The sequence below is a fragment of the Lissotriton vulgaris genome, chromosome 5 (genome assembly GCF_964263255.1).
Source record: "Lissotriton vulgaris chromosome 5, aLisVul1.2, whole genome shotgun sequence".
Classification (NCBI taxonomy): Eukaryota; Metazoa; Chordata; class Amphibia; order Caudata; family Salamandridae; genus Lissotriton; species Lissotriton vulgaris.
This window is the reverse complement of record NC_141693.1, coordinates 203,153,227-204,160,130: the sequence shown is the minus strand read 5'-3', so window position 1 is coordinate 204,160,130 and position 1,006,904 is coordinate 203,153,227. Positions and strand designations below refer to the sequence as shown.

Here is a 1,006,904-nt window from a genome sequence, read left to right as displayed (position 1 = left end):
AGCACACACTTACTTCAATCGAAGTGTCCTAGCGCTAAGGTTTCGATCCTGGGATCCAGAACGAAAGAATCGCAAGGAGAATCAATTAAATTGATCTAAAGAGCCAGTCTTTAGATCTTTCTGATAAGATAGTTCAGTCTTTTACTGACTGAGCAAAAGGGGAAAAGAGTTCTACATCTTAGCGTCCCGGAAGTCAAAGGAGCATCCTCCATAGCGGGCCCTTCTAATGACAGGTATAGCAGTCAGAGAGGGCCGACCTTAGATTTCCTCTTGCAGAGTAGGGTGTGACTAGCGAGAACAGATAAACAAAGAGAATCCAACGCGGAGAAAGGGAGGGGGGAAGAGTGATCGACAAATGTTGAAGCACTCAGTGTTTTGTAAAATACCCCTCACACACCAAAAGGCCCCTTGAAAACAGCGGAGCAGCGTGAGGGGTAAGACGGCAACTACTGCGTCCTGATTTTATTGCAACCAAGCAACACCCCTGACGTTCCTTTATGCTCATGAAGCCCGCAAGCAAGCTTCACAAGTCATTGTACTTGTAGCAGACCGCTGTAGGCACATTTAGCCTTTATAATTCACTTTTCTGTAAATACACAGTTAGTTTCATTAAAAATACGTGAGTAAGGTGGGGAAGTTGTGCCCCCGTCCTGAAGAAGGAGCTTGCCTCCGAAACATGTCGACGCACACCAGAGGTCCTGTTCTTTAATATAACAGATTTGACCTCACACTGCACTTCTTTTAACAGTACCAGCCAGAGTTCAGAATAAAACGTTTTTTTCCTTATACTCATGTGCCAGGTACTTTTTAATTTCTCACCACACCCCACCACTCACTTATAAATACACCCCACACACTTCACACCACACATAGTCATATCTATAAGTGCTCCCGCGTAGTCGTTGGTCGCAGCACGCCGCATCCCGTTAGAGGGGTGCGAAGACCCCGATGATGAAGCATGACACCAAGGGGCCTTTTGGTGTGTGAGGGGTATTTTACAAAACACGGAGTGCTTCAACATTTGTCGATCACTCTTCCCCCCTCCCTTTCTTTCTCCACGTTGGATTCTCTTTGTTTATTTAAATATTTTGTGGAGCAGGAATCCAACCCCTTCGCTCTACCTCCCCCTTGTGTTTTTGATATAGCGAGAAAAGATACCATGGACCTTTGTTGTTAAAGATTCTATGGCAGTGGCACAAGGCTTTAGAGGAAACCGTTTCCTTCGAAGGTAGACATTGCAGTTTCACCAAGGCGGGGGCTGTTGACAATTGTTTTAGAAAATTCACCTTCCGCTGTGCTGCTGCATCTGCACCCGTTGGAGTCTCATCATTTGTGACTGAGAGACCACTAAATAAAAGGCATTAAAATAGTCCAGCCTGGACATGACCAAGGAGTGGACTACTGTCTTCCTAGCTGACTTTGGCAAAAAGCCAAGAATATTTTTTAAGGCTTTTAATATCCCAAGACATTGTCCTGCTAGACTTCTGAATTGACTATCAAATGAAAGCTCTGAGTCAAACCCGATGCCAAGATTCTTGACTCTTGGTTCGGGTACCGGTAAAGGCCAAAGCGACTCAAGCCACCTGGCTGAAGACCGGATTGTCAGTAGAGTCTAAGTGTTTACGCCAAGCACTTTCCAGACGTTTGCACTATTTTTCAGGTCAAATAGCTTCTCTTTGAACCTCTCCGCAGAAGGTTTCAATCTTTTGACGATACGAGCAGCCATTGGTGCAATTTGATCCAGCGCACCCTTAATCCAATCTCCCAATTGAGATTTGGCTTTGTCAACATTGTCCTCCAGAACAGGGCAACTCTTTTCCAGGGTTTGGGTAAATGCGGTGGGGGTCACCTTTGCCCATCTCCATGTCTTGATTGATTGGCCAGAACTATATGGTGACAGCGATGTGCTCTTGGAGATTTGAAAAGGAACCGCAAAATGGTCCGACCACAATAGCAGGAGAGGGGGATCTGCCATCAAGGTGGATAAATTAGAAAAAATGGGGTCCAAAAGATGTCCTCACAGAACAGGTTCCTCTTCTAATGAGAGCATTTGCTGTGCTCTTCCCTTTAAATGAGAGCACAGAGCAGATTCCCCTTTTAATTAGAGTGTATGCCCTGCTCTCCCCTTTTAATGAGAGCACAGAGCTGGTTCCCCTTTTCATGAGAAGATGGGCCCTGTTCTCTCCATTTAATGAGAGCACTGAGCAGGTTCCCCCTTTGATTAAAGCACGGAGAAGGTTCCCTTTTAATGTGCACGTGCGCTGTGCTCTCCCCTTTTAATAACAGCACGGAGCAGGTTCCCGTTTTAATTACAGCACAGAGAAGGTTCCCTTTCACTGACAGCACGTGCTGTGTTCGCCCTTTTTAATTACAGGAAAGAGCAGGTTCTTCTTTTAATTAGAATGTGTTCCGTTCTCTCCCGTTTTCACGAGAGCACAGGGCAGGTTCTTCTTTTAATGAGAGCATGTACCATGCTCTCCTCTTTCAATCAGAGGACAGGACACATTCTTCTTTTAATGAGAGCGTGTACTGTGCTCTCCCCTTTAAATGAGAGCACAGGGCATGTTCTTTTAATGAGAGCGTGTACTGTGCTCTCCCCTTTTAATGAGAGCACAGGGCGTGTTCTTTTAATGAGAGCGTGTACTGTGCTCTCCTCTTTCAATCAGAGGACAGGACACATTCTTTTAATGAGAGCATGTACTGTGCTCTCCCCTTTAAATGAGAGCACAGGGCATGTTCTTTTAATGAGAGCGTGTACTGTGCTCTCCCCTTTTAATGAGAGCACAGGGCATGTTCTTTTAATGAGAGCGTGTACTGTGCTCTCTTCTTTTAATGAGAGCACAGGGCATGTTCTTCTTTTAATGAGAGCATGTACCGTGCTCGCCCCTTTTAATGAAAGCACAGGGCATGGTCTTCTTTTAATGAGAGCGTTTACTGTGCTCTCTTCTTTTAATGAGAGCACAGGGCATGTTCTTCTTTTAATGAGAGCGTGTACTGTGCTCTCTTCTTTTAATGAGAGCACAGGGCATGTTCTTCTTTTAATGAGAGCGTGTACTGTGTTCTCTTCTTTCAATCAGAGGACAGGACACATTCTTCTTTTAATGAGAGCGTGTACTGTGCTCTCCCCTTTTAATGAATGCACAGGGCATGTTCTTTTAATGAGAGCGTGTACTGTGCTCTCTTCTTTTAATGAGAGCACAGGGCATGTTCTTCTTTTAATGAGAGTGTGTACCGTGCTCTCCCCTTTTAATGAAAGCACAGGGCATGTTCTTTTAATGAAAGTGTGTACTGTGCTCTCCCTTTTAACGAGAGCACAGACCAGGTTCTTCTTTTAATGAGATCATGTACCGTGCTCTTCCCTTTTAATGAGAGCACAGGGCATGGTCTTCTTTTAATGAGAGCGTGTACTGTGCTCTCTTCTTTTAATGAGAGCACAGGGCATGTTCTTCTTTTAATGAGAGCGTGTACCGTGCTCTTCCCTTTTAATGAGAGCACAGGGCATGGTCTTCTTTTAATGAGAGTGTGTACTGTGCTCTCTCCTTTTAAAGAGGGCACAGACCAGGTTCTTCTTTAAATGAGATTGTGTACTGTGCTCTCCCCAATGAGAGCACAGGACATGGTCTTCTTTTAATGAGAGCATGTACTGTGCTCTCCCCTTGTAAAGAGAGCACAGACCAAGTTCTTCTTTTAATGAGATCATGTACTGTGCTCTCCCCTTTTAATGAGAGCACAGGGCATGTTCTTCTTTTAATGAGAGCATGTACTGTGCTCTCCACTTTCTCACAGCTCCACGCTTGGCATGCTGATTCCGCTCATGCATACACAGACATATCATGTTACTACAGTAGGGTGACCCACCACTTCAAGTTAGCAGGAGTGGGGACCGAGAATGAGAGTTACAACAAAAGACCAAGTATAAAGCTTGAAAACTAGGTGGATGAAATACATGGTACCCAACCAGGAACAAATGCATGCAGGTTAAACATGCACTATTAAACTGGAGGTATAAACACATACCTACACACAGGGCTTGATGCTTAGAGTTAAGACATAATAGCTATGGGTGCAGACTCTTTCCTGGGTAAACCCTCTCGCAAACAAACACAACAATACCAAAGGGACACTAAAAGCAGTCAGTACTGGACTGCACAAAATGGCATTAACATGCTGTAGTGCTGGTAACTCATGCTTTGGTTTGATTTGAGGGATTTTTGAGTGATCAAGAAAAATAGTGCTTTGGCAATTGAAGCATCCCCGTGTCACCTATTAACAAATTCATGTGTGGGCCTTGTCATGTAGTTTAGCACCACCCAGTGCTGGAGGCCTAAGGCAGCATACTTGTGTCACCTTATGGAAGTGATGGTCCTGAATATTTATATCTATGGAAAATGAAGCTAGAGAAGCCACCTCTTCTAACTTCAGCGAAGTGCAGAAAAGAAATACATGGTTAACCAAATCACACACTGCAATGAGTGAAAACGTACAGACTGGTGTCTGACGTCAGTGTTCTGGCTTGGTGGCTTCCTTGAAAAGAGGCACTTTGCAATTGTCCACAGATTTGAGATTACTTCAAGCAATACATTTTTCACTTTTTGGGCAGCTGAGTCTCTCTCGGTAGGCAGAAGAGGTATGCCAAGACATGGGCCTAAGATGGCTGTGCCAAGAGACACATGGTGCACCTCACTGATGAGGCCCAACAAGGTTGAAACCGAAATGTAGTTTCCTTGTGTTCCGTTTTAGAGGGAGTGCCTTTCCCAATGGACAAAGACTGGTTAGCAGATGCTGGGGCTGAGATTAATGAAGCCCTTTCTTTGCCATTGCATTATGCAAGTTGGCACAAGGCAACACAAGAGCTTCAGTGAGATTTACTAAGCCACGCAAAGAGCTCTGCGTGGTTTAGTAAGTCTGAAGTAACACAAGGCAGCGCATGTCACTGCCCTGCATTACTCTGCTATGCGAAGACGTTCCATGGGTGGAGCGTGTGTGTTTCCATGTGTCCACCCATGGATTTTGGCACATTCCCACATTTTCTAAGACCAGAAAACCTGGGAATGTGTCAAAATGCTGTTGCATCCCCAGGTGAGGCGTAATGAGCATATGTTTATTCCTCCTATTTCTTTCCTCTTTATACATATGCTGCAGCACACATAGAAAGAGGAAAAAGCCTCAGAGGATGGTTTTTGTGCAGGAAAGATGAAGATATGATGCATTCTGCCCTCTCCCTTTCCCTGTCACGCAAGCAGCGCAGCAAGCTGTCTTGCAACATTGCGATGGGTGACTCGTTAGTAAATCTGTCCCTGCCTGTAATGGTGCAACTGAGCTAAAACTAAATATTGGCATGCAGCCCAGAGTGGGTTCCAGCAGCTGAGAGTAATTCAAACATTCCTTGCATCACTTTTTGTTCTGTATGAGTCTCCGTAAGAAGGAGGGGTGTGCCCAGCATGGGTCCCAAGCTTGCTGTGCCAAAGCTCTCAAGCAGTACTTCACTGATGAGGCCCAACAAGGCTGAAACTGGTCTGGCTTAGCACTGTGATCTGGACTGTCACTTTAGCAGCAGGCCAAGAGTAATTTACATATGGTTGGTCTCTTTTTACAATAGAACAGATTAATAAAAAAAACAATGAACTGAAGAATAATGCATAGTGATTACCAGTGGCTGGGTATAGTCAAGAATTCCACTTATCACTTTTTTGAAGCACCCTGCTGCAGTTGACCTGAGCTGCCCTTACAATAGATTGGTACTTCAATTACTAGCCTATGATTAGTTTGGCTGCTGTGATGCGATTTTCATGTCCGATCCTCTTGCAGTTTTGCTCTGCCTGGGATTTCTAAATGAAATATGAAAGATTTATTTAAGGTTTCAAACTGTGCAAAAAAGTTAAATACTCCCAGAATCTGTGCACAGGTTCCTGAGTCCAGGGAAAGTACGAAAAATGTAGTGTTATTCACAGAAAAATAAGTACTGAAGATTTGGAATCTGCCAAGCACAAGCAGTGCCTAATTTGAACTAGTTTTTTACAGTGATTGGCACCAGTACTTAATTGCCAACACCAGCACTTGTGATAGCTGCCACATGGTGGTGCTGTTTGTGTAATTTAAAGATGAGCAGAACGATAGTTATTTATTATTAATTCAAAATACATTAAAAACAACTAGTACCTGCCACCCAAGCCATTCTTAAAGCTTTGGGGTACTCGAATAGTCTAAATTGTCACACTTGTAGCTGTGTGATGGTCAGTAGTTGTGTAAGTACTGTCATTGGCAGTGCTGGCAGTGGCAATGTGTGCTAGAAGCAGCTGTGGCATCCTCATGTGGCCCCTGGCATTATTTTTGTGCAAATTAAACACTGCTGCCAAGCCATCACGTTTCTGGTTCCTGCGAGAGTGGAGCACAGGCGGACATTCATACACCCCTTGGTGTGTAGGTGTTGGACAGCCAGGAGATAGGTGGACATGTTGAGCATTTGGGTCACCAGGGAAACCGTAGTGGTAGCAAATTCACCTGTCCCTCATCTCTACACTCGTAAATGACATCTACACAGGAGAGAGAGAGAGAGTTACAGAGGGGACGAGAGTGTGAGTGAGTGAAATAACAATGAGCCACCTATGGTATCAAAATGGGTGAACAACCGTTACAACAAAACTTTTACAACGCAGTGCCTTTACAACGCAGTATTTACAACGCAAACCATTACAACGCATTGCGCTGGGGGGCGCTCTAGGATAGGGAATAAGTTTAATTTACTATCCAACACCTTCCCTAGTGTCCACGGGGACTGGTGTTGGAATAGTAAATTAAACTTTTCACTATCCAGCACCTCTAAGCGCTATGCGTTGTAAAGGTTTGAGATGTTAAAACCGCGTTGTAAAGGCATGCATGGTAATAGCATGCGTTGTAACGTCATACATCCATCAAAATGACCAACATAGCATCAGATCTGCTGAGAGTTTATAAATCTCTTACATGAAGGTTCTCCCTTATACCACATGATACTCCTCGCCTGGTGACTACTGTCTTCTACTGAAAGCGGGGCACCCCAGCTGCACAGTGCCATGATGCAACTGGGTGGGATCAGAACACTGGGCACAGGGAGCAGACAGCAGTTCCTCTGCTCTATAGAGAGAAATCAGGCGCGAGTACAATACCAGATAAGACATTTAGGTCACAGCAGGTGCTAGATATGAGCGATGTGTATTTCCAGCTCTTAAAGCACTCATTATGCAATGAGTTTCTTATTAATTTTTCAAAAGTGGCTGGGAGACTGCAGGCTCAGCACAGCCTTTTCCAGATGGCGCTGTTATCTGCGACTGTTAATGGGGCGACTCCATATCACTGCCTGAGTCACGCACAGCATTCTGGGAAATGCAGCCCCAAGTGTAAATACACACTGTTTAGCTTTAAGCTAACCTACACAGAACACTTCACTACATAGTGACTTACAATAATGCCCTGTGTGAGACTTCCATGGATGGACTACTCACTCTTTCCCATGTGAAAACACATGCACCTCTTTAAAGGCGACACAAACCTTACCATAGAGCTGGCCGTGTGTCCAGAGGTCATCCTTCCTACCATCTGTCCAACAGCTTTTCGTTCAAATTATTGAGTTCATAAATGTTTGTATATCCATGCCGAATGGCATGTCAACTTGATTGGAAGGCTGTATTACCCACACTGAAGGAACATCTAAACGCATGATAGAAAATGTTGATGAATAGTTAGAAATTACAATGTATGGCTTTATTGCTTAAAGGAAATTAAAAGAATTGACTCACGATAAATGGTGCATCCATTTCATGAGCCCTTTCCACATTGATAAATCAGCATTCAGAAGCATGAGTGACTTACTGCTGCTGGGCATTTGTATATGAATCTTCAGCCTACAAAGGGCACCTAAAAAGAGATAGGAGTATGCCAGAACATAGCATTCTGGATAAGTGCTCTTAAAATGGATCTCACTTCGAATGACTAAGGGGTCAGTTTTTAAGATGTTTTTAATGGACATAGGATTTTAATAAGTGTGTATGAACACGGTGCAAGCTTTGCACACACGCCAAGTTTGTTGTGGTGGAGACTTGCCTGCCGATGGTGACGTGGTCATGGTAGTCTTGGCCAATCAATGATGCATAATCAGTGCATGGGGTATAAGAAAAAGGCCAGAAAACTTCCATTGACCTCCTCAGTGCCCGGGGAGAGGACACGCCCTCCTTATATTGTACTTTTTCGAGTTGCCGCTCTTGAATGCAGGTAGAAAGAGTAGCCCTGCCAGAGAGCAATAAACAAAGATGGGTGAAAGGAAATAATATATTTTGAACAAAACGAAAAAAGCAGTAGAATATTTTGTCAATTATGTAACTTTAAAATGAGAAAATAAAATCGTGAACTGAAAATCATGTTCTTGTTTCTGTGATTTGTTGACTTGGGAAGGGCTGAAGTCACTGGCATAAGATTCATTTCATTAGAACAGAAGATAAACAAAAACGCTTCACACGAAGAAATCATGCTATGCGTTCAGCAAACCCTGTAATAAGGCTGCCTAAGTGTGACACGTGAGTGTCATTTCAAGATCTTAGAATGATGTGGCCTTGCAAGGCCAAAAAAGGCTTATTCAATTATGTGACAAGAGACTGTAAAATAAGAGACATCAATCAATCAGGAATTTGTTAAGGCGCGACTACTCACCCGTAAGGTTCTCAAGGCGCTAGGGGGGGGGGGGTGGGGGGGGGGGGTGCAGGTTCCATTCCATCAAGGAGGGAGTCTGTCGAAGAGCCAGGTTTTGAGGTTTCTTGCGAAGATGGGGAGCGATGTTGTCTGTCTGAGGTGGAGCGGAAGGGCGTTCCATGCTTTGGCCGCGAGGAAGGAGAAGGAGCGGCCTCCCGATCTGGTCTTTCTGGTGCGGCGGACCACGGCGTAGGAAAGCTGGGCTGATCGTAGGGTCCTTTGGGGTGCATGGAATTTGAGTCGGCTGTTCAGGTATGCTGGTCCGGTGCCGTGGAGGGCCTTGTGTGCGTGGGTGAGCATCTTAAAGGTGATTCTCGCCTCGACGGGGAGCCAGTGGAGTGTGCGCAGGTGCTGGGAGATGTGGCAGTGTTTTGGCAGGTTGAGGACCAGTCTTGCGGCAGCAATTATAGAGGGCAATTATGCAGCTCATTTAATGGCATTATACTCTACTAATAATGGCCTTATAATACACATTGAAAGTGATACAAAACTAGATTTTAATGCTTTAGTAAATATAGACATTTCTCAAAAAACCGTACAAATTCAGCAGACAATATTGTAAATAGTATTCAACAAGATTGTGTGCATTGTATTCTGTTTTTGTTTATTGGTTTGTACTGTTCTCATAGTAAAACCGTATATTTCCCTGGCAGTACAGAAACACAATTTTATCAAAACCGTCCTCTTTTTAGCCCACAGCAGAACAATTTGTGTAAAACATATACAGTGTTGACCTCAGGAGAGAAGTGAACTCTGACCTACGAATTGTATCCTATAACCTGACGCTATGTTTATATAAATGTTTCTTATGCTATGATTGGTTTTCATTTACCAAAACAAACCAAATGCTGCTTGTATGTCTAATGTATGACAATGTATGAGTATTAGGCTAAGGTTATCCTACAGATATGTTATTTCTCCCGCATATTCCAACACGTCACGAGGAACAGAGACCATATATCACATTTTTCATCGTATGAGTGAGACTACAATAAAGGCACACAACTCTGTGAATGAGCCGAGAGGAGCACCTTTTTCCAGGGAGCTGGTTTGCAAAGGGCACCCTGCCGGTAATAAGCATGCAGCACTCAGGGGTGTCTGTGTGCTGCTTACAGGTGGACTGTTTTCAGCCTAGCCCAGGTATGCATCTCTGAGACTACACTCCTCCTTGTGGCGGGTTTCTATGGAAATCCCTCCAGGTAGACACCAATCTATAGAATGATTAAAGTATACGTTTCCGATATCTTTTTAGGGTTTGCCATTGCCAATATAAGTGTGATTTCTGCTATTATTTTGTTACGCCTGATCTACCTTAGGATGGCAACAGTACATAATAAAGAAAGAATTGCACAATATCTACTTCATATGTGAGCTGTGTAAGTGGGAGGCCGCCTACAAATATTTCTAGTGTCACTGGCAGGTCTGATTCTCAGCCCCTCCTGCAAAATCTGAAGGAAGGGTCCTGGGTGGCCTGTCTGTTCACTCTACTCTGTAGTGACCCAGGAGGTATGAGAGTGAGCTCTCGGGCCAAGAAGAGTTCCCTCTTCGTCCTAGCAGGGTTGATCTACATTTTGGTCTAACTTCTCTCCTCACTGGGGTGGTCCAGTCTTCCAAACAGGACAGCACAGAGTTTTGACCGGATCCCCAGGTAGAAGAGCATTCTCTTAGTACACCACACATAACCACAGTCAGAAAATGCACACGTATTGGCAGCTGAGAAGGCCTAGTCATGGAAAAATGTACAGATTTATCAAGAGGGTCAGGACATATCTCCCCCAGTGATACATGCAAAAAGGCCAGTGTCCCTTGTCTTGACAGGCTTTTTGGCTCTATTTCGGAGTGATAAAGACTTTAAGCTTGCTTACATCTAGGATCTGCATTCTTACCTTGTGTTGGCCCTTTTAAGCCCTTTCTTCCAGACCTAGAAGAGGATAGCTGCTTTTTATGATGATAGATCCCTTATTCTTGACTCTAATCCATCTATTGCCTATTGGCTTTAGCATAGTTATGTGTTCTTTCATTATTTTGCCTATAGTAGAGGGTGGATCCTGTGGTCCTGACTTTATATTACACATTGGTATGGTTTGTGTAGGTACTCTGACAGAGCTAAGGGTTATTTCATCCTTCTCAGGCCTACAAGGCCCAGAACTAGAGAGACTCCATTTTGCTTTCTATCCCTGCAGAGCTGAGATGCTTGAAGGGGAAAGGTAATGTTTATAGTTAAGCCTGTTGTGTGCTAGAGGAAAACCAGCCAGGACTGGTTCTTATCCGAGGAATGTGTTTGTCTCTTGGGCCCAGACGTAACATGCAGATGGTCACTGCGGCTGCGCAAGGGGCCCTGGAGCTGGCACAGGAATTCGGTGGGAGGCAGCCCTCTGTTGGAAATTTCCATGAGGGAAGAGCATTCTATAATAGTGAAGTGCAGAGGCGGAGTCAGGGAGTTGAGTTGGAGGAGCGGAGAGTGTTAGTTGAGTTGAATTGGAGCAGAGGAGAGGAGTGGAGTTGCAGGAGGAGAAGAGACAGAAGATGCTTGGAACAGAGAGAAGACAGACAGTCAGTGAGATGGAACTGAAGGAAGCAGTCGGAAGCAGTAACTTATCAGGAGGAGTTGTGAATGGCTGGAGTCTGAAGTAATGCCTTTTAGAAGAGACTGAAGTTATATCGTGGATTAATCTGTGGGAGCAGCTGGAGTGAATTGGACATTGGCACAGAGACATTCAAACAGAGTGAAAAAGCTAGTGGAACGAACAATTATCAGAGCGGCAGAAACCATTAGACTGAAGTTGGAAGGTGGAGAGAGTCCGTGGGGGAGAGGAGTCCAGTGCAAAGTAATCAGCGCAGATGTGTGTCCAAGAGTGCAGGAGAGAATCTAAGACGAGCTAAGGCACAGACGAGAGAGGAGCCCAGATGACAGCTAGAGCAAGACTTCATACTAATCAGGTGATATCGGTTCTGTTATATTAGTGCTTTTATTCCCTAGGCTATTGTATGTCTAATCCCCTTTTCTTTCAGCGGTGTGTTAAAAGTTCCTGTTAGTCACAGAGACCCCGCAGATAACATTGTCCCTGTTATATTGTATGCCTAATCCTTTTCTTTCAGCGGTGTGTTAAAGTTCCTGTTAGTTATAGAGACCCCGCAGATCTGTGTATGTGTATTCTATGGTTATTGTAATAAAGATACCCCAGTTCTCAGTGAACTAGTGTGCATGTGTTGTTCTTATGATAGAGAGCGTTTTAATCAGGTAATCATACAGTGTGTGTCTATTGTTCTTAAAGCACAGGTAACCTTTCCTTCTAGTCAGGTGTTACAGCCAGAACAGATGCTGCCCCTGATCCGGTAAGTAGCCACTGAATAATTAGGGAGAGAGAGGAGCCCTTAAGCTAGGGAAATATTGACACTAAGTGATTCGGCCATCCCATAATATTATTGTAGTAGCGAACCCTTAGTGAATAGTGAGAGAGACTTCCCAACATAGAGAGACAGAGAGCTGAAGGTATTCATAGGAAAGTGGTCGTCATTGGTAAGTGGCGTTAGTGAGAGCACTGATTGTGGTCAGTGTGTAGATCCGCCGGATTGTGGATCGGGTTGTAAGTGAGCGAGCACTGGGAGGGAGACCAGTGTTTAGATCTGCCGGATTGTGGATCATGTTGTAAGTGAGTGAGCACTGGGAGGGAGACCAGTGTTTAGGTCTGCCGGATTGTGGACCGGATAAACAGAGAGCACTGGGGCTGCAGCCCAGTGTATAGACACGCCGGATTGCGTGTCGAGTGAGCACTGAGGGTAATCAGTGTGTAATGGTAGATAATCAGAACTGCCCCAGGGTAGATTAGTCTGGACCCATGTGGTCGCGAGACTATGAGATATGAGTGTGGTGTAGGGCATGGACGTCCTTAGTAATCAGTGAGTATTCCTAGTAATCCCTATAGATTTAGTGGTGTTTCTGATGATATGATCTTGTATATTGCGAGTTCCCCATCCTCAGGTAGGTACCCAGGTGCCTGGATAGATGGCCCTGAGGAGGGAGGTGGTTACGTTTTGGCCAGGTTGGTGTTGCTCAGTGAGCTGGTTCTATCTGGTCTGAGAATCTGGTCATTACATCTGGCGTCAACGAACCGTTTACGAAGCCTGTGTGCGCTGTATTGGTTTTTATCTTGATGGTTTGCACTTGGCACAAAAATTGGCCTATGGGCTTGAACAGTTGCAGTGTAAGGAGATTGCAGTACATCATGGCATTTGACTTATGCAAAGTGGATGAAATGCTTTTCATCTTGGTGTTTGAACTGTCAGGCTTGAAGGGTGACATTACATGAGGGAGCCAATTACATCTTTGTGATGATCCAATTGTACAAATGTGTGTGAAAAATGCTTTTGAATTGCCCATTAAATTGCTTGCTGCGTTTGTTTATGTTGTGCAATGGAAATGTGTTCAATGTAATATGACTTGTGGAGTTCCTTGTAAATAGCGCCATGTAAATGTGGCTTGTGAGGTGCATGTTCTCATTTTGACTTGCTGTGTTCCTTGTGAATTGCGCCTTGTATATATGCCTTGTGAAGAGCATGTCATTTTTTGGACTTGTTGACTTTCTTGTAAATATGGCTTGTGAATAGCGCCATGTAATTATGGCTTGTGAGGTGCATGTTCTCATTTTGACTTGCTGTGTTCCTTGTGAATTGCGCCTTGAATATATTCCTTGTGAAGAGCATGTCATTTTTTGAACTTGTTGACTTTCTTGTAAATATGGCTTGTGAATAGCGCCATGTGGATATGGCTTGTACAGAGCATGCTATTGTTGCGTTAGGCAGGAGAGAGCTGGATCTCTTTCAAATGCTTGGGGAAATTGTTTTGTAGATGTGCGCGCGTGTTATTTGAAAACGTGGAGTGATAAGTTCCTGAATTTCCCATGTACTACAGACATTGGGGAATAATTGTGTTTGAGCTGCCAAAGGGTTAATATCTTGAATTGAGACTGCAGTATTTATTTTAACATGCTGTTTAACATGCATGGTTATGTGAGCTGACACTAAAAGTCAGTGAGTGTTTAGATGAATGGTGGTTTGATTTGACTTTCATTGGTTGCTGGGTTCTGCCTATGTGCTTTGTCAGCTTGCTGACAGAATGGTTACATCTTGCATGGAGAGAAAGAGCAGTGTTCATTTAACATTCTATTTGAAATGCGTCCACGAATTTGTGTGGGTTTGCCTTGGAACACATGATTTAATGTGTCTGACTCAGAGGTCGGAAAGTTATTAATCAACCAGTCGGATTGAGATAAGGGTTTTCAGCTGTGGATGGCACACGAACCAGTGTTTTAATTGATGCTTTCGCGGTTGTGAAGAACGAATATATAAAAACAGACCCATCATAGAATGTGCTTTTAATTAGTGAAATGCAACCGTGTGCCTTTAAAAAAAAATGTGTTCTAGAAAATATACATGATTATTATTTTTTCCACTGCAAGCTGCCCCTTAGAATAGCGTGTGAAAGTTAATCCACTCAGTTTGAAAAACTGGCTATTTGAAAAATAAATGATGTTGAATCTGGCCCTTTTTAATAGATAGAGTACACATGCTTGCACACTAAGGGCCTGATTACGATTGCGGTTTTCCCGCATCCTCCGGGCCGGCGGAAGCCACCGCCGGCCCGGAGGATGCGGGAAAACCGCTGCGGACTGAAAAAGACCCCCCGCCAGATTAGGATGGCTGGGGGATCGTTTTTCAGTCCGCAGCTTTTCCGCCGCGGTCGCCTTCCGACCGCGGCGGAAAAGCTTTAACATGGATGGCGGTGTCTATCAGACACCGCCAGCCATATTAGGATGTCTGCGGAAAGATGCCTTTACACGGCGGCATTTCCGCCGTGTAAAGGCATACGGATTCGTGTTTGGGGGCCCGTTGCTGGCCCCCAGGGGTGAAGGGGTGTGGGGGGTGCACATGGGGGGTACCTATGGTACCCCCCTGCATTTGCCTGCACAAAGCGGCAGGCACCGCAAAAATGTGAGTTGTGCATTTGCATGCACAAAGCGGCAGGCACTGCAAGGTGCCTGCCGCTTTGTGCATGCAAATGCACAACTCACATTTTTATCATTGTGGCGGGTGCTGCTTCAAGCAGCACCCGCCGCAATGATAAAAATACAGGATGTGACCTCCAGGGTGGCGGTCACATCCTAATTTGCACGGAGGGACCGCCGCTGCCCCTGCGGACGGTCCCTCCTACTCTATGGTGGCGGACGGACTCAGGTCCGTCCGCCATCATAATCGACCCCTAAATTATGAATTCTTGGTTATGCAATGCAAAATTACATGTTGCCCGTTGTTTATTTTGACTTGTTATTTAAAAAAAAAAAACGAAAAATGAAATGTATTTGCATGCAATGTTCTTCTAATATTTTTCCCTTTCAGCCAGTAGCTGTTTTTTATACTAGTATTATTTTAAAATGCTAGCATGTGCCTTAGTTGCAAAAAATATGTCTGTATTAATTTGTTTTTTACCACGTTTCAATCTGCCTCACTTAGTTAGAAAATAATATTAAGTGCTTCTGGCCTGGGAAAGAGCTGTAATGTTTTCAGTTTCAAGGCATCTACTTTGACCTTGACTGATATGAGCCCTGCATCTGTTCACGCTCTGACTTTTGAAAGGGTGGAAAATGGGTAACTTCTGAGAACAGAGAGAGCCAGCTTGTTATTCTTGGCTATATTCCAATTTCTTTCCGCGGAGAAATGTTTATGTAAGGGGGGGGTCAAGTCGCTCTTCCTTGCTGTCGGCGCAGACAGCTTCATGGACTTCAGATAAGGGATCCTTGCACATGCAGAATAATTGGCAGACGCTTGGCCCTTGGAGTTAGATAAATACAGTAGGCTTAAGTGAGCTTCCCTGACTAGAGATTAGAGATGCTTAGACAGAATGGTTGGCAGTAGCCTTGCTCCTGCAATGAGATCAGCACTTGGCAGTGATTCAAAATTACATCGCACTGTAGCCTGGCTTCTGCTTATTTTGATTGGATCGGATTCAGGACTCTGAGCGCGAACATCTTTCTGAAGGGAGGGGCTGTTTCTCAGATGAGTTGGGAGTAGCTAGGCCCCAGCCCTTCTGGCTGTGTATGACAAAGTTGGATTTTGCCCAAGCAAATTTAAAAGTATATGATTTAAATTATTCCTTGAATTTAGAATAATTTCTTTTATAAATTAGGAGGTTTCTTTCGACAATAAAAAGCACTTGGGGTGCTTTTTAAATGGAAAATTTATTTTTGCTAGATTAATGATACTTGTTTTTTCGTTTCAGGTTGTTGGGTTGTGGTGTTTGGTGTGTGCGTCGGCCCACCCCCCTCCCACTCCCTTTGTTATTTTACTTTATTGTTTTCATTTTTTATGTTAGTTTGTTGTTTTTGGAAGATGGAACCAGACCAGACCGGATTGGTGGCGGATGAACGGCGGAAGCTGGTGACTAATGACCAGATCGGAGGAGGTGCTTCCTTGGCACCGGATACAGATGAAGATGAAGGGTGGTGACCTACACTGATGAATCAACAGACTGTCTTTCCACAATTGACTGCCTTGCCAAAAGTTATATATATTTTTGAACCCTAATTTACAATTTTGCACGAGTCATGTGCTATGATCCCTAATGATGAAATGCGGAAAAGTAATTACATTATGCCACTTTTGCAATTACCATATACAGGCCCCACTTAAAAAGAGTTTCACAGTCCTGTTCCTGGTTTTGATGTTTATGCAGTGCAACATGTATGAAATAATTCATATACATATATTGCTTTTAGTATGCTATGCCACTTCATTATTGATACACTTGTTTATCTTTCACCTATTTCATAGTTTTCCTGTTTTCTGCAAAACAGTCTTGCCAATGGAAGGATAACAAAAAAATGATGGTGCACACATGTGTTCCACAGTGTGATACAGTGAGGAACTAGGTGCTAACTGTTTTGTGATAGTGTGTCCTTTACCTATTGCCTTTGGCATGGTTCAAATTTATCTTTTAGATATACACCACACTTAGATCATTTTCTTTGACTTATTGCTTGATATGCATAGTGCTACACTAGCTATTTTGTAGGAATGGGGTTATCCTTATTTTCCTGTTATTACACTTTCACTTTGATTAATCAACTCTTAATTAGAACAGTGGGATTAGTTCCAAGGGTGGTTACCCTAGACTTTAAGTTGTCCTGGGAGGTGTGTCTTTTAGTCAAGTTATGTCCTACATCTATTAGTAATGTTTGCCCAGACCTTGAGGACCCTTTGTCATGTTTATTTGTCAGGTTTCACCAAATTCTTTCTTAAGTTGACCGCAGTTATCATTAGAAGTTGAGGCACATTTAGTTCAAGGGTGCTTTGATTTGTTTTCAGTTGGTTGTTAGATTTGTATTCCCTACATCAAGTTTCAGGTGGAATTTCCTTAAGTTGTCATTTATTTTAGAGAGTCTTTTGGTTTTTGGTTTTGTTGATAGATTATGTTGATGTTTGTTTATTTGTTTGTTGTTGTTTATAGATGTTCGCAAGATAAAGTGGAATGTCTTGACAGGCTTTTTGGCTCTATTTCGGAGTGATAAAGACTTTAAGCTTGCTCACATCTAGGATCTGTATTCTTACCTTGTGTTGGCCCTTTTAAGCCCTTTCTTCCAGACCTAGAAGAGGATAGCTGCTTTATATGATGATAGATCCCTTATTCTTGACTCTAATCCGTCTATTGCCTATTGGCTTTAGCATAGTTATGTTTTCTTTCATTCTTTTGCCTATAGTAGAGGGTGGATCCTGTGGTCCTGACTTTATATTACACATTGGTATGGTTTGTGTAGGTACTCTGACAGAGCTAAGGGTTATTTCATCCTTCTCAGGCCTACAAGGCCCAGAACTAGAGAGACTCCATTTTGCTTTCTATCCCTGCAGAGCTGAGATGCTTGAAGGGGAAAGGTAATGTTTATAGTTAAGCCTGTTGTGTGCTAGAGGAAAACCAGCCAGGACTGGTTCTTATCCGAGGAATGTGTTTGTCTCTTGGGCCCAGACGTAACATGCAGATGGTCACTGCGGCTGCGCAAGGGGCCCTGGAGCTGGCACAGGAATTCGGTGGGAGGCAGCCCTCTGTTGGAAATTTCCATGAGGGAAGAGCATTCTATAATAGTGAAGTGCAGAGGCGGAGTCAGGGAGTTGAGTTGGAGGAGCGGAGAGTGTTAGTTTAGTTGAATTGGAGCAGAGGAGAGGAGTGGAGTTGCAGGAGGAGAAGAGACAGAAGATGTTTGGAACAGAGAGAAGACAGACAGTCAGTGAGCTGGAACTGATGGAAGAAGCAGTTACTTATCAGGAGGAGTTGTGAATAGCTGGAGTCTGAAGTAATGCCTTTTAGAAGAGACTGAAGTTATATCGTGGATTAATCTGTGGGAGCAGCTGGAGTGAATTGGACATTGGCACAGAGACATTCAAACAGAGTGAAAAAGCTAGTGGAACGAACGATTATCAGAGCGGCAGAAACCATTAGACTGAAGTTGGAAGGTGGAGAGAGTCCGTGGGGGAGAGGAGTCCAGTGCAAAGTAATCAGCGCAGATGTGTGTCCAAGAGTGCAGGAGAGAATCTAAGACGAGCTAAGGCACAGACGAGAGAGGAGCCCAGATGACAGCTAGAGCAAGACTTCATACTAATCAGGTGATATCGGTTCTGTTATATTAGTGCTTTTATTCCCTAGGCTATTGTATGTCTAATCCCCTTTTCTTTCAGCGGTGTGTTAAAAGTTCCTGTTAGTCACAGAGACCCCGCAGATAACATTGTCCCTGTTATATTGTATGCCTAATCCTTTTCTTTCAGCGGTGTGTTAAAGTTCCTGTTAGTTATAGAGACCCCGCAGATCTGTGTATGTGTATTCTATGGTTATTGTAATAAAGATACCCCAGTTCTTAGTGAACTAGTGTGCATGTGTTGTTCTTATGATAGAGAGCGTTTTAATCAGGTAATCATACAGTGTGTGTCTATTGTTCTTAAAGCACAGGTAACCTTTCCTTCTAGTCAGGTGTTACAGCCAGAACAGATGCTGCCCCTGATCCGGTAAGTAGCCACTGAATAATTAGGGAGAGAGAGGAGCCCTTGAGCTAGGGAATTATTGACACTAAGTGATTCGGCCATCCCATTATATTATTGTAGTAGCGAACCCTTAGTGAATAGTGAGAGAGACTTCCCAACATAGAGAGACAGAGAGCTGAAGGTATTCATAGGAAAGTGGTCGTCATTGGTAAGTGGCGTTAGTGAGAGCACTGATTGTGGTCAGTGTGTAGATCTGCCGGATTGTGGATCGGGTTGTAAGTGAGCGAGCACTGGGAGGGAGACCAGTGTTTAGATCTGCCGGATTGTGGATCATGTTGTAAGTGAGTGAGCACTGGGAGGGAGACCAGTGTTTAGGTCTGCCGGATTGTGGACCGGATAAACAGAGAGCACTGGGGCTGCAGCCCAGTGTATAGACACGCCGGATTGCGTGTCGAGTGAGCACTGAGGGTAATCAGTGTGTAATGGTAGATAATCAGAACTGCCCCAGGGTAGATTAGTCTGGACCCATGTGGTCGCGAGACTATGAGGTATGAGTGTGGTGTAGGGCATGGACGTCCTTAGTAATCAGTGAGTATTCCTAGTAATCCCTATAGATTTAGTGGTGTTTCTGATGATATGAGCTTGTATATTGCGAGTTCCCCATCCTCAGGTAGGTACCCAGGTGCCTGGATAGATGGCCCTGAGGAGGGAGGTGGTTACGTTTTGGCCTGGTTGGTGTTGCTCAGTGAGCTGGTTCTATCTGGTCTGAGAATCTGGTCATTACACCCTGCATACTAATCAGTTGCCTTCAACCATCAGGCTCCCTAGAGCTTACTGAGGAAGGAGACATTATTTGCCGACCAGAGGTAGGGCACACTTTAGTTGTCCTTCAGTCCAGCAAAGACTGGAATAATGCTCGAACACCAACAAAATCAATGTGGGAAGCAGAACATACAGTAAGGATGTGACAGTCAGTGTTCCACAACAGACATTTGTCTACCAAGAAAGGTTAAATCAGACATGGAAGTGATGGAAAGTCACCCTCACAATAGTTTTACATCATGGTCATCATTTTTCCCAAAAAAAACACCACTTTATCTTGTAATCTTCCACGGAGGGGCCTGTAGTCGAATAATTATTCTGGTGTAGCTTCACATCCATACAGTGTTATTGTGATAAGGAAATGGCTTGAAATTAGGGTGAGTGTGATCAGACGCACACATCTGCACACAATTACAGACACATACACACACTACTCAATCACAGCTGTGTGGTATGTATGGATCCTACTCAGGGCTGGTCTTGTCATATATCTCATTGGATATTTCACTGGTGGGAAGGAGTCTTTGGGGGCTATGGGCTTCATTCATGAGGTTTTGGCATAGGCAGCGCCGTAAGGAATCTTGCTGCACTGCCCTACGTCAAAACATAAGGGCAAGAGTGCGCCATATCTATGTGATACGATTTAGAAAAGGGGGTGGTGATGAACAGAGTGTCTGAGTTAAACAGACCACTCTTACCCAGTCCAAAGATCAGGGCTTGATCCATCACCGTTATTTATCTCACTGCCCCATCCCAGCTCAGAACCTGGCTATATGCAAATCAGTCTGTCCCTGGCCCAGTGCATCATGGGAACAGGGCAGACTAAACTACCAAGCCAATTCTTCACCAGAAAGGAGACAAGCTACTGGGGACCGGTTTCTGGCATTTCAGCCTTCTTCGGCCCGGCTTGCTTGAATCCTGATGGAGCAGTGAGAAAGGGACTCATGTCTGAGTATACCCTGCCACACCTATAGTGGCCAAAAACGATTTAGAAAAGGGGGTGGTGATGAACAGAGTGTCTGAGTTAAACAGACCACTCTTACCCAGTCCAAAGATCAGGGCTTGATCCATCACCGTTATTTATCTCACTGCCCCATCCCAGCTCAGAACCTGGCTATATGCAAATCAGTCTGTCCCTGGCCCAGTGCATCATGGGAACAGGGCAGACTAAACTACCAAGCCAATTCTTCACCAGAAAGGAGACAAGCTACCGGGGACCGGTTTCTGGCATTTCAGCCTTCTTCGGCCCGGCTTGCTTGAATCCTGATGGAGCAGTGAGAAAGGGACTCATGTCTGAGTATACCCTGCCACACCTATAGTGGCCAAAAACGATTTAGAAAAGGGGGTGGTGATGAACAGAGTGTCTGAGTTAAACAGACCACTCTTACCCAGTCCAAAGATCAGGGCTTGATCCATCACCGTTATTTATCTCACTGCCCCATCCCAGCTCAGAACCTGGCTATATGCAAATCAGTCTGTCCCTGGCCCAGTGCATCATGGGAACAGGGCAGACTAAACTACCAAGCCAATTCTTCACCAGAAAGGAGACAAGCTACCGGGGACCGGTTTCTGGCATTTCAGCCTTCTTCGGCCCGGCTTGCTTGAATCCTGATGGAGCAGTGAGAAAGGGACTCATGTCTGAGTATACCCTGCCACACCTATAGTGGCCAAAAACGATTTAGAAAAGGGGGTGGTGATGAACAGAGTGTCTGAGTTAAACAGACCACTCTTACCCAGTCCAAAGATCAGGGCTTGATCCATCACCGTTATTTATCTCACTGCCCCATCCCAGCTCAGAACCTGGCTATGTGCAAATCAGTCTGTCCCTGGCCCAGTGCATCATGGGAACAGGGCAGACTAACCACCCCTTTTTGTAAATATCTATGTGATACGGCACATTCCTGTGCTTTTCGCCAGCGCACAATGGGCTGTCTTGCACCAACCAACGCAGGCACCCTTGCACGATCGTGCAAGGGTGCCTGGGTTGCGGAGCTGATTGATTTTGTGCAGGAAGGGACATCTTCCTGCACAAAATCAATCACAAGAGGCGAATTCCTTTTTCTATGTGTGCCACAGAATGCAGCACACATGCAAAAAGGAAAGGGCAAGGAGAAATAAAAACATTTCTCCTTGTTGAGCCTTCCTAACGCCTCCCCTGGAGTGGCATTAGGTTCTGACATATTCCCAGGTTTACAATTTCTCGTAAATCTGGAAATGTGTCAGGTTCCATGGGTGTTGCTTGGGGACACCCACAACAACACCCATGGAACGCCCCTTTCACACAATTTTCTGCGTATAAATATGCTGTGGCAGAATGTGCCACCAGAACATCAATAAAGTGACATTCTGACAGCGCAAAAGTGCTGGTAGGGCCTCCTAAATAGTTCCTGTGGGGCATATTACCAAGCAATAGCGATGATTATCGCTATTGCTTGGTTAGCGTGAAAAAATTATCGCCGAGCTGCGGCGATTTTTATCGCAGATAAACCTTGGTATTACCAAGGTTTATCGCAAATGCGATAAAAATCGGCCGCAATGCATGAATATCGCTGAAAAGTCAGCGATATTCATGCATTACCGAGGTAATGCTCTTAGCCATGTTATCCACCTCCCAGTGGATAACATGGCTAAGAACTGCTCAGGGCAGGTGTTAGCTTTTGGAGATATTCGCGCATAGCGCGAATATCTCCAAAAGTTGGTAATAGGAGATAGAGATGTTAGCGACTGTTTCCAGTCGCTAACATCTTGGCACGCCCACTTTGCATGTCATTAGTGATAAATATCACTGACATGCAAAGTGGGGCCCAAGATGGTCACTATCTCCTACTAGCTGTTGCTAACTGGTGTTAGCGACAGCTAGGTAATAGGGAGATAATTTTATCTCCGCTTTCTTGGCTTTTAAAGCAAAAAAAGCAGAGATAAACCCCCTTGATAATATGCCCCTGTGTTTTGTAAGCCCCAGGGCCTACACTGGCAACTCTGTCATTGCAGCAGACACGGTGGGAGCGACAGCAACGACTGAGAGAGAGGAAAGACGACGGAGGATGGGGAAGGCGAGAGAGAGAAGATAGAAGGAGGCAGAAACTGAATAGATGGAAAGAGAGTGGAGAAGAAGTGGAGAGGGCGGAGCTGGCTTGAACATTTTTGCCAGGGCTGCTTTTCGTTCTCAGACTGGTCAACAGCCTACTGCCATGAGTGAGTCCACTCCTGCTTCCGGGGTAACTTTATGTGAGAAAGAAAGCTTAAGGACATGTTGTATGTGCTCCATCGACCTTCAGTACATCTATGTAAGAATACACCACAACAGAATTTATTTTGCATTTACACTAAAATTAAAGGTGATATTTACTGACGTTGTTCAGTCACATGGCGCAAAGCATTACATACTGTTGTAAAACCTTTCAGTGGTAGCATAAAACTGTGCTTTCTTAGGCCGGTGCATGACATCCCATACCTAATAACCTTCTCAGATTCTCAATGCAGAGACAAGTTAACACATCTGCCAGACCTAGAATGATAACATCTGGGGGCATATGTACAAGCCCCCATCACTGAGAGAACGTCACTTTTTGCGGCGTTCCTGTGGCGATAGGGGCTTCGCCGTATTTACAAGGCAGCTTTAAGCCACTTAACGTGGCTTAACGCTGCCTTGTTAATAAGGCCCCCTTTCATACTATGCTTAGCATGAAAGGGAACGGCAATGGGTGTTGCTGTGGGCGTTGCACTGCAACTCCCTTTTATTCGGACGCTGCCTCCTATTTACAAGGGAGGAGTAAATAGGAGGCAGTGACATAATTAAGATCAGGGGAAAACCTGGTCTTCCCTGGCAGCTTTTTGCTGTTTTCATGTGTGCTGCCTTGTGCAGCACACATAACAACAGCAAAAGGCCAAAGAGTGATTATGTACAGGAAGGTCTACCTTCCTGTACATAAACAATCATTTTTTAGAAATGCTGTTTTGCAACTTCCATGTGTGCATTAAACAGCACACATAGAAGTTACAAAACATCATTTAAAGATTGTTTATGTGCAGGAAGGGGGACATCCTACACATAAACAATCTTCCCCTCAATGCAGGCAGTCTTGCACTACGGGGGAAACGCAGGGCTGCACCATATTCTTGTAAATATGGTACAGCCCTGCGTTTCTGAAGTGGCGGAGAGAGGCCTTAAGCCAAGAAGGCTATAACCCCTTTCTCTGCCACTTCTCCATTACATATGCCCCCCTGCTCTCTTATTAGAAATACACATAAAGAAATGCTTATCAGCTCTCTCACTGGGAGCTCAAACGCTTGTGGCCAGTTTTTAGGTTTCGCTGGGGGGCGGAGCCGTTAGGCTCCTCCTCCAGAGAAATCTATTGAGTACAGTAAGGCACTCTGGAACACGCCCCCCGTCCCATTGGCTAGCTCCATAAATGGAGCCTAGCCATTGGACGAGGGGCCTGTCCATCAATGCCGGACCAGACACGGGGGCGTTCCCGAGATTCTTTGGCTTTTGCCGACGTCACGCGACGCCGGGAACGCCCCCGAGTCTGTTCCGGCATTGCCGGCACCTCCCTTGCTGCTCGGGTCTCCTTATTTGTTCCTAGCTGCCCCTCTCCCGCCTCCCTCGTCCTCTCCCGCCCCCCTCCCGCCGTTCGTGTACTCTCCCGCCTCCCTCTTCCTCTCCCGCCCCCCTCCCGCCGTTCGTGTACTCTCCCGCCCCCCTTGTTCTCTCCCGCGCTTGTTCCTGGTGCCCGTCTTCTGCTCCGGCCGGCCGTCGTCAGCTCTCTCCTCCCCCTTTCCCGCCCCCTCCCGCTTCTCTCTGATGCCCGCCTTCTGCCCCGGCCGGCCGTCGTCAGCTCTCTCCTCCCCCTTTCCCGCCCCCTCCCGCTTCTTTCCTGGAGGCTGAGCCTGGACACAGCTCCATGGAGGCGGGCGGGACACAGCGGCTCCGTCTGGACCTCTCCCGGGCCGCTCCAGGCCCCCCCAGGGCCCGCTCGTGCCCCCCGGCCGAGGAGCGAGGTGTGGGCCTACCTGATGACCCTGGCGGACCGGGGCCTGCAGAGGAAGAAGGCGGAGGAGGAGGCCAAGCACGATCTTCCCGGGTGAAAGGGTGGGGGTGGCCGAAAGAGAGAGAGGAAAGCCATGGGGAACAGGGAGAGTGGGCAGAGCTAGAAGTGTGGGGAGGGCGGGCTTCGTCGAGTTGTTTGGAGCCCCCGGCCCTCCCCACAGGCAGGCAGTGAATGGGACCACTACAAACACCGCTTGGCTCTGCAGGCATGGACCGCCACCACCGCACCTCCCCTGCCCCCGTCCGCGCCGCCGACTGGCACTACCAGTTCCGAGTCATCCTGCTGGGGGACGCCACGGCGGGGAAGACGTCGCTGGTGCAGCGCTACACCGAGAAGTCCTTCCTGGAGCAGGCGGTGTGCACCCTGGGCGTGGAGTTCCACGTGAAGATGCTGACGCTGGCGCCCGGCGTGCGGGTCAAGCTGCAGATGTGGGACACTGCGGGGCAGGAGCGCTTCAGGTGCATTACACGGTCTTTCTATCGTAATGCTGTTGGTGTTCTCCTGGTCTTTGATCGGAGTAATCGGTCCACCTTCCTTTCCTTGGACGACTGGTATATGGAGGCCATGAATGTGCTTTCCGAACGGGCTGTCTTTGTGCTGGTGGGACAGAAAAGCGACCGGGATTCTGGCTATCTTGTGCCTAGTGAGGAGGCTGCAGCCTGGGCTGCTCATCTGGGCATGACCTACATCGAAACATCAGCCAAGAGCAACTTAAACGTAGACCACCTATTCCACACCCTTGCAACCAAAATCTATGATGCGGTCACCCATGGGGCTGTAGACCGAGGTATGGTTGTCCCTTCTGAAGGCTGGGATGGAGTGAAGGTGGTTTTTAGGGTTCATAACTTCACTCCCAAGAAAGAAAAGACTGCAAGCCAGTGCCAGTGCTGAGTGGGACAATGCTGGGACACTTCTATTGAAGGCTATTAGGAAAGAAGTGCAGTTCATCACATGTTGCTAGCACCGGACGCTTGGTGAAGAAGTGTAGTGCCAAGAGGGAAAGTTGAAGAGTTGGCAATGAACATTGATAGCAATAACTGTAATCAAGGTGGCGAGGACCACCTCCAGCTGTATAAATAAGAGGGGTAAGCCTGTGCAGTCGGGATGATGTTTACACTACAGCATTTTTTATAAACTGTTCTTAATATTTATTTTATAATTTTATGTATCCACAATCCATGTACTTTAGTATAAGTGGGAGGGAGAACCTTCCACCGAAGTGCCGCCTGCTGGGCCATCTCAATTAAAGGGGTTTCCTCTTTGTGCTGCTAGGATGAGAACCAGGAAGGATGGTGGGAGTGAGGCCCCAGTGGGGTGTTTAGCTGAAGACACTGCTAGTGTGATGGTCTGAGTGAATGTCCCAGTAGTGTCATATCTAGTGCTCTTGGGAACAGGACACTGGTGGGTGCTAATGATGCCTCCCCACTGGCATAGAATGGGGTTCTTGGCAGAGTGCTCAGTGCTGGGGTGACTTGCTCAAGAGGTTGTCTGTCTGGGACTCGACTGGGTTGCAATAGCAAGATATTTGGTGCAGGCCCTGAGGGATGGCTTGTGCTGTGATTTGGCAGGTGAGCTTTCATTTAAAGCCTGCACTGCCTATCGTGGGTGTGTGAATAAAAATGTTGCATTGTTTTGAGAAAAAGTAAGAGGGTACAACATATGTATGTGTGTGTGTGGGTTGATGCGCATGCACCAAAGGCCAATTGTCTGTGTAGCATTGGTTTAAAGTAAAGCTTCAAACTAGTGCAACCCAAGGGTTTGTTCAAATTATTTGTAACTCTGTTCCATTAGACTTTACATTTGTGAACTCCAAGCCTTCTTTAGCCTTCCCTGGGACTTGTACCCGACTTTACAGATCTCGGAGGACGCTCAAATCCATTTACTGTGATTTTTCTTTTGTTGTGTGAACTAACTTTCAGCCCTTGGAGAAATCCTATTTGCCAAAACTTTTATATTTAATTACTGTTTTTATGTGTTTTTATGTTGCTCTTTCTACTCCGTCCTAAAATGTGAAACAGATGTACCACAGGAGTTTGTATATTTTAATGATCTAATTTTGTATGGTGTGGCGGATCCACTATCTTTCCGCTCTTCCCAGATTCTTAATCGCTCTCTTTTGTATACTTGGCCTTATTGGTATATCGGCTTTGCCTCCCCGCGGGACGTTCCAAACTCGGTCTCTCCACCCGAGGATACATGCCACAGATCACAAGGTGAGAGAGAGAGGCTGGTGTGCGGGAGTCCTTGGCCGGCAAGGGTCTGCTCGCTCTAATTCCGGGTGCGGCACTTACCCCTCCCGAGCCTCCCTCCTTCTTGCCCTGCTGACATGTCACTTCTCGGTTAGACCCCATTAGAGGCGCAGTCCGCTGTTGCTCCGCGGGGCCGGGAGTCAGTCCTGCTGGGATATGATCCGGCAGACCCGAGGTTGCGGCAGACATCACCTGCCTGCTGATGGAGGCTACACACGGTGTCTGTCAGCTATGAGGAGGCAGAGCACGCCTCCGTCTGCCCCTCCGCCACACCTGGAGCTGCGCGAGCAAGTGCTCACCTCGGTACTTAAATATAGACCCAATTGAACACAGTCTCTGTCTATGTAAATATGACGAGAGACAGCGAAAATGCATAAAATAAAATACTTGATGCCAAGTTCACAACGGAAGTGCAATTTATTTAAATTTCGGCTCTGCAGGAAACATCAGAAAGCCCCGCCTCGACCCAATCAAATTATAAAAGGATCATCGGAATAAGTCGGTATTTCAGTTGCGAGAATCATTCCTGTTAGATAAAACGTAGAAGTGTAAAATCTACAGCATGCTGTTTTTTCTGCGTTTTACACTGGTCAAAGTAAAGGCACGTTAGGTAATAACCCCTCGTCATTAGGTAAGGCACACACATGGTGAAATGCTCTAGGAAACATGCTTAGCTTTGGAGATGAGCGTGTCTATGAAACACCGAAGCTGATGGCGGGGGCGGGCTTTAGGACCCAGCAGAGACGGCGGGAGGCGGCGGTGTGTGTGGATATCACTGGAAGCCCAAAGAGAGTGCTGCTGAACGCTGCCTTCAATCTGCAGCTCAGCAGCAGCAGCTCCGAACCAGGGCTCGCAGCCTCACTGCTCCCGGAGCACCAGACCGGCGGACAGCATACAATGGAAGGCGCCAGGAGGCGGGGGTGCCCGGGGAGCACCGCCTGAGCCGCCCCGCACAGGGCTCACCATGAAGAAGCCGCCGGTGGTAAGTGGAGTGATGTCTGGGGGCAAGGGGTGCAAGGATGGGTCCGTGTGGAGGGATGTGACAGCCATTGTAGAGCAGATCAGAAGCTGCGCGGGAAGACCACTCATCATTTCAACCCTTCCAGTCAGATTTAAACAAAAACCCTCCACAAACCCCACTACAGCCACTGTGCCGATGTAAGCACACTTCAAACCTGGTGCAGCCAGATATACTCACAAACACTTAGCAAACAATCTTTGCATTTACATAATGTCTTTTCTAGGTATGGTGACTTGAAACTAAAATAATAATTGCCTGCTTGTGCTTCTGTGTGCCCCTGTTGCCTGCTTGTGCCTCTGTGTGCCCCTGTTGCCTGCTTGTGCCTCTGTGTGCCCCTGTTGCCTGCTTGTGCCTCTGTGTGCCCCTGTTGCCTGCTTGTGCGTGTGTTGGGGGGGCTCTGTTGGTGTGTGTGGGTCTGTGTGTGTCTGTATGTGTCTGTATGTGTGTCTTTGTGTGGCATTTGCCAGAGATTAAACTATTGGCATTGTAAATGACAATGCCATTTATTTATCTGTTGTGAAGACCAACACATAAATACAAATTTTGTCATTTACAGTGCCAATAGCTCAAACTTTTCAAAAGGCGAAACCATTGCATTGTAAATGCTTGTTTGTTTATGGCGGGAAGTTGCGAATCGCCTTCAAAAAAGCTAAATGTGTATTATGGCTGCCTAAAAACCAGCAATGCTTTCTTTTCACTTTCAAAGGAGCAATGCCACTCTCCTTTTGTGTGGCCATGCTCCTGTTTAATTTTTCTCTTTCTCTGAGTAAACCACAGCTGCTCCATTGCTTCACGCTTATCTTTTTTTGAGTGGTTGCATCTCTCCTCTAACCAAACACCTGAATGTGCGGAGCAGAAATGCTCGATGTGGACCAGATGTAGGAGCACCAGATGGATCCAGAACCCCAAGCATGTGCTCGGCTTGACTCACAGGATGACAAGCTACAAGGACAGACGGCAGCGGGGGCATATGGTCAAAAGGGTAAAGTCATCAAACAGATTCAATGGGCAATAGTCCCAAAAAGCGCCCAATCATGCTACATACTGTCTGCTGATGCCCGCATCAAAAGGCTGAAACTTGAAAATGTGCCATCACATTGGGCTCAGACCACACAATGGCCAGCACCGTCTGTGCAAGCACTACTGATGTCCCTCAGCGCCACCATTAGTGGCCTTCTTCAGCCCCTGACAGATCCTGAACCTCTGGATCCTCGTCCTGGCACCAGAAGCTTCACTGTAAGGGCTCTGAACCAGCCACGCCGTCCTTCATGGTCCTTTAGCGGGTCCACTCACAGCAAGAGTCCACAGTGACCTTTCCTGTAGAGAGCTACAGCACTCAAAATGGGAGAACCAGAGAGCCGGTGCCACCAGCCCTAGACAGAAACTTTGAGAGAGTCAATCAATACAAGTCACAAGTTGGTGCATCAGCAAGACCACTAACCGGAATCAACAGTGGGGCTGGTCCTTCTTCTACGCCGCTCTTTTTCAGCTCATCCTGCATGTGCAGAGTGGGGGAAGGGTTATAAGTGAAGGTGAAGAAATATGTCAATGACTAAACCCAGTCTATAGCAGCTGCTGCATCATCCCTTCTTCTCTAACTGACACAGACAGAAGCCAGTCCTTTGAATGTCCTACCGCTGCAATGCATGCTAGGAAAGATTTAAGATGGGTAATCTCATAAAAATAAGATCACATCAGATCTCTTTGCTTGCCTCTACCCACTCAGACCTTCTACATCCCTCTCAAACTTGAAAGGAGCTTCCTGATGAGCACTGAAGACAGAAATCTGTCGAGTCTCAATTGTTCAGGCTGAGAATATCCCTTGACCGAATTGACAAGCAGGGGTTTACGCTAACAGCTCCTGAAATTCACATCCCCACCGCTTCCTCCAGCAGGAGAACCTTATCTCCCCAGGTACTGGCCTATTATTCAATGGCATCTTTGACCTGCCAGCTGGTGACCACAGCAAAAATAATCACCATACAAACAGCTAAAGAGGAGATTTCTTTAGTGGGAGATAAAGAGAATTATACTCAAGTTTATGCAACTATTCAGCTATAGTAAATGTGATCTTTCACCTGATCTCTAGAACAATGAATTTGTGTAAAAGGCAGTAACTCTGGCCTTTGTTCCATTGAGTATTAAAACGTTATAATTTATTATAGTTTACACACGAAGGGCCGATTCACAAACAGCATTTTGTGTCCTATAAAGTAGCATTTCAGTAACACTACCTATGAGTGTAAATCTCCCTGGCCACCAGTCCAATCTTTTCTGTGGGGAGATCTCGACACATATAAATGTACTTCTTAGTAGTAAATCTTGAATGAGCCGGGGGGGAATGGTAAGAAAATGGTGAACATCTCTTACTACTAAATGGGAGGGGGGTAGGGAAAAGTAAAGAGGGTTTTGGAGAAGGACAAGCTACAAGAAACACCAGCCCCCAAAAGAGGAATGTAGTTTTTCATTCAGGACCCAATTGAATTATGAGGCCTTAAAATCACTGTGTGGCAAGACGCTTATAATAGAGACAGGTTCTTAGTTGACCTAGTCAGATAACCTTCTACCTCGCTCAGATTACACATGTACATGAGTGTTTACACTTATCGCGCCTTTCCCAAGACATCTACAGGTTGCTGGCCTTCTATTAAAATGTGGGCCCTGGAGGCTGCAAATCCACAGTGACGGAGACCCCATTTGCGAGTCTCACGCAAAAACAAGGGGAAAAAACAGAGCTCCAAAACCAAAAAAAGCTTGGGGTCTTCATGGATGAACCCCACCAAAAAAGATTCCACAACCACTACTGTCTCCATATACATTTGCAGACACTTAGGGCAATGCAACTGATCCTATTAGTATCACTAGTGAAAATCACATGAGCCCCTGTTCTGATTTAATCATGAAAACTCTTACCTGGTTTCAGATGAGAACGCATAGGTATAATTAGTTCTCTTTTTAAATATATCATATAATGCATACAAACTGAAATGAAAATGTCAGTTGAATTTAAGTATGAACTAATATAATTCAATAGGAAAATTAATAGTTACTAATGGCCAACTTAGATTTATTATATGAAAGCAAAAAAAAAATTGTAAAAAATAACATACCGTGGTCCATCAAGCAAGCAGGAGCAAAACAGTTAGAGGAAGATTTCAAAACACAGAAAAAGGATTTAATTGTGATAGAGATTAATAAATCAAATTGCTTACATTGGGATTTCTTTATAAACAATAACCTCATAAGACAATGTTTGATTAGAGGATAGATTTCTTTTCATTCCATACACCAATGTAACAGGCATCAAAATTGAGCAATCTAATATGATAAGTTTATGAAAAACATGTATTAATTTATGATTGACTAAATGGAATTGGACTTTAATTTTGTGTTGGATGAACCACAACACACATAATAAATTGATATAGTCTGTCTCATCCACAGAACTATTTACTATAGTAAAAATTACCCTATCAAATCAATGTTTACCATTCTAAAAGTGAGTTCTAATATTAGAATCCTTCCGTATTAAAATGTGTGATGAATCTTTAGAAGGTCTATTTAATGAGACGATACTCAGGAACACTTACTCAATTGGTCAGAGAGTGACAAGGAGTGGCTTATGGTGTCCCCCCACCCATTGGCCAGTGAACCCTACATAGAACAACCCTCACCCAGCATTCCTCCGAACAGTCCAGGACTTGTGAAAAGAAACCAGGCAGAAAGGACTTGCTACTCTCTGTGACCTATGAGAAGGACCACAGCTACAAGAAACACCAGCCCCCAAAAGAGTAAGCACATTGCTATTCACAAACTGTACTCTTGTACACCCATAAATGTGAAAATAGTAAATGTACTCTAGCCCAGCCTTAGAGAAAGTCAAGCACAACATATGGCTACAACACACTCACATAGAAAGTAATGGAGGCAGGGACTCCCCTTAGGAAATAATGTTAAATAAATAAAATTAATTTGATTCTTAAAAAAACATATATTCATTTAATTTTAAAAAGTGTATATATATATATAAGTGTGGCTCACTGGTTAGAGGAGGCAGACCTGGAAGCAGAGGTCAGCCCGGGACCAGGGTTCAATTCCCGGCTCGGCGGGGTCTTGAGTCCTAAAATGTCCATGGACTCGACAATTCTTGCTCCGGTGCCTACTCGATCCACGGGTTCACAGTCTGCGACTCTGGGCAATAGCTTGCTTAATCTCCACAACGGCCCCTCGCGGTGGGATGCCTGGCTTTCACCTTGTGGATACCCTGCCGGGATTATCTCACAGGGGAATACCAGGACGGGTTCCCTAAGCAAGCGCTTAGAAACCGCTCGGTGATTTGCGCTATATAAATTCATTTACATATAAATATATATATATATATATATATATATATATATATATATATATATATGTGTTAAGCAATTCTTTTATTATTTTAAAACATAATAAACTTTGAAAATAAAATTAAAAAATGAAACATAAAAAAAATTAAAAATTCTTCAAATTAGTTGTCCACCAAACACCTTTTAACAAAATGCTGTAGATATTAAATAAAAATGTAAATGTGTTGGGATCGTTTTTAATTATTCTTCATGAAATATTGTTTATAAATTAAATACATATATTTCAATAATGTAATTATTTAATACGCATTTAGTTTATTATATTGATGTACTGTAACATTTCATTTTATTCCTGTATTTATTCCAGTATGGTGTCAGGACCCTGGACGAATGCAGTGACCGCAGGGTGGACAGTTCGATTATGCGGTCTCCTGAGAGTTGCAGACACTGGTGGTATGAGGAATAAAACATCAAAATAAATTATTTTATTAGTTATATGTTCATAAATGCTTTACCTTATTTTACATTTATATTTTATATTAAAAAGGTATAATTATTTGTTAATGAATAATAAACTTTAATAATGTTCTCTTTACTTTCCCACAGGAAGGGTTCCACCACTGTGGCAGAGGTGTCCGCCTACATGTGATAAATTACCAGCCTTAATTTATGCTCATAAATACAATCTAATATGTCAACACCCCCTGAATTGAGCAGGAGGAAACATGGTGTAAGTGTGGGTTTAAATCTATACTCAGAAATGGTGAATAGCACAAAAATACAGACCTACATCTATGAGCAGGAGTAGATTTGCAAATCAGTATATTCACACCTAACATTCCCTTTGTGAAAAGGCCTGAAACTACATAATGTGAAAATACCAGGAATCAGAAACTTCACCCAAAAGGGAATGTAGTTTTTCATTCAGGACCCAATTGAATTATGAGGCCTTAAAATCACTGTGTGGCAAGACGCTTATAATAGAGACAGGTTCTTAGTTGACCTAGTCAGATAACCTTCTACCTCGCTCAGATTACACATGTACATGAGTGTTTACACTTATCGCGCCTTTCCCAAGACATCTACAGGTTGCTGGCCTTCTATTAAAATGTGGGCCCTGGAGGCTGCAAATCCACAGTGACGGAGACCCCATTTGCGAGTCTCACGCAAAAACAAGGGGAAAAAACAGAGCTCCAAAACCAAAAAAAGCTTGGGGTCTTCATGGATGAACCCCACCAAACAAGATTCCACAACCACTACTGTCTCCATATACATTTGCAGACACTTAGGGCAATGCAACTGATCCTATTAGTATCACTAGTGAAAATCACATGAGCCCCTGTTCTGATTTAATCATGAAAACTCTTACCTAGTTTCAGATGAGAACGCATAGGTATAATTAGTTCTCTTTTTAAATATATCATATAATGCATACAAACTGAAATGAAAATGTCAGTTGAATTTAGGTATGAACTAATATAATTCAATAGGAACAATAATAGTTACTAATGGCCAACTTAGATTTATTATATGAAAGCAAAAAAAAAATTGTAAAAAATAACATACCGTGGTCCATCAAGCAAGCAGGAGCAAAACAGTTAGAGGAAGATTTCAAAACACAGAAAAAGGATTTAATTGTGATAGAGATTAATAAATCAAATTGCTTACATTGGGATTTCTTTATAAACAATAACCTCATAAGACAATGTTTGATTAGAGGATAGATTTCTTTTCATTCCATACACCAATGTAACAGGCATCAAAATTGAGCAATCTAATATGATAAGTTTATGAAAAACATGTATTAATTTATGATTGACTAAATGGAATTGGACTTTAATTTTGTGTTGGATGAACCACAACACACATAATAAATTGATATAGTCTGTCTCATCCACAGAACTATTTACTATAGTAAAAATTACCCTATCAAATCAATGTTTACCATTCTAAAAGTGAGTTCTAATATTAGAATCCTTCCGTATTAAAATGTGTGATGAATCTTTAGAAGGTCTATTTAATGAGACGATACTCAGGAACACTTACTCAATTGGTCAGAGAGTGACAAGGAGTGGCTTATGGTGTCCCCCCACCCATTGGCCAGTGAACCCTACATAGAACAACCCTCACCCAGCATTCCTCCGAACAGTCCAGGACTTGTGAAAAGAAACCAGGCAGAAAGGACTTGCTACTCTCTGTGACCTATGAGAAGGACCTGACGGAAAGATCTCCAGTGATCAGGAGGATAATTTCCTAGGTGGATCTAGGAACACATAAAAGCTGAACAAGACATTCCTTTGAAGAATCCCAGCTGGCCAGTGACCACTGGTCTTGGACACCCTGAGAGGGTCTAAGTGCTCCCTGAGGTTCTGGGGGCCTTTGAAATGTACTACTGTGATTGTTTGAGCACCAAACAAGGGTTTGGGAACTTTTTCAAAACTTTTGCTCTGGAGCTTCAAGGGAACTGGCCATGAAAAGTATCTGACAGGCAGTCCACAGCGTCAGATTGAATATCAGGTTTTCCTTCTGTGGAGAAGAGTTTTTGTTTAGGAAAACGAAAAAATCCCTTCTCAGATTTGACTTAGAGACTTTGGGGCAGATTTGCAACCCCCCTGCGCCACCACTACGTCACTTTTTGTGACGTACTGGTGGCGCAGGGGGCTCCTCCATTTTTACAAGGAGAGGAAAGGCCACCCTGCGTGACTTTTCCTCTTCTTATAAATATGGCCCTTTCTCACGCAGCACTGTATGTGGAAGGGGCGTCCCATGGGTGTTGCTGTGGGTGTTCCCACGCAACACCCATGGAACAAGACACATCTCCAGATTTACGAGAAATCGTAAATCTGGAAATGCGTGTGAATGCTACGCCACCCTAGAGGTGGCGTAGCAAGGCGCAAGGAGGAGAATTTCTTTTATTTCTCCTCCTTTTTTCCTCTTTCAATGCGTGCTGCATTCTACAGCACGCATTGAAAGAGGAAAATGCCTGTAGTGATTGTTTTTGTGCAGGAAGGTGCCCCTTCCTGCACAAAAACAATCTCCCCATGACGCAGGCACCTTTGCACCATGGTGCAAGGGTGCCTGCGCCAGCGCATGGCTGCAGTTAGTGCGCCAGCGCAGGGGAAGCACAGAGATGCAGCATATTCTTGTTAATATGTTGCATCTCTGTGCTTTCCAAACTAACGCAGCATGGCGCAGCAAAATGACTTGCTGCGCCGTGCTGCGTTACTTGTTGTAAATCTGCCCCTTAAACGTCCATACTTCAGGACCCTAGCTGGATCAATCTTCTTGATGTATCCAACTTGCACTCCATCACAGTAGTTCTCAAAAGAATTGGAGTGTGATTTATATTGTATTGTGTTTTCAACTTATTAACAGTTTTGTTACTTTTAACTGCTTTACTTATTTTCTCTAAGGTAAGCCCATCTGCCCTGTGCTCAGCTAGTGGGGATTGAGCTCAGGTTTAATTAACTGAAACCTTTGACTGGACCTACCAATATGGTAACCTTATTACTTGTGGTGGACACCAGGCCACTCCAATTAGTAAACCATTGTCTCACATGAAGCATTCACAAGATCCCCATCCTTTTGGTATCCTGCTACCCTATGAAAGTAAGGGTCTGATCTATAGCATGCTGGTGGAATTTCTGTCCACCAGTGTGGATGGATAACTGCCTCTATCTAGGCGTTGATTTACATCCATTTTATTTAAAAGGGTTATATCAGGAAACAGAGCTTTTCTGACCAAAGTGATGCACCTGTCATGAATGGAACTATTTTGGATAGAAGCCCACTGGTGGAAAATCTAACAAAGGCACACATTGCAGAAGGAATGTCTACCACTAAATGTGGGCACTGGAAATCTACTGCCACTAAGGGGGAGGCTCATATTCAAAGCCCACATATCTGGTTTCCACAGGATGCCTGATGAAGGTATTTCCAGAAGAGCTGAAGGCAGTGAAGCCACACTAGACTGGGCAGGTGATACAATACCAACAATGGCAGAAATCTCAGTAAAATATGGAAAGGTGAAGGATATCGGGTTTTTTATGACAGACTTACGAGGTCCTTATTGACATTTCCCACATAGGTTGTATCCAAAACAGGGGCCCGCATTTAGAGAATCTTGGTAAATATGAAGTATAAACATGAATTGATGATTGCAGCACTGCATTTGGTACATGTTGTATTGCTGTGTAAATGGAGACTAACTCGTGGAAACATTATTCCTATGAGTTCTTTGGCATTAATTAATGCTGGACTAGCACCACCTTTTTACTGGTGCAAACGGGCAAGCTTTTCTTGTGTTGCAGATTAGGCATTACAAAGTGGTATAAATTATGCATAAACATTCCCGCTTGACATACCTATTTAGTACCGGAAATAAATCCAAGATAATCATTATTTAAACATGCATCTGCAATACAATAGGTCTCCAATTCACGCGAGTTTGAGCTATTGGCATTGTAAATGACAATGCCTTTTATTTATGTTTTGGGTTTTAAAACATAAATAAAAGGCATTGTCATTTACAATGCTAATACTTAAACTCTCGCAAATGCAAGACCTATTGTATTGCAATAAAGGGCCTTCTCGACTGCTTGTTAGATTGTAAATATCAGAGGAAGAGACCAGCTTACGATGTCTTCAAAGTAGTGCAAAATAGTGCAGCGAAGAAGATGTGTAAGTGTTGTAAATTACACAGACACAAAGTGTGAAGTGAGACTTACATATGATCCGAGCTATAAACACTAACAAAGCGCTCCAATACCTTTCACTCTGTGATTACACTTTCGCGGCTCAGGAGGAAGAGGAGGGGGGGGGGCTATTTCCTGGTCTCTCCCTGATTTGAGTGTGCAGTGTGGCATTGCGTAATATCATTGCTATCTTTGTCCTAATAAAAAACACGCCAGCTATAGTAGGGCCCTGGCTTCACCTTCTGGTGCAGGGGGTCTGTGCTTTATGGCAGGCATGGAGGGAGGTAGGGAGGTAGGGTCTTGGCTGCAGCTTCGGCCTCGTGCTATTACTAGTGAGCAAGAGGCACTGAAGTGGCATTGGTATTGGTGGTGGTATTGGTGGTGGTGGCATTGATATTTGTGGTGGTGGTATTGGTGGTAGTACTGGGGGGTGGTACTGGTGGTGGCAGTATTGGTATTTGTTGTGGTGATATTGGAGTTGGTGGTATTGGTGGTGCTGGTATTGGTGGTGGTAACGGTGGTGGTATTGGTGTGAGTGGTATTGGTGGTGGTGGTATTAGTGGTGGTGGTACTGGTGGTGATAGTATTGGTGGTGGTGGTGGTAGTGGTGGTGGTGGTGGTGGTGGTAGTGGTATTTGTGGTGGTGGTACTGGTGGTGGTATTGGTGGTGGTGATATTGATGGTGGTATTGGTGGTGGTACTGGTGGTATTAGTGGTGGTATTGGTATTTGTGGTGGTAGTGGTATGGGTGGTGGTGCGGGGGTATTGGTGGTGGTGGCAGTGGTATTGGTGGTGGTGATGGTATTGGTGGTAGTGGTATTGATGGTGATGGTAATATTGGTGGTAATATTGGTGGTGGTATTTGTGGTGGTACTAATGGTGTTGGTGGTATTGGTGGCGGTATTGGTATTTTTGGTAGTGGTATGGGAGGTGGTGCGGTTGTATTTGTAGTGGTGGTAGTGTTATGGGTGGTGGTAGTATTGGTGGCAGTATTGGTGGTGGCAGTATTGGTGGTAGTGGTATTGGTGCTGGGATTGGTGGTGGGATTGATGGTGGTGGTATTTGTGGTGGTGGTCGTGGTACTGGTGGTGTGATGGTGTTGTTATTGGTATTGGTGGTGGTATTGATGGTGGTATTGATGATGGTGGTATTGGTGGTGGTGGTATTGGTGGTGGTATTGGTGGTGGTGGTATTGGTAGTGGTGGTATTGGCAGTGGTGGTGGTATTGGTGGTATTTTTATTAATAAAACAACCCTTCAGGTGGCTTTAGTATAGATGACATGTAACACAGATGTGCTGTTGCCAGCTTCAGCCCATTAGCACAGGATTATGTGCTACCTGGAATTCACATGACTTAATTCGCTAATCATTTTTAAAGCCATTTTACTTGGGTGCTTGAAACAGACACAAGATATTGCCGGGTTACAGAGATTGAAAGGAGGCGCCCGTGTTATGGGGCGTCCATGCTGCTTAACAGAACACAAGCGGTTCAGCTGCATGTCCGGCCTGCAGTAAGAGAAACTCAATAAAGTAAATAGTGCTTAGAGACTAAATAACAGTTCCTGTGTAACAACTAAAGTAAAAGGGCCAGTCGCCATGGGTGGGTACAAATGAAGACAAGGCCGAACTAAGGAGGGACTAACAAGCCTATTAACGAATCCGAAGGCAGCATTTACCAAAGACATTGACAAAAGCCAATGAAAAATAAGCATGGGAGGAGAGTGGGCATGGCTTCTCTCCCATACTCGACTACAGCAGTCTCGCACAGTGAGCAGCGCATGCGCATTGCTGTTAGGCTCGACCTAAAAATTGCTACAATTACATGCATTTCAAATTGTTTATGAATATTTATCAAACATTTTTCCATACTTTACATACCAATGTACTTTTTATGCTTACTTATTCTGTCACCACTCTACTTTCTGAAGTGGTGTCGACAGCGTTTCAACACTCTACCCATGGGACTAATCAAGTGACTATTATTATTATTATATTTTCGGTTTCATATTGGTGAAATTCACTCTAAAGTAGATAGATGCCTTTCACCACCTGGAGTGGCACTAGGCATTCCCCTGTCGCCCTTCCGTATGTCCTTGCTCAGCGGTCTTGTAGTAACTATCTGCATTCTTCCCCTGCTACCAACTTGACAAACCATCCCCCAGGTTACTCACAGTCCTGATCAAACCCTCATACACTGTGTAGGGTCAAAACACTGTCAACACCATTTGGCATGAGGTCCATGAGAACCCTTGCTCCAAGTTTACACTTGGTACCCATGTTCACATGGACATTTGGGTCACTCTTCTGTCGCGAAAATATGGAAGTATTCCCTAGTCACACTTCTCTACTCCTTACCTCCACCCTGCTGCTTCTTGTAAGGTGGCCACTGTTCTTCCTATAGAGGGTTCAACCGCATTTAGGAACACCCAGTCCTGTGCGTGCTTTCATCCCACAGTCTGCCTCCATTTCTTTTTCATTCCTAACTTTCTACCATGATCAATAAGCAGATTCTATAAATTTTCCATTGACAACATAGTACTTGAATTGTGTTTTACCCTGCTCTAAACAGTACACCCACAGCATGTGGGCTCGATGCCTGCTGTAATCAGTGTTCCACAACAGTCCCAATTATGCAAAGTGTTACCGTCCTCCTCTTTTGAGTCTGTGCTATTTTAATGCTTTGGTTGTGTTAATGTTTGTGTTTTGCAGCTCAATAGCACCATGGGTATCAGCTCTTTAAATAAGCAAGCATGTTATGAACATATATTTACATTAATTACACTTATTTTCAACGAGCGTTCAGAATATTAAATATTAACTTGCAATTATTCTGCTACCTTGATTTTTATGAGGTTAGTCCGCCATTTCAGAATTTCATTCACAAGATTCTTTATTAGCTCCTCCGAATTATTTGAACTTTCATTGTGCCATATGGCACATCTATGGGGTGGAATCTGTTCGCATATGGACAGTGGCATTCTGCATTTTAGGTGTACCTCGGCTGCATGGTTGTAAACAGGTTTCTTTCTAAATTTGTGAAACCTCTCTTTTTGTGTTAATTTTGGTCTCGTGTACATTCAGAAAATGTATTGGCTGTGAGAAGTGTGAGTTATGCTTAAGTTATGTGTTTAATGGATATTATAATATGTAAGTTTCCATAGGGATTTCAGAAATATTACTTACTAAATTATGTTTATAATGCGCTCTCTCTTTTCCTTTGCTAACGGCCTTCCTCTTGACAAGGTCCGAGTATTTCAAGGTTACGAGCTAGCTCTAATGAAATGCTGACTTGCAACAATGGTGCACCTTGTTAGTAACAACAAGCACTGCGCAATTCATCCCCGAACAATTCACACTACAACGACCCAGTTTCTCTTCTCTTTTCGACTGGTTTGATGTCTTGATGTTGGTTTTACCAAATACAGCGACTCTCAGCTTTGCACAGACTGTTCCCCTGGGATACGTGTTGGAAGAATTAATCAAGGACATCCTCTGTACGGCCTGCCTGGCTCTCAGCATCAGTCACTGTAAACTTGTCTCCGAAAGAAAGCGGGTCACCGGAACAATGCAGCTCTTGTGCTAACAGCAAAGAGGAGCTCAGCCGTAACAAAGAGGTTGGCTTCGCCTCAACACATCCGAGACAGGGAGCTTCGGAATGTGAATTAAAAGCTCGTCCTCGTTTGTTTTCCTTGAGAAAGTACGTTATGACTGTGGAAGCACTTGTTGAAACCCTGTCTTCAGCACGTCATCACGTCCGCACGTCAGCACGTCATCTGCGTCACATGGACACTGTAGGCCTTGTTCTTCGTCCATGCCCAAGGAATCTAACACCGTAACTTTCCCAGGAGTATCTTGAGACTTGCAGCAAGAAGAGAATATTTGAAAGCATTGTGTATGTAAAATCTAAAAGGAATCCATGGTTCTCAGGTGGATGGATACCAGACCTACTCATGCAGAGGTTAGCATTGTCCTAGATTTAAATTGGTCTCTGATAGACAGATGCTCAACTAGAGCCACATTTCGGGGGAGGGGGGCTACTACATTTTTTTTTGGGGGGGGGGGGCTGATTCTTTCAGTGATATGCAGAGTGGAGATGCAGGGGGTCTGAGAAGAGGTGAGAAAACAGCAAAGCCTCGTTAGTGTAAAGTTTGAGGGTGCTAGGCCCTCATTGTAGAACACTGACCACACATATACGGGTAGTGTTGTAGTGCAACTGGCCCAGGGCACGTGCGCCTGGCCCCTTTCATTTGCAGGGTCACCTAACCGGTGACGCCTGAGGTGGGTGTAAAGTTTGGGGGACAGCAGGCAGAACACTAGAACGTGTCCAGTCGGACACTACATCCCTCCCAAACTTTAATGAAAAGAAACAAACAAAAGTCCAACCTGTAAGAAAACAAATAAACAACACATAAGCACCAAATGAGTCTCTTTGGGTCGTCAGCCATGCAGCGCTGGAGCTGTGGACTGCATGGTTAGGATGCTTTAGTCCGCCCTGGTGATGTACTCTAGACTGGCCTGGTCTTGCGGTGTTGGAGTCTATGTACAAAATTCAAGTATCGGTGCATCTGGAGCGGTGGTGGAGTCCACTGTGGAGATCTCTCAGGCACTCAGGTTCCGGTGGACGACAAACCTACAGCTGTTGAAGATGATCTCAGTGTGTGAGGCCTTTCCTTGGAAGCGAGTGCGCTTGATGGTCTTCCTCGCTCCTGACAGCCGAGCAACTTCAGACTTGCCTCTCTCGCCTGGACTCCTCTCTCACTGGAGCCTCCTGGAGGGCCTTCCTGTCGTTCTGCCATGGGATCGGGTGGGTTTGTGTAAGTCGAGCGAAGGCGTTGCTGAGGAACTGTGTTAAAATTATGAAAGATCTGAAGTCCATAGATGTATCCAGGATCATAGCTTTATTGTTCACTTAAGATCCTTAGTATAAGATGTTATGTAGATACAGGAAACAGACCCCACCAGGAGCAGTTCCACTGCTCAGCCCCTCATACCAACTGACATCTCCTTACTGTTCAACCCTCCCAACATTCTGATGACATCATCAAGGGCCAAGCAGTAGAGCAGGGGCAAGCATAGGGAGGATGCACAAGCTACATTACAACACATCCCCCTTTCATCAAAATCAACAAATGAATCATAAGAATACATGCAAAATAATTCACAAAAAGTAAATGTGCAAAGATGAAAAAACACAAAGGGAATGTCAAAAAGATTAAGAAACAAAGAGCCAAATAACACAGCGATTCAACATCCAAGTCCTAAACCTTCTAACACTCCAAACACATTAATAAATAAAACAAAGCTAGGACCCACACAAATGTCCAAAGGCAAACCAGACAATATCAGGGACTAGATATTTTTCACCCAGCAATGGAGGTACACATCCTCTCCATACAACTACAAAGGAAAAACTAGGACAAACACAAAAGTCCTAAAGCAATCCAGACAATGTCAGGGACTAGATATTTCTCACCAAACAATGGAGGTACATATCCTCTCCATACAACCACAAAGGTGAAGTAAGACCAACGGGGCGACAAAACTTTGTCGACCCCAAACCAAATGTGAGACCAATACTCACAAAAACCACAGAGGTAAAAACAAGCTATGCCAACAGGGCGACTATAATAAGCCAACCCACAACCTAATGAGAGAAGCGGCAGGACTGGGGACACAGCATGTTCCGCCTACTGCACGCCAGACAATATTTATGGGGTGACAGACATATGTCACCCACAACCCAAAGTAACAGCAAGACCAGGAAAAACCAAAAGTAACAGCAAGACCAGGAAAAACCAACTCCTGTATATGCATGCAGGACTAGGGACACAACATACTCCCCCTTCTGCAAACCAGACCAAGAATAGCGGCACATTGCCCATGGGGTAACCAACAGAGTACCCACAACCAAATAAGAAAACTATAGCCTCAGACCCTCAACAAAACCATAAATGAAAAACTACTCAAACCACACACACTTCCCCTTCTCCATACAAAAGCAAACCAAACAACCAAAACAAAAGACAATGCCCACACAAAATATGCATTAAAATGCTAAGCACTTTAAACAATTAAATAAATAAATAAAATACTTGAGCTCCGGTGAGCGGTCTCTCACCCGAATTGAAGACAAAGTCTTAAGACTGTGTGATCACCTTGCAATGTCCCCCAAGCTGAGAAGTCGACATGCCCCAAAAAAACCCACTAAGGTGGCACTGTTGATTCGTTTTGAAAACAATATCCAAGGCAAGGTGAGAACAGGATCTACATAAATAACTTGGTAAAACAATATAAATCACTAAGTGGTGACAGAATTTGAAAGTCAGTGTGCATCAATGTAATGCACCAAATGTAAGACTTTATAAAATCCTCAATTCAAAATGAGCAAGCATCTAAGGGCATATTACCAAGCAATAGCGATAATTATCGCTATTGCTTGGTTAGAGACAAAAATTTACCGCAGAGCTGCGGCGATTTTTACCGCAAATAAACCTTGGTATTACCAAGGTTTAACGGAAATGCGGTAAAAATCGCCGCAAAGCATGAATATCGCTGAAAAGTCAGCGATATTCATGCATTAGCGAGCTAATGCTCTTAGCCATGTTATCCAACTCCCATTGGATAACATGGCTAAGAACTGCTCAGGGCAGGTGTTAGCTTTTGGAGATATTCCCGCTTAACGCGAATATCTCCAAAAGTTGGTAATAGGAGATAGCGATGTTAGCGACTGTTTTCAGTCTCTAACATCTTGGCACGCCCACTTTGCATCTCATTAGTGATAAATATCACTGACATGCAAAGTGGGGCCCAAGATGGTCGCTATCTCCTACTAGCTGTCGCTAACTGGTGTTAGCGGCAGCTAGGTAATAGGGAGATAATTTTATCTCCGCTTTCTTGGCTTTTAAAGCCAAAAAAGCGGAGATAAACCCCCTTGATAATATGCCCCTTAGTCTTTTGTAAAATCCTCCGAGCATTGAGTATTTATAAAATACTTTGAATGTGAAAAATGTTAAAATAACCAACCTTCCTTCCATTCGTGAAAACCAGGAGTGAGCGTTATATCGTATTAAAGTCCTTCAATTGTGAAAAATGATGAACTTTCAATTTCCGTGAAAACCGACAGGAGAGTTTATCTGGTTGCCATGGCTATTCCAAAATGGCCGCAGCGTGCGTAATGTGACGGGATGACGCCGCTACGCAGACAACGCACAGTCAACATACGTCAGGCTCCACAAATGACGTGAGGAATGGCCGAACACAGATGAAGGGAAACTGCGCGAGTGCGGATAGAGCAAGGCAACAGTACGAGCATGTTTAATAACGGTAAGCGCATCTGTAGCTGGATCAAAAGTAAACAGTGTCGAAATGCTCACTTTTACCTCGTTTTACCGCGTTTCCAGACCTCGCTCACAAGTCATAAATGAGAGTGACCTTACGCACCCATAAATATCCAATACAAAGGTGAAAATATAATCCAAAAATTACATCTAGAAGAAATGATGCAGTTCAAACACTCAAGTCACCCTTGAAGAATTTCTCAATCAAATACTCACAAAAACAATAATGAGGAAGAGTTTCCAAATGACGATTTTTTCCTTTGAAATCCAATACGACCGTAAAGCGCAGGTAAATCCACAGTTTGAAATCCAAACCATAAAGACCATAAAGCACAAATAAATCCACCGTTAATAGGTAAAAACAGGTTCCAGGATTAAGTGGTGATGTAGCTTGTCCCTTCCAAGCTTCCAATCGTTGCCAGTGTTAAAATAGGTCAAACACTGAAGTAGTAAAGGTGAATAGGTTTATTCAAATAACATCACCAACAGTCACTTCTTGCTGATCCAGACTACAGTCTTAGAAACTGTCACTTACATTGTAGGGCGACCGATGATGTGGTCACTGGTGGGGTCTATGAGGTGCCAGGTTTCTTTAAATCCATAATTACTTGAGATTCCTTAAGTCCAAAATCCATTTTCCATCAAAGACAGCACGCAGGTTCTTAAACATCGTCGCCAGTGTTCAAATTATGAAAGATCTGAAGTCCATAGATGTATCCAGGATCATAGCTTTATTGTTCACTTAAGATCCTTAGTATAAGATGTTATGTAGATACAGGAAACAGACCCCACCAGGAGCAGTTCCACTGCTCAGCCCCTCATACCAACTGACATCTCCTTACTGTTCAACCCTCCCAACATTCCGATGACATCATCAAGGGCCAAGCAGTAGAGCAGGGGCAAGCATAGGGAGGATGCACAAGCTACATTACAACACACTGCCAACAGGACTCACAGCCAAGTCCCTCATGTAGTGGGTGGTGTCTCCGTGTATATGTTCGCGCTGTCAGGACTCGGGTTCTGTGCCCTCCTCTGATGGTCTTTGGGTGACCAGTCTTCGACTGTAACCTCCTTGCTTCCTGTGCCTGTCGTGGAGCTGCTGCAGACGCATCTCTTCTATTCGGATTCCCCTCTCACAGAAACTCCGTCGAGGCCCTTGCCCCTGGATTGCCACGTGACCGCATGGGCAGTGCGGGCCTTTGCGTAGGCCACACTGAGGGGTCATTGTGGAACTCTCAACAGGGCCACGGCCAAGTCTTGCGTAATCCCAAGGGTGGATATTCCAATGGTCAGGTATGCTCCACTTCGGAAGGCTTCAGGTTGACAAGGGCACACAGAAGGTTCCTGGGTGGCTTGCCTCATTGAACTCCAGTTATCTGGAGTGCGGGGATCCACTCTGGTGGTGCAATGCTCCCTGGTGATGAGGCACCTGGATGATGAACATTGCTATTTCTATCAGTTGGGCAAACAGGCGGCGATCTCTGGCTTTAGGTGACCTCAGAGAGTGAGGAGGACTGGAGGGACATTGCAACCCATGTCTTCGTCTTGCTGAGGCTGTTCTTCACCCGTGGCATCTGTGGTGAAAAGCACGGATGCCGTCCAACTTGGACTGCCGATGCTTGGGACTGGACGGTCATGCTGGGAAGCATTGGAGAGAGACGCAGTTCGCGCTGGCTGCAGCTTACACTAGGTTCTCCCATTGGGCTGTCTCCAGGGACGTCGGTCTGGCTTCCCGACTGGACGGTCGCACTGGGACGCATTGGAGAGAGACACGATTCACGCTAGCTTCGACTTACATTTGGTTCTCCCATTGAGCTGTCTCCAAGGACATCGGTCCGGCTTGATGGCAGTCTGGTGTCTCTAGGTGCGCTCATCTTGTGGTGCTACGAGTCCTCTGTCCTGTCGCTCTGCTCATTTTTCTCCTGCGCGCTTGTGGTGGTTGTCTGCCCTGTGGTGTTGTGCCACTGTTCTTTCTCCCTTTGCAGAGTGGCGTCCTGCCACTCTCAGTTCCTCTATCCGACCAGGTCCTCATTTGTATGTGGCATTCTGCCACATGTCTCATGTTTACACCACATGGACATCCCTCTGGTCGCGTCCAGTTCTTGGGATGGTCTTCACTGTTCTGCAGACCTGTCGCAGGTCTGTCCTGTCAGTAGGACTTGCTTTTTCCTCTTGGGGACCTTGCACGGGCACCATCCCCTCCTCAGGGATTTCATGGTGCTCCTTTTCTCTTAACTCAAGGCTGTGGTGCTTGTGCCTCGAGGCTGCGCCGTCATTGCACTTGGTCCTGCCTCTCTTTGAGCATGCTTGGCGGAGTTAGTCATCGTGAGTGACGTGCTCCATGTTTGCGGTGCGACTGTGGCATCCTGCCACATGTAGGCTGACGATGGAACGTACATTGTTGTGGCGGCTAGCCACGTGAGGTGTGCGACTCTCTTGCTGGCCTTGGGTTTCTGGCGACTCCGTCTTGAGGCAGTGTGAGGGAGGACACTCCAGTGTGAGGGAGGCTGTCTTCTGCCCACTGCGGGGCTTGTTGGCATGGTGCAGACATTGGGGATTTTCTTTCTTCAGCAGTGCAATTGTGTGGAGATGTTTCTCTCTTCTGGGCACTTGTCCATGCTGTTAGCTTCTGAGTGCCTGCTTCGGCGCACCTCAGTCTTTGCACTTTTGGACCTGCTTTCGGGTGTCCTCTTCTGGAACTGGGCGTGCCCATTTCCTTGACTTGTGGTGACGTCGGGTCACCACTGGGGCGTGTGTAGCAAAATCCTTCTTGATTGTGGTGGCATCAGTTAGCCACTGGGAGTTGCACACTCTGTGCCCGCTCCTTTTGTGCTTCAAGCGGGTCTGGCTGCCTTCTTAGGCCTGGCTGCTCTTGGTCGCTTGATGCTTTTCTGTGCTGGGGCAGCTTTGGACTTCTTGGCACTCTCAGTTCTGTGGGCAGGACTTTCATTGGCGCTGTGTTCCCTCTCTTTCTCTGTCATGGTGGTGAGAGATGAGGCGGAAAGACATTCACAGCAGTTCTGCCTGTCCTTGCCACACCAGTGTTTTTGCTGAGGATTTTGCAGTCTCTCCCTCAAAACCTGACAGGCAGTCCATGGGGACATGTGGCACTCTCTTGACCAATCTGTTACTGGGATATCTTGAGCAGCTCAATGCCTTCCACTCTTTCCTCTCCTTGTGGTTGGGCTGCGCAGTGATCTGTTCAGTGGGTGGGGGCACCTGCTCTCTCTTTTCACTACTTGTCCAATACTATGTGCAGTGTTGTGCTGCTTCATGCAATTACTTGCTGCTCGGGCTCTTGGTGGCATTTTGTGCTTTACTGGGGGTCTGCTTCACTTTGGCACGCTTGTGGCTGCAGTGCTGGGCCTTATAATATTGACTTGCCGTTCTTTCCTTTAATGTGGGGCCATTTGAGGAAACGGCCACTATATAGTGCTGTTGCGTTTCTTCAACGCCCCCGGCAGCTTCCTTCATGCTGCATGCTTCGTGCACTCTCTCTCAGAGGATTTCCTTCTCGAGACGGCGTCTGCAGCACTGTCCGACACAGCTACCTTTGGGGTAAACCTTTTCGTTGCAGCCACTGTCTGCGAGCGGAATGCAATGGGGCCTTGACCCCCTGGCTGTGCTGGGCCTTGAACCCGTTGAAATGGCCTCTCCTCGATCCCTTCTCTTCCCTTTTGCTGGGACATGACAGCCAGCACCAGGTTCACTTTGCTGGCCGCACTCCGTCACTCTGTACTCCGCACAGGGACAGTCTTAAAAGCTCTCCTCCCCCAATGCGCAGCATTAGGCTTTTCTCTTCTGCCGGGCTTTCTTTCACCGCAGCTGGTGGCCTCTACTCGGAGCCAGGTGTGGTCCGCCGCACTGCCGTCATTCGGGCAGTATCTCTGCCTGACGCTGGGTTGGCTCCTGGTTCAGACGGGGCCTCAGGTGGCCGGTGGTGGAGGCACGCCACGGCTCCCTTTTCACGCCCCGCAGTGTCTCACCTTCTGCCCACTCCTGGTCGGGCTTCACGCTGCCTCATGGCAGTCTGCGGCGGTGGCCGGCATCTCAGCAGTCCGGCCCGCACGCCTTTTCTTCTGCCCTCACAGGGCCTTGCGTCGCTGGATACATGGGCAGCAGGCTCTTCTGATGCAGGGTGGGCTCCCGCTCGGCTTCAGTTGGGCCACAGCAGACTGCCTGTAGGGGCATGTCACCAGCTCCATTACACGCCGCACAGGGCTTCATCTTCCTCAATGTGGCCGGATCAGATGCTGCCATAAGGTCTCGGGCATCGCAGGTGCGAGTGGGCTCTAGATCACCTCTTCCACCCCCGGGGCTCTTCTCATGCCCCGCGGGCAATCAGGCGCGTCAGGCGCCTCTTCGCAGGGGGTGCCCTAGACACAGGCAACACTCTCCCCCTTTTTCCAATCTGCTGGGCTGCTGCACGCACCCACGGGCACAGCCCCCTCGTGGCCAATGTAAAGTTGGCGGGCGCTAGGCCCTCATTGTAGAAAACTAACCACACAGACATGGGTAGTGGTGCAGTGCAACTGGCCCAGGGCACGTGCGTCCGACCCCTTTTATTTGCAGGGTCACCTGACCGGTGACGCCTGTGGTGAATGGGTGTAAAGTTTGGGGTACAGCAGGCAGAACACTAGAACTCGTCCAGCCGGACACTACAGTTAGCAAGTAAATGGTCTTTTAAAGACCTTTGAAGTACTCGGGTGCAGCTGTGTGTGTGTGCCCGGAAAGCTGTCTCAGCCGGGCTGACAGACACGACGGGAGGGGGAGGGGCTGGGAGGGGGAATTGAAGCCCTTTCAGCCCAATGGGCGTTGTGCGCCGGCTAAAATCTGCAATCCCCTGCAAAAAAGCAAGGAAAAAGTGTGTCTTTTATCGGGGGTTATCCACAGTAACTAAAGAGTCTAGTCCTTCCAAAAACCATTCAGCCTAAAGCTACAGCTATCCCTAATCCATTAAACTCGACCTCAGTGAAAACAGCAACGATCTGCAGCTCTCTGCTGACAATAATAAGAGTAATATATAATAATCTTCAATTCTGGAGAGCACAAAAAATCTGTCTCATCACATCTTGATAACTACTCTGACCTAACTCCTAGTGGTGCGGTCCTCATGTCATGTGTGGGATAAATTATTCTCACAATATTCCTGAATGCGTTACGATTAAAGAGAGTGACGCAACTGCTCCAAATCTGGTGCTCATCTTCAAACCTCACGATCCTCACCGTTCTCCTCCCAACAACTGGAGCCTATGCGGCCCCATCAGGAGTGTAAATTCCTTTGGAGTGTTTTACAAATGTCATTGTTGAGAACCCAACTGCTCACACCAGGCACAGTTCTAACAGGGATCTAGCAGGAGAAGTTACACCGCTGCCCAGTGACAGGAGTGGCCCTTTGCACACTAATTAGGGATTTTTTCACCACCCAAATGTGGGTTAGGGTTCCATCATCCGTACTTGCGTTAGTGACTCTGGCACTGTGGCTGAGCCATTAGGTTCTGATGTCTGTGGGTGTCAGAGAGTGCTTCTATGGAGGATAGTCAGTCTAATCCTAAAAGACACTCCCTCATAAATGCTTATTACTTGAGGCCTCATAAGGAAATATCTGCACTTGCTTGGGTAGCATTGACCTGTATCGACAACAGTATGGTAGCAGTGGAGGAAGAGATGTTGAAGCGCTTCATGCTTGTCATTATACATAACACGGAAACTGCAAAGTCACTTCAATGTCCAGACTTGTCTCTCAATACTGCAGCACCCACTGTGGTCCATCTGTCTCATTTGAAGCAGGAATGTGTTTTTCGAGGAGGGGCTCAAGACTTCCGCACTAAGCCTTAGTCAGGAAACACAGTGACCTGCCATGATTAAAAGACTTGGGGCCAGATGTAGGTGGCCGTTTCAGGCCATTTACCGATCGGTAACGGCCGATTTTGGCCGTTACCGATCGGTAAATGGGTGACAGGTATGTAGGGGGCATTTTTCTACCGATTCGGTAAAATTACCGAATCGGTAAAATAAAAATTCTGTAAATTTACCGAATCTGAGGCACCCAGATGTAGGTGGGACTCTTCTGAGTCCCAGAGGCCTTACCGAATCGGTATTTTACCATCAAATCCAATTTGATGGTAAAATACCGATTCCGGTGTGCATGCACATGTGCGCATGCACACCTATGCCATGTTACAGGCAGACCTGCCCTTAGGGCATGTATGCCTGCCACATGGCACCCAAGCCTGTTTTGGGGGTGCCAGAGGGTGTCAAAGTGACACCCCCTGCACCCTTGTGAAAATCGGTATTTACCGATTCGGTAAATACCGAATTGGTAATGCCCATTCATTCCTATGGGCTTCAAAGCCCATAGGAATGAATGGGCATTACTGATTCGGTATTTACCGAATCAGTAAATACCGGATTTTTCCGATTCGGTATTCCAGCACATCTGGAATACCTACATACCACCCCTCAGATTTACGGATTCTCAATTACCGAATCGGTAAAATTCGGTAATTTTCGGTAATTGAGATTCAGTAAATCTATTTTACCTACATCTGGCCCTTGATGTGGAGAAGGCAGAGGAAAACACAAGAGACCGTTTCGTTTCATAAGCTTTATTTCGATAAAAGATATCTTGAAAGTTATGCGATCCAGAATCAAAAGTATACAATTAAACCAGAATAGATTTTTTTTTTAAATATACAATGTAGAAAACATTAAATAGTTAAAAAATTGCTTTTTCATTTGTATAAAAGGGAGGAGGAAGTGCAAGTTATGGAAGACAAAGGTCAAATGAGCATTTTAATATTTAGAAATTAGCGTTCAAATTTCTCACTCTAATGCTCCTTGCCCATCTATGAAATGTTGCTAGGCCACAGGCATAAATATCCCGGGCGTCAGATCTTAAGATACGCAATGCGGCTTGGTGGCTGCGGGTACCCAGCTCTTTACAAACTGGTTTTAACCAGCGTCCCCTTGGAACTTTGTAGGCTGGGCAAGCGGACATAAAGTGTGCGATTGACTCAGTGGTGGCCTCACAACTTGGACAAGAAGCTGGGGTTTTATAAGGAGGCTTCCACTGGGCAGTCAGCTCTCTTGTGAGACCATTTTCCACCTTGTGATGACAAAATACAACATATACACTATGTATATCATACTCAAGTTGCCACTGCAAAGTCCTTGTTAAATGCAGCCCTTTTTCTAAGTGCTATACAATATTTTTATTCGTCGTTTCCAGTGCTTTCGATTTTAGTTTTTAATAAAGGAGTACTGTATACTTTAAAATACATTGTTAACTACTTAAGAACATTAATATGTCACTGTTATGCAATTCTACAGACGTTCGAATGGTGTAGACTGTGATTATCAACCCCAGAATATTGAAACGCAAGTGAGGACAAAATATAGAAAAGCATTATCAACCTATAAGGAGGTCTAGATTTTCTATACCTAACTCCACATATATGTGCTGCAAGGCATATATGTCTTCAAGGTATGTAGCTGTGGAGTTAGGAATAGTAAATCTATATTTACCTATATGTACCTACCTTACAATATTTTGTCCGACAATATTCTGTCCTCAGTATTTGTGTACCACAATATGTGGGTAGCTATTTAGCAGTACAACCATTCAAAGGCACGCTATAAGCACTGTATGTGTGTAGTTTGCAAGGATTTTGGGGGCACAGTGCCAACATTTCAATCTTGAACTTTGTAAGCTGTCAAGGAATAGCCTGTGCTGCTGTGACGGATCTCAGCTTGTCGACTGAAATGGCTTTTTAAGGTGCAGCATCAGAACTATACTTATTTTACTTACTTAGGAGTTCTATAGCGTTCTACAGAGTGCCAGCAATACTTTTAGAGAAAGGCGCCTGAGTTTATCAACTACACTGGTAGCAGAACACAAGGGCAGTACGATCAGTTCTTCAGTCAATTGCTCATGTGTCATCTGTCTTATAGTAGTTGGAAAGGTGTGGCAACATCTTCAGGAGGAGTTCTGGATCATGACTTGGTAGCCAGAGAAAACCTCTATGAAGAAATAAGGACTCCAGGTGCAATATCAAACAGACAATCAAATCTTTGATATGATGGTGATGGAGCTAGTTTCAGAAATGAATTGCATTTTGACTCGTGAAGGTATACTTCCATAATTATTAATTGTATTAATGAGTTTGTGCATGATTTATATTAATCAATCTAGAATAAAATGCAATACACGACATAAGGGGTTAACATTATGTGCTCTATGTTGCATCTGCAAGTACGTTGAATAATAAATAAACTAACTTTGTCCAATGTTTTTGTCAACATTAATTGCGGCTGTTTATTTAATGGCATGCGCTTATAATATACGTGCTTTTGTCTATGTTGTGTCTTTTATGTGGCATAGGCTTATGGAGAATCCTGATGGTCTGAAAGAAGATGGTAGATAAATTGCTGCTTAATTGTGCTTAAAGCTAGTTAACATAAACTAATGGGTTAACATTAGTAATGGGGGTGGGTAACAGAATAATCATCATTACTTGAATTAATTAATGTTTTGTGTTTCTTTGAATACTAGCCGTCAGGAAAAGGCCTGAGGCCTAGCTTTTAAAATGGGTGTTTGAAATCCTGCCGTGATGAGCCGAGCACAGCTAACTGAGTGGAAAGTTTTGCCACAAGGACATTCATCAGAATAATATAAAATAAATGTAACTGTGCAAGATGTGCTCTGTGTTGTTTAAAAACCTCCAAGGACAGGAAGCGGCAGATCAGCCAAGCTAAGGAAGCAACGAACTGTTATTTAATAAGATGTTGCAAAATCCTCGGAAGCTAATGTCGCTTGTGGACAAAGGACAAAGACGTTTTAGAAAGGCACGACTTCATGTGGACTGATGGTTGTCAGCCAATCAAAACACTGAGTGACTGAAATTAAATGAATTTTGCTGAGATTAGTAAATTACAAAGGTATAACAACTGGCCCCTTGACAAGAGAGTGGTCCTCACTTTCCGATTCCCGTGAGACGTGACTTGCTGATGGACTTCTTACTCACGTAAGGATAATAGGGTTTATGGACTTTACATTTTCCCCTCCTAGGTGAAGTGAGTCAGTTAGGGAAATAGATTTTAGGGAATAAAAAATGTTTTGAAACTTTATTCATGTTTCTGAGATGTTTTGAATTGACAGTTCAATGTGCCTTATTTTAATAAAAGCTGCTAATCTGCTAATTTCTAATAAATAAAGTTAATTAATAAAATACTCTTTCTTTGAATAATAAATTAGATTTTAAAATGACAAGCTGTTCTTGATTATTTTAGTCTAGTTACCATCAGTTAACCTATCGACCTAAGTGACTTAATTAAATGTTTCCGTTATATTTCTATGATTATGATGATGATAAACTGCAGTTGTATATAAAGTGTATATAGTCTATAAATAGGTTTGATTAATTAGGTCACATGATTCAGTTGCCTAATAACTGTCTCGGTTTCTTATGGGCCTTGTGAGAGTTTATGATTAATGGTGAGTATTGTGGTGTTGGGTAGTGTTGATGAGACAGAATTTCGATAGGGGCGCTGGATCAATTCTCTGGTAGCAGAGGATGGTTACTATGGTAACGAACATGCTACATGGTAGGTACATAGGATCCATGTCTAAATCATGTTAAGTTTGTTCTCTTGTTACATGTAGTCGAAAGGTTTTTTCCTGTAGTGTCAAAATTCCTGGTTTAGCCGGCAAAAGAGTAGTGTAATAGGTGAAGTTACACAGTGCATTTGTTCTGTTTCAAAATAGTGGTATTGATATATCACTAGTGTTGTGGATGTACAGCACAAGTTTAGGGACCTTAGGTGTGATAGGTTAAATGTTTAGTGAAGATTGTCCATAAAATCGTAGCTTTGAGTATAGGGACTTGGAGCCTGTTTTAAAACTCACTGTGAAAAGAGTAGTAGGATTTATCCAAGCTTGAGTGAAGGGTAAGGAAGCGTTGTCTATTCTTACTGGCGATTCAGGATTTCTATGGTTGGTTAAAGTCCTGCCAAGATTTTATGTATATGTGATTAGGGTTTTCCTGTTTGAATGCGCATAAATGATTTTGTGAGAATAGCGTCGTCTATTTCACGCGCGAAAGAATTTCTGAATGACTGTGAAAACTATTGCTTTATTTAGCGAAACAGACAAATGGTTTGTTTTTCTGTAGTTACTAATTGAACTTCATTGAAAAGTATTGTTAAAATGGCGCTGTGAAAATATTTTGTAAAGGAGGGGTGAGTTTACGGAGTAGGAGACAGCGAAGCTGCAGCGACAGTGTACGTCACTAGGTTCGCACTGTGATTGGTTAGTATACATCACAGCAAGCGCACTGATTGGTTCACGTGACTGAAACGAGCTGATAGCTGATTGGTTCTTTCTGAAAACAGTACTTCTATTGGTTGAGCAAGGTAGTGACGTGGCTTAACCTGATTGGCTTGTTGGTGAGTTTTGCGCACGGATTGGCTAGAGTAGTGGAACAACAAAGAAATACTTACGATCTTTTCCAAAGTAAGCGGAATAGTTTAAAACATGAGTTATTGGTACGGAAAAGAGGAAAAGAAGCCTTCATGGTTTCAGAAAGGGAAAAATATATTTAGCCCGACAAGAAAATTGAAACGTGTGGTGGAAAATTACTTCATAAGTACAAGACACCCGCAGCATATATGGAAGGTGAATATGGTTATCATACTGTCCTTTGGTTTGAAAATTGGATGCAATATACCAAAGATGATGGTGTGTTAGCGTGGCCGGAAGATGGGTCATTTAATATTAAAGTTTTGAAAAACCTGAGAGAAAAAATGATGGCTCTTGTGTCAATGCCTAGACCTACTCAATTTGAGGCTTTAGTTGAATGGGAGGTTGAAATGATGGAACTTGAACGAGAAACCAGAGGTATAGCAAGAGGCCCAAAATTAAACATAAATAGGGAAACTCATGAAGATAGAGTGCGACGTTGGAGAAAAGCAGACATGTATGATGGTTTGTACCCAGTAAGAGTGATGATTACTGAAACACCAGGACAAAAGAATACCTAAAAGAAAAATAATCTTGATGAAGAATTAGACGATGCAGTTTTAGAAGAAATTTATTCAACTAAACGCAAACAGCCACCTTATCAGCCAGATTCACAGTCTACCCCGACTGTCTACCCCGAGAGTTTCTTTAGGAACCTCCTAGAGAAGTTGATGAAAATGTACCCAGATTTTTAAAATTACCTGTAAGAGTAGGGACAAGAAGTAATTCTAGTACACCAAGAGAGAACAGAAATTATCCTCAAATTCCAGAGCAGAGAAATGAATTCCCGAGAAACGCAGAAAGACTAGGCGACATACCAGAAGTTTCAGATTATTATAGAGCAAAAGAAGAATGAATCCAGCAATTAACTAAAAACATGGAAGCAGTGACAGTACCAGTAACAATCGGTCCTGTTGTACCAGTTTTTGACCAGAGATAAAATAGACACTCAGCTCTGACTGTTCCATTAGATGCGGAAATTCAGAAAGTGGCAGAAAAATTTTATACAGAATTAACAGAAATTCGCAGAGAAAAATCAATGATGCCAGATTTGACTTTTAATCAAAGTTTGTCAAATAGTCAGACACCATCTGTTGCAGGTTCTGATTCTGGTTCCTCAGAAAAGAGCTTGAATAAAACAGATCTAACACAAACTTCACTGTCCCCGCAAGCCCCTGAATTTAAAATGCTTGATGTTGCAAAATTGAAAGCTGATTTGGAGGAATTAATAATTGGCACAATTGGTACTGACAGTTTAAAACTATATCTGGATGATGAATTATTGTTTATCTGCAAAAGCATACAATGGAAAACGAAAAACAGGTACGATCAATTAGAAGAAATGGCTGCTGAATTAGAAATTGATTTAAGTAGACAGAAACATTTGCAGAAACATTACAGAGTGGATTTTTCTGAAAAAGACATTGAAAATTTGAATACCACAGGAAGGATAACTCATATAAAAAAATTAATAGTTTTCCTGAAAAGATTAGGTGAATTAGGCAAATGGAGAGTGAAATGGTCAAAGAATAAAGAGCAAGACAAGAGAGAAACAGTTTCTGAGTTTCCAAAGAGGAAAATAGCTGGCGGAGGGTATGTGCATGTCCCTTGGACAAGACAGGACATTCTGTTGTTCACAAATTATTTTCCTCTGCTGAGAGAAAAGCCAGTAGAATGGTATTGTCAGGTGGACAGATTTATCAGGGTTTCAAAGGTTCTGTGGATTGATCTAGATGGATTCTTTGACATTGTTGTTCCATCAGATCTTTGGACAGAATGTAAAATTTCTGTGAGTTGGCCAAAAGAAGAACCAACTCGAGACAAAATAACAGGTGCTCCTTCAGCAGATGTCATGGATTTATATGACTAAGTAATTGTTTGGCTGAAAAACAAAATTGACCCGAAAGAAGTAGATTGGGTTAAAATTGACAGAACAAATCAAGAACCAAAAGAGTCAGTACATTCATTTTATGAAAGGTTACTGCTGGTATTTAAACAATACAGTGGCTATAAAAAATTAAGTGAAAAAAACACGAGCCACTTCATTTACAGGTTTGTTTATGGCATGCGACCTGAAATTGTTGAGATGATTAGAAATGGGATTGTAGGTTGGCCATCACTTTCAGTTGATGATATCCTGAGAAAGGCAAAATACTGCAGTGACGAGATAGATGCTAAGCAAAAGAAGCTTAAGGAAAAGGCAATGTGGGCATAGGTGAAGGTAGCTGAACAGCAAATAGCCTTAGAAAATAAAAATGTTCACCAGAATCAAGGCAAATTTAAGAATAATTTTAATAAATCAAAATTTAATCTGAATATTGAAGAGCTCAAGCAGAAGCTCCCATGTTTTAATTACGGCAAAATTGGACACTGAAAGCGTGAGTGCAAGAATCCGCCCAGAAATTTTAAAAATACATAATTGAATCCACAGATGCAGAGTGAGATAAATCAGCTGCAACAGCTACAGCAACAGCTAAATGAATTAAGTCAGCAGCGACAGCTACAGCGACAGGTAGTGAATCAGCAGAGTCAAATTCCACAACCGCCACTTCCAAACTGTGTGAATGGTCAAAGATACAGTCCTGAAACAGGTTTCTGCGGAGGAGAACAGGTAAACAGATCGCCAAGAGTGAATGTGTCGAATGTTTCTCAACAACTTTGGTTGAAAGAAAATGAAGGGAGTGATTCTGAAGATTACTCATGACGGTGCCTGAGAGAGGAAGAAGAGTGTGTGCTTGGAGCCACACTTGAGGTAGATCAGGCTGGTCCATTTGTAAATGGTAAAGTGAATGAGGTAGAAATCACTTTTCTTGTGGACACAGGTGCTACCCGTTCTACTGTTAGATCAGTGGAAATAGAAAACCTTCCTCTCTCTGGTGAGACTATCCAAGTAGTTGGTGTTGCAAATCAACAGATTAAAACAGATTTAACAGATCCAGTAAAAATTGAGATTGGAAATTTCAAAGACAAGCACAGATTTGTAGTCTGTAACAGCAGTCCTGTAAACCTGTTAGGTAGGGACATTTTGTGCAAGATGAACTACAAAATATATTGCTCGCCGGATGGTATTGAGCTTCAAACTCTGGAAGAAGATGGTCTTTACAAATTAACAATGTTAATGGTTGAAGAGGAAAGTAAACTATTTCCTGCTTTTGACAAAAATTATTTGCCTGAAGAACTCAAAGAGCCAGTCAATCCGAAAATTTGGGATTTAACTGGGGATGAAATGGGTTTAATGAAACATGTGGACCCAGTAAAAATTACTGTAAAACAAGGAGTAGATTTCCCAAACATTCCTCAGTATAAAATGAAAGCTGAAACTATTGAGGGAGTTATTCCTGTGATTGAGAAGTTTATAAAACAAGGTGTTTTAAAAGAAATTGAGAGCAGCCCATGTAATTCACCGATTATGGGGATCAAAAAGCCAAATGGAACTTACAGGATTGTTCAGGACCTGAGAAAAATTAACCAGATAGTTGTTCCATGTTGCCCAGTTGTACCAAACCAGCGGTAATTCTATATCAGATTCCGCATGATGCAGAATGGTACACGGTCATAGACCTGTGTAATGCTTTCTTTACAGTTCCACTGCATCGAGAGAGCCAACAAATTTTTGCCTTCAGGTTCCAGGATCGCATCTTAGCATGGTGTCGTATCCCACAGGGGTATACTGAGAGTCCATCTATTTTTAATCAGTTGTTAAAGAAATCCTTGGAAGATCTAGATTTACCTGGAAAATCAACATTGGTCCAGCACATTGATGACCTTCTGGTGGCTGCAAAAACACGTTAAAATTGTGTAACAGACACCATTACCCTTTTGAATCTTTGGCAGATGAGGGACATAAAGTGTCACCTGCAAAGTTACAGTTTTGCAAACAAGAAGTATAATATCTTGGTCACAGAATTGCAAAAGGAATCAGACAAGTGACAGTTGAGAGGATTAAAATGATTCGAGCAATACAACCTCCAACAACACAGAGCCAGGTGAGAATGTTTCTAGGAATGGTAGGTTATTGTCGTCAATGGATTAGTGGATTTTCGGTAATTTCGAAACCACTGCAAAGACTGACGAAAGCAGACATAAAAGACCCGATTACACTAACAAAAACTGAATTAGAGCCTTTTGAGCAGCTAAAAAGAAGTCTGTGTGAAGCTCCAGCTTATGGAAGGCCAGACTACGACAAAGAATTTGAGCTGTATTGCAGTGAAAGGGAAGGTTGTGCATTATCAGTTCTGATTCAGAGACATGGAAAACTGAGAAAGCCATTTGCTTACTTCTCAGCTGCTTTTGATCTTGTGTTAGCTGGAAAAACACATTCATGTAAGACGCAAGGTTGAAGAAAAGCTGTTAGAGGATTACTAATCTAATCTAAAAAAATAAATAAAAGGGGAGGTGTATATATATATAGTACTTACTTTTAAAAATGTTGTTTTGATTAAGTAAAAAAAAAGAGATGCTTAGTTCTGACAATTCAAGGTGTGCTATTTTAAGAAGATGTTGCAAAATGTCTTCTATCTGTGTGATCCTAATAATTTTGGTTTGGTTGATTTTGGCAGTTATCTTTCCTCTAGGGATAGACAAAGAAAAATATAAGATTAACATGACAAGTGAAGCTGAGACTAAACAAGCTAAACATGTTGGCAAAACTAACAGAGTTATTGAGCACAAACCAGAGATCCACCAAGATAGATCTGTTGGTGATTTTTCTAGCAATTCTTTTTCAAGACTTCTGTCAGAATAAGTAAAAGTCATGGATGTGAGGGACTGTTATGTCTGTGTAAATCTTCCTGCTTCTGTTTCAGAGGGGGTTACATATAACATGCATCCCCTTACTTATGGCATCACATGCAGTGTTATAGCTAATTTGTTCTATCAAACAGGTCGTCTGGAGTACTATTACTCTGATCATGACGAAATCTTTGCTAATCTAAAAATTGTAAATAGCTTGAACAAAGAAAGACCTGCTAAAAAGATGAGGGAATTCATTATAGTAACTAATGAGCTAACCTACGAATATGCTTACAAAAACAATTTAACATGCAAAATGAGAGCTGAAGAAAAATCTTTCTTAAACATGGTTGAGGAGAGAAGAGCAATTTATAAAAGAAATGAGATGCTGAAACAAACTAAATCAAAGTATTGGCAACTGGAGGACGAAAAGCTCAATGTTGGAAATGAGAATGCTGCTATTCACATAGACCAACCTGTTAGTGGTAAATTTTGCATTAGAAGAGATAACACTTTGTACGACAACTTTTTTGTGGGTGCAAGTCAATGTGAGGATACTTATCGTATTACAGGGGGATGGGGATTTAAAGGTGGCAAAGACCCAATTTTTCCTGGAATTTATTTTGTTTATGGGAACAAAGCTTACTTTAGCCTCCCAGACCACTGGTATGGGACGTGCTATCTTGGTTTGGTTTTTCCAAAGATTTTTCATGTGGACAGAAATGCAAAGGGCTCTTTTGAATTTGGTGAACATCTGAACAGGTACAAAAGGGAGAGTTTCACAGAAATCATGGGAGATATTTGTGGCGCAATGATTCCTATGGTAGGAATAACCCTGAATGCAATCAAAATCAGAAAGGTTTCCACAATTGTAGATAGATTGTCCACGGACACTGCAAGTGGTTTTCAATTAGTCAACACAGAACTTGTTGGCACTAGGAGCATGGTTATGCCGAACCGTCTTGCTTTAGACATTCTGCTAGCAAAAGAAGGAGGAGTCTGTGGGATTTTACATGTCCAGCATTACTGCACTTATATCCCAGATAAGAGCTAGAATATAGAAATGCTTATCAAGAACATTACAGAATTTCATTCAGAAATAGAACCTTTAGAAGATGATAATTTTACAGAACGTTTGAGCAAAAGAATTGCAGCAATTGGTAACTGGTTTCGGGAAATTGGCAGCTCAATCATTGGCAAAATACTTTTCCCTGTTATAATCATAGTCATGGTGATACTTTTGTTAAAAATTAGTTGCATGATCCACAAGAGAAAGAAGCATGTGAGGGAAAAAAGAAGGATTTACAAACTCAGAAAGGAACAGGAGAAGGAAATAGAATTAGAAGTGTTTCGGAGAGCACAATATGAGAGTTCCAGACAAACTGCAGAAACAGGGGTTTAGGGAAAAACTAACAAAGAGAGTGTTCAAAACATGATGTCTTCTAAAAAGGGTTAAAATTTGGTAAATTTTGGGAGTTGTTTGGTGATTCTGAAATCACCAGATGAGGGAGTTGATGGAGCGAGTTTCAGAAATGAATTGCATTTTGACTCGTGAAGTTATACTTCCATAATTAATGCAATAAATAAAATGCAATCCACGACATAAGGGGTTAACATTATGTGCTCTATGTTGCATCTGCAAGTACGTTGAATAATAAATAAACTAACTTTGTCCAATGTTTTTGTCAATATTAAGTGCGGCTGTTTATTTAATGGCATGTGCTTATTCTATACGTGCTTTTGTCTATGTTGTGTCTTTTATGTGGCAAAGGCTTGTGGAGAATCCTGATGGTCTAAAAGAAGATGGTAGATACATTGCTGCTTAATTGTGCTTAAAGCTAGTTAACATAAACTAATTGGTTAAAATTGGTAATGGGGGTGGGTAACAGAATAATCATCATTACTTGAATTAATTAATGTTTTGTGTTTCTTTGCATACTAGCCGTCAAGAAAAGGCCTGAGGCCTAGCTTTTAAAATGGGTGTTTGAAATCCTGTCGTGATGAGCCGAGCACAGCTAACTGAGTGGAAAGTTTTGCCACAAGGACATTCATCAGAATAATATAAAATAAATGGAACTGTGCAAGATGTGCTCTGCGTTATTTAAACCTCCAAGGACAGGAAGCGGCAGATCAGCCAAGCTAAGGAAGCAACGAACTGTTAAAGACGTTTTAGAAAGGCACGATTTTGGATTGCTAAAGTTATGACTTCATGTGGAGTGACGGCTGTCAGCCAATCAAAACACTTACTGCCCGATGTAGGTAATTCCGATTTACCTACTCTTAAATATTGAATCATACCGATTCGGTATTTAAGAGAAGGTAAATTGGAAGTAGGCAGATGTAGGTAATTTTTATTTTACAATTACTGATTCTGTAAGATTCGGTATTTACCGATTCGGTAAATACCGAATTGGTATTTCCCATTGATTCCTATGGGCCTTGAAGCCCATAGGAATCAATGGCAAATACCGATTCGGTATTTTACCGAAACGGTAAATACCGAATTGCCAAGGGGGACAGGGTGTCACTTTGACACCCTGTTGCACCCCTGTTTCTGGCTTGTGTGCCATGTGACACACATACATGCCCTTAGGGCATGTATGTGTGCCACATGGCACAGATGTACATGCACAGATGTACATGTACACAGAAATTCTTAATTTACCACCCAATAGTATTGGGTGGTAAATTAAGAATTCCTAAGGGCCTGTGGCACTGCAAACTGTGCCACCTACATATGGATTTACAGAATCGGTATATTTACCGATTCGGAAAAATACCGAAGCGGTAAATTTACTGAATCGGTAAATATACCGATTCTGTAAATTCCGAGCCACCTACATGGCAAAACCCAAATACCGGTCGGAAACGGACGAAAATTTGTATTTTCGGCCGTTTCCGACCGGTATTTGCGCACCTACATCTGGCCCTGAGTGACTGAAATTAAATAAATGTTGCTGAGATTAGTAAATTAGAAAGGTATAATAACTGGCCCCTTGACAAGAGAGTGCTCCTCACTTTCTGATTCCCGTGAGACGTGACTTGCTGATGGACTTCTTACTCATGTAAGCATAATAGGGTTTATGGACTTTACATTTTCCCCTCCTAGGTGAAGTGAGTCAGTTAGGGAAATAGATTTTAGGGAATGAAAAATGTTTTGAAACTTTATTCATGTTTCTGAGATGTTTTGAATTGACAGTTCAATATGCCTTATTTTAATAAAAGCTGCTAATCTGCTAATTGCTAATAAATAAAGTTACTTAATAAAATGCTCTTTCTTTGAATAATAAATTAGATTTTAAAATGACAAGCTGGTCTTGATTATTTTAGTCTAGTTACCATCAGTTAATCTATCGACCTAAGTGACTTAATTAAATGTTTCCGTTATATTTCTATGATTATGATGATGATAAACTGCAGTTGTATATAAAGTGTATATAGTCTATAAATAGGTTTGATTAATTAGGTCACATGATTCAGTTGCCTAATAACTGTCTCGGTTTCTTATGGGCCTTGTGAGAGTTTATGATTAATGGTGAGTATTGTGGTGTTGGGTAGTGTTGATGAGACAGAATTTCTTTAGGGGCGCTGGATCAATGGGAATCTTTCTACTTCTACATCGTCAAGTGGCAGTGCTCGACTTCTGAAAAGTTGAATAATGCTTTACCTTTTTCCAAGTCTGTTGAGAGGTTACACAATGGCATCCATAAGATTAACAGAAATTGTGGTGCATTGATTCAAATGCTAGTTTTTCCTGATTTTAGATCTTGAGGGTGGTAGAATGGAATGCCATGGTCCTGGAACTACTAGTGAACCATTAACCCCCACCAATTTGTTCACCTCTTTGTTTGGATAACAATGAAATGCTGATTTCACCAACCAAGTCCATGTTTACTAAAGGTTTGCACTTGCGCAAAACAAAGTGTCACAATTTGGCGCAAACAGCAGTGACTGAACAACTTTCATGCGCAAAACTTTGTACTAAAAGTTGGCTTGTGTACTGCTCCCAAACTCTTTGCACCACCCACCAGCAAGGGGGCGTCGAGGTTTCCGGAATAGGTCAGTGCAACAACCTTAGGTTTTGATGCAAAGTCAGTTCTACTAAATTAGCATGACCTGGATGTGCACCAGATCCTAACAGCAAGCAAAAGAAGGTGTAAGCAAGGGGTTAGGGTGTACATTGCCTGATATTGCTAGGTATGAATATTGTGCAGTACTCTAAAGCACACATTTTCTGACTGTCACCCCTGTGCTGTTGGTCACAGATTACTGGGACAACATGAGCTCAAAGCTGGCAATCTATCATTGAAGCTATGGTTAAGGTGTGTGACCACATAGGGTTGATTGGCGTGATCACAACCCAAAAAGATTGTGAGAGAGTCTTATGTAAGGGGTGAAAATGTGGCCTAATGGCTGGGCGGTCGACCTTGGAGCTGGGGTACCGGGTTCAAGTTTTTGCAGGAACCCTCAACATTCTGTGATTCTGGGCAAATCACTTAATCGCCCTGTGCCCAACAAAAATGAATGTGTCTGTCTGTAACGTAACTGGTGCTCATGTAAAGCGCTCTGATACCTCCGAGACTAGTTTGAGCTACATAAAACTCCACAAACAAATAGGGGAAAAGTGACAATCTGTTGTGCCTTGGGGCCTGCCTTGTCCTCGGGTCTGTCCAACAAGGGCTCTGTAAACTAGACCAAGTACAACCCCTCCAACATTTGACTCTCGTTGGTAACAATGGTGAGTGGTCATAGGTAAGGGTGGGTGGAGTGGCACTACATGGAATTCCGCAGAGTTGCCTACAACTCTGTGGCATTCTACTCCACTCCGCCCTAGGCCAGACCTCAACTTACCTCTGCCAGGGGCGTTTCCTCGACCCGAATCCTTCCTGACTGCAGGCTGCCTCTTCAGTGCAGGATACTTCTTCCAGTCCTGGTGGCTGTAAAATAGAAACCCCTTCCTGCAGGACTCACGAGGACTGCGCATGAGCACATATGGAGAGTGGAGATGCAAGCGCGCACACATGCAGTCCTCGCGGGTCCTGCATGAAGGGTTTCACTTTTACAGCCCAGGAGTCAGGAGTCTGCAGGAGGCGAAGAATAATCCTGCGCCGAGGATGCAGCCCGGGCATGTACAACGCCTCGCCGAGATCCAGGTAAGGAGGACTCGGGCAGGGCAAGGGATTAAAGGAACTTTAATTTAGTTTTGATCAACTGAAACACAAGGTGCGTTGTTATAAAGGTAATTAATAATACCAACACCAGTGTGCTGATAAATTTCCTGCAGATTGTCTTCATGGATGAGCCTATATCTGAGGTTCTCATCTTAGAAAAAAGGGTTTCAATGTATTGAGAGTGATATTTTTATCGAAATGTTCATCATTATCTAAGAAAGAATGGGTGAAAGCTCTTGTAGAGAGGTTTGAATGTAATGATCAAAAATGCACTAGAACAGAGCCCTTCGAGAAATGATAGGGCTTACAACACAACACCCGGGGAATCTCCTTTTGCTTCCTTAAATGAAGGTAAGCCAGAACCAAACAACTCTCAGTTGGTCTCTGGAAATGGGAATGTGGCTGTAGATACATTTGAAAGGGTAGGGAGGAACAAGAAGGAATATCAAACTCATAACTACAGTTTGATGTGTGCAGAAAAATTCGGTGTGGTATGAGGGAAATCCCATTAGTTATCTGAATCGACTGTGGAAGTTGGAAACAGTAAAATTGGAGAATGGTCATGTCTTGAATATGGACCGTATTTGCAAGGATCATGAATGTACTGGAAACCTAAAGGGATGTTTCTACTTCTGATGGTAACATCTCAAACTTCGTGATTCTACAAGTAACGTGTACCACCGAACTGGCATCACAACTATGTCTAGCTCCTACTCCTTTTGTACTCTTGTGTGTTTCATCTTCTTGTCCCACTTTATTTTCTCACTTTTCCCGTCTTTTTGTCCTTGGAGTGTTTGCCGCACACTGCTGTTTATTACTCACTTCTTCTATCAGGATTCAGGATGATTGCAGCTCTGTGGAGACACATGCAGTAGAGTTTTGACAGCTCTCTAAGAAGTTACTTCTGTGATTAAATTATCCTCTCACTACATTCCTTTTCTTGAGTTATAAAAGTCACACCAGCAGAAATGGGAGCTCACCAAGACCATCACCACTTTAACAGATCAGTTCCCCTTGCAGTAATGTTTAAACCCCAAGTGGCAGATTTACAATGAAAGTGACTCAGTGCGGCCTGCAAGCCATTTTGCTGAACCGCACTGAGTCACTTTCAAAGCACAGGGATGCAACATATTTACAAAAATATGTTGCATCTCTGTGCTTCCCCTACCCTGGTGCACAAACTGCTGCCATGCGCCAGCGCATGCACCCTTGCACCATTGTGCAAGGATGCCTGCATCATGGGGAGATTGTTTTTGTTCAGGAAGGGTTCCTTTCCTGCACAAAAACAAACTAAATATTGTTTTTCAACTTATATGTGTGCTGCATTAGCACACATAGAAGTTAAAAAACTGCATTGTTTCAATGATTGTTTATGTGCAGGAAGGGAACCCTTCCTGAACAAAAACAATCATTAGAGGTGATTTCCTCTTTCTATGTGTGCTGCAGAATGCAGGGTGGCTTTTCCCGTCCTTGTAAATATGGAGCAGTAAAATGCGCCACCGGTACATCACAAAAAGTGACGCACCGGTGGCGCAAGGGGCTTGTAAATCTGCCCCCTAATTTGGACCCAATTGGTAATGCACTGTTCTTCCCTCTTACCTTAATTGGGGCATTTTCTTATCTTCAAGCACCCATTTTCTTATCTTCAAGCACTGAGGAATGCAAAACTTCCAATGTGAGCAACCAATTACAATCTACTCTCTTGAGCAGTACTGCTACTAGGAGTAACAAATCAATGGACATATACAGAAGCAAAATAATTAAAAGGGACCCAGGGCATATTAACCTAGTAATCCCATTTCTAATGCTAGCACAGGAGGACATAGAAAATGATGCAAAATGAAACAAGACACAAAATTATGTTGTGGAATATCATAAGAGTATATAATGCCATCAAATCCAAAACATGATCAACCACACGAAAAAACATATATTTGCTGTATGAAACTCACCTTGGTGACAAAGAGTTATAGAAAATCTAATATGATTGGTAAGACATTTTGGTCACCATTAAGAGAAAGGAAATGATATGGGTGGCAAATTTATTAAAAAAACATTGAACAGCCTAGCTGCATTAACGGGAAAAGATGACCAAGGAAGATGAGCTTAATTTAACTTGAAATACAATGAAAATAAAATACCCATCATAAATATAAATGCACCACTATTGTGCAATGTGTGCCTATAGCAAAAAATTAATACCTGATCACATACTTCTCCTTAGTTCCTACCATTTTAAGGGAGTGCCCTTAACTTATGCCTTGATCTATCACTAGTTAAAAAGGTAGATTCTTTCTGGATTCAGAGCAAAGCTCCTTGTTTACAGTGGAATCAGGTTCTAAACTAAAATCTGAATTACCCATGAAGCGAAGACTGCCCTGAACAAAAAAAATTTACATTCGTCTCAGCACCACTTTTTTTTAACAAGAATTCTACATGCAAATAAGTGAGGTGTTTGGGCCCATTACCCTACCAGGTCACACGCCCATCACAATCAGGTTAGGAAACAGCTGTGATACCCTGTAAAAAACAACACGGGTATATCCAATGTCTGTTCTACCAGGAACCTGAGAAAAAATATGTAACACACAACAGTGGTTCACTGTAGATCCATGGATACAGGCATTCTTCACACATGGTACATTGTACACCAATAATTACAGCATTAATTTTGACCTTCACAATTCATGAATTCATTATAAAATACCAACTATGAACTAATTCATTCAATTTATTTGCAAAGTCAGTAAAAACCAACAACCATCATGTGAAATAATGAACTAATTGTGCACAAGTGCTCATGTGAATAAGTCTTGAAAAGGTGCATTAGAACAAAGAGAGACACATGACAGTTGACTCCCAATTAAAAAATAATAATATCGAGTTTGTAGAGCGCACAGTAACGCCATCACGGCGTGTCCCCGCGCTGACACTGTCCAAGAAATCAGCATACAGACAACCCGGATTATGAGGAGTATAGATGAGTTTTGAGCAGGGCCCTAAACCGCGATTCGTTGCTCTCCAGTCTCAGAGCACAGGGGAGTTTGTTCCACTGTTGGGCTGCTTGGAGTGCAAATGAGCGTCTACCCATTCTTGCCTTCTTAATTCTAGGGACTATCAGCAGTCCGGCGCCCTCTGATCGTAGGGACCTAGTAGGTTCGTATCTGCTGATTAAGTCCTTGAGGTAAGTCGGCGATCTGTCCCAGACGATACGGTGACAGAAGAGGAGGCACTTATACCGCACACGCTTCTTTACAGGTAACCAATGAAGCGCATCCAGTGCCTTTTTTGAGTTGGCTCTCCTGGGTCTTCTTAGCACCAGTCTGGCGGCGGAGTTCTGTATGACTTGTAGGCGGCCTAAGCTGCCTTCGGTAGCCCCTAGGAACAGGATGTTGCCATAGTCTAATCGCGAGGTCACTAGTGCCTGCGTTAGTGTTCTTCTGGCCGACAGAGGGAGGAGGTCTAAAGTTTTGTTAAGAGTCTTCAGTACTCCAAAACATTTGCCTACAAGACGCCTGATGTGGCCATCATAAGAGAGGGCAGGGTTCATCCAGATCCCTAAATTCTTTGCCTCCTGACATGGTATGGGGGTGGGACCCAGACAAGAAGGCCACCATTCATCCGACCAGTCTTCCCTTTTTCCCCCTACCACCAACACCTCTGTTTTAGAGCCATTAAGTTTTAAACAGTGGGCATCCATCCATTCAGCTAGGGCCTGCATACATGCTTTGAAGTTGTGAGGGGTGTTGGAGGTGTTCTGTGATAGGGAGATGAGCAGTTGGGTGTCGTCAGCGTACGACACCAGTTCCACCCCATAGGCCTGTACCACTTTCGCTAGTGAGGCCATATATAGGTTAAAAAGAGTAGGACTTAGAGCCGAGCCCTGAGGCACTCCCTGGTCTAGTGACATCTCCACTGATCGGCAGGTCCCTTGCTGTACTTGGAAGCATCTTTCCGTCAGAAACGATTGCAGCCAGCCCAGCGCAGGACCAACGACCCCGGCTTCTTGTAGACACCGTAGCAAGATGGAATGTGCTACGGTGTCAAAAGCCGCGCTAAGGTCAAGCATAATCAAGGCCATAGTGTGACCTGCATCTGCCCCTGCTCTTAAGGTCTCAGTAGCTCTAAGGAGGGCCGTCTCCGTGGAGTAGCCCGCCCTGAAGCCTGATTGTGAAGGATGGAGTACATTCCATTTTTCCAGGTGTTCAGTGAGCTGAGCGTTAACCACCTTCTCAGCCACCTTTGCCACGTACGGCAGTAGGGAAATGGGTCTGAGGTTTTCCAGAACCTCCAGGCTTATTGTTGGTTTTTTTCTGATAGACAGTACTATGGCCTTCTTCCACTCCATCGGTACCCGTTGAGTGGAAAAGGAGGTTTGTAAAACGTGTCTAATGTGGGGTTCCAGGGCTGTTAGGCCCTCTGAGAATACCCAGGCCGGGGCCGGATCATTAGGGGACCCAGGCTTCACGCTTCGACATATCTTTGTTAAATTGTCAGCTGTGGGGACGTTAAAATCTCGTAGTGCAGATTCTGGGGCTGTCGATGGACTGTCTGCTATGAAGTCTGAACCCTTTTCTGGTTGTTTGGAGAAGGAGGCGTAGATCTTTTTAACTTTATTGGAGAAGAAGTCTGCGATTTTGTTGCAACCCTCCATGGAGGTAATCGTAGGGGTATTGGAGCTCGATACTAGAGAGATTTCTTTGTAAATCCTGAACAGTTCTCGTGAGGAGCATTCAGAATCCTCGATCCGCGTCGGAAAGTATTTAGCTTTTGCTCTGCGTACCGCGTACTGATAGCTGCGGTGGGATGAGTTATAGCTAGTTTTGGTTTGTACACCTGGGTTCCTTCTCCAGGTCCTTTCTAGCTTTTTACAGTTCGATTTTAATTGCTGTAATTCTGTAGTGAACCACGGGGCGGTGCGCTGTCTGCCCTCTTTGGTTTTACCCTTGCACATAGGGGCTATCTCGTCTAAGGTGGTGGTAATAAGAAGATTAAAATCCTTGTTCGCTTGTTCACTGTCCGTGGGCTGGGGGGATTGTGCTTTCTGGATTGCGTTTATAAAATTCTCTTTGGAGTATAATCTCCATTTGCGTTTCTTAAGGTTTCCTTTCCCAAGATCAATGTTCTTCATAGTATGGTAGAAGCATTGAAATGGGACCAGGAAGTGATCCGTCCACGGAAGCTGACGTGGAGTGAGAACTTTTATCATATCCCAGCTAGCAAAAATGGGGTCCAAACAGTGCCCTTTTTGATGGGTGGCTGCGACACTTAAAAGTTTAAATTGTAGTTCTTGTAGGACCAGACGCACGTCTACTGCCTCCTTGTGTCCTTGATCCTCTAGGTGTAGGTTTAAGTCGCCCAGTACCAGAACTTTTTTGTGTTTAATCGCGGTCTGAGCAACCCCCTCCAGTAAGCTGCTGCGGAAGTTGCCCAAGGACCCCGGGGGTCTATAAATTAGGATGCCCGAGATGTTCTCATGTTGAGTCATTTTTATGCTGAATTCGCCTGCTTCGCTGTCCTCAAGTTTTGCTGGTTTTAAAACGCACTCGAATGGGTGTTTAACGATGATGGCGATACCGCCTCCCCTACCTTTTGTCCTGTCAAGTCTGTGGAGGGTATAGCCTGGAGGGATGGTATCTACTATATCTGGATCTGAATGTTCTCCCAACCAGGTCTCCGTCAAGAACAGTATGTGCAGGTCCTCCTCCAGTATGAGATCCCATAGCTGAAGAGTATGTTTGCTAATGGACCTGCAGTTTAGAAGACCCCCCTTGACCAGAGTCGCTTCTGGGTTTTTGGCAGGTGGCGCTAAGCTGCTTCCTCTAAATGAGCAATGAGGGCATGGACCTAGGTTCTGTGGCTCCATTGTATTATGACAGAAGGTAGATGTGGTGGGGCACAGGTCTCTCAATCTACTGCTAGAATAGCACTGTCGATGGCGTGTGGGAGGAGTAGGGGTTCGGGTCCCTGGTCCCGGTCGGTCGCGGACGGGCGCAGACGGGCTTGCCTTAGGCGCGCCTTCGGCGCGCAAACGGCGCTCCCGCTGCGCTCGTCCGCTGCGCTTCCTCTGGCTGCACATAATATAGTCAGCCCGGGGGGCGTGGCCTGTGGGGGGCGTGGCCGGAATACTCGCCAGGAGTGGCGTCGGGGATCGTTGCAGCCGGCGTATTGTCAGGAACGCACTCGACTGTTTAGGTAGGTTTGTAGTTTTTAAAATACAGAGTAATCAACAATTTTTTTAAAAAACAAGTGAATCAGGCTCCCGGCGTGTGCCTGCGGAGTTCTTGTCAGGGTTTACTGACAGCGCTCGATTTTGGCGCTTAAGTAGTGGCCCGGGGGCGTGGCCTGTGGGGGGCATGGCCGGAATACTCGCCAGGAGTGGCGTCGGGGATCGTTGCAGCCGGCGTGTTGTCAGGAACGCACTCGACTGTTTAGGTAGGTTTGTAGTTTTTAAAATACAGAGTAATCAACAATTTTTTTAAAAAACAAGTGAATCAGGCTCCCGGCGTGTGCCTGCGGAGTTCTTGTCAGGGTTTACTGACAGCGCTCGATTTTGGCGCTTAAGTAGTGGCCCGGGGGGCGTGGCCTGTGGGGGGCGTGGCCGGAATACTCGCCAGGAGTGGCGTCGGGGATCGTTGCAGCCGGCGTGTTGTCAGGAACGCACTCGACTGTTTAGGTAGGTTTGTAGTTTTTAAAATACAGAGTAATCAACAATTTTTTAAAAAAACAAGTGAATCAGGCTCCCGGCGTGTGCCTGCGGAGTTCTTGTCAGTTGTCAATTGATTTGCATAAATAGGAAAAAATAGAAGTCTATATCGATCATATCTTATGTTCAGCCATCATCAATGACGAGAATATTCTTAATATGAAGGAAAAAGAAATGGCTGAAGTTTTCTAGTTGCATGATAGAATATGGACAACAATATCAAAATACATAAATTTGTCAAAAAAATAGTGATCACAAAAATAGCATCACCCTCTACTTAAACAAAAAATACGCCTAAAAAGTACTCAGTTAAAAATATATAAAGTGCCCAAATACAGAAAACAGAAATAAATATACAATGTCGTGATCATGTTGAATATTTAGAATACTACCTAAACATCAGTAATATCATTTTCGACAACCAAAATATCATTGAAAAACATTGAAAATAAATATAAAATATAAATATAAATAAAATGCACTCAACTATTCATTTAAAATGCTGTAAACTACTGAATACACACTAAGATAATTAAAATATGTTAACTTATTAACACAACATAAAATAATTCTAAATATTAAATACATTATATCAAACTATCATTAAAACATATGGTCAAAATGGCCTTAAATCAATATTAAATCAAAGTTATACAAATAAACCAACTAACAGAACCAATACACCTATATTTTTTTATTATACAAGAATCTTCACTTAGCATTTAGTAAATATAACTTCAAAAATATATATGTATAACACATTAACACGTAAACACTATTTACCATTCACCAAATAAGGCCTAAATTAAAACATATCAAATGTCAAATAAAACAACCAATGAATTTAAATTATAACAAATGAAACCAATAGAAACACTTTACTAATTGAACAACCACTGTAAAAAAGGACACTGAAACATATATTAATATACATCCAAAATGCCAAAACTTCAGGAAAGTAACACCATGACGGACAAAAGGAACAATAAAGAAACTGGCTTCAAAAAACAGAAAACTAGCTCTAAAAGGTAACTAACATAAACTAAACAAATTAAACTGAAGTAACACAAACAACCAAAATTTAAATGAAATCCCAAAAATAACATAGTGCTTTCTAGTTATATTTCCATAATATAACAAACACCAACGGAGCAAAGCCAATAATTAGAACAAGAAAATTAGAACATCATCTTTTTTCATATTCAACAAACAAACTTTGACAAGTAAATGTATGTAAAACAAGCCAACACATATATCTTTATACTAAAAGTAAGGTGAAACCCCCAAAAACTCAGTAGAAATGTAGAGTTTAAAAAACATAATCACAGGGAAAAATGATTGTCCTCGGAAACCACCCAAACCAGCTACTCCATATAAAAACCAATCTTATTTAAACTGGGAAACATTTGCAAGTTTGATGAAAAACCTGCAAAGAAACACAAAATATGCACCTGCACAACACAAAAAACCCTATAAATATAACAAATAAAATAACATAAATTGTAAAATAAAATATAAAATGTAAAATAACATACATATAAAACACTTCAGGTAAACAATTAAATTAAAATATTCAAATACATTAAGCAAAGCTGCAGAAAAGGTTGGACATTGAAGGGGTTACATTTACTATTCCCATTCCAACCTAAGCTACAGTGAGGAACGTCTTGAACACTGAAGTGGTTACATTTATTATTCTCACTCCAATTTAAGCTACAATGCAGAAAGTGTTGGACATTTTAGGGGTATTTTCAACTTGATATTTTGGTAAAACACCAGTTTTTCTTCATATACCTGTGAGCAAGGCTGATCAAAGTGCTAAACTGAGAACTAATTAAATTGTTGAGTGTTAGACCAGTCAGCCTTAGGGTAGTCTTCCTCTAAACGTTTTGCCTACTTGCATTCACTTTTGCTGGCCTTAGGACTCTGTGCACTTTATCACTGCTAACTAATGCTAAAGTGGTTGTGCTCACACCGCTAAACGTGGTCTGATTGAATAATTCACAATTGGCAATTTGATTTACCTATAAGTACCTAGTAAAGTGCACTACATGTGCCGAGGGCCTGTAAATTAAATGCTGCTAGTGGGCCTGCAGCACTGATTGTACCACCCACTTAAAGATGTCTCAGGCCTGCCACTGTAGAGCCTGTAGTCGACGTGCAGTTTTCACTTCCATGTTGACTTGGCATTTAAAACCCCATGACAAGCCTTTAACTCGCCTGTTATTACATACACATCACCCCTAAGGTAGGCCATAGGTAGCCCACAGGGCAGGGTGCTGTGTAATTAAAAGGTAGGACAGGATCATTTATGTTTTGCATGTCCTGGGAGTGAAACCCCCCACCCCACACAATTTGTTTTCCACTATTGCGAGGCCTACCACCTTCCATAGGTTAACATTGGGAATTTCCTTATTACATCTAATAAGCTGGAATTCCCAATTGGAAGGAAGTAGATCTGTCATGTTTATTAACTTTGGAATTCTAATGATGAATGCTCTTTAATGACAAAGTCGAATTTATCATTACAATTTAAAACATCTTTTCTTTTAGAAAGATGGCATTTTTCTACTGTGTGCCTGCAACCTGTCTCTGATACACATCTGGGTACGGGGACAACTGGACTTTCTGTATTCCTCCTGGACAACTACATGCAATTGAGCTTAGGTGCGACTTGATGGGTCTTCTCGGGAGGATGGGAGTGAAAGCTTGCACATCCTCACAATTACATCTTAATAAGCTTTGTCCTGTAGCCATATAAGGGCTGCACACCCCCCTGTAGTGAGTCTGGAGCCAGGGCAGGAAAGCAAGTCATTTGTGCACCTCAACGGCACGAGTGGATATACGAACTGGGCTCCTGACCCTACCACCTTAGTACATTCCTTGACCTGTGAAGACTCTCCCTGGAAGAAAGACTGCTGTGCTGCTGAAGGACTGCAACTCTACTGGACTGCTTCTGGAAGACCTGCTTTATTGATGTGCTGACATGCTGTCCTTCTGGTCTTGTTGAGAGTGACTGGACCTACATCACTGGAACCCACAGTGACTCCAAGGGCTTGCTGGGTGTCTCCTGATCTGACGTCTCAGGAACATAAAAGACTGACAACTGGCCTGTTTCTGTACCTGTACTCTGCCTGTGGGCCTGCTCTGCCAAGTGCCCAGTCCTGAACATTTGAACGTGAGCCTAAGGTGCTTAAGTGCTTGTTTAACCCATCACTGCTGCAGAGATGGAACCAGTGCATCCCAGCTACTGCGTGGTCAGCACCAATGCATCTTTGCCACTGTGCAGATCGTAACTGGCGGATCGCCCTTGTTTGCATGGACCAGAACCGAAGCATCGCTACATCTGCATGGCTCAGAACCTCCACTCTCCTTCAGAACCACAACTGCATGATGCTCTTCATGTGAAGTCCTTTCGTCTCCCTCCATGACAGCATAGATGTCGAAGTTGAAACTCTGCATTGCATCGCCACCGAATGCATGGATCAATATTGGCGCATCGCCCCCTCTGCTCTCCGCCGACAGGATCTTCGCCATTGATACAGCCCAGACTAAGGTACTTTTGATCAGTGGGCTCAACCTGGTCCCTGAAGGCCTGCGCTCCATCGTTGTCCTGACTTTGTCCAGATATCCCTTTCCCTTAGTGCTTTTGGTGCTATTTTAACTTAATTCTTATACCATTCATATCTCCAGTTTTACTTATTGGATTTTTGTTGTTTTGATGTCAAATAACTTATTAAAATATCATCTATTTTTTAACTTTGGGATTTTTCTTGTTTTGTGTTTTCACTTTGTTAATTTTGTGTAATAATACTTTCCACATCGCCTCTAAGTTATGCCTGGCTGCTTGTTTGCCGAGCTACCCAGAGTTAAGCACAGGTTAATTTAGTGACTTTTAGGGGTTCACCCTGCAAGGGATTGGGGTTGTTGCTTGACTGTGGTTTATGCCCCAGTCAACCAGCTACTCCATTTCTCACATTGAGAAAAGCCTAGAGCAACATAAACCTTCTATGAATCAAGAAGAAAAAAAGTCTGAAAAAAGTTAGTTGGTGACCGCCCCTAGCTCTTCATGCACTACAAAATTGGATGTGCCAACTGGGACACACAAAAGGCGTTTCATAAAAGAATTTTCTACAATCTGTAGTTGCTCACCGGCCACATAACCCCATATTTCACTGCCATAAACAGCAGATGCCACTGATTTTGCGTTGTAAAGTTTCAGCATGGCATTATTAGTTTTTTTCCCTAATTTGGATGCAAAGTTGAAAATAGTAGCGTTCATCAGACAGTCCACCCTAAAGGGCAGGCAGACCGTGTCCTTACTCCGATTACCCCTATCCAAAACAGAGCAGGCGGACCTGGGGTTGGCAGACAGCGTACTCCATCACATTTGTGACAGTGTACCCTGTTCGCCAAACTCTAAATCAGGCCATAAATGCCTTGGTTAGAGTTTGGTGCCTGTGAAATATCCACCAAAATGTGGTGGATGTTAATCTGCCCTACTTAATGTGTATAGACGCCCTACACTTTAAAAAGGATTGATGGACAGACATCCACCATTGTTTGTGCCTGAATCTGCCAAACTGTACATAAAGCCCCACGTTTCAAAACAAATAAGACATACGGCTCAATGTCAGAACGTCAGAACGTCATATTTAGCGCAGGAACGCCTCCTGAAAGTGGCTGAGTGAAATCTATGAGATTTCACTAAGTCACTTTCAGGCCAATGCTGCGTCAAAACCCTGCGCCTGCTTGAAGCAGGCGTAGGTCTTGACGCAGCATTGTGAAGATGGGGCACCCCCCGAGCCTTGCTGGAGCTGCGTCGCGCTTGCGACGCAACTCCAGCAATGCACCACCTTTCCGGCACAGATGCGTCACGCATCTGTGCCGTTTTTGCACCATGGTGGGCCGCATTATAAATGCGGCGCACCATGGGTGGCGGAGCTGTGGCGCACTGTGGCGCACGTTAACTGGCGCATCCCTGGGGATGCGCCAGTTAACATACATCTGCCCCCTAGTATATAAGTGGAGGTGGTCATTCTAGCACCGAACAGTATATGTTTGACCATAGACATTCCTGCAGTTGTCAAGTTAGACAAAAGATCACTGTTCAGTGCCAAAAGCCTTAAAGAATACATAGGTTTTCCACACTGAAAGATCTCATCCATCTGGACCCTGGTACATGAAGCCGTAGAGAGCTTCTTGCCATGTTAAAGAAAGCAGAATGCAAAACACTCAAGACTCAAGAAAACCAAGTGCCAGCCTGATCGATGCATTTATGCAAGGACAACCCCTTCTTTTGTTCCCGGCAGTGCATGGCAACAGATATAAAAGGTTTACAGTCTGGAGATGGACACACCATTACCTGCTACTCTTTGTGCTTCCTCATTGTAAGCCCTTGTAGACAGAGGAGCTGTTGGGCATTGAGTAAATGAAGAAGTAGCCTCCCAGATCATTTTGTGTATGAACCCATTGTTTCATCAACCATTCCCTCATGATTCCCTCCCCGTCCCCTGCATGAACTTGAACCTGCACCTGAATGCTCCAGTCCTCATTGACATATCAAATTCCCTGAAGGAGTTATTGTTGTAATGGATTGACAATATATATATATATATATATATATATATATATATATATATATATACATATATATATATATATTTTTTTTTTTGATAATCGAATTTGGGTTTTAAAATAATGACACAGTAGTTCATAGCACATCGGCATAAAGTACAATTTGCAATTATTCAAAGATCAGTTACCAGTTGCATTACAGTCTGACAAAGATGAGACCGGAGCCACAGAGACAGTAGTAACCAAGACGTACTGGTATTAGCCCATGAAGCCCAACCATTTTCTCCACAGTCAATCATATTTGGCGGAAACCCTCTCACCTCATATGCAGTTTTTTTGAAAAAATAAAAAAGAATATAAAGTCATTCTTTGTGTCACATTGAGTCAGGGATGTGTCTCAATTAGAGAATAAGGAAGTAAATCATGAGCAGTATTGGCAATTCTGGAGGCGTTTTGTTTTTTCCTGTGTGGCACACCAATCAAGTCCCCTACGCCAGCAGGAAACAGTGGAGGGGGAAGGGTCTTTCCATGTGGCTGCTGTATCACATTTGGCCACCATGGTAGCTGTCCCCAAAAATGCGTTGTCAGCCCGAGAGCCTCCCAAACCCTCCAGGACCCCCAGGATGAGGACCAGGGGAGTAAGCGGGACCTCCCATCCCAAAACTACACCCAGTTCATTCACTCCCTCCGTCCAGTATTTGTTAAAAGCAGTCCAGGACCAGCTCATGTGGTAAAAGTCAGCGGGCACTTCTGCACATCACAGGCAACGTGAGGTCGGGAGGAACCCAGCGCGGTGCAGCATGACTGGAGTGAGATAGGCGCAGTGGCGGTAGTAGATTTGGATCAGCCGCAGTCTGGCTGAGATGGTGATCACTCGGGGGCATTTCGCCAGTTTTCATTCTCCTGGGGGCCCAACCATCGTTCCCAATGGTCCTGTAGATGATCTAAGGTGGCTGGGGAGTTGTCAATTAGAGAGCGATATATCTGTGACACCTTCTCCCTTCCCCAGGTTGCCCATAAGGAGTTTGGCCTCTAATGGACTGAACTCAGGAAGTTTGGTGCCGGCGGGGACGTGGAGGGTAATAGCGTGTCGGAGCTGTAGTTATTTATAGGATTGAGTGGAGTTAAGGGAGTATAGGCCTTGTAGGTCTTGAAAGGTAAGCATATGTCCCCCCCCGACCAAACCTCCCCAAGTTGTGTAATGCCGATTAGATCCCACTTCCTGAATCCCTCCAACACAGCCATCTCCCTCATCCAAGAGCCATGCCACAAAGGCGTCTGCAGTGTGAGGTTAGCATCCCATTGGGTATATTGAAGAGCAGAGCGACACACAAGATGGACCGCTCGAGTCACTGCTGGGATAGTGTGGGTAATCGGAGCGCCGTAGAGCATTGCCTGGATCTGGGAGAACCCTAGTGGCCCAAGCTCCAATTGGTATGTTGGATCAGACCATCCCCCAAGAGCCAATCATTAATCACTAGGAGACAAAGGCCTGCGCAATTGCAACAGAAGCACCCTGTGTGCCTCCCTCCACATCCATAATCTCTGGGAATATCTGGCCCAAATACAAGCCAGTAAAAAAGCTTCCCATTTTTGTCTCCCCAGCCATATACTCGGACCGTAGAAGACCTCCATATCTGCTTAGATGACTCTAGGGAAACATGGCGTATAACTTCACGCAGGAGTTCGAGCTGCCGTTCCACAACGTTGGGGTCAGCCGCGTTGGTGGCTTGTTCCAGACAGAGGGCTCAATCTTCTAGCCGGGAGAGGTGTTCCTCTCAAGCCAAGTTTTTCTTCTTGAGATACCCTTTAGCAAAGCCTCTGACCGTGGCTTTGCCTGCCGCCCACAGAGTACCCAGAGATCAGACCGTTGAAAGTAGTGTTTAAGCTCTTCACCCACTGCCTGTTTATAGACCCTATCTTGAAGAAACCAGGTGTTCAGCCACCAGAATGGGATGCACGGTGCCTGTAGGGCCTCCCAAGCAAATGAGGAGGGATGAGTGGTCAGAGATTCCTCAGAAAGAATTTGGATACTGGCTAACGCACGACATTCAGGGGCAGGCATGAATATCAGGTCAATACGGGAGCGAGTGTGACGGCCACAGAGGTGTGAGTGTATTGACACAATCGGGGATTCCATGTTCTCCACACATCACACAGGCTGAGTCTGGACGCCCACTCTGTGAGGCGTTTAGCACCTGAGTGCCGGTGAGGGGATCCCGGTAGCGTCACTTGTAGGGGTTAGGACTGCATTAAGGTCTCCTCCAATCACCGTCAGTCCCTGGGGTAGGGACGACAGCAAGTCTGTGAAATCGCGGAGGAAGGACCCAAGGGTAGCCAGAGACACATAGAACGAGATAAAATTAAGGGTAGTCCCCTCTCATATTTTACCTGTGAGGGCCACAAGGCGTCCCAGGGTGTCCTTGATATCCCGAATGACTGTGAAAGTGAAGGAGCGGTGCAGGAGAATCGCCACACCATGAGAACCTTGTGTGAATCCTGCATGGAAGACTATATCATACCCGGGGCAGGCGAGGAATGGATAGTGAATTCCCATGAGATGTTTTTCTTGCAGCATTAGGGCACTAGGGAGGGATCTCTGAGTATTTTAGGACCGCAGTGCACTTCACACGGTCTAAGAGCCAATTAACATTCATTGAAAGAATCTGAAGGGGTTCAAAATCAAAATTGGGCATGGTCATATTTGTTACTTATTATGAGAGTAAGGCCACCCATCTGGGAAGTATTTGGGCACCTGGCTGTTAAGTCCCATCGACCCCAGCGGGGGCGTCTCCATTTCATGTGATCTGTAAACGTGCGGGTCAAAAATGTAATGCCAATGCTGTAGACAAAGAGAAGAGATACAACAACAACGAGTGAACAGATTCCCAACAATCCCCCCAACCAATTCCCCACCACATGCTTCTTTCCCGGAAGCATCTGCCTTCCAGGCAGGCACCGCTGCGGAGATAAACAAGACCCAGGCTCTTTTTCGGAAGCTCCCGACCTGGAGTGATGAGCGTCTGGCTGGCCGCCCCTCAGCCGCTGGGGGCCGGCCCAGTCCACCGCCTGCCAATCTGGACCTCCTCTCCTGCCGGCTGCCGGGGTGTAGTTGCAGGAGATGTCCCCTCAGAGCGCTGCAGCTGCCAGCCTCTAGGGCTCACTACGGAAATAGCTGCACAGGTCAGTCCATGCTACAATACCGCAGGCCGACCGCCCAGCCCCCTCTATCAAATGCATCATGGCGATCTGTACTGACGCCAGGATACCAGTATGTAAAGAAAAGGTATTTATTAAGTCGTTACAGCAAGATCCCACGGACAGCCCTCAGCCATGTGTGCAAGAGAGAGACAGAAAAAGACGAAAAAGAGGGGAGAGAAAGAGAAAGAGAGAGAAGAGAAGAGAAAACTAGGATTTACCTGTACCTGACCGGCAGTCTAATATCTCTGCCACTCCTCCTGGGGGAAACAAGAGGTTTATTAACAAGATCACATTTGTTATATCTAGGACCTAGGGAATGCATGGTAACCATTTCTGCACTCTGAGAAGAATTAACATGTGACATGTCATTGACTTTAACATCCTTGTTCATGTTCCAGTTGCACTAATTGACGCGAACTGCACTGCCACAGATTTTGTCAATGCGAACAGGTTCACTAAACTTTGAGTCACCTTTTCTTACAAAACTTTGTTTCTTTATCTTGACAATATCACCCACTGCGAAATTCCAATTGGAGACATTTGTCCTAGAATCAAAATATATCTTTTGTTTGGATTGTGTGTCCTCAACTTTGTTTCTAACCTTTGCGTCAAGTTTGTGTGCAACGGTCCTGTGTTTGAACCACTTGGACAACCATGCTGGTTTGAATTCAGAGCATGCCTTCCTGCCCTTTAACAATTCGAATGGAGAAACACCAGTGGATAAATGGGATGTGGTTCTGTAGACCCATATCATGGTCCTTACAGCAACTGGTATTACTTTGTTGTGAGAGATAGCCCACTGTATGCAAACCCCAATGACTCTGTTGAGCCTTTCCACTAATCCATTGGTTTGTGGATGATAGAGGAAGCTTTGAGGTGGTTGATGTAGGATTCAATGAAGAATTCCTTAACATCAGCAGAAAGAAACTGCACTCTATTGTCTGAGATGACTGTCTTGGGAAAACCCTCCCGCATGAAAACCTCTTTCATGCAGTCAAGGATTTCTTTATAATCCAATTTGGCTACAAATTTTATTTCAGGCCACTTTGAGTAGTAGTCAACCAACACTATTGCAAACCGGTTCTGAAGGGGTAAGGTGTGGAAGGGGCCCAGTATGTCAATACCCAGTTTTTCCCAGGGATTGTCGGGAAGGGAAATGGGCGTTAGGGGGTGGGTTAGAGACGTGTAGGGTCTTGTCGCTACCAGCACAAATGGGACAATCTTGGACCATAGCGTCAATGTCTCTGTCCATTTGTGGCCACCTGAAATATTCACTTACTCTGCGTTTGGTGAGTGTAGCACCCATGTGTCCTTTGTGAGCTTTAGTCAGGAGGGTGTACTTGAGGTCAGCCGGGGGTACTATTTTTTCTAAACTGAGGATAAGGTCATTTTCGATAGACAATTCATCACTTATTTTGACATAAGGTTGGATATCAACATTTACATTTTTCTCTCTTGGCCAACCTTCCGCAATGTATTTCTTAACACATTTCAACGTTTCATCATTAAGCATGGCAACTTGCCAATCATTTTAACAAATGGAACAATGTGTTGTAGTTCTATAGCAGCAACTAAACAGTCTTCAAGTTCGTCATCACAAAAGAGTCTGTCACTACCCTCTGACAAGTTTGAAACTGGAGGCAGATGTGAGAGAGCCTCAGCACACACATTTCTCCCTCCAGGGATGTTTACTATATCAAATTCGAATTGGAGGAGTTTAGAAACAAGTCTGGCTATGCGTGGTGTACTGTTGGGATAATTAGTGTTACCTCGGATGGCTACTAAAGGTTTGTGGTTGGTCTGTAGAGTGAATTTCCTGCCCCATAGATAACATTTGAATTTTTCGATGGCCCACCAACATGCCAGTAATTCTTTATCTATGACAGAATAGTGTGTTTCTGTGTCTCTTAGTACTCTCGAGGCAAATCCTAGGGTGTGTTCCTGAGTGCCAACCTGCTGGATTAAAACTCCACCACTGTACTGCAGGGTCAAAAGGTTTCAATGCCCTGACGTTACTGAGTTGAGTTGAGTTTTTACCCATTCAAAAGCATTACTACAATCATCATCCCATGCAAAGGTTGTTTCGTGCTATAACAAGTTAGAGATGGGGCGTACTTTCGTGGCATAATCAGGGATGAACCATGAATAGAATTCACTCAACCCTAAAAAAGATTTGACGCCCACTTTGTCTAAGGGAGATGATGCATCCAAAATGGCTTGAACTAACCCAAGGTTTGGGTGTAACACCTGCACTCAAGATTGTGTGACCTAAGTATTCTACAGAATTCTTAGAGAACTCACATTTTTCATGGCTGAGGACAATCCCATGCTCTTGAAAAATAGAAAGAACTTTGTACAGGGTTTCATCATGTGTAGATTCGTCGGCAGCGTGTATAAGAACGTCCTCTTGAAAGAAGGCAACATTATTAATGCCTTTGAGAAGATTAACTATGAGGTGCTGAAAAACGGACGCTGCCGAAGCCAGTCCAAATGGCAAATGACAGAATTGTAATATGCCAGAAGTTGACTTGAATAAAGTGAGATGTCGAGAGTTTTGGTCAAGTTCTACTTGGTGATATGCGGTAGCAAGATCAAGTTTGCTGAAAAACTTAGCTCCTGCCACCCTGGCCAACATTTCGGTGATGTCTATTGTTCTTTTTGCGCGCTACAACAAGTGGGGACAACCAGTCTTACGATTCAACAGGTTTGATTACTCCTCTGTTGCACAATATTGTGAGTTCTTTCTCGAGGTCTTCTCTGATGCTGAAAGGTACATTTCTTAACTTGTGTTTTATGTGGGTGGCACCATCTTTCACTTATATTTTAATGCTGAACTCTTTGATTCTACCTAGTTCCCTAGAGAATACTTTAGGAAAGGTGTTCAAGAGTTCTTCAACCTGGGTGGAATCACTATAGCTAAGACCTGTTTTTTGGCACCAGGACACAACATCATGTCGAACAACCCTTGGTGAAACCACCCCAGAATATTGAGACCTTGGACAGCTACGTAGATTTTCCCTTGAATGCGTCTACCTTTAAATTCCATGATATCTTCGAAATATCCTAGCAGATATAATTTAAGTCCTTCGTAGGACACAGGTGCATGATCAGGGGGGAACAGCTGTCCATCGTCACAATTGGTGTTGAAAAGAGATTTAGAGATCATAGTGATAAGTGCACCAGAATAACAAGAAGTTATCCCCAACCAATATGTTAGCATAAGGTTCAACACAATCAGAGGGATCACCAGACCTAATTTCACTCTCCGTGACCACTAATATCTTGTCTTTCATTACAGTCAAAGGGTCATCATCGTCACTGTCACGTGTGTCTTTGACATGTCCTACTCAGACATTTTCTCTTTTATGCCCTTAACATACCTTTGAAAAATGACCTACTTTGCCACAAGACTGGCAGACTAAGTTTTTTGCTGGACGCGGTCTGCTATTTTTGCAGTGCGTGGAGTTACTGCACCGAAAGCAAATGTCTGTACTTTTAAAAAATGAACTTTGAGAGGTTTCTCTCTTCTTTTTGTAGTTGTTAATGCATACAGGGGTAACCACTTCAACTGTTTTATTTTCTAGTTCCTTCATTGAGACTTGAGCAGTTTCAATACTTTTAGCAATCAGTGCAGAGGCGTTCTGTATGCATTGCAGTCGTTTCAGTAGTTTGGCCGGGGCTCCCGCGTATAGGGCGTTTCCATAGTCCAGTCTGCTGCTGACGAGGGCCTGGATGACCATTCCTCTGGTGTGGGTGGGGATCCACCTGTAGATCTTTCGTAGCATGCGGAGGGTGTTGAAACAGGAGGATGAGATGGCGTTGACTTGCTTGGTCATGGAAAGTGTTGAATCGAGGATGAATCCCAGGTTGCGTGCGTGGTCGGTGGGTGTCGGTGCTGCTCCCAGGGCCGTCGGCCACCAGGAGTCGTCCCAGGCAGATGGGGTGGAGCCGATGATGAGGACCTCCGTCTTGTCCGAGTTTAGCTTCAGACGGCTGTTCTTCATCCATTTGGTGACGGCTTTCATTCCTTCGTGGAGGTTGGTTTTGGCGGTGAGAGGACCCTTGGTGAGGGAGAGGATCAGTTGTGTGTCGTCGGCGTAGGAGATGATGTTGAGGTCGTGCAGTCTGGCGACGTGGGCGAGCGGGCCATGTAGATGTTGAACAACGTCGGGCTGAAGGAAGATCCTTGGGGTACGCCGCAGATGATCTTGGAGGCTTTGGACCGAAAGGGAGGGATGAGGACACTCTGTGTTCTGCTGGAGAGGAAGGAGGTGGTCCAGTCCAGTGCTTTGCCTCAGATTCCTGTATTGTGGAGGCGAGTGTGTAGGGTGCTGTGGCAGACCGTGTCGAACACGGCTGATAGGTCCAGGAGGATAAGGGCCGCTGTCTTGGTGTTGTCCAGCAGGGCCCTCATTTCATCGGTGGCGGCGATGAAGGCCGTTTTGGTGCTGTAGTTGCTGCAGAACCCGGACTGGGACAGGTCCAGGATGTTATTCTCCTCAAGGAAGCGGGTCAGCTGTTTGTTGACAGTTTTCTCGATGACCTTCGCCGGGAACGGGAGCAGGGAGATGGGCCAGAAGTTCTTGAGGTCCCTCGGGTTTCTTGAGCAGGGCGTTGATCTCAGCGTGCTTCCAGCTCTCCGGGAAGGTCGCTGTCTCGAAGGAGATGTTGATGGCCTTGCGGAGGTGGGGTGCGATGGTGGTGCTGGCTTTGCTGAAGATGTGGTGAGGGCACAGTGTCAAAGCCCAGCTCACCTGAGTTTCTGTTCAGTTCTGATTGAGGTTGAAGACAGTACGACCCCACCCTGAAACTGCTTGTTCCAGCACACTAGTTTTAAAACAGTGCACTAAGAACCAGAAGCTCAAGGGAAGGGGGGAAGTGGATAAAATACAAAAAGAGAGACAACACCGTTCTTGCGTTTCCACTGTAGAAGAGCTGCTAAAATCTACGGCCCTCTTTGACTTCTGTAGAAACTGGTGCCTAATGAAACATAAACATAGAACAGATAAGTGCAACCTATCCCTAAATGTGTTCCTGACTAAACCTTAATCTTATTAGAAATTCTCTTCTATAAGTACCTCTTGGATCCCGGTCTAAAGCTTCCAGGTTTGGAATGTGTTACTGTTCTGGGATGTGCTTTCTATTACTGTAAAACTTCTATAAAAAAATCAAACGAATATCATTATCAGAATTGCCAACGTCTAACATTCACCTTAATATAACTAAAGTCTAAATTCTTAATAGCAAACTCACTTTTCACACATTTCCAGACTTTTTATAAAACAAATACTGTACTTTTACATCAAAATACAGCAGGTAATTTGTGCAAGTCCTTGATTTACTGTTTGCCTTGCTAATTGTTTCTTCTGTTCAATTCTTAAAAAAGTTCCATGTAAAACAATGTTTATTTCACAAAGTTCCACAAAGTATTCTTGTAACAAAGGGTCTGAACCACAAAGTTCGTGGGAGATATCTTGTTCCAAATTGTCTTTACATGAATCGAGAAATAGCCGATAAAGTTCTTTCAGGTAATAAAAGGTTTTGCACTTACATGTTGCTGAAAAGGGATACTGATCAGTCTAACCTTGACCTCTTTCTCTTTTGCAGGTCGATTGCAGTGGACAGAAGAGGGGCTGAGGCAAGAAGTAGCCGGAAACCAGAAGAAGGAAGAGCCAGAAGCTGCGCCCGTTGAAGTCAATGAAGGTCTGGAGAGAGCAGGAGTGCCAGCGCCGAAGGATCTGTTCTCAGGTAAGTGGGAGGTAGACGAGCACAATCACTGGGTGAGGCTCAGGGGCTGTCTTTTATAGACAGGGCTGGGTGTGGTTCGAAGAGCTGGGTGTGGTTCTCACAAGCAGGTGTGCAGAGCTTCAGTTATTATGCTAATGAGTTGAAGTAACACATGGCCTAGGGAGGAGTGTTCTAAATAAGCCTTGGTAAAAGCAAGGTCCAATGTTTTCTAAATAAGCCTTGGTAAAAGCAAGGTCCAATGTGCAAACAAGACAGCAATGTCCAAACTTGTGAATACATTGAGCAACATACACAGAAGTCTTAAGGGGGGTGAGAGTACAAGAAAGGCTTTCAGTAGTATGTTTAAAGAGAGTCATTACAAAGACCACTAGTGCAATGAGAGGGGACATGCTCTTTGCTGTGCACAAACCCTAACACACAGGTCTGACGGGAAGTCGGAGTGGATGGTGCTCATGACTTTGATGGTGTTGTCATCGTTGATGTTGGTCAGGTGTGTAGGGGGTCGCCGTGGGTGGTGGCCATGGGGTCTGAGGTATTGTTGGCTGCCGTGGTGGACTGGTTGTCCAAGCTGTCGTGGATGTCTGCGATCTTGCGATGGAAGAAGGAGGCCAGGGTCTTGCGATGGTGGGATGTCGTTGGTGTTGGAGAGTTCCTTCACAATGTTGTAGAGCTATTTGCTGTTGTGTGCGTTGCTGTCAAGGCGGTCCTTAAAGGAGGTCTTTTTGGCGGATCTGATGAGGTGATGGTGTTGGCGCATGGCGTTCTTGTGGGCTGCTTGGTTCTCCGGTGTCTGTTCGTGGTGCCATTTCTTCTCCAGATTTCGGCACTTTTGCTTGGAGGTCCGCAGTGAACCATCTGACAGTCTTGTTGGTGCGTCTGTTGGAGGGATTCTTGATAGGGGTGACTGTGTTGGCGCAGCAGTCGATCCAGCGTCTGGGTAGGTGGGGTCTGTGGGTGGGCTTCAGGCGGTGTGTAGCTGGTCTTCTGCTATTTTGCTACAGGATCTGTTGGGTGTGGTGTTGCGTGGTAGGCTTCTCGAATGTGAAGTGGACGCAGCGATGATCGGTCCAGTGGAGTGGAGTGGTGTGGCTGAAGGAGACGTGGGAGCTTGCGGAGAAGATGGGATCAAGCATGTGGCCGGGAGAGTGTGTTAGGCGTTGTCACGAGCTGTCTGAGTCCGAGGTTGGCGAGGTTGTCGATCACGGTGGTGCAGATAGACAGAGTGAAAAGGCAGTGATTATATTCGTAACAATATCATTATATCATTATATTATTTTGATACTACTACTTGCTGTAGGTGTACGTGCTCCTTGTTCTGCGATATGTCTGGGTGCAATAACAGAAAGCTCACAGAGTCATCCAAATAGCGGTCAGGATTCAGGAAACACTTTAGTGGAGCATGGATTCTAGCTTATATTAGAAATCCACGACTTTAATTACATAGACCACGCTTCCAAAAATCCTAACGACGCTTCTCTAACCACGCCCCTTTTAGAGAAACACTGTAACAGCTGATTTAACTAACACACTGCTAAACGTGTTCTTATAAGTTCGGGGTAACTTGTTTTGAGGTAGATACAACCGGAAGCAAATCTTTATTTGCTTCATAACGCATAGGTTGAAAAACAACATTTAACACGAATACGTACACCAATTATTTATATGACATAATAAATAAAGAGCTTATAGTTGCCCCAAGATTTTTCGAAAGAATTCTCTATGTGCCCAGACAACTGCTGCAGCCCCTTTCACTCGCTCAGGTTTTGAATGTGTTGTTGTCTATCGTAGCAAGTGCTCGTGTAAAGCACTCTCCAATACCTTCGGATCGAGTTTGCGCTATATAATTCTGCACACCATATCAAGGGTCGCAGAATTGAGGGAGAAAGCAGTGGGAGTTCCTTAGCGTGCCGGTCAATGGGATACAAACTGTGGCGGAACGAAACTTAAGCCCCCCCTTTATTTATTTGCAAAGTTTTATATAGCGCTGGCTAGACCCGGAGGTATCAGAGTGAGAGCTTTACATGAGGATCAGCGAGTTCACTCTGCCCCCCCTGCAAAATACATGGGGGCAGGGTCTCCAGTCACACTCCGGAGCACTCAGGTCCATTGCGCTACTGTGCTGAGGTTACCCCTGGAGCTCACCACCCCCAGAACTGCAGGGTCTGCAGGGGCCTTTGTTACGTCACTGGATACAAAGGTCTTCAGATTACATATTCAGCCAGTCCTTGGCATCGCTGAAGAATGCACAGAGCAGTGGTCACAGATGCTGCAATTGTAATTCTATGTCAGGACAGGAGGCTCCGATTATGCTTTCTCATTTCTTTAATGAATTGCTCAGCAGCCAATAAAAACAACCAAAAAACTACATTTCCCATGAACACCAGGGAGTAACCATAGATGGTAGTGTATAAAAGCTCCCAACATTAGTCTGTCTTCCTCTTTCTTTGCTGCTCCGCAGCCAGTTAAGTGCATATTTTTCTCTTCTAAGCATATTGTTACTCTGTTGACTTTGTTGCTTTTCTGGCCTGTTGTGCTTTGCGCATTTAAGGTTCACGTGTTTGGGGCTTTGTCTCCGTGTTACTTACGTGGTTTTCTCAGCAGTTGTTCAGTTTTTCCTTCTGTTTGGAGCGTGTGGCCACCTCCGTTGTTCCGTGCGCTATCTCGCGCTCGTGTACTCTTGTGGAGTGGGAGCAGGGGTTTCCGTTTTCCTTAGGGGAGCGCGAGCGCTCTCGAGACGGTGTTTGGTGACAGGTGACAGTCGCGCGTGCGCACTGTCCTATTTCCGGTTTCAGGGTTTCTCCTCAGAACTGGTTGAGTGACGACGTCTTTGGCGTTCTGCCCACGACCTGTCTACAAACTTTAACCCCGTCAGACACCGTGGTTTCTTGAGGACTGCGGTTGCAACATTGTGGCATAGGCTCTGCCTAGAGTGTTGGTGCTGTGCAGGCTTTGGCTCCCTCCACGCTTGAATAATTTTCTTGAAGTCCGGACCCGGTTCCTGCTTCATTCAAAGCCTGCTTTGGGGTTTACGCACTCCCCCTTGACTGGTGTTTTGACACTCTGAACTTTAGTCGTCTTGTGGGCATTTACTTTTCTACCTGGTAGAATGGCTGAATATTATGACGCTGACGACGACTACTACTACGATGGCGAGGAGGAAGACTCCTTGGAGCAGAATTTGGTGGAGCAGTTGGATAAGGGGGTCCAACAATCAGTTAATAAGGCACTGGTGCGTGCAATTAACCCCCTGAAGCGTCACCTGAATCTTTACGCCCAACAGCAGGGTTGGTTGCCTGCTGCCAAGAAATCGGCTAAGTCGCCAGTGAATCCTCATAAGGCGGACTTTCAACGCCTTGCGAAGAGTTTAGCGGCAACTCCTTCCGCTTCTTCAGCTCCTCAAGAGTCGGAGTCGGATAATGCCCACTCTTCCGCGTCTTCAGATCATGCTTCACCGCCCCCTCGGAAGAGGGTCTGTAAGGAACACTTTGTAGACGCCCCTGAGCGTCCTTCAGTCCTTAATTTCGAGCCGGCGGACATTGTCCACCCGAACTCTTCATCGTGGACGCCTTCGCCTGCAGTGGCGGCTTATATCGAGTCTCATATTCGCCAACCTTTTGAGGCCTCAGTTCGGGCACGGTTGCACTCCGAGTGCCCGAGACCGGACTTGGCGGACCATCTAGCCGACACCCCGGAGGTTGACCCCATGATGGTCACGTACTTGAAAAAGTACGCGAAAGACCCTAAAAAAGGTTTGGACAGATCTTGGCGGTCATGTCAAGACAAGATGCTCGACTTGCTGGCTCCTCTCACCAAACTCTTGGACCTTGGTTATAAGGCTGACGAGGCTTCTGCTCTTGTGAATCCCAAGGAATTGATCGAATGGGCCCAACGGGCGATTTGTTATCTGGGCAATGCAAATTGCGCAATGTCGACTGAACGTCGCAGGTCCATACTCTTAAAGTTGGATCTGAAACTTTCGGAATTAGCAACTTCCGAATCTGGCCCTGAAGCTCAAGGACTGTTGTTCGGTCAGCCGTTCCTGAAGGAACTCACTCGTTTTGTTTCAACGTTTAGCGGGATTGACAAGGCGCAGGCCTCTTTGAGACGGGCCATGCGCCCGGTTTTTGCTAAGGCCGGACGTGGAAGGGGACGCTCGTTCGGCCGAGGCTCTGCGAACCAGTCCCAGAGGGGAAATTCCTCTCAGCAGAGAGGTTCCTATGATTCCGGCTACTCCACCCGAGCCAACTTCTATCCTTCAAGAAAAGGAAAAGGCCAGTATGGAAAAGGCCGTTCTGGTGGTCAACAAGGACAATACCATGATGCCTCCTCTACAGGTGAGCCTAATTCATGCATGCGATGTGATGTTGGGGGGTCGCATTCAATATTTCCTGCACAATTGGCGCATGATCTCAAGCGATGCATGGGTTCTGCAAACTGTTCAAGGGTTCAGAATAGAGTTTTATCATCCAGTGCATCAAACTCGTCCTCCCCCTTGTTTGCATTTTCCTCTGAGAGACCAGGCGTGTCTCTCAGAGGAAATAGCCACCCTCCTCAAGAAAGGGGCGATTGTTCCCACGACTCGTCATCCCTTGGGGTTTGCCAGGTCAGTCTTTCTGGTCGAGAAAAAAGGAGGCGGCTCTCGCCTTGTTCTCAATCTGAAAGACTTCAACGGGGTGGTAGTCTACCGTCATTTCAAGATGGAGGGCATCCATCTATTGAGAGATCTCTTACGAGAGGGGGACTGGATGGTCCGTCTGGATCTCAAGGATGCGTACCTCTCGATTCCAATTTTCCAGCCTCATCGCCGTTTTCTTCAGTTTCTATGGCAAGGGGTTTGGTACGAGTATCAGGTTCTCCCCTTCGGTCTGTCGTCGGCACCATGGTGCTTCACGAAACTATTGAGACCAGTTGTGGAACATCTTCGTTCTCGGGGTGTGCGGTTGATAATTTATCTGGACGATATTCTCCTTATGGCGGATTGTCCTCTTCAACTTCTGCGTCATCTGGAATGGTCCATCGATCTGTTACAATCTCTAGGCTTTCTGATCAATGTTCAGAAGTCGGTTTTGGTTCCTTCCCAGTCTATAGACTTCCTGGGCTTCCAGATAGATTCGGTGGCTTGTCAACTTCTCTTACCCAAGCAAAAGATGCGTTACATCAAGAGAGAGTTGACATCTGTTATTTCCAGACCGACTGTGTCGTTGAGGTCGTTGGCGCGAGTAGTGGGTCTACTGGCGTCGTCCATTCAGGCGATATTTCCGGGTCCTCTGCATTACAGGGCAATGCAACGCCTGAAAATTCTGCATCTCCGGAAAGGTCTCGGATACTCGGACCAGATCCCTCTTACAGAGGAGGTCCGTTGGGAAATGCAGTAGTGGTTGGACCACATGGAGGCCTGGAATGGTCGAGCCCTCTTCGGGACGTCCCCGGATCTAGTGATAGAGTCCGCTGCCAGCCGGTGGGGTTGGGGAGCCCGTTGCGGGTCTGTCTCGACCGGGGGTCGTTGGTCGCCTCAGGAGTTGACTCTGCATATCAACTGTTTGGAACTCCTGGCGGGTTCCTTTGCGATCAAGTGCTTCTCTCCCCTCCACCCGAGTTGTTGTGTCCTTCTTCGGATGGACAATGTGTTGGCAGTCCGATACGTGAACAAACTGGGCGGGACCAGGTCCAAAGTTTTGGCGGAGATCGCCAAGGATTTCTGGCACTTTTGTCTGCAGAAGAAGATCACTGTTATTGCGGAGTATCTTCCGGGATGCCACAATCAAATAGCGGACTGGCACTCCAGACATCTCCGGGATTACAGCGATTGGAGGCTTCATCCTCGAGTCTTCCGTGCTCTCCAACGGCATTGGGGTCCTTGTCAGCTGGATCAGTTTGCCTCTCGCCTCAATGCGCAACTCCCGCGCTTTTACAGTTGGAGACCAGACCCTCAGGCTCTGGCCACTGATGCTTTTCTCCAGCAGTGGCCATCGACCCTTTGTTATGCTTTTCCTCCGTTTCTAATGATTCCCAGGGTCTTGGCTTACTCCAAACGGTTTCAGTCGGATCTGATTCTGATTGCCCCTCTCTGGAGGGCTCAAGCTTGGTTTCCGGTGCTTCTGGAAATGTGCTCCGCTCCGCCGTTTCTCCTTCCCCCGTTGTGGAATCTCTTGTTGGATCCTCTCGGAGGTCCTCATCCCCTGATCACCTCGGGCTCCCTACACCTGCTTGCGTGGAAGATCTCGGGGATCGTTGGGCGATCCCAGGCATTTCGAGTGACGCTTCCAAGTACCTTCGTGAAGCATGGGCTCCCAATACTCACAAACGATACAAGGGGTCTTGGAAGCGATGGTGCGATTGGTGTGATCAACAACAAGTTCATCCCGTTTCGGCAGATGTCAGTGTGATTGTTAACTTCTTGGCTTCTTTAGCCACCTCGGGGCTGGCTTACTCGACTATCAATCGCTTCCGCTCGGCTATTTCGGCAGGTCATGCTCACATAGATGGGAAACCTGCGGGTGAACATCCTTTTGTTTCCAGGGTCCTTAAGGGGATTCGTTTTGCGAAACCTCCCAATCCAAAGTATGTTACTTTGTGGGACGTTTCGGTTGTTCTCCGTTTTTTGGAGGCCTGGCCTTCGAATTCCTTGCTTTCCCGCAAGCAGTTATCTGCGAAATTAACTATGTTACTGTGTTTGGTTTCCTGTAAGCGTGTTTCAGATGTCCACGCTTTGGATCTTGCTGGTCGTAGTTTTACTCCTGAAGGGGTTTCTTTTCGTCTTTCCAGGCGTACAAAATCTAATACGCCTTCTATATTTTACCCTTCTTTTCCTTCTCATCCCAACCTTTGCGTTGTGCAATGCCTAAAGGATTACGAGGTGAGTACCGCTTCTTTGCGATCTGACATGCAGGGTCAATTGCTGATTGCTTTGCAAAAGCCTTTTCTCCCCGCCACTCCAGCTACTTTGGCGCGCTGGGTGCGGGGGCTTATGTCTGAAGCATGTATTGATGTTTCTGTGTTTGGCGCACATTCTGCACGTGGGGCTATGGCGTCCAAAGCCTTCTCCATGGGTGTTACTTTGTTTGACATAATGAAAGCTGCAGATTGGTCATCTGATTCTGTATTTAAAACGTTTTATTACAAACCGATTGATTGTGTTGCTTCTGTAGTGGTGGATCAGCTTTAAAAAAGCATAATCGGAGCCTCCTGTCCTGACATAGAATTCAAAATTTGCAAACATTCGTGACAAGAATTTTCAATTCTGTTAAGGACAAGGAGGCGAGGATTATCCCACCCAGGTTTTTCCATATTTGTATGCTTATGTATTATGACTGTATACATGCATTTGCAAATATTTCTCTACCTGTTCCCTCCCTGGATGACTCTTGACAGTCTTATTGTTTTGGATATTATGGCTCTGTATCTTGTTTCAGGTTCAGACCAGAAGTGATGTCGTTCCTTCCTTGTCGGGATCTGGTTCTCCTCCTGTCTTCTGGACCCATGGTTCTTCGGCTGCCTACTTCCGGATTCTGTGGATGACTGCGGCTTGTTTGGAATTGTTGTTCCTGTTGTATTTGGGGTTTTACTTTAATTTGGACATATTTCCACAAAGAAAGAGGAAGACAGACTAATGTTGGGACCTTTTATACACTACCATCTATGGTTACTCCCTGGTGTTCATGGGAAATGTAGTTTTTTGGTTGTTTTTATTGGCTGCTGAGCATTTCATGAAAGAAATGAGAAAGCATAATCCTCGCCTCCTTGTCCTTAATAGAATTGAAAATTCTTGTCACGAATGTTTGCAAATTTTGAATTACTATATTAAGTGAGAGTGTGACAGCCGTATACTATACACAACTGGTCAAATAATGACAGAGCTAAAGGAAAGCGAGAGCGAGGCGAAGCAAGGGACTAACTACATGCCATGCAGAAGGACAGAGTGAAAAGGCAGTGATGAAGAGAAAGATGACATGCGAGATATGCACATGGAGGATTTTAGGAAGATGTGTGGACAAAAACAACATAAGTGTCTGACAGAGTGATAGTGAACTATTGCAGAAGAAAGTGGTATAAAGGGTATAACAGGAGTGAATGAGAAACAGATCAATACACCAAATACCGCTACCCACCCCACAGACCTTGCCAATGTTTATTTCAGTCTGTTTTCAGAATTGAAACATTTTTAATTATATTCGTAACAATATCATTGATATTACTCATTTATTTTGATACTACTACTTGCTGTACGTGTACGTGCTCCTTGTTCTGTGATATGTCTGGGTGCAATAACAGAAAGCTCACAGTCATTCAAATAGCGGTCACGATTCAGGAAACACTTTAGTGGAGCATGGATTCTAGCTTATATTAGAAATCCACGACTTTAATTACATAAACCACGCTTCCAAAAATCCTAACGACACTTCTCTAACCACGCCCCTTTTAGAGAAACACTGAAACAGCTGATTTAACTAACACACTGCTGAAAGTGTTCTTAGAAGTTCGGGGAAACTCGTTTTGAGGTAGATACAGCCGGAAGCAAATCTTTATTTGCTTCATAACTCATAGGTTGAAAAACAACATTTAACACGAATACGTACACCAATTATTTATATGACAAAATAAATAAAGAGCTTATAGTTTCCCCAAGATTTTTCGGAAGAATTCTCTATGTGCCCAGACAACTGCTGCAGCCCCTTTCACTCGCTCAGGTTATGAATATGTCTATCGTAACAAGTGCTCGTGTAAAGCGCTCTCCAATACCTTCGGGTCGAGTTCGCGCTATATAAATCTGCAAAATGTGCTAGTTTACTGTATGATTTGGCAACGCCCCGCCCCCCCCCTTATTTTTCACAGATCTCGATCTGATTGGTCTAGGGATTGTGGTAGGCGGGGATTCGCTCGAATTGGAACTATCACGCTGCACTATGTTTCCCATTGGCTCGTAACTCCCTCGTGGCTTGTCAGAGCCGGTTATTGGAAGAACATGGCTGCCGTGGGGTTGTCGAAAATTCCTGATGTGGATATAGATCCAGACGGCGTGTTTAAATATGTGCTGATCCGCGTGCGCCCGAATGGAGGAGGTCCTGACGATGGCAAGGACATAGTGCGTGGATATGGCTGGGCCGAGTACCACGGTGAGCAGGGAGAGGGGGGGAAGGAAGGCCATGGTAGTTAGAAGCCTGGTCAGGTTTATCCCGGCTAAAGTTAGAACTCTTCCCACGTGAATCGGGTTTGATTCCATTTGTGGACTTGGGTGTTACAGTAGTTCCTACCAAGAGTATCCAGCAATCGGGTCACTTAAATCAAACAGACGACAACTCCCAAAATTAAAGTGAAATACATAATTGGCTTTCTTCTGGCCCGTGCCGTGGTGGTCACATTAAAGCTCAGAAGTAGGACGTGGAGTGACAATGTCGACATTACCACAAAGGAGTAGTGATTGCCCGTTTCTTAAAGATTACTGGTAGTCGAGCGCCCAAGTCAACAGGAGTGCCGAGCCAGGGGTCTGACTGGCTCTAAGAGGCCTTGTAGTAGTGAGTGGAGCTATCCAGGGCTTTAAATGGGATGAAAACTCAAGGGGGGGGGGGGGGGTCTCTCAAAGGGCCGTGACCAATGTAATTAAGGGAGTGGCTTAAAAACACATGAGCTAAAAATCTGTGCTTAGTATAGTGTGCCGCCAGACTTGTATTTTGCTGTTTCTGTAAATGCATCCAGTAATGAGACAAGCAACATCATACCTAAAATAAGTGAGGACTATTGGCTTTATCAATGGTTGTCAGATGCATAAGATAAATATGCAGCATCTATGGCTTTTATATAATATTGAAAAAGCTTCCACTTAAAGCCCTGGTGACACCACGACAATGTTGCTGCTCTGAGTTTCTAAACGAGAATGGCAATCCAGAGAGAAATTGACTCTCTTTAAAGGATTTCCCTTCTGCTAAAATGCTCTCCTGGCATAAGGTCATTGTAGTGCTCTTGCACACGCAGAAACTATGTGCGTGTCGCAGGCGCAAATAACATTCGGGACACCAGTGCTTGATTTCGTTATGCAGTCCCAACTACTGTCGCTGGGCCCGCCCCTTTATTTTATCAAAGCGTATTGCGTCTTGCGCCAGCGTGTAGACGTACACTCGGTACAGAGGTGAACTGGACCGTCGCCCTGCATTGAGAACATTACATTCCTCTTCACCTTAATTAAACACAATAACATGAAACAACAATAATCTGTTACCAGTTGAGGAGTGGCCTCACTTAGATATACAACATAGCTCTCAGTCGCAGCCTCTCATGTGATGGTGGGTTCTCACATAAAGAACAACGCCAGACGGAGAGGGGGCAGGATTGCCCCGCAGACGATACTGGGAACATTCTTCCCTGGAGGGGACCAGAGGCGGAGCACCTTCTCCCATGGCACAGTTACCCAGAGATCTCGGTGGGGAGCTGTCTCGTTCTCCGTCATGGCTTCTTTGGGAAGATGGGTGCCTTTGGTCTGGCACGCTCGGGACAGCCTCAGGGCTCCTCCCCGGGCCAGTGTCACCATCTTCTGTTGTCCTCAGACTTGAGCTTGCGTCATCTCTTCTCTGGACTGGGAGGTTAGGTGTCCTGGCATTTACTTTCTTGAAGAAATAGCCATTATGTGTAAGTTCTTCCGGGTTGTGATCATCGTGCGTCGTCAGTGGGTTACTGTCCAGTCCACGGGAATTACTCAAATTGGAGGCGGAATTTTTCCCAGGATGTCTGTCTTTGACATACACTTTATCTCCTTCACGGATGTTTGAGGTCTTTGCTTTTCTGTTGATACTGGATCGGACGTTGGTGTTGGTCCTTTTTTCTAGGACTCAAGCTCCGTCAATGGGGAAAGGGTCCCAGGTCGGGTGATTGGGAATAGTGTCTCGTACAACTCGGCCCATGCTTGCGGGCCCCGGTGCTCTCTCTGTCGTGAGATGTGGCTTGAGACTGTATTCCCTCAGGAAGCTGTATATCGCCTGTTTTAGGGGCGCTTCTTCGGCGTGAGCAATGCTGATGACCTTGTTGAGGGTGCGCAAGAACCACTCAACTTCCCCATTTGCTTGAGGCCAACATGGTGTCGCGTTCCGAAAAATGTTGCCCCAGGATGCAAGCTAGTCAGCAAACTCCTGTCCTTTAAACGGTGGGCCATTATCTGTCTTCACCACTTCAAAGATCCCGTGTGTGGCAATGATTTTTTTCCACTTTGGTGATGACTTCCCCTGCAGTTTGGCTTCCTATGATTTTTATCTCAGGGTATTTTGTGTATGCGTCTAGGACTACTAGAGCGTAGTGTCCATCGGGCAGGTGCCCAAACTCCATAATGACTCACTCCCATGGTCTTTGTAAATTTGCTTCCGTAATGACGGGTGCGGGTCGCTCCGGCTGGCCTGAGACTTTGCACTATTGGCAGGTTCTGACAGTCTGTTCAACAATCTTATCCATTCCCGGGAACCACACCTTTGCCCTCCGCCTGCTTTTCGTCTTCACCACGCCTTGTGTCCCCTGTCTGCAAGTTCTACTGCTTGCTGTGTCATGCTTGACGGGATGACGAGTCGTGGGCCTCGCAAAAGGCATCCACTGCTGTCAGTGTACAGTTCTTCTTTGACCCTCAATACCGACTCTAAAGTGTCTTTTGCTGGGATTGTCCGCCTGCCCATGCTGGTCTGGATGGGTCATCAGTCATTTGCTCGGACTGCTGCGATGGCTAACTGCAGACACTCATCATTTCTTGTGGCTTCAACTAGTTTCGATAGTCATGGGCATTGGCCGGGACCGTTCGGCCACAAAGCGGATATATTCCTCCGTTTCTTCAGCCTCTTCCTCCTCTGCTTTGGTTTCTGCCCTCGGTTGCCTCGAGAGATAGTCTGCTTGGTTGGATGAACCAGGTTTGTAATTTATGTGTACATAGAGGGCCCGATTGCCGTGGCGTCTTGGCGCTAGGGTGTTTGAACAAGATTAACACACTGTGTTAACCGGGGACCTATGCGGAGGAAAACAGCCATGTTTTCAGACCCTTCCTAAAAAGCTGCAAATTTGGTTGAAGTTTCATGGCCAAAGACATTTTATTCCATAGCTTTGCAGCACACTGTGATATCGCCCTGCCTCCCCACCTTGCCCGTCTGGTCTTTGTGGTCCTTATAAGAACCAGACTAGCAGACTTAAGAGCGCATGGGGGGATGTAGGGTGAGAACAGTCTTTGAATGTCCTCAGCACTGCCACCGTACAGTGCCTTATGCACAAGGCAAAGAGACTTAAATTCCACCCGCTTTGGGACAGGAAGCTAGTGTAGCAATTTAATTCCTGCTGAAATTGACTGTCCACTGGGTATGCCCATGAGTAGTCTTGCTGCGGCATTCTGTAGGGATTGTAGTTTTCTCATCTGGGACTTGTCAATGCCCAAGAATAGGGCATTGCAATAGTCCAGTTTAGACAAGAAAAGTGCTACCATCCCCGTCTTTTGAAGCTCTTGTGAAATGGATGGAAATATTTTTTTCAAAGTTATAAGTAGAAAAAAAATGATGGAGGAGGTGAGACTATTTACCTGGGCAGAGAAATTCATATGGTCGTCAAAGATGACCCCAAGGTTCTTGACCTTGGGGACAGGGCATGGGCATTCTCCAGCCTCGGTTGGCCACCAGGACTTATTCCATAGGGGCTGGCCCAGACCAAACTCCATCACCTCCGTTTTGTCGGTGTTATTTTTCAGGAAGCTATGGTTCATCCAGGTCATGATCTCAGTAAGACCGAAATGAAACCTGGCAGCTGTGTTCTCAGGCTGATTAGTGATAGAGATGACAAGTTGGGACTCATAAGCATAAGAGACCATTGCCTCCTGATAAGTCTAGCCAACGGGGTGACGTAGATGTTGAACATTGTCGGGGATAGGGCAAATCCCTGCGGGACGCCTCATGGAAGTTGGAAACTATCCATTTGTAGTCCATCCCAGAACAGTCTCTGCTCCCTTGCCCCCAAGAAGGAGGATAGAAGGGCCAGGGCGGAGGCCTCCACTCCCACATCCCTCAGCCGCTGAACTAACACTGCATGGTTTACAGTGTCAAAAGCTGCCGACAGATCCAGGAGCACGAGGACCGCCATTCCCCCCCCCCCCCCCCTCATCCACCACCCTGCGGATCTCTTCGGTTGCGATGATCAGGGCTGATTCGGTGAAATGGCATGACCGGAAGCCATGCTGTGTAGTATCCAATCGTTTGTAACTGTCTGGAAACAGGATAGTCTTCATTGGGTTGGACATATCGGTTGCTCTTTTTTTTTTATCCTGAAACCCCGGAGAGCTCAGGAGGCCGTTAGAAATTCCTTGCACCTTATCCTGGAAAAATAGGGAGAGTTTGTTACACATAGCTTGATCAGGTTTAAACGCATTTTCCTGTTGGTTTAGCCAGCAGATTATCGGATTTGAATAGTTCCTTGGTAGAGTTTCCTGCCTCCTTTTATTTTCGTTGTGAAAAAAGACTTTTTTTGTGGCAATAATTGCCTCCTTATATTGTTGAATAGCAAGGTTATATGATGGGGCGGAGCTAGCCGGCGTCAATGGCGGACGCGTAAGAGCGAAGCTCCGAGCCAGCGCCAGCAATTATCCTGCATATATCCTCCACTAGCGGTGGTAGTTGACCAATAACGGCGGGAATTGCCGCCTCTACCCCCGTCTGACCTCCGGTTGAAATTTGGGCGGATAACGAAATCGGCAACCCTCATTGTGCCCGTCTGTCCTGCAGGCGCCGGACCAGGCCCGGATCCTCGGCCTTTCCTGGACAGCGAGGCCGCGCTGCGTCGCCCGACGTGCGGCCGTGCGGAGCCGCGCACATCGGGGTCAGATGGTGCTCGGTGGTAACAACCCTCCCAGCTGCCCCATACCACTAGACTGCACACCGGAGGTACAATACAGAGCTTTGAGGGCGACAGGAGCCGCGGAGGAGGCGCCGGACAGGCAGCGGAGCCGGTAAGAGACTGCGTAGCAGCGGCCGAGGATCCCCCCCCCCCCCCCCCCCCCCCCCCCCCCATGGTACGCTTGTCCCCGGCCCCTGAGGGACAGAGTGCCACAACACAAGGGCGCAGTGTGTTCATTGAGGAGAGCGAGGCTTTCAGAGCGCTGAGGCCCCCCCCCCCCCACCGGGAGTTGGTTTTTGACGCTGCCCTGGGCCAACTCGGTGGAGCTGGTGGGTGCAGGGCCTGCCACTGCTATCAAGACCTGGGGATGCACGTGGCTCCAACGGGGACCGGGAGGGGCACTCCTGCTACATTGCCTGAACTACAGCGCCCCTGAAATCACCCGCAGCCAACGGGGGGCCAGGCAAAGGGCTCTAGGATCCAGCAGCGCCTACATTCACGTGGAGCCCAGTCTTCCCTCCGGGCACCGGCGATCGCGGAGACCAGCAATAGGCCTTGAGCACTGACGCTATCTGCGAGGACACAGCCCCTGCACGCATAACTATGGGCAAGGGGGACAGAACGCAAACGAAACTGTCGTTTGATCAACGGCGGCGAAAGGAGCCGGAACAGCGGGTTGCCCAGTCTCCGGGCACGGCTGGTGACTCGGGCGCCTCAATATGTGCGGAGATACAAGGGATGCTTACTACTATGGAAAAGGGTCTGCAGGAGGGCATGTCGGCCATCAGCAACAAGATTGATGCGCTATCCTATCGGATGGACCGTATGACTGAAAGGGTAGACAAGCATGCGGAGCGGCTGGACATGGCGGAGCGCCGTTTGACGGAGGCAGAGGGGGCGCAATCGGAGTGGGATGCCGACCGTAAGCAGTTTGGTCGACTACTTCAGGTGATCCAGGAGAAGTCGGAAGACTTGGAAGCACGTTCTCGGCGCTCCAACATCCGCGTAACGGGTGTGGCAGAGCCGACCCAAACAGGCAAAATGGAACTGTTCGTCGAGAAGCTTCTGAAGACGCTCCTAGGGGAGGACACCTTTTCGCCACTGTTCATAGTTTAGCGCGCCCATCGTACTCTCGGCCCAAAGCCCCCCCCCCAGGCGCCAACCCTAGACCGATCATTGCGAAATTGCTCAATTACAGGGACAGGGACGCAGCCCTCCGAGCAGCTCGCGAGAAGGGGAAACTGCAGTTTGAGGGAATAGACATATCGCTATACCCCGATTTCACCTCGAAAGTGCAGGAGGAGAGACGAAGATTTGTCCCGTACAAACAGCAACTCGGGGACCTTGGCTTGGACTACGCCATGTTGTACCCAGCGAAGCTACGTATCAACAGGCAGGGACATTCGCACTTTTTCACCGACCCTAAAGAACTGCAAAAATCCCTGAAGGTCTGGATGAGGGAGCACCGAGGGAGCCCAGAGACACGTATGGCGGAGCAGGCCGGTAATAATGACCTTGAGGAACAGGACTGATGAGGAGGGGGGAATCCACGGCGCTTTATGGAGACCCTATTGCCTACGCACCCCCGGAGCCCCCCCTTGGGGTGGTGCACGACGCCCTCACAGAACACTTCACGGAAGTCGCTGAACTATTGCACGATGTAATGTGGGTGAGATATACACACTTTGAGTTTGTTCCACTGTGGGGCTGCGTGTCACCTACTGTAATTGCCCTATACTGGAATTGGCACCCAGGTGCTTAACGCAAGGGGGAATAGAGTACTTGGGGGGTCGGGGGGGGAGGAAATTGCACTGATGGTAGAATACCTTGCATACCACTCACTGCTGATTACTATTAGCGGAGCGCTGGCGAATGAGCTGACTATAATCTTTGTACGGGAGTCCCGGAAGGAGAGGGGACGGCAAAAGAACTAATCTGGCTACCTCTGCCCCAGCGCTTTCAGCGATTACGACTCGGTTTGAGCTTGTTTGGGGACTTGTTGTATGGGTTTGACAGGGGGAGGGGGGAAGGGACACTGGGAACTCGGTCACACCAGGTTGGGGTTGGTTGACTGTGGGAGGCGGGGGGATTGGGAAGTTCTGGAATGGGATTTGTTTGGGGGGGGGTTCTCAGCGTGCTCCGAAATGTTACATCCCAAAGAGCTGATTGGCAATTGCTGCATACGACGGATGGCTGTGGCTATACTTGACTTGTTACTGTCCAGGGTGGGAACCTTTTTAAGCTCCAGGGACACTGTGCGGTGGTCTAGGTTGCGAAATGTCAAGATGGAGTTGCACATAATGTATTGCCACACTGTAAATGGTTGACACGTCACATGATGATTTAATGAGTGACACTGAGACCTTTAAGGCTCTAACATGGAACGTGAGGGGGCTCAATGACTATAGTAAACTCCGCAAAGTACTGCACTACCTCCAAAGACATCACATAGACCTGGCCCTGCTACAAGAAACTCACTTACCCAACTCCAGTAAGATGCTTACACATAGGGGTCTCCGGGGTAACTCCACATATGCAGGCTTCACCTCACATGCTAGGGGTGTTCTCACATGGGTCAACCCTAAATCCAAATTGTCCCTCACACTATTGAGAGCGGATCCGGAGGGAAGGTTTGTCCTAAGCAAATGCACGGGCAAGGGGCAAAATCTGTTGGTCATGAACGTATACGGCCCGAATTACGACTCCCCCGACTTTTACGCGGCAGTCGCGGGACACTGTAATGAGTGGTCCTCAGATAGGATGCTGTGGGGGGGAGACTTTAACTTCATATTTAGCCCCGAGCTGGATAGATCGGCGGGCCCACCCAGACGCCCGGCAGCAGCGGCGCAGCGAATGCAAGCTGAAATGGTGAGGCTGGGACTGGTGGACGTCTGGAGGGAAAGACACCGGGATAGGGGAGGGTACACACACTACTCTGCGTACCACAATATTCACACAAGAATTGACTATTGGTTGTCCACACTCCCTCTCCTGGCGACTGTGAGGGGTTGTAGGGTGCTCCCCCATACACTATCGGACCACTCCCCTATATTGTTGGTACTTAACACCCCCAAGCAGAGGATACCCCCGTTCACGTGGCGTTTTCCACCATATTCCCTACTGGATGAGATGTTTAGGGCCGAGCTAGGAGAAGAAATTGATATGTTCTTTGCTACTAATCTTGGCACAGTGGACAGTTTCGGGACGGTATGGGAGACATTTAAGGTCTACATCAGGGGGATAGCCATGGCTAAACATTCCAGTGTCCTGAAGGCCATTAGACACAGACTGACACACCTTGAGGGGCAAATAGCAGAGTGTGAAAGGCAACATCTAGCGGGCCTAACCCCCACAGGGGATGAGACCCTGCAGGAGCTCCTGAAAGAGTTCCACGAGGAGGCAGACAGGGAGGTCCGGCACCTAGGCAAGTATGCGACGGCGCGCCATTATGGTGAGGGAGAACGGCCTGGCGCGCTCCTTGCCAGGATAATGAAGGGCACCAGGCGAAGGCAGGTAGTCACAGAATTGCAATCGGCTAGTGGAGCTGTGCTAACGGCGGAGGAGGACATTCTAGCAGAATTCAAGGGGTTTTACGCGGAGCTATACACGAATAAGATTTCTGGGGTGGAGGCTCAAATTGACAACTACCTAAGCTATATCAAAATGCCGTTCCTCGAGAACTGGCAGAGGGGCTTCTTGATGTCCCCCATACTTCGGGAGGAGATATCAGACGCGCTGGATGGCATGAGGTCTGAGAGCGCCCCCGGAATGGACGGATTAACTGTGACCTTCTACAAGGCGTACAAAGATAAGCTATTGCCGTATCTCTCCACCCTCTTTGACGAAATCTGTGAGGAAGGCGCCATGCCGCCCTCTATGAGAGAGGCACTTATTGTGACTATATTGAAGCCGGGCAAACCGCATGACCTCCCAGGCTCATACCGCCCCCTGTCACTTCTCAACGTGGATGCCAAGCTTTACGCTAAGGTGCTGGCGGCCAGGTTGGCACTCGTGGCCCCTGAGTTTGTGGCCCCAGAGCTAGCGGGTTTCATACCAGCTCGCAATCTCACATACAATATACGTACTGTGATGGGAACCATGCAGCATACCAGGCAAGACGCCAAAGCCATCGCAGTCTTCCTGGACATGGAGAAGGCGTGTCAGACAGGGTAGTATATACACAGTTGCGCGACTCAGGCCTATGGGGATTATGCATCCCTGGGAGTGTGGACTTAGGAGGCGTCCCCTGGACCTACCGAATGTGACACGCAGCACAAGCCACAGTACGACAACAGCTTATACACTACCACACACGAGGAGCAGAGACTGGGGAATTGTTGGGAAGGGTGGGGGTTTTTGGGGTGGGGGGTAGGACGGGAGAAAATGTTGAAAATGTACTGAGTTGTTCGTGTGTACACAGAGCAAAGCACATCTATCAATAGTATCAACTTGCCGGAAAGGTCCCGACTCTAAATTGACATATGCTTGATGCGATGTTTGGTTTTCTCGTTATAACTATGTATCACGGATCAGCGACTTCGGACTAATGCCGGCCCGAGAAGGGATGTAGGCAAATGACTATGAGCGCTTTGTAATTTGCTGCTTTGTGAAAAAAAAAAAAAAAAAAAAAAGAATAGCAAGGTTATACATTGATTTCATTTGATTACTATAATCTTGTCTCCAGAGACGCTCAGCTCTTCTACAATTTACTTTTAGTCACTTAAGCTCTGGGGTGTACCAAGGTGATGATATCTTAGCTCTCTTTACCATCACCAATTTTTTAGGTGCAACACGCTCGGCTGCTGCCAGTAGCCAGCCGTTGAACTGCAAGGCTGCTTCATTGTTGTCCTTTTCTAATGGGGCAGGGAAGTGATCAAGGGCCGACTCTAGGTCGCTGCCGTTAACTTTATTCCAGCGCCTAGTTTGTACCTTGGAGTGCTTAGTTTGTGTGTGATGGTATGACTGAGTAACTTTATTGTTGAAATGGACAGCCTTATGATCTCTCCACAGCAGGGCTACTATTTTGGTTTGATTTAATATCCGGATTGTTTGTAAGAATACCATCTAACATGTGTTCCGCCTGTGGGTAGATTCAGTTATGAGTTGATTTAAGTTAAAAGCCTCAAGATTGTCTAGCAATCTAATTGTATTAGAGTTGTCTTTTAATTCTAGATGATAGTTAAAATCATCCAGGATTATAAGGGAGTGAGGATCAGCATATGACTCCATAAGAGTCAGAAGTGATTGGGAGAAAGCCGCTTTGGGCCCGGTCGGGCTGTATATTCGTATCCCCTGAAAGGTCGAGAGATTGTTTAATTTTACAAAGAAGTGCAGTGCTTCTGCAGGTAAAGCAGGAATGACTTCTATCCGCATATTTAAATGGTCTCGATAAATGATCGCTATACCCCCCTCCCCCTCTTTACCTTTCTGCCTGTCTTGTGAGAAGACCGCGTAGCCTGATGGTAAAACAATATTCCAATCAGGACATGATGTACTATCTGTCCAGGTTTAAGTCACAAAGACTATATCTGGGTTGGAAAGTTGAATTGGGTCTTCCAGCTTATATTTGTGTTTTACCACAGAACAGGTATTTAGCAGCAGACACTCAACATATGCCTTTTGTGTTGCCTTTAAATCTCTAGCAGGCCCATTTACGTATGTTATTGTCCCTACGCCCACTGTCTCTCTCTATGAGCCACAGGCGTTCTGGTTTCCAACCCTTTCCCTGCCCTATTAGTGAGCGTAGAGTAGTTACAGAGGTCAGGGTGTATCTAAAAGGAGCAGTTGGAGCAAAGGGCCTCTTTCCCGTGTAGATTTTGCAGGGATATATTATGTGGGATGCATGTACCTCTTCCCAGATCAAGCAATTGTTTCCTACCGTATGTTTGGGACATTATTCGACCAGGGGTTCTGGCGCTGGTCACGCGACGAGCGCAGACAGGCTTGCCTTTGGCGTGCCGGCGGCGCGGTCTCTCCAGCACGATTTTAAATAATGGCAGAGAGAAGAAAAACTAGAGTGACAACCCCTGTGTAATGCGGTCCTGTTTAACATCCGGGTGCCGCGTGGGTCAAGCAGGAAGCCCACTTATAACATCCCATAAATGATTCCAGGTATTTTAAATGTTATAATAATAATAATAAGGGTAGCTTATAAAGCGCATGGTTACGCCAAAGCGTGTCCCCGCGCTGCAACTGAAGAACTCTGAGCGAGGTGGAGACCAGTGATCCGTTATCTGGAGAACAGGTGTGTTTTTAGGTTCTTGCGGAAGCTGGATTCGGATGGATCCAGACGGAGATGGAGAGGGAGGGAATTCCAGCTTTTCGCTGCCAGATAGCGGAAAGAGCGTCCGCCCATACGGGCTCTTTTTACCCTAGGAACCTGAAGTAGGCCCTCATATGAGGAGCGCAGCTCGCGTGCAGGTGTATACCTTGTCACTAAGTTCTGGAGTGGAATAGGAGATTTCTTAGCCAGGATGCGGTGGCATGTACAGAGGGCTTTGAATTCCACTCTGCTTCTTACTGGCAACCAGTGGAGGGTTTTGAGAGCGGCTTTGGTTTCTGATCGTTTAGGGATTTTTAGGATGAGACGGGCTGCCGCGTTCTGTATTACCTGAAGGCGATTCATGGCTTTGCAGGTGGTACCCAGGTAAAGTAGGTTGCCGTAGTCTAGGCGTGATGTCACAAGGGCGTGTACCAGTGTTTTCCGTGCTGACATAGGAAGGAGGTCAAGAACCTTCCTTATGGTTTTTAGGACACCAAAACAGACGCCTGCAACTCGGTCTATTTGGGGTCCAAAAGATAGGTCAGCGTCGAGCCATACGCCTAGGTTTTTTACTCCCTGGCGAGGTATGGGAGCTTCATCCAGACATGGAGGCCACCACGCCGATGACCAAACAGATGGGTTCCCCCCCACAACGAGCACCTCGGTCTTGTTGCCGTTTAACTTAAGGCAGTTAGTGGACATCCAGGCTGCAAGTTCTTGCATGCAGTTCCTGAAACTGTCCATCGCAAGACCGGGTGCACGCGATAGGGAGATAACCAGCTGCGTGTCATCGGCGTATGACACGATGCTCAATCCGTGACTCACGGCAATTGAAGCCACTGGCGAGACATAGAGATTAAACAAGGTTGGGCTCAGGGACGAACCCTGAGTGACTCCCTGGCCCAAACCTATGTCTCTCGAGTAGTGGTCGCCCTGACGAACCTGGAAGCTTCTCCCTGTCAGGAAGGATTGTAACCATTGGAGTGCAGCTTCGGATATACCTCCGTTGTTCAGACACTGTAGCAAGTTGTCGTGCGCCACAGTGTCGAACGCTGCACTCAGGTCCAGTAGGATGAGGGCCATGGTGTGTCCCTCATCTACCCCCTGACGTAGGGTCTCAACTGCAGTAAGCAGTGCGGACTCTGTAGAGTGGCGGGGGCGGAATCCGAACTGGGTGTCGTGCAATAAGGCAGCCTTTTCCACGAAGTCCATTAGTTGTTTATTGACCGTTTTTTCAGCCACCTTGGCTAGGTAGGGCAGGAGTGAAATTGGGCGGAGATTGTCAAGTTTCTCAAAACTGATGGTAGGTTTCTTCCTGAGGGGCAGAACAACCGCCTTTTTCCAATCCCTAGGTACTGTCTTGGTGGTAAAAGATACATCGAGTACATGTCTAATGTATGGTTCTAGTACCCTTAGACTATCCGTCAGGCGTTTGGGTGTGGTAGGGTCTCTCGGAGAGCCCGACTGCACCGACCTGCAGATTTTTAGAAGATCTTCCGTGGGAGGGGTAGTAAAGTTGGTAAGTCTAGGTTTATCCCCCCACTCCCTAGGGCTTTCAACGAAGTCTGCCCCGGTTTTGGACTGCGTAGGGAATGCTGAGTAGATTTTTGTTATTTTATCTGAGAAAAAATCTGCAATTTTGTCACACAATTCTGGCGAGCAGTCATCGGGGGCAATAGCTGGGTTTCCGCTTGAAAGAGTTTTATAGAGTGAAAACAGCTCTTTCGTCGAGTTACCAGCCTCACTGATCCTATTCGTAAAGTATGCTGTTTTTGTCTTTCTGATTAGTCCATGGTAGGTTCGTCTCTCGGTTAGATAATTCTTTCTGGTTTCTTCAGAGAGAGTCTTGCGCCATTCTCTTTCGGTTCTTTTTAGTGCAGTTTTCTGAACTCTTAGTTCAGCGTTGAACCACGGGGCAGTTTTGTTTATGCGTCCCCCAGATTTGGTTTTTAGCAAAGGGGCTGTGCAGTCTAGTGCCTGATTAATGCGTGAGCAGAGGTTAGCATTGGCTGTGTCAGCATCCTTCCCTCCTGGGCTTCCTCCTTTCATTAATTCAGCACAGAATTTGGACTGAGAGAATGTAGCCCATTTCCGTTTGAGGTGGTACATAGCTGGTGACTGTGGGGGTCTACTTCCAGGGATTCGTATGGAAAAAGGGACCAAATAGTGGTCCGACCATGGGATGGGAATTGGGGTCATAGCTTCCGCTTCCCCCCAGTTGACAAATATGGGGTCCAGCAGATGACCCTGTTGGTGGGTAGGGCCTCTAACAATTTGGGTAAGTTGGAGGGCTTTCAGTGCCTGGCCAAAATTCTTACTGACGTGGTCTGAGGGGTTATCAAGATGAAGATTGAGATCCCCGAGTACCAGAAACTTGTCAGTGCACAGTACGGTTTCCATGATTCCTTCAACCAAACTCTCCTCGAACCTGGCTATGGGGCCTGGGGGTCTGTAAATTAGTATCCCCTTTAGCGTGTAGTTATTATTCACTTTGATAGTGAAGCTCCCTGCTTCACTGTCCAGGATGGGAGAGCTATCTAGCTGGCATCGTAGGTTTTCACGGGCTATAATTGCGATTCCGCCTCCTCTGCCTGTGGGTCTATCCAGTCTATGTATTGTATACCCTCCTGGAGTTGCCTCAAGGGCGTAGGGTGTAGACTCATTATCTAGCCATGTCTCTGTTAGAAAGACAAGATCCCATTGGTTCTCAGTGATTAGATCATATAGGTCTAGCCTGTGTTTTCTCAGTGAGCGAGCGTTAAGCAGTCCGCATTGTATGGTATAGTTCGTGTTGGTTGTATTCTTACCATGGTCGAATGAGAAGTGACCGTGTTCGCAACCCATATCGTTTTCCACGCATAGACTATGCTTGCAGGAATCGTCGATTTTGTGGCAAGCGTTCAGTAGATCCTGCTTGCTCCACCGTATGTGACCATCTGGAGGAGCAGGGGTTGTGGCCCTGGACCGCGTACGACCGCGGACGGGCGCAGACGGGCTTGCCTTAGGCGCGCCTTCGGCGCGCAGACGGCGCTCCCGCTGCGCTCGTCCGCTGCGCTTGCGTGGGAAGCACATTTGAGGAGAGGAAGGGTGGGCGTGGCCTAACGGGTGGGCGTGGCCTCGCGCTGGCGATGGCGGCCGTGAAGTGCTCTGCAAGGAACAGCGCTAAAATCCGCTGTAAGTGCTTGCAGGAGATTACCAAAGCAGAGTGGGTTTCTCAGTGGGCACAAAGTTTACACAAATGTAAAATAAACATAAAATGAGCAGTTTTAAAATCACGAGTTACACCACCTCCGGCTTCCGCCTCAGAGGTCATCAATTTCACTAGACACGCTTGCGATCAGCGCTTTTAATAGGCTGGGAGAGTGGGCGTGGCCTAACGGGTGGGCGTGGCCTCGCGCTGGCGATGGCGGCCGTGAAGTGCTCTGCAAGGAACAGCGCTAAAATCCGCTGTAAGTGCTTGCAGGAGATTACCAAAGCAGAGTGGGTTTCTCAGTGGGCACAAAGTTTACACAAATGTAAAATAAACATAAAATGAGCAGTTTTAAAATCACGAGTTACACCACCTCCGGCTTCCGCCTCAGAGGTCATCAATTTCACTGTTGTTAAAAATCATCAATTTCACTGTTGTTAAAAATCAATTTCATAAAGTTCAATGCCATAAAATCAGATTGTGCAACAATGCAGGGAAATGATCTCACACAGTTTAGCATGCGCAATATCCTGCCACCCACTCTGTCTACCCGGTAATCGTATCCTTGCAATTAGAGAATCTTTTAGGCATCCAATGCCTTGGAAGACATCCTCAAACTCCTCCTTGATGACGTCAATTCTTCTTCCTGGATGGCGAGGGCGAAGGAGATTAGCCACAATTCTTAAGCTGCATAGCCACTGACTAGCATACCGCTCCCTTCTTCTGTCACATACACAGTGGTGGGGATGCTCAGTTCCTGATGTCGAAGTTCGGTTTTGAAACTCCCCAGGAGCGGGATGGGCATCTTCTGCCCGTACGCAAACAAGCGGATTTTGGCCTCTCGTAGCTGTGGACGTGGGCTGAGGTTTCTGTACACGTTGGCAGCCATCAGCTCTATTGATGCACCAGTGTCAGTGGTGGCTCGCACTACCTGGTCGTGAATCTGAATTCGGCACTTAGGTAATATGCATTTTTTCCTCGGTGGGTGGTCCACAGCAAACACATAGTGGACTGGGTAGTCTCCATTATCATTGTCCATTTCTTCACTTTCAGATGATTCGCCTACTGCTTGGGCTCTTTCTGCTGCTTCGATGACCTCCATACGGCCGCAAAATGGTTTATCGTGCCACAGTTGGAGCACCTTCTTCCTTTTGCTGGGCAGTCTTGCATGCGGGGGGGCCTGCCTCTGCAGTACCCACACTCTTTTCCTTTGCCTTGTGGGCGCTTGCCTGGGACACGGTTGGGTTTGGCTTTCACGATGTTCGCTTGTTCAACTTTTATGGGGCAGTGGAGCGCCGCTTCCATGTGCGATGCCCTGGCCTTTGACAACTCCTTGGACCGTCCCAACATGAGACTGTCAGCAAGTGACTTGCCCGACTTCTGGAGGATGGTCTCCCTGAGCTTCGAGGAGTAGCAGCCCTGTATGATTTGGGCTCTGATTTCTTCCTGTTTATCTTGGAAGCTGCAGGTGCTGGCTAGTTCCTTCAGGTGACCATGTAAAGTGTCCAACGCTTCATCCGCTTCTTGTTTCGTTTGGCGGAAAATGAACCTCTCGTAGTCCCTGTTGGCCATGGGCTCGTAGTGTGCATTTAAAGCATTGAGCACCGTCACATACGTCTTGGGCGTGGCCTCCACCAGAGTCTTATAGATGCAATGAATGTCCTTACCTCCCAAGTGTAGGAGTAACGCTCTGAGTCCCCCATCGAAATAGAATTGAAGGCGTTCAGTCCAGTCTTTCCACTTCGGTGCGAGGGACGAAGGAGCACCATCTACCACAAATGGCTCGATCGCCGCCATCAGGACGTCTTCGGGGTTGCGCCTCACGGCACGTGCACTGCTTCACCTAAGAGAGTGGGCAGCCGCCTGACCGAGGGTAGATGAGGCCTGGAGGGATGAAGAAGTGTTCTCCCAGATGGCTGCAGGTATCACTGCCTCCCAGACATCTTCTGGTAGTACCGACAGCAAACGCCCGGAAAAGGGGGGGGGGGCTGGGGGGGATGAGCAGGACTTGGCGGTGTGCAGTTAGGGCAGAGGAGAGCCAGAGCAGGCACCTGAAAAGCGGGGTGGCTGAACCCTCCCTGGTAGCAGGACCAGCTTTATCTCCATGGTGGGCCGAGCAGCTATACTCCGTGCTGTGAGGCAGCATGTGTCTGTCACTGCCCTCGTTGCCAGTGTAGTGCTCTTGCACTTGCAGGGACGATGTGTGCGTCGCGGGCACAAATACCTCTCTGGACACAAGTGCTTGGTTTCGTTATGCGGTCCCAACTACCATCGCTGGGCCCTGCCCTTTTATTCTATCAAAGTGCATTGCGTCATGTACTGGCGTGTAGACGTAGACTCAGTGCGGAGGTGAACTGGGCCGTCACGCCGCACTGAGAACATTACAGTCATGCGGTAACTTCTCCACTAGTAAGAAGGGAGCACTTACACATCCATGTGCCTGCTGTCCAGAAAATAATGGACCACCTGTGCCAGGTCACAAAACAGAGCCCAATAGAGACCTGTTTCAAAGCCTCCTTTGAAAAACTGTTGGTGCTCAGCACCGGTGAGACCCCGCCCACTTAAAGCCCTGGAGCTATCGAAACATCTATCAAATAAATTCCACTGTAAACGTTGTGTACAATTGCTAGACTTTAGCATAAAGAACAAGCTGCGTCAACTTTGGAAATGTCTAAATCTAGCTAGTGATGGAAATGTGGTTGCTGAAAGGGGTAGAGTCACATGAGTCGGACTGAAAAGCATACATAAACAAGCAATGGCATAGCCAATAGGTCTCACATTTGGGACCTTATAAGTGATTAGCCATGCAATAGTTGGTGTTGTTGCACCAAGGATATTCTGCTGCATAACTAAATACTTATAGGGTCCAAAAAGCAAGACTTATTCGCTATGCCAATCCTTGTTTGTTTTTTGTTGCTGTTTTGTTTGTTTGTTTGCCAGATCTACAATAGCTGGACATGGTTTTTGTTAACAGTTCTTTGCATCAAATGAACTTGTTTTCATTGCTCTGAACGTTGTTTCCATTCTGGTTGTAGGAAGCAGTCATCCCGGGGGTGTGGGGGCTGCCTAGCTGTGCACATGCGCCGAACTTTGCAAATGAGAAAAAGCCTGGTGCAGGCGCAATTTACAAGTGTGTAGTGTGTGAGCCCCAGGTAGCATGACTCACTCACACAGGAGTTCATGCACTGCACCTGCATACTTAGCATTGTTTAAGGAAACTCGACCCACTCCCTCCCAGGCATCGAACACATATTTACCAAGAAACTCTGAGAAGAGCCTGCCTGCTGCACTGGCGACTGGTGGTGTGTGTGCCTGGTGAAAGCGTGCACTGACGTCTGGTGGTGTGTATGCCTGGTGAAAGCGTGCACTGACGGATGGTAGTGTGTGTGCCTCGTGAGAGCGTGCACTGACGGCTGGTGGTGTGTGTGCCCGGTGGATGTGTGTGCGCAACATGTGTTCACATTACAATTTCAGGGGTACAACAGGGTGTCCTTTTGGCACCCATGAAATTGCATGCGCAATTTGGACGTACCTATTGGGTATTCGCAAATTGCGCATGCAATTCCCATTCATTCCTATGGGCCTATAGGAATGAATTGGAAGCCATTCCTTTATTGCGACTTGCAATTTGCGAGTCGCAATTAAGGAATGTTTAGGAATCACAATTTTTTTAGCGATTCCTACATGCATAGGCTTTTGCGATTCCTTAATAATTGCAATTAAGGAATTGCAAAAGCCTACCTTGATGCATGTACCCCGTAGAGTAGGAAAATAACTAAAACCTACCTTTGATGTGAGGTGTTTCATTATTGGTAGAGTAGATGAATCCCTCAAGTAAGGCCTGAGGTTGGTTCAGTCCCATAAATATCAACTAGAGCTTCAGTAAAACATGTCTTCTACCCCCAAAAATGATTGCGGTGTTAGGCAACGCGACTCCATGGGCTTGTTATTCAATCTAGTCTAACCTTCTACACTAAGCACTTATTTCAATAGGGTAATTGTTCAGTTGGTGAAGGAGATAATACCACAGAGACCAAGAGTCTCTCTTTATCATGGTCTATTAGGGGGGCATTAGGGTAGAGTCCGCAAGCATCAGATTCTGAATCCATCTCGGATAACTCTCATATCATCCTTGCTGGAATGAATAAGCAGAATTTTGGCAATTTGGTTCATGGTAATGTGTATACATTTTAATATTTTTTCTATTTGATTATCAATTTAATTCATGTCCATAGTTTGCAAAAAAGAGTGAAACTTGAAGAATGTCATTCAATAAATGACAATTCCTGTACTCGTCATGCAAGTCGTACCCTGTCGATCTATAAGAAGTAGATGCATTCAGCTGCTTCTGTAAATATTAATGTTGATGCAAAGATAGGCCATTCTTTGTGAGTTCTTTCAGAGTGGCTGTCACACCAACAAGTTTTTAGATTAAAGAATGGCACAATCAACAGAGTCTCTGTTCAGACTGGGGGATTGATAGACCGTAGGTCCGTTTGAATTATTTTTTGTACTCCTCATTCCTATGTACATTTAAATACATAACTATTCAATCAATTAAAAAAAAAAAACAATTCGTTATTTTGGATTTCCCTATCATCCCCACCTCCTTCCCCTGCCTCTCCAGTGCTCCTTCGTATGACGTGTTATTTATTGTATGCTTTTGATGTGCTGGACTGTATATTTAAATAAATATAACTTTAGGAAAAATTAATAAACAGTTCAAATGCAGTTTTGCAGTTAAACATGGAGTAGATAACAAATGCCGCAAAGACTGCTGTCATTGCCACATTTCGCTCTGCCGTCTCACCAATATCTGTTACGGTCTATTGGAATTATTTTAGAGGCTGAAAACATGAAGATCGCTCAACTTTAAATGACGAATGCCTGCAGAGTTGTCTTCAAGATAACGCAGTTGTCTTTTTTTTTTCCAAAAATTTTCATAACATTCAGACATTTTTTCAAGCAGTTTCTTGGCTGCCTGTGTTTGCGGTTTAGAAACCGGAAACAAAAACGAGCTAACTAAGATTATCTTCAACATGTGCTTAATGAAAGCCTCGTTATAATTTGTGGTGGTTACTTACAAAGTCAGTTACTCCTAGATTAACAGAGTGGAACAGTCAATACTGTCTTTCAAACTCTCTGCTGAACTGCCAAATTCATCACACTTTGCCATCAATACCTGTGTGCCACGAGAGAACAATGCAGGATATTTAAGAGATTCTAGCCAATTAGCATTTAAAAAAATATATATTTTTATTAAGAAAACAGCAAAAAAGAAAAAGCATTAGGTGACAATTTAACTGTTACAGGCATCATCGTTACTTCCCATACATCAAAAAGATACAGTAGAGAATAGTGAGAATGGATCAAGGGGACTCGTGCACCTCTACATCATCTTGGCGCACCGGGGGCACACAGATATCCCCAGGGTAATGATTGCAAGCCCCCCAAACTTTGCAGGACTTCCTCTAGCCGCATATACTGAGCGTTCTCTAAACATGCACCAATCCAAATCTTTGGCCCATTTCTCTTTCCCGGGTGGCTGGCTTGCTCCCCACAACTGAGCAATATTACGCTTCGCTATCATGCATGCCAATGTCACCCACTGCTTGCTGTACGCATTCAGATCTGTGGGTTCCCAAACATTTAGGATACACCTGCGGGCCTCCGGCCTTAACTCTACCCCATGACCTCTTGCATCTTCTCATGTATCTTATCGCAGTACGTCTGCATCACCGTACAGTGCCATAAGATATGCATGTACGTACCTAGTTCCCTGCATCCCCTCCTGCACTCCCCACCCTCCGAGCGACCCATTCGAACCAGGCTTGGCCCCGTAACATATGACCTATGCAAGATCTTTAATTGCACCAACCTGAGCCACCTCTGTATCGCCACCACCCGAGTAGAGGATACCGCCTCCCGCCAGTCCTCATCATCAAACTCCAGACCGTCATCATTCCAGTGTGATTTTATAAGTCCCAGCGGGTCCTCCATATTATTTATGAGTTTCCTGTATATTAAGGAGATGGTCTTTTCGGGGAGTTGACCATCCAATACCCGGTCTTCAAGGGGGGAGGCATCGGGAAGCAACGTGTCTTTGGTAATGTGTGCGAGCAATGCATGGCTAATCTGAAGGTAACGGTAGTGTTCACGGTCGTGAAGGTGGTATTGTTGCTGAAGAGTGAAATGTGTGGACCGTGCCCCCAACCCAGACATCCTTAATCTGTGTGATCCCAATGAGGTCCCATTTGTCGAAGCCTTTAGACTTCCATAGACTTACCAGTTTCTCCGAGTTCCACAACGGGGTTGCGAGTGTAAGTCTCCCCTCTCACTTCAGATGCCCGTTAGCCGCATGCCACACCTGAATAGCGTGTGCCGTGGGTCCCGCCAGGGGGAACCGACCAGGCTTGGCATATAGCGCTCTAGTAAAATCGCCCCCTGGCACTTGCCAGCGGTCCATGGCGTACCCTGGGTCTCCAGAAGGACCGTAGACAGCATGAATTACCGCGACCAACTGCGAGGCCCAGTAATATTTCCGTAGGTGGCAGCCCTATCCCTCCGTCGTGCCAGGGAAGAGTGAGTTTAGTGAACGCGATACAGGGCTTGCCGTCCCACAGAAGCTGCCTCTGTAGGGTCTCTATGTCTTTAAAGTAGGAGGCCAGAACTGGGTCCATCGCGTTTTGAAAGTGCATACAGAAACCGGGGAAGGGCTAACATTTTAAAAAGTACTGCTCTACCTAGTAGTGAGAGCGGAAGTGTCTTCCAGTGCGCCACATCTCCTTTAAATCGATTCAAAGGGGGCCCCAGGTTGTTAGTAAAGCACAGTTTCGGGTAAAGCATAACATAAATGACGAGGTACTTAAACCCTACCGGTTCAATCCGTATCGGGCAGGCACGCGGGATTACTGGCGGAGCCCCTCTGAGGACGAAAAGAACCGATTTTGACAAATTAATGGCAAAGCTCGAGTATCTCCCAAAAATAGCGAACACATCTTGGAAACATAATAGTGATCCCCTTGGATTTGTAAGAAAAAGCAAGAGATCATCCGCATATAGCAAGATCTTATCTTCCCATTCCGGCGTCCAGCGCAAGCCACGAATCGACCGGTCCCACCTAACCCACGCCGCGAGCGGTTCTAGGGCCAAGGCAAAGAGGAGCGGAGACTGGGGACAACTCTGCCTCGTACCCCTGCCGAGGGAAAAGTCAGAGGATTTTCGATTATTCACAACAATTCTGGCCATAGGGGCCGCATATAAAAGACGCACCCAGGTAATAAACTCAGACCCGAACCCCATCTTCCCCAACACCGCAAATAAGTATGACCATTCAACCCTATCAAAACCCATAGTGGTGTCCAAGGAAACCAATACCGCTGGCTCATGAATCATGGGCGACCTACCCAGCACCCCATGCAGCCGGCGCAGATTGAGGGCTGTTTCGGTGCGGCATAAAACCGGACTGATCCGCATGCATCGGGGAGGTGATAACCTTGACCAGCCAAGTAGCCAAAAGCTTCGCCAAGACCTTAAACTCTACATTCAATAAGGAGATGGGTCTGTACGACGAACAGCTGGTCTTGGGTTTGCCCGCCTTATGAATGACCACAATGTTGGCCACTTGCTGATCGTACAGTAGCTGTCCCATCGCTCTGCTCTCCTCCTACATGGAGCGGAGAAACGAAGCGAGACGGTTGGCGTTCAACTTATACAGTTCTTTAGGAAGTCCGTTCGGACCCGTGGCCTTCCCTGAGTGTACACCCCTTATGGCCTGTGCCACTTCGTCGCCTGTGAGCGGTGAATCCAGATATCCCCGGATTTCTTCAGAAAGCTCGGAATGGGGGAAACTCTGCCTACATTAAAACTGTCAATCTCCAACTGGAGCCATACCAGCGCATGATCCGAGATACCTCTCCCTAGGTGCCGCGCGTCCCGGTCCGTGTACACTTGGGCCGCTGGTACTAACAGGTAATCTATCCTCGATAGGCTATGGTGTGCAGCAGAGACATGAGTGTAGTGCATATCATTCGGATTGTGTACCCTCCAACCATCCAAAAGCCCTGTCCTCTCTAGAAAGTCGGGGAGCCACCTCTGCGCCGGCCGCAGCACCCGAGCGGGCTGTCGATCTACCTCGCCATCTATTACAGCATTAAATCTCCTCCCATCACTAGAAGTCCCAATGGCAAAGTCAAAAAAATAGAACCCAAATCCCGGAATGTTTCAGATTGCAGACCTGAAGGGACATAAATGGAAACGAAGGTGACCGTCTTCCCCTCCCACTGTCCTGATATTCCGATGTACCTACCGCACTTGTCAACCCAAGTAGCCTGAACAGTCGGGGGAAAGGAATTTTTCACCAAGATACCTACCCCCCTGGAGCCTGAAGTGAACCCCGCATGCGCCACCAACTTATAACCTCCTTTATGCAAGGACATGCAGCGATTCCCTATAAGATGTGTCTCTTGTAGCAGCACAACCTCCGGGGAGTGTCTTCGAATAAACTGACTCCCCATCCCTCTCTTAATCTCATCTCCCAGGCCATTGACATTCCAGCTGAGCACACTGATCCCCGATCCCCGACTAGCCTTCGACATTGTGTAGGTATGGAAATAGTACATTCTCACCCTTGTCACCCGATGCGAACAAAACCAAACAAAACGCAAACAATCCCTTGGACGTATAAATCGCAAGGTCACCCAACCCCCACCCCCACCCTGCACCTTTGCTCATGGCTTCCGCCCAACCCCAACTGGTAGTGTGCCTGTCGCCCCATAAACTAAACTACTGACTAACTAACTAAAGGTAGAAAAGAGGAGGAAATCAGGACCCCGTCCCCCCGTTTGAAAAACGACCCCCCCCTCTGTGTCCATTACAGCACATAGTCCTGGGACCAAATCAGCAAAGTATATGTGGGTCGGACCCACTACCTGACATGTTCAATGGTCCAGAATAGCCTGCGGTCGCCGTCACTCCTCCTCCTGTGGTCTATCACCTCCATCACGGCCTTGCCTCTCTGGTCCACTCGGGGACGACTTTCCAAGCACTCTGAAGCTACCTCTGGGTTGTCAAAAAAACAGACCCTCTTCTCTCAACCGGGCCGAGACCATCATTGCGTACTTCATTCCTACGTCCCTGAGCTTTTTCTTTATACCGAGGAAACTTTGGCGCTGTCTCTGGACAGTTTGGGTAAAATCCGGGAAAAAGGAAAGAGTGGCGTTTTCATATCGAAGGGACCTCCGGACCGGGAGGCCTGGAGGATAGCGTCTCTGTCCCTAAAGTTTAGCACACTCGCAATCATCGGTCAGGGGGGTGGGGAGGGGGGGGGAGGGGGGGAGTCTGCACCTCTGCACTCTGTGCGCTCTTTCAATCGTGAAGAAGTTGCCCAGCCACTCTGTGCGCTCTTTCAATCGTGAAGAAGTTGCCCAGCCTCTTGGGCTTCAGATGGTTATGGATGAGGTCCTCGACGACTAAGTCAGGGGCAGGGCCCTCGGCCTTCTCTGGAACGTCAATAATTCGGACATTATTGCGTCAAGCTCTCCCCTCATACTCGTCCAACTTCCGATTGGTCAGGACGCCAGAGGCCTTAAGTTCCCGCACTTCTTGTTGGAGCTGTGCCACGTCATCGGTTAAGCTGGCGGTCTTGATATCAAGAGACTTGACCTTCTCACGTGCCTTAGTGAGATCCGCCCGTATGAGATTAACTTCGATGTTGACCGTGTCTAGCTTGTTGTCCAGCAACTCCCATCTTTTGACCCAAAGAGGACTTTACACTATCTATCGCCGCCATCACGTCAAGTAGGGTCAGCTCAGCCGGCGGGCCAGCGGACTCCCCTCCGATCGATTGAATCTGTCTCGAGTCTGGTGGCGACCCTCGAGGCATCGTATATCGGTCAAGCTTATTGGTTTGGACCTGACGCAACCCCGGTTCTTGACTGCTGCTTGTCGCCTTCGGATTTTGACGCCATCTCAAATGCCTCCTCTGCGAATCCCAGCCCCCTTTACTCCAGACAGGTGCAACAATGGCTCACGAGTTACCCAGCCAGCGGAAACGGGCAGCCAACCAGTGCCCCCAACCAGTCCGGTTCCCTGGACAGGTAATCGAATAGGCGCAGTCTCAAAGGTGTAGTCCCCATGGGCTATTCGGTCCCCAGATTGCACTTCCTCGACCCCCAATGAAACACAGGGCCGGGGCGGCACCGTTCCGCCAACTTTGGATCGCTGTGACCTGGGCCACTACAAGCAAGCCGTCCTCCACGGTCACAGGAGGATGCCCAGGGGCCCGGGGCCGTGGCTGTCGACCGCCATAACACTTTCTCGGCGGGCCCAGCAGGTATCAGTTCCCTCTTCAGGGCCTGGTGCATCTCAGCCCCTCTTTCACTAGCCCTTTGTTGTGGCGGGATCCCTTATTAGGCCACGGGGGGGGGGCTGTCTCTCCCCCTCCCCCGATGATCGCCCAGACAATCCGCACTGGCCCCTACAAGTGTGTGTGGGCACCGGGGGCCCCCCAGGATCTGTCTGCATACTGCCCCGTAACCGGCAGTCACGCACTTGTGTCTCTGCTGCTCCAACGTGTTTGAGCCCCTCGCAATCCCTCAGACAGGAGGCCTCACTGTAGCCTCGCTGCAGCCGCCATACATTAAAATCTCCTCTGGGTGTTTGGTGGCTGGGTGCCACATCACAGCACTCGTTGCCGCTCACCTCCGGTCTCCCGGCTGTAGTATGTCCGTACCGGGGCCCGACCGATGACTTCCGGTCCGCGGCCCTGGTGTTGTTGCACTGGCGGCTGGCTCCCCGGCCAACTTCAGCTCCTGGCTCCGCTCAATCAGTAGGCCTCACAGGACGAGAGGCGTAGCTCCGGCCCCTGACGTCCCAGCGGGGTCGGAGTGACTTCAAAGCGCACCACTCGCCTTCAGCCGATCCGCGGTGGGGTCTGTATTCAGGAGATACGACAGGATATTAGGGACGGGGGGAGACAGGTCCGGAAGAGCTGAGCCTTCACGTGGCCATCTTGAACCGGCGCGTGGCTCCTCCCTGGCCAATTAGCATTTACCCGTCTCTGCCAACTCTTATCTGTAATGATTTTAATAGTACAAAAACGTTTCTCAGTAGCTGGGGTAGAGTTAATCAATCCATTGAGATAATTTCCTTTTTTTCATGCGTGATGTATTATTCGAGTACCTATTTGTTATTAAATTGCAACCCGAAAATAATGAGGTGATATGGTTATGGGAATTAACTTTATTTCTTGTGTCGTTTCTTTTCCAGCTGATATTTATGACAAGGTGTGCAGCGAGATTGAGAAGCAGGGCTATGACTGCGAATGCCTCGGGGGTGGCCGCATAAGCCACAAAAGTCAGGAAAAGAAGATCCATGTTTATGGTTACTCTATGGTATGTAAAGTGGTAACAAGAAGCTATGAATTTGGGATGGAGGGCAGTGTGGAGAAAATAATTTTCACGAAACTGGGCAAAAGGCCTGCTCAGTAAATATGTTCGAGTATGTTCTGACCGGTGGATTAGTTCAGTAGTTTTTCTGAACGCTCTGCTTTAGGCGCCCCATAAACCTGCAGATTGCACTTAACCCATCTCATCCCAGCATATCTTTAGAGAGGGTGCGTGCAGGGCCTTTTATTATCTTGTCTACTTTTTTTCCCACTGATTGCTTAATATGGGTGTCTTTTGCCTGGATAGACCAATCACTCCTGCAATAATGTAATGGGCAATTAAAAAGAAATCATATTTGGCAAACAAATTGTATAGTTATTTCTTTTGCTATTATATGCATCCCAGTACCCTACAGTTTTAGCATAGCTATTTGACATCTGCCACGTTTGGTGCTTCTAAAATAAGTTGACATCTGAGACACTAGTTCTGTGCCTAGTCCTTTCTATTGCTCTGCTTCATTCTTGCTGTTATTCCATTTGTCTGCCAAAGACTGGGCACAAGGATGCTCTGTGGGTGTTCTTGATTGCCTGAAGAAATAACCATATGGCACTATGCACAGAGTTATGCATGCGAAAGATACACAGTTTCTCCTTGGGTTAGCCCCAGTCTAAAGGGAAAAAACACAAAGGGTGAAGGAAAAAAAGCTCCTTAGGAATTGTGTATCCTTTTGACTTCTGTAGACTACCACCGAATCGTTAGACTCCAAGGACCACAGCAGAACCATGAATTGGATTCAGAGACCCCACTTGGTCATTAAGGAACGCCAGGGGCACTAACCCAGACAATTTCTACGATTTGATCTTCAAAACAATAGACAAATATACAGAAACAAGTTAAACCTAAAATATATTGAAAAATTGTGGCATATTTTATATAATTAACAAATACATTAAATGTAAATTTACATTTTAACAGGAAGATTGGAGCATCTATAAATTCGATTTTTAACTTTAAGGGGTGAAGCAACAAACTAACCTTGAGCTTATTACTTTATCTTTTTGGCTCCTAATGCATGCTCTCTTTGTGCCAGCGCTTCAATTGAGGCAACCAACAGTCCACATACTATCTTGTGTTTGCTGCACTTGTGCTGCTCCTGCAAATCAACCTACGGGTAATAACTTAATTAATTTTTAGCTTCCAAATTCTGATTCCTTCACATTTACAAAAGTTCTACAATTTTCAGTTTTACAATTTATTTATTTGGGTAAACTGAATTAGTCTCCTAACATTATTGAATTTTCTATGCAGTTTCGGTCCCCCCATTCCCCCCTGTGGGTCTGCGGACCACAAGCTAAGAACCCTGGTGCAGTTAATGATTGAAGATGAATACTGCAATGATTAGCACAACTCCAAACTCCCCCTGACATCAGGGAATAGAAAAAAGCTGGTCGAGTAGAAGTTCTACCTGCTATACGCAAAAGATAGCCACACGTAGAAAGGGGGCCAAGAACGTGATGAAAAATAAGGAGCTCGATACAATGTGACAGATCCTTGCCCATACACAGATCAAAGGACTCCTTATCCTTAAGATGTGTAATTCCTGATTAGCTATTGTCACAGATTTAAAAATATGCTCCTCATGTGAGGCTTTTTGGGCCCCCACGTGGTTCTTTTCTCCCACTGCCGGTTTGCCAGATTCTGATCTGCTTTCCAGCCGCCCTCCCTCATTCCCTCTATTCTGCTACTGGGGACTTGTTTCTTCTGTGTTTGTCTATGCAACTGTAACTAATGTAAGCCATGAAAAACTGTTATTGCTGGCCGCTGAGACCTGAGCAACATGGCTGATGCCCGGTGGAGCTGCTAGACAGCTATAGAGATTATCAGCCCTGCTTCACCCCCTCGACCGTCACCTACCCAGCCGGACATTGGACATAGTTCTCCCTTTCTCCCCGCTGTTTCTCTTTCCTCTCCCTTCCTCCCACGAATTACCGTAACATTGTTTTTTGCCTGTGTTTTACTATGCTTTGTTAACATGTAATTTGTAACTTGTAACGCATTGATCCTCATGTAAAGTGCTCTGATACCTATGGGTCTAGCCAGCGCTATATAAAACTCTTCAAATAAAATAAAGCCACCTTGCTGTAGAAGTGGAAGTACTTGTTGAAGAGTAACTATATGAACGTGTACTGACAATATGTATAGGTTTAACATTCTGAGATCCAAGATTGGATCCATCCTTTTTGGGGATAAGGAAGTAAAGTGAATAGACTCCTGATCTTTTATGTTGTAATGGAACCAATTCTATAGCTCCTTTTGTTAGAAGAGCTTATACCTCTTGTTTGAGGAGCTGTTTGTGTTGTGGCAAGAGTTTGTGAATGTGAGGAGGAATATTGGTAGGATTGGTGGTAAGCTACAGGCAATAATCATGATGGATAATCTCTAGAACCCATTTGTCTGTTATTGATTGCCAAATGGGAAGAAACTGTTCTAATCTTCCCCCGATGTGATGAATGGTCGGGGGAAGGAAAAGCAAGTCACTGTATGTCTTTGAATAAGAGATGCAGGCTGGTGTACTTCTACCTCTTCCCTTAAAATGTTTCCCCTATAACCACCCTTGTACAATCCTCTAGAAGGGGAGATTGTGTTTGGGTCCTGAATGAAGATGCTGCCGCCTCAGTGGTGTTAGTTTTGGAACCTCCTCTATAAAAGGAGCCTATGTTAGGAGGTTGGAGTGCTCCCATAGATTTTGCCATTGCAGTATCTTTTTTTGTCAAGGGATTGGTCTGTTTGAGGGCCAAATAAATGTTCCTTATCAAAAGGTGCATTAGGAATAGTTTGCTAAACCTCTGGTTTGAAACCAGAAATTCTGAGCCATGCATTTCTTAGAATAATGCTAGTATTGATTCCTCTAGCTGTGGTACCTGCAGCATCTAATACACACCTTATAGATGAATTATGAATTAGAAATGAGTTTACCCTCTTGTACTATTTTCCTTTGTTTTTCTGGAAGATGTTGTGATAATTCTTCTGTTTCAGCCCAGTGAGCTCTATCATATATGGACAACAGGTCCTGCGTATTAGCTATATTCCAATGGTTAGCTGATTGGACAGCTACTCTTTTGCCAGATGCATCTATTAGTCTAGGTTCTTTATCTGGAGGTGGTATGTCTCCTGATGTTTGTGAGTTTGCCCTCTTACGGGCATTTGAGACTACCAAAGAATCCAAAGGCAACTGACCCCTAATAAAAACTGGGTCAGATGGTGTTGTTTTATATTTTTGGTTCACCCTAGGTGTAGGTATTCATGATCTAACTGGGTCTCTAAAAATATCCTCCGTGTGCCTCATCTTCCCTTTCAACATAGGCTACATTGTTGTTGTTTTGTGTGTGTTTCCTGAAGTTTCAAATAGGAAATAATCTTCTAGGGCTTCTTTGTGTAAGGGCACTTCAGGATAATTGACTGCCCTAGCAATTAATTCCTAACGAGCAGTAGGATGAGGAGGGGAAGCTTGGCTAGGTATAAATCACGGTCTGTGTCCTGAGGTGGATCTATATTATAATCATCCCAAGGATCAGTTGGTGGTTGATTAAAATTATCGTCGTCCTCTCCTAAATCTGGATTTGTGTTAGGAGAACCTGATGGTGTAATGTGTATAGGACCTATATCGGGTATAAAAGGAATAGGTGAAGAAGGTGGAGCGGTCTGTGGGATGTTAAGAGGGCTGGCAGCCATGTCCTTTTTCCTCTTCATAGGGATCTTGTGTTCAGTGTCTGTCTTTCTTTTTGAAGGTATTACTGGTTTTGCAATTATATGTCCAGTATTAGGACTGATATGAATTTTCTTTTGTTTAGCGTCCAGCTTTTCTTCCATATTCTTCAAAATCGGCTTCTGCAGTCTTTTTAAAGGAGCATTTTTTTGTTTCGTGCTGAAATTTTCGGTGCACATTTGGATTTTGTCTCTTTTTCATTTCGATTCGGAACTGAAGGATAATAGACTCGAGTCGGAAGGCTTTGTCTGTTTCCGTGACGAACCAGAGGGTGTGTTGGAAGCAATCTGTTGGTGCCGACCATGGCCAACAGGCAGTGGTGGTCTTTTGCTTGGTAGAAGGAAGTTTGAGGGGCAAAAGGGCTTTGTTAGTCATGGCACCCTGTCCCGCTGGAACGTCTTTGGAATCGAGCTTGATTTCCAGTTCCGAATCCAATTCTGGGATTGAGAAGGCCTCCTCCTCTTCCGCTGCCAATGCTTCCATTTCTTCATGCCTGGTAACTTCTCTGAAGATATCCGGGGTGTGTTCTATGTTATGTCTCTCCGTCGAGCCTGACTGTCCCCCAAAGTCTTTTTTGACCGGAACGATCTACAAGTTCGCAGTCTTCGTCCTTGTGCTTTGATCAAAGGCACAAGTTGCAGACTTTATGCAGGTTGGTGTGGGGTATTTGGAGTGGCACTGAGGACCGAATTGAAGTGGAGTCAGTTCCATTGGCAGTGTAAGTCGACTGACACGGCTAGGCCCGAAGACTGCCAACAGTGGTTTCTATGCCGAAGATGGAAGAGTTTTCTTATTTTTTCGACACGCAGAGAATGGTGAAATGCATATGAATCAATACCGACGAGGGTACAGTGGGTTGTGCACCAAGGGGATCTCGCAGAACGGTTTCAAACCGGACCGTCGGAAACCACATTCAAACCCGATGGCGGAAAGAAAACAATCTACCAATAGTTGATGGCCATGCAGATTATTACCGAAAGGCAGAGTCACCGGACCTTGTGACTGGAAAAGACTTCTTCGAAGAAGAACAACTTGCAAACATCCGGACCCAACACTAGATGGCAGGAGTATGCAAAGCATGTGTATCTACAGCACACATGCCTCGAACTTAACATTTATTATTATAAAACATCTAGATCAGTTCAATGAATGTGAAGTAATGTCTTTATCTATATACTTATAGCTATTTGCATTTAGCACACAGTTGCAATTTAAGATATTTTATGATTCAGAGCATTGTGTCAATATTTTCACAGGTTAGGTAATTACTAGAAACCATTTGCCCCTAATCTAGGTAGGGTGAATGCTAATGTTTTTAGTTTTCACATTCACATGGTATAGATAAACCTGATGTAGTTTATAAAATCACAACATTGGTTTTAATCTTCTATATTTCTTTTTTGCAGGGCTATGGGAAAGCTGACCACTCTATCTCCACCGAGAAGATAAAATTGAAATATCCAGGTTACACTGTCACATTTTCAGATGATGGGTACTGATGCATCCCCATTGAACTGTACCTTAAGAAATACCAAGCAGTTATGTCATGCCTGTAATCACTTAACACCCGAAACATAAATCCTGCAGCAAGGGAGAACTTTGTGACTGTGGTTTGTTTAAAGTATTCAGTGTTAAGTATTACACATCAGGACCTGCATTGGAGATTTTAAGACTGACTTTTCTGTTCGACCTCTTGATCCCTTACTTGCTTTACATGTTCCCGTGTTTCAGCTTATCTTTTAGAGTTTGTCATATGGAGGTCATTCTGAAAAGCAAATAAGGCAATGAGACAAAAATGAACTATATAGTTTTCTAGCAGTTTGTGGTGGATGGGTATGCTGAAGGCCATTCAACAGAAGTTGGTCTGACTGTTAATCCTGGTACTGTTATGAAGCATCACAATGAGCTCTTGACAGCAACATTTGACTGAGTAACTCCCATAAGAGAGACTACAGGGTTACTGCAAATTGTCTACTTGGAGGGTATGAAGAAAGTTGCACTGATGCTGTACTTGATATTTCGATGGAAGTTGAATGTTCCTGTAATCTTGCCCTTTCAGTGGGTGAATTTGCTGTTCTGCATATAAAGATTCATCCTGTGTTGTACTTATTTTGCTACTTATTATGCTGAAATGTTATGGGTTTGGTTATCATTTATCTTTACAGTACACAGTGGTTGTTTCTTTGTAGCTTATATTGGCACCAATGCGGCATTCCCTTTTGCAACAGCTACAACTAACTGCACGTCATACTGCTCTGATCTTAGAGTCTTGAGATGCAGGCTTTTACATCTTCCCAAGCCCCATAAGAATCAATTTTTTTTTTAGCTCTTCTATACATTCTCATCGGCTTTCTTTGAGGTACAGGCAGATTTATTCTGTGTATCTAAGTACAGGCTTGTCATAGTTTGTACGGTGTCAGAGCTTCACACTTCCAGGGAAATATTTAATTGGTGCAATAGCTGCCTTAATAGATTAACATTGATATTCACTTCAAAAGAAGAGCCTGTCAATGTTTTTCCTTTACTAGCTGCTGAGTAGCAAACATATCTGCAACTGCAAAGCGTACCATCTTGATCTAACACTAGTTGAAACCACGCATGCCACGTGGGATTTTGTGATCCCAATGAACTGCCCCTCACAATTAGATTGATTTGTCAGAAACAAAAAAACGCTTAATAATGTGGTGTTTCATACATGTTCTGAAGCTGGAGCAGTCTCTCAAACTTTCCACCCCCTAAACCCTCACTCTCAACCCTGACTTGGTGGGCTGCTGGTGCCTTAAAGTGCGTTTGTGACAACCTAGATGGCTGATATTCTTTTCTCCTCATTTGACAATTGTTGCAGAAATCTTTGTCCTCTAACTGTTCGCAAATCCTAATATTGGTGAGAAGTTTTCTTTTCTAAGGGCTCTTGGATGAAGCATGGCTTAAAGTTAGTACCTGCTTTGGATTTTAAAGCTGTGTATTAATGGTCTGAGAACAGCTGTGAATGATATTTCACCTGAAAATCTTGATTGTAATATTCAAGCATCACTACTACATTGAGAGAGGAGAGGATGAGCCATCCCAGGGATAAACCGAATAATATCAGAGAAGAAAAAAAAATTCATATAGTTTAGCACTTTGCAATACTGCTAACCCGAGTTGTGTAACACTTGAAACCTATATTCTAAATAGAATCATGACCCCAAGTGTTATGAAGGTAACGTTGAAGGTAGAAGGTAAAATTGAGTAAGCAGTCTCCATATGCCACTTGGAACCTGAAACTCATTACCCAACTGTGCTCTAGTCCCTTGCCACAGAATCTAAAAGTTAGTTAGCCTTTCAGAATGACAACCCTACAGAATAGTAGGATGGTCCTTCAAGATCAATCAGTACAATAAGCTTGAGAATATAATGCCCATGTAACGTTGTTTTGAAAGTTGTAAAAAAAAAAAAAAGAGAATAAATGAATTGCACTATGAGCCAGAAAGCCTCTATGGTACAAAACCCAACAATTTGGAACGCCGAGGCAAACTGCCAGCAGACTCCAAGTCAAGGAACTCCCATGGTTTAAGAATGCAAAGCCCAGAAGAGATCTGAGGTGACAGATGAGAGTAATCAACAGCTCAGTGTTGACCAAATAAGTAGTACATCATGCATCTTCACATCCCTGGAAGAGGAAACTGGTAATCAGGAAAGGACCAAAGTGGGGGGGGTGGGGGTGGGGGGAGGACGGGGGGGGGGTGTCACTGGTCCGGAGGTCGGGGTGCCAAGGGGCACCCACTCGCCAAAAGGAGAGAAAACGAAATAGTCCTAGGTCTAGAACCCATTGGTCAGAGGCAAGTACATGTCTTGTCTCTTGTTGCCTTCACACACCCCGAAGGATGTCATGCTTCATCATCGGGCGTTTGCTCCTCCTCGGGCTGGCACTGCTATACCCTAGGGGTCCCCCGAAGGGTCACTTCAGCGGAGATCTTTTGAGAACAGCCGTATGATGATTGTGGGTCTGTGAGGTGAGTCCTATGTGAAGATTTCCAAGTGTGTGTGATAATGTTAAAACTGGCTAAGGGTTACCAAAGAACGGTACATTTATTGTGGAGGTACCCTTGTCAGGGTAAAAAACCCAGAGGTTGTGCGTTACTCCAATGGCCGTAATGTGCCCGGGTAACTGAATGGTTGACATGTTTCGCACCTCGTTGGTCACAAGGTTCTGTGGCGCTTCATCAGGACAGAAAACAAGCCGTGGTGTGATGGTGCACCTGAGTGAAGAGGAGAAGGCCCCCGGGAAATCAGGGTGGGCCACACTGAGCTACACTGAGTGGGAAACACTACAGCTAGGCTCCAACTAAATAGTTGAACCGCTCGTGATGTGAGCTAGAGTCATGAGGAGAAATGCTCCATGGGCTAGAGCGTACGTTAACCCGCACCTTAACGGGAATTACCATTGGTGTGCTGGCTCTCAGTACCTACCGTCCTGACACCTGCCCGCATGTTGAACATGCGGGCAGGCACCGGACCGGTTGTCCTTTTAGTTACCTGGGCACATTACGGCTATTGGAGTAACGCACAACCTCCGTTTTAAAAAAAAAATCTGACAAGGGTCCTTCCACAATAAATGTACTGTTCTTTGGTAACCCTTAGCCAGTTTTAACATTATCACACACACTTGCACCCTTCACATAGGACTCCTCATACGGCTGTTCTCAAAAGATCTCTGCTAAAGGGACCCTTTGGGGGACCCGTTGGGCAGTGCAGCGCCGGCCCGACAAGGAGCAAACGCCCGATGATGAAGCATGACATCCTGTGGTGGGTGTGAGGGCAACAAGAGACAAGACATGTGCTTGCCACTGACCAAGCGGTTCTAGACCTAGGACCATTTCATTTTCTTTCCTTTTGGTGAGTGGGTGCCCCTTGGCACCCCGAACTCCAGAACAGTGAACCCCCGTTTTGGTCTGACGACTAGCTTTAGGAGCACTGGCAATGGACCTTTATTAGCTCCTGGTTCCCCCCTTTCTTTTTGTTGAGATAATCAGGAAAGGACAACACAAGGATCAATGGTAAACCTTCAGTACTAGAACGTACGCAGATATGCACAAAGACCCAGCAATGCATGTGATCGTGCCAGGATGCATTTAAGACCATCCTCTGACAGTACCATATCGTAGAAAACATGCCTCATATGGGCATGTGGAAGCATTTAGGAGAGTTGGGCTTACCGTCACATTAAGGAAGTAAAGCCAACACCGGTGTGACTATGATTGAGATCAGTTGGATTTCCAAATGACAGGCCTGTAAATATGGTTGGTGAAGAAAAGGATCTAGTGGTGAGACAGCCTTTCTTTGGTGACTGGAAAGGAAAACGATGCAGATTAGCAGTATGAAAATTGACTTCTCGTATATGACAGAAACCGAACCAGTATTGTACCTTTCTTATAGCATGAACATAATTTCTGAGTTATCTGTTCCAGCCATTTTACGGGGGTTATTTCAGACCGACACGCCTCCACCACACTACCACATCCTGCGCAACTGGAGGTTATGCTGCCATTCTGTCAGGTGAGCTGGGTAAGGACACATCATAGATAATCAAAAAGAATAAGGAAGTCCTAGGTAGGCACTACATATTCATCACAGTGGCTAGGTCCTAGAATAGTGGAAGTTACATGCCCTTGGGTGGGAAAAGCATGGTGGGGCTTCTATGCAACATGGTCCTTGGGTCTGAGAAATGGCAAAAACCTTTTATTTTCTGTTTTCGTTATAGTTGCCTACAATATTTTTTTAAAATGTTTTTAACTTGTGCTCTTAGTAGTGCAGTCAGGGTTAATTTTAATTTCTTAAAACCTAATTAGGTTCTAATTGAAAAATTCCTTGCATTAATAAAGTCCATGAGCATGTGAAGTAGGCTAAAAGTAACCAGAATTAAATAAAACTAAAATATGACCATTTTTACCATTAAAACCGATGGCTGTTTCAAATTGAAGTAACTTCTGTCAGCATAACTGAGGGAAAATCGAGTATGACTGAAGTTGCAAAGAATTAAGTACTCTTTTGGAGAGGATAAGCTCCAAACTGTACATTGACAATAGTGCACAAAGGTGTGATACTTCGACAAGCAGAAGGCGGTGCACCAGTTGGTAGCCTCAATAAAGATGGCCATAGGGACATACTCCGTGGCTGCTTTGGTTTAAACTGGAAGGAGACATCCCGGCTGAATGTGATGAAATGTCAGACATTTGTAGTCGCCCTGAGCATTTCTAAAATGCATACTTAAATTGTGTTGTTTTTTTCTGGCCACAAAAAACGTGTGAAATATGCTAACGGCGCCTATAGTACGAATGAAAATCGTGCATTTTTTAGCAGAATTTCCCTAGAAAATATTTAGTTATAGGTGACATGCTTATCAGGAAAGTAACTTTCTCTAGTTCCATTTATGTATTCCTTCCAAGTAGAATCTCAGTTACGATATTTATAATGTTCTATATGGGTGAAGCATATTGAAAAAAGAAGCATCTTGGAGTCTACAGTGGAAGGAGCCAAAGTTAGACACATTTTACCTGTTCATACAGCAGTTTTGTCACCCGGTTACAGGTTTGGACAGCAGACTGATTATAAAAATCCTAAAGTTTGTGGTCATACACCGCTGTAATTGACAGATTCAAGTATACAATTAAAAATGAAATTGTTTTGTTCCCAATCATTAGTTATTCAGTTTGTGAAAATAGTCACATTTTGCTAGTAAATATAAAATGTTCAGTTTGAAGCTCTCCAAAACAAATCCTTATTTCATTAAAAATTGACACACATTTTTTATTTTTAAGTAAACCAGGTTGGAACCCAAACATAGATTTATCATTTTCATGAAGTGCTCTCCTCTGCTTCTGACGCACATGGATAGGCTCTGCCTTTCACGTCCCTGTATCAACAGCTCATGGATACTCAAAAGATGCCAAGCACAAGTAGAACTAGGAAAGGTGCATTGTCCCAGGCCAAGACATCAATCTGCTATGGATTCTGACAAGCTACTAATCAGCTCTTCAGCATTGCACAAAGTACTGCCATTATGGCTGGGCCAGAGCTATACTATCAGTTAGTTCCACACTTTCATTATGATCCACTGTCAGTCAGCCAGCCAATAAACTTTATTTCTGTCAAGAGACCAAGTGCAGAGTTCATATAAACAAATTAATAAAGGTTACATGTATTCAAATCCTTTATTTCATTGAAAAGAATAATATCTGATCGATACCTATAACTTAATGCTACCATCTAAAAACTGTGCCGATTAAAATTTGACATTTGATGAGTGGGGTAAAACCTCAATCATCACTGGGGACCTAACCTTCAGGTCTATAAAGACCACTCGGTGTCTGCTCTTCAGGAATACATTGGTAGCGTTCACCACTGGCAATGCTCGAAGTAGTTCATACTTGGTATGATGGAAGGAATAACAGATTTAATTTTTAGCCTTTCTTCTAATTCCCCACATGTGGGCCAAAAACCTTGCAATCACATACGCAAATAGGGGCCTTGCATCAGATTTCTAAATACGTAAAGCTGCGCCATAATCTCTGGTTCCCAGCCATGTGCAAATAGGAAGAAGCCTTTTTCTTCTAGGGCCAGAGTATGCTTAGCAACCAAAAAACACGTGGCCAATGGATTCATTTGGAGCAGGGCTAGAGGGACATCCTTTGTTCCGAGCTGTGTTACATGACCACGAGTAAATTAATTCAGGGGGAGTGAACCGTGTTTAAATTGGATGTAAAGCTTTCTATCTGCTGGAAACTGAATAAGGTTAAGGTAACCTTCCAAGGAACGCAACCGTTTAAATCTAAAAATTCCACCATTAATCTGCCTGGCTTACTGTCCCTAAGTCATTCTCTGCTACCCAGTCCAAGTACAAGGCTTTTAGTTGCTTTTTTGTAAGCAGTTCTAGGCAGTTAGAGGTACCCCCCCACCCCCTTTACTCTGATGATATCAAGTAGGTTATTGATGTTCCCAATCCAACCTATCTTTTTGAAGGTGTCTAGGGTGCAAACTTCGAGAGCTGAGGCGTATGAGGACAGTTCTTAGGTTGAAACCAATCTCCTCCAGAAGAGGATCGGACGGAGTTTTGCTAAATCCCTTACTGATTTGACCCTTATGTCCAGTTTGAGAGGGAGAAGTTGTGTACTCGAAGTATCAGATACTAAGTTCTTAAGGAACTTACGCTCCATCACTGTAGGATCATCCACTCTCTCAAAGCCCCACAACTCAGCCTTGTAGACGGCACAGCTTACGGCCTTGCTTTTGTAGATCTCTAGGGCTGGTGCAACCGGTTTGGTGTGCGAGCAAGTGTTCCTTCCTCAGGGCCTCAACTATCCACTTAAACTTTAGGTTAGCCTTGGTTGGATTTTGCTTCCAAGACATACCTTCTGTCAATTTATCACCCAAATATTCAAAACTACTCACACTCTCTAGTGGAATGTTATTTAGAGTAAGACCTCCTTTAAATGATTTGAGGGTTTAGCATCATGAGTTTTGTTTTAGTTTTATTTGTTTCTCATCACAAAAAGCCTTAAATTGATTTAATAACATTTGGAGCCTCCTAGGAGTTTTCAAGACCAGGAGCACATCATCAGCAAAAAGAAATATTGCAATCTTCTCATTCCCTAATGATCGGGCATCCGCTGGGGTCCAGCTAGAAAGTAGACAACTTGGTTTATCTATAATGAAAATAGCGTAGGGGCCTGAACACAGCCTTGAAGGATCCCTCTGTTAATATTAATGGGATCAGTGACTTGACCTTGGTCACCCCATCGCACTCTGACATGGTTGTCCACATGAAGGTGAGCGACTAATAACAAAATTTACAGGGACATCCCCACCTTCAATGCCAGCTAGAGCTTATTTTGGGGCACAAGTCCAAATGCTGAAAGTCTGAAAGCTACATATAGACTCCCCTTACCGAATACCACCACCTTCCAGTAAAGGAGGATGAATCTAAAAACTTGATTGATTGTTCCTGTTCTCTGTCGCAATCCAGCTTGTAGGGGAGAAAGTATGTTATTCTTAGCCATCCAATCCTGGATGCTCTCCAGAAGGGTATGGCAAAATACGTTCTGAATACAGCCTATAAGACAAATAGGCCTATAGTTGGTCGGGTTATTCCTTTCGCCTTTTTTAAAGAAGGGAATAACTTAACCTCCCTTCCATGAGCCTGGAATTGGGGCACTCCCTGCGATAGCATTGGTAAGTGCCAATATATAGGTCGCCCAATTGTTTTTGTCCTGATGAAATAAGTCTCCTAGAATTCCACTGGGTCCAGTAGCTTTTGCTGATACAATGGTGTCAATTGAGGTTACCATTTCCTTCTTAGTAAAGAGAACCCTTGTGTTTAAATATAAATCTAGAGGTGGCCTCCTTTCAGTACAGCAAGTGGTAGTGGTGTAAAGAGCACCAAAGTGCTCTTGCCAAGCACCGCTGCTATGTTATTGGCTAGCAGGGCTTGGTTTTTTGAGTTTCCCCTCCCAACAAAAGCCCAAAATGTATACGACCTCCTTAGTTCTCGCACCAGCGGCATGTTCTTAATTTTTTTTTATAGCTTTTACAAGTTGGCGCCTTAAAGTTCTGAATTCACTTGAGAACATGGGTTCCTCTTATTTATTTCCCTTGTCTGTTTTGCACATTCAAGATAATCAATGAAGTGTGTAGCTAGTTGTTCAAAGTACTTTACATGCAGCGCACTGAAACCTTCCTTACTTTTCATTACATCTGCATAAGATTGAATCTAGTCCAGCTGGGCAATTAATTCCTGCTTAATTATGATAAGTTTGGTTTCGTCCCCAGGACCATAGGTCTTTAAAGACGGCGTTTGTCATTTGTAAGTAGAACCTCTTTTGTGATTATTTTACTCCTAGGGGCACTACCTGTTCCATCCCAGGGTGATGCTAGCTCCAGGCTTAATGAATTATGGTCGCTATCGCTGTTTTTATTTACAATCATAACTAAAGTTGGACACATCCGAAGATCCACTTGGATATAGTCAATATGACTAGCAGCAGTTGGACCAATGAAGGTCAATTCTCTTCCTCTCTCCAAATCTGTTCTCCCATTGGTGGCTCTTAGCCTATGTTCTAGGGCCAAGGCATTTAGTTGCAAAGTTGGTTGTGACCATTTCTTGATTAGATGCTAATCAAGAGATAGAAAAGATAATTTGTCCGCCTCGTTTACACCATAGATACCATCTTTGTCTAGGGGTTCTAAGGTCACATTAAAGTCACCCCCTCAATCAGGCTATGTGCAACCTGTCTCCTATCCAAAAGCTCATTAGGAATTTGTATAGTGAAAGATTTGCCACCCCCTGTGGTACCTCTGACATAGATGTTGTAGATGTCTACAGTAAAGCCCGATTTGCCTTTCATTCCAACTGCTTGAATATCTGGGCTATTTGTGGATAGCTCTTCAATTCTACAAATTAGAGCAATACTAATCCAAATCAACATTCCACCCGATGGACGACCCTTTTTTTTTTTAATGCATTTGTGGGCGAGTGGAATGTCACACAACCTTGCATAAACGCTGGTGTTCTATTTTATTTTTTTTATTTTTAGAGTTTTATATAGCGCGAACTTGAACCGATTAGGTTATCAGAGCGCTTTACATAGCACCAGTTCCGTTACATGTTATCAAAGCACTTTACATAGAATCAGTTACGTTACACATTTCAGGAGCACATTTCTTTTTGTTCTCGTGAATAGGGTTATCTCTTCACACGAGGGAAGGGATACACCTGGCTATACTCCACAGTCGACTAGTCGTTAAAGCTATAACTCTAAACACAGGGAGGAGATACACATGGATACAATCTAAAAATCACATAGGATACTAGTCAGAGTCTTCTATCTACACCGGAGGGATATGACTGGAAACACTCTAAGGGTCACATAGGGGAGGTAGAGAGTACAAATATGACTGGAAACACTCCAAGGGTCACATAGGGGTGGTAGAGAGTACAAGGGTCCACTGCAAACACTAGTGATCAGAGTCAACTGCATACACATCGGAAGGGATATGACTGGTTAAACTCTAAGAGACGCATAGGGGTGGTATATAGTGTAAGGACTTCAGCGACTCCCCAAGCTTAGATCTAAAGTTACAAAGCTTAGCTTTGATCTTAGGTACAAAGATCTACTGCAAATACTAGTGATAAGAGTTATCCCTATAAACAAAAATAAGCACACATAGTAGAAATCCTCAGGCAGAGTTCCCTTAAGTGGGGTTGTAGGGGGGGACGAAGTCATAACACCAAGGAAGGGTGGGAGGGAATCAAGGGTAGGGAGAGAAGGCAAAGCAAAAAAGGGAGGAAACATTTGAGGAACATCAAGGGGGAAGCGAGGGAAAAGGGTAAAAGACGAAGGAACGGGCAAGAAGACAAGCCGGGGACAAGAGAGAAACGGCCGAGAGCAGCACTCCGGGTTTCTTGCAGAATACACATATTGTGAGAATTGATGAGCTTTACCCAGTGGGGAAGGCACAGCTTACTTCTAATTCTGGCCACAATCCATGAGATCAATTTATGCAAGTGATGGCCTGTGGACAATAAGAATTTAGGGTGAAGGACATCCTGACTCCCTTCCTCCTGAGGAAATATTGAAATGGTGATAGTATTTGCAATAGATTGGATATAAACATCATTTCCCGAGTTAGACTGTGTAAAGAGCTTTAAACCAGCCCTATATATTACTGGTGATGTTGTCTCGCTAAGTGTTAATAAACCTGTGTATGGGACAGAGCTGGGGGCACTGCCTTCAGTAGATGTAAGTGCGGAGATGGACTGTAGATAATCATTTTCTGCTAGAAGAGATGGTAAATATGTATGCAGCAAATTATAAATATTCTGGGGAATGTTATGTTCAAGGCATATGAGCTGCAGATCGTACACTATGCATTAGATCGCCACCTGGTGTTGGGCTCGGATGATTGCAGGTTGTTGTCTTCTTGGAGAAGTCTTTGTAGTCACGATATAGGTGACTCCTCCCTTGGAAAATACTGCGCATGGGCATCGGCTCCATCCTTAGCTTGTTTTTTTCTGCCACTTGGTTCGGATGAAAGTTTCTCCGCTCCGGCTAGAAAAACTCTTTCAGCAACTTCGAAGCGCAAAAACTTCCTACAACTAATATCGACATCGAATATACAACTTTTGACGCCATGAACTCGATTCCGGTTCATCGACGCGGGCCGTTGGGCCTATCTACGCTGTGCGGCCTACATCACATGGAAAGAACTCCGTTCAAAAGATGCCCGGTATGTCGAGCAAAATTTCCACATAGCGATCATCACGAGGTCTGCAACCTCTGTCTATCGCCAGATCACAACGAGTCGACCTGCACAGCTTGTGCATCTTTCCGATCGAAAAAGACCATCCGGGATCGGAGGGCCCGTCGACACGAGAGGAGATCAGCCCCAGAACCGGAGAATATCTTCTATGACGAGGTTCCTCTCGTTCCAGAAGAAGATTCGCCTGATCTCCAGATCATATCAGGGGCAGAAGACTCACAACTCTATTCCATCACGTCAACCCGTGAGTACTCCTGCCCCTGCACCACATACACTGCCCAAGCCAAAGGCAAAGGTCAGCACTCTGCCCAAGGGGCCCAGTCGAGACCAAGTACTTCCTCCTAAAGCCCAGCCTTCGAGTTCGGCTCAGAGGAAAACAACTACGCCTTCAGGTGCTTCGGCAACGAGCAAACCACACGTGCCAATTCCAACACCTCCATCTGCACCAAAGACCCTTCGGCACCGAAAGCAAAAGATCCTTCGGCAGCGAAAGATCCTTCGACACCGAAGTCTAAAGAGGTACAGGCATCGAAAGAAGCTCCGGCTCCTGCTCCGGCTCCAAAGCCGTCATCTTTCAAAAATCGAGAGGGAAAGCCAGCGTCTGAGGCTAGCTTCCACTCTGAAGACTCCCGCTTCAGTGCCAAAACTCACACTGCCTGATTCCGAGGTTCCTAAGTCCTCGGACATGCCTGCCAAGCCGAAAACAGCACCTTCGGCACGAGAACTTTGCCACAGGACGCTGTAACACCTCCCAAGGAAAAACACCCAAAACAACCTCTGTCGGAACCGACAAAATCGACGCCGAAGAAGGTTGTAGAGAAAGAAGAACTGTTTAAACCAGATCCTAAACAACAGAAGATCTACATAAACCCAAAGACTGGACATGTAAGTGCTATACCTCAGAAAAAGAGACCAGCAGAAACGCCACCTCCACCTGTGGTTCCTGCCAAAAGGAAGGACTGTGCAACTTCTCCCATGCACCATCTCCTGTATCTCCTTCCTCTCCTGTCCCTCCTTCAATATCACCTCAAATCTCTCCTGCATCATCACATTCACCACAAACTGATGAAGAGTATGACTTAGGTGGTGGGGAGGATCCACATGCAGACCCAAATACATATCCTTTAGATGAGGATATCTATACTTTTCCACCACATAATTTGCCTGATGTCCCTGATCCCATCAAAAACCTTCTCCAGAAGACAGCATTGGTTTTAATCACTTCTTACACAGAGCTTCTCTCTACCACAATGTCACAATGCATTCTGATGACATTGAGGAAGATTTTCTGTTAGATACATTTGAGCCATCACACAGATCTGCTCAAATTCTTCCCATAATCAAAGGAGTCATTAAGCATGCTCCAGAGATATTCAAAGATCCTGTACGCACTAGGGTATTAAATCCAAGAATAGAAAAGAAATATAGGCCTGCACCCTCTGATCCAACCTATATTAAAGGACATCCTCCACTAGACTCTTTAGTAGTGTCCAATGCAAGAAAAAGGGCGAATTCACAGACTTCTGGTGAAACGCCCCCACCTGACCAAGAATCCAAAGTTATTGATGTGTAAGGTAAAAGAATAGCTGCACAAGCTACAAATATATGGCGCATAGCAAATAGACAAGCCCTTCTCTCACGTTATGACAGAGCTCATTACGACCAATTAACGACACTACTACAACACCCCCCAGATCAATATAAAGATCAGGCAACAGAGCTCATACAAGAAGGCAAATTAATTTCAAATGCCTCAATAAAATGTGCAGTAGATGTCGCAGACACAGTAGCTAGAGCCGTAAATACTAGTGTCATACTCAGAAGACATGCGTGGTTGCGCATTTCAGGGTTCAAACGAGGTGCAAACCACAATTTTAAACCAGCCTTTTAATCAAAACCAATTATTTGGCCCAGAAGTAGACACTACACTGGAGAAAATGAAAAGACACAGACACTGCAAAGTCTATGGAAGCTCTACAGTCCACCCAGACTAGAGGTTCCTTTTGTGGCTCCTTTTATAGAGGAGGCTCCAAACAAACTGGAGCAGATACCACAACATCTTTCAAGACGCAAACACAACCATCCTCTAACAAAGGGTATTTTAGAGGAGGATACAGAGGCAATAATAACAAGGGAAGAGGTCGCGGTAACAACAACAATCGCTCCTCTTCCACAACTAAACAGTGACTTCCCTCTGCTCCCCCAACAGCATTCCACTCCTGTGGGGGGCAGATTGACTCAGTTCCTACCTGCCTGGAACTCCATCACAACAGACAGGTGGGTGAGACAGATTATCCAACATGGCTACTGCCTAGAACTTACAGCAACCACCCCAAACATACCACCCAGGCAGCGTCCTATGTCTACAGATCACCTGACTCTGCTTCAACAAGAAGTTCTAGCGCTACTACAAAAAGATTCTATTCAACTAGTCCCATTAGAGGAACAGGGGTTTACTCGCTGTATTTTCTAATTCCCAAAAAAAGACAGGACACTAAGACCAATTCTCGTCCTCAGGCCCCTCAACAATTACATACAATCAGATCATTTTATATGATCACTCTGCAACAAGTGCTCCCACTACTGCAACAAGGCGATTTCCTTTCTACGCTAGACCTGAAAGACGCCTATTTTCACATTCGAATACATCCTGCTCAAGGAAGTACCTAAGGTTTGTAATACAAGGACAACACTATCAGTTCAAAGTCCTTCCGTTTGGTGTCACAACAGCACCACGGGTGTTCACAAAGTGCTTAGCAGTAGTAGCAGCACATCTCGGAAGACAACAGATACTTATCTTCACTTATCTGGACGATTGGCTCATAAAAGCCAAATCATTCCACCAATGTGTACAACACACCGCAGACATTTCAACTGTTGCACAACTTAAGGTTCACAATCAACTACACAAAGTCGCACCTAGAGCCTTCGCACGTGCATCAGTATCTAGGAGCTACCATAAACACATCTATAGCTCTAGCGTATCCCAGTCCAGCCAGAATACAGAGCATTCAAGCCTTAGTCTCCACTTTTCAACACCAACAGTCTCTCCAAGCAAGGGTGTTCATGAGATTAATAGGCATGATGGCATCTTGCATCTTCATAGTACCACATGCAAGACTGCAAATGCGTCCATTACAAGAGTGTCTGGCACAACAGTGGAATCAGGCTCAAGGTCAGCTCACAGACCTGGTGTTGGTAGACAGCCGTACGCATCGCTCTCTGCAATGGTGGAACACCAAAAACTTGACAAGAGGACGGCCGTTCCTCGAGCCTGTTCCACAGATAGTGCTCACAACAGACGCATCCCTCACAGGATGGGGAGCCCATCTCTTACGCCTTACTACTCAAGGTCAATGGAACAACCAACAAAAACTGTTCCATATCAACCACAATGTGCTATATACAAAAACAGGGGGGGACACACTCTCTGCAACTGCCCCAGCTTGCACAGAACATTTGGAGATGGGCCATTCCTCAAAACATATCTGTTAGCCGCACAGGGGTCTCCAAACCGGTCCAAGAGGGCCGGATCCATGCCAGATTTTTGGGATATCCCCATTAAGATACATGTAGTTATTTTAAAAATCTGGCATGGAGCCAACCCTCCAGGACCGGTTTGAAGACCCCCTGTTGACAGTTAGCGGAACACCTTCCAGGAGTTAACACTCAGATAGCGGATCTGTTAAGTCGGCAGTCACAACAGATTCACGAATGGGAACTACATCCACAAGTTCTTCAGCCATTCTTCCAACGATGGGGGCATCCACACGTAGACCTGTTTGCCACCCACGAAAATGCAAAATGCCCAACCTTCGCCGCCAGGTTCCCACACCCACGGACCGAGGGCAATGCAATATGGATGAACTGGTCAGGCAGATTTGCGTACGCTTTTCCATCTCTTCCCCCCTCATTCCTCTAGTAGTGCGCAAGCTCAAACAACAGTCTCTCTAGCTCCTACTAGTAGCTCCCACATGGGCACGCCAACCGTGGTTCACCACACTACTAGATCTCTCCCTAGTTCGACATCAAAAGTTACAGCTCACACCCTCGCTGTTAACACAGAGCCATGGAGAAATCAGACACCCAGACCCAAGCCAACTGAATTTGGCGATCTGGCTCCTGAAGTCTTAGATTTTGGTTATCTTAATCTACCACCAGACTGTATGAATATCATTAAAGAGGCCAGGAAACCCACTACTAGAGCGTGTTATGCCGCCAAATGGAAAAGATTTGTAATATATTGCAAAAATAATCACATTGATCCACTGGATGCTTCCATCCAAAATATCATTTGTTACCTTTTACATCTACAGAGGTCTAATTTGGCATACTCTTCCATATGCCTACATCTTGCAGCAATTGCAGTCTATTTACAAAACAGGCAACACCTGTCTCTTTTTAGGGTACCTGCAATCAAAGCATTTATGGAAGGATTAAAAAGAATAATCCCTCCTAGGTTGCCACCTTCTCCAGTATGGAACCTGACTCTTGTCCTTACGAGACTCAAGGGACCCCCTTTTGAGCCTCTACATAAATGTGAACTGCAATTTCTACCATGGAAAACGGCTTTTCTTGTTGCCATCACCTCTCTCAGGAGAGTAAGTTAAATACAAGCGTTCACTATACAAGAACCATTTTTTCAAATACATCTTAATAAAGTGGTTCTTAGGTGTAATCCAAAATTTCTTCCAAATGTTATCACACCTTTTCACCTAAACCAATCTGTAGAGTTACCTGTGTTTTTCCAAAACCCAGACTCTGTAGCAGAAAGGGCCTTACACACATTAGATGTTAAAAGAGCTCTGCTATACTACATAGATAGAACTAAATCCTGTAGAAAGACACAACAATTGTTTGTATCTTTCTTTCCTCCACACAAAGGCAACCCTATCTCTAAAGGTGGGATTGCCAGGTGGATTGTAAAGTGTATACAAATATGCTATCAAAAAGCTAAACGTACACTAACAGTTCCTCCTAGAGCACACTCCACTCGCAAACTAGGAGCCTCTATGGCTTTCTTAGGAAATATACCATTAGAGGACATATGCAAGGCAGCAACATGGTCTACACAACACACCTTCACTAAAGACTATTGTGTTGATGTGCAAGCCAAGCAGCAAGCTGTGGTAGGCCAGGCTGACCTTAGAACACTATTTCAGACTACTGCAATGGATACAAGCGACCACCGCTAGGGGAGACACTGCTGCACAATCAATGCATAGTGTACGATCTACAGCTCATATGCCTTGAATGGAAAATGCTACTTACCAGTATGCATCTGTTCTTGGCATGTAGAGCTGCAGATTCGTACACGCCCTCCCGCCTCCCCGGACTTGTATCCATTCCAGTTCCCATCTTACTTAGTTGCACACGCATGGACATCCCTTTTTTTCTCTTCACTTATACTAACTCCATCATTTCCCATCATGGCGAAAAACAATCAACGGAAGGAGCCGATGCCCATGCGCAGTATTGTCCAAGTGAGGAGTCACCTATATCGTGACTACAAAGACTTCTCCAAGAAGGCAACAACCTGCAATCGTCCGAGCCCAACACCAAGTGGTGATCTAATGCATAGTGTACGAATCTGCAGCTCTACATGCCAAGAACAGATGCATACTGGTAAGTAGCATTTTCCTTACCATCTGTCGCTCAAATTTAATATTTTTACTTTGCTGTGGGGCATGTCCTAACTTCTAGTGCACTAGTTTCTCATCGGTTAAGGTTAGTTATTTTGCATCTACTGTGCTGTTAGAAAACCCCTTCGACGCTCATGACGAGCTCAGCTCGTCATGAGTTACGGTTCTCGTACGCTCATGACGAGCTGAGCTCGTCATGTAACGCGGGTTTTTTCAAAAGTCAGCGCGCAGCGGGAAAAGTTGCCGCGCGCATGGTGTTAAGACACCTTCTTGCTCGTAGAATGTCTTCTCATATCATGGATCTGCACCCTCTTACGTGCCTAATCCAATGAACAGATTTGTATTTAAGGGATTTCTTCTCACATCTTGCAGCATAACTACATTGGGGAACATTAATCATATAGATTTGGAGTTGCTGGAAGGTGAATAGTTTTGATGGTTCCGCTCTGGTATTTTAATGTCTCTCTCCTGAAAACACTTCTCTAGGAAGAAGTGTACAGTTTGCAAGTGCCTCCTCGTGTGCTATCAGACCTGGTTTAACCCCACAACATGTTCTACCCTTAATACTATTTTGCTACAGTGGACCGTTCTATTAACCATTGCTGAGGGAGTGTCGTTAAGTGCTTTATGTGAAGGCTGCTTCTCGCTGTCCGCTACCCTCATGGCCTCAGTAGCAGGTGCAATACCTATGTCATTTGTTCTTTGAATCTATTGAGCAACGTGTGCATGAGGCCAGTTAGTACCCCCTATTGTGGATTTAAGTGCTCTAATCTCCCTATGTAAATCTAATGTGGAGCTAGGAGCCTCCTGATCAACTGGGGCTATGCCAGCAGGTGGGGGAATAATTTATTTCCTAATATCTCACCTACCATCTTGTTCTCCTGGAGTGTTGGTTATTTCTGGCAAATCTAGCAGGGGGAGAAATCTATTGCTACATGGGAACTTGGCAGTGGGCATATGTAAATCGCTATATATATTTAGTGAGTTGTTAGAGGGCATAGCTGGGGCTTCCAGAGGCTGATTACCAGTAATCGCTTTCCTAAACATACTAAATCGTACTGGGTATTTGCCCAAGTTTAGCGGGGCTTCCACATACTGGTATATCCATTGATTTGGATGCAGTATCAACAGTGGGTGGGTCTAGAAGTCCCTCGCACTAAGTCAATAAGTTGTCAATATGATCAAACACACAATTCCCCCTTGTAGAACTCAGAGCTTTTGTTTCTTAGATACATTGTGCTACGTCTCCCACCCCCTCCACCACTTTCCTTTTCGCCATGCTGCCCCCAACAGCCCTTGGGTTTATGAAGTGGGAAAGTACGGAGAGAGAGGAAAACCCCCAGACTAGCGGAAAGTTCAGAAGAAAAAGAAGTTAAAATTCCTTTTAGCACTTCAGTGCACCTTAATTTGCAGACCGTATAGCAAGTCTTGGGGTGGGGGCCCAGCCTCTTCCTGGCTGTGACTAGTGCTGGCCCGGGCGTGGCTTACACAGCATCCCACGACGTGGCTATGGCAAAGCACTTATGATCTTGTGGAAGCAGCTCCTTCAAGCAGGTAATCCTGGGACAGGAAGTCCCTTCAGTTGGCAGCCCACACAGTGTCCCAGGCGCTTGTCTCCTTCTCACTCAAAGAGAATGGATGGCCATGTCCATACAAGCAGAATGATGGAGGCTCACTGAAACTAGCCCATGGCAACCCTAGCCCCCTCGGTAAATATCCGTTCCTTTGATCCACTTTTTGCAGCTTGTGTTGCTGTAGATTACGTGTGCGCACTCCTACCATTTAGTGTTAGACTTGGAAGATGACAAATTTTTTTGCCTTCAAAGAAACCCTCATTACACCAGAGCAAGACTGCACTTCCAATAGTTTTTCTTTGCACCATCTGTTTCAGACATGTTTTGACTGCTCACTTACTGTTGCTCAGCAAATAACTTTGGTGCCAGACAACTGGAGCCTCAATATTTTGAAGACATCAGGGACTGTATTGCAGAAAGTGCCCCGAGCGCAGCGGGCAATGTGTGCCCTTTGTGCACCCAGGGCACTTTGGTATTATTGAAGGAGCTGCAGATTCTTGTGCAACCCCTTCTGTAATACTGATAGCTCGGGTACTACACGTGAGTCAGTGTTGTCATGGGGTGTTACCTCATTTTCATCGGGGCGTTGTCCCATGCAAATGAGGGAATCTCTTTGCCGCTTCGGTGTATTATGGACGCAGTGGCAAAGATAAAGAAGCTATCAGGAGGTGCACTGAAAGTGCTCCACAAAAAGGTGATACACTGACCATGTGCCCCCTCAGAGTAGCCTGGAGGGGAAAGAGGGTCCCATGGAGCCCCCCAGACACTGTGAGACACGGAGCAGCTGCTTCATATTGCCCTTTAATGCACTGCCCCCAAGGCAGCACTTTTCCTGTTAGCAAATGGTGCACCTATTTAAAGGTGCACCCTGGCGCAAAGAGAAAAGTGTACCCTCTGTGTTTCTGCCAATGCTTAAGATTATACGGAGGTGCTCCACAGTGCACTTTAAAGACCTAGCCAAATCCAGAGTAGTTCCTCCGAAGGTAGAGAGGAAGTTTAAGCCCATGCCTCAAGATCCTTTGTTTACTCCAATATTGGAACTTTCATAGATTCCCATGCGTGTATCATTGCCCGTCGTTGGAATGGGAGTCCCGGGTATAAATAAAATAGCAAAAGAAACCATTATCATAACAGAAACTAGGCCTAGGCCCAATCTAGTTTTGCAACATATCCACCTCTTTTTGTAAAAGAGACCAAATAAAGTGAACAGTCAATCAGATCAGCTTCACCCCTTAGAAGCCTCCTGACTGAAGACCAGAGCCTCAGATTTTCTACCGCACGTTGTGCAAGGGAGTCTACACCGAGCTCTGCTCAGTTTCTTCCTGTTAACCTTAATTCTACAGTTTTTCACCAGTTTTCCCTTCAAGACCTGCTTGGACTTCGTGTCAAGATGTCTGATAAGGAGAAGAAAGCCCTATTTGAAGCTTGTGCTAAGAAGAGGTTGTATGTGGAGGACAAGCACAAAGTTTGTATTTACTGTCTGTCCCCAGACCATAAGGCAGCAGTCTGTAAAATATGCTGCACTTTTTCTACAAATACTCTGCGAGACGGGGAGGGACGTCTTTTGACCTGGCTCCAGAAGCTTAAGTGAAGAAGGGAACCAGTTTCCAGTGACAGCAATGATGGATCCTCTGCTACATCTTCCAGAAGGTCTGTAAAAAGGGGTAGCACCTCCTCTTCGCCTTCTGAAGAGCGTCCTGGTAAGGCCTTAAAAAAGACCTCTCGTGGATCTGGAAGGTGTAGTCCTGGTGAATCTCCTCACTGAGTTGTAAAGGAGAGGGAAGGACTGTCAAAAGGAGTGATATCAGAGGAAATCCAGCTCTGTTCCTCCATCTTCTCCATTGGCTCCAAAGGCTCTCAAAAAACCCTCCTCACTCTTCTGAGGTTAAATCAGTGAAGAAAGTTCACTCGTCGACGACGCTGTCAACGACTCCGTCGACGAAATCATCTAAGGTACAGTCTAAATCTTCTTCAATTAGGGCTCCGTCGACTGGCTCATTGACGGTGATTTCACCGTCTCTGGTACTGACACTTCTGCTTTCCTCGTCGACGACTTTGAAGCCGATGGTGGCTATATCGTCGTCGATGGTGTCGACGACGAGGGTGCTGATGGCGAACACGTCTACGACGGCTGGGGTGATGACGGTCTTGATGACAGCTGTGTCGACGACATCCATTTCTTCGTTGGCGACTCATCGTTGTTGACGATGGAAAAAATTACTATTTTAGTAAAAAAACACCAGATTACACCTGACATGACTTCTCCCAGGAGGGTAACTCCTCTACCTCCTGCACTCTCCCTCGAAGAAGAGGGATAAGAGGAGGATGGTGGACCGTTTGCCTACGCGAATAGCCCTTCTCAATTACACGTTGTTAGATTTGGGGGTCTCTAGTTGGCACAGGTAGGTACTTGTGACAAATAGGGACCCTTGCCTCTAGTCAGGATAAGGGGATTACACTCCAAAAATAACCCCTGCTCCCCCCCTTGGTAGCTTGGAACGAGCAGACAGGCTTATCTCAGAGGCAGTGTGTAAAGCATTTGTTTTGTAACCACATACAGTAACCAAGTGACAATACTACAAATAAACACCACACAGGTTTTTATATAAAAAAATAAGTATACTTTATATAGATTTACCACAAGACCATTAACGACAATAATACACAATACGGTTACTTTAAGATGGTAGTTTTAGCTTAGTTCAGTTCAATTCTTAAGATGCGACATTTTGCGTCAATGTACCTTACGATGCGTTGTGCTTCCATGACAAGCAATGTCGCAGCGAGGGAAATGCGGCAAAGTTCAGGTGCAAAGAAATAAAGATGTGAAGATCTTCCAGATGTGGCACGCTTCTCCGGGGATGCGAGAAGTTCTCAGTTCGATGCATGGACTGCAGCGGCGACACCCTTGTTCAGAAGTGCGACAGCAACCGCTCTAGCTGCGTCACCCTTCTCACTCGTTTGCGTGAAGCTTACACACGATGCGACAACTACAGCGGCGACATCCTTGTTCAGAAATGCGACGGCAGCAGCTCCGACGGAGGCGCGCTTCTCGGGGGATGCGAGGCGCTTTCCTTGATGCGGTGCAATGCGACAGTTCCAGCAGCGACACCCTTGTTCAGAAGTGCGACGGCAGCAACAGCGACACCGACACGCTTCTACCTCGTTGCGAGACTTCTCTCGATGAGGTGCAGTTCGACAACTACAGCGGCGACACCCTTGTTCAGAAGTGTGACGGCAAGCAGCAGCGACGGCAACACGCTTACTCTTTGTTGTGAGACGCTTCTCTCGATGCGGTGCAGTGCGAGAACTTCAGCGGTGACACCCTTGTTCAGAAGTGCGACGGCAGCAGCAGCTACGGCGACAGGCTTTGTTTTCGTTGAGTCGCGCTTCCAGCTCCTTGCGACACACAGTCCCTCAGAAGGCCCAAAACCGCAGCAGGCACTTCCACAAGGACTCTGGGGGTGAAGTCTGTTGTCCCTGAGACTTCAGCAGGAGGCAAGCTCTTTTCCAAGCCCTTGGAGATCCTTCACAAGTTGAAAGCAAAGTACACAAAGTTCTTTTCTCCTTCCTTTGGCAGTAAGGCAACCACTTCAGGCCAATCCCCCAAGCAGCACTTCAGCTTGGGAATAGTCTCTCCTCAGTTTCTTCAGGTTCCTCTCCTCAGTAAAGGTTTCTTCTTGTAGTCCAAAATTGATCTAATTTCTTGGGATCAGGGTCTAAATATTTATACCCCAAAATCATTTGTCCTCTGAGGAGAGAGGGCCTTTGCCCAGTCCAAACCAGTTCTGAAGCACTCTGTTTACCAGACTACTCCTTTTCTTTCACAGTGCAGGGCAGAAACATCAGACGCCCCAGAGGAGGTGGAGCCAGCATTGTGGAAGGCAAGTACAGCTCTGGAGCACTTTGTTGACAGGACTCCTCTTCTTTCAGTGTGCAGGGCAAAGACATCAGCCGCTCCGAAGGAGGTGGAGTCAGCATTGTGGAAGGCAGGCAAAGCCCTATTCAAGGTTCAGGTACAACTCCTCCCTCCCATCTAGATGCAGATCTCTCTATTCACCACTGGGCTGACTCATCCTGTCTCTTTGAATCCCCCAGCCCTGTCACTCACAAACTGCAGACAAGGGATACACAACCTAGCAGAGGTAGGCTTGATAGGTTAGGCAAGAAAATACCTACTTTCTAAAAGTGGTATTTTCAAACACAGAATATTAAAACCAACTTTACTAAAAGATGTATTTTATTATTCTGAGTTCAGGCATACTAAACTCGAATTTCTACCATGTTCTCTGAATCAGTTAGGATTATAAAATGTAATAAGTCTACAGCCCATTCTGGCCTATGGAGAACAGGTAGCCTTGCAATAGTGAAAAATGAAAATGGCTGTAATTCACTATTAGGACCTGCCACACACCTCAGGGCTTGTCCTACCTTATACTTACAATGCACCCTGCCCTTGGGCCTATCATAGGGGATATGAAGAAAAGGGAAAGTTTAGGGACTGGCAAGTGGGTGCACTTGCCCAGTCCGCATGACAGTGCCAGACTGCACGCGGGCTCTGCAATGGCAGACCTTAGACACATTTTACAAGGTTGCTCCTGTGGGTGGCACACCCAGTGCTGCAGGCCCACCATCAGCATTTGGATTTACATGCTCTGGGTACACTCAGTGCACTAGACTAGGATCTGATAAGTAGACCAAATAGCCAAACATGGAACCACTGATTAATAAGAGCATATGCACTTTAGCACTAATCAGTAGTGGTAAAGTGCCCAGAGTCATAAAACCAACAAAAATAGGTCAGCCAAAAGTACAGGAGGAAGGTAAAAAGTTCAGGGATGACCCTGCAAAAAGGGCCAAGTCCAACACACGTCAAGTGTCGGGACACAGATTCTGATGGGGATTACGTGGACGAAGAATAATATGATCCTTCCTCATTATCAGGAGGACTAGCAGCAGGAGATGGTCTCTATGTCTTCTACCCTACTATCAGACTTGCAGACTATGCTTTTGGACTACAGGAGGAGGTTCGCAGCACAACCTCCAGTTTCCAGTTGTGGATTCAGTTACTGCTGTTCCGCCTGCTCGGGCCTACTACCCCTCAAATACCACCGCCTCAACCAATGCCTGTGGCCCCGGATGTGCCACCTATCGTGCCTCTCGTTCAGGATGACACCACTGATGAGAACCAGGGACAGGTCACTTTACCAGACCCAGACACCGAGTGGGATGACTATGTCATTCCATGTCTGGCATCTCCTTCACCAGTTGATTGCCCTCCTGCTGATTTGAACTGCCCATGCCCATGGTGCAGTCGGAATGTTCCCTTTATGACTTCAAGGAGCCTTACAAAAAATCAGTACTGTCTATTCCCTTTTGCTTGTCACTTCTGGGATGAGGGGCTAAAGGTGATGAGGAGTCCAGCCACTGTAATTTATGTACTGCCTCGCCATAAGCAAAAGTATAAGGCACTGGACGATAGCCCTGCCTGCTTGGTTGGCCATTCTAAACCAGACTCTGTCATCTCCCAGGCTGCACAAAGAAAGTCTAGGAATTCTTCTGCTCCTTGATAACGCGGGCAGGAGGTTTTTCTCCATGTCCAGCCTGTTGGTCAGGGCAGCTAACGTCTTAGCGATACTTGGTCGCTACGATCGGGAGATGTGGTGCGACTTTTCTCCCGATCTGGACCAATTGCCGGAGAATACGAAAAAAGAACCGAAAAAGATTCTCCAACAGAGAGAGATAACATCTGCTGAAGTTATTTATTGTGCAATGGACATTGCAACGGCTGCTTTCTGCTCTCTGGTGGGCGCAGCTGTCCTTCGTTGTCAAGGCTGGCTGAGGGCTACGTGGTTTCGTCTTGAGGTCCAAAACAAGATCTTGGCTCTTCCCTTTGATTGTTAAATCCTCTTTGGGAAGCATATTGATGATGCGCTGCAGGACATTAAGAAAGACACGGAAACCACAAAATCCTTAGGGACTCTGCAGTACCAAAAGGTCCCCTTCTGTGGAGCCAGAGGAAGAGGTAATGCTACATACAGAGGAGGATACCAGCAACAACGGTATTCCTTATATGGATCAACCTCGCAGTCTTACCACCCTAATTATAACCAGCCGCTAAATCAATCCACCTCTTCCTCTAGATCGACCAACAGGGGAGAGACTCTTCTAAGCGTCAATAGCGGCTTGCTGGCTCTTCCTACTGTCCTTTCTCCTCCGGTAACATCAGTGGGTGGCAGAATATCAAATTACCTCCACAACTGGCAGCAAATACCATTGGACCGTTGGGTGCTGAAGATCATTCAATGCGGCCATACTCTGGAATTTGTCCAAGCACCACCTTCAAAGCCCCCACGCGCCACTGCGTCAAAACATCTCCGTTTTCTACGGTTAGAAGTCCATCAAATGCTCCTCAAAGGAGCGATGGAACCAGTCCCTCTATCTCAGCGGGAAGAGAGTTTCTACTCCCGGTTTTTTCTGGTCCGGAAGACTTTAGAAAAGTAGCGCCCTATTCTAGACCTGAGGGAGCTCAACGCCTATCTCATCAAACAAACATTTCGAATGGTTTCTCTGCAGGGCATCCTTCGTCTTCTCAACTCGGGGATTACATAGCCACATTGGATCTAGAGGACGCTTACTTTCACATACCCATCCATTCAGCCCACAGGAGGTTCCTTCGCTTTACAGTAGCCAAGAGACATTTTCAGTTCAAGGCCCTGCCCTTTGGACTCCGATCTGCTCCACGGATCTTTACAAAGGTACTAACTCTGGTAGCAGCTTTTCTACTAAAGCAACAGCATTCTACCAAGCACGCAACAGAAGAATCAGTCATGGCGTGCACACGCCTGTTCGACAATCTCGGACTAACTCTCAATACAGAAAAGTCAATTCTCTGTCCATCCAGAACAGCCAGATTTCTGGGAGCCATACAGGACACGTCCATCAACAAAGCTTTTCCGACCCAGGCTTTTCATCCGCGAATACTGCAGTCTGCAGTTCTAATACGTACAGACAATACGACGGCCATGCATTATATAAACCAGAAAGGCGGCACAAGATCTTGACTTTTGTCACAAGAAGCCCAGACAATTTGGGAATGGGCAATTCAGCAGGGGATATCACTCAAGGCGGAGCACCTTCCAGGCGTTCTCAACAAGACAGCGGACATGCTGAGCAGACTGAAATCAGTCAGCCACGAATGGGAACTGGACCAGTCCACTCTAGAAAAGGTTTTTTGTTGATGGGGCAGGCCTTCCATAGACCTCTTTGCCACACCGGAGAACAAGAAGTGCTGATTTTACGCAAGCAGGCTTCACCATCCGGGATCATTGGGGAATGCGCTTTTGATGGCCTGGTCCGGCGCATTCGTTTACGCTTATCCCCCCATTCCTCTGATCCCCAGGCTTCTCAGGAAGCTCAAAGCGAACCTTGCAAGATGATTTCAGTAGCTCCTGCGTGGCCCCAACCGTTTGATTAACAGAGATGCATCTCCTCTCCCTGGACCTTCTGCTTCCGTTGCAATCAATTCCTTCGCTGCTGACGATGTCCCAGGGCCAAGTCTGGCACCCGGATCTTCAATTCCTGCAGTTGTCGGCATGGCTCCGGAGCACAGAGAATTTCTTGGTTTGACCCTGTCAACAGAATGTAGAGATGTGCTTTCACACGCAAGAGCCCCAAGTACCAAAAGACATATAAGTTGAAGTGGAAGCGTTTCTACATTTAGTGCCAACAAAACTGTATCCATCTTCTTTCTTCTGAGCCGCATGAAGTTTTTCCTTACATTCTTTCATTAGTGAAATCGAGGCTGGCTCACTCATCCATCAAAGTTCATCTTGCCGCCATCTCTCGCTTCAGACTTGCTTCTTCTGGTCCTTCCCTCTGGTCGGCAAGGATAATTAAACAGTTTCTCAAGGGCCTTTTCAGAGTCTTCCCTCCAGTCAAGCCTCTGCCTCCTCTTTGGCACCTTAACTTGGTTCTCACCCAGCTCATGAAGCATCCCTTCGAACCTATTCACCGAGCGGATTTGAAATTCCTCTCCTGGAAGGTAGCTCTTCTACTAGCCTTGACTTCGGCCAGGAGAGTGGGTGAATTGCAGGCTCTCACCATTCAGGAACTTTTTTTCCAGTTTAAAAAAGGTACAGTGATACTCCGTACTAACCCAAAGTTCATACCGAAAGTGCCTTCAGACTTTCATTTGAATGAGCCGGTCATACTCAAAACTTTTTTCCCTCAACCTTCCATTCCGACAGAGAAGGTACTCCACTCATTGGACCTTCAGAGATGCTTAAAATTCTATCTGAACCTTACTTAAGACTTCTGGAAGTCTCCTGAACTGTTTGTCTCTTTTAAGGCTCCTTGTAAGGGGATTGCTCGTTGGATTACCAGCGCTATTCACTATTGTAACAGAGCAGCGGGTAAGCCCCTGGAAGGGTGGGTCTGTGCTCACTCTACGAGGGCGATTTCTTCTTCTTCAACAGCCCTCTTTGCCGGAGTTCCTATTCGGGAGATCTGCAGAGCAGCGACCTAGAGCAGTACTCATACATTTACAAGACATTACTGCCTAGATTCTACGACGCAGAGTGACACAGCCATGGGACAGGCAGTCCTGAGGAACCTTTTTCAGGAGTGGTTAGTTTTCCCTTTCATCCCTCCTTCCATTTTTACTGTTTTTCAGCTCTTGCACATTTTAGAACCTCATATGTTTATAATTTCTAATGTTTCTCAGAATGTTTATTAACCAATGATGTTGTCATTATGGTGAATGGGCTGTTGCTTTGTTCTTCGTTTCATAATGATCATGGTTCTAAGAATGTGCTGATAACTGCTAGCTACTCTGATACAAGCATGGGAATTTATGAAAGTTCCAATACTGGAGTAAGAAAACATGTTACTTACCTGTAACTTTGGTTCTCCAGTATTGGAAACTTTCATAGATTCCCAAGTGACCCACCCTCCTCCCCTGGGAAAGCTCAGCCTCTAGCACCTTCAGTAGTATGACTATAAAACGGCTATGAAAATCTGAGGCTCTGGGCTTCTCTCAGGAGGGCTCTAAGAGACGAGGCTGATCTGATTGGTTGTTCACTTTATTTGGTCTCTTACAAAAAGAGGTGGATATGTTGTAAAACTAGATTGGGCCTAGTTTCTGTTTTGGTAATGGTTTCTATTGCTATTTTATTTATACCGGGGACCTCCATTCTGATGACGGGGAATGATACAAGCATGGGAATCTATGAAAGTTTCCAATACTGGAGAACCAAAGTTACAGGTAAGTAACTTGTTTTCCCATATACTGTGATGCACCACCTGACTCCTGTGCACATTAAAGTCAGATGCTAGGAACAAGGGGCTCTCCAACATCTGACCAGGAGAGTAAAAAGATCAACACTGCAGGAAAGTGTGTAGCATTGGTTGCAACATATTGCCTATTGCCAGTTAACAGCCCTGTTATCCAGGTATGGCAAACATCAAACACCTCCCTGAGGCACACAAAAAGAAAGCAAAGGAGATTGTCCTGGTTGGCAAGGTTCCCTTGAAGCTGTTGATTCTTTCGTTAGGCAAGCTAATACTAGTATCCTGCTGTGTCACCAGGCGTAACTCAAGGTCTTAATATTGAAGCCTGCGGTTCAACAGCAAGTAATAGGTGTTATGTTTGATGGACAACATCTGTTTGGGCCACAGGTGGAAGAATATGCTTGAAAAAAATCAAAAGTTGTACTGGCACCTGCATGGGTAATCTGTAGCACCGGGTGTAAAAACTGGGTTTCTGCTGATCACAAACCTGTGCAGCATCCAAAGCAGCATCCTCCATTCCTAGACAACCATACAAACCCAACCGTCCTTTTAGGAAGTTTCTGCCAGAGGCAGGGTATTTATCTTAGGAATCTATGTCACCTGGACAGGGCTGCATGTGATATCCTAAAAGGTAACCTGTAGGTGGACTATACCCCGAAAGGCACACAACAATTTAGAACAGGAAATGAGGGTATGGGTTAGTTAAAGCCTTCAATTACAAATTCGATTTCAAAGCTAGATTTGACTTTTTCGTTATAGATACAACATAGGGCAGCTTTCTTATAAAAAAACATTTTTTGTTTCTTTTTAAAATAGTAATCCTCAGGGTTCTTCCCATTTTGTTGAATTGACATAGGGATTTGTAAATTAGGGCCATCCAGCCAACATGTTTTACCCGCCTGTGGCGTGCAGGTCTGGAGCTTTTTCAAGGATGTATATCATTAGCAAGCACATTCAAGCAAACCTATATGTTGAATCAAATTAAAGATTCACATGTAACAGCCGGATCACTGACAAAATATCGACCTACAGGAATATCGAGTCAAAAATATTGAGGGCAAGAATATCGACATCCTATCTTCAACATGGTAAGTTTCAAAATATCGAAAAAATAATATAGATGTTAAAAATATTGATGTTAAAAATATCGTTTTTTTTTCTTTTAAAATATAAATGTAAAATAAAGTAAATAACACTAATAAATAAAATCTACATAGTTAAAAGTATCTAATGTTTAAAATTATTAAATAATACATATATAATAATAATACGCTAATTAAATATGTACAGTAAATATATAATATATATGTACTGAACAATAAGTTGTAATAATTATTTTACTAATTTATAAATTCATAAAATATATCTAAATTACAAATACATTTACTAACATAAAACAATAACATAAATAAAATGTAAAAAATATAAAAAATTAAATATACTTTTAATATTTTTTAAATTAAATATATAAAACGTTGGATAGCGTAGGAGTATAAATTACTATTCCCACTCCAGAGAGTGCAACAGTAGGGAAAGTGTTGGATAGCGTAAGAGTAAAAATTACTATTCCCACTCCACAGAGTGCAACAGTAGGGAAAGCGTTGGATAGCGTAGGAGTAAAAATTACTATTCCCACTCCAGAGAGTGCAACAGTAGGAAAAGCGTTGGATAGCGTAGGGGTAAAAATTACTATTCCCACTCCAGAGAGTGCAACAGTAGGGAAAGCGTTGGATAGCGTAGGAGTAAAAATTACTATTCCTACTCCAGAGAGTGCAACAGTAGGGAAAGCGTTGTATAGCGTAGGGGTAAAAATTACTATTCCCACTCCAGAGAGTGCTACAGTAGGGAAAGCGTTGGATAGCGTAGGAGTAAAAATTACTATTCCCACTCCAGAGAGTGCAACAGTAGGGAAAGAGTTGGATAGCGTAGGAGTAAAAAATACTATTCCCACTCCGGAGAGTGCAACAGTAGGGAAAGCGTTGGATAGCGTAGGGGTAAAAATTACTATTCCCACTCCAGAGAGTGCAACAGTAGGGAAAGCTTTGGATAGCGTAGGGGTAAAAATTACTATTCCCACTCCAGAGAGTGCAACTGTAGGGAAAGCGTTGGATAGCGTAGGGGTAAAAATTACTATTCCCACTCCAGAGAGTGCAACAGTAGGGAAAGCGTTCTATAGCGTAGGGGTAACAATTACTATTCCCACTCCAGAGAGTGCAACAGTAGGGAAAGCGTTGGATAGCGTAGGGGTAAAAATTACTATTCCCACTCCAGAGAGTGCAACAGTAGGGAAAGTGTTGGAAAGCCTAGGGGTTAAAATAACATACTTATAAATAAAACTTTTTTAATAATAAAAATATAAACTATTAAATAAATATAAACCATATACAATACCTATACATAATTATTAAAAACATGATTCGCTAAATATTTAACTAAAAATAACTATTAAAAAATACCATTTTATAATATTTAACTACCAATTAATAATTAATTAATTATATTATTAACAAAACATTTATTTTAAAAACATTATTACTTAATTACATTTAAATTACTTCCCACCATATTCCCCTATAAACCCACTACCCGCAACAGAACACATTTATCTATTTATGAATTAATTAAAATTATTGACCAATTAATTAAAATTAATTACCAATTAATTAAAATTAATTTATAATTCCTACTAATTAATAATTAATTAAACATAATTAAATTACTTCCCACCCTATTCCCCTATAAACCCACAATCCGCTACAGAACATATATATCAATTAATCAATAATTAAAATTAAATACCAATTAATTAAATTTATTTACCAATTATTTAAAATTATTTAATAATAACTACTATTTAATAATTAATTTAACATAATTAAATTACGTCCCAGCCTATTCCCCTATAAACCCACAACACGCTACAGAACATATTTATCAATTAATTAATTAATTAAAATTAATTTCCAATTAATTAAAAATATGTATCAATTAATTACAATTTATTAATAATTCCTACTAATTAATAATCAATTTAACATAATTAAATTACTACCCACCCTATTCCCCTATAAACCCACAACCCGCTCCGGTACTAAAACATATAATTTGCTTATAAATAAATGTATTAATATATAAAATTAATACACATATAATATTAATTATTTTAAATACTTAAGTTAAACATATAACACATACATAATAAAAAACAAAAAAAATATACAAATATCGATATTAGTGTCATCGAAATTAGTGACATCGATATATATGCTATCGATATTACTAACTTCGATATTACTTACATCGATATAAAGAATTTCGATATTACTTACCTTAGGGTCGATATTCTGTCCAACGATATTCTTGACATCGATATTCTGCACCTTCGAAATTTCAAACACGATATTTTGGTAGATCGATATTTATAACTCAATATTTTGACTGTGTACCGTAACAGCCCTGCCCTCTTAGTTCTGTGATCATGAATTTTTGCCCTCAATAATTAGCCTTATACCTTGCAGCGCAATCCAATAGAAAGCAGGAGTTTGGTAAGCATCGGATTTTGCTCCAGTTTATTGCGCCTACTTGCCCTCGGGGGTCAATAAAGTGCAGTGATTTCCAGCATCTCAAGCTTAGGTGAGTGGACCCACAGACTGCTGGCCCTACGTGGCCTCTACTGCAGCAACCAGAACAGGAACACAGAAGGCAAGCAACAACCCTGCCTATGCATTAGCATGCACACGGATGACAGCTTACATCATACAACCACCCCATCCTTTGCCTTATCAGTGTATCTTTTGCTCTCCTTTCGTTCTGTTCAAGCTGCATCTCCTTGCCTACTCTTCTCCGTTCACTCTGGTTCGTCCTGCGTCTGCTTCTTTGTTTCGATGCTATGGAACTGCATCACTTGTGAAACTCCTTTTTACTGCTAGCCTGCCATCTTTCCATCAGAAACTGAAGGTCCACCTCTTAAATGATTTCTGTCTGTTTAGTCCTCTTCGTGCCTCCTGTTCTTGTCTTCTCCTCTGCCTGGTTCATATTTCTTGGAGTAAATAGGCTTTTACAGTGCAATGGATAGTATTTCTGATCCCAGTAGCAGCTAAATCTAAACTTGCCAGTCAGATGCCTACGAGTGGCTCTCTCCACCAGCTCAACATACAACCAATGCCAGGATTATGTGAATCCCCGACTGAACACTCTGCATAAAGGATCTACCCAAGAAGAAACATAAATACCACACTAAGGGCTTCATTAGGAGTTAGGTGCTAAATTCCAATATGCAGAAACTACCATTACTGCTTCTACATAAATTACAAGTATGGAGATAAAAAAAAAGTATCCAGAGGATACATTTCAGCAGATCCAACCTGTGGATATTTATCTGTGGGGAAAATGCTACTAAGTACTGAGACATTTAGAGTTTGTTGTAGTACGCATCAGAATCCTCAAGTTGTTCCTCATTCTCACCATGAAAAACTCCTAACTGGGTGATATTTATGATAAATTCTGACTAGTATGGTCCGGATAAATAGCAGCCCAACTACGGCCCCTCGTAGTAAGGTATTACCAAACCAAGATCCACAGGACTAACTTGTGCGTGTCGACATTTGTTCCATCCTTGAACAGTTCATTCACCTGAGCGCGTCCGGAGACATGTTTTATAGTTTTTACTGACGCACCGAGGGGAAGGCTTCTGATACATACCAGTTAACCCTTGAGAATAATAAATATTTGAACTTTTTATCCGCTGTTCTGTCTCATTCAATTTTCCCTTAGGTGCTTCTACAGAAAGCCCATTGCGCATGGAGGCACATACATTCTTAAAGCGACTGTGTCAAGTGCCTTATTATCATATTTTAAAATGACAAAATCCTTCTTTATCTTTACTCAAACTTGGCAAGAAAATAGGTTGAGCAACCTAAGGGTCAAAGTGAATTTTCTGGAGCTCCTACTTAGTTGTGTTTTTCATTTATAACTTAGTGGCTGGGGTCTAAGTCCAAGAGGAAGTTGGCAGGTGGGAAGTTAGTAACTGCCTCGCAGCTGCTCTTATAGTTCTATTACACTAAGGGATGAGATTGTGAAGCATACCTCTCAGTTTGCTATTGCATTACCCTCAAATGACATTTCCCCAGCAACAAGAGACCAAGACAAGCAGCGCTTAAGAGATTGAGTGCCATCACCCTCACGCACAAAGCATTATTCACAAATATTCTTTAAAGTTATTAGCTCAAAGAATAAGCTGCATGTGCAAGGGAGGACTTTTTGATAATTCATAAACATTTAAATTGGGACCTTAGCTAAGAATCAGGTGGACTCTTCACATTGTGTAAATACCCAAAGGAGCTTGGTGTTCACAAAAGTAGTTGACATTCCAATTTCTCTAATCCTACTAATACTCAATTTAGGAGGTTAAAGCTTTAGTTTTATTCCTGTGTTTGCAACTTTTTTCCAATAAAAAAACAATCCATGAAGTATTTATTTTTTATATTGCATTAATATGCTGCCTTTTAGTCGCTTCTATTTTCCATACCAACATAATTAAAAATGACCGTGGATATAACTGTTACCTGTGTAATTTAGTATGGTAATTACTGAGCTTTAAACCGACAAAAAGTTGTGCCAGTTTTCAGGATTGAAGTCTCCTCAGTAGATGGTGTTGAGGAGTAGCTGCAAGTAATAGACAATTTTGCTGTGCATACCACTTCATATAAAAATGTTATGCCAGGTCAGTAGAGGTTAGTGTATATCCACATTACACTTGATAGATTAACTTCAGGAGTCCTTACATCGAATCACATCTCCGGTAAATGTTCAGTATATTTCCCTTGTTAGACATTAACTTTGCATGGAACATTGCAGTGAATGTAAGTGTTGCCATTGTAAAAATATGCTCTTAACGCTATCCATTTTATGTCTACTAGCGGCCCGTCCCGACGTTGTCCGGGTATAAAATAGAATGTCTGCAATGGTTTGAATCGGTAAGAATAGTTTATTTCAAAACCTGCGTGTCACGAATTCAAAAGCGGCACTGCGATGCTGTGCTTGACCCAAATCCCTACCTCTGCATCCTTCAAAACCTGCATGCCCCTAATTCAAAAGTGGCATCGCAATGCTGTGCGTGACCCAAATTCCTACCTCTGCATCCTTCAAAACCTGCATGTCCCTAATTCAATAGCGGCACCACGATGCTGTGTGTGACCCAAATTCCTACCTCTGCATCCTTCAAAACCTGCGTGTCCCGAATTCAAAAGCGGCACCGCGATGCTGTGCGTGACCCAAATTCCTACCTCTGGTTCCTTCAAAACCTGCGTGTCCCTAATTCAAAAGCGGCAGTGCGATGCTGTGCGTGACCCAAATTCCTACCTCTGCATCCTTCGAAACCTGTGTGTCCCGAATTCAAAAGCGGCCCGCGATGCTGTGCGTGTCCCACATTTCTGCCCCAAATTCCTACGTCTGCATCCTTCAAAACCTGCGTGTCCCTAATTCAAAAGCGGCACCACGATGCCGTGCGTGACCCAAATTCCTACCTCTGCATCCTTCAAAACCTGCGTGTCCCGAATTGAAAAGCGGCACCGCTATGCTGTACGTGACCCAAATTCCTACCTCTGCATTCTTCAAAACCTGCATGTCCCGAATTCAAAAGCGGCACCGCGATGCTGTGCGTGTCCTACATTTCTGCCTCTGCATCCAATGATGAAGGTCGCCAACGTTCAGCGTGTGTGGCTGCTGTGAAGTCAATGGAAAAAACTACCTAGGCAGTCATTTATAAGTTAAACACACACTGCGAAAAAGGACCAACACTGAGAGTGAACAGCTTCCAATTAAAAACATAAGTTTATTACAGTCACATAAACAATAGTTAAAAAGTACATTTCATAAAAGGTTGAATTTACATAAATCATAACATAAAAATTCTTGAACATAGAGGGGTGAGTTGTGTGTCGACGCGTTTCGGCGACCAGCGCCTTTCTCAAGACAATTTTTACAACTATCTGCAAATGAAATAATGTATAGTATTAATTAAATCATTCTTAGTTATTACATTAATATGTTTATTCTATACATTTTATTAAAAAATAACAGAAGCATTGTTCAGAATTCTCAGGTCCTAAATCTGTCCTCAACACAGTTGATAATTTACAAAAATTGTAAAACATAAATTAAAATAAAATATCATAACCTCTTTTTATAGCCTGCTACTGATATGTATATATTTGAGCCACAGTCTGTTGATGTAATGACTGGTGGCTTATTGATGTCAATGTTTTATTCTTAAGGTTTTGAGCATCATTATTGTACATAACATCATTTATAACAAATACTGATTTGGAACATTCTGAATAGTATGACAGACGTGGTTAAATATCTAATAGAAAAAATAGGAACAGGTCTAATTCCATTATGATATTTCATGATCAATTATACAGTCACCATTTTGTAGCAGTGAATAGCGATGATCAAAGCTAACATTAGATCTTGATTAATAAGAATGGATATAAGGATATAAATAAGAGAAAAGCAGAAAAAAGATAGAGTGGAGATAACAAGAAGGAAAACTGTATCTCATAGTTCTTTATTCCATATTAAATGATTTTTATATATTCTACTAATTATTATTGAGGTCTCAGTTGGTTATATCACATGGATATTTCAGTTCTTATGAGAGTATATAAAAAACTGAATGATTTTCCTATTTATGAATATCTATGTATATATCTAGTGGATCTCCTGGTCATTATAATAGGGTATCGCTAACGGATGTCAATCTGTTCATATATCTAATTTATACTTACCACAGATGGGTAATAACGTCAAAAATGATTGATGATATTGACGTTAGAGCGGTTTCATCTATTATTCTGAACCAGAGCAAAATTGATACAAGACTAATTCAGTAATGTTGACGACTACAAAAATAAAAAACACAGGTAGTGTTACAGGTATACACAAATGCAATCCTATCTAGAGATGGATAATAGAATTATAAAGAGGGCAACTGACCTATTTTAAAGACTTGTCATATCCTATGATCTTGCTAGTTGGTTGATAAATATTTCAATCTGTAGTTCTAGGATTAAAAACTGCCTAAATACACAATGAAAGAATAATCTATTAGGATATACTTAGATATGAACTATGTCTGATAGTTTACAGCGCTATGCCACTGATAAATGTACTTAATTCCTCTTCTTACCCAAATATGAGCTTTAGAAAAGTGTCACCTCCACACTGTAATTATATGCTAGTTGGGTCTCAGGGTCTGAGATGCTCCCGGTATCTGATGATGGAAACAATTAAAATATGGACATATCAGTACTGAAGATCTATTTTATTAACTCCAAACGACAGGTATTATTTACGGAGCCCTATTGCATGCTTACCAGGCTTATTATCAAAAGGTGACCGTCACTGATAGGGGGTCAGAAGCTGATTAGAAATTTCTGTGTATGTGATGGCCTTACATACACTTACGTCTGATTCCTTAAATGACAAGAGCAATGCTTATTATAATTTAGGACAAGGCTTTATCTTAAGCAGAGTCTGGTCTAACAGATAATTTCGCAAGTAATTACTAATCACATACCGTTGTTGATAGCTGGTAACTTCTCTGCACAATGGCAAGATGAAGTTGGAGCGTGTAATTGCAATAGATACAGCTTTCCAGATACCTGCAGGGCAACATTAATTCCTAAGTTATGGTCAGGCCAGATATTTCTATTATCGACACGTACTAATCTCTCTCTGCCGATGGCGTACCTTTAAATACTGGAGATGAGGTAGCGTGGAGGCGAACGTCTGCTTCGGGCGTAGTCCCGGGGCGTAGTCCCGGGATGAAATGAAAGAAAAGTGCAGCGCGCGCGTATTTATGTGCACGTCGATGCCGCTAATTAGGCTAATCCTGACTTTCGCATTGACTGTTGAATGACGTGTGATGCAGACTAGTTTGTTCGCTTCTGTCTTAGATTTGTTTCTCAGCAAGCAGTCTCTGTCATAGTACCGTGCTCTTTTATACTTCGGAAGTTTCCATCCAAGGAATCAGAGACAAAGCATCCCTTTCTCTCAATTTTTGAGAGTCAGGAGAAACTGTACCAGCCTCGTAGACTTTGATAGACAGGCAGCAGGGATGAGACAAAAATTCTTAGACCGTGGCTACCCTCATAGGCTAGTGCGAGATTCATATAAAAGAGCACGGTACTATGACAGAGACTGCTTGCTGAGAAACAAATCTAAGACAGAAGCGAACAAACTAGTCTGCATCACACGTCATTCAACAGTCAATGCGAAAGTCAAACAGGTCATTAACTCCTCTTGGCACATCCTGAACAGCAATGGAGCCATCAAACTTGAAAAACCTCTTTTTGCCCATAGGCGTAATAAAAACATCAAAGATCATATTGTCCACTCCAGAATTAAAAGGCCTGTTGATTCTATGCATATGGCGCAGAAATCCCTAATTGGAGACAACCCTGTGAAAGGTACCTTTCCTTGCTCAAGTTGCAAATCCTGTGTAAACATAGACACAGGAGTCACCTTCACACATAACGGATATACAGCCAATGCTAAAGAGATGTACAATTGCAAAACCTCTAACGTCATATATCTCTTGAAATGCCCATGTTCTCAAGGGTATGTAGGTGAAACATCACGTGCAATACAGACAAGACTGACAGAACATCGTTCAGCAGTCAAAACTAAAAAACTGACTGCACCCATAGTGAAACATTTCTTAGATCATGGCCATGGTCCCAATGATTTCACTTGGCGTATATTAGAAAAAATTAACATTGCTGATGACAAAGGAGGTGAAGCAATACGCAAAAAACGCGAAGTCTTCTGGATTTTTTCTCTCAATACATTCCGTGAGGGATTGAATAGTGAAATCCCGTGGGAGAATGCTATCTTTTAAATATAAAATTATAGGAAAACAGAAGACTCACCCCTTCAGCACTCCGTTTAAATAACGTAGGAAAATAGTTCTTGTTTACAGTATTGATATCCTTTTCATTTTTATTTCAGTCCAATTATTCATTGTTTAGATGCATACTATCGATAGAAATTTAATCCATTAATCTAGACTGAAAGTATGTTAAAACAACAACCGTCCGTTTTTTTGGACCTCAGTCTGTCATCGAGTTCTAGCTAACATAAGTAAAGTGAGGCGTGCGTTTAGCTTTCATAGCAACAGCGTGTTTTCATGTGACCCCTGCGAGTAGATCGTAGTCTTTCCTCGCGTTCTAAGCACTAATTGAGTCAGGATTAGCCTAATTAGCGGCATCGACGTGCACATAAATACGCGCGCGCTGCACTTTTCTTTCATTTCATCCCGGGACTACGCCCGAAGCAGACGTTCGCCTCCACGCTACCTCATCTCCAGTATTTAAAGGTACGCCATCGGCAGAGAGAGATTAGTACGTGTCGATAATAGAAATATCTGGCCTGACCATAACTTAGGAATTAATGTTGCCCTGCAGGTATCTGGAAAGCTGTATCTATTGCAATTACACGCTCCAACTTCATCTTGCCATTGTGCAGAGAAGTTACCAGCTATCAACAACGGTATGTGATTAGTAATTACTTGCGAAATTATCTGTTAGACCAGACTCTGCTTAAGATAAAGCCTTGTCCTAAATTATAATAAGCATTGCTCTTGTCATTTAAGGAATCAGACGTAAGTGTATGTAAGGCCATCACATACACAGAAATTTCTAATCAGCTTCTGACCCCCTATCAGTGACAGTCACCTTTTGATAATAAGCCTGGTAAGCATGCAATAGGGCTCCGTAAATAATACCTGTCGTTTGGAGTTAATAAAATAGATCTTCAGTACTGATATGTCCATATTTTAATTGTTTCCATCATCAGATACCGGGAGCATCTCAGACCCTGAGACCCAACTAGCATATAATTACAGTGTGGAGGTGACACTTTTCTAAAGCTCATATTTGGGTAAGAAGAGGAATTAAGTACATTTATCAGTGGCATAGCGCTGTAAACTATCAGACCTAGTTCATATCTAAGTATATCCTAATAGATTATTCTTTCATTGTGTATTTAGGCAGTTTTTAATCCTAGAACTACAGATTGAAATATTTATCAACCAACTAGCAAGATCATAGGATATGACAAGTCTTTAAAATAGGTCAGTTGCCCTCTTTATAATTCTATTATCCATCTCTAGATAGGATTGCATTTGTGTATACCTGTAACACTACCTGTGTTTTTTATTTTTGTAGTCGTCAACATTACTGAATTAGTCTTGTATCAATTTCGCTCTGGTTCAGAATAATAGATGAAACCGCTCTAACGTCAATATCATCAATCATTTTTGACGTTATTACCCATCTGTGGTAAGTATAAATTAGATATATGAACAGATTGACATCCGTTAGCGATACCCTATTATAATGACCAGGAGATCCACTAGATATATACATAGATATTCATAAATAGGAAAATCATTCAGTTTTTTATATACTCTCATAAGAACTGAAATATCCATGTGATATAACCAACTGAGACCTCAATAATAATTAGTAGAATATATAAAAATCATTTAATATGGAATAAAGAACTATGAGATACAGTTTTCCTTCTTGTTATCTCCACTCTATCTTTTTTCTGCTTTTCTCTTATTTATATCCTTATATCCATTCTTATTAATCAAGATCTAATGTTAGCTTTGATCATCGCTATTCACTGCTACAAAATGGTGACTGTATAATTGATCATGAAATATCATAATGGAATTAGACCTGTTCCTATTTTTTCTATTAGATATTTAACCACGTCTGTCATACTATTCAGAATGTTCCAAATCAGTATTTGTTATAAATGATGTTATGTACAATAATGATGCTCAAAACCTTAAGAATAAAACATTGACATCAATAAGCCACCAGTCATTACATCAACAGACTGTGGCTCAAATATATACATATCAGTAGCAGGCTATAAAAAGAGGTTATGATATTTTATTTTAATTTATGTTTTACAATTTTTGTAAATTATCAACTGTGTTGAGGACAGATTTAGGACCTGAGAATTCTGAACAATGCTGCTGTTATTTTTTAATAAAATGTATAGAATAAACATATTAATGTAATAACTAAGAATGATTTAATTAATACTATACATTATTTCATTTGCAGATAGTTGTAAAAATTGTCTTGAGAAAGGCGCTGGTCGCCGAAACGCGTCGACACACAACTCACCCCTCTATGTTCAAGAATTTTTATGTTATGATTTATGTAAATTCAACCTTTTATGAAATGTACTTTTTAACTATTGTTTATGTGACTGTAATAAACTTATGTTTTTAATTGGAAGCTGTTCACTCTCAGTGTTGGTCCTTTTTCGCAGTGTGTGTTTAACTTATAAATGACTGCCTAGGTAGTTTTTTCCATTGATTTATTCCCTGACCTAGGGGTTGTATTGTTAATTTGCATACAGGGAACCCTTGTTGTCTTCAAAGAGTGGCTGCTGTGAAGTGCCTTGGATGACGGCGCCAACATTGCGGGAACGTCATATGTGATAGGACGCTATTCTCACGCCATAGACGCCCACGCCCACCACAATGCTGAACGCGCACGCTGCAGGCGGCGTACTCTAGAACGCTATTCTCGCACACGCCCACCACAATGCTGAACGCACACGCCCACCTCAGAGAAGGTGCTACTTCCAACGGACTACTTTGTCCCACAACGTGCTTTGTCCCTTCCAAACTACATTTTGCGCTGGAGTATAGCCTATGTCCATCTGCTTTGCCTCCACTTTCGAATGCTGTATGCGGTGTTCCGGTTGGCACAGTGGTTCCGGAGCTTACCCGCCTCAAAGGTTTGGTCTCTCTCTTTATTATATTAGTATGGATTTCTATCTATTTACATAATCTATATTTATGTAAATAACATGAAATAAAAGTAGAGGATACAATTAAGATGACTTCAAAAAATTTGAAATTTTAATATGAGGGACTAAATAAAAATAACAAATGATGTCAAACATATGTATATCCTAAGTGTAGGTGGCAAGCTGCTCCTGTTTAAGAAGTACATCCTGTTTAAGAAATTAATTTACAATACCAGCAACACTGTAGATATGCCATCTTCTAATGTCTATTCTAGCAGAGCTTTTAAGCAATCAAATTAGCATAATGCTACCCAAGCTGTGCTGACAAATGCCTTTTACCATTCCAGGCACAGTATTATGCCTTTTATTAATATTTGTCTTACGTATTGTATTACAGATGGTAAAAAGCCATCCAAGCCAACCTGGAATAAATAAAAGCAGTGCCTGGTACGTGTTTGTTTCGCTCTTGTTAGAGCTCATCAGAAAAGCATAGCTTTGTCTCGACAAAAGGGGGCACCCATTAAAGGTTACAATCATACCCAAACTTGAACAAATTAAAGCTATGAGCTGTGGGTAGTTATATGAAAATATATAAAAGAGAAGAGGGTTACCCACTAAAAGAATATCCCAAATAAAAATCGTGAAACAATAAGACTGTATACCAAACTTACGAAATTGTAAGTAATGGTACTGCTGATGTTATGGCCGTGATGTAGACTCCTGATGCTGTTGCCAGTGAATAGCCCTACAATGTTCTACTTTGTAGCATTCACAAAATTTGCACTGTATGTGTTTGATCGTTCATCAGACGTTCCCTCTTTTTCGTGGTTACAGCTTGAAATTCCCAAACCGTACACTCTTCATATCCTGCTCATGAGTAAGTAACTTGCTTTGCTTAAATTTGATGTGAACCGTAGAAGTTTTGGAATTTCTTCATTTCTAACATCGATGTTGCCACTATGCAGAAGCTCACCTGTACATAATTGGCATCTCTTCCCATTGATCCACTGATTACCTTTACCACTGATCAGCCCACCCCTCCTGTCACTGGCTGCAGGTATTTGCCTACGAGTTTTGAGTTCTTGCCTGTTGGCATTCGTTGCCTGTGTCCGCATGTGTCCCCCTGTCCCTGGGCTCCCAGATCCTACATACGTGTGTTTTTTCTTTACCTGAATACTGACATTTTGTACCTAAGCAGATAGAGGATCTGACACACAGTCAATGGACTACTTCTGTAGAGTTGAAATTAGCTCCTCCCGCACATGTTGGCATATTTTACCTCTGCAGTGAACCACTGAACCTGCAATGCATGCATTTTTCCATGGGCAGGAAACTCCTTTACTTGAACAGTGATACTTTTTACCTAGACACTAATTCTCTTCCAAAGACCAGGATCTGTTTTCCATCTGTAAATGCTCCTACAACTTTTTAAAAAACATTTTATTTGGTTTTGTATAACAGAAACTTGCAGTAGCAGCTCAGCAGATACAATGCATTTGATAGTATCACAAATATTATGTGCAGGGGAAGAGTCTGATCGGGCAACCTACGTTCTCGATCTCCCTAGGGCGTCCACTAATATAGTACTGTAAGATCATCAATTCTGAATTGTGTCCCGGGTCTCATGCCATGGGCCGTAAATCTTGGTGTGCCCTGTAGACCGCCTCCTCTGCACACATACACCAGTCCATTTTCCGGAACCAATCCACTACTGATGGCAATATATCCGACCCCTGCAGTTTTATTATGTCCCTCTGGGTCACCATTAATGCTATATTACAGAAAAGTAATGGGTATCTAGGTATTGTTTGTTCGTCCCAGATTCCCAGTAATACCACCCTGGCATAAATTTTCATCTTTTTGTGCATGAGAGCCCTTAATTTATGTAGTATTGTATCCCAGAATGGTGTGAGGCACGGACAAGCCCATACAGTATGAAGCAGTGTTCCTTGGAGATTGCAACCCTGTAGGTACCTGTCATTCACCATTTTTACCTGTCTGGTTCTTGTATAACATGCCCAGTGGAGGATTTCAAGTTGCACCAGCCGAAAAACAGATCATATTGTCACATGCATCTGGTATTTACACGACCACAGTGTTTGCACAGGAGTGCCTCAGGGTTGCGCTATATCCCTGTACAGTACCTTTGGGTAATCCCTTGTTGAAAGTGTCTTCCTGTCTTTACAGTTCTTTTCTATGATCAGCTGGTTTGGCCAACAGTACAACCCCAGATATGATAGTGCTAAACCCCAATGGTAAGGGCTGCCTGTAAGGGTTTTGAGTACTTTTCTAGGCGGCCTCCCATCCCACAGGAGCGATCTGGTAACTGCGCCTACCCCTGAAAAGACGCCGTCTCGGACCTCAAATGGTGCATTTTGCAATAGGTATAGAAATTTTGGGAGAGTGATCATTTTATCTTCCCGCCCAAGTAGCACCAGCTGGAGTTTTCTCTCTTGCTCATCACCCGACCGGTATTCATCAAGAATTCTGACCAGGTTCTTTCGCATGGATTCCTTTAATCACTGGTGATGTATATACTAAGGTACTGGAACCCAGTGCATATCCAATGTATTTAACAGTCCAGATGGCCTCCAGTCTGTAAGGGGAACTGCCTCTAAAATTTGCCAAATAATATGCACCCTGAGTAGATCTTGAATATACGTAGAATGTGAAGTATTCTATGATTAGATCATGTGGGATCTACCAGATAGAGAAGGATGTTGTCAGCTTAGAGGAATATAACCTCCTTCCAGTCCGAGTCCCTTCTTAGCCCCGGCACCAGTGCATCCGATCAGGCGAATGGTTTGATTGTTCAGGAAAACAATAGGGAGGAAAAGGAACAACCAGGTCTTGTCATTCAACCCAGATGGAAGATCCCCTAAAGTGTCCCATTGACCCTTACTCTTGCGATGGTCTTTGCATAGCAAGTGGACCCAGGACATGAACTCTGGTCCAAATCCCATTCTACCAAGGATCATCAATCGAGCGTATCAAAGGCCTTTTCAGCATCCAAATAGAGTATCAATGTGTTCCCCATTATCTCTAAGGCTTTTTATAAGACACTGTATTGGCGGCACAGATTGAGATGTGTCAATCTATGGGGCATGAATCCCAACTGGTCTGCAGCAATGAGTTTGCTAACAACCTCATAAAGTCATGTGGCCAGTATTTTGACCAGGATTTTTGTCGCAGTGTTCAGTAAAGAGAAGCCTGTAGGCAGCACAGTCCTCCAACAGTTTCACGGATTTGTGTATGAGGACAAGGTTGGCAGCATGGAGATCCTCTGGCAGTGAGCTCTCCTCTTGGGCCTCATAGCACGTCAGTGTGAGAGATTCACTAAGATGGCGACCAATGCATTTGAGAACTTCAGCCAGCAGCCCATTTGAGCCAGGAGTTTTGCCACTTTTGAGTTGCTTGTTGGCCTCCACCATCGCGTACAGTTTGGTCTTTTTCTCAAGTTTTCCCCTGTCTTCAAGGGAGATATTTGGGAATGGTAGCTTTTCCACAAATAGTGTAATTAGCTCAGTTGTAAGTTCACCCCTCTTGCGATGTAGCTTGCTTAGGTAGTCTACAAAAGTCTCAGCAGTGTCTGTGGGAGAGTGGGCCATTTTCCCCTGGGTCGTACATATGCCTCACACCCATCTCCGGCCTGCCTCTCTGTGTGCCAGCAATGGCAGGAGTTTACCCTACACGACACGTATTGTCATCCTCAGCCAGCTGTCTATATTCCTTTATGGCTATTGTATGTAAAATTTCAACTTTACGTCATGCAGATATTCAGCTTATCATTGTGCGAGTCCCTGTTCAATGTCTTGCATTGCATTGAATTTCTCTTTGCATCTCCGAATAGAGGCAGCAATCAGGTGTCCCTTATAGGCTTTCCCCAGCGCCACAGATGAGGTAACTGACCCTGTATTTTCCAAGAAGTATTATAGTTATCGTCAATTGTCTTCTAGCTTCCCAGGTACGAAGTTCCCAGGGGGCTTATCTCCAGGGTGGCCCCGCTGGGGTGTGTTATTTACCAATCTAGTAGTTAGGGTGGATGGTGCGACATACCCCTGGGCAAGAACTGGGTATCCCTGAATCTCGAATTGTGTGTTGCCAGCACAAATAGATAGCCCATTCTGGAGCATAAGCACAGGCCTCTGGTAATGTATGAATATTGCTATCCCCCAGATAGGCCATTCACCAGAGGTCCTACAGACCCAGAAATCTAGTGAATTGAAGTAGTTGTTTGTCTTCCTTGCCCACATTAGAGTTCAGGGAGAATCTGTCAAGCTGTGTTTGCATTGTGAGATTGAAATCACCCTGCAAATCACTGATGCTTTGGGGGCTTGTATAGATTGTTGCTGCCAAAATATTCTCTTCATTCCAGTCTCCCAATATAGCAGCATAGCAACCCCCGGGGTCAACCCACATATGCATGACCGTAAGTGAGAGAGATTTGCGGGACAATATTCCCACTCCTCACAAACCTGATGTAAAGCCTCAGTGGGCTAGAACCTTAATCCATCCCTACCCAGGAACCCACAGGTATTACACTCAAGGTGTGTTTCTTGTAGTAGTAAAAGGTCTGCCTCCTGCCTTGCCAGAAACTTTGACCACTCCCCATTCTACCTTATTACTCAGGCCAGTCACATTCCATGTGCGGTCCCGAAAGACCACTTTACCATGTTCTACTATGTTGTCGGTAAATGTCTTCCCAATGTTAGTCTCGCTGTCCATCCCGTACCCTCGCCACTGTGTTCACAAACACTGGTGTAGTATCACAAAGTGCCACCCTCTCACTCTAACCAAAATCCACCAACCTTTCACCCTATTACCTCATGTTATGGGTCTAGAACTACCCACCACTTCAACGCTTGAGGCGTCTGAGGCCCTAACAAACCAGCACATCAAATAAACAAAACTGAGCAAATGTTTCTTGTCCCTTTTCAACTGGGAATTACGGGTGTGTGACAATGATGCATGACCTTGTGCCTCTCCAGCCGTCCTCAGCTGCAGCTGGGTCTGTTTGATTAGCATTCCTGGCTCATTTTCCGTCAGACTCATGTCTTGTGCGTGTTAAAGGCTCCATCTTGCGAATAGTCGATCTTCCTTGCATGTGCTTCCGTAGGTGGCGGAGACCAGGAGCCCTTGTTCCATCTCGGATATTAACGCGATTCTTACGTTCGACTGGTCGCCAGCGCTCTTGCCATTCCTACACCTCTTCTGGTGTAGTAAAGAACCAAGAGCAGACCTCAGATGTCTTTATTTCGTTGGGGAGATCATCTTGTATTGGATGTTATGCTTACACACTTCACCTTTTGCCTTGTCAAATGTACGCTGCTGTGCCTGGACTACTTGGTTATAGTCAAGAAATACTATGATGGTCTTGTCATGTGTTTTCGTTGGGCCTGGGGAGAAACGCTGCCATTTTACCATGTACATGTTTCCTAAGTTGTCTTCTCTTTCACAGGATGACTTTTGACACACATTTGCGTGCGTGACAATGCAGGATTACTTTCTCTGAAGCTAGATGGCTTACAAATTCCACTTAGTAAGAACATTACCATGACATTTTGAACATCACGTACAAGGCCTCGACACACATTGTGCAAATGTCTTTATTTGTTTTCATCCGTAAGGCGGCGCAGCTATCAATAGATCATAACGATGTCGGCCTGGCTAAGGCCTCGGATCGAGAGCAAGGATGCTTTTTGTTATAAATAAGCAAGCATTTCTGGGTTTCGGCAGAGGCGCACTTGCTGTCATTGCGAGGTCCCTACATGCTGAAACTTCAGCCCAGTTGCTTGCTGATCCCTCCTCGAGGAGGGATGTCCATCTGTGACCAAGACGGGGACCTACATTCTTTCCCTTCAGGTAACAGGGTTGAAACATCCAAAAGGGGATTCTTGGTAGAATGCACACACACCCTAGACACTTTGGTTAGGGAACGCATAGTAGGAGTACGCTATCTAGATACTGTTTTATATGCTTGCATATACACATTGTTTTAACAAGGTGGTAGACAGTTTATTCTGTTCACTGTCCTTATATTGCTAATTACTCTTATCTGCTTTTATCTATTGATCATTGCAGCACATGTATTCTGTGGAAGAATCACAATGGATCAATAAATATTTAAAAACTCCCCTCAGTGTATTCCTCGTATATTTCTCTGATAGAAAGAGCATGTGTGACTGAGCGAAAGGGTTCTAGGTCTGTTAACCAGGATTCCTGGGGGAACCAGGGTTGTCATGTTCTGTGGTTGCCAAAACTATTTGCTACTTATCTAGGTTTAAGGGTGCTTACAGTGGCATTGTGAGCAAGCCGGAATCAGTCTGGTACCATTCCAAAGTTTATGTTGCCCAACAAGTGTGCAGTTCCTACTGGAAAGTGGAAACTACACAGCAGTCTGATTGTCAAATTGTATTGGGCTGCCTTGGTGGGCAACTCCAAGGATAGCGTCCCGGTCTGGGTAATTGAAGACCATAGTGATTAGTGGCCCAAGGTCTCACTCCTGGCTTTTGTGATCCTCCAGGGTTGTGGTGTGCTCTCAATGACAAAGTATGGTGGGAGTTTCACCAGTCTGATCGCTGTTTTGATTAATTGTACCACAAAGTGCTTAACTTCGCGATCATTTGCTTTTTTTTGGCAGGCCCACCAGATAGATATTTTTGTGCCTGGATCGGTCCTCTGCATCCTCCCTGCCCTGAAGGGGCTGGGTTTACGGATGAACAGATGCCCCACCTCAGTCTTGAAGGTAGCTATAGAATCCTAGTGTTCCACCAAAGTGCCCTCGCTCGTGTTCACTCTGGATGTCATTTTGTGGAAATCCGCTCGCAACAAATTTATGCCTATTGCCACATTATACATTTTGGTTTCTAAGGATAAGCATGATTCCATGATCTCTAGCAGCAGTTCTTTCAACGTGCGTCAGGGTCCCATGAGGGGTCCCGGTCATGGCAAAGGGTCGTCCAGTGACCTACATGGGGAGATGTCTATGGACATATTGTTTGAGGTTAGTTGATGGAATTGACTTACCATGTTTATCATGGGGGGTGATCCCAGCCAGGACACGTCCGCGCCGGACTATGTCTGCTCGTGGTTCTATTCACCCTTCCTGTTTTGCATTTTAGGCCATTATACACAGGATAGCAAGCCACCCCTTGGCTCAAGAACGATTCAGTAACCCCTGATCAGTTATGCCTGTACCTTTCTCTGCCGCCAATGCCTTATTATGGGGATTGTGGGTCTGCCAAGCACTCCCCCGGTCGCATAGTCTTTCCACTCGAAGTTAGCAGGTCTACCCTTCATCCCCCTTCTGCAGGGTCTAGCTGTGTTGCCTCCATGAGGTTTCTGCCCCCACTTTCTTTGACCCCCCTCCCCACCATCCCCAGGGATTAGCATTAGCTTCTGTTCCTCCTGCCTGAGGGTGCAGCAGGGTTCTGAATACTGGCCACTTAATTCTTCTGGCCCCTCTTGAGTCAGTTTTGTTCCTTCAGGCGGCCGCCATCTTGGCCGCTATGTTTACGGCAATGGCTGCTTTAATAGGAGGCTGGATGCCCCGCCAAGGACCGTAGGCAGCGCCTGCCTCAAAGGTGAGCCCAGGAATTTTGGCGGAATTAACAACCCCCCTAGAGACAGGATTTTTGCCAGCTCTACCATCAGCTGCCTGAGCTTCGGCTTAGTGTGCCATCTTGCTGCAAACTACCAGCCACACCACTCCAAAATGCTTCTAGTATTGTTCCTCTGTGTGCCCACCAGACAGGGCCATCCCTCCCACATAGCAGGTGCAGCTACTACATCCATTCCTTCTAGTTGCGCGTGGGAGCCAGCAGTGAGTGTTGCTTAATTTGCGCTGGTGTTTGCAGATGATGGTGGTCACCAGCAGTTATATTTGGGGACTAGGACTTATTTTCCATTATCAGATTTTGACCCAAAGCAAGAGAGAGAGAGAGAGACAGCCAGGGAGAAAGGAGAAGTAAAAGAAATATAAGAAAACAGTAGGGATGAAAAGGAACCTCTGACAGTGAGATAAATGAACAGGAAGTAGAAGGTGGTGAGGGTTAATCAGAACAGGGCAGCCTTGGTATTGAGCAGTCCCATCATAAAGCAGTGCGGCCGATGGGCTCTTACGAAAAACACCGGGCCTGCTGTGATTGCTACTTTTTAATTTACCAAATTCAGCACTGCCCGCGAGAGTCCTGTGCCATTACATTTGGGGAGAGGATGGAGGCGGGGGGTGTGGGGGGTGGGGGGCGGGAAGGGGCAGTGTTGTGTGAGTTCAACTTGCAAGCCGTGACAGTGCTGTGCATGTATGTGGCTATGCAGTATTTGTATTGCACTTCCTAGCTGAAAGGCAGCAGAGCTATGTACAGGGTCAAAGAATAAAGATACAGTAAACGAGTGACAGGGTGGGGGGGGGGGGGTGATTAGGACGGGGGCTATCTGAGCTCTGAGGGTGCAGGTGGACTGCTGTTTCATTATGATGTTTTGTTCTTGAAAAAGGTGCGTCCTCAGATCTTTATAAAACTGCAGCAGCGTTGGGGGAGCCATGGTGGATAGAAGGATGTTATCCCTGTTCCTAGGTGCTTTGATGGAGCTGGTCTCCTGCCCTGTTTTTTTTCTTTTTTACCTTTATATGTCTCCAGTCTGATTGTGTGCTGGTTGCAGGTGTGCTTAGACCCGCCAGAGGTGCTGAGCTTGTCAACCAGAAGTGCAGGGAGTCCACCGGTGACAATGCATTGGGACTCACCTGTGACAGTGCTAAGTAAACAATACAGCAAACTGTGACATTGTACTCAAACACTCCCATCCTTTTACAAGGTAAGGGACATTGTACCATTGGGGTCAGGTGTGCCCGTGTTGCACCATTGTACTTGTGAGTCAGCAGTCACAGGGTCAAGTCAGCAATAAAACTCCGAGTTTAAGATGGCAATGGTTGAGACATTGCACTTGGGGGTCTGATGTGGCCGTGTGAAGTCCTCGTAGTTGGGAGTAGGCATTGACATTCCTCCTTGGATGAAGACAGCCTCCTCTCAGAACACTATCAGGAGACGGTGATAAGGAGATGAAAGTCCACTGCTCCAGCAGCTCTTGCAGCCGAGCCAGCCCTCTCTAACGGGCAGGAGCAGGAGCGGGGCCCCACTAGACCTGCCGGCTCCTTCTCCACCTGGAACCCCACTATCCGGCACCATGCCTGCGGCTCGCCTGCTGCTGTGCCTGCTGCTCACCAGCCTTTGTGGTAAGTCCCAAAGGGCCTCTCCCGCATCTACACAAGCTTCACAGGAGGGTCTGTGCGTTTGTGGGGAGGGGGTGAAGGGGAGGGGGAGGGGGTGAAGGGGAGGGGGGGGGGGGGTTGGGAGGGCGCGGGGGAGGAGGGGAGGGGAAGAGTTAAAGTCAGGGTGGTGGCACTGGGGGCCTGAAAAGTGACGCTCTCTGTTGTGAGCGCTCTTTGGCATTTGGCAGGCACGAGGCCGGAGTCGTAAAAAACGTGGTAGCATGATTAGGTGCTTTTTTTAAGCACACCAGGCAAGTTGTCATTACTTTATATTCTTCAAAGAGCAAGGACTGTGTGGAAACATAGTCGCAAATGGAGCATTTGTTAACATTTTGCTCAAATTAGATTGGCCATAACTTGGTAGGATTTAAATATCACTTTGTAGGGGTTTCGAGGGGCATCAAGTAATAGACGGGGCATTTGTAAACGTTATTTAGGTCAGTGCAACTGATCAAAACTGGACAGGACTTTAAAGATGACCTTCTGGCGAGGGATCACCCCGAAGATTATTCGAGAAACATACAGAGAATTTCACTTTTTAAGACATTTGGCGAGCAGGATTTAAATTCCCTAACATAATAACAACACTATGGAGTGGCAAGAAAGTGACGTGTCAGAAGCTGTGCAGTTAGTTCAGACTGCTCACCTGTATAGCGGGGTGAAGCACAGTAGCGCTCAAAAGAAGAGCAGGAAAAGAACAACAATCCCCAAAGGTTAGGAATCCGAGCAGGGTCAGCCATACCACCTGAGGGAAACAAATCAAGTTTACAAAACTTCAAAATCGCATGAATGTCAGGAGAGCCTAACAGCAAATCAAGTTACTATTAATACGTGGGACACGAACTGTTAAAGTCTGCAGTGTGTTAGTTGAGGAGAGACATTTGGCGGGATTGGTGACTTGAAAAGGCTGGCAGGGTTTGGAAAGAGTCAGTCACTTGTCAAGCAGAGCTAGCTGCAAGCTAGTCAATATCTTGAATTTGATTGACTCTTCCCCAGACCTATGTCCTTTGGGAGACATTACTGTTGTAATACACTATTCTACGCCAGCACTGCCTGTTTCAGAGACGCCAGGGGCACAACCAGACCCAACCTTTTTTGAGGGGGGAGTGGGACCTAACATGTCACTCAATAGAGGCGGAACTAACATTTCCAGCAATGGTGCAGAGCTATCTTTAGAGCCAATAATAGAAGCTAGAATGATAAATTGTGCCTTTTATACATACTTGTCAAATCGAATACAATTACAACTGTTATAATACCGTTGACGATGTTTACTGGCTTCTAACAGAGGGCCTGAATTACATGTTGCGGAGAGGGAACTCCATCGCACTGGCGATGGAGGTTTTCTCCTTGCCAACGCAGTGGTCAACCCCCACCCAATTTAAATACATGCGGATAGTAGGTTTGGCCACGGTGATGACTATTCCATCACCACCGTAGCTAAACTTCTCCAATGGAGTAAGGGCCATCCGAGAACTGGTTGTATATCCGTCAGCCCAATTCGGATGGGCAGCCATATACCCGTGTTTTACTGTTTGTCATCGCCAGACACACCCTATGTATAAAGGACAGTAAAAAAGACAAATAATGCACCCCTCGCCATGGGAGATTACTTACATGGCAAGGTGGGCATTTTATTTTTTATTTCTAAAAAGAAAATCTCACTTCAGGATTTTATTTTTTAACATAAAAACTGTTTGGTGCAAGGGGCCAGTCATGTTGACAAAGGCCTGCACCCAACTGCGCAAAGCATTGGCAGGAACCGCTCTGATGGTGGTTCCTGGCAATGTATTAGAAGTGACTGCCAGCTTGGCGGTCATTTCCAAATCTGGCGGATGGAACCTCTGTTGGGTCATGGAGTAATTTACTTTTGTCGTCCTGGCTGAGAAACAGCACGTCCACCAGGATAAAAATCAGGACCAGAGCTCTTTAACAAGCATTTACAATGCAATGGTCTCGGCAATATTATAGGTAGAGCTATTGGCATTGCTCATTATTATTATTATTATTTTTTTATCCCTAAGTAAATGTTATTGTCATTTCTATTGTCAATAGCTTAAGTGCTTGCATATGTGTTACATATTGCATTAGACATATTGCATTAGCAGAGAGAGAGTGAGGTAGCGAGATAGAGAGGTATTGAAATAGAGAGTGAGTGATGTAGTGAGAGAGTGAGGTAGATAGAGAGTGAGGTAGTGATGGAGAGTGATGTTGTGAGGTAGTGAGATAGAGAAAGATTGATGTATTGAAAGAGAGAGTGAAGTAGTGAGTGTTAGTGATGTGAGGTATTAAGATAGAAACAGAGTGATGTAGTGAAATAGTGAGGTAGTGAAAGAGAGAGTGTAAGTGACTTAGTGTATTTGAGAGTGAGGTAGTGAGATAGAGTGAATTAGTAATTTAGAAAGAGAGAGTGAAGTTGTGAGGTAGTGAGAGAGTGATGTCGTTATTTTTTGAGAATGTGTGGTGATATAGTGAGGTAGTGAGAGTGAGATCGAAATAGATAGAGTGATGTAGTGATAGAGAGGTAGTGAGATAGAGAGAGAGTGAATTTTGAGTAGTGTGTTAGAGTGAGAGATAGTTACTGATGTAGTGATATTGTGTTGCTGTGAGAAAGAGAGTTGAGTAGTGAGTTAGAGAGTTAGTGAGAGAGTGTAGTATAGTGAGAGATAGTGAGGTAGTGAGAGATAGTGAGGTAGTGAGAGATAGTGAGGTAGTGAGAGATAGAGGTGTAGTGAGAGTGTTAGTGAGAGAGTTAGGGAGAAAGAGAGTGACGCAGTGAGAGGTGTGGGGGAAGAGAGTGGTGTGGGGGAAGAGAGTGGTGTGGGGGAAAGAGAAGGTGTGGCATGAAGGCAAGGAAAGGTATGTTGGCTCTGGGGTTGAGTGCAGCAGGGTCGAATTTGCAAGCCTAGGTGGGTCGGTCTGGCCCAGGTGGTGGCAGCCCGTCAAATGGGTCAAGAGTGGTGGGCAGGCACTTGGTAAGGAACCTAACGTGAGTGTCTCCAGTGGTCCCTTACGAAAGGTGCGGGAGGTACAGACGAGCGTGGGCAATTTCCAGTGGATTTGGGGGCGTGTGGGGGTCCCCTATCTCATCTGGAAGGAGGAGGGAGAGTAAGGGTGGAACGAGGTCCAAGATGCCTCCTACTCATCTCCAGGGTGTGGTGTATTCCCGGTGGGAGCACCCTGGGAGGAGCCAGGACAGTACCAGGATGTCATCAACTGAGGGGGTCTTCCCTAGTGAAAGGAGAATGAGGGGCATGGCTGATTCATGTGATTCCCCCATTCAAGATTTGTGGGCTTCCACCTACCTCAACCATTAACCCAATGTCTTACAATTGTGTTTAAGCTATATAAAGCATCAACAAATAAACAAGCACATACATGCACACTGACCTACGTACAATTGCAAATGCAGGGAGATCGCCGTGGTTTTGGCAGTTTTGAAAATTGTCCAGCTTTTGCTCTGATGTACGTGGAGATTAAGGGCCTTGTTACGATTTAAGGGCTAAATTATGATCCCTGTGCAAACAAGTGTTTGCACAGGGATTATAACTACGTGCAGTGTGATAATTATCACAACCTCTCGGTTTTCCCCAGATAAATTTCGGCAGGTCAAACCTAATTAAATTTATAGGGGAAAAGGCTCAGAAAAACGACAAAACGTGGAATTAGGAGCGTTAAATACTGATTCTGAAAGTTATGCCTCCTTTTCTTATTGAAAACTCAGAATAGGAGGTATTTACCAGATTTGTAAATGCCTCATCCTGGCAAATACCTCATCCTGGATTTTTAGTGTTTAGTGCATGTGGAGAATGCCCCATCCTATTCTGCCAACTGGTAATGAGGGCCTAACAGTTTGCTCTTATGGCCCTCATTAAGAGCAGCTAGGTTCATTTCGATATGTGTGGTAATTACAAACCTTGTTGGAATAACAAACAGATGTTGGTGTTTACCGCATTTTACCGTATTATATCATGCATTTCCCCCCAGATAATTATCGGCAGGTTTGACATGTGAATATTTATCAGAAAATTCCTATTTGTGACCAGTGCGGAAAGGCATTTACCGCATATGGTATTAAACGCACCCCACAATCTCATACACTTGCATTTGCATTAACAGAAGAGCAAGAAAAGAACAACAATCCCCAAAGGTTAGGAATCCGAGCAGGGTCAGCCTTACCACCTGAGGGAAACAAATAAAGTTTACAAAACTTCAAAACCACCTGAATGTCGAGCCTAACAGCAAATCAAGTTACTATTGATACCTGGGACTTGAACTGTTAAAGTCTGCAGTGTGTTAGTTGAGGAGGAAGACATTTGGCGGGATGGGTGACTTGAAAAAGCTGGCAGGGTTTGGAAAGAGTCACTTGTCAAGCAGAGCTAGCTGCAAGCTAGTCAATATCTTGAATTTGATTGACTCTGCTCCAAACGCATTGTTCTTTGAAAGACATTACTGTTGCAATACACTAATGTACGCCAGCACTGCCTATGTTTCAGAGACACCAGGGGCACAACCAGACCCAAACTTTTTTGAGGGGGGAGTGGGACCTAACATGTCACTCAATAGAGGCGGAGCTAACATTTCAAACAATGGTGCAGAGCTATCTTTAGAGCCAAGCCTAGAAGCTAGAATGATAAATTGTGCCTTTTATACATACTTGTCAAACCGAATACAATTATAACTTTTATAATACCGTTGACGATGTTTACTGGCTTCTAACAGAGGGCCCGAATTACATGTTGCGGAGAGGGAACTCCATTGCAGTGGCGATGGAGGTTTTCTCCTTGCCAACGCAGTAGTCAACCCCCACCCAATTTAAATACATGCGGATAATAGGTTTGGCCACGGTGATGACTATCCCATCACCACCATAGCTAAACTTCTCCAATGGAGTAAGGGCCATCGGAGAACAGGTTGTATATTCGTCTGCCCAATTAGGATGGGCATTCATATACCAGTTTTTTACTGTTTGTCATCGCCTGGTACACCCTAGCTATAAAGGACAGTAAAAAAGACAAATAATGCACCCCTCGCCATGGGAGATTACTTACATGGCAAGGTGGGCATTTTATTTTTTATTTCCAAAAAGAAAAGCTCACTTCAGGATTGTATTTTTTAACATAAAAACTGTTTGGTGCAAGGCACCAGTCATGTTGACAAAGGCCTGCACCAAACTGCACAAAGCATTGGCAGGAACGGCTCTGATGGTGGTTCCTGGCAATGTATTAGAAGTGACTGCCAGCTTGGCGGTCATTTCCAATCTGGCCGATGGAACCTTTGTTGGGTTCATGGAGTAATTTACTTTTGTCGTCCTGGCTGAGAGACCGCGCGCCCACCAGAATAAAAATCAAGACCAAAGCTCTTTAAAAAGAGAAATGAGTGATTTCACATCTAAAACACAGCTTCTACAGATTTCAATGTAGAGCGCTTTAAAACCACTTTTCACAAAGCTATTTCAAGACGCCTGCTCTTTTTCCAATACCTTCTGTGAATTGACAGTGAGCTTGTGAAATATTTTTAATTCCATCTTTTGAAATAAGCTCCTGCCTGGCTGTTGCTCAAAGGTACATGTTCTGTAGTAGGGTATCTCTGTGTGTAGTCATAATCTAGTGATAGTCCCGCCCATGTGCGTGGACCCCGGCAATCAAAAAGAATCTCTTAATTTGTCAAATCATGCAAAAACTGCAAAGACACTTAAGAGAGAATTTAAAGACAAATAATGCAGACTATATCCACAGGCTACACTGTCCAGTTCTTCAACTGGAAATTCCACCAAACAAAACCACACACAACATAGCCTGCCCAGTTTCTTCCATAGAGAAACCTGCCTCTACCAGTAAAAGACTATGGAATGGTAGAGAAGAAGGCATGGACAGACAAGCCCCATAGGCTGCCATTATGTGGCTTAAATAGGATACTGTGCCTTTCAGAGAACTTTCCAGAACTTTCTCCCAGTATCCCAGAATGCACAACAGGTCCCTTTTACTTTCAGTTCTTTTTTCCGGCTCCTGCTAACAGGACCCTGGCATTGAGCTCCCCCTTTTCAAGGGTTTCTATTGGATTTAAGTTCACTTTTTGATAAAAGTGTTTGCAGTTTATATTCTTGGTGTTTCCCTTCTCTCCTGTGTGTTTGTTCAGGCTTTTAGGGCTCTAAAATGCCTTCTCTTTTCGACAAATGCCCAGCCTGTGGAAGGAAGAAGGCCAAGACTGATCCACACGACGTCTGCATTATTTGTCTCCCTGAAGCACATGTCCCTGAAGACTGTGACATCTGCCAGACCCTCTCAGCAAGAACCCTGAGGGAAAGGCTGAAGATTAGGCTTCAAGGCCTGGAAGAAAGATGACTGCAGGCTGCAGGTGGGTCTGGGCAGACTGGGAAGGTTCCCTCTGCCTCTGCTGAGGGAGGCAGGAAGACCAGCAAATGGTCCCAGTCTCCGTCGGCGTCGGTTGCATCGACGACGACGTCGAGAGGGATGACGGCGGTGTGTTCCCCATCTCCCCGGGGCTCCGGGTCGAGACGGCGTGAAGAGTCAACATCGAAGAGCCTGGTTAGGCCTCTGTCGAAGCCACTGTCTACGACGTCCTCGTCGTCGTCGTCGACGTCCCTGTCGAGCTATCGACGTCGAAGGAGAAGCGACAGGCATCGGCGCTCGTCGCCGAGACGATACCGCCGGTCGCCGTCGAGAAGACGGTCGGCATCGAGGGGATCCTCGGCGTCGAGGACCTCGAGAAAGCGGACGGCATCACGGAGGAGTCGACGCTCGGCGTCGAGAAAGGAACGGTCGACGTCGCGGAGGCGGCGTTTGGCGTTGAGGAAGGAGAGGTCGACGTCGCGGAGGCGACGTTTGACGCCGGAGTCGCGGAGGCGACATTCGACGCCGGAGTCGCGGAGGCGACATTCGACGCCGGAGTCGCGGAGGCGACATTCGACGCCAGAGAATCGACGTTCAGCGTCGAGGAGAAAGAGATCGGCGTCGAGGAGCCGTTCCCACTCCCCAAAGCGGCGCAGAAGGAGTTCTGGCGCCAGAAGTCACGCTGAGTCTGGTGGAGGGCGCTGGAGATGGCGATCACATACTGGAGGGGCTGGTTCACAGTCCCCTCCCTCGAAGAAGTCACCGGGCTCGGTGTACTCTGTGGTATATACACCACCTCGGCTGAAGACACCTCCTCTCCCTATACCTAAGGAGGATCCTCCAGTTAACCCTCCTCTCCCATCAGGACAGCCACTACCACCACTCCCGCCGCATGGGCCCGCCCCTCGGCCGGAGATACCGCCTGTTCCTCCGCCAAGATCGGTGTCACTATCTCCTCTTCCTACACCGCCTAAGGGGACTCCTAAACCAAGACCCCAGGATAGGCCCCGGAAGACGCCTCCACGGAAACCTGCGGAGCGTCCACGGACAGGGAGGTCGCGCTCGCGCTCCAGGAGGAGGGAGCGATCATGCAACAGGTCATCCACGCGGTCGAGACGCCACCATAGGAGGCACAGGTCTCGCGCTTACTCAAGGTCCTCAGGGACAAGGGACTACTCTCCGACTTTGTCGGGATCGCCGGACACAAGGGTGTCGCCGGTTGATGACCTGGTGGCATTCCATGATGTCCTATTGAGAGGCGCTGCCAAATTGGGCATATCCTTGACGGTGCCCACGCCTAAGACATCGGTCATTTTCGAGACACTGCACCAGAAACACCTGTCTCGTCCACTACTACCTCTGGTGCGGGGCCTAGAGGAACCAGCCATGGACCTTTTCCTCACCCCTGCGGTGACTAAGGCGGCCCCATCGAGTTTGCAGTAAAAATACCGGGCTCCCGACTCGGATCCGGCTTTTCTGAGGGTGGAACCTCCTCCGGATTCTGTGATTGTGACGGTGGCCCGCAAACAGCATGCCACCACCCCGTCATCCACAGTCCCCCCAGACAAAGCGTCTAGATGGATGGATTCAGCTGGAAGGAAAGTATGTGGAACATCGGCGACCTCTATGAAGGCTGCGTGTGCCTCGGCTTTGTTGGGACGCTACGACAGCGCCCTCTGGGATTCCCTCCAGCAGTTTGCGGAACACTTGCCTCGCGAGAAGCGGAAAGATTTCCAGGAAGTACTAAACGAAGGGATGCTGGTAGCGAATCAAATTATCAGCATGCAGCAGATTCATCCCTCTTGGCGTCACATGGCTTTTGCCATGGGATTAATCAGCGACGACATGCCTGGCTCCGCCTTACGTCACTGAAACCAGACGCACAGCAAAGGGTAGCCAATCTTCCATTCTCTGGCGAAACCCTATTTGGGAAACATGCGGATGACGAAATGGCCTGCATGAAGGCGGAGGCCGAAACACTCATGGCTGTGGGTCTAGAGAAGCCCAAAGAAGTGAAGAAATCGTATCGCCCGTTCCAACGGCGGTTCGGTGGGCAGGGCAGAGGACGTGGCCAAGCTTCGGGACAGTCGCAGCAAAACAACAGTTCCGTAAGCTGTTCCAGAAATGCCGAAGGGCAGAGGAGGCCAATAGTCGACACCAGCGACCAAAGGCCCGGCCGGGTCTAGGCCCTGAGGACTTACTTCCCCCGGATCTGTTACCCACTCCGGTAGGGGGAAGCATTCAATTTTTTCTGTCAGAGCGGAGAAAAATTACTCAGGACAAGTGGGTGCTGAATATTGTTTGCAATGGATACAGTCTTCGGTTCACCAGCCCTCCTCCAGCAATTCCACCGGTCAGCTCGCAGTTTCAGCTGCGCGAGCTCCAGGCGGAGGCGGATATCTTGTTAAGGAAAAGGGCGATAGAAGACATACCTCTGTCTCAGAGAGGAAGAGGTCTGTACTCCCGGTTCTTCCTGGTTCGCAAGAAGTCCAAGAACGAGTTCAGGCCCATCTGGACTTGCGACAGGCAACCAGATGGATTCGCAGGGAGAAGTTTTGCATGCTGTTGTTGCATCTGATTTATCCTCAGTTGCAACAGGGAGACTGGCTATGTGCTATAGACCTACAGGATGCGTACTTCCATGTGCCCATTGCACACAAACACAGGAAGTTCTTGCGGTTCCAAGTCGGCGCCAATCATTATCAATACACAGTACTCCCATTCGGACTAAAGTCTGCGCCGAGAACATTCTCGAAGTGCATGGCGGTGGTGGCAGCACACCTGAGGAAGAACAAGGTGTTCGTCTACCTGTACCTGGACGATTGGTTGATCAAAGCATCCTCCTTCTCGGAAGCTCAAGCACACTTCCAGAAGACGTGCGTTCTCTTGAACAAGCTGGGGTTGCACATCAACATGTCCAAGTCTGTCCCGACTCCGGTCCAATGCATACAGTACTTGGGAGCCTCCATCAATACACTGTCAGCAAGCGTGTCTCCTTCGGAGGAGCGACGATTATCACTTCTTCGGAAGGCTCAGGCTCTTATGACCACTCCATCTACAACAGTGAGGACGGTGTCTTCTCTACTGGGATCGATGGCCTCTTGTATCTTCCTAACGCCACACGCACGGCTGCACATGAGACAGCTGCAGGAGTGCTTGGAGGACCAGTGGGATCAGAGGAAAGGATCTTGGGACGACAAGATACGACTGTCTCAGCATGCTCTTCAGTCAGTGAAGTGGTGGTGTTTGGCGGAGAATCTCCTCAGAGGGGTTCCCTTCCACAAGGACATTCCCACGCAGACTGTCATGACGGATGCTTCTCTCCACAGGTGGGGAGCGCACTCCGGAAACCTGCAGATTCAAGGAACGTGGTCCCCGATGGAGGCCACGTATCACTTCAATTTCCAGGAACTCAGAGCGGTTCACTTGGCACTGAAGGCCTTTCTTCCGTCCTTTCAGAACAACTCTCTGCTTGTACAGACGGACAATACGACCACGATGTATTACCTCAACAAGCAGGGGGGGTCGAGATCACGCACTCTGTCACAGGAGGCGCAGGCGATCTGGCACTGGCTTCTCGCCAGAGGTCTGACGGTAACGGCTACCCATCTGCCAGGTGTTGCGAATGTTCAGGCGGACGCACTGAGCAGACTGATTTGGGAAAACCACGAATGGGTCATAAACGATGAGATACTAGGAGAAGTCTTCGCCAGGTGGGGAACTCCAGACGTAGATCTGTTCGCCACCGCCGAAAACAGCAAATGCCGAGACTTCGCCTCCAGGTACTACCAGCAGGGGACGCTGGGGAATGCGTTATGGATCAACTGGTCGAACAGCTTTCTGTACGCTTTTCCACCAATTTCCCTGATTCCAGCAGTACTCATCAAGCTGGCCCTATCCAGGGCTCGGATGATACTCATCGCCCCGGAGTGGTCCAGACAGTGGTGGTTCACGGACCTGCTTCACCGGTCTTTCCTTCCTCACATTCGGCTGCCGTGCAGGCTGGACCTTCTCACGAAGTTCGGGGGGCAGATGCTGCACTCCATCCTCTCGTCTTTGAGTTTGGCGGCATGGCTCTTGAGATAGTGCAATATGGCCATCTGAATCTGTTCGATGATTGCATGGACATACTGAAGGAGTCTAAGAGACCTTCCACTCGGACTTCCTATGCTTACAAGTGGAAGAGGTTCTATATCTGGTGTCAGTCCAAGAACTATGACCCGACGACGTGCAAGGAAGACGTCATCCTTCCTTACCTTCTACATTTGGCTGAGTCTGGCCTTAATGTTCATTCCATTAAGGTTCATCTTGCTGCATTGACTGCCTACAGGAAATGCCCTTCACAGACTTCCTTCTTCCAGAGCCCTGTGATCAAAGATTTTTTGGAAGGCTTGAAGAAAGTGTTCCCTCCTGTCAGGCTTCCTTCGCCTTCATGGGAATTGAATGTGGTGCTGTCCAGATTGATGAAGGAGCCTTTTGAACCTATTCATAAGGCTTTGTTGCAGCACCTGTCCTGGAAGGCGGCGTTCCTCGTGGCCATTACATCGGCCCGCAGGGTGAGTGAAATTCAGGCGTTGTGTTGCCAAGAACCTTATACTGTATTTCATGCTGCTAAGGTTGTTATGCGTACTCACCCTAAATTTCTTCCCAAGGTTATTTCTGATTTTCATGTCAACCAGACCATAACGTTGCCTACGTTTTTTCAGAATCCTTCATCTCCAGCGGAAAGGTCTCTACATTCCCTGGATGTTAGGAGGGTGTTGAAATTGTATCTGGAGAAAACCAAAGATATTCGTAGGTCAGACCAATTATTTGTCAATTATGGATCGGTCAGGACGGGTCTTGCTACCTCTAAGCAGTCCATCTCTAGGTGGATTGTGTCCTGCATACAATTGTGTTGCCAAAAAGCTAATAAGTCCTTAGGGGGTAAACCTAAGGCTCATTCCACCAGGGGAAAAGCTGCCACAACAGCTTTACTCCATAATGTTCCGATTGCAGAGATCTGCAAGGCGGCCGCTTGGAAGTCGGTTCATACCTTTGCTAAGCATTACTGTCTGGACACTGATGCCAGGGCAGATGCTCAGGTTGGGCAGGCTTCGCTGCGGAATTTGTTTGCACAATAGTGGTGTTAATTTCTTTTCTCCACCGCCGCTTTGGTGTGGGGATGGGCTTGCCATTCTATTCACTAGATTATGACTATACACAGAAATCCCCTACTACAGAAGGAGTAGTTTCTGTCCAGTAACTCCAGTTCTGTAGTAGGGGTATCTCTGTTATAGTCATAAGCGCCCGCCCTCCTCCCCGGTGTAGATAAATATTCATGTAAGGAATGCTACAGGTCTGGCGTGCTTCACCTTCAAAAAGAACTGAAAGTAAAAGGGACCTGCTGTGCATTCTGGGATACTGGGAGAAAGTTCTGGAAAGTTCTCTTAAAGGCACAGTATCCTATTTAAGCCACATAATGGCAGCCTATGGGGCTTGTCTGTCCATGCCTTCCTCTCTATCATTCCAGAGTCTTTTACTGGTAGAGGAAGGTTTCTCTATGGAAGAAACTGGGCAGGCTGTGTTGTGTGTGGTTTTGTTTGGTGGAATTTTTAGTTGAAGTACTGGACAGTGTAGCCTGTGGATATAGGCTGCATTATTTGTCTTTAAATTCTCTTTTAAGTGTCTTTGCAGTTTCTGCATGATTTGACAACTTAAGAGATTATTTTTGATTGCCGGGGTCCACGCACATGGGCGGTACTATTCACTAGATTATGACTATAACAGAGATACCCCTACTACAGAACTGGAGTTACAGGACAGAAACTACTCCTTCAGTCTGCTCATCAGGATGTTGCAACCTATGCTTTTTATGCGGCCGCTCACAAGTAGCGTTGTCAGAATATTGAGCTGAGTGGGTTAATACCCCTGATTTCAGGATGTGTGACAAGCAAGTCACAGGTTTGATTCTTAATGCATCTTTTGTTCCTCCTTAGATTGAATAAGCGAATGAAAATCAGTTGGCAGTGTACCACCTGCACATTTCCCTACCAGAATTCTGCACTATCCACAATCAAAACGAAATAGTAGTTGGTAGCACACCACATTGAGCAGTTCTCATATGAAATGACTTAGCCACATTCATGCACAAACCAAACCCACCAGGCCTAAAGAACTACATACAATTTAGTTTCATTGTAATATCTATGCAATAAATTGTGTTCATTCATACAAATCGTGAAAGTATTCTTTTAAGCTTCAGAACATATAGAATGAGTGGCTGATGAGCAATGCCCTGCCTCAAACCAAAAGAAACAGATAGCAGATGTAATAATAACAACTAAGTCACATAGAGAGTATGACCTCCAACGGAATCAATTCTTTCTACATGTGCCACCCTACCATGTGCTCCTGCCCTATGCGTCTGGTTTGGAGAAGCTTCCAGAGTTCAGTTCATTGAAGGCACAGGTATTACTTGGTGACCCCCTACGACCCAAACTTTAAAAAATGTATAAATCTCTTGTCACACATACCCCCCCCCCCCCAATTTCTTCTTTAGACTGCGCACAGGTTGGACTCACAACCTTGCCAATTGACGATGATTAGCAGGAAGCCTTGTTTTCCACATGGGAGGCTGCTATTAAGGCCCATATTTGCTTTATACATTTTGAATATATAGACCCATCTATCAAATGATATCCAGGTTGTGGAAAATGGGTGTGATCACTTCACCGCTTTGTCTGTGCTGCTCTAACCGCCGGGAGCCTTTCTCCATGCAGTTTGGGGCTGCTGAGTCCTCACTACCTTTTGGGACTGGGTTTTGACATGCCTAAGGGGAGGGGTTGCTGGGCTGGTCCCACCCCAGGGACCCCAAATTAGCCCTTTTGCATTTCACTAACAACATAGAAGTTAACAGGTAGAAGAGAGCTCTACTGTGGATTGGATTGGTGGTGGCCAAGGATGATATCACCAAAGAATGGAAAAAAGGTGAGGCCTCATAGTTGGCGGAATGTAAGAAGGGCCTGGATGGTGTTTCCCACATATGCATTGCAATGTCTGGAGTGATTGGGCTAAGTACACAGGGAATCGACTTGAGCCTTGCTACACATGAATCTGGTCTTTGGGAAAGGTGTGCACCTTCGGGGCTTGATGGGATAGGAGTGGCAAGTGTGTGTTGGGGTGGAGTGGAGGTGGAAGGTTGCTAAATAGTTCTCATGGCCTGTGGGTTAGAAATGTATGTTATATGATATGTTCTCTGTAGTTTGCATCTGCTACTTAGAAATGAGACCCTGACAATTTGATCTTGCTGTATCATATTAATGTAGTTAAGTTACAATGGGGTGACCCAGTATCCCTAAGAACCTGGGCAATAATGAAAAATGATAAACAATTGGTTCTTTCGGGTGCAACAAATTTCTTCAATTATATCTCATTTAAACACAACATATTCAATTTTTGTAAACTCGAGTTAATCAAAGCCAAAAAGGGAATCCAAAAACCATCTAAAGAGTTTGCAAGCTACTTTATAGATTTCATTCATTACAAATACTATTATTTCAAGGCAAAGGTAAAAAGGCTGTCAATTTCATACATGAGTGCAATGGGTGATAATTTGTGACAATAGGTGCTCAGTGCGATTTAATGCCATACAATATGTATAGTGTTGATGTCTTGTGCTACGACGGGATTGGGGAAAAGGGGAATTGTGACCAATATACAATTTTTCAGAACATTCTGTACGCAGTATTAATCAGTTTTGAATACAGAGTCTTTGGTAAGTGTGGTCCACTGAGATGTAATGGTAATGTCTTAGGGCAAACAAAGCAAACGCAAGGAGATTATGGAGGAAGCGCTGAAACTTTCCGACACTCACCACCGTCACAGATCTGGGTTGAATCCATCATCGTTCTTTAGCTCACTTTGCCACCCCAGTTCAGACCCTGCCATATGCATATCAGTCTTGACCCTGTGCCTCAATGGAACAGTCCAGCCTGAATTGCCCAGCCAGGTCTTCCCTGGACTGGAAACAAGCGTCTGGGCATAACCTGGCAACTTATGGCGAACAAAGCAAACACAAGGAGATGATGGAAGGAGTGCTGAAACATTTCAGTCACTCGCCCGCAGTCACAGATCTGGGTTGAATCAATCATCATTCTTTATCTCACTTCACCACCCCAGTTCAGACCCAGTCATATGCAAATCAGTCTTGACCCTGTGCCTCATGTGAACAGTCCAGCCTGAAATGCCCAAACTGCCAGGCCAGGTCCTCCCTAGACGGGAAACAAGCATCCTGGGACTGGTTTCAGTGTAACATGGTCTTTCAGGCGTAGTTATGCCACTGAACTAAGTTGGTATTCAGCACACGGGTAAGCTCGGTGATTCAGACACCTGCGCTTGAATTCACACAGGAGATGCGTCACAAGCCTTGAACATATTTAAGGATGAGAGTTTTCACGGCCGTCCGAGTTACACTTTCCCTATTTTTCATTCATGGTCTCTCATGCTTGGGAATCATCACATTGGTCAGGATTACCTACGGGACTACAATCCGGGCACACTTGTTGGAATTCACATTGGATGTACTGTTTTGCACAGTGTACAATATTTTCATTGACCACTCCATAATGGTTGTCATTGTGATAAAGTGTGCATGACATTTTCAATATTAGCACGTGCACTTGAGTATCACATGTGAATCTTGTACTACTGAGTCTATGTACTCCATTTGTGTTTATTTATTGTTTTGGTTATCATTCGCTTTCGCTTTTTAGGACAATATATCCCCTGAAGAAGGGCATAGTCCAAAATGCATTGGGACAATTGATCGTATTGATTATGATGGATATACCAGTGTGAACCCACGGGATGTTTTAAGCATCATTTATCCAGGATATGATTCTATGCATTTCTGTGATGGATTAAAATTCAGAATAATCAAGATTACAATTGAAGTGTGTTTACTTTGCTAAAACACCATCTAAAGAATGGTGAAACAAGTGAATTACTAATCCCTTTCTGGGATTTATAGTAGTGAACAAAGGGGACGCTGCTCCCGAGCTGGGAGGGTGCATCTAGTTCATTTGACACATGCCTATGGTCAGTAGACGATACCCTTGCACACACAGCCAATTTGACAAAACAGGATTCTCTTCTTTTACAATGTAGCTTGTGTATCATCAATCTGAATTAAAAAAATAACAACAACATGTGTTGCTTTTTATTAGCCCTGCCAGCCTTAGGATGGTCTTCCCCAAAACATTTTGCCTTCACCCCTCCGATTTATTTAAAAAAAATCATTTTTGTTGGCCTCAGAACTCTGTGCACTTCACCACTGCTAACCAGTGCTATGCTAAAGTGCTTGTGCTCACTCCCTAAAACATAGTAAAAGTGGCTTACACCTGATTAGCATATTTAATTTACTTGTAAGTCACCTAGTAAAGTGGTATACCATATACCTTTGACTGGTAAATTAAATTCTACTAGTGGGTCAGTAGCACTTGTTGTGCCACACACTTAAGTAGCCCCTTAAAACATGTCCGGTATGCAGTTTTGAACAGCAAATACAACTTGGCAAAATAAACTTCTTGCCACGTTTAAAAAACTCCCTTTACAATACATGTAAGTCACCCCTAAGACAGGGTGCATTGTCATTAAAAACGTGGATCTGTAATTTTACGTTTTACAAGTCCTGGTAGTGAAAAACGTGCAAATTAGTTATTCACTATTGTGAGGCCTACCTTACCCATAGGATAACATTGGGTTACCTTATTACATTAGGAAAATGCTAACTTTTGATGGGGGCAGGTAGGAAAGTCATGATTAGAATCGCAATTTTAAATCCTCTTAAACTGTAAAGTCGGATTTTAAGTCTCCCTTATGAAAATACCACTTTTAGAAAGTTGGCATTTACTTGTTCCTTATATTTGGTGTCTGCATCCTGTTCCGGGGCCGCCTGACTAGTTGTGAGTGGCAGTTGGCCTTCGGATATTCCTCCCAGGCAGCCTCATAAAGAACAGTCTGGTTGTTGGCAGGTTAGGCTATCTCTGACTTGATACGGGGCGTAAATTTTACCTGCCTTCTTGTACTTGAAAGGCACTGGCTCAACTCACACACAGAGGACTTAACACAACTCTTTGTGCTCCAGACAGACTGAGAGCAGGGTAAGGAGGCAGGAAATTCCAAACACTTCTTTTAGGAGAAAGCTTCAGCCACCAGGTATAGAACTGGGACCCTAAGACCCACTCCTCAGTACACTCCTGGACCTGTGGATACTACAGAAGAAGGACACCCTGCTGCTTGAGGCCTGCCCTGCTTTTCTTGAAATCCATCTTTTTGATTTAACAAATATATAATTTATGCTCTACAAAGTTATGCAGGACTATAAACGTTCTGTAGAGTTACTCAGTGTTTCAATACTAGGAAGAAAGACTGAAGTGGAGAAGTGTGGCTCAGGGGTTAGAGGCGGCAGACCTGGAGCTTGAGTTTCGGCCCTGGACCAGGGTTCAAATCCCCGCCTCGGCGGGTCTTGGGCTCAATAATCCTACGGACTCGATAATTCTCGCTCCGGTGCCTTCTCGACTCACGGGTTCACACTCTGCGACTCTGGGCAATAGCTTGCTTAATCTCCACATTGGCCCTTCGCGGCGGGATGCCTGGCTTTCACCTTGTGGATACCCTTTCAGGGCTATCTCACAGGGGAATACCAGGACGGGTTCCCTAAGCAAGCGCGGAGATGCCCCAGGGTAAGTCCTGCGCTATATAAGTTTCATACATTTACAGGTTCCTGCACTCTGAATCAAACTCATGTTGTGGGGACTTTAAACCCCTGCTTAGGGCACCTAGGCCTTTCTATATACAGAGGCATATTTTTGAGTGGTCTCCAATGACATGTAAATAGCGCTTTTTACCTCCGGTCAGGATGCTATATCACTTTTCCCACTTATGCAGTGGCGCTACACATTTTGAGGAGTTTGAAGAATATCAAGAAAATAAAACAAACTGATTCTAATAGTAATTTTCTCACGTACCCTTTAGTTCTACTTTCATAAGCATTTTCCTTACAAGGCAAAATCCTTCAGTCATATAACAGTCTAAATTGTGCAGCTTCAGTTTTAATTGCTGTTTATTTACTGCAGGGGGCGTGTTGCAGGGTGCCCCAGCCGTGTATTTGTTAATAGGGAAGGTGCAGATAACAGCACCTTTTGTCTGTGCTGCCCTCCTGACACCTCATAATCTTCCTTAATAGGGAAATGATTAGGCAGGGCAATGCAGGGGGCACCTGAGTTAGTGAAAAACAAAAGAAAGCTAGGGAAGACTGTCTCTTTGCACTTCAATGTGCCAGAGGGCCGAAATTGAAGGTCAGGCTGGAGGCCCAGCAGCCCCAGCCCGACCCACAGAAACTGACTGGAGGGCTAAAGTCTGTTCAACCCAATGGGCGTCGCGCGCCTGAGAGACACTTAGCCATGCCAGGTTTTCGGAGACAGCACCCTGTTAATGCATGCACTTATGTGCAGCAGTCAAAGTGTGGGGCAGGATGTGAGCGGTATGACGTGCCCATTCATTTTTAATTAAAAAAAAAAAGTTCACCAACTTTTGTGAAAAGACAACCAACTCGGAATGTTTAAGTCAGACAGTTGAAATGCTTCAGCTGAAGTGTCAGGCAGGGAGTCTCCTGTATAGTGAAACGTAGGGAGGTGCAGATAGCTAAACAAGTCTTCTTGCCAGGGTGTCTGCTTCTCTGAAAGAAATGTAAATACGTGCATCTGGTCAATCTAAGCCTGTATTGGGTTTAATTGATGGAATTACTTTAGGCTTCCTGATGACACAGACTTATTCTTTTTGAGAGGTATTGTAAGAGAACTGTCAGCTAAGCTTTGAAAAACATCTGCTTCCTGATGACACACAATTATTCTTTTGAGAGTATTGTAAGGCAACTACCAGCTAAGCTATGAAGTTTTAAATAAAATTGCACTACATACAGTCCGGGTATTACTAAAATCTATATTTTAGAAGCACTTTTTTTTATCTTAAACATTTTTGCATATTATGTAGCAGCCTATCTTATGCTTTGTGTAATACAAGTTTAAAATAATGACTTACATGTTCTCAATGCTTTATGTCACAGACTGGTACCTTTTAGCACTAGACATACACAAGTCACTATTCTCCACTGCACCAACCAGGATTCAATTATGTGGCTCTCTGGTGCAGTGAATTAACTAATATGGGTTTCCTAATGTACAATAGTGCATTTCCCACTGATTAACATACCTTGCATGAATTTTTCATTTAAGCTGTGTGTTATTTTTCATACAATTACCTGAATGTGAAAGACCAAACATTGATAGAATATTTTGTTTTTTTAACTCTTCCCCAATCTTACTCACCAGCTCCCATTGCGCAGTATCACAGTCCCCATACATTTTTAAATGCACTTCAACCACTGCATGTGTTTTTTTTATAGTGTGACATTTGTCAAAAGGTAACAGAGCCCTGTTAAGTTTCCTAACTTTCTATACAGCCAGTTCACCTCTGCACATCCATGTTGTACTTATGCTCATGGCCCTATGATGGTGCTTTAAAGCTTTAAGTGCGGTACATTTTGTGCACCTTACCTCCTTTCTTTTCTAACACACATTCCATTTCAATTGGTTAATGAGTAAGACCCCCAGCGGGAGTGGCTATATGCGACCACTTCTTTGGTTTGTGCTTAGAAACACTTTGCTTATCTATCTACAGCTACAATGCTCCCACCATTCGATTAGTTGACCTTCCATCTACTAACCCTGGTGGAAATTCCTGTTGACCAGTTAGCAATGGTGTATTTGGTATCTATTTGCTGACACAACTCTTTTGGAAGTGATTAACTTATGGTAAATATTTCAATTGATCACAGTTGCATCTTGGAAATGCATTTTGTTGTATATTTTTGTTTTATTTAACTACTAAATCATTGCTTAGTTTTACTATTGACCAGAAATATATGTCACATTAGAAACCATTTATATCTGGTCAACTGGAGTTTCCAGGTGAGATGCAGGCAAGGATTATGCTATAACTACCGAATTGAGGACATCTGTTTCTTTGCTGTACAGTACATGTGATGGACAACCCTCATATCAGGTATGTCTTATGGGAATTTAGGAGGTGTTAGTTAACATTTGCTTCTGACAGCTGAGTATTATGGTTTTAGTATTATTGGGGCCATATCTCTTATATATGCAAGTACGTAACTATGAAATGCCATAGCAAACCATAAGTCAGCCCTTCTTAGCTTAGCTGTATATTGAAAGCAGTTTGCCGGTTGAGTTGTTGGTAATTTGTGGGTTGTAAGCGGAGGACTGCGCTTGAGGATGTAACTGTATTATGGGCTCTGTTGCTGGGATGTGAGTGGTGCAGTAATTGAGGAGACAGCCATGTTTTTAGCATTCTTCGGAAGTGAATATGCGCCTGGGTGCTTCCATTGTTGGTTGGTAGTGAGTTCCAAAGCCCAGCAGCTTGTAATGAGAAAGCAGCCCTTCTTACTGGTTTGTTATGGTAGGGTGGTGGTACGAGGATAATAGGTCAAACCTAGAGCTCAGTGTTCTGTTTTTTTGTACCCTTGAATTTATCTTGTAACTATAGCGGTTCGTTTCCTAGGGACGCTCTGTGAACAATGTACTTAATCTTTTAGAAGCAGAAATCACCCCCCCCCATTGATGTGGAGGGATAAGCAAAACAGTTACCTTTTCATAAATTGCTGTGAAAAAACATGTTTCATCATAATTCACCTTTTCTTTCGGTGTGAAAAAAAATGCCTGCCCATTGTTCATGGTGCCTAGACCACAGGCCACTATAACCAATCATCTGCTCGAAACAATGTATTTTCACAGTAGTGAGAAGTGACAGCATATGCCCTTGTATGTCATACGTCAGAGGGAAGGACATAAAATGATTTGTCTGACCCAGATGGCAGGTCAATCCCATTCTTATAATATTTGTGTAAAATAGAAGAACATCTAATTAAATATTGGTTAGTAACAGATACAAACACCCAACTACTAAAACTATTATAAACTTTATAGTATGTTTACCTATCAACAATCGATTTTTAGATTAGTAAACCAGTACAAGTTACAGAGTAGCACAGGTCCTTATTTACAGTTTGGAGGCAAATGAAAACCCTTGAATTTTTGGAAGAAACTCTAAATACGGAGTAGAGTACTGTGGGGGGATCGCGGTGGAGGATGCGTATGCCTATTACGCTCCATCTCACCTAATAATCATAAATGAATGGGGTTCAACTCCCCCGCCTACCCGCCTTTGCGCTGGAGCATGTAGTGATGGAAGGGGTTCCCCATCTCCAATTTCTATATAGTTCTAGAAACCTCAATGCACTGCCCCCGCGAGTAGAACTGTGATTCAGCTCTGGAGGTACAAAGTGAGACAGATGGGATGGCGTGGGACCTTGACTCGGACAACCCCTCTCTGACAAAGCACATACTTACGCCCCATGACTACCCTGCAGGGTTTTCGTCAATGGGACCTAGTGGGGACCTCTACGTTGGGAGACATGATGCATGGCACAAGGTATATGAAAACAACTAAAATATTGAACCCTTCTTATTCATACAGAGAGCATAGATCTGTAGGTGAAAATGCCCAACGCTCACCCGGCCAGCAACCACCAGTTAAAGATAACAATCTGTACCTCATGACGAGCAGCGGAAGGTAGACGCAGGTTATGGGCCTCTCGCCACGCCAGTAAACTAATACGTTGTACCGCGTGAAGCACCTACCCCCTGCCCGCCGAAGCTTAATAGTATAATCTCACAAGTTTTTGTATCTATGCTTCTCAATTTTGAGAGCACACCGCCTATGGTACACTTTACCACTGGTCCTTTAAGGATTTAGGACAGGGTGGGTCTTTTAGGGGGCCCATACCATCCATCTCCTTGGTCCTGATGAATACCGGGAATCTTCCCTCACGGTAGAAACATGTTGACCAATGCACTATGACCACATATTGAGATACGTAGGTCGTAACTCCCCTTCCAGTATCCCACTTTTATTATTTTACTATTGTCCAGTTGCTTTTCAATAAAATTAATTCCTACAAAGTTAAACCAGGACAATTTTTAACACTTTTTTGCACTTACACCTCACAACCTGCTCCACTGTATTACAGGTGTCAAAGCACACCCTGGTGACGCTAGGCCACCAGGGTGGACCCCGATGATGAAGCATGTCACCACTAGGTGGTGAGTGAGGGTTTTTTTAGAAAAGGAATAATTATTCCAATTTTGGAAAACCTTCAGCCTATACATCGGGTGATACTCCTTCATTTGTTTTTCAATATCTGAGACCAGGGGTCCAAGAGTATTCCTCGTCCATCACAAGTGGACACAATCCCTTACTCTCTCTGTTGTTCTCTTGAATATGCCTATTACGCTCCATCTCACCTAATAATTATAAATGAATGGGGTTCAACTCCACCACCTACCCCGCCTTTGCGCTGGAGCATGTAGTGATGGAAGGGGATCCCCTTCTCCAATTTCTATAAAGTTCTAGAAACCTCAATGCACTTCCTCCGCGAGTAGAACTGTGATTCAGCTCTGGCGGTACAAAGTGAGACAGATGGGATGGCGTGGGATCTTGACTCAGGCAACCCCTCTCTAGCAAGGCACATACTTATGCCCCATGACTACCCTGCAGGGTTTTCGTCAATGGGACCTAGTTGGGACATCTACGTTGGGAGACATGATGCATGGCACAAGGTATATGAAAACAACTAAAATATTGAACCCTTCTTATTCATACAGAGAGCATAGATCTGTAGGTGAAAATGCCCAATGCTCACCAGGCCAGCAACCACCAGTTAAAGATAACAATCTGTACCTCATGACGAGGTTATTCCATGCTCTGCTGTTGCGCATGCACTGACATGATGTATATGTTGGAGGGCTAGCTCAGCATACATAAGTGTTCTGTCCTCTCCCCCTCACTGTTCAACATCTGTATAGTCGTACCCCTTGGTGGCCTGGTTGAAAACATGAACATTACAATATGGCAATATCCAGATGACAGGCAACTACATCTCAGGATAACCTGGGAGCAAGTCATAACTCTCCAGGATCTACCTAATTGGATATCTCCACTTTCTGAAGCCTGGCTTCTAAACATAAATTCCTCTTCTCTAGTCTTTTACTTCTGACCTCCTTCACCAAAGCTGGATGACCTTGATAGAGCGCGCAGGTCACCCGGGTCACAAGTTTACCAATTTTCCACACGCACTGGGCCCTGGCGTGAGTAAGAGGACTGAGTTTACGTGAACCGGGTGATTTCTTGCACGCCACTATGAGTAATTCGGGGGGGTGACTCTTTCACCACTTACTATTCATGTACCTGACTTACCACAGGCACATTACTCCTAACGGATCAGGAGCTAGCAGTGGACAGGTGACAGGTTTCCTAGGAAAAATATACTTTTATAAACCAAAATACATTTATATACTGTAAAATGACCACAGACACCTGATGAGTTTTCAAAGTTTATCAAAAGATTTCAGAATGAATATGTCAAAATAACAAGCCAAATACACAGTAATGCATCTATCAGTAAAACCAAAGCCACAATATAACTATAGATTAGGGCAAGGATCATTAGAGAGAGTGAGAACACTGCAAGGTAATAGGATTTCACCGCAACTTTAAACTAGGGTAAGGACAGGAAACAGGACCTAAAACAAATACTCAACTAGACTAGTTATTCTATTCTTACTGAGTTTCACTGCAATCATACTAAGGGGAAAGGGAAAAATGGAACATACTACTATAATGCGATAATTCAGTAACGTCCTACAGGTAGGGGAAAAGTGGAACAGTTCTAACAAACAATGGCATATACTTTGCTTCAAAGGCAATAGGGCAATATCACAAGCAAGAGCGCTTTATTAAGAAAAGAAGAGAAAGTGAGAGAAAGACGCAAACCCACAGAGTAATATTTACCTAATTAGGAATGAGGACTAACCCTGGCCACGGGTCAGCTTGGAAGGACGGGGACAAGGACCCTCAGGAAAGGAATACCAGAATGCGAGCAGGTACAGCTCACGGGAAGTCAGGACAGGATACCCCTCAGGTCTTGGGTCAGGACTGGGCTCACCAAGGTACGACCAACACCCACAGCTTCAGATGCAACGCCTGCGTTACCCCTCTCTGCAAGTAATCCGCCAGTAACCCCGATTGGGTTTTCGAATTTCCCCAGCAAAGTGCTTCGCCAGCACTTAAGACTATTTCCACCCCTAGGAGTTTGTGGAAAGTAAGGACAGAGTGCTCCGCAGCACTCTAAATTGAGCACCTATAGAGTTCGTAGGGTCAGTGACAGGTCTGCTACTCGGACAAGTCGGACAATTTTCCTAAGCCACACCAGGACAATTATACGGTTTGGGGACCCTTAGACCACCCACCAATGTTGCAATTGACAGTTTCTCACATTATGATTGGTCAGGAGAGGTGACTTGGTCATTGTCGCCTCCTAGAATTCAGTGTTCCCATCATTACTAGTAATTTCTGCCTACCCGCCCCTTGGGTTCACGTTCCCATGCATAGGAATACAGCAAGACAATACAGTTCATAGCATATAGCAACAGTGTTGCTTTGCTCAAGGTAAGATTCAGTCTCCTGGAGAGGTTTCCCAGGCGCATTGGGCTTCAGGAGCCAGCTGGCTTGTTTTAGCTTCTGCGCAGTGAGGTTTCTCCCAGGTCACATGACAGGTCTCAGAGGAGCTTCATCATGGCGTAGCTCATGTGTCCGCGACCCCCAGAGACAAGATACATGCAAAGTAAGCGAGAACAAATTAGAATCATACATAAAAATGAACACACTGTATACCGTGATAGATTTAAACACACCCCTTATTTTATAACATCAATAGTATTAAAGTTTAGTGCGAAAAGACAGATAGGCGAAAGCAGCGGTAGCAAGCAGAGAGCATGGTGAGAGACAAGCGGCCATTTTAGCATCAATGCGCATGAGCAATACAATCCCTCCAAAATGCGAGTGCGTCACATCACATGGGTATGACCGACGCATGCGCAGACTGGATTTCTGCAAAGCAGCCATTTCTTTAGTGCAAGCATTGTGAGGATGAAAAGACACACAGGCAAGCCTCTCGGGAACGCCCGCGTGTTGGGGAAAATGCTAAATATAAGACGGACAGTTGGATTAATACGATTATACGTTAGGTGAAGTTCATGAGTGTGAGCAAGTCGCTTTACGTGCGAATCCTTGCTCCATCAATCCCCTCTTTGATGATATTTACAATCATCACTACAAAGGAAACAGATGCCAACTTTCATTCTTCCATATCATGCATCTCAATCTCGACAAATTTATTATTTCGTTTTCTCTCGGCTTCACTATGAGAGTGGTGATTCTTTACCTTTTTTGTATATTTGATTCCTTAATTCTTCTAATTCTAACTCATCAATGTTTCTTTTCACCCCTCTCTTATTTACTGTGTACTTCTTTTTACATTTTTGGCATTTACAGCAGATGAATATGATCAGAACAAACACACCTATTCCGATTATTGGCATCAGTATTTTCCACAGAAGATTTCTACCTAAGTTAGAAAACCAACTACCTATTGAGGAGAGACCTCCAGTCAGTCTCGTCCAGGCACTGTCAACCTCTAATGGTTTGAGTTCCTTTTTCAAATTAGTTATATTTCTTACATATCTTTTAAGTTCGATACTTTTGTCAGGTATATAGGTGCAACAATGTTGCGCCTTCAGCATTCTACAGACTCCGCCCTCCTTTGCCAATAAGGTGTCAAGAGCAAGGCAATTCTGCAAAACCATTGATCTGATCGCAACCATTTCAGTATTGACCAGCAGGAATCCAGCAGCAGTGTCAGTAGATAACCGATCCACTACTGTAGACAATTTGCAAATTCTGTGTGTGTTCAGAACTACCCCCATTCCAGGTATCAGTGCACTAAAAATATCACCTATGATTTCTCCTACACCCTCACGTTTACTACGCACTAAGCCATTAGTATCTTCATCATTGCTTCCAGCAGCATTGTTCACATGGTATATTTTCGGGAAAACAATGCCAAAGTAGCAGCTTCCATACCAGTGATACGGCAATTTAAAATAAGCCTTGTTCCCACATATGTAATATATTCCGGGAAACACAGGTTCTGACCCATTTTTGAAACCCCAACCTCCAATTACCTTATAATTATGTTCACACTCGCTGGAACCAATGAATACATTGTTATAATATTCTGTCCTTTCTCTATGTAGACAAAGTTTTCCTTTCCGTTCAAAATCCAGCAACAAAGCAGGATTAGCTTCGCCTTGTGAGGTGTTGTCCATGTGCTCAGCCCACCTAGGGACTCTATCCTTTTCATCATTTGCCTTTTTCTGAAACTTTTCCCTCCTTCTGTCTGCCATTTTTATAAACATCTTTTCCTGCTCTTGTAAGGAACAGGTCAGATTTTCTTGTCGTGCTTCATTTAAGTCTATGTCACCTATAGTCAGGAAATATTCTCCCATATAACGGGTTACCTCGCTCCTAATATGTACAAGGTACGTCGGCATTTGAATAGTAGTACTGCAAAGTGCTTCTATAAAACAAGCTAATTAATATACTACAGGAAATTCCGTAAGTTAGGGGTAAGTGGTGATATGTCACACCTTCAGCTACAGACGTGGGTAGCTTCATGCAGACATAACAATCCTCTATTTCCATAGCTTCTACGTAATGCACTAAAAGGTTAGCAAAAACATTTAAATGTGTCCGGTTTTTCATCTTGTGAAAGTGCAGTCCACCCTCATCTGATGCTTCTAAATTTGGTTGTGTGTGTTTCAAACTAACTGAATTGTCACGTCGTTCTAAGCTTCGTGGTGATTCTTCAGTCTGTACAACGTCTGTCTCTAATATTTCAGGTTCAGTAGGGGACAGGTTAGGATCTTTACTTATCCTAAAAGGTATAAAGACTGTTAATCCTATCCACATCACTATTAGCATAGCTACACTACATAAGCATATTTTACAGCAAGTTTTACAACACCCAAGTCTGGACCTTCCAGCTACTTTTGAATCAGACATTTTAGCTTACAGGTGGCTTTTGCAACCCCTCTTCGTTTCTTTACACCAAGGCTTCGCTCTGTTTTGTCTCAAGGAGGGTCTTCGTCCGAGCTCCGATCAGTGATGGACTCTTCGTCACTTTTGCCACTGCGATTAGGCTCATCAATTTCTTCCAGCACCAGGTATGTCCATTCGGGGCTCCGATACAGTCTATTCTGTTTCTTCACTCTGTCGCTCTTTCTCAGAGACTTGCCTCGGGCTGCTTTTCTTTCACTTTCAGCCCTCTTACGGTCTTTCAGTTTCTCCTCGACTGTTTTGATTCGGAGTCTTAGCCTTTTGACGTACCTGGGTGTACTTTTGCTGCTGTGACTTTCAGTGGTCGAGGACACTTGGCCTTCCTCGTGCACTCTTTTATTTTTTTCCTTGTGTTTGACAGAGTCTATTTCCCTCCCTGTCTGACTAGTTCCAGGTCTTTCATCTATTTCTTCTGCCTGGTCCTCAAACTGGTCCTGTTCAGGTTCGCTTTGTAGGTTTTCTTTGCTTTCAGGTGAACTGGATTCTGATTCCTGAACACGTTCATCTATTTCTATCTGCTCTGGTTCATGCACTTCGTTCTCTTCACTTTCTTCCGCATGAACTTCAGCCTTGACCACTATCTGTCCCTTTCCAGACTCCGGAGTTTCAGGTGGAGTGTCGACGTCTTGATCTGTCCCTACTTGGCCTATTTCCTGATCAGGTGTGATGTGAGTCTCGTTGACCTGACCTTCGTCCTCTAGTTCTGTCTCACCTGGACTATCCCACTCACTGTCTAGGTAGGAATATTTCCTGGTTCGTATTGGATCATGAACCTGGTCGTCGGCAGGGTACCAATCAACGTCTCGACTTGTGCTCGGCAGTTCGATGTCAGCGAGATCCGGACTCTCCTCGGGAGTCTCCTCAGCGGTGCTGCCGTCAGCTTCAGTCGCGTTTTCTCGGGTTACCCGCTTTGTGTGGCTGGCATGGATCCACTTCGGCACACCAGCACACTTTACAGCAGTAGTGGTGACAAGGATCACTTGTCTTGGCTTTCCCCACTTTGGTCCAAGGCAACTCTTCCGGGTATGTTTCTTTAACACCACCCAATCACCTGGTCGTAGTTTATGTGCTGGAGTCTTGGGCCATTCGTCAGCTGTCTCTCCAATCTGGTGGGAGATAGAACGCACTTGGTCACCCAGTTGCTTGCAGTATTCTAGCACCAAATCATCAGTAATGCTTAGCAGTTTGTGTCCAGGTACCCATGCTTGTCGCATCACTCTCCCCATTCGTACCTCATGGGGGCTCAGGCCTGTTTTTCGATTTGGAATACTTCTCAGACTCATCAGCACAAGGGGCAAAGCTTCTGTCCAGTTCATTTTGGTGGAATCACACATCTTCGCCAACCTGGACTTTATCGTGCCATTTATCTGTTCAACCACCCCAGACGCCTCGGGATGGTAGGCACAGTGCAGTCTTTGCTTCATTTTAAAGGCCTTACAGAGCTCTTCTAGGACATCATTGGCAAAATGCCCACCTTGGTCTGTTTCAATCGTCTCAGGAATGCCGAACCTAGGTATCAACTCCCTGAGCAATAATTTGGCTACAGTCAAGGCATCATTTTTCTTTGCTGGGTAAGCCTCCACCCACCGGGAAAACAGGCACACTATAACCAGGACGTACCTATATCCCTTGCATTTGGGCATTGTTATAAAGTCTGCCTGCATCCTAACAAAGGGACCTACTGCCTTTCCGATGGTACTTTGCTCCACTACCGTCTTCTTTCCTGCATTGAATTGTTGACACACTAGGCACCTCTGGCAAAACCTTTCCGCCTGGTTCCTGAATTTTGAATTGTAGAACACCTTGTCAAACACACGACACATGGCGTCCCTGCCCATATGTGTTGGTTCATGTATCATCCTGACCATGGGATCTATCAGACTGTCGGGTAGCACGGGCACTCCATTTTTGTCTACCACCACACCGTCATTCCTCATTCTGCATTCATTCTCACTCCATCTACCTTTTTCTTCCCTGCCTGTTGACTGTTGTAAGTCTTTTAATGCATCCCATGTTGACACACTATCAAACAACATCAGTTGGCAGCTGTGTCCACCCCATAACCCAATTTGGAGGGACATTTGGTGTCGGGCACAAAATTGTGCGATTTGGTCAGCGTATCGGTTCCCGGCTGTCACATCATCATTTCCTGATCTGTGAGCCGCACACTTGACCACAGCCAATTCTTTGGGCAATTGAATAGCTTCCAATAATTCTTGTACCACCTTTCCGTTTCTGATAGGGGTACCTGAGGAAGTCATGAATTCTCTTTGTAACCATAGTTGGTCGAAGTCATGAACAACCCCGTAACAGTACTGACTGTCGGTATAAACAGTTATTCTTTTGTTTTTACCCCTCCTTGTCAATGCGATGAGCTCGGCTACCTGTGCAGATTTCACTTCGCATAGGTAAGAGGCTTCTATGGTGTTTGTCAATGTGACGACAGCATAGGCAGCACACAGACCTCCACTCTCATGTCTTAAACATGAGCCGTCCACAAACATTGTAAGATCCCCATCAAGCAATGCTACTTCTCGGATGTCAGGACGGGGCTTAGTGCTGAATTCTGTCAGATCAATGCAGTTATGTTCCATTTCATCCTCGTCGTCTACATCCAGAGGAACAGGTAATAGAGTTGCTGGGTTTAGAACATTGCACCGAGAGATGGTTACATTCTCAGCACCAATCAAAATTCTCTCATACTTAGTCAGCCGACTAGGTGTGAGATACTGGGTCTTGGTTCTTGTCAGTAGAATTACAACAGACTGTGGAACATAGACAGTGACAGGATGTCCCATGACAATATTCTCACTCTGTTCTAGACTGACGCAAGTAGCAGCTTCTGCTTTCAGGCATCCGGGCAATCCAGCAGCCACCGGATCTAGAGTGGCTGAGAAATAGGCTACGGGACGCCTGACCAGCCCATGCTCCTGGGTCAGGACTGAGAGCGCACAATTTTCTCTGGTGTCACAGAATAGTTCAAAACGCTTGGAATAGTCGAGCATACCTAATGCAGGAGCTGTACATAGACAATTTCGCAATGTTACCCATGCGGACATGCTTTCACTGTCCCAGCTGACTGGGTCTTCCACTCCTTTCTTGGTCATTTTTATCAAAGGTTTGGCTAGATTTGCGAATCCCACAATCCACTGCCTGCAGTACCCCACAACTCCCAGAAACATCCTCACCTCTTTCTGAGTTCGGGGTAGGTCCATTGCTTTAATTATCTTGATCCTTTCTGTGGTGACCTTTCGGATCCCTTTCTCTATCTGGTGCCCCAGATATTTTACTGAGTTTTTACAGAACTGCAATTTGTCAGGGGATACTTGATGTCCTCCCTTTCCTAGGTGATTCAGCAAGGCAATGGTGTCAGTGACACAGTCATTTTGAGTTTTAGATGCCACTAAAAGGTCATCTATGTACTGTACCAAAACGGACTCTCCGGGCAGTATTAGGGACTCAAGACATTTCTTTAGGATCTGGTTGAAAATCGAAGGACTTTCAGTGTACCCCTGAGGGACACAATTCCAGACATAGATATGGCTGTCAAATTCAAAACTAAAAAGGAACTTGCTTTCTGGATGCAATGGGATGGAAAAGAATGCATGGCACAGGTCAACGACAGTGAACCATTCCGCATTCCAAGGAATCTGATACAAGATCACTGCAGGGTTGGGCACGATGGGACAGCAAGGTACAACAATTTGGTTTACCTTGCGCAGGTCCTGCACTACTCGGTATTTTCCACTAGGCTTTTTAATCCCAATGATAGGCGAATTGCAGGGACTGCTCATTACTTCCTCTATGATTTCTGCTTCGAGCAATCGGGTAATTTCAATTGCGACTCCTGCCTTTACTTCTGCACTCATTTTGTACTGTCTTGTTTTGGGATATACTGCATTTGTTTTTATTGCTATTTTAACTGGGTCCACGTTTGCCATTAAGCCTACATCCTTTCCCGTGAAATCCCACACTTCTGGTACCACTCTTAACTGAAGCTCTTCAGGCAAGTCTTCAATCTACAAAGTTTTAATGTCAGTGTCAGGTCTTACTAACATTAGTTTGTACAAACCATCTTCATCGGGGGTCTGAATTTCGACGCCTTTTGGTGAGCAAAAGATGGTGCCGTTCATTTTGCACAACAAATCGCGTCCTAACAGGTTCACAGGACTGGAATCACAGACCACAAATCTGTGCATTTCTTTAAAGTTTCCTATGGAGATTTCCATAGGCTCAGTTACTGGAGTACTTATTATTTGATTGGAGACACCCACTACTTGGATTGCTTCTCCCGAGAGGGGTAGGTTAGGAACATCCACTGTTCTCACAGTGGACCGGGTAGCACCAGTGTCCAACAGAAAGGTGAAGTCTTTTCCTTCAACCTTTCCTTCAATGTATGGTCCAGTCTGGTCTACCGGTAAGGAGGCGCCAAGTACGCACTCCTTGTCCTCCCCCCTCAGGCCCGTCAATCTTGTTCATCACAGAGGAAAGAATCATTTAACAGGTACTGTGGAATCGCTGCATTGCTTCCATTCTCTCCTTCCCATATTTCCGCCCTTTCATTCTGCTGGCCCTGGTTCTTATAATTCTGTCTAGGAGCGCGAGGCACTGGAGGTAGCTTTACCTGTTGCTGGTTCTTTCTTGTCCCCTCTTTCTGCACCTGTGGATTTAAACCATTTATAGGGGCATTACCGGCCTGCAGGTGTGGACACTCGTCTCTCCAATGCCCTAACTGGCCGCACCCGTGGCAGGGGAACTTCTTCATAGCCTCTTCCCGACTCATTTTTGCCCGGGGCTTCCCTCCTCCCCCAGCAGTGGCATTCTGAGCATTATTATTGGAATTCAATTTACTTAACTGTTTTTCTTGCTGTTCAGCCAATTTCACCTGGGCCCACATAACCTTCTCCTTGAGGGCCTTCTTTTTATTCTCGATTTCATCTTCGCAGTATTTTGCGTATTTCAGGACATCATCTATGGGCTTTCCCTGCCAACTTATTTTATTATCTCGAATCCATTGTGATATTTCAGGCCTTAATCCTAGCACAAATCTGTAACTGAAATGGGTCATGTCTTTCATGTCCACATTATCGATACCACTGTAAGTCTTGAATACTTGCAGTAACCTTTCATAAAAGGAATGGACAGTTTCATCGCGTTCTTGGGTGGTTCTATCTATCCTGGTCCAATCTGTTTCCTTTGCGGGCACCTTTTTCTTGAGGTACTGTATGACTTGATCATACTTCCTCATTACTTCAGGTGAGGGAGCACCTGTTTTCTCGTCTCTTGCATATTCCTCACTGGGCCAATCAATTTCTATTTTACACTCGGTCCACAAATCTACAGGCACCACAATGTCGAAAAACCCATCCAGGTCTTTCAGAAGACATTTCTGAACTTTTATGAAGCGTTCTACCTGCCTGTACCAATCAACTGGTTTTTCCCGTAATTTCGGGAAGTCATTAGTAAATGACACAATATCCTGTCGGGACCAAGGTACATGGACATATTTTCCCCCCGGGACCTCCCTCATGGGACACAACTTTTCTGTCGGGGTTACTTCCTTTAGCACGTGTTCTGAAGCCTGGGACTTAGCCCTGCTGTCTTCCTTTTTCTTTGCCCACCGGGTTCTCCATTTCCCTACATCTCCCCATTTCTGCAAGAGTTTCAATAATTCCTTTATCTGGATCTGTTTTCCTACCACATTCAAGCTCTCTAAGTCTTTGTCCGAAAAATCTACTCTGTAGGGTTTCTGGAGGATTTTGGAGCGACTGACATCGATTCCCATTTCTGTGGCTGTGTCCATTAATCTCTCATGGAGCAATCTAGCGTTCCGGGTAAGGTTTTTACTGATGAACAGCAATTCTTCTTCACTGAAGGAGTTTAAGCGGTCTAATCCCACATTTCCAGCCATCATCTCTTCTATTTCTATCCTTAGTTTATAGATCTCTAACGGTCTGGATTGGGGAGTGGTCTCTTTCTCCAACTCTTTGGTCCATCTGTCTAATTCTTCTGGCACTCCTAACCCCAGATGTACTTTCAATCAAAACCTCTTTTGGCCTACTCTGACTTCTTGCCCCCGGCATGCTAGTCCTAGGTTCCCGAATGGGCAAATCCATCAGAACCACTGATTCACATTCACTCTCTTGATCGTCATCTATGAATACTTCCTTTCTCGGGGGTGGGATGCTAGGAGTAGGCATTATTTGGGAGATAACAGGAGGACGAGGACTAGCCAGGTTATCCCTATAAAGAGGAATAGCGGGCCCAATGGTTACTGGGATAGTCAGGGAATCTGGATGGGGATGTATCTGGGCTATGGTCCGTACTAAATCGTCTCGCTGTCTAGCCAGAGCTTCCTTCTCTTGTTCTCGTAAAACTTTTCCTGCGGAATTGTCATGCAATACTTGGGGTACCAAGGGAGGGTAAATACTTGGGGCAGTTGGAGTAACCAATAGAGGTGGGCCTTCTCCAAACGGCTGATAATTCGGGACCGTGGATTTAGGTCTGCAATACCCATTCCCTTCACTGGTTTTGCTATCCGTACCCGTTCCATCTGCCTCACTATCCCTCCGACATCTGGGATATTTGGCAAACGGGTTTGGTGAACTTAAAGGCTCTGACTCGGCTACATAGGGAGGTGGGTTTTTCATCAATAAATCTTCTAGGTGCTCATCTTCTGAGTCCCCTACGGGCATTGAGTGATGGGTTTTTTCTTTACTTTTTCCTTTCCCTTGTTCTAATACCCCCATCATTGGAAACAACCCCTCCACCATCATGCTTTGTCTCCAATGTTTCATTTTCTGCTCTTTGGTTTCTCTATGGACCCTTGGATACCATTTACTCACTCCTTTGTCCATCCGGGGTCTATCTCTCTCCAAAGCCTCAATTTCCCACTCTTCTAAGGCTTCGTACTGGGTTAATCTGGGTCTGGGATGTAATTCATTCATGCGGGTCCTCAAGTTAAACAGGATCCTACCATTAAACGTACCATCAATAGGAAATGCTAGGACTCCGTCATCTGCAGTATACTTTGCCCAATTCTCTAGCCATACACAGGTATGATACCCCTTTTCAAACATCATGAAGGAAGCAGGAGTATTCGGTGGAGGAATGATCACACCCTCCCTCGTTCTAATGGGCTTATCTGTCTTGAAGAAATTCTTTACCTTGTCGGCAAATGACATTTTTCTCTTTATTCCATACATCATGTGCGGTCTACCTCGTATAATCTGTTCCTTATAGAAGCCTGAGTTTTGTGGATTAGGTAAGGACTCAGGATACCACATATGCCTTTCCAGGCTCGCTTCTAACTCGGCCTGATTAATTTTGTTTACTTTTGTACTTCCAATGCTAGCGCGACTCTTATTTTGTAGAAACCAATCAACTCTGCGAATACAAAAATCCTTATCCAATGGGTGCGCGGCCTTTCGCGAGACCAAGTCTCACGCTCCGGCACTCACCCCTCCCTTACAAATTCGGCTTCACTACACACCCGCTGTCCTGACCAATACCAGCGCGGCACGGAGTGACGTCAGAGCAGCCTTCCGACCGACTCCCTCCTTCACAAGGTAACGGAAACTTTTAACTTTTCCTAAAGTGCGAGTGCAAAATTTAGTTACTAACACACAACGTCTGCCAGTGTGTCTGAGTGTTCTAAATAGATAGAAAAATTTTCTCTCACTACAAGTAAACCACTTCTGTCTACTTTTCATTCACTCCGGATAGACTTCTTTGCCTAACCTCTCACACTAGTAATATAGAACTCGTTATTCTTCTGACTCATCCACTTCTGTCTGGGATATGTACTGAGCCAGGATTTCACCAGCGGACTATTTTACTTACCAATCAAGCCTCGGAGACCCTATTACTCCTCCCACATGTGACCCTTTCTAGGTGATATCACAAGGGAAGTTTTATACAAAGGACTCGTGGCTATCAGTTATACAGATGCAAAAAAGATCCTAATTAGTGCTTCCAGGTATTCCTAACCCTACACTAATGACTCTAAACAAGTGACCTTTCCAGCTAACCGGATTCTACTCACCGTTAGCTATATACTTCCCCGGGGATTTGGACTACACTGAACGCTTACAAACAGTTCTTGGTTAATACGACATGTAACATTTATAGCAGCAATGCAAAAATCATATACATTTATATAAAAATCCTTAAAACATTTCAAAATATTTGAACCAATACAGTAGAAAATCAGCAGCACATTTTATTTTCACGGTTTGTTTATCAACTATCCTGTCTACCTATCTTAACTAGTCCTAACCATAGCTCTGCTACCAGAAAATTACTGATAGAGCGCGCAGGTCACCCGGGTCACAAGTTTACCAATTTTCCACACGCACTGGGCCCTGGCGTGAGTAAGAGGACTGAGTTTACGTGAACCGGGTGATTTCTTGCACGCCACTATGAGTAATTCGGGGGGGTGACTCTTTCACCACTTACTATTCATGTACCTGACTTACCACAGGCACATTACTCCTAACGGATCAGGAGCTAGCAGTGGACAGGTGACAGGTTTCCTAGGAAAGAATATACTTTTATAAACCAAAATACATTTATATACTGTAAAATGACCACAGACACCTGATGAGTTTTCAAAGTTTATCAAAAGATTTCAGAATGAATATGTCAAAATAACAAGCCAAATACACAGTAATGCATCTATCAGTAAAACCAAAGCCACAATATAACTATAGATTAGGGCAAGGATCATTAGAGAGAGTGAGAACACTGCAAGGTAATAGGATTTCACCGCAACTTTAAACTAGGGTAAGGACAGGAAACAGGACCTAAAACAAATACTTAACTAGACTAGTTATTCTATTCTTACTGAGTTTCACTGCAATCATACTAAGGGGAAAGGGAAAAATGGAACATACTACTATAATGCGATAATTCAGTAACGTCCTACAGGTAGGGGAAAAGTGGAACAGTTCTAACAAACAATGGCATATACTTTGCTTCAAAGGCAATAGGGCAATATCACAAGCAAGAGCGCTTTATTAAGAAAAGAAGAGAAAGTGAGAGAAAGACGCAAACCCACAGAGTAATATTTACCTAATTAGGAATGAGGACTAACCCTGGCCACGGGTCAGCTTGGAAGGACGGGGACAAGGACCCTCAGGAAAGGAATACCAGAATGCGAGCAGGTACAGCTCACGGGAAGTCAGGACAGGATACCCCTCAGGTCTCGGGTCAGGACTGGGCTCACCAAGGTACGACCAACACCCACAGCTTCAGATGCAACGCCTGCGTTACCCCTCTCTGCAAGTAATCCGCCAGTAACCCCGATTGGGTTTTCGAATTTCCCCAGCAAAGTGCTTCGCCAGCACTTAAGACTATTTCCACCCCTAGGAGTTTGTGGAAAGTAAGGACAGAGTGCTCCGCAGCACTCTAAATTGAGCACCTATAGAGTACGTAGGGTCAGTGACAGGTCTGCTACTCGGACAAGTCGGACAATTTTCCTAAGCCACACCAGGACAATTATACGGTTTGGGGACCCTTAGACCACCCACCAATGTTGCAAGTGACAGTTTCTCACTTTATGATTGGTCAGGAGAGGTGACTTGGTCATTGTCGCCTCCTAGAATTCAGTGTTCCCATCATTACTAGTAATTTCTGCCTACCCGCCCCTTGGGTTCACGTTCCCATGCATAGGAATACAGCAAGACAATACAGTTCATAGCATATAGCAACAGTGTTGCTTTGCTCAAGGTAAGATTCAGTCTCCTGGAGAGGTTTCCCAGGCGCATTGGGCTTCAGGAGCCAGCTGGCTTGTTTTAGCTTCTGCGCAGTGAGGTTTCTCCCAGGTCACATGACAGGTCTCAGAGGAGCTTCATCATGGCGTAGCTCATGTGTCCCCGACCCCCAGAGACGAGATACATGCAAAGTAAGCGAGAACAAATTAGAATCATACATAAAAATGAACACACTGTATACCGTGATAGATTTAAACACACCCCTTATTTTATAACATCAATAGTATTAAAGTTTAGTGCGAAAAGACAGATAGGCGAAAGCAGCGGTAGCAAGCAGAGAGCATGGTGAGAGACAAGCGGCCATTTTAGCATCAATGCGCATGAGCAATACAATCCCTCCAAAATGCGAGTACGTCACATCACATGGGTATGACCGACGCATGCGCAGACTGGATTTCTGCAAAGCAGCCATTTCTTTAGTGCAAGCATTGTGAGGATGAAAAGACACACAGGCAAGCCTCTCGGGAACGCCCGCGTGTTGGGGAAAATGCTAAATATAAGACGGACAGTTGGATTAATACGATTATACGTTAGGTGAGGTTCATGAGTGTGAGCAAGTCGCTTTACGTGCGAATCCTTGCTCCATCAACCTCACTGTATGACGTTGCAGTGTCCCCTACGTTTATATCTAATGCTAAATCTTGAGTTTATCCTGGACACTAAGGTACCTCTGGACCATCACACGATATTGATAAATTCGCTCTATTTCAGCTCTTAAATGTAAAGAACATAAAAGCTCATGTTTGACCAGAATTTGCACAATGGATGACAGACTAACGCTACAAATCCTTTTGCCTCCATGAGTTTTCTCCATTAATCTTGATTTATCCCTTTTCCTCTACATGACCTCAAACTTTGGCATAGGATGTAAAACGATGTCAGTTTTTTATGTATTAAGTGCTGAGCCCATTGGTTGTTTATCATCGGAATTTGAACTTCATTCTTTGTGCTACCCTTAACAATATAGCTTTTTGAGTGCTTGATAACGTTCATTGTGTTTTATTTTTATTTTAGGCAAAACCTGGTAACGTGATATTGGGCTTTGACATTTTAGGATCTCTTTCTTAGATGCTCCTTCTTATAAAACGGCTTTTATGCCCCTCTTCGCCACCAACAATCTATGTTTTCTAGAGACTCTCGTTATATCTCTGTTCTCCAAGAGACCTTTAAAGTGGCCATCCAGTGAGTCATTCCACAGTACATTTAAAAACACAATAAGACATCATGAAACAAACACCATTCGAAAAAGTCTATCGTCAGTGATTGCTAAAGACGCAGGGCAGGGTAAAGAGAAGCGTTTTTCTCTACAATGGATGGCCCCTTTAATTGAACTGGCCTTGGCTGTGACATGCCTCTTTATCACAGTGACCATGACAAAGCTAGAGACACAGGCGAAAGTAATATCTTTCAAGATCTAAGAACTGGAGGATGGATTTGTTGTTTCACTGCACAAATGCTGTTTCAGGCATACCCCCCCCCCCCACTCCCTTCAGTGTTTTTTGCCCTGGTTATGCACGGTGTGTCAGCTTTCTAAATCACCCTAAGAAGTCCAAAAAAAACCACAGGGTAATGGCAGACGACTCTTTCAATGCAAGAACACATCAAGGCCACCTGTAGTAAATGCTGAGCCATTCTCCAATTATTGAGAAGGTTGTTCAATTGGATTCCGATTGCTTGGTGGGAAACCATAGTCAATGCCTTGTTTACTAATCGTTTGGACTATGCTTATGCCCGCTTTGTGGGCATGGCAGATTACCTCTTTACCAGATTACAGGTAATTCAAAACACCACCTCCAAGCTCTTTTGTAACACAGAAAGATTTGGCTCGGCATCATCATCTTGCCTAACAGCTCTACTCAGGCTACCAGTTCGGAAAAGAGCAAGCCTCAAACTCCTATGCCATGCTCGCAATGCCTAGTATAACACCAGACCCAAGATTGCATGGGCCAGAGTTGAATTTTATATGCTGGCCGGGTATTTGAGATCCTGCAATTTGGCCCTAGCGAAGTCCACACGAATAAGGAAAACCAGAAGAGGCGGGTGCTCATTTTCGCACTCGGCAGCCGTCCAGTGGAACTCGCTACCGCTGGATCTCCTCCTTACTGATAATAACCATCTTCAATTCGGAAAGAAACTGAAAACTTTGCTGTTCTCAGGTTAGTGTTCCTTCTGGATTTGAGAGGGTCAGCTGTGTGGTTTTTGCCTTGATGAAACAAGAGGGAGCTTTACAGCACTGTGATATCCACTAGGGGATAAGTAATGCACCTTATAAAAACCATATAAAAATAAATAAATAAACATAGCATGGCAGTCATACATCACAGTGCAATATGTGGTGACTGAATTAGTACATTTATATAGCGCCCTCTACCATTAACATGATCTTGAGGTGCTGTGATAGACACCTATGCTTTAATAGCCCTAGTGCTCAACTCCTGTTTTTATTCCATTGAGATATGGGACTCTAACTGGCCCATAAGTGGTAAAGGAAACAAGCACAGAAATGGGAGCCACATTACAGAAATATTGCACTGATGCAAAAAAAAAATGTCACATGCATTTCACACTAAGTTGATGATTCTGTAAATTGGAATAGAGCAAACGCATTGTGCACCACTCCATAGCACAGAAGTAATTCTGAACAAAGGCATCTATGGATTAAATGAATTGGGAGACCATTGCTTAACATATACTTATTGAGCTTAAGTCATTGTTTAATATGGTGTTTAACAAAGAAATATTATTTCCAAAAGTGACATTGTTTCTTTTACTTTTGTATCAATAGATGGAACTAAACGGCTCCAATACTCCATAAATGTTTCCCACTGCACTACCCACCCTGCCCTGTCTCAAAGTACAGCACTCAGGGTAGCCAAGAGTAGCCTTTCATGCATGGACAATGAATGGTGGAAACTTTTTAAAGTGGCCAATCAGTGAATGGCAACAACAATAAGGTGATGGGTGGATGGAATGCTTGAATGAATCTAAGCCAATGGCAGCCACTCGGGCCGCATTCCAGCCCATTCTTTTTTCACCCACCTAGCCAAAGGCCTGCCTTATGCAAATCTGTACTGGCCCTTCACCTCATGAGAACAGTTCGCCCAAACCGCGAGGCAAGGTGCCCTCCATAAGCGACCACAAGCAACCCTAGTCCAGTTTCATCCTTCTTGGATCATATCAGTAGGGTATAGTTTGAGTTCTATGGTGAAACGAGCATTGGATCCATGTCTGGGCAGACCCATTACACTAAGAGTGACAACTGAAGCAAATAGAAGGTGATGGGTGAATGCTTGAATGAATCTCAACCGGTGGCAGTTGCTCTGGGCATTCCTTCCATTACCTTTTGCATTAGGCACCCAGTGAATGATATCCAAAACCTCATATGACATCATGAAACAAAGCAGTATTCTAGAATGTTCATTGTTAGTTTTTTTCTTCCTAGTTTTATATAGCAGGAACTTGAACTGAAGGTATCAGAGCGCTTTACATGAGCTGGTTACAGAGGGACACATTCATATTCGTTGGGTAGGGAGAGATTAAGTGATTTGCCTAGAATCCCAGGATTTTGAGTGTGGTTGCCAGACTCGAACCCGGTTCCCCAGATTTGATGTCCACCGCCCTAGCCGTTAGGCTACATCCTGATGAAAGAGGTAGCCGAATGGATGAAGAACAGCCGCCTGAAACTGAACTCTGACAAGACGGAAGTCCTCATCCTGGGATCCTCACCCTCCGCCTGGGACGACTCCTGGTGGCCCCCCGCCCTAGGCAGCGCACCCAAACCAACAGACCACGCACGCAACCTAGGCTTCATCCTGAACTCCACCCTCTCCATGACCAGACAAGTCAACGCCATCTCCTCGTCGTGCTTCAACATCCCGCGCACGCTACGCAAGATCTTCCGGTGGATCCCCACCGAGACCAGGAAGACGGTCACCCAGGCCCTCGTCACCAGCCGACTGGACTACGGCAACTCCCTCTACGCCGGAACCACCGCCAAACTCCAGAAGAGACTCCAGCGGATCCAGAACGCCTCAGCGCGACTCATCCTGGACGTCCCCCGGCGCAGCCACATCTCCGGACACCTGAGAGACCTGCACTGGCTCCCGGTCACCAAGAGAATCACCTTCCGACTCCTCACCCACGCACACAAAGCCCTACACAACCAAGGCCCAGGATACCTCAACAGCCGCCTCAACTTCTACGCTCCCAAACGCAAGCTTCGATCGACCGGCCACGCCCTCGCCGCCGTCCCCCGCATCCGAAGAGCCACCACAGGGGGACGGTCCTTCTCCTACCTGGCCGCCAAGACATGGAACTCCCTCCCGACCCACCTCCGCCTGACCCAGGACCACCTCGCCATTCAGGAAGTAACTCAAGACCTGGCTGTTCGAGCAGTAGCGCCCCCCCCCCCCCCTAGCGCCTTGAGACCCTCTGGGTGAGTAGTGCGCTATATAAATGCTTTGATTGATTGACTGATCTAGTGATACAGGACTGATTGGATGACCCCTTTTCAAATATATAGCATACTTGCCGTTTGAGAGGCTCAAATAAGAACCCCAAAGAAACAACAAACAGGAAGACATTTCAAATGTTTTGTTTTTTTTATTACCGTGGCAAAGGTTGCTTTTTCTACCACGACAGGTACAAAATTCGCTGTAGCAACTTCCTTTGATATTGCTGGACACAGATATTTCCAGTTTATGACTTGGTCACGCCACTGAGACGTCACTTCAAGCTCAAATCGACCAATAAACAGCCGTTGGTACCAACATCCGAGTCATGTTACAGAAAGATTACACTTGTGCAAAAACAGGGCGCATCCATTCCTCACGAAAAGGTTGCTTGTGTTATGAAATGGAGCAAACGCACTTTACTCCGGTTCATAATAGAGAAAGATTTGTGAACCAGAGCGAAATGGAGGCAATGGGTTATAAAAATATTGTAAAAACGTATTACACACTACAAGTATTGTTTTTAATTAATTTTAAGTGCGTAAAAGACTGTTTAACAAAAACCGGATTTGAATTATTTTAGCTTCTTGCACATCCAAAAGTGGAACAAACCGGTGTTCCTACTTAGCCTGCTTTTTCTCTTTTGAAAAGTGGAAAATGTTTTTTTTAATTTTGTTGTCATGTAACCTACTATTATTACCAGAAATAGTATAAAAAAATGTTTGGCCCAGGTGCAAAACTTTCATTTGGAGCAAATACCCTTTGCTCCTTGCCCTCTAGTCAAGCTGCACAAAATGCGAGTGTTGATTTGACCTATATTTAAATTTTCTTGCGCCAGTTTAAAGTTTCTATGCTAGAGTACTGCTGAAATATGGTCTTTAAACAATAAAGAATAGGCTTGTCCTGCTTTGGAATATTCACTTATTGCTGGTCACGGCGTTGTTTGAGCTGTCAATCCGAACAGGCATAAAAATGGGAGCAAACTGCTGCAGTAAACTACAGAAAGAGGGACAGTACCGGGTCTATGGTGTAACCACCCAGATGCAATCAAGAGGCAACCCATAGACCCCTCAGTCAAGGGCTTGCATGAACCATGCAGAGTCTGAAGAGGCACAACCCAAGGACTTTATGGGCACCTTTTAGATGGTCTGTGGTGTGCCACCCATCGTGGTGGTGGTGCAACTCAACTTACAGAGAAAACACCTTATTAGAGGGTCTATGGCGTACCACCCAGAAGTGGTCATGGTGTAACCGACAGACATCTCAGAGGAGGATCAGTGGGATCCCGCGGTGTGTGGGCAATTTGGGCAAGGCTATGGGAGGTGGCAGGAGGGAGGAGAGAGACGTTTCAGGAAGAAAGATGGGACAGAAGGTCAGGGTTTCTGAGGGTTGGCTCTTCCACTGCCCTAAAAGCCCTAAACAAGGAAGACATCACTTGAAGATGATCTTCACCTCTTCAACTTCCTCTGACATAGCATCACTTCAATTTTGTTTTCTGTTGATCTACCATGCAGTCCATTGGATAATATCACTCTAACACTAAGCGCAGTTAGCTGTGCTTGATCCCCATACCAGTCCGGGGACAAAGCACTTATGGTGTTTGCCATTAATAGACTCAATCATTACTGCCACAATTGATGGAAAGCTGACTTCTTTTTGGCTGAATGTGGCCAAATTTATGTCCTCATTATCTATGAACTTTCAATAAAATGTTAACAAAAATATTATTTCCATTATGGGTGTGTTGAGCAAGAGCAGGATCTGTGAAGCCACTACTTTAAGTGAGATGGAAAAGAAGGGGGGTCTCTGTCGTGTTGTGCAGCCCCCAGGAAATACAGGACACGATGGTTGGTGGTAAGGCTTCTTTATTTGGTCATCGCTCTGCTTACATGTTCCCTGACCTCTTGTCACGAGTCCAGCTCTAGAATGTCCCTTGTCCCTTCCTGTCCCCTCCCCTAACCGGAAGGGGTGTGGCTAGGGAGCATATCTAAGAAACCTCCACAAGAGTTGAGGTTTATCTACAAGTTAGAATGTGTGAAATAGAATCCTGTGCTTCATAGATAGAGTCTTGTGGGCAAAAAATGGCCAACAATATACAGGCAACAATATATTGTAAGTAAAAGTGTATTTGCAAAGTTAATAAAGCATTGCATACATACAGCTAATAACAATTACGAATCTTAGAATAATGGCAAATGACACTTGAATGAAGCACATAAAACCTAATAGCAATGGCCATTCTTACAATAATGTCAAGCAATACTTGAATAAAACATGTAAAACATACTGATTACTTTTATAAACAGTATGGCCGCTGTTACATTTATAGGCTGATTAACATTATTGCATGCAAGTCTATTGTTCACTTGTGTGGCTGTTATGTTCTTCTTTTTGCACCTTGTTTTCTGGTGCATAGTGTTTGTGCAAAGCTATTAATCGTGTCCATTCTCTGTCCTGATGCCATTACATTTCTTCAGTACCGGTTTTAAAAGGTTTGTTCCGTGGCGAGCTTAGAGGACGGAGGCTCCACTCAACTAAGTGGTTTCACCTTGCTGGCAGGAACGGAGATGAAGTTTCAAGAGTGTTGACTTCAGTAGCTTTTTCCTTTGGGCCATGTCTACTGAGCATGAACAAAAGATGTGTAATACTGCCTCTTGTTTGTAACCGCATAAGCAGCATTCTGGTTTAAGCAACAGGCCCTTCCAGGTCAGAATAACATATTTGGTGTCTATGTGACCGAAGCAGTAAAGCATAAACTGATGTTTTAAGGCTGGTGAAAAGTGGGCTAACATGTACTCCTGGGGTCTCAAGCTTCTGTAAAAAATAAGTCCTGTCAAAGTGTGCTATCTCTTTACAAAGTGATTTTTGTCGTGCAAATAAGACAGATATGTGGTTGAAGAGTTAGTTACTCGACAAAAGCCTGTTCTTTCCATGTCACTGGCCCATACTTCTCGGATGCCTCGTTCATCCATTGCCAGCCCTAAGTATTCTCCCCGAGAGCGTTTTTCTCTGTTCTTCAACTGTTCCTCAATTTCCATCAAGTATAGTTTGTTTAGGGAACCCCTCTCAGAGGTGCACAAATCCCTGCATAATTTGACAAAAGCATTCGTTCTTTTTAGTTGTTAATTTATTAAGCCAAATTTGAGGCGAACCTGGGTTGGAGTTGAGGATGTTGGTATAGAGAATACTTCTTTGTAGGCTTTTAACTGGAGTTTGTCGAGCATGTCTGTTTTCCCACCACGCATGATTTCAATACCGTATGCCACTGTTGGGTTGAGTTGGGCTGCCAGTACAGTTAGTATGTGACCAAATGAGGGGCTGCTAAGTTTCTTTTTCAGAAGGTTGAAAGCGAAAATTAACTAGGTGCTTTTGCCTGTAGAGCAGCTAGGTAGTGTTTGAAAGACATCTGGTGTTCCATGTTGTTGCCCAGAAATTTGATGCGGTTGCTACCGCCACCTTTATCCTCCATCGTCCAGGTAAATGACTTATTCTTGATGTCAACCAAGCAGACCACTTTGGTTTTATTTAGGTTCACCCACCCGCATGCTGGCACTGGGCATAAATGTGGCGCTCCCCCAACCCTCCTTAGAACAAACCTTGAATATTGATGATCATTGCCACTTTGTTCTTCGTGGAGCTATTTATAATTAAAGCTTTACAAAATCAACTCTCCAGTTCCCTTTATTTGATTTTTGTCATTTTGGTGAGATTATGCCAGTTGAGTTTTACTCTATTTTTGTAATTCCTTTTGGGATTTTTATTGTTTTGCATTGTGACTTTATTACTGTTTTAGTTCTGCATAAATGCTTTACAGATTGTCTCTAAGTTAAGCCTGTGTGTTCTTTGCATAGCTACCAGGGGGGCAGATCTTAAGTCAATTTAGTGACTTTGAGGGTTCACCCTAACAAGAATTGTGGTTATTATCCCAGTTTCCTGCAGAATTTAGTAGTGGTAATGGAAAATAAAAAAATTATGAAGTTGCTTTGTCCCCATGTCACAAAAGGGACATCCAGTGATGTTGCGCTGCAATTCCAAACTGTGACAGAGAATCAGCTACAACCTTTTAGGGATTCTATAGTGCTCTGGTCCAATGTCTGTTTATTTTGCTTTGCTATGGCTTAGCCCTTCAGACCTCGTCCAATTAGGGTTTCATTATAGGCAGTATCCCTACAGTACCAGACTGTGGGTGACCTACTTTTACTGCACCGACAATTCCTGGCTGGGAGAACATCTGGATCAGCATGTACTTTGGACCCTGGTATACTGGTTCTACATGTTACTCTCCATTTTCAGGCCTAATAATGCTAAACGGATGAATTTTAATGAGGAAATTCTGGCTACAATTGTTGATTTCTGTAGCAATATTCCCCAAGCAAAAAATTGCCGTACTTATAAAGATGACCTTAGAGCAAACTATTGAAAGTTTTAAAGTAAATTAGAACATGTGGATCACTCCATTAAAGACAATGGAGTTCTCCGTGCTTCTACAGGCCGGTAAAAACCCGCAAAGCAACATTCCAACATTGTTTTCACAAAGGTCTCTCAGAGCCCGAGGGGATTTAAAATCCCTCAAACTCCGAGAGACCTTTGTTTAATTTGTTAGAACATTCTGCCTTCTAGTGGTAGAATGTTCTAATAGCCTTATAACCCTTCGTGGCTGGGCTATACCTGCTATTAAAGTCCAGCTCCCTTGTTAAAGTCCCTAGCCTTTGGCTGGGGCCTTAAACCCTGGAGCGGGTCTTTAATAGCTGGTATAGTCCGTTACGGGGGGCTACAAGGCTATATTAGAACATTGGAATGTTGGGATCTCCTTTGAAAACAATGAATTAGGACTTATAATGGCTGGTATAAGCCTGGAGCTCCAATTTTCCGATGTTTCTTTGTTCACAGGAGTGGCTGTGAACAAAGGCTCAGATAGTCTGAAGGAATTTCAATCCTCGTGCTCCCTGAAGCCTTTGTTTTATTTGTTAGGACATTCTGCCCTCAAGTGGCAGAATGTTCAAATAGCCTTATTGCCCTTCGTAGCTGGGTTATACCGGCTATTAAAGTTCCGCTCCCTTGTTAAAGGCTCTCACCTTCGGCTCCGGCCTTTAACGCTGGAGGGGGCTTTTAATAGCCATATAGGCTATAATATAAATGGTTATCTAATAAACAAACCTCTAATAATATTAAGGTTTGATGTGCCTCAGGTTAATTTTGAAATGTGATTATTTTCACTAGTTTTTAGTTTTTTTTTTCCAAAGACACCCAATAAAGTCACCTGTCAAAAATATTTAATCTCGGAGGAACTTATAAGGTCTTCAATTGTGTCAATATCTACCTCCAGCTGCTTGGTAACTATACCTATAGCAGGCACTAGTACAATCAGGTAGAAATTTATTATTAATACATTTGCTAAAAATGTACGTCGAACTGCCAGAATGATAGTGTTTACTGTGCACACTATATTAGCAAAAGAGCTAGTTTTTACTGCATATAGAAACAATAAACATTCCGTCTTATCACTGAGTGGGTGATTTAATGATTAATTTTACTGAATAAAGATAGACTCTGTAGGGGTTAATGACAAAGATATGACTTTGTTTGCAGTTTTTCATTTGCGTGATATAGTACACCCATACATCCTTGGCTTCTAAGAACTCTCTTTTGCTAATTTCCTATAGTTTCAGACCTATTGTTGCGGAAGAATTAATTGCCATATGTGAGTCAGTAAAACCAGGCTAACCTCGAGACCGTGCTTCTCCGGCCATATTGGAACAAGGCTTGGAGGTTATCTATTTAGTTCTAAGTGAATTGATCAACATCTCCTTAAACTCTGGCTAGGTACCCAGAAGGTGGAAGCATGTGGTGGTGGTTCCTCTCGTAAAAAAGCCATGGCTGGATCCTATCAAGCCAGAAAATTATCGTCCGGTTTCGCTCCTCCCACACTTTTTCAAAATTACAGAGAAAGCCGTCAATGTGCAGATTTTGGCTTTTATAGCGAGCCACGGCCTGCTCCATAAAATGCTTTCTGGGTTTTGTTCCTCTTACAGTACAGAGTCGGCCCTATTATTGGTGACAGAGTCTGTGCACCAAATTTTGGACTCTGGCGACTCTACAGCACTATTGATGCTGGATCTTAGCTCCACGTTCGATACTGTGTGTCACAACATTTTGCTGGGGAGACTCTGGAACTGTGGGTTCGGACACCTAGCCCTGTGATGGACACAGAAGCCTCATCCGTTAAGGGTACTCCTGTTGAAGCGCGGGGTGCCACAGGGCTCCTCGTTGTTCCCAACCCTATTTAACGTGCATGTGCACATGTAATTGAGAGCTTTGGGTTTGTGATTGTGTCATGTGCTGATGGCACTCTGCTTATTATCAGTGTGTTAAAAAATGCCACTCAGATGGCCACATGCCTGGCAGAAATTACAAAGTGGATAGACCTAAATTGCCTGAAGCTTAATGCAGGAAAAACAGAGATTCTCACCTTGGGTAACCAGGCAAACATTTGGTCATCAGCATAATGGCCTGAGAAGCTGAGCTCTGGTCCGGAAGCCAAACCCAAGGTTAAAAATCTCTGAGGCTGGGTGGATGATAAACTATCTTTTGACTACCAAATCTCGGCGGTGGTGGGAAAATGTTTTGGATTTCTCAAAATGAAGAGAAAAATAATGTGTGTCCTCCCAGCAGAACACAGAAAGACAGTCGTTCAGGCCATGATAGTGTCAAGGCTGGACTGCTGCAATGTGTTATGCCTCAGAGGGACACAACGTAGACTCAACAGATTGCAAAGAGTGCAAAATGTAGTGACTAGGTTTATTTTGAATCTGCCTAGACAGGTGCCCATGAAGAACGCGCTTAGGCAACTTCACTGGCTCCCTGTGAGACAAAGAGCGGCCTTTAAGACCTTATGCTTCTGTTATAAAGCCTTGAACAATAACGGTACCTACAAACACTGGTGAGACCTTACATACTCCAGAGTAATCTGAGATCAGCAAAGAAGCGGCTGGCTATAATGCAAGAGTGAGGAAAGTACAGATGGGCAGTAAGTTGTTCGGCTTCCTAGCACCTAAACTGTGGAGTTCTCTGCCTTTAGCAGTTCGGTAGGCTCAGTTAGAGGAAATATTCAGGAAAAAACTTAAAGCATAGTTCTTCAGATCAGGATGTAGGAGGTTTGAGAACTGCACTTAGATGGGTGGGCTCAGTACCGAGCACTGGGACACCTCTCAGGAGGTAGCTATGCACTGTTGAAATCTCATTATTATTATTATTAATATTGTTAGCTAAGGAGCTAGTTTTTACGGCATATAGAAACCATAAACATTCCTTCGTATCACTGAGTGGATGATTTAATTATTCATTTTACTGAATTTAGATGGACTTTGTAGGGGTTAATGAAAACGTTTTTGTGGTTGTGATCGCATGCATAAAATGCAGCAAGGTATCTCGAAATACAGCATAAATGTACTTGCCATTTTAGGAGCCTGTGGGTGCAGCTCAAAACTGTGCAGCGCCACACAAGTGCTTACGCTACATTTATTAAATAGCCCTCCTCTGTGACTAGTTTCTGCTAAGCACACAAAAACAAAAAAAACAAAAAATGTATAATTAGTCATCATAAAGTCAGGATCTAATGGTCGTATTTTATTTGTGCACTAGGTTTGATACTATTCTGGGGAGAATACATATAGAGACTGTCCTGAGGAAGGAAGCCATTATCAATTTAAGCTTCCGAAACGCGTCGACGCAATTTGTCAAGTCATATTCGGCGTTGCCAACAAAAGTACTTGGTGTAAAGGAATATTATTCCTCCATTGTTGCCAAACGAGAGCCCGAAATGATATAACGAAGACAGATACTAGTGTCTTTTTTGATAATTTTCTCCACTTCCACATTAGGTGGTTTTATTTGTGTTTTTTATCTGTGTATTTCATGTTTTTAAATTGATTATTCATTGATATCTATGTATTTTTATTCACAATAAATTGTATACTTTTTTAATAGATTGTTTGTGTTCCTTTCTGGTAGTGTTCTCCCATTCAACAAGTTGTAAGCCAAACTGAATGCTGTGAATTGGGTTTGTTATTTTGAGTCCTGATTTAGGAGCAGGAAATAATATCTCCCATAGGGAAAAACTTCTTGTTTTACTACACAAAGACAAACTGACAAAAACACTCAACAAAATATGGGAATAGGGTTTGTTTTATATCTACAGCAACATTCCATGATGGGATATGGGACAAATATATTATCAGAGTTTGGTTACCTAGTGATAGCCTGCTTTACCTCAGTGTTAGGAAGACTGTAGTATCTCTGTTGTCTTTTGCTGTATCATTGCTAGCTGTCTGGTTTAGTCTACATCCTAATTTAGTAAGTCTTTTATTATTGAATTCCTCCATAATAACCTTGTGTTTAGAACATCAACTTTAACTAGATCAGATCAAATTGTGATGCAAAAGTTGAAGTTGAACTGTGTAATCCTGGACAATGCTGAATCCAAATAAACCACAGGCACATTCGGGATACCCTGGGTGACTCCATTCACTCACCCGATCTCATATCTTATTACAACCCATGCCACAACTGCTTTGTTATAAAGGTCTGAGGTTTCACACCTAAACATACAATGTTCAGATGTACTTTAAACTCACTGGGAATACCACGTCAGTTATGCTCTAGTTATTTGACATTTACATGAAGGTTCAGTATTCGATAAAATAAAATTGACACTCAGTGATGCAAAAGTCATGGTGGATCTGAATACAAGCTGACATCAAGGAAGAAATTATACGATGTGTTTATATTTGTCAAAGTTGTATTTCCAGTAGTTTACAGAGGTAAAATAGATGGAGGAACACTGTTAAGGCACATGTCTGTGTTAGCTTGCTTATGTCAGCAGTACTTTCTAATGGGTAGGATTACCATTGTGGTGGCTTACATTGGTTTCAGATTCCCACCACCAAGCAGCTGAAATTGGCATGATAATATCCAAGTGGTGGCACGTGTCACCTGTTCTCAGGCAGTTGCCCTGGATACCTGTAAATCTGTGCTTATTTTCAAGATTCTATCCTTTACAAAGTGTCATCCTGATGGCAAGACATACCCTATCATGGTCAGTGTACTAAAATGCATGAACTCACAGGAAGCCCCTGGACGCCCCTGGATGCCCCCTGAAACACTAACCCAAGGTGGAAGGCAAGATCATTTTTGTTCATGTAACTAGACAGTGGATTGGCGGATTACATTTCATTTTGTCATACGATGAAACCTGTCCTTTTCTAATTCCCACTTGTGGCATCTAAAAGCAGCCTCTTCTGCTGATGTCATTGTGCCATGGTTACTAGAGATTCCATGATGGGTCCTGGTATCTCATGTGATAGAATTGTGTCTGTTAAAATTTCTGGAGCTGTTACCTGTACTGGATGGGACCTGAATGGGTTTATTCTTACTCTGAAATAAACCTGTATTTCTGCACTTCAACATGCCTCCTGCGTGCTCCTTTCAGTTGTGTTAAGGATCTTACACAGGCGTAGTCGGCAGCTGAAAGGAAAGAAGAACCCAACAAGCCTCAACTACTCCATTGACATTTTCCTACAGTTGGGTAGTGAACGGACAATCCTACCTCAGGTACTGTCTCTTTATTCTTATTCTTAAGTTTTGCTGAGACCCTGCTTAAACTAAAAAGGACAAGGGATTGGGAGCTATCGCAGCGGTTTTTTCACCCTTCTACCTTTCTCATGGGTGTTTCACTGCGTGGTTACTTCATTGTACTCATTGAGTACAAGGACCATGACACCTCTAGCAAGATATATGTGTCGGAAAAAGGGGACAGTATAATTAGCTGGTTCCATCAAGGGGATTTGGGTGTCATGCGTGATCCAGGTATCAACTGTCCAGACAAATTGAAGGACAATGTGAACACAGTTCGTGAAGAACCTGATCTTGATTTTGAAACTAAGAGCAAACAAAGTTTTCCTATTGTTTTTAGAGATGAACTTGAGTGTCTCAAGGGGTTCAAACTTGATATACAACTCCACCCTAACTCTCAACCCTCTAGCGACAAGGTAAGAAGTGTTCCCTTATCTGTAAGGGATGAGATGAGAAAGGAGTTGGACAAACTCAAGCAGGGGGGAATAATTGAAGAAGTTCAAGGGACTGATTTGGTCGCTCCTGTTGTGGCAGCTCGCAAGGCCAATGGATCACTCCGTCTGTGTGTAGACTTGAGGCAGCTAAACAAGTGCATGGTCATAGATCCTTATCCTCTCCCAAATATCTCAGAGCTTCTTGTCTTGCTAGGGGGAACCAAAGTATTAAGCACCACTGACCTGGCTTCAGCCTATCACTAAATTGAACATGGTGAAACTTCAAGGGACTACAAAGCCTTCATAACACCATTTGGAACGTTCATATTTGTAAGGATGCCGTTTGGCCTTGTGTCAGCGGTGACTGTCTTCCAGCGTGTAATGGAAAAGCTAGTTTAGGATTGTAAAGCGGTTTGTGTCTATCAAGACAACATCCTTGTGTTTGGGAAGGATCATAAAGAAAGCGAGGATCATCTGAATAGTGTCTTAGGTAGATTGAGTGAAGCAAACCTCGCAAACAAAGCTGAGAAATGTCAATTTGGTACGTCCTCCATCCACTATTTAGGACACACTGTCCTAGGTGAGGGAATTGCTCTTAAAGCCAATTTGATTGACACCATTACTCGAATGTCAATAAAAAGCTCAGTGATGCCCCAAAGCTTAAACGTTTTGACCCTTCCAAGACATTCATTATTACAACGTACGCTAGTCTCAAGGGTTTGGGAATCGTCCTTCAACAGGAAAGTGAAGGGGGAATGAAAGCTATCATGTTTGTCTCTCGTGGACTCAAGGACGCCGAGTCTCGCACTCTGTTATTGAATGGGAGGCCCTGGCAGTATAGTGGGCCATCAAGAAGCTTAAAAAGTTTTGGTGGGCAACCAAGTTTTTGGTAAGGACTGATCATAAGCATCTCTGTGAAACTTTAACAAAATAAGTGATAGACCTGGTCTCTAGCAGAATAACGAAATGGGTCATAGCTCTCCAGGAGTATGATTTTGATATTAGATACATTCCTGGTGTGGAGAATGGTATAGCTGATACTCTTTCGAGGCTAGTGGGAGAGGTTGAAGGTGATGTCCAAGATAAGGATTATGATGATAAGGATCGCCACGTTTGTGTTTTTAGAGATGGGATCATTGATGAATATCAATGGCGTCTGGAGCTGTCTTTTGATCCTGTTTTTTCTGAACTGTTGTCTCTCATTCACAAAGGTTGGCACTCGAAGAAACAAGCATCAGAAGAGGCTGCCAAGTTTTGGGGTCTTAAAGATGAGATGGCTGTTTGTGATGGTGTCCCACCACTTAAACTTCATCAAACCTTAATTGATTTAGCCTACGGTTGCATTCTGGTATGTCGAAAACCAAGGAGAGACTTTGGTTCTCTTATTGGTGGCCGGGCATGTACTTACATGTGGAAAGAGTTGTGAGGGATTGCATTGTGTGTGCCACGAGTGAGAATTCAAAGATAACAAGGGTCCAGCCCATGGTGGTGAGGGAACTTCCTTGTGGGCCCTGGAAAGAAGTGGCGTTGGACATACTAGGACCAGTTCACTTAAATGGTCAGCAAGTTTTCATTTTAGTGCTTATAGATCTATTCTCCAGGTGGCCTGAAGTTCATTTTACTTCTAGCACAGAGACTGTGCATGTTATTAAACTTTTAGAATCTCTCATGGCCAAAATGGGATACCCTGAAACCATCCTCACTGATAATGGGGTGCAATTAGTTTAAAGAGAAATGAAGGCATTCCTTAAAGGTCGTGGCATCAGGCACATGAGATGTTCACTTTACCACCCAGGGACCAATGGTATGGTGGAAAGGTTCAATAGGTTGTTGAAGGAAACCATCTCTTGGGCCAAGAGTGCTGGTCTCAATTGGAGGAGGTTCTTAAAAAGGTTGAAAGCTATAGGGTGACACCACACAGCATGACTGGTAAGTCACCTTTTGTCCTTTTTAGAGGTAGGTCTCCCTGTACATTAGTTAAACCATCTTGGGTAAGGCATCTAGCGGAGTCTGCTTCTTTCTCTTCATCTGAGAAAGTCTCTCCTGACTGGCACGAGAGAAGAAGCCAGGTGCTTATCCAGGAAATTATACTTTGACTCTAAGAAATCCACTAAAGAGACAATAGTCATGGTTGGTGATTTAGTTGTCATCAGGCAACCTGGTTCAAAGCTTAAGTTCTCCAAGCCCATACGGGCTATAAAGGTGTTCAAAAATGCTGTTAGAACTCAAGACCACAGGGTTTGGAATTTGAATAGGGTCTCAGTGTACAAAGGGGCTGAGTGTTGTGAACAACCTGTGATTTGAAAAAAAGCTAGTACTGCTTCTTGTAGTTCTTAACGTTTGTCCTCTAGGAATGTCAAGAGGCCAAGCTATTTAAAAGACTTTGTATCTTGAAAACATATGCTTATGTTTATTTCTCCTTCTTTTCTCCTCTTCTCTTACATTTCCTCGTCTCTTCTTTGCTTTCTTTCTGTTAACGGGGAAAGGTGTGTGGCATCTGAAAGCAGCCTCTTCTGCTGATGTCCTTGTGGAATTGGTGTCGTTACAACGCAGGCTATTACAACGCCTGCTGTTACAACGCGGTTTTTACATCGCATACCACTACAACACATAGTGCTTTTAAGCGCTGGATAGTGATTTATTTAATTTACTATTCCAACTCCAGTCCCCGTGGATAGTAGGGAAGGTGTTGGATAGTAAATTAAATATATTCCCTATCCTAGAGCGCCCCCCAGCGCAATGCGTTGTAATGGTTTGCATTGTAATGGTTGCGTTGTAATGGTAGTGCGTTGTAATAAATGCGTTGTAAGTGATGTTTCCCATCCTTGTGCCATGGTTACTAGAGATTCCATGTTGGGTCCTGGTATCCCAGGTGATAGAATTGTGTCTGTTCAAATGACTGGAGCGGTTACCTGTACTGGGTGGGTTTCATCTTACTCTGAAATAAACCTTTATTTCTGCACTTCAACATGCCTCCTGTGTGATCCTTTCACCTGTATTAACCCCATTCGCGCTACGCGTTTTCCTGCTGTGCGCTGAGTTTTTTAAAAACCCGCGGTTCATGACGAGCTCAGCTCGTCATGAGCGTACGACAGGCATAACTCATGACGAGCTGAGCTCGTCATGAGCGTCGAAGGGGTTAAGGATACTACACCACTGTTTTCCTTTCTGTAAATCTGTTACCATCAGGATTTTCTTCCTGGTTATCTGAGTGCGTTATAGGTGAAATGTTTTTTGTTTAGGATTCAGGTACATTGTTTAAGCTGGCAAACCTATGGCTCATTTGTGATTTAATATTGAAGGCAAGTGCTGTGCTCATGACGAGCTCAGATCGTCATGAGTGACACTGGAGCTGTGCTTATGACAAGCTGAGCTCGTCATGAACAATGGGAAATCTGGAGTAACAGCACAGGAGGGGAAAAGTCATAGCAGCCAAGGTGTTAATGGTGGGCTGTAAGGGGGCATCTCCCAAAAACGGTCACATTCCTTGCCTTCTCACCTCTAACCCCTTATTTAGAGATGAGAGAACTGCTTTGTTTCCAGTGGCAGAGCCTCAGTGTTGGTTCCATTTGATGAACTCACCCTTCATTCTGTGCCCGTCCACTGAGCATGCAGACATGTTCCACGCATGCGCACCAGCTTCCTTGTATTTTTTTTCTCCTTACTTGAGGAGACTGCGGCAGAGACACAAGAAACAATCTTTCTCAAATCTTCACAGACTGTAGTTAAAATAGCACATTTTCCTGTCCTCAAATATATGGTTATGTTTCTGTGCCTTTGCTTTACTTTTGAAGCATGGACATGCACCTGCACCCAGGATGCGTAAACATACGGGAGAGTTTAACAGTTGTAACACTTGCTCTGTCTTTCAAAACACCTTCCTGGTGGGCCGCGTGCTGGAGAACCACCACCCTGTGGTGTTGCAAGGCACGTCATTTCTAGGATGAGCTTCCAGTGCTGTCTTTACATATCCTGAGCCACCATGTACAACCCGGAAGTCCTGGGCCAGAAAGAAACTGGCAAATGCTCCCATTTGCTGGGAGAAAACTCTGAGCACGCAAGGAACACAGATTTTTATATTAAGGGTGCCCAAGTTGGTGGTTTAAAAAAAGAATAAAAGCTAGCTAGCCCTTGCAACCATGGCATAATGTAATGACTGACTTTGAGCATGTTTGCCAAAAGTACTCCTTCAGTAGTGAAGGTAGGAAACCCTTTTGGAAAACATTTTCCATGTACAGTGGTGGAAGCTTAAATATGGCAGACCTATGAATGTGGAGCCAACAGAGGCGAGGCCTTCAACATCCCAGCGGCTAAATGAGACCATATATTATCATCCATCCGTGCAGGCTTAGAACCCACCATAATCTGGAACAAAAAGGGAAACACCAACTGAATGCATCTTAATGAGGTTTTTTGCTTGGTTTATTACTCAATTACAGCAGCAAAGAACACTAGGTCCTCATGGAGACCCCTATTTGCATTCGTGCCTCACCCGTGCAGTAATTATGCTCAGTGTAGCAATCACAGAAATTCATCCAAAATAAATAACTCTAGCTGACACTTCCATTTATCAGGACATTTCTGCATACGATTTGTAGTATTTATCAGTTTCGAACAAAATGAAAAACAACTTAAAATCAATCACGGACAAAATTCTAATAGGATACATTTATTTTTACTCTCTTGACAGATCAGTTGTACATTGAGTTATAGTTGCACTAATTTAAGTTGTACTCTGGAAAACAAATGTATTCCATGCCATAACCAAAGTCTTCACCAAGCAAAAGAAATAATACAAAATCTCGCGTTTCATTGATCTCTTCCAAATATATAAGAATGTTTCTGGAATAATATCAAATTTTTATAATGTGGTCATTTAAATATCTTCTTACGCACAAAGAAGACTGTATCTAAAAAGGTTGCCATATGAAGGTGGGTGTTTGGCAGTGAATATGATTATTTCTATAAGTAAGACATCAGACATTGAGTCAATTATGACATAGAAGTGCGGAAGGGCTGCAAGGTCAACTGTTGCCATGGAGAAAACAATGGTGTCACAAAGTTACAGTGGCAATGTGGCCCAGAGAGCCGGAGGCAAGCCAGGCTCTGAGTTGGATCTGGAAACCCAGATTGGTATTGGAGCGAAAAATGCTGGAAGAAGGGCAGCAAACTGGCTAGAGAGGTAGGAGAAAGTAGAAGAGAAACCAGCGGTGGCTCCTCTGATAAGGCGGAGGAGTGTTGCCCCAGTGCTCTCTCAGCTGTGTGAAAAGTAAAAATAAAATGATAATAACTCATTTTATTTTTCAGTACTGAGCCGATCTAGGGCGGGTGTGGCAGGGCAGGGCTGTCATGGGCTGTCATCAAACAAGCAGGAGGAGTGGTGGGCACCATAAGTGCGCATGGCAGGGTGGCTGTCCATCTTAGGAACTGCTAAACCGATATGTGCACTTAGGGGCAGATTTACGAGAAAGTGGCGCAGCGTGGCACTGCAAGCCCTTGGCTGTGCCACGCTGCGGCACTTTGAGAGCACAAGAATGCGACATATTTACAATGATATGTCGCATTCTTGTTCTCTCCACTGCGCTGACGCACAAACAGCTGCCATGCGCCGGCGCAGGCACCCTTGCACCATGGTGCAATGATGCCTGCATCAAGGGGCACCTTCCTGCTCAAAAACAATCACTAAAGGTATTTTCATCTTTCAAAGCGTGCTGTAGAATGCAGCACGCATTGAAAGAGGAAATAAATGAGGAGAAATGCTAACATTTCCCCTCGTTGCGCCTTGCTACACCATCCCTAGGGTGGCATAGCATGCTGACACATTTCCAGGTTTACAAATCCTCCTAAATCTGGAAATGTGTCGGGTTCCATGGGTGTTGGTGGGAACACCCACAGCAACACCTATGGAACGCCTCTTTCACCCAAAGTGCTGCGTGTAAAGGGGCCGTATTTACAAGGACAGTAAAAGCCACGCAGGGTAGCTTTTCCTCTCCTTGTAAATATGAGACAAAGAAATGCGCTGCCAGGACATCACAAAATGTGACGTACAGGCAGCGCAAGGGGCTTGTAAATCTGCCCATTACTATTTCTCCACCCTGTGTTGCACAGCCGGGTGGAGAACAGTCCTTGGCTCCCAGGCGCTATCAGAGAGGCAAACCAGACTGCTCAGAACAATCACGACACCGCTGTCATGCTGGTAATGCTATTACCAGCATAACAGCAGCATTGTGATTGGCTTAGAGGAGTCTGGGAGCATGTGTGTTGCCGGAATTAGGAACAGAAGAGGACGGAGGAGAGGTGGCAGCTGGTAGGTAAGTGATCTTTTATTTTTTAACCCCCGCTGCTCATCAATTCTGTTCACTAGCAGCCGCCTCTGAGAGAAACCCAATAATTCAGTGCAACGTAGACACTGACTGTAGAAGAAAGAATAGGTAAGGGAGCTCGGTAGTGCAGTTCGCACTTGGTTACAAGGTCAAGGGCACTCAAGTGGAAATATGACTACTGAATGGCTGTTTATAGGCTCTTTTTTAAATGTTCAAAGTGAGACATTTACGTGGAATTTGAGGCAAAAGGAAATACAGAGTTCTTGGAAAGAATCCTGAAAAAGCTTGTGTGAAGGTGTGATCTTTCTTAAAACTTGGGGGTTCGAGCCGCAACATCTCTGGGCTCTAGGACATTTTCTGATCTGCCTAAAATGGCCAGTGTATCAGTCAGTAGCAGCCATCTTGCTTGATGTCATCTGTCAAATTATACACCTTTATTATGTCTATTGTTATAATGAAAAATGCTGAAAATCAAAAACTACAAACTTGTGATAAATCCATCACATTTCTCATAGTGCAATAAGTTAAACATTCTTTTCAAAAGGCTAGTCTTTTTATATTGTGCCTTCTTTTGTTCTTTTTATTACTTTCCAAACCCTGCAAATAGTTCTCCATTTCTTTAATCACAGACAAGATTTGACCTTTCTTTTATAGTCAACGTTTGAATTTCCTTTGATGTTTTGTTTATTACCACTTTATATTCTTGATCATCTTTTATATATTTAATGAGGCTCTCCGTCATCTTCACTAGGAGTTTTCTTTCCTTGAACAAAGTGTCTTTAAATTCATAATAAGAAGGACAATATTCTCAAACTATTCAAAATGAGGGATTGTAGAGTACAAAGAAGGGTGGCTTTCAGCATACTCCAGCATAATTATGAATTTTGTTGATGGGTAGAATAAAGAATGGTTCCATCGAAAACTGTGGGTAATATGCAAAGAAACTTACTTTAGAGAAAAGCGTGTGGATGGAATTAAACAAAATCCATCTATTTCCAAAGCATTATATAAAACAACATTGTAAAAATGTAAGTGAATTTTAAAAAGAAAAACATACAGTATGGTTGTAGTATAGTGAGATTTGTGTGACCGGGTCAAAGAAAACACTACCATGTTTGCTGTGGAGAATGTTTCCCCACCCTATCGTGAAATGTACGGATAACTCATTTGACTATGTTACGTAAGAAAATGCCTCTTTTTGCATGATCAACCCCGTTTTGTTTAACTGATGCAGTTGTTAATGGACTTTTTACACTGGGATCCTACTAACCCAGCCCCATTGCATGTGCCCATACCTTTAAAAACTGGCACATTTGACTTCCCTATAACTCCCTAGTACATGTTACCCAGTGTGTCTAGGACCTGTAATTAAGCATCACTAGTGGGCTGCAGTAACTATTGTGCCACTACTAAAGTGACAATGCAAAGCATGTCTTCAGGCCTGCACCAGCAGCCTGAGTGTGAAGTTTCAGTGGACCAGATTCGACACCCCTAAGGTAGGCCCTAAATATCCATATGGCCGGGTGCAATGCATTTTAAAAAGTGGGCAATGTGTACTTAAGTTATACCTGTCCTGTGCACCACTCCACCTGTATTCTACAGAATAATGAACAATCAAATCTCTCAATACATTGAAGACCACTCCCTCCTCAATGACACTCAGTTTGGTTTTCGGAAACACCATAGCACCGAAACCGCCCTCATCAAAGCCACTGATGAGATAAGAACTGTCCTCAACCAAGGAGGAGCGGCTGTGCTCATCCTGCTGGATTTTACTGAGGCCTTTGACACAGTTGATCACAACACCTTGATCGACCGTGTCAACGCTATAGGCATTCAGGCTAAAGCAAAAGATCTTCTGGCATCCTTTCTAGCTCACCGCACCCAGACAGTCCAGCTGGGAACTTTCCACTCCGCACAGATGACGCTACCTTGTGGTGTCCCTCAAGGCTCATCCCTCAGTCCAACACTATTTAACATCTATGTAGCAGACTTAGCTAATGTCATTAGGGACTGGGGGATGAGCTTAACATCCTACGCAGACGACACCCAACTGGTCCTTGCCATCAAAGACAATGGAGATAAAATTGCTGCCAACTTCCAACATGGCATGCTGGCCATTAGCAATTGGATGACAACAAATTGTCTCAAACTAAACTCCAACAAAACAGAGGTAATGACATTCGGCAAGCTCACCCCCACCTGGCCTGGCTCCTGGTGGCCCACTGACCTAGCCCCCCCCCCCCCCCCCTTCCAGTCTCTAAGGTAAAAAACCAGGGAGTACTCATTGATGACAGACTCACCTTCTCTGCTCATGTAAACTCTATTGTTTCTTCATCCTTCTTTAAACTCAAATCCATAAAAAAGATACTCCCTTTTCTCCCCCCTAACTTAGGCAAGACCCTGGTCACTGCTTTTGCGATGTCCTCAGTGGACTATTGTAATGGACTCTTTATTAACGCCCAACACAATGTCATCAAAAAGTTACAGTCCATACAAAATGCAGCGGCCAGAATGCTCTCAGGTACCCCAAAATTCCAACCCATCGCCCAAACCATCAAAGGCTACCACTGGCTAGCAGTGAAAAATATGATAAAGTTCAAAGCCCTTTGCATTAAATATAAAGCCTCGCATAAACAAGGTCCTCGATTTCTTTTGAATCCTCTGGCGTTTCATATCCCTAAACGATCATTACGATCTATGAATGCCACGAACTCGGACTGTTTCATGGGGCGATCGCAGATTCACTGTGTCAACAGCCAAGCTCTGGAATTCCCTCGATCCTGACATTAGGTCATCTCCTTCTCTGACCATTTTTAGGAGAAAAATAAAGACTTGGCTGTTCAACCAATAGTCTTCCATTTCCCTCATCTTCTCTTTCTGCTCCGTCCATAGCACCGAGACGCCTTCGGGCAATTGTTCGCGCTCTACAAATCTCATAAATAAATAAATAAATAAATGGGCAATTGTCTAGTCCAATTCTAATCACGAGGAGAACACATCAGGGACGTCTCCTCTCCTGTTAGCTATGGCGATAGAGCCATTGGCTGCACAGGAAGGACAATACCATGGAGAAAGAGGCCTAAGCTTCTTCTCGCAACAAATTCTGGTGTTTCTATTCGGAGATGATGTAACACTTCCTGTGAACAATACAGAAGTCCTCATTTCCCCATTGAACAATGAATTCCTTAGGTTCACTCCACTGTCAGGGATATCCATCTAATGGGCCAAGTCCGTAATTTTCCCATTAACCCAGTGCACCTCACAATGCGAGCTGTGAAGGGTTTGCCACTTCTGTGAAATATATATATATTTTTATATGTCCTGTCAGTGAAAAATCTCCTAAGTGTATTTTAACTGTTGCAAGGCTAGCTCTCCCAAAGAAAAACACTGGATTAGTTCATGATGCTTTATAATGCATAACTTTCGTTTGGGAATAGCTAGAACAATTCAAGGACTCAAATTATTAGCATCTGAAAATCTAATCTAATGGTCAAGTCGGATTTTTTATTACTATTTTGAAAATGCAACTTTTAGAAAGTTGGCATTTTTCCTGCCTAACCCAAATGTGCTTTCGTCCAATGTTCAGTGCCACCTGACTGTTAATGGCTCTCTTGGGGTGAGTGAGATATGAGTGCTCCCAGACACTAAAACTAAAAGCTTGGGTGTGGTGAGTTGTTTTTCCCTGACAGGATGACCATCTGTGCTATGCCCAGGAACTTAATTAAACTTCAAAAGATGCCTACCCTATCACAAGCAGATATAACTTGCATCTGGACTTGCCAACTGGACACCAATCCCAGTGGGAGAGCAGCTGCCCTCAGAACCAGTTTTGTAGGGTCACTGTGAAGGGTTTGCCTATTATACTAGTCACACCTCTAGGTGGGCTCAGAGAGCTTGGCACAAGTGAAGAAAGGTTTTGCCATATTGGTTTTAGGTAGAGAGGGGCACCATGGAATTGTTTACTGTAAACACACAGGAAGTGCTGCAAAAGTGAGCATGGACACCCAGGGGAACTTTCACCCCATTGGTTGGGGAGGGACCAGTAGGTTTCCTCACCTAATAGGCAGACACTGGTCATAAATATGACACCCTCTGCACCCTCTTGAGAATACCTATGGAAGACAGAGAAGGACTGCACCTGCTATGAAACCTATGGAGAGCAACCCCAAGGGATGAACCTGCTCCCCATGTGTATCCAGGACAGAAGAATGGGCTCCAATTGCAAATTGGCTAGCCTCCTGTTCAGGGGCAGGAACACAAAAGCTGCAAGGAGCCTGAATGTCTGCTGAGTCCAGCTGATAAGTTCCAACTGGATTTGCCCTGAATCCCTCTAGTAACTTCTGGAAAATTGAGCCCTAACCCCTAAGTGGTTCTCAAACTGTCCTGGACACTTGTTTGGTGTTTGAGCTTATGCATTCCCCCTTCAAAGCAGAAATACTGGACGCTTAGATACTTATTCTAAAAGAGGCTGCAACGGGACATACGTCGAGCCCCCAATGTCAAACTGCCAGTAAGGCTCAATTTGCTGCTTTGCCCCACTGAAAGGATCCTGACTCCCAAACATTGAGGATTTCACAGGGACCAAAACTGAGCAGCACCCCAACAGTGATGACACCTGCCAGGGCTGGAACAGCGTCAGTGAGCGGCGTAGAAGTGGCCATCCTCCAACGATGTCAGAAAAGCCTTGGAACTGCTTCTCGCGGGAGACACATCAGTACCCATGAAGAAGAACAAATGTTCGAAATGCATTGGGTTCATTTACTGTACCGGTCTAAGGAAGGTTGAAAACACATGTCAATGTTTTAAGCTTCTGGCAGCATTTGACATTTGAAAATGCGGAATAAACATTCCATTAATGCTTAGAAGGTTACCTTGGTTGGGAAAGACAGTAAAAACAATAAACGGGGATTGTATAACGATAAATTTTAGGGACCCTAGAACTGTCACTCATATATGTGCTGGTTTTAATAGGTCATTTGACTCTACTATTCAGACATTGCTGTTGTCCTTTTATTACCCCCCTAGGGGTTTGGCATATGGGAGAAGTAATGACGATTGGACAAGGGTTGACAGTAGAGGAGGAAGTAGGAGATACACTGGTAGATTTGGTCCCATGCTTACTCTCGACCCCTTTTGCGACTTCAATCGTTTCAGTTGTCTTGATGCAGTAGACTGACTGCCTCCTGTTAACCAGATGTCATCTGATGGTGGAAACCCTGAAGGGAATAAAGAACTTCTAGTGGGGCCTACTGATCAACCGGGGTATGAACCAATAGAGCGCCTGCCAAAGGCGATAGACTTTCCAGGGATTATTCCCAAGCAGAACTCTGTTTCGAATTTATGTGGTATGCAAACCCAGAGTCTTGATGCCACAACAATAGCGGTGCCTTCCCGTTTGCCCCTGGAAGAGGACCCAGGATCGGGCATGGGACTTCAAGGCAGTGGATATAAATTCGTAAGCTGGAACATTGCCGGTTGGTGTAAAAAGGAAGAATCCCTTGGCTGGCGGTGGCTTGTTAATACTTATGATATTCTCTGTCTACAAGAGACGTAGTCTACGGAACAGATAATCTTTGATGGGTTTGTCTCTTATAACCTCCCTGCGCAGAGTTCAACCATGGGCAGGGCTAAAGGGGGGCTCTTGATACTACTTTCTGTAAACTTCCCGGCGCAAGTCCAATCTTATACAAAAATTGGGTCTCATTCACAAGTACTTTGGTTGAAAAACACTGGGGCCCATAATGCTCTATTGATCAACTGTTATAATAACGTGTTTGATTCCTCTAGTTCTCTAGTAGTTAAAGAACTAGAGTACGCCCTGGATAATTTATGTGGCGCCAACTCAGGCCCTTTTGATATTATTTGGGGGGGGGGGGGGTTAATATTTCTTTGTGCCCCTTCTCTTTTACGAATGTTTGTGGATTTGACGGAAAAAGAGGGGAGGATTGTGCTCATTTCACACATACCCTGCATGGAAAGTCGCTTAATTCACTCTTGCTTACATTTTAACTGCTAATTTACCAGCCTGAAAAATATAGTGAGGGTAATCCTGTCCCGACCTTTACTGGAAGGAACTCAGCCACAGTCATTGATCATGTGTTGATTACCGAGAAAACTTGTATTCTCTGTGATATCCCGATTATTTTAGACTTGGCCCTTAGTGACCATAATTGTATCACTATGTCCATTTTTATTTGGGGACTGAAGGACCAAGCTACTCGAAGGACTGTTGTTGAAATAGCCCCTTGTAGGCCAAATGGTTTTAGGATTAAGTGGTGTAGCGAAAATTCAGAGAGGTTGCTGACAAAAATTGTGGCGGCTAGCCTACAGGAGCTGCAGAGTTGTTTAGATGCTGACGCAGGCGCTGCATGCATTCTTGCTGGCTTTAAGAAGATTAATGAGTTAACTAAAAAGATATTAACAATTACCAAGGTCTGTAGTAAGAGGGCCAATTTAGGGTGGTTTGATGGAGCTTGCACCAAGTCCCTCCAAGAATTAAAGCAAGCCCTAACAAGTAGTATCAGGGGTAAGGGAGCGATTACAGTTCTCGGGGCAACCTATAAAAATCACTTGAAACGTAGAAAGCAAGAGCTGCGTGAGGAAGCCTGGGACAATCTTTCCAAGAGCTCCCTGATAGTAAGTTCTTTTGGGATACTGTAAATAGTCCCTTCCTCAAAAAGGATGAATACCCTGTTCTAACAGCCCAGGTTAGTGAGGAAAGTTGGATCTTGCATTTCACCGGCATTTTTAATCCAGGGGGAGAAGCTACTATTTGTCCTGAGCCTGATGTTTGTAGCCAAAAACGACCCCTTGATATCACAGTCTTGGAGGTGGATAAAGCCATTCGTAATAGCAAGGGAGGGAAGGCTCCGGGGCCAGATGGGGTGCCTGTTGATTTGTATAAGGCTGATATATTGTTATGGGCCCCCTTTCTGACTAAAGTTTTGAATGCGGCAGCTACAGAAAGCATTCCCTCTACATGGGGTGAGTCTATAATTATTCCTATATATAAGCAGGGAGACAGATGCGAGGCTAAGAACTACCGACCTATCTCCCTTCTTGACTCCTCCCTGAAAATAATGAGTAGGGTACTTTTGGTGCGCCTGGAGGAATGGGCAGAGGCCAATGGAATTCTAGCTGATTCCCAATATGGGTTTCGCAAGGGCCTCGGTACTATTGAGCAGTGCATCAATATAGACCTGATTGTAGGTAAATATACACAGGCCAAGCATGGTTCGTTGTTTCGTTGCTTTGCGGACCTATCCAGTACATTCGACCTGGTGGACCATGAGCTACTGTGGTCTACACTATTAGAACTGGGTGCCCCAGTTGCCATCATCAATTTTTTGGCCAGATTATACACTAAATTAACAGCCCGGATCCGATTTGGTCAAGCGTGGGGAATGCACTAATGACATCAAGGTCAAATCAGGTATCAGACAAGGATGTGTTCTTGCCCCACTCCTTTTTTCCCTTTTTATCAATGCTATTGATATAGAGCTGAAATCGATCAATTCTGATGCACCGTTAGTTGAGGGCCATGCGACCCCCGTGCTGCTTTATGCAGAAGATACGGTCCTCCTTTCCAGAACCCCTATCGGTCTGCAGGGACTGATGGACAGATTCTCAGATTTTATTAGGGGTAGAAAATTAAAGATTAATAACTCTAAAACTTTTATTATGGCGTGTGGGAAGAAGGTCAGGAAATTACGTACTTTTCAGTTTGAAGATCAGAATATTCAAGTGGTTGATAAATTCTGCTATCTTGGCATCACTTTTAATAGTAATGGTACGTGGACCCAGGAAATATCTAATGTTAAGGCTAAGATGGGCAAAAGTGCTTTTGGTGTCTTCAAATTTGCCTCCAAACTAGAAAGTAGACGAATATACGATATGTTGCATGTCTATCGCCATAGATGTGCCCCAGTTGCACTCTATGGATCAGGTGTTTGAGGTCTTTGCCGCCATGGGGACCTGCAAGTGGAGGAAAACAGTTTCTTAAAGAGACTACTTTGTCTTCCAACATCTGCCCCTACCGGGTTGGCTCATCAGGAAGTTGGGTTGGTCTTTTTGACGGATCTCATTGGTTCAAGACCACTAATGGCCTGGCGATCGATTTGGGCTAAGGAAGAAACTGGTTTTACCAGGAGAATCATTAATGATTGCCTACGCCTTGATAATTGTAATCTGATCCCATGGCTCAATTATGTCATAACATTATTCAGAGACATATTTGACCTGAATGTCTCTGCAGACCCTGCTAGTGCTACTGATATCCCAAAAAAGGAGCTTAAAAATATTTATATGAGGGTTAAAGCTAAATTGTGCGGTGAGACTGCCAGCCAGTTCACAACCCATCAATTTTACTGTTCTAAAAATCTGAATAGTTCTGGCTTTTCAAAATATCTGAAAGTGGTTACTAAGCACTCCCACCAGTATGTCCTTACCAGGTTAAGACTGGGCATCGTACATAAACTGGTGGCTTTCCCCTTGATAAAAAAGCACCCATCCATCTCCTGCCCATGTGATGGAATTTCGAAGCAGAGCACTGAGCACTTTTTACTTATTTGTGCATTGTACCTGTACTTCCGTATTGCCTATCTTAAGCCGCTTTTTAAAAAATATTCTGTGTCCACAATTAAAACTGCTATGAGGCTTTTATTTGCTCTTGATGATCCGGATGTGTGTTTTTTTACAGCTGTATTTATTCTGAAATCTGTGTCCGTCAGGAAAAGTATGGTCTTCACAAATAACTGATAAGACCTGGGGCCCGATGTAGGTAATTCTAATTTACCACTTCTTAAATACCGAATCATACCGATTCGGGATTTAAGAAGTGGTAAATTAGAGGGGGGGAAATGTAGGTAATTCAGAATCGGTAAATACCGAATCGGTAAGATTCGGTATTTACCGATTCTGTAAATACCGAATCTGTATCCCCCATTGATTCCTATGGGCCTTGAAGCCCATAGGAATCAATGTAGAATACCGAATCGGTATTTACCGATTCTGTAAATACCGAATCTGTATCCCCCATTGATTCCTATGGGCCTTGAAGCCCATAGGAATCAATGTGGAATACCGAATCGGTATTTACTGATTCGGTAAATTCCGATTTTTGCAAGGGTGCAGGGGTGTCACTTTGACACCCTCTAGCACCCCAATTCCGGACTTGTGTGCCATGTGGTAAGTATCATTTACCGATTCTTAATTACCGAATATTACCGATTCGGTAATTAATAATCGGTAAATGTGAGGGGTGGGTATGTAGGGAATCCAGATGTTCCCTTTTGCCGAATCGGTAAAAGTCGGTATTTACCGATTCGGTAAATACCGAATCGGTAAAGCCTATTGATTCCTATGGGCTTCAAAGCCCATAGGAATCAATAGGCTTTACCGATTCGGTATTTACCGAATCGGTAAATACCGAATTTCACAAGGGTGCAGGGGGTGTCACTTTGACACCCCCTGGCACCCCCTAAACAGGATTGGGTGCCATGTGGTAGGCATACAAGCCCTAGGGGCAGGTCTGCCTGCCACATGGCATAGGTGTGCATGCACACATGTGCATGCACACCGGAATCGGTATTTTACCATGAAGTTGGATTTCATGGTAAAATACCGATTCGTTAAGGCCTTTGGGACTCAGAAGAGTCCCACCTACATATGGAATTTACAGAATCGGTAAAATTACCGATCCGGTATTTTACCGAATCGGTAATTTTACCGATTCTGTAAATGTAGAATTACCTACATGTGGCCTTGGATTTAGGCCCCTACATACCGATTGGCCATTTACCGGTCAGTAAATGGCCTGAAACGGCCACCTACATCGGGCCCTATGATACTTATTCTAAAAGAGGCTGCAACGGGACATACGTCGAGCCCCCAATGTCAAACTGCCAGTAAGGCTCAATTTGCTGTTTTGCCCCCCTGAAAGGATCCTGACTCCCAAACATTGAGGATTTCACAGGGACCAAAACTGAGCAGCACCCCAACAGTGATGACACCTTTCTGGGCCATTTCAGACTTCGCCCACTCTGAGTTTTACCACCGTTGATGCAGAGAGCCTCAAACTTCTTCTGGATCCCCAGATCCCACGAGGACCCGCCTGTCTGCTGGCCTCCGTTGATGAGCCCCTTTTCAGATCCAGCTTGCAGCGTGATCCGCCAACAACCTCATCAACGAGGACTTTTCTCCTAAAAAATATCTAAATTTAAAGGTAAACTTTCCACCAGGGCAAACCTGTTCGCTGTATCTGACCTGCGCTCCAACACAGTCAGCCTTAGCATTTGACTTTGACTCGTTCTAGCATGGTTAGATACCCACGGGTAATGCTTTGTGCTTTTTGCTGCTTCAATTATTTAAAACTACTGAAAATCATTCCCCATTTCCTATGTTTGGCGTTTTGTTGTCTATCTGCTCATTAAAACGTGCTCTATTTTTATAGATCGTGTGGTGAGGGTGTGTGGGTAGGCCTAAGCGACCAGCATGGCCACGTGCGCAGGGGCGGTAGCGCGGAACGTCAGCCAGTAAACCACACACTCGTCTCATTTGGAAGTGACGTGCCCGAGCGCACGTCCTTCTTTTATTGGACCCCGCAGGCCACGCCTGGCCTGCGGATGCGTGGATGCGTACGTGCGTCTGCTAGAGTGCTAACCGCACTACATCTCTACCCAACTCTAGACAATTTCAAAAAGGTTCAACAAACTGTTCATGAAACAATACACACTGATGGAGTGGTACTTGCGTGCTCCCCGGTTGCTGGGTTCAAAGGCTTAGGTGACAGACATAGTCATTGAGTCTTTGGTTAGGGCGAGGGTTGGGCCTCAGACTGTAGCGGGGTGTGCGGCCCGAGCCTCGATCTCCATGGTGGACCTGACTCCGGACAGGGGTGGAGCAGGTTGGTGTTTCAAGTTCTGGTGTTGGGCCCCCAACGTCTGCTGAAGGGCCACTCGCCGCTTCTGATGCTGCTGCTCCGGGTGTTTCGGAGGTTTCCTCCTGGGCTCCGGCACTTGCACTGCCGGCTGGAGTGATTATTTTGAACCAGGACGAGTTCCTTGACACTTCTTCTCCCTCTTTGTTGGCGGTCACCATAGTGCCCTTCGTGTTGGTGACTGTCCACGGCCCTGGTTCGTAGAAGGTCCGAAACTTCCCTCCTGGGCGTCGATGTTTGATGACAACCCGGTCCCCTCGGTGTAGTTGCCTTGGAGCGGCCCTGCGACGGTGGCTCGTTCGCATGTTGTTCATGCATCGACGTCTTTGTGCGAGCTCCTGCATCTCATTCGTTTCCTTATCTTCCAGCCTTGGCCTCGGCGGCATAGGGAGGAAGTCCCTACGTTGGCCTTGAAACATTAAGGACCACGGGCTTCTCAGCGTGGTACAGTGGGGCGTCCCGCGGTATTCTCTTAGGAATTCATGCAGTCTCTGTTCGGGGTCGGCCTCTTTGACCACCGCGATTCTAAACATTTTGTTAAGTGTTCGCATGAATCTCTCCACCTCCCCGTTGGCTTGTGGCCACTGGGGAGTGATGCGCCGATGGGTGATGCCTCGCGTTGTCATGAAGGTGGCAAACTCAGCTCCCTGGAAGGGCGGGCCATTGTCGCTTTTGAGTTCACCTGGCAGGCCGAATAGGGAGAACATCTTTTCTAGTGCTGGCCCCACGTGGACAAAGGCCGTGGATGGTATTTTCTCCACAAGAGGGTATTTGGAATAAGAGTCTATGACTACCAGAGTATGTCCCTCACCGGGGAAGCTTCCAAAATCCACACTGACCTTTTCCCATGGAGCCGTGCAAGCTTCCTCCGTGATGATGGGGACTGGCCGTTCCGGGTCGCTGGTTAACTGACAGGACATGCAGTTCTTGACATACTCATCCACGGTGTTTTCTAGTGCGGGGAACCACACCTTCTCGCGCATGCGCGCCTTCATCTTGGTGACCCCCTGGTGACCCCCGTGGGCAAGTTGGGTGGCCCGGTGTCTGAGTCGCCTTGGTATCACTAGGCGCGTCCCTCTTAAGAGTATGCCCTCCTCCGTGGCGCTGAGCTCATGGCGGATCTGCCAATACTTTGTGAGGGTTGACTTGTCCGCCGCCGTCCAATTCGTGGGGGGCCGGAGGTAGTCCGTCCAGGATCCTTCTTGCACCGCCTGCAGTGACCGCATGTAGGGGAGGTCTTCTGTTGCTGCCTCCTTGATTTCATCTAGAGTCATACACTGGGGGCAGGATGTGAGAGCCACCCAATGAACATAGCCATCACACTCCTCATCAGTAGCTGCCGGTTCTCGGGGTAATGGATGTCGTGACAAGTAGTCGGCTGGGTTTTTGGCTCCGGGTCTGTAGATGACTTCCATGTCATAAGTTTGGAGCTGGATCACCCATCTTTCGATGCGTGGCGGTGGATGGGGGGCAGTGCCCTTGAAGAGTGGCACCAAGGGTTGATGATCTGTGACCATGACAAACGATTGTCCGTGCAGATAAAGATGAAAGTGTCCACAGGCCCATTTGATGGCTAAAGCTTCGCGTTCTATCTGAGCATATCTCGCCTCGGTGGGAGTTAGTGCTTTGCTCGCGAATGCTAAGGCTGTCCATTTCCCTGGTTCATGTTCTTGTGTCAGAACTGCCCCGAGCCCTACGGGGCTGGCATCCACGATCACCTCGGTCCGCTTGGTTGGATCGAAGTATGAGAGGGTGGCGTTTTCTAGAAGTGCCTCTTTTATGCTCCGGAAGGCATCTTGTTCTTTGGGGCCCCAGGCCCAGACGGCATCTGCCTTCGTCAACGCTCGGAGAGGCTCGCTGCGTGTGGCCAGGCCTGGGATGAAACGGCCGCAATACGTGGCCATTCCGAGGAAGCTCCTCACTTCCGTGGGCGATTGTGGTGCTGGGGCATCTTTGATGGACTTCGATTTTCGCGGGTCAATCTGGACCCCCTCCTGGTTGAACACGTAGCCAAAGAACTCAATCGAGGGCTGAAAGAATTGGCATTTCTCCTTGTGGAGTGTTGCTCCATGTGCACTTAGTCTCTTCAGCACATCACGCAGGTGCTTGTAGTGTTCCGAGGCCGTGGCGGAATGAATGAGGATATCGTCGCTCACATTGATGACTCCCGGCAGTCCCGATAGCAGCTCCCTGATGGTGTTCTGAAACACCTCAGCGGCCGATGATATTCCGAAGTTGAGGCGCTTGTACCTCCGGAGGCCCAGGTGGGTGCTGAACGTGGTTATGAAGCGGCATTCTTCAGCGAGTGGCAGTTGGTGGTATCCCGCATTGAGGTCGATCTTGGAAAACCACTTCGAGCCGTTCACATCTGCTATGATGTCATCCATCGTCGGGGTCAGGTGTCTCTCCCGCTTGATTGCCGCGTTCGGCAGTCTCATGTCTATGCATAGCCGGACCTCGCCCGGCTGCTTGGGTTTTTCGACGATGACCATGGGCGACACCCACGGGGTGGGCCCAGTTACCTTTTTGATGACCCCCAATTTCTCGAGTTTTGCCAGTTCCTTCTCCACCAGCGGCCGCAGGTGGAATGGGATTCTCCGATGGCGGAGAGCAGTAGGGGTGACGGTTTTGTCGATGTGTAGTTTTATCGGTGCGCATTTGATGCACCCGAGACCCTTGAACAGCTCGGGGAAGCGCTCCAGGAGTTCTTCTACCTGATGGTTCCGTATGTGGTGGGCAAAAGCAATGAGCTTCAGGTCCTCCGCCGTGTGGCTGCTTATTAGCGTGTCAGCCTCTCGATCAATGATGTGGATTGTTGCGGTTACTTCCACTTCGTCAGCCCGTATGGGTGTGACTATTTTCCCTTTCAGAGGAAGTGGGGTGTCGGCGCCATACGCAAATATCTTGGTCTTGGAGTTTAAGACTTCCGGGCGAGAGCGCAGCTTGTTGAATTCTTGTAGGCCCATAACGTTGACGGTGGCCCCTGTGTCAATGACGGCCTTCACTTTGCTCTCACCTACATGGATCACACATGTCGGTTGCGGCCGTCGTCTGATCTTTAGTTCCCTGGCGAAGGAGACTACATACGCCTCCTCCTCATCCTCAGAGTCCGATTCAACCTGCGACGTTGGCAGGAATTTGTCTGTCCTCCCCGGGGGTGATTCTGCTATGGATAGTTGGCGGACCGCTTTGGCGGTTGTCCATGACTTCTGCGAGTTTGGGGGTTTGTTCCTCCGGCGGCAAACCGCTGCAAAATGATTTGGAATTCCGCAGTTCCCGCAGACTTGGCCTTGGGCAGGACAGTCTCTGGCCGCATGGGGTTCGTGTCCACAGTATCCACACCGGCCCTGTGGTGCGTCTCGCCGGACTCCTTTTCTTCCTGGGCCACGTGGTCGTGCCCGTACCGCGTCAGCCCGCTCACTCCTGGTCGTTTCCGGTTTGGCGGGAGTCTTATGCAACGCTTGCTCCATGGCCGTGGCCCTGGCATCTGACAGTTCATGAGCTCTGGCCAGGACGAGGATGTCCTCAAGTGAGATCCCGGGCTTTCTTAGGATGTGGCCCCTCAGCGTTTTGTCCCGACACCCTTGTATCAGTTGGCGCCTGATGGCCTTGGGCTGGTCTTCGTCCGTGGAACTGGCCAGTTCCCGGACCCGAGTGTGGAATTGATCCATGGATTCGCCTTCCCGTTGGCGGGCTTGCCCCAGCTTGAAGACCTCAAAGTCTACATTCAGTTGAGGGTCAAAGTGGTTGTTCAGGGCGGTGACCGCAGCAGCATATGTGGTTACCCCCCCGAATTGGGCAGGTGTTTGAAGAGTCGGAAGACTTCGTCCCCAGCATAGTGAAGGAGCAGTGATCGTTTCACTGCGTCGTCCGTTTCTCTAGTGACGACGAAGTAGTTTTCAAGTCTCTCTAGCCACACCTTCCACCGGGGTGATGCTGTAGATGGGTCACTCGCTTCACTGAAGGGTGGCAGCACTCCAGCAGCAGCGTGCTGGAACGGGATGTTGATGATCGGTGCCGCTGCCTCGTCCACCATGGCGGCGGTGCCCGAATATTGGCGGGTCGACGAGCTGCGGTGTTGCAGTGTCTGTATACACCTCGGCGTGTGTTTGGTGCCACGTGTGCCTCGTCAGGCAGTCTCGACTCCTTTCTCCGATGGTCACTGGTGCGGGCACACCGGAATGATGGCACGTTGGTATCCTCGCGGCAGGCACCGCGGGTTGGTGCGGGTGGTACCACCCGATGAAGGGAGCGAGGGTCGGTATCCCTCCACTCGTCGCCAATGTGGTGAGGGTGTGTGGGTAGGCCTAAGCGACCAGCATGGCCACGTGCGCAGGGGCGGTAGCGCGGAACGTCAGCCAGTAAACCACACACTCGTCTCATTTGGAAGTGACGTGCCCGAGCGCGCGTCCTTCTTTTATTGGACCCCGCAGGCCACGCCTGGCCTGCGGATGCGTGGATGCGTACGTGCGTCTGCTAGAGTGCTAACCGCACTACAGATCGGAGTGGGATTTTTATTATGTTATGTTGTCTACTTCAGTGGCGTACCGGGGGGGGGGGAGGGGTCCACCACAGGCGGCTCTGTTTTTGGGGGCGGTAGGAGTCGTGTTTGTCGACTACCACCACATCCCCCCGGCCCCAAGAACAAATCGTTTGTCGCCCCAACCCCCCAACCTCTGCTCTTACCTACACCCAGGCGGCAAACTTAGGGGCCGCCCCAGGTGGCAGTAGGTCTAGCTACGCCACTGGTCTTTTTTTTTAACTGTTTTGGTACTAATAAATGCTTTACACGTTTCTCCTAAATTAAGCCTGCCTGCTCTGTGCTACAGCTACCATGGGTTATGCTCGGGTTCGAATTATTAACTCAATCTAGTACGGATCTGTGACATTATTACTTGGGAGGACTCATATCCCCTGTAACTAATAGTTAATTTTCTCACAATTATACTTGAGTTCTGCTAACCTTTTGAATGCCATTCCTCTGGGTGAATTGCACTGCAATATATGGGGCCAGATTTGCTTATAAAACAATGCATTATGTTCAAGGGTCCAATGTGACCTGTGCAAGGATGCCTTCTGAAGGCCCATGTTATTTGATATATACATCTGCTACATGATCTTCGAGTTATGTAAAGCAACATTGCTTCCCCCTCAAGACAGGTGTGTTCCATATGCTGTATTGTCTATGCTGATGCAATTTTACTCATGGACTGAGCACCTACCGGTCTCCAGAGACCCTTAGATGTGCTCACTGCACTTGCAGAACCTAATTCACTAGTTCTCAACATAACTAAGATGTAGATTATGTGTTTTGATACGCCATTAAAGGTACATAAACTGCAGAGAATGTTGGATTACACTAGTTGCTGGATTGCTGAAAGGTGTGTGATGATTTTACTTTAACCCCTTCACAATCTCAGAATAAGATTAAAACACATCTAGTTCACTACGTGAGAACAGCTGAAAGCTAGGCAGTTCGTCTGAGGAAGTCATACATATTGTGTAATCATACGCTATTCGTATTGATTCTTCAAGCTACCTTAAAAAAATGTCTGAGCCATAAAGGCATGTTTGAGCGCATTGATGTGTATGAACATTTCAGCGAAAGGTTCAGATTATGCAGGTTGGACAGTTATAATATAGTGGGAACAATTATAGTTACTTCTGAAAAGTATTTTGACCCTGATTCTGGTCTAAGCTTTAGGATCCTTCCTTGGTTATGGTTGTAACATAGATAAAGTTAAAATTATTATTGGCATCCGAAATAGTAAAATGGTTAAAATCTGTTTGTGAATTTTGGGATTATTTTGAATGACTTGCGATTTCAGAATTTTATAATAATCATTTTGTCATTTGTGTTATTCTAGTTGGTATTGTATATGGTACTGCAGTTTATTTAAACCATTATAAAGCTATTACTAAGCTAAATCTAACGCGCAAGGAAGAGTGTGATGCATGGTTCTGGTAGAACCTGCTGTACATGTGTATGGGAGTGGGAGAATTGTCATTGTGGAGGTTAGAGTTGTTCATGTTATTGTCCTGTGAGGTTGGAAGGATGAGGGTTATATCTGTCGCTTCTGTGTGTACTTTTGGTTGGACAGTATATGGTATGGTGCCCCAGAGGAGAGTTTCAGGTCGTAATGCACTCACTGCAGTTTATTCTACCTATCCTGACCCTCCCCAAATGGGGCCATTTGTGTGATTCCTGTTTTCTCTGTTGTTGTTTGGGTCTGGATGTCATGCAGAGACCCCCAATGGAGTGGTGCAATGTTCATGACTTTGGCATAGGCTGGGACCTTTCCCAGGGTGTTGTGTGTGGGTGAGTCAAGACAGGGTGAAGAGTATTGGTGGTGTTGAAGGCATTGTGAGGGACTAGTGTATATCTCAATGTCCATCTGATGGAGAATGATTAAATTAGTGTATGATTTTGCTTCTGGTGGGAGCCCTAGCGGTATGAGGAGTGGAAGAAGAGGACACTAGATATACGAGATAAAATGCCAATTGAATCCATTTTACGATCAGTTGGGGAAGCTATTTTAACAATTATGTTCTTCAGAGATTACATTGACTTATTTTGGAGTTTTTGCAATTTATTTCAGCCATGTAGATGCATTCAACACCTTGAGCAAATTGTGTGTGCTTACTGATTCAAAACAGCAAACCTGAATTTATCCTCAAATTCTATAACATTTTCCACGTTTAATTGTTAAAGCTATTAGCATGCTCCATTCCTCATTATGCAAACATCAAATAAAGTGCAAAATAAAATATTTTTCCAAAAACAAAGGGTCTAGATAACATAAACTGCGAGGGTGAAGCATTATTGCCCGTGCCATTGGTCCAAGCTGTTAATTAACACCATCTTATCTATTATCTCATAGGGTGTGTTACTATTTTTTGTCGAAATAAATGGTGTTCTGTACCACATAAATGTTCACATTGTGTCTATTGTAAATGAAGTGCAAACAGACCAAAGAGGTATTACCACGTGGGTAGTTTCTCTATTCTCGCACACAAATATTTGTTCTTTTGTGTCTCAATGAAAAATGTTATGCAATATTGTCAAGAATATATGAGGTGAGTATAAGCAGCCATGCGGCACCACATGAGGCTCGATGAACTTCTCTGTTGCATAATCCCATTACGCTGCCCTTCCCCCCCCCCCCCCCACATAGGAAATCTCCGCCACAGATTATGTCTACAAGCCAGTACTGTACCATTCTACTGAAACAAACCCCTCCACCAACAAGCAGCCATTGAATCACTGAAAAGATCTACCTAAATTCGCTAGCTAATTTAGTCCACAACTGTAAGTCCCTACTAACTGCATTCAATGGCTGCTTCTTGACATCTCACAACGACAATCATAAAAGTGATTGTTGTAAACAACTCCATCCCAGTAGATCTCCTGACCATCTCTCCAAACTATGCCTACTCAGGACCATAAACATCAACAAAAGTGCTCAGAATGAACAACCCAGTGCAGTAAGGCGGTTAGTTGACTCTGCTTGCAGAGCTGCTAATAGCTGCCAGATACCAGTGAACCATAGAATGAGCCTTTCGGTCACATACCTTCATGCACTGTGTCCCATAATACGGTAACTGAACCTCCGAGGTCATCACGCACAATATGGAAACACATCCCACATAGGATCAAAACAAAGACAACCTCCTTCCAAGCGCACACACTACACTGTGTAGCGTGCTACCCATGTACGCAAGCTCTTCAGCGCCTCACATGGGGGTATTAAGTACTGTACTGTGTAAACGTTATAATTGTTACAATACTTAACAATATTGTTTATTGTCTCTTCATGTCTCTAGCTCAACAGGTTTCTTCCAGTAGCAGCTGCTCCGTCCCTCACGACAAAAATTGTAACTTCGTCTGCGACTGTTGGAATTGTGCGGATGAAGAGGCGTGTGGTGAGTCTTTGCATCTTAAATGTCGCATACATCCTTTCTAGGCAGCCAACTTTACAACACAATTTCACTGGACACAGGCAAGAAGTATACTACATATCAGAAACGACTCTATATACTAGGAGCACATTATGCAAGCAAATCATTATATATATTTTATTTATTGGGAAGTGTTTTTATGGCACGAAAATATCCCAAGGGGCATTTCCGTAGCACAATGATTGCTTTCTGCTAGGGTCCTGATGAGTGAGGCAATTCAGTGTGGAGATTCCCAGCACCGAGAATTACAGTTAGCATCCGGGATCTCCGTACAGAATTCTGCATAGTATGAGTTAAACCTCTTAGAATGGGGAATAATTGTGTGGACATGGAATTACTGTGCAGAGGTCCGCATGGTGATTCGTATTCAGAAGGATTTAAAGGCACACTTTTACCACCTGCTTCAAGCAAGTGTGTGTGCTGCGGCTTGTGTGTGTGGGGAGAGGGGTTGTGTTTAGGGGAAGAATAGAAAGGGGAAGGATAACTGTCAGGGAGAAGCATTGTATGCGCACCTTGGCAGAGGAACACGTCGACGGGGAAGGGGCGTAGGGGGCGAAGGCGACAAGGCTTGGCTGATGTGGCTGCGAACGTTTCATGCCATTTTACCGGCCAGAATTATCCACCAGTAGAATAAGGTCCTGTGTGTCCGCACCCAGCAAAACTGGTGGCAGCAACACACCGCCGGCTGTGATTAGGCAAAGCAGTATCCTCCGGGGGGATACCTTTGCCAGGTGCACCCGCAGACATTTTTTCAGAGGAGGGTGGGGCATAATTGAAAACAATTCCAGATCGATCTGCGGAAGCGCAAAGTTCAATTTTCTTAAAGCGGCAATTGAAAAATCCAGGATCCCTCAGGGACGCCCCTGCCTTCTGCCTGAATCGTAATCAGACCCCCAGCGTTGGATACAGAAGCATGGGCCACATTTACAAAAGGTCTAGGAGAAAAAAATGTCCATGTGAAGATGTACACAAATGTACACATTGAACAGGAGCCAGAAAGAGGAAGGGAAGATATCTGTGGACTCGGGCATGGAGAAGGGGGCTGTGCATTAGGTGAGGTATTAGAAAAAAGAAAGGGTTTGATTTCTCTCCTGGAGATAGGAAACAAATAGAGTCACTTTATCCGACGTGGATTTTGACATCTCCGTTGTCCTGCAATTTGTTGTACCCACTGAGGGGACACCTTCCCTCGGCTCAGTTTGCAAAATGCACTAGCGGGAACGTGGCAACTGTATTAAGGTGCGAGGATATTCGCAATAAAATTAAGGGAATGCTCTAAAAAAAAAAAGGAAAAACAAATTGAGGGAAGGATTTTATATCGAAGTCTAGTCCATAAGTACAACAGTAAATTCAGGCAAGTCAGACAGATGCATCAAATAAATGCAATGAAGATATCGGAGATCTGATGATGATAGATTTTAATTCTCTCAGTGTTCGCGTAGGACAAACAGCCATCAGAAAGAGAGACAGCCAACACGTTCGTGGCGCACAAGCCTTGGGCCTTGTCTAGCCTTTGCAAAATGTGCTTGAGTGGTCCATCGAGTTCAAAGAGAGCTCGCCATCTAGTGGTCTGTGGTTACATTTAAATTTGCACCTTTTAGCCATGTCAGTGGCCTCCTCCAGTGTGGGCTCACATGACCATAATAACTTTTCCTGTTTCGCTTCTGAAAAGCCTTAAAGAACTAGCTGATCTCTCAAATTGATGTCCATAGGATTTCCCAAGTAGAACACAGCTGCTAAAATACTTACATTTGTCACATATTTTCTACTATTTTCTCACCTCGTGTTTTTTTCCATTGGGAAAAAAGTGAAAGGTTCATCCCCAAACTGTTTCTTAAGGCTGCAAACATCCTGCTTATATTTTATCCTAGCACAAAACTGCCCTCTGGCGTTTCTATCGCAGGCTGATGATCAAAAACCTCTTGCCTGCATCACCTAAGCATCCAAATAACAGAGCTTTCTTTGCAACAGATTCATATTTTTGGGAGTTAGTGGCCTCTAAATAGTTTTGAAACTTTATTTTTTTTAATTTTTTTTATATTATTATTGAATTTTTTAGACACAATATACACATAAAAACAAACACTTATAGCATTTCTTGCGCATAGAACGCCGCGACCAGTACATTGCATAGCGTAGTTAGGTGAGTGTCCTATGCGTAGTTCTCCTTCATTGGGCGGTTAGTACATGTCCCCCTTTGCTGAACCTACTTTTATACATTACGGTGGACTGACTTTGTTGGCGCAATACTTGTTATACAAATATAACATGAAACATGTAACATATAGGTGTTGGCAAGTGGTTACAGATCGGCGTAATACATCCTGGTTCTGTCTTGCCATTTATGTTGCCTAAGGTGGTTTGAATAAGTCTAGCGCCTTGTCTAGTGATGACCACATCTGTCTGGTTGGTCTCTTCCATGGTGTATTTCTTAGTGCTGTGTTGTCAGCCCCTCTCAGGAATGTCACCCAGTTTAGCCACCCCTTAAAGGTGGCCTTGGCGGTGTTCTTCCATTTGGACAGTATGATCTTTGTGGCACTAGTTAAGAGAAAGTCGAGAAGGTACCTGTCTTGTTGTGTGTTGATTTCGGTGTAAAGGAGAGCTGTTGCTAGCGTATAGAACTCTCTCTTAAAGTTGCAGCCTAGTGTTTGGTTGGTGAAATCGAACACTTTGTCCCAGAATTTCCTGACCTTGCTACATTGGTAGATTAGATGGGCTAGGTCCCCTGTTGCCTTATTGCAGTTCCAGCACCCATACCCGCACTCATTACCAAATGAACACACCATGTTTTTGATTTAGTAGATTTCATAGAAATACAATGCAAAAATCTGAAAACAACATTCTCTTATGTCAAAAAAGTTGTGACGTATGTAGTTCATCTACTAAAAGCACATCACAACAGTTTCACACACCGTCACAGGTTGTAACCCAACCAAACCTAATGATCACTTTCACTGTTCTTGCATTGCTGTTGTTTCCACCACTATATCCTCCCTAGATGCACTCCCTGCCCACGAGTCACATTTTTTGACGCACTAATATTAAGGTATTGCTTTCTCCACTCGCACGGTAGGTGTAGTATCCCAAAAAGTAGAGAACGCTTTGCCAAGTTTTCGCACAACCTTTACTCCCTAAGTCACCAAGGACCCTGGCCTTCTCTGTTCTCATATTCCAGGTTATCGCACCAAGGCCCCTGGAGTTCCCTTCACCTGTGACTTTGAAGAGGACACCTGTGGATGGCAGGACGCCAGCACCTCTGCGTACAGATGGATCCGCGACCGAGGCGGCTTCTCCATGGATGGAACTGGGCCTGTTGCAGATCACACCCTGGGCACTGCCCGTGGTAAGCCTTTCAACCAAGCCTCTCTAGTCCATTACTTCATTCTTGTGTGTGGACCTGAATTGCAAATTATTGCCACCAAGGAGCTTCATGCATGTATTTATTGACTGATTGATTGATTTTCTTTAATTGATTATCTTTCTGCACCCCGGCCACCTACTGGCTGCCTCAATGGGCTGGGTGGATAGGAGAGGCCCAAAAGTAGCCTTTGCAACAGTTCTGCCACATTGCACTGAGCGAGTGAGGATATGGAGGAAGTCTGGACAAGTACAAAGAGGTGTGTGTGGGGAAGGGATTGGGTGAGGGGCTACTCTGCTGAGGAATGTTTTAGAATAAAGGAGGCCATATGGTGCTTTTTGCATCTCGTTTCGAAATTTATTGGGTAAAAAAGTTTTAGAAGCAATTTTAAACTGGAACCAGTAGCATATATCAGTTCTTGTGAGTCTGCCACAGTACCTTAGAACATTGTTGCCCCTCAATAGCAAATCATACTTGTCCCTATGAGAGAACTGTGTGCTCCCCTCACTGGGTTCACAGCAGGGGAAGGAGCTAAAGAAAGGGGTCTGTCTAAAGGAGTAAGCGGCTCTGTCTAAAGGAGTTGTGGGCAAGTAAACCTTTCATATTGGTAGCTTTGAAGGCAGTGTGGGTCATCACATATCCTGAATCTTCCCCCGTGCTTCGCCTTGCCAGGCTTAATGCAAATGCTCACAGTGTAACAGGGATTAGGTATGTGAATGATCATAGCAGCTTTCAATCAATCAATCAATCAATCAGTGACACTTATAAAGCGCGCTACATACCCGTAGGGTCTCAAGGCGCTGGGGAGGGGGGGTGCCGCTACTGCTCGAACAGCCAGGTCTTCAGCTTCTTCCTGAAGGAGAGGTGGTCTTGGGTCAGGCGCAGGTCGGACGGGAGGGAGTTCCAGGTCTTGGCGGCCAGGTAGGAGAAGGACCTTCCTCCTGTAGTCGCTCTTCGGATGCGGGGGACGGCGGCGAGGGCGTGGTTGGCAGATCGGAGGTGGCGTTTGGGAGCGTAGAAGTTGACTCGGCTGTTGAGGTAGCTCGGGCCTTGGTCGTGTAGGGCTTTGTGTGCGTGGGTGAGGAGGCGGAAGGTGATTCTCTTGTTGATGGGAAGCCAGTGAAGGTCTCTCAGATGTCCGGAGATGTGGCTGGATCGTGGGATGTCGAGGATGAGTCTGGCTGAGGCGTTTTGGATCCGCTGGAGTCTCTTCTGGAGCTTGGCGGTGGTCCCGGCGTAGAGGGCGTTGCCGTAGTCCAGCCGGCTGGTGACGAGGGCCTGGGTGACGGTCTTCCTGGTCTCTGAGGGGATCCACCAGAAGATCTTCCGTAGCATGCGTAGAATGTTGAAGCACGCCGAGGAGACGCTGTTGACTTGCCTGGTCATGGAGAGGGAGGAGTCCAGGATGAAGCCCAGGTTTCGTGCATGGTCTGTCGGTTTGGGTGCGGTGCCCAGGGCGGGAGGCCACCAGGAGTCGTCCCAGGCGGAGGGTGAAGAGCCCAGGATGAGGACCTCCGTCTTGTCCGAGTTCAGTTTCAGGCGGCTGGTCGTCATCCACTCGGCTACCTCTTTCATCCCTTCGTGCAGGTTGGCTCTGGCGGCGGCGGGGTTGTTGGTCAGGGAGAGGATCAGCTGGGTGTCGTCGGCGTATGAGATGATGTTGAGGTGGTGTTTGCGTACGATGGCCGCGAGGGGGCTCATGTAGACGTTGAAGAGGGTGGGGCTCAGTGATGATCCTTGGGGGACGCCGCAGATGACTTCGGAGGCCTCTGACTTGTACGGTGGTAGGCGGACTCGCTGTGTTCTTCCGTCGAGGAAGGAGATGATCCATTCCAGCGCCTTGTCCTGGATTCCGACGTTGCTGAGGCGCCGTATTAGGGTGCGGTGGCAGACCGTGTCGAATGCCGCGGAGAGGTCTAGGAGGATGAGGGCCGCTGTTTCTCCTTTGTCCATCAGGGCTCGGATGTCATCGGTGGCGGCGATGAGGGCGGTCTCGGTGCTGTGGTTGGCTCGGAAGCCGGACTGTGAGGGGTCGAGGGATCCGTTCGTCTCGAGGAAGGCGGCCATCTGCTTGTTGACGGTCTTCTCGATGACTTTGGCTGGAAACGGGAGAAGCGAGATGGGGCGGTAGTTCTTGAGGTCGGTGGGGTCCGCTGTTGGTTTCTTGAGTAGAGCGCTGAGTTCGGCGTGTTTCCAGCTTTCGGGGAAGATGGCGGTGTCGAAGGATGTGTTGATGATGTCTCGCAGGTGGGGTGCGATGACAGCGTCGGCCTTGTTGAAGACGTGGTGAGGGCAGGGGTCGGTTGGTGATCCGGAGTGGATGGAGTTCATCGTGCGGATGGTGTCTTCTGTGCTGATCGGGGTCCAGGCGTGGAGGGTGGTGGTGGGGGGGGTGGCAGGTCGGTCGTGGTGTGCGTTGGTTGGTTGTTGAAACTGCTGTGTATGTCCGTGATCTTGTTGTGGAAGTATGAGGCGAGGGAGTTGCAGAGGTCTTGCGATGGGGTGATGTCGTTGTTTCCTGCGCTGGGGTTGGAAAGCTCTTTCACGATGTTGAAGAGTTCCTTGCTGTTGTGTGCGTTGTTGTCCAGCCGGTCCTTGAATGCTGTTCTCTTGGCGGCGCGGATCAGCTGGTGGTGTTTCCGGGTGGCCAGTTTGTAGGAGGTCCTGTTGTCCGGTGTCGGGTCCCTTTTCCAGACTTTCTCGAGGGCTCGGCAGTTCTTCTTGGAGCTCTTGAGTTCGTCGGTGAACCATGGGGCCTTCTTGCTGCCGGGTCTGCTGGGCGGGGTCCTCAGCGGGGCGAGTTCGTCCGCGCAGTTGCTGATCCACTTCGTGATGTTATCGGCGGCCTGGCTGGGGTTCGCTGAGCTGGCAGGAGGGTGTTGGCTCAGGGAGGTGGCGAGCTGGTCTGCTGTGATCTTGTTCCAACTTCTGCGGGCGGTGTGTTGCTGGTGTTGGTGGGTCGTCGTTCTCTTGAAGGTGAAGTGGACGCAGCTGTGGTCCGTCCATTGAAGCTCTGTGGCGTGGCTGAAGTTGATGTCTGTGCTGGATGAAAAGACGGCGTCGAGTGTGTGTCCGGCGAGGTGGGTGGGGGTGGACACCAGTTGCTTGAGTCCCAGGTTGGCGAGGTTGTCGAGCAGGGTGCTGGTGTTGTGGTCGTTGTTGTTCTCCAGGTGGAAGTTCAGGTCCCCCAGGAGGATGTAGTCAGCGGAGGGGAGGGCATGCGGGCTGACGAAGTCGGCGATGTCCTCGCTGAATTGCGTGCGTGGTCCAGGGGGTCGGTAGATCAGGGTGCCTCTGAGGGTGGTGTTCGGGTTGGTGTGGATCTGGAAATGCAGGTGTTCGGCGCTGGTCAGGGTGTTGTCGGTGCTGGTCGTGAGACGGATGGTGTTCCTGTGGATGATGGCGATGAACTTCAGTCGCTCAGTGCTAGGACTGATTTCTGGGTCAGACTTAGCTGGGTTTGCAAAGGAAGTCCTAAGGGGTGGGGCTTGTATTTTTGATTAGGGAGACAGGAACTACCATACATTTTCCTAGTAATTCTGCTATAGTACCCAGTAGAATTAGGGATACTCAACACAAGATTCAACATAGTGTTTAATTGATATCTGGGAATTTGCGTTTTTGGTTTTATTGGAAGGATATGATTGCAATCCTTGGTTCTTAACGGGTAAAGGGCGCTAAAATGCTCTTGAGGCAGCTTCCTCAACCATAACTTGGATCAGTGCCTGTGCCATCCAGATAGCCAGTGGGGCCCATTGATAAGAACCATTAAGGTTCATTGCCATGTATTTTCTATCCTCCATTCACGGCATTACGTTGGCTTGTGAGTTGTCGCTGGAATCATTCGACCTCTAGTCCCAGCGCAGGTCTTACTGCTATAACGATGTCTAAACATCAGGGCTTGGGAAGCCAAGGTGATGTGCAAACAACCTCTGAAGTCAGACAGGCAGGAGACAAGAAGCTCCCCCGGGTATTCCTATTGCTACAGTGAATGGTCCTCTGCTGAAGCTTCTGCACCCAAGGATGGGCGCTCTCAGACCTTGTGCTAAACATCCCCATTTTCTGGGTCCTTCCCATGGATTCTGGATTTCAATGCACTCTTCTGAACTCTCTTCCCTGAACTGAACCCTTTGGCTCTCTTTAGCTAGCCCATGCTGCAGAGTCCTGGCTGGGATCACAGTGCAGGTCAGCTGCAAGAACTCAGAGAGGTCAGATAGAGGGCACTGGCTTTCCCTGAGAAACAGGCTAGAATGTACTGCAGAATACCTGCTGCATAAACCTGACTTGGGATGATGGGGCAGTGCTACAAAGACGGCATTGATATAAGGAAATATATATTGTTAAAACAAATATGCATTCTTTGCTAAACAAAATGATATGTGAATATTTGATCATTAAAACCGCGGTATAGGTAGTTTGTTGCTGGAATAAAATCACTGTCCTTTAAATTGGTTTCAGATCCATGGTAGTAGGCCATTTTGTTTTTTCAGTTTTCAGTTTCTCCTTTACACCCTCACAGCTATCATTTTAGATTATATGTTACTTTTAGGAAATCACACTGTTGGAACAGCAAAAAATAAAAAGCTGGGTTTTGGGGGTCGAGGTTGTACTAATATTGATTTGCCACATGGATTTGCTCCAGCGGGTGAAGAGCCAGAAGAGGGTATCAAGGTGGGTTTGAGCAAGCTGGAGTTCAATTGGGGCATATCTCATCATGCATTACGACCGTTCTTGCCCTCAGTCTCCCGGATTGAAAGTGTCTGGAATATGATGTGGACGGAAATGGAGATAAATGGGGAGATGGAAGCTTGCATGCTCCTATTGGTGTTAGTTATTGGTGCCTTTTTCCAAGAAGCATAGGTTTCTGAGATATTTGTTAAAGAACGCCTCTTGGGTCCTGGGGTAGAAAAGATGATGGCTTCTGGCGAGAACTACAACCACGGCCCTCAAAGGCTACAGGTGGACTAGCCCTAGTCGTGTTCATGCAGAATACTTCAGTTGCATATTGACCTCAAGGACCAAATGGGTCAAAAGGTCATATGAAGATGTTCATCTAAAACTCTTTAAGGCTACAGTTAAACCAGGCTTGGTTGGTTTGAGTACAAACCACCTTAATAGCATATTAACCTCTGGAGGTATCTGAGTCGAATCTTTTGAGATATTCTGTCTGCATCGTCAAATTTATAGTTCTTTCTGCAATGTCTATGAATCCTTCTGACTGGCTAGCGTGGCATTTCCTTAGTCCCGGCATGTCAATACAATACAGAAACTGTCAAATATGCATTAGGGAAATAAGGCATGAGTTCCTTCCAGATCGAGAACTGTCAATTGGCTTTGTGTAAGAATACTCTATGACAAAGGTAGGGAATGCCTCAGTAAGATCCAGCAATATCAGGTGACCAATACTGTCTTTGACTGGAGGTAGCCAGGGTGTCTGATATTAAACCTCTGGCTGTTTTTGGGTTGCAGGGAAAGTTGCATGTCTGTAGGTGTTTCAGGAGAGAGATGATAATATCTTTCCCCACAAGCAAATCCATATGGGGAATGTTTAAGATGAGAATGTTATTTTGAGAATTTCCAAGATTGTCAGATTCAAGAGTGTCCTTTCGAAGAGTGTAAAGTACTTGATATATTTTAAATGTACCCTTTGTGTTTGTTTCTTTTTGTATCTACAATTATTGTTCAAGTCAAAGCAGGCCAACTCAGTCATTGGAGAACTGTGCAGTGGATATATATGGTCATGCTTTGCTCTTGGGAATGGTTGAGTGTGGTGATCAGATGCTGCGTAGGGCAGAAACGTATTTCTTGACGGTGGTTGAAGACTACATGTAGACAGAGCCAGGAGTTAGTATTTCTTGGATATAGAACAATGAGGGCTGTTATATGAGTCGGAGGAGTAAAGATTTTGAGTGAGAGGAGTAGCATTTCGTTGCTAGCTTGTGTGGTGTACAATATTAGGGAAGATGGCCTGCAGTTGTGCGACAGTTTGTTGTTTGACTTTGAGTAATATGTTGTTAAAGAACTTGATTTCGTTTTCCGTGAGCCTGCAGGAGCTTGTTGAATGATCAGGGGAGGCTGCTAATTAGCTGTTTGATGAAGGAAAGGTCTCTTGAATGATAGGTTTTATTTCTCCGGAACTTTTGCTATTACAATGTTGGTTTTAGAGTTGTTGTTGAATATAGGGTTTCTTTTAACTTGTGGTGGTGACAAACAGAACACTTCCTAATCTACATAGAGATGCTTTTCTGCCATTGTATTTCAAGTGGTACAAGGGTTTTGCTGCCCAAGGCCAACTCAATATTGACCCGTGAGGTCAGTCAATGCTATGCGAAAGGCCTGTCGAAAAGAGTACTGCAGTAGGTCACCCAGGTTGTTTCCGATGGAACAAACATGTGGAATTCTGTGTTTCTGTTTGAGAGTTTATAGTTCACTTAGAGAACCTAAAAAGTGGTTTAGCAAAAGAGTATGCAAAACCCATGAACTTTCAGTAGTAATTATGTATATTATTTGAAATCACCACAGAAAATAGTCAGTATTCTAAATCTCAGCAGAAATGTATTATTTGCAAAAAATGTTTTAAAAAACATGCACAAAATAATATTTGAAACAGTCTATGTGCAGATATTTTAATATTTCAAAATAGGTGGACATTCATTCAAAAATATGTGGTTCTGCCGATAGAGATTAAAATAACATGGAGCATATACTTATTCTCTCCAAATATCTGTCTGTTAACAGGTTGGTATATGGCTGCAGAAGCCCACAGAGGAAAATCCCCCGCCACAGCCAAGCTGAGATCTCCAACACTGCGAGATGCAGCAGCAACCTGTCAAGTGAGAATCTATTACCACATGTGGGATGGAGGTAAATGTGTAAATACTACCTAATACAATATCAAAAGTTCTTTACTTTTGGGTGCCAAGGTACTTTGCAAACTTTTGTGGATAACAATGGGGACAGTCCTAATCATGCTGCACATGTCTTTATTATACGGGTGGAGGCTGAGGTGATATGCCCTGAAATATAAAAAATACCAAAATAAGTAATTCCCTCACAGATTTTGATGGTGTGTTGTCCTTATCTAAATCATCATGATAGTTTCTTTAAACTCGTAAATGTCTTCTCTATTTACTGCTAATTAAAAACTTCTGGGACACATTGGGCAAATGGATGTGAATTTAAAATTCAAGTATGGATCTCGATTACAAACATAAGACATGGCTGGAGACTCGAGTTGTGCTTGATCAGCTATATTGAAAATATCATTATATGACTCATCTGAATTTTCTCATGATGATCAGTCTTCAGTTGTGGTGAACTTTTTTTATCATTCAGTAATAAATATTGCATGAATTGTATTTACTGTAATACATTAACAGGACATCTTAACTCCTTTTGATGATTCACTTCTAGAATGCTAGCTTGGTTGAATATTCGTTAAACGTTTTGTGGTTTTCTTAATCAGATTTATCTACTCCTTGATCCTTTTGGTCAGGAAACGGAGTTAATAATTTCCCTAATGAGGTGTTTGTGAAATTTATCTGACAGAATGCATGAATGTTCTTTCCTTTGATACTGTAACTTGTCTTTGCTTGGATGTTCCCTAGTTATCTTTGGTTGAACATTCTAAGTTTGCTTTCTTTGGATGCAGGTTGCAAAAATTGCTTCAATGTTTCTTACTAAAGAGAATTTAGTAAGAATCATTGAAGCAATTTTTGTTTATTTATTTAAGTGTTCTTGATTTCTTCTTGGTTGAACACTTTTGAGATTTCATTGCTTTAACTCCCATGGGTCCTTCTCGGGGGGAAACCTTTAGTGTTCTATTGCTGAATGCTTGTGATTTCTTTGTTTCATGCTCTTGAGTGCTTTCTAGATTGGCGATCATGAGTTTGCATTGTTTGGATGCTGTCTAGATATACTTGGTTTCTCTTTGGGTAGAAGCTCCTGAATGCTTTTGTGTTGCATCCTTCTGGCTTTGCATGATTGAAGACTCTTTAGTTATTTTTACAAGAATAAACAGTTGACCCAGTTTGATATTTCTTCAATGTTTCTTTTTCATGATATGTTCGATTTGCCTTTAGTGGAAGGAAAGTATTTTCCATGTGACAGGAGTGGGGGATTGCTAGGCATATCCTCTCCTTGGAGGGATAGTATTCAGTTCATTGTCAAGACAGACACATATTCTTTACTTCTACTTGGAAGGCTAGCTTGCATTCCCCTTTGTAGAGAGCCATTCACATGTGGAAAGACCTGTTTCATACGTTTTGTGGGTCTCAGTTAGCTATCTTTTGTGGGATCCCCCCCCACCACCTCTCTTTCATTTTAAACATTTGAAATTCATTAAGTAGGACATACTTAAGTTATCACAGGCGATATACGTTTTTTAAAAATTTCTGTTAACAACACCCCATTTAGTTTATCTGGCGTAGGTGTGCTTAACCACATCCGCGCTAGTGGAATTCTGGAGCTATGCTGAGATATTTAAAAACCCATGTTACATGACGAGCTGGGCTCGTCATCAGTGTGCGAGGAGGCTACACCATGACGAGCCCAGCTCGTCATGAGCCTGGAAGGGGTTAATGAATTGACTCCTGTTGTTGGTATGATTTGTGTTTTCTTAGGTTAGGTGTGATTCACTGCTTTTTTGTTGGATATGTCGTAGGCATAACCACCAGAATATCGAGTATTTAATAGCAACAAGAGTATCATGAAGACAAGCAAATAGTGGTTTACTATGGTTTACTCTAGACACATGATATATGTATTGCCAAGATACATAAAGGTGGAATTCAGAATAGTGAATCTATACTTAGCAGTGTCTACTTATCTTCATGATATTATTGGTACTTGGTATTGGCATGTCATTATTGTTTTCTCCGTATTTTGACATACAACGGTGGTAGGTGTTTTCTTAATGGATGTTTTATGTTCTTTTTGATATTTGCATTCTTTTCAAAGTCATAGTGCAGAATTAGTTTTGCAAGGATAGGTTTAAATTGGAACACGTTGGTCAAGCCGTATTTTCATATTTGATTTTGTGGAACTTTATTTTATTTGCATGGGTGGGATAAAATTGTCTTCAATTTAGTAAGATACACTCCAGTTCTCGGTGGAACATGCTTGGGCTTTTAGCGTAAGATTTAATTGTCTTTTTATGGGTGTAAAATATTTGTAAATTACCTTTGATGGAGAATGCTTGATCTATGCTTGATAAGCCACAACTGAGCTTATGATTTTGGTACAAGAATGTTTCTGTTATTTTAGGGTCAAAAGAACTCACTGACAAGTCCCTATGTGTGCAACAGTCAGACTCTATCCAAACATATGGTGTTTGGTACAGTCCAAAGATGAGTGTCTATAGTGAATGTATAACTTCCAGAATAGTGAGCCTGAAATAATGACAAGCCAAAATATCAACAACCAGAGTATCATGAAGGCAGGTATATGTAACTAAATATGTGTTTACTGTACTCATTTGAACTATATATACATATATATATATATATATATATATATATATATATATACACACACACACACACACACACACACACACACAGAAAATATATAGATATGTAGTCAAGATACTTAGGGACCGATTACAATGCAGCCCGTAAAGGTCCCGACCATCGGTCAGAGCCTTTAGGGCAGCATCATAATGGGCTCCTCGGTTTACTTTCCAACTGCCGCATTATGATGCTGGCGATTGGAAAGTAAACCATCTGGTTCTTCCAACTGGCTGCCGACGGGCTCATGGAGCTCATCGCCCAGTCGGAGTTGGCTCGTAATCCCCAAGGGCGGGCCTTTCCGCCCTTGGGATAACAATGCACGATTTCCTACATGGTTTCCATGCCGGCCTGTCCGACATGGAAACCATGTTGGAAAGCGTGTTTGGGGGGCCCCCAGCAGGGTCCTCTTGTGCATGCGGCCTCCAGCACTTATGATGCCCTCCTGTTAATCCCTGCACTTGAGGTGTTTGCCACGGGGTGCAGGGATGAACAACGCCTCCCATTTCTAATGGGAGGTGTTGTTCATTTCTAAACACAAGCTCCCATTGATATGGGAGTGGTTCCATCTCATTGTAATAAAGTGGTCGTGACCACCAACCAGAGGTCGGTCCCAGGACCGAGACTGTGTCGGGCGGACTTCATGCCAGACATCGTCATCAGGCCCTTAGATGTAGAATTAAGAATATTAAATCTATACTTACTGATATATGTTTATCTTCGTGATATTCTTGTTGTTATTTCGGAATGTTAATATTTTTGTATTGTATATTCTTACATACAACCATGCTGGGTCTTTTCTTAGCAGGGTATTTTATGTACTTTTTGATATTTGCATTTGCTTTGATGAGACAGTGCTGAATTGTTTTTGGAAGGATTCGTTCAAATTGGAGCACATTGTTCCACCCTTATTTTCATATTTGCTTTTGTGGAACTTTCTTTGATTTTCATTGGTGGGACAGAGTTATCTTCAACCTAATGAGATACACTCCAGTTCTCTTGTTGCAATGTGATTGGCTCTCCATGGTAGGATACAATTGTGCTTTATTGGTGTAATTGTGTTAATTACCTTTGATGGAAAATGATTGGTCTTTTCTTGATAAACTATGACTAAATAATGAACCAAGCATAAGAAAGTTTCTGTTATTTTAGGGTCAAAAGAGGTCCCAGAGAAGTCCCTATCTGTGCAAATTTCAGATGCCACCCAAACATATGAAGTTTGGCAGAGTCCAAAGAGGAGTGTCTATGCATGGAGGGAAATTGTCTTCTTCACCGGTAGGATCTCAGGAGAGTTTGATGTAAGTACATTTTTATCGTTCATTCTTTATCTTCCCTTTATGTGTGGTATGCTCTTTATGTTATTATTATATACAAAGTAATCAGCTGAGGCACCATAAAATAACATGACCTGACAAACGTGTTGAATACTGAGCTTCGAACTGATAACCCAAAACAAGTAAATTGACCAAAACAATGAGAACTGTTTCAGTTTTACATGAAGTTTTCTAGTCCTCAGAGGACCTTCGTCCAGAAGGCTCATACCAATGTTTAAAAACAAATGTGAAACGTATCCATGAAGTCAAAGACAGGCCACTTCTGTGTCACTCCATCTCTGCTGCATGCCATCTTCGATATATACCACCACTTATCCTTCACTTTTGTTGAATTCCAGCTCTGCCATAAGTCACCTTTACCTCATGCCAAATGTGAACCCCAAGTTCCTGCTCTGTTATATGCCATCCATCCTTACCCCCATGCTATGACTGCTGCACGCCACCTGCGCATTAAGTAGTCTATTCTGAATTCCTTGTTGAGGTGCCCTCGCTTGAGAATGCAGCATCAGTTGCATAGATCATCCTCCACATGCCACCTGTTCTGTGGGCTGGGTCTTCAATATGCCACCAGTGCTTCCTGACACATGTGCCACCTCTAGTCCATATGTGTTGCACTAGATGCAACACTGTGTTTGTGTTCTTCCATATTTCCTCTTCCCCTGGTGCATGCCCCACCCCTGTTAACAATCTCCCCCATATGCCATCCCCGTCATGCAGCTCTTCTTTTGGACGTGTTACCTATGTTTTGTCCAATGCATGCCACCTTCACCAGGTGATAATTCTGCTCTAAGACGAAGGGTTTTGAATTTCAACCTCCATATTCTTCTAAATAAAATCCCAGTACATATTTTTAACATTTAGCATACTCATTACATTGTAATCATTTGAGGTTAGCAACACCTCACCCCTCATTACTCCTAAAAGTGTGTCATCTACACCCCTCAACTACAGGAAATATCAAAGGTGACACTGCTTCCAGATTTAAATATTAAAGCCTTTGCTCTGACTCAAGAATGCCTAAAATGTGGGGTTTGCCATTAAAATGTGAAAACCTACGGTTTGTACTTCTGCACTCATTTTTAAGTTACATCCTTTGATAAAAGGCTTCAAAGGATGAAGGTCAGAGATGTCTAACAGTGGTCCACAACCTCTGAAACCTTGCTCAGTTTGCGTAAAATATTCCTAGTTACAATAAAAGCATGTACCTCATAAAAATATTGTATACATCTAGCATGGATCTGGCCTTTATGCACAACAGTGAACACTCCTAGATCAAGGACATCTTGAATGTTTCTGGTTCTTCTGCACATTACATATGGTGTCCATGGTGTCCTGTTTGTTACTTCCTTAGTAGGCATAACATTGAATCTATTTGATGCTGCACATCCTTTAAACAATTCTGTAGACTGCAACGTCTTGCATCTTTCACTTTTCTTGGCAAAGGTCCAGAAGGGCTGCAACAGGCCAGATTTTCAGGTTAAACAGTGCTTGAAATGGAACTATAGAAGTGCAGGTACTCACTATCCCGAAGTTCCTGTTTCTACTGAGAAGTGCAGATACTCTTCTATTAATCATATTGCACTCGTGCTAAAAAGTGCGGGTACTGAATACCTGCCATTTAAAGCATATCCTGGGTAACCACTCACTACATAAATCAATTGCATTGAGATTCAATATATTTAAATGGGTCTTGTGTAAGTATTTTGGAAATTAGTAGTTGGTAGGGCCTTCCTTTAGTTTATGTGGCTCCTCTCTGCTTTTGGGTCTTGTGCCTGCAATGTATATCTAAAGGTGTAACCAGAATCCCTTGGGTTTGTTTGCATTAGATCATGTATAGCGCTTTACAAAAAAAGCAAGGGCTACAGGTGAAGAGCAGTGGTGGGTGGGGATTATGGATGGGGATTGACTAGCACAAGCTATATGATTATGAAACAAAGCAGAGACAAAGGCGAGAATTAAGTTACAGAATAGATGGGTAATGTAGCATTCAGTGTCATTACCCCTAATGGGGTACTGCTCCTCTGTAGAGCTTTTATTAAAGCATGAGATGACCTCAGTAAAAACTGAACTGCACCAAATATGAAGATGAAAGAAGATCATCGGGATGAAAATTGATCAGAATTTAAAGTCGAACATGAAGATTAAAAACAAAAATAACAAGCATTTACAATGCAATGGTTTCGCCTTTGGAAAAGTTTGAGCTATTGGCATTGTAAATGATAAAATTTGTATTTATGTGTTGGTTTTGAAAACAGATAAATAAATGGCATTGTCATTTACATTACCATTAGCTTAATCTCTCGCAAATGTGAGACCTATTGTACCCTATGGACGAGCTCAGCAGACAGCAATTACTACCACACAAACACACCCAGAGCCAGCCACACACACCCACCCAGAGCCAGCCACACACACACACCCAGAGCCAGCCACACACACCCAGAGCCAGCCACACACACACACACACACCCAGAGCTACACACACACACACCCAGAGCCACACACGCACACACACACACACACCCTCAGAGCCACACACGCACACACACACCCAGAGCCACACACCCAGAGCCACACACACACACACCCAGAGCCACACACACACACCCAGAGCCACACACACACACACCCAGAGCCACACACACACACACACCCAGAGCCACACACACCCAGAGCCACACACACACACACCCAGAGCCACACACACACACACCCAGAGCCACACACACACACACCCAGAGCCACACACACACACACCCAGAGCCACACACACACACCCAGAGCCACACACACACACACCCAGAGCCACACACACACACACCCAGAGCCACACACACACACACCCAGAGCCACACACACACACACCCAGAGCCACACACACACACCCAGAGCCACACACACACCCAGAGCCACACACACACACACACAAACCCAGAGCCACACACATCCACCCAGAGCCACACACACCCACCCAGAGCCACATACACACTCCGGGGGAAGGGAAGCAAGCACAGCGAGGGGGCAGGGAAGCAAGCACAGCAAGGGGTTTTAGGCTATGTAAGATACACTATTGGGTAGCTTTTCCTCAACACAGTATCTAGAAACATGACTTGCCCCTGTGTCACTGTGATCAACTTTCCACACAAAGCACAAGTCACTTTATACTGTTTTGCCCCTTATACACTGATTATAGGCAAGATTTTTTAATTTCTGTTTCAAAGAATTCTAATTCAAGAATGCATAAAGAGAACTTGACCTTCTTAAAGAAACTTTCTACCCATGAGATATACTAAATTTGATAAGAAACGCCCCTGAACTAAGGAAATATATGAAATGCTGGCATTATGAGTAACATTTGTAATTAAGAATTTTTAACCTTGGTATAGTGCTGGTGATGTAATCTGTTTGAGTTTGAGTTTTAGAAAATAACAAAATATTGTTGAATTGCTGCATTATGAGACCATGTCCATTTTTTAGTAAAATGTGAACGAATTTAAATGCTTAATAAACAAGCAGCAGGCAACAGAGGCATACGCCAAACCGGAGCACAAGCAGCAGGCAACAGAGGCAGACGCAAAGCCGAAGCACAAGTAGCAGGCAACAGAGGCAGACGCAAAACCGGAGCACAAGTAGCAGGCAACAGAGGCAGACGCAAAACCGGAGCACAAGCAGCAGGCAACAGAGGCAGACGCAAAACTGGAGCACAAGCAGCAGGCAACAGAGGCACACGCAAAACTGGAGCACAAGCAGCAGGCAACAGAGGCACACGCAAAACCGGAGCACAAGCAGCAGGCAACAGAGGCACACGGAAAACAGGATGTAGTTTCTGTGATGACCTGGAGTGAGGTGGCCACCCTATATAGGACTGTGGGGGTGACCAGTAAGATCACGAGGCCTAACGGAAGGTTGCAGCTGCTGTGAGAGAGAAACCGAGGAGAAACAGTGAAAGAGAAGAGAGCAATTTAAAAAAAATGCAGACTAAGCTACACAAAGAGAAGAAATAAGAAAGACGAGATGGGTAGAGAGAGGAGAGATAAGGAGACAGGGAGAGAGAAAAGGAGACCGTTTAGTATAGTGTGAGAGAGAGGATCTATAGAAAGAGAGAAGGATAGGGGAGATAGATTGAGAGAGAGATGGACTCTAGCACAAATATGCCCTCACGAGCCTCCGTGGCTCTGAAGACAAATGCCTCCGGTCGTGGGAGTCCCTCGTGGGGGACTCAAAAGAAATGCCCCGCTTTGGAAGAGCCTCGTGGGCTCTGAAAACAAAATGCCCCTAAGCTGCTAAGACGCCCGCACTCACCAGGAGCTTCTGGCCGACACAGAGCTCTTCTGCCTGTATGCTCCGTGGCTCTTCCTTGCTCCAGGGGGGATGGGCTCACGGACAGCGGGAGGGGGGGACGGGCACACGGACAGCCTATGCTGGTCTAGACGCAGAACCGCTGCCAGTGCGCCACACTGCACAGAGTGCACAGTATTAATGTGCTGTGTTGCGATAGACATGCAGTGCCAAAGTTGATGAAAAATGCTGCACTGCGTGTACATTGCTCGAGTCATGTCTGGCGAAACAGCCAGTACTTCTTCTTACGGGTGGGTCACTGGCAAGGACTCGGGGCAGTCCAAGGACACCTCCAGAAATCCACCTCGGATTAACTAAAGTGGTACATTCTAGACTAGAATTACCGGGATCCCGCACCGTGTTACATCTTCCACCCGAGTGTCACGGCGCAATCCATTCTACAGTGGAGAACCACAAAAAGGTACCTTTTACATAGGCGAACCACAATGCAGTGTCTTTTATTCCACAGCCCCACTGACCAGTACATTTTTCAGCACCACGAGATTCTATGTTTTACAGAAGGCATATTTAGCAGAGTCTTTACAATACACGGACAGCTGGAGGGGGGACGGGCACATGGACAGCGGGAGGGGGGACGGGCTCACGGACAGCGTGAGGGGGGACGGGCTCACGGACAGCGGGAGAGGGGACGGGCTCACGGACAGCGGGAGGGGGGACGGGCACACAGACAGCGGGGGGTACGGGCACACAGACAGCGGGAGGGGGGTGGGGACGGGCACACGGACAGCGGGAGGGGGTGCGGGAATGGGCTCATGGACAGCGGGAGGGGGGGGGGGTCGGGAACGGGATGAAAAAAAGTATTAAAATATGCCGCTTACCTGCTAGCAACTCTTGGAAAGTGAAATCGCGCAGCCCACCCCTGCAAAGCACACGTTGGTAATGAAACCAACATGCCGATACGAAAAAAAGAGAAACAACCGCCCACCGCCGCATGACGCATGAAAATGGGCGGGATGAGTAAAAATCGCCGGAACGCCGACAAATCTGCTCAGGGAATGAGTGACGCATCTCTGTTCCAATGACTAGCCTCCATTTATGGAGCTAGCCAATGGAACAGAGAGGCAGAACAAAGCCCCATACTTGTAAAAAAAAGTTTTCACCTGCGCGAACGCTGCTGCGCAGCGCATCGCCAGGTGAAACCTAAAAAAGTCACAGTTCTAGAGGAGTATATCTTGCTTCCCTCACAAGTGAAATCTCCCAAGCAAGAGGAGAGGTGTATGGTGTACCCCAACCTGCAGACTCATACAGTTAGGTAATGTAACTCAAAGTATGAATTGTTCAGTGTACAATTTCCAATAGGCATGGAGCACTTGGTTAAAAGGTCAAGAGTGATTGAAGATGTCAGGTTCTATGGAGTATTAGGCGGCCATGGGCAGGGCTGGGGTAGATGCAGTCGCATCTGGCTGTTTGTATGGGTGACTTGCTCACCATGGACCTGGGAGGCTTGCGGGATCTATCATGACTATGCAGAAGGGGCATGGCTGGGCAGAATAAATCAAATGCCAGACTAACCCAGGTGATGTGGGTTGAGGAGGCTGAGCCTCCTATATTTCAGATGTTCATTGACATTGGCCTGAATGGAGCTCCCGCACCTCAGGGGCTTGTGTTATGCCCTTGTATTCAAAAACTTCCTGGCAGCTATAGAGGGGAGTTCTCTTGACAAAGCTGTGATCATTTGGCGATTATGGATTGCGCATTGCAGCTGATGGCAGCAGCCAGGCCCAATAAACACAAGGGAAAGAGCAACAAAAGGCCGCCATTGCTGAGCAAACCGCCTCTCTCTGCGACTGGCAAGCGGGCAAACAAAGCGCCGAAATCAGGAACAGGATTAGAGCGTTTTTTAAAGGGCTAAAAACAAGATCAAAAGAGCCGAGGGATGCAAGCGGACCCCGGAATGACACGTTGGAAGTGTTTCCCTAATTCCAGGGCGACAGATAACAAGTCGCACATTCCTTATCACATGTGGATTCAATCCGGGCGGGAGGCTCTGATCAGAATCTGGTAATTGCCCTGACATGTCATTTGGAAAAGAAAACACAATTAACGGCCCTTGGAGCGCAGCCTCCCCAGGGCTGGGCAGGCAGACCCCAGGGTTTACTGTCATCTTCGACCCGGCTCTTGGGAAGCTTCACTGCCCAAACACTCGTAAAAGGACGCCCTGACGTGGCTCCACGTTTTACCATCTTATGTTGTCGCAAATTAGGACTGTGCAAGCCATTCCTGGTGTTTTAGTGGGTAGTATTCTTTAAAACCTCAATGAGAACAAGTTTACCAGATGACTGGTCGCAACAGGCACCACCTTTTCCAAGGCGCCTTCCTCTAAAATTGTTATACTTTTTCTAGGGCGCTTGGCTCTAAAAATGTAATGCATTCTGGGAGCTATGATGTTTGTTTCAATTGAACTAGCCCGGTGATTTGTAAAAGCAAAGCACGTGATTGGAACTTGGTATGAGTAGCTAGCAAGGATACTATTGGCCCTGGTGCAAACAAGGGAAATGCCTCATGTGACTGCTGTTGTAGCACTAAAATACAACACTTATCAGGGTCGTGTGCCCTGGTGCCACTGCTGCGCCAATGGTGGCAATGTCACTGTATTGAGCCCATTAGGACATAGGGCAATCAGGTAATACAAAAAAATAACAGCAACAATCAAATAAAATAAAAACAGAACCCTAACTGCAGTTGTAAAACATTATGATGGAAGTGTTCTGTGTTTGAGACGGGCTCTAGGTCCCGGTGCCACTGCACCTGGTGCACAAACGCTAGCGATGCCCCTACATTGTGCCCTTTATGGCATAGGGCAGCTGGTAACTAAAACTAAAAAAAAAAATACAGAAATCTAACTGCAGGTGTGAAGCATTCTGCTGGAACTGTGCTGTATTCGAGACAGGCCACCTCGTGTGCAAGGCTGCGAAAGAGCACCAAAACATTAAGCAAATCCTGACAATTCAGCCAACGCCATTTTAAGTATGAATTGACCGATGTACGCGTGAGTTTAATATTTCCAATAGGCACGGAGCACTTGGTTAAAAGGTCAAGAGTGAGTGAAGGTGCAACACGCTCTATGGGGTATTTGGCAGCTAAGCGGCAGGGCTGGGGACGTTGAGGTCGCATCTGGCTGTTTGTAGGGTGATTTGCTCACCATGGACCTGGGAGGCTTGGAGATCTACTGTGACTATGGGGCAGGGTGGGCAGAGCAAATGCCAGAGTGACCCGCATGTAGTGAAATTGGGAAACCTCTCGCAGACCAATAATTCTGTAATATGGCGAGGCTCAGTCGGTCATGACGCCCTCTTCCGGTGATATAAACGGGACTCGGAGAAACATTGGTAGAAAGGGTCTCTGAGGTGTCGGTAGAGCTGGGGGAGTTGGGTATATCACACATGGCTTTAAGGGGACCAGGGCAGGATCACCGTCAGTCATTCCCGGCTCTTGTAGGGCCGTAGTGAAGTCGGGTGAACCTGTCCGAGGCCTCTACAGAGTCAGCAGGGCTGGGGCACAGTCCCTCACAAGACTGAAACCGACCTGCTGCATCTAGCACTCAGAAATACTGCATATTTGTCTGGAAGCCACGTCACGTTCCGTTGTTTATATCGGCGACTTGTTCTGAGATAATGGCGTTTAGAAACTAGGACGAGACAGATTGAGGACACGGGGGGCGGGAGAGGACGAGGGGGGCGGGCGGGAGAGGCCCTCTTCCGGTGATATAAACGGGACTCGGAGAAACATTGGTAGAAAGGGTCTCTGAGGTGTCGGTAGAGCTGGGGGAGTTGGGTATATCACACATGGCTTTAAGGGGACCAGGGCAGGATCACCGTCAGTCATTCCCGGCTCTTGTAGGGCCGTAGTGAAGTCGGGTGAACCTGTCCGAGGCCTCTACAGAGTCAGCAGGGCTGGGGCACAGTCCCTCACAAGACTGAAACCGACCTGCTGCAACTAGCACTCAGAAATACTGCATATTTGTCTGGAAGCCACGTCACGTTCCGTTGTTTATATCGGCGACTTGTTCTGAGATAATGGCGTTTAGAAACTAGGACGAGACAGATTGAGGACACGGGGGGCGGGAGAGGACGAGGGGGGCGGGCGGGAGAGGCCCTCTTCCGGTGATATAAACGGGACTCGGAGAAACATTGGTAGAAAGGGTCTCTGAGGTGTCGGTAGAGCTGGGGGAGTTGGGTATATCACACATGGCTTTAAGGGGACCAGGGCAGGATCACCGTCAGTCATTCCCGGCTCTTGTAGGGCCGTAGTGAAGTCGGGTGAACCTGTCCGAGGCCTCTACAGAGTCAGCAGGGCTGGGGCACAGTCCCTCACAAGACTGAAACCGACCTGCTGCATCTAGCACTCAGAAATACTGCATATTTGTCTGGAAGCCACGTCACGTTCCGTTGTTTATATCGGCGACTTGTTCTGAGATAATGGCGTTTAGAAACTAGGACGAGACAGATTGAGGACACGGGGGGGGGGCGGGAGAGGACGAGGGGGGCGGGCGGGAGAGGACGAGGGGGGCGGGAGAGGACGAGGGGGGCGGGAGAGGACGAGGGGGGCGGGAAAGGACACGGACGTCGGGAGGGAGGAGGGAAACGTGGGGACGGCGGGAGGAGGGACACAAGGCAGGACAGCAGCAAGCACGGCCGGCCGGACCAGACACGGGGGCGTTCCCGGCGTCGCGTGACGTCGGCAAAAGCCAAAGAATCTCGGGAACGCCCGCGTGTCTGGTCCGGCATTGACGGACGCCTCTCTGTTCCAATGGCTAGCCTCCATTTATGGAGCTAGCCAATGAAGCAGAGGGGCGTGTTCAAGTCACCCATACTAGAAACTACAGATTTCGCTGGAGGAGGAGCCTAACGGCTCCGCCCCCCAGCGAAACCTTGACGTAAATAATTAATTTACTCTCTTAATTTCTATGCAGGTAAGTACTTAATCAATAATAACTCAATCAGAATGGAAAAAAACAGAGTCCGTGGTGTTAGAGTTTCTAAGGGTTTTATTCCTCATAAAGGAATCAGGATATCATGTTCTGACCACCACAGGGGTGTCAGAAGGGATAGAGCGCTCTCGTTTATTAACAATACATAGCTTATATACTTGATTTATACCATAAGAATCCATGTAAGAGGCGTAACAGCTGAGAGAAGACAAGATAACAGTATACACGTGGTACTAGTACATCATCAAGAGGCGTAAACTAGGCGTGAACTAGGCGTAAACTAGAGGTGTGTGCTAGAAACGTCACTGATAGGTGACGCAAGTGGGTGGCACCAAGGGGTGGTGCTAACAGAATGTTGCAATGTCAGCAGAAATCGGAAGCTTGGATGCGCGCGCAGCTGCATGACGTGTGATTGACGGGGTGCAGGGGACTTGACATTTACACTGACGGAAAGAGACAGAAGTCTGGCATGTCAGATCAACTTGTACTTCTATCATATCTGATATCTGATGTTTAGGAACTATACTATCTGGGCGGAAAGGTCTCTAGGGCAGAAGCTATTCTACGCTAACTGTGGATGCGTGTATAAGCGCCTGAGTGTCTACATGTGAAGCGTGGGGCACGGGGCCTTCCATGGAAGCATGGCAACAGAGGTTATGATTTACTTGCGTTAAGACAGGTCGGCCCTTTGGCTCTGCAGCTGGAGAGGATGTTTACAGGATCTAGTAGGCAGGAATGTATTCTCGGGGAGCGGAACAGATAACTCGAAGGTTATAGTCAGTCTTGGCAGAAAGCAGGCTTGAGCTGAGCGCGAGGGGCCGCGCTGAAAGTAGGACAGAGTTCACGAGTACAGAGGTAGCCTGGGCAGAGTCAGGAGCCACAAAAGAGGTTCAGATGGCAGGAATTCAGGGCCTACTCTTGCTAGAGCAGGAAAAATATGAAAAGTGTACTACAAAAAGACGGTGGCATAGCATACTTAGGAACGGACTATATAATCCATTCATGGTGGATCTGAAAGAGGACATGTTAACGGTGGACGCAAATGTATTTGCGTCTTCATAGCTGGCACAGGAGGGAAGTTACATGCACTTTAAGCTGGTACATGGAGTCGGTGGGGTACGCGCTAGGGAACACAACATGGCCAAAATTTTATTTTCCTCATTCCCTCCTTGTTCCCTACGGACCCTTCATGAAATATCGATCCTCATGAATCGATCAGTCTGTTCTTGTAACATCATTTGTTCTTCTTTCTTTCGGTTACGTTTTGAGTGAAAACTGGAATGTTCAATACAAGAGGTGGCACACAGTCCACAAATCGCTGGCCCACACTGCAGGCACAGGCAGCAACTGAATACTAGGACTAGGCCAATGCCTAGGAAGGATAGGATCTTCCATCCCCAAGCTGTTAACGTTGTCCAGAACCAACCGGACCAAGTCCAGGTGCCTGGATTCTGATGTATCTGATTTGCAATTTTATGAAGACGGGTGATAGCTTGATATACAGATGGTGCATTTTGTGGAATGAAAACACAGCAGCTTGACCCGATGACCTTACAGGCTCCACCTCTATCTGCCAAGATGACGTCAATTACAAGACGATTCTGAAGGACAACAACCCGCATAGCGGACTGCTCTTCTGTTAAGTTACCTAAGGCGGAGGTAGTTTCATTTACTACGGCTTCAAGTGTTCTAGTTAATCTGCGTATTAATTTACTATTCTGGACAGGTCCTAAAAAGAAAAAGAATCCTTTATTAAAGTCAGTGTACTGTTCCCATGCCGTTTCTGTGTAGTCGACAAGTGGGGCATCTCTTCTGGGTCTATTCTTTACTAGGTTGCTATTTCTATGGTAATCAGGAGGAGCTAGAAAAACAGGTGGCAGAAGGAATGCAATGTAACAGGTACCATCCCAATCTGGAGGTAGACGAATGTATGCGGTATGACCACAAACAAAGTAAGAATGACTGATAGCTTTAAAGGACGATTTTCCATCATCACTGAATTCGACCACAGTAGTGCATTTACTATGACCTAAGTGTACGGAACCTTTCTTCTTGATACATAATTCACCAGTGACTGGCAGTACTGACATAATAGGTAGAACGGGTGTGGCTTCGGATTCGACAGTAAGAATCATAAGGCTAATTGTATAATTACCTAATCCATATACTTCATTTTCTAGATCAGTTCCTACTCTAGTGGGGAGTCCCTCCTTATCTGGGTAACAGGCGTCGAGCAGGACCAAGTTCAGGTTTCCCCAAACCCAACCCCCATCGAAAACAGCAATGTCGGGATCTAAAGAATTAATTATCTTAAACCATGCTCCACAGGAGCCATTGTGAGAGAACGGGTACGGAAAGAGAGGCAGAGCTCCCTTGTAATTCTGGTAGGGAGGGAGTCGGCCACATATCCAGCAATTTGTAGCATTGTTAGTTTGATGAGAATGATGTAACATACTAATGAATGTATTGTTGCGCAGCGCGAGTCTGTAGGAAAGCTCATGAGGAGGTAACTCACTAAAAGTGTGTTCAGCAGAGACATTGTAAGCAGTTTGTTCACGCTTGAAAATAGGATAGTAGATAGGTAATAAGATGCTAGCAATAATAATTAAAACACTGAGAATGAACATTATTATTAGTGTCACTATGCAGTGACTACGAAGTGATTTGCAATATGTACGTTTCTTTGCTTCTCTCTCTCTATCTCGATCTAGGGGATACATGTCAGAAACTATTTAACCGATTCACCTAGGGGAGGACTTAAACAATTAAACTGTCTGACTTGCTAGATCGCAATTTCATACGATATTGTTCTTGAGGAGTTTTTTCTCGTTTGGATTCGGTAAAGTCCTTGTTAACACAGTCTTTGGTGGGGGTGGGTGTGTCTTGTTCCGGTTTCAGTCCTGGGAATGTTTTGATATGGCTTAGGTGGACCCACCCCTTTCTGCCTTCCAATTTGACTGCGGTCTTCGTGGTAAGAAGAACGGTCTTCGGAGACTTCCAGCGGGGCTCCAACGGACTTTTTCTGTCGAAGTTGCGGACGAGGACAATATCCCCGGGACGGACGTCATGCGGCTTCACATCAGTGTTGTCAGGGAAAGCTGCGGCAACCTGTGAACGACATGATTGGAGTGCAGACATCAAGGAGGCAAGGTAATCTGTCAACATATTAGAATCAACATCAGTAATCTTTTTAGGAATGGGCGTCCCCCACATATTCGGTGGTCTGCCAAAGACCACCTCGTACGGGGATAGCGCTGATCTCGAATGGGCGACCATTCTCATATAGAATAGTGCCACTGGCAGGGCGACTATCCAGTCGACCCCTTTGTCCTGACATATTTTGGCAAGGCGGATCTTTAATGTCTGATTATGCCTTTCTACAAGGCCTGCTGCTTCTGGATGTCGGACACAATGGAACTTCCACTGGTATCCCAGTAACAAGGAAACTTGCTTCATTAATTCGGATGAGAATGGCTGACCGTTATCTGAGTACACGACACGAGGCATGCCGTATCGTGGGAAGAATTCACGAACCAACTGTTTGGCAGTGGTCGGAGCAGTGTAATCTGGGACTGGGTATGCTTCGGTCCAGCGGGACAGAGCACAGACAACTACGAGAACATTTTTAAATCCTCGACAACGGTCCATCTGGATATAATCCATCTGGAGGACTTCAAAAGGGTGATCGGGAGGATGAAATCCACCTTGCTCTACAGGGACGCTTTTACCTGGATTGAACTGACAACAGATCATGCAAGTACGCACTTTCTGTTTTGCTGCTGCTCGTAAGTGTTTATTGTTCCAGAGATTTTGTAAACTGTCTAGCATTGCTTTCTCTCCTAGGTGGGCAGGACTATGTGCTGTATTTATCATGACTTGAACCATAGAGTCAGGGAGAAACCATGTAGATTTTCCCTTCGTCATCCAACCTTGATCTGTCTGGATCCCTCCTAGTTCGATCCATTTCTTTATTTCGTCTGCAGTAGCATGTGTCTGAATGTCAATAACATCTAGTGTGGGATCTCTGACTGTCATACAGTTTGTCGGATCTGTTGTCTTTGTCGTGTCAGTTGTCTGAGTGTGAGTCAGTGCTGTATGTTTTGCTGTCTGATCTGCCAGGTCGTTACCCTGGGAAACAGAATCTGTGACTTTAGTATGTGCTTTACACTTCATGACGGATATGGCTGAAGGCAGATGTATTGCCTCTAACAGTGCTTGAAGGAGAGGACCATGCTGTATCTTTGTACCATGAGAGGTCAGAAAACCTCTTTCTGGCCAGAGCATGCCGAAGTCGTGTACGACTCCGAACGCATAACGGGAATCAGTGTATATGTTAACATTTCTGTTCTTGGCTAGAATACAGGCTCGGGTCAGAGCAATGAGCTCTGCCGCTTGAGCAGACAGTGTATCAATACGATGTGTTTCTTTAACTTCAGTTTCAGTGGTCACGGCATACGCGGCCACTAACTCTCCTGTACTTGTTCTCATGCATGAACCATCCACATAAAGTGTCAGGTCTGGATTTGTCAATGGAACATCTGTTAAATCTCGTCTGGGCTTTGTTACTGCATTAATGATCTCTATACAATCATGTGGAGCTGGATCTGTCATAACTGTAGGTAACAATGTCGCTGGGTTCAAGATACTGCAGCGTCTGATTTCTATGTGTGGCTGGAATAATGTCAACTCGTAACCTGTCAGTCGTGCTATAGTCAAGTGTTGAGTCTGGGTTCTGTTTAACAGAACCTCTACAGAATGTGGAACTTGTACTGTTAACTGATGACCTAAAACAATTGAGTCGCTTTGTCTGATTGCTAACGCTGTTGCTGCTACTGACTTTAAGCACGCAGGGAGTGCCTGTGCTACTGAATCCAATGTGCTTGAAAAATAAGCACAAGGCTTATGTGAACCTGCTTGATCTTGAGTGAGGACAGACAATGCTGTACCGTCACGTTCTGTAACAAAAAGTGTAAACGGTTTGCTGTAACATGGTGTCGCTAAAACTGGTGCTTGGCATAAAGCTTTCTTTAATTCCTCAAAGGCTTGTGTGTGTTCCTGAGTCCAAGGGAGGACAGTCGAAGTCGCTGCCTCCTGTGTCGTTAACTGAATGAGTGGTTTAGCTAGAAAGGCATATTGAGGAATCCATTGTCTGCAGTACGAGGTGAGGCCTATGAAGGCCCGCACTTCCTTTTGTGTCTGGGGTCGTGGCATGTTTACAATTAACTGAATGCGATCGGGAGTGAGCTGTCTCCCCACTTTGGACAGCAAGTGACCCAAGTACACAACTTGCTGAACACAGAATTGTAGCTTCGAAGGAGACACCTTGTGTCCCTTGTCGGCCAGGAAATGCAAAACTGTTAGTGATGCTTGTTCACATTCGGGCTCACTTCGTGCGGTGATCAATAGATCATCGACGTATTGTAGTAAAGCGGTATTAACTGGCATTTGAATACAATCTAGTTGTCTTTTCAGTGCTTGACTATAGATGCTGGGGCTTTCTGTAAATCCTTGAGGTGCGCGGGAAAATTTGAAACTTCGTCCATTTAAACTGAATCCGAAGAGATATTGGCTCTCCGGGTCAATAGGTACACTGAAGAAAGCGTTCTTGAGATCGATTACAGTAAAGAACGTTGCTTCTGAATCAATAGCAGTCAATAGGGAAGAGATATCGGGGACCACAGGATACTGTGGTACAATGCATTTGTTCAGTTCTCGAAGGTCAATCACCAGCCGATATACTGGCGGTGCATTGCGGTCTGTACGTTTAAGAATTGGAATGATGGGTGAATTACAGATATTGGAGTCGGTCTCTACGACCACTCCCTGGGCAATAAGCTCTTCAATGATTTTCAGTAAAGCCACTACAGCATCGGGTGGTAACTTGTATTGTCTGATTCTGGGTAAAACAACTCCTGTCTTGAGTGTAACACGATATGGAGTGATATGCATACAACCTACATCAGCTGGGCCTTTTGCCCATAAGTGATCTGGTACATTTTTCAATCTGACATCAAAGTCACGTAACACATAATGACCCTTGAAATCCCGTAGAAAGAGTCTGACTCCTTCCGGGGAACAGCATATGATAGCTCCTAGAGCCTTCAGTGTTTTAATTCCTAACAGATTTTCGGGACATGATTTCGTAAGTAACAAATCTGTAACTCGAGATAATGGACCCACAGCTAGTGGTACTGGTTCCGATACTTCATTTACAATAGGCTGTCCTGAAAAACCAAGGGAAACATTCTGTGAGCCTGAGAGGGGTGCCCCTGGGACTTCATTGTGACTTATAGTAGTGCGACTTGCCCCTGTGTCAATTAAAAACTTTCTGTCTTTTCCTAATACGTGACTGTGTACATAAGGACCTTCTTGATCTACAGGAATTTCAATAAGAGGCAAATCACTTTCCCTCCCTAGGCTGTTTCATGTATATCGCTGATAATCTGGATATGCCGACTGGGCATACTGGTACATCTGTTGTGAGACTTGCCGAGTTGCGGCAGCGGGCTGTGTCTGAGCATGCTGTGGCTGCGGTACTGCTACTGTCTGTACTGTATGGGACTGATCATGCATAGGCTGTGTATTCTGCATTGGCTGTTCGTTCTGTGAGGTCTGTTGATGACCCTGTTCATGTCTAGGCGGACGCGGTCTTTCTTTAGTTTTACCTGTCTCGATGTTATGTTTCAGGACTGGACATTCATGTACGTAGTGACCTGGCTGCTTGCAATAATTACATGTCCCTTTAACGGGAGCGGCAGAATGATTTGTCTGGGCCCCACCTTTTCTATGACCGTCGGCTGGAATCGTCTGAGCTACTAACATTTTCATTTTCGTGTCTTTCATACGTTTCTGTTCCTGATCTTGTTCTTCCCTAATTCGGTTCTGGTGATATTGTAACATTTGTAACATCTGTGATGGCGTATTTGCCTGCCAAGTACTTTCAACTTTGTACACTCTATTTTTGACTAATGGTAGGGCGTTCTCGACTAATTTTGTTACAAAAAGGTGTGGATATGACTCGCTACTAGTTTTTAGACCACTATTGATAATGAAACATTTCTCGAATCTTGAATAAAAGTCACTAGTATCTTCATCTTGTTTCTGTTTACAGGACGAGATTGCGTCCCAATCTTCCTTTCTTGTTGTCAATAATCTTGGCAAAACCTGTACGATTAAACCCGGTAATGCTTTAGTCTTATCCCCAAGGCCTACCCCTGGGACTCGTTTGCTTTCTTCGTCTTCTATTTCTGCCCATGCTATCTTTGACTCTCCCACCTCCCAATCCTTTTCCTTTAATTTCTCGTAAATGCCCGTGGGCAACAGTACTTTTAACATTTTCATAATATCATCATACGTGTAATCTCCCATCAGTAACATGTCTTTAAGCTCTCTATGAAAACCTGCAGGGTCTTTATCATGGCACGGAACTAATTTCTTCATTTCTAACAGTTCTAACTTAGTCAGTGGTGTGTGAACATACACACGCTTCAAGCGTTGGTCCGTACCCATAACTGGATGTACTTCTCGTAAGGGATTCTGACTTTCAATGCCACCACCGCATTGCATGTGGTACGTTTTTCTTTCTGGAGGCGGGGCGGGGACATATTCAGAGCTTAGGAAGGTGTAATACTTACGTCGTTGTTCTAGAATTATTTGTATTAATTTGGTACTGAAACCTCTCCATCTATCCATGAGTAGTGCTTCTAATGTTTCGTGTAAGGGACCTGGATCAGAATGATGGTTTCTGAACTTGATGAGGAGGTGCTGAATCATATATTCACCTGCTATTTTCTGCTCTTCCGGGGAAAGGTTCAAGAATGTCTGCACTAACGTGTCATCATTATACATGTCTGGGTTCTCGGCCCATAACACAGCTGACCGGGCTAATTCCTGTTCATCCATAGAATTGAGTACATGGTACCCCATTCGGTCTCGAAGCCTTTTATCAGTTTCCTGGAACTGATGTTCAGAAGAATTCGGATTTGTTAACTCAGAGAGAAAGACTCTCTTGCTTTCTGGACGGACACCCTTCCTAAGGTAGGCTCCCCTACCTACATATGCTATAGTATCTGTAGATTTTCCTGATGCTTCATGTTCATCTTCCTCCTCGGAGGAAGTTTTATCATTGTCTTCCTGGTGTGCAGTCAATACTGCCTTTCTAATTTTCTGGGACATACTGGCTATGCAAGCCCCCTTATCATGCCTTGCGTCTGCTATATTTTGACCCCACTTGTTTAATGCGTCTAACTCACTTTGATCTGTCCCGGGCCTGTCTCGTTCTCTTATTACACAATTTATGAAAAATCGTAATATCTGTGCTTGAACGTCAACTTTCTGTTTATGCATGGCAGCTTTGACACTGTCGGGGTCTTTCCCTGTCAGTATGAACTTATATAGTCTGTCGAGAATTTCCTGCATTCCTACATAGCATAGCAAGTTATCGGTGGCAGATCTTAATCGTAGTGATGCTAATATCATTAAATCGTCTTTTCCGGGTACTGGATCATATCTGCAAACTGACATCTTATCTTTGAATGCGTCAAGCCGGGAGTGGGGAGACTGGAAAGGATTCTGTGTGTCCCTTAAATGCAATCTGTGTGTCGGTGGCGGGGTCTGAAGACCCGCAGTCGCACCTCCTGAGGCGGATGCTTGAGCATTATCTCTCCGCGGAGTCTGGATCTGAGTCTGAATTTGTCGTTTAGTAAGATCAGGTAGGACTGGTTTCGGTAGGTCTGTCTTAAGTACGGGAAGTGGCGGAGCTGGCGGAACAGAGGAGGTCTGTCGTGGTACCGGCGGGACATTATCTGGGGGCGCAGTGCCACCCCCATCCCTGTCAGTAGGCAGGGCACGAACAGGCAGATTGGTATAAGCTGGTGCTACATCCTCTAGATATGAATTCAGGAATATGTCTTTAGTAGTTTTATGCATTATTTTAGTTGGAACTAATGGTGTCGGTAAGTTTTTCGGTATCTCTGATTGGGTTTCAGATGTGCCATCTGCTGCAAGGTACATACCGTTTACAAGATTATTTCGGGCACGGTCTATTTGTTCTGTTTTTACTCGGATCCCTTCAGTAACTAATTCGTTTTCTTGGTCTTTATCTGATTCTTTAAGTCTGTCTTCTCTACGGAGTGCTTTGTCAGCACGCTTACGTGATTCCTTACGCCAAAATTCTATGGCGTCCTTCTGAGATTGTCTAGCTTTCTTTTTCCATAATGCTTCTTCTACCCTCATGATGCACTCGGCATCCCACGTTCCAGTGACAGGCCATCTGTGTCTTTCGTCTAGGTGTTTGGTGTAATCGGCCCATAAATCTAGATATAATATGGCATCTATGCCATGTTTCTGATACATAAAATTGCCTGGAGTGTCCCTAGGGGGGATAGGAATTTCTTCCTCCAGTAACCCTTTCCTAGTTCCTATCTGTTTTAACTTGTTGAAGAACGGCATCTTGCTTACTTATTACTGAACGCTAGATCTTTATTCCTTAATACGAGTTACAGCTAGTTGATACAAGAAACACAATAATACACAATTAAACAGTCGCATTCATACCACAACATTAATCACATAAAAACATTGAAGACATAGATGACTAACCCCCTATACTGGATGTACTGCTCAACAGTACGGATACACTGGTGTCACAGTGCAGAAATTCGGAATACTTGATATACTGCTAAACAGTACAGATACACTGCCTAAAAACAGTGCAGACCGGACTTGCGTACCCAAACCCGTCTAGATACGACCCAGCAATGGTACTCACCGGGAAGCACGGAAAACAGAAGGCCTCGGAAAACTCGACTGGACTCGACTCGGTACTTCGGAAAACTTCGGGAAATTTCGGAAAACTTCGGAAAACTTCGGAAAACTGGTGGGCCTCTTCACACCTCGGACCTTGCTTCTTTCGGCTGGGCTCTGGTCGGGAACCTCCGCACTCCTCACCGCCTCGTCTGGGCACTGATCGCAGTCTTCGTCACCTCCGTGGGTCAGAGGGAGATGCAGGAAATCCTGCCAGTACACGTGTGTTCCGTCTAACTGATGGCAGGGGACAGAGTTTGCAACGCACCAACCGGCGCGTGAGGTGGGGGAGGGGTCCCTATTCGGGCGCCAAAATGACGTAAATAATTAATTTACTCTCTTAATTTCTATGCAGGTAAGTACTTAATCAATAATAACTCAATCAGAATGGAAAAAAACAGAGTCCGTGGTGTTAGAGTTTCTAAGGGTTTTATTCCTCATAAAGGAATCAGGATATCATGTTCTGACCACCACAGGGGTGTCAGAAGGGATAGAGCGCTCTCGTTTATTAACAATACATAGCTTATATACTTGATTTATACCATAAGAATCAATGTAAGAGGCGTAACAGCTGAGAGAAGACAAGATAACAGTATACACGTGGTACTAGTACATCATCAAGAGGCGTAAACTAGGCGTGAACTAGGCGTAAACTAGAGGTGTGTGCTAGAAACGTCACTGATAGGTGACGCAAGTGGGTGGCACCAAGGGGTGGTGCTAACAGAATGTTGCAATGTCAGCAGAAATCGGAAGCTTGGATGCGCGCGCAGCTGCATGACGTGTGATTGACGGGGTGCAGGGGACTTGACATTTACACTGACGGAAAGAGACAGAAGTCTGGCATGTCAGATCAACTTGTACTTCTATCATATCTGATATCTGATGTTTAGGAACTATACTATCTGGGCGGAAAGGTCTCTAGGGCAGAAGCTATTCTACGCTAACTGTGGATGCGTGTATAAGCGCCTGAGTGTCTACATGTGAAGCGTGGGGCACGGGGCCTTCCATGGAAGCATGGCAACAGAGGTTATGATTTACTTGCGTTAAGACAGGTCGGCCCTTTGGCTCTGCAGCTGGAGAGGATGTTTACAGGATCTAGTAGGCAGGAATGTATTCTCGGGGAGCGGAACAGATAACTCGAAGGTTATAGTCAGTCTTGGCAGAAAGCAGGCTTGAGCTGAGCGCGAGGGGCCGCGCTGAAAGTAGGACAGAGTTCACGAGTACAGAGGTAGCCTGGGCAGAGTCAGGAGCCACAAAAGAGGTTCAGATGGCAGGAATTCAGGGCCTACTCTTGCTAGAGCAGGAAAAATATGAAAAGTGTACTACAAAAAGACGGTGGCATAGCATACTTAGGAACGGACTATATAATCCATTCATGGTGGATCTGAAAGAGGACATGTTAACGGTGGACGCAAATGTATTTGCGTCTTCATAGCTGGCACAGGAGGGAAGTTACATGCACTTTAAGCTGGTACATGGAGTCGGTGGGGTACGCGCTAGGGAACACAACATGGCCAAAATTTAATTTTCCTCAACCTAAAAAGTGCCAAAACTGCATCAAGCACAATGCTATGGATCCTTATCTGAGAAGCATCCCTGTGATAAGTTCTGTGTTACTTTGGAAGAGGCTACCACAATCTGTGCCGACATTTTGAATGGTGATCCCTAGGCACTGCTAGTCAGGGGTTAATGGGCACAGATGGTTGCAGGTGGTGGGCACGCTCTTCCCCTAGGCCCAAGAGCTGCACTTAATGAAGACACATTTTAATCACCAACAGGAACACGCTGCATTCCCAGTAGGATGATTTTTCATGATAAATGATAGAGACTCCTTCATTTATTCCCATGCTGAACACCTACAACACCAAACAGGCCTCTATAGAATCTGTAAGAGTTCGAAACACATATGCTCAAGTGCTGTAGGGCTGTGGTAGAGTCATTCCCATATCACGGAACAGACTGATGTAATGTACTCAGCCCTACCTGCCTTTAAGAGGCAGCACTTTTCAGAAAATCTTATGATTACTGAGCAAACCAATCCATCTCCAGGACCATCACAGTTGTGAATCAGTAGCTGGACAGGGGAGTGTTGGCGTGGATGGCATTTTACGAAACATCCAAATGCATAAGGAAGGCCAAGGCCTGCAAGCAAAGAATCGCCTTCACTTTGAGGAGGAATCCTGGTTATCAAGTCATGTGATTCAGTATGCTGTGTTTTTATTTGGCACTTAGATAATGTTTGCACTGCAGGTGTTAGGGCTGGTGTTATGGCTGTTATTGTCGCAGTGGTTATGGCATCGCAGTGGACTTAGTAGTTCCGGCATTACCTCGCATATGGTGCCCAGGTTCCCATCGCAGACCAGAGAGTGGGTACATTGTTGGGAATGTGGTGTTAAAAGTGTGAAGTGTTGAAGTTGGGTAAGAAGAATCAAGCCATCCCCAGTTCAAAAACATTTACTCTACAAACCAGCTCTTTTTCTTTACTTTCTCCACAGATAACTCTCTCATCAACTCGGAATTTTTCCAACAGAGCGGACTTGGCCATTGACGATATATCGTTCCACCACTGTGCACTTCCACGTGAGCTTTGGGGCCTATTTACACCTTCATTATTTGGAAGCATTTGCATAAATCATGTCTTACTTAGTTTTTCCCACTGTCTCCACCCATTATTTACCTAAACGTAACCATGATGTTCACACCCGCTCCTTTCTTTGCCAGATCACCAACACAGTGATTGGTCCAAACCTAGATAAGAAAGTTATTGGACACTTCAGGGTGGGATTTACAAAAAAGTAGGACATTTAGATCTGCCAGTGTCCAGTCAAGCATTTCGAAGTTTGCAATCTTTTTCCAATGTACAGATGGAAAACTGTTAGGATCAAAGGGTTCCAGGCATTCGCATACGTTTGTGAATTCAACTTTCTCGTGCGAATACATACACACATATTTATTTACAGCAAATCTGCAGTGCAAGGGCAAAGGCACCGGCCAACTTTTTTTCTCTACAAGGAAAATATTTTTCCTTGTAGAGAAAACCTTTCCCTTCCTTCCAAACGACCTCCTCTTCTCTTTTCTCTCCTCCCCACTCCAGCTGCCTCCACTCTTCGGTCTTCCATCTAACTGCACACTCCTCTCGCCCAGATGTTGCTACTCTTTATATAATGCTGAATTTAATCTAAGTTCTAGTTCATTGCTTTTGTCTTCTGTTACTGTAAAGATATTCTGGTTGCCACCGTTCTGGAGCTCTAGATACCTACCTGTCGCTGCTTTTGTAAACCACGCTGATGAGTAGTTAAGAAGGAGCTGCGCTGTATACAAATGTGAAATGAATATATTAATAAAAGTTTGTCGTTTTTCATAAACTTAGAGGACAATCCTGCCGTGCCATACACAGCCCACTCCCCACGCACATCATTCCCCTGGTCTTGGAGTTTCTCAAATAAAATCTCAGTGTGAGGAAGCCAAATTATTTAATTTAATTTAATTGTGGGTTTATAATGCGCTAGGAATCGACTCCCGGAGGAGTATCTGCACGCTTTGACCGCTGGGGAACCCGTCCTGGCTCATCCTGAGAGATGGTCCCTAATGGGTATCCCTAAGGTGCGACCAAGCATCCCCGGCGGTCTGGGGGGGCCGTTGTGAAGATGAGGGAAGCTAATGCCCAGAGTTGCCGAGTGTGGTCCCTGACTGGAGTAGGCACCGAGGGGAGAATTATCGAGCCCGCTGACCATGGTCCACGACCCTGCCGCGTCGGGAATCGAACCCTGGTCCCGGGCCGTCCTCTGCTTACGGGTCTGCCGCCTCTAACCAGTGAGCCACACCACTCCACCATGAATATAAAGACATTTTCCTAATGTATACAGCGGGCCTCATTTATGAGGCTGTGCATCACTTTTACGCCGCCGGTGGTCACTTTTTGTGACGCACCAGTGACGTAAAAAATGCGCCTAGTTGCGCCATGTTTACAAAGTGATCCATCTATGTAGATGCGTCACTTTGTAAACCCCTGCGCCACATTATACCTGCGCCAGGTATAATGTATGCAAGGGGGGCGTATTGACGCAAGAAAGGTCGTAGAAGTGACGCAGTGAAATCTATGAGATTTCACTGCGTCACTTCTAGGACGCTGTTGCGTCAAAATCTTGCGCCTGCCTCACAGCAGGCGTAAGACTGACGCAGGCCCTTTCACATGGGGCTTGTCCCATGTGAAAGGACGCATTGCTGGAGTTGCGTCACTTTTGTGACACACTCCAGCAATGCGTCACTTTTGCGCTTACAGATACGTCAGAAATACTGACGTATCTGTAAGTCCTTGCGCAATGATGGGTCATATTGTAAATATGACGCATCATTGGGGTCACAAGTAGGGCGCAATGAAAAGTGACGCATCGCTGTTTTCTCGCAGCAATGCGTCACTTTTCATAAAAGAGGCCCAGCGTGTTTTGTAGTGTAAATTCGATCCTCATTGACTTATTTTCGCTTCGTTTTCCACCATGTCCTCATTTTTTTTTAACATATCTAGCTAAAGTAAATATCTAGTTAAAGGTCTATTTTTGAAAGTAGATGAAGGTGGTTATGTGATGGAACCATCCATGCTTTCACCACGCATGCCAGCTCCACGCGATCTCAACCACGCAACTCTTACCCAGCCACGGCCCGTAGAGGGAGTTTCGGTGGGGTATAGAGGCGGGGTGGGGGGTGCTAAAACCTGTAGTATGGATAATTGAGGGAAAGTAAACAATTTAATTAATAAAACAAATTTCGTAGCGCGCCCTGCATCGCAAAATGCGATGCAGGGTGCGGTACGAAATTCGTTTTATTTATTAAATTGTTTACTTACCTTCAATTATCCATACTCCAGTTTTTAGCACCCCCCCACCCTGCCCCTCCCCCTCCCCGCCTCTCCGCCCCACCGCAACTCCCTCCACGGGCTGTGGCTGCTCTTACCCACGCATATACCTGTACCACTCATGCCTTTACAACGAAATATACGTTGTTAAGGCATGTATGCCAAAGACATATCCGAGGTTAAGACTTGACAGGTAAGTCTTAACCTCCCAACCCCTGCCCCGCCCTGAGTCCTAAAACTACCCCCTTCTGAAAATTAAGCCATAGCACTAAAAACTTCCCTGCCCCAGTCCTAAAAACGACCCGCCCACCCCTAACCCTAAAACCTACCCGACCCCCGACCCGTAAAAAATACACTGCCCCCAAGCCCTAAAAGTATCCAGACTCCTGCCCCCACCATGAGCACTAAAACGGACTCAAGCCACCACCCTGACACATAAAACTTCCCCCCTTCCTCCTAAAAACCAACCCCTCCCCCAGCACTAAAATCTTCCCTGCACCCCCAAACACTAAAAACTACACGCCCTTCCCTAAGCCCTAAAAGTACCCTGAACTCCCAGCACTAAATACCTCCCCGACCCCACCCAAACCCGACCCCAGCCCCACTTACCTTACAGTGTCCTCTGGCTCTCCCAATCTTTCCTGCTTCTGCCCAGCAGCAACTGGACTGCGCACTGCCTTAACCACGCAAATGCGTGGTAGCACTTGCGATGTTGGAACACGCGTTGCTCTGCCCACGTTGTTCCGACTGTTTCCCAGATGGAGTCATTCCCAGTGCTTAAAAAATGCCTAGAATAGAATAGAATGGAATGGAATTGACACAAAGAATCACTTCCTACACCTGCTGCCCATGGAACAGATGAGTTCTGGACCTCTGCCCTCCAGTGCTTAATTTGTAAAAAACATAAGTGCCAGGGCCTCTCATCAGGAGCCTGCTGCAGCTTACACCACACATTGCACCTGCTATACTGTACATGATAGTAAGAATACAACTACTAACAACTACATTCCTGCAAGTGTGATAATTCGGACTATTTCAAGCTCCCAAAGCTATAATAATAGCTTGAGCAACAGGTAATAGTCATTTTAATGTATATTGAATTAGGAATTAACCGTGGTTGTGGTCATCTCTGAATTAGCTAGACAGCACCACCTTCTGGCAGACTGTCACAAGTTCCGGTGTTGACAATTAAGTGCCTGTGCTGGGCACCGGAAACCACAGGATCAAATTAAGCACTGATGCCCTCTAGCCGTAGCGTGCTGTTTGTGAGAGATGGAAATTGTGGGTAGACTCCTGATGTAACTGTCCAATAATAACTCTGCTCCCTTCTCTCTTTCCTCCTTTACCTAGAGCCTAAGCGAGCCTGCCCACAGGCTTGGTTCCAGTGCCTCGAGGGCTCGTGTGTTGAGCCGGATCGGGTTTGTGATGGCACAGCTGACTGTGGATCCGGCGCTGACGAAGACGAAGCAGCCTGTGAGTTTCGTTGGTACCCTTTTGAGCTCCATCGGTAAAACTGCCACCTATGGTAGATTGTAAATTTGTATTGCAAGCCACGGAGGAGTTCTGTGACCATATAGAATAAACAGACCAGAGGTTATATTTTATTCTTTATATTACATGATTTCATCATTACTTTTCACCCCAACCCTATTTTAAGTTCTCAGTCTTGTATCTTCTTATGGACCTATGGAAAAAGGGAAATATCTACTGAAACAAACAGCCTTATCTGGTGGCAGCAATGCATTAATATGACTTGAGCAGCAATGTAATATTTATATTTGTATCCCATGGCAAACCTTACATGGACAGAGCTCTGGCTTTCTTGAGTTCTCAAGGTGATAAACAGAGGTTGCTGCCATAAAAAGTGACCAGGGCATCACTCCAGGGGGATTGCTGTCTACACCATACATACACGGTGGCGTTTAGCCACCTTGTAATTATTCCCCTTATCGCAGCAGTCCACAAAGGGGCGTGAAATGGGTGTTGCACTGGGTATTCCACCGCAACACCCATTGCTTTTTGATGATGCCCCATATTTACAAGGCTGGAGCAGCACCAACAACGAAGGCCCGGTAAAACCTGGTCGTAGGATAGCGATTTGAGGAGAAATTGTTAATTTTTCCTCTGATTTTGCTCTTTCTATGTGTGCTGCATTATGCAGCAAGCATAGGAACAGCAAATCGCCTTTGAAGATTGTTTATGTGCAGGACAGGTGTACCTTCATGCACATAAACAATCCCCCCTGCAGCGCAGGCACCCGTGCAACATGACGCAAGAGTGCCTGCGCAAGCGCTAGGCAGTTTTTTTAGTGTCAGCGCTAGGGGAAACGCAGGGGTGCGCCGTATTTTTGTAAATACAGCGCATCGCTGCGTTTTGAAAATGTCAGAGTGCGGTGTTGCCAAATTTGGCTTTACATCACACATTTTGTTGTACATGGAATGTAATGTTCTAAAGAAACAGAGCTAAAAAGCTAGTTAGCACTTTAATTGTTTAAGATGCCAGTTATAATTTACATGGATACACGTTTTTATATAGTTACCGCTGGCCTCCACATATTATAAAGACATGATTATCTATCACAGGGCAGGGTACTGAGTTACCACTGCTTTCCAAATTGATGAGGCACAGAAACACCCACCCAACTCCTCTATCCTACATCCTTGTATGTTTATTTTCAGTTTGGGACAATATCCCTTAGTAGTTTGGAACATCATCCTTCCATGTGTAAATTATCTTCAAAACATGCCAGAGTTTAAAGTTCTGAGTATGTCTCTAACCACCCTATAACTCATGAATAGATCAATATTGAATGAGTTGGTTGACTGTGTCTCAATGAGGTTTAAGACAACATATGGGACACACTCTAATGTGTGGAGATGTTAGAGTGCAGACAAGGTGCATAGAAGAGGTTGACGAAGATCATCTTGGTGAACTAGGGTGATTTTCAATAGGCAGACACGGTCAGGAGTCCAGTGTGGTGGAGGATGCCAGATGGAGGCCCAGCAACAAAAAGGTGTTATTTATAGTTTGGCAGATTCTTTGTCCTCCAAAATTGTGGTTTTTGCCCACACCAGTTAAGTGTGTGGAGTTGCTAGGCTTCTTCCAGTGGAACCACAGCTGGCTCCACCATCACAAACCTTTAGGCGACGGCCTGTCCGCCATAAGGCCGTCGGTCAATCTATGTCACAACAAGCATCGTATTAAGGGCAGTACTTCCACTGTATATGTTTTCTGTTGGAACGGCCAGGGAAAGCTCGGTTCTCTTGAACAGGGATCCACTTTAAACTCACAGGAGTAATACTTCAAGTGTATCAGGACTATTATGTTTTGTTTTTCAACAGCAAAATCCTGCTTTTGGAGTTTGTTAAAGAAAACAAAAAAACAAAAAACTTTGCTGACTAGGCTCATCAACTTCAGAGCCAACTTAGTAAAGGATCAGTGCCTTTAATGCAGCCACCCGAGTGGCAGCTCCATTTCAGTTGCTGTGATCCCTGCTGGGCAGAGGATTATCTCTAAATATGGAGGGCTGTCCTAATCCAGGCGAGCAGAGTCCATATACCTAGTGGCCTGGTGTGCCGCAGACGATCTAACAGACGCTGAATGACCCAGAGTGTCGTTCACAGTGGGAGTTAGGCACTATGTAGCAATTATTGGGTAGATGAGTGCTGACCTCTGCTAGAGACTTACCTGGTGGCAGCAATGTATTGATATGGTTGAGCACTAATGGAGTATTTATGTTTATATCCCATGACAAACCTTACACAGACAGAGCTCTGGCTTTCGTGAGTTCTCAAGGTGATATACAGAGGATGCTGCCATAAAAGGTTACTTAGTTGAACAGTATGGAGAGGGAGCCACAACTTTTATGTTAATAATAGATGCTTGGAAATAAAAAAGAGGATACAAATTAACAGGGTCCCTTGGCAAGGGACTTCGGCCTCATAGCCGCATAGGTAATCCTCCAGCTGGGGGACAACAGAAGACATTTGCTCAGACCGACGACGGTTAAAAGGAGGCTAGTACCATTGCTATACTTACACTAGTCAGGGGTAACGCCCTCTGATTATGGGCAAGTTACAGGGAAACCATTGGCGGCGGTGGGCTGGGGGCTCTGGTTGGGGTTCACAAGCCATATCTGCCAAACAGATACTTCAGCAGTTTTGAGGTATGGGGGGAGTTGGGGTACACATGTTGTATGTTTGCACTACATCACCACTACACAGGGCCACTTTTCGCACACTAGATGATAAGTGTCCTCTGTACCGCAGACCAGATTCCCTTTGATGGCAGTTCCTATAGATGGAGTGTGATTCCAGGCGGGAGATCTCCGGATTGGGAGTTGGAATGCCAGAGGGCCGCTAGATAAAGTTAAAAGAGGGGCCATACTCCAACAGGCTAAAAGATACTTGGCTGACATCCTAATGCTTCAGGAGACAGTTTTAATGGGAACTAAAGCGCTATGTTCAAGTATTCCACTCTGGCCTCACCAGGGGGTCTCATGGGGGTTCCGATGTTAATCCATCGTAGGGTCCCATACAAACATATAAAAACATGGACAGATATTCATGGGAGCTGATGGACATGGCCACCGATAGATGGAGAGCAAGGGGATATTCCACTGATCAACAAATCACCAAATTGAACTCCCTGGCGCTGAGATTGGGTTGGATAGATCCATGGTGACGGCTGCATTGGGAGGAGTAGGGATACACTTATTTCTCAACGATGCTGTAGTGTAATCCCTATATTCCAATAGGCTCTGTGCATTGGAATAACATATACTATAGTTTAGACGTAGGACTGAGGTCGACTAGGTCTCTATCGTATATATTAAACTTAATTGTGAGTGCCAGCTAGCTCAGAAGTCACTAAAACATTTTTTCGAATTCACAAGAAGGGATTAGTTTCTAACAACTGCATAAACATGACAACTTTGTTTCCCAAGAATAAGAAATCAATCTCTAGAGTCGCGGAAACAATAGATAACTATTTTACTCAGTCAATCGTGCATGCTTCGTTTCACCAGAGGTGCTGAGAAAATAGAGAGACGGATGTTTTCAATAAAAGGTATTTATTGAACAGTCTTCTTTCTCAAGCATAAGAAATGTACTGCTACAATCGTAATACTGGTTATAAAGTACAGGGTATATAATACGAAAAGTATTATAAAGTAGTACTGCAAAAGCATGATATGGGGCCATATGTATGAACACATTTTCCCATAGGCGCACAATGGGTAAATACCTTTGATACATCTGGCCAATGGTTTCTAAGCCATAAGTTGCCTAAAACGTATAAAATACATGCAGTAATAAAATAATCACTAAAAGTACTCAACTGATGCTTCTGAAATACGCCTACCCCCGTGTACCTAACCTAAGTCTAGTACAAGAGAAGAAGTAAGTGGGGAGTAGCTTTAGTTTAGTATTTCTCTGCCAAGGATCAATCCAAGAATTCTCTAAGGGTCTAATCAGCTCCGTACCTGGGTTTTAGAATGAAGCAGGTCTTGTATCTCTCTCTCAGGACTCGATTTCCCAGCAACCCGCAAGGGTAGCCTGGAAACACTGGAGCTGGATTTCTCGGCAGGAGAAAAGACAGCGTCTCTCAGTGCGTCAGCTGGAGGGTCGGCTTCCTTCGGCACTTGGAGAAGTGGAGAAGTGTGGCTCACCGGTTAAAGGCGGCAGACCCAGAAGCAGAGGTCGGCTCGGGACCAGGGTTCAATTTCCGACGCGGCAGGGTACGGAACCAATGTCAGCAGGCTTGATAAATCTCTCCTCGTGCCTTTCTAACCATGGGTCCCACACTGCAACTCTGGGCAATAGTTTGTTTAATCTCCACAACGGCCCCCTCACTTCCGGGGACGCCTGGCTTCACCTTGGGGATGCCCAATAGGGACCATCTCACAGGGAAAGCCAGGACGGGTTCCCCAGCGGTACACAGCGCCAAGAAACCCCAGGGTGAACGTGCGCTCTACAAATTCACACTAACATAACATAACATAACTTGCTGCTGCAGGGCGTCAGGCAAGTAGTTAGTCGATCTGCTCCAAACCAGTGTGTGTTTGTGTGGGCAAATGTGGGCATAGAAATCGTTGTTGATTCTCGGAACTTAGTGGAAGTAGCCATGCCGTATTTGGGCTGCATAGGCTCAGTCTAAATATGGTAATGATTTCTATGCCTATATAAGGATCGGGTAATTTATACCTATATAAGGGCATGAATCGGGAAAATTACTCTAGGGTCCTAGATTCATTTACAACACCCACTCCACGATATTAAGTTCAATAAACTAAATGTATAAGCACTGAACATATCTAAGGCATGTGTTTACAATCCCTCCCCAAAATACATGAAAGGCACTTGAAATGGTTGTACACAGAAAAAACGAGCATTTCTCCTGTGTGCATTTAAGGAAAATGATGTCATTCTAAGCATAAAGTATCATATCTGAAATGCAAACTGAATGAATCATGTAATTACATTTATGAAAATGGCTCTTAAATACAGAAAAAAAGGTTGAGACCATTTCATAACATAACATAGCATATCAATATTTATAGTATTGACGATAAGGCCAAATATTTCCTCTAGGAAGTATTCAAAAAGAATTTCTTGCTCTCAAAGAATAGTTCTACTTTAAGCAGATTAGTCTGTGCCAAACGTTCAATGTTTTTGGGGGTGAAAAAAATGCAATCGTTTGAGAAAAATAGAGTTCCAAAGTGAAAACGGGAAGGCCGAATTTCAGAGTTCAGGGAACGCTGTGTGCATGAATCAAGAGTTATTCTCGGTATCAGGAGAAAACATCAGATCGTCTAGTCTGGCAAAGATATCGTCTACCACAGTAGGGGAAAGTGGAACTATTTCATCAAGTAGATCAAATGTGCACAGATGAGAAGTATTGCCGTCAGCGCCAAGTGTCGCATTAGCAATGTTCATATCAGATGGTACCTGTGTGCCTGTTAATCCTCGTATCTCACCCTCAGTTAGACTTACTGGTGAGACATCAATGAATGCCGTCATCAGGATTGGTAGCCGTTGGGGACAACACGATGCATGAGTCATTACCGGACCTAGCAAGGCGTCAACATCCGATGGCAGCTCGGATGGAAGTGTAAGACAAATCTCCAACACGCATTCCTCTCCGCTAAGCAGGCATCGTAGAACAGGTAAGATGCAATCTTGCCAGATTGGTCTGAACAATAGAAACCAAGTTGTGTTCAGATCTCTTAAACGAGCCAAGTCAAGAATCTGTGTAATTCTCTCACGATACCACATGGCAAGGAGGCATTGTTCCATGGTATTCTGGGTATCGCTGGTGACCGGACTTGCCATATCGGAGCAGAAGGAATAAAAATAGAATTCCCGCTACGAGTCCCAAAATGAGAGGCAGACCGCCGAACACAGAGTGCACGAAATTTGGAAAAATGCAGAGGACTGCTCCAAATGGTGTTAACAGTCCCGAAAAAATAATCTTAAATACATGTGCGATGCCTCTGGTATCAGACATATTTAAGATTTGACTTAACATGTCTGCAAAATGTACTGGGCAGTTTGTTGATAATAATGCATGTATCTCTGCAGAAGTCCTTGCAACTTGCAGATCATACGTTTCTTTAGACGATGTCAGTTGCACAGTTTTTTGCAAAAGAATGGCTTTCATTCTGCTTAAAGTATCAATTCGTATAGAAGAGATATTCAGTGAAGGCCATAACTCCGTCTCCCTGTCTGTCTTGCTCTTTGGATACAATACCTGCATACAACAAGTGACCCTGGATGACACACTAACGAGATAAGTTTTTCCTGGCAACATGCCACAACAGCTGTGGTCATTGAGCATAACGTAGCTGCCATTGATAGCTGCCTGAAAATTGGTTCTATCTCTGTGGAGGGTGTACCGTGCAGGTGGCAAGAGAAGTTATTTGCAGATCCTTCACAGGCTCCGTGTAAATTAATACCTTGGCTCAAAAGTGTACCACTTAGTGAGTTCTTACAATTTTTACCACTAAGGAATACCTCTTTTCCCTCACTCCAACATTTGTGTGTGTATGGTAAAGTCCAGGTCTTTACCCAACCTTTCATACAGGCCCGCTGGTATATGCTGTAGACAATACAGAAATTGGAAAATCGTCACTGTTTTCGTAATGGTGCCATGTATTATCCATTCAATGACAGGTTTCTCAGAAACTGTCAATGGTAATCTTTCCAGTTTTTCAATTCTCAGCACCGTATAGTCTGCTCCTCTTTGTGCCAAAGTGATTTGTTTATCTGTAAGGTTAAATACAGCAAACAATAACGTTGTGTTTATTAGACGCCATGGCACATAGCCGGAACGAAGATTTTGCAACGTCCAGCCTAACTGCATTATAGAACGTAATTGAGTCTGGCCATGTTGTAACATTAGCAAGTCCTGCTCCATTATGTCAATTGCAGAGGATACAATGCTGTCCAACAAATATATTCTGGAGGGCAGAGTCGTTAACCCATTGTCCACTACAGAGAGAGCTTTCTCTAAATTAATGCGATCAATTTATCGTATTCTTTCTGCAGTTTCCATTTTCTATATTTTCCAAGCTTCATTGTACACAGCGTATATACCGGCGTATATGAAACGTTTTTGACGTGGTTTGCAAGGCCCCATTAAGAAATCTCGCAAATCATTGCCTTCTTTAAGTAAAGATATGTGTTGTTTGGTTTCTGGAAGTGTGGATGTCTGTAGCCAGTCGAGGCATAGTTTTCCTACACTGTATGTTGTTACTATCCCTGGATGTTCTCTCTGGGAATATCTTTGATCTGGCCTGTTCATTTTTAACCCCTGTGTTTTGTTTAGGAATCTATCTTGACAGTTATTAGTGTCTGTGGGCCAGATTAACCATTTTTTCCAATCAGGATTAGTTCTGTTGTGTTTTAAAATATATGGTACGTCAACCTCCTTTTCTGTAGTATTATTACTCTCAGATGTGGGTTTAGGTATAGACGTTTTTTAAAAATCTTTTATCTTAGCCAGGCCAAAACACGAAGTTTGTTGAATAGTGTCATTTAAAAACATTATTTTATCTGGTATAATGCAGGCTCTGAACAGGGATTCTAAACCTTGCACCTGCCAGTCTTTCGTGCCCCAGACAGTTTTTGTCTCAATTTTGTCTTTCCAAAAGTCAAAACCTAATGTAGACAGCTGAGCATAAAAGTTTGAGAATAAATTTGTTTAGTATTGGTCAACATCGTTTTCATTCCTGTCTTATTTACATTTTTGAAATAAAACGTTTCTGGATTTGTCACATTAAAACCTAAGAAGTATGGAAACTTTTCATAAAATGTTTTTGAGCTGCCCTTTGGCGACGTTGGACAATGTTCCCATTGATTATATGTAAAAACATTCCTAGGGCTTGCAGATTTATGCAAATAATGGTGACCATAATGATTAAAACAATACATTTGTTCATAATCTGATGACCCTTCTAAATAGTCATGTTCCATAAATTTCGCTGACATTTCTAAATCTGACATCATATTATTAATAGTCTCAAAGTCCCATTCATCAGAAAATGTGCTTGGTGACACAAAGTCACTCAAAGAAACCTTGAACTGGTGTAGAATCTTCAGCAGCTCCATCGGGCCATAGATGTCATAATCACTTCTATTTTGTGGTTAGTGACACCTAGGGTAGATGCCAGCTCTTTGAGCACAACCGCAATGAAACAAGCAAGTTTCTTTAACAAGTGTTCCAAATATCGCAAAAGATTAAACCAAATTTGTTTTCATGTTCCTCATGTTTAATTCACATGAATCTCTCATCAAAATCCATGAAGTTCCATTTCATTTGTAAATCCAAATTCATTGTGTACATAATGACATCATATCCCAATGCATTTCGGACACATGGTCCTTCGTCAGGGGAATCCTAAAAAATGATAATAATACAATCTAAGTATGATCCACCGAGTAACAAATTAAATGTACAAATTCATTCTTGTAATCATGAATGTGTCTTATAAGTGATAATAAATAGTGAGCATAGCGTAGAAAAGAAAAGCACCCAGGAACGTGCTAGTCCCAATATCACCGATCGTGAAGGAAATGAAAAACGAACCAAAACTACAGTAAATGCTGAAAACTGAGCAAAGCCAGATAGGTCGAGTGTCATCGGAGAAAGGAAATTAGTCAAATAGTCACCGTGAGCGAGAAAAACAAAGCACATAACATTTGTGAAAAGACCGCGAGTTCAGAACCAAGTTGGAACGCGTTGCGTGGTATGTCAGCACTTACGGAGAGAATGAAGCAAGATCACGCGTCCTGCTGATGCGCCCTTTGCCATAGCATGTGAATCAAGCGTTCCATATATACGGAAGTAAGTTTGAAAGGAGCAATGTGTACGGAAAGAGGACTACAGATTTGGCGGCCATATTGGAGTGGTGCCACAAAGTAACGGAAGGAACCAAACATAGACGGACAGGTTGGCGAATATAGAGGAAAGGAAATGAAAAAGAAACTAAGCGAAACAATACTCAAATAAAGTTATGTTATGTTATGTTATGTTATGTTATGTTATAAAAGTATTTCTAGAGCGCACTATCACCGATTGGTTGCTTGGCGCTATGATCAGTAATAACATGAACATAGAGGGAAGAGGATTATTGGAATGCTTGTCTGAACAGCCAGGTCTTCAAGGCTTTCCGGAAAGAGAGGAGATCCTGACAATTCCGGGTCTCCGACGGAAGAGAGTTCCACAAGCGGGGGGCAAGGGTGGCAAACCTGCGGCCTCCTGCGCGTTTTAAGTTGAAAGAAGGTGGCTGCAGGAGGTTCTGGTGGAGAGAGCGAAGGTTGCGGGATGGGGTGTATTTGGAAATCAGGTTATTAATGAATAATGGGCTTTTGTGATATAAGGACTTGAAGATTAAACAGCCGGTTTTGAAGGCACATCGCTGGGCCACAGGGAGCCAATGTAATTTCTTAAGGAGGGGAGTGGCTGCCTGGCGCCTAGGTTGATTCAAAATTAACCTTGCTGCATGATTCTGTGCCATCTGGAGTCGCTTCACTAGGTAGTTGGGAAGACCTAGGTAGATGGAGTTAGCGTAGTCCAGGTGGGACAATACAGTAGCGATCACCACTTGGGTGAGTGCCTCGGATTTAAGCAAGCGGCGTACCTTCCGAATTTTCTTCAGTTGGAAGAAACACTTGGAGACCACTTGACCAACTTGAGTTTTGAGGGATAAGTCACGGTCCACAGTGACTCCTAGTGTTTTGGCTGACAAGGAGGGTGTTGGGGCTTGGCCTAGTTCGGGAGGCCAGTAATGCGGGCCCCAGAACTTGCTACTTTCGCCGGTCAGGACTAGTTCCGTTTTGCCCGGATTTAATTTAAGCTGGTTTTGGTCCATCCAGGTTTTAATGAAATTCATTGTGGACTGGAAGTGCCGTATAGAGTCTTCGGTGTTGTCGATGGTGAACAGCAGCTGTAAGTCGTCTGCGTAGTTGAAGACTCTCACCTGATTATCTCTCAAGGTCTGAATCAGAGGGAGTATGTACAGGTTGAATAGGTGAGGGGATAGGGAGGAGCCCTGTGGCACTCCGCAGGTGATATCCTGTTTGGTGCCCATTAAGTCACCAAGGCGTAGAGTTTGGTTACGGCCAGTCAAGAAGGATCTCAGCCAACCGGCTGCAAGATCCCTGACACCGGCTTGTTCGACACGGTCGACCAAGATGTTGTGGTCGACCGTGTCGAAGGCGGCCGAGAGATCTAGTAGCACCAGGGCTTGTGGAGAGCGTCTGTCCGCACAGTCGCGCAGGGTGTCCAGGACTGTCGTGACTACTGCTTCAGTTGAGTGGGCCGGCCGAAAGCCTGCCTGATGGGGGTTGAAGCAGGAGGATTCCTCGAGGAAATTGGACAAACATTTGGCCACGTGTGCCTCAAGGACTTTTGCCAGGTAGGGCAACAGTGAGATCGGGCGAAAGTTGGCCTTGCAGGCTGGGTCAGCCCCCGGTTTTTTTAGAAGTGGAATGACTATGGCTTCTTTGAAGGCTGTCGGAACTAGGCCAAGAGTCAAGGACTTGTTCAAAATTGTAAGGGCAGGAGTTGGGTGGGCCAGGAAACACTCTTTTAAAATGTGGGGCGGGCAACTATCTGAAGGAGCGCCAGATTTTACTCTAGATAAAAGTTCTTGAAATTGGTCCTGGGTGATAGGTGGGAAACTGCTCAGGATATGGTGGCTAGGTTTAATTGACATGCCAGAGGTGAGAAGACACACTGGACGAGGGATGCTGGCTTTAATGTCCTGTATTTTATCGATGAAATAGACGTTAAGTGAATCACATAGCGTCTGGGTCGGAGTGATCTTAGGACGGACTGTGTCGAGGTTTGTAAGATCATTGAGGATGGAAAAGATCTCTTTAGATTTATTTGTGGATTCCAGAATTTTCGAGGAAAAGTAGGACGCTTTCGCCGTCTGGATATCTGTCATGTATTCTTTCCTAGCTTTCGTAAAGGTCTCTTTTAAGTCAGGGTCGTACTTCTTACGCCATTGGCGTTCAAGTTGACGTAGGGCCAACTTCTTTACTTTAAGGTCAGTGGAGAACCATCGGTTGGCGTCAGCGAGTCTTGCCCGTTTGATTTTTTTGAGAGGGACATGAGAGTCCCTGGCTGTGTTGAGCCAGCTGGTAAGCGAGGAGACCGAGGGGTTGATCTCGTCTTGCGTAGGTGGAGTGGTGTTGGCTAAGGACTCCAAAAAAGCAGATTTATTGGTTGGATTCCAATTCCTGGCTGACCCGCCTCCAACAGGAGTGGCGGTGGTCATAGGGGGGATGCAGAGGTTGAATTGCAGGAGGGCATGATCAGACCAAATGCATGGTGTTATAGTAGGAGCGGTGGTGCAGGTGGTATTGGACCACAGCTGGTCGAGGATGTGTCCCTTACAGTGAGTAGCAGAGGAGACTAACTGGGTGAGATTAAGATTGGTGAGAAGGTCCGACAGTTCGGCTGAGTGGGGGCCCTCCAGGGGGTCTTTGTACCAGTAGTTTAGGTCTCCAATCAGAAACATTTTGGGGTGCTCGAGTGCTAGGTTAGCAAGTTGGTCGGCCAAGTTCATGGGAAAAGTAGGCATTGAAATCGGGGGCCTGTACAGTAAAACACATGTAATTGTCGAGTTTGAGGTGGTGATTTTTAGCACAAGATTGTCTGATCCCTCCAGCGAGAGGCCAGCGAGATGGGTGACGGAAAGGTTGGAGCGAATGATAGCCGCTACTCCACCCCCTTTCCCGCTGGTGCGGTCAGCGTGGATGATGTAATAGTTGGGAGGTAGTGCCGCAATAATATCAGGGGCAGAGTCAGGGTTTAGCCATGTCTCCGTGAGTAGGAGAATGTCCGGTTTCTCTATATCTAATAGGAGAAATACATCCAACTGGTGTCTAACCAGGGAGCGAGTGTTTAGGTAGAGGATGGTGAGCGGTGGCGGGGGTGCGTCTCTCTGCGTATGCTGTAGCGTCGGGGTGGTTAAATGACAGCCCTGGGACAGGATGCCATTGGAGCAGAGGCGGCTAAGGGTGTCTCTTGGTAGCAAACCCTGTCCTTTGTATCTATAGCTCAGAAGTGCTGACCTAGAGTAGGCGCTGGGACGGGCAGCATGGTCTGCCCTTGGTCCCGGCCGGTCGCGGACGGGCGCAGACGGGCTTGTCTTAGGCGCGTCTTCGACGCGCCGTCGACGCGCCCGCTGCACTCGTCCGCTGCGCTTCCCGGGGAGATGGTTCATTAGTAGCTGTAAAGGTGGGAGGGGCCGAGCACAGTGCCGCTCGCCTGCTCCTCACCTGAAGGTAATTTCCGCTAGGCTTCCCGGCAGCGCCTGACAACTGCGGTGGGGCGGGAACAGGAGTGAGGTGTAGCCCAACAAAGGCGTCAGTATCACAGTGAACAAAATAACACTTTTTAACAAATAGTCTTTTTAAAAGCGAAGGAATTCGCAGGTTTTAAAACATTTTTCCGCTAAAGCATCAAACTTTCATTCCAGGTCCCGGCTTCCGCCTCAAGACCTCCACGTTCCATGCACACTATCAATCGGTGCTTGCGCTGTGGCTGGGGTTTTTAAAGATTAAAGGTGGGAGGGGCCGAGCACAGTGCCGCTCGCCTGCTCCTCACCTGAAGGTAATTTCCGCTAGGCTTCCCGGCAGCGCCTGACAACTGCGGTGGGGCGGGAACAGGAGTGAGGTGTAGCCCAACAAAGGCGTCAGTATCACAGTGAACAAAATAACATAAAACCTATGTGCAGATAACACAAAACATAATAGAACAGTACATATCAAAGTCGCTTCTCTACAGTTAACATTGAAATTCTCTACAGATAACATTGAAATTCCATCCGATCATTGAGACCAGATGGTTTCATATATTGAAGGAATTTAATCCAATGGTTTTCACGCTGCAATAAAAAGTTGTTATTGTCTCTGTCGTCTCGCTTATTGACCACCTCCACAGCAGCGAACCTGAGCTGACTGATATTATGTCTGTTGTTTTTAAAGTGTAGAGCTAAGTTGGATTTCATGTTGACAGTTCTTATATTGCTCTTATGTTCATTTATTCTCAGTTTCAGTTTGCGTGTGGTTTTCCCAGTATATATTAGTCCACACGGGCATTTGATGATGTACACGACATTTTCAGTGTCACATGTAGCGTTCAGTTTCAATTTGATATCGGTGCCCTTCATAGGGTGTTTGATCACGGGACCTTTGATCATGTTGTTGCAGTTCTGGCAATTGAGACAAGGTTGATTGCCTTTGTATTTAACTGTGGATGTGGATTTGGGGTTTTTGATAAGTTCTTTGAGATTGTTACCTCTTTTGTAGGCAAACAGTGGCTGTTCACTGAAGATTCCATTAAAATCCTGTTCTCGACAGATGATTGGCCAGTGTCTCAGAATAGCAGTTTTATATGCCCTTGAGGCCTCAGAGTATTTGGATACGACCACAGGTCTTCTCTTGTTGTCCTTGGGTTTTGTGATCAATGCATCTTGCCGTGTGATCTTGTCACAGCGTTCTTTGGGCCAAGATGGTTTGAGGATATCCTCTTTTTGCAAAACGTTCCAACATATTGGATGCTTGTTCATCATATTTGGTAGTGTCAGATGTGATCCGTTTGACACGGAGAAGTTGTGAGAATGGCAGATGATTTTTCAATGGTTTTTGGTGATAAGAACTGTAATGGAGGGTATTGTTTTTGTCAGTGGTTTTCCTGTAGAGATCGGTCTCTAAATGATCTTGAAACCTTGTCACTCTCACATCTAAAAATGTGATGGTTTGCTGGTTCATCTCCGATGTAAATTGAATCCGGTCATTGATTTGATTAAGATCAGTTACTGCTTTGTGTAGGGAGTCATGGTCTCCTCTCCACAGAACAAAAATGTCGTCTATGTATCGCAAGAATGTCATGGCATGCGTGGTCCAAGGTGTCTGATTCAAGATGTTGTTTTCCTCAAAGTATATCATGAATGCATTGGCATAGACAGGTGCAGCACAATTGCCCATAGAAGTCCCGGACAACTGTGCAAAGAATTGATCATCCCAAGAAAAATAACTCTGATATAGAGTGAAATGCATAAGTTGCATTAGAAAGATTTGAAAGTCTTGTGAGAGATCAGAGTGTACTAGAATATTCTCGATTGCTTCCATGCCTAAATCGTGAGGGATGCTTGTGTATAAAGATTTCACATCTATTGAACATAGCCAGATTGTTACATCCTCTTCAAAACTGATTCCATTTATTATCTGTAAGAAGTGTGTGGTATCCTTTATGTAGGTATGAGACTGTTGAATTAATGGATAATGCCTCATCATCATATGTTTGTAGTAACTCTATTACTCTGGCTGAAAATAACCCTGGACTATTCTTGAATCCTTGGGGGAGACTGCAAAATTGTCGCTGTGTCCCCATAATTGAGAAAGCGATCAAATGCCTGCTTTCAGATGCAATGTTTTGACAGAAAAACCCATTCGAAATGTCTAATGTGGTTTTATATTTTTTCCGCACAATGTTATTCATCAATGCTGCACTGTTGGACTTGGCCCTTCTGGCAGGTTCACCCCTAAACTTTTTGCTTTTAATGGTGACCTGGTTATGGTGATTTTTGGGTTCTGCGCACTCACTGTGTCCCAGTGGAAAGTGCGTGCACACGATGAGTGCGTGGTGAGATAGGCCTGCCCTCCCATAGGAATGCATGGGGAATGTATGTGTCCCTGGTAGTTCCTGATGCGTGGGGTGTACAGGCTTGAGTCTGGTATATGCGGTCTCGTGTGAATGAATGCTGCGAAATGATGTATGTGGCGTGTATGTGTCTAGTGTAGAAGTGCCACTTCTAGACATGGCTGTGCGTGTGCTGTGAAGGTGCTGGCGTGTGATTGGCTGGGGCTGGCTGGGATGCCAGGCTCCATGAACCATGATGGGTCTGCCCGGTGGTGAGTGTGAGATTAGCATGCTGATGTGAGGGGAGGAGTGCACCTGGGTCCTGAATAGGGCTGGGCTTTCCCCACACAATGCTGGCTCCGCCCCCTGTGGTGTGTCTAACGACCCTAGCCCTGCCAGTGAATAGAGTGAGGGGCTGAGCACATCAAGAGTGCTCCAAAAGCAGCTGCGACTGGTTTCTCCCCCATTTTCTGCACCTACAGACAAAGGGATTTCATGTATAAGAAGGGGCTGTGTCATCTTGCAATCTGTTCTCTTCCAGGATCCTATCTGAGGGGGGCTGCTGCTGCTGGAGGCCAGGAGGAACCGCCACTAGGGACTGCCTTCCTCACTGGAGGGCCCAGTGAGCTGGCCCCTGGCCCAGCCTTGCCCCCCACCTGCCTTGCTGCATTCCTGAAGGACTTGGTTGCTGACTTTGGGGGCCTGAACTTTCCCCTAGCGCTTGGGAGCGCTTTATATTGGCCCCTAGCGCTTGAGAGCGCTTTATTTTGTCTGAGCGCTGGGAGCACTGTATTTTTGTCCCCGCAAGCGCCTGTGAGCGCTTTATTTGTGCCCTAGCGCAGAGAGCGCTTTATTTTTCACTAGCGCTTTGGGAGCACTTTATTTATCTTTAAAGCCGGTGCCCACCCGGCATTGCCCTGCGAAATTGTCCCCGCCGCCGCCCGAGGCACCGCAGGATGTCAGGCAGGCCAGGGGCGGGACCGAGGGACACCCGGAATGCTCTATTCGAAACCGGAAGCGGACGGGAGCCCACCCCGCGCTTGGGTGAGACGAGGAGAGGAAGCCCGCCGCCGGCGCCTTCCACGGGGCTCCCAGGAGTGAGGGAGAGCCCCGGGGTGGCCGGCTTAATGGAGGGAGAGTCCCAGTCTCCGCCGAGAGCGCCCAGCACGCCGCCAGCAGACGGAGCCCCGGGAGACACAGCAAAGGAGCCCCCGCCTTCCAGAGACCCGGTGAGTGCCAGTGAAGGAAGGGGGCGTCGGGCGCATTGCCGGTGCCCACCCCTCTCCTCTAGTGCAAGGCCCGGAGTGTTGGGAGGCCCGTGGGGCCTAACTTGATCTCGAGCCCCCAGAAGGGGGGCTCCAACGACCGGGGAATTCTTTGTTAGAGCCGAGAGGCTCAGGGGGCATTTCATTGTCGAGTCCCCTGAGCGGGACTCCAACAAAGCCGGCATTCTTGTTCAAGAATCCCGAGGCTCCTGGGGGCATTGAGGCATTTTCGTGTATTTAGAGCCTGCAAGGCTCCGGGGGCATAAGTGTATTTCGGGTCCCCAGGAGGGGGACTCCCACGGCTCTGGTGCACCAGTATATTTCGAGTCCCCCCACGAGGGACTCCACCGACGGCGCAGTTGGTCTGCAGAGCACAGAGAGGCTCCCTGCCCACATTGTGTTTGAGCCACAAGAGGCTCCTGGGAGGCCCAGTCATTTGTTCAGAGCCTGTGAGGCTCCCACGTGGCCCCCTCATTGTCTACACAGCTGCGCAGCACTTTGTGGGCAGCTGCCACGTTTAGGCCCCTGACTTTGGGACATAGGGCGTCCTAGCCCCTGACATTTGGGACAGTCACAGGTGGTGACTCATGTGAGTTTGGCGCAATTCTGTTTTCCTGCACCTCTGAATGTGTTTTTATGCGTCATGTGCCTTGTTCTTACACCTCTGAATGTGTTGGTTATGCATCATGTGTTTTCCTTCCCTACACCTCTGAATGTGTTGTGATGCATCATGTGTAATGTGCTTATACCCCTACAGGTATTATGATACTTAGGCGGTTGTTCTTGCTAGTACAGGTGGTGCTAGTAAGGTCCTGGTTCCCTGCGTGACATTCTCCTAAGGTGGTTAGGGTTGCGTAGGTGGTACTTACCTGTTACCAGTGGTTACTGGTTGTGCGCTATATGTGCTAATTTTGTGCTAGAGTGATTTTACATTCTATGTTCTAAGTAATATTCTAAGTGCTGATTCCTGACAGTGGTCCATGTGGCCCTGTCCCATGTACATATAATCCCCTGTAAATTCTGCCCGTGCCTGTTGGCACATTGTAAAGTGTGTGTTTTATCTAATGTGTTTTGGTGTAATACAAAGGCTATTTTTACATATAACCTTGTGTGGAGTTTCCTTTGTGGTGGGCCTTGGGTGTTGTTACTGGGTGCGCGTGCAAATGCTTAACCTACATAGCCTCTGAGTTTAGCCTTGCTGCTCGCGCCACATTACCTAGAGGGTGAGCAGGGGTTATCTTGGTGTGTGACTCCCTTACCCTGACTTAGAGTGGTGATCTCTGACTGGTTTTGGTGAGAGCCCTGGCCAGCCAGGGATCCCATTTCTAACATGCACTATATGCATTTTGTACTGCAAAGGTTATGCAACAGGAGTCTAAATGTCTGTAATCCAACACTAGATGATTGAATTGTCTGGTTTGGAGACAGGAAACAAAGGATTGTTCATTGACGAGGTGCATGTTTCAATCACCCCTAGGTATTCAAGTTGATTTAAAATCTCCCTGACTTCTTTTTTAGCTTTTTGCTTAACTTGATACTGCCTTTGTGCAGTAGGTTGATTTTTTAACTGTATTTTATGGTGAGGAGAGTCTTCATCCCATCCTACATGATTTTTATATAATGCTGGAGCCTGAGCTACTGCCCATTTTCTGGCATATGTGTATTTTTTAGAATTGGAATGTGATTTGAGAAGGCTGGCATCATTATCTCTTCGCCATGTGGGCACTCCCTGACAAATTCAGGTGGCCAGTCTTGTTCAGCTAGAAGAATGTCATAGCCCTTAGAGAGTTTCTCCCAAAAAAGTGCTCTTATTTTTCTAGTTATATCCCCCTCCATCCTGAGTGTTATTTCATATAACTTGTGGGGTACAATAACCCTGGTGTTCGCAGTTTCAACTTGAATGCATTCATTTAAGTCCACTGTCTCCAGATGATCCATCAGGATCTTGCGAACTATGGTGACTTCTGCTGCGCTGTCTAGCATTGTCTGAGCCCACTCCCCGTTCTTGAGTTGTGTCCTCAAGATCCTCTGCATGTCTGATCTTTACGCTTGCTACCTTCTTTTTGGTGAATTGAGTTTTCTTATTTTTTGGAACGTGCTGTTCTTCTTTGGACTTCACGCGTTCCTCTTTCTGTTCTGATCGTCCTCTCCTCTCAGATTTATGTGAGGAAGTCTGAAAGGTACGAGAGGAATATGTATCAGTATCTTGATATCTATCAGGTTTTCTCAAAGTATCCCTATTTATAAGGTTATACCTTTTTTCAGAGGGCTCCCGTTGGGGAGACCTACCTCCCCGTTGGGGAGATCATCCTCTGAACTGAGAACGTTTCTCTTTAGGAAGTGTCTGTTAAGTATTTTCCCACTTCTTTTTAGGAGTAGTGAGATTATTTTTAATAAACACTTTTTCAGGATTTTCTGTTAATTTGGGTTTTACTGATTTCCCACCCAAATTATCTCTTCCTAGTTCTTCATAAGATTTTTCAATCATTCTAGCAAGCTCATATGGTTGGTCTGTTATATCTGTTTCTTTTAACTTTTGGCAGATTGCCACTGATGCTGCTTCACCTTTAATGTTGGCTAATAGTATAGCCGAGACCTGTTTGAAATCTTTTAGTAATTTCATACCTAGATTTAAGGCCGGTTCTGGATCGTATTCATTTTTAATCTGCCTCAGAACGTCTGGCATTACCGCCATGGACGGTACACCATGTGTTTTTGTGTAGATTGAAGCAAAGACTGTACCCAAAGTGTCACAGTCCTCCACATGTGGTGCTATCTCCATTGGTAAACAGATTGCCAGAATTATGTGTTTCTCATGAGGTGTACAATCAGGGAATACTGGGCCCGATTCACAGAATGAACTTAAGACTCAATCCTAAACTTACTACTATTTTGGTATTCACAGAATGCACTTACTACTTTTGGCATTCACAGAATGAACTTACTACTTTTGGTATTCACAGAAGTTAGGATTTTGTGTTAAGTTTGTCTTAAGAAAAACTTAAGACAGACTTAAGACAGACTTAATACAGACTTAAGACAGTCTTAAGACAAAATCCTAACTTAAGTCTGTCTTAAGCCTGTCTTAAGTCTGTCTTAAGTTTGTCTTAAGACAAACTTAAGACAGAATCCTAACTTCTGTGAATGCCAAAAGTAGTAAGTGCATTCTGTGAATACCAAAATAGTAGTAAGTTTAGGATTGAGTCTTAAGTTCATTAAGTGAATCGGGCCCACTGCCACTATTTGAGTAATTTTCTGAGCTAACCAGAACAGAATTTGTTCCCTTTTTGCGGACTGTTAGAACCGGCTGTCTCCAGTTGGCAGAGGCATACACTTCTGACAAATAGGGACACACCTTTTCTAGTCAGGGCAAGGGGATCACACCCTTTGATAACCCCTGCTCACCCCCTTGGTATCTTGGCAGAGCAGACAGGCTTATCTCAGAGGCTGTGCGTTAAGCATTTATGACCACATACAGTAATAAAGTGAATACATTACAAATGGACACGACACAGTAGTATTATAAAAAAATAAGTATTTTTATATAAGGCTTAGCACAAGACCAAATAACGACAAAGAATATGCACAATCTTAATAAATACTCTTGGAAGGGAGAATAATAGTTTAAGTGTAGTTTCTTCTTTAGCACAAAGTCTTTAGTAACAAAAGCAACTCTTCTTTAAGACACAGTTCTTGGCAACAATGTAACCCACACGGGAGTCACACGACGTCGAGGCAAAGTTAATCCAAAGGTTCGGTGTCGACCGCGAGGAGCGCTACGTCGACCCCCACAACACAGTACCTTGGAAAATGAAGCACACGATGATCAGCGGCGTCGAGCAATCCGGCGTCGCGTCTTCGGTGTCGATCGGGCCTCAGTAGTCGTCGATGTCGATGATGCTGTTGCAAGAGTGAGCAGCGCTCACGGCGTCGAGAGGGCACGAAGTCGATGCGATCAGCAGCGGTGCAGACACGAGGTCCCTTGGAGCTGGAGCCGAACTCACTGCTCACTGGCGTTGCTGCTGGCGTCGATCAGGCCCGGCGGCCGGCGTCGAGGAAGCGTGACACTGGAGCCGTTACTCACAATGTCGAGCTGGATTCGGCGATGTCCGTCGGCGTCGAGATTGCTGGTTTCTTTCAGAGGTGCTGGATTCACAGGTTCCAGCAAATAGCACTTTAAGCAAATGAAGTCCTTTAGCCCTGAGACTTCAACAGGAGACTGGCACTCTTCCAGTCCTTGGAGATTTTCTTAGCAAAGCGTGAGAGTACGCACACAGTTCCTCTCTCCTGGTTCCTTGGCAAAAATAAAGAAGCAATGCAGGATTCCCCCCAGCAAACAGCAACTGGCAGAAGGGGTAGGCAAGTCCTTGGATCAGCAGGCTTCTTGTCCTTGGTTTCAGGGTTTCTTGTCAGAAGTGATCTAAATTCTTGGTTCAGGGGTCCTTCTCTTATACCCCTTTTTGGCTTTGATCCCTTTGTCCATGCAGGGGGATGTCCCAACATCCCGGGTCTGTAGTGGGTGGAGCCGGGCAGAGGCACCTGGCCTATTCACTGAGCAGGGCTGGGTCCTCAGACGCCCAGCAGGAGGTGGAGCCAGCATTGTCACTGGCAGGAGCAGAGCTATCGGCCTCCTGGTAGGAGGTGGGGCCAGGATCGTCCATGGCAGGCAAAGAGCCGCAAGCCCACGAGCGATTCAGAAAAGGGGGTGGTGATGAACAGAGTGTCTGAATTAGGAAGACCACTCTTACCCAGTCAAAAGATCAGGGCTTGATCCATCACCGTTATTTATTTCACTGCACCATCCCAGCTCAGAACCTGGCTATATGCAAATCAGTCTGTCCCTGGCCCAGTGCATCATGGGAACAGGGCAGACTAAACTACCAAGCTAATTCTTAACCAGAAAGGAGACAAGCTACCGGGGACCAGTTTCTGGCATTTCAGCCGTCTTCGGCCCGGCTTGCTTGAATCCTGATGGTGCAGTGAAAAAGGGACTCATGTCTGAGTATACCCTGCCACACCTATAGTGGCCAAAAACGATTCAGAAAAGGGGGTGGTGATGAACAGAGTGTCTGAATTAAGCAGACCACTCTTACCCAGTCAAAAGATCAGGGCTTGATCCATCACCGTTATTTATCTCACTGCACCATCCCAGCTCAGAACCTGGCTATATGCAAATCAGTCTGTCCCAGCAGCATTTGTATTTACAAGCCCTGGCACTCCTGGTGCACTAGACTAGGGACTGACAGTAAATCAAATAAGCCAAACATGGAATTCAATCGATACAGCAATTTGACATAGGGAGCACTTGCACCGTGGCACTGATCAGCAGTGGCACAGTGCCCAAAGCATTATCCAGCAAAAACATCGTAAACAGTGGAGGCAAACAGAAAAAAATGGAGGAGAGACTCAAGCCAATGATGTCAGGTCTAACACGTGTCCCCTCCAGCTGAAATGTGGGGAGAACTACCCTTGACCTAGGGAGTCCTCATCACTAAGGCGGAAAAATCTGGACAGACCATCAGCATTGGCGTGATCTGTACCAGGGCGGTGTTCCACCGTAAAATCCATCCCCTGTAGGGAAATGGACCACCTCAACAGTTTCAGATTCTCACCCCTCATCTGCATCAACCATCTGAGGGGCCTGTGGTCTGTCTGAACCCAGAAGTGAGTCCCAAACAGGTAGGGTCTTAGCTTCTTCAGCGCCTAGACCACAGCAAATGCTTCTCGCTCTATCGCACTCCACCTTGTTTCCCTGGGAAGTAACCTCCGGCTGATGAAGGCTACAGGCAAGTCTCGGCCCTCTTCATTCACCTGAGCTAGAACAGCTCCCACGCCATGCTCTGAAGGGATCTATGAGCTCATCAGCTCTGGGGATGGGGTGCGCGTCAGTCCTCGTGACTGAATTGAGTCCTCGGTAATCCACGCATGGACGATCCTGGCCCCACCTCCTACCAGGAGGCCGATAGCTCTGCTCCTGCCAACGACAATGCTGGCTCCACCTCCTGCTGGGCGTCTGAGGACCCAGCCCTGCTCAGTTGGAGATCCAAGCTAAGAAGTTAGAATTGAATCCCTCTGGTGGCAGCATCCCATCTGAGCCTGGAGAAAGTAGGTTTTATTTCCCTAAAGATGTGATAAAAGAGCCAGGATCGTCCATGGCAGGCACAGAGCCATCCGTCGCCTGGCAGGAGGTGGAGCCAGCATTGTATCAGGCAGGGCAGGCTATCAGCAACTACTCTCCCCCTACTCTTAACGCAAATGTCCCACTCATCCCACACTGACTCATTCAGACCTCTGGAGCCACCCAGCTCCTGTCACTTACACACAAGACCAGTAGAAACCAGAAATGGTTAGACAAGAAAATAGACACTTTCTAAAAGTGCTATTTTTAAACCCAGAGTCCAAAAACCATCCACACCAAGGGATGCGTAATTAAACCCCGAGTTCAGGGATACCAAACTCGACATTGCACCATGCTCCCCGAGCCAGCTAGGATTATAGCATTAATAATCCCGGCAGCCCATTCTAACTAATGGAGAGCAGGTTACCTCGCAATAGTGAAAAACGAATATGGCTGTAATTCACTACCAGGACATGCCAACTTGGTCAGGCCTGTCCTACCTTATACTTACAACGCACCCTGCCCGTGGGCCTACCATAGGGGTGACTAACGTGAAGTTAAGGGAAGGTTTAGGGACTGGCAAGTAGGTGTACTTGCGCAGTCAGCGTGACAGTACTAGACTGCACGGAGGTCTGGCAATGGCAGACCCTCAGACATACTTTTACTAGGCCGCTCCTGTGGGTGGCACAACACGTGCTGCAAGCCCACGAGCAATTCAGAAAAAGGGGTGGTGATGAACAGAGTGTCTGAATTAAGCAGACCACTCTTACCCAGTCAAAAGATCAGGGCTTGATCCATCACCGTTATTTATCTCACTGCACCATCCCAGCTCAGAACCTGGCTATATGCAAATCAGTCTGTCCCTGGCCCAGTGCATCATGGGAACAGGGCAGACTAAACTACCAAGCCAATTCTTCACCAGAAAGGAGACAAGCCACCGGGGACCGGTTTCTGGCATTTCAGCCGTCTTCGGCCCGGCTTGCTTGAATCCTGATGGTGCAGTGAGAAAGGGACTCATGTCTGAGTATACCCTGCCACACCTATAGTGGCCAAAAACGATTCAGAAAAGGGGGTGGTGATGAATAGAGTGTCTGAATTAAGCAGACCACTCTTACCCAGTTAAAAGATCAGGGCTTGACCCATCACCGTTATTTATCTCACTGCACCATCCCAGCTCAGCACCTGGCTATATGCAAATCAGTCTGTCCCTGGCCCAGTGCATCATGGGAACAGGGCAGACTAAACTACCGAGCCAATTCTTCACCAGAAAGGAGACAAGCTACCGGGGACCGGTTTCTGGCATTTCAGCCGTCTTCGGCCCGGCTTGCTTGAATCCTGATGGTGCAGTGAGAAAGGGACTCATGTCTGAGTATACCCTGCCACACCTATAGTGGCCAAAAACGATTCAGAAAAGGGGGTGGAGATGCACAGAGTGTCTGAATTAAGCAGACCACTCTTACCCAGTCAAAAGATCATGGCTTGATCCATCACCGTTATTTATCTCACTGCACCATCCCAGCTCAGAACCTGGCTATATGCAAATCAGTCTGTCCATGGCCCAGTGCATCATGGGAACAGGGCAGACTAAACTACCAAGCCAATTCTTCACCAGAAAGGAGACAAGCTACCGGGGACCGGTTTCTGGCATTTCAGCCGTCTTCGGCCCGGCTTGCTTAAATCCTGATGGTGCAGTGAGAAAGGGACTCATGTCTGAGTACACCCTGCCACACCTATAGTGGCCAAAAACGATTCAGAAAAGGGGGTGGTGATGAACAGAGTGTCTGAATTAAGCAGACCACTCTTACCCAGTCAAAAGATCAGGGCTTGATCCATCACCGTTATTTATCTCACTGCACCATCCCAGCTCAGAACCTGGCTATATGCAAATCAGTCTGTCCCTGGCCCAGTGCAGCATGGGAACAGGGCAGACTAAACTACCAAGCCAATTCTTCACCAGAAAGGAGACGAGCTACCGGGGACCGGTTTCTGGCATTTCAGCCGTCTTCGGTCCGGCTTGCTTGAATCCTGATGGTGCAGTGAGAAAGGGACTCATGTCTGAGTACACCCTGTAACACCTATAGTGGCCAAAAACGATTCAGAAAAGGGGGTGGTGATGAACAGAGTGTCTGAATTAAGCAGACCACTCTTACCCAGTCAAAAGATCAGGGCTTGATCCATCACCGTTATTTATCTCACTGCACCATCCCAGCTCAGAACCTGGCTATATGCAAATCAGTCTGTCCCTGGCCCAGTGCATCATGGGAACAGGGCAGACTAAACTACCAAGCCAATTCTTCACCAGAAAGGAGACAAGCTACCGGGGACCGGTTTCTGGCATTTCAGCCGTCTTCGGCCCGGCTTGCTTGAATCCTGATGGTGCAGTGAGAAAGGGACTCATGTCTGAGTATACCCTGCCACACCTATAGTGGCCAAAAACGATTCAGAAAAGGGGGTGGTGATGAACAGAGTGTCTGAATTAAGCAGACCACTCTTACCCAGTCAAAAGATCAGGGCTTGATCCATCACCATTATTTATCTCACTGCACCATCCCAGCTCAGAACCTGGCTATATTGCAAATCAGTCTGTCCCTGGCCCAGTGCATCATGGGAACAGGGCAGACTAAACTACCAAGCCAATTCTTCACCAGAAAGGAGACAAGCTACCGGGGACCGGTTTCTGGCATTTCAGCCGTCTTCGGCCCGGCTTGCTTAAATCCTGATGGTGCAGTGAGAAAGGGACTCATGTCTGAGTACACCCTGCCACACCTATAGTGGCCAAAAACGATTCAGAAAAGGGGGTGGTGATGAACAGAGTGTCTGAATTAAGCAGACCACTCTTACCCAGTCAAAAGATCAGGGCTTGATCCATCACCGTTATTTATCTCACTGCACCATCCCAGCTCAGAACCTGGCTATATGCAAATCAGTCTGTCCCTGGCCCAGTGCATCATGGGAACAGGGCAGACTAAACTACCAAGCCAATTCTTCACCAGAAAGGAGACAAGCTACCGGGGACCGGTTTCTGGCATTTCAGCCGTCTTCGGCACGGCTTGCTTGAATCCTGATGGTGTAGTGAAAAAGGGACTCATGTCTGAGTATACCCTGCCACACCTATAGTGGCCAAAAACGATTCAGAAAAGGGGGTGGTGATGAACAGAGTGTCTGAATTAAGCAGACCACTCTTACCCAGTCAAAAGATCAGGGCTTGATCCATCACCGTTATTTATCTCACTGCACCATCCCAGCTCAGAACCTGGCTATATGCAAATCAGTCTGTCCCTGGCCCAGTGCTTCATGGGAACCAAAAACCATCCACACCAACGGATGCGTAATTAAACCCCGAGTTCAGGGATACCAAACTCGACATTGCACCATGCTCCCCGAGCCAGCTAGGATTATAGCATTAATAATCCCGGCAGCCCATTCTAACTAATGGAGAGCAGGTTACCTCGCAATAGTGAAAAAACGAATATGCAGACCCCCCAGGATATAGCGGCATGGATTGGCAAATTTAGCGGCACAAAAATTGAAATTTAGCGGCATTTAGCTGCATTTTATTTTGGGTTTTTTTCGCCAACAAAACACAGATATGTTACTGTTTTGAGTTATTTTACAACATGGAGCTATGTACATGTTGTTTATTTACAATTCAGCCCATTTGTTTGGTTAAAAGGCCCGAGGGCAAAGCAGCTGTATTGAAAATATACCCCGCTGGGGCCCGCCGCGTGCCCCATGTGCGGCGGGCCCCCACAGAATGTGCCCCGGGCCCGCCGCACACCGGGCTCGCGGCGGGACCCGAGGCCAAAGCAGCTTTATTAAAAATATGCCCCCCAGGGCCCGCCGCGTGCCCCATGTGCGGCGGGCCCCCACAGAATGTGCCCCGGGCCCGCCGCACACCGGGCTCGCGGCGGGACCCGAGGCCAAAGCAACTTTTTTTAAAATATGCCCCCCGGGGCCCGCCGCGTGCCCCATGTGCGGCGGGCCCCCACAAAATGTGGCCCCGGGCCTGCCGCACACCGGGCTCGCGGCGGGACCCGAGGCCAAAGCAGCTTTATTAAAAATATGCCCCCCAGGGCCCGCCGCGTGCCCCATGTGCGGCGGGCCCCCACAAAATGTGGCCCCGGGCCCGCCGCACACCGGGCTTGTGGCGGGACCCGAGGCCAAAGCAACTTTTTTAAAAATATGCCCCCCGGGGCCCGCCGCGTGCCCCATGTGCGGCGGGCCCCCACAGAATGTGGCCCCGGGCCCGCCGCACACCGGGCTCGCGGCGGGACCCGAGGCCAAAGCAACTTTTTTAAAAATATGCCCCCCGGGGCCCGCCGTGTGCCCCATGTGCGGCGGGCCCCCACAAAATGTGGCCCGGGCCCGCCGCACACCGGGCTCGCGCCAGTTATATTGAAAATATGCCCCCATCCCCCCCCCCCCCCCCCCCCCCGGGGCCCGCCGCGTGCCCCATGTGCGGTGGGCCCCCACAGTAACTTCTTATCCCCTGACTTGACCCTGCTTCCCTGCTTACCCGAGAGCCAGACGAGAGGAGAGCCGCGATGCAGAATCCTGGGAGGGAGGGAGGCAGTAGACAGGAGAGCAGGTGAGGAGGCGGCACAGGTGAGGTGGGGGTAATGCAGGGCGCACAGCATGAGGGACCATTTGACCCGACCCCTGACCCCTTTCTATTGGCTCCGTGGTGATGAGAGCCACGGAGCCAATAGAAAGTGCCGGGTTTCGCCCTCAGTTTTGTAAAAAATCGTGGCATTTTTACAAAACTGCCGATTTCGCGATTTTTTTGCAAATCGCGAAATCGCGATATCCTGGAGGGTCTGAATATGTCTGTAATTCACTACCAGGACATGCGAACTTGGTCAGGCCTGTCCTACCTTATACTTACAACGCACCCTGCCCGTGGGCCTACCATAGGGGTGACTAACGTGAAGTTAAGGGAAGGTTTAGGGACTGGCAAGTAGGTGTACTTGCGCAGTCAGCGTGACAGTACTAGACTGCACGGGGGTCTGGCAATGGCAGACCCTCCGACATACTTTTACTAGGCCGCTCCTGTGGGTTGCACAACACAGGCTGCAAGCCCACGAGCAGCATTTGTATTTACAAGCCCTGGCACTCCTGGTGCACTAGACTAGGGACTGACAGTAAATCAAATAAGCCAAACATGGAATTCAATCGATACAGCAATTTAACATAGGGAGCACTTGCACCGTGGCACTGATCAGCAGTGGCACAGTGCCCAAAGCATTATCCAGCAAAAACATCGTAAACAGTGGAGGCAAACAGAAAAAAATGGAGGAGAGACTCAAGCCAATGATGTCAGGTCTAACACGTGCCCCCTCCAGCTGAAATGTGGGGAGAACTACCCTTGACCTAGGGAGTCCTCATCACTAAGGCGGAAAAATCTGGACAGACCATCAGCATTGGCGTGATCTGTACCAGGGCGGTGTTCCACCGTAAAGTCCATCCCCTGTAGGGAAATGGACCACCTCAACAGTTTCGGATTCTCACCCCTCATCTACATCAACCATCTGAGGGGCCTGTGGTCTGTCTGAACCCGGAAGTGAGTCAGGTAGGGTCTTAGCTTCTTCAGCGCCCAGACCACAGCAAATGCTTCTCGCTCTATCGCACTCCACCTTGTTTCCCTGGGAAGTAACCTCCGGCTGATGAAGGCTACCGGCAAGTCTCGGCCCTCTTCATTCACCTGAGCTAGAACAGCTCCCACGCCATGCTCTGAAGCGTCCGTCTGGACAATAAATTCCTTAGAAAAGTCGGGTGCCTGGAGTATAGGTGCTGTGCACATTGCAGTTTTCAGGGTGTCAAAGGCCGTTTGACAGGCGTCAGTCCAGATCACATTTCGTGGTTGCTTCCTGGAAGTCAGCGAAGTCAAGGGGTGCACAATGGTACCATAATCCTTGACAAACCTCCTGTAGTAACCCGTGAGACCTAAGAAGGCTCTCACCTGAGTTTGGGTTTTTGGCGGTGCCCAAGCCAGGATGGTATCAATCTTGGGTTGCAGGGGGGCAACCTTGCTGCTCCCTACTTGGTGCCCCAAGTACACCACAGAACCCTGCCCAATCTGGCACTTACTGGTTTTGATTGTGAGGCCTGCTCTGCGCAGGGCCAACAACACTTCCTGGAGGTGGCGCAAGTGTTCCTCCCAGCTGGCGCTGAACACTGCGATGTCGTCCAGGTAGGCGGCACTGAAATCCTCCAGTCCAGCCAAGACCTGGTTGACCAACCTCTGGAAGGTGGCAGGGGCATTCTTCATCCCAAAGGGCATCACCCGGAACTGGTATAGCCCATCTGGTGTGGAGAATGCTGACCTCTCTTTTGCCCCATCAGTTAAGGCGATCTGCCAGTACCCAGACGTTAGATCAAACGTACTAAGGTATCGGGCAGCTCCCAACCGATCTATGAGCTCATCAGCTCTGGGGATGGGGTGCGCATCAGTCTTCGTGACTGACTTGAGTCCTCGGTAATCCACGCAGAACCGAAGTTCTGGTGAAGCACCAGGCGCTGCAGCCTTCGGGACCAAGACCACTGGGCTGGCCCAAGGACTGCTAGAGGACTCAATCACCCCTAAGGCAAACATTTTGGAGACCTCCTCCTTAATGTATGCTCTGACCTTGTCAGTCACCCTGTAAGCCTTGTGCTTGACAGGAGGGCTGTCTCCGGTGTCAACATCATGGACAGACCAATGAGTGACACCCGGAACCAAGGAAAACAGATCAGGGAATTGTCCCAACAGTTGGCGACAATCCTGCTTCTGCTCAAGGGTCAGTGTGTCAGAGAGGTCAACACCATCCACTGACCCATCTTGCTCTTTAGCACACATGAGGTCAGGAAGAGGCTCACTCTCCTCCTCCATTCCAGCATCTGTAGCTAGGAGCATGCCCACTTCGGACCTTTCTAAGTGGGGCTTCAAATGGTTGACATGCAGGACCCTCAAGGGGTTCCTGGGAGATTTCAAGTCCACCAGGTAGGTGACATCGCTCTTCTTCTCCACAACCTTAAATGGTCCAGTCCACCTGTCCTTGAACGCACAAGGTTCCACAGGGGACATGACCCAAACTTCCTGACCAGGCTGAAGCTCAACTAGAGTGGCATTCCGGTCGTACCACCGCTTCATCTCTTCCTGTCTGGCCTCCAGATTTGCCTGAGCAAGATCTCTGAAGCGCCGAGTCTGGTTCCTAAAGGCCAGCATGTAACTGTATACATCTTGGGGAGGTTTCCTGGGAGATTGCTCCCAGCCTTCTTTGACCAGACTCAAAGGTCCTCTTACCGGGTGACCATACAAAAGCTCAAAGGGGCTGAACCCTAGAGACTTTTGCGGCACCTCTCGGTAAGCAAACAACAGGCATGGCAAGAGGACGTCCCATTTCCGCCTCATTGGTTCTTCAAGACCCATGATCATGCCTTTAAGGGTCCGGTTGAATCTCTCAACCAGCCCATTTCCTTGCGGGTGGTAAGGAGTGGTGAACTTGTAGGTTACCCCACACTCCTTCCACAGAGACTTCATGTAATTGGAAATGAAGTTGGTGTCCCGGTCTGACACCACCTCTCTGGGGAACCCCATCCGGGAGAAAACACCCATCAGTGCCCGTCCCACCACAGGGGCCGTCACTATTCGGAGAGGGATGGCTTCCGGGTACCGTGTGGCATGGTCCACAAAGACCAGGATAAACTTGTAGCCCAGGGCTGTCTTGGGGTCCAGGGGCCCAACAATGGCAATCCCCACCCGGTCAAAGGGGGTACTGATGACTGGAAAAGGTTGGAGGGGAGCCTTCTGCTTCCTTCCGCTTTTCCCACTTGCCTGGCAAGTGTGACAAGTCTTACAATGGATGTCTACATCCCTGCGCATCTGAGGCCAATAAAAATGGGTGACAAGCCTGTCATAGGTCTTGTCCTGCCCCAGATGTCCAGCTAAAGGAACATCATGAGCCAAACCCAGTAGGAAGGCTCTGAAGCGCTGGGGTACCACCAGCACACGGGCTGACCCAGGCTCAGCAGCCTTAGGCTCACTATACAGGAGGTCGTTCTCCCAGTAAACAAAATGTGACCCTGACTGATCACCTGAGGTTTGGGCTGAGGCCTGCTTCCTCATACCCACAAGAGAAGGGCACACTTTCTGTTCCGCACAGAATTCCTCCCTGGAGGGACCACCATCCTGCTGCCAGTGGGTCAGCTCGGGCAGGTCTCCCAGTTCAGCAACTTGTTCCCCTGTGGGCTCCAGGGCATCCCCCTCAGGGTCTACCCCTTCCTGGACCACGGGAACTACGGGGCCGGTTTCCCGCGCCTCCTGCCTCTTCTCTTCACAGCTGGGTCCTGGGCCATACTTTCAGGCTCCGGGACCCCATCAACACCCTTACTTGCTGTCATGGTTCGAGTGGTTGCACACACCTACTCTGGCACACCCAACATTTTCAAGTGTGTCTCCCTCTCCACCTTAGCCCAAGGGGAGTCTTCTAAATCATTGCCCAGGAGACAATCAACAGGCATGGCGGGCCTTACAGCAACTTGAAGAGTACCTGAAACTCCCCCCCCAATCAAAGGAAGCCTGAGCTACCTCACACTCTTTCTGGGAGTTGTCAGCAGCTATCACAGGGTAGAATGCATGGGGAACCACCTGCTCTCTGGACACCAAGTGACACTTGACAGCTGTCACACTCGCTCCTGTGTCTCTGAGAGCTTCCACTCTATGGCCATTAATGGTCACCCACTGCCTATATTTCTTAATGTTACTAGGCAGAGGGGGTGGAGGGACCATAAGGGACAACCATCTCTTCCCCTCCCAGGGCTACACTCGCCAACTGACGGGGGGGTGCACGCGGCGGTGCATTCGAATTCTTCATGGGACACTGTGGATCATAATACTGGTGTCCCACCTGTCCACAAACGTAGCAGGTCAGGGGGCCCCTATGAACAGGTTTACCCGTCGGGCCCCTGGCTTCTTCTCACGGGGAGGCTGGGAACCCTTCCCTTGGTTCCCTTGGGGATTACTTTGGGGCCCTTTCTGGGACTCCTTCTGTTTACCCTTGTCCCCCCCCACTCTTCTGCTGAGGACCCTGCCCACCTTTGGCTGAGTCTCCCACTGGACCCTTGTGGACCCTGGTACTGACCCAGCGGTCCGCCTCCTCAGCAAGTTTTTGAGGGTTAGCTATCTTGCTATCAATAAGGTGCTGGCGCAGCTCTGGAAAACAGTTATTAGACAAATGCTCCCAAGCAAACAAATCATAAAGAGCGTCATAACTTTCCACTTTGCTGCCCTTTACCCAACCATCCATGGCTCTGCAAAAATAAGACACATATTCAACCCACGTCGTACCAGGCAACTTCCTACATTCTCTAAAAGCTTGTCTGTACTTCTCGGGGGTTAGGCCATACCGCAACATTAAAGCATCTTTCATATGAGCATACGACATCCTATCCTCAACCGGCATGTCTAACAGGGTATCTCTTCCCTCATTCACAAAGCGACCCCACAACCCCGCTACCCAATCCTTCTCAGGGACCCGGTGGGCCAACAATGCTAACTCATATGCTTTAAACCATTGACCAATATCTTCATTCCTATGATAATCTTTTATCACATCTTTAGGGAAATAAAACCTACTTTCTGCAGGCTCAGATGAGATGCTGCCACCAGAGGGATTCAATTCTAACTTCTTAGCTTGGATCTCCAACTCCCTCAACTTGGTATCACGCTCCAAAGCTAACTTCTCTCTTTCAAAATCCAACCTTTTGGTCTCCAAATCAGCTTCTCTCCTACCTCTTGCATTTTCTAACTCCAACTGCCCATTTATCTTAAGCCTTGCCATCTCCATGTTGTATGCACGCTCTTTCGCTCTTTCTTCTCTTTCTTCAGGGGAAAGACCTTTGGAGGAAACACAGCTTCCGGCAGAGGACACGACTCCATTCACTGGTGCCTCCTCATCCCCTTCCACTGGCGGTACCACCACCGGATCAATGGGATTTCTGGCCTCTAACCAGGCCTGCAATGCTTTGAGATATTCCTCTTTCCTTGAGATGCCTTTGGTAGGCACTTTCAACTGCTTGCAAAAGGATTTCAGCTCCTTTAAGCCGTAGTCGTTTATCTTCGCTCTATCAAATTCCTCCACAACAACAACAGGGGTAGTGACTCCGTTGTCACTCATGGTCAAAACTGGCAGTGTTCGAAAAATCAAGTTTCAGAGAAGCGGAGAACAAAAATAGGACCCTTCCAAATTAGATTGTGGCTGCGCTATGGTCTGCTTTCACTATGTAGTGCACACTAACCACTGCACATGGGTCACAAATGCAAAGTTCAAATCCTCACCGCTGACCACCAATGTTAAAACCGGCTGTCTCTAGTTGGCAGAGGCATACACTTCTGACAAATAGGGACACACCTTTTCTAGTCAGGGCAAGGGGATCACACCCTTTGATAACCCCTGCTCACCCCCTTGGTAGCTTGGCAGAGCAGACAGGCTTATCTCAGAGGCTGTGCGTTAAGCATTTATGACCACATACAGTAATAAAGTGAATACACTACAAATGGACACGACACAGTAGTATTATAAAAAAATAAGTATTTTTATATAAGGCTTAGCACAAGACCAAATAACGACAAAGAATATGCACAATCTTAATAAATACTCTTGGAAGGGAGAATAATAGTTTAAGTGTAGTTTCTTCTTTAGCACAAAGTCTTTAGTAACAAAAGCAACTCTTCTTCTTTAAGACACAGTTCTTGGCAACAATGTAACCCACACGGGAGTCACACGACGTCGAGGCAAAGTTAATCCAAAGGTTTGGCGTCGACCGCGAGGAGCGCTACGTCGAGCCCGGAGTCGCACAGACCCCCACAACACAGTACCTTGGAAAATGAAGCACACGATGATCAGCGGCGTCGAGCAATCCGGCGTCGCGTCTTCGGTGTCGATCGGGCCTCAGTAGTCGTCGATTTCGATGATGCTGTTGCAAGAGTGAGCAGCGCTCACGGCGTCGAGAGGGCACGAAGTCAATGCGATCAGCAGCGGTGCAGACACGAGGTCCCTTGGAGCTGGAGCCGAACTCACTACTCACTGACGTTGCTGCTGGCGTCGATCAGGCCCGGCGGCTGGCGTCGAGGAAGCGGGACACTGGAGCCGTTACTCACGATGTCGAGCTGGATTCTGCGACGTCCGTCGGCTTCGGGATTGCTGGTTTCTTTCAGAGGTGCTGGATTCACAGGTTCCAGCAAATAGCACTTTAAGCAGATGAAGTCCTTTAGCCCTGTGACTTCAACAGGAGACTGGCACTCTTCCAGTCCTTGGAGATTTTCTTAGCAAAGTATGAGAGTACACACACAGTTCCTCTCTCCTGGTTCCTTGGCAAAAATAAAGAAGCAATGCAGGATTCCCCCCAGCAAACAGCACACTGGCAGAAGGGGTAGGCAAGTCCTTGGATCAGCAGGCTTCTTGTCCTTGGTTTCAGGGTTCCTTGTCAGAAGTGATCTAAATTCTTGGTTCAGGGGTCCTTCTCTTATACCCCTTTTTGGCTTTGATCCCTTTGTCCATGCAGGGGGATGTCCCAACATCCCGGGTCTGTAGTGGGTGGAGCCGGGCAGAGGCACCTGGCCTATTCACTGAGCAGGGCTGGGTCCTCAGACGCCCAGCAGGAGGTGGAGCCAGCATTGTCGCTGGCAGGAGCAGAGCTATCGGCCTCCTGGTAGGAGGTGGGGCCAGGATCGTCCATGGCAGGCACAGAGCCATCAGTCGCCTGGCAGGAGGTGGAGCCAGCATTGTATCAGGCAGGGCAGGCTATCAGCAACTACTCTCCCCCTACTCTCAACGCAAATGTCCCACTCATCCCACACTGACTCATTCAGACCTCTGGAGCCACCCAGCTCCTGTCACGCACACACAAGACCAGCAGAAACCAGAAATGGTTAGACAAGAAAATAGACACTTTCTAAAAGTGCTATTTTCAAACCCAGAGTCCAAAAACCATCCACACCAACGGATGCGTAATTAAACCCCGAGTTCAGGGATACCAAACTCGACATTGCACCATGCTCCCCGAGCCAGCTAGGATTATAACATTAATAATCCCCGCAGCCCATTCTAACTAATGGAGAGCAGGTTACCTCGCAATAGTGAAAAACGAATATGGCTGTAATTCACTACCAGGACATGCCAACTTGGTCAGGCCTGTCCTACCTTATACTTACAATGCACCCTGCCCGTGGGCCTACCATAGGGGTGGCTAACATGAAGTTAAGGGAAGGTTTAGGGACTGGCAAGTAGGTGTACTTGCGCAGTCAGCTTGACAGTACTAGACTGCACGGGGGTCTGGCAATGGCAGACCCTCAGACATACTTTTACTAGGCCGCTCCTGTGGGTGGCACAACACGTGCTGCAAGCCCACGAGCAGCATTTGTATTTACAAGCCCTGGCACTCCTGGTGCACTAGACTAGGGACTGACAGTAAATCAAATAAGCCAAACATGGAATTCAATCGATACAGCAATTTAACATAGGGAGCACTTGCACCGTGGCACTGATCAGCAGTGGCACAGTGCCCAAAGCATTATCCAGCAAAAACATCGTAAACAGTGGAGGCAAACAGAAAAAAATGGAGGAGAGACTCAAGCCAATGATGTCAGGTCTAACACGGACAATCTACCAATGACTGATTGTATAGTCTGTGGTGTTATTTTGTTAGTATTCCCCTGGTGAGGGGTGTGCTGTGGAATCCTTACAGCTGGTTGGACTGTTAAAGTCCGGATGACATATTGAACCAATTGTCTGTGTATTTTAATTAACTGTTTCAGCTGAGCTAACAGTTCTGGACCTGTCATTCCGTTAATGTCAGGATGTGGTGTGTAGCTGGCTAGTACCGTCCATGTTGCTCCTGGTCTACCTAGGGGACTGAGCCTGGTATTGTGGTTTTGATATTTTAGGGCGCCTTTAAGCCAGAGCTGATGCTCTTGGTAAGTTAGTGGAATTTCAACGTCCTCGAAAGGAACGTATTCCGCTGGCGGTTCCTCTACTTTGTAGTAGTGGAACTGGCGTGTCTGGATTTGCTGTAGGAAACAGAATCCATGAATAGAATACCTCTGTCTGCCGATATTCATGTGCCTCTATGACAAAGATTACATTACCACCTCTCGATGATACTCCATTTTCTATAAGTTTTATAGTTATGGTTTTCCTTATATTTGCCGGGATGATTATTGCATCCGGGTCATTCTGTTGCAGATTTGTGTCATCTAAGACAGCTTGAGCTGCTGCTGTAGCTCTTTTGTTGTAACTCTCTGTCATTTTCACTGAAAGTTTGCAGAGCAAGTTTCAAAGAAACAAAGATTAGGTGCACAATATTTTGTAACACTGTATCCTTCAACGTTGAATAAACCAAAAACTAATACATAGGATTTTCGCCCTACTCAGTTTTGGCGGATATTAACCTTTTACCCACTCCAGACGTCTATTGGAGTATTTTACGGGAAAAAGGGGTCTGTGTGAAAAGCACGACTGAGTTACTATAGTATCTAGCATTAAATTATTGCCTTACTAAACGTTAGGCGCCATGTAGTGTAGTTCCTATATTCCCAATAGGCTCTGGCATTGGAATAACATGTACTATAGTTTAGACGTAGGACTGAGGTCGACTAGGTCTCTATCGTATATATTAAGCTTAATTGTGAGTGCCTGGTAGCTCAGAGGTCACTAGAAACTTTCTCGAATTTACAAGAAGGGATTAGTTTCTGACAACCACATAAACATGACAACTTTGTTTCCCAAGAATAAGAAACAATCTCTAGAGTCGCGGAAACAATAGATAACTATTTTACTCAGTCAATCGTGCATGCTTCGTTTCACCGGAGGTGCTGAGAAAATAGAGAGACGGGCGTTTTCAATAAAAGGTATTTATTGAACAGTCTTCTTAAGAAATGTACTGCTACAATCATAATACTGGTTATAAAGTACAGGGCATATAATACGAAAAGTATTATAAAGTAGCACTGTAAAAGCATGATATGGGTACTAAGCCATAAGTTGCCTAAAACGTATAAAATACATAAAGTAATAAAATAATGACTAAAAGTACTCAACTGGTGTTTGTAAAATATGCCTACCCCTGTGTACCTAACCTAAGTCTAGTACAAGGGAAGAAGTAAGTGTGGAGTAGCTTAAGTTTAGTATTTCTCTGCCAAGGATCTATCCAAGAATTCTCTAAGGGTCTAATCAGCTCCGTACCTTGGTTTCAGAATGAAGGAGGTCTTGTATCTCTCTCTCAGGACTCGATTTCCCAGCAACCCGCAAGGGTAGCCTGGAAACACTGGAGCTGGATTTCTCGGCAGGAGAAATGACAGCGTCTCTCAGTGCGTCAGCTGGAGGGTCGGCTTCCTTCGGCACTTGCTGCTGCAGGGCGTCGGGCAAGTAGTTAGTCGATCTGCTCCAAACCACCGTGTGTTTGTCTGGGCAAATGTAGGCATATTTATACTTTGAAGGTGCAGAGTTTGACATATGATTGGACTTAGTAACGTCACTCAAAGACTCAGTTCTGTGAAAACTCCATGATTTCCTAGATAAATTAGTATTTAGGCGAGGGAAAGTCCCTGGCTGCAGAAGGTGGGTTTTTCTAAGAAATTGTTGTTGATTCTCGGAACTTAGTGGAAGTAGCAATGCCGTATTTGGGCTGCATAGGCTCAGTCTAAATATGGTAATGATTTCTATGCCTATATAAGGATCTAGTAATTTATACGTATATAAGGGCATGAATCGGGAAAATTACACTAGGGTCCTAGATTCATTTACAACAATGCATGACTCCTACTCCCGCCTTGACTATATCGTTGTACCGTTAAGTGGCGTTAGTAGAGTGCGGGCGGTTGAGAATCTCACAAGAGGTTTGTCCGATCACTCCTTAATCGTTCTTCTGGTGCAGTTGGGCCCTGAGAAATAGCCCTTTCACTGGCTTCTCTCTCCCTGGCATCTGCAGAATGAGAAATATCTGGAGCACATAGAGTAAGCAATTGAGCAATATCTGGATATAAATGTGGGGACAGTAGCAGAGGCTGGTATCCTGTGGGAGGCCATGAAGCCGATCATTCGGGGGGCAGACATTTCCTTTTGTGCAGCAGCACGTCGAACTCAGAGGGAAACGCTTTTATGTCAGAGGCTCACACACCGGAGTGGAACAGTAGGGGCGAGGGAGGGAATCTGGTGCGCAGACAGACAGTGCTGGCGAGACCGTCCCATGCTAACACCCTGCATGAAGAGGCCCCTCTTGCATGGCTATCGTCCCGCAGCAGAATCTACCAATGGGGCGACAAGTCTAGTAAACTATTCCATAGACTGTCTCAAGGGGCCTTGCATCTTCAGGTTCTTCCCAGTATATATTGGGCTTGTATGGGAGGACTCTGGGTGACCCCTCCCTCATAGCTGAGAGTTTTGCAAGTTACTTTGCGGAGTTTTACACCCCTAAGGAACTTCTACAGGACTACATGATAAAATGTTTTATAGTGGACTTGCCGCCCTTCGCCCTTTCCGATGAGGCGAGGAAGAGATTGGCATGGAGCTACGAAATTTGAATTCCGGAAAGGCACCGGGTCCGAATGGATTTCCATGTGAATTTTTAAAGAAATATTCCTCTAAATTAGGGCCTCACTTTCTTCGAGCTGTGAACGAAGTGAGAGACCAAGGCTGTCTTCCATGAGACTGGAGAAACGAGGAAGTAGTTGTATTCTAGAAACCGGGCCGACCCCCAGACCAACATGCTTCATATCGCCCCATTTCCTTGTTGAACGTGGAGGCCAACATTTTGGCCAAGGCATTAGTTGATCACCTTCAACCCCATATAACCTTAGATCCATCCGAATCAGGCTGGCTTTCATTGCCATAGCCACCATTAAGGGAACGAGAGTAAAAGCCGCCCTATTACTGTCAGACATGGATAGGGTTTTTGATTCCTTTAGCTGGATGTACTTGTTTGCACTCCTAGACCGTCTAAGCCTAGGCCTGCGATTTTTGTCATGTTGAAAGTTACTATATCCTGACCTCATGGAACGGGTGCATGTCGCGGGCTCTAGTTCCTTCACATTCCCAATTGAAAGGGGCACCCGTTAGGGGTGTCCCCTGTTGCCGTATCTTTTTGCATTAGCAATGGAGCCCCTGGCGGCGTGGGTGTGGATGGATACGCAGGTGGTCGGCTTTGAGTGGGCTCATGGGCTTTCAGACCGCATTGCATTGTATGCAGATGATGTCTATTTCTTTTTATCAGATATCAACAGTACGGGACGAGGCTGCTCCGCATTATGCAAATCTTTGGGGAACCCTCAGGACTATTTATGAATCCGCGTAAATCCACTTTGTGGGTGCTAGGGGAAGCTGCAAAACTGGGGCATTGGGCCTTGGCGGTTCAAGTGACGACGGAAGGGGTGAAACACTTGGAAGTTTTCCTGTCGGAGGGGTGGTATGGGACAGAAATATTGTCCAGGTATGGACACGGGTGCGTGAGGAGATGAAAGTTTGGTCACACATGCCCCTATCCATTTATGGTAGATCGTCTATTTTTAAAAAGGTGTAGTTGCCGTGCTTACTCTGCCAATTGCAGAACCACCCAAACCCGGTACCCCTTGCATGGTTTTGCCAGGTTAATGTGGTGCTGGGCCAGTTTCTGTGGGTGGGAGGGGCATCCAGGGTGGCACTATGGACTTGTTTTCAATCAACGTATTGCGGAGGGCTGGCTACGTCGGATGTCCAATCGTATTATATGGCGTCACATTTATTGGTGCTGAATGAATGGTGGTATGGGGATAGGAAGGACCCTACATATGCAGTGGAACAGAGGTGAATGGGAGAGTCTACCCTGCACACCATATTGTATTTGGCGCCCATACTCAACTCGTTACCGCCGGCCACTCGTGTAGTATTCGAGGTGTGGAAACAATCTCTCCGCAGGATGGGGTGGTGGAACAGGCTGACTGGGGAAACTCCGTTGTGGCATAATGGCCGATTGCCACAACTTCCTGCATAGCCCGGATTTCATGGCTGGGACAATATAGGAATCTCTACGCTAGGACATGTGATGCGGGGTTCAGTTCTGAAATCATTTCAAGATTTACAACAAGAATATCAGATGCCGAAAACTCAATTTTATAAATATCTTCAATTTTGACACGCCATTTACCCTAGCATCTCGGGGCTAGAGGCTCTCCCAGAGTTCAGTCCTATCGAAGACAAAGTGTTTATGGGCGATTTGCAAGACCATAAAATGTAAAAGATTTATAAGTCCCTGACGAATAACATCCCTACTACGTTGGATAAACTCAGAGAAGCTTGGGTGGCTGACTTCGGCCCAATAGACTGGGACGATTGGGTGGAAGCACTGGCCTCCCCTCGGGAAGCACCAATTGCAATGCAATTTAGATACCTTCACCGGGTTTATTATACCAGACTCCGGCTGTGGAGGACGGGTCTAGTGTTTTCCCCGACATGCCTGCGGTGCGGTCGGGAGGAGGGATCACTAATACATACAATCTGGCATTGTGCAGCACTCACAAGATTCTGGTGGGGTGTTCTGGCCCAAGATTAGTGCTTTTACATATTATGGAGGGCATAGCGGGTAATATATACAAACAGCACTTGTTATTGCTGGGGTTGACTTTGACAAAGAGGGATACAGCAAGGCTGTGGAAGGCATCGACCCCACCTTCTCTCTCAGCATGGAAAAATGGGCTGGACTTCTGTATGGGATTGGAGATCCCAATATCCAAAGCCAGGGGATGTTTGCAAAAACACCCCAATATCTGGAAAAGGTGGGCAGACTATCGGGGCCTCTACTTGGATCCATTACCTCCAATGGACGCTTCTGTATCAGGGTTGCTATGTGGGCCTCTTGGGTAGAAGACCAATTACGTAGTAACATCATTTCTTTTGTAGGGTGGGTGATGTGGTCACATCCGAAATGTAGTAGTGGAATAGTGCAATGGGGGGGGTAATTTGATTTATGTTACAATGTTCTGCATGACAATGAGTATGATAACGTATAAAATACATGTCAAAGTTAATTATTTGGAATGTCTGACATGGTAGATGTTTCCTAAGGTAAGGAGCACTGCACTGTACTTGACCTTCGACAAAATAAAATTTGTCTTTAAAAAAACAAATTTACAGGGTCCATGGCATGACATGTAGATATATTTTCTTTCTTTTAAATAGAAATGTACATGCTAAACTATCATACATTCTACAATTTTGAAGTAGGGTTTCATATTTTTACAGCGCTCTGAGTTATTTTAAAATATGATCCTTTAAAGAAAGTGACCAAGGAACCTACCAATACATTCAGTAGGAAGCGGAGCCTTAGCTAATTCTATATCAGGATCACTCAGCAATAAGTACATGCCCTTTGCTAAGGCCTTCCAAGCTGATAGTTTTATCCCTGCTTCTTCCCATCTCTTTTTCTTTTAGACCTGCAGGTGCTTATTACTTGAGCTGTTCTTGGGCTGGCTGCCATAGTGGTCCCTCTGATGCTGAGATCACTGCAGTCTCACACCTCAACTGGAAGACCTAAAGTTATTTGCTTATCTTGCTCTGCTTAATCAACTTAAAGAACAGTTCTCAATGTGCATTCCAGACACGCTAACCATTACTTTAGGCTTGCTCCATGAGTGATGTGATGTTGTTTTAATATAGCTCTGTGGTAGCCAAATTCTTGGCCACTTAACTGTAGGGGGCTTCTATTGCATGGATATCTTCTGTGGAGGGGCTCTGTATAGTCACAGTAATGGATCTTTCAGCTTTCCACTACAAGCTATGAGTTTGTACAGTGTTACCTTTAAGGCGTCATCTTGCCCCAATTAAATCTGTCCTCAGTCTTGCTGCTAGACTCATCTCTGATTGTAGAACATTTGATCACATCTCCCCGTCCTCAAAAATCTCAAGTGATTCCCAATAGAAGGTAGATTCACCTACAAGATTGCCTGCACCACTCACAAAGCTCTCCACCAAAACACCCCTTCCTACCTTGCAACAAAACTACACAAAGCAGGTTGCTCTAGATCCCTGAGGAGCACAAACTCCCTTGTCCTCATCCCTCCTAGACTAAAATGTCAAAAAACCCAATCCTGTGCATTCTCTGGTAACGCTCCCACTGGAACTCTATCCCAAAAGATATCCGTTGCAACCCAGTCCTACCCTCTCTTCAAAAAAGAACTAAAAATACTTCTCAACAAATATTGGGATTTCTAATGTTACTGACACTGTACATGATCCAAGTATTAGGATATCTTATGTTAATGACTCCTTACCTGCTCACTCCCCTCTCCTCTACTATGCACTCCTCCTAACTCCCCCTCTTTATACCCTTGTACTCTTGCTCCCCCTCTCTTCACTCCTCTCTCTCTCCTAACTCTCATTATCCATTTTCATCTCAATCGCTATCTCTATTCTCCCTGCCTCTTTAGACATGCTGGCTACTCTATCATTTTGTAACTTGTTCTCGCTTAAATTTTAGTCTATTTCATCGTTTGCTTTTCACCTGCCTTGTAAAGCGCTCTGATACTCTCGGGTCCAGTAGCGCCATATAAAACGTTTGAAATAAATAAATAAATAAATGTAACATACATTAAGTAGCAGTATCTTTGGAGGTTCCCTGTCCAGAGCTCTGTTGGTGTTGGGGTTTGGGTCTCATAACTTTTCTTCAAACTTGTGTGAGTGTAAGTCATGATTTCCATCGAGAATTATATGGTAGAAGAGTGGAGGAGGGAGAGATAGGATGAAACAAATCATCTCAAACACACATTCTACTTTTAAAGGCACGTCGTTCGAAGTGTGCACCTTTGAAAAGGATTTATGTAAATGGAATAAGACGGCTTCTGATTTGAGCTGGTCATGGACCAACAGCGTTGGACCACCCAGAGACCACACCAGCAACAGACCTGAGGGTATGTACATCTTTCAAAAGTGCCTTCCACTGCAACTTTGGAAATGAAGAACTTTCAGTGTAGCTAATAAACTGTTGTCGGAACTCGTGAGCGCTCTACAACAAGTGTATACAGTCATAGCCGTTACCTTACTTTTTCCTTGCCCATCACTTTGTAAAAAATGATCTATCTTCACTAACATCTTGTAACTACCCTAAGTTTTTTCCCAGAATGCTCAGCACTGTGTGACAAAGGAGAGAGAACAATCTACTAATGTTGTGATCACTGTTGATTTATGCAGGACAATCCAAAGCAATCACATTCATCACTCATATCAATCATCACTTTATACTTTCTAGTATATCAGATGAGCTGCAATAAAGAGATCATGGATTACTTGGTTAGGATGGTAGTCAATAAGGAGGGCAAGTAAAGAGCAGAAGATATTTTCACCAGTGTGTTAGCAGCTGAGCCAAGCTTGGTTGGAATAATGCTGGTCAGGTCCGAAGAGCCTGTGAACATTCTCTTTTGCAAGTGCATTTCATAGATTGCCAAGTTTATATTAATTTAGCAGTGCCCAAGCCTCAATATGTAAAGTAATTTAAATTATCCTGTACTGTGGAAGGCATACTCTAAACTGCGTATACTTTGCTTTTATGGCAGGCCATTTTATTTTTGCTACAAACAACAACGTGGATGGTAAGGGGGGTACAGCCTGGCTGACCAGTCCAACCTTCAGTGCGACGAGTGATGGCTCTTGTTTTGTAAGTTGGATTGTTTTTAATAGTTGTATCCAGTATTGTGCTTTCGTTTTTGCAACTGGGACAGTATATCTAAACATTTGGGGAAAGGTTTGCGATCGAAAATTGAATCGATTTTAGGCTACAAGTATTAAGAACTTGTATGCAAAATATTAGTTGAAGTTTCTAATGAATATTAATGAACTATGTCACAAATTGGTGACCCACTATGATTTGCTGCCGTCACAGGGATGGTGGTCTACTGGGGTCAGCAACCACCATTTCTGTGATTGCTCTTAAATAAATTATTTGTTTTAAATGCAGCCAGTTTTACTCAAAGTTTTACTAAACTTTTTTAAGAGTAGGCAGTGATCCATTGAACCACTGCCTACACTTAAAACATTTTTTTGTTAACATTCACAAAAAGGGAAAGCATTTGTGAATGGGTTACCACTACATTTTTGTAAATCGGTAAAATATTATTGTTTCGGTTGTAAAACATTACTACATTCCATTCGGAGTCGGTATTTGGAAGGAACCCCCCAAACAGGCACCTTCCAAATACCGATTAAGTATTTAGCGGAAAACCCAAATTGCGATTTACTAACAAATTACTGAATCACAATTTCGGTTAGTTACATGCCAAAAGGACTTTTTGCTATTGCAAAGGCCTGGGTTTGCAAACCTGACTTTTTTGCGACCGCAAAATGCCTTTGTCCATCTGGCCCATAATTTTTAAAGGATGAAAACTTGAAATAAAACATTATTACCCACATGCAAATCCCATGTGTTCCTTGGTGATCACGTTTCCTCTTGGGTCCTGAAGAACAGACTCAACAAGATGTATCCTGCAATCTTCATTTTAGAAGACTTTCAGGTAATTGTATATAAGTGGTCAAATAGCATCTTCAGTCTTGTCCTGAAGTTCACAATTGGTTCACGATGATCTTGTAATGAACCTGATCATGCCTAAAAAAAGTCACCTCTTCAAGATGTATTTAAATAGTTAACCACCTTCCTCTGCTCTCACTGTTGTAGCTCCACCTCCATCGAGTCTTATTATGTACAGTGTTCTCTGGACTATACCTCTCCTGTCATTACTAATGTTTTAATGTTTTCTGCCTTGTTCACTACTGCCCTTGTGTCCTGGTCAGTGCTATACAACTAACCTTTTATAGATAAACTATGTTTAAAATGCTCAGCATTATTGGAAAATGCTCTTACAATGCGGTCTGTGGCCCTGATTACTAGTGGGCCAATACATTTCAACCCTTGTTACACCCAGGTCGGAATTTGTCTGTATTTAAGGTATCGGATAGTTATCAAATGCATTAAATACCTCAGCCTTTGTTAAATTTAACAGGGGAAATTGTACAGTATTTATCGCACCACGCGGATTTTGGAGCATTAAAGACCAAACTCTGCATGTTATTTCCCACAAACTCGTGGTAGGTGTTATCTATCACACACAATAAGTAACTTACCCCATAGTAGTGTTATTTATCATGTGAAATAAATAACAACTAAACTCGTACTCAACACCTACGTGGAATGGCTCTGAGATGCAGATTTAAGTGGGATACCAAAAAGAGCAAACACGCAGGATTTGTAGGGAGTCCTGACTGTAAGAATGACAGGTACAAAGGGTAAAACAGACAAACTATTTTGTAAAGTTTAATAGCCTCTAAACCAGCCGCGGTCGGTAGGGAAGTACCTGCCGGAGGTGAAGTGGGGAGGGGGAGGGTCAGCGTGGGGGTTAGTAATCTATGGATAATTGAGGTTTACAGGTAAGCAAACATATAAATAAATCAAACAAATTTCGTTGCGCGCACTGCATTGCATTTGGGGATGCAGTGCACGCAACAAAATTAGTTTGATTTATTTATATGTTTACTTACCTGTATACCTCCATTATGCATAGATTACTACCCCCCACCCTGCCCCTCCCCCTCCCCACGTCACCGCCCGGCAGGTACTCCCCTACCGACCACAGCTGCTCTAAACTGCTAAATGATGCCAAATAAATTCTGCTGCTAGGCAACTCACCCCTGACTTGAATATGTTCCGATCCCACAATCACACTCTTCAAGATAAGTTTCAATTTTAAATTTTTCTGAATGTTCTCAGATGGGTTGGAGCCAGAGAGCGTGGATCAGCCTTTTCCATGCAGAGGTGGGCTGACCAATTTAGGTGGAAAAAGATTTTCTGATAGTCTGATGGCATAAAAGGTCAGCAAGTTGTGATGGAGTTAGTATCACATCAGGCCTGCATGTCAGGTTGCCTTGGAACCAGTGTTTTGTTGAGCCACATGTGCATCTTGCTCAGGAACAGTTGTCAAAATGGAGGCATTGAAAGTATTGCGCTGTCTCTGGGTCGGAGTTGTAATGTTCATCTTTGGTGGCTTGATTGGCATGGGGGTTCACAAAAGGCAGAATGGATGACATATTCTTGTGCATGGCCAGTGTGTATGGAAAAAGAGAAATTATGTTTTGAATGATTCCTAAGAATGTCTATGGTAAAGTCAAGACAATGACAAATATTCCTTATTTATTTTTATTCGAAAAGTTTTATAAACGCGGAACAAGACCCTTTTGAGTATAAGAGTGCTGTGCAGAATTGGCGAAGACAAGGGAACTAAACACAATGGGACAGTAGGTGCAGTTACAACAAACAGATCCAGTCATGAGTTGGGGCTATCAGAGGTGCCGTAGAGCACAGGAACAATTTAACATAACAGCATGCAGTAAAACGCACTAGAGTAGTACACTGAGAATCAGAATATTAACAAAACGAGAGCATGAAAACAAGTTGATGCTGTTACAGTTCGTTCAAGAGTAGCCGTTTGACCAGTCTCTTGAAAGATACTGTGGAAGAATTGGATCTGATCTCGGGAGGCAGGGAGTTCCAGATTCTTGGAGCAAGACCGGTGAAAGTGGGATTGTAAGAACTTTTCTTTTTGAATCTTGGTGGTTTCAAGATTAGGGTGAACGTACTTCTATGGTTCCTGCCAGAGCCCGAAAGTTCAAGCTTATTTGCCAGGTAGATCGGGGTGTTGTAATGTAAGGCTTTATGGGTCAGGCAGGCCATCTTGAATCGGATTCTGGCTTCGAAAGATAGCCAATTTAGTTGCAAAAGGTCAGGGGATGTGGTCATGCTTTCTAGAGCCTGTGATGAGTCTAGCCGATACGTTCAGGGTAGCTCTGAGTGGGGCCAGGATAGCTTTGGGAAGTCCAGTAAGGGTCACCAGAGCATATTCCAATCTAGAGATAAGGATTGGACCGCCGGCCTGATGTCTTCAGGGGGAGGAAAGGTTTGATTTTCTTAAGGGTGTTAAGTTGAAAGTTGGCTCCCCTAATAGCTGCACTGATGTGCGCTTTCATATTTAAGTGTTTATCCAAAGTTATGCCTAAAGATTTGGCGGAGTCTACAACATGAGGGGTGCAGTTCAGAGCAGTGAGTTGATTAAGCCATTCCAGGGTAGGAGATGAGTGATTGGGGGGGGGGAATCAAAAGAAATTCATTTTTGAGAGTATTTAACAGCAGATGGTTCTGAGCTAACCATTGTTGGGTTTGTGCAAGTGCAGCATTTAGGGTTTTGTATGTCCTTTTGAGAGGAAGTCTTCAGGTACAGTTGTGTGTCATCCACATATATGTGATACTGAATGTTAGCAAGGTTGAGAATGACAGAAAGTGGTTCCATAAAAAGGTTGAAGAGAGTGGGCGAGAGCACGGATCCTAGAGGCACTCCGATCAGGACAGGGGTACGGGATGCAAGGGAATAGTTAATTCTTATCCTTTGTGTGCAGTTATGCAGGAAAGAGGCAAACCAATTTAGGACCGGGCCCGAGAGACCCATCCTGCGATGAAGAAGATTAATCAGGCTATCATGTTTAATGATATCAAAGGCTGAGGACAGGTCCAGAAGGATCAGGAGACAAGGAACATTTTGGTCAAGGGTTCTCAAGGCGTCATCTACAATGTGAGTTAGGGATGTTTCAGTACTGCGCCCTGTTCTGAAACCTGGCTGATGGGGGTCAAGAGTTGATATTTCTCAATGTGGTTTTATAGCTGCGAGAGGACGCATTTTTCGAGCAATTTAGCTAGTGCCATAATGCAGGTGATAGGTCTGAAGTTGTTGGGATACGACATGTCCACTTTGGGCTCCTTAGGAATGGGAGTAACTTGCACAACCTTGAAGCAATCAGGTATCTTTCCCTGTATGAGGGAATCATGGATGATCCTGGACCAAAGAGGGAGAATGGCTGAATTGAGCTCTTTAAAAAGCTTAGGAGACAAAGGATCGCTGAAATGGTTGGAGGGTTTAAGGGATGCCATGTTGTGTAGAAACATAGTGACATCTGAGAGGAGAAAGGAATTCCTAGAGGTGTTATTTTTGAGCGAGCATCCTAAGGGCGAGGATATTGTCGAGGAGTCTGCCAGCTCAGCTGGCAATGCGGATGGTGTCAGAGGCCTCAGTGTTGGGCTGACAGGTAGTAGCTCCAGCTCGATTTTCCTTGGTTTTTTCAGAGAAGTGAACTGTGAAATCCTCACCACTAGGAAGCAAGGATACCGGAGTCCTGAAGCGGTCTATTTTAGCCAAGCGAATGTGTTTGTTGTAAGTACCTCTCACTTTCCTAAGTTGAGTGAGACTAGTGGTGGCGGGCGTGTTTCTCCAGAGCCTCTCTGAGAGTCTAAGATTGCGCTGCTCATCATTTAGGGCACCATTAAACCAAGGTTTGATTGTTTGACGGGAATCCTGTTGAGTTGCTTCGGTGCAATAGTATCAAGAATGTTAGACACCTCATTAATGTCGTGATCGGAGAGATCGTCAAGGTTGGTCATGTTGGGGAGGGGCTGTAGTCTATTTTTGGTGATTGAAGTTAGCAAATTTATGTTAAGGTCTCTCATATTGCGCTTCAGTTGTTTAGCTTTAAGGGGTTGGCCCTGTCTACCCAGGCCCTTTTCCAAGACGAGTAAGGGAATTTGATGATGATCCGACCAGTCGCAGGGTAGGATGTCACCTATTCATATGCAATTGTCTTTAGCAATGATAAGGTCGAGAGTGGCGCCCTTATTGTGTGTATGGCTGTTACAGAGCTGTGAGAGGTTAAGGTCAGAGAGGAAAGTCTTAAAGGAACAGACTATAGGATAATTTCCAGTGAAGGTTAAAGTCTCAGAGGAAGATGTGGCAGAGTTGATCCAAGCTCAATCTCATGGCCTCCATGATTTGCTCTATGAAGACTAGATTGTCAGCCAGTGGATGATAGATCGAGTGCAGCACACAACTCTTCTTCCCGTTATTCCAGATTTCAGTAACCAGCTGTTCACAGGAGGATAGCACAGAACTCTGGGGCCTATTCACAGAACTAATCTGAGACAAAATCCTAAACTTGCTAATTTTGGTATTCACAGAAGGCATTTAGTAGTAGTAAAGTTAGGATTCCTATCTTTACTACTACCAAATGCCTTTTGTGAATACCGAAAGTTGTAAAGTTATAATTTCGTCTCAGTTTAGTAGTAGTAAAGTTAGAAATCCTAACTTTACTACTACTAAATGCTTTTTGTGAATACCGAAAGTTGTAAAGTTAGGATTTTGTCTCAGATTACTTTTGTGAATCGGGCCCATAGATATTGTTTTACAGTGAGGTTGGAGCGATGAATGCCCACCCCCCCCCATGGTTTTAACTTGTCAATCGCTTCTGCTAATGGCATAGTCAGGGGGGATTAAGATGTCGAGAACTGGGGAGGAGGTATCATTGAGCCAAGTTTCAGTGAGACTTTGTAGGTCCAAGTTTTGTGCAATGATGAGTTCTGAAATGTCCGCTGCATGTTTCACAGCTGTCCACAGTTGAGTAGCATCGATTTAATGTGCATGTTGGAGGTGATCACTTCATGATGAGAGGTGGTTATGTGGCGCAGGTTTTCCTTGTTCACCGATCTGTGCTTAAGACTTGGTTCCCTGTCAGGGTCTGAGGTGATGGAGGGGATGTTTAGAGTAGGGTAGGAGGAGGAGACAGTCCTTGAGTCAGCGTAAGAGAACAGGAGGAAGAGAATGTCCTCCTCAGATAGCTGAGGCAGGAGTCTATGGGGCCCAGAGTGATGGTTATGTGAAGGCCTTGAGCTCCAACTAAGAGTGCGAGTGGACCGAGGAAAGGCCGTTAGGTGCATAGATCATAATCTGAGTGTTGTAGTTATCGTTACTCTGGGCGGGGGGAGTAAGCCAGAGCCTCACCATCTTCAAGGAGAACTGCTGTATGCTCTGCATGATCTCTTTAACAGCCAAGAGATCCGACTTGAAGTCAGCAAACTTCTCCTCCAGGCAGGGCCTGTTAATGTCCTTTTCTGCAGAACCAGAATGAGATGCTTGGACTGACCCAGCAGCAAGAGGGGTAAAAGAGGGGTGAGTAGGACCCTTACCACAGTAACAGGGGGAGATAAAGTCATGCTTGAGACTGGAATCGTAGCCCGGAGTGGGAATAGAGGCAGCCAGAATGGATCTAGGAGAGGCAGTAGGTGTAGCATGTAAGGCGTGAGAAGGTGAGTGCAGGTTACAGGTCAACGGACTGGAGACAACAACTAGATCCCGAGCCCTATAATTGGAAGATCCTGAGTCTAAGGGGGGAATACCAGCGCTATCCTGCTTTTTCATCTTGGAGTGGTGCCCAGACCCCAGTTGTTGGAGCGTGCAATGGGGGACGAAGGGGACGCAAGATAAGAGGGAGGGCGTGGTAAAGGATGAGACGTTCTGGGAACGGCAGTTAGGTGGGCGGTACTCAGGTTGGATAAACCATAGCCCACATGAGGCAAAATAGGGATGTCCAGGTTAAGGGTGTTGGTAATAAACACATCCTCCGTGTTGTTGGATAGGTCCTTATCATGAAGCCCTGACACATTGTGCCCTGATATAAACTTGCCCAGGCAGATTGTGATATTGAGCTTCCAAAAAAGGCCCGTCTCAATTTTATGAGCTCTTGAGGATTGATTCTGATACGAAGGAGTGTGAAAATATCTGCCCTTCATTTGAAGAACTACTTTGAGTAAAATCAGTCTTCATTCTTTCCCCAGCTGGTGCTCTACTATTTTATGTCCGGCTCTGATACAAACATTCTCAATATTTACTGTAGCAGTAATGGATCTCTAATCTTGGAATCGACACATGAAGGAGAGATGGGAGATCATTGGTTCAGAGACAGGGTGGTCTTCAATGTCCCTCAAGGGACGACGTTCGAGGTACAGTATTCTACTATGATTGCTTCCTGAGAACAAGGACAGATTATGGCAAATCCATCAAAATTGTGTGGAGAAGTGGGAGTACTGTTGTTCAGGATAAAGAAGCCGATATATAGTTTTGTGGACAGGTACTTTGTGACAAAATTCATCGATATTGCACCCGCCTTATAAGTGCATTAGGATACAATGAACTTGTAATAGGGAGGATGGGATATCTGTCACATTTGTGATGGAGTAGCTGTACACCAAACTTTAAATGAGACTCTAAATTGCTAACTCTTTTACAGAAAACAGAAATGTGTACTTTAGTCACTTTTTACATTGAAATAGCACTATAACTACAGGGTGGGTACACACTACACAAATGAGTGACATGGGGACATATGTACAAAGGTTTGGGGAGACCATACCATTAATATGTAGACTTCTCTATTATTTTCTTCACAAAACCAGAGTTGGAGTTCTAAAGAACGGTAGTAGTAAACATTACTACAATTATTCCTAAAAATAGAAAATGTCCAAAGGTGTGAAAGATGGATAAGCATGTATTTACCAAAATCAGTACTTCATCCTATTCAGTAGTGGTGAAGTTACTGTTTCATAAATTGTAGATTTCCTTCCCTTCAAGCAAAGGTGTGATAATATTTGAAGAAGTGCTATTAATCAGTTCCAAAATGTTTTTTAACATATAATCTAGATCACAATACTCCATAAAAAAATATATATCTCTTACATTCCAGTGCATTGGATTCTAGCCAGCTATACCACTGGAATTTAAGAGATATCTTTTTGAATGTGCTGTCTTGTGTGTCCAGCGTAATCTTTTGTAAGGCCTAAGGAAGTTCTTACAACTTTTTTTTATAGAATTTTCCCATAACAGCTGAAAGATCATATACTCAGCTCAAGTGAGCTGCTGGTTGTTGAAGAAACATTCTACAATAGTATTTAGGATATAGCACTGGTTTAATCACAAAACACCACCCCGAAGGCATCCACCTTCAACCACCAACATTGGACAGGGCTAGCTTGACCAAACAAAAAAATACATGAAAGAAAGTAATACAGAGAATAAGATAGAAAAGAACGCTCTGATGCCCTCCAGAACTAATACTCCAGCATACCAATGATCAACACTTTTGAATGGCCTCAAAAAAGAAATGCTGCTTTACGTAAATTCTACCTATCCTCCATCAGGTGCTTTTAGATTGTACAACTCCCTCCACTTATAACCCATCTTGACTGGGATGTTGTCAGCTAGAAATATTTCAGTTTCGATCATTGACAGTCCAGCACATTGACTGTCCCTTACAATCTTGTGCAAATATTAATCTTGCAACAATACCTATTTAAAACATAACTGACAATCCATGTGAAAATTAGTAGTAACAGAGTTCGTAAAGATTAAAGCAACTGTCCACTATGAAAATATTAGCAGACGTATCCATGTTAAAAAAACTGAGATACACATCAACAATTTCCAAAGTAGAGTACATCCATGAACATATAAGGGTGATTGACCAATACCTCTCCTTATCTTGGAAAGGCTGAAACCAACCTTATCTTCATATTGTTTAGCTTTGTAGGGATGTAATATCCCAGATGACTGGAATGCATTCTTTTGTGCTTTTTAGAACAAGTTTTGCTTAGCTGTAAAGTTTAAAAACATAGTAGTGCAACCAAATGGGCATCTAATACAAAGAACAATAAAGTTCACTTCTGGAGTTACTTTAAAAAGCCGTAGCTAACGTTTTTCATACACAGGCAAGGATATCAAATACACAAAATACAATAAACATAACTGTAGAAGAGAAGTCAATATGCCACTGCAATTATGCATGGCTAGATCTTTATATGTAAATCCAGACCACAATAGCCATTTCATTCATGAGAAATCTTGGTGATTCTCCAAGGGCAATATCATCTGGTGTAAACAACTGTTGCTGACTGCATACACCAGCCATATTGTTTTAATCAAATATCTAATCATGGATGCAGCCAGTTGCCCCAAAGCCTAGTGAGGTCACATTGAGTCACCACCAACCAAAGACTACAAAGGGTATTTGAATATTTCAATGAGTTGCATGTGTCTCATGTGTCAAATGGAACTGTTTACGTTCCTTGGTTAACCTACACATGAGCCCTAGCTCAGCAACCTTAATGAGTAGGCAGTGCCTCATTGTGTGGATCATATTACCATTTTGAGTACTTCTCTCAAACCTGTCATCAGAGGCCTTCTAAAGGACTGGAGTAAGGCAAAATATAGTTGTTGACATTGATACCTAGAGGCATAGCCTCCCATTGTAATGTAGCCATACCCTCACTCCGAATCTTCTTGCATCAGATTGATGACCCCCCCTTTACCCAATTTGTAATGATTTGAGTAGACATATGCACCTCCATCTGATCGTTGGTCTCTCCCAAAATTGCTATTCTTTGAGAAACTGTCTGATTATTAAAGACTTTAACTCAAATAACAGATTCACTAGTGTGATCGGCTGCATTACATAATTACTCATGCTGACAAAACAAAAGAATGCTTTAAATTGTAAATAGATCAGGAAAGAAAATTGTTGACCCACAATCATCTGAATTTCCTTCTATGCACCTAAGATCCCCATCCATTTGAATAAAAGACCGAACCTCCCAAAATGTAAAATCAGTAGGAAAGGAGACATTTATAGGATGAATTTCAGAGTTTCAAAAGCATAAGAACTGCGGGAGAACCTAGAATCTCTGAATGCTTTCCTAACCTCCAAACAGGTAAAACAGATACCTTCCACTATTTTAAGGCAACCCTCGTCTGAGATATCAAGTAGCATAAGATATTAAAAAATGATAGGCATGCAATAGAGTTCTGATACAAATGGCTTGCCAAAAGATACTGGATAATCTCATCGGGCTGCTATAAAATATTTCTGAAAGCTAGGTCTCAAAAAACGACATTTATGAATTTCACTAGTTAGCTTTTGGCAGGAAATACATACCCCACTGTTAAGACTGGCTCAGTCATTTTATTTAGTTTACTCTCAACTATAATCAATAAATATTTTGTATATACATATTTTCTTTTTTTGTGTGTCCCATTTCACCTGATCATTTTGGGTTGTATCAATATAAACGTCCTATCAACCCACTTTTCTTTGCATGGCAGTAGTGCCTTCCAAGAGGCAAGCTTAAGAGGGGCAAAGAATGTACCTGATTTGTAGACATTTGGTTTATCTTGCAGATTGTCATTGAGGGCATAGTAAAGACAGGAGGAATTGCTTTGGATGATCTCATCATATCACCTGGATGCAACCAGTCTGATGGTGAGTACATGCTTTTGGGGACAATTAAACTTAAACTTCGACTTTACTATTGAGGTAGCATCAACACCTCTGATGACATATTTTGAACCATTGGACGAGTTAACTGCATCTGCTGCAAAAGTGGAGATGTTTCTCTTAATACTGCACATGATTAAGACCTTCTCTATGGTCTGTTTGGCATCATGTCCATGATGGCCCTACACCTATGCCAATAGGCAGTATAACACTAAATCTTGCACCATTCACCTGTCTGTTATGGTATTCACTTAAGACAGTACCACTCTTGGGGAAGCTGAAGAGATTTCAACAATAGGATTAAGATCCTGTGACAGAAAGCAGAGGCAAACAAGTAGATCTCACAGGTAATCCACTTTAGACACAGCAATAGCTGTGTCACACATTTGCTGGCAACAAAATATGTATTTATTATATATGTGTATATGAGATACAAATCGCTCTTTTCCTAGCAGAATGCAATTAGCTAATCTTAATGGGCTTTCTTCAAATTGAGTCAATACCTGGAACTTGCATGGTATCCATTGACAGAGCAAGAGTCAAAAGAGATCTAAACTATGTAATTAAGGTGGGGAACAATCCCCTGTATGGACAGTAAATACCAACCATAATAGGAGTGCAATGGGCACTTATACCCCAGAGCCTGGATGCCACTGCACCTGTGCACTAATTATAGCACCACCCCAGACAGTGACTAAGAGACATGTCTGGACTGGGGTAAGCCAGGCCACACAATGACTGGTTGCATGCTAGCTCATGGTCTGATCATCAGAAAAGCAATGGTAATATAATTGCTTGTCGCAATACTGTCTGGCGTAAATGATGTGTCCTAAACACTGGCTACAAAAACATTGCCCCCCATGTGAGATAATAGAAAATGCGACAATAGTTTTGTAAAGGATATTTAAGACACAATATTTATGTCAGATGGTAGTTCTATATGTGATATTCTGACATAGAATTGGATTATCTTCCTAGGTGTCATTTCTGAAGGTTTCTCTGCTGGAGAAAGTTCCTTTGTCGTGCTATAGAATGACAAAAGTAAATTGTCTGGTGGAATTTCTGCCAGTGGAAATGTCACTGCTTTTCAGGTGATGATAGACTACCACTCTTCTTTGAATCAAGCCTTGTTAGAACAAAGAAGGGTGTTGATAAAGTGATCAAATTTGTCTTCTTTTAGCAACTCTTTGATGGCAGGTATTTCCCTCAACGTTCTGCCTTCCTCACTCTCTATCACACAAATCCCATGACACTTTGTCCTCTAGCAAACCTACTTCCTTGATTTCCAAGAGCTCTGTTTACTCTCTACATGATCCACTCCAGGCCGTACCCCTAGTTTGAGGCTAACAGTTGGAAAGCGGGTGAGCTCTTGATGTCAACAGGTGGTCAGAGGGCAACTGCATCAACACCCATGAGAAAGACAGCGTTGGTGGTAGCAGTGTAGGCACCTCTAGCCCAGAAAGGGGCTATTTACATATGTTGTAGAGTGTGGACTCTTCATGTGGTTGCTTCATTTTAAAGAGTCAGTTCACAAGCCTCGGCACAGTAAGGAGCTATGGCTTGATAATATGGAACGAGGTCTTCTAGTTCTTATTGAATTGACTGATGCCATTTTTGTGGTTTGTTCAGAAAGCTGAAAGAGTTGCCTCATTTATTACTAAGCAAGCCACATAAATACTGAAGAAATGGATTACCAATATTACTGTGCACCATGGGGTGTAATTTCCAAGGAACTATACAAGGCATTGCAGAGAACTTAACTATATAGTGCCTCATGCATGCTCCTATGGATTAGTAATAAAGATATAGTCCATATAGTATGGAACTCACTGTTTCAAAACGTATCTCTCCTTAGAGCAATGGCTGCAGAGAGACTAGTGCGAAAGCCTCTCTAGTAGGAATGGTGCCTTTATTATGGGTGTCAATGTACATATTGATAATATCATTAAAACGTTCAATAAATTAAGGGCTCACATCTGAGATCGGTATGACCTGGAGGATACAAGTACAAATCCCTGCTAAGTGGACTCAGCCTTTCATGTTCTCCATATTAAGGCCCTCGCTCCAAGTGCTGAGAAAATCCTGTTTTCAGCACAAACCAGAGTGGCTTTGAGCTGTGCCGTTAATATCAAACTCTTACTTTCCCCAGGAAACTTCAGATTAAATTTATCTGAGGAAAAGTGGCGAGAAAGAGGCAACGCTTGCTATAAAAGGGTGCACATACTCTGATAGCACGCTATGCTCCATTCCAACCTGTGGAACTTGGATTGAGTTGGTAATACAACACCTGATAAAAGCAAACACCCTGCTGTAGCTGTATTCTATCACCTAAATTACCAGGACACTCATATTGAGGGCCTAAAATGGGTAATAGTTAACACCTATTTGTTATAGGGATTATACTAGGGATAATAATGAGTCCGTAGGTTGATGATTTCTTACAGCAAGGACTGTTTGCAGAACATGTTAAAGAACTGATAGATGAGTTGTTCCTCATAAAGAGATATGTACGATTAAGAAAAACATGTCCGTAGATTCTATGCATTTGTAAATCATCACAAATGTAGTGTTGCAAAGTAGCAATGCAGGAGACGGTTTCCCAAAACAAACTTGGAGTCTCTTAATAGAATAAGGTAAGTTTGAGAAAAGTTATCAGAAGGAACTGAGAACTTCACCATATTGTTTTAAATCCTTTGATGAAAGGTTTGAGCAGAGGGATATAAGCCTGAATAGAAATGTGCATTGCTTGCTCCCTCACCTTTAGACCTACAGGGGTAGCATAGACCTGAGGTAGGGAAGAAAAGGATGGCAAGTTGCATTACCAAGCAAGTAGGAACTAATGTTCAATAAAGACCTGGATGGTGTCCCCTTCATAATAAGCCCAATCTTAGGGAATTTGATAGGGCCCACTACTAAAGGACTAAAAGGAGCCATCTGGTGAATGATGCCACTGTACATCTCAAAACCCCTGCTGACTTCATCAAGCTAAGCAACATTCTAGCATGCCTATTGTTGGTGATTGTTAGCAATGCAGCACTGGCAGAAGAAAATAGTACTTTTCTCTTCACTAAACGGCTCTCAGTAAGCCGTCTACCATCTATACCTTAGCAGTTCTAGCAGCGGATCTGCGCACGCTAATATTTAGAGTCTGCTGTGCGTTTAGAGATGAGGTGACCATTTATTCAAATGCTTTGTGTGTTCTACATTAAGAGTGATCCCAACTATCTGGTTCTTTGCAGTACCCTTGAACTCTTTTATTGATCCATATATTTAGTGTGTTCTACAATTACAGTGGTCCAGGCTATATGATTATTTACAATAAAGTTTGAAATCTTTTATGATCCTTAGCAGAAATTTGATGGGTAAGTAAGGTCTTCACAGAATGGGAAGAAAATAGCATAATCACTGTAAATATGTTCAGTAATACAACTATAGGTTCATTTCCTTATCCATAGTCAATGGATATTTGCACTTTCTGCGAGCGGGACAGTTTGATTTAGGACCTGTTTATCAACTTGTTAAGAAGGAGTCTACATCAAGGAAGGTCTGTTTTTTGTCTGAGTTCAAACATACTCACATATTATGTGTTCCATCAAGGTGGGATACCGGATGCAAAAGGTTAGAAACACAGTTGTGTATATTACCTTGCCCTGTAGTAAACACAGCATATAGTTTGAAGGTGAGAACTCTAGAAGCTGAAAGTTTCCTATGGGTGACAAAGTATTCAGGGGTTTGTGATCCCCTTCTATAAGTCTTTCTGTGATTGTCCACTGCCTGCCAGTCATTCAAAATGTCTCTCTCAATTTTATCATTGCTGTGCTATGACGAATAAGTGACAGATCTTCCAAGAATAGAAAAAGTAAAAAAATATATATTTAGGGGCAAAAATACTGACAAACGCTCTGAAGAAATACTTTTTTTTGTAAGATGTTTAACACCATCGCTGCTGATGGTATCCCTCTCCTGTGCTGGGCCCTAATAAAAATGGGTGCGGTCATTACGAGCTCAGCTCGTCATGAGCACACGAGCAGTGTACCTCATTACGAGCTGAGCTCGTCATGAGCATCAAAGGTGTTAAGACACGAAAATGCACAGTGTGTGTGTGTGTGTATATATAGATACATATTAGTACTCCACTTCTCCGATGCCCATAGAAAAAGAAGGAGACACTCGACTGCTAGAATCCAATCAATTTTATTTTTGCCAGGACATAACACAAACAGTGTCTCCCCGATGTGTTTCGGTCTCCTGACCTTACGCATGGGTGTAGCAGGCAAATCAATTTGTTACGTGACTGCTGACCTTAATACCAATGGCACTTCTGATACACCAGCCAATCGGAGTTGCAGATGATGTATCCATCCATACTACTATAATAAAGAGAGAGCCCAGACCTTTGAGGTGGGTAATCTCAGGAACCACAGCATCAATCACAACACCCAATACAGCGTTGGAAAGGGCAGTTGCAGCTGAAGGACATAGGCTATGCAGACGCCCACCATATACATTTAAAAGGTAAAAGAACCGTGCCAGCAAAGTAGTCCCTTGTGGGCGTGTCTGCGTTGTGCTGTGGGCGTGACAAACGCTGGGGGCGTGTGGTACGTTCCGTCCTTCATGCCATGTCTCATATCGTGTGCTAATCCCACCCTGCTCCCTTTAAATACCCCTGCACCCCATAATCATAACCCACCCTTACTCCTTAAAATACCACAACACCCTTAAACACTAACCCATCTTAACCCTATAAATATACCCTGTACCCCAAAACCCACACCTACCCCTAAACCCTAAAATTACCCCTGTACCCCAAAACCCGAACCTAGCCCTGAACCCTAAAAATACCCCTGTACCTCAAAACCCAAACCTACCCCTGAACCCTAAAAATACCCCTGAACCCCAAAACCCAAACCTAGACCTGAGCCCTAAAAATACCACTGTACCCCAAAACCCAAACCTAGCCCTGAACCCTAAAATACATCTGTACCCCAAAACCCAAACCTAGCCCTGAACCCTTAAAATACCCCTGTACCCCAAAACCCAAACCTACCCCTGAACCCTAAAAATGCCCCTGTACCCCAAAACCCAAACCGAGCCCTGAACCCTAAAAATACCCCTGTACCCCAAAACCCAAACCTAGCCCTGAACCCTAAAAATACCACTGTACCCCAAAACCCAAACCTACCCCTGAACCCTAAAATACCCCTGTACCCCAAACCCCAAACCTAGCCCTGAACCCTAAAAATACCCCTGTACCCCAAAACCCAAACCTAGCCCTGAACCCTTAAAATACCCCTATACCCTAAAACCCAAACCTACCCCTGAACCCTAACATACCCCTATACCCCAAAACCCAAACCTAGCCCTGAACCCTAAAAATACCCCTGTACCCCAAAACCCATCCCTATCCCTAAACCCTAAAACTACCCCTGTACCCCATAACCCCAAACTATATCTGAACCCTTAAAATACCCAAACACCCCAAAACATATACCTCACTACCCCAAAACATATACCCCTATACCCATACTTACCTTATCCAAACATTAAAAAAAAACATGATTTTACCATTCATGCATTTACAGCAAATTTCGTTGGAAATGTATGCGTGGTAAAAGCATATAAAATGTAATGCCATGCGTTATAATGGCATTGCGGAGTCATGGTACTTTCGTAATGATAATATGCAGCGTGAAGGTATGCAGAAAGAAAGTTGCGGAATAATGGGTGTTTACCCTCCCCCAGTAAGTACATTGGTGGCACGGCGGCCCACATCTCCAGCAACATACTCATATTTTTTCACCACCCATTTGAAAAATGCACAGGTCTCTCTCATTGATGGCCAGCACCGACATACACTTTTAGACACACCTCCCGCCACAAGTTCTAGAATTGCGAACTTTAGAGCTGGGGAGCTACGTTCGAATCTCGGCATCAGCTCAACATCCTGTGATTCCAGGGAAATCGCTTTGTCTCCCTGTGCCTACCACAAATGAATTGGTTCTACTGTAATGTAAATTGTGCTCATGCCATGTTGTCGAGTTCGCGCTATATAATATTGCCAGGAAAAATAAAGTAGGGAAACTCGAGTTCACACACTACTGAACGCGCACTCTTAAAAGCATCAGCAGTGCACTGTGAATCGGAGCGTTTCACAGGCCTGTCACAAATTAGAAATGCTATCAAAACGAAATCCTACAAAACAATATACTACTGGCCCACAGCAATTCATACCCGGACAACGTCGGGACGGGCTGCTAGTTATGGTATAAATAGGAAATCAGAATAATCTTGTTTCTATAAACAGCAATCCGACTAAAATAGATCTTTAGGTATAAATGTCACAGTTCTTAGAAATTACTTTCAATAGGTTCACTTTAAGCATCCATTAAACAATCCCTTGCTTGCCATTCCATGTATAGCCGTACTCCAGAGGCAAACATGGGTCCTCCACGCACTAAAATCTGCGGCAGCACCAGTCACCTATGATCCTCCAGGCGACACAGTGCTGACATTTGTGAAGAGGTGCCTTCCCCTACAGGCGTTGGGCTACGCGCCTAATATATAATCCACTTCTCTGATGCCCATAGAGAAAGAGGGAGGCACTCGATTGCAAGCATTAAATCAATTTATTTTCAACAAGACATAAAACAAAGAGAACCTCCCCGACTCGTTTCGGTCTCCTGACCTTACTCATGGGTGAAGCAGGCAAATCAACTTGTTACGTGACTGCTGTCCTTCATACCAATGTCACTTCTGATACACCAGCCAATCGGAGTTGCAGATGGTGTATTATGGTCTAAATAGGAAATCATAATAAACATGTTTTTATAAACAGCAATTCAACTGGAATACTTCTTAAGGTATAAATGTCACAGTTCTTAAAACTACTTTCAATAGGTTCACTTTAGTCATGTACATTAAACAATCACTTTGCTTGGTGTCCCATGTATAGCCCTACTTCAAAGGCAAACACGGGCCCTCTACGCAGTAAAATATTTGGCTGCACCAGTCACCTACAGATGACACAGTGCTGACATTTGCAAGGTGGTGCCATCCCGTACTGGTGTTGGGTTACACCGTCAAATATATAATCCACATCTCTGATGCCCATAGAGAAAGAGGGAGGCACTCGACTGCATATACCATATATATGTATGCGGACAGTTTTTCTACTGCTTTTCTCTCCCCCTCTAAAAGCTTAAAAATGCCTCGGGGACCACCATGGGGCGAATTATATTATTAGCAAATTAGCATATGAAATTCTTGGGAGGGTCTTGTAGACCGCTCCCGAGCCCCAGGGACCAACTCCTCCCTGGGGCTTAAAATAAAATGCTTAGGGGGAGCGCGCAGACCCCCCAAGCCCCCACTAGCTAACTTAAATATGGAGGGGTGCCATGCGGACCCCCACACTCCGGACCACTACCTCTTTGTGGCTATCTTTTTTTTTTTTAAATAAGGATGGGCCGAGCGGCTCTCCTTCCTGGCCGTTCTTTGCTGCGGGAACACCACCTCCACAGGGAAGGCCCGTTAAAGGGAAAGGAGTGGGCCTGTGCAGCCCCCCTCCTGAAGGCAATAATGGCCTTGGGACTCCTGCTATATCCCAGAGTGCCTACCCCAGGGACATAGCTGTTTGCTGTGACTTGGCGGGAGCTTTGAAGGCTCCTGCCAAGTCAGAGCAATCATTCAGCTTCCAGCAAGCAGGAGCTAACAAAATGCTCTCCCTTGCTGGAAGCGGAGGTTCTGTCTGTTTCTCTGTCCATTTCCTAGCGGGCAGGGAAACAGATTAACAATTGCTCTCACGGACAGGGAGCTGCATGTTTAGCAGCTCTCTGTCCCGCAGGAGACAGGGAGCCACCAGGGGCCGTGAGGCTCCCCCTGGGGTCCCTGGGGAAAAGAGCAGAAAGAGGAAAATAAAGGTGAGATACGAGCCAAAAGAGGCAGAAAAAAGGTCAGCAACAAGCAGTAAGAGGCAAGATAATGGTCAGAAACGAGTTGAAAGAGGCAGAATAATGGTCAGAAACAAGCAGAAAGAGGCTGAATAAAGGTCAGCAACGAGCAGAGAGAGGCAAGATAAAGATGTAAAATGAGCAGAAAGAGGCAGAATAAAGGTCAGAAGCGAGCAGAAAGAGGCAGAATAAAGGTCTGCAATGAGCAGAAAGAGGCAAGTTAAAGGTGAGAAACAAGCAGTAAGAGGCAGAATTAAGGTCAGAAACAAGCAGAAAGAGGCAGAATAAAATTCAGAAATAAACAGAAAGAGCCAAAATAAAGGTGAGAAACTAGCAGAAAGAGGCCAAATTAAGGTCAGCAAGGAGTAGAAAGAGGCAAAATAAAGGCTAGAAACAAGCAGAAAGAGGTGGAATAAAGGTCTGAAGAGAGCAGAAAGAGGCAGAACAAAGATCAGGATCGAGCAAAAAAGAGGTTAACTAATGGTCAGTAACACGCAGAAAAAGGCAGAATAAAGGTCAGAAGCGAGCAGAAAGAGGCTGATTAATGGTCAGCAATGAGCAGAAAGAGGCAAAATAAAGGTGAGAAACGAGCTGAAACAGGAAGAATAAAGGTAAAAAAATAGTAGAAAGAGGCAAAATAAAGGTCAGAAACAAGCAGGAATAGAAATGAATTGAAAAATAAATGTATAGAGCGCAAAACATTCCCCCAAGGGCATCATGGCGCTGGCTCAATACAGAATGTACCGGACCAACAAAGGCAGTCTCAAAGGTTAAAAAGCCATATCTTTAATGCCTTCCTAAATGACAATAGGTGTGTTTCTTCCTTAAGCCATACAGGTAATGAATTCCAAAGTCTGGTCGTCCTGACCAGAAAACTCCTGCCACCCCAGGAGCACTTTTTAAACCTGGGAACTACCAAATTATGAAGGCGTGCCGAGCGAAACTGGTGGGCCGGGACATATGGCTGCATGTTCTGTTTAAAAAAAGCCAGCCCTACACCATGAGTGGCTTTGAACGCAATGCAGGGAGCCTTGAACTCTATCCGCCTCTTCACTGGCAACCAGTGAAGTTTTTTGAGCGCCATGGAGGCTGATAGATGTTTTGGGATATTCAGCAAAAGACGCGCTGCAGCATTCTGCTCAATCTGCAGCTTATTAAGGCATCTGTTGCGAAGGTTCATGAAGAGACCATTGCAATAATTGGCTCTGGACAGAACAAGAGCTGTAACCACTAACTTCTTCAAATCAACTGGGATGAATGGAAAAATCCTTCTTTAAAATGTTAAAATGTCGGAGGAAGCAGATGTGATCTGATTAGCATTGCCCTCAAAGGAAAGCCTAGCGTCAAAAGTGACCCTCAGGTTTTTTACCTTGTTTTTTGGAATGGGTAGAGAGCCCAACTCTGAAGGCCACAGAGCAGGGGCCCAAAAATGTGTATAATTGCCAAAAAGTAAGACTTCAGTCTTACTGGCATTTAGCTTCAAGCAATTGGAAGACATCCAGTCCCCCACCTGGCGAAAGCAGGAATGGAACTGGGCCATTGTATCATCTGGAGAACCTGTCACCGAGACCACAATCTGGGTATCATCTGCATACGAAACAGCAGAGAACCCCAAAGATTTAATTAACCTTGCCAGGGGAGCCACATAGATATTAAAGAGGGTAGGGCTCATTGATGAGCCCTGAGGTACTCCACATGGCAGTGTATACTTCGGTGACTTCAACTCCGCAAGAACCACAAACTGTTCCCGACCTGACAAAAAAGATTTTAGTAAAGCCAGCGCTTTTTCTTTAATACCAATACCCTCCAGAACTTGCAGTAATTTCTGATGGTTCACCGTATCAAATGCCGCAGAGAGATCAAGCAGCACTAAAGATGCAGTGCTTTTTAAAAAAAAACTCAAGACCTTGCTGTTTTAATCTGATACACGCTTATCCTTTCTTCAGGAGCTAGCGCCGGGACACTTTGAGTAGCTGCGCACTTTACAAGCTCAATATAACATAACATAACATGCATTGCCTCCTGCATCCACTGTCTTCCTAATCATTTCAGAAGCTGAAATCAATGCCATTTCGGTCATATGTTGCTTTCTAAAACCAAACTGTGAATTATCTAGACAAGCATGCTTTTTCATGCAGTCACAGCTTTCTCCACCATCTTTACAGGCAAAGGAAGTCTGGAAATGGCTGGGTCGGTAATTATTAGGATTTGATCCATCCAAATTAGCTTTCTTTAACAGGTGGAGAACAGAAGCCAGTTTCCAGTTAACTGGAAAGATTCCGGAATGAAACATTTGGTTAAAAATAGGGGTCAAAAGCGCAGCAAGAACTTCTGGTTAAAAAATGACAGATTTTGGGGTGACAGGGGTCTAGGTGTACCCAGATTTGGTGGACAACAGGAGATTTGTAACCTCCTCTGTTATTAATAACGGAAAGGAAATAAGTTCATAAAGGTCCTTATTACTAGCAGATGCTGGGGTGGTTTCCCTTTCCACCAAAGCAGCACCAGTAGTTCCCAAAGATGGCACTGATCCTGAAGCACCCCCTGTCGATCATATTCAGTTTGTCCTGAAATGACATAGCAAAAGAGTTGCAGAATCTTTGATTAAAAGGTGAAACAGCAACCTCAGGGCATTTAGCTAGTTTTTTCACTGTGGAAATTTCATTTCTAAGCGGCGACATTTCTGTCTTTGCGGTCTGAGGTTTTCAGAGAACCATGGTTCTGACGGGCGTGATCTATAACAAACAGAGGATTTCACTGGAAGCACCTGATCTATTGCGCTTCTCATCCAATCCTCAAAGATAGCAGCTGCCTCACATGCATTCTCTGAAACAGCATGGGGGTTCTGTGCCAGAGAGCTATTAAGATCCTCAGATGTGAGCCTGTACCAAGGTCGAAACCTTTTCGACTGCATGTATTTGGGTTTCACTGCCTGAGCGTTTTGAGTGTGGAGTGAGAACATAACTGCTTTATGATCCAACCACACAAGCAGGAGAGAAGGAAGGCACTGCAGGAATTCATTATTGGAGAACAATCAATCCTACAAATGTCCCCCTGAGTGGGTGCTACCTACAGCCTGCTGATTTAGACCTAAGCTATTCACGATGTCAAGAAAATTGTTAGAAATGGGGATCTCTAGTTGACAGCGGCTGGCGTTGAGTTCCAAATAGGGATCCTTCTTCCTAAGTCAGAGTAGGGGGGCTACACGCTTTAATAACCTCTGCTCAACCCTGTGGTAACATAGCACGAGTAGACAGGCCTATCTCAGAGGCAGTGTGTGAAGCATTTATGACCATACACAATAACGCAGTGAAGACGCTACAAACGGACAAAAGGCTCAAAAGCGATCAAGAAGCCACAATGCACGTAAATATAGAGTCACTTAAACAGCAATAAAAGCACTTAAAAGCGTGTGAAACAAACTTAGGGCCTTATTAGGATGGCGGTGAATCCGCATCCTCCGGGCCGGCGGAAGCCATCGCCGGCCCAGAGGATGCGGATTCACCACCGCGGCCTCATAAAACACCCACCACCAGATTAGGATGGCGGTGAGATTGCAGTGGGACCAGCGGCAGACGGCAGGTCCATCCGCCGCTGATCCGCAGGTTTTGGAGTGCTTTTTGGGGCGGTGTCTGCAAGACACCGTCAGCCAAATTAAGATGTTCATTGCTACATGCTTTTCAACGGCGGCTTTTCTGCCGTGGAAAAGCATGTGGTCTTTGGTGTTTGGGGGCCCGTTGCGGGCCCCCAGGGTGTCAGGGGTGGGGGGGTGCACATGGGGGGTACCTATGGTACCCCCCAGCATTTACATGCATTTACAAGCTCAATATAGCATTTACATGCATTTACAGCATTTACATGCCCAAAGCGGCAGCATTTACATGCATTTACATGCACAAAGAGGCAGGCACCGCGCGGTGCCTGCCGCTTTGTGCATGTAAATGTAAGACATGCTTTTTTAACCTTGCGGCAGGTGCTGCTTCAAGCAGCACCCGCCGCAAGGTTAAAGATACAGGATGTGACCGCCAGGGTGGCGGTCACATCCTAATTGCACCGGAGGGACCGCCGCTGCCCCTGCGGACGGTCCCTCCACCTCGGGGGTGGCGGACGAACGCAGGTAAAGGAGTGCTATTGTTGATGCGACCAATCCAAATTGAAACTAGCATATGAGAGTTTCTACAACAAATTATTGGCTTGAAAAACATCGGGAGTAATAAGCAAAGATTAATATTTGTTTCTAAAAAATACTACACCGACAACACCAGTACTCTATTTTATTCCCAAATTACACTGCGAAGATTAGTTTAACTGAACATGCATCACAGTACATTGATCATTTTTTACAGGACTTTGTACAAGCTTACCCTCATACCTTAAAGACACTGGTGATTTTTTGACGAAATGACAGACTTGTGAGTGGCAAAATGATTATTTATTAATCACGATGGATATAGCCGCACTATATACGAGCATAAATCACAAGGATGGTATGAGAGCTATTGAACATTATCTGGCACATAGACCTGCAGGTTATAGACATCATAACAAAATGATCATGGATATGATGGACTTTTGTTTGAATAACAATATCTTTCTGTTCCAACATGTGTTATACCAACAATTGAGGGGAGTTGCTATGGGGGCCAGTTTCTCCCCAAGCTATGCATGTCTCCACATGGGCTGGTGGGAGGAACTGGTTCTCCATAGAAAATACTCCAACACCCTCATACAACATGTAAAATGTTGGTGGCGTTATATAGACAATCTGTTTTTAATTTGGCATGGTACAAAATCTGAGGCAATCAAATTTGATTTTACCTATGTCATTGCAAATCATACATGGGACAAACATAATGGGCAAAGTGTAAATTGCCTGCGCACTCCTTATTTTATATGAAATAATCCTACAGTTAAACAAATTCAAACTATTATGTGTGCTGTTTGGTAAAAGGCAGCCAGCCTATTGAAAGAGCAACATCTGGTGGAGACCCCACTAGTATGCCAAACGCACTACTAATTTACAGTATTTCAATAGAAAACAATTATTAACCTTGCTCAATTCAGGGTATCTGAAATTCAATACTGTATTGATAAGAAAGTAATCAATATACACATTTTGATATAAAATTGTTACATCATTTTATATTTTCATTGGTTAAAGATGTAATCAATAAGTGATAATGAATACACCATAGTTTATACAGTAGATAAAGAAAAACAATTTATGAAAAACAGTAATAATACTGTCACCAGCCAAATAGCCCAATGCATTTCAGGAACTCTCCCTTCTTCAGGGGCTCTATAAAAAGAATAAATATAAAGATGTGATATTACCATTCTGTTCTCTGAACAAACAATGTATTTCACTTTCAACAATGTTAAACATAAACACAAATACTCATATGAGATCTATTCTATTCGCAGTTCTGAGTACAATAGAAATTACATAATTGAGAATATAAAAACAGATGCCTAATGAGTTTATGAATAGGTCAAGAATTAGCCCCAGTGGAACCCGTTTGTGAAATAAAGAAAACACCTTTGAATGAAACCTCCACCAAAACAAAGAAATGTTTTAGGCATTTGTATGTGCTTACATGCTTATGTCTTTGACGCATCTAACTGTAGTGCAAAATAAATACCCATTCACCAGTGAAGAAGCTACTGCCTCAAGATTGGATGACTTACTATTGGCTGTTGAGGTAAATGTCGATAAACAGTCTGTCCTTAAGTTGTGTTAGCGAAAGAACGTTCTCGCTATCTGGAGTATGAAGAATACCACTAATATAAGGAACAATCCTTTCACAACGTATTGCATACACAATAGACACATTTTTTATAATTCATCTATCGTGTTATATATCAATAATCACTCCCAGTATTGGACTGGTTTCTGAAGTGTATAATCCACCGCCACTATTATGGTGAACTTCATAATTTGATTAAAAACACAATGATCAAAACAGCTGCCTGTCCTAATTGAAACCGACTAATAGTTAACTTACTCCTAACAACACTGTGACCAAAGTAAAAATGAACCGTTACCACGTAAGCCTCTACAAACTGTGATTTACTTGTTGCTGAACTCACCTAAATGCTGAACACAGAGCAGCTTCTGTGTAAACTTCTATCGGTGTAGTTAATGGCTGTGCCCTTATCCTTGAGACGCCACAACTCTAATATCCATCTTGTGAATATTGCACTGCACTCTGAAACCAGAAACACGCGGTCAAAAAAACTAAAGCGTAGAAACGACTTCTACCATAAGTGATCAGCACCGTCTACACTCACTGTCAACTGCCCAACCTGCTCCTGGGTATCTGTGTTGTTCAAACAAGTGGTATGAAACCACACGAACACGTCTTGATAGTTGCGTTCTGTAATGCAAAGAAACGCATTGTAAAACAAAGCTGTAAAACGGGTGAGCGTGAAATTAACCGTGAGCTACCCACGTTGAATGGACTCACCTTCGAGCGAGCGAGAAACTGCTAATCTCTTCAACTAAAATAACGGACAACCAGAAAACTGCTAGTCTATTCCGGTAGCTGAACAAGGTACGCGCAAGAATCTCTGACCTATTTAAGCCCCGCGCGGGTTCACGAACATTATTAGTTGACAGTGAAAGAGGACTATTGGATTGCGCCATCTTGGAGTGGTGTGGATGAAAGGCACTGATACCCATATATCTAATAATGAGTACCGAGCGAAAACAATGGATTGTAAATAATTGAACAGCCAGTATCTGTATGGAGAATAATGCCCTCAAACCAAGAGAATGTCTAAGGATAAGGAAAACGTCAAATAAGTCACAAAAAACTGTGGGAAAGCGTTGGGTGCAATGGGATGAATCTAGTTTCTCAAGAAATAAAAGAGATCTGAGAGAAAATGCTCTCACTAGATGCGAACTGTGAGCTGTGTGTAATATGAGATACTACCTGTAACTAAGAACCTCACGTATTCTAGTGAAATAATGAGTGAGTGTGAACGAAGAAAGAAAATAAAAGTGATGAAAAATAACGGACTATGAAGAACATTTTGGAAAGTGGATTTGAAAACATATAAATGCCATGTGAAAAAATGTGGAAGAATAAGAGAATCTGTCAAAAGACCAAGAACCTGAAAAAAATTATAGTCACCGTTAATGCAGCACCCAGTGTCTTATATTGTAATATTGACCTAAGGATAACCCCATGTACATACGCAAGAACACAGTTGAAAACAAGCAATGACAATATGCCGAAACTCTCATAGAAAACATTGTAACTCAATTCTATCATTGAGCCCATCGGGTGCCAAGGTTTGTAAGAATTTAGTCCACCACGCTTCTCTTTGAGCTAAACGTGTTGTGTGATTGATCCCTGGTTCAATTGTAACTATTTCAAGAATGGTGAAGCGCAACTGTGCGATATTGTGGTGATGTTCCAACCAATGTGTAGTGAGATGAGTTTTTGTAGTCCTGGTGCAAAATGTACTTTTGTGTTCCGTGATGCGTATTTTGATCTTTCTTGATGTTTTGCCCACATAGAGGGAACCACATGGACACTTGATAGTGTAGATGACATTCGAACTATTGCAATCTCCATTGTATTTCAATGCAATAGATTTACCTGTATGCGGGTGATGTATTGTGTTACCTTCCATTACGTTATTGCAATGCACACAATTGTAACATTTACCCATGCCTCGATAATGCTCTTCTGCAACTGTCGTTTTCAAAGAAAGAATGTCCTTAATATTTTTGCTACGTGTGTACGCAAAAAGGGGTTCCTCGTCAAATAGACCTTTGAAATCTGGCTCTTGTTTCAAAAGCTCCCATCTTGTTTTGATGATTTTTTTGAATCGCTTGGGATTTGGATGAATATTTGGAGACAAAAACTTGTCGATTAGGTTTTTCTTTTGACTTGGTCGACAACAAAGTTTTACGATCTTTAGATTCAGTCTTGTTCAGTGCTGTTTCTAAAACCTCTGAAGGGTACCCACGTACTGCAAATTTCTCCTGCTGTTCTCCGAGAGCAATTCGTAACTTATCTGTGTTGGAAGTAATCCGCTTCACCCTCAGCATTTGCGAATAAGGAAGATTTCTTCTCAACGATGGTGGATGGAAACTTGTATATAGCAACAAGTTATTTCTGTCTGTTGGCTTAGTGTATACTCCGGTCTCCAGAATATTATCTTGTTGGCAAATCAGTACATCCAAGTAATGAATTCTTTCTTTGTTGATCTCATGTGTAAATTTGATTCTCTCGTGTTTGTGATTCAAATCTTCAATTGCTTGTTCCAATAATCTTGCTGAGTTCTTCCATACCAAGAAAATATCGTCAATAAATCTAGTGTAACACACTAGCCAACACACTTGCACGCGGCACCCTCAGATACAATCATGTCTTTTGATAGCATCTCAAACTTAACAGAAAATCGAGCAGACACTAGAGCATATTCTGATACACAATTCCAAGGGATTTATTCACTAATTGAAGACACACCATCTTTTAATGCACAAGGCAGTTCGATTCCACAACAGCTCAAACAATTGGAATTTACAGCTAAGAGAGCGTTAAGCCAACGCTTACACGCTTCAACACTTATACAGTACCATAAGGTACAAAGAATACCACGTGGTTTACGCTTGCCAATTAAACTCCTACTTTACAAATTCCAATACAATAAAAGGTTTATGTAGAAGTGGCAAGCTGTACTAGTCAAAGTCAAAGTCAAAAAGATTTTATTTGTGTTGGTACTCTACCGAGGACCACAAATATAACATAAGATAAAGGTAAACTATACATATAATACGTACATAGGAAATTAATATAAGGTTAACATGGATTTAAAAAATTTATACAAATTATAACATACAAATTCATTTGGGGGATTTATAACCGTTGCTAAAATTTCTTTTTCCTTTGTTAACCTGCAGGATCTGTAAATCGATGATAAATGCTGAGCGCGAGCTGCTACCACTTTAGAGTTAGGGCAAACAAACAGTAAGTGCTCCACAGTCTGCTCACCCCCTAGACATAGCAAACATAAGGTGGATTGATCTCCGGGTAACCATGTTGATTTATAAACCTGTACAGGTAAGATCCCAGCCCGATACATAAAAATTACCCTCCTTGCATTATGTGAGAGACAAAAGTAGATATATGGCTGTATACGTTTATACTCTATGATGGTAGTAAATGGCTTGAATGTTTTTAGCCTGCAGATATGAGCGGAGTCCAAATCATAACTTACCCTAGGTGTAAAACATTTAAGAAAGAGTTTTAGTTGTGACGCGGACCAAGTCTGCAGGATTTCTGTAGAGATTTCAGCCATTTGAAATGCCACTGACATGTTCGCTGAAAAAGTTTGTTTAACCATATCTGTGCCAAAAGTCTCTTTTTGTATCAAAAGACGTAGAGTTCCCTCCGTGGCATGGAGTAGCTGGTAGGCCCATCTAATTATGTTTGCCACAGCAGTGGCAAAGGCGCTAGTAATTCCAAATTCCAGCCTTAGGACCTGAACTGGAGTAGCTTTCGGGACCTTCATTATTTTTTTCAGGATTTTTCCTTCCTGACGGTCCATATAGCCCCATTGTTGAATTGGAATGTGTTCTGTGGCATACGACAGAACCGCTGGTATTTTAGCCCTGTATATTTTTAATAGTGAGGAAAAATGCCTGCTCCCCGTGGCGTTGTACAGTCTCGTTAGTGCTCCTGTATGCAGGTCAGATTTTTTCGTTAACTTTTCTATATGCATTGTATTTGTTAGATTCTTGGAAAGAACCCTTCCGAGATAGATATATTCTTTCTCTTCATCGACCTTTTCCTCACCGAGCTTCCAGATATATTTGACACTTTTCTTCCTCCCAGTAAAGGCCACGACTTTGGTTTTTCTTACGTTCGGGATTAAGAAATTGTCATTTGAGTATTTGGACAAAATGTCTAAAGATTTTTGTAGACCATATGGTGTGAGGTCGAAAAGGACGATATCATCCGCATAGAGCAGCAGGTGTACTCGTTGTTGACTGATTTTTGGGGGCAGGCTGGAGCCCTTTAGTAATTGATTTGGTAAATCATGGAGATATAGCGAGAACAACATTGGAGCTAGGAGACAACCCTGTTTTAGGCCGTTTTCGGTGTCTATTTTTTTCGTTAGTCCTTTTTGGCCCCCCATTTGAACACGACACCATGTCGCTGTGTGGAGACTTATTATTGCCTGTAGCAGGTGATCGTTGATTCCCAGACTCTTCAGTTTATTCCACAGTGTGGGCCGATCCACTCGGTCGAATGCTGTCGAGTAGTCTATGAAAGCCATGTAGACCGTCTGTTTTCTTCTTGTGACGTATTTGTCCAGAAAAAACTGGATGATTGCAATATTGTCCGTCACAGAGTGTTTGGGCCGGAAGCCTGCTTGGACCATGGGTATCAAACCCTTCGAAAAAGCCCAGTTTTTTAGTTGTAGTAGTACCTCTGCTGCAAATATTTTCCCAGTGGCGTCCATCAGGGCAATTTGGCGGTAGTTGCCTGCGACCGTTTTGGAACCTTTTTTATGAATAGGGATAATGGTACTCCCTTGCCAAGACTTAGGAACCTGACCCGTGGAGAAAATATAATTAAAAAGTGGGGTAAGAAAGAGGCTCCATTCCCTAGAGTTTGTTTGTATGGCCTTTATAGGGATTTGGTCGGGACCAAAGGCTCCTGAGCTTCTTGCCCTCCGAATGTGTGTTTCGACCATTATTGTCGTAGTTGTTGGAATTGTTTTATCAATAGCTTTTACCTTTGTCTTATCTGGACTGCTTGCTTGTAGTTTGCCGAGATTTTTTTTATAAAGCTCAGCCAGGTAAGTTTCCCACTCTTTCGGAGGGACGGGTACTGCTTGTAGTTTCTTTTTTGTCCCGGATAGCTTGGCTATTATGGACCAGTAGGTTCTTTGGTTTTGTTCTTTGGCAGCAATTTGTAAATCTACCCAATTACGATCTTCAAAGGATTTTCTCTCACGTATTTTTTCTCTCCTGAGTTGGTTTTTCAGTTTATTTATTTCTTTCTTTCTTGTGGGAGAGAAATGTGAGTATTGGGCACGTATCAATTTATTTATGATTTTCTTTGTCGTTGAGTTCCCTGGTTTGTTATTATTTTTCCTTTTTTGGATTATATTAGTACTTTGAAGATTCCTTTCAATTATTACCTCCTTGAGTTCAATGAGCATGGTCTCGAAATTTTCTATAGGGTCATCAGAGTAAAAGTTCCTTAAAAACTGTTGATGATCTACCAGATTTGTCATTTTGCTCAGAGAGGAAGGATTCCAGAAAATACGTCTCTGATCGCTGCTTACCAGAGTTTCCTTTCTGCCGAGGGTCATCAAGCCTTCTTCTGCAGACGGAACCAACCAACTGGTTGCAAGTTGCATGATGGCATGGTCACTTTCTGAAGAAAAATTAGTGCACAAATGGAACATTGTTTCGTGCTGGTCTTTACCACAGATAATATAGTCTAATATAGATGGTCTCCCGTTTCCCTGTCTTGTGTACGCTGCCGGGATATCGCCTTTCACGTTCCCATTAAGGATTGTTCCGTTTATGGAAAGGAGTACTGCTAACAGTGTTTTCCCTCTTTTATTAGATCGAATACCATCGGGAAATTGAGGGATAACTTGTTCCATGCTTTCTTCTTCCAGGATTTTTCCCCATTTTTTTAGTTCTGGGTTGGAAATTTTCCCATTGAAATCCCCCATAATTATATAGGGTGAGGGGGTATGGGTTTCGATTATTTGTGTGATAGTTTGCAAGATCTCATCATATAAACTGTCGTAGTTTTTTCCTGGAGGGGCATATACGTTGAAAAGCAGTATTGGTTTAGTGGTAATCTGATTGAAGGCTTTCATGGACAATTTCATACATTGCACGTTCTCACTTTTAGTTTCCACTATCTCTTGTGCCCACGAGTGATCCTCTCTCATCAAAAAAGCCAATCCCCCTTTTGCGTGGCCCCGGTTTGAGGCTTTAGCACAGATACTATACGCATAGAAACCTTTTTGTGATATGGGCTCTGTTGCCCAGGTTTCTTGTAGGGCCAGTATGTCCGGCTGGTTACTGAGAACCTCTTTCATTTTTTTCTTTGTTCTACCAGCGATGTTCCACGATATGATCTTAAGACCTTGGTTAAACAGGATATTTTAGATGGTTGGTACCTTTGTTATAGTTTAGAATCCCAGGTAGCCAGGTCCATGAGTTCTCCATTTTATTTTCTGCATATTTTTCCTTTGATTCCATATGCCATACTTCCCTTTCACCTTTCTTTACTCGGATTTTCAGTATCTCTTCTCTTTGATCCATTTCTCTATTATGTATACCCTCTATGTGTCTTAGTGTCCCCGAGGATCTTTGTCCCTCGTTTGATTGCAGTGTGGATAAAAGAATCGTGCTATAGTTGGAGTTTGGAGGTTTTTTATTTCCTTTAAGCACAACTTTATCTATTACGTCATAACCGAATCGGTGTATTATCTCTTTCTCCTTCAGAATTATACTTGGTATCACTGGAGACCAAAACGAGACTGTTGCGGTTTTGGTTTGACCTCGCGTTGGAAATGACACCAAGTCAATATCCCTACTTGTCATATTCTGGAGAGGTGTTATATTCTGTAGAAGGTATAGAATCCTACTTCTGTTAAGAGGGATATTATCAGTAGGGAATAATTCTTCAAATTGCAGTATCTTAGATTGCGTGGCGTTCCTGCAGTCGTTTTCCTTTTCAGAAGAGATTTTTTCTGCAATTTCATCTATTGTCATAGAAGCTGATTTTACAGGGAAATATACATCCGCCTTTGGGTTCAAGGACTTCGTTTTATCCTTAGTTGTTCCGATAAGGGATTCTTCTTTTTTACTCCTACACGGAGTATTTTTCTCAACGTCGTTCTCTTGTAGTTCTTTTTGTGGCATTATAATTTTTTGGAATTTCAGTTTTCGTGCTTGCTTTTTGTGAATCCTTCTCATAGGTTTTTTCTTCCTTTTATTTTTTCCCTTTGGCGTAACACCCTTAGTTGAGTTTGGTGTCATTTCTCCTGAAGATATTTCAGTTTTAATCTCTATGTTCGATGCCTCACCTTCGTTTCCAGAGTCGTTGTCAGATCTTTCCGTTCCTATTTTATTGAAAATTGGGAATGGTTTTTGTTTTTTCGGAGGATTTTCTCTAAACAGACGTTTCAATGAGAATACAGTGGAATCATTGAGATAATCCTTATTTTCCTTTTTGTCGGTTAATTTGAAGTCGTCGTATGTTGTCTGAGTAGATGAGTGGCAGATGGTTTGCATAATATCATTTGCTTGACGTCGATTGGTATCCTCTTGTTTTCCTTCTATATTTTTAGGGGACTCCTTTTTTCTTTTCTCTTCAACTAAAAATTTCAGAATACCAATTTGAACGTCCAGAGTTTGGTCAGAGTTCTCGAGGATATTACCTAGAAAGGAGAGAACTGATTCGAGAATCTCTTGTAATGTAAAGAGGGCTTTAGATAAGGGAATAGAAGATTTTTCAGGAATATTGGTATCTATTGTAAAGGGGTCTAAATAGGAATCTTGGTCGTGTATAGAAAGTTTTTTTGAATCTGTATTTGTTAACTTTAACTCTGGACTGTTTTCTCCTGCTTTTTGGTTGGGAGAACATGAGTCTTTTAGAAATTGAGGGCTCCCGTTGCCCTTTATCAAGAGAATATCAGAGTTCAAACTTTTTTGTTCTACTGTGTTATTTAAAATACTCAAATCTACTGTTTTGTGTACACCCTCATGGTTTTTTATAGGTGTTGATGATTTCACCGTGGAAGAGTTGGAATTTTCAGGTTGTTGTTTTCTTATTATGAAAGGAGACTTGTTGTTAAACACAGTGTCACTGACATTATGAGACGTAAGGGGGGATGCTGATAAACAAGATCGATCTTCCAAGTTTCCTGATGTTAAATTTTCATTGGCAGACATTGTTTTTTCCGGTTGCTTTTTTGCCGGTAGTGACGAGAAATATTCACTGATAGCTGGGGTGAGGCTGTTGCGGCCGGCTTTAACACTTTTATCGGTAGATTTTCTAACGGCTTCCTCAGTTCCCATACGTTTCATGAAAATTGTCCGTGAGCGCAGTTTCTTTAGACCCATTTGTGAGGAGACACCCACGAATGTCACAACACGGGAAGTGAGGGACAATTGTTACCTTTCTTTGATGTACTTACACTACAATGGTCACTTTTTGTTCGTATTACTAGAAACTAGATGTTAGTGGGGTGACCCGTCCCGTCCTCAGTCGTCCCCGGACGGCCACAGACGGTCCCGCCCTTGTCCCGGGCTTCTCCCGGCGCTCCCGCGCGCTCCCGCGCAGCGGGAGTTGTGATTCCTTTTTAGGAGTTGTACCGAGGGGGCGTGGCCGGCAGGGAGAGGAGCCCAGCTGGAGACGGGCGCGCGGAGACTCCTGGACAATGGAGTCCTCCGCTGTACCTCGCAGCCCTGCCGGTGTCGGTGAAGATAGAAGATGATGCCCCAAACAGCAGACTGCCTCTACCACGATGCGGGACCCGCGGAGCGGGTCCGGCGAGGAGTGGGAGGCAAAGGAAAGGTTGAAGCAGGAGATTCTCAGGCAAGTGCACAGAGCGCGGCGTCACTGTGAAAAATCCGATGTAGGAGCCTTGGAGTGCTCGTTAAGTCCTGGTGTGGTGGGGGCGCGGCCGGCAGGGAGAGGAGCCCAGCTGGAGACGGGCGCGCGGAGACTCCTGGACAATGGAGTCCTCCGCTGTACCTCGCAGCCCTGCCGGTGTCGGTGAAGATAGAAGATGATGCCCCAAACAGCAGACTGCCTCTACCACGATGCGGGACCCGCGGAGCGGGTCCGGCGAGGAGTGGGAGGCAAAGGAAAGGTTGAAGCAGGAGATTCTCAGGCAAGTGCACAGAGCGCGGCGTCACTGTGAAAAATCCGATGTAGGAGCCTTGGAGTGCTCGTTAAGTCCTGGTGTGGTGGGGGCGCGGCCGGCAGGGAGAGGAGCCCAGCTGGAGACGGGCGCGCGGAGACTCCTGGACAATGGAGTCCTCCGCTGTACCTCGCAGCCCTGCCGGTGTCGGTGAAGATAGAAGATGATGCCCCAAACAGCAGACTGCCTCTACCACGATGCGGGACCCGCGGAGCGGGTCCGGCGAGGAGTGGGAGGCAAAGGAAAGGTTGAAGCAGGAGATTCTCAGGCAAGTGCACAGAGCGCGGCGTCACTGTGAAAAATCCGATGTAGGAGCCTTGGAGTGCTCGTTAAGTCCTGGTGTGGTGGGGGCGCGGCCGGCAGGGAGAGGAGCCCAGCTGGAGACGGGCGCGCGGAGACTCCTGGACAATGGAGTCCTCCGCTGTACCTCGCAGCCCTGCCGGTGTCGATGAAGATAGAAGATGATGCCCCAAACAGCAGACTGCCTCTACCACGATGCGGGACCCGCGGAGCGGGTCCGGCGAGGAGTGGGAGGCAAAGGAAAGGTTGAAGCAGGAGATTCTCAGGCAAGTGCACAGAGCGCGGCGTCACTGTGAAAAATCTGTACTAAACAAGTGTTCTTTGGATTTATTTTTACTACTTTTTGAAGAATTATCTAAGACGATCAAAGAATTGGAAGAAGAAATTAATATCATCAAGGCTGACTTGTCAACTCGATGTGAAACTGATTTTTGGAGGATTACATTAGATGATCTCAACTCTAAAGTGGATGCCTATGGTAAGGATATACAAGAAAGGAAATTGCGTAAATTTCGCAGGGACACTATTGACTATAAATTGAATGAAGTATACACCTGGGCGGAGGTGTACGCGAGACGTCGTCCCTTTCAGAAACCAACCACTTCATCCCTAGAGTCTATAGTGTCAGAGACTGACTTGGATCCATCTAGACAACCAGTATCAATTGGACAGGAAATCACACAAACAGCTTCTAAAGATGGAGCAAGTACTTCAAACACCACACCGACTTTTTTAGACAAGGTCCAGGGAGGAGGCAGACCACCAGATGTCTCAAGAAAACAAGGAGGGCTAAAAGACAAGGAAAAGGAAGCCAAAGACAAAGAAGCCAAGGAACAAGAAGCGGAAGCCAGGAGTTTGAGGAGCAAAGGCAAACCCTTGTGATAAACATTTTGTAAGGGGGTGCCCGAGGTGCCCCCTGGAGTTCAAGTAACATGTGACCCCCCCTCTTCTTTCCACAGCCCACCCTAGATCAGCCCTCTTGGCACAGAGTTGAAGAACGCTATAGTTGTGATGAGGAGGACCTGGACGGCGGCCCCTTTAACTGGCTACACGGACCTGAGGAGGAGTGGCCAGACTCCGCCTTAAAAGAGAAGGGTGCGCCCGACCAGGTGTGTCTATACACCGGAGGAGCGGTCAGCAGGAGGAGCGGTGAGGCGTGGAGCAAAGAGGAAGAAGACGGAGAGTGGTGGGACGACGATTCGCTGGAGTAGAGACTGCAGCGACAGGACTTACAGGAGTTGACAGAGGCGGACGAGACGCCCCGAGAGTTCCAGGGTCTGCGAGAGGGACTACGACGCCAGGCGGCATCCCTTGACGTCAGGCAAGAACCGGAGGAGGGTCGGGAAGCGATCACAGGTGACGGCGTAATTGGAGAGGAGGAGCTGCCGGTAAGGGAGGAGGAAGCCGCCGGAGCGAGAGCCGAGGAAGCCGCCGGAGCGAGAGCTGAGGAAGCCGCCGGAGCGAGAGCTGAGGAAGCCGCCGGAGCAAGAGCAGAGGAAGCTGACGGAGAGATAAGGGAGGAAGCAGCTAAGCCGGGAGGCCACCGACATCGCGATTCGCCCAGCCACTCCCCCGGAGGGGCGTGGCTCCGCTGGGTGGGGAGGAGGACAAGGCGATAGAAGCCTTCGCCACTTCACTAATACCTCGGCGTTAACACTTGAGAATCTTAACCTTCCCTAGTCACGAGCATAGTAACCTATCAAAGTCACGTGTGTTTGTTTGGTGCACAAGTCGTCCCTCACTTCTCGTCACACCGGGTGATTGGGCATAACATAGAAAGGCCGTGAACCTAACGTGCTTTTCCTGTTTATTTCACATACCGACGGAGAGGAGGGCAAGACGGAGCCTGAAGGGGGAGAACGAAGACGGACATTAAAGAAAAGAAGGGAGGAAGGTGTTCTTTCCAAGAGTCGAGCAGAAAGAAGTCGTTCCCCAAGGAAGTCTGGTGTAAGACTGAAGTGTACTGACCAGCTCTTGTCTAAAATAAAACCACTTCAAACAATAACAAAAACACGTCTCTTGCCTCTCCCGGTTACAGTGGTGGAGAATGCGGGCATAGGGACCATCTGTCACACCAAGATGGAGGAGGTAGTGCAATCTCTTATCAAGGGGCAAGAACGGCTTGAGTGGGCCATTCAGCAGCAGATCCTAACGGCAGAGGCGGATAGGGAAGTAATGAAGGCTGCAGTGACCGCCAGGGCCCTGGAACCCCCAGTTATAGCTGGACCTGTCACTGCTTCTCTGACGAACCCACATATCAGCGGGGTATCCCTTCAAAAATACCAGCCGGGGGAGGATCCGGATGCCTTCCTGCTTAACTTCGAGCGGGCGGCTCGAGCTTGTGGATGGCCGGTGCCCAAATGGCCATTGTTCCTCGCGCCCCTTCTAGTAGGCGAGGCCCAGGCTGCCTATCAGGTGGCTAATCCGACAGGTGATACGGCTTACACGGAGGTGAAACGGATTATATTGGATCACTTGGGCCTTGACCAAGAAGCGTACAGAATAAGGTTCAGAAAGGAAAGGGGAGTACCCGGGGAATCCCCAAAGACATTGTTTGTGAGGCTGAAAATGGCAGCAGACACGTGGTTGGCCCCTAATCACAGTACAAAGGAAGAGATCATGGATAGGGTCTATCTGGAACAATTTCTTGAGGCCTTACCTTACGCCACTCAGAGGTGGTTGCGGCAGCACCACCATCTCACCACGGCCAAAGCTGTGGACATGGCTACTACTTTTTCAAGGGTACAACCGAGACTCTCCCAGGCTTGGGAAAACGAGAGACACAAAACCCTCGGAAAGGGTGAGAGGAAACCAGTAAAACCTCCTGAGACCACTAGGCCGAGAACATAGAGAACGGAGGGGCCCCTGCCTGCCGGGCCTCAATGCTTTGACTGTGGCACATGGGGACATATAGCCCGCCTTTGTCCCCGAAGGAAACAACAGGAAGAACCGATGGAAGTAGGCTATCTTCCCAGGGCGGTGCTGTACTCCAGCGAAATGGGACAGGCTTTCAGAGTAAGTGTTGGGGTAAACGGCACCTCCCTCCAGGCCCTACTAGACTCAGGCTGTCGCCAGTCAGTGGTACAATCCCGATACGTACGACCCTCCCAGATAGTAAGACAGGAACAAGTCAATATACGCTGTGTACATGGAGACGTTAGGTCTTATCCAGTTGCCATGCTGCCCATCAACCCCCAGGGTGGTAGACCCCACAAGATAAGGGTGGGGGTACTGGCCACTCTCCCTGAGGATCTCATAATAGGTACTGACAACCCGGACTTTCTGGGAATGTTTAGTGAAAGCCTCCTCAGGGGAGGCCCCCCTGCCCAAACAAAAGACCTCGAGGGACATGTCCCCGCCCTAGTGACAGCAGAGCCCTGGGTACTGGACCGCAGTTTCCGATTCTCCCAATGTAACGACGCTACCCTCTTCAACGCGTGGGAAGCTGCAGAGCGAACCAAGGACCAGAATCCCATACAGTATCCTCGTTTCCTTGTGAGAAACGACCTGCTCTACCGCCAAGGGCAGAAGAATGATCCCGAACAACTACTAGTACCCGTGTCTTTCAGAGAGCAGGTGTTGTTCTACTCCCACGCTCATCTAGTAGCAGGACATATCGGAGCCGAAAAAAACCTGCTCCGCCACTTCTATTGGCCGGGTATCTATAAGGACACCATAAAGTACTGTCAGGAGTGCGAGGTATGTCAAAGGCGGAATATGACCCGACCCCCTGCGGTACCCCTACAACCCCTGCCCATTATAGGGACTCCTTTCGAGCGAATCAGAATGGATCTGATAGGACCCTTACCCAAAACCCGGAAGGGTTACCAATACGTTTTAGTAGTGGTAGATTATGCCACCCTGATTCCCTGAAGCCTACCCACTGACCGCCACCACAACCAAACAGATAGCCGACAAAATGCTAGAGATGTTTTCCAGGGTGGGGTTCCCGAAAGAGATACTCACAGACCAGGGAACCCCCTTTGTGTCACGTCTAATGAAGGAAGTCTGCCAGCTCCTACACATTCAACAAATCAGAACGGCGGTATATCACCCCCAAACCGACGGGCTCGTGGAAAGATATAACCGAACCCTGAAAACGACCCTCCGTAAAATGTTGGAGATCAACGGAGCAGAGTGGGATCAAGTACTACCCCTGGCTTTGTACGTAATCAGGGGACAGAAACAAAGCAGTTTGGGGTTCTCTTCCTTCGAATTGTTGTATGGTCGGCAGCCCAGATCCCTTTAAGAGATGACCAAGGAAGCTTGGGAAAAAGAAACCCCAGAAGAGACTCTGAAGACCTTGGAATGCGCTAGAAACCTCAGATCCAAGATAGGAAAACTGAGAGAACTGGCATATGCCAACCTAGAAAGAAGTCAACAATACCAAAAGACTTTTTACGATAAAGGGAAAAAATGGAGACGATTGATGGTTGGTGATTGGGCTCTGGTGCTCATGCCCTCCTCCACTCAAAAGTTTAAGGCCGAATGGGGAGGCCCATATCGAGTCCTGGACACGATTGGAAAAACGAGTTATAAACTACAAATCACCCAAAGGAAGACACAGGTATATCACATCAACCTGTTAAAAAAATGGCTGGGCCCCCCTCCCACGGGGATACACTTGACGGAGGACCTTCCTCCGAGAACCTCTAGTACTATAGACCAACTAGTCGTGAATGACGACCTGAGGGAAAGAGAAAGACGAGAGCTGATGGACACCTTACAGAAACACTCGGGGGTGTTCTCTGACATACCTGGAAGAACCACTTTGGCATCCCATCACATACAGACCGAACCAGGAAAAATCGTAAAGATAAGACCATACAGAGTCCCCGAGGCCAGAAGACAAGGGATCAAACAGGAGGTTCAAGACATGTTGAAACTAGGTGTTATTCGCCCATCAAAGAGCAACTGGTCGAGTCCGATAGTGTTGATCCCCAAACCTGATGGATCTCGTCGATTTTGCATGGACTTCCGCGCTCTCAACGAAATTTCCACGTTCGACGCATACCCGATCCCACGAATAGACGAGTTGATAGAGAAACTAGGGGAGTCCAAATATATCAGCACCATTGATCTAACAAAAGGGTACTGGCAGGTACCCCTCAACAAGGACGACCGCCACAAAACCGCCTTTTCCACGGATGACGGACATTATGAGTTCACAGTTCTACCATTCGGACTACACGGCGCGCCAGCCACTTTCCAAAGACTGATGAACAACGTCTTAAGGGAGTTAGCCACCTTCACTTCTGCATATCTTGACGACATTGTAGTCTTCAGCCCCGACTGGGAAACCCACCTAATTCACCTCCATAGAGTACTGGATACGCTGAGAGAAGCGGGCTTGAAAGTCAATGCCAAGAAATCGAGAATTGCTTATCAAAAAGTGAAGTATCTGGGATATGTCTTAGGTCACGGGATGATCGAACCCCAGATAGAAAAAGTCCGGGCCATAGCCGATACCCCTTTCCCAAACACTAAAAAGGACATGAGAGCGTTCTTGGGGTTGATAGGATATTACCGCAGGTTTATACCCCGGTTTTCCCAGATATCGGCCCCCCTTACAGACATGTTGAAAGGTAGAACCCCTGAGAAGGCCCTACAACACCCGACGGTCGACATGCTGGAGGCTTTTGCCTCCCTAAAAAGGTGTATCACATCCACTCCAGTCTTGTCATCCCCGGACTTTACACGTCCGTTTTGTTTGCACACGGATGCCTCAGAGTATGGGATCGGGGCGGTACTTTCCCAACGGACGGAGGAGGGGGGCGGATCACCCAGTACTGTACATTAGCAGGAAACTGTTCCAGAGGGAGATGAAGTACTCCACTGTAGAGAAGAAATGTCTGGCCATCAGGTGGGCGGTAGATAAACTAGCTTATTACCTGGAGGGCAGACCGTTTACCCTATATACAGACCATGCCCCCCTGCAGTGGATGGCCCAGAACAAGGCGAACAACGCCAGGGTTATGCGCTGGTTCTTGGCCCTACAGCCATACGCCTTTACGGTGCAGCATAAACGTGGAAAAGACAATACAGGGGCTGACTTTCTTTCCCATTATCCTCTTCCCGAACGGAAGCGTTCAGGGGGGGAGGTGTGTAAGGGGGTGCCCGAGGTGCCCCCTGGAGTTCAAGTAACATGTGACCCCCCCCCTCTTCTTTCCACAGCCCACCCTGGATCAGCCCTCTTGGCACAGAGTTGAAGAACGCTATAGTTGTGATGAGGAGGACCTGGACGGTGGCCCCTTTAACTGGCTACACGAACCTGAGGAGGAGTGGCCTGACTCCGCCTTAAAAGAGAAGGGTGCACCCGACCAGGTGTGTCTATACACCGGAGGAGCGGTCAGCAGGAGGAGGGGTGAGGCGTGGACCAAAGAGGAAGAAGACGGAGAGTGGTGGGACGACGATTCGCTGGAGTGGAGACTGCAGCGACAGGACTTACAGGACGAGTTGACAGAGGAGGACGAGACGCCCCGAGAGTTCCAGGGTCTGCGAGAGGGACTACGACGCCAGGCGGCATCCCTTGACGTCGGGAAGCGATCACAGGTGACGGCGTAATTGGAGAGGAGGAGCTGCCGGTAAGGGAGGAGGAAGCCGCCGGAGCGAGAGCCGAGGAAGCCGCCGGAGCGAGAGCTGAGGAAGCCGCCGGAGCGAGAGCTGAGGAAGCCGCCGGAGCAAGAGCAGAGGAAGCTGACGGAGAGATAAGGGAGGAAGCAGCTAAGCCGGGAGGTCGCCGACATCGCGATTCGCCCAGCCAATCCCCCGGAGGGGCGTGGCTCCGCGAGGTACGTTCCCGTATAGCGGGCTGGGTGGGGAGGAGGACAAGGCGATAGAAGCCTTCACCACTTCACTAATACCTCGGCATTAACACTTGAGAATCTTAACCTTTCCTAGTCACGAGCATAGTAACCTATCAAAGTCACGTGTGTTTGTTTGGTGCACAAGTCGTCCCTCACTTCTCGTCACACCGGGTGATTGGGCATAACATAGAAAGGCCGTGAACCTAACGTGCTTTTCCTGTTTATTTCACATACCGACGGAGAGGAGGGCAAGACGGAGCCTGAAGGGGGAGAACGAAGACGGACATTAAAGAAAAGAAGGGAGGAAGGTGTTCTTTCCAAGAGTCGAGCAGAAAGAAGTCGTTCCCCAAGGAAGTCTGGTGTAAGACTGAAGTGTACTGACCAGCTCTTGTCTAAAATAAAACCAGTTCAAACAATAACAAAAACACGTCTCTTGCCTCTCCCTACTGCCCCGGTTACACATTTCTTCTAAACAACTGACACATGCACAAGAGCTTGTCTTAAATAAAGGCACCTCTTTCGTGCCAACTTACAATACTAATCAATTAGAACTAGATGTCTCAGTTTTTCGGTTTCTACGAAATTTGAGATTGAAACATTTCTTTACAAATGTAGTTCCTACATTGGACACACCGGTATTAGATGTTGAGTTAGATGACTCGGAATTGAGAAAATTCAAAACCAAAAGTACTTTCATGCCACCAGTGTCACAAAAAATCATAGACACTTTTGAGTCACTGGTACGACACGATTTGTCTAAACTTAATTTACGATCACGGGTCAAACCCAACATGAGAAAGGATGAAATGGACATCTTACACAGACTACGAATGGATGAACAGATAACAATACAGATGGCAGACAAGGGAGGAGCATTGGTAATCATGGATGCAAGTTTTTATGTCGACAAAGTGAATGAACATCTTGAAGATGCCACAACGTACATTAAATTGGATGAGGATCCCGCAAACAACTTTGCATGAACCAGATTTTGGAGAAAGCGGAAAACTTGTCCTGGATCACATCATCATTACGGAAATTCTTAACCAACCAGTATCCGAGAAGACCCAGACTTTACATGTTACCCAAGGTACATAAAAATCTCAACAACTCACCCTTCCGACCAATCGTATCTGGTTGTGACTCGATCTTTGCACCAGCAGGGCAACTGATCGATTATTTTCTACAAAAATTTGTACAGTCCTGGCGTAGCTATGTGAAAGACCCTACACATTTTCTAAACTTGTTTCAAGCAGTACAAAAGGATTCCGACCGAGATTGGCTGATGTGTACCATCGATGTCACCTCATTATATACATCTATCCCTCTCAAGGAAGGAGTTGAGGCCTCTGAATGGGCGTTACTGCAGTTAACAGAGCTTGCAGTCAACAAAGTTTTTCTACTGGAATTACTTATCTTCTGTCTTCAACACAGTTACTTGACCTGGCAGGATGAATACTTCTTATAAGTCAGTGGAACATCTATGGGCTTTTCAGGGGCCCCGGCTAATGCCAATACATTCATGGCACAGTTTGAAGACATTCACATTTTCAATAATGATCTCTGGTCCAATAACCTAGTGTTTTACACTAGATTTATTGACGATATTTTCTTGGTATGGAAAAACTAAGCAAGATTATTGGAACAAGCAATTGAAGATTTGAATCACAAACACGAGAGAATCAAATTTTCACATGAGATCAACAAAGAAAGAATTCATTACTTGGACGTACTGATTTGTCAACAAGATAATATTCTGGAGACCGGAGTATACACTAAGCCAACAGACAGAAATAACTTGTTGCTATATACAAGTTTCCATCCACCATCGTTGAGAAGAAATCTTCCTTATTCGCAAATGCTGAGGGTGAAGCGGATTACTTCCAACACAGATAAGTTACGAATTGCTCTCGGAGAACAGCAGGAGAAATTTGCAGTACGTGGGTACCCTTCAGAGGTTTTATAAACAGCACTGAACAAGACTGAATCTAAAGATCGTAAAACTTTGTTGTCGACCAAGTCAAAAGAAAAACCTAATCGACAAGTTTTTGTCTCCAAATATTCATCCAAATCCCAAGCGATTCAAAAAATCATCAAAACAAGATGGGAGCTTTTGAAACAAGAGCCAGATTTCAAAGGTCTATTTGACGAGGAACCCCTTTTTGCGTACACACGTAGCAAAAATATTAAGGACATTCTTTCTTTGAAAACGACAGTTGCAGAAGAGCATTATCGAGGCATGCGTAAATGTTACAATTGTGTGCATTGCAATAACGTAATGGAAGGTAACACAATACATCACGCGCATACAGGTAAATCTATTGCATTGAAATACAATGGAGATTGCAATAGTACGAATGTCATCTACACTATCAAGTGTCCATGTGGTTCCCTCTATGTGGGCAAAACATCAAGAAAGATCAAAATACGCATCACGGAACACAAAAGTACATTTCGCACCAGGACTACAAAAACTCATCTCACTACACATTGGTTGGAACATCACCACAATATCGCACAGTTGCGCTTCACCATTCTTCAAATAGTTACAATTGAACCAGGGATCAATCACACAACACGTTTAGCTCAAAGAGAAGCGTGGTGGACTGAATTCTTACAAACCTTGGCACCCGATGGGCTCAATGATAGAATTGAGTTACAATGTTTTCTATGAGAGTTTCGGCATATTGTCATTGCTTGTTTTCAACTGTGTTCTTGTGTATGTACATGGGGTTATCCTTAGGTCAATATTACAATATAAGACACTGGGTGCTGCATTTTCAGGTTCTTGATCTTTTGACAGATTCTCTTATTCTTCCACATTTTTTCACATGGCATTTATCTGTTTTCAAATCCACTTTCCAAAATGTCCTTCATAGTCCGTTATTTTTCATCACTTTTATTTTCTTTCTTCGTTCACACTCACTCATTATTTCACTAGAATACGTGAGGTTCTTAGTAACAGGTAGTATCTCATATTACACACATCTCACAGTTCGCATCTAGTGAGAGCATTTTCTCTCAGATCTCTTTTATTTCTTGAGAAACTAGACTCATCCCATTGCACCCAACGCTTTCCCACAGTTTTTTGTGACTTATTTGACGTTTTCCTTATCCTTAGACATTCTCTTGGTTTGAGGGCATTATTCTCCATACAGATACTGGTTGTTCAATTATTTACAATCCGTTGTTTTCGCTCGGTACTCATTATTAGATATATGGGTATCCGTGTCTTTCATCCACACCACTCCAAGATGGCGCAATCCAATAGTCCTCTTTCACTGTCAACTAATAATGTTCGTGAACCCGCGCGGATCTTAAATAGGTCAGAGATTCTTGCGCGTACCTTGTTCAGCTACCGGAGTAGACTAGCAGTTTTCTGGCTGTCCGTTATTTTAGTTGAAGAGATTAGCAGTTTCTCGCTCGCTCGAAGGTGAGTCCATTCAACGTGGGTAGCTCATGGTTAATTTCACGCTCACCCGTTTTACAGCTTTGTTTTACAAAGCGTTTCTTTGCATTACAGAATACAACTATCAAGACGTGTTCGTGTGGTTTCATACCACTTGTTTGAACAACACAGATACCCAGGAGCGGGTTGGGCAGTTGACAGTGAGTGTAGACGGTGCTGATCACTTATGGTAGAAGTCGTTTCTATGCTTTAGTTTTTTTGACCGCGTGTTTCTGGTTTCAGAGTGCAGTGCAATATTCACGAGATGGATATTAGAGTTGTGGCGTCTCAAGGATAAGGGCACAGCCATTAACTACACCGATAGAAGTTTACACAGAAGCTGCTCTGTGTTCAGCATTTAGGTGAGTTCAGCAACAAGTAAATCACAGTTTGTAGAGGCTTACGTGGTAACGGTTCATTTTTACTTTGGTCACAGTGTTGTTAGGAGTAAGTTAACTATTAGTCGGTTTCAATTAGAACAGGCAGCTGTTTTGATCATTGTGTTTTTAATCAAATTATGAAGTTCACCATAATAGTGGCGGTGGATTATACACTTCAGAAACCAGTCCAATACTGGGAGTGATTATTGATATATAACACAATAGATGAATTATAAAAAATGTAACTATTGTGTATGCAATACGTTGTGAAAGGATTGTTCCTTATATTAGTGGTATTCTTCATACTCCAGATAGCGAGAACGTTCTTTCGCTAACACAACTTAAGGACAGCCTGTTTATCGACATTTACCTCAACAGCCAATAGTAAGTCATCCAATCTTGAGGCAGTAACTTCTTCACTGGTGAATGGGTATTTATTTTGCACTACAGTTAGATGCGTCAAACACATGAGCATGTAAGCACATACAAATGCCTAAAACATTTCTTTGTTTTGGTGGAGGTTTCATTCAAAGGTGTTTTCTTTATTTCACAAACGGGTTCCACTGGGGCTAATTCTTGACCTATTCATAAACTCATTAGGCATCTGTTTTTATATTCTCAATTATGTAATTTCTATTGTGCTCAGAACTGCGAATAGAATAGATCTCATATGAGTATTTGTGTTTATGTTTAACATTGTTGAAAGTGAAATATATTGTTTGTTCAGAGAACAGAATGGTAATATCACATCTTTATATTTATTCTTTTTATAGTGCCCCTGAAGAAGGGAGAGTTACCGAAATGCATTGGGCTATTTGGCTAAACTGCGACAGTATTATTACTGTTTTTCGTAAATTGTTTTTCTTTATCTACTGTATAAACTATGGTGTATTCATTATCACTTGTTGATTACATCTTTAACCAAAGAAAATATAAAATGATGTAACAATTTTATATCAAAATGTGTATATTGATTACTTTCTTATCAATACAGTATTGAATTTCAGATACCCTGAATTGAGCAAGGTTAATAATTGTTTTCTATTGAAATACTGTAAATTAGTAGTGCGTCTGGCATACTAGTGGGGTCTCCACCAGATGTTGCACAAACATAATGGGGACATGAGCAAAATGTTTTTTGACAGCATTCAGCAAATTGCTTTGAATCCAAGAGGTGGTGACAGTAAATTGAATTTAACAGATCAGAGTCAAGGTGGATTATAATAATTGGTAGAGAAAATCCATGAGGGTTAAATACAGATGCTGAACTCCATGTCCACCTATAAATTGTAAGGATCCCATATTGAAGTATATAAGGAAACTTTATTGCGTGATTTAAAAAACCTTTGGAAAGTACAAAATATTAAAATATGCATGTTAAAAGAAAGTGGATGTCCAGGTCCTTGTAGTAAGAAGCCCCCCCTTTTTTGTTTGGCCTCGAGTAGACCAGCCATGGTGCCCAGCCCCTTTAGTCATTTGGTATGAAGACTCTGACCAGTTTGCTTTTCCTGGGTAGCTGCAGGAGGGACTTGCCAATTTGGTATTCTGATGAAGGATCATGTTCTTGGGTCCCCTCCCCAGGTTTTTTACAGCTCGATCCATAAACCTTACTAAAGCACAGTTTAATTTAGTGTTCCGTGGGTCAAAGCAGGCCAAAACTGCGGCTCTGCATGATCTGGCCTCGTTGATATTCCAGAGTTTCCTTAAGAGGGACTGTCTTTCCTTCAACAGGTTTGGACAAAGGCATAGGATATGTATTATGTCTTCCTTGTGGTTTCCACAAAGTCGACAATGTTCCTGGCCATGAACTCTTTTCCATTTAGGCAGATGACATGACAAGTTGATAACTCCTATTCTCAATTCAAAAAAACTTTGGGGTATATTATCAAGCCTGGGCGATAAAATTATCGCAGCTTCATCGGCAGGAAACTGCCGATACAGTCGCGATAATGGGCTTGATAATATGCTCTATCGAATTCCAATCGAAACTCATGTTAAATGTGAAGGACATCTAACATGAGCTTCGATTGGAATTCCATAGAGCATATTATCAAGCCCATTATCGCAACTTTATCGGCAGTTTCATGCCGATAAAGCGGCGATAATTTTATCGCCCAGGCTTGACAATATGGCCCTTGATTTGGTGTGTGCGGTATAATGAAAAACAATGATAAGTTCCTGTGTTGTCTATCTCCATAATACACCCACAAAAAAGACCACCTTTTGCAAATCCCGTAATGAATGAACTATATAAAATGAGTCCTTAATATCAACCGTCCTGATATGAATGAGAAACATTGAGTCTTCATAAACAATCGTAAGTCCCTATACGTATTGTCTGCTTTCTAACATCACTGATCAGTTCTGCCGAAATTCTAATGCACTTGCTTATTTACCTATTCCGAGTATTCCAAGATGGCCCCCGCGCAGTTCCAAGACGAGCGGCCATCTTTGAATAACAAAGGCGGTCTAGCTTCCAACCCGGAAGCAAGACCAAGATCAAAAAAGTTTATTATTCACCCGGTTAGACCGAGACAGGGTCCGCCGGTCACACGGGAAGCCGAGTAGGTTTGCCGCAACGACAGAGCCTCGTAACAAGTAAGATCTGTCCTAGTCAATGAAATAGCACAGCTACGAGGACCACGCGCTTTCTTTAAATGCGTGCGGTACCGGTATTGAGGTATCCTAGCTCTTTTCTTCTGATTACTTCCTCTTTTAGGTGCCTTACGGGGACAATTAACTTTCCCGTGATTGACCATGAGGTTTAGTTAAACCTTAGTAAAAGTATGTTTTCTACTCCTCTTTCTCCGTGTGTTTTGTTCGTCACGTTTTGTGTTGTACCTACAGACCACGCCGCATTTGAGTTTTAAATCAATGCATTGTCACAGATAAATAACTAAAAGGGGTTCCTTCATACGAGGGATCACTCGGGCTTGCAGTGTGTGTGCATGAAACGGGTGAAGGTGTTACCAATATACTGCCACTATGAAGGTCACTAGACACTAATTTTTAATAAGTAAAAGTAATAGACCTTGCAATAATTTAGGATCGGTTTGTATTTGAGCATTGAACAAATAACATTGGATATGTTTCCTTTTCAGATATGCCAATGCCTTGCAGAAAAAGAGTATGTATATTTGTATATTAATATAGGCATACTTTTCACGTTTTGATTGGAGTGGTACTCACAGGGCTGGACCCTGTTGTAGTCCTGAAGAAGAGCTGTGGGGTACAGCTCGAAACTAGTTGACTCTTTACTAGGGTACTGAGTTTCATAATAGAACCAGATCACCCAGTAATCCACCCCATTTTTAATATATCCACTAGGAGCCTGAATAAAGTTAGTTTAGCTCACTAGTAGGATATTTTTAACCTTTTCACTCCACTTCACTCCCCTTTTTCTTCACATCACACGACACATAGTCTTCACAACAAAGTGCTCCTATGCAATATCGATAGTCGCAGCACGCCTCAACCCGCAGCGGGTTGGGAAGCCCCTATGATGAAGCATGTCACCGTGAGGAAACTCCGGTGAGTGAGGGGACTATAAAGAAAAAATGTTCTTTCCCTTTTCTGAAACAGACCGAAGGTGTCATGTTTCTGTAGTTAACCAGGTTCTCTGGATCTGAACGTTTCAGATCTTTTCTGTATACTTAATGCTGTGGAGGGCGAACCTGGCTAATCTCTTCCTCTACCTCCCTCTCTTTTTTGAATAGTATAATTCTCGGCGTGAAGCCGTGGGAGTTTATCCTTTCCCCTTTTTGAGTATCACATTTGCTGACGTGGTGTAGGGACAATGGCAGAAATCACGGGCCTAACTTTCTCGGAGGAGGAAATTGAAAGAGTTATGGCATCAATGGGTGAATTTACAGACAACATACATAGGGACTCAGATGGCTTCAACCAGGTTTGGGATGAACTAACGGAACTTATGAGGAATCAAGTAAAAACTTTGATACATGGCCTAATGATGGCTCAGTACTTAAGGGCAAACACAGCACCCAGGGGACTAATAGTAAGGAACGAACCTTTAATTTTCCAGCAGGACAAACAATTCAAAATCGATTGGTCGCTAATATCTTGGCATTGTACCAGAGATTGGCTCGTCTTGATTATAAAAACTGCTGCAAGATTAGGTGAGGAGATGAAAGTAGAGGCCATAAAAATTGAGGTACAGTTGAAAACCTTCCAGGACGTAACTGACCTTAAAAAACGCTTGGAAGAACTGAATAAACAAATGGCAGACTTCGAGATAAGTTTGAAAGATACAAAAACTATCAAATTCAAAAAAGATTTAAAGAACTTTTCAAGGGAAAAAGTGTATCCATACACTAAAGACGATTATGTCCCCCCTAACAGAAACCCAGGCTACAACACGGACTCAGATAATTCTGACACAGGATCAGATAATTCCAACAATAGCGACAATTATAGCCGTAATAAAACTCGACGCCCTAGAGGAGGCCACTTTAGGAACAGAGGCGGTTATAATCCGAACTGGCCTGGATACTTTGGCCCTTCCCCTTATGGCCCACCGCCACCACCTCACCATTTCTTTTATGGACCACCGGGCTTCCCGCCACAATATCCCCATCAAGCACAGAATTTCTGGGAAAATACACAAAGACAAGAACAACAACAGTAGCCTTTTTTATCGAGAGGCAGGGGTCAACAAAGAGGAAAGATAAGAAAAACCCAACAAGTCCAATGGGCCCAACCAATAGAAACATCACGGAGCCACACCAGGAGCATGGGACCAGTAGATCAACCGACGACGAACAAACCACCAGCCTAGTAGTAAATTTATCTGACATCGACATCACAGATATCCAAAGAAAGGTTTTGGAGAAAGGACTAGGTTTTGTCCCAACCCCTAACATGGACAAGTTTCTATTAGCCCGAGAGATAAATGACTTCATCAGGAAGATAAAACTACAAGTTTTCTTCAAAGATAAACCTCTAACCAATCAATTTACCAGCGACACCGGCCTACATAAGAAGTCCACCTTCACCCCCCCCCCGAGTGCGAATCTTCCAGTGGAGGTTTTAGCATTTAAAAAGGCGGTTATGAAGGATATTGCTGAAATCGACCCAAAAACTATCAAAGTTTATCATAATCTGAGCAAAGCAGAAAATGAAGCGCTGAAGCAACTATCATCCATAAAGGAAATAACATTAAAACCAGCGGACAAAGGGGGTGCAATAGTGCTGCAAAACACTACCACCTACAGGGAAGTTTGCCTTGGCCTCCTGTCTGACCAAAGAAATTATGTGAAAATCACTGAAGACCCTACCAACCGTCTCAGAAGGGAGATAGCGTATCTAACAGAAGAGGCTACCGCCAACAATTGGCTAACAAAAAAAGAGGCAGATTTTTTGGAAACCAAAAACCCAACAGTTCCCTACTTCTATACAACACCAAAAATTCACAAATCCATAACAAACCCTCCTGGTAGACCGATAGTATCGGGCATAGGATCAATATTGGAACCTCTATCTAAATATGCCGATGCTTTCCTAAGACCATTGATTCAATCTACGGAAACCTATTTACAGGATACCAAATCGGTACTCACAGTACTCAAAGACCTACCATTTGACCCCACAAAGAACATTCTGATTGGATTAGACGTGGAAAGTCTTTATACAAGCTTACCCCATGCCGACACCCTACTCTATTGGAACATCTCTTATTTGAACAAGAATGGGACTATCAAACACCTCGCCATGTCGTCCTAGAATGTTGCCGCTTGGCCCTAACAGAGATTTTTTTTCGTTTTGAAGATACCCTCTTCCGGCAGTCCCATGGTACCAGCATGGGAAGTACTTTCGCGCCGAGTGTAGCAGGATTATACGTTCACCATCTGGAAAAATGGAAAATCCTTAATGATTCGAATCCTCACAGACAACATGTGAACCTTTGGAAAAGGTACATCGATGATGTCCTCCTCATTTGGGAAGGTACGGAGATAGAAGCGCAAGATTTTCTGATATGGTTAAACCAACAGGATCCTTTCCTCAAGTTTACACATACTATGAGCAGGTCACAATTGGTGTTTTTGGATTTGAATATTATGGCTAATGGACTGTCGCTCAGTACAACCACGCATTTCAAACCAACTGCAAGAAATTGCCTTTTAGTTTTTGACAGTTTCCATCCGAGACACTTAAAAGAGAACTTACCCTTTGGTCAGTTTTTAAGACTAAGACGAATTTGCAGCTCTAAGGAGGCTTTCAACCAACAAGTCAATGACCTCACGAAAAACTATTAGACAGACAATACCCAGCACATCTGATGAGAAAAGCAAAAAAACGAGCTGGCAACAATAACAGAGAGGCATTATTGGAACCAAAAAACATCAAAGAGAGCTCTGAAAATAGACCAATTTGCATCACCACCTACAACTTTGCCTCTAACAAGGTAACAAACATCATCAGAAAACACTGGCGTACTCTGAACTGTGGCAGTCTAGACATACCTAAACCCATGTTCAGTCATAAAAGAAGTAAAAACTTAAAAGATTACCTTGTCCATACTCGCCCAAAAGTGGAAAACAGGAACCCCAAACAAAGAACCATCAGTACAGTGCCGAAAGGACATTACCCATGTGGGGACTGTAGTGTCTGTCACCTGACAAGTGTCACGAAGAGAATAACATTCAATAATAACATGACCTGGGAATTAAAAGACTTTACCAACTGTAACACTTCTGGTGTAGTGTATATGATCACCTGTAACTGCAAATTACACTACATTGGCATGACAACTAGAAAAGCCAGCACCAGAATAGTCGAGCATAGAAGCAACATCAGACGGAAGAAGATCACGACCAAAATGGTATCCCATTTTATTGAAAGTAACCATACTCCTAATGACATGAAGTGGGTAATCCTAGAAAGACTGTATGGACAAGACAATTTGGAACATCGCCTTCTAGACAAAGAACAACAATGGGTGTACAAGTTGAAAACTGACACTCATGGATTAAATGACACTATTCCATGGGGCCTCTTGGCGAAATAATGAAAAACAATGATAAGTTCCTGTGTTGTCTATCTCCATAATACACCCACAAAAAAGACCACCTTTTGCAAATCCCGGTATGAATGAACTATATAAAATGAGTCCTTAATATCAACCGTCCTGATATGAATGAGAAACATTGAGTCTTCATAAACAATCGTAAGTCCCTATACGTATTGTCTGCTTTCTAACATCACTCTGATCAGTTCTGCCGAAATTCTAATGCACTTGTTTATTTACATATTCCGAGTATTCCAAGATGGCCCCCGCGCAGTTCCAAGACGAGCGGCCATCTTTGAATAACAAAGGCGGTCTAGCTTCCAACCCGGAAGCAAGACCAAGATCAAAGAAGTTTATTATTCACCCGGTTAGACCGAGACAGGGTCCGCCGGTCACACGGGAAGCCGAGTAGGTTTGCCGCAACGACAGAGCCTCGTAACAAGTAAGATCTGTCCTAGTCAATGAAATAGCACAGCTACGAGGACCACGCGCTTTCTTTAAATGCGTGCGGTACCGGTATTGAGGTATCCTAGCTCTTTTCTTCTGATTACTTCCTCTTTTAGGTGCCTTACGGGGACAATTAACTTTCCCGCGATTGACCATGAGGTTTAGTTAAACCTTAGTAAAAGTATGTTTTCTACTCCTCTTTCTCCGTGTGTTTTGTTCATCACGTTTTGTGTTGTACCTACAGACCACGCCGCATTTGTGTTTCAAATCAATGCATTGTCACAGATAAATCACTAAAAGGGGTTCCTTCATACGAGGGATCACTCGGGCTTGCAGTGTGTGTGCATAAAACGGGTGAAGGTGTTACCAATATACTGCCACTATGAAGGTCACTAGACACTAATTTTTAATAAGTAAAAGTAATAGACCTTGCAATAATTTAGGATCGGTTTGTATTTGAGCATTGAACAAATAACATTGGATATGTTTCCTTTTCAGATATGCCAATGCCTTGCAGAAAAAGAGTATGTATATTTGTATATTAATATAGGCATACTTTTCACGTTTTGATTGGAGTGGTACTCACAGGGCTGGACCCTGTTGTAGTCCTGAAGAAGAGCTGTGGGGTACAGCTCGAAACTAGTTGACTCTTTACTAGGGTACTGTGTTTCATAATAGAACCAGATCACCCAGTAATCCACCCCATTTTTAATATATCCGCTAGGAGCCTGAATAAAGTTAGTTTAGCTCACTAGTAGGATATTTTTAACCTTTTCACTCCACTTCACTCCCCTTTTTCTTCACATCACACGACACATAGTCTTCACAACAAAGTGCTCCTACGCAATATCGATAGTCGCAGCACGCCTCAACCCGCAGCGGGTTGGGAAGCCCCTATGATGAAGCATGTCACCGTGAGGAAACTCCGGTGAGTGAGGGGACTATAAAGAAAAAATGTTCTTTCCCTTTTCTGAAACAGACCGAAAGGTGTCATGTTTCTGTAGTTAACCAGGTTCTCTGGATCTGAACGTTTCAGATCTTTTCTGTATACTTAATGCTGTGGAAGGCGAACCTGGCTAATCTCTTCCTCTACCTCCCTCTCTTTTTTGAATAGCACATTAAGAAACTCATAAATCTGGCCAGTGATTGGTTACAGATGCCCAGTTCCAGCCTAATTTGGGCAGGTGACGTTTGTGTAGGTAGCTTAAACACTGTTCTGTAGATTGTAGCAGTAATTTTATCTAATTGGCCACTGTCCAATCCTTTTAAGACCTCACTTCCGTAAGTTAATGTAGGAATGACTTTTGCCTGTGCCGCCAGCAGGGTTGGAGCGAAAGTTGATTCGAATAACTTCTTGTGAATAGAACTAATTGCAAAAGCTAGTGCTGCACCCTTCTTTTTTTTGTTCTTCTAAGTGAGTTTTGTATCTTCCGTTGTTGTTGAAAAGAACACCTAGATACTTGTGGCAGTTGGATTCTGCAATGCTTTCACGATTCAGGACCCAAAACAACTTCTTTGCCCTTCCTGGATGTAACGCCAAAATGTTTGTTTTCTTGTTATTTATCCAGAGCTCGTTCTTGTTTGAGTATTCGGAGGTAGCGTCTATGAGTCTTTGCAGGCCAATCTTTGTTTTACTTAAAAGAACCACGTCGTCTGCGATCAAGGATCGTGTTTAAAAGCCCTCCATTGAGCCCCCGGATAGGACTCTGCCAGCTTTAATTAAGTCCCCTGCTACGCCATTCACAAGAGAATTTTTTTCTCCAATGGGTTGTGCCGTCGTCCTTCAGCCAGTGTCAAAAATTACAGCCCCAGTGGATTTGATGAAAGTTAAAAAGCACACAGTCCGTTGCTATACCTATGCCACTTAACGATGGTGTGCGAACCTGCCGACACCACAGGAACCGTCTTCAAACGGCGGGCCACTCTCGCGGCTATACAGAGCTACTTCATATTCAACGAAAGGTTGGGGCAGTAATTTTTGACACTGGCTGAAGGACGACGGCACCACCCACTGGGGTACTTACTTGTGATGGAACTGCAAATACCATAATGCTGTGAGGCAGAATTGAATAAAGATACACCCATTTGGGCGGAACTTTTGATCATTTGGAGCAGGTGTCCATACTTACCGGGTGCAATTCTCCCTGTCAGCGAAGGCTCGTGATATAGGGCGCAAGCTTGAAAGATGTTGAGCCATATTTCTTTGTTTGAGGTGATTCACCAGGCCGCTGCAGCCCTCATGCAAATGAGTTATCACTCTGGGAGGCCACTGTCACAAGGACAAACCTTTCGTTGGAAATATATATATATATGTGTGTGTATGTGTGTATATATATATATTTTATTTATATATATATATATATATATATATATATATATATATATATATATATATATATATATAATTTTATCCTCGATGTTCTGACATAAAACCTTACAAGAATACTTTTTTTTTACTTTTCTCCTGTGCAGAAATGCCACTGCCTACATTGGGTGTGCGTCATTCACACCAGAGTTTGTAAACTTGCTTCCTTTGCACTGTGTTCTTTTCTTGCCAGGAAATCTGCCCCCTGGGACATCGCCTCCAACAGCAACACCCACAACTGCAACTGCAATCGCAACCACAATCGCAGCCTCAAGCATACCCGCCCCCACAGACATCTTCAATGCCCCACAAGAGAAAAGACGTTTCCCCTGTGCCAATGGGAAGATCTTGGCAGAGCACCAGGTCTGCAACTTTGAATACTGCAACGATGGCACTGATGAAAGAACCTGTAATGAAGGCCAACTGACATGTAAGAGATGCCTTTTAACATAGCTAAATCATGTGGGTTCATTGACTCAAGCATTCTGAGTAAAATAATCTCTGCAACACCAAGAATGTGGCATATATTGCCTCACAATAGGCAAGTCATGCGCAATTATGTGTATTTTTACTAGCAGATGGGTAGTGCCAGGAAGCATTGCAAATTGTGCCATAAAGAAACCACTTGGTATTTCAATGGGCAATTAGTCAAGATTCTTTCCACTTAAATTTATAACGCTGGTTCTCATGAGGCCACTGTGTCTCCCACAAGTGCAAATGGCATTCCAGGCCAGGAGGGCCCCCTTCCTTTGTTAATTATACAAATAATTTCTTATTTGCTAAGCCTGTTCCTCCCTCCAGTCAAGTCATATCTCCCTTAATTAGTTGCTAGTATAGTATCCCCCTGTCACTTGTATGCTATAACTTCTATGTCTACTGGAAAATGAAACTCTTAGATGATTTGGAAACATTCTTACAGACCTTCCGCGTGAAGTATAGTGAACCACAAGACACACAATTGATGGACAGAATGCAGAACAAATCAAAACATTAACCCCCAGTCAAGAGATCAGGGTTAAATCCATCATTCTTTTGCTCACTAGGTGAACCACATCAGGTTTAGAATTTACACTATATTCATATTTTGTGTATGGTCTGATCTGCTACTGCTGTTGATAAAGACACCTGACCTGGTTCACCCTCACACAATTCCTCATTGTTAGTGAAACTCGTATATTTCTGTGTCTGCTGTATTCACAGGTTGCCGTGAGCATACCCTTGGCAAATACAATATTCTTCCCTCTGAACAGGAGTGGACCTTGTAAAACATTCCTACTTTTCTGTATGGGATTCGTCTGTAACAAATAAAGACACTTGCCAAGAAACGTAGGCTTTCTAGAAAGAGGAGAGAGTATGTGGTTATGTACTGGGCAGGCAAACATATTTGTCAGCAGAAGGCACATCTAGCCCCAATATAAAATCTTACCTTGGACTCTCCTTTTCACATCACAACAAAGGTGCAGATCTTGAACTTCTAAAGAACTGTGGGGCATATTATCAAGGGGGGTTATCTATGCTTTTTTGGCTTTAAAAGCCAAGAAAGCGGAGATAAAATTATCTCCCTATTAACTAGCTGTCACTAACACCAGTTAGCGACAGCTAGTAGGAGATAGCGACCATCTTGGGCCCCACTTTGCATGTCAGTGATATTTATCACTAATGACATGCAAAGTGGGCGTGCCAAGATGTTAGCGACTGGAAACAGTCGCTAACATCGCTATCTCCTATTACCAACTTTTGGAGATATTCGCGCTAAGCGCGAATATCTCCAAAAGCTAACACCTGCCCTGAGCAGTTCTTAGCCATGTTATCCAATGGGAGGTGGATAACATGGCTAAGAGCATTAGCTCGATAATGCATGAATATCGCTGACTTTTCAGCGATATTCATGCATTGAGGCCGATTTTTATCGCATTCGCGATAAACCTTGGTAATACCAAGGTTTATCTGCGATAAAAGTCGCAGAAGGTCGGCGATAAATTTTTGTCTCTAACCAAGCAATAGCGATAATTATCGCTATTGCTTGGTAATATGCCCCACAGTGTATTGCTGTCAATTAAACACAAGGGCCAGACTATGTGCAGTGGAGTTTGGGTAGCCTTTATATCCAGATTATTCCAAAGAAGTCCACCTGTAGCACTAGTTAAAACAAGCATTGGAAAAGTCAATATGTCTTGGCAATGCCCGAGCTATTGGCCTTGTCAATGTGAATGTCTTTTAGCCATGTTGTCTAGCAGCACATCTGCTGTTCAGCATTGCTGAAAAGCATTAAAAGTGCAGAATCACAGGATGTCGAGCCAACGCCGTGTCTTGTCAGCCCCCCATGTTGAGTTTATTTTCCTGCCCCTCCTGAAACAAAAAAGCTCTATGACGTGACCTGCGCTGGCTACATCATCATCATACTATCGAATCATGCAAAAAGCAATAACCAGTGTTGTTCATGTTTTAACAACTTTTTAAGAAATTCATTCATTAGTGTACACACTCATTCATTTTTGTGGTGTGTGTCTGTATGTGTAGTGTATACAACAAGGACCCCCTGAGAAATAGTAATACATTCCTAGGTTAGGGAAAAATACATATGAGAGATAACAACCTAGGCAATCATATAATCTTTGTCCATGTAGTGAATAATATGAGAGTAAGAAACAATAACAAAAGAGATTCTGCTTTATATTGTCACAATTTTAGTTATTAAAAAGACAAGTTCTCAAATATACACATAATTAAAAAGATTTGTATCCATAGACGATATAGAACAAATCTGAAATACAATTCAATAGCAACTAAATACACAAAGTATAAAAAACAAGGGTGTGGCTCAATAATAGAGTCAACGTGCTTTTCGGCGAACCAGCGCCTTCTTCAGGAAAAAAGCTACTTATCACCTGAGAAAGAGTGTACAATAAAATACATTTGTTAATAATCTAATATATTTAATATATGACTAAATCACATAATAAGTGGAAAAAAGGGGGAGAGGGGGGAGATAAACAAAAAATCACACAGGTCAATTATAACAACATAGCCACAGAACTCATTATTAAAAAGGTTAAAATATATATATACATTAATATTACTCTCATGGAACAACACGGACATGTGAAATTCATGACAAGAATAATTCTATAAGAAATGGTATACTTCAGTGCTCGAAATAGTGCCAAATGATTGCAACAGCTATTACCCAACAAAATTTGGACCAAGTGATACTTAGATAAAAGACAGAAGCGTTGTAAAAAATTGGATATATTATTTACTCTTTTCTATCGATGAGGAGATTATTAAATCTGTGGAGAAATATGATGAGTACATAATTAGAATCGGGGACCCTTTTGATTGGGACTTCAAATACAAAGCCAGAGACTGTCTAGTTCTCTGAGTTTTATCATTACTTACATCAAGAGTGCTGATCAGAATATTTTGAGCTACTAGTAATCGGATCTATTTTGCTGTTGGCACTCGGATTGTCGAATGGAGTGATCCACGGATACCGGAGATATTACCGTGGTGTCCTTCTAATAGAAAGAAATTATACTAATTTCAGCTCAGTTATTTGTCAATAAATGGGGTTGAAATTACACTCTAAGTAGTTGACCCACAGTTTAGATTGTCCAGCTGGTATTTCATTTTCGAAACAGTGGCTCGTTTTTTTGATATCGAGGATATAGTGGTTCTTGAGCTAGGTATTACCTATCTTAACAAACAGCGATAAGATGATATAATTGGCTAACCCAACATCCTAAATATGGTCATGAGTCTCTTGCATTTAAGGAGAACAAAATCAGAGCTAGGCTGCCACATTTTTGATAGGCCCAATAACAATTGCTGCGCTCAAGAAGGATCTTTCTAAATTGTTGCTCGTTATCATATTCCCTTATTACCTTATAGATTCTCGCTATGAGGCCATGTTGTTTGATTAGAAGAAAATATTATCCTGTCATGCCTCTTCAGGGCCGCGTTATAGCCAAAACGGTAAGATGATATAATCTAAATAAAGAGTAATGAGACATGTAATTAGAGGAACACATATGTACATACTATTGCACAGAAAGATTCATTTCGTTGCACACGACCTAGTAGTGGCGCTATTAGAGTATTATTACCTGATTTATAATGACCACAGCCTTTGCCTTCAGGTCTATTCACATCAAAACGACTTAAAAATGATGAACCTGAAAAACATCATATTTAAAATATTGCGATTCAACAATGGAAAATGAACAGAGCAAATTCCAGAGGAATATTTTATTACCTAATTTGTAGTAACAATAGCCCTTGCCTTATGGCCTGGTCACGTCAATAAGGCTTGAAGCTAAAAAAACAGAAAAGACAATGTGTTTTAGATATTATATTCCCATGGAGGGGGATAAACTGACTAAGTTTCAGAAAAAGAAAAGCATCCCAATACTGGCATAGTCCCTATAATCACGGGACCTCTAATACGCGCATATGGCAAAGCCCATTCGGTAAAATAATTGTAAGGGGAGTTAACACCTTACCAAGGATAAAGCTTCGCCTCAAGACGACCGAAGGTAGATGAACGTTCAGAGGAGTAACGTTGTGTCGCGAAGACCAAACAGCGGATGGATATCAAATTAGTGTGCGCTCAGCGGCCTTTTAAATACCTGCCGTTAATTGGTCTCCCTCGACTACAAAACGTCATTGTTTCAGTCATGTGACTGAGTTACGTTGACTCTATTATTGAGCCACACCCTTGTTTTTTATTCTTTGTGCATTTAGTTGCTATTGAATTGTATTTCAGATTTGTTCTATATCGTCTATGGATACAAATCTTTTTAATTATGTGTATATTTGAGAACTTGTCTTTTTAATAATTAAAATTGTGACAATATAAATCAGAATCTCTTTTGTTATTGTTTCCTACTCACATATTAATCACTACATGGACAAAGATTATATGATTGCCTAGGTTGTTATCTCTCATATGTGTGTCTGTATGTGTACATGGGAGACAAGGCAAGGGGTAGGACAGAACGAGCTCTCCAATACCATTGGATCATACAAAATAAATAAAAAAGAAATGCAGCAGCAATGAGGAAGCTAGTGGGAGATGGGTCAAGCAGGGAAATAGGAGGCAGTGGCAGTTGGTGGTGGAAGTAGCTGCCGGACGGTGACGTGGGGAGGGGGAGGGGTAAGGTGGGGGGTAGTAAACTATGGATTATGGCTGATTACAGGTAAGTAAACATTTAATTTCGTTGCACGCACTGCATCCCCAAATGCATTTTAGTAGTACGTGTGTAGGTGTACAAGGTAGACGGCCTGTGGAGTGCTTGGAAGCAAAGAAAAAATAGCTACACAAACCGGTAGCAGTGTAAGGAGACATGTACTTTGTCCATGCACTATGGGAGGATCCAAACACAAGAAGAGTGCATTATGCTTGCATACTATGTTGAATGGCATCAAAGAAAATAGGAGCGAAGATGTAGTTTACCAATGGTAGGAATTGGGCAGCCTGTAAGCCCACAGATAGAAGACAACACTTTGATTCAAGACAGCGCATATTCTGTCTAGCCGAGCAGCGCGTGCGTTGTCCAGCTGAGACCTAAAAATAATAGATTTCGGACAGGTGAAACCTACTGGCTTTGCCAATGCTTGTTGTGTTTAGAAATAGGGAGATTAAGTGATTTATCCGTAATCACAAAATGCAGAACTAAGACCGAGGCTAGGGAGATTATATGGCGTCCTCTTGGGATGTGCATACAGGCCAGAGCTGCCAACAATGGAGCTGGGAAACTGGGGTTCCGGCTTAACATCATTGATACTTGGCAAATCACTTAATCGCCCCATGCCTACAAAGAGGAATGTGTCCTTATGTTGTAGTGTATTTCCTATTTTCCCAATAGGCCCTGCACATTGGAATAACATAAACAGTAGTATGGACGTAGAAGTGCGGATCTTCCAGGTCTCCACTGACTATGCTAAACTTAATTCCGTTTGTTACCAACTAGATCAGAGGCCACTGGAAACTTTCTTGACTGAATTCGGAAGTGATCAGCTTCCCTGGTACAGACAAGAAGGGATTCAGTTTTCCAACAACTGCATAAACATGACAACTTTGCTCCTTAGAATAAGAGTCAATCTCTAGAGTCGTGTGAAACAATAGACAGCTATTTTACTCAGTCAGTTTTGTGCAGATTACTTTCACCAATATGCAGAGAATAGAGAGACTGGCATTTTCAATAAAAAGGTATTATTTATTGAACAGTCTTTCTTCTCATACAAGAGAAATGAATTGCCACAATTGCAAGACTAGTTATTATAAAAAGTGCGTACAGTAAAATGAGGATTGCAAAATAATACTGTAAAAGCAATGATATGGTTTCTTAGCCATACAATGGTTAAAATGAATAAAACATATATACATTCATATATACATTAGGCTAACGTACTCAACTGGTGCTTCTAACTACGCCTACCCCAGTGTACCTGACCTAAGCCTAATACGTGAGAGGGAGCGAGTAAGTAGCAGTTTAAGTTAAGTTGGTTTTGCCATGGTTTGCTTCAAGAATTCTCTCTAAGGGTTTAGTCAACACCATACCTCTGGAATAGAATGTTGGAGGTCTTGTATCTCCTTCCAGGACTCGATATCCCAGTCACTCGCAAGAGTAGGCTGGAAACGCCGGAGCTGGATTTTCTCGGCAAGAGAAAAGACAGCGTCTCTCTCAGCGCGTCGAGGAAGAGGAGGAGGGGCAGCATCCGTGGGCAGCTTGCATCTGCTGGGCTCTGAAGGGGACAGCTGTTCTGCTCCTATGTTCACCACACCATCGTTCGCTGATGTCGTTGAGGCAGCGATAGCATCAGTATCAGCGTGGCAGCGTTTGCTTAAGGCAACGTTGGTAATATTTATACCTGAAAGGTGCCTTGTTTGACGTAAGTTTTTGGACATAAGACGTCAATAAAGATGTCACTAGGAAGTGATCGTCTCTTAGTGCTCATTAGAGTTCTATTACTAATCAAAACATAGCAAGCGGGGCTTTCCCAGGTTGCTGAGTTTTTATCTTGTTGAAGAACTCGGAGTGTAATCTAGGAATCTTAGATAGTGGCTTCTGCTGTGTCATTTGCTCTAATGAGCTGCAGAGGAAGCTGCAGAGGAAGTGATTCTGAAATGTGGCTCTGTTCGTATTAGGCCAGAGATGAGTTTCTGAAATATTACTCTGGATCGTTTATGCCACTATAGGGGAATAGATGGATTATAGCCGTATAGGGGCATAAGGTCACAGTATTGATCAGGGTCCTAGATTAGAACGCGACACCCACTCCACGAATTTATGTCCATCAATTTACTAAAACTATATAGCAAAAGATGCATGTGTAACATTACCCACCCCAAAATACATATTCGCATTTGAAATGGCGTATTTGAAATACATGGAATGTACTGTACGTCTTTAAGCATAGAAATCATTCAAAATTATAGCATATGTAATCAATGAACGATTTTGCGAAAGATTACACATGAAATATCTCTCAATACAGAAAAGAAGTGCGAGATAATTTCATCATATATAAATGCATTTATTATAAAATGTGCTAGAGGCTGATGTAAAGTTATTATGTCTCTAGATTTACCTAAAAATAGAAGCTTCTGTTCTTTATGAATAGGTCTACTTTAAGCAAAGAATTTCGTGCCAGAAAAAGGTAAATATTTTCAAAAAGTGTTCAATTCAAAAAAATCTTGTTGAACGGGGGAATAGAGTTCCAACGTTTTTCAGCAGTTTTTGTTGATCAAAACTGAAGGCCGAATTCAGAGTTCATGGGAACGCTGTGTGTCGGAATGCTTTTCTAAATTATTGTTTCTGTTCGGGCAAGAACATCATATCAGACAGGCTCTCAAAGAATTGGTCTACAAAATCAGGTGACAGTTCGACCAAGTTCGATAGTGCTGTAACTTGGCAGGTGTGAGAATGATTGCTATCATCAAAGTCTGGATCAGCAATGCTCACAGAAGGTCGTACCTGGGTGATGTTGCTTTTATTTCTCGCTCCACTGTCACCACCTAGTCGTAGCACAGGAGTCTCAACGAATGCCGTCATCAGGATTGGTAGCCGCTGGGGACAACACAATGCGTGAGCCGTTATGGAACTTAGCAAAGTATCGATATCCATTGGTACTGCTGATGGAAGTGCAAGACAGATGTCCAACACGCACTCATCTCCGCATAGCATACATCGAAGCACAGGTAAGATGCAGGTCTGCCATATCGGTCTGAATGAAAGAAACCAGGTCATGTTTAGACCTCTCAGCCTGGCCAATCCAAGGACTCTAGTTATTCGGTCCCGGTAGCGTATTGCTAGGATTGTTTCTTCCATCCTTGTAGCAGTCATGTCTGAGTTTTGGCTTGCCATATCGGAGCAGGAGCGTCAAAAATAAAATGCCTGCTACAAGTTCCAAAAATAGGGGTATGCCGCCAAAGACTGAATGGACAAAATTAGGAATGATTCCCAGAATTGCTTGAAATGGTGTTAGCAGTCCCGTAAAAATCATCTTAAATATACCTGGGATGCCTGTGGCACTGGACATGTTAAGGAGTTGGCTAAGCATTTCTGTGAAATGCACGGGGCAATTTGTTGATAAAAGGTCATGAATCTCCGTAGCCGTCCTTGCAACTAGGAGATCATACGATTCTTTTGATGACGTGATGGGCACTGTTGTCTGCAAAAGCACAAACTTCATTCTGCTTAAAGTATCAATTCGTAAAGAAGAGAAATTCAAACGAGGCCATATGGGAGTCTCAGTGTCTCCAGGGCCGTTTGGAAACAATGCTTGCATACAGCATTTGACCATGGACGTTACGTGTACGAGATATGCTTTCCCTGGCAAAAGGCCACAACAGCTGCGATCCGTTCTCAGAATGTAACTCCCATTCGAGTTGCATAAAGAAAGGCTCTATCTGCGTTGCAGGTGTGACATGCTGGTGGCATGAAAGGTTGTTTGAATTACCTTCACAGGCTCCGTGTAAATTAATACCCTGGCACAAAAGTATACCGCTTAGTGAATGTTTACAGTTTTCACCACTAAGAAATAAATTTTTGTTGCTGTCACTATAGCATGTGTGTGTGTATGGTAATTTCCATGTTGACTTAATGTATCCTTTACCCAATCGTTCATGATGGCCAGTAGGTATGTATTCAAGGCAATTTTTAAATTGGAAAGTTGTTATCGGAATTGTGATAATCCCGTGTATTATCCATTCAATGACAGGACTTTCTGACATTGTCAAAGGTAATCTCTCAAGTTTTTCGATGCTCAGGATTGTATAGTCTGCTCCTTTCTGTGCCAAGCTGATTTGTTCATCAGTAAGGTTAAAGATGGAAAACAATGACGTTGTGTTGATTAAACGCCAAGGCACATAGCCTGAACGAAGATTTTGCAGCGTCCAGCCTAACTGTACAATAGAGCGCAATTGTGACTGGCCATGCTGTAACATTAGCAAGTCTTTGTCTATTATATCTATGGCAGATGATACAATATTGTCCAACGAATATATTCTGGAGGACAGAGTCATTAACCCATTGTCCACTACAGAAAGTGATTTTTCCAAATTAATACGATCAATTTCTCGTATTTTTACAGCTGTTTCAATTTGTATGACTTTCCAAGCCTTGTTGTATGCCGCATAGATGCTGGCCGCTATGAAGCGTTTTTGACGCTGTTTGCGTGGTCCCATAATAAAATCGCGCAAATCAGCACCATCTTTAAGTAAAGATAAGTGTTGCTTAATTTCAGCCAGTGTGGATGATTCTAGCCATTCAATGCACAGATTCCCTACACTGTATGTTGTTATTATCCCTGGATGTTGTCTCTGGGAGTATCTAGGGTCTGGTCTGGTCATTGTTAACCCCTGTGTTTTATTCAGGAATCTATCTTGACAGTTGTTTGTGTCAGTAGGCCAGATTAACCACTTTTTCCAATCAGGATGTGTTCTGTTTAAATGTAAAATTTTAGATACGTCTATTTCAATATCTGTTGTTGCATTATCTGGTATTGGCTTTGGAATAGACGGTTTGTTAAGGTCTTTGATCTTAGCTAGGCCAAGACAAGTTGTTTGTTGAATAGTTTCATTTAAAAACATTATTTGCTCTGGGATCATGCAGGCTCGAAATAGTGCTCCTATGCCTTGTACCTGCCAATCTTTTGTACCCCAGATTGTTTTTGTTTCAATGTTATTTTTCCAATAATCAAAACCAAATGTCATAATTTCTTCATAAAATGCTTCTGAATATATCAATTTAGTATTTGTCAGCATTGTTTTCAATCCTGTTTTATCTAACAGTTTGTAATAAAACGTTTCTGCATCACTGGTGTTAAACCCTGAGAAGTACTGAAAGTTCTCATAGAATGTTTTAGAACTGCTTTTAGGTGGTTTAGCACAATGTTCCCATTGGTTATACTTAAAAACCTTTTTAGGATGTGCAGATTTATGCAAGTAATGATCACCATAGTGTGTGTAGCAGAACATCTGTTCATAACTAGACAAACCTTGTAAATAATCATGATCTGTGAATCTAGCTGACATTACTAAATCGGACATCATATTATTAATACTTTCAAAGTCCCAATCATCAGAGAATGTACTAGGTTTTATAAAATCACTTAAGGAAACCTTGAATTGATGAGGATACTTCAGGATTTCGACCGGACCATATATTTCATAGTCAGTTTTCTCCCATACTACCCCACCGGGTATTGGAATGGCTGTGACATTTACTGTTGACAGTTCTCTTTTCTTCACGTGGGATGATCTGTGTGGTTTGAGGACTAAGTTGATGTTCTGACTTGCTGTGTCCATTGAATTGTAATAAACCTTCCTAAAATTAAAACTAAAATTAGGCATAGTAGGAGTATAAATACCCCTGAAATAATCCAATGCTCAATCAATGGTGCATCCAGATATACTTCTTTGATTTGTTGAAAGGGTTCTGTTGCTTTTTCTTTAAAAGTCTTTTTTGTTTCTGGCATCACTTCGGGGTTGCTTTGATCCTCAGAAAAGTTATCGAAGTTGATGAAGTAGCCAGAGGCAGTTCTGTCAATTGTTGGAATTGTTCTTTCAATTTGTCTTTCGGTAGCACATTCTGATGCCACATCATTGTAGACTGGTGTTTCTTGACGAACTGTTTCAATCTGTGATTCAAGAGGCACGAGTTCCATGGCATTATTGCATAGTCCCTCTCTGTGCACTGCAGGCTGATCGAATGTGATTAGTCTTTCAGTTTGAACCTCTTGGATTGTTGCAAGTTTGGGTATTCTGTTGTTTCTCTGGAGTCCACTGGGCCTACTGTTGATTATAGGCCACCTGCTTGTGGTTTTACCAGGTCGATTGATACAACTCTGTTCTCCTTTTTACCAGCAAGGGGCGGTAGTACTACTGATCTTGTTCCGTTGATTGCTAAGACAGGTACTGCTTTTCTGTAAGAAGGCCCAAATTCCTTCTTCACCGCAATTTTTTCTCTGACTAGATCCCCAATCTTTGGAATCCAGACAGGCCTTGCTGGGGCTGGTGGTGCCTCGTCAGTGGTAGTTGGCTGTTGCTTTAACTTTATGTTGCTTAAGGATTTTCTTGTTTCATTCAAGTCCTGTAAAACAGCCAAACCATCTTTGATGTCAAAGTCTGTTTTCTTATCTTCTACCACTGATACCTGACTATCTAAGTCTTGAATTCCCATTCTAGTTCCGAACAATAGTTCGTATGGGCTGAAACCTTTTAGAGAATTTCTTGGCAAGTTGTTTAGGCTTAACTGGACACTTATTAAATGTTTGACCCACCCAGCACCTGAACCTAATACCTTCGCTGTTATAGATTGCTTTATGTCCCGGTTTTTTCTTTCTATCACACTTTTCCTTTCGGGGTGTGATGGACAAGAATACCGCAATCCAACGCCCATGCTGGCCATAGCCTCCTTATAAGCTCGAGAGCTAAAAGCAGGACCCTGGTCAGAATGGAACATGGAAATTGCATATGTGCCGATAAAGACTCGCAGATCTTTTATAACCGTTCTGGTGTCAGCCGAGCGCTGGGGCCACATTTTTTAAGTGTGTTTAGCCTTGATGATTAATATGACGCTGGATGGCATGTAGACAGCATTATGCCTACCATGGCATTAATGCGCTTGACTCATTGCTGCGATCCCTGTCGCAGTCCGGGCAGTTCTTTACATATTTGTAGTGGTGTAGGCTCATATGGCTGAGATACCCGCCACCCCCTCTCAACACAATCCCCAAGGATGGGAAACCGGAAACAGTTCTGAACTTTTGGAAGACGGGAGGGAGTGACCCTCCCGGCCGTATTTATTAAAATATGAAACAAAATTAAAAACATTAAAATAACAGTTTCATATTATGTACAATTTCATTACGACATTGCGATGTTTGGCTAACCTTAACATATTCTCTAATACAAAGGTTCTCCTAGCCGAACTAACATCCTACAAAACATTTAACTTGAAATTCTGAAATTGTACATCCTAACGTTTAAGGGCCAACGGCAAGGTCGTAACCGGTGTCAAGATCCCTAAACCAGAAATATCCCCCTCACTTGTGAGGGGCGACCGCACAGAGGTGTACCTCAAGTGCAACTACCAATTTCCCTTGACTTGACGGGGGCCCCAATAAACTCGACGCCACTTAAAGGTCGTCCGAGGACTCGTGTGAGGTATCTAGAAGGTAGCGTAGACCCCCCCCCAAACCCCACACAACTTACCACATCTGCCGTCGCAGATGTCCTGGCCCCGGGAAATTCTCCAGGAGGGGGCTGTAGCCCCTCCTACCCAGGAAGGGGCCTTGACCGCCTTTCCTTTCCTTTCGGCGGCCCATCCTTAGAAGGGACCGCCTCCCCGTTGAGGGGCCAATGGCCACCTCCCCCGAGCGCTCCCATCCGTAATGGGTGACGCCCACTCATAGGGATCTTCCAATTAGTGCTCACCGATCATGACCTTACCGCCCGACCAAAAATAAATACGACAATTCTAAACTAAATGACTAATTTACTTAAAAGACAGTAACAACAACAACTTTATTAAAAGTATGCTTACTGATCAACACTAGAGCAGGATTACTTTATTTGCAAAACATACCACAAATTGACCATTCTTTATTGCATATTCAAAGTTATCACGATAATATTCCGAACCTGCAAACAAAATTAGAGTTACCACATCAAACTTTATTCAAAACCACTTGCTGTCCTCAGGGGCTGGTGGGTGGGTCAAAATTGGCTCTTCGTTCCGTCTCGAGCTCACGTGCAGCGAGGTGGTGCAGCTTCAGAGCACAGGAACAAGAGGATGCTTCCTTGGCTTGTTGCTCCTTTTATCCGTCTTCAGGGCGGGCGTAAACCCGCCCCTGCCTGCCCCAAGGGCGTGGCCGGCCGCGTCAGTGTCTAGGCCAGCCCACTCCAGGGCGGGAAAAAGGCGCGCCCCGGCTACGCCGCTTCGGGCATACCAGCCGAGACTCGCCTCCCGCCCAAGATGGCTTCCCGGGGGGATCGTGGTACTCCGCCATACGTTCGGGGGGACCGAATGGTCGCCCCTTTCCATATGGCTGAGATACCCGCCACCCCCTCTCAACACAATCCCCAAGGATGGGAAACCGGAAACAGTTCTGAACTTTTGGAAGACGGGAGGGAGTGACCCTCCCGGCCGTATTTATTAAAATATGAAACAAAATTAAAAACATTAAAATAACAGTTTCATATTATGTACAATTTCATTACGACATTGCGATGTTTGGCTAACCTTAACATATTCTCTAATACAAAGGTTCTCCTAGCCGAACTAACATCCTACAAAACATTTAACTTGAAATTCTGAAATTGTACATCCTAACGTTTAAGGGCCAACGGCAAGGTCGTAACCGGTGTCAAGATCCCTAAACCAGAAATATCCCCCTCACTTGTGAGGGGCGACCGCACAGAGGTGTACCTCAAGTGCAACTACCAATTTCCCTTGACTTGACGGGGGCCCCAATAAACTCGACGCCACTTAAAGGTCGTCCGAGGACTCGTGTGAGGTATCTAGAAGGTAGCGTAGACCCCCCCCCCAAACCCCACACAACTTACCACATCTGCCGTCGCAGATGTCCTGGCCCCGGGAAATTCTCCAGGAGGGGGCTGTAGCCCCTCCTACCCAGGAAGGGGCCTTGACCGCCTTACCTTTCCTTTCGGCGGCCCATCCTTAGAAGGGACCGCCTCCCCGTTGAGGGGCCAATGGCCACCTCCCCCGAGCGCTCCCATCCGTAATGGGTGACGCCCACTCATAGGGATCTTCCAATTAGTGCTCCCCGATCATGACCTTACCGCCACAGGCCGGATAGTTGACCGGCTATCCGGACCCCCCACAACACTCCTACCTAAAGGTCATGTCTTAAAGTCTTTAGCCAAGCTATCAAGTCTCCTATGAGTAACTCGTTCCCCACCCGGGACAAATGAACACCATCCCCCACATACATACTGTCACCAGTAATACAACCATGCGAAATAGAATGCAGTGTATTGGAACGGAACAATCTACTCACTTTGTTATTAATTTTTCTCACTGAATGATTCAGAGCAGAAACAGAAATAGCCCCCCGCCATACTTTTCGTGGGATCATATGGGACCATGCAATTGTGCACCCTGGAACTCTCCTCGCTAACCAACTTACAGTGGAAAGCATCGCCTCAAGAAGAAGTCGTCTACCAGTGGTGACCAAGTCATTGCCCCCAAGATGTACTATGACTATAGACGGCGGTGACCTCGTCCGCCCTAGCAAACCCTCGAAAAATGACTGAAACTGGTCAATACAGAGTCCACCCCTTCCGTAGAAGGACACACTGTACCCGTATTCCCCAGCCACGTGAATCATGTCACCTGCTTTGAATACGTCCGCGGCACGCCTCACGTATGAGTGGCCCACGACCCACACCTCCTTTTTCACAGCCGGTGAAGTCTGACCGCTGGCCCGGTGTTGGGTCGACTGCATAGTCCGCCCCGCCTCGTAGGCTTGCGCAACTGAAACCAAACAAAAACAAGAAGCGTGAGTAAAACATTACAGCTTCACAACATGTGCAACCGCACATACCTTTTATAACAATTGGAGGACCAACGCCCCACACGTTTAACTTGTTCGACATTCAGACCCCTGGCTGTAGCCTCTGTAGCAGCCCCTATCCGAAAGGAATGGGTCCCAAACTCGCCCGGGTTCAAGCCCGCAGCGGTAATCGACATCGCAAGCACCCGCTGAAACTGAAACCTCGTCAGTGGGGTGGCGTCAGCGTGTCTCAACAAGGTCCCCCCCCATGATGCCACCCTTTGTGCTAAATATTCCTCTACACAACTCACCGGGCACATGGAGGACCCGGGAATCCTTTGTATGATTATGCAATCACCCATCGCACCCTGATCGGTCTTGGACCTGACAAACGAGACAGTCATTGTCCCCCCTCTGACCTGAACGTGCTCTCGGCACAGTCCCCCCATCACATCCTGCTTGTTCCTTGCCACTAATTCGCTTACCCGCATAGCCCCATGGAATGCCAGCGTAAAAGCGGCTCGGAATAACACTGTTTCATACTGGGATGAACACGTTGCAGGGAGTATGGATAACAACAGGGCCAACCTATCCAAACCTATCGGGCGCCTTTCATCTACTCTGCGACCCTCAAGGCGTTGCCACCCACGTAGCGCTTTTTGCACAACGAAAGACGCTGTCGGGTCCTGGATCCCATGAGCCCTAGCCACAAAGGAAATGGCGGCCCGATGCCTCTGGGCCGTAGCCACTGATTTGCCTGCCTGATGTAAAGACAGCAGGAATTTCACTACCAACTCCTCCTGGCCCCAAAGCTCCCCTCTAGCAGCCCCCAAAAAGGCCCAATAGGAACGGAACGCCCCTTCATATGACTTCCTCGTCCTGGGTGCTAAACTCTCTCCCACGAGGTTACGAAGTTCGGGGCGCCGAGAGACCAGAGAGCTTCGGGAAAGGGTGCCGCCACCGGGTCCGCTGTGGGCAGAAAACCCCAGAAGGCCTGCATACGAAAACGAGAAAGCGCATCAGCCGCCTGGTTCATCACCCCCGGCACATGTCTTGCCTTAAATAGCACATTCAATTGCATACACAGTAATACAATTTCCTTGAGCAATCTCAGAATCCATTTGCATCGTGCTGCCTGGCTATTGATACACTCAACCACGGTCATGTTATCAGACCAGAATACCACAGAGTGATCTCTGAACCCCTCGGGCCAAGTTCTCAGGGCCACCAGAATGGGGAAAAGTTCCAGAAAAGCAATGTTACTTGTCAGTCCACTATCATGCCACCATGACGGCCATTTTTGTGCCGACCACTGAGTGCCGAATATGGCACCAAAACCAATGCTCCCTGCCGAATCTGTCCACAGCCCCAGCTCCTCAGAGGACACCGCCGGTTTGTTCCAGACAATTCGACCATTGAAATCCGCCAGAAATGCCAACCAAATGCGCATGTCCTGGCGAACCTCTGCCGAGAGCCTTGTGCGATGATGACCCTCCTTCAGGCCGACCATGGCTTGAGCGATCGAGCGGGAAAAGGGGCGGGCCATCGGTATTACTCTTAGGGCAAAATTCAACTGTCCCACCAATTGTTGTAATTGACGTAGCTTAACCTTAGACTCATTTATACACATTTGCAGGGATGCCCTAAATCTTAACACTTTGTCACCTGGTAAACGAAAACAACCTTCTTCGGAGTCGAGCTCGATCCCCAGAAACTCGAGGCAAGTCGAGGGACCCACAGTCTTACCTGGTGCCAATGGCACGCCAAAATGATTCATCAAGACACAAAATTCATTCAAAGCCTGTCCACATTCCGGATCCCCGGCTGCCCCCAGAAACAAAAAGTCATCAAGATAATGCATAACATGTTGAAACCCCGTCTTCTTTGTGAAGACCCATTGCAGGAAACAACTGAACTTTTCAAAATAGGCACAAGATATAGAGCACCCCATCGGCATACACCTATCCATGTAATAGTGACCCTGAAACATGAAACCAAGGAGACGCTGATCGTCTGGATGTACCGGGAGCAACCGGAACGCTGACTCAATATCTGATTTTGCCATCAGCGCACCGGGCCCCAGGCGATTCAATATGGCTACGGCCTCATCGAAGGATGCGTACCGCACCGAACACACTTCCGGGTCTATCGCATCGTTTACGGAAAGACCACGTGGGGCTGATAAATTATGTATCAGCCGAAACTCCCCCGGGTCCTTCTTGGGGACCACCCCTAAAGGGGAACAAACAAAGTTAGCAACTGGTGGCACATTAAATGGACCGGCGACTCGACCTCGAGTAACCTCTTTCCCGATCTTTTCCTGTACCACGGTCGTATGCTGCAAGACCGATATCTGGTTTTTACATTTCGCTATACCCTGAAACTCCCCCACTGGGATGCGGAAACCATATGAAAACCCGTTCCGCAACACCCCAGCGGAAGCGTGATCCGGGTATTCGCTGAGCCAGGGAATCATTGCCATGGTATCAATCGGAGTAGGTAAAGGCGCCCCTCGGACTATGTCAGACCTGTTTGGCGCCTCCTCTACCCCCGTTATCACCCGTTTTGGCTCTGCACATGGACTCAGGATGGGATGATTGCCCACACCCACCACATTCGTGCCTAAATTTGCATGACCCCTGGGGCCTGGTACATTTACCCCTGTTAAAATTCCAACAAATCCCCCTTTTTCCTGCGTTGCCGATTGGCCTCGAGTGGTTGTCGTTACTCGTACCTGATCGAAAGGGCGTCCCAGCATATTGGCGGAAGGATTCCCCCACGCTACTCCCTACCAATGGCAACTTCAACATACCAGTATCTTCCATTTTGGACCAAGACACAGAATCATAACAATCCCAAGTTAAGTTTTTATCATGTTCCTTCGCTTTTCTGAAAATATTATCGTAACAGAACCATTGATTGCCCTCGTGTGATACAGAATACCCCATGATCCGTGACTGATAAATCGGCAATTCGGACAGCAAATCGGGCCTACGTTCACCCATGATGGATGTAAAAATCCCCCATGCTTTGCCCCAATTGCCAATATTTTCATTTACCTTAAAGGCGGCCATCTTTGCGCGCCAAACACTCGGATGCATGAGCTCCTTCTGGCCCTTAACATGCTCCATCTCATAATGATCGGTAAGCAACGAGAAGATGTTTATATACTCCTCTGCCCATATCTTCTCTTTGATAGCCAGAGGGACATGTTGACCCAACTTTTCCCTCCGAGAGGGTGCCGACTCATCCCTCGCAATCGGCAATGGGCGCTTACCTGAACCGGAAGCTGTATCTGCGAATGGACCTGTCCCAGGTGGTTTCTCTACTGCCGCAGCCGGCGATGGTGCCTTCGTCGCTTCCCTTGTTTCACGCAGTTGCTTCATCAACACCTGCGCGTCGTCAGCCGTGGCGCCCTTGCTACCTTTACCCAACCACGCTGCTAATTGTGCTGCCAGCTCGGGCGGCATATCCTCCCCGGACACGGGGGTGACCACCACGGGAATCGGATTCCCTTCCTCCGGCACGGGAGTTGGTGCCTCGAGTGGGGTACAGGGAACCGGGATGTCTCCCCCAGCTGCTCCCCTTCTGGGCCTCTTGCCTTTTCCTCCTGGAGCTGCTCCTGCCAAAGGACGTTTCGGCCCCCCTTCCTCGTCTTTATCCGCCATTCGCCTCTTCAGGTCGGTCACCTCTTTCATAAGAACACGCAGCATCTGGTCGGTAGTCATTCGCTTTCCCGCCTTCTTGGGCATTCTCCGACAGAGTATCTGCAAAACAAACAAGAAAGATTACAACGCTCAAAATTGGCTCTTCGTTCCGTCTCGAGCTCACGTGCAGCGAGGTGGTGCAGCTTCAGAGCACAGGAACAAGAGGATGCTTCCTTGGCTTGTTGCTCCTTTTATCCGTCTTCAGGGCGGGCGTAAACCCGCCCCTGCCTGCCCCAAGGGCGTGGCCGGCCGCGTCAGTGTCTAGGCCAGCCCACTCCAGGGCGGGAAAAAGGCGCGCCCCGGCTACGCTGCTTCGGGCATACCAGCCGAGACTCGCCTCCCGCCCAAGATGGCTTCCCGGGGGGATCGTGGTACTCCGCCATACGTTCGGGGGGACCGAATGGTCGCCCCTTTCCATTCCTGGCCACCAGTACACTGATTGTAATTCTTTCAGAGATTCCTTCATCTGTATGTGCCTTGGACCTTCACCCATGTGTGCGTCTGCTATTAATAACTTTCTCCGGTTCATGTTTGGAATTACCCTATCCCCCACTCCAGGGATTCGAGCTAAAGGAACGGAGTTTGCATCAATTACGTATGCATAATTGAGTGGATAGTTCACGGGTAGTGCTGCACAGTCGCCTTTTACGGACGTTTTTACTGCCAGCATGGTTTCCCCGTCTATGTATTTTTCTGAACGCTTTTTTGTGGCTACGGAAGCCGGTTTAGTTGCTTCCGCTGTGGCTGTATTAGCCAATGAATTCCCTGCAACGTGAACGCCATCACGTTGATGACTCAGAGTGTGTATCACGTGAGTCTTTTGTAGTTCTTTCTGTAAAAGAGCTACCTGTTTCCAAAGCATTTTATGCTTTATTGTGGCACCTGTGTCATCTTTGTAATCGTTTTCAATCCAGCTCTGCAACTTATTATTGTAAGAGTTGACGCAAAAATGAGAATCGCACACGATTAGTGTCGGGAATTCACGTTCTGCATTTTCAAGCGCCATCTTTAAAGATCTGATTTCAGCTCGCTGAGCCGAACAGTACCTCACTGATTCAGTTTTTGTTATTTTCGGTCTGAATTTACCGCACAGCCAACGACCTTTAACAATCGTGTATGCTGCATCGTAGGATTTTCTCTCTATGTTGAAATGCTGTACAAATCTATCTGTATAGATTATACAGGCATACTGTGGGAGAGGCAGAAGTTTGATTGGCAGAGGATATTCTTCTTCATATTCTAAATCATTCAGTTTTTCGAATTGCGGGGCGAAATAGTATTTCACATCTTCCGCTCCAAGAGAATCTACACACTGTATCCATTTCGGATCCAGTGACCCTGTAGGTAGATTTACTGGGCTGAATAGCGCCTCGAAGGCGGATTCCGCTGTGAGGATATTGATCCTTTTGCCGTGTGCTAGTTCCCTTTCATTCGCTAATGCAGTTCCCACTGCTTTCACAGTTTTTTCTGTTGGACTGAATGTTTTTTCCGCTTGTGTGTACAAGTGAGATTTAATTGAAATTGGTACCTTTTCTCCCTCATTAGAGGTCAGGTACGTGAATCCGCATCTTCCTGGGATGACTCGGATTACAAGATTGCGTGTGTTGTCACGTGTATCTAATTTTGTTTTTGCTAACATGTCTGTTTGCAGTGATCTCAAAATTTCTGTGTGTTTTTGATTCCAGGTGATTGGTTTAAAATCAGGTTTAATTAGTTCGTAGAGATGTTTAACCCTCTCCGCGTAATGTAGAATGTAAGTTCTACCGAAATTCAGAAAGCCTAGAATCGATTGTAAGTTCTGCAGCGTTTTTGGAGCTTGGAGTACAGCGCACTTATCTAAGAAGTTGTCCGCTAGGCTTTTTCCTTCACTTGTCAACTCATATCCTAAAAATAATACTGTCAGATGGGCAATTCTTTACTTTTTAAAGTTGAATTTGTAACCCTCTGCTGCGAACCCAAGTATTATGGTGTTCACTCTTTTCAAGTGAGTCTCCAAGTCGTTGTCTGTGAGATAGATATCATCTACGTAAGATAATGCCTCATCATCATATATTTGTAGTAACTCTGTTACTCTGGCTGAAAATAGTCCTGGGCTGTTCTTGAATCCCTGTGGGAGCCTACAGAAATTTTTCTGTGACCCCATTACTGAGAAAGCGGTCAAGTATCTGCTTTCTGGTGCAATGTTTTGACAAAGGAAACCATTAGATATGTCTAATGTTGTTTTATATTTTTTCCTAACTATGTTATTCATTAGTGCAGCACTATGCGAATTTTGTACTGCAAATGTTTTGCAACATGCGTTAAGGTGTCTGTAATCCAAAACTAGACGATATGAATTGTCTGGCTTGGAGACAGGAAACAAAGGATTGTTCATTTGAGAGGTGCATGTTTCAATCACCTCCTGGTATTCAAGTTGATCTAAAATCTCCCTGACTTGTTTTTTAGCTTCTTGCTTAATGGGATACTGCCTTTGTGCAGTCGGTTGACTTTTTAACTGGATTTTGTGAGGAGGAGAGTCCTCATCCCATCCTACATGATTTTTATATAATGCTGGTGCCTGGGCTACTGCCCATTTCCTTGCATAAGTATATTTTTTGTGAATCGGAATGTGATTCGAGAAGGCAGGCATAATCATTTCTTCGCCACAAAGGCACTCCCTGACAAACTCTGGGGGCCAATCTTTTTCAGCTAACAGAATGTCATAGCCTTTTGAGAGTTTATCCCAAAATAGACCCCTTATTTTCCTAGTCTTATCACCCTCTATACGCAATGTTATTTCGTATATCTTATGGGGTTCGCTAACTCTGGTGTTGGCAGTTTCAACCTGAATGTATTCATTCGTGTCCACTGTCTCCAGATGACTCATCAGGATCTTGCGAGCAATACTGATTTCTGCTGCACTGTCTAACATTGTCTGTGCCCACTCCCCGTTTTTCAACTGTGTCCTCAGTATTCTCGGCATGTTCGATTACTCTAATACTGGCTACCTTCTTTTTTGGAAATTGAGATTTTTTACTCTGAGCAGGTTCCTTGTCTTTGGACTTGGTGTGCTCCACTGGGTCTGACCGTCCTCTTCTTTCCGATTTCTGCGAAAAAGATCGAGAGGGACGTGTATCAATACTTTGATATCTATCAGGCTTCTTCAAATTATCCCTATTTCTAAGGTTATATTTTTTCTCAGAGGGCTCCCTCTGGGGAGACTGGTGTTCTCGAGTCGGAGTTCTTTCCCTCCGTCAAGGAGACCTTCCTCTGGACTGGAAAACTTTTTCCTTGGGAGTGGATTGTTTATTTCCATCCCAGCTCTTTTTAGGAGTGTTTGAATTATTTTTAATAAATAATTTTACTAACTCTCTATATGCCTTTGTTAATTATCTTATTTTAACTAAGAGTTCTTCACTTGACATTTTATCAATGTCCGGATGTGGTGTGTAGCTGCCTAGAACCGGCCACGTTGCTCCTGGTCTACCTAGTGGACCGAGCCTGGTAATATGATCATTATGTTTTAGGGCGCCTTTAAACCAGAGCAAATGCTCTTGGAATTTTAATGGGATTTTAATCTCCTCGAAAGGAGCATACTCTTCCGGTGGATCCCCTATTTTGTAATAGTGGAACTCGTGTGTTGCAGCGTTTGCCGCTGGAAATTTTATCCAAGAATAGAATACCTCTGTCTGCCGATATTCGTGTGCCTCTATCATGAAGATGACTGTGCCACCTTGTGTGGTCAGTCCATTTTCTATAAGTTTTGACGTTATAGATTTTCTTAAATGTGCCGGGATGATTATTGCACCCGGTTCAGTAGTCCCGTCGGGACCCTGCTGAGTCGTATCTACTGCTGGTGCAGCGGTTCCGTTTTCTCCTGGCATTGTATAAATGCAGGTTTTGCAGAGCAGGTCTCCAAGGAGACAAAGATTAGGTGCACAATATTTTGGAGCACTGTATCCTTCAACGTTGAATAAACCAGAGCTTTACATAGGAATCTCTTCCTACTAAGGTCGGGCGGATTTTAACCTTTCACCCACTCCAGACGTCTATTGGAGTATTTACTGTAGAAAGGGGTCTGTGTGAAAAATGCACGACTGAGTTACTCTAACGTCTTGCGTTAGTTTTATCGCCTTACCAAACGTTTGGGCGCCATGTAGTGTAGTTCCTATTTTCCCAATAGGCCCTGCGCATTGGAATAACATAAACAGTAGTATGGACGTAGAAGTGCGGATCTTCCAGATCTCCACTGACTATGCTAAACTTAATTGGGTTTGTTACCAACTAGCTCAGAGGTCACTGGAAACTTTCTTGACTGAATAGGAAGTGATCAGCTTCCCTGGTACAGACAAGAAGGGATTCAGTTTTCCAACAACCGCATAAACATGACAATAAGAGTCAATCTCTAGAGTCGTGTGAAACAATAGACAGTTATTTTACTCAGTCAGTTTTGTGCAGATTACTTTCACCAATATGCAGAGAATAGAGAGACGGGCGTTTTCAATCAAAAGGTATTATTTATTGAACAGTCTTTCTTCTCATACAAGAGAAATGAATTGCCACAATTGCAAGACTAGTTATTATAAAAAGTGCGTACGGTAAAAAGAGGATTGCGAAATAATACTGTAAAAGCATTGATATGGTTTCTTAGCCATACAATGGTTAAAATGAATAAAACATATATACATTCATATATACATTAGGCGAACGTACTCAACTGGTGCTTCTAACTACGCCTACTCCAGTGTACCTGACCTAAGCCTAATACGTGGGAGGGAGCGAATAAGTAGCAGTTTAAGTTAAGTTGGTTTTGCCAAGGTTTGCTTCAAGAATTCTCTCTAAGGGTTTAGTGAACACCATACCTCTGGAATGGAATGTTGGAGGTCTTGTATCTCCTTCCAGGACTCGATATCCCAGTCACTCGCAAGAGTAGGCTGGAAACGCCGGAGCTGGATTTTCTCGGCAAGAGAAAAGACAGCGTCTCTCTCAGCGCGTCGAGGAAGAGGAGGAGGGGCAGCGTCCGTGGGCAGCTTGCATCTGCTGGGCTCTGAAGGGGACAGCTGTTCTGCTCCTATGTTCACCACACCATCGTTCGCTGATGTCGTTGAGGCAGCGATAGCATCAGTATCAGCGTGGCAGCGTTTGCATAAGGCAACATTGGTAATATTTATACCTGAAAGGTGCCTTGTTTGACGTAAGTTTTTGGACATAAGACGTCATTTAAGATGTCACTAGGAAGTGATCGTCTCTTAGTGCTCATTAGAGTTCTATTACTAATCAAAACATAGAAAGCGGGGCTTTCCAAGGTTGCTGAGTTTTTATCTTGTTGAAGAACTCGGAGTGTAATCTAGGAATCTTAGATAGTGGCTTCTGCTGTGTCATTTGCTCTAATGAGCTGCAGAGGAAGCTGCAGAGGAAGTGATTTTGAAATGTGGCTCTGTTCGTATTAGGTCAGAGACGAGTTTCTGAAATATTACTCTTGATCGTTTATGCCACTATAGGGGAATAAATGGATTATAGCCGTATAGGGGCATAAGTTCACAGTATTGATCAGGGTCCTAGATTAGAACGCGACAATGTAAAGCGCTCCAAAACCTTTGGGTGGTGTTGGTGCTACATCAAATTGCACACAAAAAAATGTGAAAAGCAGAGTCAAGGGAGCAAAGGATCTGTGATCTGTGGGCAGAGGGGATCTGTGCAATGGGAGTTTAGCATTTGCAAGCAACGACTGTGTGAGGTTGATGGGCAACCAGCAGCAAATGCAGTCTTCCTCGGGGAAATTAAGTGATTTGCCTACGTTTATGGTGTTCTCGTGAGAAATAGCTGGAGTTAATGTAAAGTGCTCCAAACACTTTGGGTGGTATTGGCGCTATATAAAGCTGCATACACAAAATGTAAAAAGCAGAGCCGAGAGAGGAGGAGATCTGTGCAACTGAGTTCAGCAGGGCAAGCAGTGATGGGCAGCAGGCGGACGGGCAACCAACAGCAAATGTGGGCTGCCACGGGGATGATTGATGATTTTGCCATAATTTCTAAATGGGAAACTAAGGCCTAGGCTAGGAAATGGATCTTGTTCATATACTAGGAGTAAAGAGGGATTTATAGGACTAGGTCGCCCTCCACTCATTCAGTCAAAAAACACAATGACCTAGTCCAAGAGGCAATAGTTTTTATATAAATCTGTGGGTATATATGGATATGTCAAAGGATCATTCCAATCACACCTCTGAATCCAGCAATAGGTGTCAGACTCCAGATACTTGCCAAAGAATAATAAAAGTAGCCAATCTCTGATACGTCTAACACTAGACAACACAGTACAAACATTCAATAGAGAGACGACATTTGAAAAAAATGTGTGAATAGCTAGAAGACACCTCACGGGCGCACCACCAATGGGGCCCCTGGTTGGTACTCACCAGGGTGGCCCTGTTCTCATCATCGGTGTCAACTAGCTTAACGTAAACGTGTCCGACTCCCAAAAGTAAAAGACAGTGAATGGTGCAGTGTACACAAACTTATATGTGACGAGGATCCGGATCCGGTGCTGAGAAGACGCCGTTCAAGCATTCTCCACTGATAAACTTTTAAGGGAGGATAGACCACACTTACCGACTGGGAGTGGGTCCCTGACTTTTTAAAAACGTGGCCATAACGGTATGAAAGTCGAAGCTGTAAGCCAGCACCCTAAACACAGTACTTTGCTGGCAGTGGCTTTTCATAAACATTTTGCCCTGAAGAAATTGCCTGAATCTTTACCATGGCAATGAAACATGTCGGCAGCGAGTTGAAAGCGAATCGATAGGTAGTATTCGCTTCTCTCCTTGTTTTTTATATATATGTTTACTGTTGGCAGACAAGAGAATACAAATAAAAAGGTTCCTATTCTTGTGTGCACAGTATTTGTTGTGTTATATGTTGAACGTTGTTAGTACTTGAATGTTACCTGTGGTACTTCTGCAAGAGATGTACCCAATCATCACTCTTGCCTCTCTTGCATACAAGTCTAAGGTTCTCTTTGTGGACGTTCTCTTTGGGGAACCGATCTGAAGTGCACAAGATATTTTCACTGTAATCTCAAAGTGAACTTTGTGTTAGACTCTTGAATTGATCAAAAGACAATTGGGTCGTGTAGCATATGAAAGCAGTAGAATACTGTTGTGGTCTCCTTCACAAATAAATCCACAATTTTATAGCCGTTGTTTAACCTGGTCAAAAAACCTTCATATGGGAATAGCATGCCTTACAAACTGAATATCATTTAATTTGTACCAACATCTATTTCAGATGTTTTCGAATTAGAGAGAGGTGTCAATCAGTGTATACAGTGACTCAAAAATAGTCAATACACAGATTTGGCAGCCTCGGTCAAAAGTTGCCATTATACTAATATCTTTTCGATGAAGGACAAACATATTTTGAAACATAAAATACAAGGTCAAAATAAAAGAGATGGGCCAGGATAGAGTATTTTTTATGTTTGGGTTTCAGAACTTATAAGGTTGTGTCCTGAAGAATGTTTGTATACATTTAATCTTAGAAAAATTTGGCTTCCCAAATGAGTTAATATTTTTATTAAAGCATCTCTTTAAGAATTCCCAGGCGCAAATTTTAATTAACTCTGTAAATATAGGGACATGTCAAATAAATAGAGGCACCAGACAAGGCTGTCCCCTTTCCCCGATTTTATTTGCATTATTTATAGAGCCATTAGCAATTGCAATTCGGGAAAAAAGGCTTATTCAGTCCCGGTTCTAAGGGATGACAAAAATAAAGCTTTATGTCGACGACATTGTCCTTTTTCTGGATTCAAAAACAGACACTCAAGCCGGAATCATGAGGATATTCTCAGACTTTCAAGAGATAGGAGGCTATAAAATTAATATGACCAAACTGAAATCATACTATGCAATTGCAGCGTCAATTCCTTATTACCAGAATTTAGACAGGTGTATACTTGCCCCAAGAGATACCTGGGGATTTACATGACGGAGAGGGTAGAAGATTTATTTCACTTAAACTACACACAGCTGCTAAAAAAGGTGAAATCTCAGCCAACACGGCGGAATCAGCTCCCACTCTCAATAATAGGCCTAGTTGCACTAATCCGAATGTCTATCCTCCCATTATTAAATTTCCTGTTTAGCGCAGCCCCATGTGTATTACATACCTCTTTTCTTAAAGAGGTAGACAGTATGTTCTCCTCTTTTTTATGGTCAAATAAGATACCAAGACTGGCACTTAGCACTTTAAGTAATCCTGTTGCAGAAGGAGGACCGTCTCTTCCAAGCATTAGAAACTATTATAATGTGACATTTGCACATTATAGTTTTAGATTCTTGTTTTTAGATCCTCAAGCGGCAGATCATTTTTTTATGAAACAGATGTTAAGGGAATATAAAATAACTTACCCTACAAGAATGACTAAATATCCCAAGAAAGTGCATTATAAGATTACCCAATGGATACTGAAGCAAAAATCTCAACTTCTAGCATACTATTGCATCCTTAGAGTCAATAACTCAACTAGACTTTCCAATATATTTATGGGGGAAAGATGTTTTTTAGAGACCAGTATTTTAAGATTGTGGGAAGAAAATGGGTATGCTCAAATTTGAGACTTTTTCAATGTCTGTAAATCCTGTTTAGAGATCAAAACGGGACTCCAACATTCTAATACAATTTTGAAATGGTCATTCATTAGACTAAAACCTATGTTGGAGAAACTAGATAAATAAAATCTAATTTAGAAAACTAGTATGAGCGAGGCTCTGAAATCCCCGATACAAAAAAAGGTCAGCACTTGGGTTAAGGTCTTTGATGAGAACAAATCTTTCTTGTTATATGAAAAAGTCAGAGATAGATGGAGGAAAAGAGAGGACATGCAGGTATCTGTTTCAATCTGGAAAATAATTAATACGTTTAATGCAGTAATATTTAGAGGTGCGAATTTTAAGCGGATGCAATACTACCCAAAATGGTTAAGTTATAGGACACCTTGTTTCCTCCATAAGATATACCCACAAATTGAAGACAGGTGCTTCCGCTGTGGAAAGGAAGGCGAAGGTACCTGGACGCATATTATCTGGGAGTGTCCAAAAATTCATAGTCTGTGGGAGGAAATTGAGATATATCTTAGATCTATATTGCACCCCCTTATCTCAATTGATGTATCTATTGCAGCTCTGGGTTGTTCATCTCTATGCATGAAGAATGCATTAATAGCAAGGTGTTTAATCTTACAACTCTGGAGAATGGAAAAGGTACCTACCTACCTTCCATGCATGGAAAGCAGTGTTATGCAAAATCCAAGAAATGGAAAAAAAATACGCAATAAGATCAGGCGCAATAGAAAAATACGAGAAATATTGAAGCCCATTTGAGGTACAGGATATGGGACCTGGACCTATTGGTTATCCAATATTGTAAAGGGGAAGACAAGGAGAAATTATGTGGAAGTCAGGATTTTTATTGGTAGGTTGTGGAGTTTTTTCGCTGATTTGATAAATATGCACTTTGCACTTTACATTTCCTATCTATCACGACTTTTAACCTTTTAAGCCTCATGAGTCTAGATTATAGGTAGTGAAACTGTCAATATTTTCTGCTTGAAAAATGTACGCACAATTTCACATGATTTATTTATAATCCATCTGGTATATTGTGATAGAGCAGATGTGAGTTCACCTTGGTGATATTTAGTACGTTATATGTTAACTTAAGATGATCTTTTAGTGCCCTGTAGGAACACATCGATTTTACTGTTCAATATTCTGAAATTTGTATCTATACTTGATAGTAATTAGTACTTTGCACTTTATCTAGCACTTGGTATGTTAACTTAAGATGACCTTTCAGTGCCTTATATGAACGCATTGATTTTATTCTTGAATATTCTGAAACATGTTTTTATATTTGATAAGTATTTAGCACTGTGCACTTTTGACTTATGGCGATTTCTTATTACTGCAAGATTCAGGAAAATGTACCTTTACACAACAGTATTGTATGTTTATAACTCCTATAAACTCTCACTTAAATTAAAAAAATAAAATAAAAGAATGTTTGTATACAGCGCCACCACATCAACCGTGACAACAAACAGTTCAGAAAACAAAGGTTCGACCTATTCAAATGATTGTATTATGGTCAGTTATTGGAATAAGTGGCACCTCCTTCAACATGGTTGGACATACAAAACAAATCTAAGTAGTGAGACAAGCTCTAGTACATTTACATTAACACCTGAAACAGAAGGTCTGTGTCAGTTCAAGGCCCAGTGTGTGAAGCTGCTGCACACTCGGGCACAGCAACTATTCTTCCCATTAGTTGGAGCTGTACCAGTGGCACACACAATATATTAAATTATGCAAGTGTAACAATGCAACTCCTGCCTTTTCAGCTCAATTGCGTTTTTTGCTTCTGTTTTTCTCCTTGTACTATGGTCAATCTCACAAATACATCAGAAAATAAATAATCCCTTAAACTTTGGAAATAATGGGCACATTAAGATGGCGGGCGGACAAATCCCGTGGAAAACGGGACAGCCTGCGACCTTAACGGCGGTCCCGCCATGCAAATTATGATGCACCCGACACACTGGCGGGCGCATCATACATTTGTAACATTGCAGCGGGCGGTGTTTACACCAGCACCCGCCGCAATGTGACAAATGCATGTTGTGCATTTGAAAACACAAAGCGGCAGGCACCGAGCAGTGCCTTCCGGATTGTGTATGCAAATGCAGGGGGGTATCACAGGTACCCCCCATGTGCACCCCCCACCTCGCCTTCACCAGGGGGGCCTGCAATGGGCCCCCAAAGTGAAGACCGCATGCTTCTCCACAGCGGCAGAGCCACTGTGAAGAAGCATCTGACCTCACTCATCCTAATATGGTTGGCGGTGTCTCACAGACACCGCCACCATAGACAAGCAATTTTTCCGCCAGTCAACTTCGCGACCAGCGGAAATGCGGCGGACGGACTTTCCATCCGCGGCGGACCCCCCAGCCATCCTAATGTGGCGGGGGTCATTCTGTTGCAGATGGCGCCGGCCCGGCTGGGCAAACCGCTCGCCTTCCTAATGGGTCCCACTGTATGTGGCTCCTCCGGGATCTCATGCATTTATTAAACCCAGCAACATGTAGCTTTAGGTGTGCTCTCTGCATTAAATGTGTGCTACATTTTCCTTTAGTTTCTTCCAAATTTATTTGTAAAAAAAACAAGAAGACTAAATGATTCCAGGGATTTTTGTTGCATTCTACTCTGGCATATTCAATGTGTACTCCCACCCTGGGATCGCCGCTGTTCGGAGCATATTGAGTTATTCCAGCAAAGTATGCATAAAAATAGGCCTATAAACACCTCCCATTCCTGTCTATTATATAGCCGTGTGCTTTTATATACACATCAATTAAGCGGGCATGTTATTTATTTGTGTTTGGTTGTGAGAGGCTGTTAAGCAGTATGTTCTACTCTCTGTTTAGACATGGTGTGTGTAGCTTAGTGTGAAAGTAAAATGGTTTTGATTTGGGAAGATCTTTGTAAAGTTTTACACGTATTGGTGGGTTTGCCAAAGGGCTTTTCTTTTTTTTTCATTTCGTTGGTTGGTAGGTTGGTTGTCCTTTACTCTGCTAGTGCAGCACAATCCAGGTAGGTCATTATGATGCAATGTTGTGCTCTTGAGGATGTGGTATTCTTATGAAGGTATTGTGTGAGTGATGCCACTGTGCATGTTGGTGTAGTGAATGATAGTGCTGTTGGTTTGGCAGCGCTTTACCACATATGTGGCTTTGGTAAGGGTTCTCGCTAGGGAATTCTGAGGAGAATGTCTATTGCTGTGTGTCTAGAACAATTGTCTGTGACGACACCGATGAGTGTAGAATGCTAATGATCAAAGGATGAAAGACGCATTATTGAATATCGAAAGGGTGTTTTGTGAATGTGATAAGGACGGTTTGTTATGTAGTGACTGGGAAGATGCCAGATGTAATCTTTGGTTTGGGTGACGTGTGCATCTTAAAAACTGCCTGTTCTGTAACCACAACACTGAAGAAGTATGTGAGATATTACGTAGTATGTCCTGAAGGTTCGGGGGCCAGTCCTGTAGGACAGAAGTAAGGCAGGCAAGGCAAGCAGAGTAAAGCATCGCAGTCTTCGGTTCCTTATTGCCTGGCTAAAACAGGTAACCCAATTAGTAAGTACAAAGCACAATTTAGAATTGACTGCATAATTCATGGTATGGACTTTAAGGGGTCTATTAGGATGTCGGGCGGATAGCCACCGCCCGCATGGCAGTAGTGATCTGCCCGCCATTATCTCCCGCCCGCCTCCCAGACACCGCCATCCATATCATGATGGGCGGCGGTGCAGGGCTTTCCATGGTGGAGACTTTGCCATGGAAAGCCAGACGGAGATTACTTTCGGGGGCCTGTTGCGGGCCCCCAGGGGTAGGGGGGTTTGGTGTGTATTTGGGGGGTACCCAGGGTACCCCCCCTCCATTTGCATGCACAATGTGGGAGGCACTGCGCGGTGCCTGTCACGTTGTCCATGCAAATGCGCGACATGCATATATTGCATTGTGGCGGGTGCTGCTTACAGCACCACCCGCCACAATCTAATGTATGTGGGATGCCACCACCACCGTGGCGGTGGCATCCTAATTGGCGGTGCGGGACCGCCACACCACTGGTGGCCGGTCCCAGCACCACTAGGGTGGCGGGTGGAATGGAGTCCGCCCGCCATCCTAATAGACCCCTAAGTGTTGTTGAACTAAAAATAAGTGCAAGAAGTATGGTAACAACCATGTCACATTTGACGACTTGCGTCTGACTACTCCTAGACAGCAGTGAAAGTCGCATCAGCCCAGGAGTCCCCCTGGAACACTATGTGAACACTGATTTACATTCATGCACATCCATTTCCGCACACACAATTGTACAGAAAGTACAACCTCACATGTGAAAATGATTTTATATAGAGCAATTGCATTGTTCTTTTCTTCAACACAGGTGATTTCTTTCTTTGTGGAGAAATTCACCCACATCCTCGCCAGTTTGGGGGATGTTCCAGGCCAATTCCTGCCCTAGAAACAGAATACCCATGCCTCGACAACAGTAACTCTTCCATCATTCTCTGGGTAGCAATGGGTCATGGAAAATATTTTAAACACCCTGAAAAATATTAGTGTAAGAGTGTTCCCAAACGTTCAGATAATTCATACCCTACAACACACTAACCCTGCACCTGCTAGCAGATTTACTACTAGGTACAATTACACAATATAGGAGTAATGCAGCCCTGCTTGCCCACTACCACGCACATAGGGTGTAAGGACTACTGAGTGAGGCAGTAGAAGTGAGGTGACACAAGGCAGTCTTCTGTGAACACCATGAGGTCACAACAGCAATGTTGAAGTCTTAGGGAGCCACACATGAATGATATTTCAGTAGGTAAGCAAATCTATAGTATGTGCAGTAGCTGGGAGAAAGATATAAGTTACCCTTACCTAGACACATTAGCGAATCGTTGGCTAAGAATGGAAGTGCTTAGGATAAGAATTGGTATTAACCTGGCTGTGATAAATAGTGCTATAATATCTGGATTATTGCAACAAGATGGTAAATGTATATGTAAGATAGGGATGAAATGCAATATTTTACACATTTTATTGGATTGTGATCATTTTTTAGAGTTACGTAAATTAATCCTTCGTCCGATCTTTTTAAAGTATAATGTAAGGGCGCGTTAACAAGCATGGGAGCTTCTTGCGGAAATGGAAAAGTTAGATATTGCGATAGCCATTGGGAAATTTATGCAAGGTGTATATAAGTTCCCTGCTGCATTAGAGGTCCAAGTGCAGCAAGATGTGTCTTAATCTAAAAAGAAATGGTATTGATATTTAAATTGTTAGGAATTAATTTTTAAGGATATCATGATTTTATGACTATGATGTTTTATGTGTAGATTCTTTTAAATATTAATGTATGAGCTGTTGTTTAAAGACCGAATGGTCTAAATAAACTTATTTTTTAACTGAACTATAGTAGGATCCCAGATGACCAATGGAGTCTGCCTTGATACTTTAGTAGATTGATGGAATGAACTAAAATTCATGATGGTACAGGGCAACACCATGCAGTTGAGCCTACTTCAATGCCATAATTTGCGTAAAGTGATTTACCAACAGCCTCTCTACCTCATGAGTGGAGGAGCAGACCATGGCTAGCGATGGAGTGGCATGTGGTGGCAACACCAAATAAGGTCTGGTTGAGGTTTGACAATGATCCTTGCTTCTAAAGCACATGGAGTATTGGTGAGTTTCAAAAGATGAAAAAGAAATGAGCACTCATGAAATTAGATACTGGGGAAGGGAGAGATGAAGACTGAACTTTGCCTTGGGAAGGGTATACTGGAAAACTGAAAACATATCTTTCTGCTCTTTGAGACACCAGCTGCAATGGTCCTTCATTAAAAATATTTTGTTTCTACAGCGGAAACCAACATCAGGATGATCAACGGAAGCTTTAAGGATCACAGTGTAGGGCGACTGAAGTGGGCAAAACCAAATACATCCGCTAACAATCAAAACACAAACTTTGTTGAAGGTAACAATTTAACTAATGCCAGAACTCCTAAGTAGAGCTTTCGCTTTATTTTGGTGTAAATATGTTTGTTTTTGTAGAATATATAGGGAGGTGTATAGATATGTGTATCTGAATCGTAGGTAGCTTCACAGATTACTTGACCCATCGAAGACAGGAAGAGATATGATTTTTTTCAAAGTTACTAACTATATTTGTTGGCAATAAAAAAAATGACTCCCTTTGACTTTTGAACTTGGTGAAGTCAACCTAAGTATCGGATAACACTATGTAGAAAATGTGTTGGCTGCTTCCAGGGCGGGTCTTGAGCTGTTACCCCACATATATTCTCTTGCCCTTATCTGACTCGCTTAAACTTTTTCTTTGGGCAGAGGTTGGAAATGTACTTCTATGTATTGACTGCTTCAAGGTCTACTACTTTCTCTACTCTTGTTTGTATCTATTCTGCTACATCTAGGTCTGCTTCTCCATTTTTGAATGAAAGAAACACTGTGGTTCTCCTGAAATCAGTTATTTTTGAAATTATACTGTAGGATTATTTGTGTGAGCTGTGGGTTCTCTAATTTGTAATAATTACACATAAGGTATGGAAGAGGATGTAGCCTTGCGGCTAGAGCAGACGACCTCAAAGCTGGGGAACGGGTACGAGTCTCGGCAACGACACTCATCATCCTATGATTCTGGGCAAATCACTTAATCTATCATGCCGAACAAAAATGAATGTGTCCATCTGTAACGAAACTGGTGCTCATGTAAAGCGCTCTGATACATGATATCTTCGCGTCTAGTTCGCGCTATATCAAACTCTAAAAACAAGTGTATAGAGGTATACACACGGTACCCTTGCATGTGAATGAAAGAATAATTTACTACTAAGTGCTTCTGAGGGAACTACTGTGTTTCTACAATTCAAGTTTATCTATGTTCACTGGAACTAAAGGGTTTCCCCTTGTTTGTTGTAATTTTCTCCTCCACTTTTAAGCCCTGTCCGGGTTATTTTCTCCTCTTTTTTGGGCACGTCTGGGCCTTTTCTTCCTCTTCTCTGGGCCGCATCTGGGCTGTACGGCCTGTAAGTGAGACGACTTGGTGTTTTCTTTCTTAACATTTGTTTTTCTGTTGTATTTTATATTATTCCGAGGAGTTGTTTTTAATAAGTTTTGCACATAATCTTTTTTGTTAAAGTCAGTCTTAAATTTGAATCGTGTTTGAGCTTATGGTGGCTGAATAGTGCCACTTATTAGGCCACTGATAAAGTAGCCGCTCGCCCTAGTTGCAGCGCCTGTGCGGGGCATTTCTAGATTTCAAATCTTCTGCCATACTTTTTAATCAGGATGCAAGCATGTATGCGTGCAGCTGAGACTCAGCCAGCGCACCAGTGGCAAACTCAGATCGCAGCCACTGCCAGCCCTGATTCCCTTTTTTCCCCAGAACTGGCAAGAATTGTTTTCAGTAAGGCCTCTCTTCTCAGCCTTCAACCACCCAAATGTAATTACCATCTCTCTTGTGACATAAAAAGCAACAGCAAGCTTTGATGTCCAAACTGTGGCTTTCCCTTACATCTTAACGTGAGTTTCCCCTGTATTAGACCCTCAATATTTTCTCACAAGGACCACAAGAGACTTTCCCATAGGGAACACATGAGGCCATCTCAGTTGGGAAATATTAGACTGACCTCAAACGATTCTATAATTCCCAAATTACATTTACATACAGATGGTGTTTTAAAATCCTGCTCAAGCAATGTTAGATCACTTCCCAAACATAAAATAGAACTTTGGACTATTTTACATGAAAACACCTGTGATCATATTTTTCCTACCAAAACATGGCTGAACAAAATTTGGACCTGGATCTTGAATCAGCCATTGCTAATGGATACTCTAGCTCACATTTAGATAGAACCAGGGCAGTGGGTGGTGGGATGGCCATCATTTACCGGCCCAAGTTCTTTTGCTCCAGTCACCAAGTGAATGTACAGGGCAAAGCTGAGGCCCTTGCTTTTTACCATAAAGGTCTCGAGCAATTTCTCCCTCTTAGGAATTCTTGTATATCACCCTCTGAAGGCCGACTCACAGTTTTGTGAGATGTTAGACAATGCTAGTATGCCCTTTGTCCTACAAAATTCAAATTTCATGGTGCTAAGTGACTGCAACATTCATGTTGACAATCCGTCGTGCAAAGCTGCTGAAGAGCTGATTGAAGCAATGTTTGACTTTAAATTAGTTCAAAATGTCGCTGTCCCCACACTTATTGGCGACCACACTTTGACATTATTTTCTCTAATTTGCCCACTCTCTTGAAGTGGAGAAAACACCCCCCTAGCTTGATCAGATCATCATCTAATTCATTTTCAATTTAAATTCCCCTCTCAGCAGGTCCCAAAAGCAAATAAGGTGGTGATGTATCACGCCTTGGCATACAGTCTTGGTTGTATGACGTTTCAACGCATGCTTTTACAACGCATGCCATTACGATGCAACTTTTACTTTTACAACGCAAGTCGTTACAACGACTTGCGTTGCGGGCGCTGGATAGTGAATAGTTTAATTTACTATTCCAACTCCAGTCCCCGTGGATAGTAGGGAAGGTGTTGGATAGTAATTAAACTATTCCATATCCTAGAGCGCCCTCCAGCGCAATTCGTTGTAATGACTTGCGTTGTAAAAGTTGCGTCTTAATGGTAGTGCGTTGTAAAAGTTGCTTTGTAAAGGATGTTTCCCTACAGTCTTGGATGCAATACTGAATTTGACTTGCACTCAAGTTAAGGTTGATCAGTCTGGTGATATTGATAAGGCAATTACAGCCTTTGATTTTGATCTAAGATCAAATTTTGATAAAATCGTGCATTTGAAAAAAGTTTTTTTCCACAGCTCCGTAGTGCTCTGCAGAACTGAAAGCAAAAACAAGTAAATGCAAAAAACTAGAGAGGAAGTGGCAACGTAATTTTGCAGCTACAGATAAACTCATTTGCAAGCCTGCATTGAAGCAGTTTAGGAAAAACATAAGGGGGGATATTCTCAAGAACGTGTGCTAATCATCGCAAAATTAGCTTAACACAACTTTGCAAATCGCAGTCTCTCACAACAAAATAACACCGTGTTAATGTTGTATTCCCAACCCAGCGGCACCGTATGATAGTCTCATGATAACGCGCCTAATGACCATGTAAAAATTAATGTGATGCCAAAAAAATGTGAAACACAAACTCGGAAAAAGTTGCAAGGCCCCAAATCGCGATACAAAAATCAACAACAACCAGCAACAGGCCTGCAATTCCCACTCATCATGCGGGAAAATGCACTATAAAAGCAATAAACAAAACACAGCAAAATAAACTGCGTAGCACCATGGATGCACCCGGACCGAGTGCAGAGGACAACTCGAACCCCACAAGCTCCACGGAGGACCAGCCAGGAACCCCTGTTCGGGGAATGGCAAGGAGAAGAGGAAGAAGAAGACGGGGTTCAGTCCGCAGGAAAACAGGATCATCGTCACAGAGGTGATAGAACACTACCAACAACTGTTCGTCACCTCCACTGTGTCATTAGCAACACAAACGGAAATATAGCAGTCCATTGTGAACAACGTGATTGCAGTCTGAGTGTTGAGGAGGTCAATGGAGGAGGTCAAGAGGCGCTGGCATGATGTGAAAAGCCAAACCAAGCAGAAACTTGCTGCCAACAGGAATGCAGCAACGGCGACTGGAGGTGAGAGTCCTGCGCCACAGGAGAAGCTGGATGAGCTGGAGGAAATGGTGGCCACAGTCATCAGTGTGGAGACGATGCAAGGAGTTGGGAGTCAAGACACAGCTTGATATGACCTGACCCAACAGCAACAGCGTGAGTAACGACCAGGGACTGGGGGTATGGGGTGAGATGGTCACAATGGCACACATGTACAATTATGTGTAGCACACTGCACACCCACAATGATCGTGGAACATGTCCCTGATACCCTTGGCACACTGCAACACACATAGAAACACCAAGTAGGCCCCTGTCCACTATGTGCACAAAGGAGCCCCCTTCCCTATCACCAATCCCACAACCTACACATGCACATGTGCTGAATCCAGCAAAGCAGCGGCTCTGTGAGCCACACTGACAATGCAGGTGACACTGCATGACCAATAGCATGGCTGCAGTCAAAATACAAGACATAGGGCATGACATGACACTGAGGTGGCCCAGTGTGGATCACATCCTCAAAATAGCAAGTCACACTCTGACACATCCACGTGCACATACAACCCTGACGTCAACAACACATCTGCAGACAAACAATGCACAAGAGTACAAAAACCGTCCAAGAGCACAAATCACCCAAGTCCCCAACATCTCAGCACCGTAAAAGCACACAAGTCAAAGGCACACCGCCTCAAAGGGATAAGGGGCTGCTAAATCAGAGCTGGAGGGGTGACTCTCCTACAATGCAGCACACACAAATAGCAATCACAGCACATCAACATTGACGACAATGTGGTACAAAGTGCAACACTTTCACTACAGGACTGAGGACACAACTGATGCCGCTTGTGTGTAGAAACTGTCCAATCACATCTGGCATAGGAGGAAACTGTGAGGTGACAATGTACGAGTACAACCTCACATCCGTCATTTGGTCGAAAATGTCCACTGTCTCCCATCAAATAGCCAGCTCCTCCAAAACAGTCACAATGTACATTGTCATGCTGTCAGTCTGGAAAATGTACAATACATCAACATACATGGAACACACTGTTAAACTGCATCACTCCTTTACATTGCACAGGGATAATCCACACCTCCTGCAGAGACCAGACATCTCTTCAGTGATGAGGAAGAGGACCCCCTGGCCATCTGCTCCGACACCCTCCAACGGCTCGTGTCCAGCCTCCGCACCCCACCTCCAGGAGCAGAGCAGCCCAGCTGCATCGAGGTGAGCTCACCCCCCGCACAGACCGCACAGCAGGAAGCACCCACCACCACAGCTGGCTCACACCACCTCACGGAAAGACACATGAAATTCCAACGCCATGTGTTAGACTGCCAGAAGGAGCTGGCTGAACAGGTGCGGGTGGGTTTGGACCTTATGGCAGCCAAACTAGATGCCATACGTGAGTGTATAAGTCCCATAAGGGACCACTTAAGGTCCCTAATGGACACCCACAGTCCATTCCATGCTCTACAACAATTCTTGGCTGACCTCGCTGGAGCCATTACTCGGATACTGACTAGTCAGACAGGGTCCAGCAATGACAGCACAGAGTTGGCACAGCTGTTGGGGACAAAGGAGAAAATGGAGCGGAATCAGGATGGAAGGATGGCTGCCACGGCTGAACACCAGCGAGATGTAGCTGGGATCTTCCATGCCCTGCAGATCCTCCTTTTGCCATTGCTGCCACAGAGCCTGTCCCTGATAACTGCTGCAGGAACTTCGACAGACACATCTCCGCACCCTGATGTGTCAGTGGCACAAAGTGATCCAGCCATAACACCACCACACACACCTGACACACCGAACACAGAAGACATATCAGAGGAGTAAGATGTGGATGGTAATCACTGGGGGAGAAAGGAGGTTGTAGCATCCACCTCTTCCATATGGCCTGTTCCTGCCTGCTTCAGCCCTCTGCAGCATGCCCTGGAACAACCCCTTCCACTGTCCCCCAAAACACTCTGCAACATTCACCTGGTCCCCAACATGGACTGCCATATCTGCTCTGGTTACCAATGACACAGCAATGAGGCTGCAGACTGAACTCCTCCTCTTCTGATTAACTTGTCATTCCCCAAATGACTCTGGTTGGCCCTCCACTGGGCAACCAAGTAATGTGGGGTGTGCATGGCCATGTACTGCTCCAGCTCCGACACTCCACAGAATGTGAATAAAACATTCCAAATAAAAAAGATGTGTCATGTCTATGTTCAATCAAGTATAAAAGTATGGCTGAATGTAGGGACATTAATTGCACAAAAAGGTACACCCTCGGAAATGACATCAATGCACATGTTTGACCCTGACCCACATGGTCAATTAGATGATTATGAAGGTGTGAACTAGCTGTGGCCTCATTGCTCATGAACAACAATCTCGGAACCCCCCAACCTACCCCCTCGTCCATGTATTAAATAGGGCTGTGTGTAAAAATTTCAAATTTGGTAGCAGCCGTAAAGCAGTGTACTCCATCACTTTTGACAACAGAACATCTCTTTGCATACCTACTCACACTCAACTGTGCGGACACAGCCTGTTTTGATGTATCACATTGATCCACATGACAAGAAGTTGGATATCATACTCACTTTGCTGAAGACACATAAGAGCACAGGTCTACCAGCAACTATCCCAGCCACAATGTCTGGCTCACAGAGGTAGAGCTGTCAATAGGGAGTCACCCCTAAGTGAAATGTGTCAGTCAGTCCCTCCCTGTCTACGGACAATGCTCATTGAGGCACACAATTTGTCATTCTAATCAATACTCATCACAGTTGAACATTAGTGAAGTAGCATGTGCTTGTCAGTACGGGCAAGACAAGGGCCACAACATGCAGACTAAGTATGGGAGGAAAACATGTTCCGCTCACAGAATTAACAGATTTTCGACAATTTCGCGATCCGCGAATCTCCCAAAATTGCCGAAAAATCCGCAAATCCACTCGCGGGTGGATTTGTTTTTGTGCAGTTTGTAGACTTTGTAACATTCTGGCAGGATGCTCCTGTCACCAAAATTAAACCTCCACAGGAAGCAAGTTGCTTACTTGCAATTATTCTCTGACCCGGTCCTGACCCTATACAGCCAGGTGCCCGACAACTAAGTCATGCCCGAGTTGAAGCTCAAATTCAGTAATGTTTTAATCAGCCCAAAACATTAGTGAGCACGGTCGAGGCTGGGCAAGTGTGCTTTACCCCTATCTCTGCCTTCGAAAATTAGCTGTAATCCTTGAGGGAGGTCTTTGCATCCATGAGTTTCTCGAGCGCGATCCCCGTGTAGTTCCTGTGACCATATGATGCACTGTTCGCTCTCTGACCCTTTATACACAAGAGGCATGCGAACACGCATAGAAGCACCGCCCACCACACACTAGCGGTTTGAAACATCTTCCCGTCCTTTCCCCACTACGATGGACAGCTCACTCAAGGGACCTTGGCGCCTTTTGGCACGGTGGCAAAGTTACAGGCACACATGGTCACTGGAGACAAATCTTCTGGCCCTTTACGCAGCTGCAGTGTAGGAAAAGCACTATACATTTACTCAACGAGCTAGCTGTAATCCTTGAGGGAGGTCTTTGCATCCATGAGTTTCTCGAGCGCGATCCCCGTGTAGTTCCTGTGACCAGGAGGCTGCTTGCTCCTCATATGATGCACTGCTCGCTCTCTGACCCTTTATATGCAAGAGGCATGTGAACACGCATAGAAGCCCCACCCATTTGGCCCCGCACACCACACACTAGCAGTATGAAACGTCTTCCCGCCCTTTCCCCACTATGATGGACAGCTCACTCAAGGGACCTCGGAGCCTTTTGGCGCAGTGTCAAAGTTACAGGCCCACATGGTCACTGGAGACAAATTTTCTGGCCCTTTACGCAGCTGCAGTGTACGAAAAGCACTAAACTTTTACCCAACGAGCTAGCACTTACTGATTAGCCAGTAGAAAGTACTCTAGATATATATGTGCAAATCCGTGAGTTTGCGGATTTTTCCTCAAACTCGTGGATTTTTTGCCATTTCGCACGTTTTCGCGGACCGCAAATCCGCAAAATTCGCCCATGCTTAATGCAGACCAATGCTTCAGACACTAACAGGCAGCATAGGAACATTTAGAGGTGCAAGAAATGGGGAGGCAAAAATGAACACCAAACATTACAGATGGCAAGGTCCCAGCCCACCTTGCCTTGCTGGACGAGTCATGTGATGTTTGGCGTATGCCCATTGCCCCCTGACAGGGGACATGACTCACAGACCATGGGATCTGCATAGTGCTGTACCACCGGACTGCGCCGACTGTCTGCTCTGGTGACAGTGAGCAGGTGAAAGGGTCCAACCAGGTCACATGTAGTACTACATTGCCATGTGTGTACTCTCCCTCCAGCAGTATGTCAGACTTAGGAACGTTGCCAAACGACGCTGTGCAGCTCCGCCCATGGGACTGCCTCACCTTGCACAGTTGTGTGTCAACATGCGTAGATGCACGCATATGCATTCTGAGTCCAAACGAATGCAGACATGTTCACTGCTGTTGTGGGATATTTGACCATTCCTCCAGGATGCAACAAGGTGTTGGGACCTGTGCTCTGGGTTACAATCAGTTGTGGCTGCAGGAACGTAGTTACTCGTCCATGAATGCGAGCGCAGCTTTCTGGGCAATCAATTTCAAGAGTACGTCATTGTCGAGTTCAACAAACACGAGGGAGAGCCAATCCGTTAACTGGTCCGGACAGAAGTGCTCCGTCCGTGCCGTTTCACCATCCCGCAACACATTCCAATAGGGGATCCCCTCGATGTGGTAATTGCACACAAGGACTTGTGCAATCTCCCATGCCCATGCCCAACTGCCAGCACATACACCAAATATCAAGGCATCCCATGCATGTGTATCACGGTTACACTCCTGGTCATGGGCCAACGGGAGGCGCACACACAAGTCATAATCCAGTTCAGCTACCATTGTGTTAGAAAGGCAGACATCCATGTGCCACTCGAATGTGCATGTTCGACAGTGTAACCAGGACTGGACCCAGGTAACTTACGCAAGACGGAAGCTCAGACGGTAACTGATGCGCAACACTGCCAGTGGCAGTGCTCCCAACAAATGCAGCATACGTGCATGGTACAGTTCCACGTGATAGGGGATGTGCATGTTCCCGGGATGTCCTGCCATTGCGTTTGTGGGTCTCGTGGAGCCGGCACTCTTCTGACCTGCTGCAGTTATGTGGATGATATGCCACAGCTCGGAGCAATGAGTTGTATTTGTGTGCAACGTTTGGGCGTATGGGTTGTTGTGTACATAAGTGTCAAGGGCATCCCATGCAGGAGTACCTCAAGCAGAGACTTCTGTGTGTCAAGGGCATCCCATGCAGGAGTACCTTAAGCAGGGACTTCTGTGTGTGGGGTGTGGATACGTTGGTCTTTCATTAGCGCTGTGCATGGTGTGGGAGTCGTCATCATCTGCTATGGTATCTCTCTCAGGGGGTGCCAGACCAAGGACGGAGGTGCAGATGTCCTTCTGCCTTATGTATTGAGGTGGGTGTTGTGGCTCTCTTGGATGTTTGAGCTGCATGATCAGTAGCTCCATGGCATCTGTTGTTCTTCAGGTGTGGCTCTGGGCTGGGCTCCCTTTTATTCGGCAGGTTGTCGTCCGACTTGACACCAGGTAAGAGCAGGTTTTAAATCCCTGATGCTAACACACCTTATCGCATGTTTTGTTATCTTATTGGCGATCTGGCTGGTTGTTGAGAATGTTGCGAGGTGGTTTTGTCACGGCTTTTTGCAAGGGGACACCTACTCTGCATATCACTAGAGTTAGTTGCCGGTGTCATCTGTGGCGATGTTTTTTGCGGCTGCTATCGCAGGGAAACTGGTGATATCGCCTGTTAGCACCAGCTTGTGAATGGTGCGATACATTTATCTCCACTTTGGCTGAGATAAAGTGCCGATAACTTGGCGATAAGTCCTTGAGAATATGCCCCAAGAAGTGCTAAAGATTGCATGCAAATTGAGCAAACTGACAATGTACCCAGAACCATATTTAAAATTGTAGACTCCTTCCTGAATCCGAAATCAGACAAACAATCACTTCCGTCTTCTTAAGAATTCGCCAAAATACTTGTCTTGTTTTTTCCAATAACAAAGTTTTAAAATTTACTCCTGATTCAAAGATAGTCAGAATACTGCTCTCCCCCTCTCTACTAAAACCTCAGAGCATCCAGTCACAGCTAACCACTTTTGACAGGATGTCTCTGAAGGAGTCCGAATGGATTATTCAAACAAGCATTAGAAATGCAATAGGGCTTACATTTTTTGAGTTACAGCTATTGGTATAGCTCAACAGCTGCCGGACAGAAATTGCTACTTTGCAGGTGCCGAACAGTCGTTGCCCCGTGAAACGGCCTGGAAGCCTAAAACGATGTTGATAGCCTAAAAAATAAAGGTAGAACTATTTTTAACCAATCAAGGGAACCCGATGAGCAACTAAAGAGCCCGGGTATCAGTTATTTTCGAGAACAATGGTCCTTAGGTAATTAGTATATGGGAAAGATAACATATAGACCTGAATGGGTACTATAACTATTCTGTGTCCAGCCGGACAGAGAATTTTTAATGTTCAATATAATCAAACAATAGTATACATGAGGAGCAAAAATAATAGAACGGGACAGGATCCTGCACCCGATCTGGGGGAAAGAGAAAACATACAACATAAAACTTTGAGGATTTTTTCAGGCAACAAAAGAGCTATGGACGCTTGAAATAAGCAAGCTAACCAATACAGCGACCACATTTCTCATACAAATCGTAAAATAGTGGTACTGAATCATTTGTCGACGACGTTTCGATCCCAAGCTCTTAGGATACAGGGATCATCTTCAGGACTATGGAAATAAAGTGCCTGGTATTTAACACAATGCCTACGGGGTAAAGATTTGGGAGAAAAAAAACACAGGAGAACCTGTCAGGCCTAATTACAATGAAGAAAGAATAAAGAATACAGAATAATCCTATCAGTAAGTCAGTATGGCCATGCATTTAGCTCACTACATATGTTGACAGAAACGGCGGAAATCGTGACTTGAATAAGGAATAAATGAAAGGAAAACAATGCAGTGGTGACCTTACATTTTGAGAAAGTGACACTGACAGAAAACAGATTGAGGTTTGTTGATAATTATGTGCTAGACGAGGTATGGGTGCCGGGCGAGTGAATGTGCAGCCGAGAGGCGAGTTATGAATTGTGCGCATTACGCAAGAGTTTGACTGGAGCCGAGCGGTGGAATGTGCAGCCGGGAAAGTGAATTTGTAAATGGTGTATATTCTGTGGGTATTTCAAAAAGGGGGTGGGGTCGCACACCACTCACTCACCAGCGGGATCGCCCCTAAGGACTATGGTCAGTGTAGTTTTGTATTCCGCGATGTATCTTTCTTCGCCATCCCTGGACACGTGTTTCGGGGTATTTACCCCTCATCAGCAGGGAATAGGCCATCTTCTTATCTTCTGGGGTTGCCGGTGGCTGCCAAATATTGCCAGGTCTAGTACCACATGGGCGCGCGGGTGCGGGGTCCCAGGCTCGTCAGCCCGCTTAAATATTTCAAAAAGGGGGTGGGGTCGCACACCACTCACTCACCAGCGGGATCGCCCCTAAGGACTATGGTCAGTGTAGTTTTGTATTCCGCGATGTATCTTTCTTCGCCATCCCTGGACACGTGTTTCGGGGTATTTACCCCTCATCAGCAGGGAATAGGCCATCTTCTTATCTTCTGGGGTTGCCGGTGGCTGCCAAATATTGCCAGGTCTAGTACCACAAGGGCGCGCGGGTGCGGGGTCCCAGGCTCGTCACCCGCTTAAATATTTCAAAAAGGGGGTGGGGTCGCACTCCACTCACTCACCAGCGGGATCGCCCCTAAGGACTATGGTCAGTGTAGTTTTGTATTCCGCGATGTATCTTTCTTCGCCATCCCTGGACACGTGTTTCGGGGTATTTACCCCTCATCAGCAGGGAATAGGCCATCTTCTTATCTTCTGGGGTTGCCGGTGGCTGCTAAATATTGCCAGGTCTAGTACCACACGGGCGCGCGGGTGCGGGGTCCCAGGCTCGTCAGCCCGCTTAAATATTTCAAAAAGGGGGTGGGGTCGCACACCACTCACTCACCAGCGGGATCGCCCCTAAGGACTATGGTCAGTGTAGTTTTGTATTCCGCGATGTATCTTTCTTCGCCATCCCTGGACACGTGTTTCGGGGTATTTACCCCTCATCAGCAGGGAATAGGCCATCTTCTTATCTTCTGGGGTTGCCGGTGGCTGCCAAATATTGCCAGGTCTAGTACCACACGGGCGCGCGGGTGCGGGGTCCCAGGCTCGTCAGCCCGCTTAAATATTTCAAAAAGGGGGTGGGGTCGCACACCACTCACTCACCACCGGGATCGCCCCTAAGGACTAAGGTCAGTGTAGTTTTGTATTCCGCGATGTATCTTTCTTCGCCATCCCTGGACACGTGTTTCGGGGTATTTACCCCTCATCAGCAGGGAATAGGCCATCTTCTTATCTTCTGGGGTTGCCGGTGGCTGCCAAATATTGCCAGGTCTAGTACCACACGGGCGCGCGGGTGCGGGGTCCCAGGCTCGTCAGCCCGCTTAAATATTTCAAAAAGGGGGTGGGGTCGCACACCACTCACTCACCAGCGGGATCACCCCTAAGGACTATGGTCAGTGTAGTTTTGTATTCCGCGATGTATCTTTCTTCGCCATCCCTGGACACGTGTTTCGGGGTATTTACCCCTCATCAGCAGGGAATAGGCCATCTTCTTATCTTCTGGGGTTGCTGGTGGCTGCCAAATATTGCCAGGTCTAGTACCACACGGGCGCGCGGGTGCGGGGTCCCAGGCTCGTCAGCCCGCTTAAATATTTCAAAAAGGGGGTGGGGTCGCACACCACTCACTCACCAGCGGGATCGCCCCTAAGGACTATTGTCAGTGTCGTTTTGTATTCCGCGATGTATCTTTCTTCACCATCCCTGGACACGTGTTTCGGGGTATTTACCCCTCATCAGCAGGGAATAGGCCATCTTCTTATCTTCTGGGGTTGCCGGTGGCTGCCAAATATTGCCAGGTCTAGTACCACACGGGCGCGCGGGTGCGGGGTCCCAGGCTCGTCAGCCCGCTTAAATATTTCAAAATGGGGGCGGGGTCGCACACCACTCACTCACCAGCGGGATCGCCCCTAAGGACTATGGTCAGTGTAGTTTTGTATTCCGCGATGTATCTTTCTTCGCCATCCCTGGACACGTGTTTTGGGGTGTTTACCCCTCATCAGCAGGGAATAGGCCATCTTCTTATCTTCTGGGGTTGCGGGTGGCTGCCAAATATTGCCAGGTCTAGTACCACACGGGCGCGCGGGTGCGGGGTCCCAGGCTCGTCAGCCCGCTTAAATATTTCAAAAAGGGGGTGGGGTCGCACACCACTCACTCACCAGCGGGATCGCCCCTAAGGACTATGGTCAGTGTAGTTTTGTATTCCGCGATGTATCTTTCTTCGCCATCCCTGGACACGTGTTTCGGGGTATTTACCCCTCATCAGCAGGGAATAGGCCATCTTCTTATCTTCTGGGGTTGCCGGTGGGTGCCAAATATTGCCAGGTCTAGTACCACACGGGCGCGCGGGTGCGGGGTCCCAGGCTCGTCAGCCCGCTTAAATATTTCAAAAAGGGGGTGGGGTCGCACACCACTCACTCACCAGCGGGATCGCCCCTAAGGACTATGGTCAGTGTCGTTTTGTATTCCGCGATGTATCTTTCTTCGCCATCCCTGGACACCTGTTTTGGGGTATTTACCCCTCATCAGCAGGGAATAGGCCATCTTCTTATCTTCTGGGGTTGCCGGAGGCTGCCAAATATTGCCAGGTCTAGTACCACATGGGCGCGCGGGTGCGGGGTCCCAGGCTCGTCAGCCCGCTTAAATATTTCAAAAAGGGGGTGGGGTCGCACACCACTCACTCACCAGCGGGATCGCCCCTAAGGACTATGGTCAGTGTAGTTTTGTATTCCACGATGTATCTTTCTTCACCATCCCTGGACACGTGTTTCGGGGTATTTACCCCTCATCAGCAGGGAATAGGCCATCTTCTTATATTCTGGGGTTGCCGGTGGCTGCCAAATATTGCCAGGTCTAGTACAATATACTGGCAATATTTGGCAGTCACCGGCAACCCCAGAAGATAAGAAGATGGCCTATTCCCTGCTGATGAGGGGTAAATACCCCGAAACACGTGTCCAGGGATGGCGAAGAAAGATACATCGCGGAATACAAAACTACACTGACCATAGTCCTTAGGGGCGATCCCGCTTGTGAGTGAGTGGTGTGCGACCCCACCCCCTTTTTGAAATATTTAAGCGGGCTGACGAGCCTGGGACCCCGCACCCGCGCGCCCGTGTGGTACTAGACCTGGCAATATTTGGCAGCCACCGGCAACCCCAGAAGATAAGAAGATGGCCTATTCCCTGCTGATGAGGGGTAAATACCCCGAAACACGTGTCCAGGGATGGCGAAGAAAGATACATCGCGGAATACAAAACTACACTGACCATAGTCCTTAGGGGCGATCCCGCTGGTGAGTGAGTGGTGTGCGACCCCACCCCCTTTTTGAAATATTTAAGCGGGCTGACGAGCCTGGGACCCCGCACCCGCGCGCCCGTGTGGTACTAGACCTGGCAATATTTGGCAGCCACCGGCAACCCCAGAAGATAAGAAGATGGCCTATTCCCTGCTATGAGGGGTAAATACCCCGAAACACGTGTCCAGGGATGGCGAAGAAAGATACATCGCGGAATACAAAACTACACTGACCATAGTCCTTAGGGGCGATCCCGCTGGTGAGTGAGTGGTGTGCGACCCCACCCCCTTTTTGAAATATTTAAGCAGGCTGACGAGCCTGGGACCCCGCACCCGCGCGCCCGTGTGGTACTAGACCTGGCAATATTTGGCAGCCACCCGCAACCCCAGAAGATAAGAAGATGGCCTATTCCCTGCTGATGAGGGGTAAATACCCCGAATCACGTGTCCATGGATGGCGAAGAAAGATACATCGCGGAATACAAAACTACACTGACCATAGTCCTTAGGGGCGAATCCGCTGGTGAGTGAGTGGTGTGCGACCCCACCCCCTTTTTGATATATTCTGTGGGGTTTGACAAGAGCCGGTCAATAAAGCGCTAGTGTGTCAGGCATTGAATTGGGGTTGGTGTTCAGGTGTGTGCGATTAGCACCAAATGGGAAAGAAGTAGAGAACAGTTTGGCGCTGGAAAGTTAAATTAAGTCCAGAGTGGTCGAGCCCGTTCAATAGGTAAACTGTGTGAAGCAATTGTAAAACTCAAACCTCGTGGGTAAAGATAGCAGGGTTCGATGGAGAAAGTAGATATATCGGGAGTCAATGCTGCAGGGGAAAAAAATGGGGACTACACGTCAGAGTCCTATATGTTGTGTTAACTCGAACGTGGACTAAAATCTGTGTTTTGTTTACCTGGGATAGTGAGGAAACACTTATAGAACTTAGTGTCCTTGCAGAGAACCGGGGCATTGGTTTACTTCAATTTCTAAATGAAGCGTATGCGGGGATCGGCAACTGGTTGCTGGGGGTAACAGGAGGGAAGGGTAAATTGGAGCAGCGAGTTATCGGGTCAAAGGAATGCTATCAAAGGGGCAGGAGTGCCGCACTTACCTCAGTGGCAGTCAACCATGATACGATTGTAGTTCCGGGTGCACGATGGCAGGAACTGAGTGCAGAATGTGTGGTGCCGTGGTTATAGACACGGCCGCCATCTTGCGTGAGTTAGTAATAGGCAGTGAGAAAAGACTACCTGAGTCGAGTGTAGAGGGGGTGCCCAGGCGGAGTTCGCACGCGGGAAGAAAGAGTGTAAAGCTAAAAAGTGAACACCTTAGAAAATAGTAAGGTGGAACCTTTCCAGAAAAGCATTGAAAGCACCAGAGAATGAAAGTTCGAGGAACAATACTGAAACGCTCATGGTACGAGTAAAACAACGGATATACAGCATAGTTTTTAGTGCCACTAGTGAAGTCAATGGCAATTTTGTGCATCAGCCATATACGTGAATTACGTGGTGCATATTAAATACAACTCGCTATATGGAAAGTACTAATACTGCATATTTGGTAAATGGCAATTGTGTGCAGTGGACATAAACGTAATAACAGAATTGTGAAAACAGGTTTAAATCATTTGTAAACAGATATTTACACAAGGGGTCATAATTAAAACATTCTGAATTTGAGCATTGTTCTGTCCTCCGAGGGAGAGTTCAGGTTTATGAACAGATTGGTCTAGCTGGCCTGGTCAAGAGTCTTTGTATAAGAAGTCTTTGTTAGGAAGGCTTATAATAGCGTTGTCCAGTCTTCATTCCTGTTAAGCCCGTTCCTGATGGTGTCGAAGAGGATTATGGACTTGAGTTCCTCTCTATTTAAGAGTTGAGCCATATTACTGCCTCTTTGCGGGAGTTTGAGTACTTTGAGAATTGTCCACCGGATATCATCTTCATTGTGATTTGCCATTGTAAAATGCTCTACCAAGGGTGCATTCAATGTCTTACACCTGATCCTGCTCCGGTGCTGCCATATCCTTGTTTTTATTTTCTGAGTTGTCTGCCAGATGTACAGTTTTAAACATGGACAATGAATCCAGTACCCACATTTGAGGTATTGCAGTTTGAAAAGGAGCAGCAATTTACAATAACATTGTTAAAAGTGAAAGATTTACCTTCTATAATGAATTCACACACGTTACAGCTGCCACACTTAGAGTGACCAATCAATGGTTGGGAATGGGGGAGAATGTGGTGACACATGCAATCCTCTCTGTTTCTTTTTTAGGGTTGGGACTCAGGAGAATGTCACGTGGTCAATACCAGGCTCTCTTGGATGCGTTCCTGACTATTTTTTTGGGGGACCCCCATCTTTGAGTTTTTTGGAACAATTTTGTCTTATTCTTAAGAACTGTGAATAAGGGAGCGAGTCCCTTAGGGCCCTAGGGTGGTTGCTTGAGTAACTGAGTAACGTGTTGTGCTCTGTGGGTTTCCTGTAAAGACGGGTAAGTAACTCACCCTCTGAATGAAAAATGGTGAGATCTAGGAAGGAAATGGCTAATTTATCCACAGTGATAGTGAAGGTAAGGCCAGAGCAATTATTATTTAGCCAGTGAAGAAACTGGTGCAAGCAGTCAGTGTTGTGTCTTCAGATGACAAAAATGTCATCTATGTACCTACGCCAAAGGGTAATACCCGAGAAGAAGGGGTTGCAAGTGGTGAGACTGGAAGATGTTTCAAGGTAGTCCATAAACAGAATAGCCAGATTTGGGGCAAAAATTGCACCCTTGGAGGTCCCGTGATTTGCTGAAAGAAGTGATTGTCAAAGGCAAAGAAATTCTGTGTTAAACAAAGTTCAAGCAGTTGGAGAATGAACAATGTGGAGACGGCATGGGGACAAAATAAAAGGGACGATCAGGATGAGACCAGGAGGAACTCCCGACTTATTGGGATGACCAACGCAAGCAAACAATGAGTGAAATCGCCTGGGCGTGACCCAAGCACGCAAAGGCGGGAAAATCAGACCCAATGCACCAATCAAAACTCCCTATTTCTAAATGGCACAACAATGAACAAATGGCAATTCATGGGCATGCCAAAAGCCGATAGAGGAGATAACAACAAGTCTTGCAGACAGCGCATGCGCAGTGCCTAGGCTCAACCTAAAAAATGGTTGTAGCTCTCCACTAGATGTCTGTCCTCCGCATATAATCAAACGTGCAATTAATTCTTTCATTCCACAGAATAACTTTCTCTTTAACTTTCTCTTTAATCTTTCCTTAGAAACTGGAACGGTACCTATAAATTGGAAACAAGCAATGGTGATCCCTTTGCTGGAGAAAACTAATGTAGACCCATTAAATAAGAGCAACTATAGACCCATCTCCTTACTCCTGGGGATGGGAAAGATGTTAGAATCGTAATTGCCAAATTATCAAATGTATAGTTGAGAACAGCTGTTTGCACTTCTCCCAGTCGGGTTTTTGGGCTGGTTTCAGCAAAGAATCAGCCCTTCTGGAAGTGACAGACTGTCTTAAAATCCTGCTTCACTTCGGGAAAAAATTATGTTAGTCCTACGTGATCTATTGGCTGCTTTTGATATGGTTTCTCATTAAATCTTTTTGCAGCAACTGGAAGAAATTGGTATAGTAAATACCGTCTGGAGCTGGAAAAAATCCTTCCTTTCAGGCAGAAAGCAACCCGTCTACCTATCACTCTACACCTCAGAATTTAAGGAGGTTAACTGTGGCATACCCAAGGGCTCGGCCCTCAGTCCTACTTTATTTACCATCTACATGGCCCCCCTCGCTGCTGTTGCACAGGCCTGGGGGTTTAATGTTGGGTCATATGCGAATGATGCCCAACTGATGTTTGTCATTAATGTTGATGATTCTGTTATAGTCAACTTCCAGGGTATCTTGGAAGTGGCGAAATGAATTCATAAGTGCTGTCTCTGCCTAAACTCTGACATAATCCAAAATCCTGGTGTTTGGCACATCCTTCCTGCTTGATACAATGAGAATCTGGCCATCAGAATTGGGACAAGCCCCAGGACCCACCACAGTGGCAAAAAACCTGGGGGTTAATATAAACACCTCACTTTCTTTTAAGCTACAAATCAAGGCCACTGCTAGAATTTGCTTTGTCTTACTGAAATCACTTAAAATTCTTTTTCATTTATACGAGATAATACACGAAAGTGCATCACTCATGCCTTAATAACATCTAGACTAGATTATGCAAAAGTCCTGTTACTTGGGACCCGTTAAGAGCTTGCAAATAGACTAAAGCGGATTCAGAACTCCGCGCTTTCCCTCGTGCTGAACATTCCACAACCCAGTTTCATCCCAAAGGGGTTCAAAACACTCCACTGGCATCCTATCAGCCAAAGAATAAAACTCAAAGCCCTCGTATTCACCTTTAGGGCACTGCAATTGAGGGGCCCGAATTACATCCAAAACAAGATTAAAAAGTATCAACTTTGCAAAAACTTACATTCTACCCACGAAAAACTTCAGTGTATCCCAAGAATACATAAACATATAGCTGGAGGCAGGGCCTTTTCCTCTTTGGCTCCCAAACTTTGGAACTCTCTTCCTGACCATCTTCTGAATATGTCTTCAGAGGCTATGCTCAAAGCCCTTTTAAAGATTATTCTTTTCAAAGAGATATGCATCTTTTTTCCTCGCCTCTCTGTAGAAAGAAATTGCTAGTGGTTTACTAGCACTGGGACGCTCTCGTTGGAGCAGCTGCTGCACTTTATAAATTCCTCTCATTCATTCATTCATCTTCTCTGAGCTTCTTCTTCCCTTGGCCGTGTCTAGGCACATTTTTTTCTGTTTTCTGAGCTTCATCTCATCCATATAGTCTTCTTTTCTAGGCCATATCTAGGCTGCTTCTTTCCCGGGACATGTTTGGGCCCGTTCTCCCGTTCTGAGCTTCATATGGGCCTCATATTCCTGTTTTCTAGTCCACGTCTTGGCTGTTTCTTAGTGGAGTATGTTTTGTAATCACCCTCTTGCCTGCACAGCGCCTAACCTGCTTGTTCTCTGGGCTGTGCCTTCCTTTTATCTGAGCTATATCTCGGGTACTGGTTTGTTTTCCCTTGGCAGCTTTTTTTCTGGGAAATTACATCCTACATCTTCGTGTCGGGTTTGGGATGATTTCCTTGTGGTTTCTCACAGCAGGAAATTTGCGAGTTTGATGGAGGGTTTAGTGCCCCCAATTTATTGTGAAGCTCCTGTCCTCAAATTCCCCAAATGTCTGCTTGCATGCCGATGTTTAAGAATCTCACTAAAAAGTAGATCTTTCTTTTTGCTCGTCTCATTTTTAGAGATTCAGGGTATAGAACCATGTTTTTAGAATTGGTCTAATTTGTGTTTTACACTGTTAATCTTTTGGCAGTGTGTTTTATCTGTCACTGATTTGCAAAAGAGCTGGTTTGCAAGAAATCTTGCTCACAAGTCATTAGCCATAGAGGACACTTGCCACACATTTCAGGATGTAGTCACTTAATGCTTGGCGTATTGACCTGCACCTGTGGAAAGTCTGTAGCATCATATGTATGAGAGAGAGGTGAAAACATGATACAACACAAACCCAAAATATAATAGCAGAATTCAAAGCTGACAAGTGGCACAATCAGTGGCTGCCCCTGCAAGTAAGCGCGGTGAGGAGCAGGGGTTGGGGAGATGGAAATGACAAAAGACGGAATAGGGGAAATAAAATAAATAAATAAAACCACTAAATTTGCGGCACTGTGGCAAACGCAAGGTAAGTGGTTTAATTTATCTATTTATTTTATATTTCCTAGTCCATTGTTTGTCACTTCCCAGACACCCTGCCACGCCCCCGTCCTGCCAAACCGTCCTTACCTGCACGAGCCACAACTGGGCACAATGTCATGTGTGACACCTTCAGCCAGCCGCATTTCTTTTTGCCTACCATACTTCGGCGACAGCGGTATTTGAGTCCAAACTTACGAAGTTAAAAAGTAAATCAACAAGTTGCAGAATGCAATATGACCTGCGTTAATAAGTCAGGACTGTTTAGAAGTTGGGTTTTGCCGCTGTGGATATCCACTAGGGTTGGACTGGCCTATAGGGCAATCAGGCAGTGCCCGATGGGCTGGTCTGAAAGGTCAATGCGTAGGCTGGCTTTTTAGCCATTTGTGGGTCTGTTTTATGGCCACGTGCCCCAGTTTTTACTGTTAGTTTTCTTGATATTATGAAAGCACATTGCTTGTAGCAAACACCAGTCTCCTTCACCTTGCAACATTTCCATTCAGTTTGTCTGTACAAGTTTGAAACTGACCTGATTTGCAAATGTGTGACACTTTTTTAGCTATCTGGGGGCATATTAACAAGGGGGTTTATCTCCGCTTTTTTGGCTTTAAAAGCCAAGAAAGCGGAGATAAAATTATCTCCCTATTACCTAGCTGCCGCTAACACCAGTTAGCGACAGCTAGTAGGAGATAGCGACCATCTTGGGCCCCACTTTGCATGTCAGTGATATTTATCACTAATGAGATGCAAAGTGGGCGTGCCAAGATGTTAGAGACTGAAAACAGTTGCTAACATCGCTATCTCCTATTACCAACTTTTGGAGATATTCGTGCTAAGCGGGAATATCTCCAAAAGCTAACACCTGCCCTGAGCAGTTCTTAGCCATGTTATGCAATGGGAGGTGGATAACATGGCTAAGAGCATTAGCTCGCTAATGCATGAATATCGCTGACTTTTCAGCGATATTCATGCTTTGCGGCGATTTTTACCGCATTTGCGTTAAACCTTGATAATACCAAGGTTTATCTGCGATAAAAATCGCCGATGTGCGGCGATAATTTCTGTCTCTAAACAAGTTAGAGACAAAAATTATCGCTAGTTGTTGGTAATATGCCCCCTGGTTCGCTAATGGCACCAATTTTTATTATGGTGCCACGGCCTGTTTTCATTTACAGTCCGACCCTGATAACCACACACAATACCAGTACTACTTCCGTGCTACAAGAATCATGGTTCTGGTCTGTAAAAATGTAGGGGTACAAATTGATCTGGTGTAACTCTGAGGTTTAGAGCCCTACAGATTTCACAGTAATAAATATGTATCAGGCGAATTGGCCTTAACTGTGTCCAAGCATTAGTTTCCTAAACACTATTTGAATATAAACAATCTCGAATCCTTAATAGCACTAAAACTAGACAGATCCCCATGAAAGTGTGGGAGACAATGAGCACGTGAGAGAGGGCTTGCAAGAAAACATGAGAATGAGTAACTTGCAAAGAACCACAGAGTCTGACTGAGATGAACATTTCCATGAAAAATACAGAAAGGCTGTCCTAAGCCATCTAAAGGTATGTCCATCTGGTGATGCCCTGTAGCATTCCTCCTTGAAATGGAATTTGCATTTGCAGCTGGCACTGGAGAAAAGTAAATTTGTTTGTAAACAAAGGAAAAGCACATGCTTGTGCATCTCGAGCTTAGGAAATATGATCTATTTTTCTTTGCCCAAAAATGTCTCTGTTAGCCGTGTTGCGTGCTCTCTGGGGCTATATGATGAGATTTTGTGTGTATGTGATAATGTGGTACTTTTATAGTGCAAAGCTAGCCGAAAGCCATCAGAGCGCTGTATAGGGTTAAAGGAAAAATATAGTCCATGAGTTATTGGATGTATGTTGTGATATCATGTTCTTTAAAGAGATGTATCTTCAGCTCTTTCTTAAATTGGAGCAGAGCAGGGTTGGCGTGGTCTTGATGGATATTAGAATGTCATTCCAGAATCTTGGAGCAGTGATCGAGAGGGCTGGTTGTTTTTATCTGGTTATGGGTGTACTGACCACCACTGAAGTGGCTACCTTGTCAACCAGATAGGCAGGGATGCTGGCTGTGATGGCTTTGTAGACGATGCTAGTTTTGAGTACAGTGCACACAGGTAAGTGGATCCAGTAGTGTTTTACCAAACGGGTGAATTTCTCATATTCTGTTAGGTCCTTGATAAGACATGCTGTGAATTGTTGGATGCCCTTGAGGGGGAGACAGTGTAGAGTGTTGAAGGCCTTTTGACAGGATGTGCCACCATTAAGATGCAAGTATATAAGAGAGCAGTTCTGGCGTTGCTTTTTAGATGGAATGAATGAATTTTCTTTGTTATAGAGTCCTAGTAAAAGGATGTTTGTTAAGGGTCAGATCGGTGCCAGGAGTGAAATCAATAGACCCTGTATTGTGTTAAAGTTGCAGACTGAATCTGTCAAGGTTCATGTCCTTAAGCCAGTTTTGGACAATTTAATGTTTATTGTTCTTATTATTATTTTGGTGGAGCTAAGCTTCCTAGAGGCGATGGACATCCAAGCCTGGATGAGGTGCAGGTAGTTTTTCAGGCATTCAATGCCTTATTTGGAGGAGACTTTCAAGTAGAGTATCATTGGTGTATGTTTGTATTTTGATTCTGTTGTCAGTGAATAGAATCCAAATGGACTCCATGTAGAGGTTGAAGATGATGGGGGCAGGATGGAACCCTAGGGGACCTTGCAGGTGATGGGAATCTTCAGGAACCTAAAAATGCCCATGTGAATGAACTGGCGTCCGTCCTGACCCGTCCGGCAGCGGACAGGTCAGGACGGCTGGCTGGCTCTTATTTCTTTTAGGTACACTATTCTTACTTCTCCAGGCCATGATGCTTTCATACACATCCGAGACTCTTCTAAATTTACGTCCCCCCGTGGGTCGTTGTCACTATGTTTTCCCTGGCAGCCGTGCCTTAAGGAAAGGCTGTACAGACTGCGGTTGGCGTCTTTCCAAGCATGAGAAACCGACATTGGTTAGCCAACCTGCTCCAGTCGTCTGTCTTCTTCTTAACACACGTTCTCTGAGTTGTCACTCGCTGGATATCTGGAACCTGCTTTATAACTCTAACGTATCCTGTCTTTTCTTGACAGAAACCTGGCTAAGCGACTCCTCTGCCCCGGATTTGGCCAATGCCATCCCTCCCAACTATTCCATCTTTAGGAGGGACAGATCACCTGGGAGAGGGGGCGGTGTGGGTATTATAGTTAACAAACAGCTGCATTGTTCTACATTTCCGGTTGATAACATCCAGAACACCGAGGCCCTCGGCTTTACTCTCCACCTCTCCCCCTCTCAGGCCTGTACCGGTATTATTATATATAGAGCCCCTGGCCCCTTGGGCTCCTTTTTGGACGAATTACAAGTTGCACTCTCAGTCCCTTGTCTTAAGTCGGAGCATTGCATCCTTCTAGGCGATTTAAATATACACATGGACGATGCCACTAACCCAGACACTATGAAACTAATGGATATAACTACCTCATTAGTACTGCTACCGCTTATTCAAGAACCTACTCATAACAAGGGTCACACTCTGGACCAAGTCTACTCCACCATTCCTATTGGCATCCAAGCACCGCAGCCGGTCTTATGGTCGGATCATTATTTAATTACTTTTTTCCTTTCTAGTGTTCCATCTTCTAGGATTAAACCCACTGCCTCTCCTAAGCGTACTTCCAGACCTTTCCACCTTCTCTCTAATGAGATGCTGCTGCAGGCTATTGACTGTGCACCCTGTACCTTGTCAGGCAACTTAGAAGATGACCTAGCCTATTTTGTCGATTGGCTCACGACGAGACTGTCGATTCTGGTCCCAGAGAAAATAGCTAAGTCCGGAGACAGACGGCCCTCAGCCCCTTGGTTCACTTCTCAGCTCAGGGAAGCTTGCCAAATTTGTAAGAGAGCTGAGAAAGCCTGGAGGAGGGACTATAATCCCTTGGAGAAAGTAAAGTTCAAAAATATGACTAGATCCTACTACAATTTGATGTGGAAAGAGAAAAAATTCTATCTTGAACGTCGCATCGATGAATCTGGAAACACATGTAAGGAAATCTTTAGAATTGTCAAAGACTTTACATCACCATCCCTAGGCACCCCGACCCAGTCCCATTCAGAATCCTGGCTGGGTGAACCGGCCCTTTACTTTGTTAATAAAATAACGTCCATCCAAGCTTCCCTTGCTGCTTACTCCCAACAAACAGATGTAGACCTACCAGCCGTCCACACCTCCTCAAAACTTGATCTGGCTCCCACTCTCTGGGAATTCGCCCCCTTGAGTCTTGATTCTTCTTTAGACCTCTTGTCTGGGCTGAAGTCGGGCTCACCCTTTGATCCATGTAAAGCCTCATGTCTCAACAAAATAGCTCCGGCTCTAAATGGTCTCATCAATCCTATTCTCAACTCCTCGCTGTCCCTCGGGCTTGGAAGTGTGCTCTCATTCTTCCACTCCTAAAAAAACCAGCCCTAGATCCTACCGTCCATGCCAACTACAGGCCAATCTCTCTCCTCCCTGCTCTGGCGAAAGTGGCAGAAAGACACGTGCACAGATCTATCTCTAATTTTATCGAGGAGAACCATCTGTTGCACAGCACTTAATCTGGTTTTCGTGCTAATTACAGCACGGAGACCGCGTTACTTGAAGTCACAGACGCCATCAGAGAGGTGCTGGATGTTGGAGGAAAGGCCATGTTGGTCATGTTGGACCTGTCGGCGGCGTTCGACACCGTTCCCCATGACACCCTTCTTTCACGACTCTGGGAGTGTGGTCTTCGGGGGACGGTGTGGAATTGGCTCAAATCCTTTCTAGCCGACCGCCGACAAACGATCTGGGCGCCCCCGCACTCCGCCGACGTGGCACCTCTGGAGGTAGGGGTCCCTCAGGGGTCTATTCTTAGCCCCCTGCTTTTCAACATCTTTTGGGCCCCCCTGGCAGAGGTGGCGGAGTCCTTCGGTGCTCAGATCGTGTCCTACGCCGACAACACCCAACTCTTGTTTACAAGTGGCAGGAATGAGGTGTTTAACGGGACTCTTATCAGAAGCTGTTTAGAGGCAGTTTTTGAGTGGTTTAGAGGGCACGGACTGAAATGCAACTCCGATAAGTCGGAGCTGCTTTTCTTTGGCTGTGCCACTGAACCGAATTGGAAATGCTGGTGGCCGCAAGACTTATTTCCGCCTGTAAATGCGTCCATCAAAGCTAAAAATTTGGGAATCATTGTTGATAGTGACCTAGCTTTTGAACCCCAAATATCTTGCCTTTCTGGGAAATGCTTCGGCATCCTTCGGATGCTCAGAAAATTTCTCCCCTTGATATCACTCCATCATAGTAGGGTCATTGTTCAATAATTCATTGGGTCCAGATTAGACTATGCAAATGCTCTTTATTTGGGACTCCCAAAATACTATTTGATGCCTCTTCAAGTAGTTCAAAACTCAGCTGCCGTGCCATTTACGGGCTCCCTAGACGTACTGGTGCCTCTGATCTGTTAAGAGAATTGCACTGGCTTCCTATAGCTAAGAGAGTCCTTTTCAAAAGTCTGACGCTGACCTTTAAAGCCCTACATGACATTGGCCCCAGTTACATCAGAAAACGCCTTGCTTTTTATAAACCTAATAGAGCTCTAAGGTCTGCCTCCTTGTCCAAAATGGTAGTCCCGACCATCAAACGCGCTAGACTGGGTGGCCGCTCTTTTCGCCACCTGGCTCCTCGCGCTTGGAATGAGCTTCCCCTCTCTCTGAGACAGATCCCTAACCTTATGTCCTTCAGAAAGGCCTTAAAAACCTGGCTATTCACCAACTAGGGCCCCCCGTCTTTCCTTTTTTTCTGTTATGTTGCTGCCCTCTGCTGACCTCTTCGCCAAAGCGCCGGGACACTCCTTTGGAGTAGCCGTTGCGCTATAAAAGAAAAAAAAAAAAAAGAAAGAAGGTGAGGGCCAGAAAAGGGTGTATTCTCAGAATTGCCCTAGAGACTTCAGGGTGTAGATGAGGGGTGGATAGGCAACGGTGTCAAAGACGGCTCAGATGGGTCCAGCAATATCAAGAGGCAGGGTTATCATTATCTGTGGTCAGGAGGGTGTTATATGTAATTTGTACGGTAGCTGTCACTGTGCTGCAACATTATCTAAACAAGACTGATGGCTCTTCGTGAGATGGTTTGCATGAATGTGGTCTTGAAGGAGTGCATGGATTGCTTTTCGATGATCTTGCCGAAAAAGGATACATGAGAATCGGCCATGAATAGAGGAGGTCATCAATGTGTAGTGTGGGTTTTAAAAGGAGTGGGAGGGTTTAGTGTTTCATGCAAATTTTTGGGAAGATGACTTGAGTAAGGGAAAAAATAACAGCGGTTCACTAGAGACTTATTTTGACTATACTGAATTAATGTATGTGTAAATGACAAAGTCTTGGGGCAAACATATAGATACAACCTGGCCAATAACATATATATAAAATACTATATAGCCTTATAGCCCGCCGTAGCGGGCTATACAGGCTATTAAAAGCCTGCTCCCGCGTTACAGGCCCGAGCTGAAGGCGAGGGACTTTAACAAGGGACGGGACTTTAATAGCTGGTATAGCCCTGCTACGAAGGGCTATAAGGCTATTAGAACATTCTGCCATTAGAGGGCAGACTGTTCTAACAAATTAAACAAAGGCTTCTCGAAGCTCGAGGGGATCTAAATCCCCTCGTGCTCCGAGAGGCCTTTGTAACACATTGGAATGTTGCTTGGCAGGCCGTTACCGGCCCGTAGAAGCAGGGAGCACTCCATTGTCTTCAATGGAGCTCCCAACATTCCAATGTTCTAATCATGCATACATCCATTATTCACAGTTTTTTCAGTAATAACAGTTGAGTGCTAAAAAAGAGAATCACACAGTGTGACAGATGTGAGGCGGTGACATATATATACGGGTGCAGAAATGGCTCTGAACCCAGGAAGATACATAGGAAGGCATGGCCAATGAATCTAGGTGTGTATGAGTCAACAGCAGTTCGACCACTCATTTGAATCTGAGGCCATTATCAGGACTAGGGATCAATTGGTAGCACTCCTGGAAAATGGCTGATCATTACAAAGAGAAAATTACTTGCAAAGACAGGACATTCCATAAGACAAGGAATTTAAAAAAAGTAGAAGCAATAGATCACTGATAGTGGCTTGAGACTGGTCAACGAATGTTATGTTGAGAGAACTTTGAAATGTTGCAGAGAGGGGGCCAAAACAAGGTTCACCTCTTGGATTGGTCAGCAGCGGGGAGAAGGCACTACTCAATTAATCCTGTTCTTGGGCAAGCTAATGATGTCGTGGGTGGCAGAGCTGCACTATTTACTGTGGGGTGATGAATGCACACCAATTTTTTAAAATGTTCTCAAAACTATATACTCTCTAATGATCACTGTGTTATGCCTAAATGAGTGTACCTAAACCCTCTAAACATATATAAAGGGGGGCTAGTTGGCACAATTGCCTACCAGACTTAGACATGCACAACTCTTGTGTGATTGCTTCACAATGATTAGCAAACTTAAACTTTGTTTTAAACTTTTACTTCTTAGATCATCTTCAATTTTTATTTTCACAAAACATAATTCATCAAAATCTTTTCATAACATTCTTTTTTTGTAAATTCATTCAAAAACAATTACTTTAACATGATTATGTTTTCAAAAATAATAATACACAATATTTTGTTCATTCACTATTCATTATTTCTTTATTTCGGCGTTCTTTTGCACAACAACATTTCATATTAAAACAATCCAAAATTCAATTTACATACAATAATAACAATAATAATATATTTTGTTAATATATCCTTTCAATGATAAAGATGGTAATTGCCCAATGCATTTAGAGACTATCTATAGTCCCTTCTTCAGGGGCCACACTGAAATTTGAAAAAACAAACATAAACTACTGTTTTATGCACATAGCTCATTCTATATTTACAACCACCATAATTCACAAGTAGAAGAACAATCTTATAGAAATTCATGCAAACACTGTTAGGGTTTATAAGTACAAAATGCATGTGAACTCTAATCAGTAAAGAAAGTTTGTGAAAAAAAGATTTATAGTAACCACCACCTTCGTGAAGGTAATCTGTGCAAAAAACTCATCATTGAAGAACACTTACTCAGTATTTCTCACAATGCCTTAAGTAAAGAAGGTTCTGAGTCACACCTTTAGAGTAATATCAAGATCCTCAATCCTATTTGTGAAAGTTAAAAATAAGCACTGATGTAGATCGACCAAATCATCAACTTATGGTGTTGAAAAGTTCTTCTTCTCTTAACTTTCAACATACCTTAAAATTATATTCGTCAGGTAGCTTAATCAAGGAAAAAAACTTCTTGTTCCTGATACTATAGATATCCCAGTCTGCTCAAAGAAAAAATGAATACTCTCAACTCAATCTTACCAATTGTAACAATACATGTAAACACATGTACCAAAATCAAGTTAAAACATGCCTCCGTGCTGCAATACAACTCAGCCACCGTTCACATATATAACCGTTGAGACCAAATGGCAAAATCTGAAACCAAATCACAAACCCGCCACTCTGAGTTGAAAGTCAGCCACTATATTGCCGCAAAATCTAGTTGTTATACATAATGTGAACATGGCATACCTTCAACTTCTGAAAACAGACCTACGCTATTGCCGCCATCATCATCAAGGCTCACAGGTCATGTGACCCTACGTTACGTCGTCCACGTATTTGACAAAATCATTCTCATACGTATTGTAGCTATAGCAACCGACGCCTCATGCAGTGAAAAAGAGGGGGCATGCTCCTCTCGTATGTTTAATAACACACACTCTTTTTTTCGAAAAAGTACTGCTCCAAAACTTTATGCTACCTTGTTCCCGCAGAATCAACAAGTTCCTTGTATTCATAATAATGCAATACGACAACTGCAGAGGTGCACTCAAAAGTAGCTTATCAATACTAGTGCATAAAACAACACGTCTTCTCTATAAGATCAGGATCTAACTTCATACTATTAACAAAATTCGACGCAAGCTAAAAAATGGATGTAGGATCTTTCAACCATACAGTTTTTTCGATGATTTAATAGAAAGCGATCCACTAAATGAAATAAAGGTCAAAAAGAAGCAGAAACAAGTAATGTAAATAAAAATGTGTGTGAAATTCAAAGAAAAAGTGATGAGCGATATTCACAAACAGATAAAAAAAAATTCTCTACAAAGGATATACAGATTTCCAACATGCATATAAGTATAAAATACAGATAAACCTATAGGAAACAACTTAATTCCATCCGGTCATTAGGGCCCCTCAGGGTCATCGTGCCCAACGGTTTAATCCAAAATGTCTCCCTCTGGAGTAACCTTTTATTGATATCTACACCTGGCTTTGCCTCAACTTTTTCAATTATTTGAAATCTTAATTGAGCTATAGTATGTTTATGTTCTAACCAGTGGGTAGCCAATGGTGATGAAACTGTTTTGTTACGAATACGACTTTTGTGTTCAGTGATTCATAGTTTCAGTTTTCTTTCAGTTTTACCTGCGTAAAGTGATCCACATGGGCATTTGATTATGTAAACCACATTATTAGTGTTGCAGTCACCCTTATTTCTCAGTTTTATATTCTCTACAGTATGGGGATGAAAAACAATGTTGCCTGTTGTAACGTTGTTGCAATGTATACAATTTGTACAACGTCTCATACCAATAGTTTCATCTCCTTGTTTTAGTTCTTTGGGTTTAAGCAGCTCTTTCAAATTTTTCGTTCTTGTATACGCAAATAATGGACGTTCCATATATGTATTGTGAAAATCTGGTTCCAGCTGTAAGAGTTCCCATCTTTTGTTGATAATATTTTAGATTTTTTGTGAATTAGTGGAAAATTTGGACACAAATACAATTCTTTCCTTCTCAATTTTATCTTTTGTAGTCAGTAATGTACCACGATTTAACTTCAATACTCTGTTTGCTGAGTCATCTAAATGTTTTTTGGGATATCCACGTTTTTTGTATTTTTCCTTGAATTCTTCAATGTAATGGTGACTTTAATTTTCATCCGAGACAATGCGTTTCACTCTTAAAAATTGTGAGAATAGTAAGTTATTTAAAAGACTCTGAGGATGAAAACTTTGGTGATGTAAGAGACTATTTTTGTCTGTCTCTTTCTGATACAAGCTTGTAGTCAGTTTCTGATCTCTTATTTCCACTAAAACATCCAAGAAAGGTATTCTGTTTTTATTAGTCAGATGGGTAAACTGTATCCTTGGATTTTGGGTATTTAATTTGTCAATATTCTTAATGAGTTTCTCTTCAGTTCCAGACCAAATCACAAATATGTCATCGATGTAACGACAAAAAACTCAATACCGTCTTTCCACTCATCGTTATGAAAGATATGTTCTTCTTCATACTTGGCCATAAAGGTGTTTGCATAGGCAGGTGCCCCTGAAAAACCCATAGAGGTACCACTTAATTGGACAAAGAATTTGTCTTTCCATTTAAAATAACTATGGTGAAGACAAAAATGTGTTAATTCAAAAATGAAAATTGCATTCAATGAGGTTTGTTGTTGTTCCAATAGTACCCATTCAAGTGCCTCCAGTCCTTCCGAGTGAGCTATGGATGTGTATAACGATGTCACGTCAATAGTGCATAGTGTATATTCTGTTTCTGGATTGAGGATCTTGATATTACTCTAAAGGTGTGACTCAGAACCTTCTGAACTTAAGGCATTGTGAGAAATACTGAGTAAGTGTTCTTCAATTATGAGTTTTTTGCTCAGAAGGTGGTGGTTACTATAAATCTTTTTTCACAAACTTTCTTTACTGATTAGAGTTCACATGCATTTTGTACTTATAAACCTTAACAGTGTTTGAATGAATTTCTATAAGCATTGTTCTTCTACTTGTGATTTATGGTGGTTGTATATATAGAATGAGCTGTGTGCATAAAACAGTAGTTTATGTTTGTTTATGTTTGTTTTTTCAAATTGCAGTGTGGCCCCTGAAGAAAGGACTATAGATAGTCCCGAAATGCATTGGGCAATTACCATCTTTATCATCAAAAGGATATATCTTTTTTTTTTTTTTTAAATAATTATTTTATTCGACAAGCAAGTCATGGAGATTAACATTTTCCAGATACAGAATCAGCAAAATAAAATAAATGAAATTCAGTTTGGTGTAAGTTCATATTAAAAAAGGCGTAAACAAAAGTAAGAGAAGTAATTCCTAGTCAGAACAAATCAATAATAATTAATAACATCGTCAACAAAAAAAGCATCCATGATCCATATCGTTACGGACATTGCAAAAAATTACCCCATATATTAGCAAACTTTGTTTTTGCTTTGATTCCTCTATTCCTGGCAATAGCATCTTCCATAGTATAAATTTCATGAACCACTTTCCACCATTCGGTCGTATGTGGAGGATTCTGAGAGATCCAAGCCCTAGCGATCACCAGTCTAGCACAAGCCAAGGCAATATTTAGCAAATCTTTGTAGATAGAACTAACCGGATATATGGACAATGTACCACCGCTGCATTTAATGGAAAACTAATCAGTTGATTTTGGGTTAAAATATTTTCTATGTCCAACCAATACTTAGCTAGTGATGGGCATGAATAGATCATGTGTATGAGGTCTGCTGCCACCAGACCGCATTTAGGACATTTAGTACGATCATTATTGAAGTTATTTTGTGACCATTTTGACATTTTTGATGGAGTATAGTAAAGTTGACTAATCGTCCTGTACGATTGGAGTTTCAAACTAGATGACTGGACGACTTTGCTGATATTATCTAAGGCAGCTGAGATATTCTGGGCTGTCACATTAGATCTTAAGCTAACAGTCCAATTATGCGCCATCGAAAGGATATATCAACAAAATATTGTGTATTAATATTTTTGAAAACATAATCATATTAAAGTAATTGTTTTTGAATGAATTTACGAAAAAAGAACGTTACGAAAAGATTTTGATGAATTATGTTTTGTGAAAATAAGAATTGAAGATAATCTAAGAAGTAAAAGTTTAAAACAAATTTTAAGTTTGCTAATCATTGTGAAGCAATCACACAAGAGTTGTGCATGTCTAAGTCTGGTAGGCAATTGTGCCAACTAGCCCCCCGTTATATATGTTTAGAATGTTTAGGTACACTTATTTAGGCATAGCACACTGATCATTGGAGAGTATATAGTTTTGAGAAAAATTAAAAAAATATTGGTGTGCAGAGATCACCCCACAGTAAGTTTTAGGTTACCTAACATTGACCTATAGCACCCACTGAATATCATGTCTTTTGAAGCAATAGCATCATTGACTGACAATAGAGCAACCACTAAAGCATATTCCACCGAACAAGCCTCAGAAATATATGGTTTAATTCAAGAAATTGGCAATCTACAAGCACATAGTGATTCTATTAGCCACCAACTTAAACAATCGAATTTAGCACAAGGAGAGAACTAAATCCGAGGCTCCATGCCTCTACCTTAATACAATACCATAAGGTCAAAATAATCCCTCGTAGCCTGAGGTTATCCATTAAACCAATGTTATACCGGTTACAGCACAATCCACAATTCATGGAGAAATGGTATCAGATTTTAAATAAATGTTCTTTGGATCTTATTTTACTTATAATTGAAGAATTGGCGAAAACAATTGAAGAGCTGAATATTGAGATACAAAGTATCTGTATGGATTTATCAAACAGGATGCCCGAAGAGGATTGGAGGAAATATTTGGAGGATCTCAATTTAAGATTGGAGGAATACTCCAAGAAGCAAAACTTTGCAAATTCAAACGCGATACAATTGATTATACATTGAATGAGGCATACACCTGGGCAGAGGTGTATGCCCAAAGACGTTTCACAAGAAAACAAAATACCTCTTCAGAGGAGAGCATTGCCATTGAGAAAGAATCAGATCCTTCCAGAGCTCCAATTATTCGTCAACAACTATCCACTATTGGAAAATCCATTGAAAAACCTAGTACTTCAGACCAACAAGTGTCTTTTTTGCCCCCGGTCACGGATCTAGAGCATCCCCCAGATTCAACAAGTTTACAAAAAAAACAAGGCGAGGAAAAAGAAAAGGAGAAAGAGGAAACCAAAAAAGGATTGAGGAGTCAAGGGAAACCCTCATAATAAATATTTCTTCACATCAATTATCACCAAAGGAAACAGAAATTCTAAACAAAGGCATGAGTTTTGTACTAACGTATTATGGATCAAGTTTTGAACAAGAGATTTCATTTTACAAAGTTATGTGAACCTTGAGATTAAGGAATTTTTTTGAAAATGTTGTACCTCATGAAGAATCTGAATAAGTGCCCCGAGATCAATTTAGACCAAAAAGTACTTTTGAAGCCCCAGTGTCTCATAAAACTCTGGATTTATTTGAATCACTCGTATCAAAAGATTTTGAAAAATTGAACTAAAAAAAGAGTAAAAAAAGTTTGAACAACATGAGCAGAGCAGATAAAAGTATTTTGGCTCAGCTTGCACAGAAACATGAAATTATTTTTCAAAAAGCTGACAAGGGAGGGGCGCTTGTTCTTATGGATACGACCTTCTACAATTCTAAAGTTGCAGCACATGTGGAAGATATTAACACTTACATGTTCCTTGAGCGTGATCCAACTATGGAATTATTGAAACATTTACAAGATCTGATCGATAAGGCATTAAACATGGATTGGATAACAGAAAACATGGCCAGATTTTTTATGACAAAATTTCCAAGGAGACCAGAGCTTTATATGCTACCAAAAGTTCACAAGAATTTGGAGGGTCCCCCGTTTCGACCTATTGTTCGGGATGTGGTTCGTTGTTTGAGCCAGCTGGGAAGGTGATTGATTTTTGCCTTCAACAATTGATACAAAAATGGCACACCTATATCCAAGATTCAGCAGACTTTATTCTTAAACTAGAGAAATTGGCCTTAACACCAGAAAAAGAATATACACTATGCACTATTGACGTGACATCGTTATACACATCCATAGCTCACTCGAAAGGACTGGAGGCACTTGAATGGTTACAATTGAATCAACAACAAACCTCGATGAATGCAATTTTCATTTTAGAATTGACAAATTTTTGTCTTCACCATAGTTATTTTAAATGGAAAGACAGATTCTTTGTCCAATTAAGTGGTACCTCTATGGGTTTTTCAGGGGCACCTGCCTATGCAAACACCTTTATGGCCAAGTACGAAGATGAACATATCTTTCATAACGATGAGTGGAAAGATGGTATTGAGTTTTTTTGTCGTTACAACGATGACATATTTGTGATTTGGTCTGGAACTGAAGAGAAACTCATTAAGAATATTGACCAATTAAATACTAAAAATCCAAGGATACAGTTTACCCATCTGACTAATAAAAACAGAATACCTTTCTTGGATGTTTTAGTGGAAATAAGAGATCAGAAACTGACTACAAGCTTGTATCAGAAAGAGACGGACAAAAATAGTCTCTTACATTACTAAAGCTTTCATCCTCAGAGTCTTTTAAATAACTTACCATTCTCACAATTTTTAAGAGTGAAACGCATTGTCTCGGATGAAAATGAAAGTCACCATTACATTGAAGAATGCAAGGAAAAAAGAAAAACGTGGATATCCAAAAAAACTTTTAGATCACTCAGCAAACAGAGTATTGGAGTTAAATTGTGGTACATTACTGACTAAAAAAGATAAAATTGAGAAGGAAAGAATTGTATTTGTGTCCAAATTTTCCACTAATTCACAAAAAATCTAAAATATTATCAACAAAAGATGGGAACTCTTACAGCTGGAACCAGATTTTCACAATACTTATATGGAACGTCCATTATTTACGTATACAAGAACGAAAAATTTGAAAGAGCTGCTTAAACCCAAAGAACTAAAACAAGGAGATGAAACTATTGATATGAGACGTTGTGCAAATTGTATACATTGGAACAACGTTACAACAGGCAACATTGTTTTTCATCCCCATACTGTAGAGAATATAAAACTGAGAAATAAGGGTGACTGCAACACTAATAATGTGGTTTACATAATCAAATGCCCATGTGGATCACGTTACGTAGGTGAAGCTGAAAGAAAACTGAAACTACGCATCACTGAACACAAAAGTCGTATTCGTAACAAAAGAGTTTCATCACCATTGGCTACCCACTGGTTAGAACATAAACATACTATAGCTCAATTAAGATTTCAAAAAATTGCAAAAGTTGAGACAAAGCAAGGTGTAGATATCAATAAAAGGTTACTCCAGAGGGAGACATTTTGGATTAATCGGTTGGGCACGATGACCCTGAGGGGCCTTAATGACCGGATGGAATTAAGTCGTTTCCTACAGGTTTATCTGTATTTTATACTTATATGCATGTTGAAAATCTGTATATCATTTGTAGAGAATTTTTTTTTATCTGTTTGCGAATATCCCTCATCACTTTTTCTTTGAATTTCACACACATTTTTATTTACATTACTTGTTTCTGCTTCTTTTTGACCTTTATTTCATTTAGTGGATCGCTTTCTATTAAATCATCGAAAAAACTATGGTTGAAAGATCCTACAACCATTTTTTAGCTTGAAATCAAATTTTGTTAATAGTATGAAGTTAGATCCTGATCTTGTAGAGAAGACGTGTTGTTTTATGCACTAGTATTGATAACCTACTTTTGAGTTCACCTCTGCAGTTGTAGTATTGCATTATTATGAATACAAGGAACGTGTTGATTCTGCGGGTAAAGTTTTGGAGCAGTACGTTTTCGAAAAAAAGAGTGCGCGTTATTAAACATACGAGAGGAGCATGCCCCTTTTTTTCACGGCATGAGGCGTCGGTTGCTATAGCTACAATACGTATGAGAATGATTTTGTCAAATACGTGGACGACGTAATGTAGGGTCACATGACTTGTGAGCCTTGATGATGATGGCGGCGATATCGAAGATCGTCTGTTTTCAGATGTTGAAGGTATGCCATGTTCACATTATGTATAACAACTAGATTTTGCGGCAATATAGTGGCTGACTTTTAACTAAGAGTGGCGGGTTTGTGATTTGGTTTCAGATTTTGCCATTTGGTCTCGACGGTTATATATGTGAATGGTGGCTGAGTTGTATTGCCGCACGGAGGTATGTTTTAACTTGATTTTGGTACATGTATTGTTACAATTGGTAAGATTGAGTTGAGAGTATTCATTTTTTCTTTGAACAGACTGGGATACCTATAATATCAGGAACGAGAAGTTTTTTTCCTTGATTAAGCTACTTGACGAATATAATTTTAAGGTATGTTGAAAGTTAAGAGAAGAAGAACTTTTTCAACACCATGGCCAGATGATATGGGCGATCTACATCAGTGCTTATTTTTAACTTTCACAAATAGGATTGAGGATCTTGATATTACTCTAAAAGTGTGACTCAGAACCTTCTTGACTTAAGGCATTGTGAGAAATACTGAGTAAGTGTTCTTCAATGATGAGTTTTTTGCACAGATTACCTTCACAAAGGTGATGGTTACTATAAATCTTTTTTTCACAAACTTTCTTTACTGATTAGAGTTCACATGCATTTTGTACTTATAAACCTTAACAGTGTTTGAATGAATTTCTATAAGCATTGTTCTTCTACTTGTGAATTATGGTGGTTGTATATATAGAATGAGCTATGCGCATAAAACAGTAGTTTATGTTTGTTTAACTTTGTTTTTTCAAATTGCAGTGTGGCCCCTGAAGAAGAGACTATAGATAGTCCCGAAAAGCATTGGGCAATTACCATCTTTATCATTGAAAGGATATATCAACAAAATATTGCGTATTATTATTTTTTAAAACATAATCATGTTAAAGTAAATGTTTTTGAATTAATTTACGAAAAAATAACGTTATGTAAAGATTTTGATGAATTATGTTTTGTGAAAATAATAATTGAAGATAATCTAAAAAGTAAAAGTTTAAAACAAAGTGTAAGTTTGCTAATCATTGTGAAGCAATCACACAAGAGTTGTGCATGTCTAAGTCTGGTAGGCAATTGTGCCAACTAGCCCCCCCTTTAGAGCTGCACTATTTGGCATCATGAATGGAACAAATCAACAAAGACATTGAATAGACTGGACTGCGGTTCAGTGATATATAATTATTGAACCAGATCGATTGTAACCGGGGATGATTTAACCTTCTACCTTTCCATTCTTTTGTGGGTTTGTTCCTCTCAAGATGCAGATTTTTGTGGTTATGCCACCACTTCATTAGTTCCCCCTATGGAAGGGCCGAGGCCAAACTAGCAGGATCGAGTTTGAACAACCCAAATGTGTATTGGGCATTAAAAGGTAAACATCTGCAAAAAACTTGGAAATTGGAAGACACACATTAAAAGGTATACATCTGCAAAAAACTTGGAAATTGAAAGACACACATGAATTGCACAAGGACTCAATCCCAACTGCAGGGATTCTGATGGGGAAACCACCAGCTGTCCATGCTTATGGAGCCTTTCGAGAAGGGTCCGATGCTATGCATAGAAATCACATGCACTCAAACCTCCTACAAGTTTGAGACATGCTCCTTATACAAGGCTTGAGACATGTACTGATCATGTCCACCTCACTTTAGCACAATCCCACCAAGGCTGTGAAAAGAACTCCTACCAAAGTCATGCTAAAGACAGAGGGTGTTTCAACGCTAGAGGCAAATAAGACCAATTTCAAATAGAGCTACATGTAAGATGTACATAAAAAGAGCCAGTGATGGGCACTCCCTCAGACACAGTGGGTGCAGACACAGGACATTCTTAGAAAGAGCCAGAGAAAGAGACTCCAAATGAAGCATGAGAGTAGGAGAATCCCTAGAAAGAGTAAAAGATGGAAAGTCATAGAAATTGAGTTAAGGATAAAGACAACCCCTTGCCAGTGGGAGATTAAAACCCCCAGATTAACAATTAAGAGTGCCTCTGGCAGAGCTAGAGTAGGCCCAGAGGTAAAAATTGAGACTATCCCCTGAAAGAGCTAGTGATGGAGGCTTCATGTTGAGGAGAATCCTCTACATTTAAAACAAACTCTTCCCCATGGATAGGGAAAGTCCAGCAATGGGGCAAGATGTCGTTAGACACCCCAAAGCAGAAAGCGTACAGAAGTTTAATCTATAGCTTGTGCTAATGTACACATCCCCATTTCTTTTTTCAAAAGTAACACTAACCATGTTGTTTTATTTCACACAGAACCTTACATGATTTTGCAGGGTGTCTGGGGGCAGATGCTGACTCCTGCTGAGATGCGCACTGCTGCATTGCCGCCCTCAGGTGTGGCCTGTACCATGAATTTGTCCTACTATCTGAAAGATGAACATGCAGGTACTTCTTTTGAGTTTCTTCTCCTAACTACTGGCCCTGAAGCTAGTCAATGCAGTTCTTACCATTAGCACTCACTATAAGTTGAGTCAGGTTTCATGCTAGAAAGCTTCAGTTGGGGTATTTCAGAAGGGGTGTGTGTGTTGTGTGTGTGTTTTGAGTGTGTGTGTTCTGTGATGCCTATAATTTTCTAGAACCATTCTATTTAGAGGGTCACTCAATGAAAAATTGCATCTTATGTCCTGAATCTCGCAGGTTCTCAGCCCCATCTCCATTCCTGAGATGCGTTCAGCCCCTTCCTTGTGATCTATCACTGCATCAGAGAGAAATGTTTTGAAATGTAAAAGGAGTCTCTTCATGTTTCCTTCAATGAGTCCCCACCCATCTCATAGGAATGGAGTAATACACTTATCTGTCTGGGGGGAATGCTCTCCTCCTCATGTCTTTACCAGGTAGACCTGGGCTTCCCAAAATGGAACCCCTGGTCCGCCATACAATGTACCACTGCAGGCACAATCACTTAATGTACTTTATTTACTTTCAGAGGACACTTTCAGTGCAGCACTGTTTCTCCGTGGATTGTACACTTACATGCATGCATGCATCCAGCACACTCACTCAGTCTGCACACACCGTTCAGCACTGAAGCTTTTCTATATTAAACCAGGGTGTGCGCTTTGACAAACATACACACACTCTGCCAGCATACACACTCACTATGTGCGCACCACACAACTTTTCATCCTTCATCTATTGTACTTCACGCAAACACACCTACATGCAGCACATGCTTTAACCACACATGCACTGCACAGCACAACACCTCTCATTTAATGTATCCCTCTCAGCATACATACACCAAGTACATGTACTAACCACACATGCACTGCACAGTACTGTACATCCTTGTACTGTACCCTTCCCAGGCACACACACAGTCATTGCAGAGTCACTACTCCTGCACTGCCCAGTGCTCCACATGTTACCTGATGTAGGCCAAGGGTGAGTTAAACAAAAGCAGCAGAACCTTTAACAAACTGAATGAGCATGTAGACCTCATTCCAGTGACACAGGGCAATAAGGTCCTGTTCACTGCTACTGACCACTACACGGTATGCTGCCAACACCATGTTTCATGCTGCTTAAATCCTGGTGAATGCAGTAGCTTTGCACCATTATGAGGTCCAACAGACTGCAATCCGTGAGACAGGCCTATGTCATGGCGCACCTGCAAGATCCGTATTCACCTATGACAAAAAATCAATAGTAGGGATACAGACAACAGTATAGTTGGGCACTTAGGGCAGGGATAAATGCCATGGACTTTTCCAGCCAAACAGTTATTTATTTTGAGCTTGTGGGCACCGGAACTCATTTTGGGATGGGGACCCAAGCAAAAGGGAGCAAGGCAGAAAAGGGGGAAAGCAGGAAGGAAAAAGGGGAGAAATATGTTCACTGGGCTCTAGTTTGGGTGCTCCGGTCCAGACTAGCCATGACTCCAAGAGGCTTCGCCAAGATCCTTGCTCCTCTGGTAGGTATGCTACATCCCAGTAGGCCCAGGTCCTTCTCTACCTGGATGATTGTTTCTTCTTCCAAGAAGTACAAGGTGATCCGCTGGTTTATGATGTCCTGTGTTCCTCCAGATTACTACCGAACACCACTAAATCCCACCTCATGCCATCTTAGTCCCTCCATTTCACTGAAAGAGTGTTTAAAACCAGACTTGGAACAGGTGTTCCTTCTTTCTCTAAGGAACAAGAAGCAACTTACTTGACATCCATTTTTATTGGAAGTCCAAGAAGGTAAAGCTCAGGATTGGCTGAGACTATATTAAGATAAAATAGCATGCCTTCTGGCGGTCGTCTGGGGTCGTTTACATCTTCATACACTCCTTCGTCGTATGCTATCAGAACCCCTGCTCAGCAAACTACAAGGTCATGATTCAGGTTAACCCTTCATATTACCAGACCTTCCAGCTGAGGCTAATCGAGAGCCACCCGGACATAGGAATTTCGCAGGCTTCTCACCCTCTTTTGATTGTAACCACTGATGCCAGCAGTAGGTGATGGGAATCAACTTCGGAAGTTGTCTGATCTCAGGGCCTTTGCTCTCAGATTGTATCATCCAGTCCTCTAATTTGAGTTGGCAGTAGTCTTGAGGATACGCTTGTTTTTTGCTTCCCGTCTTCAAGCGGAGAAGTGTGGCTCAGGGGTTAGAGGCGGCAGACCCGGAAGCTGAGATCGGCCCTGGACCAGGGTTCAATTCCCCGCCTCGGCGGGTCTTGGGCTCAAAAATTCCACAGACTCGATAATTCTCGCTCCGGTGCCTTCTCGACTCACGGGTTCACACTCTGCGACTCTGGGCAATAGCTTGCTTAATCTCCACAACGGCCCCTCGCGGCGGGATGCCTGGCTTTCACCTTGTGGATACCCTGCTGGGGTTATCTCACAGGGGAATACCAGGACGGGTTCCCTAAGCAAGCGCCGGGAAACCCTTTGTGGGTAGCTGTGCGCTATATAAGCTCAAATACATTTACATACATTTACATTTACAAGCTCAAGCAGTCCTTGCCTTGAGAGTCAGTCAGGTGACTTGAGCACACATCACCATCCACCCATTGGGGGAGGGGCTGGATGGAAGTATTCTCCTCTGGAACTGACCAGTGTCTAGAAGAAGCACCTTGATGCCAACCGCGTTGTTGCTGTTTTATATATTTTAAACATTTCAGGGGTTTTAATTCTCATATAGAGGAGCATCGCTGCTGCCACGGCTGTCATGTGCTGGCCATGGCAAGGTGCTGCCTGTGATCAGAACAGAGGGGAGGCCAGTGTGTGAGGGGAGACGAGCCAAGCTTCCGCTGAAGACAGCAGCGCACCCGAGGTCGGCCAGTGTGCGCTGTTAAACTGCCCTGTTTTCCCCACAAGCCTCCAATGGCTACTGTGTGCTGTCAACCAGCCGTAACCAAAAAGGCATGAAAAATATAGCGCAGTCATGTTGAAGCTGCATTTATGGCACAGGGCAAATTCTACGCAAAACAAGCATTTGAAATGCAATATGACTCGCATTTATGCGAGGCCTATTACATTGGAAACGGGAGTGTGGGTGGGCAAGAAGGCACGAATGCACGAATTGGGGGTGGGCGGTCAAGAAGTCACGGACTGCGGGAGATACAGGGAGACAGGGAAGAAAATAGGGTTCAGAGTAAAGGGGCCAGTATCCATGGAAGGATACAAATGAGGACATGTTCATCATGAGGTGGGACTAACAAGCCTAAAACCAATTGTAAGGCAGCATTTAGGACCTAAGCCAATGAAAAAGATGGGCGGCGAGTGGGTGGAGCTTCCACGAAGCTTCCACACTATACTGAATAATGTATGCCTCGCAAAGCGAGCAGCGTATGCGCTGCAATGCTAGGCTCAACCTAAAAATATATATGTAGCATAGCTCAAAGACAGACACAAACATTTTTCTCCTGATGAAGGAATACCAACACACGAGGGACAATTGGAGGAGCCTCTACTCCTTCCTGAAACATAGATTCAGCTGGAGCACCTCATCAAGCTGAGACCCTTTGCACGCATATGCCTTTCGTCAACAATCTGGTTGTCCTGGCAGTTGTCTAGAAATCTTCCACAAGGTGCACGTGCAGGAGTAAGTGGCAGAGGCTCTGTCCTTTGACCCTGAATAAGTCTTTTCAGAGTGCCTGGTAGAATCAGGTATATAGAGTTCATTTAGGGGTCATTGTCACACAGAGGAACAAGCCACGGACATTTTTTTTCACTTCCATCGAGGCCATCTGTGGGTCAGAAGGGCTGTGGCTTAGTGGAATTTGAACCTCGTTATCTGTTGTTTCTTGCCTGTGCTGTGTAAACCATTAGCCTAATGATGGCTCATGCTACATAACTGGAAGACAGCCTTGCTGGCCTCCATGACTTCTGCCAAGGCAATAGCAAACTGCAGTTCAAATCGCCTCACCGTATGCCATCAATCTTTTGTACCCCAGGTGTAGCCAGAATTCCACCTGAATGAGACACTGTATCTTATGGTCTTCTTTCTGCATCTTTCTCATTCAGTCCTTAATGGCATTTATGTTAGGTGCACTTTTGATTGTATGTGAGCAGGACAAAGGATCTTTGTTCCTGCATGATGGTATTTGCCCAGGCAACCAGCCCTCTTACACCGATTGATACACTCTTAAAATGAATATTGTTACTTTTTGCTGGGGACATCTCTTCCAGGGGACATATCTTCCATAGTATGTCCATGCCTAGATGGCATCAGTTGCATTCTGCTGGCATGTCCCCCTTAGATAGGTCAGCCATGTAGCTATGTGGGTTGCCATCCATGGTCATATGCTGGTAATGCTTTTTCATGAGTCAATGACAAATTGGTTAGCAGGTCTTAAGTCATGTTTTTGCTTAAGCAGTTAGCTGCTGAAGGTTCCCTACCTTCTCCTCCACTCAGATTCTTTCTTTTCCACTTACTGTGGAAGCTACCAACACACTGCAACTAGGAGGGAGTTAGGACATAAGATTTCTGTACCCTTTGCATCTGCTCCAGAACTCCCAGAATGAGTGTGTGGTGCTTTGTGTCCGCTCCAGGTTACTTAGACTGCTAGTGTCACACCCTGTTTCTGCCCCAATACTTCTAGCACAATATTAGTGTGTTTTCTGCCTGTTTGAGATTTTTTTAGAACACATTCTTTGTTTGATGCATTCTCCAGCACTCCCATAATGAGATCATCGCACAGGTTTGTTTCTGCTCCTACAGATTACAATTGGGTCATTGTGCTGTATGTGCACTCCAGCACTCTGAGAATGAGATCCTTTGATCTTCCTGTCTGATCTTAAACTCTTAGACCAAAATCGTTGTGGTATGTATCTCCTTCAGTGAAATCTTCATGCTGTGTGTTTCTGCTCGTGGATTCCCACGAAGACATGTTTTCGCTTTTTGTTTCTGCTCCTGGACTCCTAGATTGAGATTTTTGAGTTGTGTGTTCAATTTACTCTCTTAGATTGAGAGCGAACTGCTCTTTGCGCCTTTTCTTGCACTGGTACTTTGAGGTCTGAGTGCTTTATTCTGTGGTACTCATGGAATTTGTATTCTCCAAGACGTCCATCATTTTTCTGTGTCCTGTATGTTAGTGTGAACAGAAAAACACATATCTAGGCAATTGAAACAGAAAGACTGTAGATGATAACATGGAGGTACATAAGAATGTTTATTTACCATTGGGTGAAAGGGAGGAATTGCATATATTTACAGATATATACGCACAAAACATGTGGAAGCCAATTCACAAAAACATTTATGAGTATGGGAAGTATTACTACAAGAATACTCTTTTACTTACTCGTGCAAGCCTTTGTGAATCATCTAAAAATATTCAACTCCGTATTAATAAATGTGCACAGAGCACACAGTCTTATTTGTACCAACCGTGTATGAATATTCCCTGAAAATCGACATGAAGAATATCATGGTACAACAATATTGAGGACAGAATATCAAAGGACAAGATATATCGAAAGGTAAGTGCATATGTAAAAGTATAGTTGCTATTCCTAACTCCACATATACATACCTTGTAGATATATGTACTGAGTAGGTACATATATGTGGACATAGATATAGAAACTCTAGCCTTACCTATTTTGTTTCGATATTTTGTCCTTGACATTTAGTATGATCATTTTCTGACTTTGCTATTTGGTATGTACACATTTCCATTGTAGTTGTTTTGGGGCCTATTTCCAGAGGCAAATGGGAGCACTACAGAAATACTTGTTACATGCTCTTACATTCCTTTGTGAATAGGTTCCATGCTCTTTGGTAGCAGAGGTATGAACAAGGTAGGTGCACTGCTGTACATTTTCAATCATTCAGGTCCTTGAGACTAAAGCACAGAACAGTGATGATCATGGCATAGCTCATTCTGCAGACATGCCGCTATTCAGGGACGTTATAAATGCTTGTCGTGATCCATGTGGAGGTTACTGCTGTCAGTTCTGTGCATCCCACAATCAATATTTTCTCTTGTTTCCTGTGATAGGTGTCCTTTCAGCTAGTGTTGTAGACTCTACCTTTGGAACACACCACATGGTGTGGTATGCGCAAGGAGGGCGCAGCACAAACTGGACCCAGGTGTCTATCCCGCTTGGAGAAAGACTGACGCCGTACCAGGTAAAGAAAGGCTCCTCTGGTAATGGGCCCCTAGATGGCCACTGTTTACAGATACCTTTTATGTGGACTAGTTTCCCAAAATGTCAAACTAAGACACCTAGTTCACCAAATATAGGGGCCGATTATGATGGCGGACGGACCTGAGTCCGTCCGCCACCATGGAGTAGGAGGGAACCTCCGCATGGCCTGCGGAGTTCCCTCCTGTGCAATTAGGATGTGACCACCACCATGGCGGTCACATCCGCAATTTTTACCATTGCGGCGGGTGCGGCTTCAAGCTGCATCCGCCGCAATGGTAAAAATGCATACATTGCATTTGTAGGCAGAAAGCGGCAGGCACCGTGCGGTGCCTGCCGATTTCTGCATACAAATGCAGGGGGGTACCATAGGTACCCCCCATGTGCACCCCCCACCCCCCCTTCACCCAGGGGGCCCGCAACGGGCCCCCGCAGTGAAGTTACACATGCTTTTCCACGGCGGAAAACCCGCCGCGGAAAAGCATTTGAAGCAGCCCATCCTAATATGGCTGACGGTGTCTGAGAGACACCGTCACTATATTAGAGCTTTTCCGCCGTGGTTGTAAGCCAACCGCGGCGGAAAACCAGGACCCACCAGCCATCCTAATGTGGCGGTGGGTCTTTGGTGGGTCCGCTGCGGTTTTTTCGCATCCTCCGGTCCGGCGGTGGCTTCCGCCAGCCCGGAGGATGCAGAAAAACAGCAATCGTAATAGGCCCCTTAGTTAGAGCTCCATGATTGGAGACTGCAAGTGGCCATGATTCGTGGTGTTGTTTCATGACCAGGTTTTCCCTGTGTTTAGAACTATCTCCTGGGCTCCAGGCTGTCGATGTAGTTTGCACATATTTTCGATACTTTATTAAGCTGGCACCATTTTTAGAAAGGTCCGTGATTTCATGTCTTCAATTCTAGCAATAGGGTTGAATAACACACCGAGGTAAGACACCGTAGCCCTCAGCCACCCTCAACAGACCAGATCTCACTTCATCAACTCATTCTTGTGTACTCTTCACCCTCATTCGTCTTCCTGTTACCGCACAGTCTTAACACTGCTTAGTCACATATGGTAAACATTTGCTTATATGCAATGCCTCCTTTAAACACAAGTGTTTCTTTTATTGCATTTTTTTAGAAGCAGCAAAAAAAGAATTCCATATAGTTGTCTGGCACGTTAAATAGCCATCACCCTGGTGTAAAGTATACTTTGTACTGAGCGCTGCCCTGGCAGCATTTGTGCTACTCTCCCTCTCTTCCCTATACCCATCTGCACTCCTCAACCCCTCCCTAATTCTCTTTTCTACTTTATCATCCTCCCCTTCCAATCTCCGAGTGCAGCATCCCTGTTCAGTTTTAGATCACACTCTTGACTAGAATGTCCTGAAAATGACTTCACTGAATAGTATAACTTGTCTATTTACTTTTGGACTTTTCCGGAAGTGAATAGTCTAACACCTTTTTATGACTTTTATTATTTGTCGTAGCTCTATAGGAAAGAAGGCATTTAGCGTGTTTACAGTGATGTTATATAATGTCTACAACTTGTGTTAAAAAGTAAATATGGGTATGTGTTTGCTTTATTGTAGCCCGGTTTGTCGCTAGTATTGTGCGAGTGTGAAAAGAGCCTCACACTGCAGTGATAATCAACCTCCTAGTTAGGCAATCCTTCTTTCTGTGAAAAATACGCGCTAGGGACCGGCAGGTCACCGCTAGAGTGGTCTAGAGACAAGAAATAATCAGTAATTGTCTCAAACTAATTTACAACAAGCATTTGCAATGCAATGGTCTCCGCATCATTAAAGGTAGAGCTATTGGCATTGCTCATGACATTTCTTTTTTTTCTTTAAATCATAAATAAATGGCATTGTCATTTACATTGCCAATACACAGCACTCTGCACTCAACAGCACACACCACTCTGCACCTGCACTCACTGCTCTGCACACTCACTCTGCACTCACTACTCTGCACTCACTACTCTGCACTCACTATTCTGCATTCTGCACACTCACTCTGCACTCACTACTCTGCATTCTGCACTCACTACTCTGCACTCTGCACTCACTACTCTGCACTCTGCACTCACTACTCTGCACTTTGCCCTCACTACTCTGCACTCACTACTCTGCACTCACTACTCTGCACTCACTGCTCTGCACTCACTACTCTGCACTCACTACTCTGCACTCACTACTCTGCACTCACTACTTTGCACTCACTACTCTGCACTCACTACTCACTACTCTGCACTCACTACTCACTACTCTGCACTCACTACTCTGCACTCACTACTCTGCACTCACTACTCTGCACTCACTACTCACTACTCTGCACTCACTACTCTGCACTCACTACGCTGCACTCACTACTCTGCACTCACTACTCTGCACTCACTACTCTGCACTCACTAGTCTGCACTCACTACTCACTACTCTGCACTCACTACTCACTACTCTGCACTCACTACTCTGCACTCACTACTCACTACTCTGCACTCACTACTCACTACTCTGCACTCACTACTCTCCACTCACTACTCTGCACTCACTACTCTGCACTCACTACTCTGCACTCACTACTCACTACTCTGCACTCACTACTCACTACTCTGCACTCACTACTCACTACTCTGCACTCACTACTCTGCACTCACTACTCTGCACTCACTACTCTGCACTCACTACTCTGCACTCACTACTCACTACTCTGCACTCACTACTCACTACTCTGCACTCACTACTCACTACTCTGCACTCACTACTCACTACTCTGCACTCACTACTCTGCACTCACTACTCTGCACTCACTACTATGCACTCACTACTCACTACTCTGCACTCACTACTCTGCACTCACTACTCTGCACTCACTACTCACTACTCTACACTTACTACTCTGCACTCACTGCTCTGCCCTCACTACTCTGCACTCACTACTCTGCACTCATCACTCTGCACTCACTACTCTGCACTCACTACTCTGCACTCACTACTCACTACTCTGCACTCACTACTCACTACTCTGCACTCACTACTCTGCACTCACTACTCTGCACTCACTACTCTGCTCTCACTACTCTGCACTCACTACTCACTACTCTGCACTCCCTACTCACTACTCACTACTCACTATTCTGCACTCACTACTCACTACTCTGCACTCACTACTCTGCACTCACTACTCTGCACTCACTACTCTGCACTCACTACTCACTACTCTGCACTCACTACTCACTACTTTGCACTCACTACTCTGCACTCACTACTCACTACTTTGCACTCACTACTCTGCACTCACTACTCTGCACTCACTACTCTGCACTCACTACTCACTACTCTGCACTCACTACTCACTACTCTGCACTCACTACTCACTACTCACTACTCTGCACTCACTACTCTGCACTCACTACTCTGCACTCACTACTCTGCACTCACTACTCTGCACTCACTACTCTGCGCTCTGCACTCACTACTTTGCACTCACTACTCACTACTCTGCACTCACTACTCACTACTCTGCACTCACTACTCACTACTCTGCACTCACTACTCTGCACTCACTACTCACTACTTTGCACTCACTATTCCCTACTCTGCACTCACTACTCACTACTCTGCACTCACTACTCACTACTCTCCACTCACTACTCTGCACTCACTACTCTGCACTCACTACTCACTACTCTGCACTCAGTACTCACTACTCTGCACTCACTACTCACTACTCTGCACTCACTACTCTGCACTCACTACTCTGCACTCACTACTCTGCACTCACTACTATGCACTCACTACTATGCACTCACTACTCACTACTCAGCACTCACTACTCTGCACTCACTACTCTGCACTCACTACTCACTACTCTGCACTTACTACTCTGCACTCACTACTATGCACTCACTACTCTGCACTCACTACTCTGCACTCACTACTCTGCACTCACTACTCACTACTCTGCACTCACTACTCACTACTCTGCACTCACTACTCTGCACTCACTACTCCGCACTCACTACTCTGCACTCACTACTCTGCACTCACTACTCACTACTCTGCACTCCCTACTCACTACTCACTACTCTGCACTCACTACTCACTACTCTGCACTCACTACTCTGCACTCACTACTCTGCACTCACTACTCTGCACTCACTACTCTGCACTCACTACTCACTACTCTGCACTCACTACTCACTACTCTGCACTCACTACTCACTACTCTACACTCACTACTCACTACTCACTACTCTGCACTTACTACTCTGCACTCACTACTATGCACTCACTACTCTGCACTCACTACTCTGCACTCACTACTCTGCACTCACTACTCACTACTCTGCACTCACTACTCACTACTCTGCACTCACTACTCTGCACTCACTACTCCGCACTCACTACTCTGCACTCACTACTCTGCACTCACTACTCACTACTCTGCACTCCCTACTCACTACTCACTACTCTGCACTCACTACTCACTACTCTGCACTCACTACTCTGCACTCACTACTCTGCACTCACTACTCTGCACTCACTACTCTGCACTCACTACTCACTACTCTGCACTCACTACTCACTACTCTGCACTCACTACTCACTACTCTACACTCACTACTCACTACTCACTACTCTGCACTCACTACTCTGCACTCACTACTCTGCACTCACTACTCTGCACTCACTACTCTGCACTCTGCACTCACTACTCTGTACTCACTACTCACTACTCTGCACTCACTACTCACTACTCTGCACTCACTACTCACTACTCACTACTCTGCACTCACTACTCTGCACTCACTACTCTGCACTCACTACTCACTACTTTGCACTCACTACTCACTACCCTGCACTCACTACTCTGCACTCACTACTCACTACTCACTACTCTGCACTCACTACTCTGCACTCACTACTCTGCACTCACTATTCACTACTCTGCACTCACTACTCTGCACTCACTACTCTGCACTCACTACTCTGCACTCACTACTCACTACTCTACACTCACTACTCACTACTCTGCACTCACTACTCTGCACTCACTACTCTGCACTCACTACTCTGCACTCACTACTCTGCACTCACTACTCTGCACTCACTACTCACTACTCTGCACTCACTACTCACTACTCTGCACTCACTACTCTGCACTCACTACTCTGCACTCACTAATCTGCACTCACTAATCTGCACTCACTACTCTGCACTCACTACTCTGCACTCACTACTCTGCACTTACTACTCTGCACTCACTACTATGCACTCACTACTCTGCACTCACTACTCTGCACTCAGCACTCACTACTCTGCACTCACTACTCACTACTCTGCACTCACTACTCACTACTCTGCACTCACTACTCTGCACTCACTACTCTGCACTCACTACTCACTACTCTGCACTTACTACTCTGCACTCACTACTCTGCACTCAGCACTCACTACTCTGCACTCACTACTCACTACTCTGCACTCACTACTCACTACTCTGCACTCACTACTCTGCACTCACTACTCACTACTCTGCACTCACTACTCACTACTCTGCACTCACTACTCACTACTCTGCACTCACTACTCTGCACTCACTACTCTGCACTCACTACTCACTACTCTGCACTCACTACTCTGCACTCACTACTCTGCACTCACTACTCACTACTCTGCACTCACTACTCACTACTCTGCACTCACTACTCTGCACTCACTACTCTGCACTCACTACTCTGCACTCTGCACTCACTACTCTGCACTCACTACTCACTACTCTGCACTCACTACTCACTACTCTGCACTCACTACTCACTACTCACTACTCTGCACTCACTACTCTGCACTCACTACTCTGCACTCACTACTCACTACTTTGCACTCACTACTCACTACTCTGCACTCACTACTCACTACTCTGCACTCACTACTCACTACTCACTACTCTGCACTCACTACTCTGCACTCACTACTCTGCACTCACTACTCACTACTCTGCACTCACTACTCACTACTCTGCACTCACTACTCTGCACTCACTACTCTGCACTCACTACTCTGCACTCACTACTCTGCACTCACTACTCTGCACTCACTACTCACTACTCTGCACTCACTACTCACTACTCTGCACTCACTACTCACTACTCTGCACTCACTACTCTGCACTCACTACTCTGCACTCACTACTCTGCACTCACTACTCACTACTCTGCACTCACTACTCACTACTCTGCACTCACTACTCTGCACTCACTACTCTGCACTCACTAATCTGCACTCACTAATCTGCACTCACTACTCTGCACTCACTACTCTGCACTCACTACTCACTACTCTGCACTCACTACTCTGCACTCACTACTCACTACTCTGCACTCACTACTCACTACTCTGCACTTACTACTCTGCACTCACTACTCAGCACTCAGCACTCACTACTCTGCACTCACTACTCACTACTCTGCACTCACTACTCACTACTCTGCACTCACTACTCACTACTCTGCACTCACTACTCTGCACTCACTACTATGCACTCACTACTCTGCACTCACTACTCACTACTCTGCACTCACTACTCACTACTCTGCACTCACTACTCACTACTCTGACTACTCTGCACTCACTACTCTGCACTCACTACTCACTACTCTGCACTCACTACTCACTACTCTGCACTCACTACTCACTACTCTGCACTCACTACTCTGCACTCACTACTCACTACTCTTCACTCACTACTCTGCACTCACTACTCACTACTCTGCACTCACTACTCACTACTCTGCACTCACTACTCTGCACTCACTACTCTGCACTCACTACTCTGCACTCTGCACTCACTACTCTGCACTCACTACTCTGCACTCACTACTCACTACTCTGCACTCACTACTCACTACTCTGCACTTACTACTCTGCACTCACTACTCTGCACTCACTACTCTGCACTCACTACTCTGCACTCTGCACTCTGCACTCACTACTCTGCACTCTAAACTCACTACTCTGCACTCACTACTCACTACTCTGCACTCACTACTCACTACTCTGCACTCACTACTCTGCACTCACTACTCACTACTCTGCACTCACTACTCACTACTCTGCACTCACTACTCACTACTCTGCACTCACTACTCTGCACTCACTACTCACTACTCTGCACTCACTACTCTGAACTCACTACTCACTACTCTGCACTCACTACTCACTACTCTGAACTCACTACTCTGCATTCTCAATTCCGTAGTGTAAATGCCCTTCACGGCCGGATGCAGTATGTAGGTACTCCCATATATTTCTTGGCACCTACGATGTAAGACTGTGTGTTGGATCTAGGAGGACATATATAGCACAGTTTTGTTTCACTCATTGCACTAGCACTGTGCTTTTATCCTCTCTTCTCCGTTTGATTAAACACATAAGCCAGCATGTAAACATTTGTATTAATGCTTCGCACGGACTGCATCCACAGGTAAACACTTGTGTTGGACAGGCCACGTGAAGGGCTTGCTCCCTCCCCGCATGACAAGGCCCGAGCCCGGCCCTCCAGGTGTAACCCACAGTAACCACCCGCTCCCCGTCTCATACGGGACCCCTGCCCCCGGACATCCCTGCATCATGGGCCCAAATCACTACCGGCCCCCTCGCCCGGCCTGGGCGCCATCTTGGACATTGCACCACGAGGCCGCGTGGCCTCCGATCGACCCTAACCCTGGGCCTGGCCAGGCCCCGACATCCCGGCACCACCATCCACCCAGGAGGTGAACGGACCACTTGGCAGGTCAATGGGAGAAAGAAGTGTCGATGGCTCTCCCCCGCCAGGTGCCGATCGCCCCCAGCTCCCCCAGGTGCTGGCTCCATCCCCCTGCTGGGTGTCTGGACTCCCTCATCCCGGACCTCCCGACCTCCAAGTGCGAGGGTCCGGACATCAAAGGGCGCCAGACCTATAACTGGGGCAGCTCCAGAGCTGCCTTGCGAACTACCGTCTTGCCTGCTGGCGCTGCCGCAACCTTCTGAAGCCTTCATCCTCGTCGGGACCTGCTGGCGTGGCCGCGGACCGTTTGTAACTACCACCTTCTCGGGACCTGCTGGCTCCGCCACGGCCCGATCATCTAGAACGCCGAGCTCGAGGATTGTGAGCTATCCATCTTATCATCGCATCTACCAGATTGGTAACGAGACTGTCCCGCTACCCCTTCTCCCCAAACCAAGAGACTAGAATCGAGGGGACCCCTGAGTCCAGACCTCCTTGTACCATTCCACCGTACTTATCGAATTACTTATAAAGAACGTTAAACCTTACTTCTGTGTGGTGTACCTCTGTGGGGGGGAAGTTACTCGTCTGTACGATCGCTGGAGACGGCTCTCCCCGGAGACCTCTCCCCTTGTCCTTGGCCGACCCTCCCGGTCCGTCTAACATTGGTGGCCAGCGGCGCGATCCGAATCGACGCGTAATCGTACAGAGAGTAGCTCACCCCACGACGAAACCACAATGTCAACCAAAGAGAGCGGATCCACCGAGAAATTCCAGATGGAGAAATTGGAAGAGTACAGCCATCGTGAGTTGAAACAATTCTGCATGGAACTAGGTATCGCTACCACCGGTCTGAGTACTAAAGACGATTTCAAGCACGCCATTGAGTCATGGGCAGAAACCGGGGCCGTCAGACCCCCGGACCAAAATGTTGCAGCATCAGAGAGGAACACCACGGCTCCCGAGGAGCGAAGAACGGGTCTCTCGCAGGAAGAGATCCAAGAGAGAGAAAAAAACAGACTACATGAGTTAGAAATGGCCCGGCTCAAAATGGATGGCGAACTCAAATTAGCCGAACAAAAACTGAACCTAGAACATCTGCGGCTCCGAGAAGAACGGGAAGAAAAACAGAGACAAAGAGAACTCGAAGAAAAGAGACTAGCGTATGAACACGAGCGCAAGCTAGCAGTAATAGACTTACGTAAGCAGAACAAAGAATTAGGGGTGCCCGAGCAACCGCGCACCCCAGGAGCAACAGAAAAGAAAGTACACATCCCCAAGGATGTCGTTCGAGAATATTTCCGAGATGACGACATACAACAATGGTTCAAGGCCTACGAGATCGCTATGACCTCCCACCGGATCGATCGAAGTGACTGGGGAGCCGGGCTATGGGGGAGGTTCATCAATGAGGGCCGCGACGCCCTGTTACAGCTCCCAGACCACCTAATGACCTCCTATGACCACATGAAGGCTACCCTCCTCACCCGCTATGGGCTCACACCCGAAATGTACCGCCAGAGGTTCCGAGATTGCACCCGGATCCCGGGTACAACTTGGGTGGAGTATGTGAACTATTTCAGTCGAGCCTTCGAGGGTTGGATCAAGGGAAGCAATGTAACGACCTACGAGCAACTCTTCAATCTCATGGTGTGGGAACACCTATCTAACAACTGCTTCGTCGAGCTCAGGCAGCACCTCCTCGACAGTAAATTGACTGATCCACGGCAGCTCGCAGCCGAGGCTGACCGGTGGGAAATCACCCGAGTGGGCCGGAATGGGCCACATGAACAGAACCGGAACAACCACGGTCAGCACCGTCCCCGAGGAGGAGGAGGGGGCCAGGGACGAGGAAGAGACAACGCCCCGGCCGCTCCCGCTGCCAGCACCCCACCCCCGGCCAACCGGGGCAACCCCCCGGCGCGCCCGGGGTACAGAGCCAATTTCACGTGTCACCGATGCCAGCGAGTCGGCCACTACGCAAATGACCCGAACTTTCCACAGAACCAGACTCCGAGACCCCGCCAGATGGCTGCCGCCGCCCTGGGGGAAGAACAAATCTCCGAAGAACAAGAGGAGTGCGAGCAAGAACACCAAGAGTGGGAACCAGCCGCCATGGTTCTAGCCTGCCCAGGGGGAAGAGACATGGTCCCTCGGGCCCCCCTACCCGCCAACACCAGGAAGTACAGCCAGTGGGTGAACATTAATGGACGCCGGGCCGAAGCCCTACGTGACACAGGGGCCAGTGTGACAGCCGTCCGCTGTCACCTGGTGACCCCAGAACAGATCCTGCCGAACATTCTCTGCCCTGTCCGTTCAGCCGACAATTCGGAGAGTCTATGCCGGATGGCCTGCGTCCCCTTCGAGTGGGGAGGAGTCTCCGGCATGTTGAAGGTAACGGTCCGAGATGATGCCCCCGTGGACTGTCTCCTGGGGAATGATCTTGAGAGTTCCCCGTGGGCCGCCGTAGAGAGAAGAGAACACCTGGGGATGTTGGGCCTCCCGGACTGGGCGTGCGTAACCACCCGGTCCATGGCCGCCCGTGCCATCCCCCGACCTGAAGAACCAGAATGGCCAGCACCTCCTCCCCCGGTCGCTCCAGCCGAAGACGCCGACCGGGCCGACCCTCAAGAGCAAACCCCCGAAGAGCTCGCTCAGCCCCAAGACCTTCCCGACCTGGCTCAGTGGCGTCAAGAAGGTGGGCCCACCCAGGAACAGTTTCGTCAAGAGCAGAAGACCTGTCCCTCCCTCGAGGGACTCCGCCAACAAGCCCTCGCCCAGAGCGCAGGGGATACCTCCGGGGCCCATTGGGTCTATTGGGACAACGACCTGTTGTACAGCGAACAGAGAATCGCGGAGTTAGGGGCCAGTCGAGTGCTAGTGGTGCCCCTCCGCTTTAGAGACTTCTTACTGAACCTGGCCCACGATGTCCCCCTGGCTGGCCACCTGGGTCAAGACAAAACCTACAGTCGCCTGGTGACCCACTTCTTCTGGCCCAAGATGAGAAACGACGTCCTCAACCACTGCAGGTCCTGCCCCACGTGCCAGGCCAGCGGGAAGAGCGGCCGCAAACTCAAAGCACCTCTGCAACTCTTCCCAGTTGTCACCACCCCGTTCGAGAGGGTGGGAATAGACATTGTGGGGCCCCTGGACCCCCGTACAGCACAAGGACATCGGTTCATCCTGGTCCTGGTGGACCACGCCACCCGCTACCCCGAGGCTGTTCCCCTGCGAACTGTGACAGCCCCGGTGGTCGGCCGGGCCTTGATGGGGATCTTCTCCCGGGTGGGCTTCCCCCGAGAAGTCGTCAGCGACAGAGGCACGAACTTTATTTCCAAATACATGAAGTCCCTCTGGCAACAGTGCGGGGTCACCTACCGGTTCACGACCCCCTATCACCCTCAAGGAAACGGACTAGTCGAGCGGTTCAACCGCACGCTCAAAGGGATGATTGGGGGGTTGGAAGAGCCCCTCCGTCGCCAGTGGGATGTGCTACTGCCGTGCCTCCTCTTTACCTATCGAGAAGTCCCCCAGAAGTTCCTTGGTTTCAGCCTGTTCGAACTCTTATACGGACACCCTGTGCGAGGGCCGCTCAGCCTAGTCAAAGAAGGTTGGGAGATGCCCCCCCTGAAGAACCCTCCAGATGTTTTCAAGTACCTCCTGACCCTACGCAATCAGACCAGGCAATTCAGAGAAATGGCAAAAGCGAACCTGGAGGCCAGTCAGGAAGACATGAAAAGGTGGTACGATCAAAATGCCTCCTCCATCGAATTCGAACCCGGCCAACAAGTGTGGGTGATGTCCCCCACCGAACCATGCGCCTTGCAGGACAAGTGGACAGGGCCCTTCAAAGTGGTCGAGCGCAAGAGCCCTGTCACCTATCTCATCGATATGGAATCTGCACGGAACCCCCTCCGGGTCCTCCACACCAATCGATTAAAACCCCACTTTGTGCGTTCGGAGCTCTGCCTCCTGATGGCGACAGACAGCGGACCTGAAGAGGATTCCGAACCACTCCCTGATCTCCTACGGACTCGGGAGAAAGATGGTTCCGTGGACGGGGTCCGACTCTCAGAGGCCCTCACCCCGGAACAGCGCCACGGCTGCCGAGACCTCCTACTGCAGTTTGCAACCCTGTTCTCCCTCACCCCAGGGGTCACCCCCTGGTGCTTGCACGACGTGGACACTGGAGACAGTCCCCCTATCCGACATCGGGCCTACCGCGTACCAGATCGGGTACGGGCCTGCATCCAGGAGGAGGTGTCAAAAATGCTCACGCTCGGGGTCATCGAGCCCTCAGACAGCCCCTGGGCCAGCCCAGTGGTACTGGTCCCCAAAGCGGCCGCCCCCGGCACCACTCCTGAGCTCCGGTTTTGCGTCGACTACCGGGGCTTGAACGCTGTCACCAGAACCGATGCACATCCCATCCCCCGAGCAGATGAACTGATCGACCGCATGGGAGCTGCCCGCTACCTCAGCATCTTCGACCTGACAGCGGGCTACTGGCAGATCGGTCTCACACCCCGGGCCCAAGAACGATCTGCCTTCTCCACTCCTGATGGCCACTACCACTTCAAGGTCATGCCATTCGGCATGAAGAATGCCCCAGCAACTTTCCAGCAGCTAGTGAACCAGGTCCTGGCGGGACTTGAGGAATTCAGCGCTGCCTACCTGGACGATATCGCTGTGTACAGCCGCCACTGGTCCGACCACCTCAACCACCTCCGAGAGGTTTTGCAGGCCGTCCAACGAGCCGGCCTCACGATCAAGGCCAGCAAATGCCAAATTGGCCAGGGGTCCGTGACCTATCTCGGACACCAGGTGGGAAGCGGTCTGGTGGCCCCTCTGCAACTCAAGATCGCTGCCATCCAGTCCTGGCAGCCCCCCATCACCCAGACCGAGGTCCGCGCCTTCTTGGGACTCACAGGCTACTACCGGCGGTTCGTGAGGGACTATGGCAGCATTGTGGGGCCCCTCACGGAACTCACATCCAAAAACCACCCAAAGAAGGTCAACTGGACCCCAGACTGTCAAGCGGCCTTCGAGAAGCTGAAGGCCGCCATGTGCTCCGCCCCTGTGCTCCAGGCCCCCGACTACAGTCGGGAATTCATCGTCCAAACGGATGCCTCCGACCATGGCATTGGGGCAGTCCTTTCCCAGTTGAATCCCGAAGGACTTGACCAACCAGTGGCTTTCATCAGCAGACGTCTCCTGGCCCGAGAGCAACGCTGGAGCACCATCGAGAGGGAGGCATTCGCAGTGGTGTGGGCCCTCAAAAAGCTCCGGCCTTATCTCTTTGGTACCCATTTCCGGGTGCAGATAGATCATCGACCCCTGCAGTGGCTGATGCAGATGCAGGGGGAAAACCCAAAACTATTGCGTTGGTCCATCTCCCTGCAGGGGATGGACTTCACTGTGGAACATCGACCTGGGCAAGACCACGCCAACGCAGATGGCCTGTCACGCTTTTTCCGCCTCGACGAGGAGAGTCCCCAAGAGGATGGGTGACTCTCCCCGCCTTCAGCTGGGAGGGACGCCTGTTGGACAGGCCACGTGAAGGGCTTGCTCCCTCCCCGCATGACAAGGCCCGAGCCCGGCCCTCCAGGTGTAACCCACAGTAACCACCCGCTCCCCGTCTCATACGGGACCCCTGCCCCCGGACATCCCTGCATCATGGGCCCAAATCACTACCGGCCCCCTCGCCCGGCCTGGGCGCCATCTTGGACATTGCACCACGAGGCCGCGTGGCCTCCGATCGACCCTAACCCTGGGCCTGGCCAGGCCCCGACATCCCGGCACCACCATCCACCCAGGAGGTGAACGGACCACTTGGCAGGTCAATGGGAGAAAGAAGTGTCGATGGCTCTCCCCCGCCAGGTGCCGATCGCCCCCAGCTCCCCCAGGCGCTGGCTCCACCCCCCTGCTGGGTGTCTGGACTCCCTCATCCCGGACCTCCCGACCTCCAAGTGCGAGGGTCCGGACATCAAAGGGCGCCAGACCTATAACTGGGGCAGCTCCAGAGCAGGAAGGCAGTTGTATCCTGGAGTCGAGAGACGCAGTGAAGAACTCATCCTTGACGGACTACTGGCGCTGCCGTAGTCCTGCCTTGCGAACTACCGTCTTGCCTGCTGGCGCTGCCGCAACCTTCTGAAGCCTTCATCCTCGTCGGGACCTGCTGGCGTGGCCGCGGACCGTTTGTAACTACGACCTTCTCGGGACCTGCTGGCTCCGCCGCGGCCCGATCATCTAGAACGCCGAGCTCGAGGATTGTGAGCTATCCATCTTATCATCGCATCTACCAGATTGGTAACGAGACTGTCCCGCTACCCCTTCTCCCCAAACCAAGAGACTAGAATCGAGGGGACCCCTGAGTCCAGACCTCCTTGTACCATTCCACCGTACTTATCCAATTACTTATAAAGAACGTTAAACCTTACTTCCGTGTGGTGTACCTCTGTGGGGGGGAAGTTACTCGTCTGTACGATCGCTGGAGACGGCTCTCCCCGGAGACCTCTCCCCTTGTCCTCGGCCGACCCTCCCGGTCCGTCTAACAACTTGCTTTTCATTTTTTGGCTTTCATGCACATGTTTTTTTTCAGGGTTTTTTCGTACGTTATTATTTCACACATCTGATTTAAGCTTTTCGATTTTTAGTGCCCATCACAGCTTTAACATTCATGTTTAACTTCTTTTTATTCGTTCTGTCCACATTATTTTTACTTCCTTGAAGCATGGCACTGTATGAGCAAGTGCGTGCATGGGCGCTGGTGTGTGTCTGTGTGAATGCACGACAGCAGCTGCCCACAGCGAGCGCGATCGCGTGCGCGTGCCCGTTTCAAATCGCCCTCCAAGGCGATGCGCGCGGCCAGGAGTGTCTCCTGGGAAGCGCACTCGCTAACAATAAGTTCTCGGCGACAACGCGCTTCCGCGCGTTTAGCTGTGACCTAAAAAATGGGGGGGGGGAGGGTTACAAATATTTTTTAATTGGGTAAATCAGTTCGTAGTTATAGATTTTTTACGAAGTTTATATGCTCATGAGTTCAGCATGAAAGTTAGTAGAATTCTCTCTGTGCGTTATCAATGAGTGGCCCCGGGTGCACATTGCAGGCTTGTTCTAACTGCACATTTAAAGGCACCAGTCATTATAAGCAAGATTACAAAGGTAAGGTGGGTGGATGGCCCTGCCCTGTCCTTCTTCCCTGACCACGCCTAGGTTTACTAGTATTTCAATCACTTTTAAAGTGAGTGGACAGTCATGAGGTTTCCAAAAATTTCTCAACCCTTCACTCATTCTAATGGCTACAGAAGGATCCATGCCAAGGACTACTTGCATTTTATACCTCCTGGTAAAGGGAGAACATGCCTGAACCAGTTTGGTTGCCTATAATCCTACCACCCTTAACAAAGTAGATTTCAGCCATGTATTTCCTTCTCAATCCTCAGCTCCTTTGTACCTCCTTTGAAGCTAGCTAATCAACTTGCCCTACACATTCGTTTGCAATAACATGTTCCTGTGTGCCTCTTTACTTCCTTCAATCAGGAGGAGCTTCTGGGGAATGCATTCTTGGCTTAGTAGTTGGGTCTGATGCCTTTAGTCGGGTTTGCTGTGTCTGTATTCGTTTTTCTCATCGACCAGATTTCAGTAAGAGGTTTTAACTAGTTCATTTTTGTGGGTCAAGAACCTAAATATACAAGTGATCAGTTTTAAAAAAACAGTAGTAAATTTGCACCCTTAGAAGTCTTTGATTGGATGCATATTTATTACTTTTTTTAATTCACAAACATTAGCAGTAGTAGGCTTGGAAAGCTGCCCTGGTCTCATAGTTCCAGGTATACTAGTGGCAATTAAACACCAAAAAGGTGAGGGAACAAATGCTTGCAAATAGTCTAACCACTAGCAATATCACGGGTAGCATTTCAACCCATTGTTTTTCAGCAACTGTGAGATTGAGGTTTGGTGGAGGGAGTAAAGACAGAGAGGTTGGTGGAGGAGTTTACGTCAGCTACTCTGCCTTTACACCACCCGAAAAGATGTAAGGCAATCCCTCCAATATCTCTATACTTTGGTAGGAACTGCTGTCATGGCAGTTCCTGTCAATGTAAAACAAAAGTTGAACAGACGGCTTCATCACACATGATGGTCAGCCATCAAACTTTTCTAGAGTTTATTTTGAAAAAAAACTTGTTAATCAAGAGTTTGTTTTTCAAAAATAAAAAAGCTAATGACCCCCGTACAACGTGGGAGTTTCTTCCCACAGTGTGGGTGTCACTTTTTTTTACTGTCCCCCAATGGCAGGAAATACCTGGCAGTGACAGTTAAAAAAAGCCATCCAACTATCTACTATAAATAGGTTGGATGAATTATCCCTGATGTCTCCTACTCTATGGGGCTATAGGAGAAAGTTTTACATCTATGGAGTACATTTTACTTCATTGGTGTAAACTTGCGGTTTATTCAACTCATTTAATCGGGCAGGAAGACCTTAACTTTGGCGGAGAGGATACTCTGTTGCTGTTGTGTCAAACTACCCTGGCCGCCAAATTGGAAATAAGCCCCAGAGGCCCATCTAATGCAAAGCAGTACTTGCTCTGATCATTATTGAAACAGTTCATCCCAAACCTTGGTTACATCATCCAGTCACACTGCGGTCCACTGCTTTTTTAGGTGGGAAATTTGAGATTCACCTCCCCGCCCCTGAATCTCACTGACTAAGCTACGCCCCTGCCTTCATCCAGGACCCCTTGAGGGATGTGAAGAGGTAATCCTATCCTCCACTCGATGAGCAAGTCTACTCTCTGATTTCCTCAATGAAAGGAACATGGAAGTGTTTGTCTCTAAAGCTGAGTAAGAAATGTTATTCGAATTCCCACACAATCTTCTGCATGTTACAAGAAAATTACCCTAACTCATGGGGATTCCTGTTAGTTAAAAGGTACAAATATATCTGCATCGGTGTGCTCACTTCATTGGCAATGCTCCACAGTGAAATCCATTTATTACAGACAAATACCCATCTGCTAATGCATGCTAGTGGTGAGTCCTGTCTCTATTTATTTATCTGCGATAGAATCCCCTTGATGCCATGCTCTGAAGCACCTGTCTGCATGACAAGCTCCTTGCTTTAGCCTGGCTCTGAGCACTTGTGCCGTGCATTAGACTTCCTTCTAAGTGTCAAACACATCTGTCCACTGAACTACTGTGAGCTGCTCTGGAGAACTGAGTCAGTCAATGCTCCTGTACTCTTTCACAATTCTTCTGTAGCTCTTAAAAAGCTCTCATTTGAGTTTGAGTCTTAGGTGGCTCTTGAGGTGAAATGACTCACCTGTGCCTATCTGGTGAACAAGGCACACCACAGATCCTGTGTGTTTTTGTATGTGGTATTAGAAGGGCGATAGGTTAGCTGAAGGCAGCATAGCACTATACCATACAGGACTTAGTTGACCAACCTTTGGAAGGCAGCAGGTTCATATTTTAGACCACCGGGCAATACCTTAAACTAAAAGTAACCCTCTGGCATTGAATATAAAGACTTCTTCTTTACACACGCTGACATGGTAAGTACTGTGGTGCCAAATCAAAGGCACTCAGAAGCTTTGAAGCTCCTAATTTGCCAATGATCCTGTCAGCTCAGGGTATGGGGGTGCGCTTCATTCTTGGTAACAGAGTTGAAGCCACATAGTCTACACAACATTCCATGGCGACATTTTGAACCAGAATTACGAGAATAGCAGGAAGACCCCAATAGTGTTTAATTTATCCCCAGAGTCAACATTTTAGAAACGTCCTCCTTAATATCACCCCCTACTTTTTCTGAGTCTTTACATTTTGCTTTTAACAGGTACTCTGACTCTTGTGTTAATGTATAATGGACTTCTCTGCTTTAAACCTTTCCAGTGCTGTCCCTAGAATTCTTCTGGAGATCAGAACAATTTCCAGCATCAACCTGCCTCCCTTTTGTTTCTTCGAGGAGGTTCATGGTGCTTTCCTTCCTGCTCCATTGTGACATCAGCAGTATCTTGTAAACAGTACACATAAGGCCGTTGGGCTTCGAGTTTCTTTTAAGTTGAAATCTCTCACTTTCCTGAAACTTAAAGTCTTTTTATCGGCACTCGAAAGACCTGAAGGGTTTTTTGACAACATAGTTGACATTGTTCTGCGTCCATTGATTCTCCAATGACCATTGATGCTAGGAATGCACCAACATTTGGGAATTAGCAGCAAAATAAGCCAGCTGACATGTAGTAGCACCGTAGTGTCTTCATGGAGACTTGTCCCTGCCATGTTTTTTATATAGTTATCAAAAACGGCTGTTTGTTTGTCCACACCAAAATTATATTTATATTTGGGCTGTTTGACCTAGCTTAGGACACCCCCCGTGCCGCACGGCCACCAGCTGCTGCGTGTGCCTCCCGCCTGTTTTTCTCGCTGCCTCGACCGCCGCCGTGCGACCACGCCCCCTGCCACCGAGCAGCGTGGTCTCCGTGTAGCGCAGAGCTCGCCTGTCCTGCAGGCTCCTGATCCCCGCTTTCTTGACGTGTGCCCCTCTGTTGATTGTACTTTATTGTGGATGTAATATTGTTTTTTCTGCCTGTTTGCCCGTTTGACTGTTTTCCCCCGTCTCTTCCCTACCCGCTCCCCGCTTCCCGCCACCGCCGCTAACCACGCCCCTTTTTCTTCTGTACCCTCCCCGCTCCCGCCTCCCAGCTGCTCCGCCCCCCTCGCACTTGGCCATATATGGCGACCGTGCAACGCAGGTGAGTGTGACCTAGCTTAGGACACCCCCCGCACCGCGCGGCCACCAGCTGCTGCGTGTGCCTCCCGCCTGTTTTTCTCGCTGCCTCGACTGCCGCCGTGCGACCACGCCCCCTGCCACCGAGCGGCGTGGTCTCCGTGTAGAGCAGAGCTCGCCTGTCCTGCAGGCTCCTGATCCCCGCTTTCTTGACGTGTGCCCCTCTGTTGATTGTACTTTATTGTGGATGTAATATTGTTTTTTCTACCTGTTTGCCCGTTTGACTGTTTTCCCCCGTCTCTTCCCTACCCGCTCCCCGCTTCCCGCCACCGCCGCTAACCACGCCCCTTTTTCTTCTGTACCCTCCCCGCTCCCGCCTCCCAGCTGCTCCGCCCCCCTCGCACTTGGCCATATATGGCGACCGTGCGAACGCGCAGCGGTCACGCGCAGCGGTCACGCGCAGCGGGCGCGCCGATTGTGCGCCGAAGGCGCGCCAAAGGTAAGCCCATCTGCGCCCGTCCGCGTCTGGACCGCGCCCAGCGCCAGGACCCCTGGCCCCCACCGACGGAAGACGACCCGACTGTCCTACGATGCCACCGAACTCATCGCACTCAACACCGGCGGGATCCCTGGATGCTACCGAGCCACCCCGAAGCACACCCACGGACCATTCAGCTGCCACGCCTGCAAGTTCACCTGCATCCGGACCTGCCCCGCACCAGCACCAGCCAAGCCGAACACCAGCCGCAACCACCTCAAGTGCATCCTGCTCAACACCCGCTCCGTCCACAGGCACGCCATCGAACTCTGGAACCTCCTCGACACCACAGCCCCTGACGTCGCCTTCCTCACGGAAACCTGGATGAATGACTCCTCAGCGCCCGACATCGCCATCGCCATCCCAGAGGGATACAAGATCACCCGAAGAGACCGCGTCAAACAGACTGGAGGAGGCATCGCCATCATCCACAGAGACACCATCCACATCACGACCAACACCGACGACACCCTGAAAACCGCTGAACACCTACACTTCCAGATCCGCACCAACCCGAAGACCACCCTCAGAGGCACCCTGATCTACCGACCCCCGGGACCACGCACACAATTCAGCGAGGGTTCATCGCCGACTTCGTCAGCCCGCATGCCCTCCCCTCCGCTGACTACATCCTCCTGGGGGACCTCAACTTCCACCTGGAGAACAACAACGACCGCAATACCACCACCCTGCTCGACAACCTCGCCAACCTCGGACTCAAGCAGCTGGTATCCACCCCCACCCACCTCGCCGGACACACACTCGACGCCGTCTTCTCATCCAGCAAAGACATCGCCTTCAGCCACGCCACCGGACTCCACTGGACGGACCACAGCTGCGTCCACTTCACCTTCAGAAGAACGACGACCCACCACCACCAGCAACCGATTGCTCGAAGAAGCTGGAACAAGATCACAGCCGACCAGCTCGCCGCTTCCCTGAGCCAGCACCCCCCCGCCAGCTCAGCGAACCCCAGCCAGGCCGCCGACAACCTCACGAAGTGGATCTGCAACAGCGCGGACGAACTCGCCCCACTGAGGACCCCGCCTAGCAGACCCGGCAGCAAGAAGGCCCCATGGTTCACCAACGAACTCAAGAGCTCCAAGAAGAACTGCTGAGCCCTCGAGAAAGCCTGGAGAAGGGAACCAACACCGGATAACATGACCGCCCTCAAGCTTGCCACCTGGAAGCACCACCAACTGATCCGCGCCACTAAGAAAACTGCATTCAAGGACCGGCTAGACAACAACGCACTCAATTGCAAGGAACTCTTCAACATCGTGAAAGAGCTCTCCAACCCCAACGCCGGAAACAACGACATCACCCCATCGCAAGACCTCTGCAACTCCCTCGCCTCCTACTTCCACAACAAGATCGCGGACATACACAACAGCTTCAGCACTCAACCGACGCACGCCACAACCGAACCACCGCCCCCCACCACCACCCTCCGCGCCTGGACTCCGATCAGCACCGAAGACACCATCCGCTTGATGAACTCCATCCACTCCGGATCTCCGACCGACCCCTGCCCTCACCACGTCTTCAACAAGGCCGACGCAGTCATCGCACCCCACCTGCGAGACATCATCAACACCTCCTTCGACACCGCCACCTTCCCTGAGAGCTGGAAGCACGCCGAACTCAGTGCCCTACTCAAGAAACCTACAGCAGACCCCACCGAACTCAAGAATTACCGCCCCATCTCGCTCCTCCCGTTCCCAGCCAAAGTCATCGAGAAGACCGTCAACAAGCAGCTGGCCGCCTTCCTCGAGACGAATGGATCCCTCGACCCCTCACAGTCTGGCTTCTGAGCCAACCACAGCACCGAGACCGCCCTCATCGCTGCCACCGATGACATCCGAGCCCTGATGGACAACGGAGAAACAGCGGCCCTCATCCTCCTAGACCTCTCCGCGGCATTCGACACTGTCTGCCACCGCACCCTAGTGCAGCGCCTCAGCAACGTCGGAATCCAGGAGAAGGCGCTGGAATGGATCATCTCCTTCCTCGACGGAAGAACACAGAGAGTCCGCCTACCACCGTACAAGTCAGAGGCCACCAAAGTCATCTGCGGCGTCCCTCAAGGATCCTCGCTGAGCCCCACCCTCTTCAACGTCTACATGAGCCCCCTCGCGGCCATCGCACGCCAACACAACCTCAACATCATCTCCTACGCCGACGATACCCAGCTGATCCTCTCCCTGACCAACGACCCCGCCGCCGCCAGAGCCAACCTTCACGAAGGGATGAAAGACGTAGCCGAGTGGATGACGACCAGCCGCCTGAAACTGAACTCAGACAAGACGGAAGTCCTCATCCTGGGCTCCTCGCCCTCCGCCTGGGACGACTCCTGGTGGCCCCCCGCCCTGGGCAGCGCACCCAAACCGACAGACCACGCACGCAACCTGGGCTTCATCTTGGACTCCTCCCTCACCATGACCAGACAAGTCAACGCCGTCTCCTCGTCATGCTTCAACATCCTGCGCATGCTACGGAAGATCTTCCGGTGGATCCCCACCGAGACCAGGAAGACGGTCACCCAGGCCCTCGTCACCAGCCGACTGGACTACAGCAACGCCCTCTACGCCGGAACCACCGCCAAGCTCCAGAAGAGACTCCAGCGGATCCAGAACGCCTCAGCCAGACTCATCCTCGACATCCCACGACACAGCCACATCTCCGGACATCTGAGAGACCTGCACTGGCTCCCCGTCAACAAAAGAATCACCTTCCGCCTCCTCACCCACGCACACAAAGCCCTACACGATCAAGGCCCGAGCTACCTCAACAACCGCATCAACTTCTACGCTCCCAAACGACATCTCCGATCAGCCAGCCACGCCCTCACCGCCGTCCCCCACATCCGAAGAAAGACATCAGGAGGAAGATCCTTCTCCTACCTGGCCGCCAAGACCTGGAACTCCCTACCGACCGACCTGCGCCTGACCCAAGACCATCTCTCCTTCAGGAAGAAGCTCAAGACCTGGCTATTCGAGCAGTAGCAGCACTCCCCCTCCCCCCCCAGCGCATTGAGACCCTCCGGGTAAGTAGTGCGCTATATAAATGCCTATGATTGATTGATTGATTTTGAGATGGTTTATAAAACTGCTGCACCAATGTTCCTCATTATGAAGCACACGCATGGTCCAATAAGGTTCCTTAGGCCTGTCAACCCTGATGACGCTCAATCGGACAGTCGTGAGTAATATTTTCTGTATTGTGCACCATAGAGACGCCCCTGTCAAAAACGTGTCCAAAAATGACATTTTCGAAGTTGAAATCTTCAACCTAACCTCACATGTTCAAGAAATTGAATGTGTGCCCCAGACGGCTCTTCGAATTGTCAGTGAATTTTATTCATAGACTTCAAAAGTCCTGGAACTTTCAATGGATGAAGCTGAGTGAGTGCATGTTGGTACCCTTGCTCCCAGTTTACATGATAATGGTGCAATGGCAGAACACTTTTCAGAGACCACAATGACATTGATTTTTTTTTTAGTACCATCGACATGTCCTCACCCGAAACAATACCTCATGGATTGACTGCGTTTCTTTGCACGTCATCAACAGGGAGATACTGGCAACCCGGGTAGTGCTGTAGTCGAAAGACAGAAGAACCTTAGGAAGTAGGAATAAAAGGAACACATCATGTCAGGACCAATCAGAGCAATAGCCTTGCAATGCTAAAATACTTCATGATTTATGTATGGCTAGTCTCTGTCTGGAATCGGATAGTGGGCAAGCAAAATGGAACGGAATGGAGACCCAGTGGTTATCATTGGCTGAGAATAATCCAAGCATTCCACCATTCACTTTTTTGCTTTTCTAATGGTGTGACTCTATGTTCCGCGGATATGCCCAGACTTGTGTTCAGTTCTCCCCGTGCCATAGGCCTCAATCTACACCTCCAACAGGCTGACAACAGGCTGAACATGGTTTGGGGTTGCTTGCTTTCCCATGTAGAGGCGAATTGGCCAGGCAGGTACAGCTAAACTGTTCTTAATGAAAAAGAATCAAGATTGCTATAATGGTAAAAAGGATCGAATGGAATACAGCCCTTAGCAATTGCCAGTGACAGACTAATTCAAGAATGCGACCCATTACTTTTTTTCTTTATATTTGAAATAGCCATCGAGACATAGCCAGCAAATTCAAATTTAACACAGGGGGTGTATCATATTGTATCTATTTCTAAATCCGTTTTTATGAAAGAGCTGGTAAAATATGACTGGGTTGTACTTGACTCAACGGTCAAAGGCCACTTATACAGCAACTATAAGCAGCTGTATAAAGATTTGGAATATAAGGGTTTTTGTGAGGTGAATTTGCAATCCACTGAGCGGAGTGCCTTATCTATGGCACCTGTGTATTTAGCTACACATCTGGACTCTATTCCTACCCCTGGATTTAGGCTTGTGCTAAATGTCAATTACACTAAAGAAATTTGTGAAATTATTAACACCTTTGCATTACCCACTTTTGCCTTACATTTTTTTCATACGAACTCGCATTTAGTGTACAAATGTACTTTAAGATGTCAGTAGGAAAACTGGTTCACATAGAAATAGGGTCTCTGAGAAAAGACCTTCTACTTAAACTGGTCTCCTGCCCGTGCCACGCTAAACCTTTATATGTAAGGTGCATGCTCTCTTAAAAAAATAGTGCGAGATAACAATGAATCATATTTTGATCAACAGTTTAATTTTGGGAAATTGTCATAGACTTTTAGGAAATATTCATGAAATTAGGTGAAATTTGTTGATGCTATTTCCCACTCCCCTGTTTCAGGAAGAGTGAGTTCTACAACTGATCCTTGACCTGTACAACTAGTCAAGGCTGGTGATAAGCGTGGCTCAAATCCACCCGAGTGACTTACCGCACTCACCTATAATTACCAAGTAAGAAGTCAGCCGGACAGTGGAGAAGAATAAACAAAGTATTTTATTAGGCCACAAACTCCCATATGAGAGGGCTCTGTCCGACCTCACCCCTAGGAGTGCGCCGAGAGGACTGACTCATCTCATCACAGCAATACATTATAACATGGTACAGCAAAGTAAAACACGCCCATACTGGAAAAGTACTGGACCCCGGAGAGGGTGAATAATGGCCTCAAACAAGAGGCATATGCACCTGCAATAGTTGTACCCCCTTTTGTATGGCACCTGCAATAGCAACATTTGGTTATCTCTGCCCAAGCCCGCCGAGCCTCAGCGTCTCCAGCGCATGAGAACATTACTGATTAGGTTTTTGTTATTAGTTTCGATCACAGTTAGCTAAGAAACGAAAACTGCTGCGTTCAGGGTTTTCCTATTCCTACGGGAGGGGGGGATGAGCGAGTGCGACTTGCACGCAGAGAGAAGCACCCCAAAATGGTGGCACACAAGCTAAGCTAAGAAAACTGAATAACATCACACGCATACATGAATAATGAGATGGAGAATATAAACGTAAATGCATAAATGAATACATCATTAGTTAGACACATTATGCTAACTCATAAATGTAAATGTAAGTGGGCGGGGAATCGGAAAATGAAACCTATCAGACCCTCCTTTTAGCATTATGTGGCTAACATGGGCGTAGCCTTTATTAGCTAAAAGATAAGTTCTTTACACATCATGCTAGTGACGGGGGAAACATATCAATCAAAAACATCATCATCAATAAGCATCAACCAGTGAACATCATGGAGCTCCATGTCATTAGAAACGGGATACTGGGGGGTCGGTCTTTTAGGAGATTGCAAATTACTGGCACACATGGAGCAACAAGGGGGAAGTCAATAAACACACAGGCAACAAGTCAGCAATATACCCACTACTCCTACAACACCCATCAAAATCTTCCAGCCCCAAGAGGAGAAAACACCCGACAGCCATTTCTGTAGTGACCAAGTACCAGTGTCCTGATGAAGTTCAGTCGCTAATCTATGAAGTTTCTGTACAGCTAAGTTAACAGTGGGGGCCGAGTCAGGAATGTACACACAGCAAGACGTCCCGATGATGCGACAGGCTCCACCCCTATCAGCAAGAATGACGTCAAGCACCATCCTATTCTGAATCGTACATAATCTCATAGCCTGCATCTCAACAGACATATTAGCTGCAATACCTGCCTCAGTATTCACTACTTTCTCCCCAATAACCCTTGACAGTCTCTGAATAGCACTACTGTTAAATATAGGACCCCAGAATGGCAGTAGACCCTTAGAAAAGTCTGTCCACTGCTGCAAAGAAGTATCAGTCTGATCCACATCCTCAACTTGGAGTGCCCTCCTTTTACGCTGTCCAGGCATTATAGCAAACCGACAATGAGTCTTATGATAGTCTGAGGGTGCTACATAGACAGGAGGAAGCAGGTAGGCCAGATAGCAGGCCCCACCCCAACCTCAGGCAACCACAGGTATCCATTATCTCCACAAACAGTAAATATTCAGGGGAGTGACCAAAGAAGGACTAAAGAGCAAGCAAATCGAAGCAGTCACATTGCAAGAACTATTCCCAACCTTTATAGGGCCCCTCCCCAGGATACAGAAGAATGGTGAGGGCCCAACAACTGCCAGGGGCACCAAAGAATGACTACTACCATTTGTCGCAGGAGGGTGTCTATAAGCCAGAGAAGAGTTCAACTGTAGAAAACTCTCCCTAACTTTGTCAGCGTCGTTAGGAGTCACAAATCGTCCCACTTTCTTCGAGCATGTTTCCAGAAATGTCTGATCGAAACGTCCGTCAGTAAACAACTGTCCAAGAGAAGGGGTGGGCATAGGACGTACTCGCATTGGCAAAGTAGATCCTTTACCAAGTAATCGAGGATCTAGAAAATCAGGTTGTTGAAAGAATTTCACCATGCCAATTAAAGTGTACCATCCCACACAACTATTCACAGGAGTTAAAAGGAGTGCCAGCAATCTATCCTTTTTATAGGCAGCAGAAGGTAGCAACCCACAAACCCAACAATCTGTCACATTATACACGGCATGGGCATGATGTAGAGTCTTGATAAAAACATTATCACGGTAACCTTTTCGCAAACATTGTTCACCATAATCAACAGTAACCATATTGTGCTCGGGAAAGGCAGAAGGGGTAGGGATAAACATATGAACAGGATAGGCTTTATCTAGGAAAAACAGTATTCCAAGAATTATTAGAAACACAATGATGAATATCACAATAGCCACAATTTTTCCTTTTCGTGACAGAGCGAGCCATGGAGAGTCGGGTTCTGGTCTACGAGGAGCTGCAAAAGGCTCCTCCTCCTCAGGAATGGGACGGCCAAAGGGGTACATGTTCTCTAACTAAAAGTACAAAACGAAAATAAAAAAGGTAATCAAACAGCCACAGTCACACCGAAGCCGGCCAGAGGGTTCTTCACCCTCAGAAGGGATCTTTTCCCTGTGTCCGTTAAAGCCTCACAGGCAGGCTTCTATTGTTCGTTCCCTAATCCCATGACGGAGTCGCACAGCCTTTGCAACTCAGGAGCACTTAATCCGGGCCCAGACGCAATCCTAGTGTCCCATCTGACAATGTCTTGACAGTGCACCAGGGCTCTTACCAGCAGTCCGTCCCTAACACTTAACTATTCTTCAGCACAGTTCTCTTCTAAATCCCTATCTCAGCCCTTCTTCCAGTGCTCAATTCTCTTCCTTCCCTTCCTGGGCCGTATATTATAACGAGTGCTCCCTCGCACCTCTGGATCTGTGAACAGAATGGGGGGCTCAATGGCAGGGGACTTATCCGCTGATGTTTGCTCACTGTGATCAGAAGAGGCCTCACCACTTGCAATCAGAGCCATCCTCTTCTCCTTTTGATCCGGCTCCTCACCCCTCAACAAAGCATCCGAGAAGGGTATGTACTGAGGAACTACTTCACATTCGTCATCAGCGACGCCTTTTCTCACCCATTCGTCATATGGCAGTGGCAGTGGGACGCGCTTCACGTGGGACGCATGTGTCCACGCCTTGCGGCCCTGGATCCGGAGTGCGGTGCGGGTGGTGAGAAGAACTTGCCTCGGCTCCGACCACCTTGGATCCAAGCAGGTACTTCTTAATGACAACCCAGTCCCCTGGTTGTATAGTGTGTCCTTCCCCATCAGTCCACGACTTCAGGGTGCCTGCTACCTGCGGATGAACAGAACGGAGATCTTTAGTCAAAGCATACAGGTAATCTATCAACAAAGGGTATTCTATTTCCGAGAAACATTTAGGTCTAGGGGCACCCCACACGTTGGCCGGATAGCCGGAAATGGCCTCGTGGGGTTAGACACCTGTCGTGGAATTAACTGTCACTCTAGTGGAAAGCAAAGCCAGGGGGAGTGCATCTGGCCAACGTAACCCTGTACTCTCTTGTATCTTGGCCATTTTTAACTTCAGAGTCCCGTTGAACCTCTCTACCAAACCAGCAGCCTGGGGGTGTCATGCTGCATGAAACTTCTGTGATATCTGTAGTCCCTTACTTATCTGTGTCATCAATTTGGCATTAAAAGCGGTGCCGTTGTCACTCCAGATCACCCGGGGCAATCCGTAGCGAGAGAAATATTCCTTTATCAACATCTTAGCTGTTGAGCTAGCCGTACAATCCTTAGTTGGGAAAGCCTCCACCCACCCACTAAAGGAACATACCACCACCAGGACATACTTAAGGTTATTGACTCTCTACATTTCAATATAATCCATTTGGATCACTTCAATAGGAAAAGAAGGAGGAGCAACATTGCCAACCGGAACAGGTGTTCCCTTTCCAGTATTATGTCTTAAACAAACCATGCACTGCTGCACTAAATGGGTTGCCATCTTGGAAATGTTCTTATTACTCCACACTGGATCTAGTAATTTACATATTCCTTTCGCACTAATATGAGCTGGCCCATGAGCCATTGTCACCACTGGGAGGACATATGCGTCCGGGAGTAACCATCGTCTTTTGTCTGACACATCCGTCCAACACTCATCCGAGTCCAACCGTCCCCCACCATCCTTCCATATCCTCAGTCACTTTTTCTTGTACGTCCCGCACACTTTGTACAGTATTCATGAACATGTCAACGTCCGGTACCCACCTAGCTGGTCCTGCCACAAACATTCGTGGGAGTTTTGTCTTAGCTGTCTCCTTAGCTGTCTGATCTGCAAATGCATTGCCCCGTCCTACATCATCCACCACCGCTTTGTGTGCACTACATTTGATCACAGCCAGTCGTCTGGGAAGCGTCAATGCTGTCAATAGTCGTAATATCAACGGACCATTCTGGATCCTTTGTCCGTGTGATGTCAAAACCCCTCTCTCTGCCCACAGTCGCCCATAGCTATGAGCCACGCCGAAGGCGTATTGGCTGTCAGTGTAAATATTCACGTCCAGTCCTTCACTCAATTCACAAGCTCGCATCAATGCTATTATTTCTGCAGCTTGGGCTGAGTGGTACGGGACCCTAGAAGTCTCCACCACTGTTTTCAATGTTGTGACTGCGTATGCTGCAGTTGAGGTGCCATTCGCAAGTTTAAAACAGGAACCATCAACATACAGCTCCCCGTCGGGATCATTTAGGGGGGTGTCCGTTAAATCTATCCTTCCCTTCGTCTCCTCCTCTGTCCGAAACAAACAATCATGGACTTCATCTTCATTTTCATCTGAAGGGATGGGTAGCAACGTGGCTGGGTTCAAAGTGGCACATTTTTTGATCGTAACATGGGGTGCAAATAATGTGAGCTCATAACCAGTAAGACGAGCACTAGTTAAATGCTGCGTCTGGGTTTTGTTCAATAAAGTGTCCACAGCATGCAGTACCATTACTGTGAGATCAGAACCCAGCACGAGCCCCGCCGATTGTCTAATTGAGACCGCAGCAGCCGCTGTAGCCCTTAGACAGCTCGGCAACGCTCTTGCCACATTGTCAAGCATAGCAGAAAAATAAGTGCAAGGTCTCTGTTTTCCTCCAAAACATTGAGTTAGGACAGACAACACGCAACCTTCCGTCTCAAGTACATGAAGCACAAAAGGCTTCTGGTAATCAGGAGTTCCCAAAACAGGTGCAGAACACAAAGCAGTTTTTAGTGACTCAAAAGCTTCTTGACATGCTGGAGTCCAGGGTAGGGGTTCGCGCACCTCCTTAGTAGTCAGATACAGAAGGGGTTTGGTTAGTAAGGCATAATTGGGTATCCACTGGCGACAATACGAGGTTATGCCCAAAAATGCACGCACCTCTCGCTGCATGTTAGGTACAGCCATGTTAGTTATCGCCTTGATGCGCTCCGGTGTCAACCTCCTCCCCTCCTTCGATAGGAGATGACCTAAGTAGGTAACCTCCTGTCGACAGTATTGAAATTTGAGAAGGGACACTTTGTGTCCATTCCGAGCCAAATGGTGCAGCAATTTAACCGTAGCATCCCGACACCCATCTTCGGTGTCAGAAGCTATTAAAAGATCATCCACATATTGCAATAAAACATTGCCCTCGGGGAGTTCCAAATCATCCAATTGAGCCTTCAAAGCCTGACTATAAATGCTGGGGCTCTCAGTATAGCCTTGAGGAATTCTACAAAATCTGAAGCTGCGGCCAGCCAATGAGAATCCTAAAAGATGACGGCTGTCAGGATGTACCGGGATACTAAAGAAAGCATTTTTCAAATCCAAAACAGAGAAATACCTGGCGGTGGGAGGGATCATGGTCAAAATCGTTGTAATATCAGAGACCACCGGATATTGGGGTTCAACCACCTTATTAATGTGGCGTAAATCAATCACAAAACGATAAACATCAGGTGCACCATCACCTGCATCAGCAGAGGGTCTTTTAAGAATCGGGAGAATGGGGCTATTACAAATGTTAGAGGCCGTCTCCTCCACTACACCCAACCATATCAAATCCTGTATTATTTGTAGCAAAGCCATTTCACCATCCCTAGATATTTTATACTGCGGTATTCGGGGCAATCGAGCTCCCACCTTAACCTTGATGGACACGGGGACAATATCCACCTTTCCCACATCAGTATCACCACTGGCTCACAAAGTCTCCGGAACCCCCACAAACTCAGCTGGAAGAGGCTTGTCTTTTGAGAAGCACTGTTGCGCATGCGCGACAGTAGGACCCAAAGTGACGTACACATCGTCCGGAGAACAGTAAATGGTGGAATGCAATCCCTTCAACAAATCCAAAGCCAGCAAATTCTCGCCACAATTCGAAGTCAAAAGGAAAGGATAGTCAACGGTAAAAGGACCAATCGTAAGTGTTAGAGGCTTAGAAATGGGGCTAATTACCGGAGTACCTGAGAACCCAACGGATATATTATTACTGCCAGACAGAGCCGCCCCTGGGACCTGAGAACGTGCTACAGAACTTTTCATAGCACCCGTGTCCACCAAAAATTTCTGAGGAGACCCTAACAAATCCGCAGTTACATAGGGTCCTCGTTGATCAACATCCACAGAAACTGGTCCCGTGCTCTGTCCTACGCTGTCCTAGTTATGGGAGAAGCCAGTCATGTCATCCATTGCGTATGCGTCGTTGTAGTACTGTCTGCCTCTGTCATGGTCACCCTCAGTTTGATAATGTTGTCGATCCCTCTCTCCGTCAAAGCAATTTCTCCCTGGTCGCCTTTCTTCATCAAACTGTCTGTCTTCCCTGCGAAATTCACCACGACCTCTACCTCTGCCTGGTCCAGCATTGGACCGAAGCTCCGGACAATCTCTCCACCAGTGACCCTCCTTTTTGCAGTTCGCACACTGATTCGGCCCCAGCCTCTCTCTCTTCTCTCCCCTTCCATAACTACTTCCACCTCGACCCGCTACCATAGGTGGGGCTCCACATCCCCGACCCTTCGACACCTGCTGCAGCAGCACCCTTGTCTTGAAGTCTTTGGCTTTCTTTTCCTGTCTGTCTTTGTTCTCGTTCTCTCTATGTTTATAATACTGAGCCATACTCAGAATACCAGAGGGGCTAAAGTCATGACCGTCGAGGAAGCTGCTTCCGTCAATTCTTTGTAATAAGCAGTCTGGTTTTTTCTAGAGTCGGGCAACTGCGCCTTCAGCGCCAACACTTCGCTCCGTTTCCAAGGAATGTATACCCACTGTTCCTGGAAACAAGCCTCTACACGAGCTCTGGTCACATTGGGCCCGATTCACAAAACTAACTTAAGACAAAATACTGAACTTACTACTTTTGGTATTCACAGAAGTTAGGATTTTGTCTTAAGTTCGTCTTAAAACAGACTTAAGACAGACTTCAGTTAGGATTTTGTCTTAAGTCTGTCTTAATTTTGCTTTAAGGCAAACTTAAGACAAAATCCTAACTTCTGTGAATACCAAAAATACTAAGTTTAGGATTTTGTCTTAAGTTAGTTCTGTGAATCGGGCCCATTATTAGTTACTGGGTCTATCATTGCAGGCACTTCTGGATGGAAAATAGGGTGAACTTCGCGCATTGGGTGCGCTCCAAAAAAATAGGCCCCTTCTGCTAACGGCAATTAATTTCTATATTCCAGCAAAGTCCGCAGATTCTGTAACACATCCTTCATACTAGTATTAGCCCTATAGCTAATACTAGTATGAAGTATGAATGTCATAAAGAACCCGGGGCGCCGTTCCACCATAACCCTACTCCCACAACGCTATCAGCGTCGTTGACCTATGCCATAATGCATGCTGCTGCATCAGAAGCTCATAATCCTTCACTGTGGACCAGATGTCTTCCAGTACATAAATAGGATTCCTAGCCCACTAACAAGACTGATTAGCCACTATCGTTTTTTCATCCAACCCAACAGTAGAGCGTGTAAGCAATTTACATACTTGGGTAAGTAGCCCACTTCCGGCACCTCGAGTCGGGGTCGTCAACTCACCTTGGGGGGTAGCGCTAGCAGAAACAGTGGAGAGTGCAGAAGAGATCACAGAGGGGGCAGGTGGGCTCGCAGCAAAGAAAGAAACCAAGGGCGCGGTCACGGAAGAGGTGACAGAAGACAATGCTTGTTCAACATCTCTCAACAAAGTAGGGGCCGAAACAGAGGAAGTGGGGGTGCCGAACAAGGGAGGAACAACCGTTTGTGGAACTGAAACCACTGCATGGGAAGCAGAACCTGTCAACACGGGGTACAATGATTGCAGAGCATACGGGGGAGGGGCCGAACATTCAAAATGTCCTCCATCTCATCTTGCTCTTCCTCTCTTACTACATAGCTTTTATCCGTCTGCAACCTATGAAGTCTGTCTGCGCGCTCAATCTGTATCTCATTCTCTTTCTTAGTATGTTCTCTCGCCTTTTGTGCCATCGTCTGCGCTGCTCTCTGAGCCACCTTCTCCTCTCTCATCTGTCGTTCCCTTTCTTCCTTTTGCCACACCCTCAAAGAGTCGAACATACTCTGGTGGCTACGCTTAGCAAAAAATCTGTCCTGCAAATAATCTAGTTTTGCCACATCGAAAGAACCAGTCAACGGCCATTGCAAATCTACGTTACCCTTAGTATACTTGTGCCACAAAGTGTTAAACAGAATTGGAGTCAATCCATGCTTAACATACATCTCGAAATTAGGCGAGCCCTCCACTGGGGCGGGTCGGCTCTCAGCCAATCTAGTGTCCGAGGCACCGCAGCAGCACCCGAGACACCGTAGCTTACTGAAACGCGGCATCTTCAGCCACTCAATCACACACCAACACAAAATTCACACTCACCCTCTCACCAACACCCAGACCGCACAATCACTACTAAACACACTCACATATATTCACGCTTCCTATGTGTCAAACCCCTGCCAAACACGTGTTACCAAAATGGGACAAGGCCCATCGACCAAGTCCAGGGGAACCTGGACCCTACCGCAGACCGAACAGTACACTCACTGTTCCGAGATTGGGGAACACATCCGCCACCCGGGCGACACTACAGATCACTGCGCACTTTACCACAGGAGACCCAGGACCCGCTCCCAACGAACCCCACACTCTAGGGGTTTGGGGTGAGTCCCTGAATCCCCCCGCAATGAGCCACGCCTCGACCGCAGTACCACCCGGTCGGATGACCACAAACAAACGTCCACCCAACCTCCGCCAAGTCTGTCAGAGCACCACTCGCACTCTGAGTTCCCCGGAGCACACTAGCTCCAGGAGCAGACGTGCTCCTCCAACCACTAGAGACACGCCGGTCTCGGAGACACACCAGTCTCTTGGAGCGTCCCAGCTCCCTCAATCAACAGTCGGACCACTCACCTTCTATACGCGGTACCGACCTCTACCGTTCTCCACCGCTGGCTGCTGAAACCAACACGGTCAGCTCCAAAGTTCCGCCTTCTGGACCCCGGCGCAGGATCATGAACCGGGACCTCTCCCGATCAGCAGGGTGGGGCAGCGCTGCGAGAACCAAGCTCGGCATCAAATGGGTACCCGGACCCACCGTGCCGACCAGAGGGTCCCCGGCCTTCTGCTACCCACTTACGGGTGAGAAAGATCCTTATCGCGGGGTTCCTGTTCGGGCGCCATCTGATAAGCGTGGCTCAAATCCACCCGAGTGAGTTACTGCACTCACCTATAATTACTAAGTAAGAAGTCAGTCGGACAGTGGAGAAGAATAAACAAAGTATTTTATTAGGCCACAAACTCCCATATGAGAGGGCCCTGTCCGACCTCACCCCTAGGAGTGTGCCGAGAGGACTGACTCATCTCATCACAGCAATACATTATAACATGGTACAGCAAAGTAAAACACTCCCATACTGGAAAAGTACTGGACCCCGGAGAGGGTGAACAATGGCCTCACACAAGAGGCATCTGCACCTGCAATAGCAACATTTGGTTATCTCTGCCCAATGCCGCGGAGCCGGGCCTCAGCATCTCCAGCGCATGAGAACATTACTGATTAGGTTTTTGTTATTAGTTTCGATCACAATTAGCTAAGAAACGAAAACTGCTGCGTTCAGGGTTTTCCTATTCCTACGGGAGGGGGGGATGAGCGAGTGCGACTCGCACGCAGAGAGAAGCACCCCAAAATGGTGGCACACAAGCTAAGCTAAGAAAACTGAATAACATCACACGCATACATGAATGATGAGATGGAGAATATAAACGTAAATGCATAAATGAATACATCATTAGTTAGACACATTATGCTAACTCATAAATGTAAATGTAAGTGGGCGGGGCATCGGAAAATTAAACCTATCAGCTGGGTTAAGAAAGGAGAAATAACTATTCACCCTGGTACTGGTCTTGCCCATATAGCATCCGTCTGTAGGAGAGCTGACAGAAGAGGGCCCTGGGTTCATGGATGGAGGGGCCAGGATAGCCTAGTACATGAAGTTTTGTAAGGGCAGGAAGGGTGTGGTTGTTGCCTAGGATTTGCCTCTTGAGTTGGATAATGATCCCTCGGAATTCTTCAAGAATAGAGGTGGGTGAAATCCCCCTCATTTCACTTGTTTTGGGCCTCACTGTAATCTGCTGGAAAGGCAGGGTAAGCTCATGATGGTTCTCAGTCCCTCAGTGGATTGTAGAATCTGCTTCATGCACAACAGTCATCTGTCCAGAGTTCTCTCTCTTCTCCTGCTGGTGAACCAAGAACTGAAGAACTGAAGGGAGGTGCTGCTAACTTCTGCTTTGCAGGCCATCCTATAGTGTCTCCTTGTGTACAGACATGTTTTTTGCAGCTCATTTCTGTACATAGGCTTACGGCCTCAGTCCAGGAAACACAGAGTCTACCACTTCGCCACTACATTGTGTGCCATCCGCACTAGCTGACCCGAACAGTCTCCACAGTGATCTGCTTCTTTGACCGACTTGACAAGTAAGATTACTCTACTTTCCTCCTGATGCCAGACGGGTCCCAGGTAGAATTCTACATTAACCATCCAAGCCGACAAGGATTGGAATCTATAGAGTGAATTTCCCAAGAGACAATCAGACTTTGCCTGAGAGAATCTGATTTTCTGGCAAGCGTTGATCATTTCTGGAAGGGCGCAACACCAGCACATCCTTTGCCCTTGCAAACAGATATTTGATTTCCTTGTCAATCTTGGACCCCTTGCTTCTATTGTACCGCTGCTTACAGGTGCCTCATCTGCCCCAAGGTCCAACGACGTGAACCATTCCCCACTCCTTTATTGGGTTTTCTGTGGCCTGCTCAATGCTGTATGTAAATGCCATCATTTGTAAAGCGCACAGATACCTCCGACGGAGGTGTCCAGGCGCTGGGGGCCCTCAGGAAGATTAAGCAAGCTATTGCCCAGAGTCACATGGTGCTGGGCTAACCTGCTGTTGGAGCCGGGGATCGAACCCTGAACTCTGTGGTCCGGAGTCAGGCACCCTGGCCGCTGCGCCACACCTCTTCTGACTCACCCCGGGGGCACCTTCTTTTCTGGGCTGAGAACCAGGCTGTTCCTCTCACCTTTTGCTGCCTTCTATGAATTCGGCCACTGCTAGCGGTACCCAACTGTGCACCTTACTTCTAGTGCATTTGTTATCACAGGACGCTCGGTCTTTATTTCTGAAGCTCCATCTATGATGTCCAACATGTCTGACTGAACACTGGGGGAGGCAGTGCGCTCCTAGGAAGGAACCAAGTAGCAAGGGGCCCATAGTCGGCTTGTGCACTGTTTACTGCAAATGCTGTGTTGCATTAACCTTTCCCTTCCTCCAAATTGAGATAATAAGCCTTGTTTGTTTGTTTCTTGCAAGCTTTGACTATTTGGTGTGTCTTACATACCTGGGGCCTGAGGCTGTGCGTCACTTTTACGCTGCTGGTGCGTCACTTTTTGTGACGCACCAGGGGCGTAAAAAATGCGCCTTGTTGCGCCATACTTACAAAGTGACGCATCTAGGTAGATGCGTCACTTTGTTAACACCTGTGCAACATTATACCTGCACCAGGTATAATGTATGCAAGGGGGGCGTATTGACGCAAGAAAGGGTCCTGGAAGTGACGCAGTGAAATCTATGAGATTTCACTGCACCACTTCTAGGACGCAAATGCGTAAATTTCTTACGTCTGCCTCGTGGCTTGGGTAAGACTGACGCAGGCCCTTTCACATGGGGTTTGCCCCATGTGAAAGGACGCATTGCTGGAGTTGCGTCACTTTTGTGACATACTCCAGCAATGCGTCACTTTTGCGCTTACAGATACGTCAGAAATACTGACGTATCTGTAAAACCTTGCAACATGATGCGTCATATTATAAATATGACGCATCAATCATGTTGCAAGGAGGGGGCACTGAGAAGTGACGCATCGCTGCTTTCACGCAGCGATGCGTCATTTCTCATAAATGAGGCCCCTTGTTCTCTTGGTTTATTCATGTGGATTGCAGCATACCAGGTGTCTTGTCGTTCAAGTGTCTGCTCTTTTGAGTCATTTGTCCCAGCTTGTCCATGTCACTGTAGCAAATGTTTCCTTGTCGTGAGACCTACTCTCTTTAAGCATCCTACAACGCGGCTGGGAACTCTGAAGAACTCTCCTGAAGATGCAGTTCTTTCTGTTATTTACTTCACTTCTCAAGACGCCTGTTCCTCGCTATGCCCAAGCACTCCTTTAGTGGCGACACAGTGTAAACTCCTATGTGTCCCTGAATGACCAGAAACCTGCAAGCCTACACTATAATTGTTTTCAACAAAAATGAAATTGGCTCTCCTTTGCAGATAATGTGACCCCCAGCTCTAATCTAAACTATTCACTCTCTTCTGAGGGCCATGAGGCTCAGGTTCAGGATAGACCTTTTTTTCTTTCATATATTTTTGTGTTAAAGTGAAGAGAACATGCACGGCCCCTTCAAATAAACAAGTTGATTACTGAAGCGTATTGTGAATTGGATTAGATGCACTCAGTTAATCCTAGTGCATTGGAAATGGGGTAAAAAATAGCACAAGCATTTATATATGTGGTCTGTAGTGCATTTCTGCTGATGGGTCTAGAAGCTTGAGGGAATATGGATGGCTGAGACATATTGTTGCTGGTCCAGCAAGAAGAGCATAGCCTCGGTTTGAAGAGAATGGCACATGAATGGAGTGTGGGAGTGTGCACCTCACGTTTTCTTATTCTATCTTGCAATAGGTCATGATCCTTGGCTGGGCGCATCTAAATGAAGACAACAAACAAAGCCCTGGTGTTAAAAACATCCAGTTTGTGGACTGCGAGCTGAACACAGCGAAAGCAAGAAGTAGGTGTGCCTTACTTCCTATTGTTAGCACAATAGCATGCCCGCAGTAAATCGGCCATGGTCCCTGTATGTTACTTTCTAGAGGGTGGACACATAACAATTTCCAAAAATGAGTTTCTTTGAATTGAGCCACTAACCAATCCACCAAACTTTACCAAAGTTATGTACCCTGTTTCCTTGGCTTTACTTTAATTTCTTGGTTTCAGCAGAAGACAGAACTTAACAAATACACCACAGTGGGACACAATAAAATCATACGTTTTATTTGCTACGCTAGAGGGACTTTAATCTCTATCATTTATTTTACTGCATAGATAGGTTAATTGCAGTTTTTTTTATTGATATCAGTTTTAATCACTGTATCTAGACTTAAATACAAAGATAGACAACTAGCTGGTTAACAATTACAGACTGCCTGGCCAGCGCCAGGTTCCAAGAACGATAAGTGAATCAATGCCAGTAGGTAGAAACAGCATGCTCATCTGATCAATTGGAAGGCTTCCAGCATTACATCTGTGGTGGCCAAAATTGTATTTATAGGGCATTGGCAGGCAACAAACTTGATATCCAGCTAATTTTAAGGTCACAGTATTTGAGAGAGCAACAACCTAGACACTTAAATCAATGATAATCCGCAAAATGGATAGATGTGTCTATTTCAGGCTACATGTGTTAATTGACACTGCTCTTCATTTACAATTTCCCCAACCCATGGTCTTTCACAGAATCTACACTCACATGTCTCAAACTTTATCACTTATGTTGACCCCAATGACTGATGGTTCTTTTTAGATTTTCTGGTCCCTCCTGCTTTTGTTGACCACAGTTGAACATACTTTATACATCAAAACACTTGCTACCCTTAAAGCATATTGATCAGCATTGAACTTGTTTTCATCTTACCTCACCTACCACTCCTTCTCCATGTCCTGGTGCTCCTTGCTCGCTCCATAAATTCGGACATCTTTAAAGATTCCATCTTGATGACTTTCCCTCTACACCATCTTAAATGGCATTATATCCTTACTGTGCTTTTCTTACCCCATTCCCAACACTCTGTCCCATGTCTGGCTATTAATCTACAGTCCAACATTTCATGGTGCTCCACTCTCATTCTGCACTCCTCCAAAATTTGAATTATTTCCCCACATCCATGCCATTTGGCATTCGGCCAGCTTCCATCCAAGTTCCCCTTAGCATCCTGGCTCCATTAACCTTTTTTACCATCTTGGGGTGCTTGTCAATCCTGGCATAGCGCCAGATTGCATTATAATCAAAACAGAAACTGCTGCCATGTTTCAGGTTTGGAACTCTGAGAAAATGTGCATCCTCTGTTTTTTAATTTAACCTCAGCTGCCAACAACATCCTTGTAAAGCAGAGTCTTATACTGCGCCAGCCTTTTGGTCCATCTTCCTTAGTATTCTAGATCCATCCGGACAGATAACCAACTTTGCAACAACCACCATCTTCAGCATGCCTAGGTTCATATCCACTGGCACCAGATTGGCTGGTTGTCTGTTTAACAATGAGCCCTTTACAAACGACTCCCTTAGGACTCTAAAGTGATCCAAAGAACTGTCCAAAGGACTGCTAACAAATGTGCTATCTACACTACCATACAGAATATGTACTTCTCCATCCTGAAACAAATTGCTCTTCTTAATATCCCTGTATCGCATCAAGAACCTAGTCCTTGAACTTATTGGGACCCTTTTGGGAAATCACTGCCTGCAACCTTTGTGCCATCCCCTCCACTGGAAGGGAGGGGATGGCACACAAGTTGATGAATGGGCACCAAAACAAATTCATTTATTTTTCTTAGCCACATATCCAAATCTCTCATGGAATGAGTAATGTAATTATGGCTCAGTGAGTTGAAGTCTCACCTTCAAAACTTTCAGGAAGCGGTAGGCTGACTAAGGGCCAGATGTAGGTCACCAAATACCGGTCGGTGACGGCCGATTTCGGCCGTTATCGACCGGTATTTGATTGATTGAGATGTAGGGGGCCAAAATTTTACAGAATCGGTAAATTTACCGATTCAGTAAATTTACAGATTCTGTAAAATACCGATTCGGTAAATTTACCGAATCGGTCAATCAATATGTAGGTGGCACTGCAAACAGTGCCACAGGCCCCTAAGAATTCGTTATTTACCATATAATACTATTGCATGGTAAATAACGAATTCCTGTGTACATGCACATCTGTGCATGTATACCTGTGCCATGTGAAACACATACATGCCCTTAGGGCATGTATGTGTGCCACATGGCACACAAGCCAGAAACAGGGGTGCAACAGGGTGTCAAAGTGACACCCTGTCCCCCTTGGCAATTCGGTATGTTTACCGATTCGGTAATTATCGAATCAGTATTTGCCATTGATTCCTATGGGCTTCGAGGCCCATAGGAATCAATGGCAAATACCAATTCGGTAATTACCGAATCGGTAAATACCGAATCCTACCGATTCGGTATTGGTTACCGAATAATTACCTACATTAGATTTACCGATTCATGAATACCGAATCGGTAAAATTCGGTATTTATGAATCGGTAAATCTAATTTACCTACACCTGGCCCTAAGTCTTCCATCCTTATAACTTCGATAAATGAAATACCATTAAATATAACTGGGTAATAGTAACACTTCTTAAGTGTGATATTCAGTGATACATAAACATGAGTTATTATTAAACAGATTGTAATTATTATCAAGGGCCGTGTCTCGCTCATATAAGTGTTTGGGCCATTTAGGCATAGGAAACCACTATACTATACAATACAAAACTATACAATAAGTGCAATAGTTCCCTACTATTCCATTGCTATTATATGCATCCTCTGAACACAACAATCTTCCTATGTACAGCATGCTCATATGAGGAACACTTCTGTTAAAAATACTACTCAAATAATTGAAGCACACAATTCAAAATAAGAAGTAAGCCAAAAACTAAATTATTCAATATTAGTGCCAACAATTTTCTGCCATTTAAACATGTATATATGGTGGGCCAAATGCTACTTACTTTGATCCGTATGTGAGCCAGTGGCGTCTTACAAACCTTATATTTGGGTCAGGTTTTGTTCACATGGGGAAGAATAGGGGTAGGGTATGAGTTTATGACTCCATTCATTGACTAAATCAGGCTGTTTCTGCACCCATTCCTGTTAAAGGACATACACACCAGGGATGCCCACTCTCCTCATTGCTATTTGCCATAGCTAAAGAACCGCAAGCAAATTTTCCATGTGAAGATCATAGTCAGAGGGAGATTACATTCCAAATGAGCAGGTGATGTTTGGAAAAAAACAAATAATCTCTCATCAATCATCAGAGAATTTGTTCAGTTCAGTAGGTTTTTGGGATTCACAATATATTTGGAAAAAGCAACCATATTTCCACTATTGGATTCCACTGTTTATTGGAATATCCCCTGGTGTGGTCAGACGATTTGATTAGATACCAAGGTATTAAGGTACACAGGAATATTGGAACTGGGGAAGCTGGGATTCTCATCTAGATTTTACTCACCATTCTCTAGAATCCCAGAGCAGGTCAAATGGACCTTTTTACCTGTCTTAAGAGCGTGGAGGGAAGATTACTACAACATACAATTTAAGAGCCTCACTGCCCAATCCAAATTAACTCAAAGGACCACTGACTACAGACTGACGTTTTGAAGATTTATTACAAAGCCAAAAATAATTGGATGTACAGACATCTCAGCAACAGATTCAGGAAATAAACCGGAAGTAATACAAACATGATCCTACGCAGAAGTCTCAGACGACTCAGGATGAAAAGTAAAATCAATTCAAGGCTCATTAGGCAAAGAATAACAATCCCAACTTGAGTCCTGGACTGCATTTACAAGAAGGAAAAGATTTTGGTTAGACTGTCCCTACACTAACTCTAAGGTGACATTCCTACTCAACATTGTACCCAGGCAAGAGTAAAGGTGTCAGCAGTGAAGACTTCCTAAGAAGTGCACTCACTTTCCCATAAGTTGCCTCAATCGCTGAGCTTGTTCTAAGATGCTCCTTCCTACACCTTACTCTGCCTTAAGTTCCCAATCTACCTACATCTTGCCTTTCCCAAAACCCACTCTCTGACTTCTAGCCTACTCTCCTCTGAAGCACGCTCAAATCTGCTCTCCACCCTCGGGTGCTGTCCCTAATATAAAATCCCAAAAACAGTTGACACGCCTCCAGGTACGCCCCTCCAGCAGGTGCTGATCCATGGATTTTTCCAGCATGGCACCGTTCCATCAACCATCTGTTGGTGTGTCCTTGGGTCCCAGGCACCACTCCGCTAAATTTTGCACTCCCAAATTCCTTTGGCTGCTTCTCTGCACTCGCGCCTACCAGTCTAACTCCTAAACAATGGATCTTTCTACCTAACGAAGCCAATGGCCTTGCACCTGCAGACGGAGATACGCGAGAACAGTACTGAATACATCCAAAGTTACATTTCAATATTTGCTAAGAACAGCCTTTCCCAGGAGATGAACATTTTTGCTTACAACCAAAGCTAACTGAGGAAAAATACAGTTAGGCCTCTTCGGTTTCTTCATGTGCAGGCCTTTACTCTTTTAAACGCATTTCTAACATTACGTGACATTACACTTCACCGATTCTAAAACATTAACTCTATATTCTATGTACGCAATATCCTTCATGTTAAAAGCCTATGTTAAATCACTCATTAATAACATGTGTATACTTAAGGCACATAATTGTTAATGCGACATTTCGCACATGATTACTTCTCTACGGTATGCAAACATTATCTTCTCTTGAAGGCACTACATTGTCTAAAATCAATAAAGCATACCACTACATATTGCACTGATCCCCAGTCTAATGTTACCTTTTTAAAACTACATTAGTAAGGTCCTCTAAATATGTGGGTGCTGACTACTCGTGAATATGGTGCACCCCTACAATTTTCAAAATAACATGGCGCTCTCTCAGTTCCCCCATTTGATGACCCGTGTCATCACACAATACACCATCCCCAGGGGCAAGAGCCGGTTTAAACAGAGCTTGTTGCCACTTTCCCTCTCTTGAGCAACTCCATGTTCTTGAGGCTTCGATACTGACTGTCCTGCAGTCTCTCCATTTGTCTTTCTTGCGCCCTCATTGATCTCTCCAGTCTACTCGACTTGTACCACTTGTAAACTCGTACCAAACTCCACAATCCAATCACACAACATATCACTATAATTATCGGCTTCAATATGTACCCAAGAATTCCCTTCACAAGGTTCGCAAACCAACTTCCAACCTGGCAAAATCCTTTGCCAATTCTCTCCCACACAGTTTCTTCAGTCAAGTCTTCAATCCCATAATGAATTGCAGTGATGTTGCTTATAGATTTCTCAATATCCTTGCTGTTATCTGGTATATAAGTACAACATTCTTGGACCTTCAAAAGTTTACACACTCCTCCCTCTTTAGCTAGAAAGACGTCTAAAGCAAGACGGTTTTGTAAAACCATAGGCCTTATCCATAACATCTCACCCTCCACCAGCACTAATGACTTCGCTATATTCATGGACAGTTCATCCACCACAGTTGCCAATCTTCTGATCATCACATCATTCAAAATCACTCTCAATGTTGGTATCATAGCTCCAAAAACATCTCCAACTATTGCTCCTGCACTTTTACCTCGCTTCACTCTCACATGTTGTCCTCCCTTTATAAGTTCAAAATCTTCAGTATGATATATCTTGGGGAAAATGAGCGCTAGATAACACGTTCCATACCATTTCTCAGGCAACCGTACATAAGCATTTCTCCCACAAACAAAATACACCGTTGGAATCACTTGCACCACACCTTGCAAGAAATCCTTCGCATAATACTCCAAGGTGAATGTGTGGACGCAGGTGGTGTGACCAACACTGACATTCTCGTAATATGTTTGCGGTCTGTGAATACATAACTTCACTTCCTGTACTTCATCTAAAGCTATAGGACCATAACTCCCCTTTGACTTGTGTAACTTCTCTTCATCTGTCCAATCCACTCTCCCCTGTCCTGAATCTCGCAATTGTTTTTGTTTCCTGTATCTATCTTCTACCTGATCAATGAACTTCTTCTCTCTATCTGACAACAAACACATCAGATTATGGCGATGAGCATATGATGTATCCAACTCCTGGGTCGGAATAAAATATGTTCCAAGCCTGTCCTCTGACTTGTAATAATCAAACTTGTTCAAATGCTTATAGGCTGGCACTTCAGAAAGCACCGCATCATAATTAGAAAAGAAATACTCAAAATGATTGCGACCATAAAATATGCTCAAGCAGCAAACTACATGAAATTCCATATGTCAATGGAAGGTGATGGTATCTAATACCCTCATCTACAGAAGCAGGCAACTGCATGCACACACAGCAATCTTTCGCATCCATCGCATCAATCTATTCATACAACAACTTCGCATACGCGTTAAGCTTGAAATTACCTTTAGACAGATCTGCATATAACTTACGACTCGCCTCTAGCAGCAAAGCTTTCTCATCTCCTATTTTGACCTCTTTCTCGCCAGGAGTAGTAGGTGTAGGTGTTCCCTCAACCTCCACTGCCTGCTCATGTGGTACTAAATACGAAACTAAAACTACTAGAATGATGAAAAGTATCACTCCTGCTACAAGTGTGCCTACAATGCACCTAGCTCTAAGATTCTGATTTACAGCCTCCATGGTCTCAGACTATTTTTCAGTTTGTGTTTCAGCCAACAGCACACAAAAGTTTCTTTTCCTTTCAGTTGCTTGAATCACTCGAACTACACCTCAGAAGCTGAAAGTTTCCCTTTTAATTTCAGTTCCTTATTTACAGCAAACAATAGACAACCCTAACCCTTCTCCGTCCTCTATGGGAAGTCCCTAAATTTCTTCTCCTTCCACTCGGACCTAGGTTATTCACAGCAAAGTATTTACAGCAAAAGTCTTTTAGTCCATAATCAAATCAGTTCCGACTGCTTCTAACACATACTCCAAAAGTTCAAGACGAAGAACAATGGATTCATGAGATGGTATTTCGGGGCCAAACGTAGGAAAGATCAATCTACTTAGAATCAGATGACGGATTCCACTCAGTACTGGAGGATTTGGAACAGTCATAGTCAGTACGCCTTCGATGTCAAGTCCTGGTACTAACAACAGCACATCCAATTTAATGTTAGGACTGGTACTGATCACAGTCACTGCCCTCACCCTCCCCGATCTCAGTACGCCTGGCATCAGTCACAAGATAGGTCCATTCAGGAGTTGCGTACCTACGGCAAGGCACCCTCGTTCTCCTAGATCTCCTCGGACTTCCTCGAACTTGCTCTGCTTCTCCTTCGTCCAAATCAGACTCCCAGACACAGGAGCAAGATCCCTTTCGGAGACCAACCTCAGGTTTAGTCGCCTCTGCCTCTCCTGCCACTGCTCTCCTGCTCCACTGGTTCCCCTGCTTCTCTCTTGCTCACCCTGCTCACAACTTTTCTCTGCTAAAGTTGATTCTGGACCACTTTCACAGTAACTTCCCCTTTCGGAGGCAGTTTCAGTGTCACTGTTGTCGTGTCCCTCTTTGGCTTGGTCTAGTGAGCAACCAGCTCCGTCAGACACCCTCACAACTTGGCTTGTCCCCTCCTGTGGCCCTGCCACTTCAGCTGGATTTTCATTCGGGAGAGGAGCTGTTTCTTCCAAGGGTGCTGGAACTCGACGAGTGTGTGAATCATGCACCCAATTCGGCAGCCCTCCACACTTCACAGCAGTGTTCGTAACAAGGATTATTTGATATGGTCCCTTCCAACGAACATCCAAACAGCTTTTTCTCACGTGCTTCCGAACCAGTACCCAGTCCCCCGGGCTCAAGTCGTGGCGGAGATCACTGGAAGCTGGGACCACAGCAGCCTGCACCTGATGAGACACAGAACTGATGACATCAGCGAGTCTCTTGCCATAATCAAGGATCAGATTATCTGTGATACTCAGCAAGGCTGTCATTGGCACCGACGGTAACCTCATTGCCCTCCCCATCAGCAATTCATGAGGTGAGAGACCTGTTCTCCTGTCTGGTGTACTGCGCATACTCCTTAACACCAAAGGTAAGGCGTCTGGCCATTTCAGGGACTTGGATAAACACACTTTTGCCATTCGAGCTTTCAAAGTTCCGTTGATCTGCTCCATTATCCCAGAAGCCTCTGGGCGTTAACTACAGTGGAGTCTCTGATCAATGTTCAGTGCTGTGCAAAGCATCTTCATGATCTCGCTATGGAAGTGCGTCCCTCTGTCCGATTCCAAAGAGGTCGGAATCCAGAATCTAGGTACAAGTTCCCTCAACAATAGCTTAGCTACTGTAAGTGTATCGCACCTGCGTGTGGGGTACGCCTCCACCCACCTTGAAAACACACACACAACCACTAAGCTTTATCTCAAGTGATTGCACCTAGGCATCTCAATAAAGTCCTATTGCATTCGGCTGAAAGGCCCACCAGACCTCCCAATGTGACTCATGGTGACTGCAATTCTTTTTCCCACATTCATTTGTTGAGTAACACACCTCTGACACACAGCTTCTGCCACTACGCGGAACCTTGGATTGTACCATGTCTGTGTGAACACTCGCACCATCGCATCTCTCCCCGGATGCACTGCACCATGAATCTGTTGTGCCACTGGACTCAACAACTCATCCGGCAACACCGCCCTTCCATCTGTTGAGACCCAAATGTCCACGTCTCCTTTCACACATCCTGAATTGACCCACACATTCTTCTCATGGTCTGACACCTGTTCCTGCAGATTCTTGAGCTCATCCCAAGTATCGGCCATGGCAAGCATCATGTTTAACTTGGTTCTTTCTTGCATTCCCTCTATAACTTGTTCAGTGAAAGAATAAACTTGTTCGTCACAGAAACGTGCAACCTCGTCCGCTTAGCGGTTTCCGAGTGACACGAAATCTGTCCCTTTACCATGAGCCATGCACTTCACAACAGCGATTTCTCTGGGACATTGCAAAGCCTCTAGAAGCAATTTCTGATAGGGGATCCAGATGATGTCATGTAACCTCTCTGGGACCATAACTGTCCGAAGTCATGAACCACACCAAACCCGTATTGGCTGTCAGTGTAAATGGTGATTCAAAATTTGTCTGCTGCTAAGCAGGCGCGAGTCAAGGCAATGATTTCAGCCACCTGAGCAGAGTATACTCCTTCCAGGCATGCAACTTCAACAACTCCAGTATTAGTACACACAGCAAAGGCTGCTCTCAACTGACCAACACTGTCTCTTATGCACGAACCATCAACAAAGAAAATTTCATCTGGGTCAGTCAGTGGTTCATCAACAAGGTCAGGTCTCGGTTTGGTGCATAATTCAGTCACATCAAGACAGTCGTGGTCCTCACAATCTTCATCAAGTGTGTTTGGCAATGGCATCAAGGTAGCAGGATTCAAAACAGAGTATCTCTTAAGGGTCACATTCTCCGCAGCGAGTATAACCTGCTCGTAGCGTGTGGGCCTATTGTTCGTCAAGTGCTGTGTCTTGGTCCTGGTCATCAACAATTCAACTCAGTGTGGAACATATACTGTCAGTGCATGCCCCATCACAATGCTCTCACATCTTTCAATGCTGACACCCGTTGCAGCAACGGATTTGAGACATCCGGGCAACGCTGAAGCTAATGGAACTAAAGTAGCTGAGAACTAGGCAACTGGTCTATGGACACCTCCATGATCCTGAACTAGGACTGCTAATGCACAACCCTCTCTTTCACAACAAAATAGTGAAAAAGGTTTATTGTAGTCAGGCATTCCCAGTGCCGGAGCACAACAGAGGTCCTCTCGCAACTCAAGGAAAGCCTTCATACAGTCGTTGGCCCATGGTACCAGATCACGCGCGTCCTTGTGCGTCAGTCTCTGCAAAGGCTTCGCTTTTAGCGAGAAGTTGGCAATCCACTGGCGACAATAGCCAACCATCCCCAAGAACATCCTGACCTCTCTTTGGGTGGTAGGCACCATCATGTTCGTGATTGCCTCAATCTTATCAGGAGACACCTTCCTTTTGCCCTTCTCTATTCTGTGTCCCAAATATTGCACCTCATTCAAACAGTACTGGACGAGAACAGAGTTCTGCGGCAGCACTAGATGCTCAAGATTTTTTTTCAAGATCTGAATAAAGATGGATGGACTCTCTGTATACCCCCTGAGGGATACGACACCACGTTAAAACACGGCTTTCCAGTTTGAAAGCAAAAAGAAACTGGCTCTCTTCATGCAAAGGTATCGAGAAGAAAGCCTGACAAAGATCGATCACAGTAAACCACTCAGCTTGGCATGGTATCTGAAATAATATTACAGATGGATTTGGTACCACTGGACAACAGGGAACTACTAATCCTACATTTCCCACTAGGTTTCTGCAATCCCATGATTGGCTAGTTGCATGGACTGCCCATGATCTCCTTCAGAATCCCCTGTTTAATCATGGACTCAATCACAGGCTTAATCCCTGCAATCGTCTCGGGGTCAAATTGTACTGAGGCGTTCTCGGGAATTCAGCATTCTGCTTGATCTGAATCTTGACTGGCTCAACTCCCTTAATCAATCCCATGTCTTCTCCTGTAAAGTCCCATACCTCCGGTGAGACTGAATCTCTCAAATCAAGTGGAAGTTCCTCCACAGTCAAAGCAGGGTACATCTCTATGCACACATGCTGATTTGCGACCTTAAAGGTTGCATCATCATCATTCGTCTGCAGTTCCCCTCCTTTAGGGGTGCAGTAAATGGTACAGTTGAGCTTGCACAGGAGATCCCTCCCCAGAAAACACACAGGACTTGAATCACACACCACAAATTGATGTTTGTCCCTCAAGGTTATTATCTTCACAGGAATCGGTTCTGTTAAGGGGTTTGTCATTTTCCTATTGGCAACACCTACAACTTGGATTGTTTGTCCCGAGAGGGGTAGTTTAGGGACTACTGCAGATCTTACAGTAGAACAGGTAGCACCAGTATCAACCAAAAAGGTAGTAGGATGACCATCAACATCAGCATCTACAAATGGTCCCCTCTGGTCTACCTCCAAGACTGCCCCAAGAGTGCAATCTTCCTCCCCTCTCAGGCACCGTCATGCCAACGGATCTAGGTAACTGCCATCGCTCTCATCAAAGAGAGGCATCTGCTGGTAAGTCCGAGTCTCTGTCAAGACCCTCGGTGGCTGGGGAACCTGAACTGGAGGAGCTGAAGTCCCCCCTTTCATCAACTTAGTCTTTGGTACTGCCATCGTTGTCACCTGAGGTACTTGCACATGAACCACCTGCTCTTCTTGCTGTATCTGATTTTCAGGATTAAAGGGGCACTTGCGTCTCCAGTGTCCAATCTGGTGACCCTGGTGGCACGCAGTAGTCGCCAACTCTACCTTTGGCTTGGAGTCATCCCCATTTCCCTTTTTCTGACCATTCTGCTTCCTCCCTAGGGTACCTCCCCCCGACTGTGCTTGACCTCCCTTGTCAGCAGTCTGCATCTGAACCAGCATTAGCTTGTCTTTAAGCTTTTTAGACTTTGAATCTATTTCGTCACTACAGTACCTAGCATACCTTAAGATCTCGTCCAGCGGCTTGTTCTGCCAGCAAATCAAATGCTGCTGGATCATAAGACAGATGTCAGGTCTCAACCCTAGCACAAACTTCGAAACAAACTGTCCTATGTCCTTCCGGTCCATCACATCCAACCCACTGTACTGCTTGAAGACCTGTAACAGGCGCTCGTAATATTCATCCATGGTTTCTTTGGGTTCCTGAACCGTCCGATCTATCTTCACCCAGTCAATATCCTGTGGTGACACCTTGGACTTCAACCACTTAATCACCTGTTCGTACTTCTTCATCACAAGAGGTGACAGTCCATTCGTGATAGCATCCCCTATCTGGCTCCGCATCGGGCCATTCGATAGCAACCTTGCATGCTACCCACAAATCCAGCGGAACCACAATGTCAAACAAGGTGTTCAAATCAATCCACAGCACTTTTGAGATCTTGACAAACCTCTCTACCTGCTTGTACCATTCAACTGGGCTCTCTCTCACCTTTGGGAAATCATTTGTGAAGGCAGCCCCAAATCTCCCCTGCTCCAGTACACATGTACATATCCCCCATTGGCCACCTCCCGTAAAGGGTAGGCTCCCATTCCTGCCATTCCCCCTCCTGGAGAAGATGTCTCTGTCACACTCCTTCTAACGCTCTTTTTCTTTGACCACCTTTCTTACCATTTGTCAAGTCTGCTCCAGGCTCGTATCCCTATAATCAGTTCCCTAATGTGAGTATTTAGCCCAATCACCCTTTTTTCTTCTAAATCCCGATCAGTGTATTGCAGTCTGTGATTACCCTGCAACATTTTCGTTCTAGACAGGTCCACATCATATTTATTCGCCAATTCAGTCAACTTCTCATGGGTCGACAGTGCCTTTCGAGTAACAACCTTCGCTACCAATAGCAACTCATCTGGTTCATAAAGTTCGATCCTCTCTAAAGGCAAGTTTCCTTCAACAATCTCATCCACTTCTGCTTTTAGCCGCATCATGTCAATTATTTTTGCTTTTATTGCGGCACTCAGTGTACCTCGACTACATGTCCCGCCCAATTCCCTACAACCACTGTCTTGTCCCCTGCGCCTACTCATTTCAGGGGTGTTGTGAGGAACCATCCTGATTTCGGTACTTCCATGATCCCAGTCCCCCTTTGGCCTGTCATTCCGAGCTCCTTCAACTGTCTCCCATGACCTCAAATCTGGCCTCAATTCCCAAAAAGATTTTGGCCTTGGTCCCCTCAGATCCATCGGTCCTCTTGACAAATCTGCCGTCGATGGTAACAGGGTACTCGTTTCTACAGGCCCTAACATTTGACCCAGTCCACCCACTACATTGTTCCTTCCGTAGCTAATACTCCCTTCAATTCCAGTCTGTGGTGGACTTCCGCTTCGCGCCTGCTCTGGATTGTATACTAACACTATGGGACCAATGGTAACCGGTACTTTAAGGGCATCCGGGAACCTCTGAGAAGTGACACACTCTACATTCTGCGTTTCTCCTGCTGAGAGCTTTCCCACTGCTTCCGTTCTAGGAGGAACCTGCGGTACCCTCACTTCCTCTATTGGGGCTGATCTCTCCTCCTCTGGCTCTGGGTTGCATGGGTGTGGTCTCTCAGACAGCAGCCTTTCTATCAAGCTATCATCCTTATCACTGTCATCATCATCATAAGTATTCTTTTTCTGCGCTTCCCCTGTCTTGACCAACAGCGGGTACAACCTGTCTCCTTCAATCGTTTGTACCCTCCATCTCTTCTCCAGTGGATCCCACCTTGCATCTTGGACAGCCCTAACTGATCTCTTCACTCTTTCCTGTCGCCTGTCTCTGTTCCTTTCGTGTGCCACCCTGATCCACGCATTCAATGCCTCGAACTGTTTCGGTCTAGGTAGGGTCGCAAAGAAGCCATAATCGATTTCAACTGATACAACACTTCCAATCTAAAAATCCAGTTTCTAGGAAATGTCAACTCCTCATTTCCATCTCTCATTTTACACCAATTTTCGAGCCACAATATGGTGTGCAGTCCCACATTAGTAGCCATGTAATGAGCCGGGGTATCCTCGGTGGGGCCTCCTCTCCCCCGTGGTTCTTACCTCTTTTCTTTTCTGAACAAATCTCGTAAAACTCTAAAGCATTTCATGATGAAACCCAGCGTTTCTGTGTTTACAGTGCTCTTTTACTTCCTGATGCCAATCCACCAATCCCAGCGCGGCTCCACACCAACCGCCCTATCCCAGTGCGGCTCCTTCTGATGTCACTTGCCTCCGCTTCGCAGCAGTTCCCCTCCTTTACAGTTTGTCTCTCACTCGCACACACGTCCCAATCCTACACTGAACTGACCACTTCCGACCAAGCAATCACTTCACTGACTGTACGTCCACAGTCTGACTGTACGTCCACAGTCGCGTAATTGTCACCAAACTGGCAACTGTCTGTCTGTGAAACGACCGGACAAACACCTCAACTGATAGATTACAACCACACAGCAACTCACGACCAGCGTCAGTTACTCACACATTCGTTCCCCCTATCTCGGTCCTGCGGGCAATCGATGGTACCTCACGATTCCCTTAACAATGGGCGACAATTACTATGGGTGTTCGATACACCTGAACCACCTAAGCTACTCCTTGAGCCTAAGATTTTCCCGGGCTGCGCGCGCTCACAGCCTGATCTCCTTTCATACAACAGGCATTCCAACTCCGCAAGACATTACAACCCAAAGCACAAAACATAAACACCGCAATCTAACAACATATAACCCCATTCATACTCACACTCCTAGGAACTGCTGCTTTTGCCACAGCGTCACTCTCTGCTGGTTTCCATGAAACGCTGTCTTCCGCCAACAATCCACTGGGCAATCATCACCTAATTTTTAGGGGCCTCGGGAAACTCTTATCCTAATCTAGATCTTCCCTCGCTCTAGAAGGGAAACCATCCTCTATAGCTACCAACTGGGGAAGCTGGGATTTTCATCTAGATTTTACTCACCATTCTCTAGAATCCCAGAGCTGGTCAAATGGACCTTTTTACCTGTCTCAAGAGCGTGGAGGGAAGATCACTACAACATAAAATTTAAGAGCCTCACTGCCCAATCCAAATTAACTCTAAGGATCACTGACTACAGACTGAAGTTTTGAAGATTTATTACAAAGCCAAAAATAGTTGGATGTACAGACATCTCAGCAACAGATTCAGGAAATTAACCGGAACTAATACAAACATGATCCTACGCAGAAGTCTCAGACGACTCAGGATGAAAAGCAAAATCAATTCAAGGATCATTAGGCAAAGAATAACAATCCCAACTTGAGTCCTGGACTGCATTTACAAGAAGGAAAAGATTTTGGTTAGACTGTCCCTACACTAACTCTAAGGTGACATCCCTACTCAACATTGTACCCAGGCAAGAATAAAGGTGTCAACATAGAAGACTTCCTAAGAATACACTCACTTTCCCATAAGTTGCCTCAATCGCTGAGCTCGTTCTAAGATGCTCCTTCCTACACCTTACTCTGCCTTAAGTTCCCAATCTACCTACATTTCGCCTTTCCCAAAGCCCACTCTCTGACTTCTAGTCCACTCTCCTCTGAAGCCCGCTCAAATTGGCTCTCCACCCTCGGGTGCTGTCCCTAATACAAAACCCCAAAAACAGTTGACACGCCTCCAGGTACTCCCCTCTAGCAGGTGCTGATCCATGGAGTTTTCCAGCATGGCACCTTTCCATCAACCGTTCGTTGGTGTGTCCTTGGGTCCCAGGCACCTTCTCCGCTAAATGTTGCACTCCCAAATTTCTTTGGCTGCTCCTCTGCACTCGCGCCTACCAGTCTAACTCCTAAACAATGGATCTTTCTACCTAACTAAGCCAATGGCCTTGCACCTGCAGACGGAGATACGTGAGAACAGTACTGAACACATCCAAAGTTACATTTCAATATTTGCTAAGAACAGCCTATCCCAGGAGATGAAAATAGTTGCTTACATTCTAAGCTAACTGAAGAAAAATACAGTAAGGCCTCATCGGTTTCTTCATATGCAGGCCTTTACTCTTTTAAACGCATTTCTAACATTACGTGACTTTACACTTCACCGATTCTAAAACATTAACTCTATTTTCCATGTACGCAATATCCTTCATGTTAAAAGCCTATGTTAAATCACTCATTAATAACACGTGTATACTTTATTAAGGCACATCATTGTTATTTCGACATTTCGCACATGATTACTTCTCTACGGTATGCAAACATTATCTTCTGTTGAAGGCACTACATCGTCTAAAATCAATAAAGCATACCACTACATATTGCACTGATTCCCGGCCTAATGTTACATTTTTAAAACTACATTAGTAAGGTCCTCTAAATATGTGGGTGCTGACTACTCGTGAATCTGGTGCACCCCTACAATTTTCAAAATAACATGGCGCTCTCCCAGAACTATTACATGTGAAAAGGATGGTTCTGTGATAAAAGATAACATTACGAATTTGACAATGGATGAATCTGTCACTATCTTTTATAGTGCTTTTGAAGATTGAGGTATTACCTAACTTGATAGATTTATTCACAATGTATCCATTTTTTAAAATGGAGCATTCTTCAGGGAACTTAAAACTTTGATAAATACACCAACATGGGCAGGCAATGCATATCCATGCTTGATATTTCCTTAGCCACGTATGCCACATTTGGTGGTAGAAGAAGATATAGTGTGTCCTTGCCTATTGGCCGCAATGGTATGTTCACATGTACGTAGAACTAGAGATTGTGTTAACCCAGTGGCATGTACAGTATCGGCATGGAGCACTCTTGCAGGGATTGCAGGGAAGTCTAGACTGCATGCACCTATTTTAATACTCAAATCCAATCCATTGCTGACTTTATTCCTAGAAACTGAAGCACAACACAACTTTAGAGAGTGAACTTTCAATACCCGTTAGAACTATACTCAGAAAGGAAATTGCTAGATAAGGATGCATTTATAAAGCAAGGCGGAACCTCCCCATTAGACATATTCCTGTGTATTAGATTGAAGACTACCATGCAGGAGATATGCCTTCATTTAAGAAAGAGACCCAATTACTAGAATGATTGGTGTGATTGGTCTTTACCCCATTTCATAAAAATCTTATAACAATACTTTACACTGGAGCTCAATAAGAGATAGAGAGAGACACACATAGGGCGCATCACAAATGGAATGAGGATCTTAGAACCCCACTGACAGAGACACAAAGGAAATGTGTTTGTAAACATTCTAGAGGAATATCATTAAAAAGGTGGACATTGACTGGTACATTACAGATTTTTGTTGCAGATCTTTCACACCCCAAAGAGCCTGAAAGGGATGTATAACGAAACCACGCATTCCGTTGTAACCACGAACTAACATGCATGTTTTTACAACAAATATGCCTTTACCACAAACACCATTACAATGCATTTTGTTGTAAAAGAATGAATGGTGAAGGCATATGCGTGAAAAAGGTTTTACAAGTAAATATAAACACGTCATGAACTTTGCACTTATCTGTTAAACAAAATAAAAATGTAATACTGGCACCAGCAAAAAAGTTGTCAGTTCCCGTTTTGTGCGTGCATTGCGCATTGGAGTGTAACTGGATATATATATATATCATGTGATCAAGGCACTTGTAGTGCCGAAACGCGTAATGCTGCTAACGCAGATGGTGGACTCATCGAAATAAATAAAATCTGCACTTTACCTGTGGTTCGTGCTCCGTGCTTGATCCAAGAAGTAGTAGGAGTTGTCTGGATATGTATGTATATATATATATATATATATATATATATATATATATATATATATATATATATATACATATTGAGAAAATAGCCACTCTGCAGATAGCCTCTGCCAAAATCCCAATGACAAAGAGTGAACCCTTCAATTGCTGGTGCAAAAAAGTGCTGTTTATTAAATTAAAGCCAGGGAGTCCACCATGAGGCGTTTCGCCTCCAAGAGGCCAACTATGTGGTCATCTCCTATGACCCGTTATACGGCGGAAGAAACTCTTCAAACCTCGTCACTTGTAAGTTGTGTGCTGTTTTTCTTTATTTTTCCAGTTGGTCACCAGTCGTATGTTTCCAACAGGTAACAATAGTTATCAAAGTGCGATATAAAGAGCAAATTACATCAGTCTTCCATATATATATATAAAGGCTTTATATTTTCCTGTAAAATACTTACATTTTTCGTGGTAAAGACTTGCATGGCGAATGCATATGCTTGCTAAAAAATGTACAGGTAGGTACAAACATTTTATTTGTACACACACCACTCAGTACCACCACGGCATCACTCAGCACTACCACAACATCACTCAGCGCCACCCCAGCACCACTCAGCATCACCACATCATCACTCAGCGCTACCCCAGCATCAATCAGCACCACCACATTATCACTCAGCACCACCACAGCACCACTCAGCACCACCACAGCACCACTCAGCACCACCACAGCATCACTCAGCACCATCACAGCATGACTCAGCACCACCACAGCATCACTCAGCACCACCACAGCATCACTCAGCACCACCACAGCATCACTCAGCACTACCACAGCATCACTCAGCACCACAACAGCACCACTCAGCACCACCACAGCACCACTCAGCACCACCACAGCACCACTCAGCACCACCACAGCACCACTCAGCAGCACCACAGCACCACTCAGCACCACCACAGCATCACTCAGCGCAACCCCAGCATCACTCAGCACCACCACAGCATCACTCAGCGCCACCACAGCATCACTCACGGCCACCACAACATCACTCAGCGCCATCACAGCATCAATCTGTGCAACCATTCAACAACAACTGGTTCAAATATGTTCTCTCGATGTTTCAAGCTTTATTACAAATGTCACAAAAAGATGTTAATATTTCACTTCTGCTCTCGGATTTTCATCACAATAAAATACACTGAACATAATCTTCACAAAAGTTATTTACAAAAGTTTAAGCTATTGCCGTTATAAATTACAATCAATTTTTTTTAAGTATTAATTATTTAAATAAATTATAAGCCATTGTTATTTGTAATATTAATACATCTAAGTCACGTAAATACAAAACATTTTGCATTACAAATGCTATAGGTGTCACATTTGCGAAAGTTATAAATATTGGCATTGTAAATGACAAAACTATTAATTTAGCTATTTCAAAACCAACACATAAATAAAAAAAATTGTCATTTACAAGACCAATAGCTCAAACTTTCCTAATACGAGACCTATTGCATTGCAAATGCTTGTTTATATAGTTACACATGCATAACAAAAACTCATACGCACCATACACTCTAAACATTCCCTTAATTTAATTTAATTGTGGGTTTCTAACGCGCTAGAATCAACTATCCCTGCGCAATAGACCGCTGGGGAACCCGTCCTGGCTTTCCCTGTGAGATGGTCCCTACTGGGTATCTCCAAGGTGAAACCAGGCATCCCCGGCGTATGTGGGGGGCCGTTGTGGAGATGAGGCAAGCTAATGCCCAGAGTTGCCGAGTGTGATCTCTGGTTAGAGTAGGCACCGAGGTGAGAATTGTTGAGTCCGCTGACCCTGGTCCACGACCCTGCCGCGTCGGGAATTGAACCCTGGTCCCGGGCCGTCCTCTGCTCCCGGGTCTGCCGCCTCTAACCAGTGAACCACACCACTCCACTTGCCTCCCAAAAACTCATACCCACCCTAAACTCTAAAAATGCCCACTGTAAACCCTTTTAAAAAAAAAACATTCTCCCCCACAAAAAAATATATATATATGCATCCCCTAACAGTATCCCTGTGCATACACGCACAAACAGTACCATGGACTCTGTAATTAGCTGTTGACAATATTTGTGATTTATTTACAAAGTGAAAGGGTGATGCCTCTGACGCGTTTCGGACACAAGCGGTGTCCTTGATCACATAACAACGTACTCAAAAGCGGGAAATATAAAGGATCACTGTACTTCCGGTAACATGATCAGCATGCATATAGACAGAGAAAACATAAAGTCAAAGTCAAAGTCAAAAGATTTATATAGCGCGCTACATACCCATAGGGTCTCAAGGCGCTTGAAGAAGGGTGGGGAATTACTTGTCGAATATCCAAGTTTTAAGTTGCTTTCTGAATGCTAGGTGGTTCTGTGTAAGGCGAAGGTGAGTGGGAAGTGAGTTCCAGGTTTTAGCTGCCAGGTAGGAGAAGGATCTACCTCCCATGGTGGTTTTGTTGATGCGAGGTACAGTGTCAAGGGCTTGGTTGGAGGATCGTAGCTGGCGGGAGGGGGTGTAGAAGGACAGTCGTGTGTTGTGGCATTCGGGTCCCAGTTCGTAAAGTGCTTTGTGTGCGTGGGTTAGGAGGCGGAAAGTAATCCTCTTATTTACAGGGAGCCAGTGGAGGTTTTTCAGGTGACCGGAGATGTGTTCTTTACGCAGGATGTCTAGTATGAGCCTGGCTGAAGCATTCTGGATGCGTTGGAGTTTTTTCTGGAGTTTTGCGGTGGTACCGGCGTATAGGGTGTTTCCGTAGTCCAGGCGGCTCGTGACCAGTCCGTGGGTGACCGTTTTTCTAGTTTCGGTGGGGATCCAGCGAAATGTTTTTTTGAGCATGCAAAGAATGTTGAAGCAAGAAGATGAAACGGCGTTGACTTGTCTGGTCATCGAGAGTGAGGAGTCCAGGATGACGCCCAGGTTCCGTGCGTGGTCCGTCGGGATGGGTGCTTTTCCAAGGGCCTCTGGCCACCAAGAGTCATCCCAGGCGGAGGGGGAGGTGCCTAAGATGAGGACTTCTGTTTTGTCTGAGTTCAGTTTCAGACGGCTGTGCTTCATCCATTCGGCTACTTCTTTCATTCCTTCGTGTAAGTTGGTTTTGGCGGTGTTAGGGTCTTTGGTGAGTGAGAGGATCAGTTGAGTGTCATCAGCGTAGGAGATGATGTTGAGGTTGTGTTGGTGAGCGATGGCCGCAAGGGGGCTCATGTATACGTTGAAGAGGGTGGGGCTGAGTGACGATCCTTGTGGCTCGCCGCAGATGACATCAGTGGCCTCTGACTTGAATGGTGGGAGGCGGACTCTCTGGGTTCTTCCGATGAGGAACGATGTGATCCATTCCAGTGCTTTTCCCTGGATTCCGACGTTTCTGAGGCGCTGTAAATGGGTGCTACGACAGACTGTGTCGAAGGCCGCGGAGAGGTCGAGGAGGATGAGGGCGACTGTGTCTCCATTGTCCAGTAGGGTTCGAATGTCGATAAGGGCGGTCTCCGTGCTGTGTTTGGCTCGGAAGCCTGACTGTGAGGAGTCGAGGGATTTGTTGGTTTCGAGGAAGGCGGCGAGCTGGTTGTTGACAGCTTTCTCAATGACTTTGGCCAGGAATGGTTGCGGGGGGGCAAGATGGCCGCCGTAGCTCTGTAGAGAGTAGTCGCACTCTAACTCTCTCCCATCCAAGAAGATGTTGAAGTACTGCTGAACTAGGGATGTGGGGTCTGGCCTGCCAGTTTCATCGTGCTCCGCTGGAAACATATAACCCAGGATTGAAGATAGTGCTAAAGAAGGCATTGAAGTCATTGAAGGCATTGAAGTGGCCGGCTTGGTGGAGAGGGGCGCTAAACTCTGTGAGGGTGGCTACCAGCATGTCTCACAGAGGCAAGGCAGACAGAGAGAAGTCAAATGCGGGATCGATTAAAGCCTTAGCTGCTGCAAAAGAGGGAGCAGTTCCAAAGGTCGCCTGGCAGAAGAAAGCACCGGAAATCCCTAGCCGACCCTCGAAGAGTGCAGTAGTGAAAAAGAATGAAAAACAAGATAAGAAATCCGAGGCCGGCCCGGAGACCCGCTCGGGGATAACGAAAACGGCGAGGGAGATTACACTGGAAGGGAAATCACAGCGCGCGCAAGCAGCACAAGCAGCGTTAATGAAAGATCAGAAACGCCAAGCAACTCTACCTGAGTCCTTCATGCCGAGAAATTCCCTAACGGTACCACGGACTGAGTCTCTGGGAATCGATCCATGCCAGGAGAAACCGCTGGTGGAGGTAGCGCTGTTGGGAGCGTCTGATGGCATCCATGGAGACGCATTGGAGGAGAACGCGGAAGCAGTAGCAGGATCGGCGGACCGCGAGGACCGCGAGGACGCAAGCGTCAGAGACGGCTTGGTTGCTGGGCAACCTACGAGTGCTGCAGTAGTCGGCTCAGTGCGTGCGGAGGAGAACGAAGAGGCCACTGAAGCGGCAGCTTGCAGTAAGGAGAACAAGGAGGTCGGTAAGAACAGCAGCCTCGTGTCAAACACATTGGAGAATAAAAACAATAAACTGATGTTGGACGCTCTGCTGGCTGTAGAGGTAGAATCACACAGCAATTTTGTGCAGGGTGCAGGAGCAAGTTGGGGCAGCACCCAGAGCTTAACTGAGCAGAAAGGGCTGTATATGAGCGACGATATCGGCAGGAGTACAAAAAATAGTACAAAAAATATAGACAGAAGTATGAGGGGAGGCTCGCCCGAGTTTTTCTCGGTTTATGAGGAGTCTGATTCTTCAAATGCGAATGCTAGTGAACAGGAGCCATTGGAATCTGAGGATGAGGAAAGTACTGAGCACACCTCTGATACAGATACTAGTAGGGGCTCTGATGATCTTGCAACGAAAAAGAGGAAAGGACTTGGCAGTGGCAAAAGAAGAGGTGGTAGAGGATCAAGGAGCAGTATGACTAAGAAATTGTCGTGGGATTATGCCGCTACTTCAGAGACCTACAACGAAGGCGAGCAGGAGGGAGGGGGGAAAAAGGAGGGGGGGCAGAATACGCAGAATGTAACCCTTGAAATGCTGTTTGGGACTCTGAAACAGATGCAGAAAGAGGCAAGGATTGAGAGTAGAAGGGCAAAAAGAGATACTAAAAAGCTTCAAGCGTCATTAAGGAAAGTAAGCAGAAAACAGGAGGAGGTTGAAGAGAGAGTCTCACAAGTTGAGGAAAGGACAAGCAGGGTTGAAGATGAGGTGACAGACTGGCAATCTTTCAAATCGGATCAAGTGAAGGTGGTTGAAGATCTTCAATGGAAGCTAGAAAGCTTTGAGAACCGTCAAAGGAGAAACAATGTTAGACTCTTGGGCCTAGAGGAGGGAAAGGAGGGGCAGGACCCTAGAGGGTATGTGATTAAGATTTTGGAAGAGGCCTTTCCCGACTCAAAATGGAATTGGGATGTGGAAGTGCAGAGAGCACATAGGTATCCACTGTTCAAGAAGAAGCAGGGAGGGGATGAGAAGGGGTTCCCAAGAGCAATGTTGGTTTTCTTAGGCAACTTTCTAGCGAGGCAGGAGATAATAGACAAAGCTAGGCCTGATTCAAGGAAGATAGCCGACGGGAACACCTTTTTCTCCAGACCGGACTTCTGCCATGTTACGGTGGAAAGGAGGTGGAAGCTAAGGCAGCTGATAGGGCCTTTCCAAAAGCAAGGGGCAGAAGCGTATCTATTGTTCCTGTCGAGGCTGAAAGTGATTAGGAAAGGTTATACCAGAATGTTTACCTCAGAAGTAAAAGCAGCAGAATACTTAGCAGAAATATCGGAAGTTGGCAGGGGTAATCAGAATAGAACTAGATCAAGAACTCCACCAAGGTCTCCTACGAGAACCCCACCAAGGACCCCGCAAGAATGATTAGGTGAGACTTAACAGTAAGGAACCAGGATGGGAGAGAGTAGCGACTCTACAGACTATAGGAGGCTACACATAGGCCAGGATTGGCCTATTTGCCTGTAGCAAGGGGGGGGGGGCTCCTAAGGGGTGGGGGGCAAGGGGGGGAGAGGGGTGGGTGGTAAGGGGGGGAGACAAACAGGTTGGTTTTGAGCATAAACACGGTGAGGGAGTAAGTAGTAGGAAGGTATGCAAAATACACCAAAAGATGCATGGGCTAAAATATACAAACATACCCAAGAAGGAAAATGTGCGGGAAATGTTAAGGATATCCTCCAAAGCTTGTTGGGGCAAATGGAAATTTGGATTAGGAAAATGTTTGAAACATAATGACCTGTAGAATAGTTTCATTAAATATATGTGGTCTTAATGAGTTGAATAAGAGATTAAAAGCTGCTGCTTTGCTAAAGTCATTAAAACCAGACCTGGTGTGTCTTCAGGAAACACACATCGAGGGCACTAAGGCTTACTTATTAGATCAATTGGGTTTTAAGGTTTTAGCAAAAACCAATCTGAATACTAAGACACGAGGGGTGGTAATCCTGGGCAAAAGGCAGGATACACTAGTCAAGAGAAAGTTGGAGGATCAATGGGGGAGATGGGTGATAGCAGAATTAACATTTGTGGGAGAAACTTTTACCCTTGTCTCAGTGTATGGGTCCACTGGTGATGATCCTGATATTTTTCAATTTTTGGATACAGAACTTGCACAGTGGCCAGAGCCTATTATTTTATGTGGAGATTTGAATCTGCATGATGCAGATAGTAGTTTTCTAGACTCCAATAGGAAATACACAGGGAGGAAAAAGAGAACCTACAGGGCTCTGGCTGACATGGCAAGAAATAATTCCTTAGAGGATCCATGGATAAAGTGTCACCCGAATCTGGATGGGAGTACTTTTTTTTCAGCTCCCCATCAGACCTTAGTTAGGCTGGATTATTTTTTGATTACACGAGACGTAATAGATGGGGTAAAGATAGAAAGAGAACCTAGGATTATTTCTGACCACAGCCCACTAGTCTTAAGTGTAAATCTGGGGGAAAAGAGAAATAAGGAGCCGTCACAATGGACATTTGACAGAATGTTGCTTCAGGACCAAACATACAGGGAAAAAATGACTGATTGGATTAAGGAATATTGGGAAATTAACAGAGGTACCTCAACACCAGGGATGGAGTGGGAAGCTTGCAAAGCTGGGATAAGAGGAATGACCCTGAGTTATGGTATTTCTGCACAGAAAAGGGAGAGGGAAAAAGTGGTGAGAGACAACGAACTAATTAGAGAGGTAGAAGAGGAACTTATGATGGCTATAAATATGCATTTACCACTCGAACAGATTTTATTGAGACTAGTTGTACTTAGAGCGGAAGTTATGGACGGGATGGCAAAAAAAACAGTGGAGAAGTACATGGCTAATAAAGAGAAGGCTTATGAACTCAGTGAGAGAGTTGGTCATATACTTGCGGTGAGAGCTAGACAAAGAGGTGGGGTTGCAGATATTAAAGAGATTAAAAATGAACAAGGAGTTAAAGTTAAGGGTCCAGAACAGATTAGAGAGGTCTTTAGGCAGTTTTATATGGCACTATACCAACTAGAAGGAGATGGAGGAGAAGAGGACATAAGGGCTTACTTGAGGGAGATAGAGTCGACAAAATTGGATGAGGCAGATAGGAAAGAGTTGGAAGAGAAATTTAAAGTGGAGGAACTGACTGAGGCCCTGAGTGAGCTGCCATCTGGGAAGGCCGCTGGTCCGGACCAGATCCCAGTTGAATTTTATAAAATCTTTCAATCCCCTCTGTTACCAGATATGTTTAGCATGATGCTGTTAGCACAAGTAGGTGAGTCTGTCCCGCACTCTTGGGGAGGTGCAGACATCATTGTTATCCCGAAGAAAGGTAAGCCGGCGGATGCTCCGGGCTCTTACAGACCTATCACGTTAATGAACGCCGACGTCAAGGTGTTCTCCAAGATGCTAGCAAAAAGATTGTCCAGAAAAATTGAATCCCTAGTCGTTCCCTCTCAGCATGGGTTTATCCCTGGTAAGGGAACAACCCACCATACGAGGTTAGCAATTACGGCATTTGATGTTGCAAATATTTTAGAAGATCCAATGGCAGCGGTATTTCTCGATGCCGAAAAAGCCTTTGACAGGGTCTCATGGAGATACCTTTGGGAGGTTTTGAGGTGGCACGGTATAGGTCCAGGATTTATAAAGGCTTTACAGACACTATATATTGATCCGACAGCCAGGATAAGAGTCAACAGAGGGTACTCGGATGCAGTTAGCATTCAAAGAGGTACAAGGCAGGGTTGCCCCTCTTCTCCTCTGCTTTTTGCTCTATATTTGGACCCCTATGTAAGGAAATTGGAATTCAATCAAGAGATATTACCAATAGTATTAAATGGTCGTAGGATTAAATCGTTAGCCTATGCGGATGACGTCGCTATCTTAACTCCAGAACCCTCAGATGCCATTAGGGTAATTGAAGAAGAAGCTGAGAGGTTTGGTCAGTTCTCAGGCTACAGCTTGAACACTACAAAAACACAGATAGTTAAAAATCAGTGGGCTATTTGCAACGATGATAGAGTAACGAACATAGCAACCTATTTAGGGGTGCAAATGACAGCGGAAGTAAGTAGAATTGTGGAAAAAAATATGGATCCTTTGATCGCCCAAACGAAAAAAGATTTGGAAAGAATGAATAGCCTACACCTCTCGCTGGTTGGATGTACAAACATAATCAAAATGATTATTTTACCTAAATTTTTGTATGTGTTCAGGGCTGTACCCTTGTTGATCGAAGCCAGTTGGTTTAACACTATAGAGGCAATATGTAATAGATTTATCTGGGCCCAAGGTAAGACCAGGAGGGCCTATAGGTACATGACGCTTCCTAGAGAAAAAGGAGGGTGGGGGGCACCAGATTTTCGTTTATATTACATGGCTACGGTGCTCCAATATATCCAAGGCCTTATTGGCGGAAATTCTGATGATGTAAGTTTGCAGCAGATGTCGACAGAGGTTTATGCTGTCGCGTTAGGGGTAAATGCTGAGAATTGCTTTTTAAAATGTATTGATTATAGTTATTTTAAACGGACTAAGTTTAAAACTGTAAGAGCGGCAGTGACGGTTTGGAATGCATTTTTAAAGAAAGTAAAGATGGGAAGGTATAATAGGTATGTCCAATTATTCAATAATAGTTCACTGCCTAAGGAAATTTTTGCTGATTATGTTATGGCAGACTGGGCTACAAGGGGGGTCATGCAAATTGGTGATTTACTCTCACAGGATGGTTTTAAGCAATTCTCAGAGCTGAGAGATACATACGGCCTAGATAATAGGGGATTCTTTAAATATCTACAGGTCAGAAGCTTTCTTAACAACAAAGTCGGAGGTCCAGCGGGCTTTAATAAAATAGGGATTATGGAGAAAATAAAACTGATGGGGGATTGCTCTATTAAAACTTTTTATGCAGCATTGGTGGAAGAGAAGCAAGACGATTTAGATAAATTTAGTAAGAAATGGGAGGATAAATTGGGAATTGATGGTAGTTTGTTTTATGATTCTCTAAACCTGGGCTGTACGATAATCTGCGCTGCCCCGTTGCAATCGCAGCATTATAAAACACTGTATTTCTTGTATTTTACGCCTGCAAAGATTGCAAAATGGGGGGGGAATCAAGGTATCAACTGCCCTAGATGCAACGAGCTGGAAGCAGATAGTGTGCATATTTTTGCAACATGCCCCAAGTTGCGTTCATTGATTAGTGGAATCGAGGGGTTTCTGGCAACTTCACTCGGCATAGAGATATCCCTTACGCCAACGTGGATTATGTTAGGTGTGAATAATGAGGAGCAGGTTCAATATGCTGAATTTATGTTTCTAATAATGGCGGTATATAGGCTCACAATAGCAAGGGCCTGGCTAGATAAAAGCCCTCCGAGCTTGCAATGCTGGCTAGCAAACACTCTGTATGCATATAATATAGAGGAAAAAATGTACGCTCGAAAGGGGAGAAATGGAAGACGATTGGGGAGTAGAATTTGGGAGCCAATATGTAACTGGAAAGAGAGGCAAAGAAGGAGTAACTAGGGGAGGGGGAAGGAGAATGTTGATGGTATCGTTACCATTATTGTCTGTGGCTTTCATCTTCTCTATCTTTTGTGGTATTTTTTGAGTTTGATCGATTAGTATAGCTGAATATTAGTATGCGTAAGTTTTCTTTAGGTAAATGTAGTATACAAGTGGTATGTTATTATTAATTAATGCTGGTGTTTAAAGTATTATATTATAAATTAATGTATAAAATTGTGATATATGTAATGCTCATAACAATATGTTGTAATGAAGGAAAATAAAAAATTTAAAAATAAAAAAAAAAAAAAAAAAAAGGAATGGAAGAAGCGAGATGGGGCGGTAGTTTTTGAGTTCGGTGGGGTCAGCTGTGGGTTTTTTCAGAAGGGCGCTGAGTTCTGCGTTTTTCCAGCTTTCCGGGAATGTGGCGGAGTTGAGGGAGCAGTTGATGACGTCTCGGAGGTGTGGTGCTATGATGGAGTCAGCTTTGTTGAAGATGTGGTGAGGGCATGGGTCTGTGGGGGATCCTGAGTGAATGGAGTTCATCAGGCGGATGGTGTCCTCAGTGGAGATTGGGTTCCATTCATTAAGGATGTTCAAGGGGAGTGAGGGTACGGCAGAAGGTTGGGTGGGATGGTCTCCGGGACGGTTGTCGAAGCTGTTGTGGATGTCTGCGATTTTGTTGTGGAAGAATGAAGCTAAGGAGTCGCAGAGTGCTTGAGAGGGGGTGATGTCATTGGAGTTGGCTGATGGGTTGGTAAATTCTTTGACGATGTTGAATAATTCCTTGCTGTTGTGGGCGTTGTTATCTAGTCGGTCTTTGAATGCAGCTTTCTTGGCAGATCGGATTAGTTGGTGGTGTATGCGGGTGGCGTTTTTGAAGGTGTCCCTGGTGCTGGTGTTTGGGGTTTTTTCCAGGCCTTCTCTAGGGAGCGACAGAGTTTCTTGGATTTCTTTAGATCATCGTTGAACCAAGAGGCGTTTTTGTTGCCTAGTTTGATTTGACGTTTTTTCAACGGTGCTAGGATGTCGGCGCTGTTGGATAGCCATTGGGTGAGGTTAATTGCTGCTAGGTCGGGGTTGGAGGAGTGGGCGGAGGGGTTTAGAAGAAGCGATGAGGAGATCTGGTCGATGGTGATTTTGTTCCAATTTCTTCGCAGAGTGGGTTGAGGATGGTTGTGGATTGTGGTCTTATTGTAGATAAAGTGAACGCAGCTGTGGTCCGTCCAATGAAGAGCTGTGGTGTGACTGAATGAGACATGTTTGCTGGAGGTGAAGATAGGGTCGAGTGTGTGTCCTGCAACGTGGGTGGGGGTAGTGACAAGTTGTTTGAGTCCGAGGTTGGCGAGATTGTCCAGAAGGGTGGTGGCGCTGCTGTCGTTGCTCTTTTCCAGGTGAAAGTTGAGGTCTCCCAATAGGATGTATTCCTCAGAGGGGAGGGCGTTTGGGGTGATAAAGTCAGTGATGTCGTCACTGAATTGTGCACGGGATCCTGGTGGTCTGTAGAGGAGGGTGCATCTGAGTGTGGTCTTGGGGTCGGTGTGGATCTGGAAGTGAAGGTGTTCGGCGCTGGCAAGGTTGACGTCTGAGCTGGTTGAGATGCGGATGGAGTTCTTATGGACGATAGCGATGCCTCCTCCTGTTTGGTCGGTGCGGTCCTTACGGATGATCTTGTAGCCTTCCGGGATGGCAATGGTGATGTCTGGGGCTGAAGAGGCGTTCATCCATGTTTCTGTTAGGAAGGCGACGTCCGGGGAGATGGTGTCTAGTAGATTCCAGAGGTCGATGGCGTGCCTGTGGACTGAGCGGGTGTTGAGCAGGATGCATTTTAGGTGGTTGGTGTCGGATATCGGTTGTGTGTTTTGTGTGTGACACAGCTGTGTATCTTTTGGAGAGGGTACTAAATTCCCTATTTTAGCCCTGTGATACAAGTCTATAATTTTATAACTATAGATCGAAGGAAAAAAAATCAACAATTTTGAAGCGAATAAAGTGCACAGTGCTGGGAATGCTGGACTCATCTCCCACATATTGGAAAATATGTTATATACTCTGTACAAATACAAATATGAATAATAAACAGGAAAATGTTTAAATACTTCCTTAAAATAGCTAAAAATATTAAATACCTGAATTATCAAAACAAATTTCAATTCATATATAGATAATTCATATAACATGTGTGTTTTAGCAGCAATATGTCCTTACTTCCCTTGTAAATGTAACACATATATAGGTTTACTAATAGCATTCCATTTCTTCATAGCATGTGTGCCATTCTTCTAGGTGCAAATTCGCAAAAAGATAGACACAGGGCATAATATAAAGTGCCAATGCGTAAACAGTACCGGAAACTGCAAAAGTGCAAATTAAGCATTAGGTGTGCAAAAGTGCATTAAATAATCTAAAACCAAAGGGATCTTATGGCGGCAGTTGTCTTTAAATATATTGTAATACAGGAAATGTATATAATGACCGTGTACAAATACCCTTTATTGACTTCCTGTACTTTCCTATATCAATAAACTTTCTCACTGCTCATCCAACAGAATGGAACAAAATTAACCAGAAGTTCTATGTTCGAGTGTGCCTCAATTATAAGAAGGGAGTGTCTAGATCTGATTTAAAACTTGAAACTTGAAACGTTGCCCTTCGCATAATTTACAATAAAGGCAGCCCTATTTTATAAGAAATTATGTAAATCTTCTCCAATGTTCAGCCCAGACGGAAACTTGGTATCCAGCTCCACAGTATATTTAGACTCTTGCTGGAGCAGCTGTTTTTCCCGGTCCCCCCCTTTTTGTTAAGGGATACTGCCTCAATGACAGAGTATTGTAAACATTTTAAATGATTATCATGTACAGCTTTAAAATGTCAGGTGACGGGGTATGCTGGGTCTGAATTTACAATTGCACGGAGGTGCTGCAGGATGCGAATGTGTACCTGCAGTTTGGTGCTTCCCACATAACACAAACTGCAGCTACACCTAAGCACATACACTGCATGATTGGTCCTACACATGTAGAGTTCCCTTAGTGTGTGCACTCTGTCAGAAAAGGGTGGTTTATATGTGGAGGTATTGATGCCAACTTTGCAGGCTCTGAACGAGCTGCACCTGAAAAACCCTTTTCTAGGAGAAAGCCAATTGTCAGTTTTTATCGTCTCAGGGCTGCTCTTGACTAAATCATTCCGCATAGAATAGGCTTTGCGAAATGTAACGGTAGGGCTTTTAAGAAGGACCTTCTTTAGGTTTAAAGTATTTTATTGAAGCAGGGTAAAGAAGGAAACAACAAGGACATGAAAAAGAAAAACCACAGGTGCCCCACAATCAATGCGTACGGTACATTAGATACATCAAAGCATTTCTGTCTCCTCAATGGGCACCATCCAGCATGGAAACACAGCTTGCGCGCCTGTGGTTAAAGACAAAGAAAGGGGGGGGGAGGGGGAGAGGGAAGGGGGGGGGAGGGTAAAAAGGAAAAAGGGGGGAAAAAGGGTGGGGAAACAACCCTGCTCCATATCCTATCCAACCAACAAACCCCCCAACTACTGCACCCCAACCCACCCCCTGCACTGTGCCAATGACCATCTGCTCTCCCCTCGTAGCGACCCTCCGGTTGTCTCCGCTACTGGACGCCGACTCCGACCAATCAAACAGGCGGCTCCGGCGGCGGTGTCAGCCGTAACAGCCTGAGATACCTCGGGCAGGTAATCTCCCTGAACTCAGAACACAACAGACTATGGAAAGGCGCCCACAGCTCCTCAAAAGCATCTACATCCCCCCACTGCCACTAAGGACATTTTTTCCATGCCAAGAACATGCCACAATCTATGCAGCCAGCCGACAACGGTGGGGAGCGCGGTGGAGCGCCAGTGTATGAGAATGTTTTGCACCGCTGACCCCAGAGCTATCGCAATCTGTCTACCCCTTCTAGACCTGAGGGGGTACATCAACCCATTCGGCAATCCCAATAGGACATAGGCAGGGAACCGTGGCAGCTCTATCTCGAAACATTTGTCAACCTCGCTAAGGACCTCCTCCCAGTAAGACGCCAAAAGGGGACAATCCCACAAAATATGTGTAAGCGTGCCAGTTTGGCCACAGTTACGCCAGCACGTCCCTGGTATTGACCTATCCATCTCATGTAATTTCTCAGGAGTGCGATACCAATAGGTCGAAATTTTGGTGAAGGTCTCCGTGAGCCCCGTGTGATAGGCAGAGTGGCGTGAGCGGTAGGAGATGTGGTCCCATTCTGTATGACTCAACACTCGTCCGAGCTCCCGTTCCCAGCGCTCCCGACCCGGGTTGTGAATGTGAAAGGGGGGGGGCTGCAGCGTCTTGTACAAATCGGAGATAAGCTTAGCGTCCGACATGCGAGTGACTAACCAGCGCTCGTACACCGTGATCTCCCGATCTGCCCTTTCGCGCACTTGGGACTGTAGCGCCCAGTGGCGCGCCTGCATATACCGCATGCGCTCCGTCTCAGGGAGGCCATAATCCCGCTGCAAGTCCTGGAAGGGGACGACACCCTCTGGGCCATACAGGTGATACAAAGTGCAACAGCGGGCCGCCCGCCAGCAGTCGTAAGCGCCAGGCTCAGTTCCCGGCCCAAAGTCCGGATTGCCAATTAGCGGCGTGAAGGGAGAGGGAAAGGTAGTGAGTTCATGCCTAGTGGCCACTGAGTCCCACACCCGAAGTGGGACACGCGTCACAAAAGAGGCGTAAAGGTTAGGGGGTCGATGAGCCCGTCTCAAGAATGGCACCTCCTGTAGCGTTCTGCCTGCTACCGCCTGGTCCTGAAACAGCCAGTGTTTGTCTGACTCCCACCGGCTCCACTCCACCAGATAGCGAAGTTGGGCGGCCTGGAAATATTTCCGTAAATCTGGTATCCCTAGCCCTCCAGATTCAGGCGCCAGCGTAGCAATGTTCCTTTTAATCCGCGGTCTACGGCCCTGCCACACAAAACGCGCAATGGCCGACTGAGTCTCTGCGAGCCATCCTGTGGGGGGCTGCAGTGGCAGCGCCCTGAACAGGTACAGTACCTGAGGTAGAAGGGTCATCTTCACTGCGGCCACCCTACCCAGCAGCGACAACGTGCCCTTATCCCACCGAGCCAGTTCCTCTCTGATTTTCGTGCTCAAAGCCGCATAATTGGCCGTGACCATCGCTGGGAGGGAGGGTGCCAACAGGATCCCCAGATACGGAATCCGGTCCCCGGACCAGCTCAAAGGGAAAAACCTCTGTAGTTCCGCCCTGGTGGCGCTGGTTAGCGAAATATCGAGGGCAGCAGATTTCCCGAGGTTCACCTTAAAGCCCGCCACCGCGGCGAAGAGGTCCAATTCCGCGACACAAGCCGGCAGCGACCTCCGTGGGTCATCGAGCGTCAAAATGACGTCGTCTGCATAGAGGCTAATCGCGTGGTGAAATTCTCCCATCTTGACCCCGATAATATCGGGGTTCTGTCGAACCCTTTGAGCAAACGGCTCCATATAAAGAGCAAAGAGCAAAGGGGACAGTGGACATCCCTGTCGCGTTCCCCGTTCTATAGGAAAGGGTCGGGAGCTGCCTCCGTTCACTCGGACCACCGCGGACGGAAACCGGTAGCAGTTGAAAATCAGGTGCCGGAACTTCTCGCCTACCCCGAACTTGCCCAGGACCTTCTCTAGGTAGGGCCAGTGCACTCTGTCAAAAGCCTTTTCCACGTCAATGGAAAGGAGCATTCTTTCCCCGGGGATCCTGGAGGCCTTCTCAAGAATATGAGTCACCCTCTTTGTGTTGTCCACCGTCTGCCTGCCAGGCACGAAGCCGGCTTGATCCGAGTCGACCATGCCCGGGAGATGAAGTGCCAAACGTGCCGCCAGTATGCTAGTGAACACTTTCAGGTCCGCGTTCAGTAGCGAGATAGGACGGTAGGATCCACAGGTAGTCCGGTCCTTGCCCGGTTTCGGGATCACGGAGACCATGGCCTGGAGAAATTCGGGGGGAATGGCGCCCGGCTCCGAGAACGTGTTAAAGAGGCGTGTCAACAGAGGCGCCAGCTCCTGACAGAAGGTCTTATAAAAAAGAGGGATGAAGCCATCCGGGCCCGGGGCCTTGCCCGGTTTAAGCCGGGAGATCGCCGTGACCACCTCCTCGATACGGATCTCCCGCTCCAGATACTGGGCCTGATCCGGCGTCAACGACGGGAGCGGCACCGACTCCAGATAGTCCGCCTCTGCCCGGGCGGAGGGGGCCTCGCCAGTGTAGAGGTCGGCGTAAAAACTACGGAAAACGTCCGCAATTTGCTCGTCTTCCGTGACTGAACCTCCGGCAGGGTTAACCAGCTCCTTCACCCGGTGCTGTTGGTGTTGCACCCTAAGCTTGTTGGCCAAGAGCCGCCCGCACCTGTCGCCACCGGTGTAATACTTGTGCTTCAGACGAAGCATCGCGTACTCAGCCCGGTCCATGTCAAGGGCAGACAAGAGTTTCCTGGCGGCTTTCAGTTGTCTCCAGACTCTGGGGGCTCCCGTCCTAAGATGGACCTGCTCCAGCTCCCGCACCTGCCGGGTAAGCTCATCCCTTTTGAGCTGGCGATCCTTGTTCTCCGCCGAGGAGATAGCGATAAATTCGCCCCGGAGCACAGCCTTCAGGGCGGCCCATTGCGTCGCGCGGGAGGTGTCGTCATTATCGTTTACGCGCTGGAACTCCGCAATGGCCGCGCGAATCTGTTGCACCGTCGACCGTCTGTGCAATAGGGTATCCCGGAGTCGCCAGACCCCTCTTGGTCGAGCCACCGGGGGTAAATTGAAGGTACCACCGGCGCATGGTCGGAAAGAGAGAGGACCCCCATGTCGGCATTCGAGGCCAGAGCGAACATCGGGCCAGTCACAAGTAGATGGTCCAGTCGCACGTAGGACTTGAGTGCGTGTGAGAAATAGGAGTACGCGCGGGTCGCAGGGTGGAGGCGGCGCCACATGTCATGCAAATCCAGCTCCTCAAGTCGGGTGCGAACCGAGCCCGAAAGCTCTCCCAACTGGTGGCGCCGTTGCACAGACCTGTCCAGAGCCGCGTCCAAGACCAGATTCAGGTCTCCCCCCAACACTCTGGGGCAGATTTATGTTAACTGGCGCATCCTGAGGGATGCGCCAGTTAACATGCGCCACAGTGCGCCACAGCTACGCCACCCATGGTGCACCGCATTTATGATGCGGCGCACCATGGGGCAAAAATGGCACAGATGCGTGACGCATCTGTGCCGGAATTGTGGCGCATTGCTGGAGTTGCGTCGCAAGCGCGACGCAGCTCCAGCAATGCTCTGGGGGGCCTATTCTTTCAATGCTGCCTCAAGCCTTACGCCTGCTTCAAGCAGGCGCAGGGTTTTGACGCAGCATTGCCCTGAAAGTGACTGAGTGAAATCTCATAGATTTCACTCAGCCACTTTCAAGAGGCGTTCCTGCGCAGGAACGCCCCCCCTGCGCAGGAACGCCTCCTTATGGCGCAGTACTGTACAACGTGACGCATCTCCTAGATGCGTCACGTTGTAAATAGGGCGCAGGGATGCGCCACGTTTCCGCACCGTTGCGTCACGCAACGGCGGCGTAAACGTGGCGCAAGCCCTTCATAAATCTGCCCCTATGTGCCTATCAGAGGTGGACGCCACATCTTCCAGTGCCCTGTGCAAAAATTGATCTTGATGGTCATTGGGACCGTAGATAGAGCCTACAGTCATCACCAGGCCCCCCACCCTAATCCTGTATGCTAAGAGCCTCCCTTTCTGTTCCTCTACCTTGTGTAAGATCTCCCCCCTGGACCCCCTGGAGAACAGAAGTGCCACCCCTGCCGTTTTAGAAGCGCTGGAGGAAAAAAGCTGCGTGGGGAACTTGGGGGTACGCATTCTGGGACAATCTTTGGCCAGCAGATGGGTCTCCTATAACAGGCAGATGTCAGCCTGGGAGTTCTCTAACAGAGACAGCACCGCCCGCCTTTTAACCGGGTTATTCAGCCCCTTCACATTCAGAGTAACAACCTTAAGGGCATCAAGGAGGGGAACCCTTAAAACGCACATGAAGGCGGGCAAGGCCCAGCAGGCGAACATAGAGGCCACCTCACGAAACCTCAGCGCACAGCAAACGCAGACATCCCTACGGCACAGTGCAGTCCCCAAACCCCAAAACCCCCCAACTAAGTGGACCCCCCCTCCCCTGGAACTTCACACACCCAACCCCATACCGCTCCCGACTCCCAGCCCCCCTGCAAACCCCCAAACTCAAAACACCCCCCTGCAATTCCCATTCCCCTTCCCCGCTTCTCAAGTCATTCAAAGAAGTCATTGTCCCAGTCCGGTCCTTATCGGACAAGGCCGTGGAGAGTCAGTCTAGTGGACGTCCAGCCACAACCACCTGCACTCGCCATCCCGGCCCCCCCACCCCCAGAACCCCCGCACCTGCAATAAGGAAAGGCTAGTGTAAACTCCCCCCGGAGTAAGTTCAGGCCGTCAAGGCCACTTAACCGATCGCTGTTGCTCTGGAGGCCTCCTGGATGGCGGCCGACATGTCCGCCCGAATCGTGGGCGAGTCAGGCCGCTCCGGTGGCGGGGAGCACCTCTCCCCAGCCTGCTGCCAACCATCTCGAGTGGTTCGTCTGCGGCGCGGCGCCGGGGTGTCTGTATCCGATGCTGTGATGCCCAATACTGCGCAGACATCCTGGAGGGACCGGAGCTGGTGCAATGTTCCGTTCCAACTGAAAATCAGGCGGAAGGGGTGCCCCCAAGAGTACTGCGTTTCCTGCTCCCGGAGAAAATCCGTAGCGATTTTAAAGGATTTTCTCTTTTGCAGCGTGACCGTAGACAAGTCCTGATAGAGGGCCACCGGGCGGTCTCTGAAGCGGAAAGGCTGCTGCCGCCGCGCCTCGCGGAGGATCCGCTTCTTCAGGGGGAAGTCCGGTAGGAAGGCCAGAATGTCCAGGGGGGGCGCCGTAGCTCTGCGAGGGCGGCCCAGCCGGTGCGCCCTGTCGATGCGGACTTGAAAATCTTCTGACACCCCCAAAATTGCACGGAAGAGGGCCTCTAGGTAGGCGGTCACGTCTTCACCCTCTTCGCCGGACGGGACGCCCCGGACCCTGATGTTGTTCCACCTGGACCGGTTTTCGAGGTCCTCGGCGTGGGCCTGCAGTTCAATCCGTTGCTCCCGCAGCCGCAGGACCTCCTGCTGCAGGTGGGTGATCTCTTCATCCCTGGAATGACCAGCTTCCTCCACGGTGTTGACTCGCTCCCCCAGGGAGTCCACCTCTCTCCGTACCTCGCGGACCTCCCCGGCCACCTCCTGCTTCAAAGTCTGAAAATCCTCCCTTAGGAGCTAAACAGCGACTCCAGGAACGATCGTGTCACCGGGGGCTCCCCGCCTTCAGCGCCTCTAGAAGGGGCCGGGGAGTTCGGGGCGGCCTGGCTCCCTCCGCTGCGCAGGGCCCCGCGTCCCAACATGTCCGGCAAAGTCCGGTCGCCTCTCCTCTGACCCCTGGCATTCAACATCCTGGCGGTGCGGGAGCCACCGATGGCCGTCGCTCGGCGAAGAGGCCACTAGGGCCAGGACCGCTATTCGCCAGCCAAGAAGCACCGCCACACAGAGGCCCTGACCAAGGCCGGGCGGACGATCCGTGGTTCCCAAAATGGCCGCCCGTTACAGTCAATGGGCCAACGCCCAGGGAAGGAGGCCTACCTCCGTCGCGAGTCCAGTGGCGATAAACACAGCCGGAGGGCAGGCTCGCGGGGCAAAGGCAGCCGGGGCCGGCACGTCTGGATGAAGAAATGCTCCGGAGGCGCGACACCACTCCGCCACGACCAGGGTTGGGCCGGGGCGGCCGCGCGAGGCGAGCGCTCGCAAGCCCCGGACTTGCGTAGTGGCCGGAGGCCGGCTCCGCTTCCGTCGCCCTCCTTCGTTCGGCTCCGCTCCGCCGGCGAAGTCCTCCTCGGCACCCACTCGACCACCGCGGTGCCGGCACTCCGGCAGGCCACTCACAGTCGGCAGAGCACACCGTCGAGACCCCAAGCCTGACGGTCTCGCGGCCTCCGGGCCGCACACAAGCCGACCAGCGGGCTCCGCCCCAGGCTATCTCGGTCAGAATCGCACCTCTGGCGGGGAACCCAGGGCTCAACGAGCGCTCCACACCACCACGGGGGTCACCAGGCTCCGTCACCGCTCGATCCGGGGGGGGGAATCAGCGGCTGCGAGCGGTGCAGGGTTTCAGGGGTCCGGGAGCTCTCGGCAAGTGCGACCTCTCAGCCCGCCATCTTGGCCACGCCCCCAAGAAGGACCTTCTTTAATGTTACATCCGTCATAACTATCGGCCATAATGGCCTTGATAGCTATAACATCACTGGGTACTCGGTTGTCTGTGTCTTCACAATATATAAATATGTGCCATAATGCACATCAAAGAGGAAGTGATTCCAAAATGGGCGGAGCCACAGGACATAAAAAAAAAACTATGAAAACTCACCTGTAGTAAACCACCAACTGAATTGGGGCAGACACACCTTTGAGGAAGTTTCCTGGAGAAACGAAACATGTTAGGAAAAATGTCGGGTCCCGCTGCTCTGCACGAAAATAAATGAATTAAGGCAAGGTTGTTGTGCGACTCGCTTCATCTCTCGAGGGGGATGTGTTTTTTGAATAGATGTCGGCTTGGTTCTGCCGAGGAGGTAAACGCACAGCCTAATGAAGCGCCAGGCAGCCCCGCACTAGAACCAAACTGCTGGAACTGCCATACGGACTAGGGGCTTGCGGTGCTCGCCGGGGACTGGACTCTGGTTTCAGGCTCTCAGCCGGTCATAAAAGTTTGGCGGACTATGAGGGAACCTGCATTTCAATCGTGGCAGATGACAAAAGGGTTGTACCACAACGGGACTCAAAATGCTCCACCCACTGGAGGGTTTGAATTGTGTTCAGATGCTGGCAAACCACAGGAGCCATAATGCACATCAAAGAGGAAGTGATTCCAAAATGGGCGGAGCCACAGGACGTAAAAAAACTATGAAAACTCACCTGTGGTAAACCACCAACTGAATTGGGGCAGACACACCTTTGAGGAAGTTTCCTGGAGAAACGAAACATGTTAGGAAAAATGTCGGGTCCCGCTGCTCTGCACGAAAATAAATGAATTAAGGCAAGGTTGTTGTGCGACTCGCTTCATCTCTCGAGGGGGATGTGTTTTTTGAATATATATATATATATATATATATATATATATATATATATATATATATATATAACAGACTGCCCGTCTGTACTTCTATTTCACAGTACAAGGATTCAGCATGCTTCCACATTTGTTTAGCTAGTCTTCGCATTTTCAAAAGGCCATGTGCAAATAATACGCATAATTGCTGTGTAAATACAATTAGGTACTGTGTACATAGTAAAACACGTTTTAAAAGCAATAGTGCAAATGGATTAGTCTTCGGATTTAAAACCATGTGCAAAGTATGCTTAATTTCTGTATGAATACAATTGGGTAGTAAACACACGGTAAAATAATCCTAATGCAAGCATAATGCATACAACTGTTGCTTGAGTTAAAACCATCTGCAAAAAATGCAATATTCCTATATAAATTTGTCACTAAGCATGTCATGAATGATGTAATATGTGACGTCATCTGCAGTGCATGGGGGACACGAGTTATAGTTAGCTCAACTAACAATAAAGAACGAATTTCTCTGGTTTTGTATGAGTGAAATGTCCAACTAACTATAGCGTCCCTGAAACCTTTTTTTTTCAGTGAATTTTTAAGGTTTTTTAAATGCTAATTTCTAACTAAAACGTCCCTGAAGCCTATGTTTTTTCCAGTGAATTTCAAAGGTTTTTTAAATGATAATTTCTAACTATAACGTCCTTAAAACCTATGTTTTTTTCTGTGAATTTCAAAGGTTTTTTAAATGATAATTTCTAACTATAACATCCCTGAAACCTATGTTTTTTTCAGTGAACAGAGGTGCAGAAAGAGGTCGTGTTTCAAAGTAATCCTGTGCCCCTAACTTTTTACTGATGGGTACTGGTGGTAACTGACTAAACAGGCCCGGAGCCAGTGCTATGCTGAAAGACACTTAGAATACAGTGAAAACACCTATATATACACTAGGGTACACTATGGGTTGGGGTATCCCTGTGATTGTCATGTGATAGAAAGGCCCTAGTACATAATAGGGCAGGGAGATTAAAACTACCTCTAACTCAGAGGTACAGAAAGAGGCAAGTGAGGTGCATAAACAGCCACAAAAGTTGCAGAAACAGGGAACAGGGGTACAGAAAGAGGCAAGTTAGGAGCATAAAGAAGTAAGAGTAGTGCAGAAAGACCCAACAGAGGTACAAAAAGAGGAAAGAGGGGTGCAGAAAAAGGAAGATAAGTGCAGAAAGAAGCAACAGAGGTGCTGAAAGAGGCACAAAGGGTGCAGAAAGAGGCAAGAGAAGTGCAGAAAGAACCAAGAGAAGTGCAGAAAGGAGCAACAGAGGTACAAAAGGAGGCATGAGGGGTGCAGAAAGAACGAAGAGAAGTGCAGAAAGAAGCAATAGAGGTGCTGAAAGAGGCATGAAGGGTGCAGAAAGAGACAAGAGAAGTGCAGAAAGAAGCAACAGAGGTACAGAAAGAGGCAAGAGTGGTGTGGGAAGAGGTGTAGAAAGAGAAAAGAGAGTTGGACAAATAGGGAAGAGGGGTGCAAAAAGAGGGAACAGGGGTGCAGAAAGAAGCAACAGAGGAGCCAAAAGAGGCAAGAGAGGTGCAGAAAGAAGCAAGAGATCTGCAGAAAAAAGCAGCAGAGGTGCTGAAAGAGGCAAGTGAGGTGCAGAAAGAAGCAAGCGATGTGCAGATAGAGGCAATAGAACTGCAGAAAGAAGCAACAGAGGTGCAGAGAGAGGCAAGAGGGGTGCAGAAAAAAGGAAGAGAAGTAAAGAAAGAAGCAACAGAGGTGCTGAAAGAGGTACTAAGGGTGCAGTAAGAGGCAAGAGAAGTGCAGAAGGAATCAAGAGGTGAAGAAAGAAGCAACAGAGGTGCAGAAAGAGCACGAGGGGTGCAGAAAGAGGCAAGAGAAGTGGAGAATGAAGCAACAGCTGTACAAAAATAGGCAAGAGTGGTGCAGAAAGAGGGAAGAGAGGTGTAGAAAGAGGAAAGAGAGTTGGAAAAATAGGGAAGAGGGGTGCAGAAAGAGGCAGGAGGGGTGCAGAAAGAAGCAACAGTGGTGCCGAAAGAGAGGTGCAGAAAGAAGCAAGTGATGTGCAGAAAGAGGCAACACAGGTGGAGAAAGATGCAAGAGAGGTGCAGAGACAAGCAAGCAAAGTGCAGAAAGAGGCAAGAGAATTACTGAAAGAAGCAACAGAGGTTTAGAAAGAAGCAAGAGAAGTGCAGAAAGAGACAAGTGAGGGGCAGAAAGACGCAAGAGCAGTGCAGAAAGAACCAACAGAGGTGCTTAAAGAGGCAACAGAGGTGTAGAAGGAGGCACAAGGGGTGCAGAAAGAAGGAAGAGGAGCACCAGAAGAAGCAACAGAGGTGTTGAAAGAGGTACAAAGCATGCAGAAAGAGGCAAAAGAAGTACAGAAATAAGCAACAGAGGTACAGAACGAGGCAAGAGAGTTGAACAACTAAGGAAGAGGGGTGCAGAAAGAGGCAGGAGGGGTACAGAAAGAATTAAAAGAGGTGCCGAAAGAGGCAAGAGAGGTGCAGAAACAAGGATGAGAAGTGGAGAAAGAACTAAGAGAATTGCTGAAAGAAGCAACAGAGGTGTAGAAAGAAGCAAGAGAAGTGCAGAAAGAAGCAAGTGAGATGCAGAAAGAAGCAAGAGCAGTGCAGAAAGAACCAACAGAGGTTCTGAAAGAGGCAAGTGAGGTGCAGAAAGAGGCAAGAGGACCTCAGAAAAAAGCAACAAAGGTGCTGAAAAAGGCATGTGAGGTGCAGTAAGAAGCAAGAGAGGTACAGAAAGAAGTAACCGAGGTGCAGAAAGAGAGAAAAAGGGTGCAGAAAGAGGCAAGAGGGGTACAGAAAGAAGCAAATGAGGTGCAGAAAGAGGCAATAGACATGCAGAAAGAGGGAAGAGAGGCACGTTCTAAATTGGTGGATTAAGTCCCCTTGAATACTGAGGGTCCCTGGGGGCCAACTAGTCACACAGCTAGATTGCAGAGAGGTCCAAGGCCAAGGCCACGGCCCCTTTTTACACCACTCTGCAAACGCCCCTCTTGGCGCACAGCTGCTCGAGGGATGAAGTCCACTTGTGTCCTGAGGTCCTCAGGACACAAGAGGACGTTATCACCCCACATATTACCATAATCAATGCCCCGGGGAGGTGGTGGTCCCTGGGGTAGGGTGGGGAATGCTCGAGCCCCACCACACTAATTATTTTCAAAGTACCTGGGGAGGTGGCATCCCCTGGGCTTGGGGGGGCCCACGAGGCCCCCCGTACTTATTTCAATATGGCCCGGGAAGTGGCGGTCCCCGGGGCTGCAGGGGGCCGCGTGCCCCCGCACATCATAAATGAAGCCTCAGGGAGGTGGCAGTCCTCAGGGCTGCGGGGGCCCGCAACATATTTTGGCATGCCCCCAGAACCTGGCCCACCCGGGGGCTTAAGTACAACGAAGCGCGGAAGCCTGCGCTTCTTCTTTTTGTTTTATTTTGTCACCCAAATTCGCGCACTCAGCGCGGATTCGTCTGATTTTTTTTTATGCTCTCTTTGGCCCTGGGGGTCCCTTAATTACTCAGCAACTATAGAACAGATTTACACCATTTAAAAAAAGGTCATTTTCTGAACCAAGGGCTACCTTTTTGCCAAAGTTGGAGTAATTCTGTTCAGCAGTTTGGGCTGTAGCCATGTCTAAAGTTTCTTACGGAAATTTACATGGGTGAAACGCATTTTGGGATCCCCTTTTTATCAGCCCCCACTTCCCGAATCCCCCCAAAACTTTCAAGACAGGAGCTGACCGAAGTGCCCCATTAGTTTTGAACATTTTGCGAAGATTCGTCAAATGGCACCAAAGATATTGTAAAAAGAACCACGCTTTTTGAATAGAAACAAGGTCCTAACTGTTACTCGCCAGTAGGTAATATATAATATATATTATATATATATATATTACCTACCGGTGGTCGCCAGTAGGTAGTTATAGTTAGGAACTGTTATCCATAGGAAATCTGCAACATTCTATTGCCAATAACTTTGGCGTCGATTGATGAATCTTTGCGAAATTTTCAAAACTTTTGGCCAGCTCTGGTCCGCTCCATCGTGATGATTCGTCAAGTGGGGGCCGAGAAAAAAGGGGATCCCAAAACGTGTTTTCCCCATGCAATTTACCATAGAAACTTTAGCCACGGCTACAGCCCGAACTGCTGAATGGAATTACGCCAAATTTGGCAAAGAGGTAGTCCTCAGTTCAGACTTGTGTCTTTTGCTTAAATGGTGTCAATCTGTTCAGAAGTTCCTGAGAAAATTACAGTTAAATACATTTATATATGTATGGGCGCGGTGGATCCGCGGAGTCTGTGTGCTTCGTCATTGCACCATAAACGCACTCTTCCGATCACGCGCTTAAGGCTAATTGGCTGTCAAGTGGATGTCAACATTCGAAACCAGGAACTGTTGGCAGCCATTTTATGCCTTGGTAGAACCGAGGCTGAGGAAGTCAGTGGAATATGTGTGCAAAATGTAGAAAGGGGTTAGGGTAGAAATACTTTTATCCTCTAGACATTCTTAGGGGGTCCCAGAAGGACCCCCAGGGCTCAAAACATTTTTTGTCATTTTTTTTTTAAAAGACCCGGCAGGTGCGTGTAGGGTGCGCAGACTATGCCACAAAAAAAAAATATATATATATAAAACAGAGCTTTTTTTTATAATTAGCCCCAGTTGGGCTAAATTCCGGGGGCAAAATTATTACATTTTATGGGGGCCCAGAGGGGCCCCCCAGTCCCGGGGACCGTCACCCCCGGGGCTAAAAAGAAAATGGTGGGGGGAGGAGTCCAAGGTCTCCAAAGCCGGGGGGACCACCACCCCTGGGGCTTTATGTATTGTGGGAGGGGGACTGCGTTGCCCCCCTCCTGTAGCACTCGAGGGCCCTGTTACCCCCCAGGGTTAAAAAAAAAAATGGTTTGGGGGGTTGCAAGGTCTCCAAAGCGCCGGGGACCACCACTCTTCGGGGCTTTATGTATTGTGGGAGGGTCGGCTCCTGCAGTGTCCTGGACTGTCCATCCCGCCCTCCCATAGCAAGGAAATCTGTTCTCTCTTTCAAAATCTAAACCAGATTGCTTTTCCACATGGGGAGCTGCATGTTAGTAGCTCCCCATGTGGAAAAGCAATGCCGGCTCCCAAACACGTAGAAGTTGTGCACCAAAGGCGCTGGAGTCGCGCACCCTACAGATTATAAATCGTGCATACAGCGCGTGCACACCAGGGGGCCGCAATGAGCGCTGCGCTGGGTGCGAGGCTTCTAATTTTACCGTAAAAAAATAGCCTCTATCAGTAATTTCTAATATCCCCGGGGACCCTATCCCCCGGGTCTTATAAAAAATATTGGGGACCGTGGGGGAAGCCACAATGCCCCCGCGTCCTTCGGGAGCCGGTGTTGCTTTTCCACATGGGGAGATGCTAACTTGCATGTGAAAAAGCAATCTGGTTTGGATTTTGAAAGTGAAAACAGATTTCACTGCTCTGTCTTTGAAAATCCAAACCAAGTTTGCTATGGGAGGGCGGGAGCCGCGAGACTCCCGTCCTCTCATAGTAAACAGCAGTTTCTCAGGGGTAGGCACCCCGGGACACTGCAGGAGCCGGCCCTGGGGTGTGGTGGTTCCCAGAGGCCTCGAGGGCTCCAGGTGGAGGGCCACGCAGTCTGCCTCCCACAATATACAAATCCTCGGGGTGGTGGTTACCGGGGCTTGAGGGGGGTCGTTGAGGCCCCCACACTTCTAATTTTGCATGGGGAGGGGCCTTGTACGCGAAAGTGCCGCAAGGGGGTTGTAAATCTGGTACACTGTGTTCTGTTTTACTTTGCTTTCCTTTCTGTCATGTAGAGTATCCTGGGTAAATATAACGGTTTCTGTACAACCAGTACCTTTCAACCCTACCCCCAAACGGCTTACTGCCTGTTACCATAGTAACATTTCATGGAACACTTAAGTGAGCACAGAGGATAGAAGTTCACCACACTATGTTGCTAATCGGAAATTTACTGTGTTGGAGTGTTAAAAGTTTTCCATAGGAACCGTTAGTCGTAGCTATAGACTCTGTTAAAGAGCTGGTAAAGAGTTAGCCTCAGTACTATACTTCAAGTTATAAATATCATTTCTATTTTTAAATGTTTTCTAACTGTATTATTATCACACTAAATAATAGTGAAATGTCATAAAAAGAAGACGTATATACTTTTTTAAATTCACTTTTATTAAAATAACAATAAATAACTAGAAACGTAACTTTAAGATAACAATATAATAAATAACTAGAAACATAACTTTAACAAAACAATATAATAAACAAAATGTGATAAGGACTCCAATGGAAATAGGGTAGGTAATATGCAAAACAAAAATGAAAATAAGTGTTCAAAATTAGATCGATGAGACTAAATGAGGTCAAACATTACAAGTTAAGGTAATACTTGGTGATATTTTTTAATGTGCACGTCTGCAGTGTGCCTGATACATTCCACCTCTCTTATAGGCCCGCGTTCAAGAGGTGTCTGTAAGGAGGTGCCTACTGTGTCAGACTTACAGTTTGGACCAACAGGTCTTTAAAATGATTCAGAGATGAGACAGAATTAGGTGAGAGCTCAAGTCATTATGCAGGATAATATTCTTTGGGGCTTATTTACAAGCCCGTTGCGCCACTTTTGCGTTACTTTTCCCATGTTAAAAGTGACACAAAAGTGGCGCACGGGGCTTGTAAATAAGCTCCTTTATTTCTAATGCATTTAATCGGAGGCATTGTATATCTAGGCCGCTCTGCTTACCTTGTGTAAACACTGTGACCAACAGAGTTCACAACTTGAACTCAGCTTTGGTTGTACATGGCAGAGTGGACAGCAGCGTCCATAACTTTAAAAGAGAAAGAGAAACAATGTGAGAGAGAGTGAGAGAAAGAGAGAAAAACCAACATTAAAACTGTGAGACAGAAAGTTATAGATGGAGCAGGTAATACTGGAGAAAATCTTCGTAGCTCACCTTTTTGCCTTTGTTGTGTGTGCAAGCATGTGCTGGTTCATAGTGCACCTTCCAGTTTAGTTATCTGAAAGATAGTATGTAGACTTAGTAATAGCATAGTCCTTACAACTGCGCAAGTATATTTTTGGTTTATTTATTTGTACACTAATGTATTTCATCAACTTCCACTGTAAGGATGTGTCTGTGCGCTGTTTTTCTTCCAGAGTAGTATATCCCATGCACTCCCACTGCATAGCGGTGAGTTCTCAATATTGCATACCTAGCGCTTATTTACAAGCCGCTTGCGTCACTTTTACGTCATTTTTAACATGAGAAAAATGACGCAAAAGTGGCGCAAAGGGCTTGTAAATCTGCCCCCTAGACTGTTGCACCCCATTGACTCCCAGAGTCCGGAGGTGAGTGCTTTTTCTTGCGCACTCAGGGGCAGATTTACAAGCTCCTTGCACCACTTTTCCCATATTAAAAGTGACACAAAAGTGGTGCAAGGGATATGTAAATCTGTCCCTCAGAATGTTGTAACCTATCTGTTCTCACTGCTCGGCGGTAATTGTACATTCCTACCCAGTGAAGCTGCTGCACACTTCCCACTCTCTCCTTTCACAGATGACTTGTCGTTGTTTCGGAAACAAGCTTCTTTGCTCACCTTGTGCCATTGGCGTGATTCAAAGAGGGTGCACCAAGTGTCGAAGCAGCCTTCTCAGACGTTTTTACGATGGCAAAGCATCATCGCAGAATTCACGAACGTGGAACTTTGTAGGTGTTTGGGGGGGATGAAGCCAATTTGTGAAACACAACCTGTAAGATAAAAAGGAAGTTAACATTGTGTGTCATTTCTTTATCAAAGGAGAGAGGAAGTTAGAGAGTGACTGAAAAGAATATTCGCAGCTCACCTTTCTGTCACAGGTGTCTTTTTCACCACGTGCCGGGACATAATGCACCATGAAGCTCTACATCTAAAAGATAGTAAAAGAAAGATGTTATGATTGGTATTTGTTACTATCTTAATGTGGAGTTGAATAACATCGCCCTTTCACACACCTTCCCTCTCGCATTTAAAAACAACTATATTTATAGTTTATATTCCGGATGTTTGACCGATTATAAAAACGTTCCTGCTATTGGAAAAAAAAACATATAAATGCAATTAGATTCGATATATAGGACTGCGTTCGCCTAAATCGCTGCGTCGGTTTTTTGTATCCAGTCTGCTGCAGCCCATCGACTCCCTACGATGCACACCCAGGCCTCATTGCTCACCTTTTCATGGGCAGGATATCTTCTGCATCATGCAGTTCCGCTGTGCCACCAAGAAGTCTGACATATGGTGACAAGTCTTGATATCGGTATGGTTAACAACATACTCGTGCTCCCATCATCATCGTACGTTCTTCACTTGCTCAGTCCTTGCGGTACCACTAACTCAGTGCCCAAAAATGCCACGTAGGTAGTGGTGGGCCCTTGAACTCGGTCGTTCGGGCATACATGAGGCGTCCGAACCACTAGGACGGGCCATCACAGCGCCTGGGATGGGAGCAACTCTAAAATGGCTTACAGCACGTGCGCCCCTTCTTTTTATTGGTAGGGTCACGTGTGTAGTGACGTATGTGCTGGATGGGTGTGGTGTGGGTGTCTACCAGCCATGAGGGAGTGTGTGTGCCGTTCCAACAACTAGACCTGGAGCTAAGAAATCACTACGATGGAAATCTGGGCAATTTTTCGTTTTTGTTTTTTCCTGGTTGCGTAAGTGGAGTGGGCTAGACTACGTATGCCAGTGCTGCGCGAGGCTCTGAACCATGATTCGGAGCTATGGGCATGATTCCGTCCTTAGCTATATGGAAAAATCACGTGATTCGGGTGTCCGTTTTGTAGTGCTGACGAACGCAAATGTGTGATTATATCTGTAAAGTTCCACGACTTGGCCAACATGGAAGGTACGGGGTATTACTGAAGGGGAAGGAAACAAGCTTCCGGGGACCGGTTTCTGGCATTAAGCTTGTTTCCTTCCCAGTATAAGAATTGGCTTGGTAGTTTGGTCTGCCCTGTTCCCATGATGCACTGGGCCAGGGACAGACTAATTTGCATGTAGCCAGGTTCTGAGCTGGGATGGTGCAGTGAGCTAAAAAACGGTGATGGATCAAGCCCTGATCTTTGGACTGGGTAAGAGTGGTCTGCTTAATTCAGACACTCTGTTCATCACCACCCCCTTTTCTGAATCATTTTGTCCACCATAAGCGTGAAAGGGTATACTCAGACATGATGAGTCCCTTGCTCACTGCACCATCAGGATTCAAGCAAGCCGGGCCGAAGACGGCTGAAATGCCAGAAACCGGTCCCCGGAAGCTGGTTTCCTTCCCAGTATAAGAATTGGCTTGGTAGTTTGGTCTGCCCTGTTCCCATGATGCACTGGGCCAGGGACAAACTAATTTGCATGTAGCCAGGTTCTGAGCTGGGATGGTGCAGTGAGCTAAAAAACGGTGATGGATCAAGCCCTGATCTTTGGACTGGGTAAGAGTGGTCTGCTTAATTCAGACACTCTGTTCATCACCACCCCCTTTTCTGAATCAGTACGAAGGTAGGAGCACTATATGTGAAATAATACACAGAAGATTCTATCATAAAGGGTTTATGAGTTGTGGTGCACTGAGGTAGGGGCGATGTCTGTGGAGCCTGCGATGATGCGTGGTTCAGGCAGACGGCACTGTAAAAATGTGTTTTGACTATTGAATTTTGCCCTAATAAGGGCATGTGGCGATTAATTATGGCGAACTGAGTTAGTGGTACGTCTGGTGTTTAGCGTGTGCTCATCCTGCGATGATGCGTGGTCTGAACGGGGGCTGCACTCAAAGCATTGACTATTGCATACTGGACTGCATGAACTTTGAGGGGGAAAAAATAAACTAGCATCGATGGTTATTAATTGCTGTGCAAACTAGGTCTACTGATTGCTCTCCGTAACAAATTAAATGATTGCACTTCACGCAGTGCATTCTAACTTTCCAAAATTGGGGACGTATGTCTGGTGGCGATGTTGAAGGTGATGCCCTGGAGGTACTTGGTATTGCCGGTGGTAGAGGTACATTTTGGCGCAGTCTTCTACATTCTTTGTGAGCACAGAATAAAGAGTCAGTTGAATTTTGCCTGAATACGGCCACGTAGCGATGAATTATGGTGCACTGAGTTAGTAATACCTTTGAGACTGAGCGTGTACGTAACCTGCGATGATGCGTGGTCTGGACAGGCCGCAGTGGGGGTAATGTTTTTTGATTTGTTTGTTGATGTACTCATTTTTGTCTCCAAAAAAGAAATTCAGGTTTCCAATGAACCATGAACTTTGAGGGAATAAAAAATAATTACCATTGATGGTTATCAATTGCTCTGCAAACTAGGCCTACTGATTGTTCCCCATAACAAATTAAACTATTGCACTTCACGCAGTGTATTTTAACTTTCTCAAAATGGGACGTATGTCTGGTGGCGATGTTGCAGATTGGGAGCATTTGGTTTTCTTAACTGATTATAGTCAAGTTGGAAACCCTGCTGTTCGCAATGTAGATGGAAGATAGAATATATATAAAATACATTCTTAAAATATGTATATTTCCGGGACATTTAAAAGGGATAGTGTGTCTCACCGTGACATAAAACTCTTCACTCTTCTTTGCGATAAATCATGTGAATTTTAACATACATTACAATTGTTTCTGCATTAAATAAATCAAGGTTTAATTCCCTACTGTCCGTAGTTTACATGCAAAGTTGACTTCAAGTTGTGAACCATGCTGACTTTAAATTGAATGAAAGTTAAGGAGATAGGTCCCGGGACGTGGGGTAGGCTGGACCGTGTATAATTTTTAGAAAAACAAGTGCCACCCCCACCAATTTTCAGTGCTCTTTACTGCGAGCAAACAAATCAAAAAATGAATTACCGATTTGTTTGGTATATTTATTTTTACCTGTTGCTTTAGAAGTTCAACATATAAGCTTAAACGAGTTGTCCGAGGAAGACACTCAACATATAACCAATACTAGACAAAAAAGAATATATATCACAAAATTCACGAAAAAAGTTTCAAGCAAGGGGGAACACACAACTAGTGTAATACATATTTCATAGTGAATGATCATTTAGCAACATTCATTTCATAGTGAATGATCATTTAACAATATTCATTAGATTGATCGGAACATTTGCTCATCCAAAAACAATATGTACTCAATGAAGGAGACACGTTCTGGGAAAACAATGGAAGAATGCAGACAAATTAATCAAATAGCCAGTGAAACCAAGAAAACAATTATGTATTCTCTGTGCATTCCTCCAATGATGCCGACGCGTTTCGAGACCGTAAGACAAGTTAACGGACTCTCATCAGGGCTCATTCAATCTGGATCTAAAAGTGTGTGTTAAAAACAAAAACAAAAGAGAGAGCGACATGTCACCATTGTGTTCAGTACCCGGGTGACTGCCCCCACTGCCCCTCTAGGCCCTTTTAATACCTGAAAGTGGCTCCGGAGGCCTGATCTCGAGGATCTGTATGCACCAAAACTTGTAGCGGGACCTTGTTATCTGTAAGATAACATAGAGCTTAAAATGCCGTCAGGCATTACATGTTCATTAAATACACACGCGGGCGGACCCGCGAAACATCAAGAAAGAAATCATCGTATTCATACCTAGGACAGTACCAGGATTACTCCCTGCCCCTTTCTTATTTCAACTGTCCCGTCATTCCTTCTTTGGACCTGTGGAGTGCGAACCAAAGTAGCCGCATTAGGCTATTACACCAACTCACACATTCAGGGTGCGCAAAAGATATTTACAAAAACCAAAGATTTTTTGGATTTGAAGCCGCCTACCTGGAGACTCAGCGTTTTGTCAGTGGTCTCAGGTAAATGGGCGTGCTGTTCGTTCTGGTGGAGGCTGTGAGAAGTTGGCCCGATATGCAACGTTCGCTATTCTAGCGACCGCTATGTATCGTTCCAACGACCCTTATGGTGTTTGGTTGTAAGTCAACCTATAGACCAGCTATCCTAGTAGCGTGGATACGAGCAGTCTAAGGCTAAAGACTCGAGAGGGCGCGTTAAGCCAGCTGTTTACCACACATGTACCCCTTGAACACCCAGTGAAAGGACACCACACAAGTGTTATGAAAATAAACAGTATATTTATTAAGAATCACAACAGCCCTGTACTCTTTATGAGGACAGGGTACTAAGCACAAACCAAATCTCTTCAGTAAATACTTCAAGTGCACAGTTTAAAAACAAGTGTCCGGGGACACGGAAAGGTTAAGGCAAGTCGGAAGCGAGGGACACGGGACCCTAGAGTAAGGAGGCTATGCAGGCACTGAAATGCCGAGTTACCTAGCCACGAGGGCTGCGGCTGCAAGTCTTACAGGCGTCGGGGTCTTCGCTGACGAGCCAGGAGCCGGAAGAAAAGGAGTTGCTGGCCGGCGACCAGTGATGAATAGTTCGTAGAGATCCAAGCCTGGATCGGAGATTGATGAAACCTGAAAGCAGAGGGGACCAAGTTCGTACTACTAGCCAGTAGTCAGAGGGTACCAGGAAGGCACCGGTTGGCCGTCACCTCGACCAGGTGAGTGGGCGACGCTAGGCTCTGCAGTCTCACGGACCAGGAGGCGTTGTCGGCGACCACGGTGGAGGTGCGAGCTGTCCCACGACGGATGTCGCTGTCGGCGTCTTGAGTGGACCAGGAGGGTCCAGAGTGCTTCTCGAGAAGATGGAAGCAAGGGCCAGTCTGGAGCAACCAGACCGGCAGGGTTGATTTTCGGATGTCGTCACAGAAGGACACAAGCCAGCGGCTAGTGACCAGACAACGTGCTGAGCAGCGAGCAGAAGGGCCCCACGCAGATCGTGGAGATGCTGGGAGACTGCACTTCGGTGCTGGAGCGGCTCAGGGTCGGGGCTTCTCGGACCCCAGAGCACTCACCAGAGAGTTACCTCGATGGTCGTGCTGGTTTTTAAGAGCGTGCAGGTTCTGATGATGGCCGGTCCCTCGAGGTCTCGTCGCACCCACAGATCACAGCTGAGCTGATGACGTGGGTAGAGGTCAGAGGTGCCAGGGAAGCCGGTTCTCGTCGAGCTGGGCCGTCGGATTCCTTGAGGAAGGACTTACAGCAAACCGCAGAGTTCTTAGATGGTGCCCGCTGATGCAGGGTGACTACTCCTTAGCCACAAGGGAGAAATCTTGAGAAGAGTCTTGAAGTCCTTTCGTAGAAAGTATTCTTGATTCAAAGATGATCTAATTTGGAAGGGTCCCCGCTCCGGCCTTTATCCTAAAGAAAGGGGTGGGTACATGACTAGGTCCTGCCCTAAGGGTGGGACCAGGAAGGGGGGTAGTTACGCCCCTCTCCCCTGCCGGACTTTCCCCAGGCCAGGGCTGTCGCCCCTGGAACTGGTTCTAACCGGCAGATGCGTAGTGAGCACCGGGGTGCCACTCCGCAGTCACCTTCTCGAAAAAGCCCTACCTACCCAGAATACACAAACCCTGTCTGGGACGGTGCGAACACCGCCCTCGACAGGAAACCCTTTGTCCAAGTGCTCCTCGCTGGAAGGACTCCCAGCAGCAGGAGGTCAGACTTGTGTCTGTGGTGGCAGCATCCATTTTGTGGAGCTGAGGCTTTCGTTAACTTTAACCGGGGTTCACAGTTACGTACATGTCGTCCCTCTAGAAGGGTGGAATGCTAACCTCATCGCCAGAATTGGTGAGAGGGCAGCACCCCGATTCGTATGACACCTTACTCGACATGTCTTGATAACGCGACACCGAAGTTACCGATGTGGTACGCGTTATCATGGAACAGCCATTGGGTCTTTTCTCCGCAAGCTGCAACCGGCTCGGCTCGGGCCAGAACACAGTTCACACGAGCCCATGCACTCTGCCTTCAGGACTGTCAAGGCCTGCCATAGGAGTGACTGATAGGAACTCGGGTGTCCATTGTATGGTTAGATATAGAGCTACTATACCTAAAGCAAAGGGTGATTACACGACTTCGCCCCAGCTGTCATGCAGCCAGTTGTGTCAAATTTAGGAGGCCAGCCAGGGGTGGCATAATACATGCTGCAGCCCCTGGCGGCCCTGGGTACACCTATTCCCTGCGTTACGGGGTCTGATAAGGTGGCCCAGTACCAATTGGTAAATGCACCTAGGGTACATCTCGTAATTTAGAAAGAGAACAGCCAGGCTGTGGGTCTGATTGGCAGGCCCACAGCCAGAGAAAGTCGTAAACCAGTGAAACAAAAGCAAAAAATCTGGGTGATCATAGGATTGCAGACCCTACTCTCCTACATGACCCCCCCCCAAACGTCGGAACAACTAGCTAACCTTGACCAGGTGAGTCTTCTTGTTCTAAGTGGAAATATCTGGAGAGCCCATCGGCATTGCCATGATCAGTACCAGGTCTATGTTCCACTGTGAAGTCCATCCCCTGTAGGGAAATGGACCACCTAAGCAGTTTGGGGTTTTCACCCTTCATCTGATTTAGCCACAAGAGGGGCTTATGGTCGGTCTGAATCTTGAAGTGAGTGCCAAACAAGTATGGCCTCAGCTTCTTCAGGGCCCAAACCACAGCAAAGGCCTCCCTCTCAATAGCTGACCAATTCTTCTCTCTAGGGGTCAGCCGTCTGCTTATAAAAGCAATGGGCTGGTCTTGACCATCAAAATTCAGTTGAGAAAGAACAGCTCCCACACCCAACTCAGAAGCATCTGTTTGGACAATGAATGGTTTGGAGTAGTCCGGACTCTTGAGGATAGGCGCCGTGCACATGGCCTGCTTTAGGTCATCGAATGCTTTTTGACAGCTCGCTGTCCACTGAACCTTTTTTGGCATTTTCTTACTTGTCAGTTCATTTAATGGTGTCACAATGGAACCATAGTTCCTGACAAACTTCCGGTAGTAACCAGTCAGGCCCAAGAAAGCTCGAACCTGAGTCTGGGTGGTTGGAGGAGCCCAGTCCCTGATTGACTGTATCTTGCTCTCCAGCGGCTGAACCTGACCTCCACCTACAAGGTGGCCCAGGTATACAACCTGTGTCTGCCCTATCTGGCACTTGGTGGCCTTGATAGTGAGGCCTGCGGCTTGCAGCGCCTCCAATGTCTTCCGCAGGTGGACCAGGTGATCCTCCCAGGTGGAGCTAAAGACAGCAATATCGTCAAGATACGCCGCACAGAAGTCATCCAGCCCAGTAAGGACGTGATTCACCAACCGTTGGAAGGTGGCAGGTGCATTTTTCAGACCAAAGGGCATCACCACGAACTGATAATGCCCACCAGGGGTTGAAAATGCGGTTTTAGGCTTGGCGTCCTCAGCTAACCTGATTTGCCAATACCCAGCTGTCAGGTCAAACGTACTTAAGTAGTTGGCCGAAGCCAGCCTATCAATAAGCTCGTCTGCCCTTGGTATTGGGTGGGCGTCAGTCTTAGTGACTGCATTGAGACCCCTGTAGTCTACGCAGAACCTCATCTCTCTCTTACCACCCTGGGTGTGAGGTTTCGGCACTAGAACTACGGGACTAGCCCAAGGGCTATCCGAGGGTTCAATGACTCCCAGCTCCAACATTTTCTGCACTTCACTTTTGATGCAGTCTCTGACGTGATCAGGCTGCCTGTAGATTTTACTCTTTACGGGCAAGCTGTCACCAGTGTCGACCTCATGGGTGCACCAATCGGTCTGACTGGGTGTCAGAGAAAACAGATGTCGGAACGACTGAAGAACCTGTTTACAGTCGCTCTGTTGATGGTCGGAGAGGCTGCCACAAAAGACAACACCATCTACCGAGCCATCGTCAGGATTCTGAGAGAGCAGGTCGGGGAGAGGGTCACTCTCCTCTTCCTGTCCCTCATCTAGGGCCATGAGCAAACTCATGTCCTTCCTGTCGACATATGCTTTTAGCCTGTTGACATGAAGCACCCTGTGGGGGCTCCGGGGAGTTCCCAGGTCGACCAGGTAGGTGACCTCTCCCTTTTTCTCCAGGATGGTGTGGGGCCCGGACCATTTGTCCTTGAGTGCTGCTGGGGCCACTGGCTCCAACACCCACACCTTCTGTCCGGGCTGGTAAACAGTCAAGACAGCCTTTTGGTCATGCCAAGCTTTTTGGAGTTCTTGGCTGGCCTTAAGGTTTTCGGATGCCTTCTCCATGTATTCAGCCATCCGCGAGCGGAGGCCGAGCACATAGTCCACTATGTTGGCTGCAGGCTTTTTGAGAGGTCTCTCCCATCCTTCCTTCACCAAACACAGGGGTCCTCTTACAGGATGCCCGTACAAAAGTTCAAAAGGGCTGTAGCCAACCCCCTTCTGTGGGACTTCTCTGTAGGCGAACAAGAGGCAGGGGATCAGGACGTCCCATCTACGCCGAAGCTTTTCCGGTAGTCCATGAATCATCCCTTTTAGGGTCCTGTTGAATCTCTCAACAAGCCCATTGCATTGTGGATGATAGGGTGTAGTGAACTTGTAGTTGACACCACATTCCTTCCACATAGCAGTTAAGTAGCTCGACATAAAGTTTGCACCTCTGTCGGAGACGACCTCCTTAGGGAAGCCCACTCTGGAGAATACTCCAACTAGGGCTCTTGCCACAACAGGTGCTGTAGTGGTCCTAAGGGGAATAGCTTCAGGATACCTGGTGGCATGATCCACTACCACCAGTATAAACTTGTGTCCTGATGCTGTCGGTGGTTCCATGGGACCGACGATGTCGATCCCCACCCGTTCAAAGGGCACCCCCACCACAGGCATTGGTATAAGGGGGGCCTTTGTCGTGCCACCTGACTTACCACTGGCTTGGCAAGTGACACAGGAGCGGCAAAACTCCTTGGTATCTTCGTTCATATGAGGCCAGTGAAAGTGCGAGACAAGCCTGTCCCACGTTTTCGTCTGGCCTAAGTGACCTGCTAAGGGAATCTCGTGGGCCAAGGTAAGTAGGAAACCACGCTGAGACAAGGGGACGACCAGCCTCCTGGTCATGCCAGGCTTGGGGTCTCTTGACTCAGTGTACAGGAGTCCATCTTCCCAGTATACCTTGTGGGTACCTGTGGCGTTCCCAGCAGCCTCAGCAGCAGCCTGCTGTCTGAGGGGTTCAAGAGAAGGGCAGTCTAACTGGTCCTTCCCCAGGTCTTCCCTTGAGGGTCCCCCTGAGCCCAAGAATTCAACTTGATCAAGTTCGAACTCTCTCGGCTCAGTTTCCCTCAATTCCTGTAGGTCAGCCTCCTCTGAGACTTGATCCTCGACCTGGGGAAAGGGGGAAGGCGCAGCCTTAACCCTACTGCTCTTTTTCTTGGGAGGTGTCTGGTCCGTTGTTCCAGGATCCAGCACCTGTTCAGTGGGGCATTTCCTGACCTGTGACCTAGTCACAGCGAACACATGTGCTGGCAAACCTAACATTTCCATGTGAGTCCGGTGCTCCACTTCTGACCATTGTGACGACTCCAAATCATTGCCCAACAAACAATCCACTGGGAGGTCTGGACTAACTACAACCTTCTTTTGGCCAGTTACCCCTCCCCAGGAGAAAGCTACAATTGCCATACTGTGATTGGTAGTGACATTGCTTGCATTGGTCACCAGGAATTCTGTACCTGGCATGATCTGTCCAGGGTCCACAAAGTTAGGCGTCACCATGGTGACGCTGGCACAAGTGTCCCTATAGGCCTGAGCCATCTTTCCGTTTATAAAAGGCGTCTGTCTGTATTTGCCCAACGTATTGGGGCTTACGTCAGGGGACACGTCCACGTCCCCTGTACTGACAAGGACAGCCTGAGTGAGTGTGCCAACTAAGTTGTCACGCCCCTCAGAACCCAGGGTTAACCCTACTAAACCCTTGGGAGGCGCACTACCACTGCTGACTGTACTAGGGGGCACAGGTGCCTTAGGGGCTGCAGTGGCAGGAGTCTGCCCTCCTCCTTTCTTGGTGCACTCACTAAACCAGTGAGATTTACTTTTACAGTACTGGCACCATCGTTTGGATTGGCCTTCTTTCTTCTTTTGGGGAGCCTGACCCCCACCCTCTTTGGGTTGTTGGGGACCTGTCGAAGACTTCTGGTCATTTTGTTCCCCCTTAGAATCTTTACCCTTCTGGTCTGCTTTCTTCTGACCACCTTGATTCTGGCCCTGGTTCTGTTTAACTCTCGTACGAACCCATTTGTCTGCCTTCTGCCCCAATTCTTGAGGAGAGGTCAGATCCGAGTCGACAAGATGCTGATGCAACAACTGGTTCTGACAATTGTTTAAAATTTGCTCTCTCATCATCAAATTATACAATCCTTTGTAATCAGTAACCTTACTGCCCAGCAACCAGCCCTCAAAAGCCTTAGTGGCACAATCGACAAAATCAGACCAATCTTGAGACTGCGTTTTCTGGGTATCCCTGAACAGCACCCTGTACTGCTCAGTGGTTAGGCCGAACCCTTCAACGAGTGTGTTCTTCAAGACTTGGTAATTGTTAGCGTCCTCTACCCTTGTGGTGAGAAGCTTGTCTCTTCCTTTGCCTTCAAAGGAGAGCCACAAGATAGCTGCCCACTGACTCTGGGGAACACCTTGCACAGTGCAGGCCCTCTCCAAAGCAGTAATCCATTTGTGGATGTCGTCCCCTTGTTTAAAGGGGGGCACTATCTTCCCAAGGTGTTTCGTATCGAAACTCTTTTCCCTATTACTAGGTACATTGCTGCCACCAGTGGGGACTGCCCCACTTAACTGTTGCTCTCTAGCAAAAGCAAGCTTTTCTTTGGCCAGGGCAAGTTCTTCCCTTTCGATCCGCAGATTAGCTGCCCTTTCCTTCGCTTCGTACACTCTCCTCTGAGGGGGACGTCATCCCTCTTTGAGAAGAGTTGTGAGAGCCGTTGGTATGAAGGGATCTGCCAGAGCCTCTTGACAGAGATCTGGCTCGTCCATTCCCCATGTTAAGCGGAACCGACAGTAGCGCCGGGGTTCCCCCAGTACCACTATCGTGTCTGCTCAAGTTGGACCGTGTTAGTCTGACGACTTCTACCTGTCCCTTATCTGCCTCGTCCCCAGAGAGATCCTCATCCTCATCCTCCTCCACATCCTCGTTCTCGGTTGCGAGGTGAATGAGGTCAGGATCGTCCCGGGTTCCCTCGAGGGGAGGCATGCCTCCTTCTGGATTAGAAGGGCTAAGAAGCTTCTCAGCCTTTCTGGCATCATAAGTCTCTAGGAGACCAATCAGAAAGGAGGTGGTGGGGTTAGCCCCTTGCTTAATTTTCCTAGAGGTACATACTTGTCGTAACTCATGGAAGTTAAGCGCAGTATATCTTGACGGGATGACCTGTGGAGGGTCAACTGACACCAGGGGAGACTCAGTGTTTCCTCCTGTGACCGACATACTGCTTCTAGTGTGGTGTAAGTGATGCACCTACCTACACTATGTGTTTACCTACTTTTCCCTTGCTAAGAGTTGTAGCCAAGGTGTGCTAAGCCTTGAGGAGCTACAACAGCTGGTTCAGTAGAACTCAGAGTATTCTAAGCTTTAGTTATATGTACTAATAGTACTTGTGTGATCTTTCAACAAGATATTCTTAGGATACGTGTGGTAAAACAACAGCAAGCTCAAATCCCAACCGCTGCTCACCAATGTGAGAAGTTGGCCCGATATGCAACGTTCGCTATTCTAGCGACCGCTATGTATCGTTCCAACGACCCTTATGGTGTTTGGTTGTAAGTCAACCTATAGACCAGCTATCCTAGTAGCGTGGATACGAGCAGTCTAAGGCTAAAGACTCGAGAGGGCGCGTTAAGCCAGCTGTTTACCACACATGTACCCCTTGAACACCCAGTGAAAGGACACCACACAAGTGTTATGAAAATAAACAGTATATTTATTAAGAATCACAACAGCCCTGTACTCTTTATGAGGACAGGGTACTAAGCACAAACCAAATCTCTTCAGTAAATACTTCAAGTGCACAGTTTAAAAACAAGTGTCCGGGGACACGGAAAGGTTAAGGCAAGTCGGAAGCGAGGGACACGGGACCCTAGAGTAAGGAGGCTATGCAGGCACTGAAATGCCGAGTTACCTAGCCACGAGGGCTGCGGCTGCAAGTCTTACAGGCGTCGGGGTCTTCGCTGACGAGCCAGGAGCCGGAAGAAAAGGAGTTGCTGGCCGGCGACCAGTGATGAATAGTTCGTAGAGATCCAAGCCTGGATCGGAGATTGATGAAACCTGAAAGCAGAGGGGACCAAGTTCGTACTACTAGCCAGTAGTCAGAGGGTACCAGGAAGGCACCGGTTGGCCGTCACCTCGACCAGGTGAGTGGGCGACGCTAGGCTCTGCAGTCTCACGGACCAGGAGGCGTTGTCGGCGACCACGGTGGAGGTGCGAGCTGTCCCACGACGGATGTCGCTGTCGGCGTCTTGAGTGGACCAGGAGGGTCCGGAGTGCTTCTCGAGAAGATGGAAGCAAGGGCCAGTCTGGAGCAACCAGACCGGCAGGGTTGATTTTCGGATGTCGTCACAGAAGGACACAAGCCAGCGGCTAGTGACCAGACAACGTGCTGAGCAGCGAGCAGAAGGGCCCCACGCAGATCGTGGAGATGCTGGGAGACTGCACTTCGGTGCTGGAGCGGCTCAGGGTCGGGGCTTCTCGGACCCCAGAGCACTCACCAGAGAGTTACCTCGATGGTCGTGCTGGTTTTTAAGAGCGTGCAGGTTCTGATGATGGCCGGTCCCTCGAGGTCTCGTCGCACCCACAGATCACAGCTGAGCTGATGACGTGGGTAGAGGTCAGAGGTGCCAGGGAAGCCGGTTCTCGTCGAGCTGGGCCGTCGGATTCCTTGAGGAAGGACTTACAGCAAACCGCAGAGTTCTTAGATGGTGCCCGCTGATGCAGGGTGACTACTCCTTAGCCACAAGGGAGAAATCTTGAGAAGAGTCTTGAAGTCCTTTCGTAGAAAGTATTCTTGATTCAAAGATGATCTAATTTGGAAGGGTCCCCGCTCCGGCCTTTATCCTAAAGAAAGGGGTGGGTACATGACTAGGTCCTGCCCTAAGGGTGGGACCAGGAAGGGGGGTAGTTACGCCCCTCTCCCCTCCCGGACTTTCCCCAGGCCAGGGCTGTCGCCCCTGGAACTGGTTCTAACCGGCAGATGCGTAGTGAGCACCGGGGTGCCACTCCGCAGTCACCTTCTCGAAAAAGCCCTACCTACCCAGAATACACAAACCCTGTCTGGGACGGTGCGAACACCGCCCTCGACAGGAAACCCTTTGTCCAAGTGCTCCTCGCTGGAAGGACTCCCAGCAGCAGGAGGTCAGACTTGTGTCTGTGGTGGCAGCATCCATTTTGTGGAGCTGAGGCTTTCGTTAACTTTAACCGGGGTTCACAGTTACGTACATGTCGTCCCTCTAGAAGGGTGGAATGCTAACCTCATCGCCAGAATTGGTGAGAGGGCAGCACCCCGATTCGTATGACACCTTACTCGACATGTCTTGATAACGCGACACCGAAGTTACCGATGTGGTACGCGTTATCATGGAACAGCCATTGGGTCTTTTCTCCGCAAGCTGCAACCGGCTCGGCTCGGGCCAGAACACAGTTCACACGAGCCCATGCACTCTGCCTTCAGGACTGTCAAGGCCTGCCATAGGAGTGACTGATAGGAACTCGGGTGTCCATTGTATGGTTAGATATAGAGCTACTATACCTAAAGCAAAGGGTGATTACACGACTTCGCCCCAGCTGTCATGCAGCCAGTTGTGTCAAATTTAGGAGGCCAGCCAGGGGTGGCATAATACATGCTGCAGCCCCTGGCGGCCCTGGGTACACCTATGCCCTGCGTTACGGGGTCTGATAAGGTGGCCCAGTACCAATTGGTAAATGCACCTAGGGTACATCTCGTAATTTAGAAAGAGAACAGCCAGGCTGTGGGTCTGATTGGCAGGCCCACAGCCAGAGAAAGTCGTAAACCAGTGAAACAAAAGCAAAAAATCTGGGTGATCATAGGATTGCAGACCCTACTCTCCTACAGAGGCAAGAGAGCGTAGCATTGTATTAAAAGCCTGCCAGTGGTCATACTGTTTGCAGTTCAGGCGGGGTAAGTTTTAAATTTTAAATACTAAGTGCAAGTTTACCTTAGCTTCAGTTTCTGAGGATCTCAATCAAATCAATAATCCTTCGTGCGTTAAGGTGAAGCGGGTTATGGCAGAGTAGCACTTAATCCCATGTCTATGCCTGCAGCCTGTCAAACAAAGGCGGAAGACTCGTCAGTTAACTCACCAAAAGCATTCTGGACAGTACTGTAGTCCCTGATGCAAAATCCTTAATTGAAAAAATTGAAAAGGAAATTCTGGCTTTTCGGGATACCACAATTAATAACAAAACCTCACAGTACGAGAAAGACGCCAAATCCTTCAGTTTGGAAAAAGCATACCCCTTCTTGAAGGACGACTATTATACTCAGGCTGACTCGCGCGGCGCACTCTATAAATTTCAGGGTCGGTCACGGAATCGTTTTAAGACCTTTTCAGAAACATCCTCCTCATCTGACTCCTCTGGGTCTGATCCGAAGGGCAATTCCAATAAAAAACAGGTGTCTTTTTTAGACAAAAATCAACAGGGCAAGACAAGATACAAAGTGCCGTGGGAAATGCGTACGCGCAGGAACCACTATCAATCATAGCGGCTCCAAACAATATTGTCAATTTATCTACTAAAGAACTCACTCAGGACGAGGAAACTGTGCTTAATTTGGGGCTCAAATTTGTTCCTAGCCAACAGACTGATTATACTAAACTGAAGATGGAGATGATTGCCTTTTGCCGCAAAATACGCCTTCGGGCATTTTTTGCCAACCAGCCACCCACTGCAAATACTGAAACGACTGGGTTGAGAAACAAGTCAAATTTCATCCCAAACCAAAACATTCCCAAGCAAGTTCTTGCATATGAGCAAGTATTATTGTCCTCCATCAACAAATTTGAGAAACAAAAAAAGTATGTCCCTTCCAATGTGAGTAAAGGACAAAGACAAGCACTTAGGAATTTACAAGAAGATCATTCCGTCCTGATAAAACCAGCTGACAAAGGCGGGCCGTGGTATTGTGGCCCAAAGACAAATACCTAATGGAAGGCCAACTGCAGGTTGATAATACAACATGGTATAGGAAACTGCAGGGAGACCCTGTTAAAGAAATTCAAGGATTGATAATGCAACTTATCCAGGATGGCAAAGACAGTGGGTTCGTAGGAGTAAAGGAAAGTGAATTTCTTGTGAAGAAGTTCCCTCGAACCCCTGTCTTGTACCTCCTCCCGAAGATCCATAAAAACTTGACTGACCCCCCGGGACGACCGATCGTCTCGGGCTGTGACTCGTGTTTGGAGCCTATCTCCAAATACATTGATTTTTTCCTAAAACCCTTTGTCAGTGGGGTGAGGTCCTATCTAAAGGACACTACGGATTTTCTAGCTAAAGTTGAGGGCACGGAATTCGATTCCGAATCTGAAATTATGGTCACAATGGACGTGACGTCCTTATATACACAGATCCCTCAAGACGAAGCGCTTGAGGTGATAGAGATGTATTTGGACACCAGAGAACGACCCCATAGAGTACCGACTCAATTCATTGTAAAACTGGCTGAATTGACATTGAAAAAGAATTATTTCCGATTCAATGACCAATTCTACATGCAAATCAAAGGGACAGCCATGGGCTGTCCTTATGCGCCGGAGGTAGCCATTTTGTACATGGCGCAATATGAACAAATGTTCATTGAAAACAACAATCCCTTCCAGAAACACATTAAGCAGTGGCTACGGTACATCGACGACGTGTGGCTCCTGTGGCAGGGGAGCCACGCCGAGTTGATGTCCTTCCACCATTGGCTTAATAATAAACACCAGGATATTAAATTTTCCCTTGAACAGAGCAAAACTGTGATGACGTTTTTGGACGTCCAAATCACCTGTCCAGAGGGGCGCCTTAAATCCTCACTCTATCGCAAAAAAACAGACAAAAACACCATCCTCCATCATCGGAGTGCCCACCCGCGCAATTTGAAAAGTAACCTACCATACGGACAACTACTCCGCATACGGAGAAATTGTTCAAGTCTGGAGGACTTTGACCATCACGCTGAAAAGTTCTGTGATGAAATGATTACTCGTGGGTACCCCAAAAAGATGCTCAAACACTCATATAAAAGGGCTCGGTATACACCAAGAGAATGCTTACTGCAGAATAAAACAAAAAATGATCTAGAACAGATGGTCTGTGTCACAACTTTTGGGCCTGACACACATCGGGTCAGACAAATGGTCCTAAAGAACTGGCACCTGTTGGAAGAACTGGAGTGTCCCTTCCCTAGGCCGATTTTTGCCTATAGAAAAAACAGAAGTATCGGCCAACACTTGGTACGTGCCGACATTGCCACATCTAAACCCAAGCAAGACCTTTTATCCAAATGGGGCCTCAAACCAGTTGAGGGGCACCATAAATGTGGTAACTGTGTGTCCTGTGGGTCCTGCCTAGAAGGTTCTGAATTTCAACACAAGCAGGTAAAATGGACCAATAAAGGGTTCTCCAACTGTAGGACCAAAAATGTTGTGTACGCCATCACCTGCGGTTGCCCCAAATTGTACATAGGGAAGACTAACCAGCAAGTGAACACCAGGATAACACAGCATCGATCTCGTATCAAAAATAAAGTGCTCAGTGCCCCAATGGTCCAACACTTTATTGACAAATCACACACAGAAACTGATTTCTCTTGGACAGTGTTGTATACAATGCCCACTAAAAAAGGTCTTGTCGATATCGAGGAAACCCTCCTGCGCAAGGAGGCGTATTTAATTATGCGATTTAACAGTGCCCAAACTGGATTAAACACTATGTCTGAAGTATCGAGGCTTTAATCCTGTTTACCCTTTTTTTAAACTACATGTCCCAGAATTCTATGCGCTAAATAAAGGTTTATAACTCCGCCCCAAACATGGCAGTACTGATTCGGAATCGAACCTGAAAGACTGACAACGGAGCGCCTACTGAGCTGGTGAGTGCTCCGCACAATACTCAATGGTTAGCTTTATATGCGCAAACGGAGACGTTAACTGACGAGTCTTCCGCCTTTGTTTGACAGGCTGCAGGCATAGACATGGGATTAAGTGCTACTCTGCCATAACCCGCTTCACTTTAACGCACGAAGGATTATTGATTTGATTGAGATCCTCAGAAACTGAAGCTAAGGTAAACTTGCACTTAGTATTTAAAATTTAAAACTTACCCCGCCTGAACTGCAAACAGTATGACCACTGGCAGGCTTTTAATACAATGCTACGCTCTCTTGCCTCCACCAGAACGAACAGCACGCCCATTTACCTGAGACCACTGACAAAACGCTGAGTCTCCAGGTAGGCGGCTTCAAATCCAAAAAATCTTTGGTTTTTGTAAATATCTTTTGCGCACCCTGAATGTGTGAGTTGGTGTAATAGCCTAATGCGGCTACTTTGGTTCGCACTCCACAGGTCCAAAGAAGGAATGACGGGACAGTTGAAATAAGAAAGGGGCAGGGAGTAATCCTGGTACTGTCCTAGGTATGAATACGATGATTTCTTTCTTGATGTTTCGCGGGTCCGCCCGCGTGTGTATTTAATGAACATGTAATGCCTGACGGCATTTTAAGCTCTATGTTATCTTACAGATAACAAGGTCCCGCTACAAGTTTTGGTGCATACAGATCCCCGAGATCAGGCCTCCGGAGCCACTTTCAGGTATTAAAAGGGCCTAGAGGGGCAGTGGGGGCAGTCACCCGGGTACTGAACACAATGGTGACATGTCGCTCTCTCTTTTGTTTTTGTTTTTAACACACACTTTTAGATCCAGATTGAATGAGCCCTGATGAGAGTCCGTTAACTTGTCTTACGGTCTCGAAACGCGTCGGCATCATTGGAGGAATGCACAGAGAATACATAATTGTTTTCTTGGTTTCACTGGCTATTTGATTAATTTGTCTGCATTCTTCCATTGTTTTCCCAGAACGTGTCTCCTTCATTGAGTACATATTGTTTTTGGATGAGCAAATGTTCCGATCAATCTAATGAATATTGTTAAATGATCATTCACTATGAAATGAATGTTGCTAAATGATCATTCACTATGAAATATGTATTACACTAGTTGTGTGTTCCCCCTTGCTTGAAACTTTTTTCGTGAATTTTGTGATATATATTCTTTTTTGTCTAGTATTGGTTATATGTTGAGTGTCTTCCTCGGACAACTCGTTTAAGCTTATATGTTGAACTTCTAAAGCAACAGGTAAAAATAAATATACCAAACAAATCGGTAATTCATTTTTTGATTTGTTTGCTCGCAGTAAAGAGCACTGAAAATTGGTGGGGGTGGCACTTGTTTTTCTAAAAAAAAAAAAAAAAAGACTTTAAATTGAAGGCAGGAGTTGACACAATGAATGCTTTTTTGTCACAGTTGTCAAAATCTGAGGACATAGTACAATTGTCTCTGTCTTAAATAAATCGATAATGAATTTAATATTGTCTGTAGAGCTAAAGGGCCACAGGTACCAAGTTGTGAACTCTGCTGGTCGCAGTGTACATCATAGGCAGTAGTTGACACTGACATCAAGGAATGCTTTTTTTGTCACATACTTTAACAAAATCTGTGGACAATGTTGTCTTTAGTGCTACAGCACCACTGGTACCGAGTTGTAAGCTCTGTTGATCGCAGTGTATATTTGTAGTCAGTAGTCAGTACAGACATTGAGGAACGTTTTTTTGTAGCATCCTTTTAACAAAATTGTCTCTGCCTTACATAAATAATTCAAGTTGTGAACCCTGCTGTTCGGAATGTACATTTTAAGTTGCACTGCATTATCTGTAATGTACTCCATACATTGACTGTTGCATACAGGACTCATGAACTGGTATCAAGTGGTGAACTCTGTTCATCATAGTGTACATTTGAAGGCAGTACTCAGTACAGTCATTGAGGAATGTTTTTTGTCGCATCATTTAACAAAATTGTCTCTCTGCCTTACATAAATGAAGGCTAACTTGAATGCTGTCCGTAGTGTAGATGGAAAGGTGAATTGAAGTTGTGAACCCTGCTGTCCGCAGTGTAAATTGAAGGCAGTTGTTGACACAGACATGGACAAATGCTTTCTGTCACTTATTTAAACAAAATCTGAAGACATATTGTAGAATTGTCTCTGCATTAAATAAATGAATACTGAATTTCCTACTGTTCATACTTTAACAAAATCTGAGGACATAGTACAATGCTTTAAATAAATTGAGACTAAATTCAATGTTTTCTGTAGTGCTGATGCGCAACTGATAACAAGTTGATAATTATACTAACTGCTGTGTAGATTGAAAGCAGTACTCAGCAAAGATACCGATGACAAATTTAAATCCAAAGTTGAATTCAAGTTGTAAACCTTGCTGTCCGCAGTGTAGATCAAAGACACTAGTCGATGCAGACATAAGTCTGTGGTGCTGTGCCGCTGAGTTCGCAATGGGCCTGTATCGAGGAGGCACGTGGTCATGGTGGCAGCCATGTGTCAGGGTGCGGACCTTCGCTGCGGCGCAGTCTCTTCTCTTTGCAGAAGTGAACCACGCCCAAGGCGTAGCCTAATTATTTATAGTCTTACGTTGACATTGTTTACGTAGGACTAGCCCACTCTGCTTCTGTTTCAAAGAGGAGGGGGGGTGGGTGAACACAGCTATATCACCGAAATTTTCCTCAGTGTCTGAGATAATATGGTTGCGTCCACTATTCAGTACACTACATGTATCAATAGTATATCTACACACTGAAAAGTTTTTGGTTTCTATAGTGAATCGTGTATAACATTTCACCGGTAGTCATAGCGTTGTGTACATTATTGTTGATATGATCTAAAGGGTTTTTAGTCAGGAAAGGGAGAATAAGGGCGCACTGCTAAATATTGTCACACTTTGTCTGAGAATCTTAGTCAAAATGAGGTGCAAAAGGGTGAGGGGATAAGCCCTATAACCCCCCAATATAGTGTCAGCCTAGGCTAATACACCAGAAAAGTTCAACAAGATACCCTTGCACACAACAAAATCATATAATAAATTATGTCAGTGTAGACATTTGTACATTAGAAATAAAGCCTGTTGATTGACAATATAAATTCTTTTCATTAAATAAATCATCAGCAATATAGTGTTTTAATGCTCTCAAGAAAAAATCCAGCCGACCCATGTTTCGTCGGATGTGGGACAATCTTCCCGCGACTCCTCAGGGCTGGGGAGATACAAGGGACAGTAGTGGAATACATAGCAATGTACATCAAAATACAGTTCATTGTAACATGCCTCCAACAGGGAAACTGTACCATAAGGAAAAAGAGCACCACAAAACGCGTGAAAAAACTTGATATGAGGGGAAGATATTGTGTGCCCGTGGTGTGTTCAGAAGTGTATCTGTGACAGACGGCAGAATTTGTCTAAGACGGCGACTACACTGACACAATTTATTATATGATTTTGTTGTTTACAAGGGTATCTTGTTGTACATTATTATTGATGTTCGAGTTCTTTCCCTTATACATACTTCGTTGCTACATCTTTGTACATTGAGCTAGTGTGCTGTTGAGGGGATATATTATTTTGGAAAGGTCCGTTGTCTTGTTTTGTGCTGCCTCTAAGGTAGTAGGGGGGAGGGGTCCGGGAGGGTGGTTGTCGTGGTGATGGCCCTGGGTATTGTGATTTTGTTGGGTATTGGAAGTGTATCATTAGAATTTGGATCACATATTGCTCTTTAAATATGGGTGTGAGTTGGATGTAATTCACGCAGTACATAGTCAACGTTATTACATTAGTTAAATGTTGTTGTTAATTTGTTAGTGGTAAATGGAACTATTGCCTGTTTTTTTAGGTAGCATTGCAGATTTGGTTTCTTGTTGAAGATATGGGGAAGTGGTCAACATTATAATTAGGATTTGTCATTTAAAAAACCTTTGAAATTCACTGAAAAAACCATAGGTTTCAGGCAGGTTATAGTTAGGAATTATCATTTAAAAGATCTTAGAAATTCACTGAAAAAACCATAGGTTTCAGGGGTGTTATAGTTAGCTGGACATTTCACTCATACAAAACCATTGAAATTCCTCAGTTATAGTTAGTTGTACTAACTGTAACTTGCGCACCCGCAATCCACTGCTGATGATGTCGCATATTACATCATTCATGACATGGTCAGTGATATCACTGATGACATCACTGATGAGATCTCAAATGACATCACTGATGACATCATCCACGGGAAAGTGGTTTGGTTCATTATTTAAATATGTATTATATGAGGCCACCCTGAAGTGTCGGGGGCTCCTTGTTTTCAATCGGGAGCATGACCCACTACAGTCACCCAGCCTACTGTGGAAACGCCACAGCAGTGAAAAGAGATGCCTGTGTGGAAGGGAGTCGGAAAGGGTGACACCCCGTTTTCGACCATTGAGAAAAATAAGCATTCATGGAAGCTAACGTTTAACATGAGCACTTGCAGGACATGAAAAGCACATGGCAACGTGATTAATAACTTCACTACAACAATGCAGGTACAGATAAAGCATTGCCAGAAAAGAATCTATCGAGATTCCATGTATGCTCGAATGAGGCAGTGTTTAAGCAATTCTGGGAGCTGTAGTGCCCTCAATTCCATCCATAATTCGGTGCACTAAGATAACTGTTGTTGCCCAATGCAGGCTCGGAATGGGCCCCAGCAGGTGAACCAATCCTAAATACTGCAAATCTGCTCCACATTAAGGTAGGTGTATCCAGTCCTTGTGGCCCCCTTGTTATCCTGGGGTAACATATATAGATTTGTGTGATCAAGACACTTGGGAGTGTCGAAACGAGTAGCGGTATACAGGAATAAAGCATGGTGATTCTGCAAACTTACTTCTGAGCGTGCATCATTACTACTTTGAACATGTATGTATATATATATATATATATATATATATATATATATATATATATATATATATATATATATATATATATATATATATATATACATATATATATATATATATATATATGTAAATATATATATATATATATATGTACCTAAACTAACATTTAAAACCCTACCATACCACCCTAAAAAATGCCCACCCTAAACCCTCAAAAAAACATTTCTTACATAGATACATAAACGCTAAATATTTGCTAATACTTACATTTAAAAAGCATATGCCTTTACCATTCATGCCTTTACAATGAAATTAATTGGAAATGCATGTGTGGTAAAGGCATATGCGTTGTAAAATCCTGCATGGTAATGGTATGCATGGTAACAGTACCTACGTTGTAATGGCTGTCTTCCGCCTGAAAGAAATCGGATGAAGATGCGATGTGCTCTGTCATAAACCGATATTCAGTCTGCCGTATTACAATTGCATTATATCCAATGACACTAGCAATACGGTAGGCGAGATGTCTGTCATGTTGATGATGGAGTATCCCACTCGCTGAATTCTAAATCAGGCCCTTGATCTGCTACAATGAAATGTCAGACCCATATAATATGCCTGTGCCAATTTCCCTTTGTCCAAGTGATGCTTGGGCTCCCTAACTGACGGCTCTATGATGTATTTGGTTAAGATCTAAAGAGGCAGCAACTGTTCAGCTCGATGTCCTGAATGAACCTGGAAAATATTGACATTAAAGCTAGATTTTAGGACACTTTGATTGAGATGCCAGTAGGGAGCTACATAGTATTTTTGTTGGGGTAGTTAGGTTTGGAAATTTGATTTTACACAATGCAAAGGTGTATGCTAAACCATCCACAAGATTAACGCAAAGTTATTCAGCTAGATGGTATATGTTATTTTTGTATATATGTTAATGGCTGACAATGTTTCTGATTCTTCATTTGAGTGAGTTTGTTATGTATGACAAAATAAAAAAAATGATTGAAAAAGATTTAATTCACATGAACATGTAATTAAGTGGAATGGTTGGATTTCACATTATTAATATCTCACATGCTAAGCATATATGACAAGTGAACATTAAAAAAGTTATGGTCGTTAACAGACGACATGACAATCTTAATCAACTGCACAGGACAGTAAATAAAGCAGTAGGTAATTAGTCACTAAAATTTATGTGACTGCATATGTTTTGCCATTTATGAGCTTTTTTCCTGTTTTTATCCCTAGTGGAAATTTCTTGCAACTTTGAGACTGGCTTGTGTGGCTGGTACCAGGACCAAAGAGATGACTTTGAATGGGCACTTGGAGATGCGAGCAAAGATCCTGTCTCCAACAACAAGCCTAATTTTGACCATACTACTGGAAAAGGTATGTATAGTTCACAGACTATGGCACTGTGTTCCAGATTTCTGTGTTTACTAATGACGAAGGAATGCCATGGATACATGTGCTTAGAGAGTACTCAATGTTCACATCACATTTTGGAACTCTGATTGCCGTTCATGTTCAGTATACGTTGACTTCTCTCCAGTTCTTGAGCTCCAGGCCTTTAAACAACTGAGAGCCTCTGGCTTGGAACACCACAATTGCTATGGGGAGGAAAGTGTTCTGCAGTTATTGGCGCCTTCTTAAAACTGCAGTGAAAGAAGGTGCCATGCGTCCAATCAATTATCTTCTGATATAGTGTGGGAGTTGCTGCACAACAGGGTGTCAAGTGCCAGAAGAGATTATGTTCTTACATTTCCTGTACTACATGTGGTATGGGCTTGAATCCTCATCTCAAGACACATAAGCAACAGTGGAGTGCCATAGTGGCTTCCGCACAATGCTGCCTGCCATACAGCGATTTGGAATGAAATATCCCAGAAATGACTTCATTGCATGGCTCCTCCTCTGATGCCTGTTGTCATTTTTCTGGGGGTCCTTCTGCTGAGAATGACAGAAAGGTTCTGTGTCCATGGGCATTAAACTCCTGATCTTCCTCAGTGAGATCACTGTGTAGCATCATCTTCAGCCAGGATGGTCTTCACTTGGCAAACACTATCTGTGTTAGTATTTATTCTACCTGTTCTTCCCAGGCAATAAAAAACACAATATCCTTACTGTTGAAGTAACAACAAAGGGATGCATTCGACTAGTACATGGCATTTAATGAAATATTTTGCTGCTGAAAAATACCATATTGAGAGAAAAGGAAAATGAAGATACACTTTTGGTACAATGTGAGGAGAGACACATTATAAGCTACCATGAGCTCTCAATTCATGTAACAAAAGCATAAAGGGAAATTCATTCTCATTGCTGATTGGCTAGCATCTCTGTAGAGCCTGCCAACTATGACTATGTTATTTCAACATAAAGTATGACTGGCCAGTGGAAACCAGAACAAGACAGCCATTGGACAGCCACCATGCAGTTCAGTTTGCATAACCAGTCTATATAACTCTGTCAGTGTGTTGGTTCTTAGTGTTTGACATTTGTGCTTTCATTTGTTTGCTAAGCCAGATAGTTAGTCTTGGTTATGACATCCCGCTCTTGGCCTCGGTTGGCTTGAAAATGTTGTCTTGGTGGAAAAGGATTGTCTGTCCTTCCGACAGCAGATTGAACCATCCAGTCATGCAAATAATTATAATGAATACTTCCTGTTATGCAGATATGGGTGCTTAGTGCCAAGTGCTTTAGTACTGTTTGTGTGTAATGTGGGAATGTAACTTGGTTTCACCAGGCTGCATTATCCTTTCCATCCTATTGAACAAGGCAGTAGCCACGTAGGGCTGCTGTGTCTTTGAGATGAGCGCACACTACTATTAGCCTTCATGTTTCAGTGTTAACCTGTGATGTTGTTTCAAATACTTGCAAGTCTGTTGGTCATAAACAGCCTTTTCTTGGTTTTTAGGTAAATTCCTCTATGCAGACACCTCCTCTGGTTTGCATCGTGGCACCAGAACCCGCCTTCACACATACCCGCAGAAGCCCGTTTCTGGAGTCCAGAAGCAGTGCCTCTCGTTTTGGTATCATATGTATGGACCTCACATTGGTAAGTTTTATTCCATGGTGGCTGAGGTCTAGCCATTCGGGATTGAAGGGAAATGTGTTGCCCCTCATTCAAAATATTGTTTCAGGCCTGATTTGGAGATGGTAGTAATAGAAAATCCTCTGCTTTGTGAAGATAATGTAAGATTCTTCAGAGAATCCCATTATAGCCCATTTACATTACTGTATCAGACACATGATTAAACCAGACAAGTAGGTATCAATTTCACCGTTTCATCATCGTGGAAAGGCTCAATACTCTTCCCCATTCACAAAAAAGGGGACCGCACAAGACCCAAATATTATCTGCTTGTGGCTCTTTTAGATATAGAAGCAAAAGCATATGCCAAAGTTTTGCTGAAGAAACTAGAAACCTGGGTAAAAGATCACAATATTCTTCCAAACTGGTTTCAGGCCCCAAAGCTCCACCATAGACAACTTCCTAGCACTAGGACACTTGTCTCTTCGCGCAATCCAGCCCTCACAACCACCTTTGTTTTGTTGTTTCGTGGATTACAGTGCAGCTTTTGACAGAGTTGACAGCGGAAAGCTATGGGGAAAACTTATCAACTGGGGCATTCCTCAAAAGCTGTATCCTTTGCAGCCTGAGAAGTCTCAATCGAAGACTACACAGCCCGACTGCGGTACCTATCTTGAAAGTCTTAAAAGCAAAAGTAGTGCCCTCCATCAACTACGGCCACTTAATCTTCCCTGGTGCCCTTACTCATGAGCCACCAAATCTCGGTATACAAGAAATTATTAGGCATCCCCAGACAGGCTAGGAGAGCAAGAGTAAGGCTGGAGCTGGGTCTTCCTCGTCTGGACATTACCTGCTTAGGGGACACTTTAAAATACTATATTAGTATCCTGCTAGCTCTAGCAACATCTTTGAAAGCGCAAATTAAAACGATCTTCGAAAAAAGTGGATCCCCATGGCAGGTGCAGTTGACAGCAGCCACAAAATTGTTATAAATTGATGTGCAAAACTTGGACAACTCAAACATTCCAGTAGCTGCATGGAAAAGAGCAGTGAACAGACAGGCCAAGAAAATATCTCATAAAAGAGATCTGGAAATCTTACACCATCAATACAATTTCTCATCACTGGACGCCTCCTACATAGAGGGAAAACCACAGCCTTATTTCGAGCAAGCACTGACAGCCCAAGCCCGAAGAAATATCACCTACATGAGACTTCTTGCATTGCCATTGTGGACTTTAATCAAGGTTGGTCCCGGCAAGACAATTTAGCCACATGTCGACTCTGTAACTACCATCAGGAATCCTGGCTCCATCTGCTGTGCTGTTGTCCTAAGTTAGCCAGCGAGAGGCACCAACTAGTTCTTCCTATCTGCAGAGCCCAGGGCCTTGTATGATGCAGAGAAGTCTCAGACTTGTGTTTCTCTTCTAATACAGCTCAAACTGTTGGCAGGCTGGGGAGATTTATAGAATCAATTCGAGCCGCATTGTTGCTGAAAATAGAGCCACAAAAAGAAACCAGTCATCTAGCAAACAAGAGAGTCTCGGACAATCCTCCCTTTTACGTCTAATGCATTTGCACTTGTACTTTATAACCAGATTGTGATATTAGTTTTAAGGTTTAATGCCCTACCAGGTTGCAATAACATGCGTGGGATTTTAACTTTCTTTCTTTTAATATTGATAGTATATTGTAATGATTTTAAGTAATTGAACAATAAAAGCTTAATCAAGTAGGTATCAATAAATTGTAATTTAATTTTCACTTCTGCATATTCGCCATCATTCACATGAGCTTCCTTGCTAGCAACAACTTTCCTTTGTGCGTCATCCTATGTCTGCCCTGTATGTCTCCCATGTGGACCAGATCTTTTCCCATTTCCCTGGGCATCCTCTTCTCTGGTATACATCTTTCTCCGCTAGCTGACACCAGTCTAGGTCCTCTCTCCAGTCTTTAATCCTTGGAGGTTCTGCACTTCCTCAATTCTTGGCAATATTCCTTTTGGCAACACCAGCTGCTAACATCAACCACTTCTTGGTGTGCCTGGGCCAGCTTATGTCTCCTGTGACCCTCCGTATGTACCTTCTGGCATCTATTGGTACATGTTGTCCCACTACCCTTGCCATGATACAAACTTTCCCTTTCCAGAACCGTTAAAATCTTGGGTATGCCCAGAGTATATGAAAGAATGTGCCCTTCTCCCCACACCCCATGATACAGTGATATGATTTGTTCCAGTCCAGCCTATAGTTGAGGGTTCTAGGGGTGTATGACCTATGGATGTTGCAGAGTTGGACTAATCTAAACCTTGACCTTATAGCGATCTCTCTAGGGCTTTGAACTGCTTCCCTCCAATCCTTCTCTTCTAGAAGCCCTACATCAGATTCCCACGCCTCCCTCAGAAAGGTCAAGGGATCCGGAGAATTATTCATGATTTTGCTGTAGGTGAGAGACACCACTTTTTCTGTCATCGGGTCTAGTAACAACCTACCCTCCAATGGAGAGTATTCCAGCCGCACATCTCATTCTTTTATGTGACTCTGCAAGGCATGTCTGAGTTGCAAGTAGCGATATCTTTACGATTCCTCCATTTGATATTCGCCTTGCATCTCTTCAAATTCAAGCATAGAGCCCTTTTTCCATAGTCTCCCAGTCCCTCTATGCCTATGAGGGTCCACTTAAGAAAGCCTTTCAATTCCCTCACTTCTTTCAGCGTATCAGTTTCCCAGAGCGGGGTCTGTTTAGTCACCCGTCCAGCCCACCCCAGTCTTTTCGTTGCTTCCCACCATGCTCGTCTCACTGTCTGGGTGTGTATTGGAAATGATTCCGCCACTCTCTTACAATAGAGGGCCGATAACCAGCCACGTGGCCCCATTACCCCTCTGTCAACCCGATATGCCGGTTCTGATACTGTGGAGAAGACCCAGTCATTAAAATTGATAATTTGTGACACTGGGTAATATCCCATAATATCTAGGACCGCCAACCCCCCTTCATAAACTCCTCATTGCAACTTTTTAAGCACAATGCACAGGGCTCGCCCTGTACCATTGTAGACTCTTAAGCTCACCGTCGACTGATGTAAAGACTGTATTGGGGACCCGATATGGGGTGTTTTGTAGCGCGTACAACAGGGGAGGGCGCGCCATCATTTAGAATAATACCGCTCTACCCATCAATAAGACCGGAAGCCGTCTCCAATGGACCACATCCTCTCATAGTCTCACACCTTGCGAGTTCAAGTTCAGGGCCATGAAATCCTTTTCGGACCTAGTGATATGTATTCCCAGACATTTAAAATCCTGCCTTCACTCCAATGCAGCACAAGCAGACTAAAGGGGCGGGAGGTCCATTGTCAGTGAGAACACAAGCGATTTCTCCCAATTTATTTGGTAACCAGAATAGCTGCCAAAGAGCTGAAACACATGTATAAGCCTGAGTATTGCCTGGCGCGGTCCACTAGTATATAACAGAACATCATCCACATAAAGGGAGATGCGTTCCTCCCAGTCTCCTCCGATGTTAATATCACAGACTATTGGATCGTTGCTTATCCACGTTGCAAAAATTGCAAAAATTAAAGGGAAGAGAGGGCACCCTAGACGTGTCCCTCTATGTAACTGAAAGGGTCTAGAGACTGTCCTGTTTACCCTTACCCTTGCTAGTGGATTTCACCTTGAAGAGGTATGTCCATTCAATACTGTCGAGTGCCATTCTGGCTTCTAAAGCCAGTACCTCAGTTGCCTCTTCTGGTCTCTGCGCAGTTTCATGAAGAACTCCGAACAATCTGCAGATATTTAGTCTAGTGCTTCGGAGTGGTATAAAGTCGTATTGGTCCGGGTGGATTATTGTTGATATTGTCAGCTGTATTCTGTTTGCTAATACCTTGGCCAGTACCTTTGCTTCACAATTAATTAATGATATCGGTCTGTAAGAACTGCATTGCTCCAGGGATTTCCCCTCTTTTGGTATTACCTCTATTGTCGCCAGTCAAAATTCTTCCGGCAATTCCCCTTCCTCTAGTGCCCTATGAAACGTATTGAGCATTGGTTGAGCAATCTTATCAGTTACACATTTAAACATTTCCACAGGTGGTCCATTCGGGCCGTCCACTTTACCTGACTGTAGGTCTCGTATGACTTTGGTAACTTCCTCTACTGTCAGTTCTTTTTCCATTTCATCCCTGTCTTCCGAGGAGAGTACCGTTAAGCGAACATCTCTCAAAAGTTCGGTACTATTCTTTGCTGTCCTTGTTTTTACCGATTGGTACAATGCCTCATAATGGGTGGTGAAAGCCGCCTCTATTTCCCCATTTATTTATTGCACCACTGGGCTTCTGTATTGCTTGAACCCAATTACAGGGTGTATCTCTTCTCTCTAACCACACTATTAGCTTATTAGCTTTATCCGCTACATCTTTGTGTGGCTATTGCATGAGATCTAGCCGCCCCCTCTTCTAGCTCTTTGAGTTCGGATTGTTTTAGCCTTAGTTTGTGCCTTAAGGTGGGGCTTAGTGTGTCCTCTCACCCTACTTGCTCTTATATGTCCATAATTTCAAGCTCCAGCTCCTCATATCTAGCGCGTCTCTCTCTTCTTTGACCAACCGCTTGTGCTTGGGCATACCCCCTTGCCACTACCTTATACACTTCCCACAACGTGCATTGAGAGTCAACTGTCTCTGTATTGTCTTCGAAATATTGTTCCGTTCTCTCCCTAAATTTATCAATAAAATCTTTGTCCTAGAACTGCCATGGCTATAGTCATGGTGGGAGGATGAATTCCTTGACCGGGCCCCTTATCACCACCTCTACCAGGTGAGTGATCCGATATTCCTCTGGCTCTGTGCCTCGCCTCCATACATAGACCAGCATGCAGGGTCTGTGTAAAAATATAGTCTCATCATGACCCACTGACGTGTGCGGCAGAGATATGCGCGTACTATTAGTGTTTGGATTATGTGATCTCCATAAATCCAGTAGCCCCATTGCTCCTGTGATTGTCTTCAATATGCCCGGGTGGTTACTTTGTCTGGTTGTGTACTCCTATCCATGTCTGGGGCCATTACTGCATTCATATCCCCACCCAATAGAAGAAGCCCTTGGGCATTTCAAGGAGTGTTTTACTTATATCAGGGAAGGTCTCCGAGTGCAGTTTGGGTGGTATATAGGCGGAGCATATATTAACAGTTCTTCCTTCCCATATCCTGGTCAAAGCTACATATCTGCCCTTTGGGTCACACCAGATATGGCCCGCCATGTGTGTTTTTGCTGAGGATAGTCACTTCCCTTGAGCAGGAGGTAAACCCTGCATGGGCTAGTAATGTGTAGCCAAACCTATTCAACACTATGTAATGATTGCCTTTTAGATGTGTTTCTTGTAGCAACACCAGATCCACTGAATGCCTGCGTAGGTATTGGAGGACTGTTTAATTTTGTGCCCAAGTCCATTGACATTCCAAGATAGGATTATCATCGTTTTAAATGATTGCGAAGCCATTCATTTCTATTCTTCAGTCAAAGCACACAGTGATTACTAAGTTAAAAATGGGCACAACACAATGCAAATATTAACAGCATGATGGAAGTCTGATTGTGTTTATTAATTAAAAAGCAAATTTACCACATTGTGACAGAATAAAAACTGACCTTCCGAACTCTATTATAGAAACAGTAAGAACAGTGAAAAATGTTTGTCACTCAGTGGTGGCTGGTGGATTTTAAATGTGGTGGGCAAAAATTGTGGACCTGTGAAAATGTGCGAGCAAGCATAACGATCTTGCCTTAACTGAAAAAGGGGAACAATGCTGGGGTGTATTCCCCACCCAAGAACATTTTGGGGAAAAACTGATTAGACTGGTGAATTTTACAACGCACTGTCAATCACGGAAATCTCTGCATTTCAGTGTAAAGCATACAGCAACAGCACAGTGCACAGTATTTCCCCTTGCCCTAACTCCACACAAATGCAAGTGTACACTGCCATAAGAACAATTAAGGTCTCAGTAAAAATAATTGTATTTGTGAACAACATGTTCCGCCAGCAGTCGCTTTTTACAGTACTATTGCCAGTTTCTGCCTTTTAGTTGCTGAAAAGAGACATAGGCCGGAAGCAGACAAGCAAGGATCACTCATACTAAGCAAACGTCTAGCGATAGAGGTGCCTTACTACTTACAATACCCATGCATTGCACTGTTGTCGTACTGTACTATTCATCCCAACCATTTTCCAGTGAGATCTTCAATGCAGGCTGTGATTGGCTATACAAGTGCCATGCTTTTCCATTTCTGCAGATCACACCTGGGCATTGTCTGCTGATGTGACCATTTTTCATTGAATCACCGAAGGAAAGGGACCTAGTGGCCACAGCAGCCACAGATGCAGCTTTACTGTATCTTTCTTCCACTGCCTATCCTCGCTCCTGCGACCTACCTCCCTCCCAGTATTTCTAATTTATTTTGTCTCTATTCATTATTCTGTCTGTTCCTCGTGCCTTCTATCCCTGCCCTGCTCCCTCCCCTCTCCACCACAGCTCTTTTCTGTCTATTCTGTAGTCCTTATCAGCTCTGTCTCCACTTTACCTATCCACTGCTCCTTCTAAGCTGTTTTGTTTCTCTCCTCTCTATTCCAAAGTTTGTTCCCCTTTTGTCCCATCTCTCTCTCTCTCACATCTGTTCTGCCTGCCTTCTCCCTCCCGCTGTTATTTGTTTTCTCTCCTCCCTCCCTTAAGTCCCTGCTCTCTTTCAATTTTCTTTTCCATTGTTGACATTCATGTCATCTTCTTCCCCTGCAGTCCTCCTTCCAAACGTCTCGCACCTTGACCACTGTTCTTTGTCCTTTCTCAAGCCTACACATCTCCTTGTTGAAAAACACCCTGAGGTGGGCCACCTCTGTAATTGTATCTGATTGCATTAATTACAGACAAAAAGCAGAGGCCCACAGACCTCTTAGGGGGGATTTTCTGACTTGGTTCCATTGACCCATCACAGGTACTAGGTTTGTCATGTGACAATGACACACTGCTGATGATAAAGACACGGGAGCTTAATGACAATGCTCAATATGCCAGTGTAAAAACACAAATAGTTTTTTTCATGTATTTCAAGTGCGTTACTAAACTAAGATGTGATCTTGTACAGGGCTAATATCCAAAACAAAATCAGCACTGGGCATTTTGCCTAAATGGGCATAGTGCGACCTCTATCCAGTACAGCCTCGTAACAACCCCAACCCGCCTCCATCTGCTCCCCACAGATCGCATTGCTACTGGAAACGGAGGAAAGCTACAAACGCAACTGCGAACAAATGGAGGCAGGCGATGAGAAGAGACTTACTAATTTACGAGGACCTCCGATCCAGAGTGTCAACATCTATTGTTTCTCAAAGCTGGTTCATTCCTTCTGGGCCCATACAACAAACAAGATAAGGCGCCTTCTGCTGTGGCAAACTCAGGCTGAGTTTCATAATGTTTTTGAAAGTGAAACCATACGCAGTACTATAACACGTGCTACTGCACATTTATCCGAACCAAGGAAAGCAGATCTATGCACCCCTCCTACAGCCCGCCCCCTCGTGATGATTAACTAATAGTCGCCACCCACTACCCCATTGTCGTCTTTGACCTGCCCTGCCCCAGCCATTGAAAATGAATGGAGTTTTGTTACCTCCACCTAGCAATTTTATATAGCACGGTCATGGCCCGAAGGCATCAGAGCACTTTACAATGGTAGCAGGACACAAGGGTACAGCAAGTTACAGTTAGAATAATTAATGTTAAAACATTTCCATCGGTAACTGCGGCCGGGACAAATGCAGCCGTTGGACAAGGGACGTACACGGTTCAAGCATCGATTAAGATGGTGGAGACACACAATGAAGGTAGCTCGTCTCATGAATATAGTACTTAGGTATGGTTGAGGGTGATTAACCCAGGTGTCTGTCAAATAGGAGGGGCTTGAGGTCCTTTAGGTCTCGGCCTGATCCAGCGCATGCGCTGGTCCGGCTGAGACATTTAGTAGCTGCTTGGGAAAGTGCTACTTTCCCGGCGACCAGCTTACTATCACGCGCACAAGCACGCGAGCGACGTGCACAGCACCTCTTTCGTCACGCGCGCGTGCACACAACTCGCGTTTAAAAAAATATATATTTCTTTACGGGCGGACAGCGCTGCTACTGCTTATTTCAGTAGCTTGTTGAAGCTGGCTAATCAGATTGTTAGGCAAAGGGAGTCAGGTAAGGAGTTTCAGATTCTTGTAGCACTACCAAACAATGACAGGCTCATGTACCATTCTTAACTGAATTTGGGGGTCCCATGAGCAAGGGATTGAACATTTATGGAACCCCTATTTGCTCCAGAGATTTTCAGTTTCTCACTTTGATAGGAGGATGAAGAGGAGTGCAGTGCTCTGTGGGTAATACAGGCGCCTTTAAATTGGGCTCGAGCTTCAATGGGAAGCCATTGGAGGATTACCAGGGCTGAGGAAATGTGGTCACATTTCTTGAGACCTAACACAAAGCGTGCTGCTGCATGTAGTGTTGGTCTCAGTGGGCCTAGATGAACTTTTAGAGTGCCTGAGAGAAGGGTAATTCCGTAATCTAGTTTGAAGAGGGCGAGAGACTGCACCACTGTTTTGAGGTCTTGTCCAGGGATGAATTGTGTGACACCCCACAGCTGTCTAAGTTGGTGTTGTGTGCTTTTGGCCATGGCTGTAATGTGGCTGTGAAGGTGTAGATGATTGTCAAGGGTGATACCAAGGGATCTAGCTCTCTCGAAAATGGTGGGCAGCCATCCAGGGTGAGAAAGTTGCTCATCCATGCCTGGTCTTTGATTTCAGAGGTGAGATCAAAAGAAATTCTGTTTTAGTTGGGGTGAGTTTTGGGTGATGGTTAAACATACAGTTTTGAATCTTTAGGTGGGTGATTGAAAGGAGGTCAAGGTCTTCAGGGGAAGAGATTTTCATGTATATTTGAGTGATTCATACACAGTGGTTCTAGGTACAGGTTAAATAGGGTTGGGGAGAGGATTGAGCCTTGAGGGACCACTTGATCCACATTGACTGCTCTCGAGAACAAGTTTCCCATTTTCACAATTTGGACGCGGTAGTAAGAGGAGAACCAATTGAGGACTGTGCCTCCACAGTCCATGCGTTGTTCAAGAGTGCGAAGGAGGTCCAGATTGTTGACCGTGTTGAATGCAGCAGACAAGCCCAGGAGACCTGGAGGCAGGAGTTCCCAGAGTCAAGAATTCTAAGGGAGTCATCGACTATTTGTAGGATAGCTGTTTCTGTACTGTGGCCCTGGTGGAAACCTGTTTAGAGAGAGTCTAGGAGTTTTTTTTTATTTAAATGTGTAAAGAGATCTGGGGAGCAATGCAACTTTCAATGACTTTGCCTAGAAATGGAAGTGTGGAGACTGGGCAATAGTTGCTCTTGTTCTCTGGGTCGAGAGGTTGTGTTTTTCAAGAGAGGAGAGACTTGACTCACTTTTAGACATTCTGGAAATAGGCCCTCTTGAAGAGAGGAGTTGACCATGTTGGTCCATAGGGGAAGAAGGTGTGTGGAAAGAGATTTGCTGATAGACCCTGGAATTGCATCCTGAAGGTGATTCAAGAGTTTCTCTTTGGGGATTGTTCGCTGCAAATCTCGTTCAGAAATGGGGGAGAAAGAGGACCATGAAAGAAGCACCTTGCATGGTAGAATCTCAGTTCTTGGAGATTAGCAGGCGTGTAGCGAGATATAGATGTCTCTGACTTTTCTATCAAAGAAATCCACAAAGTTATTGCAGCGGGCCACTGATGACTCAAGAGCTGAAGTGGTGGATGAGTTTGTATTTTGTGCGAGAACCTCGAACAGGTACCTTGGTATGTTTTTTGCAGAATTCATGAGTGCTCTGAAGCGAGAGGATTTGGCTCTAAGGATTCAGTCTTTGTATTGTTTTCATGCTATTCAAAGCTTATTCATACTCAGGTGAGAGGGTGCTAATCTCCATTCTTTCTCGCATTTTCTGATTAGCTTTCTTTCTTCATAAGGTTATTTTGAGAACCAAGGATTGGAGGGTTTCGATCTAGGTAATTTGCACTTCAGGGTTGCAAATTTGTCAATAAGGGAATCCATGCAGGAGTTGTTTTTGTCAGTGGTCTCATTAATAGGCTGGGGTGTGATCGAGATTAGGGTGGGAAGGGCCATGAGGACCATGGCTTGTGTGCCAAGTTTGGATGCGCCCCATAACCATATTTTCTCTTTCTTGGGATGCCCGGACTCTTGGTATAAGAGCTGTAGAGGGAGAATATGATCTGCATGCGGTGAGACCAATTGACTGGAATGGGGTTGAATAACTGTAGATTGGGGGAATTGTAGATTATCAGGTCAAGGATGTTGCCTTTGTCGTGTGTGGGTTTAAGAAAGTGTTGTTGGAGATCATTGTCTTTGAGAAAGTCTGTCCACCAGACTGTTACCCTCTATTCCCCAGTAGATGTTGAAGTCTCCAAGGAATATCGTGTTGTCTGAGCTGATCAGTTCAATTCCTCAATGAAGGAATTGCTTTGACCCGGTGGAGGGTAACATTTAGTCTGATGTTGGAGGTAGTGGATGTGGGCATTTTACACCGAAATGCATTCGAAAGACTGAAATTGAGTAATTTGGAGGATCCTGCATCTCAGTGAGTTTCTGTGAATGATTGAGAGACCTCCTCCGAGTCTATCTCCCCGGTCTCTTCGTAAGATGGAGCTATTGGGAGGAAGTAGAAGGTCTAGAATGTAGTAAGATGAGTCATTGAGACACGTTTTACTGAGGAACAGGATATCAAGATTATGGTCCAGGATGGAGGCCGATATCTCTAGACAATGTTTTACTGCAGACTGACAATTGTGTAACATGCAGTTCAGGGAGAAACTGTTGACTTTCTGGCTAGGCTGTTCGGGGAGGGAGGTTGAGATTTGTATCAAGTTAAAAGGGGGTGAACATATACCAGGATGGTGTGTGTTAGTTTGACTGCGGTCTGAGATAATAGTGGAGGTCAGATAGCCCACTGCGGGAATAGAGAGTGGAGGAGTGGAACTTGAAGCTGCATGACTCTCTAAGAGATAGGATAGTTCTGAAATATCTATGGGAGAGGGCGTCCATTTGGATCTGGATAGACGGCTGTCTCTCGGTAGGAAGGAGGGTATGGGGTGGCCAGTTATGTTAATCAGTTATGATTGGGGAGAGGTGGGTTATTGTATTGGTATCTGGTGTTGGGAGAAGTTAGGGCTGTGGACAATGAAGGAGTCGAGGGTGGGGAGGCATATGGGTCGACTGTGGGGTGGGGAAGAAGATGGGGAGGTGGAGATACTAGTGTGTGGGTGTTTGGAGATGGGCGTGCAGAGATTGTCTGTGGGTGAGTGTCCAGGGTCTGGTAGTGGGGCTGTGAGCAATGGGTTGAGGGGGGCATATTGGACTGCAGGGTGGTTCAGGGAGAGAGCGGTTGTGTTAGGGATAAACGGAGAGGTGTAGCGTGGATGATCGTTGGATGGCTTGAGGGTGAGATGAACAAGATCGACTGTGGCCAGGATTGTTAACATGATTTTCCTGTTGTTGTAGATGGAGATAGCAAGATTACCCGAGAGGCCAAAGGGAGAAAAGCATTTGAGTTTGCAACCAAAGGGTATGTTAGAGAGAGAGGAGGATGGGAGAAAATTGCGAAGGGACCAGATCCGTAGGTCAGTGTTGTGTGTGAAGAGGAGGAGGTCGGTTTTGAGGGCACCTTTGCATTGGCATTGGTATTGGTCTGCAAAGAGGGTTTCCTAGACTCCTATGTTTCAGCTTTTTCTTTGCGTATTTGGAAAGATTTGGAGTATTTGATCGTGAAAGCATTGGTGCCGAACATGAACAGGTACGATGGTGGGGAGCGGGGCCTATGGGTGTCTCTATTATGTTAGAGTGTGATAATAGGTGGAAGGATATAGGTATAATTTTGATAAACATGGCTAGGTAAAGATCGGCGTTGTGCAATCGTGAGCAGCCTTGTGAGGCGCACTATGTTTTTTGAGGTAGAGGGACATAATCACGAAGTCATCTGTATGTTGATTAGATGGGATTCTACAGATATTCTGAAGATAACTGGGCTGGTTATATTGGGTTGGAAGGACTGGCCGATAAAGGACAAACATGTCCGGATGGCTCCTGTAATTTGTAACTCTCCAGAGGATGAGATCAAATACAATTCAAGATTACCGCCATTTAGTGGAGGAATGAAGTCCTCTTTCTATTGCAGTGAATTTCAGAAGGGGAGTTACTGACAAACAGAAGGATCAGAAAGAAGCCGTCTGAACTCAACATAAATTAGGTCAGTCAGTGGGCACAATCAAGTAATATTCATTTATTGTAAGGCTTTTGCAGCTTAAAGGCACTAGGATCGGTGGTTATTACAGTAGCCAGCGCAATGTCTTTTTGGTTACCATAATAGGGGCAGGTACAGTGGCATCAGTAGAGTAAAACAATTCTGATATTGGCTGAGTGTTGTTATAAGGAAACAGGTACCTGCCACTAAGTTTGTAGACTGCAGGCTCTTGTGTAAGCATTTTTATACCTGGAGTGACTGAGTCGCACTGTAATTACCCACGCCCTCCAATGTTTAGTCACTGCTGTAGTGTGTGCCTGCGGGTCGAAGAATACCTCACCCTGCTGGCATTTGCGCAGCAGGACATTTCTAAATCCACCTACCTTCCCCCTGATAAAAATCACACAGATTTAGACCTCCTTATCACAGTTCAGCAAATGGTGTTTCTTTCCAGCTGCTCTTTGTTATTTTTTCTTTTCTTGCCACTCCCCTCAGGGTGGCAGGGCAATGTCCCATATGCCAAACACCAGCCTCCCCTGGTCACAATGCTCATTGAGAAATACTTATCCAAAGCAAACCTAGTTACTCCAAATTCAAATGAATAATCATTGACCAAAACATTACCCACTACCTCTAGCTTTATTTGTCTGCACACAGTGATGGCCATTCTTCTGCAGCCCCCTCAGATAAGATGATGGCACAAGTACAAATCCTTCATCTTCACACTTATCCAGGGTTGGCTGGAAGTTGCATATCTAGACTCCTGATGAGGAGATCCTTGGGGATCACTCACGACAAGAGCACTGCAGTAAGGTGACATGGTACACAGAGGATGAGAGTTAAAATATACGAACGCATATGAAGACTTGAATAAGAATCAGAGGAAATTAATAGAGAAAAATACATTTTTAGGGTTAATCAGCACAGACATGGGTTGTGGCAGCTGGCTGCAAGGCTTGGTCCCCATAAAGCATTCTCCAATTGGGACATCCCATCTCTAAGTTTTAAAAACCTATCAGCCACAAGGGGCCATTTAGAAATACCAGCCAATGCTATATTAATATAGCAAACAAAAGGACAACAAATGCAGCAGAAATGTCTTTGATGCGAATTGAGAGCGAACAACATGCACAAGCCTTGTAGCAAATCCTATCAATGAGAATAGGTGTTAGTGATCTAGGGGATCTTCTTGCGTAGACCGGCTAAATGTAGCATGCCTGATGACTAACCTATAGGTGGGTAATACCTCTAACAACCCGCAATTTAACAAATAGTAACCAAGGGTATAGGTTAGCCTTGTGCAATATATAAGTCTAAAATCCTAAATTAATTATTCTGAAAATGGTAAATACAAGGTAGATTGATTTATCACTTTAAGTTGTGGTGTATTATTTTTTTAATTCTTGATGGTTTTCAAACATTATTGGCTTGTTACAAAAATTTAGGAATTGTGACCATCCGGCACGTGTTTTGCCCATGCAGCGCGTAGGATTTGGGTCATTTCAAGGCTGTGTATACACTTCATAACACCATAAATGAACACAATAATATTTTAACATGTCTAAAATAGGTATTAAATAAATAGAAACAAAAAGGAAATTGCAACATTTCGGCGTATTAGTCATACCCATATTGTAAATTAAATAAGTAAGTGAAAAAGGAAAAGAAAGATTTTCGAAGAATGAATTGACATCACAAAAAAGTCATACGCAAAATCAGAAAAACAAAGAAGGATTAATAATTAACATACTACCATCTCATTGGTCTAGTCAGTATCTAGAATTTTTTGCATAATGAGTGCATGTATCCATGTCAGTTCAATTTACAAAGGAGGGACGCTGCACTTAGATGGTTGGTCAACAAGGTCCTAAATAAAGGGGTGGCAGAGCCGTGCTGGTGTATTGATGTACATTGATGTTGGACCTACTCATGTATGGAAAGCCTTAAGAAAAAAAATCAGTTCTACTATGCAGTGCTATAGATAGGTATCATATGGTATACTGGTATCTATTAGATTAAATGATTTTGGGGCAGGGGCCATTGTGAGGTGAGGCGCACATTCAGTATCATCATGCTAAGTGATGGGAAGAGAGAAAGCCTACTGAAAAAACAAGGTCCTGCTAAAATAAAGTTTTCAATATTTGATATAAGAGAAAGATTGAAAAAACAATGCATAAAAATTAAATAAAAGGAGGTAGAAAACCAGGTTCAAGAAGGGGAGAGAATACCTAGGGTAATACAGGTATTCCAAATTGTCCACAATGCGGAAATGGTATTGAATGGCGTCTAAAAGAAAGTTTATAAAAAAACATTAGTAACTCAAGTTTTAAAACTGCCTCAAGGCATGTGGCAGGTTCGGGGGAAAAGAGCTCTATGCTTACGTCCAGAAAACGGGGGAACGATAGCCACTGCAGTCTTTAGGAGTGGATAAATTACTCCCCCCTGGTAATCCCTGCGGTTGTCCATTCGGAGACTGTGGGACCCAAGGTTTTTAAAGGTACTAATCTTCAATTTAGTGCTGCTGCAAAGGTCAAGCAATAGTATGTGACAGGAGCAGCCATAATAGGACAAGGAAAGTAGTAGAACAAGGCAGCCATATTGTAATGGGTGAGGTCGAAATGCATAAGTGTCTACAGACAGGCACGGATACTGAGTAAAGTGGAGCTTATCTCGGTCAAGTGAACATGTAAAGGAGTTTCCTATTAAGGAGAGCCCAAGCATTATGATAACATCCCGGAAAATACTACAGTATCAGAACTTAGTCATTGCCCTACCGACAAGAAACTAGCTCAGATCTGGACTCACTGGGAAGTGGAGTAGAAACTGCAACCTCCAAACTCAGTGTGAATGTTTTCGAAGAAGTTTGAAGACATCACCTGGGTATTTGGAACCAAAACATACCCGATACCCCGATACCAGAACCAAGGTTCTCAAAACCTTACAACAGGCAGCCACTACAGGAGTAACTACACGAACATGCAGGAAGGAAGAAGAAAAAGAAACCAAGAACCAAATCAACTGATGATAAATCTTTCCAATATCAACATACAAATCAAATTTTTCTCATGAACCAAGGCTTAACATTTTGCCATGCTGCATACTGGGACCTTACAAAAACTTAAATTGATCTGTTCAACTTTACTGGAAAACTGAAACATACATTTTTCTTCAGCGGCAAACTTAAGAAACCCACCAAAGAAAGACCAATAAAGACCAGTACACTATCAGTCCAGTGCCTGGAAGACATACATCTGATTGCTACTCTCTCAGCAATATCAGAGGATCTACAATCCTCTTCCCTCTCGGTAACCCAAGGTCTTGGAATTGGCACTTCTCATATTCTGAGTGACATTATAACTACCAAGTCAGTCTTCTGTCATCAACTACCAGCAGGAAATACTATAGATCTATTTTACACAGTATTATCTCAGGATTTGGAAGCCGAATATAAATAGTATAATTCTATACCATTTTCGCATGCTGAACAATTTGGAATACCTGTATCACCTAAGGTATTCTCTCCCCTCTGACCACAGGGTTTTATTACTTCCTTTTATTTAACATTTATACTATCATTTTTTCAATCTATCTTATAGATAGAACGCTAAAAACTGTACTTTATCAGGACTTCTGTTTTTTTCGTAGGCTTTCTTTCTCCGCATCACTTAGCACGATGATGCTGAATTCCTTCTAATAGGTACTGGTATACCTTATGATACCTAACGCTAACACTGCATAGTAGAACTGCTTTTCCCAAGGCTTTCCATGCATGAGTACGGACCAACATGCATGTATACCAATAAACCAGCATGGCTCTGCCACCCTTTTATGCAGTACCTTATGGACCAACCACCTGTGTGCAGTGTTCCAAGTTTGTGAATTGTTTTGACACAGATAGAATGCACTCATTATGCAACACATTTCTGTAGATACTGGCTAGACCAATGATATGCTAGACAGTTAATTGATAATTTTTCTTTGTTTTACTGTTCTTTTGTTTATCATTTTTGTTCGTCATTTCATTGCTTGGAAATCTTTCTTTTCCTTTTTCACTTTGCTATTTACCTTACAATATAGTTATGAGTAATATGACAAAAATATGCAATTTCCTTTTTGTTTCTATTTATTTAACACATATTTCACACATGTTCTAATATTATTGTGCTCACTTACGGTGTTATGAAATGTATATACAGCCTTGAAAAGGTCAGAGGCCTACGCACTACATGGGCGAAACACATGTCGGCTGGACTTAAATCATAATGTTAATTCTTATGTTTTTACCATGTCAATAATGTTTGAAGATCATCAAGAATTATAAAAATAATAAACCACTACAACTTTAACGGATAAATCAATCTATCTTGTATTTAACATTTTCAGAATAGTCCATGTTGGAATTTGGACTTATTTATTGCTCAAGACTAACCTATACTGTCATATAGCTACTTCTTTTCTATATACTGTGTTACGTTAGCATGAGCTTATTAAATGTTTAAACGCCATTTTACCTTTCTGCCTCATTTTGCATGTGACACATAATTGTTGATTTAGCTTTCAACCCAGAAGAGCTTTGTGATTTACTTGAGAAATAATATGTTATTGCTCTGATATCAGTTTTGCTCGGTACACTGTCTGCACAGTGAGTGCTGAAGGCTGCAAGGATAACTAAACACGATGTTGTTGTGAGGTCTGATCTTCGCACGTCCATAGACATAACACACATGCTGCTGCCAAAATCTGGCTCTAGGCGGGTTTTATATTGTTGTGCTGCACACACACGAGAACCACTTGATGGTGCTTTGCATGCAGAGAGCTGGTGGAAGATGATGTGATCCTCTGCCACTGAGATTTTGAGGTATGGGCCCGCCCTGCTAAAACCCAAATGAGACCTTCATAGATATAAAATACTATGCTAAATAGGGAGGGTGTGAATTAGGTATTGTTAATTCCTATTCATTACAGCATCTTAATATGCTGTCACCATTCGCCTTTTATGGACTAGTAACTATGCTGATAACTTTGTTGCTTATAATATGTTTGCTAGTATTGTACAAGATACTGCATTTGAGAACCTTGCATTAGTAAATAAATATTTCAAACATGCACGTGTCCTCTTTTACTCCACGTTCCGGTTTGTAATGATTAAATAATGAAAGAGTGTTCATGTGTTCCACGATACCTGAGGTAATCTAAGTTCATGTTCTGGTCTGTCTAAACATTGGGAGTTTGTTATGACCAATGAGACACTGTAGCTAGCTCGGTAAGGGGATTTTGGGTACTGAGGTGAGTTTTGGGCCATCCTAATTCACCGAGGTTCCAGGTCTCTATGAACAGTCCTGTAGGAGAACGGAATTCCCGCTACATGGCGCCAATACGTTGTTGGCCTTATATCATGACACTCGAGTAGTATATCGTTCAAACCTTAACCCCTTCACTGTCGTTTCCGGAAAACGGTGGTGTCGGAAAAACCTACCTATTTTTGAAATAGGTCTTTTCAAGCTTGATTCTTACTAAAACGGTTTCCTTGAATTACTACCCAGTTGTGCTACAAAGTTTAATTTGTTTTTCAGTTTCCTGTGCTATCATGGCTGCCGTGGACATTCCGCAGCATAGTCGCATTGCGGTGCGAGATCATTTGCGGATGTACAATGTGCCTTTGGAAGGCTTGGCTGTGATCATGGTGGTGAGTGCGGAACATGCTTATCGTTACGAACTGTTTTATTTGTGGGTGACATTTCCGGCAGTGGACGCTAATTCTGGTGTATTCCACACGTACCCTCCCACGGCTGTACCTAATGAGTATACTCCGTACAGGGCACAGGAAGTTCCTATTGATGTTTGGCAGCATGGAGTTTGGTTTGGTGGCGCCCTCCCCATTCTTTAACCGCTCCGAGGTTAGGTCCTTTGTCCATTCCAGGCGCTAGTTGACCTGTTTTGGCTGGATTTACTCCTCATCCTCTACACTGCAATTGTAACGTGGCTGAACTCCGACGACTACATGTAGTCGCGATTGCCATGATTAGAGCCTTAGTGCATTACATGGGCCGGGAGGTGCGGCGCTTCCAGCCTGTCATGGTGAATGCGGTCATGGGCAAGAAGCCCCAGGATAAGGATGATTTTCCTTTCTGGCTTGCCGAGAAGTTTGACCAGCTGGAAGCTGTATTTCCTAATACGACTCCGGGTGAAAAACACCGGATTCTTACGCTAAGTTTGCCGAAAGATTTGGCCCCTGAGCTCGTCGACTGTGAGACCTGGGGTAAGACTTTTGCAGTGGTCTATGGGAGGTGCTACGGCACCCAGTCTATGTCCGTGCTGTCTTCGGTCCTTAAACGTGTTCAAGATGATCACGGACCGGAGTCTGCGGTTGAATTGGGCATGCGCCTGTGTGGCACCTTTGATGTGGTTTGCGATCTGATCCTTGCGAATGTCAAGGGAGATGCAGTGAACTTTCAGGTGGCTAACGCGTTGGCGGCGCTTCCCGATGCTGAGAAACCCCGACAGTTAGCAAAGATCATTGTGGCGGCTTATAAAACCGTGGGTCGCAATGCCAAGGGACTTAAGCCTTTTTCTGTCAAAGAGAAAAAGCAGCCCCAGGGACAAGCTTCGGGAAACTGAAGTTCAGCCCAAGTCCAAAAAACAAAATTGGCCTAAAATACAGAAACAGGGTAAGCAAAAGAAACAACAGACCCAGAGTTCTCGTCCTGCGTCTCCGTTGCCTGCGCAGTCGGAACGTATTTATGACTTGCGCGATCGATTAAAACTCCTGATCGTTTTCAGGCTTCTGACCAACGCTCTCCTCATTCCTTTCAGGACTCATCGGCCCGACAACCGGTGGTGGAGGGGGCGGCAGGGGTCGGGGTGGCCAGCAAGGATGTGACCAGCCCCGCCCGAGGAACTGTGCAGAAAAGCAGGAAGGCTCTACGCCTAAGAGACCGCAATTTGCCAAGAAGAAAGTCGCAGCCTTAACAGCGCATCGATATGCCCCAGATAGTGAGAACGGGGCTTCGGAATTTGACGTGGGCTCTGACCTTGCTGGACAGCGCGGCGGAGATTACCGTCCACTACTGAAGGTGAAAGCGACTGATATTTATGTTGTCATTGAAACAGCTGATACCAGAGTTGCTCCCCCTGATAGACTTTTTGAAATTGTCCTGTTAATAGAGGGTGACATACACAAACCATAAAAGGGGTGTTTTGGGAAAATCTTTCGTCTACATATGACATTTTGCTTTCGGAGGCTGACTGGTCCCCACCTTTTGTGCTCGCAGCTCCGCGAGGGGAGGAGGTAATCCTCCCCAGTTTCGCGAACACAGTCTCGAAAGAGGATGCGCTGCACTTTGCAGAAGAGGGGGCTCTGGCTCTAGCACCGGCTGTGTATCGCAATCAATGTGGTTGGGATAGATTGTCCCCATGCCATGAGATTCCTTTACGGTCTCAGCCGCAGCCTCAACCTCAATATCCCATACGGCGAGAAGCAAAGGCTTCCGTCGCGGCTATCCTTGAACAATTGGAATATCAAGGCGTGATTTAATACCTGTGTGTCACCAATGAATAACCCTCTTTTAACTGTGAACAAGCCAAACGGTTCATATCGTTTGGTATTGGATTACCGGCATTTAAACTCGCATTGCCGTAACTGTGCAGTACAGAATACCCACGGCTCTGCTCTAGTGAATAGTCTTGTGCATAAGCGGTTCAAAACCACGCTTGACATTTCCAACGGTTTTTATACCCATCGATTGGATGCTCTAAGTTCCCAATGGACATCCTTTACTTGCGGCGGTGTTCAAAAACAATATCGGCGTTTGCCTATGGGCTATAAAATTGTCCTGGGATTTTCACTGCCCGCATTGTCTCCCTCTTAGAGGGAATCGACCCAGATGCTTGTTCGTATGTGGATGACATATATCTCACAGACGACGAGCTTTGGGAGCATCTGTGTCGAGTTAACGGGATTATTTGTGCCTTTGCCGCCTTAGGTTACAAATTCAACTTTGCTAAATCGCACATTGCAGAGTTCACAGTGTTGTTTCTGGGCTGCGAGCTCAACAATGAGGGAAAGGGATTGGCTCCTCACTTCCTGGAGAAATGCGCACAATTGCGCGCTCCAACAACACTGAAAAAATTACAATCTCTACTGGGCTTCTTGAATTTCGGGGGGACATACATTCCGGAATATGCCCAGCGTATCAAGCCATTGTATGCTTTGATACAACCATCTTTTTCCAAATCATGCTGGCTGCCAGAGCATTCGGCTATTCTGCAATCTTTGCAAGCTGATCTGCTCTCGTGATAACCAAACCAACCTGGTGATAAGAATTATCCCTGGGACGGTGGGTTTCACGTACCTGACTTTTAATGAAGGAGACACAGTACCTATTGCTTACAAGTCACACTTGTACACTTCGGCTGAATTGCGCTTTTCCACTGTGGAGAAAGTTTTGACGGCAGTGCAGATGGCAATTCGTAAGGAACGTGCCCTGTCACAGAGAAAGCGCATGTTGGTTGTTACCCCGTTTCCTGCCTTGGAGGCAGTCACAAAAGCCACTGTGCCTAATTCTAAAGCTTTGCACCCTCGGTGGATTCAATGGGCTGCATCCTTGACATCCCAGGATGTCACGTTTATTTTTGATGCCTCGTTACGGTCGCAGGAGTACTTACAGTATGCATTAGTTCATCCAGCTCCTTTAGCAATGCGACCCCTGGAAAGGGGCGACCATTCGGTCCCCCCGAACGTATGGCCGAGTACCACGATCCCCCCGGGAAGCCATCTTGGGCGGGAGGCGAGTCCCGGCTGGTATGCCCGAAGCGGCGTAGCCGGGGCGCGCCTTTTTCCCGCCCTGGAGTGGGCTGGCCTAGACACTGACGCAGCCGGGCCACGCCCTCGGGGCAGGCCGGGGCGGGTTTACGCCCGCCCTGAAGACGGATAAAAGGAGCAACAAGCCAAGGTAGCATCCTCTTGTTCCTGTGCTCTGAAGCTGCACCACCTCGCTGCACGTGAGCTCGAGACGGAACGAAGAGCCAATTTTGAGCGTTGTAATCTTTCTTGTTTGTTTTTCAGATACTCTATCGGGAGAATGCCGAAGAAGGTTGGAAAGCGAATGACTACTGACCAGATGCTGCGTGTTCTCATGAAAGAGGTGACCGAGTTAAAGAAGCGAATGGCGGAGAAAGATGAGGAAGGGGGCCCGAAACGTCCTATGGCGGGAGCAGCTCCAGGAGGAAAAGGCAAGAGGCCCAGAAGGGGAGCAGCTGGGGGAGACAACCCACTTCCCTGTCCCCCGCTTGAAGCCCCGCTTGAGGCACCAACTCCCGTGCCAGAAGGAGGGAATCCGATTCCCGTAGTGGTCACCCCTGTGTCCGGGGAGGATATGCCGCCCGAGCTGGCAGCTCAATTAGCAGCGTGGTTGGGTAAAGGTAACAAGGGCGCCACGGCTGACGACGCGCAGGTACTGATGAGGCAGCTGCGGGAAACAAGGGAAGCGACGGCGGCACCATCGCCATCAGTTCCAGTCGCAGATACAGCTTCAGGTTCAGGTAAGCGGCCATTGCCAATTGCGAGGGATGAGTCAGCACCCTCTCGGCGGGAAAAATTGGGTCAACATGTCCCTCTGGCGATTAAGGAGAAGATATGGGCAGGGGAATATGTGAACATCTTCTCTTTGTTAACCGATCATTATGAAATGGAGCATGTTAAAAGCCAGAAAGAGCTCATGCACCCAAGTGTTTGGCGCGCAAAGATGGCCGCCTTTAAGGTAAATGAAAACATTGGTAATTGGGGCAAGGCATGGGGGGTTTTTACATCCATCTTGGGTGAACGTAGGCCCGAATTGCTGCCCGAATTGCCGATTTATCAGTCACGGATCATGGGGTACTCCGTATCTCACGAGGGCAATCATTGGTTTTGTTACGACAATGTCTTCAGAAAAGCGAAAGAGCATGATAAAAACTTAACTTGGGACTGTTATGATTCTGTGTCTTGGTCCAAAATGGAGGACTCCGGTATGTTAAAGGTGCCATTGATAGGAAGTAGCGTTGGGGAATCCTCCCGCCATTATGCGGGGACGCCCTTTCGATCAGGCACAAGTAACGACAATCACTCGAGGCCAGCCGGCAACGCAAACAAGAGGGGGGTTTGTTGGAACTTTAACAGGGGGAAGTGTACTAGGCCCCAGGGGTCATGCAAATTTAGGCACGAATGTGGGGGGTGTGGTCAATCATCCCACCCTGAGTCCATGTGCAGAGCCAAAACGGGTGATAACGGGGGTAGAGGAGGCGCCAAACAGGTCTGACATAGTCCGAGGGGCGCCTTTACCTACCCCGATTGATACCGTGGCAATGATCCCCTGGCTCAACGAATACCCGGATCACGCTTCCGCTGGGGTGTTGCGCAACGGATTTTCATATGGTTTCCGCATCCCAGTGGGAGAGTTTCAGGGTAGACCACAATGTAAAATACAGATATCGGTCCTACAACATACGACCGTGGTGCAGGAAAAAATCAGGAAGGAGGTGGCTCGAGGCCGAGTCGCCGGTCCATTTAATGTGTCTCCAGTGGCTAACTTTGTTTGTTCCCCTTTAGGGGTGGTCCCCAAGAAGGACCCGGGTGAGTTTCGGCTGATACATAATTTATCAGCCCCACGTGGTCTTTCAGTGAACGATGCGATAGACCCGGAAGTGTGTTCGGTGCGGTACGCATCCTTCGATGAAGCCGTAGACATTTTGAATCGCCTGGGGCCCGGTGCGCTGATGGCGAAATCTGATATTGAATCAGCGTTCCGGTTGCTCCCGGTACATCCTGACGATCAGCGTCTCCTTGGTTTTATGTTTCAGGGTCATTATTACATGGATAAGTGTATGCCGATGGGGTGCTCTATATCTTGCGCCTATTTTGAAAAGTTCGGATGCTTCCTACAATGGGTCTTCACGAGGAAAACGGGGTTTAAAAATGTAATGCATTATCTCGATGACTTTTTGTTTCTGGGGGCAGCCGGTGATCCCGAATGTGGACAGGCTTTGACTGAATTCTGTGTTCTGATGCATCAATTTTGCGTGCCATTGGCACCAGGTAAGACTGTGGGTCCCTCGACTTGCCTCGAGTTTCTGGGGATCGAGCTGGATTCCGAGGAAGGTTGTTTTCGTTTACCAGGGGACAAAGTGTTAAAATTCAGGGCATCCCTGCAAATGTGTATAAGTGAGTCTAAAGTTAGGCTACATCAATTACAGCAATTGGTGGGACAGTTGAATTTTGCCCTAAGAGTTATACCGATGGCCCGCCCTTTTTCTCGCTCGATCGCTCAAGCTATGGTCGGCCTGAAGGAAGGTCATCACCGCACTCGGCTCTCGGCAGAGGTTCGCCAGGACATGCGCATTTGGTTGGCATTTCTGGCGGATTTCAATGGCCGAATAGTCTGGAACAAACCGGCCGTGTCCTCCGAGGAGCTGGGGCTGTGGACGGATTCGGCAGGGAGCATTGGTTTTGGTGCCATATTCGGCACTCAGTGGTCGGCACAAAAATGGCCTCAATGGTGGCATGATAATGGTCTGACAAGCAACATTGCTTTCCTAGAACTTTTTCCCATTCTGGTGGCCTTGAGAACTTGGCCCGAGGGGTTCAGAGATCACTCTGTGGTATTCTGGTCTGATAACATGACCGTGGTTGAGTGTATCAATAGCCAGGCAGCACGATGCAAATGGGTCCTGAGATTACTCAAGGAGATTGTGTTATTGTGTATGCAACTGAATGTCCTATTTAAGGCAAGACATGTCCCGGGGGTGATGAACCAGGCGGCTGATGCGCTTTCTCGTTTTCGTATGCAGGCCTTCTGGGAATTTCTGCCCACAGCGGACCCGGTGGCAGCACCCTTTCCCGAAGCTCTCTGGTCTCTCGGTGCCCCGAACTACAGAACCTCGTGGGAAAGAGTTTAGCACCCAGGACGAGGAAGGCATACGAAGGGGCGTTCCGTTCATATTGGGCCTTTTTGGGGGCAGATAGAGGGGAGCTTTGGGGCCAGGAGGAGTGGGTAGTGAACTTTCTGTTGTATTTACGTCAGACAGGCAAATCAGTGGCCACGGCCCAGAGGCATCGGGCCGCCATTTCCTTTATGGCTAGGGCTCATGGGATCCAGGACCCGACAGCGTCTTTCGTGGTGCAGAAGGCGCTACGCGGGTGGCAACGCCTTGAGGGTTGCAGAGTAGATGATAGGCGCCCGATAGGTCTGGATAGGTTGGCTTTGTTGTTATCTGTACTTCCTGCAACATGTTCATCCCAGGATGAAGCAGTGTTATTCCGAGCCGCTTTTGTGCTAGCATTCCATGGGGCCATGCGGGTAAGCGAATTAGCGGCAAGGAACAAACAGGATACCAGGGGAGGACTGTGCCGAGAGCATGTCCGAATCAAGGGCGAGACAATGACTGTCTCATTTGTCAAGTCCAAGACTGATCAGGGTTCAGTGGGGGACTGCATAATGATACGAAGGATCCCCGGGTCATCCATGTGCCCGGTGAGCTGTGTAGAGGAGTATTTAGCACAGAGGGTGGCATCATGGGGGGGGACACTGTTGAGACACGCTGACACCACTCCGCTGACGAGGTTTCAGTTTCAGCGGGTGCTTGCGATGTCGATTACGGCTGCGGGCTTGAACCCGAGCGAGTTTGGGACCCATTCCTTTCGGATAGGGGCCGCCACAGAGGCTACGGCCAGGGGTCTGAATGTTGAACAAATTAAACGTGTGGGGCGTTGGTCCTCCAATTGTTATAAGAGATATGTGCGGTTGCACATGTTGTGAAGCTGTAACGATGTACTCACGCTTCTTGTTTTTGTTTGGTTTCAGTTGCGCAAGCTTACGAGGCGGGGCGGACTATCCAGTCGACCCATCACCTGGCCAGCGGTCATACTTCACCGGCTGTGAGAAAGGAGGTGTGGGTCGTGGGCCACTCATACGTGAGGCGAGCCGCGGACGTATTCAAAGCAGGTGACATGAATCACGTGGCTGGGGAATACGGGTACAGTATGTCCTTCTACGGAAAGGGCGGGCTCTGTATTGACCAGTTTCAGTCATTTTTTGAGGGCTTACTAGGGCGGACGAGGTCACCGCCGTCTATAGTCATAGTACATCCTGGGGGCAATGATTTGGTCACCACTGGTAGACGACTTCTTCTTGAGGCGATGCTTTCCACTGTAAGTTGGTTGGCGAGGAGAGTTCCAGGGTGCACGATTGCATGGTCACATATGATCCCACGAAAGGTATGGCGGGGGGCTATTTCTGTTTCTGCTCTGAATCATTCGGTAAGAAAAATTAATAACAAAGTGAGTAGATTATTCCGTTCCAATACACTGCATTCTATTTCGCATGGTTGTATTATCGGCGACAGTATGTATTTGGGGGATGGTGTTCATTTGTCCCGGGTAGGGAACGAGTTACTCATAGGAGACTGTATAGCTTGGCTAAAGACTTTGAGACATGACCTTTAGGTAGGGGTGTTGTGGGGGGTCCGGATAGCCGGTCAACTATCCGGCCTGTGGCGGTAAGGTCATGATCGGTGAGCACTAATTGGTAGATCCCTATGAGTGGGCGTCACCCATTACGGTTGGGAGCGCTCGAAGGAGGTGGCCATTGGCCCCTCAACGGGGAAGGCGGTCCCTTCTAAGGATGGGACGCCGAAAGGAAAGGAAAGGCGGTCAAGGCCCCTTCCTGGGTAGGGGGGGCTACAGCCCCCTCCCGGAGAATTTCCCGGGGCCAAGACATCTGCGACGGCAGATGTGGTAAGATGTGTGGGGTTTGGGGGGGGGGTCTACGCTACCTTCTAGATTCCTCACACGAGTCCTCGGACGACCTTTAAGTGGCGTCGAGTTTATTGGGGCCCCCGTCAAGTCAAGGGAAATTGGTAGTTGTACTCGAGGTACACCTCGGTGCGGTCGCCCCTCACAAGTGGGGGGGATATTTCTGGTTATTTCTGGTTAGGGATCTTGACACCGGTTACGACCTTGCCGTTGGCCCTTAAACGTTAGGATGTACAATTTCAAAATTTCAAGTTTGATGTTTTGTAGGATGTTAGTTCGGCTAGGAGAACCTTTGTATTAGAGACTATGTTAAGGTTAGCCAAACATCGCAATGTGGAAATGAAATTGTACATAATATGAAACTGTTATTTTAATGTTTTAATTTTGTTTCATATTTTAATAAATACGGCCGGGAGGGTCACTCCCTCCCGTCTTCCAAAAGTTCAGATCTGTTTCCGGTTTCCCATCCTTGGGGATTGTGTTGAGAGGGGGTGGCGGGTATCTCGGCCATATGGAAAGGGGCGACCATTCGGTCCCCCCGAACGTATGGCCGAGTACCACGATCCCCCCGGGAAGCCATCTTGGGCGGGAGGCGAGTCCCGGCTGGTATGCCCGAAGCGGCGTAGCCGGGGCGCGCCTTTTTCCCGCCCTGGAGTGGGCTGGCCTAGACACTGACGCAGCCGGGCCACGCCCTCGGGGCAGGCCGGGGCGGGTTTACGCCCGCCCTGAAGACGGATAAAAGGAGCAACAAGCCAAGGAAGCATTCTCTTGTTCCTGTGCTCTGAAGCTGCACCACCTTGCTGCACGTGAGCTCGAGACGGAACGAAGAGCCAATTTTGACCCACCCACCAGCCCCTGAAGACGGCGAATTGTTTTGAATAAAGTTTGTTGTGGTAACTCTTTTTTGCAGGTCGGATTATTATCATGATAGACATTAAGTATGCAATAAAGATATGGTCAATTGTGTATTGTTTTGCAAATAAAGTGATCTTGCTGTAATGTTGATCATTAGCATGTTTTAGTGGTGTTGATCAGTAACATGTTTTAAGTAAAATTGTTACTTTTGACTGTCTTTTAAGTCATTTATTCAAAATCAAAAGAGACTAGCTAGGTTTAAGCAAAAAGGACTCAAAGGAGTACGTATGTCAATGGAAACCAGTAGGTTTTATTTGAAAGCCCTCACCCACCAACCTAGTTGGTGGCATGCTTCATCATCGGGCCCCACCGCAGTGGCACCTAGCGTGCCCCGGGTGTGCTTCGACGCCAGGTTACTGCGGAGCTGGTATAATTGCTGAGTGTGCAATGTGGTGAGTATGAAGGTGAAAAATTAAATTAAAAAGCCATACAGAAGTCCCAGCACCCGAGGGTAAAAAACTATTTTAATAAAACTGGGTATCTGTTGGCACATTAAAAAGGCAGACGGACACAGTGGAGTATGGATTATGACCTCCAGTGTCCTGTGTGGTCTACATGTTTCAGCCTGGCCTTTCTTAATTTGAAACAGGCTTTCCTCAGGACCAAGTGAGTATGTGTGGGGGTATTAAAAATAAATTACAGTGAGTGTGTTAGAGGTTCTATGTGTAGCACACACTAAGGTGCTATATGGGTGAGAAGGGGGTTCCCTCTCGCTTTGCTACATATAACATAGAGGGGGAGACATACAGACGTACAGGGTAGAGTCATATTAGCATATTATTGCAAAGGACACAGTCGTCATTCCACCGTCTTATAAGGTGAGTGAGCGAACTATACAAGGCTAAAGTGTGGTCTTGTCAAAGGCAAGACTCAGGTGAAGGTTATCTAGAAGCCGGTTGCAGTGGTGATCTAGAAAACGAACATGTCAATGTGAGGTTCAGGTAAGTGAAGGAAAAAACAATTTTTGTCCTCACACAGTGTTTAGCTGATCAAAGCCTCCTTGGGTCGCCTGGCAGAGAAAGAGACCCTAAAAGAAGGCGGTATTGGTATTATATAGATATCCGACCTGCAAGGGAAAAACCTCAACACCTTACCCCAACAGTAGCTGTAGTGCGCAGCCTCATTTACTCACGAAACTGTCGGTCTAGTTCCTCCCTGGACCTGTAATCCTTCTGCGGCGCCCGGATGTGAATGAGGGCCGGCCGAGCTTGTGTATTTAAAGGTTCAGTCATTGGTTACACCTGGGTGAGGTAGAAACAGAGGGAGGGGTTGCCGCGCTGAAAGCGCCATGTCATGTGCGTTCTGCGCATGCGTTAGGAGAGTAGAATTCCCTATCCGGCGCGTGCGCTCGCTGGTAATGCCTGTCTGCGCATGAGCGGGTAGTTAGTGGCTATCGCGCATGCGTAGAAGGAGCCGCGCAAGCGAGGAAGGGTGTTTTAGCGCTCGTGGTAGCGCTAGTATGTAATAAAACTTTTAATGAGGGGCAAGGAGTGTCGAAAAAAGAAATATTGACACTAAAAAGCAGCAACTGGGTGGTGTGTTACTAAGAACAAGATTAGTTTATATACAGCAGGGGGAAGAGGAAGGAAGTCTCAGTCATTGAGTGTGGGAAATGCACAGAATGAGAAGGAGAAGAAAGGCTCAATCATTGAGTGTTAAGCGAATTCCAAGGTATGGAATCGTTAAGCCCCTCAATATGAGTGGATAGGCGATAAATCCAGCGTTGTTCTTTTTGGAAGAGAAAACTTTCATTATTTTGAGTTATAGGGAATTGTTCAATCACAGTCCAAGTAAAATCGTTTGGGGTGTGATTGTGGGACAAGAAATGGTCAGTAAGTCTGCTTATGTTTTTACCGCATCGGATGGTGCTGCGGTGTTCTGTCATTCTTGTCCGTACCTTCCGGGTGGTCATACCCACGTACCGTAGACCGCATCTGCATGTCATCAGGTACACCAGGTTGGAGGAATTACAGTTGGTAAACTGGCGTTGTGTCCATACCTTACCCGCTTCTAGGTCCAGGGTCTTTGAGGGGGATGTAAGGTGGCACACGCTGCAGTTGTTGCACGGTTGGTGTCCCGTAAGTTTTGGTAAACCCCAAGCATTGAGGATGGTGGGGTCATTAGTGGCACAGTTCGGTCTAGGTCTGGTGTGTACTAGGGAGTCTTTCAGATTCTTAGCCCTTCTGTATGCGAATCTGGGTTTTTCCCAATTTCGGTTGCCTGAATTAATAATCTTCCAGTTCTTGTTGATTATGTTGGAGACCTGATTAGACACGGTATTGTAAGTGGTTACGCATGTCAACGTGGGTTCTTCAGGGGGCCTTGTTGTTGCCTCAAGCAGAGACTCTCTATTTTGGTTTCGAGCCCTCTTGCAGGTGGTGTTCAGAATCCTGGTGGGGTATCCCCTGTCTTCCAATTTGTGGATCAAGGTGGCTGATTGTTGTTTATAATCCTGAATTCGGCTGCAGTTGCGTCTCAGTCGCAAAAATTGACCATAAGGGAGATTCTCCCGTAGAGGTCTGGGGTGGAAGCTATCGAACCTCAAAAGTGAGTTCCTTGATGTTGGTTTTTGGTAAGTTGTGGTTGTCAAGCCATCCACACCTGCCTTGATGGTGAGGTCTAGGAAGGCTAATTCAGAAGCACTGCTGGTGCAGGTAAACCTCAAGTAGTTGTCACGGGTATTGAGCCACATGAGAAATTGATCCAGGGATTCTTGATTTCCTTCCCAGATTACCAGAATGTCGTCGATATAACGACGCCATACATTGATGTTGGTTGCGTAGGGATTGTTCACAGATTGTATGTGTGTTTTTTCGAAATGGGCTACATAGAGACCAGCTATACTGGGAGCGAAAACGCTCCCCATGCTTGTGCCGTTAGTCTGTAGGTACAGTTTGCCCTCATACTCAAAGTAATTGTCTTTTAATGCCAGAGTGGCACAATCCATTATGAAGCTGCGTGGGGTGTGATGGTTCCAAACAGTTCCAATATGACTCTACCCTGTACGTCTGTATGTCTCCCCCTCTATGTTATATGTAGCAAAGCGAGAGGGAACCCCCTTCTCACCCATATAGCACCTTAGTGTGTGCTACACATAGAACCTCTAACACACTCACTGTAATTTATTTTTAATACCCCCACACATACTCACTTGGTCCTGAGGAAAGCCTGTTTCAAATTAAGAAAGGCCAGGCTGAAACATGTAGACCACACAGGACACTGGAGGTCATAATCCATACTCCACTGTGTCCGTCTGCCTTTTTAATGTGCCAACAGATACCCAGTTTTATTAAAATAGTTTTTTACCCTCGGGTGCTGGGACTTCTGTATGGCTTTTTAATTTAATTTTTCACCTTCATACTCACCACATTGCACACTCAGCAATTATACCAGCTCCGCAGTAACCTGGCGTCGAAGCACACCCGGGGCACGCTAGGTGCCACTGCGGTGGGGCCCGATGATGAAGCATGCCACCAACTAGGTTGGTGGGTGAGGGCTTTCAAATAAAACCTACTGGTTTCCATTGACATACGTACTCCTTTGAGTCCTTTTTGCTTAAACCTAGCTAGTCTCTTTTGATTTTGAATATATAATATTGGGGATCCAGACTAGCTTACCTAGTCCTCCCTCTCTCCTTTGATTTAGTGATATTCAGGCAGCGCACAGCTGTGAGAGTTTAATTTTCTTTAACTCAACATGGCAGAAAATACTGGCCTAACTTACACTGAAGATGACATCAGTGAAATCTTATCCGACCCGTCCCTTGCGGCAGACTTCAATGTCTCCACAACTATTGCACAGTCCTCTGACTGGGATGCACTAACTGAGAAGAAGAGGAACAAAATACGAACCATCCTACATGGCGTAATTCTAGCACAGTACTTACGCACCAACACTGCTCCAAGAGGTCTCATAGTCACCAATGCGCCTAGGATTTTCCTAGATGACGCCACTTTCAGAAAGGACTGGGCCCAGATCGCCTGGCACTGCACCAGGGACTGGCTCGTCCTCATCATTAAAACCGCCAAGCGACTCTCCGATGCCATCCTGATTGAAATCCAGGCCACTGAGAACCATTTCAAGACCACCCTAACTGGTTTTAAGAAAAAACTAGAAGACCAAAACCGTGAGATGGCTGACTACAAAGAATACTTAACCCAGACAAAAATCAAAAATTTTGAGAAAGACTTGAAGAGACTCAACTTCACTAAGACATACCCTTATTCGGATGATGCTTATACTCCAGCCAGAAAAGACTCCGACAGCTCCGGGGACAACAGCTCGATCTCTAGCAATTCCAGCACCGGATCCAATCAATCCAATCAATCGAGAGGAAGAGGGCGACGAGGCCAACACTGGCAGCAACCCTGGCAGGGTCCACCACAGAACCACAACTTTGGGCCACCACAATTTGGACCCATACCACCTCCTTTCTATGGTTTCCCCCCAATGTACGCACCAGGACAAATGCCATACTTTCAAGGGAATCCAAACCAAAGATATCCTTTTTTATCACAGGGCCGCAGGAATCGCGGAAAAAGAAGAAATGCACCACAGGTCCACTGGACACCAGAGGCGGAACCAGTGAGTTCGAACACGAGGAACAAAACCAAGGAACAGGCGGGACCGAGCAAACAGTAACAGCGATAAGAACAAAAGACCAGCTGGTGTTCAACGTCTCCAGCACAGAATTGACAGAAGAAGAGACAGCAGTCCTGAACAAGGGCCTATCCTTCGTCCCCACAGCCAGACTGGACCATTTCAAACTGCATATGGAACTGGCGGAGTTCTTTAGAAAACTGAAATTAAAAGCCTTCTTTGAAAAGAAAACTGAGTCCAATGACCCTCAGGAGGAAGTCCCCAATGAGACAGGCCTCAGATTGAAATCCACTTTCATCCCCCCTCCCTCAAGCATACCTGTTGAGATCGCTGCTTTCGAACAGGCGGTCTACACTGAGGTTGAGAACATACAAGAAAGAAATACCTTCAATAATCTGTCCTACCGTGAGCGTGAAACTTTAAGACGCCTGCAGGCTAACCCTGCCCTCGTCATAAAACCCGCTGACAAGGGGGGAGGCATCGTACTCATGGATAAGACAGACTATGACACTGAATGTCTTAGACTACTCAGCGACAACAGGAATTACAGACCACTTAGAAAAGACCCCACCGAGGAGCTAAGCCAGAGGATACAGATCCTGGTGAAAAATGCCCGGGACGCAGAACATATCTCAAAACAGGAGGCCGACTACCTGTGCTGCAAAAATGCAAGAATCCCATACTTCTACACCCTCCCAAAGATACACAAAGGAATAACACCACCACCGGGAAGACCTATTGTGTCTGGGAATCAGTCACTCCTAGAGCCCCTGTCACGCTTTTGCGACTTCTTCTTGAATCCATTGGTACAACTCACACCTTCCTACATCAAGGATACGAAACATCTCCTAAATGTAATCAAGGAAACCGACTACAACCCAGATACCCAGCTCCTTGTCGGATTAGATATTGAGAGCCTCTATACTAGCTTACCGCAGGACGCCACATTGGCAGTACTGGAGGAAGTCCTAACTGGAACTGTTTGGAACCATCACACCCCACGCAGCTTCATAATGGATTGTGCCACTCTGGCATTAAAAGACAATTACTTTGAGTATGAGGGCAAACTGTACCTACAGACTAACGGCACAAGCATGGGGAGCGTTTTCGCTCCCAGTATAGCTGGTCTCTATGTAGCCCATTTCGAAAAAACACACATACAATCTGTGAACAATCCCTACGCAACCAACATCAATGTATGGCGTCGTTATATCGACGACATTCTGGTAATCTGGGAAGGAAATCAAGAATCCCTGGATCAATTTCTCATGTGGCTCAATACCCGTGACAACTACTTGAGGTTTACCTGCACCAGCAGTGCTTCTGAATTAGCCTTCCTAGACCTCACCATCAAGGCAGGTGTGGATGGCTTGACAACCACAACTTACCAAAAACCAACATCAAGGAACTCACTTTTGAGGTTCGATAGCTTCCACCCCAGACCTCTACGGGAGAATCTCCCTTATGGTCAATTTTTGCGACTGAGACGCAACTGCAGCCGAATTCAGGATTATAAACAACAATCAGCCACCTTGATCCACAAATTGGAAGACAGGGGATACCCCACCAGGATTCTGAACACCACCTGCAAGAGGGCTCGAAACCAAAATAGAGAGTCTCTGCTTGAGGCAACAACAAGGCCCCCTGAAGAACCCACGTTGACATGCGTAACCACTTACAATACCGTGTCTAATCAGGTCTCCAACATAATCAACAAGAACTGGAAGATTATTAATTCAGGCAACCGAAATTGGGAAAAACCCAGATTCGCATACAGAAGGGCTAAGAATCTGAAAGACTCCCTAGTACACACCAGACCTAGACCGAACTGTGCCACTAATGACCCCACCATCCTCAATGCTTGGGGTTTACCAAAACTTACGGGACACCAACCGTGCAACAACTGCAGCGTGTGCCACCTTACATCCCCCTCAAAGACCCTGGACCTAGAAGCGGGTAAGGTATGGACACAACGCCAGTTTACCAACTGTAATTCCTCCAACCTGGTGTACCTGATGACATGAAGATGCGGTCTACGGTACGTGGGTATGACCACCCGGAAGGTACGGACAAGAATGACAGAACACCGCAGCACCATCCGATGCGGTAAAAACATAAGCAGACTTACTGACCATTTCTTGTCCCACAATCACACCCCAAACGATTTTACTTGGACTGTGATTGAACAATTCCCTATAACTCAAAATAATGAAAGTTTTCTCTTCCAAAAAGAACAACGCTGGATTTATCGCCTATCCACTCATATTGAGGGGCTTAACGATTCCATACCTTGGAATTCGCTTAACACTCAATGATTGAGCCTTTCTTCTCCTTCTCATTCTGTGCATTTCCCACACTCAATGACTGAGACTTCCTTCCTCTTCCCCCTGCTGTATATAAACTAATCTTGTTCTTAGTAACACACCACCCAGTTGCTGCTTTTTAGTGTCAATATTTCTTTTTTCGACACTCCTTGCCCCTCATTAAAAGTTTTATTACATACTAGCGCTACCACGAGCGCTAAAACACCCTTCCTCGCTTGCGCGGCTCCTTCTACGCATGCGCGATAGCCACTAACTACCCGCTCATGCGCAGACAGGCATTACCAGCGAGCGCACGCGCCGGATAGGGAATTCTACTCTCCTAACGCATGCGCAGAACGCACATGACATGGCGCTTTCAGCGCGGCAACCCCTCCCTCTGTTTCTACCTCACCCAGGTGTAACCAATGACTGAACCTTTAAATACACAAGCTCGGCCGGCCCTCATTCACATCCGGGCGCCGCAGAAGGATTACAGGTCCAGGGAGGAACTAGACCGACAGTTTCGTGAGTAAATGAGGCTGCGCACTACAGCTACTGTTGGGGTAAGGTGTTGAGGTTTTTCCCTTGCAGGTCGGATATCTATATAATACCAATACCGCCTTCTTTTAGGGTCTCTTTCTCTGCCAGGCGACCCAAGGAGGCTTTGATCAGCTAAACACTGTGTGAGGACAAAAATTGTTTTTTCCTTCACTTACCTGAACCTCACATTGACATGTTCGTTTTCTAGATCACCACTACAACCGGCTTCTAGATAACCTTCACCTGAGTCTTGCCTTTGACAAGACCACACTTTAGCCTTGTATAGTTCGCTCACTCACCTTATAAGACGGTGGAATGACGACTGTGTCCTTTGCAATAATATGCTAATATGACTCTACCCTGTACGTCTGTATGTCTCCCCCTCTATGTTATATGTAGCAAAGCGAGAGGGAACCCCTTTCTCACCCATATAGCACCTTAGTGTGTGCTACACATAGAACCTCTAACACACTCACTGTAATTTATTTTTAATACCCCCACACATACTCACTTGGTCCTGAGGAAAGCCTGTTTCAAATTAAGAAAGGCCAGGCTGAAACATGTAGACCACACAGGACACTGGAGGTCATAATCCATACTCCACTGTGTCCGTCTGCCTTTTTAATGTGCCAACAGATACCCAGTTTTATTAAAATAGTTTTTTACCCTCGGGTGCTGGGACTTCTGTATGGCTTTTTAATTTAATTTTTCACCTTCATACTCACCACATTGCACACTCAGCAATTATACCAGCTCCGCAGTAACCTGGCGTCGAAGCACACCCGGGGCACGCTAGGTGCCACTGCGGTGGGGCCCGATGATGAAGCATGCCACCAACTAGGTTGGTGGGTGAGGGCTTTCAAATAAAACCTACTGGTTTCCATTGACATACGTACTCCTTTGAGTCCTTTTTGCTTAAACCTAGCTAGTCTCTTTTGATTTTGAATATATAATATTGGGGATCCAGACTAGCTTACCTAGTCCTCCCTCTCTCCTTTGATTTAGTGATTTTAAGTCATTTAGTCATTTGGTTAGAATTGTTTTAGCTTAGAACTGTCGTATTTATTTTGGTCGGGCGGTAAGGTCATGATCGGTGAGCACTAATTGGTAGATCCCTATGAGTGGGCATCACCCATTACGGTTGGGAGCGCTCGAAGGAGGTGGCCATTGGCCCCTCAACGGGGAAGGCGGTCCCTTCTAAGGATGGGACGCCGAAAGGAAAGGAAAGGCGGTCAAGGCCCCTTCCTGGGTAGGGGGGGCTACAGCCCCCTCCCGGAGAATTTCCCGGGGCCAAGACATCTGCGACGGCAGATGTGGTAAGATGTGTGGGGTTTGGGGGGGGTCTACGCTACCTTCTAGATTCCTCACACGAGTCCTCGGACGACCTTTAAGTGGCGTCGAGTTTATTGGGGCCCCCGTCAAGTCAAGGGAAATTGGTAGTTGCACTCGAGGTACACCTCGGTGCGGTCGCCCCTCACAAGTGGGGGGGATATTTCTGGTTATTTCTGGTTAGGGATCTTGACACCGGTTACGACCTTGCCGTTGGCCCTTAAACGTTAGGATGTACAATTTCAAAATTTCAAGTTTGATGTTTTGTAGGATGTTAGTTCGGCTAGGAGAACCTTTGTATTAGAGACTATGTTAAGGTTAGCCAAACATCGCAATGTGGAAATGAAATTGTACATAATATGAAACTGTTATTTTAATGTTTTAATTTTGTTTCATATTTTAATAAATACGGCCGGGAGGGTCACTCCCTCCCGTCTTCCAAAAGTTCAGATCTGTTCCGGTTTCCCATCCTTGGGGATTGTGTTGAGAGGGGGTGGCGGGTATCTCGGCCATATGGAGGATTTCCATTGCATCATTTACACTGATGGTTCGGCGCAGGTTGCGCATGGCTCTAAACATGCCTACGTTTCCGCATGCGCCATTGTGGTCGGTGCCATGGTGAACGACGAGTTCAAGTCCAGTGTCATGCACACGCAGACACTAGGGGACTGCACTGCACAATTAGCAGAGCTTCGTGCTCTGATGCTTGCATTGGAGTACGCTGATCCGTGTGTGACAACTCTAATAGTGAGTGATTCTTACTACTGTGTCCAGTCTTACAATGAGAACTTGATCTATTGTATTTAGAATGACTTTCGTGATTCCAAGGGTAGCACAATAAAACATAAAATGATCCGGGTCGAGTGTCTGAGCTTAAAAAGCGGTTTCCACTTGTGTTTGTGATTCATACTCTCGGCCATCAGCATGTAGGAGTCCACGCTGTTGGTAATTCGCTTGCTGATGAAGCAGCGAGATCTGCAGTATCGAAATACTTAGTTGCAGCAGTTACACGGTCCAAAAGTAAATTAGATGATGACATCTTGGCGGCGGTTGCTGCCACTGAGAAGGGAGGTAAATATCCTGCGGGGTTCCCTTCGAAGTACACATACCACATAAGTCCTGATAAGGTTCCTTACGTGAAAATTCCTGATGTTGGTGAACGTTTGATTCCCAACTCGGATCGCAGAGCTACTTTGATTACAGCGGCTCATGAAGGTGTGGCGTCTGCGTATGCGGGCGTCTCAGCCTCTGTAACTCAGCTTCAACAGAGGTTCTGGTGGCGGGGACTGTACAAACAGACGCGCGATTATGTCCTTCAATGTGAAATTTGCCAGCAGATCAAGCCTTCGACTGCTGCGCGTCCGCCTCAGACACAGTTGTACATTTCTAATAAATCACTGGGTTGAGTTCACTGCGGTCCTTTTTCTTCTGATACTGCGTATACATACATCTTAGTAGCAGTTGATTCATGCACACGCTTTGTGTGGGTATGGCCCCATCGCAGCGCTGATTCACGGACTGTCATAAGAGATTTGCGTGTCTTTGTAGGGATTTTTGACTGTGGTACCTTCCATTCGGATCAGGGTCCGGCTTTCGCCTCTAAGGCGAATAAGGATGCTATGAGTTCGTTGGGGGTCCAAGTCAAATATTCGTCTCCATACAGACCTGAGGGTAATAGTGTAGTGAAGCGAATGAACCGTGACTTAAAGCAATCTTTGACAGCTCGAGTTATAGGCGCTGGCAGAAACTGGTTAGCCCACCTTAATGGAGTGCAGCGTGCTCTAAACAATCTCCCTAGAAGGTCTCTGGGTGGGCGGACCCCGTACGAAATGCTCTTTGGTATCAAGATGTATGTCCCTGACCTGGACGGTCTAGACTGCGTGGCTCAAGCCACGGCCTTTGACGTGGATGAACATTGCAATGTTTTACAGGATCTACAAAAGACCAGAGACGGTCTTGCAAAGGAACATTTGCCCTCCACATCGGATGATGCGTTGCAGATCCCGGTAGTAGGCTGGCTACCCAAAGTTGGTGAACTGGTTCGAGAGAAGATCGATAACAAGAAAGAATTTGGTCCTTCCTATCGAGCACCGGTTCCCGTTCTTGGAGTGAAGGGCACAAGAACAGTCATTTTACCACCACTTCCAGGTCGTAAGGAAAACAAGTTTATCTCAATTGACAATGTCAAGTTACACAGGGTGGCCGATTCTTCATAGTATGACCCCGGTGGTCTCCTGTCCTTCGGTTGTGAGAAATTCTGTGTTGGCCACTATTTCTAATGCTGAGCCAGAATTGGCCCTCGAGATGCCTGCCATTTCCAATCCTTAATTGAATTATTTTCACGTTAATAACATTGATGACTTAGACTATGCCTATCCTGCTGATTTGTTGATGCCTGGTATACAGACACGTTTGACCACAGAATCCCGATTCTCATTTGACTCTGTTTCAGTAAATTCGAAGAAACCGTCACGACTAGCAACATATGCCACATTATTTAAAAAACATTTTTTGATCCCTCCATGGACATTTATTTGGCTGGTGCTTTTTTCAGTTTATCTTTTTATGTCAATTGGATTTGTGTTTTATTTTTTCCGTCTGGTCGATGGACACTATGTCGAGGAGAGAACATGCATTCAGCATCTTAATGGAACTTTGGCCCCCCTTTCCTCGTCCCATTCTGCACACAGACTGAAGAGAGACTTGAATTTTGTGAACATCACTGCTTGGCCGGTTCTTGATGGGATTGTGTGGGAGGCAGTTAAATTTCAAATCCATGGCCCAACTGAAGTGGTTAATGTCCCCAATGTACTCAGAGTGAACATGGGGGATGTGGTGAAACAAAATATACGTTCTGATGATTGGGATGTTCAGGCCGTAGAGTCATTATTTTTTGATTTGAAATGTTATGCTGCCTTTGATGTTGAAGATTTGTATTTAGAATCTGCTAATTATGGTGATTTATTTTGCTTCCAACATTTTGGTAACCATTTCTTGCATAAAACAAGTTCCAGAAGGGGTACTGTAAATTACACAAAGTGGGAACATTGCCCAGCACCGTTACAAGGCAGCTCCAGTACATTTTGAAAAAGTACACTTATTTTACCGACTTTAATCAATCAAGTACTGAGTCCTTCTACTTTAAGATGACACAAAAGCCCATGTCCAAAGTTAGACTTACCGATACTAAATTGTTGTATTCAAAGTCCTTTCTAGACAGATTAGCTGCAGATGGCTATGAGCTGTGGAAGGAAACCATTGACCTTAAATCGGTTTGGGGTTCTAGAAGTTGGCAGGTACAAGGCACTGAGGCTTTGCACCGTGCATGTCTCATCCCAAATCATATGTTGTTTTTAAATTCTACCATTTTTCAGACAACATGCTTTGGATTGGCTACTTCAAAAAAATTAAATACCCCTTCTATTCCTGATTTAGAAGAATATTCGGGTTGGAATAATTATACACAGTTTTCCATTCGTGAATTGCAAACGTTACTGCACAATTCATCCTTCAATATATCCAGTTGGGATCCAAGGGGTTGGCTGATGTGGCACAGAAGCTCGGATTCTTGCCAATGCCGCTTTTTAGCTTTAGCTGAAGGTTTGACACAAGTCAGGCCTAATCCACGTTTTGATGCTGACCATACTGTCACCACTTACTCAGTGGGCAAATTATGTCAGAATTGGCTACAACATTCTATATTAGCTGCTGTTAAATTACATCTTTCTAAGCTGACTGATGATGTGGATTTAAATGACTTCATAAAGGGCCCGGCTAATGGTAGATCTAAAAGATGGATTTATGCTATTTACAATTAAATCTGGAAAACTTCACAGGTTGAGGCTGCTAAGCGCCTAAGAGCGATAGATCAAGCTAATTTGGAAAAAGTGCTTGCTGTTGTGGATAACAGTATTAACATGCTTTCTTCCTGCATTTATACATTGAATAATATTGTATCATCTGTTGTTGACATCGTGCATGATGAAGTGTCTGTTTTGTACCATGGTCAAAATCAATTGCGTTCTATTATGCAATTTGCTTGGACCCTGCAGACGCTTAAGGCTGGTCGTGTGCCTTGGAGTTACATGAACGTTTCCTCTCTTTTTGCCCCTTTTAATTTAACTGACAAACAACGCATGCTTTCAATGCGTGATGCTTCGTTTTCCATGTTACACATTGAGAGGTTGGAGTCTTTACCGTTTTCTGCTGCTGAAGCTTCTGCTGCAACGTGGCTTATCCACGGATTAATCACATTGCCCTTTGCCTTGTACAAGTTTACTAATTGTATGCGTTACATAGCTATAGGGAGATATGACCATTAGGGAACTCATTCCTCCACGAGACGTGGTCTCTTCCATTCACTTATAGATGCCTGAAAGACGGGAAAGAGGTGTAACTTAATGGAGAAGAATGCACAAAGTCCCCTGACCATTCATTGATATGCAGACACATCCAGTTACATGGTTCTTGTAATCAGGACCGGCCTAATTTAGCCTGTTTTTTAAAAGGGACCCCAGTTCCTGCGATAGTTCCCACATTCACATTACTGGCGAATGGTAGTTATTTGCTGTTGAACAACGAGGAGTGTTGTGGTTTAATTAAAGGGGTCGCTTATGTGGTAACTGTATCAGAACGTGTCGTCTGTTGCAAAAACGTTCTGTATCCCCCTACACATGGGAGTTCAGCTGTTTCCATCTGGCCGCGCATCCCAACCTTGAAAGCAGAGTTCAATGGTATGACTAGAATAAGAGCCCTTTTGTCTCAAAAAGATGTGGCCCTGAGTTCGGCCCGAGAAACATTTGTGCTTCACATAGCTAACACGCGCACAGAGGTGCAGGCCCTTTTGAACACTGATTTACCGTTACATTTCAGTGAGCAGGTTCACCAAATCTTTAATGCCTCCTCCACTTCTGGCCTGGCTCATTTTTTTAAATTGGTTGGCAGTGGTCTCTTGACTTCATTCGAGAAGATATTTGGAATCATCCCTAGCTTTTTCCATTCTATATTTTCGAGTCTGTTTGGCGGCTTCCCGGTTTTGCTGGCATTAGCTGCAGGCGTTTTGATTATATTTAGTTTTGTTAAACATGGATGCCCGTCCTGCGCTGGAAGCCGCAGAGCCCCTCCTACTGCTGTTTCGCAACCGGATGCTTGATTACTATGGCACCCTGCCGCTTGCGACTTTAAGCACGGCTTTTGGATTATCGTTTCGATTTTCCTATTTCACATGTGTCCAGCCTGTTTTTCATTGCCTGAGCTGCGATTTCGAATGGGCCCTTGATTTGTGTCTCTGCTTGACGGTATCTCCTGACGTCGATTTTAATCATCTGATGAGCCCTGTAGTTGCTCACGAGTTGGTTTGTTCTGGCGAAAGGATTATGGCCTTGGCAGCGATGCATGGACTAATGGGTCATTGGAACATACTCGCAGCGGCGCATGAGTTTTTGGCACATAGCGTTCTGGAAAACCCACCGAGTTGTCCTCTGATGCTGCTAGAGGATCCAATGCTGGAGGAGCACGTATGTTCTTTTCCACTGCTTAATTGGATGGCTGAACTGTTTTCAGGTGATGACAGTGATTTCATTTTAGAAGCTGTTGCTGCATATTTTGCATATATGGTCCTGCCCTGAGATGCCTCGGAAACTGTTTATTTAGGCACGTACCAGTTCGTATTTTTGATGGTGCCTTTAGCTTATTCTGAGTTTTTTTTACGCCCCAGGCCTATTGACTTTATCTTTGGGGGTTTTTGAACCTTTTATTTTGGCCACTATAGGCCATCATGTATGCCTTTTCAGATTAGCTTAGCTCATTATTATTGAACTTTGCTTTCATGTTATGCCCCTGTTCTGCTTTTACCTTGCCTTGCTTTTGTCCGTGCTCGGATCATTGGGGGGTGTCATATAGCTACTTCTTTTCTACATACTGTGTTGCACACAACACATAATTGTTAATTTAGCTTTCAACCCAGATGAGCTTTGTGATTTACTTGAGAAATAATATGTTATTGCTCTGATATCAGTTTTGCTCGGTACACTGTCTGCACAGTGAGTGCTGAAGGCTGCAAGGATAACTAAACACGATGTTGTTGTGAGGTCTGATCTTCGCACGTCCATAGACATAACACACATGCTGCTGCCAAAATCTGGCTCTAGGCGGGATTTATATTGTTGTGCTGCACACACAAGAGAACCACTTGATGGTGCTTCGCATGCAGAGAGCTGGTGGAAGATGATGTGATCCTCTGCCACTGAGGTTTTGAGGTATGGGTCCGCCCTGCTAAAACCCAAATGAGACCTTCATAGATATAAAATACTATGCTAAATAGGGAGGGTGTGAATTAGGTATTGTTAATTCCTATTCATTACAGCATCTTAGTATGCTGTCACCATTCGCCTTTTATGGACTAGTAACTATGCTGATAACTTTGTTGCTTATAATATGTTTGCTAGTATTGTACAAGATACTGCGTTTGAGAACCTTGCATTAGTAAATAAATATTTCAAACATGCACGTGTCCTCTTTTACTCCACGTTCTGGTTTGTAATGATTATATAACGAAAGAGTGTTCATGTGTTCAACGATACCTGAGGTAATCTAAGTTCATGTTCTGGTCTGTCTAAACATTGGGAGTTTGTAATGTCCAATGAGACACTGTAGCTAGCTCGGTAAGGGGATTTTGGGTACTGAGGTGAGTTTTGGCCCATCCTAATTCACCGAGGTTCCAGGTCTCTATGCACATTTCTGTAGGAGAACGGAATTCCCGCTACAATACCCTTGGGTACCACTTTTGGCATATCATGTATTAAGCCATGAGCCATTCATACTTCCAATTAATGCCTTTTGCTGTATCACAGGTACGTTGAACCTGAAGATCAGACATGGAGAATCTGAGACCCTCCTCTGGACCCAAACAGGAACCCATGGGAACGCTTGGCACCTCGGATATCAAACAATTGACCACAGTGGGGAAGAATACCAGGTAATTTCACTTTCTTTGTGTTTGCATTTATTGCACCTGCATATGAAAAATATGTGCTGCCTAGGGTTTACTGCAAAAGGTACTTAGAACTCAGAAATCAGTGACTGCTAACATAAACCAACATTTGAAGTTAAGGGCGGATAGTGAGAAGTACAAGACCACTATATATCTACACATTGTAATTAGAATGATAGTAATTCATTAGGGTCTAACTAACATCATGCAACACAAAAAGATGATGGACGGAATGTTGAACATTGTCAAACATTCACCCCCAGATCTGGCTTTAATCCATCATTAGTTTGCTCACCACGTCACCCCAATTCAGACATAGCCATATGCAAATCAGTCTTGACCCTGTGCCTCATGGGAACTGTCCAGGTAGAACTGCCAGGCCATGTCTTCCCTGGACCGGAATCAAGCATCCTAGGACCTGTTTCGGGCTTTCAGCCCTCATCAGCCAGGATAGCTTGACTCCAGTGGCGTAAGGAGCACAGGACCCACGTCTGGGCATACCCTTCCCACTTAGGGGGAAAATGCAACAAAAAAAGATGATGCACGGAATATTGAACATTGTCAAACATTCACCCCCAGTCACAGATCTGGGTTTAATCCATTGTTATTTTGCTCACCACGCCACCCCAGTTCAGACATAGCCATATGCAAATCAGTCTTGACCCTGTACCTCATGGGAACAGTCCAGACCGAACTGCCAGGTCAAGTCTTCCCTGGACTGGAATCAAGCATCCAAGGACCGGTTTGGGGCTTTCAGCCCTCATCAGCCAGGATAGCTTGACTCCAGTGGCATAGTGAGCACGGGACCCACGTCTGGGCATACCCTTCCCACTTAGGGTGAAAATGCAACACAAACAGATGATGGACGGAATGTTGAACATTGCCAAATATTCACCCCCAGTCACAGATCTGGGTTTAATCCATCGTTATTTTTCTCACCACGCCACGCCAGTTCAGACATAGCCATATGCAAATCAGTCTTGACCCTGTGCCTCATGGGAACAGTGCTGACCGAACTTCCAGGCCATGTCTTCCCTGGACCGGAATCAAGCATCCTAGGACCAGTTTCGGGCTTTCAGCCCTCATCAGCCAGAATAGCTTGACTCCAGTGGCGTAGTGAGCACAGGACCCACGTTTGGGCATACCCGTTCCACTAAGGGTGAAAATGCAACACAAAAAGATGATGGACGGAATGTTGAACATTGTCAAATATTCACCCCCAGTCACAGATCTGGGTTTAATCCATCATTTTTATGCTCACCACGCCACCCCAGTTCAGACATAGCCATATGCAAATCAGTCTTGACCCTGTGGGTCATGAGAACAGTCCAGACCAAACTGCCAGGCCATGTCTTCCCTGGACTGGAATCAAGCATCCTAGGACCGGAGTTGGGCTTTCAGCCCTCATCAGCCAGGATAGCTTGACTCCAGTGGCATAGTGAGCACTGGACCCACGTCTGGGCATACCCTTCCCACTTAGGGTGAAAATGCAACACAAAAAGATGATGGATGGAATGTTGAACATTGTCAAACATTCACCCCCAGCCCTGGCTGAAGAGGGGTGAAACCCCGAAACCGGTCCTAGGATGCTTGTTTCCAGTCCAGGGAGGACCTGGCTTGGCAGTTCGGGCTTTACTGTTCCCATGAGGCACAGTGTCAAGACTGATTTGCATATGGCTGGGTTCAAACTGAAATGGCATGGCGAGCAAAAAAACGATTGATTTAGGCCCAGATCTCTGTACTGGGGTGAATGTATGACATTGTTCTGCATTCTGTGTATCAACTGTTGTTTTTGCGTTTGTCAACCCGAGTGGTATGGGTATGCCCAGACGTTGGTCCAGTGCTCTCAATGCCACTGGAATTAAGCTATCCTGGCTGAAGAGAGCTGAAACTCCAAAACCGGTCCTAGGATACTTGTTTCCAGTCCAGGGAGGACCTGGCTTGGCAGTTCGTGCTGGACTGTTTCCGTGAGGCACAGGGTCAAGACTGATTTGCATATGGCTTGGTTCAAACTGGAATGGCATGGCGAGCAAAAAAACGATGGATTTAGACCCAGATCTCTGTACTGGGGTGAATGTATGACATTGTTCTGCATTCTGTCCATCAACTGTTTTTTTTGTCTAAATAACATCAGCCAGATGGGGCAAAAGGGATGAGGGAACTAGTCAACTATTGAGGATAATTTGTAGGTGCTCAAGCAATAGTCAGATCGAAGGTTGATAGCGCATACTTTACAATGGAGGGGTGCCAGGAAGGATAAATAAATCACCTAGGTGCCTGGGTAGTTTGGTACTGACAAGGCAGTGTGTTTCAATTATGCAACGAGGTGGTTGATGGATTTGTACAGGGAACTGTATGCATGGTAGGCTGACGGCAAGGTTGTGATTCTTACATACCTATTTCAGTCTAAATCAGCCTTCCTGAGGTCTGTAGAGGGACTATGACCTGAGTATTAGATGATTGTTAGGAGTTTGAAGACTTAGAAAAAGGAAGGGTAAGGAAAAGAGGAGTTTACTGCATAAGTCATGCTTGAAGATGTCTTTAGTACATTAATTGTGGTCATGGTTTTGGCAGAGTGCAGTGTGAGATGTGGTACATTTTGCCGATGTTAAGGTCATAGCAGTGGGGGAGGTGGCATTTCAGCTGATAAAGATAAAGTGCACCCTTTTGCTGAACAATGATGCTAGGTTTAGAGGTAAAAGTGTGTGGGGAATAAAATCAGAATAGACAATTTGTGAGAAACTATGATTTTGGTACAAAGAGAAGATGTCCACCATCTTTACTGATTTTTCTTAATGTATAATTCAATATCCCCGGAGTTCATAGTACAAGATAGCAATGATTCCCAAAGGTAGCCATTCTCCGTATTGGAATCATTCAAAAAACTGGGTGGATTTTTCCCCTGTCCACAATTAAATATTGTTATCTGTATATATGCAATCAATCAATCAATCAGAGCTATGACACAAAAGAGACACCTTTAAACAAAATGTGGGCACAAATCAAACCAATATTAATCAATTCCATACAAACGGTTGAAGAAGTGGTGTGATAAATAGTGTGTCAACCCTTTAAATAAAAGATCAAAAAGAGTGATATGGCTCATCCATGAGAATTGGACGTGTGATGCTAGAAACAAGTGCGTTATATATTCAACAACTGTTATAGACCATCATCCGGATCAAGAATATACGTGACATACCCACAGACCCGGAATACATAATTTTTCTGTTACAGAAACAACCCAATGCTTCAATCATTGTCCAAGCCAGCTCAATTCAATGCAACAACTGAAAGCAACTAATGAAAACCGTGCAAAATCACTTGAGACTACAGGTTAGTTGAGCTGCAAGCTCCAGCAGAAACAAAGTCTGCGAATCAGCTAGAAGGAAAGGGGTTGCAAATATGAAAAATAATTTTAAATTTGCTACTTTGTATGCTGGACATGGGTAAATTCTAGAAACTTACTTAGGAATAGAAGTCCCTGATATTAATGTTCGATTCATAGTAGAAATAAGAACATTATGGAACCCCTTGTCCAAGCTTGACCTCAACAGTTAGGAACACCTTTTAGGATGATGTACACAACTTCAACTTATTTTGCTCACCTATGTAGCTTCCACTTTTATTAAAAAAAATTATGATTTCTAACATGGGCAGGGCAGAGGTTCCTTATCACAAATTGTATCTGAATAAAAAATATTCATAAATGTGTTCACTGTAGGTGATATGTTGTTTTTCGCACTGTGCAGGTGCAGAGATTTAACCAGCCTCTTTAACAGACCTCATTATACGGAGACATTTACCAATCCTACTAGAGTTGCCAGAAAAATAAAGGTCGAACACAGCCAAGTTAATTCATTAGCAAACTGGACATAGGCTCAGAATCCTTCGGAGACTGGACAGTGATCATAGCACACTGATAGAAGAGTTTGAAGATTGAAAATGACTCTCACCTCCAGGCAGTTGAGACATATTTTCCTAAGTGGAGTACTTGAAGATGCCGTCAAAGTATACATTGCTTTGTGCCATGGAACTCAACTGATCCTTAAGGCACTAAATTATCCATGCACATTATAAAACTTATCACTTGTCGGACACATTTGGTGGTGGCAGGGAGAGAAACAGCACCATTCTTATGGTAAATATTGTCCTCTTGAATGAGCTTGTAACCTAAAGAGCTGTTTTACTCAGCATTATTACTTATTCTATAAACGGTGGCCTTAACTGGGAAGACTAACGCCTAATAAAGGGATTACATTGACTCATTTTTAGACCCCATTGCCAAACAGACGGCCTGAGACAGTTGCACCTTGGGTTTGTAGAGCCTAATTCCGGGTTTTCACATGTTGCCCCAAAGATAGCAGTGTTCTGCTAGTTCTGTCTTGCTAGTCTAGAATCTTCATGGCAACACATTTAAGGCATAATTTCGCCATGTATGCGGAGCAGCAGAGGCACTATCTCCTCCTTCACAGTCATGGGTGGGCTACCGACTCCAGAGTTGCCTGCTTTTCTACAGTAAAGACGAAGTCAGGAAATGGACAAAGTACTGTGATGATTCCCATGTTATTCACCTTTAAGTTTATTATTCTCTGCAAGATTCCTTGACATGCTGGTTTTTGTTCATTGCAGCTGATCTTCGATGCCGTGCTTGGTGGCCCCTTAGGCAACATTGCCATTGATGACATCACCGTGCGGTCGGGGCCCTGTGTAGCTCAGGTGCACTGCTCCTTTGAGGAAGGCCTGTGTGGTTATTCCAATGAAACAAACCACTTGTGGGTCCGACAAAGCAACTTCAGCGGCATCACCAGAGGAGGTCCTCTCATGGATCACACCACAGAGACCATCATGGGTAGGACATTCTTAAGCCAATGATGGTAGATAGTAACAAGTGTCTGATGTAACTTTATTTATGAAGTTTCTTTGATTTCATATTTTTTAAGGTCCTTTCATCATTTACATTTTCATTGTGGAGCAAATTAGAGAAGACTAAATTAGTTCAATAGTTTTTTTCTTTGCAGGTGTAATATATCTGTAGGTGTAATATATCTGCAGATTGTGCTTACTATTTATCTGTGATGATGCCACTTCCTGGTTCAAGGACTGACAGTAGTTCCTAAATTGCAGGACATACAAATTAAGAAAACCTCTTTAAACAAGTTAGAAATAAGATAGATTGAAGGAGTTTTTTAAGTGGAAATCTAGCTGACGTTAAAACAATAATAGAGTAGGTCAACATTTTCATTTAAAAAAATGTGCATGTTCCGTTAAGTTTTGCTTCTATTATGGCTTTTGAATACTGGTGGTACTCCATTACAACACACTGGTTGTCTTCATTAGCTGGTCATCTTTGGGCCTTCCTTTCCTTTTTCAAGGCAGAAGTCTAAACATCTTTGTAAATTCTGACTGTGGCATTTTCAAAGATACCATCTTCAAAGTCTATGGCTTTCTGAATGGGCTTCCAGACTAGATGATATTATATATCTCAGATTATTTCTATATCGAGATTGAAATATTAAACCAGAAACATATTGCAACCATTGCATTGCCTACCAATAAATTGTCAAGGTGCTATTCTTAACACCAGCAATATAGTGGTAGGGAACCTACTTTACCTTAAAGAATATGTGACGGGGGAGCAATCAAATTTCTCCATCACTGTGCATTTGAGTTTTGCTCAGAAGCAGGCTGATCTCTGGATTGCCAAGAAGTCCTGTGCCCTCAATAATTAGCATTATTTATTCAAAACAATGTTTACAGATCTTCTGAGCTTGCAATTACCCTTCTCCGACATTTGACAGTGAGGTCAACCCAAATCTATGTTGTGGGCTGGATTGTCCATTTAAACACATTTGATTTGGAATGTTACAAATACCATCTCCACTTTCCTTTACCTTGTCACTTTCAACAGGTATTCACTGATTGATAAGAACTGTTCCAGGGCATCTTGACCCGTGGGTAAATTCCCATCTTTCTGCTAGTAGGGTTACTGTATATATTTAAACACCTTTTTAGCTCACTTTTATCTTTTTAACCTGTGAGAAATGTAATTTGTTTATCTTTTGCAACTAATGGATGTATTCTTATTTTTCATGATGCTTTTTAATGAGTGTATTGGGTATTTTGCATCTTTTATGGTCCATGACCGAAATAAAGTTTATTTGAAGTTGAGAAGATAAAGTATTCAGTGTTCTTTAAGTTTGAACCTTTATTCTCAACCAGTTGTATATAGGCAAACTTGACTGGAAGATATAAGGTATCAGAGCGTTTTACATGCGCACCAGTTTCGTTACAGATGGACAAATATTTTTTGTTTTGTTATTAGGCACAGGGAGATGAAGTGATTTGCCCAGAATCACAGGATGTTGAGTGTTGTTGCCGAAACTCGAACTTGGTTCCCCAGCTTCGAGGTTGACCGCTCTAGGCTTAAGGCTAAATCCTCTTCCTTGTCTTCAGGTCAAAAAGCATAAGTCTTTTGGTGGTTAGTTGTGCTCTGACAATAATCACTCTGTCATGTGGGTTCTGTACTGTTGTAATGAGGTAATTCTGGAGGCAGGTGGAGGGCTCTCGTGTTTGGTAATTTAAAAAGTAAGCATTTGTTTGCTGCTAAATCATGCCTGCATCGTTTCTTCTTCTTGAAGATTGTTATTCCCATGTGCCACAGGGAGTATGAAAAATAAGGGATGGGGCAGATTAACAAGGGATGGCATTTCCAACTTATTCAGTGTTTTTTGTTCTTCTTTTACAGGGCAATATATGATTGTGGACACAAGCAAAGTGGCTATGGCCAAGGGGACTTCCTTTTTGATGAAATCAGAGGTGCATGAGCCACTCTATGAGAATGGATGCCTTGGGCTCTGGTACCATGTGAGCGGCACAAATGCAGGTAAGGCAGCTAGGTCAATTGGTGACCCTGATCTTGAATCTTATAACTTAAAATTCCCACCATTTCTTCATTTAGAATTCAAGAACTTCCTTTGCCTCTGTAGGCAAGCATTCTTAAAAAGTGCTCCTAATGAAGAAGCTTTAACCCCTTCCACGCTCATGACGAGCTGGGCTCGTCATGGTGTAGCCTCCTCGCACGCTGATGACGAGCCCAGCTCGTCATGAAACAATGCAAATTGCACTTTCCAGCACAGGAGGGAAATTGCCTTAGCAGCCATGGATTTAAAACCTCTGTTGGATGCTGTAGAGACTATGGGGCCTATTCCACAAACATAATTTTGTTGTACATTTAGTAGTACTAAAATATCACTGCTGAAATGCTACAAACCTATGAGTATAAATCACCACCGCTAATGCTCCTATCAGTTCTATGGGGACATCCTTACACATTTAAGTCTACTACTTAGGGGCTGATTCCGATCTGGGTCGGAAAGCTCTCCAACCAAGCTGGATTCAGAGTGCTTTCCAACCAAGCAAGTACGATGCGGCCCCATGCTGTCGGACTCGGTTCGGTCGGACACCCAGAGAAGTCAATGGGAGCCGGTCATACGACGCGTACATGGGCTCCCTATGACTGAATGGGTACGTCTCACACAAGGGCGCCCCCTACAGTGGGTACGCATCAAAGCCATCCACAACGTACATGCCTGTGTTAGAGAGACCCTTGGGTCTCCCCTTGTGTTCGAGTCATAAAGCTGCGGGTGACGGAGGGTCCAACGCGGACCCCCAAAGGCAGCTTCCTGGATGTTTTACGAGCCAGAAACTTTGGCTCAATCTGGCTGTCCGACATGTGTATCGTACTGACTTAGTCGGAATTTGCCTCCATTGCACGGCACGGTTTACTTACGGACTAGGCGTGCAGAGTGCTTCGGACCCGGAAATGATTCGGTCGGCAACTTTGCATTTCTCTTATCGTACTTGCTCGCTCGTTCAGCTGTATGAGTCGGGCGGAGAACACACGTCCAGCTCGTACTTTTTACGGCCGGATCGCGTTCGGGGACCTTACGAGCGAGATCAGCATTGGCCCCTTAGTAGTAAATATGGGAGGGATCGGGGGAGTGGCTGGAAAAAGGGGCATACTTACTACTGTATGGGATGGGTTTAGGAAGTACTGAGGAGGCCTGGGGTTTTGGAGGGGTGTGCACCGACACACAAAAGAGTAAGCCCATTGCTATTCACAAGCTTTACTTCTAAAGTTACTAGTGCCACAAAGGGACCCAAAAAGGTAGTAAATGACTTTTGTTCAGAACTAGAATATATCCAGCACCACTTATGGTCAACCGCTGGTACTGCAAACCCTCCCACAGAAAAAAATGGAGATAGCGATTTAGAATAAAACCCAATAGGCAATAATGTTAAACTAAATTAAAAAATTTAAAATTCAAGTAAATATAATTTAATGTTCAAATATATTTAAAAATAGCACATATTCATAACTGTATTGTTAACAACCAACTTTGAGTTTAGATATTAATGTAAGATTACATTTTGTGAAAATATATTTTAATTACATTTATTCATTTCTATACATCACATTAAATATTTATCAATGCATAATAAAAAAAGTTTCATTTTCCAACTTTAGTGGAAATTTGTTTTTTAATTTCAACTTTAAAACTGTTTTAATGACAGATTCAATTTAAAATTAGGCTAATAGTGCTGTAGCTTTTTGTTCTCTCTTTAAAGGATAGAAGAATTCATTTAGAATAATACTTAACTAAAAAGTTTTTTAAACATTTTTAAAAATTAAATAACCTTTGTTTTAACTTTTCCCTATACTTTACCAAATAAAGATTCCTTCCACAGTACAGGTGGAGATTTCCTTATGGTAAACAGAAGTGAAAACTGAAAATGAGTATTAAAATGTATAAAGAATTAGTAAAAATATTTGTGCACTACATATAATAGTAAATAAATTTCATATATTCTTATTAAAGGTAGAAACCAAGCACATAAAATAAATTTTAATTAACTCTTCAACTAACGTAAGTATATTCCATTACAATTAAAATGATTTAAATTAAAAAATAAATTACCACATGAAGTAAAAGCAAATATTTCACATTAATGATTATTATTATTAAAAGTAATGTATAGAATTAATTAATATTTGTTGAAATATCTCTTAATAAAAATATGCTAATGTATAAATTCAACAAAGGTAGTTAAAATAGTTTAAAAATGATAAATATATTTTAACTTTATCTATTTGTTTACATTACATTATATGTATTTATATTTTAAACTATTTTAAATAATGTATTTAATTTAACAATATTTCCTATAGGATTTTATATTAAGTCCTTGGGGGTCATTACCCGCCATCCTATTTGGACATGGGACCCCCGCCATAAGGGTGGGGGTCCCGTGGGGGCAATTAGGATGCGCCTGCCACAGTGGCGGGCGCATCCTGTATTCCTGTCATTGTGGCAGGCGGTGCACTCAGCACCGCCCGCCACAATGCCAGGAAGGCATGTCGTGCACTTCCATGCACATCATGGCAGGCACCGTACGGTGCCTGCCATGTTTTGCATGGTACTGCAGGGGGGTACCATAGGTACCCCCCATGTGCACCCCCCACCACTCAGAGTCCCTGGGTGCCCGCAATGGGCCCCTGCAGTCAATCCCTGCATGCCTTTCCGTGGCAGCAATGCCGCCATGAAAAGGCATGTCATGTTTCCGCACACATGGAAATATGGCTGGCGGTGGCTGGCGGGCAGAAAAGCGGGGACGGTCTCTCCGTCCGCCGCGGCCCCCAGCCATAGTAATATGGCGGGGGGGGAAATGGGTGGTGGGCGGGGTAGGATCTCGGGCGGATCACCACCGCCCACATGGCAGTGGCTATCCGCTCGAGATCCTAATGGGCCCCCTTGTCTCTAATATTTCTTTGGGGAGGATAATGACGTATCTCTAGTTGGCCATGTGTTGTGCTGGACTTGCTACTTTTTCTTTTTTGCAGTAGTAACTTACACTCATACTTTTGGCTCCACCCTCTTTTTCAGTAACTTTACATTTGGATTTTGGCAATAGCCAAGAGTAGTAAAGTAATTAAAAAGTGTAGGACTAAATTACGTGCGTAAATTACTTTCTAGTGTAAGTAACCTTTGTGAATAGCCCTGAATACCTTCAGGGTTTACTAGTCGGCCAAAGACCATAATGTGGTGAGTCTGTGACATCACACCGCAGAAGGCTGCTTTAATAACTGTGACATTTGACAATCAACCTTATACAGGATTGTGGGGATGTAGCAAGTTAACATTAAGGTTGGCAACTACCTTTCTTGTCTCTTCTGAAGCCACTCTTGCTGTCCTTGCATCTCTTCAAGACATCCTCATTGTTTCTCAAGCTCGATACATAGTCCCTGTTATATAATTTAAATTTTTAAGTTAAAAATATTTTATTGAATTTTCTGAATAATTAACACATACAGGCAATACAGAAACATTATTCATGAACGAAAATACCTAGTAATCAAAACTAAGAAATTTACAAAAACAATAATGAATTACAATAGGTATATATATATAAATATTCATTTAAAGAAGGAAAGATAAACAAAAAAGGAAGGGAAGGGGGAGCCATGTATAATTACTATGTAATCTGTTAGAAAATAGAGCTACTTTTATCATAAAAGTACTTAAGTATAATGACTGTAAAATGATATATCAAGTATAAATATTCAATTATGAAGATACATATATATCTACAGGTAACCAAAAAGAGTGAAATAAATTAGAGTTATGATTAAAATGTTCTTAATCATTGGATCACACTATGTTTAATTATTTTTTACTGTGTACAAATACTATGCATCTTTTATGATCTGTGATCGAAATAAAGATTTTTGAAATGATTAACCCCATTCAAGGATAACTGAGCACCTCTCCTTGTAAAAAGAACCCATGACCACCAAGCATGAACTGATAATGACGAAATATCCTTCCAGCTAAAAGTAATGGATTTTAAAGCAGCTGATATTAGAAAATTAAACATTTTACCTTCTAATTCAGTTAAGGTATGCAAAAGACCAACAGATTTACATATCAACAGTTTGTAAGAAATAATGTCATGGATATGCAATATCTTTCGTATAATATCCCAAACATGAGACCAAAATTTTAAGATTAATGGACAATCAAAAAGCATATGTTGTAATGAACCAAGATGCAATTTACAATGCCAACATGTTTCAGATTGTAGCAGTTTAGCATGAAATAAATGTATTGGGGTCCATAAACAATTGAATAAAATATAAGAATTGGTTTGGTAAAGCGAAACAGGTAGCGAGCTTGAAATACTATTAAGCCAAATAATCTTCCAAGTATCATTAGATAAGGAAAGTGAAAGCTCAGTATTCCAAAATGCTGAGATTATATTTAAATCGTTTCCTGTATAAGTAGATACTTTTTTATATAAAATGGAAACAGTATGTGATGACATAGTTTGAATATATACTACTAAATCTACTTTAGCATTAGACGGAATGCCATGAGCAAAATAATCTAAAATTGAATTACATAAAAACTCAAATTTAATAAAATCAGATTGAGATAAACTAAATTCCATTCTTAAAGCTTCAAAGGAAATGAAAGCATTGTTGAAATAGATATCTTTAAGATAAAAGATACCAGCCTTAATCCAAGAATTCAAGAAATTAACATTTCTATTCAATGTAATAACATTACTATGCCACAATGACAAGTCTTCAGTATGAACCATAGTAGATAGAAAATTTGAATCTAGGTCATTAAAAATGAGTTTACTGGTTTTGATAATAACAGATTGTTTTAAAAAATGTGGTTTGTTGGACATTGTTAGCAAGGTGGCCAATGGAAAAGGAATCACAAGAGATTGCTCTATATGAATCCAAGTAGGATAATTATTTAAAGAGGAAGAAGTAAACCATATCACACTTTGTCTCAGTATAAATGCTTTGTGATATAGAAGAAAGTCAGGGAAGCCAGCATTACATTTGGGTATCTTTAATTTTTTGTAACTAATACGAGGTGATTTATTATTCTAGAGAAATTTGGAGGGAAGTCTATCAATATCTTTATAAAATTTTAAAGGAAATTGAGTAGGAATCATAGCAAGGGTATAAAATGTTTTAGGAGCAATAGTCATTTTAATGGAGTCCATTCTCCCCACCAATAGAGACGAAGTGAAGACCACTTAGACGTTTTATCTTTGATAAAATTTAAGATAAAGTTACTATTTAATATTAATGTTGCTTTTATAGAGAACTAGTAGCCCCGTCCCGATGTTGTCCGGGTATGAATTGTTGCCGGCCAGTAGTATATTGTTTTGTAGGATTTCGTTTTGATAGCATTTCTTATCTGTGACAGGCCTGTGAAACGCTCCGAACCACAGTGCACTGCTGATGCACTTAAGAGTGCGCTTTCAGTAGTGTGTGAACTCGGGTTTCCCTACTTTATTTTTCCTTGCAATATTTAATAGCGCGAACTCGACAACATGGCATAAGCACAATTTACATTACAGAAGAACACATTAATTTGTGGTAGGCACGGGGAGACAAAGCGATTTGCCTGGAATCACAGGATGTTGAGCTGATGCCGAAATTCGAACGTAGCTCCCCAGCTCTAAGGTTCGCAATTCTAGAACTTGTGGCAGGAGGTGTGTCTAAAAGTGTATGTCGGGACTGGCCATCAATGAGAGAGACCTGTGCATTTTTAAAATGGGTGGTGAAAAAATATGAGTATGTTGCTGGAGATGTGGGCCGCCGTGCCACCAATGTACTTACCGGGGAGGGTAAACACCCATTATTACGCTACTTTCTTTCCGCATACCATCACTCCGCATACTTTCATTACGAAAGTACCATGACTCTGCAATGCCATCATAACGCATGGTATTACATTTGATATGTTTTACCACGCATACATTTACAACGAAATTCGTTGTAAATGCATGAATGGTAAAAGCATGTTTTTTTTAAATGTTTGGATAAGGTAAGTATGGGTATAGGGGTATATGTTTTGGGGTACTGAGGTATATGTTTTGAGGTGTTTGGGTATTTTAAGGGCTGGATATAGTTTTGGGTTATGGGGTACAGGGGTAGTTTTAGGGTTTAGGGATAGGTATGGGTTTTGGGGTACAGGGGTATTTTTGGGGTTCAGGGCTAGGTTTGGACTTTGGGGTATAGGGGTATTTTTAGGGTTCAGGGCTAGGTTTAGGTTTTGGGGTACTGGGGTATTTTTAGGGTTCAGGGCTAGGTTTGGGTTTTGGGGTACAGGGGTATTTTAGGGTTCAGGGGTAGGTTTGGGTTTTGGGGTACAGGGGTATTTTAGGGTTCAGGGGTAGGTTTGGGTTTTTGGGTACAGTGGTATTTTTAGAGTTCAGGGCTAGGTTTGGGTTTTGGGGTACAGGGGTATTTATAGGGTTCAGGGGTAGGTTTGGGTTTTGGGGTGCAGGGGTATTTATAGGGTTCAGGGGCAGGTTTGGGTTTTGAGGTACAGGGGTATTTATAGGGTTCAGGGCTAGGTTTGGGTTTTGGGGTACAGGGGTATTTTTAGGGTTTAGTGATAGGTTTGGGTTTTGGGGTACAGGGTATATTTATAGGGTTAAGATGGGTTAGTGTTTAAGGGTGTTGCGGTATTTTAAGGAGTAAAGGTGGGTTATGATTATGGGGTGCAGGGGTATTTAAAGGGAGCAGGGTGGGATTAGCACACGATGTGAGGCATGGCATGAAGGGAAGAACGTACCACACGCCCCCAGCATTTGTCACGCCCCCAGCACACGCCCACAGCACAACGCAGACACTCCCACAAGGGACTACTTTGCTGGCACCGTTCTTTTACCTTTTAAATGTATATGGTGGGCGTCTGCATAGCCTATGTTCTTCTGCTGCAACTGCCCTTTCCAACGCTGTATTGGGGGTTGTGATTGGTGCTGTGGTTCCTGAGATTACCCGCCTCAAAGGTTTGGGCTCTCTCTTTATTATATTAGTATGGATATGGATAAAAATAAAATACCAAGATATTTTAATTTGTCTTTTTGCCAAATAATATCAATCATAGGTAACATATCATGAGTACAAAAGATGTTTATGGGGAAAAATTCAGTTTTATTAATGTTAAGTTTGTTACCAGAAACCATGGAATATTTTGTAATAATTTCTAATAAGAAGGGAATTGAGGATATAGGATCACTAATAAATAAGAGCACATCATCAGCATAAGCTAAGGTTTTGATGGTAACATCCTTTATCGTAATACCTTTAATATTATCACACTTTCTTATATGAGTAAGGAAAGGTTCAATTCCAATTAGAAATAATAGTGGAGAAAGGGGACAGCCCTGTCTTGTGCCTCTAAAAAGGGAAAACTGACTTGACACTTGGCCATTAATAAATAAACGAGCAGTGGAAGCACAATACAAAGCAGAAACCATTCGAATAAACGTGGTACCAAAATTAAATGATAGCAAGGTCTGAAATAAAAATTGCCAATGGATTTTATCGAAAGCTTTCTCTGCATCTAAAGCCAAAATTCCTGCGGGGGAAATTAAAGTGGAACTCTGTTCAATAACATGTAATAAAGTTCTTGTGTTATTTGTTGAGTATCTATTCTTCATAACACCTGATTGATCTGGGTGTATAATAGAATCTAGTATAGGGGCCAATCTAGAAGCAAGTGTATAATTTACAGTCTTGATTAATTAAAGATATAGGACAATAATTTGAAACAAGAGTGGGGTCTTTATCCTGTTTGGGCAGTACAATAATTAAAGTATCAGTAAAAGAACCTGAGATAGTTCCTAAAAAAACAAAAAAGTAAAAAGTTGAAATAAATAAGGCAGAAGTTGGGATTGGAACTCTTTATAAAACTCAGCTGGGATACCGTCGGGGCCAGGAGACTTAGGGGCCCATCAGGATGTCGGGCGGATTGCCCCCGCCCGCCTGGCGGGGGCAATCCCCTGGACATCCGCATTCGAATTCCCCCCCCCGCCATATTAGTATGGCGGGGGGACCTCGGCCGACGGAAAGACCGTCCGCACCTTTTCCGCCCCGGTCGCCTTGAATCCGGGGCGGAAAAGGATTAATATGGTGGCGGTGTCTATTAGACACCGCCAGCCATATTACAATGGGCTTAGGGAGATGCATGTGGTCTTCACTCTGGGGGCCCCCTGCGGAGAGGTGGGGGGTGCACACAGAGGGTACCTGTGGTACCCCCCCGCATTTGCATAAACAAAGTGGCAGGCGCCGCGTGTTGCCTGCCACTTTGTTTATGCAAATGTAAAAGTGCATTTTTTGCATTGCGGCGGTCGGTGCTGAGAGCACCGCCCGCCACAATGCTAAAAATACAGGATGCGCCCGCCACAGTGGCGGACGCATCCTAATACCCCCCGCGGGACCCCCGCCCTTATGGCGGACGGTCCTGATTACCGATGGGATGGCCCGCCATGCTAATGGACCCCTTATTCTTTTTAAGAGATTTAATGGTTGCTAAAATTTCATCTGGAGTAATGGGTAAATCTAGCCCAAGCCTATCCGATTGTGAAATTTTGGGCAAATTACATGCAGTTAAAAAAGAGTCAAGTAAGGGGGCATCATGAAAATCGGGCTTATTATATAGAGTAGAGTAAAAATCCAAAAATTGTTTAACAATATCATTGTGAGATAGTGCAATTTTGCCATTAGGGCCATGAATTGAGGTAATTTGCGTTCTAACTTTTTTTATACGTAAATAATTAGCCCAAAGTTTGCCAGATCTGTTGGCATTAAAATCAAATTTAGCTTTAGAATTAGAGATTTGGATGCCAGCTCTTTTACTAAGGATTGAATTAAATTCATATCGAAGCTTTTGTAGTTTGACTCGGTATTGAAGATCATTGGACGTAATGAAAAGCCTTTCAAATTTCGTATTTTGTTTTTCCAAATTTCTGATGTGCGCATTGAATGTTTTATTTTCATAGGCCATAATAGAAGTAGGTACACCCCTAAACGAGCAGTGGATGCAAAATACAAAGCAGAAATCATGCGAATAAGCAAGTTACCAAAATTAAATGATAGCAAGGTCTGAATTAAAAATTGCCAATGGATTTTAAAGGCATCCCACCTATTGACCATAGAAGTGGCATCTTCAGGGTTAAGTAAAAAATAATCTTGAATGGCATTTAAGATTTTAGGCTTATTATGTTCATTAAGAACAATGCCAGTATTCATACGCCATCTAGTTTGTTTTGTAAAACTTAAATTCAGAACAAAAGAAATCAAGGCATGACCTGAGACGTCAATATTACCAATCTTTGGAGTTTTTACAGATTGGATTAGTTGTGTGGAGATTATTAAATAATCAATTCTAGAATGTGAGTTATGTGGGTTGGAGAAAAATGTGAAACATTTTTCTGTAGGGAAATGCAATCGCCAAATGTCAACTATCTTGGTGGTATGAATAAATGATTTAAAAGTGTGAAAAACCTTAGGAGGGCGAAAGTTAGTACTAGATAGTCTATCTAATAATGGGTCAACAATAACATTAAAATCACCTCCAACAATTAAAGGAACTTTACCCACCTTTAGGACCTCAGTGGTAATATTAGACCAAAAAACAGGGTCATCTGCAGTAGGACCATAAACATTAAGTAAAAATATGACTGAATCATGAACTTTAATTTGAACTATTATGTATCTGCCATCCACATCTGAAATTTTACTTAAAACTTGGCAATGTAATTTTTTTGCAAAGAAAAGTGCCACACCATTTTCTTTCCCATTAGCAGGTGACGAAACAATAGTATCCACCCACTTTTTTTCATATAATTTACGATTTTGTCATCTATATGAGTCTCTGAAACAAAACAAATATCTGCCTTATAACTACCTAAATAATCTAAAATGTTTGTACGTTTAACTGGATGTTGTAATCCTTTAACATTTAGTGAAACAACTTTAATATTGTGGACATTAGCCATAATGAAGAGAGAAAAAATAAAAAAAATCAAGAAGAGGAGAGGAAGAAATAGAGCAATTATAAGAGATAATAGTAACTCCAGAACTAGTAAGAGGACAGGAAGAATTTAAAACATGGAGAAAACGACAAACAGAGTACATAAATAGCAAGGATGAGATGCACATACCCTTTACAAGCATGACCGGAACCTTGGAGCCCTATGTAATAATAAACCATTAGTATGTCAGAACATATGTAGTTAGCTGTAACCAAGTATAATTGTCATGAGTATCCATGGAATGCTGTGAATGCTGATCCAAAAACTGCTGCAAGTCATCAGGACAAAAAAAAGATTTTGAAAGATTGTCTTTCCAGATACGCATTGTTGAAGGGTCAAAAAGACCATATTTGAATCCAAGACTTCGCAGTAGAGGACGAAAAGTAGTACATTCTTTGCCAATTTAAACTATTTCCTTAGCAAAATCCTGATGAATAAAAATGTTATTCCCATGGACCATCTAGGAAGGAATTTCTCATGCTGCTTTGTGAATCAAAACCAGATGGTGATGCCGGAGAACTTTGAATATCATTTGACAGGGTTTAGTATTTTGAGGATTGCGATGTGAAGGAATCCTATGGTCCTTGTCAATCTCAAATTTTTCTTGAAATTTAATTTGTAGAAGGCCAGGAATCAGATTTTCCAAATACAATCTGCGGTTGCCACCCTCAACATCCTCTGGCAAATTAAAAATGCATAAATTGTATTGTCTGTTGCGATTTTCTATATCTAGAAACCGTGTAGACAAAGGTGAGATTCTCGCTACAAGTGGGGTAAAAGTTTCAAGCTTAGCCTTATTATCCTGTATTTTAATTGCATTATCAGTGATTTTCATTGACAGACTCACCGTTTCTTTTCCTACATTTTTACTCTCTGGCAATAGTATCTGTGTTAATACGAAGTGCTTGAATTTCCTCTAAAATTAAGGATAATGAAGGTTCTGATGACTCTACCTCCTTTGATTTAATTGGCGGAGGTGAAACCTGTTGCCTCCTTTTAGTGTGAATAGTATTTTTATTATCCATGTTGTTTTTATATCAAGAGACAAAAAAATGATAGCAAGAATGAAAGAAAATATTCTGCAGAAGTGAAGAAAACCCTATTAGAACTGGTGCAGCAGCTATAATGGGCTATGGGAGTGGCTAGGCCCAAGCCAGGCCCTTTCCTGAGGGATTGCTCTGCCCACCTGACTGACAAATCTGGCTGTACCTAGAGGCTAAAGGCAGGGAAACGCCACTGACACCGTTGAAAGTCCACAAAAATAACCTAATTCCACAGGTACCGGCGTTATGAGCTAAGCGACCTCATTTTTGCCATATTTCTGACAGAAAATCGGCATTATTTATTCATAAAAGGGTGATAAAGTGCCGGAGCTCGTAAGGTGGCGTGTCTTCTCAATATAATTTAAATTTAACATTGCTTTTGATCATATCTTTGGCCAGACTCACTTTCCTCCTCTGAATATTTTAGTGTAACTTATTTAAATGTTTTATAAAGCTACCCGCATGCAAAGGTGTTATGGGGTTCTGTATGCCGTACCAAAAATAAAACAGAACAATGATGAAAATAACCTAAATCCAAAATAAAGTCGATGTTGGAGTAAAGATACAGCCCAAAATGAAAACAATTTAAACAAAATATAAAAGACGGAGAACTGAAATGTTACTCTTGGTAACAACGCACAAAAGACAAACTAAGAAGGAAATTCTTATATAAATATATGTGCATCTTCAGTGATTTTGAGATGAACAAATGATCCTAGTATTGCAAATAGTGACAGACATAGAATTTCATGTACCTGGTAATGCAATAGTAATTATTGATCCAATACTTGCCATGCCTGAACCTTGGCAATTCTTAATATTGCAATAACTTACTATTATCACCCTACTGACTGTACCATACATTGTTTCTTATCAATTTGCATAGACTGTTTCTATGTGATACTTACATATTCCACAGTTTTGTCCTCTGGCCACTTTGTGAAGCAATCAACGACTTACTAGAGTATATTTGTGAGAATTATTTTCAACATTCAGATTCATAGAGCCTGCCTTGGTTAAGATCTCCAAAACATGATACAAATGTAGAATAATATTCTGTTTCCCAAAAGCTAATTGTTCATGATTTACGGCCAGGAATTTTCTCCTGCTTCTCTATCTAAGTTTTCTTAGGTCCTGCTGCTTCATCTGGTATAAAAAGTCTTGGGGCCTGATTAAGAATTTGGTGATGTGGCAGCGGACGCCACCCCATCGCCCTGCTGCCACACCACCAAATTCATCTGCATACCTGCCAGATTGCGAGTTCAATCGCGGTCTGGCAGGCAGTGCTTTGGTGGTCCCAACATTTAATTTCTCTTAAATCTGCCTATCAGCTGCTCATATGTACTTCCAACATCTTTCCGCTGCGACATGGACTAATGTATTTACTATAAATAACAGTTTACTGTGTACCTCCTTCAAACCCGTCTGTAAATGTCATACCAACAAATTTTCACATAAAAAGTGCATTGAGTCCATAAATATAATACAATAATCCATATCAGCAACTAACGTATTAATGATACCGTTTACTACATCATCCATATGAGATCTAACCCATCTATAGTGTTTCACATGATGGTATACATGAGTGTACATTGTTATAAAGATGGAAAGTGCTTTCATGGGTATAAGTTGAAAAAATACCATACGTGTTAAATTAAATGTAAGTGCCATGCACATATTTAAAGAGACACCCCATGCATACATATATTGATATTATAAAAGTGACCTGTGCAATAAAGTGACCATTGTCTAATCTTGACCATTCCTATCACACTATATTTTGGAAAATCATGCTTTATATTGGGTAGCAATGCCTTGTGTCTTAAAAGAAGTGGGTCACAAAAATGTAGCATGTATTGTGTAACAGAGTACTGTGGGCATAATATATTTCTATTTATTGAAGTAATTCTTTTTAAGTATTACCTAGATTTTAAACTCACATATATATGCATTATATATAACTGAAAATAAACATAGGTTTCAGGGACGTTATAGTTAGAAATTAGCATTTAAAAAAACATAGAAATTCACTGAAAAAAAAACACAGGTTTTAAGGACGTTGTAGTTAGTTGAGCTAACTATAATTCGTGCCCCCGCAATGCACTGCTGATGATGTCACATATTACATCATTCATGACATGGTCAGTGACATCACTGATGAAATTTCAAATGGCATCACTGATGACATCATCCAGTGACTATGTGTTGCTGTAAAGTTTAAATATGATATATATATATATATATATATATATATATATATATATATATATATATATATATATATATATATATATATATATATATATATATATTGTTGCAAGCAATAAAAACATCTTGCCAGAAGTCCTGCGGGGTCTGAGTCTCCTTCTTCGCTGCCGCCGGGTGCAGGTTGGAAGTAGCAGGAGTTGAAATTTGCTTATATATATATATATATATATATATATATATATATATATATATATATATATATATATATATATATATATGTTTATATATATATATGGGGCGCAGGCAGGCAAGCAAGAAGATGGTGCCAAGAAGCGAGGGAGAGGCAGCACTCTCAGATAGAGATTCAGCAAGGGGCTGACTAAATGAGAACCTGGCAGTCAGCACCCCTACAACTAATAGCAATACAATTATCAATTTAGCTGGCATCGATCTTTCAGCAGCAGAGAGACAGCTCTTATCATTAGGGTTGTCGTATTGCCCAGAGTCCAATTTTAGCTACACCCAAACCCGTGCAGACATATACAGGTTCATACGGAAACTTAAGCTAAAGAAGTTTCACTCTGTTTTTCCCTATAAGCGGCAATATGCACCCGATTGTGAACTGTATTTTCATGTTCCAAGATGGCGCGCCCGTTAGAATGAGGTAGTCCATCTACCATGTCTATGATTGTGTTGATGCTATATCCCCGGCACGTCCTCACAGTGTAATTGACACTGAGGAAGGCGTATTGCTGAAACGCGTCTGTCAAACGAGTGTGATTAAAGTTTTGGTGTGAGCACTGCAACCCTTTGGTTTCCACGAGTGCGGTTCTTTGGAGAGTACAATTCCGAGGCTGAGCTGTATACTATTGCGGGTACCCATTACCGCAAACTGCACCCGCTCGCGAGTGCCCTGACTTCACAGTGGGACAGGGAGCATAATTTACGGACGGGCACCGCTGCAGATCTGAAACGCGTAACGGAAGAATAACGCAAACCGGAGGAAAGAGGCGGACCGCGAGAGAACGGGAGGACGACGCGGGACACGCATAATCACGGTGAGAGCGCGAGCCCGGATCTATACGGGCATCAGAGGCAGCAGCAGGGCGTCAGTGGCTTAACCAAATTAGTGCTCACACCCCCTCACACTGTTTACAGTATAATCCATGAGAGGATATGTACTGTGAGGACACGCGCAGAGATGCGGCGAGAGGGATGTTCAAGAAGCAAGAGACCATAGCAGCAAGCTCCAGTGCGGGTGCAGCTCCTCAGCCACCTAAAACTAAACTTAATGAACTGCTGTTAAAACTTGAGAGACTACACGAGAGAGAAATTCGGAAGTGGTGGGAGGCCACCAGTCTCCAGAGCTATATAGATGACAAAAGGGTACCGAGGGGTTTAAGAGTCTATACGATCCCGTCCTATGAGAACCCGGACCCTCAGCTTCTAACTGACTGGGCAGAGCACACCGCACATTATTGCGAAGGAACTTTGGCAATACTTGTGAAGTACGCGTGGAGTGACCGCGAGAAAACGCTGGCAGAGATAGAGTTGCTAGAGCAAGAACTGTTGAAAGAAGAGAAACCCGAGAAACTAGCAACGTTCAAAGATCAACTCAAAACTCGTCTGAATAAGTACGAAGAAAAGATAAAGACCCGTAAACAAGAAAAATACATAAGGGACGAAAACGACTACCTATCGGGTCGGATCCTAACCTTTGCCAAAAAGTACGACGCCCCAAGGAAAGAGGTTGATCGTAAAAGAGCTCAAGGTACATTATCTCCACCGGACACGTCGGAATCAGAAGTCACCGACAGTGAGGCTGTGGATGAACAGAGGAAGAGAACGACAACTGGGAGACAAAGAGGAGGTCAAACACCACTGCCCCCTCCTTTTCACAACGAGTGCACGGTAATCCGCCAGTCATGGTTACGGGGCGGCAAGAACAAACCGCCAGAAACCGTGGCAGGAGAAGAACAAGAAGAGCCGGAGGCGGTAGGAAGAGGAAGGGCACAAAGATGGAGGAGCAAGAGAAAACCGAACAAGAAGTGAATGTGAACCATGTAGACGACCTCACTGTGGTTAACCTAACAGACAGAAGGTTAACTGAAGTTGAACATAACTTACTAAGTCGGGGTTTAAGCTTTTGTCCCAACAGCAAGAGTGAATATACGCAGATGAGGATCGATCTACATGCATTCGTGAGGAAACTCAAGTTACATAAATACCACAAAATCAGAATCAATACAAAGGGACCGAAACTTGCACAGAAAAGACTAACAGCCACTGATATCCTATCCTGTGAAGATCTGAGAGGGATAGAGAATCTTGAAAATCTAAGATTGGAAAGAGAGACACAACCATCACAGGAGGACACCATGATTAATAGAGCTCTCGCAAATGAAATAGATCAGGAGAGAGAGGAAAGCAATATGAAGCCAATGTCCACGTTCTGCCCGATAATGCCTTGGGATGCCATAGACGCATTTTCAGAGACGGTTCTGAAAGATCTAATAACTCTAAGAGGTAAACGGGAGAAGTCAACCAGGAAAGATAATATCACCCCACAAGAAAGGGAGGCTCTACGTATCCTGGAAAAAGAGGAGAACATAATAATTAAACCCTCAGATAAGGGGGGAAATGTTGTGCTTCTAAAACGTGAGTACTACCAAAAGGAGGCACTACGGCAACTATCAGATATGCAATATTACCGGCAAACAGATGAGAAACACTACAAGGAGGGCATTAGGAGGTATGATGACCTAGTCAACAAATGGTACAAAAAATCTATGTTGGGAAGTGATGAAAATCTGTATTTGAGAAGCAACAATCCCACGATCCCTACCTTCTACCATTTACCCAAGCTTCATAAAAATGCAAGGGAGCCCCCGGGAAGACCTATAGTGTCATCCAAAAATGGACTAACTGAAAACATGTCAAAATTCATAGACAGTTACTTATTCCCTTTGGTAACCAAACTCAAATCTCACGTAAAGGACACCAAAGACTTCCTCACGAAAGTATCTGAAATAACATGGGATCCAACATACCTGATGGTTGTGCTAGACATAACTAGCCTATATACCAACATCAGACATGACTTAGGCTTAGCGGCAGTGGAACATTTTTTGAACAAGAGACCTGCCAGATTCGCTTTGCACAATCGCATGTTGCTGGAATTCATAGAATTCTGTTTAACAAGCAACATCTTCCTGTTCAATGACCAGTTATACACCCAGGTCTCTGGGACCGCGATGGGCACCTGCTTTGCTCCCAGCTACGCGAACTTGTTCGTTGGCTGGTGGGAGGAGCGGGTGCCCATGGCCCTTCAGACTGAGGGACAAGGAACAGAGAGAGTGGTACAGTGGTTCAGGTACATTGATGACCTCTTCATCGTGTGGCAAGGGACGATGGAGGGGGCACAACAATATATAAGAATGCTGAATGACAACAACTGCAATCTACACTTCTCAGGATCCATCAGCACAACAACAGCTGAATACCTGGACCTAAGAGTGGAAATAGATAATAACCAGCTACACACATCACTGTATCGCAAAGCGACGGCAGGCAACTCCATCCTGCGGGCCGACAGCAACCATCCGAAGAGGCTGATACAAAGCATCCCGTATGGGGAACTTCTCAGAATGAGAAGAAACAGCAGTAGAGAGAAGGACTTTGAAACAGCAGCGGCAGGTTGCATAGCTAGGTTCACAAGGAGGGGATACGATCCGGACTCTTTGGATAAAACTCTGAAGAAAGTGAGAAAAATAAAAAGGGAAGATCTCCTAAAACCAAAAGCACCAAATGAACAAACCAAAGATGAGGGGAAATTCCGTCTAATCACACCATACACCAGTGATTCTATGGGACTGAGAAGAATTATGCAAAAGAACTGGCATATTCTAGAAACAGATCCTATTCTGAAAGATGAAATTCCTACGAAACCCCTGATCACATACCGCAGAGCAAGATCATTGAAGGACTCCCTTGTGAGAAGCCACTTCAAGAATGTGACACCAAGAACAGGAAAAATTGCAGAGATGGGTGGGTTCTTTCCTTGCGGAAAATGTAAGGCCTGCTCGGGATGCAAGAGAGTGCGAAACTACGACATCCCGGGAGCAAACATCACGAAACCCATCAAGAAATTCTTGACCTGCAGCACTAATTATGCGGTCTATTGCCTCATCTGCCCGTGTGGATTGAGATACATCGGGAGCACGATCCACCAACTGAAAATCAGGGTACTTGAGCACCAAAGGGCAATAGACAAGGCAGATCCGGCATACCCAGTCGCGAGACATTTTGACTTGGTTCACCAAAGGGATAGAACTAAGCTGCGGTACTTTGGCATAGATTTTGTACCTGAAAATCCAAGAGGAGGGGATAGGTTAAAAACTTTGAGACGCCTGGAATCAAGGTACATAATCGACCTCATGACTAAAAGTCCAGGCGGGCTGAATCATGGGGAAGAACTGGCGGTTCATTTAGGAAAATAAGCAACATGAGATCTCCCCGACACTTCTCCATGATCTGATGCATAGTGACATTTAACATTAACAGCAAAGCAAATTTAATTGTTTATAGTTTAGTTTAAGAAGTTCATCGATGGGTTAAGGACATATGGGGACACTGTATATACTAGTCACTGGAGTACTTGCCAATACATGGCAGGATGGACGGGGGAAACGTTCAGAAGGGGCCTTATACTTAAGTACCCCACATCACCCCGGATGTGGATACACGGGGATCCATGCCGATCCACGGCTTGATTTACTCTGTTTTTCCCTATAAGCGGCAATATGCACCCGATTGTGAACTGTATTTTCATGTTCCAAGATGGCGCGCCCGTTAGAATGAGGTAGTCCATCTACCATGTCTATGATTGTGTTGATGCTATATCCCCGGCACGTCCTCACAGTGTAATTGACACTGAGGAAGGCGTATTGCTGAAACGCGTCTGTCAAACGAGTGTGATTAAAGTTTTGGTGTGAGCACTGCAACCCTTTGGTTTCCACGAGTGCGGTTCTTTGGAGAGTACAATTCCGAGGCTGAGCTGTATACTATTGCGGGTACCCATTACCGCAAACTGCACCCGCTCGCGAGTGCCCTGACTTCACAGTGGGACAGGGAGCATAATATATATATATATATATATATATATATATATATATATATATATATATATATATATATATATATTGTTGCAAGCAATAAAAACATCTTGCCAGAAGTCCTGCGGGGTCTGAGTCTCCTTCTTCGCTGCCGCCGGGTGCAGGTTGGAAGTAGCAGGAGTTGAAATTTGCTTATATATATATATATATGGGGCGCAGGCAGGCAAGCAAGAAGATGGTGCCAAGAAGCGAGGGAGAGGCAGCACTCTCAGATAGAGATTCAGCAAGGGGCTGACTAAATGAGAACCTGGCAGTCAGCACCCCTACAACTAATAGCAATACAATTATCAATTTAGCTGGCATCGATCTTTCAGCAGCAGAGAGACAGCTCTTATCATTAGGGTTGTCGTATTGCCCAGAGTCCAATTTTAGCTACACCCAAACCCGTGCAGACATATACAGGTTCATACGGAAACTTAAGCTAAAGAAGTTTCACCAACAACGGGGCACCCAGGGAGGTGTGGAAAAGAATGCTATATCACAGAATCCTGGGATGCAAGGCCTTGTAGGGGCGGACTATGAACTTCTATATGATATGCAAAATTTGGAAAGAGGAGAGAAAGCTTCAAAGGATCTCTACCATTCATCCCATGAGATATTATTGTTGGGTGAGGAAAACACACAGTCAACACAAATACATGGGACAAAATGTCAACGTGAGGAAAACACACAGTCAACACAAATACATGGGACAAAATGTCAACCCTCAAACACCTTTCAAACAAAAATCAAAATTTGTACCCATCATGGCGCGGGACTCAATAGATGTTTTTAATGAACAATTGATAGCACAAGTAAAAAGACTCAATATTGTTACCGCAAATTCAAAAAGGAAAATAACAAACCAGGAGAGGAAATATTGGCAGCTTGTTAATAAATTGAAGGACAATCACCAAATCATAATACGAAAATTCAGATAAAGGAGGCACTTTGGTGTTATGGCCTGTCCAAGATTACCTGCAGGAGGCGTGCAGTCAACTGAACAACATTGAGTGCTATAGAAAGGTTCCATTGACAAAGTATAAGGATACTCAAGAAGCATTGTTTACGCAACTATTGGCCTGGAAAAGCGTTGGGCTACTTAACTGGGAGGAATTCAAATATCTTAAGAAAGAACATCCTATTGTCCCGGTGATTTATTTCATACCTAAAGTACACAAAAGTATGGACAAACCACGGGGGTGTCCCATTATTGCAGCGTGCGATGGACTCTTGGAGAACCTTTCGAGGTATATTGACTTTTTCTTGCAAGACTTTGTAAGAGGTCTAAAAGCATACGTGCAAGACACAAGTGACTTTCTTAGAAAGATACAGTATATAAGATGGAAGTCTACTTATTAGCACTCGATGTGTCCAGTCTATTCACATGCATTAAAAACAAAGACGGTATGAGAGCAATAGAGTACTTCTTACTTAACAGGCCCTTAATTTTCTCCCAACATTCCAATATGCTACTCAAAATGTTAATATTCTGCTTGGAAAATAAAATTTTTTTGTTTGATGGTAAAATGTTCCAGCAGACTCAGGAAGTTGCTATGGGGGCCAGCTTCTCCCCCAGTTACTCCTGTTTATTTATGGGGTGGTGGGAGGAGCTGGTCCTCAAGCAATAACCTGAGCAGATTTATAACAAGAGTGTGGTAACATGGCTGCGCTATATTGATGATTTATTTATAGTGTGGGATGGGGACAATGATTTTGTTGAAACATTGAACAGCAACAAAGTAAACCTACACTTTACAGCGGAGATAAGTAATGAAATGGTCACATTCCTTGACGTGAGAGTCCAGGTTGTTGATAATGAATTGACTACTACCCTATAATGAAAGCCCTCATCGGGCAATACACTCCTGCATGCCTCCAGTGCGCATCCGTCTCACCTAATCAGGAGCATCCCGTATGTGGAGATGCTTCGCGTACAACGGATATGCAGCAGAGAAGATGATTGCAATAACAAACAAAGTGAGTGTAAACGTAGATTTTTGGATAGAGGTACAGTTCAGATGTCATTGAGTCAGCGATCGTTAAATCAAAATTGTTGGCTAGGCAGGATTTGTTGGAGTATAGGGATAAACAGAGCAGATTGAATTCACAGGAGGAACCCATAAGACAAATCCCTGGTTTTTCGCGACAAGAGAAAGAGATCAGGGAGATAGTCAGAAGGAATTGGCCAATCATCAAGGGTGATCCAGTGATAGGGGGCTTACTGTCTAACAAGCCGTCAGTAACCTTCAGGAAAACCAACAGCATGGGCTCATCACTGGTTAGGAGTAATATTGAAACAAGAGGCAAAGGCTCTTGGTTAATGGCAAGAAAGGGGTTCTACAAATGCTCTGTTTGCAAGGCGTGCCAATACGGAGTAAATACTACCACCTATACCACGGCATTTGGCCCTGCGATCTGCAAAATCAATCAACTTCTTACATGTAAATCCGATTTTGCGGTTTATGTGCTCACCTGCAGTTGTAATTTAAGATATGTGGGGAGCACTAAATTACCTGCACATAAGAGGGTACTTCAACACATCCGCGCTATTTGCAACAATGATGAGAATTACCCAGTTGCACTGCAACTTAGCCATAATAGCGATCTTAAAATTCTTAAATATTATGTAATTGAGGCCATAAGACCGCAGAAAAGAGGAGGTGACAGGGAGTCCAAATTGAGGAGGTTGGAAACAACATATAACCTGCAATTTGATTCTAAGTACCCTAAGGGGTTAAATACTAGCGAAGATCTGTACACTTTCCCATAATATTTACAATATTTACAACATTTGTAGGTTAACCAGAGTTTGCTGAATAATTTGTGAACATCTATTGACTGTCAAATATACGCCATGGATGAAATTGAAAATTCCTTCCGAATGAAATATGAAATGATTATAAGGTCCACCAGATGTGAAATTTTAATGTGTAGAGTGATTTTAGGATGGTGTTATTTGTATATTTATATATTTATAATATTAGGGATTAATTTTAAAATCATTAAGTGGAAAGTATATATTTTTATACTTCTGGGTATTTATAGTGATTTTTTGATGGATCATCCCTATATGAAATATGAATTGTACGTATTACTGTCCTGAAGCTATTTTGCACTTTAAATGTCATGGTATTTTGCACAAAAGGATAGTCACCTTACTGACAAACTGAAACTTCTGAGTGTTTTTAAGTCTAATTATTTATTCACTTGATATAAATTGCACTGATTTTGGTTAGGCACTTGGATAAGTTTCACTGTTTTTACATAGTTGGAAACCTGAGTATCCCATGCATTTATGCTGTTACTTTTTTGAAGTTCATATTATACTTTTCCTTTTATACAATTTAAAGGAATTTCAGAGGTTCCTTTGGACATAATTTGTACATTATGTTTGATATTTTGTGACCCGGAGAAGGTACTCATGTGAAGTGTTTCCACTATGTCTATGTAATTGCTGCACTGCACTTGCACTTTAAATAGCAATGGGTAATGCCTATGGTTTGTCATGTGATCAAGGGAGGGATCTCCCGAAACGCGTAATGGAGGCACTGGCTGAATAAAATATTGCACTAAGAAATCGGGTCCACGCTCGTCCGTTTGTGTGCAGAAGAGAAGTGAAGGCGTGTTTGGAGTGATATATATACGTCACATTACCCTTTGATTTTTCCAATATATATATTTAAGTGTGGTCGGCGCACTGGAGTCACCCTGGACTGTGAGAGGGGAAAAACACTATCTCTTGGAACTTTCCTAGTCCTCTCTCAGTGACGACATTGACGGTCCAATGAAGTGACTCACCTGGCCTTTTAAAGAACCGCCCACGAAAGCCTGAGTAAACTTCACCTTTCCAGCGTGTATCCTGCATTGAGAAAAGCACCATGCCGAAACCGGTCTGCTAGGAGCTGAGAAAGAGGACTTTGTGAATATCAGCAGTGCTGCATGGTAACAATAAAATTACCGAAATGCAACTTCAGCATGTGTCAGACCCGTTTTTCTCCAAAAGCGGGATTGGAGGTATTTAAGTGGCAGCAGGTCGGTCCCGCTTTACTGACACGCCTCTTGGTCTGGTGCTCCGCATTTTGCCGACAACTTTGTGGATTTTGTGCATGGACTGCGCTAATGGGGCGCCCCCCCAGCCTGGATCTTGGTATAGGCATTTGGGGAAAGAGCAACAGTTGGGCTGTTGAGGAGTTGCATTTGTGCGATGGAATTCGCCATGACTCACACATCATAAAAGGAAAGGGACACGCAGAGGGCTGACTACCTCAGGACACAATTGTATGTATGGGTAGGTCACTGTACCTGGCTCACAAATCTGGCGTCTGCTGTTCCTTTAGGTGTGGTCGGCGCACTGGAGTCACCCTGGACTGTGAGAGGGGAAAAACACTATCTCTTGGAAGTTTCCTAGTCTTCTCTCAGTGACGACATCGACGGTCCAATGAAGTGACTCACCTGGCCTTTTAAAAAACCGCCCACGAAAGCCTCAATAAACTTCACCTTTCCAGCGTGTATCCGGCATTGAGAAAGGCACCATGCCGAAACCGGTCTGCCAGGAGCTGAGAAAGAGGACTTCATGAATATCAGCAGTGCTGCATGGTGCCAATAAAATTACCGAAATGCAACTTCAGCATGTGTCAGACCCGTTTTTCTCCAAAAGCGGGATTGGAGGTATTTAAGTGGCGGCAGGTCGGCCCCGCTTTACTGACACGCCTCTTGGTCTGGTGCTCCGCATTTTGCCGACAACTTTGTGGATTTTGTGCATGGACTGCACTAATGCGGCGCCCCCCCCAGCCTGGATTTTGGTGTAGGCATTTGGGGAAGGAGCAACAGTTGGGCTGTTGAGGAGTTGCATTTGGGCGATGGAATTCGCCATGACTCACACATCATAAAAGGAACGGGACGCGCAGAGGGCTGACTACATCAGGGCACAATTGTATGTATGGGCGGGTCACTGTACCTGGCTCACAAATCTGGCGTCTGCTGTTCCTTTAAGTGTGGTCGGCGCACTGGAGTCACCCTGGACTGTGAGAGGGGAAAAACACTATCTCTTGGAACTTTCCTAGTCCTCTCACAGTGACGACATCGACGGTCCAATGAAGTGACTCACCTGGCCTTTTAAAGAACCGCCCACGAAAGCCTGAGTAAACTTCACCTATCCAGTGTGTATCCGGCATTGAGAAAGGCACCATGCCGAAACCGATCTGCCAGGAGCTGAGAAAGAGGACTTCGTGAATATCAGCACTGCTGCATGCTGACAATAAAATTACCGAAATGCAACTTCAGCTTGTGTCAGACCCGTTTGTCTCCAAAAGCGGGATTGGAGGTATATATATATATATATATATATATATATATATATATATATATATATATTCCAAAAATCGCGTGGTACGCGCACCGTACGCGCACCCCGCGATTTTCCCAAAAAGAAAACAAAACTTTGGGGCCTTGGGGGTCCTTGTGGGACCCCCAGAGCAGGCCTAGGGGGTCAGGGTGCTTCTACCCTGCCCCCTTTTTGAGTTCTAAAACTTTCCGAGCAGGAGCTGCATGCTCATTGGCTTTCAACACTTCAAACCAGGAAGTGTTGGCAGCCATCTTGTGCTCGGCAGACCGAGGCACAAGAAAGCAGAAAAACGAACGTGTAGAACACAAAAAGTTGGCAGGGGAGAAACACCCTGACACCCTAGGCCTGCCCAGGTGGTCTCACAAGGACCCCCAAGGCCCACATTTTTTAAACCGCGTTTTTTTTTCAAATTACCCCCCGGGGGACAAAATCGCAGGGGCATAGTGATAAAGAAGTGTGGGGGGGCCCCAATGCCCCCCTACACTGCCCCGGGGACCGTCGCCCCCGGGGAAAAGCAACGCAGCCCCCGGGCGCACAATGGAGGCTCATGGTGGGGTACTTGGTCCCCAGGGACCCCCAGTATACAGTTCTGCTGTCTTTCCTGTGTCGGAGAGCAAAAGTTTCCTATGGGAATTAACAAGGAAAATCAATGTTTTGAAGCCCCTTCCACTGCTGACATCATCAGCAGTGGATTGCGGGTGCGCGAAATATAGTTAGTACAACTAACTATATAGGAGCAATTTCAATGGTTTTGTATGAGTGAAATGTCCAGCTAATTATAACACCCCTAAAACTTATAGTTTTTTGAGTGAATTTCAAAAGTTTTTTAAATGCTAATTCCTAACTATATAAGGCCTGAAACCTATGGTTTTTTCAGTGAATATATATTACCTACTGGCGGTCGCCAGTAGGTATATATAGTTAGGACCTAGTTACCATAGGAAATCCCCAACATTCTATTGGGAATATCTTTGGCGCCGAATGAGGAATCTGCGTGTAATTTTCCTTAAATTTGCTCATCTACGCTCCGCTCCTTCCCTGAAAGTTTTAGGGGATTCATCAAGCGGGGGCCGAGAAAAAAGGGGCGATCCCAAAACGTGTTTTCCCCATGTTAATTTCCATAGGGACCTGTAGACACGGCTACAGCCCGAACAGCTGAATGGAATTACATCAAACTTGGCAAAATGGTAGGACCTGGTATGCGCATGTGCCTTTGCTATGTTTGGTGAAAATCCCTCCAGTAGTTCTTGAGAAACATGAATTTGAAATTTTTCAAATGCCATTTTCTATGGGACCTTTAGACACGGCTACAGCCCGAACGGCTGAATGGAATTACACCAAACTTGGAAAAATGGTAGGGACAGGTATGCAGTAGTGCCTTTTCTATATTTGGTGAAACTCCCTTCATTAGTTGTTGAGAAAATTGAATTTGAGCAAATTATATATCTATATGCGCTCACCGTATGCGCACCGTACGGTGCGCGTTCCGTACGCATTTATGCGCGTACCCTTACGTGCGCGAGTGTGTTTTTGATTGGCTGGCAGTCGACTGTCAACATTCCAAACTGTCCAAACCAGGAAGTGTTGGCCACCATCTTGTTTTTCAGGAGAACTGAGGCACAAGAGAGCCCAAAACAAGAGTGGAAAACACGAGAAGGGGGCAGGGTAGAGACCCCCCAACCCTCTAGCCCTTCTCAGAGGGTCCCAGAAGGACCCCCAAGGGCAAAACAAAAAATAAATCGAAAAAATCGAGGTGTACGCATACCGTACGCGTACGGTACGCATACCGTGCGCGTACCCCTGCGATTTAAAAAAAAAAAAAATTGGTGGTCCTTCTGGGACCCCCTGAGAGGGGCTAGGGGGTCAGGGGGTCTCTACCCAGCCCCCTTTTCGCATTTTCCACTCTTGTTTTGTGCTCTCTTGTGCATCACTTCTCCTGAGAAACAAGATGGCTGCTCAGCTGGTCCCAGAAGGATAATAACATATATAAACATTATACGCTAATAGAACTAGCATTTACAAAACCTTTGAAATTTATTGAAAAAAATATAGGTTTCACGCCTGATATAGTTAGGAATTAGCATTTAAAAAACCTTGCAAATTCACTGAAAAAACCATAGGTTTCAGGCCTTATATAGTTAGGAATTAGCATTTAAAAAACCTTGCAAATTCACTTAAAAAACCATAGGTTTCAGGCCTTATATAGTATTATAGTTAGGAATTAGCATTTAAAAAACATTGCAAATTCACTTCAAAAAACATAATTTTTTTTGACGAAGGCGGAAACGCCGAAACGCGTTTGTAAGCTTGACTAAACTGCGAAAAGTTTCTGCAATTAAATCACTTGGCGAAACCACGCTGTATTGGCTTTGAATGCTCTTCATTGAAAAAATCCCGAGGATTGTGGGGTTTGGCGTTGTTAATATATATATATATCCGACATGGTCGCATTTAAGTTTTGCGATGTTGTCGGAGGTTGTGTATTTCTCAACAATGTATTGTTGTCTTAGCCATAGAATGTATTAGAATGTGCACAATATATGGTTTTTTATAAGATATCAATTGTGCCAATACACGGCAGTATTTAGGTGTTATTAACTTGATAGCAATTCAATATTAACTGTGTTGATATTATACACTCAAAGATGGCGCCCAGTGTTGCGTGCGGGAATTAGTCCTTTGTTTGTCTTAATTTATTTTGCAAACATAGATAATGGCGCTGCGCACTGCCTATTTGATGTAAACATTGAGGAAGGGAGGGCTTTCCCGAAACGCATCTGTTTCTGAATAAACTTTCCTGCTAAAGAACACTGCTGTGCTCGAGAGTGCTGATTCCTGGGACCCGGCTGGGTATTGCTAGGATTTCGGAGCCGTGATATTTCCCGCGAGCACCATCGTGGTAGAAAAGCACCCGCTTGCTGAGTGACCTGTGTTGTATGGTGCAATTTGGGAGCGTTTTCACAATTATACGAGTGCACCGCCACCACCGGAGAGCGTGAATCGGAGGTTTGAAGCTACACCTCCGCGTCGGATTTGACTCCGGAACGTTTTATACAGGAATTGCATTAGCCGGCCGACCTTCAGAGCGGTAAGCCTGTCTTCTCAACTTTGCAATCCTGATTTGTTTTCGAGTTTTGCTATTGGTGGCTTAGCGAGAGCCAGCAGTAAACTTACAGCAGGGCTGTTTGTTGGATCCTGGGACCAGGTACCAACTTCAATTGAAATAAATTCAAACATGTTTAATATGTCAGAGCGCAGATATGCAGCTGGTGGCATTTTCAAGAACAAGAACCCGGACATTTCTAAACCGGCACCAACTACTAATGTGACCACCCCTAATGTTTGACAACACAGTTTCATAAATTGGAGAAACTTTACGAACGCGAACTCCGCAAGTGGTGGGAGGGGACTTCTTTGCAGGGCTACATTGAGGTACAGAGGGTACCCAGAGGTTTGAGAATCTTTACTGTCCCCGCATATGACAACCCAGATCCCCTCCTACTAGAAACTTGGTCTGCCCATATAGCCAATTCATGCAAAGGCATGTTGGAGATCCTAATCCAATTTGCATGGAGTGATCGCGACAAAGTGGTGAAAGAAATTGAAGAACTGGAAACTCTAATAGCACAGAACATGGATAAAGAAGAACAAGAACTGCTTAGGGCTAATATGAAGAAAAGACTTCAGAAATATGAAACAAAAATCAAACTGAGAAAACAAGAAAAGTTTGACCGTGATGAGCGGGACTACGCGATGGGAAGGGTTCTGACTTTCTCAAAAAAATATGATCAGCCACGCAAGGAGGTGGCAAGAAAAAGCCAAATGCCTAATTCAAATGTGTAAACCAGAGTGGAAACGTCAGATTCCGATGTGAATGCCAGTGAACTATCAGGTGATGAAACAACTGGCCTGACGACCACCCCTGAGGCATGGGCCAAGAAGACCCCTTTTCAACAGGAGTTCAAGGTCATACAAGAGAGCTGGCTAAGAGATGGCAAGAACAAACCCCCAGAAGAGGCAGGCAAACCCGACGTGGGGGCTGGAAGGGGAAGAGGCAGAGGTACCAACCAGACCAAAGCAACCACGAGGGTTACCAGGAGCCAGAGGAGAGGAAGATGGTGAGGTCCTCGGAACAACTGACCATTGTAAACTTGTCTGAAAGACAACTAACGCCAGCCGAAGAGTCCGTTTTAAAGCTAGGACTCACTTTTTGTCCGAATAAAAATATGGAATATACGCAAACGCGGATTGATCAGTATAAGTTTATTCGGAAAGTTAAATTACATAAGTTTCATAAGACTAAACCTACAGCCAAAGAAGTAAAACAACTTAGACAGAACCGAAAGGAAACGGACCTCCTAACAGTGAATGATCTAACAGCTTTCGAAGTCTTACAAAACCTAAGGCGAGAAGGTGATATGGAAGTCAATATAGTGGATAACACGCTCACCCAAAGACTGGCAAATGTTAACATAGAACAAGTCGCACCAAAGAGTGACTTTAAGTTGGCCTCCAAATTTGTCCCCCAGTTAGCTGTGGATCCTATTGATATTTTTCTGATGTGGTCACCAGGGACCTGATGGCCATGAGAATCACACGGAGTAATCAGAAGACACAATTTAACACCACCAAAGAGCAAAAATCTGCCATCAATACGCTTATGGAGGACAAGACTATAGTATGTAAACCCTCCGACAAAGGAGGTAACATTGTCATCATGTTGAGGCCCAAGTATTTTACAGAAGCCATGCGCCAACTACAGGATGTTTCCTGTTATGCTGTGATAAAGAAACATGAATATTCAGCCAGCATCAATGACCTTCACACCTTGCTTAAGAAATGGTATGACAAACAAATGTTAGACTTGGAGGAATACCTGTTTCTAAAAACTACTAACCCTACGCTACCTTGTTTCTATCACCTACCCAAGGTTCATAAGGACATCAAGGATCCCCCAGGAAGACCGATAATTTCATCGATGGGAGGATTGACTGAAAATCTTTCTAAATTCTTGGACCATCATCTGTTTAATTTTGTACTGTCCCTGAAATCGTACATCAGAGACAACCCGGACTTCATTGAAAAGGTGGAATTGTTGGATTGGCAACCATCTTACATTCTGATCACCCTGGATATCACAAGTTTATACACTTGTATAGACCATGAACAGGGCCTCCACGCAGTGGAATATTTCCTAAACAAGAGAGAACTAAAATATGCAATGCATAATAGGATGCTATTGGAACTTATTGCATTTTGCCTGCATAATAATATTTTTCTCTTTCAGGACACTATGTATCGCCAACTCTCTGGCACGGCCATGGGTTCCTGCTTCGTCCCCAGCTACGCGAATTTATTCGTAGGCTGGTGGGAGGAGCAGGTAGCCTGGGCCCCCAGACTCACCACATGGAACACCAAGGTGGTGGCTTGGAGCAGATATATAGATGATCAGTTCCTGGTGTGGAATGGATCAATTGATGAAGCCAAACAGTACATTCAAGTGCTCAATGAGAACGGGTATCACTTAAGATTCACCAGTGAAATTAGCAGGGAAAAGGTTAATTACCTAGACCTAGAAGTAAGTGTCAAGGATGTACGCATTTGCACACAACTTTACCGCAAACCCACGGCTGGGAATAGCGTTTTACACGCTTCCAGTGGTCATCCCCGCAAACTGATTAACAATATCCCTTACGGGGAATTTTTGCGGTTAAAGCGCAACTGCAGCCAAAATGTACATTTCGAGAAAGCAGCTGGTGAATGTATGGAAAGATTTATAATGAGAGGCTACAATCCTTCTCTTCTCCAAGAGACCCTTAACAGGGTTAGGAAAATACCCAGCGCTAGTCTTTTTGTAAAGAAGGCAGGTCCCAATACCGAAGGAAGATTTCGCATTATAACATCTTATGCTGCTGACTCCTTCAAACTACGATCTATCTTGTCTAAACATTGGCACATTTTGAAATCTGATCAGATTGTAGGGCCTGACATTCCCAATACACCGTTAATTACGTTCAGGAGGGCCAGATCTCTACGAGATCAAATAGTTCATAGCTATTTACAACCAATTCAGAAACCACTAGGCACTTTGAGGGACATAAAAGGTTTTTTCCCCTGTGGTAAATGCAAAGCCTGTGTGGCAAGTAAAAGGACACTGACATATGAAGTCCCGGGTAGGAAAGATGGGAGGAAGATAACTAAATTCATGTCATGCCACACAGACTTCGCAGTCTATTGCCTAGTATGTCCCTGTATGTTACGGTACGTTGGGAGTACTATCAATCCTGTCAAGTTGAGGATATTGGAGCATATGCGGGCCATTGTGAACAAAGATTTCACGTATCCAGTGGCCCGTCACTTTTCCTTGAAACACAACAGTGACAGGAATCTTCTCAGGTACTTCTGTTTGGACCAAGTAGGAGAGAATCCTAGAGGGGGCAATAGATTGCTCACACTGAGGAGACTTGAGTCCCGTTATATTATAGACCTAGAGACCAAAGCGCCTGGAGGTTCAAATATGGGAGAAGAATTGGCCTCTCACTTGGGTTAACAATATGTATTACTGTGTTATGAGAACCAATGAGTCCAGTATTGAGTATCCAGTTCCATTTGGAATGTTTTTGTAATGTATCTAGAAATGTCCTGAAAGTTTTTGTGATGGATAATGTTACCATTAGCAATATTTGCTTAGAAGAATTGCTTTAGTTTTTGATCACACCTAAGTTGTGGCAGTCCTACTGGGCTGCAATTGCCGATCCACGGCGAGATATTATCCGACATGGTCGCATTTAAGTTTTGCGATTTTGTCGGAGGTTGAGTATTGTTGTCTTAGCCATAGAATGTATTAGAATGTGCACAATATATGGTTTTTTATAAGATATCAATTGTGCCGATACACGGCAGTATTTAGGTGTTATTAGCTTGATAGCAATTCAATATTAACTGTGTTGATATTATACACTCAAAGATGGCGCCCAGTGTTGCGTGCAAGAATTAGTCCTTTGTTTGTCTTAATTTATTTTGCAAAAATAGATAATGGCGCTGCGCACTGCCTATTTGATGTAAACATTGAGGAAGGGAGGGCTCTCCCGATACGCGTCTGTTTCTGAATAAACTTTCCTGCTAAAGAACACTGCTGTGCTCGAGAGTGCTGATTCCTGGGACCCGGCTGGGTATTGCTAGGATTTCTGAGCCGTGATATATATATATATATATATATATATATATATATATATATATATATATATATATATATATATATATATATATATATATATATATATATATATATATATATATATATATATATATATATATATATATATGTATATATATATGTATATATATATGTATATATATATGTATATATATATGTATATATATATGTATATATATGTATATATATATGTATATATATATATATATATATATATATATATATATCCATGAAAGAATGCTGCCTGTTGTGGAATGAGCCGCAAGACGGGTTGAAAGTGCGCCAAACATCTTTATTGCAGGGAACAGCGGGGGCATTGCCTTTCAGCACAGTGATATGAAGTCCGGTGTTGGCGGACGCGTTTCGTGATCTGGTCACTTCATCAAGGGCACCGGAGCAGCATAAACTGAGGCGTAGTCCTTCATTTATGGTACTTCCTTACTTCCTACCCGGGTGGGTGTGGCTACAAGGCATTCTGGAAGTTGAAGTCATATGTATTACCCCAGTGGGTCCTCAGTTAACTGCTGCCAATATACAAATTAAAATCCCGAGTGGGTTGTGGTGGAAGACATCGAGTCCCCGCATGAACATCTTGTTGCTGCAAATAACGGCTCCTGTCTCCTTAACGATGGCGTCTTAAGCGTCATCACAGGAATGCCGACGGCATCAGGGCTCCTTCCGCGACCCAGGCTGGGCCGCAAAATATCCATGAAAGAATGCTGCCTGTTGTGGAATGAGCCGCAAGACAGGTTGAAAGTGCGCCAAACATCTTTATTGCAGGGAACAGAGGGGGCATTGTCTTTCAGCACAGTGATATGAAGTCCGGTGTTGGCCGACGCGTTTCGTGATCTGGTCACTTCATCAAGGGCACCGGAGCGGCATAAACTGAGGCGTAGTCCTTCATTTATGGTACTTCCTTACTTCCTACCCGGGTGGGTGTGGCTACAAGGCATTCTGGAAGTTGAAGTCATATGTATTACCCCAGTGGGTCCTCAGTTAACTGCTGCCAATATACAAATTAAAATCCCGAGTGGGTTGTGGTGGAAGACATCGAGTCCCCGCATGAACATCTTGTTGCTGCAAATAAGTGAATGATCTAACAGCTTGCGAAGTCTTACACAACCTAAGGCGAGAAGGTGATATGGAAGTCAATATAGTGGATAACACGCTCACCCAAAGACTGGCAAATGTTAACATAGAACAAGTCGCACCAAAGAGTGACTTTAAGTTGGCCTCCAAATTTGTCCCCCAGTTAGCTGTGGATCCTATTGATATTTTTTCTGATGTGGTCACCAGGGACCTGATGGCCATGAGAATCACACGGAGTAATCAGAAGACACAATTTAACACCACCAAAGAGCAAAAATCTGCCATCAATACGCTTATGGAGGACAAGACTATAGTATGTAAACCCTCCGACAAAGGAGGTAACATTGTCATCATGTTGAGGCCCAAGTATTTTACAGAAGCCATGCGCCAACTACAGGATGTTTCCTGTTATGCTGTGATAAAGAAACATGAATATTCAGCCAGCATCAATGACCTTCACACCTTGCTTAAGAAATGGTATGACAAACAAATGTTAGACTTGGAGGAATACCTGTTTCTAAAAACTACTAACCCTACGCTACCTTGTTTCTATCACCTACCCAAGGTTCATAAGGACATCAAGGATCCCCCAGGAAGACCGATAATTTCATCGATGGGAGGATTGACTGAAAATCTTTCTAAATTCTTGGACCATCATCTGTTTAATTTTGTACTGTCCCTGAAATCGTACATCAGAGACAACCCGGACTTCATTGAAAAGGTGGAATTGTTGGATTGGCAACCATCTTACATTCTGATCACCCTGGATATCACAAGTTTATACACTTGTATAGACCATGAACAGGGCCTCCACGCAGTGGAATATTTCCTAAACAAGAGAGAACTAAAATATGCAATGCATAATAGGATGCTATTGGAACTTATTGCATTTTGCCTGCATAATAATATTTTTCTCTTTCAGGACACTATGTATCGCCAACTCTCTGGCATGGCCATGGGTTCCTGCTTCGCCCCCAGCTACGCGAATTTATTCGTAGGCTGGTGGGAGGAGCAGGTAGCCTGGGCCCCCAGACTCACCACATGGAACACCAAGGTGGTGGCTTGGAGCAGATATATAGATGATCTGTTCCTGGTGTGGAATGGATCAATTGATGAAGCCAAACAGTACATTCAAGTGCTCAATGAGAACGGGTATCACTTAAGATTCACCAGTGAAATTAGCAGGGAAAAGGTTAATTACCTAGACCTAGAAGTAAGTGTCAAGGATGGACGCATTTGCACACAACTTTACCGCAAACCCACGGCTGGGAATAGCGTTTTACACGCTTCCAGTGGTCATCCCCGCAAACTGATTAACAATATCCCTTACGGGGAATTTTTGCGGTTAAAGCGCAACTGCAGCCAAAATGTACATTTCGAGAAAGCAGCTGGTGAATGTATGGAAAGATTTATAATGAGAGGCTACAATCCTTCTCTTCTCCAAGAGACCCTTAACAGGGTTAGGAAAATACCCAGCGCTAGTCTTTTTGTAAAGAAGGCAGGTCCCAATACCGAAGGAAGATTTCGCATTATAACATCTTATGCTGCTGACTCCTTCAAACTACGATCTATCTTGTCTATACATTGGCACATTTTGAAATCTGATCAGATTGTAGGGCCTGACATTCCCAATACACCGTTAATTACGTTCAGGAGGGCCAGATCTCTACGAGATCAAATAGTTCATAGCTATTTACAACCAATTCAGAAACCACTAGGCACTTTGAGGGACACAAAAGGTTTTTTCCCCTGTGGTAAATGCAAAGCCTGTGCGACAAGTAAAAGGACACTGACATATGAAGTCCCGGGTAGGAAAGATGGGAGGAAGATAACTAAATTCATGTCATGCCACACAGACTTCGCAGTCTATTGCCTAGTATGTCCCTGTATGTTACGGTACGTTGGGAGTACTATCAATCCTGTCAAGTTGAGGATATTGGAGCATATGCGGGCCATTGTGAACAAAGATTTCACGTATCCAGTGGCCCGTCACTTTTCCTTGAAACACAACAGTGACAGGAATCTTCTCAGGTACTTCTGTTTGGACCAAGTAGGAGAGAATCCTAGAGGGGGCAATAGATTGCTCACACTGAGGAGACTTGAGTCCCGTTATATTATAGACCTAGAGACCAAAGCGCCTGGAGGTTCAAATATGGGAGAAGAATTGGCCTCTCACTTGGGTTAACAATATGTATTACTGTGTTATGAGAACCAATGAGTCCAGTATTGAGTATCCAGTTCCATTTGGAATGTTTTTGTAATGTATCTAGAAATGTCCTGAGAGTTTTTGTGATGGATGATGTTACCATTAGCAATATTTGCTTAGAAGAATTGCTTTAGTTTTTGATCACACCTAAGTTGTGGCAGTCCTACTGGGCTGCAATTGCCGATCCACGGCGAGATATTATCCGACATGGTCGCATTTAAGTTTTGCGATTTTGTCGGAGGTTGAGTATTGTTGTCTTAGCCATAGAATGTATTAGAATGTGCACAATATATGGTTTTTTATAAGATATCAATTGTGCTGATACACGGCAGTATTTAGGTGTTATTAGCTTGATAGCAATTCAATATTAACTGTGTTGATATTATACACTCAAAGATGGCGCCCAGTGTTGCGTGCAAGAATTAGTCCTTTGTTTGTCTTAATTTGTTTTGCAAACATAGATAATGGCGCTGCGCACTGCCTATTTGATGTAAACATTGAGGAAGGGAGGGCTCTCCCGATACGCGTCTGTTTCTGAATAAACTTTCCTGCTAAAGAACACTGCTGTGCTCGAGAGTGCTGATTCCTGGGACCAGGCTGGGTATTGCTAGGATTTCTGAGCCGTGATATATATATATATATATATATATATATATATATATATATATATATTGTATCCAATCCCGACCAAACAATAATCATCAGGCGCTGACTCCGTGGGGTCAATATCAGGAACAAATATTTATTTTCTCAGTGCACAAAGGATTGACGCGTTTCGACGGTCACAGCCGCCTTGCTCACAACACAGAGCAAACAATGAGTCTTAGCTTTTAAACATGTCAAAATGTGATTGGGTCTCGAAGTGGTTTCCCTGTAGTCATGGTTACCAGTTGCAAACTCACTGGAAAATTACAGCGTTATGTGTAGTAAAGCTGCTCTTACTTGACAAAAGCAATTTAAGCTTATACTACATATAATTCATCAAATAAATAAAGGACAATTTATAGCATTGCCGATTATGAAAATTAACGCCAAAAAACATTGCACTTTTCAAAATTAAATAACGTTTTGTAGATTTTGAATCAAAATGTGTTTACACTTATACACCAGTTAAATCAACTGTGTAAGTACAAAAAACAATGTTAGTACTTAGAAAAACGGAATACTGGGTCTAGTGCCCGTTTATAAACAAGAACCTTGAAATCAGCGGTTCGCTGTGTTTGTATGACTATTAGTCGTATTAAGAAAACGTTTGGGATTGAGCCCAAGTGGGCATTGGCAACACATTATATAGGTAATACTACATACGCATCATACAAAACTAATTGTTAATTCACATACTAGCAATGTCAAAACCGTAAGGATTAGAATAATCAGGGATAACCAAATTAATTCAGTGAGCATAACATATACTTCAATTAAGAAAGTGACATGTGAAATATATACATATAATTGTGTTTTAGTCTCTGTTTTTGGAGGATTGGTATGGGGACTTACTTAGATCAATTTATGTTGTACATTGCTAACGGATTCATAAGTGTACACTAAGTGCTTCATCTGCATTAAGGCCATGCGGCGTCTTACTGTCCAGGAGAATGATATAACGTGACTCCAATCTCCTAAGGGCTAGCTGTCTGTTTCCCCCTCTGGCGCTATTTGACACATGGTCTACTACAAAGTATTTTATATTGTCTGCATTGCCTGCGTGTGATATGTTTATGTGCCTAGCCACAGGATACGTAGGGTCATTATTTTTTATGGCCCTGAGGTGTTGTAACACTCTTACGTGGACCGGGTGTATTGTACTGCCCACGTACAGTTTTTTGCAGCTACACTGTAATACATAGACTGCAAAGTCTGTTTTACATGAGTAGTTAGCTCGTATCTTTAGTGGGGTTTTTCTGTGTGGCACATCCACCTGAGTAGTATTGGTGCCATATTGACACGCTTTGCACTTCGTGCATTTAAAGAAACCATTTTTAGTTTTTAGCCATGGCGGTTCTTTCTTTTTCAACACTGGGGTGTTGTTGACTAGTTCTTCCCTCATACTTTTCGCTTTCCTAAACGTGAGTTGTGGGTTCCTAGTGCAGCATTTGCCTATTATCGGATCATTCCGAACTATAGGCCAATGTCTGTAAATTATACTTCTCACTTGTTTATGGTAAGCATTGTATCCTGTAATGAGACGTGGTATGTCTGTATTGGTCTCAGATTTGGATTTTACATTTTTGACATTGAACAGTAGTTCTTTTCTGTCTTTTGGGTCACACTTCTGTTCTGCCTTTTCCAGTGTTTTTTCTGGGTATCCTCTAAGTCTTAATCTGTTGAAAAGTGCAGTTTTCGATTGGTTGTATGAACTAACTGTACTGCAGTTTCTTTTCATGCGGAGACATTCTGCATACGGTATACTCTCAATGAGGTTAGGAGGGTGAAAACTGGCAGCGTGCAGGATAGTGTTACCTGCTGTCGGTTTACGGTAGGTGTTGGTTTCAATTGTGTTGTCTGTAGCCGACAGTTCCAGATCTAGGAAATTTATCCCAATGGTACTTGTATTGCAAGTAAATTTAAGGTTAAGGCTGTTTTCATTTAACCTATCCGCAAACTCACGAGCACTCAATTCACTGCCTTTCCAAATTAGGAAGATATCATCTATATATCGACAGTAAAACATTACATTTTCTGTCATTTCCTCCAAGTATTTCACCCTGAGTACTTGCTCCTCCCACCAGCCCATATGCAAATTAGCATAGCTGGGGGCGAAGCAAGTACCCATGGCCGTCCCCTGTATCTGTTTGTACAGTAATTTATTAAAACTGAATGTATTGTTTTCCAAACACCACTCAACCATTTGCAGTAACATTTGTGTGTGTTTGTACAGATCTAGGCTACGCCCTCCTAGAAAGTGTCTGATAGCCTTAAGTCCGTCTTGGTGTCTTATGCTCGTATACAGACTTTGAACATCAAGTGTGACAAAAACAAAATCTGATTCCCATTTGATATCATAGATTTTTTTCAAAAAATCTCCACTGTCTCTCGTATATGAGGGTAGGTCCTTTACAAAGGGTTGTAGGAAGGCATCCACAAATCTACTTGTGTTTTCGAAAAGGCCTCCGATGGCGGAAATTATTGGTCTTCCCGGTGGGCAAGTCGAGTCCTTATGCACTTTCGGGATTAGGTACAGATTCGGCGTGATGGGGTAATTGTTTCGTAGGAACTCAAATTCATTCTTCGAAATTGTCCCCGCAGCTTTCCAGTCATACAGACTTCTGTGATATCTTTCTTTTATGCTGATGATGTTGGTTTCACTAATCCTTTGGTAGCAATCCCTGTCGGATAGTTGTGATAGTGCTTCAGCATTGTACATCTCCAGTGGCCAGAGAACTACGTTGCCACCTTTATCCGACCAGCGTACAACTACATCGCTTTTTTCTCTTATTTTAGTCATTACCTTTTCATACGCCACTCTTTCATTTGCATGTGATTTATTGAAATCATTGCTGCTTGACCATGATAGGGTTTTGAGATCAGTGATGACTTTTTCAGAAAAAATGTCTATGCAGTCTTTTGGCATAATCGGGCAAAATGTAGATTTCGGCTTGAAATTCGTTTTAGATGAACTCCCAATACTTATACCTGCATGTTCCGCTACTTCCTGGGTGTCCATAATTTCACTTGTTACATCTTTGTCCAATTCTGCCATTTCCCTGATGAAGGTCATGTCATCGACTTGCCAATTTGTGGTTCCTGATGCAGTTTTTTCCGAACTATTCATCTCTCGAGTATTAAAGAAATGTTTTTTCAATTTTAGTTTTCTTGTGAATTGGTGCAAATCTATTCGGGTCTGAGTGTAGTTGAAGTTTGTTCGTTTACAATACGTTAGTCCTAATGATAGGGTTTCTTCTTCTTCTTTGGTGAGAGCCATGTTAGTAAGATTAATGACTGTGTTTTTGTTTTGCATATTTTCCTCTGGTTGTGTTTCCATTATCTTCTGTTGTATCGTCTGTAGTTCTGTTTCTTTGTATTGTCTTTTTGCGGGTTTGCATTTGCTCCATCTCCTGTTTTTGCGTTTCCTACTTTTCGTGAGGTTGCAGGTTTTTCTTGTGTAGAATTCCTTCGGCCCCGTGGCCTTAGGGTTCTCAGTCTTTCCTCGCGTAAAAAATCTAACTCATCTACAGGAGTGGGAATCTCTTCTTCTGCCGTCGTCGTCCCCGATGTCCCTGGTTCAGATTCGGCTCCAGAACTTACTTCCGATTCTTCTGGTGTTCTGTAATCTGCTGAGTTTGAGGTGGTTTGCTTTTTCTTTCTGTAGCTATCATACTTTTTTGCAAACGTGTAAATCCGACCTTTGGTGTAGTCTGCGCGGTCTCTTTGAAATTTCTCAGCTTTGCGGTCTTTTATTGTTTGTTCATATTTGCTTACACGCATTTTTATATCAGTCATTTGTTTGGTTATAAAATCTTGATCTTCTTGCTTGTCTAAATCTTGGGCAACATTGGATAATTGCGACAAAAGTTTTTCTCTGTCGGATGTCGCATATTTAATCAAAATTTCCAACATATTTTTTGATGACTGTGCATTGTTATTAGCCCATTCTTCCAACATTTTTGGGTCTGGATTGTCATATGTTGGGGCAAGAAGAATTCTTAGGCCTCTGGGTACCCTGCTGACCTCCAGGTACCTGCGCAAAGAAGTACACTCCCACCACTTAGAGATTTCTTGTTTGCGCAGTCTTTCATATTCTCTAAGTAGTGTTTTTACATCCGATTCTTTAGTTGACTGTTTGTTTTTGTCACTGCTACTTCCCTTACCAGTGCTGGATTTTTTGTCTACATCTTCAAAGATGTCTCGTGCTGCCTCTAAGCGCTCCCTTTCCCAATCCTCCGCCATCCTGCACTTGTTCTGAGACAAAGTTTAGTCGTTCCTGACACCCACTGTCCGTTTCGGTCTATCTGAGAGTTCCGTTTCGGACTACCTCTCCCATAAGCCACCTGTGCGGAAATCCACGCGTTCGCTCGCAGCACTTGCAGGCTTACCTGGATTCCCCGATGCCCTCCGGCACACGAAGTAACCCGCTCACCCTGTTCGTGCCGGTCGCTCACGCTGGTTCCTTCCGATCGATTGGCTTGGGGGGCGCTTTCCTTTCTTCTCCTCGAAAAGATGCCAAAAAACGTTCCGCCCGTTGAGGAAAATGCTCCAGATCGAGGTGGGTCAGCGTGCGGGGCTCAGGCTTTCCCCGTAATATTGTATCCAATCCCGACCAAACAATAATCATCAGGCGCTGACTCCGTGGGGTCAATATCAGGAACAAATATTTATTTTCTCAGTGCACAAAGGATTGACGCGTTTCGACGGTCACAGCCGCCTTGCTCACAACACAGAGCAAACAATGAGTCTTAGCTTTTAAACATGTCAAAATGTGATTGGGTCTCGAAGTGGTTTCCCTGTAGTCATGGTTACCAGTTGCAAACTCACTGGAAAATTACAGCGTTATGTGTAGTAAAGCTGCTCTTACTTGACAAAAGCAATTTAAGCTTATACTACATATAATTCATCAAATAAATAAAGGACAATTTATAGCATTGCCGATTATGAAAATTAACGCCAAAAAACATTGCACTTTTCAAAATTAAATAACGTTTTGTAGATTTTGAATCAAAATGTGTTTACACTTATACACCAGTTAAATCAACTGTGTAAGTACAAAAAACAATGTTAGTACTTAGAAAAACGGAATACTGGGTCTAGTGCCCGTTTATAAACAAGAACCTTGAAATCAGCGGTTCGCTGTGTTTGTATGACTATTAGTCGTATTAAGAAAACGTTTATATATATCCATACGTTATATATATCCATGAAAGAATGCTGCCTGTTGTGGAATGAGCCGCAAGACAGGTTGAAAGTGCGCCAAACATCTTTATTGCAGGGAACAGCGGGGGCATTGTCTTTCAGCACAGTGATATGAAGTCCGGTGTTGGCCGACGCGTTTTGTGATCTGGTCACCTCATCAAGGGCACCGGAGCAGCATAAACTGAGGCGTAGTCCTTCATTTATGGTACTTCCTTACTTCCTACCCGGGTGGGTGTGGCTACAAGGCATTCTGGAAGTTGAAGTCATATGTATTACCCCAGTGGGTCCTCAGTTAACTGCTGCCAATATACAAATTAAAATCCCGAGTGGGTTGTGGTGGAAGACATCGAGTCCCCGCATGAACATCTTGTTGCTGCAAATAACGGCTCCTGTCTCCTTAACGATGGCGTCTTAAGCGTCATCACAGGAATGCCGACGGCATCAGGGCTCCTTCCGCGACCCAGGCTGGGCCGCAAAATATCCATGAAAGAATGCTGCCTGTTGTGGAATGAGCCGCAAGACAGGTTGAAAGTGCGCCAAACATCTTTATTGCAGGGAACAGCGGGGGCATTGTCTTTCAGCACAGTGATATGAAGTCCGGTGTTGGCCGACGCGTTTCGTGATCTGGTCACTTCATCAAGGGCACCGGAGCAGCATAAACTGAGGCGTAGTCCTTAATTTATGGTACTTTCTAACTTCCTACCCGGGTGGGTGTGGCTACAAGGCATTCTGGAAGTTGAAGTCATATGTATTACCCCAGTGGGTCCTCAGTTAACTGCTGCCAATAAACAAATTAAAATCCCGAGTGGGTTGTGGTGGAAGACATCGAGTCGCCGCATGAACATCTTGTTGCTGCAAATAACGGCTCCTGTCTCCTTAACGATGGCGTCTTAAACGTCATCACAGGAATGCCGACGGCATCAGGGCTCCTTCCGCGACCCAGACTGGGCCGCAAAATATCCATGAAAGAATGCTGCCTGTTGTGGAATGAGCCGCAAGACAGGTTGAAAGTGCGCCAAACATCTTTATTGCAGGGAACAGCGGGAGCATTGTCTTTCAGCACAGTGATATGAAGTCCGGTGTTGGCCGACGCGTTTCGTGATCTGGTCACTTCATCAAGGGCACCGAAGCAGCATAAACTGAGGCGTAGTCCTTCATTTATGGTACTTCCTTACTTCCTACCCGGGTGGGTGTGGCTACAAGGCATTCTGGAAGTTGAAGTCATATGTATTACCCCAGTGGGTCCTCAGTTAACTGCTGCCAATATACAAATTAAAACGCCATCGTTAAGGAGACAGGAGCCGTTATTTGCAGCAACAAGATGTTCATGCGGGGACTCGATGTCTTCCACCACAACCCACTCGGGATTTTAATTTGTATATTGGCAGCAGTTAACTGAGGACCCACTGGGGTAATACATATGGCTTCAACTTCCAGAATGCCTTGTAGCCACACCCACCCGGGTAGGAAGTAAGGAAGTACCATAAATGAAGGACTACGCCTCAGTTTATGCTGCTCCGGTGCCCTTGATGAAGTGACCAGATCACGAAACGCGTCGGCCAACACCGGACTTCATATCACTGTGCTGAAAGACAATGCCCCCGCTGTTCCCTGCAATAAAGATGTTTGGCGCACTTTCAACCTGTCTTGCGGCTCATTCCACAACAGGCAGCATTCTTTCATGGATATATATATATATATATATATATATATATATATATATATATATATATATATATATATATATATATATATATATATATATATATATATATATATATATATATATATATATATATATATATATAGATATATAGATATATAGATATATAGATATATATAGATATATAGATATATATAGATATATAGATATATAGATATATGTATATATATGTATATATATATATATATGTATATATATGTATATATATATATATATATATATATATATATATATATATATATATATATATATATATATATATATATATATATGCTCCCAAATTGAGTTTCTTCTCCCAGGAACCACACTAATGACTCGCACACCAGGGTCCGTGTTGGAATTGCGTTTATTGGCGACGCGTTTCGACCAAACGGTCTTTTTCGATAGGTGTTTTGAAGAATGAGTGGGTGTATAAGTGTCTGAATGGATGATTTAGTAGGTGCATGAGTGGGTGTATAAGTGAGTGATTAATCGTGTCTTACTGAATGAATGGGTTAGTGACTAAACTGTGTGAATGTCTGTATTAGTCTGTCAGTTGGTGTGTAATTGGCTGCATGGGTTGGTGAATAGCTATATGAGTGTCTATATGGGTTATTGATTTGTTGTCTGAGTATCTGTATGGGTGCCTGAGTGTGTCTGTGGGTGGGGGGTGACTCTGTGCATAGATGTGTGAGTAGGTAATTCACTGGGTGTATGGGTTCAAGAGTGCATTTGTGAAGGGCTGTATGGGTGGGTGAGTGTGTGTATGGGTGTGTTGGTGAGTGAATGGATGTCTCAGTGGTACATGTGGGAGTAACTAAATATGTGAAAGGCAGTATATGTGAGTGTTGGAGTGATTGTTTGTGAGAGTGCCTGTATGGATGAGTGTGTGCTTGTATCAGTGATTGTAGAAGAGAGTAAGTATGTGTTAGTATATGTATGAATAAGTGAAATGGTATGTGTATAACTGTATAGGTGAGTACATGGGAGTGTGATCGATTCTTTGCATGACTGACTAGGTGTGTGAGTAACTATGGGTGAGTGGTGGTGTGTGCGTATCTGTATAGGTCTATGAGTGCATAGGATAGTGCTGAATTGATGAGTAACTGCATGTATGAGTAACGATGGGTGAATGAGTGGACGAGTGTGTAGACCTAGTAATCAGTGAGTGGGTGTGTAGTAACTGGTATTGGTGTGTCTATGGTTTCGAAAATGGTAGTCTGCATTTCAGAGTGGATTTATCAAAGGTTATATTAGGGAGAGAGGCGGTGCACCAGATTATCACTTGGATGATGTCATCAGTGATGTCACTGACCATGTCAAGAATGATGTAATATGTGACGTCATCTGCAGTGCATTGCAGGGCGAGAGTTGTAGTTAGCTCAACTAACTATAACGGCCAAATTTCTCTGGTTTTGTACGAGTGTAATGTCCAACTAACTATGGTTTTTTCAGTGAATTTCTATGGTTTTTAAATGCTAATTTCTAACTATATTGTCTCTGAAACCTATGTTTTTTTCAGCGTATTTCAAAGGTTTTTTCAATGCTAATTTCTAACTATAACCTCCCTGAAACCTATGGTTTTTTCAGTGACTTTCAAAGGTTTTTTCAATGCTAATTTCTAACTATAACCTCCCTGAAACCTATGGTATTTTTCAGTGAATTTCAAAGGTTTTTTAAATGCTAATTTCTATCTATGCCTACAGAGGTAGGGCATATGCAGAAAGAGGAAGAAAGGCACAGAAAGAAGCAAGAGAAATGCAGAAAGAGGCAACAGAAGTCCGGAAAGGCAATTAAAAGCGCAGAAACAAGCAAGAAATATGCAGAAAGAACCAACAGAGGTGCTGAAAGAGGCCTGTTTGAAAGTCATCCTGTGCCCCTAACTTTTTGCTGACTGGTACTGGTGGTAACTGGATCTGACTAACCAGGCCCGGAGCCAGTGCTATGCTGGAAGACCCTTAGAATACAGTGAAAACACCTACATACACTAGGGTACACTCTGGGTTGGGGTATCCCTGGGATTGGCATGATCTCCCCTGTAAGGCCCTAGTACATAAAAGGGCAGGGAGATTAAAAATACCTCTAACTCAGAGGTGCAGAAAGATGCACGAGAGGTGCAGAAACAGGGAACAAGGATACAGAAAGGGGCAAGTGAGGTGCAGAAGGAAGTAAGATCAGTGCAGAAAGAACCAACAGAGGTGTACAAAGAGGCAAGAGGGATGCAGTAAAAGGTAGGAGGGGTGCACAAAGAGGCAAGAGTGTTACAGAAAGAGGCAGGAGGGGTGCTGCAAGAAGGAAGAGAAGTGCAGAAAGAGGCAAGAGAATTGCTGAAAAAAGCAGCAGAGTTGTAGAAAGAAGCAAGAGAAGTGCAGAAAGAGCAGGTGAGGTGCGGCAAAAAGCAAGAGCAGTGCGGAAAGAACCAACAGAGGTGCTGAAACAGGCGTGAAGGGTGCAGAAAGAGCAAAAGAAGTGTAGAAAGAGGCAACAGAGGAACAGAAAGAGGCAAGAGAGGTACAAAAAGAGGCTGGAAATGTGCAGAAACAGGGGTACAGAAAGAGGCAAGAGAGGTGCAGAAATAGAAAAGAGGGGTGCAGAAAGAGGCAAGAGATCTCTAGAAAAAAGCAACAGAGGTACTGAAAGAGGCAAGTGAGGTACAGAAAGAGGCAAGAGATCTGCAGAAAAAAGCAATTGAAGTGCTGAAAGAGGCAAATGAGGTGTAGAAACAGGCAGGAAAGGTGCAGAAAAAGAGAACAGAGGTGCAGAAAGAAAAGTAGGGGAGCAGAAAGGGGCAAGAGATCTGCAGATAAAAGCAACAGAGGTGTTGAAAGACGCAAGTAAGGTGCAGAATAAAACAACAGAGGTGCTGAAAGAGGCAAGTGAGGTGCAGAAAGAAGCAAGAGAGGTGCTCAAAGAGGCAAGAGGGATGCAGAAAGAGGCAAGAGCAGTGCAGAAAGAACCTACAGAACTGCAGAGAGAAGCAACAGAGGTGCTGAAAGAGGCATGAAGGGTGCAGAAAGAGGCAAGAGAGGTGTAGAAAGAGGCAAGAGAGTTGCACAAATAGGGAAGAGAGGTGCAGAAAGAAGCAAGTGAAGTGCAGAAATAGGTAACGGAGGTGCAGAAAGACACACGAGAGGTGCAGAAACAAGCAAGAGATGTGCAGAAAGAGGCAAGAGAATTGCTGAAAGAAGCAACAGAGGTATAGAAAGAAGCAAGAGAAGGGCAGAAAGAGGCAAGTGAGGTACAGAAACAAGCAAGTGCAGTGTAGAACGAACCAACAGAGTTGCTGTTTGCGGTAACAGGGGTGCAGAAGGAGGCATGAGACGTGCAGAAAGATGACGAGGAGTACAGAAAGAAGCAACAGAGGTACATAAAGAGGCAAGAGTGGTGCAGAAAGAGGGAAGAGAGGTCTAGAAAGAGGCAAGAGAGTTGCACAAATAGGGAAGAGGGGTGCAGAAAGAGGCAGGAAGGATGCAGAAAGAAGCAACAGAGGTGCTAAAAAAGGCAAGAGATGTGCAGAAAGAAGCAAGTGAAGTGCACAAAGAGGCAACAGAGGTGCCAAAAGATGCAAGAGAGGTGCAGAAGATGAAAGAGAAGTGCAGGAAGAATCAACAGAGGTACAGAAAGATACAAGAGTGGTACTGAAAGAGAGAAGAGAGGTATAGAAAGAGGCAAGAGAGTTGATTAAATAGGGAAGAGGAGAGCAGAAAGAGGCAGGAGGGGTGCTGAAAAAAGCAACACAGGTTTAGAAAGAAGCCAGAGAAGTGCAGAAAGAGGCAAGTGAGGTGCAGAAAGAAGCAAGAGCAGTGTAGAAAGAACCAGCAGAGGTGCAACAAGAGGCAAGAGAGGTACAGAAAGAGGTAGGAGTAGTGCACAAAGAGTCAAGAGTGTTACAGAAAGAGGCAGGGGGGGTGCTGCACAAAAGGAAGAGAAGTACATAAAGAGGCAAGAGAATTGCTGAAAGAAGCAACCGTGGTGTAGAAGAAGCAAGAGAAGTGCAGAAAGAAGCAAGTGAGGTGCAGCAAAAAGCAAGAGCAGTGCGGAAAGAACCAACAGAGGTGCTGAAACAGGTGTGAAGGGTGCAGAAAGAGCAAGAGACGTGCAGAAAGAGGCAACAGCGGTTCAGAAAGGGGCAAGAGAGATGCAGAAAGAGAAAAGAGGATGCAGAAAGGGACAGGAGGGGTACATAAAGAGGCAGGAGGGGTGCAAAAACAAGGAAGAGAAGTACAGAAATAGGCAAGAGAATTGCAGAAAGAAGCAACAGAGGTGTAGGAAGAAGCAAGAGAAGTGCAGAAAGAAGCAACAGAGGTGCAAAAGGAGGCCAAAGGGGGCAGAAAGAAGGAAGAGAATTTTAGAAAGAAGCAACAGAGATGCTGAAAGAGGCATGATGGGTGCAGAAAGATGCAAGAGAAGTGCAAAAAGAAGCAACATAGGTACAGAAAGAGGCAAGAGTGGTACAGAAAGAGGGAAGAGAGGTCTAGAAAGAGGCAAGAGAGTTGCACAATTAGGGACGAGGGGTGCAGAAAGAGGCAGGAGGGATGCAGAAAGAAGCAACAGAGGTGCTGAAAAAGGCAAGAGAGGTGCAGAAAGAAGCAAGTGAAGTGCAGAAAGAGGCAACAGAGGTGCAGAAAGACATAAGAGAGGTGCAGAAAGATGCTAGAGAAGTGCAGAAAGAAGCAACAGAGGTACAGAAAGAGGCAAGAGTGGTGTGGAAAGAGGGAAGAGAGGTGCAGAAAGAAGCAAGTGAAGTGCAGAAAGAGGTAACAGTGGTGCAGAAAGACACAAGAGAGGTACAAAAGACGCAAGGGAAGTACAGAAAGAAGCAACTGAGGTACAGAAAGATGCAAGAGTGGTGCGAGAAGAAGGAAGAGAGGTGTAGAAAGAAGCAAGAGAGTTGATTAAATAGGGAAGAGGGGAGCAGAAAGAGGCAGGAGGGGTGCTGAAAGAAGCAACAGAGGTTTAGAAAGAAGCAAGAGAAGAGCAGAAAGAGACAATTGAGTTGCAGAAAGAAGCAAGAGCAGTGTAGAAAGAACCAACAGAGGTCTAAAAAGAGGCAAGAGAGCTGCAGAAAGAGGTAGGAGAGGTGCATAAAGAGGCAAGAGTGTTACAGAAAGAGGCAGGAGGGATGCTGCAAGAAGGAAGAGAAGTACAGAAAGAGGCAAGAGAATTGCTGAAAGAAGCAACCGTGGTGTAGAAAGAAGGAAGAGAAGTGCAGAAAGAAGCAAGTGAGGTGCAGCAAAAGCAAGAGCAGTGCGGAAAGAACCAACAGAGGTGCTGAAATAGGCGTGAAGGGTACAGAAAGAGCAAGAGAAGTGCAGAAAGAGGCACCATAGGTGTAGAAAGGGGCAAGAGAGCTGCAGGAAGAGAAAAGAGGGTGCAGAAAGGGACAGGAGGGTGCAAAAAGAAGGAAGATACGTGCAGAAATAGGCAAGAGAATTGCTGAAAGAAGCAACAGAGGTGTAGAAAGAAGCAAGAGAAGTGCAGAAAGAAGCAACAGAGATGCTGAAAGAGGCATGAAGGGTGCAGAAAGATGCAAGAGAAGTGCATAAAGAAGCAACAGACATACGGAAAGAGGCAAGAGTGGTGCAGAAAGAGGGAAGAGAGGTGTAGAAAGAGGCAAGAGAGTTGCACAAATAGGGAAAATCGGTGCAGAAAGACGCAGGAGGGGTACAGAAAGGAGCAGGAGGGGTGCAGAAAGAAGCAACAGATGTGCTGAAAAGGCAAGAGATGTGCAGAATGAAGCAAGTGAAGTGCAGAAAGAGGCAACAGAGGTGCAGAAAGACACAAGAGAAGTGCAAAAAGAAGTAACAGAGGTACAGAAAGAGGCAAGAGTGGTGCAGAAAGAGGGAAGAGTGCTGCAGAAAGAGGGAAGAGAGGTGTAGAAAGAGGCAAGAGAGTTGCACAAATAGGGAAGGGGGTGCAGAAAGAAGCAGGAGGGGTGCAGAAAGAAGCAACAGAGGTGCCAAAAGAGGCGCACTGCTGCTTGGGTGATGAAGTCCACTTGTGTCCTGAGGTCCTCAGGACTCAAGAGAACCTCATCGCCCCACCAGCAGTGCTCCAAGAAGCATGTTTGAAGAGTGGTGTAAAAAGGGGCGTGGGCTCTGACCACCTCTCTGCAATCCAGCTCTGTGGCACTAACTGGAGGTACCTGGTGGGCTTGTTGGCCCTCAGGGACCCTCAGTATTTAAGGGGACTTAATTCCACAACTTAGTACACACCAGGGGGCGTGTTTGCAGAGTGGTGCAGGGAGGGGGAGGAGCCTCCTGCAAGATGACGCCTTTTATTTGTTTTAAATATTTGTAGAAGGGGGGGCTGTGTGGCCCCCTTCTTCTACTACATTTTGGGCCCTGGCACCCCATCCCCCCGGGCCTGAGCGTGGCCTGAAGGGAACCATTTCGCTGACATTGCTCTTTGCGTCTGCAATACGGGCAACCTCCCGTTCACTGGAGACCCATTTCCTTGGTCTGCTGTTGTGCAGCAGGGCTTCTCCTGCGGCTTTAGCGCCACTACACTACGTATCCCTAACGAAACTGCCCAAAAGACAAAGACCCCCACAGGTAGGTTTTTTTCCCTTCAATTTTTTGCAAACAGCAAACCCCTGGAGCAAGGAAATGGGTCTCCAGTGAATGGGAGGTAGCCCGTATTGCAGACCTAAAGAGCAATGTCAGTGAAATGGTTCCCTGCATCCAAACCTATTGGAGGTAATAAATTGACTGAAGTGATAAATGAGACACGCCACTACAGCTTGATACCCTCCTACTATAGCGTGATACAACTACAAAGACCAGAATGCCTGAATGGACCACGCCCATTGGGGCGGTAACTGTATTTAATGAGCTTTGGTATGGACTGTCTCAATTGCTATTTTCGCCATGAGGAAGGGACATACCCCGAAACATGTGGCGATATTGCTGGAAGTGGGGTCCCAGTGTAACTGAATTGCTGTTTGCAATAAATTGAAGGTAAAAGAACCTACCTGTGTGGCTCTTCGTCTTTTGCGCAGTTTCATTTGGAATATATATATATATATAGTAGATTATATATATATATATATATACACACCACCAAAGTTGCGCCGGTAACTGAGCCACATGCACTTCAGGGGGGGTCTGTCAGGTTTGCACTCCGCAGGATCCGTATGCAGGAACAATGCTCCACCTCCGGACCTCCCAAACACCCTGAATGAGTATCACAGGGTGTTCAGGCGATACGGTGAGGGAAAAACCCCAAAAGGAGAAAAAATCCAAAAGAAAAGAAGGAAGGGACAGCGGGGGAAAAGAAGCTGCAAGAAAAATGCTCACATGTTAATAATAGTCTTAGCCCTGCTCTCATTACATTCTCACTATATGTAAGACAACCCAATTCACCTGCAATGAGACTTGTGTTTGACTTTTCATACAGCTGTGTCTTCTTTGTCCCTCCTGCCCTGAACAACACAAGAGTGATTCAGAAAAGGGGGTGGTGATGAACAGAGTGTCTGAATTAAGCAGACCACTCTTACCCAGTCCAAAGATCAGGGCTTGATCCATCACCGTTTTTTAGCTCACTGCACCATCCCAGCTCAGAACTTGGCTATATGCAAATTAGTCTGACCCTGGCCCAGTGCATCATGGGAACAGGGCAGACCAAACTACCAAGCCAATTCTTATACTGGGAAGGAAACAAGCTTCCGGGGACCGGTTTCTGGCATTTCAGCCGTCTTCGGCCCGGCTTGCTTGAATCCTGATGGCGCAATGAGCAAGGGACTCACATCTGAGTATACCCTTCCACGCTTATGGTGGACAAAAATGATTCAGAAAAGGGGGTGGTGATGAACAGAGTGTCTGAATTAAGCAGACCACTCTTACCCAGTCCAAAGATCAGGGCTTGATCCATCACCGTTTTTTAGCTCAAAGTACATGAGCTATCTAAATACATACCCTGAATGCCTAAGCCTCTGATAATTACTCCTGAAGGCAACTGAGAATCAGTATGTAAGTCCTCCATACGGATTTTCACAGAAGCGTAAAACCAAACACTGCAAGCAGATATCTTCTCTGCTGTTGAACGTAATTAAATGTCCAAAATAGCACCTTCAGTATCAAAGATAAACCAAACACGGCATGATGTAGTTCCAACACTACTACCATCCGCTTTGGTATTTATAATCCACAAGATAAAGTTTTAACATCCCATGTCATGTGTTCATGACGGCAATGCGGAGGACTTCCCCCTGCATTCCGCCATTTGAATATTTATAAGGAAACACCCCCCAGGTGTTAGGGCACAAAAGTCACTCAAACACGAGTGTCCCAAATAGACTCCTACCCTCGCAGCCGCAAGGAGGAGGAGAACTCGGGCGGATTAACCAAGAGCCAGTACAAGCAACCACATCAACGCGCGAGCAGCGCGAACAACTTTACCCTCCTAGTTTCCATTCCCGGTGTAAACGAACTCCGTTTTTACTTCCCAAGGCATGGACAGGTTTCCAGAATATCGGGAACCAGACGCTCCCGCAAGACAGGCAAAATCACGAGCACCGTTCTCTAGTCCCGCCCCGCTATATCCTGCCGTACCGCTAAGGACCATGGGACTTGTAGTTCAGGGCCCAAGAAGCAAGGGAATTGTAGTTCAGGTAGGCGCAGTCCGACCTAAACCCTGACAGTACGCCCTCCTCCCAGGCGCCTCCTAGGACCTGGTTTGGAAGGAAACCTCAAATTAAAAGACCTGACCGCCCTAGGAGCATGTACGTTGAGCCAGGGTTCCCAAGGGTCATCCTCTGTCGAATACCCCTTCCAGGAAACCAGATACCAGAGCACCCCCCTACGTAATTTTGAGTCACGAATAGACCTCACCTCGTACTCCAGATCCCCCTCACAGGTCACAGGAGGTGGTGCCTTCTTCCGCGACGTGAGGGCTCGTTTCAACAAGTGCACATGGAACACCGGATGAATTCTCAAATTGTTCGGCAACTGCAGTTTGTACGCCACAGGGTTTGTTTGTTTCACTAGGGGATAGGGCCCAATGAAGCGTGGATGGAAAACACTCCTCAACTTGAAACGAATGTACTTTGTTGAGAGCCAAACTTTGTCCCCTACCTTGAACGGAGGACCCGGAACACGGTGTTTATCCTCCCACCGTTTATACACTTCCTTTGCATTTAGCAGGTGTTTTTGTACACTCTTATGCACCTTCCTCAAAGCCTGAACGCGTTCTCTCACAGTGGGCTGATTACACAATTCAACCGGGATATCGATAGGCAATGTGTTAGCATCGTAACCAAAGTTCGCCTTAAAAGGTGACATGCCTGTTGAACTGTGCCATGTATTGTTATATGAAACTTAGCCATCCACAGCAACTCCACCCAGGACTCATGCGCTTCCTTAGAATAGCAGCGCAGATATTTCTTTAAAGTCTGGTTTAGTCGCTCAGTTTGTCCATCGGTCTGGGGATGGAAGCTGGTAGAGAGCGCTGATTCGATACCCAACGCCTTGCACCACATTCGCCAAAAACGAGCGACAAACTGAGGTCCTCTATCTGACACGATTATTCTAGGAATACCATGTAATCTTATGACCTAGGAAGCCAGCAACTGAGCAGTTTGACCTGCTGTAGGGAGATTACTGCAAGGTATAAAATGTCCCATTTTCGTTAGATTGTCCACCACCACCATTACAGCAGAATTCCCCTTATCCAAAGGCAAGCCAGTTATAAAATCAACACTTATGTTCTGCCACGGGTGGTCAGGTGTGGGCATGGGCATCAATAGACCTTTCTTTTTTGAGGATTCTCCTTTTGCTCTGGCACATGTCTCACAACTCCCTACCCATTGGGTAGCATCTCTGACTAAAGACTCCCACCAGAAATGTCTTCTAAGCAGACTCACTGTCTTGGTAACCCCCGGATGTCCTGCCGATGGAGCTTCGTGACACCACCTAAAAGCCTTCTTCCGTATCTCCTTGGTAGGCAAAAACAAACACTCCCCTTGAAAAGGCAAACCCTGTCTCACCTTCCTACCTGACTTCGTAGCGGCCCAACGTTCCCAAGAACCCACACATCTGGAACCCTTTATTTCTTCCAAAAATCTCTCCGCGCGAACCACACACACTACCTTGGCAGAAGGGATGATGGATTGCGGTTCTTTCTCATGCTGCTCAGTAGGTATCTCTTGCCTGGACAACGCGTCCGCTTTTCTGTTCTCAATGCCGGGTCTGAATGTTACCACAAAATTGAACTCAGAAAAAAAAGCATCCAACGCATTTGTCTTTGTGTTAGATGTCTCGCTGAGGTCATATACTGGAGGTTCCTGTGGTCAGTATATACCGTCACAGCATGACAAGCCCCCCATAGATAATGTCTCCATTCCTGAAATGCCCTCTTAATAGCCAAAAGTTCTTTCTCTGCCACTGTGTAATTGACTTCTGCCGTACTCAATTTCTTGGACAGGTAGGCCACAGGATGGAGCTGACCGTTGTGTGCATCTCTCTGGGACAGGATTGCCCCTACTGCTTCATCTGAAGCATCCGCTTCTACTATGAAGGGACTTTCTACTACAGGATGTGCCAACACTGGTGCTGTGGTAAAAGCTCTTTTCAGGGCTTGGAAAGCCTCATCAGCCTCACTTGTCCATACAAAGGATGTTCCTTTCCTTAACAACCTAGTAATAGGGACAGCTGTCTGAGAGAAATGCAAAATGAACCAACGATAGTAATTGGCAAACCCCAAAAAACTCTGCACCTCCTTCACATTCCTCGGGGCTGGCCAATCCTGGACTGCACGCACCTTTCTCTCAGACTTCTGTAGTCCATGCGGACTAAGATTCACTCCCAAAAACTCCACCTCCTGTACCCCAAACTCACATTTGCTTAGTTTTACATACAAACTATGTTCTCTTAGTTTATCCAGAACCTTACACACCTGAGCGGTATGACATGAAACCTCCTGGGAATATATCAAAATGTCGTCTATGTTCATAACCACAAATTGATCCACATACTCCTTCAGCACATCATTTATAAAGAATTGAAACGCTGCAGGAGCGTTGCAAAGCCCGAAGGGCATGACCAGGTATTCGTAAAGACCATATCGTGTCTTGAACGCAGTTTTCCACTCGTCACCCTCTCTTACCCTGACCAGGTGATAGGCACCACGTAAATCCAAACGGGTGTAGATCTAAGCTTCCCTCACCTGGTCGAGCAAGACTGAGATGAGGGGAAGAGGGTAACGATTGCGTATGGTGTTTTTATTTAGCACGCGATAGTCCACACACGCTCTTAGGTCCCCATTGGCCTTTGCGATAAAAAACAGTGGAGACGCAGCTGGAGATCGGGAAGGCCTGATGAATCCCAAACGTGAATAGTGGTCTATGTATTCTCTCAAGTGGTTGGTTTCAGGCACCGACAAAGAGTATACTCTGCATGTTGGTATTGTGGCCCCGTCCACCAAATCTATGCGGCAGTCATACTCCCTGTGGGGAGGTAAGGATTCCGCTTTCTTCTCACTGAACACGTCCCTATAAGACCTATATTCAATGGGTAGTTGGACATCTGTTTCTGCAGCAGTAGCTGCCAAAAAAGGGGTAGTTAACACTGCTACATGAGCCGGAACACATGGTACTAAGTGATCCCTGCAAAGCTCGGTTGCGAAATGAAACGTTTTCGTTTTCCAATCTATCACAGGATTGTGTTTACACAGCCAAGGCATGCCTAATATGACCTCATACTGTGGAGCAGCGATAATGTTCAGTGCCAATATCTCTGAATGCACATATCCCTGCAACACCAGAGACAAACCCATCTCACAGGTTCTTTCAGTTATTTGAGCTGAGGTTAACGGTTGCCCATCAACCGCTAAAATGTCTTCTGGGTTTTCCCTAGGAATACGAGTCAAGGATAGATGCGTTACCAGGCCGTTGTCTATAAAATTGCCTGTTGCTCCTGAATCCAACATCACCATAACCTGATGTTGCTCTTGCTCGCATTCAATTGTCATGATAATCTCAAGATGCGATTCTGTTTCATCTAGCCCTATGGATGACAGTGAGGTGAGTTTCCATTCATGGCCCCCATCAGTTCGGGGTTTGTTGTCTACCTTTGATTCCGTTTCAGGCACAGTTGTAGATACAGCCACTTTCTTAAACCTGTTGACACCACCCGAAATCTTGGGTTTGGAGGGACATTCCCTCACATAATGCCCCTTCTTCCCACAGTACATGCATAAGCCCTGTACTCTCCTGACTTCCCTCTCTTCTCTTGACAAAGGGGCCCTCAGTGCTCCTATCTCCATAGGTTCAGGATTGGTCTCCGAACCCCCGTGGTCTTCCGTGGGGTTCGTTCAAAACTATATGTTCCTCTTTCCCATCTTCTCCTGTTACTCACTCTCTCTGACATACGGCTATCCAATCTTAAAGCCAGATTCACCATATCAACATACGTATTAGGCTGAGGATCTACCTGTGCCACGACATCCTTTAAATCCTCTTTCAGCCCCTGGTAAAAAAGAGACATCCTCTTTTCCTCTGGCCATTCCGCTTCGGCCACCAGCCTGTTAAATGCTGTCAAATAGGTAACAAGTTCTCCCTTACCCTGTCTCAACTCCAGTAGTTCTCTGTCAGCGCTAAATGACGTAGCCCTTCGGTCAAAAACCCTCTTGAATTCTGTTCTAAATGCGGACCAGTCTGATAAAATAGCATCATCACGTTTCACCAAAGGCACCGCCCAATTAGCCGCATCCCCTACTAAATACGAGATAGTGAATGCCACCCTGGAATGATTCGTAGGGAACAATGATGGCTTACAGGAAAAGTGCATGAGAACTTGGGTTAGAAACACCTGTACCTTACGTGGGTCACCCGAGAACCTTTCAGGATTAGCCAAAGGAATGGGTGGTGGCACTGTAACCTGTACGGTAGAAGCTGGGGCTGACGCATTAAAAGGGTTACCACCCAGACGGTCCACTTTTTCCCGTAACGCAGCGGTCTCGGCCTTTGAGGCGGCCAACTCCTGCTGCACCAATACCAAAGCGTGTAGCACATCCTCCATGGACGCCATTATTCCTACACACGGACCAGGCAGAGTGAAATTCGTGGGCTCGTCATTCTGTCAGGTTTGCACTCCGCAGGAACAATGCTCCACCTCCGGACCTCCCAAACACCCTGAATGAGTTTCACAGGGTGTTCAGGCGATACGGTGAGGGAAAAACCCCAAAAGGGGAAAAAACCCAAAGGAAAAGAAAAGAAAAGAAGGAAGGGACAGCGGGGGAAAAGAAGCTGCAAGAAAAATGCTCACATGTTAATAATAGTCTTAACCCTGCTCTCATTACATTCTCACTATATGTAAGACAACCCAATTCACCTGCAATGAGACTTGTGTTTGACTTTTCATACAGCTGTGTCTTCTTTGTCCCTCCTGCCCTGAACAACACAAGAAGCACTATTAACATGGGTAATGATACGCTGCGCTTCCTAAAGTACACGAGCTATCTAGATACATACCCTGAATGCCTAATAGCTAAGCCTCTGATAATTACTCCTGAAGGCAACTGAGAGTCAGTATATAAGTCCTCCATACGGATTTTCACAGAAGCGTAAAACCAAACTCTGCAAGCAGATATCTTCTCTGCTGTTGAACGTAATTAAATGTCCAAAATAGCACCTTCAGTATCAAAGATAAACCAAACACGGCATGATGTAGTTCCAACACTACTACCATCCGCTTTGGTATTTATAATCCACAAGATAAAGTTTTAACATCCCATGTCATGTGTTCATGACGGCAATGCGGAGGACTCCCCCCTGCATTCCGCCATTTGAATATTTATAAGGAAACACCCCCCAGGTGTTAGGGCACATAACTCACTCAAACACGAGTGTCCCAAATAGACTCCTACCCTCGCAGCTGCGAGGCGGAGGAGAACTCGGGCGGATTAACCAAGAGCCAGTACAAGCAACCACATCAACGCGCGAGCAGCGCGAACAACTTTACCCTCCTAGTTTCCGTTCCCGGTGTAAACGAACTCCGTTTTCACTTCCCAAGGCATGGACAGGTTTCCAGAATATCGGGAACCAGAAGCTCCCACAAGACAGCCAAAATCACGAGCCCCGTTCTCTAGTCCCGCCCCGCTATATCCTGCCGTACCGCTAAGGACCATGGGACTTGTAGTTCAGGGCCCAAGAAGCATGGGAGTTGTAGTTCAGGTAGGCGCAGTCCGACCTAAACCCTGACAGGGTCAGTGTTACGGGACCGGTGCCCCCCCCGTTAATGCTCCAACACCACCCAACTTGCCTTACAAGTAGGAACACCGACACCAGGCTGAAAGTTTCAGGAAAAATGCTTTCATTCCGTGTTGAAAGCTGGCAAGCAGGTGAAATAAACCCAACGTGTTTCTCCTCCCAAAGAGGCTTGATCACGGGCACAGTCTCTGCTTTCACCTCGCCTCACGCTATACCGGAAGGTTTGGTGTTCTCCCAGAGTGCACTTTTAAACATGTGTGTCCATTTTTTTAATCCACCAAGAGAAACAGCATGTTGCAACTTTATTGGTTCATATTAAAGCAAACATGCTGCCTTTTAATCTTTAAGTGGGGTATGTTTAAAAATGGCAAGTTCGTTTTTCAACCTACTTCTTCACCTTTTAACTTTCTCACGTTGCACAATCCTTCCTTCAGTCAGCAAGTAGAAAAATCCATCTTGCACCCATGCTCGCATTTTTATCCAATTTTCACATGGAAAAATTCCGTCTTTTATCTTTGAACATTTTCTTACTTGTAAGGCAAGTTGGGTGGTGTTGGAATATATATACATATATGTATAAATGTATACATGTATATAGATGAAATTCCTGTGTCCACTTTTCTTTCATCACAACAGGAGACAGCACAAATCGGTATGCTACCCAGATTTTTTATTTGATGTTACAGCATTTCAAAAGTTCTCCGGGCTCATAAGTCCAACCCTACTGGGCCAGATATATATATCACCCGGGTCACAAGCGCCAATGTGTCACTCTGTGAGCCAAGTCCCACAACATGGCCAACATGGAAGTTACAGGGAATCACTGACCCTACATTCATCCATAGTTCCAAACATGAAAGATGGTGGAGTGTTACAGCTGTAGCAATACAGGGCCATGGAAAGTTCAAGTTTTAGTTTTTGGCACATGGAGGGCAGCCAATTTTGAGCCAAGCTTGTGTTCGGGGTTAGCCAGCGCCAACATAGGTAGTTATACATTCACTCCGCCAATTCCCAAGCACTCATAAATTCACTATACACTCTCCTTGCAGTACTCTAATGATTCAGTCTCTACATACGTACTTGTACAATGACCAAGACAAATTATATAACTGAAGTTTTCCCCAGTGCCAGAGGTAACATGGTTGAATACGCTGTCGGCAGCACAATGGAATGTGTTGGGCCCACGGGCAGCATCTTGCATACATAATGAACACACGGACACAGATAGATAGTGGAACTGGATACGGGCATGTGCGCTTGACTCCTTTTTATTACCAGGGTCACATGTCAAGTGACGTCTGAGCTGGATGCGTGTGGGGTGAGTGTAAGCCAGCCCTCCGGGAATGGTTGGCACTGGTAACAAGTACAACAGTAATCATTGGATCAGACACAGATAGACAATCATAAAGGGTCAATGATTTGTGCTGCACTAAGGTAGGGGCAGCAGATGTGAAATAATACACAAAAGATTCTATCATAAAGGGTCTATGAGTTGTGCTGCACTGAGAAAGGGGCATCAGAAGCATTCAGCGTGTGCGCAGCCAGCAATGATGCATGGTGTGGGCGAGCCGCACTGGGAGGAATGTCTGTTGCCTACTGGACTGCGTCATCTGCAATCGCGACTCAATGTGAATTGTGAGCCCTGCTATCCGCAGTGTAGATCGAAGACTGTAGTCAGGACTGACATAGAGGAATGCTTTTTGTCACTGACTCTTAACAAAATCCGAGGACATAAGCACAATCCTCTCTGCAATTAATAAAACAAGACTGAATTCCAATTGTGAGCCCGGCTGACCGCAGTGTAGGCGTATGGAAGAAAACATGACCCATTGACCCATTGTTGAAATATGTAGGTTTCAGGGATGTTATAGTTCTAATTGTGAGCTCTGCTGTCCGCAGTGTAGACTGTCATTCAGTGTTCCTTTGGACTTGCAAGATGAATATGGTCATTGTAGTAAAGCTATAACTGATATAAAACAAGTTCTTGAAGCAAGGATACTAAAAAGATATTATGTAGGTTTGAGGGACGTTATACTTAGTTGCTTACTGGAATTAATAAATCAAGACTGAATTTGAATTGTGAGCCCTGCTGACCACAGTGTAGGCCAGAGGCAGCAGTGAGCAAGGACCCACAGCCACATGGCGTTAAGTTGAGCTGCACAGTTAGTGGCACCTGAAGCAACCAGCATGTGCGGAGCCTGCGATAATGCGTGGTCCGGGCGGGCGCACTGGTAGCAATGTCTTTTGTCTAATCAATTCTGCCTTAATAAGGGTACGTGGCGATGACTTGTGGTGCACTGAGTTAATGGCACCTGAAGCACTCAGCATGTGCACACCCTGCGATGATGTGTGGTCCGGGCGGGACGCACTGGTAGCAATGTCTCTTGCCTACTGAATTCTGCCTTAATAAGGGTACGTGGCGATGACTTGTGGTGCACTGAGTTAGTGGCACATAAAGCACTCAGCATGTGGCCACCCTGTGATGATGTGTGGTCCGGGCGGGCCGCACTGGTAGCAATGTCTTTTGTCTAATGAACTCTGCCTTAATAAGTGTAAGTGGCGATGACTTGTGGTGCACTGAGTTAGTGGCACCTGAAGCCCTCAGCGTGTGCGCATCCTGTGATGATGTGTGATCCAGGCGGGCCGCACTGGTAGCAATGTCTTTTGTCTAATGAATTCTGCCTTAATAGACCACATGGCGTTGACTTGTGGTGCACTGAGTTAGTGGTACCTCTGTTGCTCAGTGTGTATGCAGCCTGCGATGATGCATGGTCTGGGTGGTCCGCACTGGGAGCAATGTGTCTTGCCTACTGGACTGCGTCATCTGCAATCGCCACGGCATCTGAATTGTGAGCCCTGCTATCTGCAGTGTAGATCGAAGGCAGAAGTCTGTGCAGACATAAGTCTGTGGTGCTGTGCCGCTGTGTTCGCAGGGGGCCTGTGTCGAGGAGGCCGGCGGTCATGGCAGCAGCCACGTGGCAGGGTGAGGGCCGCTGCTCTGGCAGACGCTTTGGTCTTCACACAAGTGAACCATGCCCAGAGCCCCAACCTATTTATACACACTTCTACGCGCGAGTAGCGTACTTTGGACCAGTCCACTGCACTTTCGCTTACAGGGGACGACAACACAGGTACATGACCGAGATCTTCCCCACTGCCTGGGGTAACATGGTTGCGTCCACTGTCCACAACACTACAAGCAGCAGCAGTATATGTACACATGTAGAGGTTTGTTCTCTGCATAGTGAGGTCTGTCCAGCACAACACTGCTACACTTGGTATTGTGTGCATTATTATTGGTGGGTGACTTGCGTCCTTCACACATGTTTGGTTGCTACATCTCCCAACATTCAGCTATTTTGTAGCTGAGGGGCCATGCCGTTTTTGGAAAGTCCGCTGTCCTGTTGTGCGCTGCCTTGGTGGTAGTAGGGGGTTGGTTCGGGGAGAGGTCCTGAAGGTGGTGGCAGTGGGTTTTGTGACCTTCTTGGGGGTCGGAGGTGCATGATCAGTAACTCTATGACATGTGTTGTCTTCGGTTGTGATTCTAGTCTGGGCTCCTTTTCACACTGTAGGTAGTTGTCCTACTTTACACTAGTAAAAGGCAGATGTTACATTCCTACTGCTAACGCAGCTTATCGCCTGTTTTTGGATCACACCGCAGATTTGGCTGCTCGTTGAAAATATCGGGAAGTGGTGTTTTCGTGTTATTTTTGCACAGGAACGCCTACTCTGCATATTATTAGCGTTAGTTGTTGCTCTCATTTGTGGCAATTGTTTTTTTGCGGAAGCTATTGCTGGAAAACTGGCGATATCGGCTGTTTTCACCAGGTTGAGAATGGAATGATAATTTAAAATCACTGAAAAAACTGTAGGTTAAATGAACATTATAATTAGAAATTAGCATTTAGAAAACCTTAGAAATTCAATGAAAAAACCATAGGTTTCAGGGACATTATAGTTAGTTTGATATTTCACTCATACAAAACCAGAGAAATTTGAATGTTATAGTTAGTAGAGCTAACTATAACTTGCGCCCCCGCAATGCACTTGCGATGACATCACATATTACATCACTCATGACATAGTCAGTGACATCACTGATGACATCACTGATGACATCTCAAATGACATCACTGATGACATCATCCACGTGATAATCTGAGGCACCTCCTCACACCCTAATATAACCTTTGATACACCCACTCTAACATACAGAGTACCATTTTTGAAACCATAGACAAATCAATAGCAGTTACTATATACCCACTAATTCCTAGCTATACACACACATTCGTTCATTCACCCATACAGTTACTCATACATGCAGTCACTCATCAATACAGCACTATTATATGTACTCATACACCTATACAAACACTCATACACCGTCACTCATCCATAGAGTTATTGACACACCTAGCTAGACATGTAAAGATTCAATAACACTGCCATTTACTCACCTATACAGTTATACATTCACTATCTAACCTATTCATACAGATACTAACATATACTTACTTTCTTATACAATCACTGACACAAGCACACACTCATTTATACTACCACTCTCACAATTACTCACTCTCACACATAGTCATTTATATACTCCAGCACTCACATATACTGCCTTTCACATATGTAGTGATAGAGCGCGCAGGTCACCCGACTCTTATTTTACCAAATATGCACACTTGGGCCCATAATGTAGTTATCACTATATTTCATTAATCAGGTAACCTACACACTACTATCAGTAACCTTTGTTCCTTACTATTTATTTCCGTGTACCTGACTTACCAATCCTTTTCACAGGTACCTAAGATCACAATGGATCAGGAGCTAGCTGTGGGAGTAAGTAAACAACACAAAACCATGCACATTTGAATAATGTTTATACGTTTGTAATGACCACAAACGCAAGAAGTTATCAACACCTTTATCTAATTATTCTTCATCATCATATGCCATGAGAATGAAATTTACACAGATCAAACTATCTATAACTAGAATCAAGAATATAGTGTAGCTATGAATGAGAGTAAGAATCATTTTGAAATCAAAGAATAAAGGGAAGGGAAAAATAAGGAACACGCTATTTTAGCTAAACAGACTTTCACAATTGTACTAAAGGCGGGTAAAGAAAGGGAACATACTAATCAAAGTTGACTTTCGAAATATACTAACGGTTCAGAGGAAACGAAACATAATCATCTAGATGTGCGCAGTTACTATAGGGGGTAAGAATGGAACATACTATATATGCAGACGATTTAGTATTTGACTAAAGGTAGGGAGAAAAGTGGAACATGCTAATAGACAAATTTGCATGACAAATCTAATTTATAGAAAGACGGGGAAAATAACATAGGCAATTTTGCTTTATTCAAGACGGGAGAGAGAAAAGGTTTAGATAGACAAACACCCACATAGAATATATTTACCTAGGACAGAATGAAGACTAACCCTGGCCACGGGTCAGTTGGGAAAGGCGGGAAAGGACCCTCAAGGACTTAGGCTGCCAGTAGGCGAGCAGGTACAGTTCATGGACAATCAGGACAGGATAACCCCCAGGATTTGGATCAGGACCGGGCTCACCAAAGGGTACGACCAACACCTGCAGCTTCGATGCAACGCCTGCGCTACTCCCTCTCTGCAAGGAATCTGCCAATAACCCCGATTGGGTTCTCGAATCTCCCAGCAAAGTGCCTCGCCAGCACTTAAGGTTTCCCAAACCCCGACTGAGTTTGTGGAAATTACGGTCAGAGTGCTCCGCAGCTCTCTGTATCAATCACCTATAGAGTTCGTTGGGTCAGTGACAGGTCAGCTATTCGGACAAGTCGGACAATTTCTCTAGCTAAACCTAGGCTGATTATACTGTTTTCGGGTCAGTGTACCACCCACCAATGTTGCAAGTGAAAGGTTCCCTAAATTCTAATTGGTCAAAGGAGGAGGTTAGGTCATCACACTACCTAAAATGTAGACTTTCTCAGACTTAATATTCATTTCTCAAACCCACCCCTTACATTCCAGTTCCCATGGCATGAGAATTTTAGAAATTTTAGAAGACAATAGGGTACACAGTAGAACATTACAAATGTAACAAATGCAGGTACAAGTCAGCTTCGTTTTGCTGGGGCACAGTTCAGGTTCCCAGGAGCATCTTGGCTTCGGCTGCCAGCTGGCTAGGTTCCACTGCTGCATGACTTTCTTTTCCCCCATCACGTGACTGGTACTACACGGGCTTCAAAGATGGAGTGTCATACGTCTCCCAGGCCCAAAGAGTACAGCACATGAAAAGTAAGCGAAAACAATTTAGAAACACAGAAAAAATTAATACACTGTATACCGTGATTGGCTATACTATACCCCTTACTTTATAATAACTAGCATTAGAAGTTAAGCAGTACAAACAGGTTTGCAAAAAGCGGCAATGCAAGCAAAGAGCATGTGAGAAACAAAGCAGCCATTTTAGCTGTATTGCGCATGAACAACAGTTTCCCACCAGAACTGCGAGTGCGTCACATCACATGGGTATGACCGACGCATGCGCAGACTAAATTCCCACAAAGCAGCGACTATTTTAATGCAAGCGTAGTTACTGTTAATAAACACATAGGCAAGCGTCACTGGGACACCCCGTGTAGTGTAAAATGTGCAATATTAGTAAGACATACATGTTGATTTAGTTTTATTAACCTTATTTGAGGTTCTTGATACAAGCAAGTCGCGTAACGTGCAAATACCTGCTCCATCAGTAGTTACTCACACATATACGAGTGGCACATACATTCACTCATTAACACACTGATACACACACTCATTCACCTATACAGCTAATTCCACATGCACTTGTGAACCCATACATCCAGTAAATTATCCACTCACAAATGTAGGCAGAAAGTCACACTGCGCCCACCTACCCACACACACAAACATTGAGGCACCCAAACAGATACTCATGCAACCAATAAGTAACCCATATAGACAGTCATGTACCTAATCATCAACACATGCAGCCACTTTCACAACAACTGAGATATATATATATTTATTTATATATTTATATATTTATATTCACTGAAAAAAACACAAAGGTTACAGGGGCATTATAGTTAGGAAATAGAATTTAGTTTAACTTAGAAATTCCTGAAAAAAAGTTTACAGGGCGTTATAGTTAGGTTTAGATTTTACATGCACAAAACCATTGAAATTCAGCGGTTAACGTTATCTCAAGAAACTATAACTCGTGCTCTAAGGTAACTATAACTCGCGCCCCCGCCTTGAACCATTTTCTCATCAATAATTTTACTGCAAAAGTTGCAGACACTTAACCCCATGATGGCTGTGCTCGGTGGGGGATTGGCAGCAGGGCCTTGCCTGTTGCCAGGCCCTTTGGCCAATACCTCACATGTAGGCAACCCAGGAGGTGGCACCAGTCCTTCTCCAAAGGGCCAATTATGGCACCCATGTACCCCATCCCCTGGGGCCCATCCATCTATTAAATGGGGAAGGGGGCATGCTGCCCCCCTCTTGTGCTGATTTGGGCCCCAGGGACCCCAATCCTGCCATCTAAAATCAGTGGGAGAGGGACCAGTGGCAGCCCTCCCTAAGCCATTTTGGCCCCAGGAACACCTTTGTGGCGGGTTGCCGGGGAAGCCCCAATGCCCTTGCGGCAAGTAGGTTTCCCTGCCCGTACTTTCCTGCTGCTCACGATGTCTCGGATGGGTACCCCGGGACATAACTGGAGCCCGGTTCATGGAAGCCAACGCATGTTTTTTTATTTTTCAATTTTGCAGTAGATTTGATAGCAGATTTGAAAAAAATAACCATTTGGGCCCCTGGTGGGGTCCCTGTGCACACCACCATAGGGCCTAGGTGTTTCGGGTTTTCCTACTCTGCCCCCTTATTGTTTTTTTCATAGTTTTTCTGGGACTCGGATGATTCCGAGTCCCAAGATGGGTGCCAACACAATCTGGTTGAAAAGTTGGCAGCCAATCAGATCTCACCATTGGATCTGTCGGATCCATGTAGGATTTGTGTCCCAAAGTATCTACATTTCTTTTTCCTTCAATAACTTTAAAACTACTGAATGGAATCACACCAAATTATAAAAAACACTCTTTAGCGACCAAGGTCTAGGTTTCTGCCAAATTTGGTGTAATTCCGTCCAGTGGTTCAGGCTGTAGTTGTGTTCAAAATCCCTATAGGAAACTGCATGGGTAAATCCTTTTGGGAGATATATATATATATATATATATATGTATTTATATATATATAGATATACATATCTATAATATATAAATATATATATATATATATATATACATCCTACTGGTGGTCACCGGTAGGTACTTACGGTTAGGACCTAGTTTCTAGAAACTAAGCACGGGCGAATTTTGCGAATCTCGCATTCGCGAATTTTGCGGATTTGCGAACTCGCAATCCGCAAAATCCGCGAATTCTCGCGAATTTGCGGATTTTTTTTTTGTGTGTTCGCGCAGGTTTCTGCCAGTTCGCGAGGGTTTTGTACAATTTCGCAAACGCGAACTTACCTGTCGGGTCGCAAGTTCTGCGAACTTGTTGTTTCTACGTGTCCAGCCTGTTTGGGACACTCTTCTTCATCACTGCCACCCTCTGTCACCACTGCCACTCTCTGACTACTCATGCCACCCTCTGGCCCACCCATGCCACCCTCTGTTTCATCACAGCACCCTCTGGTTGTCCAGTGTACATTATTGTGGCAAAGCAAAGCACACCTTCCCTGCCTCAAGTGACCTGAATTAATTTGGGGCTGATTAATGTGTCACAGAATATTTTTTTAGCTGGCACCTGCTTCCTTAGTGCTTCCCGATTAGTGATCTTTTGCACTTGCTAAGTGCTTTCATTGTTGCAAAATTAGTTACAACACCTGCCCTGCCCCAACTGACAATAATGAATTAGGGGCTGATTAATGTGTCACTGGATTTGAACTTCCAGCCTGGCTCCTACTTGTCTCCCTTAGCTGTAATTCAGGGCCTTTGTGGCATATGTGTAACTATTCTGAGGGTCAGAGCAGGGTCACATACTAGTTGCAAGTAGGCAACTGAACTCTGGAGGGGCCCCTCAGGAAGCACTACAGGAAATGGCTACTAATGATGAGCTTGAACTTTTGAACCTGGTAAGTAGTTTCAGTTTTGCTAAGATCGTATTTCTGCAATTTAGCGCTTATTCGCGGGGCGCGAAGTTGAACTGTGAAGCCGCGAACTCGCGCGAACAGTGCGAGCAAGCCATAAAATCCGCTGCTCGCGGATTTGCGGATTTTGCGGGAAATTCGAAAATCTCGCGGATTGCGAATTTACCGAAAATCCGCAAAATCCGCGAGCGGAACGGATTTTCCGCCCATACTTACTAGAAACATTCAAATTCCGCAAAATCCATGCGGCAAAAAGTCTCCTTGGTCACGGTGACTTGATCACAGAAACGCATCGGGTTTTGCCTATGGCTTCACACCTTCACTGTCGTGGTGCACCCTATGCACACTAAATTGTTAGCAAACACGTTGGAGTGCACTTCCTTTTGCCGCATGGAGTTTGTGGAATTCAACACTTTCGGAACTCACACCGACTGCATACCGCTGCCGACTGGGCTGATGACTGTGAGACTGGTGAAGTTCATACATATTATATCTATATATTCACTGAATGGTTACAGGGACGTTACAGTTAGGCTCAGATTTCACTTGTGCAAAACCAGTGAAATTCATCAGTGATGTCATGTGTGATGAAATATGTGAGGTCATAAGCAGTGCATTGCAGGGGAGTAAGTCATAGTTCTCTCAGGTAACAATAACTGCTGAACTTCACTGGTTTTGTATGAGTGAAATCTGAGCCTAACTATAACGTCACTGTAAACTTAGTTTTTTTCAGTGACTTTCTAAGGGTTTTCAAATTCTATTTCTTAACTATAACATCCCTGTAATCTTTGACTTTTTAAGGGAATTTCTATGGTATGTTAACTAGCAGGTGTGTTTGGTGATTGGTGGGGAAAGGGGTCAGGGCCACCGACCAGCTGTCAGGGATCTTGCTGTGTCAGACCTACTGGAGGTAACAGGAGTACTTCTGGGCCCCCAATAACCCTCAGCATCTACAAGGACTTCATCCCTCAACCAGCAGTGTGCCAGGAAGTGCGTTTGCAGAGTGGTGGAGAAAGGGGGCATGGCTTCCAAAAACCTCTCAGCAATTCCTCTATGTGGGACCTACTGCAGGTAACAAGAGGACTTGTTGGCTCCCAAGGATACTCGAGAGCTAAGGGGACTATATCACTCAACAAGCAGTGTGCCTGGAAGCACATTTGCAGCATGGTGGAGAAAGGGGCCATGGCCTCTTAAGTCCTTTCAGCAATCCTGCTGGTGGGACTTACTGGAGGTAACAGGAGGGCTTCTTGGTCCCCAAGGACCCTCTTCAGCCAAGGGGACTTCATCCCCAATCAGTTTTGCACCAGGAGGCGTGTTTGCAGATTGGTGGTGAAAGGGGGATGGGCCGCCGGTGACTAGCCGTGCAGTTTTTAAAATCATTTTTAAATTTATTTGGGGAGGGGGGCCCCTTCCCTTGGCCGTTTTTGTCCCCAGGGACCCCATGCCCCAGGGCCTGACCTTTTTATCAATTGGGGAGGGAAGCCATTTTTTCTGATATTTTAACATTAAAGGAGGGGGCCCAGTAGCCGCCCTCCCAGGCTGAATTCAGCCCCGGGGACCCTATCCACCAGGGCCCGGCATTTTTATTTATTTTTTTAATTAAGGAAGGGGGCAACCTCTCTTCTGCATGCCATGGTTCCACCCAGGGTACCCAGTAACTTTTGTTGGGGACCGTGAGGGGAGCCTCAAGACCCCCCGCTATCCCTGCTGGCTCCCCGCCTCCTGCAGGAGCCGGCATTTGCTTTTACAGAGAGGGATCTGCTGAGCATGCAGCTACCTCTCTATAAAAGCAATTGTGCTTCGCTTGCTGGAAGCAAAGCACAGTTTGCTATGGCTTGGCAGGAGCAGTATAGCTCCCGCCAAACCATAGTAAACAGGTGAGGGTGGGCACCCCGGGACATAGCAAGTGCTGACCGTTGGAAGTGGCAGTCCCTAGAGCTCTTTATGGCTCCAAGAGGGGGTTGCGTGGTCTCCCTTCATTGAATGACACAGCCCCGGGGAGGTGATGGTCCCCGGGCCTGCGGGGGCCACGCGACAACCTGACTTTATTTATTTATTTAGAAGTTTTATATAGCGCTAGCCTGACCGGAGGGTATCGGAGCGCTTCACATCAGTTACAGAGCAGAGCAAAAGAGAGCAAAATATAGTACAATAAAGCAAGACATTCCAGATAAGAGTAATAGCAATGACAATGATGAAGAGTTCCATTTCAGGTCTTGTTAACACCGCATCCGAGCGGGGTGAGGTGGCAATTTCAGGACTCCTGCCGCTCCTATCTGTTCGCTAGGGATTGATCGTGGAAAAGGGTTTTGAGCTGACTTTTGAATTTAGCGAAAGATGTGTGGGGGAATAGTGTTCCAGATTTTGGGCGCATTTCCGGCGAAGGACCTGGCCACGTTTTTTTGTTTTCGTGATTTTAGCGGGATGAGAAGCAGGGTGTTAGAGCTTCTGAGGTTCCTGTTCTGGTCTGCTTTTTTAAGTTTAGCTGCCAGATATTCGGGATTGCCTGTGTGAAGGGCTTTGTGGGTGAGGCCAGCTGTTCTGAAGTTCGCCCGCATTTCTATTGGGAGCCACTTGTGTTCTTTGAGTGCAGGAGAGATGTGATCAAATTTCTTTATTCCAGTGACCATTCTGGCAGCCGTGTTGAGAGTTGTTTTCAGAGGAGCAAGATGTGTTTTAGCTATTCCAGAGAGGACTGCGTTTCCATAGTCTAGTCTTGACAGCACCAATGCTTGGGTGGCTTGTTTAAGATCTTTGGGCAGAATGAAAGGTTTTATTTTGTTTAGTAGCTTCAGGTTGAGGAAGAGCTCTTCGCCGAGAACTTAATGTGTTTGGTCATATCCAGTTTTGAGTCTAGCGTGATGCCTAATGATTTAACAGAGTCGGCCATTGTGAGGTTCCCATTGAGGTTCCCATTGAGCGCATCAATAGCTTTTAACCACTCAACCTTTTGTGGGTTCTCTTCTTTGTTCGAAATGAGGAGTAGTTCGGTTTTGTCTGGATTCAGTTTTAAGTGGTTAATTGTCAGCCAAAGTTGCACTTCTTTTAGTGTTTCATTGGGTCTTTAAATGTCTTTAGCAGACGAGATTTCCAAGTGAATTTGAGTATCATCAGCATATAGGTGGAAGGGGATGTTAGCTTTTCTGAGTAGGGTGGTGAGGGGTTCCATGTAAATGTTGAAGAGTTGAGGGGAGATCACTGATCCTTGGGGTACTCCCCTATTGACTGGGTGAAGGTCGGACTCAAAGCTTTTGATTTTGATTCTCTGGAAGCGGTTGTGAAGGAATGAGGAGAACCATTTGAGGACCACCTCGTCTAGACCGGCCCTTTCGTTGAGAGCCTTGAGGAGAAGTTTGTGATCTACTGTGTCGAATGCTGCCGATAGGTCTAGAGGAATGAGGAGGCAACATTGGTCCGAGTTCAGTGATTTGTGGATGTCATCGATTATGTTGAGGGTCGTGGTTTCAATGCTGCAACCTTTTTAACATTTGCCATGGGAGTTGGTGGTCCCCGGGGGTTCCCCATAGGCCCCACGCATTCATTTCATTTTAGCCCCGGGTAGGTGGTGGTCCGCGGGTGCTGCAGTGGGGCCACGCAGGCCCATCCACATTAATTCAACATTTGGCCTGGAGGTGGCAGTCCCTAGGGCACAGGGGTTGCTGAGCAGGCAACCCTCACATAAATTATAAATAATGCCCCGGAGAGGTGGTGGTCTCTGGGGCTTTATGAGCCCCTGGAGTGGGGCCCCGTGCGTCCCCCTCCTACATATAGTCTAAATGCACCAGAGAGCTGGTCTAGATTACAGAAGCGCAGGAGACAGCGCTTCTGTTTTTTTTATTTTGGGCAGGATCCGCGGATCCAGTGGGACTCCCGCTGAAATAATTATTAAAAAATGCTGTTTTAGCCGTGCGTGGTCCACGTGGGAGCCCCCCAAGATGCCTAGGGGGGTCAGGGTGTTTCTACCCTGCCCCCTTTTCTGTGATTACGTTCAAGCCGTGTCACAGGATGGCTGTCAACACTTCCTGGTTTGAAGTGTTGTCAGCCAATCAAATCTCAGCACGAGATCCGATGGGGCCACGGATCCTCGGCGTCCCAATGTATACACTTTTGGATTTTCCTTATTATTTCAAAAACTGCTGAATGTGTCACCAAATCACAAAAAGTGTGCTTTCCTAGACCAACAGCTACCTTTCTGCTGCCAAATTTGGTGTAGTTAACATGGGGAAATTGCTTTTTTTGACCTTTACCTTTTTCTCAGCCCCCTCGAAACTTTCAAAACAGCAGCTGAAGTGAGCGGCAAACTAGTTTTTAAACTTTTGCGAGGATTCGTCAAACGACGCCAAAGTTATTGGCAAATGAAAAAACACTCTCCTTATAGAAACTAGGTCCTAACTATATCTACCTACTGCCGACCGCCTGTAGGTAATATATATATATATATATATATATATATATATATATATATATATATATATATATATATATATATATATATATATATATATATATATATTACCTACTGGCAGTTGCCAGTAGGTAGATATAGTTAGGACCTATTTTCCATAGGAAATCCACAATATTCTATTTGGAATAACTTTGGCGCGGTAACGAATCTTCGCGAAATTCTCAAAATGTACAGTCAGTTCAGGTCCATTCTAATCTTGAAAGTTTCACAGTGATTCGTCAAGCGGGGGCCGAGAAAAAAGGGGGGTCCCAAAACGTGTTTTCCCCATGCAATTTCCCATAGCACCTTTAGCCACAGCTACAGCCCAAACTGCTGAACGGAATTACACCAAATTTGGCAAAGAGGTAGTCCTTAGTTCAGACTCGTGCCTCTTGTTTAAATGGTGTAAATCTGTTCAGTTGTTCCTGAGAAAATGACATTTAAATGTACATATATCTATGGCCTCGGAGGGGCCGCGTACCCTAAGCGCAGCCTAAGCGCACTCTGTCGCGCACAAGCTGTATTTTAATTGGCCGTCATCACTCCAAATCAGGAAGTGTTGGCAGCCATATTGTGCCTCGGTAGAACCGAGAAAACTGGATATTTACCTGAACCTCCAATTACTTGGTTATGTTACTGATACAAAATAATAAACGAAAATTAATACGTTTATCTTGGCCATCAATTTTGCCTGTTTTACTTTTAATTATTCTTCATGTTCAAATATAGTCACAAAAAAGGACACATAATCTACTAAACAGACAATGTCATTATTACAACATACAACAATACATTAGAACTCAACATAAATGTGTGAAGGACGCGTTTCGAGTCCCGGTTTGTTGAATTGCCAGACTCTCATCAGGGCTGGATGAATCCTTTCTTAAGAACCAACTGTTTGTGACAAAAATACGGAAATGAATTGTGGAGTGCTTCCCACTATATCTACAATGCTCTTTTTATCATTAGCTAAAGGGCTGCCCAAATACCTGGCAGATGCCGAACGTGGTTTGTAGGCTCGTATTGTATATTCATGCAGTGACAGCCACTCTGCAACAAAATATCGGAGTCTAAGTGATCTTGTAAACAAGGCTTGTGCCGCATTGTATTTGTGTCTTGTAGTAACGAGAATTACCTTTGTCTTGCTCTTGTGTGGCGTGGTAATGTGATACACTGGCGTTTGCTACTTCTCGGGTCGGGGTGCTAGGGTCTTAAAATCTAAACAAACGGAAGGGGTTCAAAATTTAGCCAAATAATTCCAAACATTTAACCGAACATGTTGTGAAAGCGGTCGCGTTGGGTGTACTTACTCGTGGGCTGGTCACGAATCAGAAGCGGAGCCACGAGTTTTGTTTATATGGGTCTGTTCTAATTACAATCTGAAAAGAGTAGGAAGGTTGATTATATTAAAAGCATACGGGGAGACTTGCGTCTTTTACGATTGCAGGAACGGGTTGCTTTCTGAAAATCAAAAAGCGGCTCACCTTTTTGGGAAACTTCGTACTAGTTTCAAGTATTCACTCGTACCGCGTAGGAGGAAGAGCCATCCGACATTCTCCCAACTGCTTTACCTGGTCATGTGACCGCGAGTGAGTTAGCCCGAAAGGTGGGGCCTGTCTGCAACCCGGGGCAGTGCATTTTGGGAATTGTATTTCCGATGGATGGTGAGTTGGCCTGAATAAAGAATTCACTCCAGAATGCACGCAAACGGAGTATCAGCACATGTGAAAACTCGTGACTCCGATTCTGATTCCTGACCAGCCCACGAGTAAGTACACCCAACGTGGCTGCTTTCACAACATCTTCGGTTAAATGTTTGGAATTATTGGCTAAATTTTGAACCCCTTCCGTTTGTTTAGATTTTAAGACCCTAGCACCCCGACCCGAGAAGTAGCGAACGCCAGTGTATCACATTACAGCGCCACACAAGAGCAAGACAAAGGTAATTCTTGTTAGTACGAGACACAAATACAATGCGGCACAAGCCTTGTTTACAAGATCACTTAGACTCCGATATTTTGTTGCAGAGTGGCTTTCACTGCATGAATATACAATACGAGCCAACAAACCACATTCGGCATCTGCCAGGTATGTGGGCAGCCCTTTAGCTAATGATAAAAAGAGCATTGTAGATATAGTGGGAAGCACTCTACAATTCATTTCCGTATTTTTGTTTTTTGTCACAAACAGTTGGTTTTTAAGAAAGGATTCATCCAGCCCTGATGAGAGTCCGGCAATTCAAAAAACCTGGACTCGAAACGCGTCCTTCACACATTTATGTTGAGTTCTAATGTATGTATGTTGTAATAATGAGATTGTCTGTTTAGTAGATTATGTGTCCTTTTTTGTGACTATATTTGAACATGAAGAATAATTAAAAGTAAAACAGGCAAAATTGATGGCCAACATAAACGTATTAATTTTCGTTTATTGTTTTGTATCAGTAACATAACCAAGTAATTGGAGGTTCAGGTAAATATCCAGTTTTCTTGTTAATAGGCCCTACCTGCCCTCCCTCCCTTTTGGGCCAAACCCCTTCTTTTTCATAAAATCGGTAGAACCGAGGCACAAGAAACCTATTTAAAAAACGTCGCAAAACGCAAAAAGGGGGCAGGGTAGAAACACCCTGACCCCCCTAGGCCTGCTCAGGGTGTCCCACAAGGACCCCTAAAGCCCCCCAATTATTATTTTTTTTAATGGGAGAATGCGCGCAGGTTGCTCGCATCCTGCCGATAAAAAAAAAAAATTGAAGCGCGCGCTAAGTATGCTAATTTGCCCCGGGCCAAATCCCGGGGACATCACACTGCTCTGGGGACCGCCACCCCGAGGCGTCAACATATTATAGGCGGGGGACTCATGGCCCCCCCGCAGCCCCAGGGACCGCCACCCCCCAGGTCTTATTAAAATTGGGTGGGGGGCTCTCAGGCCTCCCCAACCCCGGGGACCGCCACCCCCAGGGCTACTTCAAATTAGGTGTGGGGGGTTCTGAGGCCCCCCAGCACCGGGTCCGCCACCCCCAGGGCTTCTTACAAATGTGAGAGAGGGGCCGTGTGGCCTCCCTCCTGGAGCTTTGTACAGGCCCTGGGGACCGCCAACCCCCACTGCAGTGTCCCGGGGTGCCCAACCCCGGGACACTGCTTTTGGAATGACAGTGCGGGAGCCTCGCGGCCCACCCTGTCATTGCAAACTGCTTTGCTATTTGGAAGAGAGAGCAGGAAACCTGCTCTCTCTTTCAAATAGCAAAGCAGATTGCTTTTCCACTGGGGAGCAGCATGTTAGCTACTTCCCATGTGGAAAACCAATGCCGTCTCTCGCAGGATGCGGGGAGCCGGCTGGGACCGTGGGTGAATTTAGGGACCCCCCACGGTCCCAAACAGAGTGGGCTAGCCCTGGGGATGGGGTCCCCCGGGCTATTAGTGACCCGGGAGGGGGGCCACGCAGCCCCTCCTCCCCAAAAGGCAAATTTAAAAAAAAATGGTCCGCCCCGGGGGATGTGATGGGCCACAGGAGGGGGGGAAAGGCAGCTCCCCTACAAATAAAAAAAGAATACAAAAAAAGGCCCATGCCCCGGGGGATGGGGTCCCCGGGGCAGATTATGGACTAAGGAGGGGGGCCACATGGCTCCCTTCCCATTGCACCACCACCCTTCCCCTCATTGCACCACGCTGCAAACGCACCCCTTGGGACGTTTGTAGAGGGGAAACAAATTCTCCTTGAATACTGGGGGTCCCTGGGGGCCAATGAGCGTTGCAGAGAGGTGTTCTGAGGCCACGCCCCTTTTTACACCTCTCTGCAACGCAGCTCTATGGCGCTTACTGGAGGTAGCTGGTGGGCTAGTTGCACTCCAGGGACCCTGAGTATTAAAGGGGAGTTTTTCTCTCAACTTAGAACGGTGACAGGGTGCATTTACACAGTGGTGAAGGAAGGGGACGGGGCCTGACGTGATGTGTGCAAACACGCCCTGTGGCGCGTTTTAAGTTGGGCGAAAAATTCCACTTCAAACCTGAGGGACCATGGGGTCCAAGTAGCACACCAGGTGCTTTCAGGAAGCACCACTGCGCTGCGTTGCAGAGAGGTGGTGCAGGCTGTGCCCTTTTTACATCTCTCTGCTATGCAGCCCTGTGGCACTTACTGGATGTACTACGAATTCTGATTTACTCACCGGTTATCAGGAGAGAGCCCAGTGCTGCATCTTTTAGCCCAGCACTGACCCTGAAAAGTAATTCTAAAGCGTACTTACCAGTAACTTGTATTTCCTTCCATAGGAATTCATTGTGTGGTTTTCAGCAGAAAAGTTTCTAAGTGTCGATTTTTGAAACGTACAAATATTCCTCTAAAATCAGCCGAACTACGAATTCCGATTTACTCACCTGTTATCAGGACAGAACCCAGTGCTGTATCTTTAAGCCCAGCACTGACCCTGAAAAGTAATTCTAAGTGTAGTTACCAGTAACTTGTATTTCCTTCCATAGGAATCCATTGTGTGGTTTTCAGCAGAAAAGTTTCTATTTTCACAAACTAAAAATATTCCTAAAAAATTGTCTGTATGACTTAAACACATTCTTTCAACTGTGTACAGGAGATGCACCAGTGCTGGATCCAAGATCCACCACTGAGTAAGACAAAGTAAAGATAACACTACTTACCTGCTAAGTGAATTTTCTGCCATCGATAACATTGGTGATTCTATGTGAAAACATTTCTAAGTGTCAACTTTTAAAATACAATAATATTCCTTATTACTACTGTAACCAAAACGCTTTTACTCAACTGTTTACAGGAGATGTCCAAGGACTGAATCTAGGATCCAGTCCAGTGGTTAGAAAAGTAATCTATAAAGTAACTAATTGCATTTGACTAGAAATTCTCATTGAGCTCATTGTTGCATTGTGTTTGAAATTGTGTTGCCCATTGCAATAACTGTAACTACTGTACTTAAAATTGTATTGCCTATTTGCAAAGTATTTAAACTAAAGTAATTCATTCTGAGAAAGTATATTTTGTATTGTAATGTATAATGTAATTATAGTGTAATTAAAAAATATAATATCTAAAAATGAATAGTTCACAAAATGTAGTAAATCTATCAAAAATATCAGTATAACAATTAATACATTAAAACTTGTCATTTACAAACCTTTGAAATTCACTGAATAAAACATAAGTTTGAGACATGTTATAGTTAGGAATGAGCATTTAAAAAACCTTTGAAATTCACTAAAAAAACATAGGTTTCAGGCCTGATATAGTTAGGAATTATCATTTAAAAAACCTTAGAAATTCACTGAAAAAACCATAGGTTTTAGGGGTGTTATAGTTAGCTGAACATTTCACTCGTACAAAACCATTGAAATTCCTCCGATATAGTTTAGTTGTACTAACTACATCTCGCGCGCCCGCAATCCACTGCTGATGATGTCACATATTACATCATTCATGACATGGTCAGTGACATCACTGATGACATCTCAAATTACTGCACTGATGACATCATCCACATGACAATCAGATACACTTCATCATACACTAGTATACCCTTTCATCACTCACTGTAAAATACAGAGTGCCATATTTGAAACCATTGATACATCAATACAAGTTTATAAACACCCACTCAGTGATTCCTAGATCTATACACACATCTAATCACTTACCTATAGATTCACTCATACATGCTGTCAATGATGAATAAAACACTATCAAATATACTTATTCACCTACATTGACATTACACACCAGCACACATCCTAATCACTTATGAAATCATCCTACTCACTTATGCAAACAATGGATCATACTTACCTTTACTTAGCTACACACTTATACAAACACCAATTCATCTATTCATATAGATAGTAACTCATACTTAGTGTGTTATAAAATCACTATTACAAGTGTACAGTTATCCATACAGTCACTCCTACAATCACTGATTCTTCTGTATACTTATTTATATACAACAACTGACACATACATTGAATTTTATTTTTCTAGTTTGTTGGACATGTACCATTGAGACATATATTTGCTTATCAACGCATCCATAAAAATATTCACTCTCCCAAACAACTGTTATAACATGTAGTTTTAACTTCATATACCTACTGAATCAACTATTTACACATCTTTGGGCTGTCACACACTGCCCACTGAACCACACACACATTCACTCTTCCATACAAATAATCATTTAACTAATCAATAACTAATATAGACTTTCACATAGCTAGTAACCAACTGGTGCAGCAGTTTACACAACTACTGAAAAAGTGATACAGATATTCACACAGTTTAGTCACTATCCAATATATTTAGTGAGACACTATAAATTGTTAAAGTAAACTGTTAATTACACTGCTACTAAATCCTCCATCCAAATATTTATTTTTATACATCCACTCATTCTTCAATGCACATTGCTATATATATAATGCATATTTAAATAACGAAGCAAACCACATTCACTGGATGATGTAATCAGTGATGTCATTTGGGATGTCATCAGTGATGTCACTGACCATGTCATGAATGATGTAATATGTGACATCATCAGCAGTGGATTGCGGGTGCGCGAACTATAGTTAGTACAACTAACTATATAGGAGCATATAAATCAGTATTCATAAGACTCAATGATTGTGTGAGTGACTGTATGGATTTTTTGACAACAAAATTCAAAATATTCTTAAGCTCTTCCCTCCCAATAAACCTGACTACCCTTCAGAATCGCCCTCCTCAGTGTCTCAGCAATCGGATCTCAGCCTAGAATCATTCCTCCCCATTACAGAAGACACACTTCTTCCCATCCTCCAATCAATCAAAAGCGGCTCCCCGCGGGATCCAGCTCACTTAATATTCTAAAATTAGTTGCCCCTACCATCCTTTCTCCGATGGCTAAATTGATCAACACCTCCCTCTCACAGGGCATCGTCCCCCCGAACTGGAAGATGGCCATAGTAAAAGCACTCCTACAAAAAACAATCTTGACGACTCGGAGCTGTGTAACTACAGGCACATCTCCCTTCTGCCCGGAATCAGCAAAGTGGCAGAAAAATTTGTCAATCGCCAGCTTTCCGACTTCCTCGAATCAGGTGACTTACTCCAACCCTCCCAGACAGGTTTCCGCCCGGGCCAAGGCACTGAAACCGCTATGATTGCTGTGGTAGAAGAGGCCAGAAAGATCCTTGATTCAGGAGGATCAGTGGCAGTAATCCTCCTGGATCTGAGCGCAGCCTTTGATACTGTTAACCATCTCACCCTGGTTCGCCGGCTCAAGGGTCCGGGAGTCACCGGGTCTGCCCTGTCCTGGCTGAAATCCTTCCTCTACAATCGATCCTTCCAAGTGCTTGGGGCAACTCCATATCCAACATAACTCCTGTGCACTGTGGTGTCCCCCAGGGCTCCTCCCTGAGGCCGACACTCTTTAACGTGTACATGTCTCCCCTTGAGAAAATTGTTACCCCACATGGTGTTAAACTTCTGACCTACGCCGACGACACCCAGCTCATTGTATCACTGAGCCAGCTGGATCGTCCCCCCACCGACCTCTGCTCCTGCCTTAAAGACATAAACAGCTGGATGGATAGTTCCTACCTCAAATTAAACAGTGATAAAACTGTGATTCTGGTCATGGGCAATCAGTTTACTTCCGACCCGAGACCATGTGGCCACCATGTATGGGGCCGCCTCCTATCCCTAAACCTGACATTAAAAGCCTGGGAATCTGGCTTGACCAAGGACTCACGCTCAGCACCCAAGCCAGGTTATGGCCTCTTTCGAACTTCACACAAAATTCTACCTCTCCTTCCCCTTCAGTCTAGGAAGCTCCTGATTCAGGGCCTCATACTGTCCAGACTAGACTATGGCAATGCCCTCTACCTCGGCGCCCCCAGGAAAGTAATTGCCAAACTACAGGTTGTTCAAAATACAGCTGCCAGGCTCCTCACAGGCACCAATAACCGGTGCTCAGCAAAACCTGCTCTTAGCTCACTCCACAGGCTACCCATACAGGAAAGAATACTCTTTAAAACTCTATGCACCACCCACAAAATCCTCCATGACAAAGGTCCCCCTGTCTTAAAAGACCTCATTGTGCCCTACAAAGCCAATAGAACCCTTCGATCGACTCACCTTCATCTTGCCTCCACGCCCAGGATTAAGAAGGCCCGCACTGGGGGTTGCCTCTTTTCCTACAACGCCCCCAAGCTGTGGAACTCCCTACTCCATGCCCAACCCAATCTTCTATCCTTCCGTAAACTTTTAAAAACCTGGTTATTCCCTTAAAATCCCCTTCCTTCCCGCCAGTTCACTCACTAGCGCTGGGACGCTCCCGGGCAGCCATGCGCTTTACACATCATTTTTTCATTTCATAACTGTATACTTGTAATAATGATTTTATAATACACTAAGTATGACTTACTATCTAAATGAATAGATGAAGTGGTGTTTGTATACGTGTGTAGCTAAGTGAGTATGTAAGTAGATCCATTGTTTGTATAAGTGAGTAGGATAACTTCATATGTGAATAGGCTGTGTGCTGGTGTGTAATGTCGATATAGGTGTATAAGTATTTTTGATAGTGTTCTATTGTTCATTGACAGCATGTAAGTAAATCTACAGGTAAGTGATTAGATGTGTGTATACATCTAGGAATCACTGAGTGGGTTTTTAGATACTTGTATTGCTGTGTCAATGGATTAAAATATGATACTCTGTATTTTACAAAGAGTGATGAAAGATGTTACTAGTGTATAAAAAGGTGTATGTGATTGTCACGTGGATGATGTAATCAGTGGTCATCAGTGATGTCATTTGAGATGTCATCAGTGATGTCACTGACCATGTCATGAATGATGTAATATGTGACATCATCAGCAGTGGATTGCGGGTGCGCGAAATATAGTTAGTACAACTAACTATATAGGAGCAATTTCAATGGTTTTGTATGATTGAAATGTCCAGCTAACTATAACACCCCTAAAACTTATAGTTTTTTGAGTGAATTTCAAAGGTTTTTTAAATGCTAATTCCTAACTATATAAGGCCTGAAACCTATGGTTTTTTCAGTGAATTTGCAAGGTTTTTTAAATGCTAATTCCTAACTATATAAGGCCTGAAACCTATGTTTTTTTCAGTGAATTTCAAAGGTTTTTTAAATGCTAATTCCTAACTATAGAAGGCCTGAAACCTATGTTTTTTTCAGTGAATTTCAATGTTTTTTTAAATGCTAATTCCTAACTATATCAGGCCTGAAACCTATGGTTTTTACATTGAATTTCAAAGGTTTTTTAAATGACAATTTTTAAATGTATTAATTGTTATTTTTTTATACTAATTTCCTACATTTTTGCAGGCAGTTGTTCAGAGGGCACGCCCCCTTTTTACAACACTCTGCAGCGCAGCTCCATGGCGCTTACTGGAGATACCTGTTGGACTAGTTCCCTCTAGGGGACCTCTGGATTGAACAGGAATTAATTCCCCAATTTAAAGTGTGCAAACGCGCCCTGTAGAGTGTTCTAAAATGGGGGATTAAGTTCCCTTGCATACTGGGGGTCCCTGGGGGCCAACTAGCCCACCATGAGCCTCCATTATGCGCCAGGGGGCTGTGTTGCTTTTCCCCGGGGGCGGCGTTCCACGGGGCAGTGTAGGGGGGGATGGGCCCCCCCCCACACTTATTTATCACTATGCCCCCGCGATTTTGTCCCCCCGGGGGGTAATTTGAAAAAAAAAACGGGGTTTAAAAAAAAAACTTTTTGGCCTTGGGGGTCCTTGTGGGACCACCTGGGCAGGCCTAGGGGGTCTAGGGGGTCAGGGGGTTTCTACCCTGCCCCCTTTTTGTGTTCTACATGTTTGTTTTTCTGCTTTCTTGTGCCTCAGTCTACCGAGGCACAAGATAGCTGCCATCAATTTCTGTTTGGGAATGTTGACAGACAGTCTTTGAGAAATTCATAAAGATTCAACAACCGGCGCCAAAGTTATTCCCAATAGAATGTTGCGGATTTCCTATGAAAACTAGGTCCTAACTATATATATATTCACTTAAAAAACCATAGGTTTCAGGCCTTATATAGTTAGGAATTAGCATTTTAAAAACCTTGCAAATTCACTTAAAAAACCATAGGTTTCAGGCCTTATATAGTTAGGAATTAGCATTTAAAAAAACATTGAAATTGCTCCTATATAGTTAGTTGTACTAACTATATTTCGCGCACCCGCAATCCACTGCTGATGATGTCACATATTACATCATTCATGACATGGTCAGTGACATCATTGATGACATCACTGATGACATCTTAAATGACATCATTGATGACATCTCATTTAACATCACTGATTACATCACTGATGACATCATCCAGTGACTGTGTGTTTCTGTAAAGTTTAAATATGTTTTACATATTGAAGAATGAGTGGATGTATAAGTGTCTGGATGAAGGATTTAGTAGGTGCGTGACTGACTGTATGAGTGAGTGATTAAATGTGTCTTACTAAATGCATGGGTTAGTGACTAAACTGTCTGAATGTGTGCATCAGTATGTCTGTTGTTGTGTAAGCTGTTGCATGTGTTGATCAGTAGCTATATGAGTGGCTATATGGGTTATTAATTGGTTGCCCAAGTATTTGAATGGGAGACTGAGTGTGTGTGTGGGTGGCTGGGAGGTGTGTGACTCTGTGCATAGATGTGTGAGCAGTTGATTCACTATGAGTTCAAGAGTGCATGTGGAAACAGCTATATGGGCGGTTGACTGTGTGCATGGGTGTGTTGGTGAGTGAACGGATATCTCAGTGCTACATGTCCAAGTAAGTACATATGTAAAACACAGTGCATGTGGGAGTTGGCATATATAAATGACTATACATGAGAGCCAGTGAATGTGCGAGTGGCTGTATGGATCATTGTGTATTTGTATCAGTGATTGTATAAGAGAGTAAGTAGATGTTAGTATATGTTTGAATAAGTAAGGTGTTGTGTGTATAACTGTATAGTTGAGGAAATGGAAGTGTGATTGATTCTTTGCAGGACTTACTAGGTGTGTGAGTAACTCCACGGATGCGTGGCAGTGTGTGAGTATCTGTATAGGTGTATGAGTGCATATGATAGTGTTGTATTGATGAGTGACTGTATGTATGAGTGATTCTATGGGTGAATGAGTGAATGTGTGTGTAGACCTAGGAATCAGTGAGTGCGTATGTAGTAACTGGTATTGGTGTGTCAATGGTTTCAAGAATGGTAGTCTGTATTTAACACTGGGTGTACCAAAGGTTATATTAGAGTGTGCGGAGGTGCATCGTATTATTACATGAATGATATCATCAGTGATGTGATCAGTGATGTCAAATGAGATGTCATCAGTGATGTCATCAGTGATGTCATTTGAGATGTCATCAGTGATGTCATCAGTGATGTCACTAACCATGTCATGAATGATGTAATATGTGACATCATCATCAGTGGATTGCGGGTGCGCGAAATATAGTTAGTACAACTAACTATATAGGAGCAATTTCAATGGTTTTTTAAAAGCTAATTCCTACCAATATAAGGCCTGAAACCTATGGTTTTTTAAGTGAACTTGCAAGGTTTTTTAAATGCTAATTCCTAACTATATAAGGCCTGAAACCTATGGTTTTTTAAGTGAATTTGCAAGGTTTTTTAAATGCTAAATCCTAACTATATAAGGCTTGAAACCTATGGTTTTTTCAGTGAATTTGCAAGGTTTTTTAAATGCTAATTCCTAACTATATCAGGCGTGAAACCTATATTTTTTTTCAATGAATTTTAAAGGTTTTGTAAATGCTAATTCTATTAGCGGATAACGTTTATATATGTTATTATCCTTCTGAGCAGCCATCTTGTTTCTCAGGAGAAGTGAGGCACAAGAGAGCACAAAACAAGAGTGGAAAACGCAAAAAGGGGGCAGGGTTGAGACCCCCTAACCCCCTAGCCATTCTCAGGGGGTCCCAAAAGGACCACCAAGTGCAAAAAATGTTTTATTTTTTTTTTAAATCGCAGGGTACACGCACCGTATTTGTACTGTACGCGTACGGTGCGCGTACCCTGCGATTTCTTTTTTTGTTTTGCCCTTGGGGTCCTTTTGGACCCCCTGAGAAGGTCTAGAGGGTTGGGGGGTCTCTACCCTGCCCCCTTTTCGTGTTTTCCACTCTTGTTTTGGGCTCTCTTGTGCCTCAGTTCTCCTGAAAAACAAGATGGTGGCCAACACTTCCTGGTTTGGACAGTTTTGAATGTTGACAGTTGACTGCCAGCCAATCAGAAACTCGCTCGCGCACGTAAGGGTACGCGCACGTGCGCCTACAGTATGCGTACCGTACGCATACGGTGCACATACGGTAAGCTCATATAGATATATAATTTGCTCAAATTCAATTTTCTCAACAACTACTGGAGGGATTTTCACCAAATATAGAAAAGGCACTACTGCATACCTGTCCCTACCATTTTGCCAAGCTTGGTGTAGTTCCGTTCAGCCGTTCGGGCTGTAGCCGTGTCTAAAGGTCCCATAGAAAATGCCATTTGAAAAATTTCAAATTCAATTTTCTCAAGAACTACTGGAGGGATTTTCACCAAACATAGCAAAGGCACATCTGCATACCAGGCCCTACCATTTTGCCAAGTTTGGTGTAATTCCATTCAGCCATTCGGGCTGTAGCCGTGTCTAAAGGTCCCTATGGAAATTAACATCGGGAAAACACATTTTGGGACCCCCCTTTCGGCCCCCGTTTGACGAATCCCCCCAAAACGTTCAGGGAAGGAGTGGAGGGGAGCTGGCCAAAATTCTGGAAAACTACACACAGATTCCTCAATCAGCGCCAAAGTTATTCCCAATAGAATGTTGAGCGCATATAGATATATAATTTGCTCAAATTCAATTTTCTCAACAACTACTGGAGGGATTTTCACCAAATATAGAAAAGGCACTACTGCATACCTGTCCCTATCATTTTGCCATTTTTGGTGTAATTCCGTTCAGCTGTTCGGGCTGTAGCCGTGTCTAAAGGTCCCATAGAAAATGCTGTTTGAAAATTTTCAAATTTAATTTTCTCAAGAACTATTGGAGGGATTTTCACCAAACATAGCAAAGGCACATCTGCATACCAGGCCCTACCATTTTGCCAAGTTTGGTGTAATTCCATTCAGCCGTTCGGGCTGTAGTCGTGTCTAAAGGTCCCTATGGAAATTAACATGGGGAAAACACGTTTTGCGACCCCCCTTTTTTCTCGGCCCCCGCTTGACGAATCCCCCCGAAACTTTCAGGGAAGGAGCAGAGCGGAGCGAAGCAATTTTAAGGAAAATTACACGCAGATTCCTCAATCGGCGCCAAAGTTATTCCCAATAGAATGTTGGGGATTTCCTATGGTAACTAGGTCCTAACTATATATACCTACTGGCGACCACCAGTAGGTAATATATATATATTCATGTGATCAAGCCTCTGGCTAGAGGCGAAACCCGTCATGCGGATTTGCTTGGGTGTTATTCTATAACTTGATGGAATAAAACACTGTTTGGCACAAGAATTCGGGTCTGATTTGTTCGTTCTGAAACCAGTCCAAGCTGAATGACTGGGATGCGGCAGCGTCGAACGAAGCGAATTAATATATATATATATATATATATATATATATATATATATATATATATATATATATATATATATTGAAAAAAATCAATGGGTAATGTGACGTTATAGTTAGGTAAAAATGTCCTTTTAATACATTACATTTTGACAACAAAAAAAAACACTGAAATTCACCAGTTATAGTTAACTGAAGAAATTGTAACTTGCACACCCGTTATGCACAGTGTTGTCATCAATGATGTAATTTCAGATGTTTACACAGGCTTAGAGTTTTTTGTTTTGCTAATAACTTTAGGCCATTTCACCAATTTGCACAAATCTTTCTAAGCAAAGTTCATCCACCTAAACCCCTTCCAGGAAAGTTTTGCAGCAATCCATCAACCTGGGCTAAGCAAATGGAATGGGTTTCAAAACACTGATTTTCCTTGTTAATTCCCACAGGAAACTTTGCTCTCCGACACAGGAAAGACAGCAGAACAAAATTACTCCAAATTTAGCAAAAAGTTAGAACGGTACTCCGAAAGCGTTTTGGTGAAAATCAGTTCAGCTGTTTTCGAGACATTTGCATTTAAAGAGATAATTAAGTTGGACTTGAACGGGTTAGAAAGTTAGGTTTATCTGGAATGCTGGCCCCTTTAGAGTGTTCATTGTACTGAAAATAAAAAAGACACAGGGCCCTTTGATAGGCTGAGGAAGCTTTTTCTCCCATTTGCTCTTTCCATACCACCCGACAGCTCCATTTTCTGCAGGATCAAATGATCTCATTGGCTTATTGCAAGCCAGAGAAAAGAGTTTCAGCAGCCAGAACAGGATTCAAGGACTTGGGCCCTCTATTCTGAAATTTTTTTCTAAAAAAGTATAAAGGGGCAAGTTAGGGACACCCTGACCACTTGGCTCTTGTGAGTGGATCCATAGGGACCCCAGGGGCAAAAATATAAAAATAGAATTTGTACCGTGGTACTTGCACAAGACTGAGTGCCACCCTTCTCTGAGGTACCGCAGTATTGCTACTGGAGTTGTCATGCAAGCTTCATCCACACTGTACCATGGGGTGAAGCTTGTGCGGTGGGTACCACAGGAGTACACAGTACCCAAATTAAAATAAGGCATTTGTGTTGGCGGGCCTTGGGGATCTTGGACACAGGGTCTGGCCAGTGGCCATGCCCTGTGGCCAACTCTCCACTACACACAGCCAAAGGCCATGCACAAAGGAGGGGTGATCGACCTTGACGGTATTACAAGTCGCACACAACTTATGTGCAAACAGGCATATAGGTGGCTAACAGGCTCACCAATATTTTGAGCCACCACAGGCGCCGCCAAGCCAAAATCCATTAATGGAGAAAGGAGATTTGATCCATATATCCAGGCAATCTACATCCTTCCTTAGATACTCTACATATGGCTTCAAATTCTCCAATAATATTAACGCATTTCTTAATTGATAGTCCACTGATGTATGGCCTGCCCATCATATGGTGCTCACTTATTTGTGCAGCCACCTTGGAATTAAATGACAAAACCCTTTGGCAACTTGTACAAACCCCTTTGTACCCCTGTGTGGTGAATGTGTGTGTGGGCTGTACCCCTCCCTTGTGTTCCCAAGTGAATGTGAAACTGGTATCTTGACTTTTTGTTGGCTCACGCATCAGGCCAATCAAGCGTGTGTGTAGTCTCAGGCCTGTCCCTGATATTGCCAGGTGCAGAATCTGTTCTGTCACCTGGGGTGGAGCACAAAGTGTGCTCTCATAGAGAGCATAGGACTAATGTGTTCTATGGACTAATGTTTTCTATGTACTAAAGCGGTGGTGGCAATCCACCAAGTTTTTGTGAATGTTAAGAATAACCAGAACATTTTTCTCTGTGTCAGGAGAAAGCACAGATTACAGATCCCTTCTGTGTAAAATTCTTCTTTGATGCAAATCCAGACGTGGTGCTGTCTTTCTGTGTGTGTGAGAGTGTGTGTGTGTGTCTGTGTGTGTGTGTGTGTGTGTGTCTATGTGTGGTGAGTGTGTAGCACATATATGGTGTTCTTGATCAAGGAAGGGAGTGGTCCGCAGAGTACTTGAAGGGCTCCTGCAGGGCCAGGACTAATGTCTGCATGATGGGACATCATATGAAGTCTGCATCTTCTGCTGGTGGAGCTGAGGGTCTGCTTGGAGCCTAGAAGCCTGCATCCCTGCTGGAAAACAGAAGGAGAGTGCTTCTCCCTTCCGGAGCAGACACAGTCCAAGCGTAGGAGCAGAGCATGTTACTGGCATGAGAAATGCCCATATTAAGTGGACTACTTTAAGGCAGGCCTGCGGGGGGAAACAATTAGTTTTGCAGGAAAGGCCAGGAAACAAGAAAAGAGGAAACTAATGGTTTGGTTGAAGGGGACTGGGAGCATTAGAAAAAGAGCACACCCTAGCCATTAGGCAAAAACAAGAAGCTGCTGAGGTAACATTGCGGCAGAAAATAGTGGTGGCAAAAGCTGAAATTGACAGCTATTACAGCAGGAAGGGGGCAGCAGGTTTCCAAGCTTATAAAAAACAAATGTTATGAATACGGGGAGTCTGTAGGTAAGCTGCGGGCCCTACGTACTAAACAGAGGGCCATCGGGAATAACATTACTAGGGTCAAAGGACAGGATGGCTGTCAGGTTACAGATTTAAAAGATATTATTAAGGTCTTCGAGGGATTCTATCAGGACCTATACCGACAAGATAATCTTGACCCTATTACCTCCGACGACACGGAAACAATTATGGGGGATCAACGTAGGGTGGTTGAGGAAACAAGGCCTGAGTTAGAAAGGGATATAACAATCAAAGAGGTCTTACAGGCCTTACATTCTATAGCCTCAGGTAAAGCAACAGGTCCTGAAAGAATTCCTCTGGAACTATATAAGGCAATTCAGGAAGAGATTGCTCTCTTACTTCTGAATCTGTTTCTTGGAGTGCAATATAGTGGGGTCCCCCCAGAATCTTGGGAGGGAGCTGATGTAGCAATCTTTTTTAAAAAAGGGAAGCCCCCAGACAACCCTGAATCCTATCGGCCCATATCCCTCATGAATGTGGACACCAAACTCTACTCTAAAATTTTGGCCACTCAGTTAAGGAGGATCATGGCCCATCTTGTCTCACCATGGCAACATGGGTTTATACCGGGAAGAGGCACCACAGACCGTATCAGGCGTGCTATTGCTTTATTTGCTATAACGGAGGTATCGAGAGAGAAGATGGCTATGATCCTCCTGGACGCTGAGAAAGCACTTGATCAAGTTTCTTGGCATTATTTATGGGGTATTCTGGCACAGAAAGGGTTTGGCCCATGTTTTATAACAGCCATACAGGCAATGTACTTTATACACTATGCAAGCTTACAAATAATGGGCCAGGAGTCAAGTCGTATCGAGCTGGCCAGGGGGACAAGACAGGGCTGTCCATGCTCTCCCATTTTATTTGCCCTATACATCGACATATTTATCCAACAAATTCTCCAAGATCAGACAATTAAACCAGTCTGTTTCAACGGCTTTGAAACAAAGTTAATGGCTTATGCTGACGACATCGTGGAGTGACCACAGACCCTGAAACAGCGATAATACAGATACAAAGACTGGCTGGGGAGTATGTCAGGAAATCAGGCTACCTATTGAATGCAGGGAAAACCCAGATCATTTCTAATTCCAAAATCCCGTGTGAGGATCCCCGAAGGCAGGATGCAGCAGTCTTACACAAAAAAGGGAGCATAAGGGGGAATATTAATCAAGTTGCCCCCCAATCAATAATTTATAAATCCAGAAAACCTGATTAATTTCGAACACTACTTTGTTGCCGGATAACAGGAGCAGTTAAAACATTATCTCTGCTCGTGGGTTGGTCCGAATGCTATTCAGCTCCCGGTCCAAGTATTCAATTCCTAATATTTGTCAATACACAACGTGTCATTTCATCTTGTAAACAGCAAATAGAAAAAATGTGTGAAAGGTCAGAAAGTACCTCACATAAGCATCACCAAGGGAGCTGCTGGTTGGTACTCATCAGTTTGCCCATGCTATCATCCTTGGTAACTTTCATAACCATAAAGGAAGAAAGTGTCCACATTTTAAGAGGTGAAGAAAAGAAACGAAAGAAAAAGCAGTAATGTGTATACAGATGCACTATAAGTGCTTGTGTCATTCTATATCAACTGGGCCCCGTCGTGAAAAGAAAGAGAGAGATTAGCTTCTCCAAGCTAAACTGAGGGGTAACTTACTTGTAAAAACGCATACTTTATTGAGTGCCATGAGTACCCCATGAGTGAGGAATTAGGGCTTCTAAAGGAAGGAATATCGGATTTTCTCCTAGTGGCATTGGGGGGCACGGTCCGTATAACTCCATCACTGATGCTATTGGGATATAACGACAAGGAACAACGGGACGTAAGGCGGAACGACTTTGTCTTTATTGTGGTAGCCGTAGCTCGGCTTCTTATTGCTACACAATGGAAGGACACTGACCCTCCTACATACTATGCCTGACTGGGTCGATTGCTGGCCATATATAATCTTGAAAGATCATTGTACAAATGTAAAGGCCGGCCTCGTAGCAAGAGAGGCCGTAAAATCTGGGCACCAATGAACAAGGCATGAAGATGGGAGGGACTGGCTGGCCTAGGTAGGAGTTGGAAAGGATGGGCAGGATAGTAGACTAACTCCCTTAGGTATGATTGTAGAGGGATTTGTATTTGTATCGATCTCTATTAATGGTGGTAGATAGATGCTATGCTAATATCTATGTTATGGTTTCTAAGCTATATTGTATAGCCTCAGTTTGTTTTTTTTTACCCTTTCTTTTCCATTGTCTCTTGTACCCCTCTCATCGCCCTACACTGCTAGTTTTGAGTGTCTGTATGTTTTATATGATGTATATACATGAAATTGTATGAGATTTTTTGAAAGCTGAGGTCCGAAAATGGCTCTATCTGTATTTATGAATATTTTCTTACTCTCTCCAAATAAAATATTGAAAAATAAAAAAACAAAAAAAGGAAGTCGACTACCAAAAAGGAGGCAGAGCCATGAGCGACCAAAGTTGTGAAGAGGTTGCCCTAACTCCTCAAGCAATTCTTGCTGGCAACTGCTCCACGACTTACAAGTGATAAGCATAATAGTGTTGTTTGAAATACTGTCATGTACCCACTGTTGCTGAAGATCTCTCATTGCCACCAAAGCAGAAGTCTTGAATGGCCAGGAGACTGCAACTGCCGAAGAAACCCTTCCCTCTGATCACTAGACTGAATGATGCACCTGCCATATCTAAGTGCCCATCTGCACCTGGCCAGGGATACTCCCACTCCTTAACATGAGTGCTGTTGTGTGAGCCTGCCACACTGTTTCAGCCCAGCAGCCAGGTGTGGTTGTCATGAGGTCCCTGCAATTACATGAGCTGCTGACGCGAGAGCAGGAATGCAGAAGATGTATGCCTGCATAGACAGAACTGCACCTACAGTGAACAGTGTCTTAACAAAGAGTGGAACAAGAGACAGATAGTGCAGAATAATTTTGCTGTTTGTTTTATGAATTCTGCTGGTTGACTTTTGCTGGGTGAACTTGAGTTGGTGAAAGCTATTTAACTTGGTTTGAGCATCTAGGCAGTGGGGTACTTTTGAGTGAACTGCCCCTGTACTGAATCAAAGCCTACACTCATGCCACTCACAGGGTGCTGGATGCATTAGGAAACTCCTATTGCAAGGGGAGGGTACTGAAAGAGGAGCAATGACTTAATGAAGACTGCAAATAAGATAATCCTATAACTGAGCCCCCTTTTGAGTTGTGTAGTATTTCATTTTTCTGTACATTATTTTACCTAACCCTTGAGCACTGGGCTGAACAATACATTATTGTGTCTAGTGGCTGACGGTTGAGTTCTGAGATTTTGTCCTCGACACTACCTCCCTGCCAGAAGCTTTTGACTTCTCGCCTCCACTACCCTTAAATTGAACTGCGAAAAGGGGTTTACTTGTTTGGGATACCAGTGGCAAACAGCGTCAAACACCATGGTCGGTCCCCATGGCCTGTCTACTCTGTGGCCACTGAATGGGCTCTGACACCCCAACATACAAGACAAAGCATTAATTAAACTCTCTAATGCACAGCCTGAGGATCCTCTGACTCCACCTTGGTCGATAACTACCTAGGCTTGATCTCCCTTTGAAAAATATTGGTTAATTATATCAATTAACGTGGAGGAAAGGAAAATATGTTTTTGAAAGTAAATTTCCCCTAATGGTTTCTCTTCTCTTTTGCCAGGAACGCTGAACATATATGTGGAAGTGAAGACCAGAAAGCAGGTGCTGAAAATCAGTGATATTCCAGGGGGCACATGGCACTACAGCAACGTCAACATCCAAGTAGATGCGCAGTGGAAGGTAAGCAAGCTCTCCAGTACCCTCTGAATCATGAGCAGTGAGTGTGAGAAGGAAAGGACTAGGGTGGTATGGAAGTGGAAAGATGGAATGGCAAAGAGAGTGTAACATGGGCATTGGGAGAGAAAGGAGAAGTGTAGGTTTGGAAAGAAAAAAGCATTGTGGTTTGGGATGAAGATGGGGGTGAGGGTGTAATGAGAGAGATTGTGGCACAGTAGGAAAGTATGGGAGGCAAACGGGAATGCTGGTCTAGAAAGAGATAAATGTGGAAAGCATAATGGGGAATTGAGTTAGACCTGACAGCCTTGGAGTGATTTTCCCCCAAACATTTTGCCTTCACCCCTCATGCTTTGCTGAACTCCTGTTTTGTTGTCTTTAATACTCTGTGCACTGCGCCATTGCTAACCAGTGCTAAAGTGCTTGTACTATCTCCTTCAAACATGGTACAATTGGTCTACACCTGATGGACACATTTAATTGACTTGCAAGTCCCTAGTAAATGGTACTGCATGTACTCAGGGCCTGTAAATTAAATGCAACTTTTGGGAAGATAGAGTCCCCTCACACAGAGGCTGGCACCAGGTGTAAATATTGGACCTCCAAAGCCACTCTTCAGAACACTCCAGGCCCTGAGGAAGTTACAGAAGGACTACCCTGCTGCCAAAGGACTGCCCTGCTGCTTGAAGGACTGTCTTGCTGCCTGAGAAGTAAGATTGGACCTGCTTGCCTTCATTCTAATTCCAGGCTAACCAGAGTGACTCCAAGGGTCGGTTGGCTGACTTCCAGTGTCGGCTACAGGGACACAACAAGCATCAGAGGCCTTCCTGCAACTGCCCAACTACTTTCTACAAGTGGACCTGCTTGAACCCTGCTGGCGTCTTCTGGACTGAGTCCCTGATCCCCAAGAGGTGTCTTCCCAGGTCTCGAACCCTAGGTTGGCATAAAAATTCCCTTTTTCTAAAGAAAAGGTGAAAATGCTGAGGTTTGGGCTCATCACAACCTGGCCCATTTGGACCAAGACTGAGTTACCCACGACGACTGCAAACTTTAAGTTCCAGTGAGAACTGCTCTTAGCGTCGACAAACCCTGCCAGTGATGACCAGCATCGCGGGACCGACACTTCCCTCTACATCAACGTCAGCCCGCAACAACTGTCTGTGAAATTTTACTGACTCTTCTCGCTACAGCGATAGTGGTCTGCAACACTCAGCATCCACTTTGGTCCTTCTCCACCCGAAATGGAACTCTTCACACCATACTCTGAGGGTAACTCTTCTGTGGGACTAACCTGGTCCCTGTATCCGACCTGCGCTTTATTGCAGTCAGCCTTAATTTGTGACTTCCCCCGGCTAGCACAACCAGAAGCCCACGAATGGTGCTTTGTACTTATTTGCAGTATTTTTGCTAAACATTTTAGAATTGTACATCTCCGGTTCTACTGATGGGATTTTTGTTGTTCTGGAATAATTTTATTTATTGCAATTTACTCTGTTTTTTTTATTGGTTTGTAGTTTTTCTTGTGTTGTGCTTTCACTTTACACTTTACTGTTGTTTGTGTGCTGCATAATTACTTTACATATTGCCTGACTGCTTTGTGCCAAGCTACCAGAGGGTTACACACAGGTTAATTTAGTGGCTTTTTTGCATTTCACCCTGACAAGGGTTGTGGTTGTTGCCTTAGTGGTGCTTTCACGCACCTCAGCCAATAACCCAGTTTCTTACAAAGAGGAAATAGTGTGAGCAGCTTTTTGTCTAATTTTCTGCAGTGCTACTTTCCAGGAGTTGCACAAACAAAAAGCACAAGCAACTAACAATTCCCAGAGCACAGCTGCACACATTACTCACTTCTACGGCAGAAAGAGGGGCGTGTCATCTGAAAAGCTGGAATCTTGGGTCACCTGGCATTGATGAAATATAGAATTTACTGGTGCCTCCAGTCAGTTTTATGAGACAACTTGAAGGGTAGCAAATGAAACCAACAAACCAACAAATCTCCGCACACCATCAGTGGTAATAACAAATAAAATGTATAATATATGAAATTTGCTGTTTATCTTGTGATCTGAGTTTTAGAACATTAGATTTAATAGATACTTACTGCTTAAACTCAAAGGCAATATTATTACCCTCTACCATGGTGTTATGATTTTTAAAATATTTTCTTTAAAACGTGAACCAATTGTCTAGGGTGTATATTTTCTTTTTACACTCTCAGGATTCTTGTTCTTTAGTCTAACAACCTCATTAGGTCTCGCCTAGCATTGCAGTCGAATGGCTGCCATCGCTTTGGGAGGCATGCAGTTTATACTGTAGTGTGGAAGCTTCGTGGAAGCTCCGCCCACTCTCTGCCCATTGGCTTTTGTCTGAAATGCTGCCTTCCGATTGGTTCAAGGCTTGTTAGTCCCTCCTCATTCATCATTTGTATCCTTCCACGGCTATTGGCCCCTTGTCTCCTAACACTATTTTCTTCCCTGGCCTTCTCTTGTTTTTCGTGTTTAATTTGTTTAATCTTTCCATACTATTTTGGCCTTGCCAGTGCTTTTTTGGCTTTGACAATGTATTTTCGTTTTGTAGTAGACCCAGCCGCTTCCAACACGCTGCTACAAACTGCACGATTCAGATTGTTTTCAGTCGTGGATAAAGTATTGTTGTGACAGCGCATCAGTCAGTAGAAGTCACAGCGTAGCTGGTATTTCTTTATCTCAAAAATTCGAGCTTTTTACGATTACGTGTTCTAGTCCTAGCCGTTGCGTTTGTTTAGATGATCTGCCGATTTTTATTATGCAAAGAGACGTTTCGTTTTGCAATCATTCGGTCCTGGGAAGATTGTGCTGTGTTTAAGGAAGTGCGTGCAAACATAAATGTATTTTTTCCTTGGAGAGGCCCTGCAGCTCCAGGCGCGCTGCTACCGACTGCCAGGGCCGGTCTGGGAACCAAAACTGGCCCTGGCGAAGTGCTCGGCCGGCCCCCCCTCCCCACTGGGGGCTGGGGGGGTTGAAGGTGCCGCCGAGCGCTTTGCTAGGGCCGGTTTTCTGCCGATTTTGTTGCACGGCCGATTTTGCAGCTATGCTGCAAAAACGGCCCTGTAAAAAAATCGGCCCCCAGGGGCTCAAAACCGGCCCCCACCCTTGCGGCGCACCGGGGGATTGCCCGGTGCCCGCTATGGCCAGTCCGGTCCTGCCGACTGCTCGTTGTTACTGTGCGCCATGCTGCAGCGCTCACTTTTGTAAGCACATGGAAGGGATACACTTTCTGCAAATAAATGAATAATCAAAAACTGAATGATTTGCTCTGGCATTCCTGTAGCATAATGAGTCATTCTGATAGAGGGCCCACTTCCTTGGCGAATTATTTTGGCTATGAAAGTAAAATCTGAAAGTATATACATAATAGAAGAGCTTATCTGCTCGTTTTAAATAAGAAAAGCCGCTGAGATGAAAGCGATTTAAAGCTGGAAGGAGAGGAGATGTATTACTGCCATTGTCAGAATGACAAATCCTTAAATTATCGTTCTGCTGCCCAGGGCCGGACTGGGAACCAAAACCGGCACTGGCAAAGTGCTCGGCCGGCTCCCTCCCCTTTGGGTGGTTGGGGGTGCCACCGAGCTCTCTGCCAGGGCCGGTTTTGGTCGATTTTTTTACAGGGCCGAATTTGCAGCTATGCTGCAAAAACGGCCCCCAGGGGCCCAAAAGGCCCCCACCCACGCGGCCCACCGGAGGATTGCCTGGTGCCCGCTACGGCCAGTCCGGTTCTGCTGCTGCCCCCTAAATTGGGAAAAAAAGTCTAGACTTGGTTTCTGCGTCCTACAACTTAATTACAACATGTTAGTGTTTTGTCACAAAGAGAGGAATGTATTGACACTCCGAAGTTGAAGCCACTTCGAGCTCTATCTTGTGTGATGCATCATTTGCATAACAATGTTGAGTTAACTGCGTGCTTGTAAAAGGATCCCTTTTGCGAATGCTGGAATTCACACCAATGTGATCTCTTCTTATTGAGTCCCTCCCTGCTGCCTGCCGGTGCTCTCTGCTCACGTTTCTTATCAGTGCAAATGTTCCCCTTTCCCACCGGTACCAGCTTTTTACACTACTCACCGGGGCCAGCTTCACACGTTGCCCATCAAACTGCCCAACAGTGCCTTCTCTTCACCACAGCATTAGGGTGAACTTCCCACCTCGACTAGTTAAGCAGTACGAGATCCTTACACCGTCTGCTTCTCACAATGAGCACCAGTGTCTATTTCTCGTACATCTCTCCAGTGCAAGTTACCCACACTTCAAATCAGTGGCAGCTCTTCACTCTCTGCGCACTGCCGCTGCTGTGCAATCTTCATACAGCCAAGAGTGCCAGCTTCCCATACTGTCCACCTGTGCTACCTCCCTACACCACTTACAAATGTGAATTCCTCACACTGCACCCTACTGTTTACACATCATACTGCCTCTCACTGCTGCCCCCTCAAGCTATTATTTATTTTATTTATTATGTTATCTATTTTTTTATTATAAAGCATGTAATCACTCTTAGTACGATCTCTAAGCGCTTGATATCAGCAAACAAAGTTACAGTTAAACATCCAAGATCACAATGAGTGAAAAGCTGGGTCTTAAGGGCATTCTAAAATTGAAGTAGGTTTTGTTCTTTCTTTAAAGCAATTGGCAAAGAGTTTCGGAGACGAGGGGCAGGGCCCTAGATTCAGAAAACTCTGCCTCCCCACTTCTGTACATTGAAACTGGAAATTGCAGAAGTAAGAGAACTCTGGCATATCCTTGTTCTTCTCGAGTTCGACAGTGCTCGAGTTGGTCTGTGTAACTTTATCTTTTTGTTAGAAAGGTGGGGAGGGAGCGGTGATATACTCTGAACATAAGACAAAACATTTTGAGCTCAATCCTTTTTAGGTCGAACCTAGAGCCAGCATGCATGCACTGCTCTGTGACACTTGTAGGGAATAGAAGCCCCGCCCCCTCTCCGCCCATGTTTGCCATTGGCTTGTGTCATTGTTCGTCCTAAATGCTGGCTTCTGACTCGAAAATAGGCTTATCTCCTAGCTCACCTTTGTGCTCTGAAACATAATGGACAATCTAGCACAGAGAGTTTCGGAGAACATATGACTTATAGCCTAGCAGAAGGCTTAGGGTGACTCCAGATCTGGAATTCTTTGGTGGCGGTTCCTGCGTGAGGGCATAGGGGGCGGGGCACGGCTTGGATGCCGAGCGGACTGGTGGCGTGAGCCCGGAGCTCCACTCCCGATCCCCGCTTTTATCCTGAAAAACTGCACGACATCCACCCTAAAGTGCATCATTTGACCACTTAAGGACACCTGAACAGCAAGGAACCCCCAGGCGACGGAATCGGGGTGCCCACGGCGCTCATCAGCTTGTGAGAAATACAAAGAAGCGCTGAAGGGGTGATGGAACAAGATGGCGCCCGGAGCTGGTTCTCGAGACCCATGATGGCGAAGTCCCCTTAGCGACTCTTTGGAGGGACGGCCCGAGACGAAGGGGTTGTCACCTGAGCCCGCTTGATTATTCCACCGTGCTATGAACAGGGGAGCTTGCCGAACCTACAGCCTGGGTAGGTCGGGTCTCTTACGAACAAAGATTGAGGAGCGTAAGATGGCGGCCGCCCTGGCACCGAGGGGCCGCAGAGGGCACAGCGCCTAACAGCAGTGCGAGAGGCGAGAACATCCTGGCTCAGAGGCGCACTGGGCACGCATCCGTACGCATCCTGAGAAAGGCCCTGGACTCCACGACGATGAGGCGTGAAGCGACTCCCCTGAGTTGTCGCCCCACGGAGGGGTCGAGGTGCGGGCCTGGTTGCCGGAGCGACACCAGCGAGAGGGAATCGGGTTCGGAAGACCAGATGACTCCGGGACGACATCGAGTGGAGCCAACGGAGGCCGCACTGGCGAACTGAATCCCACTCTCCCTGAGGGGCCTGGTGGCCTGGGGTCAGAGCTGACTTGGGCCTGCTGATGACGGAGCGAGGGCTTGGGCTGCCACACTGATTGGACTGCGGCGCTCCCTGACGATTTCAGACATTGAATATTGAAGACGCCCTCCACTGAGTGGCCGAAGAAAGTTCCGAGATTTCTTCCCCTCCTTTTCTCCAGTGAACGAAATGGGGAAACCTAAGGGAAAAGTGGAGGAGGCTGCGAGTTCAGGAGCTGCGGAAAGCCCACCACAATCCCCGACGGACCTGCAGCAGCTGCAAAATTGCATCCTGGAAGCCATACAAGCCACCAAGGAAGCGCTACAGCAAGATATTGACCAAGTGACGACGGGCCTGGGGCTATTGCGAGCCGACCACGACAAACTGAAGGATAGGGTCAAAGCTGCGGAAAATACCCTCAAGGAGATGCTGCCCGAGCATAAGTCTATGGAGGGGAGACTGGGAGATGCACTGGATCGCATCCAGGCCTTGGAGAGGAGGGCGGAGGATGCCGAAAACCGTAACAGGCGCAACAACGTGCGCTTAGTGGGCCTTCCGGAACAGAAGGAAGGGGACGATATGGTGGGATACCTCGAACAATGGCTGAGGACGGAGGTGGCACCGGAGAGCCTTTCTCCTTTCTTCACGTTGGAACAGGCGCACAGGGTCCCGGCTCGCCCTCCTAAACCGGGCCAATTGCCCCGCCCAGTAGTGATAAAATTGCTGCATTACAAGGACTGGGACTGGTTGTTACAACGGGCAAGGGATGTGGGTCCTTTCTAGGTGGACAATAGCAGCGTGACGCTTTTCCCTGATTACACGTACGAGACGCAGAAACTACGGGCCTCGTTCTTGTCGCTCAAAAAAGAACTTCGAGCTGAGGGTCTGGCGTATTCACTTCTGTTTCCGGCCAAACTCAGGGTGGTGGTGGACGATAAGGCGCTATTCTTCCACAACTCGGGAGATGCCTGGGCGTGGAGGGACACGTACAAAGCCGGCACTGATGGGGCGAAGCACAGGGCTGAGGACGAACGAACCCAGCAGCCGACTAGAAAATCGCAGAGGATCCGGAAGCGCCGACAGAGAGCCAAGAAACCGACGGAATCACAGACTGAAGGCGAGAGAAATGCCGCGCTGCAAGCAGTAATGGAACTGTCGGGGACTATGAGATCCAGATCGTGCGACAGCTCGGAGGCGGAGGGCCTAGTTACTGGCTCAGAAGCAGAACAATCGGACTTGAACAGTGGTAAGGGCCCGGACGTCACGCCACAGACGTCGGGAGGCCTTATGGACGAATGAGACTGGAGATGCCCCATTTCGGGATGGTAAGGTGCCTGGGGGGGAGCCTTTGCTGGCGAATGGCGACAAACACTGAGAAAGGGATGGAACGCTGGACTTGCAGGAGGGGATCATGGGCTGGAAGTACTGGGACTAGGTTGATCACCTTCGGAGCCGAGCAACGCCTTTCGGGCCCATAAGGCCACCGTAGTGCCGACTGCGGGATAGTCGGGTTGTTGGGGGTAGGAAGCTAGGTCTTCGACAAGTTTGGATGGGAGCTGCGCTTGCTAGGCTGGGCCCTGTTCTGGGGGGGAGGGTGCTTAGAGTTGGGGTACTCGAGGCGGGGTGGGTGGGGAGGGTTCTGTTGAGTTGGGACTGGGGGGGGGAGTGTGACCCTGTGTGCCAGGCTGAACGCCGCTACTGGACTTTGCAGTGTAACGTGTGATTATGGCTAACAATGGACAAGTGAAGTGTTTAACCTGGAATGTGAGGGGTCTGCACACGATGGCACGGAGGCATAAAATACATGCATACTTGGTTCATAGAGGGGTGCAGATAGCGCTGCTACAGGAAACGCATTTGACGAAACAAGAGGGTATTGCGCTACAGAGAAGGTGGAGGGGATAATTATTTCACACCACATATTCCGCATTCGCTAGAGGGGTGCTGATTTGGGTGCGGGCGGGGACTCCTTTTCAAGCCAATAAGCACATCATAGACCCGGATGGTAGGTTTGTAGCAGTTGAAGCGAAACCGAAAGGCAAGGACATTGCGCTCTGCAGTGTGTATGCACCTAACATAGATCAGGCGTCTTTTTTCATCAAACTATCTGGCGCTCTGGCGGGGTTTTTAGCTGGCCCCATCATAATGGGAGGGGATTTCAACTCGGTGATCGATATGGACCTGGATAGATCTCATCCTCCGCTAGGGATATCTCCTATGCACCGGCTGGCGAAGCGCAGGGTGCATTGGCAGGAGAATTGGGAACTCCAAGATGCCTGGCGGGTGCACCACCCAACAGTGAGGGATTTTTCCTTCTACTCTGGGTTGCACGACCTCCATGTCCGCCTGGACACTTTCTTGTGCTCCTCACAGGTTCTACCGGCGGTATCCAACTCGGAATACCTTGCACGCACGATCTCTGACCACAATCCCCTACTGCTGACCCTCAATTGGATGACTTAGACTTCGCGGGTCTCGACATGGCAACTGAGGCCGGACACGCTGGATGACTTGGTGTTCAGGGAGGCGCTGGGGGACCGGGTCACGTGCTACTGCGAGGAGAATGAGGGCACGGCATCGACTAGAGCATATGAGTGGGATGCTTTTAAGACAGTTATCAGGGGCCATTGTATAGGAAAGTACACAGGGGCTCGTAAATCTTTGCTAGACGATCTGGACAGAGCGGAAACAACCTTGCGCGCTGCCGAGAAGGAGCGCCCCAACCGCCCGGAGTTACAAGAGACGGTGAGTGCCGCCAAGGAAGCGGTGGCTGTGGAGATGGAACGGCTTAGCTGTTTCGACCATAAATCCTACTCAGTAAGGGCGCACGCGGAGGGGGATAAAGCGGGGACGCTGCTGGCCTGGTTGGCCAACCCCACAAGACGAAGCCACCCTATTTTAACCATTGAAGGGGAGGACGGCCTAGTCCGCCACACCGAGGCGGAGATTTTGGAGCGCTTCCGCTCGTACTACGAGACGCTCTACGAGAGCGCGCTCGAGGGGCGGGAGAAAGAGATAACCGCTTTCTTGGAGGGCCTGCAGCTGCCGCGCTTGGAACCAGAACAGGCGGAAGCCCTGGGCAGGGGTATAGAACTGGGCGAGATTAGAAGTGCGGTGAAGAAAATGGCCAGAAACAAAACCCCGGGCCTGGATGGGCTTCCGGTCGAATTTTATAGCAAGTATATTGATCTACTTGCCCCGAGGCTTCAGGCGGTGTACAACGAGGCTAATGCTAGGGGGGGCTGCCTGCTTCCATGTGCGAGGCGATCATGATTCCGCTCCTGAAGCCGGGTAAGAGAGCAAACATCCAGCCTCCTACAGGCCACTGTCCATGTTGACGGTGGACTACAAAATCCTGAGTACTATCTTGGCGACCAGGTTACTGCAGCACATGACGGGGTTGGTCCACAATGACCAGTCTGGCTTCATTCCAGCATGCAATATGACTGCTAATATACGTCGATTGATTCGCCTACTGGGGGAACAGTGGCCTGCCACGCACACGCCGGTGGTCTTGTCGATCGGCATAGAAAAAGCATTCGACAGCCTGGAGTGGGAGTACCTTTACAAGGTTATGCAACACTTCAGCCTTGGGGACGGGTACATAGGCTGGACGAAAGTCCTATACGCCTCGGCGGTTGCACGGGTGCGGGTGGGTCCCCTTGTGTCGGACCTTTACCCAGTTAGCCGAGGCACCAGACAGGGATGTTCCCTATCTCCCCGCTGTTCGCTTTAGCGATCGAGCCCTTCGCGGCGGAGGTCAGGAAGGGGCTCTCCTTCGCGGGCTTGACTTATCGGGGACAACCACACCTTGTCTCACCATATGCAGACGATCTCCTGCTATATCTAGAAAACCAGAGGGAGGCACTGGAGGGGGCAGAAAGACTACTGGTGGCCTTTGGCAGATTGTCTGGGCTGCGGGTGAATTGGCCTAAGTCGTCCCTGTTCCCGTTACGTCACGGTGAACAGGAACCTATCATCCGTACACAGTTAGCCTGGGCGCCGGACTGCCTGAAGTATCTGGGAGTGTATATATACCACAAGGCTGCGGACCTGCTGGAGGGCAATGTGGGTCGCTGTATACGAGCGCTACGTGGTAATATGACCTTCTGGTCTACTCTCCCGCTATCGGTCACGGGACGCATATCCCTGGTAAAAATGATAGCCTTGCCGCGCCTCCTCTACTATTTCCGCGTGCTGCCTGTATGGATACCGAGGTCGGTCTTCCGACAGCTGAGATCTTTATTGATCTCCTTCCTTTGGGGTACGGGCAGGCGCAGAATTGCTCTGACAACGCTGCTCCGGCCGAAGGATGAGGGAGGCATGGCGGTCCCCGACTTTGAGCTATACTACCTGGCTGCGCAGCTGCAGACCTTCACGCAGGAGGTGGTGCGGGCGTACCGTGGACCGGAGGAGGACAGAGAGGCAGGCACCCCCCGCCATGTACTAGCCTTCATCACCTTACAGCAAAAACTGTTTCTTAGGGATCTGTCACTGGAAGAGCAGACGTACAGACTCTGCTGGAACCGAGCGCAGAAACGGGCCGGGGTGCAACTCATGTACGCGCCTGAGATACCCCTCGGTATGGTAACGGCGCTCCTGCATGGGGGCGATTGGTCGAGGCTACAGGGATGGGAAGAGGCTGGACTGCAGATACTGGGAGACCTGTATGGGGACGGGGAACTGATCCCCTACCAAACGCTGCAAGACCGCTTTGACCTTCCGAAGGGGGACTTTTTAATGCACGCAGCTATAACACGCGCAATGCAGGCACACTGGGAGGAGGGGACTCAAGAGCCCCCGACGTCAATGGCTTGTCAATACACAATGATGGCGGCCGGTACGTACAAGGCAGTGACGTGCCTCTATTCGCGAATGTCACGTCAAACACTTCAACCCCTAACCACGCTGAAAGAGGCTTGGGAGCTGGGGACTGAGATCCCCGATACCACATGGGCGCAGATAGTGCGGCGAGCGAGAAAGAGTACAAGGAACGCCCTTTTTTGAGCTGATCCACTTCTATGTATTGCATAGGGCCTATCTCACACCCAGGAGGATTGAAAAGTACTTTGGAGTGGCGGATGCGGCGTGCCCCAGGTGTAACACAGTGGGGGCGGACCTGGGCCATATGCTCTGGGACTGCGCACACTTGCGGGATTACTGGAGGGAGGTTATTGAGACCTTGAATACGGTTACTGACCGGGAATTACAAATCTCCAAGGCTGTGGGCTTATTACACTGGTTCCCGCATACGCCCAAGAACAGGATTTCTAGCAAATTTGTGGACATGGGTCTGATCTTAGCTAAAAGGGAACTAACGAGGAATTGGAAGTCGAAACGATGCCCAACGCTGCGGAGGTGGACTAACGAAATGCTTAAATGGGCTGCGAGCGAGAGCACGCTTAGGTACCAGTTGGCCCGCCGCAGGTCAGACGACAAAGCGCTGGAAGCAGCCATGGAATGGGAGATGCTAGTGCAGGCACTCAGGGACAGCGCGCTAGAAGATGAGGACAGCCTCTCTAAGTCAAGTGTAGTAGTACTCAATCGCTAACCAGTTGCACATTCCCAACACGGCACTACCACTCCTGACTGCACACACATAGGAACTTTGAGGCAGAGCTTAGGCGCAGGGTCGAGCACTCGGGGGGGAGGGCTAAGTTGGGGTTGGTGGGTAGTTGGGTAGAAGGGGAGGGATGGGGGGAGGGGTAATTAGAGGGGTGTGGGGCGAAAATGTTAAAAGCAGGTTTGATTACTCTGAATGAAACAGCAATCATATGTGCACGATGGCAAGCAGGTTGACCCGTTGACTGACGCTGCCCGACCCCCGGGTTGTGGGCTAAATGGCTGTATATATCTTACCATTGAAGAAAGTCGGGCGAGGCGACACCGGCGGGGTTGTAATGTTGTACATATGTGAATTGCATCTTTTCCTGCAATAAAAACGGTTTTAAAAAAAAATTGTGGGCGGAGCACCACCAGTCTCAGAGGAAGGAGAAGGAGATAGGATTGGTCTGAAGCTGCAGCACTTATACTGCCCCTCTAGTAGCACTGCAGCACAGCCGTGTACAAACACACGCTGCGCATGTGAGGTGGACGACTTCAATACCGGCCAAATCCCGCATGTGCAGTGTGCGTTTGTGAGACACTGGTGAGGGCAAGCAGGAGCTACTTAAGGCAGCAGTTTTGCCAGGGCTTTGGTTGAATACTCGGTTTGCCCGGATCCATGACATAGCTCATAACATCCTTCTAGGATCCCGCCTCCTCCTCTGACTGGCTGTCCCTTGTTACTGTCAGCCTATGAGAATCGTAGGTGGGATTTCCAGTACTGCTTCCTTTGGTCTGTGCTGGGTTCGTATTTCCCTCCTCCCTTCAACCACCTGCAGTCGGGCTCGAGAGACACCTCTGGGAGAAACACCGTCACCAAGCTGAAAACGGTGAGTACAAGGGCACCTTGCCTCATTTGTCAAGCTGCCTTAGAGGCCTGGCGCCTCATCAGCTGCCTTCCATGACTGCCAAATTTACAGTCTGTGGGGATAAACGGACACCCCTCTACTTTCAAAATTCAACAGCCCCCACTGGCCCGTGGGTTTATCTGAAAGCCTGTTTGAGAGTTTAGCTTTCATGAACTTCCTGAACTGAAGACAAATGTGGTCTAACAGCTAGGACGGTCCACCTCAAACCTGGGGAACCAGGTTAGAATCTCAGCAATCATGCTCAACATCCTGTGATTCTGGGCAAATCACGTAATCTCCCCGTGCCTAACAAAAATGAGTGTATCCTTGTATAACGCATCTGCTGCTCATGTGAAATGCTCTGATACCTGATACCTTCAGGTCAAGTTTGTGCTATAAATAACTCCGGAAAAAAACAAATCTTGTTTGAAAATGGAGGCTAAGTCTGTTCCAGAACCTCAGACCCTGGGCTGCCAGCCATTTTGTGCCATATTTAGCATTCTTAAAGTGCCATTGTTTGATAAACGTTAACGTATGTAATCAAGAGTGCAGATTTTTAAATGTATGATAGCAGCATGGCTCAGGACCTTTGCAAATCTACTTTGTGCATAAGACATAGAGTTTTTATCCCAAATTTTCCTGGGGCTAATTGAGATCTCTGGTAGCTGGATAATGCAGTCCTATTTAGGTATGTGGAAGCACCTGATTCCTTACTCTTTTCATTCCGGTGATAAGATTTCATGAGAGACCGGGGGAGAATACATTACAGTTATTAACTCAAGCAATGCTGGAGCATGTGATATCTAAATTTGGTGGTTAGTTTTGAGGCGCCAGCATATTTCCTGGAGGGAGGAGAGCTGGAAATTAGTTCCCTTGATATGTTGTGGCATCTTTCCTGCCTGAAAATAGATTGACAGAACTAATCCATTTCAGTGCATGATAAGACACCAGGGGCCATATGTATCAAGATACCAATTAGCGATTCTGTAATAGCGATTTTTAAGAAATCGCTAATTGGTATGTATCAAGAAAATCGCAATTTTTTAGCGATTTCTTGATATTCCTTAATTGCGAATTCGCAAATTGCGAACTCGCAATTAAGGAATACTTTCCCATTAATTTCTATGGGCCTCCTGGCCCATAGGAAGGAATGGGAATTTATTCTCAATTTGCTAATCGCAATTTGCTAATCGCAAATTGAGAATAATTTCAAGGGTGCAGGGGTGTCCAAAGGACACCCTGTTGCACCCCTGAAATAAGTATGGGTGCACATGTGGTGCACATACATGCCCTAAGGGCATGTATGTGCGTCACATGGCACTTTGAAAAATGCTGAAATGTGCATTTTTCAAGGAAATCGCAACTTACCACCAACTAGAAATTGGTGGTAATTTGCGATTCCTTAGGGGCATTTTTTGATTTTTTTTTTGCTTAATACATTGCATTTAAGGAATCGAAAAATTTGCGATTCCTTAAATGCAGTCGCAAAATAAAGAATCGCAAATTTTGCAATTCCTTATTTTGCACCCAAATTCTTTTATACATACCATTTTGCGAAAATGAATTCGCAAACTCCGAAATTCTGCGAATTTCGGCGTTTGCGAACCCATTTGGCCTTGATACATATGGCCCCAGATTTGAATGGATTTTGCTAACAGAAAGATGGTTGGATTAGAATTGCTAATCCACAAAGAAGAGTGTTCCTTTACTGTCCCAAAGCACTGATCCATCTAGAGATAATGTTACAAAACTCTGTGGGAAAACAGTCATTCATGTCCTGCCAAACTGAATCAGGCCTTACTATAGTGAATGCCTGGAAGACATTGTGGTACTTTGGAAGAAGATTAGATTAATGAAGGGAGGGCACAAATAAATGTTTTCACAAGTTCCCCTTTTTTTCTGAACTTTTGATATTGCTGGCAATCTGCTTCTCCTGACAGGTGGCTGTTGAGGCAGTGGGAGCTGGTGCTGATCTCTCGTTCATTGCCGTGGATGATATAAAGCTGAGTCGCAGGAGCTGTCCAAAGCCAGGTGAGTGTGTAAAGCTCATAACAACAAAGGGTGTCCAGGAGTCGCCACTCAATGTTTGTACTCGAGACCTTTCAACCAGTGACTATATGAGTTAGACTGTGTGTGCTCAGATGTGAAGAAACGTTTAACTACTCATATATACGACATGCAACATGGGTAGGAATTTTTCCCATCAGTTGCCGTTCTGTACCACCATTATCACATCATGTGGGTTCTCCTTACCCAGGAGTTAGTATACAAGATCAATCACACTCTAGCAGGTGTGAGGAGTAGGGAGACCGATGTAAAATGTTTGTGTGATGGTATCAAAATATGGTGTTTAAACAAAAAGTTGTACATCTAAAGGAAAGCAGTGCAGGGAGTGTAAAGTGATAAGTGGGTAAAATTGGGTGAAACTGAGTACAAAAGTGATTTATTAGTATCTCTCAGACCCCAAGGTTAAAAACAAGTGAAAGGTAGATTTGACAGAATATCTACCGGCAAGAGGTCAACATGTTTCTGCATACCATCGGAAGATTTTCCTTATGCATTCGTCAGGACCTAGATGGTGCTACTGCTTGCAATTTAATAAGTGAAGTTTAAAAGGGAAAAATTTCACCTGAAAAGCAGGTGTAGAATCTCCACCACAGTCTACAAAAGTCACATAGGAGACAAAGAAAAGAGAAAAACATTACACATATTAGAGAATGCACTAAATACATCGTGCTATTCTAGTGGTCACGTATTAACATTTAGACAGACGTGATAACACTCACCCAAAACTTGTGGGGATGGCGCCTCACCTCAACTGGCAGCAGCTCAGGTAGAATAGGAGCACCGCTCTGTTTTGCAAAACATAATCACAGGGACACTCAACCGATTCCGTTAAAACAAGGCAAAAGAACTATCATGTGTGTCTCCGATAGCGTGAGAGACAACTTGTGAGTTTTCAAAGTGTCATCGGTGCCGTACCGGAAAAGTTATATAAGTATAGGCTTCTAACACTGTAAGGCTAAGGGCTCATAGCGGACAGGGTTGCCTATCTAGATTACGTAACCGCACTCTCACCTCTCCGTCGGTGTCTCCAAGCGTCCCTCTGGGCTGTTCTGGGGAGGCACCGAACAAGAGAAAAGGGCGGGTATATGAGTAAAGCCAGTGTGGTGCATGATGGGAGTCGTAGTTTTTTAGGTGACAAGGAAACTTGGAAAAGATGGAAAATGGCTCAATGATTTCATATTGACATCCACGGTATTGGTTCGTTCAGGCCTTCCTTGTCACTGTTTAGTTTGTAAACCCATTTCTGCTCTATTTTAAACAGAAACTTTCCGACATCAGGGCAATGATCAGGTATCGTCGGCTGTTCGAGTATTGTCCACTTGAACTCACTGGGACCGTGGCCTTTTTCTAGAAAGTGGGCTGTCAAGCGAGTTGCTTGTTTCCGACAGCGAACTGTGCTCTTGTGCTCGCCAATTCTTATTTTGGTTTTAAGGGTTGTCATCCCCACATATCTCTTTCCGCACGGGCAAGTGATCATGTAAATTGTATTCTCGCTGTTACAGTTCGTGAACTTACGCTGTTGCCATGGGCGCATAGTTCCGATATCCACACTGGTGGACTTGGTGGTTTGTGGACATGCCGAGCAACTACCACACGGATGGTGTCCTTGTACCGGCGGTAGGTCCCAAAGTGCTCCCACTTGTCTAGATTGTTTAGTTTTGGGACGAGTGTGAACTAGGTGGTCTTTTGTGTTGGGTCCTCTTTTAAAGGCAAAAAGTGGTGGTGGTAAAGTTTCTCCACTAGAATTCAAAATAGACCAATGTTTGGTTATTATTTTCCGTACCTCATTGGATCTTGTGTGAAAAGTGTTCACGAAGGTCATTCTGTTAGATCTTTCTTTCGGAATAGTCTCCAATAGGGCATCCCTGTTATTGTTAGAGGCCCTTTTCTTCGACTGGCGGATGATTTTGGCTGGGTATTTCTTTTCTCGTAAGTATTCCGAGAGTGTCTCAGAGTGTTTTTCGAATGACTCTTTTGTCGAACAGTTTCTCCTGAGTCTCAGGAATTGCCCAAATGGCAAGTTATCCCTGAGCGCTCGAGGGTGGCAACTCTCGTAGCTCAGAAGAGCGTTGCGTGCCATGGGTTTCCTATATAGTTCCGTTTTTAACCCGTCATCTGTGACCACTATCAAGAGATCTAAGAACGGTAGTTCCTTTCTACTGAACTCTAAGGTGAAGTTCAGAAATTCATTGCAGTTGTTAAGCCAATTGTGGAACTCTAACAGACTGGCCTCCGATCCTCTCCATATTACAAAGACATCATCTATGTATCACTTCCACAGGCGAAGCGATACATAGTATGGGTTGTCTTGGTGCAGTATTTTGTTTCTTCTAGTACATGAACATAGAGATTCGCCAGACTAGGCGCAAAAACACTGCCCATACTGGTGCCAGAGGTCTGGAGGTAGATGGTATCCTCGAATTTAAAGTAATTGTCTTTCATTGCCATTTCTGCCAATTCCATAATGAAGGAAACTGGAGTAGTTGTCTGTAGGTCCCTTTCTTGAAGGATATTGCCTACCACTTCCAGGGTCTCTGTTTGAGGGATTGAGTGTGTAAAGCTCCCAAGAAGCCAATGCTTAGGTTGCCAACAGGTTATATTACTCTATAAAGTCATTTGATGGCTGCTAGAATCCTGACACATGTGGATCGATCCCAGTTCAAAGCTTATTGGACAACAAAACATTAAAATTGACTATCTATCATTACAAACAGCAATCGTGATAGTGGGCTTAAGTAATATGTTACCCAGTAAGAGACCTCCTCTGCTTCTCAGAGGTACAAAGCCAATGAACGAGATAAATAACAAATACATTTTAGGCTGTTTAAATTCATAAACAAAACAAGGCCATTTATTTGTTCCTATCATTGTAGGGTTTCATCTTAGACATTAAGCTACCCATTAACATTAACCAAAAGTTCCTAATAATCATGTCTCCAAACAGTAGATGAAGGGTAGTTGTCAGTTCTTTATTGAATAGCCAGTCAGTTCACCTTTGGAGATGCTGATCCATGTACCTGTTATTTATAGATATGAGAGGATCTTAAAGCAAACATACATGAATGATCTAGTTGTTGCCTACTTCCTTAGCTAGGGGTGTCTGACTGGTCATAATCCTGTTAGTGGCATTTATTTCACTATAGGCTGAGGATGTTTGTTTATTCACTAATTAGTTTAAATTTAGTGCCTTATATATTCCCCGATGAATACATTTGATTACAGCCTAAATTATTCCTAGATACACCAGAGTCCATTGAAAAAGCTTCCTTTTGATTTGCAATGCAATGTATCAACACAATTTGTAAATTATTTATATTGCAAAACTGAGGTCGAGTCGCAAAGCAATCACTACAAAAACAAGCATTTGCAATGCAATCAGTCTTGCCTTTGCGACCTTATATGTATTTAGCTATGCAGGACATTAGTCTGGGTGCTGAAACATCTACTGTTCTTTAACATGGAGGGAAAGTAAGCACCAAACTGTGTGACACGCCAGGTATGGGAACACATGGAGAGAAATATTGTCTTTCAGCGGGAAAAGGTATTGTCCAAAGCTCTGTTTTTATTATAAAAACATGGCCTTTGGTGGTCATATCACTGAAAATACAAGATTTGAAAAAAATATTATTGTCTACTGGTGCTTGTGGAAGGCAATTTATTTGGACTGGAATCTAGAAAATGCAAAAGTGATTCTGGTATTTTACTGACCTCTGCTGGTCGTTTTCTATCAAGAAAATTTAATAGAGACAGTTGCCAGAAAAATTTTAAAAAATAAAGTCCCTTAGCAGAAAGCAATTCTGGTATTTTACTGACCTCTGCTGGTCGTTTTCTATCGAGCCAGTTAAATAGAGGCAGTTGAACAGAAAAAAAGTCATTAAGCAGAAGCAGAAAGTCCTAGGGCTGATCTCCAGAGCCCACAAAGTACATACACATATAAGTATATACTAAAGTATATACAAGAGGTCTCAAATGCTCGACCTAACAACTGCTTTGTGACCCGGCCTTTGTACAATGATGTTTTTTCAAGTACCTTTGGGGGGGGGACTTTTTTTTCTCAGGTTTTGAGATGTTAAGTTATCATTGATTTACATGATAAGTTTGAACCACTGACATCTTGATAAGGGGAAGAATCATAAGGGTGAGGACTTTTAATAATACATGTTGGGATGTTTGATTTTTTTGTAGACTCTGACCCATTTTTTGGTCTCAGAGTGCATAGTGGACGTGGAATTGCCTGGACCAGTCTCCAGGCAAATCTATTATGGTCATCTCAAGTATTGCAATAATTAATCCCAGATTAACATTTGATAGAGGTGGATGAGTTCATTACTGAGTAGAAACCTGCACAAAATGAGAATCTTTCACATATCCTAAGGTAGACACTGTTGTGAGCGAATATTGCGCTTTGGTGATGAACCCAATGAGTTGTTTAGCATAAGTTGTGTTATATACTGAAGGGCTGGTAGATGATGTGGAGTTTGGTTGATTTGATGTTGACCAATGTTTTCTTTAATGTTGAACATTGAGGAAAGGTGTTCTTTGTTTCCTGACTTATACATGCAATGGCGTCTTTGAGGGTCACAGCTATTCTTTTATGGTTCTTTCCTATCCATCCAAGGTGGTTGGCAGAGTATTCTGGTGGCAGGGGCGCCTCTAGGCTCATGGCGGCCCTGGGCAGGGATCGTAGGTAGGGGGCCCCGTAAGAGGGGTTCCGGGTGGGGCGGAGGCCAGTGAAGAGGGGCGGGGGGGGGCAGGGTGTTGGGAAGTGGAACAGAGCCGAAGGCTGCCAAATCCCCGCCCGGGGCCACCACGCAAATATGTATCCATCCTCAGAGGATTATTATATTAAGGATATATATTGGTGTGGTGGCCCCTGGGTTTTGGTGGCCCTGTGCAGGTGCACAGCTTGCACATGCCTAAGGCCGCCCCTGCTGGGGGGATCAGAATGCCCATCACAGGCTGAGACATTGTTCAGCCACATTTTGAACAGGAATAAAAGGACGAGGTTGTCTGATGCAATCATGTCAGCAAGAAGAGTCTCAGTTATAAAACAAGTGCTTTAGAGAGCACTTCACGAAGCCATTATTGAAGAGCTGGTGGATAATATCTATATGGATGTCAAACTAAACACCTTTAATGTGATGGTAAGAACATTTTTCCTGGCACTTTCAATCCTAGTCTTGAAGATCTATGACAATTCTGCTATGTTATCCTCAAAACCCATAATTAGCAGCCTGCAACGTGAAGTACCCATCACTTTTATTTCAATCACTGCCTTGTTGGAGTCATAATATTCAGGAAATGTTCTTCAGCCTTAATCTCGACCCAAGCTAGACACCAATCAAAATGTACCATGTTTGTCTGTAAAGTGGCCACATAAACATCAGGGTCTCAAAAGGTGCACAGGGGTTAAGTGGTGGATTATACCTTGTGCATACTCTTTCTACTCCATTTCCCTGGTTTTGTTCCTTTCGTGTGTTTTTCCAATCACAGGAGCAAAGCAAAGCCCAAATTATGAAAGGCCTCTAGTTGAGATATAATTAAATCTTTTTCCTGGTTACAGACAATTGGCCTGAGTCCCATACAAACAGAGGAATATATTTTATAGGAGTTTGCCCAGGACATCTAGTTTCGAATATTTTTCTCTCCTTTCTTATTTGTTGAATCATTTATTTGTTCCTCTACAGAAGTGCCTTTCCTTATTCTATACAGACCATGTTGTAATACGTCATTCCCATCCACTATGAAAGTCCATCTCAGGGCCATGGGATTTATACATCTTCATCTGTTCTTTATTACTTTTTTTCTTTCCCTCCCCTTTTTGTTGTTTACTTTAACCTTACCATCTGAGGGCCCTTCATGGGGATCAAAATATTTGCAACAAAGTTCTCCATGATCAGCCAACAAAATAATCCCCAGCTCCCTGCGAAAGCAAGCAGACGCTAATTAATGTAGGGCAGATGTGCAATTCTTCCTTGTGAATATAGCATCCCTACTAGAGAAATCAATCCGTATATGTTTGCAATACAACTTCTCTACTGTCATTCCCACTTTCTCTGTAAAGCCAACAGCTCTTTTAGGCTTTGTTTAGAAGTTGGCATCACAACCTTAGCTCTCCTGAGGAAGTGGAAGCCGTCTGTGCAGTCTGATGGTCAAGCAGAGTCAAGACGGCCTCAATATGAGAGATGATTATCTGGAGGACGGTGGAGGAGCGCTTTCTCCATCAATTCAGCTTGCTATCCTTCCTTCGTGTGGGGGGGGGGTGGTTGCGGCTGTGTAACTGCAGTCCATTGGAGACTTAGAAGGCATTGCTGCTGCCCCTGTTTTTACAACTTGTCATTATGAAAAATGAGAAACATTTGTTTGAATAGAGCGGATCTTGAGTGACATGCTCCTAACTTTGTTGATTCTAAAAAAGCTACTGATTAATTGAGTCATCATAAAATATAGAGGTCTTGAACCATTTTTCTATATCGCAAGAAACCCAGGTCCAGTACCTTTTGGGTCACCCCATTACTTTAATGGATTACATTGGAGACATTAGGGAGCACTCTCCACAGTCTTCTGGTGGCGTCCTCGAAGATCTGAAAAGGGGTATCTTCAGTAAATATATCCCGCTGCAGCAACAGAATCTGTTGCACATTGCTGCAGATTTCCAACATTATCGACCGTTGAAGACTCTCACAGTGTGGCTTGCCACCAACGTTTGGCCCAGGATGGACCTGCAGGTTGTTTTGCTGCAAATGAATCATCATCATTGTCATTACTCTGGTATGTTTGGTATATATCATAACCAGTGTGTACATGCATCAGACAAAATAACAGCGAAAGTAGTGACTGCCTTCTGTACAAGGAAACAAGGGCAGCAATAAGTCTTTTAGCATGAATTATCACTCTGCCTTCAAAAATGCAAATATAATGTCAAACACCAGCTTGCATAGGTTCTAAAAAATACTCCTTAGCTCATCTATTAATTGATATATCTACAATTGGAAAAACTTTGAGAGAACTATTGCGGAACCATATGCCACATTGCTGGACGTCTGTTTTCCTCTCCCACATCCACAGCACTGTGTGTCTGGTGGGAAACTGGTCTGATTTGATTTGATTTGATTTATCAATTTCTAGAGCGCACGAATGCCCGAAGGCATCTTGGCGCTATGACTTGTCTGTATTCCTAGGCAGGCCTGGAGTTAGTGCAGTTCTTGAAGTTTATGCCGCGAAAAGCCAAGTTTTGATTTTCTTTCTAAATAACTCCAACGTTGGGCTATTTTTTATATCTAGTGGCAGTTGATTCCATGTCCGCGCTGCATGAACGAGGAAGCTTCTTCCTCCCCAGTTTGATCGTTTAAACTTGGGTAATGCTATCAGTTTTTGTTGTCCAGATCTGAGTAGTCGAGATGGTTCGTATTGTTTCAAGTGTGTTTTCAGGAAGAGGGGTCCTTTGCCCTGCAGGGCCTTGTAAGTCAGGCATAATGATTTGAATTTGACTCTTTTGGCTACTGGTAGCCAATGGAGTGACTCTAATTTATGGCTGATGGGCTGAAACTTTGGAATTTCCAGTATTAGTCGTGCTGCTGCGTTCTGAAGTCGCTGCATTTTTTCAATAATTTTTATTCTGGCTCCTGCATACAATGCATTTCCGTAATCCAGTCGAGACAGTGCGAGAGCTGTCACTACCGTTTTACGTGTATCTTGGGGCAGATATGGGAGTATCTTTCTTATCATTTTTAGTATCAGCCAAAAAGACGAGGCTAGCTTGTTTACTTGTGCTTCGTATGCTAATTTGGTGTCTATCATGAATCCTAAATTTTTTACCTTCTCTGAGGGTTCTGGTCTTGTTCCCAGTTCATGAGACCACCAGTTTGGGGACCAGATGTCAGCGTTACCTCCCAGAATCATTACCTCACTCTTTTCTCCATTGAGTTTGAGGCAATTTTGTTGCATCCAATGACTAACTCTTAGCATGCATTGTTGGAATTTTTCTGCTGTTACTTCTTTGTCTTTGCCTATGGAGATGACGACTTGTGTATCGTCTGCGTAGGAGATTGGCGTAAAGCCATTTTCCCTTATTACTTCAGCAAGGGGGGCCACATATAAATTAAAGAGCGTTGGGTTCAGCGAAGAGCCCTGTGGGACACCGCATGGTACCTCAAAGGAGTCTGATTTTGCTTCTCCTAATTCCACTGTGAATTTTCTGTCCTTTAGATATGATGCGATGAGATTGCATGCATGATCGCTTGCTCTGGCTTCTCTAATGCGTTTTATTAGTATCTCGTGGCTGACCGTGTCGAAGGCCGCCGAGAGATCTAATAGCACCAAAGCGGCCTTCTCCCCGTTGTCTAGTATTTTTCTAAGTTCTTCGGCTGCCGTAAGGAGGGCTGTCTCCGTTCCGTGCCCTTCACGGAATCCGAATTGGGAATGGTCAAGCCAATTATTGTCCAGTAGGTACCGTGAAAATTGTTTGTTCAGCAGTTTCTCCAGTACTTTTGCAGCGAAAGGGATCCTAGCTATGGGTCTATAGTTGCTAGGGACCTCACAGTCCAGATTAGGTTTTTTCAGGAGTGGTCGGATAGAAATAGTTTTCCAATCGTTTGGAAATATGTTGGTGTTCAGAATTACTTCAAACAGTTTTTGTAGTACTGGTCCTATTTGTTCTGAACAGGTTTGCATCACCTTCGGTGGACAAGGGTCTAAGGGACTGCCCGAGTTTGTTGTCATTATTTCTTTGCTAATTTGTTCCACTGTACACTCAATTAATGGACGATGACTGGGATACTCTGCTGACGGTTTGTAATTCAGGATTATGGGAAGCGCACCTTAAGTATAGCTTTTTTAACATCCTCCACCATTGGCACTGGTTACCAGCAAGATTATATAATGCCTGTTTTAGTGCAGATTCGTAGTGTTGGAGATGCGGCTTACCAGACTGCAAAATAGTGCATATTTTATGGGAATGTGACCGGCTGATATCCTTCTAGCCTCTGGTTTAGGACCATATGAGGAAAGGCCTCTGGGTAGACAGCGCTTTGAGCACCCAGCTAGTGCTTCTACATGATACTTCTGACCTCCCCTCTGTGACTCAGCATGTTAATAGATGGCCTAAAGGGGGCTAAATTGGAAATTCTGCGACTTTGGAAATTAACTCTAATTCCCACATTACAGACCTGGTTGGACAACATGTACAACATGGCATGCTTTGAGCGCCTTATTTATAAATGAAATTACAAATTGCATATATTTGTAGAGGTTTGGGGCTCATTCCTAAAAGATTGAAGAGCCAAACACACTTGTACATTTAAAGTGTCTATGGTGTACTTCATCCTACTCCATGTCCCATGCAGACCCCTGTGTCCCGTTCCCCTTCCTCCTGAGGTTCCCCAGACTTCTATCCCTTTTGTTGGCCTTTCGTTAAAGGAACAAGCTGGGGTCAGAAGCCATCTTATTTAATTTCCTCCTGTGTGGGTGTTCCCCTTCCCTCTCCCCCCTACCCATTACCATTACAGGTTTCCTTCTCCCTTCCCCTCTTGATGATTGTGTTCTTCTTTTTCCCCCATTTAAGTTGTTAGTAGTACTTATTGCCTCCTTGCCCATTTCCTGTTTCTGTTCTTAGAGATTTATACTCAACTGTTCTTGGTATTTCTTGGTATTGCGGGTCCTACATGGATGCCTGGAATACAGATGGATTATTTACATTCTACCCTGTATGTTTCCCCACCCTGCGTGATGATCTGACTGTGTATCTTTTAATGTATCACTCTAGTTATAGTGCTTGAACAACTCAACATATCAGTGTGCACTCCAGGCTCATTGCTTTCATTGTATATCTTTGTACAAGAGATTTCAATACAAGACAGGGAGGATCTAGTATTTTGGTGCAATTGTTCTCTGATGAGTGTTATTTATGAAGCAACCCCAGTATAGTTACCATGATCAGGTTTAAAGCCTTTTACCATAACCATTGATTTTGTATTTCTGTGATCAGTCCAGTTTTCCAGTCTTTCCATATAAGATATTAAGAGATTATCCAGCTCAACAAGTTCCAGAGAACCAAGGTCCAATATAGTTGAGTTATTACTGATCACACTATTGCCAGGCCATGGCTCGGGCCATAATCAAGCTTCATCCAGGAGTCTCTGTGTCGTTACCCAAGATATCTGAGCGCCCGTCACTGTTTACACAATCCCACGGAAGAGTTCCTTGTATGTTCAGCAGCTTTCAAGCAACAATAAAAGTGTCAAAATAACTCTGCTGGAGAGAGATCGGAGATTTGTCTAATGGCAGTTTTGGCTCATCTAATGTAGAGCAGAGGGTTAATATGCCTCCTGCAAAGAACGTGTACCGTGCAGATCACAGAACAGCATTTTATGTGCATAGCTCAGTGGGTTACTGCTTTTGCTGCAGAAGTCCTTTCGTTACTGTGCAGTTCATCAGTTACAATCGTAATCTAGCACAGTGAGCTATGAACTGCACTTCAAGACCTGCATGCAAACTGCATGGTACAGGTTCGAATGTTATGTTTTTCCCCCGTCTTTCATTATCTTAAAGATGCTAAAAAAGGGTTTGTTTGCTTAGAAATAAATTCTTATTCGTAAAGCCAACCCCAACTCTGTGTTACATTCTGGATCCTGAATTTGTGCTCCTCCAGACCAAGCACGCTTGAATAATGCCTACCAGTATGGATGATGTGTGCATAATACACCTTGAAGTCCCCTTTATCTTATGTAACATTTTATATATACTGATCTACACTCGTATGATTCATTGTCTCTGCATAAGTTTGTGCTATAAAGCGCCCAGACACCCTACACTGGTATAAGAGACGCAATAAAACAAATGAAATACATATGACGGAGGGGCGTTGGAGAGATGAGGAACACTGGTAGAGGGTGACAGTGAAGGAGTCATTGAAGGGCCCCAACAAAGATGGTCATATCCCGGGGCACTGAAAGGTCATCATTTACAATGCTTCAAAAGCGAATACAATTGAATATATCATGAAACATGTGTTGTAGAATGAACAGTTTTTGCATTTTTTTCCAAACATTTCTTGGGGGAGAACCACCCCAACCCCCCATTGTATTGATGAGACAGACGTTCACATGACGTCCAGTCTTCAATCTTGCTTTCATTGGCCTCTCTGGTGCTTTTAGAGTGCTCGATGAAGAGATCACAGCTGTTAGAACCTCTTTGGTGAGGACAGCTCCCCATGCTGGGGCCGCTGCTGCAAACCAGAGTCACTTTGGGAGCAGTTTGTGGCCCTCCCCTACTAGGCAAATGGCACAACAGCAGTGCTTGGTGTACATTGCTGTTGGGCTCCCGTCTTGTTGCTTCAGAACAGTAGTTGCAAACAGTATTTCATTCCACGTCAGTGCAATGAATGCCGTTGCTGTACAGTGGCTTACACTCACCATCGGATCTTAATAAAACAATCCCTTCAGCCCCTTCCCTGCACAAACATTTGCACCAAAGTCTCAAATGTTTCATGGTATGCACAGACAGCAAATCAATGGAAATATTGAGTGATTCGTAGTTCGGCTAAATAAATTCACCTTCGATCCAGAGATCAAGTTTTTTTTACCCCCCCAAAAAATGTAACCAGATTTTTAACTGAGATGCACAGCGCTTAGTATAAGTACATATAGTCAAGTCAAGTCAGTAAATTTGTATAGCGCGCTACATACCCAGAGGGTCTCAAGGCGCTTGAAGAAGGGTGGGGAATTACTTGTCAAATATCCACGTTTTAAGTTGCTTTCTGAATGCTAGGTGGTTCTATAGTATAACTGACATGGAATAGATCTGATTTAATTTGGTTTATCAATAAAATTCTAGTTAAGAATAATTCAGTCTGGAAACGTAGCAGTGTGGCGCTCTCGATGTGGAAAAGAGATATGGAATGGAAGAGGGTGGTTTAGCTGTCCCTGATATCCGCCTATATTATTATGCAGCGCATCTCCAACACGCGTCCCGCTGGCTCACAGATGGAGACAATTGGGAGAAGTGCCTCCTCTGGGATGTGGTTGAGGGGAGGACGCTGCCACCTCTTCTGAGGCGGGGAGGCCAGTCAGAGCGACCCCTGCCCTATTTGATTCGCCATACGGCAGCCCTGTGGGAAGTTGCAGTGAAAAATACCCTACTTAGAGAACTCTTTGACTGGGAATTACCCATATGGGAGGGACCTAGAGCCTTTCTATTCCATTGATCAGGATATTACCATGGACAGACGGAGGGAGAGTGGATGTGGGGGGGGGGGGGCGGGGGACCTGTACCCACAAAAACTTTCTTAACATTCCAGAAAGCCTAGAACACATTTGAAGTGGGGCAGGGACAATACTTACAATATGCCAAAATAGACAACACGGTGAAGGAACTCTGGAACACGCACCTGGCGGCGCCCCTGCCTTCGCATACACTTGGAGGATTGCTCCGATGGGCAGAGGGCACACATTTGATTTTCCTCTTCTATGGGGCACTCCGTGAGGACCAATCAAATCAAAATCATAAGGCAAGGGCTGCATCGGAGTTGGAGTTAGGAGGTCCTTTGGAGGATGCAGCCTGGAAGCATGCATGTGCATTAGTGAAGAAGGTATCCTCCAATAATAGATTTAAACAAATCCATTTTAATTACTTACACCATACGTACATAACACTGGCCAGGCTCCGCAGCATCGATCCGAGCAGGACGGCATTTTGTCCGCGTTACAAATAGGAGAGGGCCACGGTCTTACACCTGGTATGGCACTGTGTAGAGGTCTATAATTTTTGCCAATTGGAAGGGCCCCATGTCTCTCCTGCGGCGGGTAGTATTGTTTCCTTGACCCCTAATGCCTGTCTGTTGCGGGGATCAAAGATTCCAGATGGCGTAAAACATATAAGCGGCTCCAGTTGACATTGTTTCTTGTGAAACAGAGGATCGTGATAGGCTGGATGGGTCCAAGAATCCTAAGTGAGGATTTGTGGATAAAAGATGTGTTGGAGTGGGGTATTGCTGAGGAACATCATATGAAACTTTCCCACGCAGATGAGAAAGTGGTTGAGGTTCTGGAGGCATGGGGTGCAATGTTGACTACCTTTAATGAATATGTAACAGCTGACAGGGCTTTAGATAAGGGAAACCAGATCTGAGTGGCACATTGACACCCATTGTGGATGCATGATCAAAAGCTATAGTGAACCTTGGTTGTGACCCATTCTGCTAAACAGGACATTGTGTATTGAGAATCAGAGGAATTGATCCAATCTGCTGGAGGGATGATTGTATACCCGTATTCAGTGATTATAACAATGGCACCTGTTACCATTCACGTTATGGTGTCTTGAACTATATAAAATGCAAAAAAGAAAGTAAAAAAAAAAGAAAATCAGTCTCAGACAGACTGAAACAGAAGCACGCTTCCAGTCCGATAAAGTATGTCACCCATGTGTAGTTTGTTATATGGGATACCCCCTATTCATACATCAATCCGCTGATCAGGATACTCCTATTGTCTCCATAAAATCCAGCCTATGAGTTGCCCACACTTTATGTGCACTAGATAATACTAACTTCATCATTTGACATGCTTTCATTTCGCTACTATTTCAATTTAAGAGGCCCAGTAGCATACAGATTTCTCTACTATGTCCATCCTTCCACCACAAATGCAAGATTTCCCAGATTTAACACAGTCCTATGACTATTATCAAATTAGAGTTGCCTCTTGAATGTGTGTGTGTGTGTGTCTATATATATATATATATAACAGTAATACGTTTTCTTTCCTGACAGGAACCTGTGATTTTGAGCTTGATTATTGTGGCTGGAGCACCACGAAGAATGGGCGCCTGGAGGAGCATGACTGGAACTGGAGCAGCGGGGCAACCCAGGGAGGAGCCCGTGCTACTGATGCAGACCACACGTTGGGCACCAAGGAGGGTAAGGCAGCACAGTGTGTAGCTACGGAAAGTAACGACCCCAGTTGTTTGTTCCAACTAAAAAAAATCTGGGGATTTAGGGTAGGGAACAGTAGGGTGTTAGCAGAGCTAAATATGAATGTGGTGTGCTTCATATGATTTGCTCATAAAATTCTTTAGAATCCTAGAGGTTGATTGACATGTGATCTCCATGGCTATTTCATCAAATCTGAGCCACTAAATAGGAAAATCGAGTCGGTCTTCCAGAATGACTGATAAATATACACATTATTACCAATGAATATGTTATATGTACATTCTTCTCATACATATGTGTGGCGGATTTTCTAGGAACCAGATTAGATTTTAATATTTGGTGATTCGCTAAGCTCAACCCTGGGTAAATTGATAGGCCCAGTTGACACAGAGATATAAGTCCAGAACCTAGTGGAAGCTGCTTGCCATGGTGAGAGAGACAGAGGAGGACATCGTGGGGAAGCGGCGGTCATTCCTGATGGACCTCAGAATCAGGAGGGATGTGAAGTGGAGGGGGAGATAGTTCTAGAGTCTGGGGTCCCAAACAGCGAAGCATCCACCATCAACCACTGCCCTTGCTATCAATGCGAAAAGAAAAAGGGCAGAATGCACCTGAGCTCAGTCATTCGGTAGTCACTAGGGTTTCACAGACGTCCTGAATCAGGACTCCTGATATGATTATAAGGTTGCACTTAATACAGTTAATGCGAATCATAGGGACATATGAACTACAGATGACAACAATGTGAGCCAACTGCAAAAACTGCACAAAAGGAAAAATTGTTTCCTTGGTATGTTGGAAGGGGAGGCTGGTGAGGGTATGCCAGTGATATGAACAGAGGATGGAAGTCACATTGTTGTTCCCATTCAAATGCTCCAGCGAGTGTGTGAACCGGGAGGCCGTGCAAATAGAAAAACCTTTATATAGTGCCATGATGCCCTCTATCTAAGTTTGCACAACAGAGATACCTCTACATACATATGTATATGTGCACAGAACACCACTGAAATGAGAGCTGCGCTACTCTCCTACCGCAGCTGCAAATTATGAAAAATGTGTTACAGCTCTCCACCCTCGCTGTCACATTTGCTGCTGTATTGGATCTCCACTGACCGTGTATCTAATGAAAAATGCATGAGTGTTGCATCCTGCCTGCACCTTCTCACATCTGATTCCACTCACATGAATTCCAACAATTTCTCAATGCTGCAACAGGCCTCACCAAGTTGTCTTCACCAACACAAAATCCTGTGTATACAGCATATTTTAATTTACCATCACATAAAGAAACTGGCAGGCTGATGTTAAATAAAAATATAGAGCTCAGCTCTTGGACAGAAAGACAAACACTTCGAATAATCAGGATACAATAGTTCAGTTAACCAGGACGTCGCCATCAAACTGCAGACCTGCTGAATAACCACTAATGGTGTGGAGTACCTCCCACCAAATAATACTGAGAGGGATGTTCTCAAGGAACAAGTTTATGGATTTAATTCATTTTCTTTACTTTATTTTTCAATAAAAGAAGTTAGCAATGACATTTCTAATTACATTTGAATAAAGGTAATATGCAATCAAGCAATCATCCAAAAACAATCTTTGTAATATGTCCATAAATATAAGAGGTTTATCGCATTGGCAACTACACACAATGGCGCAAATGGAGAGGAACAGTTGCATGAATTGAAAGGTTTTTAATCGCGACTGGGATAGTCAAGGAAGGGTTGGTGGGAGGTCTGGCAGGGCTCACAGAGTAAATTGAATATTAAGGGCAACCTGAATTTTCTGGGATCTGTTGACTTTCATGCACAGGTTGCAGTGTGAACGGAGCTACCTAAACAGCATTGTCAAGAATCAAAAAGTGCCTTACTGGGGGTGCCAGCAGTGGCAAGCTATGGCAGTATTAAAATCCTCTCTTCTATTTACACAGCACAGAAAATAGAGGAGGCTGGTATGATCCCCAATACATTTGCCATTGTGAATTTTGGTGATCTAGACCTCTATAACGGCTAAAGAAAGTAAATTGAGCCTCTTTCATGAAGAGGTCATCCAGAGCCCAGACTATGTGATAACATGGAAAGGGTAGTTTGGATGAGAGGACATCAACCCCCCACAAGATAACCCTTTGTGAGATCAGTTCAATGTCAGCCTTCATGTCAGGACAGAAGCTTAGAGAAACTTTAACCACAAAGGCCGATCCACTTTTGCAACCTGCCATACCACAGGTCGACTGTATCCTCGCTCACATTTGTGCGCACACATGACACAAACATTTACTGTCCTACAAGGAAGAGAGGGCAAGTACAGGACTGAACTACAAAGGATTAGGGACAAAAGTGCAACGTCGTAATGCGTGCACACGTGTGTGTCATGGCATGTGCATGAGGTGTGATGTATGGCGCCCATTTTTTATTTTCCAAAATGGCAAAAAGCCATGCTATAATGGTGAACTGAAATGTAAAAGCAAGCAAAAACACAAGGCACACGAAGTGCAAAAAAATAAGTGAGTGGCCAAGCAGCAATTTGCAGCTGACAGGCCCTAAAAAATAAGAAAAATAATCATATGAATAAATGAACATGAGGAGCAGAGCAGGGTGCCAGTGGAGCAACAAAAACGGAGTGAGTGCAAGCAGTCACTCTGAGCAAGAGCAAGAGTAAAAAGCGGGAAAAGAGCATGGAAACACATTCCTTCCCAAGAAGTGCTCAATGCAAATAAAAAAGAGTCTCCTTAATTATGCGATGGAAGATAAAAATGATCCAATCAGAACAATGTGTGACCGAATAAGTCCTGGCAGGGATGGGGGCAAACACGAGAATAGGGAGGAATGCTATTGAAACATGAGCAAACAACTGAGATAGACAATAAAGTCATCATGAGCAAGGTGCTGACCCAATGGCCACTCGAGGAATAGGTTATAATGACAGTTTGTAATACAAAAATCCTACTGATTTTCTCACGTGTACCCGTTGCAGTATGCCTTGTGTTGCCACTTGCATGACTGGTCTTTGTAACCACTCTAGCAGAAAAACGTGTTTTTTTTCTGTTTCTGTTTTTAGACTTTCGATGAGGGCCTCGGTTGAACCATGCAAGGAGGTGAACTTCTATAACAATGTAGCTGTGAAATCCAAATTTATGGATTTTTATTTTTTTTCTTTATTTTCTTAAGGTCACTACATTTTCTTTGATACTGACCGACTAAGTGCTGGGGATACCTCTGCGTGGCTGGTGAGTGAGCAGCTCACTGCAACCACCGGCTCCTGCCTCAAATTCTGGTATCGTACAGACACGGAAGACGAATTGTGTAAGTACATATGCTCTCGCCCTACATACTGTCTCAATCTCATGGGTGTATCTCTGTAGGTGTGCAAAGTTAAAAATATTTTTTTCTCCTTCGGAAAACTGTGCAAAGGGTGCAAAGTATTCTATTGTTCCACATGTGAAGACTTGCATAAAAGTAGACTTTTGCAACAATTTCTCAAAAGGTAAACTTACAAAGAAGAAAGCCACATGCATTCACTGTTGTGCCTAGAAAAACTCTGCAAAAGGTAAACTTGGAGAAAAAAGCCTGCATTGGTGTTCCTTATTGGCTAGATTTGATGGTACTGAAAACTGATACTGAAATTACCTTGCAGTGCTGTGACAATTAATTCTATATATTTTTTTTTCTTTTTCCCTTTTTTTATTAGCTTTTATAGTTTTTAACAAAAATAGCAACCGCCATGGCCATGTAAGATGTCCTCATTTTTGCCTTACAGTGTAAAGTATCAGCCGAGCATGGGAAAAGTAGTCGGAAAGGTGTGCATCGGGAATGTTGGTCATACACATTTATTTAACAACAGTGAGACAAAAGAAGATAAGATAAATGAAAGGATGAACGACCCACACATCTCTGAGGTGGTCTAGGAAACTGTTGTGACAAGGAGGGGATCAGGGAGCCAGCCGGTTCCTGAGCGCTGCAGTGTGGGGCAAGTTCCCTAGTCAGTCTCTCCTAGGACTGGTGTTCTGTGTTGTACGGTGGCTGCGCAGGAGATAGGCATGGCACGCTCCCTATGTGTCTTGTGGGTGAGATGTGGGTGATTACATTAAAGAGAAGGTTACGACCCAGTCAATGCAGGTTGCCATATCTCACAATCAACCAGTAACCTCAGGTTTTCTGACCCACCCCCGCTCATCGCTACCATTCATTTGCCTAGCTGAAGAGACATTGTAGTGAGATGCCAGACCCCGGGTGGGACCTCTTTTACATAACCATGTAGAAGGATCAGTGGAACCAGTCGTAGGGTGTGTTGTGTTATGTCCGCTTTCACACAAAGGAGTATAACTATTAGGCCACCAAAGAATATGTAAAAGCACCCTAGCACATAATAATACCAAATATACATTTATGTCAGAGTGCAAGAAGTCGATGATGTTTTGATCCCTTTAACTTTATGCTGGGATCATCTTCAGGACAAAACAAATGGGTGCCTGAGGCGGTTGCTTGTCAACCGAGCTTCTAGAAGGAGGGAGGAAAAAGAAAAAGAGGGGGAGAGAGGGAAAAAAGGTGGGGTTGGAAGTCGGCGAAATAAAGCTTATCGATGAGCAAGTAGCACGTGGCAAGTCGGCAGGCTGTAGGTAGGGCTGTGTCTATTCAGATGTTGTACATCTGTGCTTGCGGCGTTCAGGGGGTTATTGGCTCGGGCATTTTATGGTTGATGTGTACTTAAAGTCCAACTGGGGTCCACGCATCATTGCAGAAGAGCGGTGATAATAAATTGGACAGTTATCTGGGACTCAGAAATGAGTCAAAAAGGAATGCTAGGTCCAGGTAAATCTAGTGTATCACGTGACGAAGCACTGTGGAGGGCAACATTTATTGATTAGGATTCATTAAGAGTGGGTGGGTGTGATTGGAGTAAAGGTGAGTGGCAATTGTACATGAACCGGGATAATGTTGCGGAGCTCCGCATGCAAAATTGTGGGCTTGTCTGCAGGTAAAGGGGGAAAGCCATGGTTCTTTCAGCGGGCCGGCTAGCAATTCGCAGGTGATGAGGCTATTGGACAAGAACCGTAACGTAAGTGATGAGACATGAGGTGGGCCCCAGAAGGTCCTGTGCGTGTGTAGTATGTCTTACAATGAAAATGAAGTTAAGCGATACCATCCAGTCCACTCTGGGAGAAGGAGGTGATGTGGCATGATCACACGGGAGCCAGACATCCGTAAGTGCAGGGGTAAGACTGAATAAAAGGGCGGTGATGACGTCTCGAAGGGATGGGCGTAGTGACGCAAACCGAATGGAGATAGAAGATAGCAGCCATATTGGAGTACTGTACGAAGAGGTGTACGAAGATAGAAGATAGCGCGTGCAGAATGGGGATAGAAGAAGGCAGTCATTTTTGATTGGTGTACAAAAAGATTAACAGATGAAGCTGTCTCATGCACAGACCTATACTTGTGCCAGGTATACATGATATCAGATAAATAGTACACATTATTAAGCAGCTGCTCCACACATAATATTTGACATTATGCAATGTCGATCATAAACATCAATTAATTCTATTAACTATATACATAGACTCTGGCATATGATCTTATTCATAGGGCAATGCGTGATTTGCAAACAATAGCAAAGGTTGACACAAACTATTTTACCCCTTCGACGCTCATGACGAGCTCAGCTCATCATGAGTTACGCCTGTCGTACGCTCATGACGAGCTGAGCTCTTCGTGAACCGCGTTTTTTTAAAAAACTCAGGGCACAGCGGGAAAACACGTAGCGCGCATGGGGTTAACATTATATAAATTCGATCAGAAATGCATTGTGTTAACTGTATAAGTAGACAACCAAGTTTACATAAGTCAGTGCATGATTTGCATACATAAGTAATAGGTAGACACAAATTAATTAGCATTATATAAGGTCAATCAGAAATGCATTCTGATAGCTTTATAAGTAGACGTCCAGGGTTCAAGGGGTAGCTTTCATTGTAAAGATGCATATTGTGGATGGTAGGGTGTGTAGCATTAACTATTTTATGGTAGGAAACCATTAGTATGTACATGATCTGTAACAGGTTAAATAAGAGCTGTCCAATCCTCCATTCGGTTTAGGCCTGTGTAAAGACTCTCCGTCTGAAGAATCTATTTCAGTTCCTCTTTATTCAAAAGTTGTTTAATGTCTGCTCCTCTGAGTGGTGGTTTAACCACATTGATAACCTGTCAACGGCTGTCGCCCTCTGTATGTCCTTTCAGGGCAAAGTGGTCCACAAGGGGGGGGGGGGCACCTTGTATCTTGCACCGAATGCGACTCCGGGTGTTGGCAAATGCGGATCCTGACTTTTTGGGTTGTTTGTCCAATGTAGATCATAATGCCTCGGCACAAGACAGCATAAATCGCATTTGGGGTGTTTCAATTAAAAAGAATTTCAAGCAAAATTCTAATAGCATCAAACACAAATTCTTTACTCTCAATGGTGTACTGGCATGCAACACAGTTGCCAAATTTTGAGCGACCCGTTATGGGAGGAAGAGTCCAAAAATAATTTAGTGTTTGTGTAGTTTTTTGGGGGGGAGGTTAGCTCTGATAAGGTGATCTTTAATGTTTTTATTTTTGTGAAATGCAAAAAGTGGGCGTTCCAAATTATAGTCACCGGCCTTTAGTACTGGCCAGTGTTTGAGAATGCTTTTGTTCATTTTGTTGGATACATAGGAGAAAGTGGGAACGCAAACCATATGGTTCTGGTTGTATTGAGCCCTGGGTGTAAGGAGTCTTTCACGTAGGCAGTACCAAGCTCCCTAGATAGATCTACGTACTAATTTGCTTGGGTATCCTCTGGCCTGTAGTTTGTCTGCTCGGATGTTTGCTTCATGGGCGCAATCTTGCATGAATTAGTAGTTTCTCTTAACACAGAGGAACTGTGAGAACGGGAGTGAATCCCTTAGGGCGCGTGGATGGTGACTAGTGTAGAGTAGTAGAGTGTTGATTTCTGTGGGCTTCCTTTAGAGTGCGGTGGAAAGTTCCCCTTCTCTGTGTCTAATCATTAAGTCTAAGAACGATTAGCCTATTTTCGGCATAGCCATTTTAGATAAAGCGTTTTGCTTTGTGCGCTTGAGCTCAAGTGGAAGTATGGGGTTGGGCAGCAATTTGATGGTTGAAGAATTTAAGCAGGACATGCCGGTCTTACAACTTATAGATCTCCAACCCAATATGTATTGGCAACGGTGTGATTCTCCCTCTGATGTCTTAGCAAACATAATGGTAGAAGGAAAGCCAGCAGAATCACACTAGTCTGAGCTTGCTCCAGAACAAGATAGGGATATGCACATCAGGAAAGCACTAAAACTTAGCAAAGTGACTTTGAGCTACAAGATAATAAATTTCGGAGTCTGGAATCTCAAAACACCCACAGTAAAATGGCAGGACCAATAGGTCCCAAGCAGCCAGTGCTGGCGTATTCGTCCAGAGTGGCTTTATCAGGAGAGCGCGGAGCGTGATGAAGAATTGTTTACATAGTAGTATGGGGATATTCGTAAATAGATATAATAATTTAGGGAGGACCACCATTTTAATCAAGGCCGCCCTTCCTGCAAGAGAAAGTGGAAGGCAGAGCAATAGCTCTATGTGACGCAACAGTTTGTCCAGTACCAGGCCATAACTAAGCCTAATCACTTGTTCCAGCTGCCTGTGCAGGAGGACACCAAAGTATATCACCAAATCGGTAGCCCAACTAGCTCGGTAGTGTAACGAGAATGGTATGGTACCCTCGGTGTGCGGAAATAGGTAAACTTTTGACCAGTAATGAAAACAACTGAATATGCGCCAAAGTGTATGATCTCATGAATCAATGGGATACGGTTAACTTCCGGTTCCTTTACAAATAGAACATGCCATCTGCATAAATGGACAATAGCATGCTCCTGTGCCAGAACTTAAGACTCAATCCTAAACTTACCACTATTTTGGTATTCACAGAAGTTAGGATTTTGTCTTAAGTTTGTCTTAAAACAAACGTAAGACAGACTTAAGACAGACATAAGACAAACTTAAGACACACTTAAGACAGACTTAAGACAAAATCCTAACTTAAGTCTGTCTTAAGTTTGTCTTAAGACAAATTTAAGACAAAATCCTAACTTCTGTGAATACCAAAAGTAGTAAGTTCACTCTGTGAATGCCAAAAGTAGTAAGTGCATTCTGTGAATACCAAAATAGTAGTAAGTTTAGGATTGAGTCTTAAGTTAATTCTGTGAATCAGGCCCTCGATGTTTGCTGCATTCTTCAGCACGCATAGAAAGAGAAAAATGCCATTAATGAGTGTTTTTGTGCAGGAATACATCCCCGCAGCGCAGGTACCCTTGCAAAATGACGCATGCACCCTTGAAAATTGTGCATGGGTGCCTGCGCTGGTGCATGACAGCCCACTGTGCGCGGTGCAACTAAATGGCTTGCAGCATCGCGCTGCGTCATTTTCTTGTAGATGAGGCCCGGAGTGCCTTGTGCAGTGAGCTTTGACTAGTTGTACTTTTACTACCAAAGATTTTATAAAACCTTACCGCCAAATCGGTCTTTCCTCAGGTAAAGGATAAGCAGAACAATAAAATGGCAAGTAATACTTAAAAAAGTGAACTTCATAAAATCATCAGAATAATAAGAAAGTATTACATACTTTACATTGTAAAGTGCCTCGTGATGCCTGCTTTTGCCAACATATAACTAGTTGTCATCAAAACGTTTGCAACCGCTTTCCCTACAATCCATAAAATTAATAATTCCTCTGGAAGAAACAGAGCAATAAAATGAGAAAAAATGCTTAAAGGTCAAACTTCTTATAATCATCACGATTTTAAGATAGTGGTAAAAACTAAGAAGGTGCGCCACTAACGGTGATAAAACTTGACCCTCTGAAGCCTGCACCAACGACCAAGCTGCTGTCCCGGAGAGCTGGAGATTTTTTTTTTTTAATGGCCTGTAGGAATTTTGCATAAGGGCAGAGTTCAGAAATGATCTTAGTATTCAAACGGTGTAAAATTGCAGGTGCTTAAGGGCCATATGTATCATCATCACCATTTGCAATTTCTAAATAGCGATTTTTAAGGAATCGCTATTTAGAAATCGCAAAATGGTATGTATGTAGAAAGTCGCTATTTTTTAGCGATTTCCAATTATTCCTTATTTGCGAATTCGCAAATAAGGAATAATTTCCCATTTATTTCTATGTGCCAGGAGGCCCATAGAAATGACTGTGAAATAATTCTCAATTTGCAAATTTGCAATTTGCTAATCGCAATTTGAGAATTATTTCAACGGTGCAGGGGTGTCTCAAGGACACCCTGCTGCACCCCTGAAAATTACATGTGTGTGCATATGGCGCACGTACATGCCCAATGGGCATGTATGTGCGTCATATGCCACCCTCACAAATGCACAATTGTGCATATTTACAAGAAATCGCAAATTACCACCAACTACAAGTTGGTGGTAATTTGCGATTTCTAAACCTGAATTCGCAATTTTGAAAAGCTTCATACATAGCATTTAAGGAATCGCAAAATTGTGATTCCTTAAATGCTTAAGCAAAATAAGGAATCGTGATTTTTTGCGATTCCTTATTTTGCTAATTTTTCATACATTTCAAAATCGGAAAAAAGGCCGTTTGCGATTCCATAAGGCCTAAATTCTGCGAATTTCGGCCCTAACGAATCGCAAAAGGCTTGATACATATGGCCCTAAGTTTTCAGAAAGCAGATGTTTGATTAATGTAAATGTAAAATGTCCGTTAAACACTCAGACAGCAGCAGAAAAGAATAATAAAACATCCCTGTCCATAGGAACACGGCCTGCAACCGAAGGAGAAAAGCGAAACTGAGGAGAAGGGCAGCCTTTGCTCTTTGACTTGAAACAGCAAACATCTCCTTCGCACAATTAATAACCTCATAGAGCTGTTGATATTTGCTTGCAGATAATGTATTGCCTAAGCAGAGATTTATAGAATCTAAAAGTAAAAATGCAAACTTGTTCATAGCGAACTACTCCATATCTTCTGCCCGGCTTAATATTAATACCTGACCATTCAAAGATGATTTGATGGACCATCTTCGAGGATGGTTATGCCATGTACCACTAATTTCTAGGGATTCAATTGCTTTGTTTAAATAGCTCGCCCAGGGGTTAGTGGGAGCACTTTATTCCTCAACCAGGAATGGACTAATGAGCAAGTTATTAAAGCAAGTTCTTGCCTGAAAAGCAGATTTTTGAAAATATTGTCATTTAGGGCCCGATGTAGGTAAATCCCATTTACCGATTTTGAAATACCGAATTTTACCGATTCGGTATTTCAAAATCGGTAAATGGGATGTAGGTCCCAACATCTGGAATCGTTACCGATTCCTTACAAATTCGGTAATTACCGATTCGGTAAATACCGAATCGGTATTTGCTATTGAATCCTATGGGCCTTTGAAGCCCATAGGATTAAAGTCAAATACCGAATCGGTATTTATCGAATTGGTAAATACCGAATTTGGCAAGGGTACAGGGGGTGTCACTTTGACACCCTCTAGCACCCCCAAAACGGGCATGTGTGCAATGTGGCACACAGACATGCCCTAAGGGCATGTCTGTCTGTCACATGGCGCATGTGTACATGCACAGATGTGCATGTACACAGGAATCGATATTTTACCATGGATTTGTATTCCATGGTAAAATACCGATTCTGTAAGCCATGTGCCAATGGTAAATTGGCTACCTACATTGCATTTTCGGTAATTTTACCGATTCGGTAAATATTACCGAATCGGTAATTATTTTACCGATTCGGTACATATTACCGAATCGGTAAAATTTACCGATTCGGTAATGATACCGATTCGGTAAAATTACCGAAAATGTGCCCCTACATCTCGATAGCCCTTTACCGATCGGAAACGGCCGAAAATCGGTATTTTCGGCCGTTTCCGATCGGTAAAGGGCTACCTACATCTGGCCCTTAGTGTTTAGGGCAAAAGACTCAACACCAGATGACAATATTTTTTTTGTAAAAATCAGCTTTGCAGGCAAGAACTTGCTTTAATACTAGGCCAAACTCTAGGCACTAGAAGAGCTACTAGGGAGCCGGAATAGCTTCCTGTAAACTTTGCATTGGATCTGATCTAAGATGAGGCTAGCCTGCCAGGAAACCCATGATGAACATAGATTAAAGCTGGGTGGAGTCTGCCACGGTTAAAAAGGAGAAGCTGATGGGCTATGGACCTTAGCTTGTAGTCTCCACAAGGTATAAGCAAGCGTATTAATTAGCTATGGGACTTTTACTACACAGGTTACAATCAAGGGTGAAAAGAGGCAACTGTGATAGCAGCTTCAACAGAGGTACCACTGGACAGTTAAAATAGTTCTTAATGACCCTTCGTAATTTCATTCTGAGCTTTGCGGGTCACAACAGAGGCAGCCGCTGAAAAATGACGCTGCAAGAAAGAAGTTAATATGAGCCAGCTGTGGGATGCAGGCCAAGGGGTGGCATTGGAACCAAACATGATGAGAGAAAGGAAAGTGCAAAACCAATTCAAAGAAAACACGCATTGGCAAAGCCAATATGTTTGGCATTGGCTGCAAGACTTTGTCTTTTTGTCATGGTTTTTTTTAAACTTTATTTTAGGGGCGCTGCCGGGCTCTTACTGATATTTTTAGAAAATGGCTAAAAGCACAAATATCTTGGGCTCAAAAAGTACCCATTGCCACAGGAGTCCCTGGCACTGAAGGGAACGAATATGTGTGCGGAAGTGCTCCTTGTGAAAGAGCATTATGCTGCCACTTTCAGTGAAGTTAGCCAGTGACTGAAGTGGGCTGACCCATTGCTAAATGCTGTATCCTGAAGTGGGTGCAATAGCAATGTGAATGATGACACAACAACAGACCAATGGATTAAAAGGGCTGGCTGAAAACCCCTATAAGTAAGCATAGTTTATATATCATTTTAGTCAAATCAAACGTCCTTCGCTGACGCAAGAACTAAGAAATGAGTAAGAGGCAAGTGAAGCAATAATGCAAAAGATTTAAAAAACGAAAGATGCAGAGATGGAAGGAAAGTAAGCAAGCAGGATGGAAAGAAAGCAGAATGCAATGAAGAAAAGAAGGAAAGGCGAAAAGGAAATAAAGATTGCAAGAGGGAAGGAAGCAAACTTCAATCAGGAGAACAATTCCAATGGACCAACCTAGAATGATCGGTATTGCATGTGTTACTTACTCACATACGCTTTTGCCTGCCGTAGCGCTGTTGCTGGCGCTACAGTCGGATTTCTTGTTGCCTGCTGGACCTGTGGCCACTACTCGCCGCACCCGCTCCGCGGGTGCCGCTTCGCCCTGTTGGCTGGGGGCTGTTTGGACACCTTCCTGAGAGCTTGAGGCTGGTGGTGGGAGCGAGGCGCAGCGGGGCTGCGAGCGTGTGCAGGGACTCCATTGTCCAGGAGTCCCTGCGTGACCTGCAAGACCTTCCGGTCCGCTCTCCCCGTGGCCCGCCCACCGCCCACAGGAGGGTACTTTACCTCCTCTTCCTGCACTGCTCCTTGGGACGCTTTTGCCTGCCGTAGCGCTGTTGCTGGCGCTACAGTCGGATTTCTTGTTGCCTGCTGGACCTGTGGCCACTACTCGCCGCACCCGCTCCGCGGGTGCCGCTTCGCCCTGTTGGCTGGGGGCTGTTTGGACACCTTCCTGAGAGCTTGAGGCTGGTGGTGGGAGCGAGGCGCAGCGGGGCTGCGAGCGTGTGCAGGGACTCCATTGTCCAGGAGTCCCTGCGTGACCTGCAAGACCTTCCGGTCCGCTCTCCCCGTGGCCCGCCCACCGCCCACAGGAGGGTACTTTACCTCCTCTTCCTGCACTGCTCCTTGGGACGCTTTTGCCTGCCGTAGCGCTGTTGCTGGCGCTACAGTCGGATTTCTTGTTGCCTGCTGGACCTGTGGCCACTACTTGCCGCACCCGCTCCGCGGGTGCCGCTTCGCCCTGTTGGCTGGGGGCTGTTTGGACACCTTCCTGAGAGCTTGAGGCTGGTGGTGGGAGCGAGGCGCAGCGGGGCTGCGAGCGTGTGCAGGGACTCCATTGTCCAGGAGTCCCTGCGTGACCTGCAAGACCTTCCGGTCCGCTCTCCCCGTGGCCCGCCCACCGCTTACAAACGGCCCATATATCTTACTCTGAGGCTTCCGCGACGCGGGACGCGCGCGGGTCTAAGCGCGGGGCGAAGACCGGGCAAAGAGCGGGCCGTTTGAGGCCGTTCGAGGTCTGAGCGGTCTGGTCTGGGCCCCCTCTCTTGCACTTTTGCCTCGCACTCTGTGTTTGCCCATTTTGCTGCCCGGGCTGTTAGATACAGTTAGTCCATATGTGTACCCGTGTCACACGCAATAGGGCGGCCAAGGGGGGGCTGGCACCTAACGGGCCCATGGACGATTTTATCACGCGGACAACCAAGGCGATAGACCTTGAAATTGACAAACTGCAAACCAGAGTGTCCCTTGACCTGGAAGCGGCCAGGAAGTTGTCACTTGATTTTGCCTCACGTAAGAAATCCTCTCTTGGTCATATAGCTACTGCTATTTCCCCTAATCATATCGGTAAGCGGGAGGGTGTTATAGCGGTGGTTGATGTCCACGATATGCCTGCTCTGCCCACTCCCTCCCTCCCACTCCCATTTTTAGGTCTACCTGCTTTGCCCGACGGCCCGCTTATTGTTGAGGATAGCCCTCTTGTTTCCCCTACTTCTTCCCTACAATCACTTGATATATCCCTGGCCTCTACCTCATATGGCGGTCTCGATAACATCCCGGGGAATCCCAATAAGAGAAAACGTTCCCCCAGCCCAACTTCCCCTCGGAAGAAACTGCCAATGCAGGGTGCTAATTTGCCCATCAGTGACAATACAATAGCCGCTACCAGTCCGGCCATGCCTCTCCTCTCCCCACTGGCTCCTGGCGGTGAAAATATTGTGGGGCAAGGCCCTTTAGATTCTGGAGGCACCTCACAACCTGAAAGATCAGATACGGGCTGTACAAATCAGGACGGGAGGGAGAGGGAGTTTATAGGAGTGGTCTGGGAGTCCCTAAAAAATCTTTTATCTCCCCTGGATCTAAGGCTTTCCCGCATAGAGAACAATCTCCTCGAAATGGAGAAAAGCATCATCGCCTTGGCCACTCTTGGCTTAAGAGGCCTTGAACGCCAGGGGGTGATTGATAGTAACTCGCTTACAGAGGTTCCTACCCCACCCCCTACAGCTATCCCTGGTTTGCCCCCTAATCCCACTTTGCCCTGTCCTACCCACCCTATTCCCAAACCCCGCACCAGGAATCTCATTACTGCAAACCCGCCCCCTCAGGCCAGGGCTAATACCTCAAATGCTCCAGCTACACAAACTCACACTGGCTCTACATCAGCTGCATCGAGAGCCCGGAACCCAATTAGCTCTAGCTCCGGCCCTGCCCAGGCACCTCGTAACAACACTACAACAGCGACACCAAGAGCCCAGAATCCAGCTAATAATAGTTCACGTCCCGCCAAGGCCCCCCGGAATAAACCCTCAACTCATTCTGCTAGGGGTCCCCACACCAGGAGCAACTTTCGAGGAGGATATATTGACCTTCCTCCCGAAGCAAATGATTATATGGTGGTTTTGACGGGTGTCCCGGAACTGGAGAATGGCCAATATGAAGACCAGCACTCGCTACGTAACAAAGTTATGCACTGGCTTAACACTTATAGGCCTATTCCCAATGGAAGGAGGAGTAGAGTCTTAACGACTCGAAGAGTTCCCTGGGTGGGTACCACGAGGAAATCGACCCCCGGTGACTGTATAGTCGTAACTTTTGACGACGTGTATACAGCCAGGCACATCTGGTCTCCTGGGAACCAAGATTGGGGTTCCTCTATTGCCCCGAGGCCTTTATCATTCTTTTATCCTCCCCGTGCTGTATGCCCGCAGGGGGGCTTTTGGCCCACAGTTCCCCAACAGCCTAGTTGGGGATTCCTTCCCACTGTGCTTAACCCAAACAGTTGTTGGCCTGGAAATGTAACTGCTGATGGGTTTGGCAGCCTGGAGGATGTCGATTGACTCCTAACGCCCCCAACCAGAGCACTACCAAGTAATCACAATGGTTCCCCATTGGGGAAGGGGAGACTATCCTCGACGGCTAGTGTGGGTGTGACTAGTATTTTCTCCCCTATCCAGCCCCTAATACAGGCCCCCCTCACACTGGATCTGGTGCACCCTTCCTCTGTTGTTTGTCCTCCCACTACTCACTTAGCTGCAAACTTGATTGTCCCCGAAATCCCGCCACCTGCAGCTTCTTTCCATCCTGCCAGGGTCACTGATATCCACGCCATCTCTCCAGTCTCTGAGCCACAGCCTGGCAAGACCTTGACAGGTGTTCCCCAGCTTAAAATATTAAGCTGGAATGTGGCAGGGCTTGCCCGGAACTTTAATAAACCTGATTGGATTTCCTTTATGGAGCCCTTCGGGATCTGCCTTTTACAAGAAACTTGGTGCTTGGAGCCTGTGCACAGGGTCGGCTACACCACCTACTCTGTGCCGGCCTCCAGGTCCAAAGGCAGTAAAGGCCGTCCTTCTGGTGGCCTTCTCATCTGGGTAAGTGTAGCACTGGGACTAGTAGTAAAACATACAAACTCACCATCCCCAGACCTCTTGAGACTTACTATGCAGTGCCCGGGGGGTAATACCCTAGAGCTCTTCAACATATACCTAAGGGGGGCCAGGGCAGGGAACTTGAGCCCTCTGTCCCTAACTGGAGTCGAAGAGGAGCTAACTGGCTGCAACATTGACTCCCTTACCATTCTGGGCGGGGACTTCAATTGCTGCTTTGAGCCTTTGGCCTGCGATGATACCTTGGATACATGGGAGGATGATGCCAAGAGAGGCATTCCCTTGCTTGCACTCAACCCCATCAGGAAATGGACTCAGAATGCCATTGATATAAACGCACTTTGCTTGGAATACTCTCTCAGAGCCACTAATGGTCGTTGCAAGTCAGACGCTGGAGGTGCACACACATACAACAGGATTGGACACACCTCCAGAATCGACTACGTGCTGGTAAACTTTAACCTGTGGGAATACGCCCTTGATATGGTTGTTCAACAATCCACGGATAGTGACCACAACCCGTTGATCCTTTCGCTCGCTCTCCCGTGGGACCAAGGGGCCACAGCAGTATCACCTCGGCCAACCTGGAAATCATCCCACGAAGTTGTTCCATCAAACTGCGGGAGGCGACTAAAGTGGGCTAAGGTTGCTTCGGATGTCACAAGAATTGCCCAAGTTCAATCCATAATGATGGAAGCCAAGTGTATTGTAAGCACGTTGGACTGTGACTCTCCTATCCTTGTGCCATTTGTGGAGACAATTGTATCACTTAGCAATCTTTTCCTGGTTCCTGAGGGGAGGGGGGGGCCCAAGCGGAGAAATGTGACCAAGGGCAGAGATCAATGGTATTCCCACGCTTGCCGCCAAGCAAAAAGTGAATTAATTATGGCGGTCAGCGCTAAAGACCAGGCTTTGATTTCCCAAGCTAGGAAAAATTACAAGAAGACTCAAGTTGCGGCAAAGATCACTCACGAAACCAACTTCTGGAGTGATCTAATGGAGGCTGGTTCTAGAAAGGACTCAAGGGCTTTCTGGGCTCTGATTAGAGGTAGGGACAGGCCTGTTGACTCCCTGATTACATGTAATATTACAGGGAAGGTTTGGCGGGCCCACTTTGCCAAATTATACTCCAACTCCCCGGGGGTACTGGGTCCTAATAGGAGTCCTAGTGACTTAGTACCAGCTAATAGCTCCCACCTTGGCCCCACTTTTTCACCTAGGGAGGTGGAGATAGCAATCAGGTGCATCGTTCCCAACAAGGCGGCAGGCCCAGATGGAGTCCCTGGAGACTTGCTTCGTAGCAATGTCGATGTTTGGAGCCTATACATTGCTAAACTCCTGAATGAGGCAATGGTGGGTGGTGGTTTCCCGGATTCGTGGAGGGGTGCGGAAGTTGTCCCCATTTTCAAAAAGGGCTGCAGGGACGATCCGGCCAACTACCGACCCATAAGTCTACTTGATTCCACCCAGAAGGCAGCAGGGAAGGTAGTTTTGGGTAGGATCCTGCAGTGGGCCGAGGAAATGAAGGTTTTGTCTGACTTTCAGGCCGGCTTCAGATCTGGAACCGGCACGATTGAGCAGACATTCCGATTCCTAATGCTTTATTGGAAAGTGGTCAAACTGGGCAAGGGCAGTCTGTATCTCGCCTTCATCGACTTGCGGACTGCCTTTGACCTTGTTCCACGTAACCAACTTTGGGCCACACTTGAGGGCATGGGCATGCCCGCGTACTTGTTAGCCTTAACCATCAAATTCCACGAAAGCAATTTTGCCCAAATTAGATGGGGTCAGCAAGGCCAAAAAACATCTCGGATTCCTGTTGACAGGGGCGTCCGCCAGGGGTGTGTGCTAGCTCCCACTCTGTTTTCCCTATATCTAAACGGAGTGGTAGAGCACCTTCTCCAACTATCAGCAGATGCTCCTTCCCTGGCGGGCAGAAAGATACCAACGCTCCTGTTCGCAGACGATACCCTGCTGATTTCGAAATCCCCGAAGGGCCTCCAAACCCTGCTAACGAGGTTTCAGGGCTTCTGCGACACAAGGGGCTTGGCTATTAACATCAACAAAACCAAGTTCCTTGTGTTGAACCCCCCCAGGAAGACAGTTTACCCGCCATCAATTGATGCAGTACCTTTAGAAAGGGTCAGGGAATTTGACTACCTAGGAATCAGACTTTGTGACACCATGTCTTGGAAGGCGCACCACCAAAAATCCACCTTGACATACAGGAGGGTCACGGGTGCCCTCTTAAAAGAGCATCGTGCCTCACCCCTCAAACCCATCGGGGTGATACTCGACATATACAAGGCAAAGGCTGTGAGTGCGGCTCTCTACGGGGCCGAATTGTGGGGTACCCAGAAACCTGATACTCTATCTCATCTGGAGAATAAGTTTCACAAAGATCTAATGCGGCTCCCTCACAGCTCTCCCACCCTACCCCTGCTACTCGACACAGGTACACGATCTATAGCTGACCAGGCCAAGTTACGTCCCCTCCTTCTGTGGGCCCGTATATGGAATGTCCCTGAGCTTTCAAGCTATGCCGATGCACTAAGTGAGCTTCTTTCAACCCCGGGCTGGCATAAGATCGGTTGGCTCCTTGGTGTAAAGCGCCTCCTTTGCGACTTAGGCCTCGGTGATGCTTGGGCTAACAGATCCTCGCCACCCAAACAGCTGCTTAAGAAAATATTCTGGCTGTGGGTGGATAATGAGAGAGTCTCCCAACCGATTATGTGTAGATCAGCTAAGGAGTTCTTGATTATCAAATCTCGTCCCTCTAGAGAACCCTACCTCGATGTGATCTTGAATCCAACAGATAGGGCGTTGTATTTCAAATTCAGGGCCGGGGTTTTGCCCTTAGGCTTAAGGACAGCCAATGGAAACCACCATGGCAAACTGTGGAAACTTGCCCCTTCTGCACAACCAGGGCAGAATCCATCCCCCATCTGTTATTTGAATGCCCAGCCTACGCTGCTCCCCGTCGCAGATGGTTGAAACCGCTCTGCGCAAGGCTGGGCACTCGGTCACATTTGGAGGCCTTACAGCTGTTAAAATCCGACCCTCACCCACTGCTTGCTTGTGGTCTGGCTAAATTCCTGGGGTGGGTTTGGAGGATAAGAACCGCGAGGAGGAAGCTCCTCCAGTAAGGATGCCAACTTATATTGTAGTGCCTCGGTAATTTCCTGTATGTGCCCCTTTGTCCATTCAGAAATGAATAATTGTATATTTGCACAAATGTCTTCAGAAATGATGCTTCTTACTAGGTTGTATATTTTTAAGATTCTTGTTGTAATTCTTTTTAGTCTTGATGTATAACTGTGTTTTACCCTTATATTGATTTTACTGTAATGCTTTTATGAAATGAAATATTTCGAAATAAAGCTATACAACCAACCAACTTACTCACATATTGCTATATGGTTCAAAGTGGAGGCTGGCTCGTCCCATGGGCGGAATAATGCATCAGCATTTGCTTTACAGCAAGGGGGTGCAACATAGCTTCAGGGTGGCTGGATCTATGCCGCGTTTTCAGGATAACCAGTAAGTTTATTTTAAAGGCACTTTATATAAAAGAATACGGCAATACTGCACTCCTGCGTGTGTTGATCATGTAAGTTTTTCCACTTCTCTACATGTTTGGATACGGCAATACTGCACTCCTGCATGTGTTGATCATGTGAGACTCTCTGCTTCTCTACATATTTGGTTACGGCAATGCTGCACTCCTGCGTGTGTTGGTCATGTAAGATTTTCCACCTCTCTACATGTTTGATTACAGCAATACTGCACTCCTGCGTGTGTTGATCATGTGAGACTCTCCGCCTCTATACGTGTTTGGATACGGCACTCCTGCGTGTGTTGATCATGTGAGACTTTCCACCTCTCTACATGTTTGAATATGGCAATGCTGCACTCCTGTGTGCGTTGATCATGTGAGACTCTCCGCCTCTCTACATGTTTGAATACGGCAATACTGCACTCCCGTGTGTGTTGATCATGTGAGACTTTCCACCTCTCTACATGTTTGGATACGGCAATACTGCACTCCTGCGTGTGTTGATCATGTGAGAGTCTCCGCCTCTATACGTGTTTGGATACTGCACTCCTGCGTGTGTTGATCATGTGAGACTTTCCACCTCTCTACATGTTTGAATACGGCAATGCTGCACTCCTGTGTGTGTTGATCATGTGAGACTCTCCGCCTCTCTACGTGTTTGGATACGGCAATGCTGCACTCCTGCGTGTGTTGATCATGTGAGACTTTCCACCTCTCTACATGTTTGAATACGGCAATACTGCACTCCTGTGTGTGTTGATCATGTGAGACTCTCCGCCTCTCTACGTGTTTGGATACGGCAATACTGCACTCCTGCGTGTGTTGATCATGTGAAACATCTCAGCCTCTCTACGTGTTTGAATACGGCAATACTGCACTCCTGCGTGTGTTGATCATGTAAGACTTTCCACCTCTCTACATGTTTGAATACAGCAATGCTGCACTCCGGCAATACTGCACTCCTGCGTGTGTTGATCATGTGAGAGTCTCAGCCTCTATACGCGTTTGGATACGGCACTCCTGCGTGTGTTGATCATGTGAGACTTTCCACCTCTCTACATGTTTGAATACGGCAATGCTGCACGCCTGTGTGTGTTGATCATGTGAGACTCTCCGCCTCTCTACGTGTTTGGATACGGCAATGCTGCACTCCTGCGTGTGTTGATCATGTGAGACTTTCCACCTCTCTACATGTTTGAATACGGCAATACTGCACTCCCGTGTGTGTTGATCATGTGAGACTCTCCCCCTCTCTACGTGTTTGGATACGGCAATACTGCACTCCTGCGTGTGTTGATCATGTGAAACATCTCAGCCTCTCTACGTGTTTGAATACGGCAATGCTGCACTCCTGCGTGTGTTGATCATGTGAGACTCTCTGCCTCTCTACATGTTTGGATACAGCAATGCTGCACTCCTGCGTGTGTTAATCATGTGAAACTCTCTGCTTCTCTACATGTTTGGTTACAGCAATGCTGCACTCCTGCGTGTGTTGATCATGTGAGACTTTCCACCTCTCTACATGTTAGAATACAGCAATGCTGCACTCCTGCGTGTGTTGCTCATGTAAGACTTTCCACCTCTCTACATGTTTGAATACAGCAATGCTGCACTCCTGTGTGTGTTGATCATGTGAGACTCTCTGCCTCTCTACTTGTTTGGATATGGCAATGCTGCACTCCTGCGTGTGTTGATCATGTAAGACTTTCCACCTCTCTACATGTTTGAATACAGCAATGCTGCGCTCCTGTGTGTGTTGATCATGTGTGACTCTCTGCCTCTCTACTTGTTTGGATATGGCAATGCTGCACTCCTGCGTGTGTTGATCATGTAAGACTTTCCACCTCTCTACATGTTTGGATACGGCAATACTGCACTCCTGCATGTGTTGATCGTGTGAGACTCTCTTCTTCTATACATATTTGGTTACGGCAATGCTGCACTCCTGCGTGTGTTGATCATGTAAGACTTTCCACCTCTCTACATGTTTGAATACAGCAATGCTGCACTCCTGTGTGTGTTGATCATGTGAGACTCTCTGCCTCTCTACATGTTTGGATATGGCAATACTGCACTCCTGCGTGTGTTGATCATGTGAGACTCTCCGCCTCTATACGTGTTTGGATACGGCACTCCTGCGTGTGTTGATCATGTGAGACTTTCCACCTCTCTACTTGTTTGAATACGGCAATGCTGTACTCCTGTGTGTGTTGATCATGTGAGACTCTCCGCCTCTCTACGTGTTTGGATACGGCAATGCTGCACTCCTGCGTGTGTTGATCATGTGAGACTTTCCACCTCTCTACATGTTTGAATACGGCAATACTGCACTCCTGTGTGTGTTGATCATGTGAGACTCTCCGCCTCTCTACGTGTTTGGATACGGCAATACTGCACTCCTGCGTGTGTTGATCATGTGAGACTCTCTGCCTCTCTACATGTTTGGATACAGCAATGCTGCACTCCTGCGTGTGTTAATCATGTGAGACTCTCTGCTTCTCTACATGTTTGGATACTGCAATGCTACACTCCTGCGTGTGTTGATCATGTGAGACTTTCCACCTCTCTACATGTTTGAATACGGCAATGCTGCACTCCTGTGTGTGTTGAACATGTGAGACTCTCCGCCTCTCTACGTGTTTGGATACAGCAATGCTGCACTCCTGCGTGTGTTGATCATGTGAGACTTTCCATCTCTCTACATGTTTGAATACGGCAATATTGCACTCCTGTGTGTGTTGATCATGTGAGACTCTCCGCCTCTCTACGTGTTTGGATACGGCAACACTGCACTCCTGCGTGTGTTGATCATGTGAGACTTTCCACCTCTCTACATGTTTGAATACGGCAATACTGCACTCCTGCGTGTGTTGATCATGTGAGACTTTCCACCTCTCTACATGTTTGAATACGGCAATACTGCACTCCTGCATGGGTTGATCATGTGAGACTCTCCGCCTCTCCACGTGTTTGGATACGGCAATGCTGCACTCCTGCGTGTGTTGATCATGTGAGACTTTCCACCTCTCTACATGTTTGAATACGGCAATACTGCACTCCTGCGTGTGTTGATCATGTGAGACTTTCCACCTCTCTACATGTTTGAATACGGCAATACTGCACTCCTGCGTGGGTTGATCATGTGAAACATCTCAGCCTCTCTACGTGTTTGAATACGGCAATACTGCACTCCTGTGTGTGTTGATCATGTGAGACTCTCTACGTGTTTGAATGCAGCACTCCTGCTTCTGGTCAGAAGGTCAGCTGCCCACTCACGGCTGTGGGGCCTCTTTTCATTAGTATGGTTCAGAGAGGCCTAGCTTCTCTGGGGAAGCCAGCTATATAACATTATTAACATTATGCATTATAGCACATCAGTGCATGTAATCCACTTTATACATGACGTCTGCTGTGCATTTCCTTCTCTAGTGCTCATCATGTAAAGGAGGGGGTCAGAGAGCATGCCTCCTGTTATCCACCGGATCCTGTATATTTGTAAAATGTGTTTTTCAGCAGTCAGGTTATGGCGGAGAGCTCTTTTGTGGCCATGAAAAGAAATGCTGTTCTCATGCATTGCACTGACAGCTGCTCTCAGATTATTACTAAAAACAAGAGTTGGGACAATAATGGGTTCCAAAAAGCATTCACTGCACCCACCCACCCGCTCAAATGCCAATCATTGTATCCCTGCTCTTCACTTACCCGAACGAGGGCCATAGGCTGGCTTCTTGTCCGATGAGTTTGGACACGGAGTCCGAGGTTACAATGATTTCCTGGATTATATTTTGTGCCATTGTGCAGTTGTATTGCCCCATTGCTGATTTTACCTTTTCTTTTCATGTAACGCATAACGTTTGGCATGCTTGTGGTTGGTGTTATCGTGTTTTTGTTGCCGATCAGTAGAGTTGTCCCACAAGTAGGCGAGGGTAAGGGTGGAGATTAAAGTCCATTGTCGTATCTATAAGGTTGACCAGAAATTACAGCAAAGTGGAGACATTTCCTTGATTTCCTCATTTCTAAGTGTGCAGGTCACACAGCCTGATTGTAGCGACTAAAGTGAGGACTCCTCGTTACATACTGCATAGTCAGCGTACTTATGGAGCATACACACCTACTATGCACAAATGATCATTAATTCTTTCAAGCAACCTCAGCCATCCCTGTGAATGTTCCTTTCAATGTTGTTTAAGGCAACCTACACCTGCTTTTTCATTGCCTTGTGCTTTATTTGTGACAGATCCAGGAGAACTGAGGGTAAAGATTTCCAGCTCAGCAGGCCAGCTGACCGTGTGGGGCATTCAAGGACACCGGAGCGCAGGCTGGCAGGAGGGCAGGATTACAGTGACCAGCTCGGTGGACTTTAAGGTAAGCACCAGTGTACAGGTGCCTGGAATATTAGAGCAATATATGGCGGAAGACAAGACACAATTCACACATCACTTAATTACTCCACTGGTTTCCACCCGGAGACTGCGGCTGCCATAGTGTATAAGTAGCCGAAGTCTCCTGTTGAAACTCCTGGGATACATAAGGAATTACCTGCAGGATTGGGATTGGTATTCCAATTTCGGCCATTTTTTCATTTTTGAGAGGTCTCTCAGGGTCCATCTTGTAATACTTCAGTAACTCCATCACTCTTCCCTCTCTTCAATCTCCTCAGCAGTGTTATCCTTCATATCCGGTAACTGTTAACTCAGGGATTTGAGAGAGGGTGGCTGGCGATATTGCAACAAAATCATGGACCTCGTAACAGTGCCCTTACAGTTAAATTAAAAAGGGGCAGCTTCTCCGCAATGGCGGAGGAATGTCGCCCCACTGGCTCTGAGCCAGTAGGTGAAAAATAAAACAATTACCTAAATCGTTTTATTTTTCATTTGCTGGCTCCGAGCAGCTGGCATGTTCAGGGATGTAGTGTCTGAGCATTAGACACGTTCTAGTGTTTGCAGCCTGTAAGCACACATTACACACACCCAGCACCTACGTCACTGGGTCAGGTGACGAGGCCAATAAATGGGGATGGGCGCACGTGCTTGTGGCCATTCCCACTACCCCCATCTGGTGTCTGCGTCCACATTATTGCTGCTCCTAACATGCGGGCCTAGGGCCCTTCACCACTTTACACTGGCGACTAGGCCGGTAGTGTAGCCCATGCGTGCCACTACCCACAGCAAAAAGCAAAAGAAAAAGAGGAAGAGAGCTGCCCGCCTGCAGGGCACCCCCTGTAGCAGGGCGCAAAGCGCCGGAAAGCCGGTGGGCACGTCTGAGCCCCACAGCCTGCAGCGACCGGGAGGCCCACCGCACCAGCCTTGAAGGACGAGCTGACCGGAGCCCACCCGCGTCGGCCGCCACCATCCAGCACCACCAGGGAGGAGCGGACCGCCCAGTGCCCACCTGCGACGGCCGCGAGGCAGAGACCCCCACCGGAGAGGTGCACTGGCCGGGCAGAGCCCACCCGCCACGACCGCAGCCCAGGACCTGGCCCGTCGGCCGAAGGTGAGCCGGGAGCGGGAGGTGACTCCCCCGGAAGACTGTGCACCAAAGCGGAGCCCACCCGCTATAGACATCAACTTTATTGCCCAGACATAAGCAGGACCAGCGGAGCTCACCCGCGGCCTGCCCGAGTCGTCCCCTGCCCCCGCCGCGTGTATGAGTGGAAGCGGTGGGGCGTGGAGACCATGAACGGCATGGGGAGCATGCTGCCGGACCCGTAGTCAACCAACCAACGAGGGGGACGACCACACGACGTGGCGCCTCCCAGGAGCCGATCAGCAGAATGATCGCCCATCAAGTGCTGACCCACGACGGGTCCCCAAGAACTGTTGTAGCGCAAAAGGACGACCACACGACGTGGCGCCTCCCAGAAGCCGATCCGCAGAATGATCGCCCATCAAGTGCTGACCCACGACGGGTCCCCAAACAGAAAAATTGTTAAAGCGCAAAGTCCGACAGGACGACCGAAGATAACCTGCCAGACATCGGCAGAAGTGGACCGCCAAACGGTCCAGGACGTTCAACCAAGACAAGGTCTACGGACGTGGACCCACGAACGTCACCAACAAGAATCAAGAGAAGAGGGTTCACGACACCAACTCTGGCTGCTGAGGAAGGAGAAAGTGTCCCCGACGGGGACAAGACCAGGGGTACACATGCAGCGGGCGCGCCCTGCATGGAGGAGCCAGGTCAGGAGAGAAGACACAAGATCAGACCAAGTGATGTCGCGAAGCAGGAAGGAAGAAAAGGAGAGATCTGAGTGGCACGTCTGCCACAGTGAAAAGGAAGGAAGAAAAGGAGAGATCTGAGTGGCACGTCTTCCACCACGAAAAGGAAGGAAGAAAAAGAGAGATCTGAGAGGCACGTCTGCCACCGGGAAAAGGAAGGAAGAAAAGGAGAGATCATAGTGGCACGTCTGCCACGGCCAGAGTGGAAGGAAGTATATCCATGTGGCCTGTTGCCACAGTTAAGAGTGGAAGGAGAAGTCAGTGCGAAGCAACATCCCCACAGTGAACCAACCAAGGAGAGAGAGAGGAGTGCAGGAAGACCTCGCACACTCCCGAAGAGAAGGAAGGCGACAAGTGCCAGGACACGAGGAGCACGAGGCCGGAAGAACACCAGTGGCAAAGAAGACCAGGCCGGAAGAACACCAGTGGCAAAGAAGACCAGCTGATCTGATCGACGATGTTTCCGCACACCCAGGATCTGCGCCGATGAGCAGGCGAGACCGTTTGTGACATCCACCTTTGGGGACACACGGACACTGGACACTGCCAGCCGTGGTGGCCCAGGGGCAGAGGCCTCAGGGACGACAGTCCCCACGACGAGAGATGGTCATTAGCCGCTCGTCCGCAAAGATCCGGGGAGGGCGAAGACATCGCAAGCAAAGACAGGAGCCAAAAGCTACCCTCTGGAGGAGGCTGCGGACCCTGAGGTGAGACCCATCGTCTCCATACCCCCACTAACGGCGGCGCAAGAGCAACATGATGCGGTACACCCAGCCCAGTGCAAATCTGGAAAAGAGGGCCTCAAGGATATCCCGTGGCAGGGGAACACCTTTGAGAGGGGTAATTCTAGTGAGAGGGATGCCTTACAACAAACCCGTTTTTTGCCAAGTAGGATGCATGCCGCGGATGAAGACAAAGCCAGGACTGGATAACGCACCCCAACGTCTAGCGGTGAACCACAAGAACTCCAACTGCGTTTGTCGCCACAGAAGGAAGGTAACGAAAGACTGTGAGGACAACAGACTGTTTCCATCGAGCACCACAAACCGGTGCCACTGTGAACTGATGTTCCCCGCAGCAGTTTGAACATCATCTATGATTCCAAGCAGCGGTGGATGGAAAGACACTGCGGAAGCTGAACACTTTACTGCATCCTGATACATGTTATTTTCCCCACAGGTTGATTTCTGAATGTGGGTCTTTGCAATTAAAAAATGGGAGGGATGTAGTGTCTGAGCATTAGACACGTTCTAGTGTTTGCAGCCTGTAAGCACACATTACACACACCCAGCACCTACGTCACTGGGTCAGGTGACGAGGCCAATAAATGGGGCCGGGCGCACGTGCTCGTGGCCATTCCCACTACCCCCATCTGGTGTCTGCGTCCACATTATTGCTGCTCCTAACATGCGGGCCTAGGGCCCTTCACCACTTTACAAGGGAGGGGCCGACCGAGGCATATGAGAGGGGAGGAGGTCTCACCCGGGCGCAACGGGGAGAAATGTTTAATTTCTCCTCGTTTTTGCTGTTTCCATGTGTCTGCATTGTGCAGCATACAGAGAAACAGCAAAACACCTTTGATTGTTTTCGTGCAGGAAGGTGTCTATTTCTGCTCATAAACAGATCATTAAAAAAAGAAGTTTTGGAACTTCTATGTATGCTGCATTAAGCACCACACGTAGAAGTTTCAAACCCCTATTTCTGATTGTTTATGTGCAGGAAGGGACAACAATCATTCCCCTCAACTCAGGTACCCTTGCACTTAGGGGCAAGGGCGCATGCGTTGGAGCTAGTCAGCTAAATTACCATCAGTGCAGGGGGAAATGCAAGGCTGCACCGTATTTCTGTAAATACGGTGCAACCCTGTGTTTCGGAAGTGGCGGAGCACGGCGTTAAGCCAAGGGAGCGAACGCTGCGCTTCTCCACTTCCTTGTAAACATGCCCCAAAGTTTTTTTAGAAAGAAAATTCTACACATTCACCAGACTCTACTGAAAATGTTTTTTACCAACAATAATGGTTCTGTCTTACATAGGAGTACAAGAACACCATTTTATGAACATTGTTTAATTCCCAGTGTTTGAGAGATTTTTTTATAAACCATAACACACTGCAATCAGCAGGAAACACATCGATCTGTATACATTACTCCTAATAAAATGTGAGGTCTATTTTTCCGTGTGTCCCAGTTAGTTTTCGGAACCATCTCCAATTAAAGGCATACTTTGTGTTCACATCTAAAGACCGGTTGGAAATGACAGTTTAAAACTGTAATTGCCGGCCTGAGATATGTTTTTAAGTGCTACTTTAGTAACTTTAGTGGGTGGCACAATGAATGCTGTAGGCCCACTGGTCGCATTTAATTGACAGTTCCTGGATACATGTAGTACCATATACAAGGGACTTACAAATAAATTAAATATGCCAATCGAGTGTAGACCAATTTTACCATTTTAGGGAGCTAGCACAAGCACTTTAGCACTGGATGGCAGTAGAAACGCGTGCAGAGTCCTAATGGCAACAAAAACAAGAGAAGCAAAGGCAAAAAGTTTGGATACCAGAGGTTGCCAGTTCTAACTATAAGCAGAGGTGTATTCTGTAACAATTTGAATGTTGAGAAACCCCTATTCTCGTTTACACGTAATTCAAGTCTGAGAGGTTTAGTGGTATATACAAGAACCAAGACAACAGGGACGGCTGGTATTCATGGTCGTAAGAAGTGCCCTGCCAGTTATGGAAGGAGGAGGAGAATGGCAGGAGCAGGTCAACACTGCCGCCTGCATCGGAGCTTGATATTTAAATCAAGACTTTTGGGGGAGATGAGTGAAAGTGCGCATGTGCCCAGCTGGGTGACATAATATTTGTCATTAAGGCTCAGATTAGGATACTTGTGTCATCTGTAAGGCGCGTCTATATTTCAGTATCTTTTTGCCCTAGGGTGCTGAATTATGTGGGCCAGGGTGGAGTCAGGATGTTATTCTTTAGTTTAGGGAATAGAGAGGGTCATGGAAACATTTGGCTTGTGGAAACACCTACTTTACGTTTTTCTTTCAGACAGGCTGGAGGGCCTGGGGTGGAGTCTGCCAGGCAGCAACTGCCCACAAGGATAGTCCGGGTTTGATTATCAAGCTGTGTACGGTTTTTCAAATATGTTCATACTTGGAGTGGTGTTAGGCTGTGTTACCTGCTGCCTGCTCCTCCATCTGACATAGGGCTCATAAATAAAATGAGCAGCGTTTCTGTCTTGACCGAACTTTAGAAGTTGCAGCCTTGCTGACTGGAACAGCCGCTTGCTGCAGGGTCATACGTGGTGCTCCGACAGGGCCTCCCTGCTCTCTCTGCTGCCTGCCCTGTTTTGTTCCTTGCTTTCATTTTGCAAATTCCCTCCACTGCCCCAGTCTGAGTGAGCCCCGTCCGAGGGAGAAAGTCCCCTGGGCCGAATGTGTGTTGTTATCCCGCAGTCTTTTTCCCCGCAGGGAATCACAACGCGGTTGTTACAACGACTGCTTTGTGATTCCGCATACCATTACCCCGCAAGCGGTAACAACGACTTGCGGAGGGGGGGCGCTGGATGTTGGAATAGTATAATTTACTATTCCAACTCTCCAGTCTGTGCGGACAGTAGGGATGGTGTTGGATTTTAAATCCAACACCTCCCCCCCACCCCACCCCCCGCAAGTTGTTGTTCCGACTTGCGGAGTAATGGTATGCGGAATTAAAACACGGTTGTTGTAACAACCGCGTTGTGATTCCCTGCGGGGGAAAAGTTTTGTGGTGTAAACGTTGTATACCTCCTGGGCCACACCACTGCCCATCGACTCAGTCCCTGCCAAGGCTTCGCTCCCATGGGACCGAGGACTTCCAGAAGACTGTGGCCCTGCTCTTAAACGTCAGGGCACACAAGGAGAGGGCCGGATGCAACACATTGATGGATGTAGATGTCTGTGGGATCCAACTTTGGCATGTTAGAATCCCAGTAAAGTAGCCAGACAGGCTAACGCTCCTGGCGAAGCAGGGGGTGTTGTGAACCCCTCCTCGCTTAGACAGCTACAGCGGGGGTGGTGTTCTTTATGGGCCTCTTCTGTCTGCAACCTGGCAGACAAAAGCTCATAATAAACGCTATGAAGGTCTACAGAGTCAATAGAAGAGGGAGCAGGAGGATGAATGAGTGGGGGGCTGGATGAGTGGGTGAAAGGGTGAGTGAATGGACTGGTGCATGGACATGTGAAAGAATGTCAGAGTAAAGGGATGGATGGAGGAGTGAGTGAATGGATAGATGGGTGGAAGGCAGAGTAAAGGGATGGGTGGATAGATAAGTAAAAGGATGGGCAGTGTAAAGGGATGAATAGGTGGATGAACAAGTTGAAAGATGGCATAGTCGAGAGATGGATGATTGGATGAAAGAATGATTGAATGGATGAATGAGAGTGAATCGATGGCAGGATAGATGGATGGCAGGCAGAGGGGGTGGATTGATCAATGGGTGGCACACTGGATTGATGGAGTGGGGAAAGTTTGAATGATGGATGAAAGAATGAATGGATGGATGAACAGACAATACAGGTGAAACAGATGGACGGGTGAAAGGATAAATGTATAGATGCCTGGGTGGAAGAGACAATTGTGCTTTTCTGGGGAGGGTTGAATACACTTGATTCAGTTGCTTGGTGCAATCAGATCTTTAATTCAAAGTTGGGGTATTCTAAATTTCTGCCTGCTCACTTGTTCTGAAGCAATGTGTATTGACTATATTTCACAGCCAACAATTGCCATAAAGTAGCTTATTGGATCAATACTTCTGCTGAAGAGACCTCTGTTTAATCCTCTGTTTACAGGCCTGTCACTTGCTTCCTTGTCTGCTCTCTCACTTCCATGGCCTGTCGCTTCCATCTCCGACCCCTCCATCTCCTTCTTAGTCTATTTTGTGAATTTATTGTCCCCCGTCATTTCCTCTCTTCAGTCCTCTTCTCTTCCTCTTTGACTACCCTCCATCTTCCTTTTCTCTATTGCTCCTTTACCAGGTGATTGAATGAAAGCGGTAGAGAATCCTGTATATGCGGATGTGTGCTTTTTTGGGGGAGTAGAGCTTTTTTTTAAAAACAGACCCTTAGGTTTTTTTTATTTATTTATTTAGTTTAGTGTTTTATAGAGCGCAAACTTGACCCGTGAGGGTATCAGAGCACTTCTCAAGGTTTACAGAAGTGAACACACAAAAGGCTTAGAAGTACAGAAGTATACAAAACGATTCCCTATTTTGACTAGCAAACTTGTTTTTTTTTCTAATAAGGTTTCCTGAAATGTACGCTTTAAAATTCACTATTTGCCTCCATTTGTCACTTTGGGTGATCAGATGGCTCCATGTAACTTAGATTCCACTTTTCCATTCCTGAACTGTGCTTTTGCGTATATTTGTTATCATGCATATTGGTCCAATTAGCAATGAACCAAGGGGTAGATGTATCAACATACCCCTTTGCGATTTCTTAAAAGTGATTTATAAGGAACTGCTATTTAGAAATCGCAAAATGGGATGTATGTAAAAAATCGCTATTTTTTAGCGATTTCTTAATCTTTCTTATTTGCGAATTCGCGATTTGCGATTTCCCAAATAAGGAATAATTTCCCATTCATTCCTATGAGCCAGGAGGCCCATAGGAATGATTGTGAAATAATTCTCAATTTGCAATTCGCAATTTGCTAAGTGCAAATTGAGAATAATTTCAAGGGTGCAGGGGTGTCTCAAGGACAACCTGCTGCACCCCTGAAATGTACATGTGTGTGCATATGGCGCACATACATGCCCTATGGGCATGTGTGTGCGTCACATGCCACCTTAAAAAATGCCAAATTGTGCATTTTTAAAAGAATTCGCAAATTACCATCAACTACAAGTTGGTGGTAATTTGCGATTTCTTAACTGCTACATACATAGCATTTAAGGAATCGCAAACTTGCGATTCCTTAAATGCTATGGCAAAATAAGGAATCGTAAATTTTTGCGATTCCTTAATTTGCGAATTTTTGAAGCATGCCAAAACATGCAAACAGACTGTTTGCGATTCGCAAAGGCCGAAATTCGGCGAATTTCGGCCTTTGCGATTCGCAAACGGCTTCATACATCTAGGCCCAAGTCTACAACTCCCAGAATGTAATTTTATGTAAAAACAAAGTCTGCAAATGGAAAAGTGGTGTTCCGGTGACATGGAGCCATCTGGTCTCTCTACCTGCACATCTTTCATGACAGGCTCGATTCAACTCAGATCTCAACTTTGCCCTCACCACAATCAAAATCCACCAGCCGCCACTGCAAGACAAACAGAAATGGCAACTAGAGAAATCTGTGGGATTTCCCGAGAATCATGGGCCATTATTCATGCTGACGATGTTCAGGGTGCTCCTTCACTACATAGACCAAAAGCCTAGACTTGGGCCTGAGAAAATCCTGGGAACAAACACACAACACTAACTGTAACTCTACGAATGTCAATGCCCAAGCAAAATGTCCACTACAAATGGATCTACTAGCGCAGCACTATTGGCATGAGCTTCTTTAAAAAATGTTTTTTTAAAAAGGATGAGACAGTCTCAGGAAACAGTGGTTTTGGACCACACAGGCTCTGTTGGCCTCATTACACTTATTAAGGAGCTTTCGGCAGTTCCCTGGTTTGGCAACTACCCATTAGACAGGGCTACAGAGGGGACAGATGACGTCATACCGTATGCCATGTTGTACGCAGCCACAGAGATGCTAGGAATCTTGAAAGACACAATGAAATGCCCCTACCGGCCCTCTCAACTTCCGCCGAACAAGAAGAGCTAGGGGCGTCTGTAGGTGTTAAAGGTGATATGGCACACTGGAAGACATGAGCAATTACAGTAGTTCAGTCTAGAGTATCTTTGCTTCTCAGCACGACCACACACTATTCAGCAAGATTTTTGGGCTTCTTGAAGTATATGATCTATAGTAACCCCCCCCCCCCCGTTGGTAACATACGTGTATCGCAGCTCCAGGATTCCTGTAGGGTTACAGCGCGCTTTATAAATGTGCTTACAATACAATACAATACAATAATGAGACCAACCCATCCAGGATTTTGATAACGGCATAAAGATTATTTTTGTCCCCTCAGTGTGTGACTACAGGGCATGTATCCCTCTCTTCCAATGCCACACAGATTATTCCCACAATAGGGTAATGTACTTTCCATGTGAATACGTGCAACCACAGATCATGCTATTGCAGCGCAGTGTGCAGTGAGTGGTATGATGCTGTATGTGCATAGGATGTTATGTATGGAATGCATGCATGCCCGCAGTGGGCATTACAGTGCATTTGTTCATGTTGGTGTGCTGTGTAATCACACCAATAGTGTAATGTTACTTCCTGACAATTGAAAAAATTACTATGTACCCCAGGTTTTGTGTTTCCTCTTTACAGGAAAAAATAAATATGCAAAAATAATTGGCAAGTAGTCCCCCTGCATGTTATTGGTTGTATGTCTCCGATCCAGACACAATAGCTAAAGGAACAAGTATTGGTAATGCGTCAGTTTCGCCTGTGTAATGACTAAGAGCTGTTTTCATCAATTATTGTCCGGGAGAAGAAAAGAGCTCCCTAGAGATAACATGGGAGGGGAGAAGATGTGGCGCAGCAGCCAGAGCGGCTGACTTGAGAGCTGCAAATCACTTAATCTCTTTGGGTGATAAATTGCTATATAAATATGCTGCAATAGTAAAAGGCAAAACTCCGTGAAAATATAGTTCCACCAAAGCAGGTGTTAACAGTATTTTGGCATTGGGAAACTGATAAGAGAAGCAAATGAAGAACATGCATTGATAGATGCAGGAAAATATGCTACAGCCAAGAGAAATGGAGGAAAGGTAAGTGGCAAGCATAGGAACCAATAGGAAGCCAGGAAAGAGAGGAGGCGGGATGTAAGTCTCGTTTAAGTTTATATTAAAAACAATATATATCAATAGCACAGCGCAAGTACTGTGCAGGTGAAACCTAAAAATAGGCTAGATATAAAACAATAAGGTAAAAAAAGACACATATTCCGGGACATTCTTTTTATCCGGATGAAAGCCTGGGACTCTTAATGGCTATATAGGAGACTGAAATATGTTGCCTCTAATGGAGTTTAAGGCAAATCATTTATAAATAGGGAGGAAAAATAGACATATTTCATTCCCAAACAATCGTTCGACTGAGCACCTTGACCAATACGTTTCAAAATATCAAGCAACACTTTGAACAATATTTTGATCTCCGGTAGTGGAAGTGGCATCATTGGAAGAGCATTTAAAATCTTAACTATTGTCTGGAATTCTGCAGAGCCATTATTGCTTGACCGGTCGTATAGGATGGTCTCAACCGTGTAGAGATAAAAACACTTCCTCTACTCCGACATCTCCAACAATCATCAACATTAGGTATGCTTGAGTGTTTCTTATTTGATGTCTGCTTGGGTTTTGAGATATATTGTAATGCCATTCACCAGCTGGCCACTTCAAGATGTCACTCACATTATTTTCTTTAGGTTGTGTTTGAAGCGGCCAAAGGTGTACTGGGGGCTTCTGGTCCTGTGGCACTGGATGACATAGAATATGTTGTGGGGGAGAGCTGTGACACTATCAAGAAGGAGGAGGAAAAACCTAAAGGTAAGACAAGAAGTAGAGGCAAGGCACAATCTCCATCATTATTGGTAGGGTGATACATTGATTCCACTGAAGGCAGTCTGGTAACATATTATTGTTAACAAAGTGTGTAAAAAAACTCAGGTCTCGTAAATATTAAATTACAGATGTTGACTTCTCTACTGCAACCACCCACAGCTGGTATTTTTTGAGGCCTCAGGAAATATGTTCTGCCAATACGAACAGCTCTACGGTGTATGTCTGCGCCTCCATGTCTTCAGACGGAGCTTATCATGTAGCATTTCAAGAGCACCAAAATTCATGAAGGGGCACCATCTTCATATGTTACAGATCATGTGCCCACTACAGTGCATAGCATACCCTAAAGACAGCCGCAGGTCTTTATCTTAAATCGGTCAGGGCTGAAATTGAGGGCGGGAAAAATGTCAAATAACCTTTCAGAAAACCGTAGTAATCCAAATAATGTAGGTAAAATATTAAGGCTGCAATACCCTTTCGTTTTTTAATGGCTTTTACACAGTCCACGAAAAAAGAAGCAATGGCGGGTGCAAGGATAAAATGAATCAATCATTAAAAAACGGATTTTCCTGCACATGTACTTTGTAAATATCCGTGATTTGAAAAACATTACAAAAATAAGGGCCCTAATTAGATCAGAATTATTCCTGGTGATAAAGTTTATGTCACGATTACTGTCTGTATATTGTACTTCTAAATTACTCCCAGTAAAAAGGATTCTTACAGGGTTAAACAGATCTGGCTAATAAAAAATGCTTAAACAAACTAAATACTTCTAAACAGTTATCAGCTAAACACATACTATTGGTAATAATATTTACTGCTAGACAGTAGTAGTAAAGCAGACAAAAATTATTCTAATATTAGGGATTAATACTGTACAATATTCACCCGCACCATTGCTTGACTGTTTAGTGGCCATGCATAACCAGAACTTCAGGTTGTGGAGCGTGGCGATGAGCTTTACCACCGTCAAGACCAGTTAGAGCTGATCTTATTTTATACAATCATTTCCCTCGTTGTGGGCAGTATTCTTTCCTGTGAGGTGCCTATGGAAAAGCCTGTTACTTCTGGTAGTAAATGTAGCCATGGTAGGAACTCGCGAGAGAGGACTCTACTGCTAGTAGTATTTTCTTCTAAAATGGACAGTGTTTATTGTCTGCTATATGGCATTAGCCTCTTCCATACGAAGCACCAAGAACTCCGTAAATGGATAGAATTGTAAAACAAGAATTAAAATTGATATAAAATGAAACAAGAAATTAGGCAGATGTGTCCCTCAATGGCGGCCATCAACTAAAGGCCCTCCCATGTTTTATACAATTGGTAGCCATTATTTCTTGAGGATGGAGTGTGTCATGCCTAGTAAGTCAAAGGTGAGGCAATTTGGAGACTATGAATTGTCTTCCCATATCAGAGGATGAACCAATGAAGAACCATTTTGAAAATGTAATGCTCCTTTCTATTTTCCAAGACCTAGGCTATAAAACCTATATTATCATGGCAGAAGTGATGTAGGTATTCTAAAATAGTAAGGATTAGCAGTTATACAACAAAGTGCTCACCTGTATTGAGTTAGTGATGCTAAAGTCTAATGCCTTTGTGTCCTAGTGACAGAATATTCTGCTTTGTTGGACTATCTCATGCACAACATCTTTGATTAATACCTTGACGCTTCTACAATAAGTAATTTTGGTTCCCTGTAAACGTATAATGCTATTCTAAGCAGGTCTAGAATTAGCTCATACTTACTAATCTTGGAGATTTTCTCTAATATAGTTCTACTTTTAGTATTAAGTTATAGCTTCACGTTAAGTGGTATCAAGATTACTTTCTCCTTGTCTATGTATTTTGAGACAATGTGTTTGGATAAACCACACTACAATAAACTTAAGCTTGACTTCAGTTCCCTTACACAGTAATAGATCAAGTTCTCTGAAGAAATAATCAAAAATCTCTGCACCTGTTTGTAGGTAAGACGGACAACATAGCAGCTATCGTTTTTGGGGTCATCTTTGGAACAATATTTCTGGTGGCTTCCGCCATTCTGCTCCTGCGTTGGGTGAGGAAGAGGCAGCAAGCGCAGTTATCTGAGGATCTCGGCCGCGTGGATGGTGTAGCAGGCTTCACCAACCTCACATTTGAGGAGGTAAAGTGAAACATTCTTTCTTTGGTCTTGGGTGGAGAACAGAATAATACACTGAGTTTTAGATACCTTACTTTTATTTGGAAGGTTTATGCGAGGAAAATAAACTAGATTCTTCAATCAGCAGTTCAGGGTTAACTAAATCCACTGATAAATCACCCAGACAATAACCTAAAGGCATTAATATACTAATAATATGATACAAATTACAATAACCTGACATGATGTTTACGTAGATCTACACAGTGTATCCTTTTTAGATCAAGCCTACCAGACAACACACACTATCTGGTAGTGAAAGACATATTATGGGCTTACCAAGAGGACACAGGGCTTACATCCCGCCCACTGCATACCATTGGTTAACTTTAATGTCGCTCTTATTTGCTTGCTTTACATTGGTTGTTTTTCATTATTTAAGCCTATCCATCTTGTGTTTGTCCGTCCCATGGAGCACAGCTTCTTTCTCATCTCATTTGATTGGCGGGTTTCTATACTTCCTCTGCTCGCTTTGTGGCAACTACTGTTTTATTTTTGGCTAAACACTCCATGAGAACGCATGTGTTTTTCAGCTGTCTCCCTCGTGTGCTTCACCACCTCCATTGGTTTCTCTAGCCCATGTGCTTCTCTCTCCTCACTCGTACTTGCGTTGCTCTCTCTCGCCTATGTACTTATCCCCCTTGCTCCACATTGCTATTTCACTCATATGCTCTGCCTTTCTGCCATGTTCTTTCCCTTGTGTTGCCTTACCCCACCCGCTGTGTTGCTTAACTCCCCGCCTGCTGTGTTGCTTCATTTCCCACCCGCTGTGTTCCTTCACTCCCCGCCGCTGTGTTGCTTCACTTCCCGCCCGATGTGTTGCGTCACTCCCCCCGCTGTGCTGCTTCACTCCCCGCCCACTGTGTTGCTTCACTACCCACTCGCTGTGTTGCTTCACCATCCGCTCGTTGTGTTGCTGCACCACTCGCCTGCTGTGTTGCTTCACCACCCGCCTGCTGTGTTCTTCACCACCCACCTGCTGTGTTGCTTCACCACCCGCCCACAGTGTTGTTTCACCCTCAGGTTCCCTCCTCAACTTGCTTCTGCAACCTACTCATAAGTTTACATTTTTTTCTAAAAAGTATTTTGACACAATGCTTTTTAAAAAATGTATTGGTCCATCAAAGATTAAAAGAAAAGAAATCCTGTGTCCTTTTGTAGGCGTGCGCATGTGTGTTCACGTCATCACAATTCTTTTTTTTTAAGGCATACTGCATAGGAGCCTTAATGCTGTACAGCATGCATAGCTAGAAAACACTAGAAAAGCCAATAGGTCTCCTAACATTATTACATTGTACAGTTAGATCCAGCAAGATTTGTCATTGCTGTTTTTGTTCTGGTTTTCAAGTTGAAAAGCATATAATAATCTAAAAATTGTTTTTTCAGCCACTGTTATTCATCGATTTTATCTAACACCATGAAGTTTTATTCACAGTATTACATTTTTTTGTCTTCGCAAATTATCCATTTGTCTGTTCATCTTAGTTGCATATTGAGTTCCTATTGTCAGGCAAACATTGCTGTTTCCCCAAGTTTCAATACAAGTATACAGAAAATGCTTCCCCTGTGATACAGTGTGAAGCAAAATGGATATATATGTGTTTAAGGTGGGAAAGTCAAATCTCCAAGTAGCACAAGTCACCTCAATAGTTAGGTCTCGCCTAAGACAGCACATGTGCTGTTGCTTGTGAGACATTTTGTTAGCTCAAAGTGGGCTTACAGTCGTTCCACTGCTTACCATTGATTGCCTTCATCGTCACTCTTATTTGGTTTTGATTTGTCAGCATGTGTGGGATTCACTTCCTCTTCTTGTGTTTGGCCTTCTCGTGGAGCATAGCCCAAGTACTTTATTCCTTCCACCTTCTTGCTTTAGAAGCTACTTTTTTCCTTTTGTTGAAGCACTTCATGAGAGTGCATGTGGTCTCAAGTAGTCTCCCTCATGTGCTTCCTCTCCCTCCACTCTGTGTCGCTTTCCCTTATCCATGTGCCTTTCTCCCCCACCCCAACTCTCGGCCATGCCCCACTTTGTTTCTCACCCAATATGTCCCTACCCATGCTCATGTTGTCCTCTCTCTGCATTCTGCTTCTGTGAGCCCCCACATCCACATATTGCTCGGTTGTCCTTGTGAGGCACTTCTGTGCTCTCCTGCGTCTCCTTGTTGATCCCTTACTTCATGTTGCTGCTTGCCTCGAACCGCAAAGGACCTCTTTTACATTTAAAACTTCTTCAACCAAAAGAAATGTTCAGGGGCCAAAAATTTTAAATGATGGGACAGCAAGAACAGGCAAAAGTGATTTTAGCTATATGTGCTAGGAGAAGGGATGGAAAAAAAGATTGCTGGTTTCCTGCTTTTGTATACTAGAAGATGCCTCCCTCTTTAAAAGCATGTGGAGCTCCTCCGTGTTTGGGACTAGCTAGTCTATACTGTATTGACTCCCCTAAGTCACCCTGAATGAGTTTTCACCAATAAAGATCCTCAAGAAAAGCTGTTCATGGCCCACAATTGTTCCAAAAATCGATTTTACAGAAAATTATGGGCTAGCTAAGTGATATATATAGTGGAATGTTGTGTTAAATGCGCTTAGGTTTAGGAGCACAAATAAATGCCTAGCAGCCCGGAGACTTGTATTTTTTTTGGTATTATATCCTAGGCTCACAAAAATGATCGGATAATAATATAAGGACAACAAAACTGGAGACAAAATATCTGGGAAGCGACAGGCAAGAAAAAATGTTTCAGAGTAAGGTTTAAATTAAGGGTATGGTACCTCATAGGGGATTAACGATAAACAAAAAATGAAAAGCTAAGGTTATGGACAAGGGGAGGTAACATTGTCTCCTCTGATGTCTACAGGGTAAAAATAAAAAATTGCATATTTACAAAAAAATCATTAATACTTTTTAACATTAAGAGCAGAAAAAAATATTAAGCGAAAAGGACATATGGGAGGTGCGCTCGCTGTATAATAATTTAAAAAAAAAACATTTGCATTGATTTTCCTGAAAGTAATACCTAAAAATAGGAGAAAATAATAATAATTAAAAAATAGACTTCCGGGCTCAATCACCTGAGATGAATCTAAAATGATGAAACCACCTATGAACAACGCATAGCACCTGTAACCCAACATCTGAGGTATCCAGTGTTATCATCCCCTTTCGATTGGAGTTCCATGTGTGCATGAAGATCTATATGAGTCAGCCACCCCTTGCCCACCTTCCCCCGGAGCCTCAGAACTTTGCGGCCCTTCAAGTCCCAGGAAAATTTCACTGTAAATTGTCAGCCCTAAATAAATGATCTCTGACACGTAGCACTGTGACCAATAATGGATGTAATTTCCACGTGCAGGCTGATTTATAACCAGAGTGTGTTTGTGCTTCATTTCAGGACGCAGTGAGCTTTGGTGAGCAATGATGGAGAAAGCAAAGACAGCAAGGAAGTGACGCAGTGCTTGCATGTATCTTTGTATGAGAGCTCTCAGAAATACAGGCTAGGACACCGACTTCTAAGGTTGAAGAAGCGAGGACAATAGGACGAAAAAGGGGGAAGGAACAGCAGTTAAAGGACGTACACCTAGTAATTCTTCACCACACATCAAGGATAGGTGTGTCCTCTTCAGCGGCCTCTAACTTCTGCTACATCCTCCAGCGAACGTGCAAGATGCCTGCTTGCATGACTCAATTTAGTAACCGCTACCTGCACATGCCTTCTCTCCACCATCTGAGCTGGCCAACGGTTTCAGCCCGCAAAAATTCTAGATGGCCATTTAGGTCTCCAAAGCATTGAGTCTTGGAAAGCTGTGGGTCAATTTCTGACTGCTAGACTTGGACCAGCACGTTCTGCGGTTGGACAGGAGCAGGATGAGTCCATCATGAAAATGCTATTTGTGGCGATGTCAAGAAGTGAGAAATGCATTTTGAAGGGTTGGAGAATTTAGGCCATGCAATACTCTCAACTAAGAACCAAACGTTCCTGAGCCTCGCATGATTCACCAGATGCACTCTAGCAGATGCAACATACATTTGATTTATCTTTTTTGCAAGAACTGCAGTAGTTTACCTTTGGGTCTTCCTATTTTAATCATTACTGAGGATTTTGTGCTGGTGAAACTCACTGTAGGACAATAAAATCAACTCAGCCATGAATTCATAAATATTGTGTGTGATGTGTTATTACTGCTCTTTCACCCTCAGTGGGTTGATCCTACTTACAACTATCATAACTGCATCACACTGTGTCCCCAATGGGTCCAGGGCCACTCCCACTCAGAGCCGCTGGAGCACCAGACTCTCCAGGACGCCATCTGACCGTGGCTTGAGTTGAATCTTGTGCCTACCTATCTGGGTGTTCTACTATCCCTGTGCTATTTCTAACCTGGAAGTATTTTAACAGGGCGGGGACCTCCTGGAGGCACGAGGTACCTGCCTCCTAAGAGGCTCCTCCATCCTCCTCTAAGCTCTCCACACACCTAGAACATTCACACTCCAGAAGACTTGGCATGTCCTTCCATCCTCAATCCACACAGCCAATCATTCTGGTGGTCTTTGATCACTCAGAGGCCCACACTGCCTGCCCAGCTCATCCACCTTCCGTAGCTACAGGCAACTTTTTGTAATCTCACCCATTGACACTTGAAGGGCCCAGGGTGAGCAATTCACATGCGGTCATCCATCCTACTGCCACCTACTCAGGTATCCTCGTCACAACACTCATCTACTCCTTCACTCTGTAGGGCACTACTCCTACAACTGGACGAATCAATACAGAACCAGATTGTAGGAAAGAGTTTCTCTGAACATTCAGATGCGATGTTCATAATTTACACTAATGTGTAACTAGCAGGCACAGCTATCTCTAGAAATCAATTCATATTTACTTCTCTAGTAGGCCCCTCAGATCATCGGGGGCCAAGATGCTCATGGTCCCACAATTGAGACGCTCCACACTGGGCGGGTACTCATTTGTCTACTGATCTCCAAGGACTGGAACTCCACCGTGCCTCAACTCACCTGTCCTTTCTAAAAGGTCTGTAAACTTGGCTTTTTAACCTGCTTAACTCGCTTTTCTCTATTGCAAGCCCAGTGTCTTAGCACAAGGATGCCTTGATTTAGGGCAGCTCTTGCGCTATACAAAAAATACTTTGGGCCTCATCCCCTTGCGCCATCGGAACGTCACTTTTTGTGACATTCCGTGGCACAGAAACCTGGGTGATATTTATCAGGCAGCACCCAGCCACTTTTTTTGGCCTAATGCTGCCTGATAAATATCAGTCCCTTTAAGGCAGTGATCTGCGTTAAAGGGGCGTGCAATGGGTGTTGCTGGAGGCGTTCCCAGCAACATCCATGGCCTTTTGACACTGCCCCAGATTTACGAGAAATCGTAAATTTGAGGCATATATATAGCAATAATCAGTGAAACAAAATAAATTCACATAATCAGTGAAACAAATAAATTCACAAATTTTTACACACAATATTCACAATCACTGTCAATAATCCAATGTGGAACGCAAGAAATGTTTTTCGCAAGACAAATCAATTGCACTGCAAGTCTGCGGTGTTTACACAATATTATATCTTGTTTGTATTCAATTCATTCTCCAAGATATTCTTGTTATCAGTAACCATATTCCTAATACAACTCAGCAAGATTCTCGCTGTGCCGACGCGTTTCGAGACACACAGTTGCCTTAGTGTGCTCTCATCAGGGCATCTTACTTATCCACATTTGGGTATATCTATAAGTACAAAAACAAATAAAACACCTGCCACTTGTCTGCAGTATTTACATGATTTAAACAGCTACTACCATTGGCTATGTGGACCTACCTACCTGCCAATGTGGTAAAGCGTTATTTTAGATGGGATTTCAAGACCGCTGTGTCCGGTTTGTATACGTAATGAGTCTGTAAACAATAAGAGGAGGTATTTGATGTTTTATTCTGCTATCTTGCGTTTATGTTAGACCATTCACTCACTGTCTGCAACATACCTGTCTTTTTAATAATGCCAAACTCGAATACAACTTCTTTGTTCTTACTCTTCGTTGTTACCTAATAAAGGGCAACAGGGAGGGAGAGGTAGAGAGGAGGGAGGGGGAGACAGGGCACCAGTATGTTTAGTTGTGGACCCGTATTTGACTTGTCTCAGAATAACGTAACCTTAAGCCACCCTCGTACCTTATGGAGAAAATTACAAAAAACAATTTGATGGACAGAATGTAGATCAATGTCTTACATTCACCCCAGTACAAGGATCTGGGCCTAAATCCATCGTTTTTTGCACTCCACACCACCCTGGGTCAGATAATGGCTTTATGCAAATCAGCTCTGACCCTGTGCCCCATGGGAACAGTCCAGTCCGAACTACACAGCCATATCTTTCCCAGACCGGAATCAAGCATCCGGAGTCAAGCTAGCCGGGCTGATGAGAGGTGTTACCTCGAAACCGGTCCGGTCCTCGGATGCTTGATTCCGTTCTGGGAAGGACATGGCTTTTGTAGTTCGGACTGGACTGTTCCCATGGGGCACAGGGTCAGAGCTGATTTGCATATCGCCATTGTCTAACCCGGGGTGGTGTGGAGTGCAAAATAATGATGGATTTGGGCCCAGATCTTTGGACTGGGTTGAGTGTGTGACATTGATCCACATTCGGTCCAACACCTGTTGTGTTTGCATATTCCGCCCTAAGTGCGCTGGGGATGCCCAGACGTGGGTCCCAGGCCCTCCACACCACTGGAGTCAAGCTAGCCGGGCTGATGAGAGGTGTTACCTCGAAACCGGTCCGGTCCTCGGATGCTTGATTCCGTTCTGGGAAGGACATGGCTTTTGTAGTTCGGACTGGACTGTTCCCATGGGGCACAGGGTCAGAGCTGATTTGCATATCGCCATTGTCTAACCCGGGGTGGTGTGGAGTGCAAAATAACGATGGATTTGGGCCCAGATCTTTGGACTGGGTTGAGTGTGTGACATTGATCCACATTCGGTCCATCACCTGTTGTGTTTGCACCCTCGTACCTTATGGCGTCTATTTTATTCTTCCGCCTATTGCAATGGGGCCCAGGTCACCATACACCTTCCCTTCAATTACCTATAACAAAGACATGACGAGTGATATTAATGTCATGTTCCACGTTATGTGTGGACTTTAAATTTACTACGGCAAGCGTCTAAGCCACTTACCGGTAAACGTGTCTTCACCTCATCCTCTCACTATCTTGGCCGCGTAGCATGGATCAGCGTCGCAGGACGCTGGACGCGCCGTATTCAAGTTAGCGCGCCTACCTCTGGGAGTTGTAGTTCTACATGGATGTTTGTCGGGAATTGTAGTTTCGACAAATTTTTAAGAAAAGCAGCGATACGATAGACATGTATCTTTATTATTGGGCACTAAACAGGAGCGAGCGTTGGTTCTAGCAGGTTGTCAGCGCGATATACTCGACACTTCACACACACCAAGCGGTGTGTATTCGTGCTGCATCCATGGCAACAGGGGATGTAGTTCTTTATCTGAATCATTTTTGTCCACCATAAGCGTGGAAGGGTATACTCAGATGTGAGTCCCTAGCTCATTGCACCATCAGGATTCAAGCAAGCCGGGCCGAAGACGGCTGAAATGCCAGAAACCGGTCCCCGGTAGCTTGTTTCCTTCCCAGTATAAGAATTGGCTTGGTAGTTTGGTCTGCCCTGTTCCCATGATGCACTGGGCCAGGGTCAGACTAATTTGCATATAGCCAAGTTCTGAGCTGGGATGGTGCAGTGAGCTAAAAAACGGTGATGGATCAAGCCCTGATCTTTGGACTGGGTAAGAGTGGTCTGCTTAATTCAGACACTCTGTTCATCACCACCCCCTTTTCTGAATCATTTTTGTCCACCATAAGCGTGGAAGGGTATACTCAGATGTGAGTCCCTAGCTCATTGCACCATCAGGATTCAAGCAAGCCGGGCCGAAGACGGCTGAAATGCCAGAAACCGGTCCCCGGTAGCTTGTTTCCTTCCCAGTATAAGAATTGGCTTGGTAGTTTGGTCTGCCCTGTTCCCATGATGCACTGGGCCAGGGTCAGACTAATTTGCATATAGCCAAGTTCTGAGCTGGGATGGTGCAGTGAGCTAAAAAACGGTGATGGATCAAGCCCTGATCTTTGGACTGGGTAAGAGTGGTCTGCTTAATTCAGACACTCTGTTCATCACCACCCCCTTTTCTGAATCGTAGTTCTTTAACCCGGCATACTGGGAGTTATAGCCTTTCTATACATTACTATCTCACCACTAGTGACTATGTTTAAATCTATACCAAGACTCAAAGCCAGATCCACCGCTGGCTCATGATGACATTTTCTTCAAATATGTACATTTTTTCAATACAAAAATCACCATCTTCAACATATTATCACAATCCTTCAGGAATCCAATTTCTTTTTTCTTATTAATACATTCCCTAGCCACAAACAGCATGTCAATACTTCAAATATTCTCTTCACAAATGAGTGTTTCATATTGGTATTCTTCTCACTCATTGCTTAACATAACAAAGTTTTCTTAATCATCAAGATTCACAAGGACAGTTAGAACTCTGGGCATCTCTCATCTCAAATCGAAGATATTTCAGACATTTCGTTAAGTCCGGTCATAACTGTGTCATATTTCATAATAAGACAAGCCTCTTTTCTGAGTAGAAAGGTCTCAATATCAGTGATCTTACTGGACGTGTTCATTGACAGTAACACAGTCCGCTTCAGATCCCTCTCTGTGTGTCCAGCATCAACATAGTGTTCCACCATGGGAGCTGTCATGACCTTTTTCTTAAGCCTGGATCTGTGTTGGGTAATTCTTTGGTTAATTTGCTGGCAAATCTTGCCTATGTACAACTTGGCACAGGGGCAAACCACAGCATAAATCAAATTTTTAGTCTTGCAGTTGCTAAAGCTTGTGTGTTTCCATTTGACGCCATTATGCTGGAATTCTGTGCCCTCAATTGTGTAGTCGCATACTATACAATTCCCGCACTTGTGATGTCCCTCAACTGGTTTGAGCCCTAGTTGGCTTCGAAGGTCTTTTTTAACTCCCTTAGGGAATATATCAGACCTAATGATTTCCTGGCCTATGCTCCTGTTCTTTCTCATAGCAAACAATGGTTTTGGGAATCCACATTCCAAATTTTCTAGAAGGCTCCAATTTTTTAACACTAACTGCTTGAATTTATTACTGTCGGGCCCAAATGTAGAGACACACACTAGTCTCTCTAGTGGTGGTTTAATCCTTTTTTCAAGTAAAGTTTCCTGAGGTGTAAACCAAGCCCGCTTCTTAGCGTGCTTGAGCATTTTCTTAGCATAACCTCTTTCCGCCATCTGTTCGCAAAAATTCGTGGCGTGATGCTCAAAATCAGCCCTATCTGTACAGTTCCTACGAATTCGTAGTAGCTGGCCGTAGGGCAAATTATCTTTTAGACTCTTAGGGTGAGCACTCCGGTAATGTAATATGGAGTTTTTATCGGTCTCTTTCCTATGTAAGACTACTGTAAGGGTTGTCCCTTTGGGAACCACTTCCACATCCAGAAAGGTCAGTCTGGTTTTACTTTTTACACAACTGAATTTGATGTCTGGATGCCTGCAGTTAAGCCAACCGAAGAAACAATCTAATGCTTCCTCAGGGCCCGACCACAGGCACCAGACATCGTCTATATATCGGAGCCACTGCTTCACATTGCTCGAGAAGGGGTTGTTATTGAAGATGAATCTGAACTCAAATTGCGCCATGAAGAGGACCGCCATCTCGGGAGCAAAAGGACATCCCCTTCGTTTGGAGGTAGAAGTCATTGTTAAATGTAAAAAAGTTCTTCCGCAGGGCGATCTCAGCCAACTTTAGTATGAACTCAGTTGATACTCTATGTGGCCTTGGTCTCTTGTTCAAATAAAGCTCAATCACCTCCAGGGCTTCGTCCTGGGGGATTTGAGTGTACAGGGAGGTTACATCAAAAGAAACCATCCACTGTACGGCGCTGTCAAAATCAATTCCCTCACCTTTTTTTATAAATTCTGTCGTATCTCTTAGATACGATTCAACCTCGGGCAAGAATGGCTTCAAAAACACGTCCACATACTTTGATATTGGCTCTAAAATGGAATCACATCCTGAGACGATTGGATGTCCAGGTGGTTCTTCCAATCGTTTATGAATTTTCGGGAGAAAGTAGATCACTGGTACCCGGGGATGTTTCTTAGTCAGGAATTCAAATTCCCGTGGGCCCAGCAACCCTTGATCGTATCCCTCTTTAAACAGTTGTTCAATTTGGCCTTGAATCATCAGGGTTGGATCTGTGTTGATCTTTCTATAACACTCCTGATTCAATACCTGGGAGTTTCCCTCTTTCATATACATTTCTCCGGGCCAGATGACTATCGCCCCTCCCTTATCTGCTTGTTTAAATACGACTGATGAGTCGTTCTTGAGGTCATTAAGAGCTTTTTGTTGATCGATTGTGATGTTGCTTTTGAAGAATTTTTTCTTTTTCTCGAGGTGGATCAATGATGAAAATAATGCCTGTTCATATGCCATAATCTCTTTTGGCAACCCTGTTGTTGGTGGAATGAAGTTAGACTTATTTGACAGCCCTGTTACTTCTGACTTCCTCATATTTTCTTTCCCTGCAAAAAAGGCCTTCAGGCGTATCTTCCAACAAAACTCAATTGCCTCCATTTTGAGTTTAGTAAAATCTGTCATCCGATTTGGAACAAATTTTAATCCTAGCTCTAGAACTGTCAGTTCACTTTCTGTCAGCACTTTTTGGGATAGATTGACAACAGTGCTTTTTTTCATGACTTGTAGTGTTGTCTCCTCGTTCTCATCTCCCATGGCTGTTTTAATAACCTTACTCTGCCCTTTGGTTTGCCTTTCTCTAAAAAAGGGCCCTTTCTATTCGATGGTCCAGCACTTTGGTCTGAGTCACTTGAAGTTTCAGCTGAGGAGGTTTCTGAGAAAGTTGTGAAGCGATTTCTCGATCTCCCCTGGTAACTTGTTAGTGCTCTACGTGACTCGCCAGAGGAATAATAATCCTCTTTGAGGTAGGGATATGCTTGTTCCAAAGTAAACGACTTACTGTCTTTCTCGAATTTTGCAGTTTTGAAGCTCACAGTATTATCCTTAAATGTTAGTATCTCCTTCTCTATTTTTTCCAGCAGTGCTTTGGCTTCACTGTCTGAATGATTTTTCTTTAGTTCCTCTGTTAGTTTATCTAACTCCTCAAGTTCTTTCTGGCAAATCCTTTGGGCGGTCTCGATGGTATGCACTATCAAGTCCCTGCTACATTTAGTGCTAATGCAGCTAAATCACTTTTTATTCTCAGGATCGTCGATAAAAATAACTGGAGTATTCTTTATTTGGAGACCCCACGGAATTGTACCACCCCTTAGATGTGAAAGGAGAAAATTTCACAGTGCAGGCAGTACTGTGCCTGCAATCCAAATGAAGGACAGAGATCCCTCTGCAGGCAGGTTCATTGAGTGACTGCACCGACCTCAAAGAGGATGTCTGGAGGGGGCGGGCATTGGTTCCCTGTCCCTACTTTAAAGGGGTCATCCTTTGGTGCACAGTGACTGTGCGCCACCTCTTTGTGGTGCATAATCTGTCGACCTCATGACTGCCTCTTTTCCTCTGCGCCCGCATCCATAATACAACATGGTTGAATAGGCAAACATCCCTTAAGAATACTGCCACCTTTACGTGTGTGCCAACGATATCTGTATTACAGGGGTCCCTTCTGTAATACAAAAGTACCCCAGGGGTGCAGAAAGTGGGCACCTACGCTCGTTGTGCGCCCAGGGCTCCTTATGTAGCACACGCCCAATTGTATTCCTGCTAAAGGGAGACAAAGCCATAACAAGCATTTACAATGCAATGGTTTTGCCTTTGTTAAAGTTAGAGCTATTGGCATTGCTCTTGACATTATTTTTATTTGGGTTTTTTTAACATAAATAAATGGCATTGTCATTTACAATAGCAAATTCAACCACTCATCTAACCCATCAGAACACCCAGCCACTGATCCACCCGCTCATCTATCTACGCATGCACTTGCCAATCTCTTCATTCACCCACCCAGCTGCCCACTTGTCCATTCTGGTACCCACTCATCTATCAAAGCAGGCGCCCGCCGACCTCATCATACATCTGCTCCCTCGTCCCTCCCTCGAGCTGCCCACCTACTCATCCATCCACTCATCCTTCCACCTATTCATCCATCCGCTCACACATCCATCCGCCCACTCATCAATCTGCTCATCCTTCCACCCACTCATCCATCCTCTCACTCATCCATATGCTCATCCTTCCACCCACCCATCCGCCCGCTCATCCTTCCACCTACTCATCCATCCACTCATCCTTCCACCTACTCATCCATCCATCCACCCACTCATCCATCCGCTCATCCTTCCACCTACTCATCCATCCACTCATCCTTCCACCTACTCATCCATCCATCCACCCACTCATCCATCCGCTCATCCTTCCACCTACTCATCCATCCGCCCACTCATCCATCCGCCCACTCATCCATCCGCCCACTCATCCATCCGCCCACTCATCCTTCCACCCACTCATCCTTCCACCCACTCATCCTTCCACCCACTCATCCATCCGCTCATCCTTCCACCTACTCATCCATCCGCTCATCCTTCCACCACCTCATCCATCCACCCACTCATCCATCCATCCACTCATCCTTCCACCTACTCATCCATCCACTCATCCTTCCACCTGCTCATCCATCCGCTCACACATCCATCCGCCCACTCATCAATCTGCTCATCCTTGCACCCGCTCATCCATCCTCTCACTCATCCATCCTCTCACTCATCCATCCGCTCATCCATCCGCTCATCCATCCACCCACGCATCCATCCGCTCATCCTTCCACCTACTCATCCATCCGCTCATCCTTCCACCTACTCATCCATCCACCCACTCATCCTTTCACCTACTCATCCATCCACCTACTCATCCATCCACCTACTCATCCATCCACCCACTCATCCTTCCACCCACTCATCCTTCCACCCACTCATCCATCCGTTCATCCTTCCACCTACTCATCCTTCCACCTACTCATCCTTCCACCCACTCATCCATCTGTTCATCCTTCCACCCACTTATTCATCCGCTCATCCTCCCACCCACGTATTCATCCGCTCATCCACCCACTCACCCATCCGCTCATTCTTCCCGCCACCCAATACAATTGACTATCACAAGTTCTAGGTGTACAAAGCAGATCACATTCTTTGTTTTTCCTCTTTTTACTCAAAACCGCTCATCGTTTTTGCTGCCGGTCTTCCATAGACTACGACCCTTGTGTCTTATGAATGGCCGGAGCCCCATTGAATAGGCTTCAGTGGCGTAGTTCCCACCAAAGTGTATAAAGAACATATGTTCTGACTCTAGAGCCATAATTGCAGCATGATAATCAAGATTGTGCATAAAATCTAAGCCAGCAAAGTCTGTTTGGAGACTTCTTTCCGAGTTTCACAGTATTATGTATGATGTAGTGCTCAGTTACCTGAGGAAGAAACAGTCCACCTCTGCCCGCTGTACAGCGCACGGCTCAGTAGGCGAAACCTCCCCATTCTGTCCGGGAACCGATGGGGTGGCTGGGGTAATTTGACAACGATCACACTTCGACGTGGCCAGCCGGGACTGAACGAACGGCTATCTCAGTTATGCAAGTTCGGCTACTGCCGACGCACACCTCCACCTCCTCCAATATATACCTGAGTTTATGCAGATTGGACCGCACTTTGCCCTCCGAGCTCTGCAGAAGGGACTGACATTTGCTCGAAACCATCTATGTTAATGTTCAAAACACCTGACTGGGAGAGTCGATTTAATAGAAGGGATGCACGTTGTAGTTGGTATCTTTTTAAATAATAAAATATTATAATGGTGTAATTGTGTCATTCCCTCTGACCGCACCGGAAGGGCTGAGCTACCCACTCGAAATTTGTTTGGGGGGTCTGTATTTTTTTCGGGATGTAGCGATATTTCATCAAAAGCTAATTGTTGGCACATCTCGCCGACTCAAAGACACGTAAATGTTTTGAACTGGGTAGTAAACAGGTCGAAGTTTGTCGTCAGTTGAAATTGGAAAATGCATAAAGAGATGGCAGCATAAAAAGTTAGAGGCATTTTCTAATAAACGCATGGCCCATGTGGTTGTCGAAAAATAAAAGAACAGTCCGTTCTCAAAAGGGAGAGCGGGATGTATCCATAACACGGAGTTTTTTTAAGCCACATCCAAGACGCTCGAAACAACAACCACACCACACGAACAGAGCACATATTTTCGAATGTAGTTGGCTGACTTCGAGGCAGCGGTAGGGGGGCGGGAACGGGGCCGGGGAGACACAGAGCGAGGCAGCGGTAGGGGGGCGGGAACGGGGCCGGGGAGACACAGAGTGAGGCAGCGGTAGGGGGGCGGGAACGGGAGCCGAGGCAGCGGTAGGGGGGCGGGAACGGGGCCGGGGAGACACAGAGAGCGAGGCAGCGGTAGGGGGCGGGAACGGGAGCCGAGGCAGCGGTAAAAAGCAAAAAAAAAAAAAAGAAAGCACTCACCTGGACTTCTTCCGGATGCCTTCAATGCCGGACCAGATTCGGGGGCGTTCCCGAGAACAGGCTTTCGGCTGACGTAGCCAAAAGCCAAAAATTCTCGGGAACACCCCCGAATCTGGTCCGAGATTGACGGACACAGCCCTCTCCCAATGGCTAGCCTCCATTTATGGAGCTAGCCAATGGGAGGAGAAGGCGTATACCCGACCCCCACACACAACTCATAAGGTTTTTTGGCACATGCGCACTACGTGCGCATCGCCAGTCAAAACCTAGAAAGGACACTTTTCAGTGGGTTGAATTCAAGCATCCACCACTGAAGACATGCCCGCACATACTGGGGATCATGTTCTTCTATAATTGAGGCTCTCCACAGTGAACACACTTATGAGCCAGATAGCACTGTAAACTCTTATCCATGGACAAATCAAGGGAATAAGATGGACCTAAGAGGCCATTACACATAAAAGTGTCTGAAAACATCACACTGATGTCCGAGAAGTTTGAAAAAGTGTACCAATGCCTCACTTAGGGAGCTAATCCTTTTTTTTTAAAAAACATCTTTTTATTGGTATTTTATGTAAATTTAACATATCCACTGCAGCATCTTACATATGTACTTAACCAATAGCAGGACTAATAGAACGTCGCATACATTATTCAGGTAAACAGTCAAAGCACATTCGTGGTACAGCATTAATATTGTCATCATTCAGTACATGCAATGGATGGGCGAATCATAGCAAAACACATGCATCAGTTGGTCTCCAGTGCCCACATCTACCTACGTACAGTCTCCACTAAGCATAGTGAAATAAGCTTTCTCGCCGGTTACAGCTGCCCGGCACTCCCGGTCCAGCTCGGACAGATACCTACAATTAAATCACATCTTGTCTAGGGGCTATTCAACCACCATATCTCTCGTTACAGACCTCCTATACCTCATCTCTCAACTTCGCGTGGGTGTGTCAGTAAGTAGCATTGCAGTGGTGCCCATATATCCCTGGGCTTAGAGGCTAACGGTATCAATTCCGCATATGTCAATAATCTTTCCTGACATATCACTAGATCCATGATCAAGTCCTTGAATTTGGGGGCGCGTCCCCTGCCCCAGCGGCACGCCACCCTTCTCTTGGCCATGAGGAGTGCCAGTGCTGTGAACGGACGGTGCTCGGTCGGAGTGATTTATCATGTCCCAGTAATGCCATCAGTGGTGTAGCCACTACAGGCGTATCAATCATTACACTCAGTGCCTGTTCCCAGTATTCGTTTACATCTGGGCATCCCCAAGCCAAATGCAAAAAATCCGCCCCTACTGCACGGCACCTATCACATCTATCATCCCCTCGTAACTTGAATCTGTGCATCTTGGCTGGGGTATAGTACAATCTGTGTAAAAATGTATAATGGATTAAACAAATTCTGCTACTGGCTGAAACACGCTCTGTTTGTAGACAGCTCCATGCCCACTCCTCATCAGTCAGAACCAGCCCCAGCTCCTCATCCCATCTCCTGCGCGAGTTCGGTAGAGCCGCCTCTACTTGGGTATGGATCGTGTGGTATAACACCGATACCAGCCTTTTGGGTGTGTCTCTCTCAAGTATGAGCTGTAACGGAAGTAAAACTGGCGGTTCTGTTGGGAACTCAGGGGTAATCGATCGTAACCCGGCCTTCAGTCTAAGATATATAAATACATCCAGCGGTGTCCTTTGCGTCTCTGGAAACATGTGATCCATACTTGGCCTGCATGGTATAGGTCCCCCCAGGTGTGTACCTGAGTCCGCCGCTGGAATTGCTTGAAGACCCACTCCTGCAACAACCGCAGGGTGGTAAGCAAGGGGTAATAAGGGAGAGTAGACCATATTCACATCAAGCATGTTCTGTATGCTTCTCCATGCTGCAATAGTGCCCGTAAGAGCATTGGTATCCCTGTCTCTATCAGTAGCTACTACATATAATGCCCCTTCTATTGGGGTAGGGTGTGCCAGCCAATGATCTGCTGCCACTTGTGGCATATATGTCGGTTGCTTCACCCAGTACCATGCATACTGGGCCTGCGCGCACGTAAAATATAGCTCAAAATTTGGAATACCAAACCCTCCCTTCTCATAAGGTCGTGTCATCACCTCCCATTGCAATCTAGGTTGGTTTCCCCCCCATACCAGTCATATCATCTCCGATTTAAGTGACTTAAAAAAGAACGCACCTGGATAGAAGGGGATATTCAAGAAAAGGTATAATAACCTGGGAAGCACCACCATCTTAATCAATTTTTTATTTTTTTTAAGATGTAGTTTATTGGTTTTCTGCACAAAACATACATAAACATTGACATAACAATTGCCGTATCAGCCTCATAGAATCGGTCGGAAACCCTCCACCTGTTGTACTTTACATGTTATGTTGGTATAGCAGCTCTTTGCAATCAGTGTACCAGACTAAACTATGCCCTCCGGAATACTACCCTTCTATTCCCTCCTACCAAAACTGCGCCCCCTCCCTCCCTCCTCCTGAGCCCCCCATCACTGACACGCACAACCGTAGCTATTCTCTTTGTTATACATGCAGAGGAGTTATCAAATATTGACCCATTTGATGTACCTGTCCTGTCTTGGGGTTGCCCTCAGTCAGCGATCCGCTCCGCTCAGTCGTCATGCGGTTCATACTCTTGCAGGGCCTGCACTAAGGTTTCCCATGCCGTCGCTGCCTCTAGCTCCTTAACATTGTTTCGCCTACGCGCTAGCTGATACCTTAAAGCGCTCTCACTGTTGGCCCATTTTAAAAACTTGCGCTTCCATCGTGCGCTGCTGGGTCCCACTGTTGCCTTCCAATGTTTCTTGATTTCACGCTTTGCCAGTATAAGCCCCATGTCCACAAATTTACTCGTGATCTTATTCTTAGATGTGTGGGGGAACTAAGTGGCCATATCAAATACCAGTTGCCTCTCTGTTATTGCATTTAGGGTGTTTCCCACTTCTTCCCAATAGTGTCCCATCGCTGGGCAGGACCATAACATATGTTCTAATTCTACCCCGGCTCTCGTGCATCTGGGGCATGTCGCCTCTGCCACCTTAAAGTATTTCTGGATTTTCCCTGGCGTTAAGTACACTCTGTGGAGTATATAAAAGTGTATCAACTGGAACCTTGCGTTCCTCGTGCTCTTCCAGCCTGTCCGCATTATTTGCGCCCAGGCTGCATCAGGGATAGCTTTCCCTAAATCTACTTCCCACTTTTCTTTCAGTGTAGCTAGGGGCGCTAACCCTTCTTTGATCATTCTGGAGTATAAACACGTGACCGCCTTAATGGTCCCAGCCGCCATTATAGTATACTGGCAGGCCATCGACGTCCTAGGCTCCATCAGTCCCTCCCGCCAGTGCGCTTGTATCGCTCTCGTTAACGTTGCATGCAATAAGAAATCCCCTCCCAGTAGGTCAAACCTCTCCTGGAGTGTCTGGAAGGGTAGTAGAGCCCTGTCCTCGTAGAGGTCCCCCAGCATTTGGAGTCCTGCCTCTTCCCAGATCTGCAATCGTGACCAGTCCCCGCCGTGCGGTAACGCCATCACCATTCCCAGTGGGATTTCGGGCACATACGGGTGCAACACTCCCGCCCTACGTTGGGAGCGGTTCCAACAAAGTCTGAGCGTCTTCTCCTCTGTTAGTAAATCTCCGAGGTCGAGCCTCTGTTGTAACGCTATAAAGAAGAGGATGTGGCGCGGTATTCCACCTACCTCTCTTATGCTCCGGTCCTCTAAATTCTCTTGCTACTTCTTGCGTGAAGATCTGCAGTTGGGCCGCTAAGTAGTACAACTCGAAGTCTGGGACTGCCAGTCCACCCTCAACTTTAGGCCGTACGAGCGTTGCCTGCGCAACTCTACGTCTGCCTGCACCCCAGAGGAAAGACACCACGAGTGACTTCAGTGATTTAAACGTGGAATCAGTACCCACACTGGGAGTGTTCTAAAATAGTATAAGAAACGAGGCAGTGCTATCATTTTTAAGAGAACTACGCGGCCTGTCACTGACAGTGGGAGGGTGGCCCAAAAGGCCATGCTGCTTTTCAACGCCCTCACGCCGCGATCCACATTCCCCTCCAGCATGTCTGCTGCCGTGTAATAAATGTGCACTCCCAGGTACTTCAAGCAGGTGGGATCCCACCTTACCGCTCGGACCGTATCAGGTTGGGTCTCCCCCTGCCTTATCGGGAACATACATGTCTTCGACCAGTTTACTCTCAGGCCCCAGATTTCTCCAAAGTCCGAGAACAAATGTTCAGCCCCCATCATCGCCTTGCCAGCATCTTCTAGGAAGAGCAATAGATCGTCCGCGTATAGCGATATATACTGTTGGCCCTCTCTACTCTCCCGTCCGAATCGCAACTGCGAGGGGTTCCATTGCCAAGGCGAACAGTAACTGGGACAGCGAACACCCTTGTCTCGTCCCTCGTTCTACCGGGTATTGCGAGGATATCAGCGTGCCTACCCTCACTCTGGCCACCGCAGACGTATATAAGATTTTCGTCCATTGTAAATCGTCCCATCACCTTGTATAGATACTCCCACTCTAAGCTATCAAAAGCCTTCTCGATATCTACCGATAGTACCATTGGCTGTAGCGCCCTTGGATGGTCCTCCTCGAGTTGGCGCACCAACCGTCTGATGTTCGTGGTCGTGTTCCGCGTTGGTATGAAACCAGCCTGATCTGCGTGGACTAGTTTGGTCATATGCTTTAATAGTCGGGTCGCCAAGATGCTGCTCAGTATTTTGTAGTTGGTGTTAACATCGACAATGGTCTATAAGAGGCCGTATTCATACTCTCCCTCCCTGTTTTCAGCAGTGGGATCACCAGCGCTTCCCGCATCGATTGGGGCAGCTGCCCTGTCTCTCTCGCCTCCTGATAGACTTCCTGGAGTCTTGGTGCCAATAGGTCAACAAATTTCCCATAAACTTCTATGGGTAGCCCATCTAGACCCGGGGTTTTGTTGCGGGCCATGTGCTTAATGGCACCTTGAATCTCTCCCAGCTCTATGTTTTTGCCCAAATCTTTCGCCTGCTCTTGATCTAGTTCTGGGAGGCACAGTTCTTCCAGGAAGATATCAATGGCAGGGTCCCCGGTCATCAGCTTACTTTTGTAAAGTGCCTCATAGTAGCGCGTGAAGCACTGCAGGATCTCATTTTGGGTATGAACTACCTCTCCTCCCTCTGTTTCTAAAGCTAATATGGGGGTACTCCTTTTGGAGGGGTTGGCTAGCCAGGCCAGCAGTGACCCAGCCTTATCTCCCTCCGCATGGGTCCTCGTCATGTAAGCCTTATAAGCCTTATAAGCTACGCAAACGCTCTACTTCTGCCGCCACCGCCTCGTTCGCTGCACTAACCTCCGCCTGTAATTCAGAGTGGCCAGGCCTTAATAATTCCTCCTGGCGTAGCTTATCCTCAGCTTTGTTCAGATCATCCAAGAGGACTTTCCACACTCCCGCGTGCTTCCCTTTGCAGAGCCACCTCAAAACTACCTTGAAGGCGTCCCAATTCGTGGCCCTCGTCGCAGTCAAACCAGCATTTTCCGCAAAATAGTAGCGCAGCATGGAAGAGCGGGTCATCTAGCGTCTCGGGCGCAATTTCCACGTGGGGACGCACGAGAGTCCAGTTATCCATGGCATGGTGACTAACAACGGGTTATGGTCAGATATCGTTCTGGTTAAATATTCAGTCCGCGCAATAGCTGGCATTACTGCGGGGGAGCACATAACCTTATGTGTAACTCCTGCATGCCAGAAAAATAGGAGTAGTCTCGATCCCCTTGGTGTTGCGCACCCCAAGCATCTACTAGTTCCCATCGTGTTTGCCAATCTAGCCTACCCTTGGTCAAGCGATGGATCGGGTGGGGGGGGGTGGGGGGGGGGGGGGGTTGCGATCTATCCGCAATGGAATTGAAGTCTCCCCCATCACCAGAGGACTCGCAAGATAGTGCGCCAGCGATCCAGACATTCTCGCCAGAAAACCCAGCTGATCAACATTAGGCGCATAAACACTACAGAAGGCAATGTCCCAACCTCTCAGTTTTCCTTCAATGGCCACAAACCTGCCCTCAGGGTCTATCGACTGTCTAGTTACCTGAAAAGGGACCCCCGTCCTAATCCAGATCAGCGCTCCTCTAGCATAAGCAGAGTATGTGGTGCTATATACTTTGCCCCTCCATCTTCGCTAAGCGCTATACTTTCAGCCTTCGTTAAGTGTATTTCTTGGAGTAGTGCAATGTGCACTCCCCTGCGAACTAGATAGGTGTGAATCTTATGGTGTCTTGTCATGGTATGAAGTCCCCTCACATTCCAGGTTATACATCTCAAATTAGCTGAATCACCCATTCTCCCATGTGTCCCTGCGCAATTGGAGTCGTACCTCCGTGTCTGCATCGGTGATTGCCCCTCCCCAACTCCGCCCCAAACATCCCACACTTCCCACCCCCCCAAGAACAGGATCTAGCAACGCCCATCTAGTTCCCATCCAAACCATTATATCTATCAAACAACTACTAATGTGGAGAAGTGTGGCTCACTGGTTAGAGCAGGCAGACCCTGAAGCAGAGGTCAGACCCGGGACCAGGGTTCAATTCCCGACGCGGCAGGGTCTTGAGCTCAAAGGTCCATGGACTCGATAATTCTCGCTTTGGTGCCTGACCTAATCATGGGTTCACACTCTGCAACTCTGGGCATTAAGCTTGCTTAATCTCCACAACGGCCCCCCCGCTGCGGGATGCCTGGCTTTCACCTTGGGGATGCCCTGTAGGGGCTCTCACAGAGAAAAGCCAGGACGGGTTCCCAAGGCAAGCGCGGAGATACCCCTTCGGGGGTCGATTCAGGTGCTATATAAGAAATATAATAATAATAATAATAATAACAGCAGACACTGTGGGCATGCCTTAAGGGCGGTGAGGGGGGACTGTATACCAACGGGTAGCCGCCCCTCTTTTCCAGATCTCCCAGTGCAACTAAGCCCACTATAAGTAGACCCCCTCTGGCACCCCCCTCTCCCTCTCAACACCATAGAGCTAAACCCTCCGGATATGCCACACCTGGGAGTCCATCTCAGTTCCAATTCCGCACTCCAGCCAGCTCCCCAGGTCCATTTACCCCTCGTCCAACATTCCCTCCGCCGTCTCCGGGGTCACTTTCGGTAGGTGCTCGCTGTCCGCTTCAGAGTGTTCGGAGTTCAGATCGATTATTGTCCTTTTCTGATCCTGTGCCCTCTAGCGATGGAGCTTCCTGCGTCCCCGACAATGTGGACACCACCGCGAGTACATCTCGCCGCTCCGCTTCTGTCTGTTACCATGAAGGCTTCCTCAGCTCCCGTCGTGTGTTGCGGATCCGTCGCTATTTTCACGGAGGTAGCCCCTCTGAGGCGATCAGCGCGCTTCTCCCACCGTCATCCTTCCCCGCCTTATACAGTTCCAGCCAAGCAGAAGCATCATCCGGGGTATCGAAGAACCATGTTTTGTCATTCACAATGACCCTCAGCCTAGCCGGGAATAGGAAAGAATATTGGAGTCCTTCGCTGCGCGATTCCCTTTTGGCGGCCAGAAAAGAAGTTCGCCGGAGTTTGTGTAGTCTGGGAATATGTTGACTCTACTGTTCTCCACCTGGAAGGGACCATCTATTCGTGCTTTCTGTAAGATTAAGTCCCGGTCCCGAAAATGTAATAGTCGGGCCACCACCGGTCGCGGAGGCCGCCCTTGTTGAGGCGGCCGAGCCGGCACCCGGTGGGCCCGCTCCAAAGTGTAGAAGGCGGACAGGCCCTCCGGTGCTACCACTGTCTTTATCCAATCTTCAAGGTACTGTACCATGTCCGACCCCTCAATCTTTTCCGGTAGGCCCACTACGCGGATGTTGTTTCGTCGATTCCGGCCTTCGACTTCCTCTGCTCTTTGTTCCAGGGTGTCGACTCGCTCCACCATGTGTGCTACAGTAGCTTTGAGGTCTTTGTGAGCTGTTTCAACGGTTTGGAGCGTGTTTTCCACCAATTTAACTCTATCCACCAGTTTACCATGATCGGCTTTTAACAGCCCCAGTCCCGTGGCTACCTGTGATATGTCCTGCTGGAGCGCCATGCATGAATCAGCTATGGCCGTTAGGATTTTGTCCAGCTGTTGCTGCAGGTGGGGGTCTTGTACCGGCCCAGGCTCTGTTAGTTCTCCTCGGTCAGTGGGCTCTTCTTCCGTGGACGGCTGAGTGCCACCCCTGCCCCCCTTCGGTTTCCCCATGATCAATCGTGCTCAGACCAATCTGCAAGTACACCGTCCTAGTGGGTGATTCGCGGGTGCGCTGTATGGCCCAGCTATTATCGGTCGCAGGCCCTCCCTCCACTCGTTCCGCTCCTCAGGAGGATTCGCCCCCAAATGCAGTATAGCGCGTGTGGACACGATATAGCCCCACACAGAATTCGGGCTCGTCGCAGGGACAGTGTTGCCAGCAGTAGCCGTTACCAGAAGATCCACCAGCCTCCACTCTTCAATCCCTTTCAGAGGCTCTTAGAATATTCCAGCCGGGGGTCGTCATGGCCGCCATCTTGCCAGGCCCGGTTTCGGGATCGCTATCGTGCTCGAACACCTGGAGCGGTCCCCTCGCGGGTCCCAGATCGTAGTTCCAAGGCCCCAGCGTGTAGTGGGGGCTCAAGCGCCTCGCAGGTCGGCTGGTATGTCAAGCGGGCCTCGCGCTAAAGCTGTTCCTTCAGCAGTTGCGTGACCTCGCTGATCCATCGCCTAGCTTCCAAGGGGCACTTCCGCTCTGCCAGTGGGAGGGGGGCTCACACTGCTGCCAGGCGGCCACTCTCGGCACCAGCTATGGCCCCTCTTCGTCCCCCGCCTATCTTCTGGCACGCCACCGCAGTCGTCGCGGCTTCAGTGTCCTCTGTGTCGTCCGCCTGCGCCGTGAAGACCAGGCGCTATATTATTTTGGGATCGCCACTACACCAGCTGGCCATTCACTCGCAACACTCCCCCCGCTCCTCGGCAGCCCCCGTGATAGTTGATTTCGCCTCCGGGGGTATCAGCATGGTCCTCAGCACGTTGTGGCGTAGTCCGCCGCTATTTCGCCCCTGGTGTCAGGTGCGGTCGCGGGTCGCACCCGCCCTTTCCGTTGAGGTCGGAGGGACCCCCAAGTGTCCCCACCGGTGCTCAACACCCTAGCAGAGGTCGCAGCAGCCCGCTGTCGTGCGCACCAGTGCGGCTCTCCAGGGTTTCAGCTGGATGATGCGGGCGCCATCTTGGGTGCGCCTTTCACGATGTACCGGCAGTTCGCAGCCAGGCTCCAGAAGGTCTCTGGGTCGTCCGCTCCCTCCGGTTTTTGGTGTCGGGGGGGGAGGGGGGGGGGGGGGGGGGGGCGGGGTGCCCCTTCCTCTACCGCCGAGCGGGAGGTGGGGGTCCCAAGCTCCGGTCTTGCAGGATATATGGGGGCTCAGTTGCGGAGCTCCCCGTTTAGGCAGCCACCATCGCTGGCATCAAGCCACGCACCACCATCTTAATCAATGACGCCCGTCCCGCCATGGAGAGGGACGATGCTATCCAACGTGTGACACAATCTGTTATTTTAGCTATGGCCGTACCATAAATCAATCTCAAAAATTCCTCCCTATTCCTGGTGATTCTTATCCCCAAGTACTTCACCTCCTCATCACACCAATCCAGTGGAAAATCTAGGGGGAAAGGCGTCGTAGCGGAGGTCAATGGAAAAATACACGATTTCCCCCAGTTTATTTGCACTCCAGAGAGTTGCCCAAATACTATAAATTCTCTCAACAATGGGTTAAGGTTCTGCTGAGGGTCACAAACATACAGCGTGATGTCATCGGCATATAGTGATATCAACACCTGACACAGATTACATCTGAGGGCCTTCTCATTAGGGTCTGCCTCAATTTAGCCGCAAGTGGTTCCGTCGCTATTGCAAAGAGCAATGGGGATAGGGGGCACCCCTGTCGCATCCCCCTAGTAATATTAAAAGTCTGAGTTGTGTGGCAGTTGACGAGGACCCTAGCCACCGGCATGCAATATAACAATTTAATCCATGCCAGGAATAAAGGGGGAAACCCCATACGTTCCATGACTCCAAAGATATAGTCCCACTCGATGGAGTCAAATGCCTTGGTGGCATCAAAAAAAAAATGGCCGCCATCGGTAAGTCAGGCGAGACGTTATTCAGGACGGCAAACAGTGTCCTAAGGTTGTGGGAGGTGGCCCTGCCATGCACAAATCCAGATTGGTCAGGTAATATCAGGTTTTCCATTAAAAGACCCAGGCGTGTTGCAATTAATTTGGCCAAGATTTTCGCATCGCAATTCAGGAGTGATAACGGCCTATAGGAATCACACTGTGTGGGCTTCTTCCCAGGCTTCAGCAGGGACAGGATGAGCGCCTCCCTCATGGAGGCTGGTAGGTATACCCACTTCCAGTGCATCCTCGTAGACTTACCTAAGAATGGGGGCCATCATTTCTGAGTATGTTTTGTAAAATTCTGCCGGGATGCAGTCTGTGCCCGTGGCCTTCCCAGATTGGAGACTCATGATAGTTTCTCCCACCTCATCGAGCTCGAACGGTGCACACAGAAAAGCCCTCTGTCTGTCACTGAGCCAGCCCAACGACACATCTGCCAAAAACGCATCTAAATCCAATGCACTTACCCTCGTAGTGGTGTACAGCGTTATATAATGCTTCAGAAAGGCATTGAGTATGTTAGGTGTCTCCTGGCATAGTCCCTCATCTGGGTCCTCTACTTCCATCACATATGTGTTAAATCTAGATTTCCCCACCTTCTGCGCTAAGATCTTGCCGGGCCTGTCCCCTTCACCATACTGTCAGGCAACCCAATGCTCCCCACGGTACTGTACCTCTCTGCGAGCTTCTTCCATATATTCTGTGGGGCAGAGCCTGGAACATTAACTTCAAATTAGCAAATGAGTCAATGGAGGATATCTCACCTCCCTTCATTCCTCTGCTCACCAGCGCATTTCAGGCAGCCACACCTAACACGTGGCCCAAGGCAGCAGTTCTGGGGAACAGTCATTCCATGATATCATTGTCTTCATCACGTTCAGGATGTTGAGAGGCCCCCAAGTCCCCTACATTCCGATTCGCACACTTCACAGTTCGGAGAAAATCTTCTACTTGTTGAGGGTTCATGAAAAACCTTTGTTTCCCCTGATGTGTCACTCTAAGTTTCGCCGGGTACAGTAGTGCGTAGTCGCTTTGCGCTGCTCTCAGTTTCTTCTTGACTTCTATGAACTTGCGCCTCTCTTCCTGCACCATAGGAGTGAAATTCGGGTAAATCGAAAAAGTGACGCCATCATGTGTCAACGTCGACTTGTGTCTTGCCGGTCCAGGGAAGACATGGCTTGGCAGTTCGGGCTGGACTGTTCCCATGAGGCACAGGGTCAGACTGATTTGCATATAGCCATGTCTGAACTGGCGTGGCAGAGTGGGCTAAAGAACGGTGATGGGTTAAACCCAGATCTTTTGACTGGGTGTGAGTGTTTGATTGATTCAGATGCTCCGTCCATCACCACCCCCTTTTGTACCGCACGGAGAGCCACATCACGGTCCCTGTAGTTTAATAACCTGGCGATGATGGGGCAAGGGGGATTGCCCGGTGTCGGCCGCGGACCAAGTGATCTGTGTGGCCGTTCTACTATAAACTGTGAGGAGAACGCTTCTTTCCCTATAGTGGTCAACAGTAAGTTTTTTATATATTCCTCAATCCTACCAGTATTGGTCGATTCTGGCACACCTACTACGCATATGTTGTTACGCCTGCTGCGGGCTTCCAAATCCTCATTTCTTGCCGCCACTGTGCGCAGGATCTTTTCCATTCTCGTCATTTGGGTGGTATGGCTCGCTGCCACATCATCTGCTTCTGAAATCCGACGCTCCGCCTCCTTAATACGGTCTTCGTGCCCATCGAGCTTTTGGGCTATAGCATCCATCCTGGAAGACATCCGGTCTACTTTATCCACTACTGCTGCAAATCCCTGCCATATCTCCTGCAGGATATTATTCATATCCGATGCTTGGGACGAGGCCCCTCCATTATTATGTGACCGAGCCTCCAAGTCCTGATCGTCTTGCGCGGGCCTGCTCCCCTTTTTCGCCACGTCAAAGTTCAGTTTCGGTTGCCTGGTATCAGGATTCCCCATGTCTGCCTCAATGTGCTTACCCAGGCAGTTGCTGCAGGTAATCCACCGCAGCTGGTCGATCTTCTTATTTCAGCTGCAGTGCCAGTCTCCACTGTGTGGGAGCTCAACGTTCGTCAGACGCTCCACCCCGTGTATTATCTGCGTGTGCGCCTGTGTCTGCACTCCCTTCCTTGCTCCTGGCGCAATGTATTATTGGCTGCGCAGTGTCTCTAAGTACTGCCACAAAGGCGGTCCCGTTTCTCTTAGTCAGCACCACACTCTGCAAGTTTCAAGCTTCAGTAGCCAGTGAGGCCCCACAGACCAGCACCTCCAGGGCACACTCCTCAGTTTGCATCACCACCTTTAACAGGAGTCGTCAGGGCACCTCTATCCCCTGTGGAGGTCCTTCCAGTCCAGGAAGCAACTTTATCATGGAAGAAAGAGCGAGGGTGGGTAGATAGATGATACCTCCTCAATTGCTCAAGTGTGCTCTCTAGGTCCACACAGGGCAGGGGGCCGTTCTCACACCACCCAGCGTCGTGAAGCACCACCAGCAGGCCTCAGGTGTCCCTCTTCATGGCCCTTCACACTCTTACTTGCCGTCCAGACACTGTGCAGGCAAGGCCAATCTCCTATCGCCGCCCTGTTTCACTGTTCCAGCATAGCACTCTCCAGCAGCCTCTTCTATTTCACAGGAGCACCGTGCACGACGTTTCCCATAGCACGCTAGACAGAGCCTCCCCCGAGTGGGTCCCCTCCTCGTGGCCGCACCCGCATCTGTACCGATGGCAGTGCCACCTGCACGATCTGATGTCACTGTACTGTGGGAGGGGGGGGGGGGGGGGGGGCGTACCGCTCTGCCCTTGTCCCGTCTTTGCCTGTGCCTCTCCGGACTCCACCGTGCTCTTGCGGGTGTGGCGGCAATCGCTCCCTCTGCCAGGATCTCAGCGAGGGCCCAGTCCAGCCTCGCACACTCTCGTTCATATGGGGATGTTTCTCCAGGCGCGGCCAACAAACTGAGCCTCATCCCCGTGCACCGCTGCAGCCCGTATTGTTACCACTTTGAACGCGGTTCTCCGCAGCACCCGCCTGCCTCCGCTAGCCTGCCAGCACACCGATGCAGCTCCTCTCCTATTTTTCGCCAGTCGCGCGGTCCAGCAGCCGTGTGTGAATCCTAGCCCTTTCCTTAGTTCGGCAGCCGCTTCCCAGTTCGCGCTGCTCCAGCTCTCCGCACGGCTCAGGTTTCCAGTATCCTAATGGCCTGTTCCCGGTAAATAATCACTTTGATACGGGCACTGAGTGTTGAAGGGGGCTATTTCTCTACAATCCGCCCATCTTTGTCAATATAGACGGTCATTTGCTAAGGATAATTACAAGATAATAAGTCCAGGACGCAGGAGCCTCACACCAGTGCGGCCATTCTGCTTACGCGCCCTCTAGCGCCCCCCCATTTAGGGAGCTAATCCTCTCCAAATGGGCTGACATGAGACCCACTGAGGAATCTCAATGTTCCTAAAACCAAAAGTCTCCGGGGTGGGAATAGACTTTTGTATTTCAAAAACAGTTTTTAAAAAGAATATATATACACAGAGGGGTTTCAGTTAGTTTTAGTCAGCCTTTTTCATCCATGACGTCTAATATAGTGTATTCACATGTTGCAAATGCCCACCTCAGCATACAACACGGGGCAGTGGTTCAGCCACTCAGCCTCCTCACTGTGGGCAACAGCCTCTTGCTGCTGTACCATATGCAACAAAGAGTACATATGAGACTAAAGTAATCCCCTTTTCTGCCAAGGACGGGTGGTCCTATGCATCCTTTTTTGTGTGTGTGGTATTTGTATGGAATAAAATCTGGTCAAAAGGCAGTGAAACACTGGCTAGGGTCACAGGCAAAAATAGTAAATGTGTGACTGAACGGGTAGCTGGTTTAAAGGCGCAAGAGTGGAGTGGTACTGCATCGTGATGTGGTGGTCTTTAACAGACATGTCTTGGGCTATTTCCTAAACTGTAGAAGGGTTGTGCAGTCCTGATAGACATGAGGTTTTTGATCCAGATCCTGAGTGCATACACATTTGCAATGCTTGTTGCCTTGTTTTTTTTTTCTTTTGACACTTCTTCAGCTCCAGTTGATTGGTGTCCTGACTCCAGGTGTGCCAAGAGCCACAGGAGATGGTGATCTTGTCAAACAGATAGAAAGGCTTCCTGGCTGTGATGACTGTAGATAATGCAGCTGGTTTTGAAGATGATGCGGCTAGATCAGAGAGCAAGTGGGGTTTCACCAAGGTGGGAGTGATGTGTTCACATTTTTTCAGGAACTTGGAGGGTAAATGTAAATGTGTTTCGATTTATATAGCGCAACACTTTAACCCAGGGGTCTCAAGGCGCTTGCTTAGGGAACCCGTCCTGGTATTCCCCTGTGAGATACCCTGGCCGGGTATCCACAAGGTGAAAGCCAGGCATCCCGCCGCGAGGGGCCGTAGTGGAGATTAAGCAAGCTATTGCCCAGAGTCGCAGAGTGTGACCCCGTGAGTCGAGTAGGCACCGGAGCGAGAATTGTCGACTCCGTGGAATTTTGAGCCCAAGACCCGCGAGGCGGGGAATCGAACCCTGGTCCACGGCCGATCTCAGCTTCCGGGTCTGCCACCTCTAACCACTGAGCCACGCTTCTCCACAATGCTGCAGTGTGTACAATGAAGAATACAAAAAGTAATGGATGAAATACCTGAACTGTCAGCCAATGGTAATTACTCGGGTTGCATCTCATTTAAACATTTTTTTGCCCACCCTGGCACCTCAGATTTGACACAGCCAAATGCAAATTTGCCTTGGTCCTGCTCCAGTAAGTATAGTCCAGCAAGAAATGCCAAGCCAGGTCCTCTCTGTGCTGGAGCACAAGCAACCCAAGACCATTTTTGGCCCTTTCGTCAGATGCTTCTTCGTTCCAGTGGTACAGTAAGCACAGGACCCACACCTGTGATAACTTGACACACCTGTCTCATTTAGGGCGTCACAGTGCAGAGTAAAAGATGAAATGCCTGAATTACTCCTCTCGACTAGTAATTCCTTGAGGACGCATCCCAGTCTACTGAAAAATGTAGAAATAAAGCTTTGAACACCACACGAATGGGACAAAGAGCAGGGGAAAGATTACATCAGTGGAAGAACGAACGTCAAGACTGCTTTGATGGTACAACGGAAAAAGCACTCAAACTTCAGCTGGACAAAAAGAGTGCCCTTTTGGATCTACCAGTATTCTGACACACAGAAGCCGCATGTGCAATAGAAACCGACAATGCAGAAAGCCATCGAACCAAAAGACATCTGTCTGCTAGAGGTAGAAGATTCAATCTAAGAACTAAGGGGCACATGCATCAACCTATTTAGGAAGTGCAAACTGTGCGAATCGGTAAATTCGGCCGTTTGCGCTTCCTAAATACGTTTTTGGGATGCATGAAACATTTTTTCAAAATTAGTTTTTTTTGCATTTCCTAAAAATGAGAATGCATTTAAGGAATCGCATTTGTGCGATTCCTTAAATGCAATGCATCATTTTTTTTAAAAAAAGCGAATTTTGAAATAGGAAGTGCAAATTAACACGAGGTTGACCCTCGTGTTAATTTGCAAAATTGTTTCAAAAAGCACAAAAATGCATTTTGAAAAGTGTCATGTTACAGACACACATGTCCTTAGGACATGTGTGTGTGAAACATGCAATTTAAAATACATTTCAGGGGTGCAGGGGGGGTTCCTTTGGACCCCCTTCTGCACCCTTGCAATGCATCAACAAATTGCGATTTCCTAAAAATAAGAAATGCAAAACGGCATTGATTCCTAGGCCCATAGGAATCAATGTAATGCCATTCCTTAATTGCGATTCACAATTAAGGAATCACAAATTCCGAAATTTAAGAAATCCTAAAAAAAAAAATTAGGATTTGATGCATAGGATTTTGCAATTCCTAAATAGAGATTCCTTAATTTTCGCTATTTAGGAAATGCAAATTCCTACAATGATGCATGTGCCCCTAGGATTCTTATAGATGACCATATGCTCACCGAGCAATCCACATTTGCACTGTGCACGTCCAACACCGCAGCCAAGCACTGAAGTCTCTGTGGGAGTACAGAGGCTCACATGCTGTACTGTATCTTGGATCACAGAATCTGCCAAATGTCACACTTTACTTTGAAAACCTTCATGAAAACGTGTGCATCCTTCAGAGGTGAGCAACTACTCCTGCCACAGATTTGGAGAAGGTGATGGAGCCAGCTCCAGGCTTTGATCGACCTGGCTGATCACATTCAACCCAAAATAAATGTGCTTCTTGATGTAAAATGAGCATTCTGAATGAAGCTCTCATCCTTCGGGCCTTTTATGTAGCAGAAAGTAGTAGGTTTCTCTGATGTTTCAGAAAACTTCCCGCTGCTCATTTTGTTATCAGTATACGAACCTCAGTCCAGGTGCCTGCAGCTTGAGCACAATGTTTGCAGAAACATCCTAAAATAAGTGTTTAAGCATTTTGCATAATGTTAAGGGCCCACGCCACAGTGGATGACTGCATATGACGATTTTGCCCACCAGGGTACTAGACAGTGGTGGCAGAATAACAGATGATGTTTGCCATTACCGACATCTTTTCTATGTAACTCCGGGGATGATTGCTTCTGAATCTATTTTATTTTAACATTAATGCCCTACCTCATCTCTAAAGACAGTGACATTAGAGGGGAAAAAAGTCGGCTGTCATGTGCACCCACTCTGTGGTCTAGGTTGTTGTTCCATAACGTTACAGTCTATTAAGGTATCTAACTCCGACATGCCTGCATGCAATGTTCACCGAAATGAAATGCGTGCCTTCACTCCTATGAATCAAGTTAAAGCAATAGTTCTACCCTTAGTTAATGTCACTTGTTTGAGATTGCATGCTACCACCCAAGCGAGAGATAAGACCCAACTTTCTCTCAATAAGTAGAAATACGAGAAAGGACTGTGGGGTACCCATCGCCAAGTGGTGCACAGCTTTAGACAAAAGAAGTCTCAAGTTAAGATTTAGAAAAATTAATTCAAGAATACTGGTAAGCTCCAAGGCATGAAAGGCGTTTATCATTATTATAAACATTTTGTCAATCAAAAAGAAATCAGCATATACAAGTATTTTGCAAATACTGGTAACATTGTTTTAATTTTCTGAATATTTCACCATGATCACATATACAAAATATCATTGCATATGGATAAATCAATGTTACAAAAGAAACAGTCCCAATGCATTTCGGGTTCGGGCACCCTTTTGTACACTTTGACACTATTCCCAGTTTCCTTTTTACAGTGCAACCTATACATTATGCAGTTTGTTCATAACACCGAGAACTATTGTGTTGTAGATTCCTGCGGACCACTAAATTATCTGACAAACGTCACATCGGACTTAATTGAGTTATCTCCTGAAGAAGGGTTCAGCCTCGAACCCGAAATGTATTGGGACTGTTTATTATGCAATGTTGGTCAGCCTAAATACCTGCTGGATAAATTATGGCGAGAAAGGCTCCTTTTCCTTACGCGGTGATCATGCAGATTCATTCAAGCATAGTGAGGCGAAACCCGCTCACATATAAGACAGATAATGGGAGTTGCAATCCACCTACATCCCTTAACTGTATTACTGAGCAACCCAGGGGAAGACAGTGAACACCCCTAACCAAACTCACCTAGCATATTTTAGTAGCTGCACATTTCACCTTAATCTGAGTATGGAAATAACCCGATGCATTTATGCACTTGGGGAACTGATGGCTACACTACATGACGGAATGGATACATTTGAAGCCGCCTGGCTGTTTTTCAAAACTTTAATGATAAGAGACAGATTAAGGAAGACCATCCCACTCTGGTGCCTGAAGGGATTCGAAAAGCCAGACTCCACATGATGAAGTCCCCATCAGATAGCTCTTCTGACATAGACACCCCTTTACAGCTCATGACATTGCATTGAAAACTCACTTCGTAATCTCCTACCTCCCCCTATGGACAACGCACACAATTTGAATAATGATAAATATCTAATTTGCAATTACAATGCAACAGTGGTAAAATGGCAACATTAAAATAAAGTGGTTTAAAAAGTGCTTGGTATGGAGAAAGACAGTCAGGATTTTAAACTAATATAGGACTTTAATACTATCCAAACGAACCCTTTGAAGCAACCTTAGAGTAATGTAAGATTGAAAATAAAGAATATTCTAAACCTCTGCATTGCAGTTTGCATGTCGAGTCATAGCTCACTGTGCCATAACGAAAAGATTAGAACTTATGAAATGCCGAGTAACAAAATGACAAAAAGCAGTGCGTTATAATACATAAATATGAGGTCTGTATGTTATTTGTGCTTTGCAGAAGGCGCATTAACGCTCTATGAAACTCCATGACGAAAAAAAGAATTCCAAGTACATTCATCACCAGGGTTATCCTACTCTTACTATACACTGACATTGCTGGGATAACAAAGATTCCTGCAGCCGAGGCTTTAATACCATTAGGTATTTTAAAATGCAGCCAGTTTGGGGCAGCTTTAAAAAACACAAGCATTTGCTATGCAATAGGTCTCGCATTAGGAAAGTTTGAGCTATGGGTATTGTAAATGACTAATTTTTTATTTATGTTTTGTTTTTGAAAATAGCAAAAATTAATAGCTTTGTCATTTACAATGCCAATAGTTATAACTTTCGCAAATGTGACACCTATAGCATTTGTAATGCAATGTGTTGTATTTACGTGACATACATGTATTCATATTACAAATAACAATTGCTTTTAAATTATTTTCAATAATTAATACTTAAATAAAAGTTATTGTAATTTATAATGGCAATAGCTTAAAGTTTTGTAAATAACTTTTGTGAAGATTATGTTCAGTGTATTTTATTGTGACAAATAACCAAGAACAGAAGTGAAATATTAACATCTTTTTGTTACATTTGTAATGAAGCTTGAATCATTGAGAGAACATATTTGAACCAGGTGGTGTTGAATGGTTGCACAGATTGATGCTGTGGTGGCACTGAGTGATGTTGTGAGGGCGAACGAGTGATGCTGTGGTGTTCAGTGATGCTGTGGTAGCACATAGTGATTTTGCGGTGCCCCTGAGTGATGCTGTGGTGGTGCGGAGTGATGCTGTATGCTATGCTATGTATTGCTATCCTATGTTTTGTTATGCTGTGTTTTGTTATGCTATGCTTTGTTATGCTATGCTACTTTTTGTTGTGTTTTATCATGCTTTGTTTTGCTATGCTATGTTTTGCTATGCTATTATATGTTTTGTTTTGCTATGTCATCTTTTCTTAAATTATGCTATGTTTTGTTGTGTTTGGCTATGTATTGTTATGCTATGCTATGTTTTGTTTTGCTATCCTATGCTTTGTTTTGTTATGCTATGTGTAGTTATGTTTTGATTTTGCTATGCTTTGTTATGTTTTGCTATGCTATGCTATTTTTTGTTGTGATTTATTATGCTGTGCTTTGTTTTGCTATGCTATGTTTTGTTATGCTGCTTTGCTTTGTTATGCTATGTTTTGTTATGCTATGCTAAGCTTTGTTTTGTTATGCTATGCTGTGTTTTGCTATGCTTTGCAATGCTATGTTTTGTTATGTATGCTGTTTTGTTGTGTTTTGCTGTTTTGTTATGCTATGCTATGCTTTATGTTATGCTATGTTTTATGTTATGCTATGTTTTGTTATATTATGCTTTGTTCTGCTATATTTTGTTGTGTTTTGTTATGCTATGCTATGTTTTGTTCTACTATGCTATGTTTTTGCGATGCAATGCTATCCTTTGTTTTGTTATGCTACGTTTTGTTGTGTTTTGTTATGCTATGCTATGTTATGTTTTGCTATCCTATGCTTTGTTTTGTTATGCTATGTTTTGTTATGCTATGCTGGTGAGGGTGTGTGAGTGTGTGTTAGGGTGAGTGTGTGGGGGTGTGTGTGGGGGTGGGTGTGTGAGGGTGAGAGGGGGTCAGGGGGTTGAGGGTGAGGGGGTGTGTGGGTGAGGGAGGTGAGGGGGGGTGAGGGGGTGTAAGGGTGTGTGAGGGTGAGGGGGAGTGGGTGTGTGAGGGGTGTGATGGTGTGGGGTCGAGGGGGTGTGAGAGAGAGGGTGTGAAGTTGTGAGGGTATGGGGTTGTGAGGGTGACCTAGGTGAGGGTGTGTGTGAGGGTGAAGGGGTGAGAGGGTGTGTAAGGGTGAGAGGGTGTGTGAGTGAGGGTGAGGGTATGATTGAGAAAAAGGGCGATAGACATTAGGGTCACCAGGCTGAGATTTTTTTTAACAAAAGGTTGCTTGGGTACTTTAAACTTAGAACCGACCTTTTCGTTCCTTTTTATACCTTCTTTTACAAATAAAATATCTATAGTACACCGCTTATCTGCCCTAAGAGGATTCTCCTGTGCTGCAAACTTCTGACAAACAAGACTTTGACTAGGTTGATGCTGTTGGGAACAGCAGGGACCTAGGCAAAGCTCTACCTCTCCTTCTGCCTCACTTACACTTTTTTGCTGATTTCCTCAGCATCTAATTGTGTGTACAAGCCAAAGTAAGAAGAACTGAAAACGGGAGAGTGAATATTTAGAAGAGCCTGAGGTTTCGAGACTAGGCATGTCTTCGGAAGGTCAAATCATGTGACACCTGACATGTACGTATCTTAGTGATAGCTGATGAAATGTGAATCAGCTTGTTAGGTGTTGCCTGGCCCCTCAATCAGGGCAGCTTCTCATGGAGGGGCGGTATGCGGGAAAGACTCAATATTGTCCAAAGAAGTTCCTCTGTCCAACCAACACAAAATGTAGGTAGCATTGGCAACCTGAAGGTACAATCTTTCCGGAGGTGCACTATTCTTACCAAATACATCTACCTGACGACACTCCCTATCAGGGGATGTCATTGCCCCCAAAATGCCTGATAATTTCTTGGTTATTGCGGAAACAGATTCTGCAGGAGTACAGGCTCATCAAGAAACGATCCAGAGCCTTGTACTTAAGTTTCCTTCTAGTGGAGTCTAACTAAATAGAGGCAGGCAAGAGGAATCCAGGTTGTGCCGGTGAAACAGTCCTTTTACAGTAGAAATGTGGCCTTTTCTGGCCCCTCCACCAGTTCAAAAAGGAAGTAGTCTTGGTGCTTGGCATGGTGCATGGAGCATGAAGTCCACTCCTGCAGTACACGGCAAATCAGAAAAAAATTGCTAATGAAACCAATTAAGATACGTAGACAATTTAGTCTCCTTATGTTGTGCCCTCTTGTGATCAATTCAGCTGTCTGAAGCACACTATTGTACTTAAAGTACCATACAGATTAACAAATATTGTAAAAGGTACCTCACAAGCCACAAAAACAGAGACGGGTGATCCATGAAAGTGGACACATCCCATTAGATGTCATTATTACCAAGAGCAAAGTGCATGCATATTTAATTCATGCAGTGCTAACCCTATCACTGATAGACCGACCACTATTCCTTTTGGAAAAAAAGCACTGGACTTGCAGACTTACACCGTAAGGTTTCCATTATGCTATCCCCTCGGATTCACCATACTGTTGTGTTAGCGCCTTATGTGTTTCCCAATATTTTGGAAACACTTTTCCTGGGAATCCACTGGTTAAATCTAGAATATTGCACGTTCTTGTCAACATATTTTCACACATTATTCCATCCCATTTGGTTCATTTATCAGGATCTCCTTAAATACTTAGGATAACAATTAGAACCAACAAAAAAAAGAACGATGTACCCATCTACTCTTGGTTTGGCTTACCAGACATCTCAAAGTGTGTGAACTGCTTACATGTCCACAAAGTAGTATCAAGCCAGCCTCTGCAATATGGCTTCAGCTCTTCTCAGGCAAGCCAACTTATCACGGTCAGATGACAGGCAGTACATATTCCTTGAGTGGCAATCCTCATCAGATATTTTCCTAACACACACACTGCAATACTTATAAGGGCGTTTTCGGAGAGACAGCAGAGAGAAGCCAAACCTCAATAAGTGAGAGAACATGACATAGATAAACCCAAGTAAGGGAAAAAAGATATCTCCAGAAAACACAAAATGTGTGACAAAAACAAAGAACAAGTGTACTTCAGAAGCGCATCTCACTAACCCCTCACATACACTCTGACCCACACACTGTCAGCCAGGGGGCTCACCACAAAGACACGGTGTGAGCTGCTTCAGTGAGCTAAAGACGCAGTCTTATAACCAGGCTCATAAGGCACATCAAAGCAGTTTGGAGTGTAGCTTGGCCCCCCTTGGCTTTGTAAAGATTGAGGTGACTCCTCTGGAAAGTGCAAATAGAGGTGGTTTTAGATGAGGAGGTGAAGGCGGATGAAGCAGGGGGCTGGTGCCTAGTCCTCACACTTTTTTTGCTTTGGGAATGGTGAAAGTTCAAAGCAATCTCTTCAAATGTTAGCCTTCTTTTCTGAGGCAGTGTGTCTTGACATTGCCAGAGCCTTGGTTCTGGTTTTCCCTGTTTGGGGATGAATAAACAAGGGTTTCTGCCTAGCATTCAGCTCATCCTGCAGTCACTGAAGAATTGGTAATTTGGAGTTACTCGGGACAGTAGACTAGGACCTTTCCAGTGCCGGCTGGTTTCAGAGTCCAGAGTTTTTTGGGCATCTAACTTTGCTTTGGTGTCAAGAAGAAATGAGTGCTGAAATTGGTTTTGGTGCAACAAATTTTGGTTTTGAAGCCAGCACTGAAATGTATTTTGTCTTTTAAGGCTTGTGAGGGAGTTCGCACTGGAAAGCCAGATCAGTTCCGTGCCCAAAAGTCAAGTTTTTGCTTGGTGTTAGCCATGGCAAGGAGGCAGAGGTGGTCTGGCTGAGAGTCTGGCCCGTACAAAGGTGTTGGTAAACTTCAGCTCAGGGTCTCGAGGCTCAGTCAAGGTGGCACTCCGTGGAAACTACTGAAGGTCAGTATTTTGATAGTCGTGTACGTGACTAGGGGTTCTTGCCGCTGTTATTTCTCAGACTCAGAGAATTCCGCATCAACGTTCGTAGCCAGAGCTCGCCCATTAGTCTCAGACGGCTTGGGTTGTTATTCCTCTTCTGCGTGGACGCCCTGCTCCTGGGAGATATCGGGGGTGTATGGATTGCATTTTCCAAAGGGCCTACATGCTCTCACGTAGGTGAATGGTCTTTTTGTACCGGAAGGTAAAGCAGGCTAAGAATGTGGCATTGCGTTCGGGAAACAGACAGATTGTAGACCTAGTGGTAATTGGACAAAGGGTATTTGGGGTGGCACTGTGGACATTATTAGAAAGGCATTCATTTCTTCACTTCTGGTGCATTTTTAAATTATGAGGATTGGGGGAAGGAGCCAAAAACCACGAGGAGGCCATGAGTCCCTAAATAGTAGGCATTGAAGGCTTTAGAAGTCTGATCTGGTGATTTGCAGTGAACTAGGTTGGTCGTTGTCAAAGTGTTTACTGATGCTACTTGGGTCAAAGAGAAGCAAAAAGTAAACAACAAAAAAGCCCTAAAAACTGTACTGTCCGCGCAAACACGGAGCCCCATCAACTCAGATCCAGACCACCAATGGCGTTGATGCCCATGCGCATAGTGTACTTAGGGAGGAGTCACTATACCGTATGACTCAATACCTTTTCGAAGAAAAACAAGTTGCGAACGTCCAACACCAGACGGAAGGAGCATGCGGAGCATGTATATCTACAACACACATGCTGTGAAGATAGATTTAGTCAACATTATAATTGCCAACATATCAGGATCACCTTCAGACCAAACACCCCCAAATATCTTCAAAATACCCTTCACACAACCTGTGCAGGGGAGGTAGCAACAAACTTAACAACTTCTTGGAACTAGGTTCTTTCCCATCACATTTTAAAACCTTCTACTTTAGACCACTCCCAAAAAAGAAAAACCACTATTTATCGGACTCACCAAACTGCACACCAATAGCCCAGTTCCTATGATGAGTATTAAGAACAACTGTTTTCACTCAGCTTTTAAGTTCAGAGGAAAATGACTTGCTGTCAGACCAACAATCTAGATTCAGAGAAGGAAGAAGCACAGAGTCAACAATTATCAATTATGAATTACCTAAAAGTCAAAGTGGAAAAGAACAGAATGGCCACCCTATTATTTCTGGAACTACCAGAAGCATTTAGCACTGTACACCTTCAACATACGCAACTACAAAGACACCATCATCTCGGAATGTGTTATAACGCTATACTGTGAATTTCCACTTACCTGAGAGACAAAGTGTGGCATACCTATCACCTTTTACGCAAGCTGGATGTCACAATGTCTGGTGCCAGCAGGAGTCCATATTAGGTCATTCAACCTCACAAGTCACAACGATGCACATGATATGCAAATCATTCTAAAGATAATTGACCAGAAGACCTTTACAAATTAAAACTAGAACGTCTTTGTGCAATAAATGCATAGTTGAGGAGTAACAACCTAATGCACATCACAGCGAAGGAAAATCCTGTGAACAAAAGAGAAAACCTGCGGACAATAGCAAAAACATCAACCTACTGCAATATAGCCCAAGGAAATTGAGGACACTCCAATGACATCAAAAAGACAGAAATCTATGGGTTAACTCAGGTTCAGAACTATCCTTGATATCCCCAACAAGGCCGCAATAAGCACATTCTACACAATGAAAACACTGCAACTCATCTTCCGATACATTAAATACCAACAAAAATTACAAGCTATTCTTACTCTTGTAAAATCCAAGTTTTACTGTGATAACAGTCTATATAACTTGGTGCCCCCAGTTTCATCATATGCCCTACAGAATTAATTAAATATGCTGCTGCGTTACCAGCCAAGATTCAAAGACTTCAGAAGAATATACACTGCAGAAGAGAGATGAAAGCGTGGCTACTTTCAAGTTAACTACATCCCACAAAGAAGAAATAGCCCAACCAGCACACAACTTTCTATATCAAGGCAGGTTGTGAACAGTTGAATTATGTCGATTGTGGGTATTTTATAGGAATGTCAATGCATATATAACCCTGCTGGTCCACACATACTATACAGACCCTCCAGGATTTCGGGGTTTGGAGCAAAATCAGCACTTTTGTAAAAATGCTGCGATTTTTACAAAAGTGCCCGCGAAATCGGCACATTTGTAGAAATCGTGGCATTTTTACAAAAGCCGCTATATCCTGGGGGGTCTGATTACTTTCGCTTGTGCTTCCTGAACGACGTACTCCGCATTCCTAGAGTCTTTATGCGCACATTTCATTATGAGGATTTCCGCGGGATCGGTGTTTTTGTCCAGAAGCTGAAAAGGGCTGGTATCTGTGTTCATTTTACTTCACGTTGGAACAAAAAGGGTGATGAGGAATTGAAAGGCTCTCGGGGTGTTTGTGTCGAGTCTGTGTGTGCGTGCAGAGAGAGCGGAGCAGCGGGAGCTCGGGTCTGAAAGGGGCTGCCGCAGCGGGGCGTCCGGAAGGACTAAAGGGCTCCTCTGAGAACGGAGCGAGAGCTTTCTGAGGCCCGTGCGGCCACTTCATCCCCGCGATGAGTCACACAGGGCCAGGTGGGAGACACACACCGCGCTCCCACGGGGCACGACGGGTGCCTCGCTGGGTGAAGGGCAGCTCAAGGCAACGCCTGTGACAGCCGTCCTGTCGCCGTAGCCCGCCTATCAACTACTTTCAAAGCAGCATTAGCACTCTAGACAGCCCCATCCCATCTAAAAAAATAAAATAGACGACTCCCGTCAACAAACTGTCTGCCCTTTTCACTAGGTTTCCCCGCAGACCTCCCCAATCTCTGCTTGTCAACCAACTGCTTTATCTCCGCTGTTAGTATCACCACAAACTACCCCATCTCACCTCTAACAGTGAATAGTCCCATCTTCCTTCCCAAGCCCTATCACAAAAGTTACCCCGTCTTCTCTTAGTCGTTGAGCTGCACAGAAAAATGCTATTTTCCCTCTCAATACTATCACCACAGACCTCTTTCCATCTCCCCATTGTCAAAAAGCCACTCCATCTTGCTCCCCTCTCAAGGGATAACAGCCTTCACCTGTGGGCGGCTTCCTCTATTCCATATTCCAGGTTGCCTATTCAAAGTGGAATACTCTGCTAAAACAGTTTCCATTGATTTAAGGCTGAAAATGAATGATTACGAGTAAAATAAAGTGCCGCAAAAATGCCGCTAAATTTCCATATTTGTGCCGCTAAATTTTCATATTTGTGCCGCTAAATTTGCGAATCCATGCCGCTATATCCTGGGGGGGTCTGACTATAATTCTTAGCGGTCGGACTGATATTTGCAGTTCAAATAGGGTGCATAACAATTCCCTTATACTGCTTGATCCTCTTCCTCTCACATAAGACAGAACCCATATGGATCATGTCCATTACCCAGTGCTGTACCAGTCCAAATCAACCCATCACCTATTGAACAGTCAAAGAAGAACTGAAGAAATCTGCCACATACCAATGGAGAACTACAATTTAGTCCACCACTGCAGGTCCCACTTAGCTGTATACTTTAACCGCTTCTTGACTTCTCACAATAATAATTATATGTATACAATTCTAATAGCAAAGACCATATAGCAGGTCTCACTACAATCTGTCCCTCCAACTTATGCCTGCTCGGGATCATAAACTTAAAATTTTTTGAAGTAAAAGGACTTAATACTTAGAGCAGTAACCAGCTAAGTAGACTATGATCATAAGAAATATCATAAAAGGGACGTGCAGAGCTGGTGCCTACTGAAATCTATGTACCTACATCTGGGACCTCATCCATCACACTGCACCTCAACATTATTACCGCACTTGAGCGGTCACAGACAAAATGGAATCAATTCCCACAAGATCAAAACTGAGACAACATCCTTCCTAACACTGTGTAGCATGCTACCCACGTAGGCAATCACTTTAGCACCTCCCAAAGGAGTAGTAAGAGCTATATAAATATTAATACAGCACGTTGCAAAGGAAACGTTTCCTAGGAGGCTGAATGATACACGAAATAGCCAGAGGTATATATATGCCGAGCTGATCGACAATGTGACTGATCGTCTCAAAGCAATGGCTAGAGGGAGCGGTCACTAAAAGGTTAATGAGAGACAGGGTCTGATCCAAGGCCTACAACTCTGCGTACTAGAAACAACTTGCCTAGCAGACCGCTACAATTTTAACAGGACTGCCATTGTCTGCATTAAATGCTTTTGTGCTTTAAACTCTGGCACTAATCTACCAGGTTATTCCTATTAAATAGATACAGTTTGTACAAGAAAGTACAATGCTTAAAACTAATTTTCAATTGGCCATCCTAGTATTAACATATAGGCATAGAAAAAGGGATGAGTGCACTGAAACCAATAAACATAGTATTAGCGTAAAAACAATTGTTCAGCAGTTTAACGTGAACACCTTTGTCCTTTACCAACCAACAGCTGATTGCAACTGCAGGATGGACAAATGCAGGAAAGATTATTAGAGTACGGAAGCGGGTGAATGGAGGCGGTGGGAGTCCGGGTCTTAAATTCAGAACAGTGGTGGGGTAATGGCGATTATGCAATCTCAAATATTTAAGTTCCATCTTGCTGCAAGAAAAATCAGGAGGCTGAAGTGGCCAATTAAGAAGCCTTTATCGTCAAACAATCTCACTCCATAACCAACTTACATAAAAATTCTCAAATAATGAAATAATCAAGATGTGAAATTGAAGACAGACAACTTTATTCTAGAATGAATACATAACAGGGAAGAGCTGGGGCAGTTTAGGCGAATATCAGTGAAAGACATTTCAAGAAACTGAATATGTATCAGTGTCCCAACTTTGATTGTAAACTACATTCTCAGAATAATTTAATTAAAAAGTTGCCCACACCCTCAAAACTGCCACGGTACTTGCATGTTGCATCTGTGAAAATTAAACCACACTTTTGAATTCAGCATAGCTCCTCTAGAAAAACAAAGTAAGAATGGGAAAAGAACAATCTCTGTACATTTGCTTTCATAATTTTTTTTTTTACAATAGGTATAAAGACTTGCAGGGATTTTATTCCACCACCTTCAACCAAAGCAGGCAATACCTCACATACTCTGCAAGTGGTGTGAAAAGGGAGGAGGGTGAGCCTGGGAGTTTAACAACCAGACTTCGAGATCAGCTGGATTAACTGACTTCGAGGCTTTGTTTTCATTTTTTGGGATGTGGCGGATCGAGGGGTTTTCCAATATCCTTCCCACGAAGTTTTATACCTAGATAATGACAAGAAAGGGCGAGAGAGGCAGTTAATAAAATTCCACACAATTCTGCAAACCTGTCATATAATAAGAGCAGAGTAAACTGAAAATGTATACAGAAATACAAACAAAATGAGTAGTAGGATTTTGCTACTTCGTTTTTACCAACCGGAATATTGACACTCTCTTCCCAGGCATAAACCTTCCAGGCTCTCTATAGCCTGCCAGAACAACTCTATACCACAAAATGTAGTGTTTTCTTTCCAGCATCGCTGCTGCTCGCCCGACGGCGCAATATTGCAAACTGCATACTTACATACATTGTAGGAAATCCAACTGTATGTTATAGTACATTCAGACTGAAAATGTAGAACGAGAAAACAGCCTGTTTAATATTTCAGCGTGGGAATAGAGACCAAAGGCTACAAAAAAAAAGCCACTTATTTTGGCACTTTGTGGCGATTAATTCACACCAAGTATTTTATCCTCCAGCAAAGACTCATGATAGAGGACAGACTCCAATACCAGTTTTGAAATTGCTGATCTTCACTGCAGCAGCTCAAACACAGGATGTTACTATTGAAAAACGTATAACATTCACAGGAGTGCTCCTGTAGCCTTTGCAGAAAGATGCACAAGTCTCTAGATATAGTTTAAACACATTGCCCATACAGTTAAAAGCACGTCTGACGTAAAATGTAAAAGCCTTGATGTTGGGTTATCGAACATACTTTTTTTTTTAGAGTGGAGTGTGCAGAAGCAGGAGTCTTGCTTGCGAGACACTGTTGTTTATAAAAAGGACCTGGAGCCTGCCTGTTGCTTACCATTTGTTGGCTTGCTGGCACTCTTCTTTACAGCCTCATAATTTGTCAAAGAAGGCCTAACATTTATGTTGCTCTCTGTGGAGCAGGGACCAAGCACTGATTGATTCAACTTAACTAGTGCCCGCCCGCTGCTCCTCACGTGATTGAGGTACTATTTTGTTCCGTTTAACTTTTAGTGCCCTGCAAGCAAAAGGTGTGCGACTAAGGAAAAACGTAACCAGCTGGAAAAACAAAAGTGCAAATATTTATTTTCTATAGTTAACTTTTTTTTATTTTGCCATGGCCTGGTTTTCTTACTTTGCTCTCATACTTTGTTTTTGCTCGTGGGAGCTATGCTCAAAAGATGTGGATTATCTTATTGCAAAGTGACATCAGTTTTCTTAATGTGTATTTTTTTTAAATGACGCTTTAACACAATCATGCAATACACCTCAATCCGCCCCATTCACAACAGACCAATCCAATCCGGCCCACTCCAATTTACCCCAGACCAATCCTATTTAATTCACCCCATTCCAAATCCACTAATCCCAACCCGCCCCGCGCCAATCGAATCCGCCCAACCCGCCCCACGCCAAACCAAAAAAATCTGCCCATTTGTCCACTCCTATCCACCCCCCCAAATCTGCTCCAAATACCCCCGCCCCAATCTAATTCGCCCAGTCTGCTCTACTCTACTCCAATCCGTTCCAATGCACCCCAATCCACCCCTCTACCCCAATCCAATCCTCCCCGCTCTCTCAATCTCAGTCCACTTCACCCTATGCCACCTTATGCCACTCCACGACACTGCGCTCTACTCTCCCACTCCACAACTCTACTCAACAAAATCCAATATACAACACTCGACTCCACGTCACTAACTTTTAGGCATACTGAACAGCAGACATACTGGTGTACAACATGGCAAAAAGACATTGCCAAAGCAAACAGCTCTTGTATAGGCGAGACCTATTGGCTTGCTAATGCTAGTTTTATATTGCACGTGGTATCTCAGCCATCATGAACAAAAGACTGCTATTGTCATTACAAAAGAGTAAGAGGGCTACGTTTTGTGTGGAGTTTAGAAGAGGATTTCGAAGCAGTTCGGATTTCTATTCAAACATTGATTTTCTTATTGCAAAACGAATTAAGCCTCAGGTGGCTAAATTCAGGGTCCTATAACTACCTCGACCTTAAGTTAAAAAAAAAAGCCTGCCTCTTCTCCCTATCAATTTATAAACTGCTGAATAAACTAACAAGGACCTGAAAAGTCTCTGTCCAGTGATTGACAGAGCAATAGAGAATTGATTTTAAAGGAAAAAGCTTTATTTTACACCTAGGGGTCACTTTATCCTTATTGTAGTTGTAATCTGCGATTTAGAATATACTAACAAAATATAGTCAGATTTTGAACTATTCCAAAAATTTCAACAGCTCATGCTCCCAAGATGCTTCTAGAATTTCCTCTATAGAGTTTGTCATAAAGACAGACAGCATTACAATACATGAGCAAACAACTGGCTACCAAGGAATGGTTCTGCTGCAAAAGGATGGGAACGGCCAACTGCATAAGCCTAAAGATCCACACCTGGCCTTAGAATCCATATAGCCATGTATTTTTTTTTCGTTTTTAAACACAGGTCTTGCAGGTTTGCAAAAAATGTGGAGAGATTGCCGTTAGATTGCAGGTTATTAATAAAAAACATTTTAGACACTGTAGTACCAAAGTCGAAAGCAACACTTTTCCTTCAAAGCCCTGACAATCAAGGTATAAGCCACATAATGTAATTACTTGTTTGACAACTGAGGCAGTTGGTAGAAAAGATTCATCCTACTATGATACATAACTTGCATTATAACGCCACAACTCACTAGCAACAGCCTCTAATGCAATGAGTTCTGATTAGTACCTTAGATTTTGCCCACTGAGCGGACACACCCTGCCATCAGAAAAAGCCTTTTAAAAGTCCCTACAGACTCAGTGGGCCCTACATAAGATACGAAGCAACAATGGTATATGAAGAATTACTTATCTACAACAAAGATTTGCCAGTGTTTCTACAATAATGATTGGACTACTCATTATTAGGGGTGGCGCATTACTGTAAATACAATATTAAAGCAAAATAAATTCTGGATCATTTCTGTAAAATGAGGAAATGTAAGACATGATCCTGAAAACATAAGCTCAAAAACCCATACTTCAACCAACATCTCACCCAAGATTTACTCACCAAGGGCTCGCTCGATCTTGCCCATCACTTGATTGCTGGGAATAGCTTTTCCGCATTCGTAGTCAGCAATAACTTGTGGCTTCTCATTTATTTTCTTAAAAAAATAAGATATTTTAAGCACATTATTTCAGCCCCATAAAGGCCCAACACGGATGGCAAAGAAGTTGTGATTAGCCCCTTCAAAGCCTTCAACTTTGAAACGAATGAGAGGTAGCCTGTAATCCAGCTCGCCGTTTTAAATGGGAGTTTGTAACCTTTTAAACATGTATTTTCCACAACTTTGCAATAATGCTCAAACGTAACAGCATTGCTTTGATGTAGCACTAAGATTTGCCAATACCCACTTCAACCCCTGCAACTCCTTTCTGCATCACAAATACTCCAGCGTTCTGCTGAGATGTCAATGACTTATGTCCTGCATTACATCTGAGCAGCTGACAAAAAATAGGTCACATAATTGAAAGGGTCATGCAAGACTAAGATGTTTCAAGAATGCAAGGCAAATGTGTTTTTACTTCTGGGTGTAATGGACAGTGAATTTTAGACTGAATGTTCTAAAAAGGGACACATGCTGCAGAGAACATTTTGCATGGACAAGATGTAAATCATTGTTCCTACTGGCTTGCAACTGATCCTAAATAAAATGATGCACTTCATTTTGATGAAAATTTCTTCTCACATGGACAAAATTATTTAATTTGAGCATATCAACTTCCAAAAGCAGATCCTAGACTTACTGTGGCCAAGTCCTTCTGAGTTAATCCAGTGTTCTGTCGCCCTTGCTGGATTACTTTGCCCACCTCTAAAGGAACTCTTTCGTGATGGAGCTCTTCAGTCTCACGGTCGAGCTTAGCTGTGTTCTTGGTTATTGTGTGCTGTTTGTTTTGACCAGCAGACCCTGCAATGCAAAATAAACCCAATGAACAGCTATCTCGACTCTAAAGCCACAGTGAGCGACAAGGTAATTTACCCATATGTCTTGAATAATCTGTTAACAGCTTTCTAAAGGGTCAAACAGTAAGGGACAACACCTACCTACTTTAACATTTTTTAAAACGCCCTCATGATACCTGAAACACGTCTATGGTTGTTATAGCCTATGGAAAAAAAACGTTTTGCATGCACTCTTCTTCCCTGAATAAATGCAAGAGGAAACAAACCCTAAACTATATAGGTTGTTTTCTCTCTGATGTCACTAGCTTCCCCGAGTCTCTCCATGTAATCCACCACTCGTTTGTTTTCATTAGAGAAAAACAGGATTTCTTCAAACAGATTTTAATTACGAAAAGCCACAGAAACGTCTACAAAGGTCTTCCATGCTTATGACATGTGTGGAACGGTCGACATTTTAAGTCAAGTGTGTGTATCAACAAATCCTTAAACCACCTCACAAAATATTGTCTAAACTTGCATGAAAGCACTGTACTTTGTTTTTTACCTTTCCTACGTGCAGAGATGGCATCAAAACACTGTGCTGCAAATCCAGTGCTCCAAGCAGGTAACTTGCTCTCAAAGAATATTAACCGATCACAAAATGTATGCATGTTGTGCATAGACTTGCACATGCTTCAATAAACACGTAAGCATACATATGTATATATTACACATATTTAATGCCAAAGGTGTTAAATGTCAAGGCGTCAACGTCAGTGACTTAATCATCAGTTTTCTAAAAGACCGTTGACCGGTATTTACTTCCTGCATGTTTCGATTTTAAATGCACCCTGAATTAAGATAGTGGTAACAACGCCAACTCCATAAAAATAAAAAAAATGACTCTATAATACGCTACAACAAAATACTTAACTGCTACAAGTACATGAATAGTTCCTGCCTGCTAATGTACTACAAAGTGTGTTGTGCTTGAATACCACCACAAACTAGCATTGGCCGAGTTTAATCGCTAATTCTTTCACCCGTAGCACATTTGAGAGAGCGACAAGGAACAGAATCAGCAGAAACCCATACCTGGAAGGTAGTCCCTCAAGTACAATTCAAACACTCATGTCGAGGCGGAACGTTACATTTAAAGTCTGAGCTATTAGCATTACGTGAGATACCTACTCCACTGGGCAGGACCAAGACAGGACAGAAAAAGTCTCAAGAGAAACGCTTAACAGGGCAGAACAAAGAAATATTGCTGATAGCAGCACGGCACAGTATTATGAGAATAGGGAGAAAGAAGAGAATGATCGCGCTGATAAAAAGACGAAAGAACTCAAAACTAAAGTGTTGTTACAGCAGGCGTATCCTCAGCGTTCGAATCAGAATGATTCGCAACAGCGTAATCGATCGCAGTCTCAATCTAATAGATCACAATCTCGAAATGACTCCTCTTCGCAGAGATCTTCGTTGGGGTACAATCAGTGTGCCTATTGTAGACATGAGGGTCATTTGAAATTCGATTGTCCAGTATTACGTGATCGAAATAGTGGCAGTGCATCAAGAGGAGGTCGTAGTGGTCCGCAACAGGCGTCACGCGGTAGGGGTCGTGGTGCTCAAAATGACCGTTCAGATAATTCGTCAGATTCAAACAATTGTTTTGATCAACGTGGATCATCGCAAGGAAGATCTGCACAGTACAATGTGGATGATTACTACGTCGATCAGGGAACTGACGACGGCAATTACTAGGACAGCCATAGACAAGGAGAGGGAGTAGTATCAGTTCCGGTTGATCAGAGGGCCTTACGTCGCAGTTGCCACCTCGGGCGTCGTTGAGCCTTTTCTGTTGGACACTGGTGCAGCGAAAAGTTCTATCATGCATTCGAAACTCCCTGGCGCACCTTTGTCTGGCTTAACAAATGTTTCCGTTGGATTCTCTGGCGCCCCCGTTAGCAATCCAGTTTTGCGCCCTTTGCCTCTTACAATTGGGCCACGTGAGCTGCAAGCTCCTTTGATTTTGACCACTGGTTGTGGTGAAAATCTCTTGGGCCTGGATTTGCTAAAACGTCTGTATGCGACTTTGTATTGTTCTCCTGCGGGAGTAAAGCTTACTTTGGGTGAGAGAGTAATCTCTCCAATGTACTTGTCTCTCGATAAGCTTCCACCGGAATTGAGCTCACTTCCTGCATCTTTGTGGGCAACAGGTCCCAATGACGTGGGCCTGCTTGACATCTCCCCTTATGTTGTTCACTTGAAATCTAACGCGCGTTTGCCACGTATTCCCCAGTATCGTATCTCTCTTGACGGTGAACGAGCATTGTTAGCGATCATCTATGACCTGATCGAGAAAGATGTCATTGAGGAGACTCGGGGAAACGTGTGCAACAGCCCTGTACTGCCTATTTTTGAAACGTACTGACCCTTCGAAATCGCCTGTTTATCGTTTTGTTATCGATTTACGGGAGGTAAATAAAATTGTGATTCCTCAGTTCCCTGTGGTGCCTGACATTACGGCTCTACTGACTCTGATTCCAGCTTCTGCATCTTGGTTTTCAGTGATCGATCTGAAGAATGCGTTCTTCAGCATTCCGATTGCTGAGGAGAGTAGAGACCTTTTCGGTTTCTCTCTTGGAGGTCGTAGCTTCCGGTTTAAACGTGCTCATCAGGGCTACTGTGAGAGTCCATCGATATACAGTCAAGCCTTGAAGGGCCAACTTGATGCATTTGTGTTGCCGGCTGGTGCAGCCTTGATCCAATACGTCGACGACCTATTGGTGGCCGCAGATACTCAGGACATTTGCAAAATTGCTACAGTGTCGTTGTTGCAACATCTCTGTGACTTACACCACAAGGTGTCACCTTCCAAACTTCAATATTGTTGTCAAGAAGTAACCTATCTAGGTCACTTATTGTCAAAGGAGGGAAGAAGGTTGACCCCAGAGAGAATTGCAGCGATTGCGCGAATGACTGTGCCAACGACTCAGAGAGATGTGCGTGCCTTTTTAGGTATCACGTCATACTGCAGGCAGTGGATTCCAAATTTTTCATTGCTAGCGAAACCATTGGTAGCTCTTACATGCAAGGATGTTCCAACTCCTTTACCATGGACGGAAGAATGTCAGAAAAGTTTTTCTGAATTGCGTGACGCATTGTGTTCGGCTCCTGTGTTAGGTACCCCTGACTACAGCAAGCCGTTCACATTATACGTTCACGAGAGGGAAGGTTGTGCGTTGAGTGTTTTGACGCAATCTTTTGGTGGTAAGCAACGTCCATGTGCATATTTTTCCTCGACCTTGGACCCGGTAGCTAGAGCATTGCCGAGTTGTTTGAGAGCAACAGCAGCAGCTGCGGTGTCCATCCGACAATCTGCAGGATTGGTCATGGATAATATGCTAACGGTGATGGTTCCGCATGCAGTTGACACTCTTTTGAATCGTACTAAAACCCAACACTTGAGTGCGAGGTTGTCTGGGTACGAATTGACGCTATTGGCAAGTCATATTCAGATAAAACGTTGTAATGTCCTAAATCCGGCGACTTTATTGCCAATTAGTATGGAATCAGATGAAGTAGCACCTCACGACTGCTATTTGCGGACTGAGGAGGAAACAAAAGGTTGTGTGGACCTCCTTAAAAACACTCCTTTGGAAGATCCTGATGGGACTCTGTATGTGGATGGTTCATGTTGTAAATTGCCGAATGGTGATGTGACGACTGCGTATGCTGTGGTAACTTTGAATACTGTTGTGGAAACCGCAAGATTGAATCAGAATTCTGCCCAAGCTACAGAACTGATCGCTTTGACTAGAGCGTGTGTGTTGTCGAAAGGAAAACGTGTGAATGTGTTTACCGACAGCCAATATGCTTTTGGCGTCGCTCATAGCTTTGGACGATTGTGGAGAGAGAGAGGTTTTATGACATCGCATGGCACTAAGATACAGCATGGACAGCTTGTGAATGATCTTTTGGATGCACTTACATTGCCTAAGCAGGTAGCGATTGTTAAACGTAGTGCGCATCGTAAGGTGACGGATGATGTTGGTCGTGGTAATGCGTTTGCGGATGAGACTGCTAAGGAGACTGCCCGGAACCTTAGCACTAGAATGTATGTGACGAGTTCGGTAAGGTGGCCTACAGAGACTGGTATGTGTGAGGATACCATCGAGAGTGTGAAAACGATACAGAATGAGGCCACCGAGACTGAAAAGACGAAGTGGAAAGAGTACGGGAAAGTTGGATGCGAATGGTTGTTGGATTGATTTGTCGGAGCATAAGAGATGGATGTTGCCAGATGCGTATGTGCTAGCTGTTGTGACGATGGCACACGGGTTAGCGCATATTAGTGCGAAAGGTATTTGCAAGTTGTTGTCTCCTGTGTGGAAGAATGATGGTATTACGAAGTGTGCTGAGAGATTGGTGAAGAATTGCATGACATGTATGTTGTACAATCCTGGAAAGGGAACCCCTACACCTCCTGGCCATTTTGCTCCCCCTTCATGTCCCTTTGAGGTCATTCAGCTAGACTTCATCCATATGGAGCGATGCAATAACTTGAAATACGTTTTAGTGGTGGTTTGCGCATTTTCCCGATGGATTGAAGCCTACCCTCTCAAAGACAATACTGCTCTGTCCACTGCGAAAATCCTACTGAAGGAATACTTTCCTCGGTATGGAATGCCACGAATTGTATGGTCTGATAACGGAAGTGAGTTTGTGGGGAGTGTGATGAAGAATGTGTGTAAGGGCCTTGGAATTACTCAAAAATTTCATAGCGCCAATCATCCCCAGTCAGCAGGTTTAGTAGAAGTATATGGTATAGGGTATAATGGCACCCTTAAACTAAAACTAGCGAAGATTCAGGCTACAACTGGTCTTTCGTGGCCTGACGCTCTGCCTCTAGCTCTGTTGTCAACAAGGGCGACTGTACACTCCCGAGTAGGGCTTAGTCCCTACGAAATAGTGTTCGGCCGTCCTGCGAATATTTGGGGTGTCCCTAGACAGAGTGTGTTTTCTGATCTTGAATATCCAATGTTGATTGATTATCTTCATGATCTGACTGCTAAACTGAGGTTAATTCACCAACAGGTCTTTGAAGCACTGCCGACGCAGACGGAGGGTCCAGGCCACCAGCTCCAGCCCGGAGACTGGGTGGTGACGAGGAACTTTGGAAGAAAACGCAACCTCGAACCCCGTTTTACTGGACCCTACCAGGTCCTTCTCGCCACGAGGACTGCTGTCCGTTTGGAAGGCCGAAAACACTGGGTGCACGCCACCCATACTAAAAAGGTTCCAATACCTTTACCAGCGGACTCGTGGGTGAGGAAGGGCATTTCCTCGTCTGAAGCTGAAGCATTGCAGACCTTTGTACCTTTTAGCGACGCTCAGCCTGTCTGAGAATCCTCAGTGCAGCAGAAAGACATTGTTGAACATTTGCCATCACAAGATTCAAGATCTGAACACTTGACTGATCAACAGAACTCTGTTCCCTCATCGGATCCATTGTTTGATGAACAGACACGTCCTGGGAAAAGCTGCTACTCTTTGCGATCTAATATCAAGGACAAATAAAGGACAAATAAAATTTTCGTTTCTGTCCCTCGACATCTACGTTACCCCTTTGCCACGATCAGTCTAAACACACGTATAACGGTGATTTTTGTAAATATTGAGTTTTTTTCCCATACATATGTTTTTGCTTCCACAGCTGAGAGACTTTGTATATATTTGTGAATTAGAATACCTTGCATCCAGGTGAACCGTAGGGCCGCGCGTGTACTTCCTTCTGGTTAGTAGGTCTAGACACTAGGTCCAAGACAGTCGGTTCCTGGGAACTCCTGGGGATTGACTACTGCTACACAGAACGAAGTGCGTCAAGAAACGTTGCGGACGGTTTTAGATGATGGCGTTTTCAAAGCTGATGGACTTGGAAAAAGCTCAGGCGCGAAGATTCAAACTGCAACAGATTACTCGTACAAAATGCTTTATGATTCAAGTGTTCCTTCTGTTTCTAATTCTTTCCTTGTTATTGGCGGGTGGGGTGTATTATATGATACAGTACTTCCTACCTTCTGCCATACCTACTCCTACTTCTGAACCTAAAACTACCTCCACTGTGTCCCCTCATTCCTTCCATATCTTACCCCAACACGAACAGGCTAGACGTGCGGAATTCAGAAATAATTCCTTCATTCAGCTCCTTCATCAGCATCAGTTAGTGGTTAACACTACTAATTGTTGGGTGTGCGGGTTAATGCCACATACCACGGATAAGGGAATTCCATATCTGGTCCTTCCTTATAGTTCCCAGGGTTCAGCTCGAGCATTGCAAACAATGTTTCGAAGTGCACTAGAATCCTACCCCAATCGAGAGCCACGTCCTCCGCACTTTGGTCCTGGTCCGTACCACAAGCCTTTGGCCATAGCGATTGCCGATCTAGATAGGGATATCTATGAGCCGTCGCTCATCCCAGAGGAAGAGGTGCGAGCCTATAGGGTCCTGAGTGAGGCGGAGTATAGTGCGCTCGTGGGTGAAAGACAGCTTAAAAGCTCGTCCCCAATATGGATCGTACCCCACCTTGGTAATTTTTGTCTAAAAGGTCGTGGCCGAAGTCCGAGAGCTCATCTTGGAGAGAGTGCTTGCTCCGAGACGTATGTCTTGCCGATGCTCTCTTCCCCTGTGTTTCTGACTGCCAAGGGTACGTACTTTGTCATGATCGTGCGTATACATGGTTGCCCTCCGACTTTGCGGGCACATGTTATATTGCAAATTTGTTGCCTCCGACGTTCACCGTTGATGCAGACTATCACAAGACTAGAGTTGTGAGAGGCGTGATTAGCGAAGAGGACACTGCCGGTCAAGAGGCAGGAGACTTTTTCAAGGGTTTCTTTCCGTTTTGGGGGCCTATGGTCAATAGTAGGAGCCTGAGGCAGTTGACTCGAGTAGTGGAATCGACAGCTAATATCACTGCCGGTGCCCTTGGTAATATCACCGCAGAACTTCAGGCGGACAGGCTTATGACGCTACAAAACCGTATGGTTTTAGACGTTGTTTTAGCAGATCGAGGTGGAGTATGTAAAGTGATCCATTCGAGCTGCTGTATTTTCATTCCAGATAACGCTCCGACTGTCTATCAAGCCATCTCAAAGTTGCATAAGATCTCTGAGTCCATACACGTGGACGTAGGGGATTGGACGCTACTTGGGTGGTTTTGGGGCCTAATGTCGACTTGGGGTTGGAAAATTCTGATGATCATCGGAGTTGTTGTAGGATTTCTGTTCACGTGTTGCCTTTGTGTGCAGTGTGGTCCTCAATGGATATATTGCAGAATTGCTTAAGCAATTCTGCAATATATCCATTGAGACTATTTTTATTGCAGATATTGTATGTCTAAACTTGCTTTACTAATTACCCAATTGCAAGGGACAATTGGCTCCCACGTCTTTCTTGCCTGATATTGTTTGTTTTTCCTATTTTCTACCTTTCTCCTAAACTGTTTGTCAGCTTACTCTTAGATAGGTGCAGGCTTGTACCCTATCAAATGTTTGATCCCGACCCTCTTCGTGGTCACCTAATTTTTGTTACATATATTGAATAAAATTTCCTGACCCGGCTGGGTACTGGAATACCAGATATAGTACTGATCCAAGTCTATAACTTCATTGTATGTGCAATTAAATTATCCTTAGGACCTTTCATTCTAAAGACAGACTCTAGCACCAGCTGCTGTACTTTCGTACTGTGCAGGGCAATAGCATGTTAAAATTCAATCTCCTAATTATATAAATTGCGCAATCATCAGTACATACCAGCCACAAACGGATGGCACAAGCTGCCAATACAGGCCAACTTATCTGCAAGCGATGCCCTGCCAGATCTATTTTTAGACACCTGCCAGTTTAGAATGGGATTGTTTTCAGTTGAACCACCAGCTAAAGCAGGGGAGCGCACACACCCACACAAACTTGACTGAGCTATGCTTTGCATTTTGGATCTGGCCAAAATATAATAATAAAAAAGTGTATATAATGAATAAGAGCACCCCTCTCAAAACAGTAATTTAATTGAAGGAATAGTCTCTCAAAACAAAATGTACAGTATTTTTAATACCAGGTTTCAGTGTCACGAACAGAACAATTTTATGTTCTTCATTTACAGCTCAAGGTGGAATAACGTTGTTTCAATCCTGACATGATACAGATAAGCCCAGAAACAAGTCTATAGAAGATCCATGCTACTCACATTTTTTGGATGTTTCCACCTCCTCGCCTCTTCTTTGTGCTGAGGCAATTGCCTAAATGGCAAAGGAAAAAGTTTTTTAAAATCTGAGGCAAGACTTGTTGCATCATCAAATATACAATGCTAGTTAATACACTGTTTCACATCTGGTCACAATCTTTGTGAAGCTATTTCATTAATTTCATACATACATGTATCTATACATTGGTTAATGTGTTTGTGTTTCAAAACTTTCTAATAAACGGTGTGAGTGCTATCCAGCTCTATGGAATACATGTTCGTTGGTATACACCAGACTTGCATACGATGCAGCAGTAAATAAGAGCTTCGATTTTTCACTCAACAATAAACCACAATTTGCTTGGACAATGTCAATGGATCAACATTCTATACAAACTCCAATTTTGCATAAGATCAGTCACTTTAAGGTAATTTTATTTTTCAGATACAATGTGTAATGTACTTACGTCCTTCTTTGTTACAGTGTGACTAATTACGTATGTACTATACATGTACAACAAAGAATAGTGGATCAAATGTGTTTCAGAGAAGAGTTGGAGCTAGAAGTGCACCACCAGGGTACCTTGCAAAAATTAACATAACAGATACACCAAGATATACATTTCAGGAAAACGAATGGTTAATGTAGTCTGCTGCAGTCACTATCTTCACACACGATCAGTATATTAAAAAAAAATCTGTGTGCCCATTATAAATTAATTCAGAAGATTTTTTAATTTAACCCAGTCATCAACAGTTCAAATTTCCAGCGAATTGTTGCGGATAAATGTGAAGAGTTGATTGAGCCTTGAAAATACAAATATGAATGTGCTTTTCAGGGTAATTTTTGGCTCACAGTGAGAAATATTTGATGCAAACACTTGAATGTTGCATTGATCGGAATTCTAAATTGGCCCGAGCTCTTCAGTACTTCATGAGAGGCCAAATATGCCCCATTATTTATTACAGAAGTTTTAATACTCTACCCTGAGCTCAAAGACTGGCTACAGTACAGATTTGGGTGAACAAACAGCTAGCATGACGAGTTTAACTAAAAGCACCATTAATATTGGATGTCAAGGTAGTGTTGTGTACCCACCATTTCAAAGTGTATACAACGTCACTTCCGCTGTGCAGGAGGCCTTCAGCTAAGCAAGCCAACTAAATGTTGGTAAGAAAATATGTGGGGTGCACAGACTATACAGACTAGTGCAAGTGATGACTATATAGACAAGTGCAGGGGACGTGACTGTACAGGCCAGCAGTGCAGAGGACGCGACTGTACAGGCCAGTACATAAGATATGCTAACGCATGCCAGCGCAGATGTGACTATACAGACCAGTACAGGCAGGAGATGGGAATATGCAGACCAGTGCAGGAGATGTGACCATAAAGGCCAGTACATAAGATGTACTAACGCATGCATTCCAGTGCAGATGGGACTGTGCAGTACAGGAGATGTGAATATACAGACCTGTACAAAAAATGTGCTTATGCATGCCAGTGCAAGAGATGTCCTTATGCATGACAGTGCAGCAGCTGTTCAAAGCCCCAGTCCACACATGAGCAAGCCAGATCAGTGCTTACATAGGTGCACTGAGCCATGCCTAGGTCAGTCTGTGAGAAATCAAGGCCCCACAGGAGTCTGGGAAGAGGCCAGGTCCATCACGCTTTACGTACGGTGTATAATATACCACTTAAAATGTAGTATAGCAGCGCGGGCTGCTGTCCAACATGGATTCAAGTAAAACAGGGGGAGGTGAAACTGAGGTTAGAGATAATGTTGCTACTGGGGAACAGGTTTGAGTCTCGGCGTCTGCTCAACATCTTGTGATTCTGGTCAAAACATTTAATCTCCCAATAAAAGCAACAAAAAACCCAAAATGAAAGTGTCCTTGTGTAATGTAAGTGGTGCTCATGTAAAGAACTCCAATACCCTTGGTCGAGTTTGCGCTAAATAAAAAAAGCCAATAAAAATGTATTAAATGATAATAAAATAAAAGAGGTTATAAGGACATGAGGCAGGAGGGTGGAGGACACGAGGGAGGTCACAGGAGGTGGCTGAGGCGGGGGTGGGTAGACCAACAAACAGCAGGGAGATGGACGTGATGGGTTAAAAGCAGGGGGATCCATTCAAAACAACAACGGCGGGTAGGGGGTGGTGGGTTAACATGCCGTGGAGGAGAGAAGACAGCTGCAGATGCACTCTTTTGGAAAGCTCGCCAAGTGTACCTATGTAATGTAAGTGGTGCTCACGTAAAGCACTCCAATAACTTTGGATTGGGTATACGCTACATAAAAGCACTCCCAATAAAATAAAAAAGACATGGTGTTGCTGGAAGACGATGGAGTACAAACACATGCACTCATATGGAGTGCGGGGAAGAAAATTAAAAAAAAACGTTTTTTTGTTTTTAAATATACCTTGGAAGCGCTTGGCCAATGGATGGACAACTGCCGCCAACCAGAAACTGCACTTGGTCCAAGCTCCGGGGAACAGCCAAGGCATTAGGAAGTGAAAGCTGATGATGGGACCCTGATGCTTCTGACCAGTGCAAAGCACGAAAATGAGAATGACTGAAGCCTAACAATGTTAAGTAAAAGCCCCTTAAGAATTTTTATTTTCTTTTTTATTCCAAGAGATTTTGCAATCGCTGTGCAGGCGAAACCTAAAAAGCCTACTGCATGACCTATGTAAATATAGATGACTAGATGCATGTGGTTAAGAAACATAACAGCTGTCTGAGGAAATATTACAATTTAAAATGAAATGATTGCCACTCACTTACCACGTGGCTATGTGCTAGAACATATGCACCTGCTATTTTGCGACTGCAGCACAGCAATTCAGTGAGCAAGATTTATGTGCCTTTGGAAGACTTGACATTTTCGGGTCACTTTTACCCCTCCCACCCGATCATCTCCCCTCCCCCAACCCAGGCCATATCTGCTGTGTGTGCAATGGCCCCAAGTTTTATCCAACATGTGTAGAGCAGGAGCAAAAAGAAAATCTTCATATAGTCTGTTTTTTGGTCCAACCTGGCAAAAAGATACCTGCTGCTGTGCTTTTATGAACAAGTTCTAAGGGATGAGGAGAAACATGGAGAATCCAGTGGGGAAGGGATGAAAGCGAGAACAAGAACATAGGGAGAGTACAAGTGCTTCCATAGAGTGCTAAAAGTAAATAAATGCAGTTTCCAGATGTAAGTTGTGGAAGGATACAAGTCAACCAATCAAAAGGATGGTAAAGAATATATGCTCCAGCGGTGGGGCCAACAAGATTAGGAAGGAAAGCCACTGAGTAAGAATCAAATGAGTGATAAGAAATAAAAGTAATTGTAATCAATTGGTCAGCCAAGAGTCCACTAAGTTTTGATATGGTGCAAAAGGGATCTTTAGACAACGGATAGCTAAATGTGGTCTGTAGACGAGATTGGAAAAAGAAGAAAAAAAACAAACAACCCCTCCACTACAATTTAAGGAAGCCTGGTGGAAGAAATGCAAGGCTGGTTTTGAGGAGGTCCTTATGAAGGTCACGTTTCTGAACGATATCAAGTGTAAACCTGGGGGGGGGGGGGGGGTGTATGGGGGGGGAGGACACATATTGGAGTTAACACTGTTGGTGCTCAGCAGTTTTCGATAAAATAATCACATAAATTTGATTGACTGTTTGTCAGACGTCGGCATGAGAGGAACTCTCCTCTACTGGTTCACTTCATTGCTTTCATATAGGAGTCAAGTGCTCCCTATTTAGATGCGAGCCCAGCATTGTTAGGTACTGGGTGCTTCAAGGATCATCTTTGTCATGCATCCTTTTTAATGTTTATCTGTGCCCCTTTTTTAAATGCTCATCTTAGGATGATGATATTCCGCTTCTTTTCACCTGTGGATGCGTTAAGTTAAAGCCTTCTTTAAAACCTTGTATGTTGGCAATTTATATGGGGATGAGCAACTACTTGCTCAAACTGAATGATGCAAATCCGGAGACTTTACCTTTGAACCAGACTCAATGGAAAATGAACACTGGTCTTCCAGTCTGGGTATTTCCCCTGTGCCATTAAATGTTGAAAACAAATATTGGCTTTAAATTAAAGATTATCCAGTGAGCCTCATATAAACTTAATTCCGAGTTTGAAGAAAACTCGTAAGGTTCTCTCGAGAATTTAAAGCCAAGATAGTTGCAGTCACAATTCTCTCCGTGTTGGGCGATGCCAACGTTTGGTTGCTGGGACGTTTTTAATCAACCTCCTGGCCAGGTTACAAATGTTTCAAAATTCAGCAGTATGACTTGTAGATGGACAGTGTAAAGTTTGACTAAGAAAGAAGGCGATTGCACTGGCTATAAAACAAAAGATCCTTTTTAAAGTGTCTCTGTCTGCTCCACTGAGACAGACAATAGGAAAGCACATGCTTCGGTTTGCACAGTTCTGACAACTGTCGCTTGTTTCAGGCAAAGCTAACTCGAAGGGAAACAATTAGTGCTTTTAGCATCCATGGCCTGGAATTAACTACCTGCAGGTATGCGATGCATACAGCCTTAGAGAAAAAATTCATACCCTATCTTTTCTAAAAAAAAAAAATTATGTTAAAACAAAATGTATCACTGTTAAGACTTGTTTTTCATTAACCCCACAAGAGTACTTTTCTTTGAGCACCAAGATACATGCTAACTAGGCGTCGCATTTTAAGGCGTCTAATTCCATACGTGTGAATTCAAGAAGCAGAAGAGAAAGACACAGCTGACAAAACTTGCTATCAATTAGACTAAGGACAAGTGCTATAGTAACAGCCACCCAACACCCCCGAAGGGATCTGGTATAATTATCTTTGGAAAAAAGGGGATTTCCTCAAATGGCATTATTTATGTTTCTTATGTTATCCGCCTATACATTCACCCGCATTTAAATCTCTCAGCACAGCTCAATCTATTATTTATAAAATTGAATGATCTACGCTGAGGGACTTAAACCCTATTAAACCATTCATCTGATTAAATTAAAACATTTTCTTTGGGGGTCAAATGTGTTTAAAGGGATACAATGACCAACAGCTGTTTGCACAGTGTCGGCTCTTTTATGGACTGGCAACAGCATTCACAGGCAGGGAAAGAAGCACGTGATGTTATCAGTAAATAAACAATGTCATGTAACAAGGTAGGTTGTGCAACATACTCGAAGCAGCTGGGGTGGAGGTGGCAGGGTGGGGCAGCAGAGTGAGTAGGAAACTCTGGATCGCTTCCACGGAGTTCAGTCCCAGTGCTTCTGACTGCACACTAGTTGTTTCTGCTTCTGGGTTCGTTCTATCACGAACTGCTTCAGTGCTTCTTACTCCTTCCTTGTTAATTTCAGGCTCATTTTTAAAGTCAACCAGCACACACCTTGCTCAGTATGTTGTATTTCTACATAGTACGTTGCCACCCCCTCTTCAAAGAGAAGGTATCTGTAGCACCTTGCTAATGGAGGGGACGTCTCCGTGCAAGATAGATGGGATAAAATACAGCCAAATTATATTACAAGTCACCCAAGAGTTCCGTGGGTATACAGAGACACAAGGCCAAAGGTCATGGAACTTAACTGTGTTTAGTAATATCCTCTGTGTAGTTAGTGGTCCCTTATAATACAGTATCATCCCTCAAATTCTGGATTTTGAGTAAATCTGCTAATCAAAAATGTAAACCTGTAAATCCTATGTGCATGCAGTAAGATCTATATACAACCATTCTACATCGGTTTCGAAGACTTAGTCCTCTTTTGCTGTTCAGTGGCCATATACAATCACAATAGACTTACCTGTTTAAAATCGACATCATGATAGAATGTGCAGACTTTTATAACAAGCTGAAGAAGGCAGCACGCCGAAAATGTGTTCCTTGTTAATAAAAACACTTCCGATTGGGTCCCGTAAGTGCGGCGTTTCTTCTTTGAAACTGGAGCTTTGATATGGAGTATGGATCACCACCATACCAGCTGCACCTGTCTACAAGAGTGCGAAGATTGCCCTTACGGTGAACCCTGGGAGCCTGAGATTATTTATATATATATATATAGATATATATATAGCGAAGTGACCTGAATGGCAATAACCTTAATCTGAAATTTGTGGGCCAGTACAGTAAAGTAGAGATTGACTTCCTTGATGGACATATTACCACTAATAATGATAGACTTGAGACAACCATCTTTCGTAAGCCTATGGCGGATAATACGATATTGCTTGCTAGGAGTGCCCATCCTGTGCCACTCATTCGGAGTATTTCCTTCTGGGAATTCTACAGGGTACAAAGGACCTGCAGTAATTTGGAGGAATATGAGAGAGTAGAGAGCGAAAGGAGTAGTCATTTCCTTCAAAGAGGATATTCTCAGACAGTGATATCTAGTGCTTGCGAGAAAGCTAGATGGAGATTTAACACTCTTTAATTCCTCTGGCTCACAGAGTAGGAAAGAACAGATTAATAGTATAAAATCCCACTGATTTATAACTACGTACAACAGTAGTCACAATGTGGTGCGATCCATTCTGAAAAGACATTGGCATCTGATTAAAGGGGATTCGGTACTAGGTGCCGAAATGAAAAAGAACCCAGAGATAACCTATAGGAAATCTAAATCTTTCCACGATCAGCTAGTAAAAAGTGAATACAAAGAGGTGAAAAAGAACCCGAATTGGTTATCAATTAAAGTCGGATTCAGGAAATGCATGAAGTGCAAGGCGTGCCTTCATGGGGAGAATATTGTTGAATTTAAAACTCATTTTAATAGAACTTTCAAAGTCAGAGGGCAATTGACCTGCAAAACCAATTGGGCTAGGTGGTGTGGCTGAAGCAGATGCTGGATCCTCCTGCGAAGATTGGGTCGAGGGTGTGACCCGCTCGGTGGGTGGGGGTGCTGACAAGATGCTTCAGTCCGAGGAGAGTGGTGGAGTCGGGGTCATTGCTGTTGTCAAGATGGAAGTTCAGGTCCCCGAGTAGAATGTAGTCCGTGGATCACTAGGTGATAATTTGTGTGCTGTATAGCTTTAGCAGTAAAACATGAATATCTGAGCAAACATAATGGTCATTTCGATTGAAAACGTGTTGTCTGTAATAGCAGTGCACTACCACACCATGAATATTCCACACTACACCAACCGCTCCACGACACTCTATAACAATCTACTCCACTCCAGCCTATTCCACTCTTCGCCCGCCCACTCTACACTACTCCCTCCACGACACGACACACTCCACTTACATTAAGTCCTGCTGAACAGCAGTCACGCTGGTGTACAATATGGCTAAAACAATTTGGCAAAGCCAATAGCTCTTGCCTAGGCAAGACCCTAACTGGCGCGCTACAGCTATATTTGGCCTCAGAGGCCCCCAACCTGAGGTATGGGAGCACAGATCTAGAAAACAGGAGAGGACAAGTGAGAACAATACCTGGTATCAACAGAACTATATATGAGGTAATAAGATCCCGGCTCGATAATAGGCGCAATGCTCTTTCATTAAAGGAAATCGAATTCCATTGATAAACGCGATTTGCTGAGGCCGGTGTCCCTCGGCATGCTTGGTAATGCATACATGAGAGGAAGATTAAAATACAAAACAAGCATGGGATTCTCATTGAAATCCCCGGAAGTAAAGAGCGGACATGCACTGTTGTGGAAGCAGTAAGGTGGTATGGCACGGGGAAATTAACCCCTTAAGTGCTGCGTCGGTGCATTGGCCGACGGCAGCACTACCTCCCCAGTGCTGCGCACGACCATTGGACGTCCATTCAGCACTAGTTCCAATGGACAGCGCAGCACTGGGGAGGGATGTTTACTAGCATCTATGAGGTTAAGAGGGGAAAGCGGAGATTAAGAGCGGCACAGGGGGCGCCGAAAAAGGTAGCGCCGATGAAAATTTCCTGGAAGGGAAATGAGCAGAAACAGGCAAATGTAAACAAGCGCGGCCACGAAAGTAATAGCGACCGCGCTCATTTGAAACATGATCCACAACAGATGGCACCCTGCGCGCTGCTGCTCGCTCCCGCAAGCTGGATACTGTGGGAGTAAACATTTACTGAATAAGGTGGGACATGCACCCGCCTTTGGCCAATTGCGTGCTTTCATTTTTGAAAGCCACACGCAAAGGTTAATACAATGTGTGGAAAATCTAAAGCCACACGCATGAGTTTTCAGAAATTCTGGAGTGATCTCAAGAGGCCCTCTCCTAGTGCAGTGCATGCATGCGTGCTCTGCTAGGCTCGACCTAAAAATAAGGGAGTAATGGGCAGGCCTGTGTGGCTCAGTACAGGTATCCATATATTATAGACTTTTATTGAAAGGTTGTAATGATGTGCGCCCCGCCCTTGAACCAGCATAGTTCAGCAGGTGTGTTAATAGGGTATGGGCTGTCATATGGTGTTGTGACATGGACAATGTTCTCAGTGTTGTACAGCGTCAAAATGAGGAGCTTATAGATAGGCTGGGCATCGGGCGTGGCGTTTCCTTTATATACGAGTAGTTTTGTGTAAATATGTAATGCAATAGGCAACACTTGGCACCCCTGTACTACATAATGGTACTCAACACCCGCTCATTCCCCAAACATGCCACCGAGCTCTGGGACCTGCTGCATAACAATGCCCTGGACCTACTTTTTCTCAAGGAAACCTAGCTGAACTCTGCATTGGCACCTGACGTCGCAAAACCCCCCAGCTCCCGTAACGAGTTTGCTACACAAGACAGACTTCACGAGTATGAGGCAAAATCACCAGCTGCACCACCTCCATGCTCGCATCATCCTCCAACACGGAACATCTGTCATTCAAGCTTCATGCCACAGCCATCATCATCTTCAGGGGCACTCATCTACAGGTCACTGTGACCATGCACCAACTTCACCTAGACCATCACGGACTTCGATGCAACACTTGTTCTCAACACTAGCAATTATATCCTACTCAAAGACCTTAACTTCCACCTTGAAGACAGCATCAACTAACTCAAAAGCACTCATTGAAGACCTCAGTAGCCTGGGCCTCACTCAACGAGTAAAGAGACCTACCAACATGGGCAGACACCTCCTTGACCCTATTTTTACCAACTCGGAGAACAGATCTAAGTCGACAAGCTAGTCTTCTGGAAAGATCATGCCATCATGAAGTTCAACATCCCTACCCCAACACACAAGCACTACTGCTAGACCAGCCCATTGGAACAGCAACACTGACAATGGCTGGAACCCCACGATCAACACCCATCGACTCGAACACAGCAACAGCCTCCATAAAGCCATCAAGAATTTCAACAATTGGTTCACCTGGGCTGTCTCTCTGGGCCCCTTCAAACAAAGCAAAACAAGCAGCTCTTGACATCAGGCCAACTGGTACACGGAGGTACAAAGACTACCAAAAGCCTGCTGCAAACAACTGGAGCGAGAATGAGCTAAGACAATGCAGACAGGAGATAGGGCAAATTTGAACTAAGAAGCTACCACCAACCGCACTGCTATGTCAGAATACATTATTGCCAGTGCAAACAGATATATAGAAATCATTACCATTGCGAAGGATTTTACCTCGTCAGCGGCTGTCTCCAACTCGATCAACCACTTGCAGGCCCTCTGCAACAATCTCTCAAGTTTTCAGCAACAAAATCACCATTTACATCAACTTCAACCAGCTACCGGACTAGACAGACCTTGACAAACGTCTTCAATTATTATTTAAAGAATGCTAACCACATGGCCCATCATCACCCCAGAAAAAAAACTGCTGCCACCATGAGGTCCATCCACTCAGGGGCCCCATCAGATCCCTGCTGCCACCACGCCAACTTCAGGGGAGTGCAACCCATCAGCGGCATGCTCACACCCATGCTGAACTCCTCCACCTCTTCCGCGACTTTATCAGATGCTTGGAAATAAGTAACTGTTCAAACATGGCTGAAGAAACCCTCTGCGGGCCCAAGAGACCGCTCACTGAATACCTCAGTGACTACCAACCACCTTGAAACCACCCAGTCGGGTTTCAGGCCCAACCACAGCACGGAAACTGCCGTCATTGACGCCGCAGATAATATTTGCATGATTCTGGATGAAGGAGACACAGCAGCTCTCATCCTCCTAGACCTCTTCCCAGCATCTTACAAGATCTCACACCCTATCCTCATCTAATGCCTACATGACATTTAAATCCAATGCCACGCACTTCACAAGGATCTGCTCCTTCCTGACGGAAGGGCCCAGTCAATCAGCCTGGCACTGTAAACCCCGTATGACTGTGACCTTGTCATCTGCAGAGTTCCGCTTGGATCCACCCTTAGCACAACTCACTTCAGCACATAGCCAGCATCATCTGATCTCATGACCAACATCCTCACTTACATCGACGACAACTCATTCTCTCATGGACAACACGCCAAGTTTATGGATCGAGTACAATGTCTGCATGACTGAAATCACCGACTGTATAGGGACCATGTCTGAAACTGAGCATCAACAAGACAAATAGTGATCTTGCGGAAGAGCACTTCAGTCTGAGGCTCCTCCTGATGGCCAACAAAGCTAGGACTGACACTCACCCCCACGTCAAGAACCTCTGAATCATCAATAGCAAACTCAACATGACCGCTCAAGTCAACAATGCCACTGCCTCATGCTTGAATACCGTAACAAAGAGAGCTTGCAACATTAGTGTGTCCATAAGACTCAAGCAGCCACGCGAACGCTGCATATGCAAAACAAAAATAGCTGATGTTTGTGATACCAAATTTAAACTAATACCATTATTAATGTGGTTATCTAGAACGAATCACAACTCAGGACACTCATCACATCAATGAATCAATCGATTAATTAATCAAGCAATTGCTTTCTGGGTCTGTGATTCAATCAATGTAGGGTTGGGACTAGGGTTAGGAGTTCTATTGGAAGTAGGGTCTAGGGCTTCCTGTGCCATTGGTTGCTTGGACTTGGGTTGGGACTAGTGGTAGGGCTAGGGCCTCTATTGGACGTAGAGATCAGGTTTTTTTTTTAATGATTGGTTGCTTGGACTAGGGCTAAGATTGACCGCAAGGTCCTGGTCTCCTACTGGTTCCAGGTTTTAGGGGTAGTAGTGTGATTGGATAGTGTTAGGGCTAGGGTTCCCAATGGCTGGAGGGGGTCACATGATAACTAGGGCTATAAAAGGCCAGGGTTAGGGCGTCTGAGCCAGGGCGTAGAGGCTAAGGGCGGAGAGGACAAGGGCAGTTGCCTGTTTGAGCCCGTTAAGGGCGGAGAGGTCAAGGGCAGTTGCCTGTTTGAGCCTGTAAAGGGCCGAGAGGACAAGGGCAGTTGCCTGTTTGAGCCTCTTATCCCCTTCCAAGCTGATGACGAGCTGGGCTCGTCATGGTGTAGCCTCCTCGTACACTGATGACGAGCCCAGCTCGTCATAAAACAATGAAAATAAGCAATTCCCAGCACAGGAGGGGAATTGCCTTAGCAGCCATGGAGTTAAGGGCGGAGAGGACAAGGGCAGTTGCCTGTTTGAGCCTGGTCGGGACCAAGGCCCAAAATGCTGCGCATGTTCCTATTCAGTAATACTGCACACACTTTATTTTCACTATAGATATGTACCCATCTGTGTATTGCTTTGTATAAACATGTAGAATAATTATGTTGTTAAAAAAACAAAAAAAATCTTTAGTCTACATGTACTTGCTTCTATTGTGCATCCATGCACTTGGATCTGTGTGTTACTTTTTTCCTGAAAAAAGCATATCCAATGCACTAAACTAGTTCTCATCCTGTACCTCTCAATATCTTTAATCTACATATACATACCTCCTTTTTGCACCTATATACTTTCGATGTACCTAATGCTCTATCACCTTCTTCTAATTTGGTATTTCCAATGCACTACCCTATTTCTCAGCCTATACTTTCTCTCATATCTTCTAGCCCAACTAGAAGATAAATTCCCATCTCAAACTACTTTATACTACTCTTTCTAATGCACTATCCTATCTCTCACCCTATACATCTATCAATATATTCTTTACATCCACTAATTTATCCCAAACCCCATACCACTACTATGATCCCCAAAATAACCCTTTTTAGACTCTCTCCACCTATACCCCTCGTTGCATCACCTGACATCTTTTACTAAACCGATCCCCAAAAACAAATCTCTAAACTCTTCCCTCTGACTCTTCCCCTCCAAAAACCCTTTTTATTCATCAAAAAGCCTCCTTCTACAGCGATTACCAAAAAACATAATTAAATAAAAAATCCTTCACTCTTCTATCCCTCCACTATCCTTTTCAATCAAAATAGCAGACTAACATGTTCAATTCTCAAATTTCATATTCCACTATACTAACTCACCACTAATCCTTTATGGGTTCCAGAGTAGCGTGCTACTCGCCAATAAAGAAATTCAACACCCAATCAGGGTTACAAGAGCTATATAAATGCAAACCTTTTTTCCCAGTTTCTACCTCTCCCTAACCCTTATCAATTCAAATAACTGACTAACATATCCCACCACTCAAATTAATTTCATGTTTCACCATACTAATTCAACACAACCCTTATGGGTCCCAGGGTAGCGTGCTACTCGCCAAAAAAGCGCTTCAAATCCCCATCAGGGGTAGAAAGCGCTATATAAAAACAAACCTCTTTCCCTCTTCTATTCAGCTACCTACCCTTCTCTATCCAAATAACTGAATAACATATCCACCAGTCAAATAACTTCATATTTCACTATACTACTTTTCAATACTAATCCTTTATGGGTTCCGGAGTAAGGCACTACTCGCCAGAAAAGCGCTTCAACACCCATCAGGGGTAACAGCTGCTATATGGATGCAAACCTTCGTTCCCCTGCTATCCCTCCACTATGCTTCTCACTCCAAACAACTAACTAATATCCACCACTCCAATTACTTTCATATCTCGCCACTAATCCTTTACGGGTATCCGGAGTTGCGTGCTTCAACACCCCTTCTGGGGTAACAAGCGCTATATAAATACAAACCGTTTTTCCTCTTCTATCCTTCTGCTACCCTTCCGAATCCAAATAACTGACAAACCAATCCACCACTTAAAATTTACTTGCATGTTTTACTATATGAATTCAACACTAATTCCTCTATGGGTCCGGGAGTAGCGAGCTACTCGCCGAAAAGTGCTTTGACGCCTCGTATGGGGTAGTAAGCGCTATACAAATAAAATTACAATACAATTAAGAATGAATCTGTCAATTATTACACTTAAACAGTCATACTAGAGGCCACTAATGGTAGTGCTAATGTGTTTTGATGCATCAAACCTGCAAACGAATCAGCAGTATGCAACCTAGAAAATGGTGTCCAGGTGACAAAGATGCATTTCTAGTCCTGAACTGTCCTTTGATCAAATGTATTCATCAATAAAATCAATTAAACTATAACACGAGATTACAGTAGGGTGGGAAACAAAGAAAACAAGGAGTAGTTACTACGTGACGCCCGGGCGAGGAGTAGTCTGGTAGCCACCGATTTTCAAATTCAATATGCAGTTTATCGGAACACACCAACATGGACTGTAAACGTAGGTCATTGCAGCTTTCAGAGAAAAAAATCGTGTTGGTCTACATATGACGTTTAAATATGGAAGATAAAAACTATCACCCCCATGTGGGTTTTCCGCTGTAAAGGTAACGGCGGAGAGCATGAGTTACAAGAGCCTTGGTGCAACCTTATCAATTCGTATACACACAATTCGACACGGAAGACTTCTTAAAGAAGGGAGACTGGGCGTAGGTAGCCAGACTCGGAACGCTTTACTGTTCCAGGCCTGGAAATAAAAGAGTAACCTTCATCCTGGTCACTTCGTACCTTTAGCAGGGACCACTGAGGGTGGCCGCCTCGTGACCACACACATTTCTCTCCATGCTGTCATAGGGCTGAGCGCCCTCCGGTGGTAACCTAGTCCGCCTAGGTCTCCCCTCTATAAAACTCCCCTCCCTCTCACTCCACCCTTACATGCTTAGATTTGGACTGCGCTGCGGTCGGACCCTTCTTCCGAAGAACGGTTACGGTATCCCAGTCGCTTTCAGCCATTGTTGCCGTTTCAGATACGCTGCGTACGAAATTAACTGCAGAATGGTCGGTGCTCTCACCACGGCTGCGCCTCAGACTCTACCGGAAATCCCGTCTCCAACACCCGATAGGCTCCGAATGCTGCCCGTCAGGCTATTGGCGCTCTTCATTGGTCAAAACGCCTAACCAACAGGCCAGGGACGCTGATTGTGGTTGGTTAAACGACACAAACAGAATTATTTCAGGTTTTAGACGTATGATTAGTTACCACAATAAATCGGCTGTTGTATCCCGGCGCCTCATTGAGTGATCAGGAGGCCAATAAGATTTTTCAATTTTTTTACCCTCAAACATGATTGGCCAAGATGAGCACAAGTCTAACAACTCCATTTGGTAAAAAAAAGTTCCAGGGTAAATGTAAAGCATGTTAATGTTTAACACAGAGTTGTCTGTGGTGACAACGTGAGGCGTTACCTAGCTGCCCCGCATAATAAAATCGATTAAACGCGATTATAATGAGCTTCTGCTTGGGGAGAGGATATGGCCTGATGCCAGAGCGTCGACAGACATGCCAACCCTCCCGATTCAGGCGTGAGACTACCGATTTGAAGGCTAGTCTCCCGCCTCCCGATTCTTCAAGCAAAAACCCGATTCCTCGGGAGTTTCAGCTGACAGGGCTTGTATAAAGTGCTAATTCTCCCAGCAAAGAGTGGATGAACAAGGGAATCGTCCTTTAAAGACCTGCGAAGTACTGGTGGTGGTGGGGGGGGATTTGATGTTTCAGCCCGGGCTTCCAGGGGGAGGGGTGGGGGGGTGCATGCACTGCCAACAGCCTGCCATTATGCTCCATGTTTCTGAAAGGTAAGAAAAAAATGTGTATTTGCATTTCAAATGTCCGATCCTGCAGCAGCCACTTCCAAAGCCCATGCATGCCAGTAACCCGATTCAAAGCCCCATTCTCCCGATTTTTAAAAAAAATCTCCCACTTTGCACTTCTGAAATGTTGGCATGTATGCGTCGACATTGAAGCTGGGGAACCAGGCTCGAGTCTCGGCATCGGCTCAGCATCCTTTGATTCTGGCCAAATCACTTAACCTCTCCGTGCCTACTAAAAATTAATGTGTCCTTCTGTAATGTGCCTGGTGCTCGTGTAAAGCGCTCCAGTACCTTCGGGTCGAGTTCGAGCTATATACATCTGCCCAAAATAGAGCAGACAAGAGGGAAACTCATTCTGCCTCAATCCAGCAGGTGACGTCCACGAGCTATCTATTACGCGTTCGAGTTTTGTGTTCTGAGCCTTCTGACGTGCCGTACGTGCATACAGGAACAAGGAAGGCGCGTGAGAAAGTGACCGACAGTTAGAGATAAGACCAGAGGGGTACAGAGCTAGAAGTTGGTCTCAAGAGAAATGACCGGCGGGGAGACGTGTCCTTGGCGTACAAGCTCGAGAGGTCCCTAGCCCTAGATTTTAAGTCTGTAGTTACACGCCTCTGGTTCTAAGATAATTGCAAACACAGGCGGAAGGCTCCAGATTCAGTCAGCTCCTAATCTTGAAGGGCAAACGCATAAGCCTAGCACCAAGGTCCCAGCGGATGAAATTGTAGACCTCTGAACCTGCAAGTGCATGCTTGCACAAGCAGGGAGTTTTTGTGCCAGCGCCCAGCTGTTAATCCTGCAAGCAGAGTACAGACCCTTAGCCTACAGAAATAGGTAGGAGTTCAGCTTCTGAGCTTTCCGGCAAAGAGGCCAGCACGGTAGCCTGACCGGAAAGGTGGCGTTTCTTAACCTGCAAACGCAGGCAAAAATCCTGTTCCCGAGCTGATAGACCTATGGTCCAGAGTTCACTTTATGAGACACAGGCAGACAGCCTAGCCCAATAGGCTGCAGAGAGAAGGTCCGTGTAACGAGCCAGCCCAGTAGAGTGCGCAATTTGATTTTGCAATGAAATCGGAACATAAAACCTGACCCGTAGACAGCAGATTCAGCATCTGAGACTTAAGGCATCGGATCTTAGCTTAGTGGCGGAACCATAACTAATGCTTCAAAGGATCTTATCTTTAGGCCTACCACGCATAAAAAGACCACTTTACTCCCGTCTGGTCCTGCGTCTTAGACTGTCTAATCTCAGTTTTAGAGGTGAGGTAAGGCCTTAGGAACTTACTGTGGGAACTGCTCATTGGAACTCAAGAGGATCCTGCTTCGGGCACTGCAATAAAAAATCTCTAATAAATGAACACAAGAAACTGCTTCTCTGGTAAAGCCTGGCAGTATTCCAAGAGGAGGTAGCAATTCAGTAATAGAAGCCATGTGTTCCATTATCCGGGGCACTTACTGCTCTTTCGCCGGACTGGGAAGACTCCGAAATCTCCAAAGAAGTACCAGCATCTCTACATTCATAGGCGAGTGTCAATGAGTGTTGTACTTTGTTTATTGCACAACTCCACTCTAGTAGCTCCACCACATGTCCTTGCCTCAGATTGACATGGATCCAGATATCCTTACGTAATCAGCTTGTTTCAATGGGTGCCCATGAGCAGACAGGCCTACTTATATTTTTGTGCTTTTTTCAAATCAAAATAGCCTATCCATGCCATTGACAGTGTGTTTAAATTAATTTACCAACAAATTGATTTGCAGCAATCAAAGTGTGTTTTCTTGGTGGCAGAATGCAGCAGGCTGGGAATCTTATGTTATTTTGAAGATTAACATAAAATTCTCAGTCAAAGAGCAACTTGTATGTTTATTGTAAACCAAAGAAGAAATTTCCCTAATCTAAATCTTTTGGGCTTTTATGTATTAGAAAGGTCAGTGTTCGGCAGTTTATGCTATTGTGGTATGTGCTGATGTAATAGTTTGAATAGATGGCAGGGAACACCCCAGCCTAGGATCTTTATGCTGGAGCTGAGCAAGCTGCTGGTGGATGGGGTCCCTGCAACCTCGATACTTAATAAATAATATACTTGTTCTACTTTTGGGAGACAGTGTACGTCTTTACATTGGCGACGAGGGTGGGATCTTCAGTCTCGAATGCGCTGATGTGCATAGCAATTTGTTTTTACAACTGTGATTGTAAATAAGGTACTTTTGGCTGTACTCATTCATTATTTTTGATGTTTTTTCCCATCCTTTTCTCTTATGTGAATAGTTGTACTTCTCTTGATATTTGACGTAATACTTTTTTTAGGGGTTATTTTTGTTTTACCTTCGTATGCAGAATGTTACTGCTCCTCCATTTTTCCTTCCTTTCCCAGGTGATCCAATATTATCTTGGTAGAAGTGGAAAAAAGTTTTTATACATTATGCCAGGCGTTGTGGAATCTCTCCAAGTGTGGAGAGAAAAATGCCAAAATTGATGCATTGTTTGGGAGTGGGAAGGCAAGAAGTATTCAAGCATTTTCCCGATTTGTCTACAGAGAAGGTTACTGGTCTTAATGAGTATACAATATGCATGAAAAAAACTGGATCGCCTTTATTTACCTAAATTAAGCACTGTGTTAGAGCGGAATCATTTTGGTAGATGTACGCAGCAGGTTAGAGAGGCTGTTGAAGATCATATTTCGGCTCTCAGAAAACTTGCTTCTTCTTTCAATTTTGGTCCCACACTAGATGAAAGGCTACAAGATCAGTTTGTATTTGGTTCTGTGTTGGACAATGCAAGGAAGGCATTATGGTTAAAACGTAATCCCACTTTTGAGGAGGTAGGGACTACTACAAAATCTTGTGAACATTCACAAGCTAATACATAATCGGAGAAGTGTGGAGGAAAGAAGAGATTTTGACCATATAGTCAGAACGAAAAGTACTATGGGGTCCAGGGGGAAACAAGTTGAGGATAACCGGTAAAAGTTGAATTTTACTAAGAAAGGTCAGATTAAATGTTTCAGGTGTGGTAATGGGGGTCATTTTGCCAATTTTAAAGATTGCCCAGGATGGAAAGCATTGTGCAAAATCTGTGGTAGAAAAGGGCATTTCACTTCGTACTGTAGATCTGAAAAGAAAAAGTCAAAGAATGTGAGTGAAGTGCCTTGTGATTCTGATGATGGTTTGGATGAGTTTGTCTTACAAGTTGTGCATCAGAAAAATGATGGGCTGTTGGAAATTGTAAAAATCAATTAGCCTCCAGTTTAGATGTTTAAACACACTGCACCAGAGCACACTAGATCACTATATCTATAATCCAATAGAAACTTTTTCAAATAGCAAAAACTGTGGGAAGAACTCGCTCGTAGTGTGTTTTCAATAAATCCTTGGTCCAATGTCCTAAAAATCAGGCTTCAATAAGTACTTCAACCACACTCCCAAATCAGGTCTTGTAACTTATATTTCCAGAATGAACGAAGACACAGCAGCAGCCGACGCGCGTTTTGCCCGCAGGGCTTTTTCAAGGCTTCAAGACAAATGTCCTATTAGTAATTGTAGTAGTTGCTGCCGAACAGAATTCCATACATTGAAGATGAATGTTCAATTTCCTATAACGAAGCAGGCGGTATTGAATCGATAATGGTGTCTCAAAGCATTCGATTCGTTCAGTACGGAATCGGTTAGAAGAAACGAGCCTGCCAGAATACAGGTTTTCGGACTTAACAAGGTCCATTCAGCACTATTTCATGACAAAATCAGCATAGAGACCAATCTTATAGAGTGCAAACAGGAGCGGTGATGGGGGCAGCCTTGGTGGGTGCCCCTGGCTTTTGTTAATTACTCGGAGACTAAGCCATTTTACTTTCACCCGAGCAGTAGTGTTGGGGTACCTGCTCCATATCCATTTTAGGAAACCAGGTCCTAGCCCTTTCCCCATCATGACCCGTCAGAAGAATGGCCAGTGTACCTGATCATAAGCCTTTCGGCATCAATGGAGAGTAATAGTGTCGGGTCGTGAGACAGCGCCGCTTTATCCATGACACAGAGAAGGCGCTGAGTGTTATCACTGCATCGTCTCTCAGGGATGAAGCTGGCCTTGTCCAGATCAACCAGTCTTTGCATGCATGGGTTTAGGCAGCCTGCCAGCAAAGAGTTTGGTGTCAATGTTCAATAGTGAGATGGGGCTGTAGGAGAAGGAGAGTGTGGGGGGCCTACCGGGGCTTGGGTATGACAGTGATCATAGCTTACCTCATCGTGGCGAGTATGCCAGACTCACTGAATGAGTTGTGAAGGCGCGCGAGGATGGGCACGAGTTGGGGGTCCGAATAAGCCCGGGTGAAACCATCAGTGCCCAGAGCTTTGCCAGGCTGCAGCCTTGATATAGCAACGAGCGCTTCATCAAGCGGGTTCGATCTATCCAGAGAGTTCTTGTGAACAAGGTTGAAGTCTCCTCCCATCACCATGTCCACATCTTGGGTGGCAGCTACTAGGGCATTGAACAGAAAGTGTTACTGATACCTGTTGAGAGCATACAGCGTGGCAAGGGGGAAGGTGCTCACCATGACTCGCATGAGTCTTCCTGGGACCTTTACTTGGGCTTGCGTTATATGGCCTTGGAATGTGGAGGCTAATAATACTGCGACTCCTGCTTTCTTACTGGAACCCGAAGAGAAGTACTGCCTATCGAACCAGTGGGATCACAATCTCTTTTTGTAAGAGGTGAGTCTCTTGTAGGAGAACAATATTGCAGTTGGAATCTTTTAAGAGGGATAGCACAGGCAGGGACTTCGCAGGGGCATTCAGGTCTGGCACGTTGAGACTCAGTATCTAGACCATGTAAGAAGAGATATGGCTGTTTTGTGCAATGGGCGCTTGGGAGGGTCTCCACCAATGGTGCATGGTAGTAATATGTATACATTCCCATGTCTTGAGTGCAGCTGAGTGAATAAATAAGGAGAAGGGGGAAATGACCGCTTCCACCCTGGGAGACCTAATTGAGTCAAGAGTATGGGTCATGGCGTCAGCGTGGGATGGTAGTTACCCCTAACAGACTGGCTCCTTCATAACTGGTATATGAGGAGAATAAATATGTCAATGGTCTTCATCTGTGAAGAGGCTCATCTTAAGCTCTAGGTCCAGACAATCTGCTCCATGAGTGCCCCCGGGGTGGCAACATTCTGAGGCCTGTGATTATTATTCTGAATTTTGATCCTTGGTTAGTGTTGTTACTTAGATCTTGCTGGAGGAGCGCTGTGCGTTCCCGCCGGCTCTCACCATAAGGCGTTTTGAGGATCCCCTCCTTGTCCTGGCACAGCTTTTCTTGCTAGGGGGCTTGTGTTGTGTAAGGCACTGGGTGGAGTTTCCGAGTTCCACTTGTGGATACATAGGCCCAAAACTGCTGTTGCCTCCTCCACTGTGCAAATGACCCAAGTTTCTCTGTTCCAGACAAATATCAGGTGGAAGGGGTCTCTCCCTTGCATTTGATCCCTTAGTTACATAGGAAGGTAGTCGCTTCTTTGAGGGTGCAGGGGACAGATCCTGGTAGAACCAGATTTTGGTGCCTTCAAAGATGATTGAGCCTTGGTCTCTTACCACACACATGATAGCCTTTTACAGGCGTTAGCTTATGAATGCATGTGAGGGTGGATATCTTGAGGTTTGCCCAGAGTATTGGATGGACGGCCTGCTCAATGTGTGTGGTCCAGTTCGATTTCCGTGTCAGCCAGATCAGGAAGGACCTGATGGAAGAGACAAATAATGTAGCTCTCCAGATGTCCTAAGTCTGCTTGGAGGGGGACTCCCTTAATCTTTAACAGCGGGATCTGTTTTCTAAATCTTCAAGGTTGATCTGGAGATCCCCTTTCCAGTCCTGCAGGACCAGTAGTTCACATCTGTAGGCTTTCAGTTCTTCTTCCCTTGCGTCTCTATTTTTTCCATGGATGCCACCTGATGACCTAGTTCCACAACATCCTGACTTCTTTCAGGGTTCTTGGAGTGCTGCTATGTCGCTTCTTAGTCTGTCAAAGTGAGCCTCCATAAATGAGTGGGTAACAGGGAGCCAGGGCATCTTCGCCATCAGGAGCTGTACCCGTGGTAGCTAGCGAGTCTGAGGCAGCCATTTCTTCAGTGGAGTCCAGTTTTTTGGAGGCCTCTTTAGTGAGCAGGCCCTTCAGGATGGCGCCCTTCTTTGATCTTCGGGCTGCCATTTTGAAGCCTTGATAGGAAGTCCTTGGTCGTCAAGTTTGGGGCCTGGTGCCAAGGTTGGGCCTCAAGCTGCTCCGAAGAGGGGGACTGCTCTGGAATATGCGGTATCCTGTAGGTGCACCGTGGGGTTGCGCACAGGCCCCTCTATTTGGATCTCAACTCTAGTCCGTGGGTCTCCAGCTAGATTTCTCACCAGATTGGAGCTCCCCCTACTCCTCGCTGCGTGTGGCATTAGGAGCGCAGGTAGTGGCGGGCTGGTGCAGTAGTTCGTGTGAGGGTAGATGGCAGGGACTCCCCCCAGCCGGGTCTCCTTGTGTCAAGGTTGCAAGGGTGGTGCTCCTCTGCAAGGGTTTGGGAGGGAGGGAGTGAGGGTTGGCGTGGTGCCATCTCCCATACTTTGCTGGTGGTTTGGTCCGGCCCTGCTACTGGGGTTTCCGCACTAGATTGACCACTTCCGGGTTAATTGGTGTGACGCGGACTGAAGAAGCGAGTCGCGGCCGATAAGAATAGAATAAACTAAATTGATCTTGCGTCTCTGCCTCAAGTGCCAAGAGCAAGAAAAGACTTGCAAAGTCACCAACAAAAAGACAGTGTTGGAGCCTTTGAAACAGCACCTTGCCCCTGTGTGATAACAACTGAAATACCACAAAGAAAACATGTGATTAATGCAGAGACATACTTTTAAAGAATTCTCAAAGAGACATATGGTCCTGAGAAGAATTCCCTGGCTACAGGAATTCGAAACGCGTCGACCATGTTCTGTTTTGGCCAATCAATCCAAGTCATTCTGACAAGAATATTTGGAAAGTCTTACAAAATCTCTGATGGCCTATGATAAAAAAGAAAACGATTTTTTTGTATTTCAATTTATGTTTGGTAGCTCTCTTTGAATACTGTCTTGCATTCTGAGATTGTTCCCCTTTAGTTGGTTCTGAATGAATATGAGAAATGGTATGACTGAACATATGAATGAGTTCACTTTATAGTATGAATGCCACTTCACTTGGGAGATTGAGGAGAGAATGAGGTGTTAAGATATGGTGATGTATATGTGACGTATTATATGTAATGTTTTTTTCGGACATTTGTATAGTGATTTTTGTATCCAAAAATACTCAAATTGTGTAAAAAATAGAAAGGAAGGTAAAAATAAAAAACCTTTGAAATAAATAAAAAAATTGAAACCGAAAAGTGGCCTGGAAAGATTGGTTTTGTTTCCATCTTTCAGATGAAATAATTGAATAGGTAGCAGTATTGGCAACTGTAGTTGTTCATTTGTTTAGTTAGCATAGCCTTGCTGCATAAGTGCCAGAACCCTTTCATTGATAATTCTCTAGATTGATCAGGGGCCATGATGTTGGAGCCCCCAGCCTCTCTCATCCACTTCCAACGGGACGGCACCTCTGTGCAGTGTCTCTAGTCCGGCTGCCTCAGTTGGCTCTCCGGGACCCATTCGCAGCCACACGCCCCAGTGCCTTTGTTACAGTGTCCGCTAGCTTCCCTCCAGCCTTCCATGCCGCATCACTGTACTTGGTGCCTACCAGGCTCTCGTCAGGGAGGGAGCCTTTGGCGGCGGTTTTGTGGCACTTTTTTTCCAAGCAGAGAAGCAGGAGTGCGGCTGCTTTGGTGATTCTGCTGCCAGATCCCTGCGGCCTGTTATGCGACTGGTGCTCAAGCTCTGCGGCGACTCCTGTTCAGCGCAATTGTGGGCCACGTGGCAGAGGGGGAAAAGTTTCCTGAGTACTGACCCCGACACACCAGTCCTCAGCGGTTTCAAGTGCTCCTACCAAGCTGCCATCTTGGTTACACACCCTAATTTGTCATTATGTTTCCATCTAGTACTTTGTGTGTGTGAGTGGAACTAGTAATTTTTCTTGTTCTGTCTGGCGGTTAGTCTAGGGCAAAAAGGCTGTTACCTTACTCTTGTGAACTTTTCAGGGTTCATTTTAATATTCAGGGAAATTTCTTGATTGTGGACATGAAACGCTAACATTTTCTGAAAGTGGAAGCTTTTAAATCTTTTTTAAATTTATGGTGTTACTTGTTTTAGCAACTCATCGCACTTTGCACTTTAGTTGAACTCCACTTCCTGTTTTTTTAGCGTTCCTCTAAGAGCGGCCATCTTTTTGTTTTGCCCACTTGCTATTTAAGTGGGTGGATACCGCGGATGCACAGTGGTTAGTCTGGGGCAAAAAAGCTGTTAACTCACATTTTTGACCTTTTCTGTGTTCATTTTAATATTAGGGGGAATTTCTTGATTGTAAACATGAAATGCTAGAATTTTCTGAAAGTGGGAGCTTTTAAATCTTTTTTTAAAATGTATGGTGTTATTTGTTTTATCAACACATTGCACTTCAGTTGAACTCCACTTCCTGGTTTTTTGGAGTTCCTCTAAAAGCGGCCATCTTTTGGTTTGGCAGCAGCAGGTGTGCCGATGGTGCGCCAAAGGCAAGCCAGTCTGCGCCTGGAAAGGGGCCAGAGCCAGCCATCCTACCCGTTTAGTGCCAGGTGCCTATGTCAGCGGATGCCCTAAAAATGATGAACGTTTCGTCTATGCACTGTTATCTCTTCTTCACCCCAACCAACATAGAAGGCCCGCTGTCTTGCCTTAAATGCAGAGTTGTGTTTGAAATCACACTGGCGCCGTCCCCTGGAATTCCCCTGACATCAGCTGGAAGATCTTTACTAGGAGGCCTTTTTAACGCATGGTCTCTGGGTAAACATGCCCTAGAAACCTTTGATCTTCTCACCAATTCTCAGTTGGACTTTTTGTTCATCACAGAATCATAGCTTAAAGATTGGTAGCGCGCTGGAGGTACGTTGTGAGAAGCTGGTTTGAGGCATACAAGGCTCGGCGCGCATTTGATTAGCAGTCTCCCAGTGAGCTCCCCTGACACCCAGCCTATCGCTTTTAAATTGCGTGTTTTCGAGTGATCTTTTTTTAAAAATTGAACTTTGCTTACTTCATTGCTATTTTGCACTGTCTCCCCGTTCTGGGCACCCCTCAGCCTCCTGCGCATTCCGCCTGCACCCGGTCCACCACGGGGCTCTCCCGATTGTTGTGGAGGGTGCAGGCTTACGCAGGACGACAGTCTTTCTTCCAGCATAGTTGGGGGCGGAGCACCGCGATCAGGCCGTGTCGCTGCCGTTAACTAGGGAGGTGTCCTCATTTTCTTCGTGGTAGCGCGCTGGAGGTACGTTGTGGGAAGCTGGTTTGAGGCATAAGGCTCGGCGAGCATTTGCTTAGCAGTCTCCTAGTGAGCTCCCCTGACACCCAGCCTTTAAATTGCGTGTTTTCAGGTGATCTTTTTTTAAAAATTGAACTTTGCCTACTTCATTGCTATTTTGCATTATCTTCCCGTTCTGGGCACCCCTCAGCCTCCTGCGCATTCCGCCTGCACCCCGGTCCACCACGGCACTCTCCCGATTGTTATGGAGGGCGCAGGCTCACGCAGGACGACCGTCTTTCTTCCAGCATAGTTCGGGGCGGAGCACCCCGATCAGGCTGTGCCGCTGTCCTTAACTAGCAATGTGCTTTCCGTCGCGCAGCGTCCGCGCGCAGCGGGCGCGCCCGGCTGAGGCCTAGGGCCATACACCCTGCCCAATTTATTCTCTCTTACTCCTCCACAGAGCTCAAAGCTCTCCAAGGTAACTGGCCCATCAGCACTGAACTCCTCAGCAGGCCATACAACACTGGGATTCAGTCATTACCTACTTATGCCTCGCCTCCACTCCCGCTTGATCCGTCCCTTCCTACTCCTCCGGCAAAACCCAGGGCCCTCCAGACCTCAATCCCCTCCATCCACCCTAAGCCAACCCTCCCCAAACTCTCCATCTGGTATTTAAACACTCGTTCGCTAGTCAGGCACCAGCTAGAGATTTTCCACCTACTAGACACCATCGACCTGACATCCTGTTTCTTTCCGAAACATGGCTCTCGTCCAAGTCCATGCCAGACATTCTGGCTGCTTTACCTGACAATTACTACATTCTTCAGGTCAACAGACCTGATGGGAAGATAGGGGGGGGAGTCGCCGCAAACATCTCTCACTCGCACATCTTCACTTCCCTAACGATCCCCAATACCCCTTTGGCTGACATCTTAGCAGTCACACTTCACTCTAAACACTTCCCGCTTACATGTGTAATATGTTACAGGCCACCAAACCCTTCGTCGAATTTTATCCAGTTCTTTAGCAACTTGGCTGCAGAGCTGGCTGTCAATCACGCCAAACTCCTCATCATAGGGGATTTTTTATTATTATTGGCCACATGACTTAAATGAAAACCCCTGCTCCAAACAGTTCACAAACTTACTGAATGGGCTGAACTTTTCAGAACAGATCAAAGTGTCCACCCACATCAAAGGGCATACCCTGGACCAGGTCTGGAGTCTAAACCTGGACATCCTTGACCTCCGAGTCTCCCCCTGTGCCTGGTCTGACCATTACTTTGTCTCCCTCTCCATCATCCAGCCGACCGCCACCGTAACCCACATAGCTGCTCCCATCATGGTCAGAAACTGGAGCCGTGTAGACATTCCCTCCCTCTGCACGAACCTCACTACTACCCTCCACACCTTTCCCAACCTAACTGACCTGCTGTGCTCACCTCACACACAGGCTGAAGCTCTTGAGTCCTGGCTGACCCAGGCGAGAGACAACTGCCCCCCTGAAAGCCCTCAAAAGGAAGAGACCCCACGATACCCAACTCTGGTTTACAGAAGACCTTAAGGACAAGAAACTCGCGCTGCACCATTTGGAGCGCAAGTGGAGACTTCATTATTGTCCCCTTAAGAAAGCTCCCTTCCTTACGGCCCTACAGGACTATAAAGCAGCCATTCTCTCAGCCAAATCTGTATATTTCTCTGCAAAAATATTGAGTTCAAATTGTAAATCCAAAACCATTTTTTCCATTGTGGACTAGCTGGTAAAACCCGATTGTGTCACTGTTAAATCCCTCCCATCACAAACCCTATGTGATTCTCTTAATAGCTACTTTATTGAAAAGATCATCACAATTAAAATTAGCATCCCCAGAGTTGTCGCCCTACCTGATGCCACTGCGGCTTCTCCCAACCCCGTCCAATATCTCAAGTTCCCTACGCTCACTGAAGAAGTCTTCTTCTCTCTTCTCAGGAAAATTAAGTCCGGTTCCCCCCTTGACAGCTGCCCCTCCCCACATTAGTCGGAGATCTTTCTCAACATTCCTAAGCCCCCCTTTCTCTTTTAAATAACTCTCTTTCCTCTGGGGTGGTCCCTTCCTCCTTCAAAATGGCTGTGGTCTCACCCATCCTCAAAAAAACTGGAGCAGACCCCGGTACTCTCTCTAACTTTCGCCCAATCTCCCTCCTCCCCTATTTGGGCAAAGTCCTGGAGGCCTTTGTGGCTAACTGCCTAAGCACCTTCATTGAATCCACCCACTTTCTAGATCCTCACCAAGCTGGCTTCAGGCCTCAGCATTCCACGGAATCAATTGCCCTGGCCGTCCACGAGGAGCTAAGAAAGGGGGCTGATCAGAACATCCCTCAAGCATTGGTGCTCCTGGATCTGTCGGCGGCATTCGACACCGTCAACCATACCATCCTTCTCGACCGTGTCGAGCACGCCAGCATCCGGGGGAAACCACTGAGATGGATCACCTCCTTTCTTCAAGACCGATTCCAGGCAGTTTCCCTCCCCCCCTTCTCTTCGGTAGGAAAGCGTCTCACCTGTGGAGTCCCGCAGGGCTCCTCTCTCTCACCACTCCTCTTCAACCTGCACATTCGTCCCCTAATCTCGGAGCTTCAGAAAAAATCTGTGACCATCTTCAATTATGCTGACGATCTTCAGCTCATCTTTAACATCGTCCCCTCCCCGTCTTCCATCCAGAACGTCCACTCCATCATGACCTTAATTAGTTCCTGGATGAACTCATCAAATCAGCTTAAACTTAACCCCGACAAGACCGAGTTAATCCTCACTGGGCCCCAAGGCAACCCCTGGAACTCCACCTTTTGGCCCCTCTGCCTTGGTCCCTCTCCCTCCCCTGTTGACTCTGTCAAGAGTTTAGGCATCACTTTTAGCAAGGACCTCTCCATGAGGGTTCAAATCAACTCAGTAGTATCCGTCTGCTTCTTCCATCTGCGTCGCATTCGGAAAATTAGCAGACTTCTCTCTCATGAAGCTCTTGTTCAGGTCACCCTGGGACTAGTTATGTCTCGCATCGACTATGCAAACTCCCTCTATGTGGGCATACCTTCATATCAATCCCAACGCCTCCAACTCATCCAGAACCAGGCAGCCAGGCTGATTCATGGCCAACCGAGGTCTAGTCACGCCAAGCCTCTCCATAGGAACCTTCATTGCCTCCCAGTGGCCCAGTGCAGCCTCTACAAACTTGGCTGCCTGATTCACAAAGCCCTTTCCTCTCAGGGACCTTCTTTCATCTCCTCCCTCTTACACTGTTATGTTCCCCACTGCGTTCTACGCTCCTCCGACTCTAATCTACTGACCCCCTGCTCCTTTAGACCTAAGAAGCATGGAGGCCTGAGATTCTCCACCCAGGCTCCACTCCGATGGAACTCCCTTCCCCTAGCACTCCGCCTTCTTCCCTCCTTTGCTCATTTCAGAAAATCACTTAATACCTGGCTCTTCTCGTTAGCTCACAACTAGTTTGGTTCCGTTCTGTACCTCTCAGCCCTTCCACTCCATGCCAAGAAACCGTAGGTGTACGTGCTCTCTACAAATTCCATTTATCATATCATATCATAACCCCAACATTGTACATCTTCTACCACTGGGTTACACCATCCTTAGAAAGGATAGAATAGAATCTTGGTGGGTGGCTTTGCTATAATCTTCTGAGATACTTTTTAATGCCAAACTTTGATTTCGGCCCCCTCAAAGGAGCAGAAAGCCTTGGTTTTTGTCTCAAGATGAATCCCTCAACATCTGTTGTGTGTGGCCTCATTTATCACCCCCCTGGCCCATGCTCCCAATTTCATTTGCATCACTGGGAGAAGCCATTGCTCCATTTGTGTTGCGCTATAAGAATTTCACAATGTAAGGCGATTTCAACCTCCATTTGGAGTACACTAAAGATTCAGAGGTGGTCAATTTCATTGACACCTTAAGTTTGTTGGGTCTTTCTCAATTGGTCATCTCATCTACAAGTACTGCTGGGCATGCCCTAGATGGAGTCTGTTCTAATCTCCCCAGCCTAGTAAATTCCCTATTAAGCAGGCTGGTCTGACCATATACTGATTCAGTTTAGAATTCGGCATGAGGCACGGAGTTCTCCCCTCCCCTCACCAGTGTCAGCCTCCCTGAACTCGCGACAATGGGGAACACTGTAATTAATTTCTAATTTCTAATTTAAAACATTTATAAAGCGCAGCGTGTACAGAACGGTTTCAATTAGATTCCAATCTTGCCGTGGGGCTATCCCTCTCCACCCCCCATTCTATTGGGTAATGTAGTTGAGGATACAACAGCCATAACAAACTGGATTACTCAAGTTGTTAATAAATCAGTCCCAGAAATTATCTTTAACCGCATCGCTGCGGCGGCTTTTCCCGCTGTGCGCGGCAGATTCGAAATTACCGCGTTACGTGACGAGCTGGCCTTGTCATCCGCGCAGGACAGGTAAGCGCGATGACGAGCCCAGCTCGTCAATAGCCTCGAAGGGGTTAAGAGTAAACAGAAGTCTCTGCCTGCAACTCATTGGTGTTCTCAGACTTTAGCAGAACTTCATCTCAATTGTAAACAGCTTGAACGGAAATGGCGGAGAGCCTACAATACTGAAGATCTGGTCCAATTCAGAAGGGCTCTTATAATTTACCATGATCAGATTAAGATTGCAAAAAGGGCCCCATTCTCTTTTTAGGTTGATAAAGCCCAATCTAACCAAAAAATGAGTTTTTAAATTGCTAAATCACTTCTACAACCAACAGCAATTAAGAGGGCTAGCCCACCCTCTCAAACTCTATGCAATAAAATATCTTCATTTTTTGACGAAAAAAAACAGACCATTCAACAAGAGTTCAGAACCATCTCCCCTTTGAAGATTGCTTCAATAGTGAATACACCTTCTACTGGAGCATCATTGGCAGTTTTTCAAAGAATCACCCCAGATGTCATTTCAGGCTATTTTGGCCTGTAAATCAGGATCTTCTCATGATCCCTGCCCCTCCTTGTATATTTCACAAAGTTGTTGATTGCATAAATTCAGTGGTTAATGAGATCTTGAACACCTCATTGACCACTGCGAAGGTTCAGAACAACTGGAAACTTACAGCTGTTAAACCATTACCAAAAAACTTCTGGCCAATCCCATTCCTCTATCAAATCTTTGCCCAATCTCACTACTTCCGGTTCTTAACAAAATCATTGAAAAATTGGTTGATGATCAACTAACGGCATTTCTGGAGGACGCTAACATCTAACATCCACGGCAGTCGCGTTTCCGCCCAAGACACTCCACAGAGTTTGCTCTGTTGTAGGTCGTGGATACTTTAAAGTTAACACTGGATGCAGGAAAAAATGCAGGCTTTACTAGAACTATTAGCTGGATTTGATATCATCTCGCATGATGTCCTGCAGCACCATTTCAAGGATTGTGGAATTTCCCATTTGGCACTGTCGTAGATTAGATCCTTCCTCTCAGACTGCAGACAAACGATGAAGTTAGGTTCTTTTCCATCCCCCGAAAAGACTGTGACCTCGGGGGTTCCTCAGGGCTCTTCGCTCTGCCCCACATTATTTAACATCTACATGGCCCCCTTGATTTCCTTGTATTCATCAAAACAACGGGTTCCAGTGCGAGCAGCTCGAGAGACCGACGCCCCGGGGAACTTCTCCCTCACCGCGGACCAGTTATTCGTCTGGCCGCGTGTCCAGACTCAGCGCTAATTCGAGACGCTGCAGGACGGCGATCCGGCACAGAAGGCAACCGGTTCCCTCAAGCATACCACCTTGCAGTTTCATCCTCAGAAACGGACCCTTTGCAAATCCCTTATGGTCATCAACATACCACGTAAAATAATGTCATAGGACCAGATGTCCCAGATTGATCATTAACAAGACCAGTTATTGCGGTTTCACATCACCGCGCAAACCTTAAAGATCGGGCTTCATCAATCCCAGCACCAATACAGAATCGAGTGACCAACACCTCGGAGAAGTTTGGTATTTTAGATTGGGCTTCATCAATCCCAGCACCAACACAGAATCCATAACATCCTATGGAACGTTTTACCCTTTAAGAATAACTTGGCTGACCCATTAAGAACTCTCCCATCTGAAGACAAGTCCGTTTCAAGCCACCACCTTGGTGTGTTATATAACTGTGTTCAGGCAAAATTATTTCACTTGTCCTGATGATGATCCCGTGATACCCGAGCTGGGGATCGAAACGTCGACCTTAGAGTAGTTCATACATGTACTTCCCTGATACTATTGGTTGTATGAATGACTCCAGGATACACTGTTAAATGTATAACTTATACCAGTGACCTGCAAGCTCACACTGTTTGCCTGATAAATTTTCTTCACTTACCTCTACTTTCTCACCTTTCTCCTCTTTGCATGGCACAGGACTGTGCCCCAATGTAACCCGTAATTCTCGGGTTATTTGTTGTATCTCTGAGATCATAAATTTATTGAACCAATAAATATTCTTTGGCCGGCTGGTCAAGGAACCTTGAACTATATAGAGCCCCATTGTGATCTATATATATAAATTGTTTTCCCTATTTTCGTATGCTCAGGACCACTTGTTGTTTTGATGAATACTTGCTACCCATGGTCCAGAGCGATCTAATGGGTTCCCCTTGTCCCTTCTCAATCCCTTGATTTCCTTGATCACCTCTTTTGTCATTGAAGCCTCATCTTATGCCGACGACGCCCAGTTGATCTTGTTGTTAGATAAAAACTCTATTGGCTCCGAGAATTTTAAAAACGGCTTAACGTAAGTCATCCGGTGGGTGCGATCAAATAACCTTCTGTCTAATACTGACAAAATGGAGGTTATGCTTCTCTGGAAGTCCAATTCTTATGATCCAGCTCTATGAGAGTAAAATTTGATGCTTCCCTGTCATTTCGCTTTCAAGTAATGGCAGTAGTAGGAATGTGTTTTAGCCTCATAAAACCATTGAAAAAGTTCTCTGAGTACCTTCCAGTGGTGGCAAGAAAGACCGTAGCCTTTGCATTGATAACATCTAGAGTTGACTACTGCATTAGTATGTACGCAGGTTCATCTAAACAGACTATTCAGAAATTACAGGTGGTACAACATTCTGCGGCCAGACTGGTATTAAAACTTCCTAGACAGTCCTCTGCTGCTCTGAAAGATTTCCATTGGCTTCCAGTCCACAAAAAGATTCTTTTTTAGGTCTCGCCTAGACGAAAGCAAAAGCGAAGCTTTTGCTGTCTAGGGCGAGACAACTTATGTAATCACTTTTGGGGGAATGTGGACAGCAGAGATTTCATCTCGGGAGCGCGCACGTCGCCATGCCTCATATTCCCATGCACAAAGAAAGGCTCACTCACGCATGCGCACATACACACACTGCATACACACACGCACCCCCCCTTAAACAGACACACGCGCACACAGACAGACAGACACACTCAAACAGACACACGCGCATACACCCCACCCCCACTCACCCCTCCTCTCCCTCAACACACTCACCGGTTCTGGCGGTGCTCGGCGGCGGTTCTGCCTCTCGGGCGGCGGTAGCGCTTTGCGGGGCTCTCTCACCACATGAGAGCCCCGCCTTCCCCATGCGCCCGGCCGCTCTTCACTTGGTCCCCCATCTCGGGACCGGGACTCAATCAGGAGCCTTCGTGGCTCCTCGGGCAGCTCTCTCTCTCTCGGCGCGATGGGGCGGGACTTCCGGTTGGGGCCGCGATGGGATTGGCCGGCTGCCCAACCGCTTCCGGGTCGTCGCAGGCAGCGCGGCGGCCCGGCGGGGAGTAGCATGATGTACATTAACTAATGCACGTTGTTATCTATCCACACATTACTATTGAGGCCTGCCATCATATATCAAGCCTGTCGTGAATCATGACCAACGTTGTACTGTAACACACTGCGACTACCGATCATTTCATGGTTGACTGATGACTTTCTGTTTGATGCCCTCTTACACCTTCTTTTGTATCGCATTCTGAAACCCGATTGTGGGAAGTTCACACTTTACAGAACAACAAATAAAAAATGTAGGACATAAATAAACATGCACATCCCTCGTCTACATCTGCAGCGTACAAACTCAACCTTCTGCTCACCCGAAGCTTGTCCACACCTTCCTCTAACCACGAGCACGCGCTTGCCTCTCTCTCTGCAGCTCCCTCTGCTGCCCTCCAAGCTCCTCCACCCACGGCCTGCAGTCTGCATCCTCGGCCCCCATGACTATAGTCTCCCTACTAAGCCTCATCTTAGTACTTCCTCCTGCAGACTTTCTTTTCTAGCCCTTCAGCCTGCACTGCACACCGCCTCGTGTACGCCTCGTGTACGCTTGTAGTCTCTCTGCGCTACCTCTCTGTACTCCATCCGCTACCGCTCAGCCTTTAGGCTTCATCCTCTAAAACAGATTGCCCTGTAGATTATCCAAGCCTGCAGACTTTCAGCTCTAACTCCATCATTTGCCGCTGCTGTCCCCAGCCTACTAACACCCTCCACTCCCCATCAAGCTGCAGACCCCCTCCACTGCCCCCAGCCCAACACACTCACTCTCGCACCCCCTCCAGCAGCCTCCTGCAGCGTACAAACTCAACCTTCTGCTTGTCCACACCTTCCTCTAACCACGAGCACGCGCTTGCCTCTCTCTCTGCAGTTCCCTCTGCTGCCCTCCAAGCTCCTCCACCCACGGCTTGCAGTCTGCATCCTCGGCCCCCATGACTATAGTCTCCCTAGTAAGCCTCATCTTAGTACTTTCTCCTGCAGACTTTCTTTTCTAGCCCTTCAGCCTGCACTGCACACCGCCTCGTCTACGCCTCGTGTACGCTTGTAGTCTCTCTGCGCTACCTCTCTGTACTCCATCCGCTACCGCTCAGCCTTTAGGCTTCATCCTCTAAAACACATTGCCCTGTAGATTATCCAAGCCTGCAGACTTTCAGCTCTAACTCCATCATTTGCCGCTGCTGTCCCCAGCCTACTAACACCCTCCACTCCCCATCAAGCTGCAGACCCCCTCCACTGCCCCCAGCCCAACACACTCACTCTCGCACCCCCTCCAGCAGCCTCGTCTGACAGCACACCGGCCTGACCCCGTAATCTCCCACTCTGCCCCTAATCTGGGGCTCCATTCCCCTGCTCGCACTCTTCTGCAAGTGAAGTCTCCAAAATCCAACAGAGCTTTCCGAATGTCAGTCTTACCTCCTCCTCCCGACAGAAGATGTTAAATAACCGAGACTGCCTCTCCTCTGTTTTCGACTTTATCCAACTTAAAACAAGTGAGCACTGATGCAGGTAACCGGAAAGCCAGTGATATAGCGGCTGAAAGGCTGAGGGTCATTGCTGGGAGGTTCCTAATACCAGTACTTCCCTATAGATCACGCGACTGGTTAGAAAACAAGCATTTGCAATGCAATAGGTCGCGCATTCGTGAGAGTTTAAGCTATTAGCATTGTAAATGACAATGCGCTTTATTTATGTTTTAACCAAACATAAACAAAACATAAATAAAAGGCATTGTAATTTACAATGCCAATAGCTCAAACTCGCGTAAATGCGAGACCTATTGCATTGCAAATGCTTGTTTAATCCAGCTATTCGCCTCTAGTGTTCTGGGGCCAAAATACTTACCTGCCAGAGTCAGACACCACACGACTCTACAGACGCATAGGACCTCCCAAGCCAACCTGCTTAAACCCCCTAAGTTTAGTCTTACAGGAGGTAAATCTTTGACAGTCTTGGGTCCGAAGGCCTGGAACCATCAACCTAGTCATTTGAGATTTATTTTTTATTTTTTTTAATTTTTGAAAACCTTTATTGTGCATAAAGAAAAGTAACATATACGGGCCTACAACCATCCGGCCGGCCACGAACGATCAAAGAGCACATCAGCTTGCATTACGTCTACACATTACCATAGCAGAATCTCAGTCATCAAAAGGAAGAAGGAATGGAGGATATCACAGCTCCGTGTAGCAGGATGAATAAAGGTTCAATTTTAAAGTTTTTTGTTATGCAACCATTAACGTCAGGCCGTTGTGTTCCGTACCAAAAAAAAAAATAAAAAAAATAAGCAAAGAACAAGGTCCATGCAGGCGGGACATGACGTAAGCAACTGTATCAAGCCCATCGTAGATCAGCAAACAAGTCCCCGCCGGGGAGGACGGTTATACAATAGCAAAGCCACAGAGTTACACCCATGACCCAGTTACAGCACCACTACCACCCTACACCCGGCATTCCCAAACATGGACGAAAAAGTTGAAATCATAAAGGAGAACAAAACAGGTCCCATAGAAACTAATAAAAATGAAATATAACCCCCCACCCTACACACATGCAGAGGCTATGGCCTACCCCCCCCCTAGCAGCGTGTCTGTCGCCCTATAAACCCGAAATTTAGAAAGAAGAAGAGTCGTAAGAATGAGGAGGAACAGCAAGAAAGAGCGGAAAGAGAGAAAAAAGAGGAAGAAAAGAAGAAGAAAAAGAAAAATTTCACTCTCAAATACAGGGAGGGAGAAAAGAACGAGCTAGTCTACCACTCCCTATAAGAATAAATGGGGGGGGAGGAGCCCACCTAATATCCAAGCTCCCGGACCCCAGCCATCCACTGCGTCCCACACTGAAACCCACCTACTCCAAATGCAACAGAGCTGTATTAAAGAATAACAGTAGGGAAGATGAAGAGACCATATCACAGTGAGTGCGCCCAGCATTTGCAAAAACAGTCCTGGTGTCCTTGAGGCCCACCCTGGAGGACATAATATCAGTAAACACCCCAAATACGACATGATAGCAGGCACATGGCAAATCCAGTAACTGATAATAATGCAATCCCCATGTAGAACCGCCGGACTCCCACGGGACCACCCTCTCACCACCAAGGAACATAAAAGTGCAGGATAGTCACGAGCTCAGATGGGCGAGGGGCCACAATGGCAAAATTATCAGCAGTTCAAAACGATGAATAGTCCGGGTCTCCACCAGCCGGTCAAAGCAGACGAGGTGATATGCCCCCTCAACCCTGGCCCGATCGACGAAACTTCTCCAGGCAGGACCGTCGCAGCAGATACGTGTCCAGCAGAACAAAGGGACAAAATGGCCGCACTCGCCGTGAAGGAAGAATCAGGGAGGAAGATGAGCGTCTTCGTTCCCTAACTAACACATCGGCCAAGATGACAAGCCCCCCAGGCCATTCAGGAAGTCGCTCACTCCAGCAGCGTTGAAGGAGGGCTTCGAGGGCTACACTCTCAAAGGGGGCAAACAGCTGGGAGAGTGACAAGCGAAGCCCCGAGTGCAGTCGGTCAGGCAGAGTCAATGTTCCCGGAGCGAGGGGAAACCTCGCAACAATAGTAGCAGCGGCAGGGCGGCACTCAACACTGTATCTAGGAGCATTGCGATCATCCGCTCGCACTTGTGGTGACACTGTATCCACCTGAAAGGCACACACAGGCAGCGTAGAAACAGGCAGCGCCGGCCGTCTGAAGGAGGACACAACCCCATCGATCTGTTCCCCCAGTTGTTGAGCAATGTGCCGCCATGTTGCTCGTAGATCTATGAGGGCATCAAGAATGTCGCCATAGGTTAGGTCACTCCGTGATTCCAGCCGAGCCACAGTACACCGCGTCACATCTGACTCCCCACCCGGGCCAAGTGCGGGCAAGTCTGCATAAGCTGGGGACAAGGGACCAGCCCGCTGGCTTTGTTGGGGGGCAAGCGCCATTGCCGTCTCACCCACGGATCCACACTGGAGGGAAGGGGGGGGCGACCCCGTCAAGGAAGGGCGATCTTCGCTCCACGGAGGGGCACGCAGCCACCAGCGCGGAGGGTCAGTACAATGAGGTCTCCCTCGAGTCCCGGGGGCACGAACTGTGCGCGACCAGAAGGGCGCTGCAAAATGGAGTCTGCCCAGGACAAAGGCTGCGTAATAGGGAGAGCGAGGAACAAGGAGATCCCGTCTTCCAGGCGCACTCACCACAGCAGACTAGAGTCGCACCCCGCGGGTCAGGATACAGCCTCCCGTCTCCAGCATTCGGGCCGATCCAGACGCCGGCACCTCCACTGCCCGTCCGCCCAGCTGAAAGCACCAGTGACCTGCGGCTGCAATCGGCACCAGGGTCGCGGTCATCCCCGGTAATCAGTTAGTCACCGATTCCTCGTCCAAAACGGCCGGCGAAGGTCTCATATGAAAGCGACTGACTTCAGCGTGTCCAAGTCATCGTCGCAGCGTGGTGCACGAAAGGATTAGTGCCAGGATGTCAAAGCGGAGCAGACGGCTTTGGGAGCCGGGCGCTCACACGTCCGTCCCGTCCGCCATCTTGGCTCCTCCATTTGAGATTTATTGAATCAGAAGTTTCCTTCAAGAGGCAGCTCAAGACTTGGCTTTACAGCACTTCGGATGTGCTGTGTTACTTGCTCATTCTTTGATTTTGTCTCCCCCAAATTGAGGTCCAATTTTGATAGCCCCATTCCCAGCCGTTAAGCGCCAGGATGCTCCTTTGGGAGTGGCAGTGCACTTAAGTATACTATTAATTAATTCACTCATTATGAAAGCGCATCAGTGATGATTGGCTCCTGATATCCTGTCTCTGAGAATTCTTTCTGCGTTTTTTCCTTATAATCTTAACAGGCCTCAAAAAATCCACACGGCCTGTTGCATTTGCGATCGACTCTGCTGGCTAGTAAACTTAAGCTGGAAGAAACAGGTGGTCTGTTACTTCATAAAGTGAATGAGCAATTAAAACGCCTTTAAATCTTGTTTTATCTTGACACATTTGCCAACTGCTCAAGGACAGAGGTTAAATGTCAGTTTGTCTTTTTACTAATTATTGCTCATGTGTTCCTGGAAAATGGTGCTTACTTTTCTTTCTCTTTTTATAGTCAATGCTTTTTGTCAAGTGAGCTATTTGACAATAATTGTGAAACAAAATGCAGTAAACATGTCCGTAAATGTACGTTTTTTTCTCTAAAACATTTGAACAGCTTGTAAATGAATAGTACAAGTAGATCAGAAATTATGAAAGAACTTTTTTGTAAGATTTAAATTGGTGGAAAACAAGTCAGAAAACTTTACTTGGTGATGTGAAAATGAGAAATATTTGCAGAAACTTTATTTCCAAACATTGTGCACTATACAGTTTTAAAACCACATGTCAGTGACACATTCTGTGGCAATTTCAATGTAAAATCTGCTGATTTCCAATAACTGTGGGCTACTACTTGATGCTTTAGTTATGTATTTATTAAAAGAGATAGTTTTTAAACATGAGAGACATTCCTGGCCAAACCCTGATGACAATGTATTTAATAAACGAAGAGGCAAGTCTGCAGTCAAGTGTATCTTATGTGGTTAGATTTGCATTCTATATGGAGCTAATGTTCAAACAAAATAATTTTCTGTACAGCTGACATGCTGAACATGCATATTTGAAGGTGCTCTCATATGTGATAAAGAAGAAAATGGTGTCTCAGTGAATTATAATACATGCCCAGGATCACATAATTTGAAACCAGTTTATGTGTCAAGAGCATTAAAATTAGGTCGAGTAGATTATTTAAGTCACTAGACCTGCAGGTCTAGTTAAAAAGTTTTGGATTTTTCAAGCCCTGCTTATTCACTGAAGCGGTTCCATTTAATCTGCAGGATCTTCTGTTAGGGATTGCTCCACTTCAGTTTTCTTGCATGTCCGCTGCTCGTGTGGAGAATGTTATTTTCCTGCACTTGATTTTCTAGAAAATTTGTTTTGATCCAGTTATCTTAACCCCTTCACTGCGGCGGCTATTCCGCCACAGTGCTAAGGGGGTGGGGCGGCCGCGTGGTGGGCGCATGATGGTGACGGAACCGCTCCGTCACCAGCCCCGGTTGCGCTGTGCTCATGACGGAGCGGTTCCGTCACGGCCCCGCCCGCTCAATAGAACGTTCAGCGCAGGCACGCAATCCGCGCAGGCGGGCCGTGACGGAACCGCTCTGTCATCCGCACAGCACGACCGCGGCTGATGACGGAGTGGTTCCGTCACCAGCAGGGGAGGGGTTAAACACAGTCCAATATACCAAATCTACTTAAATGTGACTCATAGCATCAGTCGTTTCACATTCACATAATTCTGATTCCATTTATCTATATCTTGATGTTCCTTCTTCCCTCCCATTCCACATTAGGAACAAGTGATTAACGTATGCCCACAATATTACCATCAACATCTCTGTTTCCAGACAGTCATTTGCTCCCACCATCCTCTAAGTTGTTTTTTATTCATGGGAGCAAAGGATGTGTCTGTTGCTGCTCCTACAAATTGATTCAGAAAAGGGGGTGGTGATGAACAGAGTGTCTGAATTAAGCAGACCACTCTTACCCAGTCCAAAGATCAGGGCTTGATCCATCACAGTTTTTTAGCTCACTGCCCCATCCCAGCTCAGAACTTGGCTATATGCAAATTAGTCTGACCCTGGCCCAGTGCATCATGGGAACAGGGCAGACCAAACTACCATGCCAATTCTTATACTGGGAAGGAAACAAGCTTCTGGGGACCGTTTTCTGGCATTTCAGCCGTCTTCGGCCCGGCTTGCTTGAATCCTGATGGTGCAATGAGCAAGGGACTCACATCTGAGTATACCCTTCCACGCTTATGGTGGACAAAAATTATTCAGAAAAGGGGGTGGTGATGAACAGAGTGTCTGAATTAAGCAGACCACTCTTACCCAGTCCAAAGATCAGGGCTTGATCCATCACCGTTTTTTAGCTCACTGCACCATCCCAGCTCAGAACTTGGCTATATGCAAATTAGTCTGACCCTGGCCCAGTGCATCATGGGAACAGGGCAGACCAAACTACCATGCCAATTCTTATACTGGGAAGGAAACAAGCTTCCGGGGACCGGTTTCTGGCATTTCAGCCGTCTTCGGCCCGGCTTGCTTGAATCCTGATGGTGCAATGAGCAAGGGACTCACATCTGAGTATATCCTTCCACGCTAATGGTGGACAAAAATGATTCAGAAAAGGGGGTGGTGATGAACAGAGTGTCTGAATTAAGCAGACCACTCTTACCCAGTCCAAAGATCAGGGCTTGATCCAGCACCGTTTTTTAGCTCACTGCACCATCCCAGCTCAGAACTTGGCTATATGCAAATTAGTCTGACCCTGGCCCAGTGCATCATGGGAACAGGGCAGACCAAACTACCATGCCAATTCTTATACTGGGAAGGAAACAAGCTTCCGGGGACCGGTTTCTGGCATTTCAGCAGTCTTCGGCCCGGCTTGCTTGAATCCTGATGGTGCAATGAGTAAGGGACTCACATCTGAGTATACCCTTCCACGCTTATGGTGGACAAAAATGATTCAAAAAAGGGGGTGGTGATGAACAGAGTGTCTGAATTAAGCAGACCACTCTTACCCAGTTAAAAGATCAGGGCTTGATCCATCACCGTTTTTTAGCTCACTGCACCATCCCAGCTCAGAACTTGGCTATATGCAAATTAGTCTGACCCTGGCCCAGTGCATCATGGGAACAGGGCAGACCAAACTACCATGCCAATTCTTATACTGGGAAGGAAACAAGCTTCCGGGGACCGGTTTCTGGCATTTCAGCCGTCTTCGGCCCGGCTTGCTTGAATCCTGATGGTGCAATGAGCAAGGGACTCACATCTGAGTATACTCTTCCACGCTTATGGTGGACAAAAATGATTCAGAAAAGGGGGTGGTGATGAACAGAGTGTCTGAATTAAGCAGACCACTCTTACCCAGTCCAAAGATCAGGGCTTGATCCATCACCGTTTTTTAGCTCACTGCACCATCCCAGCTCAGAACTTGGCTATATGCAAATTAGTCTGACCCTGGCCCAGTGCATCATGGGAACAGGGCAGACCAAACTACCATGCCAATTCTTATACTGGGAAGGAAACAAGCTTCCGGGGACCGGTTTCTGGCATTTCAGCCGTCTTCGGCCCGGCTTGCTTGAATCCTGATGGTGCAATGAGCAAGGGACTCACATCTGAGTATAACCTTCCACGCTCATCCCAGTGTGCTGTTTCAGATTGATGGCTTGGTCTGGCTATCAAGAACACAACTTAGCACATGCTTCTATGCTGTGATGTTTTATGCAGGTGAGTAGGGACAGTGTGTCCTTCAGGTGAGTTGGGACACTGTGTCCTATGTCAAGAATTTATAGTTATGTTCCATTTGAATATTCTGAATCATATTTAGGAAGTCATCCATGTTTTTGAGATAGGACAAAATAGCTTCTACCAGTGCATATAGAAAATGTCTATATGTCTACATATCTCAATGTGTTTTCTAGAACTGCACCAATCAAAAGACACTGTTTTTCGTATCGGAGGATTTATGGCTTCGCTGTGGATTTTAAGAATGAAATATACCGTTGGTATTATAGGATGGTCTACCTTTAGATTATGTTCTCTGGGTCATTAGTCCAGTCCCTGCCCATTCATCTGATATGTTGTCATATTCTTTTATAAAACACTGTGTGGTATTCTGTTCCAGGGTGCTCATAAGACCCTGTGTCTGATAACTTTTTCTGACTCCTTCACATACATAGATGTATCCCTTCGTATGATGTATGTGCTTCTTTTTCCCCTTAACCCCTTTGCTGCCTATGATTTTACCTACGCATTCTTGATCCTTGCTTTTTAATGTTTGGGGTTCTTTGAACTTAAGCCTTCGTAACTTTTTTAGGTCTCGCCTAGGCAGCACATGCGCTGTCTTTGCGAGACATGCTGTATTCAGGATATGGGCTTTAAAAGCTCAGCCCATTTTCAAGGACTGCCCGTTACCTGTGTTACGCAGAGCTTGTGCGCACTATTTCTTTCTTTAAGTCGGAGCACTGGAGACCAGTGCTTTTGATTTACAGAGCTCTGTTGCAAACAGGGCTGTAATTCTTGCTCTTATTTTGCCGCATTTGCTGTGCATTTAAAGACCGCGGTCTGTTTTGGCTGCAGCTACCTCCTCCTGTTTTTGAAACGCACGGCCGGGCGACATGGTGCCTGCCTTCCTATGGCTGCTGCTGCCTCAGTCTCAGAGCTCAACAAGCATTTGTAATGCAAAAGGTCTCACATTTGTGAGAGTTTGAGCTATTGGCATTGTAAATGACAATGCCTTTTATTTATATTTTGGAAACCTGCAAGCGTGGCACAAACAGGCACTTTGTACTTATAGTCATTGCTTACGAGTAGCAAGGTTGGCAGTAACTGTGCCTCTTTTACTGCCAGCCTTGCTTCTCGTTAGCAAGGACTGTAAGTATAAAGTGCGTGTTTACACACTGCTTGCTGGTTTTCAAAACATATAAATAAAAGGCATTGTCATTTACAAAGCCAATAGCTCAAATGCGAGACCTATTGCATTGCAAATGCTTTTTATGCAAAAGGCATCCAGGCCAAATTTGTGTCCTTTTCCCCTACATTTTCGGGATTGCAAAAGTATTACCCAGGGTTTCAGCATTTCTCTGGAGGGAACAAAGGGGTTGGAATGGGGAAATGCTGTAGAAGAAAGATTCTTTTTCTTCTTCCAAAAATGGCATCAACAAAAGGGTTGGTGTTTTAAGATCATCATCTTCCCAGCTTTCAGGAACAAGCAGAAGTGTAAAAAAAAAAAGGCAGTTGTACATGTGGTGTCCACATGCCCTGGCGGTGGCTTCTATTGGTCTCAAGCAGAAGCCCTGCACCTTCAGTTATCTAGAAATTAACATAGCACTACAGGCAAGACATGATAGAGGGCAACCTCATGAGGTCCATATCTTCAGTCACTTACTGATGGTCCCTCTCCACACGGTTCAGGGCCAAACAGCCCTCTTCAAGATGGTAATGTTACCCAAGCTATTATGTTATTTTGCTTGTTGCCGGTATGAATTCCATTCAGAACATTTGGAACCTTGGACATTATACTAGGTACCCTAATATGGAACAAGGGCATGAGCAGGGTAGCCTTGTATAAACTCCAATTCCCAACATGGTTCTGGGGGATGTGGGGGGTTCTGGTGACTCCAGTGATCGAGCACTATTACCTAGCAGTGCAACAAGATAGTCAATGAGATGGCTGGCCGGACGAAACTTGCAGGAGGTGCGTGGACAAGGAGGAGGCAGGCCCAAGAGTCTTGTAAGAGAACTGTTCCTCGCAGGATCAAAATGACTCGCTGATGCGAACGACCCATTGCATGTAGCTTACGGATGCTATCAAATTATTCCCCTGACGCATTGGAGATCCCCTCATGTTCTCAATGACTCTCTTTAGACAGGCTGCAGGCCTCAAGGGTGAGGAAGTCTGGGACTCGGCGGGAATAGAGACTCTCGGAGATTTATTCCAGGATGGGCCACTGATTCCATTTGACCATCTTGCAGAGCAGAAGGCCCTGCCAACTGGGGCAATTCCTAGTACACAGATGATTGCTACCGCAAATGGAGCCTCTGTGGGGTGCGACTGCCTAAGAGCCAGCAACCTAACCCCTGATGCACACAATTGGCAGTGGGGGACAGCTAATCTTCTGGCTTGCCATGGCTCCCTTGCATAAAAATCAGGACCCCTTAGAATCGCTTAAGCAGGCGTGGGAACACAACCTAGATCGCCCATTAACTCTGATGGAGTATTGCAATTGCCTACCCTTGTACGGTCTCACGCAACACCCCCTTTCATTGTATATCCAATTTAATGTGTTACACAGGGCATTTTCTACACCTTTATCCAGAATGACTGCCTAGGGACAGGCTCACAGTTTAGCACAGTTTTCTTATTGTTCCACTTGTTTGTTATTCCCCTTTCTGACTCGCAAGTCTTAGTCAGGGGCACTGGAATTATGCGATTGTGCGACCGTTGGGATTTTCGCATAATTATAGATTTGCCAGATAATCCATCAACTGCCGCAAATCAGCAGAATATAACAAAAACATGTTTTGTTTCTAGCTAAAACAGGTCAAAAGTTATTAACAAGCATTTACAATGCAACGGTTTCGCCTTTGTAAAAGTTAGAGCTATTGGCATTGTAAATGACAAATTTTTTATTTATGTGTTGGTTTTGAAAACAGATAAATAAATGGCATTGCCATTTACAATGCCAATAGCTTAATCTCTCGCAAACGGTAACAATGATTAATAAAAACTAACCTTCTCATCAAAGGACCAAATACCCTGCCTTAAGTTGCAGTCATTAAAGAGCTTGCTGACAATTAGGAGCTCCCTGAGTGATTTAAAGAAACCTAAACAAAAAGCATTCACTTACTACTCTTTAGGTCCTCAATACAACTGTTCTTTCCCTACTTCTTCATAGAGTAAGTCAAGCAGAGTTGGCTCGAACCAAATGTCTGAATGGCCACTGTCCCGAGTGGATGAGGAGTCAAAATAAAGCTGAGCAAAGCATCCGACACACTGACACTATCCCCAAACTAAAACAGTTTTAAAAGGCGAAGTCTGACAAAAGGAGGATAGCTAAATGAATGGTATCTAAAAACGTGCTTTACTGTTGTGTGCAAATCTGTTGGAAGCTGAGCTACAAAGTATATAATTTTCACGTATGACCTGTAACCAAGAGCAAACTGCATGATGTCAGTGCACTCTGTTTTGCTAATCAATATAATAGCTGCGCTGTTCCCTCTTTCCTATTTCGGGGGAAGACACAGATTAATATCAAAATAATCTCCTACCTTCCCTTCTACTCACCTTTGACAGTTTAAATATGTATTATGTCAGATTGCATTACAATGGGCTACCCATACTTATTGAAAACATTGTAATCATTTAGAACAGGGAAAAACACTGTCCTTTGTTAGTAAAACAGGGGGCAAGAAGAATATATTTATAACGAGGTTAAACTGCACAATATGAAACTAGGAAATCTAGATTCAAGTTCTTTCCCCACTTGAAGTTGTGTGACCTTAGACAACCTCAACTTTGCTTCACTGTGACTTGTTTTGACTGCGTGTCAGATGTGAGAACACTTACGCAATTCAGTTCTGAGCTTGAAGGGGAAAAATAGAAGTGCAGATACCCTATACCAGAGAACCTATTTGTATCTGAGAACGAGATGGTTCTCATCAATTAAAAAGTATTACACCTGTTCTGAGAAATGCAGGTACGCTCCATCTCAAAATATGAAGTTCAGGTACTCAGTACTTGACCGCAAATATACACTGATGCAGTTATGTATAGTATAAAAAGAAAACGTTGTGTATGGTTTACAAGATAATGTAGCTTGACAAATAACAATATTAGCCATGTATAGAGTTCCCGAAACAAACGAACACTCCTTGGTTTATTTGTGACAGTGATAGGACATGGGGGGAGTGAGGGATATTAAGGTTTAAAAAAATGTCAATTTTTAACAGCTAGCAAAGCAATGATATCATAGTATGCATTAAAGTTAAACACAAGCATTCAAGAAAAACAAGTTTCATTTCAAAGAGTCTATCATATTTTTCCAAGGTGTTGACTGTATCTTTTAAATGTCAAGTATTTTTATGGCTTGACTCATGTTTTGGCTCTTATGGCCAAGCCAGATCTCTGCTTAAGAATGTGCTGGCTTGCCCGTGTCTAGTCCTTGACCGACATACATACCTTTATATTCTATCCCCTTTACTCATGGCAGTCTTCCTGTCTCTTCCCATAGCCAACCTTCCCCAAAACCAACAATATTTACAATGTCTTGAATTAACAACAGTGTGATGGTATAAACAGCATACATGGTAGGTTGAAAAATCTTCAGTAATCACCACAAATTACATCAACCACTTGAACTTAAGCTTACCTTATCTCTCACGCATCTTTCTATATCCATAACACCGTAAAGCGCTCAGACTGAATAGGCTACTAGGGCACCGCTTTTGTTCACTCGCCAACGGCAGCAAAACGTTTCCCACCTAGGCTCACAATTACAACAAGCACTCTTACAGTTAACCGCTCTCCCCACCATAGCGATAGGGGAGAAGGCGCTTCGGCGCCTCGCAACAGAGCCCGAAGGGGTACACAACTGCAACGACGAGATAATACACCCCCTCTTACCTGTCAAGCCAAAAGGTCCAGGGAGAGTGCAAAGGGAGCCGGGCTCAGAATCCTGATAGTTGATAATGATGTTTTCCAACTCTTTGTGGATGATGCGCCGGTTCTCCTCGGACCGCACAGGAGGGTTACGGTCGGCTGGCAGAGCCATACTCTGTATATATCGGTGGGGAAGAAGGGGAAGCAGTAGCGACGGTGCTGACAGTGAAAGCGGGCTCTCAGCCGCCAGCCTCAGGTGGTTGAAATAGAAAAAGGACAACCAGATAGGCCAGTCTCACAATAGCGCGCAAGATTGCCGTTTCTACCGTGGAAGTCCTCGCTAGTACAACTTTTTTCGTGTCTTCTTCACAACAAACTGGGCCTTTTTGTACTGGGCCATTACATACAATATGTTTTGCAATGAAAATGCTAATAAACAATAGCAAGAATATTGTACTTTTTAATTATGGTTTAGTGTGACTTGTTTATAGCATTGTAAAGTATTTTTACACTACTATTGCTGCTTTAGTTTTATCACTATTTGCCATATTTTTTTTCTAGATTACACTAAGTGCAATCACTTCCCCACTTTGCCCATTCACCAGTTGATGTAACCATACTGCATTGAAAAAAAAAACTAGGACAGTCAAAATGTCAGCCAAGATAGCAAACACCAGACAGTAATCCGTAGAGGCGCTTGCCTTCATTGTCCTTCTTTATTTTCTGCTGCTCTCCTTTCCCAAGTTGGCGTCGCTGACTCACTGGCCTTTCTCGCTACCCTCTTGATGGTCTCAACGCCTGCATCACGAGTACAGCACCTGTCGTCATCTCATAGTGCTCCAATGGGCGGATTGCCCCAGAGGAAGAAAGTGCTCTGTTATTTGCAGCCATAGAAAAACAAGTCAGGTCCCGGGCCGGCAGCCAATCACAGCAGCCCGGGCAACAAGGGGCGGGACTTAAAAAAAGTCACGGAAACGCCCCTGAATCGCGTTTTCACGGGGAAAGCGTGATTGACAGCCAATCTCTTCTAATGGCTAGCCTCCATTTATGGAGCTAGCCAATGGAAGACAGATGCGGGACAAAGCCCCACACTGTAGATCATAAGATTTCGCCCTGGGCGGAGCACTGTTTTCGCAGTGCTACGGCCAGGGCGAAACCTAAAAATGCAGCGATGTGTTTTGCGTGCAGTGGGAGGTCCTTTGCAAAACTGTACTGGTCACCTTTCTGTTGGTTATTGCTATATTTGGGTGTTAAATTGGTACTAATGAGGCACAACCAATGCCCATACAGTGTTACCAAGTTTAAAAAAGACAAAAAAATTAAGTAACACTATTACGAAATGTGCCGAATTATGAACCCATAATTTGCCTTTTCTTGTGGCATAATTTACTCAACCCTGCTGCATAATTTGGCCCTCTCCTGCTGCATAATTCTAGTGATCCTGGTTCTAATGACCGCCGACACTGGCAGCCGAGAAAACGATACATTATACTGTCTCTCATGTGATATTGTACTTGTAATGTTGTCCCTATTATGTACAAAACAAAGGAAATGACAGTCTGGCATCTGAAAGGGTGATAGTGTTGTGTACAAGTCAGTCACATCCCAAGCACCCTCCGTCATATGACACTCTCAACACTGTTGCATTACATGATGAAAATTAAGTGTGCAGTCATTTTGACAAATGAAAATCTTTTTTTTATTAAAACCTACTGTTGCCTCCCCGTTGCCTATCCTGCCCTTGCATGAGATTTTACGGATTACAGTAACTATCTTGTCACTGTCTTCACTTTGCAGGTCGGCGGTACCAAACCATTGAGGTGGCAGCAGAGGAGAAAGATGACTCGGGTGACCACACACGAGTCGAGCAGGATTTCCAGTATGACCGGCTGTACCCTGGTCACATCCCCACCAACCTCTTACAGAAAGCACTGCTAGCAGCTGGCTCCTCGGTCATGTCACTGTATGACCCTTACAGGCATGGTGAGGTTCATCGCAGAGGCCAAGGAGGTGCAGAGAGCAGGCTGCTGTCTTAGAACCTTTGAAGATATCTTTCTTGCACATAATCTTGTGATTTCCCTATGGGGAAATGGATAACCACTGCATGGTAACTAAGTTAAAGTTGGGAACAAAGACTTAAAAAATGGAAAACTGCAACTTTGCAATCCAGTTTTTGTCTTCGTATGCAGTCAACAGTCCGGGCTATGCGCTTTATGGACCAAGTTGCTGTAGTGTCTGTAGGCAATATATTAATTAAAGCACAAAGCGGAGGAATCCTACAGCCCAGGAAACAAGTGCATGCTTCATGGATATTGGTGCACAATCGAGAGGGATGCCCTGTTTCACAATCACAGTCAAACAGGTGTAAGGTGCAGGTGTCCATGTCAAAGCATTCATGTAGTTTAAATGTATTGTGAATACTAATTTGTTTGTTTTATACCATTGAAAGTAGGTAGCTATTAAGATATGTGCAAAAAGGTGTCAAAACAGAACTTGACCTAGCATGGTAGGTTAAATCACAAGACACACAAAGAACATACTGCACGGTGCACAGACAAAATACTGAGTTTTTATTTTCGAAGTACAAAAATATCGAGTTGGAAATATCGACATCAAGAATATCGGTGACCAGAATAGTGACATGAAGGTAAGAAATATTGTTTTTGTTAATATCGAAGTCAGTAATATCGTTTGTAAAAATATCTTTGTTAATAATATCGATGTTTATATTAGTGTTATGTATTTTAGTATGTATTTTAAATATATATATTTTTGGTTAAGTATTGTATTTTTTTATAATATGCATTACATTTTTAAAAGTTATTATATATTTTTTTAAGTACATTTTGTGTTCTAGTTACGTAGCGGCTTGTGGCTATATAGGGGAATAGGTTGGGAAGTAATTTAATTATAGTAAATGTAATAATAATTTATACAAAGTATTAATTATTTGTAATGAAATTTAGCATTTTTGTTCCGTAGCGGGTTGTGGGTTTATAGGGGAATAGGGTGGGAAGTAATTAAATTATAATTAATTCATATTTTTTATTCATATTTGTATATTTAATATTTTATATTGTTAATTGTGGTAATTTATGATCAATTAGTTATGAATTAGTTAATTATTCATTATTTTGTAAATATCTTGATCTTTTTTTAGGAGCGGGTTGTGGGTTTATTGGGGAATAGCGTGGGAATAGCGTGGGAAGTAATTTCATTATAATTCATTAATAATTTCTATTAATTAATAATAATTATTTTATGTTGTTGATTGTGGTAAATCATTTATTATAAAGTTAATAATTGATAATGTTTAATGAATTTGTAAATATGTAAATTGAAGTAGTAGCCTGACGCGTTTCTGAGCTTTCGCTCTCATCAGAGGCACGACAAGGTGTTTTGTGCTACTTAAGACACGCCCCAGCAGTCGATTGGTTTAAGACCCAGCATTCAGTGCGTGCACTCGAGAAGCCAATTGGATGGTGTAAACCAATCGACTGCTGGGGCGTGTCTTAAGTAGCACAAAACACCTTGTCGTGCCTCTGATGAGAGCGAAAGCTCAGAAACGCGTCAGGCTACTACTTCCGACATGTGAACTGTAAAGAAGCTGGACTATGGCGCTATCCTCTACCCGAATAAATGCCTTTGGCCACATGCTGCTGGGTGCGACCTTAACCTGTGGGTACTTGGAGCAAGATGTTACACGCGGCAGCCCAGCCGTGAAGGACCGCACTACCCCGCGAACACAGGGGGCCACAGGGCTCGGAATCCTGCCGAGCTCTCATGGTGGAACAGCATGTGAGGGATCAATGGATGGCACATAGTCCGAGGCCCATTGAAGGGCTTCAAATGCAACAGTTGAATTATGTGCATGAACCTGTACTTGAGACATTGGACTATAAGACCCAGCATTCAGTGCGTGCACTCGAGAAGCCAATTGGATGGTGTAAACCAATCGACTGCTGGGGCGTGTCTTAAGTAGCACAAAACACCTTGTCGTGCCTCTGATGAGAGCAAAAGCTCAGAAACGCGTCAGGCTACTACTTCCGACATGTGAACTGTAAAGAAGCTGGACTATGGCGCTATCCTCTACCCGAATAAATGCCTTTGGCCACATGCTGCTGGGTGCGACCTTAACCTGTGGGTACTTGGAGCAAGATATATATATATATATATATATATATATATATATATATATATATATATATATATATATAGATAGATAGATAGATAGATAGATATAGATATATTTATAATATATAATGTTGTATGTTTCTCACAATTTATAATTTAATAAAATAATTATTTATTATTAAGTAAATATATATTCTATTTTATATATGAATGTTTAATTTTATTTTTACATATACTTATATTTTTAAACATTTTCTAATAATTCTATTTTTTTTAATTAAACGCATTTCCTTTATTTTACATTATTTTTAAACATAAAAAAAGATTTTTAACGATATTTTAGACAATATTTTTTGTTCTCAATATTTTTGTACTTACCATAATGTAGATAGGACTTCGATATTCTTGACAACGATATTTTTGCATCAATATTTTTGTACCGCGCTATTTTTTATGTCGATATTCTGTCAGTGATCGGTTTAAGCAAAACTCCCACTTTGCAATACTTGTTGTACTGGAAATTCAGATTCCTGTTTAGGGATCCTCCACTTCGACTCTGCTTCTTCAACCATGGTTTTGGCTCTTGTCAATAGTTTCCTGGTTGAATCTTCCATAATTCTGTAATTAGCTTGGTCTGATAAGATTCCCATGTTCGGTCTGGTGCATCGCATGTGTCTGTAGTACTGTGGTACATCCAGCTGCGTCAGCAATCTGCTTGTGTGTGTTAGGCACTGGAGTCCTTATGTTCTGATCCGGAACTGGTAATTAAAGTGCCTATTCTTAGGGTAACATGTATTTTCAATACTTGAAATGCCTATTCTATGGTTACCCTGTTAATGGAAGAATTGGTCATCATATATGATGATGCTTGGCTCCACTGCTTGACCTTTCTCACCCTCTTCTTTTAAATTTCAGATATGGTGGCGGTTCTGGGGGAGACTACAGGATATTTGGCATTGCAAACGCTCCGGGACCGAATGAAGCATCACCCTGAAGGCTTTCAGATCCTGCAGTGCGTATGCTTTCTTTCCATATATGTCCATTCCAAATCAATTCAGATTGGCCTCGGACAAACCATGAGATAAGCTGTCTTCTGGTCTCACCCATCATTGCTTGCTCTCGTTCTCTTGAGGGACCACATCTAGTACTAACCTAATATGACCACCCAAATGTATATAGGGCAGAGACCCTGATTAAAAAAAAAGGCTTGTAAGATCTAGAGAACCAGGCGCATCTTACTTACGATTATGCAGAGGGTGGGCATGCTGACACCCCTGCTAAGTGTACATCTCCTGTGTTTGCAGGGAGAGGCCTCGTATTCGTATGTCCACCTTAGATATGCAGTGGCTCCGGGATCTGCCAGATGGGACATTTGGCCGAGAATATGCCCGGTTTCTGGATGTCAATGTACGTACTGTTTTTTTTTTGCTATAAATCCTTTTTTTCAAATGCTGTGCTATGAATGTACGGAAGTGGATGTATTACTCCTCTCCTAAAACATTTTAAGTTGAACCTGCGGGGTCGCCTATTTCATGACACCTGGTGTAAGAGCTGGAGAGGGTGGGTGACCATTGGTTTCTCCTTGACTGCCAGAGCAACAGCATAAGAACTGTTTGTCTTTTCTAAAAACTCAGGAATATGATTCAAAGAGACGAGGAAGATGCATGTTAGATCTTTGTGAGATTAAGACGTGTGTCTGTGCATTGGTCTCGAAGAACAAGGCGTGATGTCCTGTACTTTGAATGTGACATGTTTGTAATAGGACCAGCAGTCCATCAGATGTAGGGGGCTAAACCTACAATAAATATTAAGGTAACGTGAGACTGCCACAGAGAACCTTTAGATGTGAGCATGTGCCAAAAAAGGCCATCTAAAGCTCTTGTGTCCGTTAGGAGAATGGGCAAGTAGCCCAGACTAGTGGTCATCATTTAGTTTACTCTGAACTGAGATCCCCTCTCTGTCTGCTTTCAGATGGTCTCTCCTGACACCCGCATGTCAGTGAAGTTTGTGGACGACGAAGAGCTGGCCTACGTCATCCAGCGATATAGAGAGGTGCATGACCTCATGCACACCCTGCTCGGCATGCCAACCAACATGTTAGGTGAGTTAAAAGCACAAGAAATCCATCTGGGTTTGGGCGGGTGTGTATTTGTTTTGTACAGCACCCAATAAGTTGCCTCACAGACATTTGCAAAAACACAGACTGAATCAGTCGTAGTGGTTAGTGTAGAAGCGCACAGGGATAGTAAAGCTGCTAGAATGCTTAGGGGCTTGTCCTGTTGCCCTCACATGAACAGTTGGTTGATTGTTAGATAAAAACTTTACATCAAGCCCTGTTTAACACATGGTGGAGGTAGGAGTGGTAGAATTTGATCCCTCCAGTTGTGAGCTAAGACTGGGTTCAGGGATAGGTGGCATTCCTGCTTTTGATGTTGTTCAGCGAGGCATGGCATTTTTTATTAAATATCTACTTATCAAAGTACCGGGATAATTCAGAGATCTACTTGTCCTGTAAAAAAAGGCACTTTTCTCTTTTGACGTCATTTGGGGAGGTGACAATTTGTTGGGCTCATAATATCGCAGCTCTGACTAAAGCCAGTCTGATTAATCTAGAGCCCATATTGTATTGGGGTCAGGATTCTAGCAATGATCTGATTTTGTCATTTTCCCACAATTCCATATAGAGTACTTGAAGGGAGGCCTCCATTGTTAATTCTCCATCAAGGATGTATGTGGGCGCTGCACCGCTATACCTTTACTTACAGCGCCACTGGTGCTTTGGAGAGTGAAGTCTTGGTCAGTGGGCAGCTTCTTATGCCTTGTGCACACATTCGACATTGTAGCCTTCGCTCTGCCATGCAGTGGAAGTAGCTGTAAGGGTGCCTTTCCTGCACACCGAGGTTTGTGCCTTGAGCTACAGCCAATACCAATGGGCTTGGAGGGGATTGTTTGTGTTTTCCGAATCCAGTATTCTGATTGTGCAGATCTGTGGAACAAGGCGCTTAATAGACATTGTTGTAAATGTCAGTGGTGTGACACTGGGTGAGTTTATCACCCACAGCGAAGATTTCTAGGGTAAATAATCATTACCTACTCCAATCGCACGATGGAGGAGGCCATTCTTTTTTCTTTATACGGACCCTCTAACCAAGACTGCACTTCTGTTGTAAAAATGTTAGGTTCGTTGTATCATTTTTTTCAACATTGTAATGGCGGCAATGAAAAATGGATGTTAGATTATGTATGAGAGGGACCACTGCCATTTCAAGTTTCGTGTAATTTTAAACTTGTCATGGCATATTTGATTTGTCTTTGTAAATAGTATTAAGATTTTTTTCATCGACTATGATAATAATAACTTGATTATGACCGAGCGCACTGATCTGGGCTGGTGTTTTCAAAGTCTAAACTTTATTAATTCAGAAGGAGCTACAAATCTATGGTCTGAGGGTCTGCTCATCTTGACACAGCCTGAATCACTGAGGGACATCCAGCCAGTGAATATTTGGGCCCCACTGGCACTTATTTTTGTGGACTGGGACTCTTGGTCTCTCCTCAGGGTAGGGGAGTCCTGATGGAAAGCGTTCTGAAAAATATCCCTTATGTAACGCCATGTGCACAAACCGCACAGACTACGAATAATACCGCACCTCTGTTCTGGCCTGCAGCTGCACGGGAAGGTTTTTAATCATGATGGGCAGGAAATAGCTGGGTGGATTGAGAGCCTGCTGCAGGGACATAAGAAATCAAGCCTGCTCTCCCTCACACATCAATACACCTGCTTCCTAGCGCCAAAGATGCTCCTCGGAGTGAAAGTTGCGCTATATAAATGGCGTAATTCCTCATTCAACCGGTTTGAATACCAATGGGTCTTTTCTACTCGTGCATCATTCTGATAACACTAATATGGGTATCACATTTTACGTGCAAACGTTCCCGAAAATGTACACACGCATGTAAGGTCAGGCCTAGGGTTAAGATCAAGAAAAACTAGACACCACACACGTAAGTAGCCGTTACAGCCATTTCAGAGATGAAACTCCTGTGTAGATTCCGGATCCACGTTTCGTAACGATGACCTCACATTACTTCGGAGCGGGGGTTAAAAATCACACGCAGTGCTAACCGCAGTCCCAGAAAAGCCAACCTGGGAACATTACAATGAATGTGTCTTATCTGGGCTGCATCGCCGGAATGTTCCATTTTGCTCGGCTCCAAAGAAGGGTCGCACGAAGCCTTGACGCCCTCGGACTCGTGTCAGACCTCGGCCGGTGTTGTGTAATATGTGGTATCCCCACGATATCCTGTATCCCCTGCTCTTCGGCTCTTTTCGGAAATGAAACTCAGCCCGGGCAGGTTCAGACAGAAGTAGCTGATCACTGCTCGGGCTGAGTGCAGGGATACACGATTCAACAGGAAGCCAAACTCGGCTCTGGCAATAAATCACCAAAAACGTTTATACGAAGAGAGACAGACAGAAATAAATAGAATGAACCGTAATGGAAATGGCAATTAATTTAATAAACGTGAAAGCAAAGAAACTATTGCTGAAGCACATCGAATCGCAACGAAATAACATGAGGGGAAGAGAATACAAACTGGCAGAGGTTCAAATAAGGGGAAAAATAATATCAAAACGAGCGAAAGATTAAAGGGTAAAGGTTAAAAAAAAGGCAATAAAAAAAGCAAAGTATTACAATACGGAAAGAAAGTGTTTTGATTTTCATACAATGAATATGTCAGAAGGTGTTAATGACAAACATATAACGTGCACAATAAGTTAAATAACAGTGCATGTTTAGTTTGACTCATACAACATACTTGGCATTTTACCAGCTGCTCTATCTTTTTGTGTCCATGCTAATTAAACAAGCATTGGCAACACAATCGGTCTCATACTTTTGTGAAAGTTAGAGCTAATGGCGTTGTAAATGGCAATGTTTTTTCTTATTTTTTAGGATGATCCTGGGCAGAGCATGCGCTTCTCTGTGGCATGATGTATTGGAGCATGGAATAGATGCCCCGCCCACTCTCCTCTCATATTTGCCATTAGCTTGTGTCATTGTCCTTCGTATTGGCTTGTGTCATTGTCCTTCGTAAATGGTGGCTTCTGATTCGTTATTAGGTTTGTAAGTCCCTCCTTAGTACCGCCTTGTCTTCATTTGTATCCTCCCATGAGGACCGGCCCTTTTACTTCAGTTGTTACACGCTACGTCTTTTTTAGTCTGTAAGCTCTATTTTCTTTAATGAGTTTCTCCTACGTCAGGCACAACACGCTTTCCTGCTACATTCAGTGCGCCATGCATGTTTTCACTTTCCGAGCAGCCAGGGATAATGGGGACCGCTTCTTTGAATAGGTCTCGCATTTACAAGAGTTTGAACTATTGCCATTGTAAATGACGATGCCTTTTATTTATGTGTTAATTAGCAAAACAGATAGATAAAGTTATTGTCATTTACAATGCCATCAGCTTAAACTCTAGCTAATGCGACACCTACTGCATTGCAAATGCTTGTCATACATGGTTCCTGGTGCACACTGGTGGCACACATTCTGATGTTCGTTTCTCACCTTGCTGGTTTTCTAACCCAGATACTTTTGTACGCTCGTGTCTCAGGCTACACAGCACGCATTCTGGGACTAGTTCCCCTACTGTCTTTGTTCGTACACATATCCTGGTGCATGCTGGTGGCTCACAGCATACATTCTCGTGCCAGCGACCTACATGGCAGGTTTTTGTTCAGGAATTCTGGTTCACGCTCATGTCACTCACTGCACAGCACATTCTAATGCTGGTTTTCCACATAGCACGGCAGGTTTTCCTACACAAATCCATGTGCACGCTTGTGTTGCATGCTGCACAGCACACACTAATGCTGGTTTTCCACAGGGGTATTTTACATGCACTTATTATGGTCCACGCTCGTGTCTCATGTAGCACTGCACACATTTTGATGCTGGTTTTCATACATGGATCCTGGTGCACGCTTGTGTCTCACGCATCACAGCACATTCTAATGCAGGTTTCTCACAGGGCTGGCTGTCGCGCACAGATCCTGGTGCGCGCTCGTATCTCACGTTGCACAGCACACACTAATGCTGGTTTTTCACAGGGCCGGTTTTAATGCAAGGGTCCTGGTGAACGCTCATATCTTGTGCTGCACAGCAAACTCTAATAATAGTTTCCCACATGGCTGGGTTACCCATACGGAGACTGGTGCATGCTCATGCCTCACGCTGCTCAGCACACTCTAATGCTGGTTTCCCACACAGCTGGTTTTTGGTGCACAGATCCTGGTGCACGCTCATGCCTCACGCTGCACAGCACACTCTAATGCTAGTTTCCCACATGGCTGGTTTTCGCACATGGATCCTTGTGCACTCTCATGCCTCACGCTACAAAACACACACTAATGATAGTTTTCATACATGGACCCTGGTGCATGCTCGTGTCTCATGCGGCACAGCACACTCTAATGTTGGTTTTCCATAATGCTGTTTTCAAGGCACAGGTCCTTGTGCACACTTGTGTCTTACGCTGCACAGCATACCTTAATGCTGGTTTCCCACATGGCTGTTTTTCACGCACGGAACCTGGTGCGCGCTTATGCCTCATGCTGCACAGCACAATCTAATGCTGGTTTTCAAATGAGTTTCTCCTACCGCAGACAGAACAGGCTTTCCTGCAACATTCAGCGCGCCATGGGTGCTTTCACTTTCCAAGCAGCCTGGGACAATGGCGGCTGCTTCTTTGCAAGGGAATAGGGCTCGTATTTACAAGAGTTTGAGCTATTAGCATTGTAAATTACAATATTTTTTATTTATGTGTTAATTACAAAACAGATAAATAAAAGGCATTGTCATTTACAATGCTGATAGCTTAAACTCTCGCAAATGCGAGACCTATTGCATTGCAAATGCTTGTTTTTGTTTGCAGTGGAGTGATCACTTAGAAAAAGAGAGTTAGAGCTATTGGCATTGTAAATGTAAATATTTATGTGTTATAGAGTAAAGTCGTTGTATGTGGTTTGTAGTGGAATTATGTGGCTACCATCCAGGTAATGTGAGCATTTACGAAGCAGAGGTGCAGTTAGGATAGATGGATTGGTGGAATGATGGCTATTTGTATGAATGCTTGGATGGATGGACAGCTGTATGAGTACATGCATGGATGTCTGGGTGATCAGTTGAATGAAAAGATGGTAGGTGATGCATGGGTAGGAAAGTTACAACTGGTTGGTATGGAAAGAAAAAGATGGATACATATAGAAAATATTTATACAAAGGAATGTTTTGTACATTATTGGACCTTTGGTCAAGACTATGATATATCAGGCTACATGGTGGCCACGATCTCATTTAACATAAAATCCCATTTACAATTCAGAAGTTGGTGGTGGTTTGGTGCTGTGACCACGAAACTATGCTTCATTGTCAGCTACTTGGATGCCAGCTTAATCTGCAGTCTTCCAACACAGTATTACATTTGGACGCTGGTTTAACCCATTCAAATCTTAAATGCTGTGTTCCATCAAACCTTACAAGAGACAGTTACTAATTATGACTGATGAAGGAAAAGTCTGATGACTCGTCCCATTGATAGAACTTGCATGTGGTGTTCTGCAAGTTGCAAGGACACGTTTACAATGCCCTGTTGATGAACACAATTATGCCACTCTGTGGCATTGGGACTGCCAAATATAGGCCTATATGTAAACTCTCTGGTGCATGTCATACACACAAAAGGCATGCTACATGTTTCCGGAGCCTTGCAACTTGTACCCGTGTGAGGCCAAAGAAGGGATGGCAAGACTGGCACAGCAAGGGCAGCTTTGCAGTCTTTTTGTTCTGAGGACTGCAACATTTCCGAGTGAGCCTTCACAGCAGCAGCTTCCCAGTATCTCTGTTGCTTACTCGATTGGAAGACCAAACAAAAGATCTCATATTCCGGGGCGGTATTACAGACGACTGCCCCAGCGCTAATTGTCACTGTGCGCCAGATTATGCTCCCAACGGCCTTACAGAGGATCAATCTGTGGGGGGGTGTGGCTGGACACCGATGGAGCAGGGAGCCTGAACCGGAGCTCCTGCGGGTGATCCCCCATCACAGCCCATCCTGCCCGATATATAGGGGCCCTTCACCTAACAAAGTCATCCCTGGACAGGTGAAGGTCGGGGGAGCAGGCAGGAATTGAAAATCGGGGCGCAACAGCTCACCTTCACTGTGAAATGAGCTGAAGGGAGGTGACGCGGGCTAGCCCAGTTGGCGCTCGCTCTTTGAGCTACGACTCTAAGGGAGCAACTGGCGACTGTCTCCCGCACAATGTGGATTCGAGGGGCGATCTGAGCTGGCGGAGCACTGGATGAGCAGGACTTCGCGGCCTCCGGAACAAAGAGACGGGACCTGGGCTTAGGCGGAGAGGGAGACGCAGTCGGAGAAAATGACACCGAGGACCTGGGGGCGACCTCCGTTGCGAAGCCCAGGTACCGAACGGATAACCGGCGCCTGTTTGGAGCGGGGGCCTCTGGGACTAATGAAAGCGCTGCGGGCTCCAGACAGTGAAGAAGCGAGGAGGGGAGGCAGAGGTGCCTTGAGCCATTGAGGGTCTGTGTGTGGAGTACTGTGGGGCAGCCGACTGTGAGCGGGGGCCCGCCTACCAGGGTCGCAGTGCCCGGGCTACTCAGTGGAGCCGGTGGAACTGGCTGCATATCTGGGAGGCTCCGGGAGGAGCCGGCAGTGTCGCTAGTGGAGGGAGCACACCTCCTAAGCCTGGGACTGAGAGGCGGGTCGGACCGCCTCAGCTACGATCACGACCCCCACCATTCAGGCGACTTGACAGATGGAGAGCAGGGGGCTGCTGCCCATGGAGCGGTGAGGAGAGGTGGCAGCGGGAGGTCTAGAGGATATTGGAGTGGCGAGGAGGGCCGGGACACTGTGACTTTGAACTTCTGGTGGAGGTGCTCTCCGACTGCAGCAGGTGACGAGCTGACACCCACACCGATGCGGGCTGAGCGAGGGGAGTAGGCCCAAGAGAGACAGGGACCGGGGTTGGGGGCTTTGCCCGTACTGACATATTGAGCAGCCACATGACCTCAGGCCACATTGATCGAATTCTACTTGCGAGGAGAGTGGGGAACAGGTGCCGGGTTAGGTTGCTCCCTTTTCGGCACTCCTTGCGGCATCGCTTCTGCGCTGCCCCCGTGCATCACATTTGGGCTCCACACCCCATGTGCTTGGACTCGACTGCCCTTGCCGCAGGAGAGGACTATATAAACCCAAAGTGGGTACCCGCTGGTGCCTTTACTGATCGGCCTGCTCCCACACCGTTCCAGGTATGGGGAGAGTCAACAAAAGACGTACGTGAGGCGGAGCATTGGTAATTGGCAGGCGAAGACAATTGGGAGTCGTGCCCGCTTTGACCTGATTAGCTTTTATACATTCCACCATGCTTATCTCCGTTAAATCGGGCTCCATCACCTACCCTTGTCCTCCAGCTGTACTTTTACCAGACATTGAACAGGTTGCACCTGTTCTATCTAGCATCTGTAATGCTATGTTTATTTCAGGTATATAGCCCGCAACCTGGAAGAAATTCATTATAAACCTGTTGCTAAAAAACCCAAACCTAGATCGATCTGACACTAAGAACTACAGGCCAATAGCCAGCCTGCCCCTCCCAGCCAAATCACTAAGCCTGACACTTTTTAACATATATGTGTCAGACTTAGCCAGAGTCATCAAGGCACACGGGATGGGTCTAACATCGTATGCTAATGATACACCACTGGTGCTGTCTATATACAATGATGGTGGTAAGCCTGGTGGCTGTCCTCACAGGATCCCCCTCCTCTTTCAGTCACCAAGGTCAGGAATCTGGGCATCATATCTGATGACAGGCTGACATTTGCTCCTCATGCTAATTTGGTGGTCTCAGCCTCTTTCCATAAACTGCGAATGATCAAAAAGATTCTACAATTTCTTCCCTTCACCGAGGGTAAAACTTTGGTCAGTACACTTGTTAAGTCCACCATCGATTACTGTAATGGGCTTCTTGTGAATGCCAAAACAAGGTAATTCACAAACTACAATCAGTCCAGAACGCAGCGGCCAGAATGCTCTCAGGAACCCCCAAATATAAGCCCATCTCCCATGTCATTCAGAAGTATCATTGGCTCCCTGTGGAAAATCTCATAAAGTTCAAGGCCTTGTGCATTGCGTACAAAGCTTAGTGTAACATTGGACCTCAGTTTTTAATTGAGAAGCTAGCTACTTATATTCCTCCTAGGGCCCTTTGCTCCTCTAATGCATTTCTGCTTAGGGTGCCACGTACCAAAACCACCTCATGGGGCGACAAGCGCTTCATCTTCGCCACTGCAAAACTTCCTACCATTAAATATCAGATCCTGACAGTCTTTACTAGCATTCAGGAAAATGACAAAAACCTGGCTGTTTAATCGATAATCCCCTCGGCTTTGGTAGATGCTGCTGTCCTCAGCACCGAGACACACACGGGTATTTGCGCGCTTTATAAGTCTCATAAATAAATAACTAGATAAATATCTAACCCCAGAATGTATTAACAGATATTTTTCAAAGGAGGACGCCCGATGCCCGAGATGTACTACAGTGCGAGCGACGTACATCCACATGATGTGGAGCTGTACTTCTTTAACACATTATTGGCAGGAAGTGACACAGGATACGGCTAGGATCACGAAGAGGGTAATCCCATGCACACATACACATGTACTGCTGAGATGTTTTTCACACACAGCCAAAACTAGGACCACAGACAGGTTCATAGACCTCGCCTTTGTCCTGGCGCAGGGGGAAATCACTTGTAACTGGAAAGACCCGAGAGGCCCCAGTGTGCAATGGTGGAAACGGGAGCTAGTAACGTGGGCATGATGCGAGAGCAGGGTCCTCTTGAGAAATGCGAGGCAAGGGATAGGCAAGGAGGAGAGAGCCAGGGCTTGGGAGACGATGATGGACGACATGCAGTGAGACGGACGGGAGTCTGACGCTTCTACCCCTGAGAGACCACCTCAATAGGAGCATCATAGTGACCAAGGCAGGATGAGAGGGCACAGGGGAATCCCGGACAGGGAGGGATATATAATTTACCATCACAGGGGAGGGTACGTACAGAACAGGGGGCACCCGCGAAGGGCTTCCACAGATGGTCAGACACGAGAGAGGTAACCTTCAGAGCTCTAGGGATACAATGGGGAGACAGCAGTGCGGGGCATCCAGTTAACTGTTTTGGATTGGTTGGGTGTGGGGGGGACACGAGGCCACCGCAACATTATTCCCTCAGAAAATGAGAGTAGACAAAGACATATCCATTACAAACTGTAGAGGAATGAAGGATGGGTTGGGGGATATATTGCCAACAGCTATGGCCATTATTTTTGTATCAGGATATGTGGATGAACAGACTGATAATAAATGCCAATGAAGTGTGTTTAAAAAAAAAAAACAGAGGATCAGTCTATAATGCATCGTGATGTTGTTGAAGACTTTGAACTCTGTGGTTATAAGTGTTTGCATCTGTGCGCATATTGTATTAGCACACAGACGCAAATGCACAGACATACTCTGGTGCACAACGACAATTAGCGCTGTCGCACTCATCTGTAGTACAGTCCCAGAATGTTTAATGTACTGCTTTTGTTGATGGGATAGGTGAAAGTCCTTATTCTCTCACCAAAAGCCTGACCCATACATTCACTGAAGCACTACGAAGAAGAAATAAGGCTGCGCTGCACTCTGAAAAAACAATAGTCTAGCCTCTTAAATCAGAAGTGTAACTATACCCAAAGCACGCTCCAGAAACATTTTGTGTGCCTTGCAAAGATGCAGATAACAGTTTCAGGTATTCAGCATGTATTGTATTACAAAACACTCCTGCCAAACTTGTGATGCTGTAACTGCCCAGACACGTTATACAGAAGGGGGGTTTACCCAAAAAGTCACTGGGACCTGGGTGCTATATTATACAAAAAGAGGGGTCCCAGTGGGATGTATCTAAAAGTACACAAAGTATATATCACAAAATACAACAAAATCCATGAGTTTCCTTATACACACTCTTATTTAATCACAATGCATATTCATGCTGTAAACATTCTTTAGAACTCAATCCATTATAAAAAGGTGCCCCAGGGAAAGAGGGAGTAAGAATGAGTGTAAATGTGAGGAAAAGGGATGTGCAGAATCGATCATAGTGCAAAGCAGCGAACAATACACAATAATGATGACAATATATACAAAAATTCTCGATCTGGCTTCAAACCACTGAGCCAGTATTCACAATTGGAGCAACCAATGCCCTAAAATTTATAAACCACCATGCTAACGCTAATGTTCAGTAATTTGCATTGTTGGTTGCGTCGGCTGGTGTATAATTGTAGTCGTCAACGTTTCAACCCCTGGACTAACAGGTAGGTATACGTTAACCTTAAAGTGGGGTCTTCATCAGGACAAAGGGGATCCGGGGGGCAAGGAATCTGTGGAATGAGGTGAAATAATTATTACTGATTGCTAAAAAACAGGAGTGTCAAAAAGGTTAAAAACCAAGGATCAATTACCATGGGCAGTTGGGCCGTCCGGCTCTCAACATGGGACAGGAAAACGTCAGAAAAAAGAACCTGGAAAGCAGGGTGAAAGGTTCGCTTTAATTCAGTTTGCGTGATACTCCGCATACAAAAGACCAGGATCTCAGGAGAAACTCACTTGTTAATTAGAGTCTTTAAAATCCTCGTAGAGAATTGATGCCAGCATGGTCATCTCAAAACTGCAGAGGAAAAGCAAAAAGGCATATGATTCGTACCTACCAATTGCACGAGTCAAAGGGGTTTGATCAACATGAATCGCCGATTCACTCACATGTAACTGAAGTTTTTCAGATGGTGATTTAATCCAAAGAGAACGAGTGGAACCATTCCATCAAGGCGTTGGGTTACTGTAGAGGGGTGAGTGCATAGGCATATGGTGATTAAATATATATAAATGACTAGACAAGACACGAGTGAACACTCTGGATAGTTGGTCGGACCGGAAGTCCCGTGCGACTTCCGACCATTTATTTATAGCCTTCTGGCCACGCCTGGCCAGAAGGTGATACAATTTGTGTACGTAGTTCCGGCCAAGGCCGGAGCTTCCAACAAATAGAACGCTACATCTCTTCCCAAATTAGTCCTTTGAGACAAATTAGATTAGCACATAAAGTCAGCAAGTCTTTGACTGGGCCTGGGATTTGGTCGGAGGCTGTACTGCCTTCTCCCTCTTACCGGAGTGTTCTCAGGGCAGGCTCTCGCGGATGGTGTCAGCGGTTCAGTGATCCCAGTGGACGGGGTGGATGGCGAATTGTTCAAAGTAACACCTGTTGGTTCACTACTGGTGTCTTGCCTTTCCGGTGTACCTGTCTGACGCTCCGTGTTGGCAGGCGTCGCTTGGATTCGCTTGAACCACAACACGTTTCTTGTTACCTCTTCGCCTTCACGTCGAGCTGTCACTGCCGTGCCTCTGCTTGTCCTGACAATCCATGGCTCAACCTCATATGGTGTTCTGAATTTCCCTCCAGGCCTCCGAGCTCGAATGAGCACACGATCTCCGGGGACCAGCAATCTGTCTTGAGCCCCTCTCTTCTTACTTGCCTTGTCGTTAGTTCTTCTCCTCCGGGTTTGGGTGCACTCTGGATGATATGGTTCAGGCCTCCATTCTTCTGCCATGGGTAGCAAGTCACGCCTGGGGCCTGAGAACATGAGAGCCCATGGTGATCTTTGTGTAGTGCTGTGTGGAGTGCTCCTGTATTCTCGTAGAAAGCTTTGAAGAGCATCTTCAGGATTGGTTCCTTCTACTGCAGATATTCTTAACACCTTATTAATTGTCCTCATGAATCTTTCTACTTCGCCATTAGCTTGAGGCCACTGTGGCGTTATGCGGCGATGATGAATTCCTACTTTTTGCATAAATTCTTTGAACTCACTTCCCTGGAAGGGGGTCCATTGTCCGTGTTCAGTTGTTGAGGAATCCCAAACAATGCAAAAGTCTTGCTCAGTATAGGTTGAATGTTCGTGAAACTTTAGGCTGGGCTACCTCCACAATTGGGTACTTCGTATAGCTGTCCACTAGAACCACAGTGACCCTTCCGTCCGGAAAACTGCCAAAGTCTAGGCTAACCCAGGACCACGGTGCTGGTGCGTGTTCCTCGGTGATGATTGGTGCAGGGGCTTCAGTTCTTCCTGTTAGCTGACACGCCCAACAGTTCTTCACTATGGTGTCAACTGCGTCCTCAAAGTTCGGGAGCCAGACCTTTTCCCGCATACGGGCCTTCATTCTCCTGGTGCCTTGGTGGCCTTCGTGTGCTAACACTGTCGCTTGTTCCTGCAGGGTCGTCGGAATTATCACTCTTGAGCCTCTTAAGATAAGGCCATTCTCAGCGATGCTGATCTCGTTATGTATCTCCCAGAACTGATTGAGTCGTGCGCGGTCAGCCTCGCTCCAGCCATGTACATCTCGCAGGATGCCTTCCCAGGACCCTGTGTGCACCGCATTCTCTACTCTCTTCAGGACAGTGTCGTTGGCATATTGTTCCATGATTTTGTCTGCTGACATTGCTTGGGGGCATGCTCCCTGTGATATCATATTGACAAACTCTTCGGTCTGTCTTTCGGGCTCTTCTGCTTGTGCTTCTTCCTTAGCGGGATGTCGAGATAAGAAGTCTGCCGGGTTCTTAGCTCCTGGCCTGTACACGAGATCCATTTGGTACTGTTGGATTTGGATCGCCCATCTTTCAATTTGTGGTGGCAGATGAGGCGCTGTGCCTTTGAACAGTGGAATCAGTGGCTGGTGATCGGTAACCATTCTGAAGGGGTGTCCGGTTATGTAGAGATGGAAATGGTTGCATGCCCACTTTACTGCTAACGCTTCTCTCTCGATTTGAGAGTATCTCGCCTCAGCGGCGGTGAGGGCCTTGCTCGCGAACGCTAGTGGCGCCCATACTCCTGGTTCCGTTTCCTGGGTGAGGAATGCTCCCAGTCCAACGGGGCTGGCATCGACCAGTATTTCGGTGGGTCTGGTCGTGTTGAAATAAGCCATGGTCATTCCATCTAGGAGGGCGTTCTTGATTTTATTGAATGCTTCTTCCTCAACTTCTGTCCATTTCCACGGGCTCTCTTTTTTTGTTAGATGGCGGAGTGGTTCGGCGATGGTTGCTAAGTTCGGTATGAACCTGGTACAGTATTGGGCCATGCCCAGGAAGCTTCTCACTTCTGAGGCTGTGGTCGGCGCTGAGGCATACTTTATGGCTTGTGACTTCCTGGGATCAACTTGAACTCCATCAGAATTGAATACGTAGCCGAAGAATTCTATCGATTTCTGAAAAAATTTGCATTTCTCCTTATGCAGTGTTACTCCATGTTCAGCTAGTCTCTTGAGTGTGGATCTCAGACGCTGGTGATGTTCCTCACTGGTCTTGGAGTGTATCAGGATATCGTCGCTTACATTTAACACTCCTTGTAGGCCAGATAGTATTTCTCAAATTGTATTTTGAAAGATTTCTGCCGCTGAGGATATCCCGAAATTTAGTCTCTTATATCTTCTAAGACCGAGGTGAGTCGAGAACGTCGTTATGTACCTGCTCTCTTCGGCTAGTCGGAGTTGGTGGTATCCAGCGTTGAGGTCCAACTTAGAGAACCATTGGGCTCCATTCAGATCTGTGAGTATGTCATCTACTGTGGGTGTTATATGTATTTCTCTCTTTATTGCCTTGTTGGGCATCCGCATGTCTATGCAAATTCGGATCTTCCCTGGTTGACGGGGTTTCTCGGCTATCACCATGGGCGACACCCACGGCGTTGGTCCAGTGACTTTTTCTACGACTCCTTGTTTTTCAAGTTGTCAGTTCTTGTTCGACTGCTGCTCATATGTGAAACGGAATCCTCCGGTGTTTCAGAGCAATTGGCTGGACGGCTTTATCAATGTGTAATTTGATTGGCTGTCGTTTAATTGTGCCCAAACCTTTGAACAGTGACGGGAACAGCTGTAATATGTCTTCCGTTTGGAGTGCCTTGACTGCGTTGGCGAACGCGACTAGGTTGAGGTCCTCTGCTGTGTGGCTCCCTACTAGCAGATCTGCTTCTTTGTCAATTACGTGAAATGTGGTTGTTACTTCACGGTCTTCCGCTTTAACTTGTACTTGCATTTTCCCACGCAGAGGGAGTGGAGTCTGGCTGCCGTATGGCATTATCTTGATTTTATAAGGCGTCAACTGCGGTCTCGGGTTAAGGCTTTTGTAGTGCTGTATACCCATCACATTCACTGTAGCACCGGTATCTATGACCCCTGTGACTTCTGACCCATCAATTTGAATTTGGCACTTTGGTTGGGGTCTTCGCTTTCTTTTCAGGTCTTTTGTGAACGATACGAAGTAGCACTCTCCTTCATCGTCAGTGGAGGAGTCATCTAATCGTGCATGGCGATGTTGTCTTGCTGTCATGGATCTTGATTCTTGAGTTTCTTCCAGACTTAATTGCCTGACTGCTCCTGTTACGGTCCGTCTCCCCGCTGTGTTTCTTCCGCCGAATCCTCCTCTGCACACGCTGGCAAAGTGGTTTGGTGTTCCACATTTCGAACATGTCTTCCCTCTTGCAGGGCAACCATCTTGACTATGCTCATCACGCCCACAGTATCCACAGGATGTTCGTCTCGGGGTTCTGGTCGGCCATCTTCCCCGTCCACCTCTACCTGATGTGCGGACGGCGCCAACTCGTTCTGTCTTTACAACGGCACTTGCTTCCGCTTGAGTGGTCATGGCGGCCTCCATTGCTGTCGACCGGACATCAGATAACTCATGTGACCGTGCGAGCATGAGAATCTCGTCGAGCATGATGTTGGGCTTGGCGCAGTATTAGTGTTCTTAGAGTCTTGTTCCGGCACCCTTGAATGATCTGTGCTGTAACTTCTTTAGTGTGATCATCTTCGGCGCATGTGCTCACCAGTTCCCTTAGTCGGGCATGGAAGGCGTCCATCGTCTCACCTTCTCTTTGTTTAGATTGTCTGAACTTAAACCGCTCATAGTGCGGGTTGAGCTGGGGGTCAAAGTGTGCATTGAGTGCTCGCACGGCGGCGTCGTAGTCATTAGCGTTGCCGGTATCTGGAAGGTGGGAGAACAGTTTGTAGATTTCAGTGACCCCAAAGTGCAGTAATAGGGAGCGTTTGACTGTGTTATCGGTTTCACGAGTGGCTATGACGTAGTTGTTCAGTTGTCCTATCCATACTGCCCACCTCGGTGCTGCTGTGGAAGGTTCAATTAGCTCGCTGAACGGCGGGAGTGCCTGAATCTGTGAGTGAGCTGATGGATGTGTTTGTTGAGCTGGAGGTACTGCTTGCTGTTGCACTACTTGTTGCGGCGCTGCCTGCTGTTGTGGCGCTGCCTGCTGTTGGGGCACTGCTTGCTGTTGTGGCGCTGCTTGCTGTTGTGGCGCTGCTTGCTGGTTCTGGTTGCCTGGTGGATTTGACATTGTCTCTTTGTTGTTTGTCCGCCCCTAGGAAAGTGTTTTCCTCTTATAAAACTTTTTTTTTCACTTTGGATGTACCAATGCTGTTGGTTCGATGAGTCTCTCGTCTGTTTGTATATTTTTTTTTCTTTTCCTCTCTGGGGAGACCGATGCAGTCTCAGCGCTTGTGTCGCGCTGTACTGGGTAGGTGTGCGTCACTCTGGGGCACCTCGTGGCTCTGCGCGGCCTTCGCACTCCCAGCGCCTCTGTCAGGCGTCTCTGCCGGGCCTTTCCCTTGTGCGCATGCACGCCTAATGCGCTCGGGCCTGTTTGCACGCACGCGTGCAGACGCTGCTTCGGGCCTTCTCCTGCTTGTCTCTCCGCACCACCGGTGTCCCCACGCAGCACGGGGTTGTCGCTGCTCACCGTTGTGGTCGCGGACGTCGTCGGGCTGCTGGGCACTGCTCGATGCCTGTGGAGGGCAAACCGCTCGGCACTGGACCGTCCTGCTTGCCTGTGCGCGGCTCCGTCACTCTTGGTGCCTCTTTGGACGGCGATTCGGCAGGCGATGTTGCTGAATGCGTCCCCCACTCGTCGCCAGTGTAGAGGGGTGAGTGCATAGGCATATGGTGATATAGATATATATAAATGACAAGACAAGACACGAGTGAACACTCTGGATAGTTGGTCGGACCGGAAGTCCCGTGCGACTTCCAACCATTTATTTATAGCCTTCTCGCCACGCCTGGCCAGAAGGTGATACAATTTGTGTACGTAGTTCCGGCCGAGGCCGGAGCTACCAACAACTAGAACACTACAGGTTACTACAAGCAAAATGAGGGAGCAATAGATGTAACAGACTGGTATTGACGATTACCCAGTAAATTACTGCACATTTAGATCCACTTACAGGCATAGGCAAGAGGATCCGAGTTTCACAGAAATGGGTCAGCGGTCACCATCTTGTACTGTAATACAGAAGGATCGCACGGTGACGTTAGTAAATGATTTAGGAGGGTGTCGCCAGATCAATGGATAGGGAACTGCGAAGAGTCTTACCTTCGTCGAAGCAACGAGTAGCCGCAACCTGTTCGTGGGGCTCTGCTGTCTCACAAGGAGACGAGCTCACGCTGGTAGCGTATAGCGGCAGAGGCGTGTACGTGCACTCTGACGGTACGCCGCAAGAGGGCAGTCGAAGACAGACTGCGGGGATTGCAGTCGCGGAAAACTTTATTAACGAAAGGCTATGGACATCGCTAAAGCCTACGAGTAATAGTATGGAAAATGCCTAGGCACGTTGTAATAATGAGTATTAAAAGTTATGTAGGTAGATGAAAAAAACAAAATTAATACATATAGGCGTCATATTGGTGCTGATGGCTAAAGCATATATATTTACACAAGGAAGAGTATTCCATTAAAACCACAGACACATAGATTAAATCGCGCACCTCTCATCCAAGAGGGTGAAGGCGACTCATACACATGTTCAGCATAATTATCTATCGGACATTGCGTACCTCTCACACAGGAGGGTAAAGCAAGGTAAAAAGCCCCAATTAGATTAGTTAGCATGTGATTTGAAATGTTGGAAGGAGAAAAATTAGAAAAATTCAGCGACCCAACCTAGCTAGCTGAGCATAACTACTGTCTGCCTCATTAAGGCCATTATTAATCGAGTCCAGAATTGCCATCCATTTGGACTCACGTGTATTCAGGAGTAGCGAAATATCCCCTCCCCCGGGTCCTAATGTGACTTTCACTAGGACTATCCATTTCATGACATTGGGCGTGTGTCCCTGCCTTTGACAATGATCTACCATGGGAGCACCAAGTACATTACACTCCCATGTTGTAAGATTCTTGCCTTGACTCTTTGCTGTGTCTGTCCAACGTACACCTTGTCACATGAACATTTAATCACGTAAATCACGTTCATCGTGTTACAATTGGTGTATGATTTCAATGCGAAAGTACGTTCTTGGTGCACAAACTCCTTTGTTTGGATGGTGGTTGCGCATGCTGCGCAAGTCTCACATCTGTGGTGTCCTAGTATAAGAGGGAGGTTCCAGAGCGATAAGGTGGTGGGGGGTTTTGTGGTGTCCAAAAAGGAATTGACAATCAAGTCTCTGATGTTCTTTGCTCTCTTAAAGGAGTGTAATGGCAAGCTACTCTGCTTGATATCATCATCTGATAACAGGGCCCAATGTTTATTAATGATTTTCTTGATATCATTACTCCTCGTGGAGAAGGTGGTCACACAGATCATAACTGCCCAGACAGCCCACCACCCCTACTCTACCTGAACAAATGGAGCTCCAAGGCCATGCGCGTTGCCTGCTCCAGCTTCGCCAGGGCCAGTTTCACCTGCTGCTGCTGCAGCAGCGTGGACCCCATGGGCTCATTGCTGCCTTCAGGGGCCTTCAGCAGCTCAGCCAGCACCGGAGGCAGAAGGAAGGCAAAATGGCTTATTTTGACCAGCGCAGCACCCGAACATTGTCCCCCTAAGGGCGCCATTTTAGTTAAGGTACTATCAAAGCTGAAGATAATCAGGTTAGGATGCAGCATCTTTGTTAAGGGATCACAAACTGTGTAATTATGGTTGAGGGGTTGCAAATCTAATGCAGCGGCAGCAACACAAAACAAGTACTAGCGAAAGAAGCGAGACAGCTCTTAGCGGAGGCACTTTCACACGGAGGGCAGACTTCATGCATTTAAGTTCAAAGCATCCAGGTGAGCCTCCACTATTTTATTCTCACCACTGACTGTTGAGAGAAATGGGGGGGTATGGGCTGGGAATGAGAGAAATGCAGGGGTGGGCGGCTGTACATACGAGCTGGGCTTTACATTTGTTGCACAGTGATAAAACATGGCGTGCCGGGCTGCAAGAATGAGAAAGAATAGTTCTTCCCAACAACAGATGAAGAATGCAAGCAGAAAGAAACTGTATTTAGGAGGTATATTTCTACTGTTCTACTTTCGTAGACCATGCACACTGCTGTGTGGGCTATACGGCCTACACAGGAGTGACTTTTTGATATTTAAACAAAATGATTTTACCTAACAAAAAACGTTTTGTTGAATGAATGCACAGTAGATTTTTACAGTGAAGCAGTCAGGAATACACAGAGTAGGCCTTAAGCCATGTGTGCCCTGTCGCTGTAGTTGATGGCACCATAGGCACTGCAGTCCTCTAATGCCATTACATTTCTGGATCCTGTGTTCACTTTCTACATCATATAGCAGGGACAGCCAATGAGGAATAAGCCAAATTAACCATTTCTAAGAGGGAGCACAGGCACTCTACTAGCAGGGGTAAATTCCACAGAGTTGTAAAGCCAGCAAAAGAAGATATAGGAAAAATCTGGAGGGACGCCACACAAAATATGGTCATTTTCTACAATGATTATTAAAAGGAAGCGTAATTGTTACAAATGAATATAGGGCATTTTACACAAATACCTTTTCATGTGCAAACACTGTTTCGGAATAGTAAACATAACCAAATGATATTTGTTTCAGGTGCAGCCCCAGTGTCAAGTCTCTCTTTATTATGAGAGATGTAATTTTTCTCTTTTTAATCTACATAGACATTCTGGGACTTTTAGTTTCTCTTTTAAGATTGACAGTATGGCTGAAAAATTGCAGCATACAAAGTGCTCTTATAGTTTAAAAGAGAAGACTGACTGGCTTGGGAACACTAAAAGTGCTGTGTGGCAATGAATAGTGTTATGGTCAACAACCCAAAGAGAATCCAGACGTTCAAATACCTGCAGCGCAAGCTTCACTTTAACACATAAAAGTTACAGTCAGAGTTTATAGGTGTGTTGCTTCAGGTGCAAAGTAAAGGGCATGCCAATTTTAAGGGTAAATATTGCAAATTACAAAAAAAACTGAAAGCTATAAAATATCCTTAGCCTTAATATGTCATTTGATTTTAGGTGGTGGATACTCCCTCTACTTAGTCTGGTTAGTGACTAGCAGCCAATCTTGGGTGCTACTGGTTACAGCATACTCTCCCTTTGCTCTATAGCATTTTGTATTTCACATTTAGAAAACATTTGAAATGGATAAGTAACTAGACATGTCCATATTGGTTATGTGAACACAATATTTTTTCTAAAAATGCGTACCAATCTTTGTGTTTTCCAATATCGTTTTGTATGGGGGTAGCAAACAAAATTGCTCATGCATTAGTATATCTTTGTCCCCACTTTTCAAAGGTTTCCTTTTAGACACTGACCAGTGACCTTTTATTTGTTAGATGCCTACAGTCTTGATATAATTTCACAGCTTTCACATCTGGTTCATTTGGATTATACCAAATATAATGGCCTGTACAGCCTAAAATATTTGGTAGCCCCTATTTTTTTGAAGATTGAACTTGCCAGGGTACAATTTTACATGGCCTAATGTAGGCTCCACGAATACATTACTTTTTCTACCAGATAGAATCTTTGCTTGAGTTTTCCAATATCTTTTCCGAAAGTGATACCACATATTACAGCTCATGCATTTCTGTAAAATTAATTTCCCCTACTTTTCAGCTCAAGTTGCCTTTTATTTGATAGCAGACTCCAGTACCTTTTCATAATTTGTGATTTCATTCCTCAAGGTTTCACACCAGGGTCCTTCTGAGGATATTAAATATAATTTTTTACAAGGGCTGTAATATTTGTTGTTCCCTCTGTTTCTCGGGTTAGAGCTTACCAGGACTCAATTTGACATGGCATACTATGGGCTAGAAGAACACAGTATATTCCTGCCAAATAACACTTTTTACTGTGTTTTCCAACATCTTTTACTGTGTGGATATCACATATTACCGCTCCTGCATTGCTGTAATTTCTGATATCTCCTACTTTTCAACAGGTTAGCTTTTAGCCCACTGACCAATTCAAGTTACCTTTTATATGATAGTAGATTACGCTAATTATTTGCATTTTTCATTTGATTCCACAAGCTTTCACATCTGGTTCCTTTCGGGAATACCAAATATAATGCCTTGTTTGGGCTATAATATTTGGTAACCCTTATATTTCTTGGGGAAGAGCTTACCAGGATTCAATTTGACATGGCATTCTGTGGACAAAGTATTTTCCTGCCAAATAGCACCCTTCCCTGTGTTTTCCATAATATTTTACTGTGGGGATACCGCATATTACACCTTCTGCAGAGCTGTAATATCTAGAATCCCCAACTTTTCAACCATTACCTGTTAGCAACATATTAACTTAAGGTGCTCTTTATTTGCTAGCAGACTGCTACATCTTTTCACAGTTTTGCTTTCATTGTGCAAGCTTTCACATCTGGTTCCTTTGGAGGATACCAAATATAATGTCTCATAAGGGCTATAATATTTGGTATCCCCTATGTTTCTCGGGATAGACTTTACCAAAATTCAATTGGACATGACATTCTGTTGTCTGGGTGAACAAAGTATTTTCCTGCCATATGTCATCCTTTCCTCCGTGTTCCACATAATTGTACTATGGGGATGCCACATATTACAGCTTTAATCCAGAAAGGGGTCAGGCCCTAATGACAGGAACCAGGTAGGGCCAATAATCAATATGCAAAAGGGGGGGAATACCTGGGATCCAGCTTCTTGATTTACAAATACCCACACTATATGCCTTTTGTGGTTAGGGTTGTTTACCCTCTTTTTTCTTTAATTGTTTTGGAAGACTTCATAAGGGAAACTCTCTTCTTTCCAGAAGATCATAAAAGTTATACCACAATCAACATTAATTAAATCAACAAATAAACATGACATTGGACAAAACTCAATTGTTGTTAAATGACAAACATACGACCAAAATTGCACAATATGTTAAAACCACACAAATAACTCAATTTCCTGTTGTCGAAGCAGGCTTTTTTGACAACAGGAAATTAATTTAAATACATCCAGGTAGCCAAGGCTGTGCGCAACAACCCGACGGTGTTGCTTAGCGGTGGCGGATGAAAGTTACAGTGATCTCTGGACCAAAGAAGAGTTTTACTGGTAAAGAGTATTCGAATGTAGAAAAAGACGGTATAGAAAAACTGGGTCGCCTTCAGAATTTCCGAAGGATCAGAACGAGATAAGCACGCTCAGAAGATAAACCGCAGTTTGGTCGCCACTTGAAAATTGGAGTCACAAAAGCTCTTTTCGCAAAAACCACCAATAAGATTGCTTCAGTATGCTCATAATAAGAAGCCCTAATGAAAGCCTGCAAAGGAATTAAAACGTGGCTAGAAACGCGTCGGCATATTCTTTAATGACATCAATTAATTGAATTGTCAAATCAGGCCATTCGCATTGAATGAGTTGGCGTTATCTGCTTCTTTATTTAGTGATAAATAGCAACATTTTTTCTTTGAATTGAAAAAGAATTTGATTACACACGCATGAGTTATCCGTGTGGTTTTAACATATTGTGCCATTTTGATCGTATGTTTGTCATTTAACAACAATTGAGTTTTGTCCAATGTCATGTTTATTTGTTGATTTAATTAATGTTGATTGTGGTATAACTTTTATGATCTTCTGGAAATAAGAGAGTTTCCCTTATGAAGTCTTCCAAAACAATTAAAGAAAAAAGAGGGTAAATAAACAACCCTAACCACAAAAGGCATTTAGGGCCAGATGTAGGTAATTTCCATTTACCGAATGGAAAATACCGACTCATACCGAATCGGTATTCCCCAGTCGGAAAATGGTATGTAGGTAAAAAATCGGTAAAAGTTACCGACTCGGTATGACTCGGTAAGCCAAATCGTAATTTACCGAATCGGAATTGACCGAGTCGGTAAAATCCGATTCGGTGAAACCCAAGCAAACCCATGGGCCACATTGCCCATAGGAATCAATGGGAATTACTGAATCGGAAAAATCCGACTCGGATTTTACCGAATCGGTAAATACCGATTTGGGAGTTTGAAAGCTGCCATGTGAGCCTGTCAACCAATCAGGGAGAGCCTACCCCCCCCCCCCCCTCCCCCCAGCCAAGGCCCTGTGAATCCAACCAATGAGAGAGAGGCACGACACCCCAGTACCTGGGAGTGGCCACACCCATGCAGGTGGAAACCAACTGTACAAACAAATCTGCAGAGGAGAGAGGAGCACAGCATTCACAGGCCAGCAGACTGAGGGAATGGAGGCACAGGAAGGACAGAGGATGCTGCTGAGAGGAAAAGGAAGCAGAAGTTAAGCCAAGAGGAACTACAGGTGACTGTGGATGAGATTGTTACCCACTACAGCCAAATATTTGGGAGGCAGTCTCTGCATGTTGCAGAGACTGTGAAGCGTAACATATGGCTAGCTATTCAGGGCAAAGTGAATGCCATAGGAGTCACCCACCGGGACATTGAGGACATCAAGAAATGGTGGTATGACCTGCGTATCGTCACCAAGAAGAAGATAGCAGGACAGAAAAAGGATGCTGGTCTGACAGGAGGTGGCAGGGCCAAAGCCCCAAAACTCACACCAATAGAGGAGCAAGTTGCATCCACCATGGAGTCTGAATGCATCCACGGGATTGGAGACCTGGATAGCACCGCGAAATCAGCCAAAAAACAAGGTAAGAGGCATGTACCCACATGCACCCCCACCCATCCCAACCCTGCACACCACTGTGTACACACATGACACAGCAGGAGAGGCCAGAAATTATTGCAGCAATGCATCATGGTAGACGTAGTCATGTACACACAGAAGCAAAGTACAGCACACATGACTCAGCAAGGCATGCCACACACATCCCCAAACAAGCAATGTGGACTGTGCAAAGGTGTGCAGACCATTTAATTAAGAAAAACACACAGACAAACTACAGCATTGACACTATGTCAATTTCATTCCACAGGAGAGTCGTCACGCAGTTCTGCACTGCCGAGGGAGGAGAGGGCGCCACCATCTAAGAGAGGGGAGGAAAAATCGTCACAGCGCAGGAGAAAGGGGAGACGACACTACCCAGGACCCCTCATCACCAGATCCACCCACTACACCAATCCCAATGTCCCCTCTGTTGTTTGGGTCTCCAGACCTCTCAAACACGCCCATGCCGGGAGGGGAAAGTAGCCAGGCGGAGCCCCCGCAGAGGATCCTGCAGACCTCTGATTCAGAGGATGAGGAAGATGTCCCCCAGAAGAGTGCGCCAGTGCCTGACAGGCCAAGAACAACTATGTCTGCTGGCTCAGCGCGCACTACTGTCCTTGGCAGGAGGGCACGTGATGCTGGGGAGGGCCAGGATGGTGAGAGCGTGTTCTGTGGGCTGGAGAGCACGATGGTGAAGCACCAACGGCAGCAGGCCAAATCGCTGCAAGCCATGCAGCGCCAGGTGCGCGGTTTGAGCGCAACAATGTCCAACATGGACAAGGGCATTACCCAAATGGGTAGTAGCATGGACCTGATTGCATAGGGGATCTCAGACATATCAACGTACATGGGGGTCCTCTCGGACAAGCTTGATAGGGAACATCTCCAGCGTGCAAGGGAACGGCAGTACATGCGCGATCAGACCAAGGCCATGAACAGGTTCGCTGCCAACACAGCTCTCCTCTGCAGACGCTCCATTTCAATGCAGGAGGCAATAGAGCACTGCTGCACTAAGTTAACCCGAGGCATGGGCAGAGTTACCTCTGCAATGGAGCAGATGTTGACCTCAAACCTAGGTCATGCTGGTGACACGGGTGTGGAGGAGACTGAGGGGTCAACCAGCAGGAGTGGCTCCAGTACACCTGTCCAGGAGGTGCGCAGGAGCGGCAGGCACAGCCATGGTGAGTCAGGCACCATCAGGGAACCTGAAGGACAGGCACCTAAGTCCCGCAATGTGGTGCGAGGGCGCAAGAACTGAACTATGCAGGGTACTGACTCTGATGCACACAGTGAGAGCAACTGAGTATGTGCAGCCAGTGACATTCACGTACAGTCATGTGACCATCAAGGAGTAGTGAAGAATAAACTACTCATGTCCGGAAGTATACCTGTGTGTGTGTCATACTTTACCTAGAAATAGCGTTGTGTAATTTCACTCCGTCTCAATCTGCCATCTACTGCGGCTGGCCCTGTTGCCTGGGGATCAGCATGTTCTTGGTCCTCATCTATGTTCTCACGATGTGTCAACTCCACCTCTGTGCCTTCCTTGGTCGCAAGATTGTGCAATATGGCACAGGTCACTATTATTTTGCAACACAGGAGGGTGGTGTACTGTCGCGCACCTCCACTACTGTGGAGGCAACGGAACCTGCTCTTCAGGAGTCCAAAGGTACTCTCCACAACATTGCGGGTGGACCTGTGAGCAACATTGTATCGCCTTTCTGCTCTGTTGGTTGGGTTCAGGTACGGTGTCAGCACAAAGGAACGCAGGGCATATGCACTATCACCTGGGAGAGAACAAGAGGTACATGGGTTTCATACACATTCCACATGGAGCAGAAATACATTTCAGGGTGTGTGCTACATATTTACCTAGCAGATAACCATCTCCAAAATCACCATTCTGTAGCCGTCTATATATTCCACTGTTCTGGAATATGTAGGAGTTGTGCGTGCTCCCTGGAAATTTAGCTACTATGTCGGTGATGATGTTCCCTGCATTGCATATCACCTGCACGTTGATGGAGTGCGTAGACTTACGGTTTCTGTATATGTGTTCCGTGGCTGCAGGTGGGCATAGGGGAATGTGGGTGCCACCAATGCAGCCATGTGGGAAGTGAGCCAGTCCATAGAAGTCTGTTTTCGTATTGGCAAGTTCCGCAGGTGTGTCAGGGAACTGTATGTAGTCTCCCATTCTCTGAGTCATGACATCCAGGAACTTCCTGAAGAAACGGGACAGACGGCTCTGGGATACTCCTCCTACTGCAGCTATCACACTCTGGTAGCTCCCAGAGGCAAGCAGGTGTATGCTGCACAGCACCTGGACATGGGGAGGTATGGCGTGGGCCCTTGGTGTTGGATGATCCAGGTATGGGTGGAGGTCCCTTATTAAGTCCATGATGGTATTGGGGTGCAGCCTGTACCTCTGGAGTATCTCAGGCTCAGTCAATTGGAACAGAGTGATCCTCGGCCTGTACACCTGCTCCTCCCTTTGCCATACCCTCAGTCCTGCAGCCTGTAGCCTTCGCCTCCTCGCTATCACATAGAGTGCAGCCATGTTGACTGGAGGGTTGCATTTTGGGAGCCTTTTTATAGCATCCACATGGTTACCACGACCTTTCAGTCCATGGTAAAATCCGACTCAGAAATACCGAATTTGGATGAATTCGGTATTTTTTCCCTTTCCTACATCTTGATGGCCATGTTTTCCGATTCCTTATTTCCCGATTCGGTGTATACCGAGTCGGTATTTATCCGATCGGAGAATTCCGAATCGGTAAATATCGAATCGGTTATTTCCGAGTCGGAATTTTACCGCTTGATATTTACCGATTCGTTTTTTTTTGGCACCCACATCTCATTCTCGCAATACCGCTCGGTAACAGCCGATTTTACCGATTTTGGGCCGTTACCGACCGGTATTGGCCGACCTACATTTGGCCCATAGTGTGGTTATTTGTAAATGAAGAAGTTGGATCCCAGGTATTCCACCCGTTTTGCATACATATTACAGCTTTGGCATTGCTGTAATATCTGGTACCATATATAATGGACTCTACCGCCTATAAAATTTGGTATCCCTTGTGTTTCTCGGGTAAGAATTTACAAGGATTCCGTTGGACATTGCCTTATGTTGGCTGGAAGAGCACAGCATTTCTACACTAAATAATATCCTTCCATTTGCTTTCCAAAATCATTTATTAAGGGGATAACAAATAATATGGCTCATGCATTATCATAATATCTTGTATCCCCTGTGTTTCATGGGTTACCCTTTAGCCATTGACCAATTGATTGTGCCCTTTATTTGATAGCAGAGTAAAGTATCTTTTCACGTTTTGTACATCATTTCACAAGATTTTACCTCTGGTGCCCTTAGGGGATACCACTTATAATAGCTTATACAGCCTATAATATTTGGTATCCCCAGCGTTTATTGGGTTAGAAGTTACCAGGATTCAATTTCACATCGCCTTATGTTGGGTAGTGGAGCACAGTATTTCTATACCAAACGGCAGCCTTCCTTTTGCTTTCCAACATCGTTTACTAAAGGGGATACCAAATATTACGGGTCACACATTGCCATAATATCTTGTATCCCCTATGTGTCATGGGTTACCCTTAAGCCATTGACCAATTGAATTTGCCTTTTATTTGATAGCAGACTACAGTATCTTTTCAAATTTTGTACATCATTTTACAAGATTTTGCATCCGTACCCTTAGGGGATACCAACTATAATAGCCTATACGACCTATAATATTTGGTATCCCCAGCGTTTCTCAGGTTAGAAGTTACCAGGATTCAATTTGATCTCGCCTTATGTTGGCTGGAGGAGCACAGTATTTCTATACCTAATAGCACCCTTCCTTATGCTTTCCAACATCATTTACTAGAGGGACACCAAATATTATGGCTCATGCTTTGTTGTAATATCTCGTATCCCCGATGTTTCATGTGTTACCTTTTGAGCCATTGAATATTTGAAATTACTTTTTGTTTGATAGCAGACTACAGTATGTTTTCACATTTTGTACATCATTTCACAAGATTTTGCATCCGTACCCTTAGGGGATACCAACTATAATAGCTTATACGACTTATAATATTTGGTATCCCCAGCGTTTCTCTGGTGAGAAGTTACCAGAATTCAATTTGACCTCGCCTTATGTTGGATGGAGGAGCACAGTATTTTCATACCAAATAGCACCCTTCCTTTTGCTTTCCAAAATCATTTTTTACGGGGATACCAAGGGCCCGATGTAGGTCACCAAATACCGGTCGGTAACAGCCGAATTCGACCGTTACCGACCGGTATTTAGTGATTGAGATGTAGGAGGCAATATTTTGCACAATCTGTAAATTTACCGAATCGGTAAATTGACCTATTCTGTAAAATACCAAATTGGATTCAGTAAATTCCAGATGTAGGTAGCACTGTTTACAGTGCTACAGGCCTTCAGAATTCGATATTTTACCACCCAATCCTATTGGATGATAAAATACCGAATACAGGTGTACATGCACATCTGTGCATGTACACCTGTGCCATGTGACAGACAGACATGCCCTTAGGGCATGTCTGTGTGCCACATGGCACACATGCCTGTATTTGGGGTGCTAGAGGGTGTCAAAGTGACACCCCCTGCACCCTTGCTCCAATCGGTATTTACCGAATCGGTAAATACCGATTCGGTAATGCCCATTGATTCCTATGGGCTTCAATGCCCATAGGAATCAATGGGCATTACCGAATCGGTATTTACAGAATCGGTAAATACCGAATCTCAACGATTCAGTATTTACCGATTCTGAAATACCTACATCCCCCCCCTCCATTTTACCACTTCTTATATACCGAATCGGTATGATTCGGTATTTAAGAAGTGGTAAAAATAAATCACCTACATCGGGCCCTAAATATTATCGCTCACCCATTGTGCAATATATTGTATCCCATATGTTTCATGGGTTACCCTTTAGACTACAGTAACTTTTCATATTTGTACATCATTCTACAAGATTTTGCATCCGTACCTTTAGGTGATACCAAATTTAATAGCATATACAGCTTATAATATTTGGTATCCCCAGTGTTTCTCGGGTTGGAAGTTACCAGGATTCAATTTGACTTTGCCTTTTGTTGCATGGGGGAGCAAAGTGTACTGATACCAAGGAGCACCCTTCCTTTTGCTTTCCAACACCATTTACTATGGGGATACCAACTATTATGGCTCCCGCATTGCTGTAATATCTAGTATCCCATTTGTTTCATGGGTTACCCTTGAGCCATTGAATAGTTGGAAGTGCCTTTTGTTTGATAGCAGACTACAGTATGTTTTCACATTCTGTACATCATTCCACAAGATTTTGCATCTGTACCATTAGGGGAAACCAACTATAATAGCCTATACAGCCTATAATATTTGGTATCCCCTGCGTTTCTTGGGTTAGAAGTTACCAGGATTCGATTTCAAATCGCCTTATGTTGGGTGGAGGAGCACAGTATTTCTATACTAAATGGCACCCTTCTTTTTGCTTTCCAACATCGTTTACTATGAGGATACCAAATAATATGGCTCACGCATTGCTTTAATATCTGGTATCCCCTATGTTTCATGTGTTACCTTTTGAGCCATAGAATATTTGACATTACCTTTTGTTTGATAGCAGACTACAGAATGTTTTCACATTTTGTACATCATTCTACAAAATTTTGCATCCGTTCCCTTAAGGGATACCAACTATAATAGCCTATACAACCTATAATATTTGGTATCCCCAGCAATTCTCGGGTTAGAAGTTACCAGGATTCAATTTGACCTTGCCTTATGTTAGATGGAGGAGCACAGTATTTTCATACCAAATAGCACCCTTTCTTTTGCTTTCCAAAATCATTTTTTATGGGGATACCAAATATTATGGCTCACCCATTTTGTAAAATACTGTATCCCATATGTTTCATTGGTTACCCTTTAGCCATTGACCAATTGAATTAGCCTTTTATTTGATAGCAGACTACAGTATCTTTTGATATTTGTACATCATTCCACAATATTTTGCATCCGTACCTTTAGATGATACCAAATTTTACGGCATATACAGCCTATAATATTTGGCATCCCCAGTGTTTCTCAGGTTGGAAGTTACCAGGATTCAATTTTTCTTTGCCTTTTGTTGGATGGGGGATCACAGTGTACTGATACCAAGGAGCACCCTTCCTTTTGCTTTCCAACACCATTTACTATGGGATACCAAATATTATGGCTCACGCATTGCTGTAATATCTAGTATCCCATTTGATTCATGGGTTTCCCTTGAGCCATTGAATAGTTGAAAGTGCCTTTTGTATGATAGCAGACTACAGTATGTTTTCAAATTTTGTACATCATTCCACAAGATTTTGCATCCGTACCCGTAGGGGAAACCAACTATAATAGCCTATATGGCCTATAATGTTTGGTATCCCCAGTGTTTCTCGGGTTAGAATTTACTAGGATTCAATTTGACTTTGCTGTATGTTGGATGGGGAAGCACAGTATTCCTAAACCAAATAGCACCCTTCCTTTTGCTTTCCAACACCATTTACTATGGGATACCAAATATTATGGCTCACGCATTGCTATAATATCTAGTATCCCATTTGTTTCATGGGTTACCCTTAAGCCATTGACCAATTGAATTTGCCTTTTATTTGATAGCAGACGACAGTATCTTTTCAAATGTTATACATCATTCCACAAGATTTTACGTCCGTACCCTTAGGGGATACCAACTATAATACCCTATACGACCTATAATATTTGGTATCCCCAGCGTTTCTCGGGTTAGAAGTTATCAGGATTCAATTTGATCTCGCCTTATGTTGGATGGAGGAGCACAGTGTTTTCATACCAAATAGCACCCTTTCTTTTGCTTTCCAAAATCATTTTCTATGGGGATACCAAATATTATGGCTCACCCATTGTGTAATATATTGTATCCCATATGTTTCATGTGTTACCCTTTAGCCATTGACCAATTGAATTAGCCTTTTATTTGATAGCATACTACAGTATCTTTTCATATTTGTACATCATTCCACAACATTTTACATCCGTACCTTTAGGTGATACCAAATTTAATAGCATATACAGCCTATAATATTTGGTATGCCCAGTGTTTCTCGGGTTGGAAGTTAACAGGATTCAAATTGACTTCGCCTTTTGTTGGATGGGGGAGCACAGTGTACTGATACCAAGGAGCACCCTTCCTTTTGCTTTCCAACACCATTTACTATGGGGATACCAAATATTACGGCCAACGCATTGCTGTAATATCTAGTATCCCATTTATTGCATGGGTTACACTTGAGTCAATGAATAGTTGAAAGTGTCTTTTGTTTGATAGCAGACTACAGTATCTTTTAAAATTTTGTACATCACTCCACAATATTTCGCATCCGATACCCTTAGGGGATACAAAATATAATAGCCTAAATGGCCTATAATATTTGGTATCCCCAGCGTTTCTCTGGTTAGAAGTTACGAGGATTCAATTTGAGATTGACTTATGTTGGCTGGAGGAGCACAGTTTTTCTATACCTAATAGCACCCTTCCTTATGCTTTCCAACATCATTTACTATAGGGATACCATATATTATGGCTCACGCATTGCTGTAATATCTAGTATCCCATTTGTTTCATGGGTTACCCTTGAGCCATTGACCAATTGAATTAGCCTTTTATTTGATAGCATACTACAGTATCTTTTCATATTTGTACATCATTCCACAAGATTTTACATCCGTACCTTTAGGTGATACCAAATTTAATAGCATATACAGCCTATAATATTTGGAATCCCCAGTGTTTCTCGGGTTGGAAGTTACCAGGATTCAAATTGACTTCGCCTTTTGTTGGATGGGGGAGCACAGTGTACTGATACCAAGGAGCACCCTTCCTTTTGCTTTCCAACACCATTTACTATGGGGATACCAAATATTACGGCCAAAGCATTGCTGTAATATCTAGTATCCCATTTATTGCATGGGTTACACTTGAGCCATTGAATAGTTGAAAGTGTCTTTTGTTTGATAGCAGACTACAGTATCTTTTCAAATTTTGTAGATCACTCCACAATATTTCGCATCCGATACCCTTAGGGGATACAAAATATAATAGCCTAAATGGCCTATAATATTTGGTATCCCCAGCGTTTCTCTGGTTAGAAGTTACCAGGATTCAATTTGACATTGACTTATGTTGGCTGGAGGAGCACAGTTTTTCTATACCTAATAGCACCCTTCCTTATGCTTTCCAACATCATTTACTATAGGGATACCATATATTATGGCTCACGCATTGCTGTAATATCTAGTATCCCATTTGTTTCATCGGTTACACTTGAGCCATTGAATAGTTGAAAGTGTCTTTTGTTTGATAGCAGACTACAGTATCTTTTCAAATTTTGTACATCACTCCACAATATTTCGCATCTGATACCCTTAGGGGATACAAAATATAATAGCCTAAATGGCCTATAATATTTGGTATCCCCAGCGTTTCTCTGGTTAGAAGTTACCAGGATTCAATTTGAAATTGACTTAAGTTGGTTGGAGGAGCACAGTATGTCCATACCTAATAACACCCTTCCTTATGCTTTCCAACATCCTTTACTATAGGGATACCAACTATTATGGCTCATTCTTTGTTGTAATATCTCGTATCCCCGATGTTTCATGTGTTACCTTTTGAGCCATTGAATATTTGAAATTACCTTTTGTTTGATAGCAGACTACTGTATATTTTCACATTTTGTACATCATTCCACAAGATTTTGCATCCGTACCCTTAGTGGATACCAACTATAATAGCTTATACGACTTATAATATTTGGTATCCACAGCGTTTCTCTGGTTAGAAGTTACCTCCAGGATTCAATTTGATCTCGCCCTATGTTGGAGGGAGGAGCACAGTATTTTCATACCAAATAGCACCCTTCCTTTTTCTTTCCAAAATCATTTTCTATGGGGATACCAAATATTGTGTCTCACCCATTGTGTAATATATTGTATTCCCATATGTTTCATGGGTTACCCTTTAGCCATTGACAAATTGAATTAGCCTTTTATTTGATAGCAGATTACAGTAACTTTTCATATTTGTACATCATTCCACAAGATTTTGCATCCATACCTTTAGGTGATACCAAATTTAATAGCATATACAACCTATAATATTTGGTATCCCCAGTGTTTCTCGGGTTGGAAGTTACCAGGATGCAATTTGACTTCGCCTTTTGTTGGATGGGGGAGCACAGTGTACTGATAGCAAGGAGCACCCTTCCTTTTGCTTTCCAACACCATTTACTATGGGGATACCAACTATTATGGCTCCTGCATTGCTGTAATATCTAGTATCCCATTTGTTTCATGGGTTATCCTTGAGCCATTGAATAGTTGAAAATGCCTTTTGTTTGATAGAAGACTACAGAATGTTTTCACATTTTGTACATCATTCCACAAGATTTTGCATCCGTACCATTAGGGGAAACCAACTATAATAGCCTATGCAGCCTATAATATTTGGTATCCCCAGCGTTTCTTGGGTTAGAAGTTACCAGGATTCGATTTCACATCGCCTTATGTTGGATGGAGGAGCACAGTATTTCTATTCCAAATGGCACCCTTCCTTTTGCTTTCCAACATCGTTTACTATGAGGATACCAAATATTATGGCTCACGCATTGCTTTAATATCTAGTATCCCATTTGTTTCATGGGTTATCCTTGAGCCATTGAATAGTTGAAAGTGCCTTTTGTTTGATAGCAGACTACAGAATGTTTTCACATTTTGTACATCATTCTACAAGATTTTGCATCCATACCCTTAGGGTATACCAACTATAATAGCCTATACGACCTATAATATTTGGTATCCCCAGCAATTCTCGGGTTAGAAGTTACCAGGATTCAATTTGACCTCGCCCTATGTTAGATGGAGGAGCACAGTATTTTCATACCAAATAGCACCCTTCCTTTTGCTTTCCAAAATCATTTTCTATGGGGATACCAAATATTATGGCTCACCCATTTTGTAATATATTGTATCCCATATGTTTCATTGGTTACCCTTTAGCCACTGACCAATTGAATGAGCCTTTTATTTGATAGCAGACTACAGTATCTTTTCCACAATATTTTGCATCTGATACCCTTAAGGGATACCAAATATAATAGCCTATAGGGCCTTTAATATTTGGTATCCCCAGCGTTTCTCATGTTAGAAGTTACCAGGATTCAATTTGACTTTGCCTTATGTTATATGGAGTAGCACAGTATTTCTAAACTAAATAGCACACTTCATTTTGCTTTCCAACATCATTTACTATGGGGATACCAAATATTATGGCTCATGTATTGCTGTAATATCTCGTATCCCCTATGTTTCATTTGTTACCCTTTACCTATTGACCAGTTGAAATTGCCTTTTGATAGCAGACTACAGTATCTTTTCATATTTTGTACATCATTCCACAAGATTTTTCATCCGTACTCTAAGGGGAAATCAACTATAATAGCGTATACGGCCTATAATATTCGGTATCACCAGTATTTAAGCGGTTGGAAGTTACCAGGATTCAATTTGACTTCACCTTATGTTGGATGCAGGAACACAGTATTTCATTCCCAAATTGCACCATTCCTTTTGCTTTCAAAAGTCATTTACATTGGGGATACCAAATATTGGGTCTCACACATTGCCGTAATATCTTGTATCCCCTATGTTTCATGGATCACCCTTTAGCCATTGACCATAATTTGGTAGCAAACTACAGTATATTTTCACATTTTGTACATCATTCCACAAGATTTTGCCTGCGGTACCCTTAGGGGATACCAAATGTAATAGCCAATACAGCCTATAATATTTGAAATCCTCAGCGTTTCTCAGGTTAGAAGTTACCAGGATTCAATTTTATATCGCCTTATGTTGGATGGGTGAGCACAGTATATCTATGCAAAATAGCACCCTTCCTTTTGCTTTCGATCATCGTTTTATATGGGGATACCAAATGTTATGGCTCACGCATCATGTGCACTGTCACAAATAACAGATACAGAAAGGTGTGGGTTTTCAGTTGGGGGGCCAGAGCTCATCATGGTCTGGCCGGGTCCCGCTCATAATCCCATCCGTAGGTACGACTATGAAACGTCATTTTGGATCCTGCACATCCAGGCAAAACTGACGCTGCCTGCACTGAAGCCATGGACAATGCACATTGAGCCCACAACGCAATGACCTTGACCTTGCCTTTCAACAAAGCCCCGACTTTGCCGCAGCACCTCCGAAGAACTGCTTTTGCGTGAGTCTCAGACACCACATCACCGACATCTGTGGTGCACCATCCCAGCTCCTATGCATTACTGGCCCTGTGTGGCTGTCGACCGGTGCATCGCCCTCAGCCCAGTGGTTCAACTACAACACCACAAATTCGACTCACTGCACTCTTAACATTGACACATCACTGGCACTGAACTGTCTTTGCTAACCAAAGCCTCGAACCCGCAACTGGGGCATCACCTACTTTGCACAGTGCATCACTCCAGAGTGCCAACTCCTCAGTGACCTTGCACTTCCTGCAGAACCGACACATCACCTGCACCTGAAATGCATCCTCTCCATTGAGCATTGCATTGTCCCAAGCATCGACGTATCTGAGGTACTGTCCGAGGGTCTGCATGACTACTGTCTCTGGCCCGTTCTCCATCACGTTCGGACTGAACTTTTGGGTTTGCCCCAGTCAAGCACTACTAGATGGCCCCAGTTGGAGTTCTTGCCCCGGTTACTTACTGGTAGTCTTCATTACTCTGCCTATCGTCTTCCTCACCACATGGGTTACGCAGTGAGCTTCAGCTTCACAATAGAACCCTCCAAGCAATTTTACGCTCTAGTCCTCCTATCCCTCCACAACATGGCCAACCATCTTCACCCTTGCCCCAGTATCAGAGGAGGCATGACCAACCCCACTTCCTGTACAACTACCAATGCAGCAAGCAACCACATGAAACCGATAGTCAAACAGGGAGGGAGGGATGGGAACTCATGTGGCGAGGAAGACTATACTCAGAGTAGTAAAGATTACTGGTAAGTAACTGGAGCATTACCTCAGTGTAAGTTTTCCTCACTGCCTGAGTCACACAGTGAGCATATCCCAAAGCCAAGCAGCTTCATAGTCACCAACAAGAAACTATATGCCAAAGGCTGAGGCAAATACCACGATTTAATCCAAACAGCAAAACAGAGAAAAAAAAACAGACACCCAACAGAAGGAGCGGCAGTCAAGTGCAGGCAGGGCTAGCATGTACAACAGCCTCAGCAAAACCCCCAGAAGCAGGACCACCCAACACCACACAATAGTGGTACATGAACATGTGTGGAGAGGCCCACGTAGAGGCCCTAAAGATATTCACAATAAATACCTCCTAAAAGAGGCCCAGGAGGCAGAAATACCCCAGGTAGACGGACCCTGGATCCAGGCCGGCACCTCCGACCACTGAGAACCATAGGCCAGAAGAATTGTCTGCTTAATCCATCTACTCAGGGTAGAAAGAGAAGGCCTATGACCCAATCTAACTGGGCCAAAAGTGACAGACTATCACACTTGCAAAAAGCCAAAGTCCGCTCCAGATAATCCAACACTGCCGGCCGGACTTCCAGAAGGGAGAGATCAGCTTCCACCTCCAAACTCAGGGACCGGGGAGAAAGTCAGCAGAATGACCTACCTGGAATGGTTGGCAACTGAGGGGACCTTGGGCAAGAACTTAGGGTCGGGCAAAGGACAGCACAATCCGGCAAGACACGCACAAAAGGAGGAGACCGCAAAAATGACCACAACTCTCCAATCTGAGCAGCTGACACAATGGCCATCAGAATCACCACCTTCATGGTCAAGAATTTAATGTCCACAGAACCCACTGGCTTAAAAGGAGCTCCCTGAAGGGCCTGTAACACCAACGGGAGATCCCAGGCTGGGGCAGGACAAATCACTCTAGGACGTTGAAGAAAACAACTTCGTATCAACCGGGCCACCAATGGATCCAACCAATCCAAATGAGGACTGCAGAACGCCCGCAAAGCCTTCAACTGAGCCCGAAATATAGAAAGAGCTAGGCCCAACGTAAACCTATCCAACAGAAAGTCCAGCACCCAGGACGGGTCCACTGAACCAGACTCTAGGCCTTTAGAAACACACCGCCTAGAAAAGGACCCCCAATGTCGGGAATAAGATTGAAGAGTCGCCAGATGTCTGGAACCCTTAAGAAAATCAACCATTTCCTCATCTAGCCACGGAACAAGAGTCTCACCCTCTCAAGATCAAGGCCTGAAGATGGAGCCAACCCACAACCCCCGCAGGAAGACACAAACCCCTCAGCGTATAAGGAAGATTAGGAATCACCCAACACTCCTGAATGGCCAGCTCCCTCAGAAGATTATACAACGAGCGGTGAGCTCAGCCCAGCACAATCAGAAGAACAAATACCTTGCACAGAACCTGGGCAATCAAATGGATCAGCGGAAATGCGTAAAGCAGGATGTCTGGCAACTTAAATGACATCACATCCACCCGTCATGCCTCTGAACAGGGAATAATCATGCAGAAGTGGGGCAGCTGAGCATTGCTCTTGGCCGCAAGCAAGTCCACTGTCGGACACCCAAACTGCGTTTGCAATACACGGAACACCTCCCCAGACAGTGACATCGAAGACACAGGGGGAAAACCCTGCTCAGGTTATCTGCCACACAATTTTCTCTCCCTGGGAGATACACTGCCAGCAGAGACAACACAGTGATTTCTGCCCAGGTGATAATTTCCTGAACCCGGATCCACAGGGACTGAACCCTGCAGCCCCCCTGGTGATTGAGGTAACCCATCACCACCTGACTGTCCATCCGGACCAGAACATGATGCCCCTGAACGGCTGATGCAAACTCCAGATAAGCCATCTGATCTGCCTTCAGCTCCTCCTTGAAGTTGGGTTAGCAACCAGCATGCAGGCGATCCCAGAGACTCTGAACAGACCAGGAATCCAACGCTAACCCCCAGCCCAACTGGCTGGCATCTGTCATCACCTCCCAGGAGGAAGACACCTAAAAAGGAAGACCTCTGGTCAGATTGGATTCCACCACCCACCAACCCAGGGCGATCTGAGGGGACTCTACCACTGGCTGATCGTAAGCAGCAGAACAAGGGGACCAATGGGACAGGAGATGGTTTACCAACGGGTACAAATGCAAATGAGCCCACAGCAGTACACTTATTGCTGCTGCCATCAAACCCTGCTACCTCAACCACTCATGCACCGGGGCAGAATCCAAGGCAAGCAGACAACCCAGGTTCCTCCTCAAGGTTGCCCTCCTCACGGCCGGCAAAAACACCAGCCCCTTGACCATGTCCAGGTGATCCCTAATAAACACTACCTTCTGGGTGGGAACCAGATGCAACTCTTTGTGGTTGATCAGAAAGCCGTGCCTTTACAGAATCTCACAGACACTCTGGACTTGAAGAGTCCAATTGGAAAAAGAAGAGGCAGATATCAGCCAGTCATCATGGTACGGGAATACCCACATTCCCTCCCTATGGATGAGCCCAACCAAGGGAGCCAGGACTTTAATGAAGACCATCAGGGCAGAAGACAAACCAAATGGCAGTGCCTGCAATCGGAAATGCTCTGGCACCACACAAAACCTGTGGTACTGCTGGAATGCAGGGTGAATGGGCACTTGGAGTTAGGCATCAAGCAGATCCAAAGAAGATAACATGTTGTGTATTGATTTAGATTCAGTATCAATTTCCCGATTCATACCCTTATATAGGTAAATTTCACATTGCCTTTAAATAGGCATAGAAATCCAGTCAATATTTAGGCATAGTCCATGCTACCCAAATACAGGCATGGCTACTTTACATCCGTTCATCTACGTCACAACAATTTCTTGGAAAACCAGACTCTTAAGCTTTAGGGACTTTCCCTTGCCTGGATATTGATTTCTCCAAGAACTCAGTTATTATGCATGAACATCTATTCTTTAGGGGTTCATTCATGATGTTCATATGCCCGACTTATACGTCAATACCAGCATTTCTAAACACCTTCAAGGTATAAATATACCTTCCCTTCCTATGGCAAAGCACGGTGTGGTTCGGTGCAGTTCGACTACCTACTAGCACGACGAAGTTCGCAAAAGCAAGTATCGAAGGAAGCCAACTCCCCAGCTGACTAGACTGACTAGACGCTGTCATCCTCCTGTTGAGAATCCAGCTCCAGTGTTTCTGACTCCCCTTGCGGGGTGTTGGGAAATCGAGTCCCGGGAAAGAGATACCAACCTCTCTCATTCTAAGGTATGGAGCTAAATAGAACCTTGATGAAACCTTTGGCAATTCTTGGCAAAACTAAACCTAGGATAAACCAACACCTACTTCTTCCCCCGTACTAGACCTAGGTTAGGTACACTGTTGTAGGCGTATTTTAGAAGCACCAGTTGAGTATTTTAACCTGTGTTATTTATGTATGTATTTTTATATATATCATATCAACAGACAATGCTATTGCAGTATTATTTTATATTACTGTTTATGCTGTACGCATTATGCTTCACACATTGTCTAACAATTGTAGCAGTTCATATCTCTTGCATGAGAAATAAGACTGTTCAATAAACCCCTTTTATTGAAACGCCGTCTCTCTATTTCTATGCAACTCTTTATAAACGAAGCATGCACAATTGACTTAGTGAAATAGTTATCTATTGTTTTCACGACTCTGAAGATATTGTTCCGGCTAAAAGGGGAAACAAAGTTGTCATGTTTATGCGGTTGTCAGAGACTAATCTCTTCTTGTTCATTCGAGAAAGTTTCTAATGACCTCTGAGTTAGCTGGCACACACAATTAAGTTGAATGTACTCGATAGAGACACACTGACCTCAGTCCTATCTCGAATCTCTAGAGTATATCATTCCAATGTGCAGAGCCTATTAGGGATATAGGAACTACACTACAACCACATCCCCCTGAACCAGTAAGGGAAGGATCTCCTGCATAGACAGCATCTTAAACTTAACATGAAGGACAAATAAGTTCACCCTTTTCAAATCCAGCACAGGACGGAAGTCCCCGGAAACCTTCCTTACCAGAAGAAGAATGGAGTAGACCCCTTGACCCCTTTTACAGGCCGGAGCAGGACGAATAGCCCCTTTCTCAAACAGATCCCCAAAACCCACCAAAAGTGCCTCCCGCTTTGGCAGAGGTGATGGTGAGAGAGTGTGGACAAAGAATCCTGGGGGTGGAGAGTTGAAGACAATCGAGTAACCCTTCCTGACAATACGCAAGATCCAGTGGTTGGAGACAGACCTTTCCCAAGTCTCCACGAAGTCAACAATCCCTCGGATAGTCTGGACTTTTCTATGAAAAAAAGGGGCGGGTTTTGGGGCAGTGCCACAACCAACGGCCGTGATGCATGGCCCACACACCCCAAAATTAGCCCGCTGTAGCAGCGCTTCCAACCTCCACGATGAGCTTGCTCTGCCGAGCCTTCACCGAAAAGCCTAGTAGAATAAGGTAAAAAAAGGGGGGGTACAACAAGAGCCCACTTCGCAGGGCCTCCACCCTGGGCGTTAGGGCCAGCTAAGGCATAACCTCACCCTAATTGCCTGAGAATCGTGCTCAGAGAGTCTCCAGGTCAGAAAAAAAACAGGAGGTGGGGTGGGTTGTGCTTCCTCTTGTACTGGGTCATGGGTAAACGTGGCCGGCCATGTTGAGGAGGAATGGGAGGACTGGTGGGTAAAATTATTTTGAGGGTTCTGTTGCGGAGCTGAAGATCATTGTGTAACTCAGGTGGCGAGGAAGACTTACGAGGAGGTAATGGCTTCTAAGCACTGCATTTTGAGTTAATCTTGAAAACCCTTACCCTGACTGGGACTGTGGTTCCTGCTTGGACAGGGTGCGTACCTCTGCCAACCGAAACCCCATTTCTAACAGTGTGGAGGGAGCATATTGGCTTCAAGCTGTAATGAAGAACATATTTTAGAGTAAGAATGTGAACAGGTCATCGCCCTGCTTCTCTAGAAGCAGAGTAGAATGTCTGTTTAAAATACTGAGTTACAATAATGTAAGAAATAGGGTTATTGTTTGAGGTGGATGAAATGCTACTCAAGCAACAACCAGAATCATTGCCAGCATGAACCACAAAAGTCACTGAATTAACCTGTGCTTAGCCATCTGGTAGCTTGGTGCAAAAGCTTTAAAACTTAGAGTCACTGTGTAAAGTTTTTATGCAGCAAACAGTAATAAAGTGAAAACACAACACAAGAAAAATCCCAAACCAATTTTGAAAAATAAGATACATTTTAATAAATAAAATAACACCAAAACAAAATTAAATCCTATTGGGGCGTGGCTTGGCAGGCCAGCATGGCGGATGTGATCTGAGTGCGCTCCTTCCACCCTCACATTGATCTTTACTACTATCTTTACTTCGGCTTTCAACCCGTTCCCTGGGCTGCCCCGCTAACATCTCCCGCTAAGGACTAGCCTAGAGCTGATTTTTGGAGCCGCCGGAGGTTCTCAGGCGGAGGTTTGGTAATCGGCGGCGGCCTGCATGCGACGCAGCAGTATCCTCAGCCGCGGCAATGCTCGCATTTCCTTGCCGCATTGCCCGGCCGCAGTCGCGGCCACAGTGGGGGTGCAGGGCTTGCGATGCGTGGCTCGCCCTGCGACATTGCTGTTCCTTCAGTTCCCAGCCGGGGGAGCGGATTCTGTTGGCGGCCTGCTCCGGTCGCAGTGCTGAGTGGTGGAGAAATTGGGAGTGCGGGATGCAGACGGCTGACTGCCATCTTGGTGCCTCAGCTTCGGCCTGGGCAGCACCTGGTAGAGAGGGGCCCTCCTGGGACAGCCAGGGTTTCTACTAATCAGGCACCCAGCACATGAGTACCGCCGCACTGCCTGGGAGGGCGGCCCGGCAGCGGCGGGCGCCTCTCGCTCCTTCATCTCCCCCCTCCTCTCATTCCCCACCATATGTGATCTCTTCGGGGGTAGTACCATCAGGGGTTAGGGGGATGGCGTGCCTCTACCTAGATGACACCGGGAGTGGGACCCCGACCTCCATCGGAATGGCTAAATAGTCACCTCCTGGAGGTTTTCTGGCCAGGGTCGGTGGCAGTGATAGAGCACTATGACCAGAGACAAGCCCGGCGGTGGCTCTACTAAACAGAGTACCATGGATAAATGCACGGGCTAGGGGGTCCGGCGGCGCTGCCTGGAAGGTCTCCAAAATGCTATACCAGATACTGCAGCCCTCATGACCGCCATTGTGCAATCCAGAGACGCATTGGAAGCCAAGATCGGGGTGGTCGGCTACGATGTAAGGCTCCTATGCGAGGACCTGAGGAATGCGGTAGCCCGCATTTCAGAGACAGAGACAAGAATCTCGGGTATGGAAGATGTGGTCGCTACTCTGCAGCAGCAAGTATTGTCACTGGAGACTACCCAATGGGGCCTAGCACTGAGAGTGGAAGACGTGGAGGGGAGGGCGCAACTCAACAACCTGCGCTTTGTTGGTTTTCCGCAGGACTGCGAAAAGGGGAATATGGAGCGGTTTCTTATGGACTGGCCAGTGGGCTGGCTCCCTTCTGGGGAACTCTCGACTTTGTGGTGGAACGTGCACACAGGACTCTGATGCAGAAGCCCCCCAGTCCGGGTGCCCGCGGTCTGTCATCGCCATGCTCCTCAATTAGCACGACAGGGACACCATCCTGAAACAGGCCCGGGCTAAGGAGCTATTGCTGCTCAATAACTCACGCATCTTAATTTTTCCGGACTATACTAAGTTGGTGCAGCAGCTGCGGCAGTCGTTCCTAGCCACCAAGGCCCACATCCATGAACTCAAGCTCCCTTATGCTCTACTTTATCTGGCCAGGTTGTGTGTAGTATACCGCTCCTGCACCCACTTCTTTGACACACTGGAGGAGGTATTTCACTGGACAGATGAAACTGTGTGGGAGCGTCCTCACTCTCCCTTGGGAAGAGAATCCGACTCCTCTTCAGGTGGGCCTGCCCGGAATCAGCAGGGGCCAAGGGGAAGAAGGGGCCGCTCACAGTCTGCAGGTCCCACGGCCCAGGGGTGGTCCGTTTATTGGCCTCTTGTCTCATTGGACTGATACCAGGATGACCATGCTACCTTCCAAATTCGAGTATTGTTTATAGGCCGAAGGGGCATGTAGGTTGTCCAGTCTCTCCGTGGGGCTCCACAGAAGGAGAGGAGGCCACTAGACAATGGGCTGTGATGTGGGGATCAGTTGGTGGGTGAGGGGTGGGACCTCCTGTTGGGGTCAGGCTGCTCTGCCTGCCGCGACAGGTACTTAATTGTTTTGGAGGTACAGGGTGGGGGGATTTGTGGGGTGTGTTGTTGGGGGGGGGGTTTGTGGGGTTGCTGCACTGTCTACTTGTGTTCTGGACTCTGTTACGTCTTGTGAAAGATTCTTGCTGCTGCCATGGTACTGTATAGGATCTGCACGGAATAGGAATGTCTATTAGTATACAGGAGACCCCTAGTCTTCATCAGGTTCTTAGCTGGAATGTTAGAGGGGCACCAGACAAGATCAAATGGGGGCTATTCTGAAGTCTGCCAAGTGAGCCTACGCAGATATATTATTGTTGCAGGAGACCCAACTCATGTGGACCAAGGCAGTATGCTTTCAGCGCTTCGGATTTACACAAGTCTTTCATTCCAGGTTTGTGAGGAGTTCCAGAGGGGTTGCTATTTTGGTTGGCGGAAAAGATTCTGACCCTGTAAACAGATATACCCGAGGGCCTTGCGGTGGTGGGAGGGGAATGGAATGGTGTGATGGATGTGGCCAGAGATAGATGGTGGTTGATGTTTATCTGAGGCCCCCCATCTTACTGAACAGTACTCCTTAGTGATGAGTCTTGATTGGGTCGACCCCTGGTGCAGGATGCATGGTAATACGCAGGGCTATATATATATCTTTCGGCAGTCCATGGTCCCTTTTCCCGCCTAGATTATCTGTTCATCCCATGGGTCTTTGACAGCAGAGTGGCGATGGCGGACATTCTGCCACGGGGACTTCCTGATCACTCTCCAGTGGCACTTTCTATACGAGCCGGGGGAGCCTGTGAGCCATTCCGATGGCACCTATCAGTCTGGAAACTTCAGAAGGAGGACTACATGAAACGAATGGAAGATGCCCTTGATCAATATATAGCCATTAACTTGGGCTCGGTCTTGGGGGCTTTGACTCTTTGGGAGGCCTTGAAACCCACCATTCGGCGGGTAGATATCTCATTTTGTGCTGTGGCCCAAAGACAGCATAAAGAGGCCCTGGTTCGAGCGGAAGCTACTGTTCTTAAGTTGGAGGTGCACGGCAGGGAGGAGGGTGGGCGGCTGGCTCGACATCGGTTACTGCTAGCGCAGCAGGAATATTCTCATATTCGCTTATATGAGGCTCGACAGGCCTGGCTTACTACCCGTAGTAGGATCTACCAATGGGGTGACAAATCAAGTAAAATGCTGCACCGATTGTGTCAGGGTTCGATTCACCCCCAGGCCGTTCCGGGTGTCGTGGGGTCGGATGGGCTACCAGTGTCAGGCACGTTGGCTATTGCATGCAGTTTTGCAGAGTATTATGCTCAGTTATATGCCCCTACGAAAAGCCTCCCAGCGGAAGTCATTGAGCGTTTCTTGGATGATCTCCCACTGAAGTCACTCTCTGTTGCAGTTAGGGAAAAATTGGAAGGCCCGCTTACTGAAGAACAACTGGGACGGCCTTGGGTGAACTTAATTTTAGCAAGGCCACAAGCCCTAAAGGCTTTCCCTGTGAATTTAAAAAATATATATTTTTTGCAGCTGGGACCCCACTACCGGAGGGTGGTGGAGGAGGCCAGGGACTGGGGGTGTCTGCCAAGTGACTGGAAATATGCGGACATAGTAGTTTTTCATAAGCCTGGTAGTCCGCCGGAGCACCACGCCTCGTATCACCCATTCTCCCTCCTGAACGTGGATGCTAAGATATTAGCTAAACCTTTGGCAAACCGCCTCTGCCCTCACATAGCCTTACTGGTACACCCGGACCAAGCTGGGTTTATGAAGAACACGCCATAATATCAGGCAGGCTCATGTGGCAGTCTCGACGATCCAGGGATTGGGGGAACGGGCTGCGCTTCTATTGGCGGATATGGACCGGGCGTTTGACTCCTTGAGTTCGGTCTATTTATTTGCGCTACTGCGGTGGCTGAATTTCGGACCGCATTTTTTGTCCTACCTCACCCTCTTGTATACTGACTTAACAGCCTCGTGCGAGTGCCAGGCTTAGTTTCTCCTGCATTCTCTATTGGTCGGGGCACCAGGCAGGTGTGTCCATTGGCCCCATATCTTTTCGCTTTAGCAATGGAACCCTTGGCTGCTTGGGTTTGGATGGACGTTCAGGTGTCCGCATTTGAATGGGCGCATGGACTGTCTGATCGCCTTTTATGCTGACGATGTTTTGTTCTTTCTTACCAACCTGGAACGAACGGGCCCTCGGCTGTTGCGTATTATGCAGATCTTCGGGGACACATCTGGTTTATATATGTACCCTCGGAATTCCACCCTGCGGGTGTTGGGAGGTCAGGCAAGCTTTGTTCTTGGCCGTCGTCTGTACAGGTGGTACAAGGAGGCATGAAATATTTGGTAATGTATTTGTCAGAATCTCCCACCATGGCCTGGGAACATATTCTTGCACCTGTATGGAAGCGGGTGCGTGAGGACATTAAGACCCGGTCCCCCATACCCCTGTCCATCTACGTCCAGTCAGCCATCTTTAAGATGGTGTCACTCCCGCGAGTACTGCATCAATTACAAAATAATCCCTAGCTGATTCCCCCACGGTGGTTCCGCCAGGTGAATTCAGTTCTGGGACTGTTCCTTTGGGGGGTGGGGCAGTGAGGGTGGCAGTCCCGACGTGTTACCTATCTACATATAGCGGGGGACTGGCAACCTCCGATATTTGGTCCAATAAATGTTGCATTGCAACTACTTGTCTTAAACGAGTGGTGGTATGGAGACAGGGCAGACCTAGCATACACCGTGGAGCGGCGATGCATGGGGGACCAGTCCCTACACGCTATTCTTTACTCTGCTCCATTGAAGCGTCTCCTTCTGCCTGTCACGTATATTGTTTTTCAGATCTGGAGGCAGGCATTGCGGAAGATGGGCTTGTGGAATAGATTGACTAGGGAGACCCCATTATGGCACAACAGCCGTCTCTCCGGGTTTCGCGATTGGGATAACATCGAGATATCTACTCTGGGGGATGTTATTGAAGGCATGGTGCTGAAATCCTTTCAAGACATCCAAACGGCTTTCAGTTCTTTAAATATTTACAATTTTGGCATGCTTTTGCTCCCAGCTTGGAGGGTCTCGACTTGCTGCTGGAGTTTAGCCCGGCTAAGGTTTTTATGGGGGACCTCCTAGACCATAAAATCTCCAAAATCTAACAGTCCCTGGTTACGCGCAGTTCCCCCTCTTTGCAGCGTCTGTGGGAGGCCCGGGAGGGTGATGTGGGCCAGATGGAAGAAGAGGACTGGACAGAAGCTTTGGCTTCCCCTGTGTGGGGTGGCTATTGCAGTGCGCCTGCGGCTTATTCAATTTAAATACCTCCACAGGTTTACTTTAACAGAATTAGGCTCTGGAGGGCAGGCTTGGTGGCTTCCCCGGTGTGTCTTCGCTGCGGGCATGAAGAGTGGACCTTGATACATACTATATGTCACTGCACAGCGCAAGCACGCTTCTGGAGGGGGGTACTGGCCTGCCTCTCTGAAGTTCTGTGGTGGAGCTTCCTCACTCACCGAAGCTTGTTCTCCTTCATGTGATGGAAGGGATCGGGGGCAACATCTAAAAGTGACATCTCGTGCTCCTGGGCTTTACCTTAGCAAAGAGAGATATAGCTAGAGGCGGATGTTGCCCCCTCAGTCTTGATTTGGAAAAATGGTCTAGACTTTTGTGTGGGCCTTGAGCTCCCCATTTTTTAGGCTAGAGGGTGCCCTAAGAAGCACTATAAGATCTGGAGGCACTGGGCAGATTATCGAGGGATGGAGCTGGAGCCGCCACGGGGGGCCAGAGTCGAGACCATTGGCCTCTCCTGTTCCTTGCACTCCCTTATGTGTGGCTCGTAATTCCTCAGTAGAAAATGGTATTGTGATTGTTGAGCTCTTGTGTAAATTGATGGCAGCCTAGGTCAGTAATATGTTGTTCCGGCATAGCGAGACGGTCGCTGGGGGGTGGGGAAGTTGGTTGTTTGCATGAATTGATTTTATTTGTATTTCATGTTCTCCTGTCCTTAAATATGCAAAAAGGTCAAACTAAATTTTTTTGTATTTTACATGTGGCAGCTGTCTCTGGGATTCAGAGGTCTGCATTACCTGTACCTGCATTACCTGTGCAATTTTGACAAATAAAATATGTTTAAAATAAAAAAAACCCTATCAATACAACCAGATTCTTTTTAAGATTTCAGTGAAATCTAGCACCTAAAAGACCAACATGCCAACCACGCGTTTCTTGTTGCGTGAGACCGGGACAAAGTCAAATGTTAAGGTTGACCACAATGGAGCACAAGTCAGATACTCAAGGTGGATTAGGACTTGGTTTGGCTGAACTTCAGACTGAAATTACATTTTGAAGAAAAAGTCCAGGAGAAGGTAGAGTTCACCAGGACAAGGTAGCAAGTTGCATCCAAAGAGGAGTTGTCAACACCAGAGAGCACTGGACAAAGTCTCGATAAAGCCATTGACAATGGCAGGAAAAAGCTCTGAGCAGAAGAAGCAAGATGTTTGTCGTAGGAAAGTGCCCTCGTTTTGCATGGTTGCCCCCCTCCCCCCTTTATGCCAATTTTGATGTGCTTTGACCGAGTGCGCTCTGGGTTCCTGCCACCTGATTATTATTATTATTATACTCATTTGTAGGGCGCAGGGAATCATCCCCAGTGGGATCTCTCGGCGCCAGAGAAGAGAACACTAATGAGCAGAATAATCCTAAAACATCAATTTCTTGAGCATTTTCTTAAATCGAGACAGATCGGAACAGGCCCGGATCTCCTCAGGGAGACTGTTCCAGTGGCTGGGGGCTAGATGAGAAAAAGCTTGACCACCCACTTTAACCTTGTTTATTCTCCGCGTGCAAAGCAGATTGCAATTACTGGATCTTAACTGACGCACAGGTCGATACAGGGCCAGTTTCTTTTCAAATAGGCTGGGCCATTCCCCTGCAGAGGCTTGAAGACCATACATAGCAGCTTGAAAATGGCTCATTTCCGAAAAGGAAGCCAATGTAGTTGACGTAGGAGAGGTAAAGAAGGGGTGCACGCCGGTTTGTTGAGGGCGAGGCGGGCTGCTGTGTTTTGCACCACCTGTAGTTTTGATAATAAGTCTTCCCTTATTCCAACCAGCAGAGAGTTGCAATAATCCAGTCGACTAACCAAGAGCGACTGAAAGAGGGTTTTTCTTGCCGAAAGTGGAATTCAAGGGAAGTGCTTTCTAAGCATCCGCATTGTTCCGAAACAGGTGTCTGACTACGTCTTCACCTGTTCCTCCATTGATAACTTATACAGATACCCAGGGCCTATGTTCTTCCCTTAAAATATAATGTCACCAAACCCAAACGGCAGCTCTCTGGCCACATGTGGGTCCCTTGTAAAAGCCACTCAAGGTCCCAAGAGCACTGTGATCAGGGAAAGCCTCTGAGGGCTGCAGCACTTATTGTGCCATATTTAGAGGCCCTGTGCCTTTACACTCTGACACTGCCATTGCAGGCTGCATGTTTTGGTGCAGAGCAAAAGTGAAAAGTTGGCATGGCCCACATCCCTGTGAGCCATGCCTACAAACCACGGCCCAGGCAAGCCACCCCTCTAGCTGGGTGCACTGTGCCAGTGGTAAGGGTATGTGTTCATGAGCCCTGTACCCCTAGTGTGTCCAAGTCCATTCTTGGGCATTGTAAGTGCAGTAATGCCATTAAGTGTATATGGTATGGGAGGTAGTCATTACGAACTCCAAAGCACCATAATGGCCCTACCGAAAATTGGGAAGTTGGCTATCAAACTTCTCAGCACATTAAACCCATACTGATGCCAGTGTAGGATTTAATGAGAAATGCACTCAGAAGGCATCTTAGACGTGGCCCCTAAAAACAACCTAACTCTAGTGTCCTGGCTGAGTGACTGTTTGCCAGCTGCCACCACCAGACATGTTTCTGGACCCCTGGTTCTAGAGCCTACAACTCTCTGGGTCCTGAAACAAAGCCATCCTAGAAAAAGGTACCAAGCCTCCTACCCCAAAGAACGGCTGGGTCCATGAAGGGGAATCTTCAAAGGCCTGCCGCCTTTGGTAAGCTACCCCAGCCACTTGCTGCTTTCAGCAAATGGCCCCCATCGGTTCTGACCCCCACTCTGTGCGGGAGAGTTGGTGGGAAAACCAAGACAGGAACAGAGGCGTGACCACCTTTGCCAATGCCACCCCTCGGGGGGAGGCGAGGTGAAGCACAACTTTAAGTCCCCGCCATCTTGTAGATGGGGGGACCCCACCAACCAGAAAGAGGCCTGGGTCCCAGCTCACTGGAGGGTGGCACAATAGAGGTTGTACCCACCCCAAGGAATGGGCCCATTGGCCCGACCTGTCCCTACCAGTAACACCCCAAAATTTAGAAGTTTGGGGCAACCCCAAACTTTGCCTCCTCAGACCAGAGCCAAATGGGATAAAAGAAGAAGAAGGACCGAAAAGCCAGGCAACTAGGAGGACAACTACTGACTTGGCCCCAGCACTACCGGCCTTTCCCAACCTCAGACTCCTCCAAAAGAACTTTGGTGTGTCCTGCAGTCAGCAGTCCTCAAAAACCCAGAGAACTCACCCTGCCTTCAAATCCTAAAAGGACCTTTGTCAACTGTGAGCATCGGACTTGCTCAAGCCAAGCCAACATTGACTCTGGCAGACTCCGTGGGTCACCGTCACTCTGTACCTGACAACCCGAGCCCGAGCAGGAGTGAATGAAACTCTCAAGGAGGTCCTACCAGTGATCCAAGCCTGGATCATAGTGACACCCGACAATCAAGCTCCTAAAACCAACATGCAGTCGTCAACTGAAGATCTCCCCTCAATCGAAGGAAAAGCAGTCCAGAGGAACCAGCCACAACTGTCTGACTGATTCCGTCATCGAACGAAGCAGGCCCAAAAGCAGCAACTCTTGAGATCTCATTCGCCTACAGCCACTGACCGATTCAGAGGAATCCTTGACCGATGTCTGCAACCACAGCCGGGACTGCATCCTACACCCAGCCGCCTCTGTGCCACTGGTGGTGTAGATCTTGTGTGGGCCATTTTGCTTCCGTGTTGTCCCTAACCCTAGGAGTCCTCGTTTATCCAACTTGGTGGCCTGCTTGCCGCAGTCCACCACTCCCACAGCCATGCTAGCCCATTGGCTAACATATGGACCGGGCACTCCGCACCTGCCGCCTCGGTGCCACTGGTGGGGCAACTTGCTGCCACACTGTGAACCTACTCTTACCCAGGGACCCGTAAACCCCAGTTCTGCTATCAGAGAACTAAATAGTTGCTCATGAGTATATTATAAAACTGACACAAATTTGCAGAAACATTAACCATGTTCTTCCTTCCTACAGGAAATTTGCCAGCCTGGTATCTTGCGATACCTGACTGAGCAGGAAAAGTAATTACAAAGTAATCCAACTGTATATTGATTCACTGCATTTGTACTGTCATTTGATTGCATATATTTCTACAAAGTATTTCTATACATACCTGTACCAGGCCTGGCTTGGTTCTAGAAAAATAAACCACAACTAAATAATATTTTTATACAAACAAATTGGTCTGAGTTCAGTCCTTGAGTGTTTAAAATCACTCCTTGCCTGAGTGTGTACAATAAATGCTTAACACTACCCTCTGATAAGGCCTTACTGCTCGACAACACAACCACAAATAGAGAGTAAGGTACTATCTACTTTTACCTCTGCCTACCTTTGGGGATCCACTGGACTCTGTGCACACTATACCTCACTTTGGTATAATATATACAGAGCCAGCTTCCTACAGTCGTCATCAATTGGGAGCTGGTCACCAACGAGCCCAGTGAAAATGTTTACCTTCAGACTTAGACAACATTTTGGAAGACCAAAACATCCAGCGTGACAGAGCTACAATCTGTAGCAGAAGAGGGCTCCATGAGGCCAGACGCTATCACTGAGAGGTCCTTGTGAGCAGGATTTGCTGCTGCATAGAATAACGAAGCAGGAGCTACTGCACAGTCAGACCAACTGGCAATTTGCCTTGGGTGGATCCACTGTCAGGTAGCACCTAGTCTTCTATCAGTTCTTCTAGAACTTTCAGTGAAACGTCTAAGAAGTCCCACGTTTAGGGCTAGGCAGGAGCAGGACCTCTAATACCACTTCCAAGAGTGCAAGACCTGGAAGACACCATTTGGTGGGGTGGGGATTAACACTCAGTCCAGCAGAGATGAGGTATAGATTTCAAGGTCTCTGGAGATTGTTATGCACCTGTAGCTCACACAGAAGGCTAGCCAACTATCCCTTGCACTCATGTTTGGTGGTCCTGTGTTAATGGAGATGGTCCAGTTCTTCTTCAAGCATCAAGGTAGGCCTCTAGCAGCAGGGAAGTCCTCTGGGAAGCAAGGTCCTCAAGAAGCAGAGCTGTCCTCTAGTAGCAGCAGTGCAGACCTCCGGAACCAAGGCAGGCCTATAGCAACAGGGTGGCCAACTAGGTGTCCAGGAAGTCCTTCTGAAGTCTTCCACAAGGTCAGAAATGTCCTGAAGAGCTACTCTGGGGGTGCAATATGTATACTTAGTGCCAGCCTTTGAAGTGGGGGAATTTCCCAAGCTACCCCCACATCTGGTTCTGGAAAGTTCTTCGCTTAACCTACCAAGGTTCCCAGAAGTCTGGGGTGAAAAAAGGCCAGTACCAGGTTCCTTAGAGTGTGTGTGCTGGAGACAGCCCTTTGAACTGTAGGTGGGCAGGGGATAGCTCTGCCCCAGCCATCCTGGCAGGCTGGCCAAGTCTGCCAACACCTAATCCCCTTTTTTCTTACTGAGAGGAAAACACAAAGACCAACAGCAAGTAAATCACAGTAATGTGACCAGCCCAGCCAAGAACTACTCATAATGCAGTAGATTAAAGCATTTCAGTGTGGTGGTCCACATCTCCGCACTAAAATGCATTGTCATGCATTTATAGCGCCTCCTTATGTTATGTTATGTTAAATGGGTACTTATAAGCGCACAGCTACTCAATAGAGTGTCACAGCTCTGAGGCATAAACAGTTTGCTATGTAGTGTGAGAACCATGGTTATTGCTGGAATAGCCAGGTTTTCAGTGATTTCCTTAACGCTAGGAGATCTTGTGTCAGACTTAATTCCACCGGTAGATTGTGCCACAGTTGCACCGCCTGAACCTGCAAGGAGCGCCCCCCCCCTATCCGCGCTCGGTGGTATTTAGGGCCATGTGCCAACTGAAGTGTTGAGGACCTTAATGTACGCAAGGGTAGTAGAACTGGACTCTCTTCATGATGTACCCGGCACCTATGCCGTGGAGAGCCTTAAAATCCATGGCCTTAAAATGGATCCTCTTGCGGACTGCGAGCCAATACATTGATTGCAAACATGTGGACGTCAGTGCTCTTGGGCCCAGCATGAGTATTGCTCTGGCTGCCACATTCCTGCCCACTTGAAGCCTTAACAATAGATACTCCAGCAATCCTAGGTACAGTATGTTCACGTAGTCCATCCTATAGACTATCATATCTTGGACTACTGTTTTTCTATGAATGATAGACAGGAGAGGCAGGAACTGCTTTAGCATCTTCAACATGGCAAAGCAAGACCCAACCGCTGCCTGAATCTTGGCCTGCATAGAGAGATTCTCGTCCAGCGTCACCCCTAGATTTTTCACTGTTATGACGGAAGTGGAAGGGGGAGACATATCAGCTGGCCCCCAAATACGCCATACACTGCTGGGGGGTGGCCGAAGAAAATGATCTCCGACTTTTTGGGATTACATTTAAGCTGATTAGCATGTAGCCAGGAGAACACTTCAGTCAGACAGAAGTTAATCCTAGCTTATATAAAATCTGAGTCTTTATCGCAGGTGAAGAGAAGCTGTGTGTCATCCGCATACAACACAATTTTTGCTCCATGAGCCTCGGCCAAAGATGCTAGTGGTGCCATCTATATATTAAAAAGGGTGGGGTTCATCATTGAGCCCTGAGGAACTCCCGCCACCAAAGGGCGGGGTCCAAACTATTTGATTGCGGTCTTTTAGAAAGGAATCAAACCAGTTGAGTACGTACCCCCAAAACCGCATTCCTTTAAGTCTCGCCAGGAGTTGGTCATGGGGGACGGTATCAAAGGCCGCTAATAAGTGCAATATTATCAATGCAGCCTTGCCGCCTTTATCCAAAACTTTCTTTATGGCTTCCGACACTACCAGCAGTGCTGTTTCAGTGCTGAAGTTCACCCTGAAACCAGACTGACTCTGGTGGAGAATTGAATTTGTTTCAACAAAAGTGGTAGTGACCTGGTTCTCGACTTTTTCTAAGGCCTTAGAAAAGAAAATAAGCAAATGTATTTGCCTGTCATTAGAGGCCAATTCTGGGTCCAAAGTTGTTTTTTTTTCAATAGGGGAATAATTTTTGCCTTTACCACCTATCGGGGACCAGGCCCGACTGCAAAGACAGGTTAAGGATCCGGTTAACCGCAGGATTGATAATCTCCACTATTGATGCTATAATGTTGGCAGGGCATGGGTCAGAGGGAGAGCTGGATTTAAGGCCTTTCATGATTTCTAATGATTTCTCCAAGGGAACCAATAGAAACTGATTCAAAGATGGTTCTCTCACATGAGTTAAGGAGAAGTCTGACTCTACACTGTCGCTCAGCGGGAAGGTCTCCTAAATATTTTTAATCTTGTCATGGAAATAAATGGCCAAACTGTCAGTCCATGCCTCAGTAGGGATGAATGACTTGGCCACCGCTATAGGAGAGGAGAATTCACTGACAATTCTGAAAATGTCCTTATTTTTGTTCTTTGCTAGGTCTTTTTTGAGGAGAAAAACTGTTTTTTCTCCTCAAGGACTTGTTTATAGTGGGTCTCCAGCGCTGGAGCTGAGCGCTGCTAAATAAACCACACTGACAGAGTAAAGCCTGTTAGCTGGCAGCAGCATGTCTGCACTGCTTTTGGCAGGCTCGGGGTCTGAGTCAACAACTTGCTCAGCTGCCTACAAAGTATAACATGATATTCAACTGACACTCCGGCGCAGCACTTCCGATTAACTCAGGATGTCATGAGCGCCATTGCACAATCGTTACTGCTGAGAAAGCCTTGCAGGGTACACTTTGTGATACCCAGACTTGTAGGCCGCAGTTGCAGCATAGTTTAACTTTGGAAGCCTGACAGCCAAACTGGGAGCCTGCTGCCAGTGCTGTAACTCCTACCGCATTGTATCTCTTGGGCAGTACGAGACCCAGCAGCGTAATGATCACCCAGATTGCCTCCCAGCGTACTTGCGGCCGCTGCTGGAGTGGTGGTCAGGTGCCTTATCACTGCAACCTCGCCCCCAGGTTTGTGATTTTCACAGCTTCAGAGCCTGGCAGCTTTCTGTAATGTCATTCCTTTTATAATTCATATCTCTTCCTTTGATATCAAGGTACAAGGTCCTGTATCTTTCATAAACTACCAATTCCTTTGGGGAATGCTCCCTCATGTAATTTTGGTCACTATATTGATACAATACACTGCGGAGGCCTCGGGGTGAGCCCAGAAGAAGAAGGAGCCAGTGACAGGAGATCCTTGGGAGGGGGAGCAATGCATTCGACCTCTAATTCTGAATCCACGGTGTAATGTAGCACCTCCTCATTCTGTTGGAGTAGGTACTGCGGGGGCAGAGTGCATTATCCTGCAGCCTAGTCTGGTGCCATTGGATGGTCTAGAGAAACACTTGCCTCTGCTCTGAGGGGTGAGAACCGCCACTGTGGAGCAATCGATCCCCCACGGCTGGCTCCACCTGGCCGAAGCTGTCAGCAGAACTCTGGGCCAGTCCGTACGCATGTGTATGCCCCCAACAACAGGATCCCTCTGCAACCCCCAGAAAGGTGAGAGATGCCACAGATGTAGCAAGGGTTGCAAGCAGTAGCACCTATATATAAGGGCAGTGACCTGTCTGTGATGTTATATGTGCAGGAAGGGAGAACGGCGTACTCCAATAACCGGGAGACCTAGTGGGAGATAATTAGGTAATAAGGGGCCATGCACAGGCAATAAGAACATGCTGAGTTAATTCTTTCTCAGAATAAAACATATGAATGCTTTAAAGAACCAAAGATGTGTCCTCAAAGCTGTGGTGTCAGCAACATGTACAAATGGGCTCTCTCATGAGTACACAATATGCGCAGCATCATGTTTCAATAACGGAATACATTCCATGTCTTCTTGTCTTTAAAACAACATGTATTTATCATTGCATAATCTGTTGTATCAAACATATTCAGGAAGGTCTGGCTTTTTAGTCAACAGTACAAAGAAAAGTTATACTACATGTCCCAGAATGCAATTTTATATTGGATAAGAAATGTTATAAATGGCTGAAAATGAAACACATTATAAGGCTACTTTTGCAAAGCAGTTCACCTGCCTTGGCACAACTTAATGTTGCTCTATAGCCATCAGCTCAGGTCTAACTCCCTGACCTTCACATGTGTGCATCAAGCTCCCGAAGGTAATCGAAATCAGCAATGCAGCTTTTATTTGTACTTTATGCTGTAGTTCATATTTGCATTTTCCAGAAATAATTTGATCCTACTGATCTGTTCACATCACCAATCCTGCAGTCTGTTAATATCATGATTACACATTTATTTACCTACAATCAAGTTGCATGGTCACTAACACTCCTCCATTTCTGGTGCCTTCCAGCAATTTACATATCTTTTTAGAGTTTCTTGTTGCTCAAATGGGTGTAATTTCTTTTTTTCTTTTCAAAACCTTTATTGACAAGTTCAATGCAGTCAAAATACAGTTTGCATCAGATCGGAACGACAAACACAGCACATTTTGAGTCGAATAATGAAAATGTAAAGACATTCCCAACATTCAAGAGACAAATTCCATGAGGCACTGCCATGGTACCAAAATTAACATGATAATTTCCACCCTAAAGGAGGCGTGGCACAGCCGCAGTGATGGTGACCAGTGCAGCGAACAGGGGAGACAGAGGGATAGAGGCAGGCAGTTACTGACCAGCACCGCCGTCCGCTGCGGGCGGGGTGCCGGCAGGGAGCACAGGAGAGGCAGCACGGCTCAAAGGATTTCGGGAATGAAGGTATTTCACCAAAGGTCCCCATATGTCAATTGGGCGAGACCTCGCAGGGTGTAAGTCCCAAAATTCCGATAGCAAGGTCTGGCATCTTGAGGCGTCCTCAAGCCAGTGAGCGAACCTGGGCGCTTGTCTGTGACCCCAGCACATGGCCACCCTACGCCTAGCCTAGACAAGCAGCATTGCAATCAGGCAGTGAGAAGCATCCGGGCAGAATATTACAAAGCCCAGCAGACACAACGTAGTGTCAGGCTGCAGAGGCACGGAGGTAATCTCAGAGATAGTGGTGCATACCGCCTGCCAGAACTCCGACACCTTGGGGCACAGCCATGCTAGATTAACAAAGTCTGCAGCTGGGGCAGCACAGTGCATGCAACTATCACTGGGTATGAGTCCTAATTTGTGAAGCTGGGCAGGAGTGTGATATAACCTTTGTAAATACTTGAAATGAATGAGATGAAGCCGGTAGCTGGGTGATGGTTTCTTTGTCTGATTGCAGCAGTAGAGCCAGTCAGCCTGGTCTATGTCCATGCCCAAGTCCTCGCCCCACGCCACGCGCGCCCATTCTGTGGAGATGGAAGTGGACGACTACATGAAGGCATATCATTTAGTGACTATTTTGTGAGGAGTCGGGATGTGTACATGAAATCAAGGGCAGGCATCGTGGGTGGAGGCTGGGGAAACGTAGGATGTAACTCCAAGCATATAGCGCGCAAATGATAGAACAATAGAGTGTCCAGCGGACCAGAAGCAGCGGGAAGAGAATAGAAGGTGTCTCCGAGATATAGATCTGCCAAAGTTGACAGGTCGACAAGTGTGATGCATGTTTAGACATGCCAGATGGCTGAAGAGGGGGAAAGGCAGGATGACGCACGATCGGCATGGCATTAGCCGATAGTAACGGGAAGTTGGAGAGTCGGCATAGTCCGGACCAGGCCCAACACAATGTCTCAAAGTGTCTACTTCCGCTTGCGAGCGACTCGCCAGGGAAAATAAGGCCGTGGGGGACGGCGAGGGAGACGCGATGTCAGTCTCCACAGCCACGTGCGGTTGATAAGGAGTGGATGGATCCAGAAATGCAGAAAACTGGCCTGACCGCATAGGGCGTATAGCTTAAAATTAGGAGCACCCATACCCCCTACGGACATAGGAAGAGTGAGAAAATCATACGAGACTCTAGGTTGTTTACCGGCCCAGACGAGAGAGATGATCAAAGGACGTAGTTTGCGAAAGAAATTAGCAGTGAGGAGGATAGGAATATTCAAAAAAAGGTAAAGGAATTTCGGCAGAACGACTATCTTAGCAATGGCTATGCAACCAGCAAGAGACAATGGAAGCCGATTCAATGCGGAATTTTGGATTCCAACCAGTCCACCGCACACCCGAAGTTAGACCTCCAAAGGTCGTCCAAGTCCCTACTCAGCCAGATACCCAGGTAGTGGGTGGGGCCAGAGGCCCAAATAAAGGGAAAGTCTGGCATTAATGGTCTGGTGGCATCCGTAAGAGGAAACAGCACAGACTTGCTCCAATTCACCTGTATGCCAGACAATCCACCAAAGAGTATTATCTCACATACAAGAGGGCTAAGATTGTCTTGGGGTGGTGAACATACAGAGTTATGTAGTCCTCATACATAGAGACCAGGAGGGAGCGGGCCGAGAAACCTATGCCCCTCTGAGTGTGATGCTGCCGGAGTCTGGCCACCAGAGGCTCCATTACGATGGCGAAGAGATTAGGTGATAGAGGACACCCCTGCCGGGTGCCGCGTTCAATGCAAATGGGATCCAATATCTGCCCATTCATTCAGAGACGAGCTGAGGGGCAAGTATAAAGAAGAGATATCTTTCATATAAACATATTGCTACAACTGATGCGAGGTAGGAGAAAAAATAAAAAGGGCTATTCAAGAGTGTCAAACGCCTTAGTGGCATCTAGTAGAGCGGCAACTGCGGGGAGGCTAGGATTGATCTGGTGAAGCACCAAGAAAATGGTCCGGAGGTTGTGCGAGGTGGCCCTGCCAGGAATTAAACCAAACTGGTCAGGGAGAGCAATTAGAGACATAAGTAGTAGAAGGCGAGAGGCAATTAATTTAGAGAAAATGTTATAGTCCTTATTAATAAGAGAGAGGGGGCAATAGAAGTCGTGACAGTCGTCTGGCTTGTCTGGCTTGAGTAACAGCGTTATCATGGCCTCAAGTAGGGACTGAGGAAAGAGTCCATTATCAAAAGAATCACTGTACATAGATGCCAAATGTGATTCTAAAAGCGATGCATACGTTTTATAAAAATAAGCTGGAAGACCATCCAGACCCGGAGCCTTGCCGCCAGGCAAGCTATTTATGGCAGCATGTATCTCCTCCTTAGTGAAAGGCTCATCTAAGAATTTCCGATGATAATCCTCCAGCCATACGAGCGCGATAGTCTCAAAATATTGTTTGAAGGCCTCGCATGAGGGGGGTGGGGCCAGCAGTATAGAGCTGCGAGTAAAAATCCTTGAAACAAGCCTTAATTTCTTCAGGAGAGGTGGTTCTAGTGGGACCCCCATCACTAAGAGCCGTAATATACGACGCAGCACGGGAAGGGCGTAAGAGGTTGGCTAAGGTCTTTCCAGGCCGATCACCCTCCCCAAAGCAACGGGTTCGGGCCTCTCTGCACAGGAAGGAAAGCTCTCTATCAGCCTCTTCCTTTAATTCAGTGTGTTTTTGTCTTAGAAGTGCGAGGGTCTCAGGCCTGGGGTGTGCAGCCTGAGCGGCATCCAGAGTCCTAATTTCAGTTTCCAACTTTGCCAGAGTGGTACGGATTGAACGGAGGACACCGGCCTGTTTAGAAATACACTTGCCTGGTATTACTGTTTTGAAGCCTTCTAAAGTACGGAAGGAGAGTCTACCGAACCCACATTTTGATTGAAATAATTGGTGATGGCTGTTTGGATCTCATCGCAGAAGACTGTGTCGCGGAGCGCTTTCGGAGGGAGTCACCATGTGAATGCTCGCTGTGGGGAGTGAGGGAGACGAAGACCGATTTGAACTGGTGCATGATTCAAGAAGGTACGCGCAATATGAGTGGCAGAGTTAAGCCAGGTACGGACATCCGGGGAGGCGAGCCAAAAATCAATGCGTGACCAGCATCCCCGAACCCCCGAGACGCAAGTTCCCTCGCGGGTGTTGGGCCACATATGACGCCAGGCATCATAAAGCGAGTTGTCAGTAAGTATGGACTGAAGTAAAGTGGTAGCACACGGATGGGATGAATGGGGATCAGAACAGTCCATTTCCACTGAAAGAGTAACATTAAAATCCCCTTCCAGGTCCCAAACATGGTGTCAGTAATGTCATCCTATATCAGAATGAAAAGTGGCGCAGTGCAAGTAGGACAGACATTGTAAAGAACTAAATAGTGTGCAGCCGCGCGGGATCACCCACCGACAAGGGAGCAAGGAAGGCGCCCACAGCAAGAGGCAAGGTAAATCGGATACAGTACAGTGAAGCGATCCGACCACACAGAACCAATAAATATTAAACGAAAGGTAACATACCAAAACCCCCCCACCCATCTAATCCTCCCATGATAGCAACTCAAAAAACAATCCCAGATGCTTTTCAAATGTCTCAACCACCACCCCGCAATCCCACCCTAACAGACCAAACAGCAGCATCAAAAGGAACCCAAGCCCCACACCCACTCCTGCCCCCAAATCAGACCCCAGAAGACCCTCCACCCCCACACCCACTCCAACCCCCCAATCAGGCTGAGATACCACCCCTTCCCACCCCAGGAACCCACAACTTGGTAGAGCGGAAACCATAAGGAGAAAGGTAATTATCCTGTGAGGGCATGGCAGAGCTCGGCATACACCCCTGCAGTTAAGCAGGGTGGCCAAGCTACTAGAGCATCAGACAACAATCAGTGATTAGTAAACCTAGAAAGTACAACCAGTCAGTCATTGTTGCTAAGGCGATCATCCCCAGCAGCTGGGAGCTGGATGGAGAGGGGCCTGTTGATTTGTCAAGTTTCTTTGCAAAGGCAAGGGCATCTCTGGGATCCGGGAAAATAAGCGCTTTTGCGCCCTGCCGAACTCTCAACTTTGCTGGGTATGCCAATGAGTAGGAGACCTCGTGATTTTGCTAAATCCGCTTTGCATGAAGAAATTCACATCTGGCAGCCTGAACAGTGAAAGTATAGTCTTGAAAGAAAGAGAGCGTATTGTCTTGATGATTTATTTTGCCCATGTCCCGCACCGCATGGAGAATGGCATCACAGTCTCAGAAATTTAGTATTTTTTCGATGATAGGGTGAGGAGGTAGTCCGGGACCAGGGCATGGACCAAGGGAGCGATGTGCGCATTCAACAATAAAAACTGAGGAGAGCACATCACTGAAGAGTTCCTTGATTAGTTGCTCCACGAAGTCCTCCATATGGGCTATGTTGGTGGACTCTGGAAAGCCAGTTATGCGGAATATACTCCGACCGGAGCGGGCCTTCAAGTCCTCGTTTTTCTACTGGATAAGAGCAAGAATTTTGTCCATCTGTAGCAGCTTCTAATGATACTGCGTGGCTGCATACTTAGCGCCCGAGACTCTGGATTTCGACATGGAGGAGACGATTGTCGTGGGAGTCAACACGGGCCTTCACAGAGTCCAGCCGGGCAGAAAGCTGGTCCCGTTGAGTCACTATTCCTGTGACTGTCGATTTGACATCCAACATGATAGCTAGGTCATCATCGCGGGAGGGGGGCGAGTCCATAGTTGCTGCGGGGTCACCACCGTCCAAGCCAGCGCCGTCCTGGCGGGTCGACCTGTGATTTTCGAAAGCAATTTGGGCTGTTTGGGGTCGACCTCCCCCATGGTGGAGGAGTCTCACAGCAGGCGCCGCCAAGAGATGAGGGAGCAACAGAGCACCCAAGATGAGCAGAGTTGGCGCAAGGAGGACCCCTAACCCAACTCCGAGCACACACAGTGACTGGAACAGAGGGCACCTGGACAGAGGAGAACGGCCTGCAGGGTGGACCTCAGGGTGGCAGCCCAGCCGGGAAGGGCTCCACCGTCGCGACTCTTCAGCGAACAAAAGCCTTGGAGAAAGACAAATGGGCAGGCAGAGAGCAGATGGAAGATTTGAAGGATCCATAGGTCCCCAAGAAGGAAGCACAGTCACCCTGCTCGACAGGGGCCCAGAGATCAAGACGTGCACCACACTGCGCCCAGGCCCTACAGATGAAGTCTCCGCCGAGATGGGCCCAAGAGGAAAGAGGCCATCTCAATGCCAGGAGTTCAAATGCGGCACCTCAGCAGGGATGTGATGGACCAGTCTCAAGAGGCACCATAAAGCAGCTCTGCAGCGGTACTGTGGCGATACAAGACCCAGCTAAATGGCAGCCCCCCAGCAGCAGCTTAGGCGCGGGGCCTAGCACGGCCAACGGCGGGAGCAACACCAATCGCCTGGGACAGAGGCCTAGGGGAGCAGGCACACCCCGCCTCCAATATCAGCAGCAGCAGATGTGGTGGAGTGGGCAGGTCCAGCCACAGGATGTACCCGTCCGGCACAGATCCAGCATGCAGTGTCAGGTCACAGGTTGGGCGTGGGGAGACAGAATAGGCCTCTGTGAGGCTAGGCCCCTGATGTCGTGTGTGGTGGGCGGCGGCGTCACAATCCGCCGAGAGAGGCCACAGAGGTGAGAGTGGGACCAGAGATCCCCGCACAGCACTGCAGCAGTGGGGCGAGGAGCGCGCACAACCCGGGGCAAACACGAATGGGAGGTGCGGGGGGCACACCGCTCGCGTTACCAGGCCCGGGCACTGAGAGCGAGCAGGGGTGGCACCAAACAGGAGTGAGGGTGGAATATGGCGCCGGAGCACCCTAGGCCCGGGCAAGGCACTTCAGCGCGTGAGCCTCCAGCCCCGCCACAGAGAGCCCCCGGTCGCGGCAACACTCACCAGATGGCAGCCAAAACCCACCATCGACCCTCTGGCTGCACGGAGTCCCAGGCAGCCCCGATGACAGTAGAAGCGAAGTGGTCGGGCCCCCGCAGGCCCATGAGGTGTAATCCCAGCACCTGAGATGGGCGGCAGCTCCCAGTTCGTGAACGATCTCGGGAGGTGAAAAGAGCTCCAAGCGATGCCGCAGGTGAGGAGAGGATCTAACAGGGTGCACCAATTGCAACTATTGAGAAGGCCGTCGTCTGCAGGATTTTAACGGATCTTGGTCTTGGTCTGCTGAGCCCACTTAGAGTGTGGCCATCTTGCAGCCGGCCAAGCCACGCCCCCATTGATGTCTTTCCTGATATTTATATATGTTTCCCTCATTTTCATTGCTTGATTTTGTTTGTGAGAAAGTGTCACTCATGGTCGTTGAATGTCACTCATAATTACACTGAAATTATGATAATGTCACACATACGCAATCTGAAACCTTGGCGGCTATGCTTGACCCAGGGCACAGGCAGCAGGCCCCAAATGCTCTACCCTTCTGCTCATCTTTGCTCTACCCTGACATTTACTGCCAGAGCTGTCGGCATTGGAACTGAGTAACCAGGTTCAAGTCTCAACACCTGCTTCTAGGCAAATCACTTAACCTACCCATGTCAAAAGAAACGTGACCATGTTAAATGTAAATATTGCTGATATAAAGCACTCCAGTATCTTAGGGGTTGAGTTTGCGTTATATAAAAATTGCAGAAAATTGTACAAAGAGGTCAAAACAAAGCCTTAACATAATAAGGGGACAAAATTATACCCATTTAGTGACTGATTTTCACAAAGTGAAACCAGAAACCCTGGATAAATCACGGCTTCCCTGCTTACATTTTGTGATCTTAGGCATAGCACTTTCAAATATATGATTTCAGAATACCAGCTGCACAAAAGCCTACTGTGATTGATTTAATAGACCATAATGCTACTTGATAGTGATCTAGGACACAGACAGGGTTCAAATAAAAACTACCCTGCCTCTTATTTTACTAATGGTACTGTCACCAGTTTAAGGGCGGAGAGAAATGGTTCTAAATCTATGTTGAAGGAACAGGGGGGCAGATTTACAATAACTGGCGCATCCCTGCATATCAACAGGGATGCGCCAGTTATTGTGCGCCATGGCTCCGCAGCCATGGATGCACCGCATTTACAAAGAAAGAACGGCACAGATGCATGACGCATATGTGCCGTAAAGGCTGCGCATTGCTGGAGTTGAGTCGCAGCTACAGCAATTCTCTGGGGGTCCCTATCTTTACAATGCTGCGTCAAGCCTTACGCTTGTTTCAAGCAGGCGCAGGGTTTTGACGCAGCAGGGGCTCAAAAGTGACTGAATGAAAGCTTTTAGATTTCACTCAGCCACTTTTGGAAGGCGTTCTTGCGCTGGAACCCCTACTTCTGGCACAGGGCTTTACAACGTGACGCATCTCCCAGATGGGTCACATTGTAAATACCCCGCAGCATGGCGCATCTTTTGCTGCGTCACAAAAGTGACGCAACGGCGACGTAAAAGAGGCACACGGGGCTTGTAAATCTCCCCCTATCACTTTTAAGAAGTACCTCTCAGTGCAGCACTGAAATGTGACCTATTAATGTCAAAGCATACAAATGTTAATTCAAATATTTTCAAGGTACAGCTCATGCACAGGCTCTTCTTTCCATATATTATCTTTAAGGTTTTGAGTATGTTTTTTATTAAAAAGCCAAAATGTTTTTTTCTCAATTTTTCTGTCATGCATTCTCTCTGTTCTTTTCCAATCTTGAAATTATTCCTTGTTCCCTGTTTAATATTTGCATTATATCCGTGATTTCCCATTACTGTGAAACTGTCATCTCCCTTTTAATTACGTTTAACTCATACTGATTTCATTCCATTTCCTTAAAGTAATGTTTTCGTTTCGTTTTGCACTCGAGCTATCCTGTTATTTTTCTCCTTTGTTTTACAAGTAGTTCATATCTCGAGGGTGTCCGTTCAAATAGTCAGACAGAGGTCACGGCAGAGTAAAGAAATGAAAGAGTTATGTTATATATTTACACCCTTTTCGAGTGCCCCAGTAAGCCTGAAAGCTGATAAATATGCATATTACTGACAGCTGCTCGGCTCGGTGCGTAGCTGCTTCTGCCTGCTAGAGCCGAGGCTGCCTTCTCCTGAGGCGGGCGGGGCTGCTTGGGGGCTCGTCCAAAGTGTCCAATAGGCAGGACCTACGGAGTCTGCCGAACCAAGGGGATACACGATCCCGAGGGGATACCACATATTACACAACACCGGCCCTGCCTGCCGCTGCCCGGGCGAGTAACTCCTCCGGGCGCACTGCTAGGCGACATACGGCTCAAAGTGCTAACCGTAAGCTGTGTACGAGACTCTGACCCTCGAACTCGTCAACTATGCCCACTGCCACCGCCCTTCCTTTTCATAGACACCTTTATTTGTATTCACGCCCTTCCTTCCTAATAAAAAGTACTCGGCCCAGGTGGGCACCCGTTTTATGATTATAACAATGGCAGTCTCTCTTCTTTGTGCGAATTAAGTAGTGGGTCGCAATCAGGGCATGTGTTCACGTGGACTACAGTATGCCACACATCTCAGATTGTGCTCTCCCTTCCATAAATTCACGGATTATGATGAAAAAAAGGCAATGACGCAGACTGCTGAAAGCATCTCAGACCAGAATCGTTCATTTTCACACTCGAGCAACCCTATGTTGGAATCGTACATTAGAACTCCACTATGCTATTACATTGTATTTGGGATAGAGCATCTTGTACTAGGTATGGAGACTCATTCAAATTAATATTGGTGCAAAAGCATGGAACAAGCCCTTTGAGTCCAATGGGCGTTGCACGCCTGGAACAGACCTGTATAATCTTCATCATTTGAATATATCAGTGCATCAGAACATAAACCCAAAGACCCGCATAGCAGTGTCTCTGGTTCGGTTTCTGCCCCTCTAACCCCAAACCCCATGCATCATCCAAGTTCCCTGGCCGACATAGTCTGGCTTGGAGGGTGAATGCGTGAATAGAGCATGAGGTGAGATTCCAAACATTCCATGATCACTGAAGTCTGACAGGCTCTGACCTGCAATCATGCAAAAGGGCCTAGTCAGGTGGGTCTCCGTCCTGGTGGTTCTGTAAGGTCTTTGAGGGGCTCAGTAGCCAGTTGTGCACTCTGAGTGGTTTTGGAGTCTGTGAGGGTTCACGGGTCTCTGCAGAAATATGTGGCACACTTTTATTCTTAAATGCATGGTGTGCTGAAGGGGTCTGCGCAGGGCTCCTTGGGTCTATGTGTGGATATGATGACCTCTGGAGTCGGGCATGGGTTACCGGAGAGGCTCTGGTGTTGGTAAGGAACAAAGAGGGGTTTTGGAATCCCCCTAGTACTAAGCCATATTAGACCTTAACCAAGGGCTCAGCAGCTTGTATTGATCAAAGACCTGTTTGTGCTAGTGAAGATATAACCTCGCTGCATATATGACCATGCCACCTGCCAATGACGCATCACAATATGGCACCCCTGACATAATGGAATAGCTGCTCTCGAAATAACAGTGCGACCCTTGACACAGGGTGGTCCTTGGTGCTCTGTTACATAAGGTTGGTGGTTAACAATGGTGCTGTGCATTGTGGGTGGGGAGCATTGCAGCAGTACCCCAGTTCCGTGTATGGTGAAAGTACAGGCAGGTTGTCTGTTGGTGTGAAGGACTGTGGTGGCTAACTAGAGTTAAAGCTGTCTACTGATCCTATGACTTGGAGCAAGTTCTAGATGTTCAGCCAACTTCACCAAGCATACATATCTTTTCACTTTTTGCCAGGGCTCACAGTCCTAGTATGCTTGGTGCTGAAGACTGAATGTCTCTACCATGAAAGACTAGTTTGCTGACATGCAAGGCACCCCTTAGCATGGTGCTCTCTACTGTAAGGCTAGGGCCAGGTGTTGGTGGCCTATTCGTAGAGCCTCCGAGTGTGCTATACAGCGTAGGACTGGGCAGAATGCACCTCAGTGTTTTCAATACTGTAGTGGGTGACTTGGCAGAGTGTCTCGGCAAAGTGCGGTGGGAGACTGGTTAGGTTACCCCTAAAGCCTTGTACAGTGTGTTATAACACTTGTTAAATAGAGATATAAAAAAATCCAGTGTATAGCCTTGTGCGTTGCACCAATTTACAGACTGCTATTTGACATCCAGTATGCACAAATGTAAGTGATGCATTTACTGAAGAATGTGCTATTTGCCCACTTATTTTTTAACTTTTGTCAGGATACGGGTTTGCCTATACACAGAAACCCCCTTGAGGAAAACAGCTTGCTTTACTTGCTGCCATCCATCTTTAGACAGACCTTTTGGAGGCAGTGGCCAGCACCACTGGTGGAAGTGGGCAGCAGCCACCATGAAAAACTTTTGGCACATGCATTTTTTCCCCTTCTAAAAAGAGAAGATAAGCAATGCATCTTAAGAACCAGAAAGCAAAGCAAACCATGAGCTGAAAATCAAGAGAAGGACAGAACTAGAAGCAGAAAAAGCAGAGGATTCAATAGGGTGAATAAAACAGGTAGAATAGGACAGTGGGTAGGTACATACTTAGGAAGGCATAGGAAGATCAATGGTTTCCAGCGTAGATAGTGGGAACAGGAAGAGAAACAGAACTCTGCAGACTGCAGAGATACAAGAACATCTGGAAACTAGGATGAGAAGGGCCTTGAAATCAATGATAGCAGCAGCTCCAGGAATAGCTGAGAAGAGCCAGAATACAACTGGATTCACTTGACAGGAAGTCAGTCAAAATAAGCTGCTAGGAACCCCTCAGAAAAGCAGTTATAACAACATACGTCATCAGGCTGTGTGATTAGGGACAGCTTTAAGGACCACAGGGGAGTGTTATTTGCGTTAGACTACAGTGACTGGCATTTGGAGTCAGTTTCCCAGTTTGTTCAGAATGTCTGCAAAAAAAAATAGCGTACGTTATGAGTGCACAACTACTGTATACATTTGTATTACAAGACTCCTCAAGCAAGGTCATTTGGTTGCAAGGCAGATAGGTTTTTGTGTATTTAGAGCAGAGTCTCTTTAAGTGCTTATTTGGAACCTCATGAGTGTCTGATTATTTGCAGGACCTAATGTCACCCAAAAAGCCTACGTGGTTACTTCTACAGTACATAGCACACACTGCCGCACAGTTACTGTATCATCTCCGCATATAGCTAATGTAAGAATTCCTTGCTAAAGCCTTACCGGTGACCCAAAACTGGGTCCCTCGGTGATGTTTAAGATATTAAAGTACCCCACGACCTGCAGGAATACTGCTAGTAATCATGTTACAGAAAATGGCTGCCAAGAGAGTACAATAATCGTGGTTAATATAAGATGAGATGCAGGGGAGTCAAAGAAAAACTCTTCTTGCCAACATACTGGGTGCTGCGTCAGGGGTGTAGGGTGACCGATTGGTCACACGTTCATGAAGAACAGGCAGCACCCTCATGTTCAGAAAGGGCCTTCCCCCAAGTGGAGGCATTTGCTCACGATGGGTCGATCCACACAACATCTGTCATAAATTTACTTTATTCACCATTTTAGCAGGACACACTTGCAGTATAAAGGGATATTACCCAAGGTCAGATGTTTTTCACCTACTTTAGAGTGAACATTAGAAACTCTTTGCAATAATGTGTTGTGTACTGAAGCCTGCTGAAAGGGAGTTGGTCACAGTTGCTTTGAATCTTCAACCTACCACAACAACTACGCCAAGCAGGTAGAAAAGTTGATTTAGTTTCGATTTGACACTTTAAATGAAATGCCTGTGCTGGTGTCCCACATCAATAGACCCCTGCTTTCTCTCCTCAGGTGAGGTCGTTGTGAAGTGGTTCGAAGCCGTCCAGACCGGCCTGCCCATGTGCATCCTGGGAGCAGCTTTTGGTCCTCTTCGGCTAAAATCTAGGTAGATTTCTACTTTCGCTAAAACTATAAGAAGTGTGAATGTGGTAGGAATCTGGCGCTCACACATTGCACACTGAAATAGAACAAGTGTACGAAATAACTATGTTCTTTAGTTAAGTGGATATATTTTCCTGGTATGTGAGTTAAAGTTCCCCCCTCCCCCCAGACAAAACCTCTTGTAGTTTAATGCTGTAGACCAGTGGTTCCCAAACTTTTGACTCCTGAGGACCCCCATTAAGCCACCACTGTAAGCCGGGGACCCCCAAGCAATTTGTAGGATTTACATTTCAAACATTAAAACAGTAATTCAGAAAAAATTAACACACATGAGCACACAAAACAAATACTCAAATTACTAATGATTTAGGGGCATATTTACAAGCCCCTATCACCATGGGAACATCACTTTTTGAGATGTTCCTGTGGCGATAGGGGCTTTGCCTTATTTACAAGGCAACGTTAAGCCACTTAAAGTGGCTTAACGGTGCCTTGTAAATAAGACCCCCTTTCACCCAATGCTTATTGTGAAAAGGGTGGGGAGTGGGTGTTGCGATGGGTGTTTCTCGTGCAACACCCATTGATTTTGATGCTGCCCCCTATTTACAAGGGCAGCATAAATTGGAAGCAGTGCCAAAATTAAGACCAGGGAAAACATGGTCTGAACTTGGCAAAACAAGGGGAAATGCTTCATTTCTCTTTGTTTTTGCAAAACGCCTTGGATTGTTTATGTTCAGGAAGGTGACCCTTCCTGCACATCAATGACATTTTGTAACTTCCATGTGTGCTGCATTAAGCAGCACACATAGAAGTGACAAAATTACATTTCAAGATTGTTTATGTGCAGGAAGGGGGACCTTCCTGTACATAAACAATCTTTCCCTGTTAAGTGTAGCGCCAGCGCTGGGGAAACGCAGGGCTGCACCATATTCTTGTAAATATGGTGCAGCCCTGCGTTTCTGAAGTGGAGAAGTGTGCTGTTAAGCCAAGGAGGCTAGTGACACTATCCGCCACTTCTGTTGTATTTTATATTGAAAGAATTTGCAAGAAAACAAAAAAAGTTAATGGAAAGGTTGGTTCTGCATCTCCGTGACTTTTCAATGGTTGGCTTTATTTCGCAGTACAAGGCTCCTGCCCGGGCCAGACTGGAAACCCAAAGCAGCCCTGGCAAATGATTTCAGACCAGTGCCCATACGGTGCACACCAAGTGCAGTGATTGAGCCTGACCCCTAAGATGGGGGCTTTGGGAGGCTCTCCCCTTAAGAAATGTAGGAAATAATGGTGCATTCTACAACACATTTATCATTATATATTGAATTGTATTAGCTTTTAAAGAATAGTAAATGAAGACCTGACTATGCACAAGAACGCGACAATCTTTCTGGGGGTTCTTCATTGATTCCCCCCACTATCACCCTCCAACAGTGCCTCTCATCGCTCCATAGCATCTCTCATACAATTGTAGGATGTCAGAGCACTTTACATCACACACATATAGAGACAGTGAATCATATGTGTCAATCAGTGTATAGAAAATGTTACATAAGGCAAAGGAGACTACAAGGTGTACAATTCACATGCCATTCATATTGGTAGGCATTTTTAAAGAGTGCTGGTCTGGAGAAGCACAAAGTCAGGATTCAGAACATAACACAGTGGTTAGCATTGGCTTTAACAATAAACATGTATTTCAACCCAAATAAACCTTTTTAGAAGCATCAGGATAATGAAAGACTGAGAAAAAACATAAGTCACTAACTTGTACTTGCAGTTTGCAAGCAGCTGTTTGATGAGTTTCCATATAAAATACTGTTTTTGAAAATGCATGATACAAGTTCTTTGCAGTAGGCATATTAACCCTCTGTGCTACATTAGTTCAGTAAAAGCTGCCCCTGGACAAAACTCTCATGTCTCTCCAGCAGGGACATTAATCACTGTTGTTATCTTGACACTTTTATTGTTCTTTGAACACAGCTAATTAAACAAGATACTTTGCAGTGCTTTTAAAACTACTGCCTGCGGACCCCCTGGGAATGTGTCGGGGACCCCTGGGGGTCCGCGGACCACAGTTTGGGAAACACTGCTGTAGACCATCATGAAACTCTATTATTTACTTGTCGTTCTCCGAATAAACAATTCCACATGTTCCAGACTTTTTATTTACTATCAAGCAATCAATTTATTTGTAATCATCAAAATTAATTTGCAATATCAAATAGTCTTATAAATAAAATCAGAATGTTAAGTCAAATACATAGTAATTAATAAAAGTACAGTGATTTTAACTCCCACGCCGGTTATAACACTATTTACGTAGTTTACAATGCTCGAGCTCCTGCATGCAGTAATGGCCTAGAACCACTTCGTAATACATGCCTCTAGATAGAGTCTTGTGCGGGGCTGGAGGATTGAGTTCTCCTTCGATGCACCAGAAAAATTATGTTTAAGGCATGTGTGGCTGGCATACTCTTGCCATTTAGTGTTGGGCCCATATGTGTGCAAGTTGTTTTTCTTCAAAGAGATCTATCGGGTCACAAGGTACTGTGCCTCCCCCTCCTCTTGGCAATAATGTGCATAGTCACCGACTCCTTTGTTAGATTGTTCTCTTTCTGCCATCAGCTTCGGACATGTGCTCCTGTGCTCCAGGTCAACACCGTTGTGGTGCTCTTTTTGGTTCACACAGTTGCAGGGTCTGGGTCAACCACAACCCCTCCTGAGCCTTGCCCTTCGGTCCCTACTCCCATCTCCCTGTTGTGTCTCTCCACCATGCCTCCTCCGTGATGAGCGGACGTCATTTCGATATTGTCCTTGCTTCCATGCAAAATCTCCATGAGGTCTGGAATCTGTGCTTGTCACTGGAGCACAACCAGGCTGCCTATGATGCTACTTGTGCAGAAAAAGACTCTCCATGATCGTTGCAGTCTTCTATCTCGAGACGACACATAGGGGAGTAAACACCACTCGTGACCTCTTCGGTCCAAAGGACATAGAGGGGGAACAACACCAACAACTGTCGACTGCGGATGAAGAGTCTTTCTTGCCTGGAGTAAGTTCTGGATCTGACCTGGACATCAAGGACCTTCTACCAGCTCAGCAGTAAGCGAGTACGGCACCCTTTCCCACTCAACTCTGCACTCATTCTAACCAATCTTCAGCCAAAGAGCACTCGGCCACTCTGGAACACCAGATACAGGCTTTCAGACAGCTACTGTCTTCGGGCTATGGTCAGCACCAGCAAATCACTTCAGATGCCCTGCCCCGCTCAGCACCGAAGAAACCTGCAAGACCGACCGCTTGGGCGCCGGCCAACCCAACATCAGCACTGAGCCAACCCGCTGCACCGACCACATCTTCCTCGGCACGGATTGGAACCTCTGTGCCAAACCCGAAGACACCCTCAGAGTTTAACACTTCGGCGTTTATCAAAAAGTCTGACACAGCCAAGCTGACCCTCCATATGGTGCTGGAGCCGCTCAACTCAAGGAAGAAACACCTGGTCATCCACCCCCACATGGGCCGCATCCTTGCTCGCAGTTTGGGCCCTGCCACTCCATCCTCGAAACGTCAGCTGTCCTTCGAGGAGGCCGTAGACATTCCAGTTCCGCAAAAAAAAAAAAAAACACATGAAAGCTAATAAACTACCAGCTTCTTATCCCTTCCACCACCATCACCTCACCCTGTTCCTTAGCCTTCGCTCTCCCCGCCTACTTCTCCAGTGTAACCCCTTGGCATCATACCTCAAAGGTCTCCAAACTCTAACATGGTAGGAGGAAGAGGTGAGGACACCCTAGATATTCCGCACAGGATGACCCATGAAGCTACTACAATATAGACCCACCAGGGGACACAGACCCAGACCTTTACCCTTCCCACCCCTTCTGATGATTCCACATCCTTTCAGGAACTCTTTGGTAGGGCTGCCTCCAGTCATATGGTGGCACTTTCCCTCCTCTCCCGCTTCTTCGATTAGTGGTTCGGAGGCTTTGGCAGACGTCCCTCATGCTCATCCTGGTGGCAGCTACGTGGGCCCGCCAGCCCTGGTTTACGACTCTGCTCGAACTCTCACTGGTTCCACACGAGAGGCTCTACGACAAGCTGGACCTTCGCACTCAGAGCCATGGCGAAATCAGGCACCCAGATACCTCAACCTTGCGATCTAGTTTCTGCCATCATAGAATTTGCATACGTTAATTAATCTTCCACCTGAATGCTTGGGCATTCTCAAGGAAGTGCTACACGGCCAAGTGGGAAAGATTTGTCTGCCACTGTCAAAGAAATTGACCCATTGAAAGTCACAATACAAGTTATTGTCTGTTCACTAACAGGTTTCTGGCATTGCCTTTATCTCCATATGATTGCATCTGGCTGCTGTGACTGCTTACCTTCAGAATAGACTAGACACCTCTCTCTTTTCAGGATACCAGTCATTGAAGCTTTCATGAAGGGTCTCAAAAGTATCTTCCCTCGCCAGATGCTATCTGCACACTCATGGAATCTCACCATTGTACTCCCACGACTCATGGGTACTTCATTTGAGCCCCTCCAATCCCTTCTGTTCCTCTCTTGGAAGGTGGCATTTCTAGTTGCGATCATCTCACTCTGGTGTGTCAGTGAGCTCCAGGCATTAACCCTGGAAGAACCCTTCTTCCAAGTACATAGGGATAGGGTCGCCCTCTTCACCAACACCAAATTCCTCCCTAAAGTGGTCTATCAATTCCACCTTAATCAGTCTATTGACCTTCCCATTTTTTTCACAACCTGCTTGAATTACGGAACGGGCTCTCCATATTTTGGATGTAAAACAAGTCCTTCTGCACTAAGTTGATAGAACCAGACCGTTTAGAAAAACGCAACAACTTTTTGTTGCTTTTCTCAGAGGAAAGGCTTTATCCAAGTCGAGAATTGCAACTGAATAGTCGGATTCATCCAGACATGCTGTGCTAAAGCCAAGAAGACTCTAATCACTCCTCTTAGACCACACTCTATTCGGAAGACAGGAGCCTCCATGTACTTCCTGGGGAACATCCCAATAGCTGATATAGGCAAAGCAGCTACCTGGTCCATGCCACACCCTTTAACAAAGCATTACTGTGTGAATGTCCTAGCCCGCCAACCAGTTAATGTTGGCCAGGCAGTTCTTCGCACACTCTTTCAGTCTACTGCAACACACATTGGCTAGCCACCACATTTTGGGAGGACTGCTTTACAGTCTATGCACAGCATGTGTATCTACAGCCACACATGCCTCGAACGGAAAATGTTACTTAGCCTGTACGCATCTGTTCGTGGCATGTAGTGCTGTAAATTCACATGCACCCACCCTTCTCTCTGGACACCTGTGGCCATTTCCATGTCTCTTACTTTCTCCTTTTCCTCTTATGCATGGACATTTCTTTATATATCGCATCGCTTCACATTCCTTACTCACCGCCTTGCGGAAAACAATGTAACAATGGAGCCATGACCATGCGCTTTATTGCCTAGAGGATGAGTCACAGTACCTCATGACTTGAAAGACTTCTTTGAGGGGAAAAAAAACTTGCACACATCCGAGCCAAATACTAGATGGCAAGAGCATGCACAACATTTGAATCTACAGCACTACATGCCACGAGCATATGCTAATAGGGTAAGTAACATATTCCATTTATAGTAACATTCATAATAGGATGTACACACACAAAAAATTAAAAGTGCTTGTATGAGTGGTTAACACACCACCAAATCACTTGCACAATAGTGCCTACCAAATCTGTAGTTTGTAATTGCAGCAGCAAAATAAACCCCACAATAGATTCAATAAAATGCAAAACCAGATTAGGGCCGGATTCCCGAATGAAAATAAAGGTCTGAACGTGCAGTGCTAAAAGAATACACAATAAAAATGAATGCAGTTAGAAAAGGCAAGAGTGTAAGCGCATTTTAGAGATTTTGTAAATCTAACTTTTCATAAGATCGTCATGTACGCATCATACTCTTTGTGCTGTACACACTCTGGGATTTCGTTCCCTTGCATGGATTCAGTCTGCTCTCACTGTCTGGGGTCATTTAGAAGATCTGTTTGGCTCTCTTTGATCAGGAGTTTGCATGTGTGTGTATAGTTTTGAGGCAACGACCTTGGGCTCTAGGACGGTATTATTTTCTCTTACACTCTCAACCTGCAAGTCCTTCTTAAAATATCAAACCGATTTCAAGTTCTAAGCTGTATGAAAGTTTTTCCTACAGATGAATACAAGCTGACAGACACTATACCGATAGGTAGGGAATGATGTAAAAAAATAAATTAAAAAAAGTGGTTTTTGGATAGGCTTGCAATCATGAAGCTACATAGAATATGGCTGTACACTGTCCAGGATTGACCGAGAGCGGTCTCGTCCTCTACGCTGGATTAAAGCAGCATGCAGGACCCAACTGCATTAAGAAGGGTAGGAAATGATAGCCAAACGTAATATAGCAAAGAAATGGAGAGCGGTGGAGGCCCAAACGTTGAGGGAATGGAAGACTGACCTGGACTGGTGTATGCAAGCGGAACAAACAATTTATGAGATGGGGATACCCCCAAAAATGGAAAACAATCTGGGAGAGGTGGAATAGCTATTGGGGTATGTTATGTGACTCGTTGACTGTACATGATTGGGAGGACGAAGCACTTTAATTGGAAAGGGGGGTGGGGGAGGGAGAGCTGGTAACTGGACAATCATTATTAGCTAATGACCATGTCATATCGTATTTGTTGGTAAATTTTCTGTCTATTTTGCATTCTGTATCCTGATAATGCAGATGGCGTGTTGTTGTTTCAATAAAAAAAATAAAAATAAAAAAAAGACAGGTAAAATTTGATTACTTCTCTCATCTGTCACCCTGTAATAGTGTGTAATCGTGTTGGACTCTGTGATGGAGTGTGGGGTACAGCCCAGAAATAAGAGTGGGGAAGCTAGACCAGTAGTGCTAATGGAGTGCATGTCTGCGTCCAGTAAAAGTAATCAAGGACAGTATGAGACTGAGTCAATCAAGATGTAATGTAGTATTTTGTGGTCTCTTAGGAGGGCGGGTCAGAGATGCCTTGAACATTAGTGTAGGACAACATAAGTCTCTGTGTAGAAGTGAGCGAATCCAGTTATAATATCGTGGAGTCCATGAGGGAGCGCGTGTCAAAAGCCAGTGACATTTCTGTAGGACAGCGCAAGACTCCGCTCAGCGTTATTCCAGCAGTAAAAATGTAGTATTGTATGGGGTCCAGGAAGAGACTATATCAGAAATGCCAGTAACATTAGTGTAGGACAACATAAGGCTCAGAGTGATGTGTGTCAGTCCAGCAGTAGTAATGTATTGTCTATGGGGTCAAGTGTTATGCATCATATAATCCAGGGACATTATTTATGCAGGGCAGCGTGGGATTCAAGGTGGGGGGTGGGTGTGCATCACAGTCCAGCAGTATTAGTGAGGTATCGTACAGAGTCCAAGGAGAGTGCATGCGCCGGACAATCCAGTAACATTACTGTAGCACACCATAAGACGCGGTGCAGGAGTGTGCATCCCAGTCCAGCAGTAATGTAGGGTTGAACGAGGGAGAATAAGGCAGAAAGTCCAGTACTGAGAGTATGAGACAATGGGAAGTCTATGATGGAGTACCCCACAGTCCTTGTACACTATTACAGGATTTTTGTTTAGCACCAAGAGTTAATTCCAGTAGTAAAGCAGCACTGTTATGTTATGAAAATATTTCTAGAGCGCACTATCACCGATTGGTTGCTTGGCGCTGTGATCAGCAGTAACATGAACATAGAGGAGGGATGCGTTTATTGAAATGCTTGTCTGAAGAGCCAGGTCTTCAAGGCTTTCCGGAAAGAGAGGAGATCTTGACAATTCCGGATCTCCAAGGGGAGAGAATTCCACAAGCAGGAAGTGAGGGTAGCAAACCTACGGCCTCCTGCGCGCTTTAGTTTGAAAGAAGGCGTCTGCAGGAGGCTCAGGTGGAGTGAGCGTAGGTTGCGAGAAGGGGTGTATCTGGAGAACAGTTGGTTGATGAATGAGGGGCTTTTACAGTAGAGGGACTTGAAGATTATGCAACCAGTCTTAAAGGCACAGCGCTGGGCTACTGGGAGCCAATGTAGTTTCCTTAGGAGGGGGGTAGCTGCCTGACGCCTAGGTTGGTTCAGCATTAGCCTTGAGGCATGGTTCTGTACCATCTGGAGTCGCTTAACTAGGTAGTTTGGAAGACCTAGGTAGATAGCATTCGCGTAGTCCAGATGGGGCAGTACAGTTGAAATCACAACCTGGGTGATTGCCTCGGGTGTAAGCAGACGACGTACTTTCCGGATTTTTTTTAGTTGGAAGAAGCACTTGGAGATCACCTGACCTACTTGCGCTTTTAGAGATAGGTCACAGTCCACAGTGACTCCAAGTGTTCTAGCTGACAAGGAGGGTGTTGGAGCTTGGCCCAGTTCAGAAGGCCAGTCGTGTGGGCCCCAGTACTTGGCGCTGTCGCCGGTCAGGACTAACTCGGTTTTACCCGGGTTTAGTTTGAGCTGGTTCTGGTCCATCCAGATTTTAATAAAGCTCATGGTAGACTGGAAGTGCAGTATGGAGTCTTCGGTGTTGTCGATGGTGAAAAGCAGTTGTAAGTCATCTGCGTAGTTGAAGACTCTCACCTGTTTGTCTCTTAAGGTCTGAATCAGGGGAAGTATGTAGAGATTAAATAGGTGGGGTGACAGGGAGGAGCCTTGTGGCACTCCGCAAGTGATGGCCTGTTTAGCACCCATTAGGTCACCCAGGCGTAGAGTTTGGTTACGGTCTGTCAGGAAGGATCTCAACCAACAGGCTGCTAGGTCCCGGACGCCGGCCTGTTCGACACGGTCGACCAAGATGTTGTGGTCGACCGTGTCGAAAGCGGCCGAAAGGTCCAGGAGCACCAGGGCCTGTGGGGAGCGTCTGTCGGCGCAGTCACGCAGGGTGTCTAAAACTGTCGTGACTACTGCTTCAGTGGAGTGAGCAGGCCGAAAGCTTGCCTGATGGGGGTCGAAGCAGGAGGATTCCTCAAGAAAGTTAGAGAGGCATTTGGCCACGTGTGCCTCCAGAACTTTTGCCAGATAGGGCAACAGCGAGATGGGTCGGAAGTTGGCTTTACAGGCTGGGTCTGCCCCAGGTTTTTTTAGCAGCGGAATGACTGTGGCTTCTTTAAATGCTGTGGGAACTAGGCCAAGAGTCAAAGAGTTGTTCAGGAGTGTAAGGGCAGGGGCAGGGTGTGTCAAGAAGCACTCTTTTAAGATGTGGGGCGGGCAGCTATCTGAGGGTGCACCAGATTTTACTCTTGACAACAATTCCCGAAATTGGTCCTGGGTAATGGGTGGATGGATATTGTGATTAAGCTTGATTGTCATACCAGACGTGAGGGGGGACACCGGTTGAGGAATACTGGCTTTGATGTCCAGTATTTTGTCAATAAAATAGACGTTAAGGGAGTCACAAAGAGGCTGGGTGGGGATAATCTTAGGTCGAACAGTGTCTAAATTTGTGAGTTCGTTGAGGAAGGAAAAGATGTCCTTGGATTTGTTTGTAGATTCCATAATCTTGGAGGAAAAGTAGGACGCTTTGGCAACCGAGATGGCAGTCATGTATTCTTTCCTTGCTTTTATAAAGATCCTTTTTAAATCAGGGTCGTAGTTACGACGCCAGTGATGTTCTGATTGCCGTAAGGCCAGTTTCCTCGCTTTTAGATCAGTGGAGAACCACCGATTGGCGTCGGCACGTCGTGCCAATTTGATTTTTTTAAAAGGGGCATGAAGATCACTGGCCGTGTTTAGCCAGTTGGTGAGCATGGAAACTGAGGAATTAATCTCCTGTTGAGGGGGAGGGATGGTATTGGCTAATGACTCTAGGAAAGCTGTTTTGTTCATTGTGCTGCAGTTCCTAACTAACCCGCCTCCGCCTGGTGCGGTAATAGTCGCAGGGGCGATACATAGTTTAAATTGAAGGAGTGCGTGGTCAGACCAGATGCAAGGTAGTATGGTTGGGGCAGTTGTGCAGGTGGTGTTAGACCACACCTGGTCTAGGATGTGGCCCTTGCAGTGGGTGGCGGAGGAAACTAGTTGATTGAAATTTAGGTTGAATAGGAGGTCCGTCAATTCGGCCGATTGTGGGCCTTCCAGGAGGTCTTTGTACCAGTAGTTTAAGTCTCCTATTAGAAAGATCTTAGGGTGTTCAAGTGCTAGGTTTGCAAGTTGGTCAGCCAGATTCATAGGAAATGATGGCATCAGGGTCGGGGGTCTATACACTAGGACACACGCAATTGTCGAGTGGGGGGGTAGTGATCTTCAGCACAAGGTTGTCTGTCCCATCCAGCGAGAGGCCAGTGAGGGAGGTGACAGTCAGGTTGGAACGGATAATAGCTGCGGCTCCTCCCCCTTTCCCGCTGGTGCGATCTGCGTGGATGATGTAATAGTTGGGTGGGAGCGCCGCTATTATATCGGGGGCGGAGTTGGGAGTCAACCATGTCTCCGTGAGCAGGAGGATATCTGGTTTCTCTATGTCCAGCAGGAGGAAAATGTCCAATTGATGTTTTACCAGGGAGCGAGTATTTAGGTAGAAGATGGTGAGCGATGGCGTAGGTGGGTCTCTTTGAGTGTGTTGTAAGGCAGGGGTGGTCAAATGACAACCTTGGGACAAAATGCCATAGGTACAGAGTCGATTAAGAGTGTCCCTTGGTAACAAGCCCTGTCCCTTATTTCTGTAACTCAAGAGGACGGACCTAGAGTAGACGAGGGAACGGGCAGCATGGTCTGCCCCTGGTCCCGGCAGGTCGCGGACGGGCGCAGACGGGCTTGTCTTAGGCGCATCGTCGACGCGCCCGCTGCGCTCGTCCGCTGCGCTTCCTGGGGTGGTGGTTCACTAGTAGCCGTAGAGGTGGGAGGGGCCGAGCACTGTGCCGCTCGCCTGCTCCTCACCTGAAGGTGATTGCCGCTAGAGTCCCCGGCAGCGCCTGAACGGCTGCGGTGGGGCGGGAACAAGGAAAGAAGGTGAGGCCCAACAGAGGCGTAAGAGTTCACAACAAAAATACTTTTAAAAATTAGTCTTTTAAAAGCGATCTGAATCACAGGTTAAAAATCAATTTAGGCTAAGCATCAGTAATTCATTCATTCGTACCAGGTCCCGGCTTCCGCCTCAAGACCTCCACGTTGCATGCATACTGATAATCGGTGCACGCGCTGTGACTGGGCGTATTTATGTATCCAGAGGTGGGAGGGGCCGAGCACTGTGCCGCTCGCCTGCTCCTCACCTGAAGGTGATTGCCGCTAGAGTCCCCGGCAGCGCCTAAACGGCTGCGGTGGGGCGGGAACAAGGAAAGAAGGTGAGGCCCAACAGAGGCGTAAGAGTTCACAACAAAAATACTTTTAAAAATTAGTCTTTTAAAAGCGATCTGAATCACAGGTTAAAAATCAGTAATTCATTCATTCGTCCGGGCTTCCGCCTCAAGACCACTGTCGCCATGGTGGGTGTATAGAACACCAGCATGGCCCCGGTATCAGGAGTATCTACCACTGTTAAGTCTTGCATGTTGAGTGATCTACACGACTGCTTTTGTGATACCAAGGCATAAAAAAATGAGTGAAATCTGAATCATTTTCTCCTTCTTTGCAGGAAGCTGGAAGTCCTGATAAAGGAGCTGTTGCCATGGGCTGTAAAGAGTGGACAGAATGCACAGTGCATCCTGAATTTCTACTACGAGAAGCGATGGGAGCAAACCGTAGAGTCTTTACGAGAAGAGATCGGAATCTATCCCCCTCCTACAGTGAAAGCTTGACCACTGCTACTACACCTCGAAGGGGGCTGTACCCCAACACTGTAGTTGGCGTTCTTTTTTTGAGTCCCCCGCCTTGAGCAGGCTTCCTCTGCATGTATGTACACTTTTTCCAGCGAGCTAATCAGCTGGTTATCATGCAGACCAGAGGATGCTTAAGAGCAGTCGTCAGCATGAAAATGTCACTTTGTCTGATACATGAGCTTCTTTAGTACGTAGGGAAAATGCTGCTAAAACTCATGTCAAACAAGAAGCAGTGACCCACACTGGCATAAACAGAAGGAAACGCTAGCTCTGCACAAATGTTATTGACCCTCTCCATTATGTTCTTTGTTTTGGACCCCAATATAGCCATATGAGGATAGATTGGAATTTCTGTTCAACTGCAATTGCTATTTTGATAGACTTATCTTCACTGAAGGTCTCTGTTCAGGAACACTCTAACGACAGATCATGTTTTCTGGTTTGGTATTGCGCCTGTTTTCTAATTATTTGCCTAAAGTTTGACTCCAAACGTAAAGAGGCTTGAAAAGTTTCTTGCAAAAAGATATTTTTAAAATGAATACAAAGTACGTAACATTTGAAAGGAACTGCTATCAAAACCTCTTTGCTATAAAGACATGCGGTTTGTTTGAGAGAGTGTCTGTTAATCATTATTTATGGGGTCCGATCACCTATTGTTATTTCAGTATTGTACAATTAATTTAAAGTACATAGGGGACTTACTGTGTTTGCAAGTGAAGTAGTGTATGTTTCGATAACATCCCACACTTGTAGCAAGTACTTATCGGTTACAGCAGACATAGAGAAGCTCGAACAATTAGAATCTTGTGGACAAGTGAAAAGTACCTGGTGTTTCACTAATCTAGGACAGTGGTCCTTAACCGGTGGTCCTAATTATGGGGTCTGTGACTGCTTAGAAAATTAAATAATCATAGCAAATAAATAAAGTGTATATAACTAAAGAAGCAAAATGTGAGATTTCTAAACATTTTATAAATGTTAATGAATTTGAAATTGGAGGCTTAAACTTCAGTTGGTATCTTTAGATTGATTCTTGAACACTTGAAGTGCATCAACCTCAATATAGACGATGGGCTGCCTTAATTGACTTTAGAAAAACTCCAACCTTCCCATTAAAATTGTGGTTTTTAAAAAAAATATTTGTTTGTGAGTTAAATAAAACATTTAATCATTTGTGTATTTATTGTGTGGCTCTAATCACCAAAATTGCTTCGGCTGGGGTCTCCAGCTTCCAATAAGTATTTAGGGGGTGTCTCCATATTCCAGTCATGATTAAGGGGGGTCCACAGAAGTCAAATAGTTAAGTACTAGTGATCTAGAACACAGTTTTAAGCATAAAGGTCAGCCTTTGAAAGCCTGGTTATGGAATACAGATCTGGCTTGGAAGACATTGTCCCAGAAGAGGGATTCTAGATTTTGAATCACCCACATGATCCGTTTCTAGTGGAAGGTTTCGAATGCACACTATCTTGGTTCTTCATCCCTGCTTTCTCTTTCTATTCCTAGTTTACCTTTACTTTTCGTTAGATTCTAAATCAGCAAATTATGATTGCAGATTAAGCCGCATTACAGAACTTGTAGCTCACAGCTACCATGCGAGAATCACTCAAAGTGCTGATGCACTGCTCTGCGTTTTTTGTGTAAACCCAAAGGGCAGTTTCACTGCGAGGTGCCTGCCACCTTGTGCATGCCAATGTAGGGGGCTACAATGGGTACCCCCCACAAGTACAGCCCCACCCCCACCGGGGGCCCACAACAGGCCCCCAGAGCGATTCCTGCATGACTTTCCATGGCGGAGTCTCTGCCATGGAAAGGCATTACATCATGCAAAAAACAACAGTTGATGGACAGAATGCAGAACAATGTCATACAATCACCCCAGTACAGATATCTGGGCCTAAATCCATCGTTTTTTTGCACTCAACACCACCCCAGTTCAGACATGGCCATATGCAAATCAGCCATGGGAACATTACATCATGTCACATCATAATATGGAATGGCAAGGCACCGCCACCATATTATATGCCGTTTCTGCCCGGTAGGCAATCGTGACAATTGCCTACCGGCGGAAAAGCGGCAGACAGTCTTTCCGTCTGCTGCGGTATCCCCGGCCATGCTAATGTGGCGGGCGGATAGCCACCACCGGTGGCGATCCGCCCGCCATGCTAATGGGCCCCTAAGCATTTTCCTCAATATGCCCCGTGCTACAAATAATTTAATTGGAACAAATGAGCATTATTCCACCATCTCCACATCTGTTTCCTCTCCGTTTTCATGACTGTCAGCTTTCTACTGAGTTTAGAATGGAAAATATTTTCACGTTTTGAAAAACTGCAGGTTTAAGGAAAATGATTTGCCTAATAATTTGATATGGCATTGTCCAATATAGCTGAACATTAGCAGCACAAAGTAACAGATGTGCCCAAGATTGCCAAGATAGACTTTATTGCCTGTGATTTGGAAAGCTGGAAGATACACATAACCTGTTAGCTTATCTAAAATAGCTTACTTTCCAAATGTTTAAGTCCTAGATTGCAATGTCCGGTTAGTGTTCTAGTTTAATGATAGTCTATTGACAAAATAGGGCAACCCAATTATCCCCAAGGAATTGGGTAGAGTAAATGTTTTATACACAATATATCACTTGAGGAATTATTTATATCCAAAATGAGTTTGACACTTATTCACGGTCACAGATGTGATCCAATTAGTTAATCACAGAAAAAGGTTACATTCACGGATTACAAATACAAATGTTTTTACTTCATTTATATTACTCATTTAATTCACTATACAAAACATGCACAATTTTAGATACAAGCAGTATATACCAACAGCAACACTGACACTACCAAAACAATCCTTTCAACTTCCTCAATTCTATATAGCGATTGATGGGAGTGTAATCACCCATTTTACCTAAAACAATATGGACAACATATATAACAGCCCATACTTCAGATATTTACATAAATGAGAAAATCTTTTATTTCGAGCTAATCCAAGGACATGGTCAACGTTTTGGTCTTTTATGGCCGAATTGGTCCGCCACACCATCCTCGGGACTCCGCGTTGCACAAAGAATGAGGACTCCTGTAAATACTAACAAAATCAATATATCCCATGACCACATGTATCGCCTGCTCACAAAAAACAGCCAATGACCGGCATACCAAACCACGCAACAGTGATACTTCCACCATATTAAAAAATCCAAAAGAAACACCCTAAGTGCCCATTCTTATATAACACCAAGTGTAACCTAGTACTTAAGACCTTACACCCAAATATAATCCATAACAATGTACCTTGCTTCCTCCTCAATAGACTTCAAAGTAATTCCAAACACTATGTATCCAATACTAAAAGAATATTAAAGGAAAAGAACCTACAATCAATTGCAGTGATGCCACTAAAAAACGGACTGCAACAGATAGTTCCGGATAAAACTGAATATATGTATTCGTGTCCTTACTCGACTCCTAACAAATTTGAGTCATCTCTTCTAAGAATAAAAAAGTAGCCACAAGCAGAACTTTAGATGTAAAACAATCTTAAACAGGTCTTAGATAGAAGGCAGAGGTGACAAACAGGTTGGTTCCACGGCATATGTACTTATTTATTTTACCTCAATCGAGTAAGGCGTCCAACAGCACTGTTTGATCCGTGCTAGAAGTTCATCTGCACGCCTGAACTAAATAGATTTGGCAATATGCACGGATATCAAGTCACATGCAACGGCAGCTCAAAAGGATCCGCCATCTTAGTGTTACCAAAACTAGTGTAACAACTAATCGAGAGCAACCGCCAGACAGACCAAGCTCACTCGTACAATACACACAACAAGAACTAAAAGCTTCAAATAGGGAAACATTCTACACTTAGTGGCAATCATCTCTGGTATAAACAAAGATGCCAAAAGAAAGCAAGAAGACATAAAACGGTAAATTAAAGTAACCTTAGATACAGTACATTCATCAGGCCTTATAATGATTCCTCAACAATGCCACACTCCAAAAAAGTTACAGGGTGGCTAGTGTCTGCCATTCAACATATTGATTGAGTCCTTGCTCCACAGTTTTGGCTAACCAGATCCACTTGTTCTCTTTTATTGTGAGCAGGCCGTTAATAATTCCTCAAGGTCTATATTGTGTATAAAATAGTTAAATGATAAGCACAAGTATTTGCAGGGAGGATGGTACCGTTATACCCTTATGGTCTCCATCAAAAGCAGGATTTGCCCTCTGCCAAAGGACTTTGAGCGTTTTTGAGGGGGCATGTTACATTATTTCTTAAGAGCCCCATGCCAGCTCTTTTCCTGGACCCATCTTTTTGCATGTCAACAGTGGGTCTTTAGTTTCTCCTAATACTTATCTCTTTCCCTGAACAAACAACACATCAGTCGAGAATTCTACCAAAATAAAATTAATCTGTGTCACGACCTCTCAGGGAATAACACAAGCATTCAGCATAAAAATATAATACACTAAACTGCTGTGATGATACGTTTTATTTTGAAGGAAATCCAGAATAAAGACAGTCAGGAATATGATACAAAAAATAAGCATGGGCTACCTTTTTTATGGTTCATAATCTAACCCTGCCATGGGCGAACATGTTTTATTATCTTTCCACTGTAAAACTGCCTGAACCCACACAACAATTTCACTAGAATCAATAGATTTTTCCTTTTGGCCATAACTGGTGACAAGCCTGTTTTTTATACAGGCCATCTTTTTCCAATAAAATATTTTTATTGGAAAACCTCTGATATGTCTGTATGCAAACTGCTAGGGTGCTTGCCCCTTCAGTATCTCAAAAATGCCTGTCTGTTTTTATAGCAAGCATTAGCTTTCCCCTGTGCAGGGACAATGTCTCAAACTGTTGAAACAGTACTAGACACACTGTACACAGACTGGCTGCATGGCAGCAAATGTACTAGCATCACATCATGGAGCCAGCCATTAGCACAGAATTAAAGAGCATCTTCTCGCTCTTTGACCACAGAACTCGAAATACCTACCATCTTATCGATACCCTGGTAAACAAGGTAAGATCTGAGCACATTCTAAGCAGGTCTCCCATGCTCCCAGTGGCTCTTACAGAGAATCCGCTCCTTCAACAGTACTCTTTAACTGTCCCCAACCTTCACCACCACCACTGCTGTCAATTACTCTATCCAGCAGGTCCAACTTTTGAAGTTCCATTTCTACTCGCGGCCTGGAGTCCTCTATCGCTTTTAGGATGCTATCAAGGTTCCAATGAGTCCTCAAGAGGGCATCGTCCAGCCCAAAGAAACTGTCTCTTGTCCGACGAACATGGGTACAAACTGCAGAGGACTTTAACTCCAGACCAATCTCATGTACCACCTTGCGCAGGTACTGCTGGGTTTCGTTCAAACACTGGACCTCTGTATAGAGAAAATATCAGGAAATGGATCAACTTTCAAAGCAAACCATGAACATGTCACTGTATTCTACCAACAAATTAAAGGGGGGGGGAGCCTACATCTTTTATAGGTTGAGAAAATGTACTGCAGCATGGTATGCAACCTTTACTTCGAAGTCTTTACACTCTAGGTAAATTTTCAGTCTTTAACTTTACAGGTATTTACTCAGGTATGTTACTTTTTTTTGCTATGTAGGAGACCTAACATGGCTTTCATATGATGTTGGTCAGCGACCGACACCATTTTGGGGAACTGTGCAATTAGGACGCACATGGTGTGGTTGCAAACTTTCATTTCTCAATGCGAGCTTGTGTGGCAGACTAAAACAGCCTGCAGCACAAGCTCCCATTGAAAAATACACGTTTTTAAACATCCCTGCACTGTGTGGCCTCACGGTGCAGGGATGTAACAGGGGGGCACCATAGGTGCACCACAGAGCTATGTCCAGAAGGCCAGGAGGTAAGGGCAACCAAAGTCAGTTTCAGACAGAGGATACCATGTCAGAAAGGCCAACATGGATTGGCTGTCTGAAACAGACATCATAATCCTGATGACAGAAACGCTGTCCTTAAGGGATTAGGAGGAATTCCCCACGGGCTCCTTGAGCCAGTTGGAACTGGGTCAGATTCCCAGGCCGGTTTAAACTTCGACCGCCATCATCATAATACAGCGGTCAGACTTTAAACCTACCATGTGGGTCAGAGGCTTTCCGACTGAAATCGTATTCTGGCCCTAAATGTGTAAATATGGGCTGTGGAAGGGGGCAGCGAAAAAATAAGTGGTTTCCTGTTTTAGCTCCGATAGGAAATACTGCAGAGATACAACAAAAACAGCTAAACAGATTTTCACCAAACTTGGCACGCAAGTAAGAATTTACACAGAACATGTGCTTTTTGTGTTAATTTGTTCAGTAGTTTTTAAGATAAGTGTTTGAAAAACCTCCTGAGCGGACTTTAAAGGGTTCACACTTTTGTATCTCTGCCATTTGCAAATAATTCGAATTTTAAAAAAAAAGGGAGATCTGACTAGAAAAGGGATCATTTTGCCTCTTTTTGATCTGTGGTTCCAAGCAATCCGATTCGCTCTCACAAGAGAACATTTTCTTCTTGAGGCAGACAATTGAGGGAATGGTCCATGTGTCCTTAAAAAAAAAAAAAAAGATATGCCATATAAGTGACATGGGTAGGTACACCCTGACTCCCAGGCCACATTGGGGTAGGAGGCACTTTCGTATAAAATGTTTTTAAAAAAAGGTCATCTAAAATAGCGAAGCAACTAGGTACCAAAGTACACAACCGCCATTTTAAGTGTCTGTGACTCAAAAGTGAGGCAAGCCTAATTTTCAAGCTTGCACTGGACCGGATAAAAAAAATAAAGGACACGTATGTCTAACAGCCAAGCATGAATGGCCAACTACCACTGCGCAGGGCAGAGGGCTTTGCACATCAAGGTAGCCCACAGTTGACAGGTTGGACTCCGGGACTGGCTCCAGGTCAGGTCCTGTATCCCAACTCCTACTACACACCAAGGAGATGTCCACAGGCAGCAGGATTGGTACAGGGCCTGGCTGCAGACAGCTAAAGTGTGCTCAGTGAAAGATCCAAATTAAGTACACAGTTAAAAACCAAGCTATCATACTAGATCAAACACAACAAACCATTGCAATTTGCCAATTATGGTTAACAAAGCACACAACACATGCCATAATGTGCGGCATCCACCATACTTAACTCAATTTGCCAAAGCCATTGAAACACAAAAACATTTATAAAGAAAACTACATGGTAGGCGGCACCAATTATGACGTGTTTGTGTGCTTTGTAAATAATAATTGGCGAATTTCAGTGGGATGTCATGTTTGAGCCCGAATCTTAACTCATTTTGTTTGTCTTTTTAGTGAATCTATAAATGTGTTTTAATACGTATATACATATAAAATATTTAATTAATTTGAAAACTAAAAATATTTTGCCCCTACCCCTATATGAGAATAATGTGCATTTCAGTGGAGTGAGCGTTGGGGTTTATGATTATGTGTGTGCTTTTGTGACGGTATGGGCGTGAGATGCGTGCTATACGGTGACTGATGGAGTTCAGGGGTGGAGCCTGTGTGTAATGCTGCGCCTATGCGTGTGTTAGTATGCGTACTGTGTGTGAGTTGGCACGTGTTTCATGAAAGCAAATGGAGCGCCATATCGACCACCACAGGCCATGCCCCAGCCACTTGCCTGAATTCGTATTCAACTGTTTGCATGACGATTGTGACAAAGAACGCCGTGTTGCTAAGCCGGATGTCTACAGTCTGTTTAATGGGGTCTCTAAAGCGCTACACCTGCTGTGCCTTTACTGGTTTTAAAGCAGGAGTCGGACGGAAGCACGGCCTTCTCAGCAACTAAAAGCAAGCCAGGCACATTTACTCATACGAGCTCCCATTCTGCGAACGTACACAGCAAGCAAGCACAAGCGCTGCAGGGGGTGGAGAGTGGTCTAAGTTTGTCTCCCAGGAGTTTTATTATCAAAATTGGAGGAAAATTGTGCTTTTTATAACTCTTTTCCATCCTATTCTTTCTAAAATGCCATAACTTTTAAAGCACAGTAGATAATAGATTTAGCAGACCTACCGACCAAAAAAAAAACTTCTGCTTTTGAGGAACAACACTGCTGTCTGCAATCACCTTATCCAGGCCAATATTCTGTTTTATTCAATTTAGAGGAAATGCTAGATAACATAATACTGTGTGTCAGCGCAAAGGACATTTTTCTGTCACAAAATCTTCAACAAAATAATGGCAGGAAATATATACAGTCTTTTTTACATTATCAAGAGTGGCTATTATTAAACCAGATGTTTCAAGGAATGAGCCTTTCCAGTTTTGTAAAAAAAAGTTTCAAAAATATACGCAAGGGCGATTGAATGTTCTTCACAATAATTCCATGATATACATATTTAGATTTGTGTGAATTGGAGCCAATAAACAGACATGACTGCCATGCGATGACACACTTACTGAAATAAAAGAGCAGTTAAAACTCAGACCGATATGTAAGAAGGGGACTCATTACATTAAGTGTGTTGAATACTGTAATGAGCAGGATTTTAAAATGGCTGCGCCCAACTGTGGAATTGTTCTGTCTCTGCGCAAGTGGTGGGGTGGGGTGGGACATAGGCCGTTCGGCACATAGGTCAAAGCAATGATACACGGGCCCAGACTTTAACAGGGTGTGCCCATAACACAAATCTCAATTACCTCAGGCCTATAACATAAATTAGTCAGCTGACTCACGGACTCTGGCCGCCGCAGTGAGCATGTGCATGATAGCATGATTGCTGGGCAAGCCACAGGAGAGCCTGTGAGACACACATAGCGGTAACAGTCAGGCAGGCTGACAAATAGGTTTAAAAGTATTTTAAAAAATCACACCAGTATAATTAAGCAAGTGGCCCGGGGTGCTATGCGCAGCCCTCTACAACTGCGAGTTCAGATAGTTAACACTTACTTGCGCAAGTTAATAGACCAATGTAAAACTAGCATTCCAATGATACATGTGAGAAATAAATGTGCCCGAAATTTGACATGAGGCGAGTTTTAAAATTCGAGTTGAGACTTTACTGCACACAATCACAGGACTGTGGTTGCAAGGGGCGGCAATCTGAGGGATAGCCCCGGGCGCCACAAGCTCTAGCTACACCCCTGCAAGGGACACGGATCCCTGGACTCAGAAAGAAGGAGGCCATAAAGACTGCCTCCAGACAGTGCCCAAACTACGAGGACTACCCATTGAGGTGGTAGTACAAAATTAACGTAAGCATGTCCTAGCAACAGTCCAAATAAGCTATCTGAGCTCTGTAACCCTGCTTGAATATCCCAACACTGCACGTTGGTTGAAGGAGTTGGATTGTCCACTGCAACTGTATTTTTATAGTGAATGTAAGGAGGCTCTCATACGTCACACAAACCATCATAGAATGACTGCAATACTTACTTATGGATAAAGAAAACTATAAATGACTTTTTGAAGGTACAAAGCATATTTCGTTAATATAAATGCAGTCTTCTTTCTTGTACAGAAATGAACACTGGACAATATCTTCATTATGTAATTGCTTTGCATACTTATGCCAGCAGAACGATGCATTCTTCCGAACACCACCCTCCAAAGTAAAGCCTCGACTGTTCGACCCTGCTACCCTTTGAGGGCAAATAAGAGATACCAGGTTATTCAGTGAGCTCACTGTAGAACCTGGATCCAGTGGTTCTAAGGGCAACAACAATATTTGTCACAGATTGTCCAATTGCCCTAGCCTAACAGTCTCTGCGAATAAACCAGAGACCCTTGTTTTTATCTATAAAGTTCCAAATGAATGCTCTAACAGGAGGGGAGTTAAGGACCAAAAAGAATCTCAATGGCTTTTTAAATTGCAGTAAGCTTCGTTTTGTAAATAATCTTAACTATCGATGGGTTAATTGCTCACAGGCAGCAAAAAACAGTTAATCAATAACTAAAAACAAGTCTAATCTAGAACGAGAATAATCAATTTTTAGTGAAATACATAAACAGAGTTCTAGAGAAGAAACATACTTAGTGTGAAGTCAGGAGGATCAAAATGCAGGCATCGGATTCCAGTGATTATGGGAGGAGATTTGTCCAGTGGACGTAGCAATCCTTCGACGGCCAGCTCATAGGCTTCCTGGCTCTTCAGGTCAATTCCGGAGTATCTGTAGAAGGATGGCAAGTTAAAATAAGAGAACTATGAATGACCAAGGTAAGAATCCCAAATCATAGAGTAGGTCGAAACATTTATTGTACATCAGTTTTAGTCAGGAAATCCTTCCACCTGGCGCAACGTTGTCCAACAACCCTTTGGCATAATTGTACGATGCACTCAACAAAACCTTGCTTGCTGTTTGAGCTCCAGTGTGCTTATTCACAAAAACATCAATTTTTTGCATTCTCAAAACCAATTATAATGTTTGTTAAAAACTATGACTGTATGTTCCTTCATGTAAAGCTGTCAGCACTAACGATTGCCGATTGAAATGTTGCAGCTATATAGTCAACGAGAGCATACAACTGCACACAACTTATCCTAACCCCTCCTCGTCCCCCAACAAATACAATTATAACACAAAAATAAAACCATAGGAAAGCCACCTTCTGCAGGAAAATGCTTTTTGCCACCTTCACTTCCACAGAGAGGGACAGGGCTAACAAGTGAATTTTCTACTGGAGATAGTGCCTCCTGCATCCATACAATCTGCACATTCTCATTCTGTGATTGACTGTCTTTTGCGGGCACATACAACTTTGCATTAACAGTTTTCACTTATAAATATAAAATGTTTTGTAATTTGCTCCAAGAGCCCATATAAAGGTACGCCCATGCACGTCTCTCTTCACCTGCAGCATTATTACTATTCCGCTATTGTTCAAGTAATCCACCCAGCTCATCAGATACAATACAATCCTTCCCTTCAACACTGCTTGGCATTGCAGCACTATTTTTCAACACAGGTATGTGAATGAAACCGTAGCTACCCCAGGAACACGTTCGCCAGCGAGCCAGTGTACCTCAATGAGTCTCTGCTACTCTACTTCTTTTTCTTCTATCATCTTAAAACATTCCAATACTGTGTGCTCCCAACACATCTTCAAATCCAACCAGGTCTTTCATGGTGGATCTACGAAAAACATCGCCTTATATGTTTCACATTTCAGTATTCTAGAACTGGGAAACCACGTGGCTATCTAAGCACATTAAATCTATGTCACAGCAAGTTATGTTCTACAAGTGGAACTCTGAAAGCCAGGCAATGAATCTCAAAATTAACCATCAACTCGTACTCTATTTGAAGGCACATAGCCCTACTAATGAAGTTCATCTCCTTGCATCACCACCTGCTATTCTAAAACGTGACCTTATACAAAGCACATCAACCTACATTAACAGAATCGATTTTATGGAAAGGCAAATCAGGTACGTACGCAAGCAATGCCTTCTGATGGGTGCCCTGAATTACAGCCAGAATGCGCTCCAACTTGTCTCTGATGATATGATCTGTAAACACAGAATACAAACTTTCCAAATTAATCTTTCTATGGCTCTCAGGAACACTGGTCAATAACTTACCAAGACCACAGTAATCCTAGAAAGAAACTAGAACAATGCCATAGTCATTTTGGGAGAATTTAAGAATGTGGTTTGTTGTAGGGTGGCCAACTAATTTTGTGGTGCTTTTCATACAGTACTAAATACTATCAATGTATATGATCTTTGTTGGCTTAATACTATAAATGTAGATGTTCTTTGTTTACTTCTACAGCAATAACGTATACAATTATCAGAGTTTACATCATAAAATGGTAATACCATATAATCTCTGTCAATTCCGACCACTCCTCCCATCCTTACATCCCTCTCTTGCTTAAAATAGATTATTCTGACTGTAGCCTTATTCATTCCTTTAAGATCAAGTAAAGCTACAAGTTGGCTTCACATCACCAAGGACGTAATATTCCAAGTCCTTGGCTCTCTTTTGCAGACCATTATTTCCAAGCACATTCAGTTTGAATGAACCAAAACTGCAACTCCCGCAACGAATAGACAAATGAAAATCCCTGACTGAAGCACAGCATTTTTGGAGATTAGGGGAACTCTAGTAGTCTAATTTTCTTGGGGGAATGAGAGGACCAAAGCATGGTCCACGGATACTGCCTCCCAACTGATCAGTGTAACAAAAACGTATTCTTAGAACAAAAGTCTGTAAATCTGAAGTGGAGTGTTAGTAGCCTAACCATACTTGCATTCTGAAAGAAGACCCTCGCCAAGTATTAGTCCATGCTTCATCATTGAGTCTCATGCAGTTAAATGCAGGTCCCCGGAAGCCGAAATGAGATTAACATCCGTTGAATGTTTATTTTTGTGAGGGAAGTTTGAACAAAAATACCTAGAGGCTACTCCAATATCCCTTTATTTTGGGTACTACTGACGAGATAAAAATAGGTTTGTGATAGATGCCTATAACTATCCAAGCATCCTTTGTGTCGATATGTTTCAGCTGTCTGATGAAAGGTTTTCCAAGGAACCATCGGGACTAAGTTTGTTTGTTCTATCCCTACCATTGTGGTGTGTGTTCAGGATAAAGAAAATTCATAACACGCTGGCTTACTTAGCCAGAACAATACAAACATGTAGTAGTGCCCTGAACCTAAGATTCATAGGTGTCCTAGGAGTATTGGTGGACAGGCCCAGTAGTCAAGAAGGCCCCAAGGGTGATATTTTGTAATAGTAAAATCACTGTTTTTAGGCTATTTCAATTAGATTAAACCAAAACTGCACCTTCCAGAATGAACAGGCCGTTCAGTGAAAATCCCAGACTGGAGCACTACGTTCTTTGTGATTTGTAGTAGTCTGGTAGTAAACTTAAACTGAAAGTATATGTAGGACTTTTGAAAACTAAGTATTTTTTTTTTAAATCAAAAGGTGAAAGAGAGCACTGCTCAACTATGTTTATGCGGTCAAATTTGAATAGTTTGAGTGTATTCATGTGTGCGCATATCCAGAGAGTATTATGATATTTACTACCATTGTTGCGTAAGGGAATGGAGCATGACTCAATAGTTGAAGCCTTGGGTCGATCATTATGCCTACTCTCAATAATGGTGCTAAATAGCTTAGTATACTCTGCATATATGGTTTATGCCATGATATTTTTTCAGGTCTGTTTTTAACAACAGTTACTTAACTGAAAACCAGGATTCGATGAGTTAAATTTGTCTAGTAAGGTAAAGTCACCTAGAAAAGGCCTTGTAACTGTTTGGCAAATTCTTTGCCTGTAAAATCTAATTGTTAAATTCATTCCGTGAATAAATTCATTTTCTATCATCAATTTTGCTGCAGTGTGACATTAAACTCGAAATTGAGTGTTGCACTGTAGTATTAAATGTGTTTATTAATACAGTGTACAGAGTCCATTTTCCCGGGTTGTAAGAGAAGCAGCCATATACCATGTAGAGGGGCACAGCGTAATTAGCACACCGTAAACTGTGTGGGAGGTATGATTCCAAGCACTGGAAGAGCCCTCAGTTAGGCTCTCAGTGTTCCCGGTGCCAGTCTTCTAGACCCGGACAGCACAAAATAGTTGCTGTCGACCAGAGACACGATTCTGCCCTCCTGCTGCTGAGCCAAGCTCGAGCATGGGAAGGCAGAACAATAGGCATCCTGTCACAGGGAGGTGTGACCACCTCCCAGACAGGATTTAGTGTATTGGGACCAGGTGGGTGCGCTATCCTGCCCCACTAAATCTGCACGAGGGGCACATTTGGTGCCTTTGTGCATAGTCCAGTTCAAACCAGCTCTGGGAGCCGTTGGCTCCCGCTCTGGCATGAAACTGGACGAAGGACAAGGCAGTAACCTCCCCACTGTCCAGACCCTCAACTGGGAGGGTCCCCTGAATCGTCCCAACCCTTTCCTTGGGTACTAAAGGGCTTACCTGTGGGTGGGTCCCTATATTTGTCGTGGGACATGATTTAATTCAGACACCAATTCAACTTCTACCGCCTGGGCACTCTGGACTTCATTTGGGCTGGACTTAATCTCCCTTTCAGTCTGCTGCATTGTCTGTGCCTGTGCACCATACAGGAACCTTCCAAGGCATGTGGGCATCAAAGACACCTGGAGGAATCTCTCTTGAAGTGAAGGAGTCACTTCCCTATTCTGCAGGCACTGCAACTAAGCTAACCGGCCTGCTGATCCTGAGCTCCTATGGGTTCCGAAATGTTCCACAACACAGGTGGTGGTTCTTCACAGGTCTTAAGGCCTGACCTGCTCTCTCACCAAGTTGGAGGCCAGTATCCCATGTGGGAGCCACAGGAACCGAACCCCTGTGCACCGCGTCAATTTGCTGTTGCAAAGGCTTGTTGGCTTCCTTCAAAAAGATCTTCGGGCTCCATGTAGCCCAAACTCGAGCATCTCCAGTGACCAGAATCTTTGGCCACACAGCATCATTTGCATCATGGCCTGCATCTTTTGGTGAGCTGCTTGAGTACCACTCGAGACTCCAGTGCCTCCGGCCTGTGGGTCCATTTGAGGGTCCATTTGGGCTCCAGTGATTGCTCAGGGCCTGCCCCAACTCCCCTTCTTGTGGTGAGTCCTCTGGACCTTGCTGGTCCCGACATTGCACCTTCTTTGACATCCACGTGGGTTGCAGTTGCCAAGGCTTGTTGGTGATTCCGACAGACACCGACCCCTCAACTGACGACATCCGACATGGGACAGCTCGTGCACAGCTCCTGGTCTTCCTCAGCGTCACCTGTTCCTCACAGCTGCAGAGTCAAGGCCTCCGTCGACCCTCCTGCAACACCAACATCGATGGGCATTCGTCTTCCAGGTCTCCGGGTCACACCTGAGCAACATAGACTCTGTCCCCTCTGCTTGCAGGTACCTCTCAACTAGAATCCACATTAGGATTCCACTGGACACTTTCTCCTTCTCCAGTAGCAGCACTTTCCTGAAGTCCTCCATTGGGTTCGACTGCGGTTTCCAACACCACTTCACACTCATGCACCCGGCTTCCCTGGTGTAGGTAATGTGGGTTCTAGGGTATCCACGGTTGGGGTGGCTCTCCAACCTTCTGTCTTCCACGGGGTTTCTTCAAGGTCCACTGGGAAGGGTCCTTATTCTTTAAAACACCAACTGCGACATACACAGTGATTTGTACGGAGTAACAGTTGTGTTGCCACACTGCACAAGCTCTCCGTGGGTTTCCTAGTCACTCACCTTGGGTGGTTCCTTGGGTCCCCAGCACTTCTACGTCTTTTCGACATAGGCTTGACCCAAGTTGTGGTTCTTATACTACTTTCTTAGTATATGGTTAGGTCCCCCCTCCCCGGGTCCACTGAGTATTTCATGCTATTTATTTGATTTCTATGCAAAGTATTGTGTGCATTGTGCATATCTCTGGGTAAGAGATATCTGTATGTGTTAGAGAGTTTTATATAATAAATACATATTTTTATAAATACCTTGTGTGGTTCTTTTTCACTTCATCTATACATATAAGATTGTGTTCTGGTAAAACAAGCTGCTTTACACTCCTTCAGGGCTAAGCCTGAAGGCTTCTCTCCACAGCTACGACTTAGAGAGCTTTCTATGGTTGTCTAAGACCTCTTAAATCACCATAAGGGTTGTCTGGACTGGTGAAGGGTGTCCACTTTCATAAGTGTACATCATACCAGGCCAGCCCCTCACAGTAGCGTTACCAGTTCAAAGCACTCCTTTTCTGCCTAAAATCAGCCCCTTACCACTAATAGTCACAAAGTGCTTAGCCCCTTTGGCAGCCTTACTAATGAGGCAAGGTCCTAAAGTGTGTCCATACTTGGATGACTGGCTCATGAAGGCTTCTACGTAAGAAGGGGTGTATGCCTTCACTGCAACCTTTATCAACCTCTTTCATCAGTTAGGTCTTAAACTAGGTTTTCAAAAGTCCTCTATCTGTCCTACAGCAAGACTTCATCTCAGTTCCAAGGAGCACTCTTATGTACGCAGCTAATCAAAGCATTTCCATTAGCACAGCAGGTTACAAACTTCAAACATTGGTAATTATCTGTAACAGGGTATCTGTCCCAGTCAGGACTTACATATCTGTTCTGGCCTTAGTGTCATACTGCTTAGGGATGGGTTTCCTTCTGTCTGATGCAGATAAGACCTATCCAATAAGAGCTAGGCCAGCAAAGCAGCAGTCGACTGGATCTGGCATTCGACATAACTTTTCCCAAAAAAGCAATAGAATGACTATCATTGGCTCGCCATCATAACTAACTCAGACCTACTTCATTGAGGAGTTGTCCCAAAAACCAAAAGAAAAATTCTGCTACCACTGACAGAAACTCCTTCTGCCCAATCAAACGCTTGTATAGAGGAAAATGAATATGTGGGTGAAGCCTAATCCTCTCTCTTAGTACTGCTTCTTACAGCTGTTTTTCTGGTGAGCACATAAGGTATGACAGCAGCACCTTCAAGCCAGACTTAAAATGTTATGTATGAGGTTGGTGAGAGAGATGATGCAATTCCTTTCTCAGAAGACCATATCTGATAAGAAGGTTCATTTCTCTTTGAAATTGCAAATTATCACCATGGCTGCTAAGGCTTTTCCCCCCCTGTGCTGGTTTATTGAGTTTCCCATTGTTCATGACGAGCTGAGCTCGGCATGAGTGTACGAGAGGTGTACATCATGACGAGCTGAGCTCGTCATGAGCGTCGAAGGTGTTAAGAACTACCATTTTATGGCCAATGCACATCTGTTCTGCACTATGATGACACTGCTGAAATACAAATGCGTATTTTCTATGTTGAAGAGTTAATTTAAACACTCCGATTTTTTGGGGGAATATATTTTTTATTTTATACAACTACACAATCAGCACTAAGGAAGTCATACATGGAACATTAACAGAGGTAGAGCTCAAAGGGTTACAGATATGGTCCTTATCATTGGAACCACTTCCCCCTCCCTTCCAGTGATCCATTGAAAACCAGTGCATGTAAGTGGCAACTGTCGTCTTGGTGAAGGAACTGCTTCTTGGACCAGGGAACAGCCTCTGGTAAATTAAAGGAGTAATCTTTTGAAACGTCGTGGACTCAAGTCTCTATGTCGGAGTCTCCTGAAACGTGTGTCTGGTGGACTGTTGCGTGTAACTTCCCATATCCAACCCAAAGTGTTTTTTACAGGGGTCCCAGATCTTGTGAAATTTCCTTGGGCACCGTCATGTACATATCCATCCCCTTTGTCCATTCCTGGATGGACGGCCTGTCAGCCACTCCCCAGTTACTAGCTATGTCCCTTTTGGCCACCACCAACCCCAAAGATGCAAAAATCAACTGCGTTCTAGTTATGTCCACTTCTCTTGGGACCCCAATAATACAAATTAGGGTTCCACCGGCAATGTAACCCCTAGGACCGTTCCCAATAAGCCTGGACCAACTTCCAGTATGGCCGGAGTATGGGACACGCCCAGATCGTATGGTAAAAATCACTTTTAGTGGCATTGCACATCAGGCACAGCGGCGACTCTGCTCTCGCCATCTTATGCAGTTTATCTCCATCATATTATGTATGTTGCAGTATTCTAAATTGAATGAGTCGAAGTCGAGTCTTTATGGCCACCTCCCAGGGGTGCATTAAAGCCACCTCCCATTCGATATCTTCCATTGACCCAACATCCCTCTCCCATCTTGAGACCTAGCAACCCATCGGGAAGATTGGTATTGATGTTTTTATATGTAAGGGAGAGCGCTTTACCGATAAGTTCCTCCTGTAGGAGCCTGCCCTCCAGAGGAGCATATTCCAGGAGTTACTCACAGGGGATGTTCTCCGCCCACCACGGGTGTCGCAATTATGCATACTTAAGGAATTGGTAACCAGCCATGTTATATTCTTGCTTAAATTTAGTCCATGTTTTAAGCTCCCCTTTCTCAACTATGTCCCCTATTGTGGAGATCCCAAGGATGTCCCAGGTCTAGAACCCTGTGAGTTTGTGCACTTCCCTAAGCCAAGAGCCTTCCCAAAGCGGTGTGAACAGCCGAATCCAGTTTGTCCAACCCAAGGTCTTGCTAGCCCTCTTCCAAGCCAACAGGGTCACTTAAGTCACGGGTAGCAGGCGTGAGCTGGTCCACACTCCGTTTTTATGCGTTCAACTTCCTGGTCGTTTTGAGGATGACAGTCATTGAAACAATTAGGAAAGGGGATTGAACAAATTCATCAAACACAGGAAAACCACGGCACACCCCACATCAAAAAGATAACTGATTTAAAACTGTTGCAAATGGGAGCCATATAACTGAAAAAAATTTGACCTCATACCATCTAAATCGGGGTCCTCTGCTTCACCCAAGAGATTAAGCCTTGGTTTATCCGCAGAAAACATTGCTTCAGTGCCATTCTTTCTGCCATAGAACATGTTTCCTATGATCTGTGCCTCCTAAACTATCTGCAGTTTTGGATGCCACTCCATATGGTCAGGTCACAGACCACGCACGGCCATCAAATGTTAACTCAAAAGGGCTAATATTTTTGTCAACATCTTGTGCAGACCATCTCATAAGCAGACAAGTATGGCCAGTTCAGCTTGATGAGGCATTGCTGCTTAAACGTTTTTCTGTAACAGTGTTCAGTTTTGTATTTCCTCTGTACAGATACAAACACGCGAATGGCTGAGGATAGAATGTCTTGTGTTTACAGGCAATATATGGAAGTTGAAGATGATGTTACCTATAGGACTGATTCTAGATAATTTGCTGTGGAATGAGTGTCATTTTCCAGCAGTTGTGTCCATTTCAATTTGACTCTTTACCCTTCAAAATGCTCACCCTCACTTGTGCTTTCCTTTAGGGACTTTGGTAAAGACAGAATCCTATCCAGAGCTCATAAATGAACTTAACCAAACATGCAAAGAGCTGTGATGAAAAAAGGGAAATACAAAAATTTGTGTACCCCCTTCAAAATTAATTACCTCATAACTTTAATAATATTAATTGTGTGAAGCATGTAAACTAATCAACAAATGTACCTTTATATTTAGACACTACACGTGGGAAACTGCTATTTGCGAAAATCTAATTTATTAATGAGATGTGAGTAGAACTAACATAGGTGTGTGTTTATGTAGAAATAAAGAGCAAATTGCATGTATTTGTGTATGTGGTAGAATTATATTGTGGCATAGAATGCAGATGGTAAGTATGATGGCTATAAATGTTGCTTTTGCTAGGTAATACCTAACACGGGTAATTAGAATGGTGGGCAGTAAACAGAAGGGCTTATTTTCTATATCTAATTTTTGTTATATTTACTTTCGTATTAGTTCCCATTTGGGCCTGATCGGCCTTGTCTCTAGGTGGCTGATGTTAAACGCAATGGTGCACAGAAATTAAAGATGGCCCCGAGCATGAGCAGAAATGGACGTTTAGTCACGAGTGTATGGCCTATGCCTGGAGTGAGAGATGTCAAGGCTAGCCTGGCCTGCAACGGGAGTTGTGCCAAAGAGACTATTCTAAAAGCATGGGAACGTATGAAGGAACTGAGGTCCAGAGGATGAGAAAACTTATGAATGAAAGAGAATGATACAAATAGTTTAATAAAGTATAAATGTGAACATTTAATCAAGTCATGTGAACCCCTAGGATGACTAAGTACTTTTGCGAACTGGTTTGAGCAAGGAGGACATGAGGTGATCATCACCACCCCTCCAGTGGACCAATCAGAAATGGATGTAACCCCTAAATGTTTCAATATTAGGTATAGAAAGTTAGTGAAAGGGTATAAAAGAGCATGTGCTTATGATGAGGTGAGAGGCTTCTTTTCCGCACCTTTGCTCAGCATGTTATGCTGTCAGTTGAAACGATTTTTTTTATGGTGTAAGAGACTTTGAACATTTTGGACTTTGAACTTTGATGGGGGAACGAACAAGACCGTTGCTCAAATTCTATCTCAGGAGGATGATGTCCGAGTAGGTTAGAGGGAAAGACAGGCAGCTTGGGAACCTATCCTGTGATCTCTGTGATCTGCTGTTCATGTTCTGATGAACCATTTTCATCATCGCCCTATGGCCAAGGGGTCATGAGTATTTTCCGTTTTCTAATTTCCTATGCTTAAAAGTATTGAAATAATGCTTAGAATGTATTTGTCTAATAAAATGTACGCAATTTAAAATTCTCTTTAAATGAATTTAGATAAAATCTTATGAAATATAAACTCGAGTCTGTGGTTATTAGAAAAAAAGTCATGACAAATAAATGTTGAAGGTTTTTAAACTGTGATTGAGCTGGACTTAATCACCATCAACTGATTCCTACAAGTTGGTCCATCAACCAAATAGCGGAGTACCTTGATGTTTTTAGAACTGCCAACTATCGAAGTTTAATGTATATAGTTACTGTATAGGCTAATAAGGTACCCCGCAAGTCTTGCAGCTCGTCTATTCATCACTGATTCAGGGAATGTGTGAATGTGGTGTTATGAGCCCCACCGATGAATAAATGGTAACAGTTTTCCTGGATTTGGGGACACAATGAAGGGTTTCATGTTAGACCCCCTGCATCAGCTGCACATTGGCTTTCTGAAAAGATTCTGTATTATTTTTTAAGGCCAGTAACATCCTATGTCCCTGAAAACTTGCATACAGCACTGAAAATGTTAAGAAAGTATTGTTCTATTGCTAAACAGATTACTGCAGCGCATTATGCTGGATTGAAGGCTCAAGAGTGAGGTATTGTGTATTGAAAATTGATGGAGCACACACTGAAAATATTTTGAGTAGGGCCAGAGGTTCCTACACGTCAACCCTCAAGTTACTTGGTTTTCTCGACATTGTAGCTCTGATTGCAACCACTGGCTTGGGCCCTCACCTGTAAACGACCGTGTGATTCTGACCGGTACCTATTGTCTACAGCCTCAAGAAGCTCTCCTAGGAGGGGTTTCCTCCTCCCTACCAGGAATAATTATATATTGGCAGAGGAAGGGAATAAGGGAGCTTGAGATACGAGTGAACATGTGTAACCTGGCAGAGAAATGAAGAGCTTACCATAGGTGGTCTTCTCCACAAGGCGGCCAGTATCAGAAAAGTCATCTGTTGCTTTTCCAAATAATCCACAAACTGTATAATCCTTAGTGAAGAAAATAGTATAAATCAGAAAAGTAGGTAGCGACTATGCCCAGCATATTGTGAGTACAGTCGAGAGCAGTGGGTTAAAGCTACTGTCAGGTGTTCTGACAAAGCTACCCAACCACAATAACTGACCAGGTGTGTCCCACCCACGGCATCATATATTTGACATAAACATGTAAAAAAATTATTCCCACCAATTCAGGCACAAAAATGTGCAATGTTAAAACACACTGTACCTTGGTAAAATGGGCGTTGTACATGTTGGTCAGCAGCTTAGTCCCATGGCCCAACCCAAGCACTGAAAGATCAAGCAAAGATGAGAAATTAATTTATAATTATGTAGTGCAATTACTCTTTGACCTACCATGCATCTCTCCTCCACCCTCACACACACACACTTCCTAACACGGGACTTTCAGCAAAGCCAAACACCACGCCGCCATCACCGGCGAGGCCGCTGGCCACGCCCCTCTTCGAGGCCATGCCCCCCGCCCATATTATTTAACGACGCTGATTACGAGCGCCGTTGGATACCATTCTCCTGAGGCGGAAAGCCGGGAGTACGCTAAGCTCGTGATGGTTTTAAAAATTGTGTGTGCTGTATTTTAACCTACCTTCTCCCTCTACCTCACTCAGGGGCCATACCACGCTCCAATCTTTCACTGTGCAGCGGATTTAGCGCTGACACGGGACTTTTAGCAAAGCCAAACACCCCGCCGCCATCACCGACGAGGCCGCTGGCCACGCCCCTCTTCGAGGCCACGCCCCCCCTAGCCGTCCCCCTTCACATATAAAAATGTGTAACTTCAGGACGCGCAGCGGACGAGCTCAGCGGGCACGCCGTTTGCGCGCCTAAGGCAAGCCCGTCTGCGCCCGTCCGCGACGGGCCAGGACCAGGGGCCATGCCCCCTGATATTTCATCCCCCGATTCCTCTATCACCTACTCCAGAGATGCCCTACTGAGCCTCAGACCAGCACACTGCTCACACAGTCTGCCCCTGAACTGTTACCTGGACCCCATCACCTGCTCTATTTGCAACCTGTCCCTTTCCTCCCTCCCCTCTTTAACAAATATTGCGACCTGCAACTTCCCTTCCACTCATCTTCGATCTACACATATTAAGCCCCCACAAGCTTTTTCGTTCCTTAGCTTAAACTGTAGGTCTCTAGGGAAACACAAGAGAGACATCTTTGATCTTCTTATCTCTATCCAACCAACGGCTTTATTTCTCACTGAAACATGGCTTAAAGATCACTCTGGCCCTGATATTGCATCAGCCCTCCCCGACAACTACACATACATAGGAAAAAATAGAGTCGGGAAAGAGGGTGGCGGCATCGCCATAATTTTCAATAGATTATACTCTTGTAAGTGGGAGGACTTCGACATACTGAACAGTGAGGCAGGATATTTTAAACTTCTGCTATCCCCTAATTTTACCTTTTCTGGGATGCTCATTTATCGCTCGCCTGGCTCTGCCAGCTCATGGGCAACTGCCCTTTCCGAGCTTATTGCCCCTCTACTACAGGACTCTACGAACTTCACGATTATCGGTGACCTAAACCTGCACTTTAATGACTCATCTTACTCAATTACATCCAATCTTCGTCAGGACCTAGCAGCTCTTAATATCATTTTACACAACTCTGGCCCCACCCATAAAGCTGGGAATCTTCTTGACCCCATCCTCTCCAATCTTGAATCCATTGTGTGCAGCCCTTCTCTACTCATCGTATGGTCAGACCACTACTTGGTGACCTTTTCTGTCACGATACAAGACTGCCTTAAATAATTACCATACACTCTATAGACTACGTTAATATTACCATACTCGAGGCTCAAAATCGTCCCAAGGCTCTTTTCAAGGCTGTACAAGAACTATCAGGAGCAGCATGCCAGCCCAAAGCGCCCTGCCTAGACGCCCCACAATGCAATTCCCTAGCTGAATTTTTTATCTCCAAAATTGACTCCATTTATGTTGATTTTGACAAGCCGACCCCCCCCTTCCCCTTCCCCAAAACTACCAAATCCGGCCACCCTATGTGTCCCAGAAGCTTCTGTGGACAAGCTCACCACTCCTCTGCAGCTAAGTAGCTCCACCAACATATCGGTTTCTATGATCTTTCCTGAATCCGAACACTTAGAGGAAATCCATACTTCACCTACCCACCAAATTAGTACTTGGAACCTTCTCAACAGATCCTCACTCACCAACATCATTAACAATATTAAATCTGGTTCTCCACTGGATCCGCTTCCCCCTCAAATATTAAAAAATGTGGACACCCCCTCTCTTAATATTATTCTGGATCTACATAATTCCTCCCTCAGAGAAGCCAAGGTCCCCTCCGCGTGGAAACATGCTATGGTCAAGCCACTATTAAAAAAGGCTAATGCTGACACCAACAACCTATCCAATTTCCGTCCCATTTCTCTCCTCCCTGTTTTTTCAAAAATATTAGAAAAGCATATTATCACACAATTCACTCAGCATTTTGAATCCAATAAGATCCTCCATCCATCTCAGTCTGGTTTCAGATCCGGTTTCTCAACAGAATCCACCCTGTAGGGGGTCTCAGAAACTATTTGTTGCCGAGTGGATGAGGGGGGAGACCGTAGCACTCATTTTACTCGACTTGAGTGCCGCTTTTGATACGGTCTCCCACCCCATCCTCATCAATACCCTTAGATCATCTGGCATCACCGGCTCAGCCCTCAACTGGCTCATTAGCTTTCTTTCAGACCGCACTTTCCAAGTCTTTTCCCCTTCCTCTGCTTCTCAAATCTATAAATCAGCGCATGGTGTTCCCCAGGGATCCATCCTAAGCCCCCTACTTTTAAATCTGTACGTCAGCTCTCTGGCCTACATTGCAGAACAGGCAGGGTTAACCATCTACTCATACGCTGATGATACACAGATCATCTACTCTCTTTCAACCGGTTCCCATTCCACCCCTTCTTCCCTCTGTATCGGTCTTAATAACATCGCCAAGTGGATGCACGAAAACAAACTTAAGCTGAATGGGGGGAAAACAGAGCTTCTCCTATTTGGTAAGAATACTACCCTGTGGGGCCCCCAACATTGGCCCGCACAAATGGGTAAGCTCCCTGTACCATCCAAAACAGCTCGTAATCTGGGCATCACTTTCGATGATCAACTTTCCACGAAACATCATGAGGTAAAAATCTCCTCCACTTGTATCACCATCATCAAGTGGCTTCGTAAGATCATCGGGATGCTCCCTCAGGAGACCCAGAAAACCGTAGTCCAGGCCTTAATCACCTCTAGACTGGACTACGGCAATATTCTTCTCCTGGGGGCGTGCAAAGATGTAACCCGTAAATTACAGACAGTCCAAAATATGGTGGCTCGGCTGCTCTGTAAATTACCCAACACATCTCCCACTTCCAACTCACTTCGTAAATTGCACTGGTTACGTATTGAAAACCGCACGAAATTTAAGGCCCTCTGCTATATGCACAGGATAAACACAGGCCGGGCCCCACCATACCTCAATACCTTAGTGCATCGATACAACCCTGCCCGTACCCTTCGATCCTCTAATCAGCATAGGTTCCAAGTTCCTAGAGTCAAGAGAGCCAGGATAGGCGGTCGCTCCTTCTCCGTCCTGGCCCCATCTCTCTGGAACTCTCTTCCTTGATCTCTTCGCACGGAACCCTGTTATCTTAAATTTCGTAAAGAAGTGAAGACCTGGTTATTCAACCAATAATGTCACTTTAGCTATCTATCTGTTTTCCCCTCACTTTTGGTCTCTAGCGCCGGGAAACCTCCGGGTAGCTGCGCGCTTTATAAACTTAAATATAATAATATAATAATAACGTGCATACATTTCCACCCCCTCTGATAGACCTCCAACTTGCTCTAAAAATCAAATATGTTGTCCAAGAACAGGTATACCCACATATGAAGAGGCAGTTACAAGAGAAACACGGGGAAGCCAAAGGATAGGGCAGAAAAAAGTTGTACATCTTACCAAAGACTCCAGAGGATTTGACATCCAGTCTGTGTCCTGCTCCCACTTTCAACTGTGTGTAGTTCGGTCCTTTTACTGTAAAGTGCAACAATGGGATTACATGTAATTGTCAAAGCAGACACCAAACACCATAAGTATATCCATGCTGTTCTGGGCGACATCTTGAGAGGAAGATGCCGACGAGCAGCTAGAAAAAGCATTTTACAGAGATGCATGCTGCATGATTAACTGCTGATAAACCCAAATCTCATTTAATTTGGAAAGAAGACTTCTAAACAGAAGTGATGTATATAATAACATAGCTGGACGTTGGCAGTGAGCACAGCAGGACCCAGTAAGCAGATGATAGACAGGCATCTATTTGTGAAGGTGTGGAACTTTGGCCATGCCCCTGGTTTATCTGCTAAGGCAGAGGTCTTCAAACTTTTTGATGCCGGGACCCCCTTGTAAAACCTTTTTAGGCGTAAGGACCCTCTTCCGACAAAAGTTTCTAGAAACTGGTACTCCCCATCATCAACTTTTGACAACCATAAATGCGCCCGTTAGACCTCATCACATCCCTCCATCATTCATCCACCCACACTTTCACACATCCATCCATCCACCCTTTCATCCTTCCATCCATACATCCATCCACCCTTTCATCCTTCCATCCATGCATCCATCCTTTACCCATCCACCCTTCCTTCCATCCACCCATCATTCATCCACCCACCTTTTCACACATCCATCCATCATTCATCCATGCAACCTTTTATCCATTCATACATCCATCCACCCTTTCATCTTCTCATCCATACATCCATCCTTCATCCATCCACTCTTTCATCCTCCCATCCATCATCCATCCACCCTTTCATCCATACATACATCCACCCACCCTTTCATCCATCCATCTACCCATCATTCATCCCCCCACCTTTTCACACATCCATCCATACATCCTTCATCCGTCCACCCTTTCATCCTTCCATCTATACATCTATCCTTCACCAATCTATCCTTCATCCATCCACCCTTTCATTCTTCCATCCATCATTCATCCATCCACCCTTTCATCCATCCATCCTTCATCCGTCCACCCTTTCATTCTTCCATCCATACATCTATCCTTCACCAATCTATCCTTCATCCATCCACCCTTTCATCCTTCCATCCATACATCCATCATTCATCCATCTACCCTTTCATCCATCCATTCACCCATCATTCATCCACCCATCTTTTTACACATCCATCCATCCTTCATCCATCCACCCTTTCATCCATCCATCCTTCATCCGTCCACCCTTTCATTCTTCCATCCATACATCTATCCTTCACCAATCTATCCTTCATCCATCAAACCTTTCATCCTTCCATCCATACATCCATCATTCATCCATCCACCCTTTCATTCATCCATCCACTCATCATTCATCCACCCACCTTTTCACACATCCATCCATCCTTCAGCCTTTCATCCAGCCATCCTTCAGCCTTACATACATCCATCCACCCATCATTCATCCACCCACCTTTTCTGTGCCTCTCTCATGGGGGGGGGGGGATCAGTATCTCTCTGCGTCGTTGTCCTTCTTTTTTCCCATTCATGGGAGGGCATCTCTGTGCCTCCCTGCTGGGGGCGAGGGACGTGTCACGGGACCCACAGCTTCAGGTGCGCAACATCCATTGAACTCAAAGGGCTACACTACAGCCACTCCCCCAGACCCCCCCCCCCCCTCCCCCCCAGCTCCCCCCAGCTCGTGTATGTGAGCCCAGCTGTAACAGCTTCAGGGACACCTACACAGTCACACCCAAGTACTTGTCAGGTCTTTAAAAGACCTTTTACTTCTTAATGAGGCGTTGATGTTTTCCACACCTCGGTGTGAATTAGGCCTCCGCCGTGAGCACCCTCAGCCCAATGCCAGGAACTGCACTCTGCAGAATCTGCGACCCCCTACCCAGGACTCCACGACCCCCCTGGGGGTCGCGCCCCACAGATTGAAGACCGCTGTGCTAAGGAGATGGTCCTCTCAAGCCGCTGCTATCCTGGCTTAGTTCAGGGAAGGTGCAAAAACAGTCCTTCCTGCTCCATTCACGTTTTTGTGATTTTAACGCAGATATTGACAGATGGCTTTACACTAGTTTGGAGACTGGGCAGGGTAAAGGAATATAAGCGGGACAGGATGACAAAGGGGAAAATCATAAACTGAGATTATCAATATATCCTTTGGCACACCCTATATTTGTAGATGCTACATACGTACAGAGGGACACTAACAAAGTTACCACATCTCTCAATGTATCCAAGCACTACTCACATGTAATTAGGGAGAATCAAAGGGTCCAGTCATGGCAGACCAGATGGAATCGCTCTCGGCGTAGGGGGAAGGCAATAATGCTACAGTGAAGCATGCAAAAAGACAAATACCCTAAAGACTAGTAATCATCTGTCACCAATAGTCGCAGCACAGCCTGGTCATGGGAATGGAAGTGACCCATGATGAAAGGAATTCTGATTTGAGGGCATCCCTATATCCCAAAAGACTATGACAAGTTGATGGTGAATGTCAGACAAAAACAAGAGCAGCAGCCATCAGGGTACTTGAGGCACAAGTCCCCTGTAGAGGGACACCCACTAAATTCGCCAGAATGACAGAGGAGGAACAGGGTGGCACACTGCTACTGCACCAGAGACTTTGCACGTAAGTGGCTAACTTACTTATATTGCCAGAAAAGGTAGTATTTATATTAACAAAAAACACTACAGCACTTTCAGGAGTAATAGAAAACCTGGGTCTTTTCACAGCCAGCTAACATTTTGTGTGATAAGGTATAAGAAAGAATATGAATTACAAACTAGAGAAACTAGACCTCATAGAAGAAGTTGACTTTTTATTTTGCATGTAAAGCCATTTAAACCAGTCAAATCAGAAACTATTTCAAGACAGATCAAAGGTGTAATGAATGAGGGAAACAGTTTACAACACTTGCGATACATCGCATGCCATTGCAACGATGCATTGTTACATCGTATGCCATTACAACCCAAGTCGTTACAATGACTTGCTGAAGGGGGCAGAAGGTGTTGGATTTGTTGGACTTTCAATCCAACACCTTCCCTACTGTTGCACACACAGGAGATGGAATAGTAAATTATACTATTCCAAACTTCAGCGCCCCCCGGCTAGAGCAAGTCGTTGTAACGACTTGCGTTGTAATGGCATACAATGTAACAGCCCGTCGTAACGGCATGCGAAGAAAACACATGCGTTGTAACCAGTGCTATTCACGACTGCGGATGGCATTGATATAGGTATGTTTGGAGCTCATTCTGTTCATGATGCAGTAGCTTTGACAGCTTCTGTCATCGGTGGAAGGTTGAATGATATATTGCAATCAACATTGAAATCAGAAAACTTGTCAAATGCTACGTCTGTAACATTTTATCCTAAATCTATTTAGAGAACAGCGAATTTAGTTGTGCAAGAGTTATGAACTTGCACATAAAGAGCCTTGGGTCTTAACACAAAATTGCGATTTTAAAAACACAAGTGATAATAAATATCAGGATTTCATTGAAGACACGGAGGCTTGGATTATTTCACCCGGTTTTACCAAGCCTTATTTTGAAAGGGCATGTTTAGGTGTGAGTTTATTGATATGCACTTTGTTCAATAAAGATACTGAAAGGTGAAATAGCAATGAGTAAATTTGTGCTGCAGAACGTTTTCTGTTCTTTATCTTCTGATGCAGGATAGCTTCAAAAACATTTGTCAGATTAAGGGGGGTAAGATTATTGGAGGACAGCAGGCGTTGTGGATAGTTCGATTTAACATCTGAAAGATGTTAAAACAACAGAAAACAAACAGACCTCAATGTTAGAAACCATGAAAAAAAGAGGGCCGTGTTTGAGAGAGACATGTATTGGATTCAATTTTTCTATTGCTATGGCAATGGAGTTGCTGCTGAAGGTTAGATATTGCACAAAATCTAAGATTCTGTATTACAAAAAGCTATTCACAAACCTACAAGTGTAAATCTCTACCTCCCTCATCTTTCCTATGGAGAGATCCTCACACATGTAAGTTTATTACTGAATAGTAAATGTATGAGGTACTATGGGAGTGACTGGAAAAAGAAGTATACTTATTACTCAGGGGGAGGGGGTTATGAAGGAGTAAGGAGAGGTTTACAAAGGGTTGTTTGGAGGTGGGGGTTAGGAAGTGACATGAACCCACCCAGAAAAGCTCACTGCTATTAACAAACTACATTTTTATAGTTACCAGCGCCACCAAGGCACCCAAAACAGTGGTAAATTACTTTAGGTCAGAGTTGGAGTAAGTCCAGCATCACACATCGTCAACCACTGGTACTGCAATACCCACCATCAAAAAATAATGGAGGTAGGGACCGAAATAAAACCCAACAGGAAATACTGTTAAATTAAGCTATTTAAAAGAGCTCAAAATTATTTAATGTTAAAAATATATAAAAATAAATCATTATTTCATTATGAAATATTTTAGCTTTTTTTAATTTCTGAAATAATGCAACTAATTTGCATTAAAATATAATTTAATAATTATTTCTATACATCAGTTAGAATAATTATTAATCTATAAAAATGTTTAATGCTTTAGGTGGGAATTTATCTTTTAAATTAAAACTTCAGAAAAATTATTTCATATAATACATTTAAACTAAATATTTAATTCAGAAGTGAACTTTTTTTTGTTCTACTTACGAAAGAAAATATATAAAATACATTTACATTAATATTTAACAGTGCAACAAATTCCTCACAAAAATACCCATCCTGCTGTATCGTCACTGAATTTTTGTTTAACTCTGCTCCAGCAGAAAGAACAGATTACTTCCTTTGGTAACACTTGCTGGTGGATACTCTATTTAACTGCATATGATTCTTCATCTTTAGAACAGCCCAAGGCACCAGACTTGATCTAGAGAATTCTGTGCATCACCAGGTGGTACACTACACCTCGTAGTGACAGTGTACTGCCCCACAAGTGACAGAGGTGCATATAAGCACCACCCTGCGTGCTGTCAGTTTCTTAATCTTTATCATTCCGTGTATCAGACGTGGAGCACTTTAAACAAATTGCAGGTAACAGTGTACCAAATTCTAACTTGGAACCTTATGATGCTCAGGAGTTTACTCCGTAGAAGAGGGAGATTGGGGCATTGAATAATCTGCTATTAGATACAGTATCCATAAGAAAGAATGTTACTGAAGAGAAGGAATTTGTTCTTATGGTGTATACTTCAAATGGCAGAATCTACACCGTTGCAACAGATACCACAGCAGTATCTCAAAGAGTGCAGGGTCTGAGGAGTAGACTCAATAGAAACCTTGTAGGACTGAACAGGCAAAATATCCCTCATGATAGACTGCACTATCTAGGAAATGTTTGTGTGGACTGATACCCACATCACAACCTGGCAAATGTCCAGAACTGGCCACTCTCCTCACCAGTGCTGTCATAGCAACCTTTGCTCTGGTGAAATGACCCAGCAGACCCTCTAGTATGTAGCTAGCAGATTTTGATGTAGAGGATAATTCACTTTGATAGGGTCCTCTTTTGCACCAAATTCCCTAGAAAGAGCTGATCAGCCACACAATTATCTTTCTTGCAGTCAATTTACAAGCTCAAAGCCCTCCTGGGGTCAAGCAAATTGAGCATCTCCTTTTTTTTTTTTTTAAAGGTGAGGAGGAACAAAGAATGCTGGTAAGGTGATTGAGTAATGATAAAAAGGGATACTATCTTGGGCAAGTAAACCACCTGAATCCTCAACACTAATTTGGTCCAGAAAATGCAACGTAGTGTAAGCAAGTTGCAGTACGAGCACCTCCAGTTCACACACGAAGCATGAAGAGATGATTGCACTGAGTAAAAATGTTTTGAGCATCAGTAGATGCAGTGAGCAGCTGCGCACTGGCTCAAAAAGTTCAAAGCCCACTGGTCTTCAGAAAAACATGTGTAAAACTCTTGATAAAACGAATCACACTAGGTAACTTAAAGAGAGGGAGTTGACCAGGAACACATAAAAAAGCTAAATGAGCTGACATATTACCCATAACTGTGCACAATGGAAGGCCTTGATGGGCCAACAACACAAACAATATATCAGAACGTTTGGCCTGCAACAGATCAAGATGATAGACCCCACACCAGGCCACATACTTATCCCAGTGCCCGGAGTAGATGGATCTCTTTGATGGGCATCTGGCGGAAAGAAAGACATCTACCATTTCAGACAGCAAGATAAAAGAGTTCAACTGTTGCTGCTCAATCTTAACATATGGTGATGTAAATTGATATTCAGGTGCAGGACACTCCCCTGTTGCTGAGACAGGAGGTCCTCCAGAAAGGAAAGCCATATAGTAGGAGAAATGCTCCGGAGCTCTAGGTTCCATACACGTTTGGCTCAGTCTGGGACAATTAAGATGATTGAGGTCCAGTGTGTCCTAATTTTTCTTCAGAACTAGAGGTGGGGGAGGTATCTGAAAAAGCTTTGTGTAAGAGCTGCATTTTCCATAGCAGAAGGAAAGCTTCAGGGTCAGGCAGATCACCCGAAGCTCCAGAACATCGATGTGGAGCTCACTTTGTGCCGGAGACCAGCGGTCTCTGATCTTCTCTTCCCTCAGGTGGTCCCTTAACCGAGCTATGATCCATCTGTCACCATCGAGAAGTCTGGGTGGGGAATGGAGAGTATGATGCCGCAGGTTAGGCTGGCGTTTGTCTGCCACCACAAAGCCTTCTCCTATTCAATCTGGATGGAGTCGAAGAGGCAGCCTTGTGGCCGAGTCCACTAAAACTGGAGGTTCCGCTGCAAGATACACATTTGCTATCTGACATTCCAGATATGGAGGTTGCACCAGCAGTCCAAGAAATTTCAGGACCATTCTCACTAAGACCAATGATAAAGCCTACAATTTTAGAATCATATCCTTAATGTCCGAGACTCACAGCGGCCATGGAAATGCCTTGAGCGCATGTCCAGGACAGCCCCTATGTTGATAGAGAACCCCAAGGATATCAAGAGCTTGGACACTGTCCTTAGATACAGACTGTAGCATGCCCGCCTTGAGCAGCCATCCACCAAGGTACAGGAATGTATGTATACTTTACAGCCAAAGATGAGCTGGGACCATCGCCTTCACTTTCATGAATACACAAGGAGTCATGGTAAGACCAAAGGGGAACACAGAATCACAGATATTGCCTGTGGGACTGGAGGATAGAAATATGAAAATATACATCCTGCAAGTCAAGGGAAACAATGCGGACTCCGGGGTCTAGAGAAGATAGTATGAGAATGCCAACCAGTAGGTGCATTTTGAATTTGTCTTTTCTCAGAAAGGCATTTTATTGCCAGATATCCAGGAAAGGCCCGAGGCCTCCATCCTTATTGGGCATGAGGAAATAATATGAATAGCACACCTTACTCCTTTTTAAATCTGGCTCCTGCTCAAGCTTAGAGAATGAGCAGTAATTGCATATTGACTGCAAACTCTTCTTGGGCTCAGCGATGTAGAGTTTAGCCTCCACTCTCTGCTCACTTTCCGGTACATGATGGCAAACTCATTTAATGATTTGGAGTCATGATGGAAGCCCAAGCACCACAGACATAACTTGTGCAGGTCTGTGAGTAACATCAGCCTCCTCCATGTCTTCATATGGTTTTAATCCTGTTGTTTTTGTGGGAGGCATGTTTCCTGGCACACTGCCCAGAAGGATACTGGAAGTTATTGAAAACCTGGATCTGCAGTGAAGGACACGGAAAGGAAGGAATGAATGTAAGTATGCTGGTTCCACTCTGTCACTTACAGGGAGGTACAGTCTCACTGCTGAGCTGTACGGCTCAAAATAATCATGCACACAAGCATGGCAAAATAGTTCCCTGAATACACTTGGAGGATTTTCTAAAGGTAACCAATCTCCCCACTAAAAGTAACCATTCAGAATAACCTGTTTTTGCAATATGTTTGGCCGAATTACAGTATTAGTGCATGCTAATATTTCTGTTTATATGTGGGACGTAAGTGTGCTATATTTGTATATGTCTCAACTTTAGTTTTCTCTCTACATTGGGCATTTATCTAAGGGTTTCCTGCTAGACCCAAAAAAGTTATCATGATAAAACCATTTTTAAGTCTATTTATGTACCGTTGCACATACCAAGGGGGTGATCTGCGAGGACCGGGAGCGTAGTGGCTTTCAGTGTTAGTTCTGTACTACTGCTTTCTTTTCCTTCTCCACCTTCCAAGAGAAAGCGCACTTGCTTCAGAGGAGCTGGTTGCTTCAGGGAATTCAGGTCTGGGGATAAATTACACACCATGTTAAAGGATTTTTTTTCACGTAGTGATGTATATTATAAAAATGCATGTGTTGGGTGTGCTTGCCAGTTTTTCTTCATTGGCTGCAAAGATGTTGAAATCCACATTAACCTTGCAGAAGCAGCAGTCTGCCACTTAAAGCCAATTACATTTTATTAGCACAGGTTCCTCACGCTTTCCCACTTCAGACATGAATTGTACTTTGTTGTTAAATCTAATCAGTTCTGTTTCCTAAATGCATACATTAATGATATGACAGAACTGTTTAATTTCTACACATCAAGTCACAGCATGCACCGGCTCGGATGTCATTTTTAAAACCAATCAATTTGACAAGCATTATATATCATATTCCCTTACCCAAACCTATCCACTGGATCATCCAAATACCCTGCATATGCCCCATCTACTCATTCATTGAAGCCTGTCTACTCTAGTGTAAAACTGGGAAGTTTCGGGAGGGTTCGCCTTTGAAGAACACTTGTATGATAGGCAGTGATAAGGATGAACAAATCGGCAGCCCCTTGCTAACAAAACCTTTGTGAAATTTCTAACAGCAGCCCTGCCTCCATCCTCCTCACTTTGGTGTCAGGATCTTCACCTTTCAGCCACATGAATGCACGAAATACACTTTCACTGCATGGGAAGCTATCCTCAGCTTCCCTCTTGTGCCATGGTAAACTAGGGCCATCCAAAATGGATTCCACTGGTTCCATTACTCAGACTCATACACCCAGTGAGTTATATTACAACAGCACCATGTGCTACACGCACACTGCATATCCATGCAAAATACACACAGGAGAAACCATGCCAGATTCTGGATTTTCACATGACAGCAGAACTTTACAAGAGAGGGGCCAGTTGGCCATATGCTCACTAACACACATAAAAAGGTCAGGTCAAATATAGAAGATCAAAAACCACAGTACACTGCTGCCACCGCCTTGTGTGCTAAAGGAAGATGGGACAGTATTTTTTTGTCTGCATGGAGGGTTTGTTCAATGCGTCTCTCTGGGGCACTATACAAGTTCGGGACCTTTCACTAACAAAGACAGAGCTGGGTCTCTGCGCACACGCTAGATTAAAGACACGCCAGGACGAAAAATAAAAGTCAGGATACCAGGTCCACATGCAGTCAGGCACTCAGGGGAGGAGCATATACTTCTGTATACCATGCAGAGGACTTTCCCGCCCCAACAGTGATCTAGGAAAGTGGACATCATGCGGGGTGTGATAAGATTATAGATGAAGCCAGACTAAACTAGAAATTGTGGACAGCGAGAGAATTTACTGCAACATGTCAAAGTCATATGAGGCACAAGACAAGCAAGAGGACTTCGAATTACCTGGTCTATAAGGTAAGGATGAGCAAAGCATTGTCCTACTTAACCTTAGAACACACCATGATAAATTGCTGATTGATATTTTGGATGACTAATGGAAAAGAATAGTTTTATATTAAATGGGACATAACCCTCACCGAGTCTTGAAACTGACAGAGAGAAAAAACTATTTTTATGAGTCACACTGGGATTACACCTCGAGCTGGACACAGGATGAGCTCCAAGGTATTTTTTTTTTTCTACAAAAGGCGGATCCCTTTAAAGACTGGCTTACAGATATGTCCTACTGTAGAGAGACTTTGGAGGTTTATGCGGAGGAACTACCGCAGGCATCAAGACCTCGGGATTTTTGGGAACTCCTAACACAACACAGTATCTTAAAGAACATACAGGTGGACAGTTGATTCATATTATTGGTGGGATAGCATAAAATGTGCTACTTTTGTCAGTTTATTGGGGAATAGAGGCCAGCTGCAACACTTAACCTTACGTCTAGGAATGTATCAAATTGCATTATATGCTGATAACTTCAGAACCCTATGGATGTCGGAAGTTCTGGATGTGTTAGAATGTATATTAGATTTTCTATGTACAGAAATAGACGAAAAATGTATGTATAACGAGATGTGAGTTTATACCACGGACACAGCTGTTTATCTGAAACGTGTGTTTTGTCGATGTTGACCAGAAATAATAAAAAAAAAAAATTCTTAAGATGCGGATCCCTTTGCTTTTTGCAGGAGTGGGTGCAGTTACAACTTTCCAAGAAGCAGATGCCTTTTTAATGCATATATGCATGCTGAATTGCAGGAAGTACTGTCTACTTCAAGTTATGACTTATTTCACAGGCAGAGGAGAGGAGTGGTAAAGTTTCTGTCCAATTACATACAATAAAAAATATGAATGGGTTTATTGGTTTTACACCTACTGTTGCGCGACTGTCAAGTCAATAATACTTTTATTTGATTTCATTAAAAATCATAAAAGAATGGAAAAGACGCAAAATACAAGATGATTTAAAATGAAGATTTGTAAAATACGAGCGATAAAAACACAGAGGTCATATCCTCAATCATCCTCAACTGTTAAGATAAGATATGTTAAATTGTGTAAACAGTGCAATTTATAAAAGGTGCAAAATGGTTCAGTAAGAAATAATGGACAAATTGTGCCAATGAAACGTGTCCAGGCAGTTCGTATCAAAGCCACTCAAGTTAATTTGTTTTTTTTGTCCAATTCTTTGGCCGACATTTTCCAAAATGTAATGGTTCTGCAGGACAATTGGATCGACAGGCCTCCGAGGCACTGTAGGACTGCAGCTCTGCATGTCCTTATTCGTTTTTTACTAAAAATCTCATGAATGACTATTTTTCGGGTTCCAAGTCGTGAGGAGCATGTGCATAGGAGGTGTAGTAGTGTCTCTTCTCCTTGTCCGCAGAGGCGGCATTCTTTTGTCGGCCATGTAAACTACTGTTGCGGCACTGTATGTGGAAATGCACATTGTGTTCTTTATGTTAGTTAAGAGAAAGGTTGATCAACACCTTATCTTTACTCTGCCACCATTAGTCGCAAATACCATTATGTTGGCAGGATGAGTACTACTCAAACGTGGGGCTAGACAATTTGAGCACACAATCCATCTTGAGGTAATGACCATATTGGTCAAATGCTATATGAACATAATAAACATGTCGACCTAGTTGTTATGGGGAAGGAATAGTGACCAGGGGAACTGGAGGCATGCCTATATGAGTAATGTGTTAGTTATTTCCTAGTTGATATATGCACTTTAACTTTTGGTATTACACCGTCAAGCAAAAAAAATCAAGAGGTATGCCCTGAAATAATTCAAAGACAACCAGGTTCAAACAAATAATGTATCCTTGGTTGTTTAAAAAATGCACGCCAATACAACAACCCACTGCAGATGATTATACAGCTGTGCTCTCGCAACTACAATAAAGTGTTACACAATTGAGTACAATAGACAAGTATCAATAATTAAATAGAAGCAGATTCTTTGGTGTGTTTCTTGTCTCAGCAGGGTGAAGATTTATTGTATCCAGACTTGAGGAATGTCACAATATGCCGACACGTGTTTCGTCGTGTGCCGTTGAGTCAACACGACTCTTCAGGGCTGGTGGTACAAAACATAGTGTATACATATTCAGTGGTACGTCATATCACAGAAATAGGCTGCATATGATGACAAGAAGTGCATCACGCATGCAGTAGTAATGTGCGTGTCCAGTCGCACAGAGTGGGTGTGATGGGTGATGACGCTTAAGATACTGAGAGTGTGCCACTCTAAGGAAGTGAGTGGTTTTCCTTGAGTGGTGGTGCCCTGGGTGTGAAGTTTGCTGGTATTAAGTTGAAATTGTGGCAAGCGTTCACGTATACACGGTGGTCCTGCATACCTAGGGTTACAGAGTGTCAAAATATCTTGGTGAGGGCAAGCTAAAGTGAAGTATAATAAAAAAAAGTTTGTGGGTGACAAGTTCATACCAGGGTGTGTGGATATAATTTGTAGTTTAAGAAGATTGGTGATATCTATAGTGATATAATGAAATACATGCTCTCTCTACGAGGTTCAGTAATTACCTTTAGACTCAACTCCTGGATGTGGGTTGAGAATAGTCTGGAAGTTATGGTAATGTTTCACGTGGGTGGATTAGAGAGAGACTAAAAGGCGAGAGGAGAAGAAAAAACATCGTCAGGAAGGCATAAAATGAGGAATGTACGAGAGCCTCTCGGTGGATGGCTAAAAATAAAATTATAAGATCGACCGGGACATTGTATTGGAAGTATCCTTACCACTGGGTTTATTTAAATTCAAAACAATTGGTAGGTGGGTAGTGGTGGAGTATCCAGTGGAGTTAGAAGCAAGATCGCGTTCTATCCGCTCTGTTTCGCCCTTTTTGGGCGTATCAGAGACTTCAAGGTTTTAGCGCTATGGTAAAGGAATAAAGTAAAATAATAGGATCATTGGACAAAAAGTAGCATGCATCGCGTCAAACTCTGTCAACATTTATGGTAAAATAACTAGAAAAAAACCAGTGGATAGCGATAACGTTCTGTACCTGAATACGGGTGTGTTTCAGGCATTGACCGGGAGGGGATCCATCAAATTGAAAACATCTGAAAACGGGTTCGTTTTCTCAATTAGCGGTATGCTGTAAGGGAAACTGAGGTCAGGGACACAGAAGAATTAGCTACACTAAGTGACAAAGTACAAGTCATCAATTTGTCCTCATTTCCCTTGACACCAGAGATGGTCTCCCTACTTAGTAGAGGCCTTAACTTTAATCCCTATGCTACCGGTTACATGTGCCAAACCAAGATAGATGTCTTTAAATTCATTCGTAACCTTAAACTAAAAAAACATTTTGCTGGATTACAGAACAGACAGAGTCAACCTAGACACATTCCAAATGTTTTTGATGATGTTTCTTTGACCATTAAAGATGTGCAATCCACACACTTGCTTCTTTCTTTGACAGATAGGGAAGACAGTCCTCTTGAAATGGAAAGATTACTAGAGGACCATGATGTTGAAACTGACTACAGCATGGCGAGTGGCTTGAAAAGCAAATCTAAATGGACACCCCGTTACCAGGGGGTAATGTGATTGATAATTTTCACAGGCATGTTCTTGAGGATCTTAACAGAACCAATATCAAGAACTTAAACACCAAGTTCAAATACAAAGACAACTTAACCAAAGGGGAACGGTTAGCACTTTCCACTTTAAGTGACAATCCTAACATCATCATCAGGGAGGCGGACAAAGGGGGTAATGTGGTGGTCATGGATCTGATCGACTACAACAACGAGATCCAAGGCCAACTCAATGATGACTCATGCTATGAGTTACTCAATCATAACCCCATTGGTCCACTAACACTCTTAATCAATGGACTCTTACTCACCTGGAAACAATCTGGTCTTCTGGATGACAACAAGTACCTGTACCTCAAAGTCTTCAGACCCACGTATCTGTGGTTGTACACGTTACCCAAAGTCCACAAAAATCTACCGTTTCCTCCAGGAAGACCGATAGTATCGGGGATTGGAGGTCCCACCGAAAGAATCGCAGAGTATGTGGATCTTTTCTTGGGGCCTCTGGTCAGAAATCTTCCGTCTTACATACAAGACTCTAAACACATACTGAGCATCATGTCAGACATGGAGTGGCAACGAGACACCATATTAGTGACCTTGGATGTGGTGTCTCTCTACACCAGCATCAATCCGGAACTAGGTTTAGCAGCCATCACTAAACTTTTATCTAACCGACCGGCTTCTCTCTGGGCACACACTAACATGCTACTACACATGACGAAGACCATTCTAGAAAACAACTTCTTCATTTTTGATCGAAAATGGTATCGGCAAAAGAAGGGAGTAGCCATGGGCTCCAAATTCTCACCCTCCTTTGCTAATCTCTTCATGGGGGCCCTGGAGGCTGACTTGATTTGGGGCACCAAAGGAATCCAATACATCGACTCCATAGTGTTTTGGGGTTGATACATTGACGATTGTTTTCTGCTATGGTCAGGCTCTGAAGAACTACTCAGTACAACGACAATATGGCTAAAGAGTCCCATTCGGTATTACTTTTCCTCTCCTTCCATATACGTAGCACGTAGACTTACAATTATTGTCTACACTACATGTTAGTACGCGAGCACCATGCATTTTGCATCATTATTTCCCCTTGCCAAGATGGCGGCCACGTTTGAACACACAAACAAACCGACATCTTCTATGTTTAGCAATCCTACATAGGAACACCTCCTCCTCCGGTCAGGTGTCCGCTCACGACAGACGGCCACCGGGAACCAACGGAGGAGGGATACCGAACCACGGGTAAGTCGTTGCCCTCTCTCCTTACAACTAGATTCCAAGTATTATGGAGCTAATAAGCCCACGCGAACTTATTTTCGCATTTCTAATACGTGCTTGTCAATTTCAAAACCCTTACAGCATACCGCTAATTGAGAAAACGAACCCGTTTTCAGATGTTTTCAATTTGATGGATCCCCTCCCGGTCAATGCCTGAAACACACCCGTATTCAGGTACAGAACGTTATCGCTATCCACTGTTTTTTTTCTAGTTATTTTACCATAAATGTTGACAGAGTTTGACGCGATGCATGCTACTTTTAGTCCAATGATCCTATTATTTTACTTTATTCCTTTACCATAGCGCTAAAACCTTGAAGTCTCTGATACACCCAAAAAGGGCGAAACAGAGCGGATAGAACGCGATCTTGCTTCTAACTCCACTGGATACTCCACCACTACCCACCTACCAATTGTTTTGAATTTAAATAAACCCAGTGGTAAGGATACTTCCAATACAATGTCCCGGTCGATCTTATAATTTTATTTTTAGCCATCCACCGAGAGGCTCTCGCACATTCCTCATTTTATACCTTCCTGACGATGTTTTTTCTTCTCCTCTCGCCTTTTAGTCTCTCTCTAATCCACCCACGTGAAACATTACCATAACTTCCAGACTATTCTCAACCCACATCCAGGAGTTGAGTCTAAAGGTAATTACTGAACCTCATAGAGAGAGCATGTATTTCATTATATCACAATAGATATCACCAATCTTCTTAAACTACAAATTATATCCACACACCCCAGTATGAACTTGTCACCCACAAACTTTTTTTTATTATACTTCACTTTAGCTTGCCCTCACCAAGATATTTTGACACTCTGTAACCCTAGGTATGCAGGACCACCGTGTATACGTGAACGCTTGCCACAATTTCAACCTAATACCAGCAAACTTCACACCCAGGGCACCACCACTCAAGGAAAACCACTCACTTCCTTAGAGTGGCACACTCTCAGTATCTTAAGCGTCATCACACCCACTCCGTGCGACTGGACACGCACATTACTACTGCATGCGTGATGCACTTCTTGTCACCATATGCAGCCTATTTCTGTGATATGACGTACCACTGAATATGTATACACTATGTTTTGTACCACCAGCCCTGAAGAGTCGTGTTGACTCAACGGCACACGACGAAACACGTGTCGGCATATTGTGACATTCCTCAAGTCTGGATACAATAAATCTTCACCCTGCTGGGACAAGAAACACACCAAAGAATCTGCTTCTATTTAATTATTGATACTTGTCTATTGTACTCAATTGTGTAACACTTTATTGTAGTTGCGAGAGCACAGCTGTATAATTATCGTATAGTCTCTGACTTTTTAGACGGTTAAGGGTGTTTTTCCGCCTGCTCTTCACGCACTACACAGCTACCACTTTTCGAACTACACACAGTAACGTAGAAATTGAGGCAGTGCGCCCCTGATATCTGAACCTCTAAAAAAACCCCAAGCAGTTTAACCCACTGCAGATGACCGTTTTTCTACCATCCCAAATATTCACAAAGTTATCTTGCGCCTCTTTTGCCCGATTACCTTTTAACAAGTTTGTTTCCACTGCATCTCGCACCAACTTCCAGTGAACGCCAGGAGGTTTGTAAACTGCAAAGAGGCCCTGGAGCGAGCACCGGACCGAAGGCGCATACAGACCCGTTTTCTGAAGCACACCCGTCATGGCACAGCCGAAGAATGACACCCTAGGTCACCACCTGAAAGGGGACAAGATTCCAGCTTATTTAGAAAAAGTGGTATAGCATGACTCTGAGCTGTAGATAAAGGCTACCCAAGGAATTCTGAAACACAGGAGGTAATAGAAAAGCCATTATCAGTGAGTCTTTGGTACCTACATACATACAATATGGACCAAATCGTGCCAATGGTGGGCATCAAGAGCAATTTTATGTTAAAGGTCATACATAAAAATTGTCGTCATTTAAAAAATTGCTTCAGTTTGGGTTATAGTCCAGTTTAGATAACTCCCAAGCACGAGTTCCAGCGAGGTGTTAGAAGGAGCTGTGACTGGACGAGTGGTGGAAATGCGCCATCATCTTTCTTCAAGGTACCCCGCTGCCCCAGAAACAGTTGCGTTGGGTTTTGGAACAAGTTTAGCACTATGCCACGATAATTTCTCCGTTTGTTAACAACTCCTAACGACCCTAGCACGATCAGCCGGCATACGTTTTTTGTCTAACAATGGAACCAGTCTGTTGAGAAACGCGGAAATTAATTATTCAATTCTCACCACAGATTAACAATAATAGTACCCGAAGTGTTATTTATAGATCAAATGTGATTAGGGTAGACAGATGAACGTGTTCTGTAAATTCAATGACCTTCAGTGAGTGTCGGCGTTACCAATTATAGCGACCACCTGTCTGCTACTTACACGGACAATACGTGATACCTGTATAATGCACCATCAATAACAGATCGTTTCAACGGATGCCACTAGTCTTAAGCACTTCCGGGTAACGCTACAATTCATTCCAGACCCAAATGTATTCGAGATGTCATCTTTGAATGGGCGTACGGTACGTCTACAGTGACCTTTGATTGGGGCATTGTGACCACGCCAGCCAATCTTGGTGCGCATATAGAATTTTGAAGTGTTGATTTGCTGTGAGCGCTCACGTGCTTTAATCGAAGGGGCGGGGGAGCAGAGCCAGTAGTCCAGATGAACTGGCTCCACGTCACGAGAGGTAACGGCGAAGCGTTTCAACTGTCCGTAAAGTGACTGGAATCCGGTAGAAAATGAGACTAGGTCCCGGTAAAATACGTTACAACTATTCGTATAGTAACTGAAATCAAGTAGAAAATGAAACTAGGACCCATTAAAATACGGGCGGTAAACAGTGTTTTAAATGGAAAAAAATAGTGCAGATACTCATTTAAATGGGGCGAGTGGGCGGGGTTAAGAACAAGACATACTGATTCATATTGACTTTTTTAAATTTATTTATTTAATGCGATTTTTCATAGCTCGAACATTAGCCGAAGGTGTCAGTGCGCTTTACAAAAGAACCAGTTGCCATACATAAAGAATTAGGATTACATGAGTTACATAAAAGATACAAACAGGA

At 45.1% G+C, this 1,006,904-nt stretch overlaps 5 protein-coding genes, 2 long non-coding RNA genes and 1 pseudogene across 8 annotated transcripts; 4 read left to right on the top strand and 4 right to left on the bottom strand.

Annotated features, from left to right (window-relative positions):
• The first annotated feature begins 24,788 nt into the window (after window positions 1-24,788).
• LOC147710487 (ras-related protein Rab-39B pseudogene) lies at window positions 24,789-25,966 on the top strand (annotated as a pseudogene).
• Window positions 25,967-94,795: 68,829 nt separating this feature from the next.
• Window positions 94,796-126,460, top strand: PHPT1 (phosphohistidine phosphatase 1). The gene is made up of 3 exons (XM_086921170.1): window positions 94,796-95,027; window positions 120,471-120,595; window positions 125,762-126,460. Exons 1-3 carry the CDS (start codon window positions 94,877-94,879, stop codon window positions 125,852-125,854), a joined length of 369 nt encoding a protein of 122 aa, XP_086777296.1. The 5' UTR covers window positions 94,796-94,876; the 3' UTR covers window positions 125,855-126,460.
• A 48,472-nt stretch (window positions 126,461-174,932) lies between these two features.
• MAMDC4 (MAM domain containing 4) lies at window positions 174,933-782,512 on the top strand. The gene is made up of 29 exons (XM_086921169.1): window positions 174,933-175,231; window positions 251,128-251,226; window positions 254,438-254,605; window positions 261,359-261,484; window positions 265,279-265,424; window positions 287,049-287,133; window positions 290,756-290,878; window positions 332,727-332,855; window positions 333,498-333,598; window positions 340,640-340,804; window positions 344,031-344,112; window positions 387,959-388,195; window positions 420,967-421,080; window positions 459,427-459,558; window positions 465,608-465,738; window positions 502,806-502,911; window positions 572,618-572,758; window positions 574,287-574,427; window positions 617,039-617,163; window positions 621,811-622,030; window positions 623,927-624,064; window positions 713,604-713,722; window positions 728,043-728,133; window positions 741,938-742,084; window positions 745,270-745,404; window positions 765,518-765,645; window positions 776,037-776,157; window positions 778,146-778,321; window positions 781,747-782,512. The coding sequence occupies exons 1-29, from the start codon at window positions 175,183-175,185 to the stop codon at window positions 781,771-781,773; spliced, it is 3,702 nt and encodes a 1,233-aa protein (XP_086777295.1). The 5' UTR covers window positions 174,933-175,182; the 3' UTR covers window positions 781,774-782,512.
• A 1,283-nt stretch (window positions 782,513-783,795) lies between these two features.
• Window positions 783,796-784,413, bottom strand: LOC147710484 (uncharacterized). Its single transcript, XR_015295632.1, has 3 exons — window positions 784,351-784,413; window positions 784,192-784,264; window positions 783,796-784,096 (listed from the first exon to the last, which is right to left on the bottom strand). It is a non-coding gene; the product is annotated as an uncharacterized LOC147710484 (long non-coding RNA).
• Window positions 784,414-820,827: 36,414 nt separating this feature from the next.
• On the bottom strand, window positions 820,828-847,663 carry EDF1 (endothelial differentiation related factor 1). Its single transcript, XM_086921168.1, has 5 exons — window positions 847,493-847,663; window positions 833,521-833,572; window positions 825,134-825,294; window positions 824,397-824,490; window positions 820,828-821,371 (listed from the first exon to the last, which is right to left on the bottom strand). Exons 1-5 carry the CDS (start codon window positions 847,568-847,570, stop codon window positions 821,310-821,312), a joined length of 447 nt encoding a protein of 148 aa, XP_086777294.1. The 5' UTR covers window positions 847,571-847,663; the 3' UTR covers window positions 820,828-821,309.
• Window positions 847,664-848,877: 1,214 nt separating this feature from the next.
• Window positions 848,878-965,282, top strand: COQ4 (coenzyme Q4). The gene is made up of 7 exons (XM_086921167.1): window positions 848,878-849,948; window positions 880,546-880,731; window positions 883,798-883,894; window positions 884,187-884,289; window positions 884,854-884,983; window positions 952,193-952,286; window positions 963,920-965,282. Exons 1-7 carry the CDS (start codon window positions 849,855-849,857, stop codon window positions 964,080-964,082), a joined length of 867 nt encoding a protein of 288 aa, XP_086777293.1. The 5' UTR covers window positions 848,878-849,854; the 3' UTR covers window positions 964,083-965,282.
• LOC147710482 (uncharacterized) lies at window positions 895,050-895,758 on the bottom strand. Its single transcript, XR_015295631.1, has 3 exons — window positions 895,620-895,758; window positions 895,475-895,534; window positions 895,050-895,393 (listed from the first exon to the last, which is right to left on the bottom strand). It is a non-coding gene; the product is annotated as an uncharacterized LOC147710482 (long non-coding RNA).
• A 3,316-nt stretch (window positions 965,283-968,598) lies between the features above and the next one.
• Window positions 968,599-1,006,347, bottom strand: TRUB2 (TruB pseudouridine synthase family member 2). 2 transcript variants are annotated; one of them, XM_086921165.1, is made up of 9 exons: window positions 1,006,211-1,006,347; window positions 1,005,361-1,005,533; window positions 997,401-997,538; window positions 989,215-989,289; window positions 985,455-985,516; window positions 985,135-985,216; window positions 975,541-975,613; window positions 974,137-974,273; window positions 968,599-969,516 (listed from the first exon to the last, which is right to left on the bottom strand). In XM_086921165.1, the coding sequence occupies exons 2-9, from the start codon at window positions 1,005,497-1,005,499 to the stop codon at window positions 969,206-969,208; spliced, it is 1,017 nt and encodes a 338-aa protein (XP_086777291.1). In that variant the 5' UTR covers window positions 1,005,500-1,005,533; window positions 1,006,211-1,006,347; the 3' UTR covers window positions 968,599-969,205. The 2 variants fall into 2 exon arrangements, with proteins under 2 accessions (XP_086777291.1, XP_086777292.1); XM_086921166.1 differs by having other exon boundaries at window positions 1,006,229-1,006,347.
• Window positions 1,006,348-1,006,904: the final 557 nt, after the last annotated feature.

Bases quoted from the DNA above. Each gene is read 5' to 3' on its own strand.
- EDF1 (XM_086921168.1), bottom strand. From the start codon at position 847,570: ATGGCTGAAAGCGACTGGGATACCGTAACCGTTCTTCGGAAGAAGGGT. The intron at 825,295-833,520 runs GTGAGTAGCATG...TTTGCATTGCAG, and splicing joins GGTGGAAACATCCAAAAAAT to GGTCTGCTGGTCAAAACAAA. The intron at 821,372-824,396 runs GTGAGTAAATCT...GTCATTATCTAG, and splicing joins CAAGATCGAGCGAGCCCTTG to GTATAAAACTTCGTGGGAAG.
- COQ4 (XM_086921167.1), top strand. From the start codon at position 849,855: ATGTGTTCCATTATCCGGGGCACTTACTGCTCTTTCGCCGGACTGGGA. The intron at 884,290-884,853 runs GTACGTACTGTT...GTCTGCTTTCAG, and splicing joins CCCGGTTTCTGGATGTCAAT to ATGGTCTCTCCTGACACCCG. The intron at 884,984-952,192 runs GTGAGTTAAAAG...TTCTCTCCTCAG, and splicing joins CATGCCAACCAACATGTTAG to GTGAGGTCGTTGTGAAGTGG.
- MAMDC4 (XM_086921169.1), top strand. From the start codon at position 175,183: ATGCCTGCGGCTCGCCTGCTGCTGTGCCTGCTGCTCACCAGCCTTTGT. The intron at 332,856-333,497 runs GTATGTACATCT...CTTTTATGGCAG, and splicing joins CACCAGCAACAGACCTGAGG to GCCATTTTATTTTTGCTACA. The intron at 728,134-741,937 runs GTGAGTGTGTAA...CTTTCCTGACAG, and splicing joins CAGGAGCTGTCCAAAGCCAG to GAACCTGTGATTTTGAGCTT.
- PHPT1 (XM_086921170.1), top strand. From the start codon at position 94,877: ATGGCTGCCGTGGGGTTGTCGAAAATTCCTGATGTGGATATAGATCCA. The intron at 95,028-120,470 runs GTGAGCAGGGAG...TTTCTTTTCCAG, and splicing joins TGGCTGGGCCGAGTACCACG to CTGATATTTATGACAAGGTG. The intron at 120,596-125,761 runs GTATGTAAAGTG...TCTTTTTTGCAG, and splicing joins ATGTTTATGGTTACTCTATG to GGCTATGGGAAAGCTGACCA.
- TRUB2 (XM_086921165.1), bottom strand. From the start codon at position 1,005,499: ATGACGGGTGTGCTTCAGAAAACGGGTCTGTATGCGCCTTCGGTCCGG. The intron at 997,539-1,005,360 runs GTAATCGGGCAA...ATTTATCCCCAG, and splicing joins GGAAACAAACTTGTTAAAAG to ACCTGAATTCCCTGAAGCAA. The intron at 989,290-997,400 runs GTATGTGCAACG...TGCACTTTACAG, and splicing joins CCTCGCAGATCACCCCCTTG to TAAAAGGACCGAACTACACA.